Raw genomic sequence first — 1005000 nt, forward strand, 5'->3', positions numbered from 1 at the left:
GCTAGCCTCGGCTCTCTCCATCCCCTACACTGAGAGGGGTGAGTATTTGCCAAGGGTGGGAATTTGCCAAGGGTGGGAATATCTACTGCACTGTCCTTCTTCTTTCTTTTTTTTACCTCTTCGTGACACATGCTAACCAAATTGACAGCACACACTCTTCAGTATGTCCAAAAAATGCGGCAACACTCGGTTAACATAAGTTAGATGAGTGTAATTGTGAAGGTGCCTAGGTGTACTGCAAATGTTGCCAACTTATGATGTATTAAGGGGCCTCTATTGAGGCCCCTTAAAGCGCCAATGGGCTGCACATATTTTTCATTATGTGTAATGCTCCTGAATACTGTCATAAACTGCAAATGTGCTACAGAATATTTTCAAAGACTGCATATATGTCACAGGCGATGGCCACAGACTGGGGACGACCCACAGACAGCATACTACAGGAAATGGTCACATACTGGAAACATTGCGTAAGACTTCTATAAATCAAAGCCAATATATTCCACTCCCACTACTGAGGACTACACAGCAAGTACCAAAGGGCCTCAAGCTGAGCAACGAGCATCAATTATTGGGGGTTATTTATGAAATTACACTGAAAGTGCAGTTGCTATAAATCTAAGTGGTAGATCTAAAATGCGGGGAAGCTCTGCTCATTTATCATCCAATCATGTGCAAGCTATAATCCTGTTTTATTTTTTTCCTTGCTTGTCCCCCTCAGATTTACATGGAGTGCAATTTGCACTTGTAGTGCAAAGTGGATTAGCCTTTCGTAAATTACCCCCATTGTGTCTTGAACTCTGTGCAAAAAGCTACCAGTGCCTAAAAATTTTGCCCTGTCTAAAAGTGAGATTTCTGTTTTTGCTTGGATGTTAGTAGACGTTGACGTGAATCGGCTCAGTTTGCTATCTCTTGTAGCTAGATTCAGTAAGAGTTAGGTCGGTATCAGTAGATATGCCGACCTAACTCAGAATCTGCGCCGACCTAGGTTTAAGTGTATTCTCAAACAGAGATACACTTAAACCTATCTAAGATACGACGGCTTGCGCCGTCCTATCTTGGGGTGCAATATTTTGGCGAACGAACGTACGCCCGGCCGACGCAGTACAGATACGCCGTTTACGTAACGCTTTATAAGGCCTAACGTCATTCCATCTTATAGATGGAATAGTAATGTTAAAGTATGGCCGCCGTTCCCGCTTCGAAATGCGAAAATTTTACGTTGTTTGCGCAAGTCGTCCGTGAATAGGGATTTACGTCCACGTCGAAATCAATAGGCCCGTGCGGCGGACTTAGCCGCAATGCACAATGGGAAATGTAGGCGCATGGTTAGTTGCAAAGAAACGTCAATCACGTCGGGTCAAGCCTAATTATAATAAAACACGCCCCCTCAGCCGAATTCCGCCGCATTTACGCTACGCGCCGTAAGTTAGGAGGCAAGTACTTTGAGAATACAGTACTTGCCTCTCTGACTTAAGGCGGCGTAGCGTAAATACGATACGCTACGCCGCCTTAAAGTTGCGGCCATCTCTCTGAATCTAGCTATTGGTCTGTAAATGTTAGATATCTGCTCCAGAATTCTCAGTAGCTGGGAAAGAGTGACAACATCACTTTGTAATGGCTGAAACAACACCAAAAGATTCAAAGTGAGAATCCAGCTGTGAGTGGGTAACCCTTTTGGTAAAGCCTTGTAGGACAGGTGCAGGGAAATCTTATTCCTATTGGCTAAGAGCTAGAAGACTTTGGCAGGTGATTTGTCTCACCCAAATCTTTAAAATAAAATAATGGAGTGTAGTCCTTTTTTATGTCAGTTTTGTATTATCCGTGTAATCTCTTGCTGTCTCCAGATCCAATTCCAGGAGCGTGTAACCAGGAGTTTGATTTGGAAATCGATCCCAACATCTATCTGCAGTACAACTTGTATGAAACTGTAATAAAATTTGCCCCAGCCAACTTGGGCTATGCAAGGTAATAATGGTTTAACGTAAAGGATTATATTTTTATTTATTTTTTCTGTCAAGCAGCCTGTACTTTACCTACCACTATTGTGTTTGGGTTTACTCACACTTGAAATGCAAAATGTTTAATTGTGGTCTTTAAAGGTACTGATTGTCGTAAGTAATAAATTGGTCCTAGTCTGCTCCACTTATGCAGAGTGGACACAGACACCGTCCTCTCTTCTCTATGGGCAGTTGGATGTAAACGGGACCGCCTGTCTGTTTACACCCAACTGCCATCTGATCTGCCAGACGGAGGGGGATTGGATCCCTGTCCGTCCTCTTCCATTTTTTTTTTTTTTTATTCGATTTTGATGGGTGTCCATTGACACTTATCGCTCCATAGAGGAGGCTGGGGTCTGATTGGGTCTCCCCATGTGAAAAGGCTCTAATGCAAAATTTTTTTTTTTTTTTTTTTGCGTAAGCTTTAGGAACTACACTCCAGCTTTGTGGAGCTCTGTGTGTCTGTAGATGCAGTAGGTTAAAATGAACTTTTGAATGCATCTAAAACCAAGAACAAAAAATGTGATGTGCATATCTAGTTGCAGCTAACCAGTTTATCTGTATTCGTTTTCTTAGTTTATTTTTTTTTTTTTTACCTGTATCTGCAAAGAAATCTCCTGTACAAGGGTGACAGTGTTCACTCATATTATTTCATCTGTGGAGGAACAGCATTGTCCTCGTAGAACAGCTTACCCCTCCCTCCTTTTCTTCATAGAGGGGGGTAAATTCTGAAGTTTACAGAGCTGTAGGAGCAGGGTTAATAACACTGTTTGAGATAAAATTGCAGAGTGCACTGAATTTTTGGCAGGATAAATGTATTTATTTTTTACACTTTTTCAAACTGACCACTCTAGGCATGAGAGCATGTCGTCCCAGTTTTCTGGCTATGTTGGAAGAACAGCCTGTTTGTCCGCCAAGGACCAAGACTTCTGCTGACATGCCCCCTGGCATAGCCATTCACTGGGATGATCAGTGTACTGTTTCTTCTTCATCCTAGCTCTCAACCCTTTATGCAGCTGAGAAAAGAGATTGTGATGTTTGATTTGCCTTTCATTTCTAAATTAAGCTGAATCGTGTGTGTTGTTGTTTTTTTGCGCAAGGTGAGGTTTCACACATACTTAACTTTTGTACTTGAGCACAGCTGCAGCATTTGCTAGACCACCATAGGCAGAGTAAAGGCTAAGTCTGTGTTTTACGTTCATTTAAAATAGTTTTTCTTTATCGTACATCACGGGACACAGAGAAGCATAGTAATTACTATGTGGGTTATAGAGAGTACCTTCTGGTGTGGACACTGGCACGCCCCTAAGGCAAGAAGTTCCCTCCCCTATATAACCCCTCCCATACCGGGAGTGCCTCAGTTTTTTGCCAGTGTCTAAGGTGTTGGTCACGAGTGAACATGTGCTCCACTGGAGGGATCCATATTGGATGTAAAAAGCCTCCATGAAATCCGGATCCGTCCAAAGTGCTTCTGAGCCAAAGTGGACGGTACCCGGGCCCCGGTTAAGAAGAACGGGGTTTGGCCTGTAATGCTTCTCTTTGAGAGCTGGATCCTGGTTATTCAGTACTTTGTTCAATTTCCTAATACCAAAAGTTTACTGACAGGGTGCGATATGGGTCCAGGGGTGTGGTGTTCCTGTCCATGGACCCCGGTCCCTGAAGGTCTATAGACGCTGCTCTCCGTGATGGGTGAAGATTGGACTGTCTGTTATGCAGAGTCCTGCAGCGTTGGATCAGGTAAGTGAAGGTGCTTCAGGACTTGGTCCTAGGAGTAACCTTCCTTTATTTGAGCCATTATGTTTGCCTAAAGCTAACTGTCTGTGCTTCTCCTATATGGTCCTGTGTGTTGTGGGGAGGAGGGGTATCTCTAGTCAGGTAGTTAGCCCCTCCTGTGCAGGTTAAAAGCAGAAAAAAGGTTGTCCAAAATGTTTGGCTTCACTTGGCTTACCTGGTTCTCACATGGAGCTGTGTGTTCCATCCTCATGCATGGCGCGTAGCGTCATGCGCGCGCGACATTGATGTGTCTTAGGCGCACGCGCGTGCACAAATGAAATTTTTGTACGCTGCTCCGATGCGCACGAATGTGCGCGGCGTGCTCCTTGAGATGCGTGCGGCTACGTGTGCGCGCGTAGCCTCGTGGTGCACGCCTAGCAGCGGCGCGCGCATGCGCGCAGGGGGTCTATCTCAGCTGTTCTCTATGAGACTTGAGATTACAGGACAGAGCAGGTCAGGTGATACACCTAGTCCTTATATGCTCCAGTCCACCTAACTGGTTCTGGCTGACGGTGGACACAGAGATCTTGTGCACATACTTCAGTATTTAGTACTGGTGGTGGACAGTGACATTTGCTTAAGGCGCATAGTGGGCTCTGCACCTTGCCAACCATCAAATAGCAGCGTCAGTGCTGGTCTATAGGTTCGCAAGTAGTTGCAACTATTGTGAGAACCTCAGCTTTATCATGGCTAAAGGCTCAGGGACTAGAAGCAAAAAAGCAAAGGGATCGCCATCTGGCTCAGAGGATCTTGGGCATGCTCCTGCCGCTGCTTCCTCTCCTGAAAAATTGAAGGAGGCCCAGGGTGAACCATCAGGGCTTTCAGATGCCTGTTCTGCCCTTGTCCCACTTGCTCCAGTTTTTGTGACACAGGAGGCTCTGGCCTCAGCTATGGGGGGTCTGGAGCAAAGATTAGCGACCTTGATTGCATCCTCTCTCTCAAGGGAAAAACGCACAAGGTCCCCCTCTCCCTCTGAGGAGTCCCTCGATTTGGGGCATGCATCCTCAGAAGAGGTTGATTTACCCTCTGGAGATCTGGCAGAAGGTCAGCTGGAAGTAGTGGACTCTGAGGATTCCACTTTGGGAGAACCCTTTTCGGCGTCGCAATCCGAAAAATTGTGGGTCCAGTCCCTCACTGAGATGGTCCGTTCGGCCTTCAAGTTGCCACTTTCAGAACCAGCTTCAAGTGCAGTCTCATCTTTAGGCTCCTTAAAAGCTCCTCAAGCTAATTATTCCTTCCCGGTTCACCCCCTGCTGGAAGGGCTTATCTACAAGGATTGGGAACATCCAGATAGATATTTTCTTCCTCCTAAGAAGTTTTCGGTTTTATACCCCATGGAGGAACAATTCACTAAAAGATGGGGCATCCCCAAGGTTGACGCAGCTGTGTCCTGCGTAAACAAATCTTTGACCTGTCCAGTAGACAATGTTCTGGTATTCAAAGATCCGACAGACAAGAGATTAGAGACTTTATTAAAAACCTCTTTTGCTTCGGCGAGAGGAATAACCCAGCCTGCAATTGCGGCTATTGGGATTTGCCAGGCCTTGAAGGACCAGTTTAAAGGGGTCTTAAAGGAATTGCCGGCACAACAGGCCCAGAATTTGGCTGAGTTTCCCAGAGCATTATGTTTTGCCATAGATGCTATTAAGGACTCCATTCAGCAGTCCTCACGTCTCACTCTCTCGCTGGTTCATATGCGCAGGTTACTCTGGCTGAAGAACTGGTCTGCTGAAGCCCCGTGTAAAAAATTACTGGCGGGGTTTCCCTTTCATGGAGAGCGTTTGTTTGGGGAAGATCTGGATGCTTACATTCAGAAAATTTCCAGTGGCAAAAGTACACTGTTGCCAGTAAAGAAAAGGTTTAGGGGTCCCCCCTCCTTTAAGCGATCCTCCTCTCCTATCCCTAGTACTTCCGGTACCAGGCAGTTCCGACGGCCTCCTGGACGATTCAATGCAGGTGGGAAGCCACAGGGCCAGCCTCAGGCTTCCAAAAAACCTTGGAACCGTAAGCCACAGGCCAAGCCAGCAACTAAGTCAGCATTATGAAGGTTCTCCCCCACTCAGCCGGGTGGGGGGAAGACTTCAGCTGTTTGCGGAGGCTTGGCTAGACAGGATCCAAGACAGGTGGGTCCTCTCTACGGTCTCCGGGGGCTACAAGCTGGAGTTCGCTGGAGCGAATTTCCTCCACCGCGCTTCTTAACCTCGAACGTCCCAAAGGACCTCGGCAAAAGAAGGTCCTTAGCATTGGCCTTAGATCATCTGTTATCCCAAGGGGTAATCAGAGAGCTGCCAGTGGAAGAACAAGGTTTGGGGTTTTATTCCAATCTCTTCACCGTTCCCAAACCAAACGGGGATGTAAGACCCATCCTGGACCTCAAGGCCTTAAACAAGTTCCTAAGGGTCCAATCATTCCGGATGGAATCGATCAGGTCAGTGGTGGCCTCCCTGCAAGGAGGGGAACTACTAGCGTCCATCGATATAAAGGACGCATACTTGCACGTTCCTATCTTTCTCGACCATCAGAAGCTGCTTCGCTTCGCGGTAAATCAGCGCCACTTCCAATTCGTGGCCTTACCTTTTGGTCTGGCCACCGCTCCTCGTGTTTTCACGAAAGTATTGGCTCCACTGTTAGCCTATCTAAGGTCTCAAGGCATATCCATAGTAGCCTATCTAGACGACCTATTGGTAGTAGACCGGTCAGTGGCCGATCTAAACTCAGCGGTACACAGAACCGTAAAATTTCTGGAATCCATGGGTTGGGTTCTCAACCTGGACAAGTCAGCCTTAATGCCTGTGCAAAGGCTCGAATATTTGGGTCTACTCATAGACACAAAGCTAAGAAGGGTCTTCCTGCCCCAAAGGAAGTTCGAGGCTTTAAGAGAACTAGTTCTACTAGTCAAAGCAAAGCGTCAGCCTCCCATTCGCCTCTGTATGAGGTTACTGGGAAAGATGGTAGCCTCGTTCGAGGCCGTCCCATTTGCGCAGTTCCACTCAAGGGAGCTTCAACATGCCATTCTGTCCGCTTGGAACAAAAAGGTTCAAGCCTTGGATCTCCCTATGTCTCTCTCCCGGTCAGTCCGGCAGAGCCTTTGTTGGTGGCTGGTTCCCCGGAACCTGCTAAAGGGGAAGTCCTTTGTTCCCGTGACATGGCAGGTTGTGACCACGGACGCCAGTCTGCTAGGCTGGGGTGCAGTCCTGGGAGGTTTGTCTCTCCAGGGGAAATGGTCAGCCTCCGAGAGGTCTCTACCCATAAATCTGCTGGAAATTCGAGCAGTCTATCTAGCCCTGTCAGCTTGGTCAGACAGGTTGAAGGGTCTTCCGGTCAGGATTCAATCAGACAATGTCACTGCCGTGGCATACATAAATCACCAGGGGGGCACAAGAAGTTGTGCAGCCCAAAGAGAGGTGAATCGAATCCTGACCTGGGCAGAGAAATATGTCCCATGCATATCTGCAGTGTTCATTCCGGGAATAGACAATTGGCGAGCAGACTACCTAAGCCGCCAACAGGTGCTTCCAGGGGAATGGACTCTTCACCCCGACATCTTTTAGAGCATTTGTCAGAGGTGGGGAACACCAGATGTCGATCTCTTTGCATCGAGGTTCAATGCAAGGGTGGGCAACTTTCTGTCCCGGACAAGGGATCCACTTGCTTACGGCACGGATGCACTGGTGTTCCCATGGGATCAGTTCTCCCTAATGTATGCGTTTCCTCCGCTGCAATTATTACCCCGTCTTCTTCGCAGGGTAAAGTCGGAAAGGAAGACCAGTGATTCTGGTGGCTCCAGCGTGGCCCAGAAGGGCCTGGTTCGCGGACATTGTAAGGATGTCCGTGGGGCAACCGTGGTCCTTGCCGCTTCGGCCAGACCTATTGTCCCAGGGGCCAATATTCCATCCTTCCTTACCGTCTCTCAATTTGACGGTCTGGCTATTGAGTCCCAGATCTTAAAGAAAAGGGGTCTCTCTAATGCGGTGGCATCTACTTTGATTAATGCCAGAAAACCGGCATCCAGACTTATCTATTACCGAGTTTGGAAATCTTATGTGGCCTGGTGCGAGACCAGGGGTTGGCATCCCCGGAGGTATCTCATTGGCAGAATTCTGGAGTTTCTGCAGTTAGGGGCAGACATGAAGTTGGCCCTAAGCACCATTAAGGGCCAGATCTCGGCCTTATCGATTTTTTTCCAAAGACCACTAGCTACACATTCCCTGATCAAAACCTTTTTGCAAGGTATGATCCGGCTTAGTCCACCAGTCAAGATTCCCTTGTGTCCATGGGATCTGAATCTGGTCCTTTCTGTCTTACAGAAACAACCATTTGAGCCCTTGGCTCATATTCCTTTGGTCCTTCTGACCAGGAAGGTGATATTTTTGGTAGCCATAACCTCCGCCAGGAGGGTTTCGGAGTTGGCGGCCTTGTCTTGTAAGGAACCGTACCTTATATTCCATAAGGATAGAGTGGTCCTACGGCCCCACCCGGCTTTCCTACCTAAAGTTGTTTCAAAATTTCATTTGAATCAGGATCTTGTTCTCCCGTCTTTTTTCTCAGAACCTAGTTCTGCAAGGGAGAAGTCTTTACATACGCTAGACGTATTAAGAGCAGTTAAGATCTATCTTAAGGCTACTGCTCAGGTCCGGAAAACTGATACATTGTTTATCCTGCCAGAAGGTCCCAGATGTGGGCAGGCAGCGTCGAAGTCCACTATCTCCAAATGGATTCGGCAGGTCATTACTCAAGCCTATGGCTTGAGGGGAAAGGTTCCCCCGTTTAAGGTTAAAGCACATTCCACTAGAGCGGTGGGTACTTCCTGGGCAGTGCATCATCAAGCCTCCATGGCTCAAGTCTGCAAGGCCGCGACATGGTCGTCTGTCCATACTTTCACTAAGTTTTATCAATTGGACATAAGAAAGAATGAGGAGAGCGCCTTTGGGCGCAGTGTGCTGCAGTCTGATTCCTCATGTCTGATGGCGCCCGGCTTATTTCTTGGGGTCTCCCTCCCCTCATAGCATTGCTTTAGGACATCCCACATAGTAATTACTATGCTTCTCTGTGTCCCGTGATGTACGATAAAGAAAATAGGATTTTTATAACAGCTTACCTGTAAAATCCTTTTCTTTTGAAGTACATCATGGGACACAGAGCACCCGCCCCTCTTTTGGGGTATTTGGGACACTTATTGCTTGCTACAAAACTGAGGCACTCCCGGTATGGGAGGGGTTATATAGGGGAGGGAACTTCTTGCCTTAAGGGCGTGCCAGTGTCCACACCTGAAGGTACTCTCTATAACCCACATAGTAATTACTATGCTTCTCTGTGTCCCGTGATGTACTTCAAAAGAAAAGGATTTTACAGGTAAGCTGTTATAAAAATCCTATTGTTTAGGGCAAGCTATCCCAAACAAACTGTTTCCTTTACTATTGGATGCAGCTGCTGTCAGCGCTGTATGTACTGAATGTGTGCAGCTACATACAGTATACAGCGCTGTGTTCCAGAAGTGGTGCAGAGACTTCCCACCTGCCGCTGAAACAAAATCGAGTTGAGCTGCGTGCTGCTCAGCCATTCACAAGGAACCTTGTATGTTTATCTGTGAATGCAAGACTTTCTCTGAGGTGGGTGGCTTCACAATCTCCACCTCAGCCACTCGGAGGGAACCTTGTATTGATTTATAAAAAGTCAAGGTCTCCTGTGAATGGCAGAGCAGCGCTCAACCCGACTTGATTTTGTTGCGCCTGCCAATAGGGAGTCCTCGTACCACTGCTGAAAACATTGTTTTACTGTTTGTAGTATGTATGCTGTTGCAGAGAGTTTATACAGCGATGATGGTGGCCACATCAATTAGGACAGGATGTGAACGTAAATATGGAGTTCGCTTTTAGACTGAAGCCTATAAACCTTGAAAATGTATCTCTAGTTGGAATTTGCTTTAGGTTCTGTCAATGTAGAGATCTGTAAGTCTTCCCTATTCCTTTAGGAATGCCACCGCCAGTGGTTGTGATAACCAGACAGGTCAGAACACCAGATGGCGCCTGCAATACGACGTGTACCAATACTTCTTACCAGAGAACAACCTCAGTGAGGCCACCGTCATATCCCATCTGCAGAGGATGTCCACTGTATCCCAAGTTTCCACTAATGGCAAGAAGGTAATTGGATTAAGAACTGTGGCTGTTGTGTTACAAAGAAAAAGAGCCGCTGCTCCAGGTGTATGCCGATAACCTGAGGTGGAATATCTCGTAGAGTGCCAGCCCCGACCCGCCTCTGTGGGAAACTTGTAAGAAAATAAATGGCTGCACATCCAGGAATTCCGATTTGCCTTTTATTGTTCAAAGTGATAACACCAAAGACACCAACACGAGGTCACGTAGACGCGTTTCACACAAACATCTTGTGCTTAATCATTACCAATGATAATGGTAATGATTAAGCACAGGATGTTTGTGTGACACATGTCTTTGGTGTTATCACTTTGAACAATAAAAGGCAAATCTGAATTCCTGGATGTGCAGCCATTTCTTTTCTTGCATGTGGCTGTTGTGTTGCTCAGGTCCTGGGCTAAAAAGCGTGACCAAGACCAAGAAAAGTAATTTTATATATTGGAACATACCAGTCCTTGGATAGGGGCTGTTTTTTTCTTTCTAATTTTTTACCTGGTGATTGTGCCAGTAGCACACTTTCTGTCCTAGGTGACCACTGTTACTCACTGTACTTTATGGAGGAGGAGTGTTGTCACCCTAGGTCGCTCTCCTGAATTGCGCTACAAGCACCTTGCCTTCTAATCTCCAATACATATGGTGGAGGGGTTTTGTAGTCAACAGTGTACTGGGAACAATGTATCTGCTGAGGCAGAGAACACAGAATGTTTTCCGCTGATAAGATTTCTGTAGTTTATCGAAAAAATAAAAATGACACTTCCAATGGTATATTCAATGGACCAAAAGAGAGCAACTAACAGTTTATTGTTAGATTTTGCATACATTTTAGTTCCCACCAGGGACCTTGGCTGCTTGACGTTTTGTATGTTATCCATGTGTGTTTGTGTTTTATTTGTCACTGGATAAACAGCCTGTCAGCGCTTGGTTCTGGCCAGTGATTTCTGCCAGTTTAATTTCTGTGTATGAAATGGCCCTTCAAAGTTACCTTATTACTAAGCATAATATCTAATGAAAGGTCTTGTTGTTTTGGCAGCTTACTACTCTAACATCCAGCGACCGATCCACCATGTCCTTCTCCTCTATTCCCGGGCAAGGAATCATATACAATGTGATTGTACGAGATCCCTTTCTGAACACATCTGCAGCTTATGTGCCAGTTCACACATACGCCTGTAACTTCACTTCAGCCATGGACAACTGCTACACGTTAGGTAGGATCACATTGCTTGGCTGGTACATGTACACCAGAGAGTGTAAGTGCTAATGGAGTTCCCTCATGTATTGGTATGGTCAACTGTTTTGAAAAATATTTACTCCCACACTTTTGTCAAATTAAAAGCAGCCGCTGAGTTGGTGAAGGTTGTGTGTCCAAATTGATAAGACTGAGACTGCCTGCACTGGGATGCATTGAACTCCTGTGCATCCCCATGTGGACAAAACATGACCCTCGCATAGGGGTACACTTAAACACGCCTGTGTGAACGTGGCCTAAGTGTAGTTTAAAAAAAAAATCTACACAAGGGATGTTTTCCTACCTTTTTAATAGGATGTGTCCTTTGTTCTTCCTCACATTCCCACCCGCGCCACTGTAATTTCCCTGTGCGGCAGGGGCTAAGCAGCTGTCACGGATTCCAATTATGCCAGCCCTTTCTGCCTAGCTGCTCCATTCATAAAAGCCATATTACAGATTCTGTGAATTAAGCAGAATCCAAGAATTTAGGGGGTGAACCTGTTAAACATCCTCCATTCTGAGATCCTGTTTCACTCAAGCTATAGTACTACTTCTGTGAATGGAGCAGCTAAACTTAAAGGGCGGGCATAGTCAGGCTTTTTTGATGAGCGACTGTGACCGCCCCTTGGCTGTGGGTGATTTTGACTAAAAGAGCAAAGCAGCACAAGGGACACATCTAACCGAAGGCAAGTAATGTCCCTTGTGCTATTCTTCAACCCCCCCCCCCTTTTTTTTTCTCTTTGAGCTAAACTTGGGTTTTATAACCATTTTTATCTCCGTCTTATCTTTTCCAGTACATTGAAACCAGCATCACCCACAGACTTAATCTGGTTCACTAAGGTGAACGATATGCATAATCTTACACAACATGGAGGAAAATGTTGGCTCCACATGGGCATCCTGGATACATTACACCTATTCTGCACAGTACAGACACCCTAACAGGAGCCCATTCTTCCTGTTATAAGCCTGATACATGTGAATATAAATAAAGGGTTTATTATTAATAAAAGGTTTCAACAGGCATCTTGTTAAGGTTTTCTAGTCAAGTGGGACAGGAACAAAACCATAGAAGGGAGATCCCATCTCAGGATTCCCCAAGCAATAAGGGAAGCCAACAGGGAAATTTGCTCACCACCATCACCATGCTTTGATTATAATGTATGCGTACTTGTGCACAATAAGTACTGTTTTTTAAATTATATAGGTCTTTACAGTCAGTGGTTGATCTTTGAGCCTCAAGTTTTGTTGTGGTCTCGCTGTTAACTATTTTTTTTTTAACTTTGCCTCCTTAAATTTTTTTATTTTTCTCTAGGCAAAGTTTCATCGAAAATATTCTTCACCCTCTTTGCAATCCTGGGCCTCTTTGTCTGTTTTCTCGGGCACCGTTTTCTCAAGGCAGGTTAGTGCCCAGGTCCTTTAACATAATCGACTGAATGAGAACCTAACGTGTGACCCACTAATTTTTGTTTTCATTTTCCCAGGATTCTTCTTTACCGGTTTTATAATTTTTGGGTTCCTCATGTTTGTTCTGCTTACCAGAGTCACAACCCTTGGCTACGGTGGTAAGTGTTTTTTGTTCAGACATTGTTCTGGAAGCAGAGTATGTCTTGTATCTGTACCACTTTGCTAGTATTGTCGCTGTCGCCTGCAGCCGTTGGCCAGTGTAGGCAACTCTTGGACTGGGCCTTTGTATTTTGATTTGAAGAAGTATGACCTGCTGCTGATTGATTTTTATTTTTTATTTCCTGCCCTTGACAGATCGCTTGACCTTCACCGCCCTCACTGGAATTTTAGGGGGTGTGCTGCTGATGGGGTTTTGGTGGAGATTTGGCTGTGTCTACATCTGCATGCTCCTGGTGGGGCTGGTTTTAGGATTTCTAGTTTCATCCATCGTCTTCTTCACTCCTATAGGTACAGTAAAGTATTTCACTCAAATGTGTGTGTGTGTGTGTGTGTGTAAGCACACGTAATATTAAAACATTTGTTTAAAACATAATATCCATGAATGAGCCGAGATCTTGCATGATTAGCACCTGGAGGCAGCTCCATCAGAGTGAAGCGATTGGATTCTGTGCAAGGCCCCTTTCACACTGGGGCGGTGTCGGCCGTAACCCCCTGCAAAAAAACGCTTTCCCACTGTTTTTGCAGAGGTTTTCAGCCGCTAGTTAAAACCACCCGCAAAGCCCCGCTGTAGCTGCGCTTTACCAGCGGTTCGGCCGCACTGCCCATTTCACTTTAGTTGTTGCTGAAAATTACATTTTAATAGCTTGTTCCTTTTTTTTTTTTTTTTTTTTTTTTTTTTATATTGAAATTGGGTGTGTGTGTAATGTGTGTGTGTGTTTTTTTTTTTTTTTTTTTTTTGTTCTTTCTGGCAGGGGATTTTAACACTTTCCGCAATGACACCGTGTTCTGGCTAACCTTCACTTGTATTGCCCTGCTGGCGCCAATGTGTCTGCTCCCTTTCCCACGAATAGTAAGTATTCACCTCCTTCGCTTCACCTAACATTTGGATTTCTTTCTTGAACTTGTTTTTTTTTTTTTTTTTTTCCTTCTGTACCTAAAACATCTTGGTATGCTTAGGTCATTGTGTAAGGCCCTTGTGCCCAACACACCCTGTGGCGCTAGTTGTGCCTCACCTGTAGACAGTTGTTTTTTTCTTTTCATTTCTAACTCCTATGTGCTACATACTTTTACACTGGGGTTGATTTGCTAAAACTGGAGCGTGCAAAATATGGTGCAGCTCTGCATAGTCAAAGGCTTAATTGAACAACTCAAAGTTAAATGCTGATTGGCTACCAAGCACAGGTGCATCAGATTTTGCACACTGTAAATCAACCCCAGTATCTTACTTCTGTGCAGTCGATCTCCTCTTTTTTTTTTTTTTTTTTTTATATTATTATTTTTTTTCCTCCCAGATCTTTTATACTGTATCTTGTTGAGAAAATATCAAATGTGGTGCATGTACTTTTGATTATACAAAAAAAAAGATTGATTTTTCAAGCAGAATAAGGGGGAACGGTACATGTGTTCTCTGAAAACATATTGTACCACAAGACATCTACATAACAGGCTATACATATTAATAAACCAAGAGTCTCTGACTGTGTTCGCTTCTGCAGTATGCAGAAACCCATGGGAGAACAAAGCAACACATGGTGCAAGTACTTTTTAGGTGGACTGTAGGGGGCACAAATATGTAAGCACTGATTTGTAAGTCCCCAACAACTCGTATACCATGTTAGGAGTCTGACTGTCTCTTGTAACATGTCTGCGGTCTCTTATCTCTTGAAGCATGCCCAAAGTCTCTGCCCATCTCTTGTAGCATGTCTGCAGTCACTGATAGTTCAGTGAATTCAATGTTACAGAAAGTTAAAGGGGTTGTAAAGGTAAATGCATTAAGGTGAAAAAACATCCGATGGTAGCGCCCCCCCCCCCCCCAACCTTCGTTTTACTTACAGACCCCTCGAAAGTTCCGCGCGTGTCCATATGATGGTCTTCGGTTCCCAGCCTAGTCGTTGATTGGCTAGGCTGGACGGATTGATAGCAGCGCAGCCATTGGCTGGCGCTGCTGTCAATCACAGCGGATGACGCGTCGCGCCGGGAGGCCGGGCCGAGTGATACAGTCAGGGGCTATGCCAGCCGCTGTATCACGGGAGCGCGCTCGCAAAAGCTTTCCACCATGCGAGGTCGCTCGCATGAAGGTAGAAGGCTTTTGCGAGGAGGAGCCGAGACAGCCGCCGAGGGACCCCAGAAGACAGGGTTAGGGGACACTCTGTGCAAAACGACCTGCACAGTGGAGGTAAGTATAACATGTTTGTTATTTAAAAAAAAAAAATCTGCCTTTAGTGACCCTTTAAGTGCAGCCTTTTTGTGATGTCCATAGCAAAGTTATTCTTGCATTCCTCCACCTCCCTGTGTGCAGCTCCCTTGGAATAATACTTGCCTGTCTCCCGGATCCAGCAATTTCCCAACCAGTTTCTCTTCAGACAGTGGATGTGTGATACAACTCCATTACTTCATATGGACAAGTCCATACTCATGTCAGCTTCCAGGCAAAATTTAGAGTATGACTTGCATAAGGAATGGAGCCTTGTCATGCTTGTGAAAAGGAGCTGTCTGGAACCTTGTTGGAGGGAAGATCGCTGAATCTGGGAGAGTTGAGCTTTGCATTCTCATTTCCTGTTAATCTTAATCATCCAAAGACATTCCTGGAAATAACTTTGTATGGTATAGAGTGAGTAAAAATTATATATCCTATTTGCTCTATAATCTTGGACTAATTAGCTCTACTTTCCCTTTAGCTAAATATTTTGTCCTGCAGCATAGTTGGCTCCTACGGAGTCGTGCTAGCTGTAGACAGTTACCTGTACACAAGTCTCAGCTACATTACCTTAAACATCCTCAAGAGGGCACTGAACAGTGATTTCAGCACAGTGTACACCAGCGTGCCTTTCCAGACTAATGGTAAGAACAGCTGAGGATTCTCTGCATTTGATATTGATCTGTAGACAATGTAAAGTGTGTGGTGTGTGTTTTCTTTTTTTTTTGTGTTAGTTTGATTGCTGTCTGTGTCTCACTGTGAATATTTCCATTCACATCCTGTCCCAGAAATGCAACAGGAAGTGAGATAAATTTTCCTCAGTGAAGTGAAATTCTGCCTTTTTCACAAAAATTTGCCTCTGCGGGATTCCTTCCTTCTTTATACTAGAAATCCATTACCTTGGGTAATCTGCATGAAAATACAGCCTGCCTAGAAACTTCCATATTTTGATATTTACAGAACTCCTCCCAACCCCCAGCCCACTGCTTGCATCATAGTGGAGGTCCCTTGAGAAGTGTACCGAGGCCGGCTGTAAGAGCTGCTGTGATGTTTTCAGGACGCTATGTACAACGCCTTATTGATGCCCCCTGCCAGCCATGATTTACTTGCATTGCAATGAGAAGCACAGAGTCCCAGTGAGTGATTATATCACTGGGCCAAAAAATAAGGCATTTAATAAACAAAGGAGGAATGGCAAATTAAGCAGATTAACCATTGACTGCCACAGTACATTTAGGTCATTACTTTGATGTGAAATGCTGTTGTTATGGCAGCAGCTAGCTGCAGTAACCCCTATATTCTCCTGTTCTGTGGATAATTCTCTACAAAATAAAAGGGTCAGCAGTGCATTCTCCACAAGATCACCAACTCCTACCCGGTCTTTTCCCTGCTTGGCGGAGAGATGGGTAGAGGAGGAAACATTCTGATCTGCTGGAGTGATGGGCAGGAAGTAAAGATGGCCCCCACTCAACCCTATGCCCTTGGAGGACCGGAGCGAAACATCCAATGTCCCTCCTGCCTCATGGCCTTAAAGGTCTGATTGATTGATTCATTTATTTTTCTGTTATTTCTTGTAAATCAGAGATCTGAGGTCTTTTTGACCCCAGATCTCTCAATAAAGATGACCTGTCATGCCCTATTCCTATTACAAGGGCAGGTTACATTCCTTGTAATAGGAATAAAAGTGATCAAAATAAATAAATTTAAAGGGACGGTGTGAAAATAGAAATTTTAAAGTGCCCTGTCCCTCCTTGCTTGCACACAGAAGCGAACACATGCATACATTTGCGGCCACATATGTAAACTGTCTTCAAACTACACGGCGTAACATCCTTCACATTATACTAAAAAAATTGGGCTAACTTTACTGTTTTGAATTCAAAAAGTGTATTTATTTTTTTCCAAAAAAATGCATTTGAAAGACTGCTTTGCAAATACAGTGGGACATAAAATATTGCAACGATCGCCATTTTATTCTCTAGGGTCTCTGCTAAAATATATATAAACAAATTTGTGTGTGTGTTTTGGGGGTTCTAGCAAAAAAAAAAAAAAAAATTTTAAACAAAAAGTTCCAGAAAAGGCCTGGTCTTAAAATGTTTAAAATTCTACTTCTGTTATGAGGCCCATTGTCATTTTTATGATTTGTGTAATTCTAGCAATGTTCATATAAAAGCGAATATTGATAGTTCTGAAGTAGGGGGGGTTTAGGGTTATGGTTCGCACGCCTAACAGCCTTTTGTATCCAACAGATTTCATCATCATCGCTGTGTGGGCAGGCCTTGCACTTAGCGGAGCAGTAACCCAGTTTTACAGAGAGCGAGAACGGCCGCCTTTCCCACCCACTCCCTATGTGATGTGGAAGAGGGACAGAGAGAGGCGAATAACGAACATTCTAGATCCCATCTACCATACGCCTCCACTCAAGGAACGATTATTGGCCAACCTGGCAAGATTCAGGGATCTGTTCCGCAAGGAGCAGCCTCTGGGCGAACGGACACCTTTACTACTATAGCCAGTATGAGGTACCAGGCTGCCTGCAAGAGACTCACAGGAAGCATGCTCACGGAAGGGAAAGCCACACATCCTTTCTGGAGTGCAAGCTGGATGGGTAGAATCCAGTAGAGGAAACTTACAGCTCCCTCTGCTGCCCTTTTTTCCTGGCATTCATTTTGGGCAAAACAATAAAGTTTACAGTATTGGGCTTCAACAGCAGAAGACATGACAGTGTTGCTATGCTGTGCCTTTTTTTTCTTTTTTTTATTAACAGCAACTTAGGAGCCCTAAACTTCTGTTGTACCCGCTAATTACATGGCACCCTGAACAACTCTGTATGTGATGGGTTCTCATGATTCTCTTTGTAGAGGAAAGCGTTTGTTGCCCTTGGCAATGAGAAATATTTTCACTCTCGGATACTGCTCTGGAAACAAGGATTTCATTATGGGGGAGACAGGCTGTGAAGTAGTGTGCTAAACCTTTGAAAAAATGTAAATGGAACCTGTTGCAAAGCAGAATACCTGTGTAAAAAGGCTGCAGTGGAAGCAGCTGTCTCCGGACTTACTACCCGGGGAAATTAAGTGGAACCTTTTCAGGGTCACAGCTTGGAACAGGTATGCAGTCTCTAGTAGCCAGAGAATTGCTATTTCCCTGGAAGCCCCTTTCACACAGGTGTTTTGGTTGGGGATAGTGTTCTTTTCATTGGGGTTTGGCCCACTCTGTGACATTCTAGGCCCAGGGCACTCCGGTAGCTTGGGTGTGGAATCTGAGAACAAAGATGGCGACCAGTAGCCATTTTAACTGGTGTGTTTAGGTATCTCTGGCTAATCATCATTGGTTGACAAACTGTAATTTGAACCTACCATCTTGCAACATGCTGGGGCTTGTAATTACTGGACTACTGGAGGACTACAGTTGCCTGACCACCTTGCCCAGCACCCTTGAACAGTAACTAAAATTTGTCGCCATTCATGTTGTTTCAAGGACTTCTGCTATGTGATTAGTACTTTGATATGTCTCCCTACTGTCTTTTTACCACTATAATGATGTTTGGGTCTGTTGTGTGTGACAGAATCTGAGAAAACCACCGTTGTGTTAATTATGCTGTTATAACCACTTCATTCTGTTTTTTCATATATGGTATTTTTTGTATAAAGGAGAAACATGCACTGGAAATTCAATTATTTACTAAATTACCTTTTTTCCAAAAGTAAAATGTATGTTTGCAGAAAAAGCGTTTGGCTAGTCATTTTATTATATTTTTCTGATTTAGCCAGTTTTTGAATCTCCTGCACTGACATGTCTAAGCATATTGAGCTGAATGGCTTTCGCTTCTGTTTGGTTTTGAGCAGTGATAGGCATGCAAAATTCAGCTTGCAGGGAACAGCCTAAAACTTTAGATTTTTATTTATTTTTTGGTTTTAAGAATAACAAACATACTTGCCTGCTCTGTGCAATGGCTTTGCACAGAGCCGCTCCAATCCTCCTCTTTCTGGGTCCCTTGCTGGCGCTCCTGGCTCCTCCCCAGAGCAAAGTGCTTGCTGCAGGCTCACTCCCAAGCCACCTCTGTGTGTCTTAAAGACATTCCCTCCTCATTGGCTGTGATTTGCCATTGGCTCCTGCTGCTGTGCTTTTAAAAAAAAAAAAAATGGCAGGTTTTACATTTTTTGGGGTTTTTTTTGGGGTATATTTGTTGAGCAGAATAAAAAAAATGATGCTCTATTGCTTATCCTATGAGTATGTCTAATTAATTGAGGATGTGTGTAAAAGGACAAAGGCACATCTATGAAAGATAGATATATTTCACCAGATCTTTGCATGGTTAGCTGGTGAGTGAGGGCACAGGAGGAAGGGGAGCACAGCACTTTTATCACTGCATGCATCACTTTAAAGGAATCGTCATGATATTCAAGTATCAAAGCACTATATAAACTCTTATTGTTATGCTTTTGTCATTTGTTATAGCAGATATTGTTAATTGTAGGCTATTTTTTAATTATTCTATTTATTATACTGAGCACAGACAGTGCTGCACCTCAAAGCCCCCCCACCCCCTGCTTGCTGTCTGCAGGTCAGTCCACTTTCCCCATCTTATATTCCCCATCTTATATTCTCGATAAGTAAAGTTAAAAAGAAAACAAATAGAATTTATGTAGAATTGGCTATGGGAGAAAAAATTTTTTTGGCACAATAAACAGTTTACATACAAAAAACCGTAGTGATGGGAGCGAAATATCCCCCGACAGTTGCTAACATTTTTGTTAGTAAATGGGAAGCTGAGAGAATCTAAAAGGTATATAGATATTATTGTGTGGGAGGGGTCAGAAGCAACACTAAAATATTTTTTTAAGGAAATAAATGTAAACAAATACAATATATCCTTTTTCAGCAGAGTATAACAAGGACAAAGTACATTATTTGGACTTAGAAATATACTGCCAAAATCATAGGTTATGCACGAAAACATTATTTAAAAAAAAAAAAAAACAGATCGGAACGGATACATCCCGATAAGCAGTGGACTTACCATTTTACTATGTGGTAAATGCATGACATGCAAAATGTGCCTAGGCCAAAGAAAAAACACATTTCCAATCAAAGCAAACAGGAGAAGAATTTTAAGTAAAAAAATTCATCACGTGCTATCAGTGGCCCATTGTGGGCGCATGGGCACCCCTCCCCATTCCTGCACCTGGCTCCTTTCAGGATGCTGGGCGCATGAATTCCTTTGGCGGGGATGGTGTGTTTTTTTGAAGCACTGATTAGAGCCAGAGGTTCAAAATGGGGTTTGCTCTATTGTGTCTGGAGCCCATCCGGGTGTGTTGCAACAGCAAATGAATATACACTGTTGAAACGCTGATCCTTTTCCCAGCCAATCGGAAGCAGGTCTGATGCCCATTACCCGAACTGGCTGAAAGGACAGATGATCCTATTGGGCGCCCAGGAGGAAATGTGTGGCAGAAGACACAGGAGCCGCTACCTGATGCCCGCCACAGCCTACTGTGCTCTGATGTCCTGATCCCCGCCGCTCCTTGATGTCTGCTGCTGCACGATGCCCGCTGCCTAGATGGGGTAAGTGGACTGACCTGCAGACAGCAAGCAGGGGGGAGGGGGGGGGCTTTGAGGTGCAGTGCCGCGAGGGTGTGGATGTTTGTCCCATCCCCCCAGACAAAACACGAGCCACCACTCCATGCTATAGCACCCATGTCACTTTTTGTTGGACTGTACGTTTGGGTTACAGTACGTGGGAAGAACTACCAGGGAGTTAAGTGCGTAATTTGAGAGAACATTTGAACAATATTAAAAGTTTTCAAATATCATAGCCTTTCAGAGCATTTTAGAAAACACCATGGAAGGAACCATACACAATTAAAAAAGTATGTGCCATCGATAAAATAGAAGATCATTGGCGAAGAAGTAATAAAAAGCAGGAGGTTTCACAAAACAAAACATTTTGGATACATGAACTGTGAATCTTTGATTCCAACAGGCCTGAATGTCCAGTTAGACATTTATTTGTTTTATATATAATTATTAAAAATATCTTGGCCAAACTTGTTTACATAGATTGCTACCATTTTGTTTAGGTGCCCACAAACATACTGTGTATATTATTCACATATCCTAATTACTATGCAAGGGAAACAGAGGGCAAGAGTAGCCATTTTTCTCTTCCGTTCATGGACGGACACAGCAGCCTTTGACCTTAGGGTTATCTCTCCTGGAAGGAAGGTACATAACCCCAAGGTCAAAGGCTACTGTGTCTGTCCATGAACTCAGAGAAATGGATTTTACGGTGAGTACAAAATGTTTTCAGAAACATCATTTGTTTTAATTATATTTGTATTTTTTTTTTTCTGTATTTAATTTTCATAACTTTTTTTCCACATTTGGGATCTGTTTCCACTAGTGTGACTTTATGCCACGTATTCTTCGGTCCTTTTGCAGGCTTTAAAACACGAGAGAGCCCATGCACCGCAAATTTGCAGAGGCATGAGAAGCAGACTCCTTGGGGTCACTGAGGATTATAGTATTTGGAACTGCCTCTTCCCAGCCACGTACTCCTTCCAAGGGTTCTGCAGATGGAAAATAATCTCTTACTGTTTGACGTATATCTTCCTTTGCTTCAATGCCTCCGAAACTGCCAGAATCTCCCTCCTCCTATGGAAGTCCTGCTGCTCTGCCTTGAGTGCCCTGTCCATAATGCCACGCAGAGTCTGCTCCAGCAGGAACACAACAGGGATTGTGTAACTGATGCATGCATTGTCACAGCTCACCATCCTTGTGGCCTCCTCAAATGGTGACAGTACAATGCATGCATCCTTTATAAATAGCTATTGGCGTGGGTAAAAAAAAAAAAAAAAAAAGAGCTGGCCTGAGCCTGTCGTTTCATACTCACACAGGTGCTTGTTGACGGCCTTCTGCTGCATGTGCAGCCACTGCAGCATTGCCAAAGTTGAGTTCCACCTGATAGGCATGTCGCAAATCTGGCTGTTTATGGGCAGGTGGCACTCCCACTGAATTTCAGCCAACCAAGCACTGGATGTGTATGACAGCCTAAAATGGCTACACACTGGCCTGCTTTAGTAGATCTTCCAATCCTGGGTACCTATTTAGGAAACGCTGCACCACAGGAGGTTTGTGCCATTATCGCACACCACCATTCCTCACCCCAGCTGGCATAGCATGAACCACATTTGGGCCTATTCCTGCAGAGCTGCAAGAATCTCTGCTCCGGTGTAGTTCCTGTGCCCTAGACACACCAGCTGAAGCACTGCATGGCACCCTTTAGGCTGACTCATTGAATAGCTCTTTGAACGCTTAGGTGGTACGGGAGTAGACCTGACAAATCTGGAATCATCACCAGCTGTATGGAGACGTGGGTGCACAACAAGCTGCATCCTTCTGAATTGCAAGCAGAGTTACCTACTGTGTTGTGAACAAAATATATTGTTCCTGCCCATGCTTGCTGGACCACATGTCAGCAGTAACGTGGACATTGCAGCTGACTGCCTTGCCCAATGATGCCACAAAATTGCATTCCATGTAATGGTAGAGAGATGGAATAACCTTAGGTGAAAAGAAATGGTGACTGGGAACCTGCCATTGTGGTACAGCACATTCTGCAAATTCATGAAGGGGGCAGAATCCTCCAGACGGAAAGGCAGAAGTTGTAGAGCCAGCAGCTTTGAAAAATATGTATTCAGACATTGGGCATGTGGGTGGCAGGGACTGTATTCCCCACCCCCCCATTGCAGCAGATGGGGCAGAGAAATTTGCCAGCTATAGTCTATAGCTGGTGGTGTTCTGCAAGGACCTGGGAAACCCTGCACTATACCATCATTCCGGTCAGTGGAGGCTGCTGAGAGGTCATAAGGTATAGCAGCGACAGACATGAGGTGAGTAAGGAGAAGGGACAGCTTTGTGCCCCTTTTGTGTGTCTTTTAGGTGCTCTTTCCAATGGGTGGGAGTTTAAATGCCTTATCAAGCATGTGGTACCCAAATGGTTGGCGTTTTTACCACGCTTGATGTGCTTGAGACAAAGTTTGCAAATAGCAACGGTGCGATTGGCTGCACATGTACTAAAAATAAAAAAGACCCAGACAGCTGAGCTATGGGAAGTGGGCCGGCTCCACAATGTGATGGAATATGGCGGCTGCTCTCTACTCTTCCATGATGGCTGCCTCGTTGGGGTTGTGCCTCACCCTCATTTTCCACCTATGCTCTATCTGACACCCAAGTCGAGTCAGTGACCTCAACATCACCTCTTCCATTCTCATTGCCACTGGGGACAACTTGACAATGCGCTGCGGCTGGGGGAACATGACTTCCAATTTTGTGTACCAGTGTTCTCCCCTCTCTGTAGGCTTATGTTCCTGCCCTCCTCAACCTCAGAGTCAGAACCAACATCTGAATCAAGTAATGGCTGTGCATCGCCAAAGAGCAAGTGGCTGACACTGTATTCAAATATCTCCCCTGACTACTCCATGCCTGATGCTTGGGCTATGGCAGGAATATCTGTGGACAAGGAGGCATGTTTTGCCACTCTGGCAGCTGCAGGGGACTGCACACTAGTCTCTGCTTGGGTGACGGAGGATGAGGACAGTTTAGTGACCCAGTCCATCACCTCCTCTGCATGCTGTGGCTGGATAGCACGGCAACATCACTAAACAGATGAAATTATGTCTTTCAATTAAAGTTTGCATTTATTTTAAAGGGGTTGTAAAGGTACAATTTTTTTTTTCCCTAAATAGCTTCCTTTACCTTAGTGCAGTCCTCCTTCACTTACCTTATCTGGACGCTCTCTAACGCACAGCTCCTTTCTCTGCAACGTAGAGCGTGTCCTGACTCTCCTGTAGTCAAAGGGAGGGGGCGAGCACGACACTCCACACCAGGGAGAAAGCCTCACATTACTGTGTGGAGTTACAGACAGAAGAACAGGAAGTGAGGATTTCTCAGAAGAAATAAGGACATTTAAAAGCAAAATGGAAGGATGAGGTAAGTGATGGAGGACTGCACTAAGGTAAAGGAAGCTATTTAGGGGGAAAAATTGTACCTTTACAACCCCTTTAATATTGCACCTGCAGCCTAGTCTGAAAACCTTCTTTTACTTGGGTGTCTACAAATGATGTAAAATTTGTATAATGCTGCGTACACATGACCGTTTTTCATGATGTGAAAAATGCTTTTTTTTTTTAAAGTGGTCATTAAAAATGATCGTGTGGGCTCCAGAGCATTTTTCTCGATGTGAAAAATGGCCATTAAAAATTTAAAACATGCTCTTTTTTTTTTTTTTGTCGTTTTTCACGTTGTGAAAAATGGTCGTGTGTAGGCTTTAACGACAGGGGAAAAAAACTGCGTTCTCAGAAGCAAGTTATGAGAAGGGAAATTTGCATAATGAGCCCAAAGGGTGGCACCATTCAAATGGATCTTCCCCTTTATAGTGCCGTTGTACGTCACCACGCTTTGCGTGAGCATTTTTTTTTCACGATCGTGTGTATGCAAGGCAGGCTTGACAAGAATCACGTCGAGAAAAACATTGGTTTTTTCCATGACATGAAAAATGGTCGTGTGTACGCGGCTTCATGGCTGTTTGGAAACTCATAATGGTGTTTATGAAACATTGTAAGAACAGGAACTGTTTGTGGCTATGAAGAGTCCACAGAATGGTAACCAATGCTAAGTGTCACATCTACGCTTATCACACACACGGGTGCTAACCAGCTCCTCTGTCTGTTTCCTCCCCGATAACAGTTTGTTTGACACTTATTGAGGTGAGGAGGAAGCTGATTCTCCACCAGACAGTCCGTTGTTACAGTAATCACACATTTCTTCACATGTCTGATTTCATTAGGGTACTATGGTGGTGTTTTTTTTTTTTTTCTTCTCTGAAAAACTCTCGATCCCCATATTTGGTGGGGAAGCTGAAACCATTTAACGATAAGCTTTTCTGGTGGAAAAAGTGATTTTTCATTTAGATGTTAACCTGCCTGTTGAAAATAGTAGACTTAAACCCATACATACACTTACCCTATTTTTTCCCAAGCCCTCACTCTCCATCACAGCAGCAAGTCCAAACCCTGTGTGACCCAACTCCTCAATTGACAGTATTTGAGCCTTATCATTGGACACTAAAGCCTCGTACACACAATCCGATTTTCTGCGGACAAAGCATAGGACTTTTGTCTGAAGGGTGTTGGCCAGGAACTTGTCTTGTATACAAACAGCAAAGAATTGTCAGCCAACAAACACGAAACAACGTAGTTCTTCAGCTCTTTAGCGCCACACTTTGGGCAACTTCTGATACTGTTGTGTTGTGGTGAGCATTGCTTCTGAGCATGCGTGTTTGTACTTTGGAGTTTTGTCCAAAGATCGGAAAATCACATGATCGGAAAATCCAACGACACACAATTGTTGGCGGACAATTTAAAAGCATGCTATCCCACATTTGTTTGCGGATAATCCGATGGCGCATACAAATGGTCGGATTTTCCAACAACAGCCTGTCATCACACAATTCCCATCGGATAATCTGATTGTGTGTAAGGATTTGCCCCCTTAAGGATCAGGCTATTTTTTGCATAACGGCACTGCGTCCCTTTATCTAACAACTTCACGGCCGTGCGACTACCCAAACAAATTTGACGTCCTTTTTTTTCCCCCACAAATAGAGTTTTCTTTTGGTGCCATTTTATTACCTCCTGAGTTTTTTTTTGTTGGTCTTTTTTTGTTTATAGCGCAAAAGAACAAACAACTTTGAAAAAAAATATATATATAATATATATATTACTTTTTGCTCTATAGAATATCCCCCCAAAAAAATGAATTTCTTCATCGATTTAGGCCAAAATGTATTCTTCTACATGTTTTTGGTAAAAAAAAAAAAAACGCAATAGGCGTATATATATTGATTGGTTTGTGCAAAAGTTATAATGTCTACAAAATGGGGGATAGATTTATGGCATTTTTTATTATTCATTTCTTTTTTTTTTTTTTTTTTACTAGTAATGGCAGTGATCTGCAATTTTTAGCAGGACTGCGAAATTGCGGCCGACAGATCGGACACTTTTGACACTTTTTTGGGACCATTGACATTTAGACAGCGATCAGTGCTAAAAAAAAACACTGAATAAATGTCACTTGCAGGAGTGTCAGGGAAGGGCTTAACACTAGGGGGCAATCAAGGGGTTAAGTGTTCCCTAGTGAGGCGTTTCGAACTGTGGGGGCAGTGTACTGACTGGAGAAGGAGACGGATTGCTGTTACTAATCACTAGGAACAGCAGATCTGTCTATCCTCCCCTGACAGACTGCGGATCTGTCTGTTTACATTGACATGATATTTTTAATTATGCATATAGAATATATAGTGATTTTAATCTGACTATGTCTATTTAATGTCAGTAAATTAATTTACATTTTGATATTTTTTTTTTTCATAATTTTAATGCATGGTGAAATATATATATATATATATATATATATATATATATATATATATATATATATATATATATATATATATATATATATATATATATATATATATATATATATATACGGTACTAACAATGTAACATTCTATATATATTTTATTTAATTATATATAACTTCAATGCATTAAGAATAGTAAACCATATTAACAATGTGTAGAACTAATAACTATTGCAGTATTGACCAGTGTGTAACTGTTCAGTTGGAGGTGGCGAGTTCACACCTGGACTGGTTTACTACACTGAGTAATGGAAATTTTGTGTGATCCGATTTCTCGGCTATCAGACTGTTGCCTCTGTGTGCCTATATACCGCTTATGTGCACCTTTACAAGTTGAAGCGAGCAGCACACGAAGGGTTAACTGGCTGAGTGAGGGACCAATCTAAAGCTGGGATCTTGCGCCGTGAAATCATGCCCTTAAGTGGTTAAGGTACCAAAGCCATTTCATCAGAGGGAAATCCTGAAAACATTACCTGTTGGGGCACCTTGGGGACTGGAGTTGAAACACTGGTTTAACCACTTCAGACCCGCGATATTGACAAAAGACGTCAACAGCGCGACTCAAGTGCCAAGTGGACGTCTTTTTTAAAGCATTACCCGCGCGTGCCACTGGGTGTCCCGGCGCATCGCTGAAGAGCCGATGCGTGTACCTGGCGGCCGCGATGTCCGCCGGGTACACGCGATCGGCGGTGACACAGCAGGCACGTGGAGCTCTGTGTGCTGTCAGAGGAGAGGAGACCGATGCTGTGTCCCTTGTACATAGGGACACAGCATTGGTTACCTCCCCCAGTCAGCCCCCTCCCCCACACAGTTAGAACACACCCAGGGAATACATTTAACCCCTTCCTCACCCCCTAGTGTTCACCCCTTCCCTGCCAGTTCACATTTATACAGTAATTAGTGCATTTTTATAGCACTGATCGCTGTATAAATGTGAATGGTCCCAAATTTGTGTCAAGTATCCGATATGTCCACCGCAATATCACAGTCCCAATAAAAATCGCAGATCGCTGCCATTACTAGTAAAAAAATAAAAAAAAAATCATAATTCTGTCCCCTATTTTGTAGGTGCTATAACTTTTGTGCAAACCATTCTCTTATTGCGATTTTTTTTTTTTTTTTTTACAAAAATACGCATCGGCCTTAACTGAGAAAAAAATGTAAAAAAAAAAAAATGGGATATTTATTATAGCAACAAGTAAAATATATATATATATATTTTTTAAATTGTCGCTCTTTTTTTGTTTATAGCGCAAAAAATAAAAACCGCAGAGGTGATCAAATACCACCAAAATAAAGCTCTATTTGTGGGGAAAAAAAGGACGTCAATTTTGTTTGGGAGCCACGTCGCACGACCGCGCAAATGTCAGTTAAAGCGACGCAGTGCCGGAAGCTGAAATTTCGCCTGGGCACGAAGGGGGTTTATGTACCCAGTAAGCAAGTGGTTAAAAGCATCTGCCTATCCTCACATGAATGGAGAATAAGCCACACAATTACACTGCATAAATCAACTCAAATATGCAGACTGCACCATGTTTATTTTACAATTAAAATAGTGGTATCTGAACACAATCAATAACAGGCACACAATATAGGAATGACATGTACACCAACAGTCCCCAGAAACAATAAATGATTTACTATAATTTATACTTGTGGCCTATGAACTGAGGGCAGTTATCTTTGCAGCAGAATGTCACCAATGGGTCAGGCAGCTTATTTAATCAAGCAGGGGTGGATGCTGTGATGAGCCGGCACTGGTGTACTCCTGTCTGAGGGCCATAGATAATGTGACTTACTTTCCTGAGACCCCAAGTTGTACCAGGAGCCGTCCCTGCTGGGAGAACACAATGGTTATTGCTAGCGGCTATAGCTGCTGGCAATAATCTCATACTAGAAATCCAACATGCTGGTTGTACCCAAGTCATGGATCGACTTGGGTACAATCAGCCTACCCACACACAGATCGAATCTTGGCCAGTCCAGGCTGAACCGGCCGAGATTTGAACCATCAATTGCCAGCTTTAGCATCTCGTGTTATCGCACTCTGGCCACAGGGAGAATCTTTTTAAAGCCCAATGGGAAATTGAATTTAAACCTGTCAAATATATTCCAGAAGCATAAAAACGGAAGATGTGCGATTGTCTTACACGTAGTTTTCTAAAACTGATCCATGCTGGCAGCTGCATAAAGGACCTTGGCTCTGTGTGTGGAAGCCGTGATCTCTGCAGACCTATAGCTCCCAGCTGTTTGGAAAGCTCTTGCTCTGACTCAGCCGGGGAGACTGTAAAACCTTTGAGGCCGGGTTCACACTATTTTGATGCGGGATATCTGCATTCAATTCGCAATAGCAGGAAAATATGAATGACTCTCTATGGAGCCAGTTCACATCTCTCCGATGCGAATTTGCACTGGAGCCCTGTGCAGCTTTTGGTCAGTTTTAGGTCTGAATTCAGACCAAAATTTGTGCTGAAATGGGACCTGAAACGGTGAACCAGAATGCACCGGACCATGGGTGTCCGCTAAATTTTTTTCAAGGGGGGAGCGCTTCGGCAGCGGCAATACACAGTCACATTTAACCCTGTCTTCGACCATTAGCTGGGGTTTAAACCCCCCCCCCCCCCAGCAGCTGAATAGGATGGATGGTGCCAGTAGGGAAGTGGACGGTATCAGACGTTTTTTTTTTTTTTTTTTTTTTACAAATTTATTTATTTTAGCATTTTTTAACAGTCTTGTTGGGAGGCTTTGGTGAAATATCAGGGGACTGAAATTGACCCCCCTTGCCCTATGGAGCAGACGCCCATGCACCAGACCCCTGCTGGGCGCCGCATCAGTATTAGGTGTGAACAGAGCCTGAAGAGAGACCTCTGCTTGCACACAGAGTAGGAGGTCCTTCTCGGCAGCATGCTTGCAGGGAACAGGCTTTTCTACTTAGGATGTGGCTGACAAAGTTTTTTTTGTTTTTTTTTAAGGCTTTTCATATCTTTTCTATTGATGCACCCGGCATATATTCACCCAATTCAAACTAGCATGGCTGTAAAGCTCAGTTTTACTTACATGGGAGACCACATTGTTACATAGAAGGATCCACAGTGATGTAAACCTGGTTGTTGCCTTTCTAGGTACAGGCCCTCAATCGGCTTGCTCTACAGACTTGTTCTCCACAACCTCAAGACTGAGGTGACTATAGCGCCCTCAACAACCACAACAAGGCAGTCACCAATATACTGCAAGTCCAGATGATTTAACACCTTGGCTGTCTAAACTGTATGCAGGCACAATGTGAACCCTAAAGAGGAATTTCCGTGGCTTTGAAAAGGTTTACATCACTGTGGATCCTTCTATGGAACAACTTGGTTTCCCATGAGCCCTCAATTGTAAGTACAGAAAGCCTCTTCAAAGGCAGTACACACCCTTTATACAGGTCAGTGTCCCCGTGTTACTTGTTTCATCTGTACTTTTCAGTGTTGCAAATCCCCATATTGTCTCATGGTGACTCGCTGTAGGTGCAAAGCGATAACCTGCCTATTATAGTTAGCTGGAAAGCCAGTTTATCTGCTTCACCGAAGGCTGTGGCTTATGTAGCACCAATCATAACTGTATAACTCATTCTGCCTACAGCACCCCTGCTTGATGATATTTGGAATTACAGCACTTATTCCTATTCCACAAAACAAAACCGAGGGTACATCGAGTTAGTGCATTATCCTAAAAGCATAACTGTATTATTATAAAAAGGTGGTAAGTACAAGCATACCCCACTTTTAAGTACACAATGGGGTTTATTTACTAAAGCTGAAAAGTGCAAAATCAGGCTCACTTCTGCATAGAAACCAATGAGCTTCCAGGCTTTATTACCAGGCTTAATTGAACAAGCCGGGGGTTAGAATGTCATTGGTTTCTATGCAGAAGTGACCCTGATTTTGCACTTTCCAGCTTTAGTAAATAAACCCCATTGTGTACTTCAAAGTGGGGTATGCCTGTATTATACTCAGAATGACAATTGCATCAAAGCTCATCACAAAGAACAGCACCACCCTGTCCCCAGTACATCATAACATGCGACAGGACAAATAAAATGCCTATTGGATCTTCATTTGTTCTGTCCCATGTTATGATGTACTGTGGACAGGATGGTGCTGTTCTTTGTGATGCACTTTGATGCAATTATCACTCTGTGTATAATACTTACCACCTTTTATAATAATAAAGTTATGCTTTTAGGATAATGCACTAGGTCGGTACCCCCTCTGTTTTGTGGTTTCAGACTCCCAAATCTAATGAGGGCAGCAAGACGAGGCTTATTGATGAAAGTATAGCCTACTAGATATCTCTGAGTCCACTCTCAAGCACAGGAGATTTTATGTTTGTTACCACTCATTCCTTTTCATAAGGGATTAGCAATGGAAGCCCACATTACTCCCAGCGATAAGATTTCCTTTAAAATGTATTTAAACCCAATAACTAAATTAATTATAGTGTAGATTACCAGAACTTCAATGTGTGGGCTGCATTAATTTTTTTTCAGCCTTTTATTCTTCTTTAAAGCGGAGGTTCCGACAATTTTTTTTTTTTTTTTTTTTAAGTCAGCAGCTACAAATACGGCAGCTGCTGACTTTTAAAAAAAAGGACACTTACCTGTCCTGCATGCCTGAGATGTTAGCAGCTGAGGCTGAGCAATCGATAGGATGGCGGCGGAAGCAGCCGAGGACCAAGGTGATGGAATCAGGAAGTGAAGCCTGACGGCTTCACTGCCCGATTCCCTACTGCGCATGCGCGAGGATCGCGACGTGCCGTCACTGGTCCCCGTTCTCTCCTGGGAACAGTGTTTCCAAGAAGACTGCGGGGGCGAGTGACATCACAGGCTGGATTACCTGCGGGGATCAGACCTGGAAGTGGTGCAAATACCTGTCTCGGACAGGTATCTGCACCCCCCCCCTCCCCCTGAAAGGTGCCAAAAGTGTCACCGGAGGGGGGGGGGGATTCAAAAAGCGGAGGTTCACTTTTTGTGTGAACCTCCGCTTTATTTGATCCTGGTGGTAACATCTCTTACTGTGCAGCAGCTTTGAAAGAGGAACCCCGCACGAGCCAAACAGTTAATAGAAAAGAAAGCCGGCTGCAAAAATTTCAACAATGGAAACAAATGATCTGCAGAAACTGTCAAGGCGTCCCATTCTGGAAGCTCCTCCACTGTAGAATTCTGGGCTTTATTGAAGAAGTTACATTTTAAATCAAGCTTTCAGTGTTGAATTTTAACAGCGTGCCCCCAATTTCTATGAATGTGGCAGGGTGATCACACTGCTTGTTATAAGCAATTATATATTTTACAGACTAAAAGATGGCAAATGAGAGAAAATCATTGTTGGGGTTTACATACTTCAGCTGTAACATACTATAAAAGGAAACCTATATCGAAAGACATATGTTGGATACCATAACTGGTCTCCTCCTGAAAATGCCAGCTGCCTGGCTACAGTTATTTCCGAGTTATTGTCCTAAAACAAGCATGCAGCAAGTGAACTTCTGAGCTGCATCTTTGTTAACGGTACACAACAAAAGATTTTAGATCAGTCAGCAACCTGCATTAAAGGGGAGTTCAGTAATAGCCTATGTATTTCTCATTACAAATGGGATGGTTGCTGACAAGCTGAATTTCCTGGCAACTTCTTCTGTCTCTGAGGCACCAGTGGTGACATTTCCCAACCAGAAGTCCCAGATCTACTTGGTTGCTGAGACAATAATAAGCCCAACATTTATGATTGACTCCAATAACTGGGAAGGTGCAGCTGCCAGAGAATGACAGCTTTGTCATGTCTGGGTAGGAGGGGGCAGAGATACCCTGAATTCCAATAAGGTATCCTGCCAATGAAGCATTATAAGGAAAACGGTGAGGGGGGTGGGGGACGCAGGAGCTTCAACCTTTCACTGCCAACCCAGAACCAAAATCTGGGTTAGGTAGATTTGACTTCTAAAGCAAATCTGTACTGATAACTAAAGTTTTAAAGCACCAGAGCTTGTACTGCCTGCTGATGCTCTGGCATCTGATGGTGAATGATGGGGGAGAGGGCTCGGCCTAAGATGCCAGGGGAAGCATTACTAACTAACTAACATAGGAACTTACAAGGTGCCACCATTTCAGTACTGTACAAGGTGCCACCATTTCAGTACTGTTATTTGTCAGGCTGGGAGTGTGTTATCCACCAAGAGGCCCTGGCAAAGGACTGGACAGTGCCAACCTCAAAAGGGGCAATCCCCCACCAAGGGAGCCAAAGGACTTCTTACTCGCCAACTGAAGGGTTAGAGTCTCTCCTCAATTTTTAACAATGACTGTGCTCCAACTACACTTCCTGCCCTTGGGACAGCTGTCACCCGATTATGAATGCGAGAAAAAAAAAATCAAACATTTTATAACTATAACTTTAACCAGAACAGAAATATGGGCAAACCTGGCCAGCAACACGATCTAAAAGAGGATTCCATTCACTTTGGAGAGTTTTCCCAAGAGGTGATGGTAAATTGTTTAATAGGGACACAACTTTTGGGGACAGCTGTCAAAAGGTGGGACACCCCCTCACTTTTAGTTGCCCTTCAGGACAGGAAGTGAGAATAAATGAAGAAATCTCTCCAAAGGTCACACAAACAGAAAAAAAAAAAAAAGGATTTTCGAAAACTTTCATTCACGACTGCAAAATAAAAAAAAGTATAATTCCACTTTGTCAGAATTAGAGCAATTTTGATTTATAGGCTCATTAATCCCCCTATAACATACAGAACTGACAGCATATTTGAAGGAATGTAATGACCATCTTGCACTCATAACATTTCCGTACCCATGATATAAAAATACTTCATAATTTATCTACACGATTCTTTAAAAAATAGCGCTTCAGAATTAACGTTTCCCCCCCCAAAGCTAAAATATCAGTGAACTCTACAATGCCCTATAAATAACTTATGCCAACTCTGGCTAGCAGTAAAATAATCTTGCAGGCTGCCGGTTCTGTGTGAAACATACAGGGATTCCTGCGGGTCCAGGCCCCCGGTGAATCGTCAGTTTTCCAGTGTACCAGTAGAGGACAGCAGTAACTTTAAAAATCAGATTTCACAGAATTTGGCTTGTTGTTCCTTTAATAGGCTCTATTCCATCCAGACGGAAGTAGGCGGGGCCTCAGCTTTTCCGTAAATTATGGTCCGTGCTGTTGACTAGGGTAGAAAGGGAGGAGCTGTCTAGAGATTCATCTTTTCTGAGATTCAGGAAGGATTCCCGGGTGATCTGGAGAATCTCTCGCAAGCCTCTGTTCTCTTTCTGTTGGGGAACAATATAAAGAATTAAGGTTCGATGACAAAAGTGGAACAGCAAGCCTTACTCATGAATGTTGTTCAAATACAGTTAAAGTATATTTCGAAATCACATTTGAAAAAACCTCACAATGTTTGATTTGTGTTCCCATTCACACAGAAAAAAAAAATGCACTCCGTTTGTACTGGTGACCATTAGTACACACTGTCAATTTTTTTCCATTAAAAGTAAAAACTGCCAGCTCAGGTTAGAGCCGCTGTACTAACGATCTAATTGTAGTACAGCAATCTTCCCCCCACTGAGCTATTGTGTTCTGACAATGGGACTAGTGCTAGTTCCACCATTCGTTTTTTATTTTAATATTTTTTACACACACACACACACACACACATATATATTTTTTTTAGGACCCCCGTTGGGGGGCTTTGGTGAAATATCAGGGGTCTAAACAGACCCCTGATGTCTCACTTTTAAGACCGAGAAAGAGACTGATTCATTCGTCCCTTTCTCTGTAGCCTCAGCTGCAGAGAATGAATGAACAAGAATAGCTCTGTACGAAGCTTCACGTTCATTCATGAACTGAGGCACAGCAAACACAGCTATGAATGAAAAGAAGAAAACCAATCACTGACTATTCATTAAGACAAGGAAGGGGGCGCCAGACAATCGGCCCGTGTGTACTAGGCTTTACATGTAACATTGTTAAAAAAAAAAGTTCAGTAAACACCCCGACACCTTCTCCTTTTTTTCCCAATGGGGACACTAACATAACAATCTGGCTAAGTTTCTAGCCCATAACCACTCTCAAAAACTAAAAAAATAAACAATTTTGGCTTTAAATACATTTTTTAAGGGGGGGGGGAATGAAATAAAAAAAAAAATACAAAAAAAAAAAAAAACCTAACACAACGCCCCCCCCTACATGTTTCCACAATTTTACTAATTTTACCACAGACACTCACTCCTGTTAGTTTTCTGGCTAATAAAGCAGTATTAAACCTAAAGCATACATTTAATATATTGTAGCTTACCAATTCTTATATATGATGGCTGCATTAGCTTCCTTTTTTTAGGCTTTCTTTCTTCTGATTTTAATCTGGTGAGCCAGCCAGCAAGTTTGTTGCAGTTACAAGGATGAGACAGGCCATTTACCACTGGCAGGGGTGCTTGAAATGATCAGCTTTTATTCATTTATGGAAAACATTTATTTAAAAAAGGAGAAAACTGTTTGCTGCAACAGATTATAAACTATTAGCTGGACTTCAGCTTCACATTTTTTTAAATGTATTTAAATTTGCTAGTACTTCTGACACTCTTCTCCCACAGACTGACAATGCTGCTGTCCAAATCTGTCCCCTGTGCTCCTTCGTCCAGAGTGGTGTCTGTGTAACACAGGTGGTGTGTCGCTTGCCAGGTCACCAGGAAAATTAGGATTCTGGAACATCTTCATTACAAGTCATTTACCAATTTGCAGCCATCAGTATCAATTACATCAGTGGTTCTCAACCTTCTAGTGCCGTGACCCATTGATAAAATTTGCCAATTTGTGGGGACCCCTAACAGTAAAATTATTTTTGTAGTGTGGGTTGTCAGCACCCAAGACAAGACACGGACATTTAGCGCTCCCTGAGTCTTTTTAATGGCAACTATAATCACAGGTAGTGTCACTCAGTGTCTCCGGCTTCACTGTGTTTCAGACTTCGTGGCGTCTCGTAGCAGTGACACCGATGCCAAAATCAGGAGACAGGGTCTCCTCCAGCCCCTCCCACTTCACATTCCTCACCAGTCAGCTGACTTCTAGTCTTTGCCCCCCAGCCATGCCGTGAACTGAATGGGTGACTGCGAAGAGGCTGAGTGGGCAGTGACTGCGAAGAGGCTGAGTGGGCAGTGACTGTGAAGAGGCTGAGTAGGCGGCTGCGGGTTCCTGGAACAACCCATCTGTGTGGCCACAGGCTCCAGGGATAGCAAAAAGGCTGGGAGAGCGATGCAGGCTTCAGGAACAGACCAGGATTTGGTGACCCCTGGCAAATCCTCATTCGACCCCCAGGTTGAGAACCACTGAATTACATGGAAGGACACACACACGCACCTCGAGTTTGAGGATCCTGTCGTATTCCTGGTCACCACATTGTTCATCAATTTCAATTGCATGTTTCATCACTGCCGTCATCTCCGTAATTTTGTCTACATGAGTCTGCAAGTCCTAGTGAAAAGAAAATATATTTTTTAGTTTCATGGTGATTAAAGAGTCTGCTGCTGGAACAAAAAACACAAAAAAAACACACCATGTACCCCCCCCTCTCCAACTTTAACCTCTCCTGCCACCCACACCACTGATGTCCTTATCACTGCTGTACTGAAAAAATGTCGCTGATAGAAGGGATGCAGAGCCACCGAAAAACCAGTGATCTGTATTGCTCCTACCAAAGTTATTTCACGGCCTCATTATTAGTGTAAAGAAACCAGATGGTTACAATAGCTCTTTTTTTTAAATGCTTTAAAATAGTAAAAGCCTTAAAATAAGGTAGTACTTCAATCAGACACCTTCTTAACCACTTAAGCCCCGGACCTTTAGGTAGCTAAATGCCCAGGCCAGGTTTTGCGATTCGGCACTGCGTCGCTTTAACAGACAATTGCGCGGTCGTGCGACGTGGCTCCCAAACAAAATTGGCGTCCTTTTTTTCCCCACAAATAGAGCTTTCTTTTGGTGGTATTTGATCACCTCTGCGGTTTTTATTTTTTGCGCTATAAACAAAACTAGAGCGACAATTTTGAAAAAAATTCAATATTTTTTACTTTTTGCTATAATAAATATCCCCCAAAAACATATATAAATGTTTTTTCCCCTCAGTTTAGGCCGATACGTATTCTTCTACCTATTTTTGGTAAACAAAAAAAATCGCAATAGGCGTTTATCGATTGGTTTGCGCAAAATTTATAGCGTTTACAAAATAGGGGATAGTTTTATTGCATTTTTATTAATTTTTTTTTTTTTTTACAACTAATGGCGGCGATCAGTGATTTTTTTCGTGACTGCGACATTATGGCGGACACTTCGGACAATTTTGACACATTTTTGGGACCATTGTCATTTTCACAGCAAAAAATGCATTTAAATTGCATTGTTTATTGTGAAAATGACCGTTGCAGTTTAGGAGTTAACCACAGGGGGCGCTGTAGGAGTTAGTGTTCACTTAGTGTGTGTTTACAACTGTAGGGGGGTGTGGCTGTAGGACTGACGTCATCGATTGAGTCTTCCTATATAAGGGATCACTCGATCGATGCAGCGCCATAGTGAAGCACGGGGAAGCCGTGTTTACATACGGCTCTCCTCGTTCTTCAGCTCCGGGGAATAGCTGCGCCGTCGTCCCGGATCGCTCCCCGCGGGAATCCGACCGCCACCGCCGATCGGACCCCCCACCCGCTAGAAGGCAAGGACGTACATGTACGGCCATTTGCCTGTACGTGCCATTCTGTGGAAGTACATATACATGCGGCGGTCGGGAAGTGGTTAATAAAACCTACGTTTAGTCAAAAAAGGTGCTGTTGGCTCCATGTAAATCCTCCTTCTTCCGATAAAGCCCCCACACCCCTGCCGCCTTATTCTTCCAGTGCGGAGGTGGTTAATAGAGCCGACAGAAACTGACATTTGCATTCATCAAGAGTAACAACTATGCCCACCTCCTCCATTCATAGAAGTTGCTTCCATAAAAGAAAATCAATCTCTGAAAGGAGGAGGTGGTCATTTAATTCTTCAACTTGTCATCCATTCAGAGATCGTTTTTCATTCATTTCATCATGGAGGAGAATTTCAAATAAACAAGAAGCCAGCAGTACAAGGGGCACCTCAGATTGATAGGAATTATTTTCCCTTGTGCTGATTTTTTTTTTTCTTTCTTTTTGCCTAAACGTAGGCTTTAATAGGTCCCCGAGATGGTAAATGGGAATATTTCCTAGCATGGTATTTTGAGTGAGTATGCAAAAAACGGATATGTGGCGCATGATCCAGCAGAGCAACCAATGAATAAAATGAGGTATATGCAATTCTAATACTAGAGTCCAATAATAAAAGTGTCCATGAAAGTCCTGGATCAATGAAATGTAGTACAAGTGGCTGTGGGGAACACTTAGCGGCAGCACCTTAAAGCAGAAGCATTGCTCTGAAACGATCAAAAGAAAAAACAGAGTGCGCCAATCTGAGTGCAGTAAGCCCAAATTTAATAGCTGGAGTAAAATAAAATAAATATACATATACAAAATGCCTACTCACAAACATGAAGTAGATGGTAGGCAAAGAGACCAAAATGGGGAGATGTGGGCGATCAGCAAATGAATATGTGCCTGGAGTCCTGCAGTAGTCTTGGCTGGCGGGCATCCAGAATGTAAGCTGTAGCAGATGGATTGATTGAGATCGGTGTCAGGGGACAGGAACACCGGAAAGCCACAGAGGATGCGGCGTGCCCTTCACCGTGGAGCGCAGCGTGCCGTCGTCGCGCCGGAAGTGACGTGCAGGTCCGTGCCGGCCAATAGGATTACGCGTTTCACAGCGTCAGCTGTTTCATCAGATCCATGCTGTCCATAGGGGACAGACGTATTAAAAAGGAAAAGAAGTGCTGTGATAGGCTGGCGGCAAACATCAATTTAACAACATTGACTAGAATGACAGAGATGGCAAGCGTATAAGCACTGCACCAGCGCAATATACAATGCAACTGAAATGTATTATTAATATGTAAAACAAACATTATGGGGTATTATACAGCTCACATAGAAACGAAATGTTAAAAACCAGGTAATGAAAGCGGGGAATTATAAATAAATAAATAAACATGATAACATAAATATATAATATATATATCTAGGAAATCATCATTACCAGTATGTTAAATGTTTTAAAATCCCTCACATTGCGAAACATAATAATAAAATATTCCAGAAAATTATTAATTATATTAAAAATTATTACTAATATATAAAAAATATATAAAATATATATATATATATATATATATATATATATATATGTATATTACATATATAATATGCACACATATACATCACTATATTAGGACCTATCAAAGGGATAGCAAATGTATATATATATATATATATATATATATATATATATATATATATATATATATATATATATATATATATATATATACACATATATATATACATTTGCTATCCCTTTGATAGGTCCTAATATAGTGATGTATATGTGTGCATATTATATATGTAATATATATATATATATATATATATATATATATATATATATATATATATATATATATATATATATATTTTTATATATTTTTTATATATTAGTAATAATTTTTAATATAATTAATAATTTTCTGGAATATTTTATTATTATGTTTCGCAATGTGAGGGATTTTAAAACATTTAACATACTGGTAATGATGATTTCCTAGATATATATATTATATATTTATGTTATCATGTTTATTTATTTATTTATAATTCCCCTCTTTCATTACCTGGTTTTTAACATTTCGTTTCTATGTGAGCTGTATAATACCCCATAATGTTTGTTTTACATATTAATAATACATTTCAGTTGCATTGTATATTGCGCTGGTGCAGTGCTTATACGCTTGCCATCTCTGTCATTCTAGTCAATGTTGTTAAATTGATGTTTGCCGCCAGCCTATCACAGCACTTCTTTTCCTTTTTAATACGTCTGTCCCCTATGGACAGCATGGATCTGATGAAACAGCTGACGCTGTGAAACGCGTAATCCTATTGGCCGGCACGGACCTGCACGTCACTTCCGGCGCGACGACGGCACGCTGCGCTCCACGGTGAAGGGCACGCCGCATCCTCTGTGGCTTTCCGGTGTTCCTGTCCCCTGACACCGATCTCAATCAATCCATCTGCTACAGCTTACATTCTGGATGCCCGCCAGCCAAGACTACTGCAGGACTCCAGGCACATATTCATTTGCTGATCGCCCACATCTCCCCATTTTGGTCTCTTTGCCTACCATCTACTTCATGTTTGTGAGTAGGCATTTTGTATATGTATATTTATTTTATTTTACTCCAGCTATTAAATTTGGGCTTACTGCACTCAGATTGGCGCACTCTGTTTTTTCTTTTTTTTTCTTTTGGTATTTTGAGTGAACATACTGTATTGTACATTCCATCAGCAAGTGTCTATTAAAATTGTAAATACTTTACAAGCCCAACTGAAAACCACTGACTATGCAAACCTAGAAAATGCCATAAAAAAGGCAATTAAAGGGATAAAACAAGCTCACGGCAATGCTTTTAAAATCTAACAGCAGGCTCTCCTACTTTGTATAGAAGTGATTCATCATGTAAAGCCACACAGTCACTTATTCAGCTTGCCCAGTGTGCAAATTATATTGTGATGGAATGCATTCAAATTAATTTTATTGCATTTTTTTACCGAAGACATAGGTTTTATTAACAGCTGTGCAATTACAGTGCGTCATAAATTTTTTTAACTGACATTATTTTGTTCTACAAGTCCTCTGCTTTCAGAAAAAAAACATGTTTTTTGGGGGGAAAATGCACATTTTAGACTCCTTTCACACTGAAGGTGCTTTTCAGGCGTTTTAGCGCTAAAAAATAGCACCTGTAAAGCGCCTAAAAACTGCCTCCCCAGTGTGAAAGCCAGAGTGTTTTTACACTGGGGCAGAATGTTTGCGGCGGTGCGGGAGTGATGGCCATTGAAATCGATTTTCGTCGCTTTTAAACACGTTAGCCCCTTTTTTTAGGTTAAAAGTGCCCCGCTCGCACAGCGCCGGTTAAAATGGTACGGCCCTTTACCGCTAATGCTCGGGCGGTCTGAGTGTGAAAGAAGCTTTAACTTACATATTGGCTAAGTATTCCAAAGGGACAACTTACAGGAAGCACATAAAATACTGGTTCTTACAAAACATTAAAGCTGAACTCTGGGCTGGTTACTAATTTTTACCCATATTTACCATCCCTATACACATAGCAAACGTGTGTATATTTTTTTTTATATATTATATTTATTACACACACCATATCTCACATGAGTACACCCAACATTTTTGTAAATATTTTATATTATATATTTTTTTATGCGACAACACTGGAGAAACTGCTACAATATAGTGAGTGTACAGCTTGTATAACAGTGTAAATTTGCTGTCCGCTCAAAATAACTCAACACACAGCCATTAATGTCTAAACCGCTGGCAACAAAAGTGAGTACACCCCTAAGTGAAAATGTCCAGATTGGGGCCAGTGTCAATATTTTGTGTGGCCAACATTTTTTTCCAGCACTGCCTTAACCCTCTTGAGCATGGAGTTCACCAGAGCTTCACAGGTTGCCACTGGAGTCCTCTTCCACTCCTCCATGATGACATCACAGAGCTGGTGGATGTTAGAGACCTTGCGCTCTCCTCTACCTTCAATTTGAGAATGCCCCACTGATGATCAATAGGGTTTAGGTCTGGAGACATGCTTGGCCAGTCCATCACCTTTACCCTCAGCTTCTTTAGCGAGGCAGTGGTCGTCTTGGAGGTGTCTTTGGGGTCATTATGTTGGAATACTGCCCTGTGGCCCAGTCCCTGAAGAGAGGGGATCATGCTCTTCTTCAGTATGTCACAGTACACGTTGACATTTATGGTCCCCTTAATGAACTGTAGCTCCCCAGTGCCGGTAGCAGCACTCATGCAGCCCCAGACCATGACACTCCCACCACCATGCTTTACTGTAGGCAAGACACACTTGTCTTTGTACTCCTCACCTGGTTGCCGCCACACACGCTTGACATCTGAACCAAATAAGTTTATCTTGGTCTCCTCAGACCACAGGACATGGTTCCAGTAATCCGTCCTTAGTCTGCTTGTCTTCAGCAAACTGTTTGCTGTCTTTCTTGTGCATCATCTTTAGAAGAGGCTTCCTTCTGGGACGACAGCCATGCACACTCAACTTCATCGGTCGACCATGGCAAGGCCTGTTCTGAGTGGAACCTGTCCTGTTAAACCGTTGTATGGTCTTGGCCATCGTGCTGCACCTCAGTTTCAGGATCTTGGCAATCTTCCTATAGCCTAGCCCATCTTTATGTAGAGCAACCATTCTTTTTTTCAGATCCTCAGAGAGTTCTTTGCCATGAGGTGCCGTGTTGAATTTCCAGTGACCAGTATGAGAGAGCGAGAGCGATAACACCAAATTGAACACACATGTTCCCCATTCACACCTGAGACCTTGTAACACTAACGAGACACATGACACTGGGAGGGAAAATGGCTAATTGGGCTCAATTTGGACATTTTTACTTAGGGGTGTACTCACTTTTGTTGCCAGCGGTTTAGACATTATTGACTGCGTGGGGAGTTATTTTGAGGGGACAGCAAATTTACACTTTTATACAAGCTGTACACTCACTACTTTATATTGTAGCAAAGTTTCATTTCTTCAGTAAAGAAAAGTTGGGATGATGGCGCTGCTTGACCTGTAAGGTCTTAAAATCCAGAGGTATCCTGAAGGATTTCAGGATACCTCTGGATTTCAAGACCTTACAGGTCAAGCAGCGCCATCATCCCAACTTTTCTTTACTATCCCTTGGTCTCTTTGAGACCCTGTAGGGAGGCAGCAGCTAATTTTATATATCCTAAGTGCGGATTCTTTCTTTCTTTTCATTTCTTCAGTGTTGTCACATGAAGAGATATAATAAAATATTCACAAAAATGTGAGGGGTGTACTCACTTTTGTGAGATAGTGTGTTTGTGCATTATATATACATACATATATACACACACACAAAACTTAATGAAAGATGGAGTTCCTGTCTCAAACTGTGCTTTCGTTACTTGTATATGCAAGAAGATTGAAGTAAAAAGTTTTTGAGACCAAGATAGCATCTCCAATTTTTTGGTATATTTTTTTAGTGACCTATGTAAGTTTACCTTGATAAAATCTGTGATGTCATCATTGAATTGGAAATTGCAGCTATGCCTGGAATCTGGAGGCTGCATCAGCGTAGAAATTACATCACTTCCTGTCTGTAAAGAAAAACTACAATTCTCATCAACCAGAATTGTAGTCAACAATGGGCAAGAACGAAGGTAGGATTGTGGGGGGTTTCTGGCTAATCCCTAGTAATAGTGGAAGGAGAGAGCAGAGGTCTCCTGGCCTGTCAAACAACGTTATGATAGTGGGGGGTCAGACCGGGAATCTGAGCTGCCTAGGTCCTCCCACTACATTGCAGCTTGCTGTACAAGGAACTACACAGGGGATGTTACAGGACAGGTGGCCAGGGGAAGAGCGGACATAACCGCCACCAGGCATACAAATAAAAATAAAAGGAAATGGGGTCCTTATTCTGCAAGAGTCAAATTGTTTTTTAATCAGAGGGTGATGATTGCATTGAAAAAACATATTGCTTAGAGTGGAACTAAAAGGCAAAACTTTTTTTTCATTCTGGATAGAGTAATGGAGGGTTATAACCCCTGTCGTGTTTTTTATTTTTTATTTATCATTAGACCCCTTTCACACTGAGGAGTTTTTTTTTTTGCATGAAAAACTCCTTCACACTGAGGCGATGCGCTGGCGGGAGAGAAAAAAAATCTCCTGTCAGCAGCATCTTTGGAGTGGTATGTATACCGCTCCTTCCCATTTAAAACAATGGGTAAACTGCGGCAATACCGCCCGATAGCGAGGGTTAATACCGCACCGCTAGTGGCCGATTCCAGCGGCAATCCCGGCGGTATAGCGCCGCTATACCGCCACCGCTGCTCTCGCTCTAATGTGAAAGGGGCATAACGTTTTTTGTTTTTTTTGGCCATCTGTGTCCCATTGGGAAGATTTCATTTCACTTCCTGTCCTAAAGCCAAAACAAGGAGAGAGAAAATCCCTTCAAAACGAGGGAATCCCGGGGTGTCGCCAGAACTTGTGTCCCTATTGGAAGATTCCACCTCTATTACTGTTCTGGTGTCAACCCAAAATTTGGGATTTTCATTTACCTTCACTGTCCATGATAACGGTAAACAGGACAAATAAAGAGGATGAATCTCCTTAAACGGGGACACAGATAGCAATAAAAACGGACAGGTGTTCTAATCCATCTCTAGCCAAAAAATAAATAAAAATTTGCTTTTAGTTGCACTTTAAAAAAAGGTGAGAAATGTCCTTTTCAAATAAATATGAGATAAAAGTTTTGCCCGGAGATCAGCTTTAGTCACTGCCACACAAAACTAAATTTGTATTGGAAGTGGTTTTGTAATATTCATCCCTTGTGCTTTATAACAACACTGGGTGCCGGCTTACCTTGGCGTGCTGCTCTTTCAGTTTGACAATAACACTGGGGTCGTCCTTCTTGCTTGCCATCAATAATCTGAACATTTGCTCTCTGTATTTACTCATAATCAGCTCCAGTGCTGACTGGTGTTCTTCCAAGGAAGTTCGAAGCTCTGGATGAAGAAAAAAAACACCAATTTGAGAAGGGCTTGGAGTGAAGAATGAAAACCAAGGACTAGAATTCCCATGGGGTTGTCCAACAAAGACGGTGGGGGGCGGGGGGCTAAGGGTTAAAGTAGAATTTTAGGTTTTAATTGACTTTAAACCCTTTGTTTGAGCCAAGCTGTCTCAAGCAAATATATTTCCACTTAGGCCCCTTTCACATGGGGCGGATCAGTAATGATCCGCCCCGTGAACCTCCGCTTGCTCAGCGGGGATCGCTCCATTGATCCCCGCTGAGCCGCCCTGTCTTTTCTCCGCTCTCCCCTATGGGGAGGATCGGATGAACACAGGCCGTCTGTCCGCGTTCACCCGATCCGATCGACGGATGGAAAAGTAGGTTTTTCCTCCATCACACTTTGGCGGGGTCGGATGTCAGCGGGCATGTCCGCTGACATCCGCGGCTCCATAGAGGAGCACGGAGCGCCCGTTCAGGTCCGCCAAAAAAACTGGCAGGCGGACCTGAACGGGCCGCCCGTGTGAAAGAGCCCTTAGTTACATAGTTAGTCAGGTTGAAAAGACACAAATCCATCTAAATCAACCATAAATAAAATACAAAATATGAATAAAATAAAAAACAATGCTGCTGCCATGTGTCCTGTAATTAACTACATACAGTAAGCAGTACTGTGCTTCGGCAGCAGTTTGGGTGACATCCAGTCTGCTGTCAAAATTTAAAAAAAGTCAGAATGTTTCTTCACAATTCAGAAATCTTGTATTTTTATCTGTGGATAAATGACTTCCCACGACTGGCTGAGGTGAAGAGAAGGGCATATGACGATGCAATTTCCACCTTGGCCACTCAAAGGAAAGCTTGTATTTGCATTACCGTATTTATCGGCGTATACCGCGCACTATTTTGCCCTGAAAATCAGTGCAAAATCGTGGGTGCGCGACATAAGCCGATACCCGCTTTCCCGCGCCGAGTTTGAATACTGCGCCGGCATATACCGAGCGCAGTACACTTGTGTATCTTCGGGCAGTCTCGGCGCCTCTCGCACTGACGTCCTGGACGTACAGGACGTCAGTGCGAGAGTAGCCGAGCCTGCCCAACGATACACGAGTGTACTGCGCTCGGTATATGTCGGCGCAGTAATCAAACTCGGCACGGGAAACGAGCGGGGAGGACGCCGGACCCGACGAAGAGGACACCCAAAGCCGCAGACGGACGCGGGACCCGACGAGGCCGCCGCGCAAGACACCAAAACTAAGTACAAAAAAACTTTTTTCCACAGGAATTCGGGGCAACTTTAGCGGTGCGCGCTATACGCGGGAGCGCGCTATACCACGATAAATACGGTATTTAGTAATGTAAATGTTTTGTTTGAGCCAGCTTGGCCCAATTGTACTAAAGTAAATTGAAACCTGAATGGATATTTTCTACATACATTGGGTCCAGCTTGGACTAATGTAACTATGAAGATACCATACCTGATCTCCACTTGATTTGGGGGCCGTGCCAAGTAGCTTCCCTGCTACATTCTTAACAATTCTGAACATTGGAGGTCAGCCGCTTGGCACAGATGCCATTCAGAGAATGCTTTTTAGTCTCTAACTTAATGCAAAGCATTTGCTGACTGGAAGAGGAGGACAGCGTGATGTCCCCACCCCACTTCTCTAGCTCCTCCAATCAGAGAACGCTTTGCATTTATCAGAACAAAATACAAACCAAATTGGATCATTTGCTCAAAGTAAATATCATATATGAAAATCATTAACCAAGGAATACATGAACCTGTTATAGCTGAATAACCATTATTTTCCCACAATGAACTTCAGCCTCCCCTTCAGTCTTACAAAGTTGTACAGGCCTCTCCTCGCATGGAATTGCTTACTCTGAAGCTGCAGAAAGTCACATAGAACATGCCTAATTTCCTGGCTGGAGGGCATCCATCCAGAATCCTCTAGTGCTTTCTTCCTTAGTCTGACTGTCCCTGGCCCATCCCTTACATTTATTGGAATTCAGTTCTATTAATCACGGAGGCTCAGCCTCACATGTGGGCATCACCTAGGATGCTTTGCATACCAATGTAACCACCTAGGAGTGCCCACACCTCCAGACTCCCGACATCCATCCATCAAGTACAGAGGAAGAGCCTGTACAATTGTGCATGACAGGGCTCGACAAAATCCGGGCGCCAGGTCGCAATTGCGACAAGAAATTGTGACCTGGTGCCCGCCGGTAATTGGGCCGCAAAGCCGCGGCCTCAATTACCGCCCATCGCGGGACTGCCGCAATCGTGCGGCGGGGGAGGTGGGGGCGCACGGAGGCACAGGATCCTGTGTCTCCGTGCCCGCGACGGCCGGTAATTGAGGCCGCGGCTTTGCGGCCCTGTGAAGTCCTAAGCTTCCTCCTGTGACCTGGCGCCATCTGGTGGTGGCCATCGGCATTACAAGTAAAACCAGTTCTAATGTGTAATTTTTCATTATTTTCACTGCCATCTCCTTCCCTCTAATTAGAACCCCCAAACATTATATATTTTTTACTCTAACACCCTAAAGAATAAAATGGCGATCATTGCAATACTTTCTGTCTTGCCGTATTTGCGCAGCGGTCTTACAAGTGCACTTTTTTGGGGAAAAAATACACTTTTTTTAATAAAAAAAATAAGACAACAGTAAAGTTATCCCAATTTTTTTTTAAATTGTGAAAGATAATGTTACGCCGAGTAAACGCTTCAAAATTGCGTCTGCTCGTGGAATGCCGACAAACTTTTACCCTTAAAAATCTCCATAGGCGACGTTTAAAAAATTCTACAGGTTGCATGTTTTGAGTTACAGAGGAGGTCAGGAGGTAGAATTATTGCTCTCGCTCTAACGATCGCGACGATACCTCACATGTGTGGTTTGAATACAGTTTACATATGCAGGCGCTACTCACATATATGTGTTCGCTTCTGCGTGCGAGCTCGTCGGGGCGGGGCGCGTTTTCTGGCTCCTAACTTTTTTAGATGGCTCCTAGATTCCAAGCAAATTTGTCAAACCCTGGTGCATGAGATAGCTGAAATTCAGCTTCATACAGAGCTGAAACTCCAGGTCAGTAAATGGTGCAGATGTAGTTTTATAAAGGGAGGATCAGGACACTTGGAATTAACACATTAGGTAGGACTCAGTAACCTTTGTTTTCTTGCTGAAGTTCCCTGATCTGACGATTCTCCTGCTGGATTCCTAGCACCAGCGTAGATCGCGGTCGGTGTCTCGCAACCTCATTCAGTTCCTGAATTTCCTCTTGGTACTATCAGAAGAGAAATCAATCAGTGCTTACAACCACAAAACACACAGCACAATACACAGAACACGTGGAGTACAGGACAAGATGGAGGAACTCTAATTGCCAATAGCCATTGTAACTTCAAATTATAAATTCAGTGGCTTTAAAGGATTTGCAATATTTACCATGTTATTGCTGTATATTTAAAGAGGACCTGTCACTTAAAGCAGAACTAAATCCTCCTATTTATGCATAGCAAACTAGCTCATTATGCAATACTCACCTCAGATCGAAGCCCTTGCAGCTGTCCTCATTCACCACTCGGGCAGCCGACATCTCTCCTAGCTGTTACTTCCGGGTATCGTGGCTCCGGTGCTGTGATTGGCCGGAGCCGCGCGGGAGCCTGCAGTGACGGCACCGCCTACATTAGGAAAGGCACGATCGCGCCGTAATTTTTGTTAATATCTCCTAAACTGTGTAGGTTTAGGAGATATTTCAAGCACCTACAGGTAAGCCTTAATCTAGGCTTACCTGTAGATTAAAGTGGTTGTAAAGGGTTTACAACCACTTTAATGTAATCATTTTGGCAAACTGTTAAATCGATGGGTTTAGTTCAGCATTAAAATAGCTTCTTTATATATCTGTTTTGGGTTACTTCTTTTATTTTTGGCTAAATTCAGTATATTATTGGGCTACCATCCACTACCTGGACTGAGGTGCCAGCTCAGAGATGTCAAAATCATAGTACTTAGTGCAGTTCTTGACTGCGTTTACAAAATATCTCACACAGATCCATTACTGCGACTTGTTACAAATTTACAATATTGTAGCTTGACCATTGGGGGAGGGCCCTGCTCATGATAGTTTACAATCTAAGGCCGGGTTCACACTGCTCCAACACAGTCCAAAAATCCATACCAGACCCTTATCTGAGCATACAACCCGGCAGGTCGGGGGGGGGGTTGGGGGTTGGGGGTTGGAGCGAGCGTCCCGCGTCATCCCCCACCTCCTGGACCATACTGGGACGCATGCCCTAAACATGGGTCAGGGACATCAAAAGTGACGTGGTCTCCAGGTGACTTCACCAGATGGCCACACCCCATAGCTATATAACCATTATCAGACAACAGAGCCGACACAATGGTGGGAGGCAGCAACGGAGGACCAGTTTTATTATTTGTCGGCGGTGGCAACAGACATCGCTGGAGGGTGAAATCATCAGTGGGAGAAGACACCGGCGGAGGGAGAAGACATCTGTGGCAGAACCAGAGAAAGAGGACACATTGGAGCCACGACGGGGGACAGTCTTAATTTTAATTTAAAGGACTTGTCAAAAACCATCTCTTTTTTGGTGAATGGGTAGGGGTGTACCCCATACTCATTCACATGGGGAGGGGATTCTGGGGACCCCCTTGTTAAAAGGGAGCTTCCAGATTCAGATAAGCCCCTTGCCCACAGACCCTCTCAACCACCGCACAGGGTTGTTGGGAAGAGGCCCTTGTCCCCATCTAGAGCCCCCCCTCTGCCCCAAAACACCCACCCCTCCATATTGAGGGCATGTGGCCAGGTATGGTCCAGGAAAGGAGGGGGGCACTCAATTTTGACATGTCATGTGACCTGTGCTCTCGAAGTCGGAGCGTATGTCTGACCAGTGTGAACCGGCCATTAAGGGAAAAGAAAGGGATACAAAAGCAAGTAACTGTGAGGATGAGTTTTTTGAGAAAGTAAACTTCAGTTGTTAGCTAGAGGTGGAGTAGGCTTCCCTGAAGGGATATGTTTTTAGGGACCGCCTAAGGTGAGGTATAACCTTAAGCTGGGTACAAATCACTTGCAGAATGCAGGAATCTGACTTTTTTTCATTGGTTAAAAAAAAAAAAAAACTCATAGTCTGTACCTAGCTTAACATGTTAGGGTAGGAGATTTCAGACAATGACAGTCTCTGGGGAAGTTCTGGAGGCGAGCATGGGAGGAGGTGACAAGGGAGCTAGAGAGCAGAAGGTCTTGGGAAGAAAAAAAAAATAAATAAATAAAAAGGACGGTTTAGGTGATATTTTAGGATGTAATTAATGATGCAGCTGGGGGGAAAATTGTGGATTGTTTCAGCTGGATATAGATGGATCAAGTTTTTCTTTTCATTCACACAAACTATGTTGGATAGAGGGATCATCCCTGTCGAGTCATTTTATTCTGACAGCAGGGACTCTCCACGGATTAGCAACTGCAGTCCATTGGCAGCAGTCGCTGAATTGGGAAAAAAAATCCAACAAGCCCAATGAATCAAAACTCGGCCCGTTCAGCGGGGAATGTCTGAATTTCAATCAATGGGTGACCTCTCCTACTAGACAGAAGTAGGTTTAACGATCGACTTCTGTGGAGCAGGACAGGTCACACATGGATTGAAATTCAGAAATTTTGATCCATCTATGGCCCGCTTTTCTATGTTAGTATTTTGAAATTTGTTAGGCAAATGGAAGCCAGTGGAGGGAATGACTGGTAAGGTGGAGGAGTCTGGTAGCAGCATTCATGTTAAAGGGAGATAGTCTGTGAAGAGTTGGGACAATGAAGATGGAGTTGCAGTAGTCGAGACAAGAGATATGTGACACACTAATGAAAAGACAGAACAGGAACGAGCAATAGTGTGAAAGTCCCATCAAAAATGACTTTCTAGTAAATTGCTGCAGTAAGTCCTCAGTATGAACGGAGTATACAATGAAGTTTCAGCACAAATACTCTCCTGTGCCATCACCAATATTCATATTACAGCACTCCACTGACCTGTTTCATTGCCTCCACCCGTTTGTTGAGAACGGTTGTCTGTTCGATAAGAGACTCTGCGGCACTGTCATGTTCGCGTAACCTTTCCACCAGGGATCTTGCATCTGACAGAACCTTCTCGATTGTACAACTCATATTGCTGGCTGTTAAGAAAAAAAAAGTTACAGTCATATGAAGCACTCCACTGTGCACAGTGTAAGAGTCACACTACACATTATAATCTGCCCTACAATCATTTAACATTCAACTTTAGATTTACCAAAACAATGTAACATGAAGACCTACCTAAACAATTTCAATCCAATCAATTTCTATATAGTCAGGCAGGACCTTGTGCAACATAGTGGCCGGTATATCTAAAGGAAATTGTACAACCAGATTGAAACATGTGTGGTGAGCATTAGCGCTGCCTTGCTCAAACTTTAACTTGGAAAATCCCTTTAAATAATTTTCAGGTCTCAGGGTCCCCCTATTAATAATTACTATATCTACAGCTAACAGCGCATTAGAGTGAATGGTAAGTTGCACACACAAAAAAAAAATTGGAGAAAACAGAGTTAGGTACCTGGTAACACTTTTTCTAAGAAGTCTTCCAGGGCAGCATACGAGAGATAGGCAACAGGAAGCACAATCGTCCACTATTATAAATTTGTTAGTCTTACCTGTGTGCCCCAGTATTATTAAAGCACTGAAGGAACTCTCAATAAGCCAATGTGTCCCCACAATACCTGGAATTATCGCTTAGGGTGGGAACTAGTGCTGCCCTGGAAGACCTCTTAGCAAAAGAGTTACCAGGTACCCAACTCTGTTTTCTCCAATTGTCTTCCAGGGCAGCATCCGAGAGGAAGTATCAAGCAATACCTACTATGGCAGGGATAAGGCCTGGAGAACCTTGCGACCAAATGTGTGGTCTTGACTGGACAGCTGGTCAATATGGTAGTGCCTTGCGAAGGTACTGAAGCTCGACCATGTTGCTGCCCTGCTCCGTTGTTGCCCCTGCTTTTTCTGTGACTGAGGTTACCCAGGCTCTGGTCGATCGGGGTTTGAACCAGCTTGGGTGGGCAAGGTTTTTGCGCCTCATAGGCCATCTCTGAGGCAAGATTTATCCATCTGCTTATCATGTTTTTTGATGCCTGCTTTCCCGTATTGACTCCTACATAGAGAAAAAATAATGAGGTGGTTTTTCGCCAGTCCTTTGTTCTCGAGGTAAGCTATGAGTATTTTTCTTACATCTAGCTTGTTGGAAGTGTCTTTTTTTTCTTGCTATCCATTGATTATAGAAGGGATGAGATAACCACATTCTTCGCCCTGTGGAAGAGACTTTTGGTAGAAAAGCTGGGTCTGGCGAGAGGACCATTTTGTCTGTCTGGATCGGGCAGTTTGGTTCCATCATCGAAAAAGCTTTCATTTCGCTCACTCTTCCGGGCCGATACTAGGGCCACTAAGAGCGTGTTTTTTTTTAAGAGTAAGGCCCCGTACACACGACCAAACATGTATGCTGAAACTGGTCCGCGGACCAGTTTCAGCATACATGTTCGGTCGTGTGTAGGCGCGAGCGGGCCGAATTCCAGCAAACATTTGCCCGCCGGGCCTTTTCCCAGCGGGCAAATATTCCTGGACGTGTTTTAAAACCGTCCGCTGGAATCCTGCCCGCTCGGACATGTACGGTCGTCAGTACAGACCTACCGTACATGTCCAAGCGCCCGCCGTCCCTCGCATGCGTCGAATGACTTCGACGCATGCGTGGAAGCCTTTAAATGGCAGGCCCGCCCACGTCGCCGCGGCGACGATGCGGACACGCCCCGCGTAGTGTTTACGCGCGGACTTCTGTACGATGTTAGTACAACCATCGTACAGAAGCCCTCTGGCAGGCATGTACGGTGAAAACGGTCTGACGGACCGGTTTCACCGTACATGTTTGCTCGTGAGTACCCGGCCTAAGATTCTTATCTAAAGCTCTCCTCCGGTGGTTCGAATGGGTGAAAAGGAGTATCTCCGGCACTACTCAGCTGAGGCAAAGTGGAAAATCTTGGCTAATACGGCCAGGGTATAGTAGCTCCTCTGTAAAAAATGTAATTGAATCAACCTTTCTAGCCGATACTAGGTGTTGAAAGGGTCATGTCCACAAATCATCCCAGTCCTCCCCCTGTATGTCAGGCACTTCAGCTTCCCATTTTCCCCTACATCTGACTAGGGCCTAAAGTGTATTTTTAAAGAACTCTTTATAGGTCCCTGAAAGGGGCCTTATATGCTCCTCTCGAGTCAGTAAGCGTTCGAGATCTGAGGGCAAGGATTCCACCCCCACAGCCTAAAGTGCACTTGAAAGGGTTTAAAAAATCGAAAAGAAAAAAAGGTAAGAGTTGGGAAGATCATGCCATGCTTTCATTTGTAAAAAAGTGAACAACTCCCCGTAACAGATTATATCCTTCAATGTTTTCATTCCCTTAATCGCACACACCATGGGATCTGGTATGTTATAAAAATGGGATAGTGCAGGGTTCATCTACAGAGGGGTAGATGGGGTAATGCCCTTATAACTTGGACATGCCAGCTTCACTGCAGCTTCCAAAGGTCTTATAGTGACTGCCTTTGCATCAGCTCCGGCCCCCGCTGACATTATGCAGGTTGGTGGACAAACCTGCACATGCCGCATCCTCCTTCCTGGCATTCCATTAGGGAGGGAGGCCTTTGAGCATTTTTTTGTTATTTTCTTATTTTTCTTCTTCTTTTTTTTTTTTATTTCGCCACTGCCCGGAAGTGAACCACGCCAGCGTTTGCCCAGAAAGCTTCCAGCCTTTACCAAGATGGCCGCCGACTGAAATTGTTTGCGGCGTCTCGGAACCATCTTAGTACACCTCCCAGGGCCGGCCACATACAAATGCAGCCAGGGGGGATGCAGAATGCAGCCGGCCCTCCACTGGTGTAGCAGTGGCATTTGGGGGAAGTGCCAGCGGCATTTGTGATGCAGCTTGGGGGGAGGATAGTTGCATACCCCTCTGTAGGGGTGAAACTTCAAGCAGAGCCCTAGTCTCAGGCTGCCCCTGCTCACCCTCCCAATGCCCGCTGAGCTGAATAGGATTATGGTCAGGGAGTCCCCTGCAGAAAGCACAGAGACTGGGAAAAATAAAAAACTGAGGCACGCAGGTAAGACTAACAAATTTATAATGGTGGACTATTGTGTTTCCTGTTGCAGCGAGGAGTCCATCTCCCCTGGAAGACGATTGGAGAATAAAAGAATAAGGAATGTTTTGGAACATCAGCATTCCTGGATCAATAGTTTGAATAAGCAACACAAACAACTTGAAGAGTGTGCATAGGTATTAGGCCCCTTTCACACTGCCTGACCGTTCAAGTCCGCCTGTCAGTTTATTCGGCGGACCTGAACGGGCACTCCATGCTTGTCTATGGAGCATCGAATGTCAGCGGTGACCGCTGACATCCGATTCGCTAAAATCAGACAGATGGCGATACGTTGCCATTCGTCCTGACAGGTTGGATCGGGTGAGCTCTGATGAAAACGGACATGCTGTCCGTTTTCGTCCGATCTCTCCATAGACAAGTAGCGGCGCTCGACAAGCCCCTCCCCGCTCAGTGAGCGGAGAGGGACCGTCATCCGCCGGCTCAGCGGAGAGATCTACCGCTGAGCTGGCGGGCACCGCTGACGGATCCGTCCCCGTGTGGAAGGGGCCTAACAGCATGCAATAGTCGAAAGATGTACAACATACTCAGACAACATATGCAATAAACTGAAATAAGTCTGTGTAACCCTCTGGATGGATAGAGCATGAGCAACATAATCACAATTATCCAGTGAATATAGGATAAGCGGTTAAAGGCAATTAACAGGTTCATTCAAAAACACACCAGAATCAATTGTATGAGACTGAATCATACTGGGAATGGTCAAAGCAGTCATATGGGTAGTGGCTTAGCGACGGAGACCCATATTATGAATGGCCCCAGGCATCCCATATTTTATGGAATAGATCCAACTTGTCTGTTAAGGTTGCGGTAAGGTTGTCCATGTCTCAAACCATAGTTATAGTATCTATGAGTTGGCTATGAGATTGGGAGAAGTGGAAAGCCAACACCTAGAGATGACCCTTCTAGCTAGTGCTAAGATATGATTGGCCAACGTCTTTGATTGTTTAGAAATGCCTAAAAAAAGGGAACCCCAGAAGGTAGTGGATGGGGTTGTCATTAAAATAGGCATCAAGGATCTTTTTGTTTCCAATGTTTTTACTCAGAATTTCAAAGAATGAATGTACAGTAAACTATCATGGTTACAAAGCCACAAGGGTTTGACAAATATAATGTATCAGGGATCTTTTCAAGCATGAACTTAACATAAAGCCTGGGGGATGTCCCGATACTGATACTAGTACCGATACCAAGCATTTCCCCCGAGTACTTGTACTCGGGGGAAATGCTCCGATGCCTCAGCCGATACCTGGGCAGGCAGGGGAGTTGCAAGTCTTCTACCCCCGTGCTGTCTTTCCCCTGTGTTCCGTGCTGTGCTCTCTTTCCCCCCCATGTTCTGTGCTGTGCTCTCCCCCCCCCCCCGTGTTCTGTGTTTTGCTCTCTTTCCCCCGTGTTCCATGCTGTGCTCTTCCCCCCCCCCCCCCCCCCATTGAGGAAGTTTCAGGGAAAAAAAAACGTTTCACAGCCCCCTGCGTATAACACGCAGGCAAGTTTACCCTCTATTTTCAGGGTAAAAAAGTGAGTGTTAGGCCTCGTACACATGGACGGACTGTCCGCTAAAATCGGTCCGCTGGACCGTTTTCAGCGGACATGTCCGCCCGGAGATTTCTGTCTGATGGTTGTATACACCATCAGACAGAAATCCGCGCGTACACGATCCGCGGTGACGTGGCTGCGCCGTCGCCGTGACGTGCGCGGCCCTGGAAGGTAAATACTTCCACGCATGCGTCGAATCACTTCGACGCATGCGAGGGATGGCGGCCGATCGGACATGTCCGGTGAGTCTGTACAGACGACCGAACATGTCCGACGGACAGGCTTCCAGCGGACATGTTTCTTAGCATGCTAAGAAATTTTTGTCCGCTGGAAAACGGTCGGCTGGACAAATGTCAGCTGGAAACCTGTCCGGTCTTACACACGACCGAACTTGTCTGCTGAAACTGGTCCGCGGACAAGTATCAGCGGACAGATCCGGTCGTGGGTACGGGGCCTTATACGGCAATAAATACAGTATTTTTTTTTTTAATAAAGGCCGACAGACTTGCTTTAAAGAACTTACTAAGTTCTGAAAACTGTATAGCCACAAGTGTACAAACTGCTGAGTCAGCGAGCTGTCACGGCTTCCCTATGATAACGAACACATGGACGCCTATGTTTAGGTAGGGGGGAGATGTGACCTCTGACCTCAACATGTCAGCACGGAAAAGCAGAGATGACTAAAATGTTGCTCACACTTGTGTTGGTCAGACAGCATCCCTGAAACATACAAGAAATGTCATCTAAGGTTCTATCTGAAGTATGGATGTGAATATATCACATCCCTTATATAAAAACAGCCAAGAGTGGTATTTGTAGAATTATAGACTTACTCTCTTGAAGAAGTGAACTCGTGTTCATAAAATGTGTCAGGATTTTTCAACACCTCCCTATTACCGTCCGATATATAGATGTTGCTGAGACTTTATAATTACATTATATAATGGTCTAATAGTAGAATGCAGTGGATGGTTGTGGATTGTCACTTGGGGGGGGGATTTACTAAAACTGGAGAGTGCAAAATCTGGTGCAGCTCTGTGCAGAAACCGATCAGCTTCCAGGTTTTATTTTGTCAAAGCTTAAAGTGATTGTAAAGGCTTGTTTTTTTTCCCCTATAAAACTAACAAACATGTTATACTTACCTGCTCTGTTGCAGTGGATTTGCACAGAGCAGCCCAGATCCTACTCTTCTCAGGTCCCTCTTCTGTGATCCTGGCCCCTCCCACCCGTTCAGTGCCCCCACAGCAAGCAGCTTGCTATGGGGGCACCCAAGCCGAGTCACAGCTTTCTGTGTCCATTTAGACACGGAGCCCCAAACCGGCCCTGACCCCTCCCTTCCCCCAATTGGCTAGCCGATTTTGATTGACAGCAGCGGGACCCAATTGCGCCGGTGCTGTGTCTCAGCCAATCAGGAAGGAGAATCTGGATGGCCGAGACACTTGTGGACATCGCTGGACAGAGAAGGGCCTTGGGTAAGTGTTAGGCGGGGCTGCTGCACACAGAAGGCTTTTTATCTAAATGCATTAAGTTAAAAAAAACTTCTGCATTTACAACTCCTTTAAAGTGTCCTCCACATATACATCGGCAGAATGGCACGGCTGCGTACAGGTACGTCCTGTACTAGTACCCAGCCGTGGATCCCGGGCGCGCTCCCGCGACCCGGTCTGAAGCTCCGGGACCGCGGGACTCGCGGACCCGATCGCCGCTGGAGTCCTGCGATCGGTCTCCGGAGCTGAAGAACGGGGAGAGCCGCGTGTAAACACGGCTTCCCCGTTCTTCACTGTGGCGGCAGCATAGATCGTGTCATCCCTTTTATAGGGGGACACAATCGACGTCACACCTACAGCCACACCCCCCTACAGTTGTAAACACACTTCAGGTCACACACAACCCCATCAGCGCCCCTGCAAACTGCAACTGCATTTTCACAATAAACAATGCATTTTAAAAGCATTTTTTGTGGTGAAAATGACAATGGTCCCAAAAATGTGTCAAAATTGTCCGAAGTGTCCGCCACAATGTCGCAGTCACGAAAAAAAAAACGCTGATCGCCGCCATTAGTAGTAAAACAAAATTTTTTTATAAAAATGCAATAAAACTATCCCCTATTTTGTAAACGCTATAAATTTTGCGCAAACCAACCGATAAACGCTTATTGAGATTTTTTTTTTTACCAAAAATAGGTAGAAGAATACGTATCGGCCTAAACTGAGGGAAAAATATTTTTTTATATATTTTTGGGGGGATATTTATTATAGCAAAAAGTTAAAAATATTGCATTTTTTTCAAAATTGTCGCTCTTTTTTTTTTTGTAGCGCAAAAAAAAAAAACCGCAGAGGTGATCAAATACAACCAAAAGAAAGCTCTATTTGTGGGAAAAAAAAGGACATAAATTTTGTTTGTGAGCCACGTCGCACGACCGCGCAATTGTCAGTTAAAGCGACGCAGTGCCGAATCGCAAAAAGGGGCAAGGTCCTTTAGCTGCATTTTGGTCCGGGTCTTAAGTGGTTAAAGGTTCAAATTGTTTTATTTTAAATAGCAACATACTTACCTGCTCTGTGCAGTTGGTTTTACACAGTGCAGACCCGATCCTTCTCTTCTAGATTGTAAGCTCTAACAAGCAAGGCCCCATGATTCCTCCTGTATTGAATTGTATTGTCACTGCCTCACATTGTAAAGCACTGCGCAAACTGTTGGCGCTTTGAAAAATCCTGTATAATAATCATAACACGTTTTTATTTACAAGCTTTGGATGGAGTGTGGAAGCGTTTAAAAACCCACCCCATCATGATTTTATTGCTTTCTCTGTCTCCATTGGTGAGAATCGCCCTCTCTATTTTTCCTGGTGGCCATTGAGATAGAAAGGGAGGCAAAAATATACAGTTGTCGCCACAACAGGAAGTGAGGGAAAAAAAACTTCCTCTCACTTTATAGAGACTTCCTGTTGCATCCCTGTAACAGGAAGTCAGGAGAAATTTCCCTACAGAGCGCAACAAAGAATCTGACTAACGCACTCCGTCCAAAACAAACAATTTGGTCTTTCGGTATACTTTGTCTGTACAAAAACAACATAAAAACATTTTTTTTCCTGAGTGGCTCGGAGCGATCACGTGGTCAGATCGCAGCGCAGGGGTTGGTCAGCCCAATCCTAATCTGGCTGTGTGACCATCTATTGCTATTGCCCACTGTGCCCCACCACATCCAATCACCGTCTGTGGTCCTGTCTTGGCACACTTAGACCTTCCACAGGGCAAACAAGGCTGGAACTGTAAATGAAGTGGGGGGGGGGGATTGGGGTTGTTACTGACTGGAAATAAAAAGCTGTCAGAGCTGATCATAGCCCCCTGCCCCACCTCATTACCGATTTCCGATGATCTCCAGTCACATTCGGCGCCTCAGCAGCTCTGTCACCTCTCTTTACTTCCCAACACCAAACAGTACTGTCACCGGTCAGCGCCGAATTCCATGACGTACACTCAAAGCGACCAATCTCTGCGCATGCGCGCTGAAAAAAAAAATAATTGTCTTCCACGGCGGCTTCGCGCTTCCACTATGTTTGGTCCCTGCCGCCCGCCGTACACCCCTCTAAGGACGCGAAAGTAGAACTTTGCATGCGCGGGTATTCATATGTTTTTTTCAAATTAAATTATATCTGAGAGATTAGTATTTATTTTCTATTGTTATATTATATCATAGACATGGTTTATCAATATTCTTAGTAAGGTGAGGTGGTGTGGGCGCGCATGCGCAGTCTTAGGCTATTGAGGCGCAGAGGGGTCCAAACAGGATGTGAATAAAGATAAATAAATATATAATATCTTCCGTTTTATACGGTATAATTCCCGTCTGTGGTCTCGCATATCTCGTCACTATTGTAATTTAAATTCATCTGGTTACGTTTGTGTGACTCTGGGCGTGCATGGCCCAGCGAGCCCTGGGATGTACGGCGAGTGTGAGAGACCAAGAAGAGTGAGAGCGCGAAGCCGCCATCAATGGGGGACCGGCTGGTGCCTGAGCCTGTGATCACCTGACCTGGGAGCAATATGGGCTGTGTGCAATGGCTGGAAGGGTGACCCCATCATCGTGTGCTCTGTGACACCCCACCAGCCCGGTGCTGGCCCCTCTGATCAGGTGAGAGCTCCATGGATTACAGTGCGGTGACTGCTCACTTCATCTCTGCAATATTGATGTTATTCCATATGGTAACCCACATCTAGCACAGGAATGTATGGAATAGGGAGAGGAGGGGGAATTCTGGAGGTGATGACTTCAATCTGAAAAAGTTGTCTGCTTGGCTGCCATGCTCTTAGGTTACTAAACCCACAACAATAAAACCAATCTGTATATGCAGTAAAGCATGCTTGTTATCCTCACTGTGGAACCTAAGGGGTTAATCATTCACAGTGTGTAGAAAGGCTGTTTGATCCTGCCTTGTCTGACCCTCCCCTTCTTCCAGAGTCCCCAATTCATCTCCTGATATAACAGAGCCTCAGGGGCAAGCTGCACATGCTCAGTTTTTTGTGTATTGCTAGAGCTTGTTTTCTTCTTCTTGGGAGAGTGCATGTGATCAGTAAGGATGAGCTCAGGTGTGTTTGGAATCCGTACGTGCAGAGCCCGCCAGGAAGTTGACACTGCGCTGTGCTAATCACAGGCAGTGAATCATTTCCCAGTCTCTGCAGCCACGGAGATTTCCTGGCGGGCTTGTGCAGGTTCCGAACACGCCTGAGCTCATCCTTAGGGCCAGTTCACACCATAGAAACGCAATCTGGTGCGTTTTTGATGCGTTTTACAGCATTCCAGTGCAGGTATAATGCACCATGTTCTACTTTTTTTTCTGGAACTGGAAGGCACTGGAACTGCAAGCACTGGTGTGAACTATGCCATTGAAAACCATATAACCTACTTTCCATGCATTTTTGATGCAGAAGAAAAACGCACTGGACTGCATGTGGTGTGAACTGGCCCTTAGTGATCAGCACAGGGCCAATCAGCACTGTCCAGACAGAGGGTCAGGGGTTCTGCATCCTCTTGGGACAATCATGAGAGAATGAAAACTCCTCCTACAAGCTTTAACCAGATACTGATGTAAGTCACAAGACTGCTCTAACTACTGATGAGAAAAAGTATTTAGCTGTTTATATTTACTAAAATAATTGCATTTCTATGTTCTGTGTACTGTGGGGGACCAGATATAATGATTGCAGGGTCCTGGTTTTAGTAACACTTTTCTATACCCATGTATGTAGATCAGGAAAACCTCAGATCTGTTACATTCTCCAGGTCAGTGACTCAGAATATGAAAGCCAGAGGATCAGCATGACAGGCAGATCTCCTCCAGAGAGGTTGGCAAGGGAATTCTCTATGTCTCTTTAATTATAGGTTTGCATTAAGTCACCCTGTCACCATAGGGTCAGTGGTATACAATACACACCCTGTACAAGGAGAGGCACTATACTGACATTTCTGATGGAAGCGCTACTAGATATGTGGGGCCTTTACAGAGGCACTGTCACTTTGCCTTTCATGGAAATGGGGGGCAGTGTCTCTTTAAATTTTAAAGTCATAGCTTTTTTTCTTTTTAGTTTTGGATAGAGTGTGGAAGGATTAGAACCCTTGTTGTCAGGTTATTATTTCTATCTGCACGCTGGGAAGATTCACCCCTCTGTTTGTCCTGGTTGGGAATCAGTTCAGATGTGTTCGGACACAAATCCAACCCCATCTGAGCTATCCCGCCAGGAAGCTGTCAAAGCAAGACCACTAGTCATAGGCAGTGGAGTCATGCCCCACCTCAGAGATGCACATATACAAGAAGCGTATATACACTCTACTGTGGGGCAGGGGACACCTCTACCATCTATGATTGGCTGTCCGCATTAACGGCTTACTGGCAGGATAGCTCAGGTGGGTTAGGGCTTGTGTCCAAACACGTGAGCTTATCCCTGGTCCTGGTGACCGTTGATGATCATTGACCATTGTGTCCTTGAGACAGAGAGAGAGAGGAAATCCAAAATGTTACAGTTGTCATCAGAACAGGAATAGAGGGAAGATCTTTTATTCAAGACATCTATTCTGGTGACAACTGTTTGAAAGGAGATAGAATTTCTCTAACTTTTTTCTATCTGCGTCATACAAGAGTCTGTATCCACTGAGAGAAGATTAGGCCTTACTGAGGTTGCGTGGGGATACAGGTGTCACGTAAACATTTAGGGCACACCGGAGCCATAGGATGATAAAGGATCCTCTGGGTGCCCTGGAACCACAGGTTGACACAGAATGCCCAGAGTACTCTGAGGTCACAGGGTGACACAGAATGTTCTGATTGCTCTGGGGTTTTGGGGGTGGTACAGGATGCCCAGATTTCTCTGAGGTCACAGGGTGACACAGAATGTTCAGATTTCTCTGGAGTCCTAAGGATCAGTGGGTAACACAGGATGCTCAATAGTGCCCTGAGGTCATAGGGGTCATGGGTTGACACAGAATGCTTAGATGCTCTGGAGTCCCGGGGTAATGGGGTAACACAGGATGTTCACAGTGCTTTGGGGTCCTAGGGTGGCAGAATACTTGGGGATGCCCTGCTGTCATAGGGATCAGGGGTGACACAGGATGCTGGGTAGTCACTGGAGACACAGGAATTGACCAAGGTCACAGGAAACTCTGGGGTCACTAGGAGACACTGGAGAGAGGATACAGCAGCAGGGGACTTGGCTAAGGCACAGCATGGCATTGCTCAATCATTTTAAAGATGGGCGCCAATCGGGAGCCTCCAGCTGAAAGTGCTGCCAACTGCACGCCAGAGAATAGACCAGGCACAGGAAGGAAGAAGAGGTGAATGTAACACTCTGCCCGTGTTTAATCATTCCTTTCTCTCCTGCAGGAGAAAGAAAACACTTTTGCTGATGATTTAGTTTAAATTAGTGACATGTTTATATTGAAATGGGGACGGTAATTAGTATATATTTTTTTCTTCTGTTATTTTGTAGACAAGATGAGACTTTTTTCAGAGTCCCACAAGACGGTGTTTGTGGTCGATCACTGCCCGTACATGGCAGAATCCTGCAGACAGCATGTCGAGTTTGATATGATGACCAAAAACCGTACGCAGGGAATCATCCCTCTGGCGCCAATCTCAAAATCTCTGTGGACGTGTGCTGTGGAAGCATCTGTGGAATATTGTCGAATAATGTATGATATCTTCCCCCTCAAGAAACTGGTAAGAGCACCATTGTCTCTTTTATTTAATGTGTTTACAGCTGTGTCTTCTGTGCCTAATGTTTCCAACATCTTAAAAGTTACATGTTGGTCTCTTGATTGGACTGATTGTGTCCTGAATCATACAAGAATTCTTCCACCCTGGCTGTTTCAAAGTAAACCTGTTCTATGTCTTTTCAGGGCAAAGCAATGGGTTCACTTAAAGTAGATACAAAGACAATAGACCCGGATTCACGTAGCACTTACACCGACGTATCTCGAGATACGCCGCGTAAGTGTCAATGTGCGCCGTCGTATCTATGCGCTGTGCCAATAGAACTAGATACGCCTGAAATTAGTCTTCATCCGACCGACGTAAGTTTCCTTCGCCGTCGTATCGTGGGCACATATTTACGCTGGCCGTAAGGGGCGCTTGCATCGATTTACGATTCGAATATGCAAATGAGGGAGATACTCCGATTCACGAACGTACTTGCGCCCGGCGCATTCATATACGCGGTTTACGTAAGTCGTACGTCCGGCATAAAGTTAAGCCTCATAAAGCAGGGGTAAGTCATGTTAAGGTATGGACCAGGGAACAGCTGTCGTATTTTACGTTGTTTACGTAGTAGTACGTGAATAGGGCTGGGCGTAGGTTACGTTCACGTCGTAGGCAGTGATTCGACGTGTCTTAGTGAGTATTTCCGACGTGATTCTAAGCATGCGCACTGGGATGCTTCCACGGGACAGCGCATGCACCGTTCTTTCGGCCCATCATTTGCATGGGGTCACGCTTCATTTAAATGGATCACGCCCACTTCCACCTACTTTGAATTAGGCCAGCTTACGCCGACGAATTTACGTTACGCTGGCGCAACGTTGGGAGCAAGTGCTTTGTGAATACTGTGCTCGCCGCTCTGCGCTACGTCAGCGTAGCGTATATTCGATACGCTACGCCGGCATAACTATGCGCCGAGGTACGTGAATCCGGGCCATAATGTATAATTTCATAATGGAATTGTCTTTTCACAAAACAATATGAAAATCTTCAAATCGCCTTTGTAACTCTATTTTGCTGCAGTCAAGTCATCCTCTTGAGCATTAGGCTCACCATACACGTATAATCTGACCATACAATCTTTTTACAATTAGCTTTAGATCTACCACAACTATGTAAAATGAGGACCTTAGCAGTGTGTACGGTAAATAAAAAAAAAAAAAAGACGTCTCTCTCCTGACCAGGCAGGGTGACACAACGGCTTCAGCCTACATGTCTCCACCAATAAACCACGCTCCATGATGCTTTTTGCCCGGCCCACCATGACCCTATGAATAAGCCCCATGGACGGGGCCAGACGGCGTGGTTTCTTGGTAGAGACCTGTAGGTGGACCTGCTGCAGCTTGTGATGCACATTGTCGGAAGCTTACAGTGTGTAGTGAAATCGGAGTAAAATATTTCACTACAGGAGCCTGTACAGCTGTGCGAGACTGAAGGTACTGTTGGGGGGATTATCTTTAAAAATGTAATAATTTTTCAACATTTTAGTGTGTTTTTTTTTTTTTTTTTTTTGTATAGGGTGTGTTTTTTTTATTCTTTTTTAGCTACCATGTCTTAGAATTTCCTAACCTTGAAATGCAATGTTTTCTGTGTCTGTAGGTGAATTTTATGGTCAGTGATTCTTGTTCCCGGATATTGAATAGTTGGTCTCAAGAGGACCAAAACTTGCAGGAGGTAAGGAGAGATATCGACATACAAATCTACATTGTTTTTGCCTCTCTGAAATTGGTTTGACTAATTTTATTAACTAATTTTATTAATGAACGTAATTTTACAGTTTTTCTGCAATTTATATGGACTGTTGCTAGAGGTCCTTTTATCCGATGTATCGCTTCCGCTTGTTTCGGCCTGCAGTATGGCTTATTGTCGGTATACCTGCCGTATTTGGTTCCTTAATTCAAACCCTTTTTAAAATCAACGCCTTTTTCTTTTCTTTTAGTTAATGGCAGCCTTATCCTCGATTGGCCCTCCAAATCCACGGGCAGACCCAGAGTGTTGCAGCATCCTCCATGGGCTGGTGGCAGCGGTGGAGTCCCTGTGTAAGATCACTGATTATCAGCATGAGTCCAGGACAGTGCTAATGGAGAACGCAGACCGTGTAGCTAACAGGGGCCGCATCATCTGTCTTACCAATGCCAAGAGGTACAAACACTTGGAAATGAATCTTTTGTCAGAGTTGTACATGTCATCCAGCAGAACTCTACTGTTTAAACTTGTAGGTACTGGATAGCTGTCTTTCACACCTGATCTCTAAAAGCATTTGACATATATTATATTTAAACCTAAGCACATAAATGTAAAATATTGCAGCTAAGCAGTTCTTAGATGTGGTGGCTTCATTAGTTTTCTCCTTCATTTTCTGAAAGTACAGGAAAAAAAAACTTGTTGCTCCTGCCAGAAATCCAGTTCCTTTGTAACTTCCTGTATACTGCACTGAATGAATGCTATCGGCCTTCCCAATTATCTTCCAGAAATGATAGAACATCACTCTGGGGTGTTTTTAGTTCAAATCAGGAGTGCAACTAGGATGACAACACTGCTTTTCCATACATAGAGTGCAATAAGTGAACATTGTCACCCTAGGACAGGAAGAACAAAAAAGAAAAGAAAACCAGTCACCAAATCTAAGCACCGGAAAGGTGTAATATATTACATTATTTGGGGGTTTACATATGCTTTTAAAAGAAAAGTAAAAAGCTTTTTTGGCTATATTTCTCATGTGGATCACAGGAATTTACTTATTTCTGAACTCCTGTCACCCAGATTCGGCCAACAGTGGGTCGTCTGCCCACATCCTACCAACCCGTGATGTCATCGGTTGCTAAGGACAAGTCAGGCAGCCCCCACAGCTTCCTGGGTTGCTGACAGGAGTATAGATAGCAGCAGGGAGGAAGTGAGTCGGGAGGAGATCTGGGCTGTGCGCTCTCTCCCTCCTCTCTGTATACAGGAGTTAACGCAGGATCACTCTCTCTCATCAGACTGTACAGGGCTTGATTATCTCCTCCCCATATTACTCCTATCCCGGTGTTCTATTAATATGTGCCCTCCATCGAAAAGTGCCCGCGCGGTACAGAGCCGCACTCCAGATGATTTGGTGATCAGCTGGAGTGACGTTACCATGACGCATGCGCACATCACAGGAGGCATTTTTCGACGGGAGAGGGAATTTCATGGACACAATTGAAAGCTATTCACAGAGCGGAGGGGGACACCATAGTTGTTACATTATGCCTCGCTGTTGCAGGGCAGCTTGTGGGTGCGTTGAAGGGCAGGTTTTGTCTGTGTTGCAAACCGCCCTTAGACACAGGCAACAGGCGCTGATCAAGACACTAAAGCCGCCGTGCAACACTGGCAAAAGGCAACCTTGAGCAGACTGAAACCCCACCCCGCATAAGCGAGGCACAATATGACAACAGTGTCCTTCTGCTCTGTGAATAGCTTTTAATGGTGTCTGTGATGTTCTCTCCTGTCAAAAAATGGCTCCTCCTGATGTGCGCATGCGCCATGGTCACGTCACTCCAGCTGATCGCCAAATCACCTGAAGTGCAGCTCCGTCCTGCACATACGCGGGCACTTTTAGATGAAGGGCACATATCGATAGAACACCGGCAGCAACAATTGTGGGTAGAGGGAGGTAATCAAACCTTGCAACGTTGGAGTGTGTTTTGTATTATTTCTGGTATACAGACAGGTGGAAAAGGAGCTGGGGGGGGGGGGGCAGCACAGCCCACACCTCCCCGGCTCTCTCTCCTTTTTGCTTCTGTCAATATTCCTGAAGTGATGAGAGGTTTTGTGATCAGAGGGAGATTTGAAGGGGGAGGGGGGAACATAATTTGTGCTAGGAGGGAAGATTTGGCAGGGGGGATTTACAACCTACAGACACTTAACTCTGCCTTACAAATTACATTCTAGGGTGTGAATGCGCAGAACGATGTGGGTCTGCACATGCACAAGATTTCATGCTGAAACCCAGAAATAATGCCTCCTGAGATGCGACACAGATATGCCAGGAAGCAGTGGATGACTGGGCACATAATCCTCGGAGAGATCCGCACTTTTAAAATGGGGGAAAAAAATGGAATTTCAGGTTTTAAATCATTCATGTGTGTGTGTGGGGAGGGGGGGGGTGGAGGCAGAAGAGAGGAAGTGCTATTTGTGGGTGAAGGTACGCTTTAAGCTGATGTCTCTTATATTTGCAGCACATTAATAATTAGCATTATCCTATCAAATTTGTCTTCTAGTTGGTCATTGCTGTCAGTCGCTCAAGCCATATTGTCACGTGTCCATCTTTATCTTTCTGTTTTGTTTTCCCAGTGATAGCCATGTTCAGATGTTGGAGGACTGTGTCAGTGAGACAATACATGAACACAACAAGCTGGCTGCCGGCTCTGATCAGTATGTACACAATATTTGGCTAAGCCGATTTTAGTTTTAAAAACAAATTACTCTGGAGTGCATTGGCACATTTGCATGGGCTGTAGATTATTATTCACATCCACTAAGGAAGACTTTATTAATTGAGCTTTGGGTGTTGTCATCTCTTACCATTGGGGACATCTTTTGGCCATTTATGTGCTCTGCAGTCTCCCCCTAGATACACTCCAGAGGTATGGTATCATATGTGCTGGCATAAGGTATGCTATTTATCGTATTCATTTGGCCTCTGAGGAAGCAGATCATATACAGTGCCTTGAAAAAGTATTCAAACCCCTTGAAATTATTGCTATGCAATACTAGCTCATTATGCCTTTTGTCCTGCAGGTTTTTTTTTTCTGTTAGTGAGTGTACAACCACTTTAACTAGTTAAGCCCCGGACCAATATGCAGCCTAAAGACCCAAGGTGTTTTACAGTTCGGGACTGCGTCGCTTTAACAGACAATTGCGCGGTCGTGCGACGTGGCTCCCAAACAAAATTGGCGTCCTTTTTTCCCCACAAATAGAGCTTTCTTTTGGTGGTATTTGATCACATCTGCGGTTTTTAGTTTTTGCGCTATAAACAAAAATAGAGCGACAATTTTGAAAAAAATGCAATATTTTTTACTTTTTGCTGTAATAAATATCCCCCAAAAACATATATAAAAATTTTTTTTTTTCTCAGTTTAGGCCGATACGTATTCTTCTACCTATTTTTAGTAAAAAAAATCGCAATAAGCGTTTATCGATTGGTTTGCGCAAAATTTATAGCGTTTACAAAATAGGGGATAGTTTTATTGCATTTTTATTAATTTTTTTTTTTTTTTTACTACTAATGGCGGCGATCAGCAATTTTTTTCGTGACTGCGACATTATGGCGGACACTTCGGACAATTTTGACACATTTTTGGGACCATTGTCATTTTCACAGCAAAAAATGCATTTAAATTGCATTCTTTATTGTGAAAATGACAGTTGCAGTTTGGGAGTTAACCACAGGTGGCGCTGTAGGAGTTAGGGTGCACCTAGTGTGTGTTTACAACTGTAGGAGCGTGTGGCTGTAGGAATGACGTCATCGATCGTGTCTTCCCTATAAAGGGAATGACGCGATCGATGCGACGCCATAGTGAAGGACGGGGAAGCCGTGTTTACACACGGCTCTCCCCGTTCTTCAGCTCCGGGGAGCGATCGCGACGGAGCGGCTATAAACAAATAGCCGCGCCGTGGTCCCGGATCGCTCCCCGAGCGGACCCGACCTCCGCATGTAGCGGGGGGGGGTCCCGATCGGACCCCCCACCCGCTAATAGGCAAGGACGTACATGTACGCCCATGTGCCTGTACGTGCCATATTGTGGACGTATATGTACATGCGGGGGTCGGGAACTGGTTAAATGGTCCACCACTTGCAAAAATTATATAGAATAAAAATGTGAAAAAATCTATGTTTAAAATTGCAATAATGAACTGTTCGCAGTGGAATCAGTAGGCGGTATGCATCAGTTGGCACAGTACAGGGTGGAGGAGCCCCGGGGAAGCCTCGTCTGGCCATTGGGTTATAAGCAGATGAGTTATCTCAACGCATTTCACACCTTGGAGCTTCATCAGGAGGCAAGATTTCTTTTTATTTGAGCAACACTTTGGAAAGGAGCCACCTCCCTTAAATAGGGAAACCATATGCAGAGGAGGACCTGACCTGGAGGGGATGAATATTGAACCTATTGAATACCCAAACCACAATTATTGACCTTTAAGGTCAAAACATTAAGGTGAGCATGCCCTGCAGGTTAAAGAAGGTGGCTGGAAGTAAAATTGGAGAAGTCACGTATACAAGCATTTGGAAGTGTGGACTGTTGTTGATTGAAGCTATCATGGTGGTTTTATGGACAGTTCATTATTGCACTTTTTAATATATATTTTTCACATTTTTATTCTATATTATTTTTGTTGCGCGCACACAGTGGAGAACCATTTAATAAATCTGAGGATATTATTTCTGATCAAAGTATGTGCAAAAGAGGTGACCGCACTCTAGGGCCGAGAAATAGATTATGAATATAGTTGTCAACAATTTTCTTAATCAATGAATCGGCCAAAGATTAGTTGGCCTGCTTACAGAATGAATTATTTGTTTACATATCAGGAAATAGTGCAGCACTCATACAGCTCAGTACACCATCCATACGTGTCAGTAAGTGCTTGAGATTTTGTGAATGTGTGAGGAGCAATGCCTCGTGGGACATGTAGTCCTGGGCAGGAAGTTAGTGGTTCTAAAGGCAGAATTTTTAAATATTGCTATAGGGGCACGCTATACTATGCTTTGCAGCTTGCTATTGGGGCACTCTGAAGGCAGCAGGAGCCTAAAGTGCTGATGGGGATCCCAAAAGAGGAGAATCGTCTGTATGGTTTTCCGAAGGGCAAAAAAAACACGCGTCCTCTGAATCAAGTATGAGACTGGAGCACTCGTTCTGGTAAAACTAGCGTTCGTAATGGCGATAGAACATTTGTCGCACTGTAACGGACTGAAAAGCGTCAATCGTCTCTCACCAAACTTTTACTAACGCAAGAATCAGCAAAAGCAGCCCAAAGGGTGGCGCCATTGGAATGGAACTTCCCCTTTATAGTGCCGTTGTACGTCACCGCGCTTTGGGCGGCGGACTTTTGTCTGAGTGTGTGTATGCAAGGCAGGCTGAAAGGAATTCTGTCGGGAAAACCGTTTATTATCCGACGGAAAAAATGGTTGTGTGTACTAGGCATTATTCTAATGCCGCGTACACACGATCATTTTTCAGCTTGTAAAAACAAAGTTCATTTGAAACGATCGTGTGGGCTTCACAGCATTTTTCGGGTTCTGAAAAACGGCAAAACAAAAATTCCAACATGCTCTATTTTTTCACAACGTTTTAAACTGTAGTTTTTTCGGGTTGTAAAAAATGATCGTGTGTGGGCTTTAACGACGTGAAAAAAAAACGCGCATGCTCAGAAGCAAGTTATGAGACGGGAGCGCTCGTTCTGGTAAAACTACCGTTCGTAATGGAGTAAGCACATTCATCACGCTGTAACAGACAGAAAAGCGCGAATCGTCTTTTACTAACACGAAATCGGCTAAAGCAGCCCAAAGGGTGGCACAATCCACATGGAACTTCCTCTTTATAGTGTCGTCGTACGTCACCGCGCTTTGCTAGAGCATTTTTTTTTTTTTTTTTTTTTTTACGATCGTGTGTGGGCAACGTCGTTTTAATGATGAAGTTGGAAAAAACTTTGTTTTTTCTAGAGGCTGAAAAACGTTGTTTTTTACAAGCCGAAAAATTATCGCGTGTACGCGGCATCAGAGTGGATTAGAGATTTTGCTCCCTAACCATATAGTTGGTTATTTATATTTACCACTCCATAGAGATATTTAAGAATAAATTGGCTTTTTTTTTTTTTAACTTTACGTATTAACTAAATTATACACCACACATTATTTTAAGGTTATTATCCGATTATTTGAAACAATAATCGGCCAACTAATCGATTATGAAAATAATCATTAGTTGCATCCCTACCGCACTCCAATCTTCAGAAGTATGAATGCTTTAATCTTAAAGGGGAGTTCCACCCACAATTTCACTTTTTAAATATAAATACCCCTGTAATACACAAGCTTAATGTATTCTAGTAAAGTTAGTCTGTAAACTAAGGTCCGTTTTGTTAGGTTGTTACAGCATTTAAATAGTTTATAATCTAGAAATAGACCGTGGCCATCTTAAGTGTGGGCATCATGAAGCCAGACTGTAGACTTCCTGGATTTCAGCTTTGCATATCTCGCACATGCTCAGTGCACAAGCAATGTAATAGGTTTCAGTCAGGTTTGCAAGGACTACTGGGAAACATGATACCTATCCCAGAAACCCTTGCAAATAGCCTAGGCAAATAAGGAGGAGGAAGTAATGAAGGACTACCAAATAAAGGTATTTACAAGCAACAAATTAAATAAAAATTGTCCGGCGGGGGGCGTGGCCTGGACAGGCATGTGAGCGGACGCTTGGCACGGAGCTCCCGCTATTGATCCTGCAACGATCCTTCCCGCGGCGATCCTGTACCGCACAAAGCGCTGACAGACCCACCCTACCTTCCTCCACACGGCGGCGACCACACAGAGACCTTCCCGATCCCCGAGATGGCCCGTAGAGGCGAAAAAGACGCGGCGGTGGTGGCGGCCCTGGCCCTCCAAGATGGCGCCGGCCCCGTCCTCCCTCAGAGGGCCGCGCGCGGCTGGGAGACACTCAAGGAGACGGGTAAGCCGGCCAAGACCTCAAAACAGCAGGGGAGGGAGCAGCCCAAAGATATGCTGTACTATACCCAAAAGCTCCAGGGCCCGAGCTGCTCCCTTCCCCCTCAGCTGTCGACACCATTACATGAGGCGGGGGGGCAGGATGGCGCCTCCACCCTAGATGACACGCTGCCCCTGGAGGTGTCCCAAGGACAGATAGCTGACCTGTTTGAGAGGCCAGAGGATGCTCCACAACCCACGCTGAGTGAGATCCTGCAGGCAGTGCAAAGCTGCACCACATCTGTGACTGCGTCCGTGGATGGCCTAAAGCTGCAGTTTGGGGCCCTGACAGAAACTGTGTCATTTATCCGACATGACATCCAGAAAATAAGAGAACGCACCACGGCAGTGGAGGGGCGCGTTAGTGAGGTGGAGGACCAGATGCCCCACCTCGTTAGAGACACCAGAACTGCGCTGCAGCAAGCGGGTCAGGCGAACGCAAAGACAGACGATATCGAGAACCGCCTACGAAGGAACAATGTTCGCATCGTGGGGCTCCCTGAGAAGGTGGAGGGCCGGGACCCCACAGCCTTCGTGGAGTCATGGCTCCAGGAGATATTTGGTGCGGAAGCATTTACCACACTATTTGCGGTGGAGAGGGCCCACCGCACGCCACCAAGACCCCTCCCGCCAGGTAATCCGCCGAGGCCCATGCTCGCCAGGCTCCTCAATTATAGAGACAGAGAAATAGTGCTCAGGCTGGCGCGGGAGAAGGGGACTGTACACTATAATGGAGCAAGAGTCTCATTCTACCCGGACTTTTCCGCAGAAGTGCAGCGCAGGAGAGCCAAATTTGCTGATGTGAAGAAGCGCCTACAAAAGATTCAAGTGACATACGCCATGCTGTACCCGGCCAAACTAAGAGTCACAGTCAGAGGCCAAGCCACCTTCTTCGAATCCGCCGCGGATGCTGCGGAGTGGTTGGACCGCAACGAACAAGATTTGCGCAGGAGAAGGGACGTAGACGAGGGGGACTGAAACACCTGACCGCACAAGATGGACTAGGTATGACACCTGTTGTGGGAAATGCCTGGGTTTTTTATATCTCTAATTGCGGGACATTGCTATTTTCTCTTTCTTTTTTTTTGTTTTTGTCAGCGCGAGCTCAGAGCTTTTGAAAATTTACCTTTCCAATGTTGGAATCTGAGCGGCGGAGGGGGAGGCCCCCCCTCTATGCCGCACACGCTAGAGAACGACCCCGTAGTCTGGGGAGGACTGATAGGTGCCCGGTTGGCACAGAGTTCCGGAGACTGTGTTTTTTCATCTCAGTTTTTGTGTTGTTTTTTGCTCATCTCACTATACGCTGTGCTACCTCCCCTCTCCCCACATTATATTTTTTATGCCTCCACCCATTTCGTGCATGGACTGATGCCTACAGGCACGCATTTTTTGTTCTGGACTCCTGTGCTCGAGGTGGACTTGAGACGCTATCGCCGTACGGCGGTGCCATTAATCCCCAACGGTCATGGCTACCACACCTATAGTATCATGGAATGTCCGTGGTGTCCATGACCCCCTGAAGCGCACTATGATTGGCTCATGCCTGAAGAAGTTCCATCCTGCAGTAGTGGGTCTCCAGGAGACTCATCTTACGAAAGACACTATAGGTTGCCTGGGACTTTCCTGGGTGGGCAAGGCATACCACTCCACTCACACCTCTTACTCTCGGGGGGTGAGTGTTTTGGTTCACAAATCCTTGGCCTACCAGGAAATAGAATCGGTAATAGACTCCCAAGGGAGGTATGTTTTTTTGCATTGCAAACTCTTTACTGTGACAATGATACTTGCTTTTGTATATATTCCCCCCCCCTTTTCTAGAGAGGTTATACAATGTCTCCTGTCACATTTAGCGGATAAGCCTGATATACCTGTCATGATTATGGGGGACTTTAACGGGTGCTTGGACCCCAGGCTGGATAGGCATCCGCCGGCCATACCTCCGCTGGGGGGCAGAGGCACTATTTTGAGCCGCCTGCTGGCGGAGGTGGGTTGGATGGATGTTTGGAGAGTCAGACACCCGACGACCAAACAATTCTCCTGTTTTTCTAAGACCCATGGGTCGCTTTCACGCATTGATCTATGCGTGGGGTCCACCCAGGTTCTGCAAATGGTCTCCAAGTCGGAATATCTCCCCCGAGGGGTATCGGACCACTCACCCCTGGCAGTACACCTTATTACCCGCCCGGCCTCCTCCCTGCCCAGGGCCCCCTGGAAAATGAACGCATTCTGGTTAAAACTGTTCACCTCTCATGAGCGAATAGGGCTGCAGATAGGGAAATACTTTACGGAAAATGGCCAAGGGGGCGATGCAGTCGAGGGGTGGGATGCATTCAAGGCTTGCCTTAGGGGCACGTTCATTGCTGAAATCACTGCCGTTAAGCGCAACTCCGCAGCACTTCTAGAACAGGTCGGGGATCAGGTGCAGAGACTGGAATTACAATACGTAACAGATCCCTCGGACTCCGCGAGGGACGCTTGGATATCGGGCCGGGACTCCCTGGACCGGTTGAGAGCGTCCACCGCGGAAAAGAAACGTTTTTTTACCAAGCAGGCTTTTTACGAGGAGGGGGAAAAGACGGGCAGACTTTTGGCCAGGATTGCCAGGTCCCAACAGGCGTCCCCGGCCATAGGAGCAATTCGCAACTCTCAGGGGAGGCTAGTGAACGATCCAGAGCGGATAGTTGCCGTGCTGGCGACCTTCTACATGGATCTGTATAAACCCTGTGACGACTACCCTGACAGTGAGCTACAAACATACATAGAAGACGTGGATCTTCCGATGTTGTCCCGACAGGCCCGAGCTGCAATGGACGCTCCCCTCACCCTTGACGAATTGACGAAGGCGGCTGCCTCCTTCCCTACCTGTAAGGCTCCGGGAGACGATGGGATCCCTATGGAGGTATACACCCAATATGGGGGGGAGATTCTCCCCAAACTCCTAGAGGTCTTTAATGCTGCTTTTGAACAGGGGAAGCTACCCCCCTCCATGACAAGGGCAAACATTATTCTTTTGTTGAAACCAGGCAAGGACCCTCTAGACCCAGGCTCATACAGGCCCATCTCCCTGCTGCAGAGCGACGTTAAAATTTTAGCCAAAGTACTAGCCATGAGGGTTAACACGATTATTCTATCCATAATCCACCCTGACCAGGCGGGATTTATGCCACGTAGTTCCACCGCGACCAACCTTCGCCGCCTGTACCTAAACATGCAGACCCCATCGGACACCGTCGGCCAACGGGCACTGTTGTCACTTGATGCCAATAAGGCTTTCGACAGTGTCGGCTGGCGGTATCTGTGGGTGATATTGGCCAAGTTTGGCTTCGGCCCTAATTTTTTGAGGTGGGTGAGACTGTTGTATGACGCGCCCCAGGCGGCCGTGCGGTTGTCGGACCGGATGTCTCCTGCCTTCGCTTTGGGCAGGGGGACCAGGCAGGGCTGTCCCCTGTCCCCCCTGCTCTTCGCCTTGGCGATTGAGCCCCTGGCGGCCCTGGTGCGGGCCTGCCCAGCGGTTAGGGGCTTCCGATATGGAGACATGCATGAGAAACTCATGCTGTACGCCGACGACATGCTCCTGTTTCTGGAAGATACAGATGAATCCCTGAGCCAGGTGATGTCCCTTGTGGTGAGGTTCGGACATTTTTCTGGCCTCACCATAAATTGGACTAAATCCGCGTTGATGTACTTGGACGGACCTCCTCAGTCCGAGGGTGGCCCCTCAACCCCTGTCCCGGTAGTGTCCTCTTTTAAATACCTAGGGGTGCATGTTTCCCCCATAGTGACTGATTATAGTCGCTTGAATATCTTTCCCCTACTGACCAGGTTCAGAGACAAGATCCATATATGGAATAGGCTGCAAATGTCCCTCGCGGGTAAGACCAATCTCATTAAGATGATCCTGATGCCACAGTTGCTGTACCTGCTCCACAATTCCCCGATAGTCATCACCCTCAAAACTTTTAGAGTGGTAAACTCACTCTTTAGACAACTGCTATGGCACACCAAAACGCCCAGGATAAAGCTGGAGCAATTGCAGCGGCCCAAGGAGGGAGGGGGCCTGGCACTCCCCAACCCATGGATCTACTACCTAGCTGCGCAGCTACAGCACCTAATTGGTGCCATGTCTCCGGCCCCGGCTGGCTCCTCGGCCAGACTTTTACTGTTTGGCACTGGGGCCCGGTCGATTCCGGAGGGACTTGAGGCTCAGCACTTCCAGAAGCCCAATAGGAAAATGCCCACATATGCACTTACCCAGAAGGTGTGGAATAAGGCGAGGCAGCTCCAGGGGGTCACAGGGTTTACTGAATACAGCCCGATATGGGATAACGACAATTACACGGAATTAGCCAAACTAGATCAGGGCCCCCGGTGGAGCCATCGGGGTATTAGCCTACTCAAACAGATTTTTCATAGGGGCACTTTGCTCCCATTTGATACTTTAAGGTCCAGATTTGCGCTCCCACAAAACATGCTTTTTTACTATGTCCAGCTGCAACATGCAATCAGGGCCCAGGGGGGCGCGGTGGAGTGGGCTCAGTCCCCCACTCCGGTCTTCCGCGTCCTACGGGACACTTCGGAGACCAAGGGCATTATTTCACTGTGCTATAATATGCTGCTTGACTCTTTTCTAGAGGGACATCCTATGAAGGTGGCAGATCAGTGGGAGGAGGACGTTGGGCCATTGACAGGTGACATGTGGGAGGAGGCACTGCAGGTGGTCAATAGTTGCTCCCTTAACGTCGCACAGAGAATATCGCAACTATATATCCTACTACGGGTCCACTACACCCCCGTGAAACTCTTTAAAATGGGCAGGGTCCCTGACCCCATGTGCAACAGGTGCAGGGTAGGGACGGGTGATTTGATTCACCTGCTCTGGCGTTGCCCCAAACTCCACAGGTTCTGGAGGGAGGTCATGGACACGCTCAACTCTGTCTTCCAGACTACCGTTCCCTTAGAACCAGTCTATTGCCTGCTCGGAGTACTGGAGGGGGTGGTGTCGGAGGAGATAGCTAGAATAGCACTCAATAGAGCTTTATTCCAGGCCAGGAAGGTCATTCTCCTGAAGTGGAAACTGGAGGCACCCCCCACGTTTAAACTATGGGTGACACATATGGGCAAGATGCTTGTGATGGAAAGGTACATTTATCAGCACAGGGGTAGGGTGGGCAAGTTTGACAGAATATGGGATCCATGGCTAGCCACACCCGGCCTGAGCCCTGTGGAGCTCGTCCAGATGAGATTGTTAGGAGGTAACTAAATTCGCCAGATATGGAAGAGTGGGAAGGGAGGACGCAATATAGGGTAGGATGCACACATGCTTGGTATCTGACGAAGAGTTGTATGTGTAGTGTATTGTTTATACCTTGTATGAGATGTCATACTGCTGTTTCCTTGTTTGTTCTATGAGCAATAAAAACTTTTCTGATTTAAAAAAAAAAAAAAAAAAAAAAATTGTCCATTCTGAACACTATGAGATTAGAGTATGCAGCACAGACAAACATAAAAAAATGGGTGGAACTCCACTTTAAAAATTCACGCATTACATCAATAGACCACAATAAAGCAGGACTATAGCGGCATGGTTAACACGTGTCACAAACCAAATCGCTTAACCACTTAAGCCCTGAACCATTTCGCTGGCCAAAGACCAGAGCACTTTTTGCAATTCGGCACTGTGTCACTTTAACTAACAATTGCGTGGTCGTGTGACGTGGCTCCCAAACAAAATTGACGTCTTTTTTTTCCCCCCCACAAATAGAGCTTTCTTTTGGTGGTATTTGATCTCCTCTGCGTTTTTTTTCGCGCTATAAACAAAAATAGAGCGACAATTTTGAAAAAACAATTTGGTTGTAATATGACAAAATGTGGAAAATTTCAAGGGGTATGAATACTTATCAAGGCACTGTAAATCAGACAAACACCTACCACCTAATTACGAGCACTGTAACAATTCACTGAACACTGATGTGTATATTTTAGCAGTGGTTGGAAAAGGGTAATTTTACCTTGATTATATTTGTCATGAAGATGTATTTTTTTGTACCTGTTCCTGTACCTGTTGAGCCTGCATATTTTATTTATTTTATATCTAGCCCCCCCTTGTATGCATGTACAATAAAATAAAGTTTTTTTTTTTTTTTTTTTAAGGATTTTAACTCTCTAGTGATGGTATATTAATTGTAATACCCAAAAACTCTAGTATACATGCAATTGTTTATGAGTAATCGGTGGAAAGTTGTTTCTGGACATGGGGACCATTCCCACCATTATTAACTATCTTTGTCTTTTCTAGTCTCATGCAGATTCAGAAGTGTGAACTGGTGTTAATTCACACATACCCAGTTGGTGATGACAGTCTTGTGTCTGATCGGCCCAAGAAGGAGGTAGGTGGTTTTGATCTTTTTTTGTAAAGACAAGCGTTCGAGAACCTGTGATAATACTGCATCAGTTTGTTTTCAGTGAGCACGTATATTGGATTAATATTACAAGGTATTCCAGCTGTGGTCAGGATATATTCAAATATTTACATATTTTTAACAAGCCGTAAATTGAGCTTTGAAACTGTGAAGTCCTTACTAAACTCTGTAGCTGCAGGTATTGTGGAGTAATTCCTCAAAGTTTCCTGCAAAAGCACTTTCATCTTCTTCCAGTAGCTCATTTACTGTCCCCTTCCAACCGCATCTCGGCAATTCATCCTTCTTGCTCCCCACTCCTAGCAGTGAGTTAGGAAGGAATATTCCTCTTCTCGTCTTTCCCAGTAATGGCTTACCATCTCCGCTCTCGCTGCTCTGCCCTCCCAGCAGTGACTTTGCAGATCTGCTTCCCCTGCTCTGCCCTCCCCACAGTAATTCAGTAGCTCACCTCCATATGCTGCACTATCCCAGCTGTGACTCAACTCCCCCTTCCTGACAGCAGCCCAGTTCCTCCCTCTACTAGTGAATCTACAGCTCGACTCTGGACTCCAAGCAGTGATTCAGCAGCTCCATTCCCCTCTCCAAGATGTGATTTAGCAGTTCAGGTTTCCTCTCCAAGATGCGACTCTGCCGCTCGGCATCCCCATCTATCTCTGCAACTGCCTGAGAGAACTTTCCCCTCTTTGGAGCGTTTTCCTCTCATTTTCTGTTGTGTCCATGGGACCAGGGCAGTCATCACAAATTTTGGGGCCCCTTACACATCTTTAGGCACAGGGCCCCCCTGGAGCAGAGAAGAAAATGGGAGGGGGGACAGCCGGCCCCCTGGGGACCATCGCGCCCCTTACAGGTGTAATGCCTGTACCCCACTGATGGCGGCCTTGCATGGGACAGGAAGTAAAGGGGCCTGCATGTACATGTAGCCCTCCTAGGAACATCTACTCCTCCAGATTGACCTGCCCATAAAGGCATTTTAATATTTGAATAACTTCTGCCAAGAAGCAGCCTGCTGCTTGCATCATGGTTAAGAGCAATTGGGACGAATACCAAGGCAGGGTCCTATGATGCCTTCAGGAAGTTATGTACAGCACCCTGCCAGAGATAACATCACTCAATATAAAAAAAGTTATGTAACGAAAACAGAAGGGTTTATCTAAAACATTTTATGTTGGTGAGTGGGGTGGGAGGAACTAGAAAAGAAAAGATGATTAAACATCTATCTACCCAACTCCAAAAAAGTTCTCCTTTGCAATGGGTCTGCACCTGCATTGCAAGGGTTAAATTCTTATTTAGTCTAGGGTACAGTAAAGGCAATTTACCCAATCCTACGCTCCCCCAGCAGACAGTTCTCCCCCATGCTCCAAAAGTGTTGTCTCATTATCCTCACGAACAATGCTTCGGTCTTGACGTCAGAGGACCTTAGAGCTGTGGAGCATTGGGTAGAAGAGGTTGCCGGTGATCTGCCGAGGTGGTTCCGGCTATCGTGAAAGTTCCTGCGCAAAGTGATCTGCCGAGATGGTTCTGCCTAACGGGAAAGTTCCTTCAAGGACTGCGCATGCGCAAACTTGCCGACGTAAATCTCCGAACCTCGGCCGGCATCCAGGGCGACGTGGATTTCGAGGAAAGTGGCCAGTCGGCCTCACCTCCTCGCTTCGCTCGGCCTCCTGGCTCTTTTTTTAACATCCTCCAATCCACGGGGATGTTAAAGAATAAGCCTGGATGCCGGGCGAGGTTCGGAGATTTCCGTCGGCAAGTTTGCGCCGGCGCAGTCCTTGAAGGAACTTCCCCGTTAGGGGAACCTTAAGGACAAGTCACCGGAACTGATCTAGCAGCATAGATGAGCCTGCAGAAGTGGAGGATCTAGTAAATCTGCTTATCCAAATTCCCTAGAGCAGTGGTTCTCAACCTGGGGGTCGAGACCCCCTCAGGGGTCAAATAAAGATTTGCCAGGGGTCACCGAATACTGGGCTGTTCCTGAAGACAGCACCGCTCTCCCAGCCTTTTTGCGGCCGCCCAGCAAGGCCATCCCTGGAGCCTGTGGCTGCCCAGCTGGACTGTTCCTGGAGCCTGCGGCCGCCCACTCAGCCTCTTCACAGACGCCCATTCAGTTCACAGCATTGCTGGGGGGGGTGGAGACTAGAGGTCAGCTGACTGGTGGGGAATGTGAAGTGGGAGGGGCTGCAGGAGACCCTAGCTCCTGATTTCGGCATAGGTGTCACTGCTACAAGACACCACAAAGTCAGAGACACAGTGAGTAACACTACCTGCGATTATATTTGCCATTAAAAGGACTTAAGGAGCGCTAAATGTCTGCGGATTAGGGGCGCAAATTACCTTTCTTGGGTGCTGATAACCCACGCTACGAAATTTATTTTACTGTTAGGCAAGCAGCAAGCAGTTAACCCATGCATTGTGGGAGCAGACGCATACTGCAAGGGAGAAGTTTCCTGAAGGTCAGAGTTCAACATTCTAACACTAACTTATCTAGCCCTATAAAGAACAAGTCGGTATACGTACCTTTTCTGCAAGCGATCCGACCCAATCTCCAGTGACGGAAGCTCTGATCCCACACTGAGCTGTCGGCCACGGCTTTGCTGTGTTGGCGGGTGCAGAGGACGCGTCTGACAACGGAGGCCTCGTAGTAACTCTATGGGTGACATCACTCCCCATTCATTTCACAGCCGCTGTCGAATGTGTACTCAGCAGAGCTTCCTCTGCTGGAGATCAGGTGGGATCGCCTGCAGAAAAGGTATGTATACTGACTTTTTTTCTTTATAGGGCTAGATAGGTTAGTGTTGGAATGTTGGCGGGATTTTAGTTTTCACATGGACTTCCACTTTAAGGTTTAGGCCTCATTAGTTGGGGAATTTCTTGGCACTAAAAGCCCAGCAAGCATAACCAATGTATCTCTTGACAAATGCTCCAGAAATGCCTGTGTACATGAGCCTAAATAAAAATTCTTGTGCTCTTTCTCATTTTTTCACCAGCTGTCTTCCGTATTGACCAGCGAAGTTCACAGCGTTCGGGCTGGCAGGCACCTTGCTACAAAATTGAATCATTTAGTCCAGCTGCACTTTGACCTGGCTTCCACCACCATAACCAACATTCCCATGAAGGTAAGTCCTCTTTGTCATGCCCTGTCCTTGGCTATTTTTCTTTGTATTTTTTTTTTTTCTTTTTACTTTCATTTTGTTTCCCTCTCCATATCATATCTTTCTGTTTTTCACTAGCCCACACTCAGTGTCTCTGATCAGGTTAGTACGTTTTGGAAAACACCCCCCCTCCCCTCCAAACGCAAGCGTTCCCGAGAACAGTGTCGCAGGCAACTTTCTGCTTACTTACAAAGAAGTGACCCCACCCCCACCCCCTTACCCACCTCCTGTGTTATTAGCGCCACCCTGTGGTCGTGTAGCCATGTCTGCCCTCATGTGATTCCTGTGCTTTCACATCCGTGTTGGTCGGTTCCTTTCATGTCCACAAGCCATTTTGGGCTTCATGCATGGAAAGCGCCTAAACAAAGTACTGTATTTGTTGCTTGTAGCAACCAATCAAATTCTCTGTTTGATGAATACAAGGTTGTAGGAAAAAACGAAAGGCAATTTATGATTAGTTGACATGGGCAACAAGAAAAAAAAATTCCTGCACACATTTTTGATGGTCAGGCCCTTTTTCTTACCTGAATTTCAAGGTCCTTTGAGCTGTTGAAATGGCTAATACATTCCAGGTGCATGAAAACAAAATGTGTGCAAAGTCTTTGTTTTTCTTTAGAAAGCAGTCACAGCCTATGTAGAAAAGACTTGTCCCTTACCCGCATGCTGCAGAGATGGACTCTCTCTCTGAGTGGAAGCAGTGATCTCTCTGTAGAGGTTTCAACACATGCTCTGCTGGGTCAGAGCTGGAGCTCTCCAATCATCAAGTAGCATGAACTTTGCTGACTGCATAGCTTTATGTCTGACTCCGATAGGACTAATATCAGACCTCTGCAGTGGTACCACTGTTTTCACAGAGGTACCAGGGGTCCCTGTCTGTAGCTGTTTACGAGGGAGGGCTTTTCTATGCAGCCTCTGCTTTAGAAAGAAAAAAAACAGACACGGAACACCTTTTGTTCTGAGGCACCGGAAATGTTCAACACTCTCCCTGCTTAGTCTGACCTATAGCTTTGCCATCAGCAAAGCTCATGCTCCCTGTTGATTGGAGAACCCTAGCTCTAACACAGCAGGAGGGAAGGCTGACCTCTGCAGAGAGACAACTGTTTTCACACAGAGAGCAAAGGTCCTTTTTCCTGCAGTATCCTGGCAAATACAGGATTGTCTACTTTGCACACCTTTTGTTTAATGCTCACTGGAATGTACAGTGGGTATAGAAAAGAATTTCCCCCCTTTAAAATAATCACATTTTTGTTGATTTGTGGCCTGAAATGAAGACGGATACAGTTTTTGTTTTTATCCAGCTGTATTTACTCAGTGCGACTTACAACATCCAAGCGAACAATATAACGCCAACATGTCAGGAGAAAAAATTAAACAAATTCATTTGGAAAAGGGTTCAACCCCTTGTGTCAGCATTTTTTCGGACCACGTTTTTCTTTAATTACAGCCTTTAGCCTGTTGGAATGTGTCTGTACTAACTTTTCACATCTAGACTTTTCAATGTTTGCACACTCTTCTTTGCAGAACTGCTCGAGTTCAGTTAGCTTAGTAAATTTGATGGTGCTGTTTGTGGACTGAAGTCATTCCACAGATTTTCAATGGGGTTTTAGTCTGGACTCTGACTAGACCATGCAAGGACATTAACCCTTTTCTCCTTCAACCACTGTGTGGTAATGTTTGCTGTGTGCTTTGGGTCCATGTCATGTTGGAAGGTAAAAAACTTTCTAGCAGAGGGCAGCAGATTTTCCTCAAGAATTTGATGGTATTTTGCCACATTAATTTTTCCTTTTTTATCCTGACAAGTGCTCCAATCCCTGCTGCAGAGAAACCCCCCATAACAGAATATTACCACCTCCATGTTTTACTGTAGAAATGGTGTTATTTGGATGGTGAGCTGTATTGGATTTTCACCAGACATATTGTTTAATTTTGTGGCCAAATATTACAATTTTAGTCTCCTCTGACCATAAGGCCCCGTACACACGGTCGGACCAAACCGATGAGACTGGCCCGTCGGACCGTTTTCATCGGTTCACCTCTGAAGTGGCCGTACGGCCTGATATGTGTACACACCATCAGTCCAAAATCCGATCGGGTCAGAACGCGGTGACGTCAAACACACGACGTGCTGAATAAAACGAAGTTCAATTTTTCCAAGCATGCGTGACTTGATTCTGAGCATGCGCGGGTTTTGAACCGATGCTTTTCTGTACTAACCATCGGTTTGGTCCGATGGGGCAGCGGTCCATCGGTTCGGTTTTGAAGCATGTTTAGAAATTTTGGAGCGAAGGAAACCAGACCGATAGCCTATACACACGGTCGGTTTGGTCCGATGAAAATGAACTTTGGTTCATTCTCATCGGACCAAACCGACCGTGTGTACGGGGCCTTAGAGCCCTTTCACACTGGGGCGTTTTTCAGGCGCTTTAGCGTAAAAAAAAAAACGCCTGTAAAGCGCCTGAAAGAAGCTGCATCTGCAATCATAATGTGAAAAACTGAGTGCTTTCACACTGAGGCGATACGCTGGCAGGGCATCAAAAAAAGTCCTGCAAGCAGCTTCTTTGCAGCGCTTTAGGAGCGTTGAATACACCGCTCCTAAAGCCCCCTTCCCATTGAGGGAGCCTTTTTAACGCCAAAGCACCTGAAAAATGCCCCAGTGTGAAAGGGGTCTTAGTGGCGCTTTATCAGCGTTTTTCGGGCGCTGGCAGTGTGAAAGGGCTCTGAAACCACTTGGGCTTTCACATTGGGATTGCAGATGAGGCGCTTTACAGGTTTTTTTTTTTTTTAACGCCAAAGCGCCTGAAAAAAGCCCCAGTTTGAATTTTTTTAATTTGTGATATTGTTGTCACGTGCACACAATGACCACTCTTTGTCATAAATTCCTGCACCAGTTCAGAGTTGCTGTAGTCCTCTTGGTAGCCTCTCTGAGCATTTTCCTCCTGGCTCTTTCATCCAGTTTGGTGCGACGTCTCGATCCAGGGAGGGTCTGTGTTGGACCAAATATCTTCCACGTCCTAATAATAGGCTTCACTGCGCTTCTAGGCATTGATAAAGCCTTTGACTTTTTTTGTATCCATCTCCTGACTTGTGCCTGTCCACCCATAGTTGATTGTTTGCTTCAGTTGCACTACAAGGGACTGAAATGCTCCAATAAAGCTCTTTCCATGCTGAGCTAATCAAAATGACCACAGCTGATCACAGTTGAAAGTTTGCATTTACAAGTCATTTTTTGGAAGGGGGGAGGTGATCCTTTTTCCAACTCATGATTCTGTTTTTGATTTTTTCTGACATGTTGGCGTTTATATCTTTCACTTGGATGTTATAAGTTGCACTGAGTAAATACAGCTAGATAAAACAAAAATTGTGTCTGCCTTCATTTCAGGCTGCAAAGCAACAAAATGTGATTATTTTAAAGGGGGTTGATTCTTTTCTATACTCATTATGTTTAGCTGATTTAAACTGAACACTCGGTTTAGCTTTAAAGGAAACTTTGGAAGCCTGATGCGTCTTATTAGCAGCAAGGCCCATTTAATAATGAGACAAGTGTGTCATAATTTGTATTAAGGCATTACTTCAGGAATGTTAAATGGTACCATACTATATGCTTTACAGAAACAACCGGGAACCTTTGGCATTGACAAAATTTATGATCTGATATATGTGGGATGAAGCTTTTGGTCTAAGCTGCAATCCACCTGAAGTGGCTCAGCATATACAGTCAAATATTCCCCACCATTGTTGGACTGTTCAGGGCTGATGATTGTTTGCTGGATGTTGCTTTGTGGAATGCAGAAAGGTGAGGGTATAGGGGAATGGGGCATATCTATTTTGCACACCTAGAAATTAAATATCATAGGGAGCTCTGATTGACACTGCTGTTTAATCAGTCCAGTGAAAGATGCATTCTGATCAATTTAAAACTAAATTCCAGGCATATATAAAACCACAACTTAATGCAGCTTTGTATTCATTAATACATCATTAAATGTTTATATTTGTTTAATGCAGACAGTGTAAGTACTTGATCAGCCTCTAGCAATCTCTGTACAGCAGATCCTAGACTGGAAAAAGGAGAAGGAGCACAAAGAGCCAATCAGTTGTGCTGCAGTGCTATGCGCTAGCAAGGAACATGCGTATGTGGAAGAAAGTGGCTGCACACCGACATATCGAAAGTCCTTTTTATTGCACAATTCCAATATAATATAATGACACACATCACAGGAGTAATAGCCGCTACAGAGGTTGACTTGGACATGCAGGCAGGAGGAGAGAGTGTAGTGAGAGAGTTGAGCTCATCAGTTTGCTGCTTTTTTTTTTTTTTTTTTTTTTTTTTCATTATCCAGCCACAGGCCTGGGAGGGATACAATCTACGAGTAGCGCAAGTGCCGTGGAAAATAAAATCGTTGGTCTCCTGCTCTGCCATCCAGGGTTATGCTATGTAGAAAAGTTAGCAGAACTGGATAGACATAAATACAAATCCTTTGGCAGCTGGTATTTAGCTTATTTTAGATATTTTGCCCTTTGCTCTTTAGCCACAGGTGACAAAGCAGCTCAGACAGACCAACATTTTTCACCCATCGGACTCTGATGTAATCATCAATAAGTTTGGGTGATCTAGACTTAATTGAAATCCATCCAGCTCATCTACTGCATAGGCTGTAAAGTTTTTCTTAACCAGGTTGCTGTAGAAAGCTTGTTTACAGAGATCAATAGCTACATCTAAATGTGTCAACATAAATATAAAAGTCTTCCCAGAGTGCCCCTATAAAAGTGCTCAGTCCCATGTTTAAAGCGGGGGTTCACCCTAAAATACAACGTTCTACCATGCCATTCAGCATACTAGCGTGAGCTACAGTATGCCTTTATTTATTTTTTTTGCGCTGTACTCAGTTTAATCGATTAGTTTCGTTTCAGACTCCCCGCGGGGAGTAGGCTTTCCTATGAAGAGGGGAACATGATTGACGGCCGGCTATGGCGCGTCACGCTTCCCCAAAATAGCCGGAGTAGGACTCGGCTCTTTACGGCGCCTGCGCACAGACTAGGAGCTGACTGCGCAGGCCCTGTGAAGAGCCAAGTCCTATTTTGGCTATTTTCGGGAAGCGTGACGCGCCATAGCCGGCCGTCAATCATGTTCCCCTCTTCATAGGAACGCCTACTCCCTGCGGGGAGTCTGAAACTTAACTAACGGATTAAACTGTGAGTACAGCTAAAAAAAATAAAATAAAGGCATACTGTAGCTCACGCTAGTATGCTGGATGGCATGGTAGACAAAAAACATTTTTTTTTTTTTAGGGTGAACCCCCGCTTTAAGTAAAAAGATGTGTCAGGTGGACAAGAGATGGTTCTTTATCCCATAGTGATATACAAATATAAACACACACACACACACACACACACGGTAAAATAATTATTGTATATGTCAATTTTTTTTTACAAATAAATGTCTGAAAAGTGTGGTTTGCATTCAGTCCCCCTGAGTCAATACTTGGTAGAACCACCTGTCGCTGCAATTACAGCTTCAAGTCTTTTTGGGTATGTCTCTACCAGCTTTGCACATCTAGAGAGTGCATCATTTTTTCCCATTCTTCTTTGCAAAATGGCTCAAGCTCTGTCAGATAGGATGGAGAGTGTCTGTAAATGGCAATTTTCAATTCTTGTCACAGATTCTCAATTGGATTTAGGTCTGGACTTTGGCTGGGTCATTCTAACACATAAATATGCTTTGATCTAAACCATTCCATTGTAGCTCAGGCTGTATGTTTAGGGTCATTGTCCTGCTGGAAGGTGAACCTCTGCCCCCGTCTCAAGTCTTGTGCAGACTTTAATAAGTTTTCTTCTAAGATTGCCCTGTATTTGGCTCCGTCAATTTTCCTATCAACTTTGACCAGCTTCCCTGTCCCTGCTAAAGAAAAGCATCCCACAACATGATTCTGCCACCACCATGTTTTTCAGTGGGGATGTTGTGTTCAGGGTGATGTGCAGTGTTAGTTTTCAACCACACATAGCGTTTTTCTTTTAGGCCAAAAAGTAAAATTTTGGTTTTATCTGACCAGAGCACCTTCTTCCACATGTTTGCTGTGTCCCCCACATGGCTTCTCGCAAACTGCAAACGGGTCAGATTTGTGGAGTGCATGACTAATATTTGTCCTGTGGACAGATTCTCCCACCTGAGCTGTGGGTCTCTTTAGCTCCCCTAGAGTCTCCATGGGCCTCTTGGCTGCTTCTCTGATTAACGCTCTCCTTGCCCGGCCTGTCAGTTTAGGTGGACGGCCATGTCTTGGTAGGTTTGCAGTTGTGCCATAATCTTTCCATTTTCAGATGATGCATTGAACAGTGCTCCGTCAGATGTTCAAAGCTTGGGATATCTTTTTTTACTTTTCAATTTTTTATTTTATTTATGTCGGCATAAATAAAAAAAAAACAGCCATATGGCAACAATATCACATCATCAAGAGTAACACACATAGTATATTTCCGGCACAAAAGATTATAGTTGCAGCAATGTAGGCATACGAGAGATGGCCTAATTTTAAGGCCTCATTCACACGAAGCAGACTCCGTTGCTACGTAGTCCGCCTGCTCCCGCCAGCTCAGCGGGAGATCAGTCTGCAGATCTCCGCTGAGCCGATGGATGACAGGCTCCTCTCTGCTCACTGAGCGGGGAGGGGCATGTCGGGCACCGCTGTCACCGCTGTCTCCTATGGAGCGATCTGATGAAAACAGACAGCATGTCCGTTTTCATCAGATCTTACCCGATCCGCCATGGACGGATGGGGACGTGTCCCCATACGTCTGTTTTTAGCGGATCGGATAGGGTCGAATGTCAGCGAACATGTCTCCGCTGACATCTGACGCTCCATAGGGATGCATGGAGCGGCCGTTCAGGTCCGCCATCAAAACTGACAGGCGAACCCGAACGGTCCGTCCGTGTGAATGAGGCCCAATGCCAAGAACCTTTAACTGGAACCCAAAAATCGGTACAGAATACTGTTGATCACTATTAATATCACAGCATTGAAGACCGTATCATGAGTGTCGGAAGGGGACACAAGAGGTCCATGGAAAGAAAAGGGATGGAAAAAGAAAATCAGAAGAAATAAGAATCTGGAGAACACAAGGAGACCTAGGTTGGAGAGGAAGTAGGTGTAATAGGATGTGGGTCCTGCCTTTGTACCACCCTGGGAGTCATGGACAAAGGTACATGTATAAAGGTCACCCAAGGCTCCCAGGTCTGATCAAACCGCTTACTGCGATCGTTAACAGGCCCTGCAATCTTTTCATGTACCATGATCCGAGAGGTTTTATGGTTCAATCGCCTGAATGATACAGAGTCTTCCATGCTCCTGCTATAACAATTTCGAAAATTAGGCGTTTCAGTGGACATGGCCAGCCTGAAGGTAAGTCATTAAGTAAGGCTAGATAAGGTTGTTGCCCAATAGAGAGTCCTGTTATTTTACGGAGCATCGAAAAGGTCCTATTCCAGAAGGTGCTGATTTTTGGACCCTCCCACCAAATGTGAAGCATGGAGCCTCGCAAATTACAGCCCCTGAGGCATTCTGCGGTGGCCGTGCCATACATCCTGGCCAGGCGTGGGGATATTTTTTTTTATAACCTTGCTTTAAACTTCTCAACAACTTTTATCCCTGACCTGTCTTGTGTGTTCCTTGGCCTTCATTATGCCGTTTGTTCACTAAGGTTCTCTAACAAACCTCTGAGGGCTTCACAGAACAGCTGTATTTATACTGAGATTAAATTGCGCACACAGGAGGACTCTATTTACTAATTAGGTGACTTCTGAAGGCAATTGGTTACAATAGATTTTAGTTAGGGTATCAACGGGGCTGAATACAAAGGCACGCCATACTTTTCAGATGTTTTATTTTTGAAAATGTTTCCTTCCACTTCACAGTTATGTGCCACTCTGTTTTGGTCTATCACATAAAATCACAGTAAAATACATGTACGTTTTTGATTGTAACATGACAAAATGTGGAAAATTTCAAGGGGGTGTGAATACTTTTTCAAGGCACTGTACAAAAAAAACAGAACAAATAAGTTCAGAAATTAAGTTGTGTGTAATTAAGTGGAATGACACAGGGAAAAATTATTGAACACATGAGGATCAAAAAGGCACGGAAAGCCAAGACACCAGCTGAAATCAGGAATTAGAAAGCAATCCTGCCCATTGTAAGTGCAAATTAAAATCTGCTGGTTCAATCTCAACTGGCCTATAAAACGGTGTCTCATTACCAAGATGTCACACAAACATCCAATGATGGATAAAAGCAAAGAGCTTCCTCAAGACCTTTGCAACCTTATTGTTTTAAAACTTACTGATGGCATTGGTTACAGAACGATTTCTAAACTTCTGAATGTTTCAGTGAGCACTGTTTGGGCCATAATCCCAAAGTGGAAAGAACATAATTTATCCATAAACTGGACACAACCAGGTGCTCCTCGAAAGATTTCTGACAGAGGAGTGAAAAGAATTCTCAAAAGAGTTGTCCAAAAGCCAAAGACCACTTGCAGAGAGTTGCAGAAAGACCTGGAATTTAGCAGGTACAATTGTTTCAACCGCCATGACCTGTACGCACGCTCACTACGCAAGACTTCATTGCTGAAGAGAAAGCATATTGGAGCTTGTTCAAAAATTGCTGCACAACATTTAGACAAGCCTGTGAAATACTGGGAGAGTATAGTCTGGTCAGATGAGACCAACATTGAACTTTTTGGATGCCATAATACACACAATATTTGAAAGGTCATATGGCACTGCACATCACCCCATAAGCACAATACCGACAATGAAGTTTGAAGGTGAGAACATCATGGTGTAGGGCTGTTTTTCAGCATATAGTACTGGCAAACTTCATATTGTTGAGGCCAAGTTCACACTGCAGATAGATGTGGCTGACAGCAGGGGTCCGGTGTGTCCCTGTTTTCTGTTTCAGGGACGAATCCGGCCCAAATTTTTGCCTGAAACGGAGCCAAAGACACACAGTACCACTGTGCAATTTGCTCTGCAGCCGCTCCGGAGTTGTGTGAACCAGCTCCATTGAGAGCCAGTCCTAATCTACCATCATGCAAATTGGATGCAGAGAAAACCCCCACATCCAATTCGCACTAGTATGAACTCAGCCTAAAGGAAAAATGAATGGAAAAGTTTACAAACACCTTTCTTGATAATAAAATTCTGCTGTCATCTACCAGGATGATGATGATGATGAAACAAGAGTGGACATTTCAGCAAGAAAATTATCCCAAAGCCAAGGAAACACTGAAAGAAAGCGAAAATAAAGCTGCTAGAATGGCCCAGCCAATTACCTGACTTGAATCCAATAGCAAATATATGGAAATGGTGGAAGAATGGGCCAAAATCGCGTGACTAGCAATGCATGCGACTAGTTTCTCCATGCTGGAGGCATATTGAAGCTCCCATTACCAACAAAGGATTTTGTTGGAAGTATTAAATAGATTTCAGTTAGCGTGTTCAATACTTTTTCCCTGTGTTATTCCATTATATTGCACATAATGTCAGTTGCCATGACGACTAGAAATCGCGTCTTGGTGTCTGGATATTTGTCAACCAGGTTAACTTATTGGATGGAAGCATTCGGGTAGCTGCGCTGCTGCCCGAATGCTTCCACACACCCAGCGTATACCCCCGCTATGTATCCCGGGCTCTGCTTGCCCATCTGTGGGCCCGGGACCGGCATAGCGGGTGCCACTGAGTAAAGGAGAGAGAAGAGAGCAGACACGCGCTCGCTCTCCTTCCCTTCTTGTTGCTGACCCAGAAGTGACGTGTATGACATCACTTCTGGGTCGCTATTGACAGTTTCCCCAGCCATCAAGGTCATGAAAGAATGTAATGCAGTGTGATATGCTTTGCATTACATTCAGTGAAACAAAGGGTAAACGGGGGTCTTTTAAAGAGAAACTGTCACCCAAAAAAAAAATCACATAGGGGACTTTTTTGTTAATCCAATTTGCATATGTGTGATCCCAGCCTCTTTCAGACGGGGCGGATCAGTGATAATCCGCCCCGTGAACCTCCGCTTGCTCATCGGGGATCGCTCCACTGAGCAAGCGGATGACAGGACGGTCCCTGTCTTTTCACAGTCTGTCCGTGTTCATCCGATCCGCAGGCGGATGAAAAAAATCTGAGGATTGCGGAACCGGGTGAGATCGGGTGTCAGCGGATGTTCATCCGCTGACACCCACAATCTCGTAGGGACCAATGTATGTCCCTTTTTCATCTGTACACAGATAGATGAAAAAGTGGACATACGGTCCTCCCGTGTGAAAGAGCCCTAAAGAATTTCCAAACAAACTCATTTACGGTAATCATAACATAAGGCAACATAGAATCAAAAGAAAAAAGGTGCAAAAAATCAGTTGGGCTTAATTAGACGCCCAAATGGTCTTAGTAGAGTTTGCCTTTGTTTCCAGGTTGTTTCTTGTTTGCAGTACTGTGTCTTTTTTTTCTTTCCAGCTAGATTCCTGCTCTAAAAAGCTGTCATTAATTCCTCAGTCAGAACCCTGCTTTAATATTCTAACAATCATTTTTTAGGGTAGATTACTGTGTTTCTCCAAAAATAAGCCCGGGTCTTATATTAATTTTGGCAACAAAATACAGAGTAGGGCTTATTTTCGGGGTAGGTCTTGCCATGTAATGTGCCGTCTTCTCTCCCCCTCTCCCTCCCTGCTTGACAGGAATCCCCAGTGTGAACCAAGTTAAAATGCTTGTAAAATCCTATAATCCACTCTATTACAATATTATATAATGTACAATATGTGGTTCTGTAATTTTATTGTGCCAAATACCTTCATTATAGCGCTGCTCTGTGCTTCTGTGACCCGCCGGAGCTCTCTTTTCCGCGATTTATATTACAGAAACACACACATTGTACATTATATAATACTGTAATAGAGAGGATTATAGAATTTTACAAGCATTTTAAACTAGGGTTTATTTTCGGGGTAGGGCTTATATTACAGCCCTCGTGAAAAATAACGCTAGGTCTTATTTTCAGCGTAGGTCTTCCTTTTGGGGGAAACACGGTAGAATCTGAAGGGAAGAAACAGTATTGAGAGCTATTCCAGACCTGGGGGTAATGTATAGAAGCGGGCCCTTACCCAAAACAGCCAATCAGGGCACAGCTCTTATTTTCTTAAAAAAAGATCCTGGTGCTGCAGGCAACTGCTCTGATTTTGCTCCAAGTTTTGCCCATAATGGTGCAGCTATGCACTACAGCAGAAATGTATAAATGCCTGTAGCAATCAGTCAACTTCCAAAAGCCGTTACTGCAGTCCATTTTTGAAAAAGAACAGGGCTCTGGTCATTCTTTTTGCTTCTGAAGGAAGAATTACCTATGACAATGTGTTGCCCTTATCACCCAATCGTAGTCTTCCTTTCTTTCTCCCAGATAAGCGAAGAGTTTGCTTCTTCTGTATAGGCAATACAAATCATTCCTCCCTGATTGATGCAGCCTAGTATGGCTTTTGCAACACTACAGCCTGTGTGAACTAGCAATCCTGTTACTGGCGGCAACTCACTAGCGACGGGATCACTGGTAGTTTAATAAATAACCTCTGAGGGTGAAAAATAATTCAACATTTAAAGGGGGCGTACCATCATCCAAAGTATAAATATATATATATAGAGGAAATGGCTCTAAGGTCCCCAGACCAAGGAGCCAAGTACAAGGGGTTTTTTTTGGGCCATGGTTGGACTATCGCGGTACTATTGGCAAGGTATGAAATGTAAAAAAGAACAGGTAAATAATAAAGAAACATTTTATTGAATACAAAATCAATAAAAAACATAATTGGACAATAAAGAGTTAAAAAATACAATAAATGACCAACATAACACCAGCAGAGGTTAGCTTGGCTCCTTCGAGAAACCCTCAACCAGGGCTCCCCTTCCCGGAGGCCCCCTACTTGTTGCTACACAACCTTGTATTCAAGTAGGTCCAATTCGTCCATACCAGTGCCCTTCCGTCGCCATCCGGGACCCCATGTGGTGGCAACGGCCCTTTTCGCTTTTTGCGCGGGGGCTTTTAGACTTTCTTCTGATGAAGCGGCTCTAGCCGCGAAACTAGTAAAGATGTTTGATACGACTTTCAACCCACTGTTCTTCTCCCCCTTCTGGGATTACTACACTGGTGTTATGTTGGTCATTTATTGTATTTTTTAACTCTTTATTGTCCAATTATGTTTTTTATTGATTTTGTATTCAATAAAATGTTTCTTTATTATTTACCTGTTCTTTTTTACATTTCATACCTTGCTAAAAGTACCGCGATAGTCCAACCACGGCCCAAAAAAAACCCCTTGTACTTGGCTCCTTGGTCTGGGGACCTTAGAGCCATTTCCTCTATATAAGGATCACTGGTAGGGCAAAGAACCACTCGCCTAGTTCTCCCGTATTTCTCACTGTGAGTTTCTGTGTAGTGAACCAGTTGCCGCCAGCGACAGGACCACTAGGCCGACATAGGCTTATCTCTTCAACAGGGAATCTCAACAGACAGGTTTGTTCATTTACTTGACAATTAAGTGTCTGTATTGATGCAGACAGTCAGCCAGATTCCTTGCTTCCTTCTTTTTTTTTCACCAGTTAAAAAATAAAATGTAGTATTTGATTGGTACTGGAAAAACACACTTCTATAGAGGTCCAATAGGAAACCCAACTCCTATAGCTTCCAGCATGCTCTGCTTCAATGGGGTGAGCAGAACGGGCTTGTAGCTTCTAGATGGCCATAGAGCTGCACATCAGAGCGGACCCCACCTCGAGAGTGTCTCCATCCTTTCCGGAAATTTCCTTTTCTAATGTCTCCACTTTCATTCCCTGCTGTCCAGTGTTCAGTGCTTAGACCATTTTTTCTTTAACAGTTGTTTTGAATATTTAAAGGCATTCATTTGCATTTCAGGACTTCAAACATTTCTTGGAAATTCCTGCTAACATTCCCACTAAACAAAAGCCCAAATTTTGTGTATATTTTGTCAATTTCAAATTGATTCTTTTTTTTTATTTATTTTTTAGCCTCTGCAGAGCAAAGATAGCCATTGTGAGTGAACCTTCACTGTACATTCATCAGACAGTGGTGTGACGCCCTCTTAGGCCAGCCATTTACGAAACGCTAATATACAGACTGAATGTACCAAGTTGATCGATCAACTTTGGTACAACCAGCCTGCTGCATTCTCTTGTGATTATCACTAGCTGCTGCTCTTCGGGGAGAAGACATTTGTTAATTCCCCTGTTAGAACTGTCTGGTGTTGACTAGGGATACGTGGACATTTCTTTCCTGCAACCCGTGGTTTGTACCGTGCATGGCCAGCCTTTGAAAGCACATGGTGGCAGCTGGCATTTTGTAATCTTCAAACACACATGGAGCAGCCATGGAACTGCTTCTGCTTGACTCTAATGCCGCGTACACACGGTCGTTTTTTCTCATGAAAAAAAACGTAATTTTTTCTCATGAAAAAAAAACGAAGTTTTTCAAACTTAATTTTAAAAAACGACGTTGCCTAAACACCATTGTTTTTTCAAAATGCTCTAGCAAAGCGCAGTTACGTTCAGCAGGTACGGCGGCACTCTGTTCCATTCAAGCTCGCTTCATAACTTGCTTCACACAGTGATTTTTTTTATGACACAAAAAACAACGTTTTGAAAAACGACATAAAAAATGAAAGCATGCTCGAATTTTTTTTTGTTCGTTTTTCAGAAGACATGAAACAACGTTTTCCCCACACACGGTCATTTTAAATGACGTTTTAAAAAATTATTTTTTCATCACAAAAAACGACCGTGTGTACGCGGCATAATACTAGCAATGCTCTCCATAGCCAGTACTTGTTTGTTTTCGATTGCTACATCTGTCGACTTAACCTAAGCTTAAAATGCTTCTAAAGGCAGAAGATTTTTTTTTCACCTCAATGTATTACAACCACAAAAAAAATAAAACTAACAAAATAAAAAACACAGTACAATCCCATACACCCAACTCCATACCCACAGTTGATCCAGAGGAAGGCAAAAAAAAACAGCCGAGCATGATCCAATTTGCTACAGCAGGGGAAAAAATTCTTTCCTGATCCCCCGAGAGGCAATCGGATTTACCCCGGATCAACTTTACCTACAAATCTTAGTACTCGGTTATATTCTGTACATTTAGGAAAGAATCCAGGCCTTTCTTAAAGCAATCTACTGAGCTGGCCAGAACCACGTCTGGAGGGAGTCTGTTCCACATTTTCACAGCTCTAACTGTGAAGAAACCTTTCCGTATTTGGAGATTAAATCTCTTTTCCTCTGGATGTAAAGAGTGCCCCCTTGTCCTCAGTGTTGACTGTAAAATGAATAACTCAACACCAAGTACACTGTATGGACCTCTTATATATTTGTACATGTTGATCATATCCCCCCTTATTCTCCTCTTCTCAAGAGTGAATAAATTTAGTTCTTCTAGTCTTTCCTCATAGCTGAGCTCCTCCATGCCTCTTATCAGTTTGGTTGCCCTTCTCTGCACTTTCTCCAGTTCTCCGATGTCCTTTTTGAGAACTGGGGCCCAAAACTGAACTGCATATAGGCAAAAAGCCTTCTGTAAGCAGCTCCCCCCAACCCACCTATATACTTAGCCCAATCTCAATCCAGTAATGTGCACAAGAGCAGCGTCTCATTCTCTCTCTCTCTCCTCGTGGGACAGAGAAGCAGCAGCAGGAGCCATTGGCTCTTGCTGCTGTCAATCACAGCCATTAATGAGAATGAGTGGGGCAGGGACGAGTCGTGCTTTGTCACTGGACAAACATAGCCTGCCCAAAAGGGAAGGGAACTCGCGGTAGTGCCTCGATATCAAGCAATTTTAATTTTACTGCAAATGTATAGTATGTCCAGTATGGCAGATTCGACCAAAAAAAACATCACAACCACATATGGGGCTCTTAACTTATAAACTTTGTGTTGTCCCCTCCCTCCTGAGCTCCATGTGGTGAGTCTCCTCCCTCCTGAGCTCAGTGTGGTGAGTCTCCTCCCTCCTGAGCTCAGTGTGGTGAGTCTCCTCCCTCCTGAGCTCAGTGTGGTGAGTCTCCTCCCTCCTGAGCCCAGTGTGGTGAGTCTCCTCCCTCCTGAGCCCAGTGTGGTGAGTCTCCTCCCTCCTGAGCCCAGTGTGGTGAGTCTCCTCCCTCCTGAGCCCAGTGTGGTGAGTCTCCTCCCTCCTGAGCCCAGTGTGGTGAGTCTCCTCCCTCCTGAGCTCCACGCGGTGAGTCTCCTCCCTCCTGAGCTCCACGCGGTGAGTCTCCTCCCTCCTGAGCTCCACGCGGTGGGTCTCCTCCCTCCTGAGCTCCACGCGGTGGGTCTCCTCCCTCCTGAGCTCCACACGGCGGGTCTCCTCCCTCCTGAGCTCCACGCGGCGGGTCTCCTCCCTCCTGAGCTCCACGCGGCGGGTCTCCTCCCTCCTGAGCTACTTGTGGTGGGTCTCCTACTTCCTGAGCACCAGTAGCTTGGTCTGCTCCCTCTTGACCTCTCTCTACATTCCTGAGCTCCACGTGGTTATTACATTCATTCTCCCCTCTTTATTTTCCTAAGTCATTATGATAAATATGTTTTCCTACAGGAAAATGTATTATACAGAATGATCTGCGAGATTTCCACACCATTTTGTTTACTGGAGCACAATATCTCTTTACCCTTTAAGGCTGCTTTAAAGTAAAATCAAGGCCACCCTGCTATGTAATATATTCCCCTGCCCACTCATGCTTTGGCTTTCCTGTACTTGTAATTATTTCATGAGAATGGTAGCTTAAATTGCAATTTAAACAGCCATTTTAATTTAAAAAATATTGGATCATTTTACAGTTTCCAACAGGATGATTGCTTTACCTACAGTGCAGCTTGATCAAGTCAACCAATGTGATAACTTGAACCCATCAATGTTAAAGCTGAAGTCCAGACATATATAAAATACACAAATGAATGCAGCTCTGTATTCATTAATATACAGTGATGAAAATAAGTATTTGAACACCCTGCTATTTTGCAAGTTCTCCCACTTGGAAATCATGGAGGGGTCTGAAATTGTTATCGTAGGTGCATATCCATTGTGAGAGACATAATAAGAAAAAAAAAATCCAGAAATCACAATGTATGATTTTTTAACTATTTATTTGTATGATACGGCTGCAAATAAGTATTTGAACACCTGAGAAAATCAATGTTAATATTTGGTACAGTAGCCTTTGTTTGCAATTACAGAGGTCAAACGTTTCTTGTAGTTTTTCACCAGGTTTGCACACACTGGAGGAGGGATTTTGGCCCACTCCTCCACACAGATCTTCTCTAGATCAGTCAGGTTTCTGGGCTGTCGCTGAGAAACACGGAGTTTGAGCTCCCTCCAAAGATTCTCTATTGGGTTTAGGTCTGGAGAATGGCTAGGCCACGCCAGAACCTTGATATGCTTCTTACAGAGCCACTCCTTGGTTATCCTGGCTGTCATGTGTTGGAAGACCCAGCCTCGACCCATCTTCAAAGCTCTAACTGAGGGAAGGAGGTTGTTGCCCAAAATCTCGCAATACATGGCCCTGGTCATCCTCTCCTTAATACAGTGCAGTCGCCCTGTCCCATGTGCAGAAAAACACCCCCAAAGCATGATGCTACCACCCACATGCTTCACAGTAGGGATGGTGTTCTTGGGATGGTACTCATCATTCTTCTTCCTCCAAACACGGTTAGTGGAATTATGACCAAAAAGTTCTATTTTGGTCTCATCTGATCACATGACTTTCTCCCATGACTCCTCTGGATCATCCAAATGGTCATTGGCAAACTTAAGACGGGCCTTGACATGTGCTGGTTTAAGCAGGGGAACCTTCCGTGCCATGCATGATTTCAAACCATGACGTCTTCGTGTATTACCAACAGTAACCATGGAAACGGTGGTCCCAGCTCTTTTCAGGTCATTGACCAGCTCCTCCCGTGTAGTCCTGGGCTGATTTCTCACCTTTCTTAGGATCATTGAGACCCCACGAGGTGAGGTTTTGCATGGAGCCCCAGTCCAAGGGAGATTGACAGTCATGTTTAGCTTCTTCCATTTTCTAATGATTGCTCCAACAGTGGACCTTTTTTCACCAAGCTGCTTGGCAATTTCCCCGTAGCCCTTTCCAGCCTTGTGGAGGTGTACAATTTTGTCTCTAGTGTCTTTGGACAGCTCTTTGGTCTTGGCCATGTTAGTAGTTGGATTCTTACTGATTGTATGGGGTGGACAGGTGTCTTTATGCAGCTAATGATCTCAAACAGGTGCATCTAATTTAGGATAATAAATGGAGTGGAGGTGGACATTTTAAAGGCAGACTAACAGGTCTTTGAGGGTCAGAATTCTAGCTGATAGACAGGTGTTCAAATACTTATTTGCAGCTGTATCATGCAAATAAATAGTTAAAAAATCATAAATTGTGATTTCTGGATTTTTTTTTTTTTTTATTATGTCTCTCACAGTGGACATGCACCTACGATGACAATTTCAGACCCCTCCATGATTTCCAAGTGGGAGAACTTGCAAAATAGCAGGGTGTTCAAATACTTATTTTCCTCACTGTAGCATCAAATGTACATTTTTTTTTTTTTAATGCAAGCAATGTACATTCCTGAATTTGACTTGGTATTCTCTTGCAGTCTATGTACAGCAGAGTTTGGGCTAGTGGAGGGAAAAGCAGCACAAGGAGCTAATCAGTTTTCCTGCAGTGCACATGTACTAACAAGTAACATGCTGATAGGAGGAGATTGACAGAATGATGAGCTTGAGCTCATCAGTCTGCTGCTTCACCTTCATTGTCTATTCAAAGCAGGGTGAATGACAAGACCTGTTAGTGTAGCTGAACTGCAGCAGATACAAATCAGGTCTCCTGCCCTGCTGGATAGGCCTGTGGTATGTGGCAGAGCTAGACAAAAATAAATAAAAAATCCTTCCTTCAGATAAAACACCTCTGTCTTATATAGATGCAGTTTAACCGCTGTTTGCCTGGAGTTTAGCTTTAAAAAAAGAAATAAAAAATATGTCATATTGATCAGTCATGTTAAGATGCCAGAGCAGGAAAGAAAACTTGCCCATGTCCCTTATGATCTACTCTAAAATTCAGTGTTTGGTGTTGCAGGAATTTCCTTGGAATTTACTTTTCTGCTGTGCTGTCTTTGATGGTTTGGTTTTACAGTGTCTTGCTTTTTTTGTGTGTATTAAGGAAGAACAACATGCTAACACGTCTGCCAACTATGATGTGGAGCTTCTCCACCACAAGGAAGCGCACCCGGAGTTTGGAACTATAGGTAAGCTGACATGCGGACAAGGACATATGTTCTTTGGAGGATCAAGAATGTGCGTTTAATTCTTTTCACAGAGAGAGTACTTGGTCAGACTGCCCAGTGAACATGCAGTGCATGCTGGGGCTTTTTCTTGGTTGCAAAACCAAAGGCCACACATGCATTGGATAGATCAGGGGTCTTCAAACTTTTCAAACAAAGGGCCACTTTATTGTCCTTCAGACTTTAGGAGGGCCGGATTGTGGCCAGCAGGGGCAGGAAATGTCATGGGCCCAGCATCATCGAGAATAAATATGGCCTCAGGGTTGGTGGTCAATAGGAGGAGGAATAGTATCCCATTATTGGTATCCGTGGAAGATATAGTGCCCCATTGTTGGTGTCAGAGGGAGGAATAGTGCCTCATATCGGTGGAAGGAATTGTATCCCAAGGGCCAGATTAAGGCTAGCAAAGGGCCACAGTTTGGAGACCCCTGGGATAGATGAAGGATTTGATACAGGATTTACTTATAATACTCTATAGTAGCTGGGATAAACGCGGGGAAGTAGTAATTGTACAGGTGGACAAGAAGTGTAAGGTGAGGGAGATATCTGTGCAGTGGGGATCTCGTCACAAATTGTATCAATCTTACTTTTCAAGTGATTAGCAATCTCTTGGGCAGTGAGAAAGTTAGTGGGTGGAGGTAATGGAGGGTCAAAGTAAAGAGTTAAAGGTAGAAAAGAGTTGACGGGACTGTGTGATAGGGTGTTAATGAGAATGATGAAGTACAGTTGTGCTCATAAGTTTACATACCCTGGCAGAATTTATGATTTCTTGGCCATTTTTCAAAGAATATGAATGATAACACAAAAACTTTTTTTCTCTCATGGTTAGCGTTTGGCCGAAGCCATTTATTATCAATCAACTGTGTTTTACTCTTTTTAAATCATAATCACAACAAAAACTACCCAAATTACCCTGATCAAATATTGCCAAAACATATAAAATTGATAATGATAATAAAGTCCAATATAAGCATAAGTGGTTGGAGATGATTATTCTCTTAAGCAGTCCTCGATTGAAGAAAAAAACGAACGTTTCGTGGTCCAAGGACGTTAACCACGAAACGTACGTCGGGGCGGCACCCAACCACGCAATTCTACCTGTCACTTCCTGCATCCTGTATCGCTGGCTCCGTTCATCGCAGACGTGGAACGCACGCTCGGGACACGAGCTGAGCATCCAAGCGCCCAGGATCCTGCATTTTGACCCTATGCTACTGAGCCTCAGTGCCTGGTTTGAGGCACCTCTTAAAGTAAGCGGCCACTTGGCTCCCTCTGTACATTATTTTTAACATTTATTAAACAAAGTTACACTATGTTTGGCCATATTTTATTTTGCATGCACTCATCGGATTTCCATTGATTGCAACTGCTACTGCTGCTAGGACGTATTTGCCACCACAGGTGATCCTGTGGCAAGCCTTAAATGTCCTCCTTTTTGATACCAAAATAGGGGGCATTTTCATTTGGTAAGGAGCCAATTTATTCATTCACTTTGGGTGTAAGCCAGCATTATGGTGAAGGTGGACCTATAGTTTGATTGGAAGCACGCTTTTTTCTTCAATCGAGGACTACTTAAGAGAATAATTATCTCCAACCACCAATTTTATATGTTTTGGCACTATTCACTTTTGAGCACTACAGATATCAGCATCTTAGTAATCCTGGACTTTTTTTTACTAGATCATCCACTATTAATAGGTGTTATAGTATTTTATATTTTGTATATTAATTTATATTTAATTATGTACTACTATTGATTGACCAGCGCACCCACTAATATATATTTTTGCACTGTATAATCACTCGATTATTTTGGGTAGCAGCGTTTCTATTTTTGACTTTTATTTAAAACAATTTATTTGGCGCGAGATACCACAAATATACCCTGATCAAATGTTTACAGTTCTTAATACTGTGTATTGTTCCCTTTAACCACTTAAGCCCCGGACCATATTGCTGGTCAAAGACCAGAGCACTGTTTGCGATTCGTCACTGCATCGCTTTAACTGACAATTGCGCGGTCGTGCGACGTGGCTCCCAAACAAAATTTGCGTCGTTTTTCCCCCCCACAAATAGAGCTTTCTGTTGGTGGTATTTGATCACCTCTGCGGTTTTTAGTTTTTGCGCTATAAACAAAAATAGAGCGACAATTTTGAAAAAAATGAATATTTGCCTCTCATCCTCCTTTCCCATCTTCAGGGGAACGAGGCAGGGATGCCCTTTATCCCCAGTCCTTTTTTGTTCTTGCCCTCAAGCCATTAGCTATTGCTTAGATCAGATCCTAACATCAAGGGTATGCAGGTGCTAAAGGCCCGTACACACAATCTGATGGACGTGTTGTGTCGGATAATCCGACCATTTGTATGCTCCATTAGACAATTGTTGGCTGAATTAACGACAACAAATGTTGGCTTTTCATGCTCACCAACTGTCTGACAATAAATCTGTTACGTCGGTTTATCCGATTGTGTGTACACAAGTCCGTCGAACTAAAATCCACAGTATAAACACGCATGCTCAGAACCAGTGCTTAACATCAGACAACAATAACAGAAGTTGCCCAAAGGGTGGCGATAAAGAGCTGAAAAAACAGTGGTTTGGTGAATGTTGGCTGAAAATGTTCTGCCGTGTGTATGCAAAACAATTTCATGGCCAACACCCTTCGGACCAAAATCCACGGACAAGTCACATGGAAGTTTGATCGTGTGTATGAGGCTTTTATACAATAAGAGAGGAAAATAAACATCACAGCAATATGGACAGAGGTAAAGATTTCGAAAGCACCATAGATTACCATTACACATATTGGTAGCAATAAATCAGTTTTCAATTAGAGGTGGATTTTGAAAGCAGCATAGATTACCATTAAGCATATTGATATATATTATACAGCTTTTAAGCAGTTAAGTGTACAGTGACAGGTCCTCTTTGTGTTCCCAATAGAAGCAAACGGTCGGGAAGCAACACTGAAAGAAACAGTCACTCTGAAGTGGTGCACACCAAGAACAAATAGCATTGGTAAGTGCAAATGTTCAATTTAATGTTCCTGAATCCTGTCCGGGCTGCACAAATCATAGGAACCCGATACCCGGTGCAACCCCAGAAACGCCTAAATACTCATTTTACATTGCCAATAGATTTGTATTTCTGTGCATTAAGTCCTGACATTTGCAAAGCACAGACAGGTGGATGACAGTACTTCCAGTTAAGAGATGTAAAGTCAAAGATTTTATGGCCATACTTCTCTTGTAGGTCACAGGAGTGCACCTACTTTTGCTCTCCTGTGATCGAGAATCTGCCAATAGCGGGCTATTGCCCACTATCGGCTAATGTGGCAGAGCCACTCCAAACTTTGGAAGGATCCCAACAATATTGTTGGGATCCATCCAGCTGCCTGATTGACAGCTGGCTCCGCCTCTCAGTGCTCGGCTGAGTGCTGCAGAATGGAGAGTGGTGACTGACCGTCACTGCTCTTTGCTCTTGGCAGATTGAGAACTGATTAATAAGTGGTCATGTGATCGCTTAGTTTTCAGGATTAGAGCTGATGTGGGACACCCGATGCTGCAGCATACAGGTGAGTATGTAGGTTTATTGCATTTTTTTACAAACCACAAAGAAGTTCAGTAGGCTTGAGGTGAGATAATGTGCAGGACACTTGTGTTTCTCCACACCAAACTGGTCAAATTATGTCTTTAAAGAGCTGGCTTTATGCAAGTTGACAGTCGTATTATAGCCAGCCATACACTAGTAGATTTTTGAACAAACAATTCTACAAAAATTCTCCATACACTCAATGACTTGACGAATGCTGTTAGTAACCACTTAAAAATGTTGTTTACTTTTCATTTTGTATTTCGATTTTGGAACGAAAACCACCTTCATTGTTAGAAATTCATTTGTTAGAGAAAAATTATTTAGCTTTTTCTTGTCATTGTGGATATTATTTAAGGTACTTGTATAGCGCCGTTAATTTACGCAGTGCTTTTACATATACATTATGGCCCAGATTCACAAAGCACTTACGCCGATGTATAACAAGTTACGCCGACGTAAGTGCAAATGTGCGCCGTCGTATCTGTGCGCCAGACACACAAACTAATATGCGCCTAAAAACAGGCTTCACCCCGCCGACGTAACTTGCCTACGCCGGTGTAGGGTGGGCGCACATTTAGGCTGGACGCATGGTGGCGCTCCCATTGATTAGCCATTCAAATATGCAAATGAGGGAAATACGGCGATTCACGAACGTGTGCCCGGGGCATGCTACGCGAGATGCGCGTAAGTTGTAAGTCCGGCGTAAAGTTATTCTCCATAAAGGAGGTGCAACCCGGCAACAGACATGCTCAGGTCTGCACCAGGGAACACAAGCCGGCGTATTGTGCGTTGGACGTGTGTCTGGCTGGGCGTACGTTATGTTCCCGGCGTACGCAGTGATCTGGCATAGCTTACGCAGTTTTGCCGGCGTGGTTGTGAGCAGGCGCATGGGGGTGCGTCCACGTCACGGCGCATTCTCAGTTCGTGATACGTACCTGTCTGGCGCTCGGCCCATCATTTGCATGGGGTCACGCCTCATTTGCATGGGTTCACGCCCACTTCCACCTACGCCGACGTACGCCTTCGAAACCCACGCCACGCTGGCGCAGCGTTAGGAGCCATGGCTTGCTGAATGCAATGCTTGCCTCTGTGCTGCGTTGGCGTAGCGTACCGTGGTTACTCTACTCTACGGCGGCGTAATGTGCGCCTTGCTCTCTGTGAATCTGGGCCTATATGCTCACATCGGTCCCTGCCCTCAAGGAGCTTAAAATCGAAGGTCCCTATTAAGGCTGAGCTCCGGCGTGTTCGCACACCCCACGTGCCGAGCCCGCCAGGAAGACGGCACTGCACTGCGCTAATCACAGGCAGTGAGACATTGTCCTGATGCGCGGCTGCAGAGATCGGAAAATATCTCACTGCCTGTGATTAGCGCAGCGCGGTGCTGACTTCCTGGCAGGCTCTGCACGTGGGGTGTGCGAACATGCCGGAACTCAGCCTCAGTCCCTAACATTCATATACTAGGAACAATTTAGACAGAAGCCAATTAACCTACCAGCATGTCTTTTTGGTTGAAAATGAATATCAATTTGACATCGCAAACGAAAAAAATCATACTAACATTCTTAAATAAAAAATAAAAAATTCTACTAGTATATGTCCAGCCTAAAACTGAAAGGGTCTTCCTTAAGTATACAGTTGTCTAAAATATCATGCTATAGTGTAACACCTTAGGCCCCGTACACACCATAGAATCTATCCGCAGATAAATCCCATCAAATGGGTTTCTGCGGATAGATTCTATGGTGTGTACACTCCTGCGGATATTTATCCTCGGATAAATCTCCCCTGGGATGGATTTTCAGCAGATGAATATTTGCTGACATGCTCAACAAATCCATCTGCTGGAATCCATCCCAAAGGATGGATCCGCTCGTCTGTACAGACTCACCGGATCCATCCGTCCAAAGGGATTCCCCGCACGCGTCGTAATGATTTGACGCATGCGTGGAATTCCTTATATGACAGCGTCGCGCCCGTCGCCGCGTCATAATCGCGGCGACGGCGCGACACGTCATCGCCAGAGGATTTCGGCGCGGATTTCAATGCGATGGTGTGTACACGCCATCGCATAGAAATCTTCTGAAATCCTCGAGAGGATTTATCCGCGGATACGGTCCGCTGGACCGTATCCGCGGATAAATCCTCTCGTGTGTATGGGGCCTTACAGTTATAGGATACCAGCTCAAAAATTGGAATTGAGGTCCCTCCATACTTTCGGCCATATGGTGTACCTGTTTTGCTAGCTAATGTCTTATAGTAGTCGGGTCCTTTTATCTTCTTCCTGCTCTTGAATCTTAAATTGCTGCTAGGGTGTTCCTTGGTTCCAAGTCCGCTCATGCCAACTACCAACATACACTGGAAACTTTGAAATTTGTAAACATCTCTGCCCATTGTCTTTTGCAAAACTACTCAGCCACTCTCAGATCTCTGCATCAAGGCCAGTCATTTTGTTATCTAATATATAGATGCATGCATATATTTTTTTGTTTGTTTCTAGAATTGCACTACTGCTCAGGAGCCTTTCGGATATCGCCAGTAGATGTGAACAGCCGACCATCTTCCTGCCTTACCAACTTTCTGTTAAATGGTAAGAACTCAGGTGACACGCAGCCTTGCTCTTGTACCGTATGATAAATTTCTGTTAGCATTTACAATTATGTTGTTATGTTACTAAAAAAAAATATATTTTTTAATAGAGTAAGGGACAATAAAACCCATTTAGCCGGATTCAGAAAGCACTTACGCCGACGTATCTTCTGATACGCCGCGTAAGTGCACTGATGCGCCATCGTATCTATGCGCCTGATTCTTGAAATAAGATACGCCTGAATTTTGGCTCCATCCGACTGACGTAAGTCTCCTACGCCGTGGTATCTTGGGCGCATATTTACGCTGGCCGCAAGGAGCGCTTCCATTGATTTACGCGTCGAATATGCAAATGACTGAGATACGCCGATTCACGAACATTCTTGCGCCCGTCGCTGTAATCTACGCCGTTTACGTAAGGCGTACGTCCGGCGTAAAGTTATTCCACCTAAAGCGGGGGTTAGTCATGTTAGGGTATGGACCAGGGAGCAGCTGTCGTATTTTACGTCGTTTACGTAAGTCGTACGTGAATGGGGCTGGGCGTAGGTTACGTTCACGTCGTAGGCATTGAGCCGTCGTATCTTAGGGAGTATATGCGACGTGACTGTGAGCATGCGCGCGCATGCGCAGTTCGTTCGGCCCTTCATTTACATGGGGTCACGCTTCATTATAATAGATCACGCCCACTACCTTCCTACTTTGAATTAGGCGGGCTTACGCCGGCCAATTTACGTTACGCCGGCGCAACAAAGGGAGCAAGTGCTTTGTGAATACTGTTCTGGCCTCTCTGTTACGTCGGCGTAGCGCATATGAGATGCTCTACGCCCGCACAAATATACGCCGCTCTACCTGAATCCGCCTAATTGTGTGTGGTGTGTTTATTTTTTTTTTTAATGAAAGCAAATCACCCCAACACTGAACACATCCACCATGAGCTCTCTCCTGGAAGCTCATCTAAGTACTTACTTCTTCCGTCTGACCAGCTTGCAGTTGTTCCTTTCAATATCTGATCACTGAGCTGAGATATGTTGTTTTTCCGCAGGCCGCTCTGTGTTGCTGGAGCAGCCACGTAAGTCCGGATCCAAAGTGATCAGTCACATGCTGAGCAGCCACGGCGGGGAAATTTTCCTGCACACCCTGAGCAGCACCCGCTCAATTCTGGAGGATCCTCCATCAATCAGCGAGGGCTGCGGTGGAAGAGTCACAGATTATAGGATTACGGTGAGTCAGCCTGACAAAACTGAAAGGGACTATACAACACATTTGTTTACATATTTGCTTTACTTTAGCATTAAAAATAATCTGGTAAATATAAAATGTTGCAAAAACAACCCCCCCCCTTTCCCCCTTTAATGTTGTGGAGGCAAGAGAAGGGGGAGGTGTTCTGTAGTCCAGAGAAAAGAACCGGAAAGGGCTGACAACACTGCACACTACAGGAAGTTCTAAGGATCACCATGTTTTCTTTTGTATTTGTAGTGTTTTTAAAGATAAACATTGTGTTGAATTGTGCCTGTTTTACAGAGATGTACTACTTATGTGTTTTTTTTTTTTTTTATGTGCACAGACATGCACATTAACCCCTTCCTGCCATCCACAAATATGTGTCAGCACACCCGTGGGCTTTAGCTGCCACATACTGTATATGCATTCAGCCAGCAGCTCTGTACTGGGAGCCCACTTAATTGCTGATAGTTCCCAGTCACTGTTTATGATCAGTGACCACCAGGGGTGGACTGACAACTCCATGGGGCCCCCAGGCAATAGAAGTTTATGGGGCCCCCAGGCTTACAGATGGCAACCACGCCAGGAGGATTTTCACATCAAAAGCATGTCAGTTTCGGACATATCAGGGACAGATGTAAAAAAAAAAAAACAAAGATTCTTACATACTGTCCCTGGTTTTACTGAGCCTGGCAACCCTGATGGGGCCCCCTAGTGGCATGGGGCCCTTAGGGCAGTGCCCGAGTGACTCAATGGTCAGTCCGCCCCTGGTGACCACATGATCTGGTAACCCTGGAAATAGCTTTGCTGTTAAGATCCCCCTAAAGGGCCAGCTCCCACCAGCAGGAGAGGGTTAAGCAAATTGATGTAAAAATTCTGGCATGTTACTTTTTGTGTGTTTTGCTGTTGTGACCTGCTATCAATGTCTCCACACAGGATTTTGGGGAGTTCATGAGGGAAAACAGACTGATGCCTTTTCTGGACCAGCAGTACAGGATAGACGGAACGCCGGAGGTTCCCGTGGAGCGATCGAAGTGCCAACTAGAGCGATACACGCGGTACTGGCCAATGATCATTTCGCAGACCACAATTTTCAACATGCAGGCGGTAGGTTTCCCCCCCCCCCCCCTTCTATAACTGTTTGTTAAATAGGGTATACAATATATCTTGAGTTTGTCTCTCTGCTTGGTAGGTTGTTCCACTGGCCAGCGTTATTGTGAAGGAGACCCTGACAGAGGAAGATGTTCTAAACTGCCAGAAAACCATCTACAATTTGGTGGATATGGAGAGGAAGAATGATCCCCTGCCCATTTCTACAGCGGGCACGCGGGGCAAAGGACCAAAGAGGTACAGTATAGGGTTTTCTAAACTCTTAATGGTGATATTACCATCCACTTTCTGTTGTATTCCATTGAGGTAAACAAACCAGGGCCCAAAATTTAGGACCCTTTCATAAAGTACGAGGCTTTGGTGTGTAGTCTTTGTTGTTCCACTAAAGTCTTTTTTACCTAATGCAGCATAGAGAGCTCTGTGACTGAAGGAGAGATGATCTGTTACTCTGACAGATCTCATGACTGGGCATGTTATTTTCCTGGATATATCCTTTTTTGTTGCCTCCTATTTATTTCTACTGTGTTCCTTTGACTTTGAAGCTAGCAGAGCACAATGCAAAATTTCAAGCACCATGCAATATTATATATGTATGTATGTATGTATGTGTATGTGTGTGTGTGTATATATATATATATATATATATATATATATATATATATATACACAAAGCAATATGGCCATACTGCAGGTGTTCCAGCAGTTTTTTTCTTTATCGTACATCACGGGACACAGAGCGGCATTCATTACTATATGGGTTATATGGAGTACCTTCAGGTGTAGACACTGGCAATCTCAAACAGGAAATGCCCCTCCCTATATAACCCCCTCCCATAGGAGGAGTACCTCAGTTTTTACGCCAGTGTCTTAGGTGTTAGTCATGGTTTAGCTTGCCTCCGCATCCTTGGGATTAGGTGAGCTACCGGTTCTGTCCAAAAAAGCCTCAGCGCTAAAGTGGTCAGTAACCGGACCCCAAACCCTTGGGGTATAGCCCATAATGCTTTTCTTTTTAGAGAGCTGGACCCTGGGCCCAGAACTTAGAAACCTTTGGGTACCTAAAGTTTTCTGTTGCCAGGGTGCTATATGGGCCCAGGTCAGTGGATCCTTCATAGGAACCCAGGGCCTGAAGGTCTAGACATCCCCACGGAGATGGGGGAAGATTGGGCCTCTTGCTTGGCAAAGTCCTGCGGCATGGAGCAGGTAAGTGAGGGGAAAACTTGCGGAACTTGGTTCTTAGCAGGTTTTTTTCTGGGGGGTCACAGGGGACATGCCTAAAGTTATGCACTGCATCTGGCAAACTAGTCACATATCATAAAGATAGGATGGCTCTCTATGTATTATTCCCCATAAGATGTGACCTCCCTTGTAGTGTTGGAAAAGCATTGAGTGGGGCCTGTGTTATATAAAAATATATGTGTGTGTCAGAGAGCTTTGCTTACCTGCAGGCCTCCAGGCGATGCTCCATTCAGTCTTCCTCCTCAGAGCCTGCAAGCAGGCAAAACGCTGACCTCCTCATGGTTCCAGGCTGCAGGCTGCAGTTTGCTGGAACAGAGAGGTCCCTTCCTCCCAAAATCCCCCCCCCCCCTCCCCCTGTCGGGAGGGGCATTTCCTGTTTGAGGTTGCTGGGGGGGAAGGGCGGGTCAGTGGCTTAAAGGAAGGGGCGGCCCTTCCTTGTTTGTTCCATCAATACTTTGGAACTGAGGAGAAAGACCAGAGCGGCAGCACGGGGCGCCGAGGACACACGGTGGCCAGAAAGGATATTGCAGTCTTCAGAGGACTGTTTTGTCAAGCCTAGAAATAGGCTGTTTCTTTTCCATCTCATAGTTTTTCTTTGCAATACTACTCAGGGGGACAGAATGTTTTTTCTTTCCTGGATTTGAAACAAAAACGAAAAAAAAAAAAAAAAAAATCATCTAGGGGAGAGGAAGCATTTTTTTTATCCCCCAAACAGGTGTTTGGACAATTAACTTTTATAGTTCCAAATACCAATAGGTAGCAGGTGTACCTCGGTATTGTACCATGGTATGCCGCTGTTTTCCCTACAGGGAGCCTTGGGGCCATCGGGATCTGGGGCTGGAGCTGACGCGGGTCAGTCCAACCCTAAGATGGTCACGGAGGAGGTATTACTCACCTCTTTAAAAGAGATGCAGAAAAGCATGGGAAAAATGATATCCGCAGCTATGCGGGGCAGTAAGCGGAATAGATCTCCGTCGCCCGAGCGCGGACCCTCAGAAGAGGAGGTCCTTTCCTCAGGGGAATTGGACGACCTCTTGGACACGGACCAAGTAGGTTCAGGGATCGAAGACCCGGATACAGAGGAGTCTGGGGCAGTCTCCCTGAGGGAGAGCTGGTGGATTCAAGGATTGTCGGACTTGGTCCATAGGACATTCAACTTGCCAGTACCAGATCTCCAGGTATCGACGGTTTCAGCTTTGGGCTCACTGAGGGCGCCTCAAAGCAATGCTGTGTTTCCGATCCATCCTCTATTAGAGGGAATTTTGTTCCAAGATTGGAACAAGCCAGATAAGATCTTCTTACCACCTAAAAGGTTCTCTGTCCTATATCCTATGGAAGAAAAATTTTCCAAAAGATGGGCTACTCCTGCAGTGGACGCAGCCATCTCATGTGTTAACAGATCGTTAACATGCCCTGTAGAAAACATACAGGTGTTCAAGGATCCAGTTGATAAGCGCTTGGAAGCACTACTTAAGAACTCCTTCACTACTGCAGGGGCAGTAGTACAGCCAGCTGTGGCTGCGATTGGGGTCGCTCAAGCATTATCGGATCAATTTAAGCAGATGCTTAAACTTATTCCGGCCCAGCAGGCAGAAAAATTTTCGGATGTCCCTAAGGCCATATGTTTTACGGTAGACGCAATCAAGGATTCTATCCAGCAAGCGTCACGTTTATCGTTATCCCTTATCCATATGAGAAGACTCTTATGGTTAAAAAGCTGGGAGGCTGAGCCCCCATGCAAGAAGCTCCTGGTAGGGTTCCCCTTCCATGGAGGACGACTCTTCGGAGAAGACCTAGATAAATACATTCAGACCATTTCAAACGGCAAGAGTACTCTCTTGCCAACTAAGAAGAAGGTTCAGGGACCTGCGTTTAAACGACAGTATTCCCCTGGGCAGGGGCCCTCTAATGCCAAGCAGTATCGACGGCCTCCTGCAAAAGCAAACTTCGGCTTCAACAGCAGATCACAAGGACAGGCTGTTAGAGGCAAAAGGCAGTGGTTTCGCAAACCAGCAAAACCAGCCCCCAAGCCAACCTTATGAAGGGGCGCCCCCACCCACGAAGGTGGGGGGAAGGCTGCGACTCTTTTCAGAGATTTGGGAAGCCAGCATTCCCGACGAGTGGGTACGGTCTTCCGTGGCCACAGGCTACAAATTAGATTTCCTAAGGTTTCCTCCTCCTCATTTCCAGAAGTCGAGGATTCCAAACGATCCGGAAAAGGGAGCCGCATTAAGATCGGCATTAGATCATCTACTTTCCCAGGAAGTAATAGTAGAGGTACCAGTCCTGGAACAGGGGCTGGGTTTCTACTCCAACCTATTCATCATCCCAAAATCCAATGGAGATGTCAGGCCAATTTTGGACCTAAAGATGGTAAATGCATATCTAAAGATCCGCTCATTTCGGATGGAATCCGTGCGGTCAGCAGCTGCCACACTCCAGAAGGACGACTTCATGGCGTCCATAGACATAAAGGATGCCTACCTTCATGTTCCAATTTATCAGCCACATCAAAGATATCTACGCTTCATGGTGGCTTCGCGTCACTTCCAATTCGTGGCGCTTCCCTTCGGGTTGGCTACGGCCCCCCGGGTGTTCACTAAGGATCCAAGGGGTCACGATCCTAGCATACCTGGACGACCTCCTAGTCATAGATCACTCGTCTCCCGGCTTGGAGCGAGCAGTGGCCCTCACGGTCCAATACCTCGAGAGGTTCGGCTGGGTCCTAAATCGAGAAAAGTCAGCTTTCCAGCCCACAAAGCAGTTGGAATATCTCGGCATGAGATTAGACACAGAACAACAAGGAGTGTTCCTACCTCTGAGGAAGGTAAAAGCCATCAAGGAATTAATCCTACTGGTTCTAAGCAAGAAAGAACCGACTATTCGCCTATGTATGAGGTTACTAGGCAAGATGGTGGCCACATTCGAGGCGGTACCATACGCCCAGAGCCACACTCGCATCCTACAGGCAGCCATCCTGTCAGCATGGAGCAGAAGGCCACAGGCCTTGGATATCCCGTTGCCGCTCTCATCAAGAGTCCGACAAAGTCTGTGTTGGTGGTTAGACCCTCAGAATCTACTGAAGGGGAGGTCTTTCAGCCCAGTGGCTTGGAAGATAGTGACCACAGACGCCAGCCTGACGGGCTGGGGAGCAATTTTGGATGGTTGCACTCGCCAAGGTACTTGGGCAAAGCCAGAGAAGCAGTTGCCCATCAACATCTTGGAGCTCAGAGCTGCTCGACTAGCCCTCAGGGCTTGGACGTCAAAATTGCAGGGGTTCCCGGTGAGAATTCAATCAGACAATGCCACGGCCGTGGCATACATAAATCACCAAGGGGGGAACCAGGAGTCAAGCCGCTCAGAGAGAGGTGAGCTTGATTCTTCTATGGGCAGAGGCTCATGTGCCCTGCATATCGGCAATATTTATTCCAGGAGTGGACAACCTTCAGGCGGACTTCTTAAGTCGCCAGACTCTGTTGCCGGGGGAATGGTCTCTGCATCCACTAGTCTTTCAAGCACTCTGCCAAAGATGGGGAGTGCCGGACGTGGATATCATGGCATCGAGACTCAACAAGAAACTAGACAGGTTCATGTCCCGCTCAAGGGATCCGATGGCCTGCGGAACCGATGCGTTGGTTTGCCCTTGGCATCAGTTCAAACTTCTTTATGCGTTTCCCCCGCTCCAGTTACTACCCCGCCTGCTGCGCAGGATCCGGGTGGAGCACATACCAGTCATCCTGGTAGCTCCAGCATGGCCCAGAAGGGCATGGTACTCACTAATCTTAAGGATGGTAGTGGGAGACCCTTGGACTCTTCCTCTACGGCCAGACCTGCTATCGCAAGGTCCGATCCTCCACCCTGCCTTACGGCATCTAAATTTGACGGCCTGGAAGCTGAATCCCTGATTCTCAGGGGTAGAGGTCTGTCTCAGAAAGTAATCTCTACCCTAATCAGAGCCAGGAAACCGGTCTCTAGGGTGATTCATTACAGGGTCTGGAAGGCCTATGTAGGCTGGTGTGAGTCCAAGCGATGGCTTTCTCGCAAATTTACCATCGATAGAGTATTAAGTTTTCTCCAGCTAGGAGTGGATAAAGGATTGGCATTAAGCACAATCAAAGGACAGATTTCTGCTCTGTCAGTGTGGTTTCAGCGGCCGCTGGCCACCCACTCGCTGGTTAAGACCTTCCTTCAAGGGGTCTTACGTATTAGACCTCCAGTTAAATCCCCGCTTTGTCCGTGGGATTTAAATCTTGTTCTGTCAAGTTTACAGAAACAACCGTTTGAGCCGTTGGCTGATATTCCTTTGGTTCTACTGACAAGGAAGTTAGTATTTTGGTTTCGGAGCTGGCAGCCTTATCCTGTAAGGAACCATATCTTGTTTTTCATAAGGACAGGGTCGTTCTCCGCCCTCATCCTTCCTTCCTTCCGAAGGTCATATCCAGTTTTCATTTGAACCAGGATTTGGTATTACCATCCTTCTTCCCTAAACCTACTTCCAGAAAGGAAGGGTTGCTGCATACCTTGGATATTGTCAGGGCCATGAAGGCCTATCTTAAAGCTACAAAGAAGATCCGGAAGACAGATGTGCTGTTCATTCTACGGATGGGCCCAAGAAGGGGCAGGCAGCTGCAAAGTCCACCATTTCTAGGTGGATTAAGCAATTAATCACTCAGGCCTACGGCTTGAAAGGGTTGCCTCCTCCAGTATCATTAAAGGCTCATTCTACTAGAGCCATGGGCGCCTCCTGGGCAGCACACCACCAGATCTCTATGGCTCAAGTTTGCAAGGCGGCAACCTGGTCTTCTGTCCACACGTTTACAAAATTCTACAAGTTGGACGTAAGAAGGAATACTGATACTCCCTTCGGGCAGGCAGTGCTGCAGGCTGCAGTTTGAGACCCTCGGATTCCGGGGGCTCCTCTTGTTCGAGTTAAATTTAAAAATTTTATTTTTCTCAACTAAGTTGGATTTATTATGATTTGAGTATATCTCTAAATTAAATCCTTTTGTCTTGGAGATGTTCTCCCTCCCCTCATTGTAAGCATTGCTTTGGGACATCCCATATAGTAATGAATGCCGCTCTGTGTCCCGTGATGTACGATAAAGAAAAAGAGATTTTTAATACAGCTTACCTGTAAAATCTTTTTCTTGGAGTACATCACGGGACACAGAGCTCCCACCCCTCTTTTTTGAGGACCATTTTGGGAGGCATACTGCTTGCTACAAAACTGAGGTACTCCTCCTATGGGAGGGGGTTATATAGGGAGGGGCATTTCCTGTTTGAGATTGCCAGTGTCTACACCTGAAGGTACTCCATATAACCCATATAGTAATGAATGCCGCTCTGTGTCCCGTGATGTACTCCAAGAAAAAGATTTTACAGGTAAGCTGTATTAAAAATCTCTTTTTTATATCCATTGCTGCTTTTTAAATGAACTCCTAAATATGCAGTTTTGTGAAAAACTTGTGTGTACTTGACTTTTTTGTCACATTATTTCCTGTGCATTGGATTCTGTAAAGTTTTTATCTTTTTTTTCTGAAAAGCAAACATTTTCCGGCAAGTTTCTAGCTTATGGCTTTGTCTTGCCTCTGTTCTGGCAGGGATGAGCAGTATCGCATCATGTGGAATGAGCTGGAGACTCTGGTACGAGCTCATATCAACAGCTCCGACAGGCATCAAAGGGTCATGGAGTGCTTGTTGGCATGCCGCAGTAAGCCACCAGAGGAGGAGGAAAGGAAGAAGAGAGGAAGAAAAAGAGAAGATAAAGAGGACAAGCCTGCTGGGAAGGATTATGAACACGATAAGAAGTGGACAGAATCTGAAAAGTATGTTAAAAAGTCACACATAACAGCATGCAGATTAGATAGATTCATCAGATGCCACCCAAGAATGTGTTTTTTATGCCAGTTCTTGGCAAAACATTTTTATTTTATTTTTGAATAGAGCAGGAAAAGGTTAGAATTTCTGTCTGGGGAGATTTCTGCAAGATGTTCTGTATTTGCTTCCTAAGGTGACAGCACTGATCCTCCATAGGTACATTACACTGAGTGTTGTCACCTCAGGACAGGAAGTTTGTTACTGGCAAGCTCCTGGTGAAAAAAAATAATAGAAAAGCAGCGCAGCCACCACATCTAAGGACTAGTAAGCTGCAATATATTACAGTTTTGTTGTTCGGTTTAGATTTAAATTCAACCACCCATGTTTTTTTGCAGTAGAACTTTGCCTGTACTATCAAAAAAGGGTAGGGAGGGGAAATAACAATAAGGCACTCACGTTGGCCCACATCCGAAATATTGGTTCAAAAAGAAAAGAGTTGTACTACACTGGGTAGCGACATGGCGGACTTTAAAGGGCAATCACAGGGACGTTTATCGTTATAAAAATAAAGTTTAATTACAAAATAGTACATATACAAATAAATTTCATATAAAAAATGTTATCAAAAGAGAGAACATAGATACATATTAGAGCAATAGAACGTCTCGCCGACGCGTTTCGCCTTACGGCTTCTTCTGGACGAGTTGTATGGTTTTATAACACGGAAGTATTGCTACTTGTATGTGTCTGAAAGAAAATTGTACACTTATAACATATAGATAACATAAAGACATAATCCAATAAAATATTGAGGGCCAGTATGCAATAAAGCCAAATATAGTACCAGTTGAGTTGGTGGTCATCCGCATCCATCAAAGATCATTGGGTTAGTACCAAAAATAAGTACGTGAGCTGTTAAAACAAAGAAAAATAACCAGAAACAGAAAAGCAATGTATACCTCAATGTGTATATAGCTTTATATATGTGTAAACACTGTGCGCACGTATGCGTGCATAATATTGCGCTTGAGCAAACAAAGAAGGAGGGGGGAGGGCCAGATGAAGGACCTACCCGGGTAACAAGGAAGACACGATATCCTGATGGTATGGGGAGCCACAATAGTAGTAGGTTCTGAGAAAAAAAGGGGGGGGCAAGTAAATATATCTGTGCATGTGCTGGGACATAATGAAAATATATAAATAACAGCCAAGAGGTTGTAAAAAATAAAGTATCAAAAATGGCTAAGTTACCTCGAAAATAGTATAAAAAGGCAACAACCGGGACCAGCAAGGCAGAAGACAGGTAAGAAAGACCTGGAGGGAAAATAGATTCCGTCGCTAGGTGACTACACTGCACTGTCCACAGTAAAGGGCAGATCAAAGGCTTTAGAACCTGTGTGAAAAATAGCCATAGTAACCCATATGCACAGCAGATGAAAATAGCAAATAAACGGAGATAACGATAGAGTATTACCTTGCCGCCTAAGGAGTGGTATGTGTCCCGGGGAGGTAGCAGCCTGTGCTCCACGCCGAGACAACGGCTGGAGCTGGCTTTAAATAGGCCTAACAGACGTGGGCGTGTCGCGTCAGAAAGACGCGATGACGTCATCGTCATCGCGCCTGGAGCTGCGGCGCATAAACATAAGAACATCAGCTGAGACCGAGTGAGCTCTAACCAATGAGCGTCTCGGTATCAATGCTGACGTATGCAGCCATGCCTGCCTATCCCAACGAGACCCAACAGTTGGGCGTGGCTGTAGGCGGGGCGGCATCGATCATAATCATAGATCATGCCGACCCCCAAGCTGAGGTGAAAATAAATGAAAGGAGCCGCATCAACAAGCCAACGTGGGCAGAAAAATAGATCGGGGCAAAGATAAGAGAGACTAATGTTAGTTCAATGGCCCGATAGTGAAAGTGAATCGCATCACAGCAAAGTAACCTCGGTAGGAGTACCCCATTTGTAATAGCTCAAGCAAACAATATAAATGCAGTGTAGTTAATTGACCACAAGATGGCAGATAGAGAACAGGACAAAGGGGCCTGTAACAACCAACACTGGTAACAAATAAGGAATCAGTTGCATGCTGACAGTCAATAGGATTAAAAACAGAAATTATTCAAATATTACAACAAATAGATATTTTCACATTATATCCAATTCCCTGATCGAGGATATTTGGAATTAAATTATGTTGTCTCACGTCCATATTTATACATATATATACATACATATTGGTTTTCAGAAGAAGATTTATACAAAAGAAAAAACAGATTTAATAAGTATAAAATAAAAAACAAAAATATTAAATAATTTTTCCTATATTATTTTAATTCCCTGATGTATAGATATCCATCTATTCATATATCCATATAAGGGTATTCATATATTCTGAGGGGTCAAGTGTGGATGCAGGACCCTATTCCTTGTTTTCCTAAATACATAGGTACATTTCTAGAGTAGAAAGGAGATGGCATATTTCAGCAGTGGATCTATCAACAGGGCATTATTGGGGAGGACATGTTAGGGGGCTCAAAAGATTAGCCACCTACCACAGGTTGGCAAGGTGGTTATTAGTGATACAGAGTGCGGTTAGATATTCAGAAAGGATTTGAAACTTAGGGCATCGTTGAGGCCTGGAAATTGGTTGGCATGTAACTTATGAATCCAACGAGTTTCACATTGTAAAACACGTTGATCGAAGTTACCCCCTCGTGGATCCTCGTATATACTCTCCAAAGCTGTAAATTTGAACACATTTGGTTCATATTTATGCCCAAATGCTATGTGATGGCCCATAGTGGTGTTCAATAGGCCATTGGTCGCATAATAGGTGTGGTCTTTAATCCTCGGATTAAAGACCACACCTATTATGCGACCACTATGGGCAATCACATAGCATTTGGGCATAAATATGAACCAAATGTGTTCAAATTTACAGCTTTGGAGAGTATATACGAGGATCCACGAGGGGGTAACTTCGATCAACGTGTTTTACAATGTGAAACTCGTTGGATTCATAAGTTACATGCCAACCAATTTCCAGGCCTCAACGATGCCCTAAGTTTCAAATCCTTTCTGAATATCTAACCGCACTCTGTATCACTAATAACCACCTTGCCAACCTGTGGTAGGTGGCTAATCTTTTGAGCCCCCTAACATGTCCTCCCCAATAATGCCCTGTTGATAGATCCACTGCTGAAATATGCCATCTCCTTTCTACTCTAGAAATGTACCTATGTATTTAGGAAAACAAGGAATAGGGTCCTGCATCCACACTTGACCCCTCAGAATATATGAATACCCTTATATGGATATATGAATAGATGGATATCTATACATCAGGGAATTAAAATAATATAGGAAAAATTATTTAATATTTTTGTTTTTTATTTTATACTTATTAAATCTGTTTTTTCTTTTGTATAAATCTTCTTCTGAAAACCAATATGTATGTATATATATGTATAAATATGGACGTGAGACAACATAATTTAATTCCAAATATCCTCGATCAGGGAATTGGATATAATGTGAAAATATCTATTTGTTGTAATATTTGAATAATTTCTGTTTTTAATCCTATTGACTGTCAGCATGCAACTGATTCCTTATTTGTTACCAGTGTTGGTTGTTACAGGCCCCTTTGTCCTGTTCTCTATCTGCCATCTTGTGGTCAATTAACTACACTGCATTTATATTGTTTGCTTGAGCTATTACAAATGGGGTACTCCTACCGAGGTTCCTTTGCTGTGATGCGATTCACTTTCACTATCGGGCCATTGAACTAACATTAGTCTCTCTTATCTTTGCCCCGATCTATTTTTCTGCCCACGTTGGCTTGTTGATGCGGCTCCTTTCATTTATTTTCACCTCAGCTTGGGGGTCGGCATGATCTATGATTATGATCGATGCCGCCCCGCCTACAGCCACGCCCAACTGTTGGGTCTCGTTGGGATAGGCAGGCATGGCTGCATACGTCAGCATTGATACCGAGACGCTCATTGGTTAGAGCTCACTCGGTCTCAGCTGATGTTCTTATGTTTATGCGCCGCAGCTCCAGGCGCGATGACGATGACGTCATCGCGTCTTTCTGACACGACACGCCCACGTCTGTTAGGCCTATTTAAAGCCAGCTCCAGCCGTTGTCTCGGCGTGGAGCACAGGCTGCTACCTCCCCGGGACACATACCACTCCTTAGGCGGCAAGGTAATACTCTATCGTTATCTCCGTTTATTTGCTATTTTCATCTGCTGTGCATATGGGTTACTATGGCTATTTTTCACACAGGTTCTAAAGCCTTTGATCTGCCCTTTACTGTGGACAGTGCAGTGTAGTCACCTAGCGACGGAATCTATTTTCCCTCCAGGTCTTTCTTACCTGTCTTCTGCCTTGCTGGTCCCGGTTGTTGCCTTTTTATACTATTTTCGAGGTAACTTAGCCATTTTTGATACTTTATTTTTTACAACCTCTTGGCTGTTATTTATATATTTTCATTATGTCCCAGCACATGCACAGATATATTTACTTGCCCCCCCCTTTTTTTCTCAGAACCTACTACTATTGTGGCTCCCCATACCATCAGGATATCGTGTCTTCCTTGTTACCCGGGTAGGTCCTTCATCTGGCCCTCCCCCCCTCCCCCCCCCCCTTCTTTGTTTGCTCAAGCGCAATATTATGCACGCATACGTGCGCACAGTGTTTACACATATATAAAGCTATATACACATTGAGGTATACATTGCTTTTCTGTTTCTGGTTATTTTTCTTTGTTTTAACAGCTCACGTACTTATTTTTGGTACTAACCCAATGATCTTTGATGGATGCGGATGACCACCAACTCAACTGGTACTATATTTGGCTTTATTGCATACTGGCCCTCAATATTTTATTGGATTATGTCTTTATGTTATCTATATGTTATAAGTGTACAATTTTCTTTCAGACACATACAAGTAGCAATACTTCCGTGTTATAAAACCATACAACTCGTCCAGAAGAAGCCGTAAGGCGAAACGCGTCGGCGAGACGTTCTATTGCTCTAATATGTATCTATGTTCTCTCTTTTGATAACATTTTTTATATGAAATTTATTTGTATATGTACTATTTTGTAATTAAACTTTATTTTTATAACGATAAACGTCCCTGTGATTGCCCTTTAAAGTCCGCCATGTCGCTACCCAGTGTAGTACAACTCTTTTCTTTTTGCCTGTACTATATCTTTAAAGGCATAATCAACCTTAAAAAATATGCATCTTTAGGGAAATAAATTGCATTTATTTTTTGCGTTTTTTGGACCTGCCCCAGATATGGACAGAAGCTAGAGGAAGTTTTAATGGACAACCAGCACAGTGACATCACCTTGTTGGCAAATTGGCTTTGTAGTATCTCCATTCACCGATATCTGTTAATGGAGGATGCAGGTGTGTGAGCAGAGGCACTCACGGCTGTACCAAAGTGAAGATTTAATTTAAAGGAGCTGTAAAGGCAGATGTGTTTTTTTGTGTTTTTTTTTATCTTAATACGTTCTATGTATTAAGCTAAAAAAAAACTTCTGTGTGTAGCAGCCTCCCCAGCACCCCTAATGCTTACCTAAGTCCTATGTCTCTCCAGCGATGTCTACGAGTGTCTTAGCCATCCGGAACGCTCCTCATGATTGGCTGAGACACAGCAGCCGCACCATTGGCTCCCACCGCTATCAATTAAAGTCATTTAGCCAATCAGGGGGGAGGGGCTCTATGTCTAAATGGACATACGGAGCTGTGACTCAGCTCGGGTGCCCCCATAGCAAGCTGCTGGCTGTGGGGGTACTCCACAGGAGGGAGGGGTCAGGAGCAGCGAAGAGGGACCCAAGAAAAGGAGGATCCAGGCTGCTCTGTGCAAAACCACTGCACAGAGCAGGTAAGTATAACATATTTGTTATTTTTATAAAAACAAGACTTTACAATCACTTTAAGCCTGTGATTCAGGCAAGTTGAGGAAAATGGAGGGAAGGGGAGAAGTTTGGGTGTGAGGGTCTGTGGATCTTGCATCCTAAATATGTGTTTAACATCAAATGTGTTGTTAAAGGGTGTTAACATGCCTTAAATGCTTGTCTGAAGATGGTTCTGACCAGACGGTGGTGGTATAACTTTTTCAAATTAAAGTAGTTGTAAATTCACATCTATTAATTACGTTGATTGTTTGTTTTAGGTCCTTGTTCAGTACAGTGTGTGTGTGTGTGTGTGTGTGTGTGTGTGTTTTCCTAAAATTATAAGTTAAATACCTTCTTTGCAGATTCCAGCTGTGCTGTCATGTGGACCTCCCTCTGCTTTCCTGCCCCATCTAAAAAGAGCACAGTGGGGGGGGGGGGGGGATTCCCCTCTGATGAATGATAGCTGGCAAAGGGAGGTCACATGTCTGCACTGCAGGACTCTGCAAAGAAGGTATTTAGCATTATAGTTTCAGGAAAACACACACACACACACTGTACTGAACAGGGACCTAAAACAGAGAGGATCAAACTAATACATGTTTCTTTACTTTAAAAACACTGGAGCAGCTGCAGGGAATATAATTATGAGGAGAGTGAGAGGATAACAAGTGACATGGCAAAATCACTGTGCTATATCTTGTGCCTTTAGGGAACAGGAGAATTTTTTTTAATTTATTTTTTTAGGGTTACAACCACTTTTTAACCCGTATACACCATCGGCACTGCCTTCTATTGTAGTATCCCCTTTTGTGTGCGATTTATAAGAATAAATGCTGCAAATACCTAATTTCACTGTCGAGATTGCGATCACATGACTGGCCAGCTTTCTCCTTTCCTCCTCTGAGAGATGCAGCAGGCGGGGCTGAGATTCCTCTGCTGATGTCAGTCTGGAGGAGAGAGCTGGCTGGTCATGTGATCGCAATCTTGGCTCTTAAAATAGCTATTTACAGGATTTATATTTATAAATCATTCACAGAAGGGGACACTGCAATAGGAGGCAGTGCTGATTGTGTATACAGGTTAGTGTCAATTCTTTCAAATCTCTCTTACAGTAACTTATTGCAACGTCTTAAGGTAGTTCCTCAATCCTCAGCCTAATTTTTTATCATAATATAATTGGACCAGTGGGATGATCCTGCCATTGCCAATGCAGAAAGCCATTAGAAACCTGTGTATGGTGCAAATGATCAGCATTCACTCATCGCTAGGGATTGGACAATTCCCTTGAGTATTTAGGATTCTAGGTATGAAACGAACGCTGGATGAAGTAAACATAATCAATTTGTTATTTTAGGATGAAAACATCAATAGATCGGGAAAAGGAGGACCTGACAGAGGCTGAGATTATAAAGGACTCTCCTGATTCCCCAGAGCCCCCCAACAAAAAGCCACATATTGTCATAGAGGATGTCACCCCCATAGAGAAAACTAAAGGTCAGTGTGGGAAATGGCTGGAATTGTGTGCTTTATCAAAGTGTCTAAATGGGAACTTTATAGTATTATAAACATTTTTCTTCTGATGAATATGTAATGTTAATCTACTGTATACATAAAAAAAGTAGCACTCATATGTCAAAATTAATGCACACCAAAATAAATGTGTACTCTGCTTCCTGCTTTGTAGTGCTGCACGGTCCTTTTTTAGTTTGCTAATCTGAACACAAACTATTGCATATGTGGTTGATTGATTTATCTTGGCAGTCCTTCAGCATGGATGCTCTCTCTATTTCCTGATATAGAGGAAGGATTGACAGACTTGTTTTTCTATTACTATATACTTACTATAATCGAAATGAAGTTTGAGCATGAAAGTAAAAGGATACGTATACAAGTACCAAGTGCAACAGACACTATAGAAAAGGATACAACATTTGACATAACCTATGCAGGTCATATTATTTAAGGCATTCCTGAGAACCTTCCTGCTTGAGCCTGTGGAGTCTGAGTGTAAGGGTAACACATTTCTTTCCCATAGAAAAATTAGATATACAGGGAGCTTGTAACACATCACACAAAGGCATAAAAGCGAACAAACTGGGAGCAATAATCAATTACACGAACCATGTTGGAGACCGTACCCCGAATGGGGGTCACTGCTCATCTATGCATGTGTGGAGGAGTCTTCCAACCACCTGTCCCATATTTTGTTGTATTTGGCTGGGCATCTTCTATGTGAGTACAATACCTTTTTTATAGGGAAGTGTATTGTTCACTGCCCTGATCCACTGCTGGACGGTAGGGGGGGACACTTTGATCCAACAACGGGCTATTTAACCACCTGTGACCAGTATTCCTGAAGGCGTGGGCATGACCATAGTAAGTGATAAAATGTACCCCTGGGGTCCCTGCACTGGGGCAAGCTGGGCTGTAGTCAGGTTTATACTTGGAGAGTCGGGGTAAGGTAAGACCTATGAAGGATATTGAGGTGTGTGAGTTGGTCCAACAATTTGGGGGACACTGTCCTACAAGAGGCCAGTGGATCCTCCCAATCCTCATCTTCCACAGCCCCCAGGTCAATCTCCCATTTGGACTTCAATTGGTAAGCTTGCGAAGTGGCTGAAGGCAGCATGAGGTGGTTGTAAAAAGGGGAGATCAGCTTCTTGGGGTCCTGACCAAGAACCACATCCACCAGAAATATCGACTTAAGTCTGGGAATGGAGACTCCAAACTGGGAGTTGAGTGTGTGACGGAGCTGAAGGTAGCGAAAGAGCTTGCGATTAGGTAGACCAAATTTGTCTTTAATGGCTTGGAATGACCTAACCGTACCGTTGTCCAGGACCTGTGAGAGAAACAATTTTCTCATACTATTTATCGGTCTATGGAGGGATTCAGACAATTTTTGTAATACCTTAAAATGTCTACTCCATTCAAATATTTCTTCAGTGTGATTTTTCCACCAATGTGGAGCAGATTTTTCTTTAAATAAGGTTCAGACAATGGGCAGTTGTTTGCTGTCATCACTCACAGTGCCCAAGGACTTTACGAAGTTTCACCATCTGTACAGAAATGAGGGCACACCCACCATGACGTCTTTTTGAGCAACATCCAGGACCATAGTTACTAACAGATACACACAGGTCAAGGGATAAGGTGACACAAATAGTAGGGCAGCAAACACTAACTTTACAAATTCTAGTTACTTTTTCCAGTGTCATGCGGCCTGCAAGATAACTGTAGCAGGAAGCAGCTATGGGGGTTATTTAGATAAGTCACCATGCTCTCTAGATCAGGCAATACAAAACCATCTCCCGTTTCTCTTGGGTGGCGATGTCTGCACAGTTGTATTCTAGTTCTTTACATAGGGCAGACGCCAGGTTTCCTTCTGTAGTGTATTATACATTTTGCAAAAACTGTGTGACAAAAAGGGTTGAGCCAGTTCAGACTTTACTTATCTGGTCTCAGGACAACATGAAGTCTAAATACAGCACTGTTCCATCTGCTTTTGTAGTATGTTTTTTGACTAATGCAAAATATTCTTTAAACCCTTTTCATTTCATTCTGTAGTGTAGATAATCATTAGATTACCATTCTCGATGCCCCATGCTGGGGATACATAAAATAACTTCCTGTTTTCTGAGCCACCAGCTGGCTGTCAGTGATGGCTCTGGTCCCCACCGGCAATTGGGGTGGTTCATTATCCTATGATCACTAGGTCAGCTATGACTGGCTGACTGGAGGTTTAACAACTTCAATACTGGCCCATAGTCATTTGACGTCCACAGATGGGATCTTCCATCCTGGGTGGACGTCACATGACGTCCTGGGCTTTGTGCAGTGATATCTGAATGATGCCTGCAGCTAGAGGCATCATTCAGATATCATTCTTTAGTGCCGGCTATTCTGTGCACCATAAGAATGATCATAGCGGCAGTTCCGCCGCTTGATCGTTCTTATAGGCAGCCAGAGGGGACATCCCACCCTCCCGGTGCTTCTCCGGGCTCTCCCGTGCCATCGGGGGCCCGGAGAAAGAATCGTCCGGCGCAGGCTAGGAAGCATAGAGATGACTGGTGACCAGATGGTCACCAGTCATCTCTATGACCGTCGGAGGCCCGGGCGCGATGTGATGACGTCACGCCCGGGTACCCGGAAGTAAACAAAGCCGCGATTGCTGCTAGTAAACAATACTAAGCATCAGATCTGTGAATTTTTTTTCACCTTCTCATGCTTTCCAGCCTGGAGGAGAGATGCGGGGTCTTATTGACCCCGCATCTCTCCATAAAGAGGACCTGTCACACACTATTCCTATTACAAGGGATGTTTACATTCCTTGTAATAGGAATAAAAGTGATAAAAAAAATAAAAAATGTAAACGCCCCTGTCCCCGGTAGCTTGCGCGCAGAAGCGAACACACACAAGTCCCGCCCACATATGTAAAGCCTTTCAAACCACATATGTGAGGTATCGCCGCATGCGTTAGAGTGCCAGCAACAATTCTCACACTAGACCTCCTCTGTAAATCTAAACTGGTAACCTGTAAGTTTGGCGCCATTCCATGAGTGTGCGCAATTTTAAAGCATGACATGTTAGGTGTCTATTTACTCGGTGTAATATAATCTTTCATATTTTACAAAAAAATTAGGCTAACTTTACTGTTTTGTTATTTTTTAATTCATGAAACAATTTTTTTTTTTAAAAAAAAAGGCGTTTGAAAAATTATTGCGCAAATACTGTGCAAGATAAGACATTGAAATGACCGTTGTTTTATTCCCTAGGGTGTCTGCTAAAAAAACATATATAATGTTTGGGGGTTCTGAGTAATTTTCTAGCAAAAGAATGATGATTTGTACATGTAGGAGAGAAGTGCCAGAATAGGCCCGCTATTGAGGTGGGTATAAAAGCCCGGTATTGAAGTGGTTAACAGTGTACTGCAGATACCACTGCAGTCTAAAGGTGGCAGTGTTTATCTGTTTAATATTATATTTGTCAGATACAATTACAGTAATAATAAAAAATAAAAGCTTATTTCTAACATTTTTGCACATTTGTCAGCCTACAACAAAAAACATACATATTTTTTATTAAAACGGTAAATAAATAAAAGCCTTGTGCATCCTTTAAAAAATATTAAATATATTTGGGTATCCAAATTAGTCGCATAATTATAGCTTAAGTAACTTGCACATGCTGATGCTAGTAAATTTGTCCAGGGCATATAGGCATTGGTGATCCTGAGAGAGTTAATTAAAATAAATATAAAAGAATGTAAGGTGCTATACTGCAATATCACAATGTGGATCCATATCAGCAGTGACCACTGGCATAATGGTAAAGACAATGGACAATATACAAAAACACAGTCAAGGTGCTCCAGGGAGGTCCTCCGATCCCTGTGATACGGCTTGCCATGGACTCTTACAGCCTCTCTGGCACATCCTTTCCATTACTGGTTTGGGTTATTCAACTAGCAGCTGTGTGCACTGCCACATGTAAGACTTTTAGTTGCTTTTTCATGAAAGCATGATTTCAACTGGATTTCCTTGTCTCCTGTGGATCCTGGACTCAGGATCTCTCCCCCCCCCCCCCCCCATACTGTTTACATAGGACCTCCCCCGAGCACCTTGACTATGTGTTTTTGTTTAATTAAAATAAATGAATATGTGATTTGATAAGGTAAAGTGATATTCTTCTGTAGATAAAAGAAAATTATGCAAGTATGTAATATTTTGAACTAGATTTTTTAATAAATGCTCCAAAGTTTATTTAATTTCTCTTGATGTCTACAGGTCCCATGTCTCTGCTGTCCCTCTGGAGTTCAAGAATTAACGCTGCCAATTCCAGGAAACATCAGGAGTTTTGTGGACGTACGAATTCTGTCAACAACAAGGCTGAACTGTATCAAAACCTAAAGGAAGAAAATGGGTGAGAGTTGCAGGGAAGAGAACATCGTTTGGAGAGGACCAGTCGGAAGGCATGGCTGTATGCAGAGAGATGAAGACTGGGGGCATGGTCTAAATCATGGGTGCTCAACCTGTGGCCCTCCAGATGTTGCCGAACTGCAATTCCCATCATGTCTTTGCCTTTGGAAGTCACGCTTATAACTATCAGCTTTGCAATGCCTAATGGGACTTGTAGTTCCGCAACAGTTGGAGGGCCACAGGATGAGCACCCATGGTCTATATCAATGATGGCGAACCTTGGCACCCCAGATGTTTTGGAACTACATTTCCCATGATGCTTAACTACACTGCAGAGTGCATGAGCATCATGGGAAATGTAGTTCCAAAACATCTGGGGTGCCAAGGTTCGCCATCACTGGTCTATAATCAAGCTGATTTGTATGGACGGGGCCAGTATGAGCACCCACATGTTCTGACACTGCATCGGCCCCATGCTGTCTGGGCAGTGTAAAGCAGAATATGTGAGCAAGAAAATAACTTCATTATATTTGAAGTTTAACTCCAGGCAGATATAAAATACACAAATTAATGCAGGTCTTCATTCATTAATGCATCCTTAAACAAGAATTTCTGGCATTTTTCTACATGGCAACATTGGTTCAGGTTGAACCAATGTAACTATGCATGTACCATAACTTTTGGATCCCTTCAAATGCTGAAAATTGCTGTAGCAGACATCTCTACTCCAGTGATTTCCACTGAGTGACTGCCCTGCTGCATTGTGAAGGGCAGTCACAATGTCTAAATGTGCATATCATTAACAGAGAACAAAAAAAACTCTTTCTTAAAGCGGAGTTCCACCCAAAAGTGGAACTTCCGCTTTAAGCACTCCTCACCCCCTTATATGCCACATTTGGCATGTAATTTTTTTTGGGGGGGGGGGGAGTGGGGGCTTCGGTAGGAGTGGGACTTCCTGTCCCACTTCCTCCTTCCGCCCAGGGACGGCCTCAGCCACTTCTTCTCTTCTCGCCTTAGGCGGCCCCTCCCTTTAGGCCAGGGATATGCAATTAGCGGACCTCCAGCTGTTGCAAAACTACAAGTCCCATCATGCTTCTGATTATGGGTGTCATGCTTGTGGCTGTTAGAGTCTTGCTATGCCTTATGGGACTTGTAGTTCTGCAACACCTGGATGTTCGCTAATTGCATATCCCTGCTTTAGGTGATCTCCAGGGACACGTGACGGGTCCCAGAAGATCGTCTGTCCATTCATAGAGCGCATCGCGACTCGCGCATGCGCAGTGAGTGCCCGGCCGTGAAGCCGAAAGCTGTCACGGCCGGGGTGCCCACACTATGAATGCAAATACAAAAACATACTTGGGGGCACACCCTAAAAATGCTATACATCTACGATGGTGCTGCTATAAGACCAAAGACAGTACAAAACAGATTATAGCACACACATGCAAAAATGACATTTATCCTGCAAGGCTAGTTAAAAACACCTGAACATATTAAAAAATACAGGGGTTTGGTCACACTATATAGTCATATAGTGCTAAGCCCACTTACTGCGACAAAGTACCCCCCCAAATTAGTGGGTCCTAATCTGTTATTAGAATGAAAGAACCTAATGTCTCAACCTTGAGACATTAGGTTCTTTCATTCGATTAACGGGTTAGGACCCACTAATTCGGGGTACTTTGTCGCAGTAAGTGGGCTTAGCACTATATGACTATATAGTGTGACCAAACCCCTGTATTTTTAAATATGTTCAGGTGTTTTTAACTAGCCTTGCAGGATAAATGTCATTTTTGCATGTGTGTGCTATAATCTGTTTTGCCCACTATGAATGGAGGCGCCGGCCGGAGAGGAGCGGAGCTCCGGGAGGCCGCGTCGCTGGACCGTGGAGCAGGTAAGGGTCTGTTTATTAAAAGTCAGCCGCTACAAAAAGTGTTTTGTAGCTGCTGACTTTTAATAAACACCAAAAGGCTGGAACTCCCCTTTAACCACTTTAGGACCCCTTCACGCTGATATACGTCAGCAGAATGGCACGGCTGGGCACATCAACGCGACCCGGTCCGAAGCTCCGTGACCGCGGGACTCGCGGACCCGATCGCCGCTGGAGTCCCGCGAGCTGAAGAACGGGTAGAGCCGGGTGTAAACACAGCTTCCCCGTTCTTCACTGTGGCTCCGTCATCGATCGTGTCATCCCTTTTATAGGGGGACACAATCGATGACGTCACACCTACAGCCACACCCCCCTACAGTTGTAAACACACTTCAGGGAACACATAACTCCATCAGCGCCCCCTGTGGTTAACTCCCAAACTGCAACTGTCATTTTCACAATAAACAATGCATTTTAAATGCATTTTTTGCTGTGAAAATGACAATGGTCCCAAAAATGTGTCAGAATTGTCCGAAGTGTCCGCCATTATGTCGCAGTCACGAAAAAAATCACTGGTCGCTGCCATTAGTAGTAAAAAATAATAAAAATGCAATAAAACTGTCCCCTATTTTGTAAACGCTATACATTTTGCGCAAACCAACCGATAAACGCTTATTGCGATTTTTTTTTTTTTACCAAAAATAGGTAGAAGAATACGTATCGGCCTAAACTGAGGAAAAACATTTTTTTTATATATTTTTGGGGGGATATTTATTATAGCAAAAAGTAAAAAATATTGAATTTTTTTCAAAATTGTCGCTCTATTTTTGTTTATAGCGCAAAAAATAAAAACCGCAGAGGTGATCAAATACCACCAAAAGAAAGCTCTATTTGTGGGGAAAAAAGGACGCCAATTTTGTTTAGGAGCTACGTCGCACGACCGCGCAATTGTCAATTAAAGCGACGCAGTGCCGAATTGCAAAAAGGGGCAAGGTCCTTTAGCTGCATTTTGGTCTGGGTCTTAAGTGATTAAAGATTATCTATACCCAAGGACAAAAATGTATTATATTGTAGCTTACCAGTCCTTAGATGTTGTAGCTGCATTCGTTTTTTCTTTTTACAGTTTTTTTTTTTTTTTCTTCCCCCATTATTTTTAGCTACTTTTCCCACCAGTGACACACTTCTTTTCCTGGGGTGACAACACTCACTCATCGTATTGTATTTATAAAGAAGCAGGGTTGTCACCCTATTACAGAAATTGTTTGGACTACAAAACCTCTCCCCTCCTCTCCATAACATAGCAGAACGGTGTTCTGTGTATTGCAAAGGTGAACGGTGAAGGGCTTGGAATTTTAGTGTGAGCAGAGGCAGCATTGCTAGCTCAAACAGGAAGTTAGGAACTTGCTGGGTTTCTGTCAGGATCAACGGGTATTTTCCTGTACTTTCACCATTTATTAAAATGTCAAAACATGGGAAAATATGCATGTATTGCAGAGATGTACTATTTTATTATTTTCAAACGTTCCCTGGACATACAGTTAATTGTGTTCACTTTTTCTCTTTCCTTGCAGAACGGACCCTGTTGAAAATGGAAAAACTGGAAGACAGTGATGAACTTTATTCTGTCACACAGCAATGAATTCTGTCCTTTTACAGCATACGGATCAATTTTTACCATTTTGGCCTCTTTCTAGCATTTTCTAGCACCTGTAAATGTGCGGACTCTGGGCAAACTATTTTAATACAATGAAAAGAAAAAGACATCAGGTTTTTGGGGATAACAATGAACTAATCTTCCCGCCTTGAAAAAAATTATATTAAAGTTGTTTTGTTGTACCCTTTTTTAGAAAAAAAAAGAACTGTTTAGTTTATTGTGTACAAAATAATATAAAAATTGGATTTTTGTACTTGCTGCAAAATCCTTTTGTCGCAATCTTTTTAGTACTTCTAGTACTATCAGCATGCCTTAGTTTTGTAGTAAAGCAGTACCAAGAACCAGTGCCGGCCCAAGACATTGTGCTGCCTGGTACCAAGAATGAAATGCTGCCCCCCCCCCCCCCAAAAAAAAAATTACGCCCACCAAAATGCCCCCAAACTAAAGTGGACCTATCATGGCTCTATACATGTATATAGGAGTATAAAGAGGACCTGTTATGGCTCTATTCGTGCAATTGGCCCCACAGTGCAGCGGAGAGCGGAGCTGGCGCAATGGGATGGCGGGCGGCAATTTGCAGCCCCCCTGAAAGTGCCGCCTGGTACAATGGTACCATCGGGTCCCATGGTAGGGCCGGCTCTGCCAAGAACACAATCATAAACCCAGAGAGGTGGGACATGTATCACTCAGTGTACTTCAAGAAAATAATTTTATGGTTCTTTCTTGTCCATTGAGGGACACAGGAAGAATTTAGCCTTCGGGACATCCAAAATCAGTCCACCGAAGGTTAAGCAACACAACAAATGATCAATATTAAAACAGAAAACTGGTGACTGCCTACAGATCAAAGAGCCTCCAGAAGAACCTTCTGCTCAAAACTGGCATCCGATGAAGCAGAAGCATCCATCTGGTAAGACTTGGAGAACTTGTGAAAGCTGTACATATTTGGGAAATCAGTTGCCAGATGCCAAAAGGCCCAAAAATTGCTTTCAGACCTAGTAGAATAAGCCTTAACAGGAAAGGGTGGAACCCAAACTTGAAAACCATAAGATTCAATAGTGTGTGTGTGATCCACCTAGAGATGGTGGAATGAGAAGCCAGGGTGCCCTTTATGGGCTTCTTCTTCTGAAATTACAAAAATGGAATCTGTATTCCTGAAAGAAGCAGTCGCTGAGGTGGGAGTAGATTTATGCTTAGTTAAAGTGGATGTAAACCCACTCTCATCCTTTCTAAACTACTGCCATAGTGCTGATCTATAAGGATATAGATGCCTCCTGCATGTATCCTTACCTGTCAAATGTTTCCCCTCTGTCTGTTATAATAACTGAAAAACTGCAGATTCTGTGGGTGGGTCTGTTGTCTGGAGCTCTGTGGGCGGAGTCGTGTTGTCTGTAGACTCCCGCCCTCCTCTACACTCCCCTTGTCAACATGCATTTTTTCCTTACACTAAATTCTGCTATGATCACTAACATCCAGTCAAAATCCAGAAAAGTAACCACATGATTTCAGAAAAGGAGTGGGGGTGGGAATTAAAAAATAATTCCTGTCTCCAGGCTAGTGCATGAGATATGTAAATAACCTGTCACTCACAGCAAGGGGTCGGAACAGCCTAAGGTTTTTCTCTGTAAGTCCGTTTTATTTCACTGAACAATAAGAGGATTGCTCAGAGCTGGATTAACTCTGTGTGGCAAGACTGGGCACAGATGATAGGAAATCCTATACTGTACATTGTGACATCAACCAAAAAAAAAAAAAACATTTTGGGTTTAAATCCACTTTAAGTTTTTATTTGCCTTCCACTTTAAAGGAACGCTAAAGGTTTGTTTTTTATTAGATCAATTGATTGCTGTAAGCTAGAGCATTTTAATATCACTTACTTTGTTTTTCCTTTTGACCTCCAAAATACAGTAATCCAGATTTGAAAATGCCATTTCCTGTCACTCCTCTTCTTGCTTTCCACCAGCATCTGAGCCGTTTTGCATGGTGGAAAGCAGAATGTGCTCACCCCCTCCCTATGACTACAGCCCTGCGTGAAGATGCTCTCTTATCCCTCACAGGCATGGAGGCTAAGTCTAATGGGAACTGTAGTTCCCATTAGGCCGTGATGTAGCAAGAATGAATGCGCACCGCAAACCAGAAAGTCAGTGAGAATAATGATTCAGGAGTGATGGAGGTGAGAAAAACAGCTCAATTTCAACAGGTATCAAACTAGTTATAATGCAAAACATTACTTTTTACTTTATCAGCTACTGTCAGACTTTAATTTAAGAGGAAAATATTTTTGTCTTTACAACCCCTTTAAAGTGGAGGTTCACCCAAATACCTTTTTTTTTTTTTAACATTAGATTGATGCTCGTTTTGTCAAGGGGAATCGGGTGTTTTTTTTTTACAATCGAAGCAGTACTTACTGTTTTAGAGATGCATCTTCTCCGCCGCTTCCGGGCATGGGCTGCGGGACTGGGCGTTCCTACTTGATTGACAGGCTTCCGACGGTCGCATACATCGTGTCACGATTTTCCGAAAGTAGACGAATGTCGGTGCGCAGGCCCTGTATAAAGCGGCACCGACGTTCGGCTACTTGTGACGCGATGTATGCGACCGTCGGAAGCCTGTCAATCAAATAGGAACGCCCAGTCCCGAAGACCATACGCTGAAGCGGCGGAGAAGATGCATCTCTAAAACGGTAAGTACTGCTTCGATTGTAAAAAAAACACCCGATTCCCCTTGACAAAATGAGCATCAATCTAATGTTAGAAAAAAAAATTCGGGTGAACACCCGCTTTAAGGTTTCAAAATGTCAGCTTTTGAAGAGAAGGCCAACCAGATTCAGATCCCATAGTCACAGGGGAACCATGTGGGAGACCCCCCTGAACAAAGGTCTTAAAGGAGTTGTAAAGGCAGAAGTTTTTTTTTTGTCCTAATGCATTCTATGCATTAAGATTAAAAGCCTTCTGTGTTTAGCTAATACTTGCCTGAGACCCATCTCTGTCCAGCGATTGTCCTTTGGCCGTCCGTCACTCTCTTCCTGATTGGCTGATACACAACAGCGTTGCCATTGGCTCCCGTGGCTGTCAATTAAAGTCTGTCAGAGAGACAGCAAGCTGCTTGCTATGGGGGCACTCGACGGGAGGGAGGGGCCAAGAGCAGCGATGTGGGACCTGAGAAGAGGAGGATCCAGGCTGCCCTGTACAAATCCACTGCACGTAAACATAGGTAAGTATATAAATCTTTCTTGCACTGGTGTTAGGTGGGGTAGCATCGGTATTTAAAGGGAAGGGGGGTAGTTTTAAGGCTGGAGGTAGGTGTAATCTGAAATTCTACTTTTAGCATTGTAGGAAACAAATTCCAAGATGCTCCTGTCCCTTAGAACCTGGGATTTACCAGGTATGCCATTAAAGCCAGCAACCAAGAAGCTGGATAGTAAATCTGTCCTTGGGACAGTAGATCCAAAACAGGCTGGCAGCAGTCTTATTGGGTTGGTGTACCACATCCACCTCGGGCAATTCAGGGCGGGGGGGGGGGGGGTCACTGCAATGCCCCTGGTCTTGATCTTGCAGAAGAGGAAGAGGTTTTTAGGGAGGAAAGGCATAAATCATCGTGTACTAATCCTATGGAATCACCAGAGCAATCTACTGCTTTTGCCAAGGAATTGCTAAAAACAAACCTGCCCAGCTTTTTGGACCTGGAGGAAAGGAGGTCCATATCCAACACCCACAGCTTGTGAGACAGGTCCAAGAAGATCTCTGGGTGTAGAGACCACACGGCAGACTGGAACATACAGTTCTGACCAGGTTATTGCAGTGAAATGTCTGGTTCCTCCCTGATGATTCATGTACACTACCACCATGGCAATGTCCAACTAAATTCAAACTGGATGTCCCCTCAAAAGGTTGGTCCAATGCTGAAGGGACAACCACATCACCCTGTGAACACAAGTGGGTATGGTAACCAACAAGCTTCATAAATGTTTTACGAAATCCAGCTGCAATATTTGTTAATAAGGATTAGAGAAAATTCTGGACAGCCGCACTCCAAAAATTAGCCTTTATTGTAGTAAATGGAATCAAAAATACATGCCACCGCAGAACAGACAGAAAACTGACGCGTTTCACACTATCAAACAGTGCTTAATCAAAGCTATGATTAAGCACTGTTTGATAGTGTGAAACGCGTCGGCTCTTCTGTCCGTTCTGCTTTGGCATGTATTTTTGATTCAATTTATTTACAAATAAAGGCAGCTAATTTTTGGAGTGCGGCTGTCCAGAATTTTCTCTCATCCTCATTGCCAGCACCTATGGCTTCTAATCTGGAGGAGAGGTTCATTTCAATCTGATGTGCCTGGAGTGGTGATATCCCTTTCCCTGCAATATTTGTTAGATTGAATTCTCCACCAACAGTGATGAAGTCTCTCCATAAGCAGCATTATGTGTAGTGGGCGGAGCTAAGGCAAGTTTTAGGTAGACTCGCCCCTTTAAAAGCATGGCACAACATGCAAAACCTTAATGGGCAACTCCACTTTCATGGAAAAAAAAATTGGCCAAAAAAAAAAACTTTCTTTTATGACACAAGTCATATTGTAATTGAATGTTATTAAAAATTACCTTTCCATTTCAATCTGCAGCTCTGTATTTTTCTGTAAAATACAGTGCAATATGGCTTCATGTAGGCGTTCTGTACCTAGAATATGTCAGAACGCCCCCAGATATATAATTTCCTGCTTTTGTGATTGACTTACTGATTTTCCCAGCAGTCTGCACTAAGATACAAATTAGATTTTGAGCATCCCCTGCAACAAAAATGTTGTTTTTGGTAAGATATTCACAAAGGGAAACCACATCTAAAGGGATGCAGACCCTGCAGCTTGCTTCATTAGAACCCTGCAGGTGATGCAACCAATTGATAATTATAAAACCCCTCTCATACAGGTTCACTTTGCACATGGACACAGACAAACAAAAAGCTATTCCTTTAGAATAACAAAAGGTAGGAATCTGCAACAAGGTTTGTTAAAATCTCTGCCACGTACATTGATCACCTAGAGGGGGATATTTTTTTTCAAAAGTTGAGTTACTCTTTAAAGCTGAACTTAAGGCAAATTATAAAAGACAAAAATGAAGCTCTATATTAATATATCAGTAAATATATTTATTAATTCAAGCCTTGTAAGTATCTACCATAGTCTGGAGAGAGAGAAGTAGCACAAGGATCCAATTGGGTGTGCATGAGCATGCATGTACGGTAAATCTGTGATGTTTCCCAGAAGGTTGCAGGTGTGGGGGGGGACTTCTGCTCTAATCACCTAGACCAGTAGTTCTCAACTTCTGTCCTCAGGACCCACTGACAGGCCAGGTTTGCAAGATAACTAGTAAGGATTGGGTTGCTGTTCTGCAAAGTTTCAGGAGCTGCAGTGCTTTGACCTAGAAGCAGCCTGGATCTGACGGCAAACTTTCTTCAAGGGACCTTGGCTGGGAATGGATTGCGCCCCTCATGGAGTCATTTCTGAAGGAAGCTGGATGGAGGCAGCTGTCCTGGGGACTTGTGAGTAAAAACCCCAAACTGATTCCTGTGACTGTACAGTGGAACCTTGGATTACGAGCATAATCCATTCCAGGAGAATGCTCGTAATCCAAAGTACTCGCATATCAAAGCGATTTTCCCTATAGAAGTCAATAGAAACAAAAATAATTTGATCCGCATTGACTTCTATGGCATGCAATACCACATGTGGCCATAGGTGGGGGGGGGTGCTGGCGAGGCTTGGGGACAGCTCGGCTGAACTCGGAAAGGCTCAGGAATGGAGTATTTGCGAGTATTTTCGAACTGCTCTGGCGCCCCCGCACCTCCGCCCAAATGCGGGACTGCACACCGCTGTGGTTTGAATCCTGCTCATTTTGCGAGACAACACTTGCAAACCGAGTCAGTAATTTCAAAAAAGAAGTACACCCCGCGCCCGCTCTACTCCCCGTCCCCCACGCCCGCAGCTCTACTCCCTGTCCCCCGTTAAGGCTCAGGGAACGGGGCGAGTCTACGCTATTAGCGTAGACCTAGCGTTGGCTACGTTAGTAGCGTAAACCTGCGCATGCGCAGTATTTACAACACCAGCCCAGTAGACCTAGCGTAGGCTACGTTAGTAGCGTAAAGAGCTGCGGGCGTGGGGGACAGGGAGTAGAGCGGGTGCGGGGTGTACTTAATCGGGGAGCGGGAGGCACGCTGCTGACAGTGCTATCGGGCTATCACAGGGAGAGGAGATCCTCTCCCTATGATAGCCTAGCTGTGACTGATGTTTTGTCACGTGACATGAGTGAGCCAATAGGATGAGATGGAGGCGGACCATCTCATTCCATGGCAAATCTCATTTCATGGCAATGCATCGGGACCCAGTGAGTGACTGGGTTCCCACTTTGAAGATCCCAAGCTGTATTGCTGTTCGGTGGGGAGTCAGTCTGAGGAGCGCCATTGAGAGGCTGTCGGTCCAAAAGGGCCTCGACAAACCAACGGGATCGAGGTAGCCGGACACCGAGGAATTGATCACCTGTCGGTCGGTACCTGGGTGACAAGTTGAAGGAGATCCAGACGTAACTCATTCAAGGAGGCATATCTCCAAGGATCAAACCCAGAGGGGACCTGTGGCAGAGGTATCTTTCTGAGGCTCATTGAGAGGGTCTGTGGCAGAGACTTTCTCCCAAGTTCAAGTTCACCAAGGAGGGTCTGTGGCAGAGACTTTATACTACAATTGTCCGAGTGATACTCCGGCTGCCAGGTCAGTGAGAGAGGCCTGTCCGGGTACACTAACCCATTCCGGCGGGAGTGGTGATAAGAAGTGTTACGTTTGGGAGCAGGACCGTTTCCTTTCATTACACCTGAATCTGCTATTCTCCCTCCTTCTTCAGCTTTACTTTCCTCACCACAAGTTTACTCTTTTTACCCGGCTGGGTAATAAAGAGCACAGCAAAGAGCACCTGTCTGGACATTCCTTTACTTCTACTACATGCAATACGCTTTATTCACCCCTAGGAATTTCGGAGGAGCCACGAGGTAACAGGCCGCCCAAAAATCCAGCAGCTCCACTGGGGTTAATGCTACACTTATATTTACATAAGCCCAAAGGAATACCATGCAGAGCTGGGTGTTGATCGTTCAAGCACTTCTGGAAACGCACTTAAAATCGATTAGGTGGGAATCCAGGCTTTTCCACAATTCAGTTCCTGCTGCTGCCCCTTACCGTAATCCTCTTTCTTTTTTTTTCTTTTTTCCTTGGTATTCTATAACCTTGTACTGCCTTTACAAGAAATGCCCAATCACTGGTCGTTTCGACAACCAAAACTTTACAGACATAGGACAATCATGAACTTGCTGTGCGCCCATGTCTAATGTATCTTGGCTGCAGGTAGTTTCCTGTGTCAATATTAACACAGGAGAGGCAGACTTTCTCGCAGTGACATGAAAAAAAATAAGTCATCCTGGCTTTGTTGTAAAGGTAACAAAAATATCTGCTAAGGAAGCATCTTTTCTACTTTGTGGTGCATTAATGCAGGTTACGTTTCACCTACTGTGCACTTTGTTAAAGGGGTTGTAAAGGCAGAAGGTTTTTTATCTTAATGCATTCTATACATTAAGATAAAAAACCTTTTGTGTGTAGCAGCCTTCCCAGCACCCCCTAATTATTTACCTGAGCCCCCATCTCTCTCCAGCGATGTCCACGAATGTCTAAAGCATCCTTTGTCTGAATGGACACACAAAGCTGTGACTCCGCTCCAGTGCCCCTATAGGAAGCTGCTGACTGTGGGGGCACTCGATAGGAGGGAGGGGCTAGGAGCAGTGAAGAGGGACCCAAGAAGAGGAGGATCCAGGCTGCTCTGTGCAAAACCAACTGCACAGAGTGTAAGTATAACATGTTTGTAAAGGCTTGTTTAAAATAAAAAATAACAATCACTTTAAGGCAGCATTTGTTTGCTGCACAGGGGTACAGTGCTTTGTGTGTTAACCACATTGTGTTAATGTAAAATTTAAACCCTGCCTTAGTTTTAAAAACAATGATGCACACATTTTCTACACAAGTACGTTTTAAATCTAAAGCTGAACTCCAGGCATATAAAATGTCATTTAAAGTGGTTCTAAAGCTTTACATATACCCAGTGAAGTGACTGGCCTCCGGTGATGCACACAGATGAAACAATTTCTACATAAATTGTACCTGTTTATCTGCAGTCTTCTCTTCCCTACTTCCATTGAGCCTAGGTTCACACTGCTGCGAATTCAAAATCGTGGTAAAATGCGCGATTTTTGCCGCGATTTCGGCCGCAATTTAATGTAAATCGCGGCCCGAAATCACAAAAGTAGTACAGGAACTACTTTTTGAAATCGCAGATGCGGCGTCGCACTGATTAGGACAGTGCCATTGCCGACAATTGCCGCCGATTTGAGATGCGATTTGACATGTCAAATCGCATCTCAAATCGTTCCAAATCGTACCCAGTGTGAACCAGGGCTCAGTCATAAATATTTAAAGCTTGTCTGAGATTTCAGAAAAAAGGGTCAGAGAGCTGAAGTTACATTCTCTGTGTAGAGGGGAGCTCTGAGTGCTCATTGGAGGGAAGAAATTGGCTCATTGGAGGTCTACAGACAATTCCTTGGCCTTGATGACTTGGTTTGTGCTTTTACTGTGGAAAAAGTAAAGCGTTGTGAATACTTCTTGGATGCACTGTATATAGCTATGGGGTGTGGCATGAGACTCCATCCCTTTTACATCACAAGGGTAGAGTGTCATGTGACATCGCCCCATGGCTATATAAGAACTGGCAAACATCGAAGATGACAATAGCAGGAGCCGGCGGTGGCGGAGAAGAAAGGAGCAAGAACACATCACTGAAGGGAGAAAACATCAGCAAAGGGAGAAGACATGAGGAAGCAGGTGTTGGAGATACGACGGGGGATATTCTTCATTTTTCAGACCCCCACAACCACTGCCCAGGGTTGTCGGGAAGAGGCCCTTCTCCCCATCAACATGGGGTCAAGGTGCTTTGGGGGGCCCCAAAGAACCCACCCCTCTATGTTGGGGGCATGTAGCCTGGTATGGTTCAGGAGGAGGGGTGCACTCACTCGTCCCCACCCCTTTTCTGACCTCCTGGGCTGCATGCTCGGATAAGCATCTGGTATGTATTTTGAAGGGGGGACCCCACACCGTTTTTTTTTTTCTTTTGGAGTTTCGCCTCAAAATACCATTTATTTTTTTAGCGTGGGGTTTCCTTCAAGATCTTTGAAGCACAAGGCGCATGCCACAAGTCGGATCAGTTAATATGATGGATCTGACTTGGATGCGACTACCATTCAAATCAATGGGCTGAAATCGTGCCCAAGTCGGACCAACTAAGGCGGCTCTGATAGGCAACTATTTATTTTTTTAGAATTCCTTTCCATAGAAAGTGCATTTTACAGTCAACGTAAATAGGAGCCATTTAATTTGGTATATTTACTGATAAATAAAAGATGACCTGTGAAAGGAACAAAGCGTGGTGATCACCCTGGCCATATCGCTATTATAAGTTATTGTTCAGTGTTGGATGTAAGGTGTGGTTCATACAGGGTCATTGTTGCAGAACAGTTTTGAATGCTGACTGCATAATAAATGCATTCATTTAATAATGCAGGGTGAATAATGGAACTTTTTTCCCACTGTGGCTGGTGTCCATTCGTTATATTACCTCAAGGTGTGGCTTAAAGCAAATGTGTAGCATCATTTTTGTTTTGTAAAATAACAAAAATGTTATACTTGCCTGCTCTGTGCAATGGTTTTGGCACTCTAGGCTCCTCATCTTCTCGGTGCACCACCATAGGAAACCGCTTCCTATGGGTTCAGGCCTGCACCCAAGCTGGGCTCTGCGTCAATAGTCGCACACAGCGTTGGCTCGGCCCGTGCCCCTCGCTCCCACAGGATTTGACTGACAGCAGAAGTAGCCAATTAGAGAACGGGGAGAGGGGATAGCGCAGATGTAGCCTGGCACAGCGCTAAATTAATACTGCTATAAATCATATACAATTAAAAAAATATATAATAATCAAATTTCTTCATCATTTTAGGCCAATGTGTATTCTGCTACATATTTTTGGTAATATAAGTGTATATTGATTGGTTTGTGCAAAAGTTGTCTATTATTTATTTATTTTTTACTAGTAATGGCGGTAATCTTCAGTGAGACTGTGACATTGCGGCGAACAGATCGGGCACCTGACATTTTTTTACACTTTTTTGGGAATCAGTGACATTATTACAGTGATCACTAAAAATATGCACTGATATTGTACTAATGACACCGGCAGAGAAGGGGTTAAACCAGGGGCAATCAAGGGGTTAACTGTGTTCCCTGGGTGTACTTACTAACTGTATGGGGGATGGGCTACCTGGGATAACACACAGATCCGTCTTCATGCATAGCAGAAAGACAGGATCTGTGTGTCATCCCGTCAGAATGGAGATCTGCCTTGTTTACTTCGGCAGATCCCCGTTCTGTCAATCGCAGGCAGCCGGCGTACATCGAGTCAGCCGGACCCACTGATTGTTTCCCCTCGCTGGCCAATCGGCGTGGGCGTGCCCACACAGGGCCATGAAACAGTCCTACATACACCAAGGGCAATTCACGCAGCCGAGCCAGCTTGCCGCGGCTGGTTGGCAAACAGTTAAGGTGGCCATGGCAGGGGGTTGGAAGGTATGCCTCTGTCATGGGTGTCCGCTCCATAGGGCAAGGGGGGGCAATTGACCCCCCCCTGGAAAATCGAGAAGGTGTTAAAGAGTTTTGCGGCTGCGGGCTGTCTGAGCGGTCCTGGGTCGGATGTCACACAGGCTCAGCGAGCAGAGTGAAGCCACCTCCCCCACCAGTGTTTATGTGTACACAGGGGGAGGGAACCTGCTGTGCCTGTGCCGCACTGATGGCTGATCTGAGGTACTGAATGGGGTGGGGGGAGGAGGGTCCTTCTGTGCTGAAGGGGGGGTCTGTACATTCTCTAGGCTATATTTATATGGGCATGGAGTGAAGATGAATTATCTCAAGCTATTTCAAACTGCCAGCTGGCCGCGTTATTGGTAAAGCGCCGCTAAAAATTGGCGCTTTACCATCGTTTTAGCTGCGCTATTCGGCCGCTAGTGGGGCACATTTAACCCCCACTAGCGTTTGAAGAAAGGGTTAAATGCGACTGTGTATCGCCGAAGCGCCCTCCCTGGAAAAATTTCAGCGGACGCCCATGGCCTCTGTACTTCTCTAAGCAATGCAAAGAGATCATGGCTGGTAAGAGGAACTGGCAGGGTACTGTACATAGCTTCCTGAAAACATCACAGCAATCTACCTTACTACTCCTCTCAAGAGCCCCCAGAATGTCAGTCTGGAGCAGTGGGTGTTCCTAGACAGACTGTATTGTAGACCACAATAGGTAACATCTCTACGATTTAAAAGATCTGAAACCCAATGAATGAATAGGAGCAGACAAGGGACAGCCAGCCAGGCTGGGGTGGAAAGAGTTGGTTAGATCAGCGCTCCCCAACCTTTTTGGCACCAGGTACTGGGGGGTAAGCGATTTTTCGCTGGCAATTTGTCAAGGCAATGGCTGGTGTTAGCGCTTCAATCATGGCACCATGCTTGATATGGTATCTGGTAGGGGTGCAACGGATCAAAAAACTCACGGATCGGATCGATCCTCGGATCAGGAGTCACGGATCGGATCATTTTCGGATCAGCGCAAAAAAAAAAAAAAAAGGGTGTTTTCATTGGTCAAAAAAAAAAAAATGTGTGTGTATATATATATATATATATATATATATATATATATATATATATATATATATATACATATATATACATATACACACATACATTTCAGGGGTGGATTAAAGAGGAAGCAGGTGAGGCTGTTTGGGACTTGTTAAAAGTACAATCTTGATGTTTTTACAGCTATATATATATATATATATATATATATATATATATATATATATATATTCTGTAAAAACATCAAGATTGTACTTTTAACAAGTCCCAAACAGCCTCACCTGCTTCCTCTTTAATCCACCCCTGAAATGTGCTCTTTATCCCCCCCCCCCCCCCTCCTCTCACACCAGTGCTTCTCTGCTAATATTCCCTCTCCATGTCGGCTTGCCAGAGCCCAGTGCACAGCGTGACACGCCTCCCCGGGGAGGCGTGTCACGCTGGGCTCTGGCAGCAGACTGGCCGCCGCTCCGGAGCTAGGCCGAAGCCGGGGACTTTCCTAGGCCTAGGCTCCGGAGCGCTACGCGGATCGCGGGGTGTGCCGATCCGAACGGGGTGGCCCGTTCGGATCACGGATCGGTGATGATCCGTTGCACCCCTAGTATCTGGGTGATTGAAGCGCATTATTTCTATTATTACATTGTAGTAATAAATTAAATAGTTCAACTCACCATAATGTAGAATCAGTGGGAGCCCTCAGTGTGTCACTTGCCACTGTCGCCTGTCACCATATGCAGTTTGTGACTGGACACCAGATGGGGATTGTCACTTGCCAGGTCGCCGGTTGTATTGCACAATGGCCACCTTTTCACTCTCCTCTACTTCCTTCCCTGCCACTTTTTTTTATTTATTCCCTTTGTTTGTCACATTTTTGTATTTTTTTTGTTTGTACACGATTTGTTGCACTGTGTGACTGGTAGGGTGTAGGTCCTCGGGCCTGCCCTGAAAGTCTTGGGAGGGGGTGGACATGGCCTTCTGGCTTAGTTTGCCCTCTCTCATGGGGTCTCCCTCGGGGGAGCCCCACTTAGTACTTGGGTGGGTCTGTTTCGGCAGACCCTCCAGAGAAAGGGGTCCGTCTGGTTTCGGCCAGATGGACCAAATGTAAATACCCTTGTCCCTGTCTGGAGCCTAATGCCCCAGGGGATTCAGGGCAAGGCTTGTGTACACCCGTTGCACGTTTTTTTTGTCAACTCTTTATGTTGTGCACATTTTTTTTTTGCCACCGGGTGAAGTTTTTGGCGTTTCATGGGCTTTAAAAAAAAAAAAATTGCCAGGTCGCCTGCCTTCAGATGCAGCTTGTCACTTGACAAGTCTCTTGCCCCCAGATGTGGAATGTCACCTGCCACATTTCCTGCCACCAGATGTGGATTGTTAAGCTGCATCTGAAGGCAGGTGACGTGGCAAGTATCACTTGCCACGCTGCCTGCCAGCAGATCTGGATTGTCACTTGCCACGCTGCCTGCCAGCAGATCTGGATTGTCACTTGCCACGCTGCCTGCCAGCAGATGTAGATTGTCACTTGCCACGCTGCCTGCCACCAGATGTGGATTGTTACTTGCCACGCTGCCTGCCACCAAATGTGGATTGTCACTTGCCATGCAGCCTGCCACCAGATGTGGATTGTCACTTGCCACGCAGCCTGCCACCAGATGTGGATTGTCACTTGCCACGCAGCCTGCCATCAGATGTGGATTGTCACTTGCAAGGCTGCCTGCCACAGCGATCTCCCCCCTGAGTTGTTGTATTCTGACAGGGGGGACGGACAGAACACTACGATCAGCACTCTCCACCATTGGCTGAGAGTGCTTATCGGGAGTCGGTCAGCTTTCCAACATGCTCGTTCGACAGATCGACATACACACAGGCCAAATGACGGCTGTTTTTTTTTTATTTTTAATTGCCCGATTTTGCCCGGAATTTGTCCCCGGGGCTTTAGATACACTCTAATGAAGAAACTCTAATTACCGTCTTAGTTTGGTGTGGTTTCTGTAGGCTCTGTGACTTACATTGAATTGAACAATACTTTATGTAAAGGAGTTACTGTGACGGGGGTGTCCTTCAGATTACCTTTCCCTGCAGCAAATCAGCAGAACAATCGGTTACAGTGATAATTATGGAAGGACAACTTAATTATTTTATTTAGTTTTGTAACAACCCTGGGGTTGTGCCAAGGACTGCTGGCCAGGTAGAACCTGTTCGATGGAATAAGAGTTTTCAACTCTCCTTGTCTTAGACTGGCTCCCTCCGTGCTTCATCATCCCTCTACACCACGGGTCTCCAAACTACGGCATACAGGCCAAATCCGGCCCTCTGTAAGATTCTATCTGGCTCTGTGATGTAAGATTGATTCCTATGTAAGCGGGGGCTCTGATGTAGGGGGGGCTTTGATGGGGATTCTGATGTAGTTTTATTATACAGGATTTATAAAGCGCCGACAGTTTGCGCAGTAATTTACAACATGAGGGCAGACAGTACAATTAAAATACAATTCAATACAGGAGGAATCCGAGGGCCCTGCACGTAGGAGCTTACAATCTAGGAGTAGGAGGGGTTTTGATGGGGATTCCAATTTAAGGGGGGCTTTGGGGATTCTGATGTAAGGGGGACTTTGATGAGGATTCTGATGTAGGAGGGGTTTTGATAGGGATTCTAATGAAAGAATGGGCTTTGATGGGGATTCTGATGTAAGGAGGGGTTTTGATGGGTACTCTGATGTAGGAGGGGTTTTGATGGGAATTCTGATGTGGGAGGGGCTCTGATGGGGATTCTGATGTAAATATGGGCTTTGATGGGGATTCTGATGTACAGAGGGGATTTGATAGGGATTCTGATGTAAATATGGGCTTTGATGGGGATTCTGATGTACAGAGGGGATTTGATAGGGATTTTGATGTAAGAGGGGCTTTGATGGGCATTTTGATGTAAGAGGGGCTTGAGGGGGATTCTGATGTAAGGGTGGGTTTTGATGGGGATTCTGATGTATGGGGGGCTTTGATTGGGATTCTGATGTAAACGAGGCTTTGATGGGGATTCTGATGTAAGGGGGGCTTTGATGGGGATTCTGATGTAGGAGGGGCTTTCATGGGGATTCTGATGTAAGGTGGCCTTTCATGGGTATTCCAATGTAAGGGGTGCTTTCATAGGGATTCTGATGTAAGAGGAGCTTTCATGGGGATTCTGATGTAAGAGGGGCTTTCATGGGGATTCTGATGTAGAAGGGGCTTTCATGGGGATTATGATGTAGGAGGGGCTTTCATGGGGATTATGATGTAGGAAGGACTTTGATGGGGATTCTGATGTAGGAGGAGCTTTGATGGGGATTCTGATGTAGGAGGAGCTTTGATGGGGATTCTGATGTAGGAGGGGCTTTCACTGGGATTTTGATGCAGGAGGGGTTTTCGTGGGTATTCTAATGTAAGGGGTGCTTTCATAGGGATTCTGATGTAAGAGGGGCTTCCACAGGGATTCTGATGTAGGAGGGGCTTCCATGGGGATTCTGATATAAGGGGGCTTTGATGAGTACTCTGATGTAGGAGGGGCTTTGATGGGGATTCTGATGTAAGGGGGGCTTTGATGTAGGAATTTGGAATTTCTTTGCTTTGTTTTACTGAAGTTTTTTCTCTTGCACTTTATGCTGATTATCATGCAAATTATAACAAAAAAAATAAAAGTAAATCTTTCTCATTCATTTACATTTTATTTGTTCATTGATAACGCCCTCACCCTGAAAAGTTTGAAGACCCCTGCTCCACACTGAGGAATATTTCAGTCTGATACATGGTTACTTACACATTCTCTTATTCATTACAAAAGGTTTTGATTGTTCCAGAATTTGTGCTCACCCTGTAGTATCCAGCAATCATCTAAAGTGTATGTAAAGGACTAACTTTCTATTTGTGATTTTGGATCATTATTATTGTACTGTCTGTGTCCCTGCTGGGGAGATTCCTGCTGACCATTATCACCGGGACAGGAAGTGATGCAAAATAAAAAATGTTGCATTTGTCACCAGAACAGGAGGCGAGGGAAAATTTCCCAAGGGGACAACTGTTCTGGTGAAAACTGTCTAAAGATGACCCATACACACTGTACAGTCTGGTCATTTGTTTAGGTGTGTCCTCCTATTACATGGTATTGGTAAGTCTAATGCCGCATACACACGACTGTTTTTCATGACGTGAAAAATGCCATTTTTTTAATTGGTCATTAAAAACAATCGTGTGTAGGCCACAGAGCATTTTTCGCGACGTGAAAAATGGGCATTAAAGCGGTTCTCCACCCTAAAGTGAAGTCGCGCTGATCGGAACCCTCCCCCCCTCCGGTGTCACATTTGACACCTTTCAGGGGGGTGCAGATACCTGTCTAAAGACAGGTATTTGCACCCACTTCCGGCCCGGCATTCACGGGCAAAAGACGGGCATTCCGTCACATCCCGTCGCCCCCCCGTTGTGTGCTGGGAACACTCGGCTCCCAGCACACAGCGGGAGCCAATCGGCGGGCGCGGCGCGACTCGCGCATGCGCCGTAGGGAACCGGGCAGTGAAGCCGGAGCGCTTCACTTCCTGGTTCCCTCAGCGTGGATGGCGGGGGGGAGCAGCAGAGAGACGAGCGATCGCTCGTCCTCTGCTGCGATCGGCGCTGGACTCCAGGACATTAATATTAAAAGTCAGCAGCTGCAGTATTTGTAGCTGCTGGCTTTTAATATTTTTTTCCCATGGCACATCCGCTTTAAAGAGTTAGAACATGCTCTAAATTTACGTTGTGAAAAACGGTCGTGTGTAGGCTTTAACAACGTGAAAAAAAGGCGCATGCTCAGAAACAAGTTATGAGACGGGAGCACTCATTCTGGTAAAACTAGCGTTTGTAATGGAGATAGCACATTCATCACGCTGTAACAGACTGAAAAGCACGAAGACTGAAAGTGCGAATCGTCTCTCACCAAACTTTTACTAACACGAGGATCAGCAAAAGCAGCCCAAAGGGTGGCGCCATCTGAATGGGACTTCCCCTTTATAGTGCCGTTGTACGTGTTGTACGTCACCGCGCTTTGCTCGAGCATTTTATTTTCACGATTGTGTGTAGGCAAGGCTGGCTTGACAAGGATCACGTCGAAAAAAACGTTTTTTCTAGGACATTAAAAATGGTCGTGTGTACGCTAGCTTGAGGCTCGGTTCACTTATATGCGAATTGGAAGTGTTTTTAACCACATCCAATTTGCATTACATGTGAATTAGACCCGCTTTCAATGGAGCCTGGTTCACACATGTACAGGGCGGCCGCGGCCCATTTCTGAAAAGGATTCTGTGAACAAAACCACACCAGACTCCAGACTTGTGCAGTCTTCCATATCAGATTTTTATTGTACGAAAATAGTAAACATTAAACGAAAATCATTTGTTCTGTTCACATATGAGAAACATTTTGGAGTTTGTCCCTTCGGAAATTTTTGTTTGAATTTCCATTTGAAAGTTTGATTTAGATGTCGAAAGCAGTGTTTTTTGCTCATACGGAATTTTTCTTCTGATTTTCTTTAGATCTACCATCCACAATATACTGCAAGAACTTGATACAAGATTGCCCAGGTTGTCCTCATATTAATTTGTTTTGGTAAATCTAAAAGGAAATAGTACAAACAGATTGCACTGTGTATAGTCAGCCTAAATTCCTCCCACATTGTAGAACTGTCCTCTAAATTCTTGTATATTTGGAACAAGAAGCAATAAGAAACCTCCTCAATGCGACAGCATAAAATAAGTTGGCATTGTTTTGTAAATTCTATATACAGTACAGACCAAAAGTTTGGACACTGAAGGCATCAAAACTATGAATTAACACATGTGGAATTATACATAACAAAAAAGTGTGACACAACTGAAAATATATTTCATATTCTAGGTTCTTCAAAGTAGCCACCTTTTGCAGCAGACACATCTCTAGAACTGTTAAGAGGAGACTGTGTGAATCAGGCCTTCATGGTAGAATATCTGCTAGGAAACCACTGCTAAAGAAAGGCAACAAGCAGAAGAGACTTGTTTGGGCTAAAGAACACAAGGGCCCGGATTCACAACGGAGTTACGACGGCGTATCTCCGGATACGCCGTCGTAACTCTAAGTTGCGTAGTTGTATCTATGCGCCTGATTCATAGAATCAGTTACGCATAGATTTCTATTAAATCCGACCGGTGTAAGTCTCTTACGCCGTCGGATCTTAACTGCATATTTGCGCTGGCCGCTAGGGGCGTGTACGCTGATTTACGCCAGAAATATGTAAATCAGCTAGATACGCAAATTCACGAACGTACGCCCGGCCGACGCAGTACAGATACGCCGTTTACGTTCGGCTTTTCCCGGCATAAAGTTACCCCTGCTATATGGTGGCGTACATGCGGCGTACCAATGTTAAGTATGGACGTCGTTCCCGCGTCGAATTTTTAATATTTTACGTCGTTTGCGTAAGTCGTCCGTGAATGGGGCTGGACGTCATTTACGTTCACGTCGAAACCAATACATCCTTGCGGCGTATTTTGGAGCAATGCACACTGGGATATTCCACGGACGGCGCATGCGCCGTTCGTGAAAAACGTCAATCACGTCGGGTCACATAACATTTACATAAAACACGCCCCCCTGTTCCACATTTGAATTAGGCGGGCTTACGCCGGCCTATTTACGCTACACCGCCGCAACTTACGGAGCAAGTGCTTTGAGAATACAGCACTTGCCCGTCTAAGTTGCAGAGGCGTAGCGTAAATAGGATACGCTACGCCGGAACAAAGATACGCTGATCTACGAGAATCTGGCCCAAGGAATGGACATTAGACCAGTGGAAATCTGTGCTTTGGTCTGATGAGTCCAAACTTGAGATCTTTGGTTCCAACCCCCGTGTCTTTGTGCGACGCAGAAAAGGTGAACGGATGGACTCTACATGCCTGGTTCCCACCGTGAAGCATGGAGGAGGAGGTGTGATGGTGTGGGGGTGCTTTGCTGGTGACACTGTTGGGGATTTATTCAAAATTGAAGGCATACTGAACCAGCATGGCTACCACAGCATCTTGCAGCGGCATGCTATTCCATCCATCAGGACAATGACCCCAAACACACCTCCAGGCTGTGTAAGGGCTATTTGACCAAGAAGGAGAGTGATGGGGTGCTGCGCCAGGTGACTACCTCTTGAAGCTCATCAAGAGAATGCCAAGAGTGTGCCAAGCAGAAATCAAAGCAAAAGGTGGCTACTTTGAAGAACCTAGAATATGAAATATATTTTCAGTTGTTTCACACTTTTTTGTTATGTATAATTCCACATGTGTTCATTCATAGGTTTGATGCCTTCAGTGTGAATCTACAATTTTCATAGTCATGAAAATAAAGAAAACTCTTTGAATGAGAAGGTGTGTCCAAACTTTTGGTCTGTACTGTATGTAAAAAATCTAAGAACATTGTATAACAGGAAACCGAGCCCTCCTTGATCTGGAGTCCATAACAGCACCAGGTGTTAGTAAGTACACAGCACCTTTTGAAAGTCTCATCTTTCTTGGTCATACACTTTCTTACACCTTATTTGGAGTTTAGTGACTTTGCCTAAGCTGAGATGTCATTAGTATGTTGCAGGTAGGCGCAAACATTACCTCAGTCTCCTCTTCTCCAGTGGAGCAAGTCACAGGGTACAAACGCTGCACTATTGCTCTTTATAGTTATTTTACTTTGTTTGTTTGAGTGCTGGCTGCTTTTGTATACACTTTCTGGTTTAGCACAGTTTTCCCCCCTTTTCTTTTCACAGGGTAAGAGGCTGTGCAGGGGCTGCTCTGGGTCAGATATTTGTGAATACGGCCTAGAACTGCACAAACACCAACACTTGGCATACATGCAGCACAGTTTATTGCTAAGGACATAACTATATCTACAGCAGACCATGCAGCTGCTATGGGGCTCAGCACTGCCTGGCTAGACAGGGAGCTATGTCTGTGGGGTGGGTGGTGTCGGAGGCAGCGCATCCTTGCCGACTATGCCAAGTGGTAGGTCTGCAGGGGGTCTTGGTAACTTTACTGAACAAGTTGCAGCATAACAGTTCAATTTGAACATTGTCCTTCTCCCTAAAATACAGTAGTGTGGCTGCCCAGGCATACCTTCATGAGGTGATCGTTCATCTTGGCATTCTTCATGGCTTGGATATCCCCCTGAAAATCCCTTCAACGGACTGCAAGGAGCAGCATTTCCAGTACCACAAGCTGTGATCAAGAACAGAACCAACTAAGGACCAGTGACCTCTGGCCCTCAGCCTTTCCCCCCCTTTCTACAGCACAGGTAGGCTGGCTAGGACCAAAGGGCCTGATCCACAAAAGGGATACGCCGGCGTATCTACTGATACGCCGTTGTATCCCTGTTTCTATCTATGGAACTGATCCACAGAATCAGTTTCTCATAGATAGGCAGAAGATCCGACATGCGTAAGGGACTTACACTGCCGGATCTTAGGATGCAGTACCGCATCCGCCGCTGGGGGCATTTCTCGTCGAAATCCAGCGTCGGGTATGCAAATTAGCACTTACGGAGATCCACAAAGCTTTTACGCTTCGTTTTTTCTCCGTAAGTATTAGTTTGCCGTCGCAAAATTAGGGCTGCTTTTACAAAGTGTAAAGTTAGTACACCATGTAAAAGTAGACCCTTCTTTCCCGCGACGCTGTCAAATTTTTTTACATTTTTTTTTTTTTCCGCCGCATCTCTTTTTTTTCCCGACCAACTTTTTTTACCCGGCGCGATTCACAAAACTTGGCGTAACGTAACTTTGCGCAAAGCACGTCGGGAAAATCGCGTGGGGAGCATGCACAGTATGTCCGGCGCGGGAGCGCGCCTAATTTAAATGGGACTCGCCCCATTAGATTAGGAACGCCTTGCGCCGGACGGATTTAAGTTACACCGCTCAAAATTTCTAGGTAAGTGCTTTGTGGATCGGGCACTTAGGTAGAGATTTTGCGGCGGTGTAACTTAAACGGGAAAAATTAAGTTACGCCGGGTTTTTGTGGTTCAGGCCCCAAAATCATGGGAACTGAACTTTACAGACTTAACCCCTTCCTCCAGCCTGGGCCAGCGATAACTCACTAAAACCAACATATTCATCCTGCCTACATGTCCATAGTAGCCGGATTTGGGGAAAAAAAATTGGATTACATGATTGTATATATAGTTTGGGATCTTCCATAAAATCCAAGAAAGCAATTATTATTCTGTATTACTAGAGATATTTGCATATAACACTGTCCTATAGTATATTGACCCCAGTCTGACATATAGCATTCTCTTATTGTATATAATGAACCCCAGTCTGATATATAACACGCTCCTATAGCATATAATGGACCCCTATCCAATATATAACATTGTACTATAGTATATAATGGACCTCGGTATAATATATAGGTATAACACTCTCCTAGGATATACTGTAATTGACCCCTGTCCGATATATAACACACATTACACAAAAAAATTGGGCTAACTTTACTTTTTCATTTTTTTTTTAATTCACGAAAGTTCATTTTTCCCAAAAAGTTGCGTTTAAAACCCTGCGGCACAAATACCGTCCGACATAAAATATTGCAACAATCGCTATTTTATTCTCTAGATTCTCTGCTAAAAAATATATATATAATGTTTGGGGGTTCTAAGTAATTTTCTAGCAAAAAAAATGAATTTTAACTTGTAAACACCAAATGTCAGAAATAGGCTTAGGAATGAAAGGGTTAAAGACCCTTTATTTCTTTGTAAGTGAGAAAATGTACACAATCTGCAGGGGATCAAATCATTGTTTCCCCCGCTGTATTAAAGCGGATGTGCGCTCAAAAAAAAAAATTAAAAGCCAGCAGCTACAAATACTGCAGCTGCTGACTTTTAACCACTTAAGCCCCGGACCTTTAGGCAGCTAAATGCCCAGGCCAGGTTTTGCGATTCGGCACTGCGTCGCTTTAACAGACACTTGCGCGGTCGTGCGACGTGGCTCCCAAACAAAATTGGCGTCCTTTTTTCCCCACAAATAGAGCTTTCTTTTGGTGGTATTTGATCACCTTTGCGGTTTTTATTTTTGCGCTATAAACAAAAATAGAGCGACAATTTTGAAAAAAATGCAATATTTTTTACTTTTTGCTATAATAAATATCCCCCAAAAACATATATAAAAAACATTTTTTCCTCAGTTTAGGCCGATACGTATTCTTCTACATATTTTTGGTAAAAAAATTGCAATAAGCGTTTATCGATTGGTTTGCGCAAAATTTATAGCGTTTACAAAATAGGGGATAGTTTTATTGCATTTTTATTAATTATTTTTTGGCGGCGATCAGCGATTTTTTCGTGACTGCGACATTATGGCGGACACTTCGGACAATTTTGACACATTTTTGGGACCAATGTCATTTTCACAGCAAAAAATGCATTCAAATTGCATTGTTTATTGTGAAAATGACAGTTGCAGTTTGGGAGTTAACCACAGGGGGCGCTGTAGGAGTTAGTGTTCACTTAGTGTGTGTTTACAACTGTAGGGGGGTGTGGCTGTAGGACTGAAGTCATCAATCGAGTCTCCCTTATAAAAAGGATCACTCGATCGATACGCCGCCACAGTGAAGCACGGGGAAGCCGTGTTTACATACGGCTCTCCCCGTTCTTCAGCTCCGGGGAGCGACGGATCAGCTATAAACGAATAGCCGCGCCATCGTCCCGGATCACTCCCCGAGGGAATCCGCCCGCCACCCGATCGGACCCCCCCTCCGCTAGAAGGCAAGGACGTATATATACGTCCTTCTGCCTGTACGTGCCATTCTGTGGACGTAAATAGTCGTGCGGCGGGCGTTAAGGGGTTAATATTAGGACACTTACCTGTCCTGGAGTCCAGCGGCGTCTGCAGCAGAGGACGAGCGATCGCTCGTCACCCTGCTGCTCCCCCCTCCATCCACAGTGAGGGAACCAGGAAGTGAAGCGCTCCGGCTTCACTGCCCGGTTCCCTACGGTGCATGCGCGAGTCGGGCTGCGCCCGCCGATTGGCTCACACGCTGTGTGCTGGGAGCCGAGTGTTCCCAGCACACAACGGGGGACGGACGGGATGTCAGGAAAAACCCGTCTTTTGCCCATGACGTGTGGCCGGAAGTGGGTGCAGATACCTGTCTTTAGACAGGTATCTGCACCCCCCTCCCCCCTGAAAGGTGTCAAATGTGACACCGGAGGGGGGAGGGTGCCGATCAGCGCGACTTCACTTTAGGGTGGAGGTCCGCTTTAAGAGGTAAAGATACGGCTACAGACTGGCTATACTCCCCGACATGTTTTTCCCCACCTAGAATTTAGACCCGTCTAGCATTAGCATGCGTTTTGACACAAAGTGTTTTTTTTATATATTTATTAGGATTTATAAAGAGGAGAGAGAATTCTGTGTACTTCACATGTCTGGAATGTATCAGGAGCACGGATCAATCAATGCTTATAAAAAAGATCTAATAATTGTTGATTTAACCACTTGCTTACCGGGGACTTCCCTCCCCTTCATACCCAGGCCTATTTTCAGCTTTCAGCGCTGTCACACTTTGAATGACAATTGCACGGTCATGCAACACTGTAACCATGTGACATTTTTATGCTGCACTAAAGAGCTCTGGTGATGAGACTGCACTGATGGGCACTGATAGGCTGCACTGATGAGGGTGCACTGATGGACACTGATGAGGCTGCATTGATGGGCACTGATAGGCTGCATTGATGAGCACTGATAGGCTGCATTGATGAGCACTGATAGGCTGCACTGATGAGGTGGCACTGGTAGGCTCCACCAATGAGCACTGATGAGGCTGCATTGATGGGCACTGATGAGGCTGCACTGATTGGCTGCACTGATGAGGCTGCACTGATGAGCACTGGTAGGCTGCATTGATAAACACTGTTAGGCCTCGTACACACGATCAGTTAAATCGATGAGAATGGTCTGATGGACCGTTTTCATCGGTCAAAACCAATCGTGTGTGGGTCCCATCGGTTATTTATCCATAGGTTAAAAAAAAAGAAATCTTGTTTTAAATGTAACCGATGGATTCCTAACCGATGGGAAAAAAACGATCGTTAGTAGGCACAAACATCGGTTAAAAATCCACGCATGTTTGGAATCAAGTCGACGCATGCTTGGAAGCATTGAACTTCCTTTTTTTCAGCACATCGTTGTGTTTTACATCACTGCGTTCTGACACAAAAGTTTTTTTAACCGATGGTGTGTAGGCACGACGGACCATCAGTCAGCTTCATCGGTTAACTGATGAAAACGGTCCATCGGTCCGTTCTCATCGGATGGGCCGATCGTGTGTGCGTGGCATTAGGCTGCGCTGATAAGCACTGATGAGGTGGCACCGGTGGACACTGATAGGCTGCACTGATAAGCACTGATGAGGTGGCACTGATGGGCTCTGGTAGGTGACACTGATAGGCAGCACTAATAGGTGGCACCTATGATGATGCACTGATGGGTACTGATTGGCAGCACTGATAGGTGGCACTGGTGGGCATTCATAGATGGCACTGGTGGGCACTGATGAGGTGGCAGTGGCTCTACATTTGTGGGACTGATGTCCCATTTACACTGTCACCGTGAGGGTAAAAAAAAAAAAGATGGCCGGCTTCTGTTTACATCATTGCCTGACAGCTGATCACGTGGTAAAGGACGGGGTGATCAGCTTGGTCTCATTGGACTTGCTGATCACAGAGTGCCCACCGGCACCCCGCAGGGGGCGTGCAGGCAGCGCATGCTCGGGAGTACGTACATAGACGCCCTCCCAGCAATTTTAGCCTATAGCACAGGCGCAAACAGGTTAAACAAACTGGGCTAGATTTAGGTAGGGGTGCGCAATCTAACGGCGGCGCAGCAAACCGTATTTACGCTACGCCGCCGCAACTTACAGGAGCAAGTGCAGTATTCACAAAGCACTTGCTCCGTAAGTTGCGGCGGCGTAGTGTAAAAGAGGCCGGCGTAAGTGCGCGTAATTCAAATGTGTAAGGGGGGGCGTGTTTTATGTTAATGTGTGTTGACCTGACGTGATTGGCTTTTTGTACAAACGGCGCATGCGCCGTCCGTGTACATATCCCAGTGTGCATTGCTCAAAATGACGTCGCAAGGACGTCATTGGTTTCGACTTGAACGTAAATTACGTCCAGTCCTATTCGCGAACGACTTACGCAAACGACGTAAAAAATTCAAAAATCGAAGCGGGAACGACGTCCATACTTAACATTGAGTGCGCCTCATAGAAGAAGGCACAACGTTACGCCGAAAAAAGCCTTACGCAAACGACGTAAAAAACGAACGCCGGGCGCACGTACGTTTGTGAATCGACGTAACTAGGTAATTTGCATATTCTACGCCGAAAACAACGGAAGCGCCACCTAGCGGCCAGCGTGAGAATGCACCCTAAGCTACGACGGCGTAATAGAATTACGCCAGTCGGATCTTAGGCTAATGTCGGCGTATCTAGCTTTCTGAATACAAAAAGTAGATACGCCGGCGCAGCTTTGAATTTACGCGGCGTATCTTTGGATACGCCGGCGTAATTCTTTGCTGAATCTAGCCCAAAATTTACAATATCAATGCGTTTCAAGAGGGGCAACACCCCCCTAAACACAAACCCTCCATCAAGGCTGCAAGAATAAGCAAAAAAATGCTGATAATGATGAAAAATAATGTCTAGATGTGAATATATCCCACAAAATCCGGAACATTCCATGACATCATCAGACATATCACGGGAACTTCAGGTGTCTCGGCTGAATGATAGAATGTGGGAAGAGACCAGCAATAGAGGAGAAAATCCTCCAATAAGAGCGCTTTCATTCTTCCATCTTCCCCCAATCATAGAAGTTGTACTATCACCACAATGAAAGCCAAACTATGAATGGAGGAAGCTGACCTTTCATTCATCCATCTTCCCCCAATCATAGAAGTTGTACTATCACCACAATGAAAGCCAAACTATGAATGGAGGAAGCTGACCTTTCATTCGTCCATCTGTCCTCCAATCATAGAAGTTGTACTATCACCACAATGAAAGCCAAACTATGAATGGAGGAAGCTGACCTTTCATTCATCCATCTGTCCTCCAATCATAGAAGTTGTGCTATCACCACAATGAAAGCCAAACTATGAATGGAGGAGATGGACCTTTCACCCCTCCTCCATTTACAGATTGCTTCCATTACCTAAAAAATGGTAAATGTAGATATAATCTTATAGGAAAAATGGTGATGTGGTGACAGGTTCTCTTCAGTATATTCAGACCCGGAAGACAGAGTACTGCTGATCATTACCCCAAGGATACAGACATGAAAGGATTTTTATTAAAGAAGATCTAAAGCCAATTACTGAATTGTTACTTCTGATAAAGTTTTCACTTCCTGTGTCCCCCTGGGGAGATTTCCCTTCACTTCCTGTGTCCCCCTGGGGAGATTTCCCTTCACTTCCTGTTCTGTAGAAACAAAACAGGAAATCCTCTCTCAGAAATCAGTGTCCCCATAGGGGAGAGTTCCCTTATATTCCTGTCCTGGTGACACCTTGGAGGGCCAGGCTGGGCAGAAACAGCTCAGAGAACTTGTGGGTTGCTGGGTCATCGTTTAACCCTTTCCCTGCCACGCTGGTCTGAGGCTGTGTTCCTGTAAAGCAGTCCCAGTTATCCTGGCTGCGGCCTATGTGTTGGAGGTGATCCTGTGCCGCGGGAGGAAGCCACTCAATGAAGGAAGTCAGGGGAGGACCTGTCCCGGAAAGGACCGAGCAGAAGGCTGGCACTTTGGGAGAGGCCCGGTAACTTCTTGAAGGATGCACCGTTATCCAGGGTTTGACAAATTTGCTTGGAATCTAGGAGCCAGCTAAAAAAGTTAGGAGCCAGAGAACGCATATGTGAGTGGCGCCCGCATAAGTAAACGGTATTCAAACCACACATGTGAGGTATGGCCACGATTGGTAGAGCGAGAGCAATAATTCTAGCCCTAGACCTCCTCTGTAACTCAAAACATACAACCTGTAGAATTTTTTAAACGTCGCCTATGAAGATTTTAAAGGGTAAACGTTTGTCGCCATTCCACGAGCGGGCGCAATTTTGAAGCGTGACATGTTGGTTATCATTTTACTTGACGTAACATTATCTTTCACCATCTAAAAAAAAAATTGGGCTAACTTTACTGTTGTCTTATTTTTTTATTTAAAAAAGTGTATTTTTTCCTAAAAAAAAGTGCGCTAGAAAGACCGCTGCGCAAATATTGTGTAACAGAAAGCATTGCGACGACCGCCATTTTATTCTCTAGGGTGTTAGAATAAAAAATATATACAATGTTTGGGGGCTCTAATTAGAGGGAAGGAGATGGCAGTGAAAACACTGGGGAAGCTCCATTAGAATTGCTGGATTACTGGTTTACTTGTCATGCCACTAGCCACCACAAGATGGCGCCAGATCACAGAAGGAAGCCTAGGCCTGCAGAAGGCTGCAAAGCCACGGCCTCAATTACCAGCCGGCGCAGCCCGCCGCGATCCCACGGCGGGGGCACATGGAGACACAGGATGGGGTATCCTGTGTCTCTGTGCACTCCCCCGCCACACGATCGCTTCGGGGCGCACCGGCCGGTAATTGAGGCCACGGCTTTGCGGCCTTCTGTAGGCCTAGGCTTCCGCCGGGCGCCAGGTCGCTCATTCTAGTCACAATTGCGACCGGGCGCCTGGATTTTGTCGAACCCTGCATTAACCTACAATACCTTACAGCCCGCCGGATTGGCTTAAAGGCTCTTTGGCTGTAAGGCAAGAAGTTCGGGACTTTGTGGCAGAGGATTCCTGACTATTCATTTTGTGTACTGAAACGGTCCGTGGCAGAGACTGTCTGTGCATCATCCCGGGTGCTAGGCCATGTGAGAGGGGTCTATCCGGGTGAGCAATACCCACTCAGGATTGAGTGGCCAAGATTGGTACTCTGAATACTATTGTGCATTCTGTACCGCGTACCTGAACCTTCCCTCTCTCTCTCTATGCTCTCTACTTCCTTCACAAGTTTATGCAGCGAAAATAAAGCCTACAGATGAAGGTTTTACACCTTGTGTAGACATTGCAATTACTACAGACATCTCTCCCTAGACAACCAACTTAGAGGTAATGTGCAAACCCAAAATCCAAACCAGCAACTCCTTGGGGGTAGTGCTACAATAGTAGTATGTACTATAAACAGTCCTCCAGGTAGTAGTTGTGCTCTCTTGTAGTATATAGTATGTACTATATACAGTCCTCCAGGTAGTAGTTAGGCACTCTTGTAGTATATACTGTGTACTATATACAGTCCTCGGGGTAGTAGCTGTGCTCTCTTGTAGTATATAGTATGTACTATATACAGTCCTCGGGGTAGTAGCTGTGCTCTCTTGTAGTATATAGTATGTACTATTTACAGTCCTCCAGGTAGTAGCTATGCTCTCTTGTAGTATGTACTATATACAGTCCTCCAGGTAGTAGCTATGCCCTTTTGTAGTATGTACTATATACAGTCCTCCAGGTAGTAGCTATGCCCTCTTGTAGTATGTACTCTATATACAGTCCTCCAGGTAGTAGCTATGCCCTCTTGTAGTATGTATTATATACAGTCCTCCAGGTAGTAGCTATGCTCTCTTGTAGTATGTACTCTATATACAGTCCTCCAGGTAGTAGCTATGCCCTCTTGTAGTATGTACTATATACAGTCCTCCAGGTAGTAGCTATGTCCTCTTGTAGTATGTACTCTATATACAGTCCTCCAGGTAGTAGCTATGCTCTCTTGTAGTATGTACTCTATATACAGTCCTCCAGGTAGTAGCTATGCTCTCTTGTAGTATGTACTCTATATACAGTCCTCCAGGTAGTAGCTATGCCCTCTTGTAGTATGTACTCTATATACAGTCCTCCAGGTAGTAGCTATGTCCTCTTGTAGTATGTACTCTATATACAGTCCTCCAGGTAGTAGCTATGCTCTCTTGTAGTATGTACTCTATATACAGTCCTCCAGGTAGTAGCTATGCTCTCTTGTAGTATGTACTATATAAAGTCCTCCAGGTAGTAGCTATGCTCTCTTGTAGTATGTACTATATAAAGTCCTCCAGGTAGTAGCTATGCTCTCTTGTAGTATGTACTCTATATACAGTCCTCCAGGTAGTAGCTATGCCCTTTTCTCTTGTAGTATGTACTCTATATACAGTCCTCCAGGTAGTAGCTATGCCCTCTTGTAGTATGTACTCTATATACAGTCCTCCAGGTAGTAGCTATGCCCTCTTGTAGTATGTACTATATACAGTCCTCCAGGTAGTAGCTATGCCCTCTTGTAGTATGTACTATATACAGTCCTCCAGGTAGTAGCTATGCCCTCTTGTAGTATGTACTCTATATACAGTCCTCCAGGTAGTAGCTATGCCCTCTTGTGGTATGTACTATATACAGTCCTCCAGGTAGTAGCTATGCCCTCTTGTAGTATGTACTATATACAGTCCTCCAGGTAGTAGCTATGCCCTCTTGTAGTATGTACTATATACAGTCCTCCAGGTAGTAGCTATGCCCTCTTGTAGTATGTACTATATATACAGTCCTCCAGGTAGTAGCTATGCCCTCTTGTAGTATGTACTATATACAGTCCTCCAGGTAGTAGCTATGCCCTCTTGTAGTATGTACTCTATATACAGTCCTCCAGGTAGTAGCTATGCCCTCTTGTAGTATGTACTATATACAGTCCTCCAGGTAGTAGCTATGCTCTCTTGTAGTATGTACTCTATATACAGTCCTCCAGGTAGTAGCTATGCGCTCTTGTAGTATGTACTATATACAGTCCTCCATGTAGTAGCTATGCCCTCTTGTAGTATGTACTATATACAGTCCTCCAGGTAGTAGCTATGCCCTCTTGTAGTATGTACTATATACAGTCCTCCAGGTAGTAGCTATGCCCTCTTGTAGTATGTACTCTATATACAGTCCTCCAGGTAGTAGCTATGCCCTCTTGTAGTATGTACTCTATATACAGTCCTCCAGGTAGTAGCTATGCCCTCTTGTAGTATGTACTCTATATACAGTCCTCCAGGTAGTAGCTATGCCCTCTTGTAGTATGTACTCTATATACAGTCCTCCAGGTAGTAGCTATGCCCTCTTGTAGTATGTACTCTATATACAGTCCTCCAGGTAGTAGCTATGCCCTCTTGTAGTATGTACTATATACAGTCCTCCAGGTAGTAGCTATGCCCTCTTGTAGTATGTACTATATAAAGTCCTCCAGGTAGTAGCTATGCTCTCTTGTAGTATGTACTATATACAGTCCTCCAGGTAGTAGCTATGCCCTCTTGTAGTATGTACTCTATATACAGTCCTCCAGGTAGTAGCTATGCCCTCTTGTAGTATGTACTATATACAGTCCTCCAGGTAGTAGCTATGCCCTCTTGTAGTATGTACTATATACAGTCCTCCAGGTAGTAGCTATGCCCTCTTGTAGTATGTACTATATACAGTCCTCCAGGTAGTAGCTATGCCCTCTTGTAGTATGTACTCTATATACAGTCCTCCAGGTAGTAGCTATGCCCTCTTGTAGTATGTACTATATACAGTCCTCCAGGTAGTAGCTATGCCCTCTTGTAGTATGTACTATATACAGTCCTCCAGGTAGTAGCTATGCCCTCTTGTAGTATGTACTCTATATACAGTCCTCCAGGTAGTAGCTGTGCCCTCTTGTAGTGTGTACTATATACAGTCCTCCAGGTAGTAGCTATGCTCTCTTGTAGTATGTACTATATACAGTCCTCCAGGTAGTAGCTATGCCCTCTTGTAGTATGTACTATATACAGTCCTCCAGGTAGTAGCTATGCCCTCTTGTAGTATGTACTCTATATACAGTCCTCCAGGTAGTAGCTGTGCCCTCTTGTAGTGTGTACTATATACAGTCCTCCAGGTAGTAGCTATGCCCTCTTGTAGTATGTACTATATAAAGTCCTCCAGGTAGTAGCTATGCCCTCTTGTAGTATGTACTATATACAGTCCTCCAGGTAGTAGCTATGCCCTCTTGTAGTATGTACTCTATATACAGTCCTCCAGGTAGTAGCTATGCCCTCTTGTAGTATGTACTATATACAGTCCTCCAGGTAGTAGCTGTGCCCTCTTGTAGTGTGTACTATATACAGTCCTCCAGGTAGTAGCTATGCCCTCTTGTAGTATGTACTATATACAGTCCTTCAGGTAGTAGCTATGCTCTCTTGTAGTATGTACTCTATATACAGTCCTCCAGGTAGTAGCTATGCCCTCTTGTAGTATATACTCTATATACAGTCCTCCAGGTAGTAGCTATGCCCTTTTGTAGTATGTACTATATACAGTCCTCCAGGTAGTAGCTATGCCCTCTTGTAGTATGTACTATATACAGTCCTTCAGGTAGTAGCTATGCCCTCTTGTAGTATGTACTCTATATACAGTCCTCCAGGTAGTAGCTATGCTCTCTTGTAGTATATACTCTATATACAGTCCTCCAGGTAGTAGCTATGCCCTTTTGTAGTATGTACTATATACAGTCCTCCAGGTAGTAGCTATGCCCTCTTGTAGTATGTACTATATACAGTCCTTCAGGTAGTAGCTATGCCCTCTTGTAGTATGTACTCTATATACAGTCCTCCAGGTAGTAGCTATGCCCTCTTGTAGTATGTACTATATAAAGTCCTCCAGGTAGTAGCTATGCTCTCTTGTAGTATGTACTATATACAGTCCTCCAGGTAGTAGCTATGCCCTCTTGTAGTATGTACTATATACAGTCCTTCAGGTAGTAGCTATGCTCTCTTGCCATGATGAATGAATGCCCCTCGCTCACCTCCTCCGGACTCTTCTCCGCACCGCCCTCTTCCTTCAGGCCCTTCTCCTATTGGCCGCCGGGTTATCGATGCTCCGCCCAGAGCCAGACAGCAGTCCGGACCGGGGAAGTTGGGGCAGCCGGAGAAGAAGAAGAAGGGGGGAGACAGAAAGAGAGAGGGGGAGAAGTGTCCGGGGGGAGCGGAGACTGAGGGGACTGGAGCCCAGCCTGGCCGGTGACACCTGGACACATTCCGAGACTTTCCCCAGGAGATTCCGTCTACACCGGGAACCCCGAACTAACCCTCTCCCTGGCATGTGACACCTCTCAGGGGACACTCACCGATCCCTCTCCGGAGATCTGGGCTGCTGCACCATGCCCCGGCTGTAGGGGGCGCCACTGCCGGCACAGAGAGGATGCCCGACAAAATGTCCAGCTTCTTATACATCGGGGACATCGTGTCCCTCTATGCGGAGGGCTCCGTCAATGGCTTCATCAGCACCCTGGGGTGAGTACCGGGCTCACTGCCTCACATTGCAATGATTGCATACATTACAACCCCCCGGGGTGTGGGGGGAGGGGGCACAGAGATCACCCCCCCATATAACCTGACACTGACAGCACACCGACTGACTGAGGAAGTCACACAACTTCTGGAAAAGGCCGCAACTGTCAGTGTGCAGAGTACAGGGGTGTGTGTGATACATTGTGTGATATCATAGTGTGTGTGTGATACATTGTGTGATACCATAGTGTGTGTGTGATACATTGTGTGATATCATAGTGTGTGTGTGATACATTGTGTGATATCATAGTGTGTGTGTGATACATTGTGTGATATCATAGTGTGTGTGTGATACATTGTGTGATATCATAGTGTGTGTGATACATTGTGTGATATCATAGTGTGTGTGTGATACATTGTATGATATCATAGTGTGTGTGTGATACATTGTGTGATATCATAGTGTGTGTGATACATTGTGTGATATCATAGTGTGTGTGTGATACATTGTATGATATCATAGTGTGTGTGTGTGATACATTGTATGATATCATAGTGTGTGTGTGATACATTGTGTGATATCATAGTGTGTGTGATACATTGTGTGATATCATAGTATGTGTGTGTGATACATTGTATGATATCATAGTGTGTGTGTGTGTGTGTGTGATACATTGTATGATATTATAGTGTGTGTGTGACACATTGTATGATATTATAGTGTGTGTGTGTGTGTGTGTGTGATACATTGTATGATATCATAGTGTGTGTGTGTGTGTGTGTGATACATTGTATGATATTATAGTGTGTGTGTGACACATTGTATGATATTATAGTGTGTGTGTGTGTGTGTGTGTGATACATTGTATGATATCATAGTGTGTGTGTGATACATTGTATGATATCATAGTGTGTGTGTGACACATTGTATGATATCATAGTGTGTGTGTGTGTGTGTGTGTGATACATTGTATGATATTATAGTGTGTGTGTGTGATACAATGTATGATATTATAGTGTGTGTGTGTGTGTGTGTGTGTGTGTGTGATACATTGTATGATATCATAGTGTGTGTGTGATACATTGTGTGATATTATAGTGTGTGTGTGTGATACATTGTGTGATATCATAGTGTGTGTGTGTGTGTGATACATTGTGTGATATTATAGTATGTGTGTCAGAGGAGGATACATTGTGTGATATCATAGTGTGTGTGTGTGTGTGATACATTGTGTGATATTATAGTGTGTGTGTCAGAGGAGGATACATTGTGTGATATTATAGTGTAACACTCATCTATCTCCAATCACACACACACTGTGTACACTGATTTGTCGCCATGTGAACATACAATATAACTATACACTGACATTTCTCCTTACACACACAGATCTGTGTACATTGTGTATACACCATATACTGATTTGTCTCCATGTGTATGCTAATATGCCTCATGTGTACACTGATCCCTCCCAATGCATACACTGATCCCTCCCAATGCATACACTGATCCCTCTCCATGCATACACTGATCCCTCTCCATGCATACACTGATCCCTCTCCATGCATACACTGATCCCTCTCCATGCATACACTGATCCCTCTCCATGCATACACTGATCCCTCTCCATGCATACACTGATCCCTCTCCATGCATACACTGATCCCTCTCCATGCATACACTGATCCCTCTCCATGCATACACTGATCCCTCTCCATGCATACACTGATCCCTCCCAATGCATACACTGATCCCTCTCCATGCATACACTGATCCCTCTCCATGCATACACTGATCCCTCTCCATGCATACACTGATCCCTCTCCATGCATACACTGATCCCTCTCCATGCATACACTGATCCCTCTCCATGCATACACTGATCCCTCTCCATGCATACACTGATCCCTCTCCATGCATACACTGATCCCTCCCCATGCATACACTGATCCCTCTCCATGCATACACTGATCCCTCTCCATGCATACACTGATCCCTCTCCATGCATACACTGATCCCTCTCCATGCATACACTGATCCCTCTCCATGCATACACTGATCCCTCTCTGTGCATACACTGATCCCTCCCAATGCATACACTGATCCCTCTCCATGCATACACTGATCCCTCCCCATGCATACACTGATCCCTCTCCATGCATACACTGATCCCTCTCCATGCATACACTGATCCCTCTCCATGCATACACTGATCCCTCTCTGTGCATACACTGATCCCTCTCTGTGCATACACTGATCCCTCTCCATGCATACACTGATCCCTCTCCATGCATACACTGACCCCTCTCCATGCATACACTGATCCCTCTCTGTGCATACACTGATCCCTCCCAATGCATACACTGATCCCTCTCCATGCATACACTGATCCCTCCCAATGCATACACTGATCCCTCTCCATGCATACACTGATCCCTCCCCATGCATACACTGATCCCTCTCCATGCATACACTGATCCCTCTCCATGCATACACTGATCCCTCTCCATGCATACTCTGATCCCTCTCCATGCATACACTGATCCCTCTCCATGCATACACTGATCCCTCTCTGTGCATACACTGATCCCTCCCAATGCATACACTGATCCCTCTCCATGCATACACTGATCCCTCCCCATGCATACACTGATCCCTCTCCATGCATACACTGATCCCTCTCCATGCATACACTGATCCCTCCCAATGCATACACTGATCCCTCTCCATGCATACACTGATCCCTCCCCATGCATACACTGATCCCTCTCCGTGCATACACTGATCCCTCTCTGTGCATACACTGATCCCTCTCCATGCATACACTGATCCCTCCCCATGCATACACTGATCCCTCTCCATGCATACACTGATCCCTCTCCATGCATACACTGATCCCTCTCTGTGCATACACTGATCCCTCCCAATGCATACACTGATCCCTCTCTGTGCATACACTGATCCCTCCCAATGCATACACTGATCCCTCTCCATGCATACACTGATCCCTCTCCATGCATACACTGATCCCTCCCAATGCATACACTGATCCCTCCCAATGCATACACTGATCCCTCCCAATGCATACACTGATCCCTCTCCATGCATACACTGATCCCTCTCCATGCATACACTGATCCCTCTCCATGCATACACTGATCCCTCCCAATGCATACACTGATCCCTCTCCATGCATACACTGATCCCTCTCTGTGCATACACTGATCCCTCTCCATGCATACACTGATCCCTCTCTGTGCATACACTGATCCCTCTCCATGCATACACTGATCCCTCTCCATGCATACACTGATCCCTCTCCATGCATACACTGATCCCTCTCCATGCATACACTGATCCCTCCCAATGCATACACTGATCCCTCTCCATGCATACACTGATCCCTCTCTGTGCATACACTGATCCCTCTCCATGCATACACTGATCCCTCTCTGTGCATACACTGATCCCTCTCCATGTGTACACTGATCCCTCCCAATGCATACACTGATCCCTCTCCATGCATACACTGATCCCTCTCTGTGCATACACTGATCCCTCTCCATATGTACACTGATCCCTCTCCATGTATACACTGATCCCTCTCCATATGTACACTGATCCCTCTCCATGTATACACTGATCCCTCTCCATGTGTACACTGATCCCTTCCAATGCATACACTGATCCCTCTCCATGCATACACTGATCCCTCTCTGTGCATACACTGATTTGTCTTCTAGCATACACTGATCCCTCTCCACACATGTGCTGATCACTCTTCATGCATGTATTTATTTGTCTTGATGTACTCACTGATTGCTCTTCATGCATACACAGATGTGCCTGCACTCAGAATATACAGTATATGTCACTTTCCTAACAGTGATATATAAAACCTATACATGTGATTGGCAGGATGTACATAGGAGAGGTCACAGGAGGTCATAGTTCTTTCATCATTTCCACTCATCACAATGTCTTACCTAACAATAACGGCTGGTTCACACAGATGCTTTTTTAAACCCCATCCAGAATGTATGTACAGTTTTTGCCCTGTATTCCGGTGGCCTTAGTTCACACCGGTGCGCTCAGGTCCAGTGCTTTCAACAAAAGTACAGCCCACTGCATTTTTTCTGTCTCAAATGCATCAAAACACATGTAAACGCACCAGAATGCACATCTGTCCTAAGACCCCTTTCACACTGGAGCGGTTTGCAGGCGCCATTGCGCTAAAAAAAGCGCCTTCAAATCTACCCTAAACAGCTGCTGCTGTTTGTCCAGTGTGAAAGCCCGAGGGCTTTCACACTGGAGCGGTGCGCTAGCAAGACGGGAAAAAAGCCCTGCTAGCCGCATCTTTAGATCGGTGAAGGAGCGGTGTGTATACCGCTCCTTCACCGCTCCCGCCCATCGAAATCAATGGGACAGGGCGACTATACCGCCGGCAATGCACCTCTGCAGAGGCACATTGCGGGTTTTAACCCTTTCTCAGTCGCTAGCGGGGGGAAAAACCGCTGAATAGCACCGCAAAATTAGCAGTGAAGGGTTAGGAATAGGGTTAGGGTTGGGGTTGAGGTGAGGGTTAGGGTTAGGGTTTCCCATTGAAGAATATGGCTAGGACTCAGGAATTAGGGTTAGGGTTAGGGTTTTCCATTGAAGAATATGGCTAGGACTCTGAAATTGGAACAGGGACCTCCCCCAAAGGTCAAAGGTCAGAAGGCGGGTTCCCAGAGGTCACAGGGCATGGCTGACCCACCCCCACCAAAGTGTACCGCCTACCCCAACTAAGTCGGGGGAATGAACAAGTCAGGGAATGAACAAGTCGGGGAAAGCGTCTAACCCTAACCCTATCCCTAACCTTTACTGCCACCGCACCTCCCTCCCCAGTGTGAAAGGGGCCTTAATGAAAATAAAATGTTTTAAAAAAAAGTGTCAAAAAAAATGCACTGGAATGTACTGTAAGTGCTCCTTGCACTCATGTTTTGTAGGTACTTTTAGATTGTTGGAAACATTTGGTATTCAGTTTATTGAACTATGCTGAGCTTTCTTTGTATTTTTTTGAAAATGTCAATAAAAGTGATTGGAAATGAAAAAAAAATGCAGTGAAACGCGTTGAAACACATAAACACATAACCAGAACCGTCATACATAGGAACATGTAGATTGATATGTGTAAGGCTGCATTCACACCTGAGCGTCGGTCGTTCGGTCGTTTTTTTCCGGCGTTTTTTTCATGCTTATGTGTATTCATGCTTATTTGCGCGTTTGCATACAGCGTCGTCCGACGTTTTTGTACTTCGACGTTTTTTATTTTAGCCAATAGGAAAAATGATCATCTTTTCATCACTTGTTGCTATGTTGGTAGATTTTTTTAATCTTCTGCCTGGGTGAAATGTTCTATTGATTAAAGCGACGAAATGCCCGTAGCAAACGCTCGTTGTCACGCAAGTCGCTTGAATCAAGCGTTTCCATTACTTTCTATGGGAAATAGAAAAGCTCAAAAACGACCAAACCGCCCGATACGCGCGACAAAAAAGGGTCCGGAACTTGTTTGAGCTTCAGGCTGCATTCACACCTCCGCGACAAGTAACGCCGCGTACGCGGCGTATTTTGCCGCGAATAGTGTAACTTTTTTTTTTTTTTTACAAATCCTTCCCATTGCTTTGTATGGCCGAACGCCAATGCCGCCTGAAAAAAAGGGTCCGGGACTTTTTTTCAGGCGGCAGGCGTACGGCGTCTATGAGATGTGAACCATCTCATAGACAGCAATGGGAATTCTCCCCTCCAGCGGCATGAGCGTCCGGCGTGTGAATGGGCAGTCAGGCGTTCGGCGTCAGGCGTATTGGTGTGAAGGTGTGAATGGGCAGTCAGGCGTTCGGCGTCAGGCGTATCGGCGTGCAGATGTGAACCATCTCCATAGGGAATAATGTATTTTTTCCCCTCTAGCGTATTTGAGCGTCGGGCTTCAGGCGACAAAACGCTCAGGTGTGAATGCAGCCTAAGAAGGTGATTGGTCAATACAAAGTACAGATCAATAATAGATGTATAAACAACAATACAAAATCAAATAGAAACAATTGTATCTAATATGACTTCTTGTTATTCTTATTTATCCATTTCTGTGTTTATATCATGATTTGTCTACAAAACGTCTCTTTCTTGTCTCAGACATTTGTTATCACAATTGGCTGTACGTTTCCTGAGCAGAAACTGATGTCCCCCTTCCGCCGTATAGATAAAATCCATTTGAAGGGTATTATCTAGTTTTAAACAGCTGCTAAGATGTAAAGAGTATCTAGAGCTAAAACCTTTCCTTCCATTTTTTATAGCTTCCCATAGAGATCTCTGTTCCAGGAATAACAGTGCAGATTTCCCTTATGTTAGGCCTAGTTCACACCAATGCATTTTTCTTTTTTTTTTGGAAATAAACTTTATTCAAGTTTTAAGACATTACAAAGAAACACAGTAGAAAGTTAGTGAAAAGTTGATGTCAAGTACAAACATTGCACAGCAGAGCTCACAATTCTAAACTGATAACAGCAAAATAAGCAAGGTCCAGGTACTATCTAGGTCACAGGTTTCAAACACAAGGCCCGCAGGCCAAATGCGGCCCTCCAGGCCATTTCATGTGGCCCCTCGCACCTCTCCTGCAGCTGCAGGAGAGCTCCATCCCTCCTCTGGTCCTCCTCCAAACCTCTACTTTGTGCTTTCAAGCAATGCATCCAGCTTCTTCCCAGCAGCAGCAACTTGGGTTTCACTAGCATGCCGGATCTCCCTGCAGGGACGGCTCCTCTGACTGTGTTGCTGGGGAATCAAGCAATTTTCTTTCCTGCAGCCATGGGTTGTGTCATCTATGGCCTGCCATGTAAATTGAGGAACTAACACCTCACCAATGGGATTATGTAGCTAGAACAGCGTGATTTCACACCTCCCATCCTGTTCTTTGGACAATCTACACCTGCACATTTCATGGTGATTGGATTAAAGTGTCTGTGCCACCAGTGTGCACATAAATGCATAGCATACTAGCTCATTATGAAATACTTACCTTGAAACGAGGTGTGAGGAACTTACCTGGCCCACGGCAAAAGAGATGTCATCTTGCCTCGGCGTGTCTTCCGGGTATGCGCGCGGGAGACTTCTCCCCGGCAAGGTCCGGCGGCTGCCGGGCGTTTAGCCGAGGATCTCCGATGCGCATGCACCGATGCAGTCAGCGGCGCATTGCGAGGGGAATATCTCCTAAACCTTACAGGTTTAGGAGATATTCTTTATACCTACAGGTAAGCCTTATTATAGGCTTACCTGTAGGTTAAAGTGGTAGTACAGAGTTTACTACCACTTTAATATAGGCTTACCGGTAGCATAAATAACAACAAAACCTGGGGAATTCCCAGGGAAAAACCAAGCCTCCTTACCGACCAGCCTGCAGAACAACCAAATTAACCTGTCTAACAGTATGCGTTAAAAACAGGGGTTTTGTCCGCACGCATTTGCAAACGCATTCGTTTGCCGGTTGCATAAAGTGGTTGTAAAAGATTTACACTTTAAGTTGGTGGTCAATGGGAGAAGGGCCTTTTTATACTATTGGTCAGAGGGAAGAATGCTCTTTACATTGGTGGTCAGAGGGAAGAATGCTCATTACATTGGTGGTCAGTGGAAAGAATACGCATTACATTGGTGGTCAGTGGAAAGAATGCTCTTTACATTGGTGGTCAGAGGGAAGAATGCTCATTACATTGGTGGTCAGAGGGAAGAATGCTCATTACATTGGTGGTCAGAGGGAAGAATGCTCATTACATTGGTGGTCAGTGGAAAGAATACTCATTACATTGGTGGTCAGAGGGAAGAATGCTCATTACATTGGTGGTCAGAGGGAAGAATGCTCATTACATTGGTGGTCAGAGGGAAGAATGCTCATTACATTGGTGGTCAGTGGAAAGAATGCTCATTACATTGGTGGTCAGAGGGAAGAATGCTCATTATATTGGTGGTCAGAGGGAAGAATGCTCTTTACATTGGTGGTCAGAGGGAAGAATGCTCATTACATTGGTGGTCAGTGGAAAGAATGCTCATTACATTGGTGGTCAGTGGAAAGAATGCTCATTACATTGGTGGTCAGAGGGAAGAATGCTCTTTACATTGGTGGTCAGAGGGAAGAATGCTCTTTACATTGGTGGTCAGTGGAAAGAATACGCATTACATTGGTGGTCAGAGGGAAGAATGCTCTTTACATTGGTGGTCAGAGGGAAGAATGCTCATTACATTGGTGGTCAGTGGAAAGAATACTCATTACATTGGTGGTCAGAGGGAAGAATGCTCTTTACATTGGTGGTCAGTGGAAAGAATACTCATTACATTGGTGGTCAGAGGGAAGAATGCTCTTTACATTGGTGGTCAGAGGGAAGAATGCTCTTTACATTGGTGGTCAGAGGGAAGAATGCTCTTTACATTGGTGGTCAGTGGAAAGAATACTCATTACATTGGTGGTCAGAGGGAAGAATGCTCTTTACATTGGTGGTCAGAGGGAAGAATGCTCTTTACATTGGTGGTCAGTGGAAAGAATACTCATTACATTGGTGGTCAGAGGGAAGAATGCTCTTTACATTGGTGGTCAGAGGGAAGAATGCTCATTACATTGGTGGTCAGTGGAAAGAATGCTCATTACATTGGTGGTCAGTGGAAAGAATACTCATTACATTGGTGGTCAGAGGGAAGAATGCTCTTTACATTGGTGGTCAGAGGGAAGAATGCTCTTTACATTGGTGGTCAGTGGAAATAATACGCATTACATTGGTGGTCAGAGGGAAGAATGCTCTTTACATTGGTGGTCAGAGGGAAGAATGCTCATTACATTGGTGGTCAGTGGAAAGAATACTCATTACATTGGTGGTCAGAGGGAAGAATGCTCTTTACATTGGTGGTCAGTGGAAAGAATACTCATTACATTGGTGGTCAGAGGGAAGAATGCTCTTTACATTGGTGGTCAGAGGGAAGAATGCTCATTACATTGGTGGTCAGAGGGAAGAATGCTCTTTACATTGGTGGTCAGAGGGAAGAATGCTCTTTACATTGGTGGTCAGAGGGAAGAATGCTCTTTACATTGGTGGTCAGTGGAAAGAATACTCATTACATTGGTGGTCAGAGGGAAGAATGCTCTTTACATTGGTGGTCAGAGGGAAGAATGCTCTTTACATTGGTGGTCAGTGGAAAGAATACGCATTACATTGGTGGTCAGAGGGAAGAATGCTCTTTACATTGGTGGTCAGAGGGAAGAATGCTCATTACATTGGTGGTCAGTGGAAAGAATGCTCATTACATTGGTGGTCAGTGGGAAGAATGCTCATTACATTTTTTTGTAGTACTCCATACACTTGTCATCAGTGGGAGGAATGCTCTTTACATTGATAGAAAGTGGTAAAAATTCTCCTTTCAGGGGTGTCAAATTCAATTTCATTGTGGGCCACATTAGCATTATGGTTGCCCTCAAAGGTCTAGTTGTATCTGTAGGACTGGATGTCCAGAACAAACCCCCCCCCCCCATCTATATCAGATGCCAAGAGCCCGTCCATCATCAGAAGTCAAGAGTCCCCCACCCTCTCTTATATCACAGTGCACTCCCCTTACCCTGTGCTGCGAACAGGATCTGGAGGGTCTGGACCATAGGGGGGCTAAAGTCTGCTGCTGTAGTCTGCTGAATGCTGAGACCAGGGGAGAAGGAGACAAGGGGGTGCAAGATCTGTAGGAGGAGTTCTGTCCTCCTCTCTGCTGGTGACTGCTAAGGCAAGGTGTGAGCAGAGACAAGAAGGGTGCCGGCGCCGCAGCTATACAGGAGAGGATTATTGGATTTGGCCTGCATGCTTTTTGTTTGACACATGCACCTTACATAAATGCTTAACAGAAAAAAAACTGTTCCTATGTTGGTGCTCAGTGGGAAAAAAAAGTCCCTCTTACAGAAAGATCATTGGTGTCAGTGGTTACTTATCTAAGAGATATACTGTACATTGCTCTTTGCTCATGGAACCCCAAGCAAGCTCTGGAAGAACATTATGAAACTTTTTTTTATTGAGAAAGGCTGCATTAAAGTACATATATCTAAAGTTCGATGTGAGCTTTTGGTCGGAAATTCCGACCCCTTGTAGGCTCCATCGGACTTTTCTGTCGAAATTTACGACAGCAAAAATTTGAGAGCTGGTTATCAATTTTTCCGATAAGAAAAGTTCTTGTCGGAAACTCTGATCGTCTGTATGCAATTCCGAAGGCCCAAAAAAACACACAATGCTCGGAATCAAGTCGACGCATGCTCGGAAGCATTGAACTTAATTTTTAATGGCTCGTTGTAGTGTTGTACGTCACCGCGTTCTTGACGGTCGGAATTTTGTGTGACCACAAGTTTGAGACAACATTCCGTCGGAAAAAAATCCACGGTTTTCTTGTCGGAATTTCCGATCGTGTGTACGCGGCATTAGGCAGTTGCCATCAGAACAGACGTCCCCACCAGAAGATCTCACTTCTATTCTTGTTCTGGTAACAACTCTAAACTTTTTATTTTTCACTGGTCACCGGGACTGATAGACTCTCCTTTACTACTTTATCCAAAGCTAAATAAAATGGCTTTAGATACACTTTAACAAAAACGCTCACTCCTATGTAAACTTTTTTAGATTGACTTGTTACTCCAGCAGCCAATCAAAACTCGTAGTCGTTTGCGGTCACAACAGGTTCCCAGCTCTTAGGGAACGCTGTGATCTGCAATTCTAAAGGATGGGCCTCAGGCACCATACCAAGTGTACTTTCCAGCTATGCAAATCCCATTAAAGATAATTATACAAATCATTGTTCCTAATAATTGTCTTTATTGTGATATACAGTGCCTTGAAAAAGTATTCACACCCCTTGTAATTTTCCAAATTTTGTTGTGTTACAACACAAGACGTAAATGTATTTTATTGGGATTTTATGTGATAGGCCAACACAAAGTGGCACATTGTGAAGTGGAACGAAAATGATACATGGTTTTCAACATTTTTAACAAATACATATCTGAAAAGTGTGGTGTGCATTTATATTCAGCCCCCTTTACTCTGATACCCCTAACTAGAATCCAGTGGAACCAATTGCATTCAGAAGTCACCTAATTAGTAAATAGAGTCCACCTGTGTGTAATTTAATCCCAGTATAAATACAGCTGTTCTGCGAAGCCCTCAGAGGTTTGTTAGAGAACCTTGGTGAACAAAAAGCATCATGATGGCCAAGGAACACAACACCAGACAGGTCAGGGGTAAAGTTGTGGAGAAGTTTAAAGCAGGGATAGGTTAAAAGAAAAATATCCCAAGCTTTGAACGTTTTACAGAGCACTGTTCGATCCATCATTCGAAAATAGAAAGTGTGGCACAGCTGCAAATCTACCAAGACATTGCCGACCACCTAAACTGACATGTCGGGCAAGGAAAACATTAGTCAGAGAAGCAGCCAAGAAGCCCATGGTAACTCTGGAGGAGCTGCAGAGATCCACAGCCCAGGTGGGAGAATCTGTCCACAGGACAACTATTAGCCGTGCACTCCACAAATCTGACTTTTATGGAAGAGTGGCAAGAAGGAAGCCATTGTTGAAAGAAAGACATAAGAAGTCCCATTTGCAGTTTACGAGAAGCCATGTGGGGCACACAGCAAACATATGTGGTCAGATGAGACCAAAATTTTACTTTTTGGCCTAAAGGCAAAAGGTTATGTGTGGAGGAAAACTAACACTGCACATCCCCCTGAACACACCATCCCCACCGTGAAACATGGTGGTGGCAGAATCATATTGTGGAGATGCTTTTCTTCAGCAGGGACAGGGAAGCTGGTCAGATTTGATAGGAAGATGGATGGAGCCAAATACAGGGCAATCTTAGAAGAAAATCTGTTAGCGTCTGCAAAAGACTTGAGACTGGGGTGGAGGTTCACCTTCCAGCAGGACAACGACCCTAAATATACAGCCTGAGCCACAATGGAATGGTTTAGATCAAAGCATATTCATGGGTTAGAATGGCCCGGTCAAATTCAATTGAGAATCTGTGGCAAGACTTGAAAATGACTGTTCACAGACGCTCTCCATCCAATCTGATAGAGATTGAGCTATTTTTCAAAGAAGAATGGGCACAAAATTTTACTCTCTAGATGTACAAAGCTGGTAGAGACAACCCAAAAAAGACGTGCAGCTGTAATTGCAGTGAAGCCCCATACACACTATCAGTTTTCCTGCAGGTTTTCTCTTCAGTTTTACCAAAACCATGTAGTGCAAGGGCCTGCCTGATTGCATACAAATTGAAACTCTTAAAGGGGTTGTAAAGGTAAATGTTTTTTCACCTTTTTTTAAGGTGAAAAAACATCCGACGGTACCGCCCCTCCCCCCCCCCCCCCGAACCCCCGTTTTACTTACCTGACCCCTCGAAGTGCCGCGCGCGTCCACGTGATCCTCTTCGGTTCCCAGCCTGGCCGTTGATTGGCTAGGCTGGACGGATTGATAGCAGCGCAGCCATTGGCTGGCGCTGCTGTCAATCACAGCGGATGGCGCGGCGCGCCGGGGATGGGGCTGAGTGATACAACAGGCGGCTATCCCCGCCACTGTATCACGGGAGCGCGCCCGCAAAAGCTTTCCACCATGCGAGCCCGCTCACATGAAGGTGGAAAGCTTTTGCGAGGAGGAGCCAAGACAGCTAGACCGGATTCGGGGACACTGTGCAAAACGAGCTGCACAGTGGAGGTAAGTATAACATGTTTGTTATTTAAAAAAGAAAAAATTCTGCCTTTAGTGTTCCTTTAAGGTTTGACCTAATTTTAGATGGTTTTGGTAAACCTGAAGAGAAAACTTGCAGGAAAACTGATAGTATGTATGGGGCTTCACTTCCAGAGCAATCTGTAATAGGAGAGCCGAATGTGACGCCCGTTTAGATGGAAACCCGGAAGTCGACGTCACTGCTGAACAAGGAAATGAGTGCTTGTGGGCTTCACAGTGCCCACAAGCAAAATGGAAATGGCACTGCAAAGATAATATAAGTTCTAATTCCAGACGAAATCGGATGACTTTAAACAGTAGAAGCGTGAGTCCTCTGTTTATACGCCATAAATAATTTAATGCCCCCCCCCCCCCAAAAAAGAAACGAACGGCCGCGGGAGATCCGCTTTAAGACCTCCTTCCTCGTGCTGGGGATCCGTCTAGTGATTACTGTTGATCTACATAGGGAATCAGGATCACCTTCCTCCTCTTGGTGATTCCTCTAGTGACGACTGATGATCTATGTAGGGGAATTAGGACCTCCTTACTTGTACTGTTGACCCAATCCAGTGATAACTAAGGATTAATATAGTGGATTTAGGACCTTCTTCCTCCTGCATTTTCAGTCACTGGAAATGAGCACCCCCAAATCTTTTTCCTCTCTAGCTATGGCCAACACGCCCAATATTGTACTCTTATCAAAGGATTTTTTCTTCCCTATGTGACTTATTTTATGCTTAGAAATTAGGGTTGTCCCGATACCACTTTTTTAGGACTGAGTACAAGTACCGATACTTTTTTTCAAGTACTCACCGATACCGAATACCGATACTTTTTTTTTAAATGTGTCCCCAAATGCAGCCATGTCCACCCACAAATGCAGCCATGTCCCCCCACAGATGCAGCCATGTCCCCCCATATGCAGCCATGTCCCCCCCATATCCAGCCATGTCCCCCCATATCCAGCCATGTCCCCCCATATCCAGCCATGTCCCCCCCATATGCAGCCATGTCCCCCCCATATGCAGCCATGTCCCCCCATATGCAGCCATGTCCCCCCCATATCCAGCCATGTCTCCCCCATATCCAGCCATGTCCCCCCATATGCAGCCATGTCCCCCCCCCATATCCAGCCATGTCCCCCCATATGCAGCCATGTCTCCCCCCATATCCAGCCATGTCTCCCCCCATATCCAGCCATGTCTCCCCCCATATCCAGCCATGCCCCCCCCATATCCAGCCATGTCCCCCATATGCAGCCATGTCTCCCCCCCATATCCAGCCATGTCCCCCCCATATCCAGCCATGTCCCCCCCTATGCAGCCATGTCCCCCCATATGCAGCCATGTCCCCCATTTAGAGCCATTTCTCCCCCCATATCCAGCCATGTCTCCCCCCCCCATATCCAGCCATGTCTCCCATATGCAGCCATGTCTCCCCCCATATCCAGCCATGTCCCCCATATGCAGCCATGTCCCCCTTACCTGCATCCCGCCGCATCCCCGCTGCCGCCGACTGGTTAATACGCGCGGGGAACATCACAGCTTTCATTTATATAGCTGTAATGATTCGCGCCGCGCTGCGTATAGACACTCCCCCTTGCTCGGGATTGGACAGTTCACCCGAGCAAGGGGGAGTGTCTATACACAGCGCGGCGCGAATCATTACAGCTATTCAAATGAAAGCTGTGATGTTCCCCGCGCGTATTAACCAGTCGGCAACGGGGATGCGGCGGGATGCAGCGTAATGGCGGCGGCGGGGGGGGGGGGGGTTGTTATCGGATCTGGCATCGGGGGTATTTGCGGGAGTACAAGTATTCCCGCGCAAATACTCGGAATCGGTCCCGATACCGATACTAGTATCGGTATCGGGACAACCCTATTAGAAATGTTGTCCTGGAGCTTCCACTGCTTTGACCAATTTTCCAGCAATGGCAAATTATGAGCCAAGTTACAAACACCTCCAGGAGTATCAAACCTATTTGCCACCTTCTGTATCATCAGCAAAAATACATACCTACTTTATCAGACTAGTCACCATTTATTGCACCCAAGGCTTTCCATGTGGTTTGACACCAACTATACAAAACATGACTCAATCTTGTGTTATCTTCTGGCACGTGTGAGTTTTATCATTTTCTGTGGAGTTCTGGATGGTTAAATAAGCGATCGGGGACCTGCATGCCTCTGTCATTACTCAAGCTTTATGTATCGTTGGATTATAAGTATTAAAATCACAAAGGATCTGACATTCCCTGTTCTCTAGGAAGGTGCAGAGTTATTTTGATTGAGTCACGAGCATGTTATGAATGGATTAGAGGGAATTGTGTGGAAACATTCCATAGCAGAACATGCAAATTGTGGTTTATACTGTATAAACAGCAGAGCAGTTACACCAGGATTAGTACTATATGAGTTATAATGTACGGTAAAAGGACCGCTACATAGGGCTGTATTATGTAAAGTGGGGCCAAGTGTATAGCTCTGATTATTTAAATACTGAAAAATATAGAATAGTTTCTCAAAAAATACCAACATTTTATCTTTGTGGTCATCCCATTGTCTGTGAGTACTAACAGGGAATGTTATAGTGGCTTTGGATACATTTTCTTCTCTTTTGTGTAATTTTTATTTAGGATTTGCTAATTAGAATTTAGTTTTTTTTACATTCAGCCAGTGGGTTGAGCCCTCAGCTCCTTTTCACGTGATTTTAAAGCGGAGGTCCACCTAAAAAAAATATTAAAAGCCAGCAGCTACAAATACTGCAGCTGCTGACTTTTAATAAATGGACACTTACCTGTCCAGGGTGCCCGCGGTGTCGGCAGCCGAAGCCGAGCAGGCGCTCGGCTCTCGGCTGTCCCCGCCGCCATCCTTGGTGAGGGAATCAGAAAGTGAAGCGGTGCGGCTTCACTTCCCGGTTCCCTACTGCCATAGGCGCACGCACAGGGTGTGCCAGGTGTGCCCAGGCACACTCTAATCACCCTGTTCAGAACAGATTCCCCTTACTGACCTGGCTCCCCCTCCTTTCCCCCACAGCACTGCTGGCTTCCCTCCTCTCCCACCGGCTGTTTCTGTGGATGTTTTAGGATGAGTGGTGGAAGGGTCAGTAAATATGCCATTTACCAGCCCCTTCCCTTTCTGAATGAACATTGTGAGTGATCGGTAGTGTGTGTTTGAGGTTTGGGTTGCACACCCTAATGCCAGAGGCTGCGCACACCTATGCCGCTACTCCGCATGTGCGAGTCGCGCTGCGCGTCCTTACTGGTCCCTGCTGTCTCCTGGCACCAGTGTGTTTCTCAGAAGACGGGGGGCAGGGTGGAGGGCGACGGGAAGGGGCTTGACTTCTGCGGGAGTCTATGCCCAGAAGTGGGTGCAAGTACCTGTATTATACAGGTATCTGCACCCCCCTGAAAGGTGCCAAATATGACACCGGGGGGGGGGGGGGGGGGAGGGTTCCGAAAAGCGGATGTTCACTTTTTGTGTGGACCTCCGCTTTAAGGCTCACATGTTGTAAACATGTTTACATACCAAAATGGCTCAAGCTTAAAGCCAAACTCTGGCCTTGGAAAGTTGTATTTAAATATATTCCCCAACAGCCACAGAGGATATTTTACCAGACAGGACATGAGTGGAATGGTCTAGCAGTAACACAGACAGAAATAAAAATGTTTTTCTTTAGTAGAGTAGGCCAGAACCCCTGTAAGTAATTTTTTTTTGCCTGTAGTTGTTATTATTGGGGAAAGTTCTGAAAGAAGTCACTACTTTGGTTGTGTACTCTGCTTTATCTGCTTGGATGCTATAAAGGAAAATTAGCTTTGGTGTACTTCTCCTTTAAAGTCTGTTAGTTACAAAATTGAATGCTAGAAGCAAAATAAATTTTGAAGTACTTCGAATGACATTCATCAAGTTGTCAAATATACTGAGAATTTTACAAACATTCATTTGAAGATCTCCTATTATATGGTCCGCTTAAATCGGAGTTCCACCCAAAAATGGAACTTCCGCTTTTTGGATTTCTCCCCCCCCCCCCCCCCCGTGTGACATTTGGCACCTTTCAGGGGGCAGAAGAGAGCAGATACCTGTGTAATACAGGTATTTGCTCCCACAGCTGCGGACTCTTAATATTATTTTTTTTGGCGGACCTCTGCTTTAAGTGTAACTTAAAGTTATTGTAAAGTCTCCTTTTTTCCCCATTAAAAATAATAAACATGTTATACTTACCTGCTCTGTGTAGTGGATTTGCACAGAGCAGCCCGGATCCTGCTCTTCTCGTGTCCCTCTTCTTTTATCCTGGCTCCTCCCTCCTGTTCCGTGCCCCCACAGCAAGCAGCTTGCTGTGGGGGCACCCGAGCTGAGTCACAGCTCCCTGTGTCCATGAAGACACAGACCCCCGACCTGGCCCCACCCCTCTCTTCCTTGATTGACTAGCTGACTTTGATTGACATCAGTGACAGCCAATGGCGCCACTGTTGTGCCTCAGCCAATCGGGAGGGAGAATCTCGGACGGTTGAGACACTCATGGACATCGCTGGACAGAGAGGGACCTCAGGTTAGTATTAGGGGGCTGCTGTACACAAAAGGCTTTTTATCTTAATGCATAGAATGCAATAAGATAACAACTCTCTACCTTTACAACCCCTTTAACTACATCAGGGAAACATCAGGCCTCCTCCCTGTCAGGCAGGCCTGTACAGTGTGGCAGAGCAGTGTAAACCTCAGGCCTTGATGAACAGAAATTCAACTTAATTGGCAAGTAAAACAGCTTATACATATGTATTTTATATGTGTATTTGGCTGTCCAGCTTTAATAGAATCTTACGTTTTCCCACATGATAAGTGATAGATTTCTGTTTTGTAGGAAATGTTCAATGCAATATCAAATCACAGCACGTTAATCAGGTGTGCGCGCAATTAGTGACAGCTAAAAGACAAGCCATGATATTTGTGGGAAGTAAAGGAGGGAAACTGAGTTTATATGATTTTTCTGATCACAGAGGGAAACCAATAATGGAAAAATACAATAGAATTGCAGAAAAATTTAAAATATTTTTTTTTCCTGGAAAAAAAGAAGGAGGGGCCTCACACTTAAAGGGGTTTTCCACCTTTTTTTTAAGTTTATTAAAAGTCAGCAGCTACAAAAAGTGTACCTGCTGGCTTTTAATAAACTGACACTTACCTGCTCCACGGCTCCAGCGACGCGCCGGCCGGGGCTCCGCTCCTCGCCCCCCCGTCTTCATTCTTAGTGTGGGCACCCGGCAGTGACAGCTTTCGGCTTCACGGCCGGGCACCCACTGCGCATGCGCGAGCAGCAGTGAGCATGCTCGAGCGGCGCGGCGCCGTCCGATTGGACAGGCGCTCGCCTACAGGGAAGGGCTGTGAAAAGGCGATTAAGCTAATCGCCTTTCCAGCCCCTCGGCGGAAGGAGGAAGTGGGACAGGAAGTCCCCTTCTCCTGAAGCCCCCACTCCCCCCCAAAAAAATGACATGCCAAATGTGGCATGTAAGGGGGCGAGGAGTGGGTTAAGAGGAAGTTCCATTTTTAGGTGGAACTCCTCTTTAAAATGATATTTTTTTGGGTTGGCATCAAGGGACAACAGCAGTACCTGTCCCCTACTGGCTCATGGCCAAGGCCACCCAACAATGGACTCCTCTACTGGCTCATGGCCAAGGCCACCCAACAATGGACTTGGATTTTGCTTGCAGTGATGGATTGTAGCTTTTGGAAGTGAGCTGGGATTGTCAGGAATGAAGCTGAGGCTTGGGAGGTGCTGCTCCTTGTCTTATAGAAACCTTAAACCACGTCTGGCTGGGATCCCACAGACAAACACAAACAGGCACTTCTTTCACACAACCTGATCTCCAGCATTGAGGCCTCCTCCCGGAGACGTACCTGCCTGGGCCATTCTGTGATTAATTACTTTCTCATCGTCTTCCAAGCCTGAAACATATTTGTGTTTAATTCTTTTTATATCATTTGGAATTGCATGACAGTTGTGTGATTATTTGCAATCAACTGTCAAAGTGCAGCAGTTAGAGGATGTACAAAGGATGTATAAAGGATGTATAAAGGCAGCAGGTATAAATGTATGAATAAATAGATAATGCAGTGTAGAGCTGCATGATTCTGGCTAAAATGAGAATCACAATTTTATTGCTTAGAAGATACGTCGCGGGTAGGGATGAGCTTCAACAGCTGCCTGTTCGCCGAACAGCGAACTATTTTGGGTGTTCGCGGCAAATTCGAAAAGCCTATGTAAAAGTCTATGGGAGAAATCTAAAGTGTTAATTTTAAAGGCTTATATGCAAGTTATTGTCATTTGGGGACCTGGGTCCTGCTCCATGGGACATGTATCAATGCAATTTTTTTTTTTAAAACATTTTTTTTTTCGGGAGCAGTGATTTTAATAATGCTTAAAGTGAAACAATAAAAGTGAAATATTCCTTTACATTTCGAACCTAGGGGGGGTGTATAGTATGCATGTAAAGCAGCGCTTGTTTCCCGTGCTTAGAACTGTCCCTTCACAAGTGTCATTCTGAAGGAAAAAAAGTCATTTAAAACCACTCGCGGCTATAATGAATTGTCGGCTACCGGCAATACAGAGAAAAGTCATTGATTTAAAAAAAAATAAAAAAATGCGAAGGTGGTTCCCCCAAATTCAATTACCGGGTTCTTCAGGTCTGGTATGGATATTAAGTCCACCCCAAGTTTAAAAGAAAAATGACGTGGGGTTCCCCTTAAATATCTATACCAGACCCTTTAGGTCTGGTATGGATTTTAAGGGGAACTCCACCCCAAATAATAAAAAAAAATGACGTGGAGTTCCCCCCCAACCATACAAGACCCTTTATCCGAGCACGCAACCTGGAAGGCCGCAGGAAAAGAGGGGGGGGGCATGAGAGCGCCCCCCCTGAACCGTACCAGGCCACATGCCCTCAACATGGGGAGGATGCTTTGGGGGTCTATGACCCCTCAAAGCACCATGTCCCCATGTTGATGGAGACAAGGGCCTCATCCCCACAACCCTTGCCCGGTGGTTGTGGGGGTCTGCGGGTGGGGGGCTTATCGGAATCTGGAAGACCCCTTTAACAAAGGGGACCCCCAGATCCAGGCCCCCCTATGTGAATTGGTAATGGGGTACATTGTACCCCTACCATTTCACAAAGAAAGTGTAACAAATTGTAAAAAAAAAAACAGACACCGTTGGGAAAGTCCTTTATTAAAAAAAAAAACAAAAAAAAGATTCCAGCGGTGGTAAGCCACTCTCGGTCTCCGCTCCAACGCTGTTGGTATCCTGCGATGGGTGATCTCCTCTCCGGGGTCCAGCAATGAGAAGATCTCCTCTTCATCCAGGTCCAGGATCCAGCGATGAGATGTCCGCAGCGCATCACCTGTCTCCAAGGAAAAAAAAAAATTTTTAAAAAAATTTGTAAAAGAATAAAAATAAAAATACTGTCACATGACCTTAAAAAAAGTATCGGTAATCAGAATCGGTGAGTACTCGGTCTCAAAAAAGTGGTATCGGGACAACCCTAGTCCTAAGTATATCCAATGTCCTCAGAATGCAAACATTTTAAGTTATTACTGAGACAGATGTGCAAAGTTGTGACAGGTAAGGCTGGATTCACACCTATGCATTTTTAGTGCAATTTGCAGATTTGCACTACAGTCCATTTAACATGGTTTCCTATGGAACACGTTCTGTAGTGCAAATCTGCAAAAAGAACTAAAAATGCATAGGTGTGAATCCAGCCTAAAAAGGAGGATTTTTTAGGCTGGAGCAGCAAGGAGCACGGAGGGGGACACGAACCCGGAGGGGGAGAGCAGCACGAAGGAGGATACAGGTATAGTCAGCAATGATCGGTGTGGCTTTGGGGGGAGTTACAAGCACCGATCACTGCTGTATAACTTTCACTAAAGCAGCTGAAAAGGAGGCAGATCAGTGCTTGTAACTCCCCCCGCCGCACTGATCACCATGACTACCCAGGTATCGGGTAAAGCATCAGGGAATTTCCCAGAGTACAAGTACTCAGGGAAATGCTCGGTATCGGTACCGATACTAGTATTCAAAATACAAAATTTCTATTTTTGGCAGGTAGGAGCTGCCGGAACGCACCTGTGTGCACATGTGACATGCATGATGTCACTGTATGCCGGCGAATGGGAGTGTCAGTATGCGGACTGCAGGCCCATTTCACAAAACATCCGTCTCTATGTTTTAATAGGATTTCTGATATTTACAGAGACGGTATACAATGGCCTTTCCTTTATTAAATGTCCTGTCAGAGAGTGAAGTGAGGATAAAACAATGAGCTATTCCCTGGTTCTCACAGGAGCCGGCCATCAAGAGGTTTTACTATGTTTATTTAATATATTTTTAGTGATAAGATTGTTTGATAACTCTCTGATCTATAGTTAATTAGTTGTTTTTGGTTTGTTTGAAAGCCTCACCTTTGTTAGAGAAAACATAAAGTCCATTGATCGTGCCATTAAATTGCAGTAATAAAAATCGGGTTTTCATAGTTGATGGGAGGCAGGATGGCGGACTGGATTAGGACTATCAAGTGGAAAAAATTGTGGGAGCAACTGCGCTAATATATATAAAAATGAACAAACTAATGCTCTTAAAAAATACACGTGTGTAAACAAAATCAATGTAAATAAAGCTGCACCTTCCTGTAAATATTGTACAGTAAAGCATAAATGGAAAAAACAAGATGCGCTATATAAAGAGAAACAAACTTTTTCTAAATAATCATGACATAGATCAATGTCCATATATGATCTAAAAACAAAAAGAAAGTCCAGATCCCCAGTGAAGTGAAGGAAACAGAAAAATTAGTCCATAGGTGCTTGATCTAAAACTGTAGTGACGATCCAATGAATAGTAAAACCTCCACCATGAATCAAGATGTCTGCTTACCAGATGACCAGCGGTCTCTTAGTTAAAAGAAGACCAAAGAAGGCGTGTAGATAAACACTATGGCAGTTGGATTGTAGAGAAACTGTATAGCAAGTACACCTCCGTCTCAAGCCAATCGATGGAAAATTGGGGTCCCGATAATCATGGAAGACACATAAGGGCCACAATAGTGTAGTAACGTAGGTAACATTTATTAAAAAGAAGAAAAAAACGCACTTACATATAAACGATAAAATTTAGGCATGTCAAAATTTGGAGCTCCGGCCGGAAGCCAACCAAAAAAGACCCGTCCAGGTAGGTAGGGAAAGGTGCAGTCAACGGGGGGTGATCCGGTACGACACTTCTTCCGCCCGACCGGTTTCGCGAAAACTCGCTTCCTCATAGGGCACGGGTGACATACCAGATCACCCCCCTTAAATAACACAAGAAATTAGAATGGCCACTGGGCGTCATCGTACTCACGTGAACGCGCATGCGCGCGCACCGGAAACAATCCAGGTCAGACCAAGTCTGACTCTAGTGTCCTCAGCGCCAGTGCGCATGCGCCCACGCCCAGCGGAACCCAGGGTAGCAAAAATACGGGAAAATACCCGATCCGGATAAGCAGGCATCAGATCCAGAGGTCTGAAGCCGGATATCACGAAAACGGGACCCGTGACAGGAGTATGCCCAACCCCAAGACCGCACCGTGACGATCAGGGTGACCTCCGCATCACGTGACCGGAACGTCGACGTCACACGTCGGCGTGCAGCCGTAGCGACCCCGAGCCACCAGGAAGCACGGCACGGACCAGAAACTACAGGGCCAGGCCTCGTTATGAATTACAGGCTCCGCCTCCCTGACGCACTGATTGGTCAGAGAAGCCTAGCCTCGTTCTGGGTGTGATTAAAATGCCGTACAGTCACAATAGTATCCCCAGGAAACAAATAGGGAGAATAAATGCATGGATCCGCAAAGCACATTAATACTCTAGCGGACCAAAATTATAGCTATATAACTGACACGGCTGTACATCACAAGACCCAAACTGATAAAAAATGTAAAAAAATTAATAAAAGCATTAGTAATGTTTAAAAAGTGCTGTCATATTTCAAACATATATTAACCCTCACTGGCATGACCAGCATGCATACAGCGAAAGTTCAACACTATTACCTAGCCCATACAGTAGAAATATATATATATAAAATATCCTTCTTATAATATTATAAGCACAAAAATATAAAATTACATCAAACTGTGACTAAAAAGATAAATCCAATCTACTACATTCACTGAATTAATCAAAACAGCTGGGCACTGCAGATGGAACTGAAGGACCTACTAAACACAATACCTCTAAATCGCATATTCCCAAAAAATCTCTCGAGATTAGGCACATATGGATACGATAGAAAAAAAGAAAAAACATTTTTAAAAATATTTTTAAAAAACCTTTCAAAAAAAAAAAAAAAAATTATTTTTCCCTTTATGAATTGTTAATGAAAGCATTAATATCCGTATCAATATTAAGCCCAAACGGCGTATAGGTTTTGGCCCGGTGAATCCAGGCCATTTCCTGTCTCGAAATCTCACGAACTAGGTTACTACCTCTCCAGTGCGGACGATATTTATCGATTCCAATGAACAAAATATTGGATGGATCTCTATTGTGCTTTAAGTCAAAATGTCTAGAGACAGAATGTTTGTCAAAACCACTTCTGATTTTGGCAATGTGCTCATTGAGCCTAACTGACAGGGCCCTCTTAGTGCGGCCGATGTACTGAAGGCCACAAGGGCACTGGATAAGGTATATCACACCTTTCGTCGAACAGGTTATGAAAGGTTCAACTTCAAATGTTTGTTGAGTGGCTGTGGACTGGAAAGAACAAATTTTCCTCTCCCTGCACCTATTCAGGGTACAGACCTGACAACGTTTACATCTGTAATATCCTGTAAGATTCTCAAGGAAAGTCCTTGATGCCTTCGGAGGGTCATGTACACTGGGAGCAATACGACTCCCAATTGTAGATGCACCCCTGAACACCACACTAGGCCTCGCTGGGAGAATTGGAGCCAACACCTGGTCAGTAGTGAGAATATGCCAGTGTTTCTGGATTAATTTCTTAACATTAAAGTGCTGTGCAGAAAATGTTGTAATAAAAGGTAAAGAGAATCTATCACCTTGATCTCCCTTGATTTTGTCTACAAGGAGTGATGCTCTGTCAATGCTCCTAACCTTCTCCATTGATTGGAGTAAACTGTTACCATCGTATCCCTTCTCCTCGAATCTTTTGGAAAGAATCGAGGCCTGTCTCTCGAATGTCAGGGGATTGGTGCAGTTTCGTTTAATGCGCATAAACTGTCCCAAAGGAACAGATTTTAACCAAGTTGGTAAATGGCAACTGTCTAGGGGTATATAGGCATTGCGATCAGTTGGTTTGAAAAAAGTAGACGTAACAAATCTGCCATCCTCAATAGTAATCTGGAGGTCCAAAAAGTGAATGGAGTGTTGACTAGTCTCAAAATTAAATTTAATTCCCCTAGTGTTCTGATTCAACTCAGCCATAAAGCTGAGGAGATCTGCCTCACTACCATCCCAGAGGAGGAGGACATCGTCGATATACCTCGACCAGAGTAGAATCTCGGGTCTGCGGTGATCATCAACGACGTCCTCCTCCCACTTGGCCATGAAGAGGTTGGCCAGGCTGGGGGCATATTTAGCCCCCATGGCCACACCCCTATCCTGGCGGTAAAACATGTTATCAAACATGAAATAATTATGGGAGGCCGCGTAAGTTAACAAGACCATAATAAAACCTATTTGAGCTTGTGCAAGGTCAGACTGTCTAGCTAAGTACATTTGCACCGCCTCAAACCCCAAATGATGGGGAATAATGGTGTACAAGGAGGTCACATCTGCTGTGACCATCCATATACCGGTCTTGGGGAAAATACTAGCGAGTGTATTAATAACCTGCTTCGTGTCCTTGATATACGAAGGAATTTTGTGTACGAGTGGCTGTAGAAAAGAGTCTATATACTTGCCCACCCGGGACGTGATAGAATCAATACCACTGACAATACCAGACTATCAAGTGCCTGGATGGTTTGCTTGGCTCAGATTGTTGCTAAAGCCTCATACACACGATCGGATTTTCTGCGGACAAAGCGTAAGCGAACAAAGCGGACTTTTGTTCGAAGGGCGTTGGCCAGGAACTTGTCTTGCATACAAACGGCAAAGAATTGTCGGCCAACAAACACAAAACTATGTGGTTTTTCAGCTCTTTAGCACCACCCTTTGGGCAACTTCCGCTAATGTTGTGTTATGTGAGCATTGCTTCTGAGCATGCGTGTTTGTACTTTGGAGTTTTGTCCGCAAACTTGTGTACACACGATCGGAAAATCTGACAACACACAATTGTTTGCAATTTTAAAGCATGCTATCCACCATTTGTCCGCGGAAAATCCGACAACAATTGTCCGATGGCGCATACAAACGGTCGGATTTTCCGACAACAGCCTGTCATCACACAATTCCCGTTGGGTAATCTGATCGTGTGTATGAGGCTTATGAGTTGTCCTTGATTGGTTATCATCCATTTGTTCTGACCTGCGGTGTTAGGATTGCTACTTGAGTGTCCTCAGTGTCAGTTTCTCATTGTACCAGAGTATTAACTTAGATATACGTTCAGGTTTTTTTTTTTTTTCAACCAGCGGGATGAACAAAAAAATAAAAAATACCTGACAAACCCCAGAATCAATGCAAATGGTGTGTGATGCAGGGATTTCCCCCGCTGAGCTATTCTATTATGACAGGGGGACTCCACCCCCACCCCCACCCTTCCTCTGTAAGAATGCACAGATCAGTGCTGCAGCCATTGGCCGCAAGCTCTGATTGAATGTTGGTTTTCCAGCATGATCATTCGACAGATGCTGGTCATTAGATTATATGTTTACCATATTATTTGGGGACCCTAAGTATTAGGGTGCCATTGTTATAGGAGCCCTAAGCTTGAGTGTGTCATTGTTCTGCAACCCCAATTGTCCGTGTGCTATTGTTCTGGAACCCCCCCATGTTTCAGGGTGTTATTGTTCTGGAACCCCCAAGTGTCACAGTGTTTTTCATTTGGGACCCCCAAGTGTCAGTGTGTCATTGCCATGGGACTCCTCTAAGTGTAAATTCATTGTTCTGGAACCCCACGTTTCAGGGTGTTATTGTTCTGGAACCCCCAAGTGTCACAGTGTTTTTCATTTGGGAGCCCCAAGTGTCAGTGTGTCATTGCCATGGGACTCCTAAGTGTAGATACATTATTCATTGTCCTGGAACCCCTAGTGTCAGTGTATCATTGTACTGGGACTCGCAAGTGTCACCGTTTTTTTGATTTGGGACCCCCAAGTGTCGGTGTGTCACTGTTCTGGGACTCCATTTTATGTGTACCATATTCTTTTGGGACCCTAAGACCCCTTTCACACTGACGAGTTTTTCAGGTAGTACAGCGCTAAAAATAGCGCTGCTATACCGCCTGAAAAACTCCTGCACTGCATACTCAATGTGAAAGCCTGAGGGCTTTCACACTGAGGCGATGCGCTAGCGGGAGAGAAAAAAAATCTCCTGCCAGCAGCAACTTTTGAGCGGTGAGAGGAGCGGCGTGTATACTGCTCCTTCACCGCTCCTTCCCATTTAAAACAATGGGAAACCGCGGCAATATCCGACGGTATATCGCCACTATTTTTTGCGGCGCTATACCGCCACCGCGCCTCCCGCCCCAGTGTGAAAGGGGCCTAAGTGTTCTTGATATGGGATCCCAAGCATACCTCCCAACCTTTTGAGGTGGGAACGAGGGACACCTATTAGCAAGATTATGTAGGCATAGGACACACCCCCTGCCACGCCCCCTTAAAGAAAAATTATGCAAAAAATTGATTAGTTAAACCCACAAGTGCTTTTTTTTACCACTATTATTCCTTTATTCTGGCTCTTGAAATTAACAGATGCAGCAATTAAGAAATTGGATGAAAGGTTTAGCACTGAGAAACACTTTTTAAGAGATAAAAAGTGCATTTTATATACATTATTATTGATCAGATCAAAATGAGGGACAAATGAGGGGGAAAGAGGGGCGGAAGGACAGCCCAAGTGTCAGTGTGTACTTTTTATGTGACCCCAAATGTCATTATTTTGAGCCCCCTAAGGCCCCTTTCACATGGGGCAGTGGAGGTGCGGTGACGGTATAGCGGCACGATTTTTAGCGCCGATATATACCGACGTATTTACCGCGATATTCGGTCGCTATCGGTGCGGTTTTAACCACCCGCTAGCGGCCAAAAAAGGGTTAATACCGCCCGCAATGCGCCTCTGTAGAGGTGCATTATGGGCGGTATTATTGCGGTTTCCCATTGATTTCAATGGGAAGGAGCGGTAAACACCCCGCTCCTATACCGCTCCAAAGATGCGGCTAGCAGGACTTTTGGAGCGGTCCTGCTAGCGCACCGCTTCAGTGTGAAAGCCTGCATGCAGGGCACGATTTTTTCAGGCGGTATAGCAGCGATATTTTTAGTGATGAACCGCCTGAAAAACGTGTCAGTATGAAAGGGGTCTAAGTGTTAGTGCTTCATTTTTCTGGAAACTGAAGTTGATTATATCATTGTACTTTTTGCTTTATATCTATACCAGGGATGTTGGCACGGCTTGCATGGGTGATCATAAATTTTTTCTATATCATTGTTCTTGGACCCCAAATGCCATTATGTCATTATTCTGGACGCCCCAAGTGTCAGTGTATTATTGTTCTGGGACCCCAAATGCCATTATGTCATTATTCTAGACGCCCCAAGTGTCAGTGTATCATTGTTCTGGGACCCCAAATGCCATTATGTCATTATTCTGGACGCCCCAAGTGTCAGTGTATTGTTGTTCTGGGACCCCAAATGCCAATATGTCATTATTCTGGACGCCCCAAGTGTCAGTGTATCATTGTTCTGGGACCCCAAATGCCATTATGTCATTATTCTGGACGCCCCAAGTGTCAGTGTATTGTTGTTCTGGGACCCCAAATGCCAATATGTCATTATTCTGGACGCCCCAAGTGTCAGTGTATCATTGTTCTGGGACCCCAAATGCCATTATGTCATTATTCTGGACGCCCCAAGTGTCAGTGTATTATTGTTCTGGGACCCCAAATGCCATTATGTCATTATTCTGGACGCCCCAAGTGTCAGTGTATTATTGTTCTGGGACCCCAAATGCCATTATGTCATTATTCTGGACGACTCAAGTTTCATTGTATCATTGTTCTGGGACCCCAAATGTTATTGTATCATTGTTCTGGGACCCCAATTATCAGTGTGTTAATCTTTGTACCTTTTTCGTGTTCATTTTCACATTTCAAGAGTCTATGTTCCATTGGCTTTAAAACCCAAACTGGTCCCAAGCAGAGATTATTATACATTCTGCCCTATATACTATTATACAGATATTATACACATTGTTATGATCTTCTGATCATACAAGTTGTCTGCAGACCGACCCCTGGAACACATTATAGGGCCCTGTATGACGTGACCCATCAGTTCCCTATGGAAGCTCTAAGTTAGCTGTACAGAATTGGCAGCACTGAAGTTGTCCTGAATTTGAGCTCTGTCCCCTCACAGACTCCACCGGCCCAGCTGTGATGCTTTCAGGGAGAGATTTACTGACTGCTGCTTCCCCAGTGTAAACGTATGAGCTCTTAATTATAAACTGTTATGACATCTCGGAATAAGATATACTTATATTCTGCAGATTAACAGGCTGCACTTGGTAGCAAAGCAACATTAAACTCGTCACCGTCAGGGTTCTACACAAGAAGTATTACGGTATTTCAGCTTATCTAAACCTAGGCGTTCCCCTTTCACCTCCTTGCTTAAAGTGCAAGTAACCTTAACCACTTGACCACTGGGCACGAAAACCCCCTTAATCACCAGACCAATTTTCAGCTTTCGGTGCTCTCACAATTTGAATGACAATTACTCAGTCATACAACATTGTACCCATCTGAAATTTTTGTCCTTTTTTTCCCACAAATAGAGCTTTCTTTTGGTGGTATTTGATCACCTCTGCGGTTTTTATTTTTTGCGCTATAAAAGAAAAAAGACTGAAAATTCTGTAAAAAAAAAAAAAAAAATCTAGTTTCTGTCATATTAGCAGGTTATTTCTCACACACAGCATATGCATACTACAAATTACACCCCAAAACACATTCTGCTATTCCTCCCGAGTATAGCGATACCACATGTTTGCGACTTTTACACAGCGTGGCCACATAGAGAGGCCCAACATGCAGGGAGCACCATCAGGCGTTCTGGAGCACCCAGGCCAATTCTGACATTTCTCTCCTACATGTAAAAATCATCATTTATTTGCTAAAAAAATTACATAGAAACCCAAAACATTATATATGCTTTTTTTTCAAAGACCCTAGAGAATACAATGGCGGTTGTTGCAACTTTTTATCTTGCACGGTATTTTCGCAGCAATTTTTTGAACGCGTGTTTTTAAAAAAAAAAACAGTTTTGTGCTTAAAAAAAAAAAAAAACAGTAAAGTTAGCCCAATGTTTTTGCATAATATGAAAGATGAAGTTACGCCGAGTAAATAGATACCCAACATGTCACCCTTCAAAATTGCACACGCTCGTGAAATTGCGCCAAACGTTGCTACTTAAAAATCCCCATAGGCGACGTATTGCAAGGTATTGGAGTATTGAGGGTATTGCGGAGTATTGGGGGGGTATTGCAGAGTATGGGGGGGTATTGCAGATTATGGGGGGGGGTATTGCAGAGTATGGGGGGGGGTATTGCAGAGTATGGGGGGGTATTGCAGAGTATGGGGGGGGTATTGCAGAGTATGGGGGGGGTATTGCAGAGTATGGGGGGGGTATTGCAGAGTATGGGGGGGGGTATTGCAGAGTATGGGGGGGGGTATTGCAGAGTATGGGGGGGGGGGGTATTGCAGAGTATGGGGGGGTGGGTATTGCAGAGTATGGGTGGGTGGGTATTGCAGAGTATGGGTGGGTGGGTATTGCAGAGTAAAATAAAAAAAATGATGAGTGCAATACTCTGCAATACCCCACCCCATACTCTGCAATACCCCACCCCATACTCTGCAATACCCCACCCCATACTCTGCAATACCCACCCCCCCAGGGTGGGTATTGCAGAGTATGGGGTGGGGTATTGCAGAGTATGGGGTGGGGTATTGCACTCATCATTATTTTTTTTTTACTGCAGAGTATTGCGCAGGGATGGCTGGATCTGTGACTGCAATTGTCACAGATCCAGCCCACAGTGCGGCGGCTGCTGCTGCCGCCCGATCCCCCCCCCTCCCTCTCCTCTCACACTGTACCGAACGGTACAGAGAGGAGAGGGAGGAACCGGCGTCATTACATGACGCCGGTTTGTTTACAAGTGATCGCGCCGTCATTGGACGGCGCGATCACGTGGTAAGGAGCCGCTTCCATTGGCTCCTTACCGCGAGTGCTGTTGCTGCGGGTCCCGTAGACCCGGCGAGCACCGGCGATCGCGTGTGCGCGCCCGCTCGGGCGCGCACAACGCAGTCTCTGGGAGGACGTACATTGACGCCCTCCTAGAGTACAGGAACCGCTCTGTAGCCGTATTTTGGCTATAGGGCGGTTACCAACTGGTTAAAAAGTTATTTTACATACATTTAAATTGCAGCTATAGCAAGTTTTGGACAGAATGGTTAGGCCCTATATCATGTTTGTATTGTTCTTTGTGTCTCTGCTATTTGTCCCCATTGTCACTGACACAGAAAGAGATGGCAAATCCAATATTTCACTTTTTTTTAAACATTTTTTGAAAAATGAAGTCTTCCAATGGGGACAGCTGTTCTGCTGGCAGCTGGCTGAGGGGGTTCCCCCTTATTTTGGAGATTTCTTCTGACTTCCTGTTTCCCAGGGACAGGAAGTGAAGGGCAATTTCCCTAAAGGGGCACAGAAAGCAAAAAAGTTTTTATTCATTCACTATTCTAGCTAAAAAATAAAATGTTTAGCTTCAGATTCACTTTTAGACCTTGTTCCCATTGGCAGTTTTTTTTTGACAACTCTAACAACCGATCTGCTGCCTCCTGGATGCTTGTTTAGTGAGGGAATAACCTTCCCAAAAACAACCAAAGGCCTGATATCTGAGTTGTACTCTAGATCAGTGGTCATCAACCCTGGCCTGCAGGGCCCACTAACAGGCCAGGTTTGCAAGATAACTGAAATACATCACAGCTGCTATCATTTGCTCCTCAGTGATTAAAGTATTCTAGACTGCATCTCCCCAAGGTAATACATAAAACCTGGCCTGTTAGTGGGCCCTGCAGGACAGGGTTGATGACCACTGCTCTAGATTATGAGCTAAAACAATAAGCAGGGCAGGCCCCATCAAGAGCAGGACAGGATGGGAGAAAGACTTAGGTCAAATGACCACGGAACAGTGGAGTGCGATCTTGAGGAGGGGGGTATTGGTTTCAATCTCCCCATCTCAGAAGGTATCACACTTGTTCCTCTTGCATAGAGTATACTATACCCCCAGGAGAATGTTCAATCTCGGGTGGAGAAGTACTGACGAATGCCCAAGGTGCAGAGCGACAGGCAATCTTATCCACATGATGTGGAAATGCCCAAAGTTATTTAGATACTGGGAGGAGGTGGTTACCATAATAAATAAAACTTCTAAAACTAAGCTAGAAGCTGAGTCTAAGACATGCTTGTTAGGCAGTATAGAGGAAAATAGAGTGCCAGCCAGCTCCCTTGAAGTGGTGCTGAGATGCCTCTTCCAGGCAAGGAAGTTAATTGCGTTGAGGTGGCAGGCCCAGATGCCACCCACTGTCAAATCTTGGGTTGAAACTATTAACGCAATGATTTGGAGTGAGAGAGTGACACTTACTCAACAGGGGAATTATAGTAAGTTTGTGAGGATGTGGAAACCCTGGCTAGACGAAACAGGATGTTCTATATAAAAAGAGGACAGTCGCCATTCAAATTCAATTAATATCTTAACCCGCTATCAGGTATTCCTTTATGGGGAAGACGCATTTAACGAAGTATATTAACTTCAAAAACCGGCTCACGGTGTGATGGGAGGGTGGGCGAGGGTTTGCGGGGTGGGGGAGGGGAGGCGAGGTACGACAGTTCAGAAACAAGTGGTCTTTCATTTATTCACAATGTTATAAAGTACGAGGGTAGGATAAGATAAGGGGAAAATAGGGAAAAATGTATGGTTGTGTATTGTTTATATTATGTACGATGGTGTAACACTTTCTGTATCTTTTTATATGCAAACAACAAACAACAATAAAAAAAAATATTGAAAAAGTGAGGGAAATTCCACCGTACTTTAGCTGTGTGGATAAGATGCAGTTGTATCACAATTGGTGCGGTCGCAATGGGACGCGTTTGCCGCCTGTCGAAAGTGACATACTGTATACATTTTGGAGAGCTGCAAGGTGACTGAGACGGGTATACAGAGATGTCCTCTGGCTAAGTGGGTGATAACAATGTAATGTAACTGATTGTTTTCACCCCCCACTGCTGTGAACGAAGCCTTAGGCAGGCCATACACAGTGCAAATTTGCACAATTTCCCCATCAACACAGACAGTACTGCGGAAGTGCCGAGGTGGGCAGGGGAAGCCGCCCCTGCCGGGAGCCGCTAGCGATAACCGCAGGAGAATCTGGCAAACGGGTTGTACCTAAGTTGATCAACTTGGTACATTCAGCCTGCCCAATAAAAGTTTGAATCACGTATGGCCAGCCTTAAACTGCCCATAAATTTTGTTTTACTTATTCTTCCATTTACACAGTTGAGGCAGATAAGGAAAGCCTTCTCACTTAGACACTGTATACTCACAGTGGGGAGTTTTGCAACTTCCCCCAGACACCCTCTTTTCCTTACCTGAGCCTGATCCAATCCAGTGATGTGCACAAGCGCAGCAGCTATAGCCACTATCTCTCTTCTCATTGGACAGATTGATAGCAGCAGGAGGGATTGGCTCAAATCCTGTGACACAGGAGCGTGTCAATGGAGACAGCAGCGGGACTCGGGAGCAAGCCCGCACAGGTGCCCCCATGGAAAGCGACTTTCCGTGGGGGCACCTGATGAAGAGGGGCTTGGAGTGCCAGTGGGGGACCCCAGAAGAAGAGGACCGGGGTAAGTACAGTATAGGCATGTTTGTTATTTACCACTTGCTGTCCGTCATATAGCAGAATGACGGCTGCAAAGTGGTTGTGTTATCCCGACCAGACGTGATATGACGTGATCAGGATGACACAGCCCGCGGGAGCACGCAGCACGGCAATCGGAGGTGCAGTGTGTCAGTCTGACACACCGGAACTCTGATCGTGGTATGGAGCCTCTGACACGTGATCAGCTGTGACCAATAACAGCTGATCATCCCGTGAACCAGGAAGTGCCGGTAAACCGATTTCCTCAGTTCACGCTGACAGGGGGAGCCGATCGGCAGCTCTCCCTGTCAGAGGGGGGGTCTGTGCTGATAATCAGCACATTGATTATCAGCACAGCCCCCATCAAAAGGTGCCCATCAGCTGCCAATCAGTGCCCAACACCTGCCAGCCTGTCCCCATAATAAATGCATGTCAGTGCCCACAACAGTGCCAATCAATGCCCAAAAAATTGAAGTGGTTAAAAAAAAAAATGGAAGGTTTATCACCACTTTAAGCGTGGCCTATTCCTGCTTAGACCATCCAACTTTCGGTAGGTGTGTTTCCGGCTTACCTGTGCCAGTATCTCTAACCCTATAACAGCCACGACCCAAGTGCCAGTATTACTTTTTCTGTAAAAATTTACTAAAAATACTTTTAGTATATTGTTTAAATTGAAAGAAAAAAACTGCAAATGCAAACGAATTTGTGGCAAACAAAAGGCATCATCTGAGCAGCAGCATAGGGAGTAGGGGAGTTTGCTGTCCAATAGAAAAGATTAGAGGTCATTCTGGTGCCCTTGCCCCTGGCTGTCTGTATTCAGATGTCCCGGAATGTAATATAATAAAGCCACTTCCACCCACAAGCCTCGTAGCGGAGAATCTGTCACGGGACTCAGTGTTTTCTTTGTGTTCATTTTTAAAGATAACATAACCAATTGCAATTCTATCGCCATTTCACGCCTTTTCAGCCCATTGGCCCGAGGCAGAGAGAGAGCGGAGCTTCCTGTTGCAGAGTTTCAGGATGTGAAAAGGCAGAAGGCTTCTCAAATAGACTCTCTAATGTGCAAGGATTTCCTCCAGTCCTACTATCCGCAGGACTTGTGTTTCTGCTACAACTCCAGTGGTTCACCCAGAGTAACCTCTACACTCAATACCCTCCCCCCTTCTACATTGGAAAGCTGCATTAAGATCGCAACTCAAATCAGATATGGGGCTAGATTCACATAGCCCGCCCTAACTTTGCGGCAGGTATTGTGTTTACACTACGCCGCCATAAGTTATCGAGGCAAGTACATGATTCAGTACTTGCCTGCTAAGTTACGGCGGCGTAGCCTAAAGCGAGCGGGCGTAAGGGCGCCTAATTCAAAATAGGCTGAGGGGGCGTGTTCTATGTTAATTTGTATTAAACTGACTTGATTGACGTTTTTTTGGAACGGCGCATGCGCCGTCTGCCTACATATCCCAGTGTGCATTATTGGTTTCGATGTGGACGTAAATGACGTAAACCCCTATTCACGGACGACGTACGCAAACAACGTAAAATTTTCGAATTTCGACGCGGGAACGACGGCCATACTTAACATTACTAGTCCAGCTATTTGATGGAATAACTTTAGGCCTGCTGATGCATTACGTAAACGGCGTATCTGTACTGCGTCAGCCGGGCGTACGTTCGTGAATAGGCGTATCTACTGATTTACATATTCTACGCCGACCGCAATGGAAGCGCCACCTAGCGGCCAGCCTAAATATTGCACCCTAAGATAGGACGGCGCAAGCCGTCGTATCTTAGATAGGTTTAGTGTATCTCTGTTTGAGAATACACTTAAACCTAGGTCGGCGCAGATTCCGAGTTAGGTCGGCGTATCTACTGATACGCCGGCCTAACTCTTAGGCCCCGTACACACGACCAAACATGTATGCTGAAACTGGTCCGCGGACCAGTTTCAGCATACATGTTCGGTCGTGTGTAGGCGCGAGCGGGCCGAATTCCAGCAAACATTTGCCCGCCGGGCCTATTCCCAGCAGACAAATATTCCTGGATGTGTTTTAAAACCGTCCGCTGGAATCCTGCCCGCTCGGACATGTACGGTCGTCAGTACAGACCTACCGTACATGTCCGAGCGCCCGCCGTCCCTCGCATGCGTCGAATGACTTTGACGCATGCGTGGAAGCCTTTAAATGGCAGGCCCGCCCACGTCGCCGCGTCATCGTCGCGGCGACGACGCGGACACGCCCCGCGTAGTGTTTACGCGCGGACTTCTGTACGATGGTTAGTACAACCATCATACAGAAGCCCTCTGGCAGGCATGTACGGTGAAAACGGTTGTTTTATATTTTAATGCAAGCAAGTCAGTGACTATCGCTAGCGGCTATAGCAGCTGCATGCGATAATCACAAGTGAATCCAGCTGGCTGGTTGTACCCACATTGATCAATCAATCAACGTGGTACATTCAGCCTTCACATTATTGGTACGAAGGTACACGCTGATAGGAGGAGAGGGCAGACTGGCACAGAGATAAACGTATCAGTTGGCAGCTTCCTTCTTCACTGTCCAAGCGCAGGTTTAGGGGGGAGGGGTCAAGAACTGGAAGTGTTACTAAACTGCAGCAGAGAAAAATCAGGTCTCCTGCCCCACCAGACAGGGCTGTGTAAATCCCAGGATTGGATGGACAGAAATTAAAAAATGTTGTCAGGTAAAATAATAAAATGTACAGTGGAACTTTGGATTGCGAGTGACGCAGTTTATGAGCGTTTCGCAATACAAGCTGTTTTAAAAATAAATAAATCCTGATTCGCTTTGCAAGCGTTGTCTTGCAAGACGAGCAGGATTAAAGCCTCTGGGGTGTGCAGTACCACATTTGGCCAGAGGTGTGGGGGCGCCAGTGGCGCTCGGAAACAATCTGTTCCCGAGTGTCTCAGAGTTTTTGAGCATCTCCAAGTGTTTCCGAGTGTCTCCGGCTCCCCCGCACCTCTGGCCACATGCGGTACTGCATAGACAAACAGTGGCTGTGGAACGGATTATCTGAGTTTCCATTATTTCCTCGCTTTGGATTCCAAGCATTCTTCTGGAACGAATTATGCTCGTAATCTAAGGTATTACTGTACTTGTTTTGTGTATTTAGCTGTTTGCACAGTTCAGCTTTAGATATTGCCTGTGGTGTTTTTAAAGTAGTACTACTATCACATATGTTTTCAATGTTAAAGTGGATGTAAACTCACTCTCATCCTTTCTAAACTACTGCCATAGTGCTGATCTATAAGGATATAGATGCCTCCTGCATGTATCCTCACCTGTCACATGTCTTCCCTCTGTCTGTTATAAGAACTGAAAAACTGCAGATTCTGTGGGTGGATCTGTTGTCTGGAGCTCGGTGGGTGGAGTCCTGATGTCAGTAGACTCCCCGCCCACCTCTACACTCCCCTTGTCAACATGCATTTTGTCCTGTGTATTCCTTACACTAAATTCTTCTATGATCACTAACATCCAGTCAAAATCCAGAAAAGTAACCACATGACTTCAGAAAAGGAGTGGGGATGGGAATTAAAAAATAATGCCTGTCTCCAGGCTAGTGCATGAGATATGTAAATAACTTGTCACTCACAGCAAGGGGGCGGAACGGACTAAGGTTTTTCTCTGTAAGTCCGTTTTATTTCACTGAACAATAAAAGAGGATTGCTCAGAGCTGGATTCACTCTGTGTGGCAAGACTGGGCACAGATGATAGGAAATCTTTTACTGTACATTGTCACATCAAAAAAAATAAAAAGATTTTGGGTTTACATCCACTTTAAGTATTTCATGCTATGCAATGTTAGGTAATAGATATTTGGAAATGTGTTACACTACCTGTTACCTGTGACATGGATCACATTATTCTCCCTGAAAAATGCCTTCCTCTGCTGTTCTCTCCAGAAGCCATCTTTGTTATGGCATCATCAAAGGTCACATGGGGGTTTATTTACTAAAGACAAATACACTTTGCACTACAAGTGCAGTCGCTGTAGATCTGAGGGGGACATGCAAGGGAAATAAGAAACAGCATTTTTGCTTGCATGTGATTGGATGATAAAATCAGCAGAGCTTCCCCTCATTTCAGATCTTCCCCTCAGCTCTACAGCGACTACACTTCCAAGGGCACTTTCAGTGCAAAGTGGCTTTGCCTTTAGTAAATGAACCCCCATCTTCCTCCAGGACTGAGATGCCAACTCACATATGACATATCCTGGTGCTTGTACAGTTCACAAATGTCTGACACAGAGCAGTTTCTTCTGCAGCCTCCTTACCTTGTGACTTGCTCCTGAGTTACAGCATTGAGGTCGGATCACATTGACATTCCATTGTCAGCTTTAAAGGGTCACCTTTACCAAAAAACTGCCTATGCAGATAAGGAGTGTGTGTAGATATAAAACAAACTGTGCAGCTTTGACCAAAGTTATTTAATGCCCTTGCTATAGTTGTAGACCGATTATGTACCTTATGAAGCCTGACTGGAAAACTCCCAGGATGATGCTGGATATGAGGCCCAGCTATAACTGCTCACCTCACCATCACAGGAGTGAGCGAGCTCTTTCTCTGACTCAAACCCCCTCTCCCCTGATGAGGTAGCTCTGCAGGGTGTGTGTGATTGCTCCTGAACTGTCTATAATCTGACACAGATTAAATAATAATAACTTAACCGATTAAGGACCGCCGCACGACTATTTAGGTCGCCAGAATGGCACGGCTGGGCACAGGGACGTACAGGTACGTCCCCTTTAAGATGCCCAGCTGCGGGTCATGAGCGCGCCGCCGCCGGCGTGCTCGCAACCTGGTCCTATCCTCCGTGACCGCGCCCGCGGGACCCGCAGATCCGATCGCCGCCGGCGTCCCGCGATCGGGTCACAGAGAGGAAGAACGGGGAGAGGTGAGTGTAAACAAACCTTCCCCGTTCTTCCTAGTGTGGCTGTCAGTGATCATCTGTTCCCTGTGTTAGGGAACGACGACAAACACGCCGCCGGCGCACTCGCGACCCGGTCCTATCCTCCGTGACCGCGCCCGCGAGACCCGCGGATCCGATTGCCGCCGGTGTCCCGCGATCGGGTCACAGAGAGGAAGAACGGGGAGAGGTGAGTGTAAACAAACCATCCCCGTTCTTCCTAGTGTGGCTGTCAGTGATCATCTGTTCTCTGTGTTAGGGAACGACGACAAACACGCCGCCGGCGCGCTCGCGACCCGGTCCTATCCTCCGTGACCACGCCCCCGGGACCCGTGGATCCGATCGCCGCTGGTGTCCCGTGATCGGGTCACAGAGATGAAGAACGGGGAGAGGTGAGTGTAAACAAGCCTTCCCCGTTCTTCCTAGTGTGGCTGTCAGTGATCATCTGTTCCCTGAGTTAGGGAATGATGAACGAGGTCGCCACCGGCGTGCTCGCGACCCGGTCCTATCCTCCGTGACCCGCGGATCCGATCGCCGCCGGTGTCCCGTGATCGGTTCACGGAGAGGAAGAACGGGGAGAGGTGAGTGTAAACAAACCTTCCCCGTTCTTTCTAGTGTGGCTGTCAGTGATCGTCTGTTCCCTGTGTTAGGGAACGACGATCAGTGACGTCACACGCACAGCCACGCCCCCCACAGTAAGAACACTCCCTTAGAACACACTTAACCCCTACAGCGCCCCCTCCTGGTTAACCCCTTCACTGCCATTGTCATTTTCACAGTAATCAGTGCATTTTTATAGCTCTTTTCGCTGTGAAAATGACAATGGTCCCAAAAATGTGTCAAAAGTGTCCGATGTGTCAGCCATAATGTCGCAGTTACAAAACAATTCGCTGATCGCCGCCATTAGTAGTAAAAAAAAAAATGTTATAAAAATGCAATAAAACTATCCCCTATTTTGTAAACGCTATAAATTTTGTGCAAACCAATCAATAAACGCTTATTGCGATTTTTTTTACCAAAAATAAGTAGAAGAATACGTATCGGCCTAAACTGAGGAACAACCCTTTTTTATATATATATATTTTTTTTTTTTTGGAGATATTTATTATAGCAAAAAGTTAAAAATATAGAATTTTTGTTTATAGCGCAAAAAAAAAAAATGCAGAGGTGATCAAATACCACCAGAAGAAAGCTCTGTCTGTTGGGAAATAAGGACACCAATTTTGTTTGGGAGCGACGTTGCATGACCGCGCAATTGTCAGTTAAAGCAACGCAGTGCCAAATCGCAAAAAAGGGCCAGGTCCTTTACCTGCATATTGGTCTGGGTCTTAAGTGGTTAATGAGATGTTGACAGCTTAATAATTAGAATAGTCTTTTTGTTGTGTACTCTTTCAGAGGAAATTGACAAGATTATATGTAGATTAACTTCCTCAACTAATAATCCCTTCTAAAGTCCCTTTTTACACGGGACGGCAGCGGATCTGCCTGCTGAGCGGGGAATCTCTCTGCTGATTTCTGCTGAGCAGGCGGATTACAAGTCCACATCCTCTCCACGGATGCAGAGCAGACAGGGACACAGCCTGCTGTCCTCTATGGGGTGATCAGATGGAAACGGATCACTTGTCTCTTTTCATCCAATCCGCCAGACAGATGGGGATCCCCATCCGTCTGTTTTAAGCTGACAGGATCGGAACAGATGTGGTCAGGTGTCAGTGGACCATAGCTGTGCGCACAGGGTGTGCCAGGTGTGCCTGGGCACACCCTAATCACGCTGTGCTGCACAGATTCCCTCTGCTGTTTGGCTGCAGAAGAAGGGACTGGGGAATCTCTGTCTGAAAAGTGAGACATCAGGGGTCTGTTTAGACCTCTGACATCTCACCAAAGCCCCCCAATGGAGCTTCTAAAAAATGGTATATAAAAAAATTATAATAATAATATAATATTAAATTAAATTGTAAAAAATAGTAACATTTAAAAAAAGTTATGATAAAAAAATACCGTATTTATCGCGGTATAACGCGCTCCCGCGTATACCGCGCACCCCTAAAGTGACCCCCAATCCTGTGGAAAAAAAGTTACTTTTGTACTTACAGTTTTGGTGTCTTGCGCGGCGGCCTCGTCGGGTCCGGCGTCCTTCTGCGGCTTCAGGTGTCCTCTTCGGCGGGTCCGGCGTCCTTCTGCGGTTTCAGGTGTCCTCTTCGGCGGGTCCGGCGTCCTTCTGCGGCTTTGGGTGTCCTTCTGCGGCTTCGGGTGTCCTTCTGCGGTGGGTCCGGTGTCCTCTTCGACGGGTCCGGTGTCCTCTTCGGCGGGTCCGGCGTCCTTCTGCGGCGTCCTCGCGTCCTCCCCGGTCGTTTCCTGCGCCGAGTTTTGAATACTGCGCCAGCATATACCGAGCGCAGTACACTCGGGCAGGCTCGGCAACTGTCGCGCTCACGTCCTGTACGTCCAGGACGTGACCGCGGAAGAAGCCGAGACTGGCCGACTATACCCGAGTGTACTGCGCTCGGTATATGTCGGTGCAGTATTCAAAACTCGGCGCGGGAAAGCGGGTATCGGCGTATATCGCGCACCCACGATTTTGCCCTGATTTTCAGGGCAAAAAAGTGCGCGATATACGCCGATAAATACGGTAATAAAAATAAACTACTGACACCGTCCACTGCTCTACTGAGATATATAGATCTATCTATCTATCTATCTATCTATCTATCTATCTATCCACTGTACACACACACACACACACACACACACGTGTGTTTGAGCTTTGGGTGCACACCCTAATGCCATGGTCTGTGCACACCTATGCAGTGGACACATGTCTATGTACATCTGCTGCTCTATAGAGAGCAATGGATGGTTAGATTGGGTCCGCCTGAAAAACTGACAGGTGGACCCAATCGGTCCGTCAGTGTGAAAGGGCACAATCAGTAGATAATGATACGGGGGCCAGTTTTAGACAGGAGCCAGTTAAGCTGCAAAGTGCATTCAGCAACAATAAGGCCCTTATTCGTTGCTATTCGGCTGCTAGCAGGGGCAGTTTTAGCCTGCAGAGGCGCATTGCCGGCGGTATAGCGGTGGTGTCCTTCGGGCTTTCACACTGGAGAAACAGCAGCCACTGTTTCAGGTCTTTTTAGCGCAATAGCGCCTGCAAACCGCCCCAGTGTGAAAGGGGTCTAACTGCAGGTAATCGCTGGCTGTGCCGACAGCCACTGGCGGCCTGTGATTGAAGTGCACAGGGCTCGGTGGCCACAGCTAGCCATTCACAGGGTGATAGGCTCCCTAGCCTTAAAATGGTTGTAAACCTCTGACGTGAAATATAAACAAAGCATATCCCTCCATATACTGTGTACTTGTCTCAAACCAGAGCACTAAGTATCATTTATGTTTGCTGCCCTGTTCCTCTGCTATCTGCATGAGTCATTTTTGACAAGTTTTTCTGACACCAAGAAAAAAAGGTGACAGGGAGGGATCTCCAGCACACAGCCTGCGATTGACAGCCTCAGCTTTGTGCCTGTGTGCTGTGAGAAGGGGGGGGGGGGTGTCCCTTCCATCCAATCAGCCCTCAGAGCTCTCCGGTGTGTCATTTCAGCTCTCTGTTTTCTGAAATCTCAGACAAGCTTTCTAAATTATGGATCTTGAACAGATGTAAAGAAGAGAAGCCTGCATACAAGCAATTACAACTTATGTAGGATTTGTTTAATCTCTGTTTATCACCTAAGGCTAGTCACTTCACCAGGTATATGTTATGCCGCATACACACCATCACTTTATGTGATGAAAAAAAACGACACTTTCTGTGAAGTAAAAAATGACGTTTTTGAAACTTCAATTTTCAAAGACGAAGTTGCCTACACACCATCGTTTTCTCACAATGATCTTGCAAAGTGAGGTTACGTTCCACCACGTTTTTCCATTGAAGCTAGCTTCTGGGCATGCGTGGATGAAAAAACGTCTTAGAAAACGACGTTTTTTGCTACACACGGTCAATTTCTGTGAAGTAAAAAGTGCACTTTTGAAAAACGACACATAAAATTGAAGCATGCTTCAATTTTTTTTGGTCGTTTTTTACAAGACATAAAACGACGTTTTCCCCCACACACAGTCAATTAAAGTGACGTTTTTAAAAACGTCATTTTTTTTCATCACATAAAGTGATGGTGTGTACGCGGCATAAGGGTTTACAACCACTTTAACCTACCAGCATGTCTTTGGAGTGTTGAAGGAAACTGGAGTATCCAGGGAAACCCTTGTATGCACAGGGAGAACATACAAACTCCACGCAGATAGTGTGCTGGCTGGGATTTGAACTAGGACTCTAGGGCTGCAAAGCAGACGTGCTAACCACTGAATCACTGTGCTGTCCATTCAGAGCGATGTGCAAGGTTCATAAAGACATGAATGAGCGAGTTTGGGGTGAAGGAACTCGACTGGACTGCACAGAGTCCTGACCTCAACCTAATAGAACACCTTTGGGATGAATTAGAGAAGAGATTATGAGCCAGGACTTCTCATCCAACATCAGTGCCTGACCTTACAAATACAATTTTAGAAGAATGGTCAAACATTCCCATAGACACTCCTAAACCTTGTGGACGGCCTTCCCAGAACAGTTGAAGCTGGTGTAGCTGCAAAGGGTGGGCCAACTCAATATTGAAACCTACAGACTAAGACTGGGATGCCATTAAAGGGGAGTTCCAGGCATTTTTAATGTTTATTAAAAGTCAGCAGATACAAAAAGTGTAGCTGCTGGCTTTTAATAAACATACACTTACCTGCTCCACTGTCCAGCGACGCGCCGGCCGGTGCTCAGCTCCTCTCCCCCCCTCTCCGGCCTGCGTCCTTATTGTTACTGTGGGCACCCGGCTGTGACAGCTTTTGGCTTCACGGCCGGCCACTCACCGCGCGAGCGGCGCTGCACTATCTGATTGGACAGGCGATCGCCTGGGACCTGTCATGATAGCCTACAGGGAGGGTCCGCCAAAAGGCGATATGACGTATCGCCTTAGCTATCCCTGAGCGGAAGGAGGAAGTGGGACAGGATGTCCCACTCCTCCTGAAGCCCCCACTCCCCCCCCCCCCCAAAAAAAAATACATGCCAAATGTGGTATGTAAGGGGGCAAGGAGTGGATTAAGCGGAAGTTCTACTTTTGGGTGGAACTCCGCTTTAACGTTCATGTGTGCAAAGGCAGGCGCCCCAATACTTTTTGGTATTATAGTTTTACTTTAATAATAGCCGTGTACTGTTTATCCAGTTTTATTTGTACATGGTATGCAAATTAAAAAATATAAAGTGTGCTTAGGTAGACTTAAAGTTCTAGAATATTTTTATTCTTGGCATGCTATATGTTCAGATGCTGGACCGTACATTCCATAGCAAACCAAACTTGTTGGTAAATTCCATGTATATGCGCTGTTTCCTGTGCCTCTGTGTATGTGTATGAATGAACATACCTATTGCTTGTTTAATGCGCCAGCATCCCTATCACCCAGCAAGGGGTGGGGGGGGGGGGGGGTTTATGGATGACAGTAAAAATTCACAGGCATAAGCAAAATAAAACAGACATTTTTGACAGGAGTTTTAGTTTAAATAGTGGTAACATAGGCCCAGATTCTCAGTGGAGATACGACGGCGTATCTCCAGATACGCCGTCGTATCTCTGCGTTGTGCCGTCGTATCTATGTGCCTGATTCTTAGAATCAGTTACGCATAGATATCTGTTAGATCCGACAGGCGTAAGTCTCTTACGCCGTCGGATCGTAACTGCATATTTACGCTGGCCGCTAGGGGCGTGTATGCTGATTTACGCGTCAAAATATGTAAATCAGCTAGATACGCAAATTCACGAACGTACGCCCAGCCGACGCAGTAAAGTTATGCCGTTTACGTTAGGCTTTTCCTGGCGTATAGTTAACCCTGCTATATGGTGGCGTAAGTGTGGCGTACCAATGTTGAGTATGGCCGTCGTTCCCGCGACGAAATTTGAAAATCTTATGTTGTTTGCGTAACTCGTCTGTGAATTGGTCAAAACCAATACGTCCTTGCGGCGTATTAGGAGCAATGCACACTGGGAGATTTCGATGGGACGGCGCATGCGCCTTTCGTGAAAAACGTCAATCACGTCAGGTCACAGAACATTTACATAAAACACGCCCCCCTGTTCCAAATTTGAATTAGGCGGGCTTACGCCGGCCTATTTACGCTACGCCGCCGCAACTTACGGAGCAAGTGCTTTGAGAATACAGCACTTGCCCGTCTAAGTTGCGGCGGCGTCACGTAAATCGGATAGATACGCCACTGGACGGGAATCTGGCCCATAGTCTCTATTCTAGCAGTGGCGTTGTGTCCATAAGGGGCGCCGCCCCTCTCTACTGCCACCTCTCTATCACCAATAGATAGATTCATGCATTGCATAAATCTGTCTATGGTCGCCGCTGCCACCCCCTATTCAGGCGCCCGGCCCCACTTCGGGCGCCAGGAGCCTGAATTTCAGCAGCGGGGTATTTTTTTGAAGCCGTAGGCTCTAATAGGCTGGGTGCTTGCAGTTCATTCAGCTTTGTGTTAGGAAAGCAAATTATTTTTGCTTTCCTAACACTGAACCGCCTCTCCGCCAATCAGGTGCTAGGGTCTGTTACCCATCACCTGATTGGCTAAACCGACAGGCGCTGTGATTAGACGCCTATCAGGCATCCAATCATAGCAGAGGATGGGAGAAGATATCGTGGAGTGTGGAGGACACCGCCACCGTGACCCGCTGCCCCACCAAGACAGGGTAAGTGCCGGGCGGGTGGGGGATGCACACTGGCAGCATTTGCTGGGCACAGTAGCGGCAATTGATGGGCACAGTGGCAGTGTTTGATGGGCACAGTGGTGGCAATTGTTTGGCACAGTGGCAGTGTTTGAGGGACACAGTGGTGGCAATTGATGGGTACAGTAGCTGCGTGGCACAGTGACGGCAATTTATGGGCACAGTGGCTGCGTTTGATGGGCACAGTGGTTGCGTTTGATGGGCACAGTGGCTGCATTTAATGGGCACGTTGGCTGCATTTGATGGGCACAGTGGCTGTGTTTGATGGCACAGTGGCTGCGTTTGATGGCACAGTTGCTGCATTTTATGGGTACAGTGGCTGCGTTCGATGGGCACAGTGGCTGCGTTTGATGGGCACAGTGGCTGCATTTAATGGGCCCAGTGGCTGTGTTTTGATGGCACAGTGGCTGCATTTGATGGGCACAGTGGATGCATTTGATGGCACAGTGGCTGCGTTTGATGGCCCAGTGGCTGCATTTGATTGCACAGTGGCTGCGTTTGATGGCACAGTGGCTGCGTTTGATGGTACAGTGGCTGCGTTTGATGGTACAGTGGCTGCGTTTTATGGGTACAGTGGCTGCGTTTGATGGCACAGTGGCTGTGATTGATGGGCACAGTGGCTGCAATTGATGGGCCCAGTGGCTGTGTTTGATGGGCCCAGTGGCTGCGTTTTATAGCACAGTGGCTGCGATTGATGGGCACAGTGGCTGCATTTGATGGGCACAGTGGCTGCATTTTATGGGCACAGTGGCTGCGTTTGATGGCACAGTGGCTGCGATTGATGGGCACAGTGGCTGCATTTGATGGGCACAGTGGCTGCATTTGATGGGCCCAGTGGCTGCGTTTGATGGGCCCAGTGGCTGCGTTTGATGGGCCCAGTGGCTGCATTTGATGGGCCCAGTGGCTGCGTTTGATGGCACAGTGGCTGCGATTGATGGGCACAGTGGCTGCATTTGATGGGCACAGTGGCTGCATTTTATGGGCACAGTGGCTGCGTTTGATGGCACAGTGGCTGCGATTGATGGGCACAGTGGCTGCATTTGATGGGCACAGTGGCTGCATTTGATGGGCCCAGTGGCTGCGTTTGATGGGCCCAGTGGCTGCGTTTGATGGGCCCAGTGGCTGCATTTGATGGGCCCAGTGGCTGCGTTTGATGGGCACAGTGGCTGCATTTGATGGGCCCAGTGGCTGCGTTTGATGGGCACAGTGGCTGCAGTTTAATTGCAGAAATCTCTCGAGCTCTTTATCCTGTAACTTCAGACTTCCTAGGGTCACGCTGTACTCTAACATTCCCTGTTCTGGCAGATTTACTGCCCTGACAGAGGAAATATTTGCAGTCATGCCCTTAAAGTGACATTTTTACTTCAAGCGCGTCCCACAAATATTTCTGCTCCGACAGCAATGCAAACAGGAAGAGCTGTGTGCACCTGTCTTTCCCCAAAGCGTCGCCAGCCAACAGGAACTGTCAGCGGGGTCTTTCTTTGTCTGTCTGCTCGGTAAACTGTGACCGGGCCCAGGCACCTGCATTGGCGCTCCACAAACGGCGCCTGTCATTGCTGCAATAATGTCACCATTGTTCCCTAGGTTTTACCGAGATATTTCTGCCATTAATGGGAATTTGTCTGCTGAAAGCTCCTGTCAGTCACTAAATTACAGTACACACAGAGAGCCTTCGCTGCTTTCTCCTTCCTCGTAGTGCCATGTCCCGCATTGCTGATGTGTGCACTTGTTAGGATTTGGTAAAAGCAGGGCTGCTGAGTTTTTTTGGCTGGGCTCCTTAGTAATGAAATAAACTTTAATAATAAAATAATCGGAAATATTGAGCATAGCGTTTGGAAAATAAATGTTCTTTGGGGTATTCGCCATCTGCTTCAGCCAGCCACAGACAGATCAAAATTAGGCCGGTTAAGCAGGAACTGGAGAAATTTCAATCCATCTATGGGCAGGCTGGTTGTACTGAGGTGAATCTATCGACGCTCAGTACAACCAGCCTGTCGTTTTTTTTTCTTCATGTGATCGCTGCTGTCAGATCACTAAAACCCTCCCGCTGTCAGAATACAATAGCGCAGTGGGAGGGATTCCCCCATCAACACTAACTGTTTTGATGGGGGAATCGGGCAAGTTTCTTTCCTTCAATCCATGGTTGTAGGAAAGAACTTATGGAATCAATTAGTGCTCAATAAAGCGGTCATAAACTCCCTTTTTTCACTTGTAACAAGGGTGGATTTCACATTGGAGCGGGAGCTGCGGTGGCGGTATAGCGCTGCCAAAAATAGTGGCGCTATACCGCCGAGATTGACGCGGGATTCGGTCGGTAGCGGTGCGGTATTAACCCCAGCTAGCGGCCGATAAAGGGTTAATACCGCCCGCAATGCGCCTCTGCAGAGGCGCATTGCGGGCGGTATTAGCGGTTTCCCATTGTTTTAAATGGAAAGGTGCGGTGAAGGAGCGGTATACACGCCGCTCCTCTCACCGCTCCAAAGATGCTGCTGACAGGAGATTTTTTTCTCTCCCGCCAGCGCATCGCCTCAGTGTGAAAGCCCTCGGGCTTTCACATTGAGTATGCAGTGAAGGAGTTTTTCAGGTGGTATAGCAGCGCTATTTTTAACTCTGTACCGCCTGAAAAACTCCTCAGTGTGAAAGGGGTCTAAATTCACATTCTTCTAGATCAGGGGTCTCCAAACTTTCTAAACAAAGGGCCAGTTTACTGTCCTTCAGACTTTAGGGGGGCCGTCAGTGGCAGTAAACAGTATTATAATATTAGGGGGAGGATTAGCACCCCGTTGTTGGTGTCAGTGGGAGAAATAGTACCCCATCATTGGTATTTGTGGGAGGAATAGTGTCCCATCTTTTGTATCCGTGAAGCGAATAGTGTCCAATCATTGGTGTCAGTAGGAAAAATAGTACCCCATCATTTATATCAATAGGGGGAATAGTGGGCCATAATTAATATCAGTCAAAGGAATAGTGTCCCATTGTTGGTGTCAGTGGGAGAAATAGTACCCCATTGTTGGTGTCACCACCAGGTATTATGTCCCATCGTTGATGTCAGTGGGAGGAATAGTGCTCCATAATTGATATCAGTGGCCCAGATTCAAGAAGCACTTGCGCCCGCGCAACCATAGGTTACGCAGCGCAAGTGCTTACTTGCTCCGGTGTAACGAGTGCTCCTGATTCAGGAACCTCGTTACACCGACTGCAGGCTAAAATCTGCGCGGCATAAGGCTCTTATGCCTCGCAGATTTTAGGCTGCATTCTTGCGGGGGCCGCTAGGGGGCGCTCCCATTGTGTATCAGCGTGTAGTATGCAAATTGCATACTACCACTGATTCACAAGCTTGCGCGGGCCCCGCGCAAGCCAGGTACGGAGTTTCCGTACGGCTACTTTTAGCGCAAGGCTGCCCCTTCTAATAGTAGGGGCAGCCAATGCTAAAGTATAGCCGGCCTTCCCGCGACGTGAAATTTTAATTTCACGGCGTTTGCGTAAGTGAAACGTGAATGGCGCTGGACGCCATTCACGTTCACTTAGAAGCAAATGACGTCCTTGCGACGTCATTTGCCGCAATGCACGTCGGGAAAGTTTCCCGACGGAGCATGCGCTGTACGCTCGGCGCGGGAGCGCACCTAATTTAAATGATTGCCGCCCCCGGCGGGATCATTTAACTTGCACGCGCTTACGCCGGGCAAATTTGCCGGCGCGCCCTCGCAATTCACGGAGCTACTGCTCCGTGAATCGAGGGCAGCGCAAAATATTTGCGGGAGCGCAGGGCAAAATCGTTGCCCTGCTCCCCCGCAAATATCGCGCAATTCTACTTGAATCTGGGCCAGTGAAAGGAATAGTGTCCCATTGTTGGTGTCAGCGGTAAAAGTAGTGTCCCATTGTTGGTGTCCAGTATGAGCAATGATGTATTGATCAGTGAGAGGAAAAGTACTCCAAGGGCCAGATAAATGTGATCAAAGGGCCGCATCCGGCCCCCGGGCCGCAGTTTGGAGACCAATATTCTAGATCCTGGTGTCCAACCTAGGGGAGAGCATGTGGCCCTTGACACTTAACGTGTGGCCTCCAGTGCCCCTGAAAACAGTACAGTAGTCTGTTTTACGTTGCCCAGGCCGGTGAAGCAAAAATAATCGTTAGACTCCAGTACAGTAGTTGAATTACTTGTTTTATTCCCTTCCCACTATCTCACCCTTGTCTGTGTTGCCCTTTTTATGTTTTATTTTTCCTCTGATCCTTTATCATGGATCCTGCTGTAGGAAATATCAAATGTGTCACGCTTGTGGTTAGGGAGACGGTAAAAATAGGCGGTTGGACCACGTTTTTACATTCCCCCAGGCTGCAGAAGCATCCAGATGGGGGTGTACACATACCGTGGCTTCAAAGCTTTGCACTGTGGCAAAATGATCCCCCCCCCCCCATTTTTTTTTTTTAAAGTTGATCAATAGCCATGCACGTTTTCCCTAACAATGATCCCCCAGTTGTATTTGGTGGGTGGTATCGGCACCAGCAGCAGTATCACCTCCTGAATGCCTGAAAGCTGCTGCTGTACTGCCCTTTGCAAAGTGACCCACTGCAGATTGCTGTTCAGAGGGACAGTAGGGACTGCTGCCTCGTGAACCTAGTCTAAAACCTGGTACATCTGTACTGCTGTCTGTGCAATAGAAGCCGCTTCTGTCAAACGGTCATGCTGAAAAAATAGAGTTTGATCAGCAATTGGGCCCCCCGCTGTCAGAATGCAATAGTGTTATGGGGGAGTTTCCTGCATCACTCATTGCAGTGTCAATACGGGGATCTTAATTATTTTTTCATTCAACCTGCTGGTTCAAAAAAAAAAAAATGAATGTGTTTACCCAGCTTAAAGCGGACCTTCAGTCATTTGTTCAACTTTCCATCTATTAAATCTTCTGCCCTTGTTGTTCTAACTTTGGATAGTAAAACATATTTTTTCTGCCAGTAAATACCTTATACAGCCCACTTTCTGTTTCTTGTCTGGTAAAAAGCGTAGGCTTAGGTCTCTCGCTCACTCTTGTGGGAGTTTGCCAGGAAGGGAGGGGTAATGAGTCATACAAGGGCCATTGAGAGCTGCAGAGCTGTAGGCGTGCCTCTGTGTAAATCCAGGAAGTGAACAGGCAGCAGCTTCAGCTGCCCACAGTTAAAATGGATGCAGCCAGTCTCAATGGAGGGAGATTTCTGCAGCATATTTGGCAAGTACAAAATCACAGTAAGTGGAAACTTGGTTTACGACTAACGCGGTTAACAAGCGTTTTGAATAACGAACAACAATTTTTTTTTAATTCTGACACTCGGAACGGTTCGGAGCCATTCCGAGCCTTTCAGGAATACTCAGAATCACACAGAAATACTCCGTTCCCGAGCCTTTCCGAGATCAGCCGAGCTGTCCCCGAGTATTTCAGAGGCTCTCCGGCGCCCCCCCCCCACCTCTGGCCACATGCGGTATTGCATGCCATAGAAGTCAATGCAGAACTAATAATCTTTGTTTCCATTGACTTCTATGGGGAAACTCGCTTTGATATGCTAGTGCTTTGGATTACAAGCATTCTCCTGAAACAGATTATGCTCGTAATCCAAGGTTCCACTGTATATATAAAATAATATGCAAAGTGGTTGGAGGGAAGCTTTAGAATGACAAAGATGTTTTTATTACCGTATTTATCGGGGTATTGGGCGCTCCGGGGTATATCGCGCACCCCTAAAGTGGACCCGCATTCCTGTAAAAAAAAGATTTTAGTACTTACAGTTTTGGTGTCTTGCGCGGCTTCGGTGGTGTCCTCCTCGTTGGGTCCGGCGTCCTTCTGCGGTGTCCTCCCCGCTCGATCCCCGCTTCCGAGGGGTCAGGTAAGTAAAACGGGGGTTGGGGGGGGGGCGGTACCGTCGGATGTTTTTTCACCTTAATGCATAGGATGCATTAAGGTGACATTTTTTTTTACCTCCGTTTGCGGATGAAAAAGGGACATACATTGGTCCCTATGAGATTGCGGGTGTCAGCGGATGAACATCCGCTGACACCCAATCTCGTCCGCCTCCGCAATGATCCGACTCTGCAGACGGAAGAAAACCCTATTTTTTCTTCCGTCTGCGGATCGGATGAACACAGACAGACGGTCCGTGTTCATCCGATCCCCCATAGGGCAGAGCGGAGAAAAGACATGGCGGTCCCTGCACAGTGTGCGGGGACCGCCCTGTCATCAGCCGGCTCAGTGGGGATCAACGGAGTGATCCCCACTGAGCATACGGAGGTGGATCATTACTGTTCCCCCCCCCGTGTGAAAGGGGCCTAAGGGTAATGTTTTATGTGCCAAAAGGTTTGTATTTCTGTCCTTCCAGTTCTGAGATATAATAGCTCTGCTGCACAGCACAGCCCTGTCTGGCAGAGGGGGAGACCTGTCTTTTATTCATCTAAAGCTGGCCATAGACCGTTCGGGTCTCGGCTGTCTCAGCAGGGACCGGCGGAGATCCATGTATGAGCAGGCTGATTTGATCGATCAACTTGGTTACAACCAACATGTCAGATTTGTCCTGCTATTATTGCCAGCGGCTATAGCCACTAGCAATAATCACTGTGTGTTCTCCTGGCAGGGACGTCTCTCCATGCTGTGGTTGCGGGAAAGAAAATCGATCCATCTTGTCCTACTTCGTTTTTTTTTTTTTAATAACAAATATGTCATACTTATGGTTTTGCACAGATTGGCCCCTGTCCTCCTTTCTGGGGTCCCCCCACTCCTGGCTCCTCCTCTTCTCGAGTGGCTGCACGGAGAGCCGTTTCCATTGGGGGAATCGTGCAGGCCCGCTCCTGAGTCCTGCTGCTGCGTCCATTGACACAGACAACAAGACTTGGCCCCACCCCGGCTAACGTGTCACTGGATTTGATTGATAGCAGTGGGAGCCAAAAGCTCTAACAATCTACCCAATGAGGACCCGAGACAGCGGCTGGAGCTGCTGTGCTCGTCCCTATCACTGGAACGATTGGGTTCAGGTAAGAAAAGGGGGAGGGTGTCTAGGGGGGTGCTGCAGTACAAAAGGGTTTTCACCCTAATGCATAAGGTAAAAAAACATGAGTTTATATCCCCTTTAAAGCGGACGTCAACCATAAAAAAAAAAAAAATTGCCAAAAAGGCTACAAATTATTATTTTGTAGCTGTTACTAGGCAGATCGTCCTAATCTGCTACTTCCTCGTCCGCGGTGGTCTTCTTTCTTCTCCTCCTCGCGCTGCCTCCTGGGAAATGGGGAGCGGTGTCTTCTTGTGTGTGTCCCAGGAGACATCCGCCCATTCATATATAGCGCCGCGCGACACGCGCGTGCACAGTAGGGATCCTGACAGGCGCAGTAGGGAACCGGGCATTGAAGCCGCAACGTTTCACTTCCTGATTCCCCAAGTCAAGCTCATTACTTGCATTGCATGTATATATACAAATAAATGCAATCAAGTATTAATGATTACAGAACTGAATACATTTGTGTTTTTTTTTTTTTTTATATTTGCCTGAAGATCAACAAAAATTTTAATTTCGACTTATAATAAAAACTACAAAAAGACTAAGTTCTACAATGAGCTATATTTTGTATCTATTTTAAACCTGAGTAATACCCTGTGGAGTTCTCTGCAATTTCCATAGAACACAGAGAGACTTATTACAATGCTGCGACCGGCTATCTCGCAGCAACTTTTTCACTTCCGTTTTCAAGGCGGCATATCAGAGCAACCGAACAAATCTACAATATTGCATCTGTTTCCTGTGACTCAGGAGAGGCTGACTGGGATGTGAGAATTCTGGGGCTGGAATAATAATTCTCAGAGCAATCTGAGTCATAACGAGCCTCGTACCTCAGCTTCATATATGACTATACATCCAGCCAGAGAACATGCAGTCACCTCAGCTTTATGTTTATGTCTATTCTGAGGGTTAAACTGAAGCAAAATGGATGCCAAGCGCCTTGAGGCGATTCAGTTCGCATTTGTAGCGCTATATAAGTAATCCACTCACTCACCTGCTAGTCCAGGGCTCTATTATTTACTGCTGTGCCGTAAAGCTGGACATTTGCCGTAAAGCTAGGAGATTTTTGAATGAACATTTGTACAACCTGGACCGAAAATTCTCCGTAGACTTGACAAACGGCGTTTAAAATGCTTTTTTTTTTTCTTCTTCTTTTTTTTGTTTTTAACATTCGATTTTGGAACAAATGGACATTTCCAAATGAAAACCAGCTACACTGTTGGAAATTTCATTCAGGAAAAAAAAAATCCATTCTGCCTTCAAATTTTCTATGCAGTGCGGTTAAAAATGTTGATTTAGCCTTATGATTAGAAAAATCTAAAAAAGAAATAAAATGTTAAAAGCAAAACATTTCAAATTTAACCACTTGCTTACTGGGCACATATACCCCCTTCCTGCCCAGGTGAAATTTCAGCTTCCGGCACTGCGTCGCTTTAACTGACAATTGCGCGGTCGTGCGACGTGGCTCCCAAACAAAATTGACGTCCTTTTTTTCCCACAAATAGAGCTTTCTTTTGGTGGTATTTGCCTGTGTGGTTTTTATTTTTGTGCTATAAACAAAAAAAGAGCGGCAATTTTGAAAAAAAAACACAATGGGCTAGATTCAGATAGCCCGGCGTAATTTTCTGTGGGCGTGACGTATCTCAGATACGTTACGCCGCCGTAACTTAGGGCGCAAGTTCCGTATTCATAAAGAACTTGCGCCCAAAGTTACGGCGGCGTAGCGTATGTGGTCCGGCGTAAGCCCGCCTAATTCAAATGTGGATGATGTGGGCGTGTTTTATTGAAAATACTTATGACCCCACGTATTTGAAGTTTTTTACAAACGCCGCATGCGCCGCCCGTAAAAGAATCCCAGTGCGCATGCTCGAAATTACGCCGCAAATCGTCAATGCTTTAGACATGAACGTAACTTACGTACAGCCCTATTCGCGAACGACTTATGCAAACGACGTAATCGACGGAAAATTCGACGCTGGCCCGACGTCCATACTTAACATAGGATACGCCTCATATAGCAGGGGTAACTTTACGCCGGAAAAAGCCTAACGTAAACGACGTAAAAAAATGCGCCGGGCGGATGTACGTTTCTGAATCGGCGTATCTACCTAATTAGCATATTCCTTGCGTAAATCGACGGAAGCGCCACCTAGCGGCCAGCGTAAATATGCAACTAAGATACAACGGCGTAAGAGACTTACGCCAGTCGGATCTTAGCCTAATTTCGGCGTATCTTGCTTTCTGAATACAGAAAGAAGATACGCTGGCGCAGCTTTGAATTTACGCGGCGTATCAATAGATACGCCGACGTTAATTCTTTCTGAATCTAGCCCAATATTTTTTACTTTTTGCTATAATAAATATCCCATTTTTTATTTTTTTTTAAAACGTTTTTTTTTTCTCAGTTTAGGCCAATACGTATTCTTCTACATATTTTTGGTAAAAAAAAAATCGCAATAAGCGTATAATGACTTTTTTGCGCAAAAGTTATAGCATCTACAAAATAGGGGACATAATTATTATTATTATTTTTTACTAGTAATGGCGGCGATCTGCAATTTTTATTGGGACTGCAACATTATGGCGGACACATCGGACACTTTTGACACATTTTTGGGACCATTCACATTTATACAGTGAACAGTGCTATGCACTGATTACTGTATAAATGTGACTGGCAGGGAAGGGGTTAACACTAGGGGGCGAGGAAGGGGTTAAATGTGTACCCTGGGAGTGATTCTTACTGTGGGGGGAGGGGACTGACCAGGGGAAGGTGACCGATCTGTGTGCCTATGTACAAGGGACACAGCATCGGTCTTTTCCCCCTGACAGGACGTGGATCTCTGTGTTTACACACAGAGATCCACGGTCCTGCTCAGTTACTGGGCAATCGTGGGTGCCCGGCGGCAATCGTGGCCGCCTGGCACACGCATCATGTTGCCAGTAACGCGGCGGGTGTGGCGTGCACGCCCCCTAGTGGCTCTAAAAGATGAGGACGTCATATGACATCCTGTCAGAACAATGGAGCTATCGTGCCGCCGTCAATTGATGGCGGCCGGTAGTTAAGTGGTTAAAGAGGTTGTAAAGGTTTGTTTCTTATTTCCTAAATAGGTTCCTTTAAGCTTGTGCATTGTTGGTTCACTTACCTTTTCCTTCGATTTCCCTTCTAAAGGTTTTTTTCTTTGTCTGAATTTCTCACTTCCTGTTTCTCCTCAGTAAGCTTTCCACCATCATCTGGCTGGGGGTTAGCTTACTGAGGAGGAACAGGAAGTAAGAAATTCAGACAAAGAAAAGATAACATTTAGAAGGGAAATGGAAGGAAAAGGTAAGTGAACCAACAATGCACTAGCTTAAAGGAACCTATTTAGAAAATAAAAAACAAACCTTCACAACCCCTTTAATTCTACTAGTCTATGGTCAGCTTAAAGTGGTTGTAACGATTGTAAAGAGAACAGGCAGTGGGGCACTTTTTACTTTAATGCAGAGAATGCATTGAGGTAAAACATTATTTGGCTGTTTTACCCTGAGGTCTCTTTGTCTGTTCAGAGGCATAACTAGAACCTTTAGAGCCCTGGTGTAAGAAACCATGAAGGGCCCCCATGACCCCAAACCAGGGCCCTTCCCACTGATCCCAGGGCCCTTCCCACTGATCCCAGGGCCCTTCCCACTGATCCCAGGGCCCTTCCCACTGATCCCAGGGCCCTTTACTCTCATCGTGGCACCAGTTATTATGGTCCTGCAGCGGGCCACCTTTCTGCTATCTTGGGGTCCCCCCCATGTGCGCCTTTGCGACTCTGGTAGTTCCGCCACTCGTAACAGTCGTTTTTATAGTTTTTTTTTTACCATTTTTTTTTTCAATTGTATTTTTTATAATTTTTTACATATTATTTAGGACCCCTGTTGGGGGACTTTGATGAAAAATCAGGGGTGTAAACAGACCTTTGATGTCTCACTTTTGAGACAGAGAAAGAGACTGGGGACAGATTTATCAATCGCTTTCTCTGCAGCCTCAGCTGCATAGAATTAATGTAAATGAATAGCTCTGTACAGAGCTTCCTATGCTTCCTCTGAAGCATAGTAAACACAGTTTACTATGCCCCAGCTATGGATGAAAAAAAAACCAGTCAGTTTTCGATATTCGCATACATTATATAATAATAGTGTCAGTAAGTAAATTCCACTTTTATACACTTATTTGACTGGTTCCTGTACTACTTTGGTGTCATTTTGGCCCCATAGAATATTCAAACTACATCCAAGTTGCATTGCATAATCACACAGAAAAATGGATCGCGGCAGTTTGCACCTAGCCTAAGTAAATAAAGGATTGTATATAGCAGATCAAAGCGTGCATGAGTCACTATATTGCCTGTAGAAAATATAATATGTAGAATTCTGCGGTATAAAATCCATATTATTTGGTTGTCATTAGCGGTAAGGTCAGAGGACAGAAGTACACTCAATGGATCTGCTCCAGGTCTTGTTAGGGAACAAGAGGTAGTATGTTCTCAGTAGCCTGGAAACCTGCGTCCTGATTAATCAATAACCTGACAGCGGATTATATTACAGCGCCGGACGCTCTCAGAATTAATTCACTTCTGCTTTTTACAGCTCCTACTTGTTCTAGTTCCTCTGTATTACATGATTTTCCATATGTTCCTCTTGTCCTCGCAATAATACAATAATGGCCATTTACATATTTATCTTTATTGGACAACGACATGCAAAGAGCAAAGGGCTTATTAAGAGGGATTTTTTTTAAAGATTTTAAAGTTTAACACATTTTAGATATACTTTAATGCTATGAATATTGTCTTTATTCCTCAATTCTGTGAAGGTCATAATATATGAAATAAGGTTGTTTAATATTGCTTTAGGATTGCCATGTTTTCCTGGGAGAAATGCAGTCCTTATTGTTTCTTTCATATAACCGTATATATTCGAGTATAAGGCGACCCGAATATAAGCCGAGGCACCTAATTTTACCACAAAAAACTGGGAACACTTATTGACTTGAGTATAAGCCTAGGGTGTCCATCTGCATGCCTCACTGTGTCCATGCCTCACTGTGTCCATGCCTCACTGTGTCCATGCCTCACTGTGCCAATGCCTCACTGTGTCCATGCCTCACTGTGCCAATGCCTCACTGTGTCCATGACTAGACTGACATTTAAAATGGGAGTCTATGGAAGGGGTGCCCAGTTTGAAAACTCGGTGCTCCCCAGCCGTAGGTTCCCCAGACAACAAACTTTGCACACTAGTAGAGGAAAAATGGGGCTACATGTGTGCCAAGATCCGGGTCCAGGGGACCTATGACTAGCTGGTACCGGGTCCCTAAAGTCACCAGAGAAATTACCGCTTAACATGGGAGTCTATGGAAGAGGTGCCCGGCTTTGAAAAATCGGTGCACCCCGGACAACAAACTTTGCACACTTGTAGAGGAAGAGTGGGGCTACATGTGGCCGGTACCGGGTCCTCAAAGTCCGGGAGATCAGGCACAAAAAGGTGACTGGAGTATAAGCCGAGGGGGGCATTTTCAGCACAAAAAAAGTGCTGAAAAACTCGGCTTATACTCGAGTATATACGGTAATCCCATTGGCAACAATTTCCATTTTGTTCTGGAAAGGTTAATAAAATTCCAGCCAAGGAGGCCTACCTATATGGGTTACCATGCTCTGTGTGGTCTCTGTCATGTGGAATTATAAAGGTTTGTATGGGTTAGTATGCTGTATACACGGTCTCTACTATGCGGAATTAGATGCTATGGGTTACACAATATATATATATATATATATATATATATATATATATATATATATATATATATATATATATATATAATGTGGAACTGGACTGGTTTGTGGATTTGGACTAGTTGCTATGGGTTACTGTGGGTACACGGTCTCTACTATGTGGAATTGGACTGGTTGGTATGGGTTACCATGCCTGTGTACATGGTCTTTGCTATTTCGAATCAGATTGTTTGCTATGGATTACTGGGCTGTGTAAATGGTCTGAGCTATGTTTAATTTTTGACTGCTTGCTATGGGGTACCATGCTTTGTACACAGTCTTTGCTGTGTGGAATTGAACTAATTGCTATGGGGTACCATGCTGGGCATATAGTCTCTGCTATATGAAATTGGACTGGTTGCTTTAGGTTACCATGCTGTGTATACAGTCTTTGCTATGTGGAAATGGACTGGTTGCTATAGGTTACTATGCTGTGCATGTAGTCTCTGCTATATGGAATTAGACTGATTTCAATGGGTTACCATGCTGTGCACACAGTCTCTGTTGTGTGGAATTTGATTGGTTGCTATGAGTTACCATGCTGTGCACACAGTCTCTGTTGTGTGGAATTTGATTGGTTGCTATGAGTTACCATGCTGTGCACACAGTCTCTGTTGTGTGGAATTTGATTGGTTGCTATGAGTTACCATACTGTGCACACAGTCTCTGGCATGTGGAATTGGACTGGTTGCTATGGTTTACCATGTTGTGTACACAGTGTCTGTTAAGTGAAATTGGATTGGTTGCTATGGCTTCTCATTCTGTGTACACAGTCTCTGCTATGTGGAATTGAATTGGTTGCTGTGGGTTACAATGTATACACGGTCTCTGCTTTGTGGAATTGGATTGGTTGCTGTGGGTTACAATGTATACACGGTCTCTGCTTTGTGGAATTGGATTGGTTGCTGTGGGTTACAATGTATACACGGTCTCTGCTTTGTGGAATTGGATTGGTTGCTGTGGGTTACAATGTATACACGGTCTCTGCTTTGTGGAATTGGATTGGTTGCTGTGGGTTACAATGTATACACGGTCTCTGCTTTGTGGAATTGGATTGGTTTGGAAGGACTCATGTGCAGGCAGACTGGTAAAGCTCTATCTCCCTAGCAGAGATAATCTGCGGTATTTACGTTATCTGGGTGCACACAGCAGTTCCTGTACTTTTTGTCTTGTCATATGTTCACAGTACATATCAATGAGCAAAAGTAAAATTCACAATAGATGGATAGATTGCCTTGCTGCCAAGTAAACTGCATCCTCCAAATAATGTTCCAAAAACTGACTTATTTTATAAATTGGCACAAGGATCGAACAGTACAGTACCTTGCATCAAATACATGATTTGCACTTCAGCCCCGGACCATTTTTCAGCTAAAGGACGTTTTTGCGATTCGACACTACGTCGCTTTAACTGACAGTTGCGCGGTCGTGAGATGTGGCTCCCAAACAAAATTGGCGTCCTTTTTTCCCCACAAATAGAGCTTTCTTTTGGTGGTATTTAATCATCTCTGCGTTTTTTATTTTTTGCGCTATAAACAAAAATAGAGCGACAATTTTGAAAAAAAAATGCAATTATTTTTACTTTTTGCTATAATAAATATCCCCCAAAAATATATAAAAATGTTTTTTTTCCTCAGTTTAGGCCGATACGTATTATTCTACATATTTTTGGTTAAAAAAAAACGCAAAACGCGTTTATTGATTGGTTTGCGCAAGAGTTATAGCCTCTACAAAATAGGGGATAGTTTTATGGCATTTTTATTAATATTTTTTTTTACTAGTGATGGTGGCGATCAGCTTTTTTTTATTGTGACTGCGACATTATGGCGGACACATCGGACACTTTTGGTAAATTTTTGGGACCATTGTCATTTTTACAGCGATCAGTGCTATAAAAATGCACTGGTTACTGTGAAAATGACACGGCCAGTGAAGGGGTTTAACCACTAGGTGGCGCTGTAGGGGTTAAGTGTTCCCTATTGAGTGTTTATTACTGTAGGGGGGATAGGCCAAGTTCACACTACTCCGACAATCCGACTTTGCCCTACGACTTCATGTCCGACTTCCGTGCGACTTCAATAAACGGGATCCAACTTTGATCCGACCATGCCAGGCCCTTTCAGTCTGGTATGAATTTTGAGGGGGGAACCCCTCGCGAAAAATAAAATAAACGGGGTGTGGGGTCCCCCCAAAATCCATTCCAGACCCTTATCTGAGGAAGAACGAGCCTCCCACCCATGTTGATGGGGACAAGGGCCTCATCTCCACAACCCTGGGTGGATTCCTTATCGGCAATGCTGGGTTGTTGACATGAAGACTAATGAGAATATAAGAAAGCAGTATAATAAACATAAAAATTTTGTAGGAGAATACATATCGGCTTAAACTGAGGGAAAAAAAAAAAATTGGGATATTTACTATAGCAAGAAGTAAAAGATATTGGGGGTTATTTACAAAAGGCAAATCCACTTTGCACTACAAGTGCAAACTACAAGTGCAAAGTGCACTTGAAATTGCACTGAAAGTGCACTTGGAAGTGCAGTCATTGTAGATCTGAGGGGGGCATGCAAGGAAAATAAAAAACAGCATTTTTGCTTGCACATGATTGGATAATAAAATCAGCAGAGCTTCCCCTCATTTCAGATCTACCCCTCAGATTTACAGCGACTGCACTTCCAAGGGCACTTTTAGTGCAATTTTTTAAGTGGATTTGCTTTTCATAAATAAGCCCTATTGTGTTTTTTTCAAAATTGACGCTCTTTTTTTGTTTATAGCGCAAATACCACTAAAAGGTGATCAAATACCACTAAAAGAAAGCTCTATTTGTGGGAAAAAAAGGACGTAAATTTTGTTTGGGTACAACATCGCACGACCGCACAATTGTCAGTTAAAGTGACGCAGTGCCGTATCGCAAAAAATGGCCCAGTCATTGGGCAACCCAATCTTCCGGGGCTGAAGTGGTTAAAGTGGTTGTAAACTTTTGTAAAAAAAACAACAAAAAAAAAAACAACAACCTGCAAGATAAAGAGCTAGTATGCATAGCATACTAGCTCATTATGAAATACTTACCTTAGAACACAGCTGTTGCAGCGGTCCCCGTACACCGATGTGACCGGCGACATGTCTCCCAGAGTTATTTCTGGGTTTGCGGGCTCCGGAGCTGTGATTGGCCAGAGCCGCGATGACGTCACCCCTGCGCATGCGCTCGGGTGCCGCCAGTCACAGCACAACTACTAAAGAAATCTGTTTTTTTTTTTTTTTTTTTAATCATTCATTTATTAGCCACCTTGCATTGTACTATGTGACAAAAACTATTTTGTCAAAATTGTGAGCATGTTTGAGTGTAAAAAGAACTGTCCTTCTAGGATGTCATTCTGATATACTGTACGCCCCAGATAACTGCCTCCTTGTTACATAACCTGGAAAGCTCTCGGCAAGTAAACAAAGCCTGTCCTTGTTGAGTGAGTTTTTATCTAAACAAACAGCACAAAACCTGGAGCCACAGTGTAACAACATAAACACTCTCCACTGTGCACACCTCAAAGTCACATCTCCATGCAACCTCAATCGCTACTCTTTCTATGTATCCACCAATCACTGGTCTTGATTGTTGCAGCAGAACTTTTTTTTCTCTACTTTTGAATACAGAGGGGAAGGCTAATGCCGCGTACACAAGACCGTTTTTCGGGTTAAAAAAAATTATGTTTTTTTTTTATGTCATTAAAAACGATCGTGTGTGGGCTTCAGAGGATTTTTCGGGTTCTAAAAAACGTTTTTAACGTTATCGTTTTTAAAGTTGTAAAAAAATGGTCGTGTGTGGGCTTTAACGACGTGAAAAATCCGCGCATGCTCAAAAGAAAGTTAGGAAACGGGAGCGCTCATTCTGGTAAAACTACCGTTCGTAATGGAGTAAGCACATTCTTCACGCTGTAACAGACAGAAAAGCGCGAATCGTCTTTTACTAACACAAAATCAGCTAAAGCAGCCCAAAGGGTGGCGCCATCTGCATGGAACTTCCCCTTAATAGTGCTGTCGTACGTGTTGTACGTCACGGCGCTTTGCTAGAGCATTTTTTTTTCATGATGTTTTAATGATCGGGTTTTTTCTAGACCCTTAAAATGTCATTTTTTAGAACCCGAAAAACGGTCGTGTGTACGCGGCATAAGAACTTTTTGGGGAATTTTTATTGCTGTCTTTATCTCTGTCGGAGAGATTTGCTTCTCACAGGATGTTTTAACATTAAAACTATAAACCAGGGGTACTGAATTAAAATTCACGGGGGACCAGTCGGAAAAAAATTCTTCCAGCGGAGGTCCGAATGCCAAATTGGTGCTATGACGCCACATGATATCCTCCACTTGACAACCTCCCATCACAGTGCCACCCCCCACCACCACCACCACACACATGCACACACCTTTATGACCCACACACATCACATTTTTTTTCTTTCAACTTTATTGAAATGTAAAAATACCTTTCATTCATTTTTATGCACCACAGTTCAATTGCGGTGCATAGAAAAATAATGCATTTTGCAACACACTGCTCAATACGCAGGGGCGCTGTTGCAGTGTGAACAGGACACATAGAAAACAATTGTTTTCTATTGCCCTTGCAGAGACTGACGCATCACAGACCCCCCCCCCCATCACAGACTGACCGCCCAAATCACAGACTCCTCATTACAGCCTAATCTCCCCCCATCACAGACTGACCTGACCCATCACAGACTGACCTGACCCATCACAGACTGACCTGACCCATCACAGACTGACTCCCCCATCACAAACTGGTCCTGACCCATCACAGACCCCCTATCACAGACTGACCCCCCCCCAAATCCCAAAATCCCTATTTCAGACTGACCCCCCCAAATCACAGACCCCCTATCACAGACTGACCCCCAATCACAGACTGACGTGACCCATCACAGACCCCCATCACAGACTGACCCCCCATCACAAACTGGTCCTGACCTATAACAGACCCCCTATAACAGACTGACCCCCCAAATCACAGACCCCATATCACAGATTGACCCCCCAAATCACAAACTGGTCCTGACCCATCACAAACCCCCTATTACAGACTGCCCCCCCATCACAAACCCCCCATCGCAAACTGGTCCTGACACATCACAGACCCCCTATCACAGACTGACCCCCCCCATCACAAACTGGTCCTGACACATCAGACTCCCCATCACAGACTGACCCCCCCCAAATCACAGACCCCCTATCACAGACTGACCTGACCCATCACAGACTGACCCCCCATCACAAACTGGTCCTGCTGACCCATAACAGACCCCCTATAACAGACTGACCCCCAAATCACAGACCCCCTATCACAGACTGACCCCCCCCAAATCACAAACTGGTCCCGACCCATCACAGACCCCCTATCACAGGCTGACCCCCCCCATCACAAACTTGTCCTGACCCATCACAGACCCCCTATCACAGGCTGACCTCCCCCATCACAAACTGGTCCTGACCCATCACAGACCCCCTATCACAGGCTGACCCCCCCATCACAAACTGGTCCTGACCCATCACAGACCCCCTATCACAGGCTGACCCCCCCATCACAAACTGGTCCTGACCCATCACAGATCCCCTATCACAGGCTGACCCCCCCCATCACAAACTGGTCCTGACCCATAACAGACCCCCTATAACAGACTGACCCCCCCAAATGACAAACTGGTTCTGACCCATCACAGACCACCCCTATCACAGGCTGACCTCCCCCCATCACAAACTGGTCCTGACCCCCAAATCACAGACCCCCTATCACAGACTGACCCCCCAAATCACAAACTGGTCCTGACCCATCACAGACCCCCTATCACAGGATGACCCCCCCATCACAAACCCCCATCACAAACTGTTCCTGACACATCAGACTCCCCATCACAGACCTCCCCTGTCCTGTCCTGTCCTACATTGCATTGCACTGCACTTCCCCCTCCCCACAGAACCCTACCTTAATCATACAGAAAATGAAGCATGGCCGCTCTGGACAATGGGCCGGACTTTGCCCATTAAAAGTGAGTGATTTATTGCTCGGACCGCCCCCGCTGCCTAGCAACCAATCACCCACTTTTTAACCTAAAAAGTCCCGCCCTTTGTCCAGAGCAAGTCGCGCTTCGTGTGATTAAGACAGGCAGTGTGGAAAGGGGGGTGTGCAGCGAGGGGGGAGTGCAGCGATGAAAAGAGAAGGCACAGACCTGCCGCACCTGCCATGCTGTGTATATAGCGGCATCCGCAGCGGCAGGCAGGCAGGTGACAGAGGACACACGGGAAACTACTTGGCGGGGCTGCGGTCCGGATAGAATGGCCACTGGGGCTGGAACCGGACCGCGGTCTGCCATTTAGTGATGCCCGCTATAAACCAATTCTGCAGTTACACTTTTAAGAGAGCCTATCAGCCCCATACAAAAATTTTATCTGGTGTTCCCTGCAAGAGAAAAGTAATGCCGCGTACACACGACCGTTTTTCATGACGTGAAAATAAAAAAAAATTTAAATGCCCCCCGTGTGTAGGCTCCAGACCATTTTTCATGACGTGAAAAATGGGCATTAAAAATTTACAACATGCTTTATTTTTTTGCGTCGTTTTTCACATTTCACATGAAAATTGGACGAAAAATACCGCTTTCGGAGTGATCGTACTATAATCTGATTGTTAATACACAGTTTTTGAGAGCCGATTATGACTTTTCATCCAAAATTATCCGAAGGGACAAACACAAAAAAAATTCTTATTGGCTTATCGGAATCTGAAATCCCACCTTTAGGAAGGAGGCCCACAGATCCTGCTCCCCCCACTATGTTAATGGTTATCGGGTACACTGTACCCATTCACCTAAAAAAAATCAGTGGAATGGAATTTAAATAATAGTTCTTAGCTGTCTTCTCTCTCACCTGGTGCTGTCCTCTCCCCGAGCTGTCTTCTCCCCAAGCCGTCTTCTCCTGCTGCTGTCTCTTCCGGTGCCATCTTCTCCCGCTGCTGTCTTCTTTCTCAGCCCCTTTACCCGCTAAGCCGTTAAAAGCCTTTCTTCTATGGCTGCCTTCCTCGGTTGTGTTGTCGCCCACGGTGAGAGACGATTCGCGCTTTTCAGTCTGTTACAGCGTGATGAATGTGCTATCTCCATTACGAACGCTAGTTTTACCAGAACGAGTGCTCCCGTCTCATAACTTGCTTCTGAGCATGCACATTTTTTTCACGTCGTTAAAGCCCACACACGACCATTTTTTACGACGTAAACTTTTAATGCCCATTTTTAACGTCACAAAAAATGCTCTGGAGCCCACACACGATCGTTTTTAATGACATAAAAAAAAAATGTAATTTTTCACATTGTGAAAAACGGTTGTGTGTACGCGGCATAAGTGTCAGCTCGGTCTGCTACCTCGTTCCTCTGCTATCAGTATGAATCACTTCTGACAAGTTTTCCTGACACCAAGAGAAAAAAAAGGTAACATTGGAGGGATCTCAAGCTGATTGACAGCCTTAACTCTATTCCTGTGTGCTGTGTGAAGGGGCGTATCCAGGGCCGGCCCTATGATGGGACCGGGTGGTACCATGGGTACCGGGCAGCACTTTTAGGGGGGCAGCATACTGATGCCCGCCAGCCCGTTCCGCCAGCTCCGCTACCCAAATAAAATTGATGTCATTTTTTTCCCACAAATAGAGCTTTCTTTTGGTGATATTTGATCACCTGTGCGGTTTTTATTTTTTGTGCTATAAATATATATATTTTTTAACTTTTTACTATAATAAATATCCCCAAAATTTAGAAAAATAAACTATTTTCTTCCGTTTAGGCCAATATGTATTCTTCTACATATTTTTGGTACCAAAAAAAAAACACAATTAGCGTACATTGATTAGTTTGCGCAAAAGACATTGTGGCTGCCGGCAATTCACAGGTGCCTTTATACTCCTGGATACATGTATAGAGCCATGGCAGGTCCTTTTTATACATGTATAGAGCCATGACAGGTCCTCTTTATACTCCTATATACATTTATAGAGCCATGGCAGGTCCTCTTTATATTCCTTTACATGTAAAGAGTCTCGACAGGTCCTCTATATACATGTATAGAGCCATGACAGGTCCTCTTTATACTTCTTTATACATGTATAGAGCCATGACAGGTCCTCTTTATACTTCTTTATACATGTATAGAGCCATGACAGGTTCTCTTTATACATCTATAGAGCCATGACAGGCCCTCGTTATACTCCTTTATACATGTATAGAGCCATGTCAAGTACTCTTTATAGTCCTATATACATTTATAGAGCCATGACAGGTCCTCTTGATATTCCTTTACATGTAAAGAGTAATGACAGGTCCTCTATATACATGTATAGAGCCATGACAGGTCCTCTTTATACTCCTATACATGTATAGAGCCATGACAGGTCCTCTTTATACTCCTATACATGTATAGAGGAATGACAGGTCCTCTTTATACTTTTTTATACATGTATAGAGCCATGACGGGTCCCCTTTAGTTATCATGATATAAAATAATGAATGTGGGGGCCTTTTGGTTGGCGTGATTTTTTTTCTGGGGGGGGGGGCAGCATTTAATTCTTGGTCCCAGGCAGCACAATGTCTTGGGCCGGCACTGGGCGTATCTCTTCCCTCCAATCAGCTCTCAGAGCTCTCCTCAATGAGCTCTGCAGAGTGTAGCTTCAGCTCTGAATGACAAGTGTATTAGATCTGGTTTTTGAACTGATGAGAGAAGAGAAGACTGCAGTTTATGTTGGAGGATTTGTTTAATCTCTGTATGTCACCTGAGGATAGTCCCTAAGCTAAGTATATGTAAGTGTTTACCACCACATTAAAAAACCCTTTTCTGATAACCAGACGGGTGTTTATGGTCACATACCCATAGCCTATATCAAGTTCCCATGGATTTATTGGAAGTTATCAGTGTTGCAGAGAGGTCTTTAGGGCTGTTGATTCTGCTTGTCTGCAACTGCAACATTGTAACAAGTCATATGCTGAGACTGCAGCAGTGACTGATCTATGTCAGGCATTTGTGATCACAGCCAAAAACTACAGACACCAGAATTTACATGTTTGGGTCATCCCTGAGCTTGCATCTCAGTCCAGAAGGCAGATGGTGACCCTGCATGATGTCTGGGCAAAGTTGGTTCTGTCCTTCTGGACCAGATAAAGCCAATGTCAGGGGTAGTCATGTGATCTGGGTGAGAGGGAATGCTGGAAGTGTTACTGACACATTACTTGGCATGCATGCATAACATGATAAAATATATCTGATGTCGTGATGCATTGTGTTAAATCCGTCACGACTATCACTATAATGCCGCGTACACACGATCAGAAATTCCGACAACAAAACTGTGTTTTTTTTTTCCGACGGAATGTTGGCTCAAACTTGTGTTACATACACACGGTCACACAAAAGTTGTCGGAAGTTCCGAACGTCAAGAACACGGTGACGTACAACACTACGACAAGCCGAGAAAAATGAAGTTCAATGATTCCGAGCATGCGTAGGATTTTTGTGCGTCTGAATTGCATGCAGACGATCGGAATTTCGGGAGATTCATTGGCACCCAAAAAGGTAATCCGTACGCTACTTACCCTACTTTTGTTCTATACACGTAAAAAATAATTCTGTCATGGAAGAAACCCATGGGCCCTACCATTATGGCCTGAAAGGCGTTAGTGAATCATACCTTACCATTGTACAAAGCTACATATCTCAGTAAAGGGGTACCCTCTAAATTTGATGTGGGGTGGTTGAATCAATGACAATTCTACGGCTTCAGATTGATTGATTATAGGTTAACCAGGGCTTTTTTTCAGCGGGAACGCGGGGGAACGCAGTTCCGACACCTCCTGGACTGGCTGTATGTAGTGACAAGGGGTGCTGGGGTGTGCTGCAGGGTATTGATGATCACTGCTGGGGCATCTATTCTAGCTGGAAGGCATCTATTGTTGCTGGGGGGGGGGGGGGATTTTATTGTGGGTTGATCCTTTGCTGTTAGCAGGGTCTATTGTTGCTGGCTGCAGGGGAACCGAATTTTCTTGATATCATTACCAAATTCCATACAAATTACTTTAAAAAAATTATACTTGGTTCTGTATTGTCTAAAAGGGGCGGTACTGGGAGATGGATAGGGGGATTGAACCAAGGGACGGTGCTCGGAGGTGGGTAGGGGGCGGAGAAAAGGGGTGACCCGGAAAGGGGGAGTTCCTGCACCTATTGTCTGAGAAAAAAAGCCCTGAGGTTAAAAAAATGTTGTGGGCTGGGACTTGGTGAACTCCTGCTAAAAGCGCTATTGTTTTTTTTTTTTTTTTTTTGGGGTGTTAAGATTTTAAACACTATAGGGAAGATTTACTAAAACTGGAGCAATCAAAATTTGGTGCAGCTGTGCATGGTAGCCAATCGGCCTCAGCTTGTTCAATTAGGCTTCGACAATAAAACCTGGAAGCTGATTGGTTTCTTTGCAGAGCTGCACCAGCTTTTGCATCCCCCTTGTGCTAGAATATGTGCTTTATGTTCACTTCTTTAGATGAAACCGGTCACACGTTATCATATGGAGCTGCATTGGTCACTGTTGCTGATGCTTTGTAGTGCTGAATGTTGAATGTTTATATGTTTGTAACTTTCTTTAGAAAATTGTATTTAAAAAAAAAAAGCAGTTGAGAAAGTTGTTTTGTCAGCACACTTAGGTAGATTCAGAAAGAGTTAGGCCGGCTTATCTACAGATAAGCCGACCTAACTCTGAATCTAAGCCGACCTATGTTTAAGTGTATTCTCTAACAGAGATACACTTAAACAAAGCTAAGATAGGACAGCTTGCGCCGTTCTATCTTAGATTGCAATGTTTTGGCTGACCGCTAGGTGGCGCTTCCATTGCGGCCGGCGTAGATTATGTAAATGAGCTAGTACGCCGATTCACGAACGTACGCGCGGCCGCCGCAGTCGAATTACGTCGTTTCCGTAAGAGATAGGCCGCCTAAAGTTAGAGCTATGCTCTAGTGGCCTAGCCAATGTTAAGTATGGCCGCCGTTCCCGCCGCGAAATTCGAAATTTTAACGTCGTTTGCGTAAGTCGTCCGCGAATCGGGATTTACGTCGTTTACGTCCACGTCTAAATCAATAGGCCCGTACGGCGTACTTAGCCGCAATGCGCACTGGGAAATGTAGTCGGCCGGCGCATGCGCAGTGTCAAAAAACGTCAAAAACGTGAGGTCAAGCCTCATTACCATGATACACGCCCCCCTCCAAGTCATTTGAATTAGGCGCCCTTACGCCCGCTCGTTTGAGGCTACGCCGCCGTAGATTAGCAGGTAAGTAGATTGAGAATCACTACTAGCCTAGGTAATTTACGGCGGTGTAGCCTAAACAGGCTAGGCTAGGCCGCCCTAAAGTTAGTCCAATGTCTTTGAATCTACGGTAAAGCAGGCCATACTGCATTGGAGACACTGACAAATGCAAGGATTAGCTGGAGAGAAAAAGAAAACTTGCTATTTAGACAAATAGAAAATGAAAGCAACATTTCTTCCATCAGTGTAAATAAATAAACCACCATATCTGCACCTAGAAAGGATTGTAAATAATGTTGCTGTGTGCGAACCGCGGACATCTTAATCCCTCTCCGTCCTCTCTCGCGGATACTTGAAATGCGAGTGTAGTTGTCAAGGCGATGGGACTTGTGTTCTAGCCTTGAGCTTATTCAGGCAAAATTAATTATGAGATTTTTTTTCTCCCTCCTTCCTTCCTGTATAAAAACGTGCCAATTCTGCACGGACAACAGTGTCCTTCACACAAAAGTTCGGACTGCGTCCAGGCCACGCCCAGCTACTGCGACATACATGCTTCCCAGCCAAGGCTCTGCTCTGGCCGCAGACTCACCATTCTGAGCAAGAGACAAAAAATGTGACTTTACATGAAAACCACATAACTGGAACGGTCTTTTCACATTTTATAGATTAAAAAGTTATCCAGTGCTTTTTGTAAAGGCTTTCACACGTTTAAGATCGGTAGTGAAGAGTTTTCGAACATGCCGTTTATTTGGGTGGTGGGCCTTGGCTCTTAGCAGGGCCGGATTTGCTCTCCCTGCCGCCCCAAGGCCAGGTTCTACAATGCACCCCCTCCCCGCCAACCGACCCCCCCCCCCCCCCAAAATCAACAGAGAATGTGCGGCACGGTTAGTTCAAATATGTTTTGTTTGTTTTTTTACTTTTTTATCACTTTTTTTATTTTTATTTGTAGCTTGTCGCTTACTTTTTAAAATGTTTGTATAATTTTCTTATTATTTTTCTTATTCTTTACTTTTTTATTTTATTAATTTAATTATTATTTCTTATTATTTATTTATTTTTTATAATTTTTTTCACTTAACTTTTTTGCTATCACACAGGAGAAAACTATTTCCTGTGTGATAGCAATTGGAGGTGACATGTTCTCTTTATTGACCCTGTCACCTCCAAAACAGGAGTCCTAGCACTGTGCTAGAACTCCTGTCACAGCTGAGATGGGAAGAGCACAGCTCTCCCCTCTCACTGTGTACATCGGCAGCAGGGACAGGAGACACACTCGGTGGCCGGGGGGAGGACGGAGTCCCGAAGATAGCCAGCAGAGAGAGGTATATGGGGTGGGGGGGAGAGGGGAGGATGGACGGCAGCACATATTTTACAAGTGATTTCGGCGACATCGCCACAATCACTTGTTAACAAGCGAGTGGATTCCCCCATAACTTACCGCCCTTAACTGTATGTTCCGGGCGTCGGGGGACTCCATGCCACTGCCGCCCCTTGGAGCCCTGCCGGCCCAAGGCCTGGCCTCAGTGGCCTTGTGGGGAATCCGGGCCTGGCTCTTAGGTGTAGTTGCATGCTTTAAATAGTATATTAAAATACATGAAAAAGGAAGAGTTAATTTGCTACTGTATGCGTGTAGATGGATGTATGCATGCATAGCAAACTTGATCCGTGAACCTATCCAACAGATGGTACACTGATGTCCAATGCCTACGGTATGGTCCTAGTTAGCCGTGTTCATTGAACAGCCAAAAAAATGCTGCTTTAGTATTTTACTTTTTATTAAAGCAACCAACAGGTCCAATTTACCTTTGATTTCATGCTCTCATAGTGAAAATGGTATTTATCAGTGGGATCTCCACCCCTTCACACCTAATAGTACAAATGTAAATGCCTAAGCACAATTTTGCAACTTTGACATGTGTTAGTAAAACTGTACATGTCATCACAACTACTTTGTATATCCAGGTGGATTATACCTTGTTTTTTTCAGGACACATTGGGCTTTCTTTTGGTGGTAAATGTTACGCATATCACCTGATTTTTTTTATTATCCAATGAAAACTGGCCCAAAATATATATTTTTTTTTCAAATTTAGCTGAATATTTCTTGCTATTCTCATAATTTACCACCATAAAACAAATTTTCTGCTCCTGGCGATTGCAGTGATACCACATATGTGTATGTTAGGTGTTGTTCATACCTGTAGTTCAGCCCAGAAATAATGGTGCGCATTTTGCTTTTTTTATTCTGCCTAAAACACACTGGCCCAGATTCAAGTAGCAATTGCGCCTGTGTAACCATAGGTTACACAGCGCAATTGCTTACTTGCTCCGGCGTTACGAATGCTCCTGATTCAGGAACATCGTAACGCCGACTGCAGCCTAAAATCTGCGTGGCATAAGGCTCTTATGCCACGCATATTTTAGGCTGCATTCTTGCGATGCCCGCTAGGGGGCGCTCCCATTGTGCTCAGTGTATAGTATGCAAATTGCATACTAACACCGATTCACAATGTTGCGCGAGCCCTGCGTACGCAAGTTACGTAGTTTCCGTACGGCGTGTTTAGCGTAGTAATAGGGGCAGCCAATGCTAAAGGATACCCGTCGTTCCCGCGTCGCGATATATTTGAATGTTACGTCGTTTGCGTAAGTGATTCGTGAATGGCGCTGGATGCCATACACGTTCACTCTGAAGCAAATGACGTCCTTGCGACATCATTTGCCGCAATGCACGTCGGGAAAGTTTCCCGACGGAGCATGCGCTCTACGCTCGGCGCGGGAGCGCGCCTAATTTAAATGATTCCCGCCCCCTACGGGATCATTTAAATTGCGTGCTCTAGCGCCGGGCAATTTTGCCGGCGCGCCCTCGCAATTTACGGAGCTACTGCTCCGTGAATCGAGGGCAGCGGAGCAAATTTGCGGGGGCGCAGGGCAAAATCGTTGCCCTGCGCCTCCGCAAAAAAAGCGCAATTCTCTTTGAATCCGGGCCACTGATACTAATGATAAAAAAAAAGGATTCTACCCAAAATATGTCGACCTTGACCTTTGACCTCGACCTTGACCCTAACACTAATCCTGGCAAACCTTGATCTTGTTATTTTTTTCTTTATTTTTTTATCATTTATTTTTACTTTTTAAATATTTTTTGTTATACACTTTGGTTTGTTTACATTTTTCTTCCTGCAAGAAGAGGAAGATACACCTATATTCATTCAGAAGAGGAAGTAAACACAGGGGTGGGCTCACACTGTGATAGACAATCAGAGGCTATCACAGTGATCAGGTGACCCTGAACCGAAATCCCTGGGTCCCGATTGTTAGTACGAGACCCGTGGCTCTCAGCGAGAGCCCGCTTTCTGCTGGGAGCATGCTGTGCGGCGTGCTCCCAGCACAAAGGGAGATACGCATATATACGACCCCATGGAAAAAAAAGGCCACTTCCGTGAAGCCGCATATATGTGTGCAGTCGGCGGGAAGGGGTTAATGAACACCAGTGTATGGATTCTTGTAGGCTGGCTGGTCAGTGATCTTTATACCAGCTATTATATGAGCCATGCATATTACTCTAATGCCCTGTACACACGATCGGTCAATCCGATGAAAACGGTCTGATGGATTTTTCCATCAGTTAACTGATGAAGCTGACTGATGATCAGTCGTGCCTACACACCATCAGTTAAAAAAACGATCGTGTCAGAACGCGGTGACGTAAAACACAACGACGTGCTGAAAAAAATGAAGTTCAATGCTTCCAAGCATGCGTCGACTTGATTCTGAGCATGCGTGGATTTTTAACCGATGGACGTGCCTACAAACGATCTTTCTTTTTCTATCGGTTAGGTATCCATCGGTTAATTTTAAAACAAGTTTCACATTTTTTAACCGATGGATAAATAACTGATGGGGCCCACACACGATCGGTTTGGTCTGATGAATACGGTCCATCAGACCGTTCTCATCGGATTGACCGATCGTGTGTACGCGGCATAACATTCACACATTGCATGCATTGGTTCATTCTGAATGGCACCCAATTCACCTTGCTGACATGCCTGGCAGCTAACTACTAGAAATGCTGCATGTATCGCTTTTGTTGAATGAGCTGCCTTAAAGTGGTTGTAAACATCAGACACGAAAAATGAACAAAGCATACCCCTCTATAGTATGTACGTATCTCAATCCAGAACTAGCGGCGGCCGGTGCTCAATATTTTGGTTGCGGGCGACAGACAAACCTGCCCCTCTCACTCGCACTACCGCTGGTTCCCAAATTTTCCAACAACAAAATCTGTTCTCGTAAATTCCGATTGTGTGTAGCCAATTCCGACGCACAAAATTCCACTCATGCTCTGAATCAAGTACGAAACAGAAGCCCTCGGTCTGGTAAAACTAGCGTTCGTAATGGAGCACATTCGTCACGCTGTAACGGACTGAAAAGCACGAGGCTGAAAAGCACGAATCGTCTCTCACCAAACTTCTATTAACACGACTGGTATTGAACTTCCCTTTAATAGTGCCCTCGTACGTGATGTACGTGACCGCGTTCTTGGCGTTCGGAATTTACGATAAAATTTGTGCGACCGTGTGTGCAAGACAGTTTTGAGCCAATGTCCGTCTGAAAAAAATCCACGGTTTTGTTGTTGGAATGTCCGATCGTCTGTACGCAGCATTAAAGTGATACTAAACTCTAAAATCAGTCTGTATATGCAGTAAAGCATGCTTGTTATACTCACTGTGAAATCAAAGTTGTGTAAAAAGGCTGCTTGATCCTGTTTTCTCTGATCCTCCTCTTCTTCCACAGCCCCCAATTAATCTCCTGATAGTACAGAGCATTGGGGGCACTCTGCACATTCTCAATTTGGTGTGTATTGCTAGAGAGTTTTTTTTTCCTGGGAGGGTGCATGTGATCAGCACAGGGCCAATCAGCATTGTCCAGACAGAGGGTCAGGGGTCCCACTGCCTCATAGGACCAGCAGAGGAGAATGAAAATTCCTCCGACAAGCTTTAACCAGGCACTTATAGAAGTCACAATAGAGGTTGAGATGAAGACAATGTTGATTGGCCCTGTGCTGATCACATGCACCCTCCCAGAAAAAAAAAACTCTCTAGCAATACACACCATATACTGCTGATAAAAAAAGATATTTAGCTGTTTATATTTACTAAAATACTGTTATTGCATTTCCATGTCGTGTGTACTGTGGGAGACCAGATATAGTGGATGAACTAAGTATGCCTGTGTGAATGAGGCCTTATAAGGCAGTAAATCTTACATTCAGCAAACATTCTGTGCAGGTGAATCTTCCATGGTCATTGATCGTCCACCAAAGAATGTGTGGTGAAAGTCACATCACTGCTTTATAAGCAGACCCCTAATTGTTTTAAGTAGGGTTGTCCAGATACCGATACCAGTATCGGTATCGGGACCGATACCGAGTATTTGCGCTAGTACTCGTACTCGCGCAAATACTCCCGATACCAAAATAGAATACTTTTTTTTTTTTTTTGTGACATCGAACACAAATTGGATGGCACCATTGGATGGCACTGATAGGTGGCACTGGCATTGATTGAATTGCACTCATAAATGGATGGCACTGATAGGTGGCACTGGCATTGATTGGGTGGCACTTATGAGATGCACTAATAAGCTGCCTCCCTGCACTGATGCACTAATGGGCACTGATCTGCACTGATAGGTGGCACTGGCTAGCTGCACTTTTGGGCACTGGCACCGATGAGCTGCACTGACAGTGATCACTACTTCAATGATATGTAGTTTTCCAGTACCGTATGCTAAAAAACAGCCCCACACCATGATGTACCAGTTCTTCATAATTCTAAAGAAAATATCTTTGGTCTGTATTGTGATTTGAAAACGGTCACATGACATTAAAAAAAAGTATCGGTATTCGGTATCGGCGACTACTTGAAAAAAAGTATCGGTACTTGTACTCGGTCCTAAAAAAGTGGTATCGGGACAACCCTAGTTTTAAGCATAGTGACTGTCCTGCTCCTTTTAGCTTGTTCCGCTTTGAGCAACTCCTATGTATCTGCAGGATTACGTATATTTTAGTAATCCGGCAATATGTCATTGTTGATTCTGCTAATCTTAGCCAGTTTTGAACTTTTGCTTTGTCAATATTTGATCCTCTGATGTTTAGAAATGGAATCATATTGAAGATGCCTCTCTTTTTTTTATGTCCATAGGTTGGTGGATGATAGATGTGTGGTTAACCCAGAGGCTGGAGACCTGGCCAATCCACCCAAAAAATTCAGAGGTAAGGTTCATGGCAATTGTTCTTTTTTCTAAGCTTAATGTTCTTGTAAGGGCGGGCTACTTAGTCATACTTAGTAACCCCCTTCTGCAACAGTTAGGAAGGTTTGTGCCCGATTGTATCCAGGTGACCCTATGTTCACCAAAGTTGCCAATCAAGAAGAAAAATGTGGCTGTAGTAGAGGTTGAGATGAAGAATGGCCAATGTCAAGCAAGGTGATGAGATGCTATGTCAGGTGAGAGCGCATACCTGTAGTTGGTAGTCAAGCCTCCGGTCAGTGCTAGTAGAACCACCAGCCGGTCGTTTGAATAAAAATGGACAATAGAAATTGGGGTTGAGGGTTATTTCAAAGGTCAAACCAGCTATAGTTCACTCAATCAAGATGCATGATGGTAAAAAAAAACTTCAGTTTGCAGCCCCCCCCCCAAACCCCCCCCCCCCCCACCACCAATACTTACCTGAGCCCCATCACGATCCAGCGATGTACATGAGAGTGGCTGCTCTGCCGTGTCTCTGCCTTCTGATTAAGAGACAGCAGCAGGATCCATTGGCTCTGTCAATCACAGCCAATGAGGAGGGAGCAGGGAACACCCAGAGCAGGGCTTGGGAGTGAGCGAAAAGCATAAGTGACACGTAGCAAGCAGCTTGCTATGGGGGCACTCAGAGAATAGGAGGGACCAAGGGCGCTGGCGGGGGACCTGAGAAGAGGAGGGTCTGGGCTGCTCTAGAAAACCACTGCACAGAGCAGGTAAGTATAACATGTTTGTTATTTAAAAAAAAAAAACTTTTAATATCACTTCAACCACTTGAGCCCATTTGATACGGCACTGATAATTGCGTGATTGTGCGACGATGTACCCAAATAAAATGTATTTCCTTTTTTTCCCACAAATAGAGCTTTCCTTTGGTGGTATTTGATAACCTCTGCGTATTTTATTTTTTTCACTATAAACAAAATAAGACAGACAATTTTGAAAAAAAAAGCGATATTTTTTACTTTCTGCTAAAAAACATACCGAATAAAAAAAAAATGAATTTCTTCATAAATTTAGGCCAATATGTATTCTGCTACATATTTTTGGTAAAAAAAAACAGTAGGTGTATATTGATTCGTTTGCGCAAAAGTTATAGCGTACAAAATAGGGGAAGGATTTATGGTATTTGTATTTTTTTTTACTAGTAATGGCGGTTTTTAATGGGACTGCGCCATTGCGGCGGACAGATCAGACACCTAGCTGACATTTTGGACACTTTTTTCGGAACCAGTGACATTATTATAGTGATCAGTGCTAAAAATATGCACTGACATTGTACTAATGACACTGGCAGGTAAGGGGTTAACATCAGGGGCAATCAAAGTGTGTTTCTAACTGTGTGGGGGGATGGGCTTCCTGGGACAACACACAGATTCATCTTCCTGCATAGCAGGAAGACAAGATCCTGTGTCATCCCCTGACAGAACAGAGATCTGCCTTGTCTCCCCTGCTGGTCAATCAGCATGCCCCCAGAACCTTGTGCACGAACCGATGTACACCTAAGGCAATTTGCGCAGCCGAGCCAACCTGCCGCAGTATAACTGTGACGGCTGGTCGGCAAGAAGTTAAAGATGCAATTTGGGTTTAGCTCTAAAGCCACTCAAGGGTATGGTGTTAAGTGCCAACTGTTGGAATCATTATTACGCATAGATTTTCCAGCCTAGTTACTGAGAACAGAATCAGATATATAAAAATTCATACTGCTTCTTCCTATTGGATTAGCCATAGGAGCCATAGCAGGAGTTGCCAGAATTCTCTAGGACAACTAGATATTTAAAGTGATACTAAACACACACTGTTTAATAGATATTGTCCCTTCTATTTCTGTTTGTGGATTATGGCCCTGTAATTGTATTAATTAAAGACAAAAAAAAAACACATCTAAGTACAGTACCTTTTTCCTAATTGATATAAAGCTGTCACATGACCCAGATTTTTCCCAGCTTGTCTGCAGGGAAACAAATACAGGAGGAGCTTCTAGTCTTCTGCTGCTGGTCACATGTTCAAAATAATAACATGTTCGAAAAGTGCCCGCGCATGCGCAGAACGGAGGGGCACTCCAGTTGATTTTCCGATCAGCTGGCGTGACGTCACCATGGCGCATGCGCACATGGTAGGAGGCTTTTTTCCAATAGGAGATACCATTTGACTGGCACAATTGAATGTTATGCAAAAGAGCGGAGGGACACCATTGTTGTCAGATTGAGCCTGGCTGTTGCAGGGTGGGTTGTGGGTGTGTTGAAGGTCGGGTTTTGTCTGTTTTGCAACCCGCCCTTAGACGCAGACAAAACCCGCCATTCAACACACCTGGACCTTGAGCAAACTGTAAACCCGCGCCGTAACAGCAAGCACAATATGACAAATACGGTGTCCCTCTGCTATTTACATAGCATTCAATTGTGTCCGTCAAATGGTATCCCCCATCGAAAAAAGCCTCCTACGATGTGCGCATGCACTATGGTGACTGTAGTGCCCTTCCGTTCTGCGCATGCACGGGTACTTTTCAACAGAGGGCACAAATCGACAGAACACCAGCATACAAATGTGCCTAAGGCCCCATACACACCATAGAATCTATCCGCAGATAAATCCCATCAAATGGGTTTCTGCGGATAGATCCTATGGTGTGTACACGCCAACGGATATTTATCCGCAGAGAAATCTCCCCTGGGATGGATTTCCAGCAGATGGATATTTGCTGACATGCACAACAAATCCATCTGCTGGAATCCATTCCAACGGATGGATCCGCTCGTCTGTACAGACTTACCGGATCCATCCGTCTAAAGGGATTCCCCGCACGCGTCGTAATGATTTGACGCATGCGTGGAATTCCTTATATGACAGCGTCGCGCCCGTCGCCGCGTCATAATAGCGGCGACGGCGCGACACGTCATCGGCAGAGGATTTCAGCGCGGATTTCAATGCGATGGTGTGTACACGCCATCGCATAGAAATCCTCTGAAATCCTCGAGAGGATTTATCCGCGGATACGGTCCGCTGGACCGTATCTGCGGATAAATCCTCTCGTGTGTATGGGGCCTGAGAGGAGAGCGAGGGAAAGGATCACAGAGGGGATCTCTGCAGCAGCAGGAAAAGGAATTTATGTTACACTGGGATTGTTTTGATTGGTCAAAGGACAAGCCAGACTGTCTCAAAGTAGGAGCAAAATCTTATCCTGTTCCTTCAAGTCTGATGAAACCAAGGTTGAACTTTTTGGCCATAATACCAAAAGATATGTTTGATGCAAAAACAACACTGCACATCACCAAAAGAACACCATACCCACCGTGAAGCATGGTGGTGGCAGCATCATGCTTTGGGGCTGTTTTTCTTCAAAAAAATTATGAACAGTTCTAAATACCAGTCAATATTGGCACAAAACCTTCAGGCTACTACTAGAAAGCTGAACATGAAGAGGAACTTCACCTTTCAGCAACGACTCAAAGCATACATCCAAAACACCATAGGAATGGCTTAACCAGAAGAAGATTAAAGATTTGGAATGGCCCAGACAGAGCCAAGACCTGAATCGGAAAATCTGTGGGGTGATCTGAAGAGGACTGTGCACAGGAAATGTCCTCGCAGTCTGACAGATTTGGAGTGTTTTTGCAAAAAAGAGTGGGCAAATATTGCCATGTCAATGTGTGCCATGCTGATAGACTTATACCCAGAAAGACTGAGTGCTGTAATAAAATCAAAAGGTGCTTCAACAAAGTATTAGTTTAAGGTTGTGCACACTTGTGCAACCATATTATTACATTTTTTTATTTTTACTTCCCTCCACCTAAAAGACTTCAGTTTGTTGTTCAACTGAGTTGTACAGTTTATAGGTCACATTAAAGGTGGAAAAAGTTCTGAAATTATTTATCTTTGTCTCGATTTTTTACATCATAGAAAGATGAAATTTTAACAGGGATGTGTAGACTTTTTATATCCACTGTATATATATCTTTCTCTTATGATCCATGGACGGACACAGCCTTCTCCGGACATAACCCTCCTCCCTGCAGCATGCAGCCTCAGTTTCTTTCTGCCTAGCAAGGAGAAGGACGTATGGCTCCCTTTGGGCCCAGCGCCCCCGGGGGAAATTTTTTATTTTATTTTTTCTTGAAAGAATCTTCTGTTGGCTAAAAGACAGGCTGGATATATAGATCCTTGTAGTCTTCTAAGTCCAGCCAGTGAGCATGAACACACCTTTGCAAAGAGGCTGGGTCTGCCACGACATACCTCATGACTTCTGGGGTGGCCGGTGAGCTTTCCGCTTCGAGGTCCACATATGACTGGGCTGTGGTGTTGTCTTACTCACAGTGAACCGGGCTGAAAGCTACCTCCAAAGTGGCTGTATGCCTGTCAGGAATGCGTCAGTGAGTCCTCACGTGGATGGGTACAGTCCCTCCCGCTTAGGTGGGTTGGTACAGCTGAGCATTCCTGGGGTTCGGGGGTCCTCCTATCCTCCCTTCCCTGCTCCTTTTCCCTCTGCTGCATTACTATTGCTGCTGTCGGGGACTGTGGTGCATCTGGCCTGCATTTTTATTGCTGGGGATCTTTTTTAAAAGAAGAGTTTTTACCACTGTTCAGCCTCATTAGGCTTTCCCTGTACCCTTCAGTCTGCAGTGAGCGTGTTGGCATCCCGCAAATGGTTGTCTCCCCATTTTTGCATGCGAGTTCTGGGCCTCATGGTAGCCTTGTTTGAGGCAGTACCGTATGCCCAGTTCCACACTCGAGTATTGCAGAAGGAGATCCTGTCCAAATGGAACAAATCTCCATTGTCTCTGGATCGCCAGATTCAGGTCAGCCGCCTGATCAGGGTCTCTCTGAATTGGTGGCTGAGATCCCCGGCTCTTCGGTCTGGGAAGTCATTTCTTCCCTTCCTGTGGACAGTGATTATGACGAACGCCAGCCTCATGGGCTGGGGGGCATCTGGGGGGTCCAGTCGGCCCAGGGTCGCTGGACTTTACAGAAATCCCGTCTGCCAATCAATGTCCTGGAACTTTGGGCGATCAGACTATGCCTCTCCTCGTGGTCGAGGAGGTTGCAAGGTCGCCATGGCGGTGGCTTATGTCAACCATCAGGGGGGAACTCAGAGCTCGGCTGCAGCGTCCTGAGTCGCCAGATGCTGGACCAGGGAGAATGGTCATTGCATCCGGAGGTGTTTCAACTCCTTTGCAGGGGGTGGGGCACACCGGACATGGATCTCCTGGCCTCTGGTCTCAACCGCAAGGTGTCAAGGTTCGTGGCCAGGTCCAGAGATCCCTGGGCGGACGCGTCAGATGCGTTGGTAGCCCGTGGGGTCAGTATAGGCTAATTTATGCCTTTCCCCCGCTGAAGTTACTTCCTCGGCTGCTCCGCAGAGTGGAGGCCGAGGGGATCCTGATGATTCTAATTGCTCCAGATTGGCCCCAATCTCGTGCGCCTGGTGGCGGATGCGCCCTGGTGACTGCCAATGTGGGAGGACCTTCTGTCTCAAGGTCTCATACCCCATCCTGCTTTACAGTCGCTGGCTTTAATGGCATGGCTATTGAAAGCCAGGTTCTAAGGGACCAAGGTTTTTCAGACTCGGTCATCTCAACCATGTTGAGGGCATGGAAGTCTTCTTCCAGGAAGACCTACCATCGCACCTGGAAGGCCTACATCTCTTTGTGTGAAGATATGAGTTGGCATCCACGGACATATTCGGTGTTCAGGATCCTGCTGTTTTTACAGCTTGGAGTGGATCAGAAACTTGCCTTAAGCACCATTAAGAGACAGATTTTAGCCTTGGCTGTGTTCTTTCAGCGGCCTTTGGCGGCCCATTCTCTGGTGGGTACCTTTGTGCAGGGGGTGCGTCATATACTTCCCCCTCTTAGACCACCTATTCCCCCTTGGGATTTGAATCTGGTGCTCTCGGTTCTTCAGAAACCTCCCTTTGAAGACATCAGAGAGATTCCTCTCTTGACACTATCTCAGAAGGTGGCCTTTTTGGTGGCCATTACTTCTGTCAGACGGGTTTCTGAGTTGGCGGCCTTGTCCTGCAAGTCGCCATACTTGGTCCTCCATAAGGATAAGGCGGTGTTGCGTCCGCAAGGTGGTTTCTTCCGAAGGTGGTTTCCTCTTTTCACCTTTACGAGGACATTGTACTTCCATGCTTGTGTCCTCGGCCGGCCCATTCTGGCTTCATTCCTTAGACGTGGTACGCACTCTGCGAGTGTACCTGTGTACCTGTCTGCTTCAGCTCCGTTTTGGAGGTCTAATTCACTTTTTGTAATGGAAAAAAATCTGCACAAGAGCAGCTGCCTCCTTATTTACTTGTGTCGGTGCGATTTTTGATTGCCATCGACCACCATTTTTGTGATTAGCGCAATTTTTTCTGTTATTATAATTCACTTTTTGTGTCGATATCCGGTCCACAAAAGGGCCTGGTGGTCTCGTCGGCTACAATTTCTTGGTGGATCAGGCAGACCCTCATACAGGCCTATGCTCGCTCCCCTTTCCGGTCACGGCACATTCGACCAGGGCAATTGGTTCTTCCTGGGCTTTTGGACATCAAGCATCTGTCTCACAGGTGTGCAAGGCGGCGAATTTACAAGGTTGATGTGAGTGCATCTTCTGATGCTTCCTTCAGCCGCAAGGTTTTGCAGGCGGCTGTTTAAAGTTACAACTCCTCCATTGAGCTTTGCTTGTTTGGGGTGAAGTTGTGTGTTTTTTTACTGATACTGTTCTCTCCCCTTGTTTTTGACACTGTTTGGGGACATCCCACTTGTCAAGACTTGAGAAGGCTGTGTCCGTCCATGGACGATAAGAGAAAATAGGATTTTTTGTACTCACCGTAAAATCCTTTTCTCTGTCGTCCATGGATGGACACAGCCCCCACCCCTCCTTTTTAGGTTTGTACTGCTTGTTATGAACAGAGGCTGCATGCTGCAGGGAGGAGGGTTATGTCCGGAGGGTAATAATAAAACGGGGTGATGAGCGCACTTTCTAACACAACTATTATCTGTGATAAATAATAATCACTGTTAATGTCCGGAGGGTCCGCCCCCTGGGTGGGGGCTGTTCAACTCTGTTAAAACAACATGTATTTGAATATCTAACATGTTTCTGCCTAGTCCTCTCCTGTAAACAGGAACATAACCCACCTGCCGAGACTTGAGAGCGCTGTGTCCGCCCATGGACGACAGAGAAAAGGATTTCACGGCGAGTACAAAAAATCCTATTTTTAAGGCTCCCTTAAATATTGTAGGCTTAAAACTTGCTTACAATATTCTGTGTGCATGAACCAATTAAGAATCCAGAGTGGGCAAAATATATGTTCTTCAAAAAAATATGTATTTGCAGAAAATAAAATCTGACAGCGGGACAATGTTTGGAGAAGATTTCATTGTTTTTAATTGCCATGGAAATGAGAAGAACTTTACATACACATTGACCGGTTTTGTTGGTTTTGAATTTCTTAACAACACATACCTGTCAGACCCCATTCAGTGAGAATGTGACATTAAATGCAAACATAGGATTCCTTCTCCAGTCAGACTTCTCTCCCTCACTGACTGCGGTTGCTGACTCCGCAGGATCTGTTCTTCCCTGGTGTACTATATTCACATGGAAAAGGTCACAAGCATGCCGCATCCTTTTTTATTGTCTTCAAAAGGGCTGTATTCAAAGAGAAAAAATAAATGTTAAAAATAACAAATACTGTAAATAAATACAATTAAATAATATTAATAGTTACCACTTACATAAATATAAGTGCAAAGTAAGATCCTCAGTCTATAGTGTCTAATGGAGTCTAAGGCCTTGTTCACACGGGGCATACACTGCGTACAGGGATGCACAGGTGTTCCGTGCATCTCTCTCCAGACAGTCTGCACAGTATGAGGTTGTTGAAAATTGGTTTTGCAGCTTTAAATAGCTGTTCCTGCAGGTTTCCATTTCAAATCACGTCTTTTATTACGATTGTTTATTTGACTGTCATATGTGGTTGGAAAGTTTAAAGCGGAGCTCCACCCTAAAGTGGAACTTCCGCTCATCGGATTCCCCCCCCCTCCGGTGCCACAATTGGCACCTTTCGAAAGGAAGGGGGGACAGGATACCTCTTTGACAGGTATCCTTTCCCACTTCCGAGACTCTGGTCGCCGCGGGGCTCCCTCCTCCTCCTCCCCTGGTCGCCGGGCTAATAGGAGAGAGGAGCGGGGCCTCGTGCATTCGCAGTAGGGTTCCCGGCGTGAAGCCAAAAGGCTACACTGCCGGGTTCCCTTCCCCGCAATGGCGACGGCAGCACCCAGACCTTCGCTTAAAAACAAAGTTCATGTCAAAAAAGTAGAGCTTCCCCAAACTAAAATGTTCTCTGATATTGAAATTCGCCACTGTGAAAAATTACGCTATAGTGGATAAAGAGTGCCTGGCTATTACTACGCCATTTTCTCTTTGGCAGAAAGTTTAATTTGGTGTCCGACCATGTCCCACTGACCTGGATAAAACGGAACAGACACGTGAATGCAAAACTAACCAGAACCATCTGGCCCTCGAAGAGTTCACATTCACGGTGAAACCCCGGCTCGGGAAGCAACATTAGAATGCTGATACCCTCTCCAAGTGTCCCACATTGCCTTTGACATCTCCGCGTCGAGGCAAAGCGGGGATACAGGTGAAACTCGAAAAATGTGAATATCGTGCAAAAGTTCATTTATTTTACTAATGCAACCTAAAAGGTGAAATTAATATATGAGATAGACTCATTACATGCAAAGCAAGATAGTTCAAGCCGTAATTTGTCATAATTGTGATGATTATGGCTTACAGCTCATGAAAAACCCAAATCCACAATCTCAGAAAATTTGAATACTGTGAAAAGGTGCAATATTGTAGGCTCAAAGTGTCCCACTCTAATCAGCTAATTAAGCCATAACACCTGCAAAGGGTTCCTAAGCCTTTAAATGGTCTCTCAGTAGGAATCACAATCATGAGAAAGACTGCTAACCTGACAGTTGTGCAGAAAACCATCATTGACACCCTACATAAGGAGGGAAAGCCTCAAAAGGTAATTGCAAAAGAAGTTGGATGTTCCCAAAGTGCTGTATCAAAGCACATTAATAGAACATTATGTGGAAGGGAAAAGTGTGGAAGAAAAATGTGCACAAGCAGCAGGGATGATGGCAGCCTGGAGAGGATTGTCAGGAAAAGGCCATTCAAAAGTGTTGGGGACTTTCACAAGGAGTGGAATCATCACAATTATGACAAATCGTGGCTTGAACTATCTTGCTTTGCATGTAATGAATCTATCTCATATATTAGTTTCACCTTTTAAAGCGGATGTGCCACGGTAAAATAATATTAAAAGCCAGCAGCTACAAATACTGCAGCTGCTGACTTTTAATATGAGGACACTTACCTGTCCTGGAGTCCAGCGCTGATCGCAGCAGAGCACGAGCGATCGCTCGTCTCTCTGCTGCTCCCCCCGCCATCCACGCTGAGGGAACCAGGAAGTGAAGCGCTGCGGCTTCACTGCCCGGTTCCCTACGGCGCATGCGCGAGTCGCGCCGCGCCAGCCGATTGGCTCCCGCTGTGTGCTGGGAGCCGAGTGTTCCCAGCACACAACGGGGGGGGAGACGGGATGTGACGGAATGCCCGTCTTTTGCCCGTGAATGCCGGGCCGGAAGTGGGTGCAAATACCTGTCTTTAGACAGGTATCTGCACCCCCCTCCCCCCTGAAAGGTGTCAAATGTGACACCGGAGGGGGGGAGGGTTCCGATCAGCGGGACTCCACTTTAGGGTGGAGAACCTCTTTAACTTGCATTAGTGAAATAAATGAACTTTTGCACGATATTCTAATTTTTTGAGTATCACCTGTATCTACAGGACATCAGGGATGAGTCCTGGAAGGCAGGTGTGTTTCCTGTTTTTCAATTGTAGTCCCTTCATGGAGGACAATTTTGAATGCAGTTTTGGAGTACTTAGGGGTTTTCAGCCATAAGGGGTAGGGGTTTGGCTGCAAAAGGGTTAAAAGCTGACTAACCCAGTTAACCCCCCTGACGGTAAACCCGAGCGTGACTCGGGGTTGGTTTTTCATGTTAGGATCGGTAAACCCGAGTCACGCTCGGGCTGGACGGGCTTACCTTTCGCTGGATCCACAGGCTTGGTTTACTTACCTTGTCCCTGGATCCAGCGATGCCACCCGCTGTGTGAGCGAGCGGGTCCTCCTCGCTCGATTCACAGTCCCCGTGTGACGCCGATCTCCGTTCCCTGCGACGTTACGACGCACGGGGACGGAGAACGGCGCCAAATTCAAAAAAGTAAACAAACACTTTACATACAGTATACTGTAATCTTATAGATTACAGTACTGTATGTAAAAAATACACACCCCCCTTGTCCCTAGTGGTCTGCCCAGTGCCCTGCATGTACTTTTATATAATAAAAAATGTAATTTCTGCCTAAAAACTGTAGATTGTCCAAAAGTGTCCCTTTATGTCAAAAATGGTTTTAGATCAGCTAGAAAACAGCGATAATAAATTATAATCACTTGCAGAAATGTGCGATAGCGATTTGCGGGGAAATTCGTCATAAAAAAAATAAAATAATGACAGCGACAATTCTGCAACTGCAAATTTCAGTGATTTTGAGTTGATTACATTATTGAATAATTTTTATTATAATTATATTATTGTGTCAAGTGAAATACTTGCGCTGTAAAATAAGTGGGGGACAGATAATGGAATAGGGTAGAGTACTACACAGTGACTAATGAAAATAATATTGACTAACATAAAATTAACAATGAATCACAAAACAACGGTTCTCAATAAAAGTCCGGTATTCTGAAGAAAGTCCAAAATCTGGCACAGTTCTGCCGTGTATGGGTGTGTTTCATCAAAAGTCAATCTCCAACAGTGCAAGTGTTGTATAAAAAATAATACACAAAATACACACTTTTAAGGAAAAACACACGGAAGGTAGTACTAGAGAAAGTATATATAAGACCCTTGGATCCGGAGTGTGAGTGGGATAGAGTAGTTGAGCCAACACCAAGATTACATATAACACCTCTGGTGTGCCCAGCTGCTCACCTCGAGTTGATCGCAGTATCTCCAGATCAACCTGGTCTGGATGTTTATGGTCCACAAATAAAGAAATCTCCGTCCAATGTGTCATATGAAAAAGCAAAGTAAAAAACAACAAAAAGCTGATGGTGAAATAACGTCACAACGGGGGCTATTAATTTGGGTCTTGTCGAGTGGGAGTGCACTCACATGTAGGTGAGAGATCTCAGGCTCATCTCCACGAGTACCGAACTCGTAGGTCCCTCTGTATTGTCTCTATTTTCTCCCCCACTAGGTCTTGGAAGTGGTGGGCTAACTGTTTGGTCTCTCCAAGGGTTCAGCGTGTGTGGAGATGTCTCAGCTGATATGGGCTAAAGATGACTCCTATTCCTTTTTCAATGCCTTAGATGCAACGCTCATATGGCATGATGATGGGGAAGAGGTGAAAAAGAAATATCCATAGTGTAACCCGATCAGCGGTACAAACAGTTTTATTAAAAGCAAATTAAAAACTCACATAAAAAGTTCAGGAACTCAGCAACAATCCCACGAGTGGCGAACTCGTATGCCTGTTCGTCGGATGCTGGGGTGTATCCTGCCTGCCAATCCCGACGCGTATCGTCACGGTCACGTGACTTCATCAGGGGATCATCCCCTGATGAAGTCACGTGACCGTGACGATACGCGTCGGGATTGGCAGGCAGGATACACCCCAGCATCCGACGAACAGGCATACGAGTTCGCCACTCGTGGGATTGTTGCTGAGTTCCTGAACTTTTTATGTGAGTTTTTAATTTGCTTTTAATAAAACTGTTTGTACCGCTGATCGGGTTACACTATGGATATTTCTTTTTCACCTCTTCCCCATCATCATGCCATATGAGCGTTGCATCTAAGGCATTGAAAAAGGAATAGGAGTCATCTTTAGCCCATATCAGCTGAGACATCTCCACACACGCTGAACCCTTGGAGAGACCAAACAGTTAGCCCACCACTTCCAAGACCTAGTGGGGGAGAAAATAGAGACAATACAGAGGGACCTACGAGTTCGGTACTCGTGGAGATGAGCCTGAGATCTCTCACCTACATGTGAGTGCACTCCCACTCGACAAGACCCAAATTAATAGCCCCCGTTGTGACGTTATTTCACCATCAGCTTTTTGTTGTTTTTTACTTTGCTTTTTCATATGACACATTGGACGGAGATTTCTTTATTTGTGGACCATAAACATCCAGACCAGGTTGATCTGGAGATACTGCGATCAACTCGAGGTGAGCAGCTGGGCACACCAGAGGTGTTATATGTAATCTTGGTGTTGGCTCAACTACTCTATCCCACTCACACTCCGGATCCAAGGGTCTTATATATACTTTCTCTAGTACTACCTTCCGTGTGTTTTTCCTTAAAAGTGTGTATTTTGTGTATTATTTTTTATACAACACTTGCACTGTTGGAGATTGACTTTTGATGAAACACACCCATACACGGCAGAACTGTGCCAGATTTTGGACTTTCTTCAGAATACCGGACTTTTATTGAGAACCGTTGTTTTGTGATTCATTGTTAATTTTATGTTAGTCAATATTATTTTCATTAGTCACTGTGTAGTACTCTACCCTATTCCATTATCTGTCCCCCACTTATTTTACAGCGCAAGTATTTCACTTGACACATTTATTTCACTTTAGCCTATTGAGGTAGACTTCTATATATTTGCAGCAGTATTTTTAGTTTTTAGTTCGCCCCTCCCCCTCCCCCTCCCCCACCTTTCAGACAGCGCAGGAGTTTACGCTTAACTATAATTATATTATTATTTGTTATAATTATTTATAATTATGTATTATATTATAATTTATAATTTTGTTTTAAAAAAAAAATCATACCCGGGATGCCTACAAGACTCTTGCTTGGTCAGATTTAAGTGAGTTATTTCTAAAAATTACAGGCCTACAGTATAAAACGCCAATTTCCTTGCAAAATAATTGTACCGCTTTTGGTACGTAATTCCAGACAGAATCATACCGCCAGGGAGGTTAAAGGACAAGTTTTAAAGGAGGTGAGTTTGATTTTTGTACCAAGAGTTTGGACTGTTTTGTTTCCTGCCTGGCTGAAGAAAGCTGTTGCATTTGTTTGTTTAAAAACGGTCTTAGGCCCCATACACACGATAGAATCCATCCGCAGATAAATCCCAGCAAATGGGTTTCTGCGGATAGATCCTATGGTGTGTACACGCCAGCGGATATGTTTCCGCGGAGAAATCTCCTCTGGGATGGATTCCAGCAGATCGGATATTTGCTGACATGCACAACAAATCCATCTGCTGGAATCCATCCCAACAGATGGATCCGCTCGTCTGTACAGACTCACATGATCCATCCGTCCAAAGGATTCCCCGCACGCGTCGTAATGATTTGACGCATGCGTGGAATTCCTTATATGACAGCGTCGCGCCCGTCGCCGCGTCATAATCGCGGCGACGGCGCGACACGTCATCGCCAGAGGATTTCCGCGCGGATTTCAATGCGATGGTGTGTACACTCCATCGCATAGAAATCTGCGGAAATCTTTGAGAGGATTTATCCGTGGAAACGGTCCGCTGGACCGTATCCGCGGATAAATTCTCTCGTGTGTATGGGGCCTTACTTTTACAAGACTGGTTAGCGATCCTGTGATTGCCATATTACAGGGGCTATAACAGCATCCACACTTCTGGGAAGGGTTTCCACAAGAGGTTGGAGTGGGTCTGTGGAAATTTTGCCCATTCATCCATAAGAGGGTTTGTGAGGTCGGATACTGGTACTGGACAAGACTTGGCTCACAATCAGCATTCCAGTTTATTCCAAAGGAATTCAGTAGGGTTGAGGTCAAGTTTCTGTGCAGACCACTCAAGTCCCTTTAGTCTACTTACTACACCAAACTGGTCAAACCATGTTTTTTAGGTCTGTTTTTGTACACAGGGGCACAAGGTTAGAGCTATACAGTTGTCTAAAATGTCTTTGTATGCTGTAGCATTAAACGTACCCTTCATTGGAAACACCTGAACTCAAATAATTTTGAGGGGTGTCCGCTTGTAATCTGATAAACCAATGCATTTTCATGTATATCGAAAACATGGGATATGGATCAAACCAATGCATTTTCATGTATATCGAAAACATGGGATATGGATCAAAGTATTTCTATTTATTATGGAGTCAAGCTTAAACAACTGCTCTGCAACGTAAGTAATTTTTGTCTAATGCCGCATACACATCATCACTTTATTTGATGAAAAAAAAACGACACTTTCTGTGAAGTAAAAAATGACGTTTTTGAAACTTCAATTTTCAAAGACGAAGTTGCCTACACACCATCGTTTTTCTCACAATGTTCTAGCAAAGCGAGGTTACATTCACCACGTTTTTCCATTGAAGCTCGCTTCATAACTAGCTTCTGGGCATGCGCGGGTGTAAAAACGTTGTGCTACACACGGTCAATTTCTGTGAAGTAAAAAACGACGTTTTGAAAAACGACACATAAAATTGAAGCATGCTTCAATTTTTTTTTTGTCGTTTTTCAGAAGACATAAAACGACGTTTTCCCCCACACACACGGTCGTTTTTTTCCATCACATAAAGTGATGGTGTGTATGCGGCATCATGGATACAAACTAGATGCTGATTGCGTTGTCCTTCATTGGCATCCACATGGGGAAATTAGCAAAAGAATCTGGCTCTACAACAAGCGCACTTCATCCTTCAGGCACTTTGACAAATATTGCTCTGGCTGTAAAGAGCCAATTTATATACGTGTAACAATGCCCTAATCCATTTCATATGTGGTTTCATTATCCTTGTTTCCCTGGTAAACCCAGGCAAACAATACCAGAGAATGTGGCTCATGGTTTGCTTATGTTGAACTATTTACTTAAATCCACGCTCCACAAATACCTTGGACAAATAGGGCATATATATTTATAATACCTGTCATTCTCTTTGTATAGGTGTGTACAGTCGGAAGGGAGATGCCTCAGCTTAAGGCAATATAAGTTCTCAGGAAATGTATATTTAGTATACTTAATAACTGAAGAGAAATGAACATATCTATAACTTAGCATGTCGTAAAAAAAGATAATTGTAATATGGGTAAACCATTGTACTTATTCACAAGCCAAAATAAAGGTCTGCCATAGAGACCCTTTTGTGACTCTATCCATCATTGCTTTGCAGTGTGGATAGGAAAGGGAGCAAAGGTTACAAGGAAACCTGGACATTTTAGTCTATAACTCAGCAGTGATGTCATTGAGGGTGATGACTCCACCCAGTGTTCCACTGCGGAGGCCTAAAGGAGACTGTATGGAGATTGTACAATCAGACTATAAGGCTTCATTTCCATGGACGTTTTTACAGCCACTTTTTTTAGCCTTTTTTACAGTTTAAAAACGCCTGTCCATGTTTTTTGTTTTTAATTTTATATTATTTTTTTTGAGCTGGAGCTCAAAAACGCTGCAGTAGCGGTTTTTAGCGTTTTTGCACGTTTTTTAGCGTTTTCGAGAGTTTTTTTAAGTGGTTTTGCGCGTTTTTGAAAGTTTTTTAACGTTTTTGAGTGTTTTTTAGCTCTAAGGTTGGAGCTTCAGAACGCACTGGTCCTGGGTTTTTTTTGCAGCTTAAAAACGGCTCAGCCATCTACAGCTCAAAAACGTCATGGTGGGCATGAGGCCATAGGCTAACATGGAGAGCCGTTTTTAAGCTGCAAAAAAAGCTCAGAAAAGTGGCTGTAAAAACGTCCATGGAAATGAAGCCTAAATATATAGCTATTTGAAATAAACCTGTGCTTTGCAAGGAAATATTTAGGGCACAGCACCTGATTCACATAAAGCGTGTGTGTGGTCAGCACAATTTAATTGAGGTTTAAATAGAATAGAGAAGTATTAACAAAAAGTGAGAGGAAGTCCAAAAAAAAGTAAGAGAAATTCTCCCTTTAAAGTGGAGTTCCACCCAAAAATGGAACTTCCACTTTTGGGAACCCTCCCCCCCTCCGGTGTCACATTTGGCACCTTTCAGGGGGGAGTCATGGGAGTCACTCCACTTAACGTCCCCCCCCCCCTGCTACCTTCTGGAAAACACACTCGTCCCGGGAGACAGCAGGGACCACTGGGAACGTGCTACGCTACTTGCGCATGCGCGTTAGGGAACCGGGCAGTGGTTACATATGACATGTAGTTATAGAGTACCGACAATTTACACAGTCTCTGTCCTCAAAGAGCTTACAATCTAAGGTCCCTTTCTCTTATGAATACATACACACACTAGGGGCAATTTAGACAGGAGCCTTTGAACCTACTAGCATGTCTTTAGAGTATGAGAGGAAACTGTAGCACCCCTACCTACACAAGCACAAGCAAACTCCATGCAGATCGTTTTCTGTCTGGTTTTCAAACTGAAGACCCCAGTGCTGCAATGAACAAGTGCTTAACCCAACCACTACTAAGCCATTGCGCTGTACCTATCAACTGACAACTTTTGGAGCTTTTTGCTCCAGATGTTTTGCATTAAAAATTTACATTTGCAGAATTATAAATATATTTGTGCCCGGCAGAGATTGTGTTAACTTCTTTTCACTAAATAATGAACAGTGCACACACACTATATTATAATGCATGCATGCATTTTCAAAACAGTGATACATCCTCATTTTATAATTATGTAAGAGGACTGGGGGGAAAAAAAAAACCCTTCCAAACAGATCTCAGCATTTGGTGGTTTGATGGTTTTATTACACAACTTGGTTGCAATTCTTTGGAATAGAGGAAGTGGTGTTTCCGCTAACTGTTCCCTGTGTTATATAGTAATCAGATTAATAGTAATCAGATTCATTTATTAGGTCAGAGGAAAATGCGAGAACTGTGCAAAGTGCGCACAGCTATGGCAAGCAGATATTAGCATTTTTCTTATTTCAATGTTAATGGTAATTCTGTTTAGGTTAGTGTAGTTTGAACATAGTAGTTGCATTGGCTTATGGAAGAAGTTTTTTTAAAGTATACAGGCATACCCCACTTTTAAGTACACAATGTGGTTTGTATGTCAAAGGAAAAAAAACAATGCAGTACATCTCTGCAAAACATGCACATTTTCCTTTACTTTCTGTTAAAGACCTGTAAGTACAGAAAACCTACAACTTGATCTTCCAGAAATGCGCTTACGGTAATTCCTTAGTTTCTGTTGTAAGCTGATCGCACCAAGCATTTGGTGAACTTAAACCACAAGAAATGGTCAACCTTGGCCAGTCTTTTGCTAAACTACTAAATTAAATCCACTCTCCTCATATCCACAACCGAATAATTGTTCTGTAGTTCAAAATAAGAACTAATTAGACTCCTTAAGACTACATTATAGAGCAGGGGTCTCCAAAGACTCTAAACAATTAACTTATTAATTTACTGTCCTTCAGACTTTAGGGGGGCTGGAGTGGCCAGGGGAAGTAGAAAATGCGCCAGCTTCAGCGGGAGTAAAACAAATTACATAGTGCATGTAGTCAGTAGAAGGACGAATAGTGTCTCATCATTGGTATTAGTGTTAGGAATAGTGCCTAATTGTGCATATCAGTGGGAGGAATTATGCCCCATTGCTGGGGTCAGTGGGAGGAATAGTGCCCCATCATTGCCTACTGTTGGTGTAAGCGAGAGGGATGGTTGAGGTTCCCACTGTTGGTGTCATTGGAAGGAATGGTGCCTCATGTTTGATGTCAGTGAGAGGAATAGCGCCCCAAGGGCTGGATAAAGGCAAGCAAAGGGCCGCAGTTTGGAGACCACTGCTATAGAGGATAGCACTGAATTTCTGACCTATACCAGGTCAAACCTATAGCTGTGCAATCACTAAAACTCCTGCTTCCAGCTGATTGGAAAGCTCCTGCTCTGACTCAAGAAGGGGATGTACAGTATTGGACCTCTGCACGGAGACCAAACAAGATCAAGGGTCCTTTTCTCAGTACTGTGAGGCTTTCTCCCTGGTGTGGAGTGTCATCCTCGCCCCCTCCCTTGGACTACAGGAGAGTCAGGACACCCACTAACACACAGCTCCTTTATCTGCAATATAGAGAGTGTCCTGACTCCCCCGTAGTCCAAGGGAGGGGGCGAGGACGACACTCCACACCAGGGAGAAAGCCTTGCATTACTGTGTGGAGTTACAGACAGAAGAACAGGAAGTGAGGATTTCTCAGAAGAAATAAGGACATTTTAAAAGCAAAATGGAAGGATGAGGTAAATGAAGCAGGACTGCACTAAGGTAACGGAAGCTATTTAGGAAAAAAAATTTGTACCTTTACAACCCCTTTAAAGCCCAACTCTAATGCCCCGTACACACGATCGGGATTCCTGGCGGTAAAAAGTCCACCGTGAATCCCAGGGGGGAAAACCGAGAACCTGCTTGGTCACTTTACCTGTGTACATACCAGAGGTTTTCCCGTCGGGAAAACTACAGTAAGAGCTTTGGCCGGGAATCCCGGCCGTGTGTATGCTCCACCGCAGTGTTTCCTATAGGGAAACTGGCGGGAAAACGACCACCAGGAATCGCGGCAGGAAAAAAAGAACATGTTCAATTTTTCCTGCCGGGAAAAGCTGTCATGGCAGTTTCCCTGACGGGAAAACTGGTCGTGTGTACAAGGCATAAGAATTAGAAAAAAATCTACCCTTGTAGTTGGGCCTCTGCACAGTTTTAATGTCTAGTGGGGCCTGAAAATGGAGAAGTACTTAAAGATGAATTCCAGGTATGGATATTTGAACTCTCCTTAAGATATGGGATGACGCCCTTAAAGCAGCAGATGACGGAGAATCCTGTCTCCTAGTGCTGCTACACCTCAGTTCAAGCTTTTGACACGGTAGACCACAACACCCTGCTCACTCGATTCAAAGAAGTAGCCGGAGTCTCTGACTCGGCCCTACTGTGGTTCGCATCTTTCCTAGAAGATCGAACACAGACCGTGAAATTAAGAGGATTCACGTCAGGAACACGGTCCATTACATGCGGAGTCCCGCAAGGATCGCCCCTTTCCCCCGTACTCTTCAACATTTACATCCGCCCACTCCTTCAAATCATCAGCAAACAGGACCTCCGCTACCACTCTTATGCTGACGACACGCAACTTTACTTTCGAATCACAACAAAAAAAACATCAATATCAGGAACTAGGAAAATGCCTCACACTGATCGATAATTGGATGACAGAAGGCTCACTCAAACTCAATGGATCGAAAACAGAACTCCTTATCCTTCACGCAAATCGGAAATCGAATTCTAGGACCACATGGACACCACCCACAATTCTTGGACAAACCATCAACCCAACCAACAAAGTCAAAAGCCTCTGTGTCATCTTTGACTCAGACATGACTATGGACGCACAAATAGGAGCAGTAGTCAGCGGTTCTCACCACTTTCTCCGCATGCTACGTAGACTCATCCCCTTCATCCCGGAAGAGGATAAAGCAGTAGTGGTTGGGACAATCATCAATTTCCGGCTTGACTACGCAAACTCCCTCTACTTAGGACTATCCAAATACCAGATTTTGCGTCTGCAAGTCATCCAGAACACGGCAGCCAGACTGGTAACAGGTAAAAAAACGTGGGAATCTATTGCCCCGGTCTTGAGGTCCCTCCACTGGCTAGCTGTAAAGGATCGGATCACATTCAAGACACTCTGCCTCACTCACAAATGCGCACAAGGAAGCGCTCCGCAATACTTAAACAAGAAAATTAAACCCTACGTCACCAATCGGGTGCTCCGATCAACTAGCCAAAACCTTCTCGAAATCCCCACAGCCCGCTACAAATCTAAGGGAGAACGTAGATTTTCAGTCCAAGGACCTCGGCTTTGGAATGCTCTACCCACGACCATTCGCATGGAAGAAAACCATCGGGCTTTTAGGAAAAAACTGAAGACCCATCTCTTCTGAAGGATCAGCACGCCTCTGGATACAAGCGCCTTGAGGCGATTCGGTTTGCATTTGTCAGCGCTATACCAGTTACTCACTCACTCACTTTATACAAAGTTACATCGATCCAGCTTGGACCAATGTAACTATGTATATACCGTACCTGACCAATGCCTCTGGAAACTGGAAATCATTGAGGTGGACATCACTACTCCAGTGATCGGCACTAGCTTTTTGGTCCTGTGCCAAGCGGCTGCCCTGCTGTCAGGTGAACACATAAGGTTGGCTTCTCGGCACAGGCACCATTCAAAGAATGTTTGTATTTTCTGAATGAATGCAAAGTATTCTCTGATTGGAGGAGCTGGAGTGGCAGGGCGGTGATGTCATGCTCTCCACCTCCCAGCAGAGTGGATTCCTCCATTCACTTCCTTTGTTTGGATGGAGGAATCATTTCTGTGCTCCAGCAGGCTTCCTCCATCCACTCATAGCCATGATCATACCCTCTCCGCCACAATAAACAATGCATGAATAATAGCCCATAGACCAGAGTTTTGGGGAGAAGAGGACAGTGCTGGGACCCGTCAGAATGGTGGATAGGGAAAATAACAATGCCTGTATCTTCTAGACATAACCAGCCTTTACCCTTGCGTTGTGTGTGTGTGTGTGGGGGGGGGGGGGGGGTTGAGGAGCCACTATAAAGGCCACTGCAACAAGAGAGGAACCACTGTATGGTCCACAGCAACTTACCACCCACCAGAATGGTAGGTATTAAGCTGCATATTTACAAGTTGATGCTTTTTTTTACTATGGTTACAGGGTCACTTTAACAAATTTAGGAAATAGACCAAACTTCCTCTTAAGAAAAGTTTGAGGTTATTATTATTTTATTTATTTTTAAGAGAAACAAACACAAAATGTTTTCACACACTGTTCAGCCAGGAAAGCACAATTTGCACTCAATATTTACTGTATAAATGACTGTTATCAAAATTCTTTGAAGATAATCCTGTTAGCCCTTTCAAGTTAATAGTTTATTCAGTTATTAAGCACTTATAATTTGCCTGGATATAAAACATTTACATTGTATTATTCTAGGTTGAATGCAAGTACACGTCTCCTTCTTTCTGGAAGTACACGCCATTTGCATTTTAACTTCTTTAGTAGTGAGATGTAAAATGCTCTGCAAGCTCTCTCTGGGCGGCCGCCACCGATAGCAGGTTTATAAATCTCTCAAATAAAATGATCCTTCCTGTAATCCTGATAACACCTTTGCTATTTGTCTGTTTTATGAACGCTCCATCTCCTGCCACAGACTTTGGGCTAGATTCAGGTAGCTGCGCCCCTTCTTACGGCGGCGCAGCGTAGCGTATTTACGCTTCGCCGCCGCAACTTACAGGAGCAAGTGCAGTATTCACAAAGCACTTGCTTCGTAAGTTGCGGCGGAGTAGCGTAAATGGGGCCTGCGTAAGCCCGCGTAATTTAAATGTGGAAGGGGGGGGCGTGTTTTATGCTAATATGTGATGACCTGACGTGATTGACGTGTTTTACGAACGGCGCATGCGCCGTCCGTGTACATATCCCAGTGTGCATTGCTTCAAATGACGTCGCAAGGACGTCATTGGTTTCAACGTGAACGTAAATTACGTCCAGTCCTATTCGCGAACGACTTACGCAAACGACGCAAAAAAATTCAAATTTCGAAGCGGGAACGACATCCATACTTAACATTGGCTGCGCCACCTAATAGCAGGAGCAACGTTACGCCGAAAAAGCCTTAAGCAAACGACGTAAAAAACTACCGCCAGGCACACGTACGTTTGTGAATCGGTGTAACTAGGTAATTTGCATACTCTAAGCCGAAAACAACGGAAGCGCCACCTAGCGGCCAGCGTGAGAATGCACCCTAAGATACGACGGCGTAAGAGACTTATGCCAGTCGTATCTTAGGCTAATGTCGGCGTATCTTGCTTTCTGAATACAGAAAGAAGATAACCTGGCGCAGCTTTGAATTTAAGCGGCGTATCTATGGATACGCCGGCGTAAATCGTTGCTGAATCTAGCCCTTTGTATCCTTTTTAATAGTTTGCTGTTTAAGCCCTGATAAAGGGGGCCTCTTGGACTCCCCGAAACCCATTGGCTTATTGCTTTATTTGATTCCACAAACTCAGTTCCCATTATTACTATAAGGCTGCTTTCACACTGAGGTGCTATTGCGCTAAAAATAGCGCCTGCAAAGCTCCCTGAAAGAGCCGCTCATTTATATCCAGTGTGAAAGCCTGAGGGCTTTCACACTGGCGCTGGCAGGATGGTAAAAAAAAGTCCTGAAGCCGCATCTTTGAGGCGCCGTAGGAGCAGTGAATATACCGCTCCTACAGGGCCCCTGCCCATTGAAAACAATGGGGCAGCGCCTCCAAAACGCCTGCAAAGCGACATTTTTGCGGACGGGTTTAACCCTTTTTTGGCCGCTAGCGGGGGTTAAAACCGCAATGCTAGCGGCTGAAAATTGCGGCAAAAACTATGGTAAATCGGCTCTAAAAATAGCGGCACTTTAGCGCCAACACACCCAGCGCTGCGTTGTGAAAGTAGCCTAAATGTTATTTATTGTATTTGTTTAGTAGAGCACTACATATATAGATTATAACTAATGATTGAAGGAACAGTACAGGCAAATAGTAACAATTGGTTACATATAGCGGAACTAACTGACACAGTCAAAATTGCTCAAACCTCTAATACATTCACAGTATGCAGTTCCCACCTAATGCTTTCTATACAGTGCAATGAGCCTGTACAGTACAGTATAACTTTAGATTGAGAGTAACTTGGTCTGAGAGTGTTTTACAAGACAGGCACATATTTTTTTTTTTTTTTATTTGACTAAATAAATGAGCAATGTCTTGATATACAAGTAGCATCATGTCACAACTGAGTATAAACGAGAAGAGATTTGCCTTTAAGTGTAGCAATATGGTAATATTTAATGATGGTACAACACAGGGGTTGACAAATTTGCTTGGAATCTAGGAGCCAGCTAAAAAAGTTAGGAGCCAGAAAACGCACCCAGTCCCGACGAGCTTGCGCGCAGAAGCGAACACATACGTGAGCAGCGCCTGCATATGCAAACGGTGTTCAAACGCAATTTTCAAGAGTGACATGTTGGGTATGAATTTACTCTGCGTAACATTATCTTTCATAATATTAAAAAAAATGGGGATAACTTTACTGTTGTCTTATTTTTTTATTAAAAAAAGTGTAATTTTTTCCCAAAAAAGTGCGCTTGTAAGACCGCTGCGCAAATACGGCGTGACAGAAAGTATTGCAACAATTGCCATTTTATTCTCTAGGGTGTTAGGATAAAAAATATATATAATGTTTGGGGGTTCTAATTAGAGGGAAGAAGATGGCAGTGAAAATAGTGAAAAATTACATTAGAATTGCTGTTTAACTTGTAATGCTTAACTTGTAATACCAACGGCCACCACCAGATGGCGCCAGCTCACATCTGGTGGTAATAACTTGTAATACCAACGGCTCACCACCAGATGGCACCAGCTCTCGGGAGACTGGTGGAGATATTTGCCACCGCTACTACCAACCAGGTTCACCGCTGCCATAATAGCCTTTGTTAGGCTGATAATTAGGGATGGTCACCCTTTGAATACTTTTTTACCAGGCATCCTCTGTAACCAGTGGCAGGGCTAAAGGGAACGTCCCCCTTTTTCCTCACTCTCCCCCTAGGCACCTTCCTCCTCCATTGAAGACTCTATACCCTATTCTGGGGTCATTTTACTACCTATCTATATACGTCCAGCAGCCCGGACATATTTAACCCTTTTGCTAGGAAATCCCTTTGCCTAATACCTACATTCTATGGATCATTACCAATGCTCTCAACACTATCTCCAACCATACTAAGACTCCGCGAGGATGCGCTGTGAGTTAGAGCGAAACCGGTCGAGTCAGCTAAACCCAGCAAGCCATACCATCACAGACATCCCATGCCTGCACCTTCATAACGATACAGGACCATAATCTGTACTTACGGGTTGCCTTTCATGTCTTGAAAGTTTTCAACCTTATTGTTGATATACTATTATCCTTTTTTACTACTCCTGTTATTGTACTTGGAGAGGCTTGCCAAGTTAGCCCATTAGATAGTTTTTGCTGCGAATGACAATTTTTCTTTTATTATGTACTACAATTTTTCTTTTTATGTCTTAATAAACCAAGAAATTTTTAGAGAAAACTATTCTCTGTGTGACTGTATTCTGACCAACCAACTGTGCCTAAAAAGTCCAAAAACTAGCCCTTAGTTATTTCCTCCACTATATACATCAGGACGTGGCACCCTTTTATACCTTAATATCCACATGCATACTACATGTGAGGATATTCTCATCCCTTTCTTTAATGATACAAGAGATGGTTGGAGACTGAGGACGTGATGCAAGAGATGGTTAGAGGCCATGGACATGATACAAGAGATGGTCAGAGACGGCAGACTGCATTTTTCTTGACCTTTCTTGCACTAAAGGTGCCAATAATGGCCAACAATAAATTCATATTAATTTAAATTGATGATATTATTAAAAAGTCAAATATAATACACTTGTATATAAAAATATAAATCGTTTTAAAAAACTTTCATTTTCGGTTTCGGTTTTCAGCCTCTGCACCAAAATTTCCATTCGGTGCACCCCTAATACAAACATAAGGGATGTCCCCAAAAAGTTATGGATTGGATTATTGGCTGAGCCTAACCTGACCCCATTGTTACTATTACAGTAGCATTCTTTCAGCATAGCATCAGAGCCTCTAAATAAAAAATAAATGGAGCCTTACACAATACTGCTTGGTAATAACATTTATTTTGAGTCACACATACAGTTCTTTGGTTAATTTCAAGCATCCTTATTATACAGTGTATGTTTCCTTATTCAGTCTGACTTATGATACAGATACTGCACTGGGATAACTATGAAAAATCGACATTCATTAAAATATATTTAATTTGGTTGTTTTTTTGTCCTGTCTTTGCACCCAAGTTACTTCATTGCTTCTGTTGTACCTACGGAGCCAATGGCGTTTTATTACTTTTTACACTTTTTTGGTTTCAAGTAAAAAATATATATAAAGCCCAATTTTTGCTTTGTTTTGGATAGAGTGAGAAAGAATCAGAAGTTCTGTCAGTTTTTTTTTTTTTTTATTCTTTATTTTTTTTATTCTTTTGCAGCCATACAAACATCTGGACTCTTAAGGCATGTGTTAAACATATTTGTATGAAATCATCATTTTTATTTGATACAAATTTTTCATAAAAACAACATTAACACATTTTTGGTTTTAAAGACATACACAGAACCACTTTATACAATGTTATTGCCTTATCACGTGCTATATAGACATACTAGATACAGTGCCTTGAAAAAGTATTCATACCCCTTAAAATGTTCCACATTTTGTCATGTTACAAGCAAACATTACATTGTTTTTTATTGATATTTTATGTGATAGGCCAAAACAAAGTGGTACATAATTGTGAAGTGGAAAGAAAATGGTAAATGCTTTTCAAATTTTGTTTTACAAATAAATATCTGAAAAGTATAGAGTGCATTTGTATTCAGCGCCCTTTACTCTGATACCCCTAACTATAAGCCAATTGCCTTCAGAAGTCACCAAATTAGTAAATGCAGTCCACCTGTGTGTAATTTAATCTCAGTATAAATACAGATGTTCTGTGAAGCCCTCAGAGGTTTTTTAGAGAACCTTAGTGAACAAACAGCATCATGAAGACCAAGGAACATGTTATACAAAAATATCCCAAGCTTTGACCATCTTTGAACATCTCACGGACCACTGCTCAATTCATCATCCGAAAATGGAAAGAGTATGACACAACTGAAAACCTACATGGCCGGACACCTAAACTGACGGGTCGGGCAAGGAGAGCATTTATCACTTCAGGACCAGCTCGCCCCGATGTACGTCAGCACTTTGAAGAGGTATATCGTTGTTATGGCAGCAGCTAGCTACCATAATCCCGGTATCCTCTTCTTCAGTGAGCAGTCCGGTTTCAGATAAAAGTGGTCTCTGCAGCAGATTCACCGCAAGATCACTTTTATCGGCTGCGGGAGGTGGGCCGCTCTCCAGTGCCCTCCGCCGCTTATCAAAGCCGTTGGTAGCGCCGGAGGCAATCGGTTTCTCTCCCTGGCTTGGTATGGAGATGAGTGAGGGGATGATGGCCCCCACCCGTCTCCATATCATTGCAGGACGAAAGCGACGTCAAAACTTCACTTCCACCCATAGGTCTTAAAGATACTTTTTTTTATATACATTTTTTTTTAATCTTTTTTTATTGCCTTTTCGTGTAAATATGAGATCTGAGGCGTTTTGACCCCAGATATCATATTTAAGTGGTCCTGTCATACTTTTTTTCTATTACAAGTGATGTTTACAAAAGTGCGCTTGTAAGACCGCTGCACAAATATGGTGTGACAAAAAGTATTGTAACGACCGCCATTTTATTCTCTAGGGTGTTAGAAAAAAATATATAATGTTTGGGGGTTCTACGTAATTTTCTAACAAAAACAGTTTTTAAATTGTAAACACGATCTCAGAAAGAGGCTTGGTCCTTAAGTGGTTAACCACTTGCCCACCGGGTTAATTCTGGCACTTCTCTCCTTCATGTGAAAATCACAATTTTTTTGCTAGAAAATTAATCAGAACCCCCAAACATTATATATTTTTTTTAGCAGACATCCTAGGGAATAAAATGGCAGTCATTGCAATACTTTTTGTCACACCGTATTTGCGCAGCGGTCTTACAAGCGCACTTTTTTTGGATAAAAATCACTTTTTTGAATTAAAAAATAAGACAACAATACATTTTGCCCAATTTTTTTATATATTGTGAAAGATAATTTTACGCCGAGTAAAATGATACCCAACATGTCACGCTTAAAAATTGCGCCCGCTCGTGGCATGGCGTCAAACTTTTACCCTTAAAAATCTCGATAGGCGACGTTTAAAAAATTCTACAGGTTGCATTTTTTGAGTTGCAGAGTAGGTCTAGGGCTAGAATTATTGCTCTCACTCTAACGATCGCGGCGATACCTCACTTGTGTGGTTTGAATACCGTTTTCATATGCGGGCGCTACTCGCGTATGCGTTTGCTTCTGCGCGCGAGCTCGTCGGGACGGGGCGCTTTAAAAAAAAAATTTTTGGTTTTCTTATTTATTTTTATTTAGTTTTATAATTTTTTACACTGAAAAAAAAAAAAAAAAAAATTGATCACTTTTATTCCTATTACAAGGAATGTAAACATCCCTTGTAATAGAAAAAAGCATGACAGGTCCTCTTAAATATGAGATCTGGGGTCAAAAAGACCTCAGATCTCATAATTAGACTTAAATGCAAAAAAATAAATAAAAAATAAAAAATGTCATTTTTTCAAATGACAAAAAAAAAAATGTTTCTTTAAGAGGCTGGGCGGGACTGACGTTTTGACGTCACTTCCGCCCAGCAGAGCTATGAGGACGGGTGAAGGAGATTTCTCCTTCAGTCCCGTCCCCGCTCAGCTGCCGGACACATCCGATCCCCTCCGCCGCTACCGACGGCTCCGGTAAGCGGCGGAGGGCGCGGGAGAGCGGCGGGAGGGGGGGGGCCCTCTCCCGCCACCGATAACGGCGATCTCGCGGCGAATCCGCCGCGGAGACCGCCGTTATCGTGTACACCACCGCCCCCTGAAAAGATGAATATCTCGGTTGTGGCAGCAGCTGCTGCCGTTATCGAGATATTCAACTTTAAAAAGAGGACGTCTTTTTGACATGGGGCGGTGGTCAAGAGGTTAATCAGAGAAGCAACCAAGAGGCCCATGGTAACTCTGGAGGAGCTGCAGAGATCCACAGCTCAGGTGGGAGAATCTGTCCACAGGACAACTATTAGCCGTGCACTCCACAAATCTGACCTTTATGGAAGAGTGGCAAGAAAAATGCCATTGTTGAAAGAAAGCCATAAGAAGTCCCATTTGCAGTTTGCGAGAAGCCATGTGGGGGACACAGGAAATATGAGCAAGAAAGTGCTCTGGTCAGATGAGACCAAAATTGAACATTTTGGCCTTAAAAGCAAAACGCTGTGTGTGGCGGAAAACGAACACTGCACATCAACCTGAACACACCATCCCAACGTGAAACATGGTGTTGGCAGCATCATGTGGTGGAGATGCTTTTCTTCAGCAGGGACAGAGAAGCTGGTCAGAGTTGATGGGAAGATGGATGAAGCCAAATACAGGGCAATCTTAGAGTCTGCAAAAGACTTGAGACTTTAGTGGAAGTTCACCTTCCAGCAGGACAACAACCCTAAATATACAGCCAGAGCTACAATGAAATGGTTTAGATCAAAGCATAGTTATATGTTAGAATGGCGCAGTCAAAGTCCAGACCTAAATCCAATTGATAATCTGTGACAAGACTTGAAAATTGACATTCACAGATCCTTTACTTTAATCTGACAGAGCTTGAGCTATTTTGCAAAGAAGAGTGGTGCAAAAATGTCACTCTCTAGATGTGCAAAACTGGTAGAGACATCCCCAAAAAAGACTTGCAGCTTCAATTGCAGGAAAAGGTGGTTCTACAAAGTATTCACTCAGGGGGGCTGAATACAAATGCACGCCACACTTTTCAGATATTTATTTGTAAAAACGTTTTTAAAACCACTTATCATTTTCCTTCCACTTCACAATTATGTGTCACTTTGTGTTGGTCTATCGCATAAAATCCCAATAAAATACATTTACGTTTTTGGTTGTAACTAGGGTTGTCCCGATACCACTTTTTTAAGGCCCGAGTACAAGTACCGATACTTTTTTTCAAGTACTCACTGATACCGAATTCTGATACTTTTTGTTAATGTCATGTGACAGTTTTTCAAAGCAAAATACAGATTAGGTGGCACTGATCGGCAGCACTGATGAGCACTGATAGGATTAGGTGGCACTGATATGCAGCACTGATAGATGGCTGGCACTGATGGCTGGGAGGCACTGACAGATGGCAATGACAGATGGCACTGATGACTGGCTGGCACTGACAGCTGGCTGGCACTGATGGTTTGCTGGCACTGATAGATGGCACTGGCTGGCACTTACAGATGGCACTGACGGCTGGCACTGATAGATGGCACTGACAGCTGGCTGGCACTGATGGTTTGCTGGCACTGATAGATGGCACTGGCTGGCACTTACAGATGGCACTGACGGCTGGCACTGATAGATGGCACTGACAGCTGGCTGGCACAGACGGCTGGCTGACACTGACAGATGGCACGGACGGCTGTCTGGCACTGATAGATGGCACTGACAGCTGGCTGGCACTGATAGCTGGCACTTATGGGCATTGGGCACTGATAGGTGACATTTATAGGTGCTGATGGGCAGGCACTAAAATGTCATTAGGGAAGGCTGCTTGCAACGCCCATCCTGGTACTCCTTGCACTCGGCTGCATAAAAGCAGTAGCAGCCATCTTGTTACACCCAGCCCAAACTATATGGGCTGGGTGTACAAGATGTCCACTGCTGGCATACTGTGGCTGAGTGCAGGGTGTACCAAGATGGGCATCAGGATTTTCAAGCACTGACGGCAACACGGAGCGTCACTTCTGCAACCGAATGTAATGGCTCCGGTCACCGATCCCAAATGATGATGCGGCTGCACCCTAAACGCTGAACTCCCTGCCAGCTTACTTCCTTTAGGACTCGCTCTACACGCCGCCCTCCGCCGCTCCGCCCGATGACTTCCCATTCCAGGTATCGGCTAAGGCATCGGGAGCATTTGTGCGAGTACAAGTACTTGCGCAAATGCTCTGTATTGGTCCCGATACCGATACTAGTATCTGGATAACCCTAGTTGTAACTTAACAAAATGTGAAAAATTTCAAGGGGTATGAATACTTTTTCAAGGCACTGTAAATGGTATAAAGTACATGACCAAAAATATTCCATAATTCGTGATTTAAGTGGTAACAATAGACAATCCAACTCGGCGTATTTCTCTGAAGACTGTTCTGCTTCTTCAGGAGTGCATATATATATATATATATATATATATATATATATATATATATATATAAGTATAAAATAAAAAAATGCACTGCTGCCGCCCTAGAGCCCACAGTGGGGGTAGGGAGCCAGGTTAGTGATCTACAAAATAAGGGCTGTCCCAGAATCACCCTGCATATACTTAAAAAGGAGTTTTGTAGATGGACTTCTATACAGAAGTCATTTTGCAAGGCGCCTCTGAAGTCGTCTTCAGGACGCCTTGCCGAGTCGCCCCCGAAGTCGTGCCGCCGCAGTGTGAACCGGCTAGAATGTAACATCAAACACAACTAGAATTCAGAAAGGAGGGTAATAAATGCACAATAAAACTCATTACCCAGCCATAATATTTATAGTAAATTCACTTACAACGTCAGCTAAACCACAAAGTCAAATCAAGGTGGCCAGCCTTGGGAACAGGTGAAACATAACAAAGAACAAATAAACCATCATAAAGCAGCAATTGTTTAAAGAGTAATGGTGCCAGTGGTTAGTAGATGAATTCACACATTGTGCACCATTTAGACACGGGCATTCAAATGATGTACAGCAGAGGTGCCCAAGCTTTTGAAGAGCGAAGACCTCTTAGGTGAATGGGTGACCAGTCACGAGCCACAGTGAACTATGGGGTTTTACCACCCCCTAAACTGCAGATATAAACCAGCCCTTACTGTCCTGAGCCCCCTATAAGGCTGCTTTCACACTGATGCGCTGCAGTTTACCCGCACTGCTGGGGCACCTGCGGCTTCCCTGCGGCTTAGCTGCATTTTGCCATAGACTTCTATTACATCCTGCGGGTATGGTGCACTTTCAGATAGCTCACCAATGCTCCTGCATTTTCAGAAAGTGCACCAAACCTGCAGGATATAATAGAAGTCTATGGCTCAGTGCAGCAAAGCCTCAGGTGCACTGAACTACATTGCACCTGCGGATCAGTGTGAAAACAGCCTCATAACACTTTTCTTTCTAAGTGCTGATATTCCTATTGCAAAAGTGCATGGTATGTGATGTTTTATACACTGACCTTCTTTTCCTCTTCCCGCTCCTGCTGGAAGTGAACTTGGTGTCACTCCCCCTGGGACAGGAGCTGGCGCTACAGAGGAAGCATCAGCTTATTAGGTTTCTAATCCCTCTGTGGCTGCCTGCTTCCTCTGCTGCTGGCGCCGGCTCCTTGCACTCTGAAGCCTCGTACACACGACCGAGGAACTCGACGGGCGAAACACATCGCTTCGCTCGTCGAGTTCCTTGTTAGGCTTGTCAAGGAACTTGACAAGCTTGCTTTGCGTACACACTGTCAAGACAAAATCTCCTCGTTCTCAAACGCGGTGACATACAACACATACAACCGCAGGGGAAGTTCGATTCCACTGGCACAACTTTGGGGCTGCTTTTGCTAATCTCATGTGTTTGCCTGTTAAGTAAAAGTTTGGTAAGAGACGATTTGCACTTTTCAGTCTGTTACAGCTTGAAAAATGTGTTATCTCCATTACAAACGCTACTTTTACTCCCGTCTCATACTTTATTCTGAGCATGCGCGGGTTTCTTAGCATACCCACGCTCGAGTTTCTCGTCGGAAAACTGCCCGACCAGGAACTCGACGAGCCAATTTGAGACTCCCGTCGAGGAAATAGAGAACTTGCTCTCTTTTTGGCTCGTCGAGTTTCTCGACAGTTTCCTCGACGAAAATGTACACACGGCCAGTTTCCTCGGCAAAAAAATATCTCCCAGCAAGTTTCTTGCTGGTTTTTGGCAAGAAACGCGGTCGTGTGTACGAGGCCTGATGCTTTGGAATGACGGGTCGGCAAACCGTTGATCACGATCTGGGATTGCGGGTTGTCAAGCCCAGAGCATGGGCATGTGCTTCCCTGGTTTGAGGTTGTGGGTCACATCAGAGGGCTCCGCAGACCACATTAGGCACATGGGCCACAGTTTGAGCACCCCTGATGTACAGCGTATCATGTTGATTATTTGTGGAAAGAAGGTAGAAGGAAAAGGTACTCCAAGGGGCTTTGAGTTGCAGCATTGTTTGATGGTTATTGATTTATGTTTTGATGATTATTTTTATTTGTGTTTGAGTTAGTGCCATAGCTTTTTTTTTTTTTTTCCAAATGTAACTGTCAAGAGTACAACACAGGCACAGGAAGTTATCGGCTGATAACATTTTTGGCAGGATCAACAGTTTTGCACCTATCAAACAGATATAACAAAACACTTTCAATGATATATTTAACAGACCAGAAGCAAGGAGCAGATAAGAGACATTTATTGTTAGGATTTACATACACTTTGAATCCATAAATCCGCTGCTATAGGGAGCAGTATATACAAACCTAAAAGGCGACCCGTTACCTCCTACCTCTGCTCTGCTCCAGTGCTGCAACCTCAGAAAACCTCTTTGCCATTCCACTCTTTGGGTAGTGTCGGATGCCTGTGTCCCTCACTGTGGTTCCATCCTCCATCCCTTTACATTACCGGACTCAGGTTCTTACCCTTTCCCACCCTATACAAAGTTAAAAAAAGAAGCAAAGTGTTTGGCTGGATAATGATTTTTGTTTCTGTATAAGAACATTATTTGGCTTGTTACTGTGGGACATCATTGCAATCATTTAACCGTAGGATGGTTTATATCACATCTAAGAAAAATGCTGGTAATGTATAACAGAGGCCGAGGGTTCCTTTGATGTGACATGGGAATAGAGCAGCTGAAGGAGCTGATTAGATACAGTTTATGTACAGAGTATAGCAAATAACATAATAAGCCGCCCGTCAGGAAATAACTTTCACATTGATGTTAAACATGTTAATCTACTCTTGGGTTGCCCAAGAACAGGATGGGGCCCTCAGAAAGTTATTGGTTGACCTTCCCATACTTTTCCGGATCTATGAAAACTCCTTTGGCTAATACAAGGGCTCTTCTTCTATTTCACTTAATTAGACATCTTGAGCATCACTGAACATGTTCCAATAGGTCATAAAGTTGCTTCTAATGGGGTGACAGGTCCTCTGTATAGGTCAGGGGTCTCCAAACTTTTCAAACAAAGGGCCACTTTATTGCCCTTCAGACTTTAGGAGGGCCGGATTGGGGCCAGCAAGGGAAGAAAAAGTCACGGGCCCGGGATCAGTGAGAACATATATGGCCTCGGAGTTGGTGGTCAATAGGAAGAGGAGTATTCCCCCTATTAGTATGAGGAATAGTATCCCATCATTGGTATCAGTGGATAATATAGTGCCCCATTGTTGTTGTCAATGGGAGGAATAGTGCCTCATGTCAGTGGGAGGAATTGTGCCCCAAGGGCCAGATAAAGGCTAGCAAAGGGCCACATCTGGCCCTCGGGCTGCAGTTTGGAGACCCCTGGTATAGGTGATGAATGGGAGTTTGGAATGGATGCACAGTTGTTTTGGAATGTGTCCTGATCAATGATTGGTGTTGGAAGTTCCTAGGTGAGGCTCAGCCATTGGGTTTTGGTGCTTGTGTGTCGGAGCCCAGGGTTGAGTGTCAGTAAGTCACACTAAGCTGTATTGTGTATGTCGGCTTTGTGTGTAAAAAGAGATTAGCACTTATAGTATAATCATGTGGAGCTTTAATAAAGTACCATGCCTGGAGGCGAGATCCCCAGATGCTTTTAGTTAGTAGGATTTGCTTTGATTGATTGATGGATGGATAATTTACAAAAGCACGTTAAGGCTGGGTTCACACTACTACACTACTTTCATCCTACTTTGCTCGGTGTTCAATGTTTCCCTATGAGAGCGTCTTGTAGTGTCCTACATTGGTCCTACACAAGTCGGTCTGACTTTGAAAATGCTCCCTGTACTACTTTTGGTCCTACATTGATCCTACTTCAGGCCCATTGAATATCATTGAAGTCGGACCAAAGTAGTATCCTGTTCATGAAAGTAGGATGGATGTAGGACCAATGTAGGATAAATGTAGGACCAATGTAGCAGAGCAAAGTAGGATGAAAGTAGTGTAGTAGTGTGAACCCAGCCTTCGGGAAAACTATAATGGCTGTGTGTATTTTTCACCTGGTGTTTTACTTTTTTTTACTACACAATCTGTTTTATAAAAAAAACAAAAAAAAAAACATGTAATGGAAGTTAAAGGATTCCCCAAGCACTCGGAGGTATCATAAAGAGGCAGAATGTGCAAATCTTGAGGTACTGCAGGGGAGAGTACTGGAGATGATATGGGTATCAGAAGCTTTTTTAATTTAAACACTGTCTGGGACTCCCTTTATAATTGGAGCTAGACTTTAACTTTTCTCTATTCTATTCAAAGCTAAACAAAAATGGCTGGAGTTAGGCAATAATCTTTAGCCTTTTTCCTATTTCTCTCTCATTTGTAGCTGTTTAATTAGAAGATGATAATATTTACTTTGAATCTTTTCTTGCAGACTGTCTGTTCAAGGTGTGTCCTATGAGCAGGTACTCCGCTCAGAAGCAATTCTGGAAAGCTAAACAGGCAAAACAAGGGAACAACACAGAAGCCGCTCTTCTAAAGAAACTTCAGGTGAGTCGCTGAATTTTATTTTTTGATTTAAAGTTTATTTATTTTTTATTTATTTTTATTAGAAAGTTTTAGATTTAAAGTGGTTGTAAACCTCTGAAATATAAATTGAACAAAGCATATTCTTCTACAGTGTATACTTGCCGCAATCCAAAGCACATAGTGTGATTTCTAGCTTTTCTCTCCTCCTTCTGCTTTCTGCATGAGTCACTTCTGACCATTTACCCAAGCAATCTCGGGAGATGGCCCTGCCCTCCCTACAGCACACAGCAGGTGATTGACAGCTTCAGCTGTCTATATTTCCCAATGAAATATACTACGGTGGGTGTGTCCTTTTCCCACTACTCAGGTCTCAGATTACACTCAGCACCCCTCTCTGTGCTGTGCAGGGAGTGACATCAGATCCCTGCCCCCCTACCTTCTGAAACTCAGAAAGGCTGTTGAAAATCTGTATTTCTGAACTGATGTACAGGCATACCCCACTTTTAAGTACACAATGGGACCAGAGCATGTATGTAAACCGAAACTGTACTTAAAGCGGAGGTTCCGCGGGTTGTGGAATTTTTCTTAATATGTGCAATTCTTAGTAATATAGATTGTAATTTACCACTCACCTGCTAGCCGCTTGTACGTCTATCAATTCGTTTTCCGTCAGAAATAAGAACTTTTAAAAACGAATCCTGGGCTTTTCCATTTTGCTTGTGGGCACTGTGAAGCCCACAAGCAAAGACTTCCTGGATTCCGTGTCACGTGACACTCGAGCTAGCGCGAGAATACACGCCTGGCTATTTCTGATGGTCTCCTGTGAGTCTGGAAAACGTCACTCCCAGGAGACATTGCACACAGCTCCCATAACGCCTTGAGGCGTCAGGGAAAAGAATCGACACACCCACTCCCGCAGGGAACAAGACCCGGAAGTGTGGCTAAATGCAACTGAATTAAGGTAATGGTAGAGACCTGGAAAAAAAACACAGCGGTTTAGACATGTATTAAGGCTGCAGTTCAGATAAATAGAATGTTCATTTTGAGGGTGAACCTCCGCTTTAAAGTGAAGCAATGCCTTTTTTAATTTCTCAATGCATGTAAACTGACATGGCACTGCTCCCGAACCATAAGTGACAGGCACACCAAACTTGGGGAGCACGTTAAGGGGACCCAGGGCTATGACATGGTAGATTACCTAGGCAAGCTGGCCAACCCCAAAATCAGATATGTTGTAGTCCTGGGTCCCCTATTGGTGCTCCCCAAGTTTGGTGTCCCTGTCACCTATGGTTTGGGAGCAGTGCCATGTCAAGCTGACCAAGATTTCCCATAGACCCAAATGCTAAAAACCGGGAGCAGTGCCATGTCAAGCTGACCAATATTTTCCATAGACGCTAATGTGTTTGTACTTGCAATGCACTTTACGTATGTCCGTACTTGCGAGTGTCCGTAAAATGAGGGTACATAAAGCAGGTTATGCCTTTAGAGGAGATAGGACTGTGGATACACTGGTACAACTAATGTAGAATGATTTTCTTCATCTCTGTGTATTGCCTGAGGCTATTTACTTCACTGTGTAAATGTAAGGGTTTACAGCCCTTTTAAAGTGATTGTAAAGCCTTGTTTTTTTTCCTAAAATAACAAACATGCTCTGTTCAATGGTTTTAACAGCCTCGATCCTCCTCTTTTGGGGTCCCCCTCCAACGTTCCTGGCTCCAAACCTACTGACTGCCACCATAGCAAGCCGCTTGCTATGGGGCACGCGTGCGTTCTCGCTCCCAAGTCCCTCATCTGAAAATGCAATTTGCCTGATTCACATCAACTAATTCTGGGGCTTTCAGCGCAAGTTTCATGAAGAGCAGCTTAGAAAATTGCCTTTGCCAAAGAATATTCTGTAAGATACTTTGAGATATCCACAGGAACCATTTATCTTCCATGCCCCTGAAATGAGAAGATGGTCTGACCCATGAGCTATTAAGTGGTGTTGATCAGTTTTTGTCTAATGGTAACACAAGCATGGGAACGCAAAATGCAGCAAAAGACTGTGGGGGTTATTTAAGGCAAATCCACTTTGCACTACAAGTGCAAACTACAAATCTGAGGGGAAGATCTGAAATGAGGGGAAGCTCTGCTGATTTTATCATCCAATCATGTGCAAGCTAAAATGCTGTTTTTTATTTTCTTTACATGTCCCCCTCGGATCTACAGCGACTGCACTTCCAAGTGCATTTTCAGTGCAATTTCAAGTGCACTTTGCACTTGTAGTTCAAAGTGTATTTGCCTTTAGTAAATAACCCCCGTGTCTAACCAGCCTCGTCTACAGTGTGAACATATCTCAATAGGAACTGCTACATCTAGAGCAGGCATGTCCAAAGTCCGGCCCGGAGGCCAAATGTGGCCCCCCTGTTGATTTAATATGGCCCCCCCTGGGGATTTGGATATACATATATTGTTTGTGGCCCCCCCAGGGCCACAAAAGATATATACTGTATTTATTGGCGCTGCCTTGGAGGGGGCAGGACGAGTGCCGTCAGATTACATAAAGAGAATCTCCTGTTTACTCAGCAGTGTCTCTATTGAAAGTCCCGTCTCCTGGGATGCCATTGGACGACTGTTCTGTCTATCATAGGAGGCGGGACTTTGTATTAAAGAGGCCACAGAGTAAACAAGAGATTCTCCTGTTTGTAATCTGTCGGCACTCGTCCCGCCCCCTCCCTCTGCCCTCCGAGGCTGCAGATGGGCATCGTTCAGGCTGCACTGATGGCAATAGTAAGTCTGCATTTATGGCACATGTGAGGCTGCATTTATGGCACATGTGAGGCTGCATTGGTTGCAATGGTAAGGCTGCATTCATGGCAATGGTGAGGCTGCATTCATGGCAATGGTAAGCCTGTGCGTGTTATACGCTGATAAATACGGTATATCCAAATAACACGCCCAAGCTCATGCTTAGTCCTATGCAGCGCTCTGGGATTCGTTGGGGCCACAAAAGAAATGTATATACAGTATATCCAAATAACATGCCCAAGCTCATCTCTTCACCACACACAGCCGCAAAGGCAAGAGAATTCTTGTTGGGCAGTGTATTAGCGCTCAGACGAACACACTTAGACTGAATCTTAATGGTTCAAAGAATGACAGGCAAAATAGTCGGCCCTCGCGCATGTTCACTTAATCAAATCTGGCCCTCTTTGAAAAAAGTTTGGACACCCCTGATCTAGAGAAACGCAATGCAACCTCAGAACTGCCATTCACATTGCACCATCAGGGTGAATGGGAATCTGCTGAGCTGTGTTTGTTGTGCACTACATTCAAAATGTGTAGAGTTTACCACTTCAAACACATGGCTAATGTAGGAAAATAATGCCAGTGTACACAAACTTATTAATGAATCCTGATTAAGCAATTAATATATATATTCATCGGCTACTTTATTAGGTACACCTTGCTAGTACCGGGTTGGACCCGCTTTGCCTTCAGAACTGCCTTAATTCTTCATGGCATAGATTCAACAAGGTGTTGGAAATATTCCTCTGAGACTTTGGTCCATATTGACATGATGACATCAACCAGTTGTTGCAGATTTGTTGGCTGCACATCCATGATGTGAATCTCCTGGTGCTCTATTGGATTGAGATCTGGGGACTGTGTAGGCCATTGGAGGACCCTACCATCTGAATGTTGCTGCTGAAATCGAGACTCATAAAACCAGGCAACGTTTTTCCAATTTTCTCTTGTCCGATTTTAGTGAGCCTCTGCCAATTGTATAGCCTCAGTTTCCTGTTCTTACAGAAGCTGACAGGTGTGGCACCGGGTGCTGTAGCCCATCTGCTTCAAATTTCGACGTGTTGTGCGTTCAGAGATGGTATTCTACATACCTTGGTTATAACGAGTGGTTATTTGACTTACTGTTGCGTTTCTATCATCTCGAGCCCATTCTCCTCTGACCTCTGACATCAACAAGCCATTCGTCCACGCAACTGCCGTTCGCTTTATATTTTCTTTTTTTCTGACCATTCTCTGTAAACCCTAGAGATGTTTGTGCGTGAAAATCCCAGTAGATCAGCAGTTTTTGAAATACTCAGTCCAGCCCGCCTGGCACCAACACCCATGACATGTTCAAAGTCACTTAATTCCATTCTGATGCTCGGTTTTAACTTCAGCAAGTCGTCTTCACCACAGATGTCTAAATGCATTGAGTTGCTGCTATGTGATTGGCTGATTAGCAATTTGTGTTACCAAGCAATTGAACAGGTCTACCTATTAAAGTGGGCGGTGTGTGTATGTGTACAGTACTTTGAAAAAGTATTCATACCACTTAAAATGTTCCACATTTTGTCATGTTACAACCAAAAACGTAAATGTATTTTATTGGGATTTCATGTAATTGATAAATACAAAGTGGCACATAATTGTGAAGTGGAAAGAAAGTGATAAATGGATTTCAATATTTTTTCCAAATAAATATGTGAAAAGTGTGATATACATTTGTATTTAGCCCCCCTAAAGTCAATACTTTGTAGAACCTCCTTTCGCTGCAATTACAGCTCTTACGATCGGAATTTCCGACAACAAATGTTCTATGTGAGCTTTTGGTCGGATATTCCGACCATGTGTAGGCTCCATCGGACATTTGCTGTCGGAATTTCCGACAACAAATGTTTGAGAGCTGGATCTCAATTTTTCCGACAACAAAAGTTCTTGTCGGAAATTTCGATCGTCTGTATGCAATTCCGTCGCACAAAAATCCTACGCATGCTCGGAATCATTGAACTTCATTTTTCTCGGCTCGTCGTAGTGTTGTACGGGACCGCGTTCTTGACGGAAAAAATCCACGTTTTGTTGTCAGAATGTCCGATCGTTTTTGGGGATGTCTCTACCAGCTTTTGCAAATAGCTCAAGCTCTGTCAGATTGGATGAAGAGCGTCTTTGAATAACAATTTTTAAGTCTTGCCACGGATTCTTAATTGGATTTAGGTCTGGACTTTGACTGGGCCATTCTAACTCATGAATATTCTTTGATCTAAACCATTCCATTGTAGCTCAGGCTGTATGTTTAGGGTCGTTGTCCTGCTGGAAGGTGAACCTCTGCCCCGTCTCAAGTCTTTTGCAGACTTTAACAGGTTTTCTTCTAAGTTTGCCCTGTATTTGGCTTCATCCATCTTCCCATAAACTCTGACCAGCTTCCCTGTCCCTGTTGTAGAAAAGCATCTCCACCACATGATGCTACCACCACCATGTTTCACGGTGGGGAGGGTGTGTTCAGGGTGATGTGTTAGTGTTAGTTTTCCGCCACACATAGCGCTTTGCTTTTAGGCCAAAAAGTACATTTTGGACTCATCTGACCAGAGCAGAGCACCTTCTTCCACATGTTTTCTGTGTCCCCCACATGGCTTCTCGCAAACTGCAAATGGGACTTCTTATGGCTTTCTTTCAACACTGACTTTCTTTTTGCCACTCTTCCATAAAGACCAGATTTGTGGAGTGCACGACTAATAGTTGTCCTGTGGACAGATTCTCCCATCCGAGCTGTGGATCTCTGCAGCTCCTCCAGAGTATTTTAACTTGTTTGTGAGTAGTCATCAACTTTGTAAATTTTTATATCAAACCTTGCCATTGGTAATGCACGAGGTAGGTGCGCCCTTCTTTTCCTTCTTTTTCTGGGACCTGAGTGTCTCCCAGAAGACAGCAGGGGGAGGGGCGAAGGAGGGGCCGGACATGGTGTAGATTGCCGTGGATACTGCGGCGATCTATGCCCAGAAGTGGGAGTAAATACCTTGATTACACAGGTATCTGCTCCCCCCTGAAAGGTGCCAAATGTGACACCTGCGGGGGGAAGGAATCCAAAAAGCAGAAGTTCCATTTTTAGGTGGAACTCCGCTTTACCTGTGACCTGTGAAGGAAATTAGTTCCACTAGATTTTAGTTAGGGGTATCAGAGTAAGGCCGGGTTCACACTGCCGCCGCATGCGGCTCACAGCAGGGGTCCGGTGCATGCTGGTTCACCGGTTCAGGTCCGATTTCAGCCCGAATTTTGGGCTGAAACGCACCAAAAACGGCACGTGTTATTCCGGCACACCGCACCGGACCAGCTGCGGAGATATGTGAACCGGCTCCATAGAGAGTCAGTCACATTCTCCTGCTATGCAAATTGAATGCGGGAGAAAGACACATTCAATTCGCATAGGTGTGAACCCGGCCTGAAGGGGGCTGAATACCATTGCATGCCATGTGTTTCAGATATTTATTTCAACAAAAAAAAAATTAAAACCATTTATCCTTTTCCTTTCACTTCACAATTATGTGCTACTTTGTATTGGTCTATAACATAAAATCACAATAAAATACATTTACGTTTTTGGTTGTAAAATGACAAAATGTGGAAAATTTCAAGAGATATAAATACTTTTTCAAGGCACTGTATATATTTTTGTTTATTTTCTGGCCAGGCCTGGGATTTTGGGCCTAGTAACAGGGTAATACATTTGCTCCATTGACATGTGAAAAACACGTCTGCTCGTTGTGTTGTAGCCGAGGCCTGGGAGGAAGCCTCTGTGAGGTGTGACTCACAATACGCCTTCACTGTGCCAGCCGAGCCAGAGTTCACGGCCTCTGTGTGGGTGTCGTGACATTTTCCACGCCGTCCTCTTTTCTCCATCCTTAGTCAGCTTGTCTCCTTTTTATCTTTGTTTTTTTTTATCAACAAATACACTGAAAGCCGCCCATTCAAATATTGTCACGCAGGAAAATGGCTTCTTTCCCTCAGTAGTGATGGGAACTGAATACAGAACAGCCAAAATAGGGAAGAAGGAAACGCAAAGTATGCTTGCAGTACCTGAAACGTGGAGTGTTTTCAGAAACAGGACATGTATTTTGTGCATTTTTTGTGCAATAAACAGGCCCATTGAAATGCATTGTAAATGCAAAAAAATCACATTGGGGGGGCATTTCTGAACACAGTCTAGCGCTATTTCCAAGTGTTGCACAATGCAAATGTGTGCAAATCATTATATCATCATCACATTCTATCTTTTGAGGCTTAACATTTGTGAGTGCCGCAGCACTTCATGTTTTGCGAATGTCTGCCACAGTTTTCGCGCAGGTGTTGTGTTATTAATTCAATTAACACACTGATCTAATTCATAATGTGGACGTGGACCACTTTGAAAACTACTGCAATTATCAAAAATTACTTATTAAATGCTTTTCTGCTGTCTTTTTTTTATTTTGAATGCAAACAGTCTGTCCAAGGCCAAAAACTCACAGGTAATCGCTGCATGTGTAATTACATACCAATTATCGCAAATGGCTGTGGCCACTGTCAGCCTTTCATTGCTTGAGTTTGCCATGTTATACAGCATTCAGTCACCGGCACTGCCCGTCCTGATGGAGTTGGGGGTTTGCATTCCTTTTGATAAACCTCATGTTGATACACATGGGATGCTGTGAAATCTCTATACTGTCAGCATGTGGGCAGGGCTTGAGGTGCCCTAGTGGGGACAGTAAGAATTTGCACTCGGCAGGAGTTTGCGGTCAAGTGAAATTAACATTAAGGCACAACTCCAGACTTAGAAGCAGGCATAACTCTAATGCTGCGTAAACACGATCGGAGTATCCGATAGATAATCGATAATCGAAAAAATTTAAAACCTGTTCTATTTTTTTACTCCGATGGAGAAAAGTCCGATGGGGCCCACACACACGATCGGAATTTCCGATGAAACAAGTCCATCTGACTTTTTTCATCGGAAAATCCGATCGTGTGTACGCAGCATTACGGTTGTGCAGCATTTGGGGGCCAGAATCGCAGAGCCTGTACCGGTCTCCTCCAATCCAGAAATATTGTCACCACCCAGTGACCAGTCCAGTGTTGCTACTGAATACAGAAAATGCTCTCTCTTGATTCTCCATGATTGTCCTCATTCTCCTGAGGCCCCTCTACATCTCTCTTTCCTGTAAATCCAGGCTGGGTCCCTAGGCACTCTGTACCATGGATCCAATCACAGAAAGTGGGGAACTGGCCGCTAGTGAAGGTGCCAAGCACATAAACCCCTACCAGAGTAACTGTCAGTGTTGCTCATCTTCCTTTAAAAAAGTAATTAGTTACAGTTACAAATTACTTGTCCGAAAAAGTAATTGAGTTAGTGACTCAGTTACTTCATTGGCAAAGTAACTAGTTACTCGGCAAAGTAACTGAGATTTTTTTTTATATTGTACTATAGGGGGTGCACCTATTCTTCTATAGGGGGTACACCTATTCTTCTAAAGGGGGTACACCTATTCTTCTAAAGGGGGTACACCTATTCTTCTATAGGGGGTACACCTATTCTTCTAAAGGGGGTATATCTATTCTTCTATAGGGGGTACACCTATTCTTCTAAAGGGGGTACACCTATTCTTCTAAAGGGGGTACACCTATTCTTCTAAAGGGGGTACACCTATTCTTCTATAGGGGGTACACCTATTCTTCTAAAGGGGGTACACCTATTCTTCTAAAGGGGGTACACCTATTCTTCTAAAGGGGGTACACCTATTCTTCTATAGGGGGTACACCTGTTCTTCTAAAGGGGGTACACCTATTCTTCTATAGTGGGTACACCTATTCTTCTATAGGGGGTGCCCCCTTTCTTCTATAGGTAAACTCACAGATGGCAGCAGAATATCTCTGATCCTTTGTATTCTAAGACTACTACATGCCATGTATTGATTTTACAGCCAGTACACTTTACTTGCTGCTGCTGCATATCTGACAACTGGAGGTTCACTTATTCTTCGGTAAATAAGCTCATGACTCGGCTGAGGACTCGGAGTGACTCAGGTGAGGAGAGGACTCGGAGTGAGGAGTTGAGCGCCAGACGTCTACTGCAGGCGGGCGCGAGCGGGAGACTCAGACTCTAGACGCGTGCATGCGCCAGCGCCACCCACCCACGACGAGTCATGACGACCGAGTCACATGACCCGCCAGCGACGAATCACCAGACAAGAAGAAGATGCCAGTGTCATCATGTGCATGTGACAGTGTGACCCAATCACAGGCCAGTGAGGCCACATGACCCGCCGGCGACGAATCACCAGACAAGAAGAAGATGCCAGTGTCATCATGTGCATGTGACAGTGTGACCCAATCACAGGCCAGTGAGGCCACACTGGCCAGCTCCATCCCGCCGGCCCTGACACTCACAGTCACAGTCAGACAGACGTGATGTGACCCCAGAGTCTGCCCGGACTGCCCCCACCCGCGCACTCAATGTAATCTCGGTAACGCCGCCCATGTAATGGGTACGGCATTGCCGAGAGGGTAAAAGTAATCTGGTAGATTACTAGTTACCCTCAGGAGGCCAATCGTTACGTAACGGCGTTTATTTAAACGCCGTTACTTACAACACTGGTAACTGTCACCTTGGCCATGTCACCCGTCTCCTGGCTGATTGGTTGCTTTGCAGATGACACAGATACGGTAGTCCTTAGAAATGACACATTAACTTCCTCTTGATAGTACTCTGTACGTTAGAGCCATGTACTGTATCTTCTCTCACTCAGTCCCCTTTTGTAGCCCTGTTCTTTTGATACGCTGTGCCTGCACCCCTATAAGAGACTTCAGACCAGGCAAAGATGGTGAACAAATAAAGTTCCTTTACTGAGGTAGTCTGTAAATTACAAATAACATTTCCAAGGACATCTTCACACAGTTTCTTCTACAAGGCTCTCTAGTGCCCCATGAAGTGTGTATACCATAGGCAGAAGGTAAAGTCCATAAAGTAACCCCTTCAAGGCATAAGTCCATTTAGGCAAAATTCAACAAGAGGCAAAATAAATCCCTTATAGTCCAGGATTTAGCAGTAATCCACAAAGGCAATACGGTCCAACAATGGCACTTGTAAGTTCATAAAGGTTGCCAGGTACCAGACCCCACTCGAAACACTGACTGGGCTTCCATTACTACCCCCCCCCCCCCCCCAAGGGGGTAGTCCACTCCAACAGAGTAACGGCTTCATTTTGGCAGTATTTCCCCAAGAACAGATCAGGGTATTTGATGAGCCCATTTTATATTGTATGACCCGCAAGGGGTGGTAACTGCTAAACATGGCAAAAATTAAAAAATGTTAACCCTTTCTGCTCAGTTACCCCCAGCTCGCAGGTCAATCTAAGGACATCAAGACATTGTAACATTTTGCACCTGACCGGCCCAATTAACTTGAGGGCACAAGCACAGACAGGAAAAACAAGAACACTGAAGAAAAAAAACACATTAATCCTACCTGCCTACACATGCCCCCCTAGGGGTTCAGCCATCCTCGGCTCAGGTTAACCCAACACTTACAGAAAATCACAGATGTACACTAAAATGCTTTTAAAGTTCAAAAATATGAACACATTTTTTTCTTTAGACCAGATCTATTTTCTTTTTAGTACAACCGCAGGAAAAACGATTAACACTTATGGCAACTGTAGTGCAACATAACAGAGCAGCATCAATAATATAAAACATAACCGTGTTATCACATTACAAATAATAGGTTCTGCAAAATCAACCCATTCCCCTATGACAAGGTGCTTACTTAAGGTAAAACCTGGCTTAACAAGTTCAACCCGGTTCACATAAACATGGTGTCTCACGCTGAGTTCCTTAAAGTGGATGTAAACCCGAATTTTATTTTATTTTATTGTCACAATGCAGAGTATAAGATTTCCTATCATCTGTGCCCAGTCTTGCCACACAGAGTTAATCCAGCTCTGAGCAATCCTCTTTTATTGTTCAGTGAAATAAAACGGACTTACAGAGAAAAACCTTAGTCCGTTCCGTCCCCTTGCTGTGAATGACAGGTTATTTACAAATCCCATGCACTAGCCTGGAGACAGGCATTATTTTTTAATTCCCACCCGACTCCTTTTCTGAAGTCATATGGTTACTTTTCTGGATTTTGACTGGATGTTAGTGATCATAGCAGAATTTAGTGTAAGGAATACACAGGAGTAGTGGCGTAAAACAGTGGCAGACTATCCAGCTGTAGCTCCTTAATTCCAGCCAGCCACGAACAGAGCAGGGTTTGACAGCTCAGGGACCATGCCCATGAGGAGAAATCAGATGATCATCTGTGGCACTGTGGGCAGACAAGGCAGAGGACATCCTCGATGTGGCAGTGGGACATTCTGATGACCGGCAAGGAGACCAGCCCAGTGTCCAAGATCGCAGGCTCAGGTGGATTGCTTCCAGGGCAGGAACTGATGTACCATGATGTGCCATGATTACAAGGCTCCCGGCAAAAGGAACCACGTGGAGGCAAAGGGCTTCCAGACTAATGCACTTTTATCTTGTATCTTTAATGTAGCAAGGGTCAATCACAACACAGCATCACTGATCACGGACTGGGCATGCTTCATTCATGAACGGGAGACAAGACGCGGTCTCTTTACCGTTTACAGGTGCAAGCAGGGGGCGTATCCTGGCGACTATGCCAAGTGGTGGGTGGGGCTTGAGATACCCTAGTGCAGACACTAAGAAACTGCATGTACTTGCTAATGCCTAAACTCTAGGCAGGAACTGCCTATACTGTTCTTACACTTCTTACACTGTTGACACTTGAACACTTCAGACACATTCTTTGTTAGAAAACACCACTTTCCCCAGGTGTGCAGCATTTAGGGATCGGTACCGGCCTCCACCGATCCAGCAATACCATCAACTCTCTCCCAGTGACCTGTACAGTGTTGCTAAATGATACAGGAAATGCTCTCTCCATTTTCCATACTTGCTCTCATTCTCCCGGGGTCCCCCTACATCTCTCTTTCTTCCTAGACACTCTGATCTGGTCCCAGAAAGTAGGGAACCGACCGCCAGTGAAGGTGCCACTTAAAACTAAACTCTAGTCACAAAAATGTTAATTTAAATATATTCTTCAATAGCCAGAAATGCTATATATTCATTCGGTGTGATCCAAATGCCTTAAACTTGCAGATACTACCTTGTGAAAAGTAGCCGTGAACATTATATCTGTGCTGCACATGGCCTGTTCAGAGAACTAAGCTGTAGGAGGGACCTAACAGCCCCTCCCACTACAGTCTGCCTGCAGAAAGCTACAGGAGGGGCGGAGACAAGACCAGTCACCTTGAACAAGGAGAGAGAGCAGCAGTGATCAGTCTTTATTAAAGAAAGACAAACACAAAACAGATCAAGATTTAATAATACACATGGCTCTTTTATTTAGATTATATTTATTTAGCCTGGATTTCTACTTAAAAAGCTTTGGGTTTAGTTATTCTGTGGATGTTGTTAAAATCTCTCCTTTTATTAAGGACCCCTTGTTGGGTTTTCATTGCTGTCTGTATCCCTGTTGTGCAGCCCATAAATTAGTATTTTTTTTTCGTTCAGGTTGACTAATAAAAAAAGACTTGGGGCCTGATCCACAAAAAACGGCCGTAACTTAACTTTTGCCATTTAAGTTTTGCCATTTAAGTTACACCGCCGCAAAATCTCTACCTAACTTAAATCCGTCCGGCGCGAGGCGTGCCTAATCTAATGGGGCGAGTCCCATTTAAATTAGGCGCGCTCCCGCGCCGGACGTACTGCGCATGCTCCCTATGTTATTTTCCCGACGTGCTTTGCACGGATTTACGTTGCGCCGGGTTTTGAGAATGACGGGCGTAAAAAAAAAAAAAGAGTTGCGGCGGGAAAAATTTTGTTTTTGAAAAGAAAAATTACAGCGACGCGGGATAGAAGGGTATACTTTTACAAGGTGTAAACAGTTTACACTTTGTAAAAGCAGCCCTAATTTTGCGACGGCAAACTAATACTTACGGAGAAAAAAGGAAGCGTAAAAGCTTTGTGGATCTCCGTAAGTGCTAATTTGCATACCCGACGCTGGATTTCGACGAGTCCCTTACACATGTCGGATCTTCTGCCTATCTATGAGAAACCGATTCTGTGGATCAGTTCCATAGATAGAAACAGGGATACGACGGCGTATCAGTAGATACGCCGGCGTATCCCTTTTGTGGATCAGGCCCTTGGTTCCCCCATCTTCACATTCAATGTGGAAGGGAGAACCCTGCCCGCTGAGCTATTGTATTCTGACTTCCTCGCTGTCAGAATACACTGATCAGATGGCTATGGTCTGCAGAGCTGATCGAGTGGGGAAAATCTGACAGGGTGGTGGTAAAGATATGGATCAATAGAACGACTTTTGTACAACATCCTTGTCCATGCATGGATCGAAACTCGGCTGGTCCATGCTGAACCATGCAAATTTCGATCCATGTATAGCCGCATTTAGGGAGATTAACTCTATCTATTGGTCCTTATGTTCAAAAGCGCCAAAAATGAAAGAAAATGCCAAATTTGGGGTTATCTTCAGAACAGTGATAAAGAAAATCTTCCAATGGGGACAATAGTTCTGGTGACCCTGATGAATGAAAAAGAGATTGCCTAATTTTGGAATAATTTCCTCTCAATTCCTGTTTTGGCTATTTGACAGGAAATTAAGGTAAATCTTCCCAATGGGACACAGATGAGGGAAACAAAACAACAGTGCTTTTAATCTTCCATCTGTCCAAAATGAAAATAAAACACATTTCTCCTTTAAAACACTTTTTTATTAAGTATAATATTAAAAGTGATTGTAAAGGTCTTCTTTTTTTTAACCCCTTGGCGCCGGCCCCCCACCGACCCTTTAAGTAGTTTGGCATTCAGGGAGGCGGGGCTTGTGACCATGTGACCATCGTTATTGGCTGTCACAGCGGTCATGTAATTGGAAAACTCCTTTTTTTAAAAGCAATTCAGAGCTTTTCGTTATCTGACGGTCACTGTGCCGGGAGCACGTAGGGCGGCGCTCTCGGCACAGCTTTATCGGCTCTAAAGCATATAAGTATGAAGCCCCTCGGTGCTAAGACCCGGCTGCCGAGAGGCTGCATATTTGCGTGCAGTCAGCGCCTAGAAGGTAAATAACAAATATGTCTATACCAGGGGTCAAGTCCTGGGGAAAAAAGTGTGGGAACTCCCACCCAAGATCCACTCCCCCACCAAAAAAATAAATGATCCGCTCATATGCATAATTACTAAACCGCATGTTTTTTTTTTTTTCTCGATCCACTGTACCTTAGTAATCCTTTATGTTACTGGCCGCTTCCTGTATATGGATTCATCGGGTAGTGTGCGGGTATTCCGTCACTTCCTCGATGCCGCGATGTCTCCTGGGAGCATTTGTCATTGTTTCCAGGAGACATTGCGGAGGTCTGCCGCGAGTTATCGCAAGATTTAAAAAGAACTTAGGATTACTAAGGTTCGCCTGCCCCTGACAGTGACTCGAGCTGGGCATCGCCGCTTAGTGAAGGATTGGCTCGGGCGACTCGGCTGCTCTAGTCCTGCAAAGGGAACTGCGTTCCTGCTGTGAAAAAAGTGCAGGAACTTTGTTCCCATGCGTTCCCGCAGGACTTGAGCCCTGGTTACAATGGAACTGCACAGAGCGGCCACAAACCTCCTCTTTTTGGGTCCCCTGCCGGTGCTCCTGGCCCCTCCACTCTGTTCAGTGCCCCACGGGAAGCTGAAGCTGAAGCCCTGCTGCTGCATCCATTGACACAGACAGCAGGACTCGGCCACGCCCCTCGCTCCCTTGTCACTGGCATTGACTGACAGCACTGGGATCCCACCGTTCCCGATGCCGCAGCAAAGCCAGCCAGACCCAAAAGTGAGGGGAGAGAAGAGCTGCAGAAGTGCATGGCACTGGATTGAATGAGGGCTCAGGTAAGTAAAAAAAGGGGGGGGATGCTGACATCTAAAAAATGTTTATGTTTTACAACCACTTTAAGAGCTTTTGTTTGTCTTGGTGGCTTTTTCTCTTTCGCTCTCTCTTTGTCCTTGATTTCCCCCCACCTCGTTTCCATTTCTCTCTCTCCCTCCCAATGACTAATTAAATAATAATACCATTATCCTGTATAATTATTGATTACATGTACTCTGTTTTTTCTAGCACGCTGCAGAACTTGAACAGAAACAGAACGAGTCAGAGAACAAAAAGCTTCTGGGAGAGATTGTAAAGTACAGCAATGTCATACAGGTTGGTCCAACCTACCGAAGAATTACAATGTAGTCGGTTTATACTTCACCCTGTCGGGGGATCCTGTTATTTCCTCTATCTCTCAGTCTTGTTGGGGTAATTCTGGATTCAGCTCAAGAAGCACAATGCAGTACCTGCAGCAGCCAATCAGAATTCTGAAGATAGACCAGTACAGCATGGATTCTGTGTGGTTGCTCTGGGTACTGCTCTTTGCAATGGCCCTAATGCAGTTTTAGTAAATAAACAAGCAGGTTTTTTCTGTCCTCCTTCTCTTTGTCACACGCCCTCCATGTTAACACCAGTGGAGAGGCCATAGCCCACGCTTTCCCCTCCTGAAATACTTTGTGCTTCTGAACCTGGGGTCCTGCAACCAATCCAGCATCTCACTCCAATTTTGTTACTCCCCTGTTTACAGCTGCTGCACATTAAGAGTAACAAATACCTCACGGTTAACAAGCGGCTGCCAGCGCTTTTGGAGAAGAATGCCATGCGGGTGTCCCTGGATGCGGCAGGGAACGAAGGCTCCTGGTTCTACATTCAGCCATTCTGGAAGCTGAGGAGTGAAGGAGACAATGTGGGTATTTAAAGGTCCAATTTACTGTTCACAAAAAACTAAAATTTTACAGTTTCGACATGAATTTTTTTTGCTGCTAATCTTGAAAAAAAGAAAACTAACCGTGTTTGGCCAGCTTGAGTTCCTAAGTTCTTTAAAGCAGAACTAAAGCCCCAGAAACACTTACCTCCACCCATGGGCGTCCGCTGAAATTTTTTCAGGGGGGGTGGGGATAATTCAGCTTCACTCCATGCCCATATAAATATAGCCTAGAGAATGTACAGACCCCCCTTCAACACAGATGGACCCCCCTTCAGCACAGACCCCCCATTCTGCACAAACCCCTCCATTCAGCACAGATGGACCCCCCTTCAGCACATCCCCCCCATTCAGCACAGACCCCCCCTTCAGCACAGATGGACCCCCATTCAGCACAAACGCCCCTTCAGCACAGACGGCCCCCCCTCCCCCATCCCATTCAGTACCTCAGATCAGCCATCAGTACAGCATGGGCACAGCAGGTTCCCTCCTGTGTACACATAAACACTGGAGGGGGAGGCGGCTTCACTCTGCTCGCTGTGTCTGTGTGACATCCGGCCCAGGACTGCTCAGACAGCCCACAGCCGCGAGACTCTTCAACACCTTCTCGATTTTCCAGTGGGGGTCAATTGCCCCCCTTTGCCCTATGGAGCGGACGCCCATGCCTCCACCTTCCAGTGATGCAGTTACATCCCTCACCGGCTGCTGTTACCTTCTTCCCAGCCACTTCCGGGTGTTGGGTTTTCAGGATCTTGATTGGCTGGTGGGGGAATGACACCATCCCACACATGTGCACTGGAGTCAGTTATCCTGGCACAGCCGGAGTGTACCAGGAATGCAAAGTGAGCTGTGTATGCCCAACTAGGTGTACATTCAATGGAAGACTACGAGCAGGCAGGCAAGTGTTTGTTGTTGCAGAAGAGACTGAAGCCCCATACACACTATCAGTTTTCCTGCTGGTTTTCTCTTCAGGTTTACCAAAACCATGTAGTACAAGGACCTGCCTGATTGCATTCAAATTGAAACGCTTAAGGTTTGACCTCATATTAGATGGTTTTGGTAAACCTGAAGAGAAAACCATCAGGAAAACTGATAGTGTGTATGGGGCTATAGGGGTTGATTTACTTAAAGCAAAGTGCAGTTGCACTCCACAAGAGCAGTTGCTCCAGAGTTTAGAAAATTAGCAGAAGCTCCGTTGACTTCCATCGTCCAATCATGTGTGAGCAAATATGTTTTTTTTTTCATTTTCCTTGCATGTGATTGGATATTCTTTGCAAAGTGAAGCTTCACATTATTTACTAAGCTCTGGCGCAAATGCATTTGCAGAGTGCAATTGCACTTTGCTAAGTGCACAGCCTGTTGGCCTTTAGTAAAGCAACCCCTATGTGTCTCTTCTGCTATAAAGAGCTGCCTGCTTCTAGTTGTTTTTTACTACTTGAAGCGTAACTGTACTTTTGTGGGAAAAAATTGCAAATAAAAAAATAATATAGCATATACAATTTCATCACAAATCATATTGTAATTGAATGTTATTAAAAAAGTACCTTTCCTTTTCAGTCTGCAGCTCTGTAATTTTCTGTAAAATGCAATGCAATATGGCTCCCTGGAGGGGTTCTGTACACAGATGGTATACAGAACTCGCCCCAGAAACATTCTTGCTTGTGTGATTGGCTTACTGATTTTCGCAGAAGTCTGCACTAATATACAAGTCAGCTTTTAGGCATCCCCTGGAAGAATTTTTAATTTTTTTTGTGAGATATTTCCAAAGGTAAAACACGTTTAAAGGGATGCAGACCCTTCCACTTTCCTCATCGAAACACTGCAGGCGCAGCAGGTTATTGATAATTATGAAATCACTCCCATTCTTTTTGAATATGGACACAGACAAACAAACAGCTATTTCTTCAGAATTAAAAAAAGTAGGAATTTGCAACAGTGTGTTAAAATCCTTGCAATGTACAAAGAACACCCAGAGGGGAATGCTTTTTTTCTCAACAAAAGTGGAGTTACTCTTTAACCACTAGGCTACTGCCCGCCGTCAAATGACGGCGGGACGATAAGCCTCTCATTCTGGGAGGACCGTCATATGACGTCCTCGCCTTCCCGAGCCACTAGGGGGCTTGTGCACCGTCGCGTCACTGGGAACCCGATGCACGTGCCCAGCAGCCGCGATGTCTGCCAGGCACCCGCAATTGCCCAGTAACTGAGCAGGATCGTGGATCTCTGTGAGTAAACACAGAGATCCACGTCCTGTCAGGGAGAGGAGACTGATGGTGTGTCCCTTGTACATAGGGACACAGATCGGTCACCTCCCCCAGTCAGTCTCCTCCCCCTACAGTTAGAATCACTCACTAGGGTACACATTTAACCCCTTCCTCGCCCCCTAGTGTTAACCCCTTCCCTGCCAGTCACATTTACACAGTAATCAGTGCATACTTATAGCACTTTTTCGCTGTATAATTGTGAATGGTCCCAAAATAGTGTCAAATGTGTCCGCCACAATATTGCAGTCACGATAAAAATCGCAGATCGCCGCCATTACTAGTAAAAAAAATATTTGCTATAAAACTATTCCCTATTTTGTAGACGCTATAACTCTTGCGCAAACCAATCAATATACGCTTATTGCGTTTTTTTTTACCAAAAATTTGTAGAAGAATACGTATCGGCCAAAATTGAGGAAAAAAATTAGTGTTTTTTTTTTAAATATTTTTGGGGGATATTTATTATAGCAAAAAGTAAAAAATATTGCTTTTTTTTTCAAAATTTTCGCTCTTCTTTTTTTTGTTTATAGCACAAAAAATAAAAACCGCATAGGTATTTACCACCATAAGAAAGCTCTATTTGTGTTGCATGACCTCGCAATTGTCATTCAAAGTGTGACTGAAAGCTAAACATGGCTTGGGCAGGAAGGGGGTGAAAGTGCCCAGTATTGAGGTGGTTAATTTTAGTTCCATTTTAATTCCTCCTCTGATTCTCTCCTCGTCTGACGTGTAGGTGGTCGTAGGCGATAAAGTAGTTCTGATGCCGGTGAACGCTGGCCAGCCTCTTCACGCCAGTAATATAGAACTTCTGGATAACCCCGGCTGTAAGGAGGTAATCTAATCCGATTCTGAAGTCATCACTATAAAATGTGCTTTGTATACATACCGTATTAAAACCATTGCATGTTTGTTTCAGGTGAACGCTGTTAATTGTAACACAAGCTGGAAAGTTACATTGTTTATGAAGTTCAGCGACTATCGGGAAGATGTTCTGAAAGGGGTGAGTTTTTAAAAGCTAAAAATAAAATCAGGACTGTTCCTTTGGAGGGCAATTCCTGGAATTTGTGACATCGAAATAGGATATTACATCATCAAGTAGCCCCTCCCCCTTTAGGCCTGTTCTCATTTTCCCTTTTCCTGCAATAAATAGAAGCAGATAGTTATGTAAAAGGTTTTCTAATAGAAATCTTAAACTGGCTGTTAGTTCTGTGACAGCGTGGTACCTGACAGCTGCTTTGTCAGTTACAATGATCTGGAACTAATTAGCAATGCTTACTGATAATGTGATCAGTCAGAGTCAACCATTTTGATCACATGGCTTTGTTTACAAACAAGCCGGTGTCAGCTGGCTCAGCTGTCATTGTGTCTGGCACAGGAAGTCTTAAATTGACAGAAGCAGGTAAAGTGATTTACAGACTCTAAAATAAAAATAAAATAAAAAAACATTAAAAAAGTTTAAAGCTGAACACTAAGCAGGTATAAAGGACATAAATGAATGCAGCTTTGTAACCAATAATATATCAATAAGTGTGTTTTTTATTGCAAGCAGCGTGAGTACCTAAATTTGACCTGGCATCAGCCTCTTGCAGTACCTGTACAGAAGGGCTGAAGTGTGAGAAAAATACATACAAGGAGAAAAGCAGTTCATGTGCTGACTAGAGGCATGCTAATAGGAGGGGAAAGCAGAGCGACAGAGAGATGGGCTCATTGCTGTGCATTTCTCCCCTCCCTTTCTAATCATTGGCTTGAGTGGGTCCAGGGCAACCTGGGCTAAGGGGGCAGGCAGTGGTGGCATAACATGATGTAATGGATGCCAGTTATTCTAAATAGCACAACAACAAATGTTCTGATACTGCAAGAACAGGCGGATGCATCAATGCACTTTAAGTGTGCTGGTGTAATACCATTCATTCTGAGTGGTGCCCGATGCACTTTTGATAGATATTCATTGCATGCCCTTTTTTTTTTGCAGCACTGTGGTGCCCCGATGCACTTTTTATAGATATGCATTGCATGCATTTTTTTTTTGCAGCAATCATGCTAGAAGGTGCCTTGGTGTGCCATCCATATTGAATGGCACTGCATTGCATCACATCAGCACACTTAGGGCCAGATTCACGTACAAGAGTGCCGGTGTAACGCAACCCATTTACGATACACCGCCGCAAGTTTCCAGTTTTAGTGCCTGATCCACAAAGCACTTACCTGGAAACTTGTGGCGGTGTATCGTAAAGACGTCTGGCGCAAGGCGGGCCAATTCAAATGGGCGTGTGCCATTTAAATTAGGCGCGCTCCCGCGCCGGACCTACTGCGCATGCTCCGTTTCGCAATTCCCGTCGTGCTTTGCGCGCAGTGACGGCATTTTTTCGAACGGCGACGCGCGTAACGTAATTCCGTATTCCCGGACGGCTTATGCAAACGACGTTCATTTTTAAATTTCGACGCGGGAACGACGACCATACTTTATACAGCAAAATACGATTGCTGTGTAAAGTTAAGGCAGGTCAAATAACGACTAACTTTGCGACGGGAAACTAGACTAGCGGCGACGTAGCGAACGCGAAAATCCGTCGGGAATCGCCGTAACTCCTAATTTGCATACCCGATGCTGGTTTACGACGCAAACTCCCCCCAGACGCGGCCGCGGTACTGCATCCTAAGATCCGACAGTGTAAAACAATTACACCTGTCGGATCTCCTGGCTATCTATGCGACTGATTCTATGAATCCGTCGCATAGATAGAAACAGAGATACGACGGCGTATCAGGAGATACGCCGTCGTATCTCTTTTGTGAATCTGGCCCATAGTGTTCACCTTAAGGCTCCTGTCGTGCAACTTTGGTGTGACTTGAATACAACTTTGGATGGGTGCGACTTGGATGGGACTTTGGCTTTGACCAGTGATAATGGGCAACTGTTGCATAACTGTTGCATGTATAACATTCAGGTGTGACTTTCATGCAACGTTTGCAGTCTATGGTACTCAAGTTGCTTGAAAGTTGGACCAAAGTAGTGCAGGAACCTTTTTAAAGTCACTGCAACTTTAAGTCGCACATATTTAAACTGTTGTCATTGAAAAACATGGGGTGCGACTTGTCGTGCAACTTTAGTGTCCAAAGTCGCGTGACATGTCGCCTTACAGAAAAAATGAGAAGGTGAAATAATACTGTGCACCCTCCCCAGCTCTGATCCCTGCTGTACTTACCTCTGTGGGTGCTGAGCTATCAGTGCCCACACAGCCTGAGTAATGGTCTTGGAATTTGAAATCTTTTGTCTGTGCAGTCTTTCTGGGATGGTGGACCAATAAGAGCTGCAGAGAAGGAGGTTTGTGTCAGTGAACAGGCAGCCGCTTCAGCTGCCCACAGTTAAAATGGCTGCAGCCAGACTCAGTGGGGGGAGATTTCTGCAGCATATTTGGCAAGTACAGATTCACTGTATATATAAAATAATATGCAAAGTGGTTGGAGGGAAGCTTCAGATCTGCAAAGATGTTTTTATTACGGATAATGTGAGCAGACTGAAGTTCCTCTCCATGTGATAGGTGTTCCATGCATCCACACGCAGGCAGTCCTGCTCATGTCTGTTGGGAAGCAGCGGCTGCACAGACACAGGTGCTGGTCCCAGTCTGACAGCCATGCAGGTACAAAGGCAGACAGTGTGCAAACACGGCCTTCGCATGGATGTACAGTATGTATAAGTACTCCCCTCAAATAACTATGTAACAATTATTTAGAAAGTGAAATTAGTCATAGAGGTAAGTAATGTCAAGCAGGCCAGCACATTCCACCGCTGCTAAATGTGGCCTGGATGTCATTAAACTGCGGTAATAAAAGGGTTAATGTGGACTGAATGGACTTTGGCCCAGCGGCAGTGTTTTCTGGACAGCATTATCAGTTGAACAAGGGCCCTAAAAGGTCAATTTGCCTTAGGCCAGGCTTATGGTAGTATCTCTGTAATCTGCTCACTCAGAGGACACTTCATTAAAGTGTACATGAAAATGGACACTAAACCGATCTCTAGGAATGGGAAAATCCCTATCTTCAGACCATCTCCTTATCTCTGTGCTTGTCATTTGTCTGTCAGTGTTGTGATTATGAAATCCACCTGCAGCTTGTGACATGAAAAGAATGTGCAGGGCGTCTCCGTGAGTAATGGCGTTGCCACAGCAACCGTGTCACCAAAGTGTAAACTGTAGAGTCTCGGAGAAGGAGTCCATGCTAAATAAACAGGGCTCGGCCGGAGCCTCCTGAGAGGATTCCTGCTACAGGAGAAATAGACGTTTAATGAGACCCTTGGACCAGTTTTCTTTTTGTGTTACATTTTTGCACTGCTCTTTTAGGGCTTGTTCACACCTGACTAAATTTCTAACGCTTAACAAATGCTCCTATAGTGTTAGTATGGACATTAGATTGGCGTCAATGGGGTGGGATGGTTTGAGGTCCCTTTTTTTTTTATTTTCTTGGGTTGTGTTTTGTTTAAAGCTCCATACACACTATCAGTTTTCCTGATGGTTTTCTCTTCAGGTTTACCAAAACCATCTAATATGAGGTCAAACCTTAAGCGTTTTAATTTGAATGCAATAAGGCAGGTCCTTGTACTGCATGGTTTTGGTAAACCTGAAGAGAAAACCAGCAGGAAAACTGATAGTGTTTATGGGGCTTAAAGCGGGAGTTCACCCATAACACATTTTTTTCAAACAATCCCCTTAGATGGATGCTCATTTTGTCTAGGGGAATCGGCTAGTTGTTTTAAAATATGAGCTGTACTTACCGTTTTCGAGATGCATCTTCTCCGTCGCTTCCGGGTATGGGTCTTCGGGAGCGGGCGTTCCTTCTTGATTGACAGTCTTCCGAGAGGCTTCCGACGGTCGCATCCATCGCGTCACTAGTAGCCGAAAGAAGCCGAACCTCGGTGCGGCTCTATACTGCGCCTGCGCACCGACGTTCGGCTTCTTTCGGAAAATCGTGACGCGATGGATGCGGCCGTCGGAAGCCTCTCGGAAGACTGTCAATCAAAATAGGAACGCCCAGTTCCGCAGCCCATACCCGGAAGCGGCGGAGAAGATGCATCTCGTAAACGGTAAGTACAGCTCATATTTTAAAACAACTAGCCGATTCTCCTAGACAAAATGAGCATCCATCTAAGGGGAAAAAGTGTTATGTACGGGTGAACCCCCGCTTTAACGTGATTCTGTTTGTATAATTTGTCTGTATTGTCTTAATGTTGTTTGCATATAAAAATAAAAAAAGGATCTGATTTTAAAAAAGTATGGACGTTAGACAGGCGTCAAAGAGCTTTAGTATAGGCGTTATGCCGCGTACACATGACCGTTTTTCATGACGAGAAAAATGAAATTTTTTAAATTGGTCGTGTAGGGTCCAGAGCATTTTTCTCGACGAGAAAAATGGGTATTAAAAATTTAGAACATGCTCCAATTTTTCTCGTTGTTTTTCTCGTCGTGTAAAACGGTCGTGTGTACCCTTTAACGATGGGGAAAAACGTGCATGCTCAGAAGCAAGTTATGAGAAGGGAAATTTGCATAATCAGCCCAAAGGGTGGCGCCAATGAGCGTTATTATGAGCGTTAGACTGGCGTCAATGACCTTTAGTATAGGCGTTAGACTGGTGTTTTCCCAGCGTTAATGACGAGTTAAAAACGCTCCCCAAGCGCCCTATGCACAGTTTTGAAGCGTTTGATGAGCGTTAAGGTGCTTTAAAACCCCTTCACAAACACCTGTTCCATTACAGGAAATAAATGAATGTTGACACCCCATAACCACACTGCAAACGCCTGCCAGAGCGTATGCTGAGCGTTATCATAGAATTGAATGAGAGGTGTTGAAAGGCTTCAAACATCTCCTGACTCGACATGAGGCTTCATTTGCATAGGCAATAGAAGGGCGTTTTTAACACCCCTCAAATGCCTGCTTTTAATGTCGGTGTGAACTTCGTCTAAGACCCCTTTCACACTGGGGCTTTTTTGCAGGTGCTTTTGGGCTAAAAATAGCGCATGTAAAGTGCCTGAAAAACGACTCCCCTGCAGTCTCTGTGTGAAAGCAGAGGGCTATCACACTGAGGTGATGCACTGGCAGGATGTTAAAAATACTCCTGCAAACAGCATGTTTGGGGCGGTGAAATCAATGAGCAGCGCTTTGCCTGCGGTTTTTACCCTTTTTCGTTCGCTAGCGGGGGTAAAAGTGTCCCGCTAGCGGCCGAAAACCTCTGCAAAAACTACGGTGAAGCACCGCAAAAAATAGCGGTGCTTTACCGCCTACGCCGCCTAAGGCCTCTTGCACACGGTACCGATGTCTGAGCATCCGGTTTTGTACACATGATTTCAGGTGTTTGTTTTGCACATATTTGCACATATTTATTTGCAAATTAGCACATACTGTATATGCGTGTTCACGCATTTCCATGCACAATACATTTCTAGGGAAAATTCATAAATTTTTATGCTCATTTGCGCACAGATGCACGTATTTGGCACAAAATACTGACCTGGAACACAGATTTTTCCAATTTTTTTTTTTTTACACAAGAGTATGCAATGCTTGTTTACGTGCCTGTGTGTACATCAGATCAGTAAAAAAATGCTGTACTGAGCTTTTTTAAGCTGAAGCGTGCAAGAGGCCCATGAGTATTGTTAGGAATGGTGTTAACCACTTTAGCCCCAGGCCAGTTCTGACATTTCTTGACATTCGGGCTAATTCTGACATTTCTCTCTCACATGTAAAAAATCTGCTAGACAATTACTTAAAACCCCCAAACATTATATATTTTGTAAGTAGCTTTCAAAAGCAAATATTTTGGAAAATATACACCTTATTGAATTTTAGTGAGCACAAATGCAATATAGTACCCGATGTTTTGGTAAAATATAAAAGATGATACCAAACATGTCACGTTTTTAAAGTTGGGCACACCCATGGATGAGCGACAAACTACGGTACATGAAATTATCCATAGATGATTCTTTAAAACCCTTTACAGGTTACCAGTTTAGAGTTACACAGGAAGTCTGGCCCCAGAATTATTGCTCGCACTCTGATGTTTGTGTTGATACGTCACATGTGTGGTGTGACTGCCATTTATGTATCGACACGTGACCAATGTGCACGTTCGCCTATGCACAGGGGGTGTGGCGTGCTTTAAAATAGTTTATTTTATTATTTATTTGATCAGCTTTATTGCCATTACAATGGATGAACAACATCCCTTGTGATACAGTACCTTGAAAAAGTTTTCAAACTCCTTGACATTTTCCACATTTTGTCATGTTACAACCAAAAACGTAAATGTATTTTATTGGGATTTTATGTGATAGACCAACACAAAGTGGCACATAATTGTGAAGTGGAAGGAAAATGATAAATGGTTTTCAAAATCTTCTACAAAAAAATATGTGAAAAGTGTGGTATACATTTGTATTCAGCCCCCGAGTCACTAATTTGTAGGACCACCTTTCACTGCAATTACAGCTGCAAGTCTTTTTGGGTAGTTCTCTGCCAGCTTTGCACATCTAGAGAGTGACATTTTTGCCCATTTTCCTTTGCAAAATAGTTACCGTATTTGCCGGCGTATAAGACGACTGGGCGTATAAGACGACCCCCTAATTTTCCAGCTAAAATGTTGGTTTTGGCATATACTCACTGTATAAGACGACCCCTCACTGTGCCATTATACATGCCTTACTGTGCCATTATACATGCCTCACTGTGCCATCTATACATGCCTCACTGTGCCATCTATACATGCCTCACTGTGCCATTAGTAACATGCCTCACTGTGCCATTAGTAACATGCCTCACTGTGCCATTAGTAACATGCCTCACTGTGCCATCTATACATGCCTCACTGTGCCATTAGTAACATTCCTCACTGTGCCATCCCATTCCCTGCCTCGACGATCTCCCTACCTTCTCCTGTTTGCAGAGATGTCAGACGGCGGCAATCCATTATTCAAAAGCCGCGCCTCCTCCTCAGGCTGTCCCGTGATAGGCGGAACAGTAATTTTCCCAGCAGAGCCTCTGTTCAGTGTTCCGCCTATCACGGATGTCCTCTCGTCCGAGGCTGAGGATGAGAAAAATGTATAATTTTCCTTCCACTTCACAATTATGCCACTTTGTGTTTGTCTATCACATAACATCCCAATAAAATACATATATGTTTTTGGTTGTAACATGACATGACAAAATGTGGAAAATTTCAAGGGGTGGGAATACTTTTTCCATAATTTTTTTCCATGAACTACAGAATGCCTCCCCCCTATGCTTTGAGTATGACAAAGGGGAGGGTTTTTTAGCCAAATTAATAGTGCAGCCTAGACATGAAGGGGGTAAGGAAGTCTTTGTAATGTAACTAGTGCTATCTGTTATTTCCACAGGGCGATGTGGTTAGACTCTTTCATGCAGAACAAGAGAAATTTCTGACCTGTGACGAATATGAAAAAAAGCAACATATCTTTCTCCGTACCACCTTACGCCAGTCTGCCACATCGGCAACCAGCTCCAAGGCCTTATGGGAAATTGAGGTAATTCTCTCTTTTTTTAAATTTATTGCCATACTTAGAGTGCAGACATGGATAGGGAATTCAGTCAATTGCAGGGTAGATAAAAAATATTTTTTAAAGCGTCCAGTCGGATTGACTGTGTGACCCACAACAAACAACGTTCTTTATTTTCTTACCTAAAAAGGAGAAACATTGTAGATGTGTAGATGAAAACTGCAGAAAATCAGTATTCCAAATATTAATAGCTAGTCTTCATTGGGTTGCCTATGACTTTTCTTGTCTTGTATCGATCCATTGACATAATCACGTCTGATCTTGCAGGTCGTGCATCACGATCCATGCCGAGGAGGAGCCGGACAGTGGAACAGCCTTTTCAGGTTTAAGCACTTGGCTACTGGAAATTACCTGGCGGCAGAGGTGAGACATTTATTAAAGCCCAGCTCAATCCAATGGTTATTGGAGAAAGCATAAATTCTCTGTCTGGTCTTAATCGCTATCTGTGTGCCCACCAAGAATATTTCCCCTTACTTCCTGTTCCATTGACACCCTGTCTTCCCAACGGGGGTCACAGACAGAAAGTTAAAGAATAAATCCAAGTATTGATATTAATACATAGTTACATAGATCCAGCTTGGACCAATGTAACTATGTATATAACATACCTGGCTGATGCCATTGGAAGCTGGAAATCACACACAGCTACTCCAGTGATCTTCACTTGGCAACTGGCCTGCTGCATTCTGAACTCAGGAGGACAGCTGTTTGACATGGGAACCATTCATAAAATGCTCTGCATTTCCTGAATGAATGCAAAGCATTTTCTGATTGGAGGAGATGGAGAGCTGGGATGGTATCTTGCACAGTAATACAGACTCTTCTCTTGTACTGAAATTGTTTATTCTAATTTGACTGCACACTTTGAGCTTCTTATAATGTGCATTAGAATTTGCACCAAGTCCTATGGCTCCTTACTAACAGGTATACTAAAGGATTTTCATCGTTTTAGGGGTCACCATTTGACATGGTTTGGTAGAGTGAATGCTCATAAAATAAATAAACTACCTAGAAAAATCGATATCTTATATACAGTGCCCATAATACTTCCACGGACTTTTTTTTAAACAGGTACATAGGGCATTCTTGACCTTTGTATGGGAGGATAGACATTTAAGGCTGGCTTATGATGTTTTACAGAAACATAAATCGGAGGGTGGAGTGAGACTTCCGAACGTAGCTTTGTATTACAAAGCCATGACCTTGGTACGCATTATGAATTGGTGCCATGACTCTCTGAAAAAGAGAAGACACTGGCAGGCAAGAACTTGGTGGGAGCCCCGTGGATCCCGGCTGAGTCCAGGGGTCTATCGAATTGGGAGTCACCAATAACTAAAACAACTTTGTATGGGAAAGGTTAAATAATTCGGGAAAGTATTCTCCTTCAATATCCCCTCTAACCCCACTGGGAGGATATCCTTGGTTCCCCCCAGAGGAAGAGTTGAGAAATTTAGACTTATGGGGATTGGATGAGAAGGCCACATGTGCTAGGTTTGCCCCATGGGGCACTTTGTTAGTATTGACCTTGTGGGATATACCAATGGCCACTTGGAGATACCGTCAAATGGCAGATTTTTTTTACAAACTGAAGTCTCGGTGAGGCCCTTGAACTCTCTCACTACCTTGGAGTCATGGTGTGCTAATAACCCAGAGGCTAGGCATCTGCTATTTTGAATGTATAAACTCGTACTTAAGGTTCAACATACCGCAATCCCCTATTTTTTAAGAGAATGGGAAAGAGAGGTTATAATTTTACATCTACACAAATTCAAAGTTTGGTTAAGTCAACGCATTATACTTCTATAAGCTCTCATATTCAGGAGATGTCTTATGCATTTTTGACTAGATGGATCGTACTCCAGTGCTTCTGGCGCAGATGTACCCAACAGCAGATGCTTGCTGTTGTAAGGGATGTAATCAAAGGGGCACCTTCCTCCACTTGTGGGGGACGTGCCCTAAAATCAAATTATTCTAGGAGGTGATCACTCCATGGATTAAGATTTTTTTTAAGAAAATGGCTTTTAAACCCAGAGAATTTTCCCCTTTACATATTTTCTGTTTCATGGGATGCCATCCTCTATTAAGTTCTATAAAAGAAGCATTACCCCACATCCATTGAATTCAGCCAAAGTACTGATACCTAGGTTTTGGAAACAATCTAGTCCTACTAGATGGATTGGAAAAGAGAAGTAGACAAAATAATGGAGAATGAGAGGTGGGTACATCTGGTTAAAGATAAATATGATAAGTTTAAAGATACATGGGCAGGATGGTTATACTATTCTTCTGATATATCTACAGATTAGGTATTATTGCCGCGTATTGCCATTCCATTAAGGATTGGAACATAGGGGGGTCTCCTGTTTAGATGCATCTGGTAAAGTTAAAAGAATTTTTACACCAAGTCATTTGGAGCCCACCTTATTTCCTGGCTCGAGGATGTCCAATGGCAGCCTGCCTAGGAATGTCTACTCCCTAAGACTGATATTCATATATCAATATGATATTCTAGCCCTTATCTCCTCAGAATTACTGTCCATGTCCCGCTCCGTTAATTCATTGGGCTTCAGTTCCTTCAAACATAGAGGTTCAGAATCACATGTGGGAGTTGCCAAGTGTACCTAGGCAGTCAACGGCAGCCTGCCTAGGAATGCCTACTCTTTAAGACTGATATTTATGCACATGGCTTTTTTTCAGCAGGAACGCGGGGGAACGCAGTTCCGGCACCTCCTGGACTGACTGTATGTAATGTCAAGGGGTACTGGGGTGTGCTGCAGGGTATTGATGCTCACTGCTGGCGGATCTATTCTAGCTGGAGGGGATCTATTTTTGCAGGGGGGTCTATTGTTGCTGAAGGAGATCTACTGTTGGGGGATGGGTCTATTGTTGATTGCTGCCAGAGAGTCTATTAATGCTGGCTGTGCGGAGATCTGTTGATGCTGCTGGGAATCTATTGTTGCTAGGGGGGGGGGGGGGTTTGTTGTGGGTGGTGCATTGTTAGGGGGATCTATTGTTGCTGGCTGAAGGGGAAACCAAATTCCATACAAATTACTTAGCACAACAAAATGATACTTGGTTCTGTATTGTCTAAAAGGGCGGTACTGGGAGGTGGTGAGGGGATGTAACCAAGGGACGTTGCTCGGAGGTGGGTAGGGGCGGAGAAAACAAGTGACTCGGAAAAGGAGAGTTCCTGCACCTATTGTCTGAGAAAAAAAGCCCTGTTTATGCATCAATATGATATTGTGCTAAACACCGCCTAAGGGCTCTTTCACACGTCCGTTCCGTTCGTCCGTTTTTTGGACGTCCGTTAACGGACCGCAATGCTTCCCTATGGGCTAGCGTCCGTTAGCGGATGAGCATCCGCTAACGTCCGTTAGCATCCGTCTGCGTTCAGTTCCGTTTTTTTGGACGGAAGAAAACCCTATTTTTCTTCCGTCTAAAAAACGGAACGGACGAAAAACGGACGTTAACGGATGATCCGTTTATCATCCGTTCCGCTAACATCCGTTTTTCTATGTAAAAAGCCCAAAAAAAAAAAAAAAATACGGATGAAAAAACGGATGGAAAAACTGATGCAAAAACTGATGCAAAAACTGATGAAAAACTGATGAAAAACTGACGAAAAACTGATGGAAAAACGGATCAACTGATGGAAAAAAAAACTGATCTGAAAAACTGAACGGACGTGTGAAAGAGCCCTAAGGGCTCTTTCACACGTCCGTTCCGTTCGTCCGTTTTTTGGACGTCCGTTAACGGACCGCAATGCTTCCCTATGGGCTAGCGTCCGTTAGCGGATGAGCATCCGCTAACGTCCGTTAGCATCCGTCTGCGTTCAGTTCCGTTTTTTTGGACGGAAGAAAACCCTATTTTTCTTCCGTCTAAAAAACGGAACGGACGAAAAACGGACGTTAACGGATGATCCGTTTATCATCCGTTCCGCTAACATCCGTTTTTCTATGTAAAATCCCCCAAAAAAAAAAAAAAAACGGATGAAAAAACTGATGCAAAAACTGATGAAAAACTGATGAAAAACTGATGAAAAACTGATGGAAAAACTGATGGAAAAACTGATGGAAAAACGGATCAACTGATGAAAAAAAAACTGATCTGAAAAACTGAACGGACGTGTGAAAGAGCCCTAAGAGCTGTCCCACTGCTTACACCATTGGTACAAAGTGCTGTGTCATGTTCAATACTCTGCTAGCCCCTCCCACCAGCCATGATGTGCATGCATTGCACAAAAAGCCGCAGGGACCCAGTAATGATGTTACTGGGTCCAAAATGCTGTAATGAAAACAGGTTTTATTAAATAATTTTATTAACATGTTGATACTGGGGAAAGGAGGGAAAAAGACAAAATATAGGCAGATTAAACTTCAGTTACTGGATTCATTCATACTGTGCAATGGGAATATTGTGTGCTCAAATGTATGTATGTATATATATATGTATGTATGTATGTATGTATATATATGTATATATATATATATATATATATATATATATATATATATATATATATATATATATATATATATATATATATATATATATATTGTGTATATAGTGATAGTCCCTGTCTCTGTATAAAAAGTGTAAAAAGTTTGAGAAGCGCCAGCAGAAGTTTTGTGAGCGATGAAAACTGTCTTTTAAGCTTTCTCTGGATTTGACCAGATCAGGGCTGAAACTTAGTTGTTTCTGTGGTAAGGGGAACTTTTTGCCAAAAGGACTGGAAAGGTCAGGACAACTATGAGGGCCTAGGAGACCAAGAGAGGGTCTGGGAGGCTGGGAAAGCTGAGGCTGCTGGTGAGTCTAGGGAGGCTGGAGAAAGTCCGGACGACTTTGAGAGTGAGCAAACCCAGGGGAGGTTGGAGAACCAAATTTGGAGGCCAGGAGTGGGACCTTGCAGCAAGGTACTGCAAGGCTGAGTGAGCCTAAGAGCCAGGTGGCTCAGTATTTTATAGTTGTGCCTGCTGAACCCGAATCCCCCTGCGTGGGAAGTCATATGCTGTAAATACTGTTTGTTTCTTAATAAATGTGCGCTACCAGGCCCTTAAAGGGGTGGTTCCCCCTTAAAACAAATTTCTAACAATACATTTGGAAGACTGCTTACACTGCGGGTAGGCTGGCTTTTTTTTTTTTTTTTCCGTACATACCTCGATATCGCCGTTTCATCCGTCGACTTCCGGGGTATGAGTCTTGTGGCAGTGGGCGTTCCTAGTTGATTGACGTTCCTCCGACCGACGCATACTTGACGTCACGACTTTCCGAAAGAAGCCGAACGTCGCTGGGCAGGCGCCGTATAGAGCAGACTCTATACGGCGCCTGCGCAATGACGTTCGGCTTCTGTCGGAAAGTCGTGACGCGCAGTATGCGCCGGTCGGAGGAACGCCAATCAACTAGGTCCAGCAAGACTCATACCCGGAAGCCGAGGGATGAAACGGCGATATGCGATATGATCGAGGTATGTACGAAAAAAAAAAAATGCCAGCCTACCCGCAGTGTAAGCAGTCTTCCGAATGTATTGTTAGAAATTTGTTTTAGGGGGAACCACACCTTTAATTATAGTGCCAACTGCCGTGGACTCTACCACTGAGCTAAACATCCCACATATCACTTTATACTGTATATAATCTACATCCGGGATAGGTGACCTTAAAGGGGTGGAGATCTTCCTGAACAACATGGGAGGAGTCAAAGATCACCAGGCACAGTGTCGCCTCCTCACACCTGATTTAAACCTCTAATTGCCGCACTACTGTGTTGCAATTGCACGGCAATCACGGATATAAATTAGGTGGTGAGGAGGCCACATATCGCCTCGTCACTACCTGTCAAACACATTCGGATCACTTTTCAGAGGAACAGCAGTGCCTGGTGTACTACGGTAGTTGTATTCGGCAGCAGCACGCTTAGGGCTCGTTCACACATAAAGTTAGGGTGTGGTAAAACCCTGCGGTTGAGTCTCAGTTTTACTGCCCCCCAATCTCTACCCCCTTTAGCTGCTGAGGCAGCAGTCAAAGGTGTACACATACTGCAGCAGGAATTAAAACCCCTGTTGCTTTTGGTGGGTGCTACCGCCTGCCTATCGCGACCTATAGGGCCACTCTGTAAGGGCCCCGCAACTGCATACTTCTGTGGGGTCCAAGGTGGTGAGAAAGCAGCACAACGCTGCCTGCTGTAACCCCTTGTTTGCTGTACTGTATAAGATGGCAGGGTATTGGGATGGCTGTTCAGCAAGCCTAGACCCAGATCTACCAGTCACCTGAATGAGATCTACTGCTAGATCGTGATCTATGGGTTGCTGACCCCCGGTCCGTATAAAGGTAAAGAATAGGAAACTACATTTTTTTTGTAGCAAAGTCACTGTAAGCATGGTAAGTGATGCTGTGGACATAAGTGACATTATATTACTAAAGCATTCCTGATCTCTGAGCTCCTGAAGGATCTGTTTTATTGCCGTCTCTTCAGAAACGTGGAAAGTTTTTCAATGTCACCCAAATTGCAAAGTGTTGTCTCAGCATGCTGGCCGGGGCCTGACATAGCTGGAGCCAGGCCAAGCCAAGCCGAGTGCTTAATGTTACGCCTTGTGTTGCTTTTTCATTTGCATGCAAAGTTTGCCTTAAAACTGTCTGCTTGACTGCGCTGCATCTTTATATCCAGACATGAAACCAGAGCCAATTCCTCACGAGACAGTAATACATGTATCCATTGCTACGCTTTTCACATTGGTTTCCTGAAACGTGTCTGCCTTTCCCTTTTTATCGGTTTTATTTAGTTTTATGATTTCCTACATTATTTTGTAAATTTTTCACTTTTTTTACTGGTTGTAGTAGCTGTAGAGTAGTGACGGGTGCTAGAGACCAAACTGCAGTCTGCGCACTGTGCAGCTTACAGCAGCTTTGGGGAACAAGCAGAGCATGGCATGTGGATTCAGAGTTTAGTTATGTCAAACCCCACTCACATTTTTTCACATACAGTGCAAATAGATTTAAAGCTGAACTCTGGGATAAGCAGCTTTTGTCTAAATACAAGAATCATAACTTGATGATTGAGCATTGTGTATTTCTTTCCAAATCTGTGCAGTAATCCAGTGCCAAATGTTGCCTCTGTGCAGGAGCTTCCTGTAATAAAGACCGATCAATGCTGCTCTCTCATCTAGTGCAGGGTGACTGGTCTTGTCTCCCCCCCCCCTCTTGTAATTATTTGCAGACAGCCTGTAGTGGGTGGAGCTGCTAAGCTCCTCCCACAGCTCTGCCCTCTGCACAGGCTGTGCATGGCACAGTGATGATGGCACAGCTACATTTACAAGGTAATAACTGGATCTGAAAAGGCGTTTAATGCACACAAAGTGGATTTATATGGCTGGTTAGGAATATATTTAAATGAAGCTTTTGTGACTGGAGTTCAGCTTTAAATTATTATGATATATATGTATGCAAAAAAGTTTGGTTTATAGCTATGCAAAAGAGCACCGATTTACAGAATGATATGTAATAGTTTCAAGGATGTAACTGAATGAAATAAATAATATGTACTCTATATATTCTTGTGTTTTTTTTTCTTACATACACACAGGGCCACCATCAGGGGGGTACAGGCAGTGCACCTGTAAGGGGCCCAGAGGTCCCCAGGGGCCCGGATGGCAACCCCCTTTAAAAAAAAAAATATATATATATTTTTTTATTTTATATATATATATATATATATATATATATATATATATATATATATATATATATAAATTATTATAATTATTATTATTATTAAAGGGCCCAGAGGTCCCCAGGGCCCCGGATGGCAACCCCCCTTTTTTTAATAAAAGCATTACATTTTTTTAATTTTATTTCTTTTATATATATATATATATATATATATATATATATATATATATATATATATATATATATATATATATATATATATATATATATATATATATATATATAAAAGAAATAAAATTAAAAAAATGTAATGCTTTTATTAAAAAAAGGGGGGTTGCCATCCGGGGCCCTGGGGACCTCTGGGCCCTTTAATAATAATAATAATTATAATAATTTATATATATATATATATATTTTTTATTAAAGGGCCCAGAGGTCCACAGGGAACTGAATGGCAACCCCCTTTTTTTTTATTTTTTATAAATGTTTATTTTTATTTTTTTATATATATATATTTTTTGTATTTTTTATTAAAGGGCCCAGAGGTTTATTTATTTATTTATTTTTTTATTACAGGGCCCAGAGGTCCCGGGTGGCAACCCCCCTTTTTTTGTAATTTCTTTATATAAAAAAATAAAATTATTTGTGTGTGTATGTATATATAATATATATATATTTTTTTTAATTAAAGGGCCCAGAGGTCCCCAGGGCCCCAGATGGCAATCCCCTTTAAAAAAAAAAAAAATATATATATATATATATATTTTTTTATTAAAGGGCCCAGAGGTCCCCAGGGCCACCCCGGATGGCTACCCCCCTTTTTTATGTATATTTTTCTTTATTTCTTCTTTTTTTTTGTAAAGGGGCGCCCCCCCCCCCCCTGGTTCTCTGCTCCAGGAGGGCCCATGCCTGAAGCTGTGTAAGGGGCCCCATAATTCCGGATGGCGGCCCTGCATACACATATGTATCTAATCAGACTTCAGCTGCATGCACATCGTCTGTCAGAGAACCTGCTGCCTGGTCTGGAGAGTAGAGTGAGCAAAAACATCACTTGGGTTCACACTAGTGCGATGCGGGAACCCTGCGAATCCACTGCGGTTTCCCGCATCATACCCGACTCGCATGACAGTTCACACTGCCATATGCGAACAGCTGCGGAGTGTCAATACATTGTTAATGACACCCCCATTTCAGCTCACAGATCGCACTGCGAACTGTCAGTTCGGACATGATTCGGATCGCATAGGTGTGAACACCCATGGGATCCGATTCTGGTGCAGACCAAAAAAAGGGTCCTGTGCGAGTTTAGTCTGAAGGCGATGCGATTTCAGCCATACTATCTGTATGGCTAAAATCGCATCGCACGGACGGACATCGCATGTGATTTGCACTGCAGTGCGGTGCAAATCACATGCGATTTTGCACCATGCAGCAGTGTGAACCGGCCCTAAAAGTGTCACTAAACCCACCTCAGAATAACCTAATCAATCAATGCTGTATTACGTGCTGTTCTCAGTACTCAGTCACTCAGTAACTATAAAGCCTCGTACACACGACCGAGTTTCTTGACAAAAACTTGCTGGGGGATATGTTTTTGCCGAGGAAACCGGTCGTGTGTACATTTTCGTCAAGGAAACTGTTGAGAAACTCGACGAGCCAAAAAGAGAGCAAGTTCTCTATTTCCTCGACGGGAATGGAGAAACTTGCCTTGTAGAGTTCCTCGACAGCCTAACAAGGAACTCGACGAGGAAAACGATGTGTTTCGCCGTCGAGTTCCTCGGTCGTGTGTACAAGGCTTAAGATTTGTTTTCTGTATTCTGCAAAAACCTGGTTGATCCTGCTTCTCTCTATCTCCTCCTTTTGTTCATGTCCCCTATTTAGTTAGGGATTTTGCAGCTGTGGTGGCAGCTCTGCACATGCTCAGTTTTCAGTGAGTTTCAATGCTGAGCATTTCCTTCCTATCACATCTGACTATAGAGTCACACATGTGGATATATGCACAGTGGTAAATGACAGCCCTCTCCCTCCTCCTCCATGCCCACTAACCAGCTAAACACAATTAGGGCGGGATATTACATGTAGATTAATAGTGGCTTCACCTCCCTGTTATTCTAAGACACAGGCTAGAGGAACCGAACACAGTCTGTGACTGGCAGAAATCTGGCAACACCATGTTCTTTCCACAAAATAATAAAGATTTAAGTTCAAATATATATTTGTATGCCAATTTAAAACAGTTTGTTGATATTATTCATTTATTTTTACTCTGTATTCCAAAGGCAGTTTTTTTCTATTGTGACCAGCAGCAGAGGACTAGAGGCTCCTCCTGCTTATGTTTATCTGCAGACAGACTGGGAAAGATCTGTGACAGCTGTATATCGATTAGGAAAAAGGTACTTAGGTGTTTTTTTATTAAAATCATTACAGTGCCATCACCCACATACCGAAATAGAAGGGACAATGTAAATTAAACAGTGTGTGTTTAGTATCACTTTAACAGTGTTCTGCTTTTTCTTCTTTGTCCAATCAGAAGCTGGAAGTGTGTTCTTGATCATGATGTGCTGTGTGGCAGGAGTGTATGGATTGAAAGGCTGAAAAGAATTACAAATTCTTTGCTAGTTATAAAAAAAAAAAAACGAATTTGGGTATAGAGCTGTTAGCTCAGTCCAGCTTTAACCACTTGAGTACCAGCCTGTAATACCCCTAAGGCCGGGTACACACGAGAGGATTTATCCGCGGAAACGGTCCGGGGGACCGTTTCCGCGGATAAATCCTCTGGCGGATTTTGATCTCATGGTTGTACTAACCATGAGATCAAAATCCCCACGGAATTCCGTCCGCGGTGACGTGTCGCGCCGTCGTCGCGATGATGACGCGGCGACGTGCGCGACGCTGTCATATAAGCAATTCCACGCATGCGTCGAATCATTACGACGCATGCGGGGGATGGATTCGGACGGATTGATCCGGTGAGTCTGTACAGACCAGCGGATCAATTTCTTAGCATGTCAAGAAATTTTGATCCGCTGGAAATCCATCCCCGGGGACAAAAATCCGCGGAAACAGATCCGCTGGATCGTACACACCAGGGGATCTATCCGCTGGAGCCGGTCCGCGGATCAATTCCAGCGGATCGATCCTCTCGTGTGTACGGGGCCTTAGGCTGCATTCACACCTAGGCGTTTTTACGCCCGACGCTATTTCAGCCTGCAATACGCTGGAGGGGTGATTTAACATTGTCGGCTATGGAGATGGTTCACATCTCCACGCGAAACGCCGTACGCCTGAAGCTCAAAACAAGTCCCGGACCCTTTTTTTCAGGCGGCGTTCGGCATAGCCGACAATGTAAATCACCCCTCCGGCGTATGTTAGGCTTAAAAAACGCCGCGTTTTGTCGCGGCAAATCGCGGGACAAAATGACACAATTTGTCACGGCAAATCGCGGTACAATACGCCGCATTCAGGTGTGAATGGAGCCTTAGTTACCAGGCTATGGTTCAGTTTTCAGTTCTGTAATAGTTTACCCGACAATTACAATGTCTTACAACACTGCACCTGAATTAATTTTGTATAATCGTTTGAGACAGATATAACTTTTTTTTTGTATAGCTGTGCAAGACTGAAGAGAAGTCTGGAGTTCAGCTTCAAAGCCCTAATCCAGAAAAACAAAATGTTCTCTCTTGCAGTGGGGCAGGAGGGGGGTGATCGGAGTGGTGGGGAACCAATCTCGGATGGCCTCCTGTGGCTTCCCCCAGTGTTGCAACCGGCTTCTCCTCCTCTCGTTTTCACTGGCTGTCAGTCACTGCAGGGGGAGTCACAGGGGGATCAGTTTCAGGAATTTACCCCACCCTGTTGCTCTGATCGCCCCTCCATGTGCCCATGATCCCCTTCCCTCGCAGCTCAAATTCCCCTTTGTCCCCCCCCCCCCCCGCAGTGCTGCCAGCCTCTTCTTCTCTCCCTTCAATTGGCTGTCAGCTGCTGCAGGCAAAATGAAGAAAATGGCTGCACACCAACATAACGGAAGTCCATTTATTGAGTGATATTAAAAGTGCCATCACAGGTACATCAGCTGGTAACAGAGGTTGACGCGTTTCACACAACTAACTGTGCTTATTTATAACCCTGAAATGTGCCACTGAGATTCCGTAAATTGAGGGGGTTTGGCATATTTACGGAATGTCAGTGGCACATTTCAGGGTTATGAGTAAGCACAGTTAGTTTTGTGAAACGCGTCAACCACTGTTACCAGCTGATGTACCTGTGATGTGTGTCATGCACTTTTAATATCCCTCAATAAATGGACTTCTGTTATGTTGGTGTGCAGCCATTTTCTTCATTTTGGCTGATTACGACAGGCGAGCCGAGGCGTGCACCCAACCTCTCCACGCCTGGACCTACTCACCTGGAGTTGTGTCTCTCCCTGCTTTTTATTTCGGCTTCTGCAGGCAAACAGGTGAATTGGTTTCAGGATGGAGAGAGTGTGTGTGTGTGTCTGTGTGTGTGTGTATTAATTGTGTGTGTGTTGGTGGTGGGGGTCTGTTTGGGAAATAGGCAGCAAAAATGTCATATTTACTGACCCCTTCCTTTCCTGAATCACACAAAAGCCCTGTACACACGACCAGGTTTCCCGACTGGAAAACTGCGAGGAGAGCTTTTGGCCGGGAATCCCGGCTGTGTGTATGCTCCTCGCAGTTTTTCCGACAGGGAAATCTGCCCAAAAACCGCCAGACAAAAAAAGAGAACCTGCTCTCTTTTTTCCCACCGGGAATCCCGACTGACTTTTTTCCGCCGGAAAACCCAGCCGTGTGTATGAGAAATCCGGCTATTTATGGCAGTTTTCCTGACGGAAAAACTCAGGCCTCGTACACACGACCGAGTTTCTCGGCAAAAACCAGCAAGAAACTTGCTGGGAGATATTTTTTTGCCGAGGAAACCGGTCGTGTGTACATTTTCGTTGAGGAAACTGCAGAGAAACTCGACGAGCCAAAAAGAGAGCAAGTTTTCTATTTTCTTGACGGGAATGGAGAAAATTGGCTTGTCGAGTTTCTCGACGGCTTTACAAGGAACTCGACGAGCAAAACGATGTGTTTCGCCCGTCGAGTTTCTCGGTTAGATGGAGCATACACATTGGATTCCCAGCCAAAAGCTCTCATCTGAGTCTTCCTTTCAAAAAACTTGCTTGTGTGTACGGGAGAGCAGGTTCTTGATTTTCCCATCTGGATTTCCGACGGACCTTGACCAGTCGGGAATCCCCAACATGTGTACAGGGCATAAGGGCTCTTTCACACGTCCGTTCCGTTCGTCCGTTTTTTGGACGTCCGTTAACGGACCGCAATGCTTCCCTATGGGCTAGCGTCCGTTAGCGGATGAGCATCCGCTAACGTCCGTTAGCATCCGTCTGCGTTCAGTTCCGTTTTTTTGGATGGAAGAAAACCCTATTTTTCTTCCGTCTAAAAAACGGAACGGACGAAAAACGGACGTTAACGGATGATCCGTTTATCATCCGTTCCGCTAACATCCGTTTTTCTATGTAAAAAGCCCCAAAAAAAAACAAAAAAAAAAACGGATGGAAAAACTGATGCAAAAACTGATGCAAAAACTGATGCAAAAACTGATGCAAAAACTGATGAAAAACTGACGAAAAACTGACGGAAAAACGGATCAACTGATGAAAAAAAAAACTGATCTGAAAAACTGAACGGACGTGTGAAAGAGCCCTTAGAGTGAACGGTACCGATCGCGCCTGTGTTAATTTATAACTGAATCATAGTAAACTGTGTTTACTATGTATCAGTTTGTGAAAGCACAGGGGGGCCCTCTGTACAGAATGTCCCCCCCACACACACACAGGCACACACACAGGGCTGTTTAAAAATGTAAAAAATATTTTTGACTAAAGCATAATTATGATTTATGAGTGGTTTGTTGATGCGGCTGGTGCCACCTGTTACTTTATGGGAATGCAGCCGCTGTATGAACACAGCCACAGGTCCTAATTTGACAGGTGCGCTGGTGCAGGTATATAGTAGGCTGAACAGGAGGCATATGAAAGCCATTTTGCTGTCTCAATCTTCATTCAGATGCATTATATCTCTGAGACAGGAAGTGAAGGGAAATCTCTCCAATGGGACACATACCAAAAAAGTAAATGAGGGTTTGCTCTGTTAGAAAAAGGGAGGTGAGGGGTTGGCTGTAGCTATACTTTAATCATCAGATTTTCTGTTAATCCGCCCGTATCCTACCGTATCAATAATTCCACTTTCTGTAAACCTATTTACAGGATCAACACACCCATTCACAATTGTTGAATGAAAATGTTGCGTAAACAGGCCGTACACGAGTCTATCCCGCTGACGGCTCTATTAATGTCTGGATTAAGTCTTATTTTCCCTCTCAGTCATGTTGACCCTGAGGGAGCTGCAAGGTCACCGGAACAAAGAGGCAGTCTCTGCGTTTTGTTAGTTCTACCTGTCGGCTTCACCTGCACTGCCACGCTCTGTAGGAATCATAAACACGCTTATCATTCCCGAGCTGTCAGTTTTATGGTTCGTGTGAAAATCACAATTCAACAGAATATCAAATGCTGAGAAAATTCAGGAGAATTTGGAGTTAATTTCGAAAAAATGTATTCTAGAGATGGAAGAAAGCAACAGGAAACATTTTGACTCAACAGACCATTTAAAGTTGAAGTTTAACCACTTGGCCTCTGGAAGATTTTTTCTTGCTATTCAGCACTGCGCTACTTTAACGGGCAATTGCGCGGTCATGCAACACTGTATGAAAATTAAAAGGAAATTTATTTTTATTTTCCACATAAATAGAGCTTTCTTTTGGTAAAGCTAAAGTACCACCCGGTTCCCCCATTTTAAGCAATTACAGAGCTTTCTTTTGGTGGTATTTGATCACCACTGGGTTTTTATTTTTTGCGATATAAACTATACCAAATATAAAAAAATACCAACAATTTTGAAAAAACATTTTTTTTTCTACTTTCCATTATAAACAAAACAAAAAAACAAACAAACAAACAGAAAATCGAATTTCTTCTTTAGGTCAAAACGTATTCTTCGTGTCTTTGGTAAAAAAATCCCAATAAGTGTATATTAATTGGTTTGTATGAAAGTTATTGCGCCCACAAATTATGTTTTATATACTGTATTTACACAGCTATATACGCTATACTGTAATGGCAGTAATCAGCGACTTATAATGGGATTGTGATAGGGTGGCGAGTAATCTGGTGCTAACAGACACCGTCTGGGAGGGCCACTAACTGACACTGACAACACTAGTGACACTAATACAGTGATCTGTGATAATACTGTAGACTGACACTGTACTATTGACACTGGCTGGGAAGGGGTTAACATCTAGGAGGTATTTAAGTGGTTAACTGTGTACTTAACAAGTATAATGTGTGCTGCTTTTACCTTTTGATCTGGCTGTTTCTTCTCCCTGCTTTGCAGGGAGAAGAAACAGCCAGATCGCAGTTCCTATGCACACAGAGATCTGTGTGTTTGTAAATAGAGCTCTGTGTATGATTGAACACAGCCAATCAGCTGATTTTAACTGAAATCATTGGCTGAATTCTGCTGTCGCACGTGCCGCCCTGAAACCCGGAAAGAAGGGTGTTACTTACGTGATTGTGCCTGTACCTGCTGCCCACTTGCAGTATATTTACTGTGAGAGATCGACAGGTAGGTAACCTGCTTATTATTTTGCCCACCCCGGTTCCTCTTCTTTCCCCTTCATGAGCAGTAAACTTTCTGTTTTCTTGCCTACTTCATTTTAGACTCAGTGATATCATCACTGGGTCCCTGTGCTCCTCTTTGCAGTGCACGTGGATCATGCCTGGTGGAAAGGCCAGCAGGGTGCTGTACCTAGCTTCCTGCTAACATCAGCAGGAAGCATGACAAGCTTTACCGATTGGAGAGCTCTAGTGCTGATTCAGCAGGGGGTGTATAAGACCTCTGCAGAGAGACTACTGCTTTCACACAAAGATCAAGGGTCTGTCTCTGTAGCATGCTAACATGAAACAGGCTTTTCTACTCCTTTTCTACTTTTCTACTCCTCCTCTAGAAAAAGCAAGCTGTAAGACCTTGAACAGTTTTGTTTCGATGCATGTGTAGTGTATTTAGCTAAAATAATTATTGGGCGTTAAATTAAAGTAATCTTCAAAAGAAGATAACTAATGCTCTCATTACCTGTCCAGCAGATGGCGACTCCATTCTTCCTCGCTCTTTTGCACAGCTGTGCCTGCTATTATCTGTCACTTTTTGTTGTGTCAAATGTTTTCTCCCCATTGCTGAACACTGGGATTCCACCTGCTGGCTGTTATGTATCTACAGGACATAGTGACTGTTGAACCCCAAAACATAATGGGGGGCCACAGCTTCGCAATACACCCAGAAGTGTTAGATTATACTGGTGGCTGCAGCTGTGCAAGATGGCAAAGATAGGAGAGGCTAACTGACAAACTGGTTGGGTGTACTTGAAAAATATCAGTGTGTGTTTAAAAAAGCATAGGTGTGAATGGGCCTGTACAGAGTGATTCTGTTTCAATTTTTAAATTCTAGCGGTAAGGTCGTTGTCATACGTACAAACTGGCTGTGTGGTTTCTTTCTTTAGTAATGTTGCTCCCTCTAGTGGTCAAAGAGCAGAATGCCAGGAGAGCAATAGTATTTGCTTGCATTAAAGTTTAGAGCTCATTCAGATGGCAGAATCGTGCTGTCCACTGCTTGTGCATCCACCTTGAAGCTGCGTGCAGGCAGCCTATAGAAGTTTTGGCGCTGACACAATTACACGTGAAAGTTGGACATGCAGGCCGAAGTTGGTGCACGGATCCAAATGCAGAGCCTCATACTGGTGCTGTGCAGAGGCGTATCTAGTGAAAACGGTGCCTATGGCAAGCACTGAAACTGCGCCCCTGTCAAAACATTTGAAACCCATCTTTCAGATAACCAGGGACAGGGAGGGACACAGTGCGAGGAGGACAGAGATGGACACTGGGGACAGAGAGGGGGGACAGGGAGGGACACAGTGCAACAAGGATAGAGAGGGACACTGGGGACAGATAGAGAGATGCAGTGTTATGAGGACAGAGAGGGAGAGAGGGATGTAGTGCAGACAGGGGACACAGGGGGATGCAAGGGAGGGGGGGGGAAGGACACTGCTGCTGGGGGTTCCCCTTCGGGGCCACCATCCATTCCTTTACCCATCCTCTCTTCTCCTCCTTGCCAGCTCCGGGGAGAAGATGATGCCACGCAGAGGAGTGTAGGCAGAGCATTTGTCTCTGCCTCCGTCACTGTTACCCTACCCTACGTGTACCCGGTCTGGCCAGTCATCAGCCATCATGGGGGTGCCTGTCAATCCTCTCCCCAGGCCAAGTAGCAATATTAGCCATTGCTGTGCCAGAGGCTATATTAGTGCGGGAGGATGGGTGGAAGTTTTTTCGTGCAGGGGAGGCTTTTTGCCGCCCCTTCCCCAATGGCGCCTATGGCACTTGCCATGGCTGCCATACCCTAGATACACCACTGGTGCTGGTGGATGCGCATGCATCTGCCAGCGGCTCTGCACTGAGAATGACACTAATCTGCCATCTGAATGAGCCCTTATCACTTTAAAACTGACACATATTAATTACTCAGGCTGACGAAGGTGGTAATTAAATTCACTTGGTTCCCACGTGAAGACAATGCCAAAATACAGGCCTGAGGAAAAGAAAGGCAAAATGGTCCTGCACAGGGGAACAAAACATCACATTTCACGTAAATACAAACAAACACTTTTTCAAAATGTAAAAGCAAATAGTAGAAGCATTGATCTAAATAAAATGATACGAATCGGCTAGGTTCCGACATCGCGGGCTCCCAGGACAGGTAAGGGTCCTTATATTAAAAGTCAGCAGCTACAGTATTTGTAGCTGCTGACTTTAAATTTTTTTTTTTTTTACAAGCTGGAATTCCGCTTTAAATATATTTGATACAGTATTTCATGTGACTGAAAATAAATTTATAACATAAAGCTGACCTCCAGACTTCCCTTTAGTTTTGTACAGTTGTAGAGGCTCCTCTCCTGTATTGAAATTGCAGGAGAGACTTTTCTTCAGTTAGAGCCCTTTCACACGGGCTGTCAGCCGTGTTGGCCGTAAAGCGCGCTAGTTTTAGCGGAGCTTTTAGGCCGCTAGCGGGCGCTTTTAACACCCGCTAGCGGCAAAAGAAAGGGTTAATAGCACTGCTGCTGAAGCGCTTTGCAGGCTCTTTGGCAGTGCTCACAACAACAAAAACCTGGGGAATGCCCAGGGAAAAACCAAGCCTACTTACCAACCAGCTTGCAGAAAACCAATTAACCTGTCTAAAGTATGCGTTAAAAACAGGGGTTCAGTCCGCACGCATTTGCAAACGCATGCGTGAGCCACAGAGCCGCGCCAAGGCACCCTGCAATATCTGTGGTCCTAACACTAAACAATGAGCGTCCCCACAGTGGAGGCACATGCATTTTAATGGATAGACAGGGGCAGGTGAACTGAAGGGAAGCCACCCCTCCTTTAAAGGTACAAGAGCACACCAAGCACCCAGCATATAGCACAATGGCTGCAAAGGTGTTGGTGCACTGATGGACCAATATAAACACCACAGGTGAAGCATAAACATGTCCACTGCCCCCGTCTATAGCTGGCCATAACAGTAAGTAGCATTGGAAGGCTAAAGCAGATAACAACAAAAACCTGGGGAATGCCCAGGGAAAAACCAAGCCTACTTACCGACCAGCTTGCAGAAAACCAATTAACCTGTCTAAAGTATGCGTTAAAAACAGGGGTTCAGTCCGCACGCATTTGCAAACGCATGCGTGAGCCACAGAGGCGCGCCAAGGCACCCTGTAATATCTGTGGTCCTAACACTAAACAATGAGCGTCCCCACAGTGGAGGCACATGCATTTTAATGGATAGGAATGGAATGGAATGGATTTGGCAGTGCTGCCCATTAATTTCAATGGCAGGGGTGGTGGAGTAGTGGGGTATACCCCGCTCCTCCACCGCCCTAAAGATGCTACTTGCAGGACTTTTTCTAACATCCTGCAACCGCACCGCCCCAGTGTGAAAGCACTAGGGGCTCTCATACTGGGGCTGCAGGGGAGGCGTTTTCAGGCGATATTTTTAGCCCAAAAGCACCTGAAAAACGCTCCAGTGTGAAAGGGGTCTTAAAGTGGAACTAAACCCATTAATTTAACGGTTTCAAAAAACATTCCTGGATTTCTAACTGTCACATTTGATTGTTTCCTCATCCAAACTGTCAAACTATTAAATGTCTGGTGTCATAACTGATCACATGTGCAGCACCATGGCAGTTAGGCCCCTTTCAGATGGAGTAGAATCCATCAACCCTTCTCAGCAGGGGATCTCCCCGCTAAGTACAAAGTCGATGACAGGTCCGTGTCCTCTCTGCGTAGCCCGCTGGTCTCTATATGCCAGTTGGATGGAAACAGACTGCCTGTCCATTTCCATCTGATTATCATGCGATCCACCGGACGGATAGGAACGGATCCAAACTGTCTGTTTTTAGTGGATCAGATGCCAGCGGGTGTCAGCAGTCATGTGACAGCTGTATATTGAAATACAGAAATTAAAGGGACAATGTAATATAAACAATGCGTGTTTAGTACCACTTTAATAGTGTGCTGCTTTTTCTTCATTGTCCAATCAGCAGCGGGGAGTGTATACTTGATCATGATGTGCTGCTACTGCAGTGCAAGTTACAGATTTGGCTGTGTTGTGTGGCAGGAGTGTATGGATTGAAAGGTTGAAAAGAATTACAAAACCTTTGCTAGTTATAAAAGCTCACATTCGGGTATAGAGCTGTTTGCCCAGTCCAGATTTAACCACTTGAGTACCAGCCTGTGATACCCCTTTGTTACCAGGCTATGGTTCAGTTTTCAGTGATTTAATAGTTTGACTGACAATTGCTATTTCATGCAACCCTGTACCTGCCTGTCCGTTTCCATCCGACTTTCATCCGATCCACCAGACAGTATAGAACAGATTTACATTCGTCTGTATTTAGCAGATTGGATGCGGGTGGGTGTCAGGGGTCACGGTCCGCTGACATTGGCCGCTGCATAGTGAACAATGGGTGATCCAATCGGGTCTGTCTGTCAGGCCCCTGGTGTGAAAGGAGCCTTACAGATCAAACAGAGGCTAAGCAGCTTCCTTGGCTGAAAAGGATAGGAGGGCTACCCCTCTAAGAATACATATTTGAATAGAATTTATTTTTAAAAACAGTTTACTGTCACTTTTTAAACTTTTTTTCCCCAAAATAAAAACTGTTGATGTAACCGAATAGAAGCAAACACGGATCGAGGTCGGTCTCCCGATTCCACCTCCACTGACACTGTACCAGGGGCTGGCCCTGCCCGTCACAGGTTCAGGAGGAAAGGAATGTTTGGGTGGCCACATGTCTGGTTAGAATCACCTTTATTGTAGCATATATTTAAAAGCGACTGCAAAACACAAGAATGGGGGCACAGCATTACCAGCTAACGCATTGCATGCTAATGTAGCGCTTAATCATAGCTCACCTATAGCTATGACTAAGTGCTAAGTTAGCATGAAACAAGTTAGCTGGTTATGCTGTGCCCCCATTCTTGTGTTTTGGAGTCACTTATATATATATATATATATATATTAGGGCTGTTACTGATCAAAATTTTTGTGTTCGATTAATCGTTTTTTTTTTTTTAAATCGATTAATCGACTAATTTCGATTAATTATTACGCACATTCAGATCCAACTACTTTTAGCTGATCTCCTTGCAGGCTGATTCCCAGTGCAGCTACCAACCACTGGAAAAATGGATAGCAGGACCCAAAAAACACACAAAGGCAGCGCTCGATGGGAATAGCATTAAAACTTTTATAGTCTTCAAGTAGGTAACAAAATAAATATTGCACTGTAATTAAAATCGATGTAGCTACATAAACTGTAAAAATGGTGCGAGTAATACCAAACGGTAGCAAAAGCAGTCATAAAAACATGTAGCTAAGTATGATACTGGTATAAAAATGTGTACAACAATACCACTGCTGAATCCAGATGAGGAGAGGTTAACATCAGTCCGTTGGCATGTAGATGTCCCGTGAAGGGAACTATCACAACTCCCAGTGGATGGCTGTAAAATCCCAGGTTGATAGATGGAAGTGTAAAAGCCCTTGCGTGTGGCAGATAGTAAGGTCCCGCCGGCATGCAGATATGAAGGCACAGCAAAGGAGCCCTTCAGATGGACACGGCAAGCCCCGCCGGTGTCCGTGATGTCACCAGATCTCCGACGGAACTCCCTGAAGGCCCGGAAGCGGTGAGGTGAGTACCAATCAAAATAATTTTGATCGATCAAAAAAATTTAAGATTAATCGATGAATTAATAGTTAATTTCCACAGCCCTAATATATATATATATATATATATATATATATATATATATATATATTCCAATAAAGGTGATTTTAAGCGGACATGTGGCCAACCAGAACTTACTTTGTATGTTGATGTAACTGCTTAAAGCGAGAGTTCACCCGAAAAACTATTTTTAACATTAGATTGAGGCTCATTTTGTCAAGGGGAATCGTTTTTTTTTTTTTTTAATCGAAGCAGTACTTACCGTTTTAGAGAGCGATCTTCTCCGCCGCTTCCGGGTATGGTCTTCGGGACTGGGCGTTCCTATTTGATTGACAGGCTTCCGACGGTCGCATACAGCGCGTCACGAGTAGCTGAAAGAAGCCAAATGTCGGTGCGGCTCTATACGGCGCCTGCGCACCGAAGTTCGGCTACTTTCGGAAAATCGTGACGCGATGTATGCGACCGTCGGAAGACTGTCAATCAAATAGGAACGCCCAGTCCCGAAGACCATACCCGGAAGCGGCGGAGAAGATCGCTCTCTAAAACGGTAAGTACTGCTTCGATTTTAAAAAAAAACCCGATTCCCCTCAATCTAATGTTAAAAATTAAGTTTTTGGGTGAACCTCCACTTTAAAAAGTTTTAGCTGGAGTTGGGCTTTATTTTGTCCCTTAATGAAAGCGGTATTAACCCGCTGTGTGCTGAGTGAGATTTTGGCACGATATACTTGTACATTATGGCACAATTCCCTTAAAGGTTTGCAGTGTGCTCTTCTCCAGCTCTGTACAATGCAGGCTCTGTCCCTCGCCGCCACCATCTCTGCCGCCGCTGCTTCCCAGTTCCTATACTCTTTGGCCATTAGGTAGGTACTGATGATGTCATTTCTGCACATGCACACAGGAGTTACATTGTCCCGGGCACCTGCCATCTTACAGATGCCAAGAATAAATTGGGAGTGTACAGTGCTTGGGTGTGTGACATATACAGTGAACACAGAAAATAAAAACTATTTGGGGAAAAGAGGAAGTTGTTTTTGGCATGAGAGAATTTGCATATCTCTTCTGCCAAAAATCCCTTCCTCCAAGTATTTTTTTCAGAGTCCAATTGTGCCTTAAAGCGGATGTGCCATGGGAACAAAATATTAAAAGTCAGCAGCTACAAATACTGCAGCTGCTGACTTTTAATAATAGGACACTTACCTGTCCTGGAGTCCAGCGCCGATCGCAGCAGAGCACGAGCGATCGCTCGTCACTCTGCTGCTCCCCCCGCCATCCACGCTGAGGGAACCAGGAAGTGAAGCGCTGCGGCTTCACTGCCCGGTTCCCTACGGCGCATGCGCGAGTCGCGCTGCGCCCGCCGATTGGCTCACACGCTGTGTGCTGGGAGCCGAGTGTTCCCAGCACACAACGGGCGACAGACGGGATGTGACGGAATGCCCGTCTTTCGCCCGTATCGTGTGGCCGGAAGTGGGTGCAAATACCTGTCTTTAGACAGGTGTCTGCACCCCCCTCCCCCCTGAAAGGTGTCAAAAGTGACACCGGAGGGGGGGAGGGTTCCGATCAGCGGGACTCCACTTTAGGGTGGAGGACCGCTTTAAAATCTATTTTAAACTACCTGTCCCTCTAAAACGTCCTTGTTCACAGGGTGACAACACTGCTGAACAGAACAATTAGCATCGCCTCTCTATTTAAAGTGTTACTAAACCCACAACAGTAAAATCAGTGTGTACAGTGTACAATTTTCCACATTTTGTCATGTTACAACCAAAAACTTAAATGTATTTTATTCGGATTTTATGTGATAGACCAACACAAAGGGGTTGATTTACTAAAGGCAAATGCACTTTGCACTACAATTGCACTGCAAGTGCACTTGAAAGTGCAGTCATTGTAGATCTGAGGGGAAGGTCTAAATGAGGGGAAGCTCTGCTGATTTTTATCATGTAATCATGTACAAGCAAAAATGCTGTTTTTTATTTTCCATGGATCTAAAGCAACTGCACTTCCAAGTGCACTTGAAGTGCATTTGAAGTGGAAAGTGTATTTGCCTTTAGTAAATAAACCCCAAAGAGGGCACATAATTGTGAAGTAGAAGGAATATGATAAATGTTTTTCAAAACTTTTTACAAAAAGAATGTGAAAAGTGTGGCATGTATTTGTAGTCAGCCCCCTTTACTCTGATACCCCTAACTAAAATCTAAGGGAACCAATTGCCTTCAGAAGTCACCTAATTAGTAAATAGAGTCCACCTGTGTGCAATTTAATCTCAGTATAATACAGATGTTCTGTGAAGCCCTCAGAAGTTTGTTAACCACTTAAGGACCGCCTCCTGCACATATACATCGGCAGAATGGCACGGCTGGGCACAAGCACGTACCTGTACGTCCTCTTTAAGTGCCCAGCCGTGGGTCGCGGGCGCGCACCCGCGACCCGTTCCGAAGCTCCGTGGCCACGGGACCCGCGGACCCGATCGCCGCTGGAGTCCCGCGATCGGTCCCCGGAGCTGAAGAACGCGGAGAGCTGTGTGTAAACACAGCTTCCCAGTTCTTCACTGTGGCGCTGTCATTGATCGTGTGTTCCCTGATATAGGGAAGCACGATCAATGATGTCACACGTCCAGCCCCCCCTACAGTTAGAAACACATATGAGGTCACGCTTAACCCCTTCAGCGTCCCCTAGTGGTTAACTCCCAAACTGCAATTGTCATTTTCACAGTAAACAATGCATTTTTATAGGATTTTTTGCTGTGAAAATGACAATTGTCCCAAAAATGTGTCAAAATTGTCCGATGTGTCCACCATAATGTCACGGTCATGAAAAAAATCGCTGATCGCCGCCATTAGTAGTAAAAAAAAAATATTAATAAAAATGCAATAAAACTATCCCCTATTTTGTAAACGCTATAAATTTTGCGCAAACCAAATCGATAAACGCTTATTGTGATTTTTTTTTACCAAAAATAGGTAGAAGAATACGTAGCGGCCTAAACTGATGAAAAAATAATTTGTTTATATATTTTTGGGGGATATTTATTGTAGCAAAAGGGAAAAAATATTGCATTTTTTTCAAAATTGTCGCTCTATTTTTGTTTATAGCGAAAAAAAATAAAAACGCAGAGGTGATCAAATACCACCAAAAGAAAGCTCTATTTGTGGGGAAAAAAAACGCCAATTTTGTTTGGGAACCACGTCGCACGACCGCGCAATTGTCAGTTAAATCGACGTAGTGCCGAATCGCAAAAACTGGCCAGGTCCTTTACCTGCATTTTGGTCCGGGTCTTAAGTGGTTAAAGAACCAAAGAGAACAAACGGCACCATAAAGGCCAAGGAACACACCAGACAGGTCAGGGATAAAGTTGTAAAGAAGTTTAAAGCAGGGTTAGGTTATAAAAAAATATCCCAAGCTTTGAACATCTCACAGAGTACTGTTCAATCCATCATCCGAAAATGGAAAGAGTATGGCACAACTGCAAACCTACCAAGACATGGCCGTCCACCTAAACTGACAGGCCGGGCAAGGAGAGCATTATTCAGAGAAGCAGCAAAGAGGCCCATGGAAACTCTGGAGGAGCTGCAGAGATCCACAGCCCAGGTGGGAGAATCTGTCCACAGGACAACTATTAAACCTCGTACACACGACCGAGTTTCTCGGCAAAAACCAGCAAGAAACTTGCTGGGATTTTATTTTTTGCAGAGGAAACCGGTCGTGTGTAAATTTTTCGACGAGGAAACTGTCGAGGATCCCGTTGAGCCAAAAAGAGAGCATGTCTTCTTTTTCCTCGACGGGAATGGAGAAACTTGCCTTCTCGAGTTCCTCGACAGCCTAAGAAGGAACTCGACGAGGAAAACGATGTGTTTCGCCCGTCGAGTTCCTCGGTCGTGTGTACGAGGCTTAAGTCGTGCACTCCACAAATCTGGCCTTTATGGAGGAGCGGCAAGAAGAAAGCTATTGTTGAAAGAAAGACATAAGTGCAGTTTGGGAGAAGCCATGTGGGGGACACAGCAGACATGTGGAAGAAGGTGCCCTGGTCAGATAAAACAAAAAAATGTAACGCTGAATACAAATTCACGGCACACTTTTCACATATTTATTTGTAAAAAAAAAATGCAAACCATTTATTATTTTCCATTCACTTCACAATTATACGCCACTTTGTGTTGGTCTATCACATAAAATCCCCAAAAAATACATTTACATTTTTGGTTGTAACATGACAAAATGTGGAAAATTTGAAGGGGTATGAATATTTTTTCAAGGCACTGTTTATACAGTAAAGCATGCTTGTTATACTCACTGTGGAACCAAAGGGGTTAATCCTCTGCATTGTGTAAAAAGGCTGTTTAAACCTGTCTCTCCCGATCCTCCGCTTCTTTTACTGTCCCCAATCCATCTCCTGATAGAACAGAGCCTAGGGGGCACTCTGCACATGCTCAGTTTGGTGTGCATTGCTACGGAATTGTTTTTTGGGAGGGTGCCTGTGATCAGCACAGGGCCAATCAGCACTTTCCAGACAGATGGCCTCATAGGACAGTCAGAGGTGATTGAAAACTCCTCCTACAAGCTTTAACCAGTGCGGCCAGACACTGATAGGAGTCACAAGGCTGCTATATACTGCTGATGAGAAAAGGTAATTAGCAGTTTATATTTACTAAAATAATTGCATTTATATGTTCTATGTACTGTGAGAGACCAGATATAGTGAATGCAGGGTCCTGGGTTTAGTAACACTTTAAGGAAATACAAAAATAACAAATCTACTGACATGATCACCATGTAATAAAACAATGTTACAGGGAGGACTCGGACAAACAAAGACTGCTGTGTTATTGCTGATGACAGCCTGCATCATGGATGCATACAAGAAAAAGGGGGATGTTATCCCATGGGAAAACCAAGAAGTAGTATCCCAAGGGACAACAAAGGGGCTACCAAGGCAGTGGCCGACAATGATATAGATAAAATCATGGATGCAGTTTAACATTTTCCCCATAGGTACAATGAAATGATTAACCTCCCTGGCGGTATGATTATTTCAGATTTTAGGTGCTGAAAGCGGTACCAGTATTTTGCATGGAAATTGGCGTTTTATATTGTAGGCGTTTTATATTGTAGGCCTGTAATTCTTAGGAATAACTCACATAAATCTGTCCAAACAAGAGTCTAGTAGACATCTCGGGTATGATAAAGTTTGAAAAACAAAATCATAAATTATAATATAATAAATTACTATAAATAATTATAATAAATAATAATATAATTATAATAAAAATTATTCAATAATGTAATCAAATCAAAAACACTGAAATTTGCTCAGTTGTAGAATTGTCGCTGTCATTCGTTTTATTGTTTGATAACGAATTTCCCCACAAATCTCTATCGCTCAATTATCGCTGTTTTCTAGCTGGTCTTAAACCACTTTTGACATAAAGGGACACTTTTGGTTGCTATGGACAATCTACAGTTTGCAGGCAGAAAGAACAGTTTTTACTATATAAAAGTGCATGTAGGACACTGGGCAGACCACTAGGGACAAAGGGGGTGTGTAATTATTTCATACAGTACTGTAATCTATAAGATTACAGTATACTGTATGTATTGTGTTTATTTACTTTTTTGAATTTGGCGCCGATCTCCGCCCCCGTGCGTCATAACGTCGCAGGTAATGGAGCTCGGCGGCACTCGGTCACTGTGAATCGAGCGAGGAGGACACGTCTCGATCACACAGCGGGGAGACATCGCAGGATCCAGGGACAAGATAAGTAAACTCAGCCTGTGGACACTGCGAGGCGATCCAGAGTCTGGCTCGGGGTTACCGCTTTTGGTGCTGAAATTCCACCCCGAGCCAGACTCGGGAATACCGCTGAGGGGGTTAAGCATGTTTATATAAACCATATTTTCATAGGTATTTTGGACTTGTACTTGTTTGGGCGGTGCAGCAATTAAAGGTTTAGCATGTCGGCTCTGCAGTTCTGGGGTTCTTGGTTTTTTTCCTATTAGGGATCCCATCTGCTTGGAGTTTGTATGCTTTTTCTGTGTTTATATGGATTTTCTTCAATAACTGGTTAAAGGGGTTGTAAAGGTTAATTTTGTATTTTCTAAATAGGTTCCTTTAAGCCAGTGCATTGTTGGTTCACTTACCTTTTCCTTCGATTTCCCTTCTAAATGTTTTTTTTTTCTTTGTCTGAATTTCTCACTTCCTGTTTCTCCTCAGTAAGCTTGCCCCCATCATCCGGGCCATTCTGGCTGGGGGTTAGTCAGTGTGCTCGCCCCCTCCCTTGGGACTATATCCCTGCGGGATGACTCAGGCCTCGTACACATGACCGGACATGTCGACATGTCCACTGAAACTGGTCCGCCGACCAGTTTAAGCGGACAGATCCGATCGTGTGTACAGGCTAGCGGACAGATTTCCAGTGGACAAATGTTTCTTAGCATGCTAAGAAACATGTCCGCTGGAAAGCTGTCTGGCGGACATGTCCGCTGGTTAGGACGTCTAACCAGCGGACCGAAATCCCGCGCATGCGTCGAATTGATTCGACGCATGCGAGGAAGCATTGAACTCGCGCGAGAGAGAACGTCGGTGTCGTCAACGTCACGGCGTTCTCTGTCCGCACAGATTTCGGTTTGATGGTGTGTACAGCCATCAGACCGAAATCTCTGAGCGGACATGTCCGATGAAAACGGTCCGCGGACCGTTTTCATCGGACATGTCCGCTGGTGTGTACGAGGCCTCAGCGTCACATGTGTGGCTATACTTCTGCCCTATTGAAAGGCAATTTGCAGTTGATAATTTTTCAAAGGGTGTTTGACAAAGGTTGAGGAGGTGATCTGCCCCTCCTCACTGCCTGCTTTAACCCTCAAAATTCTGCACCATCTTGTTGTAACTATGTGCTATACATGTGATTGCAGGGCAGTTGCGGTGCAGCCATGTTCACGGTAATAGCTTGTGTTCAGGAGCTGTATTGCCTGCCAAATGCAACAGGCTGTTTAACTTTTGCCACTTCATAGGTACAACCCTGAGTGGCTGTATTGCATTTAGGTGGGTGGTTGGGGAGCAGTAAAAGTACTGCTTAACTGCTTGCTTTTAATCCCCCCCCCCCCTCTCGTTTGGCCATGTGAACGAACCCTAACTGGCCTCTGGATAAACTAGCCAGTATCTGAATTTCCTATGATTGAGAAAGGCCTGTCACTCTCATCATTTTTCTGCAATTAGTCAAGTAAACCCATTGGTTATCTAGAACCTGAAGTTAATACATCAGACAAATAAGCAGAGTCTCCACTAGATGGCAGCATTGACTAGTCTGTGGTTTGCCCCGACCTACATGGAAGAAGCGGTGTAGGCTGAATCCCCCACATGTTAACTAGCACTATTATTTATAGAGTCCTCCGCTCCTAAATAAGAAGTGTCCAGTTGACAGTTCCCAGCAGGCTGCTTATAACACCATGTTAAATATAATACAGCTGGTGGCCTGGGCCCAGTTTTCCCAGGACAGGCTTTTTTCTCTTTTTATTTGCTTTAGGAAAATGTTACTTTTCTAGGTTGTACTACACTACGGATGAGGATCTAGATAAGTGGCTACACCACATGCCAGCTGCAGTGAAAAAGACATCTCCTTCTCTCTTTGATTTACACGTGTATGTTCCATCCTAGTGCCCTCTGGCCAAGAGTCCCTTACCATCAGGAGGAAACTGGGCACCTACAGGGACTTGTGTTACAAACAGCTGCCAACTTTACCTCTGTGCCCTGCCACGTCTCTGTATTGACTGCCGTTGTACCCTCATTGGATTAAAGTGGCTATAAACCCAAACACTCTGTCCCTGACTCAAACTCTGCATTGTCACTCCCACCCTGATGCCTCGTATACATGACCTGTTTCTCGGCAGGAAAAAAAACGGATTCCTCTGAAGCCTGCCTTGCGTACACACGTTCAGGCCAAATAACGCCCGTCCAAAGTGCGGTGAAGTACACCACGTACAATGGGACTATAAAGGGGAAGTTCCATTCAAATGGTGCCACCCTTTGGGCTGCTTTTGCTGATCCTCGTGTTAGTAAAAGTTTGGTGAGAGACGATTCACGCTTTTCAGTTTTCGTGCTTTTCAGTCTGTTACAGTGTGAAGAATGTGCTATCTCCATTCCGAACGCTAGTTTTACCAGAACGAGCGCTCCCGTCTTATACTTGATTCTGAGCATGCACGTTTTTTTCCCCCTCGGGAAAGCATACACACGACCAGTTTTCCAGACAGGAAAAAGTCAGGCGGGAGTCACAGCAGGAAAAAAGAAAACATGTTCTCGCAGTTTTTTTTTCTCGTTGGGAAAACTGCGCTGGAGCATACACATGGCAGGTTTCCCCGGCCAAAAGCTGTCATGGCAGTTTTCCCGACGAGAAAAACGGTCGTGTGTACGAGGCATGACTCTGCATTTTCACCCTGTCAAGCGATTACACAGACATGATCCACTGTTGTCACCCTCAGGAAACCTGTCCTTTGCTATGCCATTGCCATGCAGGCATCACTTAAAGCGGATGTGCCATGGAAAAAAAAATATTAAAAGCCAGCAGCTACAAACACTGCAGCTGCTGACTTTTAATATTAGGACACTTACCTGTCCTGGAGTCCAGCGCCGTCCGCAGCAGAGGACCAGCGGTCGATCGTCACTCTGCTGCTCCCCCCGCCATCCACGGTGAGGGAACCAGGAAGTGAAGCGCTCCGGCTTCACTGCCCGGTTCCCTACGGCAGTGTTTCCCAACTCCAGTCCTCAAGGCACACCAACAGGTCATGTTTTCAGGCTTTCCATTATTTTGCACAGGTGATTTGATCAGTTTCACTGCCTTAGTAATTACCACAGCCGTTTCATCTGAGGGAAATCCTGAAAACATGACCTGTTGGTGTGCCTTGAGGACTGGAGTTGGGAAACACTGCCCTACGGCACATGCGCGAGTCACGCCTGCCGATTGGCTCCCACTGTGTAGTGGGAGCCGAGTGTTCCCAGCACACAACGGGGGGGCGGCGGGAGGTGACGTAATGCCCGCAGTCTGCCCGAGATTGTTGTGGCCAGAAGTGGGTGCAAATACCTGTCTTGAGACAGGTATCTGCACCCCCCTCCCCCCTGAAAGGCGTCAAATGTGACACCGGATGGGGGGGAGGGTTCCGATCAGCGTGAGTTCCACTTAAGGGTGGAGCTCCGCTTTAAAGGGGTTGTAAAGGTATAATTTTTTTTCCCTAAATAGCTTCCTTTACCTTAGTGCAGTCCTCCTTCACTTACCTCATCCTTCTATTTTGCTTTTAAATGTCCTTATTTCTTCTGAGAAATCCTCACTTCCTGTTCTTCTGTCTGTAACTACACACCGTAATGCAAGGCTTTCTCCCTGGTGTGGAGTGTCGTGCTCGCCCCCTCCCTTGGACTACAAGAGAGTCAGGACGCCCACTAACACACTGCTCCTTTCTCTATCTACAACGTAGAGAGCGTCCTGACTCTCCTGTAGTCCAAGGGAGGGGGTGAGCACAACACTCCACACCAGGGAGAAAGCCTTGCATTACTGTGTGGAGTTACAGTCAGAAGAACAGGAAGTGAGGATTTCTCAGAACAAATAAGGACATTTAAAAGCAAAATGGAAGGATGAGGTAAGTGAAGGAGGACTACACTAGGGTAAAGGAAGCTATTTAGGGAAAAATTGTACCTTTACAACCCCTTTAAGTGCATGTAGGCATGAAGTGGTAGCAAAGAAGCTGCAGGAGATCAGCAGCACTGAGATATTTACAATTATATCTACTTACTCAGCTTGGAGGTCAGCACTTAAACCAGTGTTTCTCAAACTTTTTTGTCTTGCGGCGCACCGAAGAGATCTACATTTTTTCACACCTGAAAAGATTTAACAATTTTTGTGGTGAAGAACTTATTTATTTTTACATATATGTTTAATTTGAAATGTAATGTGAAGGATGTGCCTGCTTTCGAGAGCAAATCAGATTGAAGCGATTGTAATCTTTTTCGCTTGCTTCCTTGCTTTTCATTTAACAGATTCTCTTCCAGAGTTCCAGACATGATTAAGTATTTCTCCAGCACTAAACAATGAACAAACTTTATTTATAAGCATCAAAGTTGGAATGAAACGGTCTCCATTATTATAATATATTTAGAGCAAGTGAGATCTCGCACAAGTCTCGCGTTCCGAAAGGAACCAATTAATGAAAGACTGACGGAGATTGCGTTTTTACATATGTTACTTATTTAACGTTTGCGGCATTGATTTACTATTTAATTTTTCGATATGTTCAAGGTTTCAAAACACTGGCAATTTTAAAATTACTTAGAACCCCCAAACATTATATAATTTTTAAGTAGAGACCCTAGAGAATAAAATGGCGGTTGTAGCAATATATATTTGCGCAGCAGTCTTTTTAAATGCAATTTTTTTGGGAAAAAATTACTTTAATTATTTTTTTAATGAATGAAAAAACTAGCCAGTAAAGTTAGCCCATTTTTTTTTATTTTTATAAATGTAAAAGATTTTACGCCGTGAGAATCGTGAGAGAATCGTGATCTTCATTCTAAGCAAAAAAAATCGTGATTCTCATTTTGGCCAAAATCGTGCAGCTCTAACCTGAGCTGTTTCTTCAGCATCTTGAGTCTCATGATCTTATGGACCTGATAGGGCTGTCCAATAGGCAGCATTAGTGGCAAGGCTCACCTTTTCTCAATCTTCGCTACTTACCAATTCGTCCCCTTACCTATTAAGCTGTGGAGGGTCTGCTTAGGCAGTGGAGACCATGAGTGGTGAACAAAGGTTTCCACCTAGGGTATGCAGGAGGAGTTAGAGAATACATAGAGAAACAGACCAGTCACCCATAGTAGAGACTAAATTAGTCTTACCTTAGTGGAGGAGCAAGGATAGAGACGTGTTTGCATTTAGTCCAATCCTGATAGGATTCCCTGGTGTCTTGCAATGACAGGATATAGAGGAAGTGCTGGAGGTTTAAATTTCCCGCCGTCGCGGCGGAATGACGAGACCACTGCAAATAATCTAAGGCTATTTAAGGCTTGTAAAGTACCAGGTAACATACCCCTGAGACCAGTGGCGGCTGGTGCTCAAAATTTTTGGGGGGGCGCAAACGAAAAAAAATATTGCACTCTCACTGTGCCCATCAAATGCAGCCACTGTGCTATCAATTGTCACCACTGTGCCATGCCATCAAACACAGCCACTGTGCCATCAATTGTCACCACTGTGCCATGCCATCAAACGCAGCCACTGTGCCATCAATTGTCACCACTGTTCCATGCCATTTAAACACAGCCACTGTGCCATCAATTCGCACCACTGTGCCATGCCATTAAACACAGTCACTGTGCCATGCCATCAAACGCAGCCACTGTGCCATCAATTGTCGCCACTGTGCCATGCCATCAAACACAGCCACTGTGCCATCATTTGTCACCACTGTGCCATCAATTGTCACCACTGTGCCCTTTAATTGTCACCACTGTGCCCATTGTCCCCACTGTGCCTATTGATGTCACTGTGCCCTTTAATTGTCGCCACTGTGCCCATTAATGCCGCTGTGCCAATTGTCCCCACTGTGCCTATTGTCGCCACTGTGCCTATTGTCGCCACTGTTGATGTCACTGTGCCCTTAATTGTCGCCACTGTGCCCATTCATGCCGCTGTGCCAATTGTCCCCACTGTGCCTATTGTCGCCACTGTGCCCATTGATGTCACTGACTGTGCCCTTCGTAGCCGCTGTGCCCTGTAAAGTGCCCCTTTCCCCCCCGCCCGGCACTTACCTTTACTGGAGTCAGCCATCCACGCCCCTCGATGTCTTCTACCGCCCTCGATGACTGACAGCCGTCTCAGCCAATCAGGTTACCGGTAGCCAGAACCGGCCAACCTGATTGGCTGAGACGCCTGTCAGTCTTATCCAAGGAAAGCACCCCGGTGGCTCTGATAGGCACTTCCGTACAGCCAACCAGCTGCCGTTATTCAGATGGCCGGACATGAGCGCCGACCATCTGAATAGAACAGCGGCAGCGGCGATAATAACATAGATTCGTGAAATGCATGAATCTATGTTATTAGACTCAGTGGCGGTGAGAGCCAGAGGGGGCGGCGCTCCAGCGCCCTCTATGGACGAACTGCCACTGCCTGAGACCATCAGAGTGGGGTGCCTTCCATCTAGCTTGTTTAGAGGCTGTACAGGCAAGGACTTTCACCCAGGAGAGGCTTGAACCTGGCTGGGGCGAGAGCGGTAAGGGGTGCTAAGCGTTCCATCCAGTCCCGGGCAGGTGAGGAAAAAAAGGAGAATGCTGAGGTGCTAAAATGTATAGCTATTCAGTCCTATCAGGTTTTGAAGGGCAGAGTCACAACCCAAATGTATTCTGCCATGATGTGACAGGAAATATATTTCATCTGTGTATTTTGCTGTTTGCCCAGAGTTCAGCCCTAAAGTGAACCTGTCCTGTCAGATATACAGAAGCTGCCTTTGTTGACCTGTATTGGAGATGCCAATGTACTGACCCACGACCTTTGTGCGCAAAAAGCAGATAGAGAAAAGTCAGAACTTTAGCATGTTTCTTCTGAAAGGTTTCTTTTAAGCTGATCACATAGAAGAATACAATAGTTTCCTCTAAAGAAAATTATATTGTGTGAAGAAGATAACTCGTACTTTATTCCTTTTCCTGTTTTTGTATCCATAAAATAAGATAAATTGTTATAAAAGAAGGCGATATTGTGCGCTGTATACACTTTCACCCCCGGCTGACCTTCTCTCCGTGCGACAAAGATGACACAGAATAACAGAAAACACAGATGATACAAAAGGATTACTCACACCTTCGTGTATTCATTAAGTAATAGACTTAGATGTTTCTTTGTCTTAAGTCTCACCGAGGCCCCGCTGTGCGTTCTACAAGTACAACAGTTTTCGGGGACACTTCTTTGCCTCCGGTGAATTGCCAGACAGTGACAATGTAACTGCTTTATGTCTACGCATAATACATAGAGCTTAAAAGTAGGTATTGTCAGGTTAAAGTATCGGTAAACCCATTCACTAAAACCTCTTATAATCTTTAACATGTGAATGTCATTTCAAAAGGACCTTTTAAAATGTTGGAAATCTGAAGCTTTCATTAAAAGAATGCCTGGTGATCGTGCCATGAAGGTCCTTCTCCAGATTCTTCCAGTTGTAGGGTGACAACACTGTCCCTGTCTCTAAATTTGCTTCTGCGTTGTCACCCTGTCACAAGCCCTCTCCCAAAGGAGACTACAAGTGGCCAATTAAGGCATCAGGCAGGCATGGTCCGCTGTTGTAACCACCAGGAAATCCACCCTGAGAAATGCCATGCAGACAGGAAATGGCTTCAAAGGTGCTGCAGGAGATCAGCAGCACTGTGATGTAACACAAAATATAAAGGCAGTTGTTTGTGATACACAGTGCTTTTTCAGACAAACTTTATTCAGTTAAAGCCGGTTCACGCCATGCCCGCACATGAATTACACTGGAACCCGCTATGCGTTCCTGTTCAATTCAAAGTTCTAAGTTTTCTCTTTCAATTACGGGCACTGATATGGCAGCACTGATGGGCACAGATGAGATGGCACTGATGGAAATCGATGAGGTAGTACTGACGGGCACAGATGAGGTGGCACTGATTGGCAGGGCTGGTATGCGGCACTGATGGGCACACATAGGCGGCACTGATGGGCACACATAGGCTGCACTGATGGGCACACATAGGCGGCACTGATGGGCACACATAGGCGGCACTGATGGGCACACATAGGCGGCACTGATGGGCACTCATGGGCGGCACTGATGGGCACTCATGGGCGGCACTGATGGACACTCATGGGCGGCACTGGGCACTCATAGGCGGCACAGATGGGCACTTATGGGTGGCACTGATGGATACTTATGGGTGGCACAGATGGGCACTGATAGGTGGGCACTGGGCATGGATGGGCACTGTGGGGTGGCGATGATGGACACTGTGGGGTGGCACTGATGGACACTGTGGGGCGGCACTGATTTACCCATGTTGCCAGTCAGTGCCCATTTGTGGGCACTGATTGGCATCTTTTTTATTTTTTAATGCATTTTTTTTTCAGACTTTTTTTTTTTTTGCCCCCTATTTGTTTTTGTTTGCCCTTCCCTGGTGGTCCAGTGTGGCGATCCGAGGGGGGGCTGCGCTGATAAACAATCAGCGCGAACCCCCCCTGTCAGGAGAGCCGCCGATCGGCTCTCCTCTACTCGCGTCTTTCACACGCGAGTGAGGAAGAGCCATCAACGGCTCTTCCTGTTTACATCGTGATCAGCCGTGGTTGGACACGGCTGATCACGTGGTAAAGAGCCTCCGTGAGAGACTCTTTACCGAGATCGGTGTTGCAGGGTGTCAGACTGACACCCTGCAACAACGATCGCCACGATGCGCGCCCACGGGGGTGCGCAGCGGCTCAGAATCCTGAGGACGTCATATGACGTCCAGTCAGGATTCTACAACCACTTTGCCGACGTCAATATGTCATTGGAGGGCGGCAAGTGGTTAAAAATGATCGTGAGTAGTCTCCAGAGCATTTTTCATGACGTGAAAAATGGGCATTAAAAATTTAGAACATGCTCTATTTTTTCTCTACATTTTTCACGTTGTGAAAAATGGCCGTGTGTAGGCTTTAACGACGGGGAAAAAAACACACGTGCTCAGAAGCAAGTTATGAGAAGGGAAATTTGCATAATCAGCCCAAAGGGTGGCTTCATTCGAATGGAACTTCCCCTTTATAGTGCCGTCGTACGTGTCACCACGCTTTGCTCGAGCATTTTTTTTTTTTCACAAACACAGGCTTGACAAGAATCACGTTGAGAAAAACGTTTTTTCCATGACATTAAAAATGGTCGTGTGTATGCAGCATTAGAGTTTACTTTCATGCCTCCTTTTTAAAGCAAAGCAGTCACAAACTTGGATAATATAAACTGAGCATATGATTCATGGTCACATAGTTAGTCAGGTTGCGAAAAGACACAAGATCATCTAGTTCAACCAAAAGGAAAAAAATAAAGAAACAAATCAAAACCTTCATATACACGCAGTTTATCCAGAGGAAAGCAAAAAAAGAACATTAATGCATTGTCCAATTTGATCCCACAAGGGGAAAGAAATCCTTCCTGACCCCCCAGGTGTCAATTGAATATTCCCTGGATCAGCTACCCCTTGTGTTATTATCTATAAATGTTAGTGTCCAGTTATATTTTGTGCATTTAGGAATGCAATTATCTATTTTTTTTTAAACAATCTATGGAGCTGGCTGGAGCTAATTCTTGAGGGAATCTATTCAACATTTTCACAGCTTTTACTGTGAAGAAGCCTTTCCATTTGTGAAGGTTAAATCTTTTTTTATGAAAAAAATACATTAGCTGATGTGACCTTTTGAGGAAAATATCATTTTGAAATGATCAGTAGATTAGGAGGTATAGACAGATGAAAGTATAATTAAAGTTGAACTCCAGCTAAAATGTTCTTCATAGTATTGGACGGAGTGTTGAGAGATTAGACCCTGTATAAACTGTATGTAGCTGATGTGCTGTGTTCTGGCATCAGTACAAGGACTTCCTGTCCTGTTCCCAGAACTAAATCGAGTCTGCCTAAGGCCTCGTACACACGACCGAGTTTCTCGGCAAAAACCAGCAAGAAACTTGCTGGGAGATATTTTTTTGCCGAGGAAAACGGTCGTGTGTACATTTTCGTCGAGGAAACTGTCGAGAAACTCGACGAGCCAAAAAGAGAGCAAGTTCTCCATTTCCTTGACGGGAATGGAGAAAATTGGCTTGTCGAGTTCCTCGACAGCCTGACAAGGAATGAGAGAGTGGGTAACCGCTCAAAGAGAACCAGGTAATCTGATTCCTGTGGTCCGAGCCAAGGGTGCAGGCAGTGCAATCAAAATGCAGGTTAGGATGAAGGAAAAAAGCTGGGACAGCCGCACTCCAAAAAAACTCCTCCTTTAATTAAAAATCACAAAATACATGCCACAGCAAAAAACAGCACAACAAAAGAAAAGCTGACGTTTCGCACTATGCCTTAGTGCTTCTTCATAGCTAGTGTGTAAACAGTAAAATGAGTGAATATATACCTTACAACCCAATGAGTGGGAGGGGGCTCTGGAAACAATTAGGTTAAACAGGGTCCCCTGTGAAGTTTGGGTGTGTCTCGACAGACAATCAGAGAGTGTCTCATGTGGACTATGTCTCATGCAAATTCATAGTGAATAGTGAACATTGGATAAAATGATGTGTTGACCCAATAGAGAAGTGGGGTGCAGAAAAATGTGAAAGAGAGTGTAGGAGTATGTGTAAGTGTGAAGAAATATATTTGAGTGTAAGAGAAGTGAATTAAAGTGGACAGGAAATGGAATGATATGTGTAAAACATGTATAACTTGTATAAGTAACAAATAAAATTAAATTAAGAAAACAAAAAATATGATATGAATTGAAGTGCGATAAAGTAAAGTGAAATTAATTAAAAAAGAAGAAAGAAAAACAAATAAAAAGGGGAAAAAAGGGAAAAAAAAAAAAAGGGGAAAAAATAGGGGTGAATATGACGGTGAACCATATAAAGGACGATGCATAAACCATAAAATAATATGGTGTAATGTAGTGAACAAAAAATGCCTAAAGATTGAGCATAGTGTAAAGGTGCACCTTAATTCTAACGGTCTTATTTGTTTTATAGTATATTAACGTGTGTTTTTTATTATTTTTATGATTATTATTATATTGTTTTTTGTATTTTTGTTGCCTGTATGTGTTTGTGTACTTACTCATTATTGAAATAATAACTGAGACACCGGGGCATCTATCTGGACTGGTTAAACATTCATTGTGAGCTGAACCATTAATACAAAGACAAAAACAAATGCAAAAAGATGTGAACATGTGTGGCCGTTTATAGAAAAGGTTTTAAAATATCCTAAAAATCAGTAAATGAGTAAACATGCAGAGTAGTATGGAATGATAGTAAAAAAGAGGCACTTACACTCAAATATATTTCTTCACACTTACACATACTCCTACACTCTCTTTCACACTTTTCTGCACCCCACTTCTCTATTGGGTCAACACATCATTTTATCCAATGTTCACTATCCACTATGAATTTGTATGAGACATAGTCCACATGAGACACTCTCTGATTGTCTGTCGAGACACACCCAAACTTCACAGGGGACCCTGTTTAACTTAATTGTTTCCAGAGCCCCCTCCCACTCATTGGGTTGTAAGGTATATATTCACTCATTTTACTGTTTACACACTAGCTATGAAGAAGCACTAAGGCATAGTGCGAAACGGCAGCTTTTCTTTTGTTGTGCTGTTTTTTGCTGTGGCATGTATTTTGTGATTTTTAATTAAAGGAGGAGTTTTTTTGGAGTGCGGCTGTCCCAGCTTTTTTCCTTCATCCTAGCCTGACAAGGAACTCGACGAGGAAAACGATGTGTTTCGCCCGTCGAGTTTCTCGGTCGTGTGTACGAGGCCTCAGTGATGCTCAGCCATTTACAGGAAGCCTTGTATATACAACGCGTCCTGTGATTGGATGAGGTGGAGGTTGTGATGTCATTTACCCACTTCTCCACCTCAGTCAATCAAAAGAAAGCCTTGTATTTATGCATAAAAATACAAGGCTTTCTGTGAACAGTTGAGCAGCTCTTGGGCAGACTTGATCTTGTTCCGGGAGGGACAGGATGTCTCCATACTGCTGCCGGAACACAGTGCTGTATACTAAATGTATCGGACGCTACCAGGGGCGGACTGACCATTGGGGCTCTCGGGCACTGCCCGAGGGCCCCAATGCTCTAGGGGGCCCATCAGGGTTGCCAGGCTCAATAAAACCAGGCACAGTATGTAAAAATCTGTGTTTTCTTTACATCTGTCCCTGATATGTCAGAAACCGACATGCTTTTGATGTAAAAAACCTGAGATTTTAGCTGCCCTGCCTCTGCACTGCCTCCTGGCGTGGTGGCCACCTGTAAGCCGGGGGGGCTTCATGATCTTCTATTGCCCGGGGGCCCCATGAGTTGTCAGTCCGCCCCTGGACGCTACATACACTTTATATAGCTCTCACGGCTAACATTTATTTTTTCGTTTCGGACAACTATTTAAAGTAACACAAAACCTGGAGTTAGCTTTAAGCGCCGCTTAACCACTTTGATGCAAACAATGAAGGTTTATTATTTAGTTGTGCTTATAAGTGACATGGTGTGTTTCTTGAAGAAGGTTTCAACCCAAGGCCAGTGATACACATAAACAAATCGTCATGCTGCAAAAAAAACAAAAACAAAAAAACACACAGAATAACACTTAGGCTCCATGCACTCAGAAGCTAAAAAAAAGCTATAAAAAACGCCAGCCTTTCAACGTTTTTTAGCGTTTTTGCAATAGCTTTTATTAGTGTTTTTCAGTGTAGTTTTTTTTTTTTTTTTAATGGCGTTTTGCGTTTTTTAGCATTTTTTTCCCCACTGAAAAACGTTCTGGCGTTCAGGAAAAAGCCCATAAACTCCACTGCTCATTAACACTAAAAAACGTCCATGTGTGCATGGGCACATAGGCTAACATAGAGTGCAGTTTATGGGCTTTTAAAAAAAAAGCCAAAACGCCAATAAACTACAGTTTATCAGCTTCTGTGTGCATGGAGCCTTAAAGTGGTTCTAAGGCCTTGTTTTTTTTTTTTAGAAAACCTTCTGTGGTGCCTGTGTCCCCCAGCTCCACCTTATACTTACCCGAGCCCCTGATCCAGCAATGTGCACAAGAGCAGCGGCTCTCCCGGATCTGTCCCTTCTCACAGGGCAGACTGAGAGCAAATGGAGCCATTGGCTTCTGCTGCTGTCAATCAAATTCTGCGACTAGGGATCAGGGGGCTGGGCCAAGCTGCTCTATGTGTGCCAATGGATGAAAGCAAGGGGGCTCCAGGAGCGAGCCTGCACGAGTGCCCCCATAGGCTTCTTATGGGGACACTCTCTGCAGAGGAGGAGCCAGGTGTGATGGCGGGGAACCTTGAGAGCAGGAGGATCAAAACCATTGTACAGAGCAGGTAGGTATGACATGTTTTTTATTTTAATTTAAAAAAGGAAGCTTTAATGTTACTTTAAAGACAACACTTCATGAATTATGATCATAAATCACATCTTTAAAGCATTTAGTAGTAGACAATATAAAATGCTCGTTTGCAGCCCATGGAGACATGACCAAAGATGGGATTTTGACCTCCCTTTAATTTTCCAAATCCTATGGAAAAAGGCTCTCAAGTGTATCAGACATGGTGCTCAGAGAGCTGACATGTGGATTTACAGAGAGTCTAGTGCATGAGGGAAACATTTGTTTCATTTTGTTTTGGATTTATTCGTTAAGTTAATCATTTTGTTTTGTCATATTCATTATATTAGACCGATTGATTTTCAGAATTAATTTTGTAATGGGATAGAATAGAAAATAATACAACAAGAATAGAAAAAATAGAATAGAAAATAAAGGAATAGAATAAAACAATAGAATAGAAAACAACAGAATAGAATAAAATAGAATAGAGTAGAAAAAAAATAGATTTGAATAAAATAAAATTGAATAAATATATCCGTCTTCCGAGATTCAACGTTGATTCAACGTTGTTTTCGAATTTCAGGAGACAGCTATATTTGTTCCATTTTATTCTATTCTATTTTTTGCATTTTATTCTATTCTATTCTATTATTTTCTACTCTACTCTATTCTTTTATTTTCTATTCTGTTTTATTCTATTTATTCCATTCCTTTATTTTCCATTCTATTCTGTTTTATTCTATTCTTTTATATTGTTGTCCTTTATTTTCTATTCAGCTTTATTATATTATGTTCTATTCTATTCCATTACTTTCTAATCTTTTATGTTTTATTTTATTCTGTTATATTATGTTTTATTTTTTCCCTTTATGTTCTATTCTATGTTATCCTATTATACCCTTTAAATTTCCATTCTATTATTTTGTATTCTATTTAATTCTGTAAAGCAGTGTTCCCCAACCCCCGGTCCGCGGCCCAGTGCCGGGCCGTGGCTTATTTGCAGCCGGGCCGCCAAGGCTGCACTGTGTGAGGTGCGGTGGCGGGCAGAGAGATGACATCTCTCACCGCCCGCCTGAATCATGACACTTCTGCCCACACAGCGGGGCTGCTACATTGGCGCTTCTGGCACACGCCCTCACCTAGCATCACCGCTCTTCCGCCCTGAGCCCTCACAGCGTGCAGAATGTCGAATGTGCGGCGGGGAGCAGAGAGATGACATGTCTTGCCGCCCGCCTAGCATCACCTCTCTTCCCCCTCACAGCATGCGGAATGTCGGAGGTGTGGCGAGGAGCAGAGAGATGACATCTCTCACCGCCCGCCCTGCATCTCCGCTCTCCTGCCCTCACTCAACTGTACTACCAATGCAGTGCCATTCCTCATCTGGTGGCACTGGCAGGTGACGTGGCAAGTGGCATTCCTCATCTGGTGGCAGGCAGTGGACGTGGCAAGTGGCATTCCTCATCTGGTGGCACAGGCAGGTGACGTGGCATTCCTCATCTGGTAGCACTGGCAGGTGACGTGGCATTCCTCATCTGGTGGCAGGCAGTGGACGTGGCAAGTGGCATTCCTCATCTGGTGGCAGGCAGTGGACGTGGCAAGTGGCATTCCTCATCTGGTAGCACTGGCAGGTGACATGGCATTCCTCCTCTGGTGGCAGGCAGTGGACGTGGCAAGTGGCATTCCTCATCTGGTGGCAGGCAGTGGACGTGGCAAGTGGCATTCCTCATCTGGTAGCACTGGCAGGTGACGTGGCATTCCTCATCTGGTGGCAGGCAGTGGACGTGGCAAGTGGCATTCCTCATCTGGTGGCAGGCAGTGGACGTGGCATTCCTCATCTGGTAGCACTGGCAGGTGACGTGGCATTCCTCATCTGGTGGCAGGCAGTGGACGTGGCAAGTGGCATTCCTCATCTGGTGGCAGGCGACATGGCAAGTGACACGCTGATGGCTCCCACTGATTCTGCATTATGGTGAGTTGAACTATTTCATTTATATTACAATGTAATATAAGAAATAATGTGCTTCAATCATTCTGACACCATACCAATCATGGTAACGTGATGATTGAAGCGCCAACAGCAGAACACCATCTATTGCCCTGATAAATTGCCCGCGAAAAATCGCTTACCCCCGCCTGTGCGTACACCCCCTCCCCTCGCCGGGCCTTGGCACAATTTTCTTCCAGGCAACCGGTCCCCAGTGCCAAAAAGGTTGGGGACCACTGCTGTAAAGCACCTTAAGTAAGCATTAATCATCTTATTTCACTGTTATATCTTACTGTATTTATTGCAATATGTTTCCATTTAGAATTTGAATTCATTTTGGAATTTCGAAAATAATTTGAATAATTTGTTTAGTTATAATTTTTTTCAGATTCATTAAAATTACTATTGTGATTTGTAAATTCGGATACAACACACATGTCTAGATGTATTGTTTATGGTAAACTAAATAAATAATCTCTGAATGTACTTTAAATTAGGATTTTATTCTTTTTTATTTGCAAGTAAGAATGTTTTATATGTGTAGATATACGATGTGTATATATGATACAAATCTTTTGTCTATTTTAGATCAACCCAGATTATCGGGATGCCAATGATGGCAAAGTTACAGTAAGTATCCATATTTGTATCCAGTCTAAACATTGTAATAAAGTGTATCTAAATCCAAGAACAAAAAAAAGTCATACATTGCAGTTTACCATGCCTTAGCTTTTTTCATGTAAAAGACTGTGGCCAATTTCTAGCTAATCACAATAGTAAACACTAGGGTTGTCCCGATACCACTTTTTTAAGACCGAGTACAAGTACCGATCCTTTTTTTCAAGTACTCGCCGATACTGATTACCGATACTTTTTTAAAAAAAATTAAATTTTGCGACCGAATGCGACGGTGTTTCGTCACAAACGGCTACCCATCTCATCTTGCTACGGAAGTGACGTTCCGCCGAGAAATTTCGCACTGCGCAGGCGCGATGCGTTCCAAACGATTTGCAACAATACAGAGCAGTGAAACCGTCAGATAATGTCACGGAAGTGATGTTACAGACAATTCAAACACTAGGCTATGCTTTCCAAGACTAATACTTCCCTTGTTACCTAGTGTCTCCAGAACTGCCATCTGTCCCTGTACAACCTAAAGCAACCTGTGGTGTTAGGTTCTGCATTGCTGGTACTTGTAGTGCCTATCCAGAGCAACCTGTGGTGATAGATCCTGCTATGCTGGGACTTGTAGTGCCTCTAAAGATGCCAGCTGTCCTTGAACTGCCCTATACAATCCAGGGCAACCAGTGCAGATTATCCTGCCATGCTTGGACTTGTAGTGCCTCTAGAGCTGTCAGCTGCCCCAATACAAGGCAGAGCAACCTGTGGTGTTAGGTCCTGCTATGCTTGATAGGCATGATAATCACCACTGGTTGCCCTGCCTTGTATATGAGGATTTCTACTAGCAGAGGAGCCAGCAGCATGTAGGACACATCCTATTTACTGTAACCAATGTCCCTTGTGCTAATTTTTTCTTTCATTTGCAACTAAATTAAGACTGCTCACATGAGTCTGTTTTTTTTTTGTTCCACCAGTGGATCACTTGATGTGGGTGGGGGAATGCTCCCTACTGACCTATTGTTTTCTTACAGCAGGGAGACTTCCCCACTGTCAGAATACACTGATCAGCCGGCTATAGTCTGCAGTGCTGATCGAATGGGGAAACCCCGATAGGACAGTTGTACAGAAGTCGATCGGGAGATCAACTTCTGTATAGGCACAATTCCCTTACATGGATCGAAGTTTGGCCGGTCCCTGCTGAACCAGCTGAATTTTTATCCATGTACTGTATGGCCAGCTTTAGGCTTCCCTTTTTTCCCCCTTTATTTTCACCTAGCGCTCCTGCAAGTAACACACTTTCTGTACAAGGGGGACAACGCTCACTTACTGTACTGTATCTATGGAGGAGCAACGTTGTCACTTCAGGCTTCTGTCCTGATTTGGACTACAAACACCTCCCCCTTTTCCATTACAAAGGGAGAAGGTGTTTATAATTTACAGAAGATAGCTCTGGATGCATAGATTAGATTGTAAGCTCTAATTAGATTGTAAACTCTTCTTAGCAGGGCCCTCTTAATCCTCTTGTATTTTATTGTATTCTAACTGTATTGTCTCCCTTTTTATATTGTAAAGCTCTGAATAAACTGTTGGCGCTATATAAATCCTGAATAATAATGCATAGGACACTGAATTTCTGTCAGGATCAACTGGTATTTTTTGGTATTTGCAGACAATGTACTTAGCCTTTAAATTAAAAGCAATGCAGCCACCACATCAGGTTAGCTGCATTATATTCACTTGTCCTTGGGTTTAGATACCCTTTAAGTTAGGGTCACCTTGTAAAAGTGGGAATTTAAAGTGATTGTAAGGGTAAACATTGTTTTTGATAATAAACATGTTCTGCTTACCTACTCTGTACAATGGCAGCTCTGATCCTGCTTTTTTTGGGACCCCTGTTGGCAGTCCTGGCTCCTCCTCTTTTTGGTGTGCCACCATACGAAGCCGCTTCCTATCATGGCACACCTGTGGGCTCGTTCCTGAGCTTCACTGCCTGCATCTATTGACACAGACATCATGGCTGGGCCCCGACCTGTTCCCAACTTCTTCGTCACAGGATTTGATTGACAGCAGCAGGAAACAATGGCTCCCGCTGCTATCAGTCTGCCCTGTGAGGAGCAAGAGAGAAGAGAGGGACGCTGCTCTTAGGCACAGCTCTGCATCGAGATCGGGCTCAGGTAAGTAATCTTGAAGCAGTGGCGGCTGGTACTCAAAATTTTTGGGGGGGGCGCAAATAAACTGAAAGATTCTGAAAAAAAAAAACCATCAATTGCAGCCTCACTGTGCCCATCAAACGCAGCCACTGTACCAAACACAGCCACTGTGCCATCAAAAGCTGCCACTGTGCCATCAAAAGCTGCCACTGTGCCATCAAACGCTGCCACTGTGCCATCAAAAGCTGCCACTGTGCCATCAAACGCAGCCACTGTGCCATCAAAAGCAGCCACTGTGCCATCAAATGCCGCCACTGTGCCCATTAAACGCCGACACTGTGCCCATTAAACGCCGACACTGTGCCCCAAATGCTGCCACTGTGCCCATTAATCGCTGCCACTGTGCCCCCCGCCCAGCACTTACTATGTCTCGGGTGAACAGCGGGTGACGGCAGCAGGTGGCGAGCGATGCCTGGTGTCCTCCATGTCTTCCTCAATGTCTTCTCATACCTGCCCTGTCCTTTGATTGGACACCTGATAGGCGGTGTCCAATCACAGCACCTGTCGTTTCAGCCAATCAGATGACAGGTAACAGACCCGGCTACCTGATTGGCTGAGAGGCGGGTCAGTGTTAGGAAAGCGATTTATTCGCTTTCCTAAGGCCTCGTACAGACGACCGAACATGTCTGCTGAAACTGGTCCGCTGACCAGTTTTAGCAGACATGTTCGGTCGTGTGTACGGCCGACTGGACAGGTTTCCAGCGGACATTTGTCCACCCGACCGTTTTTGAGCGGACAAATGTTTCTTAGCATGCTAAGAAACATGTCCGCTGGAATCCTGTCCGTCGGACATGTTCAGTCGTCTGTACAGACTCACCGTACATGTCCGAGCAGCCGCCATCCCTCGCATGCGTCGAATCACTTTGACGCATGCGTGGAAGCATTGACCTTCCAGCGTCGCGCACGTCGCCGCGTCATCGTCCCGGCGACGGCGCGGACACGTCACCGCGCTGTCTGTCCGCGCAGATTTCTGTCTGATGGTGTGTACAACCATCAGATAGAAATCTCCGAGGGGACATGTCCGCTGAAAACGGTCCGGCGGACCGTTTTCAGCGGACTGTCCCCTCGTCTGTACGAGGCCTAACACACAGCTGAGTGAACAGCGAACGCCCATCAGAGCGCCCGCTGTTCACCATTTTGGACGCTTATTAGAGCCTACGGCTCTAATCAGGTGCTTTCCAAAAAACATGCCCACCGCTGTAATTCAGGTGCCTGGCACCCGACAAGTGGCCGGACACCTGACTAGGGGGTGGCAGCGGCGACCATAGATAGATTCATGCAATGCTGGTGATAGACAGGTGCAGGAGAGGGGGCGGCGCCCGTGCGCCCTTTATGGACGCACCGCCACTGTCTTGGAGAGCTTTTGGTCCAGCTGCTATACAACACTTCTAGTGCTGGACACACGATCCCCTGAACCAGGGTACTGCACCACATGCAGTCTTTATTTCATTTTGAATAAAGAAGGGAAGGGTTTTTTATTCCAGTCTTTGTGCCTACTAAGGAGATGTTCCCTCATGTCCTGTCAGCACAGAAAGTAATGGGATATTTCTCCAAAAAACAGAGACACCAGCCCAAACATTTTTAATAAAGTGGCAAAAAGTCTTGCTGTCTGGGCCTTCCTGTCCCAGTGACAACACATTTCCCCCTCCCTTATTTCTTATACAGGGTACAGGTGTCACAGAGACCGGAAGTAAGAAAATAATCTCCCCAACGGAGGACCTTGTAGAATTTTTCTTCCTTACTTTATCCACAAACAGAAAATATATATTTTGAATGAAGTTAGGCTTTTACTGTGATTTGCGATTTGCTCATGTATACTTTGCTGGTGGGTTCCGTGTTGTCAACACTAATATTTTTGCTTGTCATCAAATATATAAATATGTGTAGTGAAATCCGGGTTGAATAGCCTATGGCTATTTTTGGCTCTGGCGGCGTCAGTCCTTCGGCCCCTGTATTACTGAGGAGGGTGCCTGGATTCGCTGAGGTGGATTGGATAAGGTTGCTGTTTGCTTGTACGTCTCATAGAAGAGCTTTGTCCTGCCATGGGCTCGTACCATTTGGCTGCAGGACAGGGAGCTTATTTTATACCTCTCTGGAGAGTAGAATTGCGCAGCCAGAAGTCTCAGCAGCTCAGCCATTCCAGAAGATTCCATTGCTCCTCTCTCACTTCTTTTTACGCACTTGTTTTTCATTTTAAACATCAAGAGTGTTACAAAAACAAAATGTGTATTTTCTTTTGGTTTGTCAGTTTAGAAGTGGTGTGTGTGACTTCAGTGTGCGTCTATAAGACGCGGCAAGGACTCGTGTTATGGTCTTTTCTCTGGTAGTTGACTACAGGCCAGATAAAATATTGGCCACTGATGGCATTCTCAGTAGTTAGGATTTGGGGTATCAGTGTGTCATTGGGGGTGACCCCAAATATAAATGTGGTAAGCACTAAAACTACAGCCATTCTTCTGGGATCTCAAGTGTCAGTGTGCCATTGTTCTGGGACCCTCAGATATCAACATGTTATTGTTCTTGAATACCAAATGTATCATTGTTCTAGGCCCCCAAGTGTCATTATATCATTGTTCTAGGCCCCCAAGTGTCATTATATCGTTGTTCTAGGCCCCCAAGTGTCCCATATTATATATATCTTGGACCTCTAATGTCAGTGTGTCATTTTTCTAGGACCCCAGTATCGGTATGTTGTTATTCTTGGATCCCAAGTTTCAGTGTGTCATTATGCTAGAACAACAGATGTCTGTGTGTCATTGTTCCAGGCCCACAAGTGTCCTTGTATCATTGTTCTAGGCCCCCCAAGTGTCAGTATGTAATTTTTCTTGGACCCCAAGTGTCAGTGTGTCATTATTCTAGAACCCCAAGTGTCAGTGTGTCATAGTTTTGGGACACCGAATGTCAATGTGTCATTATTCTATAACCCCAAGTATCAGTGTGTCATAGTTCTGGGACACCAAATGTCAGTGTGTCATTATTCTATAACCCCAAGTATCAGGCCCCGTACACACGACCGAGTTTCTCGGCAGAATTCAGCCAGAAACTCGATCGGAGCTGGATTCTGCCGAGAAACTCGGTCGTGTGTACACTTTTCACCGAGGAAGCCGACGAGGAACTCGTCGGGCCAAATAGAGAACATGTTCTCTATTTCCTCGTTGTTCAATGAGGAAAGTTGGCTCGCCGAGATCCTCGGCGGCTTCAACACAGAACTCGACGAGGAACTTGATGTGTTTGGCACGTCGAGTTCCTCGGACGTGTGTACGGGGCCTCAGTGTGTCATAGTTCTGGGACACCAAATGTCAGTGTGTCATAGTTCTGGGACACCAAGTCAGTGTTAGGCCCCTTTCACACCTGCGGATCCCGTGAGGATCCGTTTTTAAACAACTGCTTGCTGAGCGGGGATCGCTCCATTGATCCTCGCTGAGCCGGCAGATGACAGGTACAGGGACCAACACACTGTGCAGGGACTGACCTGTCAGGTCTCCGCTCTCCTCTTTGGGGGATCGGATGAAAACGAACCATCTGTTCGTTTTCATCCGATTCGGTCCGCCAGAGGGATGCAAAATAGGGTTTGCATTCATCACATTTTAGCGGAGAGGATCGGATTGGGGCTGATTGGGTGTCAGTGGACATGTCACCGCTGATATCCGACGCTCCATTGAGATACATGGAGCGCCTGTTCAGATCCGCCTGAAAAAACTGACAGGCGGATCTGAACAGTCCGCGGGTGTTAAAGGGGCCTTACAAAACTAAATTTTTATTTTCTTTAGGTTTATCAGTTTGTAATTTGTGTGTGTGGCTTTAGTGTGCATATATAAGACCAGCCAGGACTTGTGTTATGGTCTTTTCTCAGTCTGGTAGTTGACTACAGACCAGATAAAATATGGGCCACTGATGGCATTCTCTGTAGTTGGAATTTGGGGTATCAGTGTCATTGGGGGTGACCCCAAATATAAACATGGTGCGCTATGAAACTACAACCATTGTTCTGGGATCTCAAGTGTCAGTGTGTTGTTGTTCTGGGACCACCACATGTCATGTCATTGTTCTTGGATTCAAAGTGTCAATGCGTCAATGTTCTAGGATACAAGTGTCAGTGTATCATTGTTCAGAGACCCCAAGTGTCAGGGTTTAATCTTATAGGACCCTCCTTATCGGTATGTTTTTGTTCTTTGACCCCAAGTTTCAGTGTGTCATTATTCTAGAACCCCAGGTGTCTTTCTGTGTGCCATTGTTTCAGGACCACAAGTGTCCTTGCATCATTGTTCTAGGCCCCCAAATGTCATTTTACCAGGACCCCTAGTATCGGTATGTGGATCTTGAACCCCAAGTGTCAGTGTGTCATAGTTCTGGGACACCAAGTGGCACTGTGTCATTGTTCTAGGACCTCACATGTCAGTGTGTTGTTGTTCTGGGACACCCACATGTCATTGTTCTCGGATTCCAAGTGCCAATGTTCTAGGACCCAAGTGTCAATGTGTCATTGTTCATTCACACCAAGTGTCAGTGTATCATTTTTCTGGGACCCCCAAATGTCAGTGTGTCATTGTTGTAAGATCCCAAGTGTCACTGTGTCATTGTTCTATGACCCCAAACATACATGTGTCATTGTTGTGGGACCCCAAGTGTTTGTCAGTCATACTAGTGCCTCCAAGTGTCAATGAGTGATTATTCTGGGACCCAAAGTATAAATGCGTCAGTGTGTTATTGTTGTGAAATTGTAAGTGTCATTGCGTATAATTGTTGTTGAATCCCAACTTTCAGTGTGTCATTTTCTAGTGCCCCCAAATTATCCGGGTGTCATTACTTTGGAAACCCAAGTGTGTGTCATTGTTGGGGGATCCCAAGTGTCTGTGTGCCATTGTTCTAGAGCACCAAGTGTTAGTTTGTCCTTGTTCTGGGACCCCCATGTGTCATTGTGTTATTGTTTTGGAGCCTCAAGTGTCAGTGTGTTATTGTTCTGGGACCCCAAAAGCCAGTGTGTAATTGTTCTACAACTTCAGGTTTCAGTGCTTCATTGTTCTGAAACCTCTAGTGTCAGCGTGTCATTGTTCTGGGACCCCAAGTATAAGTGTGTCATTGTTGTATACAGCTAGTTTCAAGGTTACAGTAGATCAAGTGTAATTGTGCAATAATATGCTGCCTTTAAGCATCAGGTGATCTGCGCCGTAGTTCATAAAATGTTCCCTTGTGTGTTCCTTACCCTAAACTCTATCTATATCTTTCCTTTACCTTTCTGTAAATAAAGCCAGCCATAGATGGAGCGGTTTTCTTTCCTGCAAGCCCAGGTGTCAGGAAAGAAAACCTCTTGATTCCCCCATCAACACAGTCAGTGTTGATGGGAGAATTCCTCCCACAGAGTTATTGTGTTCACCTAGCAGAGGAGCCATATTGGCCGGGAGAACAAACAGGGCCAGATCCAGAGAGAATTGGATCCGCGCAGCGTATCAAAGATACGCTACGCCGCCGTACCTTACCTGGCGGAATTTAGAATCCTCAACGATTTCGCGCCGTAAGTTACGGCGGCGTAGTGTATTTCTGGCGGCGGAATTTAAATCGCCGATCAGGGGGCGGGTTTCATTTAAATGAAGCGCGTCCCCACGCCGAATGAACTGCGTATGCGTCGTCCAGAAATTTCCCGCCGTGCTTTGTGCGAAATGACGTCGCAATGACGTCATTTTTTGAACTTAGACATGAGTTACGTCCGTCCCTATTCACGGACGACTTACGCAAAAAAAAATAATTCAAATTTCGACGCGGGAACGACGGCCATACTTAACATGGCAAGTCTATCTATACACAGCAAAATACCAGCTTTAACTATACGCCGGAAAAAGCCGACTACAGACGACGTTAGAAAATGCTACGTCCGCGCGTATGTTCGTGGATCGTCGTAAATCGCTTATTTTTCAATACCTGACGCGGAAAACGACGCAAAATCCACCTAGCGGGCGCTGAAGTATTGCATCTAAGATCCGAAGGTGTACGAAGCCGTACGCCTGTCGGATCTTACCCAAATGCCGTCGTATCTTGGTTTGAGGATTCAAACTAAAGATACGACGCAGGAAATTTGAAAGTACACCGGCGTATCAGTAGATACGCTGGCGTACTTGCTCTGTGAATCTGGCCCACAGTGAGTATTGCTAGCGGCAATAATGTCAGGATCCGCCCAGGTGCCTGAGCAGCAGCTGGCTCGGCCTCTTGGCGTGTCGTCCTATCCCCGACAGAACAGAAAGCTTGTGACTGACAGTCACTGCACTCTGCTCAGTGAAGACTGAGAACTGAGTGATCAGTGGTCATTTAATCACTCAGTTCTTGGTCTTGGAGTAAGCGGGAGACAGCTGCAGCATCGAAACGAGTATGAATGTTTTCTTTTTTTGCTATCCCACACTTCTCCTTTAACCTATCACTCAATGCCCTAAATCCTAACCCTTTAACCTAAACTATTCTCCCCCTGACTCCAGTCTAATGTTTAACTTTTCTTTAACCCTTTGTCCTGTTTTTGGACAGCTCTGAGGCCTCGTACACAAGAAGCTTGCTGGGTTTTTTTTTTGGCCGGGGAAACCGGTCGTGTGTACACTTTTCGCCGAGGAAACCGCAGAGGATCTCGTCGGGCCAAAAAGAGAACATGTTCTCTATTTCCTCGGCAGCAATGGGAAAATATGGCTCGCCGAGATCCTCGGCGGCTTCACAAGGAACTTGACGAGCAAAACGATGTGTTTTGCCCGTCGAGTTTCTCGGCCGTGTGTACGAGGCCTGACAGATAACAGCAACTTAAAAAATCCACACCAATAAATAATAAAACGTATAACATTATTTGGAAGTGTTTGAGCTTATTTATATAAGGCAAAGTTGATCGAACACTCTCAAGAGACTCATTCTGTTAATTTTCACTTAGTCCTTTAACAGTGTAATCCCTTTTTTTTTTCTTACATTCTGACGTCATCATGAGAACAATCAAGGGACTTTATTATATTTACACACGGTTAATGACAAGGTAATATAGAAGCACTGTGGGTGTATGAGGAGGCGGACTGTCGTCTCATACGTAGATTATTCCATCTTATCTTTCTGGAGTTATACTTAGCACAGGAGGAAAGCAACAGTTCAAGGCAAAGAAATGGAAAAGGACAGAAAGCAGGGACTATAATGTATATACAGGGTCCCCCCTCTGTGATCTTGGCTGCACGTCATCCAGCTTTTGGTGCATCAAAATGATAACAGAGTGCAGTTTGCTTTGCTGTTCTCTTTGATGTCAACGGCAAAACATTTTCTATAGGGTGGGGAAAGGATAGAACCTCTGTCAGATATTTATTGTCTGTGTGATAGCATTAGGATAGTATCTATTAAACTACCTGACTGAACCTCTAACCTGACTTTTCATGAAATCATCCACATAAGCCCTGGGGAGAGGATACTTTTCTACTCCTGAAACCCCCAAAATGCAGTATTTTTGCACACTTGTTTTTTTCAAGATCTTTTTTGGTGCTCCACATCCACCTTCATAACATTTCAAGGTCTAATGCCGCGTACACACAACCGTTTTTCATGACGAGAAAACTGCCATTTTTTAGATTGGTCGTGTGTATGCTTTTCCAAGGGGAAAAAAACCCTGCATGCTCAGAATCAAGTATGAGATGGAAGCGCTCGTTCTGGTAAAACTAGCGTTCGTAATAGAGATGACACATTCGTCACGCTGTAACGGACTGAAAAGCACAAGGCTGAAAAGCACGAATCGTCTCTCACCAAACTTTTACTAACACGAGGATCAGCAAAAGCAGCCCAAAGGGTGGCGCCATTGGAAAGGAACTTCCCCTTTATAGTCCTGTCGTATGTGTTGTATGTAGGGTTGCCACCTCATCCCTTTAAAAAGGAACACATCTGAATTACACAGGTTCTGTGGCTGATTAAGGTGGTAATTAAACTCACTTGGTGCCTTATCTGCATTAAATTTGCCTCAGAACCTGTGTAATTCAGATGTGTTCCTTTTTAAAGGGATGAGGTGGCAACCCTAGTTGTACGTCACCGCGCTTTGCTCAACCATTTTTTTTTTTTCATGAACATGTGTATGCAAGGCAGGCTTGAGAGGAATCACGTCGAATCACGTTGAGAAAAACTTTGTTTTTTTTGCAGGACAGGAAAAAACGGTCATGTGTACGTGGCATTAGAGAAGTTCCATCAAACAAGATTGTTTTGCCAACTGTGTACCTCTTGGGGTATATCCTGTCAGATGGGCCATCTCTCAAATGGGATTAAAGAACAAAACACATATTTAGTAGAGTGAGGAAGGGTCAGAAAGTCTTAGGCCTCGTACACACGACCAAGGAACTCGTCGTAAATCAGTGGTCATCAACCCTGTCCTGCAGGGCCCACTAACAGGCCAGGTTTTATGTATTTCCTTAGGGAGATGCAGACTAGAATACTGCAATCACTGAGGAGCAAATGATATCACCTGTGATGTATTTCAGTTATCTTGCAAACCTGGCCTGTTAGTGGGCCCTGCAGGACAAGGTTGATGACCACTGTCGTAAATGAAACATCGTTTTCCTTGACGAGTTCCTCGTCAGGCTTGTCGAGAAACTTGACAAGCTTTCTTTGCGTACACACTGTCAAGACCAAATCTCCTCGTTCTCAAACGCGGTGACGTACAACATGTACGACGGCAGGGGAAGTTCGATTCAACTGGCACAACCCTTGGGGCTGCTTTTGCTAATCTCATGTTACTGCGTGTTAAGTAAAAGTTTGGTAAGAGACGATTTGCACTTTTCCATCTGTTACAGCGTGACAAATGTGCTATCTCCATTACAAACGCTACTTTTACCGAAGGTGCGCTCCCGTCTCATACTTTATTCTGAGCATGCGCAGGTTTCTTAGCATACACGCGATCGTGTTTCTTGACGAAAAACAGCCCGACGAGGAACACAACGAGGAAATTGAGACTCCCGTCGAGGAAAAAGAGAACTTGTTCTCTTTTTTCCTCGTCGAGTTCCTCAACAGTTTTCTCAATGAAAAACGTACACACAACCGTTTTCCTCGGCAAAAAAGCTCTCCCACCAAGTTTCTTGATGGATTCTGTCGAGGAAAACGGTCGTGTGTACGAGGCCTCACAGTGTTTGTATTGTTGTTCATGCCTCCCTGTTCTTTTTTGGTACAATTACTTTTATTGAAGATCTTAGAAAAGTACAAACCAAAAAGTCACCCATGCAGGAGGACAAGTATAGCCATACATAAATGAAAGAGCCATGTATACACAGCAGTGGCGGCTGATGCTCAAATTTTTTGGGGGGTGCAAACAAACTGAAAAAAAACATCAATTGCAGCCTCTGTGCCCATCAAGCGCAGCCACTGTACCCATCAATCGGGGCCACTGTGCCCATCAAACGCAGCCACTGTACCCATAAATTTCCGCCACTGTGCCATCAACCGCATCTACTGTACCCATCAATTGCTGCCAGTGTGCCCATCAATTGCCGCCACTGTGCCCATCAGTTGCCACCAGTGTGCTCCATCAAATGCCACTACTGTGCCCCATCATTTGCAGCTACTGTGCCCCATCAAATGCTGCTCCAGTGTGCATCACCTGCCCAGCACTTACCGGTCTTGGGTCACGGCGCTGTCCTCCGAGTCCCCAATGCCTTTTCCCGCCGGTGTGAAACAGGCCTAAATATGTGATACACATTTACTTAGAGTGCTGGGGAACTTGCATCTTCTCATTAGATAAAGAAAAGTGTCAGGGGTTTGAAGAACAAGACAAGAAGCCTGCAAATTACATGGTTGCCATGTTATTAATATTATTATTATACAAGATTTAAATAGCGCCAACAGTTTGCGCAGCGCTTTACAACATCAGGGAAGACAGTATAGTCACAATACAATTCAATACAGGAGGTATCAGAGGGCCCTGCTCGTTAGAGCTTACAGTCTAGAAGGGAGGGTCAAGTGGAACAAAGGGTAGTAGCCAGGGCAGGACTTAGGGTGGTGGGGGCCCCTGGGCTTGAGTGTTGAAGGGGCCCCCTGGAGCCGAGAATTGGGGTGGGGGTCGAAGATGTTGAGCGAGGGGGGGGATCATAGTTGTTGAGCGAGGGGGGGCGCACCTGTGCACAGAATGTGTCGGCTCTCTTCCCTTAAGCAGACATCCACACACCACTCCGGTTCCTCCTGGGGGGATTTTGCAGTTGTTGAGCGGGGGGGAGTGCCTCTCACCTGTGCCGACAGCCGGGGCCACAGACTGTCATTAACCCGGCTGTCTGCTTTCTTCCCTTCAGCAGCCACAGTCCTCCACACACCGCTCCGGTTCCTCCTGCTTCCGTGCTGCCTCCTCTTGCAGTGCAGGAAAATTAACCCTTTTGCGGGACTGCAGGAAGAAGCTGTCTGTGCGGGAAAGTCCCGCAGAATCCGTGCGTGTTGGGAGGTATGCGCAGGGCCGCCATCAGGAATTTTGGGGCCCCTTACTAGGGTTGCCACCTGTCCAGGAATCACCCGGACAGTTCGGGTTTGGGATCTTGTGTCCGGGTTTCAGTCTGCCTGAAACCTGGACACATTATTTAGACTGGGCTGTGGCTCCCCAAGTAACTGAGGTAGTCACACAAAAATCTGTTGCCAATCGGGAGATGCGGGCCGCTGTCTGGGGGCAGGTATGGCATCACTGAGGGGGAGCCATGATGTCAGCAAGAGCAGTTTGGCTACACCCACTGTTTGCCGCAGCGCGCTGCATTACCACTCTCCTTGAGGCACCCAAAGGTGCCCCAGGTCTTTTATAATCCTATTGTGTATACTACGGAAAAAATGTGCCCTGTGCCGCTAAAGTGTTCGGGTTTGGCTTGAAGAAAAGGTGGCAACTCTACCCCTTACACAGCTTAAAGCGGATGTGCCACGGGAAAAATATATTAAAAGCCAGCAGCTACAAATACTGCAGCTGCTGACTTTTAATATAAGGACACTTACCTGTCCTGGAGTCCAGCGGCGATCGCAGCAGATGACGAGCCGATCGCTCGTCACCCTGCTGCTCCCCCCTCCATCCTTGGTGAGGGAACCAGGAAGTGAAGCGCTCCGGCTTCACTGCCCGGTTCCCTACGGCGCATGCGCGAGTCGCGCTGCGCCCGCCGATTGGCTCCCGCTGTGTGCTGGGAGCCGAGTGTTCCCAGCATACAACGGGGGACGGACGGGAAGGAAGGAAAAAACCCGTCCTTTGCCCGTATCGTAGGGCCGGAAGTGGGTGCAGATACCTGTCTGTAGACAGGTATCTGCACCCCCCTCCCCCCTGAAAGGTGTCAAATGTGACACCGGAGGGGGGGAGGGTTCCGATCAGCGGGACTCCACTTTAGAGTGGAGATCCGCTTTAAGGCATGGGCCCCCTGGAGCAGAGAACCGGGGGGGTGCTGGCGCCTGAAATTGAGAAGCGGGGGGCTGCCGCAAATTGAGAAACGGGGGGGCCTTTACAAAAAAAATAAGAAATAAAGAAAAATATATATACAGTACAGACCAAAAGTTTGGACACACCTTCTCATTCAAAGAGTTTTCTTTATTTTCATGACTATGAAAATTGTAGATTCTGACTGAAGGCATGAAAACTATGAAATAACACATGTGGAATTATACATAACAAAAAAGTGTGAAACAACTGAAAATATATTTCATATTCTAGGTTCTTCCTTTTGCAGCAGACACATCTCTAGAACTGGTAAGAGGAGACTGTGTGAATCAGGCCTTCATGGTAGAATATCTGCTAGGAAACCACTGCTAAAGAAAGGCAACAAGCAGAAGAGACTTGTTTGGGCTAAAGAACACAAGGAATGGACATTAGACCAGTGGAAATCTGTGCTTTGGTCTGATGAGTCCAAACTTGAGATCTTTGGTTCCAACCCCCGTGTCTTTGTGCGACGCAGAAAAGGTGAACGGATGGACTCTACATGCCTGGTTCCCACCGTGAAGCATGGAGGAGGAGGTGTGATGGTGTGGGGGTGCTTTGCTGGTGACACTGTTGGGGATTTATTCATAATTGAAGGCATACTGAACCAGCATGGCTACCACAGCATCTTGCAGCGGCATGCTATTCCATCCGGTTTGCGTTTAGTTGGACCATCAATTATTTTTCAACAGGACAATGACCCCAAACACACCTCCAGGCTGTGTAAGGGCTATTTGACCAAGAAGGAGAGTGATGGGGTGCTGTGCCAGGTGATTACCTCTTGATGCTCATTAAGAGAATGCCAAGAGTGTGCCAAGCAGTAATCAAAGCAAAAGGTGGCTACTTTGAAGAACCTAGAATATGAAATATATTTTCAGTTGTTTCACACTTTTTTATGATGTATAATTCCACATGTGTTAATTCATAGTTGTGATGCCTTCAGTGTGAATCTACAATTTTCATAGTCATGAAAATAAAGAAAACTCTTTGAATGAGAAGGTGTGTCCAAACTTTTGGTCTGTACTGTGTATATATAAAAAAAAGGGGGTAGCCACCTGGGGCCCTGGGTACCTCTGGGCCCTTTAATAAAAAATAAAAAAATATAAACAAAAATAAAAAAATAAACATTTATAAAAATAAATAAAAAAGGGGGGGTTGCCACATGGGGCCCTGGAGACCTCTGGGCCCTTTAATAATAATAAAATATAATAAAATAAAATATAATAATAATAATAATATATATATATATATATATATATATATATATATATATATATTATATATAAAAAATATATATAAAAAATATATAAAAAAAAACATTTTTTTTAATAAAAAATAAATAAAAAAAGGGGGGTTGCACTTTTACACTCATGTTTAATATATTAACCGCTTCCTGACCGGCCCATAGTCATATGACGGCCGCAGGGTCCTTTTGTCCCTCCGGGCGGCTGTCATATGACGTCCTGGGATTCCCACAATGTGGAGCACACGCGTTCTCGCCGCATCACTGGGGACCCAATGCACGTGCCCGGTGGCCACGATGTCTGCTCGTCACAGAGCCAGGGACATGGATCTCCGTAAACACAGAGATCCATGTCCTGTCAGGGAGAGGAGACCGATGGTGTGTCCCTTGTACATAGGGACACTGATTGGTCTCCTCCCCTTGTGAGTCCCCTCCCCCCACAGTAAGAATCACTCCCTAGGGAACACATTAACCCCTTGATCGCCCCCTAGTGTTAACCCCTTCCCTGCTAGTCACATTCATACAGTAAACTGTGCATATTTATAGCACTGTTCGCTGTATAAATGTGAATGGTCCCAAAATAGTGTCCGATGTGTCCGCCGCAATATTGTAGTATTGACAAAAATCGCAGATCGCCGCCATTACTAGTAAAAAATACACTTTTTAGAATAAAGGACCAGTAAACCTGAATCAGCTTCCTTGAGGAGTTTTTAACCACTTCAATATCAAGCATCTTCACCCCCTTCCTGCCCAGGCCAATTTTCAGCTTTCAGCACTGTCACACTTTGAATGACAATTGCGCGGTCGTGCGACGTGGCTCCCAAACAAAATTGATGTCCTTTTTTTCCCCACAAATAGAGCTTTATTTTCGTGGTATTTGATCATCTCTGCAGTTTTTATTTTTGTACTATAAACACAAAAAAACAGACAATTTTGAAAAAACAAACAATATTTTTTACTTTTTGCTATAATAAATATCCAATTTTTTTTTTCTCAGTTTAGGTCGATACGTATTCTTCTACATATTTTTGGTAAAAAAACGCAATAAGCATTTATTGATTGGTTTGCGCAAAAGTTGTAGCGCCTACAAAATAGGGGATAGATTTATGACTTTTATTTTCTTAACAAATCCCAGCCCTCCTCCCTTTCCAAAGTAATCTGCCAATTTATTAAATCTGCTACGTGCTGTTTTCGGGTGGCAGGATAATTGGGCGATTTTATAACGTCAGGCGTTGCAGCATCAGGGGTTAAGTGGTTGGGGGAACTCCGCTCACAGTAACACAGGCTGTGCCAGCTCGGCTGCCTCTGAGGCTGAATAAGCTGGGGAATCACACAGCCTGTGTCTTCCAGGGCGTTTTGAGTGCTGGAGCGTGATGTCTCTGCTAAAAATGGGAGATGACTCACGGCTGAGTCAACAGCGAAGGTGTTTGTGGAAGCGAGAGGCTTCACAGGGGTCTGCAATATGAGCAGAGGCATTACTGCGCCCGTGCGCTGCAACACCCGCTGCTTGCTAAAACACCCCACGCCCGACCGCTAAAGGCCTAATAGCACACGTCATCCCTCCACATCACATCTGCAGGCTGTGAGGGCCATATGCTTGTTTTATGTTTACATTTATTTAACAATTTGCCAAAGCCTCCTCAGTATGACTTTACATGATGGTGGTTAAATGGCTGGCATGCGTGTTTTGCAGCACCAAGATCCTGGGTCAGGACAAGGGGTAGAGACTAAATTACTAAATTACTTCCAGCATCCAATCACGTACAAGGAAAAATGCTGTTTTTTATCTTGCACGTGATTGGGTATTCTTTGTAAAGTGAAGCTTTACCTCATTTACTAATCTCTGAAGCAATTGCACTTAAAGGGGTTGTAAAGGTACAATTTTTTCCCCCTAAATAGCTTCCTTTACCTTAGTGCAGTCCTCCTTCACTTACCTCATCCTTCCATTTTGCTTTTAAATGTCCTTATTTCTTCTGAGAAATCCTCACTTCCTATTCTTCTGTCTGTAACTCCACACAGTAATGCAAGGCTTTCTCCCTGGTGTGGAGTGTCATGCTCGCCCCCTCCCTTGGACTACAGGAGAGTCAGGACGCCCACTAACACACAGCTCCCTTCTCTATCTGCAACGTAGAGAGCGTCCTGACTCTCCTGTAGTCCAAGGGACTAGGAAAAAAAATTGTACCTTTACAACCCCTTTAAAGAGTGCAGCTTCATTTTGCAAAGTACCTTTAGTAAATCCACCCGAAAATGTCTCACGTGTGCAGGATAGCTGAAGTCAGTCTGTATGTTTGCCTGATATGACGCAAAAACAACAGATTTCTCAGATAATCAAACAGTGAAGCCTCCTACACACGACCGGTTTTCTTGGCAAGAATGCTGCTGGGAGAGCTTTTTGTCGTGAAAACCGTGCGTGTGTGTGCTTTCTTGTTGAGAAAACTGCCGGGAATCCCAACGAGAAAAATAGAGAACCTGCTCTCTATTTTCTCGTCGGGATTCTCGCCAGTGTTTCCTGCCGAGAAAACTGTCGTCGGTATGCTAACCTGTCCCCAGGTAAACCCGCACATGCTCGATGAGACTTTGACGCATGCGCGGTAGCATACGAGGGTAGTGTAGGGTGTAGCAAGATGGCGGCAACAGCATTGAATGTGACGAGCGCCGGCTCGTCGTAGTCGATGACGTCACCGCGTTCTTGCCATTCAAACGGTGGTTCCTTTGAATGGCCGTCTGTATGCATGGCAAGCTTGCCAGGAATCCCGTCAGGAAAACCAAGGTTTTTTCCTGACGGGATTCCCGGCCGTGTGTACAGGGCTTGAGATCTCCCTGCATTAGTTGCCAGCTACTTCTGTTTGCCAGGGAGTTTTGGGTGTCCCTCCCCATCTTTGTGTTCTCCAGCTTCTCCTGTTACTTTCTCCATAATATAAAATAAATAAAATTCCATCAGGGATAGTGGGAGCGTCTCATACTGGGCACAACGGGAGCGCAAAGGCATGGAGGCAAAGACATCAACCCAGAAAACTAGTCAGGGTATGAAAATATGAATATTTTATATTTCTTTGTAGGTTCATTCAATTCTATTCTCTTCATAGATGACATAATTATATTATATTATTTTAATCAACTTAATTTCTCAATTCCTTGTCGTCAAATAGCTGCCATGCAGCTATGATTATGACACTTCATGTTACATAATCTTATCCTACAATCCGCTAGGTTATCTATTTTCATTTATAAGAGTTACTTTCCTGAATGATTTCGCCTTTTTCTACTATACTATTGTACATGTTCTGTTAATGGAATATCTATTTCTATTATATTATTGTATATGCTCTGTTAATGGAATATCTATTTCTATTATATTATTGTATATGCTCTGTTAATGTAATTTTGTTGATAATTCTAAAATGTAATAAAAAATTTGAAACAGCAAAATATGAATATTTGATATTTACTAAATGTTATAATAGACAACATCCTTCTGATATAAACAAAATATATTCTATAGGTACAGATAATAGAAGATATACACTATGTTGCCAAAAGTATTGAGATGCCTGCCTTTACATACACATGAACATTGATGGCATCCCAGTCTTAGTCCATAAGATTCAATATTGAGTTGGCCCACCCTTTGCAGCTACACCAGCTTCAACTCTTCTTGGAAGGCTGTCCACAAGGTTTAGGAGTGAATTTCTTAGGTCAGGCATTGATGTCGGATAAAGCCTCGTACACACGACCGAGGAACTCGACGGGCGAAACACATCGTTTTCCTCGTCGAGTTCCTTGTTAGGCTGTCGAGGAACTCGACAAGGCAAGTTTCTCCATTCCCGTCGAGGAAAAAGAAGACATGCTCTCTTTTTGGCTCGACGGGATCCTCGATGCCTTTTACATTGATAATTCTCTGTTCAATATTTGTGCTCACTTTGCAGAAGGAAGGTGAACTGCCAGTGTCGAAGAGGAAATGGCAGACAGGAGAGAAGATAATGTTCACACTGGTGTCCGTACCGCACGGGAATGACATTGCATCCCTCTTTGAACTGGATGCCACAACTCTGCAGCGAGCTGACTGCTTAGTACCCAGGTAAAGCCACAGTGCATCACATTCTGTCTGGGGGTTCTGTGCATTTTCCTTTGTTGCCAAAAATGTGACATACGTTTTTATTTTTGATAGAATGGGGAAGAGTTACAACTTTGCACAGGTTTTTATTGCTGAGATCTCTTTGTGGAGATCTCCGCTGACTTCCTGTCCTGGTGACAATGTTTCTGACTTCCTGTCCTGGTGACAATGTTTCGCCTGGGCTGAAAGTAAGAGAAAATCTCCAATGGAAACAGACAAAATCAAAAAGCTGATGGGAGTTCTAGTCTTCCCCTTTTTTGTTTTCTACTGTCCTGTCCTTCCTGGAAATGTCCCCATATTTTCTGTCCTGGTGACAAAGCCAGAACAGGAAGCGAGAAATTTTATCCATTGGGGCCCTACAGAGCAGTAAAAACTGACAAAGGTTCTAGCCGCTTTTTTGTTCTATTCAAAAATATTTTTATTAACATTTTCCAAATACAAAGGAAAGAAATAAACATCCAGTAGCAGTATTTGATATTATCTAATGTTATAATCAATAGTCCAGTCAAACTTGTTTTTTCCCAATGTAGGAACTCCTATGTCAGACTACGCCATCTTTGTACCAACACCTGGGTGACCAGTACTAGTATTCCCATTGACACGGATGAGGAAAGACCTGTCATGCTGAAGGTAAGGGGTCATTACTGGCAGAAATAAAGGATTAGACCACTCAAATTAAATAGTTTGGTTTTAACTGGATTTTGGCAAGTTCAATCAACCGCTAATGTTGAGTTACAGTGGTGGGATCTTTGCTCTTTAGTTCTCCTTCACCTTACTATCAGATCCCACTACTGATGCATTCTCTATAAGTGAATTCAGATAAAAAAAAAATCCAACCGGGTGAATAATATAAACCCCTTACAATAAACTTTTTTTTTTTTACATATATGTTATCATATTTGTGGGTGTCTGAATGATTTCCCAACCCTGTTCATGTGGTAGACATGTCTACCTGCAGAAGGTTATAAACATAATGACCCGGATTCAGAGAGATCGTCGCATCTTTAGATAGGCGTAGCACATCTCATATGCGCTACACCGACGTAACATTGAGAGGCAAGCTGAGTATTCACAAAGCACTTGCTCCCATATGTACGCCGGCGTAACGTAAATGGGCCGGCGTAAGCCCGCGTAATTCAAAGTAGCAAGGCAGTGGGCGTGTTGTATTATAATGAAGCGTGACCCCATGTAAATGCATGGCCGAACGAACGGCGCATGCACGTGCATGCTCAGAATCACGTCGAATTTACTCCCTAAGATACGCCGGCTCCATTCATGCGACGTGAACGTAACCTACGCCCAGCCCCATTCACGTACGACTTACGTAAACGACGTAAAATACGACGCTGTTCCCGCGCCCATACCTTAACATGACTTACGCCTGCTTTATGAGGGGTAAACTTACGCCGGACGTACACCTTACGTAAACGGCGTAGCTTACTGCGACTCGTAAATCAACGAAAGCGCCCAAGATACGACGGCATAGGAGACTTACGTCGGTCGTATCTTGCCAAAATTCAGGCGTATAGATACGACGGCGCACATTTGGGCTTACGACGGCGTATCTGGAGATATGTCGTCGTAAGTCCTTTCTGAATCCGGGCCAATGACTACACCTTTCTATCCCTCTTAGGCCTCTTTCACAGCAGCGGACCGACTGAAAATTGGACAGGCAGATCCGATTGGAGCACCCATTGATCTCTATTGGGCAGCGGATGTCAGCAGATGTGTCCGCCGACATCCGATCCGGTCCGCTAAAAACAGACGGTTACGTTCGCTATCCATCCGGTGGATCAGTTGACAATCGAATGGAAACAGACATGCAGTTTGTTTCCATCTGGCCGCTCCATAGAGGAGAGTGTGCTGTGTCTATGTCTGCTCTGTATAACTGACCTGTCACCTGCCTCCTCAGTGGGGATCAGCTGAGAGATCCCCCGCTGAGCGTGCAGATCTGCTTGGATGGGTCCACTTTGTCTGAAAGGGGCCTTACAATTAGAGCTTCTCCAGTCAATTAAAGCAGAACGCCAACCTTCCCTTCAGTCTTGCACAGTAGTACAGGCTCCTTTCCTGTACTGAAATTACTGATTTCACTGCACACTGTGAGCTTCTCACAATGTGCATTAGAAGCTACAGCAAGTCAGATCGAGCTGGAGGTCATCAAGCATCATCTATACCTTTCCTCTCTAGCCTCAACTGTCCTTTCAGTCATTGGATTTCAGTTCTTTCAATAATAGAGGCTCAGAAACACTTATGGGTGTTACTTGGGGCACTCTGCATGCAAATGCAGTCTGATTATGAATGTCCATTCCTCCAGACAGGGTTCTGTGATGTTTTAAGGAATCTGTATGTGATGGAAAATACTATGCCAACCCCTCACATTGTGACTGCATTGCATATATAATCACAGAAATCCGGTCAATTTTTTTTAAATTGGAATAAAGGGGGGAGGGGGGGGAAGAGGCAAACTTCCTTTAAAACTTTTTTTTCTGTCTGCGTCTTCATTGATGCGATTTTCTCTAATTTCAAATTGTATCATACAGCAATACAAACTTCTTTGCTGTCCTGGTGTCCTGGGAGGAAGTGAGGGGACTTCTTCCCAATGGCAGACACAGACTGCACTAAAATCCTCAGAGGGGCTTTGTTCAACTCTTAACAGAACTAAAAAAGTTTAGGCAGGGGTTGGACTTTATTGTAGTCAATCTAAGGTAGCCTGTCCATTGATGTAACTTTTGACTACTGTTTACCTTTACTGCAATGGACCACTCTATCCTTTCTGTATTCTGGAATAAAATAGTTGTCACGCCCCCTGCATCCCACAGCCCCCCGATCAGATATCTCACCAATTCTGTGACTTTTGTATGATAAGCTATGCATGCTCTTGCTGCAGACATTGGGGTTGATTTACTAAAACTGGACAGTGCAATATATGGTGCAGTTGTGCATGGTAGCTAATCAGCTTATAACTTCCCCAACATCACCCCCATCTACATCACCAACCTCTTCTGCAGATATCACCCAAATTGTCCTCTCCGCTCCTCCCAGGACCTCCTGCTATCTAGCTCCCTCGTTACCTCCTCCCATGCTTGACTTCAGGACTTCTTCAGAGCCTCTCCCATCCTCTGGAACTCCCTGCTCCAGTGTGTCCGGTCAGCCCCAGTTTAAGTAAATGAACCCCATTAAATGGTTGATATGTGACACACTCTCCTCCACCCTAGTACCTTTCCTGGGAGATGTCATATTGTTCTGAACTTTGCACATGCGTCTTGTTGGCTTTGGGTGCATGCTACATCATCTTTGGGGCAGGCAGTTTTACTTGATTGGTTATCGGCAAATTAGTCGATAGCGAATATTTTTCAGTTATCACATAAAGCCCCCCTTTTCAGGTTGACCTATAGTGTAACTGCTCTACCTGCCACTCCACTTAAGCTACAAGGAACTGCCAGTGCAAGGTTGGGGCTCCTGGCTGCCCACACACAGTGCAATAATTCAAGAAAAGTCTTGCACATAGCTCCAAGTCCTCTTATGTTTATTAATCAAAAGAAAAAAGCTCCATGAAAGCAGCACGCTAATGAGGTTCAGCCGGAATGGCCTTTATCATAGCTTCCGCTGTGTGCAGGGCTTTTCTAGAATTATTCCCCTTCTTCGGGGCTTTGAAGTAGATGCGTGCTGGCTAATGTACTGACACTGGCGAAAGACAGATTAAAATCAGCTTGAGTTACTGTTTAACATTGCTAATAAGTGGACAGCAAGCACTGGTGTTTATAATATTTTACTTTATAGATGGTAGCAACCTTTTGGCTGCCTGCTTATCCTATCTCAAGCTGATGTTAACCGAAGCAGTAAAATTTGGCCGCACGCATTTGCTTCAGAGCCTGAAGAAGTGGGGTTTAGGTGATTCCCGAAATGTGTTGGCTATCACCTCTAAATAATTATTTTTTATGTTATTCTGGATTGGTCAGTAGAGTTCTTTACCAGAAAGCCATTTCAGAAACCAAAGGGTCCTTAGGAGCCTCTTGAACGATAGCAAAATGCGCTCTTTGGAGCAGAAGTGGCATTTATGTATAGACACCCTTCAATCATTTTTTTTTCATTTTTTTTTTAAGTATTTTAAGAATTTTTCTTTTAGCTTTTTATATTACTGACCTCATATACATGTACTGTTTGTGAAAAGAGTTTACTCATGTAAATCAATCCAATAGATCGGAACGTGCCAAACGAAGGAAGATAAGGAAGCTTTTGCCATCATCTCAGTTCCTCTGTCTGAGGTTCGAGACTTGGATTTTGCCAATGACGCCAACAAAGTTTTAGCCTCCACGGTGAAGAAGTTGGAGTATGGAACTATCACTCAGAACGAACGAAGGTTTGGCCATTTTTTAACCCAGGAATATTTTATCTTTAAATCTGTCAGTCTGTTATATTATACTGCATGGGGAGGGATCCTCAGCAGTCTAGCTGTTTTGCAACTACAATTTCAATGCAGCATTGCAAGAGATTTGTAGTTTTACCACAGCTGGAGTGCCAAGGTTGCCCACCCTTGTACTACTGTATGCTTGGTCATGTTTGGTGGCTGCTATTTAGTTCTGAAGTCGTTTCTGAATATGGTTATACTTATTTTTTCTAATTAAATAATTTTTTAAGCAAATCATTAAATAAGCAGCGGAGTGATTATTCCGCACTCCTATCTTTTGTTGGAAACAAGATATTATGAAGAGAAATGATTGAGATATCCACAAATGTCACAATATTTAAATAAAACTGTGACATTTTTACCTGATGTGATCAGCATTAAGCTGCCTATACAGGTTACCAATACGATTTACAATCTCTAAAAGCAGGGTTTCTCAACTAGGGTTCCTCCAGAGGTAAAATAAATAAGTCCACATAAAGTCCATCAAAAGACCATGGAATGTGATAATCAAATCAGACGTGTAGCAATAGGAGTTATCTCATAAGCCTTCTTGCAAAGGAGTAAGGGAGAATACTCTTACCAGAACCAGTGGATCTACTTGTTAGGCAGATCATTAGAGCGTGTGAAATCCCGATGGCAATTCGTATCAACTGGTATGAAGACTCTGGATAAACCACACAAATTGCAGATGGCAACTCGTTTAAAGGAAATTCCGGCCTCAAATGGACTCTGGGTTCACTGGATATCCCTGTGGTCCTCAGATGATGATGAAGTGACCTCCAATCTAGGAATCCTTTTCAGGACTGAACTATGGCATGATGGAAAAAACCTCCAAACAGCAACTCAATCAACCACAACATGGAAGAAAGGGGAAAAAAGAGGAGGTGCAGGTAAATGTGGGTTTATTGAAAAACCATCAAGTCTTAAAAATGATCACAATACAAGATATGTTAAAAAAAGGGCAATAAGTGGAGTGGTGTACCAAGCCCAACGCGTTTCGTACACAAGTACTTCAACTGGGGCATCAACCTGCTCCCACAAATTGCCTTGCATTTGTAATAAACACTCCAAACATAACTAAAATCTAGGCAATCAGTAAAATTTCTAATGCTGACACCTGATTGGAGGAAGTCCACCACCTGATCAAGTGGGTGTGATATCCCCCAAACCTAGAACCAATCGGAATCGGCTCTGAGAAAACTTCCCAGGTCAAATGATGACAGTGAAATGACTCACAGGAAGTGAACACAGCGGCGGCCAATCGGGACTGCAAAAAAGCCCGCCAAAATCAGGAGGAGGAGAGGACTGCGGTGATGCTACACCCACATGTCCACTCATTCCTCCCTATTGGCGGAACCTAAGCCCTGAATATCCAATGGGACTTATTCAGGGCTTAGGTTCCGCCAATGGGGAGGGATGAGTGGACATGTGGGTGTTGCATCACCGCAGTCCTCTCCTCCTGATTTTGGTGGGCTTTTTTGCAGTCCCGATTAGCCGCCGCTGTGTTCACTTTCTGTGAGTCATTTCACTGTCATCATTTGACCTGGGAAATTTTCTCAGCGCCGATTCCCATTGGTTCAAGGTTTGGGGGATATCACGCCCACTTGATCAGGTGGCAGACTTCCTCCAATCAGGTGTCAGCATTAGAAATTTTACTGATTGCCTAGATTTTAGTTATGTTTGGAGTGTTTATTACAAATGTAAGGCAATTTGTGGGAGCAGGTTGATGCCCCAGTTGAAGTACTTGTGAATGAAACGCGTTGGGCTTGGTACACCACTCCACTTATTGCCCTTTTTTAACATATCTTGTATTGTGATCATTTTTAAGTCTTGTTGGTTTCTTAATAAACCCACATTTACCTGCACCTCCTCTATTTTCCCCTTTCTTCCATGTTGTGGTTGATTGAGTTGCTGTTTGGAGGTTTTTTCCATCATGCTATTCTTCAGTCCTGAAAAGGATTCCTAGATTGGAGGTCACTTCATCATCATCTGAGGACCACAGGGATATCCAGTGAACCCAGAGTCCCTTTGAGGCCGGATTTCCTTTAAATGAGTTGCCATCTGCAATTTGTGTGGTTTATCCAGAGTCTTCATACCAGTTGATGCGAAATGCCATCGGGATTTCACACGCTCTAACGATCAGCCTAATAAGTAAATCCACCAGTTCTGGTAAGAGTATTCTCCCTTACTCCTTTGCAAGAAGGCTTATGAGATGACCCTTATTGTTACAAGTCTGATTTGATTATCACATTCCATGGTCTTTTCATGGACTTTATGTGGACTTATTTATTTATGTCTCACTTTTGGCACATTGAGGCACATCTCACTTTGTGCGATTTGGTTTCTCAGATTTTTAGCGCTGCATTTTAATTATAGTTGTATTTGAATTTTGATCACGTTTTGTGCAGCTGCTCTTATGTGGTTTGCGTTTTTACCAGTTTTTTGCACCTTTTGGTTTAGTTTTTGGACTAGCGCAATATTTTCCCTCTTATTCTCATTCTTCCAAAGGTTGCTAGGGGTTCCTTGGGCAATTTGTGCCTCTCAAATAAAATCTTTTTAGCTACCTGTAAGGGAGTAATTCTTCCCATTGACTACAAGTGTAAGTAGCATTCTTGTAGATATAAGAATTTTAGCAGGGGGTTCCCTGAGACCAGAAAGTTATTTCCAGGGTTCCTCTGATCCCCCCACCCCTTCAACCTCTGCAGCAATGCTGGCAGCCCTCACACGTCTTTTTCCCAAAGACAACCTCTGGATATGACGCTGAGCACGTGCACTCAACTTCTTTGGCCGACCATGGCGAGGCCTGTTCTAAAATTAACCTGTCCTATTGAACCGCTGTATGGTCTAGGCCACCGTGCTGAAGCTCAGTTTCAGGGTCTTGGCAATCTTCCTATAGCCTAGACCATCTATATGTAGAGCAACAATTCTTTTTTTCAGATCCTTAGAGAGTTCTTTGCCATGAGGTGCCATGTTGAACTTCCAGTCACCATTATGAGAGAGTGAGAGCGATAACACCAAATTTAACACACCTGCTTCCCATTCACACCTGAGACCTTGTAACACTAATGAGTCACGTGACATTGGGAAGGGAAAATGGCTAATTGGGCCCAATTTGGACATTTTCACTTAGGGGTGTGCTCACTTTTGTTGCCAGTGGTTTAGACATTAATGGCTGTGTGTGTTATTTTGAGGGAAAGCAAATTTACACTTTTATACAAGCTGTACACTCACTACTTTACATTTTAGCAACGTGTCATTTCTTCAGTGTTGTCACATGAAAAGATATAATACAATTTACAAAAATTTGAGGGTGTACTCACGTTTGTGAGATACTGTGTGTGTATATATATATATATATATATATATATATATACATACATACATATACACACACACACAGTATATTATTACAGTTCAGGCTGAGTCTCTATCTCGAGATTATTGTACCGTAAAATCCTTATCTTCGAGTCCTTTTGAGAGACAATGGGTTCAACCCCCTCAGTTTTTTTGACTATGCTGTTGGTACTACTTTGCTACAAAAATGAGGCATGCTTATAGTGGGATGGTTTATTGGCCTGCACTTTTTAGTTTGCCAGTGTCCAATCCTCCTGTAGGCGGTATAACCCAAAGGTGAAGACATCATGTGTCCTTCCATTGACTTCAAGAAAAATATTTTACAGTGAGGACAACAATTCTATTTTGTCCTATTAAATAGTACAAACACCCATTTTTGAAACGGAATCAAAATAAACTGAATTCATTCTGCCTCAGTTTACAAAATTCATAGAGCGGGTATACATTAAATAGGTGGTTTGTTAATGTTTTCAGAAGATGATCTGCAATTTGTTGCGTGTGATTCATTTTTTTCTCTCTGCTCAGGTTTGTAACCAAACTTTTGGAAGATCTGATATTTTTTGTTGCTGGAGTCCCAAACAACGGACAGGAAGTACTGGAAGTAGTTGTCACCAAACCCAACCGGGAAAGGCAAAAGTTAATGAGAGAGCAGAACATTTTAGCTCAGGTGAGCAACTGAAGCTGTATCAGAAATGAAAAGAAAGACCTGCATTTTATGTATATTTCAAACAGATGTGAAACGTAGCAAAGCGCATGTGTTTCAAATCAATCATAAGAGAAAAAATTGCACTGGTATTTTTTCTAACCAGGATCAATCAATTGGTTGATAAAACGAGAGATTGCAACTGAATAGATAAAGGGGAAAAAGGTACATTTATTGCATTTGTGGCTAACATAGTGTTACATGTATATCTGGCTAATAATGATCAGATTGGGACATATTCATATGTCAGCTGACCCAAAGCTTGATTTTCCTGCATGGCTGCCAAAGTGCCACTTCTTGTGGCACCTTTCTACACCCTTTGGTACACTGAAAACCTTGAACATTTATCCCAGCATATATGACATCTGCTTTTAGGTTCCAGTGTTTCCTTTATTTTTAGCCTCAGAGTTACACTTTAGTTAGACTAAAGAACAATCATTTTGAAGTTTAAATTTTAACTCCACGTATGCCCAGCAAAAATAATCTCCCCCAGTCTGTTACATATTTTGCAGGGAAGTTCTATGACTTCATTACACAAATCTACCTGCAGCCATTGTACTGAAACCAGTGGCGTAGCGTGGGTGGGGGGGGGGGGCAGGGGGCGTCGCACCGGGTGCAACATTGGGGGGGGCGCGAAATCCCGCACCTGCGTGTCACTTTTTTTAAATTTGTAAAATTCTATTTACTGTGTCCCAAACCCGGCCGTCATGTTGCGGCAGCTGGCACCCTGTGATTGGGCGAATGTGGTCATGTGCTGGCACTGCGGCGGGGCTGGCCAGTCATTGAACGTGGGCGGCGCATGCGTGAAGGCTGCTCTCAGAGGAGTCCCACCCGCGCTTCTGTAAGCCTCTGCCACCTTCTCCTCTACACCCTTCCTTCTGACCGCGCTGGATGTGCACTTCGTCTGGGACTGGGAACTCGTGGCATACCAATCTGGACACAGGTAAGCCTGTGAGGGAGGCAGGAAGCCATCTCATATCGGAGCAGCCGCCTGTCAACAGCAGCACTTAGTTAGGGAGACAGTCAGACTCACGCCACCGCCATGCTGCCATGTGTTAATGCATTGCCAGCCACTCAAGCAAGCACACACGCAGCATGCCTGACAGTGTAGTGTAAGTAGGGTGTGTAGTGTAGTGGGGTAGGCAATTGCACTCCGCAAGTACAGTTACTCCAGAGCTTAGTAAATGAGCAGAAGCTCTGCTGACCTTCATCATCCAATCATGTGCAAGCAAACATGTTTTTTTTTATTTACTTTGATTGAGTACTCTTCGCAAAGTGAAGCTTTACCTCATTTACTAAGCTCTGGAGCAACTGCACTTTGCAAAGTGAACAGTCTATTTGTCTTTAGTAAACCAACCCCAATGTGTCTACCTATTATAGTCTCATGAGTAGCAAATCATATGAACAGTTAATGACATTTCTGCTATGTACGTCTACAATGCACAGAACTTTCCCATGGGAAACCATGTATAACATTTTCAGCTAGTTTTTTGAAAACCATATCTGGTTGTAGATTAAATTAGGCCTTATTTATTAATACTAAATTATGAAAAGGCTTGTACAGTTGTTAACAGTGGAATTACTCTTGAAATAAAAGAGTGCCCATCACATGATCAAAAGAAAGTAAGCATGAAAAAAGTGATATATCCTACCAGCAGACAGAGACATAAATGCTGGGACATAATGCAACATCATGAGATGTCCGGTTGTACATTAATAGCATGTTCTTAGCATAATGGCGAAAAAATGTCAGAGATCTTTCATTAGCAACTTTAATGCCTGCTTTCGGCCTTCTATGATGCATTTTATGGCATAGGGACACCCGCTTTAATTTCTTATGTTAAGAAGACTCAAACCAAGTCCGAAATGAAATGAGAGAATGGGTAACCGCTCAAAGAGAACCAGGTAATCTGATTCCTGTGGTCCGAGCCAAGGGTGCAGGCAGTGCAATCAAAATGCAGGTTAGGATGAAGGAAAAAAGCTGGGACAGCCGCACTCCAAAAAACTCCTCCTTTAATTAAAAATCACAAAATACATGCCACAGCAAAAAACAGCACAACAAAAGAAAAGCTGACGTTTCGCACTATGCCTTAGTGCTTCTTCATAGCTCATAAAGAAGCACTAAGGCATAGTGCGAAACGTCAGCTTTTCTTTTGTTGTGCTGTTTTTTGCTGTGGCATGTATTTTGTGATTTTTAATTAAAGGAGGAGTTTTTTGGAGTGCGGCTGTCCCAGCTTTTTTCCTTCATCCTAACCAAGACTCAAACCAAGTCCTTAGTTCCTCAAAAGCTTCCTATGACTCCTTAAGAATAGTCACTTTGTTAACTCCGTTCATTCCCTGGGCAGTTAGTGAGTTAGGAAGTGTGAAAATGTCATGGAAATATTTATACCTCACTTAAATAATTAAAATAAGCGATTAAAACCTTTTTGTCTATATAAATATTTAAAACAAAGAATAGCGGTGCGAAAAAGAGAAAAGGATTAAATTTATTGATACAGAGAAGAAACTTGTATTACTCCAATATTCGTTACTATAACATAACAGATACCACCTTTAAAACCAAGATGATACCCATGTTACACAATTATACAAATAGTAATATGGCTATAGCAGTAAGTAATGACAAGTTGTAGTAAAGGAAAAATGACAGAGATGAAGAAATGATTAGAAATGACCAAATATCCCTGGGTGATGTTACAGGTATAGTGTTGCCAGATTACAAGGATGACTCAGGCCGCGTACACACGGTCGGTTCAAACCAATGGAAACGGACTGAAGGACCGTTTCATCGGTCCAAACCGATCGTGTGTAGGCCCCATCGGTCCGTTATCCTTTGGTCAAAAAATTTAGAACTTGCTTTAAAATTCAACCGATGGACGTCTAACCGATCGGTCAAAACCGATGGTTAGTATGCAAAAGCATCAGTCAAAAGGCCGCGCATGCTCAGAATCAAGTCGACGCATACTTGGAAGCATTGAACTTCATTTTTTTCAGCACGTTGTGTGTTTTACGTCACCCCGTTCTCACACAATCGTTTTTTTAACCGATGGTGTGTAAGCACATCAGACCATCAGTCAGCTTCATCGGTTAACCGATGACAACGGTCCTTCGGACCGTTCTCATCGGATGGACCGATCGTGTGTACGCAGCCTAAGACCTAACTCAGATATGGTTACAATAGACATCAACAGACTCCTAGTATACTCTTAGGCAAAATCTTAAGATAGAAGGAAGTAGAGAGAGGGAGAGAAAGAGAGAAGGAGGAAGAGAGGGAGAGAGAGGGAGATATTACGTCACCATGCTCGTCAGATCAGGTCATCATCTCCAGGGAAAAGGAAAGGGGCTGAGCTATCAGGCTGCCTTCTGATTTATACCCTCCTTGGTCCCTACCCCCCCCTTTACAGGATTCAAAAACTCTATAATTCTATTGGTTGAGTTTAGATGAAATATGTGTCTTTTCAGACTGACAGATAAGGACCCCCCACCCAGTAAACCACTGTTGTCATCAGCCGCCCTAATTTGCATTCTGGCCTACAACACCTTCACGTCCTCTTGAAAAAGGGATATGTCCTGGATACCAACAAACTATCTTTTAATCTCTAACTCACCCACTTCCCATATTTAGCATTTCACAGGACATGGCTAAATGGTTATCTCCTGTCTGGTCAAGCTCTATACACACACACACAGTATAATTGGACACCTTTCATTAAATTTGGTTTCCAATCAGACAGGAGATGACAGGAACTTCTTTTAATACAATGAGGGGGCACTTCCTATCAGAAAATACATTGTAACTATAAACTCATACACAGCTATATCCGACCATATATATATTACACCTATACATGTGTGTGTGTGTATATATATATATATATATATATATATATACACATATACAGGTACATATATATATATATATATATATATATATAAATATATACATACACATACATATACGCACAAATTCACTAGGGGCATGGTGGCTGTATCAGAGTTCATGATATGAATATGAAGATGTTCAACATATCCATTACAGTACCCCCTCAAGTTCATTATTGAACTTATGTCCTCCTTCAATGATCCGGTACCCACCCACAACGGCCCAGAAGCTCCGACCCTTCCCCCACCACCACTGCGGCCTCTTCCTTTCTTGAACTCGCCGTAACCCATCAAGGCAGACTTGAGACAGTCCTGGTGCCTTTGAATATTTTGGAAGAAAAAAGTGTTGTCTTTGTTTTATCCAGGGAATAACAACTGTTTTTTTTTCTAATGTGTTTCCTCAGATCTTCGGCATCTTGAAGGCACCATTTAAAGACAAAGCTGGTGAGGGTTCCATGCTGCGTCTTGAAGATCTGGGTGACCAGAGATATGCCCCTTACAAGTACATTCTGCGACTTTGCTACCGGGTCCTGAGGCACTCTCAGCAAGACTATCGGAAGAACCAGGTTAGCGTTACTGCCATGGAAACTGGTTGTATTAGCGGTATCCAGGCAGATTTTTATATGATTTTAAACATATGCAAAACCAAAAGTGTGACTGGGTCTTTAAGTGTGAGCATTCTGAAACCAAAGTGTAATGCAGGTGGTTAACATGTATAAAGGAAAACTGCTCTGAATGAAACATGGTGGTGCCATTGCTGTGAATATAGTAAACATCTCCTCTTCTTCCTCCTCCTCCTCCTCCTCCTTCTCTTCCTCTTTCTTCTCCTCCTCCTCCTCCTCTTCTTCCTCTTGCTCCTCCTCTTCCTCCTCTTCTGCTATACTACAGTCCCTTCCTGTTTACAGTACGGTTAGAAACAAAAATATGATACTCAGCTACATTCTGGCACTTGTATCAACATGTACATGTTGCACATAAAGACAATGATGGGATAAAGTCCTTTGGCACCCAAGGCGAAAAACCCCAAGTCCCAGGCCCCTTTTAATGAGCTGTAAACCACTTCAGCAGCATTCAGTTTCTGCTTTTTTTTGCACCTTCCTCTTGCCCAAATGCCCAAGTTGGCCCACTCTTCTGCCTACCCTTCAGCCTTGCCCTTTTTTACCCCCCACCCCTTCTGCTAAAATTCCCAAGTTGGCCACCTCTTTTGACTCCTCACTTCACTGCCTACAGGATCCAGAATTCCTAAGAGACATACGTGTTACATTCATTAAACCCTAAGCTGTAATATATTGTAGCTTACCAGTCTTTAGATTTGTTGGCTGCATTAGTTATCATTTTCCAAGATTTTTTTTACTTTTCTTATTAATACTGTGAACAAAAACCCTCTACCTACCCACTCCTTTACTCTGTCTATGCAGGGGGCCATGGTTTCACCCAAGCTGGTTTTCACCTACGGTATCTTGCATGCACCCAAGGGGCGAGGAATGCCTCTGCTGTCAAAGGCTGTTGGTTTTGACTGCTTCCCAGCAGGATAGCTCAACACAAACGGATTTTCCGTTGAAAAAAAATCGGATGGGTTTTCCAACGGAATTCCGCTCAAGCTTGGCTTGCATACACACAGTCACACCAAATTCCGACCGTCAAGAACACGGTGACGTACAACACTACGATGAGCTGAGAAAAATTAAGTTCAATGCTTCCGAGCATGCGTCAAATTGTTTCCGAGCGTGCGTGGGTTTTTTCCCGTCGGAATTCCATACAGACGAACAGATTTTCCGATGGGAATTTTTTCCGCCGGATAAATTGAGAACCTGCTCTCTATCTAAGTCCGTCGGAAATTCCGACAGAAAAAGTCCGATGGGGCATACACACGGTTGGAATATCTGATGATAATCTCCCATCTGACTTTTTCCATTGGAAATTCCGACCGTGTGTACGCGGAATTAGTCTTATAAATAAACTAATGCTGTCACTACATCTAAAGACTGGTACAGTGCAATATATTTTATTTTTGTTCTTGGGTTTAGTTATGTTTTCTGTTGCCTGTGAAAGTATTTGTGTATCTGAAGCAATGCTGCTTTTATTAGTGGATTGATAAAATTCAGGATTTTAGCTGGAGTGCCAACATTTTGCTGTTATCTGACTGTGTTTGGTGTGTGTGAGACTCTTTGGCTGAGATTACAGAACAAATGTTCCAGGATTTGACCTCTGTTGGTCCTGCATTGTATAAAATAATGTTGAGCACCCACCCACATTCTCGGGAGGGAGCAAGGAAGATCACCCTTTGTTGCAGGACCAAGGAATAAGGAATACACACTCCTGTTGCTGACCCCCTTTGAAATGCGAATTCCCTTGCTGTCATGGTGATCCAGCATTTTCTAAACCACTTACAGCACCTGAAACAAGTATGCAAATCAGAAGCTGTGACTTCCTTGATCTGCATGCTTTCTTCATGTTAATTACTAGAAATGTTAAAGCTGAACGACTCAATTACCGTACTTTCACTTATATGTATTTCTCAAAAGCCACAAACAATATAAATCCACTTGGTGTGCGCTAAATACCTTTACAACCCCATGTTACCTTGTAAAAGTAGCAGTGACATCACCACTCTTCTTATATATCCTGCGCTGGGGGAAAATCTGTGGGAGGAGCCCAGAAGGCACCACCCACTATAGGTTGCCTGCAGAAAGCTACAGAAGGGGTGGAGACAAGACCAGCCACCCTGTACAAGGCGAGAGAGGAACAGTGACCAGTCTTTATTGCAGAAAGGTGGGTTTTAACGCCAACATACTGCTTACATGCGTCACTGGGCAGAACCTGTTTTTGTGCTGAGAGCAGTGGGTGCTCCTAGCATAGAGATCAAGCTGACAAAGACAGCTTTTGGTCCCTGGTAGCGATAGCCAACGGGACCGGATCCCAATCATGTGACCACAATGGTTACATGATCGCGGATCCTTTCTCCTCCCCCTCCTCCTGGCGTTCAGAACCCTTTAAAGAGACACAGGGTGTTGCAGGAAAGGGTTAAACATTTTAATTTTCTTTTTTCTTTTTTTATGAGAGAGTTTGTTTATTGCTCAATCATGTGATTCTTCAAACTGTCCCCTGTCTATGCAAGTAGCTTTTCACATGTTAGGATTGATTTGAGTGCCCCGAGGGCTTGCAGTGTAATGGTTTAGGATGGGATAAAGTCACAAGGACTGGAAATAGAGCATTTAGTAATGAGGGCGGCAACAGCATGACATCCGTTCCTGGTCCTACCATCTATATTCACATTTGACATTCTTCTATTCCCAGGAATATATTGCCAAGCATTTCTGCATCATGCAGTCACAGATTGGATATGACATCCTGGCAGAAGACACTATCACCGCTCTCTTACACAACAACCGCAAACTGCTGGAGAAACACATCACTGCCAAGGAGATTGAGACCTTTGTGAATTTATTGAGACGGAACCGAGAGCCGAGGTCAGTGCAAGACTGTCTCAATGTCTTTTGGTTCAATGAGTATAAAAATTCACAAAATAATGCATTCATCATGTTTCTGTGAAAAGCTAACCACTGTATAAAGTGTTTTAAATATATTTGTTAAGTATTCTTATCAATCATTGTAATATTAATTCATATAATAATATAACATTTTAATCAGTTTTCCACATTTACACAAACGCTGCTTTTCTAATACATTTGAAAACGTCTATGTGTGCATGGACACATAGGGGTTGATTTACTAAACTGGAGGGTGAAAAATCTGGTGCAGCTGTGCATGGTAGCCAATCAGCTTCTATCTTCAGCTTGTTCAATTAAACTTTGACAATAAAACCTGGAAGCTGATTGGTTTCTATGGAAAGTTGTACCAGATTTTGTACTCTCCAGCTTTAGTAAACTAACCCCATAGGCTTATGAAGAGGTGATTTTACAGGCTGAAAAAAACACTCAACACCTGTAACAGCTGCATTTTTTGGAGCTACACTGCAGACATGCTGCATTTTATCACAGTGGTACAGGATTGCATGTTACCGTGCATTGTGCTGCTGTACAGTGATATGAATAAAGGGTATTGAAGTATTTTTATACACTTCAAATATAGTTCTAAATATCAGTGAACAACAAAAAAAGGGAGCTGTGTGATGCATTGAATTGTGTACCTCAGTTTGCACAAAACATATATTTCAATATATGGTAAATGCTGGGGAGTTAACTTGACAGTCCTGTTTATCACTCTCTTTGTCGACATCTCTGTTCAGACTTCCTGGGTCATTCTCAGGCCTCATACACACGACCGAGGAACTCGACGGGTGAAACACATCGTTTTGCTCGTTGAGTTCCTTGTTAGGCTGTCGAAGAACTTGACAAGCCAATTTTCTCCATTCCCGTCAAGGAAATAGAGAACATGCTCTCTTTTTGGCTCGACGAGTTTCTCGACAGTTTCCTCGTCGAAAAATGTACACGTGACCGGTTTCCTCGGCAAAAAAAAAAAAAAACAGCAAGTTTCTTGCTGGTTGTTGCCGAGAAACTCGGTCGTGTGTACGAGGCCTAAGGCATTCCCACCATCCCTGTGCAGATTTTGGGCTCTGAGCACATGCTGTGTCAATTTTGAGGATCTCCCACCATCCCTGTGCTGAGTTCCTGGGACTGAACACTCGTTGTACTCATTATGAGAAGTTCACACCATTCCTGTGCTGAGTTCTCGAGTCTATACACCTGCCCTGCCCACCATCCATACGTTCAGTGCTCGGGTCTGCACACCTGCTGTGCTCCCTCTGAGGGGCTTCTACCATCCCTGTGCTTGACCCTCCGACCCGCTGTGCCCATGATATGGAGGTTCCCACCATGACTGTACTGAGTTCCTGGGACTGAACACTCGCTTTACCCACTATGAGGGGTTCCCATCAATGGTGTGCTGAGTTCCCGAGTCTATACACATGCTGTGCCCATTATCATGGGTTCCCACCATCCTTGCGCTGAGTTTCCAGGTCTGCACACCTGCTTTGCCCATTATGAGGGGCCCCCACCATCCTTATAATGGGCAAATCCATTTTACCTGTGTTTTACAGACAGTCCATCTTTAATAGGGATCAATGGCACCCTATGTGAATAGGCCATTTTCTTCCGTTCTATTCAAATGTGCAATTTGCTTGAGAATGTATGACCTAATAAAAATCTCATGTTCTTGTTCTTTAGATTCCTTGATTATTTGTCAGATCTGTGTGTGTCAAACACAACCGCCATACCTGTAACTCAGGAGCTGATCTGTAAATTCATGTTAAGCCCAGGAAATGCCGATATCCTTATTCAGACCAAGTAAGTACCTGACCGCTGTAATTCAGACCCTGCCACTGAGAGCCCATGTCACTCCCAGGACCTTATTTTCAGGTTCTGAGTGCCTTTTATAATATATTTGTTTATGTGTTGGTGGTAGCAGTATGGGGGTGCAGCCTTTTATATATTTTAAAGGGCTGGACCATCCTGTAGCAAATCATAGTACACTCACACCACTACACATACTATAATGAGATATTTTGTGATAACATTCACTAAGCCAGACATGCCTGTAGCCAATCAGAGCACTGGGACACTCACAACACTAGGCCAACTTATACTAAAACACATTGTAGGAACATTGATGGGGCTAGACAGTCCTGTAGCCAGGGCAGCCATCACAAATTTTGGGGCCCCTTACACAGCTTTAGGCAGGGCGAGTCTTCTCTTCTCTCTCCTGCCGTGATTTGCTAAAGTCAGATGAAAAAAAAAAAATATGTAATTAAACAAAAAAAATGGGGGGGCGGGCCCCTGCTGCGAGTTGCTAAAGGTGGAAGGGGGCACGGGCCGGACAGAACTGAATGCTTAAGGCTGCATTCACACCTGAGCGTATCGTTTTCTGGTGGAAAGTCGCATGATTTTTACCACGATTTTGTACAGGTCAAAAGGTCACCAATGTAAAAAGCAGAAAAACGTCTGTAACCTGCCTAAAAAGAAGCTCATCTACTTTTTAGAGCTTCAGGCGTTTTGCTTCAGGTGACAGAAAGCTCATATGTGAACAGGGGCCATTTAAATAAATGGGATTTTGCTTGTTGGGTGATTTTGAACTTTTGAGATGAGCGTTTTACGAGCTGAAAATGCTCAGGTGTGAATATAGCCTATAGGCCACAAATAGGAAAATGTGATCTGTTTCTATCTCTCTGCAATTTTATTTACTTCAAGTGAATCTGTCCGTAGCAAACTATATGCAACTAACATAATTTCCTAATAGGCACCACAAGATTCCATAGCATTCTTTTACTTTTTATTTTTTATATAACATATTTCCTAGTGCATACCCTACAAGTATAGACACAATCCAAATACAAAGTCAAAGGTCTGGTATGCCCTCTGCATGCCATAATGCACCGAGTGGACTGGCCTGTCATATAATTTGATCACTTGCTACACCACTTTATTGGTCTGCTGTACAAGAATTGCTAGATCGTATTGCATGCCTTAGTATGACATTGACATGTAACGTACATGACGTATTCCGCTTCCAGATTGGTCTCTCTACAGATGGACAATCCCCTGGAATGCTCTGTCCTCGCAGACGACCTTGATGAAGAAGAAGTTTGGTTATACTGGATTGACAGCAATAAAGAGCCACATGGCAAAGCCATCCGACACCTGGCACAGGAAGCTAAGGAGGGAACTAAAGTTGACCTGGAAGTTTTAAACTACTACAGGTGAATGCCATGGTACACCTGTAGGTGGAATGTATAGTCTTTTCCGTTTTCTGCAGAAACACATGAATAAGATATATGCTTGAATTTAATATATTTTCGGTTGTATTTATGTTAAAAAAAACTTGTTTCAATGTATAATTTTAAATTTTATATGTACGTGGAGGCATTGATATTTGCTCATTACATGCTCAGGCTTTGCTTCCTGCACAGCGCTGCACAGCTGTTGTGCTTTACTGCTCATTGTCTGTGAAGATTTCTGTTCATCCCTGTCATAAAGTACCTGGTAGTAGACCCCTTTCATACTGGGGCGGTTTGCAGGCTCTATTGCGCTAAAAATAGCGCCTGCAAACTGACCTGAAACAGCGGCTTCTGTTTCTCCAGTGTGAAAGCCAGAGGGCTTTCACACTGGAGCGGTGTGCTAGCAGGACCGCTCCAAAAGTCCTGCTAGTCGCATCTTTGGAGCGGTGAAAGAGCGGTGTGTTTATTGCTCCTTCCCATTGAAAGCAATGGGAAACCGCGGCTATACCGCCGGCAAAGCACCTCTGCTGAGGCGCATTGCCTGCGGTATTAACCCTTTTTTTCGACTGCTAGCGGGGGATAAAACCGCACCACTAGAGGCCGAATACCGCCGCCGCTAAAATTAGCGGCGCTTTACCGCCACCGCACCTCCCGCCCCAGTGTGAAAGGGGCCTAAGTCACATTCTACTGGATTTGTTTTGTAATGTTGAAGACCTTCCCAATGATTTCCTTAGGTTTAGTAGGTATTATGAACACCAGTATTTATAGCTACACAGGTAACTCACCTTAATCCTATCACCATTGACAAGGCAGATGTTGATTGACCAAAGACAGGATAGGAGATGTGAAAGTCTTTTAAGTCGCCCCATTCTAATTACATAATACTATCCCATGCTGGCCCAATTCATGGTCACAGGTTAATCACTTGAGTTACAAGGATGAAGGTGTGATTCGTCAAATGGCCAGGGTAGAGATGTTAAAAAGGCATTATGGCCCGGATTCACATACAGCGGCGCATATTTATGCCGCCGTAGCGTATCTCCTTTACGCTACGCTGACGCAGCGCAGAGAGGCAAGCACTGGATTCACAAAGCCAGTGCTGCCAAATCTGCGCTGGGTTTCCTAGGCGTAAGCCGACGTATGTGGAATTGGGCGTGAGCCATGCAAATGAGGCGTGACCCCATGCAAATGATGGGCTGAGTCAGATACGTATAATGAACAGCGCATGCGCCGTTCCGTAGACGCATCCCAGTGCGCATGCTCAGAATCACGTCGGAACTACTCCCTAAGATACGCCGGATCACTGCCTACGGCTTGAACGTAACCTACGCCTAGTCATATTCACGTCCTATGTAAACTACGTAAAATACATCGACTTGTGTTCCCTGGTGCAGCCATTTGCATGGATGCTGCTGAGTTACACCTCCTTTATGGGGCATAACTTTACGCCGGACGTATGACTTTACGAGCACTGCGTCGGACGGACTTACGTTCGTGAATCGGCGTATCTCCCTCATTTGCATATGTGAATAGAAAATCAATGGGAGCGCCAAATACGTCCAGCGTAAATATGCGCCCACTCTACGCCGGCATAGGCAAGTTACGTTGGTCGGATGAAGCCTATTTTTAGGCGTATCTTAGTTTCTGAGTCCGGCTCATAGATACAACGGCGCATATTTGCACTTACGCAGCATATCTGGAGATACGTCGGTGCAAGTGCTTTGTGAATCCGGGCCTATATGTGCAGAAAAAAAGGTGTGGAAGACTCCCACCCTATTTGGGGATGATTGCATTAGTCAAATGGAGTACCAAAAATTGCAAGCAATCTACTTATTTTTGTTGTGTGATATAAAATATGAAACAATTGTCCAAAAGTTTCGTCTTTTCTGGAATAATAACTTTTCCCTGACAGTCTAAAAAAAATTCAAATATTTTTTATGTTTTTTCTTTTTTGTATGTAAGGTATCAGTTAAACCTGTTTGCACGGATGTGTCTGGACCGCCAGTATCTTGCCATCAACCAGATCTCCACCCAGCTTTCTGTAGATCTGATTCTCCGCTGTATGTCTGATGAAAGCCTCCCTTACGACCTGCGTGCCTCCTTCTGCCGTCTCATGTTGCACATTCACGTGGACCGCGATCCTCAAGAATCAGTGGTTCCTGTGAAGTACGCCAGACTGTGGACAGAAATTCCCACACGAATCAGCATCCATGAGTGAGTGTTCTAATTCAGTCTCCTTAAATAAGACTTAAGCTGGTCATAGATGGGTCGAAATTTCAATACATCTATAGCCATCCCTGTTTAAGAGGAGTCAATCTAACTATTCTAATCTAATGATTTTCACTTGATCAGTGCTTGCAGCTAATCGGCTTAAAGGGGTCATAAAGGGACAATTTTTTTTTCCTAAATAGCTTCCTTTACCTTAGTGCAGTCCTCCTTCACTTACCTCATCCTTCCATTTTGCTTTTAAATGTCCTTATTTCTTCTGAGAAATCCTCACTTCCTGTTCTTCTGTCTGTAACTCCACACAGTAATGCAAGGCTTTCTCCCTGGTGTGGAGTGTCATGCTCGCCCCCTCTCTTGGACTACAGGAGAGTCAGGACGCCCACTAACAAACTGCTCCTTTCTCTATCTGCAACATAGAGAGCGTCCTGACTCTCCTGTAGTCCAAGGGAGGGGGCGAGCATGACACTCCAAACCAGGGAGAAAGCCTTGCATTACTGTGTGGAGTTACAGACAGAAGAACAGGAAGTGAGGATTTCTCAGAATAAATAAGGACATTTAAAAGCAAAATGGAAGGATGAGGAAAGTGAAGGAGGACTGCACTAAGGTAAAGGAAGCTATTTAGGAAAAATAAATTGTACCTTTACAACCCCTTTAAGCGCTGATTATTGTTATTATTATTATTAATAATGATATTATTATTATTATAATACTTGATTTATAGGTAGGTCTGTACCTTAGTACAAACATAGAGCTGAAGGAAGAGTATGCGACAGCCTGGCACTGCACCAGCCAAGCACTTATTATTTTTAGAAAGAGATGTCGGCATTAGCAACCTGTGTATTTCTCTTATGAAACATGAAAATGGTAACCTTTGGTTATAACTATAAATGGGAAGAGATGTTGCGCTAATAATTAACTAAACCTAAACAATAATTGATAAGATAAAAAATTGAAACCAGTAGACCCAAATTAATGGGAAGCTGAAAAGGAGGTAAAAAATAGTCCCAATGTGTCCACAATAAATAAATTCATATGAAGGTGAACAAATAATGAAGAACAAATGAGACAGCCACCACCACGATGCAATAAAGATTGGAGGCTTACCACAAGGCAAGCAGTAAATGCTTGCGGCTGCAAACCCCAGCCAGGGCCTTTAAACGATCCTCACGGGGGGGGGGGAGAAGAAAAGAGGTTGGAACCCCCAATCGAATCCACGATTTGTTGTACCGTGTTGCAAAAGAAACACTCAATGGTGAAGTATATCGTGAATCGATTGCACACAAAAGATATAAATAGTGACTTGAGAACCACCACCACCGACACCCTATGAATCGGAGGCTTACCAGAACTTATGAAATAATCAGCGTGTGGCTAAAACCCTAGCCTGGGCCTTTAAGGGTCCTGGGATAAACTGACAATCCTTGGTAATCCTCCGTGTTCAGCAAGTTCAGCAAGTCTATCAATGCTTGGAATAAGTGGCTTTTGAACATAGAGATGACCTTCTCAATGGCCAGGCGTAGCTGCCTCTCACTTGGGTCCTGTAACCTGCTGCAGTAATCCTCTAGTAGTGACAACGCTCGCTCGGTATACAGTTGTACCGGCTCCTCTCCTAGACTGAAAATCAGTGGTGTATTTAGGTTTTGTGCTGCCCTAGGCCTGACTAAACTTGGCCTGACTAATTTAAATATGACCCACCCCTTCCTGTCAGGGTCACACCCTTTTCTTTTTAAGACCCGCCCTGAAATTTTTGAGTGGGGACACTAGTTCTTAGGCCCTAAGAACTAGTGTCCCCACTCAAAAATTTCAGGGCGGGTCTTAAAAAGAAAAGGGTGTGACCCTGACAGGAAGGGGTGGGTCATATTTAAATTAGTCAGGCCAAGTTTAGTCAGGCCTAGGGCAGCACAAAACCTAAATACACCACTGATTTTCAGTCTAGGAGAGGAGCCGGTACAACTGTATACCGAGCGAGCGTTGTCACTACTAGAGGATTACTGCAGCAGGTTACAGGACCCAAGTGAGAGGCAGCTACGCCTGGCCATTGAGAAGGTCATCTCTATGTTCAAAAGCCACTTATTCCAAGCATTGATAGACTTGCTGAACTTGCTGAACACGGAGGATTACCAAGGATTGTCAGTTTATCCCAGGACCCTTAAAGGCCCAGGCTAGGGTTTTAGCCACACGCTGATTATTTCATAAGTTCTGGTAAGCCTCCGATTCATAGGGTGTCGGTGGTGGTGGTTCTCAAGTCACTATTTATATCTTTTATGTGCAATCGATTCACGATATACTTCACCATTGAGTGTTTCTTTTGCAACACGGTACAACAAATCGTGGATTCGATTGGGGGTTCCAACCTCTTTTCTTCTCCCCCCCCCCCCGTGAGGATCGTTTAAAGGCCCTGGCTGGGGTTTGCAGCCGCAAGCATTTACTGCTTGCCTTGTGGTAAGCCTCCAATCTTTATTGCATCGTGGTGGTGGCTGTCTCATTTGTTCTTCATTATTTGTTCACCTTCATATGAATTTATTTATTGTGGACACATTGGGACTATTTTTTACCTCCTTTTCAGCTTCCCATTAATTTGGGTCTACTGGTTTCAATTTTTTATCTTATCAATTATTGTTTAGGTTTAGTTAATTATTAGCGCAACATCTCTTCCCCTTTTTTCCATTTATACTGTGTATGTATGACACTGTGTTGTTGCAGCTCTGTTAGTAATTTTTTGACTGTTTATTAGCGTGGTAACTTCTTTTTTTATAACTATAAATGGGACTAAGGCTAGGCAAAATCGCCCTGTAGCGAAAAAAAAATTGCATCCCTTTTTCAGGCATGCGATGGAGCCATTAATTCTCAATGACCTCCAATGCATCTTACCAACATATTGCACCAAATTGAACCATAACAAAGTACCATGTGTTTTGGTGCAGCACGAAGTTGGATAACCCAGTAAATACTGTATGTAACAAAGGCAAACTGTGTTTTGTATTTTTTTCATGAATATGAATACAGTCATGAATTAGCTGCGGTTGTAATAAAAAAATATAAGTGTCTATATAATGCAGTTTCACCTCTCGCCATCATATAGATGATTATTGTAAGGTCTGTATGTTTAGTTAGATCAAGTTATAACAATTGTTCTCCATCTCCTCTTATATTCAGTTATGACTCCTTCACTGACTCTACCCGGGATGACATGAAGATGAAATTTGCTCTGACCATGGAGTTTGTGGAAGAATATCTAAAAGAGGTTGTGAATCAGCCTTTCCCCTTTGGTGACAAGGAGAAAAATAAATTAACCTTTGAGGTACTGGGTTTATTTGTGTATCTCAACAGAAACCTGTCGGTAACAAAAAAAAAGTTAGCAAACTTTTTTCTTTTTTAATATTTTTTGTAGCTCTGGGCTCCCCCAATTTTTATGTATTAGCCCTGGTTGACATTGATGCGATTTGACATGTCAAATCGCATGGCAAATCGACTGCCATTGCTGGAAATGGCAGCCTCCGAATCAGTGCAACGCCGCACTTGCGGCGCCGCACCAATTCCCAAAAGTCATTTCTGTACTACTTTTGGTGATTTGAGTGTGTGATTTCCATTGACATCTGTGCAGAAACCCGCACATATGTCTCCGAAATCGCCTCTGAAGTCCGTACTGACATAAGGGAATGAAATCGTGCGAGTTCAGCTGAACTCGCACAATTTCATTCCCGCAGTCAGAGTGAACCTAGGCATGGTGCAAATGCAAACCTAAAACCCACATTGGAGATCCTACACAATCTCTTTGTGCATAATACATTTTTTTGGTTCTTCATAAAATACCGGTATATAGCCAAAAGTGTATAAAATAGACTTCTATTAGCTACAGCACTATTCACCAAATCCAAACAAATGTGCTAATCCAAAACAATGAAAAAAAAAAACGCTAGATCCACTGTGTGATGACATAGGCGTGCAACTACTGGCAGGAAGTCAAGAACATTTGTGGAACTGCTGGCGAGATTCTTCCACAGGATAGTGTGACTAATGACACTTGTCCTGCAGATTTACGGAAAGGTCCACTTTAAAGTTTTACAGTGAACATTTCCAGCTTTGGCTTGCCTCTTCCAGTGATGGGAGAGACAAATCTATCTCAGGTACAGCATTGGAGGATACTGGATCTAAGAAACCATCTATCCCTGGGAGATACAGGCACACTACTGACTCACTTGTTCATGCAAAGGGGTCCAATCTCTCCAGTGAGTGCGGAAGAAATTGGGGGGATAACCTGGAAGTGAGCACTGTACATGGATACAGAGTACTATCACCACGTATAGTTGTATTCACTAGGTGTGAGTAGGAACACGCAACACTGGGTTTGTTTACTTTGAGTTAATTTAATAACAATTTTTATATACCTTTCGTTGCAGTAGTAGAGCTTTTATAATTTTATGTTTTTTCACTGTTTTGGATTAGCACAATAGTTTGGATTGGTTGGATAGCACTGTACCTGGTGGAGGTATGTTGTATAATCTTCAAGCTGATTTTAATTATTGTGTCTGCAGCTATCCAAAATTGATGTGGTATTTTTTTGTTTATGTAGGGCAAGAACCTAGATTTCTTATGGCCAAAATGTGTTCTGACACCTAATTAGCGATGCGTTAAGTTAAGGCATGTTCGAATACTAGTCCATACCTATATGAGCTACTCCGCCAGGAAGCTGTTACTGCGAACTTCCAATCATAGGAGTCTGAGGCACTTCCCACCCCTGGGTGTGTGTATACACACCCTTTGTATATGTGCAGCTGCAGGCAGGGAATGCCTCAGCTACCGTACTTATTATCGGCAGTACTCAGTGACAGCTTCCTAGGGGGATAACTCAGGCAGGTTGAGACTTGTATCCGAATACGCCTGAACTCATCCCTACTCTTGACCATCACCCATTTATGAGCTTGTTGGGCTTTCCATTCCAAAACCTCACCCATGAATATAAAGTTTGTGACTGTAACCTCCTTCTTCTGGAAAGGCTTTCCACAGGATTTTGAAAAAATGCTTGTGAGAATTTGTGTCCTTTCGGCAATCAGAGCAGTTGGGAGGTCAGGGTGGCAAGAACTGCCAGGCAATTATGGAGCTGGCTTTGTACACAGGGGCACAAATCAGGATGAACAGATAACCAACTGTTAGCACATGGTTGGAAGCACACGTATGTATTCTGTAGCATTACAATACACTTCACTGGAAGCACCTAAACTCAATTATTTGCATGGGTGTCCACTAACTTTTGGCCATATAGTGCAGGCTGAAATTAGCCTTCAATTGTACATAGGCTGGCATAAATTATGCTAGCCTTTTAGCTGATCTGAATGCCTCTAGTGACAATCGAGTCATTCATTGGGACATCTGTGACCATCATCTAACATAAAAAAAGGACTTCCTTTCATTGAGCATTGACCAAATGTTACATAAAGATTTTGCCCAATGTTCTTCCCCTTTAACCTCCACATCCTCCTCCAGGTTGTCCATTTGGCTCGAAATCTCATCTATTTTGGATTCTATAGCTTCAGCGAGCTACTACGACTAACTCGAACTCTTCTGGCTATTCTTGACATTGTCCAGAGCCCCATGTCTTCCTACCTAGAGCGGCTGAGCAAGTTCCAGGATGGAGGTGAGATTTGACCCAACTTACTTTTTAATGTTTTCCTGTGTCGAAAGCAAAGGCACAATGATGATCAGTTTCTGTAAAGAAAACATATAGGGCAGCTCCACCCACAAACTGATATTTCAGTTTTGCACAGTCATTGGTGCACTACAGGCTGCCAACCAAGAAGCAAGGTAAAGCACAGAAAAATTACTTGAATTTGAGGTTGGTTCCAAATCAGTGTGCATACATTCTTTTTTTTTTTTTATCAGAATAAAGTTTATTAACAACTTTTAACAGTACAATAAGCAATGCACATTACAAAGTATTACATTTATACAATACCTTCACAGAATACAAAGTAGAATAATGTTCTTGTACATAGCCAAAGCAGGTTTATAAAACAAATTGAACCTGAGATGTCATTAGTCGTTATATCTCATAGTGTATGCATTTCTAGATATGGTTTAGGAAGACATTCTCATCATATGTCTTCCCCAGTACTTTAGATTAAACTCACCCTAAGGGTGAGGACGCACTGAGCGGTTGAGTTCCCATGTTACGTCAATAGCCTATCAAGAATTAGGTCTAATAGAGCCAAGTCAGGGGTAGCTAGCCAGTATTCCCAGATGTTATTGAATCGTGTCGGCTGCCTCTATGCTGATATATCAAGCGCTAATATCTTAAAGTTAATCCCATATTGGTTAACCACATGTCTATAGTTAGAGAGGTTTGAGAGATACAATGTTGCAAAATCAGCTTTCGAGCTTGGAACAGTGCTCTGGACACCGTCTCTCTGACATATTTGTCCGTTATAACCTCATCCAGTATAACCAATAAGCACAGTTTAGGGCCAAGAGAGACGGGTTACTTGAAAAGTATTGTTGATGGTGTTTACTATGCCAATCCAAAAGCGGTGCAACTTTGGGCACCGCCAAAGGAGATGTATCAGGTCTCCATTAGCTCCCTTGCATCTCGCATACAATAGGTCTGAGCGGAGTCCAAGGCAAACAATTTAAATGGGGTTGGATGAACCCTCAATAATATAAATAGTTGGGACAGTTTTTGGGTTACATTTAAAGAACAGTCGTGGACTGATTCCAGGGCCTCCGACCACTGATCCCTGTCTATATCGTCTATATCACCCACATCCTCCACCAGGGCCGGACTGGGAATAAAATCCAGCCCTGGAAAAAATTTCATACCAGCCCCATAGCATTATTATACCAGCCCAACAGCAAACGTCATTATTTTCTTGTTCATGAAAGGGAAAACCATACATTTTAAAGCACATTTGAAGAATGTATTATATATATATATATATATATATATATAGAAGACAGATATGAAAGTAGTAGGTATATGTAGGTATAGTGGAAAACTGGGAAGCCTATACTACATGCTGTGTACCCCTGGTGGGAGTTGGATCTGGTGAGTGGGGACCACCGCGAATGCTGTATCAGCTGTATAGGAACACCTTTCCTCACTGCAAGAACCTGCATCCAAAAGCCCTGACTGGAATCAATAGAACTTCTCCCACTAGAGACTATTGTGTTTTATGTTTTTATGTGATCTCCTTCATGCGGTCTTACCGGTCAGACATCATATAGCCTTAGACCTGAGGCTGCAATTGGACTATATACTTTCATTCATTGTATGATTATTTTGATTCTCACCTGCACATAGCATTTGTTAATAAGCTGGCACAGGCCCACACTAACGGTTTTATTTTCTCACTGTTAATTAAATCGGAGGTTCACCCAAAAATCCACTTTTTGACATTAGCTCCAGCATACTGCTAACATCTGCAGTATGCTGTTTTTTTTTTGTTGTACTTATTATATGAGCCCTTGTTATCCGGCTCCGAGCGGGGAATCCTGCAGGGAATGGGCGTTTCTAAGCGAAGAGAAGTTGATTGACGGCTGCTAAGGGCACGTCACGCCTTCCGAAAATACACAAAGTCACACTCGGGCGTTTACGGCGCCTGCGCCTGCCGTGTAGAGCTGACTGCGCAGGCGCCGTAAACACCCGAGTGTGACTTCGGGTATTTTCGGAAGGCGTGACGCGCTTTTGCAGCCCGTCAATCAACTCCTCTTTGCTTAGGAACGCCTATACCCGGAAGTAATCCCCGCTCGGAGCCGGATAACAAGGGCTCGTATAACGATAAGTACAAAAAAAAACAGCATACTGCAGATGTTAGCAGTATGCTGGAGGCATGTAGCTAATGTAAAAAAGATTATTTTTGGTGAACCCCCGCTTTAATGTGGAGACTTACACATCTAGCCAAGGTTACCACTGCCAGCTGTTGTGGAAGCTCATATATTAAATTTTTTCACATATTCTATTATAATTTAGTGCACTTATTTGTAGCTCACCTTATTGGATCCTATATTTGGGTCCTTTTCTCACCCTTTATGGTATAAAGCGGGCATCACTAAATGGCGGCCCGCGGGCCACATGCGGCCCGCGGCACTCTGCCATTCGGACCGCTTCGGTACTGCGATGTAGGAGCCTTTTCTTCCTCCTGCCATCGCTCTGTAATCCTCACAGAGCCGACAGCGGGAGGCGGAACAATTCTGGGTGGAGGGCGGAGCTGCCCGAGGTTATCAAACAGGCGATTGGCTGCTAGGACTGTCCTTCATCCTAGCAGCCAATCACCTGTTTGTTACCTTGGCCCTCCATCCAGAACTGTCCCGCCTCCCTCCCTGCAACTCCTCTCCTGTCCCTATCCAGACATGCTGTGCCTCCCTCCGATCTGTCTGTGTAAGGTAGGACAGTGAGGGGGTGAAGTAAAGAGCTAACATCTGAATGTGGGGGGAGGATTCCGAGCCTCAGGATTGCAGTGATGTGGGGAAAGGGGCTAAGGACATCAAAGAGGGGGAGCTAAGCACTGAAGTGTGGGGGGGGGGGACTGAGGACTGGAGTGTGGGGGGGGACTGAGGACTGTAGTGTGGGGGGGGGACTGAGGACTGGATTGTGGGGGGGGGACTGAGGACTGGGGAGTGTGGGGGGAGCTGAGGACTGTAATGTGGGGGGAACTGAGGACTGTAATGTGGGGGGAGCTGAGGACAGTGATGTGGGGGGAGCTGAGGACTGTAATGTGGGGGGAGCTGAGGACTGTAATGTGGGGGAGCTGAGGACTGTAATGTGGGGGGAGCCGAGGACTGTAAGGTGGGGGGGCTTGAAGAAGTTAAATTGGGGTGACCAAGAAGGACAGTGATGTGGGGGGAGCTGAGGACTGTAATGTGGGGGGAGCTGAGGACTGTAATGTGGGCGAAGCTAAGGACTGTAATGTGGGGGGAGCCGAGGACTGTAATGTGGGGGGACTAAGGACTGTAATGTGGGGGGGACTAAGGACTGTAATGTGGGGGGGACTAAGGACTGTAATGTGGGGGGACTAAGGACTGTAATGTGGGGGGACTAAGGACTGTAATGTGGGGGGGGGCCTGAAGAAGTTAAATTGGGGTGACCAAGAACTGTCATGTGAGGGGGGCTAAGGATATTAAAGTGGAAGTTGGGAATGTAATGTGGGGGGTAGGCTGAGGACTGTGATGTAAGGGACTGAGGACAGTGATGTGGAGGGGTTGAGGACTGTAATGTGTGGGGGGGACTGAGGACTGTAATGTGGGGTTATGATATAAATAGGGGCAGAGGACAGTACTGGTAATGGGGGTTGATGTTAAGGGAGTGTGAGAACATTACTGTGGAAAGAGTGGAGGGGGTGATGTAAAGGGGGAGCTGAGGACACTCTTTAAGAGGGGATCTTGATGTGAAGGGGGTTAAGGACTGTTATGTGCACTGGGGACTAAGGACGCTGATATAATAATGGGTTAAGATCTGTGCATGTGCATTAGGTGCACACGTTGTGGGTGGATTAGCCTATTTTAATGGGCTGCACTACCCACAAGAAACAAAGAGAAAGAAGTCCTTGACCTTTTTAAAAAAAAAAAAAATTGCACCGCACCAAGCTGCATTGTGCTGCAGCAACAGAGGTCCGACATGATATTCAGACCTCTGCTAGAAGAAAATGTTACTGACCGGACCTCGGCGAATTGTAATTCAATACCCCTGGTATAAAGGGATAAGGCACAGGCAGCGCCATCACCCCAATCTTCACACATTTTCTATCACATTCACCTACCCCTTTAAGGCCTCATTCACACGGACGGACCGTTTGGGTCCGCATGTCAGTTTTGGTGGCGGACCTGAACGGCCGCTCCATGCATCTCTATGGAGCGTCGGATGTCAGCGGAGACTTGTCCGCTGACATCCGACCCTATCCGATCCGCTAAAATCAGACGTATGGGGGCCACGTCCCCATCCATCCATGCGGATCGGATCGGGTAAGATTTGATGAAAACGGACATGCTGTCCGTTTTCATCAGATCGATCCATAGGGATACAGCGGTGCCCGACAAGCCCCTCCCCGCTCAGTGAGCAGAGAGGAGCTTGTCATCTGCGGACTGATCTCCCGCTAAGCTGACGGGAGCAGGCGGACTCCGTAGCGACGGAGTCCGCCTCGTGTGTATGAGACCTTAGGGGTCGGGTTTCCAGGGGGGCAGCAGCCCAATTCACGGTCCTAAGCGCAGGCAGATTATTGTTTTTTATTTTTTCAAATTACACTTTTTTTTTTTTTTTGCATTTGAAAAGGTAGGTGCAGAAAGGGGGGGGGGGTTGACCACGGAATGGTGTGAGAGAGATTATACAGTCCAGATTACAATTTGCTGGGGCAGCAAAGGTGACAGAAAGAGGGGGGTGCACCATGCAACCCCCCCCCCCCCCTGTCATCTACCTTTTCTGCCCCTGCAAATTGTAATCTGTATAATCTCTCTCACACCATTGCACGGTGCACTCGACCCCCCCCCCCCCCTCTCTCTGAGATTATTATACAGTTTACAATTTTCAGGGGAAGCAAAGCTAGGTGACAGAGAGAGGAGGGGGGGCCCGGGGGGGGGGGGTGCACCGTTATATGGTGAGAGAGAGATACAGTATACAGGTCAGCATTTCATTAAAATATATTTGGTCACCTTGTGCTCCAAGGGTGGCGGGCGCCGTTAATTTCTTGTCCTCTCTGCCTCCTCTGCCATGTGACCCTGCAGGAGAAATAGTGGGCGGTGCTGGCGCCGCACAGGACGATGAAACCGATCTGACGTTCGGTTCTCCTTCCCTTCGGCTCCTCCCCTCCCTCAGTCACATGATCGCTCCGCCTCCAGTCCCAGTGAGTCCACCACACAGTGCCGGGTTAGATGCAAAGGACAGTGCGGCGGCGAGCATGGCGGCCGCAACCCGCCGGCGGCCGGCCTGCCGCTGCTTAATATTTGTGACACACGCTGCACGCATGACACTGGAGTGACTGCCTGGCATAGGGCAGGCGTCCACCACCCCTGCATAATTGCAAAGTGCGGCCGCGATGGCGGCCGCAATGGCGTCCGGCGGCCGCCGCCGTGGCCAACAGCTAATACATTTTACTGACAGCAGGCGGCCTACCGGGAATTTTCCCGGTATCCCGGTAGGCCAGTCCGGCCCTGTCCTCCACCCATTTATCCATAGCTGTGTTGGGAAAGTTCTCCAGGTACTCTGGCAGCAGCATCGCATACTACCTAAAGATGAACTCTGCCAGAGTACCTGGAGAACTTTAGTGGATGTGGATTGCTGCATAATATTGAAAAGAGGAGTGGGAGATAGCACCGCCTGCTCTAAGGATGCTTGTGCTTTAATATTGTGCTGCAATTGAAGTAGGGGAAGTACATTTTGTTTGACAAACTATATCTGGCTCGCATCTGGGCAAATGGGAGCAACCTGCCATTGCTTAACCACTTCAGAAGAATTGTCTGCTCAATGACTGGATCATTTTTTGCCATTCGGCACTGCGTCGCTTTAACTGACAATTGCGTGCGATGCTGTACCCAAACAAAATTGACATACTTTTTTTCCCCATAAGTAGAGCTTTCTTTTGGTAGTATTTGATCATCTCTGCGATTTTTATTTTTTGTGCTAAAAAAAAACAAAAAAAGCTTCAAATTTGAAAAAAACACAATATTTCGTACTTTTTGCTATAATAAATATCCCCTCTACACAGCGTAACGACACAGCTAATGTGTGTTCCCCCCTCAGCCAATACACCATTCATGCTGTTCACCAGCTGCTGCAGCTGAGCTGCCAGGTAGTACGGCGATGGGTTCAAGAAAGCTAGGCCCCCATTATCCTTGGACCTCTGGAGTTGCTCCAGAGTGTGCATTCATTCTAGTCAGTGTGAGATATGTTTGAGATGCAGATGGATGTTCTTTACCAAATCTGACAAATTTATTTAAATCAATGTAATTTTCACAAAAAAAAAAAAAAATAGTTTCAGGACCACATAAAACAGACATGACTGAACAGTGTTCCAACTGTGTGTGACTGCTACTACAGGTTTGTACAAAAATGATGAAAAAAAAGTGTAAAAATAAAAAAATATATACAAAATCAATTATAATAAAAAAATGTTTTAAAGTGCTCCTGTCCTCCCATGCTTGCACGAAAACAACTATTCTCCCACACATGTGAGGTATCACCACGAATGTCAGATAATGGGAAATAATTCAAGCACCAGACCTCCTCTGTAAATCTAAAGTGGTAACCTGTAAAGCTTTGCTTATGGATAGTAAAATGTATGTTGTTTGTTGCCTTTGCATGGACAAATTTTGATGGGGGGACACATACCCATTTTTAGTCTTGCCTAGGGCAGCACAAAACTAAAATACACCACTGATGCAGTGGTGTGTTCATTAAATGAATGACCTCTTCTGAATATACTAGTTGTCTGGCTGTTTTTTCTAACTTTGTGGGTTCAGTACCTTATGGGTCCCTGACTCAACCAAAAAAAAGATATAATAAACCACTTCAGACCAAAATTGAACAAATAAAAGTAGTTCATAGTTAAAATGGAACTTCAGTCCTGCTCGGTACAGGCCCCCCCCCCCTCTAGTGTTGCAATTAATGTACATGCGGACAGGACCGGCTTTCCCGTGGGTGCATCTGTGATTTTCTGTGCATGCACAAATACTTTCCTGGAAACCCTGTTTCTAAACTAAATTACATTGTTAAAAGTGAAGTATGTGTTTTTTTTTTTAAATCATACTTGCCTAGGTGGATGCAGCATCGGTCCCCCTCCAGCACTAACACTGAGAACCGATCGCTCAAACACTGCGGACCGCTCAGTGCTCAGAGTTCCGTGAGCAGAGAGCTGATGACCATCAGTCGCTGGCTCTCTACTCTGACCTGAGAGCCCACTGAAGTGCTGAGCTGTGGAGGAAGCGGCCGGCTTAGGCTCTTAGAGGCACACTGAGCAGCTGAGCCAGGTGTCGGTCCAGGCATGTAGGCGGATCACAACCATATAGTCGCGATCTCTCCCGAGCCTTGATTGCCTCTGTGACATCAGCCAACAAACGGTCACAGGAGTGCAGAACGAACTGCACTCCTGTGATCCACAGAAGTACAGCCTTTTCTTTAAAACTAATTTTAAAATTCCATTGGTAAGAGTGAGAGAGGCAGGAGACTGGGCAGAACAAGTTGATATTTAGGATGAAGGTCTACCTTAAGCTGGCCATATGCACATTTCTCTTGTTCAGCCTATGGGCCGAATAAAAGGCTGAATGAAAGAATTGCAAGATTTCTCAATCCAATCCTCTCAAAATACCAGAGCAGTGACAGCACATGATTGGCCACAGATCGAGATTTTGGCCGATTCAACAGGAAACCGATGAAATTCAATTTGTGTATGGCCAGTTTTAGGGTTTACATCCACTTTAAAGTGAATCTGTCCTCAGAAAAAAATAACATGTTCTGAGTATCGAATGGCTATCATTGCCGAATGGCGATTTTCTAGTAGAGCCCCAGTTCTAAAAATCCTTTTCTGAAAGTTGCTATTTGCATGGGGCTAAGCTGCCCTGCTGGTGATTGACTGCCCAAGCAGCAAGCATTGCATTGTGGGAGGATAATGCTAGAAGTGCAGTTGAGCCCCATATGCAGAAGAAGCAGGTTTTACACCAGGCCTGATTGGAATAGAAGTTGGCATTGAGAAAGTGCCTCCGTACCACAACTTTGTTAGTTTAATTTTAGCTGAGCTCAGCTTTTCCCAAACATTGATCTGAAAAGTACCATAATAATCTATAGAAATCACCTCTGATGTCATCTGGTTATTGTCTCCAAAAACTTTTGCCTATTACTTATCAAAACTTGTAACCTGGATGCCTTCACCGCCCCCGGCCTCTGTGCTAATCTGAGAACAATTATAGAACATTTAAATTCCTTCTATGCAATTTTATAGGATCTTAATGATCTCTTTCTCTCTCTCTCTTTGGCTTATCAGCACTTTTTGAACTTCGGGCTGAAAGATTCTGATAAATTTAATTTTCACCGCCATGTCCTTAAAATTCTTCTTTCATTGTCTTACATGAAGGTGTGCGGACAGCACATTGTCCACCGGCTCTTCAGATATCCATATTAGCGCTATTGAGTCGTCTCGGTGGCCCATAAATCTTGCCCAGCGTTTTCAGTGGTAATTTTGTCGTTTTCATTTCTTCTTCCCTTCCTCCTTATCTGCGAGTCTGAAATGGTATGTATTCCCCTTTGTGTGTCGCGGCTCTTATCATATCTTTTCAACCTGAGAGGTAGAATGTGTCACTCATACAGCTGGCAGGTTAATGAGCTGATATCATCGGCAGTGGCTCCGGGGCATCCATTGTCTTGCCAGTCATTAGCTAGCCTTGCATCAAGAACCGCCAGTTCATTGTGCGCTTGAAAAGGCAAACTAGATCGTTCCAGACAGCTCGCTGCGTCGCTTGCATGTCTTAATAGTTTTCTGGGCGCTTAATTAGCCCGAGTTTAAACTGTCGATTTGTATCATGCAGAATACTACTTGGCTTCTTTGGAAAAGATAAAGAGAAAGAAGTTTTCCCTAAGAGCCAATAAATCCTAAAGAAGAACTCCTTCCTAAAGCTGAACCCCAGGTACACATAAAAGACACAAATATTTTTCCACCTTCTTTCTTCCTTCCCCCCCCCCCAATTCAGTGCTGCTGATCCTCTCCAGCCTCTTTCATCCACTTAATGTTTATATGCATTCTCTCCAGCCTCAAATGTACATCATTGTCACTGGCTGTCATTATCACTGGCTTCCTGACAATAGTGGACGATGTCTGAGCAATGCATGCCAGGATGACCGATAGTAGTCTCCACCAGGTGTTCATGTTAGTGGATGACATCACAGTTGGGAGACAATTGTTGCCCCATTGTAGAAAATCACTGAACAATTCTTCTAAATCTGCAGTTTTCATAAAAAAAATAACTGGTGATGCCATGAAGGCCATTGTTCAGGTACTTCCTGTTATAGGGTGACACCAATACATGTTCCTGGTTCTTAAATCACACAGGCTTCCATAAGAAACTACATGTGGTTGTTTCAGTACGTATTGCACAGGAATTGTTTACTGTTGTATAAAAAAGAAACAAACACAAGAGGGCCTCTCCATCTAGGTGTAACGATTTATTAAAAAAGCATAAAAGATAGCACTCAATAGATCAAGGCTTGTCAGAGACCCATATAGACCTCCATAGGATCACCGTGAGGCTGCAGAGGTAAGCAGGCATGTGGCTAGTTGAAGCAAAGGTCTTGAAGAAAGTGCAGCTGTCAAGCTTCAGGCTGGAACATAAGCATCAGCAGCCAGGGCTGGACTGGGACAAAAATTTGGCCCTGGACTTCATCCAGACTGGCCCACTTTCATTTTTCAAACATGCACAAAAACAGTATATAAACTATACGCAATTGCGCAAAAAAACATAAGTAAAGACATTCAACTGTAAGTATAAACAGCTTTTTTTTTCCAGAGAGCCAGCCGTTACATCAGGGTCCCCAGAGAGCCTCCCTTACATCAGGGTCCCCAGAGAGCCTCCCTTACATCAGGGTCCCCAGAGAGCCCCCCTACTTACATCAGGGTCCCCAGAGAGCCCCTCCTTACCTCAAAGTCCCCAGAGAGCCGCTCCTTACATCAGGGTCACCAGAGAGAGGGTGGGCAGTGAGAGATGATGTAATCTCTCTGCTGTCCGTGGCTGCACAGTGAGGGAGATACAGCAGTGATGCAGGGTGGGCAGTGAGAGATAATGTCTTCTCTCTTCTCTCCCGTACTGCCTGCCTGCTCTCCGGCTCCCCCATGCTGCCCGCCGCATGGTTGCAGAGAGGCCACGGCCCAATAGTGGGCCGCGGCCCTTTGGTTGGGGACCACTGGGACTCTGGGCTATGGGCCCCAGATTCAGGGCTATAGCCCCAAAGCCACCCCCTGGCGACACCACTGGCCGTCACTGAAACCAGCCCACTGAGCCATCGGCTCACTGGAAAACTCCCAGTAGGCCAGTACATGCTTGTCAGCGGCTTCCAGAAATGGCAAGAGGGCTGCGACTCCAAACAGCACCTCTTTCGGCTGGGTGATGACACCATGCTGTCATCATCAGGAAACCCGCCCTGAGAAATGCCATACAGCCATCGCTAAAGTGAATGTAGACAATAGGTGGCTGCAAGAGATCATTAGCACTGAGCTGTAAAAATGAATGAAAAAGTTCAGATTTTATTTTAGAAAAGCAGTTTGTGACACACAATGATTTGGTAAACTAAATATTATTCAGTCTGGGTTTACATCTACTTTGAACTTTGCATATAAATCCACTTCGTATACATCAAATTCCTTTTTTCAAAAGCCAGATATTATTTTTTAAAAGTAGCAGTGACATCAGGTCTGTGCAGAGAGCAATGCTGTGGGAGATACCCAGCAGGCCCCACATACTACAGGTTACCTACAGAAAACTACAAGAGGGGGCAGAGACCAGTCTCCCTGCACATGGAGAAAGCAGCAGTGACCGGTCTTTATTATATGAAGCTCCTGCATAGAGGGAAAGTTTTACACTGGATTACTGCTCAGATCTAGAAGAAATATACAAAGCACACCAAGTGACAGCAGGGACTGGTATTTATGGAATATACAAAGCACACCAAGTAAAGGCAGGGACTGGTCTTTATTACAGGAAGCTCCTGCACAGAGGTAAAGTACAGGAGTTGCTGTATCACCAAAATTGTCAATATCACACAGGCACTAAACTTAAAGCTAAACTCCAGGCACAAAAAACCTGCATTTAAATATATTCCCCAATAGCCGCAAATGACAGTATATAAATCTGCCTTGTGTGCTCCAAATCCCCTTTCACGCCCAAATATTACCTAGTAAAAGCAGTGGTGGCATCATCACTGTGCTGTACATAGCCTGTGCAGTAAGCAGAGCTGTGGGAGGGACAGGCTCCACCCACTACAGGCTGTCTGCAGAAAACTACAGGAGGGGGCGGAGACAGACTAGTCATCCTGCACAAGGAGAAAGCAGCATTGTCTGGTCTTCATTACAGAAAGCTCCTGCACAGAGGAAACATTTCACACTGGATTACTGCACAGATCCAGGAGAAATACACAAAGTACACCAAGAGTCAAGTAAGAATGCAATGACTTTTGTATTTAGACAATATTTGTTTATCCCGGAGTCCAGCTTTAGGGAAAATTATTTATGCACTTATGGCCTTCTTTGAGCAGAGATTAGGGGCTGCTTTCAGGTACAAGCTGTGATCTCTCACTGCTTTCTATGTGGGAATTAGGCTGAAAAATAGAGATTTGTCGTTTATATTTAGCTAATAAGTGTCGGGTTATACTTACTTTGTGCCCGCAAGTAGCACAAGATGTCTAGAAATGCTGCTGAACACTGTAGCAAACTGAGCTCTGAATTCTTTACCTAACCCTCACATTTGCTTAAAACACATTTCAGTGGCTTTTCTGCTGAGTTTACATTGTAATGCCAAAGTTTAAAGCTGAACTCCAGCCTTCCCTTTAGTCTTGCGCAGTTGTACAGGCTCATCTCCTGTACTGCAATTGATTACCAATTTCACTGCATACTATAAGGTTCGTACAGTGTGCATTAGAACTGTGCAGCAAGTAAGATAGAACCCACCTAATTTCCTGGCTAAAGGACGTCCGGTATCATCAAACCCTTCCTGCCTGCCTGTCCCTGGCCCATTCCTTTCAATCATTGGATTTAAGGCCTTTCGTTTTTGAAGGCTCAACACTACATTGCATAGAGAAGCACAGAGGCCATACGGTATGTATTGAGAATGAAAAGTTTTTTTTAAATATCAACAGCATGTTGATGAGGGGGCCAGAGAAAGCAATATATGATCCGATTAAATTCAGAGAAAAGAGACCTCTGCTTCTGCACAGAATCTGCAGCATACTGGCTGGGGACAGGCTTTTCTACTCTGGCTGTGGCTGCTTTCTGTGAAGGAGACAAACTGTAAGGCTTTGCACACTTTCTGTTCTGATCTACCCTTATTGTAAAACTTTGACTGGTCTTTAATCAAAAAACTTCAATCTCAAAAAGCTGAAATCGCCTCCATGTTTTGATTTCAGGGAATAACGTCATGAGAACAATCCACGGGGTTGGAGAGATGATGACCCAGATGGTCCTCAGCCGTGGATCTGTCCTTCCCATTGCAGTTCAAGATGTTCAGCCCAGTCTGCACACCAGCAAGCAGACCAGTGACAGCGAGGACATAACTGTGATGGACACTAAACTGAAGATCATTGAGATCCTACAGGTAGGGAACATATAATATGTGTTATCATGGTATGCCATAGCTCAACTGAACTGAAGATCAGTGAGATCCTACAGCTAGGGAACATACACTGTGTATTGATATGTATGATAATATGCCATACCTCAACTTAACGAGCTTCATCCCTGTTGCCTTATTCAAATGTAGTCACCTGGCATGGGGGGTCAATTTAACAACAATACCCATCCCCCTTACAAAGACCACCTAAAAAAGGAAGCAGTACAAGAGTTTGCAACTGTTTGAGGCTTTAGGACAGGTAAGTATTCCTGTGGTTTGAGTTCTAACTCTTTCAAATCAGCCCTGGCTTCTAGTTATTATAATCATGACTGCTTGCTAATAAAAGGTAATTTTTTCCTATTTTATTTTAACTTTACCATTTTGTCCTCTTCTTAAAAGTCAAAGGTGAAAGGTCAGTACATCAACCCAACTGTCTTTCTTATACAACACTGTTATGCTGGATATGGGGGACAATGTATAACAAGGCCAGGAAGTTGACAGGCCTGCACCTTTCAGGCTTCAGGTGACCCCTGACTCTCCAGGTCAAGAGTCAGACTCAGACAAGACAAACTTGAATGAGTGGGTTAAAATATGACTATTTTCCAATGAAACTGTGCAGTAATAGTAATTTTGACTGCTGGGGAGCAACCCCTGTGGGGGGAAGAGCTTAGTTTTTTTAAAAGAGCCCTGACCAAATTGAAGTGCGTGTTGTGAGTGATAATAGGTTGATAATATAAACCATGCACTGGTCTTTAGTGTGCCTCCCTTTCCCCCAAGTAGTGCTTTCATTAGATTGGTGGTCAGTAGGGAGCACCAGTAACATCCTCTCTTACATTAGTGGTCAGTGAGCCCACCTAATATTGCCTCCATTGTAAAGCACCACATTAGTGTGCTGCTTATCATTATCTCATTAGTAAGTACTCCATTGCAACTCTACTAAACAAGTGCCATTAGCAATATGTCCTCCCAGTGCCATCAATATACCCCTCCCAATTTTATCCCCCCCCCCCCTAGTGTCACCCTTTCCCTCCAGTACCACCATTATGTCCCCACAGTGCCACCAATTTATATCTAGTGTTACCATTATATCCCCACAGTGCCACTGATATTTATCCAGCACCACCATTATTTCCCCACAGTGCCACCAATTTATATCCAGTGCAACCATTATGTCATCATGTCCCCTGTAGGAAAGGCTTACCTTCCTTCTACCCCCATGTGCAGAGCAGTGCAGGGAAGTAGCAGTGAGACATAGCTACAACTTTTGCTGCACTGGCCTCTTGCATCGATCCTAGGCACTTGCATGCAATGTCACATACAAATGAATAGGGTAGAGAAAAATTGGGGAGAACAACTCTGCAGAACAGGTAGCAATTTCTTCCCACACCTTCCCTGCTCTGTTCTGCATACGGGCTAGGGGGGAAGATAACATTTCTGATGGAGGATCAAGTCATTAAGTATGTGATCAACACACCACAAGAGTACAATTGACTGGTGGAGGATTGCAGGTGACCTGTTGCCAACCCAGGGTTTAGATTGGCCAAACGTTTTGTTTTTATTTTGGCTATAGAGGATTAGAACCAGTTTGATTTTTTTTATTGCTGTCTGTGATCCTGCTCATGAGATTCACTTTCATTATTTTTCTGGTGATCACTGTCATTGGGACAGAAAGTCATAAAGGATCAAACATTTTACAGTAGTCACCAGTGCAAAAAGTAAGGGCCCTTTCACGCGTACGGACCATATGTCCGCATTTTCATCCGTCCGTTGCGGATGAAAACGGCACATACATGGGTCCCTATATGATTACGGGTGTCAGCGGATGACCTTCCGCTGACACCCGTAATTGTCCGCCTCCGCAAAGATCCGCATTTGCGGACGGAAGAAAATCCTATTTTTCTTCCATCTGCCGGATCGGATGAACACGGACATACGGTTCGTGTTCATCCGATCCCCCATAGGGGAGAGCGGAGGAAAGACAGGGCGGTCCCTGCACAGTGTGCGGGGACCGCTCTGTCAGCTGCCAGCTCAGCGGGGATTTTACGGAGGATCCCCGCTGAGCTTTTGCGGACACACGGAGGCGGATCATTACTGATCCGCCCGTGTGAAAGGGCCTTAAGGCCCCTTTCACACGTGCGGACCGTATGTCCGCTTTTTCATCCATCCGTTTGCGGATGAAAAAGGGACATACATTGGTCCCTATGTGATTGCGGGTGTCAGCGGATGAACATCCTCTGACACCCGTAATCGTCCGCCTCCGCAAACATCCGATTTTGCAGACGGAAGAAGATCCCCATAGGGGAGAGCGGAGAAAAGACAGGGCGGTCCCTGCACAGTGTGCGGAGACCGCCCTGTCATCCGCCGCTCAGGGGCCTAAGAGGAAATTCTCTAATGGGGACATCTGTTGCGGTGACAACTTTCTCAAAATGACCCTCGCTTTGTAAAGATTACCTCTCACTTCCTGTTGTTTCCTAAGAACAGAAAGTGAAGGGGACTCTTTTCAACAGGACACAGACAATAATAGGTAAACTGACAAATTTTAACCCTTTTCTACTCTATTGAAAACTGAACAAAGAGTTTTGGTAATTTGTGCACTTTAAGAGGGAATATTCAGATTCTTGCATAAGAGAGGTCATGGTTGTTTTTTATTATTCACAATTCCTCCCTATTGCCAAGGCACTCTCTGTCCTAATCCTAAACCTAATCTTTCACTCTAGACCTAAAAAACAAATTGCCCTCTCTGCCTTTATTCTATAGACAGTCAGCACAATGTCAGATTGCTTTTGTTTCTGGGAAACGTTTGTTTAAAAGCTTTTATTCTGATATTATAAAATGGAATAACAATCATTTTCTTGCTTCAGTTTATTCTCAGTGTGCGGCTGGATTATAGAATTTCCTATATGTTGTCCATCTACAAGAAGGAATTTGGAGATAATGGAGGCAACGTGGACAGCTCAACAGTTTCAACAACCTCACCACCAGACACGCCGACCCTAGCAGGTGGGTGGAAGCTGTCTGCTGTCATTTAGGTCTTTTCAGTACATAATGGCTTCTCAGCAGAGGCTTACAATTCTTTACTAGACGGTGGCCAGCTCATGCATTTAACCACTGAACAAGCAAGCATGTTTTCCCTGGGTGAGTAAGGCCTCGTACACACGACAGTTTTTCTCTACAGAATTCATCAAGGAACTTGGTGGCAGAGCTTTTTTGCCGAGGTAAACGAGGTGTATGTGTTTCATCAAGAAAACTGTCGAGGAACTCGACGAGAAAAAAAGAGAACGAGTTCTCTTTTTCCTCGACGGGAATCTCAATATCCTCGTCGTGTTCCTCGTCAGGCTGGTTTTCGACGAGAAAAACGTTGTGTGTATGCTAAGAAACCCGCGCATGCTCAGAATAAAGTATGAGACGGGAGCGCACCTTCGGTAAAAGTAGCGTTTGTAATGGAGATAACACATTTGTCACGCTGTAACAGACTGAAAAGTGCAAATCGTCTCCTATCAAACTTTTACTTAACACGCAGTGACATGAGATTAGCAAAAGCAGCCCCAAGGGTTGTGCCAGTGGAATCAAACTTCCCCTGCCGTCGTATGTGTTGTACGTCACCGTGTTTAAGAACGAGGAAATTTGGTCTTGACAGTGTGTACGCAAAGAAAGCTTGTCAAGTTTCTCCACAAGCCTGACAAGGAACTCGTCGAGGAAAACGATGTTTCATTTATGACCAGGTCCTCGGTCGTGTGTACGAGGCCTAAGTACCCTTCCACCTATGGAGCAAGAGGGGTGAGCGCTCATTCACTGGCTTGTCTAGGTGGAAAATAGTGATTGGTTAGGAAATTCATCCCAGCCCAGTGAGTGATTACATGAAAACCTGTATCCTGCAGAAATGGCAGCTTTATTTTTTTAATTATAATAAGGCTCATGGGAGCATCACTTAAAGTGGATGTAAACCATCCATACACACAGTGAAGTGAACAGCCTCAGATGATACCAAATCTCCCTACATAGGTTTTATATCTATGTAGCACTACCCCCGAAGGAGCTGCTGGTTTAGATTTGGGCCTGCTGTTACCTTACTGTTCACCATTCTTGTCCTAGGTGTCCTTCTTGAAGAGTTACAAATGTCCACACCAACACTTGGTTTCTTTTTCTTCAAAGGTTTTATTAAACAAGTTCTGTTAAAGGGATAGAGAGTTAGGGAAGATTCAGGTACCTTGCTTTGTGGATCACGGGTACGTTCTTGGATCCAGAGGACAAATCGTTTCCACACTGGATTCAGCAACCACCGGATAGGCCTCTCTCACTTGCCTAGCAGCCGGTGCGAAGCGCGTTCAAAAGTCTCTGCCACAGACTTGATGAGTGCCGTTGAGTCGTTACACAGTCCTCTGCCACAGGATCATGTAACCACACATGCACTTTGCAAAGTCCCAAAGAAATGACACAGCTCACGGTGCCAGGATCTTTCAGCCAAACCGGCCGCACTGTGAGGTAGATTAGCCAGGATGCGTCCTCTAATTGAATACTCAATTGTTTGGCTTCTTCCTGCAGAGAAGACAGCACAGGACCATCCCTGGACCAGCAGGCCCCAGAAAATCCTGGGCCTACTCTCAGTAGCAGAGCCTCGGGCCAGCAGGCCCCGAGACCAAAGGGCTGCTGACACATCCCTGAGGCCAGGAGGGCCATCAGGTCAGGATCGGAAGACCCCGCCAGAACGGTGTCTGTCCCTTAAGTACCCCTCCCCAGAATGCACAGCGGCAGGGACCATGCCACTGAGCTGCTTCTGGGCAAGAGGCACCCAATACACACAGCCCATCGCATTTCCAACCTTGACTCCTGGTGACAGTGACACCCACAGTCAGGTAGAAGTCGTGCAACGCAGCTGAACTGGAACAGAAACCCATAATTTGGCATGAAATTCTGAGCTAAACTACAGCTCAGATAACTAAATTTACAAATAGCGCCTACTCAACAGGAGCAGGGTGCTACATACAGTATATATCTGCTGTCTTCACAATTGTCTACTGTTTAGAAAGTTCAGATCGTGTCAGGCCCCGTTTCTCGGCAGAATTCAGCCAGAAACTCGATCGGAGCTGGATTCTGCCGAGAAACTCGGTCGTGTGTACACTTTTCACCGAGGAAGCCGACGAGGAACTCGTCGGGCCAAATAGAGAACATGTTCTCTATTTCCTCGTTGTTCAATGAGGAAAGTTGGCCCGCCGAGATCCTCGGCGGCTTCACACAGAACTCGACGAGGAACTCGATGTGTTTGGCACGTCGAGTTCCTAGGACGTGTGTACGGGGCCTTAGGGAATTTTCTCTGTTAACACAGAATGTGATTTCTGGACATTGAGCCAAGATAGCTAAAATTTCTGATTGGGGGAAATGCACACATCCCCTCTCTCCACATAGGCAAAGACTCTCAGGGGTACTTTGTAACAGGGCCAGCTGCCTGCTAATCTATTTATAGCAACCTCCCCTGACAGAAATTTCTGTATCTGATGTGTCCAAGAATTTGTCAGGAGTTATCAGGCTGATAACAGAGGAACTGTTCAGGAGAGATCTATGGGACTTAGCTCTTTGAATAGAGATAACAAAATACTGCAGATATATGTGCCCAGCTCAAATTTCATGAATTGGGTTTACATCCACTTTAAAGCGGGGGTTCACCTGAAATTTGTTTTTTTAAAAGCCACCAGCTACAAATACAGCAGCTGCTGACTTTTAAAAAATTAACACCTACCTGTCCAAGTTGCCGGGGACGTCGGCAGCCTCCACCGCCATCCTCGTTAAGGGAATCAGGAAGTGAAGCGATGCGGCTTCACTGCCCGGTTCCCTACTGCGCATGCGCGAGTCGCACTGTGCAGTTCCCACTGGTCCCCGTTGTGTTCTGGGAGCCAAGTGTTTCCCAGAACACAACGGGGGGTGACGCGGAGGGCCCGGACTCCCGCAGGAGTCTATACCTGGAAGTGGTGCAAATACCTGTTTTATACAGGTATCTGCACCCCCTCCCCCCTTAAAGGTGTCAAATGTGACACCGGAGGGGGGGAGGGTTTCGAAAAGCAGAGGTTCACTTTTGGGTGAACCTCCGCTTTAAGGTAAAGCGGCATATCCATTCAAAATATTTTGAAAGGAAGGCCTCTACTTTATCTATTTGGACTGTTCAGCATCTCAGTTCTCAGAGCCTCTTCAACAAATATCTGCTTGACTATCAGAAAAATGCTTTGAATCACCGAACCATGTGATTACTACTACAGCAGATCAGCAGCTGTCATTGTGAGCAGCTATAATACTGTAAATGTGATTTCACCATTCAAAGTTCCTGTGTACCTTATGTACTGATGGGATACATATATTTTGACTTTTTCTCCAAGATCTTTGATTGACATAAGTTTCATTTTTGTTTTTTAGCAGTTGTTCCTGATATTGATGAAATAGCAGCAAGGGCTGAGACCATGTTTGCTGGAAGGTGAGTTAAAGCACCAGTCCACCTGTACCAGCACTATGTACCATCCAATACCAGTAGAACTACAGCCTAAACGTTTTGCCATTTAATTCATGATAGTGTTGAAGGGTTAGATAGAATGGGGATAGACATCTTAAGGCACAGGTGCCATGTTGGGCATATGTTGGCATTTTCAGTGGCACCTGGAGGATCATCATGTGGCATTCTTGCTCAGACTGGGCTGCTGCAGGATCTTCTGGTGGGCCCATCCTCCATACAAATACATAGGCATTTAAAATGGTTCTAAATGCAGAAATATCTTACCTTAATGTATTCTCTGCATTAAGAAAAAAAAAAAACCTTCCATGTGCAACCCTCCCCCAACCCTGTTAAAGTTACTGAGCCTGATCTCAAGCCAGGACTGTGCCAGAAAGCAGCGTCTCACTCTGCTCTCTCTCTCCTCACTGGCCACGGAGGCAGCAGTAGGAGCCAATGGCCAACTGTCAATCACAGCCTGTGAGAGGAGAGTGCGGCTCCTGATCAAGCCCACACAAGTTCCCCCAATAGCAAGCGACTTACTATGGGATTACTCAGTAGGGGGGAAGAGCCAGAAGCACAGATGGGGACCTAAAAAGAGGAGGATCGGGTGCCCACACAAGTACACCAATAGAAAGCGGCTTGCTATGGGATCATTTGGTGGTGGGGGGGGGGGAGCAGAAGCACAGATGGGGACCTAAGAAAAGGTGGATCGGGGGCCCACACAAGTGCCCCCGTAGAAAACGGCTTGCTATGGGAACAATCAGTGGGGGTGGGGGGTGAACCAGATGCGCCAGTGGGGGACCTGGGAAGAGGAGGATCGGGGCTGTTCTGTGCAAAACCATTACACAGAGCAGGTAGGTATAACAAGCTTTCTATTTAAACAAGACAGCGGCCACTGGCTGGATGATCAGGATTGTTTTATGTTGCAGCTCTGTTTTGGTACCAAGGATTAATTCTGTAAGGACAATACTTATTTTTAATAAAGTGGTTCTCATTTACACGCTACACTATGAGGTTTGGTTTCCTTCTTTGTCTTCCTGTTCTATAAGTGGAATCTGGCTGGAGTTTGGAGCTCTCCGTCATTTTGCTGTTTAGGGAATTTAATCCCACAAGTGCTTATGGCTACTCAATAAATAGAGTGTCATGGAATTCTGGTAAGAAGCATGTGTTTTTTGTTCTTTGCAAGCCCTGAAAGCTGAGTGTTGCACTGCACAGTGTTGTGTGTTTGAGGACTTTGTATATTCACTGAGATTGATCACAGATTGTTGTGTATGACCTGCTAAGTATTGGTCATTCACAATATTGTCAAAAGTATTGGGACACCTGCCTTTACATGGACATGAACTTTAATGGCATCCAAGTCTTAGTCTGTAGGGTTCAAAATTCAGTCCACCCCAAACTCACCCATCCATGTCTTTACGGACCTTGCTTTGTGCACTGGTGCACAGTCATGTTGTAACAGGAAGAGGCCATCCCCAAACTGTTTCCACAAAGAGCATATCATTTTCCAAAATGTCTTGGTATGCTGATGCCTTAAGAGTTCCCTTCACTGGAACTAAGGGGCCAAGCCCAACCACTGAAAAACAACCTCTCACCATAATCCCTCCTCCACCAAATTATTTGGATCAGTGCACAAAGCAAAGTCCATTAGGACATAAATGAGTGAGTTTGGAATGCAGGAACTTGACTGGCTTGCACAGAGTCCTGACCTCAATCCAATAGAACACCTTTGTGATGATTTAGAGTGAAGATAGTGAGCCAGGCCTTCTTGTCGACATCAGTGCCTGACCTCACAAATGCGCTTCTGGAAGAATGGTCAAACATTCCCATAGACACACTCCTAAACCTTGTAGACAGCCTTCCCAGAAGAGTTGAAGCTGTTATAGCTGCAAAGGGTGGGCCAACTCAATATTGTACCTTACGGACTAAAACTGGGATGCCATTAAAGTGCGTGTGTAAAGGCAGGTGTTCCAATACTTGTACAATATAGTGTATGTGTTCAGAGTCACATATTGTTTGTGTGTGAGGCACAGTAGCATTATTTGTAGGGCTGTGACTGATTAAAATTTTTGTGTTCGATTAATCGTTTTTTTTTTTTAATCGATTAATCGACTAATTTCGATTAATTAACGCACATACAGATACAACTACTTTTAGCTGATCTCCTTGCATTGCAACTCTGCATTAGCCACTGGTAAATGTGGTGTGGGCAGTATGGGGGCAGATGTGTATATTCTTGCAGTATGGGGGCAGATGTGTATATTACAGCATGGGGGCAGATGCTGTAATATACACATCTGCCCCCATGCTGTAATGTACACATCTGACCCCATGCTGTAATATACACATCTGCCCCCATACTGCAAGAATATACACATCTGCCCCCATACTGCAAGAATATACACATCTGCCCCCCATACTGCCCCCACCACATTTACCAGTGGCTAATGCAGAGTTGCAATGCAAGGAGATCAGCTAAAATTAGTTGTGTGGCAGATGTGTACATTACAGCATGGGGGCAGATGTGTACATTACAGCATGGGGGCAGATGTGTACATTACAGCATGGGGCAGATGTGTACATTACAGCATGGGGGCAGATGTGTACATTACAGCATGGGGGCAGATGTGTACATTACAGCATCAGGGCAGATGTGTACATTACAGCATCTGCCTCCATGCTGTAATATACACATCTGCCCCCATGCTTTAATATACACATCTGCCTCCCATACTGCAAGAATATACACATCTGCCCCCATGTGTACATTACAGCATGGGGGCAGATGTGTATATTCTTGCAGTATGGGGGCAGATGTGTATATTACAGCATGGGGGCAGATGTGTACATTACAGCATGGGGGCAGATGTGTACATTACAGCATCTGCCCCCATGCTTTAATATACACATCTGTCCCCATACTCCAGGAATATATACATCTGCCCCATAATGTTACCACACACAGATGGTTGTCCTTTCTTACCTGACTATCAGGCAGGCAGACCCATCTGCAGAGTAGCCGATGGACACACGTGCGCAAGGGAAGAAGATACAAGCAGGCGGGCAGGTGATGATGACGTCAGCGCGCCGCGGCTCCGGAGCTAGGCCGAAGCTGCGGCCTTTCCTATGGGCGAGACCGCGGAGCTCACTCCGCGGATCGTCATCGATCAAAATAATTTTAATCGACCAAAGAAATTAACGATTAATCGACCAATTAATCGTTAATTTCCGCAGCCCTAATTATTTGGACATTTGTATTCACTTATATGGTTGGTTTAAATGTTTAACTAGTTGTTTTATTTGTGTATTTTTAAGGAAATTCTTACTGTACGCTACATATGTTTGTTTTTATTTTTAGCGCTACACTTTTTGGATTTTATATGTGCTTGAATTCTGTATCAGGAATCTTAGTACTAGCTGCTTGTGTTTTTTGCACAGTGCGGAATTTTTTATCTATTTCAATTTATTATTTTATTCTTACATTGTTCCTGAAACATCTTTCCTTCCCGTAACTTCAACTCACAGAACTACATTTCCCAAGAGCCTTTTCACTACACACAGTGTGTGGGCAGGCTCTTAGAAATAAAAAAAAATGCTGGTAAAGAAATCAATAAAATCATCTGCAGATAGACAGATGGTCGGGGAGTTCTGTAGTCCAGATTATGATTTTGCCTTAGCAAAGGCAGTGTTGTTAGCCAACAACAGGAAGTTAGGAGCGCTCTGGATTTCTGGTAGATTAGCAGGTATTTTTCTGCAAGGTAGATTTGATTTAAATGGTAAAAAGGCTCGATTTAAATCATAGGGCCAGATCCACGTACATGCGCCTATCTTTAGGCGGGCGTAGCGTATCTCAGAAACGATACGCCGCCGTAACTTAGATAGGTGAGTACTGTATTCACAAGGAAGTTACGCCTTTAGTTACGGCGGCGTAGCGTATTTTGGGCAGCGTAAGCCCGCCTAATTTAAAAGAGGCTGGTTGGGGGCGTGTTCTATGCTAACTAATCGTGACCCCACGTATTTGACGTTTTTTACGAACGGTGCATGCGTCGTCCGTGAAAGAATCCCAGTGCACATGCTCCAAATTACGCCGCAAATCGTCAATGCTTTAGACGTGAATGTAACTTACGCACAGCCCTATTCGCCCTATTCGCGAACGACTTACGCAAACGACGGAAAACGTACAAAAATTTGACGGTCAATACTTAACAATGCATACGCCTCATATAGCAGGGGTAACTTTACGCCGGAAAAAGCCTCACGTAAACGACGTAAAGAAATGCGCCGTGCGTACGTACATTTGTGAATCAGCGTATCGACCTAATTTGCATATTCCTTGCGTAAATCAACGGAAGCGCCACCTAGCGGCCAGCGTAAATATACAACTAAGATACAACGGCGTAAGAGGTTTACGCCAGTCGGATCTTAGCTAAATTCCGGTGTATCTTGTTATACAAGACATAAATATGTCTGAATACAGAAAAAAGATACGCCGGAGCATCCTAGAAATTACGCGGCGTATCAATAGATACGCCAGCGTAACTTCTTTGTGGATCTGGCCCATAATTTTTAAAGAGCAACTATCACCCCTGTCCGCAGCGGCTCCTCCTCTGACCCAATGTTGACTCACCGACCATCCCATTCACTTGAATGGGATGGTTGGTGATGCTGCAGTGACACAACAAGGTGAGGGACGTGCCGGCAGCAGGTGAATGGATGCCTGCCCGAAATGACTGGTGCTCTTCAAATGTAAGGACTCATTCTTGCTGGTAGTTAGAAATTAAGGTTTCCTATTTAGAATAATAAGCTGTCAAGTTAGTAAAACAGTGTTATCAGAACTGATTTAATCATACAGTTTGTAGTGTACATAGATTTGCAAAACAATGGGATAAAGGAACATTCCTTAACTTTGTTTTATCTCGTGGTTACTGTGAAATTGTGTGAATGCATCAATGCAGTGCATATTATCTCAGCTTGCAGAGTTTGGATTCATTGAATGATTTACCAAAAATGTAAATATAGCAGAAAATGCAGCCTCATGATACATAACTAAGCTCCATTTCATGCTAAATAAACTAAAAATAATAAAATAATAAATAAGAATAATAAATATTAATAATAAATAATAATTAATAAGAATAAATAATAAAATAAATATTAATGTATCTTAAATAGAAAACTTTCTTTAGATACATATAAAAAAAATTCTAATTTTTTTTAATCATTGATTTTTATCCACCCTGTTTTTCTGTACTTGCATGCAATTAGGCAAAGCATGGATAACTGTGTGTATGTTGCAGAGATGTACTGAATACATTTTATATTTCGCCTAGATCTTCAGCTTAATGCTAGTTTCTGATATTCTTTCTAATATTATTTCTAGCAAAGAGAAGAATCCTGTGGAATTGGACGATGAAGGTGGCAGGACCTTCCTGCGGGTTCTCATTCACCTAATCATGCATGACTATCCGCCGTTGCTCTCTGGGGCTCTCCAACTGCTCTTCAAGCATTTTAGCCAGAGGGCAGAGGTACTGCAGGCCTTCAAACAGGTATGAAGGTCGCCTGATCAATATCACACTTCTGTTCTGATTGCACCACTTATCCAACTCATCATGGCTTTTCTAGACAATGTATGTTAAAGCTAAAGTTTAATCTGCTTCTTTTTTGCCTACCCTCAACAGCATGATATTTATTATATTAGATAAATCCTTTTCATTTTCATTACACTCCAATTTAGACCAAATATTCCTATCACTGGGTCTGTGTGCTTCTCTGTGTTCAATGCAGGCAGATCATGGCTGGTGTGACTGGTTGTACATAGCTTCCTGAAAACATCACAGCAGCTTCCTTCAGCACTACTCTCAGGGGCCCTTGATGCAAGTAGCGGACTGGCTCCTGGGAGGACTTTTGCAAATATTAAAATGATTTGATGGGCTGATATGCGTCAGAAGGAGAGGGCATTTCTAGGCAGACTATGGCCCAGATTCTGAAAGGACTTACGACGGCGTAGCGCCATGTACGCCGTCGTAAGTCCGAATCCAAACCGTCGTATCTATGCGCCTGATTCTTAGAATCAGTTACGCATAGATTCCTATTACATCCGACCAGCGTAAGTCTCTTACGCTGTCGGATCATAACTGCATATTTACGCTGGCCGCTAGGGGCGTGTATGCTGATTTACGCTTAGGCCTAGTACACACGAGAGGATCCTCTCGAGGATTTCCACGGATTTGGATCCGATGGAGTGTACTCACCATCGGATCGAAATCCGCGCCGAAATCCCATCGCGATGACGTGTCGCCGCGATGATGACGCGGCGACGTGCGCAACGCTGTAATATAAGGAATTCCACGCATGCGTCGAATCATTACGACGCATGCGGGGGATCCCTTCGGACGGATTGATCCGGTGAGTCTGTACAGACCAGCGGATCAATCCGTTGGGATGGATTCAAGCGGATAGATTTGAAAGCATGTCTTCAAATTTATATCCGCTTGAAATCCATCCCAGGGGATAAAAATCCGCGGAAACAGATCCGCTGGATTGTACACACCAGGGGATCTATTCCAGCGGATGGATCCTCTCGTGTGTACGGGGCCTTAGAAATATGTAAATCAGCTATATACGCGAATTCACGAACGTACGCCCGGCCGACGCAGTACAGATACGCCGTTTACGTTAGGCTTTTCCCGGCGTAAAGTTGCCCCTGCTATATGAGGCGCAGCCAATGTTAAGTATGGCCGTCGTTCCCGCAATGAAATTTGAAAAGTTTACGTTGTTTGCGTAAGTCGTCCGTGAATGGGGCTGGACGTCATTTATGTACACGTCGAAACCAATACGTCCTTGCGGCGTACTTTGACGCAATGCACACTGCGTCGTAAGTGCAAAACGTCAATCACGTTGGGTCACAGAACATTAACATAAAACACGCCCCCCTGTTCCACATTTGAATTAGGCGGGCTTACGCCGGCCGATTTACGCTACGCCACCGCAATTTACGGAGCAAGTGCTTTGAGAATTCAGCACTTTCCCGTCTAAGTTGCGGAGGCGTAACGTAAATCAGATACGTTACGCCCGCACAAAGATACGCGATCGTACGTGAATCTGGCCCTATATTTGCAGACCAGCCTTGATTGAAAATACTGAAATCCAATGAATGGAAGAGGTGGGCCAGGGACCGTCAGACTTTGGGGATAAAGCTAAATGATGCTGGACGTCCTGTGGTTTCCGTCCAACTTGCTTCAGCTTTTAACCGCTTAAAGACCGCCCACGCCATATATACATCGGCAAAATGGCATGGACAGGCATTATCACGTACCTGTACGTGGCCCTTTAAATGCCTACTGTGTGGCCCTGCCACCTTCCCTGATCGTCTCATGGAGGTATAGAGCTGGGAGATGCTTGTGTAAACAAGCATCTCCTTGCTCTGCCTAGTGAGAATGACACTGATCTCGGCTCCGTGTACTCGGAGCGGAGATCAGTGTCATGTGATATAGAGCCCACCCCCTACAGTTAGAAACACAATGCAGGGAACACTTAACCTACAGCGCCACCTAGTGGTTAACCCCTTCACTGCCAGTGTGATTTTCACAGTAACCAGTGCTTTTTTATAGCACTGATCGCTGTGAAAATTGCAATGGTCCCAAAAATGTGTCAAACGTGTCCGATGTGTCCGCCATAATGTCGCAGTCACGAAAAAAAATCACTGATCAGTTTGGATCCCGTGGATTAGTTACTTGACCGGTGATCCCCGTACGGCTCCGAGTTAAGGAGCCTTTGAGTGGCGGAAATCGGAGCTTGGGGTCTCCCCCCCCCCCCCCCCTTCCCCTCCTACCTCTTTTCTCTCTATTTTCCTCTCAACTTTGTATTCTCTTGGTTTTCTAAGGAGTTTGACAAGTACTATCTGAGTTGAAAGACAGAGGTACCCAGTGTTCTCGCTGATATAAACAAGTGTCAGGTAATCTGCAATTGCTACAATGTCTGTATAGTTCACTTTGGTTAATTCTAAAGGGAAAATGCTGACAAAAAACATTGAAATGACAGTCAAAACAAAAGGGATAACTATCCTCATAATTTGTTAGCATGCCCTAATTGTATTACCAATAACCCATAATGTATTGGAAATGCTAAGGTCATTGTAATTGTATTGCTACTTTGTACTTCGGATCTTTATTGTTTACAAAATCAATAAAAACGATTGTAAAGAAAAAAATATCACTGATCGCTGCCATTACTAGTAAAAAAAAAAGAATTAATAAAAATGCCATAAAACTATCCCCTATTTTATAAACGCTATAACTTTTGCGCAAACCAATCAATAAACGCTTATTGTGTTTTGTTTTTTTTTAACCAAAAAAATGTAGAAGAATACGTATCGGCCTAAACTGAGGAAAAATAATGTTTTTGTATATATTTCTGGGGGATTTTTATTATAGCAAAAAGTAAAAAATATTGAATTTTTTTCAAATTTGTCGCTCTATTTTTGTTTATAGTGCAAAAAATAGGTGATCAAATACCATCAAAAGAAAGCTATATTTGTGGAGAAAAAAAGGACGTAAATTTTGTTTGGGAGCCATGTAGAAGGGGAGGCGACCCGATTTTCCTTTAGTGTGGTTTCACTTTATGTTAAAGGGGTTGTAAAGGTAAAAAAAAAAAATCCCTAAATAGCTTCCTTTACCTTAGTGCAGTCCTCCTTCACTTACCTCATCCTTCCATTTTGCTTTTAAATGTCCTTATTTCTTCTGAGAAGCAAGGATGAGGTAAGTGAAGGAGGACTGCACTAAGGTAAAGGAACTATTTAGTGGGAAAAAAATATCTTTACAACCCCTTTAATGCACACTGTGGCTAAGCAATTTCAGTACAGGAGAGGAGATTGCCCAGCTGTGCAAAAATGACCAGAGTTCAGCTTTAAGGGCCAGATTCACAAAAGGGATACGCAGGCGTATCTGCTGATACGCCATCGTATCCCTGTTTCTATCTATGCGGCTGATTCATAGAATCAGTTACGCATAGATAGCCCTAAGATCCGACAGGTGTAATTGTTTTACACTGTCGGATCTTAGGATGCAGTACCGCGGCCGCCGCTGGGGGGAGTTCTCGTCGTAAACCAGCGTCGGGTATGCAAATTAGCACTTACGGAGATCCACAAAGCTTTTTCCCTTCGTTAAGTCGCCGTAAGTGTTAGTTTGCCGTCGCAAAGATAGGGTACCTTTTACAAAGTGTAAAGTTAGTACACCATGTAAAAGTGTACCCGTCTTTCCCGCGTCGCTGTCAAATTTAAAAAAAAAATTCCCGGCGCAGCTCTTTTTTTCCCGACGCAACTTTTTTTTACCCGTCGCGATTCACAAAACCTTGAATTGGCCCGCCTTGCGCCGGCCGGATTTAGGATACACCGCCGCAAATTTCCAGGTAAGTGCTTTGTGGATCGGGCACTAACTTGGAAAAATTGCGGCGGTGTAACTTAAATCGGAAAAGTTAAGTTGCGCCCAGGCTACGTGAATCTGGCCCTAAGTGCCTACACATCAGTTTTGGTTGGCTGTATGATGGCCACATCAACATCTGCATTGGCTGTTAAGACTGCAGGAGATCCACATATAATAACAGATGCTGCTGAATGAGATCTTGTATTTAGATTTCTTTTTGTTTCCATTCTCAGGAGTGTATTCCTTACAATAGTGCTAATGACAGTGCCTGTCGTGCAGGCCTTCCATCTCATATAAAGTCCCAATGTCATTAATAATGTCACAACGTCACAACTTTATGTCTGGACCCATTTAGGGTTGCATTAAGTTGATATTGCACTTGGTATTATGGGTAAAAAGGCCTTTAGCAACTGGCTGGCTGTCCTGTATAATAACTACATCCCTGCCTTTATTGGCTATTAGGCTGGACAACGTCCACAGATTATATTACACGGTTCTGAGCATTCCTACAGGCAGAGTGAGATCTTGTATCTTCACATTATCCAAATAATATTTCTTCTTCCGTTCAGGTTCAGCTGCTGGTGTCAAATCAGGATGTCGACAACTACAAGCAGATCAAGGCCGACCTGGACCAATTACGGCTGACGGTGGAGAAGTCTGAACTTTGGGTTGAAAAGAGCAATAGTTACGAGAACGAGGAACTGGGAGACGGGCAGGCCAAGGATGGCAAAGAGCAGATTAATGAGGTGAATTAAGCGCTGAGCTGCTTGGCTTCTATTTCATTTACTGGCTGATTAAACAAAGGTCTGTAAATGGCAGAGACAAGATCTCTGCACCCCCAACACGTACAATTAAAAGTGCAGGAAACTGACAAGCGGTGAGAACAGGAGCAGGTCAGTAACTTATTGTGAAGGTTTCAACAAACCTCCAAGATCTTTTATTGCTACCTTTTTTTTTGTTTAAAACCTTGAAGTCCCGCAGTCATCAAAGACTAGGGGCCAGATTCACCAAAGAGATACAACGGCGTATCAGCAGATACGCCGTCGTATCTCTGTTTCTATCTATGCGACTGATTCATAGAATCAGTTACGCATAGATATCCCTAAGATCCGACAGGTGTAATTGTTTTACACGGTCGGATCTTAGGATGCAGTACCGCGGCCGCCGCTGGGGGGAGTTCGCGTCGTAAACCAGCGTCGGGTATGCACATTAGGAGTTACGGCGATTCCCGACGGATTTTCGCGTTCCCTACGTCGCTGCGAGTCTAGTTTCCCGTCGCAAAGTTAGTCGTCGTTTGACCTGCCCTAACTTTACTCAGCAATCGTATTGCTGTTTAAAGTATGGCCGTCGTTCCCGCGTCGAAATTTAAAATTTAACGTCGTTTGCGTAACACGTCCGGGAATACGGAAGTACGCTACGCGCGTCGCCGTTCGAAAAAATGACGTCACGGCGCGCAAAGCACGACGGGAATTGCGAAACTGAGCATGCGCAGTAGGTCCGGCGCGGGAGCGCGCCTAATTTAAATGGCACATGCCCATTTGAATTGGCCCGCCTTGCGCCGGAGGCTGCCAGCGTAGTTTTCATCGCAAGTGCTTTGTGAATCAGGCAATTGCGATGAAAACTTGCGGCGGTGTAACGTATCTACAATACGTTACGCCGCCGCAGTTCTATGTGAATCTGGCCCTAGATGCTTAGACCAAATTTGGCCTACATCAATTAAAGGGGTTGTAAAGGTTTGTTTTTTATTTTCTAAATAGGTTCCTTTAAGTTAGTGCATTGTTGGTTCACTTACCTTTTCCTTCGATTTCCCTTCTAAATGTTTTTTTTTCCATTGTCTGAATTTCTCACTTCCTGTTTCTCCTCAGTAAGCTTGCCCCCATCATCTGAGTCGTTCTGGCTGTGGTTTAGTCAGCTAGAACAGCTTACTGAGGAGGAACAGGAAGTGAGAAATTCAGACAAAGAAAACAGAGAAAAAAACATTTAGAAGGGAAATCGAAGGGAATGGTAAGTGAACCAACAATGCACTAGCTTAAAGGAACCCATTTAGAAAATAAAAAACAAACCTTTACAACCCCTTTAACTTGCCAATTGGCATGTGCTGGTTAATGTCAATAGTACATTTCATCAGGAAGGAATCCCCCCCCCCCCCCCCGTTGGAACAAATTGGACCATGATTTATAAATGTTTTCCTTCCTCTGATCAATTGTGGGTAGAGGGTTCTGTTTAGGGAGGTTTTCAGGTACTGGTGGAACTCAATGGATTTTTTTTATTTTTTTACTATGTTACTAGATTACCACACTTTTATTTGGTATACTGTAAGTTTGTTTTCATATGTAGCAGTAAAACACAATCTAAAATTGTTACAAGACTCTAATGCCGCGTACACACTGTCGTTTTTTGTGATAAAAAAAATGTCATTTTTTCTCATGAAAAAAAACAACGTTTTTCAAACTTCATTTTAAAAAACGACGTTGCCTACACACCATCGTTTTTTTCAAAATGCTCTAGCAAAGCGCGGTTACGTTCAGCACGTACGGCGGCACTCTGTTCCATTCAAGCTCGCTTCATAACTTGCTTCTGAGCATGCGCGGGTTTAAAAACGTTGTTTTAAACGTCGTTTTAGCTACACACAGTGATTTTTTATGACACAAAAAACAACGTTTTGAAAAACGACCGAAAATATTGAAGCATGCTTCAATTTTTTTTGGGTCGTTTTTCAGAAGACATAAAACGACTTTTTCCCCACACACGGTAATTTTAAATGACGTTTTTAAAAATGTCGTTTTTTTTCATCACAAAAAACGACCGTGTGTACGCGGCATTAGAACCAAATCATCTACTTACTCAGTGCACTGTTACGTGAAAAGTGGACATGCCTGAAGCCCTGTACACACGGGCGAGAATCCAGTCGAATAAAAACCATTGGTTTTCTCGACGGGATTCCTGGCTAGATTTTCTTGCCAAGCCCTGTGTACAGACACACAAAGGACTGCCATTCTTTTGAATAGCAAGAACGCGGTGACGTCATCGACCACGACGAGCATGCGCTCGTCACATTCGATGCCGTCGCCGCCATCTTGCTTCACCCTACCTATGCCTTGGAAGCTACCGCGCATGTTTCGAGGTCTCATCGAGCATATGCGGATTTCTATGGAGGCAGGTAAGCATATACACGCTCGGGTTTCTCGGCAGGAAAACACTGCCGAAAATCCAGACGAGAAAATTGAGACTCCCCGACGAGAAAATAGAGAGCAGGTTCTCTATTTTTCTCGTCGAGATTCTCGGCTGTTTTCTCTACGAAAAACCATACACACAAACGTTTTTTTCGGCAAAAAGCTCTGCCAGCAGTTTTCTTGCTGTTTCTTGATAAAAAAAACGTGCATGTGTACAAGGCCTAACTCTAGGGAAATGACTCGCAGATAGTCAGAATTTGCACAGGATTTTCAGGGAACACTCAAGCTCTGCAAGGTAAGGGCTTGTATTTTATGGATCTTAATTGACAGCATTGGCAACTTTTTTGTTAAGTTGTCCCTGATAACGCACAAACAGCCATACATAGTGATGGGGGAGGGGTAATTTTGACCCATGAATGCCCGAGTTAAATCTCAGGTAATGTTTTTTTAGACAAAAAAGTATCCAACAAACTACATCAAGGTATGTTCATTAGTAATATCACACAACAGGAGGAGACAACGTGGAAAAATGTCACAAAAATTTATTGCAGATTTGTCAATGTGCAAGGGTATAAAAACTAAATACAAATCACCTGGAGGCAGTCAGTAGAGGGGTTTGAATCAAGAGCACCCAGCCACACTGGGCAGGGGGCCCTGGAATAAATCTCAGGTAATATTTATACCATCACATCAGTAAATACTGACATGGTGTTAATTAGGTCAGTGTTAAAATGTTCATTTAAAAAGTAAGGCCCAGATTCTCAATGGCGCTACGACGGCGCAACACCATTTGCGCCGTCGTAACTCCTCATCTGGGCCCGGGTATCTATGCGACTGATTCCTAGAATCAGTCGCATAGATACCCATTAGATCTGACAGGCGTAAGGCTCTTACGCTGTCAGATCTTAAAAGCAATTTTTTTTCCCGCCGCTAGGTGTCGCATCGTCGTTTTCCCCGTCGTCTATGCAAATGAGGTAATTACGCGAGATTCCCGAACATACGCGCGGTCGACGCTGAGAATTTACGTTGTTTCCGTAGCGTACGCGACGCGTAAGGTTGCCCCTGTTATTAGGAGGGGCAACCAATGTTAAGTATGGCCGTCGTTCCCGCGTCGAATTTAAAAAAAATTACGTCGTTTGCGTAAGACGTCCGGTAATGGAGCTGGACGCCATTTACGTAAACGTCTAAGCAAATGACGTCGGGGCGACGTCATTTAGCGCAATGCACGTCGGGTAATTTACCCGACGGAGCATGCGCAGTATGCTCGGCGCGGGAGCGCGCCTAATTTAAATGGTGCCCTCCCCATTTGAATTGGGCGGGCTTGCGCCGAGCGCTTTTACGATACACCGCCGCAAGTTTACAGGTAAGTGTTCTGAGAATCAGGCACTGACGCTGTAAACCTGCGGCGGTGTAACGTAAAGCACATACGTTACTCTGCCCAGGAGCAACGTAATTGTTTGAGAATCTGGGCCTAAATGTTAAGCGCCCAGAGGCGATTCAGTTCGCATGTGTTGCGCTATATAAGTTTCTCACTCACTCACTCACTGCAATAAGAGCTTCAGCCTATCAGAACAGTGTTGACATCTGTGCACTAAAATCAAATAACTCACATTGGGGGTTATTTACAAAAGGCAAATCCACTTTGCACTACAAGTGCAAAGTGCACTTGAAATTGCACTGAAAGGGCAGTCGCTGTAAATCTGAGGGGTAGATCTGAAATGAAGGGAAGCTCTGCTGATTTTATCATCCAATCATGTGCAAGCTAAGATGCTGTTTCTTTTTCTCCTTGCATGTCCCCCTCGGATCTACAGCGACTGCACTTCCAAGTGCACTTTCAGTGCAATTTCAAGTGCACTTTGCACTTGTAGTACAAAGTGGATTTGCCTTTAGTAAAAGATTTAGTAAGTTGATTAGATTAGGGAATTAACCAGACAGTGCATTATTTTATATATACCGTAGTTATTTTATTATACAGTATATTTACAGCGCTGCGAAAATTTACGGCACTATATAAGTACCTGTAATCAATAAATAATAAATCATAAAGCATTTTTATGTTCCCAGGACACCTATAATTCTTTGGAATTAGACATTGTCTCCCGTTTGCATTTCAAGGCTTCATCTTTGAGTTTTTCTACTATACCTAGAATTTACACTTCTTTATGACGTGCTGTGTTTCATTCCAGGACACAAGTATTCTGGGCCCTGTTGAAGACGGAACCAAGAAGCCTCAGATTGACAGCAACAAAGCCAACAACTACAAGATTGTCAAAGAGGTACTATACTCATTTTTATGATTATTAGCATTGCGTTTTTGAAATGGGATAAAGATGTTTATTACCAGTAACATTCCATATTGACATTGCAGATCCTGATCCGGCTAAGCAAGCTGTGTTCACAGAGTAAGAAGGGCCGCAGCCAGCAGCAGAGGCTTCTGAAGAATATGGGAGCACATTCTGTGGTCCTAGATCTTCTGCAGATTCCATATGAAAAGGTAGGTACTTCATCAAGCAGATGCTGTCACTGCCAAAACTTTTACCTCAATATTTTTGGGGTAAAAGTGGGATTTTCCAGGGACACACATACTTGGTAGAAACACTGTATTACATTTTCTAAGCAAAGTTGGTGATGAGAGGAGAGGCTGATCCCAGTTTGTTGTAAGCGGAGCTTGGTTAGACTTGTCTTTTTTATGTTTTTTTTATCCAGACTGACGATAAGATGAACGAGATTATGACCCTCGCTCATAACTTTCTACAAAACTTTTGCCGTGGCAACCCACAGAATCAAGTCCTGCTTCATAAAAACTTGAACCTCTTCCTGACGCCAGGGGTAAGAGACTGCAAGAGTTGCAATTACAAGATGAGCATGGATGTTTGTGTAGAAGGAGTTAAAGTGAATCTATTTTCCATTGTTAAATTTAAAAAGTAAAAGTCCTGTTTAAGAGCAGACACCATTCACTAAGGCCCCTTTCACCCTGGGGCGGGAGCCGCGGTGGCGGTATAGCGCCGCTAAAAATACCGCCGGATTTGCCGCGGGATTCGACCACTAGCGGTGCGGTGCTAACCCCCGCTAGCGGCCGATAAAGGTTAATACCGCCCGCAATGCGCCTCTGCAGAGGCGCATTGCGGGCGGTATTGCCGCGGTTTCCCATTGTTTTAAATGGGAAGGAGCAGTATACACGCCGCTCCTCTCACCGCTCCAAAGATGCTGCTTACAGGAGATTTTTTTCTCTCCTGCCAGCGCATCGCCTCAGTGTGAAAGCCCTCTGGCTTTCACATTGAGGTTGCTGGGCAGGAGTTTTTCAGGCGGTATAGCAGTGATATTTTTAGCGCTGTACCGCCTGAAAAACTCCTTAGTGTGAAAGGGGTCTTAATCTCCAAACATTCTGCATTAGCCAATGGCCAATGCATTACAAAACCCATTGCTTAGTTAACTATAGAAAGAGAGATGGCACCCAGACTGACGCCCATGGCATTAAAGCGGAGCTCCACCCTATTTCAATACATTAGCTTAATCAAAAAGCAGACAAAAATGCATAAAGGAACGGAATTTTTATTTATTTTTTGTTCTGTGACAGTACCTTTGTTATCAGCAGCTGTCACTCGGCTTCCTGTCTCTCCTTTACGGGTATTCTGCGGGCTGTGCGTCATATCCTTTACCCGCAATGCCTCCTGGGAGCTTTTCTGCAGAGGTTTCTTCTGAGCTGGCTCGTCACATCAGGCTCCCCATCACCGATTGACCCGGAAATGACGTTCCGTCGCCGCCATCTTGCTACTCCCCACTCTCATGCACAGTAATGATAGAGTGAGAAGGGTCAAGCGGTGTAGCAAGATGGCGACGACGGGACGTCACTTCCAGAGCAATCTGTGATAGGAGAGCTGAATGTGACGCCCGTTTAGATGGAAACCCGGAAGTCGACGTCACTGTTGAACAAGGAAATGAGTGCTTGTGGGCTTCACAGTGCCCACAAGCAAAATGGAAACGGCGCTGCAAAGATAATATAAGTTCTAATTCCAGACGAAATCGGACCGCGGACGACTTTAAACAGCAGAAGCGTGAGTTCTCTGTTTATACGCAATAAATAATTTAATGCCACCAAAAAAAAAAAAAAAAAAGGACTGGCTGCAGGAGATCCGCTTTAAGTGTTTTTTTTTCTAAAATGATCATGAGGTTATACATGAATTTGTAGAAATGTAGTTCTGTTTTAATATTTCAGCTCCTGGAAGCGGAAACCATGAGAAACATTTTCATGAGCAACTATCACTTATGTAATGAGATTAGCGATCGTGTAGTCCAACACTTTGTTCACTGCGTGGAGACACACGGCCGTCACGTCGAGTACCTTCGCTTCCTGCAGACCATTGTGAAAGCAGATGGGAAGTATGTGAAGAAGTGTCAAGACGTTGTGATGACCGAGGTGAGCGTATTTCCTCTTATGCACCTTCAGCAGTCTTTACTGATGATGGAAGCTACTCAATAATAACAAATTATCTTTATTTAAAAAGATTTTCTAATGCCGTTCACTAATATGCATGCAAAAATTTATATTTTGGAAATTTTGGCATTGGTTTTAACTTTGTCAGGAAAGTAAATAATGGGGGTCGAAAAATCCAAACACAAATGCTCTACTGAACTATTATGGCTTAAATGCTTGTCCAGGCATTACCCAAATGTTACCCCTGAGCCTCCCACTCCCCACCTTTTACTTTTATAGTGTTTCTGTAGCGAGAAACCACTTTTATTACTCAGTGTTACGTCATCAACAGGCCTATAAAATATTTGCAGGAGCAGCTGCTGGTAAGTCAGTTCCTATTGATGTAGGTCTGCCCCCAGAACTGCATTTCTCAAGAGCCATTTTACCTACACAGGGTTGGTGGGCAGGCTCTCTACAGTTCAGGCAGTAGCATTGTTGTGCTGCAAAATATATCAATGTATGATTCAGTTGAAAACCCCCCCAGAAAAATGTTGTATAGCAACCTTTAACCACTTACATTTGCTGATTGTCTCTTTGGTCTATAAAACTGGTGTGGATTTTGTGTAAAAGTGACAAAGATTTTATTACTTCTGGTTTTGGCTTGTTGTTTTCAAGCTGTTGGCTTGTACAGCTCTTGATCAAACTGATCTCAGTTTGATCAGATGCTTCTGAAGGTAGAGGAGAAATCTGGGGTCTAATAGACCCTAAATCATGGGTCTTCAAACTATGGCCCTCCGGTTGTTCAGGAACTACAATTCCCATCATACCCAGTCATGTCTGTGAATGTCAGAGTTTTACAATGGCTCATGGGATGTGTGAATGAATGAATGACTTGTATAGCGCTACACATGCGAACTGAATCGCCTCTAGGTGCTTTTTCCAGCCAGTGTCTGCTTGGCTGGTGCGGTTATTTTACCCCGTAGGATATTGTAGTTCCACAACAGCTGGAGGGCCGTAGTTTGAGGATCTCTGCCCTAAATGTTTTAGTAAAGAGTACCTGTCACTACCCATGCTTTCACAAAGCATGTTCATTCCTTGTGATATTTTTTTTTAAAGAGACAGTGTAAAGACAGTGTAAAAAAATATATAGCATAAATAGGTCCCGCACACATATGTGAACTATGAGTGCCCCACACATGTGAGGTATAGCTGCAAAAATGGTAAACTGGTAACCTGTAAAGCAGAGATCCTCAAACTACGGCCCTCCAGCTGTTGCGGAACTACACATCCCATGAGGCATTATAAAACTCTGACATTTACAGACATGACTAGTCATGAGGGCCATAGTTTGAAGGCCAATGCTGTAAAGGCTTTTAAAGTGTCGCCTATGGAGATTTTTAAGTACTGTAGTCTGACGCTATTCCATGTGTGTATAACATTTTAAAGTTGGGTATCTATTTACTCGGAATAGCATCATCTTTTATATTATACCAAACAATTGGGTATTATACTGTGTTTTTGTGCATTTTTCTCAAACAAAGTGTCTTGTAAAAACCACTGTGCAAATATCCTGTGACATAAAAAATTGCAGCCATTTAATTTTTTCTTCCCGGGCCTTTTCTTTTTAGAAAATGTATAATGTTTGATAGTTCAGATTGCAGATTCTAACATGCAAGTGAGAAGTGTCACAATTGGCTTGGGCAGCAATTGGCAAATAACGGATATAATGGATGACTTTACATCCAACTGCCTCACCAATTAATTCTTCTGTTGCTCCACCTCTTGTTTCTTATGCCGTGTACACACGATAATTTTTCGGGTTGTAAAAAATGTTTTTTTTTTTAAAATGTCATTTAAAACGATCGTGTGTGGGCTTCAGAGCATTTTTCGGGTTCTGAAAAACGGCCAACATGCTCTATTTTTTCACAAAGTTTTAAACGTTGTCATTTTTTAGGTTGTAAAAAATGGTTGTGTGTGGGCTTTAACGACGTGAAAAACCTGCGCATGCTCAGAAGCAAGTTACGAGACGGGAGCGCTCGTTCTGGTAAAACTAGCGTTCGTAATGGAGTAAGCACATTCATCACGCTGTAACAGACAGAAAAGCGTGAATCGTCTTTTACTAACACAAAATCAGCTAAAGCAGCCCCAAGGGTGACGCCATCCGCATCGCAGCGTTTTGTCCCGCGAATTGCGGCGACAAATTGCGGCGTTTTGTACCGCGATTTGCGGCGATAAAACGTCGCGATTGTGAATGCAGCCTCACCCCCTCCATAGAGGGCAATGTGTTTTCATCCCTCCAGCGTCTCGGGGCTGCTGCGGCGTCACACTACAGGCGACAAAACGCCTAGGTGTGAATGGGGGCTTATAGTGCCGTCGTACGTGTTGTACGTCACCGCGCTTTGCTAGAGCATCTTTTTTTCACGATCGTGTGTAGGCAAGACTGTTTTAATGATGAAGTTGAAAAAAACGTTGTTTTTTCTAGAGCCTGAAAAACGTTGTTTTTTACAACCCGAAAAATGATCGTGTGTACGCGGCATTACACTTCAAGACTTGCCCTATTCCGCTGGCAGTTTGGTTCTAGGTTTTTTGGATCCAATCATCAAGATGTCTTGGGGTCTGTGTGTTGCCCCTGACAGCCTTGTTGCTCTAGACCAGTGATGGCGAACCTTGGAAGCCTAGATGTTTTAGAACTACACTTCCCATGATGCTCATGCACTCTGCAGTGTAGCTGAGCATCATGGGAAATGTAGTTACAAAACATCTGGGGTGCCAAGATTTGTCATCACTGCTCTAGACCCTGGCCTATGGATGCAGAAATCCATCCCTGGTGTTTCAAATAATTGAATCTATTCTCAGGTAATATTTTATCACTACGTGAGACATTTACACAGTAATTCTGACAGTGTTCACAGACTCAGGGAATTAATAAAAGTGGAGAAAGACTGGTGATTGATGCTGCTGTACTGTTCTGATTAATATGTAATAATCAGAAACCTGATTTATTACAGCATGGCTCATCACCTCTCCATCAAAAGTCACATTTATCTATTTTGGTAGGGCTTTCTCTATGCTACCAGTAAAAAGCCTACAGTAGCATCCCGTCTCTGGGAACAAGATAGGGTAATAAATGCTATGTAAAATCAAACATGAAGTTATGTTTTAAAGCATACTTTTAAAGTAGCATCATTTTTAGTACCATTACCCAGTCTGGGGAAAATGACATTCTCATTAGGGATAACTACTCTCCCCCAACCCATTTTTGGTCTTTTCAGAAAAGTTATGGCTTTAAATAATAAGAACACATTTCTCAACATTTTACATGTTACACCCATATTTAGGATGTAACATGTTGAGCATCCAACACCTCACACCCCCCCTCAAGACCCTCCCTGTGACAGCAGACGAGGGATCTTTTTCCCGCTCCCACTGTCACACAGCCGCGTCATTCATTCACAGAGTTCTATGAATGAATGAACTACATCTACCATCATCCATTGCAGATGATGGCTTGTAGAATGAACTGTGAAACCTCGTACACCAGACCGAGGAACTCGACGGGCGAAACACATCGTTTTCCTCGTCGAGTTCCTTGTTATGCTGTCGAGGAACTTGACAAACCAATTTTCTCTATTCCCGTCAAGGAAATAGAGAACTTGCTCTCTTTTTGGCTCGTCAAGTTTCTCGACAGTTTCCTCGACGAAAATGTACACACGACCGGTTTCCTCGGCAAAAAAATATCTCCCAGCAAGTTTCTTGCTGGTTTTTGCCGAGAAACTCGGTCGTGTGTACGAGGCCTGAGGGCACTGGTGAGCACTCTTCTAGTCCATTGAGCTTTCTGGACTTCTGTAACTGCCTGCCCGTAACTGCCTGCCAGTGTATTGACAGTCTGCGAGAGCCTGACATTGCACCCCTGATCTGCTGATTGCAGGTGCAATGTTTTACAGGCTCCCATGAAAAAAATGATAAATGCACCTTTTTACCTGCAAAAAAAATGTGTGTTTATTTTCTTTCTTTTTTTTTTTTTTAAGGTGAACTTATGCTTCCGTTAGAGTGTGTCTAAATCCAATAACAAAAATGTAATGTATTGCAGCTTACTGATCTTTAGATGTGGTGTTTGTGTTCGTTTTGCCTAATTTTCCTCTTTATTTTTATCTGGTGATCCTGTAAATAACATATACTTCCTGCCCCCTGGGTGGCTATCTATGGAAGAAGCCATGGTTGTCACTCACACTGGATTTCAAACATGTCTGCCTTTGTTCCTTTCCATTACATGGGGGTGGGGATAAGTTTATTCTGTTCTTCAGTGTTGTAACTAACGGCGTTTAAATAAACGCCGTTAGGTAACGATGGGCCTCCTGAGGGTAACGAGTAATCTATCAGATTACTTTTTCCCTCTCGGCAACGCCGTTCCCATTACTGGGCGGCGTTACCGAAATTACTCCTACCCGTGTCAGCAGTACTGCAGCCGTCGCCCGTCGCCGTCGGCCATCCATTATTAAAAAGAGCGCGTCTCCCGAGTGTTCCGGAACACAAATTTTCCCAGCAGAGCCTCTGTTTAGTGTTAAGCCTATCACGGATGTCCTCTCATCCGAGGCCGAGGATGAGAAGGCATCCGTGATTGGCTGAACACTAAACAGAGGCTCTGCTGGGAAAATGAGTGTTCCGCCAATCACGGAACACTCGGGAGGCGCGCTCTTTTTAATAATGGATGGCCGCCAGTGTAGCAGTAATATTACTGCATGAGAACACAGCGGAGTCAGATTAACCCTGCACGCGCCGAGAGCTACTGCCGAGGAGCACTGCATCTGGATGACCGCAGGGGACACAGGCTTGCATAGGCTACCTACGGGGGGGGGGGGGGTTCAGTCTATATGTCACGGGGGTCAGTCTGGGGGGTCATTCTGTATGTCGCAAGGGGGGTCAGTCTGTATGTCACGGGGAGGTCAGTCTGTATGTCAAGGGGGGTCAGTCTGTATGTCGCAAGGGGGGTCAGTCTGTATGTCATCGGAGGGAGGGTCAGACTGTATGTCATGGGGGGGGTGGTCAGACTGTATATCGCAAGGGGGGTCAGTCTGTATGTCATGGGGGAAGGGTCAATCTGTATGTCATGGGCGGGGGTCAGATTTTATGTCGCAAGGGGAGTCAGTCTGTATGTCACGGGGGGGGGGGTCAGTCTGTATGTCACGGGGGCAGTCTGTATGGAGATTTTGTAACAGCCTCACAGGCACATGTTTACAGATGGCACAGTGTCGTCTTATACGCTGGCAAAAAAAAAAGTCAGTTACTTTGCTGAGTAACTAGATACTTTGCCAATGAAGTAACTGAGTCACTAACTCAATTACTTTTTCGGACAAGTAATTTGTAACTGTAACTAATTACTTTTTTAAAGGAAGATGAGCAACACTGCTGTTCTTCCAGTTTATTTCACAGGAAATGAAAGCTATCTGAAAGCTAAAATAAGGTTTGCCAATGCAGCTTAGCAGTCAGCAGGAGATGTCAGAAACCAGATTCACCCTACTGACCTACGAGATGGACAGATCCTTCAATACCTCCAATGCTTTTGTAAAAGATGTGACACTTTTTACCTATATAAAGTTTGCTGGTAATTGCCAAGCAATTACTTCACGCCCAGTTCACAGTGGTCTAAAAATGAGGCCGACCGGCTTCCTATCTTCTGCCAGAACTCAGAGAGTTGCACAAAAAGCGACAACTTTTCTTTCTCAAGTCTTTTTAGCAGCCCTATCTGCCGCTGAATGACATGTAATATTCAGCCATCTTGACATAAAACTTCCAGTTTCTCTGCTAGCAATTAAGATGACTGACATATGACACCAGATATCGCATACAGTTATGCTAACTAATTTCTTTTTTTATTTTTTTTTAGTCGCGCTCTCCCCTTTTTAAAGATTAAAAGTGAAAAAGTCGTTTTTCTACCGCCTGCCAAAAAAGCGGACGGTTTTGTAGCAGATGTAGACAAAAAGACGTTGAGGAAAAAAAAAATATCAAGCTAATGAGTCAAGGATGGAAGAAAAAACACACAGTGCCGGTCGCCATAAGCGCTGTAACTTTTTCAGAACGAATTGAAAACTTCTTACACGGATAACCTTTGTTGAGAGCCGAGTTCCTTTCAACCTTTTCATTCGGCGCTGAAGGTTGATTCACCGTCCTTTTAACTATTACAAGACTCAAATTTACATAACAATTCCCCGCCATTAGGCTCCGTGTGGCTTTGTCGGGCTCTCCTTTGCCGTAGTTATTACTAAATTCTATATTATGGGCTGTTTTGGTTTAATTATAGTCTCAGCCTGAACAGAAGTTGGTTTAAGGGAAAGCGATACATTATAACTGACTTGTGTTCACAGATTTGTATAATATGAGAATCCTTCATGTTCTGAAACTTGGAATACATTGAGCCCATCACTTAAGACCATTTTTGACAGGAGCTTACAATCAAATTTTCATAACACACTTATCCTCTCTTTAACTATAACACTACCTTTAGGTACCCTTAATACTGTTATGCCGCGTACACACGATCGGTCCATCCGATGAGAATGGACCGATGGACCGTTTTCAGCGGTTAACTGATGAAGCTGACTGATGGTCAGTCGCGCCTACACAACCATCGGTTAAAAAAAAGATTGTGTCAGAACGCGGTGACGTAAAACACAACGACGTGCTGAAAAAAACGAAGTTCAATGCTTCCAAGCATGCGTCGACTTGATTCTGAGCATGCGTGGATTTTTAACCGATGGTTGTGCCTACTAACGATCGTTTTTTTCACATCGGTTAGGAATCTATCAGTTAAATTTAAAACAAGTTGGCTTTTTTTTAACCGATGGTTATATAACCTATGGGGCCCACACACGATCGGTTTGGACCGATGAAAACTGTCCATCAGACCATTCTCATCGGATGGACCCTACCCTACACTAACCCTACCTCTAACCCTAACCTTCCATGTAATCCTAACACTATCTATCTCTGTAACATGAACCCTCCCTCTAACCCTAACATTCATTTTCCCTGTAACCCTAATACTAACTCTTCTTTGTAATCCTAACACTAGCCTTTCAAGTAATCCTAATACTAACCCTTCCTTTAACCCCAACCTTCTCTGTAACTCTAATGCCGCATACACACGGTCGGAATTTCCTACAACATATTTTCAATGGGAGCTTTTTGAGGGAAATTCCAACCGTGTGTAGGCTCCTCTGGACATTTGCTGTCGGAATTTCCGACAACAAAAATTTGAGAGCTGGTTCTCAAATTTTCCTGACCAAAGCTGTCATGGCAGTTATCCTGTCGGGAAAACCAGCCATGTGTACACGGGGAAAAGCAACCAAGCAAGTTCTCGGTTTTCCCCTCGGTTTTCCCGGCGGACTTTTGACCGATCGTGTGTACGAGGCATGACACTAATGCTTCGTGTGAACCCCAACACCAACAGTCTCTGTAATATTAGCACAAATCCTCCTTTTAACTATGACATCAGTTCTTCCTGTAACCTTAACACAAACCCTTCCTGAAACCCTCACCCTAACCCTTCCTGTAACCCTCACTTTAACCCTCCCTTATGCAACCTAAACCCTATGTTTTCAAACTGACTTGTCCTGTACTGGGAAACTCTGCACCAAAAAACAACTCTTCCTATGTCTGACGATACCAGTACAGTTATCCCAAAGCTAAAAACTACCGACTGAACATTTAATAACACAGGTTATACTTGGACAATGCAAAGTTTGTGAAAGTTGCACACAACAGACCGAAGTGTAAAAAAATAAACATCATCTATAAAATACGGTTAACTTTGATTACAAATTTAGCTAAAGTAAGTGAAACAGTCAGCTAATCAATTGGCGGCTAACACAAATCATTCTTGGATTTTATCTGTGTTGCAGCTCATCAATGGTGGAGAAGATGTGCTTATCTTCTACAATGACCGGGCCTCATTCCCCATCCTCCTTCAAATGATGTGCTCTGAGCGAGACCGTGCAGATGAGAGCGGGCCCCTGCATTATCACATCACCCTGGTGGAGCTCCTGGCAGCTTGTACGGAGGGCAAGAATGTCTACACTGAAATCAAGTGCAACTCCCTCCTGCCCCTGGATGACATTGTCCGGGTGGTGTCACATGATGACTGCATTCCGGAGGTAAACCAAGGATGTCCTGCATTTAAAATATTAACACTGACCTGAGCACAATGGTAGCCAATTTGGGTGGATGACTGAGGATTTAACCTACTGTTGTAGCACTATTGCTAACTACACATTCCTTGGCATGATTTGAATGACTTCATATTCTCTGCAGAGGAACAGCCCTGTTTACCACTGCTTGGTGGCATAACACTGATGTTTTTTACCTTGCAGCACTGGAAACTTGTGATTAGTTCTCGCCAGGGATTCATTTGTTTAGAGTTTATATGCTCTGTGTTTTTCGGATAGACAGTCACCTTCCATATAAATCTGCCATAGAATCAGTATATAGAAAAAAAAAATTCTAAAATGGGGTGCGTTTGCTAAAACCTAAAAAAAGAGGTTCTGTTAGATAGACATTGTATAACCATCTGCTTTGATTCACTCTATCTGCTGGATTCACGTAGGGTGGCGTATGTTTTTTTTTGCAAAATATATTTTTATTAATAAAGACAGTAAAAGTAATCACAGAACATCAATCAAAAAAAACAAAGAGTGAATCTGCAATCCACGTGTACAGTTGGGAACTTGACATTATTGTATGGTGTACAAAATAGTGCTCCCATGGGCCCACCATCGGCAAACATGACTGGATATTCCCCTCACCCTGTCACCCGCCGGCACCGGCGCAAGCAGAGGGGGGCCAAATAAGCCTCCAACAAACCTCCACCCGCTCCTCCTCCAGCGAGCAACATACCCCAGCGCGAAGGCCACGCTGGGGCGGGGCCGAGATGCCCGCACAGCCATGTTGGGTGGCGTATGTTTTAGCCGGCGTAGCGTATCGTATTTACGCTACGCCGCTGTAAGTCAGAGAGGCAAGTGCTGTATTCACAAAGCACTTGCCTCCTAAGTTACGGCGGCGTAGTGTAAATGGGCCGGCCTAAGCGCGCCTAATTCAAATGTGGAACAGGGGGGCGTGTTTTATGTTAATGATTCGTGACCTGACGTGATTGACGTTTTTAATGAACGGCGCATGCGCCGTCCGTGGACATATCCCAGTGTGCATTGCTCCAAAGTACGCCGCAAGGACGTATTGGTTTTGACATGAACGTAAATTACGTCCAGTCCCATTCACGGACGACTTACGCAAACGACGTAAAATTTTCAAAATTAGACGCGGGAACGACGTCCATACTTAACATTGGCTAGGCCAGCTATTTGTTCGACAGTAACTTTACTGCGAAGGGCAAGGGTACGTTCGTGAATAGGCGTATCTCGCTGATTTACGTATTCTAGGCGTAAATCAGTGTTCACGCCCCTAGCGGCCGGCGGAACTAGACAGCTAAGATACAACGGCGCAGGCCGTTGTATCTTAGCTACATTTAAGTGTATCTCAATTTGAGAATACACTTAAATGTACGACGGCTTAGATTCAGAGTTACGACGGCGTATCTACTGATACGCCGGCTTAACTCTTTGTGAATCTAGCTATATGTTACTACAGTTTTGTCAGGTGCACCAGACACCAGACCAGAATTTGACCCATACATGGTTAGTGAGGTTGAAAAAAGACCATTTGGTTCACCCAATAAAAGAAAAAAGAATCATACAATCTTATACACAATCCTATACCCACAGTAGATCCAGAGCACCCAGTTCACTCTGTAATCTATTAAACCTGGTCAGATGTGCCTCTTCTGGTCAGATATGCCTCTCTCTTCTGTACTACACACTTGTGGTGAGGGGTGTGGCTGTTACTCAGCTCTGCCAACACAGGGCACTAGTGTGAGAGCAGGAAGCAGCACATTTAGTTGCAAATAGAGGGGTTTGGAGATTAAAAGAAAATAGAAGTTAGACTTCAGCTGGATCTCAGTTTCAAAAGTCAGTGTCATATGTGTGGTGTTGTGCCCTCTTATTGTCCTCTCTTCCTAGGTCAAAATTGCTTATGTCAACTTTGTCAACCACTGTTACGTGGACACTGAGGTGGAGATGAAGGAGATTTACACCAGCAACCACATCTGGAAGTTATTTGAGAATTTTCTCGTGGATATGGCAAGAGTGAGTTACACCGTTTTTTCAAGCTAACGAGCTCTGAGATTTCACTGTCCAATTGCAACTAAAATGACTACAAAAAAAGTAACAATACCTGTTTGGGGGTATTTTTTAAATGTCTATTTCCAAAGAACTGCAAGTCTAGCTGTCTATACATATATACACACAGGGCTGTGTTCATGAGCCCTTAAGATTGATGGGTTTAGTTCTGCTTTATTATTTCTCGCTGTTCAGCAAAATGGCATCCTCCAGCAAAAAGAAACAGGAGCAATGCGGGAGGCAATTTACAGTACACAATCATTTTTGTAGCATAATTATTATGTGGAATGTACAAGGGGTCATCAAAAAGTTTCCGCACTTTTTATATTTAATAGAGTTAAAAAAGTGCGGAAACTTTTTGACTAACCCTTGTGTTTTATTTGCTAAGGAACAGTATTTTTTATCACGTTGTTATGGGTAAAGTTCCGCTTTAACTTTTCCTTACCTTACTGTAGCTAAAACAAAACAAAATTGTATTTGTGATTGCATTTTAGACAAGTTTAGGGTGTTTTATTGTTTCCTTTGGGGCCAAGAGAGACTTCTTGAACTTATTGGTGGACTTTTGTTTTTTCATGAAAGGTCTGTAACACAACAACGGATCGGAAACACGCAGACACGGCTCTAGAGAAGTACGTCACTGAGCCCGTCATGAACATCGCCAGCGGATTTTTCAGCTCCCCTTTCTCGGATAACAGTACTAGTCTTCAGGTGAGTGGGGATTAAATTGATTGTCAATTATATGGTTTACCAATTTAGCTCTTGTACCTGTATACTCCTTTGGAACAGAGTAAGGCCCCTTTCACACTAGCGGACCGTATGTCCGTTTTTTCATCCATCCGTTTACGGATGAAAAAGGGACATACATGTATCCCTATGGGATAGCGGGTGTCAGCGAATGAACATCCGCAGACACCCGATCTTATCGGTGTCCGCTATGCTCCGATTCTGCAGACAGAGGAAAATCCTATTTTTCCATCTGTCTGCAGAGCGGATCGGATGAACACGGACAGACGGTCCGTGTTCATCCAAACCCCCATAGGGGAGAGCGAAGATCTGACAGGGCGATCCCTGCACAGTGTGCGGGGACCGCCCTGTCATCTGAGCCGGGGATCAACGGAGCGATGACCGCTGAGCAAGCGGATATATAAGGAACGGATCCTCGCGGGATCCGATAGTGTGAAAGGGGCCTAAGTTTTACATTACCACTATTGGCCTGTTTATGTTTAATGAAAAGAAGAGGAAAGTGCAAATATCCTCACATGCAGTGTACATGTGGATATTTAGTGAATGAAAAAGATGTGCCACGTCCTGTAAGTATGAATAAAGAGATAACTGGGGGCGAGTTGATTGGACTTTTCAGGCACTAGTAACTGGTCAAAGTATAGTCGTACAAAGAGTAAATTTTCTAAAAAAATATTACAAATTTATTAAGACATAGAAGATATGGTACACGTTAAAAGCATTATCTGCCAAACACAGCAAGACCATCTAGCAAACCAACTGAACAGTGCCTGTTTATGTTTGTTTACAACGTTGTCAGTGCCTGTTTATGTTTGTTTACAACGTTGTCAGTGCCTGTTTATGTTTGTTTACAACGTTGTCAGTGCCTGTTTATGTTTGTTTACAACATTGTCATTATGTAAAATAAAAAAGACATTCATTGTTTGTTTGTTTTTCGTGGTAGTGGAGGGTCAGCTTACTTTTGGAAAAAAATATTTTATATTACAGAATCTATAAACAAAATATGTAAAATTTTGCTTTTGCTCAGTGATTTTTTTTTTTTTTAATATTCATTAAAAGTATAATTTTTTTTGTCTAGAAGTTGTCCCAATGAATATTACTTTAAAATTATGTTGTACAAAACATGGCAAAGTTTTTGTAAATTATTATTTTTTTTTTTATATATTAACGATTTTCAAAAATAGGAATGAATACAAGCAAACAGCAGACTTATAAAAAATAATAGCTAAGGGAAGTACGTTAATTAGGGGCTGATTAGGGTAAATTAAAGGGGTTAATAAGGGGTTAAAGAATATTTAAAAATAAATGAATCATTTGTAAGTTTTTTTTAATGGTCATATATAGATCAAAGGTCTCAATTTTGATCTACACATGAATGAATAGTGAAAAAATATGTAGCGCTAATAAGAAACACTTAAGGAGTAAGGAGTATACATAAGGAGTATACAAGTGAAAACCATGCATCAATGTGATAGGATCACAGTGGCCTGTGAATAAGTGTCCATTAAAATGAAAGAAACACAAAACAAAAGTCCATCAATAGGAGGTATATGGCCACATCCTCATCATAGGAAAGACTTTCTGCACGGTAAAGACAGGAGTAGATGGAATACTCTTACCGGATAGCGTGGATCTGCTTGTCAGCGACAACAGATCGTAAACGCATGGAAGGACTCCACTCGAATCTGCTCGGCTGGACGATGGCCCAATAGTAGACTCCACACAGGATATCCAGATGGATGGCTGTAAGCCTGGACTGGAACCTCACCGTGGGTGTACTTGCTCCAACTCAGATTCGTAGACAGAAACAGAAGGTCAGCTTGTTTAAAGCGACAAACGGTGGTGTAGACAGTGGTGTCCACTGAAGGAAGGTGAGCACAATCGTGGAGTATGAAAAACTTTGTATCCAAGCAGGTCATGCAGGAGAAAAAAAAAAAAACAATGCTCCGGATGGTGCAGATAAAAGAGGATAGGTTTTATTATAATAAAACCAAATTACATAAAAGTAATCACTTCAGCATAAAAATGGATAAAAGCAATATGGGGTGCAGGTATAGCAATAGCTTGCTATACCTGCACCCCATATTGCTTTTATCCATTTTCCATCTACTCCTGTCTTTACCGTGCAGAAAGTCTTTCCTATGATGAGGATGTGGCCATATACCTCCTATTGATGGACTTTTGTTTTGTGTTTCTTTCATTTTAATGGACACTTATTCACAGGCCACTGTGATTATATCACATTGATGCATGATTTTCACTTGTATACTCCTTATAAGTGTTTCTTATTAGCGCTACATATTTTTTCACTGTTTCTATCCAATTTTTGTCATATTGCTTGTGTAGCTGCTCACTTTATATATTTCCAGATTAGCGCCGTTTTTCTCCCTTTTTACATTTTCACATGAATGAATAGTAACTAGAATTCAACATACATTGATACATTGGGCCAGATTCACGAAGACTTACGCCGATGTATCAGTAGATACGCCGTCTTAAGTCCGAATGTGCTTCATCGTATCTATGCGCTCATTCTTAAAATGAGATACGCCTGAATGTTGCCAAGATACGACTGACGTAAGTCTCCTACGCCGTCGTATCTTGGGTGCATATTTACGCTGGCCGCAAGGGGCGCTTCCGTTGATTTACGCGTCGAATATGTAAATGAGCTAGATACGCCGATTCACGAACGTACTTGCGCCCGTCGCTGTAATCTACGTCGTTTACATAAGGCGCTTTTCCAGCGTAAAGTTAAACCAACAAAAAGCTGGTCTAAGTCTAAACGACGTCGGAAGTGCCGTCGGATTTTCCGTCGTTTACATAAGTCATACGTGAATGGGGCTGGGCGTAAGTTAGGTTCACGTGATACGCATTGAGCCGTCGTACCTTAGGGAGTATTTGCATTGTGATTCTGAGCATGCGCGCGCATGCGCCGTTCGTACGGCCATGCATTTACATGGGGTCACGATTCATTTGAATACAACACGCCCACTGCCTTGCTACTTTGAATTACGCGGGCTTACGCCGGCCCATTTACGTTACGCCGGCGTAAATATGGGAGCAAGTGCTTTGTGAATACTCAGCTTGCCTCTCAATGTTACGTCGGCGTAGCGCATATGAGATGCGCTACGCCTATCTAAAGATGCGCCGATCTCTCTGAATCGGGGCCATTGTATTTACACAGTGGCACCTGCAGACTATCTGCAAGTGTCGTTGTAAACATGGGTGGCACTGGCTGCATTCTGACAGCTGCTCTTACTTCTTAATAGAAAGCAGTTGCTGATAATAGTAGGTGGTAGAGAGACAGCAGTAGGAGAGGAGATGGACGTAAGAAATGCTTAATAAAAACGTTGTTGAAGTTTTTTTAGAAAGTATCTTTTATGTTCCGAATCTTCAAGTGGTTAATCTACTAGTGGCAGACTGACTAGTCAGGCTGTGTCTGGAAACAGTTGCAAGTTTCCCTCAGGCTGGGTTCACACCATCGCCAGATCCGGCTCAGAGCAGGGGTCTGGTGCGTCCTGCTTCACCTTTTCAGGTCCGATTCCAGCACGAATTTTGTGCTAAATTCGGACCTGAAACGGACCAAAAGATGCACAGCGTTTTTGTGCAAAACGCACCAGACCTGCTGCGGAGATATGTGAACCGGCTACGTCGAGAGCTGGTTAAAATCTCCTGCTATTGTGAATTGGATGTGAGGAACCCAAATCCAATTCGCAATGGTATGAACTTAGCCTTAATAGCTATTTTGCTCTTTCCCTCTTCTGAATATGTCTCAACACAATATTGTGACTAGGTCCTATTCAATGTATTGGTTTCATTTTGTGAAATACTAAAGCAGCCTTTTTCATTATGTGTAATATATATTAATGTGATTGAGAAATAAAATCAAAATATCTATTAGGCCAGGTTCACACTGACAGCGGGATTGATATTTTACGACTTCAGCACATTTTCATTCCCGCATATCAGTCTGATTTCGGGGGAGATTTCAGAGGCATCCGTGTGGGTCCCTGCAGTGGCGTAGCGTGGGGGGTGCCAGGGGGGCCACCGCCCCGGGCGCAAAATTTAGAGGCGCGCTGTCACAAGTGTGGAGAGGAGGGATCACCAACAACAGATGGAACATAGGAACATATGCATAATGTCACCACTCGCCCCAGGCACTGACAACCCACGCTACGCCACTGGGTCCCTGCACAGATGTCTATACAAATCGCACCCCGAAGTCGCCAAAAGTAGTACAGAAACTACTTTTGGAAATCGGTGCAGCACTGCAGATGCAGCGTTGCACTGATTCGAATGGTGCCATTGCCAGCAATAGTTGCCGATTAGACATGCAATTTGACATGTCAAATCGCATCAGTGTGAACCTAGGCTTGAGGCAGTAAGTTTTTCCTAGCAGTGCAGAATGATTGAGTGCCATTAGTGACAGCTAAGTGCTGTATGATCTAATGAGCCTCTGTCAGGTTTATATTGATCTTAATGTGTTTAAAGTGTACATGACCAAGGAGTAGAATTTAAACTTAACAGTTTATATTTTTACCCTCTGTAGTTTTATGGGTAGCTGGTAAAGGAAGATTGTCTTAAGACAAATATGAAAGCAACAGTTGCTTCCCCCTCTCCAAAAATACAAGTTGCCTGTCATATTACTTTCAATACTTTTGGATTTACTTTCCTGTAAAAAAAGGTCTTATTAGTTTTTTTCTGGTGTGTTAAAGTGGTTCTAAAGCCAAGACATTTTTTACCCCTTAGGGCTCTTTCAAATGGGCGGGGGGAATGCACCACTGGTCCCCGCTGAGCAGGCAGAAGACAGGTCCATCTCCGCTCATTGTGCAGAGACGGACCTGTCGGAGCCCCGCTGTCCTCTATGTGGAGATCTGATGATGACGGCCTGTTCGTTTTCATCCGATCCGATCTTCCAGACAGAAAATAGGGATCTACATCCATCTGGATTTCAAGGACAGGAAAAACTGACAGGCAGACCTGATCGGTAAGAGGTGCCCTACCTTCCTAAATACCTCTTCTCACTCATTAAGTCCTCACTTAATCCAGCACTGTGCCCATCTGTAGTGGCTCTCTCGTCTCTCTCTGCGTTCGCAGAACAGAGAGCGCAGTGGGAGCCATTGACTCCTGCTGCTGTCAATTAAATCCTGTGAGCATGAGGTGGGGCCGAGCCCTAGAGCTAGCACATGCAAGTTGAATCCATTTTGCAATGCGAGTTGATGCAGGTTAGAGGCAATTCCAATGCATTTTTCATGCGATTTGTGGTCTTTCTCTTCACATACACCGTGGTCCAGTGAAGGAAGAAGGCTGAGATATGTGAAAAACATACTGGAATCCAGGGGCGGACTGACAACTCATGGGGCCCCCGGGCAATAGAAGATTATGGGGCCCCCGTGCAATAGGAGATTATGGGGCACCCAGGCAATAGATTATGGGGCCACAGTATACATACACACATAATATACATACACACACTGAAAAGGTACTGGAGAGGCGGGGCAGCTATAATCTTGGGATTTTTAGACCAAAATAATGTCGGTAAGGCACATTTCAGGGACAGATGTAAAAAAAACACAGATTTTTACATACTGTCCCTGGTTTTAATGAGGCTGGCAACCCTGATGGGGCCCCCTAGTGGCCTGAGGGCCCGAATGGTCAGTCCACCCCTGCTGGAATCATGTTATGTTAGGAAAGATAGGTGTTTTGCACGCGATTACCATTCAAGTCTATGGAGGTGAAAATTGCACCCCTCTTAAAGCACACAGGACCCTTTCAAAATCGCATCAGAATTGCACTGCATATATGTGAATGACCTCCATAGAAAGTTATATTATTTCAGTTGTCATGCGATTCCATGCATTCTGCAATGCATCAGAAATCGCATCAGTATGAACCAGGTCCATTTAACCATTGAACCAGGTCCAGGTTGCCAGTCCATTTAAAATAAATGGTCTTCCTTAAAGCTGAACTTCACACAAACTAAATACACAGGTAAAATAAATATTCGTGCATTTTAACATGCCGCAAGGTTTTTATTTTTGTTTATCCAGTTCTGAGATTTACACAGCTCTCTCACACACCAAAGACTAGACTAGAAGGGGAGGCGACCTGATTTTCCTTTGGTCTGGTTTCACTTTATGTTAAAGGGTTTGTAAAGGTAAAAAAAAAAATCCCTAAATAGCTTCCTTTACCTTAGTGCAGTCCTCCTTCACTTACCTCATCCTTCCATTTTGCTTTTAAATGTCCTTATTTCTTCTGAGAAATCCTCACTTCCTGTTCTTCTGTCTGTAACTCCACACCGTAATGCAACGCTTTCTCCCTGGTGTGGAGAAAGCCTCTTGAGGGGGAGGGGGCGAGCAGGAGGGTCAGGACGCTCTGTACTTTCCAGATAGAGAAAGGAGCTGTGTGTTAGTGGGCATCCTGACACTCCTGCTCGCCCCCTCAAGAGGTTTTCTCCACACCAGGGAGAAAGCCTCGCATTACGGTGTGTAGTTACAGACAGAAGAACAGGAAGTGAGGGTTTCTCAGAAGAAATAAGGACATTTAAAAGCAAAATCGAAGAATGAGGTAAGTGAAGGAGGACTGCACTAAGGTAAAGGAAGCTATTTAGGGAAAGAAAAATGTACCTTTACAACCCCTTTAAGTCCACTCCCCAACCTTTACTGGTCAGTGAACAGAGAAGCAGCAGGTTGATGAGCTCCTCTCTTTATTACTTAGCTCTCTCCTCCTATTTGCTGGCACCTTGCACTGCAGCACGCCTGATTGGCTCCTTGTACTGCTTCTCCCTCTCCTACTCTGGTTTCTGCTGTACAGTAGACTGCAAAAGGCTGATAGCCAGTCAAATTCATATACTTACACTGCTTGCATGTATCTTTTATATCTGCCTGATGTTTAGCTTTAACACCCAGTAACATGTTATATAGTGCGAATGGGCACTACTTGTTCCTGGTATATGAATCAGGAGTTAGTTGATACAGCATAAAGGCCAGGCAACTAGCATTTTCAGAAGGAGATGTGACCAGTGGTAGTCTCCATGCTTCCTGAGCATAGGATCCTTTAACTACTCACGTTGATATCTGACATCTTTGCGCCTGCATCTCATCACTTAATGCCATCTCGAACCTCCCTAATTCCTCTCACCTGTCAGACACCTGGGCTGAGGCCATTGCTCATTTTATTCCCCTGTTAAATTCTTCCCGTCTCCCCTATCATTGTCAGGAGACATAATTGTCCATGTTCTCACATTCCGATCGGTGATTTATAAAAGCCAGGCAATATTTAAATACATTCAGGACCACGGAGCGGTGCACGATTAATGAACAGCTGGGCACATCTATCAAGACTCGAAACATGTTCGAGGAATACAGATTCTCACTCAAGCTCGTTAAGTCTTTTTCTGATTATCAGCGATTAATTAGGAGACTGAAGGTCTAAGAGAGAGCAAAAAAAATACAAAAAAACTTTTTAGTGTCTGATAACCTGGGATACTTCTTGTGTTGTGGAATTTGTTCCTCGTGGTGTCATGTGTGTCCTGAGATACAGTGCCATGCCTTCTGATTGGAACTCCCGATGCCTCAACAGATGTGTGATGAAATACTGGCTGAAATGGTACATGCAACTTTTTTTGGTGCTTTCTGATGTTAGGCAGCACATCCTTAAGGCCCCTTTCACACTGGGGCGGGAGGCGCGCTGGCGGTACAGCGGGCTTTCACATTGAGATGGCTGGGCAGGAGTTTTTCAGGCGGTATAGCAGCGCTATTTTTAAGCCCATACACACGATTAGACTTTTTGACAACAAATGTCTGACCGTGTGTACACTCCATCGGACAAATATTTTCGCTTTTTCACCAGACAAATGTTCGCTGTGAAAACAGACAAACTTTCCGGCAACAAATGTCCGATGGAGGCTAATCCAATCGTGTGTTCACAAGTCCATTGGACTAAAGTCCAAAGTACAAATACTCATGCTCAGAACCAATGATAAAGATCAGACGATAATAACAGAAGTTGCACACAGGGTGGCGGTAAAGAGCTGAAAAAACGCATGATTTGGTGAAAGTTGGCTAAAAAAGTCCTGCCGGCCAACGCCCTTCGAACAAAAATCCACGGAAAAGTCTGATCGTGTGTATGAGGCTTTACACTTACCAGTCTTGTTCCTCTCCAAGTTTGCGACTGGACAGTGATGGGAGAAACAGCAGACTGGTCAGCTTATTCTCTGTTTTTCTGGTTTCACCTCCTACTAGCATGTACACTGACTGCAGAACGACTGATCTATGTACACAATAAGTAACAGCGCTTGTGAGAACAGTAATGATATTAGCTGCTAGCACACCATGAGATATTTTTCACAGCAAACAAGTAGCTAGATTCAGGATGGCGAGCGCATACTTGCGGCGGCGTAGCTTAAGGCATTTAAGCTACGCCGCCGTAAGTTAGCGAGGCAAGTACATGATTCACAATGTACTTGCCTGCTAAGTTACGGCGGCGTAGCCTAAAGCGGGCGGGCGTAAGGGCGCCTAATTCAAATTTGTCCGAGGGGGCGTGTTTTATGATAATGAGGCTTGACCCGACATGATTGACGTTTTTTTTTTAATTGCGCATGCGCCATGCGCCTACATTTCCCAGTGTGCATTGCGGCTAAGAATTTCGACGCGGGAAGGGCGGCCATACTTAACATTACTATTCCATCTATTTGATGGAATAACTTTAGGCTTGCTAATGCGTTACGTAAACGGCGTATCTGTACTGCGTCGGCCGGGCGTACGTTCATGAATAGGCGTATCTACTGATTTACATATTCTACGCCGACCGCAATGGAAGCGCCACCTAGCGGCCAGCCTAAAAATTACACTTTAGGATACGAGGGTGTAAGACACTTACGCCGCTCGTATCTGAGCCTAATTTAAGTGTATCTGGTTACCAGAATACGCTTAAATTAGCGCCGACGCAAATTATGACTTAGGCTGGTGTATCTACTGATACGCCAGCCTAAGTCTCTCTGAATCTGGCCAAAGGTGTATAAATGAAGTGCAGTGTTAGAAAATCACCATAAAAATTAAAGGAAATTTATAAAAAAATATTTAAAAAGTCCATAATGAAGTGCAATAAGAACAATAATCTGACTCTTCAATGTACGCACCGTCCAAGTCTTCAGAGTGAGCACCATTCTATGTGCACCATCACCATAAGTTAGAAGACTCAAAACTGCTTACTAGATAAATCTGACTCTCAAGGATATAAGAGTCAAAGAGTGCGACTTTCATCACAGATGTGATGTATCCCGGAAGATGTAATCTGTGAGGAAATGCGTATGGCTGATCCTGTTGTGACCAGTGGCGTCACTAGGGGGTGGCTTCTGGGGCTTTAGCCCCGAATCTGGGACCCATAACCCCAATCTCTTACTGGGTGCAACGGTGCCATACTTTGGAAGCAGTCCCGATTCCTGCATGCCACTGACTGACATTCCAGCAGTGGTTGGTTGCTGGACCGCAGAGCGTCTAGCAACCAACCATGTGACCCCACCCCCTGGCATTCAGCAGAGAGCGGAACTTTTCTGGCTTGCAGTCCTGTCCTGGGCTGGCTGCTGCCACACTTCCCGGCTTACTGTCTCCTCAGTGGTTGGTTGTTATCAACCAACCAGTTTGTCTAACTCCGCTCCCTCCCAGTGTGGAACCTTCTCATTTAGACCTGGCTGCTGCCAGTGTACTGCCTCCCCCTTCACACGTTGTGAATTTAATGCTAGAGAAGGAGCAGCTCTGGGGACCCTGATGTAAAGGGGGGGTTCTCTGGGGGCCCTCACATAAGGGGGCTTTCTGGGGACCCTGATGTAATGAGGGGGGCTCTGGGGACCTGCCCAAGTGTATGACTTTCTTTACCTTACTGCTATGGGCTCTAGCCCCAGATCTTTTGTATATCTAGCAACACCCCTGGATGTGACATCATGCTTTACCAGAAGTTACCTAGTCGGGTTGAAAAGAACACACAAGTCCATCTACTTCAATCTATAAAAGGGAAAAATAAAAAAAAAATCATACAATCCCATATACACAATCCTATACCCACAGTTGATCTAGAGCAGGGGTCCTCAAACTTTTTAAACAGGGGGCCAGTTCACAAACCCTCAGACTGTTGGGGGGGCCGGACTATAGTTTAAAAAAAATATGAACAAATTTCTATGCATCTTATTTGTAGCGCAAAGCAGTGAAAAAATATTTAATATTTAAAATAAAAAACAATTTTAATCTACATAAACTTATTAGTATTTCAGAGACTCCCCTCATCACAGATACCCTCCCCATCACAGATCCCCCTCCCCATCACAGAACCCCCCATCACAGAACCCCCTCCGCATCACAGAACCCCCTCATCACACAACCTCTCCATCACAGATTCCTCATCAAAAAGCCCCCATATCACATCATCCATCACAAAGCCCCCCATTAAAAGATCCCCCATCATAAATCTCCACATTACAAAGCCCCCCAACACAAACTCCTCTCCATCACAAAGCCCCCCAGTAACAGACGCCCTGATCACAGAGCCCCCCATAACAGACTCCCCCCATCACAGACCCCCTATAAGATTCCCCCATAACAGACTCCCCCATCAGTCTCCCCCCATCACAGTCTCCCCCCAATCACAGATCCCCCATAACAGACTTATCCATCACAGACTCCTCCCATCACAGACTCCTCCCATCACAGATCCCCCCCATAACAGATTCCCCCATAACAGACTCCCCCATAACAGTCTCCCCCCATAACAAACTTCCCCATAACAGATCCCCCATTCACAGATCCCCCCAATCGATTTTACACTGCTGCCCCTTCTATAATATCACAGCACCCCCCCTCCCCGCTGCTACCTTAATCACAGAAGACGTGAAGCAGGGCAGGTCCAGACAAAGGGCGGGACTTTGCAAGTGAAAGGCAAGTCATTGATTGCCTAGTAACCAATCACCTGCTTCTTAACTCAAAAGGTCGCGCCCTTTGTCCAGACCTGTCATGTTTCTTGTCTTGTGTGATAAATGTAGCAGAGGGGAGGGGGATTGCTGCAATGTTAAAGGGGCAGTCCGCGGGCCAGGTAAATCACACCGGCGGGCCGGATGCGGCCGTGGGCCGTAGTTTAAGGACTCCTGATCTAGAGGAAGACAAAAAAAAACAGCAAATCATTATCCAATTTGCTCCAGCAGGGTAAAAAATTATTTCTTGATCTCCCAAGAGGCAATTGGATATTCCCTGGATAAACTTTACCTAGTAAGTAAACCTAGTGTTTACATTGAAGATTCAGATTCTTCTTCCCATTGCACTTTTTTTTAGCAAAACTGATCTGGCTGTTATGTTATTCCTTCCCCACCCCCAGCTCTGATGCACAGTGATGTCAAGTTGTTGGTACCATGTCACATACAGGTACTTACACTACTTGCAATTTAAAAATGTATTTCAAGTGTTTACAACAGTAAAATCAGTCTGTATATGCAGTAAAGCATACTTGTTATACTCACTGTGTAATCTAAGGGGGTTAATCTTTCACATTTTGTAAAAAGGCTGTTTGATCCTGTATGCACAGATCCTCCCCAAAACATCTCGGAATTAGACAGAGTTAGAGGAGTCAGTCTGCACATTCTCTGTTTGGTATGTGTTGCTAGAGTTTTTTTCTTTTCTTGGAAGACCAGATATAGTGAATGCAGGGTCCTGGGTTTAGTAACACTTTAACTATACATTAACTCATACAGAGCTGCACTAAATTGTGCTTTTATACCTGCCTGAAGTTCAGTGGGCCCATTCACACCATACTGTTTTGTGAACGCGCATTATGTCACATGGTAGACCACATTGTGTTAAGGCGGCCTAAGTATTTTAAATAGGCTGCCAATGCACAGAAACAGGATAAAAAATTGGCATGCTGCATTTTTTCTGATACAGCATGCCAAAAAACATAATAGTGCGTTATTGTGCATCACTGTGCTTTGCAAAGCATGTACATCGGAATTGCCTTACCTTAGTGTGCTGTTGTGCCATTTAAAATAAATGGCAGCACAACTGATCAAAATTAATTACACTGATATGCATGAAACAATGGAGCCTGTGTTGCGGCTGAATGAACTTTGATGTGCATATTACCGTAACGCACCTACTCAAAAGGTGCGTTTCATCCCTAAACTATGTACTACCTGCACTGGAGTCATCATTTTCTCTTCCGCTCATTGAAGGGCACAATGGAAATCTTGATCCCTGACCATTGGGATAATCCTTCCTACTACAGGCGGACCGTCCCCTACTTACAAACATCCGACTTACAAACGACTCCTACTTACAAACGGAGGGAGACAACCGGAAGTGAGAGGAAATCTACCCCTAGGAAGGGAAATTCTCTCCTGTAATGCCCCTTACATATGATTGGAAATTCCGCCAGCAAAAGTCCAATGTGAGCTTTTGAACGGAAATTCCGACTGTGTGTATGCTCCATCGGACTTTTGCTGGTGGAATTTCCGCCAGCAAAAGTTTGAGAGCTGGTTCTCAAATTTTCAGATGGAAAATCCGATCATCTGTAGCAGTTCCGTTGCATGCTCGGAAACAATTTGACACATGCTTGGAAGCATTGAACTTCATTTTTTAGGCTCGTTGTAGTGTTGTATGTCACCATGTTCTTGACAGGCGAAAGTTCAGAGAACTTTTGTGTGACCGTGTGTATGCAAGCCAAGCTTGAGCGGAATTCCTTGGATGGTTTTTCCGACGGAAAATCCGGTCGTGTGTACGGGACATAAGAGTTAATATTGAAAAAAGGTGTTTCCTCTCCACTGATGCTTTATCACCAATCCTTGTTTCACTAATAACCCAATTTTTTTTAAATCCAATTGTCATTGGGACAGAAAATGAGGTGAAATCTTCTGAACAGGGGCACAGACAGCAAAACAAATGTTACATACAGGGGTGACAACCCTTCCATTATGCTATCCAAAAGGCTTAAAAATAGATTTTTTTGGCTGGAGCTACACTTAAAAAATGTACCTGTTCAAACTTACGAACAGATTCAACTTAAGAACAACCTACAGTCCCTGTCTTGTTTGTAACCCGGAGACTGCCTGTAAGTGTCCTGGAAGATCTTTTCCCTGTCCCAATGGTCAGAAGTCATGTAGCTGGATTCACGTAGATGAGCGTAACGTTAGGCAGGCGTAGCATATCTCATATACGATACGCCGCCGTAAGTTAGAGAGGCAAGTTCTGTATTCACAAAGCACTTGCGTCCTAAGTTGCGGCGTAGCGTAAACGTGCCGGCCTAAGCGCGCCTAATTCAAATTGTGAAGAGGTGGGCGTGTTTTATGCTAATGAATCGTGACCCGACGTGATTGACGTTTTGAATGAACGGCGCATGCGCCCTCCGTGGACATATCCCAGTACGCATGCTCCAAATTACGCTGCAAAGACTTATTGGTTTCGACGTAAACGTAAATTACGCCCAGCCCCATTCACGGACGACTTACGCAAACAACGTAAAAATTTTAAAATTTGACGCGGGTTCCGACGTCAATACTTAACATTGGCTGCGCCATCATTTTGGTGGAATAACTTTAGGCCTGAAAACGCCTTACGTAAACTGTGTATCTTTACTGCGACGGGCAAGCGTACGTTCGTGAATATCTCGCTGATTTACGCATTCTAGGCGTAAATCAGTGTACACGCCCCTAGCGGCCAGCCTAAATAGACAGCTAAGATACGACGGCGCCGGCGGTCATATCTTAGCTAGATTTAAGTGTATCTCAATTTGAGAATACACTTAAATTTACGACGACGCAGATTCAGAGTTACGACGGCGTATCTACTGATACGCCGGCGTAACTCTCTCTGAATCTGGCTAAGGATCTCTGTTGTGCCCTTCAATGAACGGAGAGAAAAGATTTTATGGTTAATACAAAAATAATTTTTCCTATTTTCCATGGAGAAAAAGGTATATTTTCCCTTTAAGAGTCCCATATATGTGGGTATGCATTGTATATCTTGCAGGTTGGTTATCATTTAAGCGCTCAGTGCACGTTTTCACTTGCCAAAATGGCCGCCCTCATGTCAGCCAGCAGCTATCAGAGATGCTTCGGAAGTAATCGCATAGATTTAATGCGCAGATGGTGTATTTCTTTTCTTTATGTCTCCGCAGACCCACCAGCCCGTCTTCATCCAGCTCCTCCAATCCGCCTTCCGAATTTACAACTGTACGTGGCCGAACCCGTCTCAGAAATCCTCGGTGGAGTCGTGTATAAAAACACTGGCAGAAGTGGGTGAGTATGCGAACAGCTGCAGGAACACTTTACCTTGATGAATGGAGACGGCCGCGTGAATGAGGATTCTGTCTGTGCTTAATTGCAGTAGGAGCCGAGGGTTCTTCAAGGAAAACTTCTTCCAAACTTTCACTTTTCCAAGAATATTGAAAGGGCTTAAAGAGTACCTGTCAGATTGTATACTGAGCCTTGTGTGCTGTGTATACACATGCAGTCTGTCCATGCCTCCTTCTGTCCGTCACAGCTACACAAAGCATTAGGATTGATTTGGCAAGAGCTTGCCTAATGACATTATTTAACTGTAATGCCGCGTACACACGACCGTTTTTAATATCATGCAAAAAAACTTTTTTCTTGACGTGATTTTTGTCAAGCCTGCCTTGCCTACACACGATCGTGAAACAAAAAAAATGCTTGGGCAAAGCGTGGTGACGTACAACACGTACGACGCCACTATAAAGGGGAAGTTCCATTCGGATGGCGCCACTCTTTGGGCTGCTTTTGCTGATTTTGTGTTAGTAAAAGTCTCATGAGAGATGATTCAAGCTTTTCAGTCTGTTACAGCGTGATGAATGTGCTATCTCTATTACAAACGCTAGTTTTACCAGAACGAGCGCTACTGTCTCATAACTTGCTTCCCGTCGTTAAAGCCTACATACGACCGTTTTTCACGACGTGAAAACGACGAGAAAAATTAGAAAAATTAGAGCATGTTCTAAATTTTTAATGGCCACGTCACGTCGAGAAAAATGCGCTGGAGCCCACACACAATCGTTTTTAATGACCAATTAAAAAAATTGCATTTTTGTAATCATGCTGCCATTGCTGAGTAATCTGCAGTTATATATTGTTGTGACTGGATTCAATTTAAAACCTTAAAGCCAAATTTCAGCTTTCTATCATAATTTTTTTTTATTTGGACCAAGTTGGTCCAGATTTCACTTACAGGGGTACCCGCTGTGAGTGCTGTGTAAACTGTAGGTAGCATCAGCAACATACAGTATACAGTGCTATGTTCCAGCAAAGGAATAGAGACTTCTCATCTTCCACTCAGTACAAAACCAGGTCGGGTTGAGCTCTTCTTTTTTTTTTTTCACAAGAAAGGGCTGAGCTCTTCTTTGCTCTGCTTGTTTATATTAGCTTAGACTGGACACAGTATTTTAACCACTTAAGACCCAGACCTTTAGGCAGCTAAAGGACACCGGCCAGTTTTTGCGATTCGGCACTGCGTCGCTTTAACTGACAATTGCACGGTCGTGCGACGTGGCTCCCAAACAAAATTGGCGTCCTTTTTTTCCCCACAAATAGAGCGACAATTTTGAAAAAATGCAATATTTTTTACTTTTTGCTATAATAAATATCCCCAAAAATATATATATAAAAAAAAATTTCCTCAGTTTAGGCTGATACGTATTCTTCTACCTATTTTTGGTAAAAAAAATCGCAATAAGCGTTTATCGGTTGGTTTGTGCAAAATTTATAGCGTTTACAAAATAGGGGATAGTTTTATTGCATTTTTATTATTATTATTTTTTTTTTTTTACTACCAATGGCTGCGACATTATGGCGGACACTTTGGACAATTTTGACACATTTTTGGGACCATTGTCATTTTCACAGCAAAAAATGCATTTAAAATGCATTGTTTACTGTGAAAATGACAATTGCAGTTTGGGAGTTAACCACAAGGCGGCGCTGATGGGGTTATGTGTGACCCCATGTCTGTTTCTAACTGTAGGGGGGTGTGGCTGTAGGTGTGACGTCATCCATTGTGATTCCTTATATAAGGGAACACACAATCGATCACGGCGCCACAGTGAAGAAGGGGGAAGCTGTGTTTACACACAGCTCTCCCCGTTCTTCAGCTCCGGGGACTGATCGCGGGACTCTAGCAACGATCGGGTCTGCAAGTCCCACGGCCGTGGTCACGGAGCTTCGGACCGGGTCACGTGCACGTGGCACGCGCGACCCCACGGCTGGGCTTAAAGGGCAACGTACATATAGGTTGATGTGCCCAGCCGTGCCATTCTGCCAACGTAAATCGGCGTGAAGGGGTCCTTAAGTGGTTAAAGTGACAAAAAGCTGGAGTTAAGCTGGCCATACATAGATCGAAACTTGTCTATTTCCATGCGTGGCCCTCTCTGTTCAACAGAAGCCTATTGTTAAACTGCCTTCTGTTGAACGGTCCTGCTGGAAAACCAGCATTTGATCAGCGCGTGTAGCCAATGGCCTGCAGCACTGATCAGTGTATTTTGACACTAGGGGAGTCCTGCTGTTAAAATATAAAAGGCCCATACACATGATCAGGATATCTTACAAAAAATACCGCTTTCGGAACGATCGTACGATAATCTGATCGTTAGTACACAGCTTTCTTCCAAAATTTTCGGAAAGGGGCAAACATAAAAAAAATTCTCGTACGATATCATATCGTACAATTTTCATTAAATTATTACAGTTTTCGTCCAAAAAAACAATACAAATACAATACATCATTTCCTAATTTTTATTCTGTCATATGAGAATTTTCGTACTTTAGTAAGCTATTTTTTTTCTATATAGAGACTAGCATGCAAAAAAAAGGACAATCATTCCATAACCTCATCGTATGTACTAGGCTAAAGACACAGAAGAGAGAATTCCTCCATCCACCTCAAATGTGTTGATGGGGAAAATGGCTCAGTTTTGTATTGAGTTGGCTGAACAAAAAAAAAGTAATATGTGTCCAGCTTTAGGCAATTTATTTTTTCCGGCTGGGGGTTAGAGGGGATGTGATCACACTAGGGAGAGTGGGGACAATATCTATCTAATTCTTCCCCACACTGTAAAGCTAAAGCTTAATCTGCTTGTATTTTGCATTCCCTGCTTCTTCCTTCCGTCCTCGTCAACACGCTAATGACATTAAAAAAAAATATATATATTATTTTTTATTATTACTTTTATTTTAGAACCGGTGATGTCATCGCTGGGTCCCTGTGCTTCTCTATGCAGTGTAGGCTGGTGGGAGGTGACAGCAGAGTGCTGTACGTACTGTAGGTTTCCTGAGAGCATCAGAGCGACCTGCCTCAGTACCCCCTCCAAAGAGTCCTCAGCTCTGCAAGCAGTGGCCTGACTTGATAGAATTTGTGTAAATATCAGAATGCCTTGATGGACAGGTGTTAGTTAGTCTGGGGCAGTAGGTGTTCCTGGACAAGCTGTGTTTGCATCCAGATGCCCTAGGTAACAGTTACATGCCAAACTAGGGAGAAGAGGACTAGAAGATGCTTGACATCCTCCAGCCAAGACATAAGGTAGGTTCTATTTCGATTTGCTGTAGCTTATAATGCACACTGTGGGAAGCTCACAATGTGTGACAGAAACAGAAATTTCAGTACAGGAGGGGAACCTATACAGCTGTACAAAACTGAAGGGAAGGCTGGAGGCCAACACTTTAATGTGATAGTAAAGGCTCATGTTTTTTTTTTAAATAATACATTTGTCATACCTACCTGCAGTGGTTTTGCACAGAACAGTCCTGATCATCCTCTTCTCGGGTCCCCAGCCAGGGCTCCTGGCCACTCCCCCTTGCTGAGTGCTTCCATAGCAAGCCACTTGGGGGCACTTGTGCGTGCTTGCTCATAGGCCACCTCTGTGTGTCCATAAGACACATACAGTGCAGCTCAGCCTCACCCCTGCTTCCTCCTCACTGGCTGTGATTGACAGCAGTGGAAGCCAATGGCTCTCACTGCTGTGTTTCAGCCAATGATGAGGCAGAGACCCGGGAGAGTTGCTGCTTTCATGCACAGGTAAGTATTAGGGGGGTTGTACTAGGGGAAGGCTTTTTTACCTCCAGCCTTTACAACCATTTTGCTTTGTCAGTGTCCTATCATTTGGAGAACTTAGTGATAAAATGTTTTCCTTGTGTTTTCCCCACCAGCAAAGAACCGTGGGATAGCCATTCCAGTGGATTTGGACAGCCAGGTGAACACACTATTCCTGAAGAGTCACACTAACATGGTGCAGAGAGCTGCCATGGGCTGGAGGATGAGTGCGCGTACCGGGCCCCGCAAGGAAATGCTGGGAGGTCCAGCCTGGGATTACCGCAACATCATTGAGAAGCTGCAGGTACTCTTGATGCTGCTCTTCCAAAGTCTGTGGGGTTCACAACATTTTTTTCAAAAATTATTAAATTTTTTATGAAAACAAATAACAAAACATCTGAAGTGCTTTTTGTTGCTACACTAAAAATTAACAAAGAAAGCAATAAAAAATAAAAATGAAAATATCAATGGTAAGAACATAGGAAAACAAAAGGAAAATAATAGTTAAAGCGGTGGTTCCCCCTTAAAAACAACTTTTTTTTATTCCACTGCCCCCCCACATTACAATCGAATTAAGGCTCTTATTATTTTTTTCCTGCTGTACATACCTTAGTACAGCATATTCAGGGTTGCGAGTCCCGCGGGAAGTGGGCGTTCCTCACATGCTGTTGATTGACGTTTTGCCCAAAAACGAGCTCTCCCCCCGTCGCGTAAGCCGCGTCACGGTTGGCGAAAGGAGCCGAACGGCGATGCGCATGCGCAGTATAGCGCCGACTCACCGTTCGGCTCCTTTGGCCAACCGTGACGCGGCTTACGCGACAGGGGAGAGCTCGTTTTTGGGCAAAACGTCAATCAACAGCATGTGAGGAACGCCCACTCCCGCGGGACTCGCAACCCTGAATATGCTGTACTAAGGTATGTACAGCAGGAAAAAAATAATAAGAGCCTTAATTCGATTGTAATGTGGGGGGGCAGTGGAATAAAAAAAAGTTGTTTTTAAGGGGGAACCACCGCTTTAAGGGGAAAAGTGGAAGAAGGAGTGAACTAGGGCTGACTGGGGGCTGACATATTTGTTTAAAATTAAAATGCATCAGTGATCTCATTCTAAAAGGAGAATTTGGGCTTATTTTCTGTTCTATTTTCAGGATGTTGTGGCCTCATTGGAGCACCAGTTCAGTCCCATGGTGTTGGCGGAGTTCTCAGTCCTTGTCGATGTTCTTCACAGCCCCGAACTTCTCTTTCCTGAAGGGAGTGATGCACGGATCCGCTGCGGGGCCTTCATGTCTAAGTAGGTGTTCTCTTTTGTTGTGATGGATCATTTTTCTTTTTCTGTAATAGTGGGGTTGTTTGTTTGTACTGAACATTAGGTTGCTTTTCATCAGACTACAAGAAAGGCATGTATAGCAACATGATTTTTAAATAATTGGCTGTCTAATACAAATCTTGCAGATTTTAAACAAGTGGAAACAGCAGAGTCCTCCAGCAGGTTGAAGTATTTCAGTAGAGGAGAGACAGTGTAGACAGAGGAAAGAGCGAAATCCTCCAGCAGAGCAAAGTTTTTTAGGAGAGTTGGAGGAAGGAACAGAGGGCCATATTCTCAGAAGAGTTACGATGGAGTATCTCAGGAAACTCCGTCGTATCTCTCTTTTTTGACGCGTATCTATGCGAGTGATTCCTAGAATCATTTTCGCATAGATACGCTTAAGATCCGACATGTGTAAGTCACTTACACTGTCGGATCTTAAATATAAATTTGCCGCCGGCCGCTAGGTGGCGTTTACGTTGAGGTCTCATTTGTTTATGCAAATGAGCCTGATACGACGACTCCCAAACGAAATCGCGTCGCATAACCGTCGCTTACGTCGTTTGCGTAATCGTAAGGTTACCCCTGCTATATGAGGGGTAACCTTACGCCAGTCCCACGTATGCCATGTTAAGTATGGCGTCGGGTCCGCGTAGTCTTTTCCCGTCGGGTACGTCGTTTTCCTAAGTCGTTCTTGAATACGACTTTACGTCAATGACGCACACGTCGGCGTCATTGACGTTTTCCGCCGAGAACTGGAGCATGCGCACTGGGCTATTTTTAGCCCGGCGCATGCGCAGTTCGATCGAAAAGGGGGCGCGCTTAATTTAAATATAAGCCGCCCCCTTTGAAATACGCGGGGATACGACGGGCCTTTTACACTACGCCTCCGCAAACTACAGAGCAAGTGCTTGAGGAATACGGCACTTGCTCCAGTAAGTTGCGGCGGCGTAGTGTAAATAGCTTACGCGAGGCCGCCGCAGATTATTGGAGAATCTGGCCCACAGTCCTCTGACAGTGCAAAATATTTCAGGAGAGGAGAGTTATGCCCTGCAGGGCCGATCCGCCCTATAGGCTCACTATGCAAGCCGCTTAGGGCCCCGCAAAGCTGCGGAGGGCCCCCCAAATTACTAGAGGCTCCGCCTGGTGAGAAGTCATTTATGGCCCCTCACACTGCTTCTGAACTCGCTGGCTGCATGGGAGAAGAGGTAAGAAGTCAGCACCCCCCCGCTTCGCACTTTAATGTAAGATGTCATTTATTCTTAAATGTGACATGTCCCTGTCGGCAGCCCCCCCCCGCTTCTCAATTTTAATGTGATATGTCATTCTGCTTAGGGCCCCAGGGAGGTCAGGATCGGCACTGATACCCTGTACACACGATCGGTTCATCCGATGAAAACGGTCTGATGGATTTTTTCATGAAGCTGACTTTCATCAGTCTTGCCTACACACCATCAGTTAAAAAAAAACGATCGTGTCAGAACGCGGTGACGTAAAACACGACGACGCGCTGAGAAAAATTAAGTTCAATGCTTCCAAGCATGCGTCGACTTGATTCTGAGCATGCGTGGATTTTTAACCGATGGACGTGCCCACAGACGATCGTTTTTTTTCTATCGTTTTTTTAACCATCAGATAATTTTAAAACAAGTTCCTAGTTCTTTCACCGATGGATAAAAAAACGATGGGGCCCACACACGATCGGTTCGTCTGATGAAAACGGTCCCGTTTTCATCAGACGAACCGATCGTGTGTACGTGGCATTAGATAGAGGATGGAGCAGAATCCTCCAGCAGTGCAGTATTTCAGGAGAGGAGGCTAAACAATATTTTTTTTTAAATTCAGCCATTCAACAAAAGTTTTCCAGCATGGTCCTTTGACAGAAGTTGATGAAATGATTTTGACATTCCCTGATGAACGGCCAAGTTTTGATCAGCTTCCAGGAGCACAGGTTATTTGAGTTGGATGCAATACTCCCCGCTGTGCTGTTGTGGTATGACAGTGGGACTCCACTGTCAGAATACACTGCTCAGCGCTGCAGCTAATTGGCTGCATGTGCTGATTCAGCACAAGCTTTTCAGTATTCCTGTTGAAGAGGAGTTGATTCCTAGGTCAACTTCTCTCAAATTGGGGACGGCCATATATGGAACGAAAATTTGACTGGTCCTTGCGGAACAAGCTTAATTTTGATCCATCTATGGATAGCTTTAAATACAGGAGAGAGCACTGTCCCCCAGCAGCACACAGTATTTCAGGAGATGAGAGCTAGGTAGAAGAAGGAGCACATTCCTCCAACAGTTAGTATTTTGGGATAGAAGAGTTAAGCCGGCATACATGGATCAAAATTCAGCCAGTTTAAGTGGGACCAGTCAAATTTCGATTCATGTATGGGCAGGCTAGTTATACAAAGGTCGATCTATCAATCGCCTTGTGTACAACCAACCTGTAGTTTTTTTTTAATGACTGATAAGTGCCACCGGCTATAGCTGGCAACACTGATCATTGTAAAAGTTACTGCTCTGCTCTATGGGCGGTCGGGTGTCAACGGACAGGCTGTGTGTTTACATTTAGCTGCCATTCGATCTGTCTATACGGAGGGGAACAGATCCCCTTGCATTTTTATTTAGTGGGCCGGTTTGGATTGGAGGTAGTCTATTTACATCTGCTGGTCCATAGGAATACATGAACCATTCGATTAGGTCCGCCTGCAAAACTGACAGGCAGACCTGATCGGTTCGCCCGTGTGAAAGGGGCCTAAATGTTACAATGAGATGCTAATATGTGCAATTTCACAGGTTGATTAATCACACAAAGAAGCTGATGGAGAAGGAAGAGAAACTTTGTATCAAAATCCTGCAGACGTTACGTGAAATGTTGGACAAAAAAGACAGCTTCGCTGAGCAGGTACAGAGCCGACTTTTATAAAGTGTAAAATAAGCGTGTGCCTTCCCCCACCTGGCCTAGTCACACCATTATAGCCACCCTGCTTTTATCTTGGGTGTTTATAAGCAGAGGACGGTGACCATGGAGCTAAAATGCCATAACATGTGTTTTCTTGTGTCAGTAAAGCGTACATCTAGGGTTAGCATTCTGCTAAGTTTTGGCTGCACACAAACTAGGGCGGTGTATGCAGCCATAGCACAGAGGTTGGCTGCCTCTGAATGCAGCAAAGTACACGCCGCTAAACTGCGAATGAATGTAACCTAATTTAAAAATATAAAAAATATAAAAATAAAGTGTAGCGCCAGTGTAGACCCACCTATTATGGGGGGGTCAGCTATAAGCCTTCTGATATATGATCGGAAGGTCTGAGTGATAATTGTGCAAAATTAACAGTGACCACAGTATGTGGATTAGTGAATAAAACCACAACTGTAATGGGTAGCTCTAACCACGGTAATAAACCTGCCAGAGCACTCCTCATACAATCCTTGGTATATATAAAACTACTTAAAGTGCTATATATAATACACACATACAGACTCAAAACTGTCTTGAACCAAGTGCACCTGTAACAAATCTTTCAAGTGACAATCTTAAGTGAAAACCATATGCAATCGATTATTTTTTAGTGACAATAGAAACACCAATCCCCAATTATGATGAATGATTAGTCCATATATTGTGATGGTGATATGAATCTGTTCAAATCACCCCTACTCAAGCAAATCCTTATTCCGGGGTGCAACCCACAGGTGATCAATTGATCTATGGGTTTGGGGAGAAAAAATTAGTCCATATGATATGTATACGGATATATTCCTCCTCTTTGGATCCCAATAAGATGTTCAGGAATGCGATCCTCCAATGGTTACAACAGCATATGAATATGAATAAGGTACCCTTACCAGATAAGGTGGACCCTCTACTCACCATACGGTGGGAGGGTCTTACGAGCTTGTATGGGCCGATCGCCCCCTTGGATTACCGTCTGGGAATTCCTCCTAGGTACAGCCAGCATCCGATGTGTTCAGAATTAACCTCCAGGCTAGGAATCACAGTCCGATAGGTAAACAGAGCACCCCAAGGGCCACGTAATGGTACCAAATCAAATTTGTAACAAGCGAGAAAGAGAGAAAAAACTTCTCATGGTGTAGATGGTAAAAAATTTAATTTAAAATTCAAAATCCAAATATCACACTGGTGACAGGAACAGATCTCAAAAAAGGGTAAAATCAAATTTAAAAATAAGCCACGCGTGAGAATAACACAGCAACTTTCCACCCGGTTGGGGTAGATAGAAGTATCCAAAAAAGTTGTGCAGTGGAGAAGCGATGAGGCTAAAGTACCCGACCGGTTTCGTCTAACATAGACTTCAACTGGGGTATACTGTTAGCCACTGCCTCTCCCTTGCACCCACCTGAATGAGACCATCTGTCCTCCATTACTCCTAAACCGCGTGCGTGTCACCTGCAGCTCCACTGTCGGAAATCTGCGCTCCACACGCCAGGAAGTGAGGGGGCGGGTCTTGCTGACCAAATGCAATAGGTCAGTGCTGTACTAAAATGTCCCCAATAACCACTCAAAGGTGGTATGACGTCTCCCTCCTCTCCATCCAATCGGAGAGCAACCGAGCGGTGTGTTTCCAGCTATGGGGCTCCGCCTCAAGTGGACGCGGCGAGCGTCATGACGTTCGACGTCCATGCACTCCGCCATGCGTTCCACCTGTCTTCCACGCATTGACAACCATTGCGGAAGCAGCGTCAATGCGGAAGCGGCGTCATGCGCTCCACATGCTGGAGCTTGCACTCCAAGAGATCATTGTACGTCGTGGGACAGAAGAAAAGATGCGACCAGCGCATCATATATATATAAATATAAAAAAAAGGGACCGCCTTGGCAACTCCCCTTAAAAGAGAAAAACTGCCTCTAAATAAAAAAGTTTTAAAACAAATGGATAAAGATTAAGGATCACTTAATCCGGTCCTATGCAAATGGGTGCTAGCCATAGACATGATAGTAAGCCACAATTTAATGAAAAAGAAGAATTTCAGCAAAATACATACATTAGTCAACTCTTATATTCAAATAGAGAGATAATAACCAACAGCCAACTAAATCTCCTATGATTGATTGATAAAGGCGTTCACATCCCAATCCACATTTAAGCCGAAGGGGACGTAGCTTTTTAATTGGTATATCCAAAATACTTCCAATTTTGACACTCACCTGACATTGGGTTCCCCCCTCCAATGTGGGACAAACTTATCGATAATTTGGAAGCTAGTGCCTTCCAGCTTCTTATTATGCCGCTCCAAATAGTGTCTAGGCACTGTGTGATTGGTGCGACCTTTAAGAATGCTGGTAATATGTTCACCTACCCTTGTGGAAAAGCTCCGTATGGTACGACCAACGTACTGTTTCCCACAAGGGCAGGTGATAAGGTAGACTATATATTTAGTCGCACATGTAAAAAATTGCTTCATTGGATATTCAACTCCTGTATATGTAGATCTGAAGCAAGTTGTTTTCTTTCTACCAGGCCTGCCCAGCCTTCTCAATGTTAATGCCCAAGTGTTTTCACACTGAGGCGATGCGCTGGCAGGAGAGAAAAAAATCTCCTGCCAGCTGCATCTGTGGAGCGGTGAGAGGAGTGGCATGTATGCCGCTTCTTCACCGATCCTTCCCATTTAAAACAATGGGAAACCGCGGTAATACCGCCCGCAATGCGCCTCTGCAGAGGCGCAATGCGGGCGGTATTAACCCTTTATCGGCCGCTAGCGGGGGTTAACCACTTCCATACTGGGCACTTATACACCCTCCCGCCCAGACCAATTTTGGGCTTTCAGCGCTGTTGCACTTTAAATGACAATTTAGTTTGTACCCAAACTAAATTTTTATCATTTTGTGCCCACAAATAGAGCTGTATTTGATCACCTCTGGGATTTTTTTTTTCTGCCAAAAAAAAATATAAAATGACTGTTATAAAACATTGTAAATAAGTAAGTTTTCTCCTTCACTGATGGGCACTGATGGTACTGCACTGACGGGCACTGATAAGGCGGCACTGATGGGCACCGATGAGGTGGCACTGATGTGGTGGCATTAATGGGCACTAATATGCGGCACTGATGGGCGGCATGGATGGGCACTGATAGGCGGCACGGATAGGCGGCATGGATGGACATGGATAGGCGGCATGGATAGGCGGCACAGATGGGCACGAATAGGCGGCACGGATAGGCGTCATGGATGGGCACGTATAGGCGGCATGGATGGGCACGTATAGGCGGCATGGATGGGCACTGATAGGCAGCATGGATGGGCACTGATAGGCGGCATGGATGGGCACTGATGGGTGGCACGGATGGGCACTGATAGGTGGCACTATTGTATGTGTTGTACTAATGGATGCCAATCAGTGCCAAACAATGCCTGCCAATCAGTGATGCCCATTGTTGGCACTGATTGGCATCCATTGTGGGCACTGATTGGCATCCATTTGTTGTGTCATTGTCATCCCTGGTGGTCTAGGGTGGCATACCTGTGTTTTTTGTTTTGCATCCCTGGTGGTCCAGTGGGCATCCCTGGTGGTCCAGTGGGCATCCTCGGGGGGGCTGTGCTGATAATTGATCAGCACAAACCCCCCTGTCAGAGGAGCAGCCAGCCGATCGGCTCTCCTCTACTCGCGTCTAAAGAGTTCTGTTCTTTAAACGTTAAGCTTTTTTTTACCTGCCAAAGGATTTCTATTTCTATTCATCTATTTCTGAGATTTACCAAACCTGGCAGCCCTGTCTGGCAGGAGACTTGATTTTTTTCTGCTGCAGTTCACTAACAATAACAAGTTGTGTTCTATCCCCAGCCTGTGACTGAACAGTGAAAAGAAAAGCAGCAGACTGATGAGCTCCTCTATGTCACTCTGCTCTCTGCTCCTAACAGCATGTTCCTTATAGCAGTGGCCCACCAACAGGCCAGATTTGTTGGATTACCTTGGGGGGATGCAGACTAGAATACTGCAATCACTGAGCAGCAAATGATATCACCTGTCATGTATTTCAGTTATCTTGTAAACCTGGCCTGTTAGTGGGCCCTGAGATCAGGGTGGATGACCACTGCCTTATAGTACATGAGCCCTACTGCACACTTTATTGGCTCCCTGTGCTGTTTCCCCCTCTCCTGGTTTGGAGTCTGTTGTACATGGACTGCAAGAGGTTATTATTACCAAATCAGAATAATGCACTTATTTTACAGCTTTAGTTTAAATCATGAATTGTGAAAAAAAGAAAATCAGACACACCAAATTTACAGATAAATCTCTTTTATATGAAGTATGTTTAGGCTTATTAGTTCTAACAAGGTGGGGAAAGTTGTCTCATATTTTTACCAGCAGTAATTGATTTGGCCACTAGTGGCCGCTGTCTGTCCATGTGTTGTGGCTGAAAGGAGCTCAATTGGAGACAATCGGGAGTCTAATAAAGATGTTCTAGTTCTTGGTCATTGGGAAGAGAACATTGTGCATTACAGGGTCACTGCAAGATTGCTTGTACTTCCCCACACTGTGGCTTGCTAGCCTGGTAACAAGTTGAATTTCTTAAATGCATCAAATAAAAAAAAATAAAAAAAAGTACGGTAGCTACTGTATTACTTCCACTCTCTAACTATAAAATGATTTTCCTTGCAGCCAGCAAGCACTTGTTATACTAGAAGGTTGTACCTAAAATCTTTGTGCTCTCTGAGAGCATTTCATTCTTTTCACGGCTTGAAACATGAGACTGACTGAGCTGCAGATAGGTGCCATTCCATTCCCATTATTTCAGAAGCCAAGACAAGCGCAACTGTCATTGAATTTAAAGCTTTAGCTGGTATGCGAGTATCCATACTACCCAAACTTAGCAAAAAACCTGCTGAATACTGCTAGCACTTATTGTAAGTGACATCGCTTTTATTATGATTTGTACCCAACATTCCCAAACCACAGCTGAAGGGTGTTTTATAGTGAAACTACCAGGTTATGGACAATCACGTTTTTGCAAAGTTTTATCAATTCAAACTGTAAACTTCACAGCAAACACCTGAAGTTGTTCAAAGTTTATCTCTCAAAATCTTCCTGCTTCCCCTTCTTAGCAGTGACTCAGCATCTCAGCTCCCCCTGTTCCCGGACAGTTTCTCAGCAGCACAGCTCTCTCTGCTCCCCCTCCCAACAATGACTCAGCAGGTTAGCTCCTTCCTATTCCTCCCTCCCACAGTGTCTTAGCAGTGCAGCTCTCCCCGGTCTCCCTCCAAGCAGTGACTCGGCGGCTCAGCTCCCTCCTCTTCCCCCCTCCCAACAGTGTCTTAGCAGTGCAGCTCTCCCTGTCCTTACGCCAACAGTATCTTAACAGTGCAGCTCTCCCTGGTCCCCTCCCAGGAATGACTCAGCAGGTCAGCTCCCTCCTATTTACCACTCCCAACAGTGTCTCAGCCGTGCAGCTCTCCCCGGTCTCCCTCCAAGCAGTGACTCGGCAGCTCAGCTCCCTCCTCTTCCCCCTCCCAACAGTGTCTCAGCAGTGCAGCTCTCCCCGGTCTCCCTCCAAGCAGTGACTCGGCAGCTCAGCTCCCTCCTCTTCCCCCCTCCCAACAGTGTCTCAGCAGTGCAGCTCTCCCCGGTCTCCCTCCAAGCAGTGACTCGGCAGCTCAGCTCCCTCCTCTTCCCCCCTCCCAACAGTGTCTCAGCAGTACAGTTCTCCCCGGTCTCCCTCCAAGCAGTAACTCGGCAGCTCAGCTCCCCTTCTTAGCAATGACTCAGCAGCTTAGCTCCCCCTGCCCCCCAATCTCAACAGTATCTCAGCAGAACAGCTTTCCATGCTCCTCAATCCCAGCAGTGATTCAACAACTTAGCTCTGCCTCCCCCCTTCCAACAGTCTCTTAGCAGCACAGCTCACCCTTTTTTAGCAGTGACTCAGCAGCTCAGATCTCCCTATTTTCCCTTTCCAACAGTGGGGTAGATTCAGAGAGCAATTACACCGGCGTATCCATAGATACGCCGCGTAATTGCTAAGTAGCGCCGGCGTATCTACTTTCTGTATTCAGAAAGCTAGATACGCCGACTTTAGCCTAAGATACGACTGGCATAAGTCTCTTACGCCGTCGTATCTTAGGGTGCATTCTGACGCTGGCCGCTAGGTGGCGCTCCCATAGATGTCAGCGTAGAGTATGCAAATTACATACTTACACTGATTCACGAACGTACGTGCGCCCGGCGGTAGTTTTTTACGTTGTTTGCGTACGTCGTTTTCGTCGTAAGGCTGCTCCTGCTATTAGGAGGCGCAGCCAATGTTAAGTATGGACGTCGTTCCCGCGTTGCGATTTGAAAATTTTACGTTGTTTGCGTAAGTCGTCCGTGAATGGCGCTGGACGCCATTTACGTTCACGTCGATACCAATGACGTCCTTGCGACGTCAATTACCGCAATGCATTTTAGGGACGGCGCATGCGCAGTACGTTCGCGGGAACGCGCCTAATTTAAATGATCCACGCCCCCTACGGGATCATTTGAATTACGCGTGCTTACGCCGGCACCTTTTACGCTACGCCGCCGCAACTTTATAGGCAAGTGCTTTGTGAATCAAGCACTTGCCCATAAAACTTGCGGCGGCGTAACGTAAATGTCATACGTTACGCCGCCGCAGTTTTGCGCGCCCCTACCTGAATCTATCCCAATGTCTTAGCATTGCAGCTCAACCTGCTTCCCCCTGTTTAACAGGTACGTAGCATCTTAGCTTCCCTTTCCTAGCAGTGACTCAACTGTTCAGCTTCCCCTCCAAACAGAGTCTCAGCAGCACAGCTCCCTGCTACCTCCCAGCAGCGACTCAGCTGCTCACCTCCCCTCCCAACAGTATCTCAGCAGCTTACCCTGCTCCCCCTCCCAACAGTGACTCAGCAGTTCAGCTCCCCTTCCCGGCAGTGACTCAGCTGTTACCAATCTGGGCAATCCAAACTGAGCACATGATAATTAATACACACAAGCAGACGTGTTGATGCCCCTTTTCAGCAGGAGGTCAGTAACCTATCTCGCTCTGCCCAGAAATCCGTTACAAGATAAAAATAAAAACCAGGCAGAAGTTTTGAGTCTTCCACACTCGATCCAGAAATAAAAGAAATCTTCCTTCAGATACTGTTTTAAGTGTATTGGTAATATCCAGGAAATTGATCTAGCCACATCTTGCAGGTACGGTGCATGTGGGATCAGCGATCTCAGCACTGGTTATATAAGAGAATCATTTCCCTCTGTCCTGATTGGGGCAGTGCTGTGTCAGCGGGCCTCTGTAATCTCTCTCCTGTCACACATTACTCGATCACTTGTCACTCTGATTCCCAGCAAGCTTCAATCTTTTCTGGGAAGACGGATCAAAGTGTGCGAAATCTTGTAAGGGCAGGAGAGGAAAAACACACTCTGTACTAAGACTTCCTGTCTGTAGGCCGTCTGCTTCTTTAGTAATCAGGACTTTATAAAGACAGAGATTAAATAAGAGCTTCGCCTTTGTGTCTGTGTATGTATATTTTGCTTATAGTGGAATTAAAGTTTAGAAGAAGAAACTGCGAGCGATCTGTGTTCATGGAAACTGCTGCGGGTGTCAATTAAACCAGTGGTCCCCGACCTTTTTGGCACCGGGGACCGGCATTGTGGATGAAAATTGTGCCATGATGATGCGGGCCGACGATGGGTTTTTTCGCGGCCAATATGACAGAAATTGTCTGGTGTTAGCCAGGACCACCATCAGGGGGGTACAGGCAGTACACCTGTAAGGAGCCTGGAGGTCCCCAGGGGCCCGGATGGCAACCCCCTTTAAAAAAAAAAACGGCAACCCCCCCCCCCCTTTTTTTATAAATTTTTTATAATTTTTTTTTATTTAATATATTTTTATTTTTATTTTTTATTAAAGGGCCATTGTTTTTTTTTTTTTTAGGGGTCCGGAGGTCCCCAGGGCCCCGGATGACAACCCCCCTTTTTTTATAAAAAATAAATATTTTTTTTTATATATTGTCTTATTTTTTATATATATATATATAATATTATTATTATTATTATTATTATTATTATTATTATTATTATTAAAGGGCCCAGAGGTCCCCAGGGGCCCAGATGGCAACCCCCCTTTTTTTATAAACAAATTAATTTTTTTTATATTATTTTATTTATTTATTTAAAAATGTTTATTTTTTAATTTTTGTTTATATATATATTTTTTATTAAAGGGCCCAGAGGTCCCCAGGGCCCTGGATGGCAACCCCCTTTTTTTTTTTTTATAAATGTTCATTTTATTTTTTTTATATATTTTTTATTAAAGGGCCCAGAGGTTTCTTTTTTTTATTTTTATTAAAGGGCCCAGAGGTCCCGGATGGCAACCTCCTTTTTTTGTAATTTATTTTTATATATATATATATACCTACATATACATATATATATAAAATTGAGAAGCGATGTCCGCCAGCTTCCCGCGATCGGCGGTGACACAGCAGGGACGTAGATCTCTGTGTGTAAACACAGAGCTCCATGTCCTGTCAGGGAGAGAGGAGACCGATGCTGTGTCCCTTGTACATAGGGACACAGCATTGGTCACCTCCCCCAGTCAGTCCCCATCCACACACAGTTAGAATCACTCCCAGTTTAACCCCCTTCCTCGCTCCCTAGAGTTAACCCCTTCACTGCCAGTCACATTTATACAGTAATCAATGCATTTTTTAGCACTGTTCGCTGTGTAAATGTGAATGGTCCCAAAATAGTGTCAAAAGTGTCCGATATGTCCACCGCAATATCGCAGGCCTGACAAAAAATTAATAAATGCAGATCGCCGCCATTACTAGTAAAAAATTAAAAAAAATCATAAATCTATGCCCTATTTAGTAGGCGCTATAACTTTTGTGCAAACCAATCAATATACGATTATTGCAATTTTTTTAAATGTTTTCAAAATATGGGGTGAGTCACAGTTCAGTGCCATGAGAAAATGCAACAGTCATCAGAATATACATAGAGCTGGAGGGAAGAGGGGAGGAGGATGTGAATTGAGCACTTTTTACAGAAGCTGTGCATGTCTGCAAGCAGTGCACGAGATATGTAAATAACCTGTCACTCAAGCACGGACTTTGGTTTTTATCTGGAAGTCTGTTTTATTTCCCTGAACGATAAAAAGAGGATTGCTCAGAGCTGGATTAACTCTGTGTGGCAAGACTGGGCACAGATGATAGGAAATCTTATTCTCTACATTGTGACATCAAAAAAACATTTTTTGGGGGTTTACATCCACTTTAATGTGCAAGGGAGAACATTCAAATGAATGGACTGCCTTAACACAATACACATTAATAAGTAAAATAAACCACGGCAAAGATTAACATAGCTGAAGCGTTCAGGCAGGAAAAGGGTTTAATGTCAGGGACCGTTACTTTATTGGGAGACTTAGGAAAGCTACGAGATTGATGATCGCTCTCAGCACTGAGATGCCTGCTCCATGAAATCACCAAGAATGCTAGTAATGGTGATAAGCTAGGGACATTAATAGGATCTTTGGGATCTTCCTTTAAATCCTCCAAGGTCTAAGACGAGAACAGATTTTAGTAAGTACGGGACTTTCTGATAAAAATAACATATTTCAAAAGATACCTTTTTTTTTTGCCAAAATAAGAAATCATTCCAGATTGAGCAACAGAAGTGCTTAGCTTCATTGGAGATTGCCTTTCCTCGTTACAAAGGGTCACACGGCAAATTTACAATGCTAAAAGTGATTAGGGTGGACCGACACCAAGTGCCCCTGTGTATTTTATCTACTTAGAGGATGTCAGCGCTTCCTAAAATATTAATTCTCAACTCGTTAAACGTGGACCCATTTCCTCCAAGCGTGTTCCGCCATTAAATTTTATGGCTGTGGTTGGATTATATACATATTAATTTATTGTAATTAACATTAATGCTAAAAGGGCCGCTACGCAGGGGGAGAAAGTGACTGTCTAATCATCTTCGGGATGAGTTTAAAACTCATTACGGCTTCTGGAAAGTACAATGTGTGAAGAGAGAAGTAAACCGAAGCGGAAAAGTGTTTCCAGGTTCAGTGAGATTAAAGGGAACCTGTCATATTAGAAATGTGAGCTAGTGACGACTGATTTGGTTTCTGGTTAGAGCAGGGTGGCTACTGTCTGGCATTAATGATGTACACTGCAGCTCGAAGCAACATCATGAGAGAAAAATATAATGAACCTACAATTTTCCAACATGGGATATTAGAGTGGGGGATGTATTAAAGGGGTTTTAATTTTTTTTCCTTTTACCTTAGTGCAGTCCTCCTTCACTTACCTTCGATTTTGCTTTAAATGTCCTTATTTCTTCTGAGAAATGCTCACTTCCTGTTCTTCTGTCTGTAACTCCACACAGTAATGCAAGGCTTTCTCCCTGGTGTGGAGTGTGGACTACTGGAGAGTCAGGACGCCCACTAACACACAGCTCCTTTCTCTATCTGCAATGTAGAGAGCGTCCTGACTCTCCTGTAGTCCAAGGGAGGGGGCGAGCACGACACTCCACACCAGGGAGAAAGCCTTGCATTACTGTGTGGAGTTACAGACAGAAGAACAGGAAGTGAGGATTTCTCAGAAGAAATAAGGACATTTAAAAGCAAAATGGAAGGATGAGGTAAGTGAAGGAGGACTGCACTAAGGTAAAGGAAGCTATTTAGGAAAGAAAAAATTATCTTTACAACCCCTTTAAGTGTCAATGCAAGCAAAATGTGCAAGTAAAGGCAACTTTATGTATGCTATAAAACACACACACTTGTTAAAAAGTGATCCATATCCCAAGGAGGTATAGTCTCGATTATACAATTGTAGAGCTTAGTGGATCAATGCATTTCCAATGTATCCAGTGCTTCATCAGGATCCACATGCCCTTAATTTCCCTGGCCCTCCTTCGTGTAATATATTGCATGTATGGAAATGTAAAACATATTGATATATTGTCTTATATTTTTAATTGTAGATATTGTATTATGTTCCATATCCTTGTACACTAAGGGCACGTGGATCCTGATGAAGCACTAAATATATGTGAAACGCGTTGATCCACTAGGCTCTACGAATAAATCATCATAGCTGTAACTCTTTGGGATATGGATCACTTTTTAACAAGTTTTATGTGTTTTATTGTATGAATACAGTTGTATTTATGATTACATTTTGTTTGTAGTGACACTTAAAGGGGTTGTAAAGGTAACATTTTTTTCCCTAAATAGCTTCCTTTACCTTAGTGCAGTCCTCCTTCACTTACCGCATCCTTCCATTTTGCTTGTAATGTGAGGCTTTCTCCCTGGTGTGGAGTGTCGTGCTCGCCCCCTCCCTTAGACTACAGGAGAGTCAGGACACCCACTAACACACAGCTCCTTTCTCTATCTGCAATGGAGAGAGCGTCCTGACTCTCCTGTAGTCCAAGGGAGGGGGCGAGAATCACGCGTCAACGTCACCGCCATGTCACCGCGCTGTCTGTCCGCGGGGATTTTGGTTTGATGGTGTGTACAGCCATCAGACCAAAACATCCCAGCGGACATGTCCGATGAAAACGGTCCGGCGGACCGTTTTCATCGGACTGTCCCGTCGTGTGTACGAGGCCTAAGTGTATTCTCAAACTGAGATACGCTTAAACATGCCTAAGATACGACGGCCTGCGCCGTCGTATCTTAGGGTGCAATATTTACGCTGGCCGCTAGGTGGCGCTTCCATTGTGGTCGGCGTAGAATATGCAAATGAGTCGTTACGCCGATTCACAAACGTACGCTTGCCCGTCGCAGTAAATTTACGCCGTTTCCATAAGAGATACGCGGCGTAAAGATAAAGCTGCCCCCTACGTGGCGTATCCAATGTTAAGTATGCCCGTCGTTCCCGCGTCGAAATTTGAAAATTTTACGTAGTTTGCGTAACTCGTTCCGTGAATGGGGCTGGACGCCATTTACGTTCACGTGGAAACCAATGACGTCCTTGCGACGTCATTTAGCGCAATGCACGTCGCAAAATTTTAGGGACGGCGCATGCGTAGTACGTTCGGCGCGGGAACGCGCCTAATTTAAATGATCCACGCCCCCTACCCGGATCATTTGAATTAGGCGGGCTTGCGCCAGGGAGATTTACGCTACGCCGCCGCAACTTTACAGGCAAGTGCTTTGTGAATCAAGCACTTGCCCGTAAAACTTGCTGCGGCGTAACGTTAATGCGATACGTTACGCCGCCGCAGATCTATGTGAATCTGGCCCTCAGTCTGTATATTTAGCTGTATGCCTTCAGCTAAATATATGCATAGCATATATATATAGCATATATGTAAATGAAATGTGTCAGCTGTGTGTGAGGTAGATACAGAGTTCCTTTGAGGTAAATACACTTTGCACACAGGTGGAACTTAATTGGTGATTCTTCAAATCCTTGTAAATTATGCAAACGAAAAAAAAAAAAAATATAGAAATAAAACACCAGCACCACTAGTAACAGCAGGATAGCCATCTATTTACCTAAATATATCGATGACTATCTTGGTATCTGTATATCTAAAGTTGTGTAAATATGTCTATTTTCTATTGCCCCCGACTGCCTATGCCTCGTTTTATTCAGACGCTTTCACAAATAAGGTTGCTTATTTCCTTTGCTTCCTCTTCCTAGTTTAAATATCTTGCACGTGCCGTCTACTTGCTGTTCTTCATCCCTGTCTCCCTGTAGGCCCTACCCTCCGCGACCACCCCACGTCCAGTCTCTCCTTTGTATCGCCAGCCTTTGCTCCCTCTCTGCGATTAGACAGCCCCCCCCCCACCGTTTCTCAGTCCATCGAAAACACTGAGCCTTGTTCTCGTCCTTGTTTGCCACTGTGCGCAAAGCCCCCTCCTCACCGCCTGACATGTGACTGCACATGTGAAGAGGGGTGTTCGGATTTCGGGCCTCGGGGCACGGTTGGAGGAGATGTTAGACTGCCAAGTCGATGAGGCGAATGAGGCTGCCCCCCCAAATCAACCGGCAACAACAGCATGTGATTATGTAACGCCCGCAGTGTCTGGCACCGCGCTTCACTGGAGACGCATCACGTGTTGTGCAATGCTCCTGGCCCTGAAATTCAATTAGGCGGCTCTGAACGATCGTGACTCTGCATGAGATAAGCTCTCTTCTCTCCCCTCTCCCGCTCTACGCTAGAAAGCAAATGGCTTTATTAGCTGCACATGAATACGCGGATTGTTGCCGATCCGCCGTGTGTTTGTATACAATACGGACTCAGCGAGGGCGTGGGGGCTAACGTTATGCAACAAGTCTCCATAACAGCCCCGAGAATATTGCTTTATCTATCTTTCATTTAAAGGGCCAACGGACTTATGAAAGACATGAAAGTTTTCTTTATGTAAAAGAGCTAGCTGAACTTGTTTCGAAAATATGTATCCTAAAGTTTATCTAACTTAAAGTATATCTAAATCAATTATTTTTTATTTCTGCATAGAGTAGGGATGTCCTGATCCACACTGTTTAGGGGTTATGCTGACGGGCGTTCTTGACGAACACAGCTGTCATTCTGATGCAGCGCTAATCAAACACATTAGCATGGAAAATGCAGTGTTTAATACCGTCTTTCTTACCCTGGGTTCTTCCAGAGATTGTTAGGCATTCCTTGAACACTGAGCAGTTCCTGCCTCTTAGATAGGTAACCACTGATACCGGTGATCTTGTTACTCAATTGTTAGGTTGGCATGCTGCCCACTGACCATCAAAGTAGGGAGCATTCATCCCACTTACCATCAGTGTAATAGGGCCATTCTCTCACTGACTATCAGTGTGATGGGGCTATTGTCTCACTGACCATCATTGCAGGGGTTCCTTCTCTACTGACCGCCAATGTAATGGGGCCTCTCAGGATGACCACCAATGTAATGGGGCCCTTCTCTCACTGATCACTAATGCAAGAAAGTCCTTTTTCACTAGCCACCAATGTAAGAGGGCCTTCTCCACTGACCACCAATGTAAAGGGGACATTCTCTCACTGACCATCATTGTAGGAAGGTCCTTCTCTACTGACTGCCAATGTAATGGGGTCCTTTAGGACTAATCACTGATGTAATGGGGCCCTTTTTTTTACGGACCATCATTGTAGGGGGGTCCTTCTTTACTGACCGCCAATGTAATGGGGCCCTTCTAGACTGACCACCAATGTAATGGAGCTATTCTCTACTGACCACCAATGTAATGGGGCCCTTCTCTCACTGACCATCATTGTAGGGGTTTCTTCTCTACTGACCGCCAATGTAATGGGGCCCTTCTGGACTGACCACCAATGTAATGGGGCCCCTCTGGACTGACCACCAATGTATTGGGGCTCTTCTCTACTGACCACCAATGTAATGGGGCCCTTCTAGACTGACCACCAATGTAATGGAGCTATTCTCTACTGACCACCAATGTAATGGGGCCCTTCTCTCACTGACCATCATTGTAGGGGTTTCTTCTCTACTGACCGCCAATGTAATGGGGCCCTTCTGGACTGACCACCAATGTAATGGGGCTCTTCTCTACTGACCACCAATGTAATTGGGCCCTTCTGGACTGACCACCAATGTAATGGGGCCCTTCTGGACTGACCACCAATGTATTGGGGCTCTTCTCTACTGACCACCAATGTAATGGGGCCCTTCTAGACTGACCACCAATGTAATGGAGCTATTCTCTACTGACCACCAATGTAATGGGGCCCTTCTCTCACTGACCATCATTGTAGGGGTTTCTTCTCTACTGACCGCCAATGTAATGGGGCCCTTCTGGACTGACCACCAATATAATGGGGCCCTTCTCTCACTGATCACTAATGCAAGACAGTCCTTTTCCAATAACCACCAATGTAAGAGGGCCTCCTCCACTGACCACCAATGTAAAGGGGTCCTTCTCCACCAACCACTGGTGTAAGGTGGTTCCTTTCCACAGACCACCAGTTTAATGGGGACATTCTCTCACTAACCATCATTGTAGGGAGGTCCTTCTCCACTGACTGCCAATGTAATGGGGCCCTTAGGACTGACCACCAATGTAATTGGGCCCTTTCTTTTATGGATCATCATTGTAGGGGTGTCCTCTACTGACCACCAATGTAATGGGGCCCTTCTGGACTGACTGCCAATGTAATGGGGCTTTTTTCTCACTGACCATTAGTGCAAGACAGTTCTTCTCCACTGGTGTAAGGTGGTTCTTCTCCACCAGTGTAATGGGACACTTTTTCACTGACCACCAACATAAGGGGGTCCTTCTGCACTGACCACCGATGTAATGGGAGACCTTTTTCACTGTCTATAAACATAATCAAGTAATAATCCACAGACCCAAATGGGAGGGAAACGCTACATTTTTCACTGACTTTTTCTCTTCTGGTCATTATTACTAATATATATATATATATATTGCAAAGTCTGACGGCGTATCTATTTCTATGACTTCTAATGTGCTTTATCATTAGCAGCATACTTGATTCAATCTTATTTTATTATTTTATAAAATGTAAAGGATGCAAGAATAAAACCATCACAATTATGTAAGAAAAGTAAGACGGTTATCCAACAGAAACTCATTCAAATGAGTACAGCGCTAAGTCGTTATCTCAGGACAAGGCATCATTTTATTTTTAATACAATTATTTTGTAGAATAGAACAGCATTGGGTGTAAAATATGAGGATGTCAACTGTCTTGTTCTTTTATATTTTCTTTTATCTCCAACTTGCTGTTCCTGGCAATGTACCATGTGGTGTACATATTAAAATATTAGCAGGGTTCCCTGAGGCCTGAAAGTTATTTCCAGGGTTCCATTGTGTTAGGAGAAATGTTGATTTAATAGGAAAAGGTTGCATTTGATCGGCCTCGTTTACCATTCAAATACACTGCTATAGGACATGCTGCATCAGAAGAAACGCAAAGCAGATCAAAACAGTTTCCGACCTGTCAAGTACACTACCCCATTGGTAACTTGCTGAGATGCGTTTGACATGCGTTTCAAATGTAGGAAAACAATACGCATGAGCCCTTCTCCTAACACAAGTATTTTAAATGGAACAGAAGGGAGGAAAAATTTACCAGTTGGAGTGCAGACAGAAATACAGACCTGACAGGGGGATTCCTTACTTAATCCAAAACTGAAAAAAAAAAGTTTGGGCTGGAGTTTGGTTTTAACACAGTAGTTGTGAAAGGACTAATTGATAAATAGCTGTCACATGACCCAGATCTTTCCCAGTCTGTCTGCAGGGAAACATAAGCAGGGGGAGCTTCTAATCCTCTGCTGCTGGTCACATGTTAAAAAAAAAGCCTTTGGATTACAGAGTGAGTAACTTATATAGCACTAACAAATGCAAACTAAATCGCCTCAAGGCGCTTGTATCCGAAGTCGTCCTTGTCCTTCAGAGGAGGTGGGTCTTCAGTTTTTTTCCTGAAGGCGCGATGGTTCTCTTCCATGCGGATGCTGGTTGGTAGCGCGTTCCACAGCCGTGGTCCCTGGACTGCAAATCATTGTTCTCCTTTCGATTTGTAGCGGGTCTTGGGGATGCAGATCAGGTTTTGATTCGTCGACCGTAGGGCCCGCCCAGGGTTGTAGTGTTGTATTTTCTCGCATAGGTATTGCAGGGCTTTACCATGTGTGCATTTGTGAGTGAGGCAGAGGGTCTTGAATGTCACCCGATACTTTACGGTTAGCCAATGGAGGGACTTCAGGGACGGGGTGATGGAATCCCAAGGATTTTTTCCAGTTATCAGTCTGGTGGCTGTTTTCTGGACGACTTGTAGATGCGAGATCTGGTATTTGGGTAGTCCTTGGTAGAGGGAGTTGGCGTAACCCACTCGAGCATTGATGATTGTTCCGACTACTACTGCTTTGTCCTTATCCGGGATGAAGGGGATGAGTCTACGTAGTAGGCGTAGGAGATGGTGGGCTCCGCTGACTACTGATCCTGTTTGTGCGGCCATGGTCATGTCTGAATCAAAGATGACTCCGAGGGTTTTGACTTTGGTGCTTGGGGTAATGGTTTGTCCAAGGATGGTGGGAGGTGTGCCTGTTGTCCTGAAGTTTTTCTTTCAATTTGCGTGGAGAGAGAAGTTCTGTTTTTGATCCATTAAGTTTGAAGGAACTCTCTGTCATCCAATTGTCGGTCAGTAAGAGGCAATTTTCTAGTGCGTGGTATTGGTCTTTTTTCCCGGTGATCCGAAGGTAGAGTTGAGTGTCATCAGCGTAAGAGTGATAGAGTAGGTCCTGTTTGCTGATAATATTGAGGAGTGGGTGGAGATAGATGTTGAAGAGCACGGGCGACAGGGGTGATCCTTGAGGGACTCCGCATGTAAGGCCGCGTACAGACGACCAAACATGTACGATGAAAAAACGTTTTCACCGTACATGTCTGCCCGGGGATTTCTGTATGGTGGCTGTACTCACCATCATACAGAAATCCGCGCGTAAACAATACGCGGGGCGTGTCCGCGCCGTCGCCGCGACGATGACGCGGCGACGTGGGCGGCCCTGCCAGTTCAATGCTTCCACGCATGCGTCGAAGTCATTCGACGCATGCGAGGGATGGCGGGCGCTCGGACATGTACGGTAGGTCTGTACAGACGACCGAACATGTCCGAGCGGACAGGATTTCAGCGGGCTGTTTTAAAACAAGTCCAGAAATATTTGCCCGCTGGAAAAAGGCCCGGCGGGCAAATGTATGCTGGAATCCTGTCCGCTCGGGCCTACACACGACCGAACATGTCTGCTGAAACTGGTCCGCGGACCAGTTTCAGCAGACATGTTCGGTCGTGTGTACGGGGCCTAATTGTACATGCTTATGTATTTGAAATCAATTATTTTTTATTTTTTGGAAGTAACATGGTGTGAGCAGATTTCTGCCAGTCATAGGCTGTGTCACGCCCCTCCAGTCTGTGTCTTAGAATAACAGGGAAGTGAAGCCTCCATTCATCTACATGTAATATCCCACCCCTATTGTGTTTAGCTGGTTAGTGGGCATGGAGGTAGAAGGAGGGTGTAGACTGTCATTTACTGCTGTATATACGCCCACATGTATTTCACATTACACATTTTCACATTTTATACCATCTGCTTATATCAATTAAAAAAAAAAAAAAATTTTTTTTTATAGTTTTTAGTGATGTGGGTTTATTGACACTTTAAACAGCAGGTAAGAAACATTATTCAATGATCTGCTGGTTTGGGGTAGGTGTGACTGTGCTAAAGGCAGACAACAAATGCATCTGAGTTTACAAGTAATCTATGGGAGAGAAGATTCAATAAGTGTTTTTTACAGAACTACAGACTCTTGTCACATGATTCTTTGCTGTGCAACCTGCATCCAATGGTCTTGTGTGTGTTCAGAGATAGGGTGGTGCTAGAACCAAAGAAAACACACGTCTGTATTTTTGTAGACGCCAACTGTAGGCCCTTCAGAAGATAAGAAGACCAACAACCATAGAGGGTTAGCTGGCCATACACAGAGCAAATTCTGGTGGTTTCTGACGAAGCTGTGGGTCACCCTGTCTGCACCACTGCACCCTGACATCCTTCAATCAAATAAGTGAAGGAGCTGTTGGAAGATGCAGCCGATTGGGTGGGGTGGGCAGGGGATACCCATATTAGTGGCCATGGTTTTGGAATGGAATGTCTGACAGGAGCATATATATGTAATTTTCAAGTTAACACAACATACCTCTGCAGAAGATGAAAATGATATCAATCACTGACTATGCTGAGTCAGTTTAAATGCTAAATCTTACTTACTGCCGGACTATAGTGTACCTCTAACTACTTCAGGTTCACAAATGGAGTGCCTGTAAGGTTTTATTTTTCTGTATGTAAGTTTGACATAGGCCAGCACGAGTGCTTGCTCTGGCTTTCTCAGGGCTTCGGTGAAAGGCCTCTTTGTCGGCAGGTTTGGCAGCAAGCGCGGTGTTACCAGCAGGAATCCTAAAATCACAAGTGACCTGTTAACACCCTCCATGTCTCCAGGCTGAAGATCCGCCAGTGACTTGGTGGAGCAAATAGAGCCATTAAAATCCTGGACTCTGCTCCTAATTCTATTGGATTTTATTTCTCCCTTAAAGGAAACATCCCACAACTTAAAACTGCAGTATTACAATTCTGGGTTAATGAGTTCTGTCATCTTCTCTGGATATCATTGTCCTGTCACTAGCATATTTCCAAAAATCCAAAGAAGGCAGCTTTCATATGAGCCTTTTACATTAAAAGGAAACTCTTTGGAGGAGGGGAGAGCTACCTGCATCCCGGTGTGTGAACCTGCAGTTGGACCCAGGGCCGTTTGAAGGAATTTGGAGGCCCCAAGCAAAATGGACATGGAGGCCCCCCCAACAATCAGTGTGCACTTCCTGTCAGTCCGGCCGGGAAAAGGAAAATTAATCTCCTGTAATACGCGGTACCCGGCCGGACTGACAGGAGGAAGGAAGAGGAGCTCGGCCACGCTACAGGAAAGGGGAAGAAGTGACAAGAGAGGCAGCGGTGCTGCAGCCACCTGAGGCCAATCGGGAAGCTGGTCCTGAAACCCAATTGGCCCCGGCCAATTGATTCTCAGGACCCACTTTCTGTTCGGCCTGGAGGAGAAGGAACGGCCCCGGAGCGAGGAGTAGCAGCCCTACCCCGGATCCTTGTCATATGCCTAAGGTAAGGAGGCCTCTGATCACCGCCTTCCCGTTCATCGCCCATGGAGGGGGGCAATCACCGCCTTCCCGTTCATCGTCCATGGTGGGGGGCAATCAGTGCCTTCCTGTTCGTCTCCCACGTGGGAGGGGGATTGCTGCCTTTGCATCCGTCTCCCAGGGGGGTGGCGTTGGTTTGCTGCCCCCCCAAACATTGAGAACCAGCTGCCACTGCCAACAATCAACCTCTGTCGAGCAGAGATGGCCACACACTGACTGAAAATTCGGACGCTCCCTGCTTAACCTGTCAAATTTCAATCTGTCCATGTCCAGATTTACACTAGGCTGCTGAGGACTACTAAGCTGCGACAGGAGACTGCTAAGCACTGTTATCAAGAGACTGCTGAGGAATGTCGACATGTAATTGCTAAGGATTGCCAACATGGGACAAGACAGTACTGGGGACTGTTGCAAGAGAGCGCTAAGGATGACAGTCACATCCCAAGAGATTTTTGCTTCCCTAAAAAGCACTTTCCATGTTACTGTAAACCAGTGTTTTTCAACTTTTTTTCTGTTAATGCGCCCCTGAAATGAGACACTGTTAGGGACATTCCCTATGATACACAAGACGACTGGAGACTGCCAAACTGTGACAGAGATTGATCAGGACTCATTCTGCTTAAAGAGGAACTGCAGTCTGCTCAAATAATTTGTAAAAAAAACAGCTTTGCTATTCTGAAGCTTCCCTCCAACCACTTTGCATATTATTTTATATATATTGTGATTCTGTACTTGCCAAATATGCTGCAGAAATCTCCCCCCACTGACTTCAGCCATTTTAACTGTGGGCAGCTGAAGCTGCTGTCAGTTCACTTCCTGGATTTACACAGACACACACCTTTAGCTCTGCAGCTCTCATTGGCCCTCTTATGACTCACCCCCCCTTTCCTGGCAAACTCTCAGGAGAGTGTGTGTGAGAGAGAGAGGTTTGCATGATGTCATTAGCCTAGGCTTTTTACCAGACAAGAAACAGGAAGTGGACTGTATAAGGAATTTACTGGCAGAAATTTTTTTTTTTTACTATCCAACATTAAAACAACAAGGGCAGAAGATTTAATAAATGGAAACAATTACTGAAATTCCGTTTTAAGAACTTCTGACAAGAGACATCTGTTTACTATGGATTTGTAACAGAAGACTGCTTAACCACTTCAGCCCTGGAAGAATTGGCTGCCCAATGACTGGGCCATTTTTTGCACCGCTTTAACTGACAATTGCGAAGCTGTACCCAAGCAAAATTTACATCCTTTTTTTCCCACAAATAGAGCTTTCTTTTGGTGGTATTTGATCACCTCTGCGGTTTTTAATATTTGCGCTATAAACAAAAGAAGAGCGACAATTTTGGGGGGAAAAAAACACATTTTGTACTTTCTGCTACAATACACACATTTTTTCCTCAGTTTAGGCCGATATGCAACACTAGGGGGCAATCAAGGGGTTAAATGTGTTCCCTAATGTGTGTTCTAACTGAAGGGGGATGGGACTAACTAGAGGAAATTACAGATCATGGTTCCTAGCTATTAGGAACTCACGATCTGCATTTCCTCACTGAACAAAACAGGGATGTGTGTGTTTACACACACACGTCCCTGTTCTGCCTCTCGTGCCAGGAGATCGCTCGTGGCTGGCGGTCATTGCGACCGCCAGTCGCGAGCATCGGCACTCCTGCAATGCATCGGGCGCTCGCGCGCACCTGCTACCACCGCTTACAGCGACCAACGTACAGCTACGACGGTTCGCCCAGCGGAGCCAACCTGCAGCGGCTGGTCTGCAAAGCGGTTAAAGTGATTGTAAAACTTTACATGAATGAAATACTGATGCGCTCGTATTAGCTCATGTGCAATGTGAATCGTACATATAATCAAACAATAAAAATTGGTGAAGACAACTCTTAATATATATGTGAGTAGATCATGAAAAAGTCCTGATGATTGGATCAATCAGTCTGCAGTGCTCCTTCCCTAATTGCCAAAATCTCACCTTAGTGTGATCAGGTATACATCAACCTCCAGCAGCGATCAGATGTTTCCAGTTTCATTCAGTCACATGCAAAAAGAGGAGGAAAGGAAACATAGCGCAATATTGTACCATATAGATGTGGATAAAGGCTGCACTTAGTGCACTCACGTATCCTCGCTTGTATTATAGACAGGGTGTGTTGCCGCTCAGTTTAAAAGGACTCCTCACTCGGGATAGACATCCGATGGTCCGTCACTGTAGGCTCCTCCCCCACGCGTATCGTCACTCGTCACGTGACTTAATCATGGGTATTCTTTACATATACCCACAGAAGTGTATACCCTCAGAGGATACACAGAGATGGAACAAATCCTCCTACATAAGTTTTATCTGCAGCCCTTTCTTCTCTACAGCCTTCTAAAGCACATATTTTAAGCAGCATGTCTCAGCTCTAGAAGGCAGGGGTGGGCATCTGATGTCACACACTGCACTGCACAGAAAGGATAGCTAAGTGTAATCTGAGACCTCAGTGGAGGGAATGGACACACCCCCTCCTACACAGTCTCATTGGAAAACAATTACCTTCTCAGTCCTGGAGGGGGACAGGAATCCCCAGGATTCTGTGGCACAACCTCAGTCAGAAGTGACTCTTGCAGAGGGAGGAGAGAGCAGATAGGAAGCACACTAGGTGCTTTGGATTGAGTTTAGTATATACACTGTGAAGGGATATGTTTTGTTCATTTTTAATTTCAGAGGTTTATTACCACTTTAACCTGAAATGTTTAAAAACGGATTCATTTGAATATTTGTGCTGATGTGCTGGAGAACTTTCGTATTGCTGAGTACATCTGATCTGCTACAAGAGACAACCCTATTGTTATCTATATTACCGTATTTACCGGCGTATAACACGCACCCTAACTTTAAGAGGGCAGTATCGGGAAAAAACTGCCACAGCCCCCTGCGTATAATACGCAGGCACAGTTTACCCTCTATTTTCAGGGTAAAAAAGTGAGTGTTATACGCCAATAAATACAGTGGGCCGGATTCAGAAAGATGAGTGCATCTTTCTTCCTACGTTACGCCGCTGTAACTTTGGGCGCAAGTTCTGTATTCAGAAAGAACTTGCACCCTTAGTTACGGCGGCGTAACGTATGTGTTGCGGCGTAAGGCCGCCTAATTCAAATGGGGATGTTGTGGGCGTGTTTTACTTAAATTTGAGTTGACCCCACGTTTTTTACGTTTTTTTTAACTGCGCATGCGCCGTCCGTAAAATATCCCAGTGTGCATTGCTCTAAAGTACGCCGCAAGGACGTATTGGATTCGACGTGTACGTAAATGACGTACAGCCCTATTCAACTTATGCAATCAACGTAAAATTTCAAAACTCGGCGCGGGAACGACGGCCATACTTAACATTAGCTACGCCTCATATAGCAGGGGTAACTATACGTCGGAAAAAGCCTAACGTAAACGACGTAAAGAATTGCCCCGGCCGAACGTACGTTTTTGAATCGCCGTATCTACCTAATTAGCATATTCCTCGCGTAAACATACGGAAGCGCCACCTAGCGGCCAGCCTGAAAATGCAGCCTAAGATACGACGGTGTAAGACACTTACACCTGTCGGATCTTAGGGATATCTATGCGTAACTGATTTTCTGAATCAGGCGCATAGATACGACCTCCCGCACTCAGAGATACGACGGCGTATCAGGAGATACGCCGTCGTATCTTGTGTCTGAATCTGGCCCAGTATATATAGAGTTTGCAGGGTCTTTGAAGTGTTTCAATACATTTCACATACAAACTATACATCATTTCGTATCTTGTGTATGAGTACTAGTGCATATTAAGATGTAATCTTTTAAGGGTAAGGCTGGGCAGGAAAAATAACAAGTGGTCTCTTTTCATGTAATTCACCTGATATCTCGTCGCAGATTAATTTGCTTAGCAACACATGCTATTTTTGGATGGAAAAGGTTAATGGTAAGTATCAGGTGAGTGTGACATATCTTCCGGTAAGTTATATGGCCTGAGTTCTCTAACTTGTCTCTGCAGCGTAACGAATAAATAAATTGGATTGCTCCTGATTTATTTTCGTAGCTCGCCACGTCCTCCCACCAGAGCAACCTAAATATTATTTGGCCGGGGACTTGATGGTGATTCTGCGCCAGTCTGTGACAATCTGCTTTTCTAGTATTATTTTTAATTTCACACTGGCTTTCATGCAATTTTTTTTTTATGTGCTTTGTTGCCTTAGTGCTGCAGAGTTAAGGGGAACAAGCAATCTACATCTTTCCCCCTTTGTTCTTAAATATCAGGCCCACCGAGGTATGAACGCCTCGGCGCTCACGGCCATAAATCTAGCAGTCAGGGTTTTCCGTAGCACCGGTCGAACAGAAACATTTTTCAAAGTCAGCAGCACCATCCGCCGAGCTCTGCATCTTCCAGTCGCTGTGGGAGCAAAGTGTGCTTCTTTTATCTCCTAAATCATCTCTGAGATCCTCTGTGGCTCCTCCTGGTGCCAGCTCTCAATGCAGTGCTGCCAGGACGCGCGGTATGGCTGCCAGGACCAAGATAAATCTCTTCATTATTGGCATCTGTTTTGCCTCGTTTCTCTCTATTTCTTTCCTCTCCCTGTTCTCCCTTGTTCCCTCCGTCTTCTTGAATCATATTGCCACGTGCGCCTGGTTGGATCGCAGTAACACCATCGTGCACGCTGTGGCCAGGTGTTTGGGTACGTTGGCAAGTTGCGTCATTAAAAGGTTTTAAAGAGGATCTTCGAACAGATGCTTGAGAGACGCTGGGAGCTTGGGTAGAAATAGTTGTTCTCTTATTGTTTGTGTGGCTTTATTTCTGGCCTTGAATTTCAAGTAGTTTTATTTAATTGAAAAGCATTGAAAACCTTTCCTCCGTATGTAGCAATCATGAACTGACTGTGTGGGCCCTTGTGGAAATGTAGGAACACGCAAATGTGTAGAAATGTATGTCATACAAACCTGATCTGCAGAGTTTGTCTACATCTCTCCCCAAACCCATTTTAACAATAATGCCGCGTACACACGATCGGATTTTCAGTCGGGAAAACCTTGGATGGTTTTTCCGACGGAATTCCGCTCAAGCTTGGCTTGCATACACAGGGTCACACAAAAGTTCTCTGAACTTTCGAGCGTTAAGAACGAGGTGACGTACAACACTACAGCGAGTTGAAAAAATGAAGTTCAATGCTTCCGAGCATGCGTCAAATTGTTTCCGAGCATGCGTCGGAATTTTGCGCGTCGGAATTGCTACAGACGATCGGATTTTCCGATAGGAATTTTTTTCCATCAGAAAATTTGATAACCAGCTCTCAATCCTTTGTTGGCGGAAATTCCGACAGCAAAAGTCCGATGGAGCCTACACACGTTCCGTTCAAAAGCTCACATCGAACTTTTGCTGTTGGAATTTCCCATCGTGTGTACGGGGCATTAGGGTGTTAAAAGAGTCTACTGTGGTATAAGAATCTTTTATATTGCAGTTCCTGAGCCACATTCACAGAGATGCTATCGCATGGCAATCCCTGTTCCTGATCCACATAGTTTCTTTCTACAACCCTAATACCCTAAGCAAAACTCACTTTAACTGCTTCTGTGTAGCAAGGGACTGCTATGTTACAAGAGATTGCAACCATTTGGAGCTTAAAGGGGTTGTAAAGGTAAAAGTTTGCATCCGCGCCGAATGCACTGCACATGCGCCGTCCCTAAATTTCCCGCCGTGCATTGCGCTAAATGACTTCGCAGGGACGTAATTTTTTTTAACATAGACGTGAATTACGTCCATCCCGATTCACGGATGACTTACGCAAACAAAAAAAAAATTCAAATTAAACGCGGGAACGATGGCCATACTTAACATGGCAGGTCTAACTAAACGCAACGAAATACCAGCTTTAACTATACGCCGGAAAAAGCCGACTAGAGACGCCGTAAAAAAATGAGGCACAGTGCTGGGGATTGGAGTGTGGGCAGACACAGAGGGGTGGGGGCAGGAGGAAGAGGAGCAGATTGATCCCTCTCTCCTCTCCCATCTGTATGTAGGGGGGATTGATAATGCTGGTTTTGAGCAGTCTGAAAGAGAGTGTAACGGACTCTCAGTTTAGACATTTGGAGCCAGCAACCATGTCGGGAAGCCATAGTCCAGTCTGAATAATGTGTTCGGGTTTCAGGCAGTTTGACACATGATTCCAAACCCGAACTGTCCAGGTGAATCCCGGACAGGTGGCAACCCTAGTGTGGGGGGAGTCACACACTGGAGCCGCAATTAAAACTTTTGCACATGTAACTATCAGCATGTTCCTTTTAAGCCTATTTTGCTACTTTGTTCCTGATGTTTAGACAGTTTAGGTAGAAAAAGCATGATTAGGTAGAAGCAGATGCTTCAAAACTTAACAGTGGCCCCTTAATTTTGCCCGCTCGAATATATATTCGCATAGCCGTAATTATAAAGTCGAGTGCTTGCCTCTGATTGTACTACAAAGCCACCCTAATGTCACCGTCTAAAAAATAAAAAATAAAGATTCATCAGAATCCCTTGTGATTGCCGGCTGCTTAACATCAGGGCTTGATTGCAGTGGCGGAGTCGTGACGGGCGGCGCTTCAGGAGCCCCAACAAAGGGTTAAAGGAGCGCAATTTGTAAACTCTTCTAAATCACATCTAGGCAATCCGGAGAGACGACATTAAGTGTGAAGGTTTTTTTTTTTTTTTTTAGACATAATATGGATATTGAATAATGTTTCCCAGAAAAATGAGGCACTTGTTTTAGTAAATTGTAAATTCAGGATTTTTTTTTTTTTAAAGTAGGTAGCACTTTAGCATGGCAGATGATTCGCCAGGTTTCACATGATGAAGCACTTTGGGTAAAATTCGGGAGATGCTATTAATTGTAATGCATCTTCATTCTTCCATGCAAGCAAGATGAAAAGTTTTCTGTTCTCTGGGAGATGTTGGGAAGAGAGTTATTACGCCGATTATCAATTAACACCTTTCGCCACCAAAGCCTGCGATGAGCAGCTGAGAGAGGGGATGGATGATAAACGCAGGTTAGTATAGGATTCTGAGTGGACTGGGGCTTCTCTTGTGACTGCTGACCCTGAAGAGGGTAATATAGACATAAAGCCTAATGCCACGTACACACGACCATTTTTCGGGATGAAAAAAATGACATTTTTTTTAAATGTCATTAACCACTTAAGACCCGGACCTTTAGGCAGCTAAAGGACCTGGCCAGTTTTTGCGATTCGGCACTGCGTCACTTTAACTGACAATTGCGCGGTCGTGCGACATGGCTCCCAAACAAAATTGGCGTCCTTTTTTCCCCGCAAATAGAGCTTTCTTTTGGTGGTATTTGATCACCTCTGCAGTTTTTATTTTTTGTGCTATAAACAAAAATACAGCGACAATTTTGAAAAAAAATCTATATTTTTTACTTTTTGCTATAATAAATATCCCCCAAAAATATATATATATAAAAAAAAAATTCCTCTGTTTAGGCCGATGCGTATTCTTCTACCCATTTTTGGTAAAAAAAACGCAATAAACGGTTTAGCGTTTACAAAATAGGGGATAGTTTTATTGCATTTTTATTAATTATTTTTGGCGGCGATCAGCGATTTTTTTCGTGACTGCGACATTATGGCGGACACTTCGAACAATTTTGACACATTTTTGGGACCATTGTCACTTTCACAGCAAAAAATGCATTAAAAATGCATTGTTTACTGTGAAAATGACAATTGCAGTTTGGGAGTTAACCACAAGGGGGCGCTGAATGGGTTAAGTGTGACCTCATTTGTGTTTCTAACTGTAGGGGAGTGTGGCTGTAGGTATGACGTCATTGATTGTGTTTCCCTATAAAAGGAAACACGATCAATGACGGCGCCGCAGTGAAGAACGGGGAAGCTGTGTTTACACACAGCTCTCCCCGTTCTTCAGCTCCGGGGAACGATCGCGGGACTCCAGCGGCGATCGGGTCCACGGGTCCCACGGTCACGGAGCTTCGGACCAGGGCGCAACCCATGGCTGGGCACTTAGAGGACGTACCTGTACATGCTTGTGCCCAGCCGTGCCATTCTGCCGACGTATATGTGCAGGAGGCGGTCCTTAAGTGGTTAAAAACGATGGTGTGTGGGCTCCAGAGCATTTTTCACAACGTAAAAAATGGGCATAAAAAATTTAGAACATGCTCTAAATTTTCACGTCATTTTTAACGTTGTCGTTTTTAACGTCGTAAAAAATGGTCGTGTGTGGGCTTTAACGACTGAAAAAAACACGCATGCTCAAAAGCAAGTTATGAGACAGGAGCACTCGTTCTGGTAAAACTAGCATTCGTAATGGAGATGGCACATTCATCATGTGTATGCGGCATAACATTTAGTTTGTTAAAGCACATTGGGGTTGATTTACTAAAGACAAATCCACTTGCCGAATGCGCAATAGCCAAATAATGGCTAGTTCTGGGTGGCCGTCATATGGCGGCCTTCTGTGATCACGGCCGCTGTGATCACAGTGTCCAGTTACTGATCACAGATTGAGGTAAAGGGCCAATCAGCAGCTCTTTACCATGTGATCAACTGTGTTCAATCACAGCTGATCACGGATATAAATACAAGCCAGTGATCGTCACTCCTTTCCTCCTTTTTTCGGTCTTTATTTATTTATTAAGATAAAAAAAATTAATCCCAGTGGTGATTAAATACCACCGAAAGAAAGTTCTATCTGTGTGAAAAAAATTATAAAAATATTTTGTTTTGGTACAGTGTTACATGACTGCGCAAATGTCATTCAAAGTGCGACAATGCTGAAAGCTGAAAATTGGCCTGGGCAGGAAAATTTTTACCAAATACCATACCTATACCATTTACCATTTAAAAAAAAATTGAAATTGATGGCAGCCATAGATGTGCGCAGCGTATTGCATTAGGGTGTGCACCCCAAATGTATTAAAACATGGACGGTGTCAGTAGAGCAGTGGACTTGTTAGTAGAGCAGAGGTTGGTGTCAGTAGGGCCGTGGACAGTGTCAGTAGCTTTTTACTTTTATTATTTTAATCTTTTTATTTTTTACCATTTTTTTTCGGGCTATTGGTGCAATATCAGCAAGGGGAATCTGCACCTCAAGCAGTGATTAGGGTGTGCCCAGGCACACATCCTGTGCACGCCTATGATGGCAGCAACATGGGGTCAATTCACTAAGAGTTAATTAACAGCAAATAAAATGCGGTAAAATAGCGTTTGCGTTAAAGTTATAAAAGCAGTCGGTTTTTTTTTAACCTTAAAGCGGAGTTCCGGACACAATTTCACTTTTTAAATATAAATACCCCTGTAATACACAAGCTTAATGTATTCTAGTAAAGTTAGTCTGTAAACTAAGGTCCGTTTCGTTAGGTTGTTACAGCATTTAGACACTTTATAAAATAGAAATTGACTGGGGCCATCCTAAGTGTGGGCATCATGAAGCCAGACTGTATGACTTCCTGGATTTCAGCCTTGCAGATCTCGCACATGCTCAGTGCTGCACAAGCAGTGTAATAGGTTTCAGATCAGGTTTCAGCACCTGTACTGTCCAAGTCACATGATTCTTCGAGACTGGGGAGTGCACAGACTCCTGGAAAGTTACACCCACTACATTCCCAGGAGTCTGTGCTGTGTAGGTTAGGAAGCTTAAGCACCTAGGTGCAGGAAGTGGGAAGATTAACTATTCTGCCTAGCAACAACACTTTGAAGGCATCTAAAAAAAAAAATTATTTTCTTAAAAGACTAATGACATTTTTTTTAAAACTACTGATGTAATGTTATATTTATGGGTGGAACTCCACTTTAATGCATCCCCCCAAGCCCCTCTAAATACTTCTCTGAGCCTGATCTCGATCCAGCAGTGTGCACAAGAGTGAGGCTCTCTTGGCTCTCTCTCTCTTCATTGGCTCAGACACAGCAGCAGGAGCCATTGGCTCTCCTTGTTGTCAATCACAGCCAGTTAGGGCTCTTTCACACAGGACGGATCCGTGATGATCCGCCCTGTGAACCTCTGCTTGCTTAGAGGGGATCGCTTCGCTGATCCCCGCTGAGCCGGCGGATGATAGGGCGGTCCCCGCACAATGTGCAGGGACCGCCCTGTCAGATCTCCGCTCTCCTCTATGGGGGGGATCGGATGAACACGGACCGTCTGTCGTTGTTCACCTGATCCGATCTGCAGACGGATGGAAAAATACGGTTTTCCTCTGTCTGCAGAATCGGAGGTTTGCTGACCCGGATGAGATCGGGTGTCAGCGGATGTTCATCCACCGAGACCCGCAATCTCATGGGGATCAATGTATGTCCCTTTTCCATTCGTAAACGGATGGATGAAAAAGTGGACCTAAGGAGGGAGCGGGCTGGGGGGGCGGGACTGGGCCTCACTCTGTGTGTCGCACTCAATGTGGGGGGAGGAGCACCGAAAAGAGGAGAATCAAGGCTGCTCTTTGGTTTTGCCCACAGCAAGCAATGAATAACATGTTTATGTTCAAAATATAAAGATCATATAGCTATCAGGAGCTTTGTGGACATTTCATGTTATTGAAGACTGCAAGACCTTATCTGGTAGACTTCCAATCAACTAGGATTAGCAAGATACTAATGTTGTACAACTCTACAATGTAAGATGCAGATACTCTATAATTACTTCATTCAAATATGTATGTATGTATCCATCTGGCAGTATATACACTTATATATTTTCTATATAGTCCTGAATATAAGAGAAAAGGGTCATTTTGTCCCTTTAGCAATCTATTACTTGGTATCTGTCTCTGTATACAGAGTTTACAGTCCAGACACTGCGGCAGATTCAGGGTGTCTTTTTGGTCGGGGAGACTGAATTTTTTTTCCCCCGTCGTGTTTACAATGCCTGACTCCTACACTTAAAGTCGTGTGCTGTCTCCATGGTAACTGTGTGTCCTACATGGCGTTCGCCGCCGAGTCAGCCCACACAGGTCAGAAGAGACGCACGCCCTGCAACTGATTTCATTTATTATCCTTTAAAGGCCAGACCTTGGGAAGAGGCAGACAAATCTGGCTCATTCTTCCCGTCTGCGCTGTCTCCCTGGGCTTCGCTCTGAAGACGTCTGGTGGCTGCGCTGCAACGTGTAGCGATGGGGAAGGGGGGTAGTCAGATATTCCGGGCACAGTCTAGTGCATTATTAAATAGTTAATTGTCTGGGATTGTGTCTGATGGTGTGATGACAGTTCCGAGACTTATAGAAAATGTTTGAAAAGTTTTCATAACTTTGATTTCAATTGGAAACAGCTTTTAAGGGCTGATCCTGTAAGTTACAGGGGTGCTGCGATCAGATGTGACCATTTTACATTTGGATAGAATTGAGGGACGTGTCCTGATACTAAGTGTTACTAAAATTATTTGTGCCGTTGACTTGTCGTTAAGGTTCCCCTATCGAGATGGTTCCTGTAAGGACTGCACAGGCGCAATCCTTGCCGACGGAAATCTCCGAACCTCGGCCGGCATCCAGGCTCATTCCTTAACATTCCCGTGGATTGGAGGATGTTAAAAAAAGAGCCAGGAGGCCGAGTGAGCGGAGCGAGCCACTTTCCTCAAATTCCATGTCGTCCTGGATGCCGGTCGAGGTTCGGAGATTTCCATCGGCAAGGATTGCTCCTGCGCAGTCCTTACAGGAACCATCTTGATAGCCGGAACCATATTGTCAGATCACCGTTTTTGCTGTGCGGTTGCCTGTCTCTCTCTAGGGCTCATTCACACCACATCAGAAACATGGATGACAGCTGGTGCATATATAAATGACTCCTTTGTTTAATCTTAAAGCATGGTACACAGTAGAGCTCTCCTACACTATCATACTGTATGAAGTTACATTCACATAGGCACAGTCAGAGGGAGCAGAATTTTTTTATTTAAGATACGAGGGGCGTACAAGTCAAACCAGGACTTTTAAGCTTATATAATAAAATTTTATTTCAAGGAGTGGAAACTGCTTTTATTTTTTGACATACTCCCCTGCTACATTCATACACTTATCCCAGCGTTTAACCACTTGCCGACCACGCTATAATGCTAGCCAAATGATGGCCACAGCGATGCCTGCCATTTCTGAGAGGGCATCATATGACGTCCTCCCATGATCACGCCCACCGGACACAGCTGAAAGAGCTGATCACAGATTGAGGTAAAGAGACAGTCTGTGGCTGTTTACCACGTTATCAGCTGTGTCCAATCACAATCCAATAAATCAGTGTTCTGAGGAGAATTCCAACTCGCCAAAATCTCCAACTACGTCACTTCTGGTGACTCTCCAGCAGCTGTAATTGCAGATATTGACGAGTTACCCGTTTTCACAGAATACCGGCAGCATATACAGTGCGGTACAGGACGAGTTGGCTGCATTGAAAGAACACCGGGTAAGGAGGAGAAATGTTGACACCGCCTTGGAGGCGGCCATGTTGTTTGTTAGTAGCGGGCTGACTCACAATGTCCACTCATTATAACGTGTACCGTAGTGTATACGCTGCCGGTGCTCTGTGAAAACGGAAATCTCCAATTATTCCTGCTGGAAACTCACCATGAGTCCCCAGAAGTGACATGGTTGGAGAATTTGGCGAGTTGGAGTTTTTTGCAGAACACCAGTTATGAGCACTCATTTACTCATGCTGAAAGCATGAGGAGAGGAGAAGAGAGCAGATAACCGGCTTGTGTAAAAGGGATATGTACACTGATAATCAGATCACTGATTATCAGTGCAGTCCCAACAGTCCCCACCAGTGATGCCAATCAGTGCTACCTATCAGTGCCCATCAGTGCAGTCTATCAGTTCTCTTCGGTGCAACCTATCAGTGCCTCCTCATCAGTGCCCACCAGTACAGCCTTAGCACACATCAGTGAAGGAGAAAAATTACCTGTTTGCAAAATTTTATAACAAAATATGAAAACATTTCACCTTTTTTTTTTTTTTTTTTTTAAATGTTTGGTCTTTTTTTGTTTATTTAGCAAAATATAAAAAACCATTGGTGATTAAATACACCAAAAAAAGCTCTTTGTTATTCAAAGTGTGACAGCCCTGAAAGCTGAAAGCTGGCCTGGGCAGGAAGAGAGTAATATGAAAAAGTGTAGCGCTTATTTTTATGAAAATATATATATATATATATGTATATATATATATATATATATATATATATATATATATTTTTTTTTTTATAGGTATGTATATATATATATATATTTTTTTTATAGGTATGTATATATATATATATATATTTGTATATATATATATATATATATATATATATATATATATATATATTTGTATATATATATATATATATATATATATATATATATATATATATATATATATATATATACATACATACAATCTTAATTTCAGTGACACCAAGTGACTGAGTGTGATCCGTGAAAAAAATCTAAATAAATCAGGACGAAGCAGTCCTCTATTGTGACCACACACAAATAACAGTCCAAAAGTGTAGATAAAGGTTGAAATTAATGGGTGGACCCATTCACACACATCGCTCTTGCACTTTGTGATATGCCTATGATGTTCTTCCAAATGTGAGTGTTCATTTTTTAATCGTTTTAATAAATACTACCTTGTATTGTATCACACTATGTGAGTTTTTTTCCCATTACGCATGTTATGTGGTTACCGTAGCTCTGGCTCCAACAAGACTACATGTATTTACAATTCCTGGTGTTTACTGGAATTTGTGGTGCCAACTGATATGTGGATTCAGGATCAGCTGGATACATCTTGCTGACTGATTATATAAGCCTGTTTTAACTTGGGTGGTATAAACCTCACCAAGTCAACACCATCTGGTAAGCCTCCTCCTTACATCGGTGGTGGTGTCTCTATCCTTTCCCAGAGAGGGTCATATCCATGTGGGACTCTTCATTTCAACCTTGCAGGTTTTTTTCTACACTTTTGGACTGTTATTTGTGTGTGGTCACAATAGAGGACTGCTTCGCTCTGATTTTTTATTTATTTTTTCACGGATCACACAGTCATTTGGTGTCACTGAAATTAAGATTTCATATATATGTATGTTTGCAACAAACTGACTTTTTCACAAAAATAAGTGCTACACTTTTTCATATTCACCAGTTTTTGCTTTGCCTCAGCTGTGTTGGCAGCAAATTTTTGTGTCCACTTATTGCACAGTGCAGTATATAACATATATCATTTTTTGCACAGGAAGGGGGTAATAGTAGGCAGGGGTCAAGTCCTGGGGAAAAAAGTGTGGGAACTCCCACCCAAGATCCACTCCCCCACCAAAAAAAAAAAAATGATACGCTCATATGCATAATTACTAAATTGCATGTTTTTTTTGTTTTTTTAAGCAAGTTCTTTCTAAATCCCGCAATAACTCGCGGGAAAACCTCCGCAATGTCTCCTGGGAACAATGACAAAAGCTCCCAGGAGACATTGCGGCATTGAGGAAGTGACGGAATACCCGCACACTACCCGATGAATCCATATACAGGAAGCGGCCAATAACATAAAGGATTACTAAGGTTCGCCTGCCCCTGACAGTGACTCGAGCTGGGAATCCCTGCTTAGTGAAGGATTGGCTCAGGCGGCTCGGCTGCTCTAGTCCTGCAAAGGGAACTGAGTTCCTGCTGTGAAAAAAGTGCAGGAACTCTGTTTCCACGCTTTCCCGCAGGACTTGAGCCCTGCCAGTAGGCAAGTATTTAACTAATGCCTGGAAAGCTTTGGCATAGAAATATTTGTCAGTACACCTGAACCATCCTAGGACAATCGTAAATGATTGTGTTTACCCACCCCAAGTGTTTTCTCTTGTTCAATTTCAAGAGAGAATGTGTGTCGATTATCCAGGATCAGGCGTTCCACGTGCTGAATGTTCGCAGGAATGACTGATGTGGGCTGGGAACCACCACAGCCGGGATTGTCACTGACGAACGTACGGCCTTCTTTGAAACTGTTTCACCATTCAAATGTCTTGCTGCGGCTGACTGTCTCATGTCCGTATTATGCTTAAAGCTGAGTTCCACCCTAAAGTGGAACTTCCGTTCATCTGATTCCTTCCCCCCCCCCTCCGGTGCCAAAATTCGCACCTTTCGGGGGGAAGGGGGGACAGGATACCTGTCTTTGACAGGTATCCTTTCCCACTTCCGGGAGTCCGGGCTGTGGCCAGTGACGTCAGCGCGGGGCACCCTCCTCCTCCCCTGGCCGCTGGGCCAATAGGAGTGATGAGCAGGGCATCGCGCATGCACAGTACGTTTCCCGGCGATGTCGGTGGCAGCACCCAACAGCTAATGCCAACATCGAGGGACTCTAGGACAGGTAAGTGTCCATTTATTAAAAGCCAGCAGCTGCAGTATGTGTAGCAACTGACTTTTAATTATTTTTTTTTGTCCGGAACACCGCTTTAAAGTCTTTTGTGGATATCCACAGGTTTTACGCCTTGGTTCACAATAAACTTCATCACCAAACGCTGTTTAATGCATGCACTCTGTCTGCCATCTTGATTAACAGTCTCTCGACTGGCCTTCGACATGTGCGCCACCTATCAGTAATACGACACTCTTACCACTTACTACTGCGTGTAGCACTGGAACGTTAGCGTCTCTTTTTATACCTGTAAAATTAAAAGTCCGGGTCTGACTTTAGCATTTCTCTTATTATACGAGTAATGAAAACAAGTCCAAAATTTAAAAAAACTAAATTTAAAGCATGCAACCATTAAAAAAAAAAAAAAAATGATCAAAACTTCAGATTAACAGGTCTGATTTGAGATGTATACTTTTCATGTACGGTTAAATACTACTTCCATGAAGGAATATGATAAGATGCCAAGAAAAAAGTGCTTGTTCATTCAACAGTTCATGAAATGATGCAGAAGAATGTCTTTTCTGAGTGCATTAGTGTCTAGATTACTGACACAATATAATACAAATCTAGGCACGGACATTTTATAATATTATCTGATGTGTCTAGGTGCAGCGAAGAGCTCCCAACACTACACACATATCTTTGGGAGATTTTTTGGTGAATCTTTCAGTAACTTTATTCTGCATAAATACCAGACCCGTCTCAATATTTAGCAACCATAGTCATGCGCACAGGGTGTGCCTGGGCAAACCCTATTTACCCTGTACTATGCAGATTCCCCCTGCTGCTTGGCTGCAGAGAAAGAGACTGGGGAATCTCTGTCCTCAGTCCTTTTCTCTATCTCAAAAGTGAGACAACATCCCTTGTAATAGGAAATGTGTGTGACAGGTCCTCTTTTTGGAGAGATGCAGGGTCAAAAAGACCCAGCATCTCTCCTCCAGGCTGGAAAGCATGAGATCGGTGAAAAAAATGTCACCGATCTCATGATTACTGTTGCTTACTAGCCGCAATCGCGGCTTTGTTTACTTACGGGGACCCGGGCGTGACATCATCACATCGCGCCCGGGCCTCAGACGGTCATAGAGATGACTGGTGACCATTTTGTCACCAGTCATCTCTATGCTTCCTGCCTGCGCCAGACGATTCTTTCTCCGGGCCCCCGATGGCGGCGGGAGGGGGGGATGTCCCCTCCCGCCGCCTATAAGAACGATCAAGCGGTGGAACCGCTGCTATGATCGTTCTTATGGTGCGCAGGATCGCCAGCACTAAAGAATGATATCTGAATGATGCTTCTAGCTGCAGGCATCATTCAGATATCCCCCTGCAAATCCCAGAACGTCATATGACATCCACCCAGGATGGGAGATCCAATCTGTGGATGTCATATGTCTATGGGCTAGTATTGAAGTGGTTAATAATATTACTCAGCAATAACAGTGTGTCTTGAAAAAGAGATTAACATGCTGTCTTCTGTACACAAATGTTCTATTTTTGAACTGTTATATTGTTTGTTATCATTGTTTATTCCTGCCTTGTCTTAGACCCCTGTCACACGGACCGACCGTTTGGGTCCACCTGTTTTTTTTTTTTAGGCGAAACATCCATAGCTCTCTATAGAGCGGCGAATGTCAACGGACATGTAGTCATTGACAGCCGCCGACATACAATCCTGTCTGCTAAAAACAGACGTATAGGGATCTGTCGATTGGATCGGGTGACAGTTGAATGAAAATGGACAGGCAGTCTGTTTCCATCCAACAGCCCATAAGGGACAGCAGACCAGACATGGACCTATCATCCGCCTGCTCAGCAGGGACCAGCGGAGAGATCCCATGCGGGTGGATCTGCTGGCAGACTCCGACAGTGTGAAAGGGGCCTGAAGGCTTCATTTACACTTGCAGTGTTCTCTGAGAAGTGATCGGTGTTCAGATCACTTTTCAGAGAGCATTTGACAGGTGGTTAGGAGGTGTTGTATTTGGTTCTCGCCACCTGTTTTAAATGCTGGACTACCGTGCAATTGCAGCCTAGGTGAATAGGTCACGACAGGCGGCCAACATATAATCCCTGCTACGGCTGCAAAGAAAGACCATGCAGCCGTGGCATGCATACACCCTCTGCCACTGTCTTTCCAGCGGGTGAGGACTTGTAAAAACACAGCTCAACCACAGGGTCCTACGCCCCTTCACCGAACCTCTAGTGTAAATGAGCTTTAACTCCATACCTATAAGAAAATCTAGACGTTGTCCTTGGGGGTCAATTTAATTAGTTGTGTAATTGTGTAATTGTGAATTGATGTTTCATATGCTTATATGAATTTTTACTTTCATTCTACAGGGTGTCACGCTGCGCAAAATACTTCTGAATCGTTACTTCAAGGGTGACTACGGCTCCTCTGTGAACGGGCCGCTAACAGCAGGATATGTGAAATCCGGAGCAGTAGCCGGTAATTGTGATTTTCTTGTGGCTTCTGTTAGGGCTTAGGGGACTTATTCAGAGGAGAACTGGGTGACAGTGTATGGTCAGATAAGACCAAAATCAAGCTCTTTGGCGTCAACTCAAATCATCCCCACCGTCAAACATGGAGGTGGAAACATTATGCTTTGGGGGTGTGACAGGTCAACTTCACTGCATCAAAGGGACGATAGACAGGGCCATGTACCATTAAATCTTGGGTGAGAACCTCCTTCCCTCAGCCAGGGCATTGAAAATGGGTCGTAGATGGGTATTCCAGCATGAGAATGACTTAAAACACACGGCCAAGGCAACAAAGGAGTGGCTCAAGAAGAAGCACATTATGGTCCTGGAGTGGCCTAGCCAGTCTCCAGACCTTAATCCCATAGAAAATATGTGAAGGGAGCTGGAGGTTCGAGTTACCAAATGTCAGCCTCGAAACCTTAATGACTTGAAGAGGATCTGCAAAGAGGAGTGGGACAAAATCTCTCCTGAGTTGTGTGCAAACCTGGTGGCCAACTACAAGAAACGTCTGACCTCTGCTCGAAAATAGTTTTCCTGACTTTTGCTTTCCAACACATACACTCTGCAATGTGCGGACACACAATACATCCAGCCCTCACTCTGGGAGTCTACAGGGTCATTCCCAATCAGCAGAAGCCCCATGGTAGGTAGACAGTGCAAAGGGCCAATAAGAGTGGTGACCTGGCTCAGATAACAGGGTGGCTGCAGCCAGTGTTAGCAGAGCAGAGGGTGGGGCTCCAGAGTGCTGCTGTGCCTGGCCAGGGGGCGGGACCAAAGACTTTTTTGCCCAGGGTCCAGTCAATAATAAAGACAGCCCTGGGACCAGGGAAAGTAGGCTGGGGAGGAAAGGGCTAGAGGAGCCTGTACAACTGTGGAAGAAAATTAAAGGGAATGCTGGAGTTCCACTTTAACAAAACACAATGGGGGAGTAAGAGAACAGAGGATCCCAAACACTAACTCTTTTGTCTGCTTTTCAGCCTTCTCCATCCCGGACAGTGACAAGAAGGCAGGGGCTTCCATGACAGATATTCAGTGCCTTCTGGACAAGGAGGGTGCTTCTGAACTGGTCATAGATGTCATTGTTAGCACCAAGAACGATCGGATATTTTCTGAAGGAATCTTACTTGGAATTGCGCTGCTGGAGGGTGGAAACACCCAAATACAGGTAAGAACAAAAACACCCCTTGATAGACCACCCACCTTCCAATATGGCTGCCTCTGTCTTCGGATATATCGTAACATCATTTGGCCTATCCCGTTCCAATCTGGAATTCACCAATATTTTAGCCTTTCCATTTTGAATGGAGCTTACCACTTAAATTTTATTTAATCTGCAGCGCTGTAATTTTCTGTATAATGCAATGCAATATGTCTACATGGAGGAATTTTGTACACACATGATATACAGAACGCCTCTCAGATATGTCATTTCCTGCTTGTGTGATTGGCACACATGATATACAGAACTCCTCCCAGATATGTAATTTCCTGCTTGTGTGATTGGCACACAGATGATGTACAGAACCCCTCCCAGATATGTCATTTCCTGCTTGTGTGATTGGCACACATGATATACAGAACGCCTCCCAGATATGTAATTTCCTGCTTGTGTGATTGGCACACATGGTATACAGAACGCCTCCCAGATATGTCATTTCCTGCTTGTGTGATTGGCACACAGATGATGTACAGAACACCCCCCAGATATGTCATTTCCTGCTTGTGTAATTGGCACACATGATATACAGAAAGACTCCCAGATATGTCATTTCCTGCTTGTGTGATTGGCACACAGATGATGTACAGAACACCCCCCAGATATGTCATTTCCTGCTTGTGTAATTGGCACACATGATATACAGAAAGACTCCCAGATATGTCATTTCCTGCTTGTGTGATTGGCACACAGATGATGTACAGAACACCCCCCAGATATGTCATTTCCTGCTTGTGTGAGTGGCACACAGATGATGTACAGAACACCCCCCAGATATGTCATTTCCTCCTTGTGTGATTGGCACACATGATATACAGAACGCCTCCCAGATATGTCATTTCCTCCTTGTGTGATTGGCACACATGATATACAGAACGCCTCCCAGATATGTAATTTCCTCCTTGTGTGATTGGCACACATGATATACAGAATGCCTCCCAGATATGTAATTTCCTGCTTGTGTGATTGGCACACATGATATACAGAACGCCTCCCAGATATGTCATTTCCTGCTTGTGTGATTGGCACACAGATGATATACAGTACGCCTCCCAGATATGTAATTTCCTGTTTGTGTGATTGGCACACAGATGATGTACAGAACGCCTCCCAGATATGTCATTTTGTGCTTGTGTGATTGGTTCACTAGTTTTCTGAGACATCTGCAGATACAAGTCAGATTTTGGGCATCCCCTGCAACAAACATATCAGTTTCGGTGGGATGCTCCTAGAGGGTTAATCACGTCTGCAGCCCCTGCCACTTTCCTCATTAGAGCCCTGCAAGTGCAGCAGCTGATTGATAATTATAAACTTTCCACATTTCACTTTTTCACTTTTCACTTTCCACATGGACACAGACGAACAAACAGCTTTTTCTTCAGAATAATAGATAGGAATCTGCAACAAAAAATATACATTTTTTAGGGTTACTCTTTAAAACTTGCAGAGGTTACGTAAGTAAAAAGGAAACTGTCATATTTTTCTAAATTTAAAGTGTCTCTTGTCCAGACTTTTTTCTTCAGTTTTGGATAGTAGATTCTCTTTCTGTTTTTTTTTCTCTTTGTGTCACCCCCCATTGTCTTCTTCTTTCTGTGCATGTGACTAAGTGTCCCCCGGACACATAGTCAAGCAGTTTTTATGGGGGACACATCACAACAAAAGCACTTCTTGTTAGTAGAGTAGAAGTCTGCAATCTCCATCAGCCTTTTATTGTTCACTGTATTCCTGAATTTTTCCTAATTTCCTGTCCTAGTTACCATGTTGTCCCTATCACAGGAAAGTAAGAGTAAATCTCCCCATTTTCCACTGTATCCAAAACAAAAAAAGAGTTTTGGCTGGAATTACACTTTAGAGATAAATTTCAATAAAACAGCTAAGAACACAATTGAAATGCGTTGGATGCTATTCAGAAAGTATTGTGATCCAGGCACCCCTGCCAGACAGCACAGCCAGGTCCCAATCTCACTTTTCTCTAATGCTTTTCAATGTGATACAACGTGAGTACATTTTTTTTCCAACAGAGTTCATTTTATCACCAATTAAACGAGCAGAAAAAATCTGAGAAGTTTTTCAAGGTCTTGTACGACAGGATGAAAGCTGCCCAGCAGGAGATCCGAGCCACTGTGACTGTCAACACCATCGACCTGGGCACCAAGAAGAAGGACGATGAATATGAGTCCATGTCTTTACCCAAGAAGAGAGGTAATGTTGAGAAAACTATACAGGGAGGGGGAGGCGTAAGTGACAGACACGTTTTTTTATTGTGTGCTGAGGTGCATTGCATCAAATCATCCTTTGCATTTTTAATGGTCCAGCAGTACACCCAAATGCACAGATATCGGCACCTGGAACATTGTTATTCACGCAGCTCACCACAGCACATGGTATTAAAGCGGGAGTTCACCCGAATTTTTTTTTTTAACATTAGATTGATGCTCATTTTGTCTAGGGGAATCGGGTAGTTTTTTTAAAATCGAAGCAGTACTTACCATTTTAGAGAGCGATCTTCTCCGCCGCTTCCGGGTACGGTCTTCGGGACTGGGCGTTCCTATTTGATTGACAGGCTTCCGACGGTCGCATACATCGCGTCACGAGTAGCCGAAAGAAGCCGAACGTCGGTGCGGCTCTATACGGCGCCTGCGCACCGACGTTCGGCTACTTTCGGAAAATCGTGACGCGATGTATGCGACCGTCGGAAGCCTGTCGGAAGACTGTCAATCAAATAGGAACGCCCAGTCCCGCAGCCTGTACCCGGAAGCGGCGGAGAAGATGCATCTCTAAAACGGTAAGTACGGCTTCGATTGTAAAAAAAAACACCCGATTCCCCTTGACAAAACGAGCCTCAATCTAATTAAGAACACATTTGTGGCACACTTCTAGTAACTTGAATGGACACGTTTGGCAAGCTTTACAAGTTGTAAAGCTTGCCAAATTCGCCAGGCGTTGCAGGCAATATCTAAATCAGCTTGAAGCAGTAGGCCTGTGTGTATGATTCTAAGATGGGCTGCCTTCAAGAAAAGAAAGAAGAATGTGACAGCACTTGTGGTTGTGGCAAGGGTTTAGCTAATAGAGGGGGGGGGGGGGGGGGCTTAAAACTTGAGCCTATGTATGGAGTGCAGAAGTCATGAGTATGTAATGTAAATAGTGCAGGGCTAGGGGGGGTGTAAATAATATGTAGTGCAGGGCAGAGGCATAACTAGAACCTTTAGGACCAGGGGTCAAGTCCTGGGGAAAAAAGTGTGGGAACTCCCACCCAAGATCCACCCCACCCAAGATCCACCCCCCCCCCAAAAAAAAAATGATACGCTCATATGCATAATTACTAAACTGCATGTTTTTTTTCCGATCCACTGTACCTTAGTAATCCTTTATGTTACTGGCTATAAGCAAGTTCTTTCTAAATCCCGCGATAACTCGTGGCAGACCTCCGCAATGTCTCCTGGGAACAATGACAAAAGCTCCCAGGAGACATTGCGGCATCGGGGAAGTGACGCAATACCCGCACACTACCCAATGAATCCATATACAGGAAGCGGCCAGTAACATAAAGGATTACTAAGGTTCGCCTGCCCCTGACAGTGACTCGAGCTGGGCATCGCCGCTTAGTGAAGGATTGGCTCGGGCGGCTCGGCTGCTCTAGTCTTGCAAAGGGAACTGAGTTCCCGCAGGACTTGAGCCCTGTTTAGGACCCCAGGGTTAGAAACCATAAGGGCCTTCCCTGACCCCTGGCCGTTTACCCCTTTTATCATTTTATTTATTTATTTACAATTTTATTTTGGGGAAATATCAGGAGTCTAAACAGACCTCTGATGTTTTACCTTTGGAACAGAGAAAGGAAATTAAGGGCACATCCCTCAATCTCCATCTCTGCAACTTTAACTGTGCATAATGAATGGATAGGAGTAGCTCTGTACAGAGCTCATGGTTCATTCACAAACTGAAGCATAGTAAACACAGTCCCTGAAAATGGAGGGGATTGGTTTCTCTATATGCCGCCCCTCCCTCTTATCCAGGTGTATTGGGGACCGCAAGGGCAATTGCAACCCCTGTATGTACGCCCCTGGTGTAGGGGTCAGTGGTGTGTAAGTGCAGGGGTCAGGTTTATGTAATATACATAGTTTAGATGTGCATGCTGTTTGCTTGTCCGTGTAAGCCACTGGGTGCTGAAGAATGTGTTGCGCTGTCTGTTAGACAATGGCATACCTTCCATCTTTACAGCATGACAAAAAGGAACACCCCCATGGGTGGAGGATATGCTACATATTAAAAGGTTGGCATTGCTACATTGCGCTGGAAATTGGGTGCAGCTTAAGGCTTGATTCACACTGCCGCAACTTGTCATGTGACTTAAGAGTTCAAAGTCGCATGACGAGTGGCACCCTATTAACATCAATGAAACTGTTCTAATCAGTGCGACTCGAGTTGCAGCAACTTAGAAAAAGGTGTTTGCACTACTTTGGGGCGACTTCATCGCAACTTACATTGACGTCTGTTAATGAAGGTGCAAGCGAGCTGCAATGAAGTCACGCAGGAGTTTGAAGCCGCATAGATGTGATGAGGGAGGGGGGAATTCCTCCAACAGCTCTCCCTGCTAATAGGACAGTCTACTGATGAGAAGTTTGAATACACCTATGTGTCTGTTACTGAATGTAGCCTACCCCTCCCTGTGTCATTATGCAAAGAAGTGGGGATGTCCCCTGGGTGTATATCTATGTACCTGTGTTCAAATACACAGTTAATATTCAGCAGCCAAAAGGAGTACTGCCTAGTTGTTGGTTGCAAGCGGTTGGAATATTTAAAATCTATATTCAGACTGGAAGGAAGCGATATACTGACGGAAGCACTCAAGCGGAGTGTGGAAAGCGATTCTGTGACAGTTACTATACACAGCTGCACCAGATTCTGTATACACCAGTTTTAGTAAATCTCCCCCGTCACTTTAGTTTTCGAAAATGTGCTGGTAAATAAATCCGGACAATGCCATCTGCATGTTTAGCCAGCAGATGTTAACTTGTAGTAATGGATCGATTTGACGCACTCCAGCCCAGAAAGTGATAAAAAAAACTTGATCTTTATTGGTCTTTTTATGGTGGCACTTCTCAAAGTACTGCGCAGGTAGCTCCTCCGCAGGTTTTATTTCCTTGTGTTGTCTCAACTAACTCTGTGGCAGTCATTATGGACCTTAATTACCATAAATAATTTGTATCTGTTGTTGAAAAGAAAACAACTGGTAATTAAACTTTTCAAGGGATTTTTTACATAATAATGATTCGGATGGACTGCTTTCGCAAAACAGAAAACACTGTAATGCCTCGAGAAAACTGCCTTTTTTTAGATTGGTCGGGAAAACCGGTCATGTCTATGCTCCCTAGCAGTTTTCCCGACAAGAAAACTGCCTGCAAAAAAATTTCAACCTGCTCTATTTTTTCTCGTCGTGTTTCCCGTCAGTCTTTTTCTCGTCACGAAAACCGCTCGTGTGTACAGTGGGGATCGAAAGTTTGGGCACCCCAGATAAAAATTTGTATTAATGTGCATAACGAAGCCAAGGAAAGATGGAAAAATCTCCAAAAGGCATCAAATTACAGATTAGACAATCTTATAATATGTCAAAAAAAGTTAGATTTTATTTCCATCATTTACACTTTCAAAATTACAGAAAACAAAAAAATGGCGTCTGCAAAAGTTTGGGCACCCTGCAGAGTTAATATCTTGTACTGCCCCCTTTGGCAAGTATCACAGCTTGTAAACGCTTTTTGTAGCCAGCCAAGAATCTTTCAATTCTTGTTTGAAGTATCTTTGCCCATTCTTCCTTACAAAAGTCTTCCAGTCTTCCAGTTCTTTGAGATTTCTGGGCTGTCTGTCACGCACTGCTCTTTTAAGGTCTATCCATAGATTTTCAATTATGTTGAGGTCAGGAGATTGTGAAGGCCATGGCAAAACCTTCAGTTTACGCCTCTTGATGCAATCCCCCGTGGATTTTGAGGTGGGTTTAGGATCATTATCCATTTGTAGAAGCCATCCTCTCTTTAACTTCAGCTTTTCACAGATGGCATCAAGTTACCATCCAAAATTTGCTGAAATTTTATTGAATCCATTTTTCCTTCTACTCGTGAAATGTTCCCTGTGCCACTGGCTGCAATACAACCCCAAAGCATGATTGATCCACCCCCATGCTTAACAGTTGGACAGAGGTTCTTTTCATTAAATTCTGTGCCCTTTCTTCTCCAAACGTACCTTTGCTCATTCCGGCCAAAAAGTTCTATTTTAACCTCATCGGTCCACAGAACTTGTTTCCAAAATACATCAGGCTTGTCTATATGTTCATTTGCAAAGTTCAAACGCTGATTTTTGTGGTGAGGACGTAGAAAAGGTTTTCTTCTGATGACTCTTCCATGAAGACCATATTTGTACAAGTATCTCTTTATAGTGGAATAGTGTACCACAACTCTGTCTGCCAGATCTTTCTGGAGGGATCGTGCAGTCAAACGTTGGTTTTGAATTTCTTTTCTCACAATCCTGCAAGCTGTTCTGTCTGATATTTTTCTTGGTCTTCCAGATCTTGCTTTAACTTCCACTGTTCCTGATGACTGCCATTTCCTAATTACAGTCCGAACAGAGGATATTGACATCTAAAAATGCTTTGCTATCTTCTTATAGCCTTCTCCAGCTTTGTGAGCATCAACTATTTTCAGTTTCAGTTTTCTAGACAACTGCTTAGAAGAACCCATGGTGCTGATTGTTGGGGCAAGGTCAGATGAGTCTGGACATTTAAAACCTTTGAGATTGACATCACCTGCTCTTCCCAGACGATGATTGAGAACAACCCATGACACTGGCAGGTCTCAGCTTTGCAAAGGGGGCAGTGCATGCTATAAATTCTGCAGGGTGCCCAAACTTTTGCAGACGCCATTTTTTTGTTTTCTGTAATTTTGAAAGTGTAAATGATGAAAATAAAATCTAACTTTTTTGACATATTATAAGAATGTCTAATCTGTAATTTGATGCCTTTTGGAGATTTTTCCATCTTTCCTTGGCTTTGTTATGCACATTAATACAAATTTTTACTTGGGGTGCCCAAACTTTCAATCCCCACTGTATGCTTTCCTGAGGGGAAACAAAACGTGCATGATCAGAATCAAGTATGAGACGGGAGCGCTCGTTCTGGTAAAAGTAGCGTTCGTAATGGAGATAGGACATTTGTCACGCTGTAACGGACTGAAAAGCACAAAGACTGAAAAGCGCGAATCGTCTCTCACCAAACTTTTACTAACACGAGGATCAGCAAAATCAACCCAAAGGGTGGCGCCATTTGAATGGAATGTCCCCTTTATAGTGCCGTTGTACGTGTTGTACCTCACTGCCCTTTGCTCCAGCATTTTTTTGACTGAACATGGGTATGCAAGGCAGGCTTGAGAGGAATCGCATCGGGAAAAACGTCGGGTTTTGGCATGCCAGGAAAACCGGTCGTGTGTACAGGTGAAACTCCAGTCATCTTTTTTGGCTTTGAATTTAAAAAAGGGTTGGTACCTCTGTCAGGCCTTTATTAACTACTCAGAGCATAAAAATTCAACATGAGCATCAAACCAAATCCAAATGGCTTTAATTGTTCATAATTGTGACAACCGCTTGGCACCCAGACTGGGTGCCTCCACCAAACGGTGCCTCCTGCCCTCCAAACCCTTCCACCTTTAGATATACAGTACTTTAAAACTGAACTACAGACATGTAAATGTTATTTAACTATATTCCTCAATAGCCACAAAGGATCTAAATCCAATTTAAGTCAGCTATTACCTTGTAAAATTAGTGACCTCATCACTGAGCTGTACATTGCTTGTGCAGGGCTATGGGAGGAATCCAGCAGGCTCAACCCATAATATATATATATTTTTTTTCAGTAAGAGATTCTCAGCTCCATCTTAAAGATGGGATGAAGGGACAGTTGGCTGAGGCCTCCACTGCGACGTCCAAGGCATACGGCATGTACCGAAAAGCGATCGATCCAGATATGGATATGATGGGCTCTGGAGGAGATAACGGAGGAGGTGAAGAGAAGGCGGCAGAGGAGTCGGTCACCATGAGCCCTGTCATAGAAATCATGCAGCCCATCCTGAGGTTCCTCCAGCTGCTTTGTGAGAACCACAACCTTGGCCTTCAGGTAGGGAAGACACCATGCCTGTGCAGACTCATAATATATCAGTGTAACACTTCCAGGTATTTATTACCGCTTACAGAGATCACAGAGCTCCCCCATACAATGCTTTTCCTTCCAGGAGGACAGAGACATCTTTGCTTACACATTATTCAGATGACAAAGTCATGTACATCTTAGTGCCAATGCAGTGTTTTACTATGTTCACAAATGTCTGACAAAGAACAGCCCCTGCTGCAGCTTTTGTGACTTTCTGTAAAGTTACGATGTACAGTCTGATCACTGGGGCAGAGGCACTGCGGAAATGTTTCTTCCTACCTGCAGCAGTTTTGCTTTGTTTCTTTTAGGTTACTTTGTGTTAAAGCAAGGAAGCAGAAACCCCTGTAGTATATTGATGTGTTTTACTGAACATGACTGCTGTACATCCAAACTACTTACAATTTGATTACAACAGTAGAAGACATACAGAGTATTACAGATGCATACAACACACCCATGCACACGCTGTCTATCCTTCCTAGCAAATGAGCATTGACAATGGTGTGCATGCTCATCGGGATATGCAACAAAGTCACTTAGCTTGGGTTATAGTGGCTTCACAATTTCTGTAGGCAACCAGGACTCCGCAGGTTCACACTGGGTACGATTTGAGATGCGATTTCACATGTAACATCCCATCTCAAATCGGCGGCAATTGTCGGCAATGGCACCGTCCTAATCGGTGCGACGCCGCATCTGCGGTGCTGCACCGATTTCAAAAAGTAGTTCCTGTACTACTTTTTGCGATTTAAGGCCGCGATTTACATTGAACCCTGCACAGATGTCTCTTAAATCGCGGCAAAACCGCAGCCGCTAAATCGCGGTAAAATTGCGATTTTGAATTCGCAGCAGTGTGAACCTAGCCTCCAGGCTATTCAAGAGATTGCACACATGGCGTAAAGTTTCCACTGGTGCAATCTTTGATCTTGTGAAGTTCTTCAGTTGTTATTGAGTCCCCTTTTCATCTTATGCTGCTGGCCTTTTATTTAGAAAGTTTGGGTAGCTACATGGGCCTATCCCTTTACTTCTTTCTTTCTACATTAGAGAAGCATTTTCTAACTCAAACTCTACATGGAATTGTAGTATCATACATGCCATAGGTTCAATATGCCAAAAGGTCAATATGTTGTTGTCTGTTATTGATGTAAGCTGGGTGGAGTGTTTGACCAGAACTCCTCTAAAACAATAGGAACAGATATAAATGTGTGTATATGGGCCATTGTTCTAATTTCATTTGTTTTTAGAAATGTATACACAAGAAGACACTGATGCTTTATTCCTAAAAACTACAGGTTTTTATATGTCTGAAAAATCACTATATATAGATATATATCTATATATAGCAGACTGATGGCATTGTCCCATCCTTGGCTAAGTCAGCGGATTGGAGCTCAGTTACAGTTTTTATTGATAACGGGCGTAGGGTGACCACGTGTCCCGGATTGCCCGGGACAGTCCCGCATTTTGCAGTTCTGTCCTGGGTCCCGGGCACCTTCATTCCAGGACAATACAGTGTCCCGGAATGAAACTGACACAGCCCCCCGATGAGCCGACAATGGAAACTGTTTCCCAGCCCAGGATGTTCGCCCCGCCAAATGCCCTGCAATGCACTGCGCCCAACCAGGGCGCAATAAAAGCTGGTTGTTAAGAAGCGGGGCTGGGAAGCCGGCATTCTTAACAACTGATGAGTCATCAGCTGTCAATGGGCTTCCCTGCTGAGAGCTTAATAGGAAAAAAAAGCTGCCAATAGAAAAAAAACGGTGTGGGGTCCCCCTCCCCTAGTCCATTCCAGATCCTTTGGGGGCTTCCAGATTCTGATCATCCCCCTACCTGCATGCCACCACAACCACCAGCCAGGGTAGGATGGGGACAAGGTGCTTTGGGGTAGGGGAAGGGGACATTATGTTTTTTTGTGCTTTTTTTTTTTAATAGCTGGATACATGCAATTGCAACTGTGAGTCAATTAAATGTGATTTGACTTGTGTTTTTTTTCTTTAGAAATTTCATTTTTTCTGCAGCATGTTCAATACATGGTACACATGCACCACTTTATAGGCAGACTAAGGGGACCCCCCAGGCACTATATTTAGAGGAATTGTTCATTTTTATTGTTGCACTTTAAGCATAATTAGAATCACTGCTCCTGAAAAATTGTAAAAAAAATAAATTGCATTGATACATGCCCCCCCCCCCCCAAGGCAGTACCCCCATACCCCTATTATGGCCAATTACTTGCATATAAGCCTTTAAAATTGTCAATTTTTTGTGAAGGAGGGGGGTGTCCCTGAATGGCAGTTTTGAAATGTGGTCACCCTAAACGGACAGGTCTTGCTTAAAACTAATGATGCTGTTAAATTACTGAAATTTCTACTTCAGTTCAAAGTAGTACGGTTAGGGCTCTTTCACACTGAGCGCCGGTACAGGTCCGTGTCTCAGTTTTTTTTGCGGACCTGTACGGGCGCTCCGTGCTCCTCTATGGAGCCACGGATGTCAGCGGTGACATGCCCGCTGACATCCGACCCGCTCCGATCCGCCAAAGTGTGACGGAGGAAAACCTACTTTTCCTTTCGTCTGGCGGATCGGATCGGGTGGAGCATAGAAAAGACAGGGCGGTCCCTGCACAGTGTGCGGGGACCGCCCTGTCATCCGCCGGCTCAGCGGGGATCAACGGAGCGATCCCCGCTGAGCAAGCGGGGGTGCACGGGGCGGATCATTACTGATCCACCTAGTGTGAAAGAGGCCTATGAGACTTGTGAGAGCCCGGGAGTTTAGGATAGATAAAGACCTCCTTTCTACTACTGATCTCCGGGGCTGGCTTTTACGTTGGGTATGCTTTAAATACTGATAGTATAATTGTCTCTATCATACGGAATTATTATTATTACGTTCATCTGTATTTTTTTTAGAACTTTTTGAGGAACCAGAACAACAAGACCAACTACAACCTAGTGTGCGAGACACTCCAGTTCTTGGATTGTATTTGCGGGAGCACAACAGGCGGTCTAGGTCTGCTTGGGCTGTACATCAATGAACGGAACGTGGCTCTGGTAAACCAAACACTCGAGAGCTTAACTGAATATTGCCAAGGGCCCTGTCATGAGAATCAGGTATATAGTATGCAGGACTGTGTGAGCTAAAGCTGAAATTGAATTTGTTTTTATTTTTCCTTCACTGGTTCCTACATCCTCCCATCATCAATGATGGGAGGAAGTATGAACCAGCAATGACATTTTTGAATGAAGCTTTTCCATTTTTATGACATTTATTTTAGACTCTGTTCAGTCAAACGTTTACTTTTTTTGCACCTTAAAGGGTTGTAAAGGTACAATTTTTTTCCTAAATAGCTTCCTTTACCTTAGTGCAGTCCTCCTTCACTTACCTCATCCTTCCATTTTGCTTTTAAATGTCCTTATTTCTTCTGAGAAATCCTCACTTCCTGTTCTTCTGTCTGTAACTCCACACAGTAATGCAAGGCTTTCTCCCTGGTGTGGAGTGTCGTGCTCGCCCCCTCCCTTGGACTACAGGATAGTCAGGAGGGCTCTCTACGTTGCAGATAGAGAAAGGAGCTGTGTGTTAGTGGGCATACTGACTCTCCTGTAGTCCAAGGGAGGGGCGAGCTCGACACCAGGTAGAAAGCCTTGCATTACTGTGTGGAGTTACAGACAGAAGTGAAGTAAGGAGTGAGGATTTCTCAGAAGAAATAAGGACATTTAAAAGCAAAATGGAAGGATGAGGTAAGTGAAGGAGGACTGCACTAAGGTAAAGGAAGCTATTTAGGAAAAAATATTGTACATTTACAATTCCTTTAATAGGTATATTTTTGAAACTATTATGTTTTCGGTTTGGATGGGAATTATGCTTCTTCCTAATCAAGGAAATGGACTGATTTGTGTTTTGCAGACATGTATAGCGACTCACGAGTCCAATGGGATTGACATCATCATTGCCTTAATTCTAAATGACATCAACCCGCTGGGAAAGTACCGTATGGACCTGGTGCTGCAATTAAAGGTACCAAATATTATTGCATCTAGAGCAACTGCATGGCACCGAGGTGTGGGGATAATCGGGTTAGTAGCCAAGAGCATAACTATAGGCATAGCAGACCATGCAACTGCTATGGGGCCCAGAAGCACAGGAGGCCCAAATCTGTCTGGCTACAAAGAACTTTGCGCAGGTAGTAATTTAATTTGACTGCTATCTTTGGATAAAATCAATGCATGTATAGTTTGGTAGGCTTTGTTTGCTGGGAAAGCAGGTAGTAGTTGTATTGCCTTTGAGATGGAGAGTAGAGAAACATATCTTCAACTTTTATCATTTCTTGGTAGAGAAGTCATAAAAACCAAGTGATACTGTATAACTAGAAATGTTGGATGGTGGAGGTAAACAGAAACCGCCCAATAGCTCTGCCACGGCACATAATGAAACCTGACAAATTTTGAAAGGACATGGCTCATTAAAGGATAAGTTCACTTTTTTTCTTTTTCTAAACCGCAGTTCCCCAATGTACCAATATAGCATTAAATTGGTTGTAAAGGTTGCTTTTTTATTTTTTTAAATAACAAACATGTCCTCGTTTTGCACAGCGTGGCCCCAGTCCATCTCTTCTAGGGTCCCACGGCGGCTCTCGTGGCTCCTCCTCGCCATAGGTAACACCCTCTGGGAAGCTCTCTCCCGATTGGGTTACCTTGCGGGCGTGCTCCTGTGTCATACACTCGGAGGCCATAGCCCCCTGGTGGCCGCGTCATTGGATTTGATTGACAGCAGCGGGAGCCAATGGCTGCGCTGTTATCAATCTATCCAACGAAGAGCCGAGAAGCCGTGGAGAGAGCAACATGTAATCGCGCCCACAGAAATTCGATGCTCAGGTAAGTAAAACGGTGAGCTGGGGGGGCCAGACACTGCAAGGTGTTTTTTCACCTTTATGCATAGGATGCATAAAGGTGAAAAAACGCGAAGGTTTACAACCCGTTTAATGTATTTCTTTTGCAGAAAAGAAAAAGCTTTCTATTTATTTTACACAGTCCTTACCTCCGTGTCCAGCTTGTTGTAAAAAAAAGTCTCGATTTCTTCCTGGACAGACCTTGAGGAGTGAAAACTGTTAAAGGAGAAGTACCGCTATACCGTCGGATTTGCCGCGGGATTCGGCTGCTAGTGGTGCGGTATTAACCCCCGCTAACGGCCGATAAAGGGTTAATACCGCCCGCAATGCGCCTCTGCAGAGGCGCATTGCGGGCGGTATTGCCGCGGTTTCCCATTGTTTTAAATGGGAAGGAGCGGTATACATACAGCTCCTCTCACCGCTCCAAAGATGCTGCTGGCAGGAGATTGTTTTCTCTCCTGCCAGCGCATCGCCTCAGTGTGAAAGCCCTCCGGCTTTCACATTGAGGTTGCTGGGCATGAGTTTTTCAGGGGGTATAGCAGCACTATTTTTAGCGCTGTACCGCCTGAAAAACTCCTCAGTGTGAAAGGGGTCTAAGTGTCTAGACCGACTCCTGGCTCAACCTCTCGGGGAGCCGCTGAGAGACTTTAGCCATTAATGTCAACTTTGTTCTCGGGAGTTGCACAAACCCTCGACTGTATCCTGTCAATGAGTTGCTGCATAAGGATGGAAGAAATTGAAAGATCTTGAAGCCAGTCAGGTGTGTTACATTATCATGTGCTGACAAGGAATATGCTGACAGGAGGACAGAGCAGAGAGGACATGTCATTAATCTGCTGCTGCTCCTTCACTGTCCAGTAACAGGCTGGCAATGGAGTTGACCTAGTTTAGTTGCTTAACAGCAGTAGAGAAAAAGTGCTGCGAGGGCAGAGCCTGGCAAATCTGAGGACTGGATGGACAGAAATATAAATCCTTTGTCAGGTCACACTGCTCCCATATACAACCCCTTGAAAAAGTATTTATACCCCTTGAAATTTTCCACATATCGTCATGTTACAACCAAAAACGTAAATGTATTTTATTGGGATTTTATGTGATAGATCAAAACAAAGTGACACATAATTGTGAAGTGAAAAAAACAAATGATAAAATGTTTTTTTTACAAACAAATGTGTAAAAAGTGTGGTGTACATTTGTATTCAGCCCCCCTGAGTCAATACTTTGTAGAACCTCCTTTCACTGCAATTACAGCTGCAAGTATTTTTTAGTAAGTCTCTACCAGCTTTGCACATCTAGAGAGTGACATTTTTGCCCATTCTTCTTTGCAAAATTACTCAAGATCTGTCAGATTGGATGGAGAGTGCCTGTGAACAGCAATTTTCAAGTGGATTTCAGATTCTCAATTGGATTTAGGTCTGGACTTTGACTGGGCCATTCTAACACATGAATATGCTTTGATCTAAACGATTCCATTGTAGCTCTGACTGTATGTTTAGGGTCGTTGTCCAGCTGGAAGATGAACCTCCTCCCCAGTCTCAAGTTTTTTGCAGACTAAAATTGCCCTGTTTTTGGCCCCATCCGTCTTCCCATCAACTATGACCAGCTTCCCTTACCCTGCTGAAGAAAAGCATCCCCACAACATGATGCACCACCACCATGTTTCACGGTGGGGATGGTGTGTTCAGGGTGATGTGCAGTGTGAGTTTTCCACCACACATAGCATTTTGCTTTTAGGCCAAATAGCTCAATTTTGGTTTCATCTGACCAGAGAACCTTCTTCCACATGTTTGCTGTGTCCCCCCACATGGCTTCTCGCAAACTGCAAACAGGACTTTTTATGGCTTTCTTCTTGCCACTCTTCCATAAAGGCCAGATTTGTGGAGTGTATGACTAATAATTGTCCTGTGGACAGATTCTCAGACCTAAACTGTAAATCTCTGCAGCTCCTCCAGAGTTTCCATGGGCTTCTTGGCTGCTTCTCTGATTAATGCTCTCCTTGCCCGGCCTGTCAGTTTAGGTGGACGGCCATGTCTTGGTAGGTTTGCAGTTGTGCCATACTCTTTCCATTTTCAGATGATGGATTGAACAGTGCTCTGTGAGATGTTCAAAGCTTGGGATATTTTTTTATAACCTAACCCTGCTTTAAGCTTCTTCTTAACCTTATACCTGACCTGTCTGGTGTGTCCCTTGGCCTTTGTGATGCTGTTTGTTCACTAAGGATCTCTAACAAATCTCTGAGGGCTTCACAGAACAGCTGTATTATACTGTGATTTAATTACACACAGGTGGAATCTATTTACTAATTGGGTGACTTCTGAAGGCAATTGGTTTTACTAGATATTACTTAGGGGTATCAGAGTAAAGGGGGTAGAATACAAATGCACGCCACACTTTTCAGATATTTATTTTTATGTGCCACTTTGTGTTGGCCTATCACATAAAATTCCAATAAAAGACATTTACGTTTTTGGCTGCAACATGACAAAAATGTGGAAAGTTTCAAGGGGTGTGAATACTTTTTCAATGCACTGTATGTATTTAAGCTGCGTGCCTGGAGTTCAGATTTAAATAAGTGCTTTATTTTTAGTATAACGAGTGGATTTTTTTTATTTGTTACCAAGGGGATAGGAGCTTAAAAAAATTTTTTTTGGTAAAGTGGCACTAAAATGAGGCAATATACCATCCAAAACATTTGCTGTAATATAAAAATGTTTAGAAGCTTCTGGCAGATCTGCAGAGTTGCTGCTTTGTAGAAAAGTGTTTCCCCAAGTTTGTCCAAGTTCCAAGTTAAGAAGGGTAAGGAAGGCCTTTCGACTTTGATGTATCAATCTACATTTATTAAAGTGCATTGGAGCAGAGAATGGTTAAAACCCCTGTCAGGGTTTTCCTTGTCATCTGTGTTTCATTGGGGAGATTTGCGCTGTAGACACAGCAGAAAATGAGAGGAAATCTATCCAAAGCGACATAAGCTTCCATGATTGAAAAAAATGAAATCCAGTAAATATAAGAGGCGGGGCAGGGACAGTACGGCCGGGAAGGAACGAGGTAGGCGATGCTGGGCGTCCTCCAGCCAGAAAATGAGACAGGCTATATCTGACTTGCTGCAGCTTCCAGTGGACATTGTGAGAAGCTCACAGTGTGCAGTGAAATCAGATTTAGTAATTTCAGTACAGGAGAGGAGCCAGTGCAGGACTGTGCAGGTCTACAGATAAGGCTGGAGTTCATATTTAATGTTCAGATTTATATTCTCCAGTCGAGAGTAAATAGGTGAATCTCCCAAGTGGAGACGCTGACGGAAATAAAAACCTGACAGGTATTCTAATCCATCACATCCATATCTGAAAAAGGTTTTTCTTGCAGAGCTTCACTTTTTTTTTTTAATATGCTTTTATTCATTTTTTAAAAAGGACAAACAAAAATGGCATGGAACAGGGTACATACTGGCGGGTCAGCAAGGAGCTTCACTCTAATTAGTGCCATGTGGGTTAATCCAGGGGAGGACTGACAGCCTTAGGCCTGGGGGGCAAGTCCAGTCAAGTGGCCCATAGAGCGTGGAAAAGTGATGGATCGAGGAAAACAGTCTATGATTTTTCATGATCACAAGAGTCCGTACAGAGGCCCCCCTTACATCAGAGTCCGCACAGAGGCCCCCCTTACATCAGAGTCCGCACAGAGGCCCCCCTTACATCAGAGTCCGCACACAGGCCCCCCTTACATCAGAGTCCACACAGACCCCATATACATCAGATCTGATGTAAGGGGTGTTCTGGGAAACGTGCCCCCCTCCCCTTTAACAAAGTGCACAGAGCACCCCTTTTTATACACTGGGAGGCAGGAGAGACTAGAAAGGGTGAGCTTACCAGGATGGAAGCTGAGGTGCAGACAGGCCGTCTGATGCTTTTTTGGGTTCAAACTTCCTGTCTAGTGTCCACACATGCCCAGGGAGTGTGGGCAGGGCAGACTCAGAAGGAGGAGGAGCAGATGAGCTCTATCTCTCCTCGTGTCTGTGCAAAGAGAGAAGGGGATGTCAGCACTGGTGTGCGCTGAGGCTGAGCTATGTGTGAGACGAGACATAGCTCAGCTCTGCAGCCATCTACCTTGGAGCTGACACAGGCACGGCTGCACAGTGGGAGGTGAGCAGCGGCCGTGACCTGTGTTAACAGAGCAGCAGCAGGCATATTCCTGCTCTGCAAAAACAGCATTTGGTAGTGGCGGCCGGTGGCTGTGCATAGTGTCACCAGCCCAGGGGGGGATTTCCACCCTGCCCCTCCTGCCAGCCCTCCCCTGGGTTCATCACTATTTAAAGGGATACTAAACACACTGTTTAATTTACATTGTCCCTTCTATTTCTGTATGCGGATAATGGCACTGTAATTTTATTTAAAAAAAAACACACACTTTTTTTCTAATTGGTATATAGCTGTCACATGACCCAAGTCTTCCCCAGCCTGTCTGCAGGAAAACATAAGCAGGAGGATCTTCCAGTCCTCTGCTGCTGGTCACATGTTCAAAATAAAAATTAAACAGCTAAAGCCATTAAACAGAGTAAAAATAAATAAATAACAATAAACTGTTTTAAATTGTCATACAAGTATATATTTGAAATAAAATATGTTTTATTTTGTGGAAAAAACATAGTATGGGCAGATTTCTGCCAGTCACAGACTGTGTCATGGCCTTCCACCATGTGTCTTAAAATAAGAGGGAGGTGAAGCCTACATGTAATATCCCACCCCCATTTGTGTTAAGCTGGTTAGTGGGCATGGAGGAGGAGGGAGGGAGTGGGCTGTCATTTATTACTGTGCATACACCCGCATGTGTGACTCTATAGTCACATGGGCTGCTCAGATGTGATAGGGAAGAAATGCTCAGCATAAAAACTCACTGAAAACTGAGCATGTGCAGAGTTGCCACCACAGCTGCAAAATCCATAGCTGAATTGGGGACTTGAACAGAAGGGGGAGATAGAGAGCAGCAGGATCAATTAGGTTTTTTGCAGAATACAGAAAACAAATCTCATAGTGACTGAGTGAGTATGAACAGCATGTAATACACCATTTATTCATAGTTTTTATAATGTGTGTTTAGTGACACTTCAACTTTTACTTTACTGCTTCCAGAACAATGCCTCCAAACTGCTTCTGGCCATTATGGAGAGCCGCCATGACAGTGAGAACGCAGAGAGGATTCTGTTTAACATGAGACCTGGAGAGCTGGTAAGAAATGTTGGTCATGTAATTTTTATAAATGGTTGAAATGTATAATTCATCATTTATTATTTATGTAATGCAAAATTCGCAGTTTAGCCTCTTTTCCTAAAGTGTCTTTGGTAAGTTTCTCATTAAATTTTGCTATATTTCAGCAGAAGTAAAAAAAAAAAAAATATAGCAAATTTTTTTTTTTTTAGAAAGATTTTACTTTTTTTGCTTATGCTGCGTACACACGACCATTTTTCATGACGTGAAATGTATTTCTATTTTTTCAATGACGCTCAAAACGATTGTGTGTGGGCTCCAGAGCATTTTTCGCAACGTGAAAAATGGGCATTAAAAATTTAGAACATCTACTTTCTGTTAAAAAATTTTTTTAGAACATGCTCTTTTCGCGTAATTTTTCACGTTGTCGTTTTTCACGTCGTGAAAAATGATCGTGTGTAGGCTTTAACAACGGGAAAAAAACACGCATGCTCAGAAGCAAGTTATGAGACGGGAGCACTCGTTCTGGTAAAACTAATGGAGATAGCACATTCGTCACGCTGTAACAGACTGAAAAGCACGAAGACTGAAAAGCACGAATCGTCTCTCACCAAACTTTTACTAACATGAAATCAGCAAAAGCAGCCAAAGGGTGGTGCTATCCGAATGGAACTTCCCCTTTATAGTGCCGTCGTACGTGTTTTACGTCACCACGCTTTGCTCCAGCATTTTGTTTTTCACGATCATGTCTAGGCAAGGCAGGCTTGACAAGGATCACAACGAAAAAAAACATTTTTTTTAGACCATTAAAAATGGTTGTGTGTACGCGGCATAATACCTGAATTGGGCCAATCTACATATACAGACTTTCTGCTTGGTTATTCCCAGTTTAAGAAGCATGAAGAAGTGCCTGCAGCCGGCCCTTCTTTTGAACTGATGCGGCCCTGTGGGACCCCACTATGTGAAACTACACTAGTCCACGCTACCAATGCTTTCTTCTGCACTATGCCTCATGGGCTAGATGTTTTGGCAAAGACCAGGGCAATTTTGGTTACCAGGCCTCAAGGCCTAGCCACTCGCTCTAGGCCGACTGAAAAAAGCAAACACATTCCCTATCCACACAAGCGAGGTGGATGGATAAATCCTCCCCTTTGTGCTATTGGATTCTGACAGCGGGGACTTCTGAGACTCCCATTTGACAGAAGTCGATCATTAGATTGACATTGTTTAGGGGGAACAGCCATAGATGGATGAAAATTTGGTCCCTGCTGATCTAGCTGAATTTCAATCCATGTAGGGCCAGCTTTAGGGACCGCTGGAGGCCACCATGAGTTTGGATACCCAAAAGAATGAATGGGGTCATGGCAGAAAAGAAGAAGGAAGAAGTAGAATTAGGATCCCCTCTACAGCAAAAGTAAATAAAATAAAAAATCCAAACTGGAGTTCTGCTTTAAAGCGGAGCTCCACCCTAAAGTGGAACTCCTGCTGATCGGAACCCTCCTCCCCTCCAGTGTCACATTTGACACCTTTCAGGGGGAGGGGGGTGCAGATACCTGTCTAAGACAGGTATTTGCACCCACTTCCGGCCCTACACAGTCTGCGGGTAGACTGCGGGCAGAACGTCAGTTCCCCCCCCCCCCCCCGTTGTGTTCTGGAAACACTCGGCTCCCAGAACACAGCCGGAGCCAGTCATCAGGTGCAGCGGGACTCGCGCATGCACCGTAGGGAACCGGGCAGTGAAGCTGAAGCGACTCACTTCCTGGTTCCCTCACCGAGGATGGCGAGGGGGCAGCAGAGTGACGAGCGATCGCTCATCCTCTGCTGCGGACGGCGCTGGACTCCAGGACAGGCAAGTGTGCTGATATTAAAAGTCAGCAGCTGCAGTATTTGTAGCTGCTGGCTTTTAATATTTTTTTTTCAGTGGATATCTGCTTTAAGAAAAGTTATTTTGTCCATCTATAAAGAGGCATTATTTACAGTGGATATAAACACCTCTGTTAAAATGTCAGGATTTTGTGATGTTAATGAGACAAAGATAAATAATTTCAGAACTTTTTCCACCTTTAATGTGACCTATAAACTGTACAACTCAATCAAAAAACAAACTTAAATCTTTTAGGGGCGGGGTAAAAATGTAAAACTGAAATAATGTGGTTGCATAAGTGTGCACACCTCCTTTTATAACTGGGGATGTAGTTGTGTTCAGAATTAAGCATTCACATTCAAACTCATGTTAAATAGGAATCAGTACACAGCTGCCATCATTTAAAGTGCCTTTGATTAACCCCAAATAAAGTTCAGCTGTTCTAGTAGGTCTTTCCTGACATTTTCTTAGTTGCATCATACAACAAAAGCTATGGTCCGCAGAGCGCTCTCAAAGCATCAGAGGGATTTCATTGTTAAATGTTATCAGTCAGGAGAAGGTTACAAAATAATTTCCAAGGCATTAGATATAAGATGGAACACAGTAAAGATGATTATTATCAAATGTAGAAAATATGGCACAACAGTGACATTACCAAGAACTGGACGTCCAAAATTGATGAAAAGACGAGAAGAAAACTGATCAGGGAGCCTGCCAAGAGGCCTACAGCAACATTAAAGAAGCTACAGGAATTTCTGGCAAGTACTGGCTGTGTGGTACATATGACAACAATCTCTCGTATTCTTCATATGTCTTCACTATGGGGTTACGAAGAAAGACATCCAAGCATGGGTAAATTTTTGCAAAAACACATCTGAAGTCTCCCAAGAGCATGTGGAAAAATGTGTTCTGGTCTGGTCTGATGAAACCAAGGTTGAACTTTTTGGCCAAAAACGACACTGCACATCACCAAAAGAACACCATACCCATGGTGAAGCATGGTGGTGGCAGCATCATGCTTTGGGGCTGTTTTTCTTCAGCTGGAACAGGGGCCTTAGTCAAAGTAGAGGGAATTATGAACAGTTACAAATACCAGTCAATATTGGCACAAAACCTTCAGGCTTTTGCTAGAAAGCTGAACATGAAGAGGAACTTCATCTTTCAACATGACAACGACCCAAAGCATACATCCAAATCAACAAAGGAATGACTTCACCAGAAGAAGATTAAAGTTTTGGAATGGTCCAGCCAGAGCCCAGACCTAAATCCGATTGTGGGGTGATCTGAAGAGGACTGTGCACAGGTGATGCCCTCGCAATCTGACAGATTTGGAGTGTTTTTTCAAAGAAGAGTGGGCAAATATTGCCAAGTCAAGATGTGCCATGCTCATAGACTCATACCCAGAAAGACTGAGTGCTGTAATAAAAATCAAAAGCTGCTTCGACCAAGTATTAGTTTAAAGCGGTAGTTCACCCTCTCGTACTTGATGTTACCATCGAGACAGGCATTGTAGCGCGAGCTACAGTATGCCTGTCCCGATTTTTTTAACCCCGTACTCACCTCCTAGTCGTCCATCGTAGATTTCGGCTCCCGCGGGGAATGGGCGTGCCTATGGAGAGGGAGGATGATTGACGGCCGGCCCTGGCACGTCACTCTCCCCGAAGACAGCCGGAGTAGGTCTCGGCTCTTCACGGCGCGTGCGCACAGGCTATGCGCACGCGTCGTGAAGACCAAGCCTATTTCGGCTATTTCCGGAGAAGCGTGACGCGCCAGAGCCGGCCGTCAATCATCCTCCGTCTCCAGAGGCACGCCCATTCCCCGAGGGGAGTCGGTATCTTCGATCTACGAGTACACGGTGAGTACGGGGATAAAAAAATCGGGACAGGCATACTGTAGCTCGCGCTACAATGCCTGATTTAAAGGTAAAAGAAAAAAAATTTTTTTTTTCCTGTCGATAGGGTGAACCCCCGCTTTAAGGTTGTGCACACTTATGCAACCATATTATTTAATTTTTACTTCCCTCCACCTAAAAGATTTCAGTTTGTTGTTCATATGGGTTGTACAGTTTATAGGTCACATTAATGGTGGAAAAGTTCTGAAATGATTTATCTTTGTCTATTTTTTTTACATCAAAGAAACTTGACATTTTAACAGGGGTGTGTAGACTTTGTATATCCACTGTATGTATATATGTGCAGATTTTGATATGTATCCCAGTAATCTGACATTCTTCCTCTTGTTGTACAGGTGGATGTAATAAAAGCAGCTTATAACCAGGCACTGGAAAGTGACCAAGACGACCACTGCCAGGATGAACAAGTGTCCCCAAGGTGTGTTGGACACAACATTTACATCTTGGCTCACCAGGTATGCACACTGTTTCATTAAACCTTGAAAAAAACTCTATGAAAAGCCTTGAAAAGATTAAAGAATAATTCCATAAATTACTAACTGACCACAAAACACTAACCCCCTCTAATTTACATCTTTTGTGAAAAACAATTTCAATGTTTGTAAAGCGGCGACTAACTGTCCTGCTCATGTGTAAGCATTTAAAGAAGGGCTCTATGTAGCTTTTTCTTTTGCGTAACTTGTAGCTGGGAAGGTCTACAGAAGGTATGGAACATAAAGCAGTAGAGTTTTCTTTGCTATTCTTCATGTTCCAGTTATGGCAATGCAAAGGCAGACAAAGGCAGCCTCCCACTGACAGCCAGTCATCTTAATGCATTTTTTAAAGCTACCAGAGATAGTCAGGCTGGAAAGGAAAGAGCTGGATGATGCTGGATGTCCTCCAATCAGGAACTGAGAAAAGCCCTATCTGACATGTTGAAGCTTCTAATTCACATTACGAGAAGCTTGCAATGAAATCAGAGTAGGCAGTTTCAGTACAAGAAATGAGCTTCAACAACTGGAAAAGGGTGGAAAGGGTGCAGCTCAGCTTTAAAGGATAAGTATTTTTTTTTAAAACAATAATAAATGCACATTTTTATTCAGGTAAAAAGCATTGCACTAGTGATCAGCAGATTGCTGGTGCCATGCAGGTCTCCTGCAGACCTGTCAGTGTATCTGTGTGCCCATACATCCCATACTGGAAAGCAGATACACTGGCAGGAAGAATCAATAACATACAAGCCAACATCCGCAAGGATGTCGATACCTGTAGTGAATGAATGACGTGTCCGTGTGGGGCTCTGCCGTACTGATTTCAAAAACTGACAGCTAGTACGGGAAAATTCTCTCCGTACTGCTACCAAAGGGTTGGGGGGTCAGGCAGCGGCTGTAGCATTGGGAACATGTTACATGTTTCTAAAGGTGGACTTTCTTTTTCTATACTAGGCAAAATATAGAAAATTCTTTGTTAAGATTTCATTGTTTTCCCTAGTCTTTTCTTTTGACGTTTACATTTTTACATACATTCTCTTCCATATTTTTGTCATTCTATTAAAAATAGAGATGCACAGAATAGCCAATAGAGGGTGCTGTGTATTTCCTTGCAATGGCTCAACAACTAGTCAGACAAGTTATCTTACTCACCAGGATGGCGGGAGTCAATCGATATATAGATTTGTGTTGGGAAAAGAAGGGTGCTGGTTACACTGTAGTCATTTCAGAGTGTACCTAGATATGTATATAACATCTGGTTAAAAAATTTGGCAAAACAAGCACGATAACCGGAAATAAACCTGTATTTAAAATACTACATAGTTCCCCTTTAAAAAAAAAGGCAACCAGTGGAGAAAATAATGACAGAGCAACGAACATAAAAAATGGATGAAACCACGGATGTTTGTGGTGAGGAAATCACCCCACATACACGTGTTGCGTAGACCGGAGCCACACCAATACTAGCTGCCTACACCACGTCCTGCATCAGCCAGGCAAGCGCAGTTCCTCTTTTCCAGATGGAACTTGTCTCGTATCAGTTATTTTATCGGCAGGATTCAGTTTCAGGTCCTCTTTGTTCTATTTCTATCCATGGTGCAGACACTGTATTATTGGCACAGTCACACTTGAAAGTTTTGTGTGCCTCTCCCCCCCCCCCCCCAGAGGGGAAGGTGGTGATGTGGGGGGGGGGGGGAGACTGGGAAGGCTGCGTTTATGCACAGCTCTCTCTCCTCTGGTGCCCCACCTGCTGCTCTTTTTACCAGAAACAGGCAGAATTTCTTGTAATTGGCTGACCCGCAGGGTGCAGGAGACATAAATATATCGCAGAGGTCCTGGAGTGTGATTAATCAGGGCCTGGTACACACAGAGCTGGACCAAATCCCTCTGTGAAGTACAGAGCTGCCTTTTAAAGCAAACCTATGGCACTGAAAACAGCTATAAACTCACATATGCAGCAAAAACCTGTCAGCACATTATTTGTATCTTTTATACCGCTTACACACGATCGGTCAAACCGATGAGAACGGTCTGATGGACCGTTTTCATCGGACCAAACCGATTGTGTGTGGGCCCCATCTGTTAAAAAAAAGCAATCTTGTTTTAAATTTAACTGATGGATACCTAACCGATAGAAAAAAAACGATTGTTTGTAGGCACGTCCATCGGTTAAAAATCCACGCATGCTCAGAATCAAGTAGACGCATGCTTGGAAGCATTGAACTTCATTTTTTTCCGCACGTCGTTGTGTTTTACGTCACCGCGTTCGGTTTTTTAACCGATGGTGTGTAGGCACGACTGACCATCAGTCAGCTTCATCGGTTAACCGATGAAAACGGTCCATCAGACCGTTTTCATCGGATGGACCGATCGTGTGTACAGGGTTTAAGTGTAGTATCCTGGAGCCCCCCCGTTTTGAATCTACTTTGTGTTAATGGTAAATAGGTAGGTTCCCTGCCCCTTTCTGCACCCCTGCAGTTCCCTCAGACTGTTCTCAGTCCCATGTGCTGAATGATTGGCTGTGCCTGGTGATCCCAGAAAGACACTGGGCTTATGGCTATGTGACCAGTTACTGTATAGGAATTTACGTTGATTCGGGCCAATAGGGCATTTGTGAGTTCAGGCACTGACGCTTGATAAGAAGACCTGCCATACAATTGGCCTTTAAATTCATCTCAAAGATGTTTAGTGGGGTTGAGGTCAGAGTTCTTTACAGGCTACTAGAGTATCTCCACACCAAACTGGTCATACCGTGTCTTGGAGAGGGCTTTGTCCACAGAGACCCAGTCATGCTGCAATAAAAAAAGAAGGTTCTGACTTTGAGGATAAAGGAGGCATAAATCTTCCATAGCAGCTGGATATGGAGGCCTGTATGGACTGCTTTCAAACAGAAGCACCAGCTGTTAGTCCAGTGGACAGTGATGGTTTTCTAGGATGGAGATGAGTAGTACTATAACACAACTGAACCCAGCTCCTATCTGACTGATTGATTTATTACAGGGATTTATATAGTGCTTTATATATAAATTGTACATGTACATCAGTCCCTGTCCTCAAGGAGCCTACAATCTAAGGTCCCTAACTCACATTCATACATATACACATACACATACTATGGCCAATTTAGACTGGAGCCAATTAACCTACCAGCATGTCTTGGGAGTGTGGGAGGAAACCGGAATACCCAGACTAAACCCACGCAGGCACGGGGAAAGCATACAAACCCAAGGCAGGTGGTGCCAAACCAATGATCCTAGTGTTGCTAGATGGAAGTGCTAGCCACTGTGGAAGCAATAGCTGGCAAAGGCCTTTTACTCGGTAGGTGATGTCAACAAGGTGAGGTTGGGGGTTCCCTGTACGTACCCACACACCTATAAGAGCTTGTTGACCATCCCATTCCAAAACTATGGACAATTATACAAGGTTGGTCTCTCCTTTTGGCTCTTCTAAGACTCAGCTCTTCTACGCAGTGTCTATGGGGATTTGTACCCATTCAACCAAAAGATTTTGTAAGGTCAGATCCTGCTGTTAGAGGAGAAGACTTGGCTCACAACCTTGATTAATTTCAAAGGTGTTTAGTAGGGTGCAGGTCTCTCAAATTCCGCCACACCAAACTAGTCAGACCATATCTTTGTGGAGTTGGCTTTGTGTACAGGGGCAGTCATGATGAAACAGAAAAGATCCTTCCTGAAACTGTTACCACCAGATTGGAAGAGTACAGTATTTGTTCCGGACCAGGCATTCTCTCCGGCCCTAGCGCCCTGGCGGTGTGTTGCTTCACACCAAGCAGATATGTGAGTCCTACAGGGATGACTATCTTATCCTCCCTGTATGTATTTAATTTTTTTGTCTATGAATGGTTTATTCTGATACTTACCTCTCTTCATAGATGTATCTTGCATCTGCCCCTGATGATTGGATAGATCCCATGAAACGTGTTGGGCTAAACCAAGATGCAACGTATACATACTTACATGGTCTTTGGATTCAGGCTATACCGTTAATTACAACTGTTATATTATAGTGATCTTTTATTGTTGAGGACCAATACCATTGTATAATCTATTTATGTTTTTAACATGTAAACTATTTGGATACATGATTTGTTATATTGTGTGCCATTATTGCATGTATTGTCTGCCATGTACCTACTCAATCATGGCAAACAAATAGATACTTGTTCATGTTTCATATTGACTCCTTCGATTAGCCACAATATACACACCTCATTTAAAGTCCCGACCCTCTCTCTTTATGTACAGTATTTATTCAATTATTTGCAGGGGTGTCCACATACTTTAGATCTTATTGCATATTATATTGATGCTTGTTATTGCCAACAAACAGCAGGACATCTGCCATCTCATGCCCACAGCAGGCTTTAGGGAACTTCTAGGTATCCGTGGAAGGTGGGATGGCATTAACAATCTCAAATGACTGGCTCACAGGCATAAAGTACATCAACTCATACCAGACAAACTTCCGGCAAATTTCTATATAAGGGTGTGTGCACGACTGAATGGCAATACCATGTATATCCAATGGTAGGGAAAGCCAACAAACCAAGGTAATACCCAGGTAGAGAGTTTACTAGAGTCTCATATGAGAAAATACAACACAAACCTTTCGAGGGTGTGGTGGTCCTATTTATGAAGGTGGTCTCTGCTTGCCGCCTTGATAAAAGGGCCGCTGTGCTCTCAAAATGTTTTTTTTTTTTATGTTCTGAAATGGGACTCTAGTAAACTCTTTATCTGGATCTTAACTTGGTGTGTTGGCTTTGTCTACGATTGACTCACAAATATGACAACAAAGTTCAGATGGCAAAATGCTCTAATAAAGGCCAGTTTTCACAAAGAAAGGTTTAATAAAAAGTTGACAAACAAACAACAGTCACAGCATGCTAGGATTTGTAAAAAATAAATAAAATAACCAACCATAAATTTGAAGGCAGCACAATTCCTCTGCAAAATCTGATCAATATCTGAAACATTGATTGGTAAGAGCCGGTTCACACTGGGGCGACTTGCAATCCGACTTCATGTCGCCTCAAGTCGTCCCAAGTCGCGCTGTAGAGAAAAACAATGGAAGTGAATGGGAGCGGTGTTAATACACACGACTCAAGGCGATCCGACTTCAGAAAAGGTTCCTGTACTACTTCAATCCGGCTTGTAAGCGATTTGTACCCATTGATTTCAATGGAAGTCGCCTCAGAAGTCGGATCACTGTCTTAACTGAAGCGACTTTCCAGGAAGATAACATACATTTCTCAGGCCCCGTACACACGGCCGAGGAACTCGACGTGCCAAACACATCGAGTTCCTCGGCCAGTTCAGCCCTGAAGCCGCCGAGGAGCTCGGCGGGCCGAAAGCTCCCATAGAACAACGAGGAAATAGAGAACATGTTCTCTATTTCCTCGTCGAGCTCCTCGTCGGCTTCCTCGGCGAAATTGTACACACGGCCGGGTTTCTCGGCAGAATTCAGCCAGAAACTCGGTCGGAAGCTGAATTCTGCCGAGGAAACTGGTCGTGTGTACGGGGCTTCAGGCAAACCTCTCCTGTCCCCCGCCCTTCCCCTCCCTCTCCCAGAGCTGATTGTTGTTTTATTGGCCACTGGAAAGTCTCCTGTCCTGGAGACGACTTCAAGTCGTGTTGTAAATCGCCCCAGATCGCCCTGTGGTTCATGCTCAAGTCGTGTCGGAGTCGCCTCTGAAAGTCGCGCTGGAAGTCGTGTCGCCCTAGTGTGAACCGACTCTCACAATGGACAATCACTTAAAATCAAACACTTTCCATAAAGAAGTCCACGACATGTGTCACTACTTTACATTCTCTGAAGAATTGTACCATGTATTGTCATTATAAGGCAGTGCAGTCACAAATCACAGCAGATGCTTTTTAATAGAATTTTTTATCACCCGGTGTTTGCCTTTAACAAGTGAGATGAGGCAGTATGAGACTTATTTATAGCAGGCAGATCTCGGTGAATTGTTGTTGTTGGTGTCGGCGAAAGTTGTCTCTCTTGCGCAGAACTTTGTGTGTGAGTCTCGCTCACTGGAGCAGACAGCAGTCTAGAACAGTGTGACTCACAGTCTGGGATTGAAATGACAGCACCTAATTAAATTGCTGCGGAGTGTGGAGGTGTGAGGCTCCCGCTCGCTGACTGCTCCAGCTACTGCAGTTGTGCGCCACCACCCGTTCTGTACATCTCTGTTTTCTCTCCATCCGGTGAACGTCCATGGAATTCAGTCTGTTTTTTCCTTACAGTGGAACTCCAGGAGAAAAAATCATAATCTCAAGACCTCTGGGCTATTTCTCATTTGTCATAGTGTTAAAGCTGTGAGCATCCACAGTGGGAACTGTTCTATATCGTTTTCCCCAACTATCTGTGGCCATCTCCCCACCCCTAGCCTGCTGATTGGACAGTATTTGTTTTTAGCAGATATTAAAGCAGGGTTCCGCCGAAAAAAATAATAATTAAAGTCAGCAGCTACAAATACTGCAGCTGCTGACTTTACTACTAGGACACTTACCTGTCCAGGACACGCAATGTCCTCACCCGAAGCCGATCTGTCCCTGGCTCCCGGGTGCAGGCGCCGACATCTTCGGTAAGGGAATGAGGAAATCAAACCTTGCGGCTTCACAGCCTGGCTCCCTACTGCGCATGTGCGAGTCGCTCTGCGCGTCCTCACTGGTCCCTGCTGTCTTCTGGGACCCGTGAGTCTCCCAGAAGACAGCGGGTGGGGGGTGGGATGAACAGGGCGTAGATCGCCATAGAATCTGTGGCGATCTGTTGCTGTGGGAGCAAATACCTGTATTAGGGAGCTCTTGATCTGATGTAAGGGGGGTTCTCTGGTCCCTCCCACAGCTCTGCCCTCTAAATAGGCTATGTACAGCACAGTGATGATGTCACTGCTACTTTTGCAAGGTAATATCTGAGGTTACAAAAGCTATAGCTCCCAATTGTCCCTGATTTCGAGGGACTGTCCCTGATTTGGAGAAATGTCCCTCTTTCCCCCTTATTTGTCCCTCATTTTGTTCTGATCTATACAGTTATATGTAAAATATAGTTTTTATCTTTCAAAAAGTGTTTCCCAGTGCTAAACCTTTCATCGAAACTCTAAAGTACTGCATTTATAAATTTTAACCTCCCTGGCGGTATGATTCTTTCAGAAAAAACATGCTGAAAGCGGTACCATTATTTGCAAGGAAATTTGGCGTTTTATATTGTAGGTCTGTAATTTTTAGAAATAACTCACTTAAATCTGACCAAACAAGATTCTAATAGGCATCCCGTGTATTACATTTTTTTAAAAACAAAATTATAAATTATAATATAATAAATAATTATAAATAATTATAACAAATAATAATATAATTATAATAAAAATTATTCAATAATGTAATCAAATTAAAATCACTGAAATTTGCTCAGTTGCAGAATTGTCGCTGTCATTATTTTTTTTTTTTATGACGAATTTCCCCACAAATCGCTATCGCACAATTCTGCAAGTGATTATAATTTATTATCGCTGTTTTTTAGCTGATCTAAAACTATTTTTGACATAAAGGGACACTTTTGGTTGCTATGGACAATCTACAGTTTGCAGGGAGAAAGAAACGTTTTTATTATATAAAATGACATGCATGACACAGGACAGACCACTAGGGACAGGGGGGGTGTGTTTTTTTTACATACAGTACTGTAATCTATAAGATTACAGTATACTGTATGTAAGGTGTTTGTTTACGTTTTTGAATTTGGCGCTGTTCTCCGTCCCCGTGTGTCGTAACGTCGCAGGGAACGGAGATCGGCGTCACACGGAGGCACTATGTGAATCGAGCGAGGTCCCGCTCGCTCACACAGCGCGGTGGCATCGCTGGATCCAGGGACAAGGTAAGTAAAAAGTGCCTGTGGATTCAGCGAGGCGAGCCGAGACTGACTCGGGGTTACCGATCGTAGCAGGAAAATCTAACCCCGAGTCAGTCTCGGGAACACCGCCAGGGAGGTTAAAAGCCAATATAAAGGAATAGTAGTGGTAACAAAAAAAAAACTATGGGGGTTATTTACGAAAGGCAAATCCACTTTGCACTACAAGTGCAAACTACAAGTGCAAAGTGCACTTAAAATTGCACTGAAAGTGCACTTGGAAGTGCAGTCACAGTAGATCCGAGGGGGACATGAAAGGAAAATAAAAAACTGCATTTTAGCTTGAACATGATTGGATGATAAAATCAGCAGAGCTTCCCTTCATTTCAGATCTACCCCTCAGATTTACAGCGACTGCACCTCCAAGTGCACTTTGCACTTGTAGTGCAAAGTGGATTTGCCTTTCGTAAATAACCCCCATTGTGTATTTAACCTTTTTTGGGGGGGTTAATTCTCCCTTAAGGGGGTGTTTCAGGGGCGTGTCTACATACGCTTGCTAGTAGGTGTCCCTCATTCCGTTCTTAAAATGTTGGGAGGTATGCAAAAGCATTTGGTGTGCAAAAAGTGGTTTTAAATCCTTTGGCTACTGATGAATATATTTATAATAATGTTACCGTGCCCACAGTTCAGGATGAGCCTTTGGGACCATATTTTGGCATCTTTCCAGCAACAAGATTACTAAAGAGGGAATTTACCTGCCCTTAAAGTGTCATGCTATTGCTGGTCCGCAACATTGATACTTCCATGTTGGCAGGCAAGAATCTGCAGTGTTATTGCATAGCTCCCAACTGTCCCTGATTTTGAGGGACTATTCCTGATTTGGAGTAAAGTCCCTCTGTCCCTCATTCCTCCTCATTTGTCCCTCATTTTGGTCTCATCTGTATAGTTGTGTATAAAATGCACTTTTTATCTATCAAAAAGTGTTTCCGAGTGCTAAACCTTTCATCTAATATCTAAATTGCTGCATTTGTAAATTCCATAAGCCAATATAAAGGAATAGTAGTGGTAAAAAAAAGCACTTGAGGGTTTAACCAAGCTTGTTTTTTTGTACAATGCTCCTTTAAGGATGCGTGGCAAGGGGTGTGTCCTATGCCTGCATACTTATGCTGATAGGTGTCCCTCATTCCTATTATAAAAAGTTGGGAGGTATGTTTATTGGTCAGCAAGAGAAAAAAGCCATAGTAGTAGGAGAATGCTTTCATTTGCAATTCTGCTGCTGATGAATTATCCAAAAAGATCACTTGTATAACACGGCCCTTACTAAAACCTATAGGATTTTTCTGGCTTGATTTCCCTATGGAATTAGAAATGTTTGTGCCCAAAACATTTTCATGGAACTTACATCTTGTAAGTATCTTTGAAATTTGACATGAATTTTTTATATTTTTCTGCCTAAACACTTGCATAAAAAAGACTTGTGAAAGCATGGCACATCCATTGCCACCCAGTCCCTCTTCCTGTCTTCAGTCCTGGCCTTTGCTGCCTATCCACAAGTCCAGGCCCCAGCCTTGTTGGCGTAGAGCTTTTCACACTTAGAACTCAGAATAAGCAGGTCACGTGAGGTCATGCAATTTACTGCTTAGTTCTGATCCAGGTAATTAATCCATCCCCTGCATCACCCTTTGCTCTCCTGCGTTATCTCAATCGGTGTTCTTTTTCATGACGACGCGTGCGAGACTTTCTCTGCTAGGATTTCAGTCCGCGCAGCTAATTGAAAGTTCTGCCAAGTAGACGTTGATCGGGGAAGTTCTGGGTCCCCGCAGACCTGATTAGACCATTCCCTGTTGTGCCTTACCTTGAATAACTCGGAGTTCTCTCAAAATACCATTATAATTTGCAACCCCGAGAAGCAGATAAAAGATACCGGTCTTCTGGCTCACATTGATGCAGAGCGATCGAAATCTTTTGTTCTTTGCAACGTTTCGCAGGGCGCTGTTGCTTTTGTTTGCACATCAAGGCTAAGGGGGCTTATCCACAAAGATGGTGAAATAATTGCTCTTTCGCTTTGCCGCACATTTGTTTTACGGTTAAAGTTTCACGTGGGAGTTTTTTGTTTTTATTTATGTTGAAAGGTGGACAGACTGGGGGGGGGCTAAAAAAAAAAAATTTTTCATTGACATTTTTTTTACGTTGAGTCTTCCATTGAAAGAAATGTATTAAAATAGTATTAGGAAATAGTAACAAAACTGTGACACCAATCTGCCCCTGCCGCAGCCTCTCACCTTGTCAATGTCTACAAAGGTAATTGTTGCATTCTAATCAGTGGGGTGAGGAGTCCGAGGAAATGCTTCCTCCCTGCACCAGACTAATGCCTCGTACACACGGCCAAAGTTTTTCCCGACTTGATTCCCAGCTTCTCCAGCCTGCCTTGCATATACACGTTCAGGCCAAATCCCGCCCGACCAAACCGGGACTATAAAGGGGAAGTTCCATTCAAATGGCGCTGCCCTTTGGGCTGCTTTTGCTGATCCTCGTGTTAGTAAAAGTTTGGTGAGAGACGATTTGCGCTTCTCAGTCTTTGTGCTTTTCAGTTCGTTACAGCGTGACAAATGTGCTATCTCCATTACGAACACTAGTTTTACCTGAACGAGCGCTCCCGTCTCATACTTGATTCTGACCATGCGCATTTTTTTTCCCTTGGAAAAGCATACACGCAAGCGGTTTTCGAGACGGGAAAAAGACCACTGGGAATCACGACGGGAAAAAGAGAGCTGGTTCTAATTTTTTTGCGGGCAGTTTTCTCGTCAGGAAAACTGCTATGATGCCTACACACGGCCGGGTTTCCCGACAAAAAGCAAACATGGCAGTTTTCCTGTCGGGAAAACTGGTCGTGTGTACAAGGCCGTTTTCCTCGACAGAATCCATCAAGAAACTTGGTGGCAGAGCTTTTTTGCCGAGGAAAACGGTTGTGTGTATGATTTTCATCGAGAAACCTGTCGAGGAACTCGACGAGGAAAAAAGAGAACAAGTTCTCTTTTTCCTCGACGGGAGTCTCAATTTCCTCGTCGTGTTCCTCGTCCTGGTTTTCGACGAGAAACGTGATCGTGTATGTATGCTAAGAAACCCGCGCATGCTCAGAATAAAGTATGAGACTGGAGCGCACCTTCTGTAAAAGTAGGGTTTGTAATGGAGATAGCACATTTGCATACCTCCCAACTTTTTGAGATAGGAATGAGGGACACCTATCAGCAAAAGCATGCAGGCATAGGATACACCCCTTGCCACACCCCTTAAAGGAGAATTGTACAAAAAAACAAGATTGGTTAAACCCAGAAGTGCTACTATTCCTTTATATTGGTTTTTGGAATTTACAAATTCAGCAATTTAGAATTTGGATGAAAGGTTTAGCACTGGGAAACACTTTTTGATATCTAAAAAGGACATTTTATATACATCATCTATGATGACTTCCATTATCCAATCATGTACAAGCAAAAATGCATTTTTTTGTGTGTGCACGTGATTGGGTCCTCTTTGTACAGTGAAGCATTACCTCATTTACTAAGCTCTGGAGCAACTGTACTTTGCAAATTGCACAGCCTATTAGCCTTTAGTAAAGCAACCCCATTGTGTCATTTAACAAATGTATTTCTGCAGAGTTGTAAAGTTACTGTAAGGTCCATTTGAAGACTTCTGAAAAACGCTATGGAGACCTGAAATGATTCCTAACTGTCCGCCGACAGCCTTACATCTCTCTGATATTAGTTCAGTGCAGCAAAATGTTCACCTTGGCAAAATATCTGCACGTCTCCTTCACATGAATGAAATGTTTCTGTTTTTCAGTTGGCACGACATTCCAAGTTATTACAGCAAATGCTGAGGCCGGGGAACGACCCAGATGGCGGTGATGAAGCTTTGAAGTACTACGCTAACCATACGGCTCAGATTGAGGTAGAGAAAAGGGTTTGGTGTGGTGGGAAATCACCGGGACTGCATAAAACCTCTTGGTACTTTCATGCAAAGACACTAGACAGAGCTTGGCAGACTCGTGGCCAACTTCTCTGTTATATACATCCGGCATGTCAAACTGGTGTTTTTTAAGGCCACTTGCAGCACTCTCACTTTCCTTTTTTGTGACCATCAGCTGGTTTAAAAGCTGAATTCCAGGAATTCAGCTCCTTTGTAAAAAGTGAAGGCACACTATGAGTTAACCACTTCAGCCCTGGACCATTTGTCAGCTTAAAGACCGGAGGTCTTTTTGCGATTCGGCACTGCGTTGCTTTAACTGAAAATTGCGCGGTTGTGCGACGTGGCTCCCAAACAAAATTGACATCCTTTTTTCCCCACAAACAGAGCTTTCTTTTGGTGGTATTTGATCACCTCTGAGGTTTTTAGTTTTTGCGCTATAAACAAAAATAGAGCGACAATTTTGAATAAAATTCTATATTTTTCACTTTTTGCTATAATAAATATCCCCCAAAAATATATTAATAAAATTATTTTTTTCCTCAGTTTAGGCCGATACGTATTCTTCTACCTATTTTTGGTAAAAAAAAACGCAATAAGCGTTTATTGATTGGTTTGCGCAAAAGTTATAGCGTCTACAAAATAGGGGATAGTTTTATGGCATTTTTATTAATTAATTTTTTACTAGTAAGGGCAGCAATCAGTGATTTTTATATTGTGACTGCGACATTATGGCGGACACATCGGACACTTTTGACACTATTTTGGGACCATTGTCATTTTTACAGCAAACAGTGCTATAAAAATGCACTGATACTGTGAAAATGACACTGGCAGTTAAGGGGTTAACCTGTAGGGGAGCGCTAAAGGGGTTAAGTGTTCCCTAATGTGTGTTTCTTACTGTAGGGGGGCGTGGCTGGGCGTGTGACGTCACTGATCGTCGTTCCCTATGACAGGGAACAGATGATCAGTGACAGGCTCACTAGGAAGCACAGGGAGAGGTTTGTTTACACTTACCCGATCGCGGGACACCGGTAAGCTCACGACCCACAGCTGGGCTTCTTAAAGGGGACGTACCTGTACGTCCATATGGCCAGCCTTGTCATTCTGCCAAAGTATTTAGTCGTGCGGCAGTCCTTAACTGGTTAAATATCTCATTCCATCACATATACAAAAAATAAGAGTAGTATTCTTTATTTCAGGACAGTTTTATGGCATTTTTATTCATAATTTTTTTTACTAGTAATGGCGGCGATCAGCGATTTTTATCATGACTGCGACATTATGGCGGACACATCGGACACTTTTTGGGACCATTGTCATTTTTACAGCAATCAGTGCTAAAAAAATGCACTAATTACTGTGAAAATGACACTGGCAGTGAATGGGTTAACCACTATATGGGGCAGTAGGGGGTAAGTGTGCCCTAGTGAGTGATTCTTACTGATGGGGGTATGGGCTACACATGACAAGACAGTGATCACCGCTTCTGATTACAGGAAGCGGTGATCATGATCACTGTCATTGTCACTAGGCAGAGCAGGGAGATGCTTGTTTACATCAGCATCTCCCTGTTCTTCCATACTGTGAGACAATAGCGGGTATCCCCGCGGTGATCGAGTCCGCGGGAGCTGCGGTTGGGCTCACGGAGCTTGCGGCGGGCGCGCGCGTCCACAATGCCGCAATCTTAAAGGGGACATACAGGTACATACTTTTGCCTGTCTGAGCCTTGCTGTCGACGTATATCGTCGTGCGCTGGTCAGCAAGCAGTTAAAGTATAACTAAAGGCAAAACTTTTTTTTAGTTTTGGATATGGTGAGGGATTAGAACACCTGTCAGTTTTTATTGCTACCTCTGCCACCGTTAGGGAGATTCACTCTCTCTATTTGTCCTGTTTACCATTTTCATTGAGGCTAGGTTCACACTGCTGCGAATTCAAAATCGCGATTTTACGGCTATGGTTTTGCCGCGATTTTGACGCGATTTCGGCCGCGATTTAAGAGACATCTGTGCAGGGTTCAATGTAAATCGCGGCCCGAAATTGCAAAAAGTAGTACAGGAACTACTTTTTGAAATCGGTGCAGCGCCAAAGATGCGGCGTCGCACCGATTAGGACGGTGCCATTGCCGACAATTGCCGCCGATTTGAGATGCGATTTGACATGTGAAATCGCATCTCAAATCGTACCAAATCGTACCCAGTGTGAACCTGGGCTCAAAGTGGAAGTAAAAGAAATCCCAAATTGGAGGGGAAATCTTGCAATGGGGACACTAGATCTGGTGACCCGGGGGTCTTCAAGAGATTGTCTTAATTTTCAAGGGTTTCCATTCACTTCCTGTTTGGCTATGGGACAGGAAGTGAAGGTAAATTTCCCCAATGGGACAAAGAGGGCAAAAATATACCTTACAGGGGTTATAGCCCTCCTTTACTCTATCCAAAATGAAAAAAAAAGTATTGCCTTTAGGTCTACTTTAGGTCAGAGCTGCATGACATCTCTTGGGCTTATCTCTATTATTTACATCTGGTAGTTTTATTGCACTCCTGGAAGACTATCATATTCTCTGATGCTGATGCTTCAGGTCTAAGTATCTTCAACATTAAAATCGCTGCAGGCTCTATGCCTGCCCTTCCGCTCCTCCTGCCCAATCACAGAAGCCTTAGTATCATGTGAGCTCATTCACAAAATACAAAGGCTTCTCTGAATAGGCATCAGAGGAAAGGGGTGGGCATAGCTGCTCTGTATTCCTCTCTTCTCTCTCACAGCCCTGAGTGTCAGTGTATGCTCCACCAGAGGCAAAAAAAACTGTTAGATATAAATAGTAGAGATAATCCAGGAGATGTCATGCACCTCATTGGACTTAACCCATAGTGTGCCTGCACTTTTTACGTGGTGGCTGAATTCCTTGAGTTCAGATTTAAGTGTGATCAACGTCAATTTTTTGCTTTGTTTTGCATGGAATAGGGAATGGTTATAACTTCTGTCAGACTCTGTTTTTGTATGTTCTCTTCTTGCATTAGGGACACAACAGAAAGTAAGAAGAAACCTCTTAAGGCAAACTGCCTTTTAAAGTTTAATCAGGTTATATTATATGTTGCCTTCTCTCGTTCCTCCCTTCTGCCCTCATTGACCAATTATTGGCATTTTTAAATAAAAACTTTATTTTTTCATTGCATTATTTTAGGACCAGTGATCTCATCACCGGGTATCTGTTGTTTCTCTATGCCAGTGATCTCCAAATTGTGGCCCTTTGCTTTCCTTTATCCGGCCCTTGAGGCACTATTCCTGCCATTGACACCAATAGATGGGGCACTATTCATCCCACTGACACCAACAATGGGGCACTATTCATCCCACTGATACCAATGATGGGGCACTATCCATCCCACTGACACCAACAATGGGGCACTATTCCTCCCACTGATACCAATAATGGGGCATTATTTACTCGCTATGTCCACAGGCTGGCCCATCTAAAGTTTGAAGGTCAGTAAAATGCCTCTTTGTTTAGAAAGATTGGAGACCCCTGTTCTATGCAATGCAGGCAAATCATTGTTGGTGGGAGGGGATGGAAGGGTTCTGCACATAGCTTTTTGAAGACATCAATGCCCTGATGCAAGTATTGGGCTGGCTCTTGGTTGAAGTTATGCAAATAATCAAAATGCCTTGATGGATGACTGTCAGTCTGGAGCAATGGTTGTTCCTGGGCGGGCTGTATTTGCATGCCCAGAGCTTTAGGTAACACCCACATTAAAGGGGTTGTAAAGGAAAAACATTTTTTTCACAATAAGCATCCTTTACCTGCAGACATTCCTCTTTTCACTTCCTCATTGTTCGTTTTTGCTCAGAAGTTGCTCTATTTCTTCTCTGTTCTGTTCACTTCCTGCTTGTCTGATTTTACTGACCACCGTGAAGGGAGGGTTTACTGCGGTGGTCAGTAACGTGCTCACCCCCTCCTGGGAACTACATCTGTGCGGCAGGACGCTCTCTACGTGTTAGAGACCTCAATGAGGTGTGAATTACTGGGCGTGCCGCAATTCATACTGGGAAATGTAGTTCTTACATAAACGAGCGATGCAAACCAGGAAGTGAATGAGAGAACAGAAACTAGAACGCCGGTGGTGATATAGATGAAGGAATTTAATAGGTATTTACTCGTTTTTTAACAGAATCGTTACACGATTCTGTCTGTCTACCTTGCAGACATTATTTTAGGCAAAAAAAAAATTTCCTTTACAACTCTTTTAATGCTAAGCCTCCTTTATTAAAAGAACTTTAAGTCAGTAAACTAAAGGGTCCAGCCAGGGACAGTCAGGAAGAAAGAGAAAGATGATGCTGGTAATCTTCTAGTCAGAAAATAGGACTGAGGTTCTATCTGATGTACTACTTCTAATACATCTTGTTACCAGCTGACAGTTTACAGTGACATCAGAGTGAGCTATTTCAGCACAGGGGAGGAGCCTGTACTGCTGTGCAGGGGAGGGGAAAGCTGGAATTCAGATTAAAACAGGTACCCTAGTAGGAAAATGTTTCCTTCTGTAAAGGTGACATCTGTAAAATGATGTATTTCTCATTGGTTTTGGTCTCATTAACAGCAGTGACCTCAATCTCCTTATCAGCAACAGGCAGCCAGAAAAACAGGAGTTCTAACCCTTTCACACTGTTTAATTACAGAAGAGCCGAGCGAAATACTTTCTAAATGCTCCACTTCCTTATTTGTGCAGTAGACATAAATGTGACTACAAAGTCTATTAGGCTCCGTAGATTTACCAAATTTACCAAACTGCCTTGTGCACACCATAGTTTAACAGATCTGGTCAGACACGCCCCTTTTCCTCTGCTGTGGGTGTGGCTGTCACTTAGCTCTGCAAGCACAGAGCACTGGAAGGGGAGCACAGGAAGCTGCAGGAAAAGGGATTTTAAGGCATTCTCAATCAAACATTAGTTATAAATCATAATAGAGATGGATACATGACTATACAGAGAAGAGGTGTGAGACTTCTACTGGGCTTTAAGAAAACATTACTGACATGTGTTTGTCATCCTTCTTTGCCAAATCTTTAAAAATGTAAGTTCACAACACCCTTTAAATAAAATAAAAACCCTCATAAGAATGCAGCTATTAAACACTGCAGGTGTCCATTCTAGGCTCTCCGCTGTCGGTTTGTGACCTGCGGGGGGCAGCTTTGTAGATATATAAATTATAGTCTGGCAGATGCACCTGATCATATGTCCCTTTTACATTTCTCTACTGCATGGAGAGTCTGATTCATAGCCATTCCACAGGAGACTCGGCATTAACTGTGTAATACCCAGTCACTGTTCTATATTATATCATATCCATGCCATAAGAGATACTGTATTTCATTGTGGTCATCATTTAAAGCTGAACTCCAGGCAAACAGCTAAATACAGAAATTAAATGAATATGGGAATGTGGAACTGTTTTACCTGCCACTGCCAGGATTTGTTTATCCGTCAATCTAGTTTTGAAATGTACACAGCTCAGACATGTTTGCAGACCAGGCAGACATATTTGAAGTCCAGCCTTGGTGGCAACCATGACTCCAATGAGAGCCAATCACACTCTCCTGTCATGCGAATTGGATGTGGGGAAACCAACCTAGCCTCTGCGTTTACATACACTTAAAGTGGATGTAAACCCAAAACATTTTTTTTAATGTCACAATGTAGAGAATAAGATTTCCTATAATCTGTGCCCAGTCTTGCCACACAGAGTTAATACAGCTCTGAGCAATCCTTTTTTATTGTTCAGTGAAAAGTAACAGACTTCCAGATAAAACCCTGTCTAAATTAAAAGTCCGAAAGCCTCTCTCCTTGCTTTGAGTGACAGGTTATTTACATATCTAGCTTGAACATGTTTATCATAATATGAGGTGATCCACAGTATAAAAAGTGAGAAATCCACCCCTCCCCCACATAACACATCCTGGTAATATACAATGACCTTTGGATCACCTCATATTATGATATAAACATAACATAACATAACATATGATAAACATGTCCAAGCTAGCAGCCAGTGTCCCCATTTGCAGCCAGTGTTCCCATAGCAGCCAGTGTCCCCATAGCAGCCAGTGTCCCCATAGCAGCCAGTGTCCCCATAGCAGCCAGTGTCCCCATAGCAGCCTACCTGTGTTGAGTGAGAGGAGGAGAGGAGCCAGAGCTGGAGCCGCCGCAGCCTGGTTGTTCAAAGCACGGGGAACATGACAGCTTTTAATTCAATAGCTGTGTTCCCCTCCGCGAGCTGCCAAATACTGCCGCTCCCCCTTGTCCGGGAAACTTTGATAGACAGATCACCCGCCCAATCCCGGGATGGGTAATCTGTCTTTCAAAGTGCTCTGGACAAGGTGGAGGGGCTGTATATGGCAGCTCGCCGCGGGGAACACAGCTATTGAATTGAAAGCTGTCATGTTCCCCGCGCTTTGAACAACCAGTCGGCGGCGGCGGCTCCTCTCCTTGCTTGCCCTCCCTGCTCCCAGGCAGCCCACACTCGCCAGCCCTCAAAATTTACTCGCAAAATGCGAGCAGGCGAGTGCAAATTTTGAGGGCTGACCTTACCAATACATTTTGGACAATTTCATGCTCCCAACTTTGTGGGAACAGTTTGGGGTTGGCCCTTCCTGGTCCAACATGACTGTGCACCAGTGCCCAAAGCAAGGTCCATAAAAACATGGATGAGCAAGTTTGGGGTGGAGTTATGACCTCAACCCGACAGAACACCTTTGTAATGAATTAGAGCCTGCGAGCCAGGCCTTCTTGTCCAACATTAGTGCCTAACCTCACAAATGCGCTTCTGGGAGAATGATCAAACATTCCCATTGACACTCCTAAACCTTGTTGTGGACAGCCTTCCAAGAAGAGTTGAAGCTGTTCTCAATATTGAACCTCATGGACTAGGACTGGGATGCCATTAAAGTTTATGTGCATGTAAAGGCAGGCGTCCTAGTACGTTTGGTAATATAGTGTATATCTGTTGGTGTGCTAGCAGCTGACACTGGATTTTATCCAGAAGCGCAATTTTATAATTAAAGGTCCATAGTTCTCTGACCCACAGTATAACATGGCTGCTACCTCCGGCATGTGACCTGATGCTTTTCAAGGGCAGCCCACTTCTTCAGAGCACTGAAAAAGAGAGTCCACCCTTGAAATGCGTCAACAAGGATGCACACAGAAGACAGCGGCCACGCGTTAGCGGCATACCTGAGACATCGACTGCAGAACTTTGAGAAAGAGAGTCCGTCCTTGAAATGCATCAACTTGGGTGCACACTGGAGACAGAGCACTGAAGAAGAGGGTCTGCCCCTGAAATGTATAAATTAGCATGCACACTGGAGACAGCAGCCACATGGATAGCGACACGCTGAAGACAGCAACAGCAGAACTGAAGAGGAGAGTCTGCATCATACCTCATATTAAACCTCATATTATATGGTTTTGGTAAATCTAAAGGAAAAAAACTATAGTGTGTATCCAGGCAGGGCTGCTGTTAGAAATAACGGTGCCCCGTACAGACTACCTGGCTACAGGAGGGAGAGGAACTGGCTTTCAGCTGCTGCAGCGAGCCGCTCAGGGCATCCTTCTGTAATTGCCTCTCCGTCCGACCACACCAATTCCCTCTGCTGTCTAGGTCCCCCCTGTGTGCCCGTGCCCCCTACAGGAGATCTGGTGATTCCCCCCCCCCCCCCCCTATCAGCGACCCTGTATACAGGCCTACTCTGTAGCATTATTGTATGCTTTTTAAAATGTGTATGTTGTCCGTTTGTGTTCTTTTGTAGCCATTATAGCACAACTGAAGTGTTTGTGCCTTATGAAGAAAAACTAGACAAAGCATAAGTCATTGATTTATGTTTCTTGTTTTTTCAGATTGTCCGCCATGATCGCACCATGGAGCAGATCGTGTTCCCCGTGCCAAACATCTGCGAGTATCTCACCAAAGAGTCTATGCACCGAGTATTCAACAGCACCGAGAGGGATGAGCAGGGCAGCAAAATTAATGATTTCTTTCAGCAGACAGAGGACCTTTATAACGAGATGAAATGGCAGAAGAAAATCCGGAGTAAGTGGATTCTTCCTTACTGGATAAATAAAGGGGGTGTGGCTTTAGAGAGGGGCGGAGGTAACAGCTGAGAGGGTGTGGCTTTGTGATCATCTAGGACAGGGGTCGTCAACCTCTGGGCCCCGGCCCACTACCGGGCCGTGGCCCTTCTGCAGCCGGGCCACGGGTGCAGGCGGCCAACAAGAGACATGCTGGGCTGCCGGCATGAGAGTGCTGGGTGGATGGAAGAAGCGAGCAGGCAAGCAGAGATGATATCATCTCTCTTCGAACCCCCGCATCATCCCCCCTTCTGCCCCCAAAGCCAGTGCTCTGTCTCAGGTGTGGTGGGGAGTAGAGAGATGACATCATCTCACACTGCCTGCCCCACATCACCGCTCTCCTGTGGCTCTTCGCTGTGAGAAAACGTAGATTCCTTCTTCCTGAGTTGACCCCCCCCCCCCCCCCCCCACACACAGACACAGCTAATCAGGAATGGCAGAATGGTGGAGCCAGAGAGTGAAAGCCGATGGAGTCCCGGACACTCCCTCTGCCAGGTGGGACCGGCTGCAGCATGAGGAGGGAGACACCCTGCTACTTCCAGAGGGGCGATCCCACAGAGATGTCATCAGTGACAGGTGAGCTGTGTGTGGGAGTACAGCTGTCTGCCTGAAATACCACAAGGGGCGATCCACTCTCTTCGCATCTGGTGACAGGCAACGTGGCAGGTGGCGTGGCAAGTGACTATCCACATCTGGTAGCAGGCGACAGAGGTAAGTGACAAGCTCAGGGCTCCCACTGATTCTACATTATGGTGAGTTGAACTATTTAATTTATTACTACAATGTAATAATAAAAATAATGCGTTTCAATCACCCTGACACCATATCAAGCATGGTGCCGTGATGATTAAAGCGCTAACACCACCCATTGCCCACGAAAAATCCATTGCCCGTTCCCTGGTGCCAAAAAGGTTGGGGACAACTAATCTAGGATACTTCCCTTGACACAGATTTTTTTTTTCCAGAAGCCTTGGAATGAGCTTTAGTAAAGGGTTATGGCCCTTTCACACGGACGTGTCTGTGTACGGCCTCCACTTTGCTCAGCGGGGATCGCTCTGTCGTTCCCCACTGAGCAGGCAGATGACAGGTCTGTCTCTGCACACTGTGCAGGGACCGACCTGTTAGAGCTCCGCTCTCCCCTTTGGGGATCGGATGAAGATAGACAATAGAGTCCGCCTTCATTCGATCCGCCAGACGGATGGAAAATAGGGTTTCTATCCTTCACTCTTTAGCGGATCGGAGCGGGTCGGATGTCAGCGGACATGTCACCGCTGACATCCGTGGCTCCATAGACCTGCATGGAGCATCTGTTCAGGTCCGCCTAAAAAACTGACAGGCGGACCTGAACGGTCTGCCCATGTGAAAGGGGCCTTATTGTTTTAAAAGTTGGTTATACCTTAAACAATATTCACAAGCCAGAATGATCAGCGCAGTGTTAGGTGTAACTAGAATTTCTAGAATTTAGTTGCTAAGTGATAACAAACACTGGTTTTAAAAGTACTCATTATTGATCCCACTTCAAGATGTTTGGAAAGTCTATTTCAACGTTTTTAAAGATACTAAATCAAAACTGAAAAAAAATAGTCGATGTACGCCTGAACTGGATGATATTTAGGGGGTGATTTACTAAAGGCAAATAGACTGTGAACTTTTGCAGGTGTAGTTGCTTCAGAGATTAGTAAATGAGGTAAAGTTTCACTTTACAAAGAACGCCCAATCACATACAAGGAAAATAAATAAATACCCTGACAAATGCAGGAGCACAATTGGGAGACAGGGGGAGAGCGTTGTCACCATATAACAGGTTTTGACTGAACAAGGACCTTCATGGCAGGATGACTCAAGATTGTTTAAATGAAAACTGCAATTTTAGATACAGTGGAAAAATAATTATATAATCCCCTGCAGATTTTGTAAGTTTGCCCACTTACAAAGAAATGAGGGGTCTATATATTTTTTATCATAGGTGTATTTTAAATGATAGAGACAGGGGGGCGTGGCCAGGCAGCGTATGTAGCCGGACGCAGCTGAAGTGAGCTCCGCCGAGAATCCTGGATAAACTCCTGGGGAAGTCACCGCACACCGACCCAAGGCATACCGTTGTGCCCCTCACGATCCCTGGATCACACCCATACCTTTTCCGGCGCTCCGGTCCCACGATGTCGTCCAGTAAGAAGCAGCTGGTGAACAGACCTGCAGAGCACATGTCTCAAAATGGCGCGTACACAGGCCGCACGGCCAAGGAGAAGCACCGCGAGGCGGCGGAGAAGCTGTTCTCCAAACCACCACCGAAAGATCAGGTGGCCTCCTCCAGCTCTCCAGAGGACTCGCCGGGTGGAGGATCCGAAGCGGACGATACAGTGCCCTTGGAGGACTCGGTACAGGCCGGCTTGATATGGGACACAGTGAGTACTCCTAATCCGGAATCCACTAGGCCCCAAACCCCAGTGAGTCCTGTTACAGAGGGAGAGCCCACCCTGAGGGACATATTTGCCGCGGTAACATCCTGCAATATGTCTATCACAGCCCTTACCACGGAAATCAAGGGGATGAAGTCTGAGATCTCCTTTCTTAGACAGGACGCTCAGAAGCTGAGGGATAGGGCCTCCGCTCTGGAGGAGAGGGTGAGCACCATTGAGGATGACTTGGGGCCTATGCAGAGGGATCTCTCCTATAATAACCATATCATTGATCAGCATTCTGCTCGTTTAGAAGAATTAGAGAACAGGATGAGGAGGAATAATGTGAGGGCTATAGGCCTCCCCGAAAAGCTGGAAGGGAAGAACCCTGTGGAATTCATTGAGAAATGGCTGATCGCTGCGTTCGGGAGGGAAGCATTCTCCCCCATGTTCTCTGTTGAACGGGCTCACAGGGTGCCGTCCAGACCATTGCAGCCCGGTGCACCACCTAGACCTTTTTTGTTTAAACTCCTGCACTATCGGGACAGAGATGCCATATTATATAATGCTAGAATCAATCCGGCTGCTCTAAAAATAGACAATACCAAAGTCTCTTTGTTCCCGGATTTCTCAGCTGAATTGCAGAAAAAGAGGGGCAAGTTTATGGATGTTAAACGTCGTTTGAGAGGTCTTGAACTGAAATATGCTATGCTGTACCCGGCCAAACTGCGAGTGGAGGTGTTTGGCTCTGTGCAATTTTTTGAGTCCCCTAATGCTGCTGCACAATGGCTAGACCGAGAGGAACAGTCGATCAGGGAGGCTAGGGGTAGACGCCCCGCAGACTGAAGAGGAGAACTATTCTTATAAGTCGAAACCGTGTTCTACTTTCCACGCTACTTGTCGCAAGGCGGTTACTGTTCACTTTGGTTGCTGTGGGCTAGAAGTTGGCTGTTGAGAAGTTTTAAGACACTATAAGGTGCACTTCCACTGTTGCCCCCTGGAGGGTTCTGTTAGGCCCTATCTAGAACCGTTGACTGAAGTCATCCGGGCCCTGTTGGCCGAAATGCATTTGACCCAATTGAAAGAGGATTCTACCACGGCAGGCCCCATGGATGCCCCCTTAAGTATCCAAGTTAATTTTTTGTGCTACCTGATCCTGGTCCATATGGCTACTGTTCTACTATGCCCAATCCGTGATATGTGCCTGTCTAGTTTTCCTAATATCTTGAGTCCCCCGGACATACTTCTTGCCCTTTGGTTTGTCAATTGCCTCTGCTTGTGTCACAATTGTCGCCTATACATGTTACTATGTTATAATCCTGCTAATATGTTGTATGGTATGCAATGTCAAAGGTAACGAGATGCTTATCATGGAATGTTCGTGGCCTAGGTGCCCCGGTTAAACGCCTGGAGGTGATGCGTACCATCAAGAGATTGGGCGCAGAAGTGATCTGTTTACAGGAGACTCATCTCCCAGCGGGGTCCACTCTAAAATTAGCATCAAGGCAGTTTTGCCATCAGTACCATTCCACCCATACCGTGTACTCACGAGGAGTGAGCATAATGATTAGGCAAGGCACCCAATACACGTATATTGATGCCAAGATTGACCCCGAGGGTAGATACGTCTTCCTATATTGCTCCCTTTATGGGATGAAGTGCGTGTTGGCGGGAGTGTATATCCCGCCACCGTTCTCATCCTGCGTTATAAAGCTGCTGGTTGAATTTATATCCTGTCTCCCTGGTATTCCTGTGCTGGTCCTCGGGGACTTTAATAATCTCCTGGACTTTGAGAAGGATAGGCTCGGGTGCACAGGGGGGGGGGGGATGTACATGGGAGGAGGGGCCCCACCCCTTTCGCTCGGTTGGTCACTGAACTAGGCTTAACAGATGTATGGAGAATGCACAACCCTGATGCAAAAGTATTCTCCTGCCGGTCAGCCTCGGTGGGGGGGTTATCCAGAATTGACCTGGGCCTGGGGAATGGCCCGATGTTGCCCATGGTCAAGTCATCCCAATATCACCCGAGACACACCTCCGACCACTCTCCTTTTACGGTGGATTTAGGCCTGGGGTTGGAAAGGGGGAATAGCCTATGGAAGCTCAACCCGTTCTGGCTGTCTCTTATGTCAGAATCTGACCCACTCCCATTGCTACTAACTAACTTTTTTAAGGATAACATAGGTTCCACTACTCTACAAGTTGTGTGGGACTCTGCTAAGGCATATATGCGGGGCCAGCTTATCAGAGCCATCAATGAGATTAAGTCTAATACTAAGGAATGGGAGACTCGAGTCTTGGCAGATGCCCAACGCTCGGAAGCAGACTATATAGCGGACCCCTCTGATAACAACAGGAGGAGCTGGCTGGCAGCACAGACCATGCTCAAGAACCTCTCACTGCAGCTCGCCGAAAATAAAAGGTTTTTTCTGCAGCAGAGACATTTTGAGGAAGGGGAAAACACCGGCCACTTACTGGCGATTTTGGCTAGGTCACAGCAACCGCCTTCACATATAACTGAGGTTAGGAATACTAGGGGGGAGGCGTGCCACTCCACACAATCCATCATTGAATGCTTTAAAAGCTTTTTTCAGGATGTCTATACATCGAAGGTTAGTCCCACTGTAGTCCAGATACACGCGTTTCTGGATAAATACCAGATGCCGTGTCTCCCAACCTCGGAGATGGCCTTGCTTAACGCCCCCCTTACCAGGGAAGAGCTTCTGGAAGCATTGGCACTAGCACACAATGGGAAAGCACCTGGGGCTGACGGGCTTCCGTCAGAAATCTACAGTAAGTACTCGGAACAACTCATTCCAATTTTACTGAAGGTCTACAACACTGCCTTTGAAACTGGACGGCTCCCACCCTCCATGGATGAGGCTCTCATAGTGGTCCTGCTGAAGCCGGGGAAGGACCCTCTTTCCCCGGACTCATATAGGCCAATATCCCTATTGACATTTGACGTGAAACTACTGGCCAGGGTGTTAGCTACTAGGTTATCTAGGTGTATCCACCTAGTGGTGCATAGAGATCAATCTGGATTCATCCCTACTAGATCAACCGCGCAGAACTTACGCAGGCTGTTCCTTAACTTACAAATACCAGTGGATAACCCGGGTAATAGGGCCATCTTCTCCCTAGACGCCGCCAAGGCATTTGATAGTGTGGAGTGGCCATACTTATGGGAAGTGCTAGATAGATTTGGTGTTGGTCCTTCCTTCCTGAAGTGGGTCCAATTGTTGTATAGCTCCCCAAGGGCTAGAATGAGAATCAATGGCGAAGTCTCAGAATCCTTTCGGTTGTTCAGGGGGACCCGGCAGGGGTGCCCACTTTCTCCCCTGCTGTTCGCCCTGGCACTGGAACCTTTGGCGATCCATATGCGTGCCTCGCCAGGCATAACTGGTTTTTCCAGGGGTGCCGGGCGGGACGTCATATCCTTGTTTGCGGACGACACCTTGATTTATCTAGGAGACACGGGCGAGTCACTGAAGAATGCGATGTCGTTAATCGCGGACTTCGGGGGCCTGACCGGTTTCAGTATCAATTGGAATAAATCAGTTCTCATGCCTTTAGACCCGATAGTGAGCCCTCTCCCTGAATGTGCTAAGGATGTATTGGTGGTGAAAGAATTTAGGTATCTGGGGATCCAGGTCACTCCCGACCCCACACAGTTCCTTCAACTGAATCTGACCCCACTATTGACGCGGTTTAGACAGAAATGCGCGGTCTGGAAAAAACTCCCCCTGTCGGTTACGGGTAGAGCTAACCTTATTAAGATGGTGTGGGCCCCTCAGCTCCTGTATGTCTTTCACAACTCTCCAATCTGGATTCCGCATAAATGGTTCGCTCAGATTGATGCCCAGTTCAGGGACCTGATCTGGGGCGGAAAGGTTGCTAGAATTAGTCTCAAAACACTGCAGCTAGCTAAAGATCAAGGGGGCATGGCGGTTCCGCACGCTCGGTATTACTTTGTAGCATCACAAATACAACATTTGGGACATTGGGGAGAGATAGATGAGGGGGACCCTGTAAGGACACCACTAATACCCAAGGGATCTGTTCTCCCGGCGGTATCACATCTAGAAGCAGGGCTATCGCACTTGGACCAATCGTTACCCACTGTCACCTTGCTGAATACCCTATGGAAATATATAAGGTCCGCATTCAATATTAAAGGAGTGTGCCCCTTTACTCCCATTTGGAAGAACTCCAACTTTCGGGAACTCTCTAAGTTAGGGGGTTTCAGGCAATGGACCGAGGCGGGAATTCACTACATCGCTCAGCTGTACGCAGGATCAGTTTTAAAGTCCTTCACGGACCTGGGAGATGAGTTCCCATTAGCTAGAACGCAGTTCTACAAATACCTACAGCTAAGACACGCTATCCAGAGTGAGAGTAGGCTTTCCCCCCTCTTGTTAGTGAAACACCCCCTCCATACTGACGTTCTAGTGAATAGAGACAAGAAGGGTATGATCTCACAGGTTTACTCCAGACTGATTGGTATCACCCATGACGCTACGACATTACCATGCAGAAAGGGGTGGGAAAAAGATTTGGGACCCATAGACGGGGACACATGGGAAATATGCTTGACCTCCGCCCATTTGGTATCGGTATCAGCACAACATAGACTGTCACACTTATTTCTGCTCCATAGGGTGTATAGGACACCTACTCGTCTATTTAAGTGGGGTCTGAGAGACTCTCCACTATGCCCAAAATGTAACGCGCAGGAGGGGGACTTGCTACATATGATGTGGAAATGTCCGAAACTTTTCAGATATTGGCACTACATCACTAACACTATATCACAGGCATATGGCTTTCCGGCACCGCATGATCCAGTGGTATGTCTCCTTGGAACACTGGAAGTGCCCTCTCTCTCCCCCCATGGTCACACGGCCGTGCTTCGGCTGCTTTATGTGGCCCGGAAGGCCATTGCTAGATTCTGGATCACCCCCAGGGTACCTACAGAAGGACTTTGGGTGAAGATGGTAAATAGCATGTTGATAAGGGAAAAAATTACATATCAGCATAGGAATGCATCAAAGAAATTCTATTCCTTATGGCAGCCTTGGCTGGACACCCCTGGGCTGGGACCGGCGGAGTTGGTTATGGATAGACTTTTACAGGGCTAACAGGTAGTACTGAGAAATGAGGTAAGACAAAAGTCGACTGAGGGATATGCAATAATTTGCGCTATGGATGGGGGTCCAGGTTTATAGTACTTTGTGTTAACAGTATGAATGGACTTACATTAAAGGTTTATGGGCGCATAGGAAATGCAACTGTTATATTTGGTTAGACCGTGTGTTTAAAGTTAAGCTGGAGATCTCTTTTTTAGTCACAATGCACTAAAGACACGTAAACATACCCAAGTTTGCCTTGATAAAGTGCGTAATCTCTGCTTGTATCCTTGATCTTTGATTCCTATCCTGCTATTATGGAATTGTATGTTTATTTTGTCTCAATAAAATATTTTTCTTGATTAAAAAAAAAATGATAGAGACAGAATATCAACCAAAAGTCCAGAAAAAACACATGATGCAAATATTATAAATTGAGTTGCAGTTCAGTGAGTAAAATAAGTATTTGATTCCCTACCAACCAACAATAATTCTGGCTCCCGCAGGCTGGCTGCATTATGTGCTCCTGTGGTACAGAGGTCCTGTCAATTTAAAGCGGATGTGCCATGGGAACAAAATATTAAAAGTCAGCAGCTACAAATACTGCAGCTGCTGACTTTTAATAATAGGACACTTACCTGTCCTGGAGTCCAGCGCCGATCGCAGCAGAGCACGAGCGATCGCTCGTCACTCTGCTGCTCCCCCCGCCATCCACGCTGAGGGAACCAGGAAGTGAAGCGCTGCGGCTTCACTGCCCGGTTCCCTACGGCGCATGCGCGAGTCGCGCTGCGCCCGCCGATTGGCTCACACGCTGTGTGCTGGGAGCCGAGTGTTCCCAGCACACAACGGGCGACAGACGGGATGTGACGGAATGCCCGTCTTTCGCCCGTATCGTGTGGCCGGAAGTGGGTGCAAATACCTGTCTTTAGACAGGTGTCTGCACCCCCCTCCCCCCTGAAAGGTGTCAAAAGTGACACCGGAGGGGGGGAGGGTTCCGATCAGCGGGACTCCACTTTAGGGTGGAGGACCGCTTTAAGAAAGTGATCCTAAGGACAATTCGTTATGTGTATAAAAGACCCCTGTCCACAAATACTCTTTCTTCCATTCAAACCTCACCATCATGGGCAAGACCAGAGAGTTGTCAAAGGACATCAGGGACAAGATTGTAGACCTGCACAAGGCTGGTATGGGCTACAAGACCATCAGCAAGAAGCTTGGTGAGGAGACAACTGTTGAGCGATTATTCGCAAATGGAAGAAATACAAAATAACCATCAATCGCCTTTGGTCTGGAGCTCCATGCAAGATATCGTCTCATGGGGTAAGGATGATCATGAGAAAAGTGAGTTATCAGCCCAGAACGACACGGGAAGAGCTTGTGAATGATCTCAAGGCAGTTGGGACCACAGTCACCAAACTAACCTTTGGCAACACAATACGCCTCCATGGATTGAAATCCAACAGCGCTCGCAAGGTCCCCCTCCTCAAGAGGGAACATGTAGTTTGTCAATGAACATCTAAATGATTCAGAGAAGGATTGGGAGAAAGTGCTGTGGTCAGATGAGACCAAAATTTAGCTCTTTGGCACTAACTCGACTTGCCGTGTTTGGAGGAAGAAAAATTCTGACTATGACCCTAAGAACGCCATCCCTACATTCAAGCATGGAGGGGGAAACATTATGCTTTAGGGGCTGTTTCTCTGCTTAAGGTACATTCTGACTTTGCCACGTTGAGGAGCCAATGAATGGGGCCATGTATTGTAAAATCTTGGATGAGAACCTTCTTCAGAACACTGAAGATGGATGGTGGATGGGTCTTCCAGCATGACAATGACCCAAAACATACTGCCAAAGCAACAATCGAGTGGCTCAAAAAAAAAAAAAATTAAGGTGATGGAGCTACCTCTTGGGTTCCGAGACGCTACCTTTGTTGGCTGTCATTTGCTGGCCTAGCCAGTCTCCAGACCTTAATCCTATAGAATTTTTTTTAGAGGGAGCTGAAACTTTGAGTTGCCAAGCGACAGCCAAGAAACCTTAAAGGGAAGTCCAGCCAAAGCTCATTTGGCTGAGCTTCTCCCATGGATCACAGGAGTGCAATTTGTTTTTTCACTCCTGTAACTGAAGTCCGCTCTCTGCTGATGTCACTGGAATCAGTCCAGGCAACACGTCATTGCGACAGTAAAGTCTGGTTTCGCCAGGTGCCTGGACTGAGACCCGTCTCAGCCTCTCAGCAAGCCGCTGAGAGGCTGAGACGGCTGCTCACCGCCCCTCCACAGCTCAGTGCTCCAGTGAGCACGGAAGAGCAGTGCGGAGAGCTGCGAGAACCGAGCCATCGGCAATGTTTGCTCGCACGATTCTCAGGCCTCGTACACACGACCAAACCTCGGTTTCCTTGGCAAAAAACCGCAAGAAACTTTCTGGGAGATATTTTTTTGCCGAGGAAACCGGTCGTGTGTACATTTTCGTCGAGAGCAAGTTCTCTATTTCCTCGACGGGAATGGAGAAACTTGCCTTGTCAAGTTCCTCGACAGCCTAACAAGGAACTCGACGAGGAAAACGATGTGTTTCGCCTGTCGAGTTCCTCGCCTCGGTCGTGTGTACGAGGCTTCAGTGTAGAGGCATCGGGGGACAGATGCAGCATTGGACCGCCTAGGTAAGTATGAATATGGAGAAAAACCTAAAACCTTTACTTCTCTTTTAAGGATTTATAGAAGATCTGTAAATAGCAGTGGACCAAAATCCCTTCTGAGATGTGTGCACACCTGATAACCAACTACAAGAAATGTCTTACCTCTGTGCTTTCTCCACCAAGTTCTAAGTTATGTTTTGCTTGAGGATCAGATAATTATTTTACTCACTAAACTGCAACCCAATGTAAAACATTTGTATCACATGTTTTTTTTCTGTGGATTTTTGGTTGATATTCTGTGTCTCTATCATTTAAAATACACGTATGATAAAAATTATAGACCCTTCTTTTATTTGTAAGTGGGCAATTGTACAAGATCTGCAGGGCATCAAATAGATATTTCCCCACTGTACATTGAATATTACATTTGAAATAACATTAACAAGTTAAAGGCTTTATGAGATTTTAATCAGGTTTACAACCGCTTTAGATTGCACAGAGGTTGGACCACTTTCCCGCTCTAGACTTTAGTTTTTCATCCAAGCACTGCTGTTGTGCACCAGCCCATCCCACTCACCTTTAGTAGTATGGAGATCTGGGAACCCCTGCTTCTTAAAGCGGATCTCCACCCTAAAGTGAAGTCGCGCTGATCGGCACCCTCCCCCCTCCGGTGTCACATTTGACACCTTTCATGGGGAGGGGGGTGCAGATACCTGTCTACAGACAGGTATTTGCACCCACTTCCGGCCACACGACACAGGCAAAAGACGGGTTTTTTCCTGGCATCCCGTCTGTCCCCCGTTGTATGCTAGGAACACTCGGCTCCCAGCACACAGCGGGAGCCGATCGGCGGGCGCAGCGCGACTCGCGCATGCGCCGTAGGGAACCGGGCAGTGAAGCCACAGCGCTTCACTTCCTGGTTCCCTCACCGTGGATGGAGGGGGGAGCAGCAGGGTGACGAGCGATCGCTCGTCATCTGCTGTGGACGCCGCTGGACTCCAGGACAGAAAAGTGTCCTAATATTGAAAGTCAGCAGCTGCAGTATTTGTAGCTGCTGGCTTTTAATATATTTTTTTAGTGGCACATCCGCTTTAAGTAGAGGAGTAATCCTTGAACACTACCACTGAAAGCCCCCTGCTGTCTCTCACAAAAAGGAGGCCTAATGTAACAAGGTCAGAAAGCAGCTACAGCTGCACATTGATAAAAAATAAAACACACCAAACAGGTAAAGCGTTCTCCACATATTTATCTCATGCTTCCATTTTCAGTTAAAACCGGAGTGTGTCTTTAAGCCCCTCCTATGTTTCCCACACTGTGATTTTTTGTTCATTGATTTAATTGCAGACTTAATTATTAAAGCGACTTGTCAATGTCTTTAGATCTCTTTGGCAAGAGTTTTCTTCTCTCCGGAGGGGCCTGGAGCACAGCTGGATACCGTTTCTTTAATTTATATTTGGTATTCTGCGTACACATTGAGTTTTTTTTTTGTATTCATGGTTGGAACAAGAAAGACGCGGCCTGGGCTCGGTACACATTGTACCTTTTAATATTTGATTAGTTAATCAGATCTCTTTGGCATTCTGTTCATAAACGTGCCGTACTTCATCAGCGCCTCCTCGGTCCAGAGACGGGCGGGAGCAGACTGTCGCCCCTCCAGCTGACAAGGGGCGCTCGCCTCGACTTAAATAATTAAAACCTTGTTAGTGAGAACAAAAAAAAGAAAAAAAATCTTTTTTTTTTTGCTCATTAATTGCAAATTATTTTAGATGTAGCGGCCACTACGTCTGGACTGCAGAGTCCCAAAAATAAGACCCTGAGAAGAGATGCTGAAAAAATATAACAGTATACTGGCTATTAGAATTAGAAGCATTCATTAAAATGTATTTATTTTTTATCATTAATTGAATTTATTAGAATTGGGTATTAGAAGCATTACCCAACAATTTTCAGTGAACCTGAGAATGGTTATGTTTGGGATGCGGCTGATGGAATTTGCTTGAGGCGGAAGGTGGCCAATTACAATACAATTTGGTTGTACAATCATCTTTAGATTCAACAGCACATTAATCACATTGTAACCCCTCTCATTATCCTGAACCTATGAACCTACCCTTAAATCTTACAAATGCAAAGTGCATTAATTACCCCCCCCCCCCCCCAAAAAAAAAAAAAAAAATAATAATAAAAAAATGCCTGTTGCCAAACCATTAATTTCAACAGAAATATTTTATTAAGATATGTACATTTAACATATTTAATACATGTTATTTACCTGTAAAAGCCTCACTTGTGTAGACATCAAACATCTCTGAGACTGCTGCTGGGCTCGACCTTCTTGGATGTGATGTCAGGAGCCCCAACAGACTCAGACTTGTCAAGGGACACTCTTTAGTATTCCCCTTTACTCCTCCCCTGGCAGCTACATAAAATGTTGTGTAGGGAATAAGGGAAGGGCGGAGGAGCTGGGCCAGCACATACAGTAATAAGACACTCCCAATGAAGGAGAGGGCTAAGATGTTCAAAAAGTTAGGGGGCTAAATTGACTCCTAGGCCTCGTACATACGACCGTTTTCCTCGACAGAATCCATCAAGAAACTTGGTGGCAGAGCTTTTTTGCCGAGGAAAACGGTCGTGTGTATGCTTTTCATCGAGAAAACTGTCAAGGAACTCGACGAGGAAAAAATGTTCTCTTTTTCCTCGACGGGAGTCTCAATTTCCTCGTCGTGTTCCTCGTCGGGCTGGTTTTCGACGAGAAACACGTTTGTGTGTATGCTTAGAAACCCGCGCATGCTCAGAATAAAGTATGATACGGGAGCGCACCTTCGGTAAAAGTAATGGAATGGAGATAACACATTTGTCACGCTGTAACAGACTGAAAAGTGGAAATCGTCTCTTACTAAACTTTTAGGGTCCTTTCACACAAGCGTTCGTCCGTTCATTACAAGTCCGTTAACGGACTTGTAATGAATCCCTATGGGATCACGTCCGTTAGCGGATGGAGCATCCGCTAGCGTCCGCGTCCGTCGGGATCCGCTTTTGCGAACGGAAGAAACCCCATAGGGGAGAGCGGAGCAGAGACAGGGCGGTCTCTGCACTGTGTGCGGGGACCGCCCTATCCGCCGACAGCTCAGCGGTGATCCCCGCTGAGCTTTGGCGGACACACGGAGCGGACCCAGAAACGGTCCGCTCCGTGTGAAAGAGCCCTTACATAACACGCAGTAACATAAGATTAGCAAAAGCAGCCCCAAGGGTTGTGCCAGTTGAATCGAACTTCCCCTGCCGTCGTATGTGTTGTACGTCACCGCGTTTGAGAACGAGGAGGTTTGGTCTTGACAGTGTGTACGCAAAGAAAGCTTGTCAAGATTCTCGACAAGCCTAAAAAGGAACTCGTCGAGGAAAACTATGGCCCAGATTTACAACCGAGATACGACGGTGTATCTCCAGATACGCCGTCGTATCTCTGAGTTGCGCCGTCGTATCTATGCGCCTGATTCTTTGAATCAGTTACGCATAGATATCCATTAGATCCGACAGGCATGTTAAGTATGGCTGTCGTTCCCGTGTCGAAATTTGAAAAAGTTACGTCGTTTGCGTAAGTCGTCCGTGAATGGGGCTGGACATCATTTACGTTCACGCCGAAACCAATGACGTCCTTGCGGCGTACTTTGGAGCAATGCACACTGGGAAATTCCACGGACGGCACATGCGCCGTTCCGAAAAAAACGTCAATCACATCGGGTCACAGTCGTTTTGCATAAAACACGCCCCCCTGATCCAAATTTGTCAGATTTACGCTACCCCGCCGCAACTTACGGAGCAAGTTCTTTGAGGATACAGCACTTGCCAGTGTAAGTTGCGGAGGCGTAATGTAAATCAGATAAGTTAAGCCCGCCCTAATTTCCGCGGCTCTACGTGAATCTGCCCCTAAGTGTCTTTTCCGACAAGTTCCTCGGTCGTGTTTACGAGGCCTTACTGAAGTAGTCAAATTTTCTAACAGGTTGAAAGGTACATTGCATGTGAACAAAAATTATTTATGAAAAGGAAAGAAACTACATTACATGAAACAAATGTAAAGCAACTGTCCACAAGTATGATATGATGAAGTACAAAGAAAAAAAAAAAAAAAAACTGATACAGTGAATATTAAATGCTTTAAGTACCCAAAATACCCTTTTCCACAAATTCTAAATAGGGAAAACAATAGTAGAATTTTAAAGAAGATTTCACCTATGCACCACAAGAAGTGAAGTTGAGAGTTTCGGTTTTGGTTAAATTGGTTATTTATCTTTTTCAAAATCCCTGTTTGTTCCAGGGCCGGATAAGGGGGGAGGGGGGGAAGCATGTGAATGGGTGCTGTTGGAACTGTATCCAATCATAATTAAGCCATTACATTCTGATTATCCTGTTGCAATGATGGTTGCAATCTGACTGCTTAGATGATTTGTAAACTGTGAAGGATTTTTACTTTAGCATAATGGCCCGGCGTTACGTAATCATGCTCAGGTTGGCGGTACTCGGGTTTTCTCTCTGTGTCCATGTTTTTTTATATCTCCGAATGAAACAATGAAACATTTTTATTTAAATTAAAACTTCCATGCAGGAGCCCCAGCTGCTTTATTACCTGGAGATCAGCAGAGGAAGATCTGTCATTTAGCTCGTCCCTGACATGCCTGCCTGCTCATGAATTAGTGAATGCAGGTGTCCTACCCATTCCGCCAGCAAATCCCCACCGCAATCACCCGAATGCAGAAGAAAGATTTCTTATTCCAGCAACTGAATTGGTAGACATTGGCTCTAGGCTCAGTTCATACCGATGCAGTTTGCCTTTGATCCATTTCTGCAGTGCTTTTTGCATGCGATTTTACCACGATTTGCGCTTTAGCTTTTTTCGGCCTTTTTGTTGGGCAGATTAAAAAATGCAAATCGTGGTAAACACGCACCACATGCTTTTCTGCAGCTTCTCCATATAAGTCTATTGAACCAAAAAAGCATGTTTTGCTCTAAGAAATGTCCCAGAGACATTTAGAAAAAGCAGCAGCTGAAAAAAGCATAGATGTGCATGTGTCCTATAGGAAACCACGTAAAATGAACTGTAGTACGTTTCTGCAAAAAGCACCAAAAAAAGATGTGAACCAGGCCTTAAAGGGGAGACCCCTTCTATTAGAAAATATGACATAATCAATATAATTGCTATACATGGCCTATTTTAATGTATTGCAATAAAAATGACCTTTCTGGTGTACAGAGATATGTCCAAATGTTTGTGAACACCTGACTTTCACACCTATCAATATGGCCAAAAGTGTGTGGACACTTATCTGAATGTTGGAGTTCAGGTGGTTTCTACAGCACATAAAGACGCTTTAGACAATTCTGCTCTGGTTCACACTGACAGCGGGAATGAAATTGTGAGGGGTTCTGCTGAACTCGCACAATTTAAATCCTGAATGTCAGTCTCAACTTCAGGGGCGATTTTAGAGACATCTGTGCGGGTTGCTGCGCAGATGTTCTGGAAATCGTACCCCGAAGTCGCCAAAAGTAGTATAGAAACTACTTTTGGGAATTGGTGAGGCGAGAATTGGCCTTCCTCTACTCACGCGCTGTCTGTGTGAGTAGAAGAATGCCGATAATCGCACTTCCTAGTTACACTGGGCCAGATTCACGTAGAATTGCGGCCGTGTAACGTAACCCGTTTACGTTACACCGCCGCAAGTTTTCAGTGTAAGTGCCCGATCCACTAAGCACTTACCTGTAAACTTGCGGCGGTGTATCGTAAACACGTCCGGCGCAAGCTCGCCCAATTCAAATGGGGCGGGTACCATTTAAATTAGGCGCGCTCCCACGCCGGACGTACTGCGCATGCTCCGTTCGCAATTTTCCCGACGTGCTTTGCGTGAACTTACGGCGGCCCGACGTGTTAGTGAATTGCGACGTGCGTAACGTACTTACGCCGGGAAAAAAAAAATTCAAAAGCGACGTGGGAACGACGGGCATACTTTAACATGGTGGAGTCATTTTACACCATGTTAATAGCACCCCTAACTTTGCGATGGAAAACTAAGACTTGCGCCGATGTAACGACGGGAAAAACCTTTGTGGATCGCCGTAACTGCTAATTTGCATACCCGACGCTGGAATACGACGTGAACTCCACCCAGCGGCGGCCCGAGGTACTGCATCCTAAGATCCGACGGTGTAAGTCAATTACACCTGTCGGATCTAAGGGCTATCTATGCGTAACTGATTCTATGAATCAGTCGCATAGATACTCTGAGAGATACAACAGCGTATCAGAGATACGCCGTCGTATCTCTTCTGTGAATCTGGCCCACTGTGATCAGCTGTGATTGGACACATCTGATCACATGGTAAAGAGCCTACGTCATAGGAGAGCCGATAAGTGGTTTTCCTGACATTGGGGTTCTGCACTGATAATCAGTGCAGTGATTATCAGTGAAGCCCCATAAGCGGTTCCTACCAGTGCCCATCAGTACTGCCTTTCAGTGCCCATCAGTGATGCCTGTCAGTGCCACCTATCAGTGCCCATAAAGGCTTCCCATCAATGCCTCCTATCAGTGCTACATATGAATGCCGCCTATCAATCCCCATCAGTGCTGCCTATCAGTGCCCATTAGTGCTGCATATTAGTGCCTCCATATCAGTGCCACCTCATCAGTTCCTATCAATGCAGTCTCATCAATGCACATCAGTGAAGGAGAAAAATTACCTATTTACTTTATTTTTTCAAACAGTCTTTTTTTCATTTGTTATACCACCAAAAGAAAGCGCTATCTGTCTCAAAAAATTATGAAAATGTTGTTTGGGTACAACATTGCATGACCGCGCAATTGTCATTCAAACTGCAACAGTGCTGAAAACTGAAAACTGGCCTGACAGGAAGGGGGTAAAAGCGGTATTGAAGTGATTAAAGTATATTTAAACCCTGGGCATCTCTTGTTTTTAAATATACAATAAAATCATAAAATCATTATAACTGTTGATCTTGTCAGAAATCATTGTTCTCAGCCTTAAGCCTCGTACACACGACCGAGGAACTCAACGGGCGAAACACATCTTTTTGCTTGTCGAGTTCCTTGTCAGGCTGTCGAGGAACTCGACAAGCCAATTTTCTCCATTCCCTTCAAGGAAATAGAGAACATGCTTTCTTTTTGGCTCGTCGAGTTTCTCGACAGTTTCCTCGACGAAAATGTACACACGACGGAGTTTCTCGGCAAAAACCAGCAAGAAACTTGCTGGGAGATATATTTTTGCAGAGGAAACCGGTCGTGTGTACATTTTCGTCGAGGAAACTGTCGAGGCCTTATACTGTATAAAAGCTTCAAAACCATGCCCCTCTATATTATGAGAAAGTGCAGTAGAGCAGGGTTCCTTGTCATACAGAAAGGTCAGTGAGCGTTGTCACCCGAAGGAAGTATGTTATAGGCAGAATTGCCAGGTAAAAATAAAGGGGAAAAAATGAAAAAAATAAAACGAATACAGCCATCACATCTAAGGACTGGTAGGCTATGATATATCGTTTTTTGAGGGTATAGATCGACTTGAGGCAAGAGTTTAGGGGAGGCCATTTTCTGTTCCGGCATGACGGTGCCCCTGTGTACTTATCCAGCTTCATGGTTTGACAAGTTGTTGATGTGGAGGAACTTGAGTGGTCTGCACAGTGCCCTGAACTCATCACTTCTGAACACCTTTGGAATAAATTGGAACAGTGATTGATTGAAACCAAGATATGACTTTACAAATGCGCATTTTGCAGAATAGACAAAAATCCCCCCACACACCCTGAAAATCTTGTTGAAAGCCTTCCCAGGAAAGCTGAGGCAACTATAGTGACAAAGAGGGGGCAACCCAGTATTAATGTCCGTGGTTTTTGAATGGAATGTACAACAAGCTAATATAGGTGTGTTGTTCCCGTGTCCAAAAACTGTGACAATATAATGGGGCAGATCCACAAAGGTATTACGCCGGCGTATCTCTTGATACGGCGCGTAATTTCAAATTTTGCGCGTTGTATCTTTGTTTTGTATCCTCAAAACAAGATACGACGGCATCTCGGCTAGATCCGTCAGGCGTACGTCTTAGTACGCCGTCAGATCTAAGCTGCAATTTTTTGGCGGCCGCTAGGTGGCGTTTCCGTTGAATTCCACGTCGAGTATGCAAAATAGCTAGTTACGGCGATCCACAAACGTACGACCGGCCGGCGCATTTTTTACGTCGTTTGCGTTCGGCTTTTTCCGGCGTATAGTTAAAGCTGCTGTTATGAGGCGTACTCAATGTTAAGTATGGCCGTCCGTTCCCGCGTCCAATTTTGAATTTTTTACGTCGTTTGCGTAAGTCGTTCGCGAATAGGGATTTGCGTAGAATGACGTCACCGTCGTGAGCATTGGCTAGTTCCGGGTTAATTTCGAGCATGCGCACTGGGATACCCCCACGGACGGCGCATGCGTAGTTAAAAATAAACGTTGTTTACGTCGGGTCACGACGTATTAACATAAAACACTCCCCCATCACAGAGATTTGAATGGCGCGCCATTACGCCGCCAAAGATACACTACGCCGCCGTAACTTACGGCACAAATTCTTTCAGGATTCGAAAAAAAAAGAACAAAGTTACGGCAGAGTAGTGTATCTTAAATACGCTGCGCCCGGCGCAGAGGTACGTGGATCTGCCCCATAGTGTATAAACAGACCCTGAGCCATGTCCCTGCATGACCAGTTATCCACACAGTCAACAGTCAACTAAAAATGACAGCTGGGAAAACAAAAGACTGAATGTTACCTGTGGTGTGACACAAAACAATTCTAAATTAAAGCAAAGTACAATATTTAAGCTTTTTAAACTTCAGCAAACAGAGACCTTTGTAGACGTTTAAACAAAAGTTAATCTGCATCAGTTGGAGGAAGTAGAAATGCAAAGAAAACAATCGATCCTGTGGCTTCTCAACCATTGCTAAAGATGTGGAACCCTTCCCTAATTAAAACAAAGCATATTTGTGTTATTTTATTTATTTGACTGCAGATGGGGGTTCCCTGTAAAAAAAAATGCATTCAATTTAAAGCAGCTTCTGCTTTTGCTTCTGCTTAGACCAAGTCAGCTGTTTTCTGAAGGCCTCAGGCCCCGTACACACGGCCGAGTTCCTCGGCTGAATTCAGCCAGAAACTCGATCGGAGCCGTATTCTGCCGAGAAACCTGGTCATGTGTACACTTTTGGCCGAGGAAACCGACGAGGATCTCGTCGGGCCAAATAGAGAACATGTTCTCTATTTCCTCGTTAGTCAATGAGGAAACTTGGCTCGCCGAGATCCTCGGCGGCTTCACAAGGAACTCGACGAGCAAAACGATGTGTTTTGCTCGTCGAGTTTCTCGGGCGTGTGTACGGGGCCTCAGAGATTTTTGCTCCTATTCTTGCTTATTGAGAAGTGTTTAAGGCTCCATGTTAACTTGACAGATAGTAACCCACGTTTAAAATGTTGCGTTTAGCAGCGTTTTGCCACATTTGCTTTTAGAATCGTTTTTTTAAATGACGAAAAACGGCTATAAACAAAACGCGGTTAGCGCATTTAGCCACGTTTGGCGTCTGAAATGTTGGAAACTTCGGCGTCTAAACTCCTTTTTTTGCCTTAAAAAAAGGCCTATAAACGCAACTGCCTAAAAACGACAGTAAACGAACCAGTGTACATGTACACATAAGATAACATTGAATGAGTTGAAAAAAGTGTCCAACTGCCTCTGAATGTCTGGTTAGCAGCAGCACTGTACATGGGGCCTTATAGGTAACAAAGATAAAGAAATATATAGAAATAGGACACCAAGGCAACCTAAAAATGGCAAAACAGAGCAGCCAATACTGCATAACTGCATCTCCACTTAAGGATCCAAGAGCCGAGCAGAAAGTCTGTTAGAATAGCCAGTTGGAGTATGTGTTTCTTACACGTATTTCTGTTAGTAGTTGCACACCACTGCCCTGGAAAGTACCAGGAAAGCCCTTAGATCACATAAACAACCAAAATGTAATCTGTTGCATCTTACAAGACTTTAGATGTTGTGGCTGCATTTGTTTTTTTTATCAAGGCTTTATTCCTTTATTTTCACCTGGTGATAACACTTTCTGTCCTAGAGTGACAACGCTCACTCACCGTACTGTATGTATGGAAGAGCACAGTAACCCTAGCCTGCTAACTCCTAATTTGGACTACAGAACACCCCCTCCCCTATCTATAGATATCTATCTATATTAGAGGTCGACCGATATGGGTTTTTCTCTGGCCAATGCCGATATTTGGAAATCGGGCGGCCGATGGCTGATATGTGTTGCCGATTTTAGCGGCCGATGTTTTAGGCCGATTTTTGTTTTCTTTTTTCCTTCATCTCAGAAAACCTAGGGTGGAGAGGTGGGGAGGAGGTTATTGTTTAGGGTGGTGAGGTGGGGTGCAGCCTGTCAGTGCCACATTAGTGCCCACTGGTGCAGCCCATCAGTGCAGCCTATCAGTATTCATTAGTGCCCACCAGTGCAACCTCATCAGTACCCACCAGTGGAGCCTATCAGTGTCCATCAGTGCCACCTCAGTGCCCACCAGTTCAACCTGTCAGTGCCACCTCAGTGCCCACCAGTGCAGCCCACCAGTGCCACCTCATTAGTGCCCACCAGTGCAGCCTATCAGTGTCCATCAGTGCCACCTCATTGGTGTCCATCAGTGCAGCTCATCAGTGCCCACCAGTGCCACCTCATCAGTGCCCACCAGTGCAGCCCATCAATGCCACCTCATCAATGCCTACCAGTGCATCCCATCATTGCCCACCAGTGCATCTCACCAGCACATATCACCTGCCCACCAGGGTATCACATCAGTGCCAACCAGGGTATCAGACCAGTGCATCACATCGGTGCCAAACAGTGCATCACATTAGTGCCAACCAGTGCATCACATCAGTGCCAACCAGGGTATCACCTCATCAGTGCCAACCAGGGTATCACCTCATCAGTGCTTCACATCAGTGCCCACGAGTACAGCCCAATGTCATTCACTGCCACCTTATCAATGCCCACCAGGCTCTGTTCCAACTCCTAGCCTAGCACAAGAAAGCGCCATTCATCCCTGGCCCTGAAGTGCTGCACGCCCCGCCTCTGTCTACAAACCCCAGAATGCAGAGCTGGCCGGTAACAGCCATTTATTCATAGGTCCACATAAAAAAATCATAGCAATGTGACCAGGTTGTGTAACCATAAAATGTCCATCCAAAAATGGAAGCCTCTACAAGGGGATTATAAGCAAAATTCAGCAGGAGCTACAGAGGATAAAAAAGAAGAGAGGCGCCTCTAATGCCGCGTACACATGGTCGTTTTTTGCCTTGTAAAAAAACGTTGGTTTTTTTTCATGAGAACTTCATTTTAAAAAACGATGCTGCCTACACACCATTGTTTTTTCAAAATGCTCTAGCAAAGCGCAGTTACGTTCAGCACGTACGGCGGCACTCTGTTCCATTCAAGCTTGCGTCATAACTTGCTTCTGAGCATGCGCGGGTTTAAAAACGACATAAAAAATTGAAGCATGTTCGCATTTTTTTTTGTTGTTTTTCAGAAGACATAAAACAAAGTTTTCCCCACATACGGTCATTTTAAATGACGTTTTTAAAATGTTTTTTTCTTTTCATTACAAAAAACGTCCGTGTGTACGCGGCATAAGTGTCAGCTTTACCCCGGATGCCTGTATATTTAGATGTGCCTGTTTTAATCATCAACCATGTGAGTTGCTAAATGTTGTACCTTCATTAAATGTAACCATATTGCCACACTTAGAGGCGCCTCTCTTCTCTTTTATACTTATATTGTGACTTGACACTACTTGTATATCAAGACATCGCTTGTATATCAAGTCAAAGGTTTTACTCCTAGATATACAGGAGATGATCAGGTGTACACAGAGATAAAGTGGGCAGGGGTGACAACATGGTTTAAGGAAAACACTTTAGTGGGCACAGAAAGTTAAGTGCCAACTGGGTTTCTGGAAGGATCAACAGTTTGTTTTTGATGTTTTTTCTTGCACTTATATAACAAAGTATTTAACAGATGGAAAGGGCACAACTAAGATAAGATCTTTGTTATATTTACATATAATTTAAATGGAGCTATTTTGGTTTTGGGTAGAGTCGGGAAGGTTAAACCTTATGTAAATTTTTATTCCTAATAAAGAACAAGACCTAAAGGCTTGGTTCACACAGGCAGTAATAAAACACCCACTCACCATAAAATAACATAGCATCCAGAGGGGTGAGTACACATTTCTCTGATACTTTAGTGCAGTGGCCTCCAAGCTGTGGCCCTGGTTCCGGATGCTTGCCTGTATCCAGCCCTTGAGGCGTTATTCCTGCCACTGACACCAACAATGGGGCACTAGTCTTGCCACTGACACCAACGGGGCATTATTTCTTCCACTGACAACACAAATGGGACACTATTTCTCCTCCTAATACCATAGATCGGGCATTGTTTACTCCCACTGGGCACATTCTGACCCACCTAAAGTCTGAAGGACAGTAAACTGGCTTTTTCTTTCAAAAGTTTGGAGAGCCCTGCTTTAGTGCGTGGCGTGCCAATCCTAACTAGGCATTATGGCCCGGATTCTTAAAGCACTTATGCCGACGTATCTTTATATACGCCGCGCAAGTGCACAGATGCGCCGTCGTATCTATGCGCCTGATTCTTAATGTTAGATACGCCTGAAATGTGGCTTCATCCGACCGACGTAAGTTTCCTACGCCTTCGGAGCCTGGGCGCATATTTACGCTGGCCGCAAGGGGCGCTTCCATTGATTTACGCGTTGAATATGCAAATGACAGAGATTCACGAACGTACTTGCGCCCGTCGCAGTAGTATACGCCGTTTACATAAGGCGTACGTCCGGCGTAAAGTTATTCCACCTATAGGAGGCGCATCCCATGCAAAGGTATGGATGACGGAACAGCCGTCGTATTTTACGTTGTTTACGTAATTCGTACGTGAATGGAGCTGGGCGTACGACTCACGTCGTAGGCATTGAGCCGTCGTATCTTAGGGAGTAAATTTGACGTGATTCTGCCCATCATTTGCATGGGGTCAAGCTTCATTTAAATGGATCACGCCCACTTCCTTCCTACTTTGAATTAGGCGGGCTTACGCCAGACAATTTACGTTACGCCGGCGCAACGTTGGGAGCGAGTGCTTTGTGAATACTGTTCTTGCCTCTCAATGTTACGTCGGCGTAGCGCATATGAGATGCGGTACGCCAGCACAAATATACGCCGCTCTATGTGAATCCGGGCCCTTGAGTTTGTCAGGTAAAAGCACCTGTCAACTCGCCCATTAAAGCCAATGGGGCTGTGCTGCAACCACACACCAGATGTGACTATCGCGGTTGGGGTGTGGTAGCTCAATGTAAAATTCCCATTGGGATGGAAAAAACAAGCATTTAAGTGGCAACAGTATCACCTACCAAAGGCCTGTAAACTGGCTGCAAACACCCTCTGGAAAGGTGATCCTCCGCAGATCGCTTTTCAGAGAGTAGTAGAGAATGCCACCTGTGAGAATGATCCCAAATAAAGTCATGATTCCAGTTACCAGGAAATCATAAACCAATGATATCTTCATTTAGTGCAAATATGCAAAGACATACAATTACAGTTGCCCACGCATAGGGATATTTTAAGCATTTATACAATCAGATTAACACCATCTGAACCTTGACATATGCTTTTTAAGCTGGAATACCGAGTACTGAAGTGGTATTCTAAGAAAAGCACGTCATGTGCTATCTCTTTGGTCGGAGTACAAATAGTACAATTATAAGTGTGCTGGAAAAAGCATGCAGATAAATGAAATACATCCTGTATATTGAATAATATTGAAATCAAATAACCAGATATAATCTTTACAATTGGTGGCGTTTTTGATCTTAACAAATTTATTTTTGGTGTCTTGATTTTGACATTGGATTGGTATAAGGAAGTAGCCAATGTATATATCTTTTAAACTCTGTTTATTGAGCTCAGAATACAGTTACATATTCAGTAATGACAGTGGTTTTACAGTATCCACAGTAAGCAAAAGTACTAAAAAACTGTAAAAAAATGATAGTTTTGTGGAATTATTTTGCACATTTACACAAACAAGCTGGACAGAAAATAGAAGGGATCAGAGAAGGATTGAAGATAGATGGCCATACCCTAGTTCACCAAAGAGTGTGAAATTGAAGAGTACGGTTATTTTCTAGGTTGTTGGTGAATGTAGATTTGTACCATGGATCCCAGATTTTCTGAAATTTAGAGGGCAGTTTCGGCTATCCTAATGACCCTCTCTCTCATAGGGAAGATTTTGATTAGGTAATGCTAGCCATGGGGCCAGCGTGTGAGGGAAAGTATTCATCCATTTGACTGCGCTCATCTTGCGTGCCATGATTAAGGTTTCCCTGGTATAATGCATCCTCAGCTCTTCATCCAATATACCAAATTACAAATCTCAGAAGTGCACAGTATAGGGATTTGCAGCATGGAGGCACTTGGACCAATAAGCAGGTATCACCGGTCAAAACCATAGTAAGTGTACAAAATGTATTAGTATGTTAGGAACAAATATCCTCCCGATTTTCTTGTGGCATACCACAAGTAATGGTTTGTCAACGTATATTACTTTGAACATTGAGGAAAGCATATAATGTGCAATTGAATTTTAATAGCCCAAAAACCTTTTTATGTGTGGGTAATTGTTTTTTTTTTTAAATACTTTTTATTGAGTTTTCATGTGAAAAAAGGGATACATAACACAGCCTCTGGGCATACCCCGGCTGAGATAACATTATAATAATCCTACAGATTTTAAACTGTTCTATAGAACTTACTACAACTTAAACTGCTTGTGTCGTCAAAGTAAAGAGGTAAGGGGAAGGATAATGAATCCTGTTCTTCAGGTGACCACATCAGGAAGAAGTGCTGAGGTTGAGGGTAACGTCTGAAGGAGAACCTTCAGGTAGTAACAAAATTAGGTCTTCACCGCTACAAGGCTTTTAGCTGAAATTAACATTCAAAGGGTTCCAAAACCTATTGTGTTGCGTTCGTGCTCTTCTGATTCTAACCAAATTGTGTCAAACTGGGCAGCATCTGGAGAGATAGACTGTTTTGTATAGTGGCACCGATGAGTTGATCAGCGATTTACATGTATTCAAAGTAGGTACCTCTGTTTGTTTCCACTTTATGAGTAGAGCCTTTCTAGCATAGAATAGTAGAAGGCCTATTAGTGTTCTGGTCGCTCGACAGTGGGCCAAGGAGCCCACCAGACCCAGCAAGCAGATCAACACATTCAGGGGAACATGGATCATGATCAAGGTTTCAATGAAGTTCGAGAGCTGGATTCTGGGACAGGACCATAACATATGGTTAAAGTCGCCATACCACACTTCCAACAGTTGGAGGAGGAATTTGGGTAAATTTAGGATAATCTTTGGGGTGACAAATAGATCCTATGAATCAGTTTAAATTATAGCAACCGGTCTCTGATGGAGATGAGTTGTAAGAATACTCCCAGTCATCTTTGGGTAATTGTTTTTATATGTCTGTACATATTTGCACTAATATATCAACCAAGGAAGCTGCCATCTTGGCTCCTGTTTCATCTTCAACTGCCATGATGCTGCACATGTGATCAGTTATAACACCAGCCATTTTATGGTTTCACAGCTTGGTTGAGAGCATAAGCAATGTGACAGTTACATTCCCGGCATTTGCCGAGAATGTAACTGTTTTTTGAAACTGTTAAATTGATGGGTTTAGCTGCACTTTAATTTGTAGAGGATTCCATTCTATTTTTTTCTTTATGTGTTGTCATGAGGTAAGAGGATTGTGCCCTTTTGGTTTGTGACCCAGTTGGGGGGCATTTTCTGTCTCAGAAAAACACTGGGAGGTGAATGGAAATCCCACCTGAACAGGCATCCTAATTGATAAATTTTCCCTCAGCTCTGTTTTCAGTGACAGTTTAAACATTTTTGGATCTCCCTGTAATTTCTGTTCTGGACAAATGGTCACAAGGATATCTTGTGATAGTGGATCAGTGTGAGCGATAGAAACACAAAAGATGTTTTATCTCTTCTAAACTTTTTCCAAAACAACATAACATTTTGTCTGGAATTCAACTTTAACGAAGTCCAGCATGCCAACATTGAATGTTTTCTAGTACCCAGCATTTGTCCTCTATAAAAAAGAAGCAAAACACATGAGGATATTAAGGCTCTGTTCACACCTAGGCGTATATACGCCTGTAGTGCGACGCCGCAGCCGCCCCTGAGACGCTGGAGGGATGATTTCACATTGCCCTCTATGGAGATGGTTCACATCTCCACGCCGAACGCCGTACGCCTGCCGGCTGAAAACAAGTCCCGGACCTTTTTTTCAGGCGGCTTTCGGTGTTCGGCATAGGAGATGTGAACCATCTCCATAGAGGGGGTACAGCTGCATTCACAATCGCTGCGTTTTGTCGCCGCAAATCGCGGTACAAAACGCTGCAATTTGTCGCCGCAATTCGCGGGACAAAACGCCGCGATTTTGTACGCCAAGGTGTGAATGCAGCCTAAGTCTAAACTAGTTTTTCCAAACGTCTGAATGTTGGTGTAGGGCCACTAAAAGTAAATATGGTGGATTTACTAGAGGCAAATAGACTTCTATCTTCCAATCATGTGCAAAAATGCATCTGATTGGGCATTCTTTACAAAGTGAAGCTTCACCACATTCACTAAGCTCTGTGGAAAAAGAGTGTAACTGCAGGTCTATTTACCTGTAGTAAATCCATCCCAAGATCTGCTGATTGAGCATAGAGCAATAAATCTTGGAAACATAGATCATTATAGGTGGATGAGACCCCATTGATGATGATTAGCAAGTAAAACCAGAAACGGTGTATCTTTTTTTCTTGATGAGTATGTCCTAGGGGAGTGCTTGCTCTCGCTTATGAAACCACTTGCTATGAAGGTGCTCCTCTACCCAATTAGTTTTTTGTAAAAGGGATGGAGAGCAAATAATGGAAAGTAAATGGAGTTTGAGTTTTATTGACAAAAGTGAAACCTCCCATAATGAGTTTGTGAGGCTATAAATTATTATTATATACTCGAGTATAAGCCAAGTTTTTCAGCACATTTTTTTGTGCTGAAAATGCCCCCCTCGGCTTATATTCGAGTCATCTTTTTGCGCCTGATCTCCCGGAATTTGGGGACCCAGTACCGGCTGGCCGTAGGACCCCTGGACCCCAATCTTGGCATACATGTAGCCCCACTCTTCCTCTACAAGTGTGAAAAGTTTGTTGTCCAGGGGGACCAGGAGCCGGGGAGAACCGATTTTTTTAACCGGGGACCCCTTCCATAGACTCCCATGTTAAACAGTAATTTCTCCGGTGACTTTGGGGACCCGGTACCGGCCGGTTGTAGGTCCCCTGGACCTGGAACCTGGCACACATGTAGTCCAATTTCTGGTTGATCTGCCGAAATTTTGGGACCTGGTACCGGCCGGCCGTAGGACCCCTGGACCCAAACTTGGCACACATGTAGCCCCACTCTTCCTCTACAAGTGTGCAAAGCTTGTTGTCTGGGGGACCTACGGCTGGGGAGCACCGATTTTTCAAAGCTAGGCACCCCTTCCATAGACTCCCATGTTAAACGTCAGTCTAGTCATGGACACAGTGAGGCATGCACATGGATACGTTTTCCCAGTTTTTTGTGGTAAAATTAAGTGCCTCGGCTTATACTCGAGTATATACGGTAATTATTTATTATTTATTTATTTATTAATTATAATTATATAATAATTATAAATCAGCAGGACTTTTGGGGTAATTTTTGTAATTGACCACCCGTGATGACTTTGGATCTGTCTTCCTTCGCAGATAACCAAGCTCTTTTCTGGTTCTCCCGACACATATCACTCTGGGGCAGCATCTCCTTCAACCTGGCAGTTTTCATCAACCTGGCCGTGGCTCTGTTCTATCCATTTGGAGATGATGGAGATGAAGGTGAGTGCAATATCTCTTCTGCCTTTATGAGCAAGTGAAGTTCTATGCATGTTTGATACCCTAGTAATTCCGTTTAGTGCTCCTGAAGTATCTAGGGCAACGGTCTCTCTCAGATTATTATTTTTTGGCTTTGATACTTTTACTCAAATAACTGGTACTAGGCATGTGCATTTGTTTTCGTCCGAATGCATTTTTGTCCGAATTTCAGGTATTTTCGTTATTGTTTTAACAAACGATAACGAGAGCACAGAAAACGAAAAACGAAAGATCCGTAATAAAAAATGCTTTATTTTCGTTTTCGTTGCGGTCGAATGTGACTAACCTTAAGGGCTCTTTCACACGTCCTTTCAGTTTTTGTGTCCGCTCCGTCGGCTCAGCGGGGATCCCTGCTGAGCTCTCGGCGGATAGGGCGGTCCCCGCACACTGTGCAGGGACCGCCCTGTCTCAGCTCCGCTCTGCCCTATGGGGAACCGGATGCAGACGGACCGTCTGTCCGTCTGCATCAGTTCCGTTCCGCCGGACGGAAGAAAAATAGGGTTTTCTTCCGTCCGAAAACCGGATGCCGACGGACGCGGACGCTCCATCCGCTAACGGACGCGTTCCCATAGGGATTCATTACAAGTCCGTTAACGGACTTGTAATGAACGGACAGGCGGAGCGGATGTGTGAAAGAGCCCTAACTCTATTAGTCCAATATTATTCTTCATAAAGAGAAAAGATTCGACATAAAGAGAAAAGATTTGACATTATAGAGACATGAAGAAGAGTCGACATAGAGAGAAAAGATTCGACATAGAGAGAAAAGATTCGACATAGAGAGACATGAAGATTTGACTAAGTAGCTAAAAACAACTGTAAAGTATGCCTGTGAAATAGTGCATATTTCTTGTACTTAGAACTGTCTCTGCACAAAGTGTCATTTCTGAAGGAAAAGAAGTAATTTAAAAATGACTCGTGGCTATAATGAATTGTCGGCTCCCGGCAATTCAGAGAGAATTCATTCATAAAAAAAAATAAAAAATGTGGGGGTCCCCCCAAAATCGATTATCAGGCCCTTCAGGTCTGGTATGGATATTAAGGGAACCCCGCCGTCAATTAAAAAAAAAAATGACATGGGGTTCCCCCAAATATTCATTCCAGACCCTTTAGGTCTGTTGTGGATTTTAAGAGGAACTTCACCCCGAAAAAAAAAAAATGGCGTGGAGTTCCCCCAAAAATCCACACCAGACCCCTTATTCGATCCCGCAACCTGGCCGGCCGCAGAAAAGAGGGGGGGGACGAGAGAGCGCCCCCCCCCTGAACCGTACCAGGCCACATGCCCTCAACATGGGGAGGATGTCCTCATGTTGATGGGGACAAGGGCCTCATCCCCATAACCCTTGCCCGGTGGTTGTGGGGGTCTGCGGGTGGGGGGCTTATCAGAATCTGGAAGACCCCTTTAACAAAGGGGACCCCCAGATCCTGCCCCCCCCCTATGTGCATTGGTAATGGGGTACATCGTACCCCTACCAATTATTTACACTTCCTTAGTGAAATGGTAGGGGTACAATGTACCCCATTACCAATTGACATGGGGGGGCAGGATCTGGGGGTCCGCTTTGTTAAAGGGGTCTTCCAGATTCTGATAAGCCCCCCGCAGACCCCCACAACCACCGGGCAAGGGTTGTGGGGATGAGGCCCTTGTCCCCATCGGCCGGTAATTGAGGCTGCGGGTTTGCGGCCTTCTGCAGGCCTCAGCTTCCTTCTGTGAAGGCCGCAAAGCTGCGGCCTCAATTACCTGCCGGCCCGCGCCAGCCGGTAATTAAGGCCGCGACTTTGCGGCCTTCTGCAGGCCTCAGCTTCCTTCTGTGAAGGCTGCAAATCGCACCCCGCGCCGACCGATAATTGAGGCCGCGGCTTTGCGGCCTTCTGCAGCTCTAAGCTTCCCCAGGCGCCAGGTCACAATTTCTTGTCGCAATTGCAGATTTTGTCGAGGCCTGTACTAAACCATCCTCATCCTCTATCACCCAAGCAGAGACTAGTGTGCAGTCTACTGCAGCTTACAGGGTGGCTTATTCTGCCTCCTTGTCCACAGCTACTCCGGCCATAGTCAGCTGAGTTATTTGAACACAGTGTCAGCCCTTTTGCTCCTTGACAATGCATAGCCATTACTTGATTCAGATCTTGGTTCTGAGGTTGAGGAAGGTAGGAACATGAGCCTACTGAGGGGAAAAAAACAATAAATTGCCAGTCATGTTCCCTCAGCTGCAGCATATTGGCAAATTGGCTTCAGTGATGATGATGATGATGATGAGGTCACGGACGTAAAGAGCAGCCACCCTATTCCACCAGATTGTGGAGCTATTATCTACCAGCCCACTTCCCACAGCTCAGCTGTCTGGACCTTTTTTAACACATGTGCATCTGATCGCACTGTTGCAATTTGCAAACTTTGCCTCAAGCAGATCCAGTGTGGCAAAAGCACCAGCCATTTGGGCACCACATGCTTCACAAGGCATTTAACCTCCCACCACTAAGTCCGTTGGCAAGAGCATTGGAAAACAACACAAAAGGGACGCAATTCTGTTCCTCTTCACTCCTCACCTTTCAGAGGAGAACTGAAAAATGTTGGCCTCATCACTGTCTGTACCGGTGCCAATGGTCACCAGGACAAATAGAGAGGATGATACACAGACGACAATAAAAACCTGACAGAGGTTCTAACTCTTCTACACTCTGTCCAAAGCTAAAAAATGTGCTTTGGGCAGTGAGTTGCTAGTTTGCATATTTTTAGCTTGCACAGATCCAGGAAATCATTTGTCAAATATATCGAGATTTTTTTTGTAGTTATTTTGTTGTAGACAATGTGCAGATTATCATTAAAACCAGAGTTTATTACGTTACATTATTGCTGCCTGATTAGTTCAAATCTCTTTCCCTTCTGTGTTTGGACATGTTTTCTGTAGGAGGGTTGGCAGGTAGAAAACAGCTGAGCCCGCTGTCTGCTCTGCACCGTCCACTCATAATAGCTCTTTCAGGGACCCCGTCACATGATGTCTGCACGGCTTATGTTCCACATGTGCCTGCACGTGTTTGAGCCGAGGCACTGGCCCCCTGGGTCTCCGAGCTGTACAGAAAAAGCTTCTTCTGTCTTATTAGGAGGCCCTGTTTGTGCAGAAAGTGACATAAATATTCATTACTAGTTTAAGGTTAGAGGCGGCTTTCTCACGTGTACTCATGATTACTGTAGTCACCCTGGCTTACAGTGGAAGGAGGCACGGAGAAATATGAACCTGCAGCGTCTCAGGATCTATGTCACGGGATTTATTTATAGGGCTCATGCACACGGACAGCAAATGAAACCATCCATCTGTACGATCCAAAATGAATGTGTTTTGGTAAAAGCAGATTAACAACAGTGTTTTGAGCCTGCATTATGCACAATACTTCATCTGAACATTGGGCTGCTTATCAGGTTTATTTCTTGCCTATGTCCCATTTTAAAGAGGAGCTACAGTCTTCTAATGAAAAATGCAATTCAAAAAATCCCCATTCTCCTTAAAAAATGCTTTTTTAAATTTGGATATTGTCAATATTTTACTTGGCTTATTTTTATTTGGCTATTAAGTGCTTATTTGTCAAATCTCCAGTTTGCTTGTCCCTAATAAAATGCTAGCAGCGCCATCTTAGGTGAGGACATCTGAATGCAGCACCAGTTCTAGGATGTAGTGCAGCTGGTTTACCCAGCATGCACCTCCTGATCTTGCGCATGTGCATGAGTACCATGAGATTACAATATTAGGATGCCCAAAGACTCTTAGGATAGATGACGCTGACATCCCAGGAGTCCTAGGGAATCGCCTAATGATGAAATTGCCTAGGCGGCCAGGACAGGAAGTGCCTGCAAACTGTATTTAAAAAAGGTATTTAGAAATAATAAAAAAATGGTCAATTACCATTTTGCACTGCGCTGCCAATGGCCATTATTATAAGAGAAAGTAAAAAAAAAAAATGGGTGAAACTCCACTTTAAGCTGGTGCCATGGCTGCTGCCCCAGTAGTGACTCCTTTCTCTTGCAGCAACGTATGGAGTTATGCTTGCATGCAGAGACTAGAGTTGTCTCTCCCTACAATGTGTGCATCAATAGAAACATACAGTCCCATAGTTCAGGATGACAAGGCACTGCCCTCCCCCTGATTTCTCCATGATAACAGATCAAAACTGTTAACTCTTTCCTGTGAAGACTAGTTGTTCAGGGAAGCAACTGTGAGAGAGCAGGAGCTAGAAGCATTGAAAGTTGTAAACTGCAAGGGCTGGGGTAAGAAGTTGAATAAATAATTTACTGGGATTTAAACAACATCTTATTGTTCTATCCCTTGTAGAACAGAAAACCATCCTTCATCAGTGGATCTACTCTACTGCCTCGTACACACAACTGATTTTCCTGCCAGGAAAACTGCCAAGAGAGCTTTTGGCCAGGAAAACTGGTCTTGTGTATGCTTCCTCGCAGTTTCCCCGGCGGGAAAATAGGGAACCTGCTCTCCATTTTCCCGCCGGGATTCCCAGCGGTTTTAAATCCTATGGGGAAACACTGCGAGGGAGCATACACACAGCTGGCCAAAGCTCTCCCCGCAGTTTTCCAGACAGGAAAACCTCTCGTGTGTACACCGGGAAAGCTACAGAGCAGGTTCTCGGGTTTTCCCATTGAGATTTTCAGCTGACTTTATACCGCCGGGAATCCCGATCATATGTACAGGGCTTACCCCCTGACCATTTCATTGGTAATAGCCAAATTACCCTATGATTTCATGGAATGGCTGGAGGCATCTATATGTAAGGAGTCAAGGGTCCAAAATGTATTTGAGGTTTGGGAATCTTTCATTTAAACCTTGCCTGTATACTATAGCTATATATACCATAGATACTCAACAATCTATAGTACAGTGCACTCAACACACCCAGTGCTACCAAAGCAAACTGCAAACTGCTCTTCTGCGACCTGTGACATGTCGCAGAAGATTTCGAGGAGGGGAGGGGGAAAGAGGAACTAGGCCTAGGCGATCCCAGCGGAAGTGGGAGCGGATACCTGTAAAAACTAGGTACCTGACAAATATGGGAGAGTAGGAGGGGAGGAGGACCTTTTGGGTGGAGTTTTGCTTTAAGGTTCACCTCTAGATCAGCATTCCTAGTTTGTTCTCACACTATACTTACTAATTGTACACTGTTATTCTTATATCGTTTCACTAGCCAAATGTTGCGGCCCATCTATTTTTAACGGCATTTTCGTATAAAAAAAGTCTATTGCAAAAAAAAAATTTGTTTACTGGGGAATGTTTAGTGGTTTTGTTTATATACAGTGACTTGAAAAAAGAAAATTATACAAAATGTCTCTACCAGCTTTGCACATCTATAGAGTGATGCTGCGTACACACGATCGTTTTTCGGCATGAAAAAAACGTTGTTTTTAAAAAATGTTGTGGGCTTCACATCATTTTTCGGGCTCTGAAAAACGACAACATTTTTTTTCGAACATGCTGCATTTTTTAACGTCGTTTTAAACAATGTCTTTTTTCGGGTTGTAAAAAATGATCGTGTGTGGGCTAAAACGACGTTAAAAACCCGCACATGCTCAGAAGCAAGTTATGAGACGGGAGCGCTCTTCTGGTAAAACTACCGTTCATAATGGAGTAAGCACATTCATCACGCTGTAACAGACAGTAAAGCGTGAATCGTCTTTTACTAACACGGAATCAGCTAAAGCAGCCCAAAGGCGAATGGAACTTCCCCTTTATAGTGCCGTCGTACGTGTTGTACGTCACCGCGCTTTGCTAGAGCATTTTTTTAAAACGATGGTGTGTAGGCAACATCGTTTTAATGATGAAGTTGGAAAAACATAGTTTTTTCTACATGCCGAAAAACTTTGTTTTTTTTTTCATGCCGAAAAATGATCGTGTGTACGCGGCATAGCATCCATTCTTCTTTGTAAAATAGCTCCAGCTCTGGCAGATTGGGTGTATCAGAGCATCTGTGAACAGAAATTTTCAAGTCTTGCCACAAATTCTCAATTGGATTTAGGTCTGGACTATGCGTTGATCTAAACCATTCCATTGTAGCTCTTGCTGTTTGTTTGGGGTTGTTGTCCTGCTGGAAGATGAACCTCCGCACCAGTCTCAAGTCTTTTGCAGACTCCATCCCTTTTCCCATCAACTCTGACCAGCTTCCCTGTCTCTGCTGAAAAAAATCATTCCCACAACATGATGCTGCCACCACCATGTTTCACGGTGTGGATGGTGTGTTCAGGGTAATGTGCAGTGTTAGTTTTCTGCCACACATATCTTTTGCTTTTATGCCAAAACGTTAAATATTGGTCTCAACTGACCAGAGCACCTTCTTCCATGTTTGCTGTGTCCCTCACATGGCTTTTTGCAAAGTGCAAACGGGACTTCTTATGGCTTTCTTTCAACAATGGCTTTCTTCTTGCCACTCTTCCATAATGGCCAGATTTGTGGAGTTCACAACTAATGGTTGTCCTGTGGACAGATTCTCCCACCTGAGCTGTGGATCTCTGATGCTCCTCCAGAGTTACCATGGGCCTTTTGGCTGCTCCTCTGATTAATGTTCTCCTTGCTCGGCCTGTCAGTTTAGGTGGACGGCCATGTCTTGGTGGGTTTGCAGTTGTGCCATACTCTTTCAGTTTTTGGATGATGGATTAAACAGTGCTCTGTGAGATGTTCAAAGCTTGGGATATTTTTTTTATAACCTAACCCTGCTTTAAAGTTCTCCACAACTTTATCCCTGACCTGTTTGGTGTATTCCTTGACTTTCATGATGCTTTTTGTTCACTAAGGTTCTCTAACAAACCTCTGAGGGATTCACAGAACAGCTGTATTTATACTGAGATTACATTACACACAGGTGTACTTTATTTACTAATTAGTTGACTTATAAAGGCAGTTGGTTCCACTAGGTTTTAGTTAGGGGTATTAGAGTAATGGGGCTGAATACAAATGCACCCTACACTTTTCAGATATTTATTTCTAAACATTTTTGGCTGCGACAAAATGTGGAAAATTTCAAGGTGTATGAATACTTCTTCAAGGCACTGTCTGATAAAAGAAGTATTTTTTTTTTCTGTCAACAAAGGTTAATTTTCACTGTAATCTTGACCTGGCTCTCAGAGCAAGTCTTGTGTTCTATTGCATCAGCAGTAAGGGGATTCCTTGAAATTTACTTTTCCAGAGAATCAGAACTTCCTCTTCTCCTCCTCCGTCTCCGGCCATGCAGATCCAAAAATCGCAATTCTACTTCTCCGTCTCATTGAGATACTTCCTCCTTATTATACTTACTCTTCCCTCCAGTGACCTGTCCTTCCTCTGTTCACTGGTTCTGACAATAGCAAATGATACATTGTGTGAACTTTGTTTAATGTAGGACTTTATTTGGTGTCATAATCCTCCCACACCGCTGACTTTCACATCACGTCTACGTGCTGCTGAAGGACTCGGCTTCCTTCACCATCTAAGACATAGACGTCAGCGGACGGTCAGATATGAAGGCATGCTTCATCCGAAATGATTTCAGGTCCAGCTTCAGGCATAAATATTAATGATTGGTTTAAATGCGCTTGGAAAAGGAGAGGTAGCTTGTGGTCAACTTTTTCATATCTCTGTTTGCAGTTTCCTTTCTCTCAAATTGTAGTGTCTACAGGTAGCCAACACCGTTTTTATTTAAAATGTACATTAAACCAAAACTTTTTTTCCGTCTTGAATATCGTCAGGATGGATTGGAAGCCCTTTCAGGTTTATACAGGCATAACCCACTTTTAAGTACACAATGGGACCAGAGCATGAATGTAAAACATATATGTACTTAAAGTGAAGCAATACCTTTTTTCACTTTGAGGGTGTAGTGGGGTGTCAGGGGCTGTACTGGGGGTGCCAGTGGCTGTAGTGGGGGGTGTCAAGGGCACACTGGAACATGGCGTGCGACGCTCTCGGAGCTTCAGCTCCTTCTACTGCGGCTGCAAAATGTCTGTACAGTACTTGTGAAGCACTTTACATACACTCGTGGGTATGTCCTTACTCGCGAGTGTACATAAAGTGAGTTTACTTAAAGCGGGGGGATGCCTGTATTGCTGTTCCTGCTCTTGTCAAGGAGATTGACCTATTTGTTCTGCTGATTATTGTCACCAAAACAGAATGTGAAAGAAAAACCCCAACTTTAGGCCTCTTTCACACAGACGTACTTAAACGTACAAACAAATGGCAACCACCCCAACCTATAACTGGCCTTTGCAGCAAAAAGCACATAGAAGGGCGAAGCATGTCAAGAAACAACAAACAAAAATTCCCAGCTCTCTTACCAGTCAGCTTGCAGCAAACAGAATTGACCCTGTCTAACAGTTCACGTTAGAGTCAAGGGGTTTCGTTTGCACACATTTGCAAATACATGCAGCGGCCACTTCACAACACTCCATATTAAATAATGGATAAATTAAGGGCAGGAATACCTGGAGGTAGCCCACCCCTCCATAACCACTTCCCGTCTGCCATATAGAAAAATGACGGTCGGAAAATGGTTGTATTATCCTGACTGGGTGTCAAATTACATCCAGCAGGATAAGCTGCTAGCATGCTCCTGCGGGGGCGCGCGGTGATTGGCGGTGTGGTTTGTCAGCCTGACACACCGCATCTCCGATCTAGGTAAAGAGCCTGTGACATAGGCTCTTTACCATGTGATGAGCTGTGTCCAATCACAGCTCATCACATGGTAACCAGGAAGTGCCATTTATCAGCTTTTCCTCTATTCGCGCTGACAGGTGTGAGTAGAGGAGAGCCGATCAGCTGCTCTCCTGACAGGGGGGGTCTGCACTTATAATCAGCGCATTGATTATTAGTGCAGACCCATCGAGGATGCCCACCGGAGACCACCAGGGATGCCAACTGCAGACCACCAGGTATGCCCACTAGAGCCCACCAGGGATTTCAATCAGTGCCAATCAGTTCCTATTAGGGATGGCACTCTGGGCTTATCAGTGATGCCTGCCAGTGCCTCCTGGTCAGTGACACCTATCAGTGCCACCTATGATTGCCCATCAGTGCCACTTATGAGTTGCCATCAGTGCCACCTATCAGTGTCCATCAGTGCTGCATATCAGTGCCACCTATCAGTGCTGATAGGTGCCCATTAGTGCTGCATATAAGTGCCTCATCATCAGTGCCTCCTCATCAGTGCAGCCTCATCAGTGAAGGAGAAAACTTAACGTATTGACAATGTTTTGTAACAGAAACAAAGAAAACTTTTTTTTTTTTTTTTTTTTTTTTTTATTTGTAGCGCAAAAAAAAAAAACAGTGGTGATCAAATACCACCAAAAGAAAGCTGTATTTGTGGGAAAAAATGCTAAGGAGGAGTTGGTGGAGCCACATAGTGAGGTGGATTTACTAAAGGCAAAAAGACTGGGACTTTTGCAAGTGCAGTTGCTCCAGAGCTTAGTAAATGAGAGGAAGCTCTGCTGACTTCCATCATCCAATCACGTGCAAAAGCAATAATGCTGTTTTATTTTTTTTCCCTTGCATGTGATTGGATATTATTTGCAATGTGAAGCTTCATCTCATTTACTAAGCACTTGCAGATTGCACAGTCTATTTGCCTTTAGTAAATCCCCATTGATCTTATTTTTTTTCCCACATGTGTCTGATTTTTAACCACTTCTCACCCGGCCACTGCACATATACGGCCGGGTGGGCACTTCCTCTTTCTGAGTGGACGTTCAGGAACATCCCTCAGAAGGAGGGGGATCGTGTGCGTGCGTGCCCACGCAGTGGCGCGATCCCGATGCGCTTGTGTCACCCGGACACGATGCATATCTGATCGGCAGGGGGGCTCTGTGATTGGCCCTCACATGATGGCTGTGTCCAATCACAGCCGTCATGTGATGTAAATAGAGAGCCGGTTGCTAGGCTCTCCTCTCCTCACAGGGAAGTTGTCAGGAGAGGAGAGCGGATCTCTGCAGCCGGCCAGTGATCAGTGAGTATGAGCTGTTTTTTACAGCTTTTTGCACACTGATCACCGACCCAGTGTCCCCACACAATGTGAACACACAAAGTCCCCAAAATAGTGTCCCCAAAAAACATGTCCCCACAAAGTAAAAACACCTGTCCCCCACATATGTCACACAAACTAATTATTATACACTTAACAGACATGAAGCAGAATACAGAGTCGTGAATAAATACCACAAAAGAAAGCTCTATTTGTGCGAACAAAATGATACAAATTTAATTAGGGTACAGCGTAGCATGATCGCGCAATTGTCCTTGAAAGTGCGAGAGTGATGAAAGCTGAAAATTGGTCTGGGAAGGAAGGGGGCAAAAGTGCCCAGTATTGAAGTGGTTAAAGACATGTTGACCCATTTATAGTAAGAGATACAGTAATGCCGCGTACACACGACTGTTTTTCGGGTTGTAAAAAATGACGTTTTTTTATGTCATTAAAAATGATCGTGTGTGGGCTCCAGAGCATTTTTCACGATGTAAAAAATGGGCATTAAAAATTTCGAAACATGCTCTAATTTTTCACGTAGTTTTTAACATTGTTATTTTTTACATCGGAAAAAATTGTCGCGTGTGGGCTTTAACGACGTGAAAAAAACGCGCATGCTCAGAAGCAAGTTATGAGATGGGAGCGCTCGTTCTGGTAAAACTAGCGTTCGTAATGGAGTAAGCACATTCATCACACTGAGGCCTCGTACACACAAGCGTTTTCCTCGACAGAATCCATCAAGAAACTTGGTGGCAGAGCTTTTTTGCCAAGGAAAACGGTCATGTGTATGTTTTCCGTTGAGATACAAGTTCTCTTTTTCCTCGTCGGGAGTCTCAATTTCCTCGTCGTGTTTCTCGTCAGGCTGGTTCACGACGAGAAACACGTTAGTGTATATGCTTAGAGACCCGCGCATGCTCAGAATAAAGTATGAGACGGGAGCGTGCCTTCGGTAAAAGTAGCGTTTGTAATGGAGATAGCACATTTGTCACGCTGTAACAGACTGAAAAGCGCGAATCGTCTCCGACCAAACTTTTACTTAACACGCAGTAACATGAGATTAGCAAAAGCAGCCCCAAGGGTGGCGCCAGTGGAATCTAACTTCCCCTTTATAGTGCCGCCATACAAGTTTACCTGTCACTGTGTTTGAGAACGACAAGATTTTGTCTTGACAGTGTGTACGCAAAGAAAGCTTGTCAAGATTCTCGACAAGCCTAACAAGGAACTCGTCGAGGAAAACGATGTTTCATTTACGACGAGTTCCTCGGTCGTGTGTACGAGGCCTAACAGACAGAAAAGCGCAAATCGTCTTTTACTAACACGAAATCAGCTAAAGCAGCCCAAAGGTTGGCGACATCTGCATGGAACTTCCCCTTTATAGTGCCGTCGTACGTGTTGTACGTCACCGTGCTTTGCTAGAGCATTTTTTTTTCACGATTGTGTGTAGGCAAGGCCGTTTTAATGATCGGGTTGAAAAAAACGTCATTTTTTTCTAGACCCTTAAAAACGTAATTTTTTAGAACCCGAAAAACGGTCGTGTGTACGCAGCATTAGAGAACAAAATAGTTATGTTCTGATTTTCTGGTCAGCTAAAATTCCGACAGTCCTTAGCAGAGTTCTCCTTTAATAAAAGTTTTATTCTTTCAAGCAAGTTTCTTACTTTAATGAAGAAGTTGAATGTAAAACGTCGCTTTATAGGAAAACACAGTTTTAGGCCTGGAAATTGATCAGTCGCTTCCTATTAAGACTTCTGCAGGAAACGAGAGTGACAGGTCACAGGCGAAGATAGGACGTGTCATGTTGGCAGCACATTTTATCGCGTTTAAACTGGGTTTCATTAAAAGTCTCAGTGGCATTGTGGATCCGTTGAGGGAAATGATTGTCACTTTAAATCCTAAATATAGTCACGGCTCCGACTTCTCCTTATAGAACCAAAGAAGCCGATAAAGGCGCAGTGACAAGTGACGCTGCGTACAGAGGTCCTGGGTCCCGTTTGCGTCTGAATTCCCATTGTTTTATCTCCCTGGTAATGATGTGATTAAAACTTGTCTGTCCCCGCTCGGGATTTCGCTGTTTTATATCGTTAAGAATATAAATATATCTCGGATACACTTGTAACAACGTGTCTGCAGATTGTCACAAAGCCAAAGTCTTAAAGGGGACCGGTAATGTTCACCTAAAGCATGTCTAAACCCAAGAACAAAAATCGAATAGATTGCAGCTTACCAGTCCTGAGATGTGGTGGCTTTCAGGCTAAGAACATTTTTTGGCAAATGCAGAAAAATAACTGTTGGTGCATCCAAAAATTAGGTGTCCCCCATCTTTTTTTAAACAATATGGGGCAGATCCTCGTACAGCGGCGCATTTACTTTTTTTTTCAAATCCTGAAAGAATCCGCGCCGTAAGTTACGGCGGCGTAGTGTATCTTTGCCGGCATAATGGCGCCTAATTCAAATCTCTGTGATGGGGGAGTGTTTTATGTTAATACGTCGTGACCCGACGTAAACAACGTTTATTTTTAACTACGCATGCGCCGTCCGTGGGGGTATCCCAGTGCGCATGCTCGAAATTAACCCGGAAAAAGCCAATGCTTCCGACGGTGACGTCATTCTATGCAAATCCCTATTCGCGAACGACTTACGCAAACGACGTAAAAATGTCAAATTTCGACGCGGGAACGACGGCCATACTTAACATTGAGTAAGCCTCAGAACAGCAGCTTTAACTATACGCCGGAAAAAGCCGAACGAATACGACGTAAAAAAAATGTGTCGGACGTACATTCGTGGATCGCCGTAAATAGCTAATTTGCATACTCAACGAGGATTTCGATGGTAACACAACCTAGCGGCCGCCGAAATATTGCACCTTAAGGTCAGACGGAGTACTAAGACGTACGCCTGTCGGATCCCTCCGAGATGCCGTCATATCTTGTTTTGTAGATACAAAACAAAGATACGACGCAGGAATTTTAAAATTCGCCGGCGTAATCCTTTTGTGGATTTGCCCCTATGTTTATTAAAGTTATTCAATTTAAAGTGGTTCAAAAAAAAAATGTATTATATTACAGCTTACCAATCATTAGATGTGGTTGTTGTATTAGTTTTTTTTTTTTTTTTAGGCCCTCTGTTTTCTCCTGGTGATTTGGTCAGTAACACACCACCTGTATTATACAGACACCACTCTGGATGAAGGAGCACAGGGGGCAGATTTGGACAGAACCATTGTCATTCTCGGGAAACTGGAGTGTTAGAAATACTAGCAAATTTAAATACCCTAACAAACTGAAGCTGAACGCCAGCTAATATTTTATAATCAGTTACAGCAAAAAGTTGATCAGAGCATGATCCCCTCTCTTCGGAGACTGTGCTGCAGGGCAGTATTACAACATGATAACAACCCCAAACACACCTCCAAGACGACCACTGCCTTGCTAAAGAAGCTGAGGGTAAAGATGATGGACTGGCCAAGCATGTCTCCAGACCTAAACCCGATTGAGTATCTGTGGGGGGGTCCTCAAATGGAAGGTGGAGGAGCGCAAGGTCTCCAGCATCCACCAGCTCCATGATGTCATCATGGAGGAGTGGAAGAGGACACCAGTGGCAACCTGTGAAGCTCTGGTGAACTACATATCCAAGAGGGTTAAGGCAGTGCTGGAAAAATAATGGTGGCCACACAAAATATTGACACTTTTGGCCCAATTTGGACATTTTCACTTAGGGGTGTACTCACTTTTGTTGCCAGCAGTTTAGACATTAATGGCTGTGTGAGAGTTATTTTGAGGGAAAAGCCAATTTACATTGTTATACAAGCTGTACACTCACTACTTTACATTGTACCAAAGTGTAATTTCTTCAGTGTCACATGTAAAGATATAATAAAATATTTACAAAAATGTGAGGGGTGTACTCACTTTTGTGAGATACTGTATATATAGTCACACCAGTCTTTATATGCCTACAGTTATGGTTTACACAACTACCTAAAAAAGAGGATGTTTGTAGTGAAGTTTCTGTGATAATTGAATATTTCTCTCTCTCATTCCATGCAGGTACTCTTCCCCCGTTGATCTCCGTCTTGCTTTGGATAGCAGTTGGCACCTGCACGGCCATGTTGTTCTTCTTTCTCAAACCGATCGGGATTCGCCCGTTCCTGGTGTCGGTGATGCTGCGCTCCATCTATACCTTGGGGCTAGGCCCAACTCTCATATTACTGGGGGCTGCCAATGTAAGTACGCCTTTGATCCAGCAGCGTAGGTACATATAGAAACTGTTATGCACTGTTTTCAGGTCCTGGTCGTCTCCCGACAGTCATTCACAACAATAAGAACAGACGGCAGCCAGCCGAACAGCCAGGGGCCTGTATATTCACACACTTTCATCTGCTGCAGGGGATTACTTCCAGATCCCTCTAATGCAGAATATCTAAAGTTTTCAATACCTGCAGGACTTTATAACTACTTCATGGGTTTGCTGCTGCTTCGCAAATCATCAAAAAATTCTTCCAAAACTGATAACGGGATAAGTACTATGGGCCAGATCCACAAATATCCTGCGTAACTTAAATCTTCCGGTTTAAGTTACACCGCCGCAAAATTTCTACCTAAGTGCCCGATCCACAAAGCACTTACCTTGAAATTTGCGGCGTTGTAACTTAAATGTGTCCGGCGCAAGGCGTGCCGAATCTAATGGGGCGAGTCCCATTTAAATTAGGCGCGCTCCCGCGCCGGACGTACTGCGCATGCTCTGTCGGGTAACTTACCCGACGTGCATTGCGCTAACAGACGTCGCACCGACGTCATTTGCTTAGACGTTAACGTAAATGGCGTCCAGCGCCATTCACGGACGTCTTACGCAAACGACGTAGAGTTTAAAATTTCGACGCGGGAACGACGGCCATACTTAATAGGGCTTAGTCAAATAGGACTTAGACCTATTTTTACACGGCGTAACTCGACGTAAACGACGTAGATTTAGCGCGACGGGCCCGTCGGAACGTTCGTGGATCGCCGTAAGTGTTCATTTGCATATTCTAGGCCGGCCGCAATGGCCTCGCCACCTAGCGGCCGGCCTAGAATTGCATCCTTAGATCCGACAGTGTAATTCAATTACACATGTCGGATCTTCTGCCTATCTATGGTAAACTGATTCTGTGGATCAGTTCCATAGATAGAAACAGGGATACGACGGCGTATCAGTAGATACGCCGGCGTATCCCTTTTGTGGATAACCCCCTATATGCTTTATGCAGTTTCTTCTCAGTGTGTTTCCAAGTAGTATTTACAGTTCCCATTCTAACAATTGCTTGACATGTATCCGCCATCTCTGCTGCTCACCGTGATACAGTGCATGGGAGAAGAAGGGGAAAGGGAGAGCCTGTCAGTGGCTGCCGCAATCTGTTGATTAAAGTATATCTGAACCTAAGAACAAAAATATCATTCATGTGCTGCAAATGCCTTTGCAAGGCCAGTTAATACCATATAATATGTGCAGTGCTATTTACACTGTGCTGTACAGAGCTGTAAGAGGGGCCCAGCTGCTCCACCCAGAAAACTACAGGAGAGGGCAGAGACCAGACCAGCCACCCTGCACAAGGAAAGGGAGCGGCAGTGACCGGTCTTTAGTACACCCATTGTGTACTTAAAAGTGGGGTATGCCAAAGCTTCAAACTGAATTACTCTGCAGATCTATAAGAAATAAGCAAAGCACATTATGATTCAAGTAAAAATACACATGCATTTAGACAATATTTTCTTATTCTGGAGTGCAGCTTTAAATGTTGTAGCTGCCATAGGCGTGCGCAGGGCTGTCTTAATGAGAGGGCACACCTGGGCACTGCCCAGGGGCCCTAGCTGCATGGGGGGCCCCTGTTTCCCCCCAAAGCAGCTGGTCCTTGAGCCCACGCTGCCCCGATATTGGGGGCCCCATGATGGCACTAAGAGTGATAGATACACAGGGGGAGGCCGTCTGCCTCCTACCTACTTGATGTACCTGCACTGTCATAATTGTAGGGGCCCCAGAGCATTACTTTGCCCAGGGGCCCATGATGCAATAAAGACGGCCCTGGTGCTGGGTGTGCCTGGGCACAACCTAATTACCGTGTGCACCAGTGGTGGATGATAACGCTGTACAGCCCTCCCGTACTGGGTCCTTGTCCTATTAGTTCAAAAGGGGGGCCATCGGGCACCTGCCGAGCAGGAGAACCGGCTGTTCTACCTTATTGCGGATACTGATCCAGTTCTTGTATCTCCTCCTCCATCCTGTCCTCAGTCCCTTTCTCAGTCTTGAATGTAAGGTCTTTTTAGAACCCTGGTATTTCACCAAAGTCCCCCAAAAGAGCAGTTTAAAAAAAAAAAGAAAAAAAAATAACATTTCCAAAAAATAAATAAAATCATTTCTGCCATGGCTGCGAAGCGTAGCAATGTGTACACCCCTGGCCACTGCCTCTGTTGCTCTGTGTTTGAGCTTGGGTGCACACCCTAATGCAAAAGGCTGCGCACACCTATGGCATTTTTTTTCCAGGTTTTTCTTAATTTGCTGTATGATCCTGCCAGTAACATGCTTCCTGTCCTAGGGTGGTAACACTCGCTCACTGTACTGTATCCATGGAAGAGCCGTAGTGTTGTCACCCTAGGACAGAACTACAGAACACCTTCCCTGCCCTTCATATTTATAACTTATGGGGGGGTGGGGGGGGGGTAAGTGCAGCACAGGTAGAGAGCCTGTTATGGGCTCAAAAGATTTCTTGCAGGATCAACAAATATTTGTCTGCATTTATTGAACAGATCGAATAAAATACTTTTAAGGGTTTTTTTTATCAGACCAAGAGGTTGCTAATAAGAAAAGTTCATTGTTAGTCTTTACATTATTATTTTTTTTAACAGTAAAGTTAGGCTTTACATTTACATTAAAGTTTTTCAGGACCATGCCCCGTACAGCAGTATAGTTTTCTGATCATGCAGTCATTTACAGCTTATTGTCACTTATAAGTCACTACAACTTATTGCTGGTCTCACAATAGCGATCAGGCAGCAATCTGATTGCATGCTGATAAAGTAATCACTATGACAGCCAATCGTAGTGAAGACATTGGTTAGTTTACAAATCAAACCCTGGGACTTATACAGAGAAAGGCACTTTGACAGGTACAGCCAGCAGGTGTCAATGTCTAAAATACAGACATTAATGCAATATACAAAACCTATAAGCTGTTAATTGTAAATTGTATTTTGTAAAAACATTTTTGCACATTGAAAAAATAAATAAAAAGTTATGGCTTCAGATACACTTTAAAGCAAACTTGCACAGTCCTGGGCAGTTGAAACTGAGCATAGGTAAAGATGCAGAGAATATTGTTATTTATTACAACATGCCAAAATGATTACCAGACCTTGAGATATAGGCAGCTAAATTAATATGCAAATATTGACTTTTCCTGCAAAACTCCTGCAAAAAAAAAGCTTGGGCCAGTTGTTTCTTTCAGGCCTCTATGTCAGTCCATGAAAGTAGAGGGTGGCCTCATTGATCAATAGCAAAGCTCAGGGATAGAAGGGTGCGGGGTCAAGGTCAGTCTTTTATGGGAAAACTTCATTTAACTTCAGCTGCCTTCCTGTTTTGAGATATAGTTTTCAGTAATGGTGACCTGTGATGGCATTTTTTTCCTATAGCATAACACAGTAAAGTCTTGGCCAGTAAAAATTTGGCCCTGGACTTCATCCAGACTGGCCCACTTTGACAGGTCTCTCCCATGGTGGCCGGACACATCCTGCACCCCCCCCCCCTGGCCACCCATGCCCCCTCTACCCCTTCACTAGCCACTAGCCGTTCTACTTTATTAGAGTAGAACGGCTGGTACTGGTTTTCTTATAGGCAGTACCAGTGGGGAAGCTAGACATTATTTCACCAAATAGGAATCAGTTCGGTGCTCCCCCTTATGGGACAAGATTAGGCAGAAGTGAGAAACTCCCAGGCCATAGCTGTTGAGTCAGCTGTCTGTCCCCTCCCCCATGCTCCTCTGTCATCTCCCCTCCTCCTCCCCCTGCTTCTCTGTTCCCCCCAGGTGAGTGCTGTGGGGAGGGAGAGGAGGTGAGTGCTGCGTTAAAGGAGAGACAGAGGAGCGGAGGGGGGCAGCGGTCCGCTGTCACTGAAGCCGGCCCACTGAGCCATTGGCCCACCGGGAAACTCCCTGTAGTCCCAATGGCCAGTCCATCCCTGGTTATTTCTCATTTCAGGGCAGTGGGCAGAGCCATGCAAATCATTGCTCTGTGCCCCATCAGCCAGAACCACTGGTGTATAATGCAAATACAGTATAGACCAATATTGTAGAGCCATTTATTCCAAACTGCATACAACAGTTTCAGGCTTTTTGTCCATCACCAGTGCAGTGCATGGAAACCATGGTTTCTTTGGAGAAGGCTTGGGACCAAACGAGCCAATCCCGCTTATTTTTGGGATATGTGATGAAAGGAGGTATCGGAATACCCGAAGAAGGTTTTGTTGATTTTGCTTTTTGGGATTTTTGATTACTTTAGTCCCTTCTCACCATAACCTGTATGGTTATACTGTCCCTTTTTCTTTGCAACAGGCTCAGCTTGAATTTCCCTGCTTCTCTTGCCCCCCCTTTGTATCATTTGCTTCATCTGTCTCTCTCTCTCCTTTCCTCCATCCTCTGTTTTTTAGTATGACCTATGGTCTCTTTTAATTTCAAAGTGCTTTCTTTTTGTTTGGATATTTGCATTAAAACAGAACTGTACTCACCTTCAATCCAGCGATGCGCCGTCCCTGAACTCCTACCGGATGCTAACATCTTGGGGCAGACAGCTTCCAGGCCTCGATCGCAGGCCGCTATCATTGGCTGGGCCAAGATGAAATTATTCCCGCACATGTGCAGGAGTTCTGTCAGCTTCAGCATTGCTGAATTTGTGCACTGAACTGCGTGTGTGTAGCTCACTGTACAAGGCGGACGGCAGATATGTGGATTTAATGCAGAAGAGACCAAGCTTAAAATATGTATAACATTTGTTGAAATCTCCAGGGATACTGAGGATTCTTTTTTTCAAAAGAGCACATAACTGCCGAATCCCCTTCAGGCATGCAGCGGCTCACAGCAGGATTCCGGTGCGTACTCGTTCACTGCTTTCAGGTCTGATTTTGGGATGAATTCGGGCCTGACATGGACCAAAAGATGCACAGGGCACCGGAGCCGCTAAGGAGCTATGTGAACTGGCTACATAGAGAGCCGGTCACAATCTCCTGCTGTATAAAATGAATGCGGAGAAACCCACAGTCAATTCGCAAGTGTCAGCTCAGCCTCGCAGTCAGAATTCAAAGGTCTGATTTCCTGCTCAGTGCTTACTTCCCTGTTCTTCTCATTCCCAACTGTCAAATGAAGAAAGCACTTGTTACTACTCATACCTGGACGAAACTTTTTTAGGATTTTCTTAATAAGAGAATTTTTCCCATGTTCAAAATTATTTTGGACCCAACAAAAAAAAAACTGTCATACCAACTTTATCAAGTAAACCCAACTTTCTGTGCTGTAACTGTGTAATATATCTTTCTGTGTCTTAGCCATGATTTTATTTCTAGGCAGATTCAGCAAATTCCACGGCCGTTCTGCTCACGGAAAGCAAGCTGTGGTTTGATATTAACTCTCAACCTCATGCTGTCTCACTTTGCTCTGTTCCATGATTACTTATCGAGTAAATGTCACCTCACAAACACTTTCGATACACATTCAGTAAACAAAACATGCATTTTTCACTGCGTTGTCCAGAACTTTAAAGCCCGGCGTCACAGTGGTATCGGGGCTTTAGGGAGTGAATAAGACAGATTGGTGCCTTTTGTTGAGCGGTAGAGAATTTGTGCCCTACCTGGATATTAAACTGTCACACAGGATTTGTGATAGAATTATTACATTTTTATTTTAGCTAAATGGATTCTAACCGGCTGCTCTCTCAATCCGTCAAATCACCATTATTTGTGCCTCGGCAGCGTGACGGGCTAGCGATAAACTTGCTGGAAACAGCCATTATTTCTGTGCGGTGATCTGTTCCGAGGTGCATAAAGCCAATTGTTGTTTTTATCAAATGTTTTAGGTGGCTAATCCAGGCTGGTAATTGTCTCTCTTTCTTTGCGACAGTTGTGCAATAAAGTGGTCTTCCTGGTGAGTTTCGTGGGAAACCGTGGCACGTTCACCCGAGGTTACCGAGCTGTCATAATGGACATGGCGTTTTTGTATCACGTGGTCTATGTAATCGTGTGCATGCTGGGCCTTTTTGTGCACGAATTCTTCTACAGCTTCCTGGTATGTATGTTATGTGGGATATATGAATTCAGAACTACAGTTACATTCTAGATCAAGCGTAAAGATTTTATGTTTAAAGTTTTACTAAAAGTTATACTTTATATGGCCAAGTTTGTTTACCCCTGACCATAACACCTACAGTATGTGTTGAAATGTGTGTAGTACACCCCTCCATGTTCTTGAGTTCAGGTGCTTCTGGTCAAGGGTACTGTTGGCAGCATACAAATACATTTTAGACAACTTAGCAGCAGGTAATAGAAGTTCTGTTTCCGATTCAGCATGGTATGTGCCACAGGGCTGTCTTAATGAGAGGGCCCCAGCTGCATGGGAGGCCCCTGCACTTTCCCCAAAGCAGCTGGTCCTTATGCCCACACTGCCCTGAAATTGGGGGCCCCATGATGGCACTGAGAGTGATAGATGCAAAGGGGAGGCAGTCTGCCTCCTACCTACTTAAAGCGGGAGTTCACCCGAAAAACTATTTTTAACATTAGATTGATGCTCATTTTGTGAAGCAGAATCGGGTGTTTTTTTTAAATCGAAGCAGTACTTACTGTTTTAGAGATAGATCTTCTCCGCCGCCTCCGGGTATGGTCTTCGGGACTGGGCGTTCCTATTTGATTGACAGGCTTCCGACAGGCTTCCGACGGTCGCATACATCGCGTCACGAGTAGCCGAAAGAAGCCGAACGTCGGTGCGGCTCTATACGGCGCTTGCACACCGACGTTCGGCTACTTTCGGAAAATCGTCGGAAGCCTGTCAATCAAATAGGAATGCCCAGTCCCGCAGCCCATACCCGGAAACGGCGGAGAAGATCTATCTCTAAAACGGTAAGTACTGTTTCCTTTTAAGAAAAAACACCCGGTTCTGCTTCACAAAGTGAGCCTCAATCTAATGTTAAAAATTTAGTTTTTGGGTGAACCTCCACTTTAATGTCTGTTTAACTGTCACCATTGTAGGGGCCCAAGAGCATTACTTTGCCCAGGGGCCCATGATGCTATTAAGACGGATTTGGTATGTGCCCCTGTGTACAAAGTCATCTTGATCATGGTTTGATGGGCTTGGTGCTGAGGAACTTGAGTGCACATCAGCATTTTTGGGATGGCCGGAACGCCAATTGTGAGCCGGGTCTTACCCATCTCTAATCCAACATCAGTGCCTGTCCTCACAAATGCGTTCTGGCCAAATGGGCACAAATTCCCACAGACACATTCCAGAATTTTAAGGAAACCATTCCCACAATAGTAGAGGCTGTTATAGCCTCAAAGAGGGGGAAATTCATATTACTGCCCATAGTTTTGGAATAGGATGTTTCAGCAAGCTCTTATAGATGTGATGATCAGGTATCCACAACATTTTGGGCATATAGTGTCATTTAGTTAAAGATGGGGCCTGGTAGGCGGAGTCAGCCCCTGCTTCTTACCTGTGTTAGGAGACATGTCTATGTAGACATATAAGTTATTCCCCATGCAGGCTGTTTTATTTTTCCAGAAGTAATATAATAAATGTTGACTTTTCTACAGTTGTTTGATCTTGTCTACCGAGAAGAAACCTTGTTGAACGTCATCAAAAGTGTCACCAGAAACGGTCGTTCCATCATCCTGACCGCAGTATTGGCGCTCATTCTTGTCTACCTCTTCTCAATTATTGGGTTCCTCTTTCTTAAAGATGACTTTATCATGGATGTAGACCGACTGAAGGACAGGACACCAGATCTCGGTATGAAGACATGACTCTGTATCTCTTACTAATATAGATATGGTTAGGTGACACATTTAAAAATGTACTAAGTCTTTGACTTTATATGTAAAGTAATTTATGAAATCACAGTATAATTAAAAATACATTTCTTATCTATTACTTACTGAGACAGTAGAACCATACAGGTTAAGCCACAGACACACAGGCCGAACATCAGCTAGTTCAACTGAAACCAGTCAACATTCGGCATGCAGGAAAACCAGCATCTGATCGACATTCATTAAGTGCTGGCAGCCAATAGCTGACCTGTGTGTTCTGGAGAAGCCCCCCTGTCAGAACACAATTGCTCAGCGGGGAGATGTATGTACTAATATTGTATAGTTAGTAAAGCGGCTCATCTTTGTTCTCGTTCAGCCCACTTGATTGAACAAGAAAAAACCTGATAGTGTATATTATGGTAAGAAGGGATCAAATAAATGAAAAAGTGTTCCAATTGAATCTGTAAGTAGCACAGTTTTTAAAGCCTTTTGTAAAAAAAAAAAAAAAAAAGGTGTTTTAACCAATTAAGACCCGGACCTTTAGGCAGCTAAAGGACCCGGACAGTTTTTGTGATTCGGCACTGCGTCGCTTTAACTGACAATTGCGCGGTCGTGCGACATGGCTCCCAAACAAAATTAACATTCTTTTTTTCCCACAAATAGAGCTTTCTTTCTAGAGCTGGTATTTGATCACCTCTGCGGTTTTTATTTTTTGCGCTATAAACAAAAATAGAGCGACAATTTTGAATAAAATTCAATATTTTTCACTTTTTGCTATAATAAATATCCCCCAAAAATATATTAAAAAAATAATTTTTTTCCTCAGTTTAGGCCGATACGTATTCTTCTACCTATTTTGGGTAAAAAAAAAATCGCAATAAGCGTTTATTGATTGGTTTGCGCAAAAGTTATAGCGTCTACAAAATAGGGGCTAGTTTTATGGCATTTTTATTATTAATTAATTTTTTACTAGTAAGGGCAGCGATCAGTGATTTTTATATCGTGACTGCGACATTATGGCGGACACTTTTGACACTATTTTGGGACCATTGTAATTTTTACAGCAAACAGTGCTATAAAAATGCACTGATTACTGTGAAAATGACACTGGCAGTGAAGGGGTTAACCTGTAGGGGGCGCTAAAGGGGTTAAGTGTTCCCTAATGTGTGTTTCTTACTGTAGGGGGGCATGGCTGGGCGTGTGACGTCACTGATCGTCGTTCCCTATGACAGGGAACAGGTGATCAGTGACAGGCTCACTAGGAAGCACAGGGGGAGGTTTGTTTACACTTACCCGATCGCGGGACACCGGTAAGCTCACGACCCACAGCTGGGCTTCTTAAAGGGGACGTACCTGTACATCCATATGGCCAGCCTTACCATTCTGCCGACGTATTTAGTCGTGCGGCAGTCCTTAACTGGTTAAATACCTCATTCCATCACATATACAAAAAATAAGAGTAGTGGGCCAGATTCACAGAAGAGATACGACGGCATATCTCCTGATATGCCGTCGTATCCCTGTGATCCGCCCGTCCTAACTATGCAGCTGATTTATAGAATCAGTTACGCATAGATAGCCAAAAGATCAGACAGGTGTAATTGACTTACACTGTCGGATCTTAAGGATGCAATTCTAAGCCGGCCGCTAGGTGGCGAGGCCATTGCGGTCGGCGTAGAATATGCAAATGACTAGTTACGGCGATTCCCGAACTTTACGTCGTTTCCGTCGAGTTACGTCGTGTAAAATTAGGACTGAGCCCTAGGTGTTCTATGCCATGTTAAGTATGGCCGTCGTTCCTGCGTCGAAATTTAAAAAATCACGTCGTTTGCGTAAGTCGTCCGTGAATGGCGCTGGACGCCATTTACGTTAACGTCTAAACAAATGACGTCCGTGCGACGTCATTTAGCGCAATGCACGTCGGGTAATTTTCCCGACGGAGCATGCGCAGTACGTTCGGCGCGGGAACGCGCCTAATTTAAATGGTGCCCGTCCCATTTGAATTAGGCGGCCTTGCACCGATCAGATTTACGTTACACCGCCGCAAGTTTACAGGTAAGAGTTTTGAGAATCAGGCACTTACGCTGTAAACCTGCGGCGGTGTACCGTGAATGGGATACGTTACGCCGCCGTGGAGTAACGTAATTCTATGTGAATCTGGCCCAGTATTCTTTATTTCAGGACAGTGGGCAAATCCATGCAAATCATTTCTATATGGTTCATCAGCCATATGCACATCGAGAACTGCTGGTGTATTTGTGCAAATAAAGTCTAATATTATAGAGCAATTTATTCTTAACACATTCATCTGTTTCAGTCTTTTTGGCCATCGTCAGTGCAGTGTATGAAAACTAGGGTTTCTTTGGGATAGGACTTAGGATCCACTGGGGTTGATTTGCTAAGACAGGAGAGTGCAAAATCTGGTGCAGCTCTGTGTTGGAGATGTGGCACACTAAAATCTGTGGCAGTGAAAGTAGGTGCTCTTCAATACACAACAGTAAGCAGGTTTTCAGACAGGTACTCTTTTTATTTACAGCCAAAAGTTTGCTTAAGCTATCCAGTAGTGAGCGCTTAGTAGACAGGTGCTCATCATTATCCAGCAGTGAGGGGTTAGTTGGCAGTTACTCTTCATCATCTGGCATTGAACAGGTTAAACCTCAGGCTTGGGTCAGTCTGTTCTGCAGTACACGAGTCTTGTGAGAAGTTCTTTAATCCCAGAACTCCCCAGAGGACTCCCCCAGCCAGCACGGCCGCTCCAGTAGCAGCAGTCTAAGAGCTAATTTTACAAGATGCCGCGGGTAGCTTGGAGGGGGCAGACAGAGACCCCTGTGTAGTCTGTCTGCCAGTGTGCTCCTACACCATCTATTACAGAGGTGCTACAAGCGCGGGCTCGTCTGACAGCGGGACATCAAGCCATTACTTGTTAATAGCCTAATGACAAGCGATTATAGAAAACTAAAAGTACTTTATCAAGAATTTTGCTCTCTCCATCTAATCCAGATTTATATCTGACCCAAGACCTGCATGTAGAGCTCCACCACTCAGGCTTTGCTGAATATTCATACATAATCGTCCCATTAACCAGTGCAAAGAGTAATGGTGATATGCCAGCCTTTAAATACATTTACATTTCCCCACATTCTCTCCCTTTAAAAGAAATGAAAGTACAGCAAAATTCCCCTGCAATAATCCAATGAGCTCCTAACTTCCTGTTTGAGCTGACAGCCCAATGCCTCTGCTGCACTGAAATCCAAAGCAATGTTGTCAGTCCTGCTTAATTTTCCCCTGCTGGACTCCCTTATACTGTTCTCAATTACATAAGGAGGGGGGTGTTCTGTTTTCCAAATGAAAGAATTTAGACAGGGCTGACAACACTGCTTGGGATTTCAGTGCAGCAGAGTTGTTACTGGATTTCTGGTGGTTCAACAGGCTTTTTCTGCACTTGCGGCATTTTAAAGGGATCAAACATGGAAAACATTTGCATGCAGTGCAGAGACGTACTGAATATGATTTATTTTTTTGTCCAGATATCCACTTTAAAGCAGTTCTTCAGCCTATGTACAAAAAAAAAAAAAAAATCAGCAGCTACACATACTGTACCTGCTGACTTTTAATAAAAGGACACTTACCTGTCCAGAGAATCAGCGTTGTTTTCCCCAGGCTGGTTCTCACTAGTAGACAAAAAAAAACGCTCAGGAGAAATGCACTGGCAAAAATCAATCCGAGATCTTCAGCTCATCCAATCTTTGCACTGGCTTTGCTGTCCCCTACAGGCCGGGGAAACCCAGAAGAAATACTGCAAAAACAAGCAACAGAGGGCGCATCAACCTAGCACATTGCCTTTGTGATGGCTTTATTAGTGTTAAAGGAACAAAGGTATACTTACAAAAAAAAACAGCGATAAGGCACATAAAGTCTACAATGTAAATGAAACGGCCTGGTCATCTAGACAAGTCCCAAGCGCGAAAAGACCTTCCAAAAGGCTGACACGTTTTAGGGGAGATCCCCTCTTCCTCAGAGCCCCTTGAAATGTGTGCAAGTGCTCTGAGGAAGAGGGATCTCCCCTTGAAACGCATCAGCCTTTTGGAAGGTCTTCTCGCGCCCGGGACTAGTCTAGATGACCAGGCCGTTTCATGTACATTGTAGATTTTATGTGCTTTATTTTTTTTTTTTAGTATACATCTGTTCTAACACTAATAAAGCTATGACAAAGGTAATGAGCTAGGTTGGTGTGCCCTCTGTTCCTTGTTTTTGCAGTGGTTCTTCACTAGTCTCTGGGTTCCCGAAACCGAAATTTTTAGTGTAGGAAGCCAACTGTGATAGCTTGCGGCTTTCACACCCAGCCTCCTATCGAGCATGTGCAAGCCGCACTGTGCTTTGTGAATTGTCCTGCAGCCTTCTGGGACATGTGATGTGCCCCAGAAGGTTGTGGGTGGGGGAAAAACTTATTGTGGATCGCTGTGGCGATCTAACCGGTAGTGGGGGCCAGTACCTTTCAAAATCAGGTACACCCCCCCCCCAAACAAAAAGTGCCAAAATTAGAAAAGGAGGGAGGGAGGGAGGAGGTTATAGATCTGAACTTCTGCTTTAGCGTAACGTTTCCTTTTATACACAAGCAAAAATTCACTCAAAGGATGGCAAGGCACATATTATTCTTTTAATCATGGAGGCTCAGCATCACATGTGGGCAAATAGGCAAGCAAATGAAGCTCGCCTAGAAACATATTTGCATAACTCCCAGGGCCGCTAATAAGCCAGTACAACCAGCCCTATTGTAACAAGCCCGGTCAGCAGGGGGGGCCCGGACAGCTTCACAGAAAGTTCAGTGAAGAAAGAAAAACTGCTTTCTAATTTAAACCCCCATTCAGCCGCTCCTACTAGCTTAGGGGGTGTTGAATTAATACTGTTTTCCAGGACCCCTCTCTGATGGTGAAGGAGCAGTCGTGCCTGGTGTCTGCTTCACATGTTCCTGGCTGCTCTGCTGACAGCTGAAGTCCCTGTTGCCTTCCCTGGCGGAGTGATCTTCCTCAGCTCCGTTTCTCGCTCAGCAGCCGAGAGAGAGAGAGGCGGGCAACAGTGGAAGGGAGAGGCAGCTGACAGGGAGCAGAAGGGGCAGGCAGCATCACAGACAGTTCAGTGCAGGAAAAAAAAGTGCTTTCTAAACTTCACCCCCACTCGACCACTCCTACTAGCTTATGGGGGGGGGGGGGTGTATAATACTATTCTGCATTTTCTCTGCATATTGCTGGCTGGTCTACTTAAGTCCCAGATGCCTGCCACTGTGGCTGCCCATTGCCTTCCCTGGTGGAGTGATCTTCCTCCACTCAGCTCCACAATCAGTAATGGAGAGCAAGGGGCTTAAGTGTGGCTGGCAGTTGGCAGCAGACAGCTGACAGGGAGCAGAAGTAGCTGGACTTAATCATGGCTGCCTGCCGCACAGGTTTGCCTGTGTGAATATGAAGATGTACTGCACATTACTATGGTGATATAACACACAGGCAGCAGTCAGCAGGTTCTCTGTCAGTGTGTCACATGACATGGCTGTTGGGTGCTGGTTTTGTTAACTTTTTGGTCATAAGCTAACAAGGTCTGCACCCAACAGCCATGTCATGTGACAGAGCCAGCCATGATAGAGCACCTGCCTATATGTTACCATAATGCTGATGATCTTAACCTGTGCTGTTTGTTACAATAAGGCCCCGTACACACGACCGAGTTTCTCAGCCAGAAACTCGTTCGGAGCTGAATTCTGCCGAGAAACCCGGCGTGTGTACACTTTCGACCGAGGAAGCCGACGAGTTCCTCGTCGAGCCAGATAGAGAACATGTTCTCTATTTCCTCGTTGTTCAATGAGGAAAGTTGGCTCGCCGAGATCCTCGGCTGCTTCACACAGAACTCGACGAGCAAAACTATGAGTTTTGCCCGTCGAGTTCCTCGGACGTGTGTACGGGGCCTGAGGCTTATTTCACATGGGGTGGAATGCACTTGTTCAGCAGGGGATCTGAACGCTGATGCCCCGCTGAGCGGCGTGGGCAGTAAGGTTGCCACCTCATCCCTTTAAAATCGAACACATATAAATTACACAGGATCTGTGGCTGATTAAGGTGGTAATTAAACTCACTTAGTGCCTAATCTGCATTCAATTAGCCTCAGAATCTGTGTAATTCTTATGTGTTCGGGTTTAAAGGGATGAGGTGGCAACCCTAGTGGGCAGTTGACAGGTCCGTGTCCACTCAGCTTATGCAGAATGGACACGGATACAGCCCACTCTGCTCTAAGGGTGGCCGGTGTAAACAAACCGAGTGTCTGTTTATACACAACTGCCCTCCAATCAGATCAGCTAGATGAAGGGGAACAGGTCAATTTCCATTTTGTTTAGCAGATTGGATTGGAGGGGGTGAATGTAAATGGACACAAGTCCCTGATCACTCATCCCAAGAGTGGACCCACTGCGTTTATCAGGGCTGACAGCTCTTGAGAGAAGTACTGATGTGCTATGCAAGGTGCTATGATGTTTTTAGGTACAGCACCCTGCCCGCCCCTCCCACCAGTAATGATTTGCCTCCATTGCATAGAGAAGCAGAGAAACCAGTGTTGATGTCACTGGGTCTAAAATTAGGTATGTTATGCAAACATGTTTTATTAAAAAATGTAATTTACCGTATTTATCGGGCTATAACGCACCCCGGCGTATAGCGCGCACCCCCGAACTTGAAGGAAGATTCCTGCAAAAAAAAAAAATACTTACAGTTTGGATGCCCCTCGTCGGTGTCTTGCCCGTCGTCCATCGCGTCCTGCCCGTCGTCTATCGCGTCCATCGGCGGCCTCGTCCGGTCTGGCGTCCTTCTGTGGCCATCCCCGCTCGATCCCCGCTTCCCGCGCTGTGTTCGAACCGCTGGGCCGACATATACCGAGCGGAGTACACTCGGGTATAGTCGGGCGGGCTCAGCTCCTCTCGCGTAAAGGACGTACAGGACGTGACCGCGAGAGGAGCCGAGCCTGCCCGACTATACCCGAGTGTACTGCGCTCGGTATATGTCGGCGCAGTGGTTCAAACAAAGCGCGGGTATCGACGTATATCGCACACCCACGATTTTGCCCTGATTTTCAGGGCAAAAAAGTGTGCGGTATACGCCGATAAATACGGTACGTGTTGACGAAGGGAGAAGGTAGAACCAGGGAGGCAAATATAAGCAAAATAAACTTCAGCTTTAAAACTGGAACCCAGTATAGTAAAGTTATATCCCACAGCAACGGGAATAAATAACTGCTGAAAAAAAATGAAGCCTGTAGACAGAAAACGCATAACACAGCAACAAAAGAAGGACAATGGTTTTAGCGGTGTTCCTCGTCTAGTTTTTTCCGCAAGACCTGTTCAGGATAGAAAAGGTTAACTACTTTTCATTCTCCCATTAACAGATAATGGTGGCCTCCGAGCCTCTTCTGTAACAGCAATGATGAGCTCCTGTCCACAGGAAGACTGTCCGTCATCAACCATATCCATCACAGGTCAGTTCCAATAAACATCCCGATCCCAAAACTCTGAATTCAGCCATCCCTTTCTCCATTTATTTAGCTTTCCAATTTGAGACAATCTCTAACTTTTTCTGTTTTTAAAGTGGACCTGTCAGTAACTTTTCAATTCAGCATGAATACATTCCTGACATGTCCATTATACAGCAACCGTATATTTTTTTTCCCAAAAGCTCCACCTTTTATCATTTCATGAACTCCAGTCAGTGACTCTGCCTAGGCTGAGATGATGTAATCACTTCCCTTTGTCTCTTCTCCCCCAGTGATCAGACTGCAACATTGTAACTTTGCATTAGGTCACAAAGTGAGAGGCTGCAGCGGGGGCTGACTTGTGTAATGCCACGTACACACGACCGTTTTTCATGTCATGGAAAAGAACAACGTTTTTCTCGACGTCATCCTCTCAAGCCTGCCTTGCATACACACGGTCGTGATAAAAAATGCTTGCGCAAAGCGCGGTGACGTACAACACGTACGACGGCACTATAAAGGGGAAGTTCCATTCAAATGGCGCCACCCTTTGGGCTGATTATGCAAATTTCCCTTCTCATCCCTTGCTTCTGAGCATGCACGTTTTTTTTCCCCGTCGTTAAAGCCTACGCACAACCGTTTTTCACGACGAGAAAAACGATGACGTAAAAAAACGAGAAAAATAGAGCAGGTTCTACATTTTTAATGGCCATTTTTCACGTCAAGAAAAATGCTCTGGAACCTACACACAATCGTTTTTAACGACCAGTTTGAAAAATGGCGTGTGTACGCAGCATAAGACTTTTGTGAACATTTACAGGATTGTGTCATCTCAGTCTTGGAAGTAGATGGTGGCACTGGATGATACCTAAACAAAGATGGCTGCTCTGTTCTGGAGAGAAATGCAGATGAAAGCATTGTCAAGGGAGTACTATGAGCTCTTTGAAGGGTAATTATTACCTACAATTGTTACACTGATGCATTCATGCACAGGCTTTTAGTGCAGTTTCTGCCAACCTTGTGGTTTTTGGTGTTTCCAACCAGTTTAAGGTGTTCCCAGCTCATGCTATTGGATTCTTAGGATAAAATATACAAAAAAAACTAACAGGAAGAGTAGGATTCTCTTGTGAAGCCGCCAAAGATGTGCTTGAGAGTCCCTAAATGATTTAACAATCTATTAGGTAGGTTGCCTGACTACATCTACCCAAATCTGAAAAATCGTTTTACTTACCTGAGCCCTGGAATGTCCCAAGGCGAGGATGAGCTGTCTCTGCCCGGGGTTCTCGGCTCTTGATTGGATAGATTGATAGCAGTGCAGCCATTGGCTCACACTGCTGTCAATCAAGTCCAATGACACCGGGCCAAGTCCTGCATTCCACGGCTATAGACGCTAAATGCTGGACTCAGGAGCCCTAGGGGGTTATCTGATGTGGGGAGGAGCCACGAGAGCCGCCGGGGGACCCCAGAAAACGGGCCACTCTGTGCAAAACGAACTGGACAGTGGAGGTAAGTATGACATGTTTGTTATTTAAAATAAATAAATAAATGGAACCTTTAGTATCACTTTAAGGTGCGTTAAAAAAAGAGGTAGCAATTGCATGTTTTTGACCCATGGGTGCATGTTGATGGTTCATTGACAATGAATGGGCAGTGCAACGTACCCTATATGCCACAAAAGAGCTTGTTGCCAGGGGCAACCAATCAGAATTTTTGTTAATGTTTCCATGCAAATACATTTTAGAGCTGAACTTCAGGCAGATATAAAATACATACATTAATGCAGCTCTGTGATCTTTAATACATCACTAAATACAAGCCGCTTGGAGCTGCAGTGGCTCAACGCAATTGGCACTGCGCTGACAAGCCATTCACCTCTGCAGCTAGGGGTTCGGATCCCGGTCTCGGCTACATGTGAATTGAGTTTGGTGGTCTCAGCCCGGCTCCCGGTGGGTGTGCTATGTGAGGTAAGCCTGCGCTTAGTACACCCACCCCCCCCCCCCCCCCACAAAAACCACCACACTTACACTCACTCTAAATTGGGTTAACATGCACGCACTTTGACCACGCGGTCTCTAAATAGAGAGGCGAAGGACTAACGGGGCTGGTTGAGCGGGCTAAATCCTCTCACTCCCTTATAGGGAGTCCCTCTGCCCCGTTGGGCTTCAAAGCGGAGCAGGTAGGGCGGGCTGTGTGGGAGGACCCCCTCACACACCTGCCATTGCCACCCGGGGCATGGAGAAAGGTGGCAGATTGCCTCTGGGGGAGGCCTGCCTACTCCCAACTCCTGCAGTCCGGCTCCTCTCTCTCGAGTACACGCACAAAATACACTTTAAAAAAAAAAAATACAAGCCGCTTAAGTGCCTGCATTTTACTTGCAGCCTCTTACAGTCCCTGTAAGAGCTCAAAATGGGACAGGAAGAAGTAGCACAAGGAGTTGACATGAAGCATGTTGATAGAAGCAAAGAGATGAGTTCATCACTGTGCTGTTTCTTCTTTCACTGTCCAATCGCAGGCTGGAGGCGGGTCCAGAATGAACTGGGATTAGAGAAAGTGGATTGAATGATTCTGGCCATCAGACTAAGGACATCTAGTGGCAGAACAAAGTATGCATGGGAAGTCTCGGAATTAAAGCTGAATATTGCAGCAAAAGTTGCTTTTCTTATTTTATCTTTTAATAAGATCTTAGGGCCAGATCCTCAAAAGGGATACGCCGGCGTAACTGCTGTTACGCCGTCGTATCCCTGTTTCTAACTATGGAACTGATCCACAGAATCAGTTTTCCATAGTTAGGCAGAAGATCCGGCATGTGTAAGGGACTTACACTGCCGGATCTTCGGAATGCCGCCTCGGGTATGCAAATTAGCACTTACGGAGATCCACTAAGCTTTTCAGCTTCGTTTTTTCTCCGTAAGTTTTAGTTTGCAAACGCAAAATTAGGGCTGCTTTTACAAAGTGTAAACTGTTTACACCTTGTAAAAACAGACCCTTCTGTCCAGCGACGCGATTTTTTTTTTTTATTTGAATTTTTTTTTCGCGCTGTATCTTTTTTTTTTTTCGACGCAACTTTATTGACCCGTCGCAATCCACAAAGCTCGGCGTAACGTAATTTCGCACTATGCACATCGGGAAAATGACGTCACGAGCATGCGCAGTACGGCCAGCACGGGAGCGCGCCTAATTTAAATGGGAATCGCCCCCATGAAAACAGGAACGCCTTGCGCCGGCGGAATTTAAGTTACACAGCCAAAAATTTCTAGGTAAGTGCTTTGTGGATCGGGCACTTAGGTAGAAATTTTAAGGCAATGTAACTTAAATGGAAAAAATTAAGTTACGCCGGATCTTTGTGGATTACCCCCTTAATTTGTATCTAATCTTTGGCTTAAGTTCTGATTTAAATCTTTTGTGACCAACTCGTGTTTTTTTTAACTGATTTTGTTTTCCTCCTAAATCCACTCCAATGATTGGAAACTGGAATATTCTGTTATATTCTTCTGACCTCACAATGGGAATGATTGTGCCTGAGATGAACCCACAGCTATGACATCACAGACGGAGGTTGCTGTCACAAGCCCAATGTCTTTAAATAAACTGTTTAGGGGACATATTGCAGTTGTGTTATCCCCGACCTCCACGCTTTTATCAGTTTCAGAGACAGTTAATCAAAAACAGATATTTGATGTTACAGTCACTTTAAGCCTCCGCTTCAAAAGAGAGGACAACCTAATTAGAAGCTTGTTCGTAAGCTCCACCACAAGCTGTGACTGACGCTGTAAATCAGCAAAAAAAATGCCAGAAGTCTTCTTACGCATTTCCCACGACCAGCTAATTAGTGGCACAGACAGTGTCCCTCTCGTATTCAGTAGCAAGACACTATAGATGACAGATAAAATTGGACCTTACAGTAACTTTACAAGCCTGCGCAAATTTCTTTTTCATAAAAGATCCACTTTTTATCATTAACAAGCCATCAATAAGCTCTGGTCAGTGGCTTTGCCTAGACTGAGATGATGTCACCAGTCAGCTGCAGGCAGCAGGAAGCATTTCCTCAATCTCCTCTCCCCCAGAGTTCATTGTAACATTTCATAAGGTCCGAGGCTGTAGCAGGGGCTAATCTGTGTGAGGCCTCGTACACACGGCCAAGTTTCTCGGCAAAAACCAGCAAGAAGCTTGTTGGGTTTTTTTTTGCCGAGGAAACCGGTCGTGTGTACACTTTTCAACGAGGAAACCGCCGAGGATCTCGTCGGGCCAAAAAGAAAGCATGTCTTCTTTTTCCCCAACGGCAATGGGAAAAGTTAGCTCGCAGAGATCCTCGGCGGCTTCACAAGGAACTCGACGAGCAAAACGATGTGTTTTGCCCGTCGAGTTTCTCGGCCGTGTGTACGAGGCCTCAGACATTTGTGAACAGAAAGAACCAAAGACTGCAAAAGTATCAGAATGTACATGATCTGTGAGCCGGAATTTCAGTCAAGGAAGTAGATGATGATGCCTGAACAAGGATGGCTCTTTCTATAGTACTGTGATCTCTGTGAGACGTAAGACCCCATTTACATGGGTGTACCGATTGGTACAGATCCATACACCCATGTGAAGAGCCATCTTTAGCTGCCCAGGATGCACAGGTGTTCCTTGTAGGGGCAGCCAGGCAGCCTTTTCAAGTCTGTGACAGGAGGCCAACTGCACAGACCTCCAAGCAAATCCCTTTGTGTACTTCCATGTGGGCCCGGTGAAGGGATCAGAGCACAGACACATTGGGGTTTATTTACTAAAACTGGAGAGTGCAAAATCTGGTGCAACTCTGCATAGAAACCAATCAGCTTCCAGGTTTTAGGCTGGGTTCACACTTGTCCGACAAACGGTCCTACATTGGGAGCCTCATGTAGCATGACGTGTGAAAATCAATGTTTCCCTATGAGAGCTGTCTTAACTGGTCCTACACAAGTCGGTCCGACTTTGAAAATGCTCCCTGTACTACTTTTGGTCCTACATTGATCCTACTTCAGGCCCATTGAATATCATTGAAGTCGGACCAAAGTAGTATCCTGTTCATGAAAGTAGGATGGATGTAGGACCAATGTAGGATAAATGTAGGACCTATGTAGCAGAGCAAAGTAGGATGAAAGTAGTGTAGTAGTGTGAACCCAGCCTAATTGCCAAAACTTAATTGAACAAGCTGAAGTTAGAAGTTAATTGGCTACCATACACAGCTGCACCAGATCCTAAGTGCTCCAGTTTTAGTAAATCTCCCCCATTGTGTCCTAATCCTTGCATCGGACTCGCACAGATGTACATTTCAGGATGCATTTAAAGATCCGTGCAGCCAGCCACCAGTTATTGTTCTGGACAGGATGCCTGCAAGCCTGGCATGTAAGACCTGTGCAATACGGTGCCTGAACATGGCTCTTCACACGGGTGTATGGATCAATCATTCACTCATGTGAATGAGGCATAACAGATAATGAATACCTGGAAGTCTACACTCAGGCCGGTTCACACCACAATGTGCAAGTTTGTGTGTGTGTTTTTGCACGTTCCCAAACAGTGCATTTGTGACATCCATTCATTTCAGTGGGCTGCCAAACACGCTGGAATATGCAAAAAGTACGGCAGGAACGACTTTTTAAAGTCGTGCTGTACCAACCTGCATGGCCCTGTGGTACTATGTGTTTTGGTAATCGCAAACTTGCTAGTTTACTGGATGCATTTGGGGTGGCATTAATAATTAATATCACCTGCACACCTAAAGAGGGCAGCGCATTCCCGTGCAAGTGATGTTAATGGGCCCCTAAGTTTTATCAAGCATGCTGCACTTCCAGTTCTCCCTGGCATCCTTAAAAAAGCTTTAAGGGGGCAGGAAAGATCAGCGATCATGTGACTACTGTGATTGGCTGTCACGGTAGTCATGTGTTTGGGAGTTGGTCGTGCCAGCGACTGATAGTGAGGATCTTGGTCTTTGTGCTGGGAGTGCGCAGTGAGCACGCTGTCAGCACAGACACATCAAGCATGTGTGTGGCATTTGGGTGTAAAGCTCACCCTTTTGCTGTCGCACGGGTGGCAACAGGTTAATATATATGATGACAGGTCCACTTTAACCAACCTGATTTATAAAGTGCACTTATAGGAGTGGCCATTTTGTGACTAGGAGAGGAGTAGACTAGGAATAAAGCATGCAGCGCCTCATGCTTGGGTAATCGTCCCCCCCCCCCCCCCCCCCAGTACAACAGCCTCAGCGTCACCATTTTCACGACTGGCTGTGAAGGGGTTAACCCCCTTCTCTCTCTCTCATCCTGTTTTTATCTGAGTTTGTTTTTGTGTTGCAAACCACATAAACAAGATAATTTGACAGGCAGAGTGAATCGAGACGCTCAGGGGTAAATTAGGATTCCTCTCAAGGGCTTATGGGGTTTTTTTGTTTGTGGACTGCGTCTTCCTCCAGTCACCTTCACAGATGGGATTCTGCACGCTGCCTGTGGTTTCTCTCTCACAATGAGTAATTGATAGTACTCAGATGACTTTTACATGTGACTTTGCTGAGCTCCGTTATGTAAAAAGTGTGGAGAAGCGGCAGAAAAACACGTTAACACCTTCCTGACAAGAAAACAGGCCACCCCACTGTGGATTTCTACCCGAAGAATGACAGCAGTCTGCTTCAGTCCCTGAAATAAACCTTTCTGAGCAGAGAACATTACATTTTCACTTACTTAAAGGCAAACCGTCTTAAATGGTTACAGTGTTGTAGACTTACTGGTAAGAAGAGCTATTTGTCCTAAACCTTCCTATTTATTGTATGGTGATGAGTGAGGTGGGGCATCACTGAGGATGCAGCCTATCCATTCACTAAAGAACAATGACATCACTGAGGATGCAGCCTATCCATACATTAGGGAACGCTGACATCGCTGAGGATGCAGCCTATCCAATCACTAGAGACCAGTGATATCACTGAGAATGCGGCCTATCCGTTCACTAGAGTCCAGTGATATCACTGAGAATGCGGCCTATCCGTTCACTAGAGTCCAGTGACACCACTGAGAATGCATCCTATCCATACACTAGAGACCAGTGACGTCACTGCGAATGCAGCCTATCCATTCACTAGAGACCAGTGATATCTCTGAGTGCACAGCCCATCCTTTCACTGGAGATCAGTGACATCACGGAGAATGCATTCTACCCATTCATTACAGACTGGTGACATCACTGAGAATGCAGCCTATCCATTCACTAGAAACTGGTGACAACACTGAGAGTGCATTCTACCCATTCATTAGAGACCAGTGACATCACTGAGAATGCAGCCTATCTATTCACTAGAGACTACAAGCAATAGTTGCCTGAAGAAAGAGGCGGCGCCTCGGAAACGCGTTGCGGCTTGCCGCGTCCTGATTTGGTCTCTTGCTTGCTCTGTGAGAGCTGGAGGTGCTGCTGGTTATATACCTCCATACGGCAGGTCTGAGCTTATCCCCACATTGGTCTTCTCATCCCTTGTGATGGCTGACTGCTTGATTGGTGATCCACATCTACCCTGTGTGCAGCTTGCAAGATACTTTAATGTAAGTGTATCTGAATAAAGCATTACTTGCTTTTACTATAACAAGAACATAGGCACCCTCTTTCTGCTGTTTTTATTCATCCTAGACTGGTGATGTCACAGAGAATGCAGCCTAACCATTCACTAGAAACAGTGATATCTCTGAGTACACAACCTATCCTTTCACTCGAGATCAGTGACATCACAAAGAATGCAGCCTATCCAACACTACAGACTGTTAATATCACTGAGAATTCAGCCTATTCATTCACTGAATAATAGTGACATCACTGGGAATGCAGCCTAGAGACCGATGACCAGCGCTTTCAGTGTAGTTTCTCCTTCCCTAGTAAAGAATTACCAATAATTGTCCTACAATCTCTGGATAGTCAGCTGCAGTGCAGTTGACAGTTGCAGCCGGCGATCACTTGTCTGGGCTCCCATCACTCTCATCCCACGTTCTCTGCTCACAGTAAACACATATGTTTACCCCGCCTGAGTGGCTGTGCGCAGAGCCTGTGAAACAGACATGATCTATGTATCCTCCACTTATTAATAGTGTGAAAGTCACCTGGCTGAATAGATTTTATATTTATCTTGGCGTAGGCTGTAGATCCAAACACCGTCCTGTCACTCACATGTCCTCTAAATCGTTTCCGCAGGCTTCTAATCTGGTAGCAAATGCTTATAAAGGGGAACTCTGCTGAATTTTGATTTTGTTGTACATTTGCTTCAGTGTATATTTTCTACATGACTTTCGCTTTTTTTTTTTTTTTGCTTATTTTGATTGTTGTAATTCATATACAAATGCTGTCTCCAGTGGTCATAGCTAGATAGGAGAACCCTGTTTGTATTGTCTTCTTAACGGGGGGGGGGGGGGTGGGGGGGGGGTCAGTAAACGGAAGTCATACCATTAGGGTTATGTTGCTTCAATTAGCAAGTTATTGTACCTGTCAAGTGTCAGCCTGTCTCTCCCTCTATCAGAAATAACTCTTATGCCCCCTACACACGACCGGATTTTCCGTCGGAAAAACCTTGGATTGTTTTCCCGACGGAATTCCACACGGTCACACAAAAATTTCATTGAACTTTCGTCCGTCAAGAACATGGTGACGTACAACACTACATCAAGCCAAGAAAATTAAGTTCAATGCTTCCGGGCATGCGCCGAATTGTTTCTGAGCATGCGTCGGAATTTTGCGCGTCGGAATTGCTACAGACAATTTTTTAGGATTTTTTTTACCCTCCTGGGGGCTTTGAGGTGTTTTTCCATAGTCATTGGTTGATTCATATATCCCCCTGATGAAGCCATAAGGCGAAACATATCGGGATAGCATACAAATTTTAAATCTCTGGATCCCTCCTTACATGACTACCATAATGAGATGTTTTGCAAAACTCAACAAATTGCTATGTTTGGTTTTTAATTATGTTTCTAATAAATGTATATACTTTTTCTATATGTACGGTTTCCATTATTATCTGTAAGCACCATGATAATCCCCTCCCCCCCCCCCAAAAAAAACACTGCTAAAGGCCTCAATAACTCTCCTCCTGCTGGGAGCATCCTGAGAACATCCCTTGAAGTCTCTTCTGCCTGAAACAGGTTATCCTAGGCCTCGTACACACGACCGAGTTTCTCGGCAAAAACCAGCAAGAAACTTGCTGTTTTTTTTTTTTTTGCCGAGGAAACCGGTCGTGTGTACATTTTTCGACGAGGAAACTGTCGAGGAACTCGACGAGCCAAAAAGAGAGCATGTTCTCTTTTTCCTCGACGGGAATGGAGAAAATTGGCTTGCCGAGTTCCTCGACAGCCTAACAAGGAACTCGACGAGCAAAACGATGTGTTTCGCCCGTCGAGTTCCTCGGCCGTGTGTACGAGGCTTCAGAATCACCATTCAATGTAAATGAGCCTTGTTGGGATACAAATAAAAAATTGGACTTTAATGAGGAAAGGTCATTAATAGCAGTCAACCAATTATGGTCCTGACAAGTTCCCTTTGAAATGATCTACAGTGCATTAGTCTCATCCTTCTTTTCTCTTACAGATGTGGATGGGGAGGAAGATAATTCAGAGCGAGCGTGCGACACGCTGCTCATGTGCATAGTGACCGTCCTAAACCAGGGCTTGCGCAATGGTGGAGGTGTGGGTGACGTCCTCCGGAAACCTTCGAAAGATGTAAGTCACAAAGGGTGTACTAAGTGAGGGTGGAGCATTCCTACTGTTCTTTTATTGTAATGTGATTGATTCTTTTCAGTCGACCCAAAAATAATAGCTAGAGCGGCAGTCCACCTAAAAGTGATAGTTTAGTTCTAGGTGTCAGCACCTGTCTTCATATATGTCTTGAATTTCAGAGTAATTTTAGCAATAAAGTGAGCGTATATAAATAATCATAGTATATTGACATCTGTGGTGCTGTTTGGATGTTTACTTATTAACCGCTTAAGACCCGGACCATTATGCAGGTAAAGGACCTGGCCCCTTTTTGCGATTCGGCACTGTGTCATTTTAACTGACAATTGCGCGGTCATGCGACGTGGCTCCCAAACAAAATTGACGTCCTTCTTTTCCCACAAATAGAGCTTTCTTTTGGTGGTATTTGATCACCTCTGCGGTTTTTATTTTTTGCGCTATAAACAAAAATAGAGCGACAATTTAAAAAAAATGCAATATTTTTTACTTTTTGCTGTAATAAATATCCCCCAAAAATATATAAAAAATATATATTTTTTCATTAGTTTAGGCCGATACGTATTCTTTTACATATTTTTGGTAAAAAAAATCGCAATAAGCATTTATTGATTGGTTTGAAAAGTTATAGCGTTTACAAAATAGGGCAAAGTTTTATGGCATTTTTATTAACAAATATTTTTTTACTAGTAATGGCAGTGATCGTGACTGCGACATTATGGCGGACACTTTTGACACATTTTTGGGACCATTGTCATTTTCACAGCGAAAAGTGCTATAAAAATGCACTGATTACTGTAAAAAATGGCAGTGGAGGAGTTAACCACTAGGGGCCGCTAAAGGGGTTAAGTGTGTCCTATTGTGTGTTTCTTACTGTAGGGGGCGTGGCTGGACGTGTGACGTCAGTGATCGTCTGTTCCCTATGACAGGGAACAGAAGATCACTGACACTGCCACAGAGAAGAACGGGGAAGGTTTGTTTACACTTACCTCTCCCCGTTCTTCAGCTCCTGTGACCCAATCGCAGGACACCGGCGGCAATCGGGTCCATGGGTCCCGTGGGCGCGCTCACGTAGCTTTAGACCGGGTCGCCAGCGCGATGCCGGCGGCACACTCGCGACCCACGGCTGGGATCTTAAAGGGGACGTACATGTATGCCCTTTTGCCCAGCCGTGCCATTCTGTTGACGTATATCGACGTGCGGAGATCCTTAAGTGGTTAAAGTCTAAAGGTTTAGCTCTGAGCAGTGCGGGGTGTACCAACATGGCCTCCGCCACCTTCTTATTGCTGGTGTCCAGCTTCTTTGAAAATGTAACATGAAAACCGCATCACAGATGTCAATATACTATATTTATTTATATACGCAACATTTTTTGCTAAAATTACTCTGTAATATATGTTTGAAATCAAATTGTTTATTATTTTTTAGCGATAACATGGTTTGGGTGGATTTCTGCAAGCCACAGGCCGTGTTACGCCCCTCCAGTCTGTGTCTTAGAATAAGAGGAAGGTGAAGTCTTCATTAATCTACATATAGTATTCCAATGTATTTAGCTGGTTAGTGGGCTTGGAGGAAAAGGGAAGGAGTTTGCAGTCATTTATTACTGTGTATACACCCACATGTGTGACTCGATAGTCACATGGGCTGTTCAGATGTGATGGGAAGGAAATGCTTCAGCATAGAAACTCACTGAAAACTGAGCATGTGCAGAGCTGTCAACACTGCTCAGCAAAATTCCTAGCTGAATTGGGGACATGGATAGAAGATGGAAATAGAGAACAGCAGGATCAACCAGGTTTTTTTGCAGAATACCGAAAACAAATCTCATAGTGACTGAGTGACTATGAACAGCATGTAATACACCATTTATTCATAGTTTTTATAAAGTGGGTTTAGTGACACTTCAACCCTTTAACTGCCACCTTTGCTGGACAGCTTGGTCTATTAAAGGAAGTTGAAAAACAACAGATTTATTTGCCAGATAACAAGGTAATAAAACTATGTTACAGGGTTAGTTTTAGGGGTTAGATTATCTTTAGGGTTTGGGTGACTGTTAAAGTGGAGCTAAACCAACCCCGCCCATCCTTTACAGCCAAGGAAGCTGGCATCTTAGTCTCTGATCTGCAGTTGTCATGGCGCTTCACAAGTGATCAGTCATGACACCAGCCAGTTAATGGCATGACAGTTCTCATTCACGGCATGCCTTAGGCCGAGTACTCACGAGCAAACATGTCCGTTCGAAATGTCCGACGGGCTGTTTCCGGCGTACAAGGCTGTTTTTTCATTTGGCCCGCTGGCTTGTACACACCAGCGGACGATATTTCCCTGCGGACCTGAACGCGTGCACGTAATCCACGTTTGACGTCACTATAAAGGGAAAGGCCAAAGTCAATGGCGACGCCCTCTGTTCCGCTTTTGCTAGTTACGGCTTTGCTCGTGTTAGTGAAGGTTTGGTTAGAGCTGATTCGCGCTTCTCGGTCTCCAGGCTTTAGCAGGTAGTATTTTCTCGTTCAGTGCGTGTGCTTGTGGGTACGTAGTTGGCATTCGGGTACAGGCGTGCAGTTCGTTCTGCTTAGCAGATTCGTACTGTGCGTTCGTATCTGTGTGTCGTGCGTTCTTTGCAGGTACCACTGGATTTGATTGTGCTTTCTGTTGGAGTGTGTTCTTGACTGACCAGCCGGCCGGTTTGAAGCCATGATGGAGCAGCAGCGTCAATTTTCGCGAGTTGGTGCTGTTTATGGGATGGCTGCTGGATATGTTCATTATTCCAGTACTTTGGCCAGAAACAGGGGGCGGAGGCGTTTCTGGACCAAGAATTGGTTGCGCCAGCGTGACCAGTTCTCACATATGCCTCTGCTTAGGGAAATCCAGGAGAATAATCCTAATGACTATAGGAATTTTCTCCGCATGACGGACCCCGTATTCAACAGTCTGCTGGATCTTCTGTCCCCCTATATCACGAGGCAGGACACTGTGATGCGCCAAGCCATCACGGCCGAGCAGAGGCTTATTGCCACGTTGCGGTACCTGGCGACTGGGAGGAGCCTGCAGGACCTCAAGTTCTCGACAGGCATCTCTCCGCAGGCGCTTGGGGTCATCATACCGGACACGTGTGCTGCCATCATTAAAGTTATGCACGAGGAGTATATGAAGGTAAGTTTCCTCATTTTAACCTCACAATGTGTCTTTAATAATGTGGCAAACTAACTTTTGATTTTATTTCCCAGATATGCTGTGTGTTTAACTAACGTTCCCTTTTCTCACTATGCATGTTGATATCAGCTTTTACATGTTCTTTTTATTTTGGCCTACCTGCATATTTTGATCTTACCCAATATTAACCTGTCCAGCATGCTATCTTCGGGCCAACCCCCACCATGCCACTTTATTTTAATTTTTTTGGTTTTCTAAAAACAGTTTAAACACCCCCCACCCCCCCTTCAAAGTGTTTTTGTCCCCATCAGAGGGCTGTGGAGTCTGTTATTAATTAAGTGGCCCTATATATTTGTGCCCCGAAATTCTCCCTTCAAAATTTGCAAATGCTATTTAAAAATTGTAAAGTTGCACAAGGATGCTTGTAGGATTATGTTTGCAATGTTTATGTGCCAAAGTACTAAATCTCTTTTTTTGTTTGTCCCCACAGCTACCCTCCACACCACAGGAATGGCAGTCTGTGGCTTCCCAATTTGCCGAGCGGTGGGATTTTCCTAACTGCGGTGGAGCAATAGATGGGAAACACGTCCGCATTGTGCCCCCACCCCACTCGGGGTCCTACTATTATAATTACAAGGGTTATCATAGTATAGTGTTGATGGCGGTGGTGTCGGCACAGTATGAGTTTCTCTATGTGGACGTGGGGAAGAACGGCCGGATGTCAGATGGGGGAGTGTTCGCACGGACTGATTTCTATGATCGTCTCCAAACTGGTGGTCTGGCATTGCCACCAGATGAAGATAATGTGGAAGGACTTCCGTTTGTGTTCCTAGCGGACGAGGCTTTTGGCCTTGGACCTCACCTAATGCGGCCTTTTCCCCAGAGGACCCTCACCTCAGAGAGGAGTGTGTTTAATTTTCGGTTGTCCAGGGCTCGGAGGGTAGTCGAGAATGCCTTTGGGATCCTCAGCAACCGGTTCCGCCTGTTCCTGACATCGATACATTTGGCGGAATATAAATTGAACACCGTTATATTTGCCTGCTGCATTTTGCACAATTTTCTACGCAGGCACTCCCAGACGTACCTAGCCCCCATGGGCTCTGAGGCAGGACTACCCTCAGAGAACATTCCTGGCCTGGACACTGGTCGCGCTGGCTTGGCCCCCCAATCTGCTCGTGAGGTACGCGACAAATATGTTGAGTACTTCATGGGTCGGGGGGCCATTGCTATGCCAGATCATATTTCTTTCTAATTCGGCCCCCAAAAGAAAGGAATATTCTCACAACTAATAAATAATTAGACCATTGGACTTTATACAGTTGTTTGTCATTACTGCTTTTTCTCTATTTTTCTGTCTTCCAGGTTATCTCCAAAAATAGTGCACTTCTAGTGCCACATTTACTTACTCAGATGTATTAACTAACCACATTTGCACATTATTCACTCATCTACAAACTGGGTATTCAGTCTATAAATAAGAAGCCACTCTTTTTTCTGCTTTTGATGTCTCATTTATTTTTTTTATTTTAGTCATTTTTTAACAAGAAATGTGTATTTTTAGGCAGAACACATTTCCTGCAAATTCTGGAGACAAAATATTGGCTTTTAATTATTTATTTTTTGGTCTTTATTGACAGTGATTATCAATAATAATGATCGAAACACAATGTAACAATAATTTCACTGAAACTATACGCAAGAATTTTTGGGCTTGTCATTTGTTTGTGTCTAATTTTTTAAACAAGATTTTAACACAACACAAAAATTTTTTTGTTTTTTTCTAAAATTAGTTAACTTCTTTCTTTAGGTGAGATTTATTGTTCGTTTTGTGATCTGAAACTGGAAACATTTACAAACCAAAAAAGATCAACACCAAACAAAAATTTAAAAAAAGAACAGCAGTCAGTCATATGGATGGTGTGCTTTCACACTGGAACACGCCAAAATTTCTAAATGCACACATTCAGTGAAAACTCGCCAAATGTCATTGGTTAAACAGACAAATGGCCACATGTGCTATCTGACATCATGGGTGATCAATGTCTGTGTTTTGTGGGAGCAAACCCTTCCTCTCAACTAGTTGAGGATCGAGGAGGGGTTTGTACCCACAAAGCACAGACAATAGATAGTCTGTGATGGCAGATAGCACATATTGGCACACTGTGTGTGCATTTAGAAATTTTGGCGTATTATAAAGTACAAAAATTAAAAAGGGTTTTGTGGGCGGGGGATGGGCGGGGGATGGGCTTCTGTGGTTCAGTCTTTGACACGGCCCATCATGTCCATGATATTTTTGTAATTTTGGTTGATGACTAGCATCCTTTGTCGCATGTTCTCCATTTCCGTGCTACACTCAGAAATGACATTTCGCACATTCTGCTCCATGACTAGCATCCTTTCCTGCATAATGTCCATTTCCGTGCTGCACTCCATTAGTTGCTGTACAATGATAGAAGCACTTGCACGTGAAAAATGTGCTACTCCATCTTGATCCCCTAAAAAGAAACAAATTGGCATTCAAAATATGTAAATAATTTCCAGCCTATCTGCATATGTTTGGCCCTATTAATATAGGGGTGACACTGACCTGATGGCCTGATAATTTCCACATCCCCAATTTCTTCATCTTCTATCACTCCTCCTTCTTCCACCACCTCCCCATCATCTTCTATCACTCCTCCTTCTTCCACCACCTCCCCATCATCTTCTATCACTCCTCCTTCTTCCACCACCTCCCCATCATCTTCGACTCCTCCTTCATCCATCAATCCACCTTCTTGCAATTCGCCAAATTGTTCTTCCGCCACTTGCCCTTCATCTGATATAAATTCTAAGTCCAAAATAACTTCTTCCTCCTCTCTTCCTTCCTCCTTTCTTCCTTCCTCTTCTCCTTCCACATCCTCTTCTCCTTCCACATCCTCTTCTCCTTCCACATCCTCTTCTCCTTCCACATCCTCCTCTCTTCCTTCCCCAGCCTCCTCCTGCTCAACATGTGGAGGTGTTTGATTTTCCGGGTGTCTGGCCCTCTCTGCCTCCTCCAATTGCTGGCGTCTTCTTTCCCCTATAAGAAATAATAAAAAACAAAAGGGATACTCATCAGCACACAGATATTGGATATCATAAATCGCACACATTGCATAGACGATACATTTATGATGATTTTTGTTTGTTTATTCTTTCAGCAATCCTCCATTTTTGGCGTAGTTCTAGGCCAAGCTCAGATCCTGCCCCTTTTTTGCAAAGAAGTGACACACATGGATGTCCCCCCAAAACATTAATTCTCGTCGACCCTCCAAATAAATATACTTTGATTTTTGAGACACAGGTGCTTTGCATTTCAAGATGTTAAAACATCAGCTTTATTTGCATTTTGGAGAATGAATCTTGTTTGCCTGTCACATTCACTCAATTTAATTTCTGTGATTTTGCTAGTCAACAATGTTGGAAAACCAAGTTTGGGGCCAGTCAGCCATGTCCAGGTGTGTTGTTCCTGGAGTAACGTCACATTTTTGCGAAACAATGTCATATTACGCGTGTTTACTATTTAACCAAATTTGTTTAAGGTTGTTATTTGACATAAACACAATACAGTATCTACACATGTTCAAAAGTAAAAGCAGGCCAAGGAGGCAGATGTGAAAAAATACATGTCAACACATTATTGCAGACATTCCCCCCCCCCCTTAAATAATATGGACTTACTTTTACGCAGAATTTTGAGGATCTTCTTCATGTGATGTGGCTCCCTCAATTTTAAATCGGACCAACGCTTCCGTAGTTGCTCCTTTGACCTGGTGACACCAAACATTCTCCTCATTCTCCTTGCCACCTTGTCCATTATGTGTGACTTCCTACGGTTCGGTGTTTTGTAGGGCCCACATTCACCATCATAATCCTTCCTCCTCATGATGTAAACCAACTCCACCATTTCTTCGAACGCCATATTAGTGGCTTTATATCTTTTAGGCCTGGATCGGGACGGTCCAGCCTCTGTCCCTTCACTTGCGCCATGAGAGCTCCGTGCCCGCTCGTGTGACATCGCCATCTTTCCTTCCCACAGAGATTAGGGGCGTGGAAACGAGGAAATGTCCCGTCAGGGGCGGAGATGAGGGCGGGGATTATTGCATATGCGGAGTGTCGCGAATGCCAACAACGTATTGACGTAGGTTACGCGGAGAATATTCGCGCGATTCCAGAACCTACACAGTTAACGCCACATTTACTTTTTCAATTGATTAGGGGCATGGCAAAGGTGACGAGGGCGGCGTTTCATACATACGCGGAGTGTATAAAAGGCGCTTGACGTGATTACGTAGGTTACGTGTTAATTCAGCGAGCGGAAGAAACGAGGATTGTGAGAGAGGCAGGTAAGAAATTTAAACATGGGATCAGCAGCGGGCTCTAAAATGTAGAGCAATGGGATGGGGGTTTGGTCTGTTGGTTGCACAGTTTTATTAAGCTATTATGTCTCTTGGATACCAGAATGTGATTTTCGTACCCAAATGCTTTTGTAGACATCACAAAATAGAGAGATCAAAAATGCTGTGACTCATTAGTAATTATGTAGGGTGTATTCAGATCAGGCCAAGTATTGTTCTGTGTTGGTTGGACAGAGGTCATTAGGAAGTTTCTTTCATGTAATCAATGCTGAGGGGCAGGATATCTACACATGCAATAGTGCCTTGATGAATGCTGTCATTTGTAATAATTGTGTATGGTTGTAGATTTATATTATTTCCTGCAATGTAACCAAAGGGGCGGCATGTTAAAAAAAAATGTTAGCTAAAACCAACCAATGGGGCAGAGCTGGCCAGCATTTTCTAAACAAGAGACACTGTGTTTGTATTTCTATATAGGTACTACTTTTTTAACAACATATTCTATCAATGTAAATGCTGAGGCTTTTTTTAATTGTGTTTTTGGTTTCTTTTCATTTTTTCAATCTAGAATAAAAAAAATAAAAAATTTATTTCACAATGGATCTCCTGCAGAGCCAAGACATTATCCAGCATTTGCTGGATAAATTTCGGGAAATGCCCATCCTGTGGGATTCAAAGCAGGACCATTACCACAATAAGGACGTACGAGCGGCAGCACTTGAACAGCTAGCAGCATACATGAGGACATGGGTGCCAGAATGCAGTGCCAACATGGTGAAGGATAAACTTGCCAACCTCAGGGGCACATATAGGAGAGCGTACAAAGCTCACCAAAAACAGCTAAGATCTGGAGCAGCAGCAAGACCACCAAAGGAACCCAAGCTGTGGTATTACAACCAGATGTCATTTTTGCGGGATCAACTGGAAGGCAGGCCATCAATGTCGAGTCTGAATCCCAACCTTTCCTCCACGCTACCTCCCAGCGGGACTTCCCAAGATCACCACAGCCCTGCAGAGTCAGATGAAGAGGGCCTGGCTGACAGAGAGGCAGATCTGCGCCTCTACGATGATGAGGTATAGTAGTTTCATAACTATTTATGTAATAATATTAATTATTGTTTGATTCTTGACTTGATATTGGTTAATAAAATACAAGCTGGGAAGTAAAAATCTAAAATCGTGGGCAAACAAATAGGTGTCAGGGATGACAACTGCAGGGGTCAGAGGGTGAGTCTGTTTTCAAGTTTAAATTCAAGGCAAAAAATAAGATTCAAGCATGAAAATGTGAGTGAGTATATTCCTAAATATATTACAACATGTCCCTTTTTTTTACACAGGAAGAAGAGACCAGCCAGGAGGTGGCAGATCCTCTCCTCACTGACAGCCAGGCCGCAGGGGTCAGTGGCAGCCAGGAGGAGGCCGGGCCCAGTGGCGTTCAGCAGCTCCCCAGGACAAGCACCACCAGCCAGGCTCCTCCCCTTTATATTAGGCCACCAGGCCGTAAGAAGAAATTGGGGGCAGTGGAGGAAGCCAGCCTCCAAATGATTAGGGAGGCGAGTGCCATCATGAGGGCCCCCCTCAACCCCACTGAGGCCTACAGTGCCTCCGTGGCACATGACCTGAATCAAGGCACGGAGGAGCAGAGGCAACTGGCAAAGGGCGTGATCAACCAGGCCCTTTGGTGGATGCAGAGGGAGCTGCTGACCCCAGACACTGGGCTATGTGACCCGGCCCGGCTTGCTGAACACCATTCTCCTGCTGCCACATCATCCCCACCTGCAAGGGCCCAGGGAAGACCCGCTGGAAGGCAGCCTGGAAGGAAGGTTTCAAGGAAGAGGAGACGTTGATGCCCTGCCTTCCATTTGATCCCCCACAAATGGCATCTTGTTTGGACTACCACAGCTTGGGTTCCTTTGGTTATGTGCTGCTGCTTCAGATTTTATTTAGTGTGCTTCCTGAGGTTGGCTAGTTTATCCTTCACCATGTTTCAAATGCAAGTTTGCATGTATGTTGCTAGCTGTTCAAGTGCTGCCATTCTGTTTTTGATCCTTTTTATAATTTGCTCAAATAAAAGCCTTTTTGTTGATTTGAAAAACTTGCCTATTGTTTGTAATACTGTGGGTATTATTTTAGGCATCAAACATTACAAACAAATAAAATGATTAATCTAAAATATTCACTAACTCATGTGGGGGGGGGGGGGGGGTCATTTGGTGTGCCAACATGGTAGACAATTTAAACAACCTTCAACAAAATCATGTTAAATATACAAACAAAAGCTAAATCAAAAATATTTCCTATTAAAATATTCTAAATGGTGACATAACTATAAACACCTAAAGAAAGTGGGAAAGATAACCATTAAACATTAAAAGCAAAAAATTTGAAATGTGGAGGACCACTAAAAATATGATACGTCGGGCCAATAAAAGTTTGCAAAAATCTTACTACATCACAGCTAACAAATGTCACTTTTCAGTATGGAACAACTCAGTTGAAATAACATGAGCTAAATAACTGATTAGTTATAGCAAGAGAAGAATGAATAAAACGACGGCATCAAGCATTGGTTATTGTGTGTTTTGCTTCAGTGTTCTATTGCTAGAATTAATCTTTCTATTGACGAATGTGCCATATCCCAAAGAAACGTGAGTTTTACCTGAACGAGCGCTCCCGTGGCCTCATTTAGTCTGAGCATGCGCGGGGTTTTTGTACGTTGGTTTTGTGTACTCACCACCAAACATGTACGTTCGGACAGGATTTGAGCGGACGGTTTTAAAACAAGTTTGGAAATAAATGTCTGCTGGAAAACGGCCCGGCGGGCAAATGTACGGTGAAATTCTGTACGCTCGTAACTACACACGACCAAACATGTATGCTGAAACTGGTCCGCGGGCCAGTTTCAGCAAACATGTTTGGTCGTGAGTATGGGGCCTGACTGTTTTGGCAAACCATTAAATGAATGGGTTTAGGGCCACTTAAAATTTATCCTAACAGCTCATCAACAGCCAATCACAGGGAAGAGGCAGAACATCTATCAGGTAACTCCCTTCATGTTTCCCCACTAGGGGGCGGACACAAGATGTCTCCTTCTTTGATGTTCCCATGACGAAGTGCCAAGGGCCAGGAAATGATGGAATACCTGTCGTGTGTGACAAAAAAATCTTTAGTATTTTTTAGTACAGAGTTCAAGTTTAGAGGCTCTCTAAGGTCCTGTCCTGGTGTCACTGGACCAATAAGTGGGGAGAAAGCAATAAAAACCCCTCTTCTCTTTATTAAAACTATATATATATATATATATATATATATATATATATATATATATATATATATATATATATATATATATATATATATATATATATATATATATACACACATTTTTGTTTTAAATAAAGTTGGGCTTTAACCCTTAATCACTTGAGGATTTTAGAGCGTAAGATATAAGTCCTAAGAAACTATTTATGTTATGTTGAGCTCCTCCCCCTTGCTGCCACTCCCCCCACCGATATTACCAATAATTAATAACTGTCAAAATGCAGCCGCTCCTTTGTAAAACAACCCTTGCACAAACTCTGCAGGTGTCATTGAGTTAATACCATGTAACAATCAATTCTTTCATTGTATTTACAATTTCTTTCATATGAATATCAAAGATAAGAAATCTTAAATAAAAAAATAAAAAAATGCAATCTTATTAACTTGGTTACTTTAAACCCTAATCAGCCATAATTAACGCTTCCTTCCCCTTTTCCACACTTTTATTTATATATTTTTTTAATTAATATATATTTTTTACCATTATTTAAAATTTTTAGATTTCCATTAGTTTTAAATGATACTTTTTTCAGTGTTGCATAACAAGAAAATGCACATAATTGAAAATAAGACTTTTTTTTATTTTACAAATGACTTTGCCTTGTTTGTCCACTAGAAACATAGGGCCAGATTCACAAACAAGATACGACGGCGTATCTACTGATACGCCGTCGTATCTCTGTTTCTAACTATGCGACTGATTCATAGAATCAGTTCCGCATAGCTAGCCCTAAGATCCGACAGGTGTAATTGAATTACACTGTCGGATCTTAAAGCGGGGGTTCACCCTGTTAAAAAAAAAAAAAAGTTTTTTTTTATTAGACCATTAAATTCGGCATCGTAGTGCGAGCTACGGTATGCCGGTCTTACATTTTTTATGCCCGTACTCACTGTGCTATCGATGATTGAAGAATCCGGGGAATGGGCGTTCCTATGGTGAGAGAAGGTGATTGACGGCCAGCCCTGGCACGTCACGCTTCTCTGGAAATAGCCGAAATAGGCTTGGCTATTCACGGCGCCTGCGCATAGCCTGTGCGCAGGCGCCGTGAATAGCCGAGACCTACTCCGGCTGTCTTCGGGGAGCGTGACGTGCCAGAGCCGGCCGTCAATCATCCTCCCTCTCCATAGGCACGCCCATTCCCCGCGGGAGTCGGATTCTTCAATCATCGATAGCACAGTGAGTACGGGGATTAAAAATTTAAGACCGGCATACCGTAGCTCGCGCTACGATGCCGAATTTAATGGTCTAATGATGGAAAGGAGGGTGAACTACCGCTTTAAGGATGCAATTCTAGGCCGGCCGCTAGGTGGCGAGGCCATTGCGGCCGGCGTAGAATATGCAAATGAAGACTTACGGCGATCCCCGAACGTCCCGTCGATCTAAATCTACGTAGTTTCCGTCGAGTTACGCCGCGTAAAACTAGGGCTGAGCCCTAGTTGTCTTAAGCCATGGTAAGTATGGCCGTCGTTCTCGCGTCTAAATTTAAACAGCAACGTCGTTTGCGTAAGACGTCCGTGAATGACGCTGGACGCCATTAACGTTAACGTCTAAGCAAATGACGGCGGTGCGACGTCAGTTAGCGCAATGCACGTCGGGTAATTTACCCGACGGAGCATGCGCAGTACGTCCGGCGCGGGAGCGCGCCTAATTTAAATGGGACTCGCCCCATTCGATTGGGCCCGCCTTGCGCCGGACGGATTTAAGTTACACCGCTGCAAATTTCCAGGTAAGTGCTTTGTGGATCGGGCACTTAGGAAGAAAATTTGCGGCGGTGTAACTTAAATCGGAAAAGTTAAGTTGCGCCCGCTGGTTGTGAATCTGGCCCATAATTTTTTGTGTCATTTTGGATGGTACAAACTATAAAATAAAATGTATTATTTTTAGATACAGTAAACTTTTTTAACTAATACTGGTCGAGACACAAACAAGTCATTTTTTATGGGGTTTTTTTTGTCTAGAGAATCCATAGAAAACATTTTTGCCATAAGAGAGCCTTGAAATATAACAATTGTTCTGGACCATAAGGAGTATTTAAGTGTAGGAGCTGAAGTGGTTGAATTGAGTCTAATGCTGCGTAGACAAAATCTTTTTTCGGCATTAAAAAAATTTTGTTTTTAAAAAATGTAATTTAAAATGATCGTGTGTGGGCTTCACATCATTTTTCGGGTTCTGAAAAACGTCAATTTTTTTTTTCCGACCAGGCTGCATTTTTTAACGTCGTTAAAAACCTGCGCATGCTCAGAAGCAAGTTATGAGACAGGAACGCTCGTTCTGGTAAAACTACCGTTCGTAATGGAGTGAGCACATTCATCACGCTGTAACAGACAGAAAAGCGCGAATCGTCTTTTACTAACAGGAATTCAGATAAAGCAGCCCCAAGGGTGGCGTCATCCACATGGAACTTCCCCTTTATAGTGCCGTCGTACTTGTTGTACGTCACCGCGCTTTGCTAGAGCATTTTTTAAAAACGACCGTGTGTGGGCAACATTGTTTTAATGATGAAGTTGGAAAAACTTTGTTTTTTCTACATGCCGAAAAACTTCGTTTTTTTTTCATGCCGAAAAATGATCGTGTGTACGTGGCATAACACTTGACCCTATACATACCTGAATGACTGCATGTAGATGTGTAGTATAGAACAGGAGCATGTGCATTGAAGAGACTCTCACAGGACAAAGGACACAGGAAGAATAGGAATATAGTAGTGCAGTCAGGGAACAATTGGAAAATGAAGCTTCAAGGAGGAAATTACTAAATAAAAAAAATCAAATGTATGCAAATTATGTTAATTTTTTCTGATTTAGGAAGCAAAATTGACTTTATTGCAACTTTAAACAGTATGTTCATGTCAGGTAACCTGTTCTTACCTCCTCGTGTCCTGGAAGCCCTGGGCCTGCCCCTGACACTACCTGCATATCTATGACATATTGTACCCAAAACAACCCAGATAGGAACTATACAGTATGTATAAATATATCATATATATAGACATTGCTAATCACTTTCATACCATCCTATATTTCAGGAGCCTTTGTTTGCTGCGCGAGTTGTTTATGACCTCCTCTTCTATTTCATCGTCATCATCATCGTCCTGAACCTCATCTTTGGTGTCATCATTGATACGTTTGCTGACCTGAGAAGTGAGAAGCAGAAGAAAGAGGAAATTCTGAAAACAACTTGCTTTATCTGCGGTGAGCCTCTGATCTGGGGTGGCCAATGGCGGGGCTTCACTGGTTGGGGCCATAAAATAGCAATATAACAATTTCGATCTTTAGAAAAGGACTCTTCAAATAAATAACTTTTTGCATTCTCCGTAAAATAACTATAAAGCAATCTCCAACCCATCTACAGTATAGAATTACCATTTTGTGTTGCGTCTGGAAACAGTTAAACCGGTTTGAATCTCGGTTTAGCAGAAACTGGCTGAGATTTGAACCCTTAATGGGCAGGTTGAATGTCCCAAGTTGATTCCTTCTGAATACTAAGGTACAACCAGCCTGCCGGTTTTCCTGCATCAACACTGTGTTGATGGGGGAATCTAGCAAATTTCTTTTCTGCAAGCCATGTACGGCCAGTGTTCTATCAGATTGGCGAACCCGTCAGACAATGTAACGGAAGTGACGTTCCATCAGCTGCACATGAGTTGCACCGCTACCAGGTTTGCTAATCTGACAGAACACATGCAGTCAGAAGAAGGCAGCAGACATTTTACTACACCCAGCTACATCTTGAATTTCAGAGTAATTTTAGCAATAAAGGCCCAGATTCACAAAGCACTTACGCCGACGTATAACACGTTACGCCGATGTAAGTGCCAATGTGCGCCTGCTTGTGTGTGGCAGACCCACGAACCAACATGCGCCTAAAAACAGGCTACACCCCGCCGACGTAGCTTGCACACGCCGGCGTAGGGTGGGTGCACATATGGGCTGGGCGCATGTTGCTGCTCCCATTAATTAGCCATTCAAACATGCAAATGAGGGAAATACGCAGATTCACGAACGTGCGTGTGCCCGGCGCATGCTACGCGAGATGAGCGTAAGTTGTACGTTCGGCGTAAAGTTATTCCCCATAAATGACGTGCAACCCGGCAACAGACATGCACAGGTCTGCACCAGGGAACACAAGCCGGCGTATTGTGTGTTGGACGTGTGTCTGGCTGGGCGTACGTTATGTTCATGGTGTACGCGGTAATCCGACGTAGCTTAGGCAGTTGTGCCGGCGTGGTTGTGAGCAGGCGCAGGGGGGTGCTGTGTATGCGTCCACGTCACGGCTCATGCGCAGTTCGTGATACGTACCTGTCTGGCGCTCGGCCCATCATTTGCATGGGATCACGCCCACTTTCACCTACGCCAGCGTGCGCCTTCGAAACCTACGCCACTCTGGCTTGGGAGCACTGGCTTGCTGGCTTGCTGAATGTAATGCTTGCCTCTCCGCGCTACGTTGGCGTGGCGTACAGTGTTTGCTCTACGGCGGCGTAATGTGCACCTTGCTCTCTGTGAATCTGGGCCAAAGTGCACACATATTGAAATCTGTGGTCCTGTTAAGGCTTAGTGCTGAGCAGTGCAGGGTGAACCAACATGGCCTCCTCCACCTTCTTACTGCTGGCGTCCAACTTCTTTCAAAATGTAACATAAAAACAGCATCACAGATGTCAATATACTAGATTTATTTATATACACTCACTGTTTTGCTAAAATTACTCTGAAATTCAAGACATAGCTGGGTGTAGTAAGGTGTCTGTTGCCTTCTTCTGACTGCAGGTGTTCTGTCATATTAGCAAACCTGGTAGTGGTGGACGCATGCGCAGATGACGGAACGTCACTTCTGTTACCTAATCTGATGGGGGGTTGCTCATGTGCATGCGCAGGGGGTGTGCCTGGGCACACCCTAATCACTGCGTGTGGTGCCGACTCCCCTTATTGCCTGGGCTTCCTCCATGTTGCGTTCCCAGAATGGAGAGCATGGGAAAAGGCTAGTAAATATATAATTTACCAGCCCCTTCCTTTTCTAAATAAACACAATTAAAACACTTGCAACTTTACAGGAAGAGAAAATCGTTTTCTCAGGCAAACCCCTCCCTCCCACAGAGCTGATTATTGTTTGATTGGCCACTGGCAAAGTCGCCTGTCCTGGAGGCGACTTGAGGTCGCGTTGTAAGTCGCTGCAAGTCGCGCTGAAGTCGTCTCGCAAAGTCGTGCTGGAAGTCGTGTTGCCCCTGTGTTAACCGGCACTAAGAAAGTGGGGAAAATATGCATGTGTCTATATTTTTGTGGCTTTTAAAAATAATCTTGCATTATGTATGGGCACCTTTAGGGCCACCATACATGTTTCAATCTAACAATACCATTTTTTTACCATCAACTTTAGATTTGTCAAATGTAAAAAATGTAATATTATACCTATGTAAACTATCCTTTCAATTTGTATCCAATCAGGCAGAGCCTTTGTTGGTAGATCTAAAGGAGATTATACCATCAGATTGTAGTGAGCTTTTAGATGGTGGTAAAAAAAATCTGCAGCCGCGGAATCCAGCGGGAAGTTTTCCGCTATTACCGCGTGCCGTGGTCCGCCTTGTCGGTTTTGCTGGCGGTAGCAATGTCACTACTGTCCTCGTCTTAGCTACACATAATTGCCAGGACAAAAGTGATTACATCTAATAGGTATGAATCATTATCTAGGATTAGAGGAATTTATTGATATATATAGAAAGTCTGCCTGGATATTCAGCGCTGTGAATCACCTCCGTGAATCATCACAATGTCTGTCTCTTGAGTTAGAATATTACCTAAAGCTTATAACTCTGGGAAAGAAAACTTTCATGTAAAGTCATTGGCCAATAACCACTTTGTGTACTCCAAATACCTTTGCAAACACAGGTATTACCTTGCAAAAGTAGTAGGGCCATCATCACTGTGCTGTACATAACCTGAACAGAGGCATCATACATTTCATTCAATATACCCGAGGGCAGAACTCCAGTTAGACATTTTTATAGCTTTGGGTGGAGAGGGAAAGGGTTAGGTCCTTTCTGCGGTTTGTCCCTTTTGGGGAGACCCCATCTTAAGAAAATGACATTAACCACTTAAGACCCGGACCAAAATGCAGGTAAAGGACCTGGCCAGTTTTTGCGATTCGGCACTGCGTCGATTTAACTGACAATTGCGCGGTCGTGCGACGTGGCTCCCAAACAAAATTGGCGTCCTTATTTTCCCACAAATAGAGCTTTCTTTTGGTGATATTTGATCACTTCTGCGGTTTTTATTTTTTGCGCTATAAACAAAAATAGAGCGACAATTTTGAAAAAAAATCTATATTTTTTACTTTTTGCTATAATAAATATCCCCCAAAAATATATAAAAAAAAATGTTTCCTCAGTTTAGACCCATACATATTCTTCTACCTTTTTTTGGTAAAAAAAATCACAATAAGCGTTTATCGATTGGTTTGCGCACATTTTTTTTTACTACTAATGGCGGCGATCAGCGGTTTTTTTCGTGACTGCGACATTATGGTGGACACATCGGACAATTTTGACACATTTTTGGGACAATTGTCATTTTCACAGCAAAAAATGCTATAAAAATTCATTGTTTACTGTGAAAATTATCAGTTTGGGAGTTAACCACTAGGGGGCGCTGAAGGGGTTAAGTGTGACCTCATATGTTTTTCTAACTGTAGGGGGCGGGGCTGGACGTGTGTGACGTCTTTGATCGTGCTTCCCTATATCAGGGAACACACGATCAATGACAGCGCCACAGTGAAGAACGGGGAAGCTGTGTTTACACACAGCTCTCCTCGTTCTTCAGCTCCGGGGACCGATTGCGGGACTCCGGCGGCGATTGGGGTCCCGCGGCTGCGGTCACGGAGCTTTGGACCGGGTCGCGGGCGCGTGCCCGTGACCCACGGCTGGGCACTTAAACAGGACGTACAGGTACGTGCTTGCGCCCAGCCGTGCCATTCTGCCGACGTATATGTGCAGGAGGCGGTCCTTAAGTGGATAATGAAAAAATTAGGCTCACCAGAATTACAATCTGAGTGTACCATCTCTTTATAATCTACTTTATATCTACCAAAACTATGGGGGTTATTTACGAAAGGCAAATCCACTTTGTACTACAAGTGCAAAGCGCACTTGAAATTGCACTGAAAGTGCACTTGGAAGTGCAGTCGCTGTAAATCTGAGGGGAAGATCTGAAATGAGGGGAAGCTCTGCTGATTTTATCATCCAATCATGTGCAAGCTAAAATGCTGTTTTTTATTTTCCTTGCATGTCCCCCTCGGATCTACAGCGACTGCACTTTCAGTGCACTTTGCACTTGTAGTGTAAAGTGGATTTGCCTTTCAGAAATAACCCCCAATGTAATATGAATCTAATCTATCCAATCAAGCAGGCTCTTGCACTATATACTTGTTGGTGGATCTAAAGGCAATTGTACAATCAGATTGTATCGTGTGTGGTGAGCTTAACCTAGAGATTTAGGGGCAGATCCACATACATCTGCGTGGGCGCAGCGTATTTGAGATACGCTACGCCGCTGTAACTTACATTTCTTTTCTTAGAATCCTGAAAGAATTCGCACCGTAAGTTACGGCGGCGTAGTGTATCTCTCGCGGCGTAAGGGCGCGGAATTCAAATTGGGCGGGTAGGGGGCGTGTTTAATTTAAATGAAGCGTGTCCCCACGCCAAACGAATTGCGCATGCCCCGTCCGTCAAAACTCCCAGGGTGCATTGCTCCAAATGACGTCGCAAGGACGTCATTGTTTTCGACGTGTACGTAAATGGCGTCCAGCCCCATTCATGGACGACTTCCGCAAACGACGTAAAATTTTCAAAATTATACGCGGGAACGACGGCCATACTTAACATGGAGTACGCCACCATATAGCAGCTTTAACTATACGCCGGAAAAAGCCGAACGGAAACGACGTAAAAAAATGCGACGGCCGCTCGTACATTCGTGGATCGTCGGAAATACCTAATTTGCATACTCTATGCGGATTACGACGTGAACGCCACCTAGCGGACGTCGAAAAATTGCATCTAAGATCCGAAGGTGTACGAAGACGTACGCCTGTCGGATCTAACCCAGATGGCGTTGTATCTTGTTTTGAGGATTCAAAACAAAGATACGACGCAGGAATTTTGAAATTACGCCGGAGCATCAATAGATACGCCGGCGTACTTTCTTTGTGATCTGCCCCTTAAAGTATACTGAGTGAGGTTTTTGATTGTAATGCAAATGCAGTATTTCCTTGATAGCAGTAGGTCCACAAATGTGTCACTTGCTGCTGCTGTTTAAAGAGACCCTGTCACTATTTAAAAAATTGCGGTTAAAGCACATAAATATCAAGTATTTGAAATGGTTACTTGCAGAGTTGAACCTTTCCATCAGGTTTTATTTTTTTTTACAAAAGCTTGGTTCAAGGGATGACTTTCAATAGATTGCAGGGAGGTGGCTGCTCTGCTATGCACAACACCCTGACCCAGAATCAGAATCAGGTGGTCTACAAATGATTTAACATTGGGTTCCCAAGGAACATGCGATGCGGCCGGCTTCCGTCTGCGCTCCGGTCCCGAGACGAGCGGCGCTACGTGCCAGCCCCCGCTGTGGGGGAGGGGCTGCTATCTCAGACCAACCTGGGCTCTGCGGTATCGTCACTATAAATTATTTTTTTAATCAATTGTAATGTGCCCCTGAACTTGCTGATAATATGACTACTCCATAAGCAGTCAGTTCCCTAGCACAGCTCCCTCCCTCCTTATATATCACAGCCTTCTCCTATTGTCTATGCTGGCCCAGCTTCTCCACCCCACCCATCACCTCCCTTTATAATCTTTATAACTGCCAGGGTAAGAATGAACAGTTGGCCATACATTATGCAATGTTCTTCTATTTTCTTTAGATTTACCTTCAACTATGTAGTGCAAGGGCCTGTCTGATTGCATACAAATTGAAAGTGTTAAAGGTGTTGTAAAGGTAAAAAAAAAATCCCTAAATATCTTCCTTTACCTTAGTGCAGTCCTCCTTCACTTCCCTCATCCTTCGATTTTGCTTTTAAATGTCCTTATTTCTTCTGAGAAATCCTCACTTGCTGTTCTTCTGTCTGTAACTACACACCGCAATGCGAGGCTTTCTCCCTGGTGTGGAGAAAGCCTCTTGAGGGGGGAGGAGGTGAGCAGGAGTGTCAGGACGCCCACTAACACACAGCTCCTTTCTCTATCTGCAAAGTAGACACTCCTGCTCGCCCCCTCAAGAGGCTTTCTCCACACCAGGGAGAAAGCATTGCATTACTGTGTGTAGTTACAGACAGAAGAACAGGAAGTGAAGATTTCTCAGAAGAAATAAGGACATTTAAAAGCAAAATGGAAGGATGAGGTAAGTGAAGGAGGACTGCACTAATGTAAAGGAAGCTATTTAGGGAAAATATTTTTACCTTTACAAACCCTTTAAGCTTGACCTCTTATTATATGGTTTTGGCAAATCTAAAGGAAAATTGTACAAGAAAATTGTATAGTACTACAGAGTGTCCCTTGAGTGACAGCTCCAAATCTGCTGTGGCTGCTGATATCACATCCAAGATGGCGGAACCCAGCAGCATTCTAAAGGACTTTTGGAAGTCTACACGAGAGAGGTTTTTACAGGTAAATAGCATGTATAAATCAAGTGAAATGCACACATAACCTTATGGGAAGACTGTTGTTGAAATCTCGTTAATAAGGATATTTCATTTTTTGTTTCTAAATTGACTTCTCCTTTTTTGCAGCTCTGGAGAGAGACAAGTTTGACAACAAGACGGTCTCCTTCGAGGAGCACATCTTGTCAGAGCATTGCATGTGGCACTACCTGTACTTTATCGTACTGATCAAGGTGAAGGACCCAACGGAGTATACAGGACCAGAAAGCTTTGTGGCTAAAATGATTACTGTAAGTAGTTTGGACCTTTCGTTTCAGACCACCATAACTCATCAGCTTATCAAGTTGCGAGAGAACTAAAGGCCCCTTGAAGTGAGTTTAAAGTGGTTCTAAAGTTTTCTGCATTAGGGAAAAAAACTTCCAATACCATCACCCCCAGCCCCCTCTCAAACATATACTTGAGTTCTCTATCAATCCAGTGCTGTCCCGTGTGCAGCAGCACTTCTATCTATTCCTGGTCCCGCAGGAGACTCTGAGGCCCCGTACACACGGCCGAGGAACTCAACGTGCCAAACACATCGAGTTCCTCGGCCAGTTCAGTCCTGGAGCCGCCGAGGACCTCGGCGGGCCGAGTTCTCCCATAGAACAACGAGGAAATAGAGAACATGTTCTCTATTTCCTCACCGAGGTCCTCGTCGGCTTCCTCGGCCGAAAGTGTACACACGGCCGGGTTTCTCGGCAGAATTCAGCCAGAAACTCGGTCGGAAGCTGAATTCTGCCGAGGACACTGGTTGTGTGTACGGGGCCTAAGAGCAGAGGGACTGCTGCTGTCAGGCAAATCCTGTGAGGAGAGAGCGATAGGATGGCTGGCTCGTGCTGTGTATGTCTATGGATGCACACACTCTGGAGTGTGCCCCCACATCAGCCGTCTTGTTGAGGGGCATGCAGAGTAGAGGGTAAGCAGACAACACCAGCATTGGACTCCAGAAGAGGATATAAAGGACCACTATGTGCAATACCTTTGCACAGACCAGGTAAGTATATCATCACTTTAAGAAATAGAAAAAAAAAAAGCCTTTATAACCAATTTAAAGCACGCTAAAGTCTCTAAAACATTATTATTGTACGTTATTTCAGCAAGACCTAAATGCTAGTTAGAATGCAAAAAAAGCAGAACCCCATTAATTCAGCATGAACTAAATGCTAGCTAAATAAACATTTAGAGGAATTTATCAAAACTGGAGCAGTCAGAATCTGGAGCATGTGTACATGGCAACCAATCAGCATCTACCTTTTATTTCCAAAGTCTAAGTAAACAAGCTGAAAATTTGCAATTCGAAAGAATTTGAGCCATTGCGATTTCTAATACAAATACAAAATACAAATTTGCGGCAAAATCGCAGTAAAATCGCGCGATTTTGAATTCGCAGCAGTGTGAACCTAGCCTTAAAGAGCAGATGGGGGAATCTGTTCATTTTCTTTTGATCTGCTCTCTGGCTGCTCTAAAAAAACGGATGCATCTATGGCCTGTTGGACAGGACTGTGCTGTGTGACAGAGCTATTTAATCTTAGGACTGGATGGGCAGAAGTGCAGTTCCTTCAGGTAAAACGGCTCCCTTATATTTATGTCATCGGTGTATTTCGCTGTCTGCCTGGAGTTCAGCATTAATCTAGCTACAAGCAAACAAATTCTGATTATGCAAGACAGAAAAAAAACTTTGGCGTAATCGCGGGCTGCAAGTTATTTTTGGTTGTCGTACTGACCCAGTTTGCGGCAACTTGGAGAAACTTTGCAGATTGCCTGTCCTACAAGGCGTTAATGTCTTTTCTGGCGGGTTCCTATAATTGCGTCGTGTAGGAGGGAGACATATGAACAGCCAGATTCTTCTCAGCGTAATTATATTTAAAGACTGATGCGACCCCTCGTCACATTATGAGTAACTGTAATTATGCTAAACGGCGCTTGAAACGGCGAACAGAATTGGCGGTGTCAATGGCAGAACGCATTTTCCCAGAAATTAAAAAAATAAATAAGTTGATGTCGCAGTCAGTCATTTTTCTACCTTGTCTGCAATTAGCAAATTTTAATTGTTAATAGCTTACTATTTATTATTGTACCTGGTTGTTTACAGCGTAACCTTGCTAACATTTTGGAGCGTATCCACAATATTACAGAATGTTTCTCCATTCTGTACTCTGTATTTATTAACATGCCATTTCATAAATATACAGCTGTGACCAATAGTTTTGAGAATGACACAAATATTCATTTTCACAAAGTCTGCTGTCTCAGGTCCCTTTCACACAGTCAGACCGTTCAGTTTTTTTGGCGCACCTGAACGGGCGCTCCATACAAGTCTATGGATCGTCGGATGTCAGCGGAGACCACGTCCGCTGACATCCGATCCGATAAAATCAGACATATGTGCGTCAACACGTTTCACTGGTCCGCTTTCTCAGGACACACATAGGGGTAAATATAAAAACAATAGGCCTCACTGAATGCGAATACAAAGTCTCCATGGGCAGTCACCGGAGAAACAGAAATAGCCAAGCAATGTGTACATTGCTTGGAAAATTGAAATTAAATTGAAATTAAAAGAAGAAAATTGATAATAAAAGAATAGATAATTACTAGGCACACAGTTGGAATGGAAACAGAAAGCTGCATAGAAGACGGTCTCTGGTCAGCTCCCTGGGTCATTACATGGCACCTGGGTTCAACATGGCACCTCATGGGAAAGAACTCTGAGGATCTGAAAAAAAGAATTGTTGCTCTACATAAAGATGGCCTAGGCTATATGAAGATTGCCAAGAACCTGAAACTGAGCTGCAGCACGGTGGCCAAGACCATACAGCGGTTTAACAGGACAGGTTCATCTCAGAACAGGCCTCGCCATGGCCGACCAAAGAAGTTGAGTGCCCAAGCTCAGCGTCATATCCAGGTGTTGTCTTTGGGAAATAGACGTATGAGTGCTGCCAGCATTGCTGCAGAGGTTGAAAGGGTGGCGGGGTCAGCCTGTCAGTGCTCAGACCATACGCCGCACACTGCATCAAATTGGTCTGCATGGCTGTCGTCCCAGAAGGAAGCCTCTTCTAAAGATGATACACAAGAAAGGCTGCAAAAAGTTTGCTGAAGACAAGCAGACTAGGGACATGGATTACTGGAACCATGTCCCGTGGTCTGATGAGACCAAGATAAACGTATTTGGTTCAGTCGGTGGCAAGCGTGTGTGGCGGCAACCAGGTGAGGAGTACAAAAACAAGTGTGTCTTGCCTACAGTAAAGCATGGTGGTGGGAGTGTCATGGTCTGGGGCTGCAGGAGTGCTGCCAGCACTGGGGAGCTACAGATCATTGAGGGGACCATGAATGCCAACATGTACTGTGACATAGTGAAGCAGGACATGATCCCCTCCCTTCGTAGACTGGGCCACAGTGCCGTATCGCAAAAAACGGCCTGGTCATTAACCACTTGCTTACCGGGCACATATACCCCCCTCCTGCCCAGGTGAAATTTCAGCTTCCGGCACTGCGTCGCTTTAACTGACAATTGCGCGGTCATGCGACGTGGCTCCCAAACGCCCTTTTTTTCCCCACAAATAGAGCTTTCTTTTGGTGGTATTTGATCACCTCTGCGGTTTTTATTTTTTGCGCTATAAACAAAAAAAAGCAACAATTTTGAAAAAAAAATCAATATTTTTTACTTGTTGCTATAATAAATAGCCCAATTTTTTTTTCCCCAAAATTTTTTTTTCTCAGTTTAGGTCGATACGTATTCTTCTACATATTTTTGGTAAAAAAATAAAATAAAATCGCAATAAGCGCTTACAAAATATGGGACAGAATTATTATTATTATTATTATTTTATTTTTATTTTTTTTACTAGTAATGGCGGCGATCTGCGATTTTTTTATTGGGATTGCGACATTATGGCGGACACATCGGACACTTTTGACACATTTTTGGCGCCATTCACATTTATACAGCGATCAGTACTATAAATATGCACTAATTACTGTATAAATGTGTCTGGCATTGAAGGGGTTAACACTAGGGGGTGAGGAAGGGGTTAAATGTGTACCTGTATGGTGTTCTAACTGTGTGTGGAGGGGGGGTGACTGGGGGAGGTGACCGATATATGTCCCTATGTACAAGGGACACAGATCCGTCTCCTCTCTCCCCTGACAGGACGTGGAGCTCTGTGTTTACACACAGAGCTCCACGTCCCTGCTCTGTCATTACCGATCACGGGTACCTGGCGGACATCGCGACCGTCAGGCACGCGCATCGGCATCTCGGGGACGCACCGCCGGCGCGCTCGCGCGCCCCCCAGTGGCCGGAGGAATCCAGGACGTCAATAGACGTCCTGTTGGATTTTCAGAGCCACCGTGAAGACGTCATTTTACAATGACCCGGGGCTCAAGTGGTTAAGGGGGCAAATCCTTCCGGTCCTTAAGTGGTTAAAGTTCCTAATTCCAGGTTAGAGATCTAGAAAGGGCAAGGGTTGGAGGTGGAGTTTATCTTCAAGAAGTTGACATATGAGTCAAGTGTAACTTTATTCTGTAGAACAGCTTTGCTTTAACGTCAGTGGATTTTTCGATACCTTGTTCACAACAAAACACCCTCGGAATGTACTGTCGCTTGTCTCCTGGCATTTCACAGCATTGTAACCTTTGTCTGGCAGGTTTAAACTTTTGCCGTATTTCAGCGCTCAGCCCACTGGAGCGTCGTCACTCGCGGCAGGTTTCCTGGAAAGAAGAGAGCTTGAAGGTCGTCGCTGTACCAAAGAGCATAGTCTGCTATTCCCTGGTACTGGCGTGATCTTGTCGTGACATAACTCATACTTTCTGAAACAAACAGGGAAAGTACATAGGTGGGAAACTTTTTTCCCCCCAGAATCCTTTGCTGGTTGAAAGGCAGGGATACAAAAAAAAAAAATGTAAAGGCTTTTTTGAAGTTTTTATAGTTGGAGCTGGTGAAATTTTGTCTGGCACAGCTCAAGGCTTTAGAAATCCTTAGAAGTACATTGAAGGCTGTAGCCAATGGAAAAAGCTAAATACACAGATGAAATGCATATGTGAGATGTATTAGAAGTTGTATTTCTGTCCATCCAGTTCTGAGATTTGCATAGCTCTGACACCCAGGACAGCCCTGTACTTGATCAGTTCATCAGCACGCATAGGTCTTGTTCCCTCCCCAACCTGGCCTTTGATTGGAGGGTGAAGTGGAAGCAGCAGACTGATGAGCTATTATCTCTGTGCCTCTGCTCTCTCTTTCTATCAGCCTGTCCTTTGAATATGATCACTGCAGCAAAACTAAACTGACTCGTTTTGCTGCTTCTCCCTTTCCCAGTCTTAGCTCTGGTGTTCAGGAACTGCCGGAGGCTGATCAATAGTCGAATTCAAGGACTTGCACTGTTTGTCTTTCAAACACATTTGATGATGTATTAATGAGCACAGAATGTGTTCATGTTTTGGCTTTTATATCTGCCTGGAATTCATCTATACAGTTGTCCTGCCAGTAACTTTATGAGGTTTGTTTGAATAAATGACAGGTGTGCCATAACATAAAGAAGAAAAATATATGGGCCAGATTCTCAAAGAAGCGCCTATCTTTAGGCGGGCGTAGCGTATCTCACACCACGCCGCCGTAACTTAGAGCGGCAGGTCCCGTATTCAGAAAGGACTTGCGCTCTAAGTTACGGCGGCGTGGTGTAAATGGGCCGGCGTAAGCCCGCCTAATTCAAACTAGGCTGGTAGGGGCGTGTTGTATGTAAATGATTGGTGACCCCACGTAAATGATGCGCCTTAAGAATGGCGCATGCGCGCGCATGCTCAGTATCATGTCGATTTTTCAAAGTAAATTACGCCCGCTCAATGCTTAGTCGACGTGAACGTAACCTGCGCCCAGCCCTATTCACGGACGACTTACGCAAACGGCGTAAAATACGACGCTGTTCGTACGTTTCCGACGTCCATACCTTACATGACTTACCCCTGCTTTATGAGGGATAACTTTACGCCGGTCAGACGCCTTATGTAAACGACGTATCTTGATATGCCGGGCGCACGTACGTTCGTGAATCGGCGTATCTAGCTCATCTTCATATTCAACGCGGAAATCAACGGAAGCGCCAGCTAGCGGCCAGCGTAAATATGCACCCCAAGATACGACAGCGTAGGAGACTTACACCGCTCGTATCTTGCCCAAATCTATGCGTAACTGATTCTATAAATCAGGCGCATAGATACGACGGCTTGGATTCGGACTTACGACGGCGTACGTGGAGATACGCCGTCGTAAGTCCGTTGTGAATCCGGGCCTATGTATTTTCTTTAATACATGTTTTGCCATTAAGAAGCAGTTTGTTGCAGACAGGAGGAATCAATTTTTTCCATTTTTTTGCATTGTAGTTAGGCAGCACAGTGGCTAAGTGATTAGCACTTCTGCCTAGCAGCCCTTAGTTTGTCAGTTCAAATCCCAACCGTGGCACTACCTGCCTGAACTTTGCATGTTCTCCCTACGCCTGCGTGGGCTTCCTCCAGGTCAATGGCGTCTGGCCTTTTTTTTTGAGGGGGGGCGGCAAACAACTAACCCCCCCCCCCCTCGCTTGCTGTTTGACGGTTAGTTGGGCACTTACCCCATCTAGGCAGCCTCTCCTATATCCTCTCCTCTAGCACGGCAGCTTTAGCCGTGCAAAATAGAAAAAAGAATGCGAAACCAAAGTAATTCCCAAACCTCATGGAGTGGCAGCCAACATTTATAAAGTGTCCCCACAAAACGGTATGATAAATATATAAAAAAAAAATATGTGGCGCTAACTCAAATAAAGTGTAATAGTAAACAAATCAATACTTCACATAACCAATAAATCAATCAAGTCCAAAACTGAACTTCAATCAGTGAAATAACAGTCCAAAATTCATATATGTGCCAAGAAGTGCATATGCAAAAAATAAAATCATTGAGTCAAAGATTCAAAAAAGTGCTTGTGCAATCAAAGGATTCAAAAATTGTTGGTAGATGTGAAAGACATCAATTCTTATATAACATGTAGTCACACTTGCTTCCACTATCGCCCAGCAGGTCTTGTAGCGCTTCTGGTAATTGTTATCCTTAATGGTAATCTCCGATCTACGCTTCTCCTCAGAGCACCAAACCAGGCAAAGGTATAGGCAGTGGTTGGGGATAAAAAATATAACAGTGTTCTACCGCTGTGCCAAATTACGTCCTCCTTAGTCCCCTCCACTCTCCTCCATTCAGGAGTCATACAAGATAAAGGAGATCTCCATAGTACATTTATTCCATTTAAAATAATTTATTCCAAGCAGCAACTTACATTTAAAATATAAATTAATCGATAAATTCAGGGACTTATGGTCTTAGCCGTGACCGGAAATAGCTTTACCCGACTCCTCCCAACACGTTGCGTCACTGATCACGTGACTTTCTCAAGTCTGCTGTGTGTCTCCTCTCTCCTCCTCCTAGTTGCTAGACATCCAGTAGGATCGCCTGTCCTTTCAGCCAATCAGGTGATGGGCTTCACGACCCACTTCCTGATTGGCCGGAAGGAGGATTAGTGTGAGAATAGCAAATATTAATTCACTATTGTCAAACAACTGAGTGGTCTTGGAGCTCAGTGCTCTGCGCCCCAAGCCCACCCTTTTTTGAAGCCTATTAGAGCCTCTGGCTCTGATCACGTGCGTAAAAAAAAACACCCCCACCATTGGAACCCATGTTCTGGTGCCCTGTATGTAGATCAGGGGGCCGGACGCATGGATAGGGAGGGCATCGCCCGTGCGCCCCTAATGGACGGCCCGCCATTTCTCCAGGTACTCTGGTTTCCTCCCACATTCCTAAGACATACGGGTAGGTTAATTGGCTCCTGTCTAAATTGGCCCTTGTGTGTGTGTATGAATGGGAGTTAGGATGGGAGGGGATTGAGCTGCCAGAGACAAACTGAATACACACAATACACACAGCCCAGAATATAAAGACTGCTGCACAGGCACCGGGATGTAATTGATTGTGCTATGCTTGATCAAGGAAGAGGATGGTGACCCGGGATGATGCCTGAATAAATATGGTCCAGTCCAGATTGAAGGCATTGTCAGGGTTATTACTGTGATGTGTGTGAGAAGTAAGAAATACCTGGAAATGTTACACATTAAAAAAAATACATTGCTGATGCTAGGTTCAGTTTAAGGGAAGTAAACTCCACATTATACCACAAGTCCCAGGTGGAAAAGTAACTGAGCAAAAATCAAACATAAGTTTTTTTTTTTTTTATATATACTGTCAATCATTTCATAGAATGTAATAGTACTGTTGGTTGTGAATTGTACTGACAATGTATTTTAAAGCTGAACTGCGGACACAAAAAAGTTTAAGCTAAAGAGTAATGCCGCGTGCACACGCTAATTTTTCGGCATGAAAAAAAACCGTTGTTTTTCAGCATGTCCAAAAAATGAAGTTTTTCCAACTTCATCATTAAAAACGACGTTGCCCACACACCAAAAAATGATGAAAAAAGCGTGGTGACGTACAACACGTACGACGGCACTCTGAGGGGGAAGTTCTATTCGCCTTTGGGCTGCTTTAGCTGATTCCTTGTTAGTAAAAAAACGATTCGCGCTTTTCTGTCTGTTACAGCGTGAGGAATGTGCTTACTCCATTATGAATGGTAGTTTTACCTGAACGAGCGCTCCCGTCTCATAACTTGCTTCTGAGCATGCGCGGGTTTAAAACGTCATTTTAGCCCACACACGATCATTTTTTACAACCCGAAAGACGAAATTTTTTAAAACGACGTTAAAAAATGCAGCATGTTCGGAAAAAAAATTGTCGTTTTTCAGAAGCCGAAAAACGATGTGAAGCCCACACGATCATTTAAAAAAAAAGTTTTAGGCCGAAAAATGATCGTGTGTACGCGGCACAACACTTTTGTTAAGAAAACAAACATTCCCCTCTGGGTGATCTATGTACATTTCAGGGGTTTTACCAAACTTTGTTGCAGATTCCTACCTTTTGTTTTTCTAAAGGAATTGCTGTTTGTTTGTCTGTGTCCATGGTCAGAGTGAATCTGTATGGGAGTCGTTTTATAATTATCAATCAGCTGCTGTACCTGCAGGGCTCTAATGAGGAAGGTGGCAGGTTCTGCATCCCTTTAGGTATGATCTCCCTTTGGGAGTATCCCAGCTAAAATTACATTTTTGTTGCAGGGGGTGCCTGAAATTCATTTGTATCTTAGTGCAGACTTCTGAGAAAATCCGTAAGCCAATCACACAAGCAGGAAATTACATTTTCAGGGGACATTCTGCACGTCATCTGTGTACAGAAGGCCTCCAGGTAGCATTTTATAATTACAGCTCTGCAGATTGAAAGGGAGAAGTCATTTTTAATAACCTTCAATTACAAAATGACTTGTTTTACAATTGTATATGCTATAATATTTTTTTTATTTGATATCACCCCCCCCACCCCAAAGTGAAGTTACCAGGGGTCAAGTCCTGGGGGAAAAAGTGTGGGAACTCCCACCCAAGATCCCCTCCCCCACCAAAAAAAAAAAAAAATGATACGCTCATCGAGGAAGTGACGGAATACCCGCACACCACCCGATGAATCCATATACAGGAAGCGGCCAGTAACATAAAGGATTACTAAGGTTCGCCTGCCCCTGACAGTTACTCGTGCTGGGCATCGCCGCTTAGTGAAGGATTGGCTCGGGCGGCTTGGTTGCTCTAGTCCTGCAAAGGGAACTGCGCTCCTGCTGTGAAAAAAGTGCAGGAACTCAGTTCCCACGTGTTCCCGCAGGACTTGAGCCCTGGAAGTTACCTATTACAGCTAAACCCCAGACAGATATTAAAGACACACATTATTGCACCGCTCTATCCATTAATAAATCATTAAATGTGTTTTTGTAATGCAAGGAATTTAAGTGCCTGAATCTGACATGGTATCAGGTCTCTTGTGCAGCAGGGCTCGAGTGTGAGAGGAAAAAGCACTAAAAGGAGCCACTCAGGTCTTTTGTCTCCTCTTATGCTGACAGTAGGAGAGAGTAGAGTGACAGAGAGCTGAGCTCATCACTATGCTGTTTCTCCTTTTATTGGGCAGTCACAGGCTGGGGGCAGATCCAAGACAGCCCGGGCTCCGAGATTGAGGGCATCTGGTATAAAAAAATAAAAATATGCTACAGAGGAATCTCCAGATGGACGTGAATATTGCAGCAAATGTTGGTTTTGTTTTTAATATTCATCTTAATATTTTTGTCTGGAGTTCTGCTTTAAAAGGATATTAATCCACCTTGTAAGTACTCAATGCCTTTGCAAAATCAGATGTTACCCTGTAAAGTAGCGGTGACATTATCACAGTGCTGTACATAGCCTGTGTATAGAGCAGAGATGTGGGAGGGACCCCGTAGCACCACCCACTACAGGCTGCCTGCAGAAAATGACAGAAGGGGGTGGAGACATGACCAGTCACTCTGCACAAGGTGAGAGAGCAGCAGTGACCGGTCTTTATTACAGAAAGCTCCTGAATAGTTTTGCACTGGATTACTGTACAGATCTGGAAAAATACACAGAGCACACCAAGAGTAAAGAAGAGAAAACACAGGACTCTTGTGTTTAAACAATATTTGCTTATCCTGTAGTTCAAGGGTAGGCAACCTGGGGCCCTCCAGCTTTTGCATATCTACAAGTCCCATCATGCCTCTGGGATTAATTGTAACTGCCAGCCTTGCAATGCCTCATGGGAAAAGTATTTCAGCTGGAGGGCCCCAGGTTGCCTACCCCTGCTGTAGTTCATCTTCACGGTGGTACTCCATCCAAAGCCAATGGGAGTGCTAGAGCTTGACTTTTCAAGCTTAAAGCGGAGTTCCGGTCAGAAATTATTATTTATTTTTTTGCACGCTAAATACAATTATATTATACATTCCATTAAACATACTAATATCTCCCCAATCGATAAGGCAAGATTTTTTTTATGATTTCCTTATGTGCTGCAGCTCATGCTGTGGCCGTTGCCATCGTATGTGTGGGCATCTGAAGCCCAAATGTCTTTTTTTCCTTGTTTGTGAGGAGAGGTGCATGCTGGGTTACCCAGCATGCACCTTACGATCTTGCGCTTGCGCTCGTAGTGCAGTTTGTTACGTTGTCATGACAATGGGCGGCAACAGAGGAGCGTCCCGCCCCGTTTTTATGACAACACTGATAACAAAATCCACAGTATAATAAAACTCAGAATGACTCACCTGCCCAGAGACTCCTGGGAAATTTCCCAGGAGGCAATGGGGGGTAGGACAGGAAGTGCATCCACCGCAGACTAGGAAGAAGGCAGATTTCGATTTCTGCCTAGCAATAGCAATATAGAAGTTAGTAAAAAAAAAAAAAAATTATTAAATGGAAGCTATTGAAAGAAAGTTCGTTTTTAGGATGGAACTCCACTTTAAGTCAGTTATTCGTTTGCACATATAAAGTAAATTCCACCTTATTTAGGGCACTGCTAGTTGGTGCGTCTAGGTTTGCTCAGCCACTTGTAGGGCCACTTGTAAGGCCACTAGTAGGGCCACTAGTAGGGACACTTGTAAGGCCACTAGTAGGGCCATTTGTAGAGCCACTAGTAGGGCCACTTGTAGGGCCACTTGTAGGGACACTTGTAGGGACACTTGTAGGGACACTAGTAGGGCCACTTGTAGGGCCACTTGTAAGGCCACTAGTAGGGCCATTTGTAGAGCCACTAGTAGGGTCACTAGTAGGGCCACTAGTAGGGCCACTTGTAGGGCCACTAGTAGTGCCACTAGTAGGGCCACTTGTAGGGCCACTTGTAAGGCCACTAGTAGGGCCACTTGTAGGGCTACTTGTAGGGCCCCTAGTAGGGCCACTTGTAAGGCCACTTGTAGGGCCACTAGTAGGGCCACTTGTAGGGCCACTTGTAGGGCCACTTGTAAGGCCACTAGTAGGGCCCAGCTTTCATGTCTGCTGATGGGATAGAATCTGTAGTTTTCACTTATGTCTTTATAAGATCACACTGGAGCCAGACAGCAGAATGTGTTCTTTTATACAGAGAAGACCTTGAGCTCTTTTCTTTCCAGTAAAAGCAGAGGAAGCTGTGGCATTTCAATAGATTGTATGCTACTATATGAAAAGCTTGAAAAGGCAAAGGTTACAGCAAAGCCACGTTCCCACCGCAAAGTATCAATACATTTCAGGGCTGTAGGGAGTTGTAGAAAAATGCACTGAAATTAGAAAAGAACCTAGAAACGTACTTTCTCATATAGGGGAGTAAACTGTTTGCTTTTGGTGAGCTACTGAGGCCAGGCTGCGCTTTGCTTTGAAAAATTAGAGTCTCTGGGCTGCTTAGCATTCTATTCAAACCACTGATTGGTAAGGGTACAATCAACCCTGCCATGGCAGACATGCATTGGGGTGGATTCCAACCCCTTTTAACCCCTAGGTGCCGACAGTATGCAAACATGCAGCTGCATATTTGTGTACTAATTAGCAGCGGCAGCTGTGCCGAGAACGCACACCCTGCATGCTCCCGTTACAATTACCAGGGGCTAACGGAAAGCTTGTGATCGCTTCTTGGGGACGGGTGCTTTCCAATCATGTCATTGCCCTGATAGCCGATCACGGCGGTCACATGAACATAAACCCTGCCCTGCCCTTGCCGGTTTCTCCCGGCATCTTAAATCTCTTAAACGGCCAGTAGGACGTGGTGCAAAGGGGTTAAAGTGGTTGTAAGGCTTTACAAATACCATGTGAAGTGACTAGCCTCAGAAAATACACAGAGATTAAACAAATCCTCCTACATAAGTTGTACTTGTTCATCTGCAGCCCTCTCTCAAAAGTTCAAAGTCCAGAATTCACACAGATTTTTGAGCTCCAGAAGGCAGGGGATGGGGATCTGATGTTACACACTTCACAGTTTAGAGAGGAGTGCTGAGTGTAATCTGAGACCTGAGTGGAGGGAATGGACACACCCCCCCTCTCAATCTCATAGGAAAATATGCACTTTTAAGGCTGTCAATCACTGTCTGTCTGCTGTCCAGCTGTCTACTGGAGCTTGGAGTCGGCACAACCGGTGAGGCCTCATACACACGACCGAGTTTCTCGGCAGAAAAACAGCAAGGGATTTTTTTTTGCCGAGGAAACCGGTCGTGTGTACATTTTTCGACGAGGAAACTGTCGAGGATCCCGTCGAGCCAAAAAGAGAGCATGTCTTCTCGACGGGAATGGAGAAACTTGCCTTGTCGAGTTCCTGGACAGCCTAACAAGGAACTCGACGAGGAAAGCGATGTGTTTCGCCCGTCGAGTTCCTCGGTCGTGTGTACGAGGCTTCAGAGATTAGTCATGCAGATAGCAGAGGCACAAGCCTCTTTCATAGACTGGTAAAGATGCCACATTTTACCTGCTGGCACAGTCTAAAGCTACAGCTGAAGGCCTGGATGAATTTAGAGATTGCAGAAGGTCGGTGGGGGTCTAAAGCCTAGTATACACTAGAAGGTTTTTCTTTTCATTCAACCCAGCCAGCTGAACAAAAAAAAAGCTGAAGAGCTCAGGAGAAGTCGCTGTACTAACAATGCAATGTTAGTACAGTGATCTCCCCGATGAGCTATTATGTTCTGACAGACGGAAGGCCCTCCCCCGACAGAACACACCATTGGCTAAGAGCGCTGATCGGATCCTTTTTCAGCCATGCCCTTTCAACAGAATTCATAGTTCATCCAAGAAATGCCCTTTAATATTATAAGGAGTTCAGAGGTCACATTGCAAGTGTCTATAAATCAATTTTGACTCCGGAGCCAGGAATATCCTCACGTGTGGCTGAAACCTGATTTTTACAGCCCATTAAACTTTTGTGACCCCTTGGCTGTGGATTCCTGACTTTCCACCGAAGATAAACTTTGTCACGCAGTCTTATCTGTCCCCAGGCAGGTGGATCACACGTGGACAGAGTGGTGACGTATGGAAAAAGTGTTTATGTATCTCCATTGTAAAGATTATCTCTTGTCCGTGTTGTTGCTCAACACAGTTCCTGAGCATGCTGGGCAATTATTCAAACTGACCTACAGTATATTCATCCTGCGCTAAATACACTGCGTAGTATCAGTTGTTGCAAAGACGGTCATCATTTTGCTAAACGATACAATCGCACATTCTTTGTGAAGATTTACAAAGGGTTTTGATACACCGGTCTGGCTTATTTACTCCACATGCTGTTCTTTCCTGTTATCTTATTGAGCTTTGCAATAGGTTTACGTAAATTGTCGGGTCGCAGAAGCTGTTGCATGTTTTCACTTCTTAAGATAAAGAAAAAAAATATCCCTTAAAGGGGTTGTAAAGGTACAATTTTTTTTCCCTAAATAGCTTCCTTTCCCTTAGTGCAGTCCTCCTTCACATACCTCATCCTTCCATTTTGCTTTTAAATGTCCTTATTTCTTCTGAGAAATCCTCACTTCCTGTTCTTCTGTCTGTAACTCCACACAGTAATGTGAGGCTTTCTCCCTGGTGTGGAGTGTCATGCTCACCCCCTCCCTTGGACTACAGGAGAGTCAGGACGCCCACTAACACACAGCTCCTTTCTCTATCTGCAATGTAGAGAGCATCCTGACTCTCCTGTGGTCCAAGGGAGGGGGCTCAATCAACTTCTTTGCCAATTCCTGACTGATAGCAACCCATTCTTTCATAATCACTTCTTGGAGTTTGTCAGAATTGGTGGGTTTTTGTTTGTCCACCCGCCTCTTGAGGATTGACCAAAAGTTCTCAATGGGATTAAGATCTGGGGAGTTTCCAGGCCATGGACCCAAAATGTCAACGTTTTGGTCCCCGAGCCACTTGGTTATCACTTTTGCCTTATGGCACGGTGCTCCATCGTGCTGGAAAATGCATTGTTCTTCACCAAACTGTTGTTGGATTGTTGGAAGAAGTTGCTGTTGGAGGGTGTTTTGGTACCATTCTTTATTCATGGCTGTGTTTTTGGGCAAAATTGTGAGTGAGCCCACTCCCTTGGATGAGAAGCAACCCCACACATCAATGGTCTCAGGATGCTTTACTGTTGGCATGACACAGGACTGATGGTAGCGCTCACCTTTTCTTCTCCGGACAAGCCTTTTTCCTGATGCCCCAAACAATCAGAAAGAGGCTTCATCGGAGAACATGACTTTGCCCCAGTCCTCAGCAGTCCATTCACCATATTTTCTGCAGAAGATCAATCTGTCCCTGATGTTTTTTTTGGAGAGAAGTGGCTTCTTTGCTGCCCTTCTTGACACCAGGCCATCTTCCAAAAGTCTTCGCCTCACTGTGCGTGGAGATGCGCTCACACCTGCCTGCTGCCATTCCTGAGCAAGCTCTGCACTGGTGGCACTCCGATCCCGCAGCTGAATCCTCTTTAGGAGACGGTCCTGGCGCTTGCTGGACTTTCTTGGGCACCCTGAAGCCTTCTTCACAAATGCAGTGGAATTTTTTTTTATGGGATTAAGTTAATTTTCATGGCAAAGAGGAACTTTGCAATTAATTGCAATTCATCTGATCGATCTTCATAACATTCTGGAGTATATGCAATTTCCCATCTTAAAAACTGAGGCAGCAGACTTTGTGACAATTAGTATTTGTGTCATTCTCAAAACTTTTGGCCATGGCTGCACTACCCCCATTTCTACCATTTTCTTTTATTATAATTTTTTCTGGGAGCAGGCACTTATTTTTGGCAGCTGCATAGAAGGTTAAAGTGGTTGTAAACCCACTGTTACAACTTGCACCTACAGGTAAGCCTAGATTAAGGCCCCATACACACGAGAGGATTTATCCGCAGATACGGTCCAGCGGACCGTTTCCACGGATAAATCCTCTCAAAGATTTCCGCAGATTTCGATGCGATGGAGTGTACACACCATCGCATTGAAATCCGCTCGGAAATCCTCTGTCGATGACGTGTCGCGCCGTCGCCGCGATTATGACGCGCGATGGGCGCGACGCTGTCATATAAGGAATTCCACGCATGCGTCAAATCATTACGACGCCTGCGGGGAATCCCTTTGGACGAATGGATCCGGTAAGTCTGTACAGACGAGCGGATCCATCCGTTGGAATGGATTCCAGCAGATGGATTTGTTGTGCATCACAGCAAATATCCGATCTGCTGGAATCCATCCCAGAGGAGATTTCTCCGCGGAAACAAATCCGCTGGCGTGTACACACCATAGGATCTATCCGCAGAAACCCATTTGCTGGGATTTATCTGCGGATGGATTCTATCGTGTGTACGGGGCCGAAGGCTTACCTGTAGGCGCAAGGAATATCTCCTTAACCTACATGGTTAAGGAGATATTTTCACAAAAACGGGCACCGTATATAACGGCGCAGGAGCAGTGCTGTTTTTGTGAATGGCATTAACGGGGTTAATGCCGTGTTTTCGCGCATGCGTGGAGATCTACCGGTCCTGCGTGCATGTGCAGGAGTGACGTCATCAAAACAGGAAGAAGATCCAGGGGACATGGCGGTGGACGGGACCGAGGCGGACTTTGGGGGCTTCGATCTCAGGTAAGTGATACATAATGAGCTAGTATGCTGTGCATACTAGCTCATTATGACTTTCTCTTGCAGGTGTATTTAAAAAAAAAAATTAACCAAGGGTTTACATCCTCTTTAAGTAGGGAAGTGAAAGGAGGGGCTAAGGAGTTGGGCCAGCACGGAGATTAATTAACCACACCTAGAAGATATGACATACAAGGGGAGATGACGCGGTGTTAGGGAATTTACTCTCCTGGAACTGACAAAATATCTTTCAGGTTCAAAGGCACATAGCAAGTGAATAAAAAATTGCTTATGGACAGAATAAACACTGCAAGAAATCATGTATAATACTTGCATTTTAGTAGGTGACAGGGTCTCTTCAACGTCTGGTTTTATTCAGTACAGCACAATGGCTTGCTCTCTACACTGTTGAATAAGCTTATTGATACATAATCTGTACTATTGTGGTGAACTATTTCCACTTAGCGGCGTGCATTCAGCCACAACCAGATGGAAATGAAAGTCGCAGAGCGTCAGAAAAGAGAAGGTTGTCGGGCTGATGCAATAATCTCCAGACTGTTCTCACATTTGGTTTATGAAATTGTTTGTTTAGTTTGAGAAACTCTTTTCTACTATTTATATCAATAGCATCTGCTCGTCGAGCATAAACTCTGTCTCTTCTGCCAAAACTGCGTCACATTTCTCATCCCGGAGGCTGGCGCACGTCATCCTGATTGTAACGAGAGTCTGTAACGCAGGATGGAAATAAATCCTGTTTATAATAATTTTATTTCCTAAAGCTGAACTCCAGGCAGGCATACAAAAAAAAATAATAATATGTCTCTGTAATTATTATTATAACATCATTAAGGGCCTATTTATGCTCCTGTGATGTGGTAACACATAGCAACTCAGCGTTACGATGCCCTTCATTGTGAATGACACCCCATTGCACTTTTCTGAGGGTTGCATTGTGTTGCAGTTCACTGCCAGAAATATTGCATGCACCATTCTTGAAAACATACTGTAATATAGGAAAAAAGACTGTGCTAACCAAATAAAAAATAACATTAATAAAGATCAAAGGCAGCAATAAAATGTGACAAACATAAATAACATAATACAAAAGATAAACTGCGCCAATGGAATGGACCAGCAACAAAGTGCCAGTACTCAATATAGTACCACAGGGCTAGATTCACGTACGAGCGCGTAACTTTGTGCGGGCGTAGAGTATCCTATTTACGCTACGCCTCCTCAACTTGGACGGGCAAGTGCAGTATTCACAAAGCACTTGCTCCGTAAGTTGCGGCGGCGTAGCGTAAATTGGCCGGCGTAAGCCCGCCTAATTCAAAATAGGCTGGTAGGGGGCGTGTTGTATGTAAATAAATCGTGACCCCGCGTAAATAATGATCCTAATGAACGGCGCATGCGCGCACATGCTCAGTATCACGTTGAATTTACTCCAAAAGATACGCCAGGCCCAATGCCTGTGACATGAACGTAACCTACGCACAGCCCCATTCACGTACGACTTACGTAAACGACGTAAAAAGATACGCTTGCCGACGTCCATACTTTGCATTACCTACGCCTCATATAGCAGGGGTAAATTTACGCCGGATGTAAGCCTTACGTAAACGGCGTAGCGCCCGCAAGTACATTCGTAAATCGGCGTATCTACCTAATTTACATATTCGACGCGTAAATCTACGGAAGAGCCCCTTGCGGCCAGCGTAAATATTGCACCCAAGATACGACGGTGTAGCAGACTTACGCTGCTTGTATCTTGGCCAAATCTATGCGTAACTGATTCTAAGAATCAGGCGCATAGATACGATGGCTCACATTCGGACTTACGACGGCGTACGTGGAGTTACGCCGTCGTAAGTCCGCTGTAAATCTGGCCCAAAGTCTCTGAACCCCAAAATAATAATGTAGTCCCAAATGATGATTAAGCGATCAGGCGAACCCCACAAGCAGGATAAACAAACACCACAGTGAGATTGACTTCTTGTGAGGAGACCACCACCTAATGGAAAGCCGCTTACCACAACCAAGAGGTTAATAGACCTATAGAAAACTCCATCCACGGAATAAGGACATCGAGCCAAGAGGGATTCCAAGAACAGATCTGCAGGGTGTGATCGCTTCCTCACAGATGAACAGGTCCTCGATTTATGGATGTGAAAGAAAACGGACCAATAGTGTAACTCCGTAAAAAAAAGTATTAAAAATAAGGACGAAAACGTACTTACAGCAAATAGCATGATTAAAAACATGTATAAGTTGCCAGCCGGCACTATAGGAGCCCTTCCTCCAAACGTAAGAACTCAGTGACGTCAGTGTGTGCCGTCTCTGACGCGTTTCGTCATCAAATAGACGTTATCATACTGTAATGCATGTTGTGCTGCAACGCACACCTGTTGGCAAGTTGCACTGGGATGCCATGCAGAATGAATGGCACTGCATCACACCAACACGTTGAACACGCATACTTCCCAACTTTCTGAGATGAGAAAGAGGGACACTTTTAAAGCAGAAACGTATGTAGGCATAAGACATGCCCCCTTCATGCGAACCATGAAAAACCAGTTACTGTTCAGACACCTGGGTGGATAGTAAAGTCTTGTGTTTTTTTGTATATAAAATAGTACTGATTGGTGGCCCTCTATTGATAGTACAACCCTGCGCTTTAGGAGTAAGCTACAAAGTCCAGGCAATAAAAATTCTAATCACGATAAAACACAATAAATAAAATAATAGTAAAAGCAGCTGCTTAAAAATAAAAGTCACTTGTTAAAAGCAGAAAAATAAAAACAGCCCGCACAGAGCATGTAAATAGTCCTGCAGCAGCGCTGCAAACCCCTGGTTTGAAAAAAGATAAAAGCTGTGTGGGATGACTCGATCAGATGTAGTTTAGGTATGTGCTCCAATCACCAAAAGGCATTCACCACGTGGGGGGATATGGGGTCCCCTTCGGGGGAAACACTCACCAGATGGTTTCTTTATACTCGCATTTCCATATAAATCACCTCACGTATCACCTTCAGATGTTTGGAAACTGCATACCCCTCTCCTATCTTGATCACCGTTATTGTATTCACCTTCCGGGTGTAGTGTCCGCAGATGTATGAGGAAATGAAAAAAACCATATGGTGCAATATCGTTTTTGAATATTTAATGTTACCCCAAAAACAGATATACAATGGTCCCCTCATAAAAACGTGCGTACCAGAAAATACATTAAATCAGGCACATAAAGGTTTCTTTAGCATTTCTCACTGTTAGGTGTAGACCCCTGAAGACCGCTCTATAGGCTTTCCTGTGGCTGTCACTTCCTGGTTTCTCCCACAGTGGAACGCATACGTCACTTCCGGTCGGGTGCTGGATAGCAACGCTCTGACGTTTCGTCCGTTCGGACTTTTTCCAAGAGCGTGCTATCCAGCACCCGACCGGAAGTGACGTATGCGTTCCACTGTGGGAGAAACCAGGAAGTGACAGCCACAGGAAAGCCTATAGAGCGGTCTTCAGGGGTCTACACCTAACAGTGAGAAATGCTAAAGAAACCTTTATGTGCCTGATTTAATGTATTTTCTGGTACGCACGTTTTTATGAGGGGACCATTGTATATCTGTTTTTGGGGTAACATTAAATATTCAAAAACGATATTGCACCATATGGTTTTTTTCATTTCCTCATACATCTGCGGACACTACACCCGGAAGGTGAATACAATAACGGTGATCAAGATAGGAGAGGGGTATGCAGTTTCCAAACATCTGAAGGTGATACGTGAGGTGATTTATATGGAAATGCGAGTATAAAGAAACCATCTGGTGAGTGTTTCCCCCGAAGGGGACCCCATATCCCCCCACGTGGTGAATGCCTTTTGGTGATTGGAGCACATACCTAAACTACATCTGATCGAGTCATCCCACACAGCTTTTATCTTTTTTCAAACCAGGGGTTTGCAGCGCTGCTGCAGGACTATTTACATGCTCTGTGCGGGTTGTGTTTTTTTGTGCCTAAAAATAACAGTGCAGCCTCATTAGCGCACATCAGTAAAGGAGAAAAAATTACTTGTTTACAACGTTTTATAACAGAAACTAAGAAAAAAAAATGTTTTCAAAATTTTTGGTCTTTTTTCGCTTTTTTAAGCAAAAAATAAAAAACACAGTGGTGATTAAATACCACCAAAAGAAACGGTACATGGCCCCGTCCATCATCCCTCTGATGCAGTGAGGTTGTCCTGTCCCCTTAGCAGAAACCCCACCCCCCCAAAACATATTGTTTCCACCTCCATGTTTGGTGGTAGAGATGGTGTTCTTGTGGTCATAAGCAACATTCCTCCTCCTCCAAACACGGCGAGTTGAGTTCATGGCAAAAAGCTCAATTTTGGTCTTATCTGACCACAACACTTACCTAGTCCTCCTCTGAATCATTCTGTTTATTAGTAAACTTGATCCGGGCCTGTACATGTGCCTTCTTGAGCAGGGGAACCTTGTGGGCACTTCAGGATTTCAGTTCTTCATGGCGTAGTGTGTTACCAATTGTTTTCTTGGTGACTATGGTCCCAGCTGCCTTGAGATCATTGACAAGATTCTCCTGTGTACTTCTCGGCTGATTCCCCACCATTCTCATGATCATTAAAACTCTACGAGGTGAGATCTTGCATGGAGCCCCAAACCGAGGGAGACTGACAGTTATTTTGTGTTTCTTCCATTTGCAAATAATCGCACCAACGGTTGTCACCCTCTCACCAAGCTGCTTGGTGCTGGTCTTGTAGCCCATTCCAGACATGTTTAGGTCCACAATCTTGTCTCTGACATCCTTGGACAGCTCTTGGGTCTTGGCCATGGTGGAGAGATTGGAATCTGTTTGATTACTTCTGTGGACAAGTGTCTTTTATACAGGTAACAAGCTGAGATTAGGAGCACTCCCCTCAAGCCTCGTACACACGACCGGTTTTCCTGCCAGGAGAGCTTTTAGTCTGTTTGAAAAAAGTCCATCTAGTTCTACCAATAGAAGGAAAATAAAATTATTCAATCCTATACTCACAGTTGATCCAGAGGAAGGCAAAAAAAAAACACCTAATAAAGCGTAATCCAATTTTCTCCAGCAGGGGAAGAAAATCCTTCCTTATTCCCCAAGAGACAATCAGCTGTTCCCTGTATCAACTTTACCTATAAATTGTAGCGTCCAGTTATATGATGTGTATCTAGGAAAGAATCCAGGCCTTTCTTAAAACAATCTACTGAGCTGGCCAGAACCACTTGTTAAGGGAGTCTATTCCACATTCTCACAGCTCTTACTGTGAAGAAGCCTTTTTGTATTTGGAGATGAAATCTCTTTTCCTCATTCTCATTCCTTTCCTTATTTGTTCTATGACCACTGTCACAAGGAAAAAGAATGATAGGAGATCTGAAAATATTCCAGGGGGTCCACCTGTTTCCCTCACTTTGGAGAGATTTACTTTCACTTCTTGTTGTGTCTTCAGGACAGGAAATGAAGTAAAATCTCCTCAACGGGCAAACTAGTCTGACCGAAAAAAAAAAAGTTTTACACAAAACAATTGTAAAGAGCCTGTTTTATCTGGCTGCAGGTATCATAGGGAAAAAACCTCATGCTGAGACATAATAGAAGTAGATCCATCTCATGTTATGGTAAACCCCTCTATTCAGGATGTAGATCTGCTATCACTAGATCTTAATAGGTTAAGCCAATGTGTCAGTGCTGTGTAGTTGTTGGACTTGCTCTGTAGATTATTCTCAGAAAACTGCGTCACTGCAAAGATAATATCAGTTTTAGGCGCTTCAATAACTTCACAGCATTTTTCCTCCTGGGGAGTTGTAAGATCTCACTGATAAGAGCTCTGTGCGGAGTCACATTGTTAAGTCAGCCATAGATGGATCGAAATCCAGCCAGTTCTGCAGAGACTGGCTAAATATTGATTGATGTGCGGCCACCCTGTTTGTCAGAAGTTGATTTCTAGATCGAATTCTGTCAGACAACTTTTGTCTATCAGCAGCCATAGCCAATTGACCGGTGCCACTGATAAGTGTAATGTGACAGTGCCAAGCATGCTGCCAGAATACAATGTCAAAAGGCCAATGCCAAAATGCCAAAAGAGTAGTTTAAATCTCGGCGCTTTTAAGGAGCTTTAAAAGCGCTGCCCATTTATTCCAGTGGGCAGGGGCATTTTGGGGAGCACTGTATACAGCGCTCCCAACCAACCCCGAAGATGCTGCTTGCAGGACTTTTCGGAACGTCCCGCAAGCACACAGCCTGAGTGTTAAAAAATGTTTCACTGGAATGAATGGGAGGCGGTTTTCAGGCGCTTAGCAAAGGCTATTTCCAGAGCTAAAAGCGCCTGTGTGAAAGGGGTATAAAACATTTGTGAACACAGTCAAGCACAGGCACTCTGGATGATTTCCAAACAATGTCTGTCTTTCTGGGGAGAAAGGCAGATGGAGGCATTGTCAGGGTACTGCGATCTGTCAGAGGCAATATATACCTGGAAGCATGGACCCAGAATCAGATATATTTTTCCATGTTAAAGGGTTACTAAACCCAGGACCCTACATCATTCACTATATCTGGTCTCCCACAGAACATAAAAACTCAATAGTTTTAGTATATATATATATATATATATATATATATATATATATAAAGGTCTGGCTGCTTGTTGTTCAGCCATTTCCTGTAGATCTGTGTACTAGCATTACATCATGGCACCCCTTCACGGCCATTTTTGCGGTGTAGCCCTGTACTAACTTTAGTGGCCACCTACAACTGGATCGGGTTTCTGGACAAGTACCCCTATAGAATCAATTCCCGGATAGAGTGGCTGGTCTCTAAATTTCTAAGATATACGATAGATCCTCTGTGGCTTGTGCCTTAGCACTGCTTATTCAGACATGGGGGTTCTGTTGGACATGCTCCATCCTCATCTTGCTCTGGCTTCACGATGCTGCTTAAGGCCTCGTACACACGATAGGTTAAACATAGGACAGCGGTCTGATGGACCGTTTTCATCGGTCAAAAACGATCGTGTGTGGGCCCCATAGGTTATTTAACCTTCGGTTTTAAAAAAGCCAACTTGCTTTAAATTTAACCGATGGATTCCTAACCGATAGGTCAAAACCGATCGTTAGTAGGCACGACCATCGGTTAAAAATCCACGCATGCTCAGAATCAAGTCGACGCATGCTTGGAAGCATTGAACTTCATTTTTTTCAGCACGTCGTTGTGTTTTACGTCACCGCGTTCTGACACGATCGGTTATTTAACCTATGGTGTGTGGGCGCGACGGACCATCAGTCAGCTTCATCGGTTCACCCATGACAACGGTCCTTCAGACCGTTCTCATCGGATGGACTGATCGTGTGTACGAGGCTTTAGTGTTCAGTTCCTTCTCACTCGTTGAGCTATGATCTCTCTTGGTTGAAATTTACAATACATGGGATTTAATGTACACATCTGGAAATCTTCAGCCCATTGTCCCTGAAGAAGACTCCTACCTCATTTGTTGAAACGCGTTAGGTCCCTCTGTCTCCTCGACAGTCGATTTGGGTTTTTCCAGCTGTTTGTCCTCTGCTTTTCATTTTACCATGTGTTTAACCTTATTTGATTTCTGTATCGTGCAATAACATTTTTAAGATTACTGTTATCTATACTGGTCATGGTCCATTAAGGGTCCCACCCTTTGAGGAACCTGGTTTTCATTCTATAAACAAAAAATGTTTCTTGTCTAAAATCAGACAAATGTAATGGATGTAAATGGACGGAAATAGTTTACATTTGTTCCATTTCAACTGGTCTGAACATTGTAAGCTCCATGAGTACAGGGACTGATGTGAATGTACTATGTATATGTAAAGCAAAGCGTCAATTGACTGGGCTATATAAGTATCTAAAATAAATAAAACAATAAATTATTAACTGGCTCTTCCCTAACTGAACAGATGCGGATGTAAATGGATAATCATCCAAAGAATTGTCCATAGAAATGAATTGCTGTCCATTTTTCATTCATCAATAGAGGGATGAAAAATGGACAAACAAAACGCCCATGTAATAAAGGGCCTGAAGGTCTCTAGGATCTTCCCCTGAGATCACAGTTTTGTATATTCTTCTATATGAGGCACAGATGACACCAGCCCCTGTCAGAAAGATCAGTCCTCCTTCCAGAGGAAAAGTACATAGTGTGCCTATGCCTACACAGCTACCTCTAAACAGAACAGTACAAGTGGGTGACCAGGCTCTCTGCATTCCCGCAGAATGTGCTGTGAGTCACCCAAATCAGTTTTCTTTGACCAGTCACGTCATTGGCAAGACTCAGATGGGCAATCTTGAAGTTCCCATGTTCAAGTGTTTTCAATCTAATTTGCCAGTTATTACCCCGTATATAGAGTGTACTCATGGGACACAAAGTACTTAAATCACAATGACAGCAAGACTTGCTGGTAATCTAACGTCTAACGTTTCTGTTGTTGTATATAAAGAAAAACTGACTTTATCTGGTGCCCACGCTGATGATCTTTGTTGCCTTCAAGAGATACTGTTTGAAAAATCTTCTGTATCTGACACTTCCAGGAGTGACAGATGACTGGTTCCTCTCTGTGGTTCCACCCTTTCATCACTACACTTTCCTGAAGCTGATTGGCTTCTATGCAGAGCTTCACCAGATTTAGCATTTCCCAGTTTTAGTAAATCAACCCCATAGGCCCCGTACACACGGTCGGACAAAACACATGAGAATGGTCCGACGGACCGTTTTCATCGGTTCACCGCTGAAGTGGCCTGATGTGTGTACACACCATCGTTCCAAAAACCGATCGGGTCAGAACGCGGTGACGCCAAACACACGACGTGCTGAATAAAACGAATTTCAATGCTTCCAAGCATGTGTCGACTTGATTCTGAGCATGCACGGGTTTTGAACCGATGCTTTTCTGTACTAACCATCAGTTTGGACCGATCAGGCAGCGGTCCATCGGTTCGGTTTTGAAGCATGTTTTAAAATTTTGAACCGAAGGAAAACAGACCGATGGCCTATACACACTGTCGGTTTTGTCCGACCGTGTGTACGGGGCCCTAGAGTCCAGCAGGTGTAACCACAGTTTACAGAGGGGGACCAGTCTTCCGACACTCCTGGAAGTGTCAGATATGGAAGATTTATTATGCAGCGGTATTTCTTTAAGACAACGAAGATTGGCTCTGTGAACAACAGGATACCTTTGTTTCCAAGCTTTACTATACAGGCTGGTCTTCTCTGCTGGCCCAGCTCCTCCACCCCTCCTTTCACATCACTACATAACCTTTTTTTGTAGATGCCAGGGATGGAGTGAAGGAGACTACTGTAGAGTATCCATTGAGTGACATGTCTGAGTCTGCTTGGGCTGCTAGCATCTCATGCAAGATGGCCTAGCCCAGCTTTTACTTCAACAGAAACTCAACATTTACGATAAATTATTTGTTTATTGTTGCACTAAGAACAACCATTCATGCATCTGCTCTGTTTTAGGGCTGACAGGTACTCTTTTCTAGTCTAATGTCTGTAAATCCCTGGCGACCAATCAGAATCATCCGCCGGTGCTGCGGTAAGCTGGTTTCCAGCTGATTGATAAGGGGTTACCACTTACTAATGAAACGTTCAAAAAGATATTTTTCTCAGGCTGAGCTGCTGCGTTGATTGATGCTGTGACTGCATTGTCCTGCTGGGGAACCGGTGTGATAAATTAATCTCCTCATCGCTCTTTTCCAGGAGAAGAACCTGGACTGGTTCCCTCGGATGCGGGCCATGTCCCTTGTCAGCAGCGAGGGCGAGAACGAGCAGAATGAGATCCGCAACTTGCAGGAGAAGCTGGAGACCACCATGAGCCTGGTGAAGCAACTGTCCGGCCAGCTGTCAGAACTCAAGGAGCAGGTAAGGGCAGACGTACACCTGATGGGTGTTCACCGCCACCTCTGTGTGAGTCTAGGGAGTTCCTTCTTAAGCTTCCCTCCAGTAAAAATAATGAACCATGCCATAAATAGGGTGGAGTAACTGTCAGCAAAAAAGTTTAGTGAAAAAAATGGGATAAAGTATATCTAAAACCAAAACATTTTTTCCTCCATTTCCCTTGTGACATAATGATCCTTAAATGCCATACTTGTTTAAATGTGCTTTTTAGCCCAGTCTTTCTCATCCTTTCTTTTTACATGGAGGAACCCTTAAAATAACTTTCAGGTCTCAGGGAACCCCTGCAAATAATTACTATATGCACAGCTCCTAATATATTAGGGTGGTGGTTAGAGAGAAGAATGGCACTTAAGAAGAATAGTGTCCATTGGGAAAAAGAACCCCTTTACATTGGTGGCCATTGGAAAGAGTAATCATGTGCATTGGTGGCCATTGGGAAGGATTTTCCTGTGCATTGGTGGCCATTGGGAAGAATAATCCCATACATTGGTGGTCATTGGGAAGAATAATCCTGTGCATGGGTAGCCATTGGGAAGAATAATCCCCTGCATTGGTGGCCATTGGGAAGAATAACCCCTTACATTGGTGGCCATTGGGAAGAATAATCCAGTGCGTTAGTGGCAATTGTGAAGAATAATTCTGTGCAATCGTGGCCATTGGGAAGAATAATCCTGTGCATTGGAGGCCATTGGGAAGAATGATCCCGTGCATTAGGGGCCATTGGGAAGAATAATCCTGTGCATTGGTGGCCACTGGGATGAATAATCCTGTGCACTGGTGGTCGTTGAGATAAATAACGCCTTACACTGGTGGCCATTGGGAAGAATAATCCAGTGCTTTGGTGGCAATTGGGGAGAATAATCCCATACATTGTCGGCCACTGGGAAAAATAACTTCTTACCTTGGTGGCCATTGGGAAGACTAATCCCTTACATTGATAGCCATTATTAAGAATAATCCCTTACATTGGTGGCCATTGGGAAGAATAATCCCTTACATTGGTGGCCATTGGGAAGAATAATCCCTTACATTGGTGGCCATTGGGAAGAATAATCCCCTGCATTGGTGGACATTGGGAAGAATACTCCCTTACTGATAGCTAAAAAAAGATCAAAGTTGTTATTAGTAACTTATCTCAGAGGCCAAAATTGCTTATTGATTAAGGGACCCCTACCAACCTTAGCAGAAGCCCTAAGGTTCCACAGAACCTAGCTGAGAAATTCTGCTTTAGCCAACATGATTGTTTCATATAGTGGGTAAGGATTTGAATTCCGGTCAGGTTTTCATTGCAGTTTCCATAATGATTTAAAGCGGAATTCCACCCAAAAATGTAACTTTCGCTTTAAAAAAAAAAATATGTAGTGGTGCAAAATATCTCCCCAAAAAAAGTGATGGCTCTCAGCAAATTCAACTGGGATACTGATCCCAAAATCCCAGTGCTCTAAGGAAAATCTGCATGAAATATATCTGCTTATGTACAAATAATCAAATAAACAAAATATATAAATTCTATATAATAATGATAATAATACAACATATATATCAAAGGTATGTAGCCAAAAGTCCCAGTGCTGTAAGAGTAAACTGTGCAATCTACAGTTGTGCTCATAAGTTTACATACCCTGGCAGAATTTATGATTTCTTGTCCATTTTACAGAGAATATGAATGATGGCAAAACAACTTTTCTTTCACTCATGGTTAGTGTTTGCCTGAAGCCATTTTTTATCAATCAACTGTATTTACTCTTTTTAAATTATAATCACAAAAGGAACTACCCAAATGTCCCTGATCAAAAGTTTACATACCCCAGTTCTTAATACCGTGTATTGCCCCCTTTAACATCAATGACAGCTTGAAGTCTTGTGGATGAGGCTCTTTATCTTCTCAGAAAGTAAAGCTGCCCCTGTAAATTATTGGGCTGTCTTGCATGAACGGCACGTTTTGAGATCTCCCCAGAGTGGCTCAATAATATTGAGGTCAGGAGACTGAGATGGCCACTCCAGACCCTTCACTTTATTCTGCTGTAGCCAATGACAGGTTGACTTGGCCTTGTGTTTTGGATCATTGTCATGTTGGAATGTCCAAGTACGTCCCATGCGCAGATTCCTGGCTGATGAATGCAAATGTTCCTCCAGTATTTTTTAATATTATATTGCATTCATCTTGCCATCAATTTTGACCAAATTTCCTGTGACTTTGTAGCTCACACATCTCCAAAACAATAGCGCTCCACCTCCGTGTTTCACAGTAGGAATGGTGCACCTTTCCTCATAGGGCTTGTTGACTCCTCTCCAAATGTAGCATTTATGGTTGTGGACAAAAATCTTAATTTTGGTCTCATCACTCCAAATAACTTTGTGCCAGAAGGTCTGAGGCTTGTCTCTGTGCTGTTTGGCATATTGTAAACGGGATACTTTGTGGCATTTGCGTAGTAATGGCTTTCTTGTGGCGACTCAACCATGCAGCCCATATTTCTTCAAGTGCCTCCTTATTGGGCATCTTGAAACAGCCACACCACATGTTTTCAGAGAGTCCTGTATTTCACCTGAAGTTTTGTAGGTTTTTCTTTGCATCCCGATTAATTTTCCTGGCAAGTTGTGGCTGAAATTTTAGTTGGTCTACCTGACCGTGGTTTGGTTTCAACAGAACCCCTCATTTTCCACTTCTTGATTAGAGTTTGAACACTGCTGATTGGCATTCTTAATTCCTTGGATATCTTTTTATATCCCTTTCCTGTTTTATACAGTTCAACTACCTTTTCCCGCAGATCCTTTAACAATCCTTTTGCTTTCCCCATGACTCAGGCCCCATACACACGATAGAATCCATCCGCAGATAAATCCCAGCAAATGGGTTTCTGCGGATAGATTCTATGGTGTGTACACGCCAGCGGATCTCTTTCCGCGGAGAAATCTCCTCTGGGATGGATTCCAGCAGATCGAATATTTGTTGTGCTGCACAACGAATCCATCTGCTGGAATCCATTCCAACGGATGGATCCGCTCGTCTGTACAGACTTACCGGATCCATCCGTCCAAAGGGATTCCCCGCACGCGTCGTAATGATTTGACGCATGCGTGGAATTCCTTATATGACAGCGTCGCGCCCGTCGCCGCGTCATAATCGCGGCGACGGCGCGACACGTCATCGGCAGAGGATTTCCGCGCGGATTTTAATGGGATGGTGTGTACACTCCATCCCATCGAAATCAGCGGATTTCTTTGAGAGGATTTATCCGTGGAAACGGTCCGCTGGACCGTATCTGCGGATAAATCCTCTCGTGTGTATGGGGCCTCAGAATCCAGAAACGTCAGGGCAGAACTGGATGAAAGATACAAGGGTCTGTCAGGAGTCCAGAAACTCATTGACCTTTTATACACACACACTAATTACAAGCAAACAGATCACAGGTGAGGATGGTTAACTTTAATAGCCATTCAAACCCCTTTGTGTCAACTTGTGTGCATGTTATCAGGCCAAAATCACCAGGGTATGTAAACTTTTTATTGGGGTCAAACACAGTTGATTGATAATAAATGGCTTCAGCCAAACACTAACCATGAGTGAAAGAAAGGTTATTGTGTTATCATTCATATTCTCTGAAAAATGGCCAAGAAATCATACATTTTGCCAGGGTATGTAAACTTAGGAGTACAACTGTAAATAGATGTATTTCTTGACTCCATTATATACTGAAGACATACATAAATACATTGGGCGTAATGCCGCGTACACACGATCATTTTTCGGGTTGTAAAAAACAACGTTTTTCAGGCTCTAGAAAAAACGTTTTTTTTTTTTTTTACTTCATCATTAAAACGACGTTGCCTACACACGATCGTGAAAAGAAAATGATCTAGCAAAGCGCGGTGACGTACAACACGTACGACGGCACTATAAAGGAGAAGTTCCATGCGGATGACGCCACCCTTGGGGCTGCTTTAGCTGATTTCGTGTTAGTAAAAGACGATTTGCGCTTTTCTGTCTGTTACAGCGTGATGTATGTGCTATCTCCATTATGAACGGTAGTTTTACCAGAACGAGCGCTGCCATCTCATAACTTGCTTCTGAGCATGCGTGGGTTTTTCATATCGTTAAAGCTCACACACGATAATTTTTTACAACCCGAAAATCAACATTGTTTAAAACATTGTGAAAAAATAGAGCATGTTCGAAAAAAAAAATTGTCGTTTTTCAGAACCCGAAAAATGCTCTGAAGCCCACACACGATCGTTTTAAATTACATTTTTTAAAAACTTCGTTTTTTACAAGCCGAAAATTATCGTGTGTACGCGGCATCATACTCATCTGAGCATCCCATAATGCTCAATGCAGAATACTTGAGAATAGTTATTTCAGCATTCCTTCTGCTATGCGCATGGTTTAAAAGTATTCAACATTTGCAGGACAAGTCATTAAGCTAGGGAACACATGGTGGGAGATCCTAATGTAGCCGCATTTCACCTACATCATTGGCTTCATCAGGATATATATATATCCGTTATACTTAGTCTGAAGTAGTAAGATCTCTCTGCCATAGTTTTAATGCCGCGTACACACGACCGTTTTTCATGACGAGAAAAATTGCATTTTTAAATTGGTCGTGAAAAACAGTTGTGTCTCAAAGAGAAAAATGCCCGAATTTTTTTTAGAACCTGCTCTATTTTTTCTCGTCGCTTTTCACGTCGTTCTTTTTCATGGCGTGAAAAACGGTTGTGTGTACGCTTTAACGAGGAGGAAAAAAACGCGCATGCTCAGAAGCAAGTTATGAGATGGGGAAATTAACAAAAGCAGCCCAAAGGGTGGCGCCATTCGAATGGAACTTCCCCTTTATAGTGCCGTCGTACATGTTGTATGTCACCGCGCTTTGCTCGAGCATTTTTTTTTCACAAACGTGTGTATGCAAGGCAGGCTTGAGAGGAATCACGACAAATCACGTCAAGAAAACTTTTTTTTTTTCATGACATGAATAAGGGTCGTGTGTACGTGGCATAACTTTACTCCAGTCCACCTAGGAGTTTTTGGTGTTCCTGACCACCTTTGTGCATTCCAGCTCCTCCTTTTACATCATCCCTAATGAAATTTCAGCAGGGATTGTGGGAGCTTCATACAATGTGCACAGCAAATGTGCGGACCTAGAGCTCAGCGTAGGGATTGTGAGAATCCCTCATAATGGCAAAAGAGCCAGGAACTTAGCACAGGAATGGTGCGGGAAACCCTTATAATGGCACAGCAGGCGTACAAACCTGGAAACTCATCACAGTTATGGTGGGAACCCCTCATAATGGGAATGTCATGTCAAGTGCACCCCGTTGGGGTCGGGGATGCACCACAGGGTAGTGAACCCAATAGCCGACTGCTGCTACAGGGAGGAAGCGTGAACCCGGGATCACCCAGGGCGCGGAGTCTGAGACTCAGTTTTGTGTTCACCAGAGCCTCTGATGGTGAGGATGGCCTTGGCCGCAACTGGATCCAGGTCGCGACCCCCCAGATCCCCTAGGTCACACTCCGCAGGGAGAGAGAGGAAGCAGCCAGCAGGACAAACGGTGGTGATGGGTAGGCCGAGGTCAGGGCAACAGGCAGACAAGGGTAACCGAGGACAGGCAAATGGTCAGGGGCACAGGCAAACAGGAGAAGTCAGGGACAAGCCAAAAACGGTACACAGGAAGACGATGGTAGCACACTAGCAGACAGGAACTTGGCAAATTACACTGTTGAACAGCACTGCAGACCTGTAGAGCAACAGTTAATATAGACTTCCTGGGATGGCCTGGGTGGGGCCATACAGGAAGAGGAAGTGATAAAAAGGGAACCAGAACAGGGTCAGGCATCTAATGAGCAGATGGAAACACAGGTAAGCTGCCAGGCTATTGCATATCCATGACAGAGAATGGCAGGTGTGCAGACCTGGGAACCCGGGGTAGGTATGGTGGAAACTAGTCGTAACAAGCACAACAGGTGTGCAGACCTGGGAACCCAGAGTAGATATTATTGGAAACCCTCATAATGGGCACAACAGGTGTGTAGACCCAGGAACTCAGCACAGGGATGGTGGAAACCCCTCATAATAGTCACAGCAGGTGTGCAAAGCTGGAAACTCAGTGCAGAGATCTCGCCAATAGAGTCCCCGAATGATGAAAGATACTATCATGGTAAACCCAGACTAAGCTCTCCAACTTCTACCAGAAATTAAAGTTTTGAGTGGATGGGCTTTTAGCTACCCATTACAGACTTCATAGAAGAACTAATATACTTACCTCATATATTTCATCTAAAAAGCATTCTACGGAACTGAGTAAACTTTATTTCCGGGTTCCATTTAATGTAGTACTTTGACCAATTACAAGGTTAATGTTAAAAATGAAGAGAAAGCATCTGCACAGTCAGATGTAACCAAACAAGCTGACTAATAAGCACTAAATATATCTGTACTGCGAACTTGCTGACCGGTATGATAATACACCGTGCGCGCAGAAAGGCTCTCTACCAAACTTCGCTGTGTATGTGCAGCAGCCTGACCTTGCAAGACGTGGGAGAGATTCAGGAACGGCTGCCTGCAGCCCACACAGATTATCTAGTGTCTCTTTCTTCAATGTCTGGAGAAAACACATTCAATTTATAAGGGTCATCTATTCTTTTACTAAACTTCCCTCTTCAATACTGTCTGTAATCAGCAGTTTATTACAAACCCAATGCACTTAAAAGAAAAAGCTGCCAGAACCATCATGAAAAGCATCAGCTAAAGTAGAACTCTGGGCAAAGTAGAACAAGTGACATCTATGATGCAGTCTGTCAATAGATGGGTTTAGTTCTGCTTTATGATTTATTGCTGCTCAGGGGCTCTGGGCTTCACCCACGGGTTACCTGCACTGAGCCATAGACTTCTATTACCTGCAAGTTTGGTGAGCTTTCTGAAAGTGCACCACACCTAATGATAAAATTGAAGTCTATGGTAAAGTGCAGCCAACCTGTAGGAAAGCCACAGGTAAACCAGCGGTGCGGGTAAACAACAGTGCATCAGTGTGAAAGCCTTAGGCCTCTTTCACATGGTCAATCCGACCCAATCGGACCCTCCATTCACCTCTAAGGAGTGGCAGATGTAAATGGACTTGTGTCTGTTTACAAATGCCTACCTCCAATCCGATTCTCTAAAAAAAAAAAAAGAGTTCAGTGGGCTCTATAGAGTCGCCCATTTGTAATTGTGGCCTAAAGTTCCACGTTAAAGCTCATTTAACCAGTTGTGGATTTTGGGCATACCACACATGCCCTAAAAGACCTTCATCAAAGTACTTTGGGTGTGTGGATCCACCCATCCCATCCTTTGTTTTTGTACTATCTGTAACAGGGTCACCCTGTCTTAGATGGACATTAGTTTTAAATCACCTTTAGGCGAAATACAAACAAATTCAAGCACAAGGTTTAAGCCTTATAAATAATAAGAGTGGCCATTGTAAAAAACTGTTAAATGGTTTGTCCAGGTCCCTGTAACTGTCACTTTTGCTGGATAGCTTGGCCTGTTGCAGGATGTGGAAAAACAACAAATCCATTGGCAGAATAAACATGTAAGTTCCACCCAAAAATGGAACCCTCCTCCCTCCCGTGTCACATTTGGCACCTTTCAGGGGGGAGGGGGGAGCAGATACCTGTGTAATACACTTCGAGCATAGATACCCGAGCCACCCACCGGTATCTACACCACTTTAGGTGCCTTCTCCGCCCCCCGCTGTCTTCTGGGAGACACACAGGTCCCAGAAGACAGCAGGGACCAGTGGGATCACGCAGCGCGAGTTACGCATGCACGATGCCAGCTGTTACCATTATTGTTCAGAAAAGCTTTTGTGCCTCTCTGATATGGTTTTAGTTTGTTACTGGGGCCTGATATCTTCTGACTGTCTGGTTGGCTCTACCATATTCCAATGACTAATATGACTGCCCCGGTAGTGTGCCATTCCCCTATCCATTTCTATGAGTGAGACATACTCCGCTAAATAGCTAGAGGCTGCCATGAGTACGGTTCTATAGGAATAAATAAGGTCATGGCACGCATGCTCAGTAAGAAAAGGACATTTTTGTTGTAAAGATTTACATGGCCAGGAAGGGCCCCAAAATCCCAGGGCTGGGCAGGAAGGTAAGCATTATACTAGGCAGGCTGCACTCAAAGAATGTACTTTAAGATAATAATATTAATAATAAATATAACCATTATATAACTTTGGTTACAATATAAATTGTATTTCTCAAAACCTTAATTTTTCCAGATGACGGAGCAGAGAAAAAACAAGCAGCGCCTGGGTTTTCTTGGCTCAAATCCGACCCACGTGAACCATCACCTCCCTTCACATTGAGCCAGCACAGATGATGGCAATAGTAGTGTCTATGTACGATTGGACGCGGAGTGAGAGACGGACAGGTGGCCTTGTTGGATGGATCTGAAGTTTTGTACAAACATGGTCTGTGACCAGCAGGACCAGAGGCATCTTCATGGGACCAATGACCGCACTATTCAAGGAACCGCAACATGAACTTTTCAAGAGGCATCACTTTTTGAGACAGAATTGCATATTGGTTTCTTTAAAGGGAATCTTATAATGTTAAAGTTTTTTTTAAGAAAATATATTTTTTCTATTTATAGATGATATTTGTTATTTATGTACTCGGGGAGCAGCCATATTTGTTTATTACATAGGCAGGCTTTGCTTCCTATTGCAGTACAACGGATATGCATTTTTCCTTCTTTCAAGGCAAAACTGTGGGACTGCAGCGTGCTTGAAAACAATAACTTATCATACAACTGGCCTTATTGATGAAGCTGTTAAGCAAGGCTGTTGGCTCAAAAAATGAATCTACCCACCCGCCAGAGAAATATGTAAATGGGACAGCAAACATGGAAAAGTGCTGAAAAGTGCCAGAAAAATCTTCTATAGCTGAACTTTACAATACAAACTCCAAATCGTGTTCTTTGTGGAGATGAACTATGCTTTCCATCACTAGGATTGTATCATGTTTGCACTCGGAGAGACTGAAAGCTGGTAAGCTTGACACGTGACAAAGGAGCCTTCATTTTATCTGTGCCTTATACACAGAGATACGTCTTCATCTCAAATCAGACTGTCTGTATCCAGGAAACATTTGTACAGATATACGAGTTGCTTTTCTTATACAATTTATTGTAATTTTAGCTCTAAGTCCAGTGTGGGGTTTAGTATCCCAATCCATACAACTAGATTTACTATGCGCTGTCTGTCACACTTAGGGTTCATCATGTATGGAATGGCTGTCGCTGAATCTTTGTGACAATTTGTTTTGAAGTTTATATATGAAAGTTCAATCATGTTGGGTAAATCAATGCCACTATAAAACATTGAAAGATCTCTACATGTAAATTTATTGAAAATCTTGAGCTGTATTTTACCACCTGTTCCTTCCTCCACCGTTCCTTTCCTGTAATACCCTGTGCTGCTAAAGGAGTCTTCTCCCTTCTCTGAAGCCTCATACACACGACCGAGTTTCTCGGCAAAAACCAGCAAGAAACTTGCTGGGAGATATTTTTTTGCTGAGGAAACCGGTCGTGTGTACATTTTCGTCAAGGAAACTGTTGAGAAACTCGACGAACCGAAAATAGAGCAAGTTCTCTATTTCCTTGACGGGAATGGAGAAAATTGGCTTGTCGAGTTCCTCGACAGCCTAACAAGGAACTCGACGAGGAAAATGATGTGTTTAGCCCGTCGAGTTCCTCGGTCGTGTGTACGAGGCTTAACTCTCCTCTCCTGATATACTATGCACTGCTGAGGGCTCTGCTCCTTCCTCTATTTAACTCTCCTCTCCTGAAATACTGTGTGCTGCTGAAGGACTCTACTCCTTACTTTATCTAACTCTCCTCTCCTAATGCCTAGTACATACGACCGGGATTCTCGACGGGAAAAGGTCCGTCGGAAATCCCGAGGGGAAAACTGAGAACCTGCTCTCGACTTTTCCTCTGTACAGACATTCGGTTTTCCCGTTGGGAAAACTCAGATGAGAGCTTTTCCTCTGGAATCCTGACCATGTGTATGCTCCATCGGAGTTTTTCCCCACAGGAAAATAGCCAAAAATGTCCGTTTTCCACAGGGGAAAAAAGAGAGCAGGTTCTCTTTTTTTGTCCGGCGGTTTTTGGGCAGTTTTCCTGTCGGAAAAACTGCAAGGAGCATACACACAGCCGGGATTCCCGACCAAAAGCTCTCCTCACAGTTTTCCCGTCGGGAAACCCGGTCGTGTGTACGGGGCATGAGATACTCTGCACTGCTGAGGGACTCTGCTCCTTCCTCTATCTAACTCTCCTCTTCTAAAATGATCTGTGTTGTTGGAGAATTCTGCTCCATCCTCTGATTCCCCTCTCTTGAATTATGCTGTACTGCTAGAGGTTTCTGCTCCTTCCTTTATCTAACTTGCCTGCCCTGAAATACTCTGCACTACTGGAGGACTCTCCTTTCCCTCTCTAACTCTCCACTCCTAAAATGATCTGTGTTGTTGGAGAACTTTACTCTTTCCTCTAAGGCCTTGTACACACGGCCGAGAAACTCAACGGGCAAAACACATCGTTTTGCTCGTCGAGTTCCTTGTGAAGCTGCCGAGGATCTCGGCGAGCCAAATTTTCCCATTGCCGTCGGGGAAAAAGAAGACATGCTTTCTTTTTGGCCCGACGAGATCCTCGGCGGTTTCGTTGTTGAAAAATGTACACACGACCGGTTTCCTCGGCAAAAAAAAAAAAAAAACAGCAAGCTTCTTGCTGGTTTTTGCTGAGAAACTCGGCCGTGTGTACGAGGCCTAACTCTCCTCTCCTGATCTACAGTATGTTGTACTGCTAGAGGACCCTGCTCTTTCCTTTAGGAAACTCTTCTCCTGAAATACACTTCTCTGCTGGATAACTCTTCTCTCCTGTAATACTCTACTACTAGAGGACTCTGCTCCTTCCTCTAACTCTCCTCTCCTGCACTTCTGGATGACTCTGTTCCTTCTGCTGTCCAACTCTTCTCTCCGTAAATAATCTGTACTGCTTGAGGACTCTGTCCCCTTTTTCTACCTAACTCTTCTTTCCTGCAATACTCTTTGCTCCTGGAGGACTCTGCTCATCCCTCTAACTCTTCTCTCCTGAAAAATACTGCACTGCAATATGCGTGTGAACGCTCCTTGCCTGGATACGGCCCTACCTAATGGTTAAAGCAATTGTGCCTTATGATCCTTAAATTAGAATTTTGTATCTATAAGTGAGGAATCCCTTTAGGATGAACTCATAAGGGAAAAGTATTTGAGAATGTAATTTACAATATTTGTCAACTGGAACTTCCTATTTAAAATAATAGAACAGGGAGATATTTTAGTGGGGGGAATACTAAGATTTCAGGGGGGAAAAGAACACGCTGACAGCTGTCAATTTTAATTTGTTTTTGTTTTTGCCAATCTGACAATTCTAGAGGATTATAACCAAATTAACTGGACTGGCTGTATCAGTGTATTGAACAAATAGAAACTATATTTGTGCCTGTACATCTGGGCTGCCTTATGTGTAGCCCACAACTTATAAGTGGCATTGCACTAACAAAGCTGCATTTTCAATAAAGTGTATTTCTGTATATGTCCTTCATTGTCTGTTTGATTCAACCCAATCACTTTCCGAAACGGTACTGACCGCTGCAGATTGTGGGGGTTTCTTTTCTTAAAGTGGTTGTATTGCCCGTTTGGTCATTTTTACCTACAGGAAAGCCTTCTAATAAGTCTTACCTGTAGGTGAAATGAATATCTCCTAAACCCGCATGGTTTAGGAGATATTCACCCTTCTTGCAGCTGCTGACGTCAGTGGCACATGGGCGCTGCAGGTCCAGCAGCTCATGCCAGAACCTGCTGGAAAGGAGGACTCCCGTGCGCATGTGGGAGTGACATCATCGTGGCCCCAGCCACTCACAGCGTCGGAGCCCAAGAACCCGGAAGAAACACAGAGGGAACATGTCAGCCCCCTCGGTGGTGACCGGGCGAGTTGCAGGAGCTTCGTTCTAAGGTAAGTATTTCTCAATGTGCCAGTGCTTGCTACCACTTTAAAGACATTTCATTTAAAAAAAAATTCTTCCGTATGTGCGTTTAACGTATTTTAGGCATTATATTTACCTGTAAAAGCCTCCCTTGTGTAGACATCCAAATGTCCTGAGACTTCTGCTGTGCACCGCCATCCTGATGTCAGAAGTTCCAGCAGACACAGAGCTGTCACTCAAGTCACATTCTATTAGGCTCTATGCACACTAGCATTTTTTTTGCTCCTAGAAACTAAATAGTGGTATTTTATGTGTCCATGCACACTCCTTTAGGCTATTAGCTGTTTTTGAGCTTCAGCGTCTAAGAGAAGAAAAAAATTGTTTATGGTGAGATAAAAACCGATAAACGCTCCTAAACTCTTCTAAACGCTACTAAAACGCTGTGAACTGCTTTTTTTTCTTCATGTTCTGTAAAAATGCTAATGCTTCTAAAAGTATAAAAGTTCATGTAGGGATGGACAGAGGAGCTGGACCAGCACATACTGTAATTTGACACACCCAGATAAGGAGAGGGCTATGACTTGTAAAGGAGAAAGGGGGTTGTGCTTGGGTTATGACTGTGTGTGATGGGCACACTGGCAGCATTTGATGGGGCACAGTAACGGCAATTGATGGGCACACTGGCAGCATTTGATGGGGCACAGTATCGGCAATTGATGGGCACACTGGCAGCAATTGATGGGCACAGTGTCAGCAATTGATGGGCACAGTAGCGGAAATTGATGGGCACACTGGCAGCAATTGATGGGTACAGTAGCTGCGTTTGATGGCACAGTGGCGGCAATTTATGGGTACAGTGGCTGCATTTGATGCCACAGTGGCTGCGTTTGATGGCACAGTGGCTGTGTTTGATGCCACAGTGGCTGCATTTGATGCCACAGTGGCTGCATTTGATGGCACAGTGGCTGTGTTTGATGGGCACAGTGGCTGCCCTTGATGGGCATAGTGATGGCAATTGATGGGCACAGTAGCTGCGTTTGATGGCACAGTAGCTGCGTTTGATATGCACAGTGGCTGCAATTGATGTGTTTTGTTTTTTCAGTGCCCCCCCCCAAAATTTTCGAACACCAGCCACCACTGAGTAGTAACATTTTCTAGCAAGTTCCAAGGCACATTACAAAATTAAAATATAAAAATAATTTATGGAAAAAAAAGTAAAACACTGCAACTAAGCATTAAAAAATACTTGATACTGTGTGTATGTGATTTTTGCCTGCAACTTTTTAAGTAGTTGATAGCGTCGGTTTAATGTGCAAGGCGTGTTTATTTTGCAAAGATTAGCAAAGAAAATACGAAAAAAATGATTTTTGCTCACAAATGATTGAATGAACACTGTTCATTGAATCAATACATCTTCACCTCATTCACAAAGTTAAGTCAATTTACATTTTGCAAATGGAATTTTCACTTAGATGGGCAAATACGGTGAAGTTGTACTCACAGTGCATCAATCCTCATAATAAAACGATGACATTGGTTGGTTGATCTAGTGAAACATAGATGCATATATAGCCAACCATCAGTGTCATTCCTATGTATAGCACTGTCTGTGTTTGTCACATTATTTCGGCCTTCACTTGACAGGAATACAAGTATTAGCAATACTCCATAAGTAATTGTGAACATTCCACCAAAAAATCCAGTCCATTCACAGTTGATCTAGGTCAGTGTTTCTCAACTCCAGTTCTCAAGGCGCCTCAACAGGTCATGTTTTCAGGATTTCCCTCAGATGAAAACGGCTGTGATACTGTAATTACTAAGGGCCCTTTCACACGGGCGGATCAGTAATGATCCGCCTCCGTGTGTCCGCTCAGCGGGGATCCTCCGTAAAATCCCCACTGAGCCGTCGGCTGACAGGGCGGTCCCCGCACACTGTGCAGGGACCACCCTGTCTTTCCTCCGCTCTCCCCTATGGGGGATCGGATGAACACGGACCGTATGTCCGTGTTCACCCGATCCGATCCGCCAGACGGAAGAAAAATAGGATTTTGTTCCATCCGAAAAATCGGATCATTGCGGAGGCGGGTGATTACGGGTGTCAGCGGATGTTTATCCGCTGACACTCGCAATCACATAGGGACCAATGTATGTCCCGTTTTCATCCGCAACGGACGGATGAAAATGCGGACATACAGTCCGCACATGTGAAAGGGGCCTAAGGCAGGTAAACTGATCAAATCACCTGTGTAAAATAATGGAAAGCCTGAAAACATGACCTGTTGGTGTGCCTTGAGGATTGGAGCTGAGAAACACTGATCTAGGTCATAAAAAAAACAACACATATTTTCAAGTTTTTTTTTTCTTTTAATAACGGCCTTGAGCCTGTCCACTGGTCATGTGATCACTTTGACATTAATCAGAGAGTGAATACAGTTAAAAAAAAAAAATTGGATTTAATGAATAAAACATTTCTTCATCTTTAGCCACTCTCCTTCCTAAGAGCCGGTTCACACAGGGGCGGCACGACTTCGGGGGCGACTCGGCCAGGCGACCTGAAGACGACTTCCAAGGCGACTTGCAAAATGACTTCTGTATAGAAGTCAATGCAAGTCGCCCCCGAAGTCGTACAAGAACCTTTTTCTAAGTCGGAGCTACTTGCGTCGCTCCTATTAGAACGGTTCTATTGACTACAATGGGACGCGACTTGTCAGGCGGCTGAGTCGCCTGACGAGTCGCCCCAGTGTGAACCGGCTCTAACAGCTTTGTTTTGTATTTAAAAAGGAGATATTTGCTTTACTTTTGTTACCAGGAAACTGGAACTACTAATTATGTCATTTTTTATGTAACATATGTATTAGGGTGGCCAAAGAAAATGTGTTTTCTGTCTACTAGCATATTGCACTTGAAGAAAATACCATCTTCCTTAAAAAAAAAAAACACATTTCAGCAGACAAAAAAATAAATAAAAACAATTGGCAGACAAAGCACAGTAGTGTACATCATACTTTATAACTACAGTGGTGAAAAATAATTATTTGATCCCCTGCTGATTTTTTAAGTTTGCCCACTTACAAAGAAATGAAGGGTCTATAATTTTTATCATATTAAATGATAGAGACAGAATATCAACCAAAAATGCAGAAAAAACACATAATACAAATGTTATAAATTGAGTTGCAGTTCAGTGAGTAAAATAAGTATTGGGTCCCCAAGTCAGGCTTGTCGAGATTCTTGTAAAGCTTTCCTTGCATACACACTGTCAAGACAAAATCTCGTCGTTCTCAAACGCGGTGACGTACAACACGTACGACGGCACTATAAAGGGGAAGTTTGATTCCACAGGCGCCACCCTTGGGGCTGCTTTTGCTCATCTCATGTTACTGCGTGTTAAGTAAAAGTTTGGTGAGAGACAATTCGCGCTTTTCAGTCTGTTACAGCGTGACGAATGTGCCATCTCCATTACGAACGCTACTTTTACCAAAGGTGCGCTCCCGTCTCATACTTTATTCTTAGCATGCGCGGGTTTCTAAGCATACACACGAACGTGTTTCTCGTCGTAAACCAGCCCGATGAGAAACATGACAAGGAAATTGAGACTCCAGACGAGAAAAAAGAGAACTAATTTTTTCTCGTTGAGATCCACGACAGTTTTCTCGACGAAAAATGTACACACGACCGTTTTTTTCTGCAAAAAAGCTCTACCAGCATTTTTCTTGATGGATTTTGTCGAGGAAAACGGTCGTGTGTACGAGGCCTGAGTACTTGGTGGTGAAACCCTTGTTGGCGAGCACAGAGGTAAGACGTTTCTTGTAGTTGGTTACCAGGTTTGCATACATCTCAAGTATGTGGAAAACCACATACACTGTTAGGAATTCGTACATTCACAAACAATTTTCCATCCTGATCCTTCTTGTCACTATGGTCGAAAATGAATATTGATATGACCCCGCTAATGATTCTAAAATAAACATTCTTACAATGAAAAATGTTGAACGAAATTCTACTATACTACTGTATATCCAGTTTAAAGTGGTTGTAAAGGCAGAAGGTTTTTTTTTGTACCTTATTATGAAAACCTTCTGCGTGCAGCTCCCCCTAAATACGTACCTGAGCCCGATCTCAAGCCAGCGATGTGTACAAGATCTCTCAATTCTCATTGGCTCAGATACAGCAGCGGGAGCCATTGGCTTCTGCCGCTGTCAATCAGAGTGGGGCCAAGCTATGCCCTGTGTATCTTATGGACACACAGATATATTGCACGTTATAGCCCTTTCCCTTTCTGAGAAGAAATCCGTATTTATTGGGGTATAGCGCGCTCCCGCGTATAGCGCGCACCCCCTAAAGTTGCCCCGAAATTCCTGTGGAAAAAAGATTTTTGGACTTACAGTTTGGTTTCTTGCGCGGCGTCCATTGGTGGCCTTGTCGGGTCCAGCGTCCGTGTGCGGCTTCGGGTGTCCTCTTCGTCAGTTTCCCGCACCGAGTTTGAATACTGCGCCGGCATATACCGAGCGCAGTACACTCGTGTATAGTCGGGCAGGCTCGGCTACACTCGCGCTCACGTCCTGTACGTCCAGGACGTCAGCGCGAGAGGAGCCGAGACTGCCCGACTATACACGAGTGTACTGCGCTCGGTATATGCCTTTTTTTTTTAAATTGTTGCTCTTTTTTTGTTTATAGTGCAAAAATAAAAACCGTAGGGGTGATCAAATACCACCAAAAGAAAGCTCTATTTCTGGGAAAAAGAGGACGTCATCTTTGTTTGGGTACCACGTCGCACGATTGCGCAATTGTCAGTTAAAGCGACGCAGTGCCAAATTGCAAAAAACTGGCCCGGTCATTGGGCAGCCAAATATTCCCGGGGCTAAAGTAGTTATTACATAAGTCCTGAAAAAATGAATGATCCGCCCCCAAAATGCCCTGCTATGCCCGCAGCTTAGTTCTAGACGTATGGGTCTAGAGTGGCAAACTGTAAGTACACACTACACTACTCCATCAAGATACACAAACATTGCAGATGTCAAGGGCTTGCAAATTAGCCGAACAGCTTTATTCCATACGATGTTACTGCTCCCATAGGTGTGCATTAGGGTGTGCACCCCAAAGTTCAAACACACATGAACGCCACCTGCTGTCACAGGGAGGAAGCTCTGATGGTGGGAGACAGTTGATTGGAAGCATATTACGTTACATCCTAAGTATAGGTGTAATGTGTTCCTACAGTTGAACCTAGCTTTTAATATAATGGGGGCATTTAGACTGGCACCTCAACCACCCACCTGGTGCCAACCCTGGATTATACTAATGCACATGGGGTGATTAGGGTGTGCCCAGGCACACCCGGCACACCCTGTGCGCACGCCTATGACTGCTCCATATTCTGTATTGCACCTTTTTAGGAAAGGAAAACTCGAGCATGACCGATTAGGAAAGGAGATTGTTCTCCTTTAAAGATTTTGTAAGGATATTGGATAGATGCGTGATGAGTTTAACCCCTGCAAAACCATACTCTCAGGGTAACATGTCTGCATTGGCAGTAGATGTAGTTTATAAAAGATGTGAGAACTGCATTACTCATCCTCCGGCTGTCTGGACTCGGCTGAGTGTTTATTCCTTGACATCGCTGCTCCCACCTTATAGAAACATTGATCGCCTGCCGTCTAGACATCTTTCATGAAAGCAGCTTTGTTTGCGATCTCATAAACACGCCGCAGTGTGTGAAAATGGCCCGCAATCTCACAATCCACTTACACAAATTGAAAGGGTCTGACATTTTCTTCTAGATTAATACAAAATAGTCAGTTATACAACAATTTGCAGAATTCTAAGGGGTGAGGTTTGGTACAGCCATAGATATGCAGATGTCAGTGAGATTCTGACAGGTGGGGAGACAACTGCTTTTGCTTGACTGCTCTGATGTAATATGTCACTGATGACCCCGGAAGGGTGCAGAAATCTTCCTCTCAAGGGACAAGGGCTGGTCTACTGTACAAATATTCGCCACGTATAAATGCCCACCATAGTGGCTGTAGCTGGTCCCACCCTTTCCGGCATTGAGTTGGTAAGTTGGGAGGGGACATTGACCAGTTTATGACCATAGAAAGGGAGATGTCTATCCAAAATCTATAGGAGACAATTAGGACACATGCAGCAAAACTTTAAAGCTCATCTCCAAGAAACGTGAAATTTCTCCTTTGCAGGGGAATTGAGTCCCCATGGCAAGGTCTAGCGCAGCAGTTCTCAACCTGGGGGTCAGGACCCCCTCGGGGGTCAAATGATGATTTACCAGGGGTCACCGAATCCTGGGCTGTTCCTGAAGCCCGTATCACTCTCCCAGCATTTTTTCAGCCGCACAGCAGGGCTATCCCTGGAGCCCACAGCTGCCCACTCAGCCTCTTTGCAGGCGCCCATTCAGTTTACGGCATGGCTGGGGGGCAAAGACTAGAGGTCAGCTGACTGGTGAGGATTATGAAGTGGGAGGGGCTGGAGGAGACCCCATCTCCTGATTTCGGCATAGGTGTCACTGCTACAAGACACCACAGAGCTGGAGACACAGTGAAGCCGAAGACAGTGAGTTACACTACCTGCGATTATAGTTGCCAATACAAGGACTCAGGGAGCGCTAAATGTCTGTGGGTTAGGGGCGTAAATTACTTGTCTCGCCTTGGGTGCTGACAACCCACGCTATGAAAATAATTTTACTGTTAGGGGTCCCCACAACTTGGGAAATTTTATCAAGGGGTCACGGCCCTAGAAGGTTGAGAACCACTGGTCTAGCGGCATGGAGGAGAGGAGGATCATTTAAAAATATCTGACTACAAGGACCTTCATGGCAGGATCACCAGGTATTTTTCTAAAGTGGTTGTGAAGACATTTTTTTTTTTTCTTAAAATCAACATGTTATACTTGCCTGCTCTGTGCAATGGTGAGTGGCCCCTTCAAAAGAAGAGGAATCTGCTCCACCAGGTGTGTTCAATACCTTGATTGCATCCAAATAGGAGCGCTAGCACCGGCCTGCCTCTGTAAGAACTTGAGAAAAAGAAGAAATGGCTGAACATCCAAAGTTTCCAAAAGTGCCTTTTATTGCAGATGGTCAAAATACACCGGGGACACCAGGTGTTAGTTACGTAGACATGTTTCACACATCTGATCTGTGCTTAATGGCCCCTTACCTCCTCTTCTGGGGTCCCCCACCTGCGCTCTCTGCTCCACTTCTTCTCTGAGTGCCCCTGTAGCAAGCTGTGTGCTGTGGGGGCACTTGTGTGGGCACACTTCTGAACCAGGCTGTGTATGTCCATAGACACACACAGTATGGCTCGGCTCTCCCCTCTTCTCCCCTCATATGATTTGATTGACAGCTGCAGGAGCCAATGACTTCCACTGATGCATCTGTGTTCTTTGTGAAGAGGGAGAGAGAGCAACACTGTTGCTGATGGGCACAGCACTGGATCGAAGGAGTAGCCAGGTAAGTATTTAGGGAAGTGAGATGGGGGATGCTGATCATGGAAGATGTTTTTTTTTTTAATGCAGAGAATGCAAAAAGGAAAAAAAATAAAAAATCTCATGCCCTTAGAACCACTTTAACTACTTCAGCCCCAGAGGATTTGGCTGCCAAATGACCGGGCCACTTTTTGCGATTCGGCACTGGGACGCTTTAACTGACAATTGCGCTTTAACTGACAAATTCCTCAAATAGAGCTTTCTTTTGGTGGTATTTGATCACCTCTGCGGTTTTGATTTTTTGCGCTCTAAACAAAAATATAGCGTACATTTTGAAAAAAAAGCAATATTTTTTACTTTTTACTATAATAAATATCCCCCAAAAATATATATATAAAAAAAAATGTTTTCCTTAGTTTAGGCCGATACGTATTCTTCTACATATTTTTGGTAAAAAAAATCGCAATAAGCGTTTATTGATTGGTTTGCGCAAAAGTTATAGCGTTTACAAAACAGGGGATAGTTTTATGGCATTTTTTTTTTACTAGTAATGCCGGCGATCAGTGATTTTTATCGTGACTGCGACATTATGGCGGACACATCGGACACTTTTGATGCTATTTTCACACTATTGTCATTTATACAGCACTCTGCAAACTGTTGGCGCTATATAAATCCTGTATAATAATAATAATACAGCGATCAGTGCTATAAAAATGCACTGATTACTGTGTAAATTACACTGGCAGTGAAGGGGTTAACCAGTAGGTGGCGGGGAAGGGGTTAAGTGTGTCCTAGGGAGTGATTCTAACTGTGTGGGGGCTGGGCTACATGTGACACGACACTGATCACCGCTCCTGATAACAGGGAGCAGAAGATCAGTGTCGTGTCAGTAGGCAGAACAGGGAGATGCCTTGTTTACACAGGCATCCCCCCGTTCTGCAGCTCCGTGACACGATCGCGGAACACCGGCCGACATCGAGTCCACGGGTCCCGTGGGCACGGTCACAGAGCTTGCACGCCGTAAAATTCAAAGCAACGTATATATACCGATACGATATATGCTGTTCTGGCAAAGTATATCTACATGACAAGGTCGGCAAGCGCTTAATGAAGGCTGCAGATTTAAAAAAAATTGAAAACAACTTTCGCTATTATGCGTATGCTTATTTTGCTTATGCTATTAATAAGTTAAAGCTTATATGAGATTTTAGATTTTAGTTTACACCTACTTTAGATCACAAAGGGCCAGATTCACAGAAGAAGTACGCCGGAGTATCTACTGATACTCCGGCGTATTTTCAAATTTGCCGCGTCGTATCTTTAGTTTGAATCCTCAAACCAACATACGACGGCTTTTGGCTTTGATCCGACAGGCGTACGGCTTCGTACGCCTTCGGATCGTAGGTGTAATACTTTGGCGCCCGCTGGGTGGAGTTTGCGTAGTTTTCCGCGTTGGGTATGCTAATTAGCTTTTTCCGGCGATTCACGAAGGTACGCGCGGCCGTCGCATTCTCTTACGTCGTCGCTAGTTGGCTTTTCCCGGCGTATGGTTAAAGCTGCTATTTCTTGGCCTATATTTAGATTTGCCATGTTAAAGTATGGCCGTCGTTCCCGCGTCGAATTTTAATTTTTTTTTTTGCGTAAGTCGTCCGTGAATAGGGAAGGACGTAACTCACGTCGACGTTCAAAAAATTACAACGGTGCAACGTAATTTCGCGCAAAGCACGGCGGGAAATTTCAAAACGGAGCATGCGCAGTACGTTCGGAGCAGGAACGCACCTAATTTAAATGATCCACGCCCCATTTGAATTAGGCGGGCTTGCGCCGGAGGGATTTACGCTACGCCGCCGCAACTTTACAGGCAAGTGCTTTGTGAATCAAGCACTTGCCCGTAAAACTTGCGGCGGTGTAACGTAAATGCGATACGTTACGCCGCCGCAGATATCTCTAAATCTGGCCCAAAATGCCTAATTTTGCTGAACTCTCCAAATTTTTACTGAAATTTCAGGAAAATTATAAAAAAAAATAAAAACATTATTCAGCCCTATGGGGACCGTTGGAAAATACTGTATGATATATATTGTGTATATTAAATTATTCGATATGATTGATGAAACTGCCTTTTGACTTTTATAAGCAAGCACCCTGTTAATTATAAAAATGTTTCAGGAAACAATAAGAATTTAATAATGTTTTTTGCCATCAATGTCCAACCTCGCCCAGCGTAGACGGCATCATACTCACGTACTGTCACAGTACATGAGACAGCAGCAGCCAAGCCCAGCTCACCCACTCACACAGGAAGCACAGCTGTGATGAAACATGCTTTCTCTCCCACATATACACACACTGAGTGGGAGATTTGTCCAGGAAATGTTCTTCCTTTTCTGGAGAAGATCTCGAGACAATGTGACATATTCAGGCCCATATGTGACTTGTCTGACTGCAGATCCAGATGTTGTCCTACGTTACTGGAATCTTTATTTCAAAGAAACCGCAAGCTGGATAAGTTAAGCCTCATTCCACATGGATTCCGCAGAGCTGGACACGAGGCGGGTACCTGGCTCCATCTCCATGGGCGTGATGGGACCACACCGAGATGCAGAGGCGTAGCTGGAAGACATAATTCCCACTGCGGTATTGGAGCACGGAATCTTTGTCTCTCTTACAAAAATTGTTTGATGCCTTCATTCAGGTCTTAAGTAGCTATTTTTTTTAGAAGCAAAGTAAAAAAAAAAGAAAGGTGGACATGGACGGGACAGTTTACAGAACAATATAAAAAGTTCCCCAGCTGATCAGGATAAAAAACCAAGTCTAAAATCTTTCAACCATTTGCATTAAAATTGAGAAATACAAAGGCCCGGATTCACATACATTGGCGCATATATTTATGCGGGCGTAGCGTATCTAATATACGCTACGCCGACGCAGCGCACAGAGGCAAGCATTGGATTCACCAAGCACTTGCTCCCACTCACTCTTAGGCCTAGTACACACGAGAGGATTTATCCGCGGATACGGTCCAGCGGACCGTTTCCGCGGATAAATCCTCTCGAGGATTTCAGCGGATTTGGATCCGATGGAGTGTACTCACCATAGGATCGAAATCCGCACCGAAATCCCCTCGCGATGACGTGTCGCGCCGTCGCCGCGATGATGACGCGGCGACGAGCGCGACGCTGTCATATAAGGAATTCCACGCATACGTGGAATCATTACGACGCATGCGGAGGGATCCCTTCGGACGGATTGATCCGGTGAGTCTGTACAGACCAGCGGATCAATCCGTTGGGATCGATTCAAGCGGATAGATTTGTAGACATGTCTACAAATTTTTATCTGCTGGAATTGGGAAATTCCCGCGGATAAATATCCGCAGGAATGTACACACCATAGAATCTATCCGCTGAAACCGATCCGCTGAGATTTTTCAGCGGATGGATTCTATCGTGTGTACGGGGCCTTAAAGATACGTTGGGTTTCCTCGGCGTAAGCCAGCGTAGGTGGAAGTGGGTGTGAGCCATGCTAATGAGGCGTGACCCCATGCAAATGATGGGGCAAGCGCCATAGAAGTACTTAAAATGAACGGCGCATGCGCCGTCCCGTGGCCGCATCCCTGTGCGCATGCTCAGAATCACGTCGGAACTACTCCCTAAGATACGGCGGATCACTGCCTACGACGTGAACGTAACCTACGCCCAGCCCTATTCACATACAACGTAAACGACAAAAGATACGATGGCTGTGTTCCCTGGTCCATACCTTTGCATGAGTTGCGCCTCCTATATGGGGAATAACTTTACGCCGGACGTACGACTTACGCAAACTACGTATATTATGCGCCGGGCGCAACTACGTTCATGAATCGGCGTATCTACCTCATTTGCATATGTGCATAGAAAATCAATGGGAGCGGCAAATGCGCCAAGCGTAAATATGCGCCCACGATACGCCGGCGTAGGAAAGTTACGTCGGTCGGATGAAGCCTATTTTCAGGCGTATCTCAGTTTATGGGCACGGCGCATAGATACGACGGCGCATACTTACACTTACGCGGCGTATCTCGAGATACGTTGGCGTAAGTGCTTTGTGAATCCGGGCCAAAATGTTTAAAGCCATACTGCCAGGTCAGGGCCCTTGCCAGTGGCGATTGCGGGGGTTAGTGCCAGAGGTGACGATACTAAATAATACCATGCTCCAGACTAAAGAAAAGCCCTGCTGACAGGAGTAGCACAGCAGTAAACTCCAGACAGAGACAAAAAGAAGGATGCTGCTAGAGTTAACAGCACGCCCCCCCCCCCATCCATAAAGCTGCGGCGCCCCAGGCACATGTCCCTTCTGCCTCCAACCCCTTGTCCTTGTCCTGCCCAATAGCTACTAGAAATCACTGTAGTAGTAGTGTCTACTTCAGTGATTTCCAGCTTTCAGGGGCATCGGCTAGGTAACTATGTATAAAATATCAATACCTGGAATATATTTTTGAGGGTACAGCAAAGTTATGTACTTTTCTCATGGCTACACCACAAAGTTCCACAAAATATGGGATATTTGAGAAGAATCCCTGTCTACGAATGTTGATTCTACTATGCCTGATTAACACGTATACCAGTGTAATATATGTGTTCCAGAGAAATGGTATTTTATGTTTTGGCTCTTTGTGATATACTGTAGTACTCAGCTAGGTGATTACACCTGAGAAGGTGCCTTGTTTATCACCCTTCCGTTGTCTCTAAACCCTGATTTCATGTATAAACTCACTGTGATTTCAATCCCTCATTTGAGTTTTTGTGTTGTTTAGTTTTAGTTTTCTATTCTTGTTTCTATATTGGTTTGTCCTACGAGCCGGAATATGACCAAATGGATCTGTATTGTACTAAACTTTTGAAACTTACAATAAAAATAATTAGAAAAAAAGACCTTTACCCAAAATTGTAAATGATCGACTTTTCCAGAGGATTAGACCTCATATGCAGAAGGTCTGTAAACACTTTTTGTGTGGCTATTGATGCCAAACAAATTCCCTTAGAGGACCCAGTTGTATCAGAAGATCGCAAGGAACAGAATGAGTAACCAGGTAAGGTAGTTGAAACCATCCACAGTTTAGTGGCTCTGTCCAACCCATTTCATCCTACTGGACATCTTCAGGGGAAAATTTTGGGTGGAGGTCATGGTGTTGTGTGTTTAACATCACAGAGATCAATATAAAGTATAAAGTTCTCTTACAAGTGGCGTATTACCAAGAATTTACTATCATGAATAGCTTCCATTGTGAAAAAAAAAAAACAGACCAAGAACAATACAATTTTATACATGACATAGCTACTTATATTAGTGTTTGAAACTCTCTCTGTTCACTGACCACCCATAAAAACAGGATCTCCACTAAATCAGCAAAAGCCAAAGAGCTCATGTAAATATTGATTTATGAAACCGAACCTGGGCTTACCAAAGGACCCATTTCAGGTCACGAATCAGGTTCCTCAATCTGCAATCTGCAACCTATGTTTGCTTGCTGTGCTTACCACCACTGAAGTTTGGTCACCACCACTGAATACCCATTGAGTACCAATAATGTCATTTATTTAGCGTCTGTAATGCAAAGGATATTTGTGTTCTCAACTATAGTAAGTCCAGTATACAGTGCCTTGAAAAAGCATTCATACCCCTTGAAAGGCACTTTATGAGACATATGAGAGGAAATAATTGTCAGAGCCTGTGGACATTATACATGTGTGGTTGGAGACTGGAGACATACGATATAAGACAGTCAGACATTGGGGACATGTAACATCAGGCCACAAGAGACCACTGCAATCACTTCACAAATCAATGATCCAACTCCCACTACAGACTGTTGGGGTCCAAAGTACCAAAAGGCCACATGTGGCCCACCAGCAGCAGGTTGTGCGCCAGCAGCCATTCCCTGATCATCCTGGTTATAGTTTCCGCATCCTGTTCTGTGTTCCCCATGAAGATAAAAAGTTTAAATCCCTTCTTTTATTCTGTCATTTTATCATTCCTACTTGGGCAACTGCCTTGTATTTGGCCACCACAGGGATGACAGGACGCCATGTAATTATTGGAAGTCACAGCTACACTCGCAGACTTTAGGCTAACGTGCAGTCCGTGTCTGCATCCTAAGTGACCTATTTTCTGGTCTTATGAATCGTCTCTCAGCTATCTCTGTGATATGGGAGAAAATGAGCACACTGTGGTATGAATCACACAGCCTGCCCTATAAACCTCCCTCTGTCATTTGTTATGGCGCTACCGCTTCCATGGCTCGGAATATCTCCTCATTAGCACATGACCTACGAGGCCTACAATGCATCTGAGATCAGTGACTCCGGATCACCCGGAATATATCATCTAAAATTAACCTTGCTTATTAAAAGTCAAATTTTTCAAGAAACTTGAAATGGTTTTCTTTGGGCAACAAGGAAACACTAGCCAGACTCTTGAGCGCTTACGAAAGTTTAAAATATTAAATTAAAGCAAAACTTTTCGATGCAGCGCCCTTAAACTAACCTTATAAATGAAGGACCCATTGCTGAGGCAAGTCCCTGTTTTATTGCACAGGTTATTGAGGCCCCTATTGCATTGTGGGATGTGCTTTACTGTCCTTCCATGATATTTGTCTTTCATCGTGGCAGTGCTAGGTGTTTAGGTTATGGAGGAGCTAGGAGCGACAGGCACAAATGAAATTCTGGTACGAGATATGAAGCTGGAGCTAGATCTCTGGAAAGAGAAGAAGTAATGTCAATATTTTCACCTGCCTTTAGTACTGGTCTCTTTTTTCATCTTTTTCTCTGGTGATTGTTTTTTCCTTTCTACTTAGGCCCCATGCACACGAGAAGCAAATGCAAACACATGTAAACTCAAGTTTTCAAAGGCAAAAACCGGCGTTTAAAACGCCTGTTTTTCCGCGAATTTCACGGCGTTTTGCTGCGTTTAGCAGCGTTTTACCGCGTTTGCGGCTATCAGCGTTCATAACAAAGACATTGTAGACCCTCCCAAAGCTTTGAAACGCAAAAAGGTTTGCGTCTGAACCCAAAATTTTGCATCTGAAAAAACGAGCCTAAACCCAACTGCTTTAAAACGCCAAAAAACGTGAATGTGTGCATGGACACATAGGATAACATTAAATGTGTTCAGGGGCAGTTGAAAAAAATGCCTAAATGCCTCTGAACTCGAGTTTACCAGCGTCTCGTGTGCATGGGGCCTTAGAACAGCCTAACCTCCTAACAACTCAGCCTCCTAGAACTGGCACTTTATTGGTCCCAACACATAAAAGCAGCTGCTGTATGATTTTATTTCACCACCATCATCAACCAGCTTCTGGTATATTGGTTTCACCCGGACAAGCCCTTTGAAAATGACTCGTGTCCTCTCTCTCAGCACACAGGTGCCTTGTGCATCCATAGCCACAGGAATTTGGCTCAGGGGAGGTAGTGTGAGTGCCAAATTCCTTCTGCATGAGCCATAATGACACTTGTGAACACCAGTGAGAGCTTTACAACAGAATATTTACTATATGGGAGTTTTTATTGGTGCCTGGTTTGATCTGCTGAGCAAGATAAGAACCGGTCTGGTTGAAATTCTTATGTAATGTGACATTAGGACAGACATAGAAGTATGGGAGATTATTTTATGCTTTCTACGAGTTCCTGCAATCTAGCAAAGCAACTAGAACCAAACCAAACTTCTCAGTCCCAAGTTATTAAGTCCCAGCTGAAGTTTCACACCATTAAATCTTTTTATAATCATGTACTCCTCAATGATTTGATTTGTGACTGATTTTTACTTGCAAACTACTCGAAATATTGTTTGCTGCTGTTTCTTGCACTCCATTGCAGTACTCTGTGCTGGCAGAGCTGAGTGACAGCCACACCCCTCATAACAGACTATTGCTGCAAAGGAAGAGAGGGGTGTGTCTGCCCATTTCTGTTACCGAGTCTAATTCTGGTGCCTAATGGACAGTACAATCAACAACCAAAGACTGTCAACACAATGAATGAATACACTGCAGATTAAATGACGAACTATGAAAACTGCAAAAAAATAGACTCTTCTTAACAATGTCTCTGTGACCTAATCAGGGTAACGTGTCTGTATAGCATAGTCTCTATAAGACTCATACCAGCAAAGACTCTAGCTTGGAATCACTACTTCAGTAAAACAGTTCAGAACATAAACAGCTACTTGCACTTATCCTCATAAACAACATCGCTCCATCAGGGTAGCTCCGGTAACACAGGCAAACAGCTGTAGGGTTTTAAGGCCCAGGAATGAAGCACTGGAATAATGCCGCGTACACACGACCAGATATTCTGTCGGAAAAACCTTGGATGTTTTTTTCTTCGGAATTCCGCTCAAGCTTGACTTGCATACACACGGTCACACAAAAGTTATCGGAACTTTTGTCTGTCAAGAACGCAGTGATGTATGTAGCGCCTGGTTACTTCCAAGTACCAGTGCTTTGTTAAATTTAGAGGGGGGTCAGAGAGTTAATTTGCTCTGATCCAGTTAATCTGTTCAAATTGGGTCTCTGTCTCAGCTTGGCTGTGCTGTGGGCTCATTCTGTTGTTTCTGGGGTTCTGTTCCCTCCCCAGGACGATAGGTGGCAGCAGTGGAGTCAAGGTTTGGGTGCTTTTCCCCGGCAGCCTATTAGGGGGGTTTTTCCTCGCTGTGCATGCTGGGGGAGGGTATTTATGAGACAGACGCCATTGGTCTGGGTTCTTCTTCGAGTGCGGCACCCACCTGTAGGGTGACTGCATCACAGCGCCCCGGAGAAATGGCCTTTCAGGCCGGGGTGCACGTGCCACGGAGTGTTCCTGGTTCCGGGACCACGTTGGTCCGGAACATTTGAGCTGTGGCTAGGCCCCAGTAATCGACTGGGTCCCCAATCCTGAGAAGATCCCAAGCGTGTTCCCAGTGAGAGGAAGCTGTTCGGTGGGGAGTCCATCTGAGGAGAGCCAAGAGAGGCTGGCAATCCAATAGGGTCTCGACAATCCACCGGGGATCAAGGTAACTGGTTACTGAAACGCTGGACGTTGGTCACCTATCAGTCGGTAACCTGCAAACTACCTGAAGGAGATCCAGGCCAAAGTCTATTAAGGAGGATTACCTCCGCTACCTCAATCCTAAGCAGTGTCTGTGGCAGAGACTTTTCCTCTAAGTTCCGAGTGATACTCTGGCTGCCAGGTCAGTGAGAGAGGCCTGTCCAGGTACGCTATACCCACTCCAGCTGGAGTGGCGAAGAAGACTAGGGGCCTGATTCACGTACGAGCGCGTAACTTTGTGCTGGCGCAGCGTATCCTATTTACGCTACGCCTCCGCAACTTGGACGGGCAAGTGCAGTATTCACAAAGCACTTGCTTCGTAAGTTGCGGCGGCGTAGCGTAAATTGGCTTGCGTGAGCCCGCCTAATTCAAAATAGTAGGAGACTTACGCCGCTCGTATCTTGGCTAAATCTATGCGTAACTGATTCTAAGAATCAGGCGCATAGATACGACGGCTCACATTCGGACTTACGACGGCGTACGTGGAGATACGCCGACGTAAGTCCGCTGTGAATCTGGCCCTACGTGTTGTTGGAAGCTATGCCTGAATCTGCTATTTCTCCTTTTACTCCAACTCTTCTATCACCACAAGTTTTATTGTTTTTACCCGGCTGGGTATTAAAGAGCACAGAAAAAGACACCTGTCGTGGACATTCCGTTACTACTACATTCACCATACACCCCTAGACGGGGGAGGAGCCATGAGGTAACATGCCACCCAAAACAAACCAGCAGCTTCTTCCGGGGTAGTGTAATGTACAACACTACGACGAGCCGAGAAAACAAAGTTCAATGCTTCCGAGCATGCGTCAAATTGTTTCCGAGCATGCGTCAGAACTTTGCATGTCGGGATTGCTACAGACGATTAGATTTTCCAATAGGATTTTTTCCGCCGGAAAATTTGAGAACCAGCTCTCAGTCTTTTGCTGGGGGAAAGTCCGATGGAGCATACACACGGTCGGAATTTCCGTTCAAGAGCTCACATCGGACTTTTGCATGTGTACGGGGCATTACAGTTCTCTGCTAGGATTTGGGATAGTTGCTACCTGCTTTTGAGAACATTGGAGGGCCATGAGAAAATGATTTAAAGTGTATCTATAGTCAAAATGTAAAATATTAATTTCCACATTGTATTTTAGTAATTTTAGTTTACCCCTTTTAACCTGACTGATTTTGAAGTCTGTAAAGTTACTTTACAAATCTACTTTTTTGAATTCTGTGACACGTATTTACTATGCCCTGTGAGTAGGCACTGCTGTGTCACTAGGGTTGCCACCTGTTCAGATTTGACCTGGACAGTCCGGGTTTTGAATTGTGTGTTCAGGTTTCCGGCTGCCTAAAACCCAGACATATTATTCAGAATGGACTGCAGCTCCCCAAGAAACTGAGTACCACAACCACCAAGTACATAGGTGTGCGTACGGGCCCCACCTGCATACATGGACAGGAAAGGAGAGAGGGCTCAACCTGCTTATCCTCCTCCTACCTATACCCCTCTGTCTGCCCACCCACACTCCAATCCCCAATGTTCTGTGCCTCAAGAAAGGGATTGGTGAGATAGAAATTTGAAGCTCAGCAGCCGGCAGATGCATCATGAATGAAAGATGTCGATGCCTGAGCCTCCATCCTCGGGTGAGTAAACTCACCATCCAATGTCTGGGACTGAACTCCCCACCTTCCTCTCTTTTCTCGCCTGCCTTTGAGCGATTGAGTACACTAAAGTAAGGGGGACTCAGATGTAAGGCGTGCCATGTGGACTCTGATGTAAGGGGCGCTTTGGAAACCCTGATTTAAGGGGGGGATGCTGAAGCAAGTGGGAGCTTTGGTGAGCCGAAACACTCTTACATCAGAGTTCCCCTGCCTTTTAAACTACAGAGGTACTGAGAGGAGGGGTTTCAGGAGGCGGAGTCAGTACAGAAACCACTGCTTGCAGGTAGCAAGGTACCATGGGATATATAGTCCTTAAAAATGGTGAAGCTGCAAAGCATGCAGGGAATCCAGGACATTAAAGAGATGAAAAGCAGACTGGCAAAACTCACAACAGTGATTTTTTAATGTAAGCTTGTTTTGGATTGTCAAATATAATTATTGTTTGTATTGTTATTTCAATGCTGATATGTATGCTCTGACTATAAATTTCCCTTTAAAGCGATTCTAAAGGTTGTCATGTAAAATAAACAAAAAAAACAAACAAACATGTGATACTTACCTGCCCTCTGCAATTGTTTTGTACAGAGCAGCTTCGATCCTTTTCTTTTTGGGTCCCCCGTCGGCGGTCCTGGCTCTTCCGCCCTGCCGAGCGCCCCCAATAACCGCGCTCCTGTAAACAGATATTATCCCTTCACAAACAGAGCACAACTCAGCCCAAAGCCCACAAGGGCAAGCGGCCTGGTAGGGTTCAAGAGGGGGATACTTGCTCGGATAAGGGTCCGGTATAGATTTTGCGAGGGACCCCACCACAATTATTTTTAACATTTAACAGTTTCCCATAAAAATCTATACCAGACTTAAAGGGCTTTCACGGTATATATACATATACACACATATATATATATATACATATATATATATATATAAATATATATATATATATATATATATATATATATATATATATATATATATATAAACATTGCCTGCACTGTATATATATACTGTATTCTACACTGACAGCACTGTATGTATATATATATATATATATATATATATATATATATATATATATATATACACTAAACTGCCTGCATGGCACTAACTAACCTGCCTAATCTAGCTCAAGTTCTCTTAATCTGTACACGTTATCACACTAAATACGGCCGCCCTGTAAACAATCTTATATAGTGTCGGGCATGGCCCCCTGAGCCAAGATTGCCCAAGGCACCCTGCCTTTGGCCAATCATGGCTCTCCCAGCAGATCACACTGTGCTTGGTCAAAGCATGCAGGTCAGGGGGACCATCCCTAGTAGTCACCCTATAACGGGAAGTGGCATAAAAGGGGCTTTCATGGCAAGATCAGTATGAATTATTTTAATGAAAGATGCAGATTTAAAAAGTTGGATTAAAAATTTGCATTAACATTTTATCACTTCTATAAGGTGTTAGTTGCTTAACTAACTTGAGCCCGATCTCGATCCAGCGATGTGCAGGACAGCCGCGGCTCTTTCGACTCTCTCTCCCCTTATTGGAAAGAGAAGCAGCAGACATTGCTGTCATTCATAGTCAGTGAGGAGAGAGAGGGGGAGGGGAATGGACGCACAGAGCCAGTGTTCTTTCAAATTAGCCAACTCGTCAGAAACTCCAACCACGTCACTTCTGGTTTCTTTAAACCATCACTAATTAGGGATTTTGACAAATTGCTGTTTGGACACACCACTGGAAACCGAATACAGTCTGATACAGGAAGATTTCGCTGTTTTGACAGCATAGCAGCTAATGAGGACAAAGTTGTCTTCGTCTCGGAGGCGGCTATTTTGTTGGCTAGTATCGGAGCGGAGTAACAATCTTCACTCATAATATCGTGCACCAGACTGTTTTCGGTTGCTGGTGTTGTGTGCAAACAGCAATTCGTTAAAATCTCCAATTACTGATGGTTTAAAGAAACTGGAAGTTAAGTAGTTGGAGTTCTCCATTTACATTCACTTTAAGGTCTTAGGGATGGAACCCCTGCTAATAATTGTTGCATATCTAACTCATCAATTAATAAGTGTCCACTTATATTGGTGGTCAGTGAATTCATCCAGTGCATAGATGATCAGTGGGGAACAGGCTCCCTTAGGCTGGTAGTCGTTGACAGTAGGACCCTTATACATTGGTGGTATATGGAAGAGGGACTACTTTGATGACCGTTGGGTAAACTTCTCCTTACATTTATGGTCAATGGTAAGAATGTTCCTTACAATTGTGGTCAGTGGGAAGAAAACTTCCCAATTTACTGTATAAACCTTTAAAGATCATTGACAGTGTCAATGGTTACTTATCTGAGGGTTATACGTTGCTCAAGGAACCTCTAGCAACCTCTGGAGGAATCCTAGGGTTCCACGGAAATCTGGTTAAGAAAGCCTGATCTAAACTATCCTCCCTCTGGGAAGGGTGGGGGTGACATTATTAGCTATGTATAAATTCAGACCTTTTGAGACTTTAACATGGATCATTCTCTTCCACACTCCGCTCTGTGTTGTATTGCGTAGGACTTCCAGTAAATGTTACATAAGTTTGAGAGTTTGAGAGTTTTGCCGCAACACCCGGAAAAATTGAGTTTCTGGTTATGTCATATCCAAAGTTTAAGTTGAATTTAAGTATCCAAAAGTAAACTTTTTTTTATTGTTTTGGATAAAATAAGGGAAGAATTTGAATCTCTGTCAAGTTTTTGTACCTAAACTATAGGAAATAGTCAGTGGTCACATCAAAGGATATGAGGACAATTAGCATGCAACTTGTAGAAGAAAGAAAGGCACCTCTAAGTGAGGTATGGACAAATTTAACAACACATATGGGCCAACAACCCCTTCATGTCCAAGATCATTTTCTATGGTCGCTACATCAACGACGTCATTATCATTTGGGACAGAGACACCAACCCTGTTGAATAGTTTGCCTCCCACTGTAATAACAACAACATGGGCCTACCTTGACCTATATCATCACAATGGCCGAATCCATGCCAAAAACTTCTACAAACCTACCGCTGGCAACTCCTTCCTACACTACAACAGCTGTCACCACCTTCGCTGTTTAGACAACATCCCTAAAAGCCAATTCTGCCGCCTCAGATGTAATTACACTAAGCAGTCAGATTGTCAAGCACTACTTTAAAAAAAAAATCTCTAGAAAAGGGGTATCCACCACCGCTCATCGAACAAACATACGACACATATGTAAATCATGACACCTCTAACCGCAAAACCAAGAATACACCGGTTTACCACTCAATTCCACAACAAACACAAAAATATGGAACATATATAGGTAGATTCACAAAGAGTTAGGCCGGCTTATCTACAGATAAGCCGACCTAACTCTGAATCTAAGCCGACCTATGTTTAAGTGTATTCTCTAACAGAGATACACTTAAACATATCTTGGCCGTCCTATCTTAGATTGCAATGTTTTGGCTTACCGCTAGGTGGCGCTTACATTGCGGCCGGACTGGATTATGTAAATGAGCATTTACGACGATTCCCGAACGAACGCGAGCCCGCCGCAGTCGATTAACGCTGTTTCCGTAAGCGATAGGCCGCCTAAAGTTATTCCACCTATGAGGTGGAATAACAATGTTAAGTATGGCCGCCGTTCCCGCCGCGAGGTTCAAATTTTTTACGTCGTTTGCGCAAGTCGTCCGCGAATCGGGATTAACGTCGTTTACGTACACGTCAAAATCAATAGGCCCGTACGGCCTACTTAGCCGCAATACGCACTGGGAAATGTAGTCGCCCGGCGCATGCGCAGTGTCAAAAAACGTCTAAAAATGTGAGGTCAAGCCTCATTTCCATACAACACGCCCCCCTCCAAGTCATTTGAATTAGGCGCGCTTACGCCCGCTCGTTTTAGGCTACGCCGCCGAAAATTAGCAGGTAAGTGGTTTAAGAATCACTACTAGCCTAACTAATTTACGGCGGTGTAGCCTAAAAAGACTAGGCTAGGCTGCCCTAAAGTTAGGCGCCCCTACGTGAATCTACCTAATAGTATATAAACATTGGCCTATACTACTACAGGACCCCCATCTAACAGACAGTATACCAATAAAACCGAAATTCTCATACAGGAAAGCTCCTAACATAAAAGTTTATACTTTAATAAAAAAATAATAATAATTCTATCGGTATCGAAAAACGATACGACACAATCTGTGTGTGTATGACCACCCTGGCCGCATTCGCGGCACGTGTGCAATAATACAATTCCCATTTCCATCAATCATACAGTACCCCAGTCTTAAAGGGGTTATAAAGGTTCATGTTTTTTCACCTTAATGCATCCAATGATGTGGCGCGCCAGGGGGCAGGGCCAAGTGATACAGTGAGCGCCCATACCCGCCAGCTGTATCACGGGAGCACGCCTGCAAGAACTAACCCCCATGGGAGAGAGCTCCCATGAAGGGGGTTAGTTCTTGCGGGGAGGAGCCGAGACAGCCGCTGAGGGACCCCAGAAGACCAGGATCGGGGCCACTCTGTGCAAAACGGGCTGCACAGTGGAGGTAAGTATAACATGTTTGTTATTTAAAAAAAATAAAAAATTATCCTTTACAACCCCTTTAAGTAAACTTAACCTTAACCTTGGAGAGGATTTCCATATCTTTGGAGACATTTCACTGTTGTGTCTACAAGACAGGAAGTGAAGGGAACCCTCTTGAGTGGAACACTGATGAGAAGAAAAATAATTACATTTTAACCATTCCCTACTCAATCCAAAAATGCTAAAGGTTTGGAGTTTAAGTGATACCCATATTGGCTAATGTAAGTTATTTATGATAAGGAGGACAAATGAAACATACATTTTAAAATAACTAAATACAGCAATTTTTATTGACACATTTTAGTAGTAAAGGCTGTTGTTAGCAATAAGAGATCAGATTTTAGCCTGGTCATAGATGATGCGATTTTCTTTGCTTCCACTGAGGGTGGAAAGAATAAATTGCTTGATTCTCCTACCTCCTACCAACACAGTCAGCCTCCCACTGCGCTATTGAATTCTGCCAATGGGGGGCAGGGGGTGCATTCACGGCTGACAGAATGCAATGGTTACTGTTAACAGTTATCGTATATGGAAAAACCTGACATGCTGGTTGCACACGTCAATCAAAGAATCGACTTGGGCACAATCAGCCTACCCATACATGGATCAAAATTTGTCCGGTCTCTTCTAAACCAGACACATTTTAATACATGTGTGGCCGGCTTTAGAGCGGTCACTGGGACAATTAACTCGCAGATGAGGATTCCAGGCACAATTCTCACTTCAAATGATAGTCTATTGTCACCTGAAGACTGTCACCTCATTAAGGATTACAGTACTTGTGAACTATCCATCCTTCGGTCAAAGACTTGAGGAAAACAGACTGAATGTATTTATAATACATGTACATAGCAATTTGCCCAATAAAAGTGCATGCACATTCATATTATGCTAAATGTTATTAGGCTTCCTGATATAGGTGGGTGCTCTTCCCTATTTTCTTGCTTCTTCTTTCTGTTCTGCTGTATCTTCTAGAACTTTAATACCGTGTTCATTTCAGTGCCTTCTTCTATTCAGCTCATCATCATTAGATGGTTGTGACACTGTAGTACTACTCCACATACAGTTGTAATTATTAGGCCCCGTACACACGACCAAACATGTCTGCTGAAACTGGTCCGCGGACCATTTTCAGCAGACATGTTCGGTCGTGTGTAGTTACGAGCGTACAGAATTTCAGAGTACATTTGCCCGCCGGGCCATTTTTCAGCAGACATTTATTTCCAAACTTGTTTTAAAACCGTCCGCTAAAATTCTGTCCGCTCGGACATGTTTGGTGGTTAGTACACAAAAGCAACGTACAAAAACCCCGCGCATGCTCAGACTAAAGGAGGCCACGGGAGCGCTCGTTCAGGTAAAACTCACGTTTGTTTGGGATATGGCACATTCGTCAATAGAAAGATTAATTCTAGCAATAGAACAATGAAGAAAACGACGCAATGAACAACAGTTGATGGCGTCGTTTTATTCATTGTTCTCTTGCTAGAATAAACCCGTTATCTTGCTGATGTTATTTCAACTGAGTTGTCCCATACTGAAAAGTGACATTTGTTGCTTGGGATGTAGTAATATTTTAGAAATCTTTTCTAGGCCAGACGTAGCATATTTTTTGGGTCCTCCACATGTATATCTTATTTTAGGTTTTCTTTAATGTTCATCTTTTTTTTCTGTGTTTATAGTTATGTCACCATTTTTAATTTTGTGGTACGTAATTTTCTTTTTTTGATTTTGTTTGAATTTTTTCATAGATTTTATTGAAGGTTGTTTCAATTGTCAACCATGTTGGCACACCAAATGCACCCCCCCCCCCCCAAAGGACTTTGTGTAATTTTTAAATGAAACATTGTATTTGTTTTGAATGTTTGATGCCTAAAATAATCCCCACAGTATAACAAACAATAGACACGTTTTTAAATTAAACAAAAAGCCATTTATTTTGGCAAATGTGAAAAAGTAAATAAAACAGAATGGCAGCACTTGAACAGCTAGCAAAATACATGCAGACTTGCATTTCAAACATGGTGAAGGATAAACTAGCAAACCTCAGGAGGCACACAAACAAAATTCTGAAGCAGCAGCACATAACCAAAGGAACCCAAGCTGTGGTAGTCCAAACAAGATTCCATTTGTGGGGGATCAAATGGAAGGCAGGGCATCAACGTCTCCTCTTCCTTGCAACCTTCCTTCCAGGCTGCCTTCCAGCGGGTCTTCCCTGGCCCCTTGCAGGTGGGGATGATGTGGCAGCAGGAGGATGGTGTTCAGCAAGCCGGGCCGGGTCACATAGCCCAGTGTCTGTGGTCAGCAGCTCCCTCTCCATCCACCAAAGGGCCTGGTTGATCACGCCCTTTGCCAGTTGTTTCTGCTCCTCCGTCCCTTTGTTGAGATCGTGTGCCAGGGAGGCACTGTAGGCCTCAGTGGGGTTGAGGGGGGCCCTCATGATGGCACTCGCCTCCTGAATAATTTTGAGGCTGGCTTCCTCCACTGGCCCCAATTTCCTCTTTCGGCCTGTTGGCCTCATCTGGAGGGGAGGAGCCTGGCTGGTGGTGGTTGTCCTGGGGAGCTGCTGAACGCCACTGGGCCCGGCCTCCTCCTGGCTGCCACTGACCCCTTCGGCCTGGCTGACAGTGACGAGAGGATCTGCCACCTCCTGGCTGGTCTCTTCTTCCTGTGTAAAAAAAAGGGACATGTTTTAATATATTTCTAAATCTAATCACTCACATTTTCATGCTTGAATCTCCTTTTTTGGGGCTAATTTAAACTTGAACAGACTCACCCTCTGACCCCTGCAGTTGTCATCCCTGACACCTATTTGTTTGCCCACGACTTTTTAATTTTTTTTCCCAGCTTGTCTTTTATTTTACAATATCAAGTCAATAATCCAACAATAATTATTATTAGTCCAGAAATATTTATGAAACTACTATACCTCATCATCGTAGAGGCGCAGATCTGCGTCTCTGTCAGCCAGGCCCTCTTCATCCGACTCTGCAGGGCTGTGGTGATCTGGGGAAGTCCCGCTGGAAGGTAGCGTGGAGGGAAGGCTGGGAGGCAGACTTGACATTGATGGCCTGCCCTCCAGTTGATCCCGCAAAAACGACATCTGGTTAAAATACCATAGCTTGGGTTCCTTTGTTGGTCTTGCTGCTGCTCCAGATCTTAGCTGCTTTTGGTGAGCTTTGTACGCTCTCCTATATGTGCCCCTGAGGTTGGCAAGTTTATCCTTCACCATGTTGGCACTGCATTCTGGCACCCATGTACTCATGTATGCTGCTAGCTGCTCAAGTGCTGCCGCTCGTAGGTCCTTATTGTGGTAAGTGGGCTGCTTGGAATCCCACAGGATGGGCATTTCTCTGAATTTATCCAGCAAGTGCTGGATAATCTCTTGGGTCTGCAGTAGATCCATTCCAAATATTTGTTGTGGCTAATTTTAGTTTAGATTACCAAAAGAAAAAGAAACCAAAAACACGATTTAAAAAAGGCTCAGCGTTGACATTGATAGAATATGTGGCACAAAATGTAGGACCTATATAGAAATACAAACACAGTGTCTCTTGTTTCCAAAATGCTGGCCAGCTCTGCCCCATTGGTTGTACCTAACATTGTTTTTATACATGCCGCCCCTTTGGTTCCATTGCAGTAAATAAGTGGAATCTAGAACCATACCCAATTATTACAAATGAGAGCATTCATCAAGGCACTATTTCATGTGTAGATATCCTGCCCCTCAGCATTGATTACATGAAAGACACTTCCTAATGTCCTCTGTCCAACCAACACAGAACAATACTTGGCCTAATCTGAATACACCCTACATAAATTGTAATGAGGTAGAGCATTTTTCACATCTATATTTTGTGATGTCTACAAAAGCATTTGGCTCCCAAAATCCCATTGTAGTATCCAAGAGACATAATAGCTTAATAAAAGGGTGCAACCAACAGACCAAACCCCCATCCCATGGCTCTCCATTTTGTAGGCCGCTGCTGATCCCATGTTTAAATTTCTTACCTTCCTCTCTCAAATTGCTCGTTTGTAACGTCGATTAATGACCGCGTAACCTACGTAATCACGGCGTGCCCCTTTTATACACTCCGCGTATGTATGAAACGCCGCCCTCGTCACCTTTGCCATGCCCCTAATCAATGTGAAATGGAAATATGGCGTTAACTGTGTAGGTTCTGGAATCGCGCGAATATTCTCCGCGTAACCTACATAAACACGTTGTTTGCATTCTCGACACTCCGCATATGCATGAATCCCCGCCCTCATCTCCGCCCATGATGGGACATTTCCTCGTTTCCACGCCCCTAATCTCTGTGGGAAGGAAAGATGGCAATGTCACACGAGCGGGCACGGAGCTCTCATGGCGCAAGTGAAGGGACAGAGGCAGGACCGTCCCGATCCAGGCCAAAAAGATATAAAGCCACTAATATGGCTTTCGACGAAATGGTGGAGTTAGTTTACATCATGCGGAGGAAGGACTATGATGGTGAATTTGGGCCCTACAAGACCCCTAACCGCAGAAAGTCACACATTATGGACAAGGTGGCGAGGAGAATGAGGAATATGTTTGGTGTCACCAGGTCCAAAGAGCAACTCAGGAAGCGTTGGTCCGACTTGAAATTGCGGGAGCCACATCACATGAAGAAGATTCTCAAAATTCTGCGGAAAAGTAAGCCCATATTTTTTTTGGGGGGGGGGGGAATGTCTGCAAGAATGTGTTGACATGTAGATTTTGACATCTGCCTCCTTGGCCTGCTTGTACTTTTGAACACGTGTAGATACTGTATTGTGTTTATGTTATATACCTACCTTTAGCAAATATCGTGAAATAGTAACCCGCGTAATATGACATCGTTTTGCAGAAATGCGAGGTTAGTCCAGGAACAACACACCTGGACATGGCTGACTGGCCCCAAACTTTGTTTGCAAACATTGTTGATAAGCAAAATCTGAGAAATTAAATTGAGTGAATGTGACAGCCAAACAAGATTCATTCTCAACAGTGCTAATAAAGCAGATGTTTTCCCATCTGGAAATGCAAAGCACCTGTGTCTCAACAATAAAAGCAGAAGTTTTAGTAGGGTCTCCGAGAATTAATGTTTTGGGGGGACATCCATGTGTGTCACTTCTTAGCAAAAAAGGGGCAGGATCAGAGCTTGGCCTAGAACTCCGCCAAAAAAGTAGGTTTGCTGAAAGAAGAAAATAAAACAAAATAAAAAAGGCCTCTTCTAAGCAATGTGTGCGAGTTCAGCTCTACAATATCTGTGTGCTGATGAGTATACCTTTTGTTTTTTCTTATTTCTTATAGGGGAAAGAAGACGCCAGCAATTGGAGGAGGCAGAGAGGGCCAGACACCCCCAAAATCACACACCTCCGCATGTGGAGGAGGAGGAGGATGTGGAAGTAAGAGAGGAGGATGTGGAAGTAAGACAGGAGGAAGGAAGAGAGGAGGAAGACTTAAATTTGGAGTTAGAATTCAGGGAAGATGAGGCGGAACTTGACGAAGCAGAATTGAGTGATTTTGAAGGGGTATTGATGGATAAAGAAGGAGTTCTGGAAGAAGAAGGAGGAGTCGTGGAAGATGAGGGGGAGGTGGTGGAAGAAGGAGGAGTCGATTAATGACCGCGTAACCTACGTAATCACGGCGTGCCCCTTTTATACACTCCGCGTATGTATGAAACGCCGCCCTCGTCACCTTTGCCATGCCCCTAATCAATGTGAAATGGAAATATGGCGTTAACTGTGTAGGTTCTGGAATCGCGCGAATATTCTCCGCGTAACCTACATAAACACGTTGTTTGCATTCTCGACACTCCGCATATGCATGAATCCCCGCCCTCATCTCCGCCCATGATGGGACATTTCCTCGTTTCCACGCCCCTAATCTCTGTGGGAAGGAAAGATGGCAATGTCACACGAGCGGGCACGGAGCTCTCATGGCGCAAGTGAAGGGACAGAGGCAGGACCGTCCCGATCCAGGCCAAAAAGATATAAAGCCACTAATATGGCTTTCGACGAAATGGTGGAGTTAGTTTACATCATGCGGAGGAAGGACTATGATGGTGAATTTGGGCCCTACAAGACCCCTAACCGCAGAAAGTCACACATTATGGACAAGGTGGCGAGGAGAATGAGGAATATGTTTGGTGTCACCAGGTCCAAAGAGCAACTCAGGAAGCGTTGGTCCGACTTGAAATTGCGGGAGCCACATCACATGAAGAAGATTCTCAAAATTCTGCGGAAAAGTAAGCCCATATTTTTTTTGGGGGGGGGGGGGAATGTCTGCAAGAATGTGTTGACATGTAGATTTTGACATCTGCCTCCTTGGCCTGCTTGTACTTTTGAACACGTGTAGATACTGTATTGTGTTTATGTTATATACCTACCTTTAGCAAATATCGTGAAATAGTAACCCGCGTAATATGACATCGTTTTGCAGAAATGCGAGGTTAGTCCAGGAACAACACACCTGGACATGGCTGACTGGCCCCAAACTTTGTTTGCAAACATTGTTGATAAGCAAAATCTGAGAAATTAAATTGAGTGAATGTGACAGCCAAACAAGATTCATTCTCAACAGTGCTAATAAAGCAGATGTTTTCCCATCTGGAAATGCAAAGCACCTGTGTCTCAACAATAAAAGCAGAAGTTTTAGTAGGGTCTCCGAGAATTAATGTTTTGGGGGGACATCCATGTGTGTCACTTCTTAGCAAAAAAGGGGCAGGATCAGAGCTTGGCCTAGAACTCCGCCAAAAAAGTAGGTTTGCTGAAAGAAGAAAATAAAACAAAATAAAAAAGGCCTCTTCTAAGCAATGTGTGCGAGTTCAGCTCTACAATATCTGTGTGCTGATGAGTATACCTTTTGTTTTTTCTTATTTCTTATAGGGGAAAGAAGACGCCAGCAATTGGAGGAGGCAGAGAGGGCCAGACACCCCCAAAATCACACACCTCCGCATGTGGAGGAGGAGGAGGATGTGGAAGTAAGAGAGGAGGATGTGGAAGTAAGACAGGAGGAAGGAAGAGAGGAGGAAGACTTAAATTTGGAGTTAGAATTCAGGGAAGATGAGGCGGAACTTGACGAAGCAGAATTGAGTGATTTTGAAGGGGTATTGATGGATAAAGAAGGAGTTCTGGAAGAAGAAGGAGGAGTCGTGGAAGATGAGGGGGAGGTGGTGGAAGAAGGAGGAGTCGTGGAAGATGAGGGGGAGGTGGTGGAAGAAGGAGGAGTCGTGGATGATGAGGCTGAGGTGGTGGAAGAAGGAGGAGTGATAGAAGATGGCGAAATTGTGGATGTTGAAATTAGCAGGCCATCAGGTCAGTGTCACCCCAACTTTAATAGGGCAAAACATATGCAGATAGGCCGGAAACTCTTTACATATTTTGAATGCCAATTTTTTTTTTTTAAGGGGATGAAGATGGTGTAGCACATTTTTCACGTGCAAGTGCTTCAATATTAGTACAGCAGGTTATGGAGTGCAGCACGGAGATGGACAATATGCGGGAAAGGATGGTCGTCATGGAGCAGAATGTTCGAAATGTCATTTTGGAGTGCAGCACGGAAATGGACAACATGCGCCAAAGGATGATAGTCATCGAACAGAATTACAAAAATATCATTGACATGATGGGCCGTGTCAAAGACTGAAACACCCCCCGCCCCCCCAACCATTTTAATTTTTTGTATTTAACAATACGCCAAAATTTCAAGATGCACACACAGTGTGCCAATATGTGCTATCTGCCATCACAGAATATCTATTGTCTGTGCTTTGTGGGTACAAACCCCTCCTCGATCCTCAAGTAGTTGAGAGGAAGGGTTTGCTCCCACAAAACACAGACATTGATCACCCATGATGGCAGATAGCACATGTGGCCATTTGTCTGTAGAACCAATGACATTTCGCGAATTGACACTGAATGTGTGCATCTTGAAATTTTGGCGTGTTCCAGTGTGAAAGCACACCATCCATGACTGACTGTTGTTTTGAAAAGAGATTTTTTTTTGGTGGTGATCTTGTTTTGGTTGTAAATGTTTACAGTTTCAGATCCCAAAAATGACAAGAAATCAACAAAACCAAAAAAAGGAAAATAAATCCTAGAAAAAAAAAGATATATTAATAGATAAAAAAAAATAAGGACAAAAAAAAATATGTAAATAGATATATTTTTCTAAAATATAAATATCAAACTTTTTTGGGGTTAAAAAAATAATAAAAAAAAAAATAAGAATACAAAAAGCTAATTTTTCGGAAAAACACAACCAAAAAACAAAAATTGAAGAAAAAACAGTTTTTACCAAAACAAAACCAAAAAAAATAATAAAGATTTTCAAAAATGTTTTTGAAAAACCCCCAAAAAATATGATCAAAAGAATAAATCTTGTTTACAGAAAACCACAAAAATAAAAAATATCTAAAGATTATTTTGATGCTAAAAATAAAGATTTGTACATTTTGAAGTGTATATATATATATATATAGACAAGCCAGAAAATTATTATCTATATTTGCAAAAAATATATCTGACATTGTGTTTCTATCAATATTCTTGCTAATTACTGTAAAAAAATTTGACAAAAATGTTAAAAAAAAAAAAAAAAAATTTTTTTTACTCCAAATTCAAAAAACATGTTTGACTCCAAAAATGCATCCTTTTTTGTGGAGTAAGGAAAAAAATAAAAATAAAAATGGTGACATCAAAAGCTGAAAAATGAGTGGCTTCGTATTTCTCGACTCAATACCCAGTTTGTAGATGAGTGAATAATGTGCAATTGTGGTTATTTACTAAATCTGCCTAACTTAAATTGGCACTAGAAGTGCACTAGTTAGTTTGAGAACCAGGAAGACAGAAAAAAAGAGAAAAAGCAATAATGACAAACAACTGTATAAAGTCCAATGGTCAAATTATTTATTAGTTCTGTGAATATTTCTTTTTTTAGGGGGCCGAATTAGAAAGAAATATGATCTGGCATAGCAATGGCCCCCCACCCATGAAGTACTCAACATATTTGTCGCGTACCTCACGAGCAGATAGGGGGGCCAAGCCAGCGCGACCAGTGTGCAGCCCAGGAATGTTATCTGAGGGTAGTCCTGCCTCAGAGCCCATGGGGGGTAGGTACGACTGGGAGTGCCTGCGTAGAAAATTGTGCAAAATGCAGCAGGCAAATACAATGGTGTTCAATTTATATTCCGCCAAGTGTATCGCTGTCAGGAACAGGCGGAACCGGTTGGTGAGGATCCCAAAGGCATTCTCGACTACCCTCCGAGCCCTGGCCAACCGATAATTGAACACCCTCCTCTCTGAGGTGAGGGTCCTCTGGGGAAACGGCCTCATGAGGTTAGGTCCAAGCCCGAAAGCTTCGTCCGCTAGGAACACAAACGGAAGTCCTTCCACATTATCTTCATCTGGTGGCAATGCCAGACCACCAGCTTGGAGACGACTGTAGAATTCTGTCCGCGCGAATACTCCCCCATCTGACAGCCGGCCGTTCTTCCCCACGTCCACATATAGAAACTCATACTGTGCCGACACCACCGCCATCAACACAATACTATGATAACCCTTGTAGTTATAATAGTAGGACCCCGAGTGGGGTGGGGGCACTATGCGGACGTGTTTCCCATCTATTGCTCCACCGCAGTTAGGAAAATCACACCGCTGGGCAAATTGGGAAGCCACAGACTGCCATTCCTGTGGTGTGGAGGGTAGCTGTGGGGACAAACAAAAAAAGAGATTTAGTACTTTCGCACATAAACATTGCAAACATAATCCTACAAGCATCCTTGTGCAACTTCACAGTTTTCAAATAGCATTTTCAAATTGTGAAGGGAGAATTTCGGGGCACAAATATATAGGCCCACTTAATTAATAAGAGACTCCACAGCCCTCTGATGGGGACAAAAACACTTTTAAGGGGGGGTGGGGGGTGTTTTAACTGTTTAAAAATCAAAAATATTAACTACAAATAGGCAAGGTGGGGGTTGGCCCTAGGATAGCATGCTGGACAGGTTAATATTGGGTAAGGTACAAATATGCAGGTAGGCCAAAAGAAAAAGAACATGGAAAGCTTATATCAACATGCATAGGGAGAAAAGGGAACGTTAGTTAAACACACAGCATATCTGGGAAATAAAATAAATAGTTAGTTGCCCACATTATTAAAGCCAGATTGTGAGGGTAAAATGAGGAAACTTACCTTAATATACTCCTCCTGCAGAACTTTGATGATGGCAGAACACGTGTCCGGTATGATGACCCCAAGCGCCTGCGGAGAGATGCCTGTGGAGAACTTGAGGTCCTGCAGGCTCCTCCCAGTCGCCAGGTACCGCAACGTGGCAATAAGCCTCTGCTCGGCCGTGATGGCTTGGCGCTTCACAGTGTCCTGCCTCGTGATATAGGGGGACAGAAGATCCAGCAGACGGTTGAATACGGGGTCCGTCATGCGGAGAAAGTTCCTATAGTCATTAGGATTATTCTCCTGGATTTCCCTAAGCAGAGGCATATGAGAGAACTGGTCACGCTGGCGCAACCAATTCTTGGTCCAGGAACGCCTCCTCCCCCTGTTCCTGGCCAAAGTACTGGAATGATAAACATATCCAGCAGCCATCCCATAAACAGCACCAACTCGCGAAAATTGACGCTGCTGCTCCATTATGGCTTCAAACTGGCCGGCTGGTCAGTCAAGAACACACTCCAACAGAAAGCACAATCAAATCCAGCGGTACCTGCAAAGAACGCTCGACAAACAGATACGAGCGCACAGTACGAAACTGCAAAGCAGAACGAACTGCACGCCTGTACCCGAATGCCAACTACGAACCCACAAGCACACGCACTGAACCCGAAAATACGACCTGCTAAAGCACGGAGACCGAGAAGCGTGAATCAGCTCTAACCAAACCTTCACTAACACGAGCAAAGCCGTAACTAGCAAAAGCGGAACAGAGGGCGTCGCCATTGACTTTGGCCTTTCCCTTTATAGTGACGTCAAACATGGTTTACGTGCACGCGTTCTGGTCCGCCGGGAAACATGGTCCGCTGGTGTGTACAAGCCAGCGGGCCAAAAGACAAAACAGCCTTGTACGCCGGAAACTGCCCGTCGGACACTTTCCAGCGAACATGTTTGGTCGTTAGTACCCGGCCTTAGACTTAATATCGTTGTACAGTGCTTTTTTTCTGCAGGATTTATATGTCTTATGCAACGTACACACAAGCCGTCTTCCCTTCGGAAAAAAAACAATGGTTTTCCCGACGGAATTCCTATCAAGCCTGCCTTGCATACACACGGTCACACAAAAGTCCAGTGAACTTTTGACTGCCAAGAATGCGGTGACGTAAAAGACTACGACGAGCCAACAAAATTAAGTTCTATCAAAAACAACAAAAAAACGCGCTGGTGTCCCCCCCCAACCCGCCAATCCCCGGCAGCAGCTGGCGTGCGAAAACACAAAGCAAAATAAACAAAAGAAAAAGCTGCGCCACAAAAGTCTATTAGGTCACATTCAGTTAAGATGTAATAAGTCCGTGGTTGATCAAATGGCACATATACGGTCACAGGTATTCTGATACAGTCCTTGCAATGGCAACTCCTACGTTCCACACCACCCAGTGACACATATGCATGAAGTGACCCTCCACCGGAAAATGGAAAGCCGCTTACCGGAAGGCAAGCGGTTTAGGGCAGATGGCTATAACCCAGCCTAGGCCTTTAATCCTCGGATATTTCCACCAGGAAGTTCTCCGTCCCCTGACCGTGATGTACTCAGCACCACCGTTTAAATGAAAAATGAAAAAAGAGAGGCGCACATAGCGTGACTCTGTGACATACACTTTTATTTTAAAAAAGGTAAAATATATACTCACAAACGAGCGTTTAAAATCTGCATAAACAATAAATTTGCCGGCCGGCATTCAGGAGCCCTACTCCTTGTCGTGGTGACGTCACTGCGTGATCCTTCCCAGACGCGTTTCGTCGCTAATTGGACGTTGTCAATGGGGGTAGGGCCAAGCAGTACTTCACCATCTATAAATAGACCCACCGCCTATTGTGAACGGCTGTCTATGAGTCCAGGTACGCCATCTTTAGTATGGTAAACCTTGCCCTTACTTGGACCGCACTTAGCGCGTCCATAAAAAGAAAAAAAGAAGAAGAAGAAAAACCCTTACGTACAGGATTTAAACATTAAAAAATTACCCACCTCCATGGCAGAGCTGCCCATCACGGGCGAGGGCACGATTGAAGTCACTAAGGCGGAGGGACCTATGGGAGCCGGAAGAGGGAAGGTTGAATGTCTGGCACCGGACATTCCTTCCATTTCGTCCACTCAAACCTCACTACCGCCATCTAGCGCATGCGGGGGAGTTTGCTTCCCTCAAGCGAAAAACAAAAAGATGTATAGAAATGTACTTATTCTCACCGCAATCCTACCAGCAGCTACTCAAGCCACATGCAAGATCGAGGGAATCGTGTACAGTCATGAACCTAGATTCTTCTGGAAATTTATCCATAAAAAGAAAAAAATGTATTTAACCAGTGAAAGTGTAATATATTATTAAAAACTAATTATAGGGAAAGTGTGAACTTTAATGCTAGTTAATTAGTGAAAACCTATATCAAATATAATGCCATCTGACACTATCAATGTCAGTTGGCCACCTATTCATTCATATACGTGCTGAATGGGCACGAACAGGGCAGGCAACAAAGGCTTAACCCTCAAAAAACATATACAGGGAATTAACCCCTTGTGTTTCACAAAAATTGTTGACGGCGTCCATGAGATGTTGGCTATTCGCCACACCACAACATTTACCGACCACAGTGTTAGTGTGAGTGTACATTTAAATGTGAAAAAAAGGGAAAAGAAAAAAAAAAAAAAAAAAAAAAAACATTTAAATGTACACTCACACTAACACTGTGGTCGGTAAATGTTGTGGTGTGGCGAATAGCCAACATCTCACGGACGCCGTCAACAATTTTTGTGAAACACAAGGGGTTAATTCCCTGTATATGTTTTTTGAGGGTTAAGCCTTTGTTGCCTGCCCTGTTCGTGCCCATTCAGCACGTATATGAATGAATAGGTGGCCAACTGACATTGATAGTGTCAGATGGCATTATATTTGATATAGGTTTTCACTAATTAACTAGCATTAAAGTTCACACTTTCCCTATAATTCGTTTTTAATAATATATTACACTTTCACTGGTTAAATACATTTTTTTTTTATGGATAAATTTCCAGAAGAATCTAGGTTCATGACTGTACACGATTCCCTCGATCTTGCATGTGGCTTGAGTAGCTGCTGGTAGGATTGCGGTGAGAATAAGTACATTTCTATACATCTTTTTGTTTTTCGCTTGAGGGAAGCAAACTCCCCCGCATGCGTTAGATGGCGGTAGTGAGGTTTGAGTGGACGAAATGGAAGGAATGTCCGGTGCCAGACATTCAACCTTCCCTCTTCCGGCTCCCATAGGTCCCTCCGCCTTAGTGACTTCAATCGTGCCCTCGCCCGTGATGGGCAGCTCTGCCATGGAGGTGGGTAATTTTTTAATGTTTAAATCCTGTACGTAAGGGTTTTTCTTCTTCTTCTTTTTTTCTTTTTATGGACGCGCTAAGTGCGGTCCAAGTAAGGGCAAGGTTTACCATACTAAAGATGGCATACCTGGACTTATAGACAGCCGTTCACAAACGTCCAATTAGCGACGAAACGCGTCTGGGAAGGATCACGCAGTGACGTCACCACGACAAGGAGTAGGGCTCCTGAATGCCGGCCGGCAAATTTATTGTTTATGCAGATTTTAAACGCTCGTTTGTGAGTATATATTTTACCTTTTTTTAAATAAAAGTGTATGTCACAGAGTCACGCTATGTGCGCCTCTCTTTTTTCATTTTACATTTAAACGGTGGTGCTGAGTACATCACGGTCAGGGGACGGAGAACTTCCTGGTGGAAATATTTCCGAGGATTAAAGGCCTAGGCTGGGTTATAGCCATCTGCCCTAAACCGCTTGCCTTCCGGTAAGCGGCTTTCCATTTTCCGGTGGAGGGTCACTTCATGCATATGTGTCACTGGGTGGTGTGGAACGTAGGAGTTGCCATTGCAAGGACTGTATCAGAATACCTGTGACCGTATATGTGCCATTTGATCAACCACGGACTTATTACATCTTAACTGAATGTGACCTAATAGACTTTTGTGGCGCGGCTTTTTCTTTTGTTTAAAATTAAGTTCTATGCTTCCGATCATGCGTCAAATTGTTTCCGAGCATGCGTGTTTTTTTCCCGTCGGAGAAGCATACAGACGAATGGTTTTCCCGCTGGGATTTTTTTCCTGATGGGGAAAAAAAAGATCCTGCTCTTTTTTTTCTGGCAGTTTTCTTCTGGGAAAAAGTCCGATGAAGCATACACATGGTCGTGACAGTCGTGACAGTGTTGCCAACCGTCCGTATTTTTACAGACAGTTCGTAAAAACGGGCACTTTTTTCCCTCGTTCGTAAATGTCCATGGTTGCGAAAAGGTGCCAGTAAAAATAGCCGAGATCAGTTCGGCTTGGAACTGTGCATGGAGATTGGAGGGAGGGGGTGATGGTGGCTGCAGGGGCACCACAGAGGGGGATGGAGGCAGGGGGAGATTGGAGGCAGGGGGTGTTGGAGGCACCGCAGAGGGTGGGGGATGGAGACAGGGGTTGTTGGTGGCTCTGCAGAGGGGTATGGAGGCAGGGGACGATGGAGGCAGGGGGTGATTAGAGGCAGGGTGAGTGGGGGCGATTGGAGGCAGGGGGAGATTGAAGGAAGGGGGTGTTAGTGGCAGGGGGTGATTGGAGGCAGGGGGTTGGTGGCATCGCAGAGAGTGGAGATGGAGACAGGGGTTGTTGGTGGCACCACAGAGGGGACGATGAAGGCAGGGGGTGATTGGAGGCAGGGGACGATGGAGGCAGGGGGTGATTGGAGGCAGGGGGCCTGGGGGAGATTTGAGGCAGAGGGAGATTGGAGGCAGGGGGAGATTGTGGCACCGCAAAGGAGTGGTGAAGGCAGGGGTGTTGATGGCAGAGGGGGGTGGAGGCAGGGGGTGATGTGACTAAATAATTTACCCTTATTATATCGAAATTAACAAAAATATGTTTTTTTACCTTAATATCTACCTTAAATCACATTGCTATTTGCCTAGCATACTAAATTTATTTTAGTAACTTTTGTGAAATGCCAGTAAAAACGTGGCTGCGCCAGTAAATTTCTGGTGTCGTGCCAGTAAATTTCAATCTGGTAGGTTGGCAACACTGGGTCGGGATTCCAGACGAAAAGCTCTTGTCGCAGTTTTTCCGATGGGAAAACCAGTCGTGTGTACGGGTCATTACCCTAATTTTGACACCCTGTTTGACATTCATCAATGGAATCGGAGTCCCCATTGAAAGATTTCCTATCTATTCCTATTCTGTAGACAACTGAAACATTTTTCCCTTCACTTTCTGTTTCAGAGATGGTAGCTACCAGGACAAATAGAGATGATGAATGTCCCTATCGGGGACACAGACAGCAATGTGACACTTCCTCACTAAATCGAAACGTTCTGACTTTAGATCCACTTTAAGTGTTTAGGTAGGGGAGGGTTAATAAGTATTCAATGGGTGCTTTAGAAAGCAGATACTTTTGAAGAAATAAGTCCTAGGGGAGCTATTCGTTTGTTCTTGGTGCTATAATTACCTGTGCTGGAGTCCCAATGCCAGGAACAAATGTATTGAATTTGTATGTCATGTAGTAAGTAAAAAACAGGAGAGATTAATAATGACTTCTATAAAAGGTATAAAACCCCCAGATTTCACACGGCAGTGAATTGGCAAATTATCCTTCTGACACCTATGGGTGGTTGTGTAGGAACGGGTATTTCCAGCTTGTGACTAGAACGTCATTTCTGAATTTGGATTTAATGCACACATTCTTTTTTGGAGAATACAAGATGAATTAACACAAAATACAAATGAATGTAGTTGTGTAATCGATAATACATACATGTATTTTTTTCAAAGCCAGCAGTGTAAGTACGTTCTCCCAGTCCACTGTAGTCCCAGTAAAGGAGAGTCCAGACTAGAAGAGAAGAAAGCAGCACAAGGAGTCAGTTCGTTGTTATGCAGTGCAAGGGACATGCTAATAAGAGGAGTGTTGGAATACATTTTCCATGTATTTTGTGCAACAACTACATCAGCCAGTACACGGCAGTGTTTATAGGTTTGTAGCTGCTCTATGGTAAACTCTATGGCCCGGATTCAGGTAGATCGGCGCATCTTTGTTCCGGCGTAGCGCATCTCATATGCGCTACGCCAACGTATCCCAGAGAGGCAAGCTGAGTATTCACAAAGCACTCGCTCCCTACGTTGCGCCAGCGTAAGGTAAATCATTCGGCATAAGCCCGCCTAATTCAAAGTAGGTGGACGGTGGGCGTGATTCATTTAAATGAACCGTGACCCCATGCAAATGATGGTCCGAACGAACGGCGCATGCGCACGCATGCTCAGAATCACGTCGAACATACTCCCTAAGATACGACAGCTCAATGCCTACGACGTGAACGTAACCTACGCCCAGCCCCATTCACATACGACTTACGTAAACTACGTAAAATACGGTTCCGTCGACCATACCTTTGCATGGGATGCGCCTCCTATAGGTGGAATAACTTTACGCCGGACGTACGCCTTACGTAAACGGCGTATACTACTGCGACGAGCGCAAGTACGTTCGTGAATCGGCGTATCTCGGTCATTTGCATATTCAACGCGTAAATCAATGGAAGCGCCCCTTGCGGCCAAAAATTAAAACATGTTCTAAATTTCCTCGGCGGGATTTTCTCATCGGGAAAACTGCTGGAGAGCCTACACACGAGCGGTTTTCTCGTCCAAGAGAAAACATGTGAGTTTTTTCGACGAGAAAACCGATCGTGTGTACGTGGCATAAGGGGAACCCCACACCATTTTTTCCTTTTTTTCTTTTCTAAGGCCTCGTACAGACGGGCAAACATGTACGATGAAAACGGTCCGCCGGACCGTTTTCAGCGTACATGTCCGCCCGGAGATTTCTGTATGATGGCTGTACACACCATCATACAGAAATCCGCGCGTACACGATACGCGGCGACGAGGCCACGCCGTCGCCCCGAAGATGACACAGCGACGTGCGCGGCCCTGGCAGTTTAATGCTTCCACGCATGCGTCGAAGTCAATCGACGCATGCGAGGGATGGCGGCCGCTCGGACATGTACGGTAAGTCTGTACAGACGACCGAACATGTCCGACGGACAGGATTCCAGCGGGCATGTTTCTAAACAAGTTTAGAAACATTTGCCCGCTCGAAAAAGGCCCGGCGGGCAAATGTACGCTGGAATCCTGTCCGCTCGGCTGTACAGACGACCGAACATGTCTGCTGAAACTGGTCCGCGGACCAGTTTCAGCAAACATGTTCGGTCGTGTGTACGGGGCCTAAAAGGGTTCATTTGTACTGTTCTATCATTTTACATGCAGCATTAAGGCATTTTCGAAGAATGTTATTTAAAGAATTTGTGTATTTTCACTGCTGCCTATTAACCACTTCCCGACCCCCGCATGTACATATACGTCCACAATATGGCACGTACAGGCACATGGGCGTACACGTACGTCCTCGCCTATTAGCGGGTGGGGGGTCCGATCGGGACCCCCCCCGCTACATGCGGAGGTCGGGTCCGCTCGGGGAGCGATCCGGGACCACGGCGCGGCTATTTGTTTATAGCCGCTCCGTCGCGATCGCTCCCCGGAGCTGAAGAACGGGGAGAGCCGTGTGTAAACACGGCTTCCCCGTCCTTCACTATGGCGGCGCATCGATCGCGTCATTCCCTTTATAGGGAAGACACGATCGATGACGTCATTCCTACAGCCACACCCCCAAACAGTTGTAAACACATACTAGGTGCACCCTAACTCCTACAGCGCCACCTGTGGTTAACTCCCAAACTGCAACTGTCATTTTCACAATAAAGAATGCAATTTAAATGCATTTTTTGCTGTGAAAATGACAATGGTCCCAAAAATGTGTCAAAATTGTCCGAAGTGTCCGCCATAATGTCGCAGTCACGAAAAAAATTGCTGATCGCCGCCATTAGTAGTAAAAAAAAAATAAAAAATAAAAATGCAATAAAACTATCCCCTATTTTGTAAACACTATAAATTTTGCGCAAACCAATCGATAAACGCTTATTGCGATTTTTTTTACTAAAAATAGGTAGAAGAATACGTATCGGCCTAAACTGAGGAAAAAAATGTTTTTATATATGTTTTTGGGGGATATTTATTACAGCAAAAAGTAAAAAATATTGCTTTTTTTTCAAAATTGTCGCTCTATTTTTGTTTATAGCGCAAAAACTAAAAACCGCAGATGTGATCAAATACCACCAAAAGAAAGCTCTATTTGTGGGGAAAAAAGGACGCCAATTTTGTTTGGGAGCCACGTCGCACGACCGCGCAATTGTCTGTTAAAGCGACACAGTCCCGAACTGTAAAAACACCTTGGGTCTTTAGGCTGCATATTGGTCCGGGGCTTAAGTGGTTAAGCCACATTAAATGACACTTCTCCCATTGAATGGTATTTTTCAAAACATTTTCAGTAGTGCCCAGCTCATGCTCTTTTTAACAAAAAGCCTTGCAAATTAACATTGGAAAGGCCATAAAAATATCAACATTTAGCTCATATCATCTTCAGTAGGATTCAGAGCTATGTTGGAGGTTTCTAGAATTTCCACTGCGCTTGCTGAACCTCCTTCGAACTAAACTTTGTTCATCCCTAAAGGGGATTAGATGTTAATAACTTATTTAATAGTTAATATTAGCAAATACATCCAAACCATCTTTTCTCCATTTCTGTGCCAATGAGAACTGGCATTTTTGGATTTCCCATAACTACTTTTATAAAGACGATGGGCACCAGGACAAAGAGAAAGGGTGAATCTTCACATTAAGGAAAGATGTATCTAACATCACCCCCCACCCCCATCATGGAAATTGCTTTGTCATTAGACATACTAAAAGGCTGCAATGTAAGGCCCCGTACACACGACAGAGGAACTCGACGTGCTTGGCACGTCGAGTTCCTCGTCGAGTTTTGGGATGAAGCCGCCGAGGAGCTCGGCGGGCCGGCTTCTCCCATAGAAGAACGAGGACAACGAGAAAATAGAGAACATGTTCTCTATTTTCTCGTCGAGTTCCTCGGCGGCTCCATCGAGCCAAAACTGTACAGACGACAGAGTTTCTCGGCAGAATCCGGGTTTTGACCGAGTTTCTCGGTGAATTCTGCCGAGAAACTCTGTCGTGTGTACGAGGCCTTAGTGTTTCACCAGTCTATAGTGATTGGACAGGCTGCATTCACAGTGATGTCACCGGTCTCTAGTGATTGCATAGGCTGCATTTTCAGTGATGTCACCGGTCTCTAGTGATTGGATAGGCTGTATTTTCAGTGATGTCACCGGTCTCTAGTGATTGGATAGGCTGCATTCTCAGTGATGTCACTAACCTCTAGTGAATGGATAGGCTGCATTCTCAGTGATGCCACAATTGTGATATTACATTGGTGTTTCTATGCAGCATCCTCTGTGTAGGTAAATATAGAACAGTAAGAAGTCTGAGTATGTATTTATTTTTTCTATCTTGATGAGCTGTGATATTGAGGTGACCTTTTCATCATCGACAGTGTCATGTCAAATTCTCGGGTCCGTTGCTCTCCCACGTCTAGCTTATATTCTGCTTGGAGACTATTTTAACACTCCTACGACTCAGAGCATTATCATCCCTCACCAGGAATACAGCAGCACCTGCCCACGGGCTCAGACAGCTGTTTGTTAGTGAGAGAGCCTGGAGCGAGTGACAGGGACTGGGTGACTCTCTGCCTGCCACAAATTGGCAAAAAAACTGACAATTCTGTCTAAGACTGTTCTATTACCAACCACAGTCATATTATTTCTTCATTCCCAACATGACTATGGTGAAAAAAAGCACATTGTGGGGATTTTGTCAATTATTGATCATTTACAGGGTCAGTCCACCAAAATGTAATGTGGTTGGTGGCTGCATGGAGAGTTACATTTCCCTCAGCCTCTGGGGCTCTCTGTTAGGTTCACAGGTTTGCACACCTGTTGCAGCCATTATGAGGGGTTCCCACTATCCCTTTACTGAGTTCCCATTTTTATACACCACCTGTGCCCATTACAAGGAGTTCCCACTATTCCTGCTCTCAAGTTTCTACCTCTGCACACCTGCTGTGTCCATTATGAGGGGCTCCCACCATCCCTGTGCTGTGGAGATTGTGAGGGGCTCCCACCATCCCTATGCTGTAGCCATTATGAGGGACTTCCACCACCCATGTGCTTTGCCCATTATGAAGGTGCTCCCATCTCCATGCTGTTGTCTGTATGTGCACGCCTGCTGTGTCTTGTATGAGGGGGCTCCCAACATCCCATTGCTGTGCCCATTATGAGGGGCTCCCACCATCCCCATACTGTGCTCATTATGAGGGGCTCCCACTATCCCTTTACTGAGTTCCAGTTTTTATACACCACCTGTGCCCATTACAAGGAGTTCCCACTATTCCTGCTCTCAAGTTTTTACCTCTGCACACCTGCTGTGTCCATTATGAGGGGCTCCCACCATCCCTGTGCTGTGGAGATTGTGAGGGGCTCCCACCATCCCTATGCTGTAGCCATTATGAGGGACTTCCACCACCCCTGTGCTTTGCCCATTATGAAGGTGCTCCCATCTCCATGCTGTTGTCTGTATGTGCACGCCTGCTGTGTCTTGTATGAGGGGGCTCCCAACATCCCATTGCTGTGCCCATTATGAGGGGCTCCCACCATCCCCATACTGTGCTCATTATGAGGGGCTCCCACTATCCCCATGCTTTGTCCATTATGAGGGGCTCCCACCATCCCTGTGCTGTGGAGATTGTGAGGGGCTCCCACCATCCCTATGCTGTAGCCATTATGAGGGACTTCCACCACCCCTGTGCTTTGCCCATTATGAAGGGGCTCCTCCCATCTCCGTGCTGTTGCCTGTATGTGCACGCCTGCTGTGTCTTGTATGAGGGGGCTCCCAACATCCCTTCGCTGTGCCCATTATGAGGGGCTCTTACCATCCCCATACTGTGCTCATTATGAGGGGCTCCCACTATCCCCATGCTTTGTCCATTATGAGGGGCTCCCACCAACCCTGTGCTGTGGCCATTATGTGGGGCTGCCACCATCCCTGTGCTGTGTCCATTATGAGGGGCTGCCACCATCCCTGTGCTGTGCCCATTATGAGGGGCTGCCACCATCTCTGTGCTGTGCCCATTATGAGGGGCTGCCATCATCCCTGTGCTGTGACCGTTATGAGGGGCTCCCATTATCCCCCATGCTGTGTCCATTATGAGGGGCTCCCACCAACCCTGTGCTGTGTCCATTATGAGGGGCTCCCACCAACCTCGTGCTGTGCCCATAATGAGGGTCTCCCACCACCTGATTTCCTGCATGTGCACACCTGTTATGCCCATAATGAGGGGCTCTTACAATTCCTGTGTTGAGTTCCCAGCTCTGAACACCAGCTGTGCCCATTATCAGGATGAGCTGAAACACACATAGGTGGCAACAGAGCTTGGAACTATGGCAGTGTTTGGGTAATCTCATCATTGGAGTTCCCTATGTGTATTAGATACCAGCAGATGCCAAGCCAACCAGACTCTACCTATAGGTGAAATATCACTTTTTTGGAGGACTGACATTTAAAAGTAAAACTGTCTCTGAGACAGCTTACAGGGAGGTTCTTACAATTCAGCAGATGGTATCCTGTTTTATGATGTCACAAAACATACACATACATTTTTTTATGGGCTGCTTTACACCGGGCATCATGGTAGTTTGTAGTAAAACTAGTGCTGTCAAGCGATTAAAATTTTTAATCGCGATTAATCGCATTAATGTCATAGTTAATTCACGATTAATCGCGCCAAAATTTTTTTTTTTGTTTTCTTATTTATTTTTTATTTTTTTATAATGTTAAATTGTGTTTTTTTAATTTTTTTACATTTTGATCACTTTTATTGCTGTCACAAGGAATGTAAACATCCCTTGTGACAGCAATAGGTGGTGACAGGTACTCTTTATGGAGGGATCGGGGGTCTAAAAGACCTCCGAGCCCTCCTTTGCACTTCAAAGTATTCAGATCGCCGAAAACGGCGATTCTGAATACTGTGTACTTTTTTAAATCCGGCGCCATTGGCAGCCGAGAAACCCGGAAGTGACGTCATGACGTCGCTTCCGTGGTTTCAATGCGGAGACTGAATCAAAGCCGCTTACGGCTTAGTGTCAGTCTCCGCCTGGACACAGAAGGCGCCGGATGGAGGATCGGGTCTCCCGGTGGGACGGGAGGCCCGGTCAGAGCGGCGAAAGGCGGCGGGAGGGGGGGGATGTCCCCTCCCGCTCCTCCGGCATAACAACCGAGCGGCTTTTAGCCGCATCGGTTGTTATGTTTGGATAGCCGATCGCCCGCTCTAAACAACGGTACCGGGATGATGCCTGCGGCTGCAGGCATCATCCCGGTATAACCCCCGAACGCCGCCTCATTAATCGCGCGATAAAAAAATTGACGGCGTTAACGTGGGTTTGCGTTAACGCCGTTAATAGCGCGTTTAATTGACAGCACTAAGTAAAACATATCATATGTACAGTGCCTTGCAAAAATATTCACCCCCTTGGCTTTTTACCTATTTTGTTACATTATAGGTTTTAGTTCAATTTTTTTTTTTATCTGAATTATATTTGATGGATGAGAACACAATAGTCTAAGTTGGTGAAGTAAAATTAGAAAAATATATATATAAAACTATTTTTCAGAAATAAAAAACTGATAATTGGCATGTGCGTATGTATTCACCCCCTTTGTTATGAAGCCCATAAAAAGCTCTGGTGCAACCAATTACCTTCAGAAGTCACATAATTAGTGATATGATGTCCACCTGTGTGCAATCTAAGTGTCACATGATCTGTCATTACATATACTTACATATTTGAGTTTGCGAATAGGCATGTGGGAAACTCCCAAAATGTATGGAGGAAGGGGCTCTGGTCTGATGAGACTAAAATGTAACTTTTTGGCCATCAAAGAAAACCCTATGTCTGGCGCAAACCCAACACATCATATCACCCAAAGAAAAATTTTCAGTGAAACATGGTGGTGGAGGCATCATGCTGTGGGGATGTTTTTCAGCAGTCAGGACTGGGAAACTGGTCAGGGTTGAGGGAAAGATGGATGGTGCTAAATACAGGGATATTCTTGAGCAAAACCTGTACACTCTGTGATTTGAAGCAAGGACAGAGGTTCACCTTCCAGCAGGACAATGACCCCAAACACACTGCTAAAGCAACTCTTGAGTGGTTTAAGGGGAAACATGTAAATGTGTTGGGATGGCCTAGTCAAAGCCCAGACCTCAATCCAATAGAAAATCTGTGGTCAAACTTAAAGATTGCTGTTCACCATCTCAAACCATCCAACATGAAGGAGCTGGAGCAGTTTTGCAAGGAGGAATGGGCAAAAATCCCAGTGGTAAGATGTGGCAAGCTCAAAGAGACTTATCCAAAGCGCCTTGGAGCTGTGATAGCCGCAAAAGGTGACTCTACAAAGTATTGACTTTAGGGTAAGGCTGCATTCACACCTGAGCGTTTTGTCGCCTGAAGCGCAACGCTCAAATACGCTAGAGGGGAAAAAATACATTATTCCCTATGGAGATGGTTCACATCTGCACGCCAATACGCCTGACGCCAAACGCCTGAAGCTCAAACAAGTTCCGGACCCTTTTTTGTCGCGCGTATCGGGCGGTTTGGGCGTATTTGAGCGTTTCCATTTCCCATAGAAAGTAATGGAAACGCTCGATTCAAGCGACTAGCGCGACAACAAGCGTTTGCTACGATCGTTTCGTCACTTTAATCAATAGAACTTTTCACCCAGGCAGAAGATTAAAAAAATCTACCAACATAGCAACAAGTGATGAAAAGATGATAATTTTTCCTATTGGCTAAAATAAAAAACGTCGAAGTACAAAAACGTCGGACGACGCTGTATGCAAACGCGCAAATAAGCATGAATACGCGCGACAAAGCGCTGGAAAAAAACGACGGAAAAAACGACCGACGCTCAGGTGTGAATGCAGCCTAAGGTGACCAGATTTTTAAAATGAAATCCGGGGACATATTTTTTCTTTACTAGTAATGGCAACAATCAGCGACTCTCTGCCCATCGCCGCCCACCTCACAGCCTCTCAAGTCTTACTCTTCGGGCCCCGGCTACTACTGGATGGGGAGCAGAGGAAGATCACTCCGCCAGGGAAGGCAAGGAGATAGGCAGGTGGCTGGCCAGGATTTGAGCCAAGGCAGAAAAACATGCGAGCGAAGCTGAAGGACATGCGCCCGAAACTGAAGAAATATTCCCTCCGCTCTGACCAGCACATGATCATCAGAAGGGGGCACAGATAATGGGAAAAATACAACCCCCCTATGTAATTCTAATTTTTTTATTTTAGTTCTGCACTGATTGTCTTTGAAATTGCCCCTGCCCCCTTTTAAATCCAATCTGGGGACAAAACCAGGGACAGACTTGGTCCGGGGACAGTGTCCTCAATCAGGGGACTGTCCCCTGAAACTGGGGATGTCTGGTCACCCTACTTTAGGGGGGTGAATAGTTATGCACATTGACTTTTCTTGTTATTTTGTCCTATGTGTTGCTTGCTTCACAATAAAAAAGTTGTGGGCATGTTCTGTAAATTAAATGATGCAAATCCTCGAAAAATCAATGTTAAAGCGGTAGTTCACCCTCCTTCACCCCATTATTCCATTACTTTCGGCATCGTAGCGCGAGCTACGGTATGCCGGTCTTAAATTTTTAAACCCCGTACTCACTGTGCTATTGTTGATTGAAGAATCCGACTCCCGCGGGGAATGGGCGTGCCTATGGAGAGGGAGGATGATTGACGGCCGGCTCTGGCACGTCACGCTCCCCGAAGACAGCCGGAGTAGGTCTCGGCTATTCACAGCGCCTGCGCACAGGCTATGCGCAGGCGCCGTGAATAGCCAAGCCTATTTCGGCTATTTCCGGAGAAGCGTGACGTGCCAGGGCCGGCCGTCAATCACCTTCTCTCACCAGAGGAACGCCCATTCCCCGGATTCTTCAATCAACGATACCGCAGTGAGTACGGGCATAAAAAATGTAAGACCGGCATACCGTAGCTCGCGCTACGATGCCGAATTTAATTGTCTAATAAAAAAAAACTTTTTTTTTTTTTTTTACAGGGCGAACCCCCGCTTTAATTCCAGGTTGTGAGGCAACAAAACACGAAAAATGCCAAGGGGGGTGAATACTTTTGCAAGGCACTGTATAATGGTGCGTTGTGGTCCCATTCATTGTGATCTGCACCTCCCCTGCACAGTGTGAGACTGATGACATCACCTCAGCCTAGAAAAAGTCACTGGTGTGATTGGAGCACTTTTCTCCCTGGCCAGACTGTCCTTGACCTGCCCCTTTCATTCATTGGATTTCTGTTCTGTCAGTCATGGAGGCTCAACACCACATGTGGCTGCTACCTGGGATGTTCTGCATGCAAATACCACCTATTAAGGCTTTTTGATATTTGCATAAATCCTTCGAAGATCCAGCCCACTGCTTGCATCAGGACTATTGGAATGAGTACTGAGGCAGGATGTTGTGTGTTTCAGGAAGTACAACACCTTGCTGGCCCCTCCTACAAGCCATGATCTGCCTGCACTGCATAGAGAACAGAGACTCAATTATGACATCACATGATCAAAAATAAGGTATGTAATGAATGTCATTTTAAAATATAAGCTGATTAAACTTCAGCCTTAAAGGGATGTTCCAGTCATTTTTAATGTTTATTAAAAGTCAGCAGCTACAAAAAGTGTAGCTGCTGGCTTTTAATAAACATACACTCACCTGCTCCACGTTCCAGCGACGCACCGGTCCGACCGGGGCTCCGCTCCTCTCCCCCCCTCTCTGGCCAGCGTCCTCATTCTAAGTGTGGGCACCTGGCCGTGACAGCTTTCGGCTTCACGGCCAGGCACCCACTGCGCATGCGCGAGCGGCGCTGCGCCATCCGATTGGACAGGCGATCGCCTGGGACCTGTCACGTGTCCCAGGCGATCGCCTACAGGGAGGGGCTGCCAAAAGGCGAAATGACGTATCGCCTTAGCAGCCCCTCGGCGGGAAGGAGGAAGTGGGACAGGAAGTCCCACTCCTCCTGAAGCCCCCCCCCCCCCCAAAAAAAATGACATGCCAAATGTGGCATGTAAGCTAGGGGCGAGGAGTGGATTAAGCGGAAGTTCCACTTTTGGGTGGAACTCCGGTTTAAGAAAACAGTATATGTGATGCCAAACATACAAATTTTAGGATATTTGTAAATCTTTAAAAATAAAAAAACTTTTTACTGCCTGGTATCAGTATTAGCAGTGTCTCTACCCCCCCCCCCCCCCGGCCTGACTCTATTTTAAGGCTGTAACACAACACACAGCCTTCACTCTGCCAGGGCTGGCAGCCAGCACGGTCTGATCACGTGAAAGAGACAAGCTGTGACAGAGGGCTCGCTGCACACAAATATCCACTTCTCCATTCTGCACGTCCGAGTCAGCGCACCGCAGCCAGGCGCAAGCTGACACTAATCCCCCTGACCAGCTCTTGTCAAAAGGAAACGTAACCCGTCAACAAAACTGAACTGCGTCACGGCCAACAGCGGCGGGAGAAAACAAGCCAGGAAAAACACCACTAATTAAACATATGCAATCTTAGGTTGTGCGTCTCTCCTGCACGTATTGCTTTGGAAATGACAGCACAGAGTGTTAATGGGAGAGGGGGCCTGTAACTGGTGTTATCTCAACAGGCATTCTGCATGGGGGCTGATTTTGCTGCCAAGCCTACAGACTGCCAATAGAACCTTCCGCATTTTTCTCAGCTTAAAGTGGGTCTAAATGCAGAAGGTTTTATTTTTTTTGTTTCCTTGTACCTCTACAGTCTCTGCATTAATGTACAAAACCTTCTGTATGTAGCTCCCCCCCCCAAGCTCCTCCTTATACTTACCTGAGTCCAATCTCGATCCAGCACTGTGCCTAAGAGCAGCGGCTCTCTCCTCTCTTTCTCTTCTCACTGGACAGAGGTAGCAGCAGGAGCCAATGCTCCTGTCAGGGCCGTCTTAATAGCATCATGGGCCCCTGGGCAACGTAATGATATGGGGCCAGGGATGGACTGGCCATTGGGACTACAGGGAGGCCGGTGGCTCAGTGGGCCAGCTTCAGTGACAGTGGACCGCCGCCCCCCTCCGCTCCTCTGTCTCTCCCTTCCCGCAAGCGCTTACCTCCTCTCCCTCCCCACAGCGCTCACCTCCTCGCCCTCCCTGCAGTGCTCACCTGGGGGAAACAAAGAAGCAGGGGGAGGACCAGAGGAGCAGGGGGGATGACAGAGGAGCATGGGGGAGGGGACAGACAGCTGACTCAACAGCTATGGCCTGGGAGTTTCTCACTTCTGCCTAATCTTGTCCCATAAGGGGGGGCACCGAACTGATTCTTTGCCCCGGATGAAATAATTTTTAGCTTCCCCTCTGGTACTGCCTATAAGAGTACCAGTACCAGCCGTTCTACTCTAATAAAGTAGAACGGCTAGTGGCTAGTGAAGGGGGAGAGGGGGCTTGGGTGGCCGGGGGGGTGCGGGAGTTGTCCGGCCACCATGGGAGAGACCTGTCAAAGTGGGCCAGTCTGGATGAAGTCCAGGGCCAAATTTTTGTCCCAGTCCATCCCTGTATGGGGCCCCTACAATGATGATAGTGCAGGTAAACAGACATCAAGAAGGTAGGTGGCAGACTGCCTCCCCTGTGTATCTATCACTCTCAGTGCCATCATGGGGCAGCGTGGGCTCGTGGGCTCAAGGACCAGCTGCTTTGGGGAAAAAACAGGGGCCTCCCATGCAGCTGGGGCCCCTGGGCAGTGCCCAGGTATGCCCTCCCATTAAGACAGCCCTGCTCCTGCTGCTGCCAAGGGGGAGTGGGGCCAAGTCACACTGTGTGTGTCAATGGAATGTTTGCTATGGGGGAGGAGCCAGGAGCTCCATCGAGGGGCCCCAAAAGACCGCTCTGTGCAATGGTACAGTCGTATGCAAAAGTTTAGGAACCCCTGACAATTTCCATGATAGTCATTTATAAATATTTGGGTGTTTGGATCAGCAATTTCATTTTGATCTATCAAATAACTGAAGGACACAGTAATATTTCAGTAGTGAAATGAGGTTTGACAGGAAAGTGATCTACTGCTCCCTGTCATCGGGAGCAGTGATCACTGTCGTGTCACTCGTAGCCCAGCCCCCCCCCACAGTTAGAATCACTCCCTAGGACACAGTTAACCCCTTTCTCTCCCCTAGTGGTTAACCCCTTCCCTTCCCAGTGACCTTCAGTTATTTGATAGATCAAAATGAAATTGCTGATCCAAACACCCAAATATTTATAAATGACAATCATGGAAATTATCAGGGGTTCCTAAACTTTTGCATACAACTGTAAGTATGACATTTTTTATTCTAAAGTACCTTTACAATCAATTTAACATGTCAAGCACAATCAAAAAAATATACCCCAGTAACTTATTTGTTAACCACTTAAAGACCAAGCCTCTTTCTGAGATTTGGTGTTTAAAAGTTAAAAACATTTTATTTTGCCAAAAAATTACTTAGAACCCCCAAACATTTTTTTTCTAACACCCTTGAGAATAAAATGGCGGTTGTTGCAATACTTTTTGTCACACTGTATTTGCGCAGCGGTCTTACAATCGCACTTTTTTGGAGAAAAAAAATACTTTTTTGAATAAAAAAATAAGACAACAGTAAAGTTAGCCCAATTTTTTTAGATTGTGAAAGATAATGTTACGCCGCGTAAATTGATACCCAACATGTCACGATTCAAAGTTGTGCCCGCTCGTGGAATGGCAACAAACTTTTACCCTTAAAAATCACCATAGGCGATGTTTAAAAAATTCTTCAGGTTGCATGTTTTGAGTTAAACAGGAGGTCTAGAGCTAGAATTATTGCTCTCGCTCTGACGATCGCGGCAATACCTCATATGTGTGGTTTGAACACCGTTTTCATATGCGGGCGCTGCTCACGTATGCATTTGCTTCTTCGCACAAGCTCGTTGGGTTAATAACACAGGATCTGTGGCTGATTAAAGTGGTAATTAAACTAAATTAGTGCTTTATCTGCATTAAATTTGCCTAAGAACCTGTGTAATTCATATGTGTTTGGGTTTAAAGGGATGAACTATTTGCTTCACTATCAGGTGCGCTTGCTGGAAACCCTGTATGATTGCCACCTCATACCAAACTTATAACACATTAATTACAGAACCTGTGTAATTAATGTGTGTTCGGTTTTAAAGGGATGAGGTGGCAACACTACTTGTATAAACTGTCTGTAGTGTCCGCTACAAACAGTATACAGCACTTTTCCAGATAGCAAGCAATTGTGCTGCAAGTTTGAAAATGACTTGCTAAGCTATTGCTAGACTTGCCAGGCTTCACACATTTGTTGCACAATTGCAGCAAGTCCACATTGCATGACTCCAGATCAACTTTCTTTGCAAACATTCTGCAAGTCTGATGCAAGTTCTGGTTCAGTTATATTGTACAATAGTCATCCCACCACAGGGGTCACTGTGGCTGAATTTTCATGCTATAGACTTGCGGAGCTCTTGTTGTAGACTCACCACTGCAACTTTGCTCTTGCCAGAGAATTTGCCACGCAAATTTGGTACAAATGTCAGTGTCAAGTGTCAACTAGAACTTGTGCTTCAAGTGTACAAACTGCCAGTGAAAATGTGCAGCAAGTTAAAAAGACTTACAATTCATCACTGCTACAAATTTGTGGCATGTTATCCTTGCTATTTGGGGTGTTACAGCATTGGGATGGAGACTTCCTGTCATACTCCTAGAACAGAATCAGGTTGGGCCGAGTGCTGCTCAGTCATTCACAGAAAGCTTTGTATTCTACGAATTAATATAAAGCTTCCTCTGATTGGTTGAGGCTGAGATTGTGACATCATCTGAACACCTCTACATTTCAGCCAATCAGTATGTATTCATAGAAAACAAAGCGTCCCATGAATGGCTGAGGAGCAGTTAGCCTGACCTGATTTTTCTCCACCAGTGGGACAGGAAGTTCCCATCCCACTGCCAGAACACAGTGCTGTATACTGTATATAGCTGAGGCTACATACAGTTTATACAGCACTCCCAGCAAGACCACTTTTAGGGATAGGGAAGGTATTATTTTGGGCCAGCTTGGACCAAACAAATGAACACAGTAAACATAGAGTTAGTTTTTAACCATTTCCTGCCCCGCTCACAGAAAATGTAGTGCTAGCAGACGGCGGCAGCTGCAGGCAACACAGTGTACTGGTCCGTCATGGTGCACATGCACACTGGAGCGCACAACAGCATGATCCAATGACCACTGTGTCTGGTGGATACAGCAGATCACGGCACTCAGTACCTGACTGCTGTGAGTGGCCTGGGTATCATGTGGTCACTATGATTGGTCATAGAAATCACATGATTACAATGTAAACAAAACAGCCATGAATGGCTTTCATTCATGACTGTTTTGCTTTCTATTGTGATGCTGTGATTAGCCCACAGCTATCAAACGGTACCTGGGCCAATCACAGCACCCTGTACCATGTGATTAACTGTAGCCAATTACAGAATGCCGACAGTAAGCAAGCTGTAATGAATAGAAAGCCATTCATGATAGTTAACTATTGCTTAATCCAGTGACCTCACTATTGGGCTATCACCTATGGGACATCTCCATTGGGACACAGGGTGCAACTTTGTCATTGTTGGTTACTTACCTGCTGGTCCATTGGTGCTGGGTCTCTCAGAAGTAATATTGTAGGCAGTTATGAATTCTGTGTTTGGTGGAGCTATCTGCCCACATACAGTATATTGACTGTGTAGACTAATGTTCTTGACTAGGAATGAGCTATGGTTTGTCCCAAACCCCTAGGAAACTGCAGGGCTGGACTGGGACAAAAATTTGGCCCTGGACTTCATTCAGACTGGCCCACTTTGACAGGTCTCTCCCATGGCGGCCGGACAACTCCCGCACACCCCCGGCCACCCAAGCCCCCTCTCCCCCTTCACTAGCCACTAGTCATTCTACTTTACTAGAGTAGAACGGCTGGTACTGGTACTCTTATAGGCAGTACCAGTGGGGAAGCTAGACATTATTTCACCCAGGACAAAGAATCAGGTGCTCCCCCTTATGGGACTAGATTAGGCAGAAGTGAGAAACTCCCAGGCCATAGCTGTTGAGTCAGCTGTCTGTCCCCTCCCCCATGCTCCTCTATTGTCCCCCCTGCCCCTTCTGGTCCTCCTCTTGCTTCTCTGTTCCCCCTCAGGTGAGCAATGCGGGGAGGGAGAGGAGGTGAGCGCTGCGGGAAGGGAGAGACAGAGGAGTGGAGGGGGGCGGCGGTCCGCTGTTACTGAAGCCGGCCCACTGAGCCATTGGCCCACCGGGAAACTCCCTGTAGTCCCACTGGCCAGTCCATCCCTGGGAAACTGTCACACGATAATAGGCCACTGGCCCAATCGGCTGCAGTCATGGAATTTCCTGGCCAACAGCCACATCTAACAAAGGGGCAATGATGCTGGTGCATCATTGACCTAATATGGCCAAATGACTACAATGTCATTGACCAAATATTGCCAAGTGAATAACGAAATCCCAGCTGATCCCTCAGCACTGAGTCTCTCATAAGTAAAGTTGTAGGCAGTTTTTACTTACGCAGTGTTTGGTGGATCTACCCAAACACAGTACCTGTGTGGACATATGGTCATGATATCCCCAGCGACCTTGCTGCTTTGTTATGTGCAGCTGCAGGGCAAGGAATCCCACAGCCACAGCTGATTGCTGGTTCCATATGCCAGTATCATGTGCCAATTTCCTATGGGTTCAGGCCAAACTAGGTTCAGCCTGAACCTTGGCTCATCCTTATTCTTGAAGTTTTTCTGTCAACAGCACCATCATCATATTGTCCAAGACGCGGTGGACATAATGTGTAGTTGGACTGCAGATCACCTCACCCTCATCTCCATAACATAGAGCGAAGGTGCTCTGTAGTCGTAGGACTAGGATAACACAAGACGTATTAGTAGGATAACACTGTAGTGTGCACAGGACAGCTCTGAACGGCTGGCAGGATCAGCAGGCACTTTTTTGAACTTATTGAACCGATATAACAAAACACATTAAACTATATATTTAACAGAACCAAGAAAGGCCAATATGAGAAGTTCATTGTGTGAGTTTCCAAACACTTTAGGCCGCGTACACACGGTCGTTCCAAACCGATGAGAATGGTCCAACGGGCCTTTTCTATCGGTTCACCGCTGAAGTGGCCTGATGGTCTGATGTGCGTACACACCATCGTTCCAAAAACCGATCGGGTCAGAACGCGGTGACGTCAAACACACAACGTGCTGAATAAAACGAAGTTCAATGCTTCTAAGTATGCGTCGACTTGATTCTGAGCATGCGCGGGTTTTGAACCGATGCTTTCTGTACTAACCATCGGTTTGGACCGATCGGGCAGCGGGCCATCGGTTCGATTTTTAAAGCATGATTTAAAATTTTGGATCGAAGGACAACAGACCGATGGGCTATACACACGATCGGTTTGGACCAATGAAACTGAACCTCGGTCCATTCTCATTGGTTTTGTCCGACCGTGTGTACGCGGCCTTACTCTCCATACGGAGGTCTCCTTTCTATGGTCAGCCCTGGCTTTGATAAGCACTATCTCTGCTCTCGGACAGCCCAGGATACAAAACCAAAAGACAGAGCTTAGAGGATGTGAGAGTGTTTGTATTGTGACTGAGACATTTGGCACCCGCTTTCATGCTTTATTAAAATAACTTTTTTTTCTGAACTCCCCGGCTCAGCTGCTTCCTCTTCCTCCGGCTTTGTTATAAGTGTAAAATACACAAAAAGAGACAAATGGATACAATTCTACTGAAACCTTGGTAGGTGTGGCACCGCTCAGAGACGGAAGAGCCTAATGAGAAAAGCACCCTGGTGAAATATAAAGGAACAGCCCTAGTTCACTTATCAATTCCCTCAGAAGTCATAAACCAATTTGTGAGTTCAGCTAGTGTTACTTGAAATTCAGCCTTAACCACTTTCCGACCGCCTAACTGGGAAAATACGTCATTACTTTTACGTTTAATACCGGGATTATGGCTGCAGCAAACACTGGTCTTTCTCAGTAGTGTATTTAGGTTTTGTGCTGCCCTAGGCCTGACTAAACTCATGCACCCCCTAATTTAAATATGACCCACCCCTTCCTGTCAAGGCCACATCCCTTTCTGCTTAAGCCCCGCCCTGGAATTTTCGAGTGGGGACACTAGTTCTTAGGGCCGGGGGAAGGGTGGGGGAGACAATGTATTCCCTTAATTTGCATAGATTTCCTGTCACTCCCTGTTTGGCTATGGGGCAGGAAGTGAAGGGAAATCTCTGCAATGGGACAGGGATGGGTAAAAATAAACTGACAGGGGCTATAATACTCCCTAACTCTATCCAAAATGTGTATAGTTCTACTTTATACACAAATTTATGATAATTTTATGGAGAGGACTAAGTAGATATAACTGTGAAAATAATGCAGCAGAAAACATATAGCACAGTGAGAAAGGTTTGTGGTCCAGGATGACAGGACAGTCAAAATTAGAAGCAGCTTGTGTTACACTAACAGTGTAGTGCAAGCCAGCAAGGACTCTTTCCATGCTGCCCCCCTGCAAAGTGCTGCCCTAGGCCTGGGCCTTGTTGGCCTATGCCAGGACACAGCGTTGGTCTTTCTCATAAAAGTGGTTCAAACAGCAGATTCGTCACTAGATCACTTTTTGAAGCGACATGAGGGGTCATCTTTTAGGTGGTCTTTGGGCTTACCCCAAAAACGGATCTGGAAATGGCTGCAGCTGGACACAGAGATGCGCAAAGAAAACCTGGTCTCTGCTCAACTCTATGCCCTAGGACAGTGATGGCAAACCTTGGCACCCCAGATGTTTTGGAACTATATTTACCATGATGCTCATGCACTCTGTAGTGTAGTGGAGCATCATGGGAAATGTCGTTTCAAAACATCTGGGGTGCCAAGGTTTGCCAACACTGCCCTAGGAGGACCGGAGTGGCGCCACGGCGTCACTTCCGGTTCTGGCCCTCCTATAAACAAGTACATTTTTTTACAGCAAAAGAGCAAACATTTTTTTTTTTTTGATCTTTTGTTTTTAAGGGTAGAGTAGAGATTTGGGGTCTCTCCATAAAGAAGACCTGTCATACTGTATTGTTATTGCAAAGGATGTTTACATTCCTTGTGATTGCAATAAAAGTGATCAAGAACATTTTTTTTTAAAGAGACAGTGTAAATATAAAAAAAAATTACAAAATAAATAAAAATAAATGCTTTTTTATTTAAAGTCCTTGGGGCAGATCCTCAAAGAAATTACGCCGGCGTATCTATTAATACGCCGCGTAATTTCAAATTTTGCGCGTCGTATCTTTGTTTTGGTATCCACCAAACAAGATACGACGGCATCTGTGTTAGATCCGACAGGCGTACGCCTTAGTACGCCGTCGGATCTAAGATGCAATTTTCCGGCGACCGCTGGGTGGCGTTTCCGTCTTATTCCGCGTCAAGTATGCAAATTAGCTATTTCCAAAGATCCACCAACGTACGAGCGGTCGTCGCATGCTTTTACGTCGTTTCCGTTCGGCTTTTTCTGGAGTATAGTTAAAGCTGCTATATGGTGGCGTACTCAATGTTAAGTATGGCCGTCGTTCCCACGTCTAATTTTAAAAAATTTACGTCGTTTGCGTAAGTCGTCCGTGAATGGGGCTGGACGCCATTTACGTTCACGTCAAAACCAATGACGTCCTTGCGACGTCATTTAGCGCAATGCAAGGCGGGAAATTTTAGGAAAAGCGCATGCGCAGTTCATTCGGCGTGGGGACGCGCTTCATTTAAATGAAACACGCCCCCTACACGCCGCATTTGAATTCCGCGCCCTTAGGCCGCGAGAGATGCACTACGCCGCCGTAACTTACGGCGCGAATTCGTTGAGGATTCAAACCAAAGCCGAGTAAGTTATGGCGGCGTATCTCAGATACGCTGCGCCGGTGCAGATCTTTGTGGATCTGCCCCCATGCACGCAGTGGTGAACGCATATGTAGGTATACGTAGGTCAGGTCCATATGTGAAAACGATATTCACACCACACTTGTGAGGTAGCGAATGTCAGAGCAAAAGCAATAATTCTAGCACTAGACCGCCTCTGCAACTCTAAACTGGTAACTTTTAGAAAAATGTAAAAGAGTACCTTAATTTGGTACCATTCCACGAGCGCAAGCAATTTTAAAGCGTGACATGTTAGGTATCTATTTACTTGGTGTAACATTATCTTTCATAATATACAAAAAATTGTGGCATATATTATGTTTTTTTTTTTACATTCAAGTGTATTATTTCCCCAAAAAATTGTGTTTAAAAAAACGCTGAGCAAGAAAAATTCATCTTTGTGAGGACACCTCTGTATCTGAAAATGGTGAGCGTTTGGCTGATCTGACTTTCTGACTTGGAGGGGAGTGGGTGTGTAGCAGTTTATACTGTGACTAATATCAATGACTTTTTCACAAATAATAATCATTTGGAGACCCCAGAGCATTTAACCAATACATAGGACTTTGGATATATTCATCTATATCTGCCCTACATTTAAGCACCTACTACCACTCAGTTAAAAATTAATAAGACGGACTGGCTCCCTCCATTTTTGTTTTTTTGCTTTTGCCTCCCTACAACCTAACGTTCTCCTTTTTGTTTCATTGTTTTTAAATATGAACTTTGTATTGAATTAACTGTCACAAGCATATTTAGCAATCTGAAGAAGCAGCATGTTACAGTGAAACGTGTAATTGAACCATTGCACTGGACAGCAATCCTTCATTTTTCTGTATGGTTTCATATGTGGATCCAATTATGTTTTTAGGATTTTTTTAATTCTGTACAATAAAAGTAATGTATTTTTATATAGAAGATTTTTTAGTGTGTGTAATTGGACAATCATGTAAATACCAGCAGGCCACCCATAGAAAACCCACTTTGTTTCTCTTTATATTACTTTTCACAAAAAATTGCAACAACCACCATTTTATTCTCTAGGGCATCGGTGTCAAACACAAGGCCGAATCTGTCCCTCCAGGCCATTTCATGTGGCCCTCGCACCTCTCCTGCAGCTGCAGGAGAGCTCCAACCCTCCTCTGGTCCTACTCCAGACCCTTACTTTCTGCTTTCCAGCAATGCATCCAGCTTCTTCCCAGCAGCAGAATAAGGAAAGGGGGTGCACTGTGATGTAAGGGAGAGAGGGGGACTCAACTTCTGATGGTGGGGTGGCTCTTGACATCTAATGTAAGAGGAGGGGATGCACTGGACAATTATAATGCTGATGCGGCCCACAATGAAATTACGTTTGACACCCCTGGTCTAGGGTCTCTGCTAAAACAATATATATAGCTAGATTCAGAAACACTTACGGCGGCGTATAACTAGATACGCCGTCGTAAGTCCGAATCTGCGCCGTCGTATCTTTAAGCGTATTCTCAAACTGAGATACGCTTAAATCTTGCTAAGATATGACCGGCGTAAGTCTCCTACGCCGTTGTATCTTAGCTGCATATTTACTCTGGCCGCTAGGGACGTGTACGTCGATTTACGCCGAGAATATGTAAATGAGCAAGCTACTCCTATTCACAAACGTACGTACGTACTTTTTCAGCACATGCCCACTCATTTGTGCATGTGTGTATATATTTCCACAAGCCCCACGGCGAGGGAACACTGCAGACCACCAAGCTCTGAAGAAAGGGGTACGCCCCTGAAACGCGTCAGCCCTAACATCGATTGTAGATTCAAGTGATTATCGTGTTCTGCTGATGTTCCTGGATTTCTGCTGTACTGTCTTTTAAGGCCTGATTTTTAACTCCACATTGTGAGTATAATGATTCATTTTAATATTTTAATAAAATTCATTTAGCAGTATCACACTAGGTCGGTGCGCCCTCTGTTCTTTTCTCTTTTCTTAGTTTCATGAATTCCCACGCTTCTGAGGAGGGCTGCAAGACTCTGGAAGATACCTTTTAATTGAACTATACCACCCCATAGCATCTTCCAAAAACACCGGAGCGCAGGAGATTTGTCTTTGACAACTGCAAACCTACCAACACATGGCTGTCCACCTAAATTGACAGGCCGGGTAAGGAGAGCATTAATCAGAGAAGCAGCCAAGAGGCCCATGGTTACTCTGGGGGAAATGCAGAGATCCACAGCTCATTTGGAAGAATCTGTCCACAGGACAACTATTATGCCCCGTACACACGTGCTGGATTTTCAACGGGAAAAGATCCCAGCAGAAATCCCGAGGGGAAAGCCGAGAACCTGCTCAGGCAGTCTTTCCCCCTACACATGGCTGGTTTTCCCGACAGGAAAACTCTGATGGAGCTTTGGCCGTGTGTATGCTCCATCGCAGTTTTTCCCATAGGAAAACTGCCAAAAACCGCCGGGCAAAAGTCCGCCGGTTTTCCCGGTGGGAAAAAAGAGAGCTGTTTTTTTTTTGTATGGCGGTTTTTGTGCAGTTTTCCCGTCAGAAAGACTACGAGGAGCATACACACGGCTGTAATTCCTGGCCAAAAGCTCTCCTCGCAGTTTTCCCGTTGTGTATACGAGGCATTAGTCGTGCACTCCACAAATCTGGCCTTTATAAAAGAGTGGCAAAAAGAAAGACATTGTTAAAAGAAAGACATAAGAAATCCTGTTTGCAGTTTGCGAGACGCCATGTGGGGGACTCAGCAATTATGTGGAAGAAGTTCTTCTGGTCAGATGAGACCAAAATTGAACTATTTTGCCTAAAAGCAAAATGCTTTGTGGCAGAAAACTAACACTGCACATCACCCTGAACACACCATCCCCACCGTGACACATGATGGTGGTGTCAGCATCATGTTATAGGGATGCTTTTCTTCAGCATGGACAGGGAAACTGATCAGAGTTCAGAGTTGATGGGAAGATGAATGGAGCCAAATACAGGGCAATCTTAGAATAAAACATAAGGTGGAGGTTCACACTCCAGCAGGAGGTTTGCCTTCTTGCAGGACAACAACCCTAAACATACAGCCAGAGTTACAATGGAATGGTTTAGATCAAAGCATATTCATTATTATTATACAGGATTTATATAGCGGCAACAGTTTACGCAGCGCTTTACAACTTGAGGGTAGACAGTACAACTACAATGCACTTTAATACAGAAGGAATCAGAGGGCCCTGCTCCTTAGAGCTTACAATCTAAGGTCAAGAGATGCAAGAGGTAAAAACTGTGGGGGATGTTTGGTGTATCGCGCCGGAAATTCAGAGCTTCTTGCTGGAACAGAGGGCTCCCGCGTGCATGCGTTGGAGTGACGTCACCGCGGCCCTGTGAACCCGGAAGAAACACCGGGGGAACATGTCAGCCCCCACATCGGTGACCGGGCATCACTGTGGAGGCTTCATTCTAATGTAAGTATTTCATAATATGCTAGTATGCGATTGAAGCTGCTGGCTTTTAATAAGGACAAATGAAATAGATGAGGCCCTGACTCAAAATCAGGGAAGCCTATTCTATTTAATTTTGGCGCCCAACGTAGGGCTTTACTGGTCTTTTTATAAACAACATGACATCACACATATAAGCATACTGATAGGTCAGTCCATATATAGTCTCTTATTACACGTCCCTGTTGCTACGAGGTCTTTTCACTCAGATGCCATCTTTCTTCAGTCGATGGAGTGGGCAGGAAGGAGGGAGTTTAGGAGTGCGTACAAGGGAGGGATAACAGCTGTCTTCACTTAATCACTTCCTGAAGGGTTGGTTAACTCTATAATGTATTTTAAGGAAAGTAACAGTATTGCAACATATACCCATACATACATATTAGTGCTGTCAGTTAAACGCGCTATTAACGGCGTTAACGCAAACCCATGTTAACGCCGTCAATTTTTTTATCGCGCGATTAACGAGGCGGCGTTCGGGGGTTATACCGGGATGATGCCTGCAGCCGCAGGCATCATCCCGGTACCGTTGTTTAGAGCGGGCGATCGGCTATCCAAACATAACAACCGATGCGGCTAAAAGCCGCTCGGTTGTTATGCCGGAGGAGCGGGAGGGGACATCCCCCCCTCCCGCCGCCTTTCGCCGCTCTGACCGGGCCTCCCGTCCCACCGGGAGACCCGATGCTAGATCCGCCGCCTTCTGTGTCCAGGTTGGAGACTGACACTAAGCCGTAAGCGGCTTTGATTCAGTCTCCGCATTGAAACCACGGAAGCGGCGTCATGACGTCACTTCCGGGTTTCTCAGCTGCCAATGGCGCCGGATTTAAAAAAGTACACAGTATTCAGAATCGCCGTTTTCGGCGATCTGAATACTTTGAAGTGCAAAGGAGGGCTCGGAGGTCTTTTAGACCCCCGATCCCTCCATAAAGAGTACCTGTCACCACCTATTGCTGTCACAAGGGATGTTTACATTCCTTGTGACAGCAATAAAAGTGATCAAAATGTAAAAAAAAAAAAAAAACACAATTTAATATTATAAAAAAAAATAAAATAAATAAGAAAACAAAAAAAAAATGTTTTAAAGGGTGAACCTCCTTAATAGCGCGATTAATCGTGAGTTAACTATGACATTAATGCGATTAATCGCGATTAAAAATGTTAATCGCTTGACAGCACTAATACATATGTATTATAATTCTATATATATCAAGCAATAAAACAGTATAGGAATATAAAAGAAATTAAAGGAATAAAACAATATAACGAAAGAAAACCAACCTTTCAGTGATTCTAATAAAAGAGATGGTATAACACAAAAATATTCATTTTAGTAACTTCCATCACACACTTACCTGTCCTATTCGCCCACGATGTCGGCCCGCCGAGGCCGATCCCTCGATTCTAGCAGCTCCCGGCGCCGCCATCCTCACTAAGGGAAACAGGCAATGAAGCCTTGCGGCTTCACTGCCCGTTTCCTACTGCGCATGCACGAGTCTCGCGGCACTTTATGAATGGCCGGCTGCTCTCTGGGATACACACAGTTCCCAGAAGGCAGAGCGCCCCATTCACCAAAAGACAATGCGAGGAGGATGAGAAAGAAGACCTGCCGCGGACTAGGAAGAGGCAGATTAGGAACTTCCGCATAGCAACCGCCTTTTCTGTTGAGTAAAAATAATTGTGTATTTTTTTTTTTTTAGGGTGGAACTCCAGCGTGGAACTCCAGTGAATAACAGACTGAGATAACATTTAAACCCATAACATTATTAAATTGTATTTATTATAAATGCTGTGTGCAAAAGAATCTGTTTAAGATAGGAACATTTTGACTGCCGCAAAACGCTGCAAAATCACGTTTTGCGTTTTCCCGTGACCGCAGTAAATGTAGGCAGGGTGTACATGAAACCTAAAGACTTTTTTTCAAATAGCATTTACATTTGACATGCTGTTGAGAGAGATACATATATACAGTATATATATTTATGTAAAGTTGTACAGTTTAGGTCTTTTTTTTTTATTTATTCAGTGCAGAGAAAAACCGGCCTCCATGGGCCACAACATTACAACATACTGGAAGTCAAGATCAAAAGTATATAAAATACACAAAATACAGTAAGTAACACACGGTCAGGAAGGCAGGTGGGAACATATATGTTATCATGTCACAGTTCCCCAGGGACTGAGTCCAATATGACAATTCCCGTGGTTCCAAGAGGACCCAAGTGTGGAGTGCCCGGGGGAGCATGTAGTTACCTTATCAGGGCGCCTTTCACCCTAATCCTTCATGTGTACAACAGAATCCGCGAGGGCCGGCTGTCCCCGCCTTTTAATTTTTCTTTATCAGAATAGAGAGAGAATATCAGAGAAAGGGAAAAGAGAAAGGAGAGAGAAGAAGGGGGGTCAGGAACCGCTCCTGCCTCAAAGAAGGGGAGGGAGAAAATAGGAGGAATAGACTGGTAATGGGGAGGGTGGGGGAGGGTGAGCGCGAACATGGGATCTCCACGCGGGGCTCAAACCGCAGCTGTGGTCTCTGAGTCTGACAGTTTAGGTCTTTTAACCACAATCAGTCTAGCCACGAACATGCCAAATATGATGCCAGCGATAAAGGGGTTAAAGGAAACAGACTAATCTTTATTTTATAAGTGCCCTGCTGTGAGGGGCAGATAAGAGTGACACACAACTTAATCCTTTCCATTTTGTGAGGTTTGACAGTTGAGATCTAAAACGTGACTCCTTTCTAGACTGTAAGTAAAAATCAGAAGCAGCCGCAGTCTCTGAATAGTTTATCAGAACCAGAGAAGAAGAACTGGTTCTATTTGGAAAAAAAATAAACAAAAGATGCAAGTATATTTTTATCTCTTTCCAGGAAATGATGTATGGAAGGTACAGATCTCATGCTGGGCTAGTGAATTGGTGTGATTCATCGTACATGGAATTGTTGCAGAAAGTCATGATTCAACCGCACGGACGCCGTTCTGTAAAATGATAATATCATTAAGCGTGGCATTTCCTTCACGTGTTCATGCAATACTTTTCTTCTTCATTATGAGGAAGTTTCTGCTAAATTTTTCTAAACGTATACAGTGTGTATAACCCAAACTTTTTTTGTTGTGGATAGCATGAAAAATGTTTAAGGCCCTCTGTCGGGTTTTTCAGTTCTGAGTTCTGTGTCCCATTGGGGAGGTTTCTCCTAACTTCCTGTACCAGACACACAGCTGAAAGTAAGAGGAGACCCTTTCAAAGCAAACGACATCTCCTTGTAGACAGTTATTACCAGAACAGGTGTCACCATTGGAAGAGTTCTCTTAACCACTAGGGGCCCGCGCTATAGTCGAATGACGGCTACAGCGCGGACCCCAATTGCCGGGAGGACGTCAATAGACGTCCTCCCCTTTGCGTGCACGCGGCGCGCGCTGTGATCACAGAGTAACTGAGACTCGGGTGATCACGGATCCGAGTAAGGGGCCGGTACTGTACCTTAGTAATTCTTTATGTTACTGGCCGCAAGTTCTTTCTAAATCCTGTGATAGCTCGCGGCAGACCTCCGCAATGTCTCCCAGGTCACTGAGACTCGGGTGATCATGGATCCGAGTAAGGGGTCGGTACTGTACCTTAGTAATTCTTTATGTTACTGGCCGCAAGTTCTTTCTAAATCCTGTGATAACTCATGGCAGACCTCCGCAATGTCTCCCAGGAGACATTGCGTCATCGAGGAAGTGACGGAATACCCGCACACTACCCGATGAATCCATATACAGGAAGCATCCAGTAACATAAAGGATTACTAAGGTTCGCCTACCCCTGACAGTGACTCAAGCTGGGCATCGCCGCTTAGTGAAGGATTGGCTCGGGCAGCTCGGCTGCTCTAGTCCTGCAAAGTGAACTGCGTTCCTGCTGTGAAAAAAGTGCAGGAACGCCGTTCCCACGTGTTCCCGCAGGACTTGAGCCCTGCTGGAAGGAAATCCCCTCTGTTCACAGATGCCCTGTCCTATCAAACCTGCTCTTCCCCTTAGCGAAGGTTCTGGTTTTCTCATTTACTTACAGGGTTAGTACAATATTCTTTGTTATTTGTCATAACCCTCACAAAAGAGGGCTACAAATGGTTTCATTCCTTTGAAAGAGTTCAATGCTCTTCTCTCCACCTCCTACATATACAGGTTACTAACAATAAGAGATAAAGGTGATCCCATAGCAACTCTATCGTTCTTTCTGTAGAAATAATCATTGTACTTGAAATACATGGTGTTGAGACAAGAGTCGAGCAAGGAATATATTTGGTCGGACTAAGATTTTGACAACTGTTCGCAATGTGAATGGCGGATTTATACCTATGCAGACTTACTGACACCAAAAATGGGAATTTGTAACTAGAATAGGGTTTCCACAACTTTCACACCTCCAATCCTGTTCTTGGACAATCAACATCTGCCTTGACACGTTCCATGATAGTTGTATTAAGGCATGGGTGCTCAATCCATGGCCCTCCAGCTGTTGCAGAACTACAAGTCCCATGAGGCATTACAAGTATTACTCCCAAAGGTAGAGGCATGATGGGAGTTGTAGTTCCGCAACAGCTGGAAGGCCACAGGTTAAGCACTTATGTATTAAGGTGTCTGTGCTACCTGTGTGGATATAAATGTATGTTCCTGACACTAATTACAGCAGAAGAAGCAGATTGGATCAGCTCTACAACATCTTCAACATTACAGAACAAGTCCGGTAGAATGTGACTAACTACCATTAGCTAGTGTTATGGAAGATTTCCGCCAAAATACAACATCTCTTCTCTCCTATCAGAGGACTGCCAGGAGTGAGTCACAATTGATTGGCGTTAATTGCGGCTTTCGTTAATCTCTGGACCCTTCACCCGTGAATGACACACTCTCAGGTCGAATTTCACATGATTAGGATCTTGATTGGATGCCTGCAGATATTCACCAATCACGTGAGGATTAACCCTTAAACCTTTGCTGCTGTGGATGAATAAACATGAGGATTTCTATAATCTCCTATCTGTAGTTTTACACCGTGGTGAATTTTGGTCAGGCTATATAGATTTTCTCCAAAAACCCTTTGGGCCCTTTCACACGTGCGGACATTAGATCAGTTCAGTCACGTTTTTTTTTTATCATCAGTTGTTGTCAGTAAACATCAGTTTTCATCCTTTTTCACTTCCGTTTTTCATCCGTTGTCATCCGTTTTTCATCCATTGACGTCCGTTTTCCATCCGTTTTTCATCCGTTGTCATTCGTTTTTCATCAGTTTTTGTCCGTTTTTCATCCGTATAGGTCATTTTTTTGTTTTTTTAGAACTTTATTTAATCAGTTTTTAATGAATTTTCCCATGATTCTTTGTTTTCCCCAGCGTGCATTGTGCTTTCCATGCTGATTTGTGGTTTCAGCTAGCTTTGTGCTTCCTGATACCTTGCTGTAGTGTTCGTGCTTATACAGCAATGAATTTCCGCAGATTTTTGGAGCATGTGACATTATTTGTCATGTTATCTTATTTGAGGAGACAAAAAAGCACAACTTGTGGCTGGTGACGTGACAGGTGTCGTGGCAAGTGGACAATCCACAACTTGTGACAGGTGACATGGCAAGTGGACAATCCACAACTTGTGGCAGGTGACGTGGCAAGTGGACAATCCACAACTTGTGGCAGGTGACGTGGCAAGTGGACAATCCACAACTTGTGGCAGGTGATGTGACAGGTGACGTGGCAAGTGGACAATCCACAACTTGTGGCAGGTGACGTACGTGGCAAGTGGACAATCCACAACTTGTGGCAGGTGACGTACGTGGCAAGTGGACAATCCACAACTTGTGGCAGGTGACGTACGTGGCAAGTGGACAATCCACAACTTGTGGCAGGTGACGTGGCAAGTGGACAATCCACAACTTGTGGCAGGTGACGTGACAGGTGACGTGGCAAGTGGACAATCCACAACTTGTGGCAGGTGACGTACGTGGCAAGTGGACAATCCACAACTTGTGGCAGGTGACGTGGCAAGTAGACAATCCACAACTTGTGGCAGGTGACGTGGCAAGTGGACAATCCACAACTTGTGACAGGTGACGTGGCAAGTGGACAATCCACAACTTGTGGCAGGTGACGTACGTGGCAAGTGGACAATCCACAACTTGTGGCAGGTGACGTGGCAAGCGGACAATCCACAACTTGTGGCAGGTGACGTGACAGGTGACGTGGCAAGTGGACAATCCACAACTTGTGGCAGGTGACGTACGTGGCAAGTGGACAATCCACAACTTGTGGCAGGTGACGTGGCAAGTGGACAATCCACAACTTGTGGCAGGTGACGTGACAGGTGACGTGGCAAGTGGACAATCCACAACCTGTGGCTGGTGACGTGGCAAGTGGACAATCCACAACTTGTGGCAGGTGACGTGGCAAGTGGACAATCCACAACTTGTGGCAGGTGATGTGACAGGTGACGTGACAAGTGGACAATCCACAAATTGTGGCAGGCATATGGATGCTGACATATGGGTGGACTACAAGTTTAACCATGCCAACCCACCCCCCATCCCACAAACTGCTTATTTTGATGAAAAACAGATGTCAGCGGATCGGATGTTAACGGATCGTCCGCTAACATCCGTTTTTCGTCCGTTCCGTTTTTTTTTACGGAAGAAAAATAGGATTTTCTTCTGTTCAAAAAAACCGAACTTAAAAGAGACGGATGTTAACGGACGCCCATCCGCTAACGTCCCCTATCCCATAGAAAACCATTGCAGTCCGTTTTAATCCGTAAACAGACGTATGAAAAAAAAGACGAACGCTCCGCACGTGTGAAAGGACCCTGTTTGCTTTTTAAGTGCATCTCTAGCATAAACCGTACTTTTGGAAGGAATGTGAGATGGTTAGAACCCCTCCCAAGTATATATTGCTATCTGTGTCCCCATTGGAATACAGTTGTCTTCTCTATGTCTCATGATTGCTATTGTCCAGAGTGAACATGTCACCAATAAAAAAAAAACATTAATAGTTTTAATAGTGGAGAAAGAGTAGAATCTCTTTTAACATTTTATTGCGGTCTGCGCTCACTTTGGGGTCTTTTTCACTGTGCCCATCATTTTCTGCCAGTGTGCCCATCAATTGCTGCTACTGTGCCCATCAATTGCTGCTACTGTGCCCATCAATTGCTGCCAGTGTTCCCATCAATTGCCGCTACTGTGCCCATCAAATGCGGCCAGTGTGCATCCCCCGCCTGCCCGGCACTTACCTGTCTCGGTGGGGCAATGGGTCACGGCAGCGATGTCCTCCTTTTTCAATTCCTCCCCCAGTTGCTACACACCATCCAATACTAAAAAGTAAACAAGTGGCTGTAGTAAGGTGTGAATTTTAAAAAAACAAATTATCACTTATTTCAAAAATCACCTGTTTATTAACGCTCAGCATTATTTTGCTTGACAAATTTTTTGGTTGAGGCCACCAGCAGGTTGACTCAACCCTGGTGGTAACCCATGTATACAATTTAGAGCATAGATATGGCTTTTAAGTTCACACTAAAGGTTCCCATGAGTATAAAGTAAATAAAATACATAGCTTTGCTTCAAAAAAACATTTTACCTCTCAGGCCGCGTACACACGTCCGAGAAACTCGACGGGCGAAACACATAGTTTTCCCCGTCGAGTTCCTTGTTCGGCTGTCCAAAAACTCGTCGAGCCAAATTTTCCCATTGCCCGACGAGGAAATGGAGAACATGCTCTCTTTTTGGCTCGACGAGTTTCCCGACAGGTTTCTCGGCGAAAAGTGTACACACGACCGGTTTTCTCGGCAGAATACGTCTCCCATCGAGTTTCTTGCTGGATTCTGCCGAGAAAACCGGTCGTGTGTACTGTACGCGGCCTTAGTTTTAAACACCACCACACAAGGTCGCCACTTGGAAAAACTAAAACGGTTTTATGACCTGCTTTTAATAAAATTGAAAGCAAGTCCCATTTTTATCATCCAGGCCAGTAAATGATCAACTAGGGGGCAACATTACATTCAGACCCCACCCAAATCTTTTCCCCCACAGCCTTATTCATCTGAAATGTCTCCCGTTTTCCAACACCCTCACTTTCCGGGGAGTCCAAAGGATACACCTTCCCCTGGAAAAGAGAGCTTGGTTTGGAGATGTGTAAACACCAAAGCACCTGATTTATTTTTCATTCAAAAGGTTCTTTCAGAATTGGCCATAGGATTTGTTTTTGCAGTTTTAGTGGTCATCTATGGCAAAATAAGGCATAGGTGGTCACCCAGCAACAGATGGTTCCCTTCCTGCAGAGACAGAACCAAAACTTCAGCCCAAAAGCTAATGGATGGTGTAAAGGGAGGATACAAATAGCAGTTACTTGGTGGTCACAGAAAATGGAGGAATATTATTATAATAATACGTTTGAATGGGTCCTCTCTTCTATATTGGGACCCCAGTCTATATGCACTGCCTGCTGTAATCTCATTTCTTGTATAAATACAACGCGATCTCTTTTCTTGCAGGAAGGTGAGTTTATAGAGTTCTTAAGTCCTATGTACAAGATGCTATACTTTTTGTTGTGGGGTTTCATTGGTGGCAGAGCCTTGAAACCAGGTGCCTGCGTAGAACACCTGGTAACGATCCTTCCACATGACAAAGCAAGCGGCTAGGCAGACAAGGGACAGCAGTAAGTTCAGTGTGATTTGCAGCAGGACGAAGAGCTTGATAGTGCTGGTGACCGTGTCGCAGTCGGCCACAGTCTGGTAAAGAAAAGTGCGGCTTAGTGGGTCGGAAGGGTCCAATGTGCACTGGCAGGAGTCTTCTGCCATCTTGCAGGAATATTTTGTGATGTGGGTGTAATGGTGAGCTGCAAAGGCCACGGCTAGAACACAGATGATAATTCCAAGGGCACACAGAAGGAAATACAAGAGCTGGAAAAGAAAAAAAAAGACAACCGTGTTAAAAAAAGACAATTTATAAAAAGTGGAGCAAAGACAAATGTTACTTTTGCATGGTTAATTGATGATGTTCCTTATTTTTTTCTCAGATGGAAGGAAATCTCACGCTTCGTACACACGACCGAGGAACTCGACGGGCGAAACACATAGTTTTGCTCGTCAAGTTCCTTGTGAGGCTGTCGAGGAACTTGGCGGGCCAATTTTCTCCATTCCCGTCGAGAAAAAAGATAACATGCTCTCTTTTTGGCTCGACGAGTTCCTCGACAGTTTCCTCGCCGAAAAATGTACACACTACCGGTTTCCTCGGCAAAAAAAAAAAACCCAGCAAGTTTCTTTCTGGTTTTTGCCGAGAAACTTGGTCGTGTGTACGAGGCCTTACACGTGACCTGAAAAATAAACTCTTTGCCTGTCATCTGGGGTAGCCACATTACTGAAAACCATCAAGATCATGGACCAAAGAGTGTTTTCTGATGTGGGGGTAATCAAAGTTCAGGTAATTAGCAAGCCCGTGAGTAGTGGCACAGACTGCACAATATAATAGAAAATAGATGATGTTCTTGTGTTCTGTACTATGTGGGAAGTCATTAAGTCATATTGTCCTTAAATGGTGTGGAGTGAAAAAATATTTCCCTCCTACAGTTTAACACCGCAAAATTCCAAATGGGTTAATAATGTTTTAGGACATGAAACGTGTATAAATCACGTTTTGGCCTGAAAATTATTTCTCAGATAAGGTTTTATTACAAAGGTGACATTTTTTGGTCAACTGGTTTACTTACAAATCACTTCATTTCAGTGCCCCTAAGGGGATATTTTAATACCACTTGGTAGATTAAAGATTTATTTAATGACATAATAAAGGAAAACCATAAAGTTCATTTAATTTGCAGGAGATTTCTTTTTTTTAATACAAACCTGTCGCATGTGGAAAAGCTACTTGCTCCCTGTCTTGTCATCCTGATCCTCTTGCATCTTTACTAGGTGTGGCACTGATCCAAATATGCCAATTAACTATCACAGGGGAAACACTTTACTTGCGCACAGATGAAGGGGTCCACTGGCTGGTGAACTATCTCCACTTTGGGGCACCAGTCATGCAATGCTTACTACCTTGACCTCTGCTCACCAACTAAATGGATCAATACTATAGGCATAAAGCATTTTGGGAGCACCCTGTTATCATTAGGTCCATAAACCTGACAATCTGATTTTACAATATCTTTGAAAACTGCCAACACTTATTAAAACCCAACTTCGGGCAAAAAAATAAAAAAAAGTTTTCCCATGCAGTGGGGCTGTACCTGCACTGCATAAGGGTCCTTTCACACGGAGCGGACCGTTTTTGTGTCCGCTCCGTGTGTCCGCCAAAGCTCAGCGGGGATCATCTGTCATCCCCGCTGAGCTGTCGGCGGATAGGGCGGTCCCCGCACACAGTGCAGAGACCGCCCTGCCTCTGCTCCGCTCTCCCCTATGGGGAATCGGATGCAGACGGACCGTCTGTCCGTCTGCATCCGATCCGTTCCACCGGATGGAAGAAAAATAGGTTTTCTTCCGTTCGCAAAAGCGGATCCCGACGGACGTGGATGGTCGCGGACGTTAGTGGATGCTCCATCCGCTAACGGACGCAATCCCATAGGGATTCATTACAAGTCCGTAAACGGACTTGTAATGAACGGACGAGCGGAGCGGACGTCTGAAAGGGGCCTAAGGGTTAAATGTTTATTTTTGCCTAGAAGAGAGGAGGAAGGAGATATACTTTCCTAAACCTCCAATCCTACTAGCACAAGACCTGTCTGGCACCCCCAGGTTCCAGCAGTCTTGATTTGTGGACTATTTCTGAAGGCATCAAGCCCAAAGCAGGCTCCATAGACCAGGAACAGTCCACTGCTGGATGGCGGGGGAGCACCATTTTTTCAGTGGAACGTAGGATCGAGCATACTTTTGCTGATAGGTGTCCCTCATTCCCATCTCAAAAATGTTCGGTCCGTGATTCTACCTAGTAGTTTTGGAGGATGTAAATGAGATTGAAGAAAGATTGTACACCAAAGCAGTAATGTGTGAACTGGCCTAATATATCGGTCATCCAATATAATGATCATGAAGTGTATGCAGGGGAGGACTAGGAACCTTTGGCCTGGGGAAAAAAACAACCAGCTAGCCCTTTCATAGTATTGACAGATGTCTGTGGGCTAAATGAATTGTACCTTTCAAAGCGTGTATGGAAACTCATTGATTGGTGGGGACGGTGAAAGGTGGGCATTCTTAAAGGACGTGATTTGCAGAGACACAAGCACCCAAGTTCCCATTGCAGCTCGTGGCATTCAGTCACATGACAGATCTCTGCCATACGCTGTGATCGCAGATCTGAACATAGTGCAGGTAGCTATATAACACCCAGCATGTGTCACTGACTGCGGGTCTTGCTATGATTGACTTCTGGCTGGTGAAGTATCGTCACTTTGGGGCACCAATCATGCAAATCTTACTAGTACTGACTCAGTGAGAACATGCCCCTTGCCCTCAAGCCCAGTCCTCCGCTGAGTGTAAGTGTGGGAGGGGGTATCAGGATACAGATCCACCATGAGAATCTGGAAATTTTAGAGGATTTGGTAATCACTATAAAAGAAAAACCAATATACTCACTTAGCTCAATAATCTGGAAATGGGAGCACGGCCGTCTTAAAGGCAGGGCAAAAGGGTAAGCTGCCCTGGGCCCTGTCATTGTCGTGGCGCCCAAGGCAGCTGCCTCAAACTTGCCAACTATCCCAGTTTAAATTCCCTTGTCCCTTGAAGTTTTATTCCTGTGCTGTGTCCTGATATCTCAGTGTGAAGTGCTGCTACTAATGCTGCCCACCTATTGTTGTGTACAGAAAAAATTGTTTGCCCATGGTCCAATCAACATTAAAGATGGCCCTGAATGGGAGCACAAAAATGTAATAATACCAGGAGCTTTATATTATTGTTTTCCCTGGGAAGTGCACGCAGGTGCCTTCTGGATACAGAGAGCACGGACTGTCAACAATAACCTAATAATAAAACTGTGATATAAACTACTAAGCGGATAGAGAGAAAGAAAAAAATCTGTTTATATATTGTTATAGCTTGCCTTGTGTTACCAGCTGACAAGTGAATGTTTGGTGTAAGGTCCATGTAGCAGCTATAGGATCACCCTGCATTGCCTTTTTGCTGCTAGAAAAAAATGAATTGCAGCCAGTGGGAGGTCTGCACACTTGGAAGCATGTATCAGTGCGCATGCTGGTGCTTTACATAACCCCCAGTTTACCACTGCGTACAGCCACCTCTCAGGTCCTGGGAGTGTCATTACATAGGTTCTCTATGCTGTATGGCCCTGTGTATGAGACCACACTGGCCAGATTAACAAATCCACTATATGAAAATATTGGAAAAAAATCCAAAAAACGAATGCAGCGCTCACAAATGAAGAACTGTGGAATGTGTCATAAAGTGCAAACTTTACCAAAAATCATGTTTTAAAATATTTAAATAGATCATTAGTCTATATCCATATACAAATCTTTGAGAGTGACAGTTCATAGAGATCAGGGCCGATCCTAGGCAGGGTGCACGGGGTGCTCCGCACCCAGGCGCCGCAGAGGTGGGGGCGCCGAAGCTCCAAAGTGCTCCCCTTCCTTCTCCTTGTCTGTGTCCAGAGGCAGAGCGCATGTAGTGGGTGCTGCGGTTTCCCATCCCGCTTGCTCTCTCTGCTGGCAACTGACAAGAGCGCATACCTCTCGGAATCCGGAATCCAGGCTGGGTACCACAGTGGAGCCTATTACCGGAACACTTTCCGGCACTAGGCTCCACTAATTGATTCTGTCCGGTGTGCATGGAGCAGTCTCCTGTCTGCCCCGCCCCCTCTGCGTGTGTCGGCTGTTCTCCCATAGGCGGTGTGATGAGAGGCTTCTGGGTTGGCCGGAGCTGCTGCCAATCATCCCGTGCACTTCCAGAAATGCTCTCTGAGTGCCACCCTCCAAGTAACCAAAGATGCCACGTATGCCCCGCCCCCTGTAATGTGCTTCTGTTCCCAGCGCGCCCGAGCTACAGGGATCTATTGGACAAGTACTGATCTATGGGGACGCCTGATGTGGGGGGGTCTCTGATGGGGACACCTGCTGTAGGGGGGGTCTGATGGGGGACACCTGCTGTGGGGGGGGGCTCTGATGGGGGGCAACTGCTGGGGGGGAACTGATGGGGGACACCTGCTGGGAGGCTCTGATGGGGGACACCTGCTGGGGGGGACTCTGATGGGGCACACCTGCTGGGGGGGACTCTGATGGGGGACACCAGCTGTGGGTCGGCTCTGATGGGGGGCAACTGCTGGGGGGGGGACTCTGATGGGGACACTAATGAAGACTTCTTAGGGGAGCATCTCTGTGTTTGAGTCGTAGCCGTAGAAACATGTGTAAAAGGGAGGAGTTAGTAAGATGACCACGCCCATGTGGGGGAGCCAGAAATATTTCTGCACCCAGGCGTCTGTGACCCTAGGATCGGCCCTGATAGAGATGTTGATACCTCTAAGTGATATATAAGTCTTTCTGAACTCTACAACAACTTTGTCAATGTGTCCCACCACCAATGCAATGCACTCACCAGAGCGTATGGCTGCACAAATTATAGGCAGCAGACTGGGCTGAATGACATCCTGCAAAAACCAACAGTATGAATCTGGAGAAAGTATCTTTAAGAAGATGACCCCCTGGAGATGGCAACGGCCAGACTAATTCACCATTGAAGACAACAGATAGATGACAGAACTAAGTGGAACAGATGCTCCCCAAAAATAGAGTCAAAAGGAGTATATACTGTATAGTGTAGTCTTTAAAAGATATAAGGAACAAATAAAAAGTAAAGGTTATGTAGCGCTACCCCCGAAGGAGCCGCTAAATTATTTGGGACTGGCCTACTAAGTTACCCTGGCAGTGTCTAAGGGTGTAACGGTGAGAATAGCAACAGTGAGTGGAGGTACAGACATCCAATAAAGAGTTTTCAATGCTTTATTGTCCAGGCCAACAGCAACATACATTAGGAAGGTCAAGGTTGATGAAGAAAGAAATAGAACCATGCGGTATCAGGCCTGGATATAGAACTGAGCAATATACTGCTCTGCATTAAACTGAATATATATACATCGCCACTCTGCTTGGAGTGGGTAAAGTGCCCCCGGACAGACCCCTATAATAGGCCTGGCAGCCGGAGAGTCACTCTGAATGATACTGGGAGGAACAGGTCTCTCACACAGACCTGTCTCTAGGGCCCCTGCCACAGGCCAATTTCAATAGAGGACTTAAGTAAATAAGGACAGAAAATAGGCTTCGGACCCCAGTGGGGCACTGGGGTCCCTTCTCTCATTAGGAAGAGGTTCGCTGCAAATTTCAGCTCTGGCCAGGTGGGCCACGCTGGCGGGGTCCATGGATGCGCGTACCCTGAAGGTGGGTACCGCACCTGGAACAGGGACCCAGCGGAAAGTTTTCGACACATGACCTCTCTCACAGATATACCCTCCCCCATGCCCCGCGAGGGAAAACATCCTCTAATTGGCTGCTGGGAGAAGATCTGTTCTGCCAGAACCCCTCTAGCGCCAGCTGCCGGCCAGGGGTGGCACTGCACTCCCTGACCACAGTCTGACCGAGTGGAACTTCCAGAATGACAGAGATCATCAAATTTAGGCAAACATTGAATGGGAGCAAGGTAACTCTCCCGTTCCCCACTCAATTAAAGCGTAGTGCCCATGCTGAAAGCAAGGGGGCGCTACAGTTAAATAAAAGTGATCATAAGAAAGATTATCCATGGTGTGCACCACCACCAATCTAATACACTCAACAGATCAGATGGCTGCACAAAAAATGTGAACAACAATTAGGCACAGTTGAAATTGTCAGGTCCCAACAATTCACACTTTTTGGACGTTCCCTAAGAAAATGGACCTCTCAATATGGCACAGACCAGATTTGTAACATGGAGCAACGCCCAAGTGGATGGTAGGACTGTATGGAACAAGTGTTTACCAAAGATAGAGCCAAATTGAAGATATATAGTGTAGTGTTTATTGAAAATATGAGTAAAACAATGGTATCCTGGACTTACAACTATGACCACCGCATACACACAATGCACCGTCGATGATGTCAGTACTATTTCTCCACTCCCGATCTGATCAGCCATCTGATCTGGTGAGTGCATTGGATTGGTGGTGGTCCACATTGTGGATAACTTTTGTTAAGATTACATTTATTTCTCTTTTACTTTTTTGTTCTCTAGATCATTTAAATACTACACTATATATACTCTCTTTGACTTTATTTTTTGGGGAACATCTCTTCCACTTAGTCCTGCCATCCATCTGTTGTTTTCAATTATGAATTAGTCCAGGCTATTGCCATCTCCTTAGGGTCATCTTTTTAAAGGGACCATCTCCAGGGTCATACTGTTGATTTTTGAAGGAAGTCATTGAGCCAAGCCTGCTGCCTATAATTTGTGCAGCCATACGTTCTGGTGAGTGCATTGGATTGGTGGTGGGACACATTGACGAAGTTGTTGGAGAGTTCAGAAAGACTTAAAAATCATTGAGAGGTGTCAACATCCCTATGAACTGTCACTATTAAAGATTTGTATATACTGTATATGGACTAATTTTCTATTCAAATATTTAAAAACATAACTTTTGACACATTCCACATTTTCTAATTTTTGAGTGCTGCACTTTTTATTACATTTCATAGCAAAGGTTTGGGCATATTTACCTTTAATGCTAGCAGAAATTTTTTTTCCACTAAGTGCCGGCTCTTCTTTTATTTCAATAAATGTATTTTCAATGCAGCAAGTGTAAGTACCTGACTTTGGCAGAACCCAGACTGGGAAAGGAGGAGGGGTGGCAGGACTTTTAGGTCAATTAGATGTTCTACATTCATATGTGTTGACAAGTAATATACTAACAGGAGAAAGTAGAAAGATGACCTTATCAGTCTGTTGCTTCTCCAATGACCAGTCACAGGCTGGGGGAAGGCAAGTAGCCAAGCTGGGTTGCTTAAAGAGGAAGTAAACTCTACGGGGAAAACATTTTTTCCCTCTTCTCTGCAAGATAAAAGCATAATGTGCTAGTGTGCAATGCATACTAGCACGTTATGTGACACATACCTGCAAACGAAGCCCGCCTCATCCCCGCTGCAGACCACATCCATCTTTGCCCATCTTCCTTCCGGGGCCACGGAATCCTACTCTGTGACTGGCCGGAGCCACGTGACATCACTCCTGCACATGAGCACCGGAGCTGCCAGTCACAGCACTCGCTCCTGAAGAAATGACCGTTCCTTCAGAGCGCATGCGCCAATGACATCATCGGCGCAGTATACAGTAAATATCTCCTATACGGTACATGTTTAGGAGATATTTACAGTGCCTATAGGTAAACCTTTCTCTAGGCTTACCTATAGGTACAAATACTTTACAACCTCTTTAACTGCAGTTCAGATTACCAGATTGTGCTGTATGGCAAGGCTTTTTAAATCTCAAGACTGGATGGATAAAAAGAAAAAACTTTTGCCAAGTAAAACAACTCCCATATACAGTATGTATTTTGATGGTGTATGTAGCTGTTTGCCAGGAGCTTAGCTTTAGCTTACTCAGCAAACCTTTAACATGCAATCATATCAAGTTTTATTTTTATTATTGGATGAATCATTTGGATTCTTCTTACCTTTAAGGCAAACTGCCCGGATGTCTTCTCATCTGGCTGATATGGGAGGCAGAGCAATATCAAGCCTAAAATGGCCACCACACTGACCTGAAAGAAAAAAGGATTAGCTTAAAGGAATAATCCACACCTCTAAATAATGCCTTATAAAAGCAAGAATAAAGAAGACAATTTTTCTCCACAAAACATTTTTTTGTTTATAGTCATATTCCTAAAACAAGCCACAAAATTTAAATTTTGATCGTGCAAACTCTGTATAACTTCCTTTATATTAACCAACATCTATGCAATGTGTAAACCTATCTGGTAATTTATAAATTGAATGGATTGTTTAAAAAAAGGCCTTCACGCTGCACAGCAGTAAGAAACATTAAAGGAGATTTTACAGAAATTGTACAATGTGTGTGTGTGGTTAGTTAATTAGTAGGTAGTGTTACCCTTCTCTCTGCCCCGGCTGCTTCATAAAAGATTTTAGAGAGATGAAGAAGCTGGGCCAGCACAGACAGAAAATAGACACTATTAAAAGAGGAGAGGGGTATGGCGTGAAAGGAGGGGGCTATGGTAGGGTATTGACACATCCTGAAGAAGTTACATTTTCTTGCAAGCTCAGAGCCCCATTGCAAGCGAATGAAAATAATTTATGGGAAAAAAAGCTGCAAGTGAGACTTTTAAAACGTGACAGATGCAAACTACAATAAAGTCCATGATCACATTGCTTTAAAAAAAAAAAAACCTTCCAATTATATGTCCAGAACAATTGTGCAACTTCAGATCCAAAAAAAACACGAAAGCCTCCACCGTCTACCCCCAATGGTCTATGCTTACCTCCCAAATGAGCCCTAATATACAGTATTAGAGCAACTGGAGCTTTATATAACCTGAAATTTGGATCAATAAATTGCAGGTAGATGCCTCTGTGTTTGATCAATGGATTTGATAACAAACACTACACAGTCAAACGCCACTCAAAGAAGAGAAAAAAGCCTTGTGTAAACTGCATTCAAAAATGTATTTATTTAAAACATACATGCATTCACATTTACATTTGAATTCTCAGCAGCAGGTGCATCAAAGTGCAAAGCCGCCACCTCCACCACAGTTCCCAGTTCTACAGCCTAGTTTCACTAAGAGGAAATCAACTTAAGCCAGTAGCACCTAGAATTCCACGCCCTCTCTTCTGAGTCCATGAAGCTCCTCCCTATGCGTTTTGTCATAGTGATGTTGTTAAGGGTACAGCCAAACACTAACTAGAAGAGAGATTTATATGTGGAAAGCCTCAGCTCCACCTCCGGCCTCAGCTCCATTACAGTGCAGCCCAAGGATTTCTAATTGAATAACAAAAAACAAACAAACAATAAAACTAATACAAGCATTTAAAATACTTGATTTTTCTGTGCTTTTACCTGCAATGCATATGTGGAAGTCCTAGTCTGCATCTGTCTATGATATTGCCCTGTGATCAGAGCTTCAGATCTTTGATATTTGATGTTTGAGTCTCTATAAGTCTCTATACATGTGCTATGATGGATACCTATATATTATTGTGTGGTGGGTAGCTCAAAGGTCTATTTAATATACCTATCCTTTATATCTGCAGACATCACCAAGGGAAAAAGGGAGGAGGTGGAATCCTCATGGGTAGAGCTACAAAGGGGGGAAAGTAATACTGGGAGTATGCTATAGGCCCCCTAACCAGAATGAGGTTGCGGTGGCAGACCTCCTTTCACAATCTGGATTAGCGGCAAGAATGGGAAGTGTCATTATAATGGGGGAATTTAATTATACAGACATAGACTGGGTGGAATGAACTGTACATTCATCTAAGGTTCGTCAGTTCCTAAATGTCTTGCAGGACAATTTCATGGGTCAGGTGGTAAATGCACCAACTAGAAACAAAGCATTACTAGACCTACTGACTACTAACAATACAGACCTGATCACGGATGTGGAAATACGGGGTAATTTAGGAAACATCGACCACAGGTCAATTCGTTTTAGTATAAATCGCACAAATAGGAAACATAAGGGGAATACAAAGACACTGAATTTCAAAAGAGCCAACTTCCTTAAACTACGATTCTTGCTAGAAGATAATAATTGAGATCTTAGGAACAAAGAACACAGAGGAAAAATGGGTATGCTATAAGAACATATTAAATAAGGGCATTAGCCAGTGCATCCCAATAGGAAATAAATTTAGAAGAGCTAATAAAAGTCCTGGGTGGCTTAAATCCAAAGTAAAAATGCATATAAAATAGGGATCATCATCAGCATTCCAACTTTACAAAGAATGCAATAAGAAATGTAAGGGTGCAATCAGGGTGGCTAAGAACATGAAAGGCACATAGCGGAGGAGAGTAAAAAAAGCCCAAGAAATTCTTTAAGTACATAAATAGTAAAAATGGGAGGTCTGATCATATTGGTCCCATAAAGAATGATGAAGGGAATCTGGTTACCCAGGATGGAGAGATGATGAAAGTATTGAATTTATTATTTTCCTCAGTGTTCACTAGGGAATTGGGGGGCTTCAGTAACCAAAACTGCAATGTTTATCCTAATGACATGTCACAGGAAACACCCTTATGGCTAACAGAGGACAAAGTTAGAATTAGACTTGAAAAACTTAAATTACCGGGACCAGATAGCTTGTACCCAAGGGTCTTTAAGGAACTCAGTCAAGTTATTGCCAGACCATTGTTCCTAATTTTTACGAACAGTCTACTGACTGGAGTGGTACTAGCTGATTGGAGAAAAGCCAATGTAGCACCAATATTTAAAAAAGGGCCAAGATACATCCCTGGGAATTACAGACCAGTTGGCCTAACATCAACTATATGCAAGCTCTTGAGGCGATGATAAGGGATTATATACAAGATTTTAATAATGACAATGGTATCATTAGCAGTAATCAGCATGGATTCATGAGGAATCGTTCTCCTCAAACCAATCTATTAACCTTCTATGAGGAGGTGAGCTGACTTCTAGATAAAGGAAGGCCATAGACGTGGTGAGTACATGGATTGAAAACTGGCTACAGGGGCGAGTTCAGAAGGTAGTGATACATGGGGAGTACTCAGAATGGTTCGGGGTGGAAAGTGGGGTCCCCCAGGGTTCTGTATTGGGACCAATTCTATTTAATTTACAGTAAAACCTTGGTTTGAGAGTAACTTGGTTTGAGAGCGTTTTGCAAGACAAGCAAAATGTTTTAATACATTTTGCCTTGATATACAAGCGATGTCTTGATATAAGAGTAGCGTCATGTCACAACTGAGTATAAAAAAGAAGAGAGGAGCCTCTAATGCCTCGTACACACGGTCAGACTTTTAACCATGCAAAAGTCCGCCGTGAGTCTGTCGGAAGTCCGACGGAAAGATAGAGAACAGGTTCTCTATCTTCTGACCAAAAAAAGTCAAATGGAGACTACACACGGCCGGACTTTCTGAGAAAAAAAAGCCTGTCTGACTTTTTTTCTCGGAAAAGTCCGACCGTGTGTACGAGGCATAAGTGTAGCAATAAGGTTACATTTAATGAAGGTATGACATTTAGCAACTTATTGCTACACTTAGAGGTGCCTCTCTTCTCTTTTATACCCTCATAAACAACCTGGAGAATGGGATAAACAGTTCAATCTCTCTATTTGCGGATGATACTAAGCTAAGCAGGGCAATAACTACTTTGCAGGATGTGGAAACCTTGCAAGAAGATCTGAACAATTTAATGGAGTGGGCAACTACATGGCTGTCATTGGCCTGTGGAAGTGTTTCTCCTTGAAATCAGTTACACAGTGGGGGGTCTTCTGCCCTGTCTTAAGGCTAACCCCCCCTCCAGACGGCTCAATGGTCTGGAGGAAAAGCATTGTTCTGTGTCTGGCTGTTTGTGTACTTTGATTGCCCCCTGGGGCTTCTGTCTCATTACACATATCAGTCCTCCTATTCAAGCTATTGGACCAATCCCTGCTGACCCGGTTTCATGTCCTCATTTGCATTGCTAAGAGGACCTAATTGAGAACTACAATGTATTTACAATTGACCAATAGGAAAGTGGTTGTTGGGGGCGGGGTGTTCGAACTGCTGTTGTGTGCATCCATTAAAAGAGTTTCCTGTTTGAACTTACATACAGCCTGCCTGGTGTTTGTTCTGATGGATTTCAAACGGCACATAGCTGTAGTTCGGATCCTGGAGCCTTGGATGACCGAACCATCAGACGTTGCGATCCGCAATCTGATTCAACAGCAGCAGAGGAGTGTCGGGAGAGTGGAACCGAACGAGCAAGGGTCTCGTTACAATGGCAAATGAGGTTTAATGTAGAAAAATGTGAAATAATGCATTTGGGTGGAAAAAATATGAATGCAATCTACTCACTAGGGGGAGAACCTCTGAGGAGAATCTAGGATGGAAAATGACCTGGGGGTCCTAGTAGATGATAGGCTCAGCAATGGCATGCAATGCCAAGCTGCTGCAAGCAAAGCAAACATAATATTGGCATGCATTAAAAAGGGAATTAACTCCAGAGATAAAACAATAATTCTCCCACTCTACAAGACTCTTGTCCGGCCGCACCTGGGGTATGCTGTCCAGTTCTGGGTACCAGTCCTCAGGAAGGATGTGCTGTAACTGGGGAGAGTCCAGAAAAGGGCAACAAAACTAATAAAGGGACTGGAGGACCTTAGTTATAAGGAAAGGTTCCGAGCGCTGAACTTGTTCTTTCTAGAGAGGAGACGCTTCAGAGGGGATATGATTTCAATTTACAAATACCATACTGGTGACCCCACAATTGGGATAAAACTTTTCAGCAAAAGGTAATTTAATAAGACATGTGGCCAGTCACTAAAATTAGATGAAAAGCGGTTTAACCTTAAACTGTGTAGAGGGTTCTTTACTGTAAGCGGTTAGGATGTGAAATTTTCTTCCACAGGCGGTGGTCTCAGTGGGGAGCATCGATTATTTAAAAAAAAATATTAGATAAGCACCTGAATGACCACAACATACAGGGGTATACAAGGTATAACTGACATATAATCACACACATGGGTTGGACTTGATGGACTTGTGTCTTTTTTCCAACTTGCCTGCTATGTAACATGCCTTCTGTTGAGATAGCTTCCTGAAGTGTTTAACCACTTGCCGCCCGCCAATGACAGATTGACGGCGGCAAAGTGGTTGCTTAATCCTGACTGGACGTCATATGACGTCCTCAGGATATTGAGCCGCTGCGCGCCCCCGGGGCACGCATCGCGGCGATCGGTGTTGCGGGGTGTCAGTCTGACACCCCGCAACACCGATCTAGGTAAAGTGTCTCTCACTGAGACACTTTACCACGTGATCAGCCGTGTCCAATCACGGCTGATCACGATGTAAACAGCAAAAGCCGGTAATCGGCTTTTCCTCACTCGTGCCTGTCAGACGCGAGTAGAGGAGAGCCGATCGGCTGCTCCTTTGACAGGGGGGTTTGTGCTGATCGATTATCAGCACAGCCCCCCCTGAGGATGCCCACTGGACCACCAGGGATGCCCACTGGACCACCAGGGATTCCACTAGATCACCAGGGATTTAAATCAAAGGTATGCCACCCTAGACCACCAGGGATGACACATAATGGGTGCCAATCAGTGCCACAATGGATGCCAATCAGTGCCCACAATGGGCATCACTGATTGGCAGGCATTGTTTGGCACTGATTGGCATCCATTAGTACAACACATTAGTTAGTGCCCATCTATGCCCATCCTTGCCGCCTATCAGTGCCCATCCATGCCGCCTATCAGTGCCCATCCATGCCACCTATCAGTGCCCATACGTGTCGCCTATCTCTGCCCATCCGTGCCGCCTATCCCTGCCCATCCGTGCCACCTATCCCTGCCCATCCATGCCGCCTATCCCTGCCCATCCGTGCCGCCTATCCCTGCCCATCTGTGCTGCCTATCTATGCACATCTGTGCCACCTATCCGTGACGCCCATCAGTGCCCATCCGTGACGCCCATCAGTGCCGCATATTGGTGCCCATCATCAATGCCACCACATCAGTGCCACCTCATCGGTGCCCATCAGTGCCACCTTATCAGTGCCAGTCAGTGCAGTACCATCAGTGCCCATTAGTGAAGGAGAAAACGTACTTATTTACAATGTTTTATAACGGAAACAAAAAAAAATGTTTTTCTTCTAAATTTTCGGTCATTTTTTTATTTATTTTTTCAGAAAATAAAAATCCCAGAGGTGATCAAATACTACCAAAAGAAAGCTCTATTTGTGGGTACAAAATGATAAAAATTTAGTTTGGGTACAGTGTAGCATGACCGCGCAATTGTAATTTAAAGTGCATCAGCACTGAAAGCTAAAAATTGGTCTGGGCGGGAAGGTGTATAAGTGACCTGTATGGAAGTGGTTAAATGCTTCTCTGTGAACTTTAACAAACACGTATACTGGTAAATCTTCTACTTAACTTTCAACAAACTGACTTATTAATCATGCTGTGAAATTATACCTCTGTGACTTGTGCCCTTTAAGGCAAACCTCGATGGCGTGTTTACAGTTCACACGTCCGGGATCCTGGATATTCCTGGTTAAACTACAACCCCGCCCTATGTACAAAGAACAAACACATTTCTGATGATAATTTGTGAACCAAGATGACCTCTCTCGTGTTGCCAGTCTGCTGATTCCCTTGTGACAAATTCAGAAATTCGACAAAACAATCACAACATCAACAACAAAAATGACCGAATTCACCTCTCCAATGGTAGAAAGAAAAAAAAGTGGAACGCTCTATCAGTGGCGGCTGGTGACATTTTAGGATGGGGGGGCGCAAGACCCCGCCCCTCCACATTTGGTCCCTCCCACTTCTCATAAGCCACACCCCCTATAGAATACACCCACTCCGTCCCCTGTATTCCACTTGCTTCCACTCATAGTGTCAGGAGTATACAGCTCAGCATCACAGCACAGAGTATATAGCCCCAGCATCACAAATCATGGTATATAGCGCAGGCTTACAGATTGGCGCAAACAAACTAAAAAATTACACTGTTAGTTATGAAGGACTCTAAATGGGCATGAGATTATCAGAGACTGCGGACATACTGCACGAGATTACCAGAGACTGCGGACATACTGCACGAGATTACCAGAGACTGCGGACATACTGCAAGAGATTACCAGAGACTGCGGACATACTGCACGAGATTATCAGAGACTGCGGACATACTGCACGAGATGACCAGAGACTGCGGACATACTGCACGAGATGATCAGAGACTGCGGACATACTGCACGAGATGATCAGAGACTGTGGACATACTGCACGAGATGACCAGAGACTGCGGACATACTGCACGAGATGACCAGAGACTGCACACATACTGCACGAAATTATCAGAGACTGTGGACATACTGCACAAGATTACCAGAGACTGAAGACATACTGCATTACTTGTCCTGCGACTTGGGAATTCAACGTTGCATGACAAGTCGTACCCCATATCTGTGCGACTTCAAGTCACAGCGACTTCAAAGTAGTCCCTGCATTACTTTGGTCGCACTTTGATGCAACTTGAGGTCCATAGACCTCCAGAATACACAGGCATTGCTTTAAGTCGCATCAAACTTTCAGACTGTTTTAGCCTGAAAGTCGCAAGATTCTGCCACAATTTTTTGCTGCGATTTTGCAGCGACTTGAAGCAATGCCTGTGTGTTCTGGAGGTTTACGGACCTCAAGTCACATCAAAGTGGGACAAAAGTAATGCAGGGACTACTTCGAAGTCGCTGTGACTTGAAGTTGCACAGATATGAACGGTTCTGATCAGGTCCAACTTATCCTGCAACTTTCCAGTCCCAAGTCGCTATTTCCACCAATTAAATATAAAAACCAATTGAATACGCAGGGGGGGGGGGGGGGGTCCAAATAAAAAAATGAATAAGTGGGGGGGGGGGGGGGGGGGGTTGGGTGCCGTCACAGCTGCTATTTCCACCAGTTAAATTAAATAAAAACAATGTTAAATACTTTTTTTTTTTTAACAAGCCTGGTTTGGGTGGTGCCGTTAATGCTGCTCTTTCCACCTATTGACAAAAAAACATCTGAATCATCTGAATAAGCGGGCGGGGGGGGGGGAGGGTGGTCGGCCGCTACGGTCGGTATTTTTGCCCAAAGTTTTTTTTTTTTTTATAGGTCGGGTGCGGGAAGGGGTCCGTTTGCTGGCTCTTGCATACATCAAACACACTTTAATTAGGTAGGGAGGGGGTTCATACCTGTTACTGCAGGCATGCTGGCAAATAGCTTCGAGGCGCACTCAGCTCCTGAGTCCCGACGTCACTTCCGGTTCTTCCTGAGACGTCGGGACTAGCACAGAGACGTGCGGGTGCACACAGAAAGTGTGCACCCAAGCCATAGAAAGACAGTCCATCGCGCCTGAAGCAAGTGGCGCGATGGAGAACGCCACAAAGGCATTTTTTTTTTGCCAATGTAGCGCCTCGTCTGCAATCCCGTGATTGCACAGACGTGGCGCTACCCACACAACACTGTGTCCAGCGCCCGGCGCTCGGACACAGTGCACCTAAGTACCTTTTTTGGAAAAAAAAATTCCTTAAAGGGACATGTTTAAATAAACATTTTTTTTTTTTTTTTTTTTTTTTAGATTTTTTTTTTTTTTTTTACTGATTGGGGGAGGGGGGCGGCGCCCGGGCGCCCTCTATGGACGGGCCGCCACTGCGCTCTATGCTCCACTCAAATGGCACCAATCCCATCCTATTCATGGTCAGAAAATTGGGACCAATAAAAACTGTCCATATGTGGAGTGATCTGACCATTTCCCAATTAAAAAGAAATAATTTGACAGACTGCTTGGTAGACGAATAGTAGAAATCACATGATTAGGGTACCACAGATGTATACCCACCATACATAATTCTACCCCAAACCTCCCACACCTGTAACTATGAACAAATAATGAATGCCACCGATCTGCAGAAAATTTGGCTAGGTTGGTCATTTATTAACAAAATAAACATAACAATTTCTTAAAACAGAAACAATACATAATCCAGTACCCATATTATAAAGGTTGCTGGTCTTGGGAAGCACCAAAGGACAAATTCAGATTTTGTATTAGGCCGCGTACACACGGTCGAACATGTCCGCTGAAACTGGTTCGCATGTACGGCCTAGCGGACAGGTTTCCAGCGGACAAAAGTTTCTTAGCAAGCTAAGAAACTTGTCCGCTGGAAACATGTCCGTCGGACATGTCCGATGGTTAGTACACCTAATCGGACATGTCTGCTGGTTATGACGTGTAACCAGCGTCCCGAAATCCCGCGCATGCGTCGAATTGATTCGATGCACGCATGGAAGCATTGCACTTCCGTGTTTGAGAACGTCGGTGTCTTCTACGTCACCGTCCGGGGGGATTTTGGTCTGATGGTGTGTACACCGCGGACCGTTTTCATCGGACATGTCTCCTTGTGTGTACAGGGCCTTAGAGTTAATCCCCAGCCATGCAACACCGGCTCGGAGACAAACACACTTCACCACTGATACTTCACTTGTTACTACTTCCCCGTTAATCCACCATTAACTGGGGTCCAATAGAGGACACCATACCTTAGATGGGTCACCCTATGAACTGTTCCAGAGATATTAACGCCTCCAAAGACCCCAACCACCAAAAATCTTTTTTTTTTTTTTAACAAAACAAAATAAAACAGCAATCAAAAACAAACAAACAAACCAGAGCAGGAGGGGGGATTCCTGCTGATCCAAAGGGGGTTGAACTACCCTTTGCATCCCCCCATCCACAGCCACACCCATCTCAACCAATTAACCAATCCTGATACGTGACCTTCCCATGATACTAAACTATTAATCCCGTAGTGCCCTGTATACCCTGTTCCCCCTATCATAAGGCCATTAGCTCTAGATAAAGTAAGGAAGGGTTACAACCTTTTTCAGGAATTTTGTACTGTATGTGCCCCCCTCCCCGGGCAGATTCACTCTCTCTGTTTGTCCTGGTGACCATTGTCTCCAGTCCCGAAAATAATGTGGAGTTTTCATATACATATCAATTCCGCCAAACATACCAAAACAGTCCTGTATCTTGGCCTTCTGCCCCATTGATGCTGTGTCCCAAGCTATGTCCTGGGATTGCAGCATCAGCTATATTTATATATATATATATATATATATATATATATATATATATATATATATATGTATATACCTTATCCTTAGCTGTCAATCTGGGTGGCGTCCTCTTGCTGTTGCTGCGGTAGAGGTGAGAAGAGGGGGATGATGACGAGGTGGTGGTCATGGTGCACTGCTGGGTTCGGAGGTAGGACCCCTGGAATAAGCTGTTGCTGCCCCTCCACCTGCTGCTTCTCGCTGCACATGGCCCGCAGCTTGCAGAAGGAAGAGCCGGGGCCATTGCTTCTCCTTCCGACCGAACAGTAGAAGGGTCCTGAGACCCGATTGGCTGGGAGTCCTAAGACTCCTGGCCAATCGGGTCTCAGGACCCGCTTTCTGATTGGCCAGGAGGAGAAGCAGGAAAACATTAGCGAATATTAATTTGCTAATGTTACACAAGTGGCTAGGCTCGGAACGCTGTGCTCTGCGCCCCAGGCCCACCCTTTTTGAAGCCAATTAGAGCCTCAGGCTCTAATCATGTTGGGTCGTCCCTGCATATTTAGAAACAGGACCATGCAGTAAAATGGGCATGATAGGTGATCCCTGCATATTAAGATGTGATGTTCAGACAGGACCAACCCATAGTGGATGTTATTCAGTTATGCTCACCCATAAAGTGGGTTAAATAAATATTGACCGTGGGTGGCATCAACAGTGTCCTGGGGTTCAGGGCCATAATGTTGGTAAGTATTATTATTATTATTATACAAGTTATATATAACGCCAACAGTTTATGTAGAGGGGGAACAGTAGAATTACAATACAGTTCAATACTAGAGGAATAGGAGGGCCATGCTCATGGAGCTTACAATCTAAAGGGAGGGGGAGGTGGTATAAAAGGAAATAGCTGCGGGGGATTATCTGATGGAGATGACTCAGGTACAGTTCTTAGGTGGAGGTGGGGTAGGCTTCCCTGAATAAGTGAGTTTTCAGGGATCGCCTAAAGGCGGACAGGGTAAGGGCTGACTGGACATACATGGGCAGAGAGTTCCAGAGGATGGGAGAGGCTCTGGAGAAGAGCATGGGAGGAGGTAACAAGTGGAGGAGCAGAGAGGACGATTTGGGCGATATCTACAGATGAGGTTGGTGATATAGCTGGGGGGCGATGTTGTGGATGGCCTTGTATGTTGTGAATTTTATATGGTGGGGTAGTGGAAGACAGTGAAGTGACTGGCAGAGAGAATAAGCAGTCATGGATTGGTTGGTAAGGTGTGTAGAAAACTCCCGGGCCCCTGAAGCATATTGGGGACCTTCAGAGTTAGGGACAGCTGACATCCTTCAGTGTAGAGTGGGTTACAAGGCATAGCGGGTGTAATGCAAGATGAAATGGTGGGCGCCAGACACTTTTTGAATGCAAAGAGATTTATTGTCTCTTAAACAGAACTGTGGGTGAGAGGGTTAGGGCCTGACACCCTTTGCTAAATACAATGTTAATTAGCAGACTCCGAGACCTCTATAGGTAGACAGCTACACAGGTGAAGGCCTCCAGCCGGACACCACCTCCGCATAGGCAGGACAGTTGTCTCTTATGGCAACAATCTTGTAACTGTTACTAACGGTAAAGGTATTCAATTATCTGCAATGCGAACAGTTCTATTTACCCCACACTCACTCACTGTGGGTCTTCACTCAATGAGCTCCCAGTCTCTCTCGCTAGACTTCAGATCCACTAGCCACTGGATCCCCATGGGCTCTTTCACTGTACCACTCAGTATCTTCCTCAAGCATCACTCCTGCTTCAATGCAGGGACCCTGGCTTGGTACTCACAGATACTCCTCAAGCTTCACCCCTGCTGACATGTTAGGTCCCTGGCTTGGCACTTCACAAGCATCAGCTCTGCTGTCCTTGGTTCCCTGACTTGGCACTTGTTGATGCTTTCTCACTTCTTCACTGTCCCCGGCTGTCGAGAAGTGTGCTCTGGTACTGGCCTCAGCTTACTCATAGTGGTCTCTGGTAGCAAGGTGGATGGTCTCGTTGCAGTCCCAATCTTACGCTGCTTTTCTCCTTCTGGATAGGCCCTCAGATAGCCTAGCATCCAGATGCCCCTGGGATAGGCCTTAGGTTTCTGGCCTAGGAGCACGGGGCAATACGACACACGTCCACTCAGACAGCTGCCCAGGTGGCACAGAACTCTGATCACCTGACTCTATCCAAATAAATAGGTTCTCCCAGCAGGCCAAGGGACCCAAGAAATTCCTGTCCATTGGCAGAGACCCCCCATTCATTCCATATTCTCTTTGCAATGTCCTTATCTTGTCTAATGTCACCATATACTGGCCATCTAGCGACAGGAGAGAAGAAGTGCGGCAATTCCAGAATTAGGACGAAATCAATTGACCTCCTAACAATTGGCCACAGCAACTATCGCTTGGAAAATAAATTTAATAGCAACTCTGCCTAAACATCAGGGTGCTACATCGGTATTAGTCTAGCAGCAGCACAGCAGCATTCATAAAGACTGAAGAAGGGGTAGACTGTGTAAAGGTAGGCCAGTGATGTGGGAGTTGCAGTAGTCAAGGAAGGAAATAACTAAGTAGTGAATAAGTTGTTTTGTGGTGTTGTTAGTCAGAAAGGGGCGAAGTCTGGAGATGTTGCAAGGGTTAAGGCGGCAAGACGTAGCCAGTGATTGGATGTAGGAGCTGTAGAGGAGATCAGAGTCTAGGATTACACCTAGCACCCTTGGCGTGTGTGGAGGGAGCAATGGTGGTTGTGCTATTGATCTCAAAGATAAATCATGGGAAGGGGATCGGGTAGAAGGAAATATTACAAGCTCAGTTTTAGAAAGATTGAGTTTGAGGAAGTGGTTACTGATACTGTATGGCCTTGTAGACACACGACCATTTTCCTCGATAGAATCCATCAAGAAACTTGGTGGGAGAGCTTTTTTGCAGAGGAAAACGGTCGTGTGTTCGTTTTTCATCGAGGAAACTGTCGAGGAACTCAACAAGTTCTCTTTTTCCTCGACAGGAGTCTCAATTTTCTCATCGTGTTCCTCGTCGGGCTGGTTTTCTCAACGAGAAACACGATCGTGTGTATGCTAAGAAACCCGCGCATGCTCAGAATAAAGTATGAGACGGAAGCGCACCTTCGGTAAAAGTAGCGTTTGTAATGGAGATAACACATTTGTCACGCTGTAACAGACTGAAAAGTGCAAATCGTCTCTTACCAAACTTTTACTTAACACGCAGTAACATGAGATTAGCAAAAACAGCCCCAAGGGTTGTGCCAGTGGAATCGAACTTCCCCTGCCATTGTATGTGTTGTACGTCACCGCGTTTGAGAAGGACGAGATTTTGTCTTGACCGTGTGTATGCAAAGCAAGCCTAACAAGGAACTCGTCGAGGAAAACGATGTGTCTTTTCCGACGAGTTCCTCAGTCGTGTGTACGAGGCCTATGTCGCTCAGCGTTTTCCATAACCAACCGGAAGTTTGTGATACGAGAGGAGATTGAGGGGGTGTGTTGAGGACTGGAAATATAGAGAGGGGGGTCATGCCTACATGCCTAAAGCTGTCCAGCAAAAGTAGGTAATAAGCTTTTAATAATGTATAATCTTCCAACTGGGACACTTGCTCTGGTGACAACAGTCTAAGAAGGGTCAACCCTTTACTTTAAAGAGATTTATTACTTCCCGCTGTGTGTCTCTGAGACAGAAAGTGAAGATGAGAAAACAACCGTTTCTTTACTCTGTCCATAAGTTCAGAAAACGGTTTGGCTTCCGATACACTGCAGAAAACAAAAAATTTCTAAAAGTGAATGAGAAGATTTTTTTTTGCTTGCAATCCCCTTTAAGTATGTCCCTAAATGTCCTAGGTAAAGCACAAAACACAACAAATAGACTAATATTAGACTTTTTAGCACTCCAAATATACTTGTCTCTGACTGTTATTTGCCGAAACATCAAAGCCATCACTGGCAGGTCTTGTGACAATCACACGGCTTTGAATCTGTTTCTTTCACTGTTCATTATGCTGTTGACATGAAGACTCGACAAAAGCTTCATCTATGAGAAGCGCCGTCTCCGACACATGTCCTGAAAATGGCTCGTAAATGTGACTCGGAGCGAGAAAGACATTTTCTCGTCAATAAAGAACGATTTCACTTAAAACTCTCGTCACCTCGCACGCATTTTCTGCCCATCACACTCTCGCTGTGCACCCTGCACTTCTTTTTTTGTGTAATTTTAGTGGAGCTGAATGCTAAAACATAAATACAATTCTGTAAAATAAATGTAAGTATCTGTTAATCATTACAAAAGGCACATTTAGGGGTTGGTTTACTAAAGGCAAATCCACTCTGCACTACAAGTGCACCTGGAAGTGCAGTCACTGTAGATCTGAGGAGAAGATCTGAAATTAGGGGAAGCTCTGCTGATTTTATCATTCAATCATGTGCAAGCTAAAACACTTTTTTATTTTTCCTTGCATGTCCCCCTCAGATCTACAGCAACTGCACTTCCAAGTGCACTTGTAGTGCAAAGTGGATTTGCCTTTAGTAAATATCCCCCAAAGTGTAACAGTTCCTTCACTTCCACACTGCGGAGAATGGGCAGCATAGATAGATAGGGCTGTGTATGTTATTGTAATGTCATGTCATATTTGAAGGCACTAGGATTTGTAATCCAATGTTCACAATTCTGTTTTTCTCTTTTCCTACTTTCCTTTACTGTTAGCAGATATCAGGCTGGCATTCAGGCTTGAATGCCTTAGGACACTGGGGACAGTGTAATTTCAAGTGGGGAGAGTGTGTAGCGCCCCTTTACTTTCAGAAAGGACGCTATGTTAAATTTAGTGGGGGAATGAGAAGAATTATGTTGCTCTCATTCTTGCTTTTTGTCAAGTTTGGCTGTCGCCAAATCTGGATTGTTCTGTGGGTCAGTCTGCGTTCCAGGGATGCAGTTACATCTCTGGGCGGCAGGTGGCGCCGGAGGGGTCCAGTCGGAGCCGCTTCTTCCCAGCAGCCAATTGGAGGAGTTTTCCCTCGCTGGGCATGCTGGGGTGGGGTATTTCTGTGGCGGAGGCCTTGGCTCGGGGTTCTTCGCGGGTTCCTGGTTCCGGGTGCGGCACCCACCTTTAGGGTGTGCGCACATCACGGGCCCCACCACTATCGCGTTCCTGGCCTGGGGTCGCGTGTTACGCGGAGTTCCTGACTCTGGGCCCTCCTGGCCTGGAGCAACTGATGCTACCAAGGGGCCCCAGTGACTTACTGGGTCCCCACCTTTATTGAGAAGATCCCAGGCTGTATGCTGTTCGGTGGGGGACCGGCTTGAGGAGAACCCGGAGGCAGGTTATCCAAAAGGGCTTGAACGAACCATCGGGGATCTGGTGACCGGACATTGACAGGTACACTCACACTGTCAACCGGTGACCCTGACGTGATTTACTGGGAGGATTCGCTCTATCATTCAGCTTAACCTTGCACTAGGCCTGTGGCAGAGGTCTCAACATTTAATCAGAGCCAAGTCTGTGGCAGAGACTTGTTCCTCCCAGCAACCTTAAGTGACGCTCTGGCTGCCAGGCCTGTGGCAGAGGTCTGTCCGGGGGCACTTTACCCACTCTGGCTGGAGTGGCGACGTACTAATACAATTGCGGAAGGCAGGACTGCTTTCCTTATCCAAAGCCTGACACTGCGAAGTTACTCTATTTTCATCAACCTTTTCTGTCCACCTCAAGTTGATGTGTTGGTCATGTTGGGCCAGGAAAATAAAGCATTCAAAACCTTTAACTACAGATTGGACATTCGATTACTGCTCTGCTCACTACCTTCACCCCTAGACACTACATAGAGGTAACTTAATACGCCAATCCCAAATCAATCAGCGGCTCCTTCGGGGGTAGCGCTACACCTGTATTCCCTGAACATTTCCTGTAGCAGTACTGAAGTATCTGATCATCTCCTGAATGTCCCCAGCCTCTGACCATCTCAGGAAGCTTGCTCCCAGTCTCTGGCCATCGACTGGGTATATTCACCATCTTTGTACATCTCCTGTAGTATGTCCATCTTCAGTAAACTCCCCAGTCTCTGACCAACTTCTCTAGTATGCCCACAGAGTCCGACAATCTTCTGCATTACTATTGCAGAATGCAGAGTATTATATGCACTCCGCGTTAAGATGCCCTATATCTAGTATATTTGCCCAATTGCACAATCTCCCTGCCAACTACCATGAAGTGTGGGAGCCTGCATAATTGAATTAATTGTTCAGGTTTGTCTATATTCTAAATTTAAAAATGAAGTTTCTCTCTGACAAATGTTATTGTGTTGTGCTCTGTTCACCGCAGAAATCTGTCAAATTCAAGTAAATTTAAAGTCCCGTCAAGTGCCCAAATGTCACAAGTTTGTCAGCGTTTAGACATCTCTCTGTATGACACCATTTCAAATTCCTACTCTGCTGGATAGAAAGAAATACACACTCAGGCTCCCCCGGGGAGCCGCGAGGAGGGTGTACATAACGGTGGAGAGATTGGGGTTTTGGTAAACGCAGGAAGGTATTGAAAGTCACACACCACAAGTTGGTGAAGGAGCCTTGCCTTCACATCTTTTATGATTTGAGTTTGCATCTCTGGAGGAACATTTATCCTTAACAGCAAACAAAAAAAAACAGCCTTGAAGTAAATCTAAATCCTATCTGGATGACATTTTGCTAAAGCACATGTATATCATAAACAATTTGCATGTATGACATTCAGTAAGAGGACAGGAGTCTGTATAACTGTATAAGACAGATGCCTTGTACACGAGGGGAATTTTCGATGGAAAAAGTCAGACGGAAGCTTTTCATCGGATATTCCATCCGTGTGTATGCCCCATTGGACTTTACCGTTGGAAATTCTGACGGAATTGGATAGAGAACATGTTCTCAATTTTTCCGATGAAAATTCTATCGAAATTTCCGTTCGTCTGGATGCAATTCCGACGGATTAAAAACCACGCATGCTCAGAATCAAGTCGACGCATGCTCGGAAGCATTGAACTTAATTTTTTTTGGCTCGTCGTAGTATTGTACGTCACCGTGTTCTTGGTGGTCGGAATTTGGTTTGACCGTGTGTATGCAAGACAGCTTGAGCGGAATGCCGTTGGAAAAACTGTCAGGCCCCGTACTCATCGTTTTGCTCGTCGAGTTCTGTGTGAAGCCGCCGAGGATCTCGGCGAGCCAACTTTCCTCATTGAACAACGAGGAAATAGAGAACATGTTCTCTATTTGGCTCGACGAGGAACTCGTCGGCTTCCTCGGCCGAAAGTGTACACACGCTGGGTTTCTCGGCAGAATTCAGCCCCGACTGAGTTTCTGGCTGAATTCTGCCGACAAACTCGGTCGTGTGTACGGGGCTTCAGAGTTCATTCTGACGGGAAAACCGGTCGTGTGTACAGGGCATTAAAGTCTGTTTGCCGGTGAAGCGAGCTGAGGATCAGGGGGAGTTTATATGTCCTCATGCACACAGGGCATTAGAAAAAACGAGGTGCAAAGCCACTGCTGACGCCAGGAAAAAGTGGCTGTAAAAACGCGCTTTTAGTAGCTTTTTGCATTGCCATTATTTTTTTATGGATAAAGTTCTGCTTTGAGTAATTAAGTTTAGATTTAATTTGATGTAACATTGCATGTTTAAGTGACATTAAAGTCAAACATCTTTTTGCTTTAAAATGAAAATAGAAGTTATACTGACCTGCTCTGTGCAATGGTATTGCACAGAACGGGCCATTACCTCCATCCCTGGAGTATCCCACCTGCGCTCTCCGTTCCTCCTCTACTGCGTGTGCCCCCCATAGCAAGCCATGTGCTGAGGTGGGCTGTGGCAGACGTGTGGGTGCACTCCTGAGCTGGGTTGTGTGTGTCCATAAACACATACACAGTGTGACTTACCCTGTCTGTACCCTCCTTACAGGAATTGACTGACAGCAGCAGGAGCCAATTATAACATTAGGTGTTGCGCTTACATCAACATTTGTTGCTGTGAATACAAATAGTGCTAATGATACCCAGTACATGAGCCAATGACTGTGTTTTGCCATAGACTTCTATTATGTCCAGTGGTTTTGGTGAGTTTTCTGAAAGCTCACCAGAACCGCCAGACATAACAAAAGTCTATGGCAAAGCGCTGCTACCCCGCACCAAAGCAATGGGTACACTGTGTTGCACGTGCGCTGCGGCCAAAGCATAGCATGGCAGTGTTAACCCCCCCAAAGTGCCAGTTCACACCAGGAAATGACAGGAACGCTCCTCGTTCCTGTGCAATTCATTGTGACGCGACTTTTCAGCCCATTCATTTGAATTGACTGAATTCACACTGGATTGCATCAAAAGTAGCGCAGGCAAACACACTGCGTTTGTGATCTACCTTTGGGTGTCATTAAGAATCTATTGACACATGCAGCAGAACGCATATCCATTCAGTTTGGAACTCAGTGCAAGAAACGCACACAGAAAGTGTCTTTTTTGCACCACGTTTCGGCATTAATTGGTAAAAAGGATTTGGACTTTGAACCACTGATACAATGTAATTCACCGCCATGATGTCAGACAGGTCTACTAGGGGAATTAACTGAAAAAAGTCAATATGTACAGCCACTTAGAACAGCTCTTCATACACAAATTCCCTTAAAGTGAAACTATAGTCTGGATTTATTTTGGTAAAAATAACAAACATGTTATACTTACCTCCTCTATGCAGTTGGTTTTGCACAGAGCAGCCCAAATCCTCTTTTTCTCTGGCCCCTCTTCGTCTCTCCTGGCCCCTCCATCCGGTTGAGTGCCCCCACAGCAAGCAGCTTGCTATGGGGGCACCTGACCCAAGCCGCAGCTTCCTGTGTCCATTCAGACACAGAGTCGCGGCCCTGCCCCATTCCCTTTCTCTCCTCATTGGCTCGCTGACTTTGATTAACAGCAGTGGGAGCCAATGGCGCCTCACTGCTGTCTCAGCCAATGAGCAAGGGAGTCCTGGACAGCCGAGTCTTTCGTGCAACATCACTGGATCTAGTTGGACCTCTGGGAAGTATTAGGGGGTTGAGGTGGGCTGCTGCACACAGAAGGTTTTTTATCTTAATGCATAGAATGCATTAACCTCCCTGGCGATATGATTATGTCAGATTTTAGGTGCTGAATGCGGTACCATTATTTTGCAAGGAAATTTGGCGTTTTACATTGTAGGCCTGTAATTCTTAGGAATAACTCACATAAATCTGTCCAAACAAGAGTCTAGTAGACATCTCGGGTATGATAAAGTTTGAAAAACCAAATCATAAATTATGATATAATAAATAACTATAAATAATTATAACAAATAATAATATAATTATAATAAAAATTATTCAATAATGTAATCAAATCAAAAACACTGAAATTTGCTCAGTTGCAGTAACTGTCATTACTTTTATTTTTTTATGACGAATTTCCCCACAAATCGCTATCGCTCAGTTCTGCAAGTGATTATAATTTATTATCGCTGTTTTCTAGCTGCTCTAAAACCACTTTTGACATAAAGGGACACTTTTTGGTTGCTATGGACAATCTACAGTTTGCAGGCAGAAAGAACAGTTTTCATTATAATAAAGTACATGCAGGACACTGGGCAGACCACTAGGGACGAAGGGGGTGTGTATTTTTTATATACAGTACTGTAATCTATAAGATTACAGTATACTGTATGTATTGTGTTTATTTACTTTTTTGAATTTGGCGCCGTTCTCCGCCTCCGTGCGTCGTAACGTCGCAGGGAACGGAGATCAGGGGAACACAGTGAATCGGGCAGAACATCCAGCCGCCGTGCACTGCGTTAATACATCGCTGGATCCCAGGTAAAAGGTAAGTAACCTTTTCCAGCATCCAGCGAGGCAATCCCGAGTGTGGCTCGGGGTTACCGATAGTAGCACAAAAATCTCACCCCGAGCCACACTCGGCAGGTTAAGATAAAAACACTTTCTTTTACAACCAATTTAATTTGCAGTAATTTTCTCTCACTTCCTGTTTTGGCTATGGGACAAGAAGTTAAGGTAAAAAAATCTCCTCTCTTACTCTATCCAAAATGGAAAAAAAAAAGTTTTGCCTATACAGTGGTTCTAAGTTCCGTTGCTCCAGAACTTAATAAATGAGCAGAAGCTTTGCTGACTTCCATCATCCAATCATGTGCCAGCAAAGATTCCGTTTTTTTCCTTGCATGTGATTGGGTATTCTTTGTAAAGTGAATATTTACCTCATTCGCTAAGCTCTGGAGCAACTGTCACAGTTCTCTTGCAAACTAATTGTCATTCAGTTAGAGGCTTAGTGCGTCCATTTGGCACTTGACCCCAGTGGTCAGTCTTTTAAAAATAAGCTATATATCGTATTTATCAGGGTATTGCACGCTCCGGCGTATAGCGCGCACCCCTAATGTGGACCCGCATTCCTGTAAAAAAAACATTTTAGTACTTACAGTTTTGGTGTCTTGCGCGGTGTCCATCGGTGGCCTCGTCGGGTCCTGCGTCCGTCTGTGGCTTCGGTGGTGTCCTCCTCGTCGGGTCCGGCGTCCGTCTGCGGCTTCGGTGGTGTCCTCCTCGTTGGGTCCAGCGTCCGTCTGTGGCTTCGGTGGTGTCGTCCTCGTCGGGTCCGGCGTCCATCTGCGGCTCACGCTCTGTGACGTTTATGCGTGAGCACGAGCGAAGCCGAGCCTGGCCGAATGTAGCCGAGTGTACTGCACGGCGGTATATGTCGGCGCAGGCATTCAAACTGAGCGCGGGAAGCGGGTATCGGCGTATATCGCGCACCCACAATTTTCCCCTTATTTTAAGGGGAAAAAAGTGCGCGGTATACGCCGATAAATACGGTAATCAGGATCTCTAGCAGTCTCATGTTGCACATCCCCAGTCTCTGATTGTCTCCTATAGTGTGTCTTCAGTCTCCATCCACACCTGTTGCAAGTTCGCATTCTCCTCTAATATATTTGATGGCTTTGACGATCTTTTGTTCTATTATATTATTATGGGGTTGATTTACCAAAGGGAAAAAGACTGTTGATCCCGAGTTTAGTAAATGAGCAGAAACTCTGCTGACTTTCATCATCCAATCATGTGCAAGCAAAAATGCTGTTGTTTTATTTTCCTTGCATATGATTGGGTATCTTTGCAAAGTAAAGCTTCACCTCATTTACTAAGCTCTGGAGCAACTGCACTTGCAGAGGGCAACTTATAGCACTAATCGCTGTATAAATGTGAATGGTCCCAAAAACGTGTCAAAAGTATCCGATATGTCCGCCGCAATCTCACGGTCACAATAAAAATCGCAGATCGCCCCCATTACTAGTAAAAAAATTAAATAAATAAAAATGCCATAAATCTATCCCCTATTTTGTAGACGCTATAACTTTTGCGCAAACTAATCAATATACGCTTATTTGCGTTTTTTTTATACCAAAAATATGTAGAAGAATACGTATCGGCCTAAACTGAGGAAAAAAATATATTTTTTTAAAAAACATTTGATATTTATTAAATCAAAAAGTAAAAAATATTGTGCTTTTTAAAAAATTGTCGCTCTTCTTTTGTTTATAGCGCAAAAAATAAAACCTGCAGAGATGATCAAATACCCCCAAACGAAAGCTTTATTTGTGGGGGGGGACATAAAGATTTTATTTGGGTACAGTGTTGCATGACCGCGCAATTGTCATTCAAAGTGCAACAGCGCTGAAAACTAAAAATTGGTCTGGGCAGGAAGGGGGTGAAAATGCCCTGTATGGAAGTGGTTAATGTTAATTGGACCCTGGGCAAAAAATTTCTTGGCCCCCCCCCTATGCAATTTTGCTCTTCACCTGCTCTGAGACATACAATAGACTTAAAATCAGTTTACTGCATTGGCTCTCAACCTGGGGGTCGGGACCCCCTTGGGGTTAAAAGAGGATTTGCCAGGGGTCACCAAAGCCTGGTCTGTTCCTGAAGCCTACGGCCACCCACTCAGCCTCTTCACAGCTGCCCATTTAGTTCATGGCATAGCTGGGGGGCAGGTTCTAGAGGTCAGCTGACTGGTGAGGAATGTGAAGTGGGAGGGGCTGGAGGAGACCCCATCTGCTGATTTCAGCATAGGTGTCACTGCTACGAAAAATCACAAAGTCAGAGACACAGTGAGTAACACTACCTGTGATTAGAGTTGCCTTTAAAAGTCCCCACTACAGTTCTCAGATCAGCAGATGACCTTGATCAAGAGCACCTAAGTTGGCTGATCCCAACTCCCCACCAGCACTGCCACTGATCCCAACTCCCACCTGCCAGCACTGCCACTGATCCCAACTCCCCACCAGCACTGCCACTGATCCCAACTCCCCGCCAGCACTGCCACTGATCCCAACTCCCCACCAGCACTGCCACTGATCCCAACTCCCCACCAGCACTGCCACTGATCCCAACTCCCCGCCAGCACTGCCACTGATCCCAACTCCCCACCAGCACTGCCACTGATCCCAACTCCCCACCAGCACTGCCACTGATCCCAACTCCCCACCAGCACTGCCACTGATCCCAACTCCCCGCCAGCACTGCCACTGATCCCAACTCCCCGCCAGCACTGCCACTGATCCCAACTCCCCACCAGCACTGCCACTGATCCCAACTCCCCACCAGCACTGCCACTGATCCCAACTCCCCACCAGCACTGCCACTGATCCCAACTCCCCACCAGCACTGCCACTGATCTCAAAAGAAAGGAGAATCCTAAAATGCACTATAAGGGGTTTTAATATTGTGCGAGTGAAAGGGACTCAGTGAGCGCTAAATGTCCGTGGGTTAGGGGAGCAAATTACTTGTCTTAACTTGGGTGGCAACAACCCACGATAAGAAAATAATTACACCGTTAGGGGTCCCCACAACTTGAGAAATTTTATCAAGGGGTCACGGCACTAGACAGGTTGAGAACCACTGGTTTACTGTATCAGATCAGGCAGTGATTGGGATTGGTTACCAGGGGTTACAGCATATTCTTACCACTTACTGACTGGATGCTAGAGGTTACACCACACATTATGGCTCACCGATCAGTTGCTAAAGGTTACAGCACATGATTTCTTCTTGTTGATTGGTTGCTAGAGATTACTGTACAGTAATACTGCTCACTGATTTTTTGCTAGAGGTTACAGCACATCATCTCTTCACTGCAGAGGGGCATAATATACATATGAATGCCGCCTTTATTTACATATGAATTCTGCCGACCTCCGCTATTTACAGTACATATGAATCCTGCAGCTATTTACATATGAATGCTCCCATTATTTACATATGAATGACAATTATTTACATGTAAATACAGAATCTGCAGGTGGGTCATCTGTACACAACAATAGGGCAAAGCTGGGCAGCATTAGTAGCAGCACTTCACACTGAGATATCAGGACACAGCACAGGACTAAAACTTCAAGGGACAAGGGAATTTAAACTGGGATAGTCGGCAAGTATAAGGCAGCTGCTTTGGGCCCCACAACAGTGACAGGGCAGCTGCCCCCTTTGCCCTGCCTTAAAGACGGCCTTGCCTGTTGGGGCGCTTTGAGAACTGGAGTTGAGAAACACTGGGCTATACCACCAAGCTGCCACATACGTATATGCATAAAGCTGACATCCCTTATTTTTGCTGGGAGCGTGCACACTTGGCACCCCCAGTTCCATCACCAACAAGCCCCTGTCACTGCTTATGATTGGGAACTGGTAGGGTGGGCTGCTGATCGGGTAATCACTTTGACAGACAATCACATTGTTCAAATGACCAGGAAGCCCATGTACATTATGAACAATTAAAGACCCTACCTCTGTCTACTTGATTCATAGATTCCCCATACAGACAGGCTAAAATAAATAGGCTATCAATAAAGATCAGAAGACGGCCTATGATTACAAACTATTTTTATCCACGACTGTCTTCGTGTCACAAAACATAAAAAATAAACGGATGTGAGTTGACCACAAGAGGAAAGTTTTGCAATGCAAACCATTGAACCAATATTTACCCACTTATCTGGAGGTTAAAGAACTCTAATTAAAAAGCGGGATATTACTTAAACCACAAAAGATCTACTCAGCCAGGACTAGCGGGGCCGGGGAATGGCAGCACACCGGGCTAATATTTCACACTGTCCATTGTAGATAGCTGCAGACAGCTGCAGAAAGTCAATATGACTCCCAGTAAAATTGGAACATCTATCACTTGGTGGGAGTGATACTCCATTGGCCTGTACAGGCATAAGGCTCCATGTACACAGGACGTTTTTACAACCTCTCCTGAACGATTTAACTTGACAGATAATAACCCACGTTTAAAACGGCCGTTTAGCCGCCAGAACAAGATCCACTGTAATCACAAACTTTTCTAAGTCACTCTCCAGTAAGTGATACCTTGATAAAAATGAGCTGAGCTTGGCAAAATGGATAGTTGGATGGGCTCTATTGGGTTGAGTGCCCAATTAGACAATTCACAAACATGTTTTAACTCAATGTGCTGTCATACATCAATGCACCCTGCATTAAAGCGGTTCTCCACCCTAAAGTGGAGTCCAACTGATCGGAACCCTCCCCCCCTCCGGTGTCACATTTGACACCTTTCAGGGGGAGGGGGGTGCAGATACCTGTCTAAAGACAGGTATTTGCACCCACTTCCGGCCACACGCTACGGGCAAAAGGGCCGGAAGGGAACCGTAGGGAACCGGGTAGTGAAGCCAGAGCGCTTCACTTCCTGGTTCCCTCATTGAGGATGGCGGGGGGAGCAGCAGAGAGACGAGCGATCGATCGTCCTCTGCTGCGATCGGCGCTGGACTCCAGGACAGGTAAGTGTCCTAATATTAAAAGTCAGCAGCTGCAGTATTTGTAGCTGCTAGCTTTTAATATTTTTTTCCCATGGCACATCCGCTTTAAATATGACCTGCAAATCTGCAAATATTGTCCAAAGACAAGAGACATATACTCTTACTTGAGTCTTGCTGTACTTTGTAGATCTGCACAGTAATCCAGTGTGAAACTTTCCCTCTGTGTAGGAGCTTCCTGTAATAAAGACCGGTCACTGCTGCTCTCTCCCATTGTGCAGAGTGACTGGTCTTGTCTCCGCCCCCTCTTGAAGTTTTCTGCAGGCAGCCTGTAGTGGGTGGGGGGCCTCACAGCTCTGTTTTAAAAAATATGACTTAAAGGGGTTATAAAGGTTTTTTTTTTATTTTTTAAATAGGTTCCTTTAAACCAACAATGCAATAGTTTAAAGGAACCTATTTAGAAAATAAAAAAACAACCCCTTTAAGTAAGTGCCTGCGTTTTTGGATGTATAGCCACGTACAGTGTTTTTTGTAATGCATGTTTATGGGCAAAAATACATTGCAGCTCTGACTCCTGGGCACTACAACAGTTGTAATTTATTCTGTACGTCCATATGCTTGTGCAAAAGCCCTACTTGTGCACTTCCTGTGCCTTGAGCAACTGTACAGTATATCTACAGTGTGAGATCATCTAAGGGCTCTTTCACACGGAGTGCCCGTTCAGGTCCGCCTGTGAAGTTTTTTTTGCGGACCTGAACGGGCGCTCCGTGCTCCTCTATGGAGCCACGAATGTCAGCGTTGACATGCCCGCTGACATCTGACCCGCTCCGATCCGCCAAAGTGTGACGGAGGAAAAACCTACTTTTCCATCCGTCTGGCGGATCGGATCGGGTGAACACGGACAGGTGGTCCGTGTTCATCCGATCCCCCCATAGGGGAGAGTGGAAAGAAGACAGGGCAGTCCCTGCACAGTGTGCGGGGACCGCCCTGTCATCCACCGACTCAGCGGGGATCAATGGAGTGATCCCCGCTGAGAAAGGGGCCTAAGGCACTGCTGCCTCTGACTGCTAGTATCACCAGGTTTGAAGTAAGATTTGGTGATCTCCCTATTGTGCTGCTCACGGTTCTCCTTGCTGGATAGGAATATATACCTGAGGACCTGCTTGTGCTTCATCATTCTGTGATTCCTCCACTTCTCCTGATGCTTTTTAATCATTATCACACTACTCATCGGGGGGGGGGGGGGGGGGGGGGGCAGTTTTGACATAAGTAAGCAAAGCCCTACTCCTCTACCGAGATGACTGCCTCCAAACAGATAGACAATGCAGAGCAAGGCATGGTAAAGGGACGAATATTGGGTGGGATCAGCCAGTTCAAAGGAAAATGGACGACATTCGGCCCGTGTGTAAGACAGCCTGTCCAATGGAAGCTGGCCTTTCAGCCAGCTTCTGTGAAAAGGGCATGACCGAAAAAGCTCTGCCGATCAGCATCCTATCCAATCAGTGCTCTCAGTCAATGGCTGTTCACATGAGTTGGCAGGCTGGTCACAGGAGTAGGGGTAAACGGTAAAGGTAAACGTAAAGGAAAAAAATTCTGGAATAAAAAGAAAATTAATGCAACCACCATCAGCAGTGGCGGCTGGTGATCAGTGGCGGCCTCACTCACACACCCGCCACCCACATCCACCTCCCCCAGTGGGAGACGGAAGGGAAGGCCACCTTGCCCTAGGAAAAGACAAGGATTGAGTGCGAGAGGTAGGGCTGCTGCTCCCCACTCCAGCCGAGGGAAGGACCGGGGTTCTCCCGGCCGAACAGGAAGTGGGTAATGAAACCCGATTGTCTGGGAGTCCTAAGACAGGACTGGTCTTGGCCAATGGGGTCTCAGGACCCGCTTCCTGAATGGCTGGGAGAAGAATCCGGAAGACATTACCGAATATTCTTTTTTTAAGCCAATTAAAGACTAAGGGGCAGATTCACATAGAAATACATCGGCGCAGCGTATCAGAGATACACTACGCCGCTGTAACTTACTTTTGGCTGGTTCGAATCCTGGAAGAATTTGCGCCATAAGTTACGGCGGCGTAGTGTATCTCTGGCGGCGGAATAAAAATCGGCGATTAGGGGGCGTGTTTCATTTAAATGAAGCGCGTCCCCGCGCCGAGTGAACTGCGCATGTTCCGTTTCTAAATTTCCCGCCGTGCATTGCACGAAATGACGTCGCAAGGACGTCATTTTTTAAACTTAGATGTGACTTACGTCCATCCCGATTCACGGACGACTTACGCATAAAAAATAAAAAATTCAAATTTCGACGCGGGAACGACGGCCATACTTAACATGGCAAATCTAACTATACGCCGCAAAAAAGCAGCTTTAACTATACGCCGGAAAAAGCCGACTAGAGACGACGTAAGAGAATGCGACGGCCGCACGTATGTTCGTGGATCGTCGGAAATAGCTAATTTGCATACCCGACGCGGAAAACAACGTGAACGCCACCCAGCGGACGCCGAAGTATTGCATCTTAGATCTGAAAGGCGTACGAGGACGTATACCTGTGGGATCTAACCCAGATGCCGTCGTATCTTGGTTTGAGGATTCAAACCAAAGATACGACGTGGGTAATTTGAAAGTACGCCGGCGTACTCTGTCTGTGGATCTGCCCCTTAGGCTCTAATCGTGTGCTTCTAAAAAAAAAACATTGGAGTCAATGCGTCCGGGACCCTGCGTGTATATTAGGGGCCGCCACTGTACCTAAGTGCTAATAATGTGCAATATATTACAAATTTAGTTCTTGGGTTTAGATATACTTTAATTATACTCCATTCTTTCCCTTTAACTGTTACATTTTAGATTGCTCTTTTCCTAGTAATTTAAATTTAGCTTTCGAGGCACTGACACACAGCGTATTATTAGAGATTAAGGGTCAGGGTACAGATTGCAGTGCAGGGATGGGCAGAGAGCTGGTGCCATGAATCTGCCAACTCCCTTGAGCAAATATCACGCCAGTCTGCAGTGAAATTAGCACGGGGCTGAAGACGAGCCAACAACACCCTGACAATATCAGCTAACCAACCAGGCATGAAACAACCCTGTCTATAACCTGGAGTTTTTCATGCCCTTAGGATCACAGAGGCTCTGGTCACAGAGGCCTTGGCTGTTTTAATTACTTTAATGGGTTGCTATAAAGTGCCCAAAACAGCGCAGCAACCTGTTTAGCTAAGGTGCTGGGTAGGGATGAGCCGAACCTATTCGGTTCGCACCAGAACTTGCGAACACACCAAATGTTCATGTGAACTTTAGAACCCCATTAAAGTCTATGGGACTCGAACATTTGAAATCTAAAGTGCTAATTTTAAAGGCTAATATGCAAGTTATTGTCCTAAAAAGTGTTTGGGGACCTGGGTCCTGTTTTAAAAAGTTTTAAAACGTTTGTTTTTTCGGGAGCAGTGAATTTAATAATGCTAAAAGTGAAACAATAAAAGTGAAATATTCCTTTAAATTTCGTACCTGGGGGGGTGTAAAGTTAGCATGTGAAATAGCGCATGTTTCCCGTACTTAGAACTGTCTCTGCACAAAGTGTCATTTCTGAAAGGAAAAAAAGTATTTTAAAACTGACTTGCGGCTATAATAAATTGTCGGCTCTGGCAATTCAGAGCAAATTCATTCATAAAAAAAAAAAAAAATAGCGTGGGGGTCCCCCCAAATTCCATTACCAGGCCCTTAAGGTCTGGAATGGATATTAAGGGGAACCCCACCGTCAATTAAAAAAAAAATGACGTGGGGTTCCCCCCAAATATCCATTCCAGACCCTTCAGGTCTAGTGTGGGTTTTAAGGGGAACTCCACCCCAAATTAAAAAAAAATGGCGTGAAGTTCCCCCAAAAATTCACACCAGACCCCTTATCCGAGCATGTTAACCTGGCCGGCCGCAGAAAAGAGGGGGGGACAGAGTGCGGCCCCCCCCTCTCCTGAACCGTACCAGGCCACATGCCCTCAACATGGGGAGGATGTCCCCATGTTAATGGGGACAAGGGCCTCATCCCCACAACCCTTGCCCGGTGGTTGTGGGGGGTTGTGGGGGTCTACGGGCGGGGGGCTTATCAGAATCTGGAAGACCCCTTTAACAAAGGGAACCCCCAGCGAACGCATATATAGGTTGCGCACAAAAACGTTCACAGTGTTCGCACCACACATGTGAGGTATCGCCGCAAACGTTATAGCAAGAGCAACAATTTTAGTTCTAGACCTACTTTATTAGTCTAAAGTGGTAACCTGCAAAAATGTTTAAAGCATTTCCTATGGAGATTTATAAGTGTCATAGTTTGATGCCAATCCACGAGCATGTACAACATGTTATTTACTTGGTCTAACATCATCTTTTTTATTTTACCATAAATTGGGTTATGTATTGGGCTTTTTTTTCTTTAAAATTCATTACAGCGCATTTTAAAAAAAAAATGAGTTTGGAAAAACTGCTGCGCAAATACCAGGTGATATAAAAAATGTAATTATCACCATTTATTTCACTAGGGTCTCTACTAAAAAACATAAATAACGTTTGGGGATTCTAAGTAAATTTCTAGAAAAAAATACAGACGTTTACTTGTAAACAAAAAGTGTCGGAAAAGGCTTGATCCTTAATGTGACAAGTGACTACAAATGATCATCAATTCATAAATAGTTTCCAGCATAGTGTGAAATCATTATGACTGATTTGTCCTATTTTTAGTGACCTTTTCTTGCCCACAAAATTTCAAATTTCAGATGAGCCCATGACTAATAGCAGAACTGAAAAACAATACAAATGTTGCCACTCACGAAAGATACTACGGTGGTTTCCAATATTTTCTTAGCTAATGGACTCGTGACAGTTCTGATCAAACAACAAAAAAAAAACAATTGTCCAAGCAAGGAGACATCACTGTCAACAATGAAAAAAAAAAAAAAAAAGTAAAACTATAAGTAAAATATTTCATGTTATCTTGGCTAGAGCAAGGAGGGGTTAGATTAGCAGCCCAATAAATCATACACCAGGCTCTATGGGCCAGATTCACGTAGCCCGGGCGCAGCGTAACGTAACCGATTTAGGTTACACCGCCGCAAATTTTCTGTCTAAGTGCCCGATCCACAAAGCACTTACCTGGAAATTTGCGGCGGTGTATCCTAAATCCGTCCGGCGCAAGGCAGGCCAATTCAAATGGGGCGGGTACCATTTAAATTAGGCGCGCTCCCGCGCCGAACGTACTGCGCATGCTCCCGACGCAAATTTCCCGACGTGCTTTGTGCGAAATTACGACGCGCCGGCGTTTTGTGAATCGCGACGTGAAAAAAAGACTTGCGCCGGAAAAAAAAAAATTTCAAAAGCGACGCGGGAAAGACGGGTATACTTTTACATGGTGTAGTAATTTTACACTTTGTAAAAGGTGCCCTATCTTTCCGACGGCAAACTAACACTTGCGGCGACGTAACGACGGGAAAAAGTTTTGTGGATCGCCGTAACTGCTAATTTGCATACCCGACGCTGGTTTACGACGCAAACTCCACCCAGCGGCGGCCGCGGTACTGCATCCTAAGATCCGACAGTGTAAAACTATTACACCTGTCGGATCTTAGGGATATCTATGCGTAACTGATTCTATGAATCAGTCGCATAGATAGAAACAGGGATACGACGGCGTGAATCTGGCCCTCTATGCCAAGTCTTCTCATTACATGTCCAAAAGGAAGTGTTCAACGCAGATTGGCAGCATATGCTGTCCAATGGAACGTAAGAGACTAAGCAATGTATCTTTCTAGCACACAGTGATCTCGTAGTTTGGGACATGTATTTAAGTGATCACAAAACATCTATATTGGGGGGGGGGGATTACCCACTAAAACCAATGAAAGGGACGTAATTTTGCTATACACTAGTAGAATTTCATCAGAAATTTTCAATTTTCAAGTACATTCGTTTGGTTTTCTAAGCATACTTGTTTTTGACCACAGTGAGGGGAAAATTCGAAGGAACAGGATGGAAAGATTTTCTCAAATAAATTTCTAACAGTACGTGGTTTTCGTTTGGGAAATTACATTTATTCCAACAGTGAATACATTTTAAAGGATTTTCGAGTGTTATTCACCCAGTCAACTTTGTATGAATATTTGTATAAATTTTCATACAAAAATTCATTAAAAAATCGACTAATTTACAGCCAGCTTTATGTTACAAAACATGGGTCACTAATAACTCCAACAATAAGAAACTATTCTTCCCATTGACACCAACAATGAAAATAATTCCTCCTGCTGACACCAACAATGAAGCAGCATTCCTTTCCCTGACACCAAAAATGGGACACCATTCCTTTCATTCAGGGACGGTGTGATGAGGTCAGCCAGTGGCTAGTATCAGAGCCAGATACACACAGGTTACATACGCCGCAAACTTTAGAGCGAGAACAATAATTCTAGCACTAGGACTCCTCTTTAACTCAAAACCTGTAGGGCCAGATTCAGAAAGATCAGCGGATCTTTCTGCTGGCGTAACGTATCTCCGATACGTTACGCCACTGTTACTTTGGGCGCAAGTTCTGTATTCAGAAAGAACTTGCGCCCATAGTTACGGCAGCGTAACGTATGTGTGGCGGCGTAAACCCACGTAATTCAAATGGGGATGTTGGGGGCGTGTTTTATTTAAATTTTACTTGACCCCGCGTTTTTGACGTTTCTGTTGAACAGCGCATGCGCCGCCCATAAAATATCCCAGTGTGCATTGCTCCAAATGACGTCGCAAGGACGTCATTGGTTTCGACGTGAACGTAAATTACGTCCAGCCCTATTCACGAATGACTTACGCAAACGACGTAAGAAATTCAAATTTTGTCGCGGGAACGATGGCCATACTGCGCCTCATAGACCCAGGGGTAACTATACGCGGGAAAAAACCTGACGTAAACGACAAAGGCGCACTGAGCGTGCTGTTAGTGAGGGCGATCGTGCTGTCACTGACGGCGTGACGTCATCGCGGCTCTGGCTAATCACAGCGCCAGAGCCGCGATACCCGGAAGTAACTCGGATATCAATGGCGGCGGCGGAGGCGGAACGAGAGTCGCTTCGGGGGCTTTGATCTCAGGTAAGTAGTTCATAATAAGCTAGTATGCTATGCATACTAGCTCATTATGACTTTCTCTTGCAGGGATTTGTTTTTGAAGAAAGGCTTTAGAGGGTTTACTTCTTTAATTACCATAAGTAAGTCATTTACAGGTAAGTTTTTTCAAAAACTGAGACGGACAAATACTGAAGTTTGAAGTTATAAATTACAACCAGTAATTTCACAGTAAATAGATACTGTAAATAATAAATTATTATGTTATAATAAATATATGATTTGATTAAAACAATATCTTTTCAATAGCAGCAGATTCTCATTCTCCCTCTTAAATGTGTGTGAAAAACATGGGATTGTGGGTAAATCTTATACACATAAACCCATGTTTTTTCCTTCTAGTTAAAGCGGGGGTTCACCCTAAAAACAATTTTCTAACATTACATTGAGCTCACTCTCGACATTGACAGTAGGCTGTACATACCTCGTATAGCTATTTTCTTACCCGGCTTCCGGGTAGTGAATCCCGCGGGAGTGGGCGTTCCTATGCAGCAGTTAGTGATTGACGTGATGACAAAAACGACCACCCCCGTCGCATAAGGAGCGTCACGAGTTGCCGAAAGAAGCCGAACGTCGGTGCGCAGGCGCCGTATAGCGCCGACTCGACGTTTGGCTTCTTTCTCTGAGTGAGGAAGGGCAGAAAAAGGGCTCTATGGGAGTAGGAGGTCTATGGCTCTCCTTAGGAAGTTCTGAGGAGGAGAGTGGATAGTAAGGGTTGTGTTGCCCCCTCACCATCTGTGTACTCATTTACTTCAAATTTCTTTCCCAGCAAAGCACCTGCCAGGTGCAAAGCCAGCTTATTTTTCTTCCCATTTTTAGTCATGTGATATATCACATGACAAGGAGAGCCAGGAAGAAGGGCTTCATTCCCTTGCAGTATCGCACTGAAACTGGGGTGTGTTCTGAGTGAGTGTCGGCTCTCTTCTACCAACAGCAGGTTGCAGAATCCTCCCCCCAGAAGCTTTGGAGATGTCTGCTCTTCTAAGGCTTCTTTCACACTATGGATTGTATGTCCGTTTTATAATATCCGTTACTACTGTTATTACACCTATTAACGGACGTTTATTAACGGATTTAATAACGGATACATACGGATAAATATTTTACCATTCTTCCTTTATTGAAAAGGAATATATATCCGTATACATCCGTTATAGCTCCAGAAGTCTTTACTGAGCATGCTCAGTAAAATTAACGTCCGTTAACATAACGGACATTTACGGAGACATTTACTAACGTCCGTGCGCCATAGACTTCAATGTTAAAATATATCGGACGTTAATATATCCGTTACTTGCAACGGACAAAAAATAGTGCAAGACCCGTCACATATTCCGTTATAACTAACGTCCGTACGTTATAACGGACTATTACGGATCTTTACGGAACATAAAAAAATCCCATAGACTTTAATGATATTTTATAAAGGACGTATAACTTCCGTTTTTTAACATTATCTGACGGATTTTAATACGGATTATTAAAACTGATTTATTTTGTAGTGTGAAAAGGGCCTTACAGATAGGGGAACAGAGCAGCTGACCCCCCATTGTGCACATCCTTGTTCCGACCTTGCTGACATCAATATCGCACCATTCTTCTCACCGATGCCAACAATAGGGTGTCCCAACTATGGGGCAAAATTCCTCTGACTGAAACCAGTGGGGCACCATTCATTTTGATGACACCGATGGAACACCATTCTTCTCAATTACATCAACAATGGGCATCATTCCTCTGACTGAAACCAATGGGGCACCCTTCCTTTCACTGACACCAATAAGGCACCATTCCTCTCACTGACACCAACAATCAGATGCCATTCCTTACACTGACACCAACAATGGACAGCATTCCACTGACTGAAGCCAATGGGACACCCCTTCTTTCACTGGCACCATTCTTCTCACTAACAGTAACACGGAGCACTATTCCTCTGACTGATACCTATGAAGCACCATTCCTTCCCCTGATACTCAATATGAGGCACCATTCTTTTCAACGACCACCAACACAATGACGCTGGTGTATTGTACTATAAGTAGTATTGTCACACTGCAAAAATACTGCGAGTGAAGTCCCAGTAAAATCAGAACTGATTTTGAAACCTTTTTCTAGGTTGTGAGAAGGTACTGAAGTCATTCATGAACTGTTTTTAATAATGTCGACAGTAACCAATAAGATACTCCCTTTAATTTTCCCATAGTGTGCAGGATGAATAAAAGGAGAAATTTGATTGGCTGTTATGGGCAATGGCTGTTTTTCTCAGATAATTTTGTTTATGAGACCACCAATAAGATTAAAAAGTTCAGAAAACTATCTGGTTTCAGCTTAATGGGTGAACCTGTAGTTCACACCTGCCAGCTATTTTTTTTTATATTATCCAGGTACCCAACTGGCACAGCAGAAATTTTTTGGTATGATAACCCACCGCAACCAGCCACAATTCAGTCTGCTCAAGTCAGGCCAGAGAAAGATAAATTCTGATTGATTGCCATCTGTTACTGCCATTTAGCCTAGGTTCACACTGCTGCGAATTCAAAATCGCGGTAAAATGCGCGATTTTACCGCGATTTTGCCGCGATTTTGCCACGATTTCAGCCGCAATTTAATGTAAATCGCGGCCCGAAATCGCAAAAAGTAGTACAGGAACTACTTTTTGAAATCGCAGATGCTGCGTCGCACTGATTAGGACAGTGCCATTGCCAACAATTGCCGCCGATTTGAGATGCGATTTGACATGTCAAATCGCATCTCAAATCGTTCCAAATCATACCCAGTGTGAACCAGGGCTCAAGGATACACAATTTTTTTTCAAAAGTATTGAGACACCTGCCTTTACATGCACATGGCATCCCAGTCTTAGTCCGTAGGTTTCAATATTGAGTTGGCCCACCCCTTGCAGCTATAACAGCTTCAACTCTTCTGTCCACAAGGTTTAGGAGTGTGTCTATGGGAATGTTTGACCATTCTTCCAGAAGTGCACTTGTGAGGTTAAGCACTGATGTGGATGAGAAGGCCTGGCTCGCAGTCTCCACCCAAATTTATTCCAAAGGTGTTCTATCTGGTTGTGGTCAGGACTCTGTGCAGGCCAATCAAGTTCCTCCAACCCAAACACGATCATCCATGTCTTTATGGATCTTGCTTTGTGCACTGGTCCAAATCATTTGGTGGAGGGGGGATTACGGTTTGGGGTTGTTTTTCAGGGGTTAGGCTTGACCCCCAAGTTCTATTAAAGGAAACACTTAAGGTCTCAGCATACCAAGACATTTTGGACAACTTCATACTCCCAACTTTGTGGGAACAGTTTGGGGATGGCCCCTTCCTGTTCCAACATGACTGCGCACCAGTGCACAAAGCAAGGTCCATAAAGACATGAATGGGTGAGTTTGGGGTGGAGGAACTTGACTGGCCTGCACAGAGTCCTGACCTCAACCCGATAGAACACTTGTGGGATTAATTAGAGTGGAGACTGCGAGCCGGGACTTCTTGTCCAACATCAGTGCCTGACCTCACAGATGCGCTTCTGGAAGAATGATTAAACATTCCCATAGACACACTCCTAAACCTTGTGGACAGCCTTCCCAGAAGAGTTGAAGCTGTTATAGCTGCAAAGGGTGGGCCAACTCAATATTGAACCCTACGGACTAAGACTGGGGTGCCATTAAAGTTTATGGGCCAGATTCTCGTAGATCCGCGTATCTTTGCACGGGCGTAACGTATGTGATTTACGTTACGCCTCCGCAACTTAGACAGGCAAGTGCTGTATTCTCAAAGCACTTGCTCCGTAAGTTGCGGCGGCGTAGCGTAAATAGGCCGGCGTAAGCCCGCCTAATTCAAATTTGGAACAGGGGGGCGTGTGTTATGTAAGATAACCATGACCCGACGTGATTGACGTTTTTCAAGAACGCCGCATGCGCCGTCCGTGGACATATCCCAGTGTGCATTGCTCCAAATTCACCGCAAGGACGTATTGGTTTTGACGTGAACATAAATGACGTCCAGCCCCATTCACGGACGACTTACGCAAACAACGTAAAATATTCAAAATTCGACGCGGGAACGACGTCCATACTTAACATTGGTACGCCACCATATAGCAGGGGTAACTTTACGCCGGGAAAAGCCTAACGTAAACGGCGTATCTGTACTGCATCGGCAGGGCGTACGTTCGTAAATTCGCGTATCTAGCTGATTTACATATTTCTAGGCGTAAATCAGCGTACACGCCCCTAGCGGCCAGCATACATATGCAGTTACGATCCGACGGCGTAAGAGACTTACGCCGGTCGGATCTAATAGAAATCTATGCGTAACTGATTCTAAGAATCAGGCACATAGATACGACGGCTCAGACTCAGAGATACGACGGCGTATCTGGAGATACGAGGGCGTATCTGGAGATACGCCGTCGTATCTCCTTTGTGAATCTGGGCCTATGTGCGTGTTAAAGTGGAGGTTCACCCAGAAATGTAAATTTTTAACATTAGATTCCTGCTTATTTTGTCTAGGGGAATCGGCTAGTTTTTTTAAAAACGAAGCTGTACTTACCGTTTTAGAGATAGATCTTCTCCGCCGCTTCCGGGTATGGGCTGCGGGACTGGGCGTTCCTATTTGATTGACAGTCTTCCGACAGGCTTCCGACGGTCGCATCTATCGCGTCACGATTTTCCGAAAGTAGCCGAACGTCGGTGCGCAGGCGCCGTATAGAGCCGCACCGACGTTCGGCTTCTTTCAGCTACTCGTGACGCGATGTATGCGACAGTCGGAAGCCTGTCGGAAGCCTGTCAATCAAATAGGAACGCCCAGTCCCGCAGCCCATACCCGGAAGCGGCGGAGAAGATCGCTCTCTAAAACGGTAAGTACTGCTTCGTTTTTAAAAAAAATATCCGATTCCCCTTGACAAAATGAGCATCAATCTAATGTTAAAGAAAAATTTTCGGGTGAACTCCCGCTTTAAGGCAGGTGTCCCAATACTTTTGACAATATAGTGTATCTAAAGCAAAAAACTTTTCTTTTAGCTTTTGATAGAGTGGCAACTGTTTATAATGCCAGCCAGGTGTTTTTTTTGTTTTGTTTTTTACTGTCTAAGAACCATATGGGGAAATTTCTGTTCATTTTCTGTTCTGGAGATACAACAGGAAGTAGGAGGAATCTTTCCAAAGTTGTCATTGGAACAGGTGTCCCAATTGGAAGATTGTTCTAATGGCTGCTGTAGATTTGGATTTCTATTGTTTTGGACAGTGGACAAACTGAGAGGTGAATCTGCCCAGCAGGGGCAACCCCTACCCCACTCCATCTGAAACGACTATTTTTTTCTTTACGAATGAATTATTTTCCTCCTTGCTCTCTTCATGTAACACGGCAGTTTCTTGCTTATTTTTCTCAGAAAAAACACTCACAGCCCTGCCATAGAAAACAGCGTCATGCAGTTTCAAGCACCACTCTAGTAATATATTAAAGCTGAACTGTAGGTAGATATAAAATACACAAATTAATGCAGCTCTCTTTTCATTTATACATCATTATTTGTTTTTTTTAATGCAAACAGTTTAAAAGCCTGAATTTGACCTCGGCCTGTTCTGTAGGGTTGGAGAGTGACAGGAAGAAGCAGTACCAGGAGTCAGTCAGTTGATGTGTTGACAAGAAGCATGCTAAAAGGAGGAGAGAGCAGAGTGACAAAGACACAAGCTAATCGCTGTGCTGCTTTTTCTTTCACTGTCCAGTCACAGGCGGCAATGGGTTAACCTGTTCTCGAAAGAGAGTTGACTGATGCTGGCAGCGGAGTAGTGGAAATCTCTGCTTTGAGGGTGAATTGTGCAGCAAAAGTGGATCTTTTTCTTTTTTCTCTTAAAGTGGTTGGGCTAGATTCAGAGAGAATTTACGCCGACGTATCTATAGATACGCCACGTAAATTCAAATCTGCGCCGGCGTATCTTCTTTCTGTATTCAGAAAGCAAGATACGGCGACATTAGCCTAAGATGCGACTGGCGTAAGTCTCTTACACCGTCGTATCTTAGGGTGCATATTTACGCTGGCCGCTAGGTGGCGCTTCCGTAGTTTTTGGCGTAGAATATGCAAATGACCTAGACACGCCGATTCACAAATTTACGTACGCCCGGCGCTATTTTTTTACATCGTTTACGTTAGGCTTTTTCGGCGTAAGGTTACTCCTGCTATTAGGAGACGCACGCAATGTTAAGTATGGCCGTCGTTCCCGAGTCGAAATTTGAATTTTTTACGTTGTTTGCGTAAGTCGTTCGCGAATAGGGCTGGACGTAATTTACGTTCACGTCGAAACCAATACGGCCTTGCGGCGTACTTTGGAGCATTGCACACTGGGAAATTCCACGGACGGCACATGCGCCGTTCGTGAAAAACGTCAATCACGTTGGGTCACCAAGAATTAACATAAAACACGCCCCCTCATCCACATTTGAATTACGCGCGCTTACGCGCGTAAAGATCCACTTTTTTACGCCCCATTTACGCTACGCCACCGTAACTTAGAAGGAAAGTGATTTGTGAATACAGCACTTGCCTCTCTGACTTACGGCGGCGTAGCGTAAATACGATACGCTGCACCGCCGTAACTATGCGCGCCCCTACCTGAATCTAGCCCGTTTTCTTTAAAATAACAAACATGTCATACTTACCTCCACTGCGCAGAGTGGTCCCGATCCATGTCTTCTGGGGTCCCTCGGCGGCTGTCTCTGGTCCTCCCTGCAAGAACTCACCACAGTCATGCGAGAGAGCTCGCATGGTGATGAGTCCTTGCGGGCGCGCTCCCGTGATACAGCGAGCGGCCATAGCCTATGGCCGCTCGTTGTATCACTCGGCCCTGCCCCTCAGCGTGCTACCTCACTGGATGTGATTGACAGCAGCGTCAGCCAATGGCTGTGCTGCTGTCAATCCATTCGCTCTAGCCAATCAGCGGCTAGGATAAGCGGCGAAGAGGATTCGGGACCGAGCGCGGGACTTTCGACGGGTCAGGTAAGTAAAACGGGGGCTCGGGGGGGCAGGCATCGTCAGATGTTTTTTCACCTTAATGCATAGATTGCATTAAGGTGACATTTTTTTTTCCTTTACAACTCCTTTAAGGCCCGGCAAACGCCGGACCTTGCCAGAAAGAAGTCTCCCGCGCACATGCACGGGAGTGACGACATCGTGGCTCTAGCGACTCACAGCGCTGGAGCCGCGATTCCTGGAAGACACGTTGAAGCAACATGTTAGCTACCTCGGCGTGGACCAGGTAAGTTACCGATGCCTCATTCTAAGGTAAGTATTTCATAATGAGCTAGTATGCGGTGCATACTAGCTCATTATGCCTTTTGACTTACAGGTGACAAAAAAAAATAAAAAAATTCTGGGACTATACAACCGCTTTAATGAGCTACTTATCTTCTATCTTGCTATTTTGAAGTGGAGTTCTGCTTTAATATATAAAGCCAAGACAATGCAGACAGCAGGAACTTAATATAAAAATAAAAAAAACATACATTTTATTGTAAGGATGATGAAGCGAGGAACCTGGCACCTTTTGGGGGCCTATTTAAGAAAGCATTTGCCATCAGATTCTGTTTTGCAGCTCCCTGCTTTTGACCAGTTTATCCCCTGCGATTTATCAAGCTATGACTTAAAGTGCTAAAACAAAATGAAAAGTTAATTCAAATGAAAAAACTTAAATAGGAATTGGTGCCTATTATAAAAGCCACATAGGAGCAAATCATTGATAAATGAGCAAAGTTATTATAAAGCCTTTCGTTTTAGGTTTGGACACAATTGGAAAAGGTTAAAGCTGAACCCTTTGATAAGCAAATATTATTTAAATATAAGAGGCTCGTGTAGTATATATTGGTGTCCCTTGGAAAAAAATTTCCAGAGCTGTGCTAAACTTTGTTTCCGTTCAGGAACTTCCTGTCATAAAGACCGGTCCTTGCTGCTCTTTCTCTTTGTGCAGGGTGACTGGTCTTGTCTCCGCCCCCTCCTGAAGTTTTCTGCAGGCAGACTGTAGAGGGTGAGGCCTGCTGAGTTCCCGCCTATACCTCTAATCTCTGCACAGGACGGTGATGGCATCACTGCTACTTTAACCACTTAAGCCCCGGACCTTTAGGCAGCTAAATGCCCAGGCCAGGTTTTGTGATTCGGCACTGCGTCGCTTTAACAGACAATTGCGCGGTCGTGCGACGTGGCTCCCAAACAAAATTGACGTCCTTTTTTCCCCACAAACAGAGCTTTCTTTTTTCTTGCAGTTTTTGTTTTTTGCGCTATAAACAAAAATAGAGCGACAATTTTGAAAAAATGCAATATTTTTTACTTTTTGCTGTAGTAAATATCCCCCAAAAACATATATAATTTTTTTTTTCCTCAGTTTAGGCCGATACGTATTCTTCTACCTATTTTTGGTAAAAAAAATCGTAATAAGCGTTTATCGATTGGTTTGCATAACATTTATAGCGTTTACGAAATAGGGGATAGTTTTATTGCATTTTTTTTTTTTTTTACTACTAATGGCAGCGATCAGCGATTTTTTTCGTGACTGCGACATTATGGCGGACAATTTTGACACATTTTTGGGACCATTGTCATTTTCACAGCAAAAAAATAATTAAAATTGCATTGTTTATTGTGAAAATGACAGTTGCCGTTTGGGAGTTAACCACAGGGGGCGCTGAAGGAGTTAGGGTTCACCTAGTGTGTGTTTACAACTGTAGGGGGGTGTGGCTGTAGGTCTGACGTCATCGATTGTGTCTCCCTATAAAAGGGATCACACGATCGATGCAGCCGCCACAGTGAAGCACGGGGAAGCCGCGTTTACATACGGATCTCCCCGTTCTTCAGCTCCGGGGAGCGATCGCGAGGGGGCAGCTAGAAACGAATAGCCGCGCCCTCATCCCGGATCGCTCCCCGACGATGTACCGGGTGGGGGGGGTCCCGATCGGACCCCTGATCCGCGGAAAGGCAGGGACGTACATGTACGCCCATCTGCCTGTACGTGCCATTCTGTGAACGTACATGTACATGCGGCGGGCGTTAAGCGGTTAATAAGAAAATATCGGGGTTTGTAAAGATATTTGGTATTCATAAAGAATTTTTTTTGCCCGGAGTTCAGCTTTAAAAAATTTTTTTGCTTGTGGCCCCTTCTGGGGAGATTTTCCATCACTTCCCGTCCTTGTTATGCAAGAAATGGAGGCGTGGTTGCCACTGTTACAAAAACATTGCTAGAAGTTCTAACCCTTCCCCACTTTGGTAAAAATATGTATTGCAGACATTTTCCATCATTTTGTCCAGATTGGAGGTGAGGAAAAATCTCCACAGAGAATTAAAAACTTGACTTGAATCTAAAAAAACTTGAACCTTTCCTGTTCTATCCAAAGCTAAAAAAGTTTTAGTCGGGGGTTAGGCTTTAAAAAAAGAAGCCAGGATCGCATTTCAAGTACTCATCATTTAAAAGTGGAATACTATTTTCGTGAGCGATACAGATACGCCGCCGTGATTTCAAATCTGCGTCGATGTATCGTTACGCCGATTCTCAAAGGCAGATACGCTTAAAAAATAGGCTTCCTCCACCGACGTAACTTGAATGCGGCGGCATATAATTGTGTGCATTCTTACGCTGGCCGCTAGGGGCGCTTCCGTTGTTTTCGGCGTAGAGTATGCAAATTACCTAGTTACGCCAATTCACAAACATACGTGCGCCCGGCGGTAGTTTTTTACGTTGTCTGCGTAAGGCTTTTTCGGCGTAACGTTGCTCCTGCTATTGGGTGGCGCAGCCAATGTTAAGTATGGACGTCGTTCCCGCTTCGAAATTTGAATTTATTACGTCGTTTGCGTAAGTCGTTCGCGAATAGGGCTGGACGTAATTTACGTTCACGTCGAAAGCAATGACGATTTGCGTCGGAATTTCGAGCATGCGCACTGGGATTTTTTCACGAACGGCGCATGCCGCATGCGCCGTTCGTAAAAAACTTAAAATACGCGGGGTCAAACTAATTTAGATAAAAAAAAAAACCCTCAACATCATTTGAATGACGCGCGCTTGCGCCGGCCCCATTTACGCTACGCCTCCGTAAGTTAGGAGGCAAGTGCTTTGTGAATACAGCACTTGCATCTCAAACTTATGGGCGCACAGCGTAAATACGATACGCTGCGCCGCCGTAAGAAGCGGCGCAGCTACCTGAATCTACCCCAGTGTCTTTATACGCACATTGACATTAACGGAATAAAAGAAAATAAGTTTGGGTTTAATATTTAAGTGACAAATTAAGTGATTAAAAAAGACAAACAAAAGCGTTAATTAAGCTTTTATAATCAAAAATTCTAAATGAATGGTTAAACCCAAAAAAGCATCAATCTGACTTGTTTCCCCTTTTTAGAAATAGGCCCCCTTCAAGGGACAAGATTTTGAGGGACAAAGCTTTGGAATCGGGAAAGTTCCCTTGAAATGTTGGGTAACACAAACAGAGGCATGAGACCGGGCACGTGGCAGTGAAAGGGTTAGCAGACACTCGTGCTGGAGCGCAGTACACGGGGATGGGGTGATGGGTATTCCCAGAATCGCAGAGCTCTCAGGCTCACAATGGATGTCACCATTAACCCCTTTCGCAGCTGTTGTCTAGCCAAGAAAATATTGAATTGCGATGCACAGCGGGGTCTCGGCTGGCTCTTTAAATTTGGTTGCCGTGGTAACGGCACACACCATCCGCTTGCTAATTGCAAAGCGTCTGGGACATTTTCCACTTCAATTTGCAAAAGCGGGGCTACTCAGCGCTGCAAAGGGTAACCGGGTGCGTCACCTAATCTCTTTGCTCAAAAGCCCCTCGGTTATCTGTACCCCCCCCCCACCAACCACCACCCCAATCCTGAGCCCTGCACATCCTTGTTAGTGCGCTGGTGCAGAAGAGGTTAAGTGAGCGTGACATGCACATGGGGTTATTGCCTGCTGGATCATGCAGCAACCAGATTTGCTTACAATAATCCCGGCCCAGTGTGGGGTGTCTCTGACTAGTAATGAGGAGCAGTTGGCTGCCATGATGAAGGCCACCGTGGCGACGGACACGCCGAGGGTCAGCTGGAGCAGGGCCACCAAAAGAGGGAAGCGGCAGCCGCAGCAAGTGTGCGCATCGTCCTGCTGTCCGGCCTTGGCGACTTTCTTCTCTTTTTTCTGCTTTTTATGGTCGGCTTTTTTGTCCTGGCCTTCTCCTTGGCCCTTCGCTGGCTGCTCTTGGCTGGCTGGGGATGGTGGCTTGTGTTTGTTGTCCGCTCCCATTTGGATGCTGTGTGCGTGAAATCAGGCTGGACTGGTGTTTCTTTCTCTCTCTCTCTCCTCTCACGCTCTTCCCTTTCTATTTCTATCTCTCACACTCTCTCTCTCCCTCCCTCCCTCTCTCTTGTCCCACTCACGCTCTCTTCCCTCCTCTCTCCCTGCTCCCTTTCCCCCTTCTCTATGTCTCTCAACCCTTTCTGTCACTCCTCTCTCTCTCCCCACTCTTTGCTGTATCTCTCAAACTATCTACCACTCTCTCTCGGCTGTCTCTACCTTACTACTCCCTATCGCACCCCTCTCTCCCTTTTTGCACTCTCTTCTCCCCTTTTCTCTCTTTTGATCTTATCTCTCTCTCTCTCTCCTTATTGGCTATCACTTGCCCATTGTCTTTTCTCTCAACCTCTCTTTTATTCCACTCTTTCGTTCCCTTTTTTTGCTCTTAACTATCCCTCTCTTCTCCCTCACACCCCTTTTCTCTCTCTCTCTCTCTCTCTCTCTCTCTCTCTCTCTTTCTCTCTCTCTTTCTTTCTCTCTCTCTCTCTTTCTCTTATCTCACTCACTATTTTGTCTCTCCTCTCCTTCTCACAACACTTATTTTATCTCTTTCTCTCCTCTCTTGCTATCTGCCCCCTTTTACTCTCTCTCTTTCCCCTCACCTATCTCCTTTTCTGTCTGTCTCTCTCTTTTTTTCCTTTCTCTCTTTCTGACCACTTTATCTCTCACTGCCTCTCTCTCCTTTTCTTCTATTTTCTCCCTGTCTCTTTCTGTTTCTTCTTCTTTCTCTGTTTCTCTCTCTGTCTTTTGTTGACACTTACTGTCTCTCTCTCCCACTGTCTCTTCGTCTTACTCTCGCTTTTTCTTATTTTTTTATATCCTCCTGTCTTTTCTTTTTCCTTGTCTCTCTCTTTTTCACTGTCTCTTCGTCTTACTCTCTCTTTTTCTATATCTTCCTGTCTGTTCTTTTTTCTTCCTCTTTTTCCCTGTCTCTATCTCTCTCTCTCTCTCTTTTTCTCTCTCGCTGTCTCTTCTTCTGTCTCGTGCACACCCTGGCTGCCTGCAAGCCATAAAGGGATCCTGGTATTTGGGAATCACAGGGCTGAACTAATATGGAAAGCATTTGGAGCAGATTCTTCAGCCCTTAAATGCCACTTATAGGCGAGGGAACCAGAGGGGGGCTTCGAGGGGTTAGCGGAGTGCCAACCTGCCAGGGCCCAGTGAGAAAATAGATTCTCGTCCGCCTGTGTGACAGGAATGAAGGCTGGCTCGGCAGGGGCTAATGAAATGCAGAATACCAAAACGTGACAAGCAAGGCTTAAATATTTCAGTAGGCCCAAGGAAATGTTCCCGAGCAGCTCAGCACCCTGAGGCCTTTCTGAGCACTGGGGCCAGACAGGAACTGACTGCACACAAATTGCCATCACGCAGAGGGTGGGTGATGGAGCTGGCAGCTGGGTCCTCCCTGATATAATCATATATTAAGCCCCGACACTTCAAAACAAACACCACAGGCCTATGTACGCTGAGCGTGTTATTAGACGCACGTACATAATCAAATACGCAAACAGGCCCTCGCAACTGGATGTCTAATAGCTCAGCTGCTAATTTATTAAAAGAAAACTGCTCACAATAATGTTGTATCACGCTATATACCCAATTATTGGACTGATTTTATAAGGATCGAGGAAATCGCTGCTTTCAACTTGCTGCATTATTTCTATTACAAGATTATAAAGAATTTAAATTCCATTAAAACTTAAGTTCCACGGTCCTCAACCCAGTGATTCCAAACACTGCCGAGTGCTAACTTTACAAGGGCCTGTCTCACTCAGTAGACAAACTGTGAAAGGGAAGGATAGAAGCGCACACTGGGAAGCAGCCTGGTTTAATGTGTATCAGATAGGCTTAATCTTCACCTCCTCTCAAACCACACCTTGCTAACGCATTTCACCCGTTAATGTGTCTAGAGGTAGTGGCCACCTGACCATCACACCTAAAATGAGCTTGTTGGACATCCCATTCCAAAAACATGGACATTAATGTTGACAATATACGCTTTAATAAATTATCGATTTCTTTCCAATCAATCTATAGGAAAAAATCGATCTATAGTTGACATCCCATTTAAATGATATGCCACACATGGGGAAGTGGATTTCGATCAATAGTTGGGATACAATCATCGATTTTATTTCATAGTTAAAGTAGAACTAAAGGCAAAACATTTTTTTCATTTTGGATAGAGCAGGGGGCTTCAAACTTTCGAACCAAAGGGTCAGTTTACTGCCCTTCAAGATTAAGGGGGGCCGGACTGTAGTCAGTGGGAGTAAACAATGCAATAGGTTGGTAGTCAATAGGAGTAAAAAAATACATCATTGGTTTCAGTGGGAGGAATAGTGCCCCATCATTGGTGTCAGTGGGTGAATTAGTTCTCCAGCTCTGGTGTCAGTGGGGGGGGATAAGTACCACATGTTGATGTCAGTGCAGAAATAGTGCCTCATATCATTGGAAGGAATAGTGCCCCAAGGGCCAGATGATGGCAAGCAAAGTGCCACATGCGGCCCACGGGTTTGGAGACCTCTGGGATAGAGTAAGGGAGGGTTATAACCCCTGTCAGAATTTTTTTCACCATCTGTGTCCCATTGTGGAGATTTCTTTTCACTGTCTGTCCCATAGCCAAACAGTAAGTGAGGGGAAACTCCTGCAAATTAAAGGAATTCCTTGCCCCCCCTCCACAGGTTACCAGAACTAGTGCCAATTAGAAAATTCCACTCTATTACTTTTCTGGGGACAACCCAACATTTCTGGGTTTTTTTTACGTTCACTTTCAATTAAAATGGTAAACAGGACAAATAGAGAGGGTGAATCTCCTCATTGGAGGCACAGACAGAAATAAAAACTGAAAAGCTTTCTAATCCCTCTCCACTCTATACAGAACTAATGAAAAAGGTTTGGCCTTTAGTTATACTTTAGGATACAGTTTTAACTTATATCATAAATTATCAATCGCATCATTGTTTTCTTCATGATATGATAGTATTCATGAACAAAGTATCACAGTGTTGCCAATCGATGCAAAACAATCAATAATTTTCCACCCTGTTCAACTTAGTTTATTAACCTCCCTGGCGGTCTTCCCGAGACTGACACGGGGTTAGATTTTCCTGCTACTATCGGTAACCCCGTGTCAGTCACGGGCTTGCCTCGCTAGATCCACAGGCACTTTTTACTTACCTTGTCCCTGGATCCAGCGATGCCACCGCGCTGTGTGAGCGAGCGGGACCTCGCTCGATTCACATAGTGCCTCCGTGTGACGCCGATCTCCGTTCCCTGCGACGTTACGACGCACGGGGACGGAGAACGGCGCCAAATTCAAAAACGTAAACAAACACTATACACACAGTATACTGTAATCTTATAGATTACAGTACTGTATGTAAAAAAAACACACCCCCCCTGTCCCTAGTGGTCTGTCCTGTGTCCTGCATGTCATTTTATATAATAAAAACCTTTTTTTCTCCCTGCAAACTGTAGATTGTCCATAGCAACCAAAAGTGTCCCTTTATGTCAAAAATAGTTTTAGATCAGCTAAAAAACAGCGATAATAAATTATAATCACTTGCAGAATTGTGCGATAGCGATTTGTGGGGAAATTCGTCATAAAAAAATAAAAGTAATGACAGCGACAATTCTGCAACTGAGCAAATTTCAGTGATTTTGATTTGATTACATTATTGAATAATTTTTATTATAATTATATTATTATTTGTTATAATTATTTATAATTATTTATTATATTATAATTTATAATTTTGTTTTTAAAAAAATGTAATACACGGGATGCCTATTAGAATCTTGTTTGGTCAGATTTAAGTGAGTTATTTCTAAAAATTACAGACCTACAATATAAAACGCCAAATTTCCTTGCAAATAATGGTACCGCTTTTAGCATGTTTTTTCTGAAAGAATCATACCGCCAGGGAGGTTAAATAAAACAAAAAAACGAAATAAAACTAAATGGAGTCTAAAGCCCCATTCACACTAATGTTATTTTTCCTGTGTCTGTAATCGAGCTGCAATGTGCGAAAATTGAAATAACATTTTTCTGTATGGTGCCCACTCACATCAATGCAACAAGGTGCAGTGCAAGTTTTCGAAAGGTGTAGATACTTGGTGCAGCATTGTAAGTTTTTGGTCCCTTATACTCCAGCGGTAGTTCATGAAAAGTGTCTGAAAAAATGCATAAATAATTGAATTGCCTTGTGTGGCCATTTGGTTCCCACTTGGCACCTTCCTGACAGGGTTGCCAAAGCCCCACAACTTTTTTACACTAATAAAACATTGAAAATCAGTACATTCCCCTCTCACAGAATGACAATATGCCTTGTTTGCATAAGCAGACCGCTGTTCTGCAAGTCTCCCGAACAATCACAGTGGGAGCGGGTTGCTGGCAGCATACACGCGCCTCAGACTGGAAAGCGTCAGATCACGTACTAGGTGATCTGCTGCAGTATATGTGCGTGGGGCGGTCCACAAGCGGTTAAACAGAACCTCAACCTAGTCCCTGTATACTCTACACGTAACCTCAACCCAGACCCTGTACACTCTACACGTATGTCACAGTCCTTGTGCCCACAAAATACTCCTAATGGCTGTACCAAAACTGACAGCCTCTAAAACACACATAAACCCCAGGACAAAGGATCATTTAAAAAAAAAAAAAAGGAGAACTTCATTAAAACCAGCAACTATTAAGATAAATATAGGCCCGAAGCAAAGAAAAAAAAAATAGGCACAGGGCCCCATGACAGGGGAAACAGGGATGGACAGTGTTAAAATGACATTGTTGTTTTAGGGAAGGTCCACTTACGGTATTGGCTAGTTTTCAGTGGTGGCTACTGGGGGGTATGCTGGGTGGTATCCCAAAGTGTGGCAGATCCCTGGTGCAATGGACAAGCAGAAATACCCACTCTCCCACCCTTGATTGTGTTGGGTTTGGAATGTTGTTTTGAATGTCTTGGCGGTTGGGGTCTTTGGAGGCGTTAACATTTTTGGTACAGTTCATAGTGTGACCCATCTAAGGTATGGCATCCTCTGTTGGATCCCAGTTAATGGTGGTTTAACTGAGAAGTGGTAACAAAGTGGTATCTGTGGAGCTGATGTTTTGCACGGCTGTAACACAGATTCATAACAGAATTTGGTTCTGTGGTGCCTCCCAAGACCAGCAACCTTTATGTTACAGGTACTTCTTGTTTCTGTTTTAAGGAATGTTATTTTGTTCAATTGGTAATAAATGGCCAAAACTGGCCAAATTTTCTCTAGATCGGTGTCTATCATTATTTGCTCATGGGTTATATGTTTGGGAGGTTTTGGTGGGTACTGTGTATTAAGGGGGAGACATCTGTGGTACCCTTGTCACAAACACTTTGACCAGGACTAGGTCAATATTTTCACTAAATATAAAACCTAAAGCTGTATTGATTTCATAAATAACAAATATTTGTAAATATTAATCACGCCTTTTTGATAAACAGTAAAAATCAAAAAAGATACACAAAACTGTAAATGAGCAATTTAGTCTAAAAATCTGAAGGTTATAATTTTTCATTTATAGCTTTCAGAGTTTGTAAAAGACCCTCCAAAGCATACATTTTCTGAAAGCACATGACCTGTAGAATAAAAATAAAGTGCGACTAATTTTTTTAGGCCCTTTAATAGTTGCACAAATGTTTATCAAATCACTATTTATACTAAAAATACACCTAAATCTTTATTAGCACACATAAACACAACATAACTTACAAAATTCCAGCTAAATTCCAACTAAGGCCTCATTCCCATGGGAGTTGCTAAAGCGTACACCTATGCGAGACCGTGTTTGCCCAACGGGAATGCACAGGTCCGTTGTGCAGTCCCATTCATGCCAGTTGGGATGCAGTGGCTGCGCTGCTGCTCCCAATCTGACATCTGTGCAGCTGCAGGTGCATGGCCCAAAAAATGCAGTGTGACTTCAGGGACATGCACCCATACATATCTCATATTGGGAGCAGTGGTTGTGTCCATGCAGCTGTTGCATCCCAGTGGACATCAATGGGGCTGTCTGCACAGGGATGCATGGAACACCTGTGTATCCCGGTGCCAGTGAACACACCCTCCCACAGGCGTACACTGTAGCAGGGCCGTCTTAATAGCATCATGGGCCCCTGGGCAAAGTAATGCACTGGGGCCCCACCAGCTTGCCCCAATTCACACGACTACTTTCAAGAAATAAAGTATAAATAGTTGATAGAATCAAACATATATTCATTAGTACTTTCAATAAAATCGATTTTACAAAAGGAAAACATTCCATAAATCAAAGACTAGTCAACACAATGGGCACAGTACAGGGGGGGATGCAGAAGGGCACAGTACAGGGGGGGTCAGGAAGGCACAACACTGGGATCAGGAGGGCACAGTATAGGTTCTGGGATGTTTCCCGGGACACGACCATATCGGGACAGTTTAAAAAAAAGCATGACTGTCCCAGCAAATCCAGGGGAAGTGGGCAAGTATGATGTAATGCAAGATTATTGTGGGGCCCCTCATGTACCTGGGGCCCCTGGAGAGTGCCCAGGAGTGCCCTTGCATTCAGATGGCCCTGCACTGTAGTATGCCCTGTGTGAACAAGGCCTTACTATGTTTCTTATGTTTTCAAAGTTATTTTTAACATTTTGTACTTTTTTGAGAGGGAGAAAAAAGGACAGAGGACATAAAGTCTTATTCTTTCTAAAGCACTCATTAATACATCATTAAATGTATAAAAATGATAGCAGTGTAAGTACCTAGATTTGAACTGGTATCAGCTTCTTTCAGTCTCTATACAGCACAGCTCAGAGGGAGGGAGGGAGAAGCAGCACAGGAGGCCAATCAGTTGTGCTGCAGTTTCAATGCGCTAACAAGGAACATGCTGATAGGTGGAGATAGCAGAATGACAGAGAGATGAGCTCCCCAGTGGGCTGCTTCTCCTACAGTGTCCAGTCACAGGCTGGGGGAGGGACAAGACCTGTAAGTGTTACATAACTTCAGTAGAGGAAAAAAAGTCCCCTGCCTTGCCAGACATTGCTGCAGTGTGCAACAGAGCTGTGTAACCACAGGAACAGAAATACAAACTGTTGGTAGGTAAAAAAAGATCTGATACATGCTTCTCATCTGTGTATTGAGCTGTTTGCCTGGAGTTCAGCTTTAAGGATTTGGACACAAGGAGATAAGCAGTTCTGGTGGCTCAAACTGACCCGCGATTATCGTTATAAAATGATCATAAAATAACGTCACATTAAATCCCCACAGAGTGAAGCGTTCCAGTTTTTCCCGGGGTGAATGATGCCAGTAGGTGTGTGGGAAGTGATAACCGGATTTCAGAATCTCCCTGTCACTGTTTCCCTCGGCTCTTTTCCAAATAATTTCATGCTAAAATTTCCCGCTGGGTGGGAATTAAAAATACTTTCGATAGGTAAAAGTCATCAAGAGGGAGGATCAAGAATTTTTCTCACCTTATTTGTCAAGTTTGCCAAATGCAAAGTGATAGAAGCACAATTCTTCAATTATATCAGGGAAAAAGAGACAACATGACTGTGTAAGAATGCATTAGTAATAGGGCAAGGACAAACTGACTAGAACAGATGATTTTCCTTACCTGTCCTGTTCTTATTATACCCCTGGCGAACAGTAGGCTAATAAAGCACATGACATGTCATGAGAGCAAGTAAACACTGGAAATCTCTGGAACAATGATTGACATCTCCTGCTGAGATTGTGATCCTTTATTCCTAATGAATGTTAACTGACAGCTCCTGCTGTGATTGTGATCCTTTAATTCCAAAAGAATTGTAAATGGCAGCTCTTGCTGACATTACGATCCATGATTCCCAAAGGGCTCATTTACACTTGCTTCGGCTTCAACACACATTAAAGCGCCTACTGCTTCAACATGCTTTTATGATGTGTTTGTGATGCATCAGTGGTGCTTCGATGAAGCTTCGTTGGTGCTTTGAAGAAGCTTTAGTGACGCTTTGGTGATGCTCTTTTGAAGCTTGGCTAATGCCCTGTGTGTGTCAATGTGTCATGCCTGCAATTTCTCCAAAACAAAGGGAAGCTAAAGCTGAATTAAAGCCTCGCAAAAGCTGCAGGTGCTTCAAGCGAGCTTTGCCATAGAGCAGAGGCGGCTCTCTAATTAGCCAAATTAGGCGGTCGCCTGAGGCCTCGTACACACGACCGAGGAACTCGACGGGCGAAACACATTGTTTTCCTCGTCGAGTTCCTTGTTAGGCTGTCGAGGAACTCTACAAGCCAATTTTCTCCATTCCCGTCAAGGAAATAGAGAACTTGCTCTCTTTTTGGCTCGTCGAGTTTCTCGACAGTTTCCTCAACGAAAATGTACACACGACCAGTTTCCACGGCAAAAAAATATCTCCCAGCAAGTTTCTTGCTGGTTTTTGCCGAGAAACTCGTCGTGTGTACGAGGCCTGAGGCGTCGCACTCACAGGGGCCTCCCGGCCGTCTAATTTGCCTGTGATCAATACTAATGTCAGCGCCATCAGATCTCTTTATCACTCCTATCTCTTTCTCACCCCCCCTTGCATTGGCTGAATATGTCTGATGGGTGAGGAGGGTGCCCTGGAAGTGGTGCTGATCACTTGTGTGCTGGATCCGTGCATTTTCTGCAGCCATTTTTCTTGCTTTAATTATTTTTCCCATTATGGGCGTGAGTGGGGCCTCCTGTCTAAGATTTGCCTAAGGCCTCACAAAGCCTAGAGCCGCCTCTGCCATAGAGCTCTATGGAAGCTTTGAAGACACTTTGAAGCTCCACTAAAGCGACATGGGGTATAATTTTTGAAGAGAAGCTGAAGCACAGCAAGGTGTAAACAGGACTGTAAGCTAACCATTTCATTTAGTGACAGGGGCTTTGACTGGTGTTCAGAGAGCTTTAACAAAGCCTGTCCGAAGCCTTGTTTTGAAGCACGTGTAAACTAGACCTTAGAGTGACCAAAACTGAGAGTTCTAACTTCCAAAGAAATTACAGTGGAAAAATCAGGAGATTTCAGCAAACTTTTCCCATTTTAGAGAAATTCATCAGAGCCAAGGTCAAGATGGAACCAAGGTGGGTTTGGGTGACTTTTAAAGGTGCAATGGGATTTAAATTGCTCCTGAAGGTTCCAGAGGCTTCTTTCATCTATTCGGAACTTGTTCTTGTGACAAAAATTAGCCACTTATTATTTTACTTTTTTTCACATAAAAAAACAGAAAGTAAAAAAAAAAAAATTTGAACTAACAATACATAAATGACAATCGAAAACATACAACAAATTCGTTTTTTTCAAGCAAATTTAATCTTGGCAGTTCCATGGCCAAAATGTTGTTTTTTGCTTCAGTGATAGTTACGGTAAATTGGTATTTTGTAGCTAAAAGATCATTTTCAACACTGGTAGGTTGACCAGACACAATTCAGTGGGAAGATATATGTTCACCTATTTTATAATATTTTATTAAATTTAGCTCACACAACTTCTAAGCAGATATAGGCACACAACAATTGTTTTGATGGATGCTATCTTACCAATATCCTCTTGGCTTGTTGGGTGACACCCAAGTTTGGGTGGGAGGAAAAGCACACAAACACCAGGAAACCATATCATACCTCCATAGATATTGTTCCGAAATAGAGCTGAATTTAGAACCCCAGCTACAAGACAACTAAGTCACCATGCTCCCAGTAATGAATATTGTGGGCCTATGGGTCATATCATTTTTCAGAAACCCTATATGGAGTTGGCAATCTATGAAAGGAGCGGTTAATGAAGGCCCTAAAAATTGCCTGTTTCACGCGCTTGAACATTACTACTGTGAGCACCCAGCAGTGACAGCTTGCAGCTTTACAGCCACGTGCGCACTGTGCAGCGCTCTTCTAGTGGCCAGGCAATCTTCTGGGACCTGTGACATGTGCCAGAAGATTGCAGAGAGGGAGGGGCCATCTAGGGGTAGAAGAGGAGTTGCCTAGGCAGTGAGACAGCGGAAGAAGGAAGTGGGACAGGAAGTACCTGTCAAATCCACCAGGTACCCACCCCCCCACAAAAAAATTGCATACCAAATGTGGCATGTAAGGGGGTGAGTGCTTAAAGCGGAGGTTCCACTTTTGGGAACAGTTTAAAGATGGCCCCTTTCTGTTCCAACATAACTGTGCATCTGTGCACAAAGCAAGGTCAATAAAGACATGGATGAGCATGTTTGGGGTTGAGGAACTTGACTGGCCTGCAGAGAGTCCTGTCCCCAACCTCATAGAACACCTTTGAGATGAATTAGAGCAGAGACTTCTTGTCCACATCAGTGCCTAACCTCACAAATGTGCTTCTGGAAGAATGGTCAAACATTCCCATAGACACACTCCTAAACCTTGAGGATAACCTTCCCAGAAGAGTTGAAGCTGTTATAGCTGCAAAAGGTGGGCCAACTCAATTTTGAACCCTACGGACTTAGGATGCCAAGTTCATGTGCGTGTTAAGGCAGGCGTCCCAATACTTTTGGCAATATACTGTAGATGGCAAAAAAGGAGGAGATTTAATCCCCCCTTACGCTATCCTAAATGAAAAAAATAAAGTTTTACCTGTAGTTCTACTTGAAGGGAAGGCTGGAGTTCAACTTTTAGTACGTGTAGCAATTCTTTAGTGAATTCATACACTGGAGGAGTCTACATTGCTTCTCTGTTAAACGTGACAGCAATAGTTACAATGCCAATAAAACAAAAGATTGAAGTGATCTTGTTTGAGCAGACCTTGTTCCACATCGAAATCAGCAGACAGCCAGCGATGTCAGCCGCGAAGTTCGAGGTGCGCTGACCCAGCATGGTGCTAATGGCAGCGGCCTCAACTGCACGTTTCACGCATTAATGACACGGAGGGAAGGTGGGGAGGATCGGGGCAGAGGGATGGAGAGTCTATTGCTGATAATTCTCCATCTCTTCACTTCACAGATGATGGTGGATCTTATATATCAACAAGAGAAAGTGACATTTCTGTAATGCTATTACCAAAATGTCCCCTTGATCAGTCTGTGCTGTTTGTGGAGGAAAGCGGTCATTGTCGATAATGAGGAGTTTTCATTTTAGATGTCAAGTTCTTTTCACTGCCCAATGTAAAAGTGATAGTATTAATGTATTTTTCAGTTTTGAATGGCAAAGGGCAACTTACTAACTCAATTCAAGAACAAAAATTGAATCTACTGTGGTTTACCAGTCCTTACATGTGGTGGCTGCATTTGTTTTATTTTTTTTTGGCTTTCTTTTTCATATTCCTCTAGTGATCCTGGGAAAAACACTCTTCCTGTCTTAAAGTGACAACGCTCACTCGCGGCACTATAGAGGGGCAACATTGTCACTCTAGACTGCTTTACTGATTTAGACCGCAAACTCCTACCCCTCTCCTCATCTCCATTACATAGGGAGGAGGTGTTCTGTAGTTCATAGAAGAGAACTTTAACAGGGCTGATAACGCTGCTTGGAATATCACTGCAGGAGGTTAGAAGCTCATTGGATTATTGGCCCAGGTCAACAACTTATTGAATAGGAATTAGATTCAGGTTCACCACTATCATGTGTTTGAGGTGCATCCTGCTGGTTTGAGATTGACAGGTCTGGTAAATATTTTTGCAGATTCTGAGAATTTTTTGTTACACCTATAATGCACTGTATGACCTTTGAACTAAGGCCAGCAGGCTTGGAAGGGCCCATAAAGGAGCTTTTGGATAAGCCAGATTCCTCACTAGGGGAGGGAGGACACAGTGCAGCTATGATGTCAGTGTATTGGAAGCTATTGTAAGGAAAGCAAACATACTGCATAGCAAGAGATTATGATCAGTTAGGAAACTATACTTTAATTACTTGGACAATTAGAGTGTGTTGTTTGGGGTCTTTCGTTTATTTATTTATTTCAGTTGGTGGTGTTTAAAGTGAAGCATTTTACTGCATCATTGAAACAAAAAAGGTGCATAAACAGTGTGCATCCAAACTACCTTGTCATTCGCATTCACCTCACTGCCCTATCCCTATAGACAGGGCCGTTTGAAGGAATTTGGGGGCCCCAAGCAATTGCTTGGTTTGCCTGCCTTGTAGCGATGGCCTGCGTATAGATAAGGTAAAAGTTAGGTATTCACCAGTTAGACCTATTATCCTTGATTAAAACTGTCCTTCTTCTGCCCACTCTTGTAGTAAATCCTCAGCCTTTGTTGCTTGTCTCTAGTAAATTTGGACCTAGCCATGCTCAGTAAAATTGTCCCGTTTGCAAAAAACTTCAGACTTATGTGGCTGGAATTACAGATGTGTGCGAATCACTGTGGGCACTCAACCTATACAGTGCAATGACAAGCTTTCGGTGGCTGTTGCCAAAAAAAGTGCATGAAAAGTGTGCACCCAAACTGCCTTGTATTATATCATTCGTATTCACCTCACTTCCCTATCCCCATAGTTAAATTACAAGTTAGGCACTCACCAGTTAGACCTATTATCCTTGATTAAAACTGTCCTTCTTCTGTCCACTTTTACACTATTGCATCCTCTGAGGTATCTTAATTCTTGTAGTAAAGCCCCAGCCTGTGCAGCTTGTCTCTAGTAAATTTGGACCTAGTCATGCTCAGTAAAATTGTCCTGTTTGCAAAAAACTTCAGACTCCTGTGGCTGCAATTATAGATGTGTGCGAATCACTGTGGGCACTCAACCCATACATTGCAATTACAAGTTGTCGTTGGCTGATTCTATTAGTGATTGTTCGCATAGCCAGTGCTAACCTGCAGTGATTGTGGTTGAACACATTGCTAGATGCGATAAGCTGCATTTATTAACATAGGCTCAACTCAAGGACACATAGAAAACAACTGTTATCTAAGAGATCTCAGTGCAGGAATGGTGGGAACCCCTAAGTAGAACACGTGTGCAGGCCTGGGAACTCAGCACAGGAATGGTGGGAACTTAATGTACATTGCAGGCGTAGAGGGCCAGGAACACAGGGCAAGTAGTGTGGGAACCCTTCATAATGGCTCAGCAGGTTGTGGACCTAGAAACTCAGCACAGGGATGGTGGGAAAAAAACGAAGTTTTCCAACTTCATCATTAAAAACGATGTTGCCCACACACCATCGTTTTTGAAAAATGATGAACAAAGCGCGGTGACGTACAACACGTACGACGGCACTCTGAAGGGGAAGTTCTATTCGCCTTTGGGCTGCTTTTAGCTGATTCCGTGTTAGTAAAAGACGATTCACGCTTTTTTGTCTGATACAGCGTGATGAATGTGCTTACTCCATTATGAATAGTTGTTTTACCAGAACGAGCGCTCCCGTCTCATAACTCACTTCTGGGCATGCGCGGGTTTAAAACGTAATTTTAGCCCACACATGATCATTTTTTACAACCCGAAAAACGACATTTTCAGAAGCCGAAAAACGATGTGAAGCCCACACACAATGATTTTAACCACTTGCCGCCCGCCAATGACAGATTGACGTCGGCAAAGTGGTTGTAGAATCCTGACTGGACGTCATATGACGTCCTCAGGATTCTGAGCCGCTGCGCGCCCCCACGGGGTGTCAGTCTGACACCCCGCAACACCGATCAAGGTAAAGAGTCTCTCACGGAGACTCTTTACCACGTGATCAGCCGTGTCCAATCACGGCTGATCACAATGTAAATAGGAAAATCCAGTAGTCGGCTTTTCCTCACTCGCGTCTGTCAGACGCGAGTAGAGGAAAGCCGATCGGCTGCTCCTGTGACAGGGGGGGGGGGTTTGTGCTGACGATTATCAGCACAGCCCCCCCGAGGATGCACACTGGACCACCAGGGATGCCCACTGGACCACCAGGGATGGTCACTAGACCACCAGGGATTAAAAAAAAAGTATGCCACCCTAGACCACCAGGGATGAGGAGGACACAAAAAATGGATGCCAATCAGTGCCGCAATGGATGCCAATCAGTGCCCACAATGGGCATCACTGATTGGCAGGCATTGTTTGGCACTGATTGGCATCCATTAGTACAACACATACGATAGTGCCCATCTATGCCCATCCGTGCAACCTATCAGTGCCCATCCATGCCGCCTATCAGTGCCCATCCATGCCGCCTATCCAAGCCCATCCATGCCGCCTATCCGTGACCGCCTATCAGTGCCCATCCGTGCCGCCCATCAGTGCTGCATATTAGTGCCCATCAATGCCACCACATCAGTGCCACCTCTTCGGTGCCCATCAGTGCCGCCTTATCAGTGCCCGTCAGTGCAGTACCATCAGTGCCCGTCAGTGAAGGAGAAAACTTACTTATTTACAATGTTTTATAACAGAAACAAAAAAAACTATTTTTTTTCTAAATTTTCGGTCATTTTTTTTTTTTTTTTGCAGAAAATAAATATCCCAGAGGTGATCAAATACCACCAAAAAAAAGCTCTAATTGTGGGTACAAAATGATAAAAATTTAGTTTGGGTACAGTGAAGCATGACCGCGCAATTGTCATTCAAAGTGCAACAGCGCTGAAAGCTAAAAATTGGTCTGGGCAGGAAGGTGTATAAGTGCCCTGTATGGAAGTGGTTAAATTACGTTTTTAAAAACGTCGTTTTTTTTTCATGCCGAAAAACGACCGTGTGTACGCGTCATCATATTAAATAAGCAAATACATAATTCAGTGTTTTTTGTTTCACTAAAAAGCATCTGGTTAACGGCTACTATCAGTAACGGGCGGCTGTCTTCCAACGCTCCAAAATTCAGAAATTGCTGAATTACTCAAAACAGCAATTTGATTTGAGCCCTGGAGGGCTTTTGAAAGTTCTTGAAGGATGGGACTTAATAGAATGATAGGCTGCTACAGGAGACAAGGTTTAATCAGAAATACAGATTCATCGTTTGATATTAACATTCAGATCAAGCGTCAGCTCGCCAATTAATTGGAGCCAAGGTGTCCTGCAGGGGACTCAGGTAATGCTGAGCTGAGGAATAGTATGAGCTGTGTTTTTTAGAAACAGAAAGTCAATCATATAAGTTGATGGGGAAATGTTATTTTACCTCTAGGATCTACAGTATGTCAGTACATCCAGGGGACTGGTCCCTCTGGTCCATGTACAGTGTGTGTATCGGTTTGTGGTCTTTCAGCTATGGTTGATTGTGCACATGCGCATGAGTGTGCAGGTGGTCTTGTGTTGAGTGCGTCCCTGATTCTAGACATACATAAAGGCCAAGGTGGGTATTTTAACTCATTCTCTTATGGTAGACAGTGCTGTGCCTTCTTGGCAGCTACCTATATCAAGAAATTATCATTGTTCTGCCTTGGTTATTACTGACTCGGGTTGCCTGACTGTGCCTGGATCTCCCATCCCCATTACTGATGCTTGTTCATGTTATTGCCTTGCCTGATCGACCTACGCCCAGGGCTGTCTTAATGAGAGGGCATACCTGGGCACTGCCCAGGGGCCCCAGCTGCATGGGGGCCCCTTCACTTTGCCCAAAGCTGCTGGTCCTTGAGCCCACGCCGCCCCAAAATTGGAAGCCCCCATTATAGCACTGAGAGTGATAGATACACAGGGGAGGCAGTCTGCCTCCTACCTACTTGATGTCTGTTTACCTGCACTGTCATCATTGTAGGGGCCAGGGCCGCCATCAGGGGGGTACAGGCATTACACCTGTAAGGGGCCCGATAGTCCCCAGGGGCCCGGCTGTCACCCCTCCCGTTTTTTGTTTTTTTTTGCATTACACCTGTAAGGGCCCCCCCCCCCCCACATTACTGCTATTAAGACAGCCCTGCCTACGCCTCAACCCTGACCTCTTGCAGTATTGCTTTCCTGTCTGCACAGCGTAGCCACTCTGTTCCTGCAATTGCTTGGTGGGGAAATTCTGAAAGCCCTGACTTTGCAGAAAAGTAGCCCAGAGGTCACTAGGGTCACCGGCCCATCACTCCTGGTGGGTAAAGGCTCAGCATTACAACTGGGCATTACTTATGATAGCTAGTCTCTTAATGAGAGTCTGTGAGAGCCTCTTAGTTATGATTACTCCCATGGCACCAGAAGATTACAGGGGCGAAGGGGGCAGGACAGAGGAAGAGAAAACGGCACACGGGACACATCCTACTGTCTGTAAGTTATGTCCCTTGTGCTGATTTTTCTGTTTTTTTATTTTAGCTAAACTCAGGTTTTAGTGGCGTGAAACGTCCACAAGGTTCTTGGTAGACAGAACATGTTGTCATTCCTTTAGATAACATGATGGATTCTGCAGTAGCAGTGTTTTTCTAATTTGGGGCAAGCAAGCGGTACTATTTTAATCTCAAAATGTGATTTAGTAATGCTGATTTGTGTCTGATTTATTCATACAAAGTGTTCTTTTCCTTCCTCTATGAAGTCTTGTTTCTCCTGTTTGATGGTAATGTCAAATCTGTGCAAGCAGTCATTTTTGTCCTTTTCAATCTTACTCCATAGATATGATGGAATCGAATTGCTGTGGGCAGTACAACCTACAGTTTATTTTTATTACAAAACCCATAACCGGCCTCAGAGAGGAGTTCCCCCTCCACCAAGGGAGGTGATTCACATTTCACAGAAACATGAAGCACACTGGTGGGTGGGTGACCATGAGATGGTGAGGACACAGAGTGCACGTCCTATGACTGCCCACTTCCCCAATGTACAGAGGGCCCATTTCTCTACTCCAACGTGAAGAGGTGATTGCACTGCTTACAGGAGGAAGACTGAGACAATAATCTATTATTTTATTATCAGTTCCCCAAGTAAAAGATAACCAAAAATATGTACTCCATATGTCCCAACTTTTTGAGATGGGAATGAGGGACACCTATCAGTAAAAATATGCAGGCATAGGACACACCCCTTGCCACGCCCACTTAAAGGAGAATTGTACAATAATCAAGATTGGTTAAACCCCCAAGTTCTTTTTTTACCACTACTATTCCTTTATATTGGCTTTTGGAATTTACAAATGCAGCAATTTAAAAATCAGATGAAAGGTTTGGCACTGGGAAACAGTTTTTGAGAGATAAAAAGTGCATTTTATATATAACTATATAAATCAGACCAAAATGAGGGACAAATGAGGAGGAATGAGGGACAGAGGAAAATTGCCCTGAATCAGAGACAGTCCCTCGAAATCAGGGACAATTGGGAGCCATGTGTACTCTACCAGCCTCGCTATAAATCTGTCCATGTATTATCTATTATCTTTCTCTCTCTATGTATTATCTATCTATCTATCTATTTATTTATTTATTATCTATCTAGTTTGTTTTCTCTCTCTCTATCAATCACTATCTATCTATTTATCTATGTACTATCTATCTAGGTTTTGTCTATCTATCTATTTATGTACTGTCTAGGTTTTATTTATATATATATATATATATATATATATATATATATATATATATATATATACTATTTATCTTGGTTTTATTTCTCTTTCTCTCTCAATGAATATCTATCTATGTATCTCCCCCTCTCTCATTCTCTCTCTCTCTATATATATTTATATTATCTATCTATCTATCTATCTATCTATCTATGTTTTATCTCTCTCTCTCTCTCTCTCTCTCTCTCTCTCTCTCTCTCTCTCTCTCTCTCTATTATCTAACTATTTATCTATATACACTGCTCAAAAAAAATTAAAGGAACACTTTTGAATCAGAACTTCTGGGATATTGATCTGGTCAGTTAAGTAGCAGAGGGGGAGGGGTGTATACAGAGAGGGTTGTTAATCAGTTTCAGCTGCTTTGCTGTTAACTGAAATTAACAACAGGTGCACTAGATAGGCAACAATGAGACAACCTCCAAAATAGGAATGGTTTTACAGGTGGAGGTGTCTGACATTTTTTCCCCTACTCATCTTTTCTGACTGTTTTCCACTAGTTTTGCATTTGGCTAGGGTCAGTGTCACTACTGGTAGCACAAGGCGATACTTGGACCCTATAAGAGTAGCACAGGCAGTCCAACTCCTCCAGGATGGCACATCAACACGTGTCATTGCCAGAAGGTTTGCCGTGTCTCCCAGCACAGTCTCAAGAGCATGGAGGAGATTCCAGGAGACAGGCAGTTACTCTAGGAGAGCTGGACAGAGCCATAGAAGATCCTTATCCCATCAGCAGGACCGGTATCTGCTCCTTTGTGCAAGGAGAAACAGGATGAGCACTGCCAGAGCCCTACAAAATGACCTCCAGCAGGCCACTGGTGTGAATGTCTCTGACCAAACAATCATAAACAGACTTCATGGGGGTGGCCTGAGGGCACGACGTCCTCTAGTAGGCTCTGTGCTCACTCTAGGACACTGTGGAGCTCGATTGGCATTTTCCATTGAACACCAGAATTGGCAGGTCTGCCACTGGTGTCCCACGCTTTTCACAAATGAGAGCAGGTTCACCCTGAGCATATGTGACAGACGTGAAAGGGTCTGGAGAAGCCGCAGAGGACTTTATGCTGCCTGTAACATCGTTCAGCATGACCGGTTTGGTGGTGGGTCAGTGATGGTCTGGGGAGGCAAATCCATGGAAGGACGCACAGACAATGGCTACACAATGGCAGCCTGACTGCCATTAGGTACCGGGATGAAATCCTTGGACCCATTGTCAGACCCTACGCTGGTGCAGTGGGTCCTGGGTTCCTCCTGGTGCACTACAATGCCCGGCCTCATGTGGTGAGAGCGTGCAGCCAGTTCCTGGAGGATGAAGAAATTGATACCATTGAATGGCCCCCACGCTCACCTGACCTAAATCCAAAAGAACACCTCTGGGACATTATGTGTTGGTCCATCTGGTGTCACAAGGTTGCACCTCAGTCTGTTCAGGAGCTCAGTGATGCCCAGGTCCAGATCTGGGAGGAAATACCCCAGGACACCATCCGTCATCTCATTAGGAGCATGCCCTGATGTTGTCAGGCATGCATACAAGCGCCTGGGGGCCATACGAACTACCGAGGACCATTTCGAGTTGTTGCAATGAAATTTCAGCAAAATGGACTAGCTTGCTGTATAATTTTTTCACTTATATTTTTGGGGTGTCTTTGAATTCAGCCCTCTGTAGGTGGATAATTTTCATTTACATCAAATGATGTGCCATCCTTTCATTCTAACACATTACCCAGTCCATATCAGTATAGATATCCAGCATGAGATTTTTGCCCGTTGAGATTTGATATGTTTTCAAAGTGTTCCTTTAATTTTTTGGAGCAGTGGACTATCTATCTATCTATCTATCTATCTAGGTTGTACTAGCTATCTATCTATGTACTGTCTATCTTCTCCTTCTCTCTCTCTCTCTCTCTCTCTCTCTCTCTCTCTCTTTTTATCTATCTATATATCTATTTATAAATCTGTCTATTGATTATCTATCTATGGAATTCACACAGAGCGTGGTTCTGGAACAAGGCCTGAGTCTATCCAGGTGCTCAGCAGGCAGCCTGACATGATCACAGTTGGTATAATGAGCCAATGTCTATGTAATGTGCCATTCGCATTCATAGGAGGACTGTCAGTTAACTTCTGTTTTCCGTCAGCTGCAACAACCTGAATTGGTCGGGCAGATTAAAGATTCTGGCTCGGCACCAACATCTGGAACAGCATTTAAAGAGTTCTCATGGACTACAGAATGTATGAGCTTATTCAGCAAGGCAGCCTAATTCACAGCAATTCACTGCTAGTGTTGAGCAGAATACGCCATATTCGATTTCGCGATATATCTCGAATATATAGTCGAATATTCGAGATATATTCGCTAAATTCGAATATTCGTGATATTTTATCGAAATGAAATGATTGCGAATTTTCGCTATTGCGAATGCGAAACTAATTGCGAATTTTCGATAACTGCGGTAAGAGCACTCTGATTGGCTCAGAATATTCGTGATATTTTACAATACAAAATAATTGCGAATATTCGGCAAATGCGGAAGGAGCACTCTGATTGGCTCAGAATATTCTTGATATTTTACAATACAAAATAATTGCGAATATTCGGCAAATGCGGAAGGAGCACTCTGATTGGCTCAGAATATTCTTGATATTTTACAATACAAAATAATTGCGAATATTCGGCAAATGCGGAAGGAGCACTCTGATTGGCTCAGAATATTCTTGATATTTTACAATAGAAAATAAAAAGTGTTTTGCATTGGTGGTGATTCTTTACTATCCATCTGTCACAGCCGTTTGTCAATCAAACACCTTGAAGATTGAACACGTTCATGCTGCATGCTTTGGACTTTTTTTCACTTCACATATCAAAGACATTTTTATGAAAGATTATTTTTCTATTATTGGGACTATATTTCTTTATATATTTGTTTCACTGTGTATTTCACAAGTTATTTGCGCTTGCTTATTTTATAATTTGCCCACATGTCTTGTCACTAGACATATTTTTTATTCTTGTAGAGCGACTCCATTTTCTGTCTTGTATTAATTTATGTTGTATAACATTTTTGAGTTGCTGCTGTATTCTCCCCTTTTTTTTAAGGTATGCGCAATTTTTTCCTTCTTACAAAAAAAAATAATATCAAACATACAAATATTCATAACAGAAACATACACAAAGCCCCCCCCCTTTTGCATCAGAGACAATCAGAGTTCTCCTACCACAGTTATCGAAAATTCGCAATCATTTTCGCATTCGCATTAGCGAAAATTCACATTTTTTTTTTTTATATTCGGCAACATAAAAGGATCGCCTCAGCTTAGCTACTCGGCCCAGGGTCTCTAATCATACCAGCAATGCTTTTAGACGTCCATAGGATGTGATCTGTTTTAAAAATAAAATTGAAAAAATGTGAATATTCGGAATTGCGAATATTCATTGCGAAATTCGAAATATATCGCGAATACTCGAATATGCCATATTCGAGCCGAATATTCGCAATACGAATATTCGTGAGCAACACTATTCACTGCAGCCCAGTAAAATTCGATCTCATAAAACTGACTACACACATTACAATCTGATTGCACCTTCTCTTTTACAATCTGAAAGGAACAATCTTAAGGCCCCTTTCACACTTGTGCGTCTTGTCCTGCGACTTGGGATTGCAAAGTCGCAGGACAAGTCGTATTCCATGATTTTCAATGAGTACCATTCATATCTGTGTGATTTGTATTTTTGGTAAAAAAAATTGCAATAAGCGTATATTGATTGACTTGCGCAAAAGTTATCGCATCAAAAAAATAGGGAATAGATTTATGGCATTTTTTTTTACTAGTAATGGCGGTGATCTGCGATTTTTAGTGGGACTGCAACATTGCGGCGGGCAGATCGGACACCGAACTGACATTTTCGACACTTTTTTATCAACCAGTGACATTATTACAGTAATTAATGCTAAAAATATGCACTGACGTTGTACTAATGACACTGGCAGGAAAGGGGTTAACATCAGGGGCGGTCAAGGGGTTAAATGTGTTCCCTTCAGGTGTGTTCTAACTGTGTGGGGGGATGGTCTGCCTGGGGACACACCCAGATCCATCTTCCTGCGTAGCAGAAAGAAAGGATCTGTGTGATCTCCCTTGTCAGAATGGAGATTTGCCCTGTTTACACAGGAAGATACCCGTTCAAACACCGCAGGGAACAATCGTGGGTGGCAAGCGGACATGGCGTCCGCCCCACCTGCTGATTGGCTACCCCCCTGGCCAGTGGGCATGCGCACAGGTTTATATTTAAATTAGGCGCGCTCCCGCGCCGGACCTACCACGCATGCTCCGTTTCCAAACTCCCGTCGTGCATTGCGCGCCGTGACGTCATTTTTTCGAACGGCGACGCGCATAGCGTAATTCCGTATACCCGGACGGCTTACGCAAACGACGTTAAATTTTGAATTTCGACGCGGGAACGAGGGCCATACTTTAGACAGCAATACGCTTGCTGACTAAAGTTAGGGCACCAAAAACGACGACTAACTTTGCGACAGGAAACTATACTAGCGGCGACATAGCGAACGCGAAAAACCGTCGTGGATCCGCCGTAACTCCTAATTTGCATACCCGACGCTGGTTTACGACGCAAACTCCCCCAGCGGCGGCCGCGGTACTGCATCCTAAGATCCGACAGTGTAAAACAATTACACCTGTCGGATCTTAGGGATATCTATGCGTAACTGAATCTATGAATCAGTCGCATAGATAGAAACAGAGATACGACGGCATATCAGGAGATACGCCGTCGTATCTCCACTGTGAATCTGGCCCAAAGTAATTAGCACACTTGCACTATACACCAAGTGGGTTTAGGTGCAAAGTAATTAGCACACTTGCACTATAAACCAAGTGGGTTTAGGTGCAAAGTAATTAGCACACTTGTAATATACACCAAGTGGGTTTAGGTGCACTGAGCACACGGGCAATACAACACGTGAGAACACTGCAGCTAGCACAATCAACTGCCTGACAGATTAGGAAGAACCAATCTAACTAAACTATACAGTGTATAAATATACGTACAACACCTGGGATGTATATATATCCTCTACACACTGTAAATTTAACTGACTAGCCTGCCTGCTCTATCTAACTAGAAAAAAAAGACAATCTCTCTCTCTGTCTGATCTGGAACAAGCCCAGAACACACTACACAAGGCCTTTTATAGTGTGGGGCGTGTGCTAAAGCCCTGAGCCATAACTGACCAAAGCCACCCTGGCTTTGGCCAATTACGGCTCTCTTTACTGACGGCGCTGTGATTGGCCAAGCATGCGGGACATACAGCATGCTTGGCCAATCATCAGCGCGCAATGCCGCAGTGAATTATGGGCCGTGTCACTGGAATTTCGAACGACCCGTTTTGTTCGTATTTCGACGAACGATCGAACATACGATGTTCGAGTCGAACATACATTCGACTCGAACACAAAGCTCATCCCTATTTGTGAGTATTTATGACTTTTTATACAATTTTAATTAAACCTAGCCATTTGGTAATGCACTAGGTCGGTGCGCCCTTCTTTTCCTTTTACAGTACAATGACGGTGGCTGGTCGGCAAGTAGTAGTCCAATGGTTATCTACAAGACTAGGGTGACAACGTTGCTGTGCGATTTCACTGCAGAAGAAACTGTGTTGTCACACTGTGTAAAAAAGTTCAAAATATCGGATCTACCGACATGATTAACAGGTAATTATATGATGAGACTCAGAAAAACACAGACAGCTGTAATAATTCTAGGGATGGCCCGCATGTCATGTGTCATTTTTTGCTTTTGTCTGGAGTTTAATGTCCATGGACACAAACAGGCAGCTGCTCATTAACTGCACTGAGATATAAACACACGGCAGTGTCACGGCTCTGTAGCTCAGGCCGACCCACCAAGCAACAAGCAAACCTCACGCACTAAATATCATCAGCTATTAAAGAAAACGGGTTTTGTTTGCAAAACTGAAAGCAGCACGTGTCCTGGCTGGTGAGAAGGGCTGAGGCAGATCACATTGCCGGCCCTGTGCTGCCTTCTCCGGTTTGAGCAGGGATTAGGAAGGAGGTTTAAGGTGACAGGCCCCTGGAACGTGTCTGCGCACACTGGCCGCTTTCATTATCGCAAAATTGGGGGAGATTATTGGCTATGAGGAAGCTGATTAATGGAAGATATCTTCAAGCCCTGGTCACCGCAGGGGGGCCACGCTTCGCGGATCGTTATCGGCGGGAGAAAGGATTTGCGTAGATGACGAGAGACCGCAGGACATTAATTTACATGAGCGAGTGTTGTTAATTTACGCTTTTCTTCGCGCTCAGTTGATGACCAAACGGCTGCGGTTATTAAACAAAAGCCTACTGAAAAGGAGCCTATTAAAAATATATATATTTTTTACACTTAATTCTCAAGCTGTGTTGTACAACGCTTAGAAGACGGGATAGTCCTTTTGTGTTTAAAGTAGAAGTTAACCCTGAATGATATTTTGTTTGCTAAAGTGATGTGTATCATAAATAACTGCCGTCTTTTTTTGTCTAATAAAATGCAAATTTCACTTATTTTTCATCCTTTGTTGCATCTCAGTGCTGCTGGTCTTCTGCAGCATCTTTGTAGCTACTTCCCGTCTACAGGCAGGCTAGCAATAGCTGCATGACATGTATCTCAGAGCAAGTTTCCTGATGGTGACCACAGTGGACCATGTCTGCACAATATGGCCCAGATTCACAGACACTGGCGCATATTTATGCCGCCGTAGGGTATCTCCTTTACGCTACGCCGACGCAAGCACTGAATTCACAAAGCACTTCCTCCCAAATCTGCGCTGGGTTTCTCAGGCGTAAGTCGGAGTAAGTGGAAGTGGGCGTGAGCCATGCTAATGAGGCGGGACCCCATGCAAATGATGTGCCGAACGCCAGACAGATACGTATCGCCAACTGCGCATGCGCCGTCCCGTGGGCGCATCTCAGTGCACATGCTCACAATCATGTCGGAACAACTGCCTAAGATACGTCGGATCACTGCCTATGGCGTAAGCGTAACCTACGCCTAGTCATATTCACGTCCTATGTAAAATACGTAAAATACGCCGGCTTGTGTTCCCTGGTGCAGCCCTTTGCATGGATGCTGCTGAGTTACACCTCCTTTATGGGGCATAACTATACGGCAGACGTATGACTTTACGCGCACTGCGTCGGACGGACGGACGTTCGTGAATCGGCGTATCTCCCTCATTTGCATATGTGAATAGAAAATCAATGGGAGCGCCAAATACGTCCAGCGTAAATATGCGCCCACTCTACGCCGGCATAGGCAAGTTACGTTGGTCGGATGAAGCCTATTTTCAGGCGTATCTTAGTTTCTGAGTCCGGCGCATAGATACGACGGCGCATATTTGCACTTACGCGGCGTATCTCGAGATACGTCGGCGCAAGTGCTTTGTGAATCCGGGCCTATGTGTTTAAAAGAATGACTTGTAGCTTGTTGGAAACCTGTAGGAAAAGGGTGGCAACACAAGAGTATAATTAGGAAATGGACAGAGTGTTGTCAGCCTATAACAAGAAGTGCCTTCATGGCAGGATCACCAGAAATAATTGTAATGAAAGATGCAGATTTAACTGCTTTTCCGACCGCCGCACGCATTTTTACGTAAACAGAATGGCACGGCCACGCAAATAGGCGTATATATACGTCCCATTTAATTTGCGAGCCGTGTGGTCGCGTACTCTGTGACCGTGCCCGCGGGACCCGCAAACTCGATGTCCGCCGGTGTCCTGCGATCGGGTCACAGAGCTGAAGAACGGGGAGATGTCAGTGTAAACACAACATCTCCCCGTCCTTCCCCTGACATGTCACTGATTGTCTGTTCCCTGTCATCGGGAACAGCGATCAGTGGCGTGTCACGGCAAGCCACGCCCCCTAACAGTTAGAAGAATTCCCTAGGTCTCACTTAACCCCTTCAGTGCCCCCTACAGGTTAACCCCTTCACTGCCAGTGTAATTTTTACAGTAATCAGGGTATTTGTATAGCACTGTTTGCTGTAAAAATGACAATGGTCCCAAAATGGTGTCAAAAGTGTGCAATGTGTCCGCCATAATGTCGCAGTCACTATAAAAATCGCTGATCGCCGCCATTACTAGTAAAAAAAAATATTAATAAAAATGCCATAATACTATCCCCTATTTGGTAGATGCTATAACTTTTGCGCAAACCGATCTATAAACGCTTATTGCGATTTTTTATTTTTTTTACCAAAAATATGTAAACAAATATGTATCGGCCTAAACTGAGGGAAAAAAATGTTTGTATTTTTTATATATTTTTTGGGTATATTTATTATAGCAAAAAGTTAAAAATATTGAATTTTTAAAAAAATTGTCGCTCTATTTTTGTTTACAGCGCAAAAAAATAAAAACCGCAGAGGTGATCAAATACCACCAAAAGAAAGTTCTATTTGTGGGAAAAAAAAGGATGCCAATTTTGTTTGGGCACTAAGTTGCACGACCGCGCAATTGTCAGTTAAATCGACGCAGTTGCCGAATTGCAAAAAGTGGCCTGGTCTTTGGCGAGCGAAATGGTCCAGGGCTTAAGTGGTTAAACATATTGAAAACTACAATTTCATATTTATATATATATATACATGCGCTGAATATTAACTTTAGTGATGTGAAACCATACTACAAATGATTAAATACTTCAATAAATCAGATATGCATACAGACTATGTGAGTGATATCAATTGATCCAAATTAAAAAAATATCAAAGAAATCAATTAGTCCAACTGTGAATGCTCCTCCTGTGGACAACATCCAAACTAGTGTGCTGATTTGAAAGATGTATACTGTGATTAACACTCAGAGGCTCTTGTTTCACATGTGTGCAGCATCTCCTCCACACTGACACAGCTCATAGAAAACAAAAAGAAAGACAATCCTCATAGCGCAATCTTGCATGAACAAAATAAAGGACAAATTGCAGATTTCTATCTAGATGCACTCACGAATCCTCCGATCAATAAACGCAACAACCAATCCTCCATAAAGCCGCTCAGCTTTTTCGATGTTCTATCCTCATTCGGATGTATGATCGTAAGCCCCTCCCCCACGCGTTACGTCACTAGACACCTGACTTAGTCATGGGTAAGCATCTAAATGATGCTCTATGATGCTCTATGGCAGACTCTATGGCCCGGATTCACAAAGCACTTACGCCAAAGTATCTCGAGATACGCCACGTAAGTGTAAATTTGCGCCGTCGTATCAATGCGCCGTGCCCATAAACTGAGATACGCCTGAAAATAGGCTTCATCAGACCAACGTAACTTTCCTAAGCCGGCGTATTGTGGGCGCATATTTACGCTGGCCGCAAGTGGCGCTCCCATTGATTTCCTATTTAAATATGGAAATGAGGGAGATACGTCGATTCACGAACGTACTTGCGCCCGGGGCATAATATACACGGTTTGCGTAAGTCGTCCGGCGTAAAGTTATTCCCCATATATGAGGCGCAACTCATGCTAAGGTATGGACCAGGGAACACAGCTGTCGTATTTTACGTCGTTTACGTAGTACGTGAATAGGGCTGGGCGTAGGTTACGTTTACGTCGTAGGCAGTCATCCGTCGTGATTCTGAGCATGCGCACTGGGATACGTCCACGGGACGGCGCATGCGCCGTTCGTTTTAAGTACTTGTGTGGCACTCGGCCCATCATTTGCATGGGGTCACGCCTCATTACCATGGCTCACGCACACTTCCACCTACGACGGCTTATGTCGAGGGAACCCAGCGCAGTTTGGGAGGCAAGTGCTTTGTGAATTCGGTGCTTGCCTCTCTGCACTACGTCAGCGTAGCGTATATTAGATACGCTACGCCGGCATAAATATGCGCCAATGTATGTGAATCCGGGCCTTTGGTTGTATCCTTTGGAAGGATAATACTAAGGTTACACAACGCAAGTTCCAAAAAACTGGGAATTCGATGGTAGCATATAGAAGTAGCTTTCAGTATGGTCCAGGAGTGGGGTCATCATACAGGAGTATCATGTGACTCTTTCTCTCTAATTCTGATTGGTCCTGATGAGTTATCTGAACTTTGTACACTATTTTTCTTTATCTTGCTCACTAAGCTGGATCATTTTCCTGGACATTTATTATTTCAGAAGCAGATATTTTGTTGATGAGACTTTCCTGTGCCTGTGTTCCTCAGCCTGCAGATGTTGTCAGAGCCATTCCCGGAGAATGCTGTGCAGCGTTACAAGGCTGCCCAAGGCGATATGAGCAAACATGTCCTAAATTAGAAAGCATGTACCCCTGACATGCTCCCGTCCCCTCCTCCTAAGGTTAAATGACTTATTAATTCATACCTTCGTCTGCCAGCTTTACCAGACAAAATCAAAATGAACATATGAAAAAGACCAAAAACAGCTTCTGACAGCAAGTGAAATCGTTTGGCGAGCGGTTAAAGCGAGCAGGATGAAATCAATCCACAATCATTGGGGTTGAATTACTAAAGTTAAATAGACTGTGCACTGCGCAAATGTGGTTGCACTCTGCAAGGGCATTTGCTCCAGAACTTAGTAAATGAGGGGAAGCTTCACTTTGCAAAGAATACCCAATCATATGCAAGGAAAATAAACAGCAGGGCCGATCCTAGGCAGGGTGCATGGTAGTGCTCCGCACCCAGGCGCCGCAGGGGAGAGGGAGCACCGAAGCTCCAAAGTGCTCCCTTCGCTCCTCCTTGTCTGTGCCCAGAGGCGGAGCGCATGTAGCGGGTGCTGCAGTTCCCCATCCCACTTGCTCTCTCCGCTGGTAACTGAGCGCATACCTCCCGCTGTCCCCGGAATCCGGGCTGGGTTTCCTACCGCGGAGCCTAGTACCGGAATTCTGTCCGGTGCGCATGGAGCAGTCTCCTGTCTGCCCCACCCTCTCTGCGTGTGTTGGCTCTTCTCCTATAGGCGGTGTGATGAGAGGCTTCTGGGTTGGCCGAAGCTGCTGCCAATCATCCCATGCACTCCCAGAAATGCTCTATGAGTGCCACCCTCCAAGTAACCAAAGATGCCACATATGCCCCGCCCCCTGTAATGTGCTTCTGCTCTCAGCACGCCCGAGCTACAGGGATCTATTGGACAAGTACTGATCTATGGGGACACCTGCTGGGGGGCTCTGATGGGGGGGTTTTGATGAGGGACACCTGCTGGGGGGGGCTCTGATGGGGGACACCTGCTGGGGGGGCTTTGATGGGGGACACCTGCTGGAGAGGGCTCTGATGGGAGACACCTGCTGGGGAGGGCTCTGATGGGAGACACCTGCTGGGGAGGGCTCTGATGGGAGACACCTGCTGGGGGGGGGGCACTGTTGGGAAACACCTGCTGGGGGGCTCTGATGGGAGACACCTGCTGGGGGGGCTTTGATGGGGGACACTTGCTGGGGGGGGCTCTGATGGGAGGCACCTGCTGGGTGGGCTCTGATGTGGGACACTAATGAAGACTTCTTAGGGGAGCATCTCTGTGTTTAAGTCGTAGCCATAGAAACATTTGTAAAGGGGAGGAGTTAGTAAGATGACCACGCCCATGTGGGGCGCCAGAAATATTTCTGCACCCAGGCGCCTGTGACCCTAGGATCTGCCCTGATAAACAGCATTTTTGCTTGCACGTGATTGGATGACAGAATTTAGCAAAGCTTACCCTCATTTACTAAGCTCTGTGTCAGCAGTCTCTGTCCTGTAACAGGCTCTGTAAATGCAGTCAAGCCCCCTGCCATACTCTGTACACACAGTCTCTGTCCTGTGCTAGGCTCTGTACCAGCAGTCTCTGCCCTGTGCCAAGCTCTATACATGCAGTCATGCCCTGTGCCATACTCTGCACATGCAGCTACTGCCCTGTGATGGGCTTGGTATAAGCATCTCTGCCCCGTACCAAGCTCGGCACATGCAGTCACACCTTGTGCCAGACTTTGTACATGCAATTCTTGCCCTTTACCAGGTTTTGTACATGCAGTCATGCCCTGTGCCAGGTTCCAGACAAGCAGCCTGTGCCCTGTGCCAGGCTCTGTACACAAAGTCTGTACCCTGTGCCAGGCTCTTTATAGATCCTCTCTGCCTTTGCCAAGCTTTGTACACGCAGTCTCTGCTCTGTGCCAGACTCAGTCTATACAGTCTCTGCCCTGTGCCAGGCTCTGTACATGCCCCAGCCTGGTGCCAGGCTCCGTACAAGCAGTCTCTACTCTGTGCCAGGCAAAATTTGTGAGTCCCTATTTCAAATGATTGCAAAATGAGCAAACAGTGTGGCCATGCATTGGGTACAGCGAGTAGAATTTTAGGATGGATCGCTAGAGGGGTTACCAGCAGGGGAAGGAGGTCCTGATTACCCTATATAGATCTTGTTTAGACCTCATTTAGAATACTGGGGTTGATTTACTCGAAATGAAAAGTGCAAAATCTGGTGCAGCTGTGCATGGTAGCCAATCAGCTTCTAACTTCAGCTTGTTCAATTAAGCTTTAAAAAAAACCTGGAAGCTGATTGGTTTATATGCCCAGCTGCACCAGATTTAGCATTCTCCAGTTTTAGTAAGTCAACCCCACGTTCAGTTCTGGAGACCTCACTTCCAAAAAGATTCCAGAGACGGGTAACAAAAATGGTGAAAGGTCTGAGTGGTAAAACATATCAGGAGAGACTTCAGAAACGTAATCCACTTGTCGACCACACTATAGCCAAATGACTGCTACAGAGTGGTCATCTAGTTCTTGGGTGCCGTCATATGATGCTGTCCGGTGATCGCGCCCGCCGCGTGTCCAGTCACAGCCGATCACGGAGGTAAACAGAAAACAGATACTGTTTTTTGGCACTCCTTTCCTCATGCTGACAGCAGACGAGAGCCAATAACCAGAATCTCTAAAAGGGACATCTACACTGATAATCAAGGCACTAATTATCAGTGTCCTGATTATCAGCGCAGTTCAACAGTGCTGCAAATCTGTGCCTACCAGTGCTTCCAATGTGTGCCCACCAGTGCTGCCAATCAATGCCTACCAGTGTTGCCAATCAATGCTGTCCACCAGTGTCACCTGTCAGTGCCCATCAGTGCCGCCTATTAGTTCCGCCTATCAGTGCTGCATCATCAGTGCCCACCAGTGCAGCCTTATCATTGCCCATCAATGCAGCCTATCAGTGTGCCTATGAGTGCCAATCAGTTCAGCCTCATCAGCACACATCAGTGAAAGAGAAAAATTACCTGTTTACAAAATGTTACTATGAAAAATAAAATGAAAACGTTTTTTATTTTTTTTCTAAATTTTCAGTCTTTTTTTTTTGCAAAATAAACGAAAAAAAAAAAATGTGATAAATTACACCAAAAGAAAGCCGAATTTGTGTGAACAAAAATTATAAAAATGTTGTTTGGGTACAGTGTGCATGACCTGGGCAGGAAGGGGGTGAAAGTGCCCAGTAGGCAAGTGGTTAATATGTACAGTCTGGAGGGAAGAATGGAAACGGATGACATGATTGAAATCATTAAATACATCAAGGGGGTATATAAGGTTCAGGAGGGCAGGATTTTCAATAGAAAGCCAAGATCAAGAACACGACATGAGCTCAAACTAGGCAGGAGGAAAAGTAAAAAAGGAATCTTGGAAAGTATTATTTTACTGAAAGAGTAGTTAATGCTTGGAATAGACTTCCAACAGAGGTAGTGAGTCAGTCAGCAGTAAGTGGATATAAACATGCTTGGGACAAATATAGATCAATACTCAGACAAAAAAGTAATAAAAACTAATTTATATTATTATATGTGTAGCGCTACCCCCTCAAGAGCCGCTGATTGAATTTGGGATCGGCGTGTTAAGTTACCTCTATGTAGTGTCTAGGAGTGAAGGTAGTGAGTAGAGCAGTAATCGAATGTCCAATCTGTAGATAAAGTTTTCTGAATGCTTTATTTTCCTGGTCCAACACGACCAACACATCAACCTGAGGTAGACAGGATAGGTTGTTGAAAATAGAATAACTCTGCAGTATCAGGCTTTGGATAAGGAAAGGCCATTGGGACTACAGGGAGTTTCCCGGTGGGCCGATGGCTCAGCGGGCCGGCTTCAGTGACAGTGGACCGCCACCCCCCTCCGCTCCTCTATCTCTCCCTCCCTGCAGCGCTCACCTGGGGGGAACAGAGAAGAAGGGGGAGGACCAGAGGAGCAGGGGGGGGACAGATGAGCATGGGGGAGGGGACAGAGGAGCATGGGGGAGGGGACAGATAGCTGACTCAACAGCTATGGCCTGGGAGTTTCTCACTTCTGCCTAATCTTGTCCTATAAGGGGGGGGGGGGGGGGCACCGAACTGATACTTTGCCCCGGGTGAAATAATGTCTAGCTTCTCCACTGGTACTGCCTTTAAGAGTACCAGTACCAGCCGTTCTACTCTAATAAAGCAGAATGGCTAGTGGCTAGTGAAGGTGGAGAGGGGGCTTGGGTGGCAGGGGGGGGGTGCGGGAGTTGTCCGGCCGCTATGAAAGAGACCTGTGAAAGTGAGACAGTCTGGATGAAGTCCAGGGACGATTTTTTGTCCCAGTCCAGCCCTGGGTTGTAGGGGGTCCCAATCGCTGGGTAACAGTGCCCGATAGTGGTCTCTATCTTCCTCGCAGGTGGGCGTCGCTCTGCTGATTTGGCGCGAAGACTTGGCTATGCGTCTCACGCAGGGGTGGGTGACTCCTCCCACTTGAAGAACTTGTCTGGACACATTTCAGGCGCGTGTTCTGCTGCATGTACGCCCAAGCTTAGCTGTTTGAGGTTAACTCCCTCATTGCCGGACAGTTCAAAATACGACACTCTTTGCTCTCAATAAATCTCTACTCACTATTTTCCATTGCCAGAGGTAAGCCGAATCCCGGACGAGCCCCCACGTGTAGCGATACCCTCTCAGAAGCCGCTGATTGAATTTGGGATCGGCGTGTTAAGTTACCTCTATGTAGTGTCTAGGAGTGAAGGTAGTGAGTAGAGCAGTAATCGAATGTCAAATCTGTAGATAAAGTTTTCTGAATGCTTTATTTTCCTGAGCGTCACTTGAGGTTTCTGGGAGGAACAAGTCTCTGCCACAGACTTGACTCTGATTGGATGTTGATGCCTCTGCCACAGGCCTAGCGCAAGGTTAAGTTGAATGATAGAGCGAATCCTCCCAGTAAATCATGCTATGGTCACCGGTTGACAGTGTAAATGTATCTGTCTATGTCCGGTCACCAGATCCCTGATGGTTCGTTCAAGCCCTTTTGGATCACCTGCCTGATCCCTGTCATGAATTACCTCGGCCACCAGAGGGCGCTAGTGGCGCACCGGCACGCGCAATGCGCGCGCAATCGCGGCATCGCGCTCGTGCACGCGCGCACCGGCGGTAACGGCGCGCGGGAGCGCGCATCGGCGGTAACGGCGCGCGGGCACGTGCAGGCGTCCATCTGGCGCCAAAACAAACCTATTTAAAGTGTCCTGGGAGCCTGGCCCCTTGCTGTCCGGTCTGCAGCGTTTCCTGAGACCACCTGTACCTGTACCAACTACTCCTGCTTGATCCAGATCCTGATACCCGGCTTGTCTTTGTTGTTCCTGTCTTCCGCCTGCCCTGACCTCGGCTTGTTCTGACCATCCTCCTGCCTGATCCCTGGTACTCCGCTGACCGCCTGTTGCCGACCCGGCTAGTCTACCTCTCTGTTACCTGGGCCTCTCCTGCTTACCAGTCCGGCTGCTCCTGCCTCTTCAGTCTTCTGGGACCCTGTTCAGTCTTCTGGGACCTGCTGCGGCCAGACTCTCCGAATACCTTCCTTTCCGGCTTACCTGCTGTTCCAGTGTTCCTGCATCCAGGCTGCTACCTACCGGCCTGCACCTGCCCTTCAGAGACTTCCTCAGACTTCGCAGAAGCTCCATCTGGCCCCTGCACCAGCGTCATCCCTGGCGCTTGTGCGACTCTGCATTCCCGCTCCCCCTGTCTACTCTACCAGGGGTCCGGGATCAGAGGAGCAACAGCAGCCACTTCCTGCACGTCGGGCTCTCCCTTAAGGTACGTGACAGTACCGGACAGCCATGTCCGAGCCCGCGCAGGGAGTGGATCCGATGCAGGAACTCTGCCGCCATTTGGAAGGACTAACCCAGGCCGTCCGAACCCTGCAAGAAGGTTATACACGTCTGGAAAATCGGGTCCAAGCCTTATCCACCCCTGCCACAGCCTCTGCGACTTCAGGGGCATCCGCTTCGCCATCAGTAATAATACTGCCACCTGAACCTAAAGTTCCCATGCCCGAGAGGTTTGCAGGAGAACGTAGCAAATTTCGAGCCTTCCGCAACGCTTGCGACTTATACTTCGCTCTCCAACCCCGGACTTTCTCCCTGGAAGCCACTAAGGTGGGCTTCGTCGTTTCGCTACTGTCTGGCGAACCGCAAACCTGGGCTCATCGCCTCATGGAGAACAAGGATGAATCACTTGACAGCTTAACAGCCTTCTTCCAGGCTATGTCTCTGCTTTATGAGGACCCGCATCAGACCGCCACTGCAGAAGCTGCATTACATGCTCTACAACAGGGTCGCAGACCCGCAGAGGACTATGTGTCCGAATTCCGCAAATGGTGTTCTGACACAACCTGGAACGACTCGGCTCTCTGCTACCAGTTTCGCCTTGGCCTGTCCGAACCGATAAAAGATGAGCTGGCCCGGGTAGGAGTTCCTGGGACCCTGGATGCTTTAATCAACTTGACCATCCAGATCGATCGGCGCCTGAGGGAGCGCAGGACTGAAAGGACCACTGTCCCATCCCGCCCGGTCTGGATGATGCCACGGGTACCTTCCACGGTCAATCCACCTCCACCAGCTCCCACAGTCTCTTCTATCCCTGATACTTCAGAGCCCATGCAGCTAGGCCTCCTTCGCCCTTCACTTACGCCGGAGGAACGACAACGCCGTAGGGCCAACAACCTGTGCCTGTATTGCGGGGAGTCCGGACACTACGTGAGGACCTGTCCTGCCAAGCTGCGTAAGTGTCAATCCTTGTCGTCTGTATCCCTACCTGTCCTTCCAAGCAATTCCACTCATCTGGCTATCCTTGTTTTATTCCAGCTTCCAGGAAGAACTATACAAACCAGCGCCATTATTGATTCAGGAGCCTGTAGCTGCTTTTTGGATCAATCATTCGCCTTCAGATATCAGATTCCTCTCCGCCCCAGGTCTACTGGACTCTCTGTGTACTTAGCAGATGGCTCGGTGTTAAAATCTGGTCCCGTCACCCAGGAGACCCAGCCTCTTGCCACCACCATTGCCGATAACCATCACGAACTCTTATGCCTGGATGTGATCAATTCCCCCCTGTTCCCTGTCATACTGGGAGTACCATGGCTCCAAGTCCACAACCCCCAGATTGACTGGGCCACTGGTAAAATTGACTTTAACTCTCCATTCTGCCGACAGCATTGCCTGCAACTACCGTCTCCACCTCTGCCATTACTCTGTTCGGACTCTGACATTGAGACTCGTCAATCCGTCCCAGAAATTTATCATGACTATCTGGATGTCTTCAGCAAAAAGGGGGCCGAGACCCTCCCACCTCACAGGGCCTATGACTGCCCCATCGAACTCCTTCCTGGTGCCGAAGTCCCCTTCGGAAGGATCTTTCCCTTAACCGGACTTGAACTTGAGACCCTGAAAACTTATATCGATGACAGCTTGAGGAGGGGGTTCATCCGTGCCTCCACGTCACCCGCGGGTGCGGGCATCTTTTTTGTTGAAAAGAAAGACCATTCCCTTCGCCCCTGTGTGGACTACCGGGAACTCAACAAAATAACTATTAAAAACAGATACCCTCTTCCCTTGGTACCCGAACTATTTCAGCGTCTGGGGTCCGCGGTCATCTTTACTAAATTGGACCTCCGAGGGGCCTACAACCTTGTCCGCATACGCGAAGGGGATGAGTGGAAGACCGCCTTCCGTACCCGTTTCGGGCACTTTGAATATCTAGTCATGCCCTTTGGACTCTGCAATGCTCCGGCAACATTCCAACACTTTGTCAATGACATTTTTAGAGATTATCTGGACCTCTTTGTGATCGTCTATCTGGATGATATCCTAATCTTCTCCCCTTCCCTAGAGAAACACCGGGTACATGTGAGGAAGGTGGGACCCTGCCTCTCTCAGAGGCAGGGTCCCAAGGCACTGCTATATCCTGTCGCATACTTTTCCCGTAAACTATCTGAAGCAGAGAAAAATTACGATGTTGGGGACCGGGAGCTGCTGGCCATAAAAGCCGCCTTGGAGGAGTGGCGGTATCTCCTGGAGGGCGCAGCGCACCCGATTTTGATTTTTACAGATCACAAAAACCTGGAGTACCTGAGGGTGGCCAAGAGACTTAGACCACGCCAGGCCAGGTGGGCACTTTTTTTTACGAGATTTTCATTCCACATCACGTACAGGCCAGGGTCAAAAAATGTCAAGCCGGATGCTCTTTCCCGCATGTACGCCAGTTCAGAGCCTCCCAATCCTCCGGATACTATTCTGTCATCAGGGAACTTTTTGTTACTACAAAGAGACTTGGTACCCCAAATCAGGCAGGCATCCACTGGCATTTCTTCTCCACCTGATCCGGAGCTACAATCCAGGGACGGTTTGCTATGGTACCGGGATAAGATCTTCGTACCCGAGGGGCTGCGAGTTAGTGTTCTGGGCTCCTGCCATGACCACAAGCTGGCTGGGCACTTTGGGATACAAAAGACCGCTGAACTTCTGCAACGCACCTTTTGGTGGCCCCAACTCCTGAAGGACTGCAAGGATTATGTGGAATCGTGCACTACGTGCATTCGAAACAAAGGTAGTAAACTCAGAGCCTGGGGGCTCCTTAAGCCATTACCCGTACCGGAAAGACCTTGGAGAAGGATCTCCATGGACTTCATCGTGGAACTTCCCCCATCAGAGGGCTTCACCACTATCTTTGTGGTAGTGGACAGGCTGTCTAAGATGGCACACTTTGTCCCCTTAAAGGGCACACCCTCGGCTCCAGAGACGGCTAAAGTCTTCATCAGAGAAATTGTCAGACTCCACGGCATTCCTGCGGATATTGTGTCCGATCGTGGAGTACAGTTCACCTCTAGGTTTTGGAGGGCACTTTGCAGTAGTCTCGAGATCGGCCTATCGTTTTCCTCAGCATACCATCCTCAGTCAAATGGGCAGACGGAGAGAACGAATCAGACCCTTGAACAGTATCTCCGCTGCTTCTCGTCCTTTTCGCAAGAAGACTGGGTTTCTCTGCTGCCCTTGGCGGAGTTTGCTTATAATAATTCTATCCATTCGGCCACCAAACAGTCTCCTTTCTTTGCCAACTATGGGTTCCATCCACTGTTCCTCTCCAATTCTGTTCCAGAAAGTACGGTACCCGCCGTTCAAGACACCTTGGATTTCTTTAACTCAAATAACAGGATCCTGCAGGAAACAATGACACAAACACAGGAACGCAATAAGGAAATCTTTGACAGGAGAAGAAGGGGGGAACTCAACTTAGTACCCGGAACTAAAGTTTACTTGTCCACCTTGAACTTAAGGCTTGCATGCCCTACGAAGAAACTAGGTCCTAAGTTCGTGGGTCCCTTTGCTGTCAAGAGAAGGATAAATGAGGTGGCCTACGAACTTGACTTACCAGAGTCCTTTCGAATCCACCCGGTGTTTCATGTTGCCCTGCTCAAACCGGACGTTCCCAACTCCTTCCCTGGACGGGATACCGATCCCCCAGAACCAGTATTAGTCGATGGTGAGGAGGAATTTGAGGTGGAATCTATCCTGGATTGCAGGAAGAGACGCAACCAAATTCAGTTCCTCGTTAAATGGAAGGGGTATGGGCCGGAGGAGAATTCATGGGAACCGGAGGACAACATACACGCCGAAAGACTAATTCAGTTGTTTAAAGACTCTCACCCGCTGAAGATGACTCAGTTGGGCATCCGGAGGCTGCCCCTTGGGGGGGGGCAATGTCATGAATTACCTCGGCCACCAGAGGGCGCTAGCGGCGCACCGGCACGCGCAATGCGCGCGCAATCGCGGCATCGCGCTCGTACACGCGCGCACCGGCGGTAACGGCGCGCGGGAGCGCGCATCGGCGGTAACGGCGCGCGGGCACGTGCAGGCGTCCATCTGGCGCCAAAACAAACCTATTTAAAGTGTCCTGGGAGCCTGGCCCCTTGCTGTCCGGTCTGCAGCGTTTCCTGAGACCACCTGTACCTGTACCAACTACTCCTGCTTGATCCAGATCCTGATACCCGGCTTGTCTTTGTTGTTCCTGTCTTCCGCCTGCCCTGACCTCGGCTTGTTCTGACCATCCTCCTGCCTGATCCCTGGTACTCCGCTGACCGCCTGTTGCCGACCCGGCTAGTCTACCTCTCTGTTACCTGGGCCTCTCCTGCTTACCAGTCCGGCTGCTCCTGCCTCTTCAGTCTTCTGGGACCCTGTTCAGTCTTCTGGGACCTGCTGCGGCCAGACTCTCCGAATACCTTCCTTTCCGGCTTACCTGCTGTTCCAGTGTTCCTGCATCCAGGCTGCTACCTACCGGCCTGCACCTGCCCTTCAGAGACTTCCTCAGACTTCGCAGAAGCTCCATCTGGCCCCTGCACCAGCGTCATCCCTGGCGCTTGTGCGACTCTGCATTCCCGCTCCCCCTGTCTACTCTACCAGGGGTCCGGGATCAGAGGAGTAACAGCAGCCACTTCCTGCACGTCGGGCTCTCCCTTAAGGTACGTGACAATCCCCCACCGAACGGCATACAGCCTGGGATCTCCTCAGTAGAAGTGGGGACCCAGTAAGTCACTGGGGCCCCTTGGTAGCATCAGTTGCTCCAGGCCAGGAGGGCCCAAAGTCAGGAACTCCGCGTAGCACGCGACCCCAGGCCAGGTAGGCCATAGTGGTGGGGCCCGTGATGTGCGCACACCCTAAAGGTGGGTGCCACACCCGGAACCAGGAACCTGTGAAGAACCCAGAACAACGGCCTCTGCCACAGAAATAACCCTCCCCAGCATGCCTCGCGAGGAAAAAACTCCTCTAATTGGCTGCTGGGAGGAAGCGGCTCCGCCTGGATCTCTCCGGCGCCACCTGCCGCCCAGAGATGAGACCACATCCCTGGAAGGCAGACTGACCCACAGAACAATCCAGATTTGGCGACAGACAAATTTAACAAAATCAAGAATGAGAGCAACATAACTCTCTCATTCCCCCACTAAATTTAACATAGCGTCCTTTCTGAAGATAAAGGGGCGCTACACATATAACAAAAATGGGGCAGACTTGATGAACCACTTGGTCTTTTTCCTGCTGTCACTGTTGTATGTTTTTCTATTCTGTGCCAGGCTCTGTACACGCAGTCCCTGCCCTGTGCCCGACTCTGTACATCCAATCTCCGTGCCATGTTTGGGCTCAGTCAGTATTCTTTGTGACTTTCTTTCCAGAGCGTCAGACAGACGACCACCTCTGGCTGTGATCTTTAAATGACCCCATCTGATCTATTTGGAAATGCGGCCTCCCCCAGCAACGTGCGGAGCCATGCTGTGCCGAGTGTCTCTGAGCGGCGGGATACGGGATGGAGCTGAACCAGCTCATTTGCGGCACACATGCTGCAGCCTGCTGTTAGTGGCCGTGAATCACATCAGCTTTGTGTCTGGTCGCGGCGAAAAAGGTAAAAGCCAAAAACAATTCGTCTCACACAGAATACTGTACAATAATTACATACCACAGACTGGAAACCTCATTCACAAGCTTAATATCTACGGCCCAAATTATGCTCTTTCGGATCATTGCTTTTCCTATTGTGGAATTTATTACTGTTATTGATTTATTGTATTGCCCTTGTGTTCTACGGGGCCACTTCACCCAAAACTGATAATGGGGTCTTTAGTAGATGCTGGAGAATTAAACCACCTGACCTCCTCTGTAACTCAGGCACCCTATTGATAAGATCCCTGCTGAGGTTTCAGGTCTGCACACCTGTTGTGCCCATTATGAGGGGTTCCCACCATTCCTGCTCTGGGTTCCAGGTCTCCACACTTGCTGTGCCCATTATGAGGGGTTCCCACCATTCCTGCTCTGGGTTCCAGGTCTCCACTCTTGCTGTGCTCATTATGAGGAGTTCCCACTATTCCTGTACACCTGCTGTGCCCATTATGAAGGACTCTCTATCCCTCCACTCAGTGTTTATTATATAAAAGTACATGCAGGACACTGGGCAGACCACTAGGGACAAAGGGTGTGTGTATTTTTTACATACAGTACTGTAATCTATAAGATTACAGTATACTGTATGTATTGTGTTTATTAACGTTTTTGAATTTGGCGCCGTTCTCCGCCCTCGTGCGTCGTAACGGCGCAGGGAACGGAGCTCGGCGGCACACAGGGACACTGTGAGGAGACCCCGCTCGATCACACAGTGCGGCGGCATCGCAGGATCCAGGGACAAGGTAAGTAAACCATGCCTGTGGCTGCTGCGAGGCGATCCCGAGTCTGGCTCGGGGGTTACCGCTTTTTGCAATGAAATACCACCCCGAGCCAGACTCGGGAATACCGCCAGGGGGGTTAATTGAAATTAACAACAGGTGCACTAGATGGGCAACAATGAGACAACCTCCAAAACAGGAATGGTTTTTCAGGTGGAGGTGTCTGACATTTTTTTCCCCTACTTCTTTTCTGACTGTTTTTCACTAGTTTTACATTTGGCTAGGGTCAGTGTCACTACTGGTAGCACGAGGCGATACTTGGACCCTATAAAGGTCCAACTCCTCCAGGATGGCACATCAATACGTGTCATTGCCAGAAGTTTTGCCGTGTCTCCCAGCACAGTCTCAAGAGCATGGAGGAGATTCCAGGAGACAGGCAGTTACTCTAGGAGAGCTGGACAGAGCCATAGAAGGTCCTTAACCCATTAGAAGGACCGGTATCTGCTCCTTTGTGCAAGGAGAAACAGGATGAGCACTGCCAGAGCCCTACAAAATGACCTCCAGCAGGCCATTGGTGTGAATGTCTCTGACCAAACAATCAGAAACAGACTTCATGGGGGTGACCTGAGGGCCTGACATCCTCTAGTGTGCTCTATGCTCACTGCCGGACACTGTGGAGCTTGATTGGTAGTTTCCATTGAACCAGAATTAGCAGGTCTGCCACTGGTGCCCCATGCTTTTCGCAGATGATGCTAATAAGATCATTGAAACAGTCCTAACCTTTCCATAATCTGTCCAAAACTAAAAGAAACATGGATCTAAGGTCTCCAGGTACCTTTAGCTCTTTGTGTGGATAGGATGAATTCCTGGGCAGACTGATGCGGCTGGCAATATGGCCAAGTCAACTGCTTGCGTGTGACTGGTGCTCTTTAAGCTGCCCAGGGAGATGCGAAGGCTGCGGCTCCCCGGGAATTCAATCTCTGTAACGGTAGTCAGTCAATAAGCTGTCTGGAAAATGAAGTCTAATCAGCTTCAGCTGTTCATTTACATCAGAACTCAGCTCCGCCATCACCGAGCTTGTCACACGAAGGCCAGCGAACGCGTGCTGCACTGCATCCTGGGAAATCTTTTCATCCTGGGTGTCAGGTCGGGTTCCGTTTCTGCTACAGATTTTCAAAATTAGTAAAGAGACAACATGCATTTGAAACAATACGAAAGCTTCTGACGTGGCTTGCCACAATTTAAGGGCTTATTTATAGAAGTAGTAAACATCTGGGCACATTTGCTCTCCCTCTTATCACCAATGAGGTTTATCAATGTTTTTGACTGCAATTGAAGGTCCCTGGCTGAGGTGTACTGTGGCCAACGATTGGTGAATGTGTGGCTAATGTAGACTTAAGCCTGGTACACACGATCAGATTTCTATTGGACAAATCCATTGAATTTTGTGCAAAGGGCATTGGCCGTGAACTTGGTATGCATACAGACGGCAGAACTTTTTCAGCCAATATACATGAAACTACGTGGTTTTTCTGCTCTTTAGCGCCACCATTTGGGCAACTTCTGCTAATGTTGTCTTATGGTTAGCATTGGTTCAGAGAATGCGTGTTTGTACTTTGGATTTTTTTCCGATGGACTTGTATACACACGATCGGATAATCCGACAAGACACATTTGTTGTCGGAAAATTTGAAAGCATGCTATTGTAGTGCCTGGTTACTTCCAAGTACCGGTGCTTTGTTAAATTTAGAGGGGGATCAGAGAGTTAATTGGCTCTGATCCAGTTAATCTGTTCAAATTGGGTCTCTGTCTTAGCTTGGCTGTGCTGTGGGCTTATTCTGTTGTTCCTGGGGCAGCAGTGGAGTCGAGGTTTGGGTGCTTTTTCCCCAGCAGCCTATCAGGAGGGTTTCTCCTCGCTGTACATGCTGGAGGAGGGTATTTATGAGACAGACGCCATTGGTCTGGGTCCTTCTTCGAGTGGGGCACCCACCTTTAGGGTGACCGCATCACGGCGCCCAGCGAAATGGCCTTCCGTGTGGCACCGCAAAATTTATACAACAGGTTATATTCATATTTACGGATGTTGGCAAATGTGAGTGCTTATTTGTTCCCCTTTCCACTTTGTTTGGTTGTGTTCAGCAGGTAGTATCACTGTCAAACATGACCCATTCAAGTGATGCTGAAGCAGGGATGGACTGGCCATTGGGACTACAGGGAGTTTCCCGGTGGGCCGATGGCTCAGTGGGCCGGCTTCAGTGACAGCGGCCTGGGAGTTTCTCACTTCTGCCTAATCTTGTCCCATAAGGGGGGGCACCAAACTGATTCTTTGCCCGGGTGAAATAATGTCTAGCTTCCCCACTGGTACTGCCTATAAGAGTTCCAGTACCAGCCGTTCTGCTCTAATAAAGAGTGGCTAGTGAAGGGGGAGAGGGGGCTTGGGTGGCCGGGGGGGTGCGGGAGTTGTCCGGCCGCCATGGGAGAGACCTGTCATAGTGGGCCAGTCTGGATGAAGTCCAGGGCCAAATTTTTGTCCCAGTCCAGCCCTGTGCTGAAGCCATATTGTGAGTCATTTAAATATGATAATTTGGAAATGTTTAATCTGAAGATTGTGTCTGCACTCTATCCAGTGGTTGGTCACATGATGCAGTGATATTGGGGGGAATTTACTAAAGCTGGAGCACACATAATCTTGTGCATAGTCCCCTACCAGCTTCTAACTTCAACTTGTTCAATTAAGCTTTAACAATAAGGCCCCTTTCACACCAGTGGTCCGAATAGGTGCACATGTCTGTTTTTCAGATGGACCAGATCGGACCACCCATTAACAGTGAGAGACAGAATAACAATAAAAATATTGAGAAAAACGTATTTCAAAAAATTTATAAATTGATTTGCATTTTAATGAGTGAAATAAGAATCTTGTCAATGATCTCAGGGCAGCTGGGACCATAGTCACCAAGAAAACAATTGTTAACACACTACGCCGTGAAGGACTGAAATACTGCAGCGACTGCAAGGTGCATTAAAGGGACGAAGGATGGGGCCATGTACCATGAAAATCTTGGGTAAGAACCTCCTTCCCTCAGCCAGGGCATTTAAAATGGGTCGTTTATGGGTATTCCAGCGTCATGACCCAAAACACATGGCCAAGGCAACAAAGGAGGGTCTCAAGAAGAAGCACATTAAGGTCCCAGAGTGGCCTAGACAGTCTCTAACCCAAATTAGTGGATATTATTTGGTCTGTGTGAAATTTAGAGAGTCTACAAGCTATGGTGCAAAAAAAATCATAAAAAATTGATCACACCTGATGTACTGGTGGCCTATTGGACTGATGACAGATGGCACTAATATGTGGCACTGATGACACTGATGTGGCACTGATGACAGATGGCACTGATACGTGGCACTGACAGGTGGCACTGATGACAGATGGCACTGACAGGTGGCACTGGGGACAGAAGGCACTGATAGGTGGCACTGGGGACAGAAGGCACTGGGGACAGGTGGCACTGGGGACAGATGGCACTGATAGGTACTCTGGGCACTGTATTTACTGTGTTTTATGTAGTGTTCACTCACACTGCAGCAATGAGAGATGATCTCATATGTTTACATTTGAGATCATCTCTCATTGGACATGCCGATCGAGGGCTAAATGGCCACTGTGATTGGCCATTTAGCACGATCTGTGACTGGCTGTGTCCAATGGACACGGCCAACACAGATTTTCCCCGATGTATGCCCGAGGCGGTGCGCGGGGAGCAAGTAAACATGAGGACGCCCTACCGGCAATTGAGCGCCGCGCTGTAGACGTCTTTCATCTATACTGCGGGCACGAAGTGGTTAATCCCATAGAAAATATGTAGAGGGAGCTGAAGGCTTGAGTTACCAAACATCAGCCTCAAAACCCTAAAGCGGAGGTCCACCCGTTTTTTTGTTTTTTTAAAAGCCAGCAGCTACAAATACTGCAGCTGCTGACTTTTAAAAAATGGACACTTACCTGTCCAGCGCGCCTGGGATGTCAGCAGACGAGGCTAAGCTATCGCTCGGTTCTCGGCAGCTTCCGCCGCCATCCTCGGTGAGGGAATCAGGAAGTGAAGACTTGCGGCTCCACTACCCGATTCCCTACTGCGCATGTCCCAGCTCTCTCCTGGGAACAGTGTTTTCCTGAAGACAGCTGGGGGGGGGGGGGTGACGTGACGAGTCAGAACCCGGAAGTGGTGCAAATACCTCAGACAGGTATCTGCACCCCTTCCCCCCTGAAAGGTGCCAAATGTGACACCGAAGGCAGGGAGGAATCCAAAAAGCAGAGGTTTACTTTTTGTGTGAACCTCCGCTTTAATGACTTGGAGAGGATCTGCAAAGAGGAGTGGGACAAAATCCCTCCTGACATGAGTGCAAACTTGGGGGGCAACGACAAGAAACGTCTGACCTCTGCGATTGCCAACAAGGGCTTTGCCACCAAGTACCAAGTCATGTTTTGCGAAGGGGTCAAATACTTATTTCACTCATTAAAATGTAAATCAATATATAAGTGTGTAAATATAAATATATATATATATATATATATATATACACACACACACACACACACACAAAATCAGGGTTTTCCAACTTCTTCCATTCTCTATCGTAAAACAAAAACATTTTTAGTCTAGACTCATCAGCTCTCATTCGATAACATGATGATATGCATTGTGTACTTTACACCTGAACTAAGCGATTTTTTTGGCATTTTCATTTGAGTATTTTTAGGCGTTTTTGCAAGCGTATACAAGTGTTTTAGAAGTGTGTTCAAGCTTCAGGCATTTTTGTTTTAGCCAATAGAAAGCACCAGGATGAGGAGAGTGTGTGAAAGCCGACAATGGCTGAGGAGTGATACCACTGACTTACTATGGGTTTTCCATTGTTGTCTGCATCTCCAGCACATGGAAGCCACCGCTGACAGCTCAGCCTAAGACCAGACCAGAGCGGTCTCAGAATAGGTAAGTATAGCTATTTTTTTTTCTCTGCAGGGTTAGATAGATTGGGCTTAGAATGTGGTTCATAGTAAGTTTAGAGTTACCGTATTTATCGGCGTATACCGCGCACTTTTTTGCCCTGAAAATCATGGCAAAATCGTGGGTGCGTGGTGCGCGGTATACGCCGGTACCCACTTACCCCGCCGAGTTTTGAATACTGCGCCGACATATACCGAGCGCAGTACACTCGGGTATAGTCGGCCAGTCTGGGCTCACGTCCTGGACGTACAGGACGTCAGCGCGGGTAGCCGAGCATTGCCGACAATACACGAGTGTACTGCGCTCTGTATATGTCGGCGCAGTATTCAAACTCGGCGCGGGAAACAAGCGGGGAGGACGCGAGGACGCCGCAGAAGGACGCCGGACCTGCAGAAGAGGACACCGGACCCGCCGAAGAGGACACCGGACCTGCCGCAGAAGGACACCCGAAGCCGCAGAAGGACACCCGAAGCTGCAGAAGAACGCCGGACCCGCCGAAGAGGACACCCGAAGCCGCAGAAGGACGCCGGACCCGACGAGGCCCGCCGCGCAAGACACCAAAACTGTAAGTACAAAAAAAACTTTTTCCACAGGATTGGGGGCCACTTTAGGGCTGCGCGGTATACGCGGGAGCGCGTTATACCTCAATAAATACGGTAGTTAGATTTTGCCTTTACTTCCACTACAAAATAACACTTTGTTGAACTGTATGCACTGTAGAATGTTGCAATGCGGTGACACGTGGTGCTGTGTGTTGGTAAATTTTTAGGCCTCGTTCACATGGGGTATATCAAGGCGCAGGGCTTTTTTTCAGGGGGAACTTGGGGGAACTCAGTTCCACCACCTCTGACTCAGACCCTTTGGTGCCTGCTCACCACAATCACTTGTAAACACAGAAGTCTGGTTTCTGTGTGTACGAGTCACAGCTCTGCACTCTGTGTGTAACCCCCTGAATGCTGCACTATGTATGTAATGCAATCCTGGTATTTAATGCCCCTTTAAGACCCTTCTACTGTTTGTGAAATCTGAACGGGGTCGTGGTTGAGTTCCTGCACCTATTTTCTGAGAAAAAAAGCTCTGTCAAGGCGTATCTTTGGGCGAGGGTGTGGACAGACCTGCTGCTCGGAATTTTTCTGTGTCCGGGGCCGAGTACCCACACCTGCACTAATATGAAATTTAGATCAACGGCTGTGTCACGGCAGCTGCTGCATCCGAGTAGACATCAATGGGACCTGCATGACTATAGTAAGTCAGATAAACCTCCCATTACCATATTACCCAAAATTATACCTTAACTTATAAATAACCAGGCGACATCCATTTTTGAGTAAAATTGGGCGCTTGGCCATTTTATTAACAAATTAACCATAAATTAATCCAACATCTTTATTTCACTACACAATCCTTCACAGATTGCCACCCTGTTAGAAGATGATTAAAGGCATTGACCAAATTTCCCTCGTAAAAGCGTGGCCATCCAAGATCCCAGTCGCAATGCGCCGACTCAAGGACCATAGCACTCAGAAACTTCCCCACGCTGATACCCATCAACCGATGCCAGCTAAACCACGGTTAGCTGGCATTAACCGAGGATCCCATACCTTGATGGTTCCCCACTTATGCCAAATTGGTCAAAATGTCTACTTCCTCCACACATCCCCAACTGCCAAAACCAACCCAACACAACACATTACATACAATGCCAACATAATAGGGCGGGAGCTTCCTCTTCCTGTGCTGCCCACAACTGAACTGCAGACCTTCCCCCAAGGCCCTCCTACCCTGGGAAATATTAACTCTGGCCACCCCCTCCAAGCTGAAAATGGCCCTCCCTCCTTTTTAACCCCTTCTTCGGTTCCCTGCTACTTAGGCCCCGTACACACGACCGAGTTTCTCGGCAGAATTCAGCCAGAAACTCGGTCGGAGCTTAATTCTGCCGAGAAACCCGGCGTGTGTACACTTTCGGCTGAGGAAGCCGACAAGTTCCTCGTCGAGCCAAATAGAGAACATGCTCTATTTCCTCGTTGTTCAATGAGGAAAGTTGACTCGCCGAGATCCTCGGCGGCTTCACACAGAACTCGATGAGCAAAACGATGAGTTTTGCCCGTCGAGTTCCTCGGACGTGTGTACGGGGCCTAAGTCATGCCAGCCCTCTGCCTATACTCTGTATTTAGCTTCTCTTGAGGAATGAAATGCCTTGCATCCTCCTGAGGATAAACATGGCCCTCATTGATACCCCCTCCTGTGAACAAGGCCTAATGCAGCTCACTGCAACGCAGTGTCGTAAACAGGGCACATAGAAAACAATTGTTCTATATGAGCCCTTGTGCTGACTCTGTGTTAAGCTATGCAGTCCAATGCAGATCAATAGAAACGGTGTGAATCAGCCCTCAGTATGTTAATTTCTGCTGCCCTGGGACATCATGCACTCCTTCATTTTAATACAAACTGTAGTGTTGTATAATTGTATATAAAAAGTATTGTGATCAGAATTCACTAATAACCACCTTCATTTTGTTCCGAAGCTCCGAGTGTTAAAACCACCTGCATGCAGTGTTTTAGGGGACAACACGTGTACACCATCATGTACCGGGTGAGGAGGACGCGCACGTTGTAACCAGGGTGCTTCTAATTACCCATCTTCGAATTTCATTGGACAGGAAGCAGGTCAGCTGAGCCAGGCAGCCTGACACAAAATCTCAATGAGGAAACATTTATTATGGAAACGAGTTATGTAACTGCGAAACTGTCTGTGTTCTGTACAATGGGCGTGTACCGCTGTGCCAAGTCTGCTCTAGGTCTAATTATGGACCTGGGATGGTGCGATTATGTCACCTCCACCAGGTCATGCTGGGATCAGAACTAAACTGCAAGAGAATTTGTATGGATGGCAAACTTCGGAGATAAAATATTTAAAGGGGAGAAAACGAAATAATAAAAAATTTGCTAGTGCCACACATTGTAATGCATGTTATCAAGTCGATAAAGTACAAAAAAACGATGCAGGATAATTCGGACATTAAGGGCCCTTTCACACGGGCGGATCAGTAATGATCCGCTCCGTGTGTCCTCAAAAGCTCAGCGGGGATCCTCCGTAAAATCCCCGCTGAGCTGGCAGCTGACAAGGCGGTCCCCGCACACTGTGCAGGGACCGCCCTGTCTTTCCTCCGCTCTCCCCTATGGGATGAACACGGACATACGGTCCGTTTTCATCCGATCCGGCAGACGGAAGAAAAATAGTGTTTTTTCCGTCCGCAAATGCGGATCTTTGCGGAACCGGACAATTACGGGTGTCAGCGGATGGTCAACCGCTGACACCCGTAATCACATAGGGACCCATGTATGTCCCGTTTTCATCCGCAAACGGACGGATGAAAATGCGGACATACGGTCCGTACGTGTGAAAGGGCTCTAAGGCTCAATTATAAGAAAAAATCTAAAGTAAGCCAGGTTTGCAGCGAATGATTTCTTAGCTGGGAATTCGCCAGAATGCAATTGCTGAGGAACGATCTGCAAGCTGGAAGGCTAAAAAAAAATTAGGCACAAGGCTTCTGAAAACGGAAAAAAGGTTTGGCGGATAATCAAAAAAAAGTTGAGGCTTCTGTTACAAGTGTGGCCAGTAGCCAGCTATCTTACCTGCATTATCAGAAGACACTTTGCAACATTGCTGCAGTGAAACTGTTTCCCTCTAGTGGCAGCAAGGACTGTGTTATCACATCCTGCCAGCAGAGTGAATAACACCAGGTAGCAAAGCATACAGGGAAATGTAGTTCCAGGACTCATGTTTCACATTGAGATTGCACTGTTTTAGGACTACGACTTCCAGACTACTGAGCAAGAGAAACACAGACTGCTAGAAGAGGATATAAAAAGGCTGGTCTAGGCCTAGATCTCACACTTGGGACCGGCGTGGATCTGCATGCAGGGAATCTATGACAGGGTGAGCTGCAGCTGAATTGTGGCCTGCTCTGGCAGAGTTACCCAGCGGAAATCTGGAGGGACACCTGCGGACAGGGCACTCTGCAAAGATATTGGATCTGTGTGAGCCGTTGTGCAGCGGAGGCCGGATATCATCCCTTGAACCACATTCCTGAGAGATCATCATTATCATAAACCACCAGCTTCATCATCATCATCATCATCATCATCATCTCCTGTTCCAGTGTGGTGAGCGGGCAACAGCCCAGTCTTATAGACACTGTATATAGACATCGCTGTCTCTTGCACTCATTACCATCTTTAGTTCAAGGATCTGTATCAACATATCACAGACACTATATACAGACATCTTTGCCATCCATTGTTGGACTGATGCTTGTAGTTCCACAGAATGTAACATCTTTAACCGGTTAAGACCCGGACCAATATGCAGGTTAAGGACCTTGCCCCTTTTTGCGATTCGGCACTGCGTCGCTTTAACTGACAATTGCGTGGTCGTGCGACGTGGCTCCCAAACAAAATTGGCGTCCTTTTTTTCCCCACAAATAGAGATTTCTTTTGGTGGCATTTGATCACCTCTGCGGTTTTTATTTTTTGCGCTATAAACAAAAATAGAGCAACAATTTTGAAAATAAATCAATATTTTTTACTTTTAGCTATAATAAATATCCCCAAAAAAGATATAAAAAAAATCATTTTTTTCCCGCAGTTTAGGCCGATTTGTATTCTTCTACCTATTTTTGGTAAAAAAAAATTACAATAAGCGTTTATCGATTGGTTTGCGCAAAATTTATATTGTTTACAAAATAGGGGATAGTTTTTTGGCATTTTTATTAATAATTTTTTTTTTTACTACTAATGGCGGCAATCAGCGTTTTTTTTTCTTCGTGACTGCGACATTACGGCGGACACATCGGACACTTTTGACACATTTTTGGGACCATTTTCACAGCGAAAAGTGCTATAAAAATGCACTGATTACTGTGAAAATGACAATGGCAGTGAAGGGGACAGACGATCACTGACATTGCCACAGAGAAGAACGGGGAAGGCTTGTTTGCACTCACCTCTCCCCGTTCTTCAGCTCTTGTGACCCGATCGCGGGATACCTGTGGTGATCGGGTCCGCGGCTCCCGTGGGCGTGGTCATGGAGCTTTGGACCGGGTCGCGAGCACGCCTTCTTAAGTGGTTAAGTCAGTGATCACTGTGAATCCAGTTACAGTTTTGATTTACACATGAAGATTGTTTGCTGGTTACACACAGTCCATTGGATCAGTTACCTTGCCTTACCATTCAATATTTCTTGAATGCAATTAAACACCTAAAAGCTAGCTGAAGATTAACCGGATTGCCACACAGAAACCCGGACTGGGACAAAAAATAGGCCTGGGCATTTTAGACTGAACAGCCCGGGGGGGGGGGGGGGGGGGTTTGCGTTGATGACGGATATGGAATAGATCTATTTATCTATCTATCTATCTATCTATCTATCTATCTATCTATCTATCTATCCATCCATCTATCTATTATTATAGAAATGCTATATACCTTCACCTCTGGGGTGACTCAGAACAGAATCAGCCTGATCCCTGTAATCCCGGCCTCCTCTACACAGCTCGGAATGTTCCTTGAATACACGGAGTCGGAGTCACATATCCCGGTGTGACTCATGAGGGGATCAGTAGGAGATCTAGGAAAAGTCGGCCACACTAAAGGTGACCGTCGGCTGTGGGGCGCATGCGCGAACACGGACTTCCTGTTCCTCGGCGGCCTGAGTTGCCATGGATCAGCTTGGTAGGCGGGGAATGGGGAGACTCTTTCCGCCCCTCCCACCACCACCCAGCATATGCGGAAAATCAGTGGCCTGCCCTGCAGGTCGGAAACCCGCAGCCGGCCCTACATGTCAGAACCCGCGGTCAGCTCTGCATGTCACACCCGGACATGCAGCCTATCGGCCCCTGGCCCACCGGACAAATGCCCAGTCTGCCCTATAGCCAGTCCGGGCCTGCTCATAGAGCAGCAGTTCACCAATAACCTCTGTAAGAGCAGGTTGAATTATAATACTGTTCATATTTGCTAAAAGTTGTACTTGTTTATCTACTGTTCTGCATTTATGTGTGAAGGAGCGGTAGAGAGGGGTCTGTAACTCATAAGAGACATTCTTCTGCTCTCCTGTAGCCTGTTCACATAGGTATTGAATGTACCTAGTTTAGTGCAGAGATTATCGTTCTTACTGGTAAATGTTCAATATTTGGTATGTAATTGCCATTTTGATTATTGATTACAGTCCTATAAGGGATAACATTCTAAACTGAAAAAGTTCATATTGCTCCCTCCTAAATGCTTTTATCTTATCAGTAAACATACCTTCTAGATTGTAAGCTCTAACGAGCAGGGCCCTCTGATCCCTCATGTATTGAATTGTATTGTAACTGCACTGTCTGCACTCATGTTGTAAAGCGCTGCGCAAACTGTTGGCGCTATATAAATCCTGTATAATAATAATACCTTCTGGTTTAATACAGTTGTGTTTCTTTTCCACTGCTGTGTTTTGCACTAATACTGCATATTTGGTGTGCCAGATGGGCCGGGACTGTTCTTGGGGTTGAGAGGCAGAGTACAGAACCAAATAAACTTAAGAAACTCCTCTGGGGGTAGTGCTACACAAGTTATTCACTACACCATAGACCCTGTAAATTTTGCAGCTCAAGTCCAACCTTTACTTAAAAAATGCAGCTAATTTAATTAAACATCATTTAAAAAAATTAAAGCGGTGGTTCACCCTCAGTGACACGATTTTACCATCGAGACAGGCATTGTAGCGCGAGCTACAGTATGCCTGTCCCGATTTTTTTACCCCGTACTCACTGTGTACTCGTACATTATAGATTTCTGCTCCCGCGGGGAATGGGCGTGCCTATGGAGAGGGAGGATGATTGACGGCCAGCCCTGGCACGTCACTCTCCCCGAAGACAGCCGGAGTAGGTCTCGGCTCTTCACGGCGCCTGCGCACAGGCTATGCGCAGGCGCTGTGAAGAGCCAAGCCTATTTCGGCTATTTCCGGAGAAGCGTGACGCGCCAGAGCCGGCCGTCAATCATCCTCCGTCTCCATAGGCACGCCCATTCCCCGAGGGGAGTCGGTATCTTCGATGTACGAGTACACGGTGAGTACGGGGATAAAAAAATCGGGACAGGCATACTGTAGCTCGCGCTACAATGCCTGATTTTATGGTAGAAGAAAAAAAAAATATTTTTTGGGGGTTTATAGGGTGAACCCCCGCTTTAAGTATAAATCAAGTTTTTTAAATGTTTCAGATAGAATATAGTAGGGTTTGTCAGGTTTTTATTGGTGGCTGGGGCTCAACAGGAAGGGAGAATGGGTTGTGTGGACTCCCTCATTTCCTGTGTCAATGACAACCTTGTCACTGGAACAGGAAGTAAGGGGAGATCTCCTACCTGGACACAGATAGCAATAAAATCCTGTAGTAGAAGGGCAACACAAACTGGAAGAACCATTGTGGCTATCAGTTTTATTTATTATGGCATTTGCCAAACCAGTAACTGCAAACAGATTTTCATTGGGAATCAATTTCCTTCTATGAATGTCAGGACCAGGATCTGAACCCACAACTTCTCTTGCATCTGGCAGTGGCTCGCCTTGTTCAGCCACCTGAGATACTAGACAGCGTCCTGTCTGAACCTCTGGATACTCTTGTCTTGTACCTTGTTTCTTGTTGAACCTTGAATTCCTTGCTCTCCCATGAACTTTCAATTTAAGCTATGTCTTTGCACTTCCTGTTAGCCAAATTATAGTGCTCTCTCTAGCCGATATCTTGCTCCTTTGCAAACCTGCAGCTATCCTTATCCTCACTACCACTCATTACCGGCATTTGGCTTGTTCCTCGACTATGTAGCTGCTTGATCCCAACCTGCAACCACGTGTTAACGACCTTTGGCTTGTTTACTGACTAGGCTTCTGCTTGATCCCTACCTGCTATATATGCTACTGGACCCTGGCTTGCTTACCTCCTGGAGGGGTGATCCTGAGGACTGCAAACTGGTACTAACACAAGGCAAACCCCATCTCCACCATCAGGAGCTCTGGTAAATACCAGTTAGTGCTTGGAAGCCGCACCTCAGATGAGCCTGTGTCATCTGCCAGGGTCACCTGCTTGCATACATATCCAGCTGCTCAGTGGGAGCCTTTCTACTGCTATAGCTGTTGGTCTGCCAGTCTAACCCCTGACCATGACAATGAATCACATCATTCACTGGCCCTACCTTAATAATTTCTGCACTTTTTAACCCTGACGAAGGGGGCCCTCTGTAACCCCTGAAGCATGTTGGCTTTTTTATACCGACTGCAGCAATACATAAACTGACATTGGCAATAACTCTAGTTGGTGCTCTCTTTCTGGCCCCATTACTGCAAGAACCCAGAGCAGATTGTGAAATCAACCACATAACAATTATGGGCCAGATTCAGGTAGAAGTGCGGTGGCGTAACGTATCGTAGATACGTTACACCGCCTCAAGTTTTCATCGCAAGTGCCTGATTCACAGAGCACTTGCAATGAAAACCTACGCCGGCGGCCTCCGGCGTAAGCCCGCGTAATTCAAAGGGGCGTATGCCATTTAAATTAGGCGCGCTCTCACGCCGGACCTACTGCGCATGCTCCCTTTTGAATAACCCGCCGTGCTTTGCGCGAAGTGACGTCATTTTTTCGAACGGCGACACGCGTAGCGTAATTCCGTATTCCCAGGCGGCTTACACAAACGACGTGAATTTTTCAATTTCGACGCGGGAACGACGACCATACTTTATACAGCACATACGTGTGCTGTGTAAAGTTAAGGCACCCAAAACGACGACTAACTTTGCGACGGGAAACTAGACTAGCGGCGACGTTGCGAACGCGAAAAACTGTTGAGGATCGCCGCAACTCCTAATTTGCATACCCGACGCTGGTTTACAACGCGAACTCCCCCCAGCGGCGGCCGCGGTACTGCATCCTAAGATCCGACAGTGTAAAACAATTACACCTGTCAGACCTTAAGGATATCTATGCGTAACTGATTCTATGAATCAGTCGCATAGATACTCTGAGAGATACGATGGCGTATCTGAGATACTCTGTCGTATCTCGGCTGTGAATCTGGCCCTATGTATCCAACTAGGACTTAATCAAACAACAAGAGGTCAGGCATAATATATTGCAATTTACTTGTATCTTTCACGTAGCAGCATTGTCACCTTTCGATAGGACTACAATACCAATATGGCATGGGGTACCGCTCCAGGCCCTTTTCAGTCCAAGTCTGGTAACAGTCGATTAGGAGTGCAGACTAGGAAGGAGCTTGTCTCAGCTCAGTGTGAGCAATCAAGGGAAGATCATTCCAAGTGCTGCATATCCAACAAAACCCAAAAGTAACAGCAGTGAAAGCAGCCTCATCCCAGACTCCATTTAGGCCACATCCCAACGCATTTTGCCACACCCAAGGGGCTTAGTCATGGGACATTTCACCCCAGAAACGCGTTGGGCGGCATGGCCGAGATAGAGTTATGTTGGATGTGCACTTCTTCCTCCGGGGTGTTCTGTAGTCTACAAAGAGATCTGGGAACAGTGTAACTGATAAGACTGAAGAAGCAGCAGAGAGTGAAGGAAGTTCGGAGCTCAGGAGATTTCTGGCAGGATCAACAGATATTTTTTTCACTTATCAAACAGGTACAACAAAATACTTTTAATGGTATATTTAACAGGCAAAAGGGAGCAAATAAGAGACGTTCATTGTTAGCGTTTACATGCCCTTAAAGCACTTAAGGATAGGAAGATTTTCCCCCTTAATGACCAGGCAATTTTTTGCGATACGGTACTGTGTTGCTTTAACTAACAAATTGTTCGGTCACGCGATGCTGCACCCAAACAAAATGTATGTCCCTTTGTTTCTCACACAAATAGAGCTTTCTTTTGGTGGTATTTGATCACCTCTTTGGTTTTTATTTTTTGCGCTATAAACAAAAAAAGAGCGACAATTTTGGAAACAAAACAATATTTTTTACTTTTTGCTATAATAAATATCCCCCAAAATATAAAAAATAAACCAAATTTCTTCATCAGTTTAGGCCAATATGTATTCTTCTACATATTTTTGGTAAAAAAATCACAATAAGCGTATATTGATTGGTTTGAGCAAAAGTTATAGCGTCTACAAAATAGGGAATAGATTTATGGCACTTTGTTATTTTTGTTACTAGTAATGGTGGTGATCAGCGGTTTTTAGTGGGACTGTGACATTGCGGTGGACAGATCGCCTCCGGAAGGCACACGCTTGCCTGCTTTAGCTGTTTTAAGGGCCCACGTACAGCTATGGCAATTTGGGGGAACGAGCCGACCTGCCACAGTATGACGGCGGCTGGGCGGCAAGTGGTTAATTAGGGCTGTCATCATGGAATAATCCCCTTCACGGTTAAGTAAAAAGAGTTTAATTTTCTCCTGGAGTAATTCTTTAAAAATAGTTTTTTTTCAGCTTTAAGGACCCTTTAAAAATGGCATAAATGTCTGACGGTTGATACTTAACGACCGTACCAGGAAATCGCCTTGCAGACTTGAGTCTGACTTTGCCACGGATTACAGAAACACTCATCAGTGCCTGACGACGGGCGACAAGGGTTCACGCCATTTGTGCAGATATTTGATGCAGGGCGAAGGCATTTACGCAGAACGCGGCTAATTTTACAGCTAGGCTCCAGGATGAACTGAAATAATGAGGAAGTTACTCGGCTGATTGGTGCCAGACAATTAACCTCCTCATTAATTGAGGACTAATGGGCCTTCATGCTAATTCGAGTAATTGAATGTCCAGGAATTAAAGACTCACTTTGTGGGGAGGGAGAAATGAAAATTAATGGCCTAAAATTGCAGGTCCTTCGCTGAACAAGGCATTCAACTCCGATTTAAAATTGTGCTGTCACGAGAAATGTTAAAATATGTTGAATGGAGATGAGAAAATTGATCCAGCAGATTCAACCTGAATGGCGCTGATACACTGCAAATGGAAATAGCGGAATGTATCCCGATTGACCGATATTCGCTACTTTTTAATTGCTGTTATAGGGCAAGAGCTGTTACAGGGGGGTGGGGAGGACAGAAGATTGGGCTTCAGTTGGCCATAGATAAGCAGATGTGGAAAGCAATATCTCGCTGTTCTCTGTAACATTGGGACTTATTAGACCAGCCATTCTAAACCAGTTATCTGTAGAACCCTAGGGTTACTCCAGCGGTTTGTAGTGGTTCATTGATATCCCATTTGATGGTGCTTGGATAGTTCTGGGGTCAACACCACTTGGTACAGCCAGCTGCAGGACCCCAATAATTATCCTTTTGGCTGCCTGTAAGGGTGTCATTATGACCACCACTATAAGGGTAACATTCTTACCACTAGCCACCAATGTAGGCTCAATTTTTTCCACTCACTCACTTTTAGAAAGGGTTTCCGTGAGAAGTAAAAATTAGTTGCGGGCGGTATTAACGCGGTATTACCGCGCTTTCCCATTGATTTTAATGGGAAGGCGCGGTATAGGAGCGGTGAACACACCGCTCTTATACCGCGGTAAAGATGCGGCTAGCACGACTTTTGGAGCGCTCCTGCTAGCGCACCGCTTCAGTGTGAAAGCCTTCGGGCTTTCACATTGAACACTACAGGGCAGGTTTTTTCATGCGGTATAGCAGCGCTATTTTTAGCGCTGTACCGCATGAAAAACGCCTCAATGTGAAAGGGGCCTTACTTTCTGCTTTCAAGCAATCCATCTAGCTTCTTCCCAGCAGCAGCATAAGGAAAGGGGATAAACTGTTATGTAAGGGAGAGTGGGGGACTCAACTTCTGATGGTGGGGTGGCTCTTGACATCTAATGTAAAGGGGAGGGGATACGCTGGACTTCTAATCTTACAGATACAACGGGCCCTTTTGAGGGCAATCATAATGCTGATTCGGCCCACGATAAAATTGAGTTTGACACCCCTAATTTAGGGTATAAGTATGAGAAAGACTGCACAAGACTTACTTGACTTCTCATCTACCCTGGTTGAGAACCACAAGGTTGCCCGAAAAATTTAATGATGATCAGAGTTGCTAATTATTAACCTCTTGAGTAGCCCCAAATAGCCTGAAGACTCGTACACACGGCCTAGGAACTCGACTGGCGAAACACATCGTTTTGCTCGTCGAGTTCCTTGTGAGGCTGTCGAGGAACTCGACAAGGCAAGTTTCTCCATTCCCGTCGAGGAAAAAGAAGACATGCTCTCTTTTTGGCTCGACTGGATCCTCGACAGTTTCCTCGTCGAAAAATGTACACATGACCGGTTTCCTCGGCAAAAAAAAAATCCCAGCAAGTTTCTTGCTGGTTTTTGCCGAGAAACTCGGTCGTGTGTACGAGGCCTGACACTTTATCAAGTCACCCAATCTAAAATGTGGTTAAAAGCTTTCAGTAAAAATGTGCATGAATAAATACCTGACACATCATATTATAAAGCAACTGTATGATTTTTTAGACCCTTTACCATCCAAAAGCCTACCTTCAGCTCCAGTCCAGTGACTTTTCCCAAGCTGAGATGACGTCGTCAGTCTGCTGCAGGCAGGATTAAGTCTTTTTTTAGTCACTTTGATCAGACTGCAACTTTGTAACTTTGAAGCAAGTCGCTAAGGGGTTGATTTACTAAAACTGAAGAGTGCAAAATCTAGCGCAGCTCTGCATAGAAACCAATCAGCATCCAGCTTTTTTTGTCAAAGCTTAAAGGGTCACTAAAGGAAACATTTTTTTTTGCTGAAATGACTGTTTACAGGGTATAGAGACATAATAGTTAACTGATTCCTTTTAAACATGATTAAAAATAGATAAAAAACAATCATATAATGTGCCTGCAGTTTAGTTTCGTTTTTGCTGTTGTTTCCTGGTTCTCTGATGTACAGAGCCAGAGAGCCAATAGATGGCAGTGAAGGTTTTGCAAAACGAAACTGGATTGGTGCTGAGGAGTTTTAATCACACCTCCTTGATTAGTCACCACAGTGAGAAATCTCCCAGTACTGTGGTGATCAGGGAACAGACAACCAGGAAGTGTCCAGAACAGAGAGGAATTACAGCAACATCAAAGCAAAAATGAACAATGAGGACATGAAACCAGGACTGCAGTAAGGTAAAGGAAGTTATTTAGCTAAAAAAAAAAATCCTTAAGTGACCCTTTAATTGAACAAGCTGAAGTTAGAAGCTGTCATTAGCTATCATGCACAGCTGCACCAAATTTAGCATTTTCCAGTTTTAGTAAATCAACCCCATAGTGAGAAGTTGGATCCGCGGGGGCTGATTTTTATCAAGAATTTATGAACACAGCCAAACACTGCAGAGGCAACAGGATTTATATGGTTATGTGATTTCTGGGTCAGCATCTATCTTCAGCCTGTGCAGAGAGCAGTGCTGTGAGAGGTACCCTGTAGGCTCCACCCACCGGCTGACTGCAGAAAACTATAGGGGGGTGGAGACAAGGCCAGCCATCCTACACAACAAAGAGAGAAGCAGTGACTGGTCTTTATTACAGGAAGCTCCTGCACAGTTAAAATTTCATATTAAAATGAAAATGTCATATTCGAATACTGCCCAGATCTGGAAGAAATACACAAAGCACACAAAGATTCAAGTAACAATACACATGCCTCTTGTTTTTAGATGATATTTGCTTCAGTTTTAACATGGAAATTATATCTGATGCTGTGTCCACTTTAATAAAAGGGAGTGAATGATTTTATGTCTTATAATTATTCTTAAACTCCTGCCTGCATTAGCTTTACCTTTGAACGCATCTCGACGAACAGTTAAAAGGTAACCAGTTGGCACAAAAAATGAGGGAGCTGCCATCTCAGCTTTTAAAGCACCTGCTTCATTGCTGTCATCCTTCCTTTGCAGCTTGGTTTAGCAGTTTTCCGCAAAACTGGGATATTACTGTAATCTGAATGGCCTTCGGCAAAAGGAAATGCTTGTCATTTTTCCCTGGTGATAATGACCCCATTTATACACCTGCCGATTAATAAGTAACCTCCACAGTCCATTAACTGTCCAGTTGGCATTTTGATTTAAAGAATAATGAACAAAGCACTGGCTTTCCCCAGACAGACCTGGAAACCACCTGATGTCTCGTCCGGGGTTGACATTAAACTAGCAGATGTCATGACCAGGTACCACAAAAGAATTCGGAATTTTACGAGGGTATTCTTAGAGCCCTGAAACTTTCAAATTTCAGACAGCAACTTCTGACTTTTTCCCCCAGCCATTGACAGTCTGATAGTTTAAAAGCCACCCTATGAAAAAATCCAAACGGAGCGACCCTGTGAAAAAAACATGCTGAATTCCTACCTGTCTAGTGGACAAATTAGTCCAGTCTTTTCTGTCGTGAACAGGTGTAAACACTGCTGCTATCCAAAAAGTCATGAACACTTATTCCCCGTACACACCATCGGACCTTTTGTCCGACCAAATTCGGAATTCCATCGGAGGAAAAGAGAACATGTTCTCTATGTAAACTCCGATGGAATTCATCGGAATATCCGATAGAAAAACTCAGATCGGCATACACACAGTCGGAATTTCAAATGGAAAAAGTCCGTCTGACTTTTTCCACCGGAAATTCCGATCGTGTGTACGAGGCCTTACAGGCAATTAATGTTGGTTAGCTGTGGTGCCTGAACCACTTCAAGGCAGCAAAGATTAGACTCGCCGGCTGCCATAATATTTGACTTTTTTGAATATTTGTCATAATAGTGACAGGGTCACTTTAAAGCAGGAGTCGTGGAGATCTACCTGAACAACACGGAAGAGAGCATAGACTGAGGAGATAATCTAGAAAGTCCCCATGGCTTCAAGAGTTCAGGGGTCAGTCATTAGTAAATAAATCGGGGTATAAGTCAGTAGTATGTAACACAGAGTTCAGAGGTCAGTGGTATGTAACACACAGTTCAGGAGTAACTTAGAGTTAGGGGACAGTTGTAAGCAATGCAGAATGCTGGGGTCAGTACTATGTAAATCAGAGGTCAGTATAACACAGAGTGAAGGGGTCAGGAGTAATGCAAAAAGTCACAAAGTACAGTACAAAAGTCAGTAGTATGCAATGCACAGTGCAGGGGTCAGTAGTGAGTAATGTAGCATGCATGGGTCAGCGGTATATAACTCAGAGGTCAGTAGTAACACAGAGTGCAGGGTTCAGGAGTAACACAGAGGACGGTAGTATGTAACAAACAGTGTAGGGGTCAGGAGTAACCTAGAGTTAGGGATCATTAGTAAGTAACAGAATGCAGGGATCGGCAGTATGTAACTCAGAGGTCAGTAGTGTGACAGAACCCACTGTCACTGTGTGTTTTGGAAGGGACTGTGGGCGGGCCTCCCACCCACAGATTATGGCCCAGGAGATACTGAAGACAAGCTGGCATTGAGATAATGTAATATAATGCTACAGCCCTTCTGCCCCACCCCCCCTTGTTGCTGTGTCTAAATTGTCTTGGTTCATTGCACATAGACAATGGTCTGGACTCGACGTCTTTCAGCAGGGGATGTGTATTGAGAGGCTGCCTGCTTACCATAATCTCATTATGTTTATCTGTAGCCTGTTTAAAATGTACAAATGTTCAGTTTCCATTGGTTGTTCCTTGTCCCCCTCCCCTCTTTGACAAGGCTAAGGGGAGTGTCCCTAACTGTGTGTAAAACTGTATGTCTTGGATTTAATAAAGAGTTTGTGCTCTGCATGTTTAACCCTCAACACCTGTGTGGATTGTCTCGTGATTGAGGGGTTAAGGGCTGGTTATGGCAAATCTGCAGGCTGCGGGTGCATTTGGAGGACAGGAGACACAGGTCTGGCGGATGTGCCCACCTGGGGTATCTGAGATCCGTCACAAGTAGTAAAACAGAGTATAGGGGTCAGAAGTAATGTAGAGTATGGAAGTCAGTAGTATGCAATGAACAGTGCAGGGGTCAGTAATGAGTAACGCAGCATGCATGGGTCAGCAGTATGTAACTAAGAATTCAGAGGTCAGTAGCATGTAACGTAGAGCACAAGAGTATGTAACACACAGTGCATTGGTCAGCAGTATGTAACTAAGGATCCAGAGGTCAGTAGCATGCAACGCAGAGTGCAAGGGCCAGGAGAATGTAATGCACAGTGCAGAGGTCAGTAGCATGTAACGCAGAGTGCAAGGGACAGGAGTATGTAATGCACAGTGCAGAGGTCAGCAGTATGTAACACAGAGTTCTGTGGTCAGTAGTAATTACCACAGAGGTCAGTAGTAGATGACGCTGAGCCTAAAGGTCAAATTTAGGCAAGTAAGTAATGTAGAGAGCACAAATTCCCCATCCCTCTGTAAAATATACTCACCAGACCTCAGATTCAGCAGCTGGCAGAGTAAATGAAGTCTTCCTAGGTCTTCTCGAGATTTCCTTTGGCTCTGCATTGTCTATTGCTGGTCTAATCTAAGGTCTGTGAGGTCAGGAAGGATTAATCGACCTCTCGGTTTATATTTTGACTTCTATGTCCAGTTGTAGGGATTTCACTTTTTTTTGTGTTTTTTTTTGCTGTCTGCGTCCCATTAGGGAGATTTTTAATTGTTTCCTGTGCTGGAGACACAACAGCAAATGATAGAAAATCTCTACAAAGTGAAGGGAAATCTCCTCCAATTGTCCCCATAGGATGAGTTCCCCCTACCTCTTGTTCTGGTGACAACTCAACATTTTTCCTATTCCCACCATTGTCTTTTTAGTGACAATGATCAACAGGACAAATAGGGTGGGTCAATCTGCCCAGCCCCAGCGGGGGCACAGACAGCAATGAAATGCTGAAAGGAGTTTTAACACATTACCATTCCATCCACAACTAAAATTTTATTAATAAAACTTCCTAATTTTTTTGAAAAATACGTTTTGCAAGCTGTGTGTCCTTATAGAGATTTGCCATCACTCTCTGCCCTGACATAAAATACTTCCTGATGACGCACCTATGAGGAGAGCAGAAAACAGCACATCCAGGTAGATGCAAAATACAAACTAGACTAACGAGAAATAAGGTCATGTGACAGTTCAATAACTATACCAAGCAAAGAAATAGGGGCCACGTGGCTCTGAGATATTTCTGGGACATGAATTAAGCGGTTTGATGGAAAAATTATCATTGGATTAAAGAACGCAGTTAAAACAACACACACAGCTTAGCGAATTGACACCACAGGGCTTGATGTATCAAAGCTTCATTTCCCCACAGGCAACAATCACATTCATAACTCCCGAGGAGGCGTGAGTGAGTCTGATCGCTCGATGCAGAGAAGAAAATCAGTTCTCTGCACTGACACATTGATGCATCGGGACACAGGACAATGACACAATCTCATATACTGGGACACAGGACAATGACACACTGATATACTGGGACACAGGACAATGACACTCTGATATATTGGGGCACAGGACAATGACACTCTGATATATTGGGGCACAGGACAATGACACACTGATATATTGGGGCACAGGACAATGACACACTGATATATTGGGGCACAGGACAATGACACACTGATATATTGGGGCACAGGACAATGACACACTGATATATTGGGGCACAGGACAATGACACACTGATATATTGGGGCACAGGACAATGACACACTGATATATTGGGGCACTGATATATTGGGGCACAGGACAATGACACACTGATATATTGGGGCACAGGACAATGACACACTGATATATTGGGGCACTGATATATTGGGACACAGGACAATGACACACTGATATATTTGGGCACTGATATATTGGGACACAGGACAATGACACACTGATATATTGGGGCACAGGACAATGACACACTGATATAATGGGGCACTATTATATTGGGGCACAGGACAATGACACACTGATATATTTGGGCACTGATATATTGGGGCACAGGACAATGACACACTGATATATTTGGGCACTGATATATTGGGGCACAGGACAATGACACACTGATATATTGGGTCACCGATATGATGGGGCCCAGGTTAATGACATACTGATACATTGGGGCACTGATATACTGGCGTACAGGACAATGATACACTGATACATTACAATATTTACGCACTGATCTAATGGGGCACAGAACACTTGCACACTGATATATTGAGTCACTGACACACTGGTATAATGGGATACAGGTAACTGACAGACAGATACATCAGGGCACCGACACACTGATATATATTGGGGCGCAGGGCATTCACACACTGAGATATTGGGGCACTGATATATTGGTATAATGGGGCACAGGACACTGACATACTGATACATCAGAACATTGACACACTGATATAATGGGGCACAGGACACTGACATACTGATACATCAGAACATTGACACACTGATATAATGGGGCACAGGACACTGACATACTGATACATCAGAACATTGACACACTGATATAATGGGGCACAGGACACTGACATACTGATACATCAGAACATTGACACACTGATATAATGGGGCACAGGACACTGACATACTGATACATCAGAACATTGACACACTGATATAATGAGGCACATGACACTGACATACTGATACATCTTGACACTGACTAATATAATGGGACATGGGACACTGATATACTGATACATCAGGGCACTGGCACATTGAAATAATGAGGCACAGGGCATTGATATTCTGGTACATTGGAACATATATATTGGAGCACAGAACACTGACACACTTATACATCAAGGCACTGACACATTGATATAATGGGGCACAGGACAATGATACACTGATACAATGGAACACTGACACACTAATATATTGGGGCACAGGACATTGACATATTGGGGCACAGGACATTGACATATTGGGGCACAGGACATTGACATATTGGGGCACAGGACATTGACATACTGATACATTGGAACACTGACACACTGATATATTGGAGCACAGAACACTGACACACTGATATATTGAGGCACAGGACACTGACACATTGAGACACTTTCACGTTGCAGCCTCTCAGTGTGATCACAGTGGGTAAGGGTGGGGGAGGGACTTAGGAAATGTCCTTTTGCCTGCAACAGACTCATGACATCATCTCAACCTAGGCAAACTCACTGGACTGGAGCTTTTGAATGATAAAAGATTTTTTTTTAAATGAAAGTGTTATTGTATGCTGTGACATGTCAGGAATGTATTCATGCAGACTTGTAAAGTTTCTGAGAGATTCATTTAAAACAAATGCTCTGTTTACTTTACATCTGTACATAGTCTGACCCTTGTAACCCTTGGCTACAGCGTTCCTCCAGCCGCAGTCTGGCTGACAAGTCAGCTGACTATCGGACTCGTGAAAGGAATTTCTCTTCACGTGAACAGAAAGAGGCTTCACGCTGCGTTTATTTCTCTATTTCTCTATAAGCGATTCATCAGGGACGAAATTATCTCGGCTCCTGGTAAAGCGACCCACACAAAACCAGTGGGGCGCCAAAACTGTCATGTGAAGAAGAGAACCGTCTATATGATGGCTGCGTCTCTTCAACTCAAAAGGCATTTTCTTCACGAAAGCCGTGTAATGAGCGGTTAAGGCCAAACAAAAAAAAAAACATTTACGGCTTATAACAGGACATAAGAAGGGAGATCGGTACTTTTAATGAGGAGCTGCAGCCGCAAGATAAAAATCTGTTTTCAAGCCGTTATAATGGATGTATCTACTTGTGAAATGCTTTCTCTTTTGGCACAGCCGGTCCTTACTTCAGGCAGCTTTCCTGTTCTCCATGGCTTTTTACCTTGAAGAGTGTGACACCTGTTCTCTCAGGTTAAAATTAGTCTTTATGGAGTCTGAGCTCCGCCTCCTGAGACATGCCTGACCTATCCATGCTCCATAGCCCTTGTTCACATGACCATACCTAAGCGTACACCCATGTAAAAGCAGCGTTTTGCCAACATGGGACACACAGGAAGTCCCATTTAGGTCACTTGGGATGCAATGGCTCTGCTCCCAGTTTGAAATCTGTGCGTGTATGAGTCACGAACGCAGAAAGCAAAAAGAAAGCCTCACATTTTGGGTTGTCATCAGAACAGGAATATTCGGTAAATCTCTCAGTTGGGATGCTGGTGTGGGATTTCCTCTCACATCCTGTTTGGCCTATGGGACAGGAAGTGAAGGGAAATCTCTCCAGTGACACACAGATGGAAAAAAAAAAGGACTGGAGTTATAACCCCCCCCCCTTATCCTATTCAAAATAAAAATAAAGTTTGTCTATAATTCGACTTTAAATAATAGCACTGTAGAGTAAGGTGATGAAATCCGGGGACATATTTTTTCTTTACTAGTAATGGCAACAATCAGCGAATTTCTGCGCATCTCCGCCCGTCTCACAGCCTCTCAAGTCTTACTCTTCGGGCCCCGGCTACTACTGGATTGGGAGCGGAGGAAGATCACTCTGCCAAGGAAGGCAGGTGGCTGGCTGGAACTTGAGCCAAGGCAGAAGAACATGCAAGCAAAGCTGAATGGGCATGCGCCCGAAACTGAAGGAATATTCCCTCCGCTCCGACCAGCACATGATCATCAGAAAGGGGCACAGATAATGGGAAAAATACAACCCCCCTATGCTAGTAGGCACGGCCGAGTGGGGGTGTGTAATTCAATTTTTTTTATTTTTAAAATTGCCTCTGCCCCCTATTAAATCCAATCTGGGGGCAAAACCAGGGACAGACTTGGTCTGGGGACAGTGTCCTCAATCAGGGCACTGTCCCCTGAAACTGGGGATGTCTGGTCACCCTACTGTAGAGGTAACGCCATAACTGTAGGAGAGGCCAGTCCCATGACAAGTCATATAATCAAGCTATCCTCCTCCCGGCTTTTCTCATTTAGTTGTTGGAATAATTGGCCCAGCCTCCGCTTGCTTGAGGCTGGGTTCCAAATCGCAATAGCAGGAGATTTTGACTGGCTCTCTGAAGCCGGTTGACATATCTCTGCAGCGGGTCCAGTGCGATTTGCACAAAAACGATGTGTGTCTTTTGGTCCATTTCAGGTCCAAATTCAGCCCAAAATTCAGGCTGAAATCGGACCTGAAACGGTGAACCAAGACGCACCGGACCTCTACTGTGAGCCGCATACGGCTCATATGTGAACCTAGCCTTAAAGTCCTTGAGCAAGCGGATCATAATGCATATTTGTAAAGCATAATGCTGTTTTTTCTAAATATGCAGTTATTTTTTAAGCAGAAGTATAGCCTTTGTAGGGTCATACAGTGTGATCATTACTGTGGCAGTAACCCCTGTGCATCTGCTGAAGTGATTTCACGCACGTTCCCCACCTGCAAAAAATGTGAACTCAGCCTAGTTATTAGTGTTGTGGTTGCAAGAAGTTTTGTGTTACCATTAGAGGCATGAGAGGTTGAGTGTTAGGATTACAGGGAGGGCTGGTATTCGGGGTACAGAAGTGATTAGTGTAAGGGTTACAGTAAGGACTAGTGTTTGGAAGAGTTATGCCCCGTACACGTGATCGGAATTTCCGATGGCCTAATTTTTTATTGGAATTCCATTCAAGCTGTCTTGCCTACACACTGTCAGACCGAATTCCGACCGTCCAAAACGCTGTGACGTAAAACACTACGACGAGCCGAGAAAAATTAAGTTCAATGCTTCCGAGCATGCGTCGACTTGATTCTGAGCATGCGTGGGTTTTTTCTCCGTTGGAGTTGCACACAGACGATAGGAATTTCCTATAGTTTTCTTTTCCATCGGAAAAACATAAAACATGTTCTATTTCTAAACAGTAAAAAAGTCCGTTGGGGCCCACACACGATCGGAATTTTTGATGAAAAATGTCCATCACTGGGAATCAGCCTGCAAGGAGATCAGCTAAAAGTAGTTGGATCTGTATTAATCGAAATTAGTAGATTAATCGATTTAAAAAAATCCATTAATCGAATTTGAAAATTGTAATCAATAACAGCATGTAAAGGAACCCCAAATGGGACAGGGGTTAACGCCGACAGCTTATCGACAGCTTATCGACACTCCACAATCAGCAGACAAACCCCAATAACTAGACACAGCTCTGTTTGAGGTTCAAACGAATAGACTTTAATGGGAAACTCAGGCTTCTTATATACAGTTAGAAACCCCAATGAACAATGACTGAACTCCACCCACAACATGATACAATGAGCCCCAATACACATCTTTTAGTCAGACTTTCTGGCACCAGGTCTGACATAATTAACATGAGCTAATTACTACAGCTGACAAGTCAGACATTATGACTCCGGCTTCTCTCACCTGCTATACAATACACATTCCTTTAGTAGACATAAGTCAGACACCTGACCTTTAGACTGTGCTAACTCACAATACACATCTATCATCAATAGAAATTCACACAATACAGTGTCAATTAGCATAACACAATGAAAGGTCTTTAGAAGCCAGACTAAGGTTAGTTTACATGACAGTAGCAGACTTAATTACCCCCATAACAGTCTGTGTTTCCACATGAATGAGTCACTCTTCTATTGACCTGTTGGGTTCAGAATCAACAACCTGTAATTAGTTCTTCCAGACATTCTTGAATATATTGTGAATTACAGACCCAGGTTAAAGCAATCCAACATATGTCCATTATTTCCTGGCTCAATCTGTGCCCAAAAGTGACTCCCATTACACAGCCCTAGTTCTGATGAAAGTTAGTGTCAGGGTTACAGGGAGAATAATGTGGGGTTATAGGGAGGGTTGGTGGTAGGGTTACAGGGTGGTTTAGTGTTGGGGTTACAGGAAAGGATAGTGTTAGGGTTAATGGAAGGGTTATTGTTAGAGTTAATGGGAGCATTAGTGTTGGGGTTACAAGGAGGGTTATTGTTAGGGTTATTAGGAGCATTGGTGTCAGGGTTACAAAGAGGGTTTTTTGTTAGGGTTAATGGGAGCATTCGTGTTGGGGTTATTGTTATGGTTACAAGGAGGGTTAGTGTTAGGGTTATAGTGAGGATTAGTGTCAGAGCAACAGGGAAAATACTATGGAGTTACAGGGAGGCTTGGTGTTAAGGTTACTGGGAGGTTTAGTGTTGGGATTACAGTAAGAGTTAGTGTTATGCCGCGTACACACGGTTGGTTTTTCGGACAACAAATGTTCGATGTTCGATTTCCAAAAACAAATGTTTGAGAGCTGGTTCTCAATTTTTCCGACAACAAGAGTTCTTGTCGGAAATTCCGATTGTCTGTAGTCAATTCCGATGCACACAAATCCTACGCATGCTCGGAATCAATTTGACGCAAGCTCGGAATCATTGAAATTAATTTTTCTCTGCTCGTCATAGTGTTGTACGTAACCATGTTCTTGACATTCTGAATTTCCGACAACATTTGTGTGACCGTGTGTATACAAGACAAGTTTGAGCGAACAATCCTTCGGAAAAAAATCCACGGTTTTGATGTCGGAATGTCCGATTGTGTGTACGCGGCATTAGGGTTATAGTGAGGGTTGATGTCAGAGTTATAGGGAGAATACTATGGGGTTACAGGGAGGCTTGGTGCTAGAGTTACTGGGAGATTTAGTGTTGGGGTTACAGGAAAATTATAGTGTTAGTGTTAATGGGAGGGCTTGATTTAAAGGAAGGGAAATCATGAGGATTATTGTCAAGTTCATAGAGAGGGTTAATAAAAGAATAACAGGGGAGCGTTAACCCCTTGCCGCAGGCTGTACCACATATATGCAGCCTCACTGAAGTGGGTCTTTTTCCATGAGGTTGTATATACCATACCTGTGTTTGTGCTGGGAGTGGGCTGCACAGCGCTTTCCCAGCACAGACCCCGGCCTCTCACCAAGAGTTCCAGATCTTGTACTAACGGTCAGAATCCGGGAGGCCCTGTTCCCAATCACCTGGTTACCTCTGATTGGCGATCACAGTGATCAGTCACTGTTCAATAGGAAAAAACAAGAAGAGTAAAAAAAATTAAGAAAAAAAAAGCTATATCAGGGTTTATATAGGTCAGTCTCAGGGTTAGAATTAGGGTCAGAGTCAAAGGTCAGGGTCACAGGTCTGCTTGATTTTATATGTACAGCCACAGACTGAACTAAAGAAATCTTTGGATGTATGGCCAGGGGCTTGTCTAGATGAACTTTTTTTTGTTTCTCTGTGTTTGAAGCGTTTTAATCACAAGTCACAAGTGGATTTCAATTTATTTTAATTGCGCAGGGTGGATGATGGTTCTGAGGCTGTGTTTGACCTCCTTTGTGCATCTTTGGTCACAGCGGGTTTTATTAGGATCTCTTTGCACTGCAGATAAAGCAGGTCAAGTGCAACCCCTGCAGCATTTTTCTCTTGAATGCCTGCATTAAAGTAGCATTACATTTAAATGCAAAATGCAACAAGACCCTTCCACACTAGTCCTTAGGGTTACAGAGGGGTTTAACACAAAGGAGGCCTTAGTGCATGTTAGACATTCATCTGTCCAATCTGATCACTACACAAAAAATGACCAGCTCCTATCTCACAGCACTGAAATAAAATGTATCTTACATAGAGCCAACATACAGTACATACATACAGTATCTCACAAAAGTGAGTACACCCCTCACATTTTCTTAAATACAAGGCATCAAATTACAGATTAGACATTCTTATAATATTTCAAAAAAAGTTAGATTTTATTTCCATAAAAATTTTGGGCACCCTGCAGAGTTAATATCTTGTACTGCCCCCTTTGACAGCTTTTTGTAGCCAGCCAAGAGTCTTTCAATTCTTGTTTGAGGTATCTTTGCCCATTCTTCCTTACAAAAGTCTTCCAGTTCTTTGAGATTTGAGATTTCTGGGCTGTCTGTCACGCACTGCTCTTTTAAGGTCTATCCATAGATTTTAAATTATGTTGAGGTCAGGAGATTGTGAAGGCCATGGCAAAACCTTCAGTTTACGCCTCTTGATGTAATCCCTTGTGGCTTTTGAGGTGTGTTTAGGATCATTATCCATTTGTAGAAGCCATCCTCTCTTTAACTTCAGCTTTTTCACAGATGGTGTAACGGCTACCCACTGGTGTGAGGGTCTCAGCCGTTGGAGACGTCCTTTTCCCTGGCAAGCTGCGATATGCAGGTACCGCCGGTATATCCCATCGAACGCCCTTCCAAGAAACGAGACGGGCTACATTTGAAGGGTCAAGCAGACTGACTTTATTTGCCACATTTTTCCTCCTTATATCTGGTTACAACTGTACAGAAACAAATGACACTCCCCCCCCCCCACCCAGGGGGGACTTCAATACACACACTTTGAAATAATGACACTCCCTTGAGCCAATCAGCCGCTAGCCGTTTTGGCTCCTTAACTTGATCAGACAATAGAATTCAATTAACCTTTAAAACAATTATCACTCACACATAATCCCCATCAGCAGACACCTCACAGGGGGGCTGTTACCTCCACAAAAGAGAGAGTTCATTAGCTATGCGAAGGGTACATTAGCATTCAGCAGTGAAAGAGACCCTTGTCCAATTAACCCTTTGAGCTCAGAATACAATGTGGTACATCCAATTGTGACAAGCCATGCAGTTCCTTGTAGTCCTCATGAAGATTATAACTGTCCCGGCAGCATAGTCTATGATCCGTTACAGATGGCATCAAGTTACCATCCAAAATTTGCTGAAATTTTATTGAATCCATTTTTCCTTCTACTCGTGAAATGTTCCCTGTGCCACTGGCTGCAATACAACCCCAAAGCATGATTGATCCACACCCATGCTTAACAGTTGGACAGAGGTTCTTTTCATTAAATTCTGTGCCCTTTCTTCTCCAAACGTACCTTTGCTCATTCCGGCCAAAAAGTTCTATTTTAACCTCATCGGTCCACAGAACTTGTTTCCAAAATGCATCAGGCTTGTCTATATGTTCATTTGCAAAGTTCAAACGCTGATTTTTGTGGTGAGGACGTAGAAAAGGTTTTCTTCTGATGACTCTTCCATGAAGACCATATTTGTACAAGTATCTCTTTATAGTGGAATAGTGCACCACAACTCCAGTGTCTGTCAGATCTTTCTGGAGGGATCGTGCAGTCAAACGTGGGTTTTGAATTGCTTTTCTCACAATCCTGCTAGCTGTTCTGTCTGGTATTTTACTTAAAAAAATAAATAAAAATTTAACATTAGATTGATGCTCATTTTGTCAAGGGGAATCGGGTAGTTTTTTTTAAATCGAAGCAGTACTTACCGTTTAAGAGAGCGATCTTCTCCGCCGCTTCCGGGTATGGTCTTCGGGACTGGGCATTCCTATTTGATTGACAGGCTTCCAAAGGTCGCATACATCACGTCTCGAGTAGCCGAAAGAAGCCGAACGTCTGTGCGGCTCTATACGGCGCCTGCGCACCGACGTTCGGCTTCTTTTGGAAAATCGTGACGTGATGTATGCGACCGTCGGAAGCCTGTTGGAAGCCTGTCAATCAAATAGGAACGCCCAGTCCTGCAGCCCATACCCGGAAGCGGCGGAGAAGATCGCTCTCTAAAACGGTAAGTACTGCTTCGATTTTAAAAAAACTACCCGATTCCCCTTGACAAAATGAGCATCAATCTAATGTTAAAAATTAAGTTTTCGGGTGAACCTCCACTTTAAGGAACACAAGTTTGAGGTGTTGACATGGCCTCCATATTTTTCAGATCTCAATCCAATTGAACATCTGTGGGATGTGCTGGATAAACAAGTCCAATCGAGGCCCAGCCTCAACCCACATGACTTAAAGGATCTACTGCTGATGGCTTTGTGCCAGATACAACGGCATACCTTCAGAATTCCAGTGTAGTCCATACCTCGATGGGTTATAGTGGGTGGTTGCAGGGCTTTTTTTCAGGGGGAACTTGGGGGAACTCGGTTCCACCACCTCTGGCTCAGACCCTTTGGTGCCCGCTCACCACAATCACTTGTAAACACAGAAGTCTGGTTTCTGTGTTTACAAATGACAGCTCTGCACTCTGTGTGTAACCACCCGAACTCTGCATTCTGTATGTAATGCAATCCTGGTATTTAATGCCCCTTTAAGACCGTTCTACTGTTTGTGAAATCTGAACGGGGTCGTGGTTGAGTTCCTGCACCTATTTTCTGAGAAAAAAAGCTCTGGGTGGTTGTAATGTTATGCCTGATTAGTGTATATAGTCTGCCTCTCTCAATACACACAGGGCAGATTTTACAAACACAATAACAGGTATATACAGTATATATTGCATGGCTTTGTAAAATTATTTCACTCTGCTTTACATAATTCAGCCGTGACTCATAAGACTGCAGAGATTACGGGGAGATAACATAATGACTTAATGATCCTTCTGCAAATTTCTACAATCTGTTTACTATAATAGTCTCCCTTTCACACCAGACAATCATTGATAATCCTCTCTCTCTGCTCCCAGGAACTGACAGCTCCAGACTGGTCAAATAGGGGGATTTCAGTGGTGCAAGATGTGGGGGCACAGGCAAGCATGCCCACTACCAATCGAGGCGTTAACGGTACATCCATTACCAGTTAAAGCATTAAAGGTACACTCACTACCATTTAAATTGTTAATTGTTTTTCCCGCTACCAGTTAAATCGTTAAAGGTACGTCCGATATCAGTTAAAATGTTAAAGGCATGCCTGCTACCAGTTAAAGTGTTAAAGATCTGACTGCTGCCAAAGCATTAAAAGTATGCTTGTATCAGTTAAAGCGTTAAAGGTACACCCGCTACCAGTGAAATTGTTAAAAGGTGTTCCCACTACAATTTAAAGCGTTAAAGGTACACCTGCTACCAGTTACAATGTTAAAGGTATACCCGTTTCTGGTTAAATTGTTAAAGGCACACCCGCTACCAGTCAACGTGTTAAAGATATACTTGCTATCGGTTGAATCATTAAAGGTGTACCCACTAACAGCTAAAGTGTTAAAGGTAAGCCCGCTATCAGATAAGATGGTAAAGTCACACCAGCTAACAGTTAAAGTGTTAAAGAGTTGACCAGTGCCAGGTAAAGCTTTAAAGGGTTGACTGCTACCAGTAAAATTGTTAATGGTACCCCCTTTACCAGTTGAATTGGTAAGATATGCCTGCTACTAGTCAAAGTGTTAAAGGGGTGCCTGCCCCATAAAGCATTAAAGATGCACCCACCGCTAGTTAAAGCGTAGGTTCTCAGTAAAACTGAAAACAAAATATTAGATGCCTACAGAATTGTTGTAGGTCATCCATCCATCCCACTGCATAAAGCCCAAACCCAATGTTGGCAACCCCCCGTTCCTTCCCCTTTTATTACTTTTTAGTTTTTTTAGTCTCCAAACTTTTTTTTTTGTCAGGTCACTTGGTCCTTTTCTTCTTCTGGGAAAAGGAGGCCTTTAACAGGGTTTAGTCATGAAATCAGGCCAGTCTCTAGTAACAAAGTGATAAATACATTTAGAGAGGGACTCAGGCAGTGGCGTTGGGAGGGGGGGGCTGGACCCCCGAATAGGTCACCAAAAGCTCCGGGTCTCAGGCATGCACCATTCTATTGTTAGCCCTGATCGCCGCAGCCGAGCGGGGACCAATCTGATACCGAGTGCTGCCGAGTGCAGCCGAGTGACATAGCAGGTCCCACCTTCTGGAGCCCGCAGTGCCTATGATGGACATCCCACTGGTCCAATGCCGGGACCGCCGGACTTGTGACATCCATCATAGGCACTGCAGGCTCCAGAAGGCGGAAATTACAATGTGGCTGCTGCGTCACATCACTGTGAGATCCCCTCTCGGCGCTCGGGCGGCTCTCCTCTCCTCCTCTGGTTGCCTGCTCTGATGATGATGGGCGCGCCGCACCCATGAAGTCTGTCTCCTGGTCAGGTAGGTCAGTGTATGTATGTCACTACTGTCAGTGTATGTATGCCAGGTAGGTCAGTATATATCAGGTGGGTCAGTGTATGTATGCCAGGTAGGTCAGTGTATGTATGTCAGGTAGGTCAGTGTAATGGTCAGTGTGTCAGGTAGGTGAGTTTAGTGGTCAGCATTGATGGGCACTGGTAAGCCAGGCAGAAACCAGCATGTGAGCTTACCCTCCTGCCACCACTCCCCCGTGCCGGCTTCGTACTTCGGACTGAAGCCCCTGGTCTTTTTGCCACCTAGCAATGCCCCTGGACTCAGGTGAGGGTTTTCTGGACACAAAAGTTAATAGCTGAAGTGTCTTGGTGCTTGCTCTTCACAGTGCTTCCCCTTTAAATGTTCAAAATGAGACGACTCCTCCTTAAAGTGGAGGTTCACCGGTAATATGCTGTTTTTACCCTTAGATGGATGCTCATTTAGTCTAGGGGAATCGGCTAGTTGTTTTAAAATCCGAGCATTATTTACCGTTGTAGAGGGTGATCTTCTCCGCCACTTCCGGGTATGGGCTGCGGGACTGGGAGTTCCTTCTTGATTGACAGTCTTCCGACAGGCCTCCGAAAGGCTTCCGACGGTCGCATCCATCGCGTCACGACTTTTCGAAAGTAGCCAAACGTCGTTAAGCAGGTGCAGTATAGAGCCGCACCGACGTTCGGCTTCTTTCGGCTACTCGTGACGCGATGGATGCGACCGTCGGAAGCCTTTCGGAAGCCTGTCAATCAAGAAGGAACGCCCAGTCCCGAAGACCCATACCCGGAAGTGGCGGAGAAGATCGCGCTCTACAACGGTAAGTAATGCTCGGATTTTAAAACAACTAGCCGATTCCCCTAGACTAAATGAGCATCCATCTAAGGGTAAAAACAGCATTTATGGGTGAACTCCCGCTTTAAGATTATCCCATGACAGGGAATCTGCTGGAGTGGGAACACCATCTGCTAAGCCATGTGGATGTTCAGGCAAAATATTCCAAGTGTGCTGTAGGCTTCCTGCTGGCACTCAGTCAGATACAGAGAATCAGCATGTCACAGTGTCATGCGATCAAATCTGTGTGGCCATGTGATTTTCTGGAAAGAAACATGAGAAATCTCATAAAACCCAGGGAAAGGATTTGTAGACATTTTTATAGTTGCAGTTTTTCCTGAACAGCAATTGTCACTTGTTGCATGAGATAGAGAGGCCCGGAGCAAAAAAACCCACAGCATAGGCGCAGGGCCGGCCATGACGGGGTTAAAGGAAAGCCCTGCCATGGTCAGTGGGAGGGGTTGCAGTGAAGGAGAGCGGTGGGAGGGGAGGTTATAAATCACCCTCCCACGCTTCCCGGGCTAACAGCACGAGGGGCGAAGTTTCTGCTGGGGACTCTGTTGCTCTGCCAGAACCATCCGGGGGAGGTAGGCCGCGACCGGGGGCTTTATTTGCGGGATCGGCGGTACATAGGGCTGCTGGGGATCTTTGCTCTGCCAGTACTTCCAGGGAGGGGCAGGCCGCGACCGGGGGCTAAATTTTCGGGCGATCGGATTCTTTACAGGGGCGCCGGGTGGGCCCGTTTTCCTGCTACTACCCACACCGCTGTTGAGAGGCAGGCCGCGACCGGGGGGCGCTAGTTCCAGGCTACAAGCGACACAAAAAAAAAAAAAAACGAGCGCCGCTAGGCCGCAGCCGGGGAGTTGATTTTTTCCCACCCAGCCGCCTGGTACCATGTCCGGGGTTGAGGCCATGCTCGCCCAGCTCAGGGAGGAGGCGGATCGCCGCGGAGAGGGGTGGCTCCAGTCCATGCTGGGGCCGCTCCTGCCACAGGGGGATGCCAGGTCTGTTTCACCCGTCCGAGGGGGGAGGGGGGCACCACAGCAACACATGGGCCTCGGCCTGCAGAGCGGGGCAATGTGACTAGTTCACCGGGCCGGGGGGGGGGGGGCACCCCGCGTTCACGGGTGTCCCGGCCCCCTGTGCGTTATTCACCTGGTCCGTCCACCCGGTCCCATAAGAGGGAGGGCAGCCCCATCCGGGCCCCCTCGGGCCCCCCAGCGAAACGTACAGCGGCGGGGGGGCGCCAGGAGAAGACCATTGAGCGGCAGCGTGGGGCAGGGAGGGGGCGGCCAGGGGGCTCTTCTGCGGCGGCCAGGTCCGCTCGGCGAGACGATCGGAGGGATGCGGGCTCCAACCCCGGTTTTGCACCGGAGGGCCGAGAGCCTCAGCAACGCACATCGGTCCCTGCGGTGGCTAGCTCCCCAGCATCCGCGGCTAGCCACCTCCAATCCAGCCCCGTGGTGAGGGAGCGTGGGGGAGGGGAAGACGGCAGAATGTACGAGGCACCAAGGAAAGCAACGAGGAAGTCGGTTCACGGGTCCAGGGTGCGCAGCGAGAGCGAGTCCAGCTCTGGGCCCACGGCTCCCAGGCCCGAGTTGCCTGGTGGGCTTTCATCGGGTGAGGAGGGTCACCCTGGAGATCGATCGGAAGGGGAGCTGTCGGAGGAGGAAGTCGTTCCCTAGGTCGGAGGTCGCAGCGCGGGAGCCAAGCCGGACGGCTGATGGGATTGCTTCCAGACAGCCCGGTGAGTCGTTTTTGGCTTTGTCTTCTAATGTACAAAATGTGGGGGTGTCAGTGGGGGGACGGGGGGGTCCCCGTAGGCGTTTAGGGGTGCCCGCAGGGGCGAGTAGTGGGGGTTCGGGTGCCTTGGGGGAACAGTCGGGAGAGGATGGGGGTTTGCACCGGTTTTTGGTGGGTCTAGAAGCATTGGTTAGCCAGCTGAAGGGGGGGAGCAGCCCCGCCGTTAGCCCCGCGGCAGCATGGGGTCCGGCGGGGGGGTCCGGGGTCACGTCACCTGCAGTGGCGGTCGCCGTGTCGGGGCCAGTGGTGCCTGTGGACAAGGGGCAAGAGGTAGGGGCGGTGGCAGCGGGTAATGGGGTGCCGCCTGCGGATAAAGGAGATGCGGGGGTCGATTCCGCAAAGAAGAGGGATTTGGTCCGGTTGGCGGACGCAGCTAAAGGGGAGGTGTATACCTGTTATGAGGCACCGCTGGGTTCACATTTGAAGCCGGAGGTGCGGGAAAAGATTTGGAAGAGCGAATATGTAGAGATATTTGCGTTGTTACCGCTGGAAAAGTTTAACCTTGATAGGGTTAAGCCGGAGGAGTCCAAAAAAGAGGACGAGGAGAAGAGGAGGTATAGGCTTATACCTAGAACTTTTGCGAACTGGTCGCAGGCATACTCGATCATGGCGAGCGTGATCGGCGAGAAAAACCCCGAACACTGTTCGGCGCTTTTTAGTTACCAGGAGGCGATTAGCGAGGCCTACCGGTGCTACGGGGGCACTGGGTGGCTCCGGTATGATGAGCAGTTCCGGCAACGCCGGGCTATCAGGCCGGATATTAGGTGGGACACTAAAGACATCGGCCTTTGGATGCGGCTTATGTCGGCCCCACGGACGTCCACGCCGTTTTTTCAGGGGGGGGCCGGTGGAACCTCTTCCCCAGGACAGTCGGCCGGAAAGAAAAAGGGGGTCTGCTGGCAGTTCAACGAAGGAAACTGCAAGTTCGGAGGGTCTTGCCGGTTCAAGCACGAGTGCTCCGGCTGTGGTGGCAATCACCCCTCTTCCCGGTGTTTTAAACAAGGCAAGGGCCGTTCCGGAGATGCTTCAAGTAAGAGGGAGGACTCCGGTGATGGTGGAAAGGATGCGACCGTTTCTCGGTAGATATCCTGACAGGGCGGCCGCCCTGTTGTTGGAAAGGGGATTCTCCGTGGGTTTCAGCATTCCGTGCAAGTTGGCGATGGTCCCCCCGGTGGCATAGAATTTGCGTTCCGCGTTACAACATCCGGAGGTGGTTTCGGAGAAACTGCTGAAGGAAGTGGCGTTGGGCAGGATGGGGGGCCCATTTGTTTCGCCTCCCTTGGACGATTTGGTGGTTTCACCTTTGGGGGTGGTGCCTAAGAAGGAGCCGAACAAATTCCGGCTCATTCATCATTTGTCGTTTCCAAGGGGGGGGTCGGTTAACGACGCCATCAGCATGGAGGAGTGTACGGTGAGCTACACCTCCTTTGACGCTGCGGTGGGCTGGGTTAGGCGGTATGGCCGGGGGGCCTTGATGGCCAAGTCGGACATTGAGGCGGCGTTTCGGCTCCTGCCGGTCCACCCGGATAGTTTTCGGCTTTTGGGTTGCCATTGGGGTGGGGAGTTCTACGTAGACAAGTGCCTACCGATGGGCTGCTCCATTTCCTGCGCGCTGTTTGAACGGTTTAGTTCCTTCCTGGAGTGGGTGGTTCGGGATGTGTCTGGAGTGAGCTCCGTGATCCACTATCTGGACGACTTTCTCTGCGTTGGACCGGCGGGGTCACGGATTTGCGCAGTGTTGTTGGCCACGCTGGAACACATTGCGGAGCGTTTTGGTGTGCCGCTGGCGCCCGAGAAAACGGAGGGTCCGAGATCGGTCATCCAATTCTTGGGCATTGTAATTGATTCGGAGGTGATGGAATGTAGGTTGCCACTGGACAAGCTGGAAGGCCTCAAGGCTGAGATACAGGAGATGGTTGGTTTGCGGAAAGTGCAACTCCGAGCGCTGCAGTCGCTCCTGGGGAAGCTAAACTTTGCGTGCCGCATTCTCCCCATGGGGAGGGTTTTTTGCAGGCGCCTTTCGGCGGCCACAGCGGGGGTCAGGTCACCCAGGCACTATGTGCGCCTGGGGAGAGAACATAGGGAGGATTTGTTGGTGTGGCACTCCTTTTTGGAATCCTTCAACGGCAGGGCATTGTGGATGTCCGGTCCGGTTAGTAACTTTGACATGGAGTTGTTCACGGATGCAGCCGGAGGCGCAGGTTTTGGGGCATACTTTCAGGGGCAATGGAGTGCGGGCCCTTGGCCTCAGGCCTGGTTGGAGGCGGGGTTCACAAAGAACTTGGTGCTGTTGGAATTGTTTCCGGTGGTGCTGGCAGTAGAGTTGTGGGGGGCGGCCTTCCGGGACCGGAAGGTGCGGTTCCATGGGGACAATCTGGGGGTGGTCCAGGTGATCAACAAAGTTACGGCGTCCTCTCCTCCAGTTATTCGGCTATTACGGCACCTGGTGCTGCGCTGTTTGCAGATGAACATATTTGTGTATGCGGTGCATCTACCGGGGGTGGAGAATGTAGTGGCTGACGCTCTGTCTCGCTTTCAGTGGGACCGGTTTCGGGAGCTGGTGCCGGAGGCAGAGGAGCAAGGGGTACCCTGTCCGGAGTGGCTTTGGAGGATTCCGTTGGAATCGTCTCCAGTTGGATCAAAAAGTCGGTAAGTGTGACCACTTGGAGGGCTTATGAGAAGGTTTGGGCAGAATGGCAGGCTCTGGTTAGGGAGGCCGAGGTGGACCCGGCCGGTCCCGAGGTCAAGGGATTGGTGATTTATTTCTTGGCCAGGAACATGGAGGCCGGGGTGTCTCAGTCCATGTTGGACAAAAAATTGGCCGGCTTGGCTTTTCTGTTTAAGTGGCAAGGGTGTCCGGACTTTACGAAGGACTTTTGTGTCCGGCAGGCCCTTAAAGGTTACAGGAAACAGGGGCGTCGGGCGGATTCACGGCGCCCGGTGTCGTTTGAAATATTGAAGGGTATTATGGGAAAGTTGGGGACAGTTTGTTCGTCCCAGTTTGAGGTGTTATTGTTTAGGGTGGCGTTCGCGTTGGCGTTTTTTGGAGCTTTTCGAATAGGGGAATTGGTTAGCCCCTCGAAGACGGTACAGGGTGGCATGTTGGCCGGTGATGTGGCATGGACGCGAGAAGGGGTGAAAATGTTACTACGTCGGTCCAAGACGGACCAGAAAGGGAAGGGAAAAGTGGTGCGAGTTTTCCCTATTGAGGGGTCGGAATTATGCCCTGTTAGGGTGGTGCAGGAATTTTTGGACGTACGGCCGGAGTTGGGCGGGTCTTTTTTGCTGCATGAGGATGGTACGGCGTTGTCGCGGTATCAATTCGTGACGGTGTTTAGACGGTGCCTGGGGGCTTTGGGCCTTGTGGCTCAGGAGTTCTCGGCGCATTCTTTTCGGATTGGGGCTGCGACGGAAGCGGCCCGTTGTGGCTTGGATGAGGAATTGGTGAAGAGGATTGGCAGATGGGAGTCTAGGAGGTTTCGACTATATGTCAGGCCCCAGCTCATGGTAGAATTAGGGGTGAGTGGGGGTGCAGGTTAACATACGTCCCAAGAAAGTTAAGGGGCCACTTCCAATGTTGGTGGGAGTGGAACGGGGGTTTTTTGGTTAAGGGAACATGTTGGGGTCGGGGATGGGGTTCGTCTCCCGATGGGACTTATTTGTGATGGTTTTCTTACTTGCTGTCTTTCAGGTGCGGGACAAGGGCTGGTCTGGATAATGGGCCACTCCTTCGTTCATAGGGGGGCGGCAAGAGCAGATAGGCGACCGGACGGTCGACAGCTGGGGATCCCAAGACAGGAAGCGATGGTGCGGTGGTTGGGGTTCCCGGGGATGTTGTGGAGCAGGGTGGTGCCGGAAGTGCACAAGTTTGCACGGTTGGATCGCCCGCCGGATGTTTTATTGATACATGCGGGGGGCAACGACCTTGGGATTCGTACTATGTTGGATGTCGCACGCGACATCAAATTCGATTTTCTGCGAATTCGCATGTCCTACCCGGATACGGTAGTGATATGGTCCGACATTGTGGGCAGGTCATCATGGCGGATGGCCAGATCGTGGGAAGGCGTGAACAGGGCCAGGAGAAAGATCAATCGGGACGTGGCTAAGTTTGTGATCAGGAATGGTGGCTTGGTGGTTAGACACCCTGAGCTGGAGGTGGATATGTGGAGGTATCAGCTGAAAGATGGAGTACATTTGACCGACGTGGGGATTGATATGTGGGTGTTGGGCCTGCAAGACGGGATCCAGCGAGCGTTGAGGGTGTGGAGGGGCGCCCAAAGGTAAGGAGTTACCTTTGGGTGCTGGTGGCGGGTGTTTTGGACTTTGCAGGAGAAGAAAGTACCCTAAAGTGGATGCCATTACCCAGAGGTGGTATGGGTTCTGAAGGGGCTGGTAGTCCAGTCTACCAAGGTGTAGCTGGGAAGGGGTTAATGGGGGCACTGCGGTCAGGTAAGGTCGTCTCTGAGTCAGGTTTTCGGCTTGAGGCCTAAGACCAGATTTAGGTATCGCAGTGCTCATAAAAGTTTTAGCATGGTTAAAATGGTTTAATGTGCCTGCAAAGTCCAGCACCAGTAGTGTTAATATTGTGTTTCAGGTTTACTTATGTTTATGTGTGGAAATGTTATTTAATGTGCTTTAATATTTAAAAAAGGTTATTTAAAAATAAATGGAGGCTGCTACGGCCAGTTTTTACTCCAAAGATTACAGTAGTGGTCTCAGTTATTTATTTAAGGTAAAAGTTGAGTAAAATGTGGGTCTTAGCAGATAAGGGTGTATGTATTTATACCATAGTCAAGAGAGGCCCGGAGCAAAAAAACCCACAGCATAGGCGCAGGGCCGGCCATGACGGGGTTAAAGGAAAGCCCTGCCATGGTCAGTGGGAGGGGTTGCAGTGAAGGAGAGCGGTGGGAGGGGAGGTTATAAATCACCCTCCCACGCTTCCCGGGCTAACAGCACGAGGGGCGAAGTTTCCCACCCACCCTCCCCTTTTTTGCTGGTTGGTTTGAGGGGGCGATTGGTTTATGGGGGTAAAAATGGGGATGTGATATGGTGTTTGTGGTCTGGGGTGCTTTCCTGTTTTTTCTTTTTTCTGTCTCTCCACACAGGTGCGAAGTTATGATGTCGTGGCGGCGGCGGGTGTTTTGGACTTTGCAGGAGAAGAAAGTACCCTAAAGTGGATGCCATTACCCAGAGGTGGTATGGGTTCTGAAGGGGCTGGTAGTCCAGTCTACCAAGGTGTAGCTGGGAAGGGGTTAATGGGGGCACTGCGGTCAGGTAAGGTCGTCTCTGAGTCAGGTTTTCGGCTTGAGGCCTAAGACCAGATTTAGGTATCGCAGTGCTCATAAAAGTTTTAGCATGGTTAAAATGGTTTAATGTGCCTGCAAAGTCCAGCACCAGTAGTGTTAATATTGTGTTTCAGGTTTACTTATGTTTATGTGTGGAAATGTTATTTAATGTGCTTTAATATTTAAAAAAGGTTATTTAAAAATAAATGGAGGCTGCTACGGCCAGTTTTTACTCCAAAGATTACAGTAGTGGTCTCAGTTATTTATTTAAGGTAAAAGTTGAGTAAAATGTGGGTCTTAGCAGATAAGGGTGTATGTATTTATACCATAGTCAGGCACTTTGACATTACTGAAGTTGTGACAAGAGGATTGAGAATGCTGCTGTTGCTGCTACAGAAAATGTTGGCGGTGGTTTTAAAGTGAACCTTTAGATCATTTGTATTTTTTTATGTTAAAGTGGTTGTAAACCTCAGACATGAAATATGAACAAAGCATATCCCTCTATAATGTCTACTTGTCTCAATTAATAGCACTAAGTGTAATTTCTGTCTGATGCTTTGTTGCTCTGCTATCAGCATGAGTTGCTTTTGACAAGTTTCCCTGACACCAAGAGAAAAATGGTGTCAGGGGAAGGATCTCTAGGAGATTGACAGCCTCAGCTCTGTTCCTGTGTGCTGTGTGGGAAGCGTGTGTTCCTTCCCTCCAATCAGCTTTCAGAGCTATCACCACTGAGCTCTGCAGAGTGTGACTTCAACAATCCTCCCCCTTTCTTGAACTCTCAAGCTGCGTACACACGACCATTTTTCATGTCATGGAAAAAAACAACATTTTTCTCGACGTGATTCTTGTCAAGCCTGCCTTGCCTACACACGATCGTGAAAAAAAAAATGCTCAAGCAAAGCGCGGTGACGTACAGCATGTACGACGGCACTATAAAGGGGAAGTTCCATTCGAATGGCGACACCCTTTGGGCTGATTATGCAAATTTCCCTTCTCATAACCTGCTTCTGAGCATGTGCGTTTTTTCCCCCGTCGTTAAAACCTACACCCGACCGTTTTTCACTACGTGAAAAACAACGAGAAAAAATAGAGCATGCTCTAAATTTTTAATGGCCATTTTTTACGTCGAGAAAAAATTAAAAAAATTGCATTTTTGTCGTCATGAATAACGGTCGTGTGTACGCGGCATCACGCCTTTGTGTGTCACCTGAGGCCAGTCACTTTACTTGGTATATGTGGGGGTTTACTTTGCATGTGGCATGGTTGTTGGTGTCAGACAAAAATATTCAGACAAAATAAAGGTGAATAAGGCACCTAGACTGGATGGCATCCACCCACGGATCCTGAAAGAATTGAGCTCTGTCATTTCAAGGCCATTGTTCCTAATCTTTAATGACTGGAATAGTACCACTGGATTGGTGCAGGGCCAATGTGGTGCCTATATTTAAAAAGGGATCAAAGTCTTTACCAAGTAACTATAGACCTGTTTTTTTTTTTTTAACATTAAAATGTACTTTATTGTTGTCATGTAAAGTAAAATACAGTATACCAATTGACATAGAACATAACATTTCATGCCAAGTAAACACATACAGTAGATGAATAGTAGAGGTGTTGCAAACAGCCTATGCAGTAACTTACGAATACCTATAGCGCAGTGTATAGAGATTAGGGCTACCAACCAGAACATTACAGTCCTATATGTCACAGTATCTATGATGAGCAATTGCCAAAGGAAACCTAGGTAGAGGTCCAGGGGGCCCACATTTTATCGTATTTCCACTGACAACCCCTATTTATATACCGTATTTATCGGCGTATACCGCGCACTTTTTTGCCCTGAAATTCAGGGTAAAATCGTGGGTGCGCGATATACGCCGATACCCGCACTGAGTTTGAACTACTGCGCCGGCATATACCGTGCGCAGTACACTCGTGTATAGTCGGGCAGGCTCGGGTTCTCTCGCAGTCACGTCCTGGACGTACAGGACGCACAGGACGTGACCGCGAGAGGAGCCTAGCCTGCCCGACTATACATGAGTGTACTGTGCTCGGTATATGCCGGCGCAGTAGTTCAAACTCAGCGCAGGGAGGACACCGCAGAAGGACACCGGACCCGAAGAGGAGGATACCACCGAAGGCGCAGACGGACGCCGGACGCCGGACCCGACGAGGCCGCCGATGGACGCCGCGCAAGACACCAAAACTGTAAGTACTAAAATCTTTTTTTTACAGGAATGCGGGTACACTTTAGGGGTGCACGCTATACGCCGGAGCGCGCAATACCCCGATAAATACGGTAAGTAATCCTACACATAGGCAGGGCCGCATCTATCTGTGCTTCCCAAGAGGAGGGGGCTGGAGGGGAGGGCGAGGTCCATTACAGGAGAATCTCCTTCTTTGCATAGAATAAAAGATAAATAATTAACAGTTTGGAATGATGAGGGCGCTGGGCATCCTCGTGAACCCCCAGAAGGGCCAGCTCCGGTAGAACCAGAGGGAACAGTTGTAGCCTTGAACTTATTTCGCTGAACACCGCTGTCCAATAGGTCGGTATAATTGTGCATTCCCAAAACATGTGAAAACATTTACCCACATGAGTTTTACATCTGGAGCAGATGGGATCCCTGTCTGGAAAAATCCGATGAAGAATGGGGTGTGTAGCATATCCTATGTAGGAAACTATAGACCTGTTAGTTTAACTTCTATAGTTGGGAAGATACTGGAGAGTTTAATAAAAGTCCACATAGATGAGTTCTGGCTGGAAATAAATATTCTAAGTAACAGACAGAATGGATTCATGAAAGACAGAAGTTGTCAGACAAACCTGATTTCTTTTTATGAGGAAGTGAGCAAAACCTTGGATAGAGGAATGGCTGTGGATGTAGTAAATTTAGATTTTCCCAAAGCATTTGACACAGTTCTGCACACACGACATGACTCATGTGTAAGGTAAAGTCTACAGGATTGGAAAGATCAGTTTGTATATGGATAGAAAACTGGCTAAAAGACTGAATTCAGAGAGTAGTGGTTAATGATTCTTACTCTGAATGGACTGAGGTTATCATTAGTGTACCCAGTGGCATTGCGTTCATTAGGGGTGCTCGGACGCCCCCCCCTCTCTCCAGCCACCCCCTCTGTGTACTACTATGTATAGATTCATGCATTGTATGAATCTATCCACGGCCACTGTAGCCACCCCCCATTCAGGCATCCACCCCCACCTGTCCTGCTGCCACTTCACCTGTTCTACTGCCCCCTACCTTTTCTGCTGCTCCCCACCTGTGACAATGCTCCCTTCCATAACACTTCCTCTCCCTGTCCTGCTGCCCCCACCTGTCCCACTGACCTCCTCCCATGACACTTCCTCCTCCAGTTCCGCTGCCCCCCTCCTGTCATACTGCCCCCTCCTGTCACATTGCTCTTCTTCTGTGACATTTCCCCCTCCTGTCTCTCTGCCCCCCTCCTGTCTCCCTGCCCCCTCCTAACACATTGCCCCCCACCTGTCCCACTGCTCCTCTCCTGTCCCACTTCCCCCCTCCTGTGGTAGGAGGAGATGGGACTGGAGGAGGAGGAGGACATTGGATGAATGAGTCAGGACTGGAGGAGGAATGGGATGGAGGAGATGGGACTGAAGTATGAGTATATGGGATGAAGGAGATGGGACTGAACTTATGAGTACATGGGATGGAGGAGGAGGAGAAGGACATGGGATGGAGGAGATGGGATGGAAGTATGAGTATATGGGATGGAGGAGATGGGACTGGAGAAGGACGATGATGTGGGATGGAGGAGATGGGACTGAAGTATGAGTATGTGGGATGGAGGAGATGGGACTGAAGTGTGAGTACATGGGATGGAGGAGATGGGACTGAAGTATGAGTACATGGGATGGAGAAGATGGGACTGAAGTATGAGTACATGGGATGGAGGAGATGGGACTGAAGTATGAGTACATGGGATGGAGGAGATGGGACTGAAGTATGAGTACATGGGATGGAGGAGGAGGAGAAGGACATGGGATGGAGGAGATGGGACTGAAGTATGAGTACATGGGATGGAGGAGGAGGAGAAGGACATGGGATGGAGGAGATGGGACTGGGGTAGGAATGGGATGGAGGAGATGGGATTGCAGGTTAAGGAGGATGACATGAGATGGAAAAGGGCGACATTGTGACACAAAGCTGTGAAAGGGCCCCCAAAATTTCTGATGGCTGCCCTGATGGCCTCCACAGTCACCAGATCTCAATCCAATAGAGCAACTTTGGGATGTGGTAGATCAGGAGATTCTCATCATGGGTGTGCAGCCAACAAATCTGCAGCATCTGTGTGATGTTATCATGTCAATATGACCCAAAATCTCTACAGAATATTTGCAACACCTTGTTGAATCTATGCCACAAATAATTAGGCAGTTATGAAGGCAAAACGGGGTCCAACCCGGTACTAGCAAGGTGTACCTAATAAAGTGGCCGGTGAGTGTAGATCAGCCCCTGCTGCAGCCTTTCGCCTCGTGAATTGTTACAAAGTTACAATGTACAATATGACCACTGGGGAAGAGAATAGAGAAAATAATTCTTCCTTCTGCCCACAGCAAACTGATGACATTATCATCATCTAGAGACTTTAGGAAGGCTTTTCATTAATAATTAAGAAACATTTTAATAAAAAATAATTTGTCAGAGCTGCCAAATTATAGAGATATCTACTTTAAGATGTTTAACCAGGAGATCTGATATCTGCATTTCCTAACTTGCTCCTATGGCAGGAGAATAGAGTGAACACATAGGGCTCTAAACGCAGGTAATACTCGGTACTCTTGTCAGCGCTGTCCAGCCGCAGACCGCAATAGACTTTGACAGGCAGTGGGGATGGATGCTGCACCCGTTCCACTAAAACGCCAGGTTGGACACACAGCAGCTAAATGACCCCCATGCTCAGGGGGTCCTAAAGCCTCAGAATACTGGGATATGCTAATTCTCTGTCCCTCTGAGCCAAAAAAGAGCTTACACAAAACCGGACTTTTTATTTCCGGCATGAACATTTACATGGTTCAGAAAATAGTGTTTCCAAACTACCTGATCTCATGAAAACAGAAACAAAAATCTAAGGCTATAATCATTTGTCAGGTTTTGAAAGTGTGTGGAATGCATCCATGGAGATCTTAGTGGGAATAAAGGCAATGGGTTCTCCATAAAAAACGTTGGCATTAGCGCTGTTACATGGGGACAGGTAGAGTTCTTAGCTCTGGATTAGGGCTAATTCATATGGGCGATGGAGACACTTCACCCCATTCACACGCTGTATGTAAACAGCCATGGCCGGATCTGTGCCCTCTACAAATCCATTGCTGGCACCACTGCCATTCACACATAGATACTCATACCATTGGTTAGTTACTTGCGATTAAAGGGGTTGTTCTTTTTATTTTCTAAATAGGTTCCTTTAAGCTAGTGCATTGTTGGTTCACTTACCTTTTTCCTTAGATTTCCCTTCTAAATGTTTTTTTTCTTTGTCTGAATTTCTCACTTCCTGTTCCTCCTCAGTAAGCTTGCCCCCATCATCTGAGCCGTTCTGGCTGGGGGTTAGTCAGCGTGCTCAACCCCTCCCTTGGGACTACATCCCTGCGAGGAGACAGCGTATCCCGGTTGGCATGTAGTCCCAAGGGAGGGGTCGAACACTCTGACTAACCACTGGTTTATCCACTTGGGAGAATTTTATGATTTGTATTTTTCTCACTTTAGTATATTTAATATTTATGAGTGTTTCTTATAATCACTTTCTAGCACCCTCCTTTTTCACATATCACTTCGTAGTAAGAATTCTGGGCCATATTCTGGTAGAAAGTAGGCGGGCGGCACGTAAGCCATTTACACTCCGCCGCCCCAACCTACAGGAGCACGTGCTGTATTCCCCAAACACTTGCTCCGTAGTTTGGGGCGGCGTAGTGTAATTGGCCCGGCGTATCCCCGCGTATATCCAAGGGGGCGGCTTGTATTTAAATTAAGCGCGCCCCCGATTCGAACGAACTGCGCATGTGCCGGGCTTAAAATAGCCCAGTGCGCATGCTCCAGATCTCGGTGTAAAACGTCAATGACGCCGACGTGTGCGTCATTGACGTAAAGTCGTATTCCCGGACGACTTAGTAAAATGACGTACCCGACGGGAAAACACGACGCGGACCCGACGCCATACTTAAAGCGGGGGTTCACCCTTAGAGGGCACTTTTCCCCCTTAGATTCCTGCTCGTTTTTACTAGGGGAATCGGCTATTTATTTTAAAATATGTGCAGTACTTACCCGTTTACGAGATGCATCCTCTCCGTCGCTTCCGGGTATGGGCTTCGGGAATGGGCGTTCCTTCTTGATTGACAACCTTCCGAGAGGCTTCCGACGGTCGCATCCATCGCGTCACGATTTTCCGAAAGAAGCCGAACGTCGGTGCGCAGGCGCAGTATAGAGCCGCACCGACGTTCGGCTTCTTTCGGCTACGAGTGACGCGATGGATGCGACCGTCGGAAGCCTCTCGGAAGGTTGTCAATCAAGAAGGAACGCCCGCTCCCGAAGACCCATACCCGGAAGCGACGGAAGAAGATGCAGCTCGAAAACGGGTAAGTACTGCTCATATTTTAAAATAAATAGCCGATTCCCCTAGTAAAAACGAGCAGGAAGCTAAGGGGAGAATTTTTTTTTTTTTACAAATGGGTGAACTCCCGCTTTAACATGGCCTACGTGGGACTGGCGTAAGGTTACCCCTCATATAGCAGGGGTAACCTTACGCCTACGCAAACGACGTTAGCGACGGTTACGCGACGCGATTTCGTTCGTGAATCGGCGTAACAGGCTCATTTGCATAAACAAATGAGACCTGAACGTAAACGCCACCTAGCGGACGGCGGAGTAATTACATTTAAGATCCGACAGTGTAAGTGACTTACACATGTCGGATCTTAAGCGTATCTATGCGAAAATGATTCTAAGATTCTAAGATTCAAAAAAGAGAGATACGATGGAGTATCCTTAGATACTCCATCGTAACTATACTCAGAATATGGCCCTCTAGTTTTTACTATTAGGAGCAGGAGCAGCTTAATAATTGAATTGAATTAATCACTTTTAGATAATTGGCGCGGATTTATTCTTTTTAACTAGCTTAAAGGAACCTATTTAGAAAATAAAAAACAAACCTTTACAACCCTTTAAGGCCCCGGACTGGCCCCGGATGCAGTATAGGGCTAGTGGTTTTAGCTACATACAAACTTTACACAGCTAATCATCCAGTTTGTATGCCACTAAAGAGTGCTTCTATGTCCACAGTTTAGTTGCATCTGAACGCAGCAGCATGAATAAGACTTTATACAAAGATTCAACTTTTCCCTCCTCTGGGCGAATGAACTGGTGGTGTATTAAAGGAAGCTGACTCAAGGCACTTGAAGGAAGCCCCATGTTGTTTATCAGAGCAGGCGTGGGAATGGCGGAGCACGGCCCGCACAGATCAGGTGCTCCGCAAGCTCATGACTGCAGGCAAAGAGGAGGTTTTGAACATTTTACACCTCCACAAGAGGACTCATGATCCGCCTAGAGTCACACAATGCACACCAGCCTCAAATTTTGTTTGTGCAACAGTATCATGTCACTTCCCAGAGGATATTGTGGGCACAAGGCCTCCTGTTGAGGTCACATACATTCATAGCTGTCAGGCTTCAGTTATGTGAGGATGTCCAGGCAACACATAAATTCTGATTCCTATATAACACAAACAGCCTTATTCAGCAGGCTTTTTGTAGTGCTTCTGGCAGCATTTCCTTACATGATTGTCTGTACATCTGCCTTTACAGTGGGCACTGGGCAGTACCTGGAACCAGGGACCACAGCAGCTTGCATTTTAGCAGGATCAAATTCATGGCAAACAGCAGGGCAGGAGATGAACATTTGACTTGTTTTCAGACTAAAGGGTTTCCTTCTGAAAATGCTTGCTGCCTGGCTATCAAGCGAGGACAGGAACATGCCTAATCTGCATTCTTACAGTATGGACAGGACTGGAAAGTAAGTGCCAGCATGAAAGCCAGGCTAATAGCATTTTTAGAAGGAGGTCAACAAGGTTACCAGTAAGGTTTTGCTAGTAAAGGATTCTATAAAGCAAACTTGCATTGAAGTCATAGGGCCGGATTCACAGCGAGTTGGGCGCACATTACGCCGCCGTACGCCACGCCGACGCAGCGCAGAGAGGCAAGCATGGAATTTAGGAAGCCAGTGCTCCCAACGCTGTGTCGGCGTGGCGTAGGTTTCGAAGGTGCAGGCCGGTGATCTGACATGCTGGTTCCATGTATCATGGAAGTTCCAGCGCATGCGCGAACTGATGCGCTGAGATGGTTCCAGCCATCGGGAAAGTTCCTTCAAGCACTGCGCAGGTGCAAACTTGCTGACGGAAATCCCCGAACGGCGGCCGGCATCCAGGGCGACGTGGATTTTGAGGTAAGTGGCCAGTCGGCCTCACGTCCTCGCTGCGCTCGGACGGCTCGCTTCGCTCGCTCGGCCTCCTGGCTCTTTTTTTAACATCCTCCAATCCACGGGGATGTTAAAGAATGAGCCTGGATGCCGGGCGAGGTTCGGGGATTTCCGTTGGGAAGTTTGCGCCTGCGCAGTCAGTGGAGGAACTTCCCCCATAGGGGAACATTGAGGACAAGTCACCGGCGTAGGTGGAAGTGGAAGTGGGCTTGACCATGCAAATGAGGTGTGACCCCATGCAAATCATGGTCCGAGCGTCCAAGTACGTTTACCAAACTGCGCATGCGCCGTGACGTGGACGCATCCCCCTGCGCATGCTCACCAACATGTCAGAACAACTGCCTAAGATACGCCGGAGCAATGCGTACGAAATGAACGTAATCTACGCCCAGCCAGACACACGTCCAACGTAAAATACGCCGGCTTGGCCGGCTTGTGTTCCCTGGTGCAGACCTTTGCATGTCTGCTGCTGGGTTACACCTCCTTTATGGGGCTTAACTTTACGCCGGACATACAACTTACGTGCACCTCTCGTAGCCTGCGTTGGGCGCACGCAGGTTCGTGAATCGCCGTATTTCCCTCATTTACATATTTGAATGACTAATCAATGGGAGCGGCACCATGCTCCCAGCCTAAATGTGCGCCCACTCTTCGCCGGCGTAAGCAAGATACGTCGGCGGGGTGTAGCCTGGTTTTAGGCGCATCTCTGTTTGTGGGTCTTGCGCAGAGATACGACGGCGCACATTTGCACTTACGTCGGCGTAACTTGTTATACGTCGGCGTAAGTGGTTTGTGAATCCGGGCCACAGCTGGCAGACCAGTAAGTGTCATGTAGGCAGTGTTGCCACTACCATATAAAAATTTACAGACACCACACCTAAAATTTACTGGCACAGCCAAGTTTTTACTGGCATTTCCAAAAGTTACAAAATTACAGTTTTAAGCGCACATTTTAGTATTTAGGCTACAAACCAGTACAATATGCAATTAGCAATGTGATTTAAGGTAGTTATTAAGGCAAAAAAAATAAATCGCATTTTATTTACAATAGATTTACTAGTAAGTACAGTAAGTAGCTGAGGGACAGGGTCCAGGAGGGCAAGAAATTAGAATGGGCAGGCACACACACGTGAAATTGACTCTCACGGTGACACTGACAGCATTATGCAGCAGCACAGATAATGACGACACCTCACTGACACGATACGTCCCCTCCTGAGTCACAGTGACAGTCTCTATCCAAGCCAGATGGTCCCTTTAGTCCACTCCAGTCCAAACAGCACTGACAGTCCCACTCCCAGCTTGCCTTGCTCACACAAGGTTCCGGCCGCTCTGCTCAGCTCCCTTGCACTATGACATCACAGGAAATGCTCAGGCACCGATTCCACCAGACCCGCCTCCGCCAGCGCTGCCTGAACACACTGTAGAAGTCACTCAAATGGTCTTGGCCGGGCCAAGTATCACAGTCATATTTTTTACTGGCAACTTTTTCCTTTCACTGGTATTTACTGGCAGGAGAAAAGTACCCATTTTGTTTTACTGTGAAAGATTAAAAAAACATCAGAGGGGTACAGAAGATGGGGCACGGGAGGGTTAAGTACTGACTATACAGAGGCTTACATGGGCTTACATGGTCCTGTGGGGTCAAAGCGACAACTGAATATCTGCAACTGGGGCTCTTCTATCTTAGGCCTCGTACACACGACCGGACATGTCTGCTGAAACTGGTCCGCGGACCAGTGTCAGCGGACAGATCCGATCGTGTGTACAGGCTAGCAGACAGATTTCCAGGGGACAAATGTTTCTTAGCATGCTAAGAAACATGTCCGCTGGAAAGCTGTCCGGCGGACATGTCCGCTGGTTAGTACACCTAACCAGCGGACAGATATCTCCCGCATGCGTCGAATGGATTCGACGCATGCCTGGAAGTATTTTACTTCCTGGTTTGGTGACGTGGCGGCGTCAACGTCACCGCCACGTCACCGCGCGGATTTCGGTTTGATGGGGTGTACGCGGACCGTTTTTATCGGACTGTCCGCTCGTCTGTACGGGGCCTAAGGGTCAGTCTGCTAGCAATAAATAAAATACAGATACTCCTTTAAATTCTTATTTTTACAAAACACAAAGTTCAAAAGGAATTAGGAATACATTTTTATACTTTGCAAAATCAAAGTAAAAATATATAGCTGGATTCAGGTAGATGTGTGCATTATTACGGCGGCGTAGCGTATCGTACTTACGCTACGCCGCCGTAAGTCAGAGAGGCAAGTGCTGTATTCACAAAGCACTTTCCTCCTAAGTTACGGCGGCGTAGCGTAAATGGGGCCGGCGTAAGCGCGCCTAATTCAAATGAGGATGAGGGGGGCGTGTTTTATGTAAATGGGTGGTGACCGACGTGATTGACCTTTTTTACGAACGGCGCATGCGCCGTCTGTGTACATATCCCAGTGTGCCTTGCTCCAAAGTACACCGCAAGGACGTATTGGTTTCAACGTGAACGTAAATTACGTCCAGCCCCATTCACGGATGACTTACGCAAACGATGTAACATTTTCAAATTTTGACGCGGGAACGACGGCCATACTTAACATTGACTAGGACAGCTATTTGTTCGACTAACTTTACGCCGGAAAAAGCCATACGTAAACAACGTAAAAAAAATGCGCCGGGCGCACGTACGTTTCTGAATCGGCGTATCTAGTCATTTGCATATTCTACGCCGAACTCAACGGAAGCGCCACCTAGCGGCCAGCGTAAATATTGCACCCTAAGATACGATGGCGTAGGAGACTTACGCCGCTCGTATCTTAGCCTAATTTAAGCGTATCTGGTTTCCAGAATACGCTTAAATTTAGGACGGCGTAGATTCCGAGTTACGACGCCGTATCTACTGATACGTCGGCGTGACCCTACGTGAATCCAGCTAATAGTGTATATACTGTATATATATATATATATATATATATATATATATATATATATATATATATATATATATATATATATATAGAGATATACAGCATATATCTATCTATCTATATATCTATATATATATATATATATATATAATTACTCTACAAACATATTGACTATTTAAATCAAATCTTATATAAGCAATTCAATCATGTGATTTGCTATTTGACCGGAGTTCCCCTTTAATGTAAAGTGTCCGGTGTCTCCTGATCTCTCCCTCACATGAAGCCTGAAGACTGTGAAAAAACAGAGTCACCTGATAGACCGCTGATTAGCCAGGAACTGCATCTAGCGTGTCATGTACATATTTAACTGTTCGTGACCTGCTTAAGCGCCATTGTAAATGCAAAGTCCAGTTTTGTTTTCTTTTTCATTCTTTTGGGTTTTTAGAGCAAATCGAAGGTGAACAGAGATGAAAAAAGAAGGAATTACTAAAAAACTCATCTCCATCTGAAGAGCTAAAAAAAAAATTAGAATTTTCAGCATTTCTTCAAATTTGGATTAAGAAAAAAAATTGTTGCATCCACTTACAGTTAAACATCTCCATTAAAATAACCTGTACTTTACCAGGATTAGGTAAAGTGTCCATTCTTTTCATAGCAGGAATTTCTACGGACCCCTCAAACCCTCACTGGCCCAATATCCTGCTGCAGATCCTCAAAAAGCAGCTGGAAAAGGAATGCAGCACTCGCAGGAACGTCATAACTTCATGTTGCCCGCATTTCCTTCAGGATTATTTTCGGATAGAGCAGGAAAGGGTTAAAAAATGTGTCAGTTGTATATTGCTTTAAAAAGTGGAATATTAATGCTGAAACCCTAAAGTTGTTTTCTGTCTTTATTTGATATTATCATCTTAAAAGTATGGCGGTAGTGTAGATTTATAGCTTGAGTGTTGGCAATTTGGATACTGGGCTGGCAGCTTCTGCACTCACTCCATGGTCATCTTGGGTAGAGATAAGGATCAGGGCCGCCATCAGGGGGGTACAGGCATTACACCTGTAAGGGTCCCGGCTGGCCCCCCCTCCTGTTTTTTTTTTTTGCATTACACCTGTAAGGGGCCCGATGGTCCCCAGGGCCCCTTATCGGACCGGCTGGCCCCCTCCCGTTTTTTTATTTCCTTTTTGCATTACACCTGTAAAGGCCCCCCCCCCGCTTATTATCTCACGTCAAGAGAGAAGAGATAAAAGCCCCCGCCGGTTCTCTGCTCCAGGGGGGCCCTGCCTAAAGCTGTGTAAGGGGCCCCAACATTTGTGATGGCTGTCCTGATAAGGATAAATGAATCTAGAGTTTAACCAACATGCTGTGTTATTAAAGTTAAGATACAATTTATTCACGAAGACAGATTGTTTGCAAAGCCAACACCTTCCAGGGGGTTGTAGATTTACCCCCTTCATCAGGGCTCAAAGAAATTACATAATGAAACAATACAGTATATACAGGCTGTACACACCTACAATACTGTAATTCATTTTTTATATACATTATTTCATAGGGTCATTTCTTTAAACCCTGATGAAGGGCTACAGCCCCGAAACACGTTGGATTTTGTAAACAGTCTGTTTTTGGAATAAACTTGCACCTGGACTTGAATTTTTCTGTGTTAAATTCTATATTCGCTCAGTTGTTACAGTTGTGTCTGAATCAGGAGGCAAGGAAAAAATCTAGCAATGGGGACATATGCTGCGGTGACAACTAAAAAAGCTATTCCATTCACCTTGTAGAGATTTCCTCTGACTTCCTGTTGTGTCTCCAGGATAGAAATTAAAAATAAATTTCACAGATGGAACACAGAACAAAAAAAATATTTCCTGAAGCATCCATTTGTACCTTTGCAATGTATTAATGCATGTTATGTTGCATTTTAATGTATGTTGATTCACAACGAATGGCACCCCAGTGCACCAAGGTAGCACAGATGCACCGTAGCTTGTGTCGCTGTGCATTGCATTAGAAAAAACATTCATTCAGCATTTTTAAGAACGTTAGTGTGTGTTGGCAGCCCATTCATTTTTATTCAGCTACCTTAACCTATCATTCAAAATGAATGGCATCGCAACGCACGTTAACGCACATTGCAGAAAAGTGCAACCACAGCAAAAGTGTAAATCCAGTCTTAAACATTAAGAAAATATTAAAAATATATAAAAAATCTTAAAATATTAAAATATTAAAATAAATTAAATATTATAAAATATATATATATATATATATATATATATATATATATATATATATATATATATATATATATTTTTTTTATATATTATAATATTAAATATAAAAATATTAAAATTAAAATATTAAAATTAAAATATTAAAATTAATTAAATATTAAAATATTATATTAAAATATTATAATATATATATATATATATAATATAATATTACATACAAAAATATTAAAATTAAAATTTTAAAATATTAAAAATAAATATTAAAAAATATTAGCAAATTTGTGTATGTTTTTGTGCTGGTCTTTATTGGATATGCAATCTCACACGACCAAACTCAACCAAACTTTGCTGTTCTTTCAAATGTAAATGGAAGCGAAAATGTATATCAGACAAATTTCTTGCACAGCCAGGAACTGCCAATTGAAGTGCCTAGACGTGATAGAAAAGTAGCGCTGAGCTATCGAAGGTCACCAAGCATTCACTGCCTCTTAAGCTCACCATTTAATTTACAGTTTGTCTGCACAGTCTCTGTACAAACTCCTTTATTGCGGCCATACATGCTTAAATTCTATTATCCGATAAGTGTGTGAATCGATTAACGTGATTAAATCTGCAAGAATCGAAAAGCCATAACTTCCTTTCTGATCCTCTTAGACTCAATTAACATCAGCCAGGGCAGGAAAAATATTGATCACTTTGCATAGATCTGCATCATTTTATTAAAAAGTGCAACTGTATTTTGATCAAAGCAGATCGTGGGGTTACATGTTGGAAACTGAGATAGAATTGATCATTTACAGTTGTATATTTAAATTGTATCTCAACTATCGATCAAAATCCACTTCCCTGTGTGTGGCATATCGATTGATATGGGTTGTCGACTGTAGATCGATTATTCCTATTGGAAGAGATAGATCAGAAAATAAATCAATCCTTTATCATATCTCAACTATTGATCAAAATCCACTTGCCAGTGTGTGGCATATCGATTGATATGGGTTGTCGACTGTAGATCGATTATTCCTATTGGAAGAGATAGATCAGAAAATAAATCAATCCTTAATCATATCTCAACTATTAATCAAAATCCACTTGCCAGTGTGTGGCATATCGATTGATATGGGTTGTCGACTGTAGATCGATTATTCCTATTGGAAGAGATAGATCAGAAAATAAATCAATCCTTAATCATATCTCAACTATTGATCAAAATCCAATTCTTGTGTGTGGCATATCTATTGATATGGGTTGTCGACTGTAGATCGATTATCCCTATTGGAAGAGATAGATCGGAAAATAAATCAATCCTTAATCATATCTCAACTATTGATCAAAATCTAATTCTTGTGTGTGGCATATCTATTGATATGGGTTGTTCGACTGTAGATCGATTATTTCTATTAGAAGAGATAGATCGGAAAAATAAATCAAAATCAATCCTTAATCATATCTCAACTATTGATCAAAATCCACTTGCCAGTGTGTGGCATATCGATTGATATGGGTTGTCGACTGTAGATCGATTATTCCTATTAGAAGAGATAGATCAGAATATAAATCAATCCTTAATCATATCTCAACTATTGATCTAAATACACTTGCCAGTGTGTGGCATATCGACCGACTGGGCTGTCAACTGTAGAGTGATTATTCCTATTGGAAGAAATTGATGGAAAACAAATTGATCATTTATCAAAACGTTTATGGCCACCATTAGGTCTCCCAATATTAGGTAATAAAAGAAGCTATTTAACTTATTATTATAAACCAGGATTTATATAGCGCCAACAGTTTTCGCAGCGCTTTAAAAAATGAGGGCAGACATTACAGTTACAATACAATTGAATACAGGAGGAATCACGTATGCAATCAATTAGTGCCCAATCAGGCAGACCCTTATGCTGTATTTATGCTGGTAGATCTACATGTGGCAGGGTGATCAAATTCTGCAAAATCCTTTTTTTAATTCTCCTAAATATTTAAATGTAGTTTCTGTGATCTGTCGAGAATCACTTAATTTAGGAGTCCGCACCTTGAATTGTATGATTTAAAAAAAAAAAAACCTGCGGAATATCTGGGAGAATTGAAAAAAAATAAAAATAACTCACGTTTGCTTTGGGTATTCACAAACTGATAATTGCCAATTTCAATAAAAATAGCATTTATCTGCTAGTAACAACAATATTCCCAGTGATGGAGTATACGATAACATGCACGAATGGCATCAGCGGGGTTAATAAAAAAAAAAAAAATCACCACTCCCAACCAGCATGTGAGGGTTATTACAACCCGGCGTGACGTGTACAAGCCACAGACAGATAAAGATGACTTGTATTCCCCCAGGAAAATACACCTGTGCTTCCAGCTGCATCCAGTAGGGGGCCCCCCCGAGTCACTCCTATGACTTTTTTTGCAGCCATCTTCTGTCTGCAAAGCAGAAGCAGCAGTGTCAGAGAAAGAGCGAGGGAGCAGGGGAGAGAGAGCTCCGCTGCCTCTCACAACTGAACAAGTCTGAATGTACCCCTGCTTTAAAGAGAACCCCCCTATAAGACTGGCAGCCTGAGGATTACGGATCTTCAGCCATGGAGGAAGGCATCCACAGCCTGCAGGAAAGGCAGTTGCCCAGGGAATTCTTAGGGTAAGGCTCCAGGACTTGCAGCTCTGCTGAGAAGTGACTTGCAGACACACAGCCTGATATAACCTGTCACTTCATTGCAGAATGGATTACCCTCCCCTGTACCTGTGCAAGCCCAAAAGAGGGATCAAGAGAGACGACACCAAGGTAAGACCCCCTTATTTATGGGAAAGGAAGCACATTTTTACAAGGCAGACGGGGACCTGACAAAACTTGTTAGGAAATGTAACGACTCCCATGTTACATAGTTGCTGCTAACATGTTACGATAAACTTATCACTGACACAACTACATAGGTGTCCTTTTTAAATCCTTTCCAGGGACACTTTTTGCTGGGCTGGTTTATTTTTTTAAATAAATTGAACTTGCTGGGAATCATACTAGCACCTAGGTAAAATAACACAGTTGTCAATATTTTGACAGTCATTTCCAGGGGCACTTTTATGTAAGCTTGCTATTTCGGGAGGCTGAGGGTCTCATCTGTCACCCGAGGCGGACGGGGCTCTGGAATAAACTTGTTGGGAATCTTAATGGCACCAAGGTAAAAAAAAATAATAATAATCCAACTGTCAATATTTTCGGTAGTCACTTCCAGGGAACTGGATAAGCCTGTTGGGTACGATACGGTGTGGGAGGATCACAAGTCGCTATGTACCCCCACATTGATTCAAATCGGCTATTCGATTTCAAAATTCGACCTAAAAATGTTAACACAAAGAAAGGCAGAATGAATCAATGATCCAAAGATCGAGTTTTCTTGGCCAGATTTGAAACCGAGCAACACTTCCAAGGAATTGACATTTTCCTGGAAGCTGTCATTGAAAATTAGGGGCAAAAGGCGACATTATCTAACATTTGGAAAAGGTGACATTTTCTTGTTTCGGATTTGAAACCAATCCAGATAATTTTGGAAGCTGTCACTGGAAATGAAGGACTTTATTTTAGGAGGAGGGGGTGATGAGTTACTTGTCTTGGCTTTAAGGGTCTCTCATTTGACTTTATGAATTTATTCCAGAGACCTGTGAAGGTTTTGCACCTCGCTGTGCGCAGTGTGCAAGTTTTGCACCTCGCTGTGTGCATTGTGCAAGTTTTGCATCTCATTCAGGTGCATAAAAGAGTAAAAGAAAAAAAAAAAAATGACTTTGGGATAAACGTCTCATCAATCCTAAATGCTTTATTACAGGTGTGCAATGTGTAAGACGTAGAGTCTAGAATAAACTTGCTGTGAATATGTTCATTAAAATGATTCCCTTGCCCCCCCCCTCCCCTCCCTTTTTCTTCTACTCGTTCTGTTTCAGGAGACGTACAAGCTTCCTCACCGTCTCATAGAGAAAAAACGAAGAGACAGGATAAATGAATGTATAGCCCAGCTGAAAGATTTGCTGCCAGAACATCTCAAGCTCACAGTAAGAGCTCTCCTTTTCATTTATAATTAATAGGCCCTAATATTTGACTACCATCCATTGATCTTTTTTTGGCGTGTCACTTAAGGATAAGAAACGATCGCTATTGCTTTTTTTTTTCTTTCTTGTGCCACGTTGGGTAAAGTGGAAGGTTACTGGCTGCTCCAGATAGATGCATTAAAAAAAAAAAAAAAGTATGTTTTTCCTTAAGTCGTGTACGTTAGTGCTAATACCAGGTCGATTGTTCTCCCCTCTCTGCTCGCAGACGTTAGGGCACCTGGAAAAAGCAGTCGTGCTGGAGTTAACTTTGAAACACTTGAAGGGTTTGACGTCCCTGACAGAGCAGCAGCACCAGAAAATTATCTCCTTACAGAACGGTGAGTGACCACATGATGATTTTTCTGCTTCTTATTGATTTGACCACAGCCAACATCTCTAAAAGATTTTTTTTTTTTGTGGCTTTCTAAAAACTTCTGTTAACTTTTTTGTTTGCCAAATCCTGCTTGGGTTTCATATCTGTATTTTGCTTTCTGCAATCCGATACTGTCACGCCAGCTAACATGTGAAACGACAGTTTACGCCACCTACCTGATTAATATGGTAATGTGGGGGTGGGTGGTGAGATAGTCAACTTTGTAAATAGCGTCCCCAGTAGCTGTTTTCTGTTGTGCCAGTATAGGATTCTTAAGTACCCAAATGTTCATACATTGCCAGTCATCATAGGGTTGTGTGTGTGTGTGTGGGGGGGGGGGGGGGGGGGCGTTGTCCACTAAATGGGTTTACGAACATTAGGCAGATTTTAAACATTTCAAAACAGGCTAGGTGGGATCCTGTATAAGGTTATTCATCATTATTAGTGACAGTATGGATTGTTTTTTGCCAGAAATATTCAAAAAAACTTGCCAGGAGTTTTTATTGTCTAGTCATTAGAATTTTTTCAACTTCCCATTTTAAGTCAAATAATGTATGCCTGAAAAGGCTACAAAGATGGAAACAAACCACGGATAGCAAATGTGAGTCGCTAAATGTTGTTTGTTTTGGAGAAACCGAATCCATTTGACTGGTTATTGCCATGCCATGTTTGTTTACTAAAGTGTTCTTTTCTCGAGAAGTCAATAAAAATGTGGAAGGAAAGATGGGAGTTAGTTTTAATTGGATCTTGAAGAAATTCTGGTGTCGAGATTTAATACTGTATGAGCAGGTGACAGGCAGATGGCTTGTGTTGACTGTTCTCCTTCTCTGTTTACTGTGAAACAGGCGAGCGTTCCATGAAATCTCCCATCCAATCGGATCTGGATGCCTTTCATTCCGGTTTTCAGACGTGTGCCAAAGAAGTCCTGCAGTACCTGTCGCGTTTTGAAAGCTGGACTAGCCGGGATCAGAGGTGTACCCAGCTTCTCAACCACCTTCACACCGTGTCCAGTCAAATCTTACCCAGCTCCCAGCTCCTCTTACAGCAGGTGCCCGCCAGCAAGGCTTCTTCTCAGTCCCCAAGCCGAGGGCTGCCTAAGGTGGAGAACCAAACAAACTGTGTGCCGGTTATCCAGAGGACGCATAACTTGGAGCTTAGTGAGAATGACACAGACACTGACAGCGGTTATGGAGGCGAAGGGGAAAAGTTGGAGTCAAAATTAGAGGGACAGAACAATGTAGGAGCCAAGAGCCAAGGGGCCAATGGCGTGACCGTGAAACAGGAGCCACTGGATGAGCCTGCACCCAAAAGGTTTAAGCCAGACTGCTCTGGGGCCGGCAGCACAGCTGCTGGGACTGAACCAGCTGTGCGGCCCGACACCAACCTGCTTAATTCTCTCATGGGATTTGGAAGTAACCCTTTCAGTCAGCAGGCCCCTTTCTGTTTACCATTTTACTTCATCTCACCCTCTGCAGCTGCTGCCGCGGCAGCCTACATGCCTTTCTTAGACAAGGGCAGCTTAGAGAAGTACCTCTACCCGGCAGCTGCTGCTGCTACAGCCCCTATCCCTTTTATCTACCCGGGTTTACCCGCCCAGGCGGCTGGTACTTTCCCATGTCTGTCCTCTGTCCTGTCCCCTGAGAAGTTGGCAAGTTGCTCCACTGCCCTTTTCCCTGATCTCTCCTCATCGCCCTTCCAGGCTGGTCCTGCCATGACCGACCTACAAGACCTCCGGCTGTCCCCCAAGGAAAGTTAAAACAGTGATGCAAAAATCATGACCTATATCTATATATTAAGAGCCTCTCATTTTGTAGCAAGTCTCGTTTTTAACCGGATCAACATTAGCCTTGTACATTGATGGGTTATGGAAACATTTGTTTAGCTTACAAAAGTTGCTGGATATCACAGCTGAGAAAAATGGACATCCACAATGAATGGCTCAGCACAAAATTAACTTGTTATTGATAGTGGCATCTTTTACAACACACCAGGGTGCATGTTTTAAAATTGGAGCCAGAATTGAGCTGTTGCCCAGAGCGTCTGGATCCAGGGTCTCCTTAGAAAGATAAATCCCCAGTGTTTGCTATGGACAACAGCTCCACTTTTTACTCCAGCGGATGATTTGTCAGGAATTAGACCCACGCAACAAAAACAGGGATGATTTTGTGCTACTAAGCACTTAAAAATCTCATGTGTAACTGAGCTCTAATGTGTAAAAAGGTGCATATAATTTACTTTATATTTTTTTTATGAAAACATTTAGAGATTTGCCCTGCCAAGTGAAAGCTTTGGACGGATTAGCCTAACACTATCCCCTTTGAAAGTTTAACTTGAACCAACAAATTGGGCTCTGGGAAGTGAACATCTGTTCTTTGTGACACAATATTCTCTAAGCGTATCATAGGCATAGGCTGGCTACAAACTGATCCCATTACGGTGCTCTAAAGGTTGTACTTTTTTCTTGCCTGTGTGTTATTGCACATGCAAAAATAAGTGTGCCTAAACTTTTTCAACAATTTGAAACTTTAACAGACTGAGATCTAGAACTGGGAAAAGAAGCAAAGTGCATTTACCTATTGCAACCCTATGGACCCTTTGGATGGTTGCCATCGGTACGTGTTGTTCTTTTCCATGTTAAATCTGGAACAATTAAATTTTTTCATTTGTAACAATCTAAGAGGGCAATGAATCCCTGGTGGTTAACCCTCTGAAAAATTAAATTTTTTCCTGCATATATTTTAAAGAAATAAAATATCCTCATGCAATGAAAATTTACCTGGCCCTCCTTTTGGTCATTTTTTAGGTCTTTCCAAATGCAATTTACCTAAACTTTTGGTTTGAGTGAGGTTTTAGCCTATTTTGTACTGCACTCAATTTAAAATATAGATATGTAAAAATGTATTTTTTTCTAAAATAAAACAAATAATTGTAATCATAATTTAAGTAAAATCCAAAAGAAAAGCAAAAAATGCAATAATATGCAAATTTAATAATATAGTTATATTAATTTTAATATATATATATATATATATATATATATATATATATATATATATATATATATATATTCTAAATGTTAATATTAACAAATTGATGTATGAAAGGCCAGCATCAATATTAACATATTAAGTATTTACAAGCCAAAACACCACTGCCAGGAGGAAAGGAGAGATAGCAAAAAACCTTTAGTGTGCATGAGGCCTAAAAAAAGAAAAAGAAATTCCCAGCACTGAGGTTGAACTGACCGGCAATGTGTTTAAAGAGGAACTCTGCTTTCAGATGTATTGACTTCCCCAGTATAAATACTAATGAGATTGTTATTCTTTAATGAAACATTGGATTGAACAGTATCTCTCCTGCTGATCATTTGCCATATCTAAACCTTTGGAAATGGCCTAAAGTAGATTAGTTGGAGTCACCCTTTAAACCCATTAGACACTTTCCTTTTGAATTCTTTAAAGTAGAGTTTCACAAAGCACTATTTGTTTCTAAAATCGCAATATCTCCTTAAAACCATAGTCATAAAATCCCGACAAGGTCCCAAAGATCTTTAATAACTTAAGTTAACCAATTAAAGGTATCACTTAAAACTCAAAGTATATGTATTCGATACATTGTAATTCATATGAGCTAATTCCAAGTGGTACTTAAGATATGAAAACCACAGCACCCCTTAAAATTTTCATGGAGCTCTAAAGAGTTGTAGATCTTGTGGGTAACACATTTGACTAAAAATTATGCGATTTTACGTTATTTTCAGTGACCGGCTGCCTATTTTACAGATCTGGTAGCTCAGATGTGCTATGTGTATGCCAAATTTCACAAAACCCACCTGGGCTTCTTTGCTATCTGTTAGGCTTCACTGAGCTGCTGTCAGTCATTCTGACCTGAAATTGTCATGGCGTCATATAGTCGCTAACTTGCGCATTATCTGGAGCCAGCAAAACCGAAAAGAATGTATTACATAACTACGTTTAGAGATTTTAACAGTCCTTTTGTTGCAGTCCATATGCAATTACTGAAAGCGGAGCCTGTTAAAGTGGCATGCCAGCTTTGTGTCATTAAGCAGGATTTTCCTTCATCGTTTACAATAGGCCATCCAAGCTGCCTGCTCCTAATAGCTAATTATTTCAGGTGCTGTTACCATAAGCAGTTATATAACCGAGTTATAATTACGCCTTGTTTGGCCGAGAGAATATTGTGTTCCAAGCCTTCCATTCACCCAAAATTAGTTCAGCTGACAGTATTATATAACTCTCCTCTTACGTAGGCGTTTAATTGGGCTAAACAAACCTCGCCTCATGACCAAATCAAGTTAGTTTGCACACTGTCTGCACAGTCTCGGTTGCACATCCACAGTCAATATTATTCTACAACCCCCATGTGTCCATCTCTACGCAGTTTTAATGTTGGTCCTGTGTTTATGGCTATTTAAAAGAAAAACTTTATTTTATTTTATTATAATTTTTTTTGCTGTATAAAAAGCCTAAATTGTGTTATAAAAAAAGTCTAGGAAAAAAAATCTCCTCTCCATGTCGGAGCTGTCAAAATGTTTTTTTCAGCAGGGGACAAAAAACAAACAAAAAAATATCTTTTCAGTATTTTTTTTAATATTTTGGGCTTCAGAGCAATTTAAAAAGCAAAGAAAAAGATGTAGACTCCAAAACTTTAGTTCTTAGCACTTTAATTTTACCAGTTTCTGTTTAATTTTTATGTTCCACTTTGTAGAATTGCACTCGGACCTAAGGTTCTTTTATCTTTCTCTACTCGAATACTTGAAAGCAAAATTGAATTTGATAATATCGGTGTATTTGTGGACAAAATGGTAGCACTTTAAGGCTTGACTGGTGGCGAGTGAAGTTTTTTTTTTTCTTTTTTTAAGTGTCTCTTTAACACAACTTTAAAGTGCACCTGTCACAGAATGCAGTTGTTTCATGGGCGTGAGCAGTATATAGAAAGATGCAGTCTACCTGGTCAATAGGAACCAGTGCCATGAAGACATCTCCTCATGCTTTCATCCCAACCATAGATCCTAAGGGGCAGATAGACTACTTATTGGTTGATTAAATAACTCCTCCCACACAACACGCTCCTCTGACAGGTACATTTAGGTAACTGGTAGTACAAGTGCATTTTATTCCAATAATAATAATTGTATTGTTTTATATTTGCTCAAAAACAGTTTGTGCACTGAAGATAATTAATTTATTTGTATTTTTTGTAGTTATTAGTAAGTCAATAAACTGGAAGATGGCTGTTGGTTGATCTTAGACAAGGTTTGGCTCTGTAGCTGCTGTGGAAGTACAAGTCTCAGCATGTTGAAGGGGTTATTTTGGGACTTGTGGTTCCTTGGCGAAGCTTGTAGGTCTGTAAAGCTCCTTTGCTCTGGGTGTTATGGCAAGACCCTTATGGTAAGGAGCTTGGACGAAGATTGTACATAAGTCAAGGGTAGAAAAAAAGTTTGCCAAGCTCTTTGAAAAAGGCTTTATTCATTACATCCCTCAATTTCCTTCATTAGATCCCAACTCCTTTTCTTTGTCTTAATTTTTTTAAAGAACATGCCAAATACCAGGATAGTGCAGAGAATTGGCCTAATAATATATTTCCCTTTAAATTAAGTTTTGGGTGTGCACTGAACCATTTTTGAGAAGGTGCCAACTCCCCTCCCATAGTACGACTCCAATCCAGCCCCATGGCCCAGATAATCACATGGTGTCATGTGGTTTTACTGTTAATTAATCCCTGCCTACATGTAATAATTGCCACTACTGAACCAAAGAATAGTTGGATTGCTTTGAAGAGAACTTAAGATTTTTTTTTGGTTTGGTATATGATATGGCACTTTGCTTTCTCAATTTATTTTTGGGAAGCTTTTATCAGTTGACACTGAACTAATTACAATTTTACAGGGGAGCTCTACCTGTGCTTAGCCATTGTGACCAAATATACCTTAATATTATTGATTGAGGATCTCAACTTTCTGATCCCTTTATGCCCATCTGTTTTATCAGATGGAAATCAATGGAGTTAGTTACAACCAAGAATCCATTATTAAACAATAAAATGGTTTTAAAGCCGACCCTTAGACAGAGCAGCCTGGTCATCTGCCTTTCCCCTATGGTATATGCAGACCAGAGGTCTTTAAAATTCTTACTATAAATTGTTCCTGAAGACAATCACAGCTGACAAGAATACACACAACTTAATGGCTAATTTCTTTGTCATAATGGGAAACTTCAATCTGGGCAACTTTAAACGCAGATGGATAAGGTGCACGTGCAGGGGATTCATTTTCAATAGGCCACTGGAGCTATATTTGTAGTATTCGTTGGCCATCTTATCACTTATCACTGCTTGTGCTCACCCTACAGTAGCTACAATATTCCTATTTCACAGAATTTTGGGATGCTTAGCAGATGAACTCTTAGGCCGCGTACACACGATCGGTCCATCCGATGAGACCGGTCTGAAGCACCGTTCTCATCGGTTAACTGATGAACCTGACTGATGGTCCATCGGGCCTACACACAATTGGTTAAAAAAACGATAGTGCTAGAACACGGTGTAAAACACGACGTGCTGAAACCGATGGACGCCTAAGCTATCGGTTAGGCTTCCATCTGTTCAATTTTAAAGCAAGTTCTCATTTTTTTGACCAAAGTTTAAGTGGTTAGTGGGCATTTAGTAAGCAGAAAGGCCGCGTACACACGATCGGTTTGGACTGATGAAAACGGTCCTCCAGACCGTTCTCCTCTGGCGATCCTATCGTGTGTACGCTGCATTACTGCTTACTAAATGCCCACTAGCCACTTAACTAAAAACAGGAAGACACTGTAGTGTATAGTATATGGTAAGTAGTTGAATGAACAGTCAGCAATGACCTTGCCTTGCTCATTTTACCTTTGTTTTCTCATGAAAGCCAATGAGAATAAAAGGAAACCTCCATGCTGCCTGATTGGGTGTTTGAACAAAACTCCATTTAGAGGAAAAATTGCCCCTTTAGTAAATTGTTCCATAAGACTGCCCACAGAGGCGATCAAACCTATGTGCCATTCATGCTCAAACACCAGGAGGGGGTGGCTTTCTATGAGAAGATCGACTAACCTGTACATGGGAGTGGTGTAGGACAAAGGAGGTGCAGAATGTCAAAGTTTTTTTTCCAACTTGCTAGACTGACTGTTATTCAAGACAACAAACACCCAGAAAGGTTAAAGGCCTCCCATGGATGTGAGATCCTAATGAACTGTGACTGACCCTATATCGGGCAAAAGCCTGCTATAGTCAACAGCTTTGTGCCATCTGTTAAGGAACTATTTGATTTTGCACACCAGTAATCTGCTGGGACTTGTAGTTTATAATCAGTTGGAATGTTGGAAATTTGCCATTGCTCATTCCTAGACAATCTATCTAGAAAATGCTGAGAATTATTGTTCCACAGTGGCAGCAGAGACGTGTATGAGTTTTTGCCCTGTTGCCCTAAAAAATTGTAAAATAAATAGTATTACAGTCTTAAAGTAGATCGAAACCCAGTCACTAAAATCTCATGTAAACTTTAAATATGCTAATGTAACTTTAAAAGTTGTTTTCAATCTTTTAAAAACTCCCTATTAATAATAATTAGTGATCCTTCCATAAAGGTTCTTGTTCAAGCACTTTCTGGAATGGGGTGACTTGTCGCCTTCATCACATGCACCCCTGGTAGAGACTACAAATGGCCGTGCCAACTTACAGACATGGTCCTGATAGTGTGGTCACTATTAGGCATCTGCTCCATTGATGTGCAACCAACTCTGGAGAAAGTTCATGTAGAAAGGAAGTGGCTAGAAGAAGATGGAGGAGATCAGCTGCACTGAGATGGGAGGAAGAGTAAAATAAGTGAAAGCAGTATTAAAAAAAAAAAACATGGCCATTGCTACACAGGGAAAAGTAAATGTCAGGGTAAGATCTACTTTAACAAGCTGCTAACACTTTACGAATGCTAATAGCATAGCATAAGACTGTGTTTCCCATTATCTGTTTCACCTGTGATTAGCGAAATGGAACTAAATTGAGTACAGGAGTTTATTTATCCTGTAGGCCGCCACAATCCCTTACCAAATTGTAATTTTTTTTTCAGAAAGTAGTGAATTGTGACTATTTTTCAATGTTTTTGGGGCAATGCTCCTTTTCTGGATGTGTGCGCACTCTAAAAAAAAAAATTCTGGGGGGGGGGGGTCCGGTTAAAGGACGGTAAACAGCAGTTTGCTTTTCCCCTCAAGTTTCTGGGTTCCACATCACGCCTTTCTGTCCCACAGGCGACCAAACAGCGGATAATGGCGGGGGGAAGCTTTTTTTTTAAATCAGACTTCAGAAGACCTTGTCTAGATATTCTTAGTTTGTTTCCAAGGTAGCACTGTGAGTTATCACACTAACGTTATATAAGAGGTGAGATACGACAAAGTGATTAAAGGGTAAAGAAATAATCGAGTGTTTCTCTTCTTTTTTTTTGCTGCTGTTTGCCTCAAACGCTGTGTTTAAACAACGTTCTAAAAACCTTTACAAGCCCGCGTTGGGGCTTCTGTGTACATAGTTGTTAAATACATCCAAACGTTTGATGTCGGACAAGCTATTTTTGTAATGGGAGGGAGGGGGGAGTTTAAAAAATTGTGTCAAATGTTTCATTTTTTTTTTTGCATTGAGATATGTCATATGGAGAGAGTCTCTTTGACTGCGATTGCACTTTTGTTGAAATGCTTTGCTTGGTAGGAAATGTTTGCTGTCTTAAATTATTAAAATATAAATAAAATGCCTTCTCAGAGAAACTGTGTACATGAAGTGTTTTAGTACTGAACAGAGATGGTACAAAGTTCCCTTCCATTTTCCTATTTCCCTTCCTTCCCACTTTCCTTCCCTCCATCTCTTCCTTTTTCCCTCCTTCCCTCCCTTTTCAATCTTTCCATTTTCTTCCTTCCCTTCACGTGTCCCTCTCTACCCTTTTCCTTTACTTCCATTTCTCCTTCCTTTCCTCTCCACTTCATCCCTTTCCTTTAAATCTCTTTTCTTTTTCCCTCCTCCCTTTTTTTCTTTATCTCCTCCTTTATTCATTCTTCTACCTTTCTCTTGATTTTCTGCCACCATTTTTCATTTCTCCCTTCCTTCCTTCTTCCCTACTTCCTCTCATCTTTCCTATTCCCTGCCTTTCTTTCTTCTTTCCTTGCTTTCTCCCTGCTTCCTTCCATCTCTTCCTTCTTTCCTTTCTTCCTCTTACCCTTTATTCTTTCTTCTTTTGTTCTCATTTGCCTAAATCCTATCTTTCGTTCTACCTTACCTTCCCACCTCCCTTAATTTCAGTCTTCTTTCCTTATATTCCTTCCTTTTTTCCTTCCCTCCTTTCTTTCCTCTTTTCTTTCCTCTTTCATTTCCTTTCCTCTCCTTTCCTTATTAATTCCCTTTCCTCTTTTCTTTTCCTTTCCTATTTTCTTTCCTCTTTCCTTTCCTTTCCTTTCCTTTCCTTTCCTCTTTCCATTCCTTCCCTCTTTACTTTCCTTTCCTCTTTCCTTTCCTTTACTCTTTACATGTATTCCTACTTCCTTTCCTCATTACTTTCCTTTCCTCTTTCCTTTCCTTTACTCTTTACATGTATTCCTACTTCCTTTCCTCGTTACTTTACTTTCCTCTTTCCATTCCTTTTCTCTTTCCTTTCCATGTATTCCTCTTTCCTTTCCTCCTTCCATTCCTTCCCTCTTTACTTTCCTTTCCTCTTTCCTTTACTCTTTAAATGTATTCCTACTTCCTTTCCTCATTACTTTCCTTTCCTCTTTCCTTTCCTTTACTCTTTACATGTATTCCTACTTCCTTTCCTCGTTACTTTACTTTCCTCTTTCCATTCCTTTTCTCTTTCCTTTCCATGTATTCCTCTTTCCTTTCCTCCTTCCATTCCTTCCCTCTTTACTTTCCTTTCCTCTTTCCTTTACTCTTTAAATGTATTCCTACTTCCTTTCCTCATTACTTTCCTTTCCTCTTTCCATTCCCTTCCTCTTTCCTTTCCTTTCCTCTTTCCTTTCCATGTATTCCTCTTTCCTTTCCTATATCCTTTCCTTTCCTCTTTCCTTTCCTTTCCTTTCCTTTCCTTTACTCTTTCCTCTCCTCTTTCCTTTTCTTTCCTCTCATTTCCTCTTTCCTTTCCTATTACATTTTCATTCCTTTCCTCTTTCCTTTTCTTTCCTCTCCTTTCTTTTTTCCTTTTTTTTGCGTTCTTTTCCACTCCTGTTCTCTTTCCTTTCCTCTTTTCTTTTATTTTCCTTTCCTCTTTCCTGCTTATTCCCCTAAAGGATTATCCGTGGAAATCAGGCTTAGATTTTCATTCTCTCATAAACCAAGGACTTTTTAAAATGTGAATACACACATAATCATATTCATATGCCCCCTCAAGAAAATAAAAAGGCCCATGTTTCTCCTGTGAGTAAAGTACAGGTGCCACTGTCACTTCTGAGGATGTTATTTACCTGAAGGTTGGTTATACTTATTCAGTGAGTTCCAGTTTCGTGAGCCGGAACAATAATTCAGTTCAGGATTCCTGATTTCACTTGCTGCATGCTTGGTACAAGCTATGTAATTACAACAGGCATATAGCTCACATTTTCAGTGAAAGCCTCCATGATTGGTTTCCTTTAACAAACATTAAAGCTCAGATTTCCCCCGAGTCTTGTGTGGATGAGCCCTGGCAGAAGCAGACGGTGGTGCTGAGATGGGGGGGATCTGTCAGTATGTCTGGTATAAAGCGAGGAGGAAAGATACAGACAGCTCTCCTACACAACGCAGTGCGATTCTCATACAGCGGCCGCATGACTGACAGCCGAGGTCACCGAACAGGACAAGATGTGACACATTGACAGTCACAGCCAACGTTTAGGTGGACATGAACATACGACTAGACAAGGCGGCCGGATGGAAAGTACATTGTGAAAATCACTTTACAGATTGACCTGACCAGAAAGACTTCATCATTGTGTGTTACAATCTTAGAGGACACACAAAGAGAAAGAACAACGCTCAAATATTAATAAGTTAAAAAATATATATATATTTTTGTTTAGGAGAATACAAAATGTTTAGTAGTCTCCAGAGGGGGAATCTTCCAATGGGGACAACGGTCTAATTGCCCCTCACTTATCTTCTGTTATATCTGCAGCACGGGACGTCAAGGGGGTCTCCCCAATGCGACACAGACACCAATAAATAAATAAATACAAGAGGTTTTCATCATTCTACACTCTATCCAATACTTCAAAATGTTCAATCTACTAATATTTTGCCTCCCTGTTTCTTTCCTCCCACCCCATCAACATGCTAATGGAATAAAATAAAAAAACTTTCTGTTTTCAAAAATACCTTTTTTTTTAGACCCAACGATCTCATCACTGGGTCACTGTGAAGCTCTATGTAATGCAGGCAGATCATGACTGGTGGGAGGGGCCAGCAGGGTGGTGTACACGGCTTCCTGAAAAAAATTAGAGTATCCTGGGAGGAGTTTTGTCAATATCAAAATGCCTTGATGGAGGGAGGTCTGGAGGAGTGAGTGTTCCTACTGTAGCATAGGTGTGCATAGCCAATTGCATTAGGGCAGGGGTCTCAAACTGGCGGCCCTCCAGCTGTTGCGAAATTACAAGTCCATGAGGCATTGCAAGGCTGACGGTTACAAGCATGGCTCGCAGAGGAATGATGGGACTTGTAATTTCGCAACAGCTGGAGGGCTGCTAGTTCGAGACCCCTGCCCTAATGCAATTGGCTACGCACACCTATGCTACAGTAGGAACACTCACTCCTCCAGACCTCCATCCATCAAGGCATTTTGATATTGACAAAACTCCTCCCAGGATACTGTGATTTTTACACCACCCTGCTGGCCCCTCCCACCAGTCATGATCTGCCTGTTCTGCCATGTTCACTTCAAAGCCCAAACACACACGTCTTTCTCTGCAGCCTCAGCTGTATGGGACAGTGAATAAATAGAAATAGGTAGATTCAGGTATGTTCGTGTAACTTTGCGGCGGCGTAGCTTAAGGAATTTAAGCTACGCCGCCGTCAGTTAGCGAGGCAAGTACATGATTCACAATGTACTTGCCTGCTAAGTTACGTCGGCGTAGCCTGAATCGGCGGGCGTAAGGGCGCCTAATTCAAATGTGTTTGAGGGGGGCATGTTTTATGTTAATGGCGCTTGACCTAACGTTTTTTACGTTATTTTTACTGCGCATTCGCCGGGCGCCTACACTTCCCAGTGTGCATTGCGGCTAAGTACGCTGTACGGGCCTATTGATTTTGACGTGGACATAAACGACGTAAATTCCGATTCACGGACGACTTACGCAAACGACGTAAAAAATTCGAATTTCGACGCGGGAACGGCGGCCATACTTGACATTACTATTCCAATAGGGCCTAGCTCTAACTTTACGCAGCCTATCTCTTACGTAAACGGCGTAAAAGTTCTGCGTCGGCCGGGGGTACGTTCGTGAATCGGCGTATCTCCTCATTTACATATTCTACGCCGACCGCAATGGAAGCGCCACCTAGCAGCCATCCAAAATATTGCAATCTAAGATAGGACGGCGCAAGCCGTCCTATCTTAGATATGTTTAAGCGTATCTCTGTTTGAGCATACGCTTAAACATAAGTCGGCGTAGATTCTGAGTTAGGTCGGCTTATCTACTGATATGTCGGCCTAACTCTTACTGAATCTACCTAAAAGTGCTCTGTGCTAAGATGCTTCCTTTTCATTCACAAACTGAAGCATAGTAAACAGTATACTATGCTTCAGTTATGAATGGACACAGTGAGCGAGTGAGTTAATTTAGAAAAGGAAGGGGTGGTAAATTACATATTTACTAGCCCCTTCCCCTGCTCTCCATCCTGGAACATCCCCTGCTGCAGCCAGGAGGGGAAGAGAGGAGGGAAGCCAGCGGCACTATAGGGTGGGGAGGGGGCAACAAGGTGGGGGAAGCCTGGGCAGTAGGGGGAATTAGCAGATATATTTGTTCAGCGCTATGGAGGGGAGAACTGTAGGGAGGTAGCATGGACAGATGTCATAACAGTCATATTCATGTATGTAGATAGATCAAAATGTTCAAAGTAAAAAAGTCCTTATGCACTAATGAAGAGCACTGTGATGGAGGGGCAGCCAGCTGTCAGAGTAAGAATCGGCTCTGTAGATAGGAAGAGATAGCTTAGCTTGTTCTTATCTCTTCATTAACAGGGGGAATTGCACTGTACTTAGTGATCAGGGCCTGCCCAGGCATACCTGCCACGCCCCCTGCACACTCCTATGGTTCCTAGGCAGGCTGTATTTGCATGCAAACCATCCAACATAACATCCACATGTGATGCAGAGCCTACATGTTCTAAAGAACTGAAGTCCAATGAATGAAAGACCAGGGATACACAGGCTGGGGATACAGATGGTGCAGTTCCCAGTTGGCTGGGGTTCCGCTGGACTACGTTGTTTCCACCTGACATTGCCAGAACTCCATCACAATCTGACTGAAACCATTATTCCTGGCTGGGGTTTGTTCGCCGGGCCTGAAGTGGTTAATCCGCCCAGAGCTGGCAAGCTTTCCGCTGAGCCCTCTATTTTGGGTGAGGGTGAAATCAGGTTGCACACACCAGAGACGTGACCTGGGCTGCTTTTACACGTCTCCTAAATGTCACCTCACGCGCTGGAAACACGACGCCAACATCAATCAAACATACCTTTCATTACACCTAAACATAGAGCTGGCCTGGGCCCCCCCCCCACCCTTGCCCTGGGGGAGCCGCTACCTTGTTATAGGATATTTGATTCGGAGTCATCCCCAGGCGGTGAGCCCAAGGCCTCAGTGCTGGAATAACAGCCAATTCTACACTTTATTTTTTTACATCTGTGCCTTTAGTATCTGACAACTTCAAAGATTTTGTGTCAATGTCCCTCCCTCCTGGTTCATGTAGGATACCACAGACAAAACAACAAAAACACCCCCTGCATTGTAGTTTTTTTTTCTTGGTTCAGACATCTTCAGCTATGACCTGCTTAGGAGGAAAAGTCAGCACACAGGAGAGAAAAAAATGTATTTTCCATTTGGGAAATTAGATAAATAGTATTATAATCAGGGCTTTTTTTCTCATAAGACAGGTGCAGGAACTCCCCCCTTCTAAGTCACTTTGTGTCTCTGCCCCTATCAACCCCCTGAGCACTGACCCTTCATTTTGCCCCTACCCACCTCCGAGCACCGACGGTTCGGTCCCCTACCCACCTCCGAGCACCGACCTTTGGTTCCGCCCCCTACCATCATCCGAGCACCGGCCCCTTGGTTCTGCCCCCTACCCTCCTCCGAGCACCAACCAGTGGTTCTGCCTCCTACTCTCCTCTGAGCAACAACCCTTGGTTCAGCACCCTAACCACCTCCAAGCACCGACCCTTGGTTCCGCCCCCTACCCTCCCGAGCACTGACCCTTGGTTCCGCCCCATATCCTCTTCAACGCACCAACCCTTGGTTCCGCCCCTACCCTCCTCCGAGCAACGACCCTTGGTTCCGCCCCCTACCCTATTCCACGGACCAACCCATGGTTCCGCCCCTACCCTCCTCCAAGCAACGACCCTTGGTTTTAGCCCCCTACCCAGCTCCCAGTATGGACACTTTTACAGAATATAGAGCCAAGTATTATTTTGTAGTACTAAGTAATTTGTATGGAATTTGGTAATGAAAAAATAAATAAATAAATAAAATAGATCCCCCTTAGCCAGAAGCCAGCAGCAATATACCCCCCCCCCCCCTGCAACAATAGACCCCTAGCAGCAACAACAGATCTGATATGTGAACAATGATCGGGTGACTCATATTGGGTATTACTGCAAATGCCGGAATGAAATCAATCGTTTTAGAGGCAATATTTATGATTAAGCTAAACTGATGAGCTGTAAATAATGTAAATGCGTCTCCTATGGGCATTTATTATTGTATTTTTTTCCCACAGGTTGACATATCTATGATATATATGTACATTCGTGTCTTTTAAATAACATTTTTAAAAACGTTGTGCCAATATCATCTACAATTATAAATTGGCATTTTATTATTCTGTTTCAGAAAATTATATTATGTTTATATAATATTTTGGGGGTTTAAGGAGTTTAACCACTTGCCTACTGGGCACTGTATATCCCCTTCCTGCCCAGGCCAATTTTCAGCGCTGTTGCACTTTGAATGACAATTCCGCGGTCATGCAACACTGTACCCATATGAAATTTTTATCATTATTTTTTTCACACAAATAGAGCTTTCTCTTTGTGGTATTTAATCACCACTGGTGAAGAAAAAAAAAAAAAACACTGAACATTTTGGAAACATTTTTTTTTAGAGTTTGTTATAACATTTTCCAAACAGGTAATTTTTCTCCTTCACTGATGTGTGCTGATGAGGCTGCACTGATGGGCACTGGTAGACTGCACTGATGAGGTTGTAATGATGAGGCTGCACTGGTGGGCACTTATGAGGAGGCACTGATAGGCAGCACTGATGAGCACTGGTAGGCGGCACTGGCAGGTGACACTGATAATGAGGCACTGATGAGGAAGCACTGATAGGCGGCACTGGCAGGCGACACTGATAATTAGGCACTGATGAGCACTGGTGGGCACTGATTGGCAGTACTGAAAGGTGGCACTGGTGGGCACTTATAGATGGCACTTGTGGGCACTAATAGGTGGCACAGCTCGGGGCCGATGTCCCTGTAACAGAAGCCGGTTACCGGCTTTATTATTTTCTCCTTACGCGGAATGTGAGGAGAAAAAAAGCAGATAACCAGCTTGTTTACTTCCTAATCAGCTATCATTGGCTGACAGCTGATTTTGTGGTAAAGGGCCCACTGTGATTGGCCCTTTACCCTGTTCTGTGATCAGCTGAATCCAAAGGACTCTTCGATCACAGTGCCTGCCAGCTGCAGCGTGATCACGGGACGACGTCTTTTGACTCCTCTCTGCCAACTCCTCCATTGGCTGCCACTCACCAAATTAATTAAATTAAAAATACTAACAATAACTTACAAAGCCATCCACAATTCTGCCCCCCAGCTACATCACTAACCTAGTCTCCAACCAAATCGTTCTCTTTGGGCCAGATCCACGTACAGCGGGCGCAACTTAAATATTCGGATTTAAATTACACCGCTGCAAAATTTCTACCTAAGTGCCCGATCCACAAAGCACTTACCTAGAAATTTGCAGCGGTGTAACTTAAATCCGTCCGGCGCAAGGCGTGCCCAATCTAATAGGGCGAGTCCCATTTAAATTAGGTGCGCTACCGCGCCGGACGTACTGCGCATGCTCCCGACGCGATTTTCCCGACGTGCTTTGCGCGAAGTTACGTTGCGCCGAGTTTTGAGAATCGCGACGGGCGTAAAAGAAAAAAAAGAGTTGCGGCGGGAATTTTTTTTTTTTAAAAAAAAAATTGACAGCGACGCGTGAAAGAAGGGTCTACTTTTACATGGTGTACTAAGTTTACACTTTGTAAAAGTAGCCATAATTTTGCGATGGCAAACTAACACTTACGGAAAAAAAACGAAGGGAAAAAGCTTTGTGGATCTCCGTAAGTGCTAATTTGCATACCCGACGCGGAATTTCGACGAGAAATGCCCCCAGCGGCGGCCGAGGTACTGCATTCTAAGATCCGACAGTGTAAAAGTATTACACCTGCCGGATCTTGGGAATATCTATGCGTAACTGATTCTGTGAATCAGTCGCATAGATAGAAACAGGGATACGCCTGCGTATCAGGAGATACGCCTGCGTATCCCTTTTGTGGATCTTGCCCTTTGTTCCTCCCAAGACCTCTAGTTCCCTTGCCACCTCCTCCCATGCTCACCTCCAGGACTTCTCCCAAGCTTGTATCATGTACAACAATTCATTTTTATTCCTGGTTCGGACCTGTTCAGCTAAAGCACTCTAACTACACTAAGACAAAGCGGCCTCTGCTATCCCGCGGCCTGCACTGACAATTTTCGCTATGTTCTCCTGCCTGAAATTGTTTTGCTTCTTGTGGATCAGTGTGCTGGCTCCTACAACGTTACTGTGTCCTATAATTACATAACAGGTGTTGGGAGGAACCACAGCTTCTGAAGGGACCACAGCTTCTGAAGGGACCACAGCTTGGGAAGGGACCACAGCTTGGGAAGGGACCACAGCTTGGGAAGGGACTACAGCTTGGGAAGGGACTACAGCTTGGGAAGGGACTATAGCTTGGGAAGGGACCACAGCTTCTGAAGGGACCACAGCTTGGGAAGGGACCACAGCTTGGGAAGGGTCTACAGCTTGGGAAGGGACCACAGCTTGGGAATGGACTACAGCTTGGGAAGGGACCACAGCTTGTGAAGGGACCACAGCTTGGGAATGGACTACAGCTTGGGAAGGGACCACAGCTTGTGAAGGGACACTCCCGGAAGCACTGGGTGCAAAACCTTCTTCAGGCAGTCTTGACTCTAAGGAAGAGCCAACTTTCCTAGGAAATTTGGCAAATTGTGCAGCTGTTGGTATATTGCATTTTATGGAGAGTCCACTGGGTTGACACCGCCAACTGGCTTTGTAATAGCCCACGTAACCGATAGAGGTGATATGCTGTTACTGGTTTCCCAGAGAGATTTGAAAAGACAGAATGGGTACCATATGAAATATCACTTATGCCTGAGGTACGTAGACCTTATTATTTCCTGAACCTTCAAATTCTGGAATCAGAGCTCAATGTTTATTGGGCCTTTGTTTATACTCTTCCGTAGTCCAGTTGTCAGTCTTCCCGAGGTCGGCTATTCTACATAAATCAGCCGTTAATGACACAGCCAAGTGCAATGGGACATCGTGCAATCTTTGCAATGTGGCGTGCGGTTATGTGCGTCACGAACCACGCCATATACGCAATCACACGTTCTAAATGTAGATCTGGCATCACTTATAGAATAGGCACATGGCCTTGGCCACAAAGGTGATATAATACCATCACAGGGACACAGATTATGACATTAGCTGTGCAGCCAGGCATGGGTGGAACATGAGCTTGAATTGTTCCTGGGCACTGAGCTATGCCAAGATCCAGGAGATTGTGGGAGAAAAAATTCAGTTCAGAATTTTCCTAAGACTGAAAAGCCAATTTGTGGGCATATACTGCCCTCTAATGAACTATTTCTGTAAAACATGCAAAAAAAAATGATAAAATAAGCTAAGGGTTCCATCTTGTGGTACAAACATATATTACAGCGATTGAAAAGTCAGATATGTGTATGGTATTTTATTTATTACTTATATGGCACCGGCAATTTACACAATTCTTTACATATATATTGTACTTTCACATCTGTCCCTGCCCTCAAGGAGCTTACAGTCTAACGTTCCTAACTTACAACAATTTAGACAGGAGCCAAGTAACCTACCTGCATGCAGGGCCGCCATGAGGGGGGTACAGGCAGTACACCTGTAAGGGTCCCGGTGGTCCCCAGGGGCCTGGATGGCATCCCCCTTTTTAAAAAAAATGTTTTTGTTTGTCAGCACCCAAAGCCCCCCGACCTCTAAGGGGCCCGGATGGCATCCTCCCTTTTTTTTTCCGGCAGCACCCAAAGCCCCCCCCCCCCCCCGACCTCTAAGGGGCCCTGCGGTCTCCAGGGCCCCAGATGGCATTCCCCCCCTTTTTTTTTGTCAGCAACCAAAGCTCCCCCGACTTTAATTTGCGGCAGCAGCCCCCCTTGCTTCTCGATTTGCGGTGGCGCCCCCATTCTCAATTCGCGGCACCCCCCCACTTCTCAATTTGATACTCCAGGGGGACCATGCCTGAAGCTGTGTAAGGGTCCCCAAAATTCCTGATGGCGAATTGGAATGCATGGAGAAAACCCACACAGGGAGAACATCAATCAAATTAATATTCTGAGATAATTTGGTTAGGAAGTAGGTTTTGGGATTATAACACTAGTGCTAAGTATTGCCACCTTTGGGTAGGGGTCTTGTCAAGTTTAAACTTAAAAGTGTATCTAAAGTCAACATTTTTAAAATATAGTCGGAAGGTCTGTCAGATCGTCCTTGCTATGTCCTGGATGGTGAGATTTACCTCCACTTCTTGTCCCCGAAACACAACTGGTAAAGTGATCGATGTTTAAGCATTATCCATGGTCAATATTGATTTCCTGGACTGAGATGACACAATCAAATAAATCCTGATGCTTGTGCAGTTCTTAGCTGTGTTCACACTTACCTTGCAGTGGGATAATTCAGGGAATGCTTTCTTTTGCAAGCAAAATACTCATCGCCTTAGCCTTGGCAGAGACACCGGCTGGAGCTCAAGTGTGACCTAATGATAAAAGCTTGATGTAAAAATGATGTTGTTTCTGTATATTGCAGCATATCAAAAATGTATTCATGCAGACTTATGAAGTTACTGAAAGATCCACTTTAACCCCCTCATTTCACCTCCCCATGGCCCTTTAAATGGGCTTTAATGCCAGGAGATAATGCGGCTTCTCTATCACACGGCCGCTGTGATTGGCTCTTGCAGCAATCACATGACTGGGAACCCATTCTGCTGGCTCCTGGTCAAAGGCCATGACTGAGAGCTGTCAGAGACAGCTTAGTCAGTGTGCTTGGAGCTTGCAGTGAACCCGCTCTCAGAATAGAAGCTCAAGCGGCCATGTGTCATTGACTGCACCTCGGCTTATTCCAATACATTTCTAAACATTATATTGCAAATATCAAAAAACGAAAGAGGAAAAAAAGGAAAAAGACATATAACAAAATCTCTTTCTTTTTCCTCTATTATATTCAATGGTCCCAGTGAGTGATCAACTTTTCCAAAGAACTTGACATTCCTTTTGTGTGGATTAAAAGTGCAGCTGTGTTCACCACTTCCGTGATTATCCCACCACCTTCTGCAAGGGCCACTCACCAGATCCAGTTTTATTTGTGCCTTTGGTTCATTAATCTGGATAACCAATCCTACTCGATCAAACAAACTGTAGCCTTCCCCAAGTAGACAAGTTATTATGGCTTATTTTCTTCTATTAATGCTCACAAGAAATAGATAGCCATCATAGTGTAGTAAATAAAAACTCTTTTATTGAATAAAAAACTAAAAGACTATTGCACTCACATATTCCTGTGCCTATGTGCCGGTGATCTGCCGATATGGTTCCAGCTATCGTGAAAGTTCCTGCGCAGGCGCAATCTGATCTGCCGATATGGTTCCGGCTAAAGAGAAAGTTCCTTTAAGGACTGCGCAGGCGCAAACTTGCCGATGGAAATCTCCGAACCTCGGCCGGCATCCAGGGCGACATGGATTTCGAGGAAAATGGCCAATCGGCCTCACGACCTCGCTTCGCTCGGACGGCTCGCTCGGCCTCCTGGCTTTTTTTTTTAACATCCTCCAATCCACGAGGATGTTAAAGAATGAGCCTGGATGCCGGGCGAGGTTTGGAGATTTCCGTCGGCAAGTTTGCGCCTGCGCAGTCCTTGAAGGAACTTTCCCGTTAGGGGAACCTTAAGGACAAGTCACCGGCACCCAGCTTTTACTACACTCAATCTGTCCCTATGTGTGTATATACAGCCCTGGGTATTGTTGCCAAACGTCCCTCGGTTCTGTTATGGCTTCGTATGGTGAGAAGTGGTGACATTGTGAAGGCGATCCAGTCGTGTATGCGGGATCACCCGGTACCGGAGGGGAGACCTTACACTGGGAGCAATATTAGAATACTAAAAATAGCTCGCTGTTTTATAAAGGTCTAGCAATAAGATGAATAAAATGGGCAGTGTTACATAAGTCAAAAAGGGCGGATCGCACACTTCTGCCCATCAGAATGACCATTTCCGGTCATGGGGAGAATGGAAGGGCGAAGGGAAACATTAAGATGGTGGATTGAGGACTTCCGGTTGCCCGGGATCATCACTTCCGGCCATACAAAGCCATAACACAGGCATATGCAATTAGCGGACCTCCAGGATTAAAGGGCAATGGTTCCAATATTTAAAATGGCCGCAACACCAATTCCGGTTAACGTAGAACGGTCATTTCCGGTCATAAACAATCTGAAGGGGTATAAATAATAGGAGAAATATTAATACAGCAGCTTCCTGATGACGCATCCACGCGACGCGCTGCCAATCGATAGATATAGGAAAGCACAGGGCACACGCACTTTTTTCTACCCCGCATACACGGCTGGAGAAGCTGGGTGTCGGCACATAGGCACAGGAATATGTGAGTGCAATAGTCTTTTAGTTTTTTATTCAATAAAAGAGTTTTAATTTCTCTCTTTTAGCCTAGGTTCACATTGGAGTGATTTGTCATGCGATTTGAGAGATCAAATCACATGACAAGTCGCAGCCTATTGGAGGCAATGGCACTGTGCGACACCGATTTTGCGGCACGGCACCGATTTGCAAAAGTAGTTCCTGCACTACTTTTGCCGATTTTAGGCGCGACTTCAATAGACATCTGTGCATGAAGCCACACAGATGTCTATCAAGTAGCTGACCTTGCTACTTTGAAATCACGCTACTTCAAGTGAAGTGGCGCAATTTCAAAGTAGCATCAATGTAAACCAGGGCTTAATTGTGATGATTATGGCTCACAGCTAGTGAAAAACCTAAATTCTGTATCTCAATTAGATTGTAAAAATTTTCAATACTGTAGACGTATGGTACGTGTCACACTCTAATCAGCTAATTAACCTGTAAAGGTCTCCTGAGCCTTTAAATGGTCTCACAGTCTGGTTCAGTAGGTTACACTATCATGGGGAAGACTGCTGACTTGACACAAAAGGTCATTGCTAAAGAAGCTGGCTGTTTACAGAGTGCTGTATCCAAGCATATTAATGGAAGATTGAGTGGAAGGAAAATGTGTGGTAGAAAAAGGTGAACAAACAACAGGGATAACCACAGCTATGAGAGGATTGAGAAGCAAAGGATATTCAAGAATTTGGGGAGATTCACAAGGAGTGGACTACGGCTGGTATCAGTGTTTCAAGAGCCACCCCACACAATCGAATCCAGGACATGGGCTACAACTGTCACACTCCTTGTGTCAAGCCACTCCTGAACCAGAGACATCAGAAGTGTCTTACCTGGGCCAAGGAGAAAAAAAACTGGACTGTTGCTCCGTGTTCCAAAGTCTCTTTTCAGATGAAAGTAAATTTTGCATTTCATTTGGAAATCAAGATCCCAGAGTCTCGAGGAGGAGTGGAGAGGCACAGAATCCATGTTGTATAAGGTCCAGTGTGAAGTTTCCACAGTCAGTGATGATTTGGGGAGCCATGTCATCTGCTGGTGTTGGTCCACTGTTTTTTATCAAGTCCAAAGTCAGCGCAGCCATCTACCAGGAGATTCTAGAGCACTTCATGCTTTCCTCTGCCGACTAGCTTTATGGAGATGCCAATTTAAATTTTCCAGCAGGACTTGGCACTTGCCCACACTGCCAAAAGTACCAATACCTGCTTTAATGATCATGGTATCACTGTTCTTAATTGGCCAGCAAACTTGCCTGCCCTAAACCCCATAGCGAGACTGTGTGGTATTGTCAAGAGAAAGATGACACACCAGACGAGCTGAAGGCCACTATCAAAGCAACTTGGGCTTCCATAACACTTCAGCAAAGGGAGCCCTGACCAAGTATTGAGTGCATACTATACTGCACATGGACATACTTTTCAGTAAGCTAACATTTTTTTGTATTAAAATTTATTTTTTTGGTCTTGTGTAATATTTTAATTTTCTGAGAGACTGAATTTGGGGTTTTTACTAGGTGTGAGCCATAATCACCAAATTTTAAAGAAAGAGAATGCTTGAAATATATTTTACATTTACATTAAATTGCGGCCGAAATCGCGAATTCGCAGCAGTGTGAACCTAGGCTAAATCTGGTGGAATCCATTATATTCTACAGAAGGTACAGTATTTTTTTTAAAGATTTGTTGTTTTATATGTACAATGTTTAAAGCTGCACCTTGCTGCATGTTACTAGATGAATATGTTTATTTCAACAGGGTTTATATGTTCTCGTTATGATAGTTAACTATGTCCCTTCTTGTCTGGCAACTAGCATAGGTTAGACATCCGACAGCCACTTGGTAATTAGAGGTCCATCTTCATGGCAGATTAGAAGCCAATAGGGACTAAGACGCAGAGTCGATATTCTGACTCCGAGTTCCAGTGCCACACCACGGTTTCTGCTGGAGAGAAACTGCATTCCAGGCTAGTTGGACATCAGCTAGAGAATCTCCCCATCACTGCTGATCCTGTCTTAATGACATGGCATTCATCTTGGTGTTAGAGACATAATCATCCTCAGGGGCCCCTGCAACATTCATCTGGAAGTATTCTTATTAAAAATTATACATACCGGAGTATATGCCCAATTTTACCAGGACTCTTGTTGGGCTCTTTGCTGATACCAGTTTGTACATTGGCTTTATGTAACATTATTAATCTTTTCCCAAATAAAGCTTATATTATTTCTGTACTGGTGTGCATCTACATACTTATGGTTAATGCCATATGCTTGTTGCAGTAGTTCCTTTGCTCCCAATTACTTTGATTGCTGGCTAATTTCCTAGGAAGGGAATCCCCACCAGACCGGTCCTAGGTGGAGGTGCCAACTTTATCATCAAACCCACTCTTGCACACAGTGAAGTTTCTGGTTCTCCTATTTATTGACAGGCTTGGCACAATATCCTGTTTGGGGAGGGCGATATGTCAACCCCCAGCATGGAGCCATCTGTTACTCTATGAGGAAGCAGCGGCTGTATGAACACAGCCACAGGTCCTAATCTGATAAGTGTGCAGGACTGGGTGAGTGGCCTCAATTGCATACTGTCTGTGTTGAGGGTCATACACACCTATATCCACACACCTGTCAAATTATGACTTGCAGCTGCTGTGTCCCCATGCCATAACATGGGCTGCCTGTACACAGCAATAGCCACAATAAAAATAAAAAATTCAAAACACACACACTGATTTACAATGTACAGGCCACAGCATGTGAATGAGCACTAGGAAGACATGGGAAGGGAGGCGATGAAATTGAAGGAGGAGATAGGACTGGAGGACATGGGTTGGAGAAGTAGGAGGACATGGGATGGAGGAGATAGAATGGAGGATATATGAAGTAGCAAGTCCGTTAAAATAAAAGTGGGTGCACTGAAGAACTCAGTGGGATGGCCAGTGGGCAGGCCCTGAGGAATGCCAATGGTCAGGTATGGGGGTGACCTAGGGCTAAAGCTATATAAGTGCTGCTCTGCCCACTGAGCCTCCCCTGCAACATTTAAAATCTGTTATGCAGGACTTCACCAGCACAGCTGTGTTGTTCATTGACATTCATCTGTCAATCAATGAACTTAAAGTAGTACTTCTGGTTCTGAATGGACTACGAGGGTGCTGATCAGCAGTCTTATATTTGGACACTTCCTGCAGCTCAGCAACTGAAAGCCTGTACCGGTTATCCTTACTTGGACTACTTTTGGTAGGTCCTGACCACTGGAGACTGTGAACATCCCACAAGAGCTGCAGTTTTGGAATTGCACCGACCTAGTTGTCCAGTCATTACAATTTGGCCCTGATCAAGTCTCTCAAATCCCTACACATTGCCATTTTTTTCTACTTTCAACACATCAGCTTCAGGGACAAGTTCACTTGCTACTTAACATATCCCACCCCTTTTATAGGTGCCATTGCAATAAGATAATCAATGCTGTCCACTCTACCTGCCAATGTAAGGCTGATCAGTGTGCATTGTTGAAACAAGATACATTTTGAGAAAATAAAAACAAAAAGGCAATAGTATTTTTCCCCCCCATCTGGTGGGGCAATATATTGTATACAACAAATCAATGAAATTTCTGCATTTCATAGCAATAAGTAACAATGTGTGGATAAGATCAGAAAATAGATAATTACATATAATACAGAGTTTTTTTTTTTTTTTTTTTGTAACTTGCATTGAAGCAAAAGCTGTGCCAGAGCTTATATCATTCACAGTTTCAAAACGTATCCAAAGTATAGAGTATATACAGCAAGTCGCTTCATCCAATCAGAGAGCACAAAAAGTCCATTCATCGCTTATTTTTATATATAAAAACACACGCATACCTACATTTTATACAGCTCCTTCAGTTAGTGTGTGTGCTTGTGATAGAAAACAGGTCTTATTCAATAACGCAGCGCAAATAGCAATGATAATGTAAAAGACTGCAATGGCTCATTTCCACCAATCTAGAGAACCTGCTCCATGTCCAAATGTAGGATGTTTTGGGTGGAAGGGCCAATCTTAGACTCCCAGTGTTCTCTGCTAGTGCTGGATCCCGGGTCCGATCTTTTTAGTCTGCAGGCACCCTACTCTCACTGGCAGAGCGTCACACCTTGAGTGGCTATGGTAATGGTGCATTGAAAAATCTTTCTATGGGAGGTGGTGATGGGAATGCTGCTAGTTGCGTCTTGTCATTTGGGGAAGTTTCCTACTCTAAAAAGGGGGACATGCACACGCGGGAGAACAGGCGATAAAACCAGATGGTAGGTTCCAGCAATATGAACGGGGCACCAAACCATAGCAACAGAAATGACTGACATGCCAAAAAAAAATAAAAATAGTATAAGGCCCTCATCTTTCTCCTTCCCTCTTGACAGATAAAACCAGACTAAGTTATGCAATTCATGTATTTCCACCGTTCATAGATAAGAAAGTTAACATTTAAAAACGAAAATCTTATACAGATAGCAAACCCAGCTTCTCCAATATGGTGGCTTATAGGGGTTTATTGACTAAGGCAGTGTATGAGAGCAAATTGGGAGCACAAAATGTCTGAACCAATCAGATTACTGCTTACTGGATCCTGATCCGTTACTGTGCTCTGGGGTACTGCACTTTGCACAGATTTTGTTTTACTCTTAGTAACCATAGGAAAGAATCCTAGTTAGAAAAATATATATTATATATTGCACAGCAATGCAACAAATTTACATATATGTAAATGTATGAAATACATGTGTTCTAATGTTCCAAAAAAAAAACACCCCAAAAAATGTTCCACTTGTATTCTTTGTGAATGTTTAGATGGCGGGGTTCCAGACCTGCATATTGACCCATTTCATATAGAGGACTTCCTTAATTACATTCTGGATCAATGACAGTCTAGCATCTCTCAGGAACTTTATTAGAACTCTACTGAGATCTCCACAAGTTCCAAGATCTGCACACCCACTATGTCCATTATGAGAGGCTCTCATCATCCCTGTGCGTCTACACACCCGCTGTGTCCATTATGAGGGGTCCCCACCATCCCTACATTTAATTTTCGGGTCTGGCCATCTGCTGTGCCCATTATGAGGGGTTCCCACGATTCCTGCAGGATTTTTAATTACGGAAAATGTCAACAGGAAGAGCTAGAACACACAAAAGTGGGCAAGGGACACTTGAAACTCCCAGGTGGACATGAATTTAGAGTCAAAATGTATGGCAGGGAGATTTTTCTATTGGGAGCATCCAATACATAGAAGCCAGGGGCTCACCCAGCCCAACAGATTTCACCTATGAAGTAGCTAAAATATCACTCATGGCTGAACTGACCTATAACTGTATATAGCTGGATGGCCACCTTAGGCAATTAGACTTGAACGGCCTAGTTAAATAGCAGCAACAGTTTACTGAAACAGTGGATTATGGTAAAGTATGAGGAGGCTCAGCATTTTGTTTTCCTAAAGTATAGTCACATGCCTGAACTGCACCAAACTACCAGGCCAGCAAACATAATGCATCACTTAAATTGAAACTTAAGTCAGAAAATGAAGTCCTGCTAGATTACATCATGCTGGCCCCTTTTGCAGGTATAGCTATGTAAAACATAATAAATAAGTGCATATACTGTTTAAAATCCAGTAATACACCATCTCACCCTGCTCTGCACATGCTCGGTTCTCTATTTTTAGACACTGTACCGAATTTGCAGAGGCCGATCTGCTGTCAGCCTTAAGCCCTCATTCACACCTAGGCGACAAAATGCCTGAAGCGCGACGCCCGTGCCGCTGGAGGGGAGAATTTCCATTGATGTCTATGAGATGGTTCACGCCTGCCGCCTGAAAACAAGTCCCGGACCCTTTTTTTTCAGGCGGCATTGGCGTTCGGCCATAGACATCAATGTAAATTCTTTGTGAAAAAAAAAAGTTAACTAATCACGCCAAAATACGCCGCGTACGCGGCGTTACAATGTGATTGGAGCCTTAAGCAGAACTAAACCCTCCTATCCTTTACACAGCCAAGGAAGTTGCTTCTGTTTAATCTGCAACTGCCATGGCGCTGCACATGTGATCAATTAATACACCAGGTATTTGATGGTTGAGGACACAAGAAAATGTGACAGTTAGCGATCCCACCATTCCAGGAATGCAACGGTTGTCTGAAACCGTTAAATTGATGGGTTTAGTTCCGTTTTATGATTTACTGCTGTTTAGGGGCTTCAGAAAAATGGCTGCCTCCAGCAGGAGGAAACAGGAGCAATGCTGGAGGGAATTTACAGCACACACTAATTTTGGAAGCATAATTGATGGGGAATGTATGTTCATGGCTAAAGAACATTTTTTTTTTTTGTTATGGCTAAAGTTCTACTTTAAGCTGATGTCAAACACCTTCTGATCATCAAAGTTGTCATTAGCAAGTATATGCTTCAAACATTTGGCGATCCTTTCTTTAAACATTTGCCCTATATGGGTTATTGCTTGGCAAACATTAATAACATTTTCTTAAAAGGGAATGTTTATTTTAGCTGGAAAAGTGAACCTTTTGTATGTGGCAACACAAACAGACCACCACCAGTCCATTAACTAACAACACTCAGCATTTAATAGAAAAACAAACCCAAAAAAAATTGGGGGGAGAAACACTGCACTGAACTGTAAATAATGATTAAGAAAATTGCTGCCAGTACCAAAGAATTGTGGATACAAAATTGGAAATGTGTTAAAATAAGAGGTACAGCGCTAAACCAATAAATTGATGATGTCCAAAACTTCGGTGAGAAAACTAGAAAACAAATAACATGTACCGTATTTATCGGTGTATACCGCGCACTTTTTTCCCCTTAAAAAAAGGGGGAAATCGTGGGTGCGCGATATACGCTGATACCCGCTTCCCGCGCTCAGTTTGAACGCCTCTGCCGACATATACCGAGCGCAGTACACTCGGGTACATTCGGCCAGGCTCGGCTTCGCTCATAGTCACGCTCTGTGACGTTTATGCGTGAGATGCCGAGCGTGCCCGAGTGTACTGCGCTCGGTATATGTCGGCGGAGGCGTTCAAACTGAGCACGGGAAGCGGGATTCGACTCGGAGACAGCACGGGAGAACCTGGGAGGACACCACCGAGGCCGCAGACACACCCGGCACACCCTGTGCGCACGCCTATGATAACAATAAAATATAAGCTATTTAGATGGGTGAATGTGACAATCCAATATATAGTGCAAAAGTCCCAATCAATCACAACTAAATGTGTATGGATCCAGGAAATTCTTCGTATATATAAACTTTGTGAAAAAAGCCAGAAAACACACTCCTTCCACCAAGGGGAACGCCCAAGTGCCAATGATGCAGTCTCCTTACCAGAACCACAGCGGTCAGTAAGAGCCTAGGGTGTTTACAGTCTCCCTAAAGACTTGCTGCTGAAGCTGGGTGTATGTAGTGGATCGCACTCTCAATAGTATCGCAGAAAAATGAAAAAAGAAATACCATAGTGTATACTGCGATAAAAGGGGTTTAATGAAAAAAGTAGTAATGCACTTACAAGAAGCAGGTAGAAAATGTGCGGTGTATAAAAATACAGATGCGGTATCTCTTGGCATCTCCTCCAGGTCTCTCACCCAGAGTGAGAGTGCGATCCACTACATACACCCAGCTTCAGCAGCAAGTCATTAGGGAGACTGTAAACACCCTAGGCTCGTACTGACCGCTGTCATTGTGGTCACAGCTTCTGGTAAGGAGACTGCATCATTAGCGCTTGGGTGTTCCCCTTGGTGGAAGGAGTGTGTTTTCTGGCTTTATCACAAAGTTTATATATATACGAAGAACTTCCTGGATCCGTACACATTTAGTTGTGATTGATTGGGACTTTTGCACTATATATTGGATTGTCACATTCACCCATTTAAATAGCTTATATTTATTTTATTGTTATTTTATACATGCTTGTTTTTGGAGTACTGTTATTCACAGATGTATTTTCCTGTACATACATGTTATTTGTTTTCTAATTGACCAGCCATCATATGGCCTTTCACCCACAGCACCTCAGAGTGCGGCTCCCTACCTGGAAGGCATTGGAGCCTGTGGATCTTGTGAGTAGAACAAAAGTCAAATACGCCGTCGAACACCACTTTAAAAAAATAAAAAATAAATAGATGTATGTTGTTTTTTTGGAACCATACTTACCTAGGTGGATGCAGCATCTGTCTTCTTGTGGAGCCTCAAATACGGATAACTGAGTGATCAAACACCACGGATCGCTCGGTTCTCACAGCTCCCTAAGCAGAGAGCTTCTGACTGACCGCAGCTCTCTGCTCTGTCCCCCCCCCCCCCCCTCACTCACTGGGCTGTGGAGGAGCAGCCATCTCAGGCTCTCAGCAGCTTGCAGCGAGGCTAAGTCGGATTCCGGTCCAAGCATGTGGGCAGATCCAGACTCCATTGTTCTTGCCCAAGCCTGGATCGGCTCTGTGGTGTCAACCAACAGTGGACTTTAGCCCGCTGTCTGATGAAAATGGGGTAAAGGAGTACAGAACGAACAGCACTGCTGATCCACAATAGTACAGCCAAACCAGCTTTGAATGTACTTCTTTAAGTGTATAATATAAGAGCAGGGCCCTTCGATTTCTCCTGTATTGTAACTGTACTGTCTGCCCCTATGTTGTAAAGCATTGCGCAAACTGTTGGCGCTATATAAAGCCTGTATAATAATCATCATCATACAAGGTTTTTGGGAACAATATTGGCTTAGTTGTTATCTCGGTACCTTTCCTGAATCGGTGGTTTACATCCTCACTGGCTGTTAAGAGACAGGATACAATGAATATAGGTATACAGGTAATGAAAATAATGCAGAGAAATGCACTGATCTATCATCAACACAGGGAAGTGACTGATTATAAGGTAACAGGTCCTCTTGGAATGAATAAGATATTGGAATGCCCTAGTGTGCCTCCCTTTGGGAGATTTTCCTTTAATTCCTGTCCCACAAATGCAAGAGGAAGGGAGAGTTCCCCTCTAAGAAACTTGTTCCTGGAACAGGGGATCCCACGGGAAGATTTTGTTCTGGTGACAACAGTAACATTTTGGATTTTCCATCAGGTTCTGTTTCTGTGATAAAAAGGTTGAATCTCCCTAAAGAGGACCAGTCAATTTGTTCTTAGCCAACTATCAAGTGTTTCATCACATCTCTTCATATACACTGAATGTTGTCTTTTAGAGCACAAATTTGGTTTTGTACCTCAAAAAGAGTGACTTGATATATTTGCTGAACTTCCAGACCATCTCACCTCTCTAATTTCCTAACTTCCTTATCAGCTTAGTTACTTTCACTTTTCTTTGGCTTAGTTATCATGGACTACTAGAAGGTGGGATGAAAGAAAATTAGAAAAATTACATCATTCATTTTTTTCTTAGACGCTCGATGTCCTTTGGATTTAAATGACAATTAATACTATTTAAATTATTGCTCCACAATGACCGCCATGAATAAGACCAACCGGAGCCTTGAAGTAACACTGCTGTGGCTGAATATCGAAGACAAAAATGAAATACAGGACATATAATATGTAACAAATACATTATTTTTTCATCCGTGTATGAGATACAAAATTGCTAAGTGGAAAAATAGATAAGCATATATTTATATAATATCACTTTCATTATTCGTGTGTGCCAGTAACATCTCTAGTATCAGCTTACACAATGTTCCACACCGATTTGTAAGAAATAATACTTCGGAAAAAAAAAAAAGTATTTTTGTAGTAGGTTAGGCTATAAAAGTGTTGCTGACGATAGCAATGTCCTATTGGCTCGTACTCGCTGGCTTATCCTCCGTCAAGCTTTCCTGGAAAGTCTCTGGGTTGTTTGAAGGGAGGCAGCGGAACGTAAAGAGCATGACAGAGCCATAGTGTTCAGCTGAGTGGCCGAAGTATGAACTATCCTCTGGCTGTGCCAAGTCAAAAGTGCTGCGAAGTTATACGTAGATGCCCTCTGGGTTGAATCCTGATGACAAGGCATTCTGGAGAATACGCAGGTTGCTTGGAAGTTGCCTGGAAAAGCCTGGCCTTTTTAAGGATCCCGACTGGAAGGTCGGCTCTAAACAAGGAAAGAAAAAATACATATGGGAATACATTTTAAAGTAAACAAAAAGAAAGCAAACAATATAAAAAGAAGTGCAGTGGTGGACAAAGTCACCTGGGGCCAAAAGCATGAACAATTTTATGGCCCCCCACTGAACTACAGCCCATTTATTAAGTGGATCGATATATTCATAGCTAGAGATCAGGAATGAAGAAAGGAAGGATGAATTTGATTGGATAGATCGATCGTTTAATAGACGGATAGATCAATCAATAATTCAATTGATAAATTTGGCTTTGACAGCTTTAAGATCCCCACATCTCCATCACCTAGCCCCTTCCAATTTAAATGTGTCCCTAACTCCCAAATGGTCCTTCTGTAATGCAGTCTGCACAAATGGTCTGTCTGCCCCAAACAGGTTGCAAAAAAGTCTATAGCAACCACTTAAAGTGGTTGTATACTTGTTTTTTTACTTTTACCTACAGGTAAGCCTATAATAAGACTTACCTCTAGGTATAAAGAATATCTCCTAAACATCACAGGCCCCACCACTATGGCCTTCCTGGCCTTGGGTCACGTGCTATGCGGAGTTCCCGACTCTGGGCCCTCCTGGCCTGGAGTAACTGATACTACCAAGGGTCCCCACTTCTTTTGAGAAGATCCCAGGCTGTATGCTGTTCGGTGGGGGACCGGCTTGAGGAGAACCCGGAGGCAGGTTATCCAAAACCATCGGGGATCTGGTGACCGGACATTGACAGGTACACTCACACTGTCAACCGGTGACCCTAACGTGATTTACTGGAAGGATCCGCTCTATCATTTGACTTATCCTTGCACTAGGCCTGTGGCAGAGGCCTCAACATTTAATTAGAGCCAAGTCTGTGGCAGAGACTTGTTCCTCCCAGCAAACTTAAGTGGCGCACTGGCTGCCAGGCCTGTGACAGAGGTCTGTCCGGGGGCACTTCACACACTCTGGCTAGAGTGGCGACGTATTGATATAATTACGGAAGGCAGGACCGCTTTTCCAGAGCCTGACGCTGCGAAGTTACTCCATTTTCATCAACCTTTCCAGTCTACCTCAAGTTGATGTTGGTCGTGTTGGGCCAGGAAAATAAAGCATTCAAAACCTTCAACTACAGATTGGACATTCGATTACTGCTCTGCTCACTACCTTCACCCCTAGACACTACATAGAGGTAACTTAATACGCCGATCCCAAATCAATCAGCGGCTCCTGAGGGGGTAGTGCTACAGAAAGATTTGCTTTGGGCACAGCTGTCAGAAGAGGGATTTAGGCTGGGTTCACACTATTGGATGCGGAACCTCTGCATCCAATTTGCAATAGCAGGAGAATGTGAATGGCACTCTAGGGAGCCGGTTCACACATCTCCGATGCGGCTCAGTTTTAGGTCCGAATTCAGCCAAAAATTCGGACCTAAAACGGTGAGCCAGGACACACCAGACCCCTGATGGGTGCCGCATCAGCATTAGGTGTGAGTAGGCTTCCTCTTGCCAAGACTCTGGGACAGGAAATTAGGGGAATTTTCACTAATAGGACACAGCCTTAAAAAAAGAAGAAAAAAAAAAAAAAAAAAAAAAAAAAAAAAAAGAACAGGGGGGTTTCTAACCAAATAGATATGCAGAAGCTGCAATCTCTGAATGAAAACACCATTGGTTTCAGCTTCAGATGGTGTGTAGGAGAGTTTAAAGTATTTACACCAGCTGAATTGTAGAACAATTTAATAGCATCTGAACTGCTAAACAAGTGAACTAGACAGTGTTTTTATGATGTGTGGAAATGCTCTTTAAGACATATTAACCTAGTCCAATCATGATGAATTTTGAATGTGTGCCCCTCTGATTCTAGTTCAACCTTGTTACTAAGAGCCTACATAGTGATTCTTGCAAAACTGAACCATGGGTTTGATTTACTAAATGCAAATATACTGTGCACTGCAAGTGCAGTTGCTCCAGAGCTTAATAAATAAGGTAAAGCTGTGCTTTGCAAAGAATACCCAATCACATGCAAGGAAATAAAAAAAAAAAACAGCATTTTTGCTTGCACACGATTAAATGATCAAATCAGCAGCGCTTGCCCTCGTTTGTTAAGATCTAGAGCAAGTGCACTGTAGATTTTCCCTTAGTAAAGAATCCCTCATGTGGCTCATACTGAGCAAGACATGGTGGACTGGGCTTAGCTGTAAGTGTGGGGCTAATTCAAGGCAATTGAACCCTTAGCAGCAAAGTGAGTCTAGATGCGAGAGTTGCACCAATGTAGATTGTCTGGCTCTTAAAGGATCTCTTTGCAGGTAAAAAAAAAAAAAAGTGCAGGACACTTCCAGACTGTGTAAGCTGTCTGCTCCCACCTCGTACACGCAGGCAGTTACAGTCACACACCGACGGGAAGAAACCATGAACTATCTAGAAAGCTCAACAGTGCTCTGGTAGTTCATTGAGAACTACAAGCCGACATCCACCAAGGCTGTTTGTACTTGTAGTTCTTCCATTCACAGAACGTTGGAATGAACTGCAACAAGATCCCCAGCTTACTGTCTCTAGAGGTGGTGGGTCAGGGAGCAGCTCCAGCAGTGGGAACATGTTGCATGTTCCACCCGTTTTTAGGGTGGAACATGTTCCCAAAAGGTGAACTCATCCTATAAGTCGGCCATAGATTATGCGATATACCTACAGAGAAGCTCAATTCCCCATCAACACAATGTTAATGGGGGATTACTTTTTGCGGAGCCATTGTGTTCTCCTGGCAGGGGGGAGGGGAGCGCACACAGTGGTTATTGTTAGTAGCTTTAGTCACTGGCAATAGTCACATGCTTAAAAACCAACAAGCTGGTTGTACCCAAGTCAATCGATGGATGGCCAGCTTTAGGGAGGATTTTTACAAAAAAATATATAAAAATGACTGGCAGGTTTCTTAAAACAAGCCTACTGAGGTCACATCTATAGACTTTAAAGCATTATATTAAGTACATACCTTTTTCTGGCTGAGGGAATTCAATCTCACTGGGCTCTGCTGGAAGCACCGTGACCTTGGTGCCGGTTTGCTGGATGAACTGCTGAAGGTTGACCTGGCGGAGTTCTTTGGTCAGCTGCTCCAATTCCTGCTCACGCTCCTGAAAAGGAGAAGACAAAGTGAGTAATGATAAAAAACAATCCTGCATTAAACAATATAGAGTCCAGAAAAGTCTAATTGGTTACTGCAGGCAACAGAGTGAGTTAATATTTCATTACTTTAACACATGGGGTTTGGTTTACCAAAACTGGAGTGCGCAAAATCTGGTGCAGTGGTGCATGGTGGCCAATCGGCTTCTAAATTCAGCTTGTTCAATTAAGTTTTGGCGATAAAACCTGGAAGCCGATTCGTTTCTGTATCGAACATCTACCATGGCTTGTTTTCCCATAAAATAAAGTCTTCACCTATTTTTATCAAATCTCTGGAGGGTAATAGCGTGCTCAATACAAAACGAATGGGCTTGTTGCCCATAGTATACAAAGCTTGTCCAAAATTCGAGTAGATTAAAAGCCTCGGTTCACACAGGGGCGACTTGGGATTTGACTTGAAGTCGCCCCAAGTCGCGCAACATGTCAAATTCCATGTTAGTCAATGAGACCTATCTTAAAGCGGGGTTCCAACCACAATTAGGTCTAATGAGCACAATAATGAAACATTTTTTGGGATGGAAACTCCACTTTAATGTACACTACTGAAGTCGCTCTGACTTCAGAAAAGGTTCCTGGAAAACTTCAAACTGACTTCTAGGCGACTTGTATCCATTGATTTAAACGGAAGTCGCCTCCAAAGTCGGATTGTGTCTTAACTGAAGCAACAATACGGTAAGGGAACATTGTTTTCTCAGGCAAACCCCTCCCTCCCACAAGGCTGATTGATGTTTTATTGGCCACTGAAAAGTCGCCTGTCCTGGAGGCAACTTGAAGTTTCCTTGTAAGTCGCCCTGTGGTGCGCGCTCAGGTCGTATCCAGGTCGCCTCGCAAAAAGTCGCGGCCAGAGTCGTGTTGCCCCTGTGTGAACCGGCTTCTCAGTAGATGACATTTAGGTTTGCTGAAAACACTATATCAAGCAATTGATCACTTTTCATAAAATACTATTTTCATCCCTACTCGCATTATCAGTAGTGCATCTCTCCTCCAGACTTAAGCCACTTCCTGTCTACAGACACTCTCCTTCAGCATCTGCTGCCCATCATTGCTCTGGACCAGCTTCCTAATAGTGACCATGGTGGACCAAGCCTGCACAATGGCTGTTGGCATAGCCACGCGCAGTCTACACACCAAATGCTCGTGTGGCAGAAGGACAATGTAGAAATACGACTGGGAGACCATTGTCACCCCAGAACGAGGACCTTTAATCACCAGGTATTCTTTTGGTGAAGGCTACAGATTATATAGAATTAAAACCAACTTTTGATAGGTCATTACTTTTACAGCTCACGAGAGATTTTAGTAAATGGGTTTAGAGCAACTTTAAAAATGAATGACTTCAAGCTGTACAAGCTCGCTGCGATCGAAAGCCTGTTTGACATCTTGGGCCGCCTTGAAGCTAAACTTTGAACATGATATCGCTTTGAACAGCAGGTGAATACAATTTTTGACAAATGTTCCTACATGATTTGCTAAACTAGAAGACCTGCTGCTTATTCCTTTCTCAGGTTGCCTTCAAAGTCTTGAGAAAAACACTGTTTATTTAACCGTCTGTTGCTTGACTTCTGAAGTATAAGCTGAAAATCTGCAAAAGCATAACTAATCCATTGTTTTCAGCCCTGGTACTAAGATTCTAGCCCTTGACCTCAGTGAGTAAAAGTAGTAATAAATATCTAGGAAATGGATTTTCACAGTGGCCAGACGTAACACAAATCTGTAAAAGCTACCCGCTAAAAAATAAAAAATAAAAGTATAACATAATAAAATGGAATGGAATGTTATATTTAATGTTTTATTTTATTATGTTATACTTATTTGCAATAAATGTGTACCTTTTAACGGGTTTGTGTTAAAGTGATATTACAGTGCAACTACACTGCATTTGCACATCACATACCAAACACGCAGTTTACTGTATATACTCGAGTATAAGCTGACCCGAGGTACCTAATTTTACCCCAAAAAACTGGGAAAACGTATTTACTGGAATATAAGCCTAGCGTGAGAAATGCAGCAGCTACTGTAAGCTAAAAAGAGGGTCAACAATGCCCATTTGCACACCTCACTGTGCCAATTGCAACCTCACTGTGCCCATTGCACGCCTCCCTGTGCCCGAGTCAGTGTACCTGAAATTTTTACAGGCTGTGGGTGTCCATTCATTGTTTAAAAGTCGTGGTCTCCTCCTGGTCCCATTCCGTGATAGACGTTTCCCCAGCAGCCCATCACGGACTTCTTCTCATCCTTGGACTCGGTTTCCCAGACACTGTGTTCACTGTTCCGCCTATCACGGACATTCTCTTGTCTAAAGATGAAGACGTCCATGATTGGAGGAATACTGAACACAGTGTCTGCTGGGAAACGCCCATCACGGAAGGGACCAGGGGGAAGCCGCGACTTATAAACAATGGACGCTGGCGGCCCTTCAGGTACACCAACTTGAGTATAAGTCGAGGGGGGTATTTTCAGCCCTAAAAAAAAGGGCTGAAAAACTTGGCTTATACTCAAGTATATACACAGTACTTAATTTTTAATATAAAAAATAAAAAGTCACCCATCCATCCATGTCTCCATGCTTAATTCTGCTTAGAAATCACTCTGCAAAATACCCACTAGCATTTCTGGTCGTGGTCATCTTGAGTAAGTGTACCTGAGACTAACGCAAGCCCTGGGAACCACCAGAGCCATCGGCATCGCTTGCAGGAGTGAGTCAGCCACCCTGTGGCAGAGCAGATGATCCATTAATTCAAGCGCTTTACCACTTTTTATCCTATGGGTGCATTTGCTTTTATCATAATTACTTTTAAATGATTGCTACACTTAAGGTGCTGCACAGTTTCTCCTTTTAACATGTAATACTTACCTGCTCTGTGCAGTGGTTTTGTACAGAGCAGCCTCGATCTTCATCTCAGGTCCCCTGCCTGCCGCTCCCACCCTCCTTCCTGTTCAAGTGCCCCCATAGCAAGCAGCTCGTTATGGGGGCACCGACGCAGGATAGCTCCTGAACCGCTCCTCCGTAAATCAATTCACACAGAGCATGGCTCAGCCCTGCCCTCTCCTCTCCTCATTGGCTGCGATTGACAGAAGCAGGAGCCAATGGCTCCCACTGCTGTCTCAGCCAATGAGGAGAAAGACCTGGGAGAGCCACTGCTCTAATGCACAACACTGGATGGAGATGAAGCTCAGGTAAGTATTTGGGGGGGGGGGCGTGGGGATGCTGCACAAAGAAGGTTTTTTTACCTTCATGCATCAAATGCACAAAGGTAAAAACCTTCAGCCTTTACAACCACTAAGTCTGGGCACCATAAAAGTCAATTTCTTGTATATTTTCTACTAGTGTAATTCTGCATGTAGGTGTCTTATACAACTCTAGACTTGACCTCAATTAAAACTTTTTTTTTTACTCACCAAGAGCCGCTTTGCCGCCTGTCCCAGTGACCTCTCCACCGCCTTGCTGCCGTTTTCCAGCCGTTGGCTTTCTTGACTTTGGATTTCGAACTCTCCTTTGATCTTCTCGATTTTCCCCCTGACGATTTCTTCATTCATTTGAGACTCTTGAACCTCCCTCTGTAGTTTCTCTGCCTCAATGCCGCTTTCAATGGTGTGGATTTTGTTTTGGTAGTCCTTTATTTGGTTCTCGCACTGGAGCATCCTTTGGGTCATCTCTTGCAGCTGCTCCCTCAGCTGCTTCTCGCTCTCCACTTCAATCTGAAGCTCGTTCTCCCAGAACTCCTCTTCCTCAATCTCAACATCGTTACGTTTGACTTTTTGCTCTAACTTTCCGAGTTCCTCCTCCAAATTCGACTTGTACTTCTGCTCCCAATATCGGATCTCGGCCTCACCGGAGTCCAGCTGCTTCTCGAGAGACTGAAGCTTCTCCGTTTGTAGGTTTATTAGCTTTTTCAGCTCATCAGTTGTGGTTTTACAGCCGTTAAGCACTTTTTGCTTAAATTCCGACTCTTTGCCTTTGCCAAAAATGTCCATAAGTCCTTTGGCCCCGCCGCTAAAGGTCAGCGATTTCCTCTTTGGCTCTCTCCTTTTTATGGAGCGGTCATTTTGCGGCCGTAGCTTGGCCAGAGGTGGCAGGCTTTGCCTGTACAAAGTCCGTTCAGGTACATGAGATATACTGTCCGACGTGGGCCTTTCGCTAAGAGATGGCCCTGTGCGTCGCAGAATTAGCTGCACATCGCTGGCGTACTGACCCCACTTGTTTATTGAAATCACTGGATTTTCGTGAGGAGCCAAATGTCTCTCCGTGTCTCTCCATTTCTCTATGAGCGTGTATCTGCCCGTGCGACCTTGGAGAGAACAAAAGCAAAAGTGTTACATTCCATTTGGAAAAGCAAAGTTACATTTTTTTTTGATAAAAACAAACACATCAAGGTTTTTATTGATGTATGTGTCACTGCTGGGTCTCCATTTATCCTGAGGACCACTATCCATTGATCCCAGGTTCACACTTGTGCGAACACAGACATTGCATGCGATTCGCACCCGCACTGCAGTGCCCATCACATGCAATGTCTGTGAAATGTCGGGTTCAACCATACAGTTGTTTTGCTGAACTCGCATTGGATTCGCAGAAAATTAGTACAGGGCCCAAAACAGCTCTTCCCATGGGAAAGAAAGGCAGCAACAAACTCCAGTGCTCATTTTAGAGAGGATGAATTTCCCTAATGGGGACACAGACCGCAATAAAAAACTGACAAGCATTCTAATCCCTCTCCACTACCCAAAACCAACAAAAAAAAAAGTTTTTTCCTTTAGATATACTTTAAGAAATAAAAAGGTGTTAAAATGGGATACCCCTGCCACTGTTAAATAGCTGGTCTCATCCCTGTAACAAAAACATGCGCAAGAGTTTTTTTTTTAAAAGAACAAACAGACTTACTGGCCAGATCAGATAAAAAAGTGGAAGAAAGCAAGCCTAAAAAAAAAAAAAAACGCAGCAAATCACATCTAAGATTTGGTAAGCTGCAACAGGGTGGATCTCTGTGCAAATCACGTGTATATATGCGTAAACCGGCTCTTTTGGGTGGTGGGCGTGATTGTGCGCCAACGGTGGCTCGCTCCCGCAGTGATTATACACAGTGAGCACCGATTGCTGGGTACCGCAGACTTGATGTCCACCGACACATGCTGATTGTGTAGTACAGAGCCAGAATGGCGGTCTGTCTATGTAAACAAGGCAGACTGCCGTTCATTCAGGAGGGAAGGCATATATCCTTTGTTCCTGCAAAGCAAAGACTAGGATCCATGTCTTCCCCTAGTAAAAGCACCTCCCACAAAACACTGGCCAGGCACACACCGTTAACCCTTTGCTTGCTCCTGATGTTAACCCCTTCCCAGCCAGAGTAATTCGTACAGTGACCGTGCATTTTTAGCATTGATCTCTGTAATTAGTGTCACTTATTCCCAAAAATTGTCAAAAGTGTCCATCAGTGCTGATATAAATTGCTGATCGCCTCCATTAGAAGTAAAATAATGAATAAATAAAAAAAATTGCAGTTTGTAGACGCTATAACTTTTGCGCAAACCAATCAATATACACTTATTGTAGAAGGTAAAAAAAAGTCTGTTTATAGCGCAAAAGATAAACACAGAGGTGATCAAATACCACCAAAATATAGCTCTATTTGTGTGTGGGGGGGGGGGGGGAAGACATACATTTTATTTAGGTACAGTGTCACATTACCGCGCAATTGTCAGTTAAAATAATTCAGTGCCGAATTGCAACAAATTACCTGGTCATGAAGGGGGTAAATCTTCCAGTCATGTACCTTCCCATTTTGGCTGCAGTGCGTTCCACTGTACAGAACCAGATGGCGCTGTTTAGCCATTTTAAAATCTGGTATCGCACTAGGCGTTGAACAGCCTTCTCATCAGCTCAGGCCTGGCCCAATGACCCACTATACAGAAATGCCAGTACTATGGTGACACTTATTTAATATTCTCAATGCAATTGCTACAGTTTAAAGCTTTTTGTTTTTTTCTCAAGTCAGTGAAGAACAGATCTGATACAATGAGGAACATTACAGTTACATTGTATCAGATCTGTTCTCCACTGGCCTGAGAAAGAACAAAAAGTTTGAAACTGTTGCCATTGCATTTGCATTGTGAATCCTAAAAGTGTCACGGTGGTGCTGCAAACCTTGTTATGGACTGAATTCTGTGCCCTTGCCAGAAAATGCTAACTGATAACAGTCAGCACAGGCATGGAGAGCACAGGAATTTATCAGTTACATTGTTTACAGCCATCTCTGGGGACTACAATACCACTCATGTAATCAGGGAGGGGGGGGGGGGCTCTGTATTTCTGTTTTAGGGTGACAATTTTGCTATCCATAGATAGGGTGCCAATTCTCACTCGCTGCACTAGGACAGGAAATGTATTATTGGCAGGCACAACATTCTTGCCTCCGGGACTTCTCCCGAGTCTCTCCCATCCTCCGGAATGCTCTACACCAATCTGTCTGACCATCTCCTACTTTGTCCACTTTCAGACGATCCCTAAAAACAAATCTCTGCAGAGAAGCCTATCTGGTGCCCACTTAACAACTGTCCATTTATTTTCTTCATCAGCCCCCCCCCCCCCCCTATTACCTCTTGACCTTCCCGCTTAGATTGTAAGCTCCAATGAGCAGGGCCCTCCGATTCCTACTGTTTTAAAGTGCATTGTAGTTCTACTCTCAAGTTGAAAACGGCGCTAAATAAATCTTGTATAAATAATTATTAGGGGAACAAATCATGAAAAATAAATAATAAACACTCCAGTGTGCACACAGACAGCATTAAATAGTCTAACAACTATCTGCCCCCCAATACCAGCCCCCTAAAAACAAAAAGTGTTGATTTTTAATTCTAAATGGTAAAACATGACTTACTGAGATGTGCTACAAAAAGGAATTTATTCTTTGGATAAGGAAAACATGTTTCTCCGCCAAGTTAGCAAGGTTGTGACTTTGCATGTTTAAAAACACGGAAGCGTCATGTTGCATCCCACATATTGCGCGTGGGTAATTTTGGCACCTGATGGAGGGAGCTTGCCGTCAGTGGTACCAACTGCGAAGGGGGAAAAAAAGCTGCCAAGTTTTGCTGCTGAAAACGATGGTACGCACTATGAAAGCCAATCTAAGGGAAACGGAGGAATCATTTTATACACAACTATACCGATCACTTAGGAAACCTGTCATTGGCTGCCTGCCCTTCTGAAAACGCTAAGCGTCCGTTTCATTACGCCGAGGCAAAGACGTGCAAATAAGTAAATCGATAAGGACTCGGACATTCCTGTCTGGTCTGCATACTTGTTATGGGGACATTGAAGTGATCACACCAGAGGAGCTTACACTCTAATGTCAGGCCACAGTCACACACTATTAGACATAATATAGCTCTTACATATTCTGAAGTGCTGTACAGAGAACATTGAGGCGATCACAGTAGAGGAGCTTACACTTCAATGTGTAAAGACTGGCTCTGTGTTCTCTGTAAAGCATTGTGAAATATGTCAGGGCTATATCAATGTATTATAGTGTGTGATGGGACATTAGAGTGTAAGCTTCTCAGGAGAAGAACGTGGTTGGCTTAGTGTTCTCTGTACTGCCCTGTCGAATATGTCAGAGCTATACAAATGCCAGATAATAGAAAGTGACTGTGGTGGGACATCAAATTGTAAGCTCCTCGGGCACAAAGGCCGATGCAGATGGCTGTGTTCCCTGTACAGCACTATGAATATATCAGAGCTATAATACTATGATGTTGCATTATGGTGTTAAGGACATTAGAGTGTCAGCTCTACTGGTACAAAAACTGGTATGAAGGGCGCGTACTGTGATCACGAGTCACTGAGACTCAGGTGATTACAGATCCCGGCCCCTTACTACATGATCAGCTGTCAGCCAATGACAGCTGATCATATGATGTAAACAAAATCTCTGTAATCTTTTTTTTTCTCCTCACGCTGATAACGTGAGGAAAAAAAACAAGCTGATCACCGGCTTATGTGCAAGGGACATCGGTCCCGAAGAGGAAGAGGCAACTCTGCCTCATCTGTGCCAATCGGTACCCCTTGCCAGTGCCCATAAGTGCACCCTATCAATGCCCACCAGTGGTGCCAATCAGTGCCACCTAGCAGTGCTGCCCAGTGTAATCTATCAGTGCCGATCAGTGACCATTATTGTCACCCACCAGTGCCGCCTCATCGGCGTACATCAATGAAGGAGTAAAATGTCTTGTTTTTAATTTTTTCATTTTGTTGTAAAATTTTGCAAAGACAGAATAAAAAAAAAATTATAAAACAAAAAATAAAAACTGCAGAGGTGATCAAATACCACCAAAAGAAAGCCCAATTTTGGGAGGGATTTTTTTTTTTATAAAAAGGCCATTTGGGTACAATGTTGTATGACTGTGCAATTGTCATTCAAAGTGCATCAGCGCTAAAAGCTGAAAATTGGTCTGGGCAGGAGGGTGGTTTAAGTGCCCAGTAATCACGTGGTTAATGGCATCCCAGTTTTAGTCCGTAAGGTACAATATTGAGTTGGCCCACCCTTTGCAGCTATAACAGCTTCAACTCTTCTGGGAAGGCTGTCCACAAGGTTTAGGAGTGTGTCTATGGGAATGTTTGACCATTCTTCCAGAAGAGCATTTGTGAGGTCAGGTACTGATGTTGGACGAGAAGGCCTGGCATGCAGGCTCCGCTCTAATTCATCCCAAAGGTGTTCTATCAGGTTGGGGTCAGGCCAATTAAGTTTCTCCACCCCAAATTTGCTCATCCATGTCTTTATGGATCTTGCTTTGTACACAGTCATCCCCAAACTATTCTCACAAAGTTGGGAGCACAAAAATTGTCCAAAATGTCTTGTTATGCTGACGTAAGAATTCGCTTCACAGAAACTAAGGGGCCAAGCCCAACCCCTGAAAAACAACCCCACACCATAATCCCCCTCCACCAAATCATTTGGACCAGTGCACAAAGCAAGGTCCAAAAAGACATGGATGACCTCACAAATGCTCTTCTGGAAGAATGGTCAAACATTCCCATAGACACACTCCTAAACCTTGTGGACAGCCTCCCCAGAAGAGTTGAAGTTGTTATAGCTGCAAATGGGAAGCCAACTCAATATTGAACTGTACGGACTAAGACGCCATTAAAATTCATGTGTGTAAAGATAGGTGTCCCAATACTTTTGGCAATATATGTGAATATATAATAAAATAGTGTGGACTGTGGTGGGGCATTTCAATAGAAGCTTCTCTGGTGTAGAGACTGATGTGACAGGCTCGTCATTTTCTGTGCAGCACTATTGAATATGTCAGAGCTATATAAACATCTAATAGTAGTAAATAACCATGGACAGACACTGATGTGGAATGTAAGCTTCTCTGGTGCAGACACTGATGTGGTTGACTTACTGTTTTGTGTACAACATCATAGGTGTGCGCAGCCTATTGCATTAGGGTGTGCACCCCTAAGCTCAAACACACATGAACGCTACCTGCTGTCACAGGAAGGGGCGCTGGTGGTGGAAGCCAGGTGATTAGGAGCATATTACTAGCCACTTCAAATACGGGTGTAATGTGTTCCTAAAGATGAACCTAGACTTTAATATAACGGGGGCATTTACAATGGCCACTGGCACCCCCAACCACCCACCTGGTGCTGCTCTTGGATAATGCTAATGCACATGGGGTGATTAGGGTGTGCCTAGGCACACCCTGTGCGCACGCCTATGTACAGCACTATGGAATATGTCAGAACCATATACAGTAATAATAGTGACTGTGGTGGGGACATTAGAGTGTAAGCTCAGGAGCTTACAAAGGCTCATGTGTATGGCTTAGTGTTCATTGTGGCAAGTGTCAGCACAATATAAATGAAGACGTTAATAACGTATCTCTGGGGGCTGTGTAGGGCTTGTCTTTCAGAAATCAGCAGGTTCTTAGCACTATATTCTTTGTCCTGAACACCCCCCACCTCCGCTTTAACAAGAATTTCTGTAATTGTTTTAGAGAGATCAGACTTCAGTCACCCCCCTGCTGAGGCCGCAATAATCCTCTAAAGGACAGTCCGGTAAATTAAGCAAAACATGGACTTCAGAGGGGAAGTCAAAGGTCAGCGAAGCTTGATTATGGCCTGAAATTGTCAGGACCTTTCTGGAGAGGCGGGCAGGGGGTGCTGAAATGGGGCAAATACACACACACACACACACACACACACACACACGGCACAATACTAAACAGACACTGCTATAACGCTATTACTCAACTAAAGTATCTGGGTCCTGACCTGTATACAGCCCTTATTTGCCTCCTGCCTCAGAATGCAAGTCGTTAAAGTGGAATTTCCCCCCAAGGGTAAAGTTCTGCTTTTTTAACCCCTCCCCCCCCTTTAACTTTTGGGCACTTTTGTGGGGGAGGGGGGGTAGTGTATTCACTGCAGGTGTACTTCGATTCCCTGGCCACTGGTGCTCCCTTATGCTCTGGCATGTGGACTGTCCGGTCTTTATAAAGTTACATAGTTGGGTTTAAAAAAAAAAAAATAATAAGACACCCTAGTCCATGTGTCGTCTTTTCAACCAATAATAGAAAGACGGAAAAACACACCATACAATGTCATATACACAATCCATTGCTGTGTAGATCACATGCGATGTCTGTGCAATGCGAATTCAGTAATAGTTTGTATGGCAAAACTTGCATTGGATTCACACAAAAATAGTGCAGGAACTTTTACCCCCACACTGTAATCGGATCGATGTTCAGATCCATGCGATCCGATTCCTGTCATTAACATTGTATTTTGTACTTTTTGTTCTCAGTGTTGGATAGAATAGTAAAGGAATTATATTCCCTGCCAAGTTCTGGTGCTATTGGTTTCTCCACTGGTGGAGGGGAACTGTGCTGTGTACCCCACATGGAACCAGGGGGCGGAAAAAGGGGAGGGGTCTTCAAATTCTGCTGTGCACGCCTGGCAATGCGTGGGGGGGGGGGGGAACTCTGCTGGGCATTCCTGGTAGTATTGGGTGGGGGGTGGCATTGGACTGCTGGGCACTCCAGGCAGAATAGGGGGCATAGGGGACTCGGCCAGGCACTCCAGGCAGTACGGGGGATGTGTGTTTGGACTCTGCAGGGAACTCCTGGCGGGGGGTGGCTGGGGAGCAGAACTCTAGAATACTCTGCTAGGCACTCCTGGGTTTGGAACTCTTCTGCTGTGTACTCCTTGCAGTGCTGGATGGGTCCGGAGACTCTGCTTGGCACTCCTGGGCATACAGTGGGAGGGATCTTGGAACTCTGCTGGGCTCTCCTGGCAGCACCAGGGGATGGGGGGGTGCAGACTCTGCTGTGCACTCCTGCCAGTGGCCAGCATGAACTGACACTGCTGGCCACTCGTGGCATTGGGCACTCCCAATGGAATTGGTTGGGGGGGGGGGGGGGAGTGTAGGGGACTCTGCTGGGCCCTCCTGGCGAATGCTCTGACAGGATTTCTTCTTAACTCCAGAAACAAAACAACACACGCACGCACGCACACAGGCGCACCTTTGGATGTAATGGAATAGAATCCTATTTACCGAGTTACAGTTCAGAAAAACGGCGGGCGAGATGTTTGAGGATATATTGTATTCTGCAATGTACATGCCTTTGAGGATTGTTCTCCCTGAACCCTCAACCCCTGGAATTACAATATCAATCATCATCATCATCATCCGCAACTCCGCGGTTTGTATATTAGTGATGTAAAACCTCCAGCACTGCCGCCTTTCACGCTTTCATGGCCAGAAATACCATTTTAATTTACCTTACAAACACTTTAATGCATTTACTACCAGCTTGGCATACAATGCTGTAGCAGGGGCAGAGGTTCAAGGATGTATTGATCTCTCTATTGAAATCTGCTTGGTGACCCTGGGATGTTTTACGATTCGTTTGTAAAGTCATCATGCTCAGCTGCGATTGCAACGTCAAAATAAAGAGCATACGGGAAACCAACCAATAGTATTGTGACATTTTGCCAACAAGGTCATCCGGCATAATCCAATTGTTGAAGAACTGGAAAAGCATGCACGGTGTAGACAAACACAGGACGCTTTCTAAATGTAAATATTTTTAACCTGACTGAAAAAAATGATAAATTAGATGAAGTCTGACAGTTTTAAAGTATTAGTTTGTTTAACCTACCATGGCCTGAGGAAAAAAGCATGTGCCCTGCCAGCATGTTATAGAAAAGGATCCTTGCTCTGTGTGGAAACAGTGGTCTCTCTGCAGAGGTCTGACATGCACCCCGAGTCAGATGTATAGCTCTGCAATCAGCAAAGCTCATGCTCCCTGCTGACTGTACACAGGGACACGTGTCCACCCTCCTCCCTCCCCTCTACCGGGCAGCACCGCTATGCCGGTCCCAGGCCCACAGATGGGCAAGCAGAGCATAATTGTAAAAAAATTAAGTTACATCCAAGCACAAAAGATTCTGTAATGGACATCTCTACATGGGCTCAGGAACACTTCCAAAAAAGATCACTGTCTGAACATGATCATACAAAGAAGCCATCTTTGAAGATGATCCAGAAATGCCACCATCTTCTCTGGGCCAAAGCTCATTTAAAATGGTCTGTTGCAAAGTGGAAAAAAACGTCCTCTGGTCAGATGAATTGAAATTTGACATTTCTTTTGGCAACCGTGGGCGCCACATCCTCTGGTCTAAAGGAGAGGGACCTTCCAGCTTGCTATCAGCTCTTAGTTCAAAAGCCTGCATAGTATGGGGGTATATTAGTGCGTATGATATGGCCAACTTGCACATGAGGAAATGCACCATCAATGCTGAAAGGAATATCCAGATTTTAGAGCAGCATATTTCAGGAAAGGCCTTTCATATTTCAGCAGGAAGATGATAGACCGCATACTGCAGCTATGAACACAGCATGGCTTCCTAGTAGAAGAGTCCAGGGGCCAGATTCTCAAAGGACTTACGATGTATCTATGCGACCGATTCATAGAATCAGTTACGCTTGAATTCGGCCAAGATACGAGCGGCGTAAGTCTCCTACGCCGTCGTATCTTGGGTTGCATATTTACGCTGGCCGCTAGGGGCGCTTCCTTATATTTCTGCGTTGAATATGCAAATGAGCTCGATACGCCGATTCACAAACGTACTTGTGCCCGGCGTATTAAAATACGCTGTTTACGTAAGGCGTAACTTTACCCCTCATAAAGCAGGGGTAAGTCATGTTAAGGTATGGACGTCGGAACAGTGTCGTATTTTACGTTGTTTGCGTAAGTCGTACGTGAATGGGGATGGGAGTAGGTTACGTTCACGTCGACCAAGCATTGAGCCGGCGTAATTTACGGAGAAAATTCGACGTGATAGTGAGCATGCGCGCGCATGTGCCGTTCGTAAGGCGCGTCATTTATGTGGGGTCACGATAAGTTACCCTACCAGCATACTTTGAATTACGCGGGCCGCCGTAACTTAGGGCGCAAGTTCTTTGTGAATACGGTACTCGCCTCTCTAAGTTACGGCGGCGTAGCGTATATGAGATGCGCTACGCCCGCCTAAACTTGCGCCTTTCTCTCTGAATCTGGCCCCAGGTACTTAAATGGCCTGCTTGCAGTCCAGACCTTTCACTAATTAAATATGTTTGGTGAATCTTGAAACAAAAAATATGACAAAGACGACACAGGCAGCTAGAATCCTATATCAGGCAAGAATGGAACAACATTCTGTGCCCAAAACTCCAGCAACCGCTCTCAGTTCCCAGACATTTACAGTGTTGTATATAAACACACAAACCCAACTTATAATTACTAAAGTATATGAACAGCCAAGATTTTTTTTTTCTTTTAGACAAGCTCAAAATGTTGCAGAGCACCAAGCATGCCTTATCTGCTTCCAATATATAACCTTTGTTTTTCCTGTGTTTCTGGGGCGCTTTTCGCAGAACGAGTGCAGTATAAACATTGCATTGTTTGCATTCAGCTATATGCAGTCTATACAATACAGTATAGAAAGAAAGATTGCTGTAGGAAAAACAACAAGGCACAGAACTTTGTATACCTGGTGCAGAGAGAATTAAAAAAAAAAAAAGAAGTGTCAGAGACAAACTGTCTGAGCTGGAGTGCAGCCATTCAGGTGTTTATTTACTAACAAATGAAATATAGAAGCCAAAAAGTGTCCACTCGTGCAATTCAACACAAGCAGAATGTACATGGTTACCACCTGATCGATTGATTGAAGTGGGAGGCTCACCTGCATGACAGTAATGCCAAGCTGACTCGCTGCCGAGCTACCCTACATTTGATTGTACTACCCTGGACTGACTATATTTGATGTGTTATGGCACCCCTGGTGCCTTAGCAGAAGAAAAGAAAAAAGAAGAAAAGAAGAAAAGAAGAAGAAAAAAAAGTTCTTTCCTCTCTCCTTGCTTTGAGTGACAGGTTATTTACATATCTAGCTTGGACATGTTTATCATATGTTATGTTATTATAATATGAGGCGATCCACAGTATATAATAACATATGATAAACATGTCCAAGCTAGATGTGTAAATAACCTGTCACTCAAAGCAAGGAGAGACTTTTTATTTAGACAAGTTTTTATCTGGAAGTCTGTTAATTTTCACTGAACAATAAAAAAGGATTGCTCAGAGCTGGATTAACTCTGTGTGGCAAGACTGGGCACAGATGATCGGAAGTCTTATACTCTACATTGTGACATAAAAAAAAAAATTGGGAGACACGTCGCACGACCGCGCAAACAAAATTGGCGTCCCTTTTTTCCCCACAAAAAGAGCTTTCTTTTGGTGGTATTTGATCACCTCTGTGTTTTTTATTTTTTGCACTATAAACAAAAATAGATCAACAATTTTGAAAAGAATGCAATATTTTTTACTTTTTGCTATAACAACCCAAAAAAATAATATATCAAAAATATTTTTTTTCTTCAGTTTAGGCAGATACTTATTCAACTTTTTTTAACAAAAATATCGCAATAAGCGTTTATTGATCGGTTTGCGCAAACGTTATAGTGTCTACAAAATAGGGGATAGTTTTATGGCATTTTAATTTATATATATATATTTTTTTACTAGTAATGGCGGCAATCAGCGATTTTTATCGTGACTGCGACATTATGGCGGACACATCGGACACTTGACATTTTTGGGACCATTGTCATTTTTACAGCGATCAGTGCTATAAAAATGCACCGATTACTGTGAAAATTACACTGGCAGTGAAGGGGTTAACCTGTAGGGGGTGCTGTAGGGGTCAAGTGTGCCCTAGTGTGCGATTCTTACTGTAGGGGGCGTGGCCTGGCGCAACACGTCACTGATCGTCTTTTCCTATGACAGGGAACAGACGATCACTGCCACTAGGAAGAATGGGGAAAGGTTTGTTTACACTTACCTCTACCCGTTCTTCAGCTCTGTGACCCAATCGCGGGACACTGGCGACGATCGGGTCCACGGGATCGGTCACGGATGCACGCGACCCGCAGCTGGGCACTTAAAGGCAATGTACCTGTACATACTTATGCCCAGCCGTGCCGCTCTGCCGACATATATCGTCGTGCGGCGGTCCTTAAGCGGTTAATAAACCCTTTTGGTAACAACGATACTGTCGCTATATATTGTGACATGTCAGGAAAAGATTCATACAGCTTTGTAAAGTTACTGAAGGGCCCTTTTTAAAACAGAAAGGACATTAAAAAGGCAAAAAGTGTACATGCTGAATCACTCGCTTTCCTCGCAAGGACTGCAGAAAGTAGAAGCAGCGTTACTCAGCAAAGTCCTCGCAGGAACGGAACGCAATTAATTGCATTGTAGCTATGCAAGAAAGCGTTTCATTCCTGAATGGAGACAGCTGTGTGACAGCGGGACTGCGCAGTCTATTTAAAGGCTGTGCGCTCATCTCTCCTAATGATCAGACACAGGAAATTGTGGCGAGGCCGCCTGGATAATGATGTCCTGTGTGTGCGCACTTTAAAAGCAGTAGAGTTTGGAATAGAGGAAAACACTTCCTGCAGTTTAATGGATAGGGGGGCCGCAAAAAAAAATAAACAAAATTCTATTACAACTACGTAGAATGTAGCTAATAAAAAAGCAAGCAACCCCCGTCTGTCCCTCTTTCCTTCAAAATTCACATTTAGGTCTCACCTAAAGATGTCCACGCACACTAGATTGTCAAAAGTATTGGGACGCCTGGGCCACTTAAGCGGCCACAATCGGTGGATGGCAGGTCCGTGTCCGCTCTGCATATGCAGAGCAGACAGCCTGATCGGATTGGAGGTAGGACACAAGTCGGTTTACATCTGCCCCTCCTTAGAGGTGAATGAAGGGTCCAATTGGGCCGGACTGACCGTGTGTGTGAAAGGGGCCCATGGCTGCTTTCACACTGATGTTCTGCGGTTGACTGCGGGTGCAATGCAGTGTACCTTTGGCTTTTCTGCACTGTGCAATTGACTATTATATTCTGCAGGTTTGGTGCACTTCAGAAAAGCTCACCAAACTTGCAGGTAATAGAAGTCTATGGCTCAGTGCAGGTAACCCGTGGGTGCACTGCTCTTGCACCTACGGATCAGTTGAAAGCAGCCCAGTAACCACTGCAGAACACATATGCCCATATATACGATATTAGTAATAAACTTACCTTTAATAACAGTCTTCTATTCCATCCCAGAGCAGGAGGTCGTGGGCCACATCAGAGGGCTCCGCAGGCCACTGGTTGGGCACCCCTGCTTTACACGCTCATGACCTTTAAAAGCGGAGTTCCACCCAAAAGTGGAACTTCTGCTTTTCGGGAACCCTCCCCCCTCTGGTATCACATTTGACACCTTTCGGGGGGGTGCAGATACCTGTATAAAACAGGTATTTGCACCACTTCCCGGTATCCGGCTCCTTCGCGTCACCCCCCTGCTGTCTTCTGGCAAACACAGTGTTCCCAAAAGAGAGCAGGGACCAGTGACGGGGCGCCGCGCACTAGCGCATGCGCAGTAGGGAACCGGGCAGTGAAGCCGCAAGGCTTCACTTCCCCGATTCCCTCACCAAGCATGGCGACTGCAGCATCCGAGGACCGAGCGATTGCTCGTCCTCGTCTGCCGACTTCAAGGGCGCGCTGGACAGGTAAGTGTTAATTTGTTAAAAGTAAGCAGCTGCAGTATTTGTAGCTGCTGGCTTTAAAAAAAAAAAAAAAAAAAAACGGGGGGTCCTCTGCTTTAATGGCATCCCAGTCTTAGTCTGTAGGGTTCAATATTGAGTTGACCCACCCTTTGCAGCTATAACAGCTTCAACTCTTCTGGGAAGGCTGTCCACAAGGTTTAGGAGTGTGTTTGACCATTCTCCCATAAGTGCATTTGTAAGACCCCTTTCACACTGAGGAGTTTTTCAGGCGTTTTAGCTCTAAAAATAGCGCCTGAAAAAAAAAAAAGCCCTGCAGTCTCAGTGTGAAAGCCCGAGGGCTTTCACACTGAAGCGGTGCGTTAGCAGGACCACTCCAAAAGTCTTGCTAGCAGCATCTTTGGAGCGGTGCGTTTACTGCTCCTCCCCTTTGAAAGTGCCTGTGCAGAGGCGCATTACAGGCGGTACCAACCCTTTTTCGGCCGCTAGCGGGGGTTAAAACCGCAGCGCTAGGGGCCGAACACCACCGCAATTCCGACAGTATAGCGCCGCTAAAAATAACACCGCTATACCGTCAGCGCACCTCACGCCCCAGTGCGAAAGGGGCCTAAGGGTCAGGCACCGACTTGGACGAGAAGGCCTGGCTTGCAGTCTCCTCAATATCTAGATATAGAGATGATACATGGAGTCCCAATTAGACTGGAAACCAATTGAGGTACCATTCAAACTCCATGCAGATGCAATTCTGCTTACAAATTCAACCCAAAAGCACCCTGGGTTGATTTGTAGTCCATCTCTGAAGTCTCATTCGTTGTGCCTTTAATTGCTTCCTTGCTATTTCCAGAAGTCTACACAGAGCTTGAGGTCACACTGCAGTCATCCCCTGCATGAGCCTTTCATCTTTGGTGGCTGCTGATCAAAAGTGAAAAATAATAAACAGATGCACTATTCCCATTATTCCAACACAGTGATCAATCATATAACTGCAGGAACTTTCCAGGAACAGTCTCTCTCATTAGGTAAAATAAGAGCAATTTGAAAAGCATTTTGCTAAAATTCTTGTAATCTACACCACTAAAATCTGCGCCATGTGTACCAGATATTCAGCAAAACTGGAGAGTCACTTGGCTTGCAGACAATGGAGGAAATGATAGGTTTATTGTCACCAGTGTTCCCAACAAGTGATGTATTCATGACTCAGGAAGATTTTACAGCCACAAAAAAAAGTTGGGCTTTTTGAGTGTTGTGGTTTTTGAATGAGAACATTATGCACAAAAAAACATCTGTTACTTGACTTGGTTTGAACAACAAGGGAAGAGTTGTGATGTTTGCAGGACTGATCAGACCCCAGAAGCAGCTTTAAAAAAAGTTTAAACTAAATTTGAAATGTCAAGACGTCACGGACATCAGGTTTTTACTAAGCGCAGTGTGTCAGGTCAGCATCCCGCAAGTTTATCCACACTTGTCAGATCACCCAAATAAGACAAAACGCCATGTTATGAGCCAGTTCTGGTGATCTCATCGCGAGCACTACAGGTGAATCGTCTCTTGTGTCCTAAGAAGGGAAGGAAACTGAGCATCGGGGATCACTGCCAAATCTAATGTAAGCAAACGCAAGCAACGGCCCTTCCAGTTTGCTTCAAAGATCTCCAGAGAAATGGTTCAGATTAAAACAACTTAATGTTGTACATAGACTGCTGGAGAAAACACCCCCGTCTCCCTGTGCGACATCACCGTCTTCCCTGTGCGACATCACCGTCTTCCCTGTGCCACATCACCGTCTTCCCTGTGCCACATCACCGTCTTCCCTGTGCCACATCACCCCCACCGTCTTCCCTGTGCCACATCACCCCCACCGTCTTCCCTGTGCCACATCACCCCCACCGTCTTCCCTGTGCCACATCACCCCCACCGTCTTCCCTGTGCCACATCACCCCCACCGTCTTCCCTGTGCCACATCACCCCCACCGTCTTCCCTGTGCCACATCACCCCCACCGTCTTCCCTGTGCCACATCACCCCCACCGTCTTCCCTGTGCCACATCACCCCCACCGTCTTCCCTGTGCCACATCACCTCCTCCCTGTGCCACATCACCCCCACCGTCTCCCTGTGCGACATCGCCCCTATCTCACTTGTGACATCACCCAACTGCGCCTGCTGACATTCATCTTCTTAGTCTGTAAAACGTCCCAAAACATTTGCAGATTATGCAAATAAAAAACGCCAATGTCGTTCCAGCAAAAAGGTAGAACAAATGTCGTCAGACCACCTTATTCTTTAAAAATCAGATCCTTTATTTCGGCATACTCAGCAAGTCCCAGATGAAAGCAACGCAGGATTCTTTCCTTAAGTAAAATAATCAAAAAGTAAACCTTGAAGTAAACGCTTCAAACTTTGAAAAGTCTGCATGAATCAGTTCGTGGCATTGCACAATATACAAAACCTGGATAATGCTTAAGAAAACCACCTATTAGCCCCGTTCACACCTCTGCGATTTGATTGTTTCAAGTCACACCCCACTATCGGCAATGGAGCTTTTCAAAATGCAGAGACTCATGTCGCAGGGTCTTTGAAAAAAGTTCCTGCACTACATTTTACCAATTTCATTGCGACATGCATAGACTTTTGTTTTTCAGGCAGACCTGATCACAGGGTACATGAAGCCCTATGGACAAGTGAATGTAAAAACAGACTTGTGTCTGTTTTCACCTCCTACCTCCGAGTCTGTCCAGGTCCATAGATAAAAAATAAATAAAAATAAAAGGACTTTGTTATTTTCCGTTTTTTTGTGGACCAGATCAGAAGTAGCCTGATGACAGCAGAGTTAGTTAGCCACCCAGCAGAAACTGAATATGACATGCGTTCCATTCAGAGGATTTCCTCCATGGCACTTCATGTGAAAGGGGCCTTATCCCTCAAGTCTGCAGGCTTCCTCCTCTCCATGCGATTGGTTCCCCAAAGATGTGTTTGCTCTGCTCAGTTGGTCGCAGGCATTTGAACATCATTAGGGTCAATGTTTAATTTTACCCTTAAAGTGATTGTAAGCCCCACTTATGAAATCTAACTTTGGCACATATCTGTAGCGTTTACTTATCTCCCTCCAAAGCTCTGAGTGCCATGTCTTTCAGCTGCTCTGTTATCAGCATAACTTATGACAAATTCTCACACACACGATAAAAGCAGCTGGAAATTTGTGTCAAATGGGTGCTTAGAGATACATAAGCAGAGAGCTTGCTTTCACAGTACAGCTTTTCATGTTCCTTCCTCTCTCTGCCTATGTAAAGAGGGGGTGCCTTTCCTCCAATCAGCTCACACAGTGTATGCCCAGACTCCGCACCCATTGCTGGAAGAGGAAACAAAGATTTGTACCATGATCTGCACTTTCTAAAGAGTGTAGAAAGAAAACGACAGCAGATATACATGTAAAACTTATGTAGGGAGATTTGTTTCATCTATGTGCATCATCCTATTCACTTCACTGGGTAATAGGAGAGAGTTTACAACCACTTTAATGTAACCTTGTCCTAGTTGAAGATGTACAAGTCTTTTAGGGTTCCTTGCACATGGGGCGGTCTACCTTCTGTGCGTCCCTTCCTGCATTTTAATGGGGAGAAACAGGTGCAGCATTGCTTCCCACTCCCTGCAGCCTATTAAAGCCAGTGACTGAGCGCTGTACCAAGTGGTATCGCATTTAGCACGCCACACGTTCAGGCACAAAATGCAGATCTTCTGCGTACCAGGCATTTGACTTTGAGCACATACATCCCTAAATGAGTGTATCGCTTGTTACAGTATTCATCCACAGACAGGCTGCAGGGAGTGGGGAACGCTGCTGCACCTGTTCTCCCCCCCCCCACTAAAATGCAAGGAGAGGCGCACAGCAGCTACATGGCCCCGTGTAAGGGACCTAAAATATAACCGTCCATCGCTCTGTGAACAGGAGTGTACAATATTAATGCAGTGGTTGGAAAGGAGTCAGTACACACTAGAAGTTACATCAGAATGTGCAAAGCATTATCATTGAAGAACTACAACTTCTAGCATACCCACAACAGCCGCTATGTGGCAGGACGGTCTGGGTCTTCATTCTCTCCGCAGCCCGCGCCAAACTCGCCACTTTAAGGCTAATTGGACCTTGAACGCTCTGCTCTTGCAGACTTTTGGAGGGGATCACAAGGGAATCAGTTCACATCTGCTACTACAAAGCTCCGTGCTGGAAATGTGCGCACCATCTGGTTTCCTTGCCACTGGGCCGACTCCTCCAAGTACATTTTACCAGACAAAATACGGAATTACAATCACACTTAGTAGGGCTCTGGATCCAGGGGTTTACGTATGATCCCAGCAGTCTGCGCTGGAACATTAACCCTGAGCTGTCTGGGCTAGACGGGGATACGGAAAGATGGAAGAGTTCAAATGTAGATTACCGTTTGATCGAACGCTATTGCAGTGCATGTGTAGGATTTCTTCTCTAAAGCTGAACTGTGGGCAAGTATAGAATACACAAATAAAGGCAGCTCTGTATTCACCGAGGTGAGATTTGCACGCCTTCCTGCACTCGCAGAGAAAATGTACTGCTGCTAATAGGATGCAAGGAGGTGCCAATAATCCTAATGGCATCTTTACACGCTGGAAACTGCAGCGTGATATTGGGAACCGCGCTGTACTATGCGGTTTTCCTGCTGTCGCGCTTCTGGAAAAGATGGGACCCTTTCCCTTTATTTTCAGGCGGTACAGCAGCCTATTCAAATGAATGGGATGCTGGGTCCAAGCAAACACAGGAACCGGAATAGATGTGAACCAGGCCCGATACATTTAATAATGTATTTTGTAAATACAAGCAGAATACATTTGACTTGGTATTAGCCCCTTGCAGGCACTGTACAGCTAGGCTGGAGTGGGAGATGAAGAAAGCAGTACCAGGACCCAAACCGCTCATGTGCTGAAAAGTAGCACATTACTGGGCAGCTTCTTTCTCCTTTTACTGTCCAATCACAGGCTAGGGTGGGTCCCAGACAGGGGCGGATTGACCATTGGGGCTCTCGGGCACTGCCCAAGGGCCCCATGCCACCAGGGTTGCCAGGCTCAATAAAACCAGGGACAGTATGTAAAAATCTGTGTGTTTTTTACATCTGTCCCTGATATGTCTGAAACCGACATGCTCTTGATGTGAAAATCCAGAGATTTTAACTGCCCTACCTCCTGGCATGGTGGCCATCTGTAAGCCTGGGGGCCCCATAGTCTTCTGGGGCTCAGTTAGAGAGATTTCTTCTTACTTCCCATCCTGCCGATGTGCTGAAAGTAGAGTTGGAAGGCTAGAACCTCTGTCAATTTTTTTATGTTAAATTTATGTCCTTGTAGATTTTTATCACTTCCTGTCTGGTGAAACTGTTGTCAGAAGGATAGGAAGTGAATGAAAATCTCCAACAGATGCGCAGATAACAGTAAAAAAAAAAAAAAAAAAAATATGGCAGGAGTTTGAACCCTTCCCCGCTGCATCTAGTGTTTGACCGGTTTAAGACAGCAGTTTGTTAATAACTACGATGCCCTCTGCAAAGGAAACAATAAACTAAGTGCCCCTTTACAGCTAGAAGCACGCAGCGACTGCACTGTCAATGACAGCTCACATTGTCTGCCGAGGAACGAATCGTGGTGGTCCCCTATCTTTTATCGCCATACCAATTAAAGCAAAATGATAGGAAGAGGTTTGTTGCTTAACAATCCTTACAGCTGTCACTGTATATCTTTCTCTGTGCACTTGCTGTGACCAGACAAAAAAAAAAAAATTCCTTATAAAAGAAAAAGTGCAGAGTAGTTAAAAAATTTATCTTTACAAATACGTGAAGACATTTCTTGTTCTGGGGAAGCACACAAAGTTCTCTGGTCATTAAAAAGCTTACAGATTAGTTTTCCTGCTGTACAGTTGGCCGAAGATTGATCAAACTATATATGGAGTTGGTAGACCAATCGTTCGGTTTTTGCATTGTTTGTGAGCTTGCTTCAACAGTCGCTTTCTATTTAAAGATTTAAAATGAACAAACGAACTGGAATTTTTTAATAACGAAAAAAAAATATGAAAATATTAAAAATGGTAAAAAAAAAAAAAAAAAAAAGGAATATTTTTTTTTTTTAAATAAATTAGCCACGGGGATGAAGGAGTATAACACTGCAAGTACAGCCTGATCATTTCTATCATCGCCATAACCAGAGGTGTATTTAGGTTTTGTGCTGCCCTAGGCCTGACTAAACTCATGCACCCCCTAATGTAAATATGACCCACCCCTTCATGTTTAAGACACACCCCATCATCTGTAAACCACACCCCTTCCACTTTAGACTCCACTTTTTCCTGTTAGAGCTCCGCCTCTTACTCTCTGTACATTAGCACACCCACGCACCATTCACTCCATACTTACATCAATACAATCCAGTTGGCTCCTGTCTGTCTAAATTGTTGCCCTTACCATGTGTATGTATGGATGTATGGATGTATGGATGTATGGATGTATGGATGTATGGATGGATGAATGCTAGGGACTTTAGATTGTAAGTTCCTTGAGGGCAAGGACTGATGTCCGCCTCTGGTATGACATGCACCCAGTCTGGCCAATCACCGGCCGTTTAATGCGGGCGTCAGTCGCTCCCTCCCCCTGGCCAAGTATGCCCCATGTATGTTGCTAGCGCAAGTGCGACGCTACAGGCCGCCGCGCCAGGGGCTAAATTTATGAGGGAGCTGGAAGGCGGCCGCGGGAGCCGATTAAATAAAAGGACGGATCAGGGGTCTTTTTTTTCATGCGGGGGGGCGGCTTTGGTGCCCGTGCCGCCCCCCGCAAAGTGCCGCCCTAGGCCTTGTCGGCCTAGGCCAAGATACATCCCTGGCCATAACCCCGCTACATTTCCAAAAGGCGGCCTCTTCTCCCTAAACCCCTCCTTGTTTACAGGCAAAGAGCATTGGGAGTTTTCAGCTCACTCGATTTCTGGCATGATCAACAGGAAATTCTTGCACTTGCATGCAAACAGATGTAACAAAACACTTTGAATGGTGTATTTAACAGGCCAAAAGGGGAGCAAATAAAAGAAGTTAGGGTTTAGATCCACTAAAAGAGCCTCGTGTGCCTAAAAATGAATCATAGTTTACAAAGTTTAGTACTTCAGCATTTTAAATTAATTTTTTTTTTTTTTTTTAGGAAAGTTAAAATTACATTTTAAATTAAACCTGCCATGAAATCAATAATAGGTATGTCATCGTTGACTTTCTTCTGAGATGCCAATTTCCTGGCTGTTCCTCTGGTTTTAATATTCTGAGCCACTGACCTGGAACAAGTATGCAGACTGGTAAAGTCAGATTAAAATCAGAATTTCTGATCTGTATACTTGTTCTGGGTTGGAGACTGTGTACCATCAAATGGGTGGCGAGTTACTGCACCTTTCACATTTATACTGCTTAGTGTATTCTGTCCCAATGTTCGCCCAAACACCATGAGACTCACCGATAGCTTGTGCCAGAGCGATGACAACTTCCTGGCAGGTAGTGGCCTCGGTCACCCCACACACGATGCGCTGGACTCCATCCACCCACACTTTGAGCTCCATGCTGAGGCTCCGAGGGGTCACACTGGTGTCACTCTCTTCCAATGTCACGTCATGTTCAGCGCTCTACAGACGGGAAGAGGAGCCGACTCTGCAAAGATAAATAAATACAGATCAGTTTCAGCCATGTCAGACTGTTTACAACATTTCTCTTCATAAAAATAAAAGATGTCCTCAGAAGAACAGAGGGATCCCATGTGACGGAGCCCGACGTGACCATCCACTGCTGGGTTTATGGCAGAAAGGCCACCAAGGGGGAGAGGAGAGGACGGCTGTGAGTCATGTATTTATTTTATTAGGGAATGAAACCATTTTAAAGGCCATTCATCCGCAGCCTGAGGAGAAGCATTACTTGCAATACATTTAGTACAAGTAATAGCAGAGCACAATGGAACAATTTGCCTTGTATTATTATAGTTATTTGGATTGACATTGGTGAATAATAATAATACCAAAAAAACAAACATAATAATACAAACAAAACATAAGACGAACTACAAGCTGCAAAACAGATAGTCGCTATGATGTTGTGGAAGGCACCAGAGTGGCACACAAGGAGAGCCAGCAGAAGGGGGTGGGGGTTGAGGGGGTGTATTGATGAAGTGGCACCATGTTTTGCAGACTGGCAAGGGGACACCATGTTTTACTGCTCCAGGTGACACCAACCTTAGTGACACCATTGAGACACAGTTTAGGCTACATTCATACCGATGATTTAAGCTGGTGTGTACTGTAGCTGTGGCACAGTGAGGCTGCCCGCCCTATTCACTATAATGCAGGTCAGCGGCGCCAGCAGCTATTCAGGACTCTCTGCACAGCCTGCGTTTATCCATAAAAACGAAACTCAGGTTTTTACTGTCCCCTCAACCACACATACATATAAAAGTGCCAACCCAGTGGTGCTCAACCAGTGGCCCGCGACCTACTGCTCTGGGATGGAATAGAATACGTTTATTACTAAAATCACAGTGTATACAGTATATGGGCATATCTGTTCTGCAGTGGTTACTTGGCCGCTTTTAAACTGATCCGCAGGTGAAGAGCAATGCAGCCACGGGTTACCTGCACTGAGCCATAGACTTCTATTACCTGCGAGTTTTGTGAGCTTTCTGAAAGTGCACCACACCTACATAATATAATAGCAGTCTATGGTAAAGTGCAGCTAACCTGTAGGAAAGCCACAGGGGAACTTTGCTGCACTTGCGGCGCAGGTAAACAGTGCATTAGTGTGAAAGCAGCCGTATGCCCCTTTCACATGGTCAGTCCGACCCAATCGAACCCTCAATTCACCTCTAAGGAGTGGCAGGTGTAAATGGACTTGTATGTGGGGCTCTATAGAGTAGAGTGGGCTGCCATCCGCCCGTTCCGCTCATTGTGGCCTGCAACCGGTTACAAAGTCGCTTAAGTGGCCCTTGCTCTTCGAAAAGTTGGGCACCTATGTGCTAACCACTACACCACGGTGCTGCCCATACGTATATACCCGTACATGGTCCACTTACTCCTGTAATAACACCTTACTACAAAAATCCTCCCCTTCTGCTTAGGCCACTAAAAAAGGCACAAATGTATGTAGTTCTGTATTTAAAAAAAAAAAAAAAAAAAAAAAAACACTGAACTCCAATCTTCTATTTATTCTTTCAGATTAGTACAGACTCCTCTTTTACTGAAAATGCTTCCTCTGATTTCACTGCACACTGTGAGCTTCTCACAAATGTACATTAAAATCTGCAGCAAGTCAGATAGAGCCGGCCCTCATAACATGCCTGGAGAATGTCCAGCATCAGCGGGGCATGGGTGTTCAACTTATGGCCCTCCAGCTGTTAAGGAACTACAAGGCTGATCGTTACAGGCATGACTCCCGAAGGCTGAGGCATGATGGGGCTTGTAGTTCCACAACAGCTGGAGGGCCAAAGGTTGAGGACCCATTCCTTCGCAGCCTGACTGCCTCTGGCCTGCTCCTGTCAGTCATTGGATTTCAGTTGCTTTAGGACAGGAAGTAAAAGGAATTCTCTCCAATCAGGACATACATGGTAAGAAACAAACTGACTTTTACTATCCTTGAAGTTCGGTTTTGTTTACATTTTATAGTATGCAATATAAATACGATGTGTCAAGTAAACAACTCAGGGAAAGAAAAAACAAACAAACATAACTTTCAGGTAACCTTGACACAACGTCCTCGCCCCTCGCAAATCCACTAGAACGACTTTATAATAAAAGCGGGAGGAGGCCGGTGGTTTGTGTATGACAAGCGACGCTGAAGGACGACAGCAATTATTTTTCATTTCACACTCAAGGTCTCCACACACGGCAGAATCACTAAGTGAATGAACGAGTTTACATTCCTCATACACTCCTCAGTATACAATCCTTATATGCCAACACGCCAGTCTGTCCATCTATGGCGGCCCCATTCAAGAGTCGCTCTGCCGTCTTTGGTGAGTTCTTATACAGCCGTGGCGACACACAACCAATGCCAATGAGGTAAAGCCTTTTTCTACCCACTCATTACAATATTGTAGGAGAAAGCAAGTACTGAAGGAATAACCAACACAACAGGAATGACTTCTGTCATCGAAAGTAAAAACGTCATATTTCTAGGCCAGTGACTACACAGATTAAAAAGAAGAGCTATAGACTAAACACCCCCCATTTTGGATAGCGCAAGGGAGGGTTATAACTCCTGTAAGGTTTATTTATGCCACCTGCACCCCATGGAGGCCATTTCCCTTCACTTCCTGTCCCATAGTCAAATCAGGAAGTGGGATGAAATCCCTGAAAATTAATGGAATTGCTTAGAGACCCCCAGGTCACCAGGACAAGTGTCCCTATTGGAAGATTTCCCCGCTTTTACAGTTCTGGGGACAACCAAAAATTCTGGATTTTCTTTTACTTTCACATTCCACAATAATGATAACACTGGACAAGTAGTAAGGGTGAGTCTCCGTGACAGGTGTTAGAACCCTCCTTTTGGATAGAGGGGATTAGAACTTGTGTAAAGTTTATTTTTGCCATCTGTGTACCATTGCAGAGATTCTCCTTCACTTCCTGTCCCATAGCCAAGCAGGAAGTGAGAGGAAATCCCTGCAAACTAAAGGAATCTCTTGGGGCCCCCAGGTCACCAGAACTGGTGTTCCCATTGGAAGATTTTTCCTCTTACTTTTCTGGGGACAACCAGAACCTTCAACGATAATGGTAAACAGGACAAATGAGTGAATATCCTTAATGGGGGCACAGACAGCAATCTCTGTCACCCTCTCCTCTATCCAAAACCCCACTTTTTTGGTTGCCTTTAGTTATACCTTAAAGTAGATCCAAACATTAAAGCAGAGGTCCAACCAAATTTTATTTATTTTTTTAAAAGCCAGCAGCTACAAATACTGCAGCTGCTGACTTAATAAATGGACACTTACCTGTCCAGCGCCGCCGCAATGTCGGCAGCTGAGACTGAGCAATCGCTCGTCTCTCATCTGCCGCCATCCTCGGTGAGGGAAATCGGGAAGTGAAGCGTTGCGGCTTCCCTGCCCGGTTCCCTACTGCGCATGCACGAGCGGCGCGTCCTCACTGGTCCCTGCTCTCTTCTGGGAACAGTGCCTTTCCCAGGAGACAGCGGGGGGTGGGGGGGGGTGGCGCAACTACCACAGGAGTCTATGCCCGGAAGTGGGTGCAAATACCTGTATCTGCACCTGAAAGGTGCCAAATGTGACACCAAAGGGAAGGGAGGGTTCCGAAAAGCGGAAGTTCAATTTTTGGGTGTAACTCTGCTTTAAGATCGCATACATTTATCATATTCATTCATCTTCATTAGTTGGCAACCTTTCATTGAAATAAACCCTGATAAACCTGCCATGCAGGTCCTTGTCCAGGCACTTCCTGTTCTAGGGTGATAACTTACTCCCAATCTCAGACCCAGAGCGAGATCTCTCCAATCAGAATATCTCAGGCTCCCTGCCGATTGTAGAAGTCTAGTTCTACTCTAGCAAGAAGCACGTTTAAAATCTGCAGAGGGACCTCTGCTTCCACACAAAGAGCAAAAGGTCTTTGCCTACAACATGCTGGCAGGTCAGGCTTTTCTACTTTGTCTGTGGCTGCTTTCTAAAGAAAACCAAACATAAGACTGTGCAAACAGGCTTTATTGAACCTGGAAGGCATTTAGACAATTTAACTACTTCTGGACTTTGGCTGGATATACCTGAATGATACCTGCAGCCGCAGGCTTCCTCCCAGAACCGTTTAGAGCTGAAGGCTGGTTCTCTTGTAAAAGCAATCCTAGCAGTCAACTAGCCACTGGGCAGCTTGTTCGGGCTCTCCCATTGCACCGGGATAGGCTTTGATTGGCTCTCCGCTATGGTAACCCAGAACCGATGATCTGATATTATCGCCAGTTTACATGGATGCCAACGGTGCCATAAAAAATCGAATAGAAAATCGAAGGCATTCAAAAACACTGATCCTTGTGTTTTGAATGCTTTTAAAATGGCAGAAGAGGGATCTGAGGTCTTGTAGACATAAAGGAGTTCCAGTCACCTACCTACTGCTGTCACAAGGATGTTTATATATATATATATATATATATATATATATATATATATATAATCTATCTTTCTATCTATCTATCTATCTATCTATCTATCTATCTATCTATATCTATATCTATATCTATATCTATATAATCTCACAGTGAACATCGGATTATGGGCAGTAATTCTAACACTAGGCTTCTAAAGCATCACCTACGTATAGTAAAATTTACATTGCTTGGCGCCATTGCACGGGCGTGCGCAATCTTAAAAATTGCATGTGAAAAACTGCTGCACAAATACCCTGTGCCACTAAGAAATTGCAACGACCACCATTTTATTCTCTAGGGCCTTTGCTTTAAAAAAAAAGAAAATTTGCATCGCACAGACATCACATGCAATGTGCAACATCGCACAAGTCTGAACCCAGGTTAAATGATCGTTCTTGAGTTTAGTTACACTTTTAGTTTTTCAAACTCAGCCAAGCAGAACATTATTATTTTTTTTTTTAAACAGTAGGGGAAAAGAGGAGGCAATTCTTGAGTTCTTGACCCCGCTGGCCATTCTTCCCCACCTAGTGAGCGCACAGTTTATCGGGAGAACATTCTGCGGATGAGTGAGAAAGAAATTAAATTCTGCGGAACGCCCACCTGACATATGAAAGAGGAAAATGAAGCTGGAGTGTGTCCAGGTCTGTGGAGGGTTCGAAGGGCTGCAATTGGCAGCTTCTTCAGAAGAGATACTATATCTGCAAGTGGATTAGGACAGCATTATAAAACAAAATCTCTGCCTGTACTAGAGATCATGAGACTGCCAGCTTGCCGCTGCGGGACAGTGACCAGAATTAAATTAGCACCAACATTTAAAGGGCCAGTCCACCAATATGTCAGCTATAATGAACTTCTAAAAGTGATTCTGCAATCAGCCCACACCAAATTTAGTGTTACTAAACCCACAACAGTAAAATCAGTATTGATATGCAGTAAAGCATGTGCACTGTGGAACCTAAGGGGTAATCCTCCACGCTGTGTAAAAGGGCCGTTTGATCTGGTCTTCTCTGATCCTCTCATGTTTCCCCCAAGTCCTCTAACCATCTTCTGACCGTACAGAGCCTTGGGGGCATTCTGCAAATGCTCAGTTTGGTGTGCATTGCTAGATAGATTTTTTTTTTGGAGGGTGCATGTGATCAGCACAGAGCCAATCAGCACTGCCAAGACATAGGGTCAGGGGTCCTGCAGCCTCGTGGGACAGTCAGAAGAAAAAGCTCTTCCTACAAGCTTTTACCAGACACTGATAGAAGTCACAGTACTGCTGAGAAAAGGTGTTCAGCAGTTTATATTTACTAAAACTTTTGCATTTCCATGTTCTGTTCGACCAGATATAGGGAATACAGGGTCCTGGGTTTAGTAACACTTTAAAACTCAAAAGCAACCATTCTATTGCAGCTTACCAATTAGATGCAATGCCTGCATTTGTTTTCTTTTTAAAAAGAACAAGCTCACCTGCAGATGCATCAGTTATGTCAAGAACAAACCATTTACCACCAACAAGGGTGCCTACAATGACCAGCTTTTATGTAAAACCTTTATCAAAATTGAAAAAATTAAAAATAGATGGTTATGCATGTAATCGATTGTGTAACTGCAGTGCGAGTTGGAGTTTATCTTCAATTTGTTGGTGCATTAAGTGCAACCAACACTCCCCTTCCTCCAGATTAACAATGCTGCTGTTCCACCTGTGAGCCTTCATCCAGAATGGGGACACCAATACAGGTGGGGTGTTACTGGCCAGATCACCAGGTGAAAACACAGGGAAAAGCCTAAAAAAAGAAAACCGATGCAGCCAACCACATCTAGAGACTTATAAGTTGCAATATATTCAATTTTTTAGTTTGGTGTTTAATATCACTTTAACCACTTAAGCCCCGGACCAAAATGCTGCCTAAAGACCCAAGGGGTTTTTACAGTTCGGGACTGCGTCGCTTTAACAGACAATTGCGCGGTCGTGCGACGTGGCTCCCGAACAAAATTGGCGTCTTTTTTTCCCCACAAATAGAGCTTTCTTTTGGTGGTATTTGATCACCTCTGCGGTTTTTATTTTTTGCGCTATAAACAAAAATATAGCGACAATTTAGAAAAAAGCTATATTTTTTACTTTTTGCTATAATAAATATTCCCCAAAAACATATATAACATTTTTTTTTCCTCAGTTTAGGCCGATACGTATTCTTCTACCTATTTTTGGTAAAAAAATCGCAATAATCGTTTATCGGTTGGTTTGCGCAAAATTTATAGTGTTTACAAAATAGGGGATAGTTTTTTTTTTTTTTTTTTTTTTTTTTTTTACTACTAATGGCGGCGATCAGCGATTTTTTTCGTGACTGCGACATTATGGCGGACACTTCGGACAATTTTGACACATTTTTGGGACAATTGTCATTTTCACAGCAAAAAATGCATTTAAATTGCATTCTTTATTGTGAAAATGACAGTTTGCAGTTTGGGAGTTAACCACAGGTGGCGCTGTAGGAGTTAGGGTTTACTTGTGTGTGTTTACTAGTGTAGGGGGGTGTGGCTGTAGGAATGACGTCATCGATCGTGTCTTCCCTATAAAAGGGAATGCCGCGATCGATGCGCCGACACAGTGAAGCACGGGGAAGCCGTGTTTACACACGGCTCTCCCCGTTCTTCAGCTCCGGGGAGCGATCGCGACGGAGCGGCTATAAACGAATAGCCGCGCCGTCGTCCCGGATCGCTCCTGAAGCCACGGGGACCGCCGCATCTACGGGGGGGGGGGGGTCCCGATCGGACCCCCGACCCACGTCAAGCAGGGCACGTATATATACACGTTGATGTGCCTGCCTGTGCCATTCTGCTGACGTATATGTACATGAGGCGGTCCTTAAGTGGTTAAAGGAAATCATTTTTTGCCTAAAGCTTATGTCTGCAAGGTAGACAGACAGAATAGTGTAATGATTCTGTTAAAAAAACGAGTAAATACCTATTAAATTCCTTCATATCACCTCCGGCGTTCTAGTTTCTGTTCTCTCATTCACTTCCTGGTTTGCGGTGCTCGTTCATGTAAGAACTACATTTCCCAGTATGCATTGCGGCACGCCCAGTAATTCACACCTCCTTGAAGTCTCTAACACATAGAGAGCGTCCTGCCACACAGATGTAGTTCCCAGGAGGGGGTGAGCACGTCACTGACCACCGCAGTAAAGCCTCCCATCACGATGGTCAGTAAAATCAGACAAGCAGGAAGTGAACAGAACAGAGAAGAAATAGAGCAACTTCTGAGCAAAAACGAACAATGAGGAAGTGAAAAGAGGAATGTCTGCAGGTAAAGGATGCTTATTATGAAAACATTTTTTTTCCCTTTACAACCCCTTTAAGTCCTATTCTAGGGACTAGATTAGGAAGCCTCCTGGAACAGGAAGTGACAAGGAAACCACGTTTCTGGCAGGATCAATAGGCATTTTTTGTACTTGCTGAAAACGTTTGCTAAGCTGTAATACACACACACAACTTTTTTTTCCTTGGTTTAGTTTACTTCAAGAGTCTGCATTTAAGGAAAATCTAAAAATATGAAGACGATGACCTCTTGTCTTTAGTGTACGAATGACTTCATTGTTGCAAAACTACAAGTCCCAGCACTGAATCTGATTAGTGCCAATTTGGCGTTTAGGATGAGATTTTCCATAGCAGGCTTGCATTAACTGGGGTCACCGAGAGTTTCCACCACTCACCGTCACGTCATCAGCCGCTATAGTCCATCCCCTCCCACCTAACCTCCTTTAAAAAAAAAAAAAAAAAAAACCTTCAAACGTCTCTGAACATAGTTAAATCATGAGACAATGGAGCACAGGGCCGTTTTTCCTCGGCCTGGACTGAAAGTCGTATTTTTAAAATCAGAGCGAAATTAACAAGTCCAACATGAATTGGAACCATCTGTGCGCTATTAATGTGCGCTGTACCTGCCAAGAGACTGTTTCCATGCGCCGCCCGCTTCCCCCCACCCCGGTGTCCCCCCTTTTTCTGTGCTGACATCCTGCAATTCAATCCTGAGCTCCACCATCCTAAACAAACAGTCCTGCAATCAGCGGCACAATAAGGATTCTGGGCCAGAGTGTTCCAGGGAGATGCAGGGGGTACCATGGGGGGGCGACACACATGTGACAGCAACTTATTTCCTAAAGTGTCTTTCTGCCTTCAGAGAATCCATATAATACAAAAGGGCGCTTGTTAAATATTCATCCAATGTCGGTATAATTATACTAACATAGCCCGAGGCCCACGGTTGGGCGGATGGACGTGCGTGGTTTTATGGTCTCCTAAGCTCCTTGTGCATTGTACATTTCCCAGGTTTTTAGAAGTGGATGTTCCAGCTAAACTTTCTCCAGCCGCAAGATGACTTGCTTCAGGCAAAAGAAAAAAAAGTCAATAGATTGCAAATTTTTTATAGGCATTTTCAATAGCCCAAATTAGGAAAGGAAGGTGTATCTCTAAATCCAAGAACACAATTATAAAATATTGCAGCTGATCAGTCCTTAGTTGTAGTGGCTGCAATCATTTTCATTTTTTTTCCCCCAGGCTTTTCTCCTCCCTTTCCATTTATTGATCCCATCAGTAACACACTTCCTGTCCTAGGGTGACAGCGCTTACTGTACTGTATTTATGGAAAATCAGAGTTGTCACCCTAGGACTCCACCCACATAACAGAGGGAAAAGGGTTCTGTAGTCCTCAGATATACCTTGGAACAATGCAACTGTAAGGGCCCTTCCACGCAGGCGGCCCAATCAGATCCACCTGTCAGTTTTTCAGGAAGACCTGATCTGACCCCCCCAGTCTCCTATGGAGTAGCATAGACAAATGTCTGTTGACACCCGCCGACATCAAATCCGATCTGCAAAAAAAAAAAAAAGACAAATGGGGATCCATTCCCCTCTGTTTGGAGGGATCAAATAGGTGTGTGGGTGTGTGGGTGTGTATCTCCATTCTGCATAAGTGGAGCGGATATAGACCAGTCACCCACCTGCTTAGGGATCAGCGCACAGATTGCCCGCTAAGCTGGCAAACTCCAATTGAGCCCGCCTCATGTGTAAGGGGCCCTGAGGGCAACTACACTTTCTGTAACACCTATTGATCCTGCAAGAAATCCAGTGTCCTTGTAACTTTTTGTGCAATCAGATGCGATTGCAGCCCATTCAAATGAACGGGCTGAGAGAAAAAAATAAAAAAATAAAAAAATTGTACTACAGGGGAATGCATAGGAATCAAAGGCTACACACAGCATTCTTTTGCGACTCTGGTGTGAGCCAGCCCTTACACAAGAACTTCTGGGACAGCCACAGGTGAGCAGATGATGCTTCCTCTGCCAGGTGCAACTTACCCCCTTACCTTCCCCACTATGGGCAAAGCAGAGTTTTTCTTTAAGGTTGGAATGGGGCTCTTGAATTCTGGAAGTACAATTTCAACTATACATTCTTCATCCTGCGGAGAGGAGGTCCTGCATATAAGCAGCTGTATATACAGATTAAAGAAAACAACCAAACTGTGCTAGAAACTGTGACAGGAATGAGGAGAGACCGACAACACTTCTCTTCAAGGTGCACACAAACATTAGTCAATAGCTGAGAATTTAAGTTGTATTGGGTGGTGATCAGAATGTTCTCTCTAGGAGTTACTTCAAAATGGACCTCTGGTAACTTTATTCTTCGGCATTAGTATGTACAGTATCTGACATATTCCAATAGACATCACCAATCACATACTTCGAAATATTATTATTATTCTACAGGATTTATATAGCGCCAACAGCTTGCATAGGGCAGTGACAATACAATTCAATACAGGAGAAATCAGAGAGCCCTGCTCGTTCGAGCTTACAATCTAAAAAGGGAGGATAGTTGCTGGAGGCAGGATAGGCTTCACGGAAGAGAAAAGTTTTCAAAAATCGCCTAAAAGTGTATAGAGTAGGAGATAGTTGGACAGATTGGGGAAGGGAATTCCAAAGGATGGGAGATGCTTGGGAGAAGCCCTGGAGAGGAGCACAGGACGAGGCGATAAGGGAACTAGAGAACAGGAGGTCTTGGGAGGAACGGAGAGAGCGATTTGGTTGGCATTTTGAGACTAGGTTAGTGATGTAGCTGGAGGCCAAGTTGTGGGAGGCTTTGTAAGTTATTAGTATTTTGAATGTCATTTGTTGGGTGAGTGGCAGCCAATTGAGGGATTTGCGGAGAGGGGTAGCAGACGCCGCGTGGTCAGTAAGGTAGCAGCATTCTGGACTGAATAGGGGATAACCTATATAAAGACAGTCCAATGAGGAGGGAGTGGCAGTAGTCGAGGCGAGAGATTACCAGGGAAGGGATTAGGACGTTTGTGGTGTTATTGGTTAGGGAGGGGGCGTATTTTGGAGATGTTGTGGAGGTTGAGGCAGAAAGCTTTGGAAAATGATTGGATGTGGGGACAAAAGAAGAATTCCAGGGGACTACACCTAGCACCCTGGCATGCGAGGATGGTTGTACCACTGATCAACAAGAGAAATCATTGGAAGGGACACATGGGGGAGGAAATATTATGAGCTCAGTTTTGGATAGATTGAGTTTGAGGAAGTGGTGTGACATCCAGACTGATATGTCAGTCAGTAAATTAGTAATGCGTGAGGAGACGGATGTTGTGAGCTGAGGGTTAGGCTGCATTCACACCTGAGCGTAGCGTTTTGCCGCGATTTTGGACAGGTCTAGGGTAACCAATGTTAAAAACAGAAAAACGCCCAAATACGCTCAATTCCAGAACTTGTTTGAGCTTCAGGCGTTCGGCGTCAGGCGTTTTGGAGTGGAGATGTAAACCATCTCCATTGAGAATAATGTATTTTTTTCCCCCTCTAGCGTTTTGGAGCTTCATACTTCAGGCGACAAAACGCTCAGGTGTGAATGCAGCCTTAGAGATAGATTTGCGTTTCATCAGCGTAGTAAGGATATTGAAAGCCATAGGAGGTAATCAGTTGACCCAGGGAAGAGGTGTAGATTGATAATAGGAGAGGTCAAAGGACAGAACCTTGGGGGACCTCAGAGAAAATGGAGAGGAAAGGAGGAAGTATAATTGTAGGCGACACCGACAGCGTAGTGGGAAAGGCAGGATGAGAGCCAACAAAGAGCACAGTCATGGAGACCAAAGGCGTAACGTTTGAGGAGGGGGGGGGGGGGGTGGTCACTCTTATCAAAGGCAGCCGCAAGGTCCAGAAAAAGTACAGAATAAAGTCCATTGGTTTTTGCTGTTAGTAAATTATTTAAGAGTTTTAGAAGAGCAGTTTCAGTGTAGTGGTGAGGGAGAAATCCAGACTGAAGGGGACCAAGGTTATTCTTGATGAGGTGGTCACCCCATGAGGTGGTCACCCCATGAGGTGGTCACCCCATGAGGTGGTCACCCCATGAGGTGGTCACCCCATGAGGTGGTCACCCCATGAGGTGGTCACTCCGTTGTAGGCCAGGTGTTCAAGGAGTTTGGAGGAAAAGGGGAGAAAGGAGGAGATGGGGCATAGGTTAAGATAGCTGGGGTTTCAAGGAAGGCTTTTTAAGTATGTGGGTGACTAGTGCATGTTTCAGAGAGTTGAAGATGCTACAAGAGAGGGAGAGATTATAGATTACTGATGTGTTAGGCCGCGTACACATGGTTGGTCAAAACCGATGGAAACGGACTGAAGGACCGTTTCATCGGTCCAAACCGATGGTGTGTGGGCCCCATCGGTCAGTTATCCTTCGGTCAAAAATTTTAGAACTTGCTTTAAAATTGAACTGATGGATGCCTAACCGATAGGTCAAAACCGACGGTTAGTATGCAAAAGCATCGGTTAAAAACCTGCACATGCTCAGAATGAAGTCGACGCATGCTTGGAAGCATTGAACTTCATTTTTCTCAGCACGTCGTTGCGTTTTACGTCACTGCGTTGGACTCGATCGTTTTTTTAACTGATGGTGTGTAGGCACATCAGACAGCTTCATCGGTTAACCGATAAGAACGGTCCTTCGAACCGTTCTCATCGGATGGACTGATCGTGTGTACGCGGCCTCAGAGGTTTAGATCCAAAAACTCAAGCATCAGGATTTACATCATGATTGCGTCACTTCTGAGTCAGCATCTCTGTCCAAGAAGTAGATGGTGACCCTGGATGATGCCCGAATAAAAATGGCTGTCCTTCTGGAGAGGAAAGCACATGAAGAGAGTACTGCGATCAGGAAAAAAATCCCACTTGGTTTAAAAAATAGATCTGAGGATATGACCACTTCAAGGATCAGAACAGTTTTGTAGGACCAAGACTCATTTGCCTCATCTTTAGCATATAGATGACCACACACCCCAACTTAGACATTTGGGGGGCTCCAAAAACGCACAAGCACACAAATGTAGTTGTCAGTTTCTCAGATGACTCAGATTTCCTGACTCATACACTCTCCCCCCTCCCAGCTTTTTAGTTTTCACCCCGTTGCTATGGGAACCAGACGTAATTTTTCTTCTCCTTTCTCCTCTTCTGTGGATATTACAGAGCGAGAAATTGGGGCTCCTTCCATTCAAATCGCGCATTGAAAACAGCAAAACATCCTACGGGGGGGGGGGGGGGGGGGGGGGGAGTGTGAATCCAGACGATTACGTAAGACAGAGAGGCTGCGGAATTCGAACGCTCGCTCAAATAAACTCTGTCGCCTCTGGCAACCAATCGGTGACGTCTGCCTGACATCGATCGCACAAATTACACACTGGAAGGACGGAGCCCCGGAAATATGTAATTTTCTGAACATATTTGAGAAAAATATAGATATAATAGGAATCACTAATCGGGTCAATTGCCTCAACTGGATCTCTGTAAAAATCACACAAAGTGTCTTATATTATAGATTACAGGTATTTATACAGTGCTGATAATTTACACAGCACTGTACATTCAACATCGGTCGCTACCCCCTGGAAGCTTACAATCTAAGTTCCCTGCCTCACATACAAAAGAAATACAAGGTCCAATTTACACAGGAGCCAAGTATCCTACCAGCATGTGTTTGGAGTGTAGGAGGAAACCAGAATACCTGGAGGAAACCTATGCAACCACAGGGAGAACATGCAAACTCCATGCAGACAGGGTCCTGTTCAAACTGAAAACCCCAGTACTGCAAGCCAGAAGTGCTAACCACCAAGCCAGTGGGCAATAACATTTTATATTTTTATTTTTTATAAGTAATAACAACGACAAGTCAATGAATACAAATAAAAACTGAAAACCAAAATAACAGCCCATCAATGCCCAAATCTGGAAACCTATCAGTGCTTCCCCTGCTGGATGACAGAAAATAAAAAAGTGCGAGTTGTTCTGTAGTCCAGCAGGGGAGGGAATGTGATGGCAACAGCTAAGGCTTGAGATTTCAGTGCAGCAGTGTTGTCAGCTTAAAACAAAGTTAGAAGCTCACTGGATTTCTGGCAGATTAACAGGATTTATTTGCACTTGCAGCATTTTTGAAAAATACAAAAATTAATTTTTTTGCTCCGACATATACTTTAACCACCTCTGCCTACTGGACACTTTCACCCCCTTCCTGCCAAGCCCAATTGTCAGCATTCAGCACTGCCACACTTAGAATGGCAATTGCGCGGTCATCCAACACTGTAACCAAACAAATGTTATTTTTTTGAGGACATTTTTTTTTAGGCAGAAAGCTTTCTTTTGGTGGCATTTTCTTTTTTTTTTTGCCAAATAAAAGAATGAAAATTTTGGGGAAAAATAAAAAAAAAAAAGTTTTAGTTACCGTTATAAAATTTTGTAAATAAATACTTTTTCTTCTCTGATGGGCCCCGACGAGGCTGCACTGATAATCAGGACACGGATGATCAGTGCAGATGCCTCGTGTGGATTTGCTGGTTATCGGCCCCCAATCGAGCATGAGGAGAGATTCAGTAACTAAATAACCACTCATTAAAACAAAGATATGCAGAATACCATCTCTGAACGCATAACACATTGAACCTTGAAGCGCATGGGCTACAGCAGCAGAAGACCAATGCTATCAGCCAAGAACAAGAAACCGAGGCTACAATTTGCACAGATTGACCAATTGACAGATTGACCAAAATTGGACAATAGAAAGATTGGAAAAAACTCTGCCTGGTCCGAGGAGTCTTTATTTCAGCTGAAACATTCAGATGGTATGTTCAGAATTTGGCATAAACATGAAATCATGGATCCATCCTGCCTTGTATGAACGGTTCAGGCTGGTGGTGGTGCAATAGTGTGGGGCAATAGTGTGGGGCAGATATTTTCTTGGCACACTTTGTGCCCCTTAGTACCAATTAAGCATCATTTAAACACCACGGCCTACCTGAGTATTGTTGCTGACCATGTCCATCCCTTTAGGACTGCAGTGTACCCAGGCCTGGATTGGCCATAGGGCATATCCCAGATGGGCCGTGACGGCCCGCAGGTCACTTCTCTGTAATGTAGGGGGGGACTGTATTGTAGAGGGGAGTCTAATGTAGGGAGGCCAACATGCAGGGGGTCCAGAACTGTTAGGGGGGTGTCTGTGTAACAAACTGCGGGGGGCTGTGTAATGTAAAGGGTTCCAGAGGTGCAGGGTGCTGTGTAATGTAAAGGGTTCCAGAGGTGCAGGGTGCTGTGTAATGTAAAGGGTTCCAGAGGTGCAGGGTGCTGTGTAATGTAAAGGGTTCCAGAGGCGCAGGGTGCTGTGTAATGTAAAGGGTTCCAGAGGCGCAGGGTGCTGTGTAATGTAAAGGGTTCCAGAGGCGCAGGGTGCTGTGTAATGTAAAGGGGTCCAGAGGCGCAGGGTGCTGTGTAATGTAAAGGGGCCCAGAGTGCTGTGTAATGTAAAGGGGCCCAGAGTGCTGTGTAATGTAAAGGGGTCCAGAGGCGCAGGGTGCTGTGTAATGTAAAGGGGCCCAGAGGCGCAGGGTGCTGTGTAATGTAAAGGGGCCCAGAGGCGCAGGGTGCTGTGTAATGTAAAGGGGCCCAGAGGCGCAGGGTGCTGTGTAATGTAAAGGGGTCTAGAGGCGCAGGGTGCTGTGTAATGTAAAGGGGCCCAGAGTGCTGTGTAATGTAAAGGGGTCCAGAGGCGCAGGGTGCTGTGTAATGTAAAGGGGCCCAGAGGCGCAGGGTGCTGTGTAATGTAAAGGGGCCCAGAGGCGCAGGGTGCCGTGTAATGTAAAGGGGCCCAGAGGCGCAGGGTGCCGTGTAATGTAAAGGGGCCCAGAGGCGCAGGGTGCCGTGTAATGTAAAGGGGCCCAGAGGCGCAGGGTGCCGTGTAATGTAAAGAGGTGCAGGGTGCTGTGTAATGTAAAGGGTTCCAGAGTGCTAGAACCCCACATCACATTAACCGCCGCGCCCCACCCCCCGGGCTGCTCAGTGTAAAATGCCCGGGCCTATTTTTTGTCCCAGTCCGGGCCTGAGTGTACCCATCTTCTGACAGCTTCGTCCAGCAGGATAAGACCATGTCACAAAGATCAAATCATCTCACCACTGGTTTCTTATACATGACAATGTGTTCTCTGTACTCCAATGGCCGCCACAGTCACCATATCTCATCATGGATGTGCAGCTGACAAATCTGCAGTAATTGTGTGATGTTATCATGTCAATATGGACCAAATTCTCTGAGAAATGTTTCCAAACACCTTGTTGAATCTATGCCATGAAGAATGAAGGCAAAAGGGGGTCCCAACCCGGTACTAATAAAGTGGCCAGTGTAGGTGTAAGGTGGTCTAAGAGGGTGGAAATGGACATACCCACAAGTCACGAGGATCAGATGAAACTCCGTATGGTGATAATAAAAGTAAAATCAGCCAAATCAAAGAAAAACAAAAATAAAGTATTTGTCTCCATAAAAGCCACGTGCACATAAAATAAAACTTTATCATTTTAATTGTTTGGGGTGTGTCCCTTTTTTTTTTTTGCAAACTTGGCGCTGAAAGCCAATTCTGAACCTCATCAATATTCCTTACATTAATGACAGTCATGTTTGCCAACAAAAGCTTAGTGTTCAAAAAAAAAAAGTCCATTCTGCCAATGAACGGCAAGCCAAGAGAATGTTTCAGCTGCCCCCGTGTACAAGTCACTACACCCACCTGCCGTGCAGGCGCCGCAGATGAAAGAACAGAAACAGCAGGTCGCGGGGTTGTTTTTCCTCTGGAAACATTCTGAACAAAATTGCGCATAAATAATTTTCCTGGGAGTGCCCATCCCACGTGCGCTCTGCACCTAAACCGATCCATTTTATTTTTATTATTCAATACCTACAGCATCGGAGGCTGGCTCATAAATCACATAGCCAGATGGGGGGGGGGGTTTATATATATAGATGACAGGCAATCAATATGATGATCTTCAACCCACCTGTGGAGCTTCGCAAAGATTACTTTCTTACAGGGAGGAAATATAAATAAGAGATAAGGAGTTTTATGAATCACATAAACAAATGCAGATCATGCTAGCTAGACCTTTAAGCCTCACGCACACACCAAACGTTTTCTCAGCTCCTCTGAACGCTTTTCCTCTTGGCAGGACAAAACGATTCTAAAAAAAAAAAAAAAAAAAAAAAAATTGAAAAAGCTGCGTATTGCACGTAAATGCATTCTATTGGGCAGAATAATCATTTATTCTGCCCATTAAAATGCATTAAATGCACAAACGTGCCGAAACACATCTAGCGTTTTATGCACGTTCTGCATTTTTCTGCCCAAATGCTCCACTCCTTAACTGGCTGGTGATGGGCTTTTTATTGCCTGCAAACATCCCCCTTCTAATATGCCTTTAAATGCCAATGAGTGCATGGCAACCTAGGCCAACGCAGAGATGTGTTTAATGATTGGGTTTACATCTACTTTAAAGCGGAGGTCCACCTAAAATAAAATTAAAAGCCAACAGCTACAAATACTGCAACTGCTGCCTTAATAAAAGGACACTTACCTGTTCATGGTGCCCACAATGTTGGCAGCAGAAGACGAACAATCGCTTGTCTCCCGGCTGCCCCCGCCACCATCCTCGGTGAGGGACTCAGGAACTGTGTGTTTCACAGAACACAGCGGGGCAAAGGGAAGTGGCGTATATAGCCGCAGATTCTGGCCCGGATTCAGATACGCCGCCGTAAGTTGTATCTCCAGATACGCCGCCGTAATTTCAAATCTGCGCCGTCGTACCTTTACGCCGATTCTCAAAGGCAGATACGTTGAAAAAAAATAGGCTTCCTCCACCGACGTAACTAGCATACGCCGGCGTATAATTGTGTGCAATTTTACGCTGGCCGCTAGGTGGCGCTTCTGTTGATTTCCGCCTCGAATATGCAAATTAGCGAGATACGCCGATTCAGAAACGTACGTCCGCCCGGCGTATTTTTTTACGACGTTTACGTAAGGCTTTTTCCAGCGTAAAGTTACCCCTGCTCTATGAGGCGTAGCCAATGTCAAGTATGGACGTCGGGCCAGCGTCGAATTTTGCGTCGTTTGCGTAAGTCGTACGCGAATAGGGCTGAGCGTAAGTTACGTTCACGTCTAATGCCGAGTACACACCATCACTTTATGTGATGAAAAAAAATGACGTTTTTGAAAACGTCACTTTAATTGACTGTGTGTGGGGGAAAACGTTGTTTTATGTCTTGTAAAAAACGACCAAAAAAAATTGAAGCATGCTTCAATTTTATGTGTCGTTTTTCAAAAGTGCACTTTTTACTTCACAGAAATTGACCGTGTGTAGCAAAAAACGTTGTTTTCTAAGACGTTTTTTCATTCACGCATGTCCAGAAGCTACTTATGAAGCAAGCTTCAATGGTAAAACGTGGTGGAACGTAACCTCGCTTTGCTAGAACATTGTGAGAAAAACGATGGTGTGTAGGCAACTTCGTCTTTGAAAATTGAAGTTTCAAAAACGTCATTTTTTACTTCACAGAAAGTGTAGTTTTTTTTCATCACATAAAGTGATGGTGTGTATGCGGCATAAAGCATTGACTATTTGCGGCGTAATTTGGAGCATGCGCACTAGGATGTTTTCACGGACGGCGCATGCGCCGTTCGTTAAGAACGTCAATTACGTGGGGTCACGGCTAATTAGCATACAACACGCCCCCTACCAGCCTATTTTGAATTACGCGGACTTACGCCGGCCAAAATATGCTACGCCGCCGTAACTTTAGGCGCAAGTTCTTTCTGAATACAGGACTTGCCTCTCAAAGTTACGGTGGCGTAGCGTATATGAGATACGCTACGCCCGCCTAAAGATGGGCAGATGTTTCTGAATCCATCCAACAATGTAAAATATGATTTTTTGCCATTTTTCAAGTAGTCTTAAACTTTTCATCAGGACTGTATGTGTGTGTGTGTATGTGTGTGTGTATGTGTGTGTGTATGTGTGTGTGTATGTGTGTGTGTATGTGTGTGTATATGTGTGTGTGTGTGTGTGTGTGTGTGTGTGTGTGTGTGTGTGTGTGTGTGTGTGTATGTGTGTGTGTGTGTGTGTGTATGTGTGTGTGTGTATATGTATATATATATATTTTACACAAACAAACACACACACACACACACACACACACACACACACACACATTGTGATCTGACAGAGGGGAGACTCCCCCCACCATCAGAAAACACAGATCAGTGTTTCAGGCTATAGCCAGATCATGGAAACCTCTCCAACAGGCTGGTTGTAGATTGACTTCTGTACCACTAGCCTGCCCATAAACGAACCAGCCAAATTTTGATCCATGTATGGCCGGCTTTACATGAAAGCAATGGGTATGAAAGCTTTTTCTTTTTTTGGGGGGGGGGGGATTTCAGTAATTAGCGTGCAAAGATCTTCAATTCGATCGGAGAATCAATACAAGGCTGTGTTTGCAGACATCAGAGAAGTGACAATTGAGGAGGGGAAGGGGGGATCAGCAAACTAGGTTGAATTGACCACAAACTCTCTTGCTCGGCTAATTACTGTTTACACTGACTCCATTCAGAGAAAATGCACGCTCAGCACTTCTGGGGGATATTTAACGTATGGGGTGGGGGGGGAGGGGGCAGAGCCGCAGGCAATTCCTAACTTTTAATCTGAGCCATAAATAGAAAGTTAATTCACATTGCATGAGACAGATTATAAACATGTTTATGTAACAGAGCGAACAGCTGACACTCGCTGAATACGATAATCACAAGGTGCCGCAGTACTGTATAGCAAGCTCCAAACACGCATAAAATGCGTTTGATGCAAATATGTTACAGGGGGATTTTTACTAAAATGAAGGGTCTAGTGACAGGGTCTCTTTAAAGTGTTACGAAACCCAGGACCCTGCATTCACTATATCTGGTCTCCCACAGTATACAGACATTTTTGTAAATTTAAAGCGGGGGTTCACCCCAAAAAAATGTTTTAACATGACATTCAGCCGAGTTGTCAGAATGACAATCGGCTGTTTTTTTTTTTTTTTTCTGGGCCGTACATACCGTATTTTCACCGCCGCTTCTGGGTATGTAAGCGGCGGGACTGGGCGTTCCTAATTGATTGACATCCTTCCGACCAGCGCGTCACGAGTTGCCGAAAGAAGCCGAACGTCGGTGCGCAGGCGCCGTATAGAGCCGACTCGCAGTCCGGCTTCATTCGGCAACTCGTGACGCGCTGTATGCGCCGGTCGGAAGGATGTCAATCAATTAGGAACGCCCAGTCCCGCAGCTTACATACCCGGAAGCGGCAGTGAAAATACGGTATGTACGGCACAGAAATAAAAAAAAAAAAACAGCCGATTGTTATTCTGACAACTCGGCTGAATGTCATGTTAAAAAATGTTTTTTTTGGGTGAACCCCCACTTTAAATTGCTAAATACCCTCCCTTGTCAGCAGTATATAGCAGTCTTGCAACTTCTATCAGTGTCTGGTTAAAGATTGTAGACATTTTCACTCTGTCTGGACAGTGCCAATTGGCCCTGTGCAGATCACATGCACCCACCTAAGGAAAAAAAAAAACACCACATATCTTGCTACTGAGCATGTGCAGAGTGCACCCAAGGCTCTGTTATATCAGGATATGGATTGGGGACAGTGGAAGGGGAGGATCAGAGAAGACAGGATCAAACAGCCTTTTTACACCTTAGGATTCACATTGAGTAAAACAAGCATGCTTTACTGCATGTACAGACTGATTTTACTGTTGTGGATTTAGTAACACTTTAAGGTCTCATTCACACAGCAAAGGCCAGCTCCACCCACACCCGGATGGGGTTCCTTGCAGTCCCTATCATGTCAACTGGGACACAGCCACTGATCTCAATTTTAAAGCCGGGTGGGTACATGGCCCCTGGAAGACCTCTGCATCCCCGAGTGGGCAAACACAACCCTTGTACAAGCGTATGCTGTAGTACGTCTGTGTGAACAAGGCCTAAAACTTCATATTAAAACTAATTTTCAATCAGCCTCAGCTCTGTTCCTGTGTGCAATCAGAGCTCTCTTCTGGTCTGCAGAGCATCATTTTAGCTCTCCGCACTCTGACTAGCTTTATAAATTCTGTACTCTGGACAGATGTAGAGAAGACTGCAGATAAATGGGTCCAACTTATGTAGGAGTATTTGTTTAATCTCTGTATCACTTCACAAGGTATATGTGAGGGTTTACAACCACTTTAAGTGCAGTAAAATTGTGTCAATACCGCACAAGTTTGAACGACCCTGACTATTTTAATCGTCAAAAAAAAAAAATCAATCTGCTCAACAAAACCGAAGGCATTAATTCCCCACAAGCTCCACCGCCTATCAGGAGCTATAATTAAACAGGCCCAAAATTCCCGAAAACAATAGCAATGACTCACACGCTATTCCGATTTCTGTAGAAAACGCCATCTGGGGAAAATATCAGTGAAGAAGGCTCTTCAAGTTTCACTAAGCAACAAAGTAGGCAATAAGATAATGGCGGTATTAATAACCCCCTTATCGCCAGCGCAGATAAGCCCGAATTCCCGGCACTTCAAATATCGCCTCCTCCTGGAGTCCGACAAAGGCGCATTTTTGGACGGCACATCTTTAAGGAGCTAAATGAAGTTTATTGTTCTAAGGCTATACAAGCAAAAAACTTAATACATCAAGACAAGAAAACGATTTCCCGCTCTTTCATGCGTATTCAAGTTACAAAACCCTCAGCCCAAAACCAGAAAAATCTGAGCAAGTAGAACTCCAGGCACACAGTATATAGGAGCTTAAATAAAACATATAGGTAAACTGTCCATAGCATGCATTGGACAGGCTCTGGGGTCTTCTCTCCCCCAGTGATCAGATTCCAGCATTGTAACTTGCAGGTCACAGCAAACAGACAACAAAAGCGCATTACCGCACTAATGAGGTCATCACTCCGCTCCTCTTCCTGTCAACAAGCTGCCTGTGTTAAACAGCATAGTGCTATGCAATAGAACCCGACTTGGCTGCCAGTACTGACCCCGTTCCTCTGCCTCGTCCATTGACAATTTCTATATATCCTACCATTTCTTAGCCCTGAAAGGGGGGGCACCAGTGAACACCTGAAACGCGTCAGGTGTCTCCCAGAACTGGACAACTGCGCTACAGCCATCTATTGGCTATAACACGGTCAGGAAGTTGTTAATGAATTTGACAAACGCCCTGTGCGCAAATTTTCTATTTGTTTTAGATGGGCCCAGTAGTAACCCTGGCTCAGTAGTACTCGGTAGTAACCCCCCAGCTCTACAGTAACCTCCCCCTAGCTCTGCTGATCCCCCACTCAATAGTAGCCCTCCCAGCTCTGCTGATCCCCCGCTCAATAGTAGCCCTCCCAGCTCTGCTGATCCCCTGCTCAATAGTAGCCCCCCCTGCTCAATAGTAGCCCCCCCCCCCCCCAAGTTCTGCTGATCCCCCACTCAATAGTAACCCCCAGCTCTACTGATCCCCAGCTCCATAGTAACCCCACCACCCCAGCTCTGCTGATCCTCTGGTTCTCTCTCACCTCCCGCTATATTGTCTTCATGCTGCACACCACATGTGACATCTGTTAAATTTCTCCTGCTCCGGTACCTCCTCTCTGCTGATCCTCTGCCGCTCAGCTTCTGCTATAGTGTTCCCATGTTGCACACCATGTGTGCCGTCTGCTAGTTTCTCCACCCCAGTCCAGACCCCGTCCACCATCCTGCTGCTCCACACCAAATGTGATGTCTAAACCAGACACTCTCAGAATAAATACACATGAACTGAAAGTGACTGGTGAGGACATCGTTCCAGTTCACTTGTTGGGTTTCCCAGTGCGTCCTGGGATATCTCATATCTACTATATTCCAAAACAACGTAAAGCTAACTTGGAATAAAAGCCCCTTAAAGCGGTTTTCCACCCTAAAGTGGAGTTCCGGCACGACATTCACGGGCGACATCCCGTCGCCCCCCCCCCCCCCCCCGTTGTGTGCTGGGAACACTCGGCTCCCAGCACACAGCGGGAGCCAATCGGCGGGCGCGGCGCGACTCGCGCATGCGCCGTAGGGAACCGGGCAGTGAAGCTGCAGCGCTTCACTTCCTGGTTCCCTCAGCGTGGATGGCGGGGGGAGCAGCAGAGAGATGAGCGATCGCTCGTCCTCTGCTGCGATCGGCGCTGGACTCCAGGACAGGTAAGTGTCCTAATATTAAAAGTCAGCAGCTGCAGTATTTGTAGCTGCTGGCTTTTAATATTTTTTTCCCCATGGCACATCCGCTTTAAGAGCTACAGGTGCGGTTAGCGAGTTGTCATATTTCTATGGAGGCTTTGTAGAAGCTTCGAAGTACCAATAAATCGACATGGGGTAGCATTTTTTAAGTGAAACAACGTGTAAACAGGACTGTAAGCTCACCATTTTATTTTAGGCACAGGGGCTTTGACTAGCATTCAGAGCGCTTTAAAAAAGCATGTTAAATGCCACATTTTGAAGCAAATGAGCCCCAAGAGTCTTATCCGTCCTGTTTTGGGTCCAGGACTATATGAATACTTCTATTCTTTATACAAAGGCCATCAGAAAGCTGTAGTTGTGTTTTGAGGCATCCCTCAGACATGGACAGCAGTACCCATACTGAATGCAATATACATTCATCTCATTACAAACTCTGTAAAAGGTGGATAATGATCTCCTTATTCTGGGCGGAACATTTGTCTCAGGCACACAGGCTATGCGGCAGCTAGTGATTTTAAACCTAAGAATAGCACGGAGCGGCGAGCACACTGCAGCGTGCCGGAGAGAATAAACTTAGAGCAGATGTTCCAGAGCTCCGTGCTGCATGGAATCCTGGGAATAGGACACAATGCGTCTCCTGGCGCAATCAAACTTTACACAGCCCATGACTTTGCCATTAAAGGACGCCTGGAACCCCAAAGCAAAAAGAAAAATCGGATATGAATTAGAAGTTAGATTATATAAGAGCTGCTAAAACGTTCAAATATATATACAGTGTCTCACAAAAGTGAGTACACCCCTCACATTTTTGTAAATATTTTATTATATCTTTACATGCGACACTGAAGAAACTACACTTAAAGCGGGAGTTCACCCTAAATTTTTTTTTTTTTTAACATTAGATTGAGGCTCATTTTGTCAAGGGGAATCGGGTGTTTTTTTTTTAAATCGAAGCTGTACTTACCGTTTGAGATAGATCTTCTCCGCCGCTTCCGGGTATGGTCTTCGGGACTGGGCGTTCCTATTTGATTGACAGGCTTCCGACGGTCGAATACATCGCATCACGAGTAGCCCAAAGAAGCCGAACGTCGGTGCGGCTCTATACGGCGCCTGCGCACCGACGTTCGGCTACTTTTGGAAAATCGTGACGCGATGTATGCGACCGTCGGAAACCTCTCCAGATCACTCCAACGGCCTGTCCTGCATGTGATCCCCTCCTTGATGTAACCCTGGTTTATTAGCCTCTTTTACCTTGACGTTCTTCTTGGCGCGTTTCGTCATATATACATGACGTCCTTAGAACTCACGTATTGATGCCAAAACTCGTCAAGCGGAACATCCGGTGCGTCACTTCCGGTCTGTCGGTGGAATGCACGCTGGTGTCTAGGCGGCATCCATCTTGCTTAGACATCAGAACAATGTTACCACTAGTATGTGGTTTTGAAGTTGATTTTAATCTTTTTTTTTTTTTATAATAAATTCCAAGCGGTTTTATACTAGGAGAGGACTTCTCCCCTTTCTCATTTCATAAACCACTTCTGCCTATTGAATAAATAGGATAATAGACCGGGACTACAGTACATGGAGGGGAATCACACACAGGACAGGGGCCCTTCAGTGACCATAAAAGTGTTTTTGGACTCTGCAGTACAGTTTGGGGGGGTCATTGGGATTTGGTGAGTGTGGAAGATCTCATGAGCACAGTGGAATAATACCAAGAGGGTCATCTTTCTTTACATCTTTAAAGGACTTTCAATTTTCTTTTTTGCACTCTTTTCATTTATGTGTGGACTATTTTTTATTGCACAAGAGAGATTCATACCATTAGTATTTGGCACCAGAAGGTTGTTTTTGTTTTGCATAGAACAGAAATTGTATAGGATTATTAAAATGAGCACATTTATTATATAGCTTGGCATGTATTGAGGTTTATAGCAGGCGCTGTTTAGAATGAATATACAGTTTTGAGCTCTAGTTTAGAGGTATTAGACAGCAGCTGAAACTTCTACTTCTAGTGAGACACAGGGGAGCGGGTGTGTTCATTTTGGAAATAACTTTTACTTGGTTGTTTTAATCATTCCTCCATACCGCAGAAAGCTACATATGTACCAGTTTTGCTTTAAAGGAAAAAATACTTCCAGCAAGTGCATATGAGAGTTGCATCCCGGGGTGGAACAGAGATTGGTGATTGACAGCTTGCAGCATCTGCAGTGCCTGATAGAGGACGAGAAGCCGTGCATTGCAGATAAGGCAGAAGGGAACAATGAGTCAGTGACGGTCTACTCTACACAGCGGCAGCTATGAGTAGGACAGATAGAGGGGAGGAAATCTGAACAGGGAGATCAGGAAATTAATTCATGTTCAGGTCCAACAACAAAATGTTCTGCATTAACTGGGATAATAAGGTACTTATCTACAGCAAAAATTCAGTGCAAGTAAAATGCGCGCGCGTGTTATAGAGAATATATTATATATCTACCTCACGTGTGTGGTTTGAACACCGTTTTCATAGCGGGCGCTACTCATGTATGGGGGCTCAGAGTTGTTCTGTTCTGATGGTTATAAGTCAGAGGCACAGGTTAACTGAAAAGGTTGGCAGGTTAGTCTTAAGGCCCATACACACGATAGGACGTGTTTTAGCAGACAATCCGACCGGCTGTATGCTCCATCGGACAATTGTCGTCTTTTTTCAACAGACAAATGTTCCCTGTGCATGCTCTCAAACTTTCCGACAACAAATGTCCGATAGAGGATTATCCGATCGTGTGTAAACAACATGCATGCTCAGAACCAATGCTAAACATCAGACAATAGCAGAAGTTGCCCAAAGGGTGGCGGTAAAGAGCTGAAAAATCACACGATTTGGTGAATGCTGGCTGAAAATGTTCTGCCATGTGTATGCAGAACAAGTTCACGGCCAACGCCCTTCGCACAAAATTCCACGGATTTGTCTGATGGAAATCTAATTGCATGTATGATGCTTTAGAGAGAATAAAAAGAAACCTAAGGAAATATCTAAAGCAGGGTTCAACAAACCCTGGGCGTCAGGTCGCCATTGCGACTAGAATTAGCGACTTGGCGCCTGGGGCATCCGCTCCCACCTCCCCCGCTGCGCAATCGTGTCGGGCTGGCCAGCCGGCAATTGAGGCCTCGGCTTTGCGGCCTTCTGCAGGCCTATGCTGTCTTTCTGTGATCTGGAGCCATCTTGTGGTGGCCGTTGGTATGACAAGACAACCAGCAATGCTAATGGTGCTTCCCTTGTCTGTTTTCACTGCCATCTCCTTCCCTCTAATTAGAACCCCCAAACTTTAGTTATATTTTTTATTCTAACACCCTAGAGAATAAAATGGCGGTCGTTGCAATAATTTGTCACACCGTATTTGCGCAGTGGTCTTACAAGTGCACTTTTTTGGGAAAAAATACTTTTTTTTTTTATTAAAAAAATAAGACACCAGTAAAGGTAGCCCAAAAAAAAAAAACCAAAAAAAAAAAAACCACACGACTTTAAAATATGTAGTCAGCAGCTAAATGTTAGGAGCCGAGCATTATACGTATCCTTTGAAAAGCTCCCTTTAGAAGGTAATTGTGCTATAACCAGTAAACATTTCCTCGGGAGACCATTGGCACATGACACTATTTAACCTCCCGCTGTGACAGCCACAGAGGGCAGCGCTCAAAGCTGCAGGGATTAGCCAACGCTCACATGGGTCCTAGTACTGATTCATGTGAAGTGCCATTTTTAATGACAGGTCCACTCTGCCATGTCACATGCAGGGCAGATCATGTTGGAAAGTCTAGAATATGCATGTGCCTTCACTCCTACACTGGGGTGTGCCAGAATATATTAACCTGTATAAGTGAAGAGTTGTTTGCACAGCTAATGCAAATGATTAGAGGTGGACAGACACAGGGACAAGGAGCCATATCTTGGCCTGTAGACTGAACTGCATTTCTGCCACCAGTATCACCCTGGATGATGGATTTGGTTAACCACTTCAGCTCCGACAGATTTGGCTGCTCAATGACCAGGCCATTTTTTGCAATATGGCACTGCGTTGCTTTAACAGACAATCGTGCGACGTTGTACCCAAAATTAACGTCCTTGTCCCCCCACAAAATAGAGCTTTCTTTTGGTGGTATTCACCTCTTCGGGGTGTGATATTTATATATATATATCTATATCTATATCTATATCTATCTCTCTATCTATGTATATCTCTCTCTATCTCTCTATACAGGCATACCCCGCTTTAAGTACACTCACTTTACATACACTCGCGAGTAAGGACATACCCCCGAGTGTATGTAAAGTGCCTTACAAGTACTGTTCAGACATTTTGCAGCTTCAGTAGAAGGAGCTGAAGCTCAGAGAGCATAGCCCGCCCTGTTCCAGTGTGCCCCTGACACCCCCACTACAGCCCCTGAGACCTCAACTACAGCCCCTGACCCCCTACTACACCCTAGAAGTGAAAAAATGTATTGTTTCACTTTAAGTACATTTTCGTTTTACATACATGCTCTGGTCCCATTGTGTACTTAAAAGTGGGGTATGCCTGTATATCTATATATATCTATTATAAAAACACTACATGCAAGCATTTCTTCATTACTCATTTATACATTACACCGACTGCTGAAACAAGAATACACTCTCCTTCCTTTCCTATTGGGGCCTTTTCACACAGGCTGCCCAATCAGGTCAGCCTGTCAGTTTTTCAGGCAGACCTGATTGGACACTGCATAGTCCTCTGGAGAGGCGGATGTCAACGGCCATACGATTCTATTCGCCAGAAAAACAAACAGATGGATGGTGGTCCGATTCCCCACCAGTCCAGTGGATCAGATGGAAATGGTCACTGGTTGGTTTCCATTAAGGATTTCCCAATAGAGAACGGGACTGTGTCCACCCTGCACAGTGGAGCGAGACCCCTCTGAGAAAGCAGATTCTGTTAAGCGGAGGCACCAGTGTCAAAGGGGCCTTAGAGATGGACCTGTCTGAATTACCAATTTTTATAGAGGCAACAAAACATGCAGGCATTGCTGGTTACACTATAATTTATATTATTTTATATATATATATATATATATATATATATATATATATATATATATATATATATATATATATATATATATATATATATATATATATATATATATATATATATATATATATATATATATATATATATATATATATATATATATATATAATAAAATAAATAAAAGTACTCAAATAAAACCAAAATAATGGAAAAAAAAATTGGGTACACTAAAATAATTTTTTTAAATATATATATAATTTAATATATATATATATTTTAATATATACACACATATATATATATATATATATATATATATATAATTTAATATATATATATTTTAATATATACACACATACATATATATATATATATATATATATATATATATATATATATATATATATATATATATATATATATATATATATATATATATATATATATATATATATATATATATATATATATATATATATATACATATATACATACATACATACATACATACATACATACACATATACACACACACACACACACACACATACATATACACACACACACACACACATACACACACACCACTGACCAAACTTTTATATGCTTTATGATTGTGGGGCATCTAATTTTGCGCACTGTGTTCTCAGGCGGAACTCTGTTAGAGCCTTAGTAAAGGACACTGCGGATTGTTCGGGGATAGGACACGCTCAGGTACAAAGGGTGAATATGCCATTAAAGTCGGATTTGTTAATTAACTTTAAACACCACTCAGCACGGAGGCCGGTTCCGGCAAGGACACAGAAAGTCACATTATCATACGACTTAAACATTCCATATACCTTACACAGCCTGCCTATGTTCTTTTATACAACGAATGAGTGTTAAAGCCAAATGAGTATCTAAAACCCAGAACAAAAAATGTCAGATTGCAGCTTATGCAGTGGATTAGTTTTTCTTTTTTTTTTTTTTTTAAAGTGGAGGTTCACCCGGAAATAAAAATTTTTACCCTTGGATTGATGCTCATTTTGTCTAGGGGAATCGGCTAGTTGTTTTAAAACCGAACCTGTACTTACCGTTGTAGAGAGCGATCTTCGCCGCCGCTTCCGGGTATGGGCTGCGGGACTGGGCGTTCCTATTTTGATTGACAGGCTTCCGACGGTCGCATCCATCGCGTCATGATTTTCCCAAAGTAGCCGAACGTCGGTGCGCAGGCGCAGTATAGAGCCGCACCGACATTCGGCTTCTTTCGGCTACTCGTGACGCGATGGATGCGACCGTCGGAAGCCTGTCAATCAAGAAGGAACGCCCAGTCCCGAAGACCATACCCGGAAGCGGCGGAGAAGATCGCTCTCTACCACGGTAAGTACAGCTTCGATTTTAAAACAACTAGCCGATTCCCCTAGACAAAATGAGCATCAATCTAAGGGTAAAAAATTTTTTTATGGGTGAACTCCCGCTTTAAGACCATTTTTTCACCTGGTAAGTCTGCTGGTAACACTTCCTGTCCTAGTGTATATGAATGAGCAGCGTTGTCACTCCAGGACAGGACTACAGACCCCCTTTCCAGTCTCTGCACCATAGAAGGGAGTTGCTCTGTAGTCCTAGGAGATAGCCAGGAACAATGCAACTTTTCAGCTTACAAGATTTCTGGCAGGATCAGCAGATATTGACTTTTTGATTTTTTTTTTACTTTGTGGCACTTTTTTGGCATTTGAATAGGCCTCCCGCCACTCGAAAAATATTCCAAAGAAGCTCATGTACCAAATCTTGGCACAGAACCAGAAGTGTTTGGTGTTGCGACTTTTTCCACAATTTTAGCGTGTTTTGTCGTTCAACAATTACGGTAAAATCAAACCGCGTTTGAGGTGCCATTAAAAAATCATGGCATCGCAAACACATCCCATGTTTTGTCATGTTTCTGGGAATCGAGGACAGACTTGCACAATTCCAGTATGCTCAGGTGTGAATGGAGCCTAAAGAAGGCGGCCAGTGGGCTGAGCAGATAAAAAAAAAAAAGGAACAGTTTTCCCATCCACACAAGCGACATGGATGGAGGATTCCTCCCAGTTGTGCTGGTGTATTCTTGCAACAGGGACTCCTCTGGTGTCCGAATTAGGGCCGAAACAACTAATCGATTAATTTCATAATCGATTAGTTGTCGATTAATCGATTACAATTTTCATAATCGATTAATCGGCCAGTAACATAATGGGGTTAAAAACTAAAATTAGCCCTTTATAGTACAAAAAAACAAATCGCTACTGTAAATATTACTTTCACTATCCGACAGTATAAAAAATGAACCCCTTACAGTAGCGATTATTTGCTCTTTTTGTACTTATTTTTGTTTCTTTAACCCCATTATGTTATTAAAAAAAATCTCAGGCCTGGGTTCACACCTCTGTTTTTTGGTGCTTTTTGCAGAAACACACTACAGTTCATTTACATGTTTTCCTATGGGACACGTTCACATTCATGTTTTTTTTTCCAGCTGCTGCGTATTTGGAAAGGGAAGGACTTTTTAATGCAAAACGATGTTGTCATGTCATGTGTTTTTGCGGCAATTTGTGTTTTGTAATCTGCCCAACAACAAATTGGCCCAAAAATATTTAAAAATTCTATTTTTTTTTTTAAAGGCTATTATCCGATCAATTAATCGAAACAATAAATTGGCCAACTAATCGATTATGAAAATAATCGTTAGTTGCAGCACTAGTCCGAATATACAGTCAGCGCTGCAGCCGATTGGCTGAAGGTGCTGATCGAAAGAAAGTTGTCCAACAGACCCCTTCAAGAAAAATAAAATTTTGGTCAATTTCGGTAATTAAATCAACTTCTTCTGAACAGGAATGGAAATAAACGGTTTGAAATTCGGCCAGTCCCTGTTAAAAACGATGGAATTGTGATCTATCCATCTATCCGACTAAAAGGTAGGAAATATGAGCAGATCAAAAAAAAAAAATGAATGTGCACGAGGAATCAGTAACTGGATCATTCTCTCACCTTGTACGAATAAAGTTTGGGGAAATTGCAGACCGAGCAGAACCAGGCCCTTTGGATCAATCCAAGAGCAGATAAAAGTTAGGGTTTACATATCCGGACTACTAGGGTTAAAATTCAGCCCTTTTATACGGAATAATAAAGTCTAACTCCATCCACAAATGTGAATTGTTTATTTTAGGAGTTTTGATGTTACTCTGGGTCAGAGGACTCAAAATACTAAAGCCAGAGATAGACAAGAAACTAGTATTTTCAGGCAAGCAGTGTTAGCCTGTTTTAAAGTGGAAGGGTCCCCTTTAAAGTGGAAGGGTCCCCTTTAAAGTGGAAGGGTCCCCTTTAAAGTGGAAGGGTCCCCTTTAAAGTGGAAGGGTCCCCTTTAAAGTGGAAGGGTCCCCTTTAAAGTGGAAGGGTCCCCTTTAAAGTGGAAGGGTCCCCTTTAAAGTGGAAGGGTCCCCTTTAAAGTGGAAGGGTCCCCTTTAAAGTGGAAGGTGTAAACCCTCCTTTCGTTTTTAGCCAAGGAAGCTGTCATCTTGGCCTCCGTTTAATTTTCAACTGCCATAGTGCTACACATGTGATAAGTTAGGAGACCAGCCATTGGATGGTTTGACAGTTTGGTTGAGAGCACATTGAATGTGCAGTTACATTCTTGGCATGTGCCAAAAACGCAACTTTTTTGAAAACGTAAAATGTATGGGTTTACTTTTACTTTAAGAGAATTCAGTTACCTACGCAGAAAATCCAAAAGTGTCATCAGTAGCCACAAGATAGGATATTAACTTGTCATTGTGGGGGATGGAATTTTCCTACACAGATTATTTCTCATCTTACATAACACTGTAGGGCAAAGTAGGCAGCCCTTCAAAGTAACTCCAGCCAAGAAGTATTCGTAGCAGTAATTATCTGCCATAAAAAATAAATGTAAAGCAATGCTCCCACCCACCCGGGAGTTCTCCTTTAATACCCACAGATCTCCTAAAAGCAACCTGTTCCTCTTTCTTAAAGGATCAGTCTTAATACCTTGGCCAGCGGATGAGCCATCTGCCAGCTCGCACGCCGCCACAAGCTGTTAAGTCACCACCAGATGTAATTATTAAAAATACATTAGCAACCAAAAGCAGTTTTATTTTTGGTCTTGTTGGAAGTGGGCTGGGTCTCTCAGTGTCAAAAAAAACATTTGGCAAGGTGGCAGCGCTGCCCCTTGGAATGTTCTGTTGTCACAGAGTTTGATAGCTGGCAGAACAAACGGGAGAGGACCTGGGTTATAGAGGTGTAGACGGCTGGGGAAAACCTGAGGCTGGAAATGCTGACGGAAGAACAGACACTGAGCCACGCATAATGCAGCTACCGGTCAAGAGAAACTCCAGCGGGAGACACGTCATTGTCCTTCAGTCCTCCACTCCAAAAAGACACACACACACACACACACACACACACACACACACACAGTTGGGAAAGATGTGTTTTCAGAAACAGAATATAAACCAAAAATTAGGGTTGTCCCCAGTACTTGTCTGGCAAATGCCCCCAATGCCAGATCCGATACTACCCCCCCCCCCCCCCGCAATGCCGTCACATACCGCAACGCCCCCGCCGCCTATTTAATCAGCGTGCGGGGAACATTACAGCTTTCATTTGAATAGCTGTCTGTTCCCCGCCGCGTATAGACACTCCCCCTTGCTCGGGATTGGACGGGTGATCTGTCTATCAAAGTGCAGATCACCCGTCCAATCCCGAGCAAGGGGGAGTGTCTATATGCAGCGGGGAACTGACAGCTGTTCAAATGAAAGGGGGGACATGGCTGCATCTGTGGGGGGACATGGCTGCATCTGTGGGGGGACATGGCTGCATCTGTGGGGGGACATGGCTGCATCTGTGGGGGGACATTTTAAAAAAAAAATATCGGTATTCGGTATCGGCGAGTACTTGAAAAAAAGTATCGGTACTTGTACTCGGTCCTAAAAAAGTGGTATCGGGACAACCCTACCAAAAATCGAGAAAAAAACTAACAAAAAACACACAATTCAAATGTTTTAAATTGAGCTGCAGTTCAGTAAGTACCAGTAAGTATTTGATTCCCTACCAACCAACAATAATTCTGTCTCCCACAGACTGGCTACAGTATGTGCTCCTCTGGTACACAGATTGGTCCTGTCAAAGTAAGGCGCTCCCAGCGACAACTCGTTATGTGTAGAAAAGACACCGACTCTTTCTTACATTCAATCCTCACCATCATGGGAAAGACCAAAGGGCTGTCAAAGGACGTCAGGGACAAGATTGTAGACCTGCACAAGGCTAAAACGGGGTACAAGACCATCAGCAGGAAGCTTGGTGAGAAGGAGACAACTGATGAAACAATTATTCGCAAAATGAATAAAATACAAAATAATCATCTTCATCATCAAATCGCCCTCGAGGGAGGGATCAGCCCAGAACTACACAAGGAGGAGCTTGTGAATGATCTCAAAGAAGTTGGGACCACAGTCACCACACAAGTCATTGGTAACACAATAGGCCACCATGGACTGAAATACTGTAGAGCACGCAAGAAGACACATGTACAGGCCCCTCTGAAGTTTGCCAATGAACATCTAAACCAGGGGTGCCCAACCTTTTAATGAGCGAGGGCCACTTAAGCTACTTAGTAACCAGTTGTGGGCCACAATGAGTGGAGCGGGCAGGTGACAGGTCCATGTCCACCCTGCATATGCAGAGCGGACATGGCTCACTCTACTCCATGGGCCCTCCGATCCGATCTGCCCAGATGGAAGGAGACAAATTTGTGTGTGGATCGGATTGGAGGTAGGTGGGTGTATACGGCCACAAGTCTGTTTACATCTGTGGCTCAATAGGGGTGAACCGGGAGCCCGACTGGGTCGGACCAATCATGCCAAAAGGGGCCTAAGGCTGCTTTCACACCTACATGCTGTGGTTAACCTGCAGTGCAGGTGCAGCACAGTGCACCTGTGGCTTTCCTGTGGATTAGCTGCACTTTGCCATAGACTTCTAGTATATCCTGCAGGCGTTGTGCATTTTCTGAAAGCATACCAAACCCGCAGGTTATAACAGAAGTTTATGGCTCAGTGCAGGTAACCCGCAGGTGTTTTGCGCTGCACCTGTGGATCAATTTGAAAGCAGCCAAAGTAACCACTGCAGAACAGATATACCCATAAATACACAGCTTTTTAGTAATAAACTTACCTTTAATAGTCTTCCATTCAGATATCGCCAGCTGTTGCCGTTTAAGGCAGAGTGCATTTGGTATCACTCCACCTGTGACAGGAAGCATCAGCTTATGCGGCTCTGTAGCCGCTTGCTTTCTCTGTCGGCTTCATTAACAATGATGCTCTGGGATGGCGGGTCGGCAACCCACAATCTGGGCTTGCCAACCCATCATCCCAGAGCAGGAGGTCGCGGGCCATATCAGAGGGCTTCACAGGCTCGGGCCACTGGTTGGGCACCCCTGGTCTAAACGATTCAGAGAGGGATTGGGAGAAAGTGCTGTGGTCAGATGAGACCAAAAAAAATCGAGCTCTTTGGCATCAACTCAACTCGCCATGTTTGGAAGAAGAAAAATGCTGACTATGACCCCAAGAACACCATCCCTACAGTTACACAGGTGGAAACATTATGCTTTGGGGGCTGCATTGAGGGGCCAGTGGACAGGGCCATGTATTGTACAATCTTTATGAGAACCTTCTTTCCTTCTCGCCAGAACACGGAAGATGGTTCATGGATGAGTCTTGCAGCATGACTATTACCCAAAACATAATCCCCAAGGCAACAAAGAAGTGGCTGAAGAAGAAGAAGAAGAAGAAGATTTCCGAAATTATTTTTGACTTTTACATCATAGAAACCTGACATTTTAACAGGGGTGTGTAGACTTTTTATATCTGCTGTACATGCATAAAAAAAAAAAAAAAAAGAAAAAAAAAAAAAGGTGCTGCCTACCTCAGTAATCTGTTTACACAAGGTGTCCCTAGTCTTATGGGTTGAATGATGTCCAGCATCATTCAACTTGAAAGACTGAGCACATACTGATAGTGCAGGGTCTCATGGACTCACCCGGAGGGGGCATCTCTATGGTGGCCTGCACTCAGAGTGTAATTATGGAGAGTGGCACTATTACCATATCAGTGCCACTATGCATCACAGAGCATCACCCAGCCCATGGAGGAGGTAAGGACCTGACAGCATCACATAACTGGCCAAAAGACATCCTGAAAAAGGTAGGTACAATAAATAAGGTGTAAAATGCTGCCATGGGAAAGGTAGGACGACGGGGAGTTGGACTTTAAGGCATTTCCAAATGAAAAGTAGTTAAAACACCAACACCAGGAGTACAGGAATTTAAACCCATAGCACAAGATTTGACATACAGAATAAATAAAATTTAAAAGTAAATAAAATAAATGAAAAAAAGAAGACATAAGTCCCGAGTAATCTCAGTTTGCATTGGCGTAGCATTCCTTCCTATGTTGCAAGCGTTGGATGCCACGGTGGGAGAGGCAGCATGTGGAATGTTGAAACGCAGATGCTCACAGCCAAGTGGAAACTATTCCCTTCAAACACAACAAGAAGCACTGGCACAGCCTCCACTGCCTCTTACCATACAATCTGTGTAATAAAAACATTCCTAGGGGCCTTGATAAGCGTTATTGCACGCTACAATTTCAAGAGGACCCGTTTTCCAAATTAATTTTTTTTACGGAAGAACACACCCATATAATGCCGTGCCCTAGACATCCAGATCATATGCCAAAAACAGCAAGACAGAACAGGCATGTGAAAGTCAATTCCAGACACCTGCCTAGTTTATACTCCTTACTATGTCAGGATGGGGTATAACCAATGACCAATACACAGCCTGCGATTGTCCTACATTGTATCAATAGAGAACTATGGCAGTATTGGGCATTTACATTTTTTGTTCATTATTACATGTGTAGTATAATAGTAGTAGTCAGCATGTGTAGTCAGCTGCCCAGACTGGACTGTCAGTGGGAATGTTACAGCCACGGGCACTGCAGGTTCTGCCTCTCCCTGGCCCCAAGCAAACAGAGAAGGACGAGGAAAAAGGAGAAGGAGCAAGACAGAAGAAAAGGAGGAGGAAAAGGAGAAGGAGAAGCAAGACAGAAGGGGAGAAGGAGGAGGAAAAAGGAGAAGGAGAAGAAGGAGCAAGACCGAAGGGAGAAGAAGGAGGAGAAAAAAGGAGAAGGAGCAAGACAGAAGAAAAGGAGGAGGAGAAGGAGAAGCAAGACCGAAGGGGAGAAGAGGAGGAGAAAAAAGGAGAAGGAGCAAGACCAAAGGGGAGAAGAAGGAGGAGAAAAAGGGAGAAGGAGCAAGACCGAAGGGGAGAAGAAGGAGGAGAAAAAAGGAGAAGGAGCAAGACCAAAGGGGAGTAGGAGGAGGAAAAAGGAGGAGAAGAAGAAGAAGAAGAAGAAGAAGAAGAAGAAGAAGAAGAAGAAGAAGAAGAAGAAGGAGCAAGTCCGAAGGGGAGAAAAAAGGAGAAGGAGCAAGACCAAAGTGGAGAAGAGGAGGAAAAAGGAGCAAGACCGAAGGGGAGAAGGAGGAGAAAAAAAAAAAAAAGAGAAGGAGCAAGACCAAAGGGGAGAAGAGGAGGAGGAAAAAGGAGAAGGAGAAGGAGAAGCAAGACAGAAGAGGAGAACGGGGAGGAGGAAAAGGAGCAAGACAGAAGAGGAGAGGGGGGGGGGGGGGAAGGGAAAAGGAGCAAGACAGAAGAGAAGGAAAAAAAGAAAAGAAGCAAGAGGAAAAGGAGAAGAGAAGAGGGGAGAGAGAATGTCCCGACAAGCTTGAGGTTGCATCAACCAGGGAGACCCGTTTACCAGACTAGCTCTACAAATCAATAGAACAAGTTACATTCTCTTTACAGCACAAACCTAAAGAACAGTAAAAAAAAAAAAAAAAAAAGGATTCAGGAGCTCCACCTGGGGACTAAAAATGGGAAATATGAAATGTACACAAGACCAGGTTTTCTACAGCAATGTGGGAAGAGATAACACGGTAGTAGCAGCATACCTCCAGGCTGGTTTTGCCTGGCTTAATCTCAGCCCAATGAGTCACTGGACCATTGAAATTTTACCTTGAGCTACTGGGATCTATAAACAGGATGTAACGATATAGAACAAAATCTGCAAAAATTAGCTTACGTCTTTCAGACATAGGTAAAGGTTAGGATAAGGTTAAAGTATGTATAGCCAAAAAAAAAAAAAAAAAACGTACAGTTAAAACTAGTGCCAGGTAATTTTTGCTGTGTACCACTGAGGAAAGGACTCCTTTCTGTTTATGAGACACAGATATTAGGCTGGGTTCGCACTAGTGCGAATTGGATGTGGAGTTTCTCTGCATCCAATTCGCATGTCAGGAGACTGACCTCAAGGGAGCTGGTTCACCCTATGCATTAAGGTAAAAAACCTTCTGTGATCCAGCAGCCCCCCCAGAGCCCCTTTTTTACTTACCCGAATCCATCCTTTCCAGCGACAGGGACGAGCACACCAGTTCCAGCTGGTGTTTCGGGTCCTGATTGGATAGATTGATAGCAACACAGCCATTGGCTACCACGGCTGTCAATCAAATCCAATTATGCAGGAGCCAGGGCCGATGTCTATCAATGGACGAGAGCGGCTCTTCAACAGGGCACTTGAGAACAGAAGCCATGTACAGCACTCTGCCGGGTTTCCCCTCCCAGCCATGATCTGCATGCATTGCTTAGAGAAGCACAGAGACCCAATGATCAGTGTTGCCAACCTATGAGATTGAAATTTACTTGCACTACACCCGAAATTTACTGGTGCAGCCACGTTTTTACTGGCATTTCACAAAAGTTATTTAATTACATTTTTAGGTGCAAATTTCAGTATTTAGGCTACAAGTACGCTAGGGCAAATAGCAATGTGATTTAAGGTAAAAAAAAAAAAAAAAAATTTGTTATTTTCGATATAATAAGGGCAAATTATTTAGTCACATCACCCCCTGTCTCCACCCCCCTCTGCCACCAATACCCCCTGCCTTCACCCCCCTCTGTGGTGCTCCAATCTCCCCCAGGCCCACTGCCTCCAATCACCCCCTGCCTCCATCGTTCCCTGCCTCCATCCCCCTCTGCGGTGCCACCAACAACCCGTCTCCATCCCCACCCTCTGCGATGCCACCATCCCCCTCTGCGGTGCCTCCAATCACCCCCTGCCTCCATCCCCCTCTGTGGTGCCACCAATAACCCCTGTCTCCATCCCCCACCCTCTGCGGTGCCACTACCCCCCTCTGCGGTGCCATTAACACCCTCTGCCTCAAATCACCCCCTGCCACTGACAACCCCTGCCTCCATCCCCCTCTGTGGTGCCACCAACAACCCTTGTCTCCATCCCCCACCCTCTGCGGTGCCACCATCACCCCCTGCCTCCAATCTATGCGCAGTTCCAAACCAAACCGTTCGCGGCTATTTTTACTGGCACATTTCCGCAACCACGGACATTTACGAACGGGGGAAAATAGTGCCCGTTTTTACAAACTGTCTGTAAAAATATGGACGGTTGGCAACACTGCCAATGATACCGTCACTAGGTCCAAGATAAGTATAGAATATAAACAAAAGTTATATTTAAAAAATCTCTTTAGCATAATAATGATTGGGGAAATACATCTAAGCAGATTAAAGTTCAGCTTTAAACCCTGAAAAGTTGAGGAATCCCCGCCATTACATGAACATAGGTGCAGATTTATCACATGACAGACTTGCGGTTTCCCAACCCTTTCTCCCCTCCGCTGTGTATATATACTGTGCGATAACAATGTACAATTCCTTAACTTGGAATCAGTCAGTGGGTGTCACGCTATGAACACAGCAAGGACGGGAAAAGCTGGCCCAACCTGCTCCAAAGGCTACAAGTGTTATGTCTGCACATTGTTAGTAATAAGGTCGCCTATTAAACCTCAGTCGAGGCAAACAGAAAAGTTGTCAAGCAGTGCCTTCCTATCAGTGATCTCCGTTCTATGCGAATACTTCCTTCTGTTAGTGTTGTTCTTCCCGAGTTTCCCTCCTGACACATGCCTGAACTCTGTATGTCTGCCAAGTTCACATGTGTGACATAGGTGCCAAACAATGTTAGCCCGGACTTTAGAACAATTATTCATTTGCTTAAAAAGGAGTACTAAAGTATTAACACAACCCATGAATCACCGACACAAAACAATAAAATTTGTATTGTTAAAATATTTGTTCTTATTTTGAAGATGTGTGCATATCCTCAGTCTAACCCTGTAGCTGTATTTGCAGGATTTTGGCCCGTTCTAATAGCCAGCAGTGGGCACAATACATCACCTACCTGCTGATTGCAGAAGTGGGCACCTTTTAGTTATACAAAATTCCAGGGATGGAACTGGACACTGCATGCTGTAGATTAGCTATGCAATCTGCCCATCAGTTGCCGGATTACATTCTTAGACCTGCTTCTGAAGCAGTCAGCAACCAATCAGAACAGCCAAAGTCTACATAAGGCGTCAACTTGCCGGACTGTGGTTCGGACCCAGACTGAGCCACTGTCCCATCTGGACCCGTGGTCACACCATTTAGGGGCCACTTTTTTTCCCCCGACCTCCGCTGCTGTCATTCTCAAGGCAGTGTGGAGAGTTAAAGCGAGGTTCCACCCGCAATTTTTTTATTTATTTTTTTATTTTATTTTTAAGTCAGGAGCTACAAACACTGTAGCGGCTGACTTTTAATGAGCGAGTAACTTGTATAGCGCTACAATTGCAAACTACGATGCCACGATGTTGGCCCCCCCCCCCCCCCCCCCCCCCCCCGAGGCTGATCCCTCGATCGCGGCAGGTCCCGGCGCCGCCATCCTCACTAAAGGGAAACAGGCACTGGAGCCTTGCGGCTTCACTGCCCATTTTCTACTGCGCATGTCTCGCGGCACTTTGTGAATGGGCGGCTGCTCTCTGGGATACACACAGTTACCAGAAGGCAGCGTGCCCCATTGACCAGAAGACAACGCGAGGAGGACGAGGAAGAAGACCTGCCGAGGACTAGGAAGAGGCAGATTAGGAATATCCGCATAGCAACCGAAATTTCTGGCAGTTAGTCACCACAGTCATGCGAGAGCTCGCATGGTGGTCACTAATCGCGGGCGCGCTCACTGTATCACTCGACCCTGCCCCATCGGCGTGCTGCGTCACTGGATGTGATTGACAGCAGCGCCAGCCAATGGCTGCACTGCTCTCAATCCATCCGCTCTAGCCAATCAGCGGCCAGGCTGAGCGGCGAAGAGGATCGCGGGACTTTCGAGGGGTCGGGTAAGTATAAGGGGGGCCGGCAGTATCAGATGTTTTTTCATCTTAAAGGAACACTAAAGGCAAGATTTTTTTTTTTTGTGCTGTCAGATGTTTTACCTTAATGCATAGGATGCATGAAGGTAAAAAAACATTTTCCTTTATAACTCCTTTAAAAGAAATGGATGTAGATTTGCTTCTCTAGAAAGATTCTAAAGGTTTTTATGGGGGCTATATGGCCAAAGAATTTTAAATGGATGAAAATTGAGAATTGAAATATGTATTTTTTCCCACTCCAATTCTGCTTCAAAGCCTAAGTTCAAATCAAATCAGATCAGGCTGAGCACTCCTCAGCCATTCACAGGAGGCTTTGCATTTCCTGAATACAAAGCTTCCTCTGACTGGCTGTCATGGAGATCGTGATGTCATCTGTCCACCCTCAGCCAGAGGAGGCTTTGTATTAAATTCAGAAAACACAAAGTCTCTTGTGAATGAGTAAGCAGCGCTCAGGCCGACTCAAATTTTGTTCCACGAGTAGCATGGAAGGTTCCCATCCCGCAGCCAGAACAGAGCGCCGGGCCAAGGCTACATACAGTACAGTTCATATAGCACCGGCTGCATGAGTTAGTGAAGTAAATTTGAACCAGCTTGAACCAAAATGATTTAAAGTTCACAAAAACCTCACGCTAAGCCAGCTATGGATGGATCAAATCTTGGACAGTTTAGCGGGGACCGGCCAAGATTTGATCCATTTGTGGGCAGGCTGGTTTTGCTTAAGTTTTTTTTGTAATCCCCACCAGTGGCTATAGCAGCCAGCAGTGATCATTGTATTCTGCTGGTAGGGAAGGACCCACATGTTTCCCACCAGAATCCTCTGGGGGGGGGGGGGGCTGCGGCAAGCAATCTTTCCTGCCACTCATGGTCGGTAGATCGACTTCTGTACGACTAGTCTGCCCATAAATGAATCGAAATTCGTCTGGTCGCTGCGGAATTTCGATCCGTTAATAGCTGTCCAGAGGAAGACCCCCCCCCCCCCCCCCCAAAGGTGTTTGGTCCCAAGTTTCTGTAGAATTCTACATCACACCACTACAGACCTGACAGCTACATTATACAGCGACCATTGTTAATTTCCTAAACAAAAGGCGGTGAGAGGCACTGGGGAGTAATCCAGGATTTGATCACTGCTGACCTCAGCACAGCTCCGGGGGGAAAACAAACAGGTCACACACAGCACTCTGCCACCACCATCCAGCAACTTCAACACAGCGCAAAACGTTTCTGCTGAACTACAACTCCCACAGTGCTCCATCAGCACTTGGCCGCTTCTCAGCGCAAACCAGCCTAATGCCCATTACACACGAGGAGAATCTTATATTGACGATCGTCTGTTTTTTTGGGGCGTGGTTGTTGCATGTTAGTATCATATTGAAAACCAATAGGTTCCTAAAGTTACGAAAATTCTCATAAAAAAGGCAGAATAAAACTTTGGAAGTGATAAAAAAAAAAAAAAAAAAAATATTCTTTTGAGCATGCGCGGTTTTAGTCTTTTGATTTTTTTCCCTGCACAAATACTATACTAAATTACAGGAAAATTGTTCGCTCTGCTACCTTACCAGAAAACTTTTGTACCTTCAGAAAAAAAAAAAAAACGTAGTTTTTCAGCATGTCGAAAAAAACAAAGTTTTCCTCAACTTCATCATTAAAACGATATTGCCCACACACCATCATTTTAAAAAATGATCTAGCAAAGCGCGCGACGTACGACGGCCCTATAAAGGGGAAGTTCCATTAGTCTTTGGGCTGCTTTAGCCGATTCCGTGTTAGTAAAAGACGATTCGCGCTTTTCTGTGTTACAGCGTGATAAATGTGCTTACTCCATTATGAATGGTAGTTTTACCAGAAGGTGCGCTCCCGTCTCATAACTTGCTTCTGGGCATGCGCAGGTTTTAAACATCGCTTTAGCCCACACACGATCATTTTTTACAAACTTAAAAACGACATTGTTTAAAACAACGCTAAAAAAATGCAGCATGTTCGGAATTTGTTTTTCAGAACCTGAAAAATTATGTGAAGCCCACACACCATCATTTTAAATGACGTTTTTGAAAAACGTTTTTTTTTCATGCTGAAAAACGATCGAGTGTACGCGGCATAAGACTAAAACTAAATTGAAAAATTTGACTTCAAAATTAACACTGGTCTGTAGTGCATATTCATACCTCAATACCATAAACATGAGATTTTTCACTCCAGCAGCCGGCTATGGATGAATTGGACAGTTTAGCAGGGACCGGCCAAGATAGTATCCATTTGTTGGCAGGCTGGTTTTACTTAAGTTGATTTTTTTTTTTATGTAATCCCCACCAGTGGCTATAGCAGCCAGCAGTGATCATTGTATTCTGTTGGTAGGGAAGGACCCCCACGTTCCCCACCGGCAGAACACAGTAGCGCTGCTAGAGGGAATATTCCGGGGAGGGGGGGGCAAGCAATCTTCTTTCCTTTCACTCATGGTTGGTAGATTGACTTCTGTGCAACCAGTCTGCCCATAAAAATCAATCGAAATTCGGCTGGTCCAAAGATTTTAGTAGACTAAAACAATTGAGATGACTGACATGCGACAAAAACTTAAATGCCATTTTAGTCAAATGATTAAGACTAAAACTAAATTGAAATTCAAAATTAAACACTGGTCTGTGGTGCATGTTCATATCACAATACCATAAATAACATTCGATTTTCACTCCAGCAGTATATAAGGAGTTTGGAAATTGTAGAGAAATGTTAACTAATGAATTACAATTTAAAAAAGGAGTTGTAAAGGAATTTTTTTTTTTGCTGAAATTACTGTTTACAGCAGGGGTGTCAAACTGGCGGCCCTCCAGCTGTAACGAAACTACAAGTCCCATCATGCCTCTGAGAGGCATGCTTGTAACAGTTAGCCTTGCAATGCCTCATGGGACTTGTAGTTTTGCAACAGCTGGAGGGCCGCCAGTTTGACACCCCTGGTTTACAGGGCATAGAGACATAATAGTTAACCGATTCCTTTTAAAAATGATTAAAAATAGATACAAAGCAATCATATAATGTAGCTACAGTTTCTAGTTTCGTTTTTGCATGTGATTTCCTGCTTCTGTGATGTACAGAGCCACAGAGCCAATACAGGGCAGTGATGGTTTGGAAAACTAAACTGATTGGTGCTGAGGGGTTTTAGACACACTGTAATCACACCTCCTTGATTAGTGACCACAGAGAGAAAGCTCCCAGCACTGTGGTTATCAGGAAACAGACAACCAGGAAGTGTGGAGATCAGAGAAGAATTACAGCAACTTGAGAGCAAAAACGAACAATGAGGACATGAAACCAGGACTGCATTAAGGTAAAGGAAGCTATTAAGATAAAAAAAAAAAATCCTTTACAAACCCTTTAAAAACACTCATTAGATGACTAAAATTTGTTTTAGTTGCCTACAATGTACTGGAGATTTAGTTGACTAAATACAACAAACTAAAACAATTGCAGAAGACTAAAATGGGACTAAATCTAAAAATGCCACTTTAGTCCTAAGACCGAGACTAAAACTAAATCGAAATTTGCTGCCAAAATTGACACTGGTAGGAGGCGCTTCTTTGAGCTGCAGCGGGTATGAGCCCCAACTGGAGCTGCCACTGGGCACTACATAGCGATCTGTAAGGCTGGCCATACATGGATCCAATTCCAATAGAATTTTCGTGCAGATTTTGCACCATTAGTGGATTCGAGTTGAAAACATAAAAATAAAACAATGCAAGGGTATTTCTTTCTGGTGCCTAGATTGGAGACGTCCAATCACAAGCGGAGAGGAGACTGAGGAAATGATTCCACCTGCCTGCAGCAGACTGATGACATCTCAGTCTAGGCAAAGTCACCGGATTGGATGGAATTTTAATAAAAAGGTGGAGTGTTTGTAGAAAATGTCCCGTGTTATATAGTAAGTGTCAGGATGATATTCGTAGAGTTTTCTCTCGGACACGATTAGAATACGGCGAGGTGCGTGGCAGAGTCTGCAGATCCTGGCTTCTCCGTCTCATCTTGGAAAGTCGCGTTTTCGGCTGTAAAATCGGACAGACATCTGCGCTCTCAGTCCATCTGAATAATAAATCCTGTGAAGTCGTTGGCGGCTTCCAGCTGACGTACCAGACGCCGTCTCTCGCCATTGGCTCGGCACATATTTTGTGCCAGAGAGAATGAAACTGTGAAATGTTTCTATAATTCATATCGTACATGACTCACTGCAGGAGGAAAGGAGGGGGGGAGAGATCAGAGTCAGCGCAGGCAAGGCTGACGCACAATCTACCGCAGATCACGGGAAGGGTCTCTCCCTGGTGCCTGAGAATTCAATGGTTACCTTTTCCCGGAGAAAACAGAACAATCTTTTCACTTTTACAGAAGCCAGAGGGTGCATTGCAGAAACAGGCAGATGTTGTCATCAAAGTAAAAATCCCCTCGTCTATGATGGTGTCCACATGGTGCCCGGGCTCTAAACATCTATTCAAGCAATACTTTGTAGATGATCGATATTTATCCTTTGATCGAGCCTCATCCAGGGTCACCATCTGCTTCCTAGATTGAGATACAGGCTCAGGGAGAAGACTATGCTGTAAATTCTACTGTGCAGCTCTTGGCCATAGTCACAAATGTCTGACACAAATCAGCCCCTGCTGCAACCTCTCATCTTGTGACTTGCTATAAAAGTTACAATGTTGCAGTCTGATCACTGGGGGGGGGGGGGGGGGGGACTGAAATGACACGGTTGCTATATAATGTGACGTGTAGGCAAATAATTCACGCAGACTTGTAAGGTTACTAAAAAGGGCCACCCTGGTTAACCCATAGGCACCATGCACACAGGGAGTTTGCCAGCTCTCGTATTAATAATTAATTAATAATTAAAAAAAATTAAAACACTTGACGCGTGTAAACTCTTCTAGACGCATTTAAGTGATTGGGCATTAAATATTTTCATTGACCAGAATAAGAAAATGTATTCTGCCCATTGAAATGAATTAACGCATGTTTAAACAGGTTCACATGTGAAGCGTTTTGAGGCAGAAAAAAAAGGTCCCGACAAAATAAAAAACACAAAACAAAAAAATAAAATGCATAGCCCTTAGACCCCTTTCAAGCTGGAGGTGTTTTTCAGGTGCTTTACAGACTATTTTTATTTATTTTTTCTACCCATTGGCGCCTGAAAAACGCCTCCAGCGTGAAAGGGGTCTAAGGGCTATGCAGTTTTTTTTTTGTGATTTCATCGGGACCTTATGCACACTGAGAATTAAACATGGTGCTTTAAGGGGCATCAGGTGTGACTTTTTTTTTTCTGCCTTAAAACGAAGTCACACCGGATGCCCTTTAAAGCACCATGTTTAATTCTCAGTGTGCATAAGGTCCCGACGAAATCAGAAAAAAAAAATAAAAAAAATGCATAGCCCTTAGACCCCTTTCACGCTGGAGGCGTTTTTCAGGCGCCAACGGGTAAACAATAAATAAAAATAGTCTGTAAAGCGCCTGAAAAACGCCTCTCATGCCACCCCAATGTGAAAACCCAAGTGCTTTCACACTGGGGCGCTGCGCTGGCAGGACGTAAAAAGTCCTGCAAGCAGCATTGCTGTATACACCGTTCCTGTCCATTGAAATTAATCGGCACCGCTGGCGAAACGCCTGCGCATTTAACTCTTCCTTCGGCCGCTAGCGGGGGTTAAAAGCGCCCCATTAGCAGCCTAATATCGCCGCTAAAATAGCGGTAAAGCGCCGCTAAAACTAGCAGGGCTTTATCGCCAAACGCTGCCCCCTTGGGCAGTGTGAAAGGGCTCTTAAAACTACTCATCTAAAGTACTGATTGACCCAGCATGCCAGGTGACCAACCATCCCATTGTCGCTGCCGAAATTTGCCAAACACCAAAATGATCAATCAGGCAACGCTTTTCCTATGAAGCAGAAGTATTACCACCAAAAACGAGTACGCTGCCCTTGGCTGGCATCCTGTTTTTACCAAACATTAGAATGCAGCTGGAAACCACTAAAGGTTAGGTTCACATATGTGCTAGTCGGGAACGCATGCGTGCGTGTGTGTGTGTTCCAACTGGGAAAGGGGGGGGGGGGGGAATTCTCTTTAGGAAACGCATGTGCACACATTGCTTTCCAGTGCAGAAAGGCACTGATATTTAGCAGCAGATGTGTGGAGGTGGCATTTATTCTTAAATCTCAACCGAAGTGGGTTTTTATGAGCACAAAACTGTGGCCACAGCACCATACGCTCCGTGCAGCACTGTTTAAAAAAAAAAATAAAAATAAAAAAGGGCTGGGGCCTTTTTCTTGGGGTTTCTCGCGGGTACAGCATCCCATTCAAATGATTAGGCTGCTGTACCCACAACATGCAAAAACGCACACATATGGGATTGTGAACCTAGACTATTGGGTAGATTCACAGAAAGTTATGCCAGTAGATACACCGTCGTAACTCTGAATGTACGCCGTCGCAAATTTAAGCGTATTCTGGAAACCAGATACGCTTAAATTAGGCTAAGATACAAGCGGCGTAAGTCTCCTACGCCGTCATATCTTAGGGTGCATATTTACGCTGGCCGCTAGGTGGCGCTTCCGTTGAGTTCGGCGTAGAATATGCAAATGACTAGATACGCCGATTCAAGAACGTACGTGCGCCCATCGCAGTAAAGATACGCCGTTTCCGTAAGAGGTACGCCGGCGTAAAGATAAAGCTGCCCCCTAGGTGGCCTAGCCAATGTTAAGTATGGCCGTCATTCCCGCGTCGAAATTTGAAAATTTTACGTCGTTTGCGTAAGTCGTCCGTGAATGGGGCTGGACGTAATTTACGTTCACGTCGAAACCAATACGTCCTTGTGGCATACTTTGGAGCAATGCACACTGGGATATGTACTTGGACGGCGCACCACCCATTTACATAAAACACGCCTCCCTCATCCTCATTTGAATTAGGCGCGCTTACGCCAGCCCCATTTACGCTACGCCGCTACTTAAGAGGCAAGTGCTTTGTGAATACAGCCTCTCTGACTTACGGCGGCGTAGCGTAAATACAAAACGCTACGCCGCCGTAAAAATGCACACATCTACCTGAATCCAGCTATAAATCCTTAATGGCAACCCACGTCTGCCAAACACACGCATAAAACAGCATGGTGCCACAGCAATACACAGTTCCACGCGCCACATTAAAAAAAAAAAAAAAAAAAAAAAAAAAAAAAAAGGGGTCAAGTGTTTCTTTCCCCACATTACTCACGGGTACAACAGTTGATTCAAATAAATGGGCTGCTGTACCCACACAATGGTAGACCACAGTACTAATGGACCCCAACATGTCTTTGTGTCAAACGATGATCGCTGCCTAAATGCACTGCAAAGCCTGCTGGGACTTGTAGTGCTATATCTACGTCACAAGTCAGGCATACAAGATTGCTTGATCGGCATCCCCTAGGTAATATTTAAACTCCACACAGCTAGAAAATCCCCAGAAAGTACGACTAAGAAAGCCAAATCAAATGTGTTTTTTGAATCTTCCAGAAATGCATGTGGATTTTACATTGCAGTGTGCCCGGAGCTCTGCCTTATGTGAGCCCGCCTGACGTTTGACGAATGGTGATCTTAGAATTCCATTTCCAGCCAAGAACAATGAGGCTCGGAATTAGCACATAGCTGGCAACAAGACGTGGATCACCTTGTGAAACAGATTAGCCAGAAAAGACTGCGCAAAGTATACAGGACACTCCACTGCCATGGAAACACTAAATATAAAGTACTGCTACTGAGGAGTCCTTAAATAGAACAAACTTGACAGTCTCCAACTACAGAACTAAACATACAAGGGAGAATAGAAATACAGTAAAACCTTGGTTTGAGAGTAACTTGGTTTGAGAGCGTTTTGCAAAATGTTTTAATACATTTTGCCTTGATATACAAGCGATGCCTTGATATAAGAGTAGCGTCATGTCACAACTGAGTATAAAAAAAAGAAGAGAGGAGCCTCCAAGTGTAGCAATATGGTTACATTTAACCACTTAAGACCCGGACCTTTAGGCAGGTAAAGGACCTGGCCAGGTTTTGCAATTTGGCACTGCGTTGCTTTAAGTGACAATTGCGCGGTCGTGGCTCCCAAACAAAATTGGCGTCCTTTTTTCCCCACAAATAGAGCTTTCTTTTGGTGGTATTTGATCACCTCTGCGGTTTTTATTTTGTGCGCTATAAACAAAAATAGAGCGACAATTTTGAAAAAAAATGCAATATTTTTTACTTTTTGCTATAATAAATATCCCCAAAAATATATATAAAAAAAAATGTTTTCTTCAGTTTAGGCCGATACGTATTCTTCTACCTATTTTTGGTAAAAAGAATTGCAATAAGCGTTTATCGATTGGTTTGCGTAAAATTTATAGCGTTTACAAAATAGGGGATAGTTTTATTGCATTTTTATAAAAAAAAATTTTTTTTTTTTTTTTTTTACTACCAATGGTGGCGATCAGCGATTTTTTTCGTGACTGCGACATTATGGCGGACAAATCGGACAATGTTGACACATTTTTGGGACCTTTGTCATTTTCACAGCAAAAAATGCATTAAAAATGCATTGTCTACTATGAAAATGACAATTTCAGTTTGGGAGTTACCCACTAGGGGGCGCTGAAGGGGTTAAGTGTGACCTCATCTGTGTTTCTAACTGTAGGGGGCGGGGCTGGACGTGTGACGTCATTGATTGTGTTTCCCTATATCAGGGAACACACGATTAATGACAGCGCCACAGTGAAGAACGGGGAAGCCGTGTTTACACACAGCTCTCCCCGTTCTTCAGCTCCGGGGACCGATCGCGGGACTCCAGCGACGATTGGGTCCGTGGGTCCCGCGGCCACGGAGCTTCGGACCGGGTCGCAGGCGTGTGTGTGTGTAAAAAAAAAAAAAAAAAAAAAAAAAAGATAAATCCGTACGCTTTTTCCCTTCACACAAGGCATTAAAAAATTCCTACCTGCACCTTGTGCGTTTCGCCCGCCTGCATAAGATTTGTATTGATGGTGTCATTTGTCGCCCTGTACACACAACCTGTATTAGAATAAATACATTCCTGTTTCAGAAGTTTGTATAGAAATATGAGCCATGCTGCAAAGTAGTACACAGATTAAAGGGGTTGTAAAAGTAAAAAAAAAATTCTCCTTAGTGCATTCTATGCATTAGGGTGAAAAAACATCTGTGGATTAGCGCCCCCCCCCGTTTACTTACCTGACCCCTCGAAAGTCCCGCGCCGTGAACGCGCAGGCTTCTTGGCCGGCTTTGGGGCTCATTCATTGGTTGATTGAAAGCAATGCAGCCATTGGCTCGTGCTGCTGTCAATTACATCCAATGACGCAACGCGCTGGGGGGAGGGGCCGAGTGATACAGTGAGCGGCTAAAGCCGCCGGTAGTATCACTGGAGCGCGTCAGCAAGAACTCACCACCATGCAAGTTCGCTCTCATGAAGGTGGTGAATTCTTGCAGGGAGGAGCAGAGGGATCCCAAAAGACCAGGTTCGGGGCCACTCTGTGCAAAACGAGCTGCACAGTGGAGGCAAGTATGACATGTTTGTTATTTAAAAAAAATATATCTTTAGTGTTCCTTTAATGCGTGACTTCTGTCTGCAGTCTAATAACTGACACTTCCGGTGAAAAAACTAAATATCCCACAATCCTGGGGTCTTTCATTCTAGTGCAGGTGAGAGCTTAAAGCGGGAGTTAATCCGAAAAACAATTTTTAACATTAGATTGATGCTCATTTTGTCAAGGGGAATCGGGTGTTTTTTTTAAATCGAAGCAGTACTTACCGTTTTAGATATAGATCTTCTCCGCCCTTTCCAGGTATGGTCTTCGGGACTGGGTGTTCCTATTTGATTGACAGGCTTCCGACGGTCGCATACATCGCGCCACGAGTACCTGAAAGCCGAACGTCGGTGCGGCTCTATACGGCGCCTGCGCACCGACGTTTGGCTACTTTCGGAAAATCGTGACTCGCTGTATGCGACCGTCGGAAGCCTGTCAATCAAATAGGAACGCCCAGTCCCGCAGCCCATACCCGGAAGCGGCGGAGAAGATCGTTTTCTAAAACGGGAAGTACTGCTTCGATTTAAAAAAAAAAAAAAAACACCCGATTCCCCTTGACAAAATGAGCCTCAATCGAATGTTAAAATTGAGTTTTTGGGTGAACCTCCACTTAAAGTGTTACAAAACCCACAACAGTAAAATCAGTCCGTATATGCAGTAAAGCATACTTGTTATACTTACTGTGGAATCCAAGGGGTTAATCCTCTACATTGTGTAAAAAGGCTGCTTGATCCTCTTCTTTCACTGACTCCAGAACAAGTCCGGAAAAGACAGTTACTGGAGTCAAGCTGCACATGCTCAGTTTGGTGTGTACTGCTAGAGAGTTTTTTTCCTTGGAGTGCATGAGATCAGCACAGGGCCAATCAGCACTGTCCAGACAGAGGGTCAGGGGTCCCGAATCCTGACAGGACAGCTCAGTATGAAAACTACTCCTACAAGCTTTTCCAGGGAGGGGCTGATAGAGGTTACTACACTGCTGATGAGAAAAGGGCATTTAGCAGTTTATATTTACTAAAATAATTGCATCTCCATGTTCTGTGGGAGACCAGATATAGTGAACGCAGGGTCCTGGGTTTAGTAACACTGACAGTAATTTGATCAAACTGGCAGACCATGCTAGAAGGAATGCATTTTCACCATATTAGTACTTCTACATGTGTGATGCAACACAGAGGAAATGGCGAGGCATGGCTTTAGGGAATGAGGACAATCTAGGTGAATGAATACATGAACCTGGGGGAAATCAATCAAGTATGGAACTACGAACTGCAGCCACATGCGAGACCATCATTAGAAGGCAAACACAGGCGATAGAACTACACCAATACCTTGGAAAGGCAACCACCCCCCCCCCCCAATTTATTTTAATTTGTTAAAAAACGATTTAACAAAACACTTAACGATAAAAAACAAAAAAAATAATGAGCATTTACAATCACTTTGGTCTACAAACATTTTAAAATATTTTTCTCTGTTCTGTCCAAAGAAACGATACAAATCTATGAGTGACGGTTATGTATATAACCAGGAACACTTAATATCCTACTCTGTATTCCCTTTCAGTACACAGGGATGCCTGGGACTAACAGAACCTGACCGAGGACGCGACTGTGCCAGCCGGCTTGAATGTTGCTGAAACTGTTCCAGCTCACTAAGCTCTTGCCAAGACTCTTCCCGAGATGACAGCCGCAGATGACACTGCTGCTGAACAGACCTACCTGGCCATGGAGAGGATGGATCCCGTCCCATAGATTGTGCCGAACTTCATTATTACAGATCCCCAGACAACATGCATTTATCTGCTACCTTAAAATCTGGCCTCCAGTCTCCTGGGATCTGCCAAACCACCGATTTCCAGGACTCCTTATCTGTAAGTAAATATAATTTCTTGTACTACAGTCAAAGACAGTTGGAATCTTGGCTGATTCAGCAAGAACTGGCCAAGATTCGAACCACGTATGAGCAGGCTAAATGTGCCCAAGTTGACTGATCGATCAACCTGGGTACAACCAGCCTGTCGGATTTTACATGCAATTATTGCATGCAGATGTTACAGCTGCTAGCAATACTCACTGTCTTCTCCCGCCAGAACACAATGGCTCTGCAGAAGAGATGGGGGAATCCCTTGTGCAGAGCCATGGCGTTCTCCCGGCAGGAAGGGGGGGGGGGGGCAGGGAGACTGATTTTGAGGCTGGCCATACACTGAACAAATTTCATCCAGTTTGGAAGGAACCGGACACATTTTGAACCAACCATGGGCAGGATGGTTGTACTGAAGTTGATGGATCGACTTTTTCACAACCAGCCTGTTGGGCTCTTTGTATGATTATTGCCGGCAGCTACAGCCACTAGCAGTGACCACTGAATTCTGACAGCTGGAATTCCACAGAATACAATAGTGCAGCAGGAAGGATTTCCCTCATCAACACTACCTGCCCTCAACCTGTGGCTAAAGGAAAGAAAATCGACATGGCTTGCTTAAAAAAGGTGGTTGCTTCCCCTGCAGCCCACCCCCAATACTTACCTGAGCCCCATCTCAATCCAGCGATGTGTAAATTTAACAATCTCCCTTTGGAATAAAGTTTTCTAAACCTAAGTGTGCATAAGAGCTGAAGCTCTCCCCCTCTTCAATGGCTCAGAGCCAGCAACAGGAGATGGTGTTCTGTCAAGTTCTCCAACCAGTCAGAACGGACACAACGCTGGCAGCCGAATAGAGTCCAGTGCAGGAAATTATGAGCGGAGATTTACTCCGCTCTGATATTCGTAAACAAAATAGCCACCTCCGAGGCAGCGACAACTTTGTCCTAGTTAGCCGCTGTACTGTCAAAACAGCTCAGTCTTCCTATACCGGACTCTATTTGGTTGTCGGTGTGTCCAAACACCAATTCGTCAAAATCTCCGATTACCAAGGTTTTTAAATAAACCGGAAGTGACGTGGTTGGAGTTTGATGGGTTGGAGATATTGACAGAACAGCTATGCTGTCAATCTAAGCAACAGAGAAGGGAGCGGGGCTGAGCCACCCACTGTGCGTTTTATGGACGCACACAGTTCTGCTCATGAGTGAGCACGCACAAGTGCCCCCAAACCAAGCAGGGTGGGAGGAGCCAGGAGTGCTGGCCCCCTAAAGGAGGAGTTTTGGGGCTGCACAGAGCAGGTAATTAGAACAGTTTTTTTTTTTTTTTTTTAAATGTACCTGTATTATCACTTTAAGTCCTGTTTTCGATATCTGCATCAAAAGCAGAATGAGTGAAATTTAAGTTTTCGGTTTGCAAAAAAGTTCACCGAAAACCACTGGCCGTACAAACTTTTAAAGGGCTAGCCCCTACTGTCTGGAAAGGGTTAAACACCACTGATCAAAAGCCTAGGCTGAATCCAGATCTCTGGGTTCTGGCAACAGGTTGTGGCTTATTACACATTATAGCAACAGAAATACAGTGTGCTGCATTGCTGTGCCATTAACATGCCACAATGCAGCAACCTTTTAGCACAACATATGGATTTGAGCCATCTAGGTGTCATGTGTTCTGAGGCACTGCCCGAGGGCCCATGTAACTAGGGCCCCCCCCTCCAGTTCCTTTTCAGTGTGTATGTATATTGTGTGGCCCCATAATCTATTGCCAGGGGGCCCCATGAGTTTTCAGTCTGCCCCTGGCTGCCTTACTAACTTTAAAGTTTCACATACACATGTACATACATACAGTATAACCTTCAAACCAGCCTTTAGGTTTCTGCGTCTTACAGATATACATTATGTAAACCCGCAGGAGAAAATTTGATAAAATTAGTAAAATTGCTTTGATCGAATTTGTTTTCCATGGGGGATCTGCTGTGACTACTTAGCTTACACATACCCATTCATCAACACGCCCCAGGGAACAACGTTACAATGTTGTCACTTCTTCGCTATGGGATTACTTCATGAAGGACATCTTCTAGTGGGCTTGTGCGGATACAAAGCATTTCCTTAGAGGAACTGCCTAGAAGAGCATGAATGTCACAGGAAAAACATAGCAAGTAACTGCCGCAGGCTACGCAGGTCCTCAGAACGCAATAAAGAACGAGGTACATAGGTGTGTATCTGGGACCAGAAAAGGAGAAATCCCACTACTACAACAGAAGGTGGCCTGTCCTGTACACTGCGAGATACATAATCAGGCAAATGCATATTCATTTCTATACCTCATTTTCATGTGAAAAAGTGACTAGAAATAGGCTTTAAAAAAGGTCAGTCTTCTGAAAAAGCGATTTAGATATCTGAGGCGCAGAGTCAGCCCCCGTCATCTTATATGTCCTGGATGCTCCAACAGTGAGATCGTGCTGCCACTATTCCCGGCTCTCTACCTGTCCACGGGGGGAGTGTATGTTCCAGCTCCTCTTCTTACAATATACCTCATAAAATTATATAAACAAAAAAAATCCAGCATAGATGGTGGGAGCCCCTCATAATGGGCACATCAGGTATGCAGAGCTGAGAATGCAACACAGGACTGGTGGGAACCCCTCAATGGGCACAGCAGGTACCCAGACCTCAGCACAGTAATGGCGGGAACAACTCATAATGGGCACATCAAGTAGGCAGACCCAGAACTCTGTAGGGATGGTGGGAATCCCTCAAAATTGGACACCGCAGGTGTGCAGACACCAGTATCCAGGACAGGGATGGAGGGAACACCTCAATGGACACAGCAGGAATACAGAGCCAGAACTCTGCACAGGAATGGAGGGAACCCCTCATGGCCTCATAATGGGCATAGCAGGAATACAGAGCCAGAACTCGGCACAGGGATGGAGGGAACCCCTCATAATGGGCATAGCAGGAATACAGAGCCAGAACTCAATGCAGGGATGGAGGGAACCCCTCATAATGGACACAGCTTCACTTTAAAACAAACCTGATACATGAGAAACACAGCCCGTCACCGACTTCTACGTCTACAGATTTTAGTTATCTGGCCGTCATGTTGACCTGCCTGCTTTCACACCTTTAGATATGCAGACATGGACCGCCATCCAGATACAAAGTGGTTCAAGTGGACCTGCCATTAGGTATATTTATGTTAAAGCGGAGTTCCAGACTCCTGAGGAAAAAATAAAGTCAGCAGCTATAAAAACTGTAGAGGCCGACTTTAAAAAAAAAAAAAAGCCACCCCATGCCATCTCACCCGCTGTCTTCTTTCCATGGCACAAGATATTTATTATGGCCACTCGGCTGTGACAGCTTGCTGCTTCACAGCCAGGTGCCCACTGCATATCGTGAATGGTGGATGCAGTATTCTGGTACCTGTCACATAAGACATCGGAGAGGAGAACTTCTGCACCAAACGCCTAGGAGGTCAGAGCGGAAGTGGGTACCTGTCATAATCAGGAAGTGGAACTTCCCGTTTTGTGTAGCGCTCCACTTTAGCTTCAAGCATGTCAAGTAATGTGTAAATCCTTCCTCTCCCAGAGATCACAGTACTCCCTCTAGCAATGCCTTCATCTGCCTTTCTTTACAGGATGGAGTGATTTTTCGTCAGGCATCATCTGAGGTCACCATTTACTTCCCGGACTGAGATTTTGACTCTGACACAATTACATAAATCCTGGTGCTGTTCATTTCTTGCCTGTGTTCACCAATGTCCGATTCAGACCAGCCCCGATTGCATTCTCTCACCATGTGACTTGCTGCAAAAGTCACAATCAAGCTAGATCACCTGCGCTGAAAAGTGGTGCGATGGCAATGGAAATAGCCTAGAATAGCAAAGGCTCTCAGTAGATGCACAGGCCTTGCTGCCCTCCAAGGGATACCCAATGGAAACACTGTAAAACAACAAAGAGGGCGCACCAACCTGGCGCATTACCCAAGTGGGCACTTCAGAGCCTCTAAGAGGGGATCCCTCTCAAAATGCGTCAGCCATCTGAAAGGTTCTCTGGCATGCTGCATACAATCCCGGTGGCCTGGTTGCTCTGCGCCCAATTTTGGACTTTGATATGCTTTTATTATTCAATTATTTGTGAGTATATTTCCTTCTTTTTTACTTGAATAAATACCACTTGGGAAGGTTGGTGCATCCTCCGTTTTACAGTGCAAAAGTTACAATGTCGCTGTCCGATCACTGGGGAAATGAAACGGAGGAAATGATCCCTACTGCCTGCAGCAGACTGATGACATCAACTCAGTCACTGGAATTTAGATCAAACATGGGATTTTATTGATAAAAAAAAAATATATACTTTTATGTGACAGTCGCTATATATTGTGACGTGTCATACATGCAAGCTCTGCTTTAAAAGAGAAGTATGGCCAAATCTTTTGGCCATCTTGCTTGTGGGTCACATCAATGCACTTACTTCTGCTCGCTTGTGACCCAGAGCCGCTCCAGACTCTAGAAGGATCCAGACAATGCTGTGATCCACCCAGATGCACGAGCTGTAGCCGGCTCAACCTCTCAGAGTGCTGCCATGAGCCTGAGCCAGTCGCTCTCATCCCCACTCATGCCCAGTGCTCCAGTGAGTGCTGGAGGAGCAGAGTGTGGTGACTGACTGTGCTCAGAGTGGAACTGAGCAAGCAGTGGTCACTTGATTGCTCAGTTCTCAGGTCTAAAGCTGGCGGGGGGAGGAAAGCTGCAGCATCGGACCGAGGGAGTAGGTAGATAAGGATAGATTATTATTTTTAGGATTCCCCCACTTCTCCTTTAAGCTATAACAGTATGGTCAGCTTTATGGTACAGAACTATTTCAGGGCCCATCTGAATAAAACTGGCTAAAAAGCTTTCATAAAAAAAAAAAAAAAGTAAAGTGCACAATGGTTAAAACAGACATAGCCCATCCCCCTCCCCAACTCAAAAAGTGAAAAAAAACTGTAAAACGTAAGGGGGGGAAATAAATAAAACGATAACAGCAAGGAACACAGAATTTACTGCCACGCCACAGACATTTACATTTTTTTTTGGCTTGTGGTACTTTCCATCCTGCAACATCACTCAAAACTTTGTGGTGATACATTTCTGACCTACTTAGATCCCATGGCAGTAATCCATCTATGATTGGGAGAATCGGACCCACCCGAATAGCTGAGGTCACACAGCCAGTTAAAGCCTTTTATGTAACCCCAATCCGTTTAGTGCTAGCTGAAAAAATTTGGGAAAAAAATCTTCTATAAAAAAAAAAAAAAAAAAAAAAAAGAAGAAGAAAGAAAAGTATTGTTTAATTTGAATGCTGGAAAAAAAATCCTCTCTAAAGTCTAGTTCACACCTATGCATTGTTTAATTTTGCAGAAAAACACTACAGTCCATATTACATGGTTTCCTATGGGTCACGTTAACATCTCAGCATTTTATGGAAAGGGTCAGGGACTTTGTGGCTTTTGGTTCCATTGACTTTAATGGATCAAAAACATGTATTGGAGGAAAAAAATAAAAATGCACCCAAGATATGCAACCTGCATAAGTGCGAACCACGCCTTTCATCATCAGTTTGTTTTCAATTTGATATCCTGGGTCATAGTTTAGGATAGGGCGAGAAAGAATTCGAATCTCTGTCAGGTTTTTATGTGTCCACAATGGGTATTCGTTTGGTAACCTTTGTCTTTACTACAGAAAAGGTCACCTGCACAGAAAGGAGGACAAATCTTTAAATGCGATGACCTGTCTATTTAGGGAGACCCCCCCCCAGAGAGAGATGGAGAGGATTTCCTCCTACTTCTCTATTGTGTCTCTGGGACAGGAAGTAAAGGGAAATCTCCTTGACAGAACAAAAAAAAAACAATAATTAAATTCTGGCTTAACATACACTTTGACTGGGTAACATTAGCAGCCTTGTCAGAATGGATATAAAGTAAAAAAAAAAAAGCCAATATACCTTTCCTGAAGAGAAAATGCTGCCCCCAGGCTCTCCTCAGTGCAGCTCACATAACCAATACTATAGACATTTCTCGCTATACACAGGTATCCATCTCAGCAAGACCACCCTGGTTAGATTTCAAAGGTTCAGTTCACCCAATACTGATATGTTTGGTTCTGTGGGGGGGGGGGGGTTTGAAGCAGCGCTTTGTCTATTTAAACTGACCATAGTAGGACTGAAATTCAGCCAGTTCAGCAAGGACCAATGCATTTTGATCCATCTATGGCCGTTCTTGTGGTTGGATAATAAACTTCTCACAAACAGGCTTTCTGGAAATGTGTTTGTCTGATCAGTGCTGTAGCCAATCAGCTGCAGCACTGATCCGTGTATTCTGGCAGTGGAGGTGTCCACGCTATCAGAACACAATGGGGAGGATTTCTCCATCCACTTTTCTTGTGTGGATGGTGGAATCCATTGGTATTTTTTTTACTGTATGGGCAGCCTTCGATCATTTCAGGATTCCAGTATCAGAAATCTATTGGAAGCTCCCTGCTCTATCCCTCCCCCACATGAAGACTCACTCTTTTGTAACACAGAGGAATCTCAATCCTCTTGCTGCAGTCTCTGCAAAGCTGGTTACACAGGGGATTATACAATTTATATACCGTATTTGCACGGTGTGACATATGGGTCTACCTAAACATGTCATCCAATCAGATGGGCCTTTCTACTCATCATTATTACAATTAGACTATGTATGGCCCGGTATATGCAGCTTTGTCTTTAAAATGTTCAATAGACAAATGGAGCTAGTGAATTAATATGCCAGAACTGACCCCAAAACTTTATAAGTACTGTACTACACTGTATATAGCAGGCATGTCCAAAGTCCGGCCCGGGGGCCAATTGCAGCCCGCCTTCCGGTTTAATGCGGCCCCACTGGTAATCTGGATATATATCTCTTTTGTAGCCCCCAACGAATCCCCAAGCATCGTGCATTCAGAGGCTGCATTCATGGCACTGGCGAGGCTGCATTCATGGCACTGGCGAGGCTGCATTCAGAGGCTGCATTCATGGCAATGGTGAGGCTGCATTGATGGGCAAGGCCCCTTATTTTGCTTCACAATTCTTTATTTAAAATGTAATTTTTTTTCCTGAAACTTCCCTCTTACAGTGAAGGTGCGTGTTATAAGCCAATACAGTATATCCAAATAACACACCCAAGCTCATCCTTAGAATCTTGACCACACCCCGCCAAAAAAGGCATGAGAACTCTTGTTGGGCAGTGCATTTGTTTATTTGCATTTAATTTTAATGGTTCAAAGAATGTCAGGCAAAATGGTCGGCCCTCACGCATGTTCACTTCATTAAATCTGGCCCTCTTTGAAAAAAGTTTGGACACCCCTGGTATATAGTGTGTGTGTGTGTGTGTGTGTGTGTGTGTGTGTGTGTGTGTGTGTGTGTGTGTGTGGTACAAGGTTGTTGACCATTGCTTTACCACACAAATGTTTTGTTAACCGTCCTGCCTGACCATATCTAGAATTAGGTCGCTCTTCAACTGCACTATGGGTGTCATGTTAACGCTGTCTTTATATTTTAAAATTTCGATTTTTTTTTTTTTATGATCTATCTGGTCTCCAACTTTATGAATATGTTAGAAGACTTTTGTCTATTACCATTCCATTTTAGGGAGGTCTGGAGTTTTTGAAATATTAAAATGCAAAGATAGGCGTATGTATATCCTTGGATTTCAACATAGAGGGCAAGTTCTGGTTCACACAGAGGCGACCTGTCAAGCGACTCAGCCACCTGACAAGTCGCGCTCCGCACTATTCAATAGAACCGTTCCAATAGGAGCGACGCAAGTCGCTCAGACTTAGAAAAAGGTTCCTGTACGGCTTTGGTGGCGACTCGCATTGACTTCAATACAGAAGTCATTTTGCAGCTGCCTCTCAAGTCGTTTTGAGATCGCCTTGCCGAGTCGCCCCCAAAGACGTGCTGCCTGTGTGTGAACTGGCTCTAATAGACAAAAGTTTAACATATCTATAAAGTTACTGACAAAATATATCTAAATTAAATATACTGTATTTATTGGCGTATAACACTCACTTTTTTACCCTGAAAATAAAGGGTAAACTGTACCTGCGTGTTATACGCAGGGGGCTGTGGAAAGTATTTTTCCTTGAAACTTTCCTTTTAAATTTAGGGTGTGTGTTATACGCCGATAAATACGGTAAATCTAAATATAAAAGGTAGTGTCAACATGACACCCATAGGTTGAAGCGCAACCTAAATCTAGATGTGGTGTAATACTCGTCGGGCAGGATGGTTAACAAAACATTTGTGCGATAAAGCAATGGTCAACAACCTTGTACAACGCATGCACACTTAGGGAATCAACACACACACACACACACACACTAGAGGTGTGCCAAATTAAAATTTTGGTGCCAAAACCGAAAATGCAACCGAAAATTTGTGATGGGTAGATTTTTTGTTTTGTTTTTATAGCATTGTATTTGATTGGACTTTTTAATTAATATCATGAAGTTAAATGACTATGAATTTATCGTCAGCCATTATTGGCACCTTTAGCGCAAGAACAGCTCAAGATAAATGTACCCCTTTAAATTCTATGCATGTCTTCACACTGGTCTGTTGCGCTTCCGTTGTGGTGTTGAAAATCTTGCTTGCTGCATTTTCGCCGGTAAAAATATCTGCACCAAAAATGCAACCGTGTTACTTTTTTAATGCGATTTTTGAGTTACATGAAGTGTAAATAAAAATGTACATTTACATTGCGTTACATGAAATGTACATTTTTATGTACATTTCATGCAACTCAAAAATCGCATTAAAAAAAGTAACACGTTGCAATTTTGGTGCAGTTATTTTTACCAGCGAAAATGCAGCAAGCAAGATTTTTCAACACCACAGCGGAAGCGCAAATGGTGTTGGCATTTTCCCTGATAAGAGAAAAAGGTGCCCAGGCCATAAAGGCACAGAAAACGCTACAATTTTTTTGTGGTGTTTCCTGTGCCATTATGGGCACCTATTTCTCTCATCGGGAAAATGCCAACATTATTTTCGGCCGATAACTT

The 1005000-nt window shown here is 44.6% G+C and overlaps 7 protein-coding genes across 16 annotated transcripts in view; 4 read left to right on the forward strand and 3 right to left on the reverse strand.

Moving 5' to 3' along the window:
• The window catches only part of TM7SF3 (transmembrane 7 superfamily member 3), a gene marked incomplete at its 5' end in the record, with an annotated part of 19063 nt that extends 357 nt beyond the window's left edge, over positions 1-18706 (forward strand). The window contains 10 exon segments of the mRNA XM_040345596.1: positions 1-38; positions 1848-1968; positions 9745-9916; positions 10959-11136; positions 12472-12558; positions 12641-12721; positions 12918-13070; positions 13535-13632; positions 15461-15623; positions 17229-18706. The exon segment at positions 1-38 is cut by the window's left edge and continues 113 nt beyond it. Of these exon segments, the coding sequence (XP_040201530.1) occupies positions 1-38; positions 1848-1968; positions 9745-9916; positions 10959-11136; positions 12472-12558; positions 12641-12721; positions 12918-13070; positions 13535-13632; positions 15461-15623; positions 17229-17491 (1354 nt within the window).
• Positions 18707-31651: 12945 nt separating this feature from the next.
• Positions 31652-58475, reverse strand: FGFR1OP2 (FGFR1 oncogene partner 2). Of its 3 annotated transcripts, none has more exons than XM_040345600.1 (7): positions 58327-58475; positions 50237-50379; positions 47368-47485; positions 44062-44204; positions 42702-42797; positions 35853-35966; positions 31652-33769 (listed from the first exon to the last, which is right to left on the reverse strand). In XM_040345600.1, exons 2-7 carry the CDS (start codon positions 50369-50371, stop codon positions 33632-33634), a joined length of 744 nt encoding a protein of 247 aa, XP_040201534.1. In that variant the 5' UTR covers positions 50372-50379; positions 58327-58475; the 3' UTR covers positions 31652-33631. The 3 variants fall into 3 exon arrangements, with proteins under 3 accessions (XP_040201534.1, XP_040201533.1, XP_040201535.1); XM_040345599.1 differs by having other exon boundaries at positions 58335-58474; XM_040345601.1 differs by lacking the exon at positions 42702-42797 and having other exon boundaries at positions 58335-58474.
• Positions 58476-58862: 387 nt separating this feature from the next.
• INTS13 (integrator complex subunit 13) lies at positions 58863-129966 on the forward strand. 2 transcript variants are annotated; one of them, XM_040345597.1, is made up of 18 exons: positions 58863-59104; positions 61954-62183; positions 63819-63893; positions 64159-64361; positions 66534-66614; positions 77240-77330; positions 80345-80473; positions 80588-80611; positions 98738-98822; positions 101802-101876; positions 104950-105039; positions 106081-106259; positions 107196-107366; positions 107452-107606; positions 114206-114430; positions 121695-121834; positions 126124-126259; positions 129697-129966. In XM_040345597.1, exons 2-18 carry the CDS (start codon positions 61959-61961, stop codon positions 129734-129736), a joined length of 2124 nt encoding a protein of 707 aa, XP_040201531.1. In that variant the 5' UTR covers positions 58863-59104; positions 61954-61958; the 3' UTR covers positions 129737-129966. The 2 variants fall into 2 exon arrangements, with proteins under 2 accessions (XP_040201531.1, XP_040201532.1); XM_040345598.1 differs by lacking the exon at positions 80588-80611 and having other exon boundaries at positions 58864-59104.
• Positions 129967-161532: 31566 nt separating this feature from the next.
• On the forward strand, positions 161533-661133 carry ITPR2 (inositol 1,4,5-trisphosphate receptor type 2). Of its 6 annotated transcripts, none has more exons than XM_040345602.1 (58): positions 161533-161865; positions 236786-236856; positions 271300-271415; positions 286357-286443; positions 286859-287017; positions 290033-290131; positions 290216-290299; positions 297686-297832; positions 298133-298228; positions 307809-307922; positions 340561-340602; positions 359380-359531; positions 360098-360197; positions 363767-363927; positions 367855-367996; positions 372319-372480; positions 375212-375384; positions 377101-377220; positions 378444-378629; positions 380610-380861; positions 384030-384174; positions 386358-386508; positions 398956-399143; positions 402020-402158; positions 405561-405618; positions 411014-411179; positions 415622-415798; positions 420412-420501; positions 420594-420719; positions 420932-421054; positions 422442-422642; positions 430538-430789; positions 432704-432829; positions 433442-433570; positions 447755-447875; positions 451792-451979; positions 452821-452963; positions 455774-455882; positions 493346-493454; positions 494461-494651; positions 496724-496904; positions 502601-502860; positions 505800-506000; positions 506794-506904; positions 512896-512991; positions 517082-517201; positions 528923-529030; positions 536931-537123; positions 565232-565357; positions 579426-579601; positions 585515-585679; positions 587200-587395; positions 594835-594924; positions 604495-604625; positions 618514-618679; positions 625257-625417; positions 651415-651576; positions 659872-661133. In XM_040345602.1, the coding sequence occupies exons 1-58, from the start codon at positions 161774-161776 to the stop codon at positions 659956-659958; spliced, it is 8217 nt and encodes a 2738-aa protein (XP_040201536.1). In that variant the 5' UTR covers positions 161533-161773; the 3' UTR covers positions 659959-661133. The 6 variants fall into 6 exon arrangements, with proteins under 6 accessions (XP_040201536.1, XP_040201537.1, XP_040201538.1 ...); XM_040345603.1 differs by having other exon boundaries at positions 494464-494651; XM_040345604.1 differs by having other exon boundaries at positions 405564-405618.
• Positions 661134-733434: 72301 nt separating this feature from the next.
• Positions 733435-785157, reverse strand: SSPN (sarcospan). The gene is made up of 3 exons (XM_040345608.1): positions 784754-785157; positions 741722-741808; positions 733435-733980 (listed from the first exon to the last, which is right to left on the reverse strand). Exons 1-3 carry the CDS (start codon positions 785048-785050, stop codon positions 733615-733617), a joined length of 750 nt encoding a protein of 249 aa, XP_040201542.1. The 5' UTR covers positions 785051-785157; the 3' UTR covers positions 733435-733614.
• A 97530-nt stretch (positions 785158-882687) lies between these two features.
• BHLHE41 (basic helix-loop-helix family member e41) lies at positions 882688-887629 on the forward strand. The gene is made up of 5 exons (XM_040345609.1): positions 882688-882920; positions 883001-883064; positions 884216-884323; positions 884586-884697; positions 885578-887629. Exons 1-5 carry the CDS (start codon positions 882865-882867, stop codon positions 886486-886488), a joined length of 1251 nt encoding a protein of 416 aa, XP_040201543.1. The 5' UTR covers positions 882688-882864; the 3' UTR covers positions 886489-887629.
• A 26334-nt stretch (positions 887630-913963) lies between these two features.
• The window catches only part of RASSF8 (Ras association domain family member 8), a 99367-nt gene continuing 8330 nt past the window's right edge, over positions 913964-1005000 (reverse strand). The window contains exons 2-5 of one of the 2 annotated variants that reach the window (XM_040345611.1): positions 943840-944030; positions 922651-923540; positions 919061-919187; positions 913964-916086 (exon numbers count right to left, since the gene is read on the reverse strand). In XM_040345611.1, coding sequence (XP_040201545.1) covers positions 915965-916086; positions 919061-919187; positions 922651-923540; positions 943840-943942 — 1242 coding nt within the window. In that variant the 5' untranslated portion in view covers positions 943943-944030 and the 3' untranslated portion in view covers positions 913964-915964. Of the gene's footprint in view, positions 916087-919060; positions 919200-922650; positions 923541-943839; positions 944031-1005000 lie in introns of both variants that reach the window. The other variant, XM_040345610.1, reaches the window with a different exon arrangement.

The sequence above is a fragment of the Rana temporaria genome, chromosome 3 (genome assembly GCF_905171775.1).
Source record: "Rana temporaria chromosome 3, aRanTem1.1, whole genome shotgun sequence".
NCBI lineage: Eukaryota > Metazoa > Chordata > Amphibia > Anura > Ranidae > Rana > Rana temporaria.

Excerpts from the sequence above, each read along its gene's own strand:
- INTS13 (XM_040345597.1), top strand. The coding sequence starts at position 61,959 with ATGAGACTTTTTTCAGAGTCCCACAAGACGGTGTTTGTGGTCGATCAC. Across the intron at positions 80,474-80,587 it reads TAACCAACATTCCCATGAAG|CCCACACTCAGTGTCTCTGA; the intron begins GTAAGTCCTCTT and ends GTTTTTCACTAG. Across the intron at positions 105,040-106,080 it reads TACCAACTTTCTGTTAAATG|GCCGCTCTGTGTTGCTGGAG; the intron begins GTAAGAACTCAG and ends GTTTTTCCGCAG.
- FGFR1OP2 (XM_040345600.1), bottom strand. The coding sequence starts at position 50,371 with ATGAGTTGTACAATCGAGAAGGTTCTGTCAGATGCAAGATCCCTGGTG. Across the intron at positions 47,486-50,236 it reads GGGTGGAGGCAATGAAACAG|TACCAAGAGGAAATTCAGGA; the intron begins GTCAGTGGAGTG and ends CTCTTCTGATAG. Across the intron at positions 35,967-42,701 it reads ACATCACAGATTTTATCAAG|GACTTGCAGACTCATGTAGA; the intron begins GTAAACTTACAT and ends TCTTTTCACTAG.
- BHLHE41 (XM_040345609.1), top strand. The coding sequence starts at position 882,865 with ATGGAGGAAGGCATCCACAGCCTGCAGGAAAGGCAGTTGCCCAGGGAA. Across the intron at positions 882,921-883,000 it reads TTGCCCAGGGAATTCTTAGG|AATGGATTACCCTCCCCTGT; the intron begins GTAAGGCTCCAG and ends ACTTCATTGCAG. Across the intron at positions 884,324-884,585 it reads CAGAACATCTCAAGCTCACA|ACGTTAGGGCACCTGGAAAA; the intron begins GTAAGAGCTCTC and ends CTCTGCTCGCAG.
- ITPR2 (XM_040345602.1), top strand. The coding sequence starts at position 161,774 with ATGCCCGACAAAATGTCCAGCTTCTTATACATCGGGGACATCGTGTCC. Across the intron at positions 380,862-384,029 it reads ACACGAATCAGCATCCATGA|TTATGACTCCTTCACTGACT; the intron begins GTGAGTGTTCTA and ends TCTTATATTCAG. Across the intron at positions 447,876-451,791 it reads AAAAACACTGGCAGAAGTGG|CAAAGAACCGTGGGATAGCC; the intron begins GTGAGTATGCGA and ends TTTCCCCACCAG.
- SSPN (XM_040345608.1), bottom strand. The coding sequence starts at position 785,050 with ATGGGAGCGGACAACAAACACAAGCCACCATCCCCAGCCAGCCAAGAG. Across the intron at positions 741,809-784,753 it reads CACACTGGGCCGGGATTATT|GTCAGTGTGGTGGCCATTTT; the intron begins GTAAGCAAATCT and ends TTTTTCTTTCAG. Across the intron at positions 733,981-741,721 it reads CCGGGCAGTTTGCCTTAAAG|CTCTTGTATTTCCTTCTGTG; the intron begins GTAAGAAGAATC and ends TTTCTTTTCCAG.